The sequence below is a fragment of the Acinonyx jubatus genome, chromosome A2, assembly GCF_027475565.1.
Source record: "Acinonyx jubatus isolate Ajub_Pintada_27869175 chromosome A2, VMU_Ajub_asm_v1.0, whole genome shotgun sequence".
Taxonomy (NCBI): Eukaryota; Metazoa; Chordata; class Mammalia; order Carnivora; family Felidae; genus Acinonyx; species Acinonyx jubatus.
The window spans coordinates 85,684,608-86,649,025 of record NC_069383.1 but is presented as its reverse complement, the minus strand read 5'-3'; the positions used below and the strand labels follow the sequence as shown (position 1 = coordinate 86,649,025).

General features: G+C 38.6%; 13 protein-coding genes, 2 long non-coding RNA genes and 1 pseudogene across 47 annotated transcripts; 6 read left to right on the top strand and 10 right to left on the bottom strand.

Annotated features, from left to right (window-relative positions):
* The first annotated feature begins 11,357 nt into the window (after window positions 1-11,357).
* SLC26A5 (solute carrier family 26 member 5) lies at window positions 11,358-40,028 on the top strand. 2 transcript variants are annotated; one of them, XM_027071728.2, is made up of 19 exons: window positions 11,358-11,426; window positions 11,835-12,039; window positions 13,799-13,938; window positions 20,210-20,320; window positions 21,403-21,569; window positions 22,128-22,292; window positions 24,226-24,378; window positions 25,705-25,787; window positions 30,414-30,561; window positions 31,591-31,704; window positions 33,063-33,140; window positions 33,832-33,927; window positions 34,136-34,242; window positions 35,319-35,388; window positions 35,909-36,001; window positions 36,687-36,794; window positions 37,451-37,651; window positions 38,261-38,315; window positions 39,639-40,028. In XM_027071728.2, the coding sequence occupies exons 2-19, from the start codon at window positions 11,888-11,890 to the stop codon at window positions 39,821-39,823; spliced, it is 2,226 nt and encodes a 741-aa protein (XP_026927529.1). In that variant the 5' UTR covers window positions 11,358-11,426; window positions 11,835-11,887; the 3' UTR covers window positions 39,824-40,028. The 2 variants fall into 2 exon arrangements, with proteins under 2 accessions (XP_026927529.1, XP_026927530.1); XM_027071729.2 differs by lacking the exon at window positions 11,358-11,426 and having other exon boundaries at window positions 11,433-12,039.
* Window positions 40,029-45,332: 5,304 nt separating this feature from the next.
* PSMC2 (proteasome 26S subunit, ATPase 2) lies at window positions 45,333-58,181 on the bottom strand. The gene is made up of 12 exons (XM_015069747.3): window positions 58,017-58,181; window positions 56,177-56,214; window positions 55,526-55,607; window positions 54,710-54,809; window positions 50,960-51,091; window positions 50,499-50,571; window positions 50,016-50,111; window positions 49,275-49,439; window positions 47,661-47,748; window positions 45,871-46,073; window positions 45,685-45,781; window positions 45,333-45,596 (listed from the first exon to the last, which is right to left on the bottom strand). The coding sequence occupies exons 1-12, from the start codon at window positions 58,084-58,086 to the stop codon at window positions 45,439-45,441; spliced, it is 1,302 nt and encodes a 433-aa protein (XP_014925233.1). The 5' UTR covers window positions 58,087-58,181; the 3' UTR covers window positions 45,333-45,438.
* Window positions 58,182-61,251: 3,070 nt separating this feature from the next.
* On the top strand, window positions 61,252-97,529 carry DNAJC2 (DnaJ heat shock protein family (Hsp40) member C2). 3 transcript variants are annotated; one of them, XM_015069744.3, is made up of 17 exons: window positions 61,252-61,552; window positions 63,857-63,958; window positions 68,244-68,319; window positions 83,682-83,780; window positions 85,006-85,147; window positions 87,136-87,216; window positions 88,089-88,154; window positions 88,598-88,689; window positions 88,975-89,096; window positions 89,508-89,657; window positions 92,157-92,245; window positions 92,319-92,388; window positions 93,829-94,013; window positions 94,787-94,887; window positions 95,002-95,109; window positions 96,988-97,142; window positions 97,396-97,529. In XM_015069744.3, exons 2-17 carry the CDS (start codon window positions 63,926-63,928, stop codon window positions 97,468-97,470), a joined length of 1,644 nt encoding a protein of 547 aa, XP_014925230.1. In that variant the 5' UTR covers window positions 61,252-61,552; window positions 63,857-63,925; the 3' UTR covers window positions 97,471-97,529. The 3 variants fall into 3 exon arrangements, with proteins under 3 accessions (XP_014925230.1, XP_014925229.1, XP_014925231.1); XM_015069743.3 differs by having other exon boundaries at window positions 63,768-63,958; XM_015069745.3 differs by lacking the exon at window positions 63,857-63,958 and having other exon boundaries at window positions 61,253-61,552.
* A 110-nt stretch (window positions 97,530-97,639) lies between these two features.
* On the bottom strand, window positions 97,640-112,615 carry PMPCB (peptidase, mitochondrial processing subunit beta). The gene is made up of 13 exons (XM_015069746.3): window positions 112,459-112,615; window positions 111,364-111,504; window positions 110,403-110,489; window positions 109,941-110,070; window positions 105,210-105,408; window positions 104,758-104,837; window positions 102,120-102,232; window positions 100,742-100,885; window positions 99,772-99,932; window positions 98,282-98,367; window positions 98,112-98,200; window positions 97,876-97,951; window positions 97,640-97,781 (listed from the first exon to the last, which is right to left on the bottom strand). Exons 1-13 carry the CDS (start codon window positions 112,555-112,557, stop codon window positions 97,717-97,719), a joined length of 1,470 nt encoding a protein of 489 aa, XP_014925232.1. The 5' UTR covers window positions 112,558-112,615; the 3' UTR covers window positions 97,640-97,716.
* A 45,902-nt stretch (window positions 112,616-158,517) lies between these two features.
* Window positions 158,518-204,147, top strand: NAPEPLD (N-acyl phosphatidylethanolamine phospholipase D). Of its 5 annotated transcripts, none has more exons than XM_027071732.2 (6): window positions 158,518-158,878; window positions 179,450-179,756; window positions 193,904-194,550; window positions 197,324-197,438; window positions 200,875-201,033; window positions 202,488-204,147. In XM_027071732.2, the coding sequence occupies exons 1-5, from the start codon at window positions 158,673-158,675 to the stop codon at window positions 201,001-201,003; spliced, it is 1,404 nt and encodes a 467-aa protein (XP_026927533.2). In that variant the 5' UTR covers window positions 158,518-158,672; the 3' UTR covers window positions 201,004-201,033; window positions 202,488-204,147. The 5 variants fall into 5 exon arrangements, with proteins under 5 accessions (XP_026927533.2, XP_026927532.2, XP_053074563.1 ...); XM_053218588.1 differs by lacking the exon at window positions 158,518-158,878 and adding exons at window positions 158,896-159,294; window positions 170,563-170,673 and having other exon boundaries at window positions 200,875-204,147; XM_027071731.2 differs by having other exon boundaries at window positions 158,520-158,878; window positions 200,875-204,147.
* Window positions 204,148-222,311, bottom strand: ARMC10 (armadillo repeat containing 10). Its single transcript, XM_027071736.2, has 6 exons — window positions 221,983-222,311; window positions 216,883-217,031; window positions 213,967-214,101; window positions 210,736-210,912; window positions 206,082-206,153; window positions 204,148-205,192 (listed from the first exon to the last, which is right to left on the bottom strand). The coding sequence occupies exons 1-6, from the start codon at window positions 222,119-222,121 to the stop codon at window positions 204,941-204,943; spliced, it is 924 nt and encodes a 307-aa protein (XP_026927537.1). The 5' UTR covers window positions 222,122-222,311; the 3' UTR covers window positions 204,148-204,940.
* Window positions 222,121-430,690, top strand: FBXL13 (F-box and leucine rich repeat protein 13). 4 transcript variants are annotated; one of them, XM_015069740.3, is made up of 21 exons: window positions 222,121-222,718; window positions 237,059-237,162; window positions 237,847-237,937; window positions 257,337-257,404; window positions 258,445-258,599; window positions 259,899-260,008; window positions 262,502-262,669; window positions 306,432-306,527; window positions 308,917-309,049; window positions 338,031-338,083; window positions 341,969-342,069; window positions 351,199-351,328; window positions 370,450-370,548; window positions 371,087-371,204; window positions 371,300-371,462; window positions 377,164-377,283; window positions 378,300-378,426; window positions 401,008-401,091; window positions 415,171-415,305; window positions 420,470-420,633; window positions 430,330-430,689. In XM_015069740.3, exons 1-21 carry the CDS (start codon window positions 222,596-222,598, stop codon window positions 430,514-430,516), a joined length of 2,529 nt encoding a protein of 842 aa, XP_014925226.2. In that variant the 5' UTR covers window positions 222,121-222,595; the 3' UTR covers window positions 430,517-430,689. The 4 variants fall into 4 exon arrangements, with proteins under 4 accessions (XP_014925226.2, XP_053074560.1, XP_053074562.1 ...); XM_053218586.1 differs by having other exon boundaries at window positions 222,579-223,125; window positions 430,330-430,690; XM_053218585.1 differs by lacking the exon at window positions 262,502-262,669.
* Window positions 319,996-354,790, bottom strand: LRRC17 (leucine rich repeat containing 17). Its single transcript, XM_015069739.3, has 4 exons — window positions 351,269-354,790; window positions 334,352-335,258; window positions 324,960-325,115; window positions 319,996-320,725 (listed from the first exon to the last, which is right to left on the bottom strand). The coding sequence occupies exons 2-4, from the start codon at window positions 335,121-335,123 to the stop codon at window positions 320,328-320,330; spliced, it is 1,326 nt and encodes a 441-aa protein (XP_014925225.1). The 5' UTR covers window positions 335,124-335,258; window positions 351,269-354,790; the 3' UTR covers window positions 319,996-320,327.
* FAM185A (family with sequence similarity 185 member A) lies at window positions 360,145-509,892 on the bottom strand. 5 transcript variants are annotated; one of them, XR_008296894.1, is made up of 14 exons: window positions 509,208-509,892; window positions 506,632-506,741; window positions 492,891-492,983; window positions 488,359-488,497; window positions 470,189-470,230; window positions 457,735-457,830; window positions 452,710-452,844; window positions 421,570-421,645; window positions 420,515-420,645; window positions 414,086-414,143; window positions 405,968-406,068; window positions 402,859-402,972; window positions 385,705-385,836; window positions 360,145-371,868 (listed from the first exon to the last, which is right to left on the bottom strand). XR_008296894.1 is itself a non-coding variant. In XM_053218589.1 (9 exons), the coding sequence occupies exons 1-9, from the start codon at window positions 509,662-509,664 to the stop codon at window positions 420,624-420,626; spliced, it is 1,170 nt and encodes a 389-aa protein (XP_053074564.1). In that variant the 5' UTR covers window positions 509,665-509,892; the 3' UTR covers window positions 420,501-420,623. The 5 variants fall into 5 exon arrangements, 2 of the variants coding, with proteins under 2 accessions (XP_053074564.1, XP_014925224.2); XR_008296896.1 differs by lacking the exons at window positions 360,145-371,868; window positions 385,705-385,836; window positions 402,859-402,972; window positions 405,968-406,068; window positions 414,086-414,143 and adding an exon at window positions 429,697-429,761 and having other exon boundaries at window positions 420,595-420,645; window positions 509,208-509,891; XM_053218589.1 differs by lacking the exons at window positions 360,145-371,868; window positions 385,705-385,836; window positions 402,859-402,972; window positions 405,968-406,068; window positions 414,086-414,143 and having other exon boundaries at window positions 420,501-420,645.
* An 8-nt stretch (window positions 509,893-509,900) lies between these two features.
* On the top strand, window positions 509,901-628,155 carry CCDC146 (coiled-coil domain containing 146). Of its 4 annotated transcripts, none has more exons than XM_015069726.3 (19): window positions 510,007-510,306; window positions 526,034-526,203; window positions 584,123-584,205; window positions 587,422-587,631; window positions 593,034-593,091; window positions 595,224-595,400; window positions 597,280-597,353; window positions 598,288-598,515; window positions 599,366-599,552; window positions 605,732-605,827; window positions 606,435-606,605; window positions 607,815-607,903; window positions 607,993-608,157; window positions 610,263-610,487; window positions 612,272-612,500; window positions 617,724-617,852; window positions 618,632-618,769; window positions 621,744-621,992; window positions 623,317-628,155. In XM_015069726.3, exons 2-19 carry the CDS (start codon window positions 526,045-526,047, stop codon window positions 623,518-623,520), a joined length of 2,871 nt encoding a protein of 956 aa, XP_014925212.2. In that variant the 5' UTR covers window positions 510,007-510,306; window positions 526,034-526,044; the 3' UTR covers window positions 623,521-628,155. The 4 variants fall into 4 exon arrangements, with proteins under 4 accessions (XP_053074551.1, XP_053074552.1, XP_014925212.2 ...); XM_027071737.2 differs by lacking the exon at window positions 510,007-510,306 and adding an exon at window positions 523,612-523,776; XM_053218576.1 differs by lacking the exon at window positions 618,632-618,769 and having other exon boundaries at window positions 509,901-510,306.
* Window positions 544,497-551,482, bottom strand: FGL2 (fibrinogen like 2). The gene is made up of 2 exons (XM_015069737.3): window positions 550,714-551,482; window positions 544,497-548,230 (listed from the first exon to the last, which is right to left on the bottom strand). Exons 1-2 carry the CDS (start codon window positions 551,327-551,329, stop codon window positions 547,524-547,526), a joined length of 1,323 nt encoding a protein of 440 aa, XP_014925223.1. The 5' UTR covers window positions 551,330-551,482; the 3' UTR covers window positions 544,497-547,523.
* GSAP (gamma-secretase activating protein) lies at window positions 625,954-830,514 on the bottom strand. 12 transcript variants are annotated; one of them, XM_053218581.1, is made up of 35 exons: window positions 760,772-761,070; window positions 757,094-757,288; window positions 738,202-738,367; window positions 736,648-736,837; window positions 732,225-732,276; window positions 705,369-705,445; window positions 704,217-704,273; window positions 701,965-702,034; window positions 701,587-701,640; window positions 694,975-695,063; window positions 690,858-690,927; window positions 689,619-689,668; window positions 679,796-679,900; window positions 679,487-679,546; window positions 678,491-678,534; window positions 675,963-676,048; window positions 668,422-668,526; window positions 667,668-667,745; window positions 664,103-664,195; window positions 663,752-663,969; window positions 661,451-661,520; window positions 660,814-660,896; window positions 657,546-657,599; window positions 646,835-646,963; window positions 645,921-645,979; window positions 645,231-645,262; window positions 642,861-642,922; window positions 639,280-639,375; window positions 636,391-636,461; window positions 635,601-635,695; window positions 630,462-630,581; window positions 629,550-629,611; window positions 627,395-627,496; window positions 627,135-627,234; window positions 625,954-626,706 (listed from the first exon to the last, which is right to left on the bottom strand). In XM_053218581.1, exons 5-35 carry the CDS (start codon window positions 732,268-732,270, stop codon window positions 626,615-626,617), a joined length of 2,529 nt encoding a protein of 842 aa, XP_053074556.1. In that variant the 5' UTR covers window positions 732,271-732,276; window positions 736,648-736,837; window positions 738,202-738,367; window positions 757,094-757,288; window positions 760,772-761,070; the 3' UTR covers window positions 625,954-626,614. The 12 variants fall into 12 exon arrangements, 8 of the variants coding, with proteins under 8 accessions (XP_053074556.1, XP_053074557.1, XP_053074559.1 ...); XM_053218582.1 differs by lacking the exons at window positions 757,094-757,288; window positions 760,772-761,070 and adding an exon at window positions 830,231-830,514; XM_053218584.1 differs by lacking the exon at window positions 736,648-736,837.
* Window positions 830,515-831,072: 558 nt separating this feature from the next.
* On the top strand, window positions 831,073-932,403 carry PTPN12 (protein tyrosine phosphatase non-receptor type 12). Of its 5 annotated transcripts, XM_027071741.2 has the most exons (18): window positions 831,073-831,274; window positions 870,880-870,988; window positions 883,522-883,598; window positions 886,344-886,439; window positions 887,755-887,793; window positions 888,652-888,723; window positions 892,228-892,287; window positions 893,681-893,823; window positions 896,899-896,965; window positions 900,002-900,079; window positions 900,190-900,288; window positions 913,878-913,963; window positions 921,547-922,523; window positions 926,591-926,668; window positions 927,496-927,563; window positions 928,496-928,526; window positions 931,396-931,503; window positions 931,726-932,403. In XM_027071741.2, exons 1-18 carry the CDS (start codon window positions 831,176-831,178, stop codon window positions 931,785-931,787), a joined length of 2,349 nt encoding a protein of 782 aa, XP_026927542.2. In that variant the 5' UTR covers window positions 831,073-831,175; the 3' UTR covers window positions 931,788-932,403. The 5 variants fall into 5 exon arrangements, with proteins under 5 accessions (XP_026927542.2, XP_026927543.2, XP_053074543.1 ...); XM_027071742.2 differs by lacking the exons at window positions 831,073-831,274; window positions 870,880-870,988 and adding an exon at window positions 879,646-879,847; XM_053218568.1 differs by lacking the exons at window positions 831,073-831,274; window positions 870,880-870,988 and adding an exon at window positions 879,860-881,528.
* Window positions 838,476-846,776, bottom strand: LOC128314810 (uncharacterized). The gene is made up of 2 exons (XR_008296889.1): window positions 840,971-846,776; window positions 838,476-840,690 (listed from the first exon to the last, which is right to left on the bottom strand). It is a non-coding gene; the product is annotated as an uncharacterized LOC128314810 (long non-coding RNA).
* LOC106972725 (transcription factor BTF3-like) lies at window positions 875,704-877,390 on the bottom strand (annotated as a pseudogene).
* On the bottom strand, window positions 895,813-921,550 carry LOC128314809 (uncharacterized). The gene is made up of 2 exons (XR_008296888.1): window positions 915,588-921,550; window positions 895,813-899,960 (listed from the first exon to the last, which is right to left on the bottom strand). It is a non-coding gene; the product is annotated as an uncharacterized LOC128314809 (long non-coding RNA).
* Window positions 932,404-964,418: the final 32,015 nt, after the last annotated feature.

Genomic DNA, 964,418 nt, shown 5'->3' with positions numbered 1-964,418 from the left:
TAAAAAGATATTGTGTCCGTATAACAAAAACAGAATTCTTTTAAGAGGGAGCAATCAGAAAACAGACAAAGATCTCAAAAATTTTTTAAATGATTATAAAAAAAAACTTATTAGAAGGACTAATAGATAAAGCTTAAGAAACCTAATAACACTGTATGTTAACTATACTGGAATTAAAAAAAAATGTTTAAGAGGTGCCTGGGTGGCTCAGTTGGTTGACCGTCCAACTTTGGCTCAGATCATGATCTTGTGGTCTGTGGGTTCGAGCTCCGTGTCAGACTCTGTTCGGACAGCTCAGAGCCTGGAACCTGCTTAGGATTCTGTGTGTTTCTCTCTCTCTCTGACCCTCCAGCACTCATGCTCTCTCTCTTTCTCAAAAATAAATAAAAAACATTAAAAATTAAAAAGTTTAAGAAACAGTGCACAAAATGCACAACCAAATGTCAAAGAATACAGAATACAAATGCTAGAAAAGAAGAAAAAACATAGAGGAACAGTCCAGTAAGTACAATATCAGTCTATTGGAGCTCTAGAAAGAAAAAAAAAAAAAACAAAAATGGAGGGAAAGAAATTGACAGATACCAGGAAAAAATTCCTGAGTTGAGGAAAAGTATGAGATAAAAAGGATCCATCAAGTGAATGGAAAAAAATATCTATACAAACATACAATCATAAAATTTCAGAGTCAAGGATATAGAAAGGCTCCTAAAACTTTCTAAAAAGAAACATGAAGTCACTTAAGATTGACATAAAGTTTCTCATCAGTGAACAGGATACTAGAATGTAATGAAGCAATGCCTTTAAAATGAGGGAAAATGATTTTGGACTTTAAGTTCTCTTGCCAAGGAAATTATCAGTTAAGTATGAGGATGATATGAAGACATTTTCAGACATTCAAAGACTCAGGCTTTTTACTTCCAAGTACACCATCTGAATCAATTACCTAAGGATGTGCTCCATCAAAATGAGAGTAAAAAGTGAGAAGAAGGAAAATGTGGAATAGGAAAGAGTGTAACTCCCTAAGTGCAATTAAAATAAATACTAGGCTGGCCAATGTGTACCAGGCTTAGAAAGAAATTAATACAGATTAGGTCAGGTAGTGAACTCCAAGAAGAATAACTTTAAGAAGAACTAGGTAATTCCATTTAATAGATAGAACCAGTAATGAACAATTTTCGCATAGTTATAAGGACTTCTAGCAACATGAAGGACTAAGCTGACTCATACAGACCTCCCTTCAGTACAAACACACAAAAATAAAGGGTAAAACACAATTAAATGTTTAAACAGTAAACTTAAAGACTACCAGAAGAATACATAAAAATGTTTTACTTTTAATTTTTAAAAATTGTTGTAAGTTTATTTATTTTTGAGAGAGCACAAGAGTGTGAAAGCATGCAGGAGAGGGGCAGAGAGAGAGAATCCCAAGGAGGCTCCACATGGAGCCCGATGCAGGGCTCGAACTCACAAACTGTGAGATCATGACCTGAGCCAAAACCAAGAGTCAGACATTTAACTGACTGAGCCACCAGGTGCTCCAGAGAAAAATGTTTTAAAACAGCAGTAAGTGCAGGCTCATACTCAGCACAACCCATCGGAGAGTCTCTGTGGGATATAGACCCCTGGGTGTAGGCATGGGGTTGTACATTCAAACCTGGAAAGAAGACATGGCCTCAGGCCTAAAGAAGTAGGGAACCACCCCTTCCCCCATTTAATATGAGCTCACTATTTTAAAAACCTCCTAACAACCCTAAGGGAGTATCACCAAACAAATGGAAGAATCTGCCTGGTAAACCAGTAGATTCTTCTTCCATTTTTACTTAAAGTTCAGAACTTCTTTTAAATTAAAATACCTGTGGCTCAAACCTAAGCACCAGTTGGAATTACTGAGCTTTTTTACTCCAAAGAAGATTCTTGTGAGTATTAAGGATCTTTCAAGTGTCTCAGTTGGAAAATAAATCTTACAGTTTATCAATTTATGGAGTCACAGCAGTTTCGTGCTAGAGAGGATTTGGTTGTTTAATGGAATTGAATAATTTTTCCATGGCAGAGTGGTTTTGATCAGTATTTCTATATCGAATAAAGTAGGATGGGAATAGAGTTCAATAACCAGAGGATGTGGACTCCTAATGGAGCCTAGAGCCTGCCCTTTGCAGTTCTGTAACACCTGGTTCTTATTAACCTCTCCAGTTTCATCTTCCGTAACCACTCAGAATACAATTTCTGTGAACATTCTGTGTTAAATTTTTACCTTTCACTTCTCTGTGCAGAATCACCTGCCCTTGCTTTTGCCTTCTACCCATTATTCAAGAGCTGCTTCAAATCCAGTCTCCTCTCTGAAGCCTTCCTTGACCCTACTCTTGCTTTTTATGTGGTTAAAACCACCAGGCTTCATATGCAGCAAATCACAAGTGGGAATGCATGCCTATAGTTAGTATATTTTAGGTAAAATTAGATAAACATTTTGGCATGATTAATCTAACAGTCAATGAGGCAGCATTGCGTAAGTGCATGGTTTCTGAAATCAGGAGACCTGAATGAATCCCATCCTGGCTCTTCTTACTTCATCAGAATCCCAAATACGTCATCTGAAAAAGGTGGATAATTCTTACCTCATGTGGATGCTGTAATTTTTTAACCTCACAGTCTCAGTGTTAACTGCTATAGTCATGCCCAGCTATTTCTGTGTATAAATAAGAGGCTGACATAAATGTCTACCATTTGTGTTATTTTAAGTCAACTAGTGGTTTTTATATACTCACTTTATAAGTTACCCAGTACTTAAAATGAGTATTAACATTGTTTAAAGGTGAACTTTTTTTATTACCATCACACACAAACTCACACAGATCAAAGACAAAATCTCACTTGTAATAGCCAAAATTTGGGAGTAGCCAAAGCATCTAATAATAAGGAAGACTGTTAACTAAATCATTGCATGTATTAGAAAATATTATGTAGCCGTTAGAAATTATGCTTCTGAAGTTTATTGACCTGGCAAAACGTTTATGATCATCATGTTAAGTATAAAAATTTTAATGCAAAACTATTAAGACCATATCCAGCCATGTAAATATACATTATACATGTACAAATATATGCATTTATGGTATACATTTAATATGTACTATTCATGAGAAAAATGGAAAATTTCCCAATTTCCACTGTGCTCCTACATTTTATAATAAGGAAAAAAAACACAAGATTTATATTGTTCTCATTTCCTAAATGTTGATATTTCCTTGCCGACAATCTCTTGCTCCCATTCCCAGAACTTTGTGTTCCCCTACATGCTCCATCATTTCATATGCTTCTACCCACCTGTAGGAAATTCTTAAAAGGATATAAAATGCTGCAGAGACATTAGATGACAAGGTTCCTGAGGGCATGTACCATAGCTTATTGATCTCTAAGAGTAGCCAACTTGGATATGACAGCCAAACATGGAGGTAGACCGTAGAATCATAATGAATGAATAGATGGAGACTCAAGGCATTGAGAAATGGAGCTGGTAAAAGGAAATAAGTGTAACATTGATTAAAAAGGTAATAAGTATCTTCTGAATACCTTATTCTAAGTGCTTTATAATTCTTACATTAATCCTTAGTGCATCACTGTTAGGATTGGCTGGACAAATGATACAATATCCATATAATGGCATGTTATGCAGCTGTTAAATAACAAAATAAAGGGACACCTGGGTGGCTTAGTTGGTTGAGCATCAAACTCTTGATTTCCTTCGTTTCTGCTGAGGTCGTGATCCCAGGGTTGTGGGATTGAGTTCTGCGTCAGACTCCACCCTCAAGATTCATTCTCTCCCTCCCTCCCTCCCTCCCTCCCTCTTTCTCTCTCTCCCTCCCTCCCTCTTTCTCTCTCTCCCTCCCTCTCTCCCTTTCTCTCTCCCCCCTCTCTCCCTCCCTCCCTCTCCCTCTGCCCCCTCACCCACACATGCGCTTGTGTTGTCCCTAAAACAAAACAGTGAGGAAGCTATTATATACTGATATAGAAAGATCACTAAGAGATGTTGTTAGTGGAAAAAGCTAGGTGTGAAACAGCATTAAGCATGCTACTGATCATGAGAAGACTGTTTTTCATGTCTGCCTGTGTAAGATATTTCTGGAAAGACACAGGAAACTAGACACTGTGGTTGCTTCTGAGCAATGGAAGTGAGACAGCACTTCAATTTTTTTAATACATGACTTTTTGAGCCATGTGACTAGATTAGTGATTCAATAAGTAAAAATAGAGGAAAATCATTATCCCCATTTACAAATAAGTAACCTAACATTGAAGGAAATTAGGTACCCTGTCCACAGTAGTCATCATAACAGTCGTACTTGGGGCACCTGGGTGGCTCGTTTGGTTGAGCAACTGACTCTTGATTTTGGCTCAGGTCGTGATCCCTGGGGTTGTGGCATTGCGTTGGACGCTATGCTAAGCATGGAGCCTGCTTAAGATTCTGTCTTTGCCCCTCTGATCCTCCCCCATGCATGCACGCATGCTCTCTCTCAGCGTCTCTCAAATAAGATAAAATAATAGTAGTCATACTTATTGAACACTTACTATACGCCAGGCACCATGATAAGTGCTTTAGAAACATTTTCTAATTTATTCCTCTCAGATCTCTATTGAAGTTTTATTCTTTCAATGTTATAGCTGAAGAATCTGAAGGAAACAGAATTTATTTTCCAACCCAGGACACTTTTGGAAGTAATAATTACTCTGGGACAATAAGCATAAGCCAGGACATATGGTCACTCGACTTAGAGAAGTCAGATAACGTGCCAGATGTTCTATCATAATGGCAGAATCAGAACTGGAACAGTGGTCTGTGTGACTCCACAGCTTGTCCTCCTACCTGCCATTTACAGATAAGCAAATGAAGGCACAGAAAACTTATGTACCTCCCTCCCAAAAAAACACACAGCTAAGTGCCACTTCCAGCCTCCAATCACAGTCCTTCTGAATCCAAAGCCTACCAGATGCTGCGTCTCTGGATAGAAATCTAATAATCTTTTGACAGAGGAATTTAAGAGGGGTGGGTAAAAATAAAAGAAGAGGAAAAGGAGGGGCAGAGCCCCAAGCTAAGTACTCTGGCGACTTTGGCCCCCACCACTCAAGTACACCGGAGAGCAGTCAACAAACGTCTGGGAGCTTGCTGCATCCTGGGGTATATGCTACATGTTTCAGAGACAGTGGTCCTGGCCTCACAGAGCTCATAGTCTACATTCAGGACCAGCTTGCATAGATTTTAGGGTCTTTGGCTCTCCTTACATGCTGGCCACTGCAGTTAGTCAATGATTGTTAAGGAGGAAAAGCAGATATTATATACTGGTCCCAGAAGTATAGAGAAAAGGAAGCAACTTTTTCAAATCGCTTTCAGGAAAAGTCTGATCAAGTCATAAGTGAACATTTTTCTTCTGGACTGTAAGTCACAAAGTCTTTTTTATATGCTATGTCCATTATAGAAAAGTTTATGCCCTGGGAAGTATAGAAATTTTTCATAATAAGTAACATTTATTTTTGTTGGTTATTCATGCTGATGCCCATAGAGAAATTATGTTGAAAGATATGGTGAGTTTGGGTATGTGGTTGCATACTTGGAATGAAAAGGGCAACTATAAGCATTAGAACTAATTAGATTATGTCATTAGTTATATAGTTAGAGTTATGTAAGTTGATTACTTTGAATAGATGGATACTCTGAGACTGTCTCTCTTCTGATGCCTCCAATCCACAGTGAAGAATACTCGTTCACTTTCACACTTAAAGAAAAGCACTACTGAGCTGGTGTGGGGGAGGGGTGGAGTGGGGGGTTATCTTAGTTTCAGACAACTGAATCCATTCTAGCTAAATCCAGAGATTTGATTGGCATTTTGAACAAACTTGCCAAATACAGTTCTCAGAATGTTGTCGCTGGAAATATTATTTAAGGATGAGGACACTAAGACTCAGAGAGGCAAATTGTTTTTCTATATTCATTTAACAAGCATTTTTGAGCCCTAAGTAGCCATCTTACAGTCTAGTTTCCCACCAAGTTCACCAATCTCCCTCCATGAGTTCGAAACAATACACATTCCAGAATTGCTAAAGCACAGTCTCTAAAGGACCTAGAAGTCTGTGGTTTCAAGTTCCCTAGGTGATTCAGACATACTTCCAAGTGTGGAAACTCCTGATCTAGTTGGTCCTGTCATAACAGTATTGAATGGCTCAGACGCTCGAAATGCAGAACTAGGGCTGCATGTTGTTATAGTTTGTATTATAAACATCTGTGCCTTTTAAATTTGGTGACGACTTTGAACAGGAAACAAGGTTTGTGTTTTGAGAGAGGTTTCGGAGAGGTTACCCCAACGTGAGTATGGATGGGTCTGTTTTCTCACCTACAAAAGGAAGGAGTTAAATTGGATCATCTTCAAGATTACTTTCAGATCTAGAAATCTATGATGAAAGATGTTCAAAACTATTTTTAAATCCCTTCTTTCACAGTTGTGGAAAATGGGATTTGAACCCCTAGGTCATTTTGCTTTTCTGCAATGAGTATTTTTGTTGGAGGACCTACCAGAAGGTTTGTCCCTTTAGACCATCTTATTTTTTTTTAATTTTGTTAATGTTTATTTATTTTTGACAGAGAGAGACAGAGCATTAGCGGGGGAGGGGTAGAGAGAGAGAAGGAGACACAGAATCCGAAGCAGGCTCCAGGCTCTGAGCTGTCAGCACAGAGCCCGATGTGGGGCTCAAACTCACAGACTGTGAGATCATGACCTGAGCTGAAGTTGGATGCTTAACCGACTGAGCCACCCAGGCACCCTCTTTAGACCATCTTAGAAGTGACTTTTCTCATGTAAGGGTTTGGGTAGTTTTACAGCTTGGTGATTTATATTGCAATCAGCACACTGGAAGCTCATTATCTGTCAGATAAGGGTCTGGTCATTTGATCTGCTCATGCTGGTTCCTTGGTTTCTTTGCCACTCTTCTTCTGATAAGGGGGCTATCGATAGCCTTCATGGCTTTAATTATTTAATTGTTATTGACGAGCATTAGAAGTTCCCCAAAAGGACAGCCTCTCTTTGTAATACCCTCTTCTCCTGTCCTTACCCTTCCCGGCACTCCTTTCCTTTCCCAGGTAAGAAAAAACTGCCAGATATCGCTAGGAGACCTGCACTCTAGCCAGGGTCCTGACACCTCAAAAATACTTGAGAATCCCCTCTTGTCTCTGTCTCTTCCTACCTAACCTACAGAGTGTTACAGTTGCTACATTTAGCAAAGAAAATAAAAGATACCCAGTCAAAGTTGACATAAAAAATAAAAATGTAATAGAAGTATGCTCTATGCAATATTTGGAACATACACTAAAAAAATTTGTTTCTTGCTTGACATTGAAATTTAACTAGATATCTTATCTTTTATTTGGTAAACTATAGAGAGTCATACCCTAATGCTTTCCTAAATCCATCTAATGTTTTGATGGATTTCCTTCGAGATTTCCTCCTAATTTAAACCCTGAATGAAATGCTTATAACAAATAAGACTGCATTTGCATGAAGTTTAGCAGGTGTTTCACGGCCTGCCTACACAAAACTCCCTCTTGTTTTGAGAATAGAAGAATAGAAAAACCTAAGCAAGATATTTTTTTGTTTTGTAATTTTTTATTGAATATTTCAAAGACACCCATGAGCAAAGACAGTAATAGAATTTCTTGCACACAATTTATGTACACCTTGTTCAGTTTTTTCCTTTTTTGTTTGGGTGTGTGTATGTCTATTGCCATGCCATAAGTTGGTGGTTTTGAACTTCAGCTGTGCATTCGAGTCACCTGGAGAGCTTTTTAAATCCTCAGTCCCTGCCTGCCTCCCAGACCAATTAAATCAGAATGCCTGGTGGTAGAGTCAGATCAGACATCAATAGCCACCCACGTGATTCCAGTGAGCAGTCAGGGCTGAGAACCAATTCCCTAACTGAAAATGGCAAATTCAAGGAAGTATTTTTCCTGCTACATCATGTCCTAATATTTCAAACTCATCTCCAAAATTATTTGGTACACTTTTCAGTAAGTATATTATATTATATCATGTTATATTTATTATGTTATGTTGGATATTAAGGCATAGCATACATTGTATGATAAAGATTACTTCTGAAAACATTTCATCTGGCTTTAATTATATCACTGATTCATTATTAATTATTAATGCATAGTCCTTAAAGTGTATAATTGGCTTTTGTGTCCAAATATTTCTTTGTGGTTTTCTTATGTCTTTTTCATATGTTATTTCTCTGTCCCTCTCAGATTTTAAACCAGTGGTTCTTTACTCATTAAAATAATCTAAGGGTGCTTTTTTTTTTTTTAATGCCTCAGCCCCCTTCCTAGAGGCTCTGCTCTAATTGGTCTTGTATAAAGCCCAGGATTTCTTGTCTGTTTTAAAAGCACCTGAGGAGATTTTGAGTTTAGGCAGAGTTGAAAGCCAATATTTTTTCATATGTCAAATACCCACCTACCCAATCATCTGAGTCTCCTGGGGAGCTTTTAAAACATACCGTAATTGCCCTGGTTGATAAAGTAGAAGGAATTTTGAGATTCCAGGACCAGGAGAAATGAGGCATTAACAAATGGCCTTCAGAGTAATGGGTGTAAATGAGGAATCCTGTCAGGGATAGCCAAAGGACTTTGGAGAATAAGGATAAGAAGATCTAATATTTTAGAAATATTTTATTTCATCTTCTGTGTTTCAGTGTAAGCCTATTCTGTTTCTCTGAAGTCTCAGAGAAGGCCATCACACGTGAGTACAGGAAGGCATGACCACTCTCACACATACTGAATGCCCATCGTCCAGGGCCCACCCCTGGAAATCCTAACTCAGGAGATTCAGAGGGAGGCCCTGACATCAATACTTTCAGCCTTCCCCAGACCCTTGTGGTGAGTGGCTACGTTTGGTCCCACTAAGTGTACATGATGCAACAGCCTTAGACACGATCATCACAGTTCATCCCATTGACATCTGGGCAAATTGATTTGGGGGAACAGTAAAATCAATGGTAAAACTGGGTTTTTGCAATAGGGAGAAAAAGAGAGCCTGATTCTTATTACACCTCCCTCAGATCTACCTGGTCTTTTTCTCTTTGAGTGGCTCTATGAAGGAAGATATAACCTTTCTGAAATAGGAGAGAAGATGACCAAGGAGGAGGTGTACAGAAAAAATAATAATAAAAATAATACATTTTAAAGCAGGCTTCATCTTCTATAATATGAAATAACAGGAAGCATGACCTATATTATCAACAGTCATGAACACCAATCCAAAGATCTTCCTCATTCATCAAATGCTGAGCACCTGCTAAGACAGGGACTGAGCTAGACCCTTGACTTTCAAGGTATGGTCTTGGGAATTACAATCTAGAAGAGACCAATAATTATAATCAGTGGGAGAAAAGTGGAAAATTACACAAAGTAGTGAGTATTGACCCAGTCTTAGGGGAAACTTCAGACAAGCAGAGGACAAAACGAGGCTTTTGAAAGCTGCAATTATTAGGGTTTAGGGAAAAAGAGAAGAGAGTGAGGGGGAGAAAACAGCATTTTCCAGAGTGAATGGAACTCTGCAGGGGCACAAAGGCTTAAAGCAGCGCAGTGGGTTGTGTAAATTCCAGATGGTTCTACAAACTGTCCTGTCATGTTCTGGAGGAGTTGGGGCAGGTGGAAGGCAGAATGGTTGCACTGATCTAGGTCAGACTCCACTCCTACACATCAGCCCAGTCGTTTTGGGATATTATGAGTTCCTAGAGTCGCCATAAAAAATTAGATGGCCAACCAGCCTTGCTAGCCCAAAGCAAAAAACATATGATCTTTATTTGTCAGATTCTGCTGCAAAATCCTCTTTCTCCAGACTAATCTGTTCATGTCATCCTTATTGGTACTTGGTTGCATTTGCTGTTAGATTTCCTTTTTATTCTAGACTCTGGAATTTTTAACCTCCTTGGACACAGGCATTTGTTTTTGGATGATATTTTGTGGGTGATCACATGAACCTGAGTTCAGTGTGAATTGTAATTTCAGTTTGGTGAAAAACTTTGCATCATGCAGGAATTGTATTGATCCATGTCAGTAATTGCCCCACTCTCCTGTTATCACATAGACACCTGACTGTTAATTCATGCCAACTCCCGTCTCCTCTGCTGTTAACTTCCTTCAGTTGGGAACATTGGCTTCCGTTGTTTTGTTGTTCACTTAATTTTCCATTATAAGGTGTACAATTGAAATATATAGACAAATACAAAGAATCATGTAACAAACACCCATTTACATATTGCAAGACTTAATCAAATCTAAATGTTTTGCTCTATTTGCACCAATTCTTTTTACAAACTAAAACATTATAGATACAGTTAAAGTTCTGTCTCTTCTGAGTCTGACTCCCCTTCTCTCCAAAGGAAACACCATCCTGATCTTAGTGTTTATCATTGTCATTCATGGTTTTATACATTTTCTACATACATGTGTCCATAAACAGCATATAGTATTGCTTTATACTTTCTATTTTTTTAATTTTCTTTAATGTTTTTATTTATTTTTTAGAGAGAGACAGAGCATGAACGGGGGAGGGTCAGAGAGAGAGGGAGACATAGAATCCGAAACAGGCTCCAGGCTCTGAGCTGTCAGCACAGAGCCCGACATGGGGCTCGAGCCACAGACTGTGAGATCATGACCTGAGCTGAGGTCAGACCCTTAACCGACTGAGCCACCCAGGCGCCTCGCTTTATACTTCTTAAAATTTTGTTTATATTATTGTACCCCTGAGGTATCTATCTGTGCCTTGCATTTTTATTGAAAATTAAGTTTTTGAGATTTATTGATGATGACACAAATAGATTTCACTTTTTTTTTTAACGTTTATTTATTTTTGAGACAGAGAGAGACAGAGCATAAACAGGGGAGGGGCAGAGAGAGAGGGAGACCCAGAATCTGAAACAGGCTCCAGGCTCTGAGCTGTCAACACAGAGCCCGATGCGGGGCTCGAACTCACGGACCGTGAGATCGTGACCTGAGCCGAAGTCGGACGCTTAACCGACCAAGCCACCCAGGCGCCCCTAGATTTCACTTTTTAAAACTACTTTATAGCATTGAATATATGACTATACCAAAATTTATTTTTTATTGCATACCGGTAGACATTTGCATTTTTTTCCAATTTTTCAATATCATAAAGCTGCAGTGGACATCCTTGCACACGTTTCCATGCACACAAATATATTGGGTTTTTTATATATATATAAATCAACCATCGTAATTGTCTCACACATGACAACATAATCATGTGTGAGTATTATACCATTGCACTGATGTTTTCAACTTGTAACTTTTCACAGGAATTTCCCTCATGGAGATGTATAAGCTTCAGTTCTGAAGCATAGGATAATTTAAGGAGTAATCAAATGTGAGTACAGAATTGGAGAGGAAGATAATATGCCTTCAAGAAACTTGGGTTCAATTTAAGGACTGATCTTGCCCCTTTTTCTGTTTCCTTGACATGTAAATGTGTCACTATCCCCCTCATATGGGCTGAGAGCCAACTGAAGTATTTAGCCACTGAATTTAATGCGAGCTTTTGCTAGAAGTACACACATTACCAGTTATTGCCTTGGGAGGAAATAAGTCTCATATGTTTTCATAGTGATTTTAACTTCATTTATTTGCGGTTGCTAGGTACTCATCCATGTGTTAGGTGCTCTGGGTTGTCCAAAGATGAAGTCGTCAGAAGAATTTACAATCCCACGAGGAAGAGATGCTTAGGAACACAATCAGTAGGATTGTGGCATCTGAAATAGACTATTTTCTCCCTTAGGGACACTCAGGAAATGTTTGTCTCCTGCTGTTGATGAATAATTTCAGAGTACTATGGATCATGCTGAAGAAAATGAAATCCTTGCAGCAAGCCAGAGGTACTATGTGGAAAGACCTATCTTCAGCCATCTGGTCCTCCAGGAAAGACTTCACAAGAAGGACAAGATTTCAGATTCCATCGGGGATAAGCTGAAACAGGCATTCACGTATGTTGTGTTTTAACTTTTTCCTTTATTCTGTCATTATGAGAGAAGCAAGGTCAAATGTATAAAGAAAATCTGGTGCAGTGGAGAAAAAACAAAAAGTGAGCACTCAGGATTTGCAGAACTGTCCACGTGGTTCATTCAGGGATAGTATTTGATTGAACCCAGGCTTCATTATGTATTTCACCCTATTTATTAAATTCTGATTATGCTTGCATCTGTTTAATGGTTTATTTAAACACCCGGCTTTCCCATACTCCAGCACCTTCCACACATCCACCTTTTGCCTTCGTCTCTCAGGAATGTTCCAAACTCTCTTTTTTTCCACTCTGATTTCTCCATTTGGCAACATCCTGAATCTAAGTCCCAACCTAGGCTGTCAAGGACAGCATCCTATGACTCTTTGTTTTGGAGACGCTTTCACAGCCATGTTGCAGGCCTGGGAACAGTAATACATGTGTGCCTGACATGTGTGCCTCTCAATAGCTCCCAAGCTTCAAAACCAAACCATTCTAGACCCTTGGGACCACACCTCTGTGCTCTGTGTTCATGTTAGCTTCACAGAGACCCTCCGCTCTAAGTATGACCATCAGGAGAGGTTTAAAATGTATACCCTGGAGTCAGACTCTCCAAGTTTTAATCCTAGTCCCAACCACCTACCAGCTGTGTGCTTCAGTTTCCTGCTCTGTAAAATGGGGATAATAATAGGACTTACATCATAGAGTTACTGGGGATTAAAATCCATTAAGATATGCGAAGTGCAAGGCACGTGGCAAGCAGTATATAAGCATAGCTATTGTTAATACCTTAATGTTCTAAACAAAGAGTGTGGCATCTAATCTAACTTGTTTCACTCAAACTCATGACTCTTGCCACAGTTGCCCCACATTTGCTTCCAGTATCTTCCTAAACCTAATAATCAGATGCTTTGACCACTAAAGACATTATTATATAAAGTACCGTGCGTGCTGTAAGAGTACATTGTCCTTTGAATGGAATAAATTGCTTCCTTGTCACCAGGAGGACTTGGGGCTGCCAGAGTGAGGGAACTCATCTGTCCATGCTCTTATTCAGTGATGTCTTTGATGATGGACATAGAGTGGGAAAAGGACTGACCATGGCCCAGAGCATATTCATGTATCAAAATTAATTGAACTACGTAGGGACTAAATGCAAAGCCTTGGTTTTATCCACCTAATCAAGACAACCAGACACAGAATCCACTACTATACTCCAGTGACAAATGGTGTTTTGAGTTTTCCTAATCAAAGATACTAAAGCACTTCAAATACATATTCATAAAGCTCATAACACATAAATGTCCTTCATTTTATAAGGAAGGGGGAAACTAAATGGGTGGGCCTGCTGGTCAATGGCTCCACCTTCAAAAATTGACCGAAGCAGTAAGTAATTCCCCTACTTTGATTTACACCAACACAGAAAGTACATTTAGGATGTCATCTATTAAAATAATAGCTTCCAGGGTATCCCCATTATTTCAAAACTAAGTTTTTCTTATTTCTCATGGTAAGTTGTAGAGCATTATCATGGAGCCAATTCAGATGTTTCCATTAAAAAAAAAAAAAAAAAAAAAAGGTTGCAAGAAGCTCTTGTTGTTTCTGATCTCCCCCAAGTGGCAAGGTCGTTCTTAGCACCAAATGTGAATTTGTCCTTATTGCGCCAGAATATGAGGAAGGGAAGACACCGTGGTGTGAATTTGGTGGAAATGTTCGTCTTTTTTTTTTTTTTTTGGTCCTCCCAGATGTACTCCTAAGAAGATACGAAATATCATTTATATGTTCCTGCCCATAACTAAGTGGTTGCCCGCGTACAAATTCAAAGAGTATGTATTGGGTGACTTGGTCTCAGGCATAAGCACAGGGGTACTTCAGCTTCCTCAAGGTCAGTAGGTATATTTATTTCTTTTTGTTGTTTCCCTTGCTGTTATCTCTTCAAACAATTGTTGACCGGTTTTTCTGTTTAATTTCATTATGATTGCAAATTCATACTTTTATCATATCATTCTAAAGGAATTTCTCGGGGGCGCCTGGATGGCTCAGTCAGTTGAGTGTCCAGCTTCACCTCAGGTCATGGTCTCACAGTTTGCGTTAGGCCCCGCGTATCGCTGTCCCCGCTATCAGTGCAAAGCCCGTTTTGGATCCTCTGTACTCCTTTCTCGCTGTCCCTCCCCACCGCTCATGGTCTCTCTCTCTCAAAAAGGAATAAACATTAAAAATAATATTAAAATAAAGGATTTTTTCAGAAATAATTAACCCTTTAAAAGCCCAGAGATAGTAGTTATAGAATGTAGTGATACTACTTTGCAGATCAGGACCTTTCGGAACTGACTGCACATGGCCTACTTCTTGCTAGGTTAATCAGTTATTCATTGAACACGTTGTTGGGGTTTTCTTTTTTAAGGTTCTTGACCTATAAATCCATATTCTAATTACAAGGGACTGGGATAGACTGAGTTCCTCTACGTTTGTGTGATTTTATACGTGATATAAGAATTTCAGAAAATGCTCATTTATTCATCTATTCACATGTTTGTCAAGCATCTGCCTGACCCTCCTTTTCCTTGTGAACTAACCATTTGATCAGGCAGAAAGACATCAAACACATAAAAGCACATAAAAATTTGGGGGGTGCTTGAGTGGCTCAGTCATTTGAGTGTCCGACTTTTAATTTCGGCTCAGGTCATGATCCCAGGGTCATGGGATCGAGCCCTGCATCAGCATGGAGCCTGCTTAGGATTTTCTCTCTCTCCCTTTGCCCCTCTCCCTGCTCGTGTTCTTTCTGTCTCTACAATTAAAATAAAAAAAAAATTAAAAGCGCATATTATTTTTTAATTACAAATGATTTAAACACTCTGAAGGAAAATACAGAGTGCTGGAAGATAATAATAGGGGAACCTAACTTGAGTAGCTAAATCACAAAAAGTTCTTTAAGAGAGAGAGAGTTGAGCTGGGTCCTGAAGGATACTTGGGAGGCAGGTAAAGAATGAGAGGAAGTACATTTGAGGCAGAAGGGATAGTATGTGTGAAGACACTTAGGAAAAGAATGGAGTATTTGAAGAAGCAACTGAAAAGCAGCTTGCTAGGGGTGTGGTGGGCTAGGGGACGGTGGCCAGCGAGGTGAGCAGCGGCAGGTCTACGGATCCTTGTTGGCCACTTTTTGGATTTCACTCTGAGGGCACTGAAAGCTATCACCATGCTTTCACTTGGGGTTTCTTTCTAAGAGATCACTGAGACTGCTTTGGGGAGGGGGGGTGGATTTGGTTGGTGAGAGGAGCATCAGAAGGAAAGTAGGGAGACCAATAGAGGTGATAGTGACTCATTGTAGGCAAAAGGTGATAAAGGCTTGAACAGCTTCTAGGTCAGTTGCCAAGAATCTATTCCCTTCTTCAGTTTCACAAAAATTAATTAGCAAATGATCAATTGGTCAAAAGAAAAAAAGTCACTTCCCCTAATGATCATTCAGCTGAATTTTTAATTTTCCAAGTGATTGATTTACCAAATCTTTTAAGCAAAAGCCTTAAACCAGTTTTAGGACATTTTTTCTCATCCATTTTGGCACCAGCACCCCAAAGACAGAGAAGGCGACGGGTTCAAAGGCAGAGGTGGGAGCAGGGAGGGGAACATCCAGGGGCTCAGCAGCATTTGAAACAAGTGAAACTGACCTTTGGTCAATTTGGACAGATAAGGCCACAGGAAGTGATGCAATGAACCCATGTAAACTAACGCTTTGGAGAAATCCTCAGGATTGTGCCAGAAATTTATCTTTGACCTCTTACCCTTCTTCCATTTTGATCTAGGGTGGTGGCTATAAAAATGGAAAGAATTATAAATATATGTGCTATATTTTGTGGTAAAATTCAGCCAGATGGGCTGTTGGATTATTTGGGGGAGAATAGGGAAACAAGGCATGTCAAGAATTACTCTAAGGTTTCTGGGCTGAAGAGTTAGATTGGATGTGAGGACAGTGAGGAAGAAGGATGGTCAAGAATGTCTGAGATTTCTGGTTCCAGCATCTGAGGGCTGGAGGTGCCAATTGCAGACATAATAAAGGCTGAAGGAGGAATGGATTTGAAGGGTGAGTTTGAACATGTTAAATTTGAAACACTTGGGAGATAGAGACATGGACAGTGCATGTTAATATTTAAAATACGGGCTCAAAAGAGAGGTGTGGGCTCAGATGTCAGTCTGGGGATCTTTGACATATGGGGAACATTTAAACCATGGCAGTAGACAAGGCCACCCAAGAAGAGAATGTGGAACAAAAGAGGAGGGAGCCAAGATCAAGTTTTGTCCAATATTGAAAACCAAATGAAGAAGGAGGAACCAGCAAAAGAGACTGAAAAAGCATCTGGAAAGGAGAAAGGAGAACCAGGAGACTGTGGTATTGCAGAAAGGAAGAAATAATTTCAAAACAAGGAATTATCCAGTAGGTCAAACACTAAGAGGTGTAAGTCATCCCACAAACAACTTTGTATGGAAAAGATATTTTTCTGCCCATCACTAGTCAATGAAGATGGATAAATATGAAAAACAAAATGTAGCACAGATAGAAATCCAAGAGATACTAAGTTAATTGCTTGTGGTTGATACATTATTAGTAAAAGGATTTTGTTAAGCATTGAATTAACTGATTCATTAATTTATCTCTAATTTATTTAAAGTCCCTCTGGGAGCGCCCAGATGGCTCAGTCAGTTAAGCATCTGACTGTAGAGCTGGGCTCAGGTCATGATTTCGCGGTTCCTGAGATCGAGCCCCATGATGGACTCTGTGCTGACAGATTGGGATTTTGTCTCTCCCTCCCCCTCCCTCCCTCCCTCTCTCTCTCTCCCTCTCTCCTCTCTCCCTCCCTCCCTCCCTCCTTCCCTCCTTCCCTCCCTCTCTCCCTCTCTCTCTCCCTCTCTCTCAAAATGAATAAACATTAAATAAATAAAGTCCCTCTAAAACGATTGTAAAGGAGAGGGAAATGGTGTAAACTAGCAAGGACAAAGAAAATGGGAGAGGAGACACTGTGGAGCAGGAAAAAAAAAGATGGCTAGTGATGGACAAGGGACAATGGAATTATCAGTGGAAGAAGCTGGTATTTCGGTGTGTGCCTTGTAGAACGTTGGGAAATTGGCAGCGCTGAGTATTGTCTAAGGTGAGAGGCAGATGGCTAGAAGCAAGAGGATGTGTTGAAAGTCTGTATAATAATTAGCACACACATAGAGACCCAGGTGCCCACACCGGCACCATGCTGTGGTTGGAAGGGTGAAAACCATGAAAGATGGTCAGGGGGAATTAAGTCTACACACTGAGCTGTGCGCTAGTGAGGGCTCTTCCTTGCCCTGTGCACCTCAGAAGAGCCTCCAAGATCTTGCAGCCCAAAGTAAATGATGAGCTGCCCCCAGAGATAGTGACAATTGGGCGTTCCCCAACCAAGATGCCTACGGTTCATCCAATGGCACAGTAAAGCCCATCAATAAATGAACTGGCCAATGCACATGAGGCTTCAAGGAAGAAAACAAACAGAAAGAAGACCATTGGGTACATAATTAGTGGAGAAGGCAAAATAAAACATTTGTTCTGTAATATCCTCAGCAAGGTGTAAAAACAGATCGAATCCATGAGATGAGAACAGGATGTGATTTTAGAAAGGGTCTTCAGAGAACAACAAAGAGCTCATAGAAATTAACAACATAACTAGAATAAAATAGTCAAGAGCTGGAAGATAGAGGAAATCTCCTGGAAATAGAAGTAAACTATGAATACATGAGCAGTAAGAAAGACAAGAACACCAGGGGATCAGGCCTGGTATTCCATCATCTACTGGCAGTTCCAGAAAGAAGAGGTTAAACATAAGAGACTATCGAAGAGTATTTTCAAAGTTGAAGTACATGAGTTTTCTGACTGAAAACCACCCAGTACCCAGCAGAATAAATAAAAAATAAAATTAGACACACCATAATAAAATATCAGAAGACTGGAATAAATAGAAGATCTCAAAACTTTTTAAAAAGCAAAAAAATTCACATCATAGTGATATAACAAAGAGGCTGAAAAAACAGAACAGAAAGCCTATAGTTTACATCTGAAGCTGATAAATGAAGAATAACATGGAGTGCCTGGGTGGCTCAGTCGAGCGTCCAACTCTTGGTTTCGGCTCAGGTCATGATCCCAGAGTTGTGGGATCAAGCCCCACATTGGGCTTCATGCTGAGCGTGGAGCCTGCTTGGGACTCTGTTTCTTCTCCCTCTGCCCCTCTCCCTCTCTCACTGTTGCTCCTTCTAAAATTAAAACCACAGGGGCGCCTGGGTGGCGCAGTCGGTTAAGCGTCCGACTTCAGCCAGGTCACAATCTCGCGGTCCGTGAGTTCAAGCCCCGCGTCCCGCTCTGGGCTGATGGCTCAGAGCCTGGAGCCTGTTTCCGATTCTGTGTCTCCCTCTCTCTCTGCCCCTCCCCCGTTTATGCTCTGTCTGTCTCTGTCCCAAAGAAAATAAATAAATGTTGAAAAAAAAATTAAAAAAAATAAATAAAACAAACCACAGCAATGCCAACACATGATTTACAGTAAGGTTTCTCAACCCCGCATCATACTGGTAGCAGCCCCCCACCCTCAGTCAGTCATGATAATAAAAAAAAATGTCTCCTGACATTGCCAGATGTCCCTTGGGGGGAAAATCCTCTCAGTTAAGACCTGCTGATTTAGAGAGATGAGATAAATGGTAGAAAAACAGCTTGGGGCACCTGGGTGGCTCAGGCAGTTAAGCGTCCGACTTTGGCTCAGGTCATCATCTCGCGGTTCGTGAATTCAAGCCCCACGTTGGGCTCTATGCTGACAGCTCAGAGCCTGGAACCTACTTTAGATTCTGTGTGTGCCTCTCTCTGCCCCTCCACCACTCACACTCTGTCTCTCTCTTTCAAAAATAAATGTTTAAAAAAAAAGAAAGGCAAAAAGAAAAACAGCTAAGCAACTTGGAAGCGAGTGCCTCTGGGTAGCAGAACCTGGAGGCAAGACAGAAGAGACTCGACTTTTCTTCAGAGCCATTTAGTACTGCTTGGGTTTTTAAACTATGGACATATGTTCTTTTGAAATAAAAATTAGAACATAGAAATTTGGTGTTTTAAAAAAGACAACATTAAAATGACCATATTGTTACATGTGGAGGAGGGATGCTTCCCCAACTCTTCTCTTGCTAAAATTTTTTCTCCACAACATGACAATGCATAAAGTGAATTTTCTAGTTGTCCAGGATGTTTGGGTAAGGTCCCTGAGCTGAGAACAAAGGGTGTTTATTGTCTCCACATTCTGAATACCAGACCATCTATGCCAAACTGTGAGTGAATGACACCAAACTGTCTCTTTAGTGCGTCACTTCAATAAGATATATGAGGGGACCAGGTATTATGATAATCTATTTGGAATGAGAATTTTCTAGGGAGAGGTGAAAGCACTATCTGTTTCTCCTCCACTGAAAGTCGAGGAAGGAGGGACTGCAAGAGAACCACTCAGAGCACGGGACACATGTCCCCTCGAGTTTTGGGGGGTTGTTGCTAATTATTGCAAGAAAACAAAATCTACAGGTAAAAGGGCATAAACCTCCCATGTAGACAGAATGGAGAACCGGTGGTCATGGCCTGCACTTCCAAAGTTTCTTGGGGTACAGGTGTCAGGCTTTCCCATTGGATAAGTGAGTGCCCCGGAAGGTCACCTGGCTTGGCTCATTTGGAAGGTACCTGCCCGAGACAACTGCCTACAGAGGAGCATATGGCAGCAGAGAGAACCTGGAAAAGGTGTAAGAACTGGAAGCTGGGAGTTCCTTATTGAAAAGGGATTCCCCCCCCCCCCAGAAAACACAAAAACACCCCATTAGAGAAGCAGCCAGCATTTGGCCATCAACACAGATTATAACTACACCGGTCAAGTAAGACTATCTGCCCTCATCTGGATTGGGAAAGAACAAAACAGAAAAGATCCACCCCCTGCCAAAGAGATGACGAGGAAAATTGTCTCAGCCCAGGAGGAGGATTGGGATGGAATGATGGACAGGTGAAGACACATCTGCTTAAGTTAACATGGCTTTCACCTCTTCATCATACACAACGGAGAGAAAAGTGCCTATAGCCCTCTGATTTCTAATGATCTCTCCATTTCTGTTTGGTTTTAATCCCACAGGGTTAGCCTTTGCAATGCTGGCTGCCGTGCCTCCGGTGTTTGGCCTGTACTCTTCATTTTATCCTGTTATCATGTATTGTTTTTTTGGAACCTCCAGACATGTATCCATAGGTAAGAGCTTAGCGTTGCTATTTTAGTACCGTTCTGTTTGGATCTCCGAGCTCTGCAGTGTGCCAAAGAAATAGTGTGTTTGTTACCAGAACCTCTGCTTAATAATAACTTTTGTTACTGCATACTGCCTTAGAAGAATACACTGCCCCCCCTCCAGATTTCTAGAACTAATAGCTTTCTTACGATCTTGGTGTAAAGGAAAAAGGCAATTTTCTTGTGTAAAAAGAGCAAATTGTTGAAATTTGTGAGATCTTTAGCTCATAATACAATTTGCTTGTATCTGATTTTTCTTTTTGTTTATTAGTGGCATTGCATGTTCCCAATTTCTATGCACATATTGCATTTTCATCCTATTTTAGGCTCTGGATTGTACATGATTTTTCCCAGTATATTTAGGATAAGATTTATACAGATTTTGTTAAGTGTTGTTGCTGCATGAGGCTGCCACCAGCAACACATACACGATGTTTTCAGTGGCTGGTGCCGGGTAAAAAATAGCCCCCACACCACCCCAAATTTAGCAGCTTAAAATACTGGTTTCATTATCTTGCACGGTTCCCATAGGTCAAGACTTGGGAAGTGCTCATCTGGGCAGTTCTGGCTCAGGGTCTGTGGTGCAGATTCAGAGCGGAAGCTTCTCTCCACGTGGTTTCCTAATTGAGCTCTCGCACACTCAGGGCCCCAGCACGCGCAACTATTACAGCCGTCAGCTGCATCACTGCATCACCACATGTTCCCTGGCCTCAGAAACCACACAGTATCATTTGGCCGCATTCTTTTCGCAACTAGCATGTCACAAGTCCATCCAGATTCAAGGAGAGAGGAATTAGCCTACCTCTTAATGGGCAAATGTCCAGGTTCTAGAAGAGTCCATGGGATGGAAGATATCATCGTGGTCATGTTTAGAGAATATGATCTGTACATACACAGCTTACACATAAACCAGGAACAGAGGCCTAAGGAGAGCAGGGCAGTTTTATGTCAGTGATGAGTTAGTGACCTCACCTGTGTCTCCTTGCGTACCGGCCACAGCCATGTGAGATATGCTCAGCATGATTTCCCTAATGCTTCATCGTTTTCAGGTCCATTCGCTGTTATTAGCCTAATGATTGGTGGTGTGGCTGTTCGATTAGTACCAGATGATATAGTTATTCCAGGAGGGGTAAATGCAACCAATGGTACGGAAGCAAGAGATGCCTTGAGAGTGAAAGTCGCCATGTCCGTGACCTTACTTTCAGGAATCATCCAGGTAGTATTCACTGATAGAGAAATGGGCTGTCATTTGTTCATTTGATAGATACCTTTTGAGCCCTTGTGGCTGGTCTACGTGGTGGGCAAGGTCAGCCAGCCAAGGTCCTGAGATCAGGGTTCCAAGCGTTCAGGAACACTACTCCCCTGCATGCCTTCCTTAAGGTGGTATATATTAGGAACTAGCAAGCTTCAGTTGCATACTTTAAAGATTCCAAAAAGCAAGAAAAGTTTAAAGCAGGACTGATTAGTAATTAGTAATCTCTTATATGCTTGAAAGGAGCAGGAGGTGACCTTGACCCAAACATGCCCCCAGTTCTGAAGAGCAGGGAAAATATGAGTGTGCCCTCTGCTCTATGGGGCTGCAAGCCACTGCAAACCTTCCCTTGTTTTCTGCATAACCACTGATTTGCGAACCACTTAACTGCTACAGATGCAAGGTTGCAGTGTTAGAAAATGGTCCAGAAAGAACTTGTGTATGTTTTCTGTTGGTTTTAACTTCCTGATCTATCACATGATTTATTTGTTTCTTTGTCATTAAAAAAAAAAAAAAAAAAAGTTTTGCCTAGGTGTCTGTAGGTTTGGATTTGTGGCCATATATCTTACGGAGCCCCTGGTCCGTGGGTTTACCACCGCGGCTGCTGTGCACGTCTTCACCTCCATGTTAAAATACCTGTTTGGAGTTAAAACAAAGCGGTACAGTGGGATCTTTTCAGTGGTGTATGTAAGTAAGCTACTTCCTGACTTACTGCTACTTCTTTTTCCCCTCTGTATTTGCCCCTTCTCTTTTGTATCTCTTTTCCTTTCAAGGCTCACTTTTCTTTTTTCCAAGAATTAAAATAAAATGGAAAAGATTTCATTATTCTAAGACTTTTCTGAGAACCCTACAAGGGGAATTAAATCTTAAAGTCCCATTTTATTAATATGTGATACCTCACAAGGAATTTTTTATTAGATCTTTACTTGGTGACTGCCCCTTCACCTTAATTAGCTGAAGAGACCGCTTTTTCCTAGAACCAAATTGTGTTGTCTTTGGGAACTAACATGATTTAAAGGCATTATGCAAGAACACATCTCTCTGAAACTGCTTACTCTAGCAGGCAAAAAAAAAAAAAAAATAAGTAAATCTATAAAAGATTTAACTAACACAATTACCCATTTAATCTAATAAAATATATGTAGACCCTTGCACCCAACTCAGAGAAAATATAAATTATTTGCAAGCACATAGGGAACAATGGTGAGAACTGATCATGTTGAAACTGATCACAAACTCTAAAAATTCAATTATTTTTTTCACACAGTGCAATATAATTAGCAACCAATAACTAAATACAGCTTTAAAACCCCCATACATTTGGGAACCAAAAATCCTGCTTCTAAATATTCCCTGAATAAGGAAGAAATTCTGAAATATTTAAAACCAAATGACAGTTAAGATACTACATATCAGAAGTTCTGAGATGCTGCTAAAGCTAGTCTTGCCCAGAAGGACCAGTGGCCTTTGTGTAGGTATTTCTGTGCCTGTCAACATGCTGAGCACCGCAGTGGGTGAACAGAGATGGCCCTTGCCCTCTTAAAGCCCACAGTCCAAAGAGAAGACGGATAGTAAACCATTAATTGCATCAATATGTAATTAATTACAAATTGTGTTAAGTGTTATGAAAGTTGAATAGGGAGTCCAAGAAAGTCATTTTGAGAAAGTGACGTTTAAATTGATTCCTTGATTGATTAGGAATGGAATCAAGCTTTAAGAACATTCCCTGAATAACTAAAATCTTCATTTCCCACAGTAGCTGATAACATGCTTCCTACTCTGAGATTTCTCTCAATGCCTCATCACAAAAGAAATAGAGCAGATAAGCACTGAGCGTGCCCTAGACATTGACAGGCAAGGTGTGGAGCCTGGACTCAGTGTAACCTACTCTCCCAGAGTCCGAGCATATTGGGGTGCTGAGGCTGCAGCCCTCGGAGAAAATTAAGTGACTTTTCTAAGTCTCTGGGCTTCTTCCAAACTTCAGCACTCTCTTGCCTTTGAAGTGCACCTGATCCCTCTTTCATCTGCTAACGTAACTTCTTTCTCCCTCTTTCACCTCCAAAAGTCCTTTCTATGTATTTACCTTTGCATTATTTTGCTGATATCAACCCCTAATCCCTTCCGAATGCTCAGGACTCAGCTTAAGGGGTACTTTACTAAGTATGATAATACTACATTAAGCCAGAACCAAATCAAAAAAACACCAACTATAAGATTGTTGGAAGGGCACCTGAGTGGTTCAGGCAGTTGAGCATCCGACTCTTGATTTTGGCCTGGGTTGTGATCCCAAGGTCAGGGGATCGAGCCCTGTGTCAGGCTCCGCACTGAGCATGGAGCCTGCTTAAGATTCTCTCTTTCTCTGCCCCTCTTCCCCACTCGTGCTCTCTCTCTCTAAAAAATAAAAGCTAAATAAGATTGTTGGATAAGAATTACAACCATAAAGCTGTATGACTGGGTAAAAATGCCTCCTAATTGGTGAGAGAGAGAGACATTTCAGTCTGAGAACTTTTAACTAGAAATGCGCAATAAGGGGATGGCTGGTGTGAATTCGTGCACTAGTGTCTCTGTCTATTCAGGGGCCATTGCCTGATGTAAACATCCAGTGTTCGCTGTGTTACAGAGTACAGTTGCTGTGTTGCAGAATGTTAAAAACCTCAACGTGTGTTCCCTAGGCGTCGGGCTGATGGTTTTTGGTTTGCTGTTGGGTGGCAAGGAGTTTAATGAGAGATTTAAGGAGAAATTACCGGCACCTATTCCTTTAGAGTTCTTTGCGGTAAGTCAACTTGGGCCACAGGTGCCTAGCCATTTGGGTGAGGGATTGGGACAGGGGAGGAGCAAGGAAATTCTACCTTTTTTTCTCCCAGTTCTGCCAAGAGAAGGTTAGAATTTGTCAAGGGGAACTTTTACAAATATATGGACAACAAAGAAAATCTATTAGAGTATAGACAGGGATGATTTTTAAAATACAGATGAAAGCCATCCCTAAAAATTTTAATATGAATTACCTCGGAGTGATAAGATGATGGGATATTTTTTTTCCTCAAAATTTTTATTGTCTGCTTATTTTATAATGAACACACATAACTTTAATCACCTGAAAAAATTAAGCTGTTTCTATTTTGAAAAGAGCAAGAGACGAAGGTTCCCATACTTTCTTGGTTCCTGGCACTCCTAGGCCAAAAGAAATACTGAGCAGTTCCATTTATTAAGTAGTTAGGTCCAAACAACTTAATACGTATTTATATCTAACAACTTGGGAACTATTGTAAAAATAATGCACATGTATTGAAATACTATATATTCTATTACATTCTTCAATGACCACAGTTGTTTATTAATAATGTTACCTTACTTTTGGTTCCCTGCAGCAGCCACCACTGTGAGGGATGGCTGCCCGCCCTGGCCAGCCCTAATTCTCAACTGAATGACCCACCCAGAAGGTTCTATAGCAACAGTTCTTCAAGATGAAGAAAATTGCTTTCTGTCCTTCTTTTATTTTTCTGTTGCACTTCAGTAAGGGTTGTATTTTACACACCGATTAAATCTATGTCCTGACCATCCAGGAAGGGCTCATGCACAAAGGCACTGTGACCCTGGCTGTAACTGAGATGGGAGAAGACCACTGCGGGGGGCTGGTGGACACCTCTAACCACAGTCAGTGCTGCCGATGTGGAAACAGAGTCAGCAGAAGGATTGTGGATCCAAACATCCATTTTGTAATGACACCCTGTCAGTATACTACCCTCACATACACTTTTCAGCATCCGTAGTTCATGCCATGTTAGCCAGAAACTCCTTTCAACTACAAAAGGCAAAGCCAGCTCCTGAAACGTTTTATGGCTCTTTCTGTTCGCAGTCAACTAGCTGAAGCAAAATAGAAAAGAACTCCAGACCACAAGGAAACTGTAGAGTCCATTTTAATTTTGTGGAGAAGAGCCATTAGGAGAAGTTAGAAATGCTGGAAGCTAACTATAATTCTTTTTAAACTGAAAGCTGAAAGGGGGAATAGATTTTGGCTTGGCTAACAAACTGAAACTCACTTTGGCAGTGGTTGAATTTTCATCTATAAAAGGCACCTTTGGATTTATGTCTGTTTTAGGTGGTGATGGGAACTGGCATTTCAGCTGGGTTTAACTTGCAAGAATCGTACAATGTGGATGTCGTCGGGACACTTCCTCTGGGGTAGGAGAACAGTTTTGAGTAACAGTGTGGCTTGAGTTATCAACAGATCTGTTATTGTTTCTAACTCTTGCTATAGTATTCTTACAATCAAAAATATCTCTTTTTTTCTACATACCAAATATCTGAAATTTTGGAGTGTTTTCCTTTGTAGTGTGTATGTGAGTTTTTTTTTTAATCATGGTAAACACATACACACACCAGAAAATTTATCATTTTTGTCATTTTGAAGTATATAGTTTAGTACGTTAAGTATATTCACATTGTTGTGAAACAGATATCTCTATCTATATCACATTTTGTTTATTCATTCATCCAACAATGGACATGGGTGTGCAAATATGTCTTCAAGACCCTGCTTGCAGTTCTTTTGTATAAATACCCAGAGATGGGATTGCTGGATCATATGATAGTTCTGTTTTTAACTTTTTGAGGAACTTCCGTGCTATTTTCCATAGTGGTTACACCATTTTACAATCCCACAACAATGGGATGCAGTGTTTTCTTTTGTTTCCTATTGTTTAGCACTTCCTGGTTTTTAAAATCTCTCCTTAGGCGGCATAGGAACTAAGAGCAAAAAGACCTAAATCTAGCCTGACACTTACTAGCTGTGTGACCTTGGGCAAGTTGCATCTCCTCTCATAGCCCTGGTCTCCTCCAGGTTAGCACAGCAATCAATGCCTGTCTTGAGGGTAACTGTGAAGCTACAGGAGCTAGTGCACATAAAACACCTGGAGCGCACCTGGAAAGTATTTAAGACATGTTAACTGGAAGTTCTGTGGCTCTTTATTTCAACAAATTTTCTAGTTTCAAATGATATATGCTTTGTCATTAATATTCTTTTGTCTAACTCTATATTTAAAAATGTGTACTATTCTTGGGGCGCCTGGGTGGCTCAGTAGGTTGAGCGTCCGATTCTTTGCTTCGGCTCAGGTCATGATCTCGCGGTTCGTGAGATCAAGTCCCATATCGGGCTCTGTGCTAACTGTGCTAATCCTGCTTGGGATTCTGCCTCCCTCTCTCTATTCCTCTGCTGTTCGCTTGTTCTCTCTCTCTGTCCCTCTAAATAAATAAATAAACACTCAAAATTTTTTTACTATTCTCTTTATATTTGAAGACACTAGAGTAACTATGAGCTTCTCACCTCACTTGGTTCCTCTCTGACATGCTCTGGCTATCTCTGCATCTCTCTGTGTGTCTCTGTCTCTTGTACTGTCTCTTTCCCTTGCCACCTCGTTTCGAGATGAGCAGAGTCAGATGCCCAGGTGCTGGGCATTGATGAACTTGGCCTTGCCTCTGGTACCATCTAAGAATCTCCTGGGAGGCACAGGGATAGAGGCTGCTCTTCAAGCCAGAGTTCACCCCCAACACCCAGAAGCAAGTGTTGAAGGAGGTAGCATGCAGTGCACTTTAGAACAATGGATTGCGGTCATGAACATGTCACTTACGATTCCCTGTAAAGGTATAACCCAGTAGTAACACTTGGTTTTCCATTTGGACTTATAGCTTATAAAATACTTTCATACCCACCACCTCCGCTGGTGCCCACAATAACACTATTGACATATGTCCCCTCCCCATTTTATAAGGTAAGAAAGTTCACTGATTTAGCATCTGTTTATTGAGTGCCTAGTATGTGCCAGGGACACGGCCATTAAAAACAAAAGTAGCCACACAAGCAAAAAAGTGTCTGCCCTCATGGAGCTTATATTATCCAGGGGAACAGGGGAAGGGGATACAGAGAATAAATAGTGAGAAGTGCTGTGAAGACAAGAGAGGCCAGGTAAGGGATGGGAGGGGCTCAGGTGGCTGTGTGAGGTAGGCTATCAGAGAAGGCAACATTTGAGAGACACTGGTGAGTCCTAGCCTGGACCCAGAATGCCGTCATCCAGTACTCAGTTGTTGGCCGTTTCTGTTACCTCACACCTGGGTCTCTAACATAATTAGTCATGTGATAAACATTAGTCTTCGACTAGATCCAATAGATAATTCTATTCAGTAACTAATCAAATAATTTGATTACATGTGAATTCTACCCAAGACATTCCTTTCCCTATTGCATTGTACCCAAATATGTTGCTTTTCCTCCATGTGTGAGAGCCATATTTTATTTATTTGTTTGTTTGTTTGTTTGTTTGTTTTTTAACATTTTATTTATTTTTGAGACAGGGAGAGACAGAGCATGAACAGGGGAGGGGCAGAGAGAGAGGGAGACACAGAATCTGAAACAGGCTCCAGGCTCTGAGCTGTCAGCACAGAGCCTGACGCGGGGCTCGAACTCACACCCGTGAAATCATGACCTGAGCCGAAGTCGGCCACTTAACCGACTGAGCCACCCAGGCGCCCCGAGAGCCATATTTTAAAGGAAGAACAGGTTTTACCTTTTCTAAAACTTGGCCACCCTTTCTGGAACTTTGCCCAAAACCAAGCAGAAAACAAAGAATGCTTCTCTAACTATGTATCTACATATCCTAGTACTGTTTCAGTTATCTGTGAGTCTTACTGCTGGATAATAGCTCCGAAACGAAGTCTTAAAACAACATCCGGTTATTTGCTCACAATTCACAACCTAGTTAGGGCAGCTGGGTGGCTCCGCTAGGGGCCTGTCATGCAGCTGCAGATGTCTGAAGGTGTGCCTGGTGCCAGAGGCTCCATGAGGGCTTCACTCATGTTCTGATACCTCAGGTGGAGGGCTGCAGTGGCAGACAGCTGGCTGCCATCTTCTCCCCACGTGGTGACTCTGGCAGGGTAGCCAGAGTCTTTCACATGGTGGCTCAGGGAAACAAGACAGAAAAGCAGGAGGTGCCGAGCTGCTAAACGCACTCATATAGCGTCACTGGAACCACATCCAGTTGGTCGAAACCAATCACAAATCCAGCCCAGATTGACCAGAAGAGAAACAGATTCCTCCTGTACATGGGGGGAGCAGCTCCCACAAGTATGGGAGGAATGGTTGGTGGCCATATTTGAAAGCAAACTACCACATTTATCTATACACACACAGTACAGTGTCCAGTAAGTGACAGTTGACTCTTTTTGCTTTTTTAATGTTTATTTTTGAGAGAGAATGAGCAGGGGAGGGGCAGAAAGAGAAGGGGACAAAGGATCCAAAGCAGGCTCCATGCTGACAACAGAGAGCCCAACGTGGGGCTCGAATTCACAAACCAGGAGATCATGACCTGAGCTGAAGTTGGACGCTTAACCGACTGAACCACCCAGGCACCCTGACAGTTGACTCTTAAAGATCCCAGCCATGGCAATGTATCCTGTTTCTTGGTTTACTTTCCTTAACTCATTCCAGAATATGTTCTTTTCTCATATTCTTATTCTGCAATCCCAAATCTGCTACAAGGTCTTCCCTCTTGGCTAATGCTTCTATAGCAAAGTGTAAGGGAAAGACAGTAAGTTTTATAGTCAGAGCTCCTGGGTTTGACTCCCTACTCCATCTTGGGCAAATTATTTAACATCTGCAAGGATCCATTTCTTTTCACCTATAAATTAGGATAATAATGGCATCTATCTAACAGGATTGTTGTAAGGACAGATAACATAGGTCAAGTATATGGCACGTAACATAGGCTTAGAATACATTCGTTTTTTTTTTTCCTTTTCTCCCTTCCTTTCCCTCCCAGAACCTGAGACACCACCCCTTCATCACTAGGATATGACACAATAAGAGAAATAGTTGCAGGGAGGCAGGTTCCCATGGTTTTTGTGGTACTTGGTGGATGAGCCATTTGACCTTGGACAAGTTGCTTAGTTTCACTATGCCTCATTTTCTTCATCTGTAAATGGGGAATATAGTGGTGCCTAGCTCACAGGGATAAATAAGCACAGAACTTGGCAGAGAGGCAGCACCTAAAAAAATCATGGCTATTGTAAAAAAAAATAATAATAATAATATAGTACATGAATTAATTGTTATTTAGACCAATGCCTTGAATTGGATCAGGTGCCTCTGAAAACCTCTGTCGCCCCTCCCCCCATTCCATTCTGGGGAATCCCTATTCTGTTCCTTTACGACAAGGGTTCCAAACTGTAAGAATGGACCACAAAAACTGGGTTCTCCACTGGCCCCTCCAATTACCCAGGACTCCCAGGTGAGTCCCAAGGAGTATAATCTTCTGTTGCTCTTTTTTCATGTTAGAGACTCACCTGAAGGGGGCCTAGAAAGCAGAGTCCTTACTTGAAATAACAAGGGGGAACAGTCTGGATAGTCGTTCTCCTCTCAGATGGCCCTTGTTGAGCACCCTCCCTGAGCTCAGACTTGGGTTCAAATGTCTTGTGCCATCTGAGCACTTCGCTGACCCTCTCTTCCTGTTCCATGTCTTACTCACACCTGCCATACAGGGTGTCATGAGGTATGAGGTTACTCCTTTTCTAAATAAAACGGCATCTGATGTCTCCTGATAACCCATTCAGGTAGAAAGCTGGTACTCTAGGGTTGGGGCCTAAAAAGAACCTGTGTGTGTCAAAGAGGGCTCTCCTTTTTGCCAAAGCAGAGCAAACAAATATCCAAGCATTGATCGCCTCATTTGCAGATGATGCCCTTTTGAAATGCTCCCCTCTAGTTGCATGTTTTTTCCCAGTGGTCACAACGCTCAGGTTAAAGTCAGCTTGACCTTTCAGGCTACTACCTCCAGCCAACCCGGACACCAGCCTCTTCCACCTCGTGTACGTGGATGCCATCGCCATAGCCATTGTTGGATTTTCAGTGACCATCTCAATGGCCAAGACATTGGCAAATAAACATGGCTACCAGGTGGATGGCAATCAGGTAAAGATCATTAATTCCCTGCAGATACTTCATTGTGGTATAATCATCCTGCTAGGCTACATAAGGCAAATGAATTGGATTTCTCTATCTTGATAGAAAAACTTCTAGTTTGATGATGTATTTATTCAACACTACATTTTTTTTCATTATTTATGTGCATTAGATCATTAGAACACTGAGGTACAGAGTCCTACCTCATGTTACAGCTAGGGGTCTTGTTAGGAAGATGAAATCTCTGATTGGAGGCTCTCAGTTTGCCACACTCTGACAGACGTTGGCCCTGTTTTTAAAGCTCACAGCCTGAGAAGCAAATGTTGTTCTAGAACCATTCTACTCTACAGGAAGACTTCTCTTTGTTCATTAAACTTGGAACATATGATTCATCACTCAAACTCCACATTATATTCTTTGCCACCTCCTTTTATAACTATCTACTGACTCACTATCTACAGATAAGGTATTTAATCTGAATACCATAAGCCATAATTTTGGCATGACAATGACTATTTTAACACACCATACATTTCTAAGAGAAGATTATATGCTCCGCGTTCACACAAGACACAGTGATCCAACTAGGAAGACAGGACATATCCCTGAGAGCAGGACTCACTCACTGGTCCTAGGAGGACACTGTGGCATGTGTCAAAGAGCAAGAGATCGAGCATTTAAAAGATGCCAATGGTTCTATACACCAGTAAATTACTCGTAACAAAAATATTTTGTCCCTTGCTGCAGTTTTCTTAAAAAAAAAAAAAAACAGTTTTAGTGTAGGAGAGTGTGTTTAGCAAAGAGGGGACTAGGTAGTGACTGCAGCTTTTATCTCTGACAGAACAAGAACTCTGTTTTTCTCCCACCTTAACTTATTCAATAATCCCTATTTTAAACTCATGCCCAACAAACTCTTGTATCTAGAAAAAGAATGAAGAGACAGCTCCTACTGTTGAAAATGTGTATTAAATGGGCCATCATGCCTTTTTTCCTGAAGAATGACTGACCTTGTGTGTGCTTTGTTTCCCCCTGGAAAAGGAGCTCATTGCCCTGGGACTGTGCAATTCCATTGGCTCACTCTTCCAGACTTTCTCAATTTCATGCTCCTTATCTCGAAGCCTTGTTCAAGAGGGGACTGGAGGGAAGACACAGGTGTGTATGCAACTGGCCTCTGAGGACTGGTGATTTGGGGTGGTAAACTTTAAAATTTTTTTAAGTTTATCTACTTTGAAAGAGAGTGAGAGAGCTGGGCAAGGGTGGAGGGAGGGAGGCACGGAGGGAGGGAGGGAGGGAGGGAGGGAGAGAGAGAGAGAGAGAGAGAGAGAGAGAGAGAGAGAGAGAGAGAGAGAGAATTCCAAGCAGACTCCACACTGCCAGCATGCAGCCCACCATGGGGCCCAATCCCAGGAACCATGAGATCATGACCTTAGCCAAAATCCAGAGTTGGACACTTAACCCACTAAGCCACGTAGGCACCCCTGGGATGATAAACTTTAATCCCTTGATCCTATTTTGAACCCCAGCAAAACTTCTCCGTCTGAAGATTGATGCTCCAGTGAGCTATGTAGTGAATCAGAGAAAGGCATGAATGATTGAAGCAAATCCCAGGAACTGAATCTGTAGGAAAGAGGTATATTCTCCGGTTAACTTGAAAATTCTACAACAGCACTAGTTGCTACCAGTAAACCTCAAAGTTCACACATAGGATGTTGTCATGAAAGCCTGAGACTGGGTATGGTCAGGATGCCAGCACCATCCAATAGAACCTTCTGTAGTGACGGAAGTGTCTACTGTTTTGCACCATCCAATATGACAGCCACGAACCACCCATGGCCCTTGAGCACTTGATATGTGAGAAATGCAACCAAGACCTGAATTTTTTAATTGTACCTCATTTTTATTTTAAAAACGTAATAGCTGCATGTGGTTGGTGGCTACTACATTGGGCAGGAGAGTCTCATTTGACTGTTGTGGGTCTCGAGGCAGCACCATTATCTCCTTTCCCTCGCCCCTGGCAAGGGCATTTTTACCAGGGTATTTAATCATTTCAGCCTCTGTATAGAAGCTCTAAGAGAGGGGCACCTGGGTGGCTCAGTTGGTTGAGTGTTTTGACTCTTTATTTTGGCTCAGGTCATGATTTCACGGTCATGGGATCCACTGAGTGTGGAGCTTGGGATTCTCTCTCTCTCTCTCTCTCTCTCTCTCTCTCTCTCTCTCTCTCTCTCTCTCTCTCCCCCCTCCCTCCCTCCCTCCCTCTGCCCCTCTTTCCTGCTCGTGCTCTCTCTCTTAAAAAAAAAAAAAAGTAAATAAAAAATAAAAGCTATAAGAGAAACCGAACTTCAGAAAGGGAATGGGAAGGAATATTGGTGTATGTAATTGTTTTGATGACTTGTTTGAACCCATATTTTCTTGATCTTCCTGCAGTGATTATCAAAACACTAAGATCACCTCTGCCCCACCTCTTACTCATGTCTCCTAAAAGCCCCTTCTGTGTGTCTTCTCTCGTTCAGCTTGCAGGTTGTTTGGCCTCACTAATGATTCTGCTGGTCATATTAGCCACCGGGTTCCTCTTCGAATCATTGCCCCAGGTGTGTAGCTTAGATGTGGGGTGATCTTTTTCCATGTGTAGGGATTTTTCGATTTTATTTGTTTGCATTTCTGTGACTGTCTCGTGGGTTTTTACTGTAACCCTAGCAGGGTGGTGTGAGAAAGGCCAAGGCTGGGGCCAGGATCCTGCTCCACAGTCTACAGTTCTGCCCCACAATCTGGGATCTTGGGAAAGCCATCTCAACATCTCTGGGTGTCCGTTTCCTTATCTGCAAAGTGGGGGTTTGGACTGATTAATCTCCAAGGTCCCTTCTCTCTTTGATCTTCTGTGACCTTATACTTCCATTAAAAATCTGAGATGGCCTTCACTCCTAAGACATTTGTTTGCTGATCTATTTAATCTAGTAGAGATCAGGAATGATACAGAGTGGAGAAAATCATAACCTAGGAAGACCAGGAGTGAACTAATTCCTTGAGTACCAAGTTTAATTCTGAACCTCTTGACCACCATGCAGGTTTGCTACTAGGATATATGCCTGGTTTTCCAAGGCCCATTTTAGTTAACCAAGTCCTGAAAATCCAGGTGTTCATGGCTCCAAATGTACCATCACTGCTGCGTGGGAAGTGAGTGGGGAGAGGATGTGGGGAGGGCAGCAGGAGGACAGTGAGGAGCCAGCAAAGGGGGCTCTGTGGACATAAGAAGAGAGGCACGCATCATGTGCTCTGTTTCAGGCTGTGCTGTCGGCCATTGTGATTGTCAACCTGAAAGGAATGTTCATGCAATTCTCAGATCTCCCCTTTTTCTGGAGAACGAGCAAAATAGAACTGGTAAGTAACACAGGTGATTGTTAGGTTAATATGTCATACAACATGTGGATGATGCTGATAAAAATGTGAGAAAGCTACGTTAGTGAAGTTATTGTATGTAGTATCAAGTTAGGCAAGGTTAGGTACTATGTGTATGTGTGAGGGGAGAGAGAGACACTTAGGAAATTTTTACCATGATTCTACATAAATCTTTCTGTCTTTTGTTTAGACCATTTGGCTGACCACTTTTGTTTCCTCCTTGTTCCTGGGATTGGACTATGGTTTGATCACAGCTGTGATCATCGCTCTGCTGACTGTGATTTACAGAACCCAGAGGTGAGTGTACAAATTGGGATGGATGTGGTTGTCCTGCCTGAAATTGTGGTGTTGACTTTAAATATATCCTGTTTGTCGACAGACACCATTAGACTGTCAGTATCTTGATTGTGGAGGTGATGTTCCCGGAGTCCAGTATCAGGTGTATAGGGTGTATTCTCTGCAAGCTTGTTGAGGGAATCCACCCAGAAAAACAGCTAACATTTGTATTATATATTCTGACTCACACAGTATTTGTGCATACCTGCTAAGAACACCAGAGTATTGTAGCAAGACCATGGAGTGTCAATCAAAGACCTTGAGCCATATTCTGGCTTTGCCAATCCCTCTGACATTGAACAACTCACTCCACTAGGCCTCAATTTCTCATCCACACGACAGTGGAAATAAGCCTCGTACATTGGATATAATAAGGTAATATGAGGTACTCAAATAGTATCTGTCATCATTACAGTACCCAATTTGAGCCACCTTGTCCTATAAAAAGAGGAGGACTCTCCAAAAATAATGTTTAAAATCTATTCAAACCAAACTGAAGAAAAGTTCTAGGCTAATTTGAAATTTTTCATTTTCTCCCCACACCTTCAGCTGACTACCACCCCCATGGGTCAGAGCCTCTTATGGGAGACAAAAAGAAAAACTCCTCCCCTACTTAAGAATAAGAGTAGGAAGATAGTTGTGTCTACTCGGTGGATGAGAATTTGAGTTGCACATTCCCTGGCATAGCTTGAACTTTGCACAGTTCACTTTTGCCCCCATCTTTAAATGCCCGAGTCTTTTGTCCTAACCCGATGGTGGGGGGGGGGGGAGGGGTGTGTGTGTACGGTCTGTTTAGTGTGAGGTATATGTGCTGTGTATGCGTGTGTCGTGTACGTTCAGGGCAGGGTGTGAGGGCCTGGATGGCACTGGGATTGTGATACGTATGAACCCTCTGCAAAGGTACCATACAAGGATCAAGTGCCCCCGAGTTCACTAGCAAGTCCCTACATGACATGTAAACATGCCAAACCTCATGGTTGAACCACATACGGGGGCCTCAACACACTAGTATTTTAATACACTTTCTCTCTCTTCAGTCCCAGCTACAAAGTGCTTGGACAGCTTCCTGACACTGACGTGTATATTGATATAGATGCATATGAGGAGGTAGGACATTTTTCTGTCATTTTAAATGGTTGTAAGTATGTCATGTGATCAGCTGACTATTATTTTTATGTAGGGCGAAAAGTTGGGGGCTGGAAAAGAAGGAAGTGTAGTGGTCAGAGTGAAAAGCTTGCACTTCAGGGCACCTGTTTGACTCAGTTGCTTTGGCATCCGACTCTTGGTTTTGGCTCAGGTGATGATCTGACAGTTCATGGGACCGAGCCCCCGTCAGGTTCTGCACTGACAGTACAGAGCCTACTGGCGATTCTCTCTCTCCCTCCCTCTCTCTCTCAAAATAAATAAATATGTTTAATGTTATCAAAGAAATATGACAATGTGTATTTTCAAGGCTTTCTTCTCAGAACTCCTTCCTCTACGTGGGGTAGTGACAGAATTTTATCTGAACACCGTAAGAGGGCCTTTTGTGACTTTTGTGTTGATTTTCAGGTTGGAGGAGGGAGTAGGTGCAGTTTGACTCTGAAATATTTCCACGTGTTAAATTTGCTCACATTTTCTTTCTCAGGTGAAAGAAATTCCTGGAATAAAAATATTCCAAATCAATGCCCCAATTTATTATGCAAATAGCGACTTATATAGCAATGCTTTAAAAAGAAAGGTGAGTCATGAGAAATGGATTATTTTTGAGGGGACCTGTGGATTGACAGGGGTGTGAGGGACACTCAAATGTCTTCATATGCCTTTTATACTATATCATTCTCTCCCTTTCTCTCTTTATTGTGGTAGAATACCCAGAAAATTTACCATTTTTGGTAAATTTACCATTCAGCACATGGATTTGAGTACATTCACACTCTTGTGTACCCAACACCACCAGTCATTCTTGTTTATCATATACATATACTACCTTCTCAAAAAAAATTTAAGAAAAAGAGTGAAAAAATAATTTTAGATTTCCTACTCTTCAGATCATGTGGGTTCCTCTGGTCATGGTTAGAACTTGACTCCACACTGCCCAATATACAGAATATCTCCCCGTCAACCCACATAGTCTCTTAAATATAAGAATCTGAGAGTAAGTTTGAAAAATGTTACTTTAAACATTCTCTTCAATACTTTGGCGTACTCACTGCTGCATCCTGCTAAATATACACAGGAATAAGGAAAGTTACTCATGCTCCTTTAATGAGAGTGACTCAGTTCACAATATCTGAGGGAAAGGTAGAGGTGGGGGGATTACTTGGCATAGAAAACAGTCACATGGGGAGATCTGAAGATTAATTGCATTTGGTGGGTTCCTGGGAGCCAAGACATGATTTCGCATATATTGTTCTTCTGTAAAGACTGGAGTGAACCCAGCGCTCATAATGGGAGCAAGAAGAAAGGCCATGAAGAAGTATGCTAAGGAAGTTGGAAATGCAAATATGGCCAATGCAACTGCTGTCAAAGTGGTGAGTGGTCTCTTCACTGTAATTCTCCCTCCTCTTAATCTGCACCACCCCCCACCTTTATTCACGATGGAAGCCTTAACACAGCAGGAAGCCCCTAAAATAGGAAAGCTTAGAAACAATCTAAGTATCCTCTATATTATTAAAGATACATAATAAAGTCAGCCATGTGAACACTTCTGAAAAAAGGGATATGAGCCTTGGAAAACATTTGTTTAAATTAAGATCACACAGTACCTTAATAAATTTTTACCATGGGTGCTTCATATAGATTTATTCAGCTGACAGTAAACAAACAAACAAACAAACAAAACCCACACACCTCAAAGGCTGGATTTTGCTGTTCAAGCCTTATGGTAACTCATGGTCATGCTGAAGTTCATGGAACTATTTTAGAAGTGGGGAGAAAATGGCTATGATGACAAAGGAGAGTGGATTTCATTGGACAGAAACAAGAGGAGGAAGAGACGAAAAGAAACTGAACTAACACTGAATGTTATGTACACATCCTTTTTCTGTCACATTGCAAGGCTGGGATGTGGCAGTCATTTTAGACAAGGTTTGGTAGAGTCAGTAGCTTGACAATATAGGGACTCATTTTCCCCTATAAATGAATATGAGCTGTTCATAGACTTCTGGTTTGGTGTAACTGTTCACAGGATGCAGAAGTCGATGGAGAAGATGCCACGAAGCCTGAAGAAGAGGATGACGAAGTAAAATACCCCCCAATAGTCATCAAGAGCACATTTCCTGAAGAAATGCAAAGATTTATGCCCCCAGGGGATAACATCCACACCATCATTCTGGATTTTACACAAGTCAATTTTATTGACTCTGTTGGTGTAAAAACTCTGGCCGGGGTAAGCATCATCTTAAATGAGTGGTTTTCGTATCTCTGTTGCCATCAGTAAAATGAGAGTTGAACTAGGGTCCCTTTTCAACTCTTAAAATTCTTCTTTGTTGTTGCTTTTTTCCACTTTTGATGGTGGAAAATTTCAGAACTATACAAAAGTAAGGAGCATAGTGTAACGAAGCCCCATGTAACTATCACTCAGCTTCGACAGTTCATCAGTTAATGGTCAGTCGTGTTTCATTCAGCCCACGCCCGCTTTCCGCTGCTTTTACTTTAAAGCACATCCCAGTCATCAGTCACCTCTTAGTGAATATTTCAGGATACGGCTCTACAGAGGATTCTTCTAAAAATCAGTACCTTTATTCCACCTACATAAAATTTAACAAGAGTTCCTTGAGAGCCCTCATGATCACTGTCCATGTAAAAATTATATACAAAATTAGTTTTAAATGATTAGCTCAAAAATGCATAATTTTTTAAAATGCATAATTACTGAGGCCCAGTAGCTCAAGCGAATGAACTAGTGTCTTGTATCAGGAGATACATATTGGTAGAAAGAGACTTGCATCTGGCACGGAGTCAAGAGAAACTAAACTTTATTTCAACATTATTACAGATTGTAAAAGAATATGGAGATGTCGGTATTTATGTGTATTTAGCAGGATGCAGCGGTGAGTACATTTCTAGAATGGGGAGAAGCTTTAACACTTTAGTTTTGTTTCTCTTTTTTTAATAGCATTTTAAAAGTTTGGAAAGATTGGGGCGCCTGGGTGGCTCAGTTGGTTAAGCGACCAACTTCGGCTCAGGTCATGATCTCACGGCTTGTGAGTTCAAGCCCCGTGTCGGGCTCTGTGCTCTCAGCTCAGAGCCTGGAGCCTGCTTCAGATTCTGTGTCTCCCTTTCTCTCTTTCTCTCTTTCTCTCTCTCTCTCTCTGCCTCCCTTGCTTGCTCTCTGTCTCTCTCTCAAAAATAAACAATAAAAAAAAAAAGAGTTGGAGAAGATTTTCCCTTAATTTTTGTTTTTGGCAAAAATGAAAATTATTCTGAAAATCACTCTAAAGCTAGCTTTGAAATTAGCCACTTCCGGGCACCCCTTTCCCTGGGCCATTGTGGCAGGCCTCCTGACCTGGATGTGGAAGGAAGGAGCTTATAAACCACTGTTCTGGGCTGGTACATTTAATGATTATTTAAAGGCTGCCTTAAACATAGTTCTATAAAATCATTTAGGTTTTTCCATACAATGCCTGCTATTTTTGCTTTATATTAAATTTTGGTTGAAACCAAAAAGTGCTTGAAAATGAAATCTACATAGACCTCGCTTTTCACCTGCCAGGTGGGCAAAAAAGGAAAAATGTCTGCAAACATGCTCTGTAGGCACCCTGTGGGACAACAAGTGCTCATAGACACTACTGCTGGGAGTGCAAAATGGAACAGCCTCTGTGGAGGGCAGGGCGGCATGATCTTTCCCCACTACAAATGCACTTAACCTTTAACCCAGCACATCCAGCAATGTGCTGCATGTATTCAAAATGACACATGTACGTGGTTGATCAACTGTGAGCAGTTGTAGAAACTGGTTACTGTCTATAGAATAAAGGACTGGAAAAACCTTAAGCATCAAAGAAAAGGACCAGTTCAATAAACTAGGGTATATCCACATGATAGAGTATCATGTAGTGGTAAAAAAAAAAAAAAAAAGTAAAAAATATCCAGAATAATCTATATATAATGTTAAAAAGATACTTTGGGGTAAGAAAAAGGGGAAAATAAGAATATATATATTTGTATTTACTTATATCTGCATAAAGAAATACTGAAAGAAAATGCGAGAAAGTAGTTTCCTGCAACTGGGGTGTGATATCATGGGGACAGGGATTGGAGTGACACTTTTTACTCTATCACTGTAGTATTTAAACTACCTAAGAGTGTTAATTTTTTTAATGTTAGACACCGATAGCCAAAGTGTGGGCTAATTTTCCTGTCTTCTTTTATAGCACAAGTTGTGAATGACCTCACTCAAAATCGATTCTTTGAAAATCCTGCCTTGAAGGAGCTGCTGTTCTACAGCATTCATGATGCAGTTTTAGGCAGCCAGCTTCGGGAGGCGCTTGCCGAGCAAGAAGCCACCGCTGCCCCTCCGCGGGAGGACTCAGAACCCAACGCCACTCCAGAAGCTTAGAGGAGGAACCCAGCTGGGATGGGGTACGAGCCTCTGGGAAATTACTCACTTACACATTTTAAGTACTGGACACTAGACGTCCCCCCGCTAAGGGTAAATGCTAGTAGTCAAGGCTTGATTTGGAGGGTGAATGACGCACATAGCAAGATGTATCTTACTTGTGTGTGTGTTTTTTTTTAATTGAATTATTTCAAAGATAAATTGTCCCTCTGACATTCCTGTTACCCTTTAGTGTTACCTTTATAAGCCGAGCGTTCCAGAAGTTATTTCCTTTAAGTGCTTTACGTACCAATCATATATACTTTCACCAGATGGGTAGCATCCTTACTTTGGTACTTGCTGGTGTACAGACTTTCTGTAATCAGAGCTAACTAACAGAAGGGGCACACCCTCAGTTTTCTAGAAGTTCTTTAAAAATAACCTTTTATTACTAAAGAAGCATTATGAGTGCAATAAAAAAGAATAGAAAAAATAAACAAAAGAAAATAAAAACATTATATTGCTACCATTCAAAGATTATCACTAACACCTTAAGGCATATCCTTCCAGATCTTTTTCTGTGCATATATACTTACATTTTTTTTAACCAGAGTAAGATCATATTCTACATAGTGCTCTGTAAGTCATTTTTCAGTCAACAATCCTTGTTTCCTCATCTGGAATACTTTTACCTCAGATCATATTCAGGTTTCCCCAGTTGTCCTCAAATTTATACTTGGTCTGTCCAGACTAGTATCCATTCTGTGACCTGCCACTGCAACTGGTCATGTCCCTTTAAGTCCCTTAAGTCTATCTTAATCCAGTGCAGTCCCTTTTATGACATTGAGTTGTTGAAGAGAGACTGGGGCAGTTGTCCTGTAGAATCCCCATTTTGTTCTTTCAAGGTGTTGTATCGCTTGTCCCTTTATTTCCTGAATTACCTGTAATCTAAAAGTTTTATCTAAAAGCTTCATGGATTTGAACAAAACATTTTTTTTTTTTTGCTGGAATATATCCTAGATGAGACACATGCTTTAAATCTCATCACATCAGAAAACACATAATATCTAGTTGACCTACCACTAAATGATGCTGATAGCCTCATCCCCCACTTACGTTTTCTCCATTGTGACTTGTGAGTTTTCTATCTGGTTTTCCTTTGGCATTGAATGAATGCCCAGTTCCCATTAGCCATTCACCCAGGGGTTTTAACAGTGATAATCCTTGCCTAAATCAATAATTTTATTAAGGCTTGAGATTTTTTTTTCCATTTCTCTCATTTCTTCAGCACTTATTAGTTGGTGTTTCTTTGTAAACTACAGCTATCCCTCCTCAACCTGAGCTATTTGGTCATCCTTAAATACAATCCTTTCTTACTGGAAAGGCAGGTTAAATGCTTTATTTTTTCCATTTAATTATCAACTTCAAAGTAAGGAGTTGGTTTAACGGGCAATGACATAGTAGGCTCTTTTACATTTCTCTTTTTTCGGTGTAATCATAGGCTTGTGTATTTTTACGTTTTAATGTTCCTCAGTCCATTATAATAATTCTTTTTGGTGCTCATTTGTCACTACTGTGACCAGTAGGCGCCCCTAGAACTTCTGTTGCTGCTAATAGTAAAGTAACCTTAAAGACCATGTATTTAAGAAAGCTAATTTCTTGATATAACTTAGTATCTTCCTTGGAAGTCCATAATAGTTATCAGTTAATTCTTATCAGACCCAGGGGGGGTAGGCCTATGAATGAGTAAAATGCCTATTTCAGGCACTCTTCATAGTTGTTCAAGTGGGGGAAGAACTTTAAGCCAATTCGTCATCAAAAAGGTCTTGCTCTTGTAGTTCTAAGTACTACCTCACTCCAAATCAAAGCACAAGTATTAGCCAACCTGCCTAAAGCCTTCTCTGCTGAGATTTCCTGCTAACAGTCCGTTTTTCAAGTATGTTTTCTTACTGACTTCTTTTTAGTTTTCATAAAGAAAACACTGCCAGGAGAAAAGTGGGCAGATCCCAGGAAAGAGTCGCGTTAGCATGGGTCTAACTCCAACCAAACCCTATGGTTTGTTTGCTTTAACTCTCAGATTTTGCAGTGACTTTACTAATTTAATCTAAAGTGGACCCCCTCCTTTCTAATCAGTACTTAATGGAGATCTAGAAAGAAATGAGATTTTCACCCAGCTACTTCCTTTGCAATCATCACACGCAAGATCAGATACATCTGCATTCTGATACAGACTGCCTTCTGAAGGAGCATGTAGTTGTAGCACCTCAGCTTTAGTGGAAGCTTTAGAGGGCCTGCACCATTTCCGCCACTAATGCAGAACTTAAAGATTCTAAACAATGTTATAAAATACTTCAATGCTTCAATACTTCAATACTTCATTGAGTTTAGCACCCGTCTTCATCAAATGCTTTACATACAGAAATTCACGTCCTAGCTGTTGATAGATTGAAAGTAGGGTACAAAAAATAGTATTTATCTGTATTTACAGATTTGTATTTAACGTTTCTGTTCCTTAATTTTCAACCTATTTTGAATAGATTTTTACCATGTACATAAAAAGCACTGAAGTCTTAAGGAAAGTTTTTTTTTTGTTTGTTTCAGCGAGCCTCTGAGGATGTAAGAATGCATTTCAAAATGTTTTATCTATATGTAAATATGTTGGAATGTTTTACTTAAAATTATTTAATATAGTAGAAAATTTCCTGACCTTTTTTACTTTAAGTTTGCCTCTTTGTTCTTCTTTCTGGAGCTCAATAGCCAGTAGCGTGTGCTTCCTATGTGTCTCAAACCCTGGTTCAAATTCAGTCTCACTGCCCTGTCAAAATGAGCATAATCCACAATGATAGATCTAGGGACTTGGTTGGTCTTATTTTATGGCAATATGGGAGAGCCCTGTCTTCAGGAAGGTCCCATATAGAGAAGTTGTCTTTCTAAAATCCTACATGATAGGATAGTGGTTGATTTCTGCCTCATGGATGGATGGAATATGTAAATAATTGTGAACCAGGGCCCAGAAAATTAATTCATGTCATAGATATGGACTCTGTATAATGGCAGCTTATAGTGGGATCCCATTTGCCAGTCCCATCTGCAGTGGGACTCAGAGAAACAAGGATATGAACCTCTGCAAGCCCTGGGAGTTCTTTATAGTTTTCAGGTAACCCCTAAAACCCCTATAGTTTTCAGGTAACTCCGTGTGGTTTGATCCTGTATTCTTACCTATTTAACAGAGAAAGGAGGTACCTGCCTCCAAAGGTACATTTTGAGAAAATGAGTCTTCCCTGGTGTGTGCGTGGAGTGGGTAACAAACCCAAAGAATCTGCCCTGGAATGGGTAGGTGTGTTTTTCTGTTTTGGGGGATGTGGGGATGGGGTGGCGTATGCCCTTGCGGAGGCTGAGGGAGAGGGAAGGGAGTATGTAATGTGGTAGGGAAGGCTTGATCTGTTACGTCTGCCCCTTTAAAGATAGTAATCAACTTAAAATTATCAGATCACACAAAACTTCCTTGGTGTGAGCCTGTGCGCTGAGTGTAAAAAATGCTGTTGGTCCTTTTTGGTGTACCTTTCAGGAATGCTTTTAGGAGTCCATATATTTAGATTTGTGATAATATGGTTTGAGTGTAGATAAAAGTTGGGTTGTGAAATGACAGAAGTACCTACCTTAATTCTCCAAATAGCCAACCAAAATGCATGGGAGGGTTTTGAAACCGCTCAAATCCCAACAACAGAATGTTCAAGAGCTTATTAGCATTGTAGCAGGTAACCTGCCTGCTTATGGACTTGGATTTAATGAAGCCTGAGCATCTCAAAAATTTATCTGCCTTTGAAAAAAAAGGCACACCAGGCTCTTCATTTCACTTTATGTAACAGATGAACCTGAGCTTTGTGGAAATTACATTTTTACAAACCCATCACATTTTTACAGTGTTTTTTAAAAGTATTTTCTAAAGAGCACTACAGCATTTTTCTAGAGTCATCAACTCTTTGTGTTTTATCAGCACTGATTTATGTATGACATACACGTGTGCCCATACACACGCATATACACATGTATACGTACACACACGTATTTTAGGTGGAGGGGGTTACCAACGAGTGTGTATTTTATCTTTTAAAATGGGATACAAAGATGCTAATCTAGATACGGTGGGGCAGAAACACCCAAATTTTTCAAATAATTGTCGGTTTGATGTGTGGTCAGTTAGATTTTCAGCATGTAACTGAGATGCCAAGATTCTCCAGAGTCTAGAATATGTTAGGCCTGAGTGAGCTCAAGACATCCTCCAGTGTGAGTCATCTCAAATTGGTGCATAGAAGTATGTGGCTACGTGAAAACATGGTAAGACTTCAAACAGCGTGATCTAAATGCTTGTTTCTCAAAATATTACAAAAACATACATCTTCAGTTATTTACCTGAGTATTTTATTATATGCATAACACCTAGAAAGGGTTCATCCTATTTCATACCTCACGAGAGACCAGGGCAGGCTTGGAAAAATTTTTCTGATCAATTTCACAAAAAAGAAAAATGGAAGACAGAAAAGAATGCTGGTTGGATTTTATGAATGAAGAGCTTTCATTTTTCTCTTTGAAAATGTTCATATTTTAAATACTTCAACTCAATACTCAAAGCATTATGTTGTCCACTTTTTCTTTGAATTAAAATGTATCCAGCTCTTGCTATTTTGCATTACTCATGAACACTGAACTGCAATAAAAAGTCTTTATGGTGCCTGGGTCTCAGTATTTGGGCGGGGAGGATAACTGTGGTGCAAGACAAGAGGGGATTTGGTGGCGGCTGAACAAGAAAGAATTTTAAAGGGATGTGCTGAGGATCCTAATTCAATTTTATTTTTAGAAATACCTCACTTCACCAGAAGTCTAACAGGAATTTTACTGAAATTTTAAACCATTAATTTACAGGATGAAGTATTTCTCTTTATGAAACCAATGGTGTATATATTTTTCTTTCTGCTTTACTGCTTCACTGGCCATTAAAATCACTAATTCTTGATGAAATTGAAATTGAAATCAACTCAAATGGCAAAGCAAAACCCAAGACATCAGATGCTTCTTCCACTTTAAAAAAAGTTTGGCCAAAGTGTTATTATTTATTCGATGTGGTAGGAAAAAAACAACAGCATGTAAACACATGTGGTCCTGTGCCTAGATGGGCTATTGTGATGAGGGGCAGAAGAGCAGGAAGGTGAGGAACACAGGCGACAGAGCCGACGCACCTGGACGTTCAATCCCAGCTCCAAGTCAATCAGGTAGGAAAGCTTTGCAGGCATTACATCAACATGCATGAGACCCGCCTCACCGCATGGGAGGATACAATCGGCACCCATACGGCCCACAGGCCAGCATATGCCAAGAACATACGTGGTCTAAGCAAGCACTTGAGGAGATGGGATCCTTAAATGGTAGCACTTCAAAAACAGTCAACAGACACTGTAATAAGCATTTCTGCCAAATGACATCAGATATCACCTTTCACTGTACTACAGAAAAAAGACATCTGAAAAAAGCATACAATTTTGAAATGCTTTATTTTTACGTGTTTAATGGTTATTAACAAGTCTATTTAATAAGGTTAGGATTCCAATGAAAAGTGTTTTCGTGAAAGTCTTCAGGGGTCAGTTGTATGTCATGTAGCGGGGAGTAGCACTGAATTTGGCATAAGACTTAATGACCTTATTTACAGCCTCCAGGAAATCCTTCTCAGTAGCAATTTTTCGCCGTGCTCTGATAGCAAACATACCAGCTTCTGTGCATACACTTCTAATCTCAGCACCTTTCGAACAAAAAGAAAACAACAGGCTTATTAAAGCAGCCTGAACACACACACCGGCAAGTACAGTAAGCAAGACCTTTTCACCTACCAGTGCTATTTGGACACAGTCGTGCTAACAGTTCAAATCTGATATCTCTTTCCACACTCATTGAGCGAGCGTGGATCTTAAAAATATGAGTCCGACCCTAAAAATAGGGGAATTAACAAATATTAAAATGGAAAGACATCACAAAATTTCAAGAATCCCTTCTCTAAAACGAAATGATTTTCTTACCTCCAGATCAGGTAAGCTAAATTCAATCTTTCTGTCCAATCTCCCTGGCCTCATCAGTGCTGGATCCAAAGTATCAGGTCTGTTAGTGGCCATCAGCACTTTAATGTTACCTCGAGGATCAAAACCGTCCAGTTGATTGATCAGTTCCAGCATCGTTCTCTGCACTTCGTTGTCTCCTCCAGCACCATCATCAAAACGAGCCCCTGGGAAGACGAAAAATAAGCTCTTCGTGTCCACGCAGGACAGCACTATGCGTAACCCAGAAGTATTACAGACCTCAAGTCAGGTATTCCAGCTCAAGTGAATGTCTCACTTTTAAGCATATTCTATAAGAACAGCCTACTTTACAGGAAAACTAAATTAGAAGGTGAATCTTTGAAAAGGACTCCTCATAGATATTTAAAAGGGGCTCCTTTCAAGTATTTTTTAAGTCCTCTTTGAGGAATTTTGTTTTTTAAATCACTCAAGAACACCTCCATTTCTAACACCATATACATCTGGATAAGGCAACAGAATCCATGCAAACTTTAGCACTCCAATGGTGTCTGACTGTATGTAAGAAACTGTCATACTCTAAGTTTCTCCAAACAGTCCTTAAAAATACAGCTACATCCATAATACAGTAGAACTGTACAGCTTACATCACGCTGATTTAGATATGTTAGAGTACTCTAGATTGTCAATCTCTCATTTCAACCAACATAGCAAAAAAAAAAATAAGGCCTCCAAATATATATTTTCCTTTTTAAGTTGTATAAATACATATTGTTGTATTAAGGTATTATGTACACTATATAAAACAAAAAAAATTGGAAAACTTTTAAATGAGATTAAAAGTATGAAGAAAAATTCTAGATTTTCTTCCTGCACACTAATACTATTTGATACACAGTCTACTTTGGACACTACCTCTTCAGAGCATCCTGACATCATCATAAGGCTTATTCCAAAAATACTATAAAGGAAACTTCAGAGTCACAACACTAAATCGATACACTGTGGTCACATTATGGCTGGCCCTTGAAGACATTAACCACAGAAGCATCCAAACTCAACAACACTCATCTGTCTAAAAACAAGACTCAGGGTAACCTAACTGCAGTCCCCAAACAGCATTACAGGGTGCAACTATATTTTCAAGTCATTTTTGTCACTAAGTTCATTAACTGAACATATGCCAATTCCTCCAGCTATTAAGAATGATTACTCTCAAAGACTATTGTAACAGTTCAGGCCTCCAGAAGAGTAGCTTTCAAGGTCTATCTCATTTATGACTTACTTCAAACCAAACACCCATAAAATTAACAAGGTATGAATTATTCCCTTTATAAGGCAAGTGAACAGAGTCTCAGAGTTAGAATAACCTGTCCAGATCCCACAGCTAATATTTTATTTCATCAAATAGACGAAGCCAACAAAAACATTCTTTTAGGTATACTTCATGAAAAACCACCACCAATTAAATTATGCCCCAAAGCTTTCTGATCACATTAAGTGAAGCTGTATCCTAAGTTAAGAGTTGTTCAAGTGTGAAAACAAGGGTCATGTGAATGAAATTAGGAAAAGTACAAAGATAAAGACTTGGAGAAATAGCAATGCTCTGTTTCTTTTTTCCTAATAATGTATCTCTACTGGTTATTAGACCTGTAGCTCCGACACGCCAGAGCTCATACAAGAGCTGGAATTAAAATTTTGTACAAGATTAACGTATCAAGAGAACTCTACACATATTACTTTAAAACACTCACGAAACCCAATCCTAAAGTAGTACTCTAAAATACTGCCCATACCTCCAATAGCATCAATTTCATCAAAGAAGATAAGGCAGGCTTTTTTTGTTCTGGCCATTTCAAAGAGCTCCCGAACCATTCGAGCCCCCTAATGAGAAAATAATTTAATTCAGAGTTGGTTTAAAAAAGCTTTTAAGTACAGTAAGAAATTATGCTTCAAACCTTTCAATATTCCTAACAGTGTTCTCAACTATTATTACCAAAAGCTTTTTCAAAAAAAAAAAAAAATGAGATTTGTTACCTATTCCATCACATTAATCTCATTAGCTTCAAAACAGTATTAATTTCATGATTCTTTACCTATCAAATAGCCAATAACTTCCAGACTTGAAGAGATCAAATTAACAGTTAAATGCACCATTTCAATCAGTTAAACTAGAGGAAATAAAAAATGGCATCTGATTTATCACTTGGCATTTCTGATCACCAATTTTAATTTGTAAGTTTTGATCAAGGAATAAAATTATACCTTAACTAATACAGCTCCTTTACTAATTCTCATTCTAAGTATATGAGTTGTTAATGCTTCAGATGCAATATATACAGCCCTAGCCTTCCTCTCTAATGAGAACATATATACACATGTATACGTATGTGTCACACATATACAGACAACTATGTTCTTTCTCAGTAGAATATGAAACATTGCCTCTGAAATAAAAGTACACTTTTAAATGCACAATTCACCACATTTCTGGGGTCTTACACACCAAATCTGTAGAAAAGGTCCCAGCATACTGATTAAAAATTTTAAGCAGTTGTTTAGTTCCAGTGACCACAAGGAAAGGCTGGTGGCTTCTGAACTACTAATTACAAACCATCAATCAAAAAAATTTCAAGTCTCAGTCATTCAACGTGGAATTGATGAGGGAGTGCGAGGCAAGCTGAGGGCAAAGTATAGGCTAACAGCAACCCCCACCTCCCGGTGGACTATGTGTAATAACCCTCGGACACTCCTTGCTACCCAAGAACAAAGGAAAAGGGTTTATGTGCTTGCCATGGTAATGTGGGAAACGAAAGCAAATGAAAAATTAAATTCCCTTACTGCCTACAGCCCATAGACAAGTCCTTGAAACCAGCAGGGTGACCTCCCTCTAGGAGCTCAGCTGCCTAGATGTACTTTGCTAGGAGCAAAAGTGAATCTTGGCTTAACAATATCCCAACCTCAAGGATCCTGTAAGTCTACTTCCTTTATCTCAACTGCCCCAAGATATATAATGGCAATCATACTTCAAGCTTATGGCCCCCCGATATACATTTGAAGGGTCTCATGACTGAGGTTTTATTAAACAGTAATAAATGGTGTTTCCCTAACAACAGCTAACCTCTCATGGTCTTGGAAACCTTATTTCCAAAATGCCAGAGACTTACTCTATCCCTGACCGCCCCCAACCTGAGGGTATATAATGAGTTACCCATCACAACCCCAGTGCAGCTCTTCCTGCCCACGGGTCTTGTCCCCACCTTTCTGCACCAAAGATGTCTTCAAGAATTCTTTCTTGGTTGTCAGCTCTGGACCCCACGAACCCCATCACCCCAAAACTTCATCAGAACTGCTACTCCACATTATAAATCTTTCATGGGGCTACATATGTTTTGATCAATTTACTTTACCTCACCAACGTACTTCTGTACAAGTTCAGATCCAATAACTCGAATGAAGCAAGCATCTGTCCTGTTAGCAACAGCCCGAGCACAGAGTGTCTTGCCTGTACCTGGTGGGCCAAAGAGCAGCACACCCTTGGGAGGCTCAATGCCAAGGTTAACAAACCTCTCCGGCTGTGAGGGAGACAGGATTTTTACATTTATTACTTACGTATGATAAAAACAAAACTACTTCTATATCATATTTAAATCAAAATTATTGACTCCATAATCAATATACTTAATAAGAATTTTACTTATTCTAAGACATAAGACCTAAACTAGACTCATATCAGTACATAATGCTGAACAGCTTTTAAAGGTATTTCTCCTTAACAATACATTTTTCCCTCTAATTTAAAAAAAAGTACTGTTTTAAAAAACAAAAGAATTATGGTATTTAATATTCTAGTTTTCCATTATCCTCCTCAGCTTAATTTGATTCAATTTCCTCTTGGTATCATTAAAACACATGGTTCCTTCTACAATAACTCATATTTAACATCTTGCTAAAGGTTACACCTCAAACTCCTGTCACTCAAAATAGCAGATCTTTCTGCTTAGAGTAGGCCTGACCACTTGATTTGCTTTCTCTCCTGGGACATACTAATTCACCACACCTCTATCTTCTACCCCCTCACTAAGGAAAATATAAAATTTTTAAAGCTATCTAATGACAGGCAATTTAAGTACACAGACTTAGCCACTTACATGAAGTAATGGGGTTTCAACTACTTCTCGAAGTTTCTCAATCTGTTCTTTACAGCCACCCACGTCACTGTATGTGACATCAGGTTTTTCCTCCACCTAAGGATGAAAATGTAGAACGTAAAAAGCCACAGGCTTTTGAATACTAGTTCAAATGTTCTATCCAGTAGAGCAGACCCAATACCCTAAAAGGAAAATCAGACTCCTAACAAGTAAGAATTTTAATAAAAATGGAATACATTGTCCAGTGTCCTAGAACCACTTGCTGTTATTACTTGCTATGATAACCAGTAAAAGAGACAAACCAGAAAAAGAAAGACTGATAAAGACTTTCTCATCTGAAAAACTGCTTAAAACATTTTCGCAGCTCTTCAGTATATACCCACATATTGACAGGTTTCTAGTCAATATTTCTAGTCAACCTTTGAGATGGATGCAACTGTATTCAAAGTCGTGTCATTCCTTTTCCCTCCCGCATTTTCTTACCTGCATCATGGTAACCGTTGGGTCAATCTTGGGAGGCAGCGGAATGTGAATTTGATACTTATTTCTGTCCACACTAAAGAGACAAAAAATATCCTCACTCAATACATTCAAAAAATTTACTAAGTTAATTACATGTATCGTATATAACTTCCTTAATCCTAACTATCCTAGAGCAAGTTCTTCCTCTCCTTACACCATGTTACCTTCAACAGACTGGTAAACTCAACTCTAAAATCCTGCACTTCTTTGAGTATGACATTTAAAGCCCCAGTGGGGGTGGGAGAAAGGAGGTGGGTGGGAGGTCAGGAAGCTGATGCAGAAGAAAGGATGTCCAACTGTAGTACTCTACTGCACAGTATCCCTGTATTCTGTGGCCCCCAGCCCATTCATTCAAAAGAAAGCCAAGGATGTGAATGTGACGTGGTATCTTTAATGAAAGCAGAGTATAAGTAGAATCTTACCCAACCCTCATCCCTTCTTCAATGTCAGTAGGTGCCACCTGATCACTAAGGTCCACCACAAACTTGGCAAACTGCTTCACGTTGATAATGTACTTTGGGTCCTCCGAATCAGCATTGATGATCTTTGTACACCTAAGAGCAAAAGGCTTGATTAAAGAACCTAAACCACTAATAATGAATTCAAGTAACTAGATTCTGTCCTGGGCAAGCGGTAAACTGATGAGCAGGTGTAAATGAGAACTGCAGAAATTAGGCCACTATTAAAGACCTTTTTCTATGGAGTATGCGCAACCCCAAGGGTCCACTCCACTTTAGCTGAACTGGAAAATTTTCAAAAGATACACTGCCCTAGAAAATTAAACCCAAATATTTCAACATTAAGAAGTTCTCTATGGGCGCCTAGGTGGATCAGTCGATTAAGCATCCAACTTCGGCTCAGGTCATGATCTCAGTTTGTGAGTTCGGGCCCTACATCGGGCTCTATGCTGACAGCTCGGAGCCTGGAGCCTGCTTCAGATTCTGTGTCTTCCTTTCTCTCTCTGCCCCTCCCCTGCTCACGCTCTATCTTTCTCTCTCAAAAATAAAGTTTAATTAAAACAGTTTTTTTTTAAAGTTCTCTAATTTTTTTTAAAGTTTATTTATTTATTTTGTGAGAGAGAGAGAGAGAGAGAGAGAGCAAGTGGGGAAGGAATAGAAAGAAAGAGAGAATCTCAAGCAGGCTCCACACCACCAGTGCAGAGCCCACTGCGGGGCCCGAATTCACAAAACACCTGATCATGACCTGAGCCGAAGTCGGACGCTTAACTGACTGAGCCACCCAGGTGCCCCAATAAGTTCACTCATTTCATTTTCTTAACTATGTTTGTTTATTTGTAATACTCTTCTATATCTTAAGTTACTCTCCATTTTATTTTCCCATTGGAAAGACAGTCATTTTACATCAAGTTAAGTAATGTGTTTTCATTCTTTCCTGAGTTTATACTTCAAATCCATTTTTATCATTGTTGCTATTTTTAACTTAAATGTATTTTAATTTCTTTTTCTGTGTGACATGGTGAAGGCAAATCTGTAATACCATGTACATAATAATAGCAAGTAGTCTAGGGCGCCTGGGTGGCTCAGTTGGTTAAGAGTCTGACTCTTGATTTCAGCTCAGGTCATGATCTCAGAGTTGTGAGATCGAGACCGGTATCAGGCTCTGAACTGTACATGGAGCCTGCTTGAGATTCTCTCTCCCTTTTCCCTTACACATGCAGGTGCTCTCTCTCTCCCTCTTTCTCAAAAAAAAAAGACTCAAAGATAAAGTTAAGAAAATCTCACAAAAGTAAAACAAAAAGACCAAAAACAAACAAACAACAACAACAAAAAAAAACAAAAAAAAAAAGCAGGAGAGAAAGATTAGCATATTAGTGGAGATATCCAGGAGGCCCAATTTCCAAAGAATAGAAGTCTGAAGTCTGGAACAGAGGACCAAGAACATGGGAAATCAGTAAGCAATAATTTCAAGAAAAACCACCACCGTGAAGGCCAGGAGAGCCCAGCACCGTGGATGAAATGGATCAGTACTGAGGCACGTAGTCATGAAAGTTCAGAACCACGAGAACAAGGAGACCCTATGACTTTCAGATGAAAAACAGGTCACATGTACGGGACTGGGAATCAGAGCAGCTTCAGACCAACAATACCAGGAGCTGGAGGACAATGGAATGCTGCCTTCAAAATTCTGAAGAAGGAACTTTATATCAGCCAAGACCTTTTCAGACATACGTAGTCTCCAAATATGACATCCCAACTGACCTCTTTCAGGAAGCTACCAGAGAACAGAGCCCACCTAATGCGGGTGTAAGTAAACCAAAAAGACAAACTCGTGGTACATAAACAACAGGAGAGAGGCAAAGGGAACCTGCAGGGGAAGAGGTCACAGGATGGTTGCGATTTTGTAAGTGGAAAGGGCCACCAGTAGTGCACTGAAGCAGGTTGGCAAGTGCTGGGAAAGACTTCTTCAGGAAAATGGACCAGAGAGAATCCTGGTGCAGAGGACACACCCGAGGCATATGTGAGAAAAAACCTGATGGACTTAACACTTCTGAAGATCAATTTAGTTGAGTATTTATATACATAGAAAACCAGGCAAATAAGAAAACGAGATGGTTATGACAAGAAAAATAAAAACTGGTACAAGAAAGAAAAAGCAATCAGTTTATTTACTACTTGCCTCTTTATAAATAGCACTACTTAGCCACAGTTGTGAAATCAATGAATACTGATCTAACCAAATTTTTAATGTAATTAAGGATGTAGGATAGGAAAAGTATCCTATCCTATTGGGATGATGACAGAGGAAACAAAATGAAATCCTCAGGCCAAGAGATGATATCTAAAGCTAAAAAAAATAATCAAGATGTAATCTACAATACATAAGATTTTGCATTGTCCATAAGAATCATGAAGGTAGAAATCAAAATAACCAGCTAAAAATTTTGAAAAGAGGTGTCTCTAAGGAAGAGGAATTGGGAAAGACAACTATTGTTATAGAACTATTTAACTCCTTAAAACCATGATAAAACTGAAAAATAAACCAAAATAAATGGGAAAGACAGAAAAAGGGAGTAAGGGATAAAGGAAAAGAGGAAAGGAAAAATAACCTTTACCATAGTAAAGAGATAAAATGAAAATAAAATTTCCAGTGATTAGAATAAAACACAGAAGAATACAATCTTGAATTGGGCTAAGGCTTCTTGAGCAACATTCAAACCCAAAAGGTATAACGAAAATGTTTACATATTTTATTTGCCTCCTAAAAACTTTAAACATTAGTACAACAAAAGGTAGCAACAAGTTAAAAGTCAAGCGACAGAATGGGAAAAAAATATTTGTAGCATATTAAAGAAAAGATAAATACGTACAATATGTAAAGTGCTCCTAAAAATTCACAAGAAACAAACCAATAGAACAAAATATGAATGGACAGAGAAATACAAATGTTTAATAAGTATAAGAAGCAGCTATCACACCAGTAATCAGCACAATGCAAATTAAGATGAGATATTTTCCCCCACATGGCAAAAGTGTAAAAATTGATGATCACATATCTTATATTGATCAGGCAAACAGGCATTTGCCTCAAAACCTCATGTTAAGGAGTATGAACTGGTCAAATCACCTTTTTCCAGATTTTCAAAACTGTAAATGCCTTTGACCTCATAATTCCACTGCTAATAAGCTATACTAAGAAATAAATGCACACACATAGAGAAATATTTAACATGAACGTTCAATGTAGCACCATGAAGAATAACAGAAATTGTAAACAGACCAACATCTACAGAATATTACATAATTTTTAGAAACCAAGAGAAACCAGAAATAGAGGTACTAAAAAAAAAAAAATCAGGATATGTTTCTTTGCATGCAAATATATACATGAAGACATAGGATGACTAAGAGGACCAAACTATTTTCAGTTGTAGCTGAAGAAGGGGCAGTGGGACAGTGAAGATGGGAAGGGAGGTTCTCATGTCTTCATCTGATCTTTCTGTATCATTTGAATCTTTTATATGATTATGTCTTTACCTACTTCTTGAATATTACTGAAGGCATAAAATTTAATCCCAGATACTTCTGGAGAAAGCTTTATTTATGCAGAATGTGGAATAAAAAACTTTTATGAACTATTGCATTATACCTCGGATTCTAAAAAGTGCTTGAGCATACAGATAAGAATAAATTTCCAAGGAGTGCTATGCATACCTTGCAACCTGCAAAGGCTGTTCACTCTGCAGTGTTTGCTTATCTGCAGCCAAATCCCAGAGTGCTGGTGGGGCCAGGCCAGTATCAGATTCTTTGATACCTACATAAAGAAGGATAACAAGGTTCACTGAAATGTAATGCATCACCTTGAAGCAAGCTTCCACAGCCTCAGCACCAATGACATTTTGGACTGAATATGTGGCAGTGGGGAGTGTCCTGTGTGTTACAGTCGGCAGCATCCCTGGCCTCTAGCCACTGGATGCCACCAGCACCACCTCCCCTTCAAGTCACAAGAATCAAGAGTATCTCCAGTCACTGCCAAATGTCCTGGGGGAAAGGGATGCTGGGGCAAAATCACCCCAGTTGAAAACCACTGCCCTAAAGTAGTCACAAGCCAAAATCCAACACTATATTTGACAAATACTATGAAACTGCACCACTCAAGTTTCCAACTCATGAGCAGAAAAGTTTCCAACTACTGGGCAATAGCCCACTTACTTAAGCAATACCATGTGAGACCACATTTTTATTAGCTAAGAAATTTTTACTTGTTTGTTAGAGTCTACTGAACTTGTCTCTGACCAATAGAAACATTGCTTGCTTAAAGGATGATGTTGCTTAACTACTTAAGCATTATATTTGGTTGTAAAAGGTAGTGAAAGATTACTAAAGGAGATCCAATTTCTTAACAGACAGGAAGGATAGTAATTTTTTTTGTCTATAATTCACGAAAGGATAACATCTGTATTTAAACTCCTTAGATGTAATTAACACATTACATTTAAAGATAAGAGACAAGAATAATGAAATACACACCAGTAAGCTCATTGATCTTCTTGAGAAGTTGTTGAATGTCATCTTCAACCTGCTTTATCTGCCTAGAGTAAGTGCTCTGACCCTAGGAGATAAAAATCACTGTAATTAGAATATCAAGACATCAACAATTTACAAAACTGCAGACAGAAACTTTTAACAGTTACAATCTCAATAGCTATTATTGTCCCAATGCTTGTGATGTGGAAGTAGAGAGAGTATATCATTTTCAGAAGTATTCCCAAACTAATATTTTTGCCCAAAGACACAATGCACTATTATGCAAGGTAACAAATGAAAATCATGCCTGAAATTAACCCAACTACAAGCCCTAAACATTGAAACTTTCTATTTCAGATCTAATTCAGGTACATACATTTTAAATATAGTAAACATTTGTCTAAGTTATTTCAAATATCTTTCAATATAGCACCACACTTAATTACAAATAGTATAAAAAATGTATGCGCTTTGACATGCTAAATATTTGCTCTCTGATCTAATCTGGAGAGAAACTGTGGTATGTAACTTTTTTCAGTGAGGATTACTATAAACTGCCAGACATTCTCTTCTAATTATTTTGGGAGGCTAGTACCAACAATAGTTCTTTCAACATAAAACATCTATACTTGGTAGACATTGAAAACGACTTACGTAAGTTTTCAGCAAGGCAATATCCCCCTCATCCAGAGCTAAAATAAGAGAGAATACATGAGATTCAAAAAGAGGAAAGTAGAGCTAACAATTCTGTTCAATTTACATTCAGTAACTGAGTGAGAAAAACTATGCAAAGTTGTAATGATATAAATACAACCAACAACTAGTTCCTGGACTCCAGGAACTTTTAACTAATTGGGTGAAGGCAGAATTTTACAAAGTGTATAACACAGCTGCTGAAGAGTCTCAAAGGGATGTGACACAAAAACAGGAAGCCCAAAGAACAGAGGTTGAGAATCAAAACGACCTGGGTGCTAGCAAAGTCCCAGCAATGTCATGCAATTGCCAGGTAATGTTGGAAAACCCACTTTAAGCATCAGTTTTGTCATCTTTGAGAAACAGAGATAACAATAATTTCACCCTCACAATGTTGCTTTAAAGGTCAGATAAGATATGGATGAAGAAGTACCTAAAACTCTATACACGTTAATCATAATTATATGCAAGGAATAAATCTAGTAATACATTTACAGAATGATGGCATACCCAGAGAAATGGACAGATGAGATATTAGACCTCTGTGACTAAGTTTTCCACCAGGTGCCTGAGTAGCTCTGAGGTCTGCAGTATCCTAAAACACTTTCAAGGCAAACAGTAGAGTGTGGGATGAAATAAAGAGAAAATCTCTTTGGTGGGGGGAAGGTGGAAAAGAAGAAAAAACAGTGCTAGGAGAGGTTGAAGTTGTTTAGGAAGGGAAGAGAGAAAAAGGGAAAAACAACAACAACAACAAAAACACTGCAAGAATATTTTTTAAATAGCCTGTCAGGAACAAAAGAAGAAAAGAGCATAAAGATGGAACTAAAAGGGGAAGAAATCCTGTGAGCTCCGTGTGCGTATCACCTGCACTGTGAGGAGAAGTGTCACGTGGCGGTGTTCTCTACAGAGAGTAATTTCACATTTTCAAAATTACAACTCCACTTCCAACATTCACCCTCCCACTTGTGTTTGTGTCTGTGGTAAGGTACACGAACAAGGTTATTCACTGCTCTAGAATGGCCACCAGACTGAAAGACACCTATATGTGCATCACTAAGGATTAATCATATGTATTACTACTCACCCAAAAAAGTGGGATACGATGCAGATGCAGACAGGCAGACAGCACTGACGCCTTACATATAACGATATGAACTTATCCCTAAGACACATTAAAATCCGAAAATGTATATATACAATGCGCTACATTTTATGTAAAGAACAAACCCTTGATATGCACAGAAAATGTCTAGAAAGATAACGCAAAATGGCAACACTAGTTGCCTCGGCGGATCATGCATGCACGCCTGGGGCCAAGGACCACTTTTTCAATGTGTCTTTTTTTATGCATTTAGTGTTTTGAACCATATGAATAAATTACGTAGTCAAAGGAATGTTTTTTTTAAAAAAGAAAATTACTTCTCAGGATCCTGACTACACAGTGACAGCACCAAGCCATCCCACTTGAGGGGGAGGAGGAGCAGAAAGAGGATACAGGTGACCAAGCACCACCAGGCAGGGAAACTTTTCAAGGCCTGCAAGACCAAGCAGGGTGAGTAACTTCATCAGGACCTGAGCTGAATATGAATAAAAATGTCGATCAGCGAGAGATGAATACAGAACTTGAAGTAGCATGAGGGACACAGAAGAGGCAGCCAGGGTAAGCCGGCTGCCGCCCCCGACGAAATCATCGGGGGCACAAAAGGGACACAGGGCCGAGTGGCGAGCGGGACTCCAGCCTCTCCTCCGGGACCAAGCCTGGCCCTGCTCCGGCCCGGAGCTCCTGCCTATGTCAACTGACCTCGGATGGGCTTGTCGTCCTTCTCATCCTCTTTGGTTTTCCGCTGATCGGCACCGAGGTAATCAGGCATTTTAGGAGCTCCAAAGGCCTCAGCTCTTAGGTGATTACACAGCACCTCTCTCGCTTCCGGTGGTGCCGCTCCTTCCTTTCCTCACCGGAAGTAAGCTGAGCTCTACGGACCCTTTTACTCTGCGCACGAGAACCGGAAGGGAGCCCCGGGAGGCGGGCTCGTGTCCTGCTCCCGGTTCCGTGGTCTAGGAAGAATTCCCTGTGGGAGGGGGACGCGGGTGGTCCCTGGCCCCTCACCATGGGGAGATTCCCTGAGCGACGGCCTTTTAAGACCAACCGTGGCTCAGTCCTGACTTTAAATCCTGATTTAGTCATTCATTTACTGTTCACTCTTGGGTAACTTCGTTACTCTCTCTGCTTTAATTTTTCCTTTGCTTCGCAGCATTGTGGAGGCTTTAAACAACTAGTGTTTTCAAAGTATCTGGCATATTAGATACGCATTAAGTAGTGGCTAGATCTACGAATACAGTAAAGAGATATGGAAGTTGTTCCTTAATTTGATGTTAGCATGGGATGAGGAGATGAAGAGTTTCAATTTTTGAGCCCCCTGCCAAAGAAGAGTGGTGCCTCAGATACAGGGAAGTCCGGGAAAAGAGCAGGTTTTGAAATAAATTCGTTTAGGAGGCAAACAGGAATTGATAAATAACTGTAGAATTTGGAAATGAAAAGTCTGACCCTTCTTTGCGTTAAAGGACTCAGTGCATAGTGGAGAGACAACCTACTGGATGGGGAAAGTATTTGCACGTCATATATCTGCTAAGGGATTAATATCCTGAGTATATGAAGAACTACCAATCAACAAGAAAACAACCCCATTTTATTTTTTCAACGTTTATTTTTAAGAGAGAGAGACAGAGTGTGAGCAGGTGAGGGGCAGAAAGAGAGAGAGAGAGAGAGAGAGAGAGAGAGAGAGAGAGAATCTGAAGCAGGCTCCAGGCTCTGAGCTGTCAACACAGAGTCTGATAAGTGGCTCAAACTCACAAACCATGAAATCATTACCCGAGCTCGAAGTGGGAGGCTTAACCGGTTGAGCCACCCAGGCGCCCCAGAAAACAGCCCCATTTTAAAAATAGGGAATGGACTTGAGTAGAAATCTCTCCAAAGAAGGTATACAAATGGCCAGCAAGCGTATAAAAAAAGATGCTCAACACCACTAGCCATTTTCATTTCAAAACCATGAAATACTGCCTTAGACCCATTAGAATGGCTATTATCAAAAAGCGGGGGTGAGGAGAAAGAAACTGTTGGTGAGGATGTGAAGAAAAGGAAACCTATACTGTTGGTGGGAATATAAAATGGTGTAACCTTTATGAAAAATAGTATGGCTGTTCCTCAAAAAATTAAAAGTAGAATTACCATATGATACAGCAAATTCAGTTCTGGATATACTCAGAAGAATGGAAAGCCAGGTCTCAAAAAAATTTATATCCCCGTGGTCATAGCAGCATTAGCCACAATAGCCAAAAGGTGGAAAGCAACCCCATTGGCAGACAAATGGATAAGTAAAATGTGCATACAATGGAGTATTATTCAGCCTTAAAAAGGAAAGAAATTCTGACACATTAGAATTGTGAAGACACTATGCTAAGTAATTAGCCTGTCCCCAAAAGGCAAATAGTGTATGATTCCACTTATATGAGGTACCTAAAGTAATCAAATTCATAAAGACAGAAATTAGAATGGTGATTTCCAGAGACTGAGGAGAGGTAGAAATGGAGGCTTGTTACTTAGTGGGTACAGAGTTTCAATTTTGCAAGATTAAGAGTTTTGAAAATGGTATTTCAACAAAACAAACGTATTTAACACTGCTGAACTGCACACTGAAAAATGGTTAGTATGTGAATTTCATGTTAAGTGTATTTTATCACAATAAAAAAAAAAAACCTATGACCTTAGAGGTCATTTTAAGACCAGATGGGGTAGGTGGGGGGGGGGGGGGCGGAGAATGGATGAGGCAGGTGTAAGAATAAAATTAAGAAAGTGGAGTCAGGTTACTTTGAGCCTTAGAGCCTGTTTTAACAAGTGGTTGCATTAATAAAGAAAGGGGTTGGGAAACCTGGGTGGCTTAGTTGGTGAAGCAACCCACCTGGGCTGAAGTCATGATCTCACAGTTTGTGATTTTGAGCCCTGTATCAGGTGGGCTCTCTCCTGTCAGGGCTCTAGCCCAGAGTCTGCTTTGGATCCTTTGCGTCCCTCTCTCTCTCTCAAAAAAAAAAAAAAAAAAAAAAAAAATATATATATATATATATATATATATATTTTTTTTTTTTTTTAAAGCAAGGGGTCAGGGATAGCTTTAGGGGGAGTTGCTTATCTTAGTTTTTGAAATGTCAGTTGTGAAGTGACAATTTTGTCATGGGGTAGATAACGGGACAAATCAATGGATTTAACTGAAAATGTAATTCATAGAGAATAATTCTCTAACTTCCGGTGCTCTTTCCCAAAGAGTAGCACATCAAGTCTTTTATTTTGTGCAACCTATTCCAGATACTGGGGACGGTTGGGGGGGGGGGGGGGGAAGGCTTAGTGTGGAGGGGATGTGTGTGAATCTTCATCGACTGGTTTTCTTTTGCTAGTTCTTGCTTTTGACCGTAAGAAGGAATCATAATAAGCGTACAGTGGATTTTATTATACATTAAACAATTAAGTTCCAGAGTTCTGTAATTGGTAATATCTTAGAAAAAAACAACAACAAAAAAACTTCATGCTTTTAGAACAGGGTAAAAAGATTGCCGGCCTTCCAGTAGAAGCTAACACTGAGGAGGTGTTCTTTGCCAAACGTTACAAGGATTAAACGAGACAACGCAGGTAAATTACTGAGTAATATCGCAACAAATACAGGCTGCCATTATTATTTATATAAGTGCAAATATAGGTATATGTACAAAATTCTCTGTAGATGTATATAGACTACAATAATTGTTCCCAATATTAATGCATAGATATCTTTTCATTTTTTATTTATATAAGTAGAGCTACTTGAGAAGTTAGTGGTTAGTCTCGGGCAAATAGTGATTTAAAAATAAAAATAGCATAGTAGGAACTGCTTCAGAAAATTATGCTCCACGTATCGCACCTAGGGGAATAAAGTAATCCTTTTCGCCGCGGAACTGAGGAGTCTAGGAACCTTTCTTTTGTGAGTCTTGGTCCCCAGCCGGATCCGAGTCATTAGAGTAACTAGGCTGCCGCACACGTTGGCGCGGTGTGTGCGGGTGGAATTGGCCTCCGCACCGCGAAAGATCCATCCCGGAAGTAGTTGTTGGTCGTCTCCATGCGCCGGTTCCTGGGCGTCGTAGAGCCAAGGCGCGAGGCTCGGACCCAGAGGTAGAGCCGGAGGGGACCCTAAGCGCCCCCGGCCCAGGACGCTAACCGCTGCGCCTGCGGGGCCGGCCCCGGCGCCATCATGCTGCTCCTGCCGAGCGCTGCGGACGGCCAGGGCACCGCCATCACCCACGCTCTGACCTCTGGTACGTGCCCACTCAACCCCGGCTGGTCCCCTCTTAGCCGCCCCTGCCTCCGCCCTCCACCTGCGCGACCCCGAAATCTCTCCCTTCTTGTCCCTGGTGCCTGGCACCCGGACGCGTGGGCCGTGACGAGTGACTTTTTGCTCCAGGCAAAAGAAATCCTTCTCCAGACTGGAAGAAGGGAGGGGGCGTCTTCTTTCTGCCCCGACAGTTCTTCCTCCTTTCGCCGCTGCTGACTCATGGATCGGGCGGAGCAGTTCGGGGCCGAACCGTCTAGTAGCCTAAAAAGGTTCTTGTAAGCATCTCCTTGCCTAGGTCAAGAGATTGCCCGCAGCGAGCTCCCACGTGCCTCGCGTCGTACAAAGCCTTGCTGCTGGTGCTCTGTTAAACATCTTTCTCCCTCTCTGTGTTAGTACCTTCTTTGATTTTTAAATGTCAGAGCTTAGAGACTGCTCCTCATACTCAAAACCTCAGTATGAAAAGACCTTTGCCGGTGATGCTGCTAAGATTTGTGTAGACAGACTTTGAAAGAGTCATTGAGAGTTGACTGCTTCTGTAGTTTCTTAAATTTATAGCCCAGGACAGTCGTGGGTATGGTAAACTTAGTCTCTAGTTTCAGCCATCCACGTTAATTGCCATAGCCACTTGTAGAGACAGTTGTTGGATTTTGATCCTATCTCATGGCACGTGTTGTGTTCTGCTTGCGGAAGTCTCTGTGATCTTAAACTAAAAGGAAAGGCTTGAAAGGTGATGTTCTTAAAAGCCACACCCATACCACACAGCTAGTACTTCTTGAACATAGTGTTTGAATCCTCTCCTGTGTATGGTACAGGAAATCTTAATTTCCCAAACCAACTAAAGCATGAAAAATAAGTTATTTTTAGAAAATTGTGGCCATTAGGTACAATGGGAAACAACATTTGAGTTACTTATTGCTACAGGGCAAAGTCTTTTGCTTTTGCGTGGACTATGAAGTTAAAGTGTTCAGGGTTTTTTTCCCCTGACTCAGATGACCTTTTTTGAGTCGTTAATGTACAAATGTGCAGTGATTTATCTTCGTAAAACCTTACTTTGATTCAAGAGGTTGTGATTTTCAAAGTGGTTTCAAATACGGTTTTTCATTCAGTCTTCCAAGGAGCCATAGAAGGTAAATATTGTTCCCATATTACGGTTGAAGACATCTCTGACTCATTGCATGTAGTTGCTAATTGTCAGACTTAGACTAAATCCAGAGCTTTTGATATCAGATCCAGAGCTTTTACCCTATAGCATAGCTGTGTTAGTTAAACCTCTTTAGCTGCTTGGAGAATTGTCTTCTGGAATCATTGCTAGTGAGTTCTTAAAATTTTTAAAAGCTGAATTCAAGGTTTTAGTTAAAATATTTTGAGTTGTTTTTAGAACAGTTTTTTGATGAGGTTAGTATTTTGGAGACAGTTTATCATTTATTGTTTTATTACAGTTATTGGTCTAACAGTAAAGCAGTTGGCAACAGTTATCCCTGTTCCTCACCTTCCTCTCATACCTTCAGAAAAGTATTGATTTATTGTTGACGTTGCTGAATGCTTTGTCAGATAACTCAAAGAGGTGGATTGAATACTCTGAATACTAGGAAATGATTATTGCTAACCCTCATGTTAACTGGATTGCAGGCATACCTTGTTTTATGGCATTTTACTTTATTGTGCTTCAGTGATACTGCATTTTTTACAAATTGAAGGTTTATGGTAACCCTGTGTTGAGCAAATCCATCAGCACAATTTCTCCAGCAGTATTTGCTTACTTTGGGTCTCTGTCACATTTTGGTAATACAGTATTTCAGACTTTTTCATTGTTGTTTGTCATGGTGATCTGTGATCAGTGATTATGACTAGCTGACAGCCTGGATGATGGTTACCATTTTTGGGCAATAAAGCATTTTTCAATTAAGGTGTGTCCATTGTTTCTTAGACGTTAGCATAGCGTAAACAGAACTTTTATATGCACTGAGGAACCAAAAAACATATTTGATTCACTTTTTTGCAGTATTTTTGCTTTATTGTGGTGGTCTGGAACCAAACCTGCACTATCTCCCAAGTATTCCTGTACTGCAATTATTTCCTTAGTTGATGGTTTTAAAATTACATTCTGATGCTATCGCTGTTTTGATCTTATTTATTGCCTTGAAATAGATTTATTCCATGCAATACATTGAAGCCTCTCTTAACGCTTTCAATCACAGCCTCAACACTCTGTCAAGTTGAACCTGTGGGAAGATGGTTTGAAGCTTTTGTTAAGAGGAGAAACAGGAATGCTTCTGCCTCTTTTCAGGAACTGGAGGATAAGAAAGAGTTATCAGAGGAATCGGAAGATGAAGAATTGCAGTTAGAAGAGTTTCCCATGTTGAAAACACTTGATCCCAAAGACTGGAAGGTACTTAATATCTGAATCTTTTGTTCAGTCAGATGCTTTGTTAGGCATAGGCAGTTTTCCCACAAGTTTTCTGTCAGTAAACCGTTTTAAGATGCTTCAGCAAGAGAACCATAATTGAGCACCTGTCTGTTGTTAAGCTCTGAGTGAGATGGCCATAGGATACTGTCTCTGCTGGAAAAATCCAGGAAGTTTTCACAGAAAACATAATGTTTGAACTGGCCTTAAAAGAATGAGTAGCAGTTTGTGAAGCAGAGAAGGGAACAAAAGGTGATCTGGGCAGAAGGAATAGATCTGCAAAGACACAAAGGAGTAAAGAAGTATACTGCCCCTTCAGGGATTAGTGAAGAGTAGAGTAGGATGCTTGAAGGTTTGGTGGTGAGAATTTAGTCCTGAAACAGTCTAGACCAGATTCTTTTGTAGCGTCCTTTTTATGCCATGCTAAGGAAGGAACTCAGATTTTATTTTCAGGGCAGTAGGAAATCATCAAAAGTTTCTGAGCTAATTTTAGCAAAGTAATTCTCTTGGCAGTACAGAAAATTATTTGAAGAGGGAGAACAGGGCTGGAGGGGAAGTGAATGGTTTGCTATTGTAGCAATAGCAATGCCTACAATAGGGCAAGTGCAATAATCCAAGCCTGCAGGTGCATACTTGAGCTAAATTTGTGGCTGAGCTTTGAGGAAGAGGGGCCACTGGCTTTTTTTTTGGAGGTAGACTTGGTAGAGCTTGGTGACCTTGGCTGTGCCGTATAAGAGACGGAGATGTACTCAGAAGACCTCTGAGCATTCCAGGTTGAATGACCTGCCAGTGTCTGATATCAGTCACTAACACTGGGATGCAGGAAAAAGGAAGTTTGTGAGGGAATGTGGTGTTTGTGTTCAAGTTTGGCTATGTCGTAATTGAGGTTCTAATGTACTGGTGAAGTCTTTTAGTAGATGGTTAGAAATTGGTCTGTGACTCTGAAAGAGAATAGAGCCAACAACTTTTGCAAGTTGTTGGCAAGTCTTAGGTGGTAGTTGAAGCTGTGGGGAATTGAATGACATCAGTCAGAAGAATATAGACAAATAGGTACCATAAAGCCCTAAGTAGAGAACTAGTATAATATTTACATATGTATATATACTATGGAATTAGAGTGCCAGAATTCAAATCTGGCTCTGCCCATTTAGTGTGGTGGGACCTTGGCAAAGTTACTTGAGAAGTCTGTTTCCTACGGTGAGATTGCTAACACCTCAGAGGAGTTTAGTGAGGATTAACGCAATGATGCGTGTAAAACACTTAACTTATCGCTTGACATAGGATAAATAATAGTGGATAATTTCTCTCTCTTCGCTTGTAGGATTAAATAAGATAAAGAGTATGTGTAAAGCACTTAGAAAAGTAAGTGCTGAGAATGTTAGCTGATTCACATATTGTCATTATTGATTTAAAAAAAAAAAAGGACTGAACATTGTGGAGCATGAATATTTAAGGTGTGGGCAGAGGAGGAGAAGCAGCAAAGGATACTAAGAAGGGTGAAAGAAGTAGAAAGAAAACAAAAAGACATTTGTTAGTTCCACAAAGGTTTATTAAACATCAGGCACTAGACTTCCAGAAACTAAGAGAGGAAGAAGTCTCAAGAAGAAAAACACAGTCACCAGTGTCACTGCTTTGGAGGTCATCCCATAACATGAATAATGTTAAAAACCTACTGGGTTTGGCAAATGAAGCTTAGGAGACCACACTGAAAGCCATTCCAATAAAAAGGTTGGGATGGCGAGCGATTATAGTTGGGTTGTAGGAGACCACAGTGCAAAATACTCTTTTTCATGGCCGAGTTGTAACGAACATAAGAGAAAATAGTAACTTGAGGGAAAAGCAGGGTCAGGAGAAGATAGAACTGGGGATCGTTGAGGTCTACAAGAGAGAAAAGAAAGAATGAAGAAAGTCTTTGGTATAGAAAAGAATAGATGATATGACAACAGGTAGCAGGGTTCAGTTGGTTGTTTCTTTTCAACAAACAGGATCAAGCATCTTCTATGTGTCAGACCCTGTTCTGGGTGCTGAGAAGTCTACTGAACAAGACAGTATCACTGCTCCCACATAGCTTGTATTCTAATGAGACAGGCAATAAGTAAACAACCAAAGATGTGGCCACCAAATGCTGGGCAAAGAAGTGGAACAGGATGATGTGATAGAGTGTCCATATGACTGCTTTAGAGTGAGTAGGTGGGGAAGGCCTGTGCAGTTGACATTTAAGATAAAACCTGAATGACACATAAAGATCCGCAAGAATGCCATTCCAGGCAGAGATCTTGTGTGGGGGCAGAAAGAAGTTCGAAGTGCCAGGAACTGAAGGAGGCAAATAGGTGGTACAGAGTGGATAGGGGGTGTGAGGAGGTAAGGAGCAATAGTCACTGGAAAGCCAGTGGAGAGTTTAAAGCAATGACAATTTTTAAATACTTCAGAGGGAACAAGAAGGAGCAGAGATGGGCAGAGAAGGTTGTCTGTTTTAAATAAGGTGATAACATTTAAGCTGAGGCTGAAGGATGAGAAGACAGCAGCCACATGAAGAAGGGGGAATGTGCCAGGCTGGGGGGAGGAAGAGCTCGGTATCTGCAGTGAACTGCAGCACCAGTCATGTATTTGGAAGTGAGTGATCGAGGTAGAGAGAGACAAGCCAGGAATAGTGAGAAATGGAGGTGCTCAGTGCACCTGGAGCTCAGAAGAGACGTCTGTGCTCCAGTGAACTGGGGAGTCATAAGTGTATTCTAGCCCTGGCACTGAATCGAATCACTTTGAACTGAAATGTAGAGAGAGACAAAAGAAACCCCAGAACTGAGCTTTGCAGGTCATAGAGAAGCCAGTAAAAGTGGCTGAAAAAAGTTACTGGAAGGTGGGAAGAAAACAGAGTGAATGCACGGAAACACTAAAGAAAGATAATATTTTAAGGAATGAGTCAGCTGTGCTGCCACTGGGAGCTGAAGTCAAGTGAGGGCAGATGAGTGGTCTTGGATTTGGTACCTGGAAATTGATACTGAAGAGAGCAGCCTCATTGTGCCGGGGGTGGGAGTGGGTGGAACAGAACCAAACTGGAGTGGTTTGAAAATGAATGCGAAAAGAGGTAAAATGTGTGGACACCTTTTTCAAGAAGTTTAATGTTGACGGACAGCAGAGAGATGGAGAGAGTGGTAACTGGAAAGGGGGTCATGGATGTGTTTTTAAGGATGAGAACTAACAGCATCTTTTTATACAGATGAAGATAATCCACTTGACGCTTGGGAGATCCCTGAAAGATACTAGTATATGAGGAGACGTAGAGAAGACAGTGCTTAGAACCAAGAGGAGGGGTGGAGTAGTTTGTCTCAGAAGGACAGACTTCTTCAGTTGTGAATGGAGGAAAAGGGGAAAGATGTATGGTTGCAGGTAGGGTAGTACAAAGATTGAGTAGGAATTTGAGTAGGATAATTTACATCTTATAGTTAACTGGGAGGCAGGGCTGCTGATAAGAGGGTGGAGAAGGATCTGTGAGGGTTGAGGAGAGACTAGAGAAATAGTAACCTTAGGGAGTGGAAAGGTAAACCAGTTGGAATGATGGCCAGGCGTAATGAAAAAGCCCATCCACATGAACTTTGTAATCCTGAATTTGAAGGGAAACCAGTCAGCTCTGTTTAACTTTTTTCTCCTGTGTTTCATGCCCCCAACTCCCTTTTCCCCCGCTCTCAGTTCTCCAGTACTAGACTCACCTTTTGAGTTCTGTAGGGAACCTTCACTCCAGTTGCTGCTTCAACTTGTCAATTTGCAAGGATGTTAACGACAGCAGGTACTTCCTCTCCAGAGAAGCCTCATCTCTCAGTTTCTCAAAATTTCCATCCAGCCTACCTTTGCTCTGCACAGCTCCTGGTCCTATCCTTTCATTGCCCTGGCCCAGCCCTGTGGGGCTGTGATAGTGCTTCCCTCAGTTCTGAAATCTCTTGATTTACGGATGGCCATAGGATATTACTAGGTGTTAGGAGGAAAATGGGCTCAGTGGTCATGTAAGTTAAGAAAATGCTGGGTTTTGCAGGTTTCTGTTTGGTTGTTTTTTTTTTAATTGCAAGACTTCTCAGAGCCTTTGATTTATATGCATACAAATCATCAAGAAGGCTGTATCACAATCCACATTTCCCAGACTTACATACCACAGAATCCATTATATATAGAATGTCTCCTATTATGGGATTCTCACTTTGGGAAGCACTAAAATGGGTGCCAGCACAAGGGATATCAGCTCCATTTCACACTTGACTTCCTTTTGTGTCTTTATCAGAACCAAGATCATTATGCAGTACTTGGACTTGGCCATGTAAGATACAAAGCTACACAGAGACAGATCAAAGCAGCTCGTAAGTACCTAGTTCTTTTGAAATAATCCAGTATCTGGTATAGGAAATGTTAATCCTTTTGAAAAGATCTGCATGATCATATTCTGTAGCCATAAATCTAGATTCAACAGCATTTGTCATATGGTCATAACAATGTATAACCCATAGTCTCCTTTACCTTCAGAACCAGAAAGCAATCAGTCTCATGCATGGACAGAGGGTGGGTGGGTGTGTTTGTGACCAAGATAAAGAACATTCTTCTAAAAGCAACCTTTTAAAAATTAATATTTCACTTCCTTTCAGTAATACAGCCAGCTGTATTTAGTGGAAGCTGCCTTGTTAGTTAGGTTTTCTGATATTATTTTGTGGTTTTGGGTTACATTTTTGTTGATCCCACCTGTCTTTTCTGTCCAAAAAAGAATTATCTGATGTTTCACTGTTTTTTTTTCATTGACAAGATGAAAAATTTCAGGGAATTGTAGGAGCCTAGTCTTCATGTGCCTTATAAAACACCATCCCGGGGCGCCTGGGTGGCTCAGTTGGTTAGGCGACCGACTTCGGCGCAGGTCATGATCTCATGGTTTGTGGGTTCGAGCCCCGTGTTGTGCTCTGTGCTGACCACTCAGAGCCTGGAGCCTGATTCAGATTCTGTGTCTCCCCCTCTCCCTGACCCTCCCCTGCTCACGCTCTGTCTCTCTGTCTCTCAATAATAACGTTAAAAAAAAAATTTAAAAACACCATCCCATAGTGCCCTACACACCATTCGGTTCTCTTGGTTAGTAAAGTTTGATGAAAGAGGTGAAGATGATTAGTTTTCTGTGTTCTATGTTAGGAGAATGTTCTGCCCTCCACTCTAGAGAATGGATATTAAGGTCAGAGGAGGTAAGATGCGGCCATATGGGAAAGGAGTTAGGGAGTCAAGGCCAGTCAAGAGGAGAAAGTATTACACTTGGAGGAAGGTCGCTGAATGAGACCCATCTCAATTTGAAAAATACTAGTTGAGACTAGGTGTAGTTGATAAAATTTTCCCCATTAATTGTTATGATTAGGAAAATCACAAGAAACATTTTTAACAAGGTGAAGGAATTTATGAGATTATTTCAGATCTGTTATTCGGTTTCTTAAAGAACTGGCATGGTTTTAGACTAAGCATATGTTAATGCATATGAATAGTCATTGCAGTATACATAAATGCCAGGGAAGTTCATTTGCCATGGAAAAATATTTGCAAAGTCTTGCTATATGAAAGAACAGCATACAAATACCAAATGAGTCTTGATACATATAAATATGTGAAAGAATTAGAAGTGATTTAGAACTGTGAAAATAATTGATATTGTAAGGTGAAGGATTTGTTTTTTTTCTGTAAAGATAAAAAATGTACAACTAACAATGGGCTGTGTGGGTGGCTCAGTTGATTAAGCGTCCGACTTTGGCTCATGTCATGATCTCATGGTTCATGATTTCGAGCCCCATGTTGGGCTCTGTGCTGAAAGCTCAGAGCCTGTAGCTTGCTTTGGATTCTGTGTTTCCCTCTCTCTCTGTCCCTCCCCTGCTCACACTCTATCCCAAAAATAAATAAACATTAAAAAAAAGTTTTTTAATGTACAATAAACTGTAAAAGAAACATTCCTTTGTTTCTAAGCCCATTCTTTTTATTGGCATAATAGAAATGAATTTTTGAATACTCTGTAGCCTGAAATTTTGCAACCCCGGTGAACAGATTGTTAACATTAAGTATAATTATAATTCACTCTCTGCCACTGTGTTGAATATTCTCAGTATTTATTCAAAAGGAAACTCATTCTCTTACCTCTGTCATTATAAAATAGACAGCGACTGCTTTACTGCTTTCTGAAATCTAGTCCAAAGGTAAAAATGCAGAGTTAGTGGTTACAAATATATAATTATTAGGACAGACAAACCTCATAAAAATATAAGTTTTAATGCATTTGAGATCCTTAGAGTTCTTACATCCTATTACATACACATAAAAGTTTTATTTTTGTTTAATGTATTTTGAATTGCTAAAATGAAAAGTCAGTTAAGGGTCAATAAAGTGAGTCTTTTTTTCCTTCTGTGCATTATCTGAAAAGAATAAATCACTTCAAAAGTTGAACGATGGGTTAAGAGGAAGTATTTGAATACTAAAAGTGGTGTTTCAATTGCTTGCATAATTTTGTTTTGAAGTAAAATTGCCATACTGGCCTGTAGGTTTGATATTCTTTGCATGGAAATGGTCTTTGGTGATTCGAATTTTCCAACTCTAATACTTCTGGTTCAAAATATTTCTGACATTTTAAACTGAAGCTGTTCTATATTATGCTTCTTAAAGATTAAAAATCCTATTCGGAGACATTTATAATGATAGCAGTATGAGTGTATAATGAAAAACCTTTTTGCAGTGTACCCTCAAAACATCCTAGAAACTGTCTTCTTCAGTGGGAGAAGGGGGGGTGTATCTTTGAAATTTCAGTAAACAACTGCTGCTTCCAAATTACCCTTGTTTGTATTTTAGACCATGTTATTTGGCCTCCTAGTTTTAAAATTGAGTAACATCTTTTGCTCCCTCCACAAGACAGTATAGGACAATCTTGGGACTCCCTACTGCACATGGATTAGGCAGAAAGCTCCATGAAGAAAAAAACTAGTGTAACATAAGAGGAGACTGTCCAACAGAAAATTAAGATATCACCTCTCTTAGACTGTATCATAAGATTCAAAAGGAAACAAGTATCTACTACATGTTGTCAGTAAGATATGAAGACACTGCTTTTGTGTGTGGGGGGGGGGTGTAGGCACTGAAGAAAGAGACTAGGGGAAGATAAGCAGAATTGCCTGGAAACTGAAAACATGAAAGCAGAATTCAGAATTAGAAAGACTGACATACGATTAGACAAACAGTAAAGCAAAGGACAACCTTGAGGAATGTTCCCAAGATTCAGAGGGGAGGAATAAAGAGATGCCTGATTTCTAAAGTCAGAATAAATGTAACAGAAACCGTAATTGCAAATAAAGAAGGAAACTTACCCTTTTTATAAAAAGATACATCTTGGGGTTGAGAGTGTTTGCAGGCATGTGACTTAGGTTTCACTGCTCAGCACATTTCCTTTGAAATTCAAGTATGAGTTAGGCTGTGCTGCACAGAATCCATTTTGCCAGCAAACGTGGAAGAGCACTGCAAAACTTGGGGCTTTCACCCCACACCCTAGCTGTGGAAGTAGCCTGTGCTGTTTCCCTAGTGCCCCACAGTTGTGGATCATCACACCTCTGAACTGTCCATTATGATTTGATCATAATTCCTAGCTACATAACTTCCAAGCCCGAGTCTGACTCTTAACAGATTTTGTGAGCTGTCTAATAACTTTTAATAAATTCCTTTTCTGCTTAAACCGGCTAGAAGACAAAATGCCTCTTCTGGAGTATTAGTGGGGAAATTGATAATATACTTGACTATAAAAAAAATCTTGGGAGTTCAAAAAAACAAAAATGTATTTGTCAGTTTTTGAAGCCCTGCTGTATATGTAGAAATCACTAAGTTTATTATGCCCAAAGAAAGATTTGTATTAAAGTGTTTATAGCAACCTTACAATATCCAAAAACTGGAAACCACTCAAATGTTCACCAAGCAGGATCATGGATAAGCAAACTGCTGTATATTCATACAGTAAATTAGTACTCAGTAGTTAAAAAAAGAACAGATTACTAAGACTTGCAAGAATGGTGATGAATCTCAAAACATTGGTTGAGCAGAAGTTAGATACAAAGATCTACTCTGTGATTCCACTTACATGAAGTTCAAGAACATGCAAAAGTAGTCTATGGTGAAGGAAATTAGGTAGCAGGGCATGAGAGTTGGCTGGAAAAGGGTAAAGGGAATTCTGGGTGATAGAAATGGTCTGTATTTTCTTTGGTGGTAGTTACAGGGTAGATACAATTGTCAAAACTCATTGAATACTTAAAATCTGAGCATTTTGTTCTATGTAAATTTTATTTTAATTCCATAAAAGATGTGATTTAACAAAACAAAAAAGGTCAGTCACTTGGGAAATCAGATATACTCTTTGGGGCCTAAAGAGGGAAAAATAAAATAGGCATTCAGTTCAAGGGTTTAAAAGACTAGCACTAAGGAACATGGAGGAAAAAATGGATTTATAAGAAGAAAAAAGAAAAATAAAACCATTACAGAAGATATTTTTAATTGAGACCACTATTAAATAGATTCAAAAATTTTGATAAAATGAACTTTTCTGAAATTGAGGAAAAAATTTTTAAGAAGTATGAAAGAAATACCTCCTGGACACTAGGGTGGCTCAGTCAGTTGAGCCTCCAACTCTTTCTTGATTTCGGCTTAGGTGATGATCGCAGGGTCGTGGGATCAAACCCTGCATCAGGCTCCATGCTGAGTGTGGAGCCTGCTTAAGATTCTCTCTCTCCTTCTGCCCTTATCCCCTGCTTGCTCTTTCTCTCTCTAAAAAAAAAAAAAAAGAGAGAGAGGAAGGAAGGGAGACTCCTAAAAAATGTTTTGAGGAGTATCTGGTTGGCTCAGTTAGAAGAGCATACAACTCGATCTCAGGGCCGTGAGTTTGAGGCCCCATATTATGTTGTAGAGATTACTGAAAAAATAAAAACACGTTTTTAGACCCAGGTAATTTTTCAGATGAATTATTCCAAATGTTTAAGGAATTAAAAACTGTCACGATGAATTAAAAACTGTTTTGGGGGGTGCCTGGGTGGCTCAGTCGGTTAAGCGTCCGACTTCAGCTCAGGTTGTGATCTCACGGTCCGTGAGTTCGAGCCCTGCGTCGGGCTCTGTGCTGACAGCTCAGAACCTGGAGCCTGCTTCTGATTCTGTGTCTCCCTCTTTCTCTGACCCTCCCCCATTCATGCTCTGTCTCTCTCTGTCTCAAAAATAAATAAATGTTAAAAAAAAAAAATTAAAAAAAAACTGTTTTGGAACAGTTAGTTTGTGAAATTAACATAATCTTGGTATGAAAACCTGGCATAAAAAGATAATTATGTAGACAGTAAAAAAAATCGTGGTTGCCTGGGGTTGGGAGAGTAGGGATGGATGAATAGGGCAAGCACAGGATTTTTAGGGCAGTGGAAATTCTATAAAATATTGCAGTGATGGATACATCTTATGATACATTTGTCCAAACCCATAGAATGTACACCACCAGGAGTGAACAGCAATGTAAACTACGAACTTTGGGTGATTATGATGTATCATTGTAGGTTCATCAGTTGTAACAGTTCGTCACCTCTGATGCCTGATGGTGGTAACAGATGAGGGGGAGGCTATGCATGTAGAGAGACAGGGCATGTAAGAAGTCTCTGTGCCATTCTCTCACTTGTACTGTAAAGCTAAAACTGCTCTAAAAAATTGCCTTAAAAATAATAAATAAAATGTTAATACCTGACAAGGAGAGACTTAATAAAACTACAGACAGATCTCATCCATGAATGTAATATAAAACCAAAAAATGCCAGTTAAAATAATAGCTAATTGAACTCAACAGCGCATTAAAAGAATAATACCCATGTAGAGGTAGGATTTCCCTTAGGAATCCAACTTAGGAAATACATTAATATAGTTAAATCTATTTATGGTTTAGATAATATGTGATTTCCTCTAGGGAAAATGTATAAAACACAATGACCATTCCTTTTTGATAAATAGAACTTCGCAAAGAAATACAGCTAATTTTCTATTTTGGTAAATATTTCACACCCACAGCTAACAAACTTAACCATGTGGTTTTGGTGATATTACCAGTAAAATCCCTGGGAGAAGCTAACCTGACTATTATTTTTTTATGCTATTAGGAGTATGGTTTAGTGAGTTAAGATTAAATAAGAGGGCTATTAGAAAGAAGAAAAGAAATATTTATAGATAATACAGGATCTACCTAGAAAACCAAAAGGGGGTTGCGTCAGGTGGCTAGATGTAGGAGAAAGATGCAGAAATAATGTAATTTTTTGGAAGTTACCATCAAATATATAGAAGGGTATAGTCATTTTAAAGATGACCCCAGGGCAAGAATAGGTAACCAGAAACAAACCCTGGTAAAATTTACCATGATAAAGGAGATATCATACATCACTGGAGAAGGGAAGGATTATTCAGTGTAATTAGGACTTCAAAAACATGAATGGTTTAGATATTAACTTGAATATGTTAAAATTATAATTAAAAAAAGAATTTAAAAATGTTCTAACTGTAGAAAATATTAATGAAACTAGAAAATACATTAAAATTGTTGAGAATGAAGTGCCTTCTAAGTTTATAAGTACTCAGAAAAAAATTATAAAAGAAATGATCAGTAAATATAAATGAAAATGACTGATCTGTATATTGTACATATATAAATTATATGTAAGTATACATATATGTAACATGTACACATGTTCTTTTTATTTATGTAAAACTTCTATTTTGAGGATTCCACCCCCCCCCCCCATAGGTTCTCGTTAGGTTAGTTGGCAGTGAAAGTCTCCCATCTCAAGAAGTAGAAGTTGTACATACACATAAATCGTGTGTGTGTCATAAACATACACATGTATACATAGGTGTGATTTATATGTATTATATATATCACAGAAACAAGTTATATTAAAAAATAAATATAAATGGAATATAAAAAATGTATATCACAGACACAATGACAACAGTATTTATAGAAAAGCATTTTAGAAGCAAATATAGTAGGCAATCACTTTTGAATTTAAAGCTGAGGTATTACATTAAGAAAATTGAGCTTTGCTGAACAGGAATAGAACAAGAGGGAATTGGGGGGGGTCTCAGGTTTTCATTGTAAAATTTAAAATGTAGAAAACACTTCAGACAAAATTATTTTTAAAGAATTTTATTGATCACTCTTAAAGCATTCTTCTCTATTAATAACTGAGCACTTCCATTATAAACAGAAGTTATGAGTTTAAGAGAAATGAAAACTTGTTTCAAAACACTCTTTTGTTTCAAATCCTATATTTTTTTAAACCTTTATCTGATGTAACACTAAGTAATAGGTAGCTTGTGATGCTCACGGGGGATGTACAGAGAGGAAACTTTCCCCCCCAAAAAGACTTTTTAAAACGTAAGCGTAGGGGCACCTGGGTGGCTCAGTTGGTTAAGCATCCGACTTCGGCTCAGGTACTTGATCTCACGGTTTGTGAGTTCGAGCCCCGCGTCGGGCTCTGTGCTGACAGCTCGGAGCCTGGAGCCTGCTTTGGATTCTGTGTCTCCCTCTCTCTGCTCCGCCCCTGCTCATGCTCACTCGCTTGCTGTCTCTCAGAAATAAACATTAAAAAAATAAAAAGTAAAAAAACAAGTGTAATAACAGCAGTTGGAGAAAGCATTTGCATCAAGCATTGGACAGAAGCCTGATTTGCTGGGGGACTTTTGGATGGGTTGAAAGAGTCATGGTTACTTAACCTCTCTTTGCCTCAATTTCCTCTTCCATAAAATGGAGAAAATAATAGCACTTTCTTCATTGGGTTATTAGAAAGATTAACTGATGAATAGTGCTAGTATATATTAAGTGTTCAACAGATGTTAACAGCTAGCCATAACCTAGTAAAGTGAATCAAACAAAGAAGAGAAACCAGAACAACCTCTCCTTCCTCTATAGATGAAGGATGAAAGATAGAACCAAAAATATTGTTGAGCCCAGTAATAATCGTAGGTTTAAATAATTAATACCCATTGCTGGCGAGGCTGTGGTGAAATACATGTTCACATAAGAGTATGAAGTAGCCTAACATTTAGAAAGGAACTTGTTCCTACATTTTCACTCACTAATGTCATCTCTGTCAGTACATCCTCAGAAGAAAGAATCCTGAATATGTACAAATACATCTCTATAAAATGATTAAAATTGGCATTACTTATAATAGTGAAAAATTGGAAGCAATTTAAGTATCCAGCAATAGAGAAATAAATTATGATAAATCTATTTGAAATATTTTACTGAGCAATCATTAAAAATTTTTCGAAGGGGCACCTGGCTGGCTAAGTTGGTAGAACATCTGACTCTTGATCTCAGGGTCGTGAGGTCAAGCCCCATGTTGGGCATGGAGCCCACTTCAAAAAACGAAAATTGGGGCGCCTGGGTGGCTCAGTCGGTTAGGTATCCAACTTCAGCTTAGGTCATGATCTCACAGTTCATGGGTTTGAGCTCCGCATCGGGTTCTGTGCTGACAGCTCGGAGCCTGGAGCCTGCTTCGGATTCTGTGACTCCCTTTCTCTGCCCCTCTCCTGCTCATGCTCTGTCTCTCTCTGTCTCTCAAAAAATAAATAAACGTTAAAAAGTTAAAAAAAAAATTGTTTTTTTGAAGTTTGTAACAACAGAAAATGCAAATGTGTAATGTTAATTTGAAAAAATCAGACTGTAAATTGGTATATATGTTACAATTATACCTAGTTTTTTTTAAACATGTTTAAGGAAAAAAGATCTGCGTGAAAATATGTCAAAAATGTTAGCAGTAATTGTCTTTGGGTGTTGGCATTTTGACCAGTCCTTAAAATAATTCCTTCTTTTTCTATGATTTCCACATGTAACAAGTTTATATTTTACCATAGCATAAAATATTTTAAAATTGATATTATGATTTTACAAATGGCTCTGTGTAGCTCATGTTTTTTTATTTTTTATTTTTTTATTGAAGTATAGTTGATGTACAGCATTATATTAGTTTCAGGTGTACAGCATACACCTGAGTGGTTCAGCATTTATATACATTACAAAATGCTTGCCATAAGTGTACTTACACTCTGTTACCATACAAACTGAATGCAATATTTTGACTCTGTCCCCTGTGCTGTACATTTCATCTCAATGACTTATTTATTTTATAACTGGAAATTTGTACCTCTTAATTCTCTTTACCTATTTCACCAATTACCCAACCCTCTGACCCTCCCTTTTAACAATCACCAGTTCACTATACTTATGAGTCTTTGGGTGGGGGAAGGTTTGTTTGTCCCTCTGTTTTGTTTTTTAGAGTCCACATATAAGTGAAACCATATAGTATTTATTTTTGTCTCACTTAGTGTCACTTAGCATGATACCTGGAGGTCTGTCTATGTTGTTGCAAATGGTAAGATCTCATTCTTTGTTACGGCTGAGTGATATTCCATTATATATATGTTCCACATCTTCTTTATTCAATTATCTATAGATGGACACTTGGGTTGCTTCCGTATCTTGCTATTATAAATAATGCTGCAGTAAACATAGGGGCACATATATATTTTTGAATGAATGTGTTTGTTTTGGTTTGGGTTGTTTTGTTTTGTTTTGTTTTTTCAAATAAATATCCAGAAATGGAATTGCTGGGTCATGTGATATTTCTGTTTTAATTTTTTTAAGAACCTCCATACTATTTTTTGTAGTTGCTAACACCCTATTATATTTATAACCCCAATACCCTATTATATTTATAAGCCCAACTTATAACCCTACCAACAGTGCATGAAGATTCCCTTTTCTCCATATTCTCGCCAAAGCTTAGTTCTTGTCTTTTTGATAGTAGCCATTCTGACTGTTGTGAGCTGGTGTCTCATTGTGGTTTTGATTTGCATTTCCCTGATGATTAGTGATGCTGAGCATCATTTCAAGTGTCTGTTGGCCATCTGTATATCCTTTTTAGAAAGATGCCTTTCAGGTCCTCTGCCCATTTTTTAATCAAATTATTTGGATTTTTTGCTATTGAGTTGTATGAGTTCTTTGTGTTTTGAATATTAACCCCTTATCAGACATGTCATTTGCAAATATCTTCTGTTCAGCAGGTTGCCTGTTTGTTTTCTTGGTTGTTTCCTTCACTGAGCAGAAGGATTTTATTTTGGTGTAGGTTACAAGTGTTTATTTTTGCTTTTATTATCCTTGCCTAGGGAGGCACATCCAGAAAAATATTGCTAAGGCCAATGTCCAAGACATTACTCTTAGGTATTTTATGGTTTCACATCTCATACTTCAGTTTTTAATCCGTTATGAGTTTATTTTTGTGTATGGTGTAAGAAAGTGACCCACTTTTATTCTTTAACATGTAGCTGTTCACTTGTAACACCATTTATTGAAGAGGCTGTCTTTTCCTATTGTGTATGCTTGCCTCCTTTGTCATATGTTAATTGACCATATATATGTGGGTTTATCTCTGGGCTCTCTGTTCCATTGATCTATGTGTCTGTTTATGTGCCAGTACCATACTGTTTTCAGTACTATAGCTTTGTAGTATAGTTTGAAATCTGGGATTGTGATACCTCCAGGTATCAAAAGAACCAAAGATTTGCTTTGGTTCTTCAGAATCTTTTTTGGTTGCATACAAATTTTAGGATTATTCTAGTTCTGTGAAAAACACTATTGATAGGGATGATAGGGATTGATAGGGATTGCATTGAATCTGCAGATTTCTTTGGGTAGTTATGCACATTTTTAACAATTGTTCTCCCAATCTTTGAGTATGCTATATTTTTACATTTATTTGTGTCATCTTAAATTTCTTTCATCAGTGTCTTACATTTTTAAGAGTACAGGTCTTGCAACTCCTTGGTTAAATTTGTTCCTAGGTGTTTCACCTATAGTTGTAAATGAGATTGTTTTATTAATTTTTCTTTCTGCTCGTTATTATATAGACATGCAATTGATTTCTGTGTATTGATTTTTGTATCCTGCAACTTCACTGAATTCATTCATTCCAATTTCTTGGGGGTGGTGTCTTTAGGGTTTTCTATGTATATTATCGTGTCATCTGCAAATAGTGACAGTTTTACTACTTTCTAATTTGAATGGCTTTTATTTCTTTTTCTTGCCCAATTGCTGTGACTAGGACTTCCAGTACAATGTTGAGAGTAAAAGAGGCAAGAAATAGGCATCCTCACCTTGTCCTGATCTTGAGAAAACGCTTTTAGCTTTTCACCATTGAGTATGATGTTAGGTGTGGGTTTGTCATATATGGCCTTTATTAAGTCGAGGTATGTTCTTTCTGTACCTACTTTATTGAGAGTTCTTATCATTAATAGATGTTGAATTTTGTCACACGTTTTTTCCACATGTATTGAGGTGATCATATGATTTTTATCCTTCATTGATAATATGGTGTATCATGTTGACTGATTTGCAGTTATTGAACCATTGTTACATTCCTTGACTAAATCTCACTTGATCATGGTGTATGATCCTTTGAATATATTGCTGAATTTGGTTTCTTAATATTTATTGAAGATTTTTGGCATCTGTATTCATTAGGGATATTGGTTTGTAATTTTGGTTTTTTTGTAGTGTCTTTGGTTTTGGTATTGGGGTAATGCTGGCCTCATAGAATGAATTTGGAACCATTCCTTCCTCTTCTGTTTTTGACAAAGATGTATTAACTCTTTTTCAAGTGTTTGATAGAATTCTCCTATGAAGCCATCTGATCCTCAACTTTTGTTTGTTAGGGGTTTTTTGGTTACTGATTCAATTTCATTACTAGTAATCAGTCTGTTCAGACTTTTTTCTTTTTTCTGATTGAGTCTTGGAAGATTGTATGTTTCTAGGGATTTATCCATTTCTTCCAGGTTATCCAATTTGTTGGTGTATAATTTTTCATTCCTTTGTATTTTTGTGATGTCAGTTGTAGCTTATCCGTTTTCATTTCAAGTTTTATTCATTGGAATATTCCTTGTCTTAATGGCCATAGTAAAGGTTCATCAGTTTTATCTAAGAACCATCTCTTAGTTTCATTGATTTTTTTTTCTTTTTTTTTTTTTTTTTTTAGTCTCGCTATTTCAGTATTTTCACTCTGATCTTTATTATTTCCTTCCTTCTAGTAACTTCAGGTTTTCTTTGTTCTTTTGCTAGTTCTTTTTCTTTCAGGTATAAGGTTAGATTGTTTGAGTTTTTTTTTCTTTTTCTTTCTTGAGGTACGCCTGTATTGCTGTAAACTTCCCTCTTAGAACTGCTTTTGCCATGTCCCAGAGTTTTTAGACCATTGCATTTCCATTTTTATTTGTCTCAAGGTAATGTTTTGACCCGCTGATTTAGTAGCATGTTGTTTAGCTTCCATATGTTTGCTTTTTCCTGTTTTTTTCCCCTGTGATTCTAGTTTCATAATGTTGTGGTTGTAATAGATGCTTGTATGATTACTATGTTCTTAAATTTATTGAGACTTGTTTTATGGCCTAACATGAAATCTATCCTAGAGAATGTTTCATGTGCACTTGAGAAGAATGTGTATTCTACTGTTGGATGCAGTGTTCTGTTTGTATCTGTTAAGTACATCTGGTCTAATGTGTTGTCAAAGCCACTGTTTCCTTACTAATTTTCTATTGGATATTCTATCCTTTGATGTAAGTGGGGTGTTAAAGGCTACTATGATTATTGTGTATTACCGTCCATTTCTTTTTTTACAACCATTAATTTTTCTATATATTTAGGTGCTTCTCTGTTAGGTGTATAGATAATAACAATTGGTATAGCCTCTCGTGGATTGATCTCTTTATCATTAAGTAATGCTTTGTTTTGTTTCTAGTTACAGCCTATTTTAAAGTCTGTTTCATCTGGTAGAGTATTGCTACTCCAACTTTTTTTTCCTGCTTCCATTTGCATGGACTATCTTTTTCCATCACTTCACTTTTAGTCTGTATATGTCTTTATGTCTGAAGTGAGTCTCTTGTAGACATCATGTTCTTACATAGAGGGGTCTTGTTTTATCCATTCAGTCACTCTGTCTTTTTTGGCATATTTAGACCATTTACATTTTAAGCAATTATTTTTTTTTAATGTTTATTTATTTATTTTGAGAGAGAGAGCACGCGCACATGAGTGGGTCAGGGCAGAGAGAGAGAGAGAACCCCAAGCAGGCTCTGTGCTATTAGCATGGAACCTGATGCAGGGCTCGATCCCACTAAAAGTGAGATCATGACCTGAGCCAAAATCAGGAGTCAGATGCTTAACTGACTGAGGCACCCCCATTTTAAGCAATTATTAATAGGTATGTACTTATTGCCATTTTGCCAATTGCTTGCTGGGTTTTGTTTTGTTTGGGGGTTTTTTTGTAGCTCTTGTCCTTGTTTTTATTCTTCTCATGCTCTCTACCCTCATGATGTGATGACTTTCTTTAGAGCTATGCTTGGATTCCTTTTTTTTTTTTGTGCCTATTAAAGTTTTATGGTGTGTGGTTACCATGAAGTTCATATATAATATCAGTCTATATTAAGTTGATAGTTGCTTAAGTTCAAGTACTTTTTACATTTTTTTGTTTTGTGTATCTGTTGACTGATATTTGTAGATAGTTGATTTTACTACTTTTGTCTTTTTACCTCCTTACTAGCATTATAAGTGATGGAACTACTATCTTCACTGTATGTTTGCTTTTACCAGTGAAGTGTTCCACTCACCATGTTCTTCTCTTATTCTTTTCACTTAAAGATTTCCCTTTAACATTTCTTGTACAGCTGCTTGAGTGTTCATCAAGTCCTTCAACTTTTGTTTGTCTTGCAAACTCTTTCTCTCTCCTTCCATTCTGAATGATAACCTTGCTGGGTGCAGTTCTCTTGGTTATAGGTTTTGTTGTTGTTGTTTTCCCCTCAGCAATGTGAATGTGTCACCACTCGCTTCTGGTCTGCAAAATTTCTGCTGAAAAGTCAGCCTTATAGGGTTCCCCTTGTATGTAGCTGTTTGCTTTTTCTCTTACTGCTTTTAAGATTCTCTGTTCATCTTTAATTTTTACCATTTTAATTACTGTGTGTTGGGATGGACCTCCTGGGTTTCATCTTGTTTGGGGCTCCCTTTATGTCCTGGAGCTGGTTTCTATTTCCTTACAGGTTGGGGAAGTTTGCAGCCATTATTTCTTCAAATAAGTTTTCTGCCCCATCTCCCCTTTCCTGTGACCCCTATAATATAGATGTTCTTATACTTGATGTTGTTGCAGAAGTCCCGTAACATATCCTCATTTTTTAAGTTCTTTTTTTCTTTTTGCTGTTGAGCTTGGTTGCTTTCCATTACCCTGTCTTCTCGATCACTGATCTGTTCTGCATCCTCTAATCAGACATTGATTCCCTCGAGCTTGTTTTTCATATTTTCTGTCTCTTTGTTGAAGTACTCACAGTATCATTCACTCTTCCCTCCAATCTTTATGGCTATTACTTGGAGCCTTTAATCAGGTTGAATGCTTATTTCCATTTTGTTTAGCTCTTTTTCTTGGATTTTGTCTTGATCTTTCATTTGGATCATATTCCTGTCTCATTTTGTCTGACTCTGTGTTTGTGTCTGTGTGTTAGGTAGGTCAGCTCCTTCTCCTGCTCTTGAGAGTAGTGGCTTTATATAAAAGGTGTCCTGTGGTGCCCAGTAGTGCGATTCCCACCTGGTCACCAGAACCAGTCTCTCCAGGAATGATTTCTGTGGGGGTTGTGTGCACTCTCCCGTTGTGACTGGCCCAGCACTACTGTGGGTGTGGTGCATTGACAGGCAAGGCTTCCTCCAACATAGCTGGCTTAAGGGTCAGGCTACAAACTGTGGCAGGTGTGTTGATGAATAGGGCTGCCCCCCTCTTCTGTCCATAGTTGCTTTTGAGAGGCACTAGTTCTAACCAGGGCTGCCCACCAAGTATGGTGGGATGGCCGCCACATTGGATGGGCGCCTTTGGGTGGGGTGTTTCTGCAGGGAACATGAGGTGGGACAAGAGTGTTAGCAAGGCAGATGGAGAGTGTCACAACTGGCTCCCACCAGCATCGGGACAGCTAGGCTGAAGGAGGGAAGGAAAATGGCACCTGCCAGCACTTTTCGTTCTGGAGAAAATTCCTACGGAATTTTCTGCTCCTCTGGCACATACTGTATAATTAGTAAATCTCTGTCACATATAAATAACCCAGGCAATTTCAAACTGCTGCCTCTGTGCTGGGTCTTAGCGCAAATGATATGGCGTGTTTGCCCTTTAAAAGCAGAGTCTCAGGATAGCCTTCCAGCTCCTGGAGTGAAGTAAGCCCTGCTGACTTTCAAAGCCAGATGTTAATGGGGGCTTCTCTTCCCTGTGTAGAGAACCTCAGGGCAAGGGTGCCCAGTGGGGACTTGATCCCTTTACTCCCCAGGGAGGACCTCTGCACCTGTGAATTCCTTCCTGCTTAAGGGTTGCCACCCCAGGGATTTGGTTCCCAGCCGCACCTCTTCCCCTCTTATCAACGTGACTTTCTCTTTACATCTTTAGCTATGGAAAAGCTGTTCTGTTAGTCTTCAGGTCCTTTTCAGAGTGAGTTGCAGTGGGTGCAGTTGCAGCCTTGATGGGTTCGTGGGAGAAGATGAGCTCAGGATCCTCCTACGCCGCCATCTTCCCAAGCTCCTCATCTTTATTTTTAGTTTTGATGCATAAAGTGACAAACTGTCTAAATCTGGCTTGTTTTGTAGATAAAGCAATGGTTTTAAAACATCACCCAGACAAACGGAAAGCAGCTGGTGAACCAATCAAAGAAGGAGATAATGACTACTTCACTTGCATAACTAAAGGTAAGAAAATACCTTAGAGTCAGGAATTTGTAATGGTGGTGATCATTAAGTGCTAGGATTGGATTTCTAGTGTATATACTGTAGTTAATTTAAGTATACCATGACATTTAAAAACACTTTCGGTTATATCTGGTTGTTTCTGATAACCCACCCCAGAGCCTTACTCCCAAAGCAAGGTTCTCTCAGCCAGCAGCATCAGCAGCACCTGGCAGCTTATCAGGAATGCGGCAACCAGGTCCCCACCCCAGGTCCGCTGACAGTCCGTGTGTTAACGAGATCTTCTGCGGATTCTTATATGAGAAACTCATCCTGCAGTCATTTCATCCTAAGTGTTCTCTAACAAGAATGCTAAGTTATTTCTCTGTTTCAGATACTTTGTAGGACTAAATTGTCCTCAGATGTTTTGCTAATTTAAATCCAAAAGTTGATTGTATCCTGCTGTGGGACTCAAGACGACGTTTATTGCTGTTTACATAGCCATATCTTCGTTAAGCAAATTAATGTAGATTGTTACCATATCTAAGTGTGTGTTGTTAGGTGTGATTTTACATTTTGATGATAGCTTTTTAAAATCGTGTACACCCCTTTCAGACTTACTCTTTTGGGCCTACTCTTATGTAGTGCTCAAGATGCTAGATGCTAAAGGTTCTTTGTTGGGTTTTTTTTTTGTTGTTTTTTTTTGTTTGTTTGTTTTTACAATCTTGGACTCTAACAGTTAATTTTCTAGCTATTTCTATTTCCTTGGAGTCATGCATTCTTAAGGGATGAGTATTTAACCACTGTTTTGTCACTTGCCTTCCAGAAGAGGTACTGAAAGAAGTTATGAAGTGAGATTCTATCCAGTAGCACTAGTGGTATCATTACCTGCATTCAATATTTTCCTTCCCACAAACACACACAATTTTTAAATATGGAAAATCACCTTTTTAAAAAAATGTTTATTATTGAGAGACAGAGAGACACAGAGTGTGAGCAGGGGAGGGGTAGAGAGAGGGGGAGACACAGAATCCAAAGCAGGCTCCAGGCTCTGAGCTGTCAGCACAGAGCCCGAGGGGCTCAAACTCACGAACTGTGAGATCGTGACCTGAGCCAAAGTTGGTCAGCTAACTGACTGAGCCACCCAGGCACCCCGAAAAATAACTTTTTTTTTAAAGGAAGGGGATTTTTTTCTCACAGAGAAAAAATGTAGCATCATAGTAATGTGACCTTACCATTTTTTCCTCAGCTTATGAAATGTTATCTGATCCAGTGAAAAGACGGGCATTCAACAGTGTAGATCCTACTTTTGATAACTCAGTTCCTTCTAAAAGTGAAGCAAAGGACAATTTCTTCGAAGTGTTTTCCCCAGTGTTTGAACGGAATTCTAGGTGAGTTAAGGGATCCCCTTGTGATCAGAATGCTATATTGGCCCGCTTCATGTAATCTTCCAGGTTTCTGCATTTTTCCCCTGATAAAAGTTTTGTTCTCTTTGTCCTTCTTCTGTACAGTATTGAGCCCCTCTGGTGAATGTACTGCTCTCATTTATTTTGCTCTCTGAACAGAAGTTCTGCCTTTTTTTTTTTTTTATGTTTATTTATTTTTGAGACAGGAGTGACAGAGCATGAGCAGGGGAGGAGGGGCAGAAAGAGAGGGAGACACAGAGTTAGAAGCAGGCTCCAGGTTCTGAGCTTTTAGTACAGAGCCTGATCCGGGCCTCAAACTCACAAGCTGTGAGATCATGACCTGGGCTAAAGTCAGACACTCAACCAACTGAGCCACCCAGGCACCCCAGAAGTTCTGCCTTTTGATGGTGAAATTCCTTTACACCTCATAGGATATTTTTCTTTTTGATTTCCTTTGTGGGAAAGAACAGTAGCTGACTTTATGTAGTGTGATATTTTACTTAGGTGATAGTAATTTCCCATTCTTTTGCTTCCCTTTTACTGATGGGTACATACTCTTTCTGGCCCCTTATCATCTGATAAAGCTTTTGTTCTTTTGGAACTGTTTTCTTGGAGCATTTCATTATCATAAAGTTCTCTGACAAAGGATGAGATATCTTTTTTTTTCTCTCTTTTGGTGATTTTTTTTTTTTTAATGTTTATTTATTTTTGAGAGAGAGACAGAGCACAAGCAGGGGAGGGACAGAGAGAGAGGGAAACACAGAATCCGAAACAGGCTCGAAGCTCTGAGCTGTCAGCACAGAGCCCAATGCAGGGCTCGAACTCACAAGCTGTGAGGTCATGACCTGAGCTGAAGTCAGACACTGAACCACCCAGGTGCCCCAAGGATGAGATATCTTTAATGTTACTGTATATGTAATTTATTTCATCGAAGTCCGTTTTTAAATGGTGTATATCGATATTCTGTGTTTTTTGGTTTCATCTGCACTGAAGGGTTTCCTTAGAGCACAGTGTGGCTGCATGTTGGAATCACCTGGAGAGGCTAAAAAACTCCTGATGGCTGTGTTCCACTTGGAGAAATTTTAATTTAATTGTGATTTCAGTTTAATTAGCTTGGAGTGCCTGTAGGGTATTTAAATACTCCCCGGTGATTCTAATGTGCAGCCAGGCTTAAGACCCACTTCATCGGCTTAGTGCAACTTAAGTATTTTCTCCATCCACTCTCCTCATTTTTTTATAATAGTGTTGAAGGTGGTAAAAACAAAATGGTGTAATACATTTTGTTGTGGAATGGTTTCATAGAGTAGAAAACATGGGTCAGTAACAGCCACAGAATCCTTTCTGAGATGATGGATGAGCTGCTTTAGAAGTCCTGACTCTTTGTGGGGATGGTCATGGCAATGAGAAGGTGGGGGAATCTTCCCTCTATATTAACATTTTTAAAAATCTGGGGGGTGCACAGGTGGCTCATTTGGTTGAGTGCTTGACTCTTGATTTTGGCTCAGGTCATGATGCCACAGTCCTGAGTTGGGCTCCCTATTGAGTGTGGAGCCTGCTTAAGATTCTCTCTCCCTCTTCCCCTCTCCCCCGCTCACACTCTTACTCTCTAAGAAAAAAAAATGTGAGCCTGCAGGTTGCTTCTGTGCTGCCTGTTTAGAGGCAGGAGTATGTGAGCTTGGGAAAGGGGGCACTGCCTGTTTTTCCTAGCTAGTATGGCAGCTACCACAAGCCTGTAATTTGTAGAACTGAAGACAACCTGATGGTGAGAATATCGTTCCATTGTTTTCCCCAACCCCATCTACCCTTGTCCTCTCTCCCTGCTCCTGTATTGTTCGACACCTCACTGCTGATCTTCCAGCCCCATTTCTTAGTCACAGGGGATGTAGAGGATTTATAAAAAATGTTTTTTAATAAATTAGTTTGTTGACCTTTGTACAGATTTTGAATTGAATTTTTGTCTTTTATTATTTCAGATGGTCAAATAAAAAAAATGTTCCTAAACTTGGTGATATGAATTCATCATTTGAAGATGTAGATGCATTTTATTCTTTCTGGTAAGTGAATACACTATTCCTATGATGCTGTCATTTTTTAAAAGGATAAGTGTGCAATAAATACTTGATTTTTCATAAATTTATTGAAAAATAGAATCACAGAACAAAAGCACTCTATTCAGAAATAATCATAATAGTTTTCACATACTGCTGTAATCTCCTACGTGATATTTAGGCTTCTATGATTTTTAAAATCTGTTTTCTAATCATCACATTTCTAGATATCAAGCATACTGTTAAGGAGCCATTTGATTTCAGTAAAAATGAAAATATTTTCATTTGTCTTGCTATTAAAAATACTTGAATACACAAGGAAGGCAGTGCTTTTTTGTCTCTGATTCACTAATGTTTAATGAACACAATACTCATGGCCAATTTGTATTACATTTGCTATATTTTCTGATTAAGTATCTGGTAAATGAAAACATGAAATTATTGTGAAACAAAAATAACCAAATTTAGCTCTACCAGTTGTAGTTGCTTTTCCCTTCAGAGGATACAAATCAGAGATATAATAGCCACTATGAGGGCTGCCTTAAGGCGTGACAGACTAGGAACAGGAAAGGAGAAAGTAGGGAGAACTTAAACAAGTTCCAGGCAAGAGAAAAAGCTAATGGAGAGATGGCAGGGAGGTGTGATTTTAGTTTAGGGGTGAGAAGTATACTTTTAGATTTTCATACCAAATCAGTGTCATTTAACAAAGAGGAAGAAGACGACTTGAGCATAGTGTTAGTGCCACCATGTGAGGGGCGCTGTCTGCAAGACAACCTTGCCTTTAATGTTTCTTAGCACTATATGCACCTAACTTAATCTTACAAGGAAGATTTTTTTTATTTGTTAGCTTGATTTTTTTTTTTTAATTTCTATTTTAGGTATAATTTTGATTCTTGGAGAGAATTTTCTTATTTAGATGAAGAAGAAAAAGAAAAAGCAGAATGGTATGTATGTAAGTCACTAATAAAGGAAGATGGTTATTTGTGATGATGTAAAAATATACTACATATATTTTTTTGTATAAATTTTCTCTTTGTGTATCATTTTTTGAGTTGAGTGTTTTGAGATCCCATCTCACAAGTTAAACTAGATGGGGCCAAATGGTTAGGGTATGTTAACAAATGACCAACGAATATAATTGTCACAGAAGCTCAATTCAGCAAATTATTTTTCTTCTGTTTGCATAACTGGTTTAATTTTAGTTTTCTTTGTGTGTGTAGGGAAATACCTTTGACATGAATATTCTAAAAAAGTCAACAAAAATTAATACTAAGTAGAATCACCCTTTAATGTTAATATCAGACATTATTTACACATAAATTTATAAAATATTACATTTTCCAGTCATACCATCTATAACCAATACTTTGTTTCCAATATTTTATAGTCGTGATGAGAGGAGATGGATTGAAAAGCAGAACAGAGCAACAAGGGCACAAAGAAAAAAAGAAGAAATGAATAGGATAAGAACATTAGTTGGTAAGTATAATTAGTATTTTTAAAAAGGTTCTTTGGGGGCGCCTGCCTGGGTGGTTCAGTCAGTTGATTCTGGGTCAGGTCATGATCCAGGGTCGTGGATCAAGCCCTGTGTCACACTCCGTGCTGAGCATGAAGCCTGCTTAAGAGTCTCTCTTTCCCTCTGACCCTGTTCCCTGCTCACAGGTGTGCACTCTCCCAAAATCAGTCAATTAATTTAAAAGGATCTTTAGTTAAATGTTAGAAATTGAATTAGAAATTGAAAAAATTAACTTTTTTTTCTGGTAGACAATGCATATAGCTGTGATCCAAGGATAAAAAAATTTAAGGAAGAAGAAAAAGCCAAGAAAGAAGCAGAAAAGAAAGCAAAAGCAGAAGCAAAACGGAAGGAGCAAGAAGCTAAAGAAAAAGTAAGGTGACATTTGATGAAGCTAGACTTCAAATTGTTCATAAAATCTTTAATCTTCAGATCTCTTTTAAAAACTATAATCTTGAAGTAGAGAATTAGGTGCGACTGTGCGTAAATCTTGGTAAGTTGGTACCATTGATAATTACAGGGATATTTTTTACCAGCAAATTCTTACTAAGCAAAAACATGTCGTATACATTCCTTTAATACTATGCTTATTTCTAATGTTTCTATTTTATATTTTTAATAAATGTAGAAAGAACTTTACCAGCTGCTTTTCTCCGTTTAACCTTCCATCTTCAATAAGTTGACATGTCACATTTTTTCCTAATTTATTAAAAGATTGAATTTGTAAAACAGACATTTAGAAATCCTAATTTTCTTATTAAAATAATTTTATTTTCCATTAAAGCAAAGACAAGCTGAATTGGAAGCTGCTCGGTTAGCTAAAGAGAAAGAAGAGGAGGAAGTTAGACAACAAGCATTATTGGCAAAGAAGGAAAAAGATATCCAGAAAAAAGCCATTAAGAAGGAAAGGCAAAAACTTCGAAACTCATGCAAGGTGCGTCAGACTGTGATTGAACCAACACTAGGTAACAAGTAAATCCAATTGCTAATTAAACTTAAGAATATTTCTTTTTTATATTATGTAAATATAATTAAACTGGTGTACACATTTTATCTCATTTAAACATCTCTTAAATCCTTAAAATGCTTTTAAATTCATGTTTGTTTGTTTTTTTAATTTCATGTGCAACTGTGATCAAGGCTTTTTTTTTTTTAACATAGCCATCATGCTATTTTCAAACCCCCAAAAGACTTGTTTAATATTCTAATAGTCCATATTCATATCTTTTTGATTATCCCAACAATGTCTTTGTATAGTTGGTTTATTCAAATTAGGATCCAAATAAGACCATTTCAAAGGCTTTAGTGTATGTCTCCTATTGTGTCTGTAACAGGTCCCCATATATTTTAATATATGCCATTCTGAATCTTCAGTTGATAATATAATTGAAATGACTCTGCCCTGTCAGCAGGCTGTGAAAAAGGTTTAACCAGAATACAAACACAGGTGGTCTTTTCAGGCTTTTGGTTGGTGAGAGGAAAGTCTAAATAGGAAAAAATGAAATGTTTTCCTCGGATTTCACCAAGAAAATTGTTTTGAGAAGGATGCAGTGTATCATGGTGGTAAAGGGTATGGGCTGAGAGCAAGCTGCCTAGCTTTGAAGTCATTCTTCACTTAACACTATCTATGGGCCCTCAGGAGGTTACGTCAACCCCTTTGTGCCTTAGTTTCCTCACCTACACATTAGCTGAATTGGTACCTAGTAATAGTGTTATGATGTTTAAATGAGAACATTCCCACTCAGTATGTAGCATATTTAGCATATAATGAGAAATCAGTAAAAAATTTAAAGAGGCCAATTAGAAAATAGAAAGCTTGAATAGTTCTTCGAGATGATGCATAAACGAGGGTTAAAGTTCTGACGTTACATGACTTTGTTTTTATTGCTCCTTTCCAGGAGTTCATGTATTCATTCATCATATATCTGGTGAGCGCTTACTATGTGCAAGCAGTCATAATTGATGTAGATCTAATGATCATACAGTCCTTGCCTTCCAGAAATCTGGTTAATGGTGGAGAATGACAAGGGAACAGGCATTTCAAACACTTTATCTTACTAGGATGAGGAAGGACCAAAAAACAGGTAGGCAAGGGAGGTTTTCTGGATCTAGTAGGATTCATCCAGGTGAAGTAGTATGTGTATGGGGTCAGAGATGAGAGACGTCAGGGAGCACTGAGAGAAAGCAGAGATCCATGAAGTGCGGTTTAATGAAGCAAAGGCCACCGAAGAGGTAAAGAGCCAGGTCTTGAAGGATGTTCTGTGTCTTGCTAGTTCGTATCTGAGTTGGTTTCGGTCAGGATGCTGAGGGAAGGCTTGAGGCAGAAACAGTTGGGAGTCTTTTGCTATAATCCAGGTGAGAATATTGTGCCTTTCAGAGAGGGTGGGAATAGAATAAGGTGAATGAAACGAGCCAGTATTTGGGAGGCAGGACAGGCTGCTGCCTAGGTGATACTGTGTGCTGGAGGGAGGTAGTGTTAGTACAGGAGTATTTACGTGTGTTCCGGTGTCTTGCATGGAACCCTGGATGGATGCTGGTATAATTCAATGAAACAGAAAATAAAGGAGGAAAAAGCTGAAAGGAAATGAAGAGTTCAGTTTATAGCCCTTTCCACCTCTGCCAGTTGACTTCAGTTTAGGGCATGTTGAGCGCACTGAGATGCACAAATGGAAATTCTGAGTGGGTGGTTGGGTGTACAAGTCTGGAGTTCTGGGATCACGGTCTTCTCTATCTCAGTGGCACTAGGAGCCGTGTGAGTAGATCACCCAGAGAGAGGGCTGAGAGGGAGGAGGGTGGGGGATGCAAACACCCAAATTTAGGTACTGAAAGAGGAAGAAGAGCCCGAGGAGTGACGCAGACAGGTAGGAAGAAAATCAGTAGTGCTTTTTGGATGCTAGGGAAGGGTCAGCAGTAAAAGCATTGGGACCTTAGTGAGAGCCAGACTGCGTGCATTAAGGAAGCAAGGAGAAATAAGGAATGGGAGACATTGGGCATAATCCTTAATCATAATTTTTCTAATATCTCCTGTTCCTTAACACATTACATTATCTTTTTAATTTCACATTTAAAATTTCTAGCAAACGTTACAGTTGAGCACACAGAAGATAGAACAGGCAGCCTAACAAAGAGAACATTGAGTACTCATACAGAATTTGATTCGTAGGTGGTTCCGAGGAATCCTTCTTTTATAACATCCAGAGATCTTCCACACCATCACCTTTTTTCTGTTTTGCTTCTCCATCGTCTTGGTAAAAGCATTTTTACTGCTAGCTGGTCAGGGGAGAGCCCTGGGAGTGTGGTTGTTAATGTTCAGAAGGCCATACGTTCACTTGAGGTATCTCTTGAGAACTTAATGCTCTGCTTATTGTGTTTATGGACATATCATTCAGTGTCAGTAGATAAAAAATGAAAATGTTTGTGTTTGTGCTTCTAGACCTGGAATCACTTCTCTGACAATGAGGCAGAGCGGGTTAAAATGATGGAAGAAGTGGAAAAACTTTGTGATCGGCTTGAACTAGCAAGGTATAACCATAGGAGGGCTGTTGCAGTCTTTTCTTGGGCTTTGGATAAAGTTTCATCCCTTTTTTTCCTTTAGCTTACAGTGCTTGAATGAAACACTCACATCATCTACAAAAGAAGTAGGAAAGGCTGCTCTGGAAAAACAGGTAATAGAAGAACGCGTCCCTTCTACCTGTATTTAGCGTTTAGTTCTGCTTACAATATTGCTTTCACCTCAGGATTTCCCCACCTTACATAGAAGTTAGTAATAAAGGCAAAGAATCTCATTTCTCTTTGTGTCCCTCAGTATGTGTTACTTCTAGTAAGCGCTTTTGTTATTTTAAATTGGACTTTGTCTGTATAGTTGTTACCATGTATAGTGCTTGATTTGTGTATCTAGCACGTTAATAATTGTTTGACTATTCCTTGAGCATTTTTGTAGGACATTAACATTTAGAACCAAAAGAGATGTTTGTTCTGTCTAGTGTATACCTTTTATGGTACAGATGAGGAAACAGGCCCAGAAATCCAATTTAATGCAGTAAGTATTAGTACCTACAATATACAGCACTATGCCTAAGTAGTTTGGAGAAATGCTTAATGCTGTTGCTGCCACAAAGGAGTTCAGGAAATTACACTGAGGAAAAAAGGCCTGAGGACCAAAAGATGGAGGATCTGCAGTAGGTGCTGTAGGTTAAATAGGAAGTGCCCAGTACAGGGCAGAGTGGTCAGGGAAGGTTCAGTGAAGGGTTTGAGCCAGCCTTGGAAGATGGACAGGGTGAAGATGAAGGTCAGAGGAACGCATGAAAAACCGTATCACATGGGGGAGACATGGGAGATGGTTAGAAAAAGTAGAGCCAAATTAAGCAGGTTTGTAATACCATGATGCCTGGTTTCCATTACTGCAGAGGTCTGAGTAGCAAAGAGTTAACATACTATTAGTCTGGCGTTTGTAGGCAGGATGTGCCACGTAAGTGTGACTAGTTACAGGACTGGCGCCAGAAGGACTTGGGACTGTGAGGGATGATGGGAGTCACTGGAATCGCTGGCACTGGGGTGAATGGTTCTAAGGGGTGGAAGGAGGGAAATGAGTTACAGATGACCGACCCCAAGAGAGCCGTTAACAGAGCAAGAAGGCCACGTAAAGGTTTTCTTTTTTGTCTGTGCATGTCTAAAGGTAGACTGGAAGGAACGTTAAGGGTGGAACTTGAAGATAACAGGCCACTTCCTATGCCTTTACCTCCTTGTAGAGAATAAAGGATACTTTCTTCTGAAAAGAGTGGGGATGAGCTTGAAGAGAGATGTGAAATGGTTTGTGGGTGAAATAACCCAGTGTCCACAGACTCGACAAGTAGTGTCCAAAGCAAACAGAAGTCACACAGTATGAATACAGGGCAGGGCAGGCTATGCTTTGTTCTTGACTCCTCAAGCAGAGCTCTGCAGCCCAGAAGCCGGAGTGAGGCAAAGCCAGAGTGAAAAGCTGATGGCTGGTTTTGGGGTTGGCTCGGGAGTTGTTGTCGGTCATTGTCAGGATAGTGAGATGTGAGAATTGCAGGGAGAGTAGCTAGATGCTTTAAGTCTTTGACTTACCTGTGATATTTGTGTAGATAGAAGAAATAAATGAGCAAATCAGAAAAGAGAAAGAGGAAGCTGAGGCTCGAATGCGACAAGCATCTAAGAATGCAGAGAAATCAACTGGTGGGAGTGGAAATGGCAGTAAAAACTGGTCAGAAGATGATCTGCAATTACTAATTAAAGCTGTGAATCTCTTCCCTGCTGGAACAAATTCAAGGTACTGGTTTTAATGAAACTTGTCTTGAGCATGTATACTGGGGCCTGCGGAGAATGCAGACAAGCACCCAGAGAGCACTGGTTACAGCAGAAACTTCCAGGGAATGCTGGAAGCTAAATTTTGTGCCACAGTAGAAAGTGTGAAAAGCAGGGTGTATTTTGAACCTGCTGGTTTTTTTCAGTTTACACCAACTCACATACGTGTATGGATGCCATACAGTGGACGCTTCACCAATTTTTCAAGAACTTAAAGATCGTGAGACATAAACCGTGACTCTCATGTTGGCTTATTCCATTGTGGCTAGTACTAGGGACTAGGTTTTTGCATTCTGAAGTTTTCTCTTACAGCCTTAATCCTTCTTTCTGGCTTCCCACCTCAAACCAGAACTTACTGCAGAGTCTGAGTTTAGAACTCAAAAGAAGACTTAATAGATCCAGCCTCCTTCTTTCTATAGTTGAGGAAACTAAAGCTGTTGGCAGAGAATGATTTATCTCTACGCGTCCAAATGGCAGTATACACAAATGTGTGATTTTCTCTTGGTTTGTACACAGAATCTGTAAGGTTTTATACAGACTTGAAGCCAAGATTATATACAGTTGGTTTAAACATATGAAAAGCAAAAGGTATAATCCAGGTAATAGTAAGGAGACTACCAGTTTAGAGTGAATTCTGTAGATATTATAGCTAACTTGTATACATTACAAACATAGGGATCATTCTGGCTTTTATTTGGGGGTTTTTCCCTCTTAAATTTATTACATTGGTGTCTCTAGATGGGAGGTTATTGCTAATTACATGAACATCCATTCTTCTTCTGGAGTCAAGAGAACTGCCAAAGATGTTATTGGCAAAGCAAAGAGTCTTCAGAAACTTGGTGAGTTGGTTTTGCAAAATCAATACGTTTGCTACCTCAAATGCATTTTTCAAAAATCTGTGCAATTTAATGACTGAATGAGATGACCTGCAAGAAGTTTTTTTCATTTCTCAGACCCTCATCAAAAAGATGACATAAACAAAAAGGCATTTGATAAATTTAAAAAAGAACATGGAGTGGTGCCTCAAGCAGACAACGCAACACCTTCGGAACGGTTTGAAGGTAAATTTTGTTTTTCTCTAAGTAGAAAATGCTAGCCCTGTACCCACACTATGTGAAGATAGACAAAATGTAGGGGTCTGTGTTCAGAATAATTAGAAGATAAAATGTTTAGCAGACTAGAAGATGGACAGCAAGCATTTTCAGGACATTCATATAACTGAAAATTACAGTTCTTCCATTTCAGAGGCCATTAGGGAAGGAGCTGGGTTTCTTTTGTTTACCAGATTTTACAAAGCAGTATTAAAGGATGTGGGGGGACAGCTGAAATTTGAATAAGCTCTATGTAATAGTATTTTATCAAGGTTAATTTCCTGATTTGGGAAAATACACTATAATTATGAGAGAAAAGGTCCTTGTTTGTAAGGAAAAAGCTAAGAAGTAAAGGGGCATCATGTCTGCAACTTACGTGGTTCAGAATAAATTATGTCTGAGATACACAGAAAATGCAGGCATGGTGAAAATGTTTACATTTGGGGAATCTGGGTGGCATATACAGGGATTCTTTGTTCTTCTGAAATCATTTCAAAATATTAAAACATATTAGGGTGCTGACATTGTCTTAGGTGTTCTACCTAATTTGATTACCCTGGACCAGTGTTTCAAACTCCAAATTGTGACTCCCTAAGTGGGTCATGAATAGAAAATATCAGAGAGCATTACACCTCTTACATAAGTGTAAACAAAGTTGTGAAACTTTTGTTCATGTATATACATTTGGGATGTGACTTGTTTTCTTACGGTGAGTGGCTGACAAAGTTGGAAAAAGTTCTGTTTCACTTCGTGCATTTTTGAGCCACTAATCGTGAATATGCTTTCCGGATCACAGTTCCAAATGCATGTTTTGGGATTAACTAATAACTCAATGTGATAACCTACCTCTGTCCTCTAACAGTCCCACTTTTACTAATCTGGTATATTATCCCAAAATTTCAGTTTGAAAATACTAGAAGAGGCTTATCACACTGTGTTATAAAACTCAGAGGTGATTTTTTTTTTGGGGGGGTCTAGGCCGGGCATTATTTTTTTTTTTTAAGTAACAAAAGCAAGTTACAAAACACTTGGAAGGCACTTCTAAAGGGGTTTATTCTCCTCCTTTTATGCCCTCCATCTTTTTTCCAAGAGAGAAATCCATGGTGTTAAATGTGGGCTTCAGACCAATGAAAGGAAATTCCACTGAGGGCTTCCCTGGAATTTGAAAGCGGACTACATTCAGGTTTTTAACTATTTAACATTTTCCTACAAATGGGATGTGTAATACTTACAATCTTAGATGGACCTATATTTGTTTCTGATACATGTTGAGAGGTCTTGTCAAGCATAAAGGGGTTAGTTTAGTAGAGGTTCTTATTAGCATTGGTTCTGCAAGAAATGTGTTGAAAATGCCACACTGGAACACAGAATCTAATGTCACCTTGCCTCTACACTGAAACTTTGGGCACTTGGCTTAATTTTCCTAGGCTCTTTCTTCCAGTGTAAACTGAAAATGTTTTTCAGGGTCTCATCGGCCTAAAAGTTTAACTGTCAGGCAGCTTCCTTATGATTTATCATTTACACTTGTGTTTTTGAACCAGTCTGGTAAGATTATTATTAGGTTGAAGAGATCAGCATTATAATAGGTATTTCCGATTTACTTTAAAAAAAGAAAAAAAGCCTCGAGAGATTTTTGGGGATGTGAGCTAGATCTCCGAGTTTTTTTCTCTTATTTAATACTTGAGAGGCTTTTGTGTGTGTCATCTCTAAAAATCTGTTCAAAATTACCACAGATCTGAATGGCCACTTACCAAGATACCTGTGCACCAAAAGATTTATCTGCAAAGGTGTTGCAACAGAATTTTCTATCAGGATGAGATTTATCAAATAAAAATTTTTCTTAAACAGGTCCATGCACAGATTTTACCCCTTGGACAACAGAAGAACAGAAACTTCTGGAGCAGGCTTTGAAAACGTACCCAGTAAATACACCTGAAAGATGGGAGAAAATAGCAGAAGCAGTGCCTGGCAGGACAAAGAAGGACTGCATGAAGCGATATAAGGTAGTAGATATTTAGTGTTTATAAATTCCGTTACCATCTATTTGTGTGTGTGTGATGTCACCACCACAGTAGTTGTGAGGGTCAGTATTACAAGAAAGCTTTCCAACTCTGGCGGTTAGTAAAATCAGCCTTTTTGGTGGTAATCATAATATACAGATTTACCCAATTTCAATGTTTTACATACTTCTGCCAAACTAAACACCAGAAAAGTATGCAAATTCTGACAATTTCTAACACCTTTCTCCCTTCCTAGGAACTCGTCGAGATGGTAAAAGCTAAGAAAGCTGCCCAAGAGCAAGTGCTGAATGCAAGTAGAGCCAAGAAATGACTTCTGACAATCTTTGTTGTGTGTGCATTTTTATAATAAAACTGAAAATACTGTACAAATTTTCATTCTTAAAATTCTATTTCAAGTGATAATTTCAAAGTGTGCTATCTACCATTCGCTGTGGTGGTCTTACAAAGTCTGATGCAGTATTTCATTCAAATTTTCAAGTATATTTTGTAGCTTAAAACTTGCAGATCTGTTAGCTGTATAAATATATATGGTCGAAATATGTTGATTAGGAGCATTTTAATCATGAAGCCAGCACATGTTACTGCGAATCTGGTTAAAGTCTGGCAGTTGCTCAATGGGACCTAAGGATTAAAAGACAAACAGTTAAAACTGAATAAAAGACAAGTACTTAGGCATTAGGCACCCTGTACTTCAAAGAAAAGGAGCCAGGCTTACCAACAGCAGCAAGAGCTGGACTCTTATCATAAATATATTTGGTGCACACTTCTTGGATTATTTCTGCATTTACAGCCTGAAATAGAGAAGATAACTAGCATTCGGAGCTTTTCATAGTAAAGACACATTCTGTACCTGGAACTTTTTAGAACTAAAGCAGGAATTTAGGACACCTATTTTCAGCTTTGTCATAAGGAACTTTTGTACAAGCCTCACAGTGTCTAAACACTACTTACATCAATTCTTGCTTCAAGCTCAGGGATGGGAATTCTTCTGTTATAGCATAACATTTGCCTGCCAATATCTTCACAGATTGGAGTGGAACCTGTTTACAAGAGGAGGAAACACTTAGGTACTGGAATATTGATCAACCATATGAAAATAGAACTTAGGTCTTTATTCTTACCATCAAGTTGCAACAACATGTTTGTTTTCAGAAGGTTTTTGGCTCGTGCAACTTCGCTTTCTGTTACACTTGTGCAGAGTCGCATCCTAAAACCAAATCAAAATGTCAAGTAGTTTGAAAATGACTTTTTGAGTTAATGACTTAAAGACACTATACATATTATTCCACAACATACACATAATTATGATTTCAACTTAGTGAAAAGTTATTAATGATCCCATAGCTACACAAAAGCTAAAATAATACTGATGCTTTTCACTTTTTTTTTTAAATGTTTGTTTATTTTTGAGACAGCGTGAGCAGGAGATGGGTAGAGAGAGGGAGACACAGAATCCGAAGCAGGCTCCAGGCTCTGAGCTTTCAGCACAGAGCCCCATGCAGGGCTTGAACTCATGAACTGCGAGATCATGACCAGAGTCAAAATTGGAGGCTTAACTGACTGAGCCACCCACCACCCCTGAAATAATACTGATTCTTATCCTGGTATTAATTTTTCTTAACCTTAGTATGATTGCAGATAGAGGTTCGATACAACACAAAGGTAGGCTGACCACATTTTGAGACATGCTACCATCACTTTGAGACTTCACTAATCCTCATACTAGGATCTGATCTGCTAGAAGAGAGAGGTTAGTGGACCACTAGGTTCTCACAAGAATCCAGCTGACTTATACCTACTGATTAACAATTACACCCCATTGAGGAGCTTTAGAGACATACAAGCCATTTAAGAATGGTGGAGGAGAGGAACTTCCTGCTTCAAGGCAGTGGTTCTGAGTAAAACAATACATTTTTCTTTAGCAATGGCAACTTCAGATTTGTATAACACCACCATTCAAACCAGGTAACTTGCAAAACTTTAGGAACTTTTTTCTGAAGTAACCTTCTTAAAGATTAAGAATTTTCTATAAATCAACTTCACATGAGACTTAAACATCTGTGATCTTTAAAAACATGGCAACCAGCTATTTAGTTTTTTAATTTTTTTTTTAATGTTCATTTTTGAGACAGAGGCAGAGCATGAATGGGAGAGGGTCAGAGAGAGAGGGAGACACAGAATCTGAAACAGGCTCCAGGCTCTGAGCCATCAGCCCAGAGCCCGACGCAGGGCTCGAACTCACAGACTGCGAGATCATGACCTGAGTTGAAGTCGGACGCTTAACCGACTGAGCCACCCAGGTGCCCCTATTCAGTCTTCTCTTGACTAAATGCTAGGTATCACCATCAAAACTAGTCAACAGTGTAAAAACATGAATTCTAGGGATGCCTGGGTGCCCTAGTTGGTCACGTGTCCGACTCTTGATTTCAGCACAGGTCATGATCTCATGGTTTGTGAGATAGCCCTGTGTTGGGCTCTGTGCTGACATTGATGCGGAGCCTGCTTGGATTCTTTCCCTCTTTCTGCCTCTCCCCTGCTCGCTCTCACTCTCTCAAAATAAATACGTAAACTTAAAAACAGTGTGAATTCTAAACAAGATTTATTTTCTCACCATTCTTTCTGAACAACATGTAACATATCTGCAATGGTGGCCGGTTCACAAACCATATAGATGCCCCATAATCCTGTATCTGTGTAGGATGTGTTGAAAGACTGGAAGCTATGACACAGGTTGCCGTGACAGGTGAGCTGGGCCAGCTTACTAGATAGATTCTGTAACGAAAAAAATTGTCCAAGAGAACTGTAGGTATACGTGCCCAAATTACCAGAAAGCAAAATGAGTTCTGTGGCAAATAGTGAATGCCCTGAGAAGCTGTGTCTCCATTTTATCTAGCGGCATCTCAATATGAAGTTAAAATTCAATGAGACTAAGAACAATACTTCTCTCACCAGCCCAGTGTACCCCCAGAGAAATTCACAACGTAAAAGCAATGAATCCTTCTAATTAACATAGCAGCTGCACCAATTCTAAAATAATTCATTCCCGTTACCAACCCAATTTGTAGGGCTCCTCGCTGTGTATGCTTAAAGATTTCAAATTCTATTGCATGTGAAGCCTATGATGTTTATATGAAGTATATTTTGTTGAAATCGTTGAGTACAAACATACTTTATATTCTGAAGTAATTTCAGACAGAAAAGGTACAAAAACAGTATGAGGAATTCCTTTATCCAAATTCTCTAACAACTGTTATTTTACCATGTTTGCTTTATCCTCCTCTTTAACATATTTTTCAACTGTTTGAGAGATGTGATGTTTTGTGTACACTTCTAAAACCCAAGGAGATTAACATCAAAACAATTATTAAAACTAGAATATTAACACTGATAATGGTACCATTAGTGAATTCTATCCTCCTTCAAATTTTGCTAATTATCCAACTTACATACTTAGGACACACACAAAAATCTTTCCCAACCCAGGATGCACTCCAGGATCAGTCTGTATTTTAAAAGTCCATTCACAAGACAGAGTTCTGCCTTGACATTTATTATGGAAAATCATTCTTAAAATCACTTACCATTCCTCCTCCAAAAGAGCGATCCCAGTTGCCAATCAGTGTGTTTGCAACCATGAGACATATTGTATCTGGATGTGCCCAACCAACAGCCTCAACAGCTATTGCAAGATGTGCCAAAGGCATCTTGTCATCCCTCACTCGAATCTAGTTAAAACAAAGAAAGCACAACTCTAGTGAAGACTGCCTGTGTATAGGGGCACCTGGATGCCTCAGTCATTTAAGCGTTCGACTCTTGGTTTCAGCCCAGGTCACGATCTCAGTTTGGGAGATTGAGCCCCGCGTCAGGCTCTGTGCTGACAGTGCGGAGCCTGCTTGGGATTCCCTCCCCCTCTCTGCCCCTGCCCTGCTAAGTATAATTACACCCTCTCTTTCTCAAAATAAACTTGGGGGAAAAAAAAAAAAGACTGCCACTGTGTAACAGGCTTAACAGGAAAGAAACACATCATGCCTCATTACATTGAACAGTCTAATCCAGAAAGATTTCTTGAGTTCTGGAAAGAAAACTTCACCAAAAGATCTGCAATTGGAATACTACAGGGGCACCTGGGTGGCTTAGTCAGTTGAGTGTCTGACTCTTGACTTTGACTCAGGTGATGATCTCACAGTTTGTGCATTCTGCATCCTCTCTCTCCTCTCTGCCCACCCCCCCACCCCACATGTGCATGTTTGCTCTCACTTAAAAACAAAACAAACAAACAAAAACTACATACATAGCCACCAGATGGTTACCTGGTCAAAAAGGACTGCATTATTTCACTGGCAGAAATCAGGAACATTCTAATTTCTAATCGTGACACAACTGTCTATTTTCTAACAGGGACACAAAGCTTATTTTTGTCCTACCAATGCTACAGTTCTATGCATTTACCAACATCAGGCCACTTTTGATAGATTTCCTTCGAGCACCATCCCTAATGTGGCAAACTAGGCCTCCGAACGAGACTTATGGCTACAGCTGACAAGTAGCAGATTCTCTGCAAGTTCTGGCTCTAACAGCTACTCCCAGAAGTGTACTGTGGGCAGAACTTAATGAAGAATAAACCTGATGTGAAAATCAAAATTTGGGGAGTTTTAAAAATAGAAACACTTTTATAGCTCACAATACATAACTGGGCACAGTGTCAAAGAAAAAGCACAAGAAGACCAAATTATCACATTCCCCTCAAAACCTTGTTTCCTTATTAGGAAAGTAAGTGGTTAAATAATATGGACTATAAGCAAATGAATCCATCCTTTTCCCTTTTTCTATGTTTCAATTTAAGCCTCTGGTTTCTTCCATTTTACTCCTGTTAAAAATAAGCACATTTTGTACACTCATTCATAAATACAACCCAAGAAACCCAAAGGGCTAAATACTAGCTAAGGAGGCTTGCCCTACCTCACTTCCTGTGAATTTGCAGGGAGGCAGAGCTGGTATTTCTCCTTTGTGTGTGGACAAAGAGTCACCAAAATGAAACTTGGCTAACTCAAGCAGTTCATCATGGGAAACTCCTAAATTGAAGGAAAATATTTCATACATCTAGTAGCAGTACAATCTACAGCAGACCAATAACTGCCAAACTTTACAATAAGCTCAAGGTGGTATCATGTGATCAAAGTTACACAAGATCTACTCGCACTCACTGAAAGCCACTTCAGAGTGAGCTGACAGCACACTTGCCCTGCTGTTACAGGCTTGGGGTTGCACAGCTTTCTCAGTCTGTAGAACAATTAACATACCAACAAATTCACAGCTGAGGATAAGAAAACAGCTGGAGAATACATTCTATATAAAATCCTGTTACATTAAGTTACTCAAGGTCCTAGAATGCAAACTAGCAAAAAGCCCCTTTTCAGTAATTTTTTTAAAGTAGAAAAGAATATGAACATGAGCTCTAATTTAAAGAAGGCTGGGTACATAAATATGCTTTGTTCTCTGAGCTCTGCTATCAGAATGCAGCAGTCAAAATTCAAAAGAATTTCATGTAAATTTCTGAATAAATCCAGAGCTATCCAAATATTCACTGCTGGCCATCCAAAACTTAAGGATTACTTAGATTCTAGGGGCACCTGGGTGGCTCAGTTGGTTAAGCATCTGACTTCGGCTCAGATCATAATCTCACAGGTGGTGGGTTTGAGCCCCACCTCAGATGAACGCTGCTTCTCTCTCTCTCTGTCCCCCCTCCCCATCATGGGATTCTCTCTTTCCCTCTTCTCTCTCCGCCCCTCACTCACTTGGATCTTCTACCTCGCTCAAAAACAAAAAAACATGTTACTAATCCAAACTCATGACCCAAACAGATTCAGTCACTGAAGGATTCTTAAACACAAGGATAAACTTAGGAAACAAACTTAGACATGTGCAAGTGCTTTTACAAATACTGTCATGTTATTTATATGAAACATTCCTTTAGAATGTGAAAGCACAACTTACACCCATTATTTTCCAAACAAATCTGTGGTATAAAACAAGACCGTGTGTTTTCAGAAGCACTGTCTAGGAGAGCCACTTCGGATACCAATCCAGACAGTAACAAAACAACGGGAAACCCTGGTGGTCCAAGAATGACAACCAGAGAGTGAAAAACCATGAACACACAAACAGTTCTCAGCACCTGGTAACACCAACTTCCACTGCTTTAACAACTTCACCTACTGCCCTCCTGATTAGACATTCCAGATAGCTCCTGCTCCCACACCTTTACTTCTCCTCATGCAGAAGGCAGGGGAGCCAGTAAATTTTTTAATGAAGCTAGGTCTGGTCTTTTTCATTGATTTTAAGATGCCATTGTTTGTAACGCTCATCATAACTTATGTACTAAAAAGACAAAATACTAATTAATACAGGACAAGCCATTAACTCTACTTCAGCAAGGTCGAAATGAGCCTATGAATTACAAAAAAACACCAAAACAACCCGTTGTGTCCATGTGCCAACGACCATGGCAGAGACCTCCCAGTGTGGTCATTGAGGCCTAAGTCTTCCTGTTCTGAGGCAGTTTCAAATGTGGACCCCCAGTCGGCACCATCCATTTTAGAAACACTGTTACACAAGAGAATTTCAGAGTGCACTGACGGCTATTACGAAGGTAATACGATTTAGCTTGAGAGCCTAATGAATAAACTGTTAAAGGTATTTAACCCTCATATTCATTTTCTCCAACATTCCCAAGTAATTAGTTCACAAGTCTAACTAGGGCAACTAGAATTTTAATTTATTGTCATTTCTAAAGACAAAAATTAAATTTACACAAAAGAAAACTGCATCTATCTTTGTTTTTCCCTAAAAAGACAAAGTGAAAACAAAACTGGAAACCAATAAAATGTACTGTTTGCCTAAATTCAGACTGCCACGAAATCCAGCAGAATCTAACGTAAATTTTCTTTCACTGGCTTCAAACATCCCCAAGGAAGCCTTGCCCTGAAGCCACTCAAATAGTGGGATTCCCTTTAAACACTCTCAGCTCCCTGCACAGTTCCTTCTCAGTAATTAGTAGAGCTACTGAATGAACAAATCAAAGAATGAACAACGTAACATATCCAATTCATGCCTGACCGAGGATGAAGTTGGTTCTCAAGAAATAATTTAAAATCTCAAGAGATTTCCATACTCTAGTACACTATCTTTCAAATGTCATTATCTCCCAGTTCGCTCATGTGCCCTTTCCTTGCAAGTTATGTATGTACACTCATATCTGTAAGTTTTTGTTTTTTTAATAGGTTTTTTTAACCTCCTCTTCTACTGAAGAGAAGAAAGTCTATTTCCAGTGCTGCACATTCCCTTTAAATAGCATACTCAACAATTTGCTCTTTAAATAAAAAACCCCAGGACCTCTCCCAACAGGATCAAACTAGCAAGTGCATCATTCTATGACTGTGTTTAAAACAGTTACAGAAATTTATTTACTTATTTCTTATTTAGATTCAAGTTAGTTAACTCAAGTTAGTTAAGTTATATATATATATAGTGTAGTATTGGTTTCAGGAGTAGAATTTTGTGATTCATCATTCAGTTACAGAAATGTAAATCGACTAACCTCCAGCAGCAGCAAGTACTATTCTTGGCCCCTTATAATGTGTGGTTATGTAATCCACCAAGTCCTTACGATTTATAGATCTGTAATGGAGAAAGAAAAGCAATATAAAAGGAAACTAAAAAGCACAGATCTTCATATAATATACCTGAAATTAAATTGGACCTTAAAAATACTCTAAGTTAAATGCAGTCAGAAATAGGATACAGACAACAAGTATCAACAAAAGATGAAGAATTTCAACTTTCCTGTATCAAGAACAAAGAGCCGATACTGTCACTTGTTATTTCAGTACTATCCAAGAGCCCAGACACCTGGGAGTTAGATGGGGCCAAAATGTAGCTAACTACAATTTCATTCAGATTATCAGGGAGGAAACATTATGTTTTGAAATATTTCTGAATTTTCAAAACTCATCATTTTTTCTCCAAAAATATCTTGAGAATTATACCTACTTGATGTTTTCAGTTGGACCCAAAATAGTCCGTCCAAGTGCAGTATTTTGATAAGCTGTGGCATGAAGATAATCAAAAACAACTTCCTGTAAATTGGTTTCAACTTCCTGCATCTCCCTAAGGATGACTCCACGTTCACGTTCAATCTCTGCTTCTCCCAATGTACTGTTTTGTATTATATCAGCAAGAATTTCTACAGCTAATTAAAAATAAAACAAGAAGAAACATGAAGAGTCTTAATTTTCAATATTAAGATCTATTAAACTAGCATCAGAAACCATGATACTGACCATCATTCAATTTTGACTAAATGATTAAGCCAGGAAGAAACAAATTTACTCCCATTAAAATTAAAAATATAAAATATAAACCCCTGTGGTAAAGAACTTGGGGAAAATTCCTAAATTTATCCGAGGTCTCCACAACACTTGTAATGACTCTACCACTTCAAACATGACCCAAGTGTATAGTGTTCTGTATGAAAATTTTAAAAAGTAGAAAATTTTCTGTATAAAAACATCTAGGTAGGTACAGAGGATCCACAGCACCCAAATATTTGCTACCCCAGTCCCCACAGCAATGATGCTGCTATACAAACAAGCCAGTACATGCCATAATCTAACAGAGATGGAAAGTTAACATGTGAAGAAAAGGATAGGTATCCCAAAAAAGATACCTATTGCTATCAAAGGAGTAAAAGTGACCCTTGGGAAAAAGTGATTAAGCCCTCAAATTATTTATATAAGAATGACCCAAATTTGCAAAAAGCCCAAAGTGAACTCAAGGATGCTATATGATGCTATAAAATTACATTATTCTCCAAAAAGGAAAAACCTAACCTATTTGTACAGGGGCAGGGTGCCTGGGTGGCTCAGTCAGTTAAGTGTCCGACTTTGGCTCAGGTCATGATCTCGCAGTTCATAAGTTCGAGCCCCTTGTCAGGTTCTGTGCTGACAGCTCAAAACCTGGAGCCTGCCTCGTATTCTTGCCTCCCTCTCTTTCTGCCCCTCCCCTGCTCATGCTCTCTTTCAAAAATAAACATTAAAAAAAACAGCAATAATTAAAAAAAAAAAGAATTCATACAGGGGCATCTGGGTGGTTCAGTTGGTCAAGTGTCCAATTCTTGGTTTCAGCTCAGGTCATGATCTCAAAGTTTATAGGTTCAAGCCCCACATCTGGTTCAGTGGTATCAGTGGGGAGCCTACTTGGGAATCTCTCTTTCCCTGTCTCCAACCCTCCCCTTCTCACGTGCTCTCAATAGTAAATAAACTTAAAAAAAAAAAAAAAAAAGAACTTGTACATAGTTGCAATCACAATCTAAATTTTAACAAATATAAAACGTGAATAATCTTTAGTTTCTTTTTTTTACTCTACTGCAAATTTTTGTTCCTTGTTTAGATTCGCTTTAAGGGGCCTTGTCTCCAAAGCAATTATGTTCGAGTATCAATGACCTCCTATAATTACCTGTAGATTGCCCAACATGCTGAAACAGATTGCTAGACCTAAGCAAGCCAGTTGCAGAGATCATGACCAAAGGGAAAAAATATAAAACCAAATAAAAAACTCTGTCCACATAAGAACCAAAAGCCATGACGGGTGATGAAAAGGCCAAAGACAGATAGAAGGATAAGGAATCCCGTGTGAAGACTCTCTTGTAATACGGGATTGGTAGTCTAGACAGTATTTGCTCAAGTGGAAGTTCATATTTCCTGGAGTTTATGTTTTAATTAGAATCTTTCTTTTTAATGTATATTTAATATTATGTGTATTAACGGGCGCCTGGGTGGCTCAGTCAGTTAAGCATCCGACTTCGGCTCAGGTCATAATCTCCCCGTTCATTAGTTCAAGACCTGCATTAGGGTCTGTGCTGACAGCTCAGAGCCTGGAGCCTGCTTCAGATTCTGTGTCTCCCTCTCTCTCTCTGCCCCTCCCCCACTCACACTCATTCACACTCTCTCTCAAAAATAGACATTTAAAAAAAAATTTTGTTAATATATTATGTGTATTAGTATTGCAATACATGTATTCAATTTGTAATACAGTGGGGCACCTGGATGGCTCAGTTCGTAAATCACCTGACTCTTGGTTTTGGCCCAGGTTATGATTTCATGGTTCATGAGTTCAAACTCCGAGTCAGGCTCCATGCTGCTGGTACAGAGACTGCTTGGGATTCTCATTCTCATTCTCTCTCACTCTCTCTCTCCCCCTCTCTCCCTCCCTCCCCCTCCCCTAGCCATGCTCCAATTCTCTCTCTCAAAATAAATAAACTTAAAAAAAATTTGTAACACACCTATACTGGTGTATAATCAAGGGGCACCTGGGTGGTTCAGTTGGTTAAATGTCCAACTCTTGATTTCGGCTCAGGTCATGATCCCATGGTTCATGAGTTGGAGCCCTGAGCTTGGGATTCTCTCTCTCTGCCCCTCCCCTACTCATAATCACACATTCTTGCTCTCAAAATAAACTTAAAAAAAAAAAAAACAAAAAAAACTTAAAACAAAATGGGATGGTATCAATAAACATTTTTCCAAAGATGACAGATGGCCAAAAAGCACAAGAAAAGATGCTCAACATCATTCATCATCAGGGAAACGCCAATCAAAACCACAATGAGATAACACCTGACACCTATCAGAATCACTATTAACAAAAAAGACAAAGTAACAAGTACTGACAAGAAGAAAGGGAAACCTTTGTGTACTGTTGGTGGGACTGTAAATTGGTGCAATTACTTTGTAAAAGTACGGAGGTTCCTTAAAAAAAACTAAAAATAAAAGATACTAGAAGACCCAGCAATTCCACTTCTAGGTATTTATCCAAAGAAAATGAAAACACTAACTCAGAAAGATCTATGCACCCCCATGTTTACTGCAGCATATTATTTATAATAGCCAAGATATGGAAACAACCTCTGTGTCCATCAGTGGAAGAATGGATAAAGAAACTGTGGAATGCAATACTCTATAATGGACTATTATTCAACCACAAAAAAAGAATGAAATCTTGTCATCTGCTACAACAAGGATGGACTTACAGGGCATCATGCAAAATGAAGTGAGACAGAAAAAGACAAATACCTCAGACAAAAAGACAAATCTTCTGCATGTGGAATCCAAACAAGACAGAACAAGTTCAAATACAGAGAATACATCAGTGGGTGCCAGATGCAACCAGGAGAAATGTGTGAACTGTTTTCTTAGGTGTTTTTTAATTCTAAGTTGAATTTTTAAAAAATTAATAGAAAGGAAAATAACAAAGAAGTGTACTCCAAGATGAAGAACTAAAATGTGCAAATGCAGTAAAGATAAAAGAGTTTTGTTTAAAAAAAAAAAAAAGCCCAGTAGGAATGCCTGGGTGGCTCAGTTGGTTAAGCGTCCAGCTTTGGCTCAGGTCATGATCTCAGGGTTCAGGAGTTCAAACCCCATGTTGGACTCTGTGCTGACAGCTCAGAGCCTGGAGCCTGCTTCTGATTCTGTGTCTCCCTCTCTCTCCACCCCTCCCCCACTCGCACTCTCTCTCCCCTTCAAAAATAAACATTTAAAAAAATAAATAAAAATTTTAAAAAGCCCAGTAGTCCACAGTGATAAAGTGAGAGGGAAAAAAGTAGGCAGTAAACTGGATACAACTAAAAATATTTCCCTACACAGGAATGGCTCTGGAGAAAAACCTTTTTTTTTTTTTTGAGAGAAAAAGCACAAGAAGAAAGGACAGAGGGGGAGTGGGGAAAAAAGAGGGAAAGATATAGAGTGAGGTAGAGGGAGAGGGATTTTTAGCCCCTTGTTACTACAGCCAATTAACAACTATAATATACAGAACATCAGAGACTGTCAGAGGGAGGGAGGGAGAAGGAGGGGGAGGGAGGGAGAGGGAGGGGGAGAGAGGGAGAGGGAGAGGGAGGGGGAGAGAGGGAGGGGGAGGGGGAGTGGGAGGGGGAGGGAGGGGGGAGAGGGAGAGGGAAAGGGAGAGAGAGGGGGGAGAGGGAAGGGGAGAGGGAAAGGGAGAGAGAGGGGGAGAGGGAGGGAGAGGGGGAGAGGGAGGGAGAGGGAGGGGGAGGGGGAGGGGGAGGGGAAGAGGGGAGGGAGGGGGGAGAGGGAGGGAGGGGAGGGGGGAGAGGGAGGGAGGGGAGGGGGAGGGGGGAGGAGGGGGAGAGGGAGGGGGAGGAGGGGGAGAGGGAGAGAGAGGGAGGGGGAGGAGAGGGAGGGGGGAGGAGGGGGGAGGAGGGGGGAGAGAGAGGGAGGGGGGAGGAGGGGGAGAGGGAGGGGGAGGAGGGGGGAGAGGGGGAGAGAGGGAGGGGGAGGAGAGGGAGGGGGGAGGAGGGGGGAGAGAGAGGGAGGGGGAGGAGGGGGGAGAGGGAAAGGGAGAGAGAGGGGGGAGAGGGAGGGAGGGGGAGGGGGAGGGGGAGAGAGAGAATGAGAATCCTAAGCGGGCTCCATACCAAGCATGAAGCCCAATATGAGATTCAATCCCATAACCCTGAGATCATGACCTGAGCCAAAAACAAGTCAGACATTCAACTGACTAAGCCAGGATGGCACAAGTCTTGCAGCCTACAACTGTTTGATATCATTTGTCCTATTTGGAGGAAAAAATAGGTACCCACCTCCCCCACATAGTTTGGTTCATTTTTTTCACATTTCTGGGGGTTTCACAACAGACATAATAAAACCAGTACTAGGTTACTTTTGAACTCTTGTGAAAATTACCTATCTGCAGTGTACATAATAACAATACCTCTTGGCAAATCTTTAGAGAATGCTTTGGCATAATATACAGTCTGCTCTCTGGAGGTATAGGCATTGAGATGAGCACCCATGTTTTCAATCTCAAGTTCCAGATCTAACTGGGATCTCTTTTTGGTGCCCTGAAACAGAAAAGAAAATTATGATACCTTCCTTTATCTCTCATCTATTCTAAGGACTTCAGGCAATGAGTATGAGGACATAAGCCATGTCAGTTTCATGCAAGGACCAAATCTGATTCCTAAAGTGCATCGTGGTGTATACTTTCAGATGACCCTGACATCAACTCTACAGAACAACGGTCAGTATTTCAGGTAATTATTCTGGAAAGAAGAAAAGATTAAAATAAATAAATTATACTATACTACTGAAGTAGTTCTCCTTCCCTTAGAATGAGATATTGTGCTTAATGGCTCTTAAAGAAAATGCTTTTTTATAAAGTCTTACAACTTACCTTGAAGGCCATATGCTCCAAAAAGTGAGCTGTGCCATTATTCTTCTCATTTTCATACCGACTTCCGGCATCAATCCAGAGCCCAACCTGAATACAATCAAGAAAAAATTAAATAAAACATCACTTTCTTTCTTCTGGGGGGACAGAGGTATAGAGGGAGCAGTCTCCTTCCCTTTTTTTTTTTTTAAACAAATGCTTTCCAGTCTTAGCACTAAAGTTTTCTTGACTTGAGTGGATTGACAACACATTCCTAAGAACTAGGAGATCAGTCTACCGGTGAGTGCTAAAATACTACTTGCCAGTTTCATGGAGGACCCAGATTTTTAGCCCCTTGTTACTACAGCCAATTAACAACTATAATATATAGAAGAACATCATAGACTGTCAGAAAAATCTAGGTTCAAATCCTGGCTCTGTCATGTATTAGCTGTGTGACTTGAATAAAACCATTTAACTTCTCTGAACTTGACCCTTAATTGTAAAATGGGTGTGCAGGTGCCTACTACAAAGAACTATTTTAAAAATCAAATAGAGGACACCTGGCTGGCTCAGTCAGTGGAGCATCTGACTACTGATCTTGGGGTTGTAAGTTTGAGCCCCACGTTGGATGCAGCAATTACTTTAAAAAAAAAAAGTTTAAAAATTAAAGATCACATAAGACAATATATGCAAAAACAGCTGGCACAGAGTAGCCTAGAGAAGGTACTTCTTTCATTATCAAAACTACTAACAAACAACACAACTGGCTGCAGGAACCAGTTGCAGACCCTTAAACAAAGTACATATAGATCCAGTATGGAAGTATCACTGGAAGAAAGATTCACAAATGAGAGTCACCTGTCAAGGCCAAAGAACTGCCCCTATTTTTCAACCACCATCCAACAAAAAGCTTAGATTAAAATAAACATCTGCCCTTTCCTAAGTGCCTAACAATTAAACAGTGATTGCTGGAATCACTTACGGTGCATGTTGAGAGCCCAGAGTCTTCAGAGGCCACTCTGAGTCCGTTGTCCAAACGTGTTACTCGCGTTTCAGGAACATTCAGAACAACCTGTGTAGCAGCCTGTGTATTTCTCCATCTGTTCCCTCCAAAATATAATGACTGGTTGGGGGTGAAGGAGTGGGAGAGAGGAAGCAAAACATCACTATTCTGATTTTAACTTTTGTTCCAATGAGACCCACCCCTTTGTTTGGCTTAGGAACTTTCCTTAACCACTCTCCTAAAGCCAGCAACAAGACTACAAACATGCCTTCGCCTTAGGGAAAACAAGCAGTTATTATCATTACACAGAGAGAAACTGTTTTTACTTCAGTACCTCTCCAAGAAAAGCTTAATATTCATTATAGAGGAAACAGGGGACGGGGGAGACAATGAAGGGAGAGAAAAATGTAAAAATATGTATACACTATAAAGGAATGAGATTTAGGTTTTCACTGTTCAAGAAAAGCAATACGTTTTGGAAAAGGTAGAAAAACAGAAGATAGGAAGAAGGGCAGATGCTCAAGATCTACCCTGGCTGAAAGATTTGTTGACTACGGACCATTCGCCTGTCGGCAATTTTTCTTTTCCTTTAAACACACGTTAAAGTCCCTCCCAAATACCTTGGAGAAAGCTAGAGGTTATCATGAGAAAAATATATACACAGACAAAACTTTCCTTTGGCTACTCCGGAGTTCGCAGGAAGCTGAGGATGAAACTCGGCCTTAGACAAAAAGAACTCTCGTCTCACTTTTTAATTTCTCCCCATTTGCAACCACTGTGCTTTTAGTAATCAACACGCACTCTTTACGACTCCTGGGCAACTGCCGGGAAAGGCGCCAGCAACCGGTGTCATCCCACGCTTCACTAGCAGGTCACGCGCGGCGGGTGACCAAGGACAGCTCATCCCCGGCGGGCATTCAGCATCCCCTGCCCCCTGGTTCCCCACGCGCCGTGGGAGTGTGGGACGCCGACTCCGCCGCTGGGCCGGGGGCCCGTGACTCAGCTCCGCCGCGCGGGGTCCAGCGGCAAAGGCCGTGTCTCAAGCGACACCCAGACAAGTGGAAAGAAGCTCACCCTCCTGGCAGCGCCTCCAACCAGAAGCCTCTCCATGAAACCCCAAAGCCGCCTCCGGGCCGCAGGCAACAGCACCCATCTGGCCGCCGCTGCCGCCATCTCGGTTGGGGACGGGGAGGATATGCTTCCGGGGTCGTGACCTGATGTCCCAAAGTAGGTGGGCTCCACCTTGTGGCCAAGATGGAAATGACACTCTTCGAAGCGGTCACGGAAGAAACAGAGCTGGGCCTTGTGCTGAGCTGTAAGCCCCTAGTAACACGAATTAGGGAGTCTGTAGGAGTTCCTGTATTATCAGTTACTTAGATCGCCTACGGAGTGCGAGACACAAATGTGGAGGCGTTAAAGGTAACCTGGTGAGACCTATTATCCCATTGATGGCTGCAATTGATTGGATAAAGTGGAATAGGATCCAGAACTCACTGTCCTTAAGGAAGCATCTATTGGGAGAGACCAGCTTACTGAGAGGAGGGAAGGATGTGCCATTGTTGACCCTTAGTCCCTCTTTTTTTTTCTTCTCTGTCTATGCTTTTTTTTTTTTTTTTTAACTTACATCCAAATTACTTAGCATATAGTGCAATACTGATTTCAGGAGTAGATTCCTTAGTGGCCTTACCCATTTAGCCCATCCCCCCTCCCACAACCCCTCCAGTAACCCTCTGTTTGTTCTCCATATTTATGAGTCTCTTCTGTTTTGTCCCCCTCCCTGTTTTTATATTATTTTTGTTTCCCTTCCCTTATGTTCATCTGTTTTGTCTCTTAAAATCCTCATATGAGTGAAGTCATATGATTTTTGTCTTTCGCTGACTGACTCATTTCACTTAGCGTAATACCCTCCAGTTCCATCCACATAGCTGCAAATGGCAAGATTTCATTCTTTTTCATGGCCGAGTAATACTCCATTGCATATATATATATACTACATCTTCTTTGTCCATTCATCCATCGAGGGACATTTGGTTTCTTTCCATACTTTGGCTATTGTTGATAGTGCTGCTATAAACATGGGGGTGCATGTGTCCCTTCAAAACAGCACACCTGTATCCCGTGGATAAATGCCTAGTAGTGCAATTGCTGGGTCATAGGGTAGTTCTATTTTTAGTTTTTTGAGGAATCTCCATACTGTTTTCCAGAGTGGCTGCACCAGCTTGCATTCCCACCAACAATGCAAAAGAGATCCTCTTTTTCCTCATCCTCGTCAACATCTGTTGTTGCCTGAGTTGTTAATGTTAGCCATTCTGACAGGTGTCAGGTGGTATATCATTGTGGTTTTGATTTGTATTTCCCTGATGATGAGTGAAGTTGAGCATTTTTTCATGTGTCGGTTGGCCATCTGGATGTCTTCTTTGGAGAAGTGTCTATTCATGTCTTTTGCACATTTCTTCACTGGATTATTTGTTTTTTGGGTGTTGAGTTTGATAAGTTCTTTATAGATTTTGGATACTAACCCTTTATCTGATACGTCATTTGCAAATATCTTCTCCCATTCTGTCGGTTGCCTTTTAGTTTTGCTAATTGTTTCCTTCTCTGTGCAGAAGCTTTTTATTTTTGATGAGGTACCAGTAGTTCATTTTTGCTTTTGTTTCCCTTGCCTCTGGAGACGTGTTGAGTAAGAAGTTGCTGTGGCCAAGATCACAGAGGTTTTTGCCTGCTTTCTCCTCGAGGATTTTGATGGCTTCTTGTCTTACATTGAGGCCTTTCATCCATTTTGAGTTTATTTTTGTGTCTGGTGTAAGAAAGTGGCCCAGGTTCTTTCTTCTGCATGTTGCTGTCCAGTTTTCCCAGCACCACTTACTGAAAGACTGTCTTTATTCCATTGGATATTCTTTCCTGCTTTGTCAAAGATTAGTTGGCCATACATTGTGGGTCCATTTCTGGGTTCTCTATTCTGTTCCATTGATCTGAGTGTCTGTTCTTGTGCCAGTACCATACTGTCTTGATGATTTCAGCTTTGTAGTATAGCTTGAAGTCTGGGATTGTGATGCTTCCTGCTTTGGCTTTCTTTTTCAAGATTGCTTTGGCTATTCGGGGTCTTTTCTGGTTCCATACAAATTTTAGGATTATTTGTTCTAGCTCTGTGAAGAATGCTGGTGTTACTTTGATAGGGATTGCATTGAATATGTAGATTGCTTTGGGTAGTATCAACATTTTAACAATATTTGTTCTTCCTATCCAGGAGCATGGAATCTTTTTCCATTTTTTTGTGTCTTCTTCGATTTCTTTCATAAGCTTTCTATAGTTTTCAGTGTATAGATTTTTCACCTCTTTGGTTAGATTTATTCCTAGGTATTTTATGGGTTTTGGTGCAACTGTAAATGGGGTCGATTCCTTGATTTTTCTTTCTGTCACTTCATTGTTCTTAAACACTTCACTGTCTGGTTCATTTCATTCCATAGAGATTGTTCTTGGTGAAGCCACTAATTGCTTAAAGACAGGTGTGTCTCAGACCTTATCTTACAGAATCTTGCAGAATTTGACATGGTAGATCTCTTTGAAATTTTCTTATTGTATCTTAGAGGCCTTCCTCCTTTTCCTACTACTTTCCTCTTTACTTTCTTGGACAACTCTTTATTCACAGATCTCTTAATGAGACTAAAAGTAATAAGCACTGTTCTAACTGTGCTATTCTTATGCTCATTTTACATCTGTAAAATGTAGAAATTGTGGTAAAATAACTTGCCTGAGGTCACCATGCTAACAAGAGGCTGTCTGGCTCCAAAGCCTGTGTTCTTTAGAAAAAAGTTTTAGTGTTTATTTATTCCAGAGAGAGACATAAAGACAGAGCATGAGCAGTGGTGGCAGGGGTGGGTGTACACACACACACACACACACACACACACACACACACAGAGAGAGAGAGAGAGAGAGAGAGAGAGAGAGAGAATCCAAAGCAGGCTCCAGGCTGCTGTCAGTACAGAGCCTGACATGGTACTCGAACCCATGAACCACGAGATCATGACCTGAGCTGAAGTCGGATACTTAACCAACTGAGCCACCCAAGTGCCCCCCCGCAAAGCTGGTGTTCTTAAATACCACAATATTTTGTCCGAAAAGTTGGTATTCCCCATGGTTGTGGACGTGGACCCCTTCTACTGCACACTCTCCCTAATGGTTTTACTTCTTCATAAGGACTTCCCTGTCTAGCCATCCGCGACTTTCTGTTGAGCTCCAGGCCTTCTTAACCATTCAATGACTAGAAAACTATAATTGAATATTCTATTGACATTTCAATATCAACTTGTCCAAAATACAATTCACTGTCTTGCCCTAAGTCTTTTCCTGTATATCCAATGCAAAACAGCCAAGGAGACCTCCAATCACCTAGACATCCAAACCAGAAACCTGAATTTCATCATCAGCTCCTCTCTTTTTTCCACCCTCTACATCCAACTGATGTACTCCCATCCTGCGTCTTGAATTTGTTCTAGACCCATTGTCACAGTTTTTCACATTGTTGTCCAATGGATCTTCTTAAAATGCAACTGTTAGCATGACTATCCCATTATGAAAAATCCTCCAGTAACTCCATGGTCAGGATAAAGTGAAGGCTCCTTAGCATGGCAGATAGGACCCTTCAGGATCTGACTCCCACTTATCTTTCTAGACTCATTTCTGCCATCTACCCTCTCTGCTAGGATTCACAGCTTCAACCCACAGGCTCTATTACATAATAAGGACAACCAAGGTTATTTCTTCATATTTCCAAAACAAACGTGTGGTAACGTTAATAAAGAAATACAAACATGCATGTATATATACAAAAATATTTAGGTATAATCACAGGAAACACCTGGGAAATGTTAGCACATTTTAACTTAAAATTAATTTGGAATGTCAGGGAAAATGACAGAATAAAGGCCTCCAAAGTTTTCCTCTTTTTCTTATAAAAGAAATGAGAAAACTCACTTAAAAAATTGCCGGAAACAACATTTTCAGAACTCTAGAAAGTAAACAAAGGCTTGACGTAACCTGGGGAGCTTTTATTTCATGAAAACAGCTAAACTTCAAGAAGAGTGAGCTTTATAGTGTTTTAACTTGTTTTATCCTGACTGCTTCCCCCTATCTTCACGGTAATCTTGGAAAGCCACATCCCACAACCACGATGAAAATCAGCAGCCTGGCATGGCAGAATTGGATTCAAGCTCCTTCGAGGCCCCGAACCCAAAGAATTGGAATTATTTGACCTATCCTGTGGTTCCTTGGAAGATCTCACTTGCAAGTTTGTCTTTGTTTGACTGGACTCAGAGCAAAAAGTCTTTTTCTGGGGGTATTGTCAAAAATATCTAGAGGTAGTTGTTTCACTTTGTGGCTGCCTGGAGGTGGTAGATAACAGCAGGGGCAAACAATAGCTAAAACAAAAAGCTTAAAAGGAAAAGCTAAGGCCTGAGATGTCTATAGATGCTTTGAAAAGTTCAGACATATCCCTGGGACCTTTCCAAGGCCATACACATGTGTACAATTGTGTACATACCTGGAGATGTACACCTGCCCAGGAAAGACCTGAAAAGGACATAAACCCTCCTGACCTTGAGGCTCTGTATGAGCAGGAAGTGAAGACTAAGGCATAGATGTCAACCGTCTAGCTAAACATTGATGGTATGCCCCACACAGAGCTCCTCAACAAAGTCAGAGGGGATGCCTGGCTCGTGAGTTTGAGCCCATGTTGGATGCAGAGATTACTAAAATAAATAACCTTTAAAAATAAATAAAAATATAAACAAACAAACACAAAACTGGGAAAGTCATTGTTTCTAGGCTTTTAATGAAGTATCTGTCCAATCATTACCTGACCGTTAAGCTAACCAGGCAGACTTCAGCCGTCACACATGACTTTAAGTAATTCATTCAGAAAACAAACAAAAGCAAAGAGCAACAACAAAGCCTGGGACAGGAGTAGAATCAGATATTCACAATTGACACTATATTATTTAAAAAGTCCAGTTATCAGGGGTGCCTGGGTGGCTCAGTCGGTTGGGCGTCCAACTTCAGCTCAGGTCATGATCTCCCACACATGTTGGTGTGTTCGAGCCCGCACCAGGCTCTGTGCTGACAGCTCAGAGCCTGGAGCCTGCTTTAAATATTGTGTCTCCTCCTCTCTCTGCCCCTCCCATGCTCATGCTCTGTCTCACTCTGTCTCTCAACAATAAATAAATGTTAAAAAAAATTTTTTTAATACAAAAAAAAAAGTCGTGTTATCAACCAAAAACTATAAGGTAAGAAAATATGGTCATACTCAGAGGGAAAAAAATCAATAGACAGCAGGGGGCAGTGGGGGACCTGGGTGGCTCCATTGGTTGAGCATCAGTTCATGATCTCATGGTTCATGGGTTCAAGCCCCTATCAGTCTCTGTGCTGACAGCTCAGAAGCTGGAGGTTGCTTCAGATTCTGTGTCTCCTTCTTTCTCTGCCCTTCACCCACCAAATATAGAATATCAATAAAAAGACAGAAATAATTATTTTTTTTAAAAAAATCACAAATCTGGAATTGAAAAATGCAATAACTGAAATGAAAAAATTCACTAGAGGGGTTCAAAAGCAGACACGAACTGGTAGGAAGAAAGCATCGGAGGACTGAGGATAGGTCAACTGAGATGATCAATCTGAAGAATTAAAAAAGAATAAAGTAAAATGAACACAGCCTCAAAATCCTGTGGGTACCCTCAACCATACCAATGTACACATGTCCGCGAGTCCCAGAGACAGACGACAGAGAGAAAGAGGCAGAAAGAACCTTTGAAGAAATCAAAGGTTTGATACTGTTTGACGAAAAACAGTGATCTATGTGTCCAAAGAGCTCAACAAATTCCAAGTAAGATAAGCTCAAAGAGACCCATACCTAGAAAGACAAAGGAAACCTCAAAAGCAGCAAAAGAAAAGCAATTTATCACATATACTTGATCTTCAGTAAGATTAGTAGCTGATTTCCCATCAGAAACCACAGAGGCCAGAAGACAGTGATCTAACATACTCAAAGTGCTGAAAGGAAAAGATTGGGCCAAGAATTCTATATCCAGTGAAATGATCTTTCAAAAATAAAGGAAAGCAATCTGAAAATGAAAGTAAGAAAATAATTCTTTATTTAAGAGAGAGAGAGAGAGAGTGACCACACACAAGCTGGGGAGAGGAGCAGAAGGAGAGAGAGAGAATCCCAAGCAGGGTCTATGCCCAGAATGGAGTCCAATACAGGACTCCATTTGATCCCACGACCCTGCAACCATGACCTGAGCTGAAATCAAGAGTCAGATAGTCCAAATGAGCTACCCAAGTGCCCCAATAATTCCATTTTTTAAGCAAAACAAGGAATATAATACTTAGGGGAAAAGTTAGCAAAGGAATATAAACTTATACTCTGAAAACTGTAGAACATTATTGAAAGAAACTAAAGAGGATCTATATAAATGAAAAGACATCTTATGTTCATGTATCAGAAGACTTAATATTGTGAAGATGGCAGTATTCCCCCAAGTGGATCTATAGATTCAGTGAGATCCAGATCAGAATCTCAGCTAGATTCTCTGTGTAACTTTACAAGCTGGTCCTCAAATTCATATGAAAATTCAAAGGACCCTGGATAGCCAAAACAACCTTGAGAAAAGAGGAATGAAGTTAAAGGATTCACACACATCCAAGTTTTAAAACATACTACAAAGCAACAGTAATCAAGTAGTGTGGTATTAGCATAAGAACAGACAGTGGAATAGAATTAGGAATCTAGAAATAAACCCTCATGTTTACGGGCAATTTATTTTTGACAAGGGTGCCCAAACAACTCAAAAGAAAAACAGTAGTCCTTTCAACAAATAGTGATGAGTCAAGTAGACACCCACATGCAGAATGAAGTTGGACCTCCTATCTCATACCATATATAAAAATTAACTCAAAATGGATCAAAGATGTAAGTCAAAAAGACAAAACTATAAAACTCTTAGAAGAAAACACAGGTATAAATCTTCATGACCTTAGATTTGGCATTGAATTTTTTTAATTTTTTTAATTTTTAATTTTTTTTTACATTTATTTATTTTTGAGAGACAGAGCGCAAGCAGGGGAGGGCCAGAGAGAGAAAGAGACACAGAATTTGAAGCAGCCTCCAGGCTCTGAGCAGTTGGTCAGCACAGAGCCTGATGGGGGGCTCGAACCCACGAGTCATGAGATCATGACCTGAGCCGAAGTTGGGCACTCGACCGACTGAGCCACCCAGGTGCCCCGGCATTGAATTTTTTAGATATGACACCTACAGTATAAGCAACCAAGGAATAAACATAAATTGGACTTCATCAAGTTAAAAACTTTTGTGCTTCACAGAATCAATGGAGTGAGTGGAGATTCAAGCTCTGAAGCTCTGAAAGTGAGCAGCATCCAAAGAAGGACCAGGATGTCAAGGGCACCTGCCACCACTGGGAGCTTGGTGTTTGCAATACTCTTAAGCTCTCCAATGGCCACTTCTGCTGCATGTATTTTCTTTACTACCCCTACTCTCCCTCAAAAATCAAAGTCAAAGTCAAAACCCTAAGGACCACTTTACCTCCACTAGGATGCTTAAATAAAAGACAATAAAAAGTGTTGGTGAGGATGTGGAGAAATTAGAACCCTCATGCACTGCTGATGGGAATGTAAAATGGTACAGCCACTTTTGAAAACAATCTGGTAGTTCCTCAAAAAGTTAAACATAGAGCTACCATTTAACCCAGCGATTCTACTCCAAGATATATACCCAAGAGAAATGAAAGCATGTCCACTTGTATACTAATACCCATAGCAGAATGAGTCATCATAGCCGAACAGTGGAAACAACCCACATGTTCTTCCATTAATGAAATATTAAATAAAACTTGGTATATCCATACAACAGAATATTATTCAGCAGTAAAATGAATGAAGGACTGATCCAGGCTACCACATGGATGAACCTTGAAAACACTATGTTAAGTGAAAGCAGCCATTCCATTTACATGAAATGCCTATAGAGAAACAAAGTACATTAGTGGCTGTCTAGGCTTGGGGTTAATGGGAGGATTGGAGGTTGGCAACTAATGGGTAGGGGGTTTATTTTTTGAGATAATTAAAATATTCTGGGACTAGTGGTGACTGTGGCACAACCTCATGAATATACTGAAAACCATTCAACTGTATACTTTAAGTGGATGAATTCTATGGCATGTGAAATTCTATCTCAATAAATCCATTACCAAAAATTGGACAACGGATTTGAACAGATATTTTTCCCAAAAGCAGATATACAAACAGCCAATAAGCACATGAAGATGCTCAATATTATGAGCCATCAGGAAAATGTAAGTCAAAGCTATAATAAGGTACTATTTCACACATGCCAAAATGGCTACAATGAAAAAGACAGTAACAAGTGTTGATGAAGTTATGGAAAAATTGCACCCCTCAACATTGCTGATGGGAATGTAAAATGGTACAACCATTGAGGAAAACAGTTGATCAGTTCTTCAAAAGGTAAAACATAGAATTACCACTTGACCCAGCAATTCCACTACTAGGTATATATTAGCTATATATACCCCAGAAATGAAAAAATAGGTCCACACAAAAAATTATACAGAAATGTTCATAATGGCATTATTCATAGTAGCCTAAAAGTGAAAATGATCCAAATGTCCACTAACTGATGAGTGGATCAACAAAATGTGGCATACCTGTACAATGGAATATTGTTCAGTGACAAAAAGGAATTAAGTATTGGGGTGCCTGGCTGGGTCAGTCAGTAGAGCATGTGACTCTTTATCTCAGGGCTGTGAGTTCAAGCCCCATGTTGAGCACAGAGTTTACTTTAAACAAATGAAGTGCTGATACATGTTACAATGGGGATGTTTGAAAACTTTACGCTATGAGAGAAGCTAGCCACAAAAGGCCACATATTATATGTTCCATTTATATGAAACATCCAGAACAGGAAATCCAAAGAAACAGAAAGTAGATTAGTGTTTACTAGGGGCTGAGGGCAGGGAGGAATAGGGAATGACTACTAATAGTTACGGGTTTCATTAGGGGTGATAAACATTTTCTGGAAATAGTGGTGATGGTTGTATGACAGTATACTAAAATCCATTTAATGTTACATTTTAAAAAGATAAATTCTATTGTATATAAATTATATCTCAATTTTTTTAAATACCCCGAATCCCACTATCCAAAAATTATCACCATTAACATTAGGATAACATTTCAGATACCTTTTTAATGTGTATATGTACCTAGAAAGGTAGGATGGATGGATAGATGGAAGAATGGATCAGCACATAGCTATGGTGACCGAATACTCAATCTTTAAGAGAATGGGATAATACAACAAATGCTATATTTATTAACAGTGTCTGGATATCTTCCCTTTGTCCCCACTCCCCATCCTTTCCCACTCTATTCTGTGCTTTAGGGAGCTGCCCTGCAGATAGCTTGATTCCTCTGGTTTTCAGCTGGGTTTAGCCAATGAGAGTCACAGCAGGATACACAAGCCTGGAGAAGTGAGGTAGGTGCCTTCATCTCTCAGCTTCTTCCCTGGGACTTGATGCATCTCTCTGCCAAGGGCATGGCCCCTTATACAGCTATCCTCTGGGTTCTAGTGGCCTCTCCTTCCTCTTCTACCTTCGAGGCTAAGTGGGGACAGATCTCTGCAGTTGCTCGTTCTGGAATGCTGCATTTCCCCTTGTTGATTTCTCTATATCCTGCCCCTACATTTGTAAATAGACCCCTTATTAAGCTCTCTTCAAATCACCCCATTTGAATAAGTCAGAAAGTAGACTGATAGCAAGTTTTAAATGTGTGTTAATCAGTATTAGGATAAATGAGCAGTACAATTGGTATTTATTATATTGTATTAGGATGGCAGATTATTTCATAGTATTATTGTCAGTATTTAATTTTACTTTTGAGAGAGTATGTGCCCATGCATACGCATGAACAGGGAAGGGACAGAGAGAGAAGAAGAGAGAATCTCAAGCCCAAGCAGCAATCTCTTCACTGACAGCCCACGGTCCATTGCGGGGCTCAATCTCGTGACTCTGGGATCATGATCTGAGCTGAAATCAAGAGTCGGAGGCTTAACCACATGAGCCACCCAGGTGCCCCAGTTGTTGCTATTTTGGTTGTTTTGAAACTTTCATCGTGGATGTCCTGTTCCTTTCATTCTTTTATGTGTGAAAATGTCCACTTTTGCCTTTACACTTGAATAATTTATCTGGGCCTAATATTCTTGGGTAACATTTTCATTTTCTCAGAATTTATATACATAGCTCCATTATTTTCTTGAGTTGAATGTTGCCTCGGAGAAGTCTGAGGCTAACCAGATTTTTTACCACCCTTAAATATGGCTTGCTTTGTCTGTTTGAATACCTAAAAAATTATTTTATTCTTGAAGCTTAACAGCTGAACTAGAGTATGTCTTAATGTTGAGTAATTTTTGTGTTGAGTGATTTTTATCAAAATTTCAAGAAACACAATATGTTCTTTCAATCTGTGGATTTAGTTCTTCCCTCATTTTAGGAAAATTCTCTTTCAATATACCTGGCATTCCATTCAGTGGGTTCTTTATTCAGGGGTAGAAGTTATCCCTATGCTGAATTACTTCAACCGTCTTACATATTTGTTGGCATCTCTCTAATTTCCTGAAGCTTTGTCATTTTTTCTTTATCTTTTGTGATTATCTCACACCAGAAACAGACCCACATCCATCTGCCCAACTAATTTTTTGCATAGACACATAAGGAATTCAATGGTCAAAAGATAGCCTTCTCCACAAATGGTTCTGGAGCAACTGGATATTCCTAGGCCTAAGCCTCACACCCTCTGTAAAAATTAATTCAAAATGAGTCATAGACTTAAATGTAAAACTATATATTTTTTAGAAAAACGCATAGGATAAAATCTTTGGGATGGAAGGCTAGAGAAAGAGATTATAGCCTTGACACCAGAAGCATAATCCATACAAGAAAAAAGGCATAAACTGAACTTCATCAAAATAAAAACTTTTGCTCTGCAAAAGACACTGCTAGAGGATGGAAAGACAAGATTTAGAGCAAACATTTGCAAGCCATACATGCAACAAACAACTGGTGTCTACAATATATAAATGACTCTCAAAATAGTAAAAACAAACAAAAACAATTAAAAATGGGCAAGAGACATGAACAGATACTTCAATGAAGATGAAATACAAATGGCAAAAAAGCACATGAAAAGATCAACATCATTAGCCATGGGAGAAAGGTAAATTAAAATCATGATATATCACTACACATGTAGCAGAAAGGCTGAAGTAAAAACTAGCATAACACTATATGTTGGTGAGGATGCAGAGAAACAAGATTTCTTATACATTGTGGATGGAAATGTAAAATTCAAGAGTGGTACAGTCACTATGGAAAATAGCTCGGCAGGTTGTTTTTTTTTTTCAAATAAAATTAAATATATGCTTACCCTACAACCCAGCAATTGCAATCTTGGGCATTTATCCCAGGGAGATGAAAACAACCACATGGTTATTAATAGCAGCTTTATTCGTGATAGCCCCAAACTGGAAACAACCTAGATTTCCTTCAACAGATAAATGGTTACACAATTAAATGGTTAAACAGAAGTACATCCATACTATGGAATATTACTCAGTACTAAAAAGAAATGAACTCTTAATAAATGTAATGACATGCACAGACGTCAAAAGAATTATGCCAGTCTTAAAAGTTCCATACTATTTTATTCCATTTATATACGTTCTTTTTTTTTAATGTTTATTTATTTTGAGAGACAGCAAGCGTGAGATGGGGGAGGGGCAAAGAGAGAGAGAGGAGAGACTCTCAGTCGGCGGAGAGAGTATCTAAATCAGGCTCAGTGCTGAGGGCGGACTCAGGGTTCGATCTCACAAACCATGAGATCATGACCTGAGCCAAAATCAAGAGTCGGACGCTCAAATGACTGAGCCACCCAGACGCTCCTGATTTCTTACAACTGAATGTGAATCTACAATCATCTCAAAATAAAAGTGTGAATTAAAAAAAAAAGTGAAATTATATTTCCAAAAGAATTTTTTTTTATTATGAGTGGGAAGAGTACTGCTTTCTGTTTATTGATCATCATGTATCACAGTCACACACATGTGTGTGCACACACATGCACACACACCGGTCACAGATTCTTATACAAATTGAAATGGGAAGAGAATTTCAGAATTGTTCATTTGGCCATAACTAATAAAGTAATAAAAGGAACTGCAAATGAATTGGAGCAAAAAAAAAAAAAAATCTTGGCATGTTTCACAAAGCTTTCCTGATCTGGCCTTTTCTACAATGGCCCCCTGGTGACGAGGGAGCGATTAGTGTGCTATGAGATGTGTAATGTGACAATTTGAGTGGCTCCCTGCATCTGGCTGTGGGGCTGGCAGCCTTTGTGCCCAGTCTGGACTCATTGAAGTGTTTCAGTTTTATTTCTTTTTGTCTCTTGCCTCTTAATGAGGCTGTAGTGAGTGAGAAGTAGGCCCTGAGTTGAATATATAATCGCCATGGGAATTGAGGCCACAATCAGTCCCTGGGAATGTGGCTCATAGCCCCCACATGTCTATTGTCAAAGTCCTTTTCTATGTTCTGAATGTTTCTGAGTTTGAGTGAGCTTGTGTATGTGTGCCTGTGCATGTAATGCTTATAGGTTAGCTGATTTGTCCTTGAGGGCAGAAGCAGAAGAAAATGTAGGGCACTGTACACAAGCAACTTTACATCCTTCAAACTTCTGGCTAGTGCTTATTAGCTAGGAATCAATGATAATCAAGTAGAGGAGAAGAAAAGTGGTTTCTGAAAAATCTGAACTCCCACTTACCCCCATGCAGCCCACCATATCTCTAAGTCCAGCAGTTTTGACACTAGCAAGATCTGATTTTCTGTCTTCTTCTCCTTAATTTCCTCTTGACCTAGAGGACCCCAAATTGTGAGGATTTTTCCGCACCCATGGGTCTTTCTAGGATCCTTAAAATCATTAATTTGCCTCTGCATTTTGTTCTTCTCTTTGTCCCCCCGTCCTGTGCTCCTTGATTCATACCAGATTGATTGATGTATACTGAACGTTTCTGCCCCAGATTCTATTCATTCCACAAACCTTCCTGAAGACTCTGTGTTTCCCTTAGTGGAGACCAATGGTAACTTCTAGACAAATGTTTTCTCTAGATGTCTCCAGTGGTACCCTTAGGATAGACTTACACTCATTAAATCTTTAAGAGAAGAGTCCAAGGGGTTTGGTAAAGAGGGGAAGAGAAAGGTAGAGTCTAGATTCGAATTTAATGTGGGAAGAGATTCAATAATGATCTCAAAACAAATTTGCAAGAATACTAAATATCAAAATCACCTTGGTCCCAAGATGCTCTTCTTCAGATATTGGTATAAGATTCTTACAAAAGTAGACTGACCCTATTTACATTTACTCGGTTTTCTGGTATCTGAGAAAAGCACAGATTCAGAAGTTTAGGGATGATGATTTCCCAGTTAACTTAGATTTCCAGGAAGAGAATATAGTCATGTCAGTTTGATGACCTATCTACCTGAATCTCCTGTATGCACCCCTCCCTTCTTACCCCTGGCTAATTTCTGCAAATTTGGGTAGAGATCCTGAAGTAGAAATTTAATGATAAAGGTAGTTTTAAAAATTCCTACAAATCCATAAGCTGAAGTTAAACTTAACTGATCTTCTGTAATTGATCTCTTTTTAGTTTCAGTTTGTGGTAGGTGGAATTCTAAGATGACCCCCTAACGACCCGGGCCCCGGTATAATCCCTTCCCCATGGAATCTCATTCCTGTGATTAGGTTCTCTCAAATGGCCTCAGTGAAGGGATCTTTCATGTGGAATTAAGTACCTGGTCAGTTGAGCTTAAGTTCATCAAATAGTCCTGAGAGGACTTTACTTAGTCAGGTGAGCCCTTTAAAAGGGTCTAGAAGTAAGAGATTCTCTGGCAGGCTCTGAAGCAGCAAGCCACCAGAAGGTCTATAGTCTCAAGGAAATGAAGCCTTCCAACAACCGTGGGGTCTTGGAAGAAGCCCCTGAACCTCACGATGAAACCCCAGCCTTGACTGTGGAGACAGCCTTGTGAGACCCTGGAGTAGAGAGCTCAGGTAAGCCAGCTCAGGTTCCTCACCCACGGAAGCCGAGATAACATATGCATGATGTAAGCACTGCGCTTGTGTGTTTTGCAGCAGTATTAAATGAACATGCCATTTAATCTCCAGAGGTTGAGCTGGCTGCTCAGAGTGACTGTTTTGTTCTCTTCCATCACTGTCAGTTTTTTTTTCGGTATGCCTTGCCAACTAACACAAATAGGAAAAAAAAAAAAGTACACTTAACACCAGGCCCTAAGTCTATATTTTGCACATTACAAACAAAAAGAGGGGAAATAGCATAACTAAAAATTCTTACCTCTATCTCCAGTCAAGATATAAAACTTTAGGGACACCTGGGTGGATTAAGCATCCAACTTCAGCTCGGTCATGATCTCACAGTTTGTGGGTTCGATCCCTGCATTGGGGTCTGTGCTGACAACTCAGAGCCTAGAGCCTACTTCAGATTCTGTCTTCCTCTTTCTCTGACCTCCCTCGTTCGCACTCTGTCTCTTTCTCTCTCAAAGATAAACATTCAAACACATTAAAAACAAAAGATGGGGGCGCCTGGGTGGCTCAGTCGGTTAGGCGGCCGACTTCGGCTCAGGTCATGATCTCGCGGTCTGTGAGTTCAAGCCCCGTGTCGGGCTCTGTACTGACAGCTCAGAGCCCGGAGCCTGTTTCAGATTCTGTGTCTCCCTCTCTCTGACCCTCCCCCATTCATGCTCTGTCTCTCTCTGTCTTAAAAATAAAGTAAACATTAAAAAAAAATTTAAAAACAAAAGATGTAAAACTTTGCCCATCACAGGCCATTAATTACCAGATTCTGTTGATTCTACCTCCAAAATCTATCCCGAGCCCATCTTTTTCTTTCAGTCCCCATTCCACCCTCCTCTATGCCACCATCACTGCAGCCCAGACAGCTATCATCTGGCCTCCATGTGGGTCCCAGCATCTTCCCTTTCCTTCTTCTACACACTCTCTGCCAGGCCCAAGTGATAATAAAATATGGGCGAGGATTGTGTCCCTTTGCTTCTTAAAACGCTTCAGTAGTTTCCTGTTGTCTTTAGGACAAAATCCAAAAGGATCTAGACTCTCCCCCAAGTAATATTGATCGACTTTTCCTCACAATTCTCCCAGCCCTGTTGATCTTCTTTTCCTTCATGCACACATGGTTGGTGGAACCTGGAATCCCTTATTTGGCTAACTCGTACGCCTCTATTAATTCTTAGCTTAGAAGGGACTTCAGAGAAGCCTCCCCAGACACTCTGTAGCAAAGGCTATTGATGCTCTATTTACATCACCTGCACCCAAGTAGTGCACCCATCCCTTAGCCTCTGCAGGTGTGGCTGCTGCTAACTGCTCACACCTGCCCCCGCTCCAGAGCACTGCATTCAGCCGAGGAGCACCGCCCTGCTGAAAGATGCCTGGGCGGTTATTCTGTCCCCAGAGAGCAACCTTCACTAACCATCAGCTGATGTGGGGTAAGACCATTCAGCCCTCTTGCCTGTGAGTGGGACAAATTTGGCCCTGCAGTTAATGCTCCAGAGCTCTCGGGGAGACCAGACTGTGGCTAGAGTTCTCCTGAAACCCCAGATTTCCCAGATTTCCCCCTCTCCCTGTTTCAGTCTCTTACAGGTTTGTCCTGAGCGCACTCCCTCAATGAAGGATTTGTGCAAGCATCCTTTCTTTAGGCTCTGCTTCCAGAGAACCTGCACTAGGACGCCCACAATAGAAATGACCTTCCCCATTACTGCCGCACATAGACCCTCTTTGCCTTCATTGCACGATAGCAATTTTATATTTGTGGGTTTATTTATTTTGTTTCCCTATTAGCCATGAGCTCTGTGAGGGTGGGGACCATGCCTGTTTCATCCACCCTGTATCCCCAGCAGTAGTACCCTGTACCATGCCCTGTACCATGGTTGGGGGGGGGGGTGTTAATAAGTTGCTGAATGGATGAACGAATGTGTGACTTTGGCGTCCTTCTCTCAAGATAAGCACAGCTGGCAGTGGATGTAATGCTTACATTGTGTCTTGGACCGTGACTTGCAAGTTGTGTGGGGCTCCTTTACATGTTTTTAAGTGGAAGCGTTTGGAAAACCAGTCTCCATTAACTTAGATTCTTCCTCATGTGAAGAATGAGTAGGAGGAGGAAAAAAAGGAGAAAATAGTTTGGTCAAGTGGTGGTGTTTCCTTTTTCACCTCGGAGTATTGAGACACTGAGGTTTGGGGCAAGAGCCACTCGCTCGGGGCACAAAACAAGTGAAAGTCTTAATTATGAACTGAATCGAAGGCTCTAACACCTGTGTTTCTTTCCTCCTACTTATTTCCTTTCCCTCCCAAGCTACTGATTAAATCATCTTGCACTACACAGAAGTAAAAGGTTTGCTCAACTTCTTTGCTTGAGTCAATGTCAAAACTAGGTATAAGCCTTAGAATGTGTTGGTCTTTTGAAATACCATCAGTCCACCTATTTTATTGGAAATCTATGATGTGTTGAACATTGATCTCACCATGACTAAAAAGGAGATTAACTGGAGATTTTGTTTCATTGTTTTTGATTGTTACTGAATGCCGAGTAAGGCAGGGCTCAGGAGCTCCACTAAACTGTTTTGTGTCTGGGACAGTCATCAGTGGATTTTTATTAATGACAAACTTATTTCCTGCTTTATTTTTCTTTCTTTTATGTTTTAAGTTTATTTATTTTGAGACAGCAAGAGAACATGAGCTGGGGAGGGGCAGAGAGAGAGGGGAGAGAGAATCCCAAGCAGGCTCCTTGCTGGCATGCAGAGCCCTATGTAGGGCTCCATGTCACGAACTGTGAGATCAGGACCTGAGCAGAGATCAAGAGTTGGATGCTCAACTGACTGAGCCACCCAGATGCCCCTCATTGAAGCACATTCACATACACTATTTCAGTTTCTTCTTGCAACATACCTGTGTATTAGCGAGATAGTATAAATACCCCCATTTCCTGGATGTGGAATCCAGATTGCTAAGTGTTTGCCCAAGCTCATATAAGTAGTGAGGAAGAGATCTGTGACAAGAAACTAAAGCTGTAACCTTATTTTTTTTCAATGTTTATTTATTGTGAGAGCAAGCATAAGAAGGGGAGGGGCAGAGAGAGAGAGAGAGAGAGAATCCCAAGTAGGCTCCATGCTATCAGTGAACCATGAGATCATGACCTGAGCCAAAATCAAGATCAAATAAATGCTTAACTGATCTGCTCAGATGTCCCTACAGCTTTAATCTCAGGGATCCTCTACTTCTATGTGGACTGGGTAGAGGGTGGGAGGTTTGCTCTAGGGGCAGATGGTCCTTCCTCCAGCAACTGCTGAGTCGGTCAGGTTTGGTGGCACAGGAGCTGTGGGTTGGATGAGAGCTGTGGTTCTCACCCTGTGCCCCTCAGAAAAGTAGTGTGGTGTTAACAAGGTGAGCTGCCCCTGACATCAATGTCTTTGCTGATCCTGATAGTAAGCTATTTGATAGAATGTTCTCCGTTTCCAGTTTTCTCCAGGAACTCTCTTCTGAAACCTGTCAAAATGCATGAACCAACAGCAAGCACAGATGATAGTTTAATAGCAAAAAAAAAAAAAAAAAAAAATGTTCTTAGGCAATGGTCTCCTGTTGATTTGTATCAAATCCTTGGATCTTCTGCTGGCCCAGATTTATATTCAGCTGATGGGATTAGATGTACATGTGTTTGAAGGACTACAACTTGATCCTCTCTATCTCCCTCAAACTCCTCCTTAACCCCAGAGTTTACAGTGACTTTTCATCTTCAGGAGGAAATCCCACCTTGATAGCAGGGGCCACAGGGCTCCCACCACTGTCCCCTCTCCTGTCCCCTCTCCTGTGCCTTCCCACTTCACTTTTTTGGGTCTTCACTTTCGTTAGTCCTGCAGTACATGGATTTGCACAGTCCATGGCACACAGCCCACCTCAGACCTCTGTCTTTGCTTAAACTGTCCCTGCTGCCTCAGTCCTTCCTCTCCAATCTGTGCCCTTCCTTCAAGGTGAAGTTCGGGGCTCAGGCTGGGCTACAGACCCCTCTGGGCTCTGTACACCCTGTGCTGCTACCTACCGTATTATGCTGAGTTAAAAAAATTTTTTTGATGTCAGCAGTGTTTTTCCTTGCTTCCTTTTTATTTTTTTTAAATTTTATTTTAGAGACTGAATACATGAATGCATGGGGGAGAGGGGCAGAGGGAGAGAGAAGATCTTTTTTTTTTTAATTTTTACTTTTATTTATTCATTTTTAAATTTATATCCAAATTAGTTAGCATATAGTGCAACAATGATTTCAGGAGTAGATTCTTAGTGCCCCTCACCCATTTAGCCCATCCCCCCTCCCACAACCCCTCCAGTAACCCTGTTTGTTCTCCATATTTATGAGTCTCTTCTGTTTTGTCCCCCTCCCTGTTTTTATATTATTTTGGTTTCGCTTCCCTTATGTTCATCTGTTTTGTCTTAAAGTCCTCATATGAGTGAAGTCATGATTTTTGTCTTTCTCTAATTTCACTTAGCATAACACCCTCCAGTTCCATTCACATAGTTGCAAATGGCAAGGTTTCATTCTTTTTGCCGAGTAATACTCCATTGTATATATACACCACATCTTCTTTATCCATTCATCCATCGAGGGACATTTGGGCTCTTTCCATACTTTGGCTCTTGTTGATAGTGCTGCTATAAACATGGGGGTGCATGTGTCCCTTCGAAACAACATACCTGTATCCCTTGGATAAATACCTAATAGTGTAATTGCTGGGTCGTGGGGTAGTTCTATTTTTAGTGTTCTGAGGAACCTCCATACTGTTTTCCACAGTGCCTGCACCAGCTTGCATTCCCACTAAGTTAAAATTTTTAATTTTCATTCGTTTTATTTTTTAATTTGCAATACATACATGTGGTCCAAAATTCTAAAGAAAGTAAATCCTATGCCTCCTCTTTACCCTGTCCCTGGCCACACCTCTCCTTTCTACAGAGGCCACCTAAGGCCTTTGAGAACTTGACCAGTATACGAAAACAAACATATATACTGATCTTCTTTCTCTCTTTCTTCCTCCCTTCTTTCTTGCACAAATCTCAGCATATTATATACAACTTTGAGCTCCTGTGTTGTTTTTTTTTTTTTTAATACTTATTTATGGTCCTCTACAGAGGCCACCTATGGCCTTTGAGAATTTGACCAATATATGAAAAAAAAATATATACTGATCTTTCTCTCTTTCTTTCCCCCTCTTTCTTGCACAAATCTCAGCATATTATATACAACTTTGAGCTCCTGTGTTTTTTTTAATACTTATTTATGAATGAACTAATGATTTTACTTTTTAAGTAATCTCTACACCCAATGTAAGGCTTGAACTTACAACCCTGAGATAAAGAGTCTCCTGCTCTAACAACTGAGACAGTCAGGTGCCCCTTCAGCTCCCATATTTTTTAAACAGCTTAGCTCCGTGATTGTCCTATAGCACTATATAAATATATTCATTTTAAGTGTACAAGTACAGGGGCACCTGAGTGGTTCAGTCCGTTGAGTGTCTGACTTGAGATTTTTGGCCCAGGTCATGATATTGGGGTTTGTGGGATCATGCCCTCTTGTCAGGCTCTGTGCTGACTTAAGTAAGGAGCCTGCTTGGGATTCTCTCTGCCTCTCTCTCTGCCTTTCCACCCCCCTCAAAATAAATAAATTTAGGGGTGCCTAGATGGCTCAGTCAGTTAGGCATCTGACTTCAGCTCAGGTCATGATCTCGGGGTTCTTGAATTCAAGCCCTGCGTTAGGCTCTGTGGTGACAGCTCAGAGCCCGGAGCCTGCTTCAGATTCTGTGTCTCCCTCTCTCTGCCCCTCTCTCGCTCACACTCTGTCTCTCACTGTCTCAAAAATAAACACTAAAATAAATTAATTAAATAATAAACTAAAATAAATCTACAATGACAGAGGATTCCACTGAATGGATATCCCACTTATTTAACTCCTCCCTAACTGATGGAAGATTTATTTCTACTTTCGTGCTGTTGCAAACAAGCCTATGGTAGATGACTGCAAGTAAACATCCATTTTTATGTACCATGCTACACAAGCATTATCTCCTTGCCAGTCTGTCCTAGCTTAGGCTCCAGGTTCTTCTGGGACAGGGATTAATACTCTATGCATTTCTGAATTTACCTGCTTTTAGCAGGGCCTAGCACTTGGTAGGCATGCAGTTACAGTTGGTCCGACTGAAGGTACTGTACCAGGAATAAGCTGGTCTATGTATGCTTTGCCACCTGCACAGGTCTAAGGACCACTAGACATGCAGGCCTTTAAGGGTCTGTTGGGTTAGTCTCTTTGTTCTCGTGCTCCCCTCTTCCATTCTCCATCCCTGTCTACCCTGATCTGTTTACCTGGGAGCTGAGCCTTAGCAACAGCATCCCTGCCACTGGCTTCCCATGGGGTTCATCCAGCAGGAGGTACTGCCAAGGGGGTAGAGAGTGGGAGAAAGGGAAGATGGAGGTCCTTTCCTGCTCAGCACCTACGGTTCCAGCAGTGGCTGTGTCTTCCTCCAGAGGCAGGGGAGGGGGAATGGTGGTGGGCTACAGCTCCCTCCATGGCTCCATCTCTCCCAGCACCCACAACTATCTACTGCTCTCTCCCTTCAAGGCCAGGGTAGTAAGAGCCCCACCATGAGCCCCGGGTGCTTCCTCCTCCCTTTTTGGATCCCTTAACCCTGCCCACATCCCTCTAAATCGTCTTGCCATGACATGATCTTCAGGTACATCCTGTGCATGGGAAAGCTGTTTTCTGCCAGTACCTTCACCGAGAAAGGGCCCCTTCTGAACTTGAGATTTAACCATTCTAAGCCTTGATGGAGAATTTTCCAACTGCTTTTTGAAATAAAATAAAATGAGCTGGCTACACAGGCAGTCAAACCATAACTGATCCCCTAAAGCTTCATAACAATTGTAATAAAGAAGGGTTGAAAAGACAAAAGCAGGCGCGCGCGCGCGCACACACACACACACACACCTCCCTTGTTCTGTGATTCCTCGGCCAGCATCAGCATTTGTGATTCAGCCTTGGAATGTTTGATAAAAATATGCACAGGGTTTAAAGAATGTTTCAATGGCTTCTGCCTAGAGGTTCTTTTCACTTACTGAAGCAGCAGATAGGAACTGAAAAAAATAGAGCAAGCAAATAAGACCAGCAAGATTTTGTGTGAATTAAGCAGTCTTCTGCATTATACATTCCTTATAATGTATATAAATAGTGTTTTCAACATGTGCATTTCTTGAATAGCTGTTCATTAGTGGCTATGAATTGCGTTTTTTAGATCTATGGGTTGGCCTCCAACCAATTAAATTGAAAATAGGGTTTTTTTTCCCCATGATTAATCACTGCCTGAAGAATCTTCAGGGCATTGAGATTGGTTCTTTGCACTTGGAGTTGTACGGATATCTGGTTTCAAGCAAAACATAATGGCTGCAGATTGCAGCGTTGCTTGTTAGCAAAGCTCATGCTTTTGAAATTGGTGATTAGGATTTTCCTTCAGGGAGAATCAGGATGCAAAGTCTTCACACACAGATTTTGCTTGCAGACATTAGCTACCAAGCGTTTGAAGAGACCCACAAAAAGTCGGCCTGTCATTTTGTCTCTGGTCAGCCTGCTTCTAAGCTAGCTGGAACTTTCTCAGGCATAAAAAATTAATTTGAATGATGCATGAAATCCTTTCCTAACCTGAAAAATAAAGGGATGAGGGGAATGACAAAATGACTCATTTATTTGCTTCAAATAAATGAAAATTCCTTTGGGAAAACAGGCTATGCACGTGTGCATTTGCACATACATACATAGGGAGTACAGTTGCTTGGTCATCAACTCTATGTAGAGACTTTTTCTTTAAAGCTAGTAGTCACATGGGATTATATTTAATGTTTGTTTTTAGACTATTTTCTTGTGCTTATCTCACATCAAATCTTATATGTATATTCTTAGTGTTTTCATTTAGAATAGCATTTACATAGCAACAATATAATGCCTTTAATTTTAATCAGATGGGGACACAATTCATGCATTATGCTGATATACTCCTTCCTGGTTGACTAGAGACAGGACATTTCCCTAGAAAAATATGCCAATATTATGGTTTTAAACCTCACCTGGTCACTTGGTCATCTTCTATATTGGTGTTTTGGGGCCCCTAACACTTAAGTATGTTGAGCTTTATCGGGTGCCTATGACCAACTTGCTGCCTATGGTAATATGGGAATATGGTTGTGTTTCTATGGAGAACTAGGCCAGGTTATTGTTATTGTAAAACTGATATTTTTATATGCACAACTAAGAGTTACTCGGTTCATGTGGGAGTTGGCCGTTTCCCACAAAATGTTAGTCCCTACAATAAGGTGGTGAGCAGCTAATTCGATCACAGCCAGTTTACGGATGTGGAAATTGAGGCTCTGAGAAGATCACATAGCTTGTAAGAAATCAAGATGAGATGCTAAAAAGAACCCAGAGCTCTGACCAAATTCTGTACTTTATGGACCACCTCCATCCTAAGTCTTCACTTTCATGAGCTGTCTAAGGAATTTCTCCAAACAAGCTCAGTCTTGACTGTTATGATGACGAAGGCATCTCTTTATTTAAAATAATGAAGAAAAACTTGTTTAGGGAGATTCTCCATAAGCTATCTTTCTGCTTCTGCATTAGAAGTTCAATATAGAGGGGCGCCTGGGTGGCTCAGTCAGTTGAGTGTCTGACTTCAGCTTAGGTCATGATCTCATGGTTCATGAGTTCGAGCCCTGCAACAGGCTCACTGCTTTCAGCGCGGAGCCTGCTTCGGATCCTCTGGCCTCCTCTCTTTCTGCCCCTCCCCTGCTTGTTCATATTCTCTCTCTCAAAAATGAATAAACATTCATATATTAAAAAATCAGCATGGAAGTAGGAATAAATAGCCTTTAGTAGCATAGCACAAGTTACTTGACATGCTAGTCCTCAAGAAAAACCAATGTTATTTAAATCACGGACATTTTCAACAACCTCTAAGTGGTCTTTACTAAGTATATGCCCCACTATCTCCCTTCCTTGAATTATGTTAATACCAGAATCTTCTGAGGAAGATAACATTGGCCTCGTTTTACAGATGCATGTAAACCGATGTCACTGGGTAAAGGTAAGAAAACCCAGTCTTTGTGACGAGTCCTCTTAGTGAGGACTTGCAGAAGTCTGAGAGCAGTAGAGGGCAAGAGAAATGTCAAGATAGCAGTCAGGACTCCAGAAGGAAGAACTAGAATGGTTTTTCTCAATACTGATTAGAACCAGCAGCAAAGCCCCCTGATGGTGAAATGGTCAGTTTGCAGTCTGTGACTTAACTCTGCTGGCTGAATCCAAGCCATCAGGAAGCCCATTAGCATATGGACTATTTGTGGATATGGCTCTAAAACCCCATAACACCACCATTCCTTGAGGCTCCATCCCACAGAGCTGAAGCCCTCTCTGTGGAATCGGTTTTCTGTTCTTTGTAGGAATAGTAAAAATCAGCTTAGTGCTCACTGTTTACTACTGTTTTTCCCCTTAATGCTGTCGTTAACTTAGCCCGCTAATTACCCAGATTACTTTTTGTAATTTTTTTAGGTTTATTTTTATTTTTGACACAGAGAGAGAGAGAGCGCGAGAGCGAGCTAGGGAGGGGCAGAGAGAGAGGGAGACACAGAATCCGAAGCAGGCTCCAGGCTCTGAGCTGTCAGCACAGAGCCTGATGCAGGGCTTGAACTCACAAACCATGAGATCATGACCTGGGCCGAAGTAACTGAGCCACCTGGGCAACTTACTTTAAAAAACAGCAACTAGTAAACTTTCCAGTCACATTTTTGTTTTTAGTCAATCTCTTATTTAAAAAAAAATTTTTTTTTACTGTTTATTTTTTGAGAGAGAGAGATGGACAGAGGGAGACAGAAGATTGGAAGTGGGCTCCACACTGACAGCAGAAAGCTTAATGTGGGGCTTGAACTCAAGAACTGTGAGATCATAACCTGGGCCAAAGTGAGATGCTCAACCAACTGAGCCACCCAGGTGCCCCTGTTTTGTTTTGTTTTGTTTTTTTAAGTAATCTCTGTACCCAACGTGGGACTCAAAGTCCCGACCCTGGGATCAAGAGTCTCATACTCTACCAACTGAACCAGCCAAGCACCCCTCACTTACTCATTTTTTGGATGTCTACTGTATGCTGGGGGCTTTGCTAGATCCCCTTGGGATCCCTTGTTGACATGGAGCCTGTTTTCATGGAGTTCACACTCCAGTCAGGGAGACACATATTCTCAAATGGCCAAGCACACAAATGTAAAACTGGAATTGTGTCACGTGCTGGGAAGGAGAGGTGGACAGTGCCTTACGTCCCCGCTGAATGGAAACTTGGCATATTCAGGTGGGTCGGGAAAGTCTCCTCTGAGGAATGGGCCTCTGAGCCCAGGAAGGAGAAGCAGCCTGTGGACTGTGATGTCGGCTAAGGTCCTAACATAGGCTGTGTTGGAAGGGAGAAGGACTAGGAGTCTGAGGGGGCCATAGCAGCCAGTATGAGGCTCACAGGGTCTAGTGGGCCAGGTAAGGAGCTTGTCATTGTAAGAAATAGCAGGCCCGAATTTGTGTTTTTACAAAACACAAATGTATGTTTGTGCTCTATGTATAAAGTGGATGGGAGCATGTCAGAGTGGGTGCTGGTAGACCAGCAAGGTGACTGTCGCACTAGTCCACGGAAGGGCTAATTGTGTTCAGAAGAGGCTAATTTTAAACTGGGAGCTGGAAAGCTTGTCTCGGGGGTCTCCTACCCCAGCTTGTTCGGGCACTGTTCTCTGTCTTCCTTTATTTCTCTCTTCTCCCAGACTTTTCCCCCAGGTCACTCCCAGCACAATAGATCAAATGCATTAAGGAATAAAGGAATGGACACAAGTTTAGCTATGGTGTCATTCCGCCTATAGCAGAACATGTTAAACTGTGGAGCAGCGCCATATGAACAGAACTAGTACAGGTTACCAGTGTTGATGGCTTTGTATTTAATATTGCTCCTGTTCCGTAAACCACCAGATAATACATTTTCTGATGAATTACAAAATCGTTTCTTGAGACGTATCCTGTTAAAATGGTCCTCTGAGTCCTAGGAATATTAGTAGCCCCTCTTTCTCCTTTGTGTGTGTATTGGGTAGGACACATGGTCCAGACAGGTTGCCTGGTTTGAAACTGCTTTTGTTTACCTCACAAGCATCCCTCACAGGGCTGTTAGGAGAATTAAATAGGCTAATATGCACTAAAGCTCTTAGTATAGAGTCTGGTACGTAAGAAGTGCTCAGTCATTTCTATTTTCTCCTCCAAACATTGTTTCCTATAAACACCTGAGTTCTCTTTAAGCTACAAGTATTAAAGTGTACAAATGTTAGCAGTGCGTATCTCTTTTTTTTAACATTTTTTTTAATGTTTATTTATTTTTGACAGAGACAGAGACAGACAGAAGGCAAGTGGGTCAGGGGCAGAGAGAGGGAGACACAGAAGCAGAAGCAGGCTCCAGGGTCTGAGCTGTCAGCACAGAGCCCGACGTGGGGCTCAAACTTATGAGCTGTGAGATCATGACCTGAGACGAAGTCGGACGCTCAACCGACTGAGCCCCTAGCAGTGCGTATTTCTTGATGCTGGGATAGATGATTTTATCTGCTTCTTTATGCCTCACTGTATTTTTTCTCAGTTTCTAAAGTGAACATGAATTATTTTTATCATAAAATATTTTTTCTTGGGGTGCCTTGATTTTTGGCTCAGGTCGTGATCCCAGGGTTGTGGGATGAAGTCCCACATTGGGCTCTGTACTGAGTGTGGAGCCTGCTTGGGATTCTCCCTCCCTCCATCTCTCTTTCTCTCTCTTTCCCCCTCTGCCCCTCTCCCCTGCCTATGCTCTCTTAAAACAACATCAACAACAAAAAACTTTCTTGTCTTCCTTGTAACTTACATTATTGCCAATGGCAGTTAGAAAAGTTAGAGACACCATTCTTTATAACGACACACAGTGCTGGAAGCCTCCCCAGATGCCTCATCAGGAAGAGAGGGCGACCAAATCCAGTGATTTGCTGGGTCAGAACCGGGCACACTTCTGGGGCAGTGTTGACAAAACAGCACCAGCCATGCCCGCTTATTACTTTTCAGCTCCTAATATAGTCAACAACCAACTGACAGCTGTGTGGTGTTTTGTTTTGTTTTGTTTCTAAAGAATTTGTGCTATTACAACACTAATCTACCATCTAAACTGAAGCTGTCTTCAGTGAATGGATTAATGTGAAGAGTAGCCGCTCTCCAGCTCTTTGATACATGAACATTTGAGATGAACTCAGAGCTCCACAGAAGTGGTAACTTGCCAGCCTCCTAACATCTGCAGGCTCCATACCATTTGCAAGGACAAAAGGTCGAAGGCTAACTAGATCTGACACACTCCACACGAACCCTCAGTTAAAGGCTTTGATACAATAGTTTCCCTGTCCTGGTGTATCTACCACTATGAATAGGCCGGAGGAATGAACCACATTCAGGAGGTGGGCCCGATAACTGGGCTGGGCCATCCATGAGTTGCAAGAACATATGTTGGGTGAAAGGAGGATCTGGAAGGCAGGACACGCTATGCAGGCCAGGTGAAGGAAGGTCGAGCTGCAAGTAAGATGTTGGACTATCCCAAGGCCTGGGAGTCACAACAGGTGGTACTTGCAAATCCAGGCGGTGGGGAGGCTTGTTAGCTGGTGGTAGGACCACATCATGGGAGCAGCCCGGTGAGCAGTGCTCTTGTCTTTGATCCTCCCTGTGGAGGAGGGGCTGTGGGGGCTGGAAGTCTGACAGGAGGGTTCCCAAGAGACAGACTTGGTACTGGGTGGAGCACCAAAGCTCAGGCCCACAGGAGCAGGGCATACGTCTACATCGCAAAGTAGAAGGTGAGGGGGTGTGGGCAGGAAAACTAGCTCCTGGAGAGGGTTGACGTCGAGGTCTGGATTGGCATAAACACTGGCCCAGAGTTGAGCCGTTTGGTGGGAAGCAGGGGCTGGAGCAAGTGTGGGGTAGCCTCAGACTTGAGTGAGGGGAGGGATTACATGGTTGGCGACCAGATAGTACCTTATAGTCCTAAAAACAGCAACTGCATGCTGAGTACCTACTGTGTGTCAGATACTGCACTGAGATTTTGCATACATTGTTACTAACCTCAAAACACTTCTGGGAGGTAGGTGTAATTATTTCTATTTTATAAATGAGGAAATTGGGGCTCAGAGGACACATAATAGCTCAAGGTCACAGCATTAAGAGAGGCAAGCTGAGGTCTACCTAAGGCCAAACCCACAATCCTTCTACCCCATGAATAAACTTATTGGAGTTGGCTCCAATTTTTTTGCTCTTAGGGGCAACATTATATAAGCAACCTATGACTAATGTTAAAACGGTGACTTTTTTTAAACTTTATTTATTTTGAGAGACCAAGAAACTGTGAGCAGGGGAGGGGCAGAGAGAGAAAGGGAGAGAAGATGAATCCCAAGCAGGCTCTGCACGGTCAGTGAGGAGCCTGATGCAGAGCTTGAATTCACAAACCATGAGATCATGACCTGAGCTGAAATCAAGAGTCAGATACTTAATCAACTGAGACACCCAGGTGCCCCTGTGATTTTTTTTTTTTTTAATTCCTGGAAAAGTCCAAGCATCAGGCTGGTAGTATCAATAGCCTGTAATTTCATATTGAAGTAACCAGGAATTGTCATTATGCTGAGAAAACATGAACACTTTTTTTTTTTTAAGTTTGTATATTTATTTTGAGAGTGAGAATCCAAAGTAGGCTCTGCAGAGCCCGACACGGGGCTTGATCCCACCAACTGTGAGATCGTGACCAAAATCAAGAGTCGATGCTCAATCAACTGAGCCACCCAGGTGCCCCAGAAAACATGAACACTTCTAGAATGACAGGACCTTGTAGTAGCTTTGACATTCTTGCTGACCATTTTGCTAATTCTGTGGAAACCCTGCAAATTAACATCAGGTGGTAGCCATTGGAGCCCTTACACAAAATTAGAGTAGTTCAGAAAGAAAGATTAAACCTCAAATGTTAAAGCAAATTGTCAACAGGAACAGGAATCCTGGTGGGAGGGTTTCTGGTCAAAGCCTGCTGAGCTATTGAGGCCCTGCCCTACTCCTTCCCACCAAAAAACTAGTCATATCATTGCCTACTCTAGTCAAACGCACAAAGATGAGCAATGAGCAGTAAAAGGCTCTCTATCAATTATAATTCCGAATTCCAGTAACTGTTTCAGAATTGTAGCACTACCTCATTGCAACTTTATTTCTCCAGCACTAGGGGGAATGAAGCAGGGGGAGGACAGTGAGGCCTCATGGCATTTAAATCACCTGGCCCATACCTGTGGTCTGGCCCAATCAGGTTGATTGAATTCATGCAGGCAGAGGAGACCTCAAAGAAGAGGGGAGAAGGAAGCCTTTTATAAGGTTTAGCTTCCTTCTGAAGGATTCCAAGGAGTAAGGGAAGCTCACATCCGCTCTGTATTGGGTGCCACTTCTGCGGTGGTTTTAAGAAAAGCAAGAGTATCCTATGTGCTCACTCCTACGTGGAACATGGAAACTTAATGGAGGACCATGCGGGAAGGAAAGGGGAAAAAATAGTTTCAAACAGAGAGGGAGGCAAACCATAAGAGACTCTTGAATGCGGAGAACAAGCTGAGGGTTGATGGGGGAGGTGGGGGAGGGGGGAAATGGGTGATGGGCACTGAGGAGGGCACTTGTTGGGATGACCACTGGGTGTTGTATGTAAGCGATGAATCATGGAAATCTCCTGAAACCAAGAGCATGCTGTATATACTGTATGTTGGCTAACTTGATAATAAATTATATATATATGCATATATATATATATATAACCTGTTTAAAGTATTAAAAAATACAAAGTCTGATAAAAAAATCAGCATGTCTGGAAAAAAATATATAAAAGCAGGAGTAAACCAGGTGTTGGGTGCTGCCCTGAGGGGAGGTGGCTTAACAATTGGGAATCCCTACTAAGAGATGGGAATAATCAAATGGGATGGGGCATCATTGGAAAGAAAGCAGTAACCATTCAAAGTTGGTGGGGAAGGGTGGGTTGTGGCATTTTACATCTGCTTCAGTGCTTCCTATTGACTTTGCAGCTGTCTTTATCTGTGTTCATCCTCCCAGCCTGATTTACAGCAGAGCCGGGGCACCTGTGGCTCGTGGGTTAGACATCCAATTTCAGCTCAGGTCATGATGTCACGGTTTGTGGGTTCGGGCCCCACATCGGGCTCTGTGCTGACAGCTCAGAGCCTGGCTCAGATTCTGTGTCTCCCTCTTTCTCTGCCCCTCCCCCCACCTCTTTATCTCTCTCAAAAACAAACATTAAAAATAGATATCCATTAATGTTTTAAAAAAAACGGGCTGCATTTTTTTTTCAGTTGGAGCCGATTTTTCATCTTTTAATTCTAGACAGGTTCTTAGGCTTTCAATAGGATGGGAGGAGAACATGAGGAACATTGAGTGGATCCCTTAGCCCTCCAGCTGGCCCTCCTGCATTCTGTGACCTGGTTTTGGATTTTTGATCATCATTGATGCCTGTGACCCTCAGGTGCTCCCTCTGAGCAGCTGGAGTGTTCTATGTATAACTAATAAATTGCCTCTTCAGCATCGTCCTGACAACAGTGTTCGTGGGCAATAGTTAGAATCCCTGCCCAAAAGCTTGCTGAAGCTGCTCCTGCAGCCTGCTGCCTTTGCACAGAGACCTAATGTATGAGTGTGCTGAGAGCGTCCTTTTTCTCCCCCCACCACTCCCCCTCCTCTTAGTGTGGTTTTTCTTCCTCTGTATCTCAAGGTGCTGGTGTCTGTCTGTCTCTCTCCCCTCAAAGGATTTTAGTTATGTATTTATTTTTATTTTAATGTTTGTTTTTTGAGAGAGAGAGAGAGAGAGAGAGAGAGAGAGAGAGAGAATGCGAGTGGAGGAGGATCAGAGAAAGGGAGACACAGAATCCGAAGCAGGCTCCAGGCTCTGAGCTGTCCACACAGAGCCTGACATGGGGCTTGAACTCATGGACTGCGAGATCATGACCTGATTGGATGTTCAACCAACTGAGCCACCCAGGCTCAGTCTCTCCCTTCAAAGGATTTTTTATTTTTTATTTTAATATAATTTTAATATAATTTTTAATTTATTTTTCATTTTAATATAATGTATTGTCAAGTTGGCTAACATACAGTGTATACAGTGTGCTCTGGGTTTTGGGGGTAGATTCCCGTGATTCATCGCTTAATACAACACCCAGTGCTCATCCCAACAAATGCATTCCTCAATGCCCATCACCCATTTTCCTCTCTCCCCCACCCTCAACCCATCAACCCTCAGTTTGTTCTCTGTATTTAAGAGTCTCTTATGGTTTGCCTCCCTCTCTGTTTGAAACTTTTCTTCCCCTGCCCTTCCCCCATGGTCTTCTGTTAAATTTCTCAAGTTCCACATATGAGTGAAAACATGATATCTGTCCTTCTCTGACTGACTTATTTTACTTGGCATAATACCTTCCAGTTCCATCCACGTTGCTGCAAATGGCAGGATTTCATTCTCATTGCCAAGTAGTATTCTATTGTATATATAAACCACATCTTCTTTATTCATTCATTAGTTGATGGGCATTTGGGCTCTTTCCATAATTTGTCTATTGTTAAAAGCGCTGCTATAAACATTGGGGTACATGCGCCCCTATGAATCAGCACTCCTGTGTCCTTTGGATAAACTTCAAAGGATTTTGTAAATTGAACAGCTGACAAACAATATTATACTAGTTTCAGGTGTGCAACAGTGATTCGCTATTTAGATCTGTTACAAAGTGACGCAGTAAGTCTGGTTACCATCTGTTGCCGTACAAAGTGTTACAATATTATTGACTCTTCCCAGTGCTGTGCATTACATCCCCATGATAAACTTTGTCACTTGAATTTATCTGCTGATTCAGGCAACCCTTCCCCCTCAAATTCATACCTGATTCCTATAGAAAGGGTATGGGAGTAAAATAGCTCAACAGCAATTTTAGCAAAACACTTCCAGACTTTGGGGTCTAAGCAACATGTCCTTGGTGCAGCAGCAGAAATCCAGCTTGGGAAAGCAGGCATGAGGGGAGGATTCGCTACATATCTTCCCATGTTTGGTAGCGATTGGGAAATGGAAAGGAAAGAATATTGGTAAGGTGACCACTCTTCATCCATTTCTTCAAAACTATGTCCAATACTTCTGCATTTTTTACCTCCTTTGATTTCCACAGCTATCGTTGCTTCCATTTTCACAAATGAGAAAAATGAGGCTTGGAGAGTGTCAAGAATGTGCTGAAGTGATAGGTGGTCGATCTGGGGATCGTGGCGCAAATCCAGTGCTGTGCTGGTGAGAGGTTTAACTACTGGATCTCTGGAGAAATAGAATCCCTGGTTTGTAGCATTTGCTGATTTCTCTGGTGTCAATGCTCCAATCAGGGTGGATTCCAAGCCACCAACATGATGCTCTTGAACACAGAGTTGAGAAGAGGTGTGTATAACTTGCAAGTTATAGGAGCCAATCCAGTATACCACTTTATTACTCCCGATACACACTCTCCTATCTGCATTCCAGGATCAGACTTAGTCTCCACAGAGCAGAGGATGCTAATGACTAGATATTTAAAACCCCAGGCTGTCCTCAGGTGGTGGACTCCCAACCCTAGCTCAGAGGCTCCGAGGTCTCAGGTTGTAAGAGAAGGAGATTCCTACACTCATTGAGGGCTTCCAAGGCTTACTGCACATCAGAATCACTAGAAAACTCGTTAATGTACAGATTATTGAGAACATAGCATAGAGGTTAACAGCGCAGACTCTGGAGCCAGGCAGCTTATATTCAGGTCTGGCTCTGCCCCTGACTAGCTGGGTGACCTTGAGCAAATTCCTTAACCTCTCTTTGCCTCAGTTTCTTCACTGATAAATGGTGATAACAATATTTACCTCACAGGGTTGTTGAGCAGGTTAAATGAGTATATATTTGTCAAGTGCTTGCAAGAGTGCCCAGAACACAGTAAATGCTACTGTGTAAAGTATTAGTTGTTATTATTGCTGACACTTATGCTGGGTGAGGCTCATCTGCTTGTATTTTAAAAATACTTGCCAATGATTTTTATGCAGTCTTGTGGGCTTGTTTATAGACATCAGGGAAACCACTGAAGTCTATTATTCTTGCCCTTGAGGAGTCGAGTAGCTTCTTTTAGGAGCCAAGACTAGGCCAAGAGTGAATCTGACTCTTCTTGCAAATCTGGAACAATCCATAAACCTAAATTCACTGTGCTTGCCTTCGAAATCCTCTCATAGTCTCTATCCTTCCATAGAAGATCCAGTTTGCAGGATATTATACAGATGGTGTTTACTTAAATAATCCTAATTCACAATGGATTTCATTGTAACAATGGCACAGAACATGACAGGCTGTGAGTTAATATGAATTTCCACAAAGCATTCTAATTTCTACTAATGTTTCCCTCAATGTACATTTACATGTACATGGTAAACCTAGATTTCATTTTTGGCCTAGATCCATGCGGGGAGTCCTTGGGGCTCTGACTCTGCTCTCTCTAACTTTAAGAATTAAAACAGGGGCTTCAGGGTGGCTCAGTTAAGCTTTTGACTCTTGATTTCGGCTCAGGTCCTGATCTTGTGGTTCATGAGATCAAGCCCCATGTCAGGCTCTGTGCTAATGGCACAGAGCCTGCTTGGTATTCTCTCTCTCCCTCTCTCTCTGCTTCTCCCCCACTCATGCACACTCTTTCTCTAAATAAAAAGTAAACATTTAAGAGCTTTAAAAAAAAAAAACCCAGTCGTATAAGAGGGTTAACCATCAGCCCTTAATGCCAGGAAACCGCATGTAGATAGTACATAGCACTATGCACCCAGATGATAAATAGATATTACATGATGGCAGAGCCTCTGCTTTTCTACAATGGAAATTATAGAAATCTTGAATTTTGGAAACAAGGATTACATTTTTTCATTACCCCCAAAGGCTATTGTTAATTGCTGAGTAGTATTTATTAATCAATAGAATGTCACATTAGCATTATAAAAAGCATGCAAGAAGATAGTCTAATGATTAGATCCCTCCATCTAACAGAAATGGGCCTGATTCTTGCTTCCACATCTTACTAGCCTTGTGCCTTCAGGAAAGTTTGTCTCTCTACATGCAAGCTTTCCTCCTCTCTAAGAAGAGTGTAATAATGCCTAGTGTCTGAGTTTGTTATGAAGATCAAATGAGAAATAGAATGTACTTAGCATAATATCTGGCACATGGAAAATGTACAAAATTGTAGCTTAAAACAGCTGAGCCTGAAATGTGAAATTCTAAACCAGCATAGATATACAGTTAACAAAAAATAGCAAAGGAAGGGCGCCTGGGTGGCTCAGTCGGTTGGGCAGCCGACTCCGGCTCAGGTCATGATCTCGCAGTCTGTGAGTTTGAGCCCCACATCGGGCTCTGTGCTGAGAGCTCTCTGCTTCTGATTCTGTGTCTCCCTCTCTCTGCCCCTTCCCTGCTTGCTCTCTGTCTCTCTCTCAAAAATAAACACTAAAAAAAAGTAGCAAAGGAATACACAGAGATGATTACATAGTAAAGAGTGCTGCATGATCAAAGACACATTGTAAATTAACAGCAGTCTCTATGAGAAGTCTAATTCCATGGTTTTTCGAGGTGTGTGGAAATGACAACCTCATTTCCATTTCAAGGAGGTTTTCTGAGTGGGTTTGGCCTTTGTGCTTTGTGCATCAGGAAAATGCACGATCTACCTGGAGCATTCAAGGCGTTGGGGAGGGTATTTTTTAATGTCTAAGAAGGAAAAATGAGTGTGGACAGTTTTGAGTTGTTATCCAGAATGGTCTGTGAGGACAGGGTTGTTAACTAGCTACCATGAAATTCTAAAGTCGGAGCCTCTGCCGAGAGGCACGCAAGGACGCAGAGCTGACAAATCGTGTGTGGCTGCCTGCCATCCGCCCCAGTTAAGAGCTTCTAATCAGCAGACTGCTGTGCAAGGTAGCTCATACTGTTAACTCCACTCAGAAACTGACTTTGAAGCAAGGTCAAGAGAGATGCCAAATTGCATGTACAATGAGCATCTGAGGATAGCCTTGAATTAAATCATCACACAAATCAGCCTCCTCTTTTTCTCCAGGGCTCTGGATGTCTTGCTGAAACATGAGTTCCCTGTCCTCTTGTACTTTACCTCCATCCCTCTCCACTTCCCACCCCACGCCCAGCCCCAAGAAGGCTCTTCAGAATTCAGGGAATAATCAATTTCTATTTTATCTAGTCTACAGATATAATAGGAGTGTGGGCTGTATGCCAACCACAGAAATAGGTGCTAGAGGTATAAATATGGATCGGAGTATGTGTAAAGGAGTAGCCCACATTCTGGTTTCAGGAGACAGAAATGGAAACCAACAGTCGCACTATAATAACCGCTTTCATGGTTCTCTGAAAGCACCAAGGTCAGAGACAACCATTCTGCTTTGGGAAGGTGGGAGATTTTCTCAAAGGTGGTGATTCTTGATTTGAGTGTTGAGGGATAAGCCTGAGGGCTCAGAGTGTGAGGCTGGGAAGACCATTCCCAGCAGAAGTAGTAACGCGTGTGCAAGCTCGTGTGTGTGTGCGTGTGTGTGCACTTGCCTTGGAGAACATGTGGACCAGAAGCCTGGAGAGAGATTGTGATAGCAGGAATGTGTGAATGTGAAGTTCAAAGGTAAGACATGTTTAGCTCCAGCTCCGATTTATAGATGTGAAGGGATCTTTGTGATCATGGTGGCTCAGGGTGGTCAGTGACTTGATTGTGGCAGGACCAGAAGCCATCTCTCCCAACACTAGGTCTCTGCTCCTTTCTCCAACCATGTCCCTAGCTTCAGCCAGGCAAATTATTCCTATAAAGCTCAGAAATTGGGTCTCTCGGGCACCTGGGTGGCTCAGTCAGTTGGGTGTCCGACTTCGGCTCAGGTCATGATCTCACAGTTAGTGAGTTTGAGCCCCGCGTCAGGCTCTGTGCTGACAGCTCAGAACCTGCTTCAGATTCTGTGTCTCCCCCTTGCTCTGCCCCTTCCCTGCTCATGCTCTGTCTCTCAAAAATAATTATTAAAAAAAAAATTAATTGGGTCTCAGAGTTCAATCTGGAAGTCACAATATAGGGTTTAGACACAGGTCTACTCATTTGTCAGGTTAGTAGATCATCAATATTTTATAGACATTGTTATCAGACTTTCAGAGACTGTTTAAAGAAGACTGTGTTAGTTTTCCATGGCTGCTGTAACAAATGACCGTAAACTTGGTGGTGTGTACAAATTTATTTTCTTCTAGTTCTGGAGGCCAAAAGCCAAAATCCGTTTCACTGGGCTAAGGTGAAGGTTTCACAGGACTGGTTCCTTCTAGAGTCTGCCTGCATTCCTTGGCTCTGGCTATGTCACTCCTATCTCTGCTGCTGTTGTCATGTTGCTGCCTTCTTTCTTTGAGCTTCTTGCTTCCCTCTTATAAGGGACGGGCCCTTACAATTATGTTTAGGGCCCACCTAGATAATCTGGCTAACCTCCCAATTTTAGATCCTTAATTGAATCACCTCTATAAAGTCTCTTTTGCCACATAAGGTAGCACTCACAGATTCTGGGGACTTGGAGGCAGATTTTTTAGGGAGAAGAGAGGATTGTTCACTTTACTACAGATAGTATTCTTCATCCCTGAATTGGAAGCATGCAGACAATACATACCTGTCTGCAGCTGGGGACTTGGGAATTGAGGGGTAGGTGGGAAGGGCTGGGACAAGGAACCCTTATTGGGTTACTGAGTCCATGGGGAATCAGATACCAGAGGGATTGGTCTAATCTCTGTGGGGAAGAAGGCAATAGTTTTTCTCCCTCCATCCATAATAAATGCCATCCAAGTTGGATGACCCTTGTACTGGAAATATGTTGGGCAATTTAAAAAGGATTAGAAAACTGAAATTCTTGTTTGCTGAGTCACTGATGGCAGAGCCACATGACTGGCTGAGCACTGGGGAATAAACTGTTTGAATGTGGAAATACTGAAGGATCAGTTTCTTTTCTTTTTTTTTTTTTTTTTATGCTTACTTTTGAGAGAGAGAGAGAGAGAGCATGTGCATGGGGAAGGGGCAGAGAGAGGCAGTCAGAAGACCTGAAGTGATGTCCCCACTGACAGCAGATAGCCCAATGTGGGGCTTGAAATAACAAACCACGAGATCATGACCCGAGCTGAAGTTGGATGCTTAACCAACTGAGCCACCCAGGTACCCCTGAAGGTTCATTGTTTCTGATGCTGGATTGGCACATGCTGTAGTCTGAGAGCATAACTATCCGTAGATGCCAGTCAGGGGTGGAGGGACCCTGCATGTGAGAGCCCACGCTGGCTCATTTTGCTGAATTTCTCTCCAAGTGTTCCATGGAGATATGTGCTCTTGGAGCCCAATCTCCATCCTTGACCACTCTCCAGGCACCCAGGAATTGGAGTCCTGCCAAAATGGTCTCAAGCCTGCCTTCAGGGCCAGCACCAACCTCTCCCCCATGTCTGTCCTCATGAGGTCAGGCAGCACACTATTGTGTGCACCCCAAAGCCTGGGGGTGGCTCTCTGTTGGTCATGGATGGGACTCCGACACAGGGAAGGGTCCACATGGATAAGCTGCAGGCCATCACAGTACAGGACAAAAGCTTGAAGCCAATGTCCTGAACCAGTTGCCAACTCTCCCCGAGTGTGCTCCCGGGTCTAGCAGAGAGTTCTGAAGAAGCAAAGAACTCTAAAGAACCCGGGCTTCCTCATCCTTATGAAGGTGTATTTTGTTAAGGTAGGAGGATTGAATATCTTTTACTTAACAGTTTGTCAGTCTGATGTATGACCTTTTTTTTTTTTTTTTTAACGTTTATTTATTTATTTTGAGAGCCAATGTGCGTGAGCTAGGGAGGGGCAGAGACAGAGGGACAGGGAGAGAGAGAATCCCAAGCAGGCTCTGCACTGTCCTTGCAGAGTCCAACGCAGGGAATGAACCCATTCACAACAAGATCGTGACCTGTGCCAAAATCAAGAGTTGTATTCTTAATCCACTGAGCCACCCAGGCACCCCTGATGTATAACTTTTCAATAATAAGATATGTAGGATGTGTGCCTTGTTAATACTCTTGCCTTGGGCTCTGCACATGTTAGGGGCAGGGCTGGCCAGACCTATGCTCACTGCTACCAGTAGCAATGTGGAAGTGAGAGGTGTGCCCACATAGCACAAAGCAGCACAAGGAAAGCACCATGATAGGAAGTAATCATGTCAAGTTCTCTGGGCACTCAAGGAAATGTAAAAAGTTCAATGAATCCCTCAAGTCATTAGGAAAGTATCTATTTCAGGGCCTCAACCTTCAAAAGATAGGGTGTTGAGTTAGCTGGGGTGAGGGAGATAAATAAGATTTAATGCCTCCCGTGTTAACTGTCAGGTTTTGGTGTTTAGATTTTGGAATATGTTTGATTCTTTATTCTGAGTTATAATCTTTTGTTGTAACTGTGTAATTCAGCTCCATGGGAACTAAAAATAATGTTAACAAAAAACCTAAACCAAAAAAATAAGTCATTTTTCATAACCGGTGTGCCCCCATGAAGACTTCACTCAGGGGATCTGGGTGGCTCAGTCGGTTAACTGTCTGACTCTTGATTTTGGCTGGAGTCCTAGTCTCGAGGGTCATGAGTTCGAGTCCTGAATCAGGCTCTATGCTGACAAGTTGGAGTTTGCTTGGGACTCTCTCTCTTCCTCTTTCTTTGCCCCTCCCCTACTCATGTTTCTCTCTCTCTCTCTCTCTCTCTTTCTCTCTCTCTCTTTCTCAAAATAAATAAACTTAAAAAATTAAAAAGACTTCAGTCAAATAATATTCTGTGAACCACTTAGGTATGAAGGGATTCTTTTTCACTGAAGAAAACTATAGTGGGTTTCCCAATTTCTTGTTAACTTATCAGGGATTTCTCCCAACCTAATTAACGTGAGGATTAAAAACTGTTAAAATCAGTTATTCAACACTGATACCATTTTAAAAGTTAAAACTAGTGTTTTAAATGAAGAACAAATTCAAGTATAAAAGCTCAAAAAACCCTCTGAAATCTAAAATTCTTCTTAAGCACAAAATACATAATGATTGCATAATGACTGCTTTGGTTCCTTTTTTTTTTTTTTTTTAAGTAATCTCTATGCTCAACATGAGGTTTGAACTCATGGCCCTGAGATTGGGTCACATGCTGTGCCTACTGATTCAGTCAGGCCCACCTCACCTGTTGCTGTTTTTTTTTTTTTTAATCTCTAGTTTCATGATTTTTTTATTAAAAAAATTTTTTTTTAGTGTTTATTTACTTGAGAGAGAGAGAGTGAGACAGAGACAGAGGTGTGAGTGGGGGAGGGGCAGAGAGAGGGAGGCACAGAATCCAAAGCAGGCTTCAGGCTCTGAGCTATCAGCACAGAGCCCAACGCAGGGCCAAACTCATGGACTGTGAGATCATGACCTGAGCTGAAGCCAGACGCTTAACCGACTTGAGTCACCCAGGTGCCCCTCATGATTTTTTTTAAATGTTTATTTTTGAGAGAGAGAAAGAACAAGTCGGAGAGGGGCAGAGAGAAAGGGAGACACAGAATCTGAAACAGGCTCCAGGCTCCAAGCTGTCAAGGCAGAGCCCAATGTGGGGCTCAAACTCACAAATCATGACCTGAGCTGAAGTTGGACACTTAACCTACTGAGCCACCCAGGTGCCCCAAATTTCATGATTAAAAGTAGCATGCTAACTTGTACTATCTCAGCGCTATTCTTGGAGGCACAGAATTTTCCAGGTGGAATAGATCGTAATAATGGTGGCAGACTAACCCCTCTGCTCTTGGAGTTCTCCCCTGTATTTTTTTGTGGTGCTAATCCACAGAAAATGCTATATCTCAGAAGAATTTAGTTTACTTGGGGCTTAGATTTTACATTTTGACGATCATACTCTGAATCTTTCAGATAAAAAAAAAAAAAAACAAAACTGGCCAGCTACCAGTAAGAGGGATGTTACTTTCCACACAACTAAAATATCATAATATCTGGGTAGTCTCTTTTCTAGTGGGATAAATGCTAAATCAAATTCAAAGTATGATCTCATAACTATAGTGTGTGAACTTACTTGTAAGAAGGCAAAGAAGCTAAATTTTTAGTGATTGCTTTGGATCAGCTGCCTTCTCCAGTTGCCACTATCACCCTCTAATTGAGAGACCTGCAGTGGTCTCCAATTTTTATTGTGAATGCCAAACAAAAATCTCATGTGTATTTTATAATGTGCTTCTGTACGGATACATATTCATTATGAAACTCAAGATCAGAAAGCAGAAAAGATGAGATTTAAAAACCTAAGAAGTTCTTTTTTCTTGCATACTCACTGGGCTGGGGCAACCCACTTTGGAAGCTGTTGCTGTAAGTTGACATCATTTGACTCAAAGAATTTCCTCTAGGCTGCTATTGCTGCTTTTAAAAAGAAATGTTTGGAGAATTTTTAACTGTCCCTTCCCTTTAGGTAGAACATAGCCTTGACTCTACCTTGTTTGTTTGTTTATTTTGACAGAGAGCATGAGCAAGGGAGGGGCAGAGAGAATCCCAAGCAGGCTCCATGCTGCCAGTGTGCAGTCCAACGTGGGAATCAATCCCACCAACTGCCAGATCATGACCTGAGCCAAAATCCAAGAGTCAGACGCCTAACCCACTGAGCCACCCAGGTTCCCCTTGCCTTTTTTTCTTCTAGACCATCTCAGGTACTAAGAGACTAGGGGCAGAAAAGAAACGTAACATAGAGGTCAGCAAACTTTTTTGGTGAAGGATCAGATAGTAACTATTTTAGGCTTAGTGGGTCCAATGTCTCTGGCACAAGTACTCAGCTCTGCCCTTGTAGTGCAAAAGCAGTTAGACAATACGTAAATGAATGAATGTTGTTGTGGAAAAATAAAACTTTATGGGCACTGCAATTCAAATTTTACATAATTTTCAGATGTCACAAAGTATTTTTCCTAAAAAAAAAAATTTTTTTTATGTTTGTTGGAGAGAGAGGGGGAAGGAGGGGCAGGGAGAGAGGGACCCACAGAATTGTAACAGGCTCCAGGCTCCTAGCTGTCAGCACGAAGCCCGATGTGGGGCTCGAACCCATGCACCATGAAATCATGACCTGATCCAAAGTCAGACGCTTAACTGACTGAGCCACCCAGGCGCCCCCAAATATTTTTCTTTTGATTCCCAACTCCCTCTGCCCACCATGTAACCATTCTTAGCTCACAGGCCATATGAAAATAGGTGCAACCTCAAACTGTAAAACTGCAGGAGGAAAACAGGACCTTGGACTTGGCAGTAGTTTCTTAGATAGGACACCAAAAGCACAGGCAACAAAAGCAAAAAGACAAATGAGACTATCTCAAATTTGTGCATCCATGACAGAGAGTGAAAAGGCAATCTATAGAGTTGTAGAAAGTATTTGCAAGTCATACGTCTGATAAGGGGTTAATAATCCAGACTACATGACGAATCCTATCTCTCAACAATGAAAAATAAAATAATTAAAATTGGGCAAAGGAATTGAAAAGATATTTCCCCAAAGAGGGTATACAAATGGCCAAGTATACAAACAAGATGTTTGGCATTCCTAATCATCAGAAAACTGTTAATAAAAACCACAGTGAGCTATCACATCAAACCCATTAGGATGGCTACTACCCACCAGAAAATTACAAATGTTGGTGAGGATGTGGAGATATTGGAACCCTTGTGCGGTATTGGTGCGGTTGTAAAATGATGCAGCCACTACAGGAACAGTATGGAGGATCCTCAAAATATTAAAAATAGGACTGCCAGATCATATGGCATTACTGCTTCTGGGTACATATCTAAAAGAATGATAGCAGGGTTTGAAGAGACATTTGAGCATCCATGTTTACAGCATCACTATTCACAATTACCAAGAGGGCAACCCAAGTGTCCATGAGTGAATGAATGGATAAATAAGATGTGGTAAATAAATACAATGAGATATTATTCAGTCTTAAAAAGGAAGAAAATCCCATCACACACTACAACATGGATGAACCTTGAGGACATTATGCCAAGTGAAATAAGCCAGTCACAAAAAAGATCATTACTGGATGATTCCACTTATGTGAGTTATTTAAATAGTCAAATACACATAAACAGAAAGGAGAATACTGGTTTTCAGGGCCTAGGGATAGGGGGAAAGGGGAGCATTGTTTAATGGGTTTCAGAGTTTCAGAGTTTAATGGGTTTACAGAGTTTCAGATATGCAAGATGAAACAGTTCCGGAGATTTGTTTGCCCAATAATGTGAATACACTTAACACTACTGAACTATGCCCTTAACATAAAAATGGTTAAGATACTAAATTTTAAGGGTATTTTTTACTGCAATAGAAAAAGAGAAAACCAAGGGCGTCTGGGTGGCTCAGTTGGTTGGGCGTCCAACTTCAGCTCAGGTCATGATCTCATGAGTTCCAGCCCCACACCCAGCTCACTGCTGTCAGTGCAGAGCCCACTTCAAATCTTCTGTCTGTCTCTCTCTCTCTCTCTCAAATGTTTTTTTTTTTTTTTTTAAATCTTGATACTGATTCCTTCTTCATAAAAAAAAAAGCAAGAGAAAACCTAATGCTGTAATATAATGAATGCTGAGAATTTTGCATTCTGAAAAATAGTTTGAATCGAAAATAAAACATCTGGCCTTCAGGCCAAATTTTGCTGACCCTTGGCCTAAACACATTTCAACTCCCCCTATAGGCACCCTGTCCTGTCTTCATGTATTTTTCCTTGAAGCTATGTATGTACGTATGTATATATGTTTATTTTTGAGAGAGAGAAAGAGAGCGCGAGCAGGGAAGGGACAGAGAAAGAGGGAGACACAGAATCCAAAGCAGGCTCCAGGTCTGAGCTGTCAGCACAGAGCTCGAGGCAGGGCTCGAACCCACGAACCGTGAGATCATGACCTGAGCTCAAGTAGGACGCTTAAGTGACTGAGCCACCCAGGTGCCCCTCAAAGCTTTTTTAAATAAAATCTTCAAATATTATAATGCAAGTGGCCGTACAGCCTCAGAGTAGGGAGTCTGGGGAGGTAAGATGGGTAGTTTCCAAGAACAAAGAGTTCATGGCAGAGTGTCCGTTAGAATTTAGTTACCCAACGTCTTTCTTGCTATTTGGAGTTATCTATGGATTTTTTTTTTTAATGTTTTGAGAGAGAGTGCAAGTAGGGGAGGGGCAGAGGGAGGGGGACAGAGGACCCATAGCAGGCTCTGCGTTGACAGCCTGATGTGGAGCTTGAACTCACGAACTGTGAGATCATGGCCTGAGTCAAAGTCAGAGGCTCAACCAATTGAGCCCCCAGGTGCCCTGAGTATCTATAGGTTCTTAATGATCATGAAAACAGTCTTTAGTTTGACTGGAGGTGAACGCAGGTGTTAACGATTCCACAGGTGCTGCTATAAATATGTACTGAATTAAAGTCTTCTAGTAACTACTTCTTTAGTGCTCCGAGCATTTAGGCCTGGAGCAAGGAGGCCCCACTTAAAAAAAAAAAAAATTTTTTAATGTTTATTTTTGAGAGCGAGAAAGACAAAGTGTAAGCAGGGGAAGGGCAGAGAGAGAAGGAGACACAGAATCCGAAGCAGGCTCCAGACTCTGAGCTGTCAGCACAGAGCCTGACATGGAGCTCAAACTCACAAACCAAGATATCATGACCTGAGCCGAAGTCACGCTCAACCAACTGAGCCACCCAGGAGCCCGAAGGAGGCCTCACTTTAAAGATGAAAGAGCTATTATGCTGGAATTGTTTTATATGTGACTTTTTCAAAGTGAGTAGCACCTAACGTTTTGTGAAGTATTAAAATAATTAGCAGTCTCCAGAAAAGTTATATTGGCCATTAGCCATGCATAGAGAACTGTTTCCTAATTTTCTTTTTTTTACAGCTTTAATTAACATTTAAAAATTAAGTAATTTTTTTAAAGACTTGAGTTTCAAGTAATCTCTCCAACCAATGAAGGGCTAGAAACTACAACACAGAAATCAAGAGTCGCATGCTCTACTGGCTGAGCCAGCCAGGTGCCTCTAAAAATTAAGTAATGTTAAAAATCAAAATTCAACTGAGTAGATTTTAAAGATCTTATTGGCTTTATTCAGTGAATCATGAACCGGGCAGCATCACATCTAGCAGATAGAAAGGACTTCTGAGGGGCTGTACAAAATGAAAGGCTTTTATGGGCAGGAGGTGTTGTTAAAATCCGACTTCTGTGCTCTGGAGCTGAAATATAACTCGAAGACAGAGTTTGGGGATAAGGAGCACCAATGGTTTTATTACTTTGCCAGGCAAAGGAGGCTGCTGTAGGCTAAAGCCTTCAACACTGCAGACCCACCTGGGGTAAAAGACTGAGGGGTTTCAAAGTGAAATATAGCGTCTAGATGGTTACCATAGGTATCTGGTATGAGCCTCCAGCCATGCTCATTGTATTCTAGCTAGCATCAAACCAGCACTGGCCACCGGAGCCACTCCTTACTAAGTGTACCTCGAGGTTAGCAAGATGTCAACACCTTTACTGAGTTCCTGGAACAAAGGATTCTACAGAAAAACAAGTGAAGGGGGGAGGGAGAGAGTTCAAGAATAAGGAAGAGAAAAACACGTACAGTTTAAAGTCAAGCCTTGCTGAAGCATTAGTGTGACCGTCTTAATTTCCATTCGTCTTTGTGTCTGTAGGGGTTTCAAAGAAGTTACACAAAGAAAAAGTGGATCGGTGTGTCAAGGTCCCTTTCCTTTAGGTGATGGCAGGTTCTATTAAGGTGGATGATCTTAATAGTGCTGACCAGGTGATTCCTGGTTGGTTTAAGATCCCATTTCTGAGAGGCAAAAAAACAAATTCTCAGTTTGGCTATGTGAAGCTTAGCATGAGTGACTCCATCTGGGGCCTGATGTCTTGTTGTTAACAGTAACAATTTAGAAGACAAATAGTTATCATTATGTGCAAAGTGCCTGACTTCCTAGGGGCAGCATAAGAGGGAAGGACAAATAAAACTCGTTCAGCAAGTCAAGATCTAAAATTAAGCCATGAGTTAAAATGCAGAGGGTGCAGTGTTCATTTTGCCCTATCCCAGGAAGCAGGGCTAAAGAGAAATTTTGCCTGGAGTAATATAAATTGTTACACTAATCAGCTTCTTTTCATGGTCTAGAAAAAAATCCAACCATTAAGCTTTAGAAGTTGAGCTGACAGAGACTGCAACACAATCCATAAAGTTTATGTAGTATTCCAGGAGTTAAGCAAGCATTAACACTACTCCTTAATTAATACAGCTTCAATTACCATTTCAATGTTGTGGTAAAAGACTGTTTGTTCCTCTTAGATTCCACTGATTTACAGAGAGGTGCTTACCTGTCCTCAAGGAAAAACACCTTGTGAACATTTGTCTCTTCATAGTATCTGTAAGTATATGTAGAGAAGAGTTAGCAAGTCAATGTTTCCAATTGCTTCTTAAGCATGGTAAGCAAATGCAGCACATGAGCCTAGACAGTATCCTAGTTCAGAGGCGGGTGGGGGGAAGGGGTTTATAAAGACATTCTTGGGACAATCCTAGAAACTTGAATATGGACTGAATATTGAATGGCATCAAGGAATTGTTTTCTCAGGTGTGCTAATGGTATTCTAATTCTGGAGCAAATGTCCTTCCCCTTAGCAGAGGAAGGCTGAAGTATTTAGGGGTGACAAGTTTTGATGTCTGCAACTTATTCAAATGGGTATAACAAAAAGGCATATCTATTTTCTGTATATTTGGACATCTTCATAAAAAAATGTGAGGGGAACAACAAGCTTCTTTTTACATTCCTTAGCCAGAAGCACTGTGAAGAACCTCGGAGCATAACTTTAACTCACAATTTTGGTTTGTAGCTCTGTTCCTTTCCTTTCGGACCTCAGGTACCAGCTTCTGAGTGCTGTCTGAGCTCCACCCAGGCACAACCAGCTCTAAATCACACTTCAGGCAGTAACATTTGGGAACTGTGCAAGCTCGGTTGAGGGAATAAAAGTCCACACTGACATTATCCGTGTATTCCTACAGCATTACAGGTCCACTTTCACTTGCAAATAGTAAAGTAATTTGGTTTGCATTTTCCAGCAGTCCTATCTGCATTTGGGCCCTGTGTGGCGTTTCTTCCCCAACAGGACATGCCACCCCACCCCACCCCTCAAGTCCCGGAGGACCATGGACACAAACAGAAGACTCTGAATGAAGCAATCTTTTTGCCCAACCACCTGCTGTTGAATTGTTTCAACCTGATTTCATCCTGTTTATAAATTACTTCTTGAAACAGCTAATATCATCCTGCAGTTTAAATAGAAAATCCTGGGAGAAACTCAGAATCACAGTTTCATGCTCTTTAGTCATCATCTTGAGAGTGTAAAAAAAAGAAAAAAAAAACAAAAAAACCCACAAGAACTGTGTGTACCAGTAGGCTGTGACATCGCTTTAAAAAGTAATGAGCACACCGTGACCAGGCAGTACTGCCATTAATATTCAACATCTCTTGTACACACTTCAAATTAGTTTCTTCGCTTCCAGGCTCATGGCACCATCGGTTGTAAGTATGCTGCTATCAAGTGCTTGTCTACTACAATTGCAACGGCTGTGAGATGCCACCTAAATCCCATTTAGTCTCAGCAATTAGGGCCGGTGTCTAGGAACGTGTTCATGCATCTGAAAGTTGGCTATTGATTTAGGTCAGGGTAACCAATCCTGTATAAAAAAAGGCTTCTGCAGAGTGTTCGAGAGGTGCGGGCCGGCCGAGGGGGCGCTAAGCGCGGGCCCCGCGGCGCCTCTTTTACCAAGATGGCCTCGGCACTGGGGTCCACGGGCGCGGCCATCTTGTAAAGGCCAGAGCGGCGGCCCGTAGGGGGCTACCGCTGGCAGAGCTGCCAGATTCAAAGGTCACAACGAGTGAGTGAGCAGCCCACGTGGAGAGAACTTCGCCTCGGCCTGTGGGTACAGCTCGCCCCCGGGATGGCGAGGCGACGAGCGCTGAGGCGCTGCCTGCAGCTGTTGGCGCCCTCGGCGGAGCCGGCGCGCCAGGGCCGGGGTCGGCGGAACCCGGGCGCCGGCCGCCGCGGCCCCTCCCGCCGCGCGGGGGTGCTGTGCACGGGGGCGCTGTGGCCCGCAGCCCGGGAGCCGCGGCGGCGGCGCGCGCGCCCAGCCGCCCCCCGCGCCAGGTGAGCCCGCCCCGCTGCCGCCTAGAGCTGTAGCTCCCGGAGCTCCGCGCTCCCGCTCGCTCTCCCGCCCGCGTATCTTTTTCGCGGCTCGCTTCCCCCTCGGCCTCTGGGTGGGGCAGCCAGCACACCCCGGCCTGGGGCCGTTTGGACTGCTCGGCGAAGTGGAGCGCGCAGTGGGTGGGATTACCGGGGCCGAGCCCTGCCTCGTCCTGGAGATGCTGTACTTGTGAGCGGCAGGCGTTCGTTTGAATTTCTGCACCTCTAGAGTTGCGGAGCCCGCGTCTCTGAAGCTGCCTGGGTGAAGAGCCACATTATTATTTTTTTTTCTCTTGGGAAAGTAGCCGTCTCTGGGACTTGTTTTAGATCCCATCTTCTCTTCAAATCACCAGGTCACATCTTCGCTGATCGAAATACATGTGGGTGTATTTTCTGTGGCTGTATGTAAATGAATGGGTCGACAGCATTCTTAGAGCAACTTATTTCTGCCTCATATAGGGTATTTATCTTTGAAAACTTCATTCCAACAGGTTTCTTTGCTTTTGTCTTGAAAATGAACCACGAATGGAATAGCAGAAGAAAGGAGCAAGGTGGGGTGGGGTGGTGGAAGCTGGTGCTTTCTGAGTTTTGTGTTCTGTGGTTGTTTCTTAAGTTGGGTATTATTGCGGGCGGTCCCCCCCTGCCCCCCTTCCCCCCCCCCCGCCCCCGGGATAGAACTCGCTGGGGCGCTGATAGTTGAGATAAATATGCTTCCTCGGGCTACGATCTGATAGCAACACGGCAACCGAACCTGGAGAATATTAAGAGAATGAGAAAAGTTAACCTTTAAAAAGTCATTTAGTTCTTGTCCTTGCCTTTACTGTTAGAATATGACTCACCTCCTTTACTTGGGCTGAGCATGAAGTGTTTGCTATTTGATAATTCTGAGTAATTTCTTGAGAGTCACTCCTGAGATACAACTCTCTGAAAATTAAACAGTTTCAATCTCTTTAAAAGTGGATATCTAGCATTTCTATTTCTACTTTAGTGTTTTTGATTTAGCCTCGGACATCAATACCATTTAGGAAGAAATTATGTAATCTTTAAAAGGAAAAGATTACCCATATCCCACAATAGTTTGATGTTGTTGCAAGAAAACATCAGGTCTGTGAGAGAAATTAGGGCAAGTGTATTTAAGAGAGATTGACTTCACTTAAGACTGTTTTAGGTTAACTGAAAATATAGTCCCAATTTTCAGAAATTTTTTGTTAGATTCTGCAGGCTTTCCTGCTGCAAGAATTTCGGTAAGTCTCCAAAAGAGGAAAAATGCTTAATGTATTTCTCATACCTTGTTTTCACTCACAATTCCAAGTTAAGTTGTACCGATTTCATATTGCAAAACTTAATTTTTAAAGTAGTCCAAGGATAATTGTATGAAGGACCTTTTAATGTAAGCATTCCAACGTAGGGTTTTGGTTATGTTTTAGTTGATAGAGTCATCCTCTGTTTGAAAACGGTATTATTTATGTTCCTTTGGTGTTTGTGAGTTTGGGAAACTGAGGGGGAACATTTTGTCTCTGTTGGGAAGGTGTTTCATTCTGCTTTTTCTTTGTAGTGGTGGATGGCTGTGGATGTGGTGGGTTTTTCCATGCCATTCTACTCTTTATGTAAATAAGATATGGCTATAGCTGGGAGGCTGTGTTGATCTGGCATTTTAGATTGAAAAGCACACAAGTAAAAAGTGGTAGCATTGAAGAAGTATTTGGGAGCCATATTCGCACATAAGTAGTGGTTAATGAGCGAGCATCTTTATGCTGAAGGCCTGTGAGAGCATGTATAAAATTGGCATTAAAGAAAAATCCCTCGTGATTTCTAGCATAAGGCCCAAGTAATAAACCATTCTAACTGCTATAATACTGAAGAATTCTACCTATCTCTGCCTGCCTATCTCTTTATAGTTAGTGCTTTGCTGGACTTGTCTTTTGAATTTACAACTATTTATTGTGTATTTAAATATTTTATTAACAGACTTTTGTGATAGATTATGTATGAACTCCTATGACCCCAGGGTTGGTTTGGTTATGTCAGAAATAGTCTTTTGCCAACTCAGGTGGTGAAATAATGTATTATAAGTATTATAACTATGACTTACAAAGCCCTTTCATGTATTTATGTATTTTTAGTTTAACTTAATAGACCTACAGTGTGTGAAATTATTAACGTCGTTCTACAGATGATGCAAACAGGAAACTGAGAGCTGGGAAGTTTTAGTGGTTTCCCAAGGTCCCTTAGCACAGCAGCTCTGGCCTTCTGTAGTAGTATCCACTGCTGCCTCTTGTCAGAAAGGTGTGCTAATGAAGCCAAGGTAGAGTGGTGTTGCTCAGCAAGCTCTGGTCAGCGTCACAGCCACAGATTGTACCCCTAAACCTATTGTTTGTGAATGGTCAGTATCACTGGTTAAAGAGGCCCAGGACTGGCTTATAGATGGATCAGCATAAATTCACAAGTGTGATTGAGAAATAACTCCGTATGTACCTGTTACCTAAGACAATCCATTTTTTCCCTTGAAGGCAGATTTTCATGTTTATCTTATTTGGGGGTCTTCCCAGATTAAGGAATAGTAACACGTTGACTGAAAGGAAGTGCCCGTACACCTCTATGCTCTTCGGAAATCTTATTTCTGAAAGTAAAGTTGTCAGAATAAAGAAACACCAAGCTTCCTGATTGTTCCTGACACTCCTTACCCTGGTCAGATGCTTGTTTGCTTTGCTTACAAGACTCTGATGCTAGGACATCTGGACAACACGCAGTAATTGGTTTGGAAAGTTTTCTGTAGTTCTTCAAACTACAAAGATGTTTGTTCTCTTAAGTTACTGTGTTCATTCCTTTGGCTTGTCTGGAGAGTTTGTGAAAAGAAGTACTGTGCGTTTATTCAGAATATGGTGCTATTATATGGTTGAAGTAACTAAGGACAGTTGAAAAGTTTCTAGACTCCCTTTTTAAAAAACTTAAGGCCCATTTATCTGTTTATGAGCTAAACTAAGTAAAATATCCTGCATGAGGTGAAATGTGTCCTTTATCTTTTTATTCTGATCATTGCTCTTCTGATCCAAGTGTTGTTAAATATAATTACGATGAGAGCATGGCTCATAAGTAGTCCAGGTTCTATCACCAGGCAGAGCTGGAGCCTCTGAATGTCATGTAACTCTCCAGCCTGACTCGCTTCACCTGTAAAGTAAAGGGGTTCACACAGTGATGAACTTGAGTCATGGAATGTTCAAGTTAGAAAGGACTGAAGTGTGTACCTCGTGTTTAATTTGCAGATTTCCTGTTTCTACTCTTGCAAGAGTTTTTAGCCAATCATGATAACCACAAAGCCAAAACTTCAAAATTAGGTTTCACCATTTCACAGAGATGAGGTACTTTAACATTCTTGGATGGAAGTTGATTCCTCTGTCATTCTTTGCCCACATAGTGTCTCAGTTTTATGTGTAGATGAACTGTTCGTTATATACACATGTTGTATATGTGCTGTTCTCAGCTTGTTTTTTTAACTGGCAAATATGAATGCTGGTAGACATGTTTGAATAAATCACAATGAAGAGTTTGACAACCTTTTGATGTTGTCAGCAATATTCTCTTGGTTAAGCATGAATATGTAGACCTTTGTAATTCCTTTTTGCTTAGCTGCTTAAATATATTAATATCATATTTTATAATGTCATCTCCAATTTACTATAAACTGCTCACATTTTAGTTTTATTTATTTTTGATAGAGACAGAGCACAAGTGGGGAGGGGCAGAGAGAAAAGGGGACACAGAATCTGAAGCAGGCTCCAGGCTCCGAGCTGTCAGCACAGAGCCCGACGCCAGGCTCGAACTCACAAACTGTGAGATCATGACCTGAGCTGAAGTTGGACGCTTAACCTTAACCGACTGAGCCACCCAGGCGCCCCAACTGCTCACCTTTTAGCAAGTCTTATTGAAGACCTAACTATGCATTTATATGGTACCCCGAGGCCGCAGAGTGACTATTCCTCCAGGTTTTCCTGGGACTGAGGAAGTTCAGGATGTAGGACTCTCCATGCTGAAACTGAGAAAGCCCTGGGCACACTAGATACATTGATCCCCATGCCTGAAGGTGTCTTCATGGAACTTGATTAACAATTCTTCTTGGTTGGAAGGGTAAGATGCTAGGTGGTTATATGCTGGATGGACTCAAAGACATCTTTTCAAGGCAAGGAAAAGCTCTTCAAGGCCTCGTGTAGTTTCTGTTTATATGGCTGAAGTATAGAACTATATAAAAAGAATTCATTATTTGTTGTTGGTTCTTCACAGTGTAACTTTATATATTTAAAAAATATTTTTTAATGTTTGTTCATTTTGAGGGGGGGAGGGGCAGAGAGAGAGGGAGACACAGAATCCCAAGCAGGCTCCAGGCTCTGAGCTGTCAGCACAGAGCCCGACGTGGGGCTCTAACCCAAAAGCTGTGAGATCATGACCTGAGCCAAAGTCAGACGGTTAACTGACTGAGCCACCCAGGCACCCACACAGTGTAACTTTAAATGAGAACAGTTCAGTAATTAAATGGGTCACATCATTTGAAATCCTCTACCTGTAAAATTATTAGGGCAGTTATATTTATAAGGGAACTTATCAGGGAACTACTAAGTGCTTTTGACTTTGAAAGGGACAAAAAAGGACAATGTTGAAAGCAAAAAAAGGCTAGCCTGTCTGTGAGCCTTTAACTGTTAGCTATAGGTTGCTAACTTTGAAACTGGTATCTGTTCTAGATAAATGTATTGGATTTTCCTTGCAGATCCAGCATGATGAGTGGAAAGAGCATGGACTTTGGAATCTGATTCAACTTGGGTTGGATCTCCAGGTCTAGCTGTTAACCAGCTTTTTCACTTTATGCAGACTGTTAAACTCTGTAAACCTTTTGTGACATCACCTTTAACATAAGGATAATATCTGCCCCCTGGGAATGTTGTGAGGATCGAACGCGATAACGAATACATTTAAAGTGGCACATAGTAAGTGCACATAGTAAGTACGGCAAAAAACAGTAGCGGTCATGTCTGCTGCTCGGGGTACCCACGTTTGGATTAGGAAGGTTGTATTATGAAGGATTGTGTTTTCATAGCTTCCCTGAACTTTGCAGCTATGGTTATTTTCTCAGTTGGGATTCGTTTGGGGAGGCCTAGAGTTGGAAAGTCCAGACTTGTTATGGGGGGCCCCTGAAGTCGTTTTAGACCTCTGTGCCATTCCCAGGAATCGCCCTCATATTCATGGCTCACAGTGGCTCCAGCCAGCAAGATGCAGGAAGAATCAAAAAGAATGTCTCCCTTTCCCTTAAGGAGACTCCCAGAGCATCACGTGAGACTTCTTTTTGCTTGGATCACAAAATGTCGTTAATATGGCTGATCCCTAGTTGGAAAGGTGGGAAAGGTAGTCATTTAGGTGCCGCAGAGCTAGTAACCATAAGTGAAACTGAGGCTCTGTTACTGAAGAGAAAGGGGGGGAGGGGACTAGATTTTATGGTAGGCATCTTCTAGTCTTTACCGCTAGGTCACAACTTTACCAGCATAGAACTCAAGACCTCAGGAATTCCCTGGGATTTTTCAGTTTTTCTTTCTGTAATTAGTAGTGGGAATGCCCTCTGTTGGCTTTTTGTCTCACTGTCCTTTGGTTACTTTTGCTTCTCCTATAATTTTGATTCCCAACAAGTCTTTTCAAAAACAATTAACTCTGTCCTAGTGAAGAGTAATTAGGCAATTATACTCCCGTTCTTCATTTATTCATTCAGTAAATATTATTGGGCACTCCTTATGTATAGGCTACTTTGGGTTACAATAGGCAGCGTGAATCACCACTGACTGTGTTTCCTTTTCTTTTGGTTTGGCTTCCTGGGAGCACAGAATCAAATTTGTGACCCAGCTGGACTGAATACAAGTCTGTGACCTATCAACCTTTGTCCTTAGCATTGTGGTCTTCCCAGTCCTCGTGCTGTGTGGTCATCTTGGGGATTATGCGCCGCCCCCCCCAACTTGTAGTGTGGGACAGGGAGGAAGAGTAGGCTTTATTGTTGGCAGTTGCTAGGCTAGCATAAATTCAGGGGTATCAGAAAGTCCCTTTGGTCCTTCTTAGATGCCTGTTCTACCTCTGTGCCAATGACTAATTCAAAGTAGCGGTTCTTAACCCTGCCTATATTGGAATCACCCACAGAGTTTTTAAAAACTATCTGGGGAACTCCCACCTGACATTTTGATTCAGTAGCTTCAAGTATAGTTAAATTTTTTTTAAATGTTTATTTGTATTTAAGAGAGAGACCGAGCACAAGTAGGGGAGGGGCAGAGAGAGAGGGAGGCAGAATCCGAAGCAGGCTCCAGGCTCCAAGCTGTCAGCGCAGAGCCCAACGTGGGGCTCAAATTCATGAGCTGTGAGATCATGACCAGAGCCAAAGTCGGATGCCCAGCTGACTGAGCCACCTGGGTGCCCCAACTCAGGTATAGTTTAACAGCCCTCATAGGTAATTCTGATGTGTAGCCAGCCTTGAGAATCCCAGGGTGAAGTCTTTGTACTCAGGTGGCTTGGAAATACTTAAGTAACAACGTGGGACTCCTCTCTATCAGTTATACTGGAGATCACATCCTTTCTTAATAACCTGTTTTGACCACCAGAAGGGGACGTGGCAGAGCACTGAGATTAGTCATCACTTGGGTAAGAGATACAAGACGCTGAATTGCTTTGGGGGACATTTAGCCAAAGTTGGCCATGCTTGCTTATTTTACGGGCTCCTATGGTGGGAAGTCCTTTGAGCCAAAGAATTCTCGTAAATGGGCTCAAGCTCTGGGGAAGGTGCTGATTGTAGATGTGGCCACTGTTAGTATTATGAGTTTGCACATTTTTCTCCCTGGGGGCAGGAAAGAGAGATAAGGAGGGTGAGGGTGGAGAGGATTATTATTTTCAGAGCTAGGACACTATTCAAGGTTTATGAAAAGTCTTCTGGTAAATCCAGAGAGTTGCTGAGGCCATAAGGGGCTATGGGATTGCATAGGAATCCTTTGGAGAACCATGGTTTCATTTTTGTTCTGAGTTGTATGAATTCCAGGAAGACTGGGACTTATTTTTACTCAAATATAAGAACAAAAACACATTCCAGAGTTTCATTTCAGTTTATTCATGCCATTAGTCTCTGCTGTCATATCTTATAAGTGCAGAAATTTAAAAATCAAATATGTATTCCACTAAAGTGCTTAGAATATAATAAGATAGTGGCTTACTGTTATTGAGGGCTTATTGTATGCCAGACACTAGGCTACATTTTATGTACATTTTGTCCAGTATCACAGTGAATGGGCACCAGACAAGGAAACTGTAAGACTCAGAGATGACAAACTAGGAAGTATTTATTTTAAAATGTTTTAAATTTTTTATGTTCCTTTTCCTAGTAATGTGGTTTTTCCTGGTAACTGATGCACGTATATTTAATTTAAAACATTTTTTTTAATGTTTATTTTTGAGAGAGAGAGAGAGAGACAGAGCATGAGCGGAGGAGGGGCAGAGAGAGAGGGAGACACAGAATCCAAAGCAGGTTCCAGGCTCTGAGCTGTCAGCACAGAGCCCGACACGGGGCTCGAACCCACGAGCTGTGAGATCATGACTGAGCCGAAGTTGGATGCTTAACCGACTGAGCCACCCAGGCACCCCAAGTATATTTTAATTATGTCCATTTTTTTTGTGCTTTTATAATTTACTACCTACTTCCTAGTATTCTGAAAATATACTGGGTTGAACTTACAGAATTTCAAAGTTCCTTTGAACTTGATTCTGTTAGTTGACCTCTCGGGGATGTCATATGATGCCACTTTGAACCTGATGTTATACTGTCAGGAGATGGGCTGGACAGGGTCTGACCTCAGTAGTGCCCTGGGCCTTGCCTCCTTGTAAAAACCCCCACTAGTGGTTTGGTTTTTGTCATTAACCTTTTTATCTGTGTCTTTGGCATCCCTGATCCTGGGGTCACAGAACTTCCTGTGTGAACCACGTGGCATATAGGGAAAAGTATTCCTTACCAGTTGAATTTGGGCCAGTTCTTATGGAAATGCCTTATACTAAAAACTATAGTTTTTGGTGTTCATAGCTGACACTTCTGTAAACCTGTTTCTCCAAAATCTATATGGTTGCTTATGATGTTTTTTCCCCCCTAAAGGATTCTGAATGCTTGGAGGTCAGAGGCTTGTATTGTCCACCATACCTGGAAAGCTAGAATTTAGACATAGTAGACATTCACACCATGTTTGGTAAATGACTCTGAGAATGATTTAAGTATGTAGGCCCTTACAAATTATATCTGAAATCTTATTATAAGGTTGGAAATCTAATGGCTGTTTGATTATCAGATTTGTTGTGAAATCTCTCCTGAAAGACTTTAAGCTCTAAATAATCTCCTGGTCTGCTTGATAAACCCATGAAACTACACTTTCTCCAAGGAGCTAACCTTGCTGTTCTCAGATGATAAATGCTGTGCTTATTCCTTGTTGACCAGGAGCCACCTTGTTGAGCCACCTTAGCTCAAGGTGGCTGCCTCTGAGCTAACTTTAGAGGGGAACCTCCTACCAGGGAGGAGAACTTGGGAGGGGCACGTGGCTTGGGAGTAGCCACGCTAGAGGGGACAGCTCTTTTGTGGCTTTGAGCAGGCTCTCTGGTGCAGCCCCCGGCTGTTAGAATCAGGGAGGTGGAAGGGGCCTTACAGGTGTGGCCCAGGCCTCTCATTTTACAGATGGAGAAAGTGAATCTCAATGATAGTGACTTTTTAAGTGTTAAAGAATTCAGGGGTGCCTGGGTGGCTCGGCCAGTTAAACGTCTGACTGTTGATCTTGGCTCAGGTCATGATCTGGTTCGTGAGTTCGAGCCCTGAGTCGGGGCTCCTCTCTGGTGTCATGGAGCCTGCTTGGGATTTTCTCTCTCCTTCTCTCTGCTCCTCCTCTCTGCTCCTCCTCTGCTCTCTCTCACTTGCTCTCTCAGAATAAATAAACTTAAAAAAAAAAAATGTTACACAATTCAGTGCAGTCTCGACTTACTGTGGTTTGACTTTTGGTTTTTCAACTTCATGTGATGCAAAAGCCATACATATTCAGTAGAAACCACACTGAATTTTGAACTGTTCCAAGGTAATGTTCATGGTACGATCCTGGCAGTACCCAGGCTCCCAGTCAGGCCTATGATCACAAGGGTGGACAGTCGACACACTTAGAGCCATTCTGTCCCCACACGACCATTCTGTTTTCACTTTAAGTAGTCAATAAATACATGAGCTGTTCAGCCCTTTATTCCAAAACCGGCTTTGTGTTACATGATGTAGCCCAGCTGTAGACTAAGTGTTCTGAGCACATGCAAGGTAGGCCTGTGATGTTGGGTAGGTTAGGTGTGTTGGATGCATTTTTGATCTGAGTTAGTTCCAGCTTCAGGATGGGTTTATCGGGATTCACCCTGTTCTAAGTCAAGAAAGCTCAGTACAGTAAAAGCTGGAACCAGAACTGAAGTCAGAAGTAAAAGAGAGTGCTTTCCCCCTCAGTCCCCTTCCTTTCTATCCAGGAGCTATGAAGACCAGTTTCTCCATTCCTGTTCTTTATGGGTTATACTTTAAAAAACAAAAAGCTTTCTTTTTGCATGATTGATGGAGAGAGAGACAGGAGAGAGAGAGGCCACATTTGAAAGAATATTTTTGTTCAAATCTTGGCTTAAGGAACAGTAAATGAGCACTTAAGGTCATATAACAGGTTTAGGATATACTTCTTAGTTTCTTAACCATCAAGTTAGTCTTTTCCTTCCCACCAGCCCCAACCTTTTCAATTAAGTAATTATATCATACAGGTGTTACTGACTATAACAGATGACTGCACTTATTTGCGTTATTTTTAAGAAATTGAGGTGATAACCGTGTCGTTTCATTAAATATACCTCTTTATGCATGCTTTCTCAATTTGCCATAACATGCCGTTTTAGTATGATTATCCTAAGGGTTCCAGTTGTATTACTGTAGGTGGTATTTTAATTTTTTTTAATGTTTATTTTTGAAGGAGAGACAGAGTGTGAGCAGGGGAGGGGCGGAGAGAGAGAAGACAGAATCTGAAGCAGGCTCCAGGCTCTGAGCTGTCCGCACAGAGCCCGACATGGGGCTCTAACTCAACAGCTGTGAGATCATGACCTGAGACGAAGTCAGACTCCCAACTGACTGAGCCACCCAGGCGCCCCTGTAAGTGGTATTTTAAAATGGGCTTATAGTCTTGGGGTGCCTGGGTGGCTCAGTCTGTTAAGCATCCGACTTCGGCTCAGGTCATGCTCTCATGGCTCGAGCCCCGCATCAGACTCTCTGCTGTCAGCGTGGAGCCTGCTTGGGATCCTCTGTCCCCCTTTATCTCTGCCCCCCCCCCTTCTCTCTTGCTCTCTCACAAAAATAAACGTTAAAAAAAATAAAATGGGCTTTGGTCTTAAGCTGCCTTGTTTATTGTTTCTAATTCTCACCTTGTTTATTGTTTCTAATTCTAATCAAAGCTTTGCTTTCTAATACATTTTTTTTAAGTTTATTTTGAGAGAGAGCATGTGAGCGAGCATCTTTTTCTCTTTTTAAAATATTTATTTATTAGAGGGGTGCCTGGGTGCCTCTGTTGGTTAAGCGTCCCACTCTTTATTTGGCTCAGGTCATGATCTCACAGTTCATGGGATTGAGCCCTGTGTTGGGCTTCGTGCTGACAGCGTGGAGCCTACTTGGGGTTCTCTCTCTCCCTCACTCTCTCTCAAAATGAATAAACATTAAAAAACCGTTTGCTTTCTTATTTACATATTGGAAAAAATTTCTTGTAGAGGAGGCACCTATAGTGTGCATATTTTAGTGACTTAAAATCTTTTAATAGCTTGTGAAATGACTTGTAGTTCAGTATTTTGAATTGTCTCAAATAGCAAAGATTTTCAGAGCCTTTGGTGTTCTGTGATCAAGAACATTTGTTGTCCTTGACTGGTTTTGAAGGGAGAACATGTTCTCTACTTTGTACCCCGGAGAGTCAGGTGTGTTCCACACTCATTCGTCTCAAAATTGTTTGTTCTGAGTCTCGGTGCTTTTGTTAAGGTAGAATTTCTTTGTGAATTACTTGTGTCAAATGACAAAAATAACACAATTTCATAACAAATTCAATGTCTTTAAGGGAAGAAAAAAATCCATGGATCTGGGGAGTACAGTGCTTCAGGAGTCGTGGAGCACTCTTTCTGACACATTTTTTGCAGTAGTCCATTTTATAGGGCACAGAAGAGGTGATGTGGAAACAGTGCGTGATTGGGAAGGAGGTCGGGATTTTCTTACAAGGCTAGCAGGTCCTGTTTTTAGGGTAAGGTAAGCTAGCTAAGCTGAGTTGGAGGATTGTGGCTGATGTGTGTTAGGATTCCCTGATGGGTTTCCTGTAAGTGCAGGCTGACTTGAGTTTAGATTTGTGGGCCAGCTCACCTGGGCAGCCTCCATTCTGTGGATCCTGATGTATGAATTAACTTTATCATTTGTTGAAGTATTGAAGTAATTTTTCTGTCTATAATCAGATGAACACTTTATAAGACAGATTTGAAGTTTTTTTTTTTAAACACAATACTTTGATTATTATAAAGGGTAAGGAAACTTAGACTTTTTATAAAAATACTTTTTTTTTTTTTTTAAGGTAGTTTCCACGCCCAGCATAGAGCCCGTCTGGGGGCTTGAACGCGCAACCCTGAGATCAAGACCTGAGCTGAGATCAAGGGTTGGATGCCTAACTGACTTAACCATCCAGGTGCCCCCCAAATACTTTGTTAAAAAAAAGTTTTTAAGGAAAGAAAAATTTTAGGACTCTTTTTAAATCTATCTAGAATTCTGAAGTGTTACTTTTCATTCTGAAAAACAACTCAATTGGATCAAAAGTTTCTAGTTATCACATGATTTACTTTTCTACTGAACGTAACAATTTGTATTTGGATAGTGGTTGGAGATACTGCTCCATGACGTCATTGCTTCTCATTACTGTCCTTCAAGGGGATATTTAGGAGTTTTCTTTAATAGGTGCTGAAGCCCACGTTTAGAGAGGTTAGGTTACTTTACCTGTGCTAATATTTCTGTAGTTAGTGGTAAAAGTGGAGTCCTTTTACACTCCCAACTAATGTTCTTTTCACTTGTGTGAAGGTAAATTATTTGGTGTGATATATAGATTTATCCTATATATACATCTATCTAAATGGACACATGTATGCACATATATATTCTGTTATTAAAAGTCATCATAACTTGTTTTAGTGTGCTCCCAGGTATTGTATATTAAGTTATTTGCTTTGCTTTCTTAGCTTTTTAGTGAAACTGGTTGTTAAGTCAACAAAGTGAGTAAAAGTCATAGAAAACAAACAATGTGGTAATTTCTTTGTTAATGTATGTGGTGCACATACCTCCCACAGAACATTCTCCCTTTCATGAGCCAGTATACTTCTCACTCTTGGACATATCTACCCTCCCACCAGACTCCGATAGGCATGTGGGGGTTAATACCAGTCTCAAGGGAAGCCTGTATTGCATGTGAAGGATGGAAACAGTTTAATTTAATCTATGGAAGCCCTTTGCAGACATTTCAGTGAATTGAAATAGTTTCATTAGCTATGTTATCTAGCATTGCACTAAAAGGACCCTTTTCTTCACTATAGATAGGACCACAGATATAAAATTGTGAATTTCCTGTTATTTTTAGATATCTGAAAATACAGTTCTGAATGTTTTCCAGATTTAATATCAGCATCTTTGTTGGTATGTAATGGATAGTCACTCAATTAGTATTTATTAAATGTCATCTTTAGGAATAAAGATTTGCAATGTCATGATTTAGGAGTATGTTGAAATCCCAAACGTACATTGTACTAATGTAATTTTTTTCTTCAGTTTTTAAAATGATAATGCATTCACTTCTACGCAGCTGGCAAATCTTAAATGTCAAAGAAAGAAGGTAAAACATTTGCTTTTGAAATAGAGAGTTCTTGTTTTTTGAAAGCGTTTTACCCATGTGTGCAGTTATTGAAATAAAATATTTGTACTTGGCACACTTGTCTTCACCAAATGTCACAGTTCAGATCTCTCTTTGGTTAGAGACATTGGGGTAAGTTCCTCTCCTGTTAAGTAGGCACTTAATCTTCAGAGAAATGTGGAGAATGTAGTTGATAATTACTAGATAGAATTTATGTTGTCCTTTTTGTAACACATTCTTTACTATGAAGCATGGAGGCCTCTTTTTTTTTTTTAATATTTATTTTTGAGAGAGAGTAAGAACAGAGTACGAGTGGGGCAGGGACAGAAAGAGGTTGACCCCAGAATCTGAAGTAGGCTCCAGGCTCTGAGCTGTCCACACAGAGCCTGACATGGGGCTTGAACTCATGCACCGCAAGATCGTGACCTTGAGCCGAAGTTGGATGCTCAACCGACTAGCCACCCAGGCTCCCCACAAATTGTTCTTTAAAGAAGAGCATTTATATTTAAAAAAATTTTTTTTAACGTTTATTTATTTATGGGACAGAGAGAGACAGAGCATGAATGGGGGAGGGGCAGAGAGAGAGGGAGACACAGAATCGGAAACAGGCTCCAGGCTCTGAGCCATCAGCCCAGAGCCCGACACGGGGCTCGAGCTCACGGACCGCGAGATCGTGACCTGAGCTGAAGTCGGACGCTCAACCGACTGAGCCACCCAGGCGCCCCGAAGAGCATTTATATTTTATATTAGTTGTCATAGGGCTTTGTTTAAATTTGCTTCTGGATTCTAGCTTTTTAGTCCAAATTTAGCTATTGGTCACAAAGTTAGCTGTTCACAGAGGAAAGGAGGGTGCACAAATTAATTGTGGTTCTGATTATATTTAATTACCAAGGTTAATGTTTTTGCTCCTCTTCCAGAATTTATATTTCCATATAAAAACTGGTGTGTTTCATCAATGTCAAGACAGACATTTTATGCACATTTGAACACCACTGATAGCAGGTTATATCATATGATGTGTGACATTATAATTGATATTGTTACTTTCTTAGTGGCACATAAAATAACAGTGTACCTTACCATTCATTCATGGTGCCTAAAATTGGATGAAAATTAGCATAATGTAAATAATGCTGATGATGTAAACTTCACCCAGTTTTGAACTCATGAGTTCACACATCTCCTTTCACTTATGGTTGGCCAGAGATCAAGGCTGAATTTTTACTTACATTGTTAAATTTGGAGAGAGATCTATAACCAGAAATAATGAGGAGATTTGCTATGTTTAATTAAGGAAACTCCAGTCTGGATATGTTAAGGGGTTTGTCTGAGTTTGCAAAGCTGAGGGCTAGTGACTGGCAGGGCCATTCGTAGAACCTGCTCATCTTCAGTCCTAGTTTTCCCATCATTTTATCTTTGGTGTTTAGAGATGACTGTTGTGAGATTGTCACCGTCCACTACATAGTGACCAGAAGACAGATTTGATGAGGTGCCTTCTCACGTGACCCAGCTCTCAGGCAGGCTCCATACATCTCCACTGGCCGAGGCTCACTTTGTCACTGGAGCACCTGTTGATAGACCTTGTCACTTTGCATGTTCACTGAATGGACTGCCAGTACTTTTCCTCCAGATGAACCAAGTCCAGATTGTGATGGTTCAGGTTTCCATGTCCTGGTTTTTTCTTATCGTTTCACACTCACAGTGCATAGTGTGAAATGGGACAACATAGCACCAACATTTTGTGTTGCTTGAACACTTTCACGGTAGTACATAATCCTGGGGATATATCTCAGTACTCAATATTTTAAAAATCATGCTCAAAGGCCCTGTGATAGCAATAGGTGGCCCGAGGTAGGAACATGATGCATTTGAGAAAGATTAAGGCTTGTGTTTGAAGTAGGGGAGAGTGTGGGCAGGGCTAGAAACACCTTCATAGACCATCTTCCCGACCTTTGCCCTCATTCTGAGAACCAAGGCAATCTTCTGGGGGTTTTTCTGTTTTGTTCGTTTTATCAGATTTGCTATTAAAAATATCATTTCTGAAGACTGGATTTTGTGTGTGTTGGGGTGAAGGGCGTGTTGAGAGAGGATGGCTTTTTGCTAGAAAACTATTAACAGAATTGATTGGGGTGAGAGCCTGAGTGGATGGGAGGAAAGAAAATGGGGACGCATGAAAAGACAACTTTGAGAAAATTTGTTGTTCAGGTTTAAGCAGATCAGTGAACCCATTTTTCACTTTCATTTTACTCCCGGGTCCCTGAAAACCTCTCTGTTCTCTTACCTTCGCTTCTATCACCCCCAAAGCAACCTGGGTCCCAGGGTCATCATTTCCATTTGGTGTCCGTGAGCACTTCTGCTTGGATTCTTTCCTGTTGTTTCAAACCCTTTCGCAAGCTCACTGGGTCATAATTCCACCTTCTCTTATGTACTCCAAACACTAGCTTTCCCCTAATTCCTTTACTCAATTATTGGTGCTGTCGTTTGTGGATCCTGCCCCCCCCCCCCTTTTTTTTTTTTTTACCTATCCCCCACCCTGCCTTACAAATGGTCTGAAGTTCAGGACCATTCAGAGACTGAGGTCTTTCTGATTCATCCTCTTACCTCTTGGATTTATTTGGTTCTTTCTCTTCTCACTGTCACTGCCTTCTCATCTTTTGAGTGGGCTGCTCTCTACCTCTTGGTGTTTGAGTTAGAAATGGGGATTATCCTACCTACCCTGAAATTTTGCCAGGAGCATTAATTTAAATGAAATGTGCCAGACATGTAACAGCGTGCTTTGCTACTACTGGATTTTCTGGGCTGCCCATTCCTACTCACAAGTTTACCTCCCTGGCTCCAGTGTTTAGCCACAGCCTTTTGTTTTTATCCTGCTGTGGGTTATCTCCTTTTTAAGCTCCTTCAATTTTTTTTTCCTTCTTTTTTTTTTTTTTTTAATTTTAGTTTATTTATTTTGAGAGAGCAAGCAGGGTAGAGGGAGAGAGAGAGGGGAGAGAGAGAATCCCAAGCAGCCTCCACACTGTTAGCTCAGAGCCTGACGTGGGCTCATTCCCACAAATCGTGAGATCATGACCTGAGCCGAAATCAAGAGTCAGATGCTTAACTGACTGAGCCACCCAGGCGCCGCCCCTCCTTCAGTTTTTCTTCATTGCCTACAGTATAGCCAGACCTCCTTAACGTCTCAGGCCAGGCCCCAGATCTTTTTTTTTTTTTTTTTCCCAATATATGAAATTTATTGTCAAATTGGTTTCCATACAACACCCAGTGCTCATCCCAAAAGGTGCCCTCCTCAATACCCATCCCCCACCCTCCCCTCCCTCCCACCCCCCATCAGCCCTCAATTTGTTCTCAGTTTTGAAGAGTCTCTTATGCTTTGGCTCTCTCCCACTCTAATCTCTTTTTTTTTTTTTTTCCTTCCCCTCCCCCATGGGTTTCTGTTAAGTTTCTCAGGATCCACATAAGAGGGAAACCATATGGTATCTGTCTTTCTCTGTATGGCTTATTTCACTTAGCATCACACTCTCCAGTTCCATCCATGTTGCTACAAAGGGCCATATTTCGTTTTTTCTCATTGCCACGTAGTACTCCATTGTGTATATAAACCACAATTTCTTTATCCATTCATCAGTTGATGGACATTTCGGCTCTTTCCATAATTTGGCTATTGTTGAGAGTGCTGCTATAAACATTGGGGTACAAGTGCCCCTATGCATCAGTACTCCTGTATCCCTTGGGTAAATTCCTAGCAGTGCTACTGCTGGGTCGTAGGGTAGGTCTATTTTTAATTTTCTGAGGAACCTCCACACTGTTTTCCAGAGTGGCTACACCAGTTTGCATTCCCACCAACAGTGCAAGAGGGTTCCCATTTCTCTACATCCTCTCCAGCATCTGTAGTCTCCTGATTTGTTCATTTTGGCCACTCTGACTGGCGTGAGGTGATATCTGAGTGTGGTTTTGGTTTGTATTTCCCTGATGAGGAGCGATGTTGAGCATCTTTTCATGTGCCTGTTGGCCATCTGGATGTCTTCTTTAGAGAAGTGTCTATTCATGTTTTCTGCCCATTTCTTCACTGGATTATTTGTTTTTTGGGTGTGGAGTTTGGTGAGCTCTTTATAGATTTTGGATACTAGCCCTTTGTCCGATATGTCATTTGCAAATATCTTTTCCCATTCTGTTGGTTGCCTTTTAGTTTTGTTGGTTGTTTCCTTTGCTGTGCAGGAGCTTTTTATCTTCATAAGGTCCCAGTAGTTCACTTTTGCTTTTAATTCTCTTGCCTTTGGGGATGTGTCGAGTAAGAGATTGCCACGGCTGAGGTCAGAGAGGTCTTTTCCTGCTTTCTCCTCTAGGGTTTTGATGGTTTCCTGCCTCACATTCAGGTCCGTTATCCATTTTGAGTTCATTTTTGTGAATGGTGTGAGAAAGTGGTCTAGTTTCCACCTTCTGCATGTTGCCGTCCAGTTCTCCCAGCACCATTTGTTAAAGAGACTGTCTTTTTTCCATTGGATGTTCTTTCCTGCTTTGTCAAAGATGAGTTGGCCATACGTTTGTGGGTCTAGTTCTGGGGTTTCTATTCCATTCCATTGGTCTATGTGTCTGTTTTTGTGCCAATACCATGCTGTGTTGATGATGACAGCTTTGTAGTAGAGGCTAAAGTCTGGGATTGTGATGCCTCCTGCTTTGGTCTTCTTCTTCAAAATTACTTTGGCTATTCGGGGTGCCAGGCCCCAGATCTAATCCCATCCTTCACACCTTTACTGTTGGCTCTCACAAGCCTCCCTTACTTCTTAAATCCACATTGGATGGCTGGATGTTGTCCCAAAACCCCGTTTTGGCTTTGCTTTTGTGGTTTTTGAGTCAGAGGGCCCATTTCTCCTTTCTCCTTATCCTCTAATTGTTTAAAACAATGAGCCAAAATGGGGCACTTGGGTGCCTAAGTCAGTTAAGCTTCTGACTTTGGCTCAGGTCATGATCTGAGCTCGTGAGTTTGAGCCCCGTGTCGGGCTCTGTGCTGTGCTGACAGCTCAGAGCCTGGAGCCTGCTTCAGATTCTGTGTCTCCCTCTCTCTTTCTGCCCCTCCCCCACTCACGCTCTGTCGCTGTCTCTCAAAAATAAATAAACATTAAAAATAAAACATTGGGCCAAAAATTTATTACATAGTTGGTAGCAATATTATGTATGTATTTATATGTACATGTATATATACACGTATGTGTAAATGTGTTTATATAAATATGCACATATCTCACAAGCTGATTTTCATCACAAAGGGCAGGTGGCATCAGGTCAGCTCTGCCATCTCTTAGACATACTACTCTGTTGGGGAAATAAAAGTCTCCCAACTTGGTGTGTTTGCGTCTGTTAAATGTACTGGGGTTCAAATGGACGGTATTTGCCCTAGTGCTTTGTAAAGTCCTGGGCCTGAACTTAATTATGACCCAGGTAGAGCACTTCTTTGAGAAGAACTGAGATAACTCACCCAGATTCTTTGCTTTCGGATGGAATTTAAGGAATTTAGGTATATGGCCAGTTAGCAGGATTAGGGAAAAAAGAATTCTCATTTGGTGGGTGGCAGTCCCTTTATGTACCTTATGCCATTTGATCCTTTGAACCCCCATGAGATAAGTAGGTATTTTACAGGCGAGAATATTGAGGACTAGAGAGAGGTGGGTGGTTGCCCCAGATCTAAAGCTTGTTAGGCTCTCCTAGCAGTCGGGCTCTGCAGCAGACAGCGGGCGGCTGAGCAACCAACCATGTGTGCTTCAGCTTTTGTCAGCCCTGGTTTCTTTTCTTAACACCCATTATTGTCCAGGCCAGAGACTATTTTACTGTAGATGGTTTGGGAAAAAGTTTTAGTTCAGCATACATGTTCATCCTAGTGTTTATGTTCTTTCCCTTTCTCTCCTGGATGGTATTTCTGTGTAAACATCATTGTGGCCATAAAAATATTTGGCTTTCTGTTGTGCTTATTTTCTCAGGGGTTTATGAAGTGTATTATGTGTATGCAGTGCATTTAAACTAGACAGAAAGCAAATGTTTGTTTAGTGGAATAGGAAAGAAATGAAATTCATGGCATATATATGCATATTCTTTTTTTTTTTTAAGTTTATTTATTTATTTTGAGAGAAAGTGTGTGAGTGGGGGAGGAGCAGAGAGGGAGGGAGGGAGAGAGAGAGAGAGGGAGAGGGAATCCCAAACAGGCTCCACACTGTCAGTGCAGAGCCCAACATGGGGCTCGAACTCATGAACTGTGAGATCATAACCTGAGCCAAAATCAAGAGTTGGAAGCTTAACTGACTGAGCCACCCAGGTGCCCCAATAAATGCTTATTCTTTAAAAAAAATTTTTTTATGTTTATTTTGAGAGAGAGAACAAGTGAGCAGAGGGAGGGGCAGAGAGAGATGGAGAGAGGGAGGATCACAAGCAGGCTCCGCACGTCAATGCCCAGCCTCACGCGGGGCTCAAACTCATGTGAGGTCATGAGCTCAGCCGAGAAATCAAGAGCTGGATGCTTAACTGACTGAGCCACTCAGGCGCCCCTAAATGCATATTCTTAATATATTATCACTTCTATGTATCTGGAGTCCTATATAGATCAAAATCAAGGATTTCGCTTCCTTGAGTCTGGGGGCAGTGGTGGTGGTAGTGGGAATAAGGTCAGCTGCAACAGCTAGCATTTGTAGAGCTGTTACCATGTATGTATATGTGTTACATTTGTTATATACATGTTACATGCATGTTTCTAAGGGCTTCGCTTGTATTAGCTTTTTAAAACCTCTCCATAAACCTCAGAGATGGTGGTATTATTATCTCCATTTTATAAATGAGGAAATCGAAGCACAGAGAGGGTAGGAAACTTACCTAAGGTCACACAGCTAGGATACATACTACACTGTCTTGGCAGTTCTCAATCTGAGTTAATTCAAATTTGTATTGTTAACCACTTAAATACATGACTGAAATGTTTCTCCATTACTGTTATTGTTTCCTTTCCTGGGGCTTGAACTCAGTGTGCTTTTTTAGGGGCACTAGTAATTATTTTCAAAGTAAAATTATTTTTTTAAGATTTTTTTAAGATTATTTTCAAAGTAAAAATGACCAGGCCTAGCGGAGTTCTATATAAATCACTGGAATTACTGAGTTATACTCAAGGAACTAAGGCAGTCCTTCTCACTATGTATTATTAACAATAGTATTTTTAAAATTCAGGTATGAAAATGTTACACATTCAGGAAGGTGCTTTAATTCTGTAAGCTATTGAAATGGAAAAATTCGTGTGTTTAAATGCTGGCTGGTGGAGTACTGCTTTCAGTTACAGCAGATATGGAATATCTAAATGGTTTGGCAAGAAAAGATAAAGCAAACATTTTTTCCTATTTAGCAAGCAGTAATTCTGGATTGAGAAGTGGTATTTTGCAGGAAGAAAGTTTGCGTTGACAGAGACAGAATGTTCTTGTAAGTTTGAGAAAATTTTTATTAGCTAAGAAATACTGTGGATGCTGTGTAATGAGTCTTAATGCCTTTATGTTAAAGTCAGTATTCCCTCCGCCCCTCCCCCCTTTTTGTTTTTTAGATCTGAAAAGGACATGGATGAAAATGAAAGCAACCAATCTCTGATGACAAGCAGTCAATATCCTAAAGAAGCAGTAAGAAAACGCCAAAATTCAGCACGGAGTTCTGTAGGAAGTGATTCTTCTAGGTTCTCCAGGAAAAGTTTCAAATTGGATTACAGACTAGAAGAAGATGTAACTAAATCAAAGAAAGGAAAGGATGGCAGATTTGTCAACCCTTGGCCAACTTGGAAAAATCTCTCTGTTCCAAACGTTCTTAGATGGCTGATAATGGAGAAAGATCACAGCAGTGTTCCGTGTTCCAAAGAGGTAGCGTTTGGTTTTTCTGGGGGGCTGCGTATTTTGGGGGGCTCTTATTATCACTTAATTTTGCTGTGAATTGTATCATGACACTTAAGTTAGTTAATTGAGCTCCTTTTATATGATAAGGCATAGGGCTAAGTTCTGAGAAGAAAAAGTGAATAAGGTGTCCTCAAGTTCATAACTTAGCAACAAAGTATGTATATGAATAACCACTCTGATCTGGTGGCAATTGGGGTAGGAATAGAGTGCTTTAGAAGTACAGGATGAATGGATAAATAAGATGTGATATACATACATAACACATACAGTCAGTGGAATACTACTCAGCAGTGGAAAAGAATGAAATCTTGCCATTTGCAACAACGTGGATGGAACTGGAGGGTATTATGCCAAGTCAAATAAGTCAGTCAGAGAAAGACAGGTATCCTATGTGCTCACTCATGTGGAATTTGAGAAACTTAACAGAAGACCATGGGAGAAGGGAAGAAAAAAAATAGTTACAAACTGAGAGGGAGGCAAACCATAAGAGATTCTTAAACACAAAGAACAAACTGAGGGTTGATGGGGGAGGGAAGGGGAGAATGGGCATTGAGGAGGGCATTTGTTGGGATGAGCACTGGGTGTTGTACGTAAGCGATAGGTCAAGGGAATCTACTCCCAAAGCCTAGAGCACACTGTATACTCTGTATGTTAGCCAACTTGACAATTAAAAAAAAAGACAGGAAAGGAAGCGGTTGGTCCGAGCTGGTAGGGCTGGAGATGGCTTCTCAGAGGAGGCAATTTGTTATTTGAGCCGGGCCTAAAAAGATAAAAAGTATTTTGGCAGTGGTTTTCAGGTGGATGATGGCATGAACAAGGCCATGGAGGTGAGAATGTGCATGGCATGTCCCATCAAGTAGTAACCTGATGTGTGTTTGCCCAGAGTGCTTGGCTTTTCGTCCTTGGACACGGCTGCTAAAACTGTGAAAGGAATCTTCGGATAACCTTTCCAGACTTTAAACAATTGGCAGTAGGTCACGGACCTTTAAATAAATGATATTTACCTAGGGTGAAACTTTATTTTTTTTTAAGTTTAGTTTCTTATTTTGAGAGAGAGAGCGTTCATGTGCAGGGGAGGGGCAGAGAGAGAGAGGGGAGAAAGAGAATCCCAAGTAGACTCCGTGCTGTCAGCACAGAGCCTGATGCGGGGCTTGAACTCAAACTGTGAGATCATGACCTGAGCTGAGATCAAGAGTGGGAGGCTTAACCGACTGAGCCACCCAGGTGCCCCTTTAGGATGAAACTAATTAACATTTGGCATACAGTTTATTAGATCAGTGTGATTACATTTGGCAGGGAGTGGGTGGCTCCCAATTGCAGGAGCTGTTTCTTGCCCCCTCTTTTTTCTTATTTTCTTGCTTCTCTCTACCACCTGTCTCCTTTGGCTTCTCTTTTCTACCAACCTCTGTCCTACAAGGCTTTGGAGGAAGTGGAGAGAGAGAGAGAGAACTTGATGTTGGGAGTGGGGGACAAGATGAAAAGAGTGGGGGGCATCCTTGAAGGCTTGATCTGCAGTGGGAAAGACAACAGGGGGAGTGGCTGCTTGTGGTGGTGGTGGTAGATCCTTGGGTAAGCGTGTCTTTTTGTTTTTAAGGACATGGGATTTAAAAACGGTATTAACACTTTGATGCTAAGGAGTGTTCACAGTATTAATCCTAGTTAACAGAGTTGATTAATATGATTAATGCTTTTCTAACACCTTGTTAGAATGAGGCAGGCAGGGCATTAATAGATAAAACCGTATTACGTGTTTCAGCTTTGAGGCCGGGAGGAACAAGAAGCCTCCCCCCACTTGTTTTTTCCTTCTGAAGAAGCCATATGAAGAGCAACATGGAAGGGTGTTGTGAAGAGGAGGGGTAGGGCAGGGGGCTACCTGTTTGGGGTAAATTTCCTACCGGTTTTGAGCCACAGCTTCTAAAACTGCAGAGGCAAGCAGTGGTAATTTTAGATTTGTTTCATTTCATATGGGAAGTGAGCGATCACACGAAGGCAGAAATACATCTGTGTGTTCTAAGGATTTGGAGATATTCTAGAAACTGGGTTGAATGAGAACTTGCCAGGCTAGTGGTTCTGAAGCTCTTTTCAACCCTGGCCCCTTTTGAATGTCTGATGAAAGCTGTAGACCTTATGTGGACATAAACACATTGCCTTTTACTGTAATTTCAGTGAGTTCATGGGTTCTCTCAAGCCCTTCCTCATTCATTCACTCATCCATTCATTTAGTTACTACTTATTTATTTAACATTTTTTTAATGTTTATTTTTGAGAGAGAATGAGAGACTGAGCATAAGTGGGGGAGGGGCAGAGAGAGAGAGGGAGATACAGAATCCGAAGCTGTCAGCACAGAGCCTGACACAGGGCTCAAACCCAGGGACTGTGAGATCATGACCTGAGCCGAAGTTGGACGCTTAACTGACTGGGCCACCTAGGCACCCCTCATTTAGTTACTATTTATTGAGCACCTGCTGTGTGAGCACACAGTTCTAGGCAGTAGAGGGAGACCCTTGAACAAAGCAGAAAGACACTGTGGCATTCTTGGACCTTGGGTTCAGTGGAAGAGAGAAATAGTAAACAAATGGGTAAAATATGTATTAAAATATGACTAGTGCTTTGAAGAATAACAAAGAGAAAGGAATTAGGGTGGAGGTGGGAACTACATTCTTTAATGAAGTGTAAACTTTTTTTTTTTTTAAGGCAGAATTGTTTAATTGAAGTATGGTTGACATATAATATTAGTTTGAAATGTGTGACACAGTGATCTGACAGTTATATACATTACTTAGCGCTCACCATGATAAGTGTAGTTACCCTCTGTTACAGTACAAAATTATTACAGAGGGCGCCTGGTGGCTCAGTTGGTTAAGCGTCTGACTTCACCTCAGCTCATGATCTCACGGTGCCTGAGTTCGAGCCCCACGTCATGCTCTGTGTGGACAGCTCGGAGCCTGGAGCCTTCTTCAGATTCTGTGTCTCCCTCTCTCTCTGCCCCTCCTCTGCTCATGCTCTCTCTCTCTCTAAAATAAACATTAAAAAACTTAAAAAAAATTATTATGTTATTATTGACAGTATTCCCTATGTTGTACTTTTCATTTCTGTGACTTAGTTTATTTTATAACTGGAAGTTTGTACCTCTCAATCCCCTTCACCCGTTTCACCCAGTACCCTGCACACACCCCTTCTGACAACTGCCAGTTTGTTCTCTGTGTGTAGGAGTCTTTCTTTTTTAAATTTACTTGTTAACGTTTTTTAGATTCCACATAAGGTGAAATCATATGGTGTTTGTCTTTCTCTGTCTAACTTATTTCACATAACATCGTGCCCTCAAGTTATCATTCTTTTTACGTTATCATTCTTTTTTATGGAGGAGCGATATTCCATGGTGTATATATAACACATCTTCTTTAACCATTCATCCATTTTTTTTAAGCCAGGGTTTATTCTTACTTAAAACTAAGAGTCTTTAAAATACCCAAAGCCAGAAGAATTTCCAGGTTTGAGATGGTATCACAGTCAGGTGATGGCTGCTGCTTCCTCTTTTTCTAAAGCCTCAGAAGGATCCTGGGCAATTTTTCTTGAAAATGTTTCTGGTCTGAAAGCTGATGCCTAGTTTGCTTCATACATCAATCCAGTGAGGAAGAAAAGCACAGTGCCAGTAACAGTCGTCATTGCGAGAGAAACACATCTAGGTTGCCCCTCGTTTCCACATACAGCTAAGAACTAGATCAGATGCATGTTGACTTTTCTTATTTTCATATGTAACTAAAGCTCCATGTTTAATCCCTTTACATTGGCAAAATTACTAACTTTTACCAACTTTTAAATATGATAGTCTTCCACATTTTCCAGAAAACCACCCCCCAAACATGAAGAATACCTGCTTCAGATGATTGGGTCCATTCAGAATGTAATCAGATTCTGGAAATTGTTTTTGTTAGACATTGGGGGGCTAAAGTTTAGTGAAATAAAACTTCAAATTATTGTTTTGGAAGGAGACAGGATAATATACACATAGGGTTATAATTACTATATATTAGGCAGTTTATATCATTATAACATATCATTATAACATGTTAATATGTTATAATGATATAACCTGTAATTTACAGGTCTAAGTAAAATGAAAATTGGTCATTAACAAAGCTAAACCATTTAGTTGGCTAGTCAGAAAATCTTTTCTTTAACTTGGACCATTTCTGATACTTGCCTTTTCTGGGCAGCATGCCAGTTCACAGGCTTCACGCTGTTGAGACGCGGTCATTGCTTTGGGTTGTTGGAAAGCTCAGTGACTTTGTCTGCTTATTGTTGATTATAGTTACCAGAGTCCGGGGAGGGGGAAGAGACAGTTGGAGAATTTCAAAGAAGGAGGGAGGCAGAATGTCCTGAGGTTCACTGGTTGGGGGAGGCTGTCCTTACCAGTCACTACTATAGAAGTGACTAAGGGACGGTCACATTGGAGTATGAGACAGACATGGAACTGAGAAAACGCATCCTGGACTGGTAGGAAAAGTGCGATACCCGGAGTCCAGAAACCAGGCTCAGGTTCAGGATACCTCACTGAGTACTTGACTTTATTTCTATCACAGATCCTCAAGGCACTTTTTTTTTGCAAGGGGGGGGGGGGCTTGTTTTGTTTTGTTTTGTTGTCCATAAGGTTAGGATAAGACAGTTTAGTCCCTAGGATTTTGAGGTTCACATGACACATGAAAGTACTTTGAAAATATAATACACTCTTTAGATGTAAAATATGGAAGAATAGAGTGGTGCCCTTTGAAAAAAATGAAAAACATCAATTCTATTTCTGCTGTAGTATGCTAACATGTTGCTTTTTTATCTTTATAAAAATTACATGTATACAGAGTTTCTAAGAAGTCATGGTGCTGAAAGGCTTATTAGACAAATACCGTTCCTCAAACCAGCCCCTGTAACCTGTCCCCCCTCTCTGGAGGCAACAGCTTACAGACCTTTAAGTTGTTTCCTTGGGAGCTTACCTTCATCTTTTATTTATTTTAACTTTATTGTAGTAAGAACACTTAACACGAGATCTACCCTCTTAATTTTTTTTTGAAAATAGTTATTTTTGAGAGAGAGCGGGGGAGGGGCAGAGAATTTCAAGCAGGCTCTGCACTGTCAGCATAGGGGCCAATGTGGGGCTCAGTACTACGAACCGTGAGATCGTGACTTGAGCCAAAATCAAGAGCAGACTCTCAACTGAGCCCCCCCAGATGCCCTACCCTCTTGAATTTTTAAGTGTGCAAAACATTATTGGTGACTGTAGGCACAGTGTTGTAACAAGCAAGTCTCTAGGGCTTATTCATCGTGCTCAACTGAAACTTTAGGCCTGGCAATAGAAACTGCACATTTCCCTCTCGTCCCAGCCTCTGGTAACCATCATTCCACTTTTTGATTCTGTGAATTTAACTACTTAGATATTAACGTGTGGAACCAAGCAGTGTTTCTGTGTTCCTTCATGTTTAGTGTCAAATCTAACTCCCTCTGTACCCCTCCCCATCTCTCTCCCACAGGCCTGCTTGACCTCTTTATACGCTATGGTGACTGTATCACTGTGATGAACCCAGTCATGGACCGTAGCCATGTCTCCTTTCTTAATATGCTCTTTCCCCCTGAGGTTAGCAATGCCTCATTTTTCACCTGCTTAACTTTGTATGTATTTATGACTGATTATTTCCCTCCTTCTCATTCCTTCTCAACAGCTTTCCTGAGGAGAGACCGTAAGCTGGTTTCTTAGCACTGGGTTCTTTCTGGGCTGACAGCCCTCCCGCTTCTCTGCAAGCTTCCATTCTGGAGTCTCCCTTCACCACCATCCTGGACCCCACTGCCTCTTCAGTGCTGGCTCTGTCTCCTGCACCCCACTTGTTCCTCTTTCTTGAACAGGTTCTCATTTTGGTGGAGCACCTTCTTTTTTTTTTTTTTTTAATGTTTGTTTATTCTGGGGACAGAGAGCTCATGGGCGGGGAAGGGGCAGAGAGGGAGGGAGACAGAGGGTCCGAAGCAGGCTCCACGCTGACACAGAAGGCCCAGTGCTGGCCTCCAACTGATGAACTGTGAGATCGCAACCTGAGCTGAAGTTGGACACTTAACAAACTGAGCCGCCCAGGCACCCTGGTGGAGCACATTCTTAATCAGTTTCCTGAGAAAAGGGTGCATGGAAAGTCAGGTTTTTGAGAACGTGATTGTCTGAAGTATCTTTATTATAATTTTTTTTTTTTTTGCCATTTTTAAGTTGTAGTTGACACACAATGTTTATTAGTTCCAGGTGTACAATACAGTGATTTGACAACTCTATATGTTATGCTGTGCTCCCATATCATTGACTGTAATACCTTACATTATACCTTTTGTTCCTGTGATTTATTCCATAACTGGAAGCCTGAATCTCCCTTTCTCCTTTACCCATTTTGCCCATCCTCCCAACCCTCTCCCCTCTGGAAACCATCAGTTTGTTCTCTGTATTTATGGGTCTGTTACTGCTTTTTGTTTGTTTATTCATTTGTTTTTTAGATTCTACATATAAAGAAATCATGTGATAGATGGCTTTCTCTGACTTACTTAGCATAATACCCTCTGGGTTCATCCATGTTGTAAATGGCAAGATCTCTTTCTTTTCTAAGGTTGATTAATAATCCATTATATATATATACTTAATATATATATGTATTACATATATGTACATGCATATATATAAATATAATATGTATTCTACATTTTCGTTGTCTGTTTATCAACACTTAGGTTGCTTCCATTTCTTGGCTATTGTAAATACTGCAGTAAACATAGGGGTGCATATATCTTTACAAATTCATGTTTTCATTTTCTTTGGGTATATACCCAGTAGTGGTGTTACTGGGTTGTATGATATTTCTATTTTTAATTTTTTAAACAACCTCCACACTGTTTTCCACAGTGCATCAATTTACATTGCCACCAACAGTGTATGAGCATTCTCTTTTTTCCAAATCCTTGCCAGTGTTTTTTATTTTTTCTTTCTTTCTTTTTCTTTTTATTTTTTAAGTAATCTCTACAGTATGGGGCTCAAACCTACAACCCGGAGATCAAAAGTCACATGCTCCCCTGACTGAGCCAATCAGGCGCCTCTTGTTATTTCTTGTCTTTTTCACTTTAACCGTTCTCATAGATGTGAGGTGATATCTCATTGTGATTTGATTTGTATTTCCGTGACAATTAGTGATGTTGAGCATCTTTTCATGTGTCTGCTGGTATCTGTATGTCTTTGGAAAAATGTCTATTCAGATTCTCAGCCCATTTTTAAATTGGATTATTTTCTTGGTGTTGAGCTGTATTCTTATATATTTTGGATATTAACCCTTTGTCAGATATATCATTTGCAAATATCTCTTCCCATTCAATAGGTTGCCTTTTCATTTTGTTGATGGTTTTCTTCACTGTGGAAAAGCTTTGTTATTTTGGTTTAGTCCCAGTAGTGTATTTTTACTCTTCTTACCCTTGCCTGAGGAGACACATTTAGAAAAATGTTGCTAAGGCAGATGTCCAAGAGATTACTGCCTATATTTTCTTCTAGGAGTTTTATGATTTCAGGTCTCACATTTAGGTCTTTAATCCATTTTGAATTTACTTTTGTGTCTGGTGGAAGAAAGTGGTCCAGTTTCTTTCTTTTCCATGTAGCTGTCCACTTTTTCCAACACCATTTGTTGAAGAGACTTTCTTTTCTGCATTGTATATTTTTGTCTCCTTGGTCATACATTAATTGACCATATAAGTGTGGGTTTATTTCTTGGCTCTGCTATTCTGTTCTCTTGCTCTGTGTGTCTGTTTAGTGCCAGTGCTATACCGTTGTGAGTGCTGCAGCTTTGTAGTTTATCTTGAAAGCTGTTCCCATCTGTGCTGTCAAAGTGGAGGGCAAATGTTAACTGGGGGGCTCACTTGCCTCTCAGACCCAGAACATTCCGGTATTTACCCACTGTTTGGCCAGAGTAGTTAGGGACTGGCTCCTTTAAATTCTAGTTGTCCTTTTCACCCTGTTTCTGTGCCCCATGCTCCCCTCCCTCAGTACCATCCCTCCCTCCCACTGCAGTCCACAGTGAGCAGGGTGGGAGTTCCCTTCGTGACTGTGTCTCCCTCTCTCTTTCTGTTCTCTGTGTGGTCCCTCTTTCATTGTGCAGAAGCTGTTGGGTCAGCCCTCAGTTCTTTGGGAGGAATTGCTCTAAAAATAGGTGTAGATTTGGGATGGCCCTGGAGGAGGTAACCATTCTTGGACCAGAACTGTGTTTCTGTTCTCATTCTTATTGGTAGTATGGGTGTAGAATTTGTTTGGAAACCATTTTCTCTCAGAATTTCAAAGTATTACCTCCATGACATTCTTTGTACTATTGCTGTAGAGAAGGTCAGTGCCAGTCTTGAACCTTTGTATGCCCTGTATTTCCCCTGTAGAAACTTTGAGGATCATCTCTTTTTTGAAACTTCTCCCAAGTTGTGTTTTACCTATTGATCATGCTCGATGCCTCGTGATGTGAACTTTCAGATGGGAAAGTTTGTTTCTTTCAGTTCTAGGAAAAGTTGAGTATTCTTTGAAAATTTCCTTTCCTCATCCTTTTAATTTATGAAACAACTCCTAATTAGGTTGTGGATCACCTAGATCAGTCCTCTGTAGTTTTCTTTTTCTTTTTCCTGTATTTCATCATTTTTTTTGCATTCTCGCAGATTTCCTGACAATAAATTCATTTTTAAATACCTTAGTATGTGTTTCAGAGTTTTAAGAGGTAGTGACAATGTCAAAATTTGAGATTCTTTAAAAAAAAAAAAAAAGAAAATACAAATACCTTATGATCTTAACTATGCATAGAAATAGGACTGTGTCTAAAGATAGCATAATGTTAACAGTGGTTATAATCTCTGCAAACGGATGTATGGGTGGCTACTCTTCTTTATATTTTACTGGATTTTCCAAACATTTTATGAAAGGTATTTTCTTTTATAATCAAGGAGAAGTTTAAAAATATTAAGCCATTCTGATGGATCTAGTACGCCTGCTACACATAGCATGGCAAAAATATAAAACATTACCATTGATAATTGAGGTATTTTGGTAACATCCATCTCTGTTCCGTGTTAACATAATATCGGCAAAATAAATGTGAAAAAGAAAAATAGTTTTTATTTAAATCAGAGTTGCAAAGCAAAACTGTGAATTTCCTCAGTAAAAAGATACTTTCAGTCGGAAGAAAAGGCTTAACTAAATTCTTTAAACATAATTATTTTTAAAAACATTTTAGCAGATTTGCATCAGATCTCTCATGCGCACACATATTCTTAAAATAATTATATTATTAAGAATATGGGTTTCATTGTTTTAAAGTTAATAAGTATAAGTTATGCCATGGAGAAAGCTATGGTTTAATGAAAAGGTAGGGTCTTTAGAGCCAGGAAGACCTCAGTTCCACTCCTGAGCGAGCGTGCATGCACTTGCTGTGTGCCCTGGGCCACCTTCTTAGTGACCCCTCCCCCTCCGTCTGGGTATCTGTAAAATGGCAGTGACATCTACTTCATTAGAGTTAGATGACAGAACCCACCTATGGCATCTGGCAAAGAATAGTGGTTGAATGAATGTTAGGATTTTTCCCTTTCCCAAAGAAAAGTAAATATTAACTAGTATCCTGGTTAATTATGGGCCTAGGGATTTTCCCAGTTGCAGCTTTAAAAAGCAAGGCCAGCCAAGAAAGTCCTAACCTAGTAAAGAAAATGCCAAACTAGTGCTTGGTTTCTTCAAATAAGAATTTCCCTACCTCCATCTATGTGCTTTTTTTTTTTTAATAAAATCTTAAATAATAATAAAGTAATCTCTATACCCAACATGGGGCTCAAACTTAAAACCCTGAAATCAGTATTCACATGCCCTACCAACTGAGCCAACCAAGTGCCCCTCTAACTGCTTTTTCAAACTCTGATTATCAGGGGGTGCCTGGCTGGCTCACGCCAGGCGGTAGAACATGTGACTCTTGATCTCAGGGTCATGAGTTCAAGCCCCATGTTGGACATGGAGCCTGCTTAAAGAAAATTGTAAAAACACCAACTCTCATTAGGACAAAGTTATTTTTTCTTTTTTTTGAATCTCAGTTGTTGACTGATTATTATGGGACATAGTGTTAGAGATCAGATTCTTTAAGGTGCTCTTTTGTGATGGGCTGAGAAACCATATGGCATGCAGAAACATGGTGTGATTGCTTAATTCAGATGTCTTGTCAGTACTTTGCTTTAAAAAAAAAAACAGCTTAGGTGAGCTATAATTCACATACTCTACAGCTGACCTGTTTTAAATGTACAGTTCAGTGGTTTTCAGTACACTCCCAGTTGTGCAACCATTCCCACATTTAATACATTTTCATTACCCCAAAAAGAAACTTCATGTCCTTACTCAGCAGCTCCTAGTTCTCTTACCCTCCTGCATCCCCTGGAAATCACGCATCTATCTTCTGTCTCTACGGACTTGCCTCTTGTGGACATTTCATATAAATAGGATCATACAGTCTGTGGTCTTTGGTGACTGGCTTCTTTCAGCACTTTACCTGTTAATCTTCTGTTTGGAGAGCAAGGTGAGGCGGCCAGAGGTGCTCTGCTAAAGGTTTAGTCAGAAGATACCGTGGCTTTTAAAACTTAGAGCAAAGGGACGCCTGAGTGGCTCAGTTGGTTAGGCATTCAACTTCGGCTCAGGTCATGATCTTGTGGTTCGGGAGTTTGAGCCCACATATCGGGCTCTGTGCTGACAGCTCAGAGCCTGGAGCCTGCTCTGGATTGTATGTCTCCCTCTCTCTCTGCCCCTCCCCTGCTTGCACGCACACTCGCTCTCCAAAAATAAGCATAAAAAATTTTTTTTTTAATTAATAAAAAAAAAATTTAGAGCAAAAAAGAGGTGCAGCTGTTCTCAGGGAATTTTATTACAGATATTTTGATGCACTATTTAAACATGATGCTGCTTAAGATTTTTTAAATGGTTTTAATAACAATTCAAATTCCACATATTGAAAAAATGCAATTGAATGAGTTTTGACTTGTTTATATATTCATGAAAAGATCACAGGATGATGTACATCCTGTCATCTCCAATAGTTGCCTTGTATCCCTAGTAATCCATCTCTTATCCCTGGGCTGGTACTTGTGGCTTTTTTTTTTTTTTTTTTTATGTATTAAATGAGAAAATTAGGACTGACTTAGGAGTCTGTGGTGGGAGATAGTATGTGTGGAGGCCAGCGGGCTGACCTTGTGTGACTGTCATCACTATTTGTTTTCTCCTCTGTAAAGTAGCATTAGTTAACAGGAGCTACCTGCAGTTTTATGGTTGGTCCTAAATTAAACATTTTTAATGAAGTAGTTAGTATGGTGACTAACACTCCATAAATGGTAGCTCTTGTTAGTGTTATTTTGTGTTATACTAAAGTACTTGACATATTGGATGATTCATCACCATCACTACTATGTGCCTAGTGTGACGCCTAATACACGGTAGGTACTCAGTTTATATTAATTCTCTCCCATTTCCCTCATTGTTGATAAGTATACCACATGACATTTGTTATTGTTCAGTAGCCCTAACTCCTACCAACTTTGAGAACAGATCTGAAAAATTTCCACTCATTCATCCAACAGATTTTGTCGAGCACATGATGTGTTTGTCCCTGCACTGTGCATTGCGCACCGTGGATGGTTCCAAGTTGAGTAAGACGTGAGATACATCCTGTATATGCCCATCCAGGGTTTGGGCAGAATATCCATGGATGGTGCATGAACAGAGTGGGGTGGAAGTTGAGTGGCTGGAGTGATTGTCCCGGTCTGTGGAGACTTGGTGTTGGCCCCATGAAGGGTATGTAGTTAAAGGTCTCAAAGGGATCAGAGGGAAGGCATTTTAACCTGAGAAATGGGTTGAGTATTGTGCAGGGCTCCTGAGCTCTATCTGGGAGCAGGAATCAGTCCCAGTGTCGGTGGGACACAGCCCTGCAGGAGTTGGGTGAGACACAGCTGGAGAGGAAGACTGGGGGAATCCACCGCAGGCTTCCTCCTGGGCCGAGGAGGGGAGTTGTGTTTTGTCAGTCAGTAGAGAGCCTGTAAAGATGTTCCAGAAAGGGACACAGTTGTATGGTAAGTAGACTATTTTTGAGGTGGCTCTGGTGTATGGATTGAGTTTGACAGTAAGACAGTTTAGTGATCAAGGAAATGGGTAAAAATACAGAGTTGGTGCCTGATTGTTTGTCCAGGTTGTGGTTTCTTTCCCCTTCCGGAATACTTGCAGAGTGTTTACGGTGTGCCAGCTGCTCCTGATGTGGTTGGTCCCCACCACAATGAAGTGTAGGTACAATTATACTCCTTTTTCAGATGGGGAAACTAAGGGTTAGGGTGGCTTAGAGGGTGTTTGCATTGCCCTCCACCTCTGCTGCTCCTTCTCTTCCCCTGTCGGGACCCTTTTCCCATTCAGACTGTCTCTGTGACCTCAGCTTTCCTTTCCTGGCATCTCCCCCCATTCCCTCTCTTGCCTCCACCTCCCTGCGGTCCCCTTTGTTCAGTCTTCATCTGTCATGGCAGCTGTTGTGACCACACTCCAGGTCGTCATTTGCATTCCAGAATGTTTTCTCTAAACATAAATTGGGACAAATCCTTTTTTTTTTTTTTTAAGATGCTTCCTGTCTCTGGCATTCAAGGCTTTTATTGTGTTCTCATCCTTCATAGATTGTCGCCTGTCCCCAAATGCCACTTTTGTTCCTGTTGGGCTCTTTGCCTTTGCTTGGGCATTTTCTCCACCTAAAATGACCTCCTTCCTTTCTCTGCATCATGAACTTCTTGTCAATTGGTCAGGAAACTCACACAGATTACTGTGTCGCCTTAGGCGACTGGACTCTTTATTCCTTTTTATTGGGCTGTAGTGTGTCTTGTATTTTACATAATTATCCAATACCAGACTTGTTAAAACTGATTTGCTGCAACTTACAAAAATCCACGTAGCGGTAAAAAACAGATGAACAGAGAAGAGCAAAAGAACTCTTAGGGTAGAGAAATAAAGCCAAGTATAAAGTTAGTATAGAAACAGGTGCTGTCATCCCCTGCACAATGTTGGAAGTAGCTTTTTCCCAACTTCCTGGTGCAAAGAGGGAAGCATGAACTGTTACGAGTTTTCCCAGTGGCCAGATGAATAAGGCCAGTTGCTCTGGTGAAGAGCTTTTCCTGATACTGAGGATTGAGAGAAATGTTTCTGGGGTGAGTGAGAAGGTGGGGAAGGAGGTTGGAGATCTACTGAGTCTTAAATTTAGACCTCTCTCCAGTACATACACGGCCAGGTTCATGAGGCGTCTTCCTGTAAATGACCTTGATACAGCAGTAGAGCATAATACTAAAGCACAACTTAGAAAACAGTTTTATAAAAGCCAGGACTGTGACCCTACAACAGAGCTTCTGTAAGGATAAAATGGAGAATAACCAAAGAAGTAATGCTTCTGTTTTGTTCTGGTTACTGTTTTACATCTATTTACCCCCAAAAGCAGTCACCTTCTCATAGGCAGGGACCATGTTCTGCTTTGGTTTGATCCGAAGGAGAAAACCTTACGGGTGAGGAATGAGGAGAGCCGTCCGTGACTGGGGTTTGCTCAGTGCTCTGCTTCGAGTTCTGTGTGCTCAGATTCATATCTGAGATACAAGGTCTACCAAGAAATGGCTGTAAGTTTTCTTTACTCTGTCCAGGAGCCCGCCCACCTGTTTCTGACACCATTTTTAGCAGCAAATGCACCAGCCAAGTAAAGGGGCAGAGTGACTGCAGCTAGGCTACAGTTTTGCTCCCAGTACTTACAGAAGAGAGCTTCTAAAATTTTAAATAAATTCAGCAATGCTTGAAGTTGCACATTTAATTTTCCCTTTGTGTACTGCATCTGGGACTAAGACGACCTGATACTGTCATGATTACTGAGTCAGATTTGGAAAGAGGTATGCATTTTCATGCAAAAGGCAAAAATAGCAAATTTATTGAATGAGGTCATTTCTCCCCAAATAGCTTTCTCTCTGTAATCAGAGTCCAAATATGTTGTGATACCTTTTATCCCCCCCACTAACAGCTGCTTTTCTCCCTTTCTTTCTGTGCATAGGAACTTGATAAAGAGCTTCCAGTGCTGAGGCCGTATTTTATCAATGACCCCGAAGAAGCTGGGGTGCGGGAAGCTGGCCTCAGAGTCACATGGCTGGGACATGCGACAGTCATGGTGGAAATGGACGAGCTCATATTTCTCACAGACCCCGTCTTTAGCTCCCGTGCGTCACCATCGCAGCACATGGGTCCGAAGCGGTTCCGTCGTCCCCCGTGCACCGTAGGTGAACTCCCCCCGATAGATGCTGTCCTTATCAGTCACAACCACTATGACCACCTGGACTACAATTCTGTCATCGCTCTGAATGAACGATTTGGTCAGGAGTTGCGATGGTTTGTGCCTTTGGGTCTCCTTGACTGGATGCAGAAGTGTGGCTGTGAGAATGTGATCGAGCTGGACTGGTGGGAGGAGAATTGTGTCCCCGGACACGATAAGGTCACCTTTGTCTTTACGCCTTCCCAGCACTGGTGCAAAAGGACTCTCGTGGATGACAACAAAGTTCTGTGGGGCAGCTGGTCTGTCTTGGGGCCTTGGAGCCGATTTTTTTTTGCAGGAGACACTGGTTATTGCCCTGCCTTTGAAGAGATAGGAAAAAGGTTTGGACCTTTTGACCTTGCAGCTATTCCCATCGGAGCATATGAACCAAGGTATGTACACTTCCCAGGATGGCAGCCCTGCTACGTAATAAGTGGCCTCAACTATGAAGTAGTTGAGTTTGTGGTCATTTGTGATCTCCTTTCTGATTTTGCTGGTGGACTTTTGGTGGTGGTGGCTGTTATTGGGGGGTGGTGGGTCAGATTCAATTAAATTTCTTTTGAAAGCATTTCAATCATACCATTAAGTAATTACTCAGAATCAGAAATTATATCACCCAGAAAGATGGACCAAGGTTTAAAGAATTGCCATAACCTAGACCTAGCTACAAGTTGGCATTCAGTTCTGACTTAAGTTGAACCTACCAGCCAGTAATCAAACCTAGCTCACGTTCTTCCCATGGAGGACATGCTACATAACTACCTTTCACTTCACATCTGGTGTGCACCTGTCCCCAGCCTGTAGCCCTCCTGTGTTTGGCAGAGAAAAGGTGAGGAAAGCTAGCAATCAGTCCCTTGCAATGGTGTTACTTCAGTCTGTACTGAAGTTAATGTGGCAGTGACCCCACGGCATGCCTCTCGCCCACAGTCAGAGCAGTTTAAAGGTCACACTTGCACTGGAGACCGAGGAGACCCAGCCCTGCCTGTGTTCTATTTCATCTTGTCTAAGGAAAAGAGAAGCGACTTCAAAGAATTCAGTTAGATTTCAGCTAACTGGGTGACAGGAACAAGTTAAACACTAAAGTACATGCACAGATACAGAATTGTATGTATGATGGCATTTTATTTCAGCAATCCTACAAGCAGTAAAACACTAGTTCAAAAATGAATTGAGCAAATCCGATGATTAGTTTCCATCTGATTTTGTTACATGTATTTAACTTTTAAGATTCACTAAAAACCATTTCTTCACTATCTTTATGAATGCTTGCTTCTTTCTCCCTTTTTTTCTAGTTTAAGAGGCTGGACACTTTTACCTTATTTTAAAATATTATGAATCTGTAGTAGTGCTTGAACTACATTTTTCCACTATAATTCTAATGAAATCTCTCAAAACATCCTGTTTTCAAACCAATTTCATATAGTATTGATCTTTCCTCAGTATATGTTCCTACTGTATTAGAATATCTCATTTGTAATTATGAAAACTCTTCCTGTGTCACAGTATATAAAGATCATATATATGGGATGGTAGAATGTGTACGGATTAACTACACAAATTCACTCACAGAATTCCCTCTTCCTGCTGCACTGTAGCTGTCTTAAGATGGGTGAAAGCCAGGAGGGCAGAATTTGCTCTAAGAAAATTAAAGTGTGGTAGCCTCTACTGTGTAATCCATTGCTCTGGTCAGTACTGACAGGTTTAGAAATAAGGTTACCAACAACTTCAGAGTACTCTCTAAATGTGAAATGATTACACCAAAATGGCTTTCAGTAGTAGACCTGTAACATTCATACTTACATTATAGTATGGTCTACGTATTCCATCCAGGTCGGTTAGGAAGTTTTGTGTGTTTTGTTTCGTTTTGCTTTCAAGTAGGCTTCACACCCAGCGGAGAGTCCAATGCAGGGCTTGAATTCACGACTCTGAGATCACGACCTGAGCTGATTCAAGAGTCAGATGCCTAACTCACTAAGCCAGCCAGGCACACCACCACCCTGTTTTTTTTTAATTTTTTTTTAACGTAAGCTCTACACCCAATGTGGGGCTTGAACTCATGACCCTGATGTGAAGAATTGCATGCTGAGCCAGCCAGGTGCCCAGGATGTTTTTATTGTAACTTTCACACCAAAATAAAAACTTTACATTTATTTCAGGTAGACATGAAGGTGGAAAGCAAATCCCTTTGATTTGTTGTAGGAATTAAAAAAAAAAAATCCAACAGAAACACCAAAAACTGTTTTGATCCTGCCCCGAATTCCGAGTGTCAGGAAATAGGGCAGAATCGTACTTCTCTAGTCTGCTGTTGAGGAGAACACAGTGGCTTTGTTCCTAGGCTCCCAGGAGGCCCAGCAGCTCCTAACAGTAAATAACAGCCCTTTAGCTGTTGGAGATGGATAGCTTTTCCATGCTGTGTTGTCTAAAATCCAGAAGCACCTGTGTCAAATCCATGTCCATGAGTCTTAACTGCAGTAGAGCTGGCAGTAACAGAGCTGAGATCCACATTCCCAGCAGCTGGTCGAGCTGGGAGGGGTCACCGTGCAGGCCACTGCCTCCTGAGCCCCACTCTTTCACAGGCATTCGGCAGCCTTACACTGTTTCCACACTCTCTTTGTTCAGTCCCCAGCGTGTACCCTGTGCTTGCTCAATCCTACGCCTCACTGTTCAGCTGTAGGATGCTCAAATAAAATCCTTGAATGGTAATTGGGTTTTTTTTGCTCCCAGTTTTTCAATTTTACACCCTAATTTTTGCTTTTTGCTTCATGTATTAAAAACGGTTTTAGCAATTTAGGTTCTTTTGAATTGCACTTTTGGTTTCTAGTCATTTATCCATTATCCAGTTTCTTTGATTCATATCAAGATTGCAAAATACCTTTTTAATGATTAAGACCTACCTTTAGAATAAATCATCAGTAAAATCAAATACACATGAAACAACATCTTACGTTTCAAAGGGGAGTTTTGCTTAAGACTTAGCTGTGGCGTCACTAGGTTTGTGCAAGTAAGATTTTTGCTTTTTTTCCAGCAGGAAAGTGGGCTCAAAACAGATGTTTTTGCCTAATGTCTTACTCCTGTGCATAACCTTAAAGGTTGATTAGATGAAGCAGTAATTATAACTTAGTGCACATTTCAAAGGCTAGAATTAATAAATTGCTGTTTTATCAGGTGGTTTATGAAATACCAGCATATAGACCCAGAAGAAGCTGTAAGGATTCACATCGATGTTCAGACAAAGAAATCTGTGGCAATTCACTGGGGAACTTTTGCCTTAGCAAATGAGGTGAGTTTGTGATAAAAGTAACTTTCGTTATGTGTTTGACCTGAGAGGATCCTGGGATCAGCACACCTTGCAGTGTGTTCAGAGATCAGACAAAAATGAGAACCTGCACAGTCCTCAAATGAATTAAGGGAGTAAACCACATTAGTAAAACCGTATTTATATACAGTGGAAAAAAAAAAAAAAAACCTCATTACACGCTGTTCTTTTGGAAGCATGGGTTTATATAACTAAAACAGTTATAATCTTGGAAAACAGAAAAATGAACCATGTCTTCCCTCTCAAGGGGGCTTTTGTTACAGCAGAAGATGTAAGCTGTGTACATAACTCTAAAATGTGTTGAAAGGACTGACTGCTTCATGGTGAAATAAAGTGCTCTCAAGAGTCACATGTTTGATTTGGAGGGATCAGGGAGGGCTTTATGGGAGAGGTGACATCTGAATGTGGCTGTGAGAAGGCATTTCAAGAGGACTAAGGGGCAGAGCATAGACTTAGAGGCAGCAAGTGAGGGGAACAGTGAGTGTATGGATGTGATGTGGAGGACAACGGGGGAAGTGAGGCTGGACAGCCTGGAATTTTCAGGAATGTTATTCATCCAGTAAACAGTGAGTGTCTGCTCTGTGCCAGGCAATGGATAAATGGTGGCTTTATTCCTGACTGATTTTTTTCCTCAGCAAAAAATGTTTTCTCTTTTCTTGGATCTGGGACCTGTCCTAAGTAAAAATTTAGAAGTGGATGGGCAAGGGGCACCTGGTTAGCTCAGTCGATTAAGCATCCAACTCTTGATTTCGGCTCAGGTCATGATCCCAGGGTTGTGAGATTGAGCCCCACGTTGGGCTCTGTGCTGTGTGGAGGCTGCTTAGGATTCTCTCTCCCATCTTCCCCCCACCCTGCCTTTCTTTCCCGCTCTCCGCTTGCAAACACTCTTTCTCTCTCAAAAGAAAAGAAAAAGTTGAACTTGGCTTCTCCTACTTTGCTTTGTGTGGCCTCTTCCACATCCCAGGGCCTCTCTGCAGGAACCCTGTGATTTCAGGCTGTTCTAGGCACTCCCTCTGCCTGATTTCTGGCCTGCCGTCTCCCTAAGTTGTATCTTTTTCTGTAGTTACACTGCCTGCCCACCCCTACTGCCCCCAGTTAGGATTCCGTCCCATGATGCAGCAACCCCGAGCCACGCTAGGGGGAGATGGAATGGAGCAAATAAATGAATGACCACAGGGCCAGGGGAGGATGAAGGGGAACAGGAGTATGTGTGTGTATTTGAAAAGGAAATTGGATACTGCTTCCCAGTGGCATACCATACTATTCGGTGGCAATTTCTTATTCTATGTGTATATAACTGTGTATGTTCGTTCCATACCCATAGATATGTATTCCATATATGACATACACAGAGCCTTAGATGAAGTAATAGTATTTTTTCAAACCCATTCAAAAAGAGGAATCACAGATGACTCCCTAGGTTTTTAACTTAACGGGGAAGATGCTCATGCTCTTTACTGAGATGGGGAAGATAAGGAAAAGGTAGAAAACCTCAGACTTCATTAGTTATTCAGCTTTCAAGAATCATTCCTGTTATAAATCTAACCTCCATCTTTATTTCTTAATGAAACCTACAACTCCGTAAGTCCTAGCAATTTAGAATGTGTTCACATTCTGACATGAGTTGCATAAACCTGACAACTATGAATTTGTTAAATTACAAAGACCACAGAATTTTTGGATGTTTACCCTATGAGTAAACACTTTAAAATGATTTGTATAAAAGTAGTTATAATAGCTGCTTGCTATAAGCTGACCAAGGATGTCCTTAACCTGGCAACACTTAAAAAAATTGTGTACATATAGCAACATCTAATTATCTAGGGAATTATGAGTCAATTTCCTACATGATGTTATGTAAGTACTAAAACTTAACGCACTCGTTTTGGTGGAAACATTTCAGGCATTACATAACATATGCTACCTTTTAACCTATTGGAGATCATAAAACAGTGACCCTTTAAAAGGGAATTAGAGTTGTCTCAGCTGGTTGCCTAGCCCTTAATGGAATCAGAGTGTTGGGTGCTTCTTCCACCACTTAACTCTTACCTCTGATCTGCTGTCTTGCTTGATTCATAGTTGTTGTATGGCTGTGGGGCATTTTTACCTCCCTTGTGGGACTAAAGTGCTAGCATGAGCCACTTAGAAGGGTTTTTGTTTTGTTTTGTTTTGTTTTGTTTTATTGAGAGAGTGAGCCAGCATGGAAGGGACAGAGAGGGAGAGAGAGAGTCCTAACCAGACTCAACGCTGTCAGTGCAGAGCCTGACTCGGGGCTCAATCCCATAAACCCTGAGATCATGACCTGAGCTGAAATCAAGTCAGATGCTTAACTGACTGAGCCATCCAAGTGCCCCACAGGTTTTCTAATTGAAATTGAGAAAAAAAAGAATCTTTGAATAAAGGAAAAAAATAGGAAACAAGGGGAAATGGGGGAAATGCTACCAGATTTTGTTCTCTGGGTCCCTCTTATACTCTGTAGACTAGTGTCGATATTTGCCTAGGGATTTGAGGGTGACAACCTTCTAGGAGCCAAAAATCTTTCTCCAGCATTTGCTTACACTCTTAAACCTAAGCTTCCATATTCTTTATTAAAAAAACCTTTTTTTAATGTTATTTTTGAGAGCGTGAGCAAGTGTGAGCAGAGGAGGGGCAGAGAGGGAGACACAGAATCTGAAGCAGGCTCCAGGATCTGAGCTGTCAGCACAGACCCTGGCGTGGGGCTCAGAGTCACAGACTGTGAGATTATGACCTCAGCCAGTTGGACGCTTAACCAACTGAGCCACCCAGGTGCTCCCTAAACTTCCATATTCTTTTTTTTTTTTTAATTTTTTTTTTCAACGTTTTTATTTATTTTTGGGACAGAGAGAGAGCATGAACGGGGGGAGGGGCAGAGAGAGAGGGAGACACAGAATCGGAAACAGGCTCCAGGCTCCGAGCCATCAGCCCAGAGCCTGACGCGGGGCTTGAACTCACGGACCGCGAGATCGTGACCTGGCTGAAGTCAGACGCTTAACTGACTGCGCCACCCAGGCGCCCCCCTAAACCTCCATATTCTTAAAAAATGTTGGTAATATCTAATTCTGTAATACTATCTTTGGCATTGATTCCATTTAGACTGGAATTTCATGTAGTGAAAGGGTCATCAGGTTTCATGCAATCTAGTGATGTTCAATCTAAGTTGGCACCAAATTTGACATTCATGGTATTTGGACAGATAATATATTTCTGTTAATGACTATATTAGAAAATGTGATTGGCTCTTTTGCTAGTGCTTGAATGAAAAGACATTATTTTAAGTAGGCATATGTTGGTTATTTTAGTTTCAACTCTCATTTGAAATAACCCCCCAATATTTGCAAGGTTAATCCTTTTCCATTGTTTTCTGTGTGCCCTCTGCCAGCATTACTTAGAGCCCCCAGTGAAACTGAGTGAGGCTCTAGGAAGATACGGACTTAAGACTGAAGATTTTTTTGTCTTGAAGCATGGAGAATCCAGATACCTCCATACTGACGATGAAAACTCTGAATGAATGTGAGCACGTGAGCTTTTAGTGAAAAAGGTATCCTCTAAGCTTCTAGGAAAGACTAAGAAATTCATGAATATTAGGATGTTTTACATTTGTAAACCACTTCTATAAGTTTGTGTTGTATGTTTTGTGTGACGGCTTGCTTGCTACTCCAAATGCCAGTTCATATAAAGAAGAGTTCAGAGGTGGGTCATTTAAATACTGAATTGGCAGAGGGGAATTTGAATCCTGTCTCAATGGTAGAAGCACTGAAATGGAATTTTTTTTAAAGGATTATGCTTTAGTGGTAGAATTTGGAAGTTAGGAAAACTGATTTTAAAGTCTTCTTTCTGTTCTTCTGGTGAAGGGCCTTCTATAGGTTAAGTCTGTCTACCTAGATGGTTTGAGTCTGCACATCTAAACTTCTTAATTCACATTAGAGTAAGTGATGGAATGGACACCTACCTGCTTACAGCATTTCTTGTTGTTCTGTCCACATTAGCTTATATGCCAAATGTTGAATGATTTATTTTTTTAAGTATAAAACCACAGGAGATTGGGCTAAGTTACCATTGTTAAAGACATCATTGTTTCAAAGAGGAATGATATATTTTGTTGCACATCCCCAGTCCCCAAATCAGAAGATGCCTGAGTTGGGCAGAGGAAGGGAGAGTGTGGTTATGAGGACATGATTGATGACATTTTCTATTTTTAATCTACAAGTCAGACCTGCTGAGCACAAAGATCACTGCAAGGAAATAGTATTTTACAAAGATAAATGCAGATCTTAAAATGTTAACAATTCCTTCTATATTCTCTTTTCTCTCCACCTACTCATCCCCCCCACCCGTTTCTTAGCTCCAACCCTCGATGTATCAATAAGATTTATAAATAATTTATGTTTTACATGATTCAGAGGTCTTATATTTTTATATTAAATGACCCATACGCACAATTCTGCTTTTACTAAGCTAGCACGGAATACTAGCAGTTTAAAAGTAATTCTAGGAATTAGGTGACCTGAGTTTAGTCCCGTAAGGGCCCTGGGATTGCTTGATTGCTCTGAACATTCCTCAGAGCCAATGAGGTACATTAGAGGCCCATCCCATCTTCCTGCTCCCCAGTCTCAGTGAAATAAATTTCATTTGCAGAATAATCAAAGTAGGTTTTTTACAGCATATGCTACACGGGCACTATTCTATTTATTTTCACGTACACATCTATGCATGCCACCTGTTAGCCACTTAATTGGAATTTTAATCCTGCTTCCACTACGGTTTTCTGTGTATCCTGCCACAAGTCACCTACACTCACTGTGCCTCAGTTTCCTCATGTGCAACAAGAGGATAATTTTGACCTACCTCCAAAAAAATGTGAATAGTGATATTTTAAAAAGCACTTTGAAAATATAAGGGAGAAAATTATTTCTTAAGACCTCACTGCCTACTAGAGATCTGAAAGCTAAAACTAGGCTCATGCTTTTTGGTCGCGTATCATTCCCATTGCAGATTCAAGCGTCTGTACCTAGGACATGAAACACTGAGGATTAACAACTTCAGCTCATTTTGTAAATTTGGGCAGTAATAGCCAAAATAAATGTAAATGATCTTCATCAAAATTTAGCATTTTTTATCTTACAAAGATGCAAATCTGTCAGGGGGAAATGTGTATATAATGTGTGTGAATGTATGTGATTTGGAGGCACTAAAGCACAAAAAATTTCCCCGTAAGATAACCTTCAGGAAAACAAAAACTGAACCACCATAAACCTTTCACTCCGAAGGAACATTCTAGCAAGCAGATGGGAATGGAGAAGTTAGGTTGATGGTGGATTAGCTTTGGGGCCTGGTGCCCTGACACTGGCTGTGTTCACGCAGTCGCCCTCCTTCTGTTGCACGCTGCATTCAACGCACATCTCTTGCCTCTGCTCTCTGAAGCAGACCAAGCTCATCTTAATTTGCTCCATGAATGGCCTTAACATCATTTCTGTATTCATGTGCACTGTGTAACTGCGGGGCTCTGAGCACTTTAAATTATGTTCTAGTTCCACTGAATTAGGCCTGCCTCCTCACAAGCTTTAATTTTTATTACCATTCACATTCTTTCTGTGTTGACATTTTGTTAAGTACATCGAGCTTCAGGTCTCCTTGTACAGTCTCGTTCTATTGATTTCCATTGTCTCACTTAGCTACATTTGTACGTTTATGTACAAAACAAAACCAAATTTTGAAAAGCCAGATGCACTCTTTAGCCTCTATTCATTCTAACCTCTGCGGTAATACCTTTTACTCGATCTTATTTGATCAGTTTTATTTTGCTCTTTGGCACCCATTCGAACATGTGAGATTTGATTGAGGATTCCTTCTCCTGGGGAACCCCTTGATGTTCCTCCCTGCCTGGAGGGTGGGATCACCCAGTGGGGGGCAATCCTGAGAAAAGCCAAGATATGCCATGATCTGCACCAACCTAGACCCGTTTGTGTATTTTCACATTTCAGACCTAATGCTCTGATCTCCAGGAAATGGGATGATCTATTCAAACTAAAAACAGAGGAAAGAAGATGCGGGGTTTTAGAATCCAGTGCTGCCAAAGCACATTAAAGCCAAATCCTAGTTTTTATCATGTGCACACTTTGATTTTCACTAATGAAGGCAGATTTTTAAAAAATTCGTTATAAAGAAATGTGCCTTTCAGGGAATTAGTACTTTCATTCATCAGTGATGCAAACCTAAGTAGTGTTCTTAGCATATACACGTTACTGCTATAGCCACCTGGGAACTTCCATGTTTTCACCTTAATACTGAATCCTTTTTCTACTCTAAAAGTAATTCTTCCAAGTTTGATTTCTATATTGGGATAAGCCTGAAAATACACATTTTTCTGTTTGAGGATCTGTGACTTCCTATGGAAATCCACATATTTACGAATGAACTTAAAGTACTCGTACGGCTTTGCCTTAACTACCTGGAGTAGGAAAACTTCTGCTTGCATACTGGTTTACTTAATACTAAGCATGGTGATGGTTATGAACTTGAACATTATAAAACCTGGCTGAATGGAAATCTATTAATAAGTTGTTACAATAGCTTATGGAATAAAAATTTACAATATGTGAAAATCTCTAAAATATGGATGAAAATTAATGAATAAAGTACTATCAAGAGAAAATGTATGAACTCTTTTCCTTTTTATTTGAAAAATTATAAAACTTATAGTAAAATTCAGACAATTGAAGGGTAAACATAGAAAAGACCTTTCCTCAGTCCCATCTTGGTATCATTCTAGAAAATATTCTCTCTGGATGGAAGCATAAATTGTTCATTTAAAAAACACATGCCTATTTCATGGATGCCTTTCCACATGAGCACATTCAGACTTGCTTATTTCTTCTAAGATTAGGTAAGTGACTTAACCAGTTGCCTGTGGATGGACATTTGATTATACACGGCATCTTCACAGGCTGGTGTACTGAGTGGGAGTGGTAAGGACGGGGAGAGTTTTCACCAACTCAGACTAAACTCTAATGCTGGGAACAGACTTCTGGAAGCATGTGGTATGGCTGGGCTGGGGGGTGGCCTCAAAGGCTCGGGAACTCTACCACGAGAACAAGGTCATTCCTGCAGCAGCCCCGACGAACTAATTAATCACACACTAATGGGGTCCCAGACAAGTAACTGCACATCACTTCTAAGGGCAGGTTAGCTTACACATAAAAAAACTGTCATGTCACGTAGAGGAAATAATTGAAGTAAACTCCACAAACGGCAAAATAAAAAGACATGCTTTCAGAACAAGCTCTTCATTTGGTATCAATAAAATGGTTCAAAATAAACCAGAAGACCATGGCAAGTTATGTTGTGTTAATGTTGAAATGTTGTGTTAATGAGGAAATTACCATTTAAATTCAGCAGGTGAAAAGAATTTCAGCTCCCTTGGTAAGGAAGATGAAAAATAGGACCAATTAGAATTTTGGTAATACTGTTACCTTTTCCTTCACGTCTGCATCATGGTGATCAACTAAAGCTCTCATTTTCTGGGCACATTCTTCTCCGTATAACAGGAAAAACAGTGAACCTTTAGGGAAAGTAGGCTGCATAGCTGAACAGCCTTCTTTTTTGCAGCAGTTATTTATATTCTGAAATAGCGTAAGAACCCGAAGAAGGATCTCCTTTGCCACATGGCCGTCATAAAGGGAAAGAAATGATGAATCCACCTGAAATAGGAAACAATGACTATTTTTTAAATTTTTGAAAATATTTTTCATGTATATTTTCCCACTTGAAAACTACACTGAATACATTTAAAAAAATGTTGTCATAGAAAATTATCCCTAAAATCACCTAACATAAATGTAAAATCTTAATGCACCCCTATACTGTATACCAATGGAAAAAAAGAGGCTTCATAGTTTTAGCTGAAAACTTCTGTTTTCTTAGAGTCCTAGATTGTAGTCATTTGGAAAAACACCCATATCCTTTTTAAGGTCCAAGTTTCCTCACGGGAGCTCATCAACTCCCCAGACATTTGCTGCCCACTGCACACTGTGGGCATGAGCATGGGGCACATGGATGAGGTCACTGTCACAGGTTCCCTCCTTTGCAGGAGTTGATGCCTGTTTGCTATCAGTACCGCCTTTGCTTTCTTCAGAACACTTATCACAGCGTTTAGTGATCTTGTTTTGTTACATATTTTTGTCTCTTCTCACAAGCTCCACGAGGACAGGCACCATGCCACGTGCGCCCACTGGTGTGTCCTGGCACTCAGCCCGGCATCTGGCACATCCTGGGGACTAGGTAGGTGAAGACTAGTGTTTCAGTGGATGTGAAGATACATGTGAACACAAGTAGGTCAAGTATAGGAGACGTGATGACATACTGGTACCCCAAAATGGACAGGCAGAACAATTATAATTTACTATTGTCAGGGAGAACTTTTCCAAAATGATTTTTAAAAGGAAAATATGTTCATTACAGAAAATTTGGGAAATTCATATATAGGCAAAAAGAACCAAATTAAAAAAATCTGTTAACATGTTGGATAAATCTCTCTAGGCCAAATCTATATATTTGTATACTTACAAAACAAATATGTAAACTACTTACTTGGGCACCAAGGAGTCCTTCTGCCATGGCTGGATTTTCAGATAAATTCACAAGCAGCTTCAAAACTTGAACCTGAAATAAGAATAATACTGGTTTGTTTCAGACCAGTGAGCGTGGATTTTCCCTTCCCGGCAATACTGCCCTCTCACTGTGGTCACATTCTAAAGTCCTGCCCGGGCTTCCGGGTCTGGCTCAAATCCTTTGCCCCACAGAGCCCTCTCTGCGTGCATCTTGTGAGGGCCTCTCTCCTCTTCCACACCTGGCGCACTCCGGGAGCACTTCTCACACAGCAGGCTTATTTAAACCTTACTTTTTCAAGTACATCGTCAGGGAAGAGATCCTGAATGTCATTGCCTACCCAACCCCCAACCCATGGTAATAAACTTAACATCTGTTTCATAAATGAGCTTTATTATGATTACTGGTAAGTGAAATACGATCTTTGGAACAAAAAAAACCTCTCAAAGCTTGGTTTATTTCTATTTAAAGTATGAAAATCTTGGAGCAGTTCAGTTACCGAGACTAGATAAAAATATGGCCCTTTTCTTTTTTAGTAGGTTACTATGAACCTTTGAGCTTATCTTTTTTTATATGAAAAATATGTTAAAATCTTTCAAATAGGCAGTGATAAAAATAATCAGCAAACAAATGTTAACTTCTAGCAGACTAGCTAGAATATTGGCATTCCCATCACTTACAACTGGTCAGTATAGACCCCCTGTCTGCAGGGGATACATTCCAAGACCCCCAGCACATGCCTAAAATCATGGACGGTATCAAACCCTATATATACTATGTTTTTTCCTACACATACATACCTAGGATAGTTTAATTTATAAATTAGGCAAAGTAATAGATTACCAATAGTTAATAATAGAATTCCAGTAATGTGCTATAACAAGTGAATGTGATCTCTCAACATATCGTTCGAATTTTAGTGTTTGTGAAGTGAGCACTCTCAGTATATTGTTCTGTGCTCATCCTTTTTTAATGTTTATTTTTGAGAGAGAGAGAGAGAAAGAGAGCAAGTGCAAGTTGGGAAGGAGCAGAGGGAGAGGGAGAATCCCACTGACAGTGCAGAGCCTGATGTGGGGCTCGAACTCACGAACCATGAGATCATGACCTGAGCCAAAGTCAAGAGTCAGATGCTTAACTGAGCCAGCCACCCAGGTGCCCCTCACCCTTCTTATGAGGTAAGGTGATAAAATGCCTACGTGACAAAATGAAGTGAGGTGAATGACAGGCATTTTGATTATTTGGCTACTAGTGACGTTCTGATGGTAAGTCAGAAGGATCATCCAAGTCCCAAATGTGGTTGACAGCAGATAACGAACTACGGAAAGTGAAACCACAGATAAGGGGGGACTACTGTAAAAACATCATCAAATACAATTCCTATTTACAAACAACAGTCATATAAAGCTATACTTTGTAAAAGACACTTGAAATTACACAAAGTGAGGAGTGGCGAAGGTGCTCCCCACCAGACCTGGGAGGGAACCTATATCTTTATTTTAGAAGACTTTTTGGGGTTTTTTTTGAGAGCACAAGCCAGGGAGGGGCAGAGCGAGGGGGACAGAGGATCTGAAGTGGGCTCTGCGCTGACAACAGCAAGCCAGATGTGGGGCCTGAACTCATGAACCATGAGAGATCAACACCTGAGCCGAAGTTGGAAGCTCAACCAACTGAGCCACCACCCAGGCGCCCAGGAGACTTTTTTTTTTTTTTTTTACATAGGCACTCTGTGTTTCTATAGAACATTTTGAAAAAGTGATAGAAAAGCACAAAGGAAAAGGAAATTCACCCATATTTCCGTGACTAGAAACAATCACTATTAAGTTTTGGTATTTTCTTTCTGGTCTTTTTATATACCTATCCTATGTATGCATATATTCCTTTGATCATGTTGTACATATTAATTTGTTAAAGAGGATAAAAGGGTTTGCTTAATTTTATTTATCAACTATTTAAAAAATTTTTAAATGTTTATTTTGAAAGAGAGAGAGAGAATCCCAAGCAGGCTCCATGCTCAGCGTGGAGCCTGATCTCCCAACTGCAGACGACTGAGGCACCCAGGCACCCCCACCACTGTGCTTTTATAAAAGACCTACATAATTAGTACCTGTTTCTCTATCCAAAAGAAATCCAAAGAGGATTTTTGCTTTTACAAAAAAAAAAGGCAAAAAATGAAAACAGGGTTGGGTGCTTGTTTTGCAGCCAGCATTAGTGGGGGCATCATGCACCCCGGGAGCTCCTCTCGGCATCTCAGCATCAAGCAGCCATAGCTTTGAACTGTGCCTGTGAGCATCTGCGCTTTATCTTGATTTATTTTGTGCATCTGTGAGCAAGATATGTTCCACGCTTTCAGAAAAGCCTGAGAGAGGTTTTTTCTTGGGTCTGGGACCACTCAAAACTTTTTCCATATAAATTAATGCTAAGTGCTGCTTCGCGTCATGCCATTTTGGCTTACGAAAAGATTTACAGGAATGCCCTACTTTCAGATAGCAGGGGAGACCTGTGTTTGTATTTTGGTTTGAAACATGTTAAGCTCTTTCTCTTATCACATGTGCCCTCTTGTGGTGACTCCTTGACATTTCTTTCAAGCCATTAGTTCTTTGCTCTCACTGGAGATTTAACAAACACAGGGTTTATTTATGTTAATCTCCCATTACTTATATTTGGTTAGGAATCACTGCTGTACCCAAAAGATTATTATAGGATGGTCAGATCTCTTATTAAAAATAAGATTTCTAGGGGCGCCTGGGTGGCTCAAGCGGAGCAGCACTCTTGATCTTGGCTCAGGTCATGCCCTGCATTAGGCTCCATGCTGAGAGTGTGGAGCCTGCTTAAGATTCTCTCTGTCTCCCCACCCCTCTCCCCCACTCATGTGCTCTCTCTAAAAAATAAATGAGAAAAAAATTAAGTGAAAGATTTCTAAAAATAAGTTTTCATTTTGGTGGTTATTTACTAAGAAAATACCTAAAACGGGTACATTTTCTCACAAGTGGATTATTGTCCATTAGCAGCTCATTTGTAAGTTGGAACTTTGCATTCACTTTTTATGGAAAAATGATGTTATAATTGGGGTCAGGTTCCCAGACAGACCAAAAAAGCAAATTTTCTATCCCAGAAATGCTGTACTAGGCAATGGAATGGAAAAACAAAACAAAAATAGAACATACTATTGTGGTGTGAGTCACCTTCTAAAAAAGTCATAAAATATATTAAAACACAGACCATGTCTGAGACAGATCCATACAGCCCCAAGGCCAGACTCGCCTGGCTCGAAACTCAGCGTTTCTCCTGAGGTTTTGGGTAAAGCAGCTGCAGACTGGGGAGAGGAGAGATCTGTCCTATATTTGTGATGCTACTGGGAACAGGGAAGGGTTTCCATGGCGCCTCAGAGGCTGGAAGTTACCTTGCTCCCCTGGGGAAAGAGATGTCGATGGGTGCTTGTGTTTTGGAAACTGCGTATGAATGGAGCATACTGCAAAAATACTGCTAATAAGATTATTACATTTAATGTTCAGTGCCTTTGGGTAAATCTTAGACCAGATCCAAATAAGTCTGGCTACTGGCAAAGTGGAAAGTCTGGAACAAATTTTAAAAGGACTGTAGTGAGGCTCTCCTCATCACATTTGATAACCTCAGACATAAGGGTTATGATGATGTTGAATATTTGAGGTATGGCTTCAGTGATGTTGAATATTTGGGGTATGGCTTCACGTTTAGTCCTTCTAAAATGCTGTTTTTCTTTCAACTGTGCCAGAGAACACTGACCAATATAGTAAAACGCTGATGAATGACCAACCCAACTAATCGGAACCTTTGATTAGTCTACCTTCTGTTTTTATGCTGTTTCTCAAAGAATGGCACTTGAGAAAAATGCCCACTAATATGAGGGGTTTACCCAAGTTACTTTCATGGGGTGTTTCCTGAGATCCTACTTAATTCAGGTTAGTCTCTGTTACCTCCTACCATCTACACAACTGGTCAAAATCAAGCACCGAGACATCTATTACTAATTTAAAAGTGGTTTTCAAAAGATTTTTCAGCAAATAATGTCTAAATCAAAAAAATGTTTCTAACCCCAGGCTAAGCAAAAATTCAATTAACCAGCATTAACTCAGAGACTCATTTTACTCAATTATGTATAATTATACCTGGTGGTGGGGGGAGCCACCCATGTCACCTCAGTAAAAGGCAAACTGGTTTTCAGAAAATCAAACAAATGTCAATCTATGGATAAGTGAAATAACAGATTTTCACAAATTAATTTTAAAATTGAATATTTGGGGATAAACATAATTAACTTTCTTGGGTCCATGAAAAGCCTTTTAATAAACTTTCGATTCCAGGGACGCCTGGGTGGCTCAGTCAGTTAAGTGTCTGACTTCGTCTCAGGTCATGGTCTCACAGCTCATGGGTTCAAGCCCCGCATCGGGCTCTGTGCTGACAGCTCAGAGCCTGGAGCCTGCTTTGGATTCTGTGTCTCCCTTTCTCTCTGCCTCTCCCCCGCTTGCACTCTGTCTCTCTCTCAAAATTAAACAAACATTAAAAAAAATAAAAATAAATAAAAAACTTTCAATCCCAGCCTTAATAAACTTGATGCAATAGTTCCTTGCACTTCAAGTCATAACCGTTTCATTCGTACCTTGGTACTTCCATTTCCTGTAAGCAACACATGGAACAGGTCTGTAATGTAATTGTGAAGCATGTGCTGGTGGTCGTTTGTAACTGTCATGTTTGTTAACAATCTCAGTCCAGCCAGCTGCACAGCAGAGTCCAGGGGACCAGAGAGGACATCCTTACAAACTTGATTGATGTATACCTAGGGGGAAAGAAGTGAGCATCTTAATTCTCCAAAAGTCTGTCTGTTAAATAGTAACTTTTCTGCCCAGTGGAGCAGGGCAGTTGCTCAGGATGAGACTGGCTCCTCAGAAAAGACATTTCTATCCAGCCCTTGAACTTGGGCAACTTTTTTGATTTTTAAAGCTACCTTTGGGTAGCTTGTTTGTTAATGCCAGGCAATGTATGAGCATTTTACAAATATACCTGACTTAATCCAGAAGAGGATGGCCATTTTACAGATAAGGACAAGTCCTCAAGAAACTTGGATCCCCAGCCCAATATCAAGCCAGCTGGTAGGGGAGCAATGTCCAATTCCAGAGACCATGCTCTCAACACCAGTGGTCTCTCAATTATTGGGGGCCTCCCAACTCAGTCTACCTTTCTGTGTTAACTGGTCTAGGCACACTAGGACCAAGGAGGAAGACATGTCTGGCCATTTGGCATCAAGGTTAAGTATCTTAACAATAGGACCCTATCCTTACGAAGTAAAGAATAGAGGAAACAGTGAAAGAATTTTTCTCTAGGGTTAGTTCTGTCAAAAGGAGAGGGAAAACTCTCTTTGGCCCAGTTTTCTTATTTACCTAGTTTATGCATACGAATTACTCCTTCCTGATACTGTTAACTGCCACTGGCAAAACAAAATGCAAACAGTACAGGAGTACTATTTCACACATGACAGAATTGAACCCACCGGTGATGGAAAGTTTTCTGAAACTGTTTTCTATTTCTGGCCAGGATCTTTCCAGCTTGGAAAAACTAGGTCTCACAGATAATTACTATTCACCTAACTAAAAACTCCACCAGAAGTTCAAACTGCTAAAGAAAAAAAAATTCCTAATATGAAATGCTAAGAAATTACCAATTGTCCCATAAGCCAATTCTAAGTTTTTTAAAAAACCGAAGGTATCCATGGTACCATAGAAACTAGAGTAATGGCAGTAAAGTAAAGAGAGACTAGATTTTTAGTCTTGTTTCAGATCTGATATAAGTCACCTGGCTCTCTTTGGCCAGAATTTCATCACATACCTACCCATCCTTAGAAAAAAAAAAAGGGGGGGGGGGACATTTCTTTAGCTCTTTATAAATCATATATCTTCATAAGAGGCTGATGTCTTTCAAAGCATTTCCTAAAATGCATTGAGCATTTTTCTTTTTTTTAATGTTTATTTATTTTTGAGAGAGCGCATAAGCAGGGAAGGGGCAGAGAGAGAGACAAGGAATCTGAAGTAGGCTCCAGGCTCTGAACTATCAGCATAGAGCCTGACCTGGGGCTCAAACTTGTGAACCACAAGATCATGACCTCACCCGAAGTCAGATGCTTAACCAACTGAGCCACCCAGGTGCCCCAATATTATTTTCTCCGAGTCTTTTCACCGGTTCCATTTTAGAAACAAGATCACCAGATGGGCCACCTTGGTTATTCCTGGAGCTGCGCCCACCTCCCCTTGCTCCTTTTTCTTGGAATTCCCTCCCTCCCCAACTTTGCTTCTAGAAACCAGACATTCTTCAGAGCCAGGTTGTACTCTACCTTTTACAAAACTTTTGGATGAGATCTCGTCCTTCTATGTACTCAACAATGTTTTACTTACATTTTTCCTTTAAGTACTTCATGTTCTGCCCTGCATCATGCCTGTTTATGGAGTTGCCTTCTCTCTCCTAGCTTTCTTAAAACAAGAGTTAATTGTGTTCATTTCTAAACTCTGTACCACAAAGTAGGAGCTCAATGAATGCTGAAAAAACAGAAGTTCCTAATTTATTTTATCTTTCTGCTGATACTACCAGACTCTGACCAGTTTCCTTTACACACTTGGATTAAAACGAACCCCAGGAGCACCTGGGTGGCCCAGCTGGTTGAGCGTCTGACTTCAGCTCAGGTCATGATCTCACGGCTCGTGAGTTTAAGCCCCACGTCGGGCTCTGGTGCTGACAGCTTGGAGCCTGGAGCCTGCTTCGGATTCTGTGTCTCCCTCTCTCTCTGCCCCTAATGCACTAGCATTCTGTCTCTCAAAAATAAATAAACATTAAAAAAAAAAAACGAACCCCAAACTCAAAAGCATAAGGCACCTCTTACTGCCTGGTTCAGATTCCTCCTTCTTCTGCCTTATTCTCCGTAAAAAATGGGCAGAGGACCTGAATACATATTTTTCCAAAAGATACACATATGGTCAATAGATAAATGAAAAGATGCTCAATATCACTAATCTGGGAAATCACTAATCTTCTGGGAAATACAAATCAAAACCACAGTGAGGTCATATCTCATACCCAGAATGGCTACTGTCAAAAAAAAAAAAAAAAAAAAAAAAAAAAAAAAAAAAGTCTTGGCAAGATGTGGAGAAAAGGGAATCCTGTGCACTGCTGGTGGGAATGTAAATGGTACAGCCACTATGGAACGCAGTATGGAGAGTCCTCCAAATATTAAATATACAACCACCATACGATCTAGCAATTCCAGTTCTGGGCATTTATCTGAAAATGGCAAAAAGAATAATTTGAAAAGACATATGTACCCACTATGTTCACTGCAGCATTATTCTTAACAGCCAAAACACAGAAATAACCTGTGGTGACAGGTGCATGAATAAAGCACATGTGGTCTATATACAATCGAATATTATTCAGCCATAAAAAGGAAGGAAATCCTGCCATTAGCAACCAATGGATAGACCTTGAGAACATTATGCTAAGTGACATGACAGAAAAAGACAAATACTGAAGGGATCTTTTATATGTGGAATCTAAAAAAGCTGAACTCACAGAATTAGAGTAGCGTGGTGGTTGCCAGGGGCTAAGGGATGAAGGAAATGGGGATATTTTGGTCAAAAGGCACAAGCTTCTAGGTATAAGATGAGTAAGTTCTGGGAGCTAATGGATAACAGGGTGACTATACTGTATTATATACTTGAAAGGTGCTGAGAGAGTAGATCTTAAATGTTCTCACCACACACACACACAAAAGGTAATTATGTGAGGTGATGGAGGTCCTAGGTAACACCATAGAAGACTCACACTTTTGTGATTTCAGCTAACTTACCTTTATCTTCACTTGATTTTCAACATTCACACTCAGGTTATTCAGTGCATTTAAAGCCTTCTCTTTAATACTGTGGTTGGGATTATTGATTTTGCTTCCAATGATTGGAATACCACCCAATTCACGAATAATGACCTAAGAGGGAAAAAAACGAGGACCATCACTTCAATATGCACCCCCTTCATCAAACTTTTTGCATCTACAAATACAAATAAAAATTAATGACTCTTTGGGAATACCTTTCCTATGCACAATCTGTATTTCTTATTTTACTTATTTAGTTATTGTTGAGAGAGAGTGAGACAGACAGAGGGTCCAAAGCAGGCTCTGTGCTGAGAGCGGAGAGCCCAGTGCAGGGCTCAAACCCATGAACCGCGAGATCACAACCTGAGCTGAAGTCGGAATCTTAACTGACTGAACCACCCAGGTACCCTTGTAATTCTTATTTAAAAAAAAAATTACTAAATTTTATTAAAACTAAATTTCCATAATTTTATAGGTAAGAAAATAGATTGGAAATAAATTACGATACATAGTTATTTAAAAACTATAGCTTGGAGATATACAATGATTTGCAGAGCTACTTAAATGATCTCAAAGCAATTTACAAATGATTTTCCTCTGAAATAAGTTCTGGGACTTTCCTATTATAGGCAAATTTGGAAAAGTGTTATGCTTTGCTAAACTGTATTCTTTGGAACACAAATCCCTCAAGATATTAATAGATATTCCATTAAGAAAAAAAAAAGGTTTCATGGTTAAGTTTGAGAAACTCTGTGTATATTAAGTGCAAACATTTCTTTATTGTGAAGCATTCATATATTCATCATGTGCACCGGGAATCTCCAAGAGGGGACCATTCAATATGGCATTTCCATGAACTGTACACAAAATAGAGGGAAGAGTGGGGTCAGAGGAAACACCTATCAACACCTGGAAGACTTGGGAGTTCCACGCAATTTGGGAAATGATATCCAAATTTCTGAAGAAATAATAATCTGGGGGATTTCTCACCATCAGTTGCAACACTATGCTACTACTATGCACCTTTGTCCTCAACATTAAAAGATGCATTAACTGTGTCTATTCTTACAAGAAAAGTAAGCTGAACATTACTCCTGTTGGGCCAAAACATGCCCTTCTAGGAGAAAAAGAACAAAAGAGTATCTTGCCATCATCCATTTTTTACCAAAAGCCCCAAGCCCTACTCTACTGTCCAGAGTGGGCTCAGCACTGGGAGAAAAAGAAACCCCCTGTGCAATCCAGGTTCTTCCCAAAGAACTGCGATTACTAGCAAACAGATTTTTGTTTGTTTTAACTATCCTACTAAAGTAGATGAAGGCACTGTAATTTACGACCAGGGGCACCAACTTCCATTAGCCAAGAAAACACTTGTTCAAGCAGTGGCTACAGACACACTCTTCAGAGAGATATGAAACAATGGCATCAGAAACAGCACTATATAGGCATGCTAACAGTCACCATCTGTTGTTTTTGTTTGTGTGACGCTCCCCCCTGCCCGGGGGGCAGACAGAGCACCTCTTTTCTCCCATTTAGTCTCTGGTGGGACGGCTGGGCGAATGTGCTCACACCACCACATCCATCCCCTGCTGTCTGGCCGTGAGATGCTCATGTGAGTCAAGCCTTGCTACCCGTGGCCCGGGGAGCCTTATTAGCACAGCACCTGACCCTGGCTGAGCAATTCCACCTTTCAGGGATGGAGGCTTGGGTGGCCAGTGGCTTTCTTTCCATCCTGTGAAGAAAACTTTCTTGTGGCCAAAGAGGTAAAAAACCAATATACAAAAAGAAGCAGGGATAAGCACAGCCAAAAGATGGAGGGAGGGAGAGCTCTGATAATGCATTCCGGAACCTTAAACGTTTCCACTTGTGCCTGAAGCCAGTGCTATTCTTGGATGTCCAAGTTAACTGAGCTCAGTATTTTCCTTTTTGGTTTAAAATAATTTAAGCTGGGGGCACCTGGGTGGCTCAGTCATTTGAACATCCCACTTTGGCTCAGGTCATGATCTCACGGTTCGTGGGTTCGAGCCCCGTGTCAGGCTCTGTGCTAACAACTCAGCCTGGAACCTGCTTCGGATTCTGTGTCTCCCTCTCTCTCTGTCCCTCCCCCACTCATGCTGTCTCAGTCTCTCTCTCTCTAAAAAATAAATAAATATTAAAAAAATTTTTTTGAATAATTTAAGCTGGGTTCTGTCACTTGCAACTGAAAGAATATGAGTAATCAACAAATATTTTTTATATCTCCCTATAAATCTCAAAAGTTTTACAGTAAACGTTATCATGCTGGAAAAAACTTGACTGAAATAGAGTGTAAATTCAACATAGTTTTCATGACAAAGTTAATGAAAGGCATTAGTTAAAAACCATTCCAATTTTTTTTTTTTTTTTTTTTACTTTTTCTCCATGGGAGTAATAGAGAGAAGGTAACATTCAAATTGAGCTAGAGAGACTTAGTGTTACCAAGTCGCTATTGGTAGAAGGTAACATTGGTTAGTGGTTGTTAGCAATCAAGGGCCCACCTGCATCAGAACCACCCCCACGAGACTTACATATAATAGAAGGCATGTACTTCAATGTTAGATGCTTTCACTTTTCAACTACAACAAGGTTGAGTTTCAAATAATTTAAAAAGCCATGCAATACTAAATGTGGTGTAGATAACATTTATCTACTAACCAACGTGATGCCTGTGATGAACTTCAAGGGGACCTCAAATCCCAGTAACACTATGTCACTATTAGGATGTGCTTTTCAGGAGCAAACATTATGCTGTAGGGATACATCCCCACACCGTGTATATGAGGAAAGTGAGGCTCTGGGATTAAGTACCTTATCAGGGTCACAATTACTGCTAGGGTGTAAGAATGGGAGGCACCCATTCTGAGACTAGATACTTACTTGGTTAGCTGAAAAGGCTGCATTGTTACCCAGAGTGACCAAAGCTCTTTCGATAATTATAGGATCATCAGTGGACTCAAGCAGGTAGAGGAGTTTCTGAAGCTGGTCAACATTTAGTATATCATCGTATGAACCATCGGTTAAATCTTCTGCAGAAGAACAAAGTTATTTAAAACTCTTTAAAATCAATAGGAGATTAAAGGATTTTTATTTTTATTATTTTGAGAAAGAAGAAAGTGAGGGGAGGGACGGAGGGAGAGAATCTTAAGCAGGCTCCACGCCCAGTGTGGAGCCTGACATGGGGCTCAATCCCACAACCCTGGGATCATGATCCAAGATAAAATCAAGAGTCAGATGCCTAACCGACTGAAACCCCCCGACCAAGTGCCCCTAGATAATATTTTTAAACAATATTGAATGCATACTCTGATGCCAGGCACAGTTTTAAGCATGTCATCTACTTTATCTCATTTAATGTTCCAGTAACCTTTGGAAGAAGATACCATTATAATTCTCAATTTACAGATGGTAAACTGAGGCTTACAGACATTAAGAAATTAGCCAATGGTCACTTGGTATTTCTTTCTTAGTAAGGCACTGCATGCTGAAACATTTTCTACTTCTTTTAAAAATCAAGGTCCAATGGAACACTTGCCTAGAGGCATAGGTTATTGAAGGAAAAGGGTTTGCATTAAGCAGATGTTTTCTGATCACAATTTTAAGAATACCTCAGGCTGGAGACAAAGTTATGGGAGTAAGCCAATCATGCTCCTAGTGCGGCATTTTTGTTTGGTTGGGATTCTAGATGCTAGAATAACAGTGTTGCTGGGGGCAAGGACAAAAGCAAAGCTCTTGTTTTGAGTAGAGCTAGAACAGCTGAATACTGGATCTGGTCAGTGACTTTTAGAATTTATAGCTCTATCTTAAAAAAAAACCCACAACTATATTTACAGAAATTACCACAGGAAGAATAGAAACCATTTTATAACACCATCATTGTGTGTTCGTTCCTGAAAAATGAACCTATGATTACAGGTTAGACAGTAGACATGTCCACAATTCACTGCCAGGGGAGGGGCAGCCTACAATTGTTGCTATATGATGTCATATCTGTGCCTTTAAAAAAATATATTTATTTTGAAAGAGAAAGAGAGGGAGACAGAGGATCCAAAGCAGCCTCTATGCTGATAGGACAGAGCCTGATGCGGGGCTTGAACTCATGAATTATGAGATCATGACCGGAGCAGAAGTTGGAAGCTTAACTGAGCCACCCAGAAGCCCCTGTGCCTTTTCGTTTTTAAAATATATACCAAATTATTAAAGGTGGTTATCTTTGGGTGTTGGATTTTGAATGACTTGTTTTCTATCCTGTGCTTAGGAATACTTTTTTTTTCCTTTTTCGCAATATATATGTATCACTCCTGTAATGAAAATTAAGTACAGTAAAACCTTGGATTGCAAGTAACTTGTTCTGAGAGTGTTCTGCAGGACGAGCAAACATTTCTAATACATTCTAACTTGATAAAAGAGCAATGTCTTGCAATGCAAGCAGTATGTGATGACGGATGTCACATGATCACAACTGAACCAATGGTGTTCTCCCTCTCTCACTGCAGGATTGTGGGTGATCATCTCCCATGTTCAGATGCTCAGCCTCAGGCTGCGGTGTTTGGCAGAAATCAGTGAATTTTCAGAACACTGGAAGGTGCTCACAACTGGCACTAGTGTATTTTTTGTCGCTTCAAAGCGCCTGTGGACAGTCCTTCACTTTTCCGTATTAAGAGTAAGCTTAGGAATGCTTGCTTCATTCTAGGTCAGGCTGCCTGCAGATATAGACCCTGTCCTCTGCTGCCTTACATTGCCGGTTACATTAAATACAGTATATGACCAGAGTTTATTAATACTGTACTATAGTCAACATCCATGCGAGTGTATACAATGGCCCCATGCAGAAAAAGGTCGGAAAAAAGGTGGTAAGGAGATGATTACTTTTGAAGAAGGAAATCTCACACTGAGAAGTATGAATGAAGTGTGCAAGTGGCCAAAATTCAAGAAGTCAAAATTCAAGAGGTGGCTGAGATTTTATAAGAAGTTGATGTCTGCATCTTGTCTGCAGAGGAGGAGGAGGCGAAAGAGGCAGAGGAATCCCTCACTTCAAACGAAATTAGGGAGATATGTCAAATGTGGGAAACTGCAAAATTTTGTAGAAAATCACCACCCAAATTAGGCTGTAGCAGTGTGAGCAATGAATCTGTTTAACGACAATGCAATGTCACATTTCCGCGAAATCCTCAAAAGGAGGCAAAAGCAAGTGTCATTGGCTAGGTTCCTTGTTAAAGTTGCATGAAAAAAAGATTCTATAGAGCCAGTAGACAGCAGTGACTCCGTTAGTGATCGTGAAAGTCATTCTCCACAGTAATCCTCCTCTCATCTCCCTCACACCAGGTTGTCAAAGGTAAGTGCAGGTTAATTAATTTATTTTTCTTTATATTTTGTATTTTATTATTTTGCATTATATTACAGTATTGTAATCATTTTTATATGAATATTTTTCGGTTGTGGAATGAATTATCTGAGTTTCCATTATTCCTTACGGGCAAATTCGCTTTGATATACAAATGCTTTGGATAAAAGCATGTTTCCAGAACGAATTATGCTCTCAAACCAAGGTTTTATATACTGTATAATGTCACATATATAGAATCTAAAAACAAACAAAAAATGAGTTAATCAATAGAGATTGGGGTTGCTGGGGGCAGGCGAAGGGGGAGTGTAAAATGGATGAAAGTGGTCAGAGTACAAACTGAGTTTAAGATAAATCAGTCTTGGGCATGTAATGTACAGCTTGGTGACTACAGTTAGCAATACTGTATCGTATACTTGAAAGTTGCTAAGAGAGTACATCTTAAAAGTTCTCATCTCAACAAAAAAATCTGTAACTTTTTGAGGTGAGAGATGTTAACTAAACTTACTGTGATTGTTCGGCAATATGTACAAATACATAAATCAAATACATCAAATTGAATCAAATACATACATATCAAATCATTATACTGTATACCTATCACTAGTACAAAGTTACATGTGAATTATATCTCAATTAAAACAAAAAAGATCATCTTCTGAAATCTAAGGTTGATGCTAAAAAAATGGGTACTTCTCAAGTCTTCTTCAAAAATAAAGGTGAGTAGCTTCAGGAAGAAGGGGCCATGAGCAACTTATTTTGTAAATTGCCTGACCTAAGGTAATGGTGACTTTGGAAACTGGTAAAATTAAGTTTAAAAGTAACACTACCCGCGTTTACCAGGTTAAGAAGGTATCTGAAGTCCAGGCCACCAGACCAATTACCTATATGGAAATCTCTCAAGGACAACAAATTAGGCTGTAAGTAAAGGTAAATAAAGATCTTTAAAAAAAAAATTGTTTTCCTTTGTGCCAAAAGTTAATACACTTTCCCTCTACTCTGTTTTCTTAAGAGTGTTTCCTTGAGCAAAGTGGTAAAGCTGACCCTGGAACAAGGCAGGCGCTAGGAATGCCAATGCCTGAGAAGTTGAAAATCCATGTATAACTTTGGACTCCCCAAAACCTAACTACTAACAACCTGCCATTAACTGGAAGCCTTACTGAAAAGTCATTTAACATATATTCTGTATGCTCTAGGTCTTATATGCTGTATTCTCATAATAAAATAAAGAAAATCATAAGAAAAATACATTTTCAGAATTGTACATATATTTACTGAAGAAAATCTGCTTGTAAGTAAACCTGCACAGTTCAAACCCTGGTTGTTCAAGAGTCAGCTATAACTGTAAATCCTGTCTCTTTGACATAAGTGAACATCTTTTTAAAGGCTAAGTAACCCTCTTGTCAGTTTACAATGCAACAAAGTGTTTCTTAGAGGCTTTGGGACTATCTGTTTGAAATGTAAGCATCAAGAAAGATGAAGCCCTGATCTCTGAGTTTAGCCTTGGCACCTGGCTCCCTGTTGTCACCTCCTGTTTATCCTAAAGATACTGAGAAGTCTTATTTTTCCTCTGGATAAAGGCAATTAGCTAACACAAATAGCCACCCCAATTACTAGTGAATATACGATGAACTATGTGTAGCAAATGGTGTTGTCAAGTCCGCTTAAGGACATGTTAATCTTGCGAACAGGCAGGTAATATGAAATAGATTTTTATCTGCCTGGGTACATAAAAGAGTGAGCACTCTTTTTCAATCTCATTAGCAGATGGCCTGTGACGACTCGGCAATCTAGTTTAATGCTTATTCAACAATACAACTCTTTAGTTCTTTTGTCTATTTGTAGAGAGGAATTTCTTAGTTGGTAGTTTTACTTTTAATTATTTCTGTAACAGCGTCCATGACCTGAAATATTCCTCCAGAACATTCAGCAAATCCTCAGAATCCCGAATGCACCAATCAACTTTTGGATGGCAATTTAACCACACACTTGCTCACCAGGAGGGTACCCTCCCATGCGGACAACTGTTTCAACTGATATATACACCTGTGTCTGTACTTCCAGGATCTCTCTGCAACTTTGTGTATGAACCAGTGACATCAAGGTACCTCCCCTCTGAGGCTGGGCCGAATGCAGGCAGAGATAATCCTCAAGGGTTCCTTCTTCCAGGGCAAGTCCAAGCACAATTTCATCATCTACCGCTCCAAGGCCAGCAAAACCCGGGCCACAGTAGGGACAATCCCTTTGGTAACACAGAGTCCGGGAGCAAGCTTTAACGTGAGGAATAATCGACATGCTTTTGAGAAACCTAATCAACCCTCCGCTGTGACGCCGCACTCAGGCAGGAAAATCGGGGCAACTTTTCATCCCACGATTTTGAACCAAATGGAGGCAAGGGGCGGCTCAGAACCCTACCCGCACCCAGTCAAGCGGACGATCCGCCCTCTGCACCTGTGGTTCTCGACCTTGTACTTCTCACGAATCTCCCTCCCGCTCTCCCTCCTCCAGCTCGGCTCCTTTCTCTGCAAGCACGGGAGAGCCACGAGCCCCAGCAGTCTTCAACCCGCACCCTCGGGATAACACCGAGGCCCCGCCGGCCGTCCCCGGCCACCTGCTGGGCACCCCTGCGGCCTCACCTGCGGAGCGCGAGGGGCGCAGCCTAAGCCCGCGGTCGCCTTGCCGCTGGCCCCGCGTGAGCTTGTAAATGCAGTAGCAGGCGCCGGCCCCGAGGACCAGGCCCGCCGCCACCCAGCCCACGTGCCGGGAGCGGCCCATGCTACAGGTGGGGCTGAGGCGCAGCGCTGGGCCTGGCGCGGGAGGCTCCGAAGCAAGCGGGCCCCGCCGCCACCCCAGCGCCAGCCGAAGGGCGAGAAAGGAAATGAGGCTTGAGCTCCGCCTCCCGGAAACGGCCCTGCTAAAATAGTAAAACCGCCCACTCCGGCCCCCAAGCGTCCAGGCCGCTCGGCAGAGGCGGGGCGGGGGGCAGGGCTATGTGAAGGGCCGCAAAGACTGCGCGTCCCCCAGGGGGCGCACTGGGGTCCGTCGTTGTCCGGAGGTGGGCTTGCCCTCGCTTCGGCCCGGGCCCCGCCCCACCAGGGCCGAAGCCCGCCTCCCTCCCGGCTGCCCCGGGCGGTAGGGGCGTGGAACTTCGGGTGCAGCCCCGGCCCCTCCCCCCCCCCCCCACCTCTCCCGCGGTTGCCGGGGCAACGCCGGGACGCGCTAGCCTTAAGCTCGGGCTCCGCGCCTGGTATGCGGGGCGCGGAAAGCAGGCGGGGAGTTTCAGTGGGGCCTGTGGTCATGGCCTCGCTACGCACTGCCAACTCCCGGCTGAGGAACTACTTCAAAGAGAACTACATTCCTCAGGTCTGCGAGGTACTGGAGCCACGTGGCGGCGGAGTTACCAGAGGGGAGAAACCGAAGATATCCGGAAGGAGCTGGGGTTTAGCCGCAGAGGGAGCGGAGGGATTCTGGGGCGGAATGGGCCAGGATGAGGTTAGCCTTGAGCAGGCTGGCAATCTGGGATGAAGATACAGATCAGAAAGGAGAGGACAGAGGGAGGTGATGGTGGCTGAAAGGGGGGAATGGGTGACCTAACTCGGGGAGAAAGAGTACAGGGTCCCGGGGCAGAAACCCCGAACTCCAAACTTTAAGGTTTGGGCGCATGGGGCGCGAGAGGGGCCTGAGGACAAGAGAAGTGCGAAAGCAGTGCCCTAGAAACAGAGGAGGAACATCCGAAGAGTGTGGCTTTATGAAGAGAGAGGGCAATAGTGCCACCTAAGGTGAGGTATAGTGGATTTGGCACACGGTGAGCCTGGGGTTTCAATGGAGTGGTGAAGGCAGAAGATAGAGACCTCTCGATGGAAGGTAGCCGGCCCTTTGTGAGGGGAAAGACCCCACCACTGGGATTGCCTTAAACAGCAAGACTGTTCCCTACCCCCACCATTATAACAGGAAGGGAGGAAGGAGGACAGGAGAGGGGTGGATAGGTTTTGTAGTTTTGGGGGTAGGAAGCCAAGAAAGTTCTCTGGTGACTTCCATTTTCTCTACAAATATTTGGTAAGATATTTGCTAAGAATTATATGTTTGGGTGGAGTTGGAGGCTGCAGAAGGGGTTTTGAGCAGAAATAAAGTATGTGGAGAATGATGGGGAGAGAGGTCTAGCTAGGGAAGGAAAGAACCAGGCAGTATTGAGAGCCCCGCTTGGGATAATAACTCCTATACAGTTGGGAGTGCAATTTGGTACAGCCTTTTTGGATGGTAATTTAGACATATTGTTGATCAAACATTTCATTTCTAGGGATCCACTCTAGAGGTATACTTTCACATGTACCCAGAAAGCTGTCCAAGTATATTCATTATAGTGAAAATCATAAAGAACTTATATATGAATGAGAGAATGGGCTAGTATATAAAGTATATGTGTACCTTTTCAAAAGAAAAGCCCTCCAAGACACATTTAAAAAGAAGGGGAAAAAAATGCAAGTTGTCCCAGAGGTGTCTACAATTGACTCTACTCATATATTTATTTGTCTATATCTATCTACAGTTAAAACAATAACACATGCATAGAACATATTGCAACACTATTGACAGCAAATGTTTGTTTTAGGAGAGAACCCTAATTTTTTGTTCTATATAGATCTGTATTGTTTTAGTTTTTTTCTGATGAGTTTGATTCATGTTTTACTTCAATTATATTTAAAAATATCTGGAGAGCATGGTACTCATCTTCCCCATTGTGTGATTTTTCTTAAGCAGCAGTCAGTAAACCACATGTAGATACAGAAATAAGAGTTGATTTCAACCAGGATAGGTGTTTGCCAGGCATATAGTATGGAAGGGCAGCGGCAAAGGAACTAAGCTTTTCAGAGTGCCTGATGGGCCAAGGAACTGGGTGGGAAATGAGAGTAGGATGTGAGATTGATCTATGGGCAGAAAGTGAAGGTTCCTAAGGAGTGAAGAGGTGTAAAGGGAGTAATTGAGTGAGGGAACTGGAAAAGTAGGAGGTAGGGATCAGGAAGTGGAATATTTGTATTTAAGATTTAGGGCAGAGTGATGACTCAGTCCAGGTTGGCTGTGGAGTAGGTAGCAGAAATGGACTTGAGTTGAGGGTCAGGGAACATCAGGGAAGTGATAGCCTCTCCTCATCTTGCTCTCCACTTTCCATAACACTCAGAAGCTGCCAGAGTAATCCCTGGCTCCTCCTTTGGGTGAAAGCATCCTTTGCTCACCAGCCTACCAGGTTGCTTTGCTCCCAGAAGAAAGAGGCCCTCAGAAGTGCCCTTGGCCTAAGGTGACATTCTCATGACTCTCAGGAGTCCTTCACTCACTTCTGCTACCATGTTACCAATAGGCGCAAGAGATCAGTTTTCTGGGGGCTCACACTCCCACCTTAACCTGGTTAACCCACTAACCCCAGGAGACTATCAGGATAAATCTCATTGTGCCTTATATTCCTGCACAGCTATTCATCTAATCCAATTTGCCAGGACTGGCTATTTTCCAAAACCCATCTTCTACAAGCTTTGGAATGTGTGTGTGTGTGTGTATACACACACACACACACACACACACACACATACACACACATATTATCATGGATTCTCTGTGTATTTAACCTCTTCTGAACTTCACCTACCTATCCTAAATAAAACCTGGATATCATTTCCCTGAAAACCCTCGCATGGAGGCTGATTTAAAGCAAACAAAACAAACAAAACAAAACAACACCCCTGCTTCACTTACTGGGCTACTGATTCTAATTGATGACGGTTTTCATCAGTTTTAGAAAATTGTGGATCATTTCAAACAATGCTTCTACCCAATTCTCTCTACTCCTTCTGGGACTCCAATCACAAATATGTTAGGTTTGGTTTTTTTGTTCTGTTTTGTTTTTTCCCTATTTTTCTCTTTGTACTTGTTTGGATATTTTTCACTGATTGTCTTTAAGTTTATTGATTCCGTTTTATGCTGTATCCAGTCTACTGTTAAATATATCAAATGAGTTTTTAATTTCAAACAGTGTGTTTTCCAGTTTTAGAATGTCAGTCTTTTTTTATACATTCCAATCAAAATTCTGCATCTTTTCATCCATTTTGTCTACCATTTCCTGCTTTCATTAATATGTTGTTATTTTAAAATCATTGTTAACATGAACAACTTAGAAGTCTCACGGAATGGGGTGATTGTTGAAACTGGGTTATGGGTACACAGGGGTTCATTATACTCTTGTTTACTTTCTCTGTGTTTGAAGTTTTCTATAATAAGAAGTTACAAGAGAGTAATGGCTGGGTGTTTTTTCTCATAATGTATGTAGCTAGGGATGGATGGAATAATAGGTTTCATTTGGCTGTATAGTCATTTTCTATTTGCTGTATCAATTATCCATTGCTATGTAATACAACTATAAAACTTAGTGACTTAAAACAGCAGGAATCATTTTGTTTGCTCAAAAATCTGAATTCTGATAAGGTTTTTCAGTTTTTCTCTGCTCCATGTGGTACCATCTGGGGTGATGGACAGGGGTTAAAGGTCCACTTTTATTTTTTAATTTAATTTAATTTAGTGTGTGTGTATGTGTGTGTGTGTGTGTGTGTGTGTGTGTGTGTGTGTGTGTTTGCCACTGTGCAGACTGTCCCCAGCAAGCCCATGGGCATAGAGACTTTCTCTGAGTACCTGCCTCCAAGCCATTATTGCTGTGGGACATGAGACAGTGATGGCCCTTGAAGTTATCAAGGCAGTAGATAAGAAGTCATCCCCTGCCAGCAAGGTCCCAAGTCAACGGTATTGAAGCATGTCCTCTAAGATCCACTTTTAAGATGCTGCGCTGAAGTCAGACACTCAGCTGACTGAGCTAGCCCTGGTGAAGTTAATTTTAATATATTTTAGTAAAACAATCTGTCCAGAATATCATCATTTCAACATGGACTCAATGTGAAATCACATTATGTCTTAGAATTGGATGTGTATTTTACACTTACGTCCCATCTCAATTTGGACCACCATGTCTGAAATACTCAATAGCCATGTGTAAATAGTAGCTACTATATTGGACAATGCAGGTCTAGAATATATTTACATATTTAATAAATTAAGGAAAATTACCTCTGACCCAGAAGTGATCACTGTGTCTCTAAGAAGTTTGTTCTTTTCAAGAGCACAACGCTTCTGGAACTTCAGGGAGAGTCTGAGTAGCACAGTGAGGGTAGAGGGGCTATAATGGCCAGTCAGCTTGGTGACTTCCAACGATCAGTGGGGTCACACATAGGACAGCTATTCTCACATACACCAAAGGAAATTGATGTCTAGGTTCAAATCTTCAAGAATCACCATAATTAGATTTTATTGTGAAAAAGAAAGAAGTGATAAGAGCATTCTATCAACTGAATGTTGGGTCTCCCCAAATTCATCTGTTGAAACCTAATGTTCCATGTGATAGTATTTGGAGGTGGGGACTTTGTCGGTGATTAAGTCATGAGGCAGAGCCCTCATGAGTGGGACCAGTTCCCTTATAACAGAGGCCCCACAGAAATCCCTTACCCACCTATGATGTGAGGGCGCTTTGAGAAGATGGCCGTCTATGAACCAGGAATCAGCTCTCACCAGGCACAGGATCTTCATGTACTTTGATCTTGGACTTCCCAGCCTCTAGAAATAAATTTCTGTTGTTTGTAAGTCACCCAATCTATGGTGTTGTATTACAGAAGCCCGAATGGACTAGGAGACTAGGTCATGGACTAACTGTTGAAATGATTTATTTGTTTTAAATCACAAAACGCTCTATACCTGTAGCTGAGAAGGTCTCTAGGGGAGACTGGGGGACATGAATGGAGATTCAACAAGTGGCCTTGTTTCTGTCTTTCTGAATTTATCATTCCTCTGGGGTTCTCTCTTTGGACACTGATATATCTGCCTCCCTAATCCTATCTAAATGAAGTCTGTCCCAATAAAGGACAAGTAAAGTGTATGCAAAATCAGAGATGGCTAGTGTCTTTGTCTGCTTGGGCTGCCATAACAAAGTACCATTACACTGGGTGGCTTAAACCACAGAACTTTGTTTTCTCACAGTTTTGGAGGCTGAAAGTCTGAGACCAGTGTGCCAGCATGGTGAGGTTCTGGTGATGGCCTTCATCCTGGCTTGCAGGTGGCTGTCTTCTCACTGTGTCTTCACATGGCAGAGACAGAGAGCAAGTTGTCTGGTGTCTCTTTTTATAACAGTGCTAATCCCATCATGAGGACCCAACTCTCACAACCTTATCTAACCCTAATTACCACCCAAAGGCCCCATCTCCAAATATCATCACAACGAAGACATGAATTTTGAGGGAACACAATTAGTCCAGAGTGGCTAGTAAATGTAAGAAAATTAACCCCACTGACAAAAACAAAATATAGATGAAATGAATTACTGTTTTCCACCTGTCAAATCAAAAATTTTACTATTCTCAGTGTTGGCAAGGTAAAATGGACACTCACGTTGGCTGTTAATAAGAGTGTAAATTGATAAGACGTTTTTAGAAAGCAATTTTGAGATATGTATGAAGAGCTTCAAGACGCACCTTCTGATTCTATATTCTTCTAGAAATCTATCCTGAAAAAATAGAGATGAAGATATGTACATTCATCATTATTAATAAAAATTAATATTATATCCTATAATTTTTAATACTGGGAAAAAGTTAGAAATAACCCAAATGGCCAACCATTTAGAAATTATTAAACATTTATGGTACTAATTTTTTTCTTCTTCTTTTAAAACATTTTTTTTAATCTTTATTTTTGAGAGAGAGAGAGAGAGAGAGACATAGAATCTGAACCAGGCTCCAGGCTCTGAGCTGTCAGCACAGAGCCTGATGCAAGGCTCAAACTCACAGATCGTGAGATCATGACCTGAGCCGAAGTCAGACATTTAACCAACAGAGCCACCCAGGCACCCCGGTACTATTTTTTGCAATAGATTATCAACCAACCTCAGTACATGATGGCTTGAGAATTTTGGGGAGACATGGAAAAATGTTCACAACATAATGACCAGCCAAGGAAAAAAAAGATATACAAAAAAAAAAAAAGAATATACAACAATATATAATCCTGATTTTAATTTGTACAATTATCATTTTAAAATTTAATTTGTTAAAAATATATGCACTGAAGAAAGAAACTAAAAATTTTCTTAGAGGTTATTTCTGGTTGGCAGGATGATGGTTGAGTTTTATTTTCTTCTTTGTATTTTCTCTGAATTTTCCAAATTGCATAGATCACATGTTATTTTTATAGTCAGAAAAAATATATTCATATATTTTATACATTTTATATTTTATATGATAAAATATAAAATATTTTATATTTTATATATAATAAAATATAAAATATTTTATATATTTTATATATAAAATATATTTATATATAAAAATATATATTCATATATTAACTGAAATGCTGGTCTAACTGTAGTAAAAATGCCCTTTTTTTTGCTTTCCCATACTATTAGCAAATAAACTAGAAAGCAATAAAGAAAACACAGGGAGCATAAAAGCGTTTATTACTGGGAAGCGCTGGTTTCTCATCCCAGGTACAGCTGGTTGGCCTGTTGCAGACCTGCGTCTGGTCTCCCTGGATTGAGCGCCCTTTTGCCTCTGGCCACGTACATGAGGTCTCCTGGACACCCCATTTCCTAGATGGGCCGGTCTCTGTCCCAGCTAGCACTGTCATAAAACCCTCTTCCTCAGGTTCGGTTTCCAGATAGCCCTGTGTGTGCCTAATTGCATACTGACAGATTTCCAAAGGTTTGGTTTGGTTTTCTGTTAGCAGAATCCCAGGGTTCTAACGACGCCTACAAGGAACGCTGTATAGCTGGAGAAAGGGCATCAGGAAGAAGAGAGCTCGTCTTCTTCCCCTTATACACTCCCCCTACAACATCAAAGAGCAGCTCTGCTTTTATCTGGATATATTTTGGGATTCCCATGAGGTTGTTTTTTTTTTTTTTTTAAGATTTTTTTTTTCTGACTAAAAAAAAATGTATTTGAAATCACTGTGACCAATCACCATAGTTCTGTCAGGAAAATAATCTCTTCCTTCATGGTTCATGTTCTCATGTTTCAGCAAGCTCGTCTTTTCTTTCCCTCATGGGCAACCAGTATCTAATATGGCTTCCACGCAAACCTACGTGTATTGTTAGTGCAAGAGGTACAAACATCGAGATAGAGAATGGCTGTGGGTTTTGTTTTTTTAGACCATGAAGTCAAGTATTTTTTAAACTTTAATTTTAGGTTTGAAGTAAATGAACTAATTGATCAAATACTTGGAAATCTGTGCAATAAGAGATTTACTCGCTATATACTATTTTAAATTCAGGAAAAATATATTTTAGAAATTCCACGTTTTTAAAAAACATCTGCATGTGGACACTCAGAGCCTGCACCTAGATAGAATTGTGGGAAAACTGAGTATTGTCTTCTGATTTCTCACTCACTAGATTCTCTCTCTGAGATAGTTCTTAGAAATACTTCATCTGAAGTATTTATTCTGAAATACTTCATCCCACTACTGTTGGAATCTCCTTCCTTGGAAATATTCCTTACAAAAGACATTTGTATTTTAAAAGGTATTAAGATAGCAATACACAATGAAGCCTTATTATTTTTGAGAGAGCGAGAGAGAGAGCACAAGCAGGGAAGGAAAGAAAGGGAGGGAGACACAGAACCAGAACACAGGTTCTGAGCTGTCAGTACAGAACCTGATGCGGGGCTCGAACCCACAGACCATGAGGTCATGACGTGAGCCGAAGTCAGATACTCAACTGACTGAGCCACCCAGGGGCCCCAACATTGTCAATAATATTTAGAAATCCATTTCTTCTTCAATTTTCTACTAGGCAGAAGTCAGCATGGTCCCAGGATGGGTGAGATACTATGGGTATAGTGTCTACCAAATTAGTAAACAGCTGTACATAGCAATTGTCTCTGAGAGCAGAAAAGTGCTCTTCAAATTGTTAGCTCAGATTTCGGTTTAACATTTAGTTTGCAAAACTAGATATTCCCAGCAGAGGGCGTATTTAAGTTACAAATCAAAAATTTTTTGCAAAGTTTTCTATTTTTAGAAATAAGTGTTTTTTATTTTTATGATTTTTAATCATCTTTTATGCTTTATATTTCTTTCATCATAGCTTCCAATTTGTATTTTGAAAATATTGCATTTATTTCTAAATTACATAGATTCTGTTACTGGGGATTTTTTTTTTTTTGAGTGTATTTATTTATTTATTTTTTTAATTTTTTTTTAATGTTTATTTATTTTTGAGACAGAGAGAGACAGAGCACGAACGGGGGAGGGTCAGAGAGAGGGAGACACAGAATCTGAAACAGGCTCCGGGCTCTGAGCGCTCAGCACAGAGCCGGACGCGGGGCTTGAACTCACAGACCGCGAGATCTTGACCTGAGCCGAAGTCGGCTGCTTAACGGACTGAGCCACCCAGGCGCCCAGAGTGTATTTATTTTTGAGAGATAGAGACAGGGTGTGAACAGGGGAGGAGCAGAGAGAGAGGGAGACACAGAACTCAAAGCAGGCTCCAGGCTCTAAGCTGTCAGCACAGAGCCTGATGCGGGGCTGGAACTCACGAACTGTGAGATCATGACCTGAGCTGAAGTTGGATGCTCAACTGACTGAGCCACCCAGGCGCCCCTGGGGATTTTTTTTAGGAACTAATTGCTGCAAATATTTACTAGAGATGCAAGAATCAGGAATTATTGAATATGGAGCAAGAGACCGCCAGCCAATGCAGGAGAGAAGGAACTGATACATTAACTCATTTTACTGGACCTTGGGGATAGACGTTGTATCTTCTGAGGGCAGTTGTTTGCTGAGTTCCCTTAGCCCAGTCAGCCAACTCACAGATGCAGTTCCAGAGGCAAATTTGTGGAACACTTAAATAACCAAAAAGTATACAATGATTATTTCTCCAGTAACAGTTTACTTATTTAGGGATTAAACAGCTGGTGACCACCTCGCTGTGGGCCAGGCACAATCCAGCAGGTATCAGAATCCATTGTCTTGCTCTCACCTCACGGAGACTGGGTCTCCTCACGTGTCCCACCTGCCTTAAAACCCCTCAAGTTCTAGTGTTGAGGGACATCTTCTCTCGCTGATGTTCCTCCTGAATGGCTGAAGCCAGCTGACCCTTTTAAATAATCTTCAGTATACTTTGAGTTATAGAGTTTCTAAAATAAAAAATTGACACCTTTATTTAAATCTCAAGAAGACACAAAAACTCTTTTGTTCTCAAATTGTTAACTTAGTAACTTCTGTAGAAACCGATTAAGAGTTCCCCTCCAATGACACAATAGCATGCCAACCCCATTTCTACCATAATGGGATGGCAAGCATTTGTGAGATGTCACTTGGAGCTTGTTTGCAAGGGGAGGGAGCTAGAAGCGACTTTGAACAGAGACTTAAACCTTATTCCTAAGAAAAGGGGTTTCTGTAACTGTGTGATTCTGACATTGCATTTTTATTTATTTTTTATTTTTTTATTTTTTAATGTTTATTTGAGAGAGAGAGAGAGAGAGAGAGAGAGAGAGAATGGGGGATGGACAGAGAGAGAGGGAGACAGATTTGAAGCGGGCTCTGCGCTGACAGCAGAGAGCCTGATGTGGGGCTCAGACCCACAAACTGCGAGATTGTGACCTGAGCCAAAGTCCGACGCTCAACCGACTGAGTCACCCAGGCGCCCCTGACATTGCATTTTTAAAAGCAATCTCATCTTGGGGTGCCTGAGTGACTCAGTTGGTTGAATGTCAGTCTCTAGATTTTGGCTCAGGTCATGATCCCAGGGTCGTGGGATCAAGCCCCATGTGGGGGTCCCGACTGGACATGGAGTCTGCTTAAGATTCTTCCTCTCTCTCTCTCTCTCCCTCTCCCTCTGCCCTTTCCCCACTCATACACACACATGCTCTCTCTTTCTTTCTCTAAAAATTAAATGAAAAATTAAAAATAAATAAATAAATAAATAAATAAATAAATAAAAATAAAAGCAATCTCATCTAAAACAAATAAGGTGAAAACTATATGTTGATTTTTCTACCATTAATTTAAAAGAAGAATGTCTTTCTAGATTGCATAAAAATAAAATATTTCAAGGGGAGCATGGGTGGCTCAGTCAGTTTAAGGGTCTGACTCTTGATTTTGGCTCAGGTTATGATCCCAGGGTCGTGGGATGGAGCCCCATGTGGGGCTATGTGCTGGGTGTAGAGCCTGCTTAAGATTCTCTCTCTCTCTCTCTCTCTCTCTCTCTCTCTTTTCTCTCCCCCTCCCTTCCCTGAACATGTTCTCAGCATGCACTCTCTCTCTTTAAAATAAAAAAAAATGAATAAGGGAACAACCAAATAATAAATGAATGAATGAATGAATGAATGAATAAATAAATAAATAAATACTTCCAGATAGATAATGTGAAAAAACCCCTTGAGTTCTGGAGGAAGATATACATGCAAACAATTTTGCGTGAGTGCAATGCTATGGGCTCAGGAGGAGCTCTGAGTTTGTAGTTTAAAAACCTTCTCACTTTATGTACCACCTGGCCCTACTTTGCCTCATCTGTGAAATCCAGAAATAAGAACATACCCTCTAAAAGCCAAGGTCAACTTCCTCTAAAAGTCAAGTGGGATCTTGGGAAGCAAAATGAACTGTGACTCTCTGGATGTTTGGCTGTCTGCGACATTTGGCCATGTGACTGGTCTTGCTGGGGTTTGCTTCTGAATGGCCTCGAGGAATCTAGAGGAGGGAGGAAGACCCTGTCCCAGGTCCCAGTATAAAATTCTGGCTATGTCTGCTTCTCTCTCATCAGAACCCTTTACTCCAGCCAAACTGGTCTCTGCCCCTGAGGTGTTGCTCTTGCCAAGAGAAAGACCCTATTTGCAAACCACCTGCTCAGTACTTGCTACCTGGAAGTTTCTCCCACTGCCCAGGGCCTCACAAGGCTTTTGTAATCACTTTATCTCTGTACTCAGGAAGCAATTGATTTTTGCATTGCTACTTAGGCCCTTAGTATATTTTACTATATTTATCTGCAATATCTGAAAAGCCAAATAAGTCTTGCTTCCTTGAGTATCTAAGTGTCTCATAGATAGTTACTACTTTGCTATTTATATTTAAACTATTGTTCTATCAAGTTCTCTCTCCTAATCCTTTCCCCCAAATGCATTTGTTCTAATCTCTTCCATCAGGCTTGTATAAAGTCAATCTCTGTCATCACACTGGCCTCTGAATGGTACAGGGGAATAGTTTTGAATTTCTTTTCTCTTTGTTCAAGTCTTTGGCTCTACAGGAGGTGATGATTATCAGTGAATGGCTTGTTACCATGATCATCTATGGAGTGTTTATTTTATACTAGAAACTATTCAAAATACTTTTCATATATTAGCTCATTTAATTCTCATGATAGACCTATGATATGTGTACCTTTATGATATGTATAGGGAAGGAAATAAGAACAGAGAAGTAATTGTCAGAGCTTCCCCACTGGGAGATTGCAGATCCAGAATTTACAGCTAGTGGAACCCAAGCACTGCATTATCTTGCTCCTGGAAAGATGGATGGTAGTTGAAAGGAGTAGAAACAATGGTCCTGGATAAACCCATGTTTGTCATCAGTCCCCATACATCTTTCAGAATATTTGAGAAAGACTGGGGACTGAGTTAGAGAGACAGAGCCAAAAGCAAGTGGAAGATTGCACAATTATTTTGTGAAAATACAAGCTTCAGAAAGCCAATTTAGATCTTTTTAAGTCATGGTGTTTTTTGTCCTTGATTGTGTAAGTTTTTACTTAGAAACCTAGCAATAATAATTGGTAATTAATAATTAATGTGTTTTTTGACAGCCAAACATTCATCTTTTGGGAATTTTGCATAATTTTGCCTCTGCAAAACTAATGGTTTTGCAATTTTTATTTTCATTGGGCGGAAAAAAAGCTAGTGATTCACTAATTATGTTTTCTTATTGGCAGATAGCTATACGCTGTTTACACATTAATATATAAAGCCTTAGCCTATTTTACTTTGCCCAGTGGGAAACTGAACAATGAGATATCTTGTGCAAAAAGTGAACATTTGAACTATGCTAGTTCCATATGCCTTTATTATCATTCCAGAGACTTTTCCTCTCAACTTGATTTGACTTCTGCAAGATAACTTTTCAGGAGAAGTAGTTTCCTAATCTGTGGAACTTAGAAATATAAAGAAGTAATTTCTTGTATTCATTAATCAGATCCCAACTTTCTTAAAAATCACCTCAAGGCACCAATCCTCAGACTTCAGTGTGTAGAGGAATCACTTGGGGAGCTCATCAAAATGCAGCTTCCCAGGCCCCATCTTCAGAGACCAATTCACTCCCCAGGTGATTCCGATGCAGATATCCTCAGGGTGCCAGAATGGAATGCAGGATGTGGTAAGTGGGGAATGGAGAAACTCAGCACTCTGGGGACTCAGGCACAGCAGTGCCAGAAAGCAGATGGGCCTTTCATGGGACTATTCAGGGAGCTGTCTGAAGTCTGGCTTCCAGGTAATAGAAGACTTCCGCCCTTGGGTAACAGAATGCTATTCATATCCATCTTGCAACTGTGGTGAGAATCACTGACCTCCTGTGCAATTATATTCTGTAGGTCTAGGGGAGAAAGAAGTCAGTCAGCAGATGGCTAAGTGCTCACTGTGAACATCTGGGATGGGGCTCGGTCAGGAGGCAGAGCTGGAGAAGGAGAGACATGTAGGTCTAACCACTTTGCCGTAGTCTTGAGGGCTGGGTTCTCAGCCTGCAGCCTGCACACTAAAAGGGGGACATGGAGCTAATTGCAAAGGGAGAACTATATTGTGCAGGGTCCAGTCAGGGGAAATTATCCAATTTCTTCCCCCTGGAAGAACACTATGAGAACTGCTAAGAGACTAAGGCAGGACTTCCAGGCCTGGATCTGCTGACACTTGGTCCATGGAGGTGGGAAGATCCCTGCATGACCCAGTGGGTGAAATTACTTTGTTCACAAGTGAGTGAGCAGGAAAAAAGCCAGTGAGAATAGGCCCTCTGTAAAAGAACCTCTCCACCTCCACCCCCAGTCCTGCCCCATGCACACTAGACCCTGCCTGCAGGCAGTGAACCAAAATGGCAAAGAGAAATGTCTAAGGAGGATTCCAGGTGGTTTCTGTGGGATGTGTGCTGTAAACTGTTTTCTCTGCCTCAAATGGAGAAATATTCTCCATTTTGGGAAAACTCAGTGCGGAAAGTAAGATGGCAACAGCTTTCTGAGTTCATATACGTACTTTAATTTTTTTTTTTAATGTTTATTTATTTTGGAGAGAGAGACAGAGTGTGAGTGCGGAAGGTGCAGAGAGAAAGGGAGACACAGAATCTGAAGCAGGCTGCAGGCTCTGAGCTGTCGCACAGAACCCGACGTGGGTTCAAACCCACAAACCCAAGATCATGACCTGAGCCGAAGTCGGACGCTTAACCGACTGAGCCACACAGGCACCCCTCATATATGTACTTTAAATATCCAGATCCAGTAAGCCATTTGTTTCCCACCTTTGTGAACTATGCTACAAGCTTGCTTGCTTTCTTCTTTCTTTCTTTTTCTTTCTTTCTTTCTCTTTCTTTCTCTCTCTCTCTCTCTTTCTAAGTTTTATTTAAGTAATCTCTACACCCAGCGTGGGGCTTGAACTCGGGGCTTGAACTCACAACTCCAAGATCAAGAATCACATGCTCTTCCAAATGAGCCAGCCAGGGGCCCCATAAGCTATAATTTTTCAAATATATGTTCTGTAGATGTTGGGAATGATAAAATACAACTTTTTAAAAAAAGACTCCTTGAATTTGTAATAGATTTTGAGGGTGGATTTTCTCAATAACTTTTGTGGTTGGGTCTGAGGAGATTTTTGATGTTAAAAAGGAGGACTTCATACTAAAAAGGGGTAGACACCACTGATCAAAATATCACAACTGTGTCTTCAATTGGACTCCAAAATACCGCCCATTGAATGTAAAACACTGAGCAGCAACTCCATTGTGTCACTTACAATGGATTTTTTTTTTAAGTAGTAAAGGTGAAACTTCATTTTAGTTAGACTTTAACAAAATATGAACACTGGATAAATAAAGGAGTGTCTATAAGGTACGCTTACTTAAAAAACTGTCACATTGGGGTGCCTAGGTGGCTCAGTTGGTTGAGCATTTCACTTCAGCTCAGGTCATGATCTCATGGTTTGTGAGTTTGACCATCACATCTGGCTCTCTACTGGTAGAAAAGAGTCTGCTTTGGTCCTCTGTCCCCTTCTCTCTCTACCCCTTCCCTCCTCTTGCTCTCTTTCTCAAAAATAAATAAAAATATATTTTTAAAAAAACCTATCACTTTATTTGATTCTGGAATTGTAGGAGAGAAACCTATTTGTTGCTTAGTAAGAACACGCACATCCAGGGGCGCCTGGGGGGCTCAGTTGATTAAGTGTCCAACTTTGACTTAAGTCATGGTCTCACAGTTTGTTGGTTCGAGCTCCACATCGAGCTCTGTGCTGATGGCTCAGAGCCTGGAGCTTGGTTTAGATTCTGTGTCTCCCCCACCCCTCTCTGCCCCTCCCCCACTAGTGCTCTGTCTCCGTCTTTCAAAATAAATAAATGTTAAAAAAAAAAAAAGAACATGCACATCCAGAAAGAGTGATTCTGTTTCATTTTCCCTAGGCTCTGTTATGTGGCCTACTTACTACATGTCCTGAGGATCCGCTGAAATATTTACAGAAAATGATCATTACTATAATGGAAAATGGTCTCGAAAGTCTTCTCTGGTGAGTATTGTTTTGCTTTATGGTAGGGAGATATTTTATTCTGAATGTAAAACACTCACTATAGAGTACCAAAAGAAGTCTTCTAATCTCAGGATGGTTAAGGAATCCCTCCATAGGCTTTTTTTAAATGTTTATTTCTTTTTGAGAGAGAGAGAGAGAGAGAGTGCGAGTGGGGCAGGGGAAGAGAGAGAGGGAGACACAGAATCCAAAGCAGCTCTAGGCTCTGAGCTGTCAGCACAGAGCCTGACGTGGGGCTCGAACCCACAGACCGTAAGATCATGACCTAAGGCCAAGTCAGACACTTAGCTGACTGAGGCACCCAGATGCCCCCTTTCATAGGCTTTTAAGTCTGAAAGACTTCAATAGGAACAATTTCCCCACTGGTTCTTAACTTGAGAAATATAGCCCTCTCTCATCAATAATGTGCTCGTAGGGCAGTTATTTCAAGTTGGGGATGAGGAAAAAGAGGCATACTCTCTTGGGGGGCACAGCAAAATCTGGAGGAGGGGGTGGCTGACAAAGTCCTGCAGTAGGTTTTGATATACTTCTCCCAAGGGGAGGTGTCTCCTCCTTCCCTTCCCTTCAACTCCACCCATAGAATCATGGATTCAAATCACTGATTTAATTATGGAACTAACTACTATGAAATGAAATGTTTGACTGTGTTTTATGATTTTATCAAAGGGATATGTGCATTGATCCATCAATGAGGCCAAAAATTCGGAGGTTGTCTGAAACTTACATCGAACAACTTTTTGGACTGGATGATCAACTGGTCAGTATTAGTAATCAGACATTCTAAAATATACATCCCAAGTTTTGATGGAAGTTCTCAAATAGATTTTAGATTTTATAAGATGTATGAGGTCAAACTGTTTTTGAATTGCGGACACTCAGAGAAGTGAAGGAATATCACCCCCCCAACACCCCTCACACAGCCACATTCATAGTAAACTTCCCAAATTTCCAGAAGTATTTAACAGACATTTATTCTTCCTCTTCTGATAAAATCTTTCTATTATATTTTTCCCATTCCTCTTTCTCCTTCTCCTCTCCTCTTGCATCTTTATAATGATAAAACCAACATTATGGAAAGCTTTATTTTAAAAAAAATTTTTTTTTCAACGTTTTTATTTTATTTTTGGGACAGAGAGAGACAGAGCATGAAAGGGGGAGGGGCAGAGAGAGAGGGAGACACAGAATCGGAAACAGGCTCCAGGCTCCGAGCCATCGGCCCAGAGCCTGACGCGGGGCTCAAACTCACAGACGGCGAGATCATGACCTGGCTGAAGTCGGACGCTTAACCGACTGCGCCACCCAGGCGCCCCCATTATGGAAAGCTTTAAATGAGGATATTGTCCTTCCTTTCTAATTTACTTCCTTCTGTATTCTATCCCTTCTCCATTCTCTTTGCCATCTGCCCAGGGATTATGCTCATAAAGATATGGCCAAACAAGGAGAGCTAACTTAAAAGCCAGACCGATTGTTAAAGAAAGGAACAACCAGCTCTAACAGCTGGTTTTGATCCTGTACAGAGGGCAAGGACACAGAGACTTTTAGAACAAAGACTGTGTATCTGAGAGAAGCTAAAATAGCAAAAGGCATGTGGGGAGAGAAATGCCAACACAAATTACATGTGTGTGGGGCCTTGTGTGATACCTTCAGATCCCAGGCTGGTGTCTTGGTAAACGCAGGCAGGGCTTGGGAGCTGCTGGTGAACTTGGGCGCCGAAAAGTGAAATTGAAGCCTGGGTCAAGGTGGATGCTGAGATCCAGGATCAATCTGAAGCATAATTTGGAAGGCTGGGTGGAGGGTCACACTGGATCCTACTCAGTGGTCTGCATCAGAGAGACAGAAATAGAGGGACAGGATATTTCTGTCAAGACTGGGATGATTCTGAGTACCAATACAATGGGAAGAACCCACATGTCCAATCCTAGCTGATCTGTGTTGTGGTGTCTGGGTGTCTTAATGACTTCACTTTATCAGCCATAGAACTTTATCTACTATGAAGTGCAGGTGTCTGCAAACTGTGTTCTCGGAGATGTTTGGGGGCCACCTCAGGAGCTGAGGGGGAGATCCAGGGGGTGGGGATTCAGGGTCTTTCACCCCCACCTTACACTCTAGAACAATTCCACTTTGAATATAATGTCATATGAAAAAAGCTTAAACATCATTGCTAAAAGATACTAAAATTATTAAAAACCACTGACGTAGAGGGGTGAACCTCGTCAATATTTTGAAAGTGATTTTGTAAAATACAATCAGATTATGTTCAATATCTAGCTAGAAGCCTATAGAGAATCTTTTAAAGAATTGCACAGAATTCTGAGACACCATAGCAACTTTAAACCTAAAGTTTTATTAGAAAAAGAATTCTCAGAGATATTTCATGATGTTGAAAGTGCAAAGGATAAAATACAGGAAGCTCATGCACATTTAGAAAGGAGGATGATAATTCATATGTATAGAAAAGATGTCTGCTTCATTTTATAAAGTAGGAAAAGTAGAAACTAGATGTGATTTCACAAAAGGTAACTCTCTAGATGCCTATGATTGCTTTGTTAGAGGGCTCAGCCAAGATTGAATATGGATTAATTCATTTCTCCTTCACCCTTAGAGGAAAATGAAAAATTATTATTTTTTTTTTACAAAGGATAAGACACTTTAATCCTTAGAGTTTCCAGTATTTTATTTTATTTTATTTATTTATGTTTTTTAACATTTATTTATTTTTGAGACAGAGAGAGACAGAGCATGAACAGGGGAGGGGCAGAGAGAGAGGGAGACACAGAATCTGAAACAGGCTCCAGGCTCTGAGCTGTCAGCACAGAGCCCGACGCGGGGTTCGAACTCACGGACCGTGAGATCATGACCTGAGCCAAAGTCGGAGGCTCAACTGACTGAGCCACCCAGGCGCCCCAAGTTTCCAGTATTTTAAATTATAGTATACTAAATAAATATCAGCTTTGCTTTTTTCCCCCATTTTTCTTTCCTATAGTTTCCTATATGGCTATAATTACTGATGAGAGTTTTTAATGTTTTGACAAAATATTTAAAATATACATATTTTTTAATGTTTATTTATTTTTGAGAGAAAGAGAAACAGAGTGTGAGTGGGGGAGGGGCAGAGATTGAGGGAGACACACAATCTGAAGCAGACTCCAGGCTCTGAGCTGTCAGGACAGAGCCTGATGTGGGATTCGAACCCACAAACTGTGAGATTATAACCTGAGCCCAAATCGGATGCTTAACCGACTGAGCCACCCAGGGGCCCTGATAAAACATTTTAAAGATCACAAACAATTGTAATCTTTCCCATTTTTAAGATTGCTTTGTAGGGGGACCTGGGTGGCTCAGTGATTAAAACAGCCGACTTTGGCTCAAATCATGATTTCCCGTTAGTGAGTTGGAGCCTCGCTCTCATCAGACTCTGAGCTGATCAGAGTCTGGAGCCTGCTTTGGATTCTGTGTCTCCCTCTCTCTCTAGCCCTCCCCTGCTCATGCTCTGTCTCTCTTTCTCTCAAAAATAAATAATAAACATTAAAAAATTAAAAAAAAAGATTGCTTTGTATTGTCTCAGCATGCTTCTGTCTCCACACTGTTTTGCCTATTTATAACAAAGTATTTGTTTCTATTTGTGCAAACAGAGAAAATTGAATACAGGAAACTGTGAGCAAGCCACATTGTTAGAGAAAAAGTAGGAACTGCTCTCATAATAGTAAATAGAAAGACAGTTTAACTATGTGTTCCAAGATGAAAGAATCAACCATTGTCAGGAGGAAACTAACTTCACAGACTTGATTCTCATTTCTTAGGAAATGAAATCTCCAGATGGGTACTGATTACAAGAAGAAAAGACTTCTATAATATTAAAAAAAATATTTTTATCATGGAAAATTTTAAACATAACACACAAGCAGAACACCATAATGATTCCTCATCATCCAGCTTAAATCACAGTCAACATTTTGCCAATCTTGTTAATTATCTCCCCTTGTCCTTTTTTTTGCTGAAGTATTGGAAAGCAAATCCCAGGAGTTATATTATTTTACCAGTAAATACATCAGTGTGCATCTCTAACAAAAAATGACATTTTTAGGGAACATAGCACAGTGCCATTATCTATGTAATGAAATTACCAGTAATTTCTGAACATCGTGTAGTGCAGATTATATTCAGATATATATATTTCATATTCAGTCCATATTTGAGTTTCCCAAATTGTCTCAAAAATACCTTTTTAAACATGACTCTGTCAAATCAAAATCCATATGGAGTTCACATTGCACTTGGGTATCATATATTTAATACTTCTTGTAATAAACTTTCTTATTTCCCATGCCACTCATTTACTGAGGAAAACATCATTTGTCTTGTAAAATGTCCCACATTCTCATTGTTTCCTCTGGCATCATTTCATTTGTTCTGTTTCTTGTATTTCCTTCAAGTTTGTAGTTAGATCCACAAACTTGATATTCAGGTTCTTTTTTTCCCCTTTTTTTCTCTTGGGGACAAGAATAACTACATGGGGAGGGGTGGTTCTTCCTAGTGCATCACATGGGGGTGCACCCAGAAGTGTGGCAGACCCACTTTTTATCAATCTTGATTCTTCTAGACATTAACATAATTGCTTATTAGTTTCATCTTACAATACACGCATAATGGTTTTGGAATAACGATACTACAAGATCACTAACAATAAAACTACTGAATGTAGTTTACAAAAAGTATGCAATTCAAAAGAGTTATGCAATTCTTTTTGCCTTTAAGATGTATATATCCTACCAAATATTTTCAGTAAAAATACTTTTTTTGTTACCCCAGATACTTATTTTTTGTGTGCCGATGGCCATCTTTTTTTCTCTTTGATATAATTATGCTTTTCCAATTATGTATAACATTCATTACTTGGCAATAAAAACAATAAACGATACAACAAAATGAGTGTTCAAAGAATCAAAACAATAAAATGAGTGTTCAGAGTATTGCTTCTATTCCTGCCTTTTTCTCCTCCCTATTCCATCCCTGTTTCTAAGTATCCAATGTTAGTAGGTTTTGGTTTATTTATTTAGTTTTTCCATTGTTTCTTTTTGAAAATTATGAGCACATACATTGTATTCTTCTCCCATCAACTTCTTACATTGAAGTAGCAGACTATGTGTCGCTTTTTCTCACTTAATGTGTCCTAGAGATCACTCCCTTTTAAAATGATCCTATGGCTTTTAAAATGATGGTATCATAGGGAGCACTGTGTAACAAATCCTAAAATCTAAATGAAAGATGTGTACTTAAAAGTCTTACTGATGTAACAAAGTTTAACTATGAAAAGGAGACTTAACCTTATGACCCCAGTGGCTAGGTTTTAACCTTTTGGAAGAGGCCAGCAGATCCTATGCCTCAAACAAGAATCAACTGGTCGATAACCACACCCTCTACCCTTCCTGGTTTGCAAAAGTATCCTTTTCCTTTTAAAATTTGGTAGATTACTCTTCCCTGAGAAGGCATCAAACTAAGTATTACAGTAACCTGGAAGGAATAGAAGTAATGAAGATATGAACTGGATTCATGTTGTTTACTTTAGGATAAATTTAAGTGTAAGGTAAGTAATAATAGTTAATGATAGAGCGTTTTTGTATGTTTGTCCACTATGTGTGGCATCTGAGGGTTCTAAAGAACATTTTTATAAGTTTAAATTGTTTCAGGGGCGCCTGGGTGGCTCAGTCGGTTAAGTGTCTGACTTCAGCATGGGTCATGATCTCACAGTCCATGAGTTTGAACCCGGCATCGGGCTCCACACTGACAGCTTGAAGCCTGGAGCCTGCTTTAGATTCTGTGTCTTGCTCTCTCTCTATGCCCCTCCCCTGCCTGCACTCTGTCTCTCTGTCTCTCTCAAAAATAAAATAAAAACATTAAAAAAAAATTAAAAAATAATGTTTCAGGGACTTTCTTAAAATTTGTAATAAACATTTACATGTTTAAGGAAAACTGATTTTTCAAAGTTGTATTTATTTAAATGTGTTTATTAACACTTAGAGCCCTAAAGTACAAATATCAATCAGTGTCTGTCTCCAGGCACAAGAGCCCAGTGGGCATTAAAGAATCTTTCAATAATTTGCAGAAGATAAAAATAATAAGAAAATTACTCATCATGAAAAATCCAACACTTTACCCACATCATGGTACTGTTATAGACACTACTCACTTTTGCATTAAAGACATGGTTTCATTTTAGTATTTTTGTTATTACTATTAACTTTTCCAGCCCATGAATAATAAAAATATCAGAACTGGGAGGGATTTGTAGTAATGCCTTCAATGCATATTTATAAACCCTGTTCGGGATGTCATAACAAAATTCTACAGACTGGGTTGTGGTTATCAATAACAGAAGTCTGTTTCTCCCAGTTCTAGAGGCTGGGAGGTCCAAGATGAAGGTGCTGGCAGATTTCGTGTCTACTGAGAACCCAGTTCCTAGTTCATAAACTGCCATCTTCTTGCTGTTACTTCATATGGCAGAAGGGGTGAAAGAACTCCCTGGAGTCTCTTTTATAAAGGCACTAATCCAGGGTGCCTGGGTGGCTCAGTTGGTTAATCATCCAACTCTTGATTTCGGGTCAGGTCATGATCTCATGGTTGGTGAGGCTGGCAGTATGGAGCCTGCTTGGGATTCTCTCTCTCTCTCCCTCTCTCTGTCCCTCTCCTGCTCATGTTCTGTCTCTCAAAATAAATGAATAAACTTAAAAAGAAAAAGAAAAATATAAAAGGTACTAACCCCATTCATAAGGGCTCTACCCTCAGGAGCTGGTCTCCAAAAGGCCCTACCTCCAAATATTATCACACTGGAGATTAGGTTTCAACATATGAATTTTAGGAGACGCAAACATTCAATCTATAGCAAATCCCATACTATTTTGTTAGCATTCTACAATGATGCTATGTGGGATATTAATGAATTCATGAATGAAGTAAAGAAATGTACTTTAAAATATGATGAGGGCACCTGGGTGGCTCAGTTGGTTAAGCATCTAACTTCGGCTCAGGTCATGATCTCACAGTTCGTGGGTTCAAGCCCCACGTCAGTCTCTGTGCTGACAGCTCAGAGCCTGGAGCCTGCTTTGGATTCTGTGTCTCCCTCCCTCTTTCTGCCCTCCCCAACTTGTGCTCTGTCTCTCTCTCTCTCAAAAATAAACATTAAAAAAAATTTTTAAAAATATGATGACATGTTATGATAATTTAATATATAATTCCTTGATTCTTGGATTAACTGAGCAAAAAATGGAATTGTTTACCAGAAGAAAAATTTTGTTATACTAAAAGCCAAAAATTATAATATGAAGTTAATGATTTACCTTTATTTTTTGTTTGGTTCTTATCAGAGTCCTAATATTATATTAAGTATTTCAAATATCACAGAAGTAAAACTTTTTTTTTCCTATTGGCATTATTTGAATGCATTAGTTTTCTCATATATCATAAATAGATAGTATCTAACAAAGTTAAAAATTAATGGGGACCAATTACTACTAACACTAAAGAGCAATAAATTGAGTATGTTTGTAAGTTAGCATTCATGGTTTGTAATGGTATTTCTTTTTTTTTTTTTTTTCATTACAAAGTTTTCCAGGTCTCACCAGCCTGGGGTACAAATAGAGCAGTGTTGATAGTAACATTCCATATTTCACTGCCTCTAGTCCCTAGCTCACAATTGCAGGAGGTTGGTTTCCCTCAAAATTCCAACCAGTTCTATCTGGGAATCCCAAAGCTGTCCCGTGTGAATTCAAGAATTCCTCTTAAGGTCTCTGTCTCAAGCCTGTTGGGCTGCCTGAAGGTGAAGCCGTAGTGTGGGTGCTCTTGACCTGAGAACTCTGAAGTCTAACTGAGGTGGAGCTCTAGTCTTTTTCCACCACAAATCCTTAAAATGCCAAAACAGTGCTCCTTTCTCTGTTGCTCTACTCAGACCATACGTAGAGGTCACACTGTTTGAAAGAGATGCTTTTATAAAGACCTCGAATAAGTCAAGCTTGCACTTTAAGACTCATTCCACAAGCGTTTTACCTGCCAAAATGGTACCACCATGTGCCAAGAACTTAAAACTTCCATGCTCCCACTAGCTTTAGAATGAAATGCTTCTTGATAAAATTTTAAGTGGAGGGATTGCATTATTTCAAAATTTGGCATCATGTAAGATGTTTGTAATATTTTTATCACATTATTTCAGATTTTCAACACTTAAAGTTACACAAAATTGGATGCCACTGTGCTGTGGGTGCCACACGGAAGTGGAGGAAATGCCTTCTCTCATTTTGTTTTGTACAGAAGTGCCTCAGAGGAGCAGTTTGTTTGGGTTTTGCCTCCAGTCTCTTCTTCCTTAAAGCTCAGACCTCCAATCCATGGGGCTGTGACAGGAGCTATGCAGCGCCCTGTCCCCACTCCCCACTTCTATCATTCTTCCAGATGATAGAAGAAAACTCCCATCAAAACAAATTCACAACAAAAATATTTGAATTGACTTCTAGAACTTTCTCTGTAAAAATACATTAAAGATACCCAGAAAACTGAATTCATCAGATTTAGCCAGAGACTATGCCTTATTTGCCCTTCATAGTCATTAAATGTTGAAAAATATGTAAAAGGAGAATGAAGAGAAAAGTTTCATATAAAGTTTCATGAAGAGTTTCACATAAACCGAGTCATCAGTGCTAACACATGACCCTAGTTTAGACCCTAGTTAGACCCTAGTTTGAACAAACTAACTATTTAAGATGTTTGAGGGAATAATTCCAGAGATTTGGATATGGAGTGGGTATTAGATGATATTGAGCAATTATTGTTAATTGTCCAAGGTGGGACAATGGAATTGTGGTTGTGAAGAAAATGTGACTTTACTTTAGAAATAGACACTAAAATTTTTGGTTTATATACTTTATATACTACAAAAAGAAAAAGCAAGTATGGCAAAATGTTGACAATGTTAAATGTAGACTAGGGGGTGGTAGGTATTTATTCTAATTCTCTGTACATTTGAATTTTTTTACATAAAATATTTTTAAGACTATTTAAATTTTTTTAAATAAAAAATTAAAAAATTTTTAAATAAAATTTTTAAATAAAAAAACATTAACATTTTTTTAAATGTTTATTTATTTTTGAGAGAGAGAGAGAGAGAGAGAGAGAGAGCAAGCAAGCAGGGGAGGGGTAGAGAGAGGGAGACACAGAATCCAAAGCAGGCTCCAGGTTCTTAGCTGTCAGCATAGAGCCTGATGTGGGGCTTGAACTCACAAATCACGAGATCATGACCTGAGCTGAAGTATGACATTTAACTGACTGAACCATTGAAGCGCCCCTTTTTAAAACTATTTTTAAGACTTGAGTTGTATTATGCTATATGCAGTATCTTTTTAAAAAGAGATCAACATTCTATTTTACTTATTTTATTTTTCTTCCAAGCTATACAAAATGTTTCCTTGAAACTAGTGTGTTAAGTTGAATGTACTTTCATTGAATCATATTGTATTTCATTGGAACTCAGTTTAAAACAGAGAGCCCTTCTGGGCTGATGGCTCAGAGCCTGGAGCCTGTTTCCGATTCTCTGTCTCCCTCTCTCTCTGCCCCTCCCCCGTTCATGCTCTGTCTCTCTCTGTCCCAAAAATAAATAAACGTTGAAAAAAAAATTAAAAAAAAAAACAAAAAAAACAGAGAGCCTTAACATGAGGGATAAGACATATTCTCAGTAGTAATAGTGACTCATCATAGGAATAATTCCTACGGAGGTGGGGAGTGAGCATGAGTATTTTACAAAATTTCATAGGAGATTCTAACATTCCACCCTTTAACTTTCAAAACCATCTCTCATGGCAGAATTTTTTCTTTTATTTCCAGACTCAAAGCTAATCTTATAACTGGACTCTTAGAAATTGTGTGGCGGTCCACCTTTTTTCTCTCCTCCTTCTCTTCTGTTATCACTCGAAAGTCTGTGTGTAGAGGACCTTGTGGGAAATTGGTGGACGTGGTCTGTGAGGGCCTGGAAACAGAGCTCTCACTCTGAGGCCCTCTATACCAATGTCAATTACTTTTTTCCAGCAACTTCCCCACAGTCATTGCTTGAATCCTTTACTCTCCATTTTTAGAAGCCAGATGGCAGGGAATTGGCAGTTTTCCAAGGAAGTAGGTTAGTCCATATAATATTTGTTGAGCTCCTACTCTGTGCAATCCTATCAGCTGGAATTAAAAAAAAAAAGTGAGAGAAAGACTATTTTCTAGTCACTAGCAGCTAACCAAGATATGACAGTTATGCAGAGTAGAAAGCAGTGGGGAAGATGGTGGAGTAGCAGGACCCTGAGCTCACTGAGTCAACAGTTACATGTATTGCAACTGACTTTGAAAGTGACCTGAAGACTGGCAGAACAGATTTTCTACAGCTATTTGCAGAGAGAAGTCTGCAAAAAAGGATCGGAGGGGTAGAGATGTGGTTGGGAACCAAACCCCTGGTGTCACTATCTACAAATGGGAGGGACACCACAAGCACAGAGGAGTGATGGGATCAGACCCCACACTAGGGCATCCTTGGCCCTGGGGACCCACATTGGGAAGATGAGTCCTTATAGCATCTGGCTTTGAAAATCAGTGGGACTTCACTCTGAGAGCTTGAAAAATCAGCAGGGCTTGGGCTGCCGAGGTGGCTCAGTCACTTAAGTGTCTGCCTCTTGATTTCAACTCAGGCTATGATTCACAGTTCGTGAGTTTGAGTCCCGCATCAGGCTATTTGCTGACAACATGGAACCTGCTTGGGATTCTCTTGCTCCTTCTGTCTCTGCCCTTCCACAGTTCGTGCTCTCTCTCTCTTTCTCAAAATAAATAAACTTAAAAAAAAAAATCACCAGGGCTTAACTCTCAAAAGCTGGATGGCAATAGCAAGCCAAGCCTCTGCCCTTAAAGAGCCAGGATACTAAGTGACTCTCTGGAGACACAGCACAGAAGCAGCAATTTGAAAAGTGCCTGGGCAGCACCTGGGTGTCTCAGTCGGTTAAGCCTCTGACTTCAAGCCCTGCATCGGGCTCTGTACTGACAGCTCAGAGCCTGGAGCCTGCTTCAGATTCTGTGTCCCGCTCTCTCCCTGCCCCTCCCTTGTTCATGCTCTGTCTCTCAAGAATAAATAAAACATTAAAAAATAAATAAAATAAATAAATAAACATTTAAAAAATCTTTCTAATAAAAAATACAAAATAAAAGTGCTTGGGGTATACATGAAGAAGATTTATTGACTAATTTGAGGTCATGTGTTGGAAGAGCAGAGATCTACAGGAGAGTTCTTTGGGAGAAAAAGCTCTTTTTCTTGTCCTTCCTCAGCCTAGATAGTTGCATGCTTGTGGGAGTCAGTCCTAACACTCACCAGCCAGCCCTGGAATTTCTTTCAGCCCTGCCCCATCCAACTCACCTGCCTTGGCAGGTGTCCCACCACACCTGGCAGGAAGCCCTGGCTAGAACCAGCACCTCTCCAAAGTGACTCCTGCCCTGCAGAGGTGGGGAGATGACCCCACACATGACCCCATCTGCAGTTTGTGCACAGGAAACAAGTCTTGCCCATCAGTACACCCACAGCTATCACAGCAACTAATTGCAGATAGCCAGGCTGAGGGCCAGTCCCACCGACCAGCATGCCCACAGCAATCAAGACTCAGCCACAATAGGAGGACACATGCAGCCCACACAGCAGTCACCCTAGAGCACTTGGTAACCAAGGGGGGACTGAACTACAATGCACCACAGGACCCCATCTACACAACGTCACTACTTTCAAGACCAATAGCCATAGCTGACCTACCTAATACATAGAAACAGACACAGAGAGACAAAATGGGGGGACAGAAGAATAAGTCCTAATTGATAGAATAAGACAGGGATGCCTGGGTGGCTCAGTCGGTTAAGTGTCTGACTCTTGGTTTTGGCTCAGGTCATGATCTCACAGTTCGTGAGTTTGAGCCCCACATTGGGCTCCATGCTGTCAGCACGGAGCCTGCCTGAGATTTTCTCTCTCCCTCTCTCTCTGCTTCTCCTCCGCTCTCTCTGTCTCTCAAAATAAATAAACTTAAAAAAAAAAAAGAATAAGACAAAACCACAGAAAAAGAGCTAAACAAAATGGAGGTAGACAATATACTTAATAAAGACCAAAGTAATGATCATTAGATACTCATGGATACTCATTAGAGAGAGGAGTGGATAAACTCAATGAGAACTTCAACAGATATAGCAAATATAAAAACTAGCCAGTCAGAGCTGAATTAGGCAATAGTTGAGATGAAAAATACACTAGAGGGAATCAACAGCAGGTTAGGTGATGCAGAAGAATGGATCAGCAACCCAATCAGCTAAATAGCAAAAGAGAAAAGAATAATAAAAATGGGAATAGGTTAAGGGACACCTGTGACATCATCAAATATAGTTACATTTGGATTACAGGGATCTCAGAAGAAAAAGAAGAGAGAGAGAAGGGGGCAGAAAATTTATTTGAATCATAGCTGAAAACTTACCTAACCTGGGGAAGGAAACAGACATCTAGGTCTGGGAGGCAAAGAAAGCCCCAAATAAGATGAACCCAAGGAAGCCCACACCAAGACACATAAGAATTAAAATGGCAAAAAAAAAAAAAAAAAATAAATAAATCTTAAAGCAGCAAGAAAAAGCAAACAGTTACATGCCAGAAAAAAGCCCCACAAGGCTATCAGGTGATTTTTCAGCAGAAACTTTGCAAACCAGAAGGGAATAGCATGATATATTAAAAATGCTGAAAGGAAAAAAACCCTACAATCAAGAACACTAATGTTATCATTAATTGAAAGAGAGATATAAGGTACCCAGACAAACAAAAGTTAAAGGAGTTCATCACCACTAAACCAGCTTACAAAAAATGTTAAAAGGAATGCTTTACTTGGCAAGAAAAGACCATACCTAGAATTAAGAAAATTAGGAAGGGAAAAAATTTCACTGGTAAAGGCAAACATACAGTAAAGACAGTAGATTAATCACTTATAAAGCCAATATAGAGGTTAAAACACAAAAGTAGTAAAATCAATTATATCTACAACAGTTAGGGGATATACAAAATAAAAAGATATAGACTATAATATGACATACATAAAACATGAAGGGCAAGTAAAAATTTAGTGCTTTTAAAATGTGTTCAAACTTAAGTGTCCATCTACTTACATAGACTGCTATATACATAGGATGTTATATATGAACCCCATGGTGACCGCAATCCAAAAACCTGTAGTAGATGCAAAAGAAATAAAGAGAAAAGAATCCAAGCATAACACTAAAGAAAGCCATTGAGCCACAAGGAAAGAGAGCAAGAGAAGAGAGGAATAAAGAATAACTATAAAAACAACCAGAAAACAATGAACAAAATGGCAATAAGTACATATCTACTACTAATTACTTTAAATGTAAATGGACTAAATGATCCAATAAAAAAGTGTAGGGTATGGATGGATGGATAAAAAATGGATAAAATGGATAAAACAGAATGGATAAAAAAAAAAGCAAAAAAAAAAAACAAAACAAGACCCATCAATATGCTGCCAACAAGAGAATCACTTTAGACCTAAAGATACATATACACTAAAAGTAAAGGGATGGAAAAAGCTATTCCATGCAAATGGAAGTGGAAAAAAAAAGCCAGGATAGCAATATTTATACAGACAAAATGGACTTTAAAACAAAGCCTGCAACATCAAAAAGAAGGGTATCATATAATGATAAAGGGATCAATCCAACAAGAGAATGCAATTGCAAATATCTATGCACACAACATAGGAGCACCTAAATACATAAAGCAAATATTAACAGACATAAAAGGAGGCTGATAGTAATACAATGACAATAGGGGAATTTAACACCCCATTTTTATCAATTAACAGAGCATCCAGATAGGAAATAGGAAACAGTGACTTTAAACAATACATTAGGCCAGATGAACTTAAGAGATATACACAGAACATTCCATCCAAAACCAGCAGAATATGCACTCTTTTCAAATATACACAGAATGTTCTCTCGGATAGATAACATGGTGGGCCATAAGACAAGTGTCAATAAGTTTAGACTGAAATGATATTAAGCATGTTTTCCAACCACAATGGCATGAAACTAGAAATCCATTACAAGAAAAAAAACCTGGAAAAAGTACAAACACACGGAGGCTAAATAGACTACTAAACAACCAACAAGGCAAAGAAGAAATCAAACTGGAAATCAAAAAAATTGACAGAAACAAATAAAAATGGAAACAACGGTGCAAAATCTTTGGGACACAGCAAAAGTAGTTTAAGAGAAAAGTTTATATAATGTAGGCCTACCTCAAGAAACAAACAAACAAAATTCAAATAATTTAACCTTATACCGAAAAGAACTAAAAAAAAAAATAATAAAACAAACAAACCAAAGTTAGTAGACAGAAGGAAATAATAAAGATTAGAGTGGAAATGAATGAGGTGTGCCCGGATGGCTCAGTCAGTTGAGCATCTGACTCTTGATTTTGGCTTAGCTTATGATCACAGGGTCATGGGATTGAGCCCCACATCAGGGCTCTACACTGAGTGTGAAGTCTGCTTAGGATTCTCTCTCTCCCTCTGCCACCCCCCTCCCCTACTCATGTGTGCTCTCTCTCTTTCTCAAAAAAAAAAAAAAGAAAAGAAAAAAGAGTGGAAATAAATGACAGAGACTAAAAAATAATAGGAAAGATCAGTGAAGCCAAGAGCTGGTTCTTTGAAATGATAAACAAAATTGATAAACCTTTAGTCAGACTTATCAAGAAAAAGAGGATGTAAATAAATATTTTTTTTAGAAATGAAAGAAGAGAAAGAACAACAAACACAGAAATACAAAAGATTATAAGGGAATACTATAAAAATTATATGCCAACAAGTTGGACAGCCTAGAAGAAATGAGTAAATTCCTAGAAACATACAATCTTCCAAAACTGAATCAGGAAAAAAATAGAAATTTTGAACAGACCAATTACTAGTAATAAAATTGAATCAGTAATATAAAACCAAAACCAAACCAAAACAAAACAAAAAATCTCCCAACAAACAAAAGTCCAGGACTAGATGGCTTTACAGGCAAATTCTACCAAACATTTTAAGAAGAGTTAATACCTATCCTTCTTAAACTATTCTAAAGAATAGAAAATGAAGGAATGCTTTAAATTCATTCTGTGAGTCCAGCATTACCCTGATACCAAAACCAGACACAGATGCTACAAAAAGAGAAAATTACAGGCCAATATCCCTGGTGAACATACATGCTAAAATCCTTAACAGAATATTAGCAAACCAAATACTACATCAAAGGGATCAATCACCACAATCAAGTGGGATTTATTCCAGGGATGCAATCTTTGCAAATCAATCAAAATGATACATCACATTAACAAGAAGGATTAAAACCCACATGATTATCTCAATAGACGCAGAAGTATTTGACAAAATACACATCTATGCATGATAAAACTCTCAACAAAGTGAGTATACGGGAAACATACCTCAACATAATAAAGGCCATATATGAAAAGCCCACAGCTAACGTCATACTCAATGGTGAAAACTGAAGGCCTTTCCTCTAAGACAAGGCAGAAGACAAGGATGTCCACTTTCACTACTTTTATTCAACAGAGTACTGGAAGTCCTAGCCATGGCAATCAGACAACAAGAAGAAATAAAAGGCATCCAGGTTGGTGAGGAAGGAGTAAAATTGTCATTGTTTGCAGATGACATGATACTATATACAGAAAACCCCAACATTCCACCAAAAAACTATCAGGACTAATAAATGAATACACCAAAGTTGCAGCATAGAAAATCAATATACAGAAACTTGTTGCATTTTTATACACTAATAACAATGTAGCAGAAAGAAATTAAAAAAAAACCACAACTTCACTTACAATTGCATCAAAAGAATACATTACCTAGGAATAAACTTAACCAAGGAGGTGAAAGACCTATACTCTGAAAACTACAAGACACTGATGAAAGAAATTAAAGATGACATACATGGAAGGACATACTACGCTTATGGATTGGAAGACTTAATGTTGTTAAAATATCCGTAATACCTAAAGCAATCTACAGATTCAATGCAATCTCTGTTAAAATACAAATAGCATTTTTTACAAAACTAGAATAATACTAAAATTTGTATGAGCCACAAAAGACCCTGGATAGCCAAAGCAATCTTGGGAAAGAACAAAGCTAGAGGTATCACGATCTCAAATTGCAAATCAATCAAAAGCAATCTTGGGAAAGAACAAAGCTAGAGGTATCACGATCTCAGATTTTAGGATATACTACAAAGCTATTATAACCAAAATAGTATGGTACTTGCACAAAAATAGACACATAGATCAAGGGACTAGGATAGAGATCCCAGAAATAAACCCACACTTACATTGTCAATTAATCTATGACAAAGTAGGCAGGAATATACAATGGGGAAAAGACAGTCTCTTCAACAAATGGCGTTAGGAAACCAAATACTTACAGCTAAAAGAATGCTACTGAACAACTTTCCTACACCATTCACAAAAATAAACTCAAAATCAATTAAAATCCTTAATGTGAGACTTCAAATCATAAAACTCCTAAGAGAAAACCTAGGCAATGATCTCTCAGACATCAGCCTTAGCAACGTATGTATGGATATGTCTCCTCAAGTAAGAAAAATAAAAGCAAAAATAAATTATTAGGAGTATACCAAAATAAAAAGGTTTTGCACAACAAACGGAACTAACAACAAGATGAAAAGACCACTACTGAATGGGAGAAGGTATTTGCAAATGATATATCTGATAAGGGCTTAATATCTAAAATATACAAAGAACTTATATAACTCAACACCAAAACCCCACAAATAACCTAATCAAAATGGGCAGAGAACCTGAATAGACATTTTTCTAAACAAGACATATAGATGGCCAGCGACATTTGAAAAGATGCTCACATTACTCATTATCAGGGAAATACAAATCAAAACCACAATGAGATCACCTCATCAATCAGAATGGCCAGCTAGGAAAGCAAGAAAGAAAGAGGGAGAAAGAAAGAAAGAAAGAAAGAAAGAAAGAAACAAACAAAGAAAGAAACAAGTATTGGTGAGGATGTGAAGAAAAAGGATTCCTTGTGTACTGTTGGTGAGAATGTGAACTGGTACAACTAATATGGAAAACAGTATGAAGTTTCCTCAAAAAATTAAAAATAGAAACCCCATATAACCTATTAATTCCACTTTTGGTATTTGTTTGAAGAAAATGAAAACACAAATTGAAAAAGATATGTGTACCCCTGTGTTTACTGCAGCATTTTTTACAATAGCCAAGATATGGGAGCAACCCAAGTGTCCATCAATAGATAAATGGATAAAGAAAAGGTGGTATACAACGGTATATTATCCAGCCATTAGAAAGAATGAAATCTTACCATTTGCAAAAACATAGATGGTATGATGTTAAGTGAAATAAGTTAGACAGAGAAAGACAGATGCCATATGATTTCACTTACATGTGGACTCTGAAAAACAAATGAACAAACAAAAAAACGGAAACAGACTCATACATACAGAGGACAAACTGATGGTTACCAGAGATAAGGTGGGTGGAAAATACATGAAATGGCAGAGGGGATTAAGAGATACAAAGTTTTAGTTAAAAAACCAATAAGTCACGGAGAGGAAAAGTATAGCATCGGGAATCTAGTCAATAATATTTAAAAAAAAATTGTATGATGACAGATGTTTACTAAACTAGTTGTGGTAGCCATTGAGTAATGTACAGAATTTTTAAATCACTTTGTTATATACCTGAAACTAATATAACAGTGTATGTCAACTATATTTCAACAATAATAATTAATAAATAATACATAAAAATATTTCAACCCACTCCCCCCCAGAAAGTAGAAAGCAAGTTGCTAAAGCAACAGTGAAAACGTTGAGCAGTGGAAGCAGAATCATGTGACCAAACATATGGGCACAGGCCAGAGGTGCCGCAGTGGAGTAAAGCGGTGCCCAGCCCCACGTGGGGGATGGGGCATTACTGGGCTTGAGTCTTTGCTGAGGCCAGTACCTCAGAGCGATCTCTTAAAGCTATTTTCCCTGTGGAGAAAACAGGAGGATGCCAACAATGAGGAAAAATCATAGCTATTTTCATTTTATTAGTGTTTTTGTGTGTTTTGTTTTTAGTCAGAACAGTATCTGTGAAATTAAAATAAGAATTCAGGGCAAGAAACTCTTTAAAAAGGAATATGAGGATGACAGACTCTTCCAGCATAGTAAGTCATGAATTAATGAGGACTTCAACTTCTTTCAACAATAGAATAGAAAGAACTAGAAAGAACACTTTTATGCTGGTTTAAAGAGTGGATCATTAGAAAGGAAACCCGGGGCACCTAGGTGGCTCAGTCGGTTGGGCATCTGACTTCAGCTCAGGTTATGATCTCACAGTCCGTGAGTTTGGCCCCGCGTTGGCCCCGTGTTGGGCTCTGACAGCTCAGAGCCTGGAGCCTGCTTTGGATTCTGTGTCTCCCTCTCTCTCTATCCCTCTCCTGCTCATGCTCTTTCTCTCTCTGTCTCAAAAATAAATAAAAACATTAAAAAAAAATTAAAAAAAAAAAAGAAAGGAAACTCAAGTAATTCGATCATGTAATATACTCATTTTTTAATGAATAATGCCATTTATTGTAGATATTTATATATTACTTCCCAGGTTATATCTTCTAAAGAAAAGTTTAATCTTAGTAAATTTAGGGGCTAACAGCAGAACAGAAAGATTGTATTGTAGATGAAATTTGTCTTTTCTTCTGTCACCTCATTCCTTTCCTGGTTTTATCCACCCTGCTGTGATATCCCCAATACTCTTACTTTACTTATCTGAATTCCTTTCCCTTATGAAAATCAGAATTTAGTAAAGAATGATTCCAATGATTTATGTTCCCCCTCACCACAAGCAAAATTTGCACATAATCTCCATCAAACTGAGGGTTTCCAAATGTTTTTGAACATCAGGCAGAATATTGGCCAGGATGGGGGGGCGGGGGCAAGGGGCCTTTGTTGTATGCCTAAAATAAATCCATGATTGAGGAGAAGAACATTTATCTTTGAAAAGTGGAATTAAGAATTCTGGGCAGTTTGTATAGATTTGAACCAAGCTTATCTCTATACCAAACAGACGTGGCCACATGTTTATTTATATGGCAAACAAGGTGGCGATAACATGAGAAAAAATAACCCCATTTGCACTTCATAGTAGCCATGTATATATAACAAATGTGTTAATATAATATTATCTTTGCTCATTAAAGAAGATACAGAAAGTACAGATAATTTCAGGAATCCTCACATAGGTGTTCAACACACATGTCAGTCAATGTGTGTTATTGTGAATAGTTGCAAGTAATAAATTTGCATCTCTTTTGGTATATTCCGAAATCTTAATTTATATGGTTTTCCTATGCCTGTTTGGTGAGGCATTCTGGTAAGGTTTTTATTTTTTCTTTCTTTCTTTTTTTTTTTTTAAGAAAATTTCATTTTATATTCTTGAGAAGGCAAAATCATTCAGTTTAATAGTGACCCACAACTCTATACTATTATCAATACAGCTGACAATAATAATACCTTAGACTTACTTAAAAATGCTTTAAAAAATGTTTATTTTTGAGACAGAGACAGAGCATGAGGGGGGGAGGGGCTGAAAGAGAGGGAGACAGAATCTGAAGGAGGCTCCAGGCACTGAGCTGTCAGCACAGAACCCAATGCGGGGCTCGAACTCATGAACCGTGAGACCATGACCTGAGCCGAAGTTGGAAACTTAAACAACTGAGCCACCCAGGCACCCCTTAAAATGCTTTAAAGTAAATACAATATAATGGGAAAATTTTAAGCTGCAATTTTAACTTAAAAAAATAGATATGATAACATTCCAAAAAGTGTATATGGTATATAGTTCTTCCAGTCCATTCCTGTCTCCTTACTGCCCAAGGCAACCATTGCTCTCATTTTCTTGTGTAGCTTCTGGAGTTAGCCTTTGGATTCCATTCATTTCTAATATTTGTTGTTTCATTCATTCATTCATTCTTTTATTTATTTATTTATTTATTTATTTATTTATTTATTTATTTTAGATGACTCCAGAATTGATGATAAAAGCATGTACTTTTTATACTGGACGTTTAGTAAAGACACACTTTTGGTAAGAATGTGATTTTTACATACTATTTCTTTGTGTTTTTATTTTTTAATACTCTCCATATGAAGAACAACTCATTTTTAGCCAGTTGTTCTGATTTTATCTATTTAATCATGTCTCCACCATTTTGTATTATATATTTAATTTATTTTCACTTGGCTTTTACTTAGTTAAAATATGTTCTTTACTTCTTCATGGTATTACTTTGTTGTGTGTGTGTGTGTTTTTTAATGTTTTATTTTATATTTGAGAGAGAGAGCATGAGCAGGGGAGGGGCAGAGAGATGGAGACAGAATCTGAAGCAGGCTCCAGGCTCTGAGCTGTTAGCACAGAGCCTGATGTGGGGCTCGAACTCACAGACCGTGAGATCGTGACCCGAGTCAAAGCTGGACGTTCAACTGACTGAGCCACCCAGGTGCCCCTGTGGTGTTTTCGTTTCTTTTAAAATTAAAACTTCAAAATTGAAAGTATAAGGTCTATAATCCCTTCATTTGAAACCCTTGGAGATATGTTTTGAAATTTATATTCCTTTCCTTAAAAATTTTTACAAAGGTATTTCTGCACATTGTATGTATTATATAACATCTTCAGTGGTGTCTGAGACAGCATGCTGGAACCAAACGTATTCAAACATATTAGTATTTCTACTATGTATATATTATATATGTATGTAATAAAATGAAATGTATATACATGAAATGAAATGAAAAAAGACTATGAACAATTATGTGTCAATTCCAGGGAGGTTCTAATGCAAAATTACTTTAGATCAGGTCTAGTTTTGCCTCTAAATAGGTTATGGAAAAACTTCCGGATTCCAGATCTTTCTGGGTTTTAGAAATGTAGCAAAGGGAATTGCAAGCTCAAAGGAAATGCAAGGACTAGCTAGAAATAAAACAATAACAATAATTGAACAATTTCTTTCTATGCTGTGGTTTTTGAGGAGCTAAAGGAGGTGGTATTACTCCTTCTCCCTCTCCATTTATTTAGTAATGTATTGCCATAACATCAAAATACTATTTTTCTATATTTTCTGCCTCTAGCTCTTGGAGAGACATAGCAATACCTCTTACAAATGAAGATGATGAGCTGGCTGAGAAAATAGAAAGAGCAATGAAATATAATAATTTCAGGCTTCAAAAATATGTATTTCATCTCTGGCACTCTTATGTAAAAGGTCAAAAAAAACAACTTACAGGTAAATCCTTACATAGTATTGATTTGTTTTTATATTCAGGTATTCAAAGAATCAACACACTTAATGGCTAAGCAGTTTGTACTAGAGAATTTATTATTATGTCTAGAGAGCTGTCATGAAATGTAAAGCCCCTAATTTAAAATATTTAATGAGATTTGTGTCAAAGGGTTTCATCGTAACAGAAAACAGTCATGTTTAAAAGAAACTTCTGTATGTATTTGTGTGAAATAGGGATCTCCTATCAGCTTTTTTACTAATAGACCCCTGGTATATCACAGTTGGGTACCAAAATTGATTATTTCTTGGTAGAGAGTTTTCCATTCATGACAGGTATTTCATTTGAAATGGGTACACGAGGATACAAAGAAAATGAATTTTCTTTTCCTTAAAACTTTGATGAGCAGGCAGTGCAAGTACATGATCTTAGGAGCAGGGATAGAGGACTCCAGCCTTTTTTTATTTTTATTTTTTATTTTTTTAATGTTTTTTAATCTATTTTTGAGAGACAGAGACAGAGAAGGGGAGGGCAGAGAGAGAGGAAGACACAGAATCTAAAGCAGGTTCCAGGCTGAGCTGTCAGCACAGATCCCAAAGTGTGGCTCAAACCCATGAACTGTGAGATCATGACCTGAGCTGAAATAGGTTGCTTAAAGGGGACTGAGTCACCCAGACACCCCTGGGGACTCCAGCCTTTTGTTCAGATTTTAGCCACTTCACCAAATATTGGTTTATCGTTGCTGCAAATTAGAGAATTATTTCCTCTTGATCCATTCCTGTTGGTCTCTCAGTCACAGTGAACCCTCTGAAGGTTTTGACATAAGACTGATGGGCTTCTAATTCTGGGAGGAAACAATTGGTCGCAGTGAGGAAGCCACTGCCTTCTGTCAGTGGTATCCGGGGGCCTGCCTTAGTCATCCTTCTCCCTGGCCCCACCCCTGTATTTGAGCTTTGGACCCTTGGTGAAAACATAAAATGGAGCAAATTCTTTAATCATAATGCATTTAACTAAATTAGAATACTATCACATGATTCTATTTCTATGAATAAGTTTGGAAATTCTGGTTTTATAAAGATGTGCTATCATATCTATTACATCTTAATTTATAAGGGCAAAAGTGATGTTTACAGGTTAATAAAGTCTTGGGAGTAGAAATCTACTGCTATCCGTAATAATTAATTTTAGAAGAAATTAAAATCAAACAAAAACTGTCAGATGCAATATTGGTTCATACTGTAAACACTTTGGGTTTTTGGGAAGTATCTTTAAATATATACAATAATCTAATAACTTTTCTTTAGATACACTATCACAGGTACAAAAGATGTTGCACTGTTACAAGCTGACAGCTATCCTATCTAAATGGAGGGATAAAGCAAGACTTAAGTATAAAAAGAGAGAAGATGAGCTGGTACGGTATCTTGGAAACTTAGTATTTTTAGAAATTTAATTTTGGTGTTACATTGATGTGGCTTCAGATAATGATGGTATGTGTGGAAAGTACTAAAATCCTGAATATTACATACTTTTGGTGGGGTCTTTATTCTTGTAATTTAACAATTTAAATTTCACTTCAGCTACCAAGAATATTTTCTAATAAATTCTGTTGTTTCAACTATGAACACTGAGAAAAATCATTTCAACATTTTGTTTAAAGTTATTGATAAAGACTAAGAATTTTGCTCAAGCAAGTGGTTAGATGGGTATAGATGTCTAAAATGGAAGAGAAACTATTTGTTGTGATAAAGACTGAATAGTTTTTTTCTAGGTAAGATTAAATTGTTATTTATTCTTTTTCAACATTTAATGTAATAAATTATAATTTTAATATCAAATAATTTTAAAAATTACTAAATTGCTAAAATTAAAGGATCATTCTTAACTGGGACACCTCCTCCCCCCCTCCCCCAGCAATTAAAGTAATTAATTTTTAAAAATATTTATTTATTTTTGAGAGAGAGAGAAACAGAGTGCGAATGAAGAAGGAAGGAGGGGCAGAGAGAGAGGGAGACACAGAATCTGAAGCAGGCTCCAGGCTCTGAGCTGTCAGTACAGAGCCTGACACAGGGTTCAAACCCAGGAAGTGAGATCATAACCTGAGCCAAAGTCAGACGCCCACCCGAATGAGCCACCCAGGTGCCCCCAGGAATTAAAACAATTAAAATAGAGGATCCAAGGAAATTCCTCCAAACCTGAAAATATCTCTAGTTTGCTTAAGCTATTAGTAAATTACTATTTAATATTGTTTTAGTAAGCACAGTAACTATTAGGATCAGACAGAAAAATGCTGAAATTTTTTCAGGTATTTTATTCAGTAGGTAATATTTTATCAATAGTCTTTGAAATACAAAGTTGGAATAAATAGGAAAGAGAAAAATAAGAAGTTAAACTCCCTGTTTTGTCATTGCCTGGTGGAGGGCAGGATCAATGCCTCCCACCGCTAACTAGTTCAGATGTTGAGACTGATGATACTACATACGTCCTGAGAGGGCATGAAAAGATTTATTGCTTACATAATCCTTGAAACAGTGCTAGAGCCTGCAAAGGATACTGACATGCATAAAGCATATTCTTGCTCTCTGGAAGTTTATTATCTGCTGGTATTGAACAGGTGTTCTTATAGGATGTCCTCTAGAATTTTGTGGAGTTCATTTTCAGTGTTGCCAGTTAAACAGTTATACTTCAGGTTCCACTGTTTTAATCTGCTTGTTCAGTGTTTTTCAACACTGTGTACTAAGCTAGTACTTTGACCTTGGCTCCCCCCATGTCTGATCAGTGATTGTCCAATGGTGCAATAAATAACTGTACGTGACTAGTCTGCTCCTTTCACACCCCTCTAAAACTGAACATCCTTGAGGCAAAATCATTCTCTTAATCATACACATACATTGAGTATAATGTTTTGCATGTAGTAGTTGACACAATTAATACATATAATAATGTATATTATACATAATATAGTATTATCCTTAATATAGATGTATATTATATAGTTAATTGAGTGTTTAGAGAAAATATTTGCTTCTAGCTATGTGATTTCTTGGCCTAATAATCACTCACTTAGGAGGGTGAAGTGAAGGAGGCAGGTATATATAATAATATGTATATACTATATATGATATATACTATATAATAATATGTAATAATTATATAACTGTATATAATATATACTATATAATAATATGTAGTAATTATATATTATATATAACTAATAATAATCAAAATTGTGTGTAACATTTGTTTACCCTCATGGCTTTTTCTTGATTATGCAGTTTTAAGGAATGTATTGAAAGTTAAAATGGGGACTTCTTGTAACAATAAATCAGGCAAGTCCCCAGATGCTTTCTTCTGTCTCTCCTTTTTTTTTTTTAATTTCTGTGCTAACCACCTCCTTTCCATGCCCCAAATATCAGTTCTGTCATTACCAGAACCTCGACTCTGTGGGTTTCAGCTTCCTAATCTGAAGGAGGAGCTGGACCACATCTTCAAGGTTGTTGCCTGTGCCAATGTTGTCTTACAACTAATGGAAATGATCTCTAATGCCTTGGTGGTCCAGAGAATATTAAACATGCTATTGACAAGACAGTTTATATAACAATGATAGTAACAATAAATAGTGCTTAGTTGGTGCTATCATGGTGGTGAGCACTGTGCTTTTTAAAAAAAAGTTTATTTTGAAGGAGTGAGAGAGCACATGCGCATATACAAGCCAGGGAAGAGCAGGGTGAGAGGGAGAGAGAATGGGCCCAATCCCATGAACATTTGAAATCATGGCCTGAGCTAAAATTGAGTCAGAAGCTTAACCAAATGAGCCACCCAGGTGCCCCACACTATGCTTGATATATATCATCTCATTTAACCTTTACAACAATTCCATGGAATTTATCAATTATTTTCATGGCAGATATTAAAACATGAACTTCAATTGCTAAAATGGAGAAACAACCTAAAACTCAAAGTAGCTGCTAATGAAGAATCCATTTTTCCTGAACCAAGTCTGTCTAAAGTCTCTCTTGAAGGCAATATTCCTGAATGTGACATTTCACTGTTACCCCAAAGAGCGGTCTCACAGGTTTGTATGAATTCATGTACCGTAACTAGTCATTTTCACAATGCTTATTTAAAGAGTGGTTTTATAAACCTTACATGGATGATGGAGATTTTATTTCAAAGATATATGTGTTTTTTTACAACTACATTTGGGTTAAGCTAATTTTTTTAGAGGCCATCCTTTTGGATGGCTATAAGATGAATCTAACAGTCAAAAGTGGGGAAAGTAAAGCTGTAGGAAATGTTTTTCTTTCCTTCCTCCTTCAAGTACATGTTGTCATTTAAGGTGGAACAGATTTTAGATACTCCAGTGCTCACTTTTTAATCTCCAATCCCTCCCTAATCTTTTCATCTTAACATTATTCCTCTATTCGGGGATGCAAATGGTCTTGTCTTATTGCAACTTTCAGTTAGTTAAAATATTTATACTATCTTTCTTCCTTAGATTGTGAATTCATAAAAAGAATCATGTAGTTACATCTTACAATTCATTGAATTGATCTCTGAAAAATAAACCATAATTCCAACGACTGGCTATATTCTCTCCTATTTTGATAGAAAAGTAACTTCTACTTTGTGAGGCTACCTGATAAGTGGTAGAAGAAGTGTAAAATATCACCTCATTCTGATTGATGGCAGCTTCACATTATAAAATCCCATGTATTAAATATACCCCTCTAAATGCACAGAATCAAGCTCAAGTTATATTTGGGAACAGGTATCTATGTATCTACACCTAATCTTGCATTTTATATAAAAATTAAAAAAAAATTTTTTTACATTTATTTATTTTTGATAGACAGAAAGAGACAGCACAAGTCGGGGAGGGGCAGAGAAAGAAGGAGACACAGAATCCAAAGCAGGCTCCAGGCTCCGAGCTGTCAGCACAGAGCCCGAAGCGGGGCTTGAACTCACAAACAGCAAGATCATGACCTGAGCTGAAGTCAGACGCTTAACTGACTGAGCCATACAGGCACCCCATTTTTTATTTTATATTATTATTATTATTAATTTTTTTGCATTTTATATAGAGCATAGAATTAGGATAAGGATAGTTTTGCCCATAATTTCCTTTTTATAAATTGCCTCTGGTTTGTTTTTAAATTGGAATTCCTGTAATTTTTTTTTACTGGTTTGTAATAGCCCTTTATATATTGGTAATATCAACCCTTTGCCTGGAATATATTAGAGATTTCCACCCCTCCATGCTTGATGTTTGCTTTCAATTTTGTCTGTAGAGTCCTTCAATGTGAAAAATTTTAGAGCTTTCTGTAACGAAGTCTGTCATTCTTGCCCTAATTACTTTTCCTTTTGTGCCATATTAATATGTCATTCTTAGCTGTTTTCCTAAGCTATGTCACATTCTTTCTTACAGTTTATACAGCTGTTTTTTGTCTGTGAACTCCTAAGCTGTTCACTGCTAATGTTTCTCTGTTTACTTTATCAGTGGCTGTTCTAGGGTTTACGATATGCCTTTTCAATTTATCACAGATTACACCTTCACAAAATTTTCTACCACTTTATGTATAATGTTAAAACCTAAGAGTAAGCTTTTGTTTTCCTTCTCCTGTGCTTCATGCTAGTATTGCCATACATTATATTCTTAGGTATTTATAAACCGTACAATGCAATTTATTATTTTTACTTTAATAGTCAATTATATTCTCTTTCTCAAATATAAATGATCTTAAAAATATTTTTAAAAAAGGGGCGCCTGGGTGGCTCAGTCACCCAGTCAGTTGAGCATTTGACTTCAGTTCAGGTCATGATCTCATGGTTTGTGGGTTCAAGAGCCTGGAGCCTGCTTCGATTCTCTATCTCTGTCTCTCGCTCTGCCTCTCCCCAACTTGTGTGTGCTCTCTCTCTCTCAAAAATAAACTTAAAATTATTTACAAAATAGTCAATTTTATTTTACCCAGCATTTATTTACTTATTTATGTATTTATTTATTATGAGTAAAGGGCAGGGAGACCTGCCCCTAATTTGCTTTATTATTTTTTTTCTAAGTTTTTATTTAAATTCTAGTTAGTTAACATGTAGTGTAATATTGGTCTCAGGAGTAGAATTCAGTGATTCGTCACTTACATATAACACCCAGTGCTCATCCAAACAAGTATCCTCCTCAATGCCCATCACCCATTTAACCTATCCCCCACCCACCTCCCTCCATCCACCCTGTTTGTTTTCTATCATTAAGAGTCTGTTGGGGCACCTGAGTGGCTCAGTTGGTTAAGCATCCAACTTCAGCTCAGGTCATGATCTAACTGCTTGTAAGTTTGAGCCCTGCATTGGGCTCTGTGCTGACAGCTTGGAGCCTGGAGCCTGCTTCAGATTCTGACTCTGTCTCTCTGGCTCTCCCTCACTCACGCTCTCTCTCTCTCTCTCTCTCTCTCTCAAATATAAATAAGAAACACTAAAAAAAATTTTTTTTAAGTGTCTTATGCTTTGCTTCTCTCTTCTTTTTTTTTCCCCTCTTCTTATATGTTTATCTGTTTGTTTCCTAAATGCCACACATGAGTGAAATCATATGGTGTTTATCTTTCTCTGATTTACTTCACTTAGCATAATACTCTCTATTTCATCCACATTGTTGCAAATGGCAACATTTCATTTTCATTTCATATACCACATTTTCTTTATCCATTTGTCACTTGATGGACACTTGAGCTCTTTTCATAGTTTAGCTATTGTTGATATAGAATATATTTATTATTTTGTTGTTTTCTTATTGAAGTATAATTAGTGTACAGTGTTATATTAGTTTCAGGTGTATAATATGATGATTCAATGGTTCTATACATTACTCAGTGCTCATCACAATAAGTGTGCTCTTAACCTGCTTTGTTTCACCCACCCCTCCACTCATCTCTCCTCTGGCAGTCATTAGCTTGTTTTTTTTGTTTTGGTTGTCTTTTTTTTCTTTGTTCATTTGCTTTGTTTCTTAAATTCCACATGAGTGAAATCATAATGATATTTGCATTTCTATAACTTATTTCACTTAGCATCATACCCCCTAAGTCTATCCATTTGTTGCAAATGCCAAGATCCATTCTTCTTTATGGCTGAGTAATATTCCATTATGTATATATATGTGTATATATATGTGTGTGTGTGTGAGTAATATTCCATTGTGTATATATATGTGTATATATATATGTGTATATACATATGTGTATATATATATATGTGTACACACACTAACTCTTCTTTGGGTTTTTTCCCATATCTTGGTTGTTGTAAATAAAGCTAAAATAAACACAGGGATGCATATATCCCTTTGAATTAGTGTTTTAATTTTCTTTGGGTAAATACCCAGTAGTGAAATTACCAGATCATACAGTAATTCTATTTTTAATTTTTTAAGGAACTCCGTACTGTTTTCCACAGTGGCTGTACCAGTTTGCATTCCTACCAACAGTGCATGAGGGTTCCAAGATTTGTTGTTTCTTGTGTTTTTTATTTTAGCCATTCTGACATGTGTGAAGTGATATCTTATTGTGGTTTTGATTTGCATTTCCCTGATGATTAGTGATGCTGAACATCTTTTCATGTGTCTGTTGGCTATCTGGATGTCTTCTTTGGAGAAATGTCTGTTCATGTCTCTGTCCATTTTTAAATCAGATTATTTGTGTTTTTGATGTTGAGTTGTACAAATTCTTATACTTTGGATATTAACCCCTTATTGGATATGCCATTTGTAAATATCTTCTCCCATTGAATAGGTTGCCTTGCCATTTTATTGATGGTTTCCTTCACTGTGGAAAAAGCTTTTTATTTTAGTATATTCCAATAGTTTAATTTTGTTTTTGTTTCCCTTGTCTGAGGAGACATATCTAGAAAAATGCTTCCTTGGCCAATGTCAAAGAAATTAATGCCTATGTTTTCTTCTAGGAGTTTTATAGTTTCAGGTCTCATATTTAGGTCTTTAATCCATTTTGAATTTATTTTTGTCTATGGTGTAAGAAAGTGGTCCAGTTTCATTCTTTGGGTATAGCTGCCAGTTTCCCAATACCATTTGTGGAAGAGACTATCTTTTGCCCATTGTATACCCTTCTGTCCTTTGTGATAGATTAATTGACCATATAAGTGTGGATTTATTTCTGGACTCTGTATTCTGTTTCCTTGATCTATGTGTCTATTTTTGTGCCAGTACCATTCTGTTTTATTTTTATAGCTATACAATATATCTTGAAATTTAGGATTGTGATATCTCTAAGTTTGTTCTTTTTCAAGTCTGCTTTGGCTATTTGGCACCTTTTGTAGTTCCATACAGATTGTAGAGTTACTTGTTCCAGTTCTGTGAAAAATGCTCTTGGTGTTCTGACAGTGATTGCATTAAATCTTTAGATTGTTTTAGGTAGTATGGACATTTTAACAATATTGATTCTTCCAGTCCATGAGCATGGAATATCTTTTTATTTGTGTAATCATCAACTTCTTTCATCAGTGTTTTATAGTTTTTGGAGTAGAGGTCTTTGACTTTGTTGATTTATTCCTAGGTATTTTATTCTTTTTGATGCAACTGTAAATGGGATTGTTTTTAAAATTTTCTTTCTGCTATTTCATTAATGTATAGACATGCAGATTTCTGTATATTAATTTTGCATCTTGTGACTTTATTGAATTCGTTTACTAGTACTAGTAGTTTTTAGGTGGAATCTTGGGTTTTCTGTATATAGTATCATGTCATGTAGAAGGAAAGAAATAATAAAGATTAGAGAAGAAATAAATGAAATTGAGACAAAAAAAAAAGCAATAGAAAAGATCAATAAAAGTAAGAGCCGATTCTTTGAAGGGATAAACCTTTCACCAGACTTGTCAAGAAAAGACAGAGGACTAAAATAAAATCAGAAATGAAGGAGGAGAGGTAATGACCAACACCACAGAAGTAAGAGGACATTGTGAAAAATTGTATGTCAACAAATTGGACAACCTAGAAGAAGAGGATGAATTCCTAGGCATATATAACCTTCCAAAACTGAAACAGGAAAAAAATATAGAAAATTTCAACAGACTGGTTATGAGCAATGAAATAGAATCAGCAATTTAAAACTTCCAATAAACAAAGTCTAGGACCAGATGGCTTCAGAGGTGAGTTCTACCTAACATTTACAAAAGTATTAATGCCCACACTGAGATACCACCTCATGTGGGTCAGAGTGGCTAAAATGAACAAATAAGAAGAATATAGATGCTGGAGAGGATGTGGAGAAGCAGGAACCCTCTTGCACTGTTGGTGGGAATGCAAACTGGTGCAGCCGCTCTGGAAAATGGTGTGGAGGTTCCTCAAAAAATTAAAAATAGATCTACTCTGTGACCCAGCAATACCACTGGTAGGCATATACACAAGGGATACAGGGGTGCTGATGCATAGGGGCACTTGTACCCCAATGTTTATAGCAGCACTTTCAACAATAGCCAAATTATGGAAAGAGCCTAAATATCCATCAACTGACGGATGGATAAAGAAGATGTGGTTTATATATACAATGGAATACTACTTGGCAATGAGAAAGAATGAAATCTGGCCATTTGTAGCAACATGGATGCAACTGGAGAGTGTTATGCTAAGTGAAATAAGTCAGGCAGAGAAAGACAGATACCATATGTTTTCACTCATATGTGGATCCTGAGAAACTCAACAGAAGACCAGGGGGGAGGGGGAGGCGGGGGAAAAAAAGTTACAGAGAGGGAAGGAGGCAAACCATAAGAGACTCTTAAATACTGAGAACAAACTGAAGGTTGATGGGGGCTGGGGGAAGGGGAAAGTGGGTGATGGGCATTGAGGAGAGCACCTGTTGGGATGAGCACTGGATGTTGTATGGAAACCAATTTGACAATAAATTTCATATAAATAAATAAATAAATAAATAAATAAATGTTAATGCTTGTTCTCAAACTATTTCAAAAAATACAAGAGAGGTGCCTGGGTGGCTCAGGTGGTTAAACATCCAATTCTTGATTTTGGCTCAGGTTATGATCTCACAGTTTGTGAGACTGAGTCCCATGTTGGACTTCACACTGATAACATTGAACCTGCTTGGGATTCTCTCCCTCTCTCTCTGCCCCTCTCCCGCTCATGCTCTCTTTCTCTCTCTCTCTCAAAATAAATAAATAAACATTAAAACAAAGTAGTAGAGGAAGGAAAGCTTCCAAATTCATCCTACAAGACCAGCATTACCCTGATAACAAAACCAGACAAAGACACTACAAAAAAAGAAAACTATAGGCCAATATCTCTGATAAATATAGATACAAAATCCTCAATAAAATATTAGCAAACCAAATCTGACAATACATTAAAAAACATTCTCTATTATCAACTGGAATTTATTCCAGGATGCATGGGTGGTTCAATATTTACAATCAATCAACATGACACATCACATCAACAAAAGAAAGGATAGGGGGCACCTGGGTGGCTCAGTCAGTTAAGCATCCGACTTTGGCTCAGGTCATGATCTCACGGTTTGTGGGTTTGAGCCCCACATTGGGTTCTCTGTTGTCAGTGCAGGGCCTGCTTCAAATCCTCTGTCCCCTCTCTCTCTGCCCTTCCCCTGCTCTCTCTCTTTTAAAAATGAAAACACATTTAAAAAAAAGGATAAAAACCATATGATCATTGCAATAATTGCAGAAAAAGCATTTGACAACAACATCCATTCATGATAAAAACCCTTAACAAAGTCGATTTAGAAGGAATATACCTCAATCTAATAAAGACCATCTATGAAAAGCCCACAGCTAACATCATATTCGATGGTTAGAAACTACGAACTTTTCTTCTAAGCTCAAGAACAAGACGAGGATGTCAATTCTTACCACCTTTATTCAACGTACTACTGGAAGTCCTAGCTACAGCAATCAGACAAAAGAAATAAAAGGCCTCCAGATTGGTAAGGAAGAAGTCAAGTCTTTTCAATACATTTTTTACTTTAATAATCTGAAGCTTACAGAAAAGTTGCCAGTACTATACAAAGAACTCTTTTTCCTAAACAGTTCGAAAGTTGCTGACATGATACTTCATCACCCCTGACTACTGTTGGTTTATTTCCTGTAAACAAGATCATTTACTTATAGTCAGTTATCAAAATCCTCAAACCCAATTCAGGTTTCTTCCATTGTCTCATTAATGCAAAAGGATCTACTGTAGCAACTGGTTGCCACATCTCCTTACCCTCCTTACCCTCCGAGGGGTTGCAACTGCCCCTTGGTCTTTCTTTAATTTTCATGACCTTGACATGAAGATTAGGTCGGTTTTATTGTGGAATATCTCTTAATTTGAGCTTGCTTTATGTTTCCTCAAGAATACATTCAGGTTATTCGTTTTCATTAGAAATACCACTGGGGTGCCTGCGTGGCTCAGTTGGTTAAGCGTCTGACTTCAGCTCAGGTCATGATCTCACAGTCCGTGAGTTCGAGCCCCATGTCGGGCTCTGTGCTAATAGCTCAGAGCCTGGAGCCTGCTTCAGATTCTGTGTCTCCCTCTCTCTCTGACCCTCCCCCATTCATGCTCTGTCTCTCTCTGTCTCAAAAATAAATAAACATTAAAAAAAAAATTAGAAATACCACAGACATCGTGCTGTGCTCTTCTCATTGTATCATATCAGTGACAGGATTTGGATTTGTCTATGACATTCACTTTGGTCACTTGGTTAAAAAGTGGTGTCTATCAGGGGCGCCTGGGTGGCTTAATTAGTTGAGTGTCTGACTTCCTCTTTGGTCATGATCTCATGGTTTGTGAGTTTGAGCCCCACATCGGGCTCTGCACAGTCAGACATTTATTACCTTCCAAAACTGAATTAGGAAAAAAATAGAAAATTTGCTTTGGATTCTCTGCCTCTCCCTCTCTCTCTCCCCCTCCCCCACTTGCTCTCTCTCAAAATAAACAAATAAACTTAAAAAAAAAGTGGTGTCTATCAGGCTTCTCCACTTCAATCACACCCTTTGTGATTGATATGCATTTTGTGGGTAATTACTTTAAAATTATATAAATAGTCCTGTTTGTTTATTGATAGCAGTATGGACTCATGGTGCTCTGTTTTAGTCACGGGTTATAATCCATTACTATCCCTATTTATTTTGGTGCTCAAATTGTCCTAGATTCAGACGAATTCAAGTTGTCTTCCATGTCCTTTTGACATATAACCAGCTCCTTCGGTATACTTTCTTACTTTATAACACAGCATGATGTCCCAGGCTCATCTCACACTTTCCCTGCCCCACCTCAGATGAGTTATTTCTCCATGAGTCCCTAAATCCTTCTTAATGGAAATTGTACATAGAAACCAAGATTAGAGCACTACGTGTATTCTTTGCCATTGCTGTGTCACTTCTCCCATGTCTTCTCAGCAGACAGAGTGGGAGACTATAATAGGTACGTGCAAATACACATTTATTTCCATGTCAACATACTTCTATATACCCAAACTTATTGCACATGGATACTTCCAGTTTTAATTTTGCACCACAGAGCTCATTCTAGTTCTTCTTCCATATTTGCAATGTCCTTCTCCACCAGTGAGAATCCTAGCCTTCATTATTTTTTATTTTTCTTTTTCCTTTTTTTTTAAACTACTTATTTATTTTTGAGAGAGAGAGCATGAGCGAGGGAGGGGCAGAAAGAGAGGGGAACAGAGGATCCGAGGTGGGCTCTGCTCTGACCGCACAGAGCCCGACACGGGGCTCGAACTCACAAACCTTGAGATCGTGACCTGACGCTCAACCCACTGAGCCACTCAGGCGCCCCCTAGCTTTCATTATTCTTAATATATTTACTTATTTGATCACTTCCCCTGTATGTAACCATTCACACAGGTTGCTGCCACCATTACCTCCCTTCTTCATCCTGCTTAGGCTTTGACATCCCTTGCCAGGCCACCCGCTTATGAAGAGGCCCTCCTCACACAGCTTGGGCTCTGACGCCATGTGTCAGTTGCCTTTCTCCCTGTGTAGTTTCCTCACTAACTTTGTTTGGGCTGACACACACTATCTTGAGTGCCTTCCTATGTAGATGCCCTCCCTATCCTACTCAGGTTCTGACAATGCATGTGTAGGCTGCCCTTTTTGGGGATGCCCTCCTTACACTGCATAGGTCCCGTCACCCCATGCCATCCCTCCACACATAGGCATGCTCCACATTGCGCTTGGCCTCCGGTGTTTTACACTAGGTTTTCCTTCCTTGGTTCGCCTTCCTTGACTTACGCAGGCTCTGACATCCCACCCTAGCTTCTTCTCATTAGGAACACCATCCCCATCCCTCTTCGAGTTCAACATTCTGGGATATCCTTCCACATGGATGGATGCCCTTCTCACCCTGCTTATTCTCTGACTGTCTGCACTGGGCAGATGTCCCCTCATTGAGCTTCATCTCCCTTGGGCTGCAACATCGTAGAGTGAGCCATGCTTCCTCACTTTTGCCTTCCCTTTTCCACTTGGGCTCGAACATTCCACTCTGAGCCATTCTTTCTTAGGAACACCCTCCTCACCCATCTTGGGCTCCCTAACCCTGTGCAAGGTTGTCCACTGAGTGGATACTCTCCTTTATGTACCCTAGTTCTGATACCCTGCTTTGGGCCAAAAGAGTTCCTCTGCACCCTCACTCTGGCATGGATGTCTACTTTGCTTAGGCAACTTTATTGTTTTCCTGCAGGTCATTGAATTCCTATTCCTATTTTATTTTACTTCATTTTATTTTATTTTTTATTTTTTATTTTTTAAATGAAATTTATTGTCAAATTGGTTTCCATACAACACCCAGTGCTCATCCCAACAGGTGCCTTCCTCAGTACCCATCACCCACTTTCCCCTCCCCCCAGCCCCCATCAACCCTCAGTTTATTCTCAGCATTTAAGAGTCTTTTATGGTTTGCCTCCTTCCTTCTCTGGAACATTTTTTCCCCCTTCTCCTCCCCCCTGGTCTTCTGTTGAGTTTCTCAGGATCCACATATGAGTGAAAACATATGGTATCTGTCTTTCTCTGCCTGACTTATTTCACTTAACATAACACTCCAGTTCCATCCACATCGCAACAAATGGCCAGAGTTCATTCTTTCTTATCGTATTCATTTTTTAAATTTAAGTTTCTGTTGTTTAGGCCACCCAGTGTATAATATTTTGCTATAGCAGTCTGAGCAAACTAATACAATTCTTTTCATTTTTCTTATTATAAATCCCCCACTTCATTGCCCCTCACCTCACTTTCTGTCCTTCCTCAATGAGAAAATATATATGCCGTCAGGTAGGATGGCATAATTCCTGACCACGTTCCTCAGTCCTGTTTTCCTGATCTATTTGCCCTTTTTCAAATATACCATGCATACACACCTTCGTTTCCTTTTCTGTTCTCAGGGGTGTTGCCTATGTCATGTACAGTATTTATTTCAGATGCTTTTCTTTAATTTCTGCCAGAGGTGATGATGCAATCTTATTTTCAAATCATTATCAATATCAGTTTTGAGTCAATGAGGAGTAGTTGACAGAAAGCTGCATAATTAACTTCAAATACAAGACAGTTTCTCAACATAATTTCTGTTGCCTCCTAACCAAGGCACTCAATGGTCCGTCCAAACAATCTTTCTTGACATCTAGGACTATGTTTATTCATGTTTCCTGATTTATAAGCATCCAGAAATATTTATCAAGTGAATGAATTTATCATTTAAGAAATTATCATATGCTGGGGCACCTGGGTGGCTCAGTCGGCTGAGCCCCTGACTTCGGCTCAGGTCATGATCTGACGGTCTGAGTTAGAGCCCTGCATCAGGCCCTGTGCTGACAGCTCAGAGCTGGAGCCAGCTCAGAGCCTGGAGATTCTGTGTCTCCCTCTCTCTCTGCCCCTTCCCTGCTTGTACTCTCTCTCTCTCTCTCTCAAAAAATAAATAAACATTGAAAAAAATTAAGAAATTATCATATGCTGTCCCTATTCAAGGTTAAGAAAGAAGGTACAGATCTATAACAAAAGCACCAATATTTTCCCCAGGCCATTTCTTTTGTCTGTGAAAGTCAATTCTCCAAACAATTATTGACGAGTAGGCATAAAAGGTAAGCTTTTAATAACTACAGAAATATCGTTGATTGAAACAGTACAGAAAGGAGATCAAGTTTTGAAATACCTTTAGGCTCCACATTTTTCAAGAATGCACCATCTTTTTATGGGCCTCCATATAGACAATTTAAGGCAAGAATAAAAAATGTTAACGCTATAGTTTCGGAAGCTTATTGATTGATTGCAGAGTCTTCAGGAGACTTCCAAGTAGCTATTTTAAACAAGGCATTCAGGTTTAGTAATTATTTAAACTATGAGCTAGTACTGCCTTCACCTACCAATATAAGAAAGCATGGCAGATGGTGGGGCTTAAAGAAATAAGGTCTTATTTGTTTCCTATAACAGAGAGTCCGGAGGAAGGCAATCCAGGTGTGGTCTTCCACAATGCCAATAAAAATGGAATCTTTCTATCATTTCATTCCACAATCCTTAGCATCTTCTTGCTTACTGTCTCATGGTTGCAATATGGCTACTCCATCTCCAACCATATCTTTACTTATCAGGTCTGAAGAAGGAGGAAAATCATAGTGCTAGCAGGGGAAAACGTTGGCCTATTTCTTTTTAGTAGGAAAGCAAAGTTTCCCCAAGACCCCACAGTTAAGACCTTCACTGGTGTATTTTAGGCTAGAACTTTGTCACTAGGCCATGTTTAACTGCAAGATTGCTAGTCAGGAGGGGACTTTGAGTGGGGATTGGGTGAGTTACAACAGTAAGAAGCAAGCAAATCTTTAAGAAGTCAGTATATGATTGCTGCAAAGGAATTCTGGTTTAATGCTCTTCCCTCTCCCAACTCAAAGAGGCCCAAAATGCCAACTGATAAAGAACCAAAGCACCCGGTGTTAGCAAACCATCTCATAAAGTGATCCAGGGCCTAACAGAGACTTGTACCTGGAAATTTCAACACTTATGATGAGCTATGAACTTGTATGTTTTCTCATAAAAGTGTTTTGGTTTGATAATACAGTGGTTACAAGTTCAGGCTCAGGACTCAGGAGAACTGGGCTCCTATCTTTCCTCATCAATTACTAGCAACATGACCCTAGGCAATATCAGCCCTCTTGGCCCTTGATCTCTAAAACTTGCCTGCTGTCATCTCTCCAACTAAATTCTGAATTTATGGAAAAGAGTTCACGTTGGATTAATCGAAGTTTTAGGACAATGGGAGCCATTGCCAGTTTTTGCATTTAACAGGTTACTTTCTGGTATCATGTCATAGGTTGTGATCAGGCTTGCTATCCGTTCCTCCACCCTGATTCCCACCCCTACTCCCATGTGGAATGATGGAGAGCCTTTGGGAATCAGTTATGAAGTCTGCCAGAGTACTCAAACCATAGCATAATCTAGAAAAAAGAATGTAGGGATTTCTCTGTTGAGCTTTTATGTTTTTCAGGACCTGTGGACCTAAGAAATTAAATGACATCCCCAAAGCCAGACAACTACAAAACTGAGATCAGAATCTGATTTTGCTAATTCTTGTCTAAAATTATAACCTCTATTCTGTTTTTTCTTCTTGGAGAATTCTAAAGAAATGTAATATGTATATTTTACTTATGAGACAAAAAAAAGGAATGGAATTTACCATTTACCTCTGTTTAGTTACATTCCCCTTAAAAATATATGAGTAATATTTTTCTTTTCCGAATGACTAAATCTTCATACAACACGAAAGTACAGAATTATTCTTGGTTATTCTCAAATTTTTTCCCAATCAAATAAATTGTCAAGAATGTCTATTAAAAGTGCAAAGGCATTAAATGAGTGAATTTATATAATAGTGGAAAACTGGAAATTAATGATTCTAAGACTCATATTTTGAACAGGTGGGTTTAAGCTTATTAATGCTACAGATGTGCAAAGCTAATTTTTTACATCATGGTTTAAAATGCCATCTAATTTGGTGACTAATTTGGTCAGCCAATTCTCAGGGACTTGAGGAGCAAAGATGTAAAAACATGAAAAGGTAATGTGAGTTGGATCTAACTTTATTTAAAGCCTTTGAAAGTGTTGGTTTTTTAAAATAAGTTGCTATTTGTACAATTTAGCTTGCCTAATGTTTTGAAGGAATAATTGAAAACAGCAATCTGGAATGACATACAATTTGAACTTACTTGGAAAATGCACTTATACTGCAGGCCTGCCTTTTAGGTTCAGTTAAATCAACCCATGAAAACAGGTCAGGTTCTGTTTTATAACAATTTTCCTTAGTATCATTTACCCACTGGGAAAGTCTGCTTACAGATGGTAGGGATCATATACTATCACTCAAATTCAGATCTAGTGGGAGGGTTGGCTCAGACCATTTTCCATGAAAATATAAGGTTCTTCTTTTTCTCCCCCCCTCCCCCCTTTTTGGTATGTGTGTAGTTTGGCAAGCAATACAGAGAAAAGCCTTATACTTGATGAATTTGGAAAGTCTAAATAATATATAGTTAGGCAATGCATTTGTCTTAAAATATAAAATTGCTTGATTAGTTTAACAATATAAATGGTGTCTTGGGGCTACCTTTCATTTTAAATAACTATATTTTTGTTTGTTTGTAAAAGATAATAGCATGTGGACTTGCCGAGTTTTAAAATCACCTTCAGTGTTATGACTCATCTTCTCACTTGGAAAAAGAAAACACAAAACGTGGATGACTATTAAAACTTGTACCATGTTGCAGGAGACAAAGCAGATGGTTCAGGGCCATTGGATTCAGTTACTTTAGAATTATAAAACAGAATTCTCAATGACTTTTTGAATTCCATGTTTTGATAACCTCAGGGGTCAGTCTGACCTCAATTCACCAAAGCAGAGAGTGATTCCAGGTTTCATACGCATGTACTGTGGGAACTTCAGATAAGAGAAGGTTCCAGAACCTTGCTCTATCAAGGAACTATGTGTGCATTGGCTCAACTTGTGGAGTGGGTGAAAAAGCAGATGGAACAAAACATCTAAAAATTGTTTTAGCATCAGCTTATTTTTGGTGAAAGCCTGCTCTGCCCATAGACCTCAATTTCATTGCTTCAGTCCTAATCAGTAATACTAAGTTAAGCAGTTTTACAAATGATTTTACTATAAAGCTTTAATGACAAATTGTAGAAGATGTCAGATTAATTTTAGCAGGAACGACCTTTGCAAAATGAAACATCATCCCTAGGATGGAAAACTACAGCACAGAAAGAGGCAGCCACTTGGAAACTGAGTGTGTACTCTGGAATGTGGGTGGCCAGTTCTGTCACTAGCTGTGTGACTGTGGGCATGTTGCTTAATCTTTTTATTTCTAAGTTGTCTCTAAGTAATGAGAGGATAATTTAAAAATATCTCCTGCATTTGCTATTATGAGGATTAAATGAGTTAATACATATGAAGCACTTAGAACAATGCCTAGTGTGTATAGTAATTTCTCTGTGGAAGTTACTATTATTATTATTTTACTTTATTTCAGAGAGAGAGACAGAGAGCATGAGCAGGGGAGGGGCAAAGGGAGAGGGAGAGGGAAAGAGAATCTTAGTGCGGAGCCAGACATGGGGCTCGATCTCATGACCCGAGCCGAAATCAAGAGTGAGACACTCAACTGACTGAGCCACCCAAGTGCCCAGCAAAGTTACTATTATTGATATGTTGAATGTGGATGTCTGAATGATGAATAAACAACTGAATAGGAAGTACAGAAGACCAGATTCTACATGGTTCTACACGTAGTCAGTAGCACTGTCAGCCTGCTGACCTCCCACAGGGCATCTAACCTATCTCAGCCTCAGTTTAAAGACTTTGAAAATCTCTAGCAGAGTATGTACTTGCAGTTTCTTCTGTAAAACGAGAGGATGGGCTAGATGGCCTCTTGGATCGCTTCTAGCTTTAAACATCTATGAATCATGGATGCAAACAAGCATCCCAGTAGAGGAGATATCAGGAGTGAATGCAGGAAATCCTGGAGAGGGCTTTGCCCAGGTTCATGCCTGTGTTCCAATGCTTCTCCACCCCACAGCTAGCCTGATTAGCTCTTTCTCTTACTTTACGTCTCAGCTTAAATGGCGTCCATCAGACAGACCTCTCCTGACAATCCAATCTAAAATTTATTTTTTTAAACGTTTATTTATTTTTGAGACAGAGAGAGACAGAGCATGAACGGGGGAGGGTCAGAGAGAGAGGGAGACACAGAATCCGAAACAGGCTCCAGGCTCTGAGCGGTCAGCACAGAGCCCCACGCGGGGCCCCAACTCACGGACCGCGAGATCGTGACCCGAGCCGAAGTCAGACGCTTAACCGACTGAGCCACCCAGGCGCCCCATGACAATCCAATCTAAAAGCCATCACTGCTCTAAGGCCTTGTTCTTTTCCTTCAGAGCACTTTTCATTCTAAATAGCTATTAACTTTCAATAGCTTACTATTTTTTTAATGTCTCTCTCACTGAAGTATATGCTTTTTAGGTTCAGATATTATACCTGTTTTGATTATTTCTTTAAAATATTTTTTAATGTTTATTTATTTTTGAGACAGAGACAGAGCATGAATGGGGGAGGGTCAGAGAGAAGGAGACACAGAATCTGAAACAGGCTCCAGGCTCTGAGCTGTCAGCACAGAGCCCAACGCGGGGCTCGAACTCACGGACTGCAAGATCATGACCTGAGCTGAAGTCAGCTGCTTAACCGACTGAGCCACCCAGGCGCCCCATGTTTTGATTATTTCTTTACCCTGAGCATCTAAGAGATTGTCACAAGCAGGCACTCAATGAAGATTTTATTTTGTTTGTTTAACAACTATATTGGATTCCTACAATGTATGAAGGTTTTGGGGCTTATACTTTCATGTGAAGAAACAGTGAAGAAGTAAACAAGTATGCAAGAACATGTCACACAGAATGAAATGCTATGAAGAAAAAGAAGTCAGGATAAAGGATGAACACCTTTACCAAAAGAAACACCAAAAGCAGAGGTAGCAAAAGCTGATGGAACTCCATCAAACTAAAAAGCTCTGCACAGTAAAGGAAACCATCAACAACACGAAAAGATTACCCACTGAATGGAAGAAAATATTTGCTAACTATATATCTGATAAGAGGTTAATATCCCAAATACAAAATATCCAAGGGCCAAGTCTCTTGAACAACACCGAGTTTAGGAGCACCAACCCCCATGTACTTGAAAATCCATTTGCACTTTTGATTTCTCTAAAAAACATAACTACTAATAGCCTATTGTTGACCAAAGCCTTACCAATAACATAAAGTCAATTAACACATATTTTGTATGTATTATGTACCATATTATTATAATAAAGTAATCTAGAGAAAAGAAAATATTAAGAAATCATAAGGAAGAGAAAATATATTTATAGCACTGTACTATATTGAAAAAATATCTGCACATAAATGGACCTGCACAGTTCAAACTCATGTTGTTGGAGGGTCAACTGTATATAAGGAACTTATACAACTCAATAGCAAAAATTAAAAAAAAAACAATTAAAAAATGGGCAGAGGATCTAATAGACATTTTTCCAAAGAAGATATAAAGATGGCCAACACATGTGAGAAGATGCTCAATATCACTAATCATCAAGGAAATGCAAATCAAAACTCTTAACACTTCACACACCTGTTAGAATGGTTAGTATCAAAAAGACAAGAAATAACAAGTGTTGGAGAAAATGTGGAGAAAAGGAAATCCTTGTGCGCTGTTGGTAGCAATGTAAATTGGCACAACTTCTATAGAAAACAGTGTGGAGCTTTCTCAAAGTATTAAAAGTAGAAAAGCCACCTGACCCAGCAATTTTATGTCTGGGTATTTATCTGAAAGGAACAAAATCACTAACTTGAAAAGATATAGGTACTCCATGTTCATTGCAGCAATATTCACATTAGGCAAGACATGAAAACAACCCAAAGGTCCATCAACAGATGAATGGAAAGAGAAAATATGGTAATATACATACACTAGAATGTTATTCAGTCACTTAAAAGAAGGAAATCATGTCATGTGCAACAACATGGATGGACCCTGAGGGGATTATGCTACATGAAAAAAGTCAGAGAAAGAAAAATACTATATAATCTCACTTATATGTGAAATCTAAAACAAAGAGAGAGAGAGAGAGAGAGAAAACTGAACTCATGGATACAGAAGACAGATAGGTGGTTTCCAGAGGGTAGGGTTGGGGGTGAGCAAAATGGATAAAGGTAGTCAAAAGGTAAAAACTTCCAGTTATAAAATAAATGTCATGGGAATATAATGTAGCATAGTGACTATGGTTAATAATGCCGTACTATATATTTGAAAGTTGCTGAGAGAGCAGATCTTAAAAGTTCTCATCACAAGAAAAAATTGTAACTATATGTGGTGATAGATGTTAACTAGATTTATTGTGGTGATCATTTTGCAATATATACAAAAACTGAATCACTATGCTTTATACCTGAAATGAATATAATGTTGTATGCCAATTATATCTCACTTAAAAATAAGAATGACAGGGGTGTACTGCTCTAGTTGTCGGGGGAGGCTTCTCTCTGCAGTGTATTTGTTGAAAGAATTAAAAGAAAAATAACACTAAGAAAATGGGAGAAACATTTCAGCAGTGGTCGAATAAGGTTGGCTTGCCTGGAATGAAGAATTTATGTTGGGGGCAGCAAGATATACAGTTGGAAGGGCTGGGGCTATATTGTTGAGGTCTTGAGTGTCCACTCAGAAGTTGGGCTTAAATAAGTGGGCAATGACATAATGGTAGACTTAGAAAGTGGTTCTCTTTCCCCTTCACCTGTCTCTCCCTCCTCTTCCTACTGCTCTAGTTAGGTCGTGAGGGTTGGGTGAAGTCTGAAGGCAGGAAGGGTTTTCTCTAAGAATGAGCAGTAGGGGGTAACCTGGATAGCTCAGTTGGTTAAGCGTCCAACTTCGGCTCAGGTCATGATCTCACAGTCTGTGGGTTCGAGCCCCGCATCGGGCTCTGTGGTGACAGCTCAGAGCCTGGAGCCTGCTTCCGATTCTGTGTCTCCCTCTCTCTGCCCCTCCCCTGCTCATGCTCTGTCTCTCTCTGTTGCAAAAATGAATAAAAACATTAAAAAAATAAATAAAAGACAAATGAATAAACAAAGTAAAACAGAAACAGACACATAGATACAGAGAACAATCTAGTGGCTGCCAGAGGGGAGGAGAGGGTGGAGGGATGGGAGAAATAGAGAGAGGGGATTAAAAGGGACAAACTTCCCTTTATAAAATAAGTAAGGCACAGGGATACAATGTACAGCGTGGGGAATAGAGTTAATACTATGTAACCACATTGTATAGTGACAGTCAGTAGCTAGACATATTGTGATGATCACTTCCTCTGTCATGTATATAAATGTTGAAACACTGTGTTGTACACCTGAAACTAATATAACATTGTATATCAACTACACTTCAATAAAAATTTTGAAAAAATAAAAACTTGCCAGCGCGCGCGCGCGCGCACGCACACACACACGAAAGAGAAGGAAAGGACCCATGTGGGAAGCAAAGTCTTAACACAGTTCTGGGACCAGCAGTACATGGAGTGAAAGAATGAGTGAGGAGGCTGATAGGATCATCACTGAGCCTGACTGATTAGAGGGGTGGGAAGCTCAGAAGTAATAAAGTCAGGAGTAGAGCCAGGTTTTCACTGAGTTTAAATGCATGACTCATAATACCACTCGACACTTTTTCCTGACTCATGCTTCCTGTCTTGCCAAGTGTTTTTCTTTCCATACCATACAATGTTCCATTGAAATGGTGGAGTCTAATTCATTTTAGCAGTTTGCCATCTGTTTTGGATGGCTTGTGATCTGCACGAAGCAATTTACTAATTAACTCAAGAGTGTGTGTTTTATGTTCAGAAGACAACTCTCTTATTGCACCACAAGGTAAAATTAAATCGGAGAACACCGCTCCCCCTGCTCCTTCCCTGTGCCTTCCCTGGCCCCATCATCTTCAGTTGGTTTCTCTTTGATGACTTATTCCCTGATGTCTATAAACATATTCAACTCACTCCTTTAAAAACATGTCTCAATCATCCTTCTCTCTTGAGTTAAAATTCTATTTTCCTCCTTATATGTGTTGTCAAACTTGACTGTACCTCCCACCTGGCCTTTTGAGACACTCAGAAACTGCTTTTAAACAGTCTCCACCTGGGTGTTCCAAAGGCACAAACCAACTTATCATTTCCAAAATAGAACTCATCATTTCTTTCCTCCAACCCTCTCTTTCTTCTGTATTATTTCTAAAGGAATGGCATCATCATTGACTTAATTGGCCTAGGTAGAATTTGGGAATTATCTTCGATTTCTTTCCTTTACACCCAACTGCGTATTCTTTGTTTTTTTTTTTTTTTATGTTTATTTATTTATTTTTTTTTGAGAGAGAGAGAGAGAGAGAGAGATGAGGGGCAGGGTCAGAGAGAGGGAGAGAGAATCCCAAGCAGGCTCCATACTGTTAGCACAGAGACTGACAGGGGGCTCAATTCCATGGTTCATGAGATCATGACCCAAGCTGAAATTGAGATTCGGATGCTCAACCGACTGAGGCACCCAGGCACCCCTCCCTTAAAAAAATTGTTTTTTTAGAGGGTGGGGAGTGGCAGTGGAAGGAACAGAAAGAATACCACGCAGGTTCCAAGCCCAGCAGTGTGGAGCCCAAAGCAGGGCTTGATTTCACGGCCCTAGGATCATGACCTGAGCTGAACTCAACAGACTGAGCCACCCAGGCACACCTCTTTCCCTTTTAAATGTGTAATCTCTCTTATTGTTTTCTCTCCATTCTCTCTGCCTCTCATTTTACCTATCAGTGACATTATTGTCAGAGCCACTTAATTGGGTCTTCTTGGCATCTACTTTTGACCTTGACTTCCCACCAGGTCAAATGAAAAAAACTTTTTCACTTGCCCACCAGAGCTGTATTTCTAAATTCACATTTATCCATGTTGCTTTCTTGCTTAAAATCTCTCGCTGACTTACCATCGGCTTGAACATGCCCCACAGGGCCCTTCATGTTCTAGGCCTTCATGCCTGTCAGCTTCATTCTCCACCATCCCCCCACAGGAATCCTTGGAACTGAGCCATGCTCAGTTACTCTCATTACCCAAGAGCAAGGCACTCCCTCCAGCCAACAGGCCCTTTCTATGTAAGCCCCCTTCTCATCTTCTTTGGTTCATTTCTGCTTGGGCACAACTTAGATGTCATCTTTCTCAGAAAGACTACCTTTGCTTTTCTGTCCTCTCCCTTTATCTTGGTTAGTTGCCCATCATATATGTTCCCAGAGCCCTTGAGGCACTACTTTTTATTGTCTGTTATAATTATTTATTTTCTGTTTTTCTCTTGGACGGTAAGTGCCTTGAGGACAGGGATAGTGTCTCACATGTTCTGAATTCTCAACCACCAGATGCTCAGTAAATGTTGGCTGAATGATTGAATGAAAAATGATTTTTTGCCCATTCAGCTCTATCACTACAAGCTTGTTCTCCCTCCAGGAATTCCTTAATCTTCACATCTCATCTTCCTTGCTCTTTCTGTAACATTTGACTACCCTTCTTTCTTGAAATACTCTTTTTTTTTTTGGCTCCCATGGCATGACATTTCCCAGTTATTGTCTTCTGGGAATTATTTCTTTGTCCTCATGATGGGTTTCTTGCTCTCCCCCACCCTCTGGCTCTCTGCCAGCACCTCTGAATGTTGACTTTGGCCCTCTCTCCTTTCTCTACACTTTCACTAAATCTTGGCAATCACAGTTGGGCTTTTGACCACCACTCGCTGATGTTGGTATTGATTTGCAATTATGATAGGGACATTTGCAACTTCCTTACCATTTGGGAACTTTAATCTTTAAAAAAATTTTTTTTACATTTTTTATTTATTTTTGATAGAGAGCACAAGTCGGGGAGGAGCAGAGAGAGAGGGAGACACAGAATCCGAAGCAGGCTCCAGGCTCCGAGCTGTCAGCACAGAGCCCGACATGGGGCTCGAACTCACAAACCACAAGATCATGACCTGAGCTGAAGTCAGACACTTAACCGACTGAGCCACCCAGACACCCTAGGAACTTTAATCTTTTAAATCTGAATGAAACGTGAGGCCAGTTGTACCTCTTGATGTGCGGCAGTGTGGGGTGTGTTGGGAGTCTGAGCTGGTTTGGGGGGAAAAGAAATTTAATTTTAGATCTATTGTATTTGGAATGTCAGTGAGGCATTAAGTTAGAAGGTCCAAGAAGTATCTGAAGAGTCATAAAGTCATAGAATCCTACATATAGAACAACTACAGAACATTTAGGGTTATGTGGTCTAAACTTTTTCCTAGGACAATAGCCCTCATAGATAAACTTGAGGTTTCAGGGGCAATATCATAACATCTCTTCCTTGTCTGGGTTTGCAACCAATTGAAAAGTTAATAGATGGAGATCAAAACAGTAATCTGATATAGCTGATAAGAAATTTTGGATTAAGATCATTGACCAAGGTGGCTTACTAGGTACGTTCACCTCTGGATCAGATAAACTCACCATCAGTCACTGCACAGCTGGACAACTGCAGACTTTCCTCAGGTTACAGAGAGCAGCCAGGTACAGGCATTCAGGTCGGGGTAGAGTAGAGCAGGAGCTGAGTTGCAGGCCTGGTTCTTTCTCCCAAACACCTCAGTCAATTTGTCTCTCCTCTTCTCCTGAGGAGGCCTGAGGGTTGGAGAGAGAGGCGTGGGGTGTTACCGAAATGCTTCCAGATGGAAACATGGGGCCAAGGGAATGAAACATCTCCATTAACAGTAATGTTTATCTTGCCTCTGGCTTAACGCTTTCTGTGTTAGGGAGGCTGTTGACTTTGAGGTTATTCTGTTCCATTTGGAGAAGGATTGAATGATCAGAAAGTTGTTCCTCCCATCAGAGACAGTAGCTTGACCAGTACCTTCTGTCCCTAGGACAGAAATTTCTGCATCCACAAGGAATAAGACCAAATTTGCCAATTGTTTAAACACCACTATAATTTTATTTTGTAGTCCTTTTATGGTTACAAATTTCCAGTTCAGACAATCACTTATTCTTCTATGACTGTTTTTAGTCTCAGCCCTGCCATCTCCACTTCTGAGAATTTCCTGGTTGCCATCTTTTGAGAACTCTCTTTCAGTCTGTTCCTCATAGAGTGGGCCTGTGTTCTCCCACTTTAAAGGGCAGGGGATCTCCCCAGGTATAGGTTGCCTACATCACTTCATACCCTTATACTCACCTTCCTCCTTATCCCAGTCCTGAGGCTTTCCTTCAAGTAGCAATGTAAGAGAAACCTACACAAGACATTGAATATTCACTCACATGATTTACTACTTAACCCTGAGTCAAATAAGAATCAGTAGGAGAAGCAGCAGCCCAAAATGTGTCTTGAGCACCTAGGTTCAAGCTAATCCTTCTACATGGAAAGCTCTCTCTCCCAGATGGAGACACCCAGATCATTCAAGGCTCTGCGCCATTTATGGTTTCCTTTGTAGCTTGTGGATAGCCTCATAATGCTGTTTGCTCCTGGGGTCCTTTGGCAAAACAATTGGGAGTGGAGAATACACTGTTCTCAGACCCTTAACCTCATGGGAGCCGATTCCCACTGTGTTCCTGGCTACTGTCACTCTTGTCCTTAAAATAATGTAAATCACCACATTGCTGCCTGTACCTTTTCGTTTTGCCTTTCTCATTTCCCCACAATATGACTTATCTATTTGGTTTCCCCTGAATTCTCTAATTTATCTTCTATTGCCACTACCTAATCTTGACACCTGCCTGCTTTTCCTGTGCAATGACTTCCTCCTCCAATCACTTAATAGTGCCTAGAGTTGGAAAAAATATTGAAAATGTGACTCAATTTGCACAGCATCCAGTGCAAGTATTACCTTCCTTGAAGTGGACGTGTCTGTGGTGCATCTTTTGTCCAACTTTTTCATATCATACTCTCTCATCTTTGGATGAAAATAAACATCATATTTATTTATTCTCCTACATCAGGTCAATTTGCCACCTGTCCTCACTCATTTGGCAGCCAGTAAAATCAATCTCAATCATGAAACTTAACCCTAACCACTTCCCCCCCACCCCCACCTGGCCCCTGCTCCTTAGTTGCACAAGAATCTTAGAGGTCTCTTACAGCCCACGTGCCCAAGAAGAGTACTAGACTTGAGCCCACACTGGCCACCATACTTGTGCTTCTTGCCTGAACTAACTCAGTCCCTTAAAGGCAGGAGGCTGCAAAGTTTCTGAGCCAAGTCTGGGCACAGTGATCTTTACCGCGGTGCTCAGTGCAGGTTTCTTAGTGGTCAGTTGTGGTGGCCTTCTAGTGGCCCTGTCACCTCTTAAGAGCATCTGCATGAGAATGTAGCACAGGTGTCTGCTATGTGCCCCAATTCTTCCTCTAAGTCTCAGGAACATACTCAACTGGCAATTCTTTTCACTAATTAAATCCAATTCCTCTGAGGCTAGGTGTCTTGTGGGGCTTCTTTGGCTTCTGGTGGTTGGCAACTTCTGTTTTTGGCCCTGCTGTGTAAATACCATTAAAGGGCTCAAATATTAGCACACACACCTGCCTTCCCGTTTCTTCTGGCAAAACAAAAATTAATATCTCAACAGATTATCTTCCAAGTGCTATGACACGCTTAATGTATGTTATCTTGTCAGTCCTCTCAATTTAGTGAGTTTGGTATTGCACCTGTTTTACAATGAGGAGAGAGACACTTGGGTTGCAGAAATTCAGTAGTGAAATCAGGAACTGAAAAAAGGTTTGTTTGAATCTATGGCTTATTTTTTTCCCTCTACTACATAATATCCATCCTTGAACTTGTGTTGAACCAAAATGCTGAGGTCTTCTTTATCTGAACTGCTGGCCAGCAATTCAACCTTATGTCACTGCTATTCTCAATCTAGACACAGCAGTTCCTGTTATTCTTGTTCAAGTTGATCTTGTTGATTTTGGTTCTGATTCCAAAAGTCAGCGAGTTAGCTATGTCGTCCAGTCTTGTGGAATTTACTGATTTGATAAACATGATATTTACGGCTTTATCCACATTCAAAAAAATGTTGAACACAAATCCTATCTACACCCCTTTCTTGGGCTCATTCTGCTGCTCTGAGCTGTGACATGCCTCTGTAGGTCTGCTTTTTGTCAGTTAATCTATCTACATTTTCCTCCTTCCCATGAGACCTTGTATTATATGGAAGGTGGGAGTGGTTTGTATGCTGGTGGGAAACTCCATCAGGAGCCAAGGTGGTGTAATTCCTGGGTGGAGTGAGGGGCAAACTGTTTCATAGTTGCTTAGTGTAAGAAATAGTCTTCAGGGGATTTGACCAAAGGGCCACAGTCAGCCCAGGTGGTGAGCATGGAAGGGTTCCAACCTGGTGAGATTCCTGTAGGTGGGCAGAACACAGTGACGAGGGTATAGAAGTTGTCAGCATGTGGTGACACTAGTGATGGGCTGGTGATCAGGGACAAGTGGTCAGGCAGGCACTGAGGGTCTGTATGCAGGGCTAAAGGAGAGGGGCAGCCAGTGCAAGCAATGAAGAACCCCAGTTCAGGTGAGGGTTTCCAGAATTAGCAAATAAAAATACAAGGGGCTTAGTTAAATTTGAATTTCAGATAAAGTTCTCTTTACTTTTTTTAGTATAAGTTTGTCCTATGTGGTACATACTTACACTAAAAATGTATTCATTGTTTATAGAAAATTCAAATTTAATTGGGCATCTTATAATTAAATCCAGGTAGAACTGAAAAATGGTGTGGAGTTAAGTGCCTCCCTCTTTAAACCAGGATAATACTGGACATGTAATGGGATTCTTGTAAGACTTAAAATGAAATGCCCAGCACAGGAGAAAGGCACAATAAATAAAAATTCCCTTTCTTCCTCCATACAGCCTTCTTTCCCATCTTACAGCATTAAATTTTTTGTTTAGATAGTTATAATCAATAAAATGTCACATAAGCCCCCAGAATGAATGAACTCTTTGAGGGAGAGATTTTTTTTTTTAATTTGCTGGTGCCAAAAGGTGAGTCTTGGGGAATACCCATGATGTGAGAAAAGGCAGGGAAGCCAACTGGGGACAGTTATGGTTAATTTTATGTCACCTTGAACAGGCCATGGGGTGCCCTGATACTTGGTAAGACATTATTTCTGGTGTATGTCTGTGAGGATGTTTCTGAATGAGATTAACTTTTGAGTTAGTAGACTGAGTAAAGCAGATATCCCCCACCCCTAGTGGGCTCAGGCATCATCTAATCCACTGAAGGACTGACTAGAATAAAAAACCGAGTAAGAAAGAATTATCTCTATATTTGACTGCCTTTGAGCTGGGGCATCAGTCTTCTCCTGCAATTGACTCAGACTAGCACTGGAATTTATACCATTCATTGCCTTTCCTGGTTCTCAGGTCCTCAGACTCACACAGGATCTACACCACTGGCTCTCTTGGGACTCCAGCTTGCTTACTGCAGACCTTGGCTTTCTCAGTCTCCATAATTGTGGGAGTCAATTTCTTATAGTAAAATATACCACACAGGGGCACCTGGGTGGCTCAGTCGGTTAAGCGACTAACTTCAGCTCAGGTCATGATCTCGCAGTTCATGAGTTTGAGACCCACGTGGGCTCTGTGCTGACAGCTCGGAGCCTGGAGCCTGGAGCCTGCTTTGGATTCCGTGTCTCTGTCTGTCTCTGTCTGTCTCTGCTCTTCTCCTCCTGTGCTCTGTCTCTCTCTCTCTCTCTCTCTCTCTCAAAAATAAACATTTAAAAAATTTTTTTAAAAATACACCACACACACACAGATCTTCCTCAGCTTATGATAGGGCTATGTCCCAATAAACCCATCATAAGTTGAAAATATCATAAGTCAAAAATGCACTTAATACACCTAACCTATAGAACAGCACAGCTTAGCCTAGCCTACCTTAAACATCCTCAGAACACTCACATTAGCCCACAGTTGGTCAAAACCATCCAAAACAAAGCCTATTTTAGTTTATTTTAGTTAATTAATTTATTTATTTTGAGATAGAGAAAGTGAGAACAAGCAGGGGAGGGGCAGAGAGAGAGGGACAGAGAGAATCTCAAGCAGGTTCCGCTTTGTCAGCACAGAGCCAGATGTGGGGCTCAATCTCATGAACTGTGAGACTATGACCTGAGCTGAGATCAAGAGTGAGATGGTTAGCAGACTGAGCCACCCAGGTGCCCCCACAAGGCCCCATTTTGTAATAAAGTTTTAAATATATCATGCAATGTATTGAATTCTGTATTGAAAGTGAAAAACAGAATGGTTGTATGGGTACAGAATAAGTGTATTAGTTGTTTACCCTTGTGATTATATGGCTGACTAGGAGTTGTTGGCTTGCATCCAGGATCATACTGCATACTGCTGGCCTGGGGAAAAAGCCCAAATTCAAAATTTGAGTATAGTTTCTACTGAATGCGTATGGCTTTTGACCATTGTAATGCTGAAAAATCTTAAATTGAACCATCTGTCATAAAAATATATCAATATATCTGAATTGATATATCTCCTATTGGTTCTTTTTCTCTAGACTAATATAGGGACAAATGGAGGGAGCAGAGAACCAGGAGTCAGGGAGAGGGGAGGGACTAGTATGGGTAATTGGCATCCTGGAAGCTGGGAGATAAAGAGTTTTCATTAAAAAAGCCAAAACAAACAAAAAACATAACAAGGTCCACAGTAAATGGTTAATGTCATTGTCTTTCTGAGGATAAAAGAAGGTCCTAAAGAAAAGTTTCTGACTAGTTTCTAAAAGGGTAATACTTGTGAAATTGATTTAATGGATATATGCTTGCTGTAAATTTCTTTCTTTCTTTAGATGCTTAAATGCTTCATAATGTTTTATTTCATTTTGATCAGATTTTCCCACACTCATTTGGCTGTGCAATCATTTTTTCCCTACAAAGTATTTTTTAATAATTTAAGGAACATTTATAGAAAGAATTGGTTTATATGTCCCTGGGATCCAATGCTTGTATGCTGGACTATAACCACCATGGCTCAGACCTAAATGGAACTTATTAATTAATCCAAAATAGTATTCTGACTTGTAATGGCATTTGGGAAACACAGTAGAATTGTTTTTAGAATACCATCTTCTAGAGATCATATATCTTTTTTGACAATAAGTTTAAATTAGGGGAACAAAGAGAAAAATACAGAGTGAAAAACTTAGATATTAATTTAGTATTTTTCTCTTAAGATCTATATACATGAAAAGAATTTTTAGAATATCTACCATTTATGCATCATAAATACTGAATTAAAAAAATAACTTTGTGGGGCACCTGGGTGGCTCAGTTTGTTAGCAGCCGACTCCTGATTTTGATCTCACAGTTTGTGCGTTTGAGTCCCCGTGTCAGGCTCTGTGCTAACAGCATGGAGCCTGCACAGGATTCTCTCTCTCCCTCTCTTTCTGCCCCTTCCTTCCTTTCCCTCTTTCTCTCTCTCTCTTCAAAATAAATAAATAAACTTTAGAACCCCCCCCCCCCAAAAAAAAAACCCTTTTATAAAATGTCCTGCTTTGGGAAAGCAGACAAGATAGTTGCTAAGAATAGTTCAGGTGTTGTATTATTATTTAAAAATTTTAAAGAGTAAGTTAAACAGAACATGCAATTTAGCCATGGAAACAGATTGTTTGATTGTTAAGTGTTTTACTCTTGGGAGTTCTATTTCTAATGGGATGTGGTTAAATTTTCCTCTAAGTATTTAGAAGTGAAAGTGTTGTTATATTTTTTTGACATTAGATGTTGTGCAAAAAGGAATGGTTAGTTTAAACAAGGAACAAAAAACTTGACCTTGTACTGGTCAAAGTTTCAGTTTTATTTTGGGTGAAGTGAATGACTTCATTATACAACTGAGGTTTACTTTTGAACAAATTTTGTCTTCAAACAGATGGGTGTTTGCAGAATTTTGACATGAGTATCTCTTAGGAGAATTTGTCAGCAAAATTAAGAAAATCATCATTACATACTGTCAAGTAGTTTATGATTGGAAAATGTCCAATAATTATGCGCCTTTGGGAAAATGTTCAAAATACAGTTTATATGGTGAAGATTGAATTTTATGCTGAGAGGTGTTTTACCAATAAATAAATTCATTCTATTCTTGGCCGGATGGCAGTTAGGCAGCAATAATCTGCTATTCTAGAATGGTGTGAATTATAGAAATTGTGTAGGGAAATGAATCCTGTATATAGAAAACCAGAGTATGAATTCCAGCTCTGGATAACTGTGTGTTATGGGCTCAATGTTTGTACCCCTACCAAATTAATATGTTGAAGCACGGGGACACCTGCTTGACTCAGTCAGTTAAGCATCTGACTCTTGATCTCTGCTCAGGTTATGATCTTGTGGTTTGTGAGTTTGAGTCCCATGTCCGGCTCTGCGCTGGCAGCGAAGGGCCTACTTGGGATTCTGTCTCTCTCCCTCTCTGCCCCTCCCCCACACATGTGCACTTTCTTGCTCTCAAAATAAATAAACTTAAAAATTTTTTTTAAAAATATATTGACGCATTAGCTCTCAATGAGATAGTTTTAGGAATTGGGGCCTTGGGGAGGTAATTAGGTTTAGATGAAGTCATGAGGGTTGGGTCCCCATAGTGGAATTATTGCCCTTGGAAGAAGAGGAAGAGACACCAGAGCTTCCTGTTATCAGCCATGTGAGGACACAGAAAGAAGGCAGCTGTGGAGAGCCAGGAAGAGAGCCCTTACTAAGAACCTGTCAGTACCTTGATCTTGGACTTCCTTGTCTTCAGAACTGTAACAAATAAATATCTGTTGTTTAAGTCACCCAGTCTATGGTATTTTGTCGTAGCAGCCCAAGCTGACTGAGACACTGTGTAATCTACGGCATGTAATTTAATCTCTCTGATCTTCCTGATTTGTATAATGCGGATAGAGTTGACACAAGCTATAATGTTTGTGAATAGGCCTACCAATACTAAACATGACTAAAGCAGTACCAAACCAATACTAAACCCTCCCACTGGTATACAGTCAATGCTGGAATGGACCCAAGAGGCTTACTCTGACATTTAAAAACACTTATGTCCAAAATGCCTACAGTGACCTAAATTACTAGTGAATGTTTACATACATTTGCATTCTAACAGAACTCTACTTTTTTTTTTAGTGTTTATTTATTTTTGAGAGAGACAGAGAGAGAGCGAGTGGGGGAAGGACAGAGAGAGGGAAAGACAGAATCCCAAGCAGGCTCTGCACTGCCAGCATGGAGCCCTATGCAGGGCTCAAACTCACAAACCGAGAGTTCATGACCTGAGCCAATATCAAGAGCTGGACATTTGATCGACTGAGGCACCCAGGTACCCCCAGAACTCTACTTTTAATCTCTGGGAATTGTGAAAACTGGCCCTTTTGATGCAAATGCAGTGTTTCCAAAAAGATCTTTTGAGGGTTTTCATTTTTTGTCCCTAAATGTGGCTCTATTTGTTCAGATGAAATGAGTGTTTTAGGACACAGGGTGCCCTCAGGACAGGGATGACAAGAAGTGAGTAAGGTTAAGAGTTTGGCTTGCCCCAAGGATTCTTGCAGGTGCCATAGATCTAGCTGAATAAGAATCTGGAAAGCCACCAAGCTGGGCCCACCACAGGCATTCTGGGGATGGGTGTGGTCCACAGCAGGGTTGGCAAACTATGGCCTGAGGGGAGGCTGTTTTTGTATTGACCTTGAACTAAGAACAGTTTTTTATATTTTCAAATATAAAATGTAAAAAAAAAAAAAAAAACCCAAAAACCCAAAACAAAAAAACCCAAGAAAAAAACCCACCATTAACTTTTGGTGAACAGTTGCTCAAAGAGTTTATAACCTTGCCCCGAGATCCACAAAGTCTAAAATATTTACTGTTTGGTTCTTTTCAGAAAAAGTTTGCTGACTCTTAGTCTAGAGAGTCACCATAGGTTACTACAGGTTAGTGGGTAACACCCAGGAAGTCAAAGTATTGGTGAAAGCATCCTGGAGCCCAAAGTGTTTTCTCTCTACTCTGATGATCTATTGGGCAGTGACTGGCAGGATGTTGGCTACTTACTTAAGTCAATCCCTCCCCTCTTTCTTGCAAACAGAACCTTGTTTGGTTTAAGAATTCAATCTCCATGAGCTTCGAGGGAGGGTTTTCCCACTCTTGGCCTCATCTATCTATCAAGTTGTATACATTGAAACCCACAATTTCTTACTGATATCCCAGTTCCAATATAACATTACAAAATTATAGTTTTCTTCCTTTCCCTACTTGTAACATCCTTGTCCTAGAGTGAGAACCTAGCTCCCAGTTTGCTAATATTTTTACTTATTTGATACATTTATCTCCTCCCTGTATATACTAACCTCCCATTAGCATGGCCTCCTTTCCCATGCAAATAACCCCCTTAAGTGCTTTTAATTTTTGACATTCCACACAGGCCACCCCCTTATCTCATGAGCAGATGAGCTTCTTATACTACCAAATTCAACCTCCGCCGCCTAGTGTGACCACCTGCTTTATCTCCCCTGGGGTCACCACTCATTGACTAGACCACTTTCCCATGCACTTGGGTTCCAACCCCAGTGCCAAACTGGTCTTCTCACATTCTACTCTTGGGGTTCCCACATTCCACATCATGCCCCTTCTGCCCTGCCCAGCCCAAACCCCTCTGTCCTGCCTCACTTGGATGCCTGCCTCTTTCAATGGAGTATGGATGGACATCAGCACTGGAGAGCCCTCCTAAGTGGAATGCCTCCTCTAGGAGAGGCTATCACCCATGTTCCATGTAGATGCCTACTTTGTTAGCCCTACTTATGGCTTTAGAAAGAGGAAGGGATCCATGTTCTCCTACTCTTCCATCATTCTTTTTTGTTCCTAGCCAGAAGACCAGACCTACCTGAAGGTTGTGATATAGGCTTTGGCACACATTACATTTAGTGGACCAAAACTGAACTTTTATTTTTTATTATATCTTATTTTCCACCAAGAAGAAAGGATCTTTTCCATTTCTCCAACTTTAAGGCATGGTCTCTCAGTTACACAACTCACTAACAGAGTCCTTGCAGAATGACGTGGCTAGTATGTGCGTAAAAGCATTTTGTAAACTAAGTGCTATCCAGTTGCTAAGAAGATATTGCTGTTATTTGATGGTGCACACTGTCAAATAATTATGTGATGTACAAACTGTGTCAAATTTAGAAGATTTATACTGTAACTTTTTTTCCTCCTGTGCCAAAAGTGTCTGGATTTATTTTTTGTTTGGTTTCCACTATTCTTACAGCAAGACTCCCACATGAAATGCATTACCATCCAGGCAATCTAACAAATATGTACTATGTATTGGTCTTACTGGGGAACAGATTTAGTCCTCACAAAGTTCGTTCTTTCTTTCTTTCTTTCTTTCTTTCTTTCTTTCTTTCTTTCTTTCTTTCTTTTCTTTTTCTTTCTTTCTTTTTCTTTCTTCTTTCTGTCTTTTCTCTTTCTTTCTTTCTTTCTTTCTTTCTTTCTTTCTTTTCTTTTCTTTCTTTTTCTTTCTTCTTTCTGTCTTTTCTCTTTCTTTCTTTCTTTCTTTCTTTCTTTCTTTCTTTCTTTCTTTCTTTCTTTCTTTCTTTAGAGCTGGCTGGCTTGTCTTAGAGGAAATGAATTACAAAATCTTGGAATTTTTGTGCTAGAAGGAAGTTCATCTCTTCCAACAGGCTTCTCCACCCCAAGTCTGTGTCCCCTCAGTAATACACCCCATGTTCTATCATAGTCTGTGAACTGGCACCCTTCCTAGTCAGTCCTCTCCATTTTAGCTCTCCCTTAATCCTTCCCCCTGCTCTTGCGTGGAACACATGTGCTGATACCAATCAATCTAACACCAGGGGCTTATAGAATATATTTAGTGCTCACAACAAACACTGTAAATTCTTTTCCTTTGGAACTTGCTTGTTTTGGAGAGCAGAGAATGACAAAATCTTAAAGTCATGGAGTCTTTGTGCAAGCCAGGGACTAGCCTAGAGGTCTTTGCTTACATAAAGCTGAAAACTGTTTGCTGTTGATTTCCTTCCAGGGATCCTAGTTCTATCATTTGAGGTCAAAATGAAAATGTGCTCTTGGTGCTTCAGTGTGTGGTCAACATGTCATGGTCACCCTACCCCAAGAGCCATCCCTGGTCTCTTCCAAGGGGGTCAGCGATTCCCATATGAGTCAGGAGGAGTGAGAAGTGGGCAGGAAGTGTGAAAAGTCTCAGACTCCAGGATGACTCTTTTTTTTTTTTTTCAATATATGAAGTTTATTGTCAAGTTGGTTTCCATACAACACCCAGTGCTCATCCCAAAAGGTGCCCTCCTCAACACCCACCACCCACCCTCCCCTCCCTCCCACCCCCCATCAACCCTCAGTTTGTTCTCAGTTTTTAAGAGTCTCTTATGCTTTGGCTCTCTTCCACTCTAACCTCTTTTTTTTTTTTTTTCCTTCCCCTCCCCCATGGGTTTCTGTTAAGTTTCTCAGGATCCACATAAGAGGGAAACCATATGGTATCTGTCTTTCTCTGTATGGCTTATTTCACTTAGCATCACACTCTCCAGTTCCATCCACGTTGCTACAAAGGGCCATATTTCATTCTTTCTCATTGCCACGTAGTACTCCATTGTGTATATAAACCACAATTTCTTTATCCATTCATCAGTTGATGGACATTTCGGCTCTTTCCATAATTTGGCTATTGTTGAGAGTGCTGCTATAAACATTGGGGTACAAGTGCCCCTATGCATCAGTACTCCTGTATCCCTTGGGTAAATTCCTAGCAGTGATATTGCTGGGTCATAGGGTAGGTCTATTTTTAATTTTTCGAGGAACCTCCACACTGTTTTAGGATGACTCTTCTTGTAGCTGCCTTTATATTCCTTAGCTGGGATCAGATACTATCAGGACCAGTTTCAACCCCTTAGGGGCAGCAGCGGGTTCCTTGCATTTGTGAATTCTTTTTGTTTTGTTCTCTCCCTATTAGGGGTGAAAGTTCTTCTCTCCTTTTTTATCCTCTTTACTACATGCCTCCATTTCTCTTGTGATGTGGGCTTTCATTCCTCTTGCTCACTTCACTATTTGTTCCCAGTCTACTAGATGTTCTTTCTTCTCCTAAAGATCCAAATTCCCCCTGGCACAATGGCAACTGTGGAAACAGTGGAAACTGATACATATTGAATAGGGTGATTGAGTAGCCTCATACTTCATAATTATGTGCAGTTTCAGTGGTATACAGTTTTCTTAAAAGGTCCCCTTTTCTTTTGTATCACCTATTACCGTTTTTTTTTTTGTTTTTTGTTTTTGTTTTTTTTTTGGTTAGAATGTCTTGCATAGAATAACCATGTAATTATGTATGGAATTGAATTAGGAATCCACATGCACTTGCCCTGATGTTCTTCCCAGGTTTCCATGTTGGCGACAGCCCGCGCTCCCTGTGGAATTAGGTTCTAGTTTTTCCAAGTGCAAATACATATGAAGGTTTTTAAACTCTCAATATATATTATGTAACAATGACATGACTCCTTAGGAGAAAGTATAGGTTCATGGTAATTGCACTTAAATTCTTTGCAAAAGATTATTCCTCACTGAGATGTGGAACACCTGCCTTATAAATATTTCTGGGAAAAGTTCCCTGGAATTAGTGAGTACGATTATCAAGAATGAGTATTAAATGCACTTGTGAATAAATTAATGACTCCCTACATTTTGGAAAGGAATTATGTGGTCTTCTTCAAATAGCTCCTTTCTTCTCTACAATATAAGAATGTAGGTATGCCTTTCAGATGAAAGTGCGTCTCCACTTATGCAAGGATTTGCAGATAGATGATGGGTACAATCCAATTAGGTGTAGACTTTCTTTTGATTATATATAATATACTGTTAAAATTCATAGCTGAAAATAATTTAATCACATGATGGGAAAAAATAAACCTTTTAAATGCGACGTTAAAGATTACACAGTGACAATACAATTAGGAGGCTAGTTTTGACTATCTGGCCACAAATCATAAAAGTAACACAAAATTTTCAGTATTGAATAGAACTTGAGAGACTACCTCAACAAAGAACTTCATTTTGCAGATGAAGAAACAGATTCAGAGGAGTTAGATAACTGTACTGGGTTGAGTAGCATCCCCTCAAAATTCATGTCCAACCAGAAACTCAGAATATAATCTTATTGGAATTGGATGTAATTAGCTATGATGAGGTCACACTGGATTAGAATGGGTCCTAAATCTAATGACTGACATCTTCATAAGAGAAAGGAGAAGGAGGGGCACCTGGGTGGCTCAGTCGGTTAAGCATCCGACTTCGGCTCCGGTCATGATCTCACGGTCCGTGAGTTCGAGCCCCGTGTCGGGCTCTGTGCTGACAGCTCAGAGCCTGGAGCCTGTTTCAGATTCTGTGTCTCCCTCTCTCTCTGCCCCTCCCCTCTTCATGCTCTGTCTCTCTCTGTCTCAAAAATAAATAAAAGTTAAAAATTTTTTTTTTTTAAAAAATGAGAAAGGAGAAGGAGATTCAGAAACACAGATTCACATAAGAGGGAAGCCCACGTGATGACAGAGGCAAAGATTGGAGTGATGTAACTATAAGCCAAAGAATGCTGGTAACCACCAGAAGCTAGGGAGAGGCAAGGAAAGATCCTCCCCTTGAGACTCCAAAGGGAGCATGGCTCTGCTGACACTGATTTCACACTTCCAGCCTCCAGAACTATGACAGAATACATTTCTGTTTTTTTAAGCCACCCAGTTTGTGCTAATTTGTTACAGCAGCCTGAGGAAACTAAGACAGTAACCTTCCAAGGAGTGGTGGTGACTCAGGAATAAAGGCCCAGTGAATAAAGTCTCAGTCCACACTCTGAGCAGCTGTGCTCTTGTGTCCACTGCCTGCATCTTGGGGGTACTTAGAGTTGCTCCCTTTATTGACCTCATGTATTCATGAGTTCTATACAGTTTGCTGTCCTTCGGGCTTTACTTCCCATCCTCGTCCCTCTTTGAAGTTGTTCTTATACAACTCTTGCACAAGTCATCTGTTCTCACATCTCTTATACTCTCAGAAATTTGGTCCTATGCTTCTACTGCCATTCTGTGCTGCTACCTCTCTTTTCTAGGTTGCTTTTACCTCTGGGCATAGGCCCTGTCATGATGCTTCTTCTCTCTTAAAAAACAGTACAAGTGTACTACATGTATAAAATTGTGTAAGTATAGTTTTCAGGCCATTTGATCTACCATAGTACCTTTCCAATGCTTCCTGACCATTTCAATAACTGACTTAATTGATGGCATATTTTTTCCTTTGTGGTACATACAGACAAAAGGTAAAGTTTTTGCTTTCTTGATAAAGTCCTTTGATGCACAAAGGTATTAAATTTTGATGAAATATAATTTATTTTTTCCTACACTGATCACACTTTTGGTGTGGTATCTTTAAAAAAATTTTTTTTTAAAGATTATTTGTTTTGAGAGAGAGAAAACACGAGCAGGGGAGGGGCAGAGAGAGAGGGAGAGAGAGAATCCTAAGCAGGCTCCACACTGTCAGCACGGAGCTCCATGGGGGCTCAAACTCACAAACTGTGAGATGGAACTCTGAGCTGAAACCAAGTGTTGGATGCTTAACCGACTGAGTCACCCAGGCGCCCCAGTTTTTTGTGTCATATCTAAGAATCCTTTGACAAACCCAAGGTTATAAAGATTTACCCCTATGTTTTCTTCTAAGAGTTTTATAGTTTTTAGCTCTTATATTGAGGTTGTAGATCCATTTTGAGTTTACTTAACATATGGTATGAGATGAGTATCTAAATTCATTGTTTTGTATTTGTATATCCACTTGTTCTAGCATCATTTGTTGAAGAGACTGTCCTTGCCCCATTGAATGATCTTGGCATCCTTGTCAAAAATCAATTGGCCATAGATGTATAGGTTTACTTCTGGATCCTCAATTTGATTACATTTGTCTTTGTGTCTATCCTTATTCCAGTACCATGCTATTTTGATTATTGTAGTTTTGTGGTAAGTTTTAAAATTGTGAAGTGTGGGTCCTCCAACGTTATTTTTCTTTTTGAAAACTGTTTAGCTATTTGGGGCCCTTAGCAATTCCATATGAATCTGAATATTGGTTTTTCCATTTCTGAAAAAAAGAACGATTGGCGTTTTCATAGGGTTGCATTGAATCTACAGATCACTTTGGGTTGTATGATATCTTAATATTCTTTAGTAAGCATTACATATTCCTTGGATATTTGATAGAATACTCTCATAAAATACTTTGGTATTTATTTGTTCATGGGCAGACTTCAAATTCTGATTTAATTCCATTTGTTGTTATATGTTATTTGTATTATGTCTTCTAGTCTATGAATGTGGGATGTCTTTCCATTTAGTTAGGTCTTCTTTAATTTCTTTTAGTAATGTTTTGTAGTGTTCAGTGTACTAGTCTTTCACCGTGAAAGAATTTAGTGAAATTATTCCATGTATTTTATTCAAAAATGAGGTTATTAAAATATTTTAGGTATGCAAAGAAATATAATGAGCACTTGTGTAATCACTATACAGTTTAAGAAATAAAGTTTAACAAATACAATTAAAGCCTCACTGCATTGTCTTCCCTTGCTCAGAAGTAACTGCTCTCTTAAATTCAGTGTTTATGTTTCCTTACATAGTGTGGTAGGCAGAATAATAGCCCACAAAGATATCCATGTCCTAATCCTCAGAATCTGTGAATATGTTATCTTTATGGCAAAAAGAGTCTTTGTGGATGTGGTTAAGACTGGAAATGGTGAGTTATCCTTGAGTATCTGGATGGGTTCAGTATAATCACATAGGTCCTTGTAAGTAAAACAGGGAGACAGGACCTCTTATAAATATGTCTCTCCAAGGGCTAGATAAGCCCCAGTGTCTCTAGCTTTTATGACCTAGAGATATCTTCAAGGTCCTGCCTGGGACACATATCTCTTTTATATGTAAATTACTAGGTATCTTCCTGGCATCTTGGAAGCTTGATCTAAAGGAGGAGGCCAAACTATAATCATTTGACCTTCTTGGGGAAACAGGAGAAGAGCTACTACCTTTTGGATCAGAGAAATAAACTAGAAAAGTGGACAAATGGTTATAGATCTAATCCCCATGGTAATGGAAAGAAAAACATAGAGGAAGTGAAGGCAAAACATTATCTTTATATCATACAGATTTCTGTGCCTCCAGAGGTTAAAGGTTTTTATAGAAGCATTGAGAAATTCAGGGAAGATTTATTTCCTCACATTGATTTATCAGTAATTGAGATCTTTCATATAACTTTTTATCATGACTGTGGATTTGTCAATTTCTCCTTGTATCTTGGTGGCTATGTTATTGGAGGCTTACACATTTAGAATTGTTATAAATCTTTAGTGCATAGTTTGAATTATTTCCTTCATTTATGATATAGTGACTCTCTTTGTCAGACAAGCTTTAAAAATCCTCCTGAAATAAATCAATCCAACAAGAGGATATAACAATTGTAAATATCTATGTACCCAACATTAAAGCACCTAAATACATAAAGTAAATATTAACTGACATAAAGGAGGAATTGACACAATAATAATAGGGGACTTTAATACACCACTTATATCAATGGATAAATCATCCAGGGAGAAAATCAATACTAAAATAGTGCTTTTGAATGACACATTAGACTAGATGAACTTAACAGATATCTGCAGTACATTCTGTCAAAAACAGCAGAATACACATTGTTTTCAAGTGCACATAGAACATTCTCCAGGATAGATCATGTCTTAGGCCACAAAATAAGTCTTAGTAAATTTAAGAAGATTGAAATCATACCATGCATATTTTCCAACACAAAAGTATGAAACTAGAAATCATTTACAAGAAAAAAAATTGGAAAATACATAAATACATGGGAATAAACAACATGCTATTAAACAATCAATAGGTCAATAAAGAAATCAAAGAAGAAATTAAAAAAGCACATGGAAACAAATTAAAATGAAAACACAATGGTCCAAAATCTTCTGGATGTGGAGAAAGCAGTTCCAAGAGGGAAATGTATAGATATACAAGAAAAATCTCAAATATACAATCGAACTTTATATCTAAAGAAACTAGAAAAAGAAAAAACCACAAAGTTAGTGGAAGGAAGGAAATAATAAAGATCAGAACAGAAATAAATAAAACAGAGACTAAAAAACAATAGAAAAGATGAATGAAACCAAGAGTTCATTCTTTGAAAAGATAAACAAAATTGATAAACTGTTAGCCAGACTCATCAAGAAAAAAAAGAGAGAACTGAAATAAATAAAATCCGAAATGAAAGAGGAAAAGTAGTAGCTGACAACACAGAAATACAAAGGTTTAAGAGATTACTACAAAAAAAAATTACATGCCAACAAATTAGACAGCTTAGAAGAAATGGGTAAATTTCTGGAAATATACAATCTTCTAAAACTGAATCAGGAAGAAATAGAGAATTTGAACAGACCAATTACTGGTAACAAAATTGAATCTGGTAACAAAGAAACTCCCAACAAACACAAGTCCAGGACCAGATGTCTTCCTATGTGAATCCTACCAAACATTTAAAGAAGAGATAATATCTATTCTCAAACTATTCCAAAAATAGAAGGTGAAGGAAAGCTTTCAATACATTCCACAAGGCCAGCATTACTCTGATATAAAATCAAAGGAAAAAAAAGAGAAAAGAAAACTACAGGCCAATATTCTTGAAGAACATAGATCCAAAAAAAAAAAAAAACAACCCTCAATATATTAGCAAACCAAATTCAACAACACACTAAAAGGATATTCAACACAATCAAATAGGATTTATTCTGGGGTATAAATAAGGATGGTTTAATATTTGATATCAATGAATGTGTATACCACATCAACAAAATGAAAGAAAAAATCATATGATCATCTGAATAGATGTAGAAAAAGCATTTGACAAAATTCAACACCTGTTCATGATAAAAAGTCAACAAAGTGGGTTTAGAGGGAAACTACCTCAACATAACAAAGGCCATATGTAACAAACTCATAGCTAACATCATACTCAATGGTGAAAAACTGAGAGCTTTTCCTCTAAAATTAGGAAAAAGACAAAGATATCCACTCTTACCACTTTTATTCAACATAGTACTGGAAGTCATAGTCATAGCAATCAGACAAGAAAAAGAAATAAAAGCCATCCAAATTGGTAAGGAAGAAGTTAAGCTGTCACTATTTGCAGATGACATGATACTATACATAGAAAACCCTAAAGACTCCACCAAGAAACTGTTAGAAGTAATAAATGAATAAGTTGCAGGGTACAAAATTAATACACAGAAACCTGTTGTATTTCTATATACTGATAACAAAGTAGCAGAAAAAAAATTAAGCAAACAATTCCATTTACCATTGCACCAAAGAGAATATATTACCTAGGAATAAACTTAACCAAAGAGGTGAAAGACCTGTACTCCAAAAGCTATAAAACACTGATGAAAGAAATTAAAGATGACACAAACAAATGGAAAGACATACCATGCTCATAGAATAGAAAGATTAATATTGTTGAAGCGTCCACACTACTCAAAGCAATCTGCAGATTCAATTCAATCTCTATGAAAATATCAATAATACTTTTCACAAAACTAAAACAAATAAACTTAAATTTGTATAGGACTACCAAAGACCCTAAATAGCCAAGGCAATCTTGAGAAAGAAGAATAAAGCTGGAAGTACCACAACTCCAGATTTTAATATATATGACAGATCTATAATAATCAAAACAGTATGGTACTGTCACTAAAACAGACACCTATATCAATAGAACACAAAAGAAAGCCCAGAAATAAATCCGTGCTTATACAGCCAATTAATCTACAACAAAGGAAGCAGAAAATACTATAGGGAGAACACGGTTTCTTGAATAAATGGCTCTGGGAAAACTGGCCAGCCACATGCAAAATAATGAAACTGGATTACTTTCTTAAAGCATACACAAAAATAAATTCAAAATGGATTAAAGGCCTAGATATGATACCTGAAACCATACATCTTCTAGAAGAAAACATAGCAGTCATTTCTTGGACATCAGTCCTAGCAACATATTATGGATACTTCTCCTCAGCCAAGAGAAAGAAAAGCAAAAATAAACTACTGGGACTACACTAAAATAAAAAAGCTTTTGCACAGCAAAGGAAACCATCAATAATATGACAAGGCAATTTACTGAATGGGAGAAGATATTTGCAAATGATATATCCAATAATAGGTTAGTATCCAAATACAACGACAAAAAAGAATAATCCAATTTAAAAATGGGCAGAGGACCTGAACAAATATTTTTTCCAAAGGAGACATCCAGATGGCCAAGAGACACATGCAAAGATGCTTCACATCACTAATCATAAGGGAAATACAAAACTGCAATGATATATCATCTATACCAGTCAGAATTGCTAAAATCAAAAAGACAAGAAATAACAAATGTTGGTAAAGATGTGAAGGAAAAGGAACACACTATTGGTAGGAATGTAAATTGATGCAGCCACTGTGGAAAACAGTATGGAGGCTCCTCAAAAATTAAAAATAGAAACACCAAATGATCTAGTAATTTCACTACTGGGTATTTACCAACAAAAAAACTAATTCAAAAATATATATGAACCCCTATGCTTACTGAAGTATTATTTACAATAGCCAAGATATGGAAACAACCTCCATGTTACTGATAGATGAAGGGATAAAGAAGATGTGGTATATATAAACAATGGAATATTATTTGGCCATAAAAAAGAATGAGATCTTGCCATGTGGGACAACGTAGATTGACCTAGAGGGTATTATGCTAAGAGAAAGAAGTAATACAGAGAAAGACAAATACCATATAATTTCACTTAAATGTAGAATCTAAACAACAAAACAAACAAAAGGCAGAAACTTGCTCATAAATACAGAACACTGATGGTGGACAGAGGGGAAGGCATGGGAGAATGGGCAAAATGGATGAAGGGGAGTGGGAAGTATCGGCTTCCAGTTACGGAATGAGTAAGTGACAGGAATGAAAGGTACAGAATAGAAAATATAGTCAATGGTATTGTAATAGGGTACATGGTGACAGATGGTAGCTACACTTGTGGTGAGCACAGCATAATGTATAGAGTTGTCAAATTGCCATTGAACACCTGAAACTAATGTATCATTGTGTGTCAACTATACTTCAATCAAAAAAACAAATTAATTAAAAAAAATGGACCTGAATTCCTGCTCTGTCACATCAGTCTACATGTCATATAGAGGGGTTCTTACAGTCTTTCACCCTCAGTTTTCTCATTACAATGGGAATAAATATTATCTAATATTTAAAAAATCTATCTAAAATACAACTCTGAACAAGATGAACACAAAATGATGAAAGTTTATAGCTCTGGTAGTATCAGAGGGAAAACATTTAAGCAAAAATATCATTAGGAATAATATTTGTTTTCTAACTAATGGATTTTTAAAAATTTATTGTTACTAGATATAACTGGATTAATATTTCTCTTCTACTACTATACTATTATCCTCTTTTTTATATGCTTTTCTCCTTTCCTGCCTTTTTTTTTGAATTTAAAAAATCTATCCCCTTTTTCCCATTTTCATACTTTAAAAGATATGCATTCTATTTCTACTATATCAGTGGTTTCTCTGAAATATTTTTAACATGTGAATTTACCTTAATAAAGCCTAAAGTAAATTATGACCCATACTTTCTTCCTCATAATCACTACAATTTAAAACACTTAAACTCTGGTTACTCTCTCTTCAATCTTAGAATATTAGTACTATCTAGTGTTTTTATTCCACCTTGTTTTTGTATCCCATATTAGTCATGGCCATTACATGCTTTTTAAGGTTAATGGTTTTATTTTCATACTTAGTTTCTTTGCCCATCATTACTATTTCCATCTCACTCCTTTCTTCTGATTCCATTGTCCTTTGGAAGTTCTTTTGTGAAGGGTCTATTGTAGGCAAACTCCATTTTTTTCCCCTCATACGTTTTGTAATTTTTATTGAAAGCTCATCTTTGGGGGGGATTAACCTGTAGGAATCCTAAAAGGCATGGTTTGAAGATGTGTCTCTTCATAGAAATGGTATTTATTTCTGCCAAATATCCCAGAGTTACCACCAAGTTGGCGGCTCTTTGCATGTTAATGTATCAAATCCAATTACAAAGGTAATAAACTTAAACTGGACCCCACAAATAATAAAATTCCAATCCATATGATATCTAGTATTTGATTTTAAATTCTCTGTTGTTGTTTTTTTTTTTTTAATCCCAGGCTAGATACCTTAGTTTTTTCCTCACCAAATAGGTAGTTGTTGTTGTTGTTGTTGTTTAATCCTGTCTGTTTAATAATGCTGGATTTCTCTCTTTCTTTTCCCTCTTTTCTGATTCTGTCTGTTCCTCTTAATCTCTCTGACTCAGTTAGGACTCCCAGCTTTGTACAAGCTTGGTAACTTTTTCTGTCCCTGCATGACCAGTAAAATCTGAGTCTATTTATTATGCAAAGCAGCAACCATCTCCACTGTTCCCTTATGTAGAGCAACTATACTGAACACCTTCTTATGAGTCTGGGTTTACAAAGACTTTGGGCCTGGATATTTTCCTTACTTTCTTAAAAACCCAGGTATGTTAAAAAAAAAAAATGTTTGTTTTAGAGAGTAGAAAAGTGGTTGTCAGAGGCTATAACTTTCAGCTATAAGATGTGTAAGGTCTGAGGATCTGACATAAAACATGGTGATTGTAATTGATAACACTGTTGTATAATTGAAATTTGCTAAGAGAGTAAAACTTAAATGTTATCATCAAAAAGAAAAAAGATAAATATGTGAGGTGATGGATATGTTAGTTAACTGTCTGCGGGAGGGGGATCCTTTCACTATGTATATGTACCTCAAATCACCACAATGTGTACTTAAAATATCTTGAATTTTATATGTCAGTTATAGCTCAATGAAGCTGGAATTTAAAAAAATATTTAAAGAAATATTTTTTAAAAGGTTTGTTTTATCATTTACTTATATTTTGTGTCAAGAGGACTTGCAGATTTTCTAGTCTACTGTTTTTCCAGAAATAGAAGGCAAGATGGGTTTATTGATATTTCCTAGGATTCTTTTTTTTTTTTAATGTTTTTTAAAATTTATTTTTGAGAGAGAGGGAGAGACAGAGCATGAGCAGGGGAGGGGCAGAGAGAGAGAGGGAGACACAGAATCTGAAGCAGGCTCCAGGCTCTGAGCTGTCAGCGCAGAGCCCAGCGTGGGTCTCAAACTCACTAACCATGAGGTCATGACCTGAGGCAAAGTCTGCCACTTAACCGACTGAGCCACCCTGTGCCCTTCCTAGGAATTCTTTAACTTTAAAAAGAATCCAGTTGAGTTCAGCAAGCAATCATTGAATGTCTTCTACGTACCATCTTCTATGTACCATCTATTTAGAAAAATCACTCATTTTGTAGCAGAAAGCCACTGTCATTCAGAAGATAAATCTGCATATCTTCTTCCCTATCCTTCTGTGACTATCAATTGTAAAGATCACATTATATCAAAGGCATCATCAGATAAGTTCCAGTGCTTTAGATAAAATTCCTCTCATCAGATAAAATTCCAGCACTTAAACCCCTGCTACTACAATATGGATTATATTATCATGATTAACAACAGCAACAAAAGGTAAGTGGAAGAGTTATATCCAAATTCACACAGTTTTCAAAATTGTGTATTTCTCTTCTTTGTGTTTAGATTTTCTTCTACCTCAGCTTAAAAGATAAAATAATATGTAGTCACGTTTGTCACTCCTGGATGTTGATGACACAAGCAAGCTCGTTGTGGAATGGTGTAAGTAGACACTACCTGAACTATGACTTGATCCTAGTTCTTAAAGGAGAACCGATCCCCATAAAAGCCAACTGTACTAGGGACTACTTTTTCCCCTGCTCCCCTCACAGGGCCACAAACAGTAGGTGCATTTGTTTCTCTTTTGCCCAGGCACAAGGCCAAAGGAAAAGACAGAAAGATAATAATGTTATTTTAAGAGATAGATTATAAGTATTTTTTAATTTGAATGGTAGATATAAATCAAATATTATTTTTAAATTGAAACAAAGCTCCGTTAGATCTGCATTAGACTTAACATTGCCTCACTCAGGATGCTGCAGAGATAAGTTGAGGAAATGCAAGTGAAGTGCTTCCTATAAAGCCTGGCATGTAGGCAGCACTCAATAAATATCAGCCCCTATTATTGGTTTAAAAAACATAACAAAATAGCACAAAATATAGAGTAAAGGGGAAAAAAACTAACAAGAAATGGGGCTAAAATATACGACATTTAAATAAAACTTGTTTGATAGTGTGTTTGCATGCACACAGACACATATACACTCAGGCGTTTTCTAATATAGACTTCTAGGCAGGTACCTCTATACTATCCTTGTCATTGTACTATTTTTATACTATTCTTGTAACCTAGAACATGCTTGTGTTTCTTATTCCAATGAGACACTGGGGAGGGGTCTCAGCCAACAACAAAAAATAAGCATAAATTGCCCCTGCTGACTTCTTTCTTTTCCTTGGATGATACTTTAATCTCTGTAATAATTTATGCTGTCAACTAGTGTTATGGTGGCAACATCTTCCCTGTCACCGTTAGTAGATGACTTTGCCAGCCCTCCTTAACTGCTAGTGATCAGAGGACTTATAACATCATGTGCTCAGACCGACCTATGAATAGGTGGCTGGAACCATTCCACATAAATCGTAAACCCTAAACAAAGAAACTAAGAGGGGCTGACAGGTACCACTCATAAATCAAGTCAACCTCTTGACATTCCATTCTTGACTTCACTTGGCTTCCACTCTCACCTTGTGCAACAATGGCAAGAAGAAAATGTGCTTCTGTCTCGGCTAACCCATCTTAGCTACCAAATTTAATATTCCTGCCTTAGGTTTATTTTTAGTTTAAGGCAGTGATGCTCAAACTTCAGAATGCATCAGAATTATCTGAAGGGATTGTTAAAACAGATTGCTGGTTGCAAACCCAGAGTCTCTAACTCAGGAGGTCTGGGGTGGGGCTTGAGAATTAGTATTTCCAAATTCGAGGGTGATGCTGATGCTGTTGGTCCCAGGACCATACTTTGAGAATCAATGGTTTAAAGTAATAAATCTCTTTCTTATGTGACAGATTGGGGATGTTACTTTTTTCTTTGGAAAACCTGTAAAGAATTAGGGAAAAAAAAAAAAAGAATCCAAATGATTAGAAAGAGAAAGAATATATATGACATTAAGATCAGGACAAATCCTGCAGAAGCCTGGCAGAAAAAGCTAGCATTTCTGCCCCGGCAGAAAAAACTAGCACTTCTCAATAGGTTAAGTCAGAGAAAATCTGAGCACATGTCAGTGAAGAACAAAGCCTGGGTAGGAAGGCTTTATGTTCAGCACATTTCTCTTTCCGCAATTCTACGTTTGCCTTCATCTTCTATTAGTTTTGCCTTCATTTTGGAGTGCTCAAATGTGGCACAGCTAAAACAAACATTTTAGCACAAAGAATAGCTGTGTTCAGAAGGCAGTGAGAAATTGGAAGTTCATAAACTTAATCTTGTAGCTGAAAGACATTATTAATACTATGATATCAATGTTATTGTCAACCAGCCCTCGTCACTCAGCACTCACATAAACCTCTGTGCTCTTCAATTTTACATGCAATCAGCCAGGTACAGTCAGTCCTCTTTCCTTCTCTCCAGACCTCCCTCCTCCAAATTATGAGTTATGAAAAGGCCACTATAAATCTCTCACTCTAAATTGTCTTTTCCATAGTCAAGAACTTAACACATAGTCTGTGCTCATGAATAAAGAAGCAGGCATACATTAATAATGAACCCAGGATGAGTTCATTGACACTGAAGCAGCCTTGGGGCTCACCTGGGGAGATGGGGGCTATCCAGGTCACTTCAAGACAATCAACTCTGTTGTGGGGTAGATGTGAGACTCTTGTCCTCCCAGCTGTCGACCTGGACTGGACATTTGGAATCTGTTTGCAATTAAACCTGGGAATGACCATGAACAAAAAAAATGTGTTTGTAATTAAACTCCAGAATGACCATGAAAACAAAGAAATGAAAAAATGAGAGATGTGGTGAAGAAATGTTGCTTGGTGCTTTAAAAATATTAAAAATTTTTACATGCAAAAGATCTTTCTCACTTCTTAACGTCTTTTGTTTATCCTTTTTAGATTGATTTTTCAACAGCAAAAAACATCATCACAGATAAATATATAGTGTCTACTTTGCAAAGGTGGCGTCTAAACGTGCTGCGTTTGAATTTTCGTGGTTGTATTCTCCGCTTGAAAACCTTGAGATCTGTCAGTGAGTATGTTCATTACAACTCTTTGTCTTGCTTTTATGTTTTTTAATTGAACAAATATAAAGAAAAATATAAAATAAAATGGAAACTTCAGTTATGGTCTTAGGCCATAAGGATGCCAATTAAAAACATTTAAAATGCTTATAATATAGTCAACTCTTAATGGATTGCATGATCTGGGAGTTGGTCCTTTGTCCATTCTTTTTTTTTTAAGTTTATTTATTTTGAGAGAGATGGAGGCAATGTGAGCAGGGTAGGAGCAGAGAGAGAGAGAGAGAGAGAGAGAGAGAGAGAGAATCTCAAGCAGGCTCCATGCTGCCAACATAAGAGCCCAACATGGGGCTCGAACTCACAAAATAATGAAATCATGACCTGAACTGAAACCAAGAGTCAGACACTTAACTGACTGAGCCACCCAGGTGCTCCGGTCCTTTGTCCATTCTTACTGACCACTTTTTTTTGGTCTAGCATTTGTCTATCTATGTATATTCAATTCATCTACTAAAAAAAATACAATATAAGAATATACTATCAATTTAACAATTCTAACAATAGACAGTAAAAAGCAAAAAACCTCCCTGTATCTCCCTCAAAACCATTAACTTACTCAAAGGTATTCAATGGTATTAGTTTTCTGTTCTTTTTTTAAAATTTTTTAAAATGTTTTTATTTTATTTTTGAGAGAGACAGAGCACAAGTGGGGGAGGGGCAGAGAGAGACGGGGCACAGAATTTGAAGTAGGCTCCAGGCTCCCAGCTGCAAGCACAGAGCCCAATGTGGGCCCACAAACCACAAGATCATGTCCTGAGCTGAAGTTGGGTGCTTAACCAACTGAACCACCCAGGCACCCCTAGTTTTCTGTTTTTCTAAAATACATTTACATATATGTGATTAAAAATACACAATTAAAGATTTTAATATGAAATGGATCATATTGTTTTATATTTTCTTTTATATCCCGAAAATCTTTCCATGTCAGTCTATATAGAACTACTAAATTATTTTTAAATCGTTAAACTCATTTTCCATACTGTGAATGTAGCATAATTTATTTAACTTTCTTCCTCTTGATGGATATTGAGGTTATTGAGCAGCTGGCTCATTGGTCTAGGGGTATGATTCTCGGTTTGGATATTGAGGTTATTTCCAATTTTCTCCCAGCTGCTTTGTACTTTCACTGTGACATGTGTATTTAATTGCCTTAGTCAGTTTGAGCTGTCATAATAAAGTCTCATAGACACCAGAAACTTATTTCCCACAGTTCTGGAAGCTGGATGTCCAAGATCAGGTCTAGAGAGGGCCCTCTTCTAGGTCATAGACGGTTGTCATCTTTTTGTGTCCTCACATGGCAGAGAGGAGGAGAGAGAGATCTCTGGGGTTCCTTGTATAAAGGCACTAATCCTATTCATGAAAGCTCTACCCTAATTATGTCCTGAAGGCCCTACCTCCTAATACCATCACACAGGGGGCTAGGATTTCAGCATATGAATTTGGCCAAGGGGCACATTCAGTCCATTGCATTAACATATATATTTATTTATTTTGAAAGAGAGAGAGTATGTGAGTGGGGGAGGGGCAGACAGAAAGGGAGAGCGAATACCCAGCAAACTCTGTGCTAACGGTATGAACCCACAAACTGTGAGGTTATGACCTGAGCTGAAAACAAGAGTCAGACACTCAATAACTAAGCCACTCAGGCACCCCAACCCATTTGTTTTTTAAGGTGCATTTCAGCTTCCTTATATATTTCTGGAAATGAGAGAAAAAACTTATTTAAAAAGTGTACATTCATACTGATTTCAGATAATGAGAAAGAAAGCCATAAACATGTAAATACCAACATGGATGAGTCTAGAGATATATGAGGGAAAGCAAGTTGCAGAATGACATATGTAATCTAATACCATTTGCATACAAGTTTTCAATGTGCAAAATAATATATACTTTACCTTTTGAAATAATTTCAATAATACATATTTAAGGAAAATGTAAAAAGCATGCATGAGAAAGAAAACTCCAAATGCAAGATAGTGGTTATCTCTTGAGGTGGACAGAGTTGAATGAAATGGGGAAAAATTTCACAAAGAGTTTCAAGTGTATCTGTAATTTTTTTTTAAATAGAAAAATAAATAAAATATGCCAAATTGGATAATTCTGACTGGTTGCTGATACTAAAAAAAGCTATAGTTTTTATGTTATTGTATTTGATTACATATTAAAGTGTCTTCTTGGTTTTAACAGTTTGTCAGTTGATTCTTTTGGGTTTTACAAGCAGATCATTTATTTCCATTCATTCCTAGTCTTATATCTTTTATTTCTCCTTTTTTTTTCTCCCAGTAGCAGGGATATGGAGCCATATTGTCTTATTCTTGACTCCTTTTTTCATATTTTTAATGAGAATAGTGTTATTATTATTATATCTTTTATTTCTGGGGTACACTCTTTATAGAGATATAATGCTGTTCCTTTTTTTACAGCAGCCATGTTCTGTTTGTTCCTCATTCAGTCTGGTCATGTCTGCCTTTGGAATTTTAGGAACTGTTAATTTCTGATCCACCAATACCATTCCTGTTTTGTTTTCCAGAGATATTACAGATTTTTGGAAAAAAAAATCATTTCTCACAATTTGGGTAGGAGAGGAAAGCTGAAATATGGGCTTAGTCTGCTATCTTGAATGAATTTATTACTTTATTAGTAATAAAGAGTTAACAAAATAATTGTAAGCCTTAATGTGCTAGCCATTCAGTTTATAGCATTATCTACAATAGCCAAATTATGGAAAAACCTAAGTGTCCATCGACTGATGAATGGACAAAGAAGTAGTATGTATACAATGGAATATTACTCAACCATAAAAGAGAATGAAATCTTTCCATTTGCAACGACATGGTCGGAACCAGAGAGTACTATGCTAAGTGAAAGAAGTCACAGAAAGATAAATACCTTATGATCTCACTCATGTGGAATTCAAGAAACAAAACAAACAAGCAAAGAGAAAAAAAGAAAGAAAGAAAGAGGTACACTAAGAATAGACTCTTAACTATAGAGAACAAACTGATGGTTACCAGAGGGGAGGTAAGTGAAGGGATTGTGTTAAACAGGTGATGGGAATTAAGGAGTGCACTTGTTGTGATGAGCACTGGGCATTGCGTGGAATTGTTGAATCACTGTATTATACACCTGAATCTAATATCATGCTGTATGTTAACCGGAATTTAAATAAAACTTAAAAAGTGTGCTAGCCACCCAAACTCACTCTCTGTCTCCAGTAAAATGTACTATTAAATAAATCTCTTTTTTGAAGGAAGAAAATGGACTCAAGATGCAACATTTAAGGTTTTGGTTTGACCTAAGATTTTCATGTTGGCAATGGTGGTTGAACACTGGGGTGAGTTTCTGACAAATGGCAGGGCACATATCTCTGGAAGCTTTCATTCCAAGTCTTTTTTTTTTTTTTTTAATCATAAAAGGGTGTTGAGTTTTGTCAAATGCTTTTTCACCGAGATTTTTTCTTCATTCTATTAATATGTTGCTATCACATTGATTGATTTTTATATGTTGAACCACCTTCACTTTCCTGGGACCAATCTCACTTATTCATGGTGTATAATCCTTTCACCATGCTGCTGTATTTTCTTTGCTAATACTTTGTTGAGGATTTTCACATCTATATTTAAAAGGAATATTGGCCTATAGTTTCCCTTTCTTGTGACGTCTTTGCCTGGCTTTGTTATCGGGGTAATACTGGCTTTGCAGAATGAGTTAGGAGCTATTTTCTCCTTTTCCACATCTTTGAAGAGTTTGAGAAGGATTGGTGTTAATTATTCTTTAAATGTTTGGTGGAATTTGCCACTGAAGCCATCTGGCCCTAGGTTTTTCTTTGTTGGAGGTGTTTTGATTGCTGATTTAATATCCTTATTTGTTAGAGATGTATTCAGATTTTATGTTTCTTCCTGAGTCAAGTTTGATAGCTTGTGTGTTCCTAGGAATTTGCCAACTCCATGTAGGTAACCCAATCTGTTGAGGCATAATTGTGCATAGAATTCTCTTATAATCCTTTTTATACCTGTGAAGTAAGCAGTAATGCATCATTTTCATTTGCAATTTTAGAAATTTTCGTCTTCCCTCTTGTTTTTCTTGGTCAGTCTCGCTACAGGTTTGTTAATTTTGTTGATCATTTCAAATAACCAACTTTTAGTTCTTTTTTTGTTGTAGCAAAATATACTTAACATGAAAGTTGCCATTTTAACCATTTTAAGTGTACAGTTCTGTGCCTTCACATTGATGTGGAACCATCATCACCATCCACCTCCCGAACTTTTCCAAGTTTTTTTTTTCAGTTGCAAAACTGAAATTCTGAACCATGAAATATGAACTCCCCATTTCTCCCTACTACCAACCCATGGCAAGCACCATTATACTTTATTTCTCTATGGATTTGGCTACCTCATATAAGTAGAATCATACAATATCTGCTCTTTTGAGCCTGGTTTCTTTCACTTAGCATCATGTCTGCAAGTTTCACCCATGTGGAGGCTCATATCTGAATCTCTCTCTTTTTTAAGAGTGAAAAATACTCCATTAGGATAAAGGACCTGAATGTGAGACAGGAAACCATCAAAACCCTAGAGGAGAAAGCAGGGAAAAACCTCTCTGACCTCAGCCGCAGCAATTTCTTACTTGAGACATCTCCAAAGGAAAGGGAATTAAAAGCAAAATGAACTATCGGAACCTCATGAAGATAAAAAGCTTCTGCACTGCAAAGGAAACAATCAACAAAACTAAAAGGCAACCAACGGAATGGGAAAAGATATTTGCAAATGACATATCGGACAAAGGGCTGGTATCCAAAATCTATAAAGAGCTCACCAAACTCCACACCCAAAAAACAAATAATCCAGTGAAGAAATGGGCAGAAAACATGAATAGACACTTCTCTAAAGAAGACATCCGGATGGCCAACAGGCACATGAAAAGATGCTCAACGTCGCTCCTCATCAGGGAAATACAAATCAAAACCACACTCAGATATCACCTCACGCCAGTCAGAGTGGCCAAAATGAACAAAACAGGAGACTATAGATGCTGGAGAGGATGTGGAGAAATGGGAACCCTCTTGCACTGTTGGCAGGAATGCAAACTGGTGCAGCCGCTCTGGAAAACAGTGTGGAGGTTCCTCAAAAAATTAAAAATAGACCTACCCTATGACCCAGCAGTAGCATTGCTAGGAATTTACCCAAGGGATACAGGAGTACTGATGCATAGGGCACTTGTACCCCAATGTTTATAGCAGCACTCTCAACAACAGCCAAATTATGGAAAGAGCCTAAATGTCCATCAACTGATGAATGGATAAAGGAATTGTGGTTTATATACACAACGGAGTACTACATGGCAATGAGAAAGAATGAAATATGGCCTCTTGTAGCAACGTGGATGGAACTGGAGAGTGTTATGCTAAGTGAAATAAGTCATATAGAGAAGGACAGATTCCATGTTTTCACTCCTATGTGGATCCTGAGAAACTTAACAGAAGACCATGGGGGAGGGGAAGGAAAAAAAATGGTTAGAGAGGGAGGGAGCCAAAACATAAGAGACTCCTAAAAACTGAGAACGAACTGAGGGTTTATGGGGGGGTGGGAGGGAGTGGAGGGTGGGTGATGGGTATTGAGGAAGGCACCTGTTAGGATGAGCACTGGATGTTGTATGGAAACCAATTTCACAATAAATTTCATATTAAAAAAAAAAGAAAGAAAAATACTCCATTAGATGTTCTTAACCACATTTTGTTTATCTACTCATCCATCAGTAGACACAAGTTCCTTCCACTTTTTGGCTATTGTGAAATAATGCTGCTATGAACATGATTTTTAAACATCAACTTTGATTTTTATTGATTCTATTGGTTTTCTGTTTTCTATTTTATCCCCGCTCCGATCTTTATTATCCTGCTTGCATTGGGTTTTGCTTGCTCTTCTTTTTTAGTGTCTTAAGGTGGAAGGTTAAGCTTATTGATTTGAGGTTTATATTCTTTTAAAATGTTGGCATATATGGCTATAATCTTCCCTGGATTTTTTTTTTAACATGTTTCCACATAAACACTTTTCCTGATGCCTATGCACAAAGTCCACTGGGAAGTTTGGGATGGTGATGAAATGGGCAACATGAAATTGCAACTTGTGTGGAAAATACAGAGAGGGCCAAAAAATGAAAATTCTGTACTGTACAATGGGCATATGTTCATTACATCAGATAACAATATCTTCTATATGTCATATGTATTTCATTTATTGTATCATATATATAGATACGTGGACCTTAGTTTATATTTTATCTGAGGTCTAAGAGAGCCAGAAATATTGTCTTAAGGGTTTTAAGTTAGTTTATTTGTGAGAGAAAGAGAGAGAGACAAAGAGAGAGAGAGAAAGAGAGAGCGAGAGGGAGAGCAAGTGAGTAGGGGAGGGGCAGAGAGAGAGAATCCCAAGCAGGCTCCGTGCTGTCAGCACAGAGGCAATGTGAAGCTCGATCTCATGAAAAGTGAGATCATGACCTGAGTTGAAATCAAGAGATGCCTAACTGACTGAGCCACCCTGGGCCCCCTGTCTCAAGTTTTTTGATATTTTGTTGTCTACTTAAAAATATTTAGTATTAAGGGGTGCCTGGGTGGCTCAGTCAGTTAAGCATCTGACTTCAGCTCAGGTCATGATCTCACAGTTTGTGAGTTTGAGCCCCACAACAGGCTCTGTGCTGACAGCTCAAAACCTGGAGCCTGCTTTGGATTCTCTCTCTCTCTCTCTCTCTCTCTCTCTCTCTCTCTCTCTCTCTGTCCCTCCCCAACTTGTGCTCTGTCTCTCAAAAATAAATAAATGTAAAAAAAAATTAGAAAAAAATTTAGTATTAAGGCACCTGAGTGGCTCAGTCAGTTAAGTGGCAGACTCTTGATTTTGGCTCAGGTCATGATCTCACTTTTTGTGAGATAAAGCCCCACATTGGGTTCTGTGCTGGCAGTGTGCAGAGCCTGCTTCTGATTCTCCCTGTCTCTCTGCCCCTCCCCAGCTCATGCTTGCTCACTCTCAAAATAAAGAAATAAACTTAAAAAATTTTTTTTTAATTTAGTATTTCTCTAGAAGTGTAATTCTTGGTAAAAATGCCTTTATCATGGAAAAAATTAAACATGAAAGCCTGAGTAGACCTTAATTTTCTAAGGGAGTAAATGTAATGCTTATCTCATCTTTGTGATATTTTCAATTTGCTAAGGATTACTTAATAAAATCAATTTTAATTCCAGCTACCTCGAGTGTATCAAAGATTAAATAAAACCCAATCTCAGAGATGTTTCAGCTTTTCAATTTTTCCCCCCAGCTAAGGTTAGTCTGTTGGTGCGTCTAGAATTACACACATTTTTGGCAAGAAGTTTGACTTTCTGACGGTTACACTGAAGATAAATACTGGCTGATTATTTGAGCTGTTTGGCTGAATGGCCACAAGAGTTGTACAAAATCCTGGTCTGCAAAAACTCTATAATAAAATTAGCTTTAAATTGTTATCTTAAAATGTTTAAAAGGCAGATGAAGATGGGAGAAAATGCTTGCTCTAATATTGTGACAATCAAGTGTGCAGAGTATATGCTAAAACACTTTAGCAAATGTTTGGCAAGGGTACACAAGTGATTTTTTTTTAGTGTTTATTTATTTTTGAGACAGAGAGAGACACAACACTAGCAGGGGAGGGGCAGAGAGAGAGGGAGACACAGAATCTGAAGCAGGCTCCAGGCTCTGAGTGGTCAGCACAGAGCTCGACGTGGGGCTTGAACTCATGAACCCGCCAGATCATGACCTGAGCCGAAGTCGGACACTTAACCAACTGAGCCACCCAGGTGCCCCCACAAGTGATTTTTAAGTTCAGCAGTTGTGTTGTTGTGCTGGAGTAAAACAGATATATTAGGGATGAGGAGCCATCCCTAATTTTTCTACACTCACTCAATGACTGCAAGATTAGAGCAGTCCGGAAGAAGCTTTGACTTGTGGATACCCTTGGAGTTGCATGTTTATGCTTCTAGAATTTGTGAGATACAATATTGACATTTTTTGAACAGGATTATGAAGTAATTTTCCAGTCTGCCTGCCACGTTCGTGTTGTTCTTATTCATTCTAGCATTGATACGGATTTGTTAGTCACATATTACATCTTCCTGTACACACCAATACCCCACACCTCCTGAAGAAAGGAGCCTCGATGTCTCATAGAATTTAGGCAAGTAGATTCTTAGTACTGAATTGCTTCTATTTGCCAGAGCAGGAGAAACAGATTTTTCAGAAACAGATGTTAGTTGATATAGGGCATAAAGCTCCAGAGGATGAATGATTAGTAAATGAAAACTCTGAACTGGTTAATGTTAAATATCTTTCCCAAATAACCAGGCAGTAGGTCTGAGCTGACTCAGACTTAGGACTCAAGAGACCTCAGCTTGAAGTGAATCTTACTTACTTCAGAAAAATTAGGGAATTTCAGGATTAGCAGGAAAGTTAAAACAAAACAAAACTTGAGTATTTATCCAAATACTCAAGTAACATTTGGATAAATAGCCAAGTGACATTTAAACATGTATGTTCAAATATGTAGTTCTCAGGATTATTATATTTTTGACTGCCACAAAATATACTTATTTTTTTAAATCTCCTGACCCTCATCATCTATTGAACAGAAGGCAGTTCCAAAGGCAAGTTATTAAACTATCAAGAAATTGGCAGAAGGGGATGTACCTAATTGTTCATTCCATCATTGATCAACTATACTTCCCTGAAAAGTATAAACTCTGATACAGAGAAGGGGCAAATCCTAAGCTTTCAAAAATGTACTTCAATTTCAGTCCTGGGAGATACTAACAACTCTAACTTACTTTTGGATGGTCTGGATCAATTTCTATGCATTGCTAGCACTTTATTTCCAATTAGACCTGGAGGGTGACACTGTCGATAAAAATCAACCAAATCACCAACTAGCCTCCAAAAATTGAACCAGAGAGTAACATGGGCCCTTTGTCTGAATCGGATTTAATCTCTTTTTTTTTCCTCCCAGAACGCTTGTGTCCCTACCACGTGACTTGGTCTCCTACTGAGGTCCCACTCAGGCTTTTTCCACCGTCACATCTTGGCTGTTTCAGGTCTTGTGTCCTTACTATTCTGAGTGTTCATGAACGTTCACACTCTGGTAACAGATTGAACAGTAAGGTGAAGATTTGCATTGAGACCCAAGTATGCATAAGTCTCTCCCCCTAATTCCAACCACTGGTAAAATGGGCAGAGTGGTTAGAACCTCATAATCTAGGGTCCTTCCCTGAACCACTAGCTCCAGCAATTCTTCCAGCATCCCATTCTCTTGGTTTCTGGTATGTACTAAATGACTTGGGCCCAAGACTCTCTCCTGCCAGCTGCCCTCGCGGGTGTTTCTGGACAAAAAGGCTTAACTTTCCTGGTACCTATTCCTCTTCTGGGGTCTGATTCTGCAAGTTCTGATGTGAGGCAGCCGTGGCCAACAGTGACTGTGAGAGTGCTCTGCACACCTGCCCGGCAGCCAGGGCTAAGATGGACCTGAATGCTGGCTCTGTCACCCGCCAGCTCTGTGACGTTATCCAAGCTACCTAAACTCCAAGCTTTGGATTCCTCATCTAGAAAAGACAGATAGTATTACCTCCCCCAGACGGATCTTGTTGAGAATTAGAAACAGAATATGTGAAGCTTTTAGCACAGTGTATGGCATCTAGTAGGTGCTTAAGAAACTATTTGTCATATACTATTTGTATATGAAAGAAACTATTTGTCATATACTATCTTGTATGCTTTATGCAAGGATCAAATGAGACCAGTTGCTAAACTTTGTAGGAATACCTTGATAGAAGAATGAAAATGTATTCAACTCAGAGTGAAAGGGAAATGTCTATAAAAAGGAAAAAGTTGTTTAAAAAATTTTTTTTAAGTTTATTTATTTTGAGAGAGAGAGAGAGAGAGAGAAAGAGTGGGTCAGGGTCAGGGACAGAGACCGAATCCCAAGCAGGCTCTGCACTGTCAGTGCAGAGCCCACCGTGGGCTCGAACCCATGAACTGTGAGATCACGACCTGAGCTGAGATTAAGAGTTGCTCAACTGACTGGGCCAGCCAGGTATCCCGAAAAAAGTGGTATTGTAAAGGATATGTATATATTTCTTTTCATCTTATTTTTGTAATAGTAGAGCTAACTATCAAAACACAAGCTGATGGGGTTTGTCTCCAGGCATTTCCTCTTTTTGTGCTGATCTGCTTTTCTGGGTGAGTGATTTCTAACCTGCAAACCCATATCATGGGGCTTCTCCTGGACACTGCCTCCTTACTCAGTTGCTATTGATATCACTGCCTCCTGTTTGCTTCTACCTCATCCCAAATCCTGACCCTGATTTCTAATTTCATCCTTTGTTTATGCTTGACATATTAGCTTAGCAGGAAGGGCTCAGGCATTTCCCACTGGCAGGTGGCTCCCCAGTCTGAATTCTTTCAAAAATCAGCACTATTTCCACATTCACTAGTGTTTATACCTCTTCGTTGCTTATGATTCACACCATCTACAACTTCTTGAGTCCCATCTTCTGACCAGTCTCCAATATGATCTCAGATTCTCTTATTTATTGTTTGTGACAATTCTCTTTCAGGTCTAGCTTGACAGTTTTTTGTTTTGTTTTTTGCAAGAGTCAGTGAAGAGCACTTGAAAATTTGGGTTTGCCAGGATCACATTTTGGAATGCACAGGAATCAGAAATGGAATTTTATTCTATGTATAAGCTGACTTGCTGGAAAAAAAAGTGGGAGGGGGCAGAGGGGAGAGAATGATATTTTATTATTCCTAAGCGCTCATATATTTTCACTTTGATCATCTTTAGGTGTGTACAAGCAGCTCTCACAAGGCATATAAAAATGAACCAAGTTTTTTAAAATTTTATTTTCAAAAGGCAGTAAAAACATATATACAGGATGTTATGAAATTCCAATGCCATCATTCGGACCCAACTCCCGCAGTTCACCAGTGTGGAACCGTCACCAAAGGCCGGTCTGCAAACAGGCAGGCAAGCGGGATGGAAGTATTCCCTTGGTTGCTAGAATTTCTCACAATAAAAATAATAATTAAGGGAACCTTCCTGTAACTGGATAACCCTGCATAAATAGGCAACACAGTTAATCAAAATGTAAACATATGGTTTTCTGACACCGGTATAGCAAATTCAAAACCAGTTGCAACCAAAACAATTCCTAAGTTATCCCACTATAGTGATTCTTACACTTTGCTTCTTGGCTGTGTGATCCCTATGAATCTTCTCCCATTCATCATCTTCCGGATCCTGATCAAATGTCTCAGGGTAGGCTGGTAATTTGTCTTTGGGGCATTCTTCAAAGTAACTGCGAACATATTTTCCCACAAACCACCCTTTGTATTCTTCAGGCATCTTGCATTCCAGGCCGTTATAGTGGACGTTGTAGTGGTGCTTTAACCAGTAGTAGAGGTAGTGGATATTGTAGTCACATCTCCAAGGGTTATCTCTGAGCCACAAGAGTTTCAAAAAATACAAGTCTTCTAATACGCCATAGTCAAAGTTTTGTAGACTGTTGTTTGATAAATCTAACTCTTCTAAATGTGTGAGTCCTAAAAAAGCAGCTAGAAACAGAAAGTAGTTATTAACGCAATGAGTAGCTGGGTTACATGCAACTGTATGGCGTATTATAAGGACATATACACAAAAATGAGAGACCTAATTCTCCTTGTTGAAAAAAAAAATTCCCTCCTCTCCTTTTTCTCAGAGTTTTACTTTAGAAAACTTGTAATTTTAAGTACTTTATCCTCTCTTTGAAATGTATACATATCCTTTAGAAGCCTAACCAGGGATTCTGTCAACTTTATGAGCCAGGAATGTCTTCCTCAAGGACCTGAGAGCCATCTCTTTGAAATGTAAACGTCAGGGGAGCCAGTACCCTTATCTCCCAGTTTCTGAGGGAGGGTAGGGGCCTTGCTCCTTAGTCACGAAGATGGAATTTGTTTTCCTCTGGGTAAAGCCAATTAGCTAACATAACTGGCCACCTCAATTACCAGATAGAGTGAAGATGCCCCATGTATGACAAAGAATGCTGTCAAGCCCTCTCACTTGAGGACGAGTTACTTATCCTGAAAACATGTAAGTATTGCGTTTTCAGCTTTGCAATCGCTTAGAAGATTGCCTGTGATGTGCGTCACATCTTGGTTTAATGCTTATTCAATAATAAATGTTTTCGTTTTTCCTCAACTACCTTTGTGGAGAGAATTTCCGTCTTGGAGGATTTTGGTCTTAATTATATTTTCGTAACGGTAACGTGTCTCAATGCAAAATTCCAGAGTATGTTTTTGCTCACACAAAGCTTTTCCCTTGATTTAATTGACTACAATATTTTATTTCAAAAATCACTTTTATGTTAGCTTTCTAAAAATGGTTTCTGGGCTCATGTGCATTTTTTAAATACTCACTGGAAAGATGCCACAAAAAAAAAGGCATGAATTAGGAAAATATTTCAAATGTAAGACATAAGTGCATAAAAAATGAAAAAATGTGTATGGTGATGATCTGACAGTTCCCTGGGACAACAGCAAACTCTGAAAATGCCTAGGAAGAAGCTTTTCCCTTTTTAGAGGGAGGGAATGATACTCCTGTAGAGTCTAAAACTAAACAATTTTTATCAACATTTTGAAAACATCTGGTTGTGTTTTGGCAAGCTGTGGTAGCTATCAGTTCTGAATCCATATGTATTAATTCTGCTGGAGGGTGCGTAATTAGCAAATATCAAATATGTAACACGAAATAAGACAACAAAACTCTTTTTCCCGCTCCAGGAGTAAAAAGGAAATCTAAACATAGATTTTAGTTGATGTGGACTAACCCTAGAATTCACTGGTCAACTTTGATTTCAAACATTTTGCTGCTATTTCAAACATTTTCTCATTACGGTTTTTTGTTTGTCTATTTATTTATTTATTTTTGAGGGAGGGAGGGAAGGAGGAAGAGAGACAGAGAGAGAGAGAGAAAGTCTTAAGTAGGCTCCACGCCCAGCACAAAGCCCAACATGGGGCTCCATCTCATAGCCAAGAGATCATGACCTGAGCTGAAATCAAGAGTTGGATGCTTAACCCAACTGAGCCACCCAGAACCCCTTAATACTGTTTTAAAATACTTAGGGTATATAATGTCCGTATTTTGGATTTGGAAAATGTGCTCTAATACCAATATCATGAACCATTTTCATATCATTTGTTCTCAGACAAAATGCATAATTTCCCCTAAAAAGAATTCTTTCTACTTTGGTGCAAAAGCAATGGCCTGGGTGGGAGTGTTGGGAGAGGGCAGGGGCTGGGGAGGAGCAAAACGTCAGCCAGTATAATGACAGCTTTGAAGACACTGCATTTTCCCCCCTATTTGCCAACACTCTGTAAGTCAATGATCTCACAATTTACTTTCCTTGAAACAAGTCAGCCCTTTAGACTGAAAGCATGTGAAAACATTCCTAGATTTTATTTTGAAAGTGCTATAGTTTTTACTTAAACCATATGTATTCAGGCATTTGGGAAAGCTGGTTTTCATTTGTTTCTCAAAGGAGATAAATCCTTAATAGGGTGTCTTCTTTCTCTCTTTTGCAATAAAGTCTGGCATTTTATGAGAGTGTTATTTCATGCCTTTTAAAACCAGTAAATCACCAGGTGGCTCAGTTGGTAAAGTGCCCAACTCTTGATATCAGCTTTGAGTGTGGAAGCTGCTTGGGGTTATCTCCCTCCCTCTCTCTCTTTCTGCCTTTCCCCTGCTTGCTCCCTCTCAAAATAAATAAACATTAAAAGACCCCAGTAAATCTCATTGCATTTGTATACCTGCTAACATAAGTAGTTAACAGAGTTTACTTTGACACTGTTTCATCTCATAGGTCCTGAAATATAGAAGGTCTTTTATTTTAGAAACTTCTTTAGGCTATTTTGACTTATTGAAGTGTGGAGATTTTTTTGTTGTTGTTCCAGAAGACATACCAAGAAAGTGGCTGGCGTTTGGCAGGTGCTCAACACATATTTGTTAATGTAGAAAATACCTTCCTGGGACTGAATTGAACAAAGGAGAAAACAAGAATACTATTGCTGGTAACAAGAGTTCACCTTGTGAGTCAGCAAGGAAAACACATTGGGTAAACAAGTTCAGGAGGCTTCAGGAGATCTCAAGGATGGTAAAGGAATCCTTGCAATTATGGGAACTTCATAGTTGATGAGGGAAAAATATCACTCGAAGTAAAACAAACCCACATTGCATTATTATCTATCTCTACACTGTTTTTTCATTTTACTCTAGTTTTCTTTATACACTGGTTCCATTACAATTAAAATATTGTTGTACCATTACTCACTCCTTTAATAAATTTAACTTAGGCCATTAGAATAACAAACATTTCAGTCTCTTTTAGAGATAACTCTAAAACTCGATTGCACTGATGCTCTGGATACGTGAAAGCCCAGGGACCTGTGACAAGGCATGCTTGTCTTGCAATTCTTTGGTTCTCTTGCAGCAAGAGAGGGTCTCCATCTCCAGATTCTTCACCCTGTGGCCTGGCTTTGTGGAGACTGGCTATCAGTCACTGACCTCCACACTAACATGATGATCACTTCATTTGGGAGAAGGATATCTCTGTTGTATTCTTATTCACTGTGAAATGAAAATGGCTTTTGACCTCATGATTTAAAGACACCCCCAAGTCTATACAGGCTAAGGTATAAGTGTAGCATAATGCTGTTCCTTTGGGAAATTTTTAAATTATGATTTTTTTTTTTTGAGAATGCAAGTGTGAGCGGGGAACAGACAGAGAGAGGGAGAGAATAATCTCAAGCAGTCTCCAAGCTCAGTGCAGAGCCTGATGCAGGGCTCAATCCCACAACCCTGGAATCATGACCTGAGCCAAAATCAAGTGTTGGATGCTCAACCGAATGAGTCACCCAGACACCCCTTAAATTATGATTTCTCAATATTTTAAAAGATGTTACAAATACTAAAATATGCCTTTGCAGCTCCAGAACATTCATTCTCAATTTGTACTTCTACAATGTTAAAATCCTACTGTTCTATTAATGGCATTAAATTATCATTAAGCAAAGCAGAAGTAACAACTGAATTGAAAACATTTATAACATTAACATTATATTATTAATAGTATCAATAATCATTTTTATAGACTGGAGTTTTCATATTGAAGCAGCACTATGAAGGCATGTGTGTTATGTATGTTCCAAATCTGATCAATATTGCAGTAATTCTCAGTTCTTTCCAAATCCAGTGTGTTTACTTAACATGCTCATTTTCGCCAGAGGCTTTATTATTAGCAAATGGAGAAGAGATTTGAGGGATGGAAAAGAAAATTAATCTGGATCTGGGATTAGATAAAATATATCTGGCTCTGGCTTGAACACATTTTATATGAATTTATGAGCTTGGTACTTAGCAGATTGTTTCAAGTTTACTTTAAACAAATTGGAACTTCATGAATAGCAAAGAAAATGCCAAATCTGAATTTCCCTTTAAAAGTCACTACATGTTTAACATATTATTGACCACATATTCTTATTTTTAAAATCCATTCTACAAAACACTTATTTGGACCAACTGAATAACTGTTGCTTAGTAATATACAGTATTATATCCTTCATAAAGCAACATTTTGGTAAATATTTCTCTGAGTGCCAAACAAATTCTGATTTAGGCATCATGTTTAATTTAAAATATTCATTACATAGGTTTTTCAAAACTAAATTGTACTTACCATACATGTTGCCATAAAGGGGGAAAAAAAAACCAGAGAATACTCATCACCCATTTAAAGGGCTACTCTGTGGAACTTACCAGGATCTATGAATTCAATGCCATTGCTGCTGAGGTTTAATTTTTTTAGCTCATGAACATCTTCAAACTCCTTGGGTCGAAGCTGGTTGATTTTATTGTATGACAAGTCAAGTTTAACAATGTCTGGAGGGATGTTGTTTGGAACTTTCTTCAGCTCTGGAAAAATTAATAACATTCTGGTTATCGAGGTTTCCTCCCATGCCATCTTCTTAGTTACTGTTCCACCTGTGGTTGAAGGGTCAACTCTTAAAGATAAAGGGGAAAGGGATCATCTAAAGCTAAAGAACATTGGTATGAATGAGACATAGAATGTGCTAACTCCAACAAAGCCTCTTGGACCAGGTGCGTCAGGCTTAGAGGAATGGATATCACTCCTTGCTGAGCTGTTCAGAGAAATGTCCTAGACATGGCGGTGGGGCTCACTCCTAGCTGTCCATTAGAAGCACCTGGGAAGCTTTAGGGGGGAAAAAAAGCTAAAAGGAAGTGAAATCAATCAAACCACTCTATGTGTGTCCCTTCCAATCCTTTCCCATCTGCTTAAGGAAGGAATTTTCAATATTAACTGCTGCCCCTGGGTTGTGTTTTCATTTCATTCCTCAACTTCGATTTTTTCTGCTAACAAAAAGTGCTCAGGTCTCTCTACCCTTAAAAAATTAACAAAAAGCTTTTGACCTTGATCTTATGGCTCCTTTCCCTGGATGCTAAAATTTGAGGAAGCGTAGTCCTGACCTGCTGCCCCCTGCTTCTTCCTCAGCATGTATTCCCTGAATCCTTGTAACTTAGTTTATATTCCAGCACTCCTAGACTCCCAGACACCTCAGGAACAACAACACTATTACTGTTACTACTACTAGAGAAAAAGCCTCTGGAAGAGGAGTCCAGGTTATCTTTCACAGGTTAATAGGAAATCAAGGTTCACCTAATTTGTCTCTATTTACATTTCTCTTTAAATTATGCTTTAAAAAATATAGTGTTATTTTTAAAAATATTTTAATGTTTATTTATTTTGGGAGGATGGGAGAGAGAGAGAGACAGAACGTGAGCAGAAGAGGGGCAGAGGAAAAGGGAGACAGAATCCAAAGCAGGTTCCAGGTTTTGAGCTGTCAGCAGAGTCTGACACAGGGCTCGAACCCATGCATCAGGAGATCATGACCTGAGCCACAGTTGGACACTTAATCGACTGAGCCACTCAGGAGTTCCTAAAAAATATAGTGTTATTTTATATTTTAGTGTAATATTTGCCCTCTTAATCATTGTGGCAAGATAGTGTAAGGAGGTTTTATTTAATTTTAAGTAGGGCAAGTGAGAACTGTGAAGAGACACAAGCCTGTTTCCACAAAAGAAAACTAGAAGTAATAAAATATCCAGATTAACTGATAACTGAGAAATAGCATGACCCAAAGGCTTTGTGAATAAAATTTGTTGAATTGGTTACAGAAAATAAGCTTATAAAAGGTGGTATCCATTTATCCATGATAATATTTTTGGAACAGGATAATTGAATTGCTGATAATTTCTTCAAAATACTAAAAAAAAACCCCAAAACCCAAAACTCTGGTATTTATGACTTCTTAGCCCATAGTATATTTATTTTCATAAAGATTCAGGTTTATTTTTTCCCCTTTAAAACCCCAAATCCATGGTCTTAAATGGGATGGAATTGGTAAATCCTTCTTTAGTATCTCTATTACTGTTAAATTTGCTTTCTCATCTCGATGGGATCTTAGTATCTTGGTATCTATGTGCAGGAAGTGTTCTGTATGTTCTAACAAGTATTAAGTGACAAGAACCCTATGGGCTAAGTATGATTATTCTCATTTTACAGATGAGGAAGCTGAGGCACAATTTGCCTGTAGTTATAGTCCTAGGATTTAAATATACATGCTAGCTTCAGAATATATGCTTCTAACCACTCTGCTCCTGGTACTTTTCTGTTTCTTTCATGCTGTTCCATCTGCCTTTGAATCTTCAAGCCTGGCACAGGGTAAAGTTGGAGTGGGGGAGGAACTGAGGTGGAGTCAATACACTGGGTGGCCATGAGACCTTCCTAGCTCTGTATTTAAAATGATGTCTCCTGTTATCAGTTTAGCAGTAACAAATACTCCCTGCTTTTCCTCAATGGTAAGTTATCACCATCAGATGTAGTATACATTTTACTGATTGTTTTCATTTTTGTCCCCTCCCCACCATAGAAGCTTCATGGTGGAGGCTTAGGACGATGCCTAATATATCCTAAACAAATCATATGTGTCAGACAGCTTCTGAAAAGGCACTCCATGTTCTTCTCTACTAATACGTATGCCCTTGTGTAAATACCTCCTTTGAATATGGCCTGAACCCATGACTTGCTTCCAAAAATAGAATGCAGCAAATGTCACTGGATGCCACTTCCACAATCAGGTTACAAGAGATTATGACTTTTATTTTGCCAGCAGATTCTCTTCTGCTCACTTTGATAAAGTAAGCTGTCATATTGGAGAGGCCCACATGGCAAGGAATGTAGCCTCTGGCAAATAGCCAGCAAAGAATTCAGGTCCTCAGTCCAACAACCCTTGAGGAACTGAATTCTGCCAATGGCCACATGAGCTTGGAAGAGGAGCCTTTCCCAGTTGAGTCTTCAGATGAGACCACAGACGTGAGTCCTGGTGAACACACTGATTGCAGCCTTGTGAAGGATCTGCAAGCAGAGGACTCAGCTGAGCCATGTCTGGTTTCCTGACCCACAGAAACTGTGAGATAATGAATGTGTGTTGTATCAAGCCACTAAGTATTGGGGTAGTTCATCACAGATAATACATTGTAAATAAGAGTTCATGAAAATTGAGTTTGATGATTTCAGGATACTGAGCACTTTTGTAATAAAAATCCTTTTATTTATTTTTTTTTAAATTTTTTTTTCAACGTTTATTTATTTTTGGGACAGAGAGAGACAGAGCATGAACGGGGGAAGGGCAGAGAGAGAGGGAGACACAGAATCGGAAACAGGCTCCAGGCTCTGAGCCATCAGCCCAGAGCCTGACGCGGGGCTCGAAATCACAGACCGCGAGATCGTGACCTGGCTGAAGTCGGACGCTTAACCGACTGCACCACCCAGGCGCCCCAATAAAAATCCTTTTAAAATATAGAGCGATCAGGGCACCTGGGTGGCTCAGTCGATTAAATGTCCGACTTCAGTTCAGGTCATGATCTCGTGGTCTGAGTTTGAGCCCCGCATTGGGCTCTGTGCTGACAGCTCAGGGCCTGGAGCCTGCTTCGGATTCTGTGTCTCCCTCTCTCTGCCCCTCTCCTGCTCATGCCTCTGTCTCTCTCTTTCTCTCCAAAGTAAATAAATGTTAAAAGAAATTTTTTTTAATAAAAATAAAAAAATATGGAGTGATCTTATTTTTGTCTTTTGGTAAGGCACTATTCTGTTTGACTTAGAATTATGTCTGCCAATATAATTGAAAGGTGAAAGATTTTAAGTCTTGACTTATAATGTTCCAACAGTGAGGTATTCCTCACTTTAGGATCATCAAGACCCCAAGTGAAGAGCTATATTCTCTCTGGGGTCCTACATTTAAACAAGTAAATGGAGATCCCAGCAATAATTAAAAACCATGGAGACAACGGAGGACAAATCAAAGAAATAATTTGTGGACATTATAGTGTTTGGAATAATTATTGAAAATGGCTGTGGCATCTTCTTAGCAAGATTTTAAAAGCAGAATAGAGTTTTATTTCAAAATACCCAAGATCCTACATCTTCTCAGTTCCTCCATTGCTACCACATTGGTCTAAGTCAACATCAGCTCTTGTCTGGATTATCCCCAAAGTGTCCTAAGCCCATGTTAAACAGTCAAAACATAAATACGACCATGTCAATTTCCCAGATGGCTTCTAATCCACCAGATGTTCCCATCTTACTATGAATAAAAGCTCAAGTCCTCATTAAGGTCCTATAAGGCCATTAAAAACTGTCGATCTTCATTGCCACCACAGGCAGTATCTCCTAGGTTTTGGAAAGCAGGCTGTTTATCAGGATTTGCTTGCTGAATCCACATCTGTTGGGTTGGACATGGGGTGGATGACAGAGACCTCCCAAGTAACCACTGTGGGACAAGCTGAAGTGGGTAAACCACAAATAAATGGGTAGAAAAAATAGTTTATGAGAACTCCCTGAAACTCAGTGTAAGCAGTATGACAGGGCCTGTGGATGCTGGAAAGGGACTATGAATTGCAGAACCAACTTTGGCATTGTCAGCAGTAAAAATAGGGTAAAAATAGGATCCACAAGTAAACCAGGATATACAACCCAAAGCCTTTGCTAGTATGGCTTAGAAAAACCATGGAAAAATCTTATTTGTTGTACTGACAAGTAAAAACAATTCTTTAGTTCTTTTATCTTAAACTTGAATGAAAATTGCAAATAGTGATGTAAAATGATGTAAAATGTAAAATGATAAAGATTATAGCCACAAGTCAAATTTGGTCAATGTCCCCATTTCTAGACCAGGCACCACATTGTTATTTGCTGCTACCTAAAATTCTTGGTAAACACTCAAAACATACCTCATCTACTCTATCGTCACCCTTGACAAACCTTACCATTCCCCAACCAAAATTTGCTGAGTCTGAGGAGTGAACTGGGAAAATTTCTCCATGTAATTTCCCATTTAGTGGGCTATCTTTTTAAATTAATTAATTAATTAGAGAGAGAAACAGAGAGCACGCACAAGTTGGGGAGGGACAGAGAGAGAGAGGGAGAGATAGAATCCCAAGCAGGCTCCACACTGTCAGTGTGGAGTCTGATTTGGAGTTCAAACCCACGAACTGTGAGATCATGACCTGAGCTGAAATCAAGAGTTGGTCACCCAACTGATTATGCTCCCAGGCGCCCCTTAGTGGGATTGCAATATCTTAGTTGTCAGTAATATCAGAACTACTCTGAAGGCTCGGTGGTAGTAGGCAAAGAGGCATAAATAACCCTGATTTTGCAAATAAAAAATTATTAATCATTGTTAAACTAGCGATGAAATTAACTTCAAAGGCAGCTGAGAGTACCTTACCTGCATCATTCCCCCCAGTCCAAATCTCAGAAGTAAAATGAATCCTTATAAATTGTAAATGATTCTGGTAAACATAAAGCTAAAAATGCAGTTTTCAATTCTTTCATGTCTTTTTGGCAAATACATTTACCTCAATGTGGCATAAACATGCCTTTCAACTAATTTCACATTTATTCCCTTTGGAAGACTACATTTTGTTGGCAAACTGCCTGTCCCCCAGTGAATAAAGCTATTATTTCTTTTTCGTGCTGTCCAATGTTTAAAGCAAAATTAGTGATTTTTGAGGTCTGTGTGGTCAAACTGGCACATATTAGGTGCCCTATGCACACCATCTGACTCATCATCTGTCAGCTGGGAAAGGCACAACTTCTGAGTTAGGGTAATCTGTATTTGGGTTTTCTGTGTGTGCTCATGTACATGGTATATCATACAGAGCCTAAGAGGAGAATCAGTAGGGGTGCCTGGGTGGCTCAGTTGCTTGAGTGTCTGACTTCGGCTCAGGTCATGATCTCACTGTGTGTGGGTTTGAGCCCCACGTCGGGCTCTGTGCTGACAGCTCAGAGCCTGGAGCCTGCTTCAGATTCTGTGTCTCCCTCTCTCTCTGCCCCTCCCCCGCTCTCACTCTGTCTCTCTCTCTCAAAAATAAACATTTTTTAAAAATTAAAAAAAAAAAAAAGGAGAATCAGTACTGGGAGAAAGCACCCAGAAAGCTTTTATACATTTTTCTTGGTTGATGTACCTGGAATCATGAAGGAAGAGATGACATTGCATGGTGGTCAATGGCTTGGGACTGCCTGTGGGACCTTAGAAGGGCAACTTACCTTCTCTACACCTCAGGTTCCTCCTTTGTGAGGGTAGTAATAGTGCTCTTTGAAGGCTGAATAGTAAATTACATAATGCATGTAAACCGCTATGTCTTAGGCACACAGAGCCTTTAGCAGACAGCTTTTATTCACTAACACCACTGCTGGTTCCACCTTGGACAGCATGTTTTGGGCTTTAGATTCTACATAGTATCTAACACGTAGAGCATAAGCAAAAGTATTACTACTCTTTGGCAGGGAACTAGAGATGAATTGCTGAACATTCTTAGTATTTGACATTTGTTATCTATTTATAGAATGGAAATAGGAAAATTACAGATTAAATACAGATTGTCATACTTGAATTCTAGCCATGATTTTTAATTTTATGTATTTTTATTTTTAAAGGTTGCTTAAATTACTGCCTTTGCAAGAGCAAAGAAGGCGGCACAGTTATTATCATCAGTCTAAAGCACATAGCCCTGTTCCAGGCAGTACCTGAGAGTACAGGGGGTGTCAGACACAAGACCATGGCTTTTACAAAAAAATAAACTATCAACTGATTCATAAATTTATATCAATAATAGTGAAGGCAATTTATATGTATGATATTAAAAGACAAAATTGCCCTTCATTTTGTAATATAAATGGCATATGCTCTCCTTTGTGTAGTCATTAACGTTTGGAGGAACTTGAATTGTCCTTTCATGTATGAGTCAGTATCATTAAATACATAGTGTGTATTGTTTCCAGTAAATAGGTATATTTTAACACAAGGGGGATGAGTTTACGGGGCATATCTGGAAGGTCGTGTTTAGACAACAATAAGTTGAGGAAAGAAAACAGAAAATACTTCTGTTTTTATAAGTTGATGTTTGCCAAAAGAAAATGAGACAAAAATATCATGGGAGAAAAGACAAAGGCAGAAATAAGCTCATTGTGGGGGGGTTGAATGGCCCAAGAGCAGTAAAGCAGTAAAAATGGCAGATATTTCCTAACACGTTATCTATTCTTAAATTACAGTGCAGTCTAGCTGTAGAAGTCTTTGATTTTGTGTCAATGGCATTTTTCTCAGATAATCAATGAACTTAATTGTGCAAACTTAACTTTATCACCTGATGCAACAAGTGCAAATTATCTTTAGCTTGAGGGGAGAGCCTCAGCTTTATCAAGTAATTTTTCTAACCCAAGTCTAGGATTAGTAGCTTTGTGTTAGTTTTTTAAATATGTAATTTAAGTTTTTTAAAAAAATTTTAATGCTTTTTTAGTTTTGAGAGAGAGAGAGAGACAGAGCATGAGCAGGGGAGGGGCAGAAAGAGGGAGACACAGAATCCGAAGCAGGCTCCAGGCTCCAAACTCTCAGCACAGAGCCTGACACAGGGATCAAACTCATGAATCGTGAGATCATAACCTGAGCTGAAGTCAGAAGCTTAACTGAATGAGCCATCTAGGGGCCCCGGGTCTATTTTTTTTTAATGCTTATTAAAGAGAAAGAGAGAGAGAGAGAGAGAGAGACAGAGAGAGAGAGAGAGAGACAGAGAGAGAAAGACAGAAAGCCAAGCAGGCTCCATGCTGTCAGCACAGAGCCTGACCCGGGGATCGAACTCACAAACCGTGAGATCATGACCTGAGCCGAAGTCAGACGCTCTACCGACTGAGCCACACAGGCACCCCTGTAATTTAAGTTTTTAATCTAAGCATCACAAAGGCATTGCTAATAAGACATGTTCTTCAGCATGAAACACTAAGTAGTCACTGTAACAAGGTCAGGGAAATTTCACCCAATCTGGCTGCAGAGAAACTGCATATACTGACTTTTCCAGAATTCTTTAATCTTTCCATTGGTGAGGCAGCTGTTTGCTTGAATGTGATCAAAGAAGATGGCATGATCAGGCAGACCAACCTTCAAATCTTGGCTTTGCTGCTTACCTGTGAGACCTCAACCAAGTCACTGAACCTCGCTAAGCTTCATTTTTCCCAGCTGTAAATGGGGATAGTGCTACCTTACTGGAAGCTATGCAGAACATGTGTGTGGAGTGCCTGGAGAATAGGTTTTCAATTAATGAACAGTTGCTCTCCAGTTCAGAGAATCCTGGCATGGCATCTCCCTGGTCATGACACTGTAATTGTTCTACTATGGCACCAAATTATACACGTCTCACAGGGTGTTGTAGTAAGCAAAACTTTCCATGTCACATGGCTGTGCTTTGCTCTCACCAGGTGCCACTTATGGAGTCTGGGACAGAGAGGCAAGGCTTGTGCACTTCTTGGCTGATAAATGAACAAATTTTCTCCTGGTTCAGGTTGCCTGCCTCTTCAGTGTCAACACATTCCTGCTTCTGGTTCCCTGGAAAGGAGTCAGGGTCTCTATGTTGCTTTTAACCTTCTCTTTCTGTTCTTAAAGAAACAAAACAAAGCAAAACCTCCTAAAATAAGTGGAAGGAATGACATCCTGCTTTAATGTGACCCTGATCCTGTGACATCTAGCTTTAATTGAATTTTGCGAATAAGTCATTAATCCATGCCAGCAATGAAACAGACACTGTCCTGTGGCTGGTTATCCTTGGGTAGACTAGCAGTTCCCAGACCACACTTTGAGAATGTCTTCACTAACCTGTCAAGAGCATTACTAAAGTTTCCCACTTTCTTATTTCATGAGTTACTCCTGTATGTGCCCCATGCAGCACCACACCAAAACTGTGTGGGATGTAAAACTCAGCAGTGATTTTTCAGGAAGTAGGTAATATTCTGGAAAGCTTTTCTTAGCTTCATACTTCTTGGATTAAATATTTTCAGCTTAGTTCTTTCAATACTTTTAGGTTTTATTTTGGGGAACTTGGGAACAATGAAGATATAGGATGTTAGCAAGCATTTAGCAAGCATTGAGACCAGGGGTGCTTGGGTGGCTCAGTCAGTTGAGTATCTGACTCCTTGATTATGGCTCAGGTTATGATCCCAGGGTCATGGAATCGAGCCCCACATTGAGCTCTGCACTGAGTATGGAGCCTGCTTGGGATTCTCTCTTTCTCGCTCTCAAAACAAAAAACCTTGAGGCCAAATTCTGAGAAGTACAGACGCGCCATTACATCCCACATAGCCTCCCTCTCACAGTGTTCTCACCTGTTCCCTTCTACACATGATTTTCCTGGAGGTAATTTCCCCACAGACGCACACTATGTTTTCGCTTTAAGTCACATTATATAGACAGCATTTGGACTTGTCTTTATACCCACTGGTCTGCCTAAATTATACCACATTGTGATTTAAGATAAAGGGGATTCTTGACAGCCACAGGTTTTATTAGCAAACAAGAGTAGCGCCCAACTGGCTGCTCTTCCTGAGCATACTTCCTACCCTCCTCTACTGTCCCGCAAAACCCCAACCGTGTTGAGTCCGAACCCTAGAAAAGCTTGCAGTAAATTCCATTGTCACCGGGAAATTTCCACCAGAAATCCCAAGGCACAGTGGAGTGTAGGGAGGGTGATAAGATTCAAAGAGCATTTTTAATCGTCCACGAAAATGAAAAACTAAGAAACTTACAAACCTTTCCGTTTGCAGTCCAGCGTTTGTATGGGAAACACGTAATTGTAGCAAAGAGTCGAGTCCACCTCGGGCTTGATGACTGGGGGTCTCCCTGACACTTGGGGTTTCGGGTCTAATTGTTCCCTTTCTTCTTCATTGCATAACTGTTCAGATTTTATCTGCCGCAGCTTTTTGTTTTTTAGATCTTGTGGCCTTTCGCACTTGGCATAGTTCCCCAAATTCCGGTTTCTTGGAATCTGCAACATTGAAATAAGCGTTTCCATCTCACAAGTACAGTGCCAGGGGTTGTCATAGAGACGCAGGTAGCTCAGGAGAGGCGTATAAATGAACACTTCCTCTGTCAAGACTTTGATTTGGTTGTGCTGCAGGAGGAGAGTAGTAAGTTTATTTAAACCAAAGAAAGCCTCACTCTCAATTTTGGAGATCTCATTCTGCTGCAGATCCAGGCTCTTCAGCCTCTTAAACTTGGAGAACATCTTGTTCTTCAGTATGCGGATCTTGTTCCTTGCTAACAGCATATGCAGCAAATCCTGAGGCCAGTCAGGCAGCACGTAAACTAGTTTTCTTTCTTGACAATCTAAGTACTTCTCGTGAAGATACGTGTACACTTCGCAGGGGAGGCCTGGCGCGTAGCGTTTGACGGGGTTGGAGCCTCTCCTGCTCCCACCCGCCCGGCCATGATTCATTCGGCTTCTCGAGCCCCCAGGGCTGGCCTTGCGGAGCTCCGCGGCTTTACAAAAGAAGAGCAGAATTACCACCGTAACCACGCGCATCCTGACATCCAGCTGGCCCCAATTACTTGGGGTGACAGAGGGAACGATGAAAGTATTCCTTTGAAATGCAAGCTTGGGTAATCTTAACTAATGCAATTCGGAACGATGAGACCCAGCTGAGGTCCGATGCAGTCCCTAGGTTGCAAGAGAAAAACATCTCTGAAGAACCACTGTGAACATTGTGTTATTAACAGATAGTAGCAGCTTTTTAAAAAACATTCGTTTTCTTTATATGTATATTTTTTTATTGCGGTATAAATGACATATAACATTATATTTGTTTCAGGTGTGTGACATAATGACTCAATATTTGTATATATTGTGAAATGATCACCACAATAAGTTTTTTGCTTTTCTCTTAAGCAAAGACATTGCAATTGATAAAGGGACATCCTGAACAGTGGTGAGTGCACCCTCCCACTTGTCTGGTTTAGTGGCCAAGGGTTTGGCCCCTGAGTTTCAATGAAGACTCTCCTGCTTGCTTAACTATATGACATCAGACTAGTTATTTAACCTCAACTTCAGAATCTGTAAAATGGGGCTGATGTAGGGTGCCTGGGTGGTTCAGTCAGTTACACCTCTGTTGATTTTGGCTCAGGTCATGATCTCATGGTTTGTGAGTTCGAGCCCCACATCGAGCTTTTCACTGCTGACGGTGTGGAGCCTGCTTGGGATTCTCTCTCTGCCCCTCCCCTGCTCACACTCTCTATCTCAAATAAGTAAACTTAAAAAAAATGGGGCTGAGGATACCTCGTCGTATTGCTAGGAGAATGAAACGGGCTCATGCACGTAAGACACTTCACAGTACCTGGTCCAGGAGTAGTACTCTACTGTTCAGGGCTTAGCGTTATGAAAACTGAAACACGTAATGTATCAGCACATCAGATTCAAGAAATGAAAGGGATACTTCCAACAGCCTTGAGATGGGCAAAAAAAAAAAAGTAGGTCCCCAACAGCTGTTCTCCTGAGCTTGTTTTTTCTTTCCTGTACTGTCTCCCAATCACCAACCATATTGAATGTGAGATACAGAAATGCTCAAAGTAAACAGCACTGTCCTTGGCAAGTCTTGCACATCTTGGTTCAAATACCTGAGCAAAGCCTTCTATGACCACTCTGTGTCAAGTAGCATCTCTTCCCACTTGCTAGCCACTCTCTATGTTCTTTTTTTTTGTTTTATTTTTCTCCACAGCACTAATCACCACCTGTCAAAGTAGATATTTTACTTCTTGTGTTTACTGTCAGCCTCCCCCAGTGAGGATGTGAACTCCCTAATGGCAGGGACCTTTGTCTGTTTTGTTCACTTGCTGTACTTGTAGCACCTGTAGAGTTTCTGGCATATAACAGGTTCTTTGTTTTTTCTTAATTTTTAAAAATGTTTTATTATATTTTTGAGAGAGAGGGAGAGACAGAGTGTGAGTGGGGGAGGGGAAGGTGCATGGAGAGAGGGAGACACAGAATCCAAAGTAGGTTCCAGGCTCTGAGTTGTCAGCACAGAGCCCAAGCGGGGCTTGAACCCACAAACCATGAGATCATGACCTGAGCCCAAGTCGGTCACTTAACTGACTGAGCCACCCAGGTGCCCCCACGTAACAGGTTCTTGATAAGTATTTGTTAAATGCATGACTTACTCTCAGGTAAGTATTCTCTAAAAATATTAATATCATAAATTTAGTTATTGCATTGTTGGGGGAATCTATTTTCTTCCTTAACGAGTATTACTGATGACTTCCAAGATCTGTACATTTTAAAGAATTGTTTTCACTTTTAAATTCTGAAAGTGGTTTTGGTTTGCATTTATTACTTAGGACACAGTCCATTCTTGGCAAAGGAAGAAATGTTCAAAATCGATTTATAATTAATAACATTTCTGTTGTTATTATTGTGGGGCTAAGTGGTTATGAGCAGCAGATGTGTTTTCTATTCATTGTAACAGTGTGGATGCCAGGATGTTTGGAGTTTTCCTGCTCGATGGGGGTCTCCTCCACCTAGAATGACTTTCCCCTCTTTGCCTCAAGTGTTCCTCTCCTTTACTGTTTTGTGTCCTCTCCCCTAGATGCTTGTTTTCTGTCTCAGATTTGGAGTTGTACTTTCTGTCGGTCTAGCCCCAGAGTGCTGATTGTAGAACACTTTGCTACCCAGCTCTTTGTGGACATGTGTCCTCTTCCCTGTGACACCGTAAGCTGTACAGTTGCCCCTGGTCCTAGAGCAAATCAGACACTTGGCCTTTCTGGTCCTCCATTTCTCTGCAATTCATTATAATTTGTATGTAGATCTAATCTAAACAAATCCTAAACATTTTATTAATTATTATGCATGCTGAATTATTTACAATATGCATGCTGAGGTAGGAGGGGGATGTGTCCTTATGCCTATAGCTTCCTTCAAAATGCATAAAAATAAGATGGATTGAAAGATAGACAGAAAGATGGATATGTAGGTGAAGAAGTGATACGCAAATATCGTGCAATAGAAACAGAATCTTGGTAATGGGTATATTCATTGTACAAATCTTCAAGTCTTTCCACTTTTCTGTGTTTGAAAAATTTTACAATAAAATAATAAAAGAAAACAAAATCCCCAAAATGAGCAAAAAGCCATGCCACAAAATAAGCAGGTTGGTTTTCTTCAAAGCTCTAAGTATATACTGTTTTTCCCAGAGTAGTACTTTTCTTTTTTCCCCTTCCTTCTGTAATCCTCAAGCAATAATAAACATGTGTATATATTTTAATTTTAAAGCCAGGAGGAATCGGTTTTCTGGGAAAAGGAACCATATACTTAGAACAAGTTACATGCCAAAATTTTTGTTTGTTTTCTAATGAACACATCGCATCGAATGTAGGATGGAAAAATTTTAAGTTTAAACATTTGTACTATGTTGTTTAGTAATGTTTAACTCGTTTGATTTAGGCCTCTGTAGAAATTTGCAAGAGCTGAATGTCTCTGACTGCCCAACACTCACAGTGAGTATATGAAGTTTATTTTACTGTTATTTATATAGATTCAGACTTGCTATATTGGAGTGCCAATACACAAAGATTTTGCCAAAATGCATGCCTGTCTGCTCATTTAGGATCAAATGTGGAAAAAAAGCAAACTATGTTAAACATTGGCAAGAAATGTTATCCCATTTGTAAAATGCTATTTATTATTCATCCTGTAGCTATATGCCCAAGGTTGGAGTCTCTGGAAAGTGGAAACTATTCAACAATTACACAAAAATGAACTATATTTATATTTAAGGCCATGTGTGTCTGAGACAGAAAAAACTGGGTCCCAGTAGAGACAATAGGCTCATTTTAGTGGTCTTCACAGCTATCAGGTGTGTGCCAAAGAAGACAGAAATGAACATGTAACCCAGGGCAGCTCCTTCCTGGCCTTCTTTCCAAGCTTTTCTTTCACTTGCAATCTGTCTTCCACCCTGTGAGCACATACACTTTCTAAAAGGAAGATCTGATTATTTCACTCCCATTTTCCATAATTTATACACACATTCGTCACCTACACTGTTGATAAAGTCAAAGCTCTTTAACAAGCTCTACCTCAAACACCCTCTGTACTCTTGGCTTTGCCTCCTTTTCCAGCCTCATCTTGCTCCAATCCCTGCGTTTACATTAAGCTGCAGCAACCATGCACTGCTATGCTTTCTTTGCTGCATGAGCCAAGCTGCTCTTTGCTGTTTCACTTTTGCTCAGCCTGTGCTCTTGGCATGGAATGCCCTTTCGCTTTGTCCTCAGGTGTTGTTATCCTCTTTGTCAGGCTTGAAGGCTTACTTTCGGTACTGCTTGCTTTATCAAGACATCACTGACTCCCAGGGCTGGGTTTGTTGCAGCTCCTCTGGGTCCCTCTAATAAGTAGCCCTAATCACAGTGTTTCTGCCTCCTCCAGTAGCCTACGGGGCCCAAAGCACAGGAGATGTGTCTTATTTTTTGTGGTAGTCATAGCACATAGCACAGATCTTGGCATGGTAAACACTCTATACATTTGTTTAATGAATGGAGTTGTATGGAGACATCTAGCAGGTAATGGACAACATGGCACAGAACTTGAGATTCCATCTTGGGTTGACATGTCCGTATGCTTAGTTAACATCACAAAAGTGAATATGGTCAGCCTAGAGAGAGAAAGAAGGCATGAGAAGACGATTTAGGAGTAAAACTTGGGGCGTTGCTGACTTTTAGAAGTAGACAGAGAAGAAATAGCAAAGAATCTCCAGAAAGAACAGTGGGAGAAGCAGGGTGAAAACAGAGGAGTCTGACTGTGTCATGCTTCATTAAGCAGCAACTCCAGAGTGACATCCACACCCTTGACTCCTCCTTGCTACCTCCCAGCATCATCGTTATTGTCCTTTCTTTCAAATTTCTGTTTCATTCGGTGGATATTTTTAATATCTACTACATTAAAGATGTGTTTATTTTTATATATAAAGATATACAGGGAGTTTATACGCTATAAAATACAGGTGTTAGAGGGAACTTAAAATGAATCAAGTTTCAGTTCCTGTCCTCAGGGAGCTTCAGTTCTGCACTTGAATAACAGATCACAGTCTTGAAATATGGCTTTGTAATAGGAAAGTCAAAACAATGCCATCCGGATTGAATTTGTGAACATCAAAGTCTTTCCCAGTTTTGGAGTCTAATACTATACAGGGCTGATAATTTTATCCAGCTACATTTTACTATTGTTTTTCGCTTTGAGACATAGACTGGGGAGACAGGTTTACATTTAAGGAGCCATGTAACATCCTTTCAGAAAACTTTATTTCTAAGAAACTTGACTTATGAATATATTACACTCAGAAAGATTTGAGTGCATTGTGGACAAATTCAGAAACCATTTTGCAATAAGGATACTCAGTTTTTGAGTTTATGTACTCAAGTGTTTGGGGATTGAAACTTGAGTTCTTTTAAACACTGAGAATAGGATTCATCTGAAATTTTTTGGATATCCAAGCTCTGCCAGACAGGAAAATCCAGTAAATGGTTTGCCTCCATATCTTAAAGGAAAAATCAGATTCCTCTATGGTGCAGAAGACAACTTTATCTTGCTCTTCCTGGCCCCACATTTTCATCTTTTCTGTGGTTACCTCCCTAAGGGTGGGTGTAGAAACCAGCTTTCTATCCTCTCCTTGCCCAATTCATTTGCATTTTTTGCCAGAGACTTTCAACAGGTGTACAACCACTTTGATATTTGATTGGTACCATGAACATTTTTGAAGACAGATTTTGTTTATATTAAAGTACAATGCCGCTCGTTATGGTTATTCTCTCCATACCTCTGGGAAACTTGTATGGCATACTTTTTTTTAAATCAATCCATGTATATCTAAATCACACATTTTAGTTTGGAGTGTCTAGAAAAATCACTGGCAGCTTGAATGCAGTGGCAAGAATACAGTGCCCTTGTACTCATGCCATGTACTTGTACCTTTCCCTACAGCAGAACTACAGCTTTTACAACTGCATGATTTTGTTATTTTAATATCCTTGACTCTGGGAAATAGCTAGGAATACAACGTTAAACACTGATGATCCCACTGAAAATAAGCCTTTGCCATCCTTAGTGGTATTGGAGGTGGCCATACTGAACATGCAGAATTCTTTCCCAAACCACATCCCCTAGTCAAGTGACGATTTACCTCTTCCTGCAATGGCCTATTCTTTCCAGGACTGATGTGCCACAAATATTTAAAATGAGCTGACCTTGTCGGTGTCCCTAGGGAGACTCATCAACCATAATTAAATAAATAAAAACCATGCTGCTACTTACTCATACTAAAGCATTTTATAAGTAGTTACCCATATGGGAAGGAGTTCATTGCAATGAAAGCTTGCAAGTGATCTGGTCTTGTAAATGCCAAGATAGGGCTCATGCTTGAAATCACTATTTGTTTTGCTGTCTCATTTATGTCATAGTGGAATTGTACCCTGGTACCCCAGTTTCAGCTCTCTGGGGGAGGGTTTCTTGAATCTTTGAGAGTGTTGCCCACAATACCCTCAACACTGAACTTCACGTTCAACATGTATGTAGCCTATATTTTACTTCAGGCCATCTCAAACTTACCATAAATTTGGTGAGAATCTGTTTAGCTGTTTTAATAATTCAGTAATAGAACCACAAAAACTTAATTACACACACACACACACACACACATTTCTTTATATATGTAAATATGGAGTCACTTTTAATGAAGTCCAGTTGAGAACGTTTACTATTCCTGTCTTTCAGAATGATTTCAGAATAGATCAGGTTTTAATCACTTTCATGCATCTGAAGAGTCAGGAGCGTTTGACACTCTGACACTTAAGCTCAAATTTCCTGTCAGAGTTGAACTTGCAAGGGTTCAAATTTTAACGAAGTGTCACTGTGATCAAATGGGACTTGATTTCCAAAGAAGGGGAAGGGGAGAGAGTAATGAAGCTTCAAACAAAACCATCACCTTCTATTTAATTTGACTTACAACCAATATCAAAGAATTGAAGAGACCAAGCCTTGCATGGTATTTTTGGAGCAGGGAGATAGATAGTAGAGAGATCATGGGGAAATAACAGAGCCTGTTAGACTTTTTAAAAAAAATTTTAAAAATGTTTATTTATTTTTGAGGGAGAGAGAGAGAGAGAGATTGAGAGACAAACAGAGCACTAGTGGGGAAGGGGCAGAGAGAGAGGGAGACACAGAATCTGAAGCATGCTCCAGGCTCCAAGCTGTCAGCACAGAGCCCCATGCGGGGCTCGAACCCATGAACCGTGAGATCATGACCTGAGCCAAAGTTGGATGCTTCACCGACTGAGTCATTCAGGCATCCCCTGTTAGACTTTGATAAGATTCTTCCCTCTGTTTTTATGCAGGATGAATCAATGAGATACATCTCTGAAGGCTGTCCTGGAGTCCTGTACCTCAATCTATCTAACACAATTATCACCAACAGGACCATGAGACTGCTGCCGAGGTAATGTTTGTGTTATAGGTGTTATACTTAAAATAGCGATGCTCCTCCAGGTTCTGGCTTGTTCCAGCACTCCCCACCATCTAACCATCTAGCACCCCACCATCATGTCACCACTAATCTAGTAACAGGACTGCTGGTTTCAAGTCCCCAACCTGGTACCTATTCTCTCCCTCCTGGGCAGGCCCAGATTAAATAACTGGTCCTCTGCTTGGCCAACATTTCTGTGTCACTCTTATAGCAATGTGCCCAGTAGCTTGAGTTAGGCTCTGCCAGTCTCTTTCTGGTCCTCCTTCCTGGGCAATGGAGCCTGGCTTCTAAATTCCAGTCCCATGTCTGGACTTCTTGACAACAGAACACCAGTGCCCTCCTTTCTTTGACCTTGAACACTGTGATCCCATATTCCCTGTTGCCATGCTCTGGTTACCTGTTGGGACCTCCACCACCTCCAGGAAATCTGATACGAGTTGTTTTTGATCTATGGGCTGAATACAAATGTCGCATCTCCTCAGCTAGTGCTTCGTTGGAGGAGAAGGGACAGAAGACTACAAGACATCACCAAAAGTTGACAGGATATTCAAATTTTATGTCATTCAATTATTTATTTTCACCAAGGAAATACTAATCAGGAAGAGAAGATAATCATATTGGGAGACATTCAAAACATTTTTTTCAAACTATTGTGAAAGAATAAATTATTTTTGAGAATATAACTTTTTGAGATTCTTTGAAAAATAACAGCAAAGCATTTGAAAAAGCTAGAGAAAATTCTAGGTGGTTATTTTCCTTATCTTCTGTCTCTGATCATTTTCTAGAAATGTGTAAGCCTAAAAAAAGTGGTAACATATTTTCTGTTTATCCCATTAATTGAGTTTCCATATTTTAGTCAAGTCTGTTTAGTCAAATCTATCAAATTTTGCCTTTGAAATTTCTTCTGATACTTTTAAACTTTTAAATAAAGGTTTTCTTCCTTCCAGGTGTTTGATGTCATTTATTATTTTTTTCTTGTATGATTTGTTTTTACTTAAATCTATAATCAATCTAGAATTTATTTTGGTAGATAAATGAGGCAACAATGTAATAGGGTTCAGCAAACTATGACTCGTGTGGTCCAAAGCCTGACTTAATGTAGTCCATGAGCTAAGAATATTTTTTACACTTTCAGAGTTGTAAGGGGTGCCTGGATGGCTCATTCGGTTAAGCTTCTGACTGTTGGTTTTAATTAAATTTTAATTTTAATTTCTCATTATATTTTCCAAATTGTCATTTTTGGACTTGGGTACAAGGTACAAGTGTCCTTTTAATGTTTTCATTTGTAAGATTTCATTGATTTCTTTCATTTGTAAGATTTAATATGAAATTACCTCTGAATAAGAATATAGGCAAAGCTTGTAAGATTTAATAAGTATTGTTCTCATTTTGTAAACTGTTGCACATTTGTTTTCATCTTTGACCCAATAATTATTTAGAAGAGAATTTTTGGTTCCAAGTAGTTGAAGTTTCTTTGATTAGGCTTCTGGTTTTAATTTCTAATTTTGTACACTGTGGTCAAGAAATGTGGGCTGAATTATTTCTACCTTTTGGAATTTATTGAGATTTCTTGGTGGACCAGTTTATATAATTAATTTTAGTAAATCATCCATGAATGCTTAAAACAAGAGAGTTTCTTTTAGAGAACAAAATTTCTACGTGTGTGATTATATGTATGAATTCTTGATATTTCACAGTATAATAGTGATACATTGGTTGTCTTTTAGAATCAAGCTTCTTTATTTTGATATTTTTATTTTATATATAAAGATTAATAAGTAGCAGGTTTCAATAGAGATTATAGCATTTATTCACATAAAATTACATTCTTTATTCTGGTTGATGTTTCTTTGCCTCAGATTCTTTTTTATCTGCTATTAATATAGTCATCTTTATTTTCTTTTGCTTATGGTTTTTTGGAATAACTTTATGTATCCCTGTATTTTTAATCTATATGTTGGTGTATTTTAGGTTTGCCTTTTATATGAAGCACATAGCTAACTTCTATTTTAAAATTTTTCATTCTGCCTTTTTAAGAGGATAGTTTACGAGTAATACTTCCTTTCAAAATTGAGTGTATGGTTTTATTTTTATGATCTTGCTTTGTTTTTGATTTTTTATGTTACTGTACTATATCAATGTTTCTGCCTTTTGCTATGTAAACTATATTGTTTACTTTTATAATCTTAATGTATTTCAGAGGTATGTGCACATTCTGTTCTGTATTCTAACTAGTGGCTATGTGTATGTTTTTTTTTAAAAACATGCTTTTAATATGCATTTCTTCAGTTATCAAAGTTGTGACGGAACAATGATGTTGGTTAGAGATCTAATACTCTTTCATTCTCCCTTGAACTTGATGCTTCTCTACTTCCACCCCCTTGTCCATAAACACATATTATTTGTGATTTTTGGTAATCATCTAACTTACTTTCAATATTGATTTTTCACGTTTGTGCTGAATATTGTGATGATATTTATGATTATGGAGTCCTACCTCTAAGTTTGCCATTCATTGATGGTCCATTTGTTCCACAATTTCCTTAATCTTTATTTCTGACTTTGATTCATCTCATGATGACTGGACATATAGTTTTAAAACCTCTTTATTGAGAAAGATAAACAAATGTTAGATTTTTAGCCATTGCTTTCTGAAAAAGACTTTCTTTTGTCTTGAAGGGTGAACAACAACTTCTCTTGGTGTATAGCTCTTGAATTATGTCCCTTACTATATTCTTAAAAACCTACAAACATTGCCACATAATCTTTGGTATTTCAGGTTAAAGAGAAGTGTAAAGCTAGCTTGATTTTTTTTTTTTTGGTTCCTTTGTTGGAAACCTATTTTTCTGTCAATACGCTTGCAAGAATTTCCTTTTTACTGAGAAATTAAGAACATTATCCGAGCTTAATTGTATTCTTTCGATTAACTTTTCCTGGAACATAGTAAACCTTTTGAATATTAAAACTTAGATCTTTTCTCAGGCAAGGAAGGCATTTTCCTTTTTAATGCTTCTATTCCATTTGTTCAGGTTTTGTCTTAAGAATCCTGTTTTATTCTCAGATAGAATTTTTATTCCTGTCCTTCAAAGCTGTCATCTTCTCTCTCATCATTTTTATCTCTGTATACATTTCCTCAACATACTGCATTCTCCATATCAGTAGTTCTCAAAGTGTGTTCCAAGGATAGCTGGGTTCCAATAAATGTTTAATAACTAGTTTGGGTAGGGGTTGAGGGGATGTTCTGATTTGTAAGATTTACTGATTTCCATGGTGTAAATACTACCACCATGATCAATTTTAAGCTACCAACATGATGTCACTGAATGTGGAGTTGGAAAGAAATGCTAATAGTTGGCTCTCATGGGCTGGTGCAAGCCAGCTCCAGTGATGCTACTGTGGAGGGTCCTGACCCTTTCAGGAATTCTAAAAGGTGCTCTAAAAGGTGCAATATAGAATATCACTCAATACTTTTCTTTAGGAATTCCATAGGGAGATGTATATGCATATGTATATATGTACATGTATGAGTGTGTGTGTGTGTATATATATATGTATATATATACAGAGAGAGATAACATATATGCTTGTGTGTGTGTGTGTGTGTGTATATATATATATAGAGAGAGAACATGTATGCTTGTGTGTGTGTGTGTGTGTGTGTGTGTACAGAAAGAGAGAGAATATATTACAAAATCCATTAAATCCCTATGGGAAAAACAGAATTTATGAAGTAGATGATTTGGGATATCATACTTGGAGATAATTTTTTCTCTTAGGAAAATTAATATAATACTACAACCGTGCATAGTTTCTTAGGAACACCTATTTTGCAAATGAAGCTATACCTTTAGTGGGCAACAGATAAAAAAAATAGGTAGGACCCAAAATGAGAATTTTGTTTTGATTTTAACTGTAGTTCTTGTGACTGGGAGAACAATCACGAAAAATATACTTGATATTGATGATTTTTGTCATATAAAAAAATGTACACTGACTTTCTTATCTATGATAAAAATACATTTCATTATGATTCCCTATTTTTGTTCTGTTTTTCCATTGTTTCAAATATGTTTGGGAATGCAAAAGTGTTCTTTAAACTATAAATAACCAGAGAAATGTTGTGTGCTGTTGTCATTCTCTCCCCAGTTGCCTTTAGTATTTCTTTCCAAAGAAATCATTTGCCAGAAGAAAAATATAATTTGTTTGCCCTTCTTGACAACATTGATTTGTCAGCTTTTTATTTGAATATTTTTCCTCACTTCTTTGGGGACCTGCTCCATTTTCTAAAGTTGAAAATGAGGGCTGCTCATAGCTCATGCCCATTCCAGGACATTTTTGCTTCTAAATATTTCCTGAATCGAACTCTTTCCATTTACTCCTATTGCCACCACCTAGGTGGCACTCTCAGCGCCTCCTCTGGCTTAGCATCCCTACGGTTCACCCTTGGTCTCTCTTCCCTTCAATCTATTTTTTTCTTACGCTGTAAGAGGCATCATCCTGAAATGATAGTCTTATCATGTCTTTGACATGCTGAAGGTCTAGACTCTTCCCTTACTGTCCTTTAACATTGATCAAACTTCTCCTGTATAAGTCCTTAACATTATGTGATGAAGCCTATCTGCCCTGGTTTTCCAAGGGAAGCCCTTAACTCTGGTCATCTGGATTGCTGCAAGCTTCTCTTTCTCTATAGATGGAATTCCTTTCTCCTTCTCTCTGCTAAGCCATAGCCTTTATACCTCGAGTCATACCATCTACCACAATTCCACATTGATCTCTCCTTTCCCTGAATCCTAACAGCAACATTCATTCACTTTTTTTTTTTTTTTTTTTTTTTTTTACCATGCATTGATCAACTACCGTGTGTGGGACATTCTGGGCATATAGTAGTGAGTAAAGCTATTATGATCTTTGCTCTTTAATGGAGTGTCATGTGCTGTAGTGGCATGGTGTTTAATTATTTTTCACATAGTCCCTTCAAATGGCTTGGAAATTTCTTTACACATAGGTGGTCTCAGGTTATATGGTCTTACCCATCTGAGTGGGGCAGAAAGAGTAAGCTGTTTCCTTGACTGTACATCCTCAAGATCTAGTCTATGAATAAGGTCAAAACACTGCATTTGGATTTCTGCAGGGATCCTATTATGCAAAACTGCCTCTGTGAAACTAAAGAGCCCAGCACTAAATCAAAAGAGACTACCTGCAAATCTTCTCTTTTACAAACTAGACCTTGTCTTGGTGATTTTTTCAGAGAAATCATTGTTTAAATACAGAATTCTACATTCCTTCCAACAGTAATGCCCTCAGGTATTGGTGATCTAATACAGAAGACCTCAATTCTTTAATGGAAAAAAGCCAACAGAAAAAATGTGATCTCTGTAGTTTCTGTAAGAATTGTGATTTTTAAAAATTTTTAAAAATATTTTAAATGTTTATTTATTTTTGAGAGAGAGAGAAGGAGACAGAGGATCCGAAGCAGGCTCCACACTGTGAGCACAGAACCAGATGTGGGGCTCAAACCCACGAACCGTGAGATCAGGACCTGAGCTGAAATCAAGAGTCGGCCACTTAGCTGACTGAGCCACCCACACACCCCAAGAATTGTTATTTCTTAAAGATTATAGTAGCAGTAGAAAAATAAATCACAAAGAGAACCTCTCCCCCCATTAGAAACAGTTAGTTATCAAATAATTAGGAAAAGATAAACACAGGCTGCAAACACAGCTTCAAAGTGGAATTAGAAATACCAAGTTGTCTCTGGGTTGAGAACATGATGAGCCAGATCTTACTCACGTAAGGGATGTATTTCTTTGCCAAAATTCAGAATAAAAAGTTGCAGTATTGCATAAAATTTGCCAAGTGATTTCACTGTCAACTGATTGTTTTCCCATTCCCAGAAGCTCTGAGTCTGCAGCACTGTAAATCCCTGGAAAGGCCACAGGGCCACTCAAGATTCCTCCTATGCTAGGTTTTCAAACTGATGGTTCCCATGAGGTTCCACTTTGAGGACAGCCACCTAGAGACTTTCAGTCTGGGAGTCATTTAGTCCAATGAACAACTTCTTTTGCTAAATCTGAGGTTCTTAACATGGGGTCAGTGGATCCCCCAAGGAACAAGGATGGAATTCAGAGGTTCCATAAGTTTTGATGGGGGAAAAATCATCCCCGTTTTTGCTAAGCTCTAACTGAAATGTAAGTGAAAAATCAGAATAGCACTAGCAGTTCCTGGGACTCTTTTACCCATAAAAATCTGAAATATTTTCTTACTATAGTTGTTATAGTTATCTCAAAGTATCACTGACATTCATCGCCCCCTCAAAACCATGGGTAGTTATTAGCCCTGCCACTAGATTTGTTATTTAATATTAACATATGATATCATATGTTACATAACAAATATATATATATAATATAAACATGTTAAAAATAAAGAAGCACATATATTATTATTCTACTCATTTGATCCTTAAAAATTTTTGATAATAATATCTTTCAATATAATGAGCTGCTTTTGTAATTTTAAGTATTTTATTCTACGTATTAAAAACATTATGCTAATAAAGGGTCCATAGACCCAGAGGTATCTGTTACACACAAAAAAGTTAAGAACTCCTCAGTCAATTCCTACTTACAGTATTTGTTAACTGATCACGAGGAGTTAAAAAAAAATCAAACAACAGCTTTGGACTAGATTTGAATATATTTGAATATGCATGATTTTGTCAGTAACAGTTACATTATTATAATTAAAGACAGATTAATTGACATAGGGGTTAAAAATGGGTTAAGAACAGTCTGAAAATGTGCAACACACGAAGGGAATAAAAACTACGTCAAAGGCTATCAATCTCACTGGAGTTCAAACGGATTAAATAGGACTTTAAACCTTGACCAAACTGAGGGTGTAGATGTCATAGGAAATTCCCCCAAACCCTTGGAATCAGTAGTGTGCACCACCTTGTCAGATGAGTACCCATTCCATTACATGAAAGAAGACCCAACAAACTTCATAAGAACAATTAATACGTTATCATTTGAATTAGTAATAACAATAATACATATTTTTATTTTATTTTTGAAATTTGTTTTATTTTTTAAGTTTATTTATTTATTTTGAGAGAGAGAGAGAGAGAGAGAGCACAAGTAGGGTAGGGGCAGAGAGAGGAGACAGAATTCCAAGCAGACTCCACACTGTCAGCACAGAGCCCGACACAGGGCTCGAACTCATGAACCATGAGCTGAGATCAAGAGTCAGACGCTTAATCGACTGAGCCACCCAGGCACCCCATATATTTTAAAGCTTCTACCTCCTGATTTTAATCATCAGAAGTCATCCTCTTACATCTATGTTCTCATAGAATTGTCATACTTCTAAGAGGAAATAGCAGATAGAATTACATCCATGTTACAGATGAGAAAACTGAGGTTCAGAAAAGCTGGACACAGTTGGTCAGGGTTTAGAAAGAAAAGACATCATATTATAATCCCCACTTAACAGATGCAGAAACAATCTCTGAGAGGTTAGGGAAGTTGCAATAAGTGTTAGAGCTGAAATTTGAAACCAGTTTGGTCCGATTCCAAAACTGTGTGTGTTTTCCATTGTGTTATGCTGTGTGCCACAGGCTCCCTCCTCCAAATTAGAGAGCTTAAGTGTTGTTAGAAATGACAATCCTCCCTGCACCCTCCACACACCCCAAGAAAGCTGTTCTTGAATCACAAGGGTACCCGTCCAGGGAGAGGAAGATCAAGCATTTTCAAAACTTTGGCATACATCTTCGTTAACTCAAGGGCCCCAGGAGAGGGGACGTGTCCTTGGGATGTTAGTACTGCGTTCTGCTCCATGGCCCTGCCCACAGCCACTGGGGAATCCAGATGGCGTCCCTCTTTGTTCTGTTGAATCTCATGGACACAGCCATTGCTAGAGGGGAATGTGTGTTCTGCATCAAATAAATCACTATGCAATGGGAATCCTTATATCATATAGATGAGTTTTTCAAACTTTAGTAATCAATCTGATTAACTGTCAATGCTCACATATCTTATTTCCCAATTTTATGTGAAGGTAAATTTCACTTGTCATTTGTGGGCTTTTGAGGGACAGAGAGGCATCTTCTTCCATTTTTTTGTTCTTGTTTTCCAACTTGGTGTTAAACTGGTGCGGATCACAAACCAAGAGCATGTTGTTAATTCCATTACAAGACTCGGCAACAGTGGGAGTTCTTGCACTTTTAAAAAATGCCAGGCTTAGGAAGGCTTGGAAAATTGTCCACAGAAGGTCCTCAAACTATAAGCCCTTGCCGGGTAGTACAGGCTCATCTTAATTACCCTCTTTTTTTTTTTTTTTTTTTTTCTGGAAGCGATCATTTTGGTCATGGTGGTAATGCCACATTTAATCTGTTTGAACTCCAGTGAGACAGATAGCCTCTGATGTAGTGTTTATTCCCCTCATGTGTTGCCCAACTCATTTGCAGACTGTTCTTTTTAACCCATTTTTAAGCTCTATCAATTAGTCTTTCTTTAACTATAAATATGAAACTGTTACTTATGAAATCATGCATATTCAAATGTCTATTTCAAATTGTTTGCTAATCATGTCCATTTTAAGAGCCTGTTATGTTTAACTTTGCCTCCTTTCTGCCCCCAGTCCTCACTGTCATGTAACAGTTAATCGCCATTTAAATGTTTACAAAGGGTTTGTCCTTCTAGACATTTTGCACATTGTTTTGGTGCTCCAAAGATAAAACCTAAATGCAACAATAATGCAAACTCTGTAACTTTGGTTTTGAACACAAACTAACGTCCAAACAATATGAATGCACAAATCTCCCCCACCCCCAAAGCTTTATCCCAACTAGCTTTCTTAAAAATCGAGGCAAATCTTTATTTTCATCTAAAATGTAATTATGCATTATCTGACATACTACTACAATCTCCTTTACATAACAGGAAGAGAATTAACAATGAAGTCCAACTGTTGAATATCTGCAAGGAGAAAAGATTAATTTAGAGTTTTACTTCTCTTTGTCATAGTGGCTTAAGAAAGATGTGGAAAACGACTCAAGTTTAATCCCCTTCCTTCCTCTCTTTTCTCGTCCTGTCTTTTCAGGCACTTCCACAACTTACAGAATCTCAGCTTGGCTTACTGCAAAAAGTTCACAGACAAAGGATTACGGTACCTGAATTTAGGGGATGGATGCCACAAGCTCATCTATTTGGACCTTTCCGGCTGCACCCAGGTTTGTCTTTCAATCTTCTCTTTCCTGCAGCGGGCAAGGAAGTCCTCCGGAGGACGGGCTACATCCAGCCCTCATGTTATACTAATGCTGTGCACGGACTGCAGCACACTTTTCAGAGGTTTTGAATTACACAGCCACAGCTGCTTAAATTTTCCCCAGGATCGCTACTATAGGCTCTTGGCTTCCTTCCACTGGAATGTCACATCCACACACAGGCCGAGCTCAGGGGATGATGAAACAGACCATTTCTGTGTAGATACTTCAAGCACAATTATAATACCAGAGTTCCAAATGTTGAAAACTGTAGAATTGCTACCAGATACAAACACAGGAGAAACCTTTTTGGGGGAGGATTGGCAAAGAACTTCCTGGAAAGTCAATTAGCTCCCACATGGGCTTTCAAAAAATAAATGGGTATTGGGTCAAATGCTGCGAGTTCTAAATGTAAGAAAGGAAATACAACAAAGGTTGTAATTTCTAAAATTGCATTGTATCCTTGGGCTAAATAACACGGAGATTTGAGATGTACATAGGGAAATACTTTAGTTTGAGGGAACAAGGTAAAGGAAAATTGGGTAGAAAATCGGTGGAGTTGAGGAGGGTAGGTCATGGCACTTTGCAAACAGTTACTGCCTCACTGGTAGTTTCTTCTTGATTTTGGCAGATTTAAGTCATTATTCTTTTAACTTCTTTTCTTTCACCTCTCTAGGTATTTTGTTAATGTATGTTCCTCCTTCTACAGAAATAATACAATTGCACAGATGAGAACTGGCTGAAACCTTGATAGTTACTGTTTATTGAGTTGTTACTATATGCCGGGCACCATATTGAGTGCCTCACATAGACCAGATTCACTACAAATGCTGTGTAGTTGGTATTTATTGTGCCCATTTAGGAATGCAGAGGCTAGGCTCCCAAGGTTGCCCAGCTGGTGAAAGCACAGGGTACTGGGGCAGTTGTAAGCACCTGTTGGTACCTACATAGGCAGGCAGAGTCCCCTGGAGGGCATTTAGGCATACAATGGGCTTCTCCTCTAAGTGCTTAAATGGATAGAACTTAGTCACCGTCACTGGCATCCCATGGTACCCTGGTACACTAGGCAGTAGGGAGGATGTGGGGGCAAGGAGGGGAGGGCTCTGAGCTAGAGTTGAAACATCTAGAATTTACATTTATTTCTGACCTACTGGTGTGTAGCTTGCTAAACATCAACAAGAGACGGACTTACCATTCTCTCCAGCTTCCCTCGACTTCAGACCGGCTTCTTCCTGACTCTAGGTCCCTGACCTCCCTTAGAGCATTTCTTTTAGAAAACTTGAAACTGGTCATTCTTTCTTTGCTCTCCTTGAGATAGATAGAAACTTCTTTAAAAGCTTCTTGCCAGTGTTACAACCCAGGAACGCCTCCCTCAAGGACCTGGGAGCCATCCTTTGATACATAATCATTAAGGGTAGTAGCACGTGTATCTTCCAGTCTCTCTGGGCGGGTCGGTGTCTACTTTCGATATGGGTGTACGCATCCTATTGATTGCTCTCCCCTCTAAAGATACATCCTCCACTATTTTCCACCAGCTAACCAAGTCCTTAAAAACCCTCCCCACAGTGTGACTTACCTCCTTCTTCTCAGTTTCCACAAGGTAATGGCGACAACATACAGTTCATACACAAACACATGAACACACATGCACATGTCCCTAAGGATAAATATTCTCAGACACAGTAAAGTCAAAATGAGAGGTTTCCAATCAATGTGCCTCTACTCTAGCCAGATATACATGCAGAACTCACAGATACAGTTTATCTACTTTTAAATTTTGAGCCAGCATTTTAAATTCTGGAGTTTTCATAAAGAAATCTGGACTCCAAGCTTCTCTTAAAAAACTGGAAAAACTAACGAAATTGGGCCTACATCGCCATATGGCAACAAAGGGCTGGAACTGAGTCAGCCTCGTCCCCTTGAAATGGCGTGTGCTGGCTTCTCCTCCACTCGGTAACGTCCACACATGCACACCTACCAATTAACTGCATGGCCTGCCTGTCCTCGGTGGGTATTTAAGTTTGGTCTGAATGTATAAAGAATAGATTTTTTTTCCCCGACTGGCCCTTAATTTGTACATCTCAATCCACAGTGAAGTTAGTATTTCACAGTGCTATGCAAAGCAATGTTAATTTCTTTTGTTCATCTGTCTTTCACTTCCATTTGTTTATTTTATAATTCAACAGAGATTTAACTCCAGGTGTCAGACACTGTTTCAGTCACTGGAAATTGTGCCATTTGAAACCGAGCCCCTTCAGGTTCACTGAGAGTAAGAAATGGGCTCATTAGTAAGCACAGATCTCCTACGAGCAGATAGAGCTGCTGCTCTAGCTTCAGAAAGAATGAGGAAAGCTTGGATGTTACTGCTTCCGAGGGATGTGTTAAATTCTGTGGGGAGGTTCTGTCTGCCTCCCCAGCTCTGGGTGTGAGGACAGTTTCACTCTCCCAGGCCTACTTGTATTGACTGGGCGGCACAAAAATGGTTTCAAAGCAGGAAAATCGATGATTCACAGATTTCCCAGGTTCTCTGCTTGGAAACTAAAATCTATTTTCTTTTTACAAGAATTTTGCACTATGAAGTCATGTGTTAGTATATCTGCCAAAGAAAAAAGGTCCTAATAAAACAAAAGACTTGAGAATAGAAGCTCACACCTACCTGCTTTTCGCTGGTGTTATCTGTGCCTGCTGCATGCTGGACACGCATGATGAATAAAACAGCATCCCTGTCCTTAAGGAGCTCTGGGTTAACGTAAGTGAAGTCTGTTAAGGGCTAAACTTTAATGCAGTCATGGCTGCCCCCCAAAAAGGAAAGATGGATTTATACAATACTGTGGAAGTATTTCAACCATAGTTGTTGGAAAAAATACATAAATGGATAATGGAGAACTGCAAAGAAAAGTGAAAATCGATTACACATGTTTTAGAAATACTCTGAATGCTTTTGGGATTGGATAAACACTATAGGTGCAGTAAGTAATGCGACTGATTTCCTAACAAATACCAGCACTTGCATATACACTTGTGTGTCCTCATCTTTAATGTGACTGAGGGGACGCCTCTGTTCAGTTTCTTCTCAAAAAATCTCTGCTCACTTGGCCCTAAATCAGGATAAAGCCGTTCCAGTGAGCTCTTACACCATACATTGCAAACTTCTAACAATATACTTGTCACTTTGAATTTTATTTTTTCATTTTTTAAAACCTTTGCTTTTTTTTCTTTTTACATGTTAAACACAAAAATATGAGAAATGAGCAAAAATTTAAATTATCTAAAAATTCACCACCCAGAAATAATAAGGGTAAGGCTTTCTGGTCTTTTTCTATGCACATCTATACTTCTTTTAAACTAAAGTGGATTAGATAGTACACATATCTTTTATTTAATATTCCATAAATATCTTATTTTATTTAACTATATATTATATTATATTATATTATATTATATTATATTATATTATACTATATTGTGTTATATTTATAACCTACCATTTTTAAAAAGTTTTTTTTAACGTTTATTTATTTCTGAGACAGAGAGAGACAGAGCATGAATGGGGGAGGGTCAGAGAGAGAGAGACACACAGAATCTGAAACAGTCTTCAGGCTCCGAGCTGTCAGCACAGAGCCCGACGCAGGGCTCGAACTCAGGGACCACAAGATCATGACCCGAGCCGAAGTCAGACGCTCAACCAGCCACCCAGGCACCCCTATAACCTACCATTTTTTGCTATCATCAGTAACCTGTGAGGAAAATTCTCATAGCCATATATTTCCATAAGTCTATGCAACGTTTTGGTATGAATTTTTAGAAGTGAAATGGTCAGAGCATATAGTTATTTTTAAGGCCATCTATGCTCTACAAAGGTTGCCAATGTATGAATTGCCAAATGTAAAATAATGTTTGATATCTTCATAAGAATATTATCTAAAAAAAACTTTAGCCAATTTGACATCAAATATGATATTTTATATTTTTAATTTGTATTTCTCTGATCACTTGTAAGGTTAAATCATACCCAGGCACTTAATAAATATTTGTTGAATAACAAGGATTCTTTTTTTTTTTTTTTTAAGTGTTTACTTTTGAGAGAGACAGAGAAACAATGCATGTGGGTTAGGGGCAGAGAGAGAGGGAGATACAGAATCTGAGGCAGGCTCCAGGCTCTGTGCTGTCAGCACATAGCCCAACGCGGGGCTTAAACTCATGAGCTGTGAGATCATGATCTGAGCTGAAGTCGGTCGCTCAACCGACTGAGCCACCCAGGCGCTCCTAGTAACAAGGATTCTTATTCCAACCAGCTGCCATTGTTAAAATATTTTTCAAATTAATTAAAAGTTTTCTTTCAGAGCCTGAGTGCAACATATTCTTTATACTATTTTCAGAAGAAGAAGAACAAGAAAACCAATCTACATTCATTTAACAAAAAATTCTGGTCGAATCAGTTGAACAAATTTAATACGTCTGCTTCTATATTTACTATTTACTCAGTTATAATATAAAGTTTAAGTTTATGCCGTAAAACAATTTTTTAGGGGTACCTGGGTGGTGGCTCAGTCAGTTAGGCGTCTGACCTTGGCTCAGGTCATGATCTCACGGTTTGTGAGTTCAAGCCCCACGCCGGGCTCTCTCCTGTCAGCACAGAGCCTGCTCCAGCTTCTGTGTCTCACTCTCTCTCTGCCCCTCCCCGTCTCACACTCTGTCTCTGTGTCTGTCTCTCTCTCTATCTCAAAAATAAAATAAACATAGGGGCGCCTAGGTGGCTCAGTAAGCTGAGCGTCTGATTTTGGCTCAGGTCATGATCTCACGGCGTGTGGGTTCAAGCCCCGCGTCGGGCTCTGTGCTGACAGCTTAGAGCCTGGAGCCTGCTTCCAATTCTGAGCCTCCCTCTCTCTCTCTCTCTGCCCTCTCCCACTCATGCTGTCTCTCAAAAATAAACATTAAAAAAAATTTTTTTTAATAAAATAAACTTTAAAAAACAAAAACAAAACCCCCCCAAGTACCACAATATTTTTAAAACTATGCTTAAACACAATTTGGGGAGACTTTTTAGAGACAAAATAGTTTTATTGTGTAAAGAAAAGTACCCTTTTCTATGCTCCTTTATTATCTATGGTCAGGGAGACAACTGGTGGCAACGAATGGGTCCATCTTGTGCTCTGCTCTAAAGAATGGTGTGTGACCTAACTCACAGCAGACATTTATCAGATGTTTATTGAATATTTGGATTGATGTTTAGTTAGATAAGTGAAACTGATGAGCTATTGCATGAAACATTGGTAGTTTTCCTCTGCACCTGGTACTTTGCTTCAGGAACCACTCCTCTTGTTTCCTTGTGACTTTGCAGAGCTGTGTCACCCTTGACACCTTGAGAGCAATACATGGTAGTCATTGGGAGCATGGGTTCCGGAGCACTTGCTTTTTAATCCTGAATTTATCATTTACTAGTTATGGGACTGTGGCAGGTTACCTGAGGGTTCTCAGGTTCAATATCTATGAAATGGGGAAAGTACTAGGATCTACCTCATAAGTGTGTTGTGTAAGTGAAATGATCTGATACATATAACATGCTTAGAACAGTGGCATCATAGAGTAAATGCTTAGTAATCATTAGGGTTTTCCTATGGACACTGGGTCATTTGACCCTGGCCTGGACAATCCTAAGTTCCATCTGCAGTGGCTGTGATTTTTCCAGGAGAGAGGCATGACCCTACCAGAACCATTCAGAATCCTTCTAAGTATTCAACACTGGGAAAAATAAATTCTGTTTTTCCTGAGGTTGCAGGGCCTGGAGAGTGTAAGTCTAGGCTGATTTGTGATTCTCTTAACGTTCATGTACTTATCCTTTGATGAAGACAGCAGATATTTTTTCTTTATAATTTTTTTAACGTTTATTTATTACTGAGAGACAGAGAGACACAGAGCATGAGCAGGGGAGGGTCCAAGAGATGGAGAGACACAGAATCTTAAGCAGGCTCCAGGCTCCGAGCTGTCAGCACAGAGCCCGACGCAGGGCTCAAACACACAAACCGCGAGATCATGACCTGAGCCGAAGTCGGACACTCAACCGACTGAGCCACCCAGGCAGATATTTCTGCTCTATACACACGGAAGTTGAATGTCTGGGTTATGAAGTATATGTATGTTTGGTTGTTGTTAATACTGTTAGTTTCCTTAATCGGACGTGTCAATCCTAACGACAGTTTCATGATTTAGAAACCTCACATAGATACGATTTCTCTGAGAAAGCTGATGCCGTGGCTCTCCATACTCACTCCCTGTATTTAGCCACATAATTTATTTTCACAGCAGCACTGTTAGTAAAGTGCACTACAAGAGATGTAGGAGAGCAACATTCAAACCAGGAATGGATTTCTATGCTGATAAGTATTCTTCCCCTCTCAGAAATTAGCAATAACTGTTTAAATCATCTTACGTTCACTTCCAAATCAAGTAGATGTCATTAAACTTCCCTCTTTTCAAATATATTTAGCAAGCATTTAGAACCTTGGTGACCACTTTCACTAAGAGAAATGAAGAAGAGGGGTTTAAAAATACTGTTTTCTCTGCAGTACTGTGCAGGGGAGAAAAAGTGGTCAGGAAGAAATATACCCAGAGGTTTTGATTTTATTTCATATTAGATTTACTTTGTTTTATTTTACCTATTTTGGAACTCAGGCACCAGGAACAGATTTAATCAGACTCCTCAGTTCATGGCACACTTTCATTGTAAGTCCATAAAAGGCCACTCTCTCATTTTCTTTATTCCCTTTTATCCATATTTCCCACTCCTGTTCTCCCCCCACACACAAAAAAACCCTCTAACTTGTTTTATGTGGTTTCATGTAAGAATATATTCTTATAAAATATACAGGTTTCCTCCATTATATGCATTATCTGAAAGTAGGGCGTTCTTCTGAAACCTTTCTTTTCTTTTTTTTTTAAGCTTATTTATTTATTTTAAGAGAGAGAGTGTGTGTGTGTGGGAGGGGCAGAGAGAGAGAAAGAGAGAGAATCCCAAGCTGGCTCTGTGCTATCAGCAAAGAGCTTGATGTGGGGTTTGAACTCATGAACCGTGAGATCATGCCTGAGCCAAAACCAAGAGTCAGATGCTTAACCAACTGAGCCACCCAGGTGCCTCACTATAAAACCTTTCTTAAGCAGAAATGGGATAAAGCCATTGAGAAGGGCACCTGTTGGGATGAGCACTGGGTGTTGTATGGAAACCAATTTGACAATAAATTTCATAAAAAAAAAAAAGAAAGAAAGAAATGGCATAAAGCAAGGAAACAGTTACCATTAATTTATATGAAAAAATTTTTGAGTGTTTTCAGACCCCCAAAATAATCTCTTAGGCTTTCTGATAACTTAGGGCACATCTTGCTAATGGATGCACAAATTTAATAGAGGTAAAACACAGACACTCTTAGACACAATTGAAACCTATGGCAGCTTGACACGGAGATGCTGACCTTAGTTCACAGGGAAGGCGTCATTCCTACTGTTTAGGGCACCCCCTATCTCTGTAGGAGCTTGATGCAAAATCTTCTTTAGATTTATTTTGGTTAATGAAAACAGGTACTAATGTAGGTCTCTTGTAAAAGTAAAGCGGCCTGATGTGGACTTACGAAAAGCAGGGGATACCTACATAAGAATGTAAGAATTTTGTGGTTTTGCGTGTATTTGAATTCCCCTAAGTGATATTGTGCTATGCATCTTGCTTTTTTTCTTCTGACAATATTTCTGAAGTTGACTCTCTAAGTCACCTCTTCTTATTTCCAAACCCTTAATCACAGAGGGCCCTAGGGTTCAGTTCTTGGCCCATTTTTCTTCTCAGCCTACAGCTACTCCCTTGGTGATCTCACATAGATCATGGCTGTATATATCACCTAAAATAATGAGCATATACACACACACACACACACACACACATATATGCTCATTATATATATATATGCTCATTATATATATATATATATATATATATATAGTTTGTTATATGTATATGTGTGTATGTACATATACATATATAAATGCTCACAAGCACATATACATACATATATGTAATATATGTATATAAGAGCTTGTTTATACATGTATACAAACTTATACATGTATATATGTTTATAGGAGTGTACATATGTATATAATATACATTATATGTAATATAAGTAATATATGTACACAGAATTAATATATGTATATATATGATATATATAGACACATATATATGATATATACCTCCAGCACAGACTTCCCTTTCAAATTTTAGACTCATATATGTTTTTAAATTTTTTAAGTTTATTTAATTTGAGAGAGAGCGAGTGGAGTAGGAGCAGAGAGAGAAGGAGAGACATAGAATCCGAAGCAGGCTCCAGGCTCTGAGCCATCAGCTCAGAGCCTGATGGGGAGCTCAAACTCATGAACCACAAGATCATGACATGAACTGAAACCAAGAGTGGGAAGCTTAACCGACTAAGTCACACAGGTGCCCCTAGACTCATATCATTAAAAATTCTTGCTCTAAAAAATAACTCCTTGCTCCACCTTAAACCTTCCCCATGTCACTTAACAACAATTTCATGTTTACAGTTGCTTAGTCCAGAAGGCTTGGAGTCATCTGTTACATATTTAATTGTATTCTCCTCCCACCCCCAAATTCACATATTGAAGTCCCAATCCCTAGAACCTCCTTATTTGGAAATAGGGTTGTTCCAAATGTAATTAGCTAAGATGAAATCATGAAGATTGGCCCTAATCCAATATGAATGATGTCCTTGATAAAAAGGGGACATTTAGACACAGACACCTGCATACAAGAGAGTGCCATGTTAACATGAAGATAGCCATCTGCAAGCCATGAGGAGAGACCTGGACCATATCCTTCCCTCATATTAAAGGCAGCAACCTCAGAAAGAACCAACCCTGTGGACACCTTGATCTTGAGATTTTAGTCTCCAGAACTGTAGGACAACACATTTCTGTTGTTTAAGCCCCTGCGTTTGTGGTGCTCTGTTAAAGCAGACCCAGCAAACTAGTGTGTTATCTTGGACTCTTCTCTCTCACCCCCACATGCATTCTGTCAGGAAGTCCAGTGACTGTTACTTCAGAACCACCTAGGATCTGACCACTCCTTGCTCCCTCCACAGCTGCCACCCCAGCCCAGGTCACCATCCTCTCTTGCTTGCATTATTGTGACGACCTCCTAATTGGTGTCTCTGCTTTCACTCCTGCCCCCCTGCAAGTCTTCTTTCACCCAGTATCTATTTAAAATTTTTTTAACGTTTATTTATTTTTGAGACAGAGAGAGACAGAGCATGAACGGGGGAGGGGCAGAGAGAGAGGGAGACACAGAATCGGAAGCAGGCTCCAGGCTCTGAGCTATCAGCCCAGAGCCCAACACGGGGCTCGAACTCACGGACTGCGAGATCGTGACCTAAGCTGAAGTCAGACACCCAACCGACTGAGCAACTCAGGCGCCCCTCACCCAGTATCTAGAGTGTGGCTTTTCAAACCCAAGTCAATGTCCTTCCTCTTCTCAAATACCTGGCGAGGCATCCTATTCATTCAATAAAAGAAACATCTTGGAAGGACTTTTAAGACCCTATGTAATCTGTCTTCTCCCCCAACTGCCCTTCAGGCATTAATTCCTACTGCTCTCCCACTTACCAAGTCTATTCTAGTCACACTGGTTTCCTTGCTGTTCTTTCAACACATGAGCTCTTGCGTCAGGGTATTTGCTACTGGACACTGGCCATTTTCCTTGCCTGGAATAGTCCTTCTGCAGCTATCTGTATGGCTAACTTCCTCCCCTCCTTTGAGAGTTTCCTCACATGCCCCCATGATGAATGAGTAGATAAAAAGGTATCAGCTAAAATGCTCTTAAGATATCTACATCACTCCCTGTTAATTTCAGTACTCTCCAAAAGTTCTTGTTTCTTTGAAAATCTCAAAATAGAAAATATGGGTAGGATGAAAAATTTTAATGGAGAAGACAAAGCTTTCCTAGTTTTACATGAGAAAGTCCCTATGAGAAGGGCAGTGATTGCTGGTTATGCTTTCCCTTTATCCTTTGTCTGTTTGTAAATCCAAGGATTCTCCTGTTGGTATTATCTTTGGGTGGCCACTTCTCCTACTGATTTATGTATCCCCAAATGCATGTAGCCATGGGTTATGACACTGTGTAGGAAGCCAAGCACAGAACAACGACAGCTATGCTGGGAAGGAAGGCTAGGGTTGTAGCCAATCTCAGCCTGAAACCCAAATGCCCAGAAACCAACAACCCTGAACATAGAGTGAGAGACAGAGCCAGGTGAAGGCCAAGATTCAGATTTATATTTTCAGATATGAGAGTTAAACAAAAGAATAAGAGAGCTTGCAATAGAAGCTTTTGCCTCTGTGCCTCCCCTGTTCTTCACTTCCAGCCTCAGTTGTTTTATTAGGCTCACCTTGTACCCTCTGCCCAAGTCAATGTCCTTCCTCTTCTCAAACACCTGGTGAGGCATCCTACCCACTCATTAAAAGAAAAACCTTGGAAGGAACTTCAAGACCCTATGTAATCTGTCTTCTCCCCCAACTGCCCTTCTGGCATTAATTCCTACTGGTCTGCCACTTACCAAGTCTGTTCCGGGCACACTGGTTTCCTTTCTGTTCTTTCAACACATGAGCTCTTGCCTTGGGGTGTCTGGCACTGGCCATTTTGGCACTGATTATGACGACTTCCTAATTGGTCTCTCTGCTTTCACTTCTGCCTCCTACAAGTCTACTCTCAACCCAGCATCTAGAGTGATCCTCATATTGTCCCTTTCTCCCATTCACCAGATTAGCTTTTATGCATCCTTTGAGGCTTTGTTCAATCACAACCTTCTTTCTCTAGGAAGCTCTCACTGACCCCCTCCTTTTCCCCCAACTCAAGCTAGGTTATGATCCTTCCTGTTTGTTCTTTTATTATTGTACTTTCACTAAGCATTCTCTACATATTCAGTGGTTTGCTTATTTGTCTGCTGTCCTCCCCATCATGGCCTCCTTGATGGCCAGGATGGTGCCTTATTTATCTGTGTATTTGTTATCCTCAGCACATAATACAGTAAGTACCTTGCATGTAGTAGGAGTAGGACTTTGATCAACGTTTAATGAACAAGTGAATGAATGAACGAAATAAATGGCAGCCAATTTCAGGGTGTGGCCAGCCAGATGCTTCAGGTGGAAGCTCAAGAAGTCTGTTAGGAAGCTGAGAAGTTAGCAACTTGCCAGAGCAAAGTCTGATAGTCTTTTCTTGGTAAGGGGGGAATTTCACATTGCTTTAGATTTAGGGGAAGAAAAGAGCTTAGGAAAATATGAAATACTACAGTGAAAGTATTTTTTCATCAATTATTTTTTAGTCACTACACCCAAGTCAACAAAAATGAAAAGGGACAGCATCCCAGAAATGTTCAAATGACTCAACACAATAATAATGGTTTATCAGTAGTTCTTGTACTGTTAAGTCTCTCTGGGACCCATGGATCTTAAAGGTAGGCTGTGCAAACTGCAAACAGGAAGATTCCAAGGTCATTTCAGTTCTCTCTAGGCTACATAAATTACAGACTCCCCTTCTAGAAAGGCAAAGATCATGGAAGGTTTTACTTGTTCACCTCTGGGGATTGTGGTGGAGGTGGGAGAAAGACACAGAGGCATGTCCAGGAATGAATGTACTGGCCAAATGGAAAGGAGATTGCATAAGCAAAGTAAGAGTGGAAAGGGATTTCTCTTTCTTTCTCTCTCTCCTGCAGCAGAAGGCAGTGGGATGGTGAAAGGAGCCCCAAGCTGGACTTGGGACACCTGGGATCTAGTCCTTGCTGTGCCACTACCCTCTTGTGCAACTCTGATAGGTTACTTAGCTTTTCTGCCTCAGTTCCTTTATCTGTAGAATGGCTAGTTTGGGCTGGATGATCTCTGAGATCCTTTTCAGCTTGAGAATTTTGTGTTTCTGTATAGAAGTCTGGTCCTTGGCACAGAGCTGAGAGTGGAGGTACAGATTTGCTAGGTTACCAATAAGGGGCAATTGGAACAATAAGAGTTGTGTGACCAGCTAAACCAGTAATGAATAAGCAGACTATGTACCAAAATGAATTGTCAACAGTTAATTCAAAATTATGATTCATTTACATTTGTTTGATTCCATTTTCCCTTATTCTGTATTTTAATGGATGGTGATAATAATTGCTATCATTTGTTTGGGTACCGACTTGGTGCTAGGTGTTGAGGTAAGTGTTTTACATTTATTATCTGATTTAATCTTTATACATAACTGTATGAGGTAGGTATCATTATTCCCATTTTAGAGATGTGAAAACTGAAAAATCATGTGCTGGTAAACATTTAACAACTGGCAGGAAGCAGAGAAAGCCCTGATTTGCAATGGTTGCTGATTTCCATGGTGTAAATACTCTCACCATGACCTATTTCAACTTGCCAATGAGAAGTCACTGAAGAAAGAGTTATGTAATGTTATGTAACTGTTATGTAATGCTTTCGCTGTATACATCCAACACACACAAATATCCTCAAGAGCATACGAAATGGTAACATGTAATAACATAATTAGGAATTGATGAATTGGAATATTCACTACCTTTGTTAATAGAACTTATTTAATTTTAATTTTAAGTTTATATGACTTAATTTTTAATATGACTGTCTTTAACAATAGGCTTGCAGAGTTCCTACAAATTTAACAACTTGCACTTGCAAACTAGTATAAACTGGCCCCACACACTATTGAAAATGGTGCTAAGATAAAGTAACTTGCCTAAGGTCACACAAAAAGTGTCCGGGCCAAAATGATAACCTTGATCTGACTAATCCTGAATACCAGGCTCTATACAACTAGACTATCATTTGTAAAACTGTGAAGTGCTATATACTGCATACAGTAAAAAAGAAAAAAAAAGTTGCACTTTTTTTCTATTTGAAAAAAATATTTTGTGGTCTTAAATGTCATTAATATGAAGGGGTTCTAGTGGAAAATCAGTCATGAATCAGAAAAACCACAGTGCAATTTCTGCTTTTCTCAGTCAGGTCTTGTGCCTCAGTTTCCCTGTTAAAGGAATGCTTTATGACCTTTCTGAATTATACTTTGAACTGTGTTGAACAGGAAAATCATTTTACATATCTTGTAGACAGGGCTCATCTAAATTTAAATGGTTGTTACGAGTTTGAATATAACTTTATGTTAGCCATATTGAAAATAAAAAATAAAGAAATATAACAAACATCTACTGTTAACGTCCATAGCTTAATGCAATCTCTTTGTAGGCAAAATGTATAAGGATGTTTATTACATTAAGCAGTAACAAATGAAACATCTGGCAACAATTTTTAGATCTTGAAGAATCAGATGACAAAATGATGAGCCTTAGGGGACTAAGATCATGTTTCGCACTCCTAAAAAAAGGTTTGGAAAAAACTTTAGGGCTTTCTGAAAAACCATCCTTCTTTCAGTTTCTTCTCTGCTCCCTCTCTTAGGATGTGACTTACATACAGAATTTCATCAACTCTTCACAAAACTCTACTTGGGTCTTGGGCCCCCAGTGAAGCCTATGGTTACAATGGTAGCTATAAAACCACCATCTAGCTCAATAAGTCTAGACAAATCAAGTAGCTCTGTGGATCATTGTGTTGTAATAAAAAGTATTATGGTTGTGATTCTCTTGGTTAAAAGGGAGATGAAGCTCCATTTATCGTACAGGAGTTGCTGTGAGCAATTTGGCCATTGGGTGAGGAAAAGAAGAAGATGGTGTACGCTAAACAAGAATGATGAAGTGTAAGAAGGGTCAAGCCTACTTCGGCAGGTCACAGCTCACAGTCATTGTGCAGTGAGTGCACGGAGTTGGCATGCATGCCTTCCTGGCATCTGGAGGCTTCACTAATCTTGTATTCTAATTCCCCACTCACGTCGGAAAATGAAACTTTCTTTTTTATGTTTGGCATTTCAATGTTTTTAGATAAATACAGCAATCTTTAACAAATGACCATATTGATTATTACCCTTCCCCCGCCTTAGAACTATTAATTCTCATTTACATTCTACAACAGTTTATTCAACAACGACTTGGTCTACTAACAGTTGTAGTATCATACTCAGTGCCAAGCACTTGTGTGGTACTGTGAAGGGCATGGTGGAGAAAATTCTGTCTGTGTTCCTGGGCAGGAATGGTAAACATGTGTACACATAATTATTATACAAGGGAGAGGATACGAAATTCAAATTTAAGGCTATACTGTTCGGTGCTCTGAGATCCAAGAGGAAGAAACAGTTCTACCTGAAGTGGTCAGGGAGGGCTACCTAGGAGAAGCACATTAGCAAACATAGAGGAGGGGATAGCCATGAAGAATATATAGACTGGAAAGTAAAGCATCATCTAAGCAGTTATAACGAGGCCTCTCTTCTTGTCATCACAGAGGACACAATATATAAAAGCCTGTCAGGCCCTTTTAGCACAGACCCTGGGAACTGTTGCTATTTTAGAAGTTTGTGGCACATTTGAATGGAATAAAACAAAGTGTTCCATGTTTTGGGGAAAAATCTTTGTCTTTCTCTCCAAAAATTCATTCTACTTGCTAAGCCAGGCTTCTCTGAGGTCACCAGGAGGTCATGAAGGATATATGGATATGACTAAAGTCATTACATTACCCATTAGTCATGGGTTACAGTGTTGTTCAAATGAGAGAAACAGCTGGAAATGGTACAGGAACACAACTTGGGCAATGTCTACCTAAGATGGATATTTCTAGCTGTCGTAGAGGCTCTGGCCCTATATACATCTCCTTTCTGTGTTGCTGAGCTAACTGGTTCAGTGTTTTAAAGAAGTGGAAAGTGGAAGCTTAGTAATATGTTATTCTCCCTGAGATAAGTTCCTTCCTTCTTTTTACCACCTTGCAGCAGCAAAGCGGGATGTGAGCTAGTCCTTGGTGCTCAACGCTTTGGTCTTCATTTCGTGTGGCTCACTGACAACTCATTTCCTCCTCAGACAGCTCTGTCCTGTCCTGCTCATGGGTTCAGACCCACCCAGAGGCAGCTGGAGAGGATTTCCTATGATCACCAAAGCTTCTCTGCCCCCATTAGCAGCAGTAGCTGTCTGCTGGGACTTGCGATTATGATGGCATCGGTGTGGCCAGCTCCCCCAATTTCCTAACCAACGGGGGTTTGACAGCAAAGAGCAGGGTAGCAGGGCTCCAGTTGGTATCAAAACTGAAGTCCAAATCACCTCGCAAGGAAACACAGTGAGATTAGATCCCAAGTTTTGTAAGAATATTAAACACACGATACACATGTATCAGCTGTGGCAAAGCCTGGTGTTTTAACATGGTAAAATATTTTTTTCCCCTTCGAGGGGGATTGTTACTTTCAGGCTTATATTCCCATTATTTCAGTGAAGAGAAAGGACAAGTTAATAGTTGGTTGGCCTAAAAGACTGTGGCGAGAATATTTGAGTCATAAAGTATTAGCCAAGCATCTTTTTGGACATTCTAAAATAAACTGTGTAGAGAACTAAGCATTTCATGCCAGGACAAAACTAAAAAGCTCTTCTTAGAGGTTTCCCCCACCCCTTTTCTGGACACAGTCTTATTGGTTGATAGCACCAAGCGTTTGGCTGTGCTGCAAGGAATCACTCAGCTGTGGCTGATTACTGCTATAATTTTTTCCCTTGTTCAGAAAATCTTGTCATAAATATGTTTCCAAGACAGCAAGAGAGAAAAGGTTTTTTTTATTTTTTTATTTTTTTTATCTTGTGTTTTAGGGGAAGCCATTATTGGAAATAATAGTGCTAGGGTAATAGACCAGGGCTGAGAGAAAGGGGAGAAATTTAGAAGTGTTGTAAAAAACAACTATTCCCATAAGAGACTCTTAAAAACTGAGAACAAACTGAGAGCTGATGGGGGTGGGAGGGAGGGGAGGGTGGGTGATGGGCACTGAGGAGGGCACCTGTTGGGATGAGCACTGGGTGTTGTATGGAAACCAATTTGACAATAAATTTCATATTAAAAAAACCCAACTATTCCCATCCCCGGAATTGTGGGTCAGATGGGGAGAGGTGGCCTCTAGCCTTCACTCTGCCATAGATGATGTGACTCAAGACCATTCATTCATTCATTCATTCAGCACTTATGGAGCACTCACTCTGTCTGACACTGTCCAGCACTGGGGACATTGGGGACATGAAGAACAGATAAAGAACCTGTTCTCAAATCACACTACTTCTCTGAATACTATTTCTTTATGTTTGCAATGTGAGGGATGCACTAGAATGATCTCTCAAGCTCCTCTATCTCTAGGTCACGAATCTGTACTTCTCTGTGGGAACACAATGCACCCAGAAGAACACTAATAAGAAAACTGGTATCTAGTATTTCATGCCGGACATTGTGCTAACTGACCACTTTTACATACACACTACCCCATTTTGTTTTCCCAAGTATCTCCTAAAACAGATGTTATTAGTAATTATAATTAATGAACCATTACATTATCAATTACCATTATTATATCAATATTAATTAGAATTATTAATAATATACCCATATGATAATGCCCACTTTACAGATGGGAAGACTAGGTGTCAGAGAGGTTGAGTTGCCTTGTGTTACAAGTGACAAAGAAACAGAGCCGGATTCCAACCCAGCTCTGCTGATTCTAAGCCCAACATTCTTCCCTCCTCTGATCTCCAGATTTTTAATGTTCATTCATCTCCCCTGGACCTTTCTGTGGGAATACTTATGGAAACTTATTCAAGAATCCATGACAGTACAATACAAAATATCTCACTCTTGCCTTATGGGTCTTCCATTAGCTTTCCCTCCCTCCTTACCTTTTCCTATTCATCCCAGGGGTGACCTTGCCACTTCATCCAAGTCCAGTGCTCCCCCTGCTTTCCTTTCACTTTTGTGCTTTACCTTCGACTTGGAATTGTTTTTGGTTTTGTCTGTAGCCAAATTCTGTACTCTTTCCTAGACGTTATTTGTCTTACTCCTAAATTTAATTCATTTAGCCACAGATAGTTGTCCAACACAGTAAGAAGTTAAAAAAGAGTGTAAGATCATCCCCTTGGGGGAATTAAGACACGCAGGTTATAGGAAAGAGTTATGGCTAAAATAAAGAGTTTTAGGCTTATAAGGGAAAGAGAAGGAAAGTAGCTGGAGTCATTGGAACTTGAGACATAGTTAAGGCTTGAATAGATGAAAAGAGAAAGAGGCAAAGGGAGGTACAAGGTCAGACAAAGAACAGAGAGGTCCACTGAGTACTGGAGAAGTAAGATGTCTTTCTGGCTGGAGCAGCTAGGTCTAAAGAACTATGGCATGTGGGGTGGGACAGTTGAAATGGATGTTATTGTTGAAGAATGTTCATCAGAAGGAACATTGGATTAAGAGTTTGAACATCTGTGTTCTTGTTCTGTCAATTTATAATCTGGAGAAAACTGATCAAGGAACCTGATACTTTGTTTCCTTATCTCCTGGAGGCTACCTCAGTCTATAAGAGAAGTCCAAGATCCTTATGAGATAGCCTGTCTCTTCTGCTATTCCCACCTCCAGGCATTTTGTAATATGTCATCACATGTGAGGAGTCACTTATGAGCTGTGACTTCCATAACATGGTACAATCACATTCACTCTATGAGAACTCTAACAGGGCTGAAAACACTTTCTCACACAGCTACACAAGTTAAATAATACTCATTCACATGCATTTAAAAATGGAATGTTTCCCCTCCTAATTTAGTTATTTAACTTTAAGAAACTGAAATTCCTTTATTAAGTATTTTGGATCAGAACTTTAAGGGCTTGAGGGTTTCTGTTTTAACTTAGCAATGTGAAGCAACAATAAAATCTTAAAGCTTTCTTTTTCGTTATGCCTCGTTCAGGCACTTAGTGGTGCCAGATAGGGTGGATAATCTCAAAGATGCTGATATGGATAAAAATGTGGCCATGCATTGTGCCTGCGTGGCTCAGTTGGTTGAGCATCTGACTCTTGATTTTGGCTCAGGTCATGATCTCACGGTTTGTGAGTTCAAGCCCCATGTCGGCTCTGCACTGACAGCCCAGAGTCTGCTTGGGATTCTCTCTCTCTGCCCCTCCCTAACTTGTGCACTCTCTCTCTCAAAATAAATAAATAAAAACTTAAAAAAAATAAAAACATGGGAAAATGAAAAATAATGTTGGCAAAGATGTGGAGAAGTGGGAACACTATTAGATTGCTGGTTGGAACGTAAAATGGTGCAATCACTGTAAAAAACATTTTGGTGGTTCCTTAAAACAGTTAAACAGAATTACCATAGGGTCCAGCAATTCCACTCCTACATATATACCCAAAAGAATTGAAAACTGGTACTCAAACAAATAGATGCACATATATGTTCATAGCAGCACTGTTCAAAATATCCAAAAGATGGAAACAGCTCAAATATCCATCAATAGATGGATGGATGAACAAAATGCCGTATATTCATTCAATAGAATATTATTCAGCCATAAAAATGAATAAGGTACTGATACATGCTACACCATGGATGAACCTCAAAAACATTACGCTAAGTGAAAGAGAGAAGACACAAAAGGCCATATACTATATGATTCTACTTCTGTGAAATATTTAGAATAGGTAAATCCACAGAGACAGAACCCAGAATAATGATTGCTGGGGGCTAGGAGAAGGGGAGTATAAGGAGCAACTGCTTAATAGATTCAGTTTCCTTTTAGGGTGATAAAAATATTTTGGAACCATATAGAGGTTGTGGTTGCATAAGATCATGAATGGTTAAGGGCCCATTTAAGTGATTAATTTTACGTTATGTGAATTTTGCCTCAATAAAACAATTAAACAATAAGTTAACTAGACCAATTGTGATGATCATTGCATAATATACATATAAGAAATTAAATAGTAAGGAAATCAAGACTAGATTCTTTACCTCTTATGTCTGTCATATTTTATGGTTCCAATTTTAAAATATAGTAGCAACATCATGACATACCTTTGCTTACGACTTCATTCGGGTTTTATTAGCTGTCATGCTAATGAGTTCTACCATCATTTTCACCTACTTTGTACGATTCAGATTTCAGTCCAAGGCTTCAGGAACATTGCAAACAGCTGCACTGGAATTATGCATCTGACCATCAACGACATGCCAACTCTGACGGACAACTGTATAAAAGTAGGTAGTTGCAAAGTACATTTTCTTCTCAGTCCCAATTAATGCACACATTTTCTAGTGGCCTGAATTGTTGAGAAATATGAATGGGATTTTCAAGTTAGCTGTTTTTAGAGTAAGAAAATCATCTTAAAACTTATACACGCACATACAGTTGAACATTTGAATCCATACATGCCCTAATACACTTTGTTTCACAATTGGAATATTTTTGTCTCAAAGATACTATAGCCTAAGCATAAATGTTGACTTTAGTGCTACATGTCAGACTTCTAAATGTAGTGATTTTTTTGTCAGCATTTCATTTTCTCATGTTTTCCCATACCTTTGTAACATGATTTAATTCTGATTTCTCTGCAGTACTCAAATGTGAATGTACTAAAATATATTGAATAAAAATCCCATTGTCTTTGAAATTAGGAAAATGTAATGGTTAATATGTCTGCTTCTGAAAGTATGGAGAAAAACAAATAACCTCATTACTTTGCTAAGCTTGTTCTATACACTGTGGTAAATTTTATCATCTTTTCTTCTTCTAAAGGCTTTAGTTGAAAGGTGCCCTCGTATTACATCAATAGTTTTCATCGGCGCTCCACATATCTCTGATTGTGCTTTTAAAGCTCTTTCTACGTGTAACCTCAGAAAGATCCGATTTGAAGGTCTGTGATATTAAAAATGGGGTTCAGCATTAATGTTTACTTTTACTCTTGTGGCATTACAAATACAATACTTGTTTTCTGGTTTTTTTAAACAGGAAATAAAAGGATTACTGATGTGTGCTTCAAATTTATAGATAAGAATTATCCAAATATCAGTCACATTTACATGGCAGACTGCAAGAGATTAACAGATAGTAGCCTTAAGTCACTTTCACCTTTGAAGCAACTAACTGTGTTGAATTTGGCAAATTGTATAAGGTAATGAGTCATTCAGTTAAATGTTGTTTAAGAAATACTGATTATTAGAATGTGCGAGACTCTCTCCTCAAGGTGCTCATTGGTTAGTAGAATAAACATGAAAGGCAGGAGCCCAAGTGCAGGGAAGTACAGAGTTCTGTGGTAACACAATTAAGGGGCACTGACCCCAGGCTGGTTATACGGAAAGGCAAGGAGACTGTCAGGATAATTGGAATCATGGTCCCTTATAAGATTAAATGAATTCACGGGAACACTTAAGGGCTATTTTTCCTAGTGAGGGTTCTCATGGCTAGTTCATTTAACAGGTCTTTTCCCAAATGGAGTTCGTTAGTTGCTTAGGAGGAACCAACCTTACTGAAGGGTTTCTTCTTGAGTACTGATGAGATTTCTCCTCTGTGTGGATCCGCTAACACATGGACAGAAGAAGACAAGTTCTTAACGAAACCCTTTCTTCAGTTGGGCATTGGGCTTCTCCCTTGGTATTCTCAGGTGGGCAAGGGTCCAATTCTTGTTGGAACCTCTTCCCTAGTGGATCTCAAGCTTTTGTCTGTGTACATTTTTTATGATCTTATAGGGCCACAGGCTGGCAAAACAGTAGTTGACTAGGAAGTCGGTTAATATTTGGGAGAACATAGGACTACTCAGAGTAATAAGTTAAACTACAAAAATCTTGACCCATGATCCCTATTATTAAAATGGGAAGTCACCACGGGTGAGGGAAGGAACTGGATTTGAAATGGGGAAAAATGTGGATTAGGAAATCCAGGTGTCTAGTGAATAGCCCAGCAAGGAACTGAGGCCTCCTGCCAACAGCCACGTGAGTTAGCTTGGATAGACCTTCCAGCCTTAGTCAAGCCTTCAAATGACTGAATTCCCAGTGGAATCTTTATTGCAAGCTCATGAAAGACCCTAGGATAGAACCATACAGCTAGTCTACTCCCAAATTCCCAAGACCCAGAAACTGGGAGAGAATAAATGTTTAAGGCACAAAGTTTGGGTTTATTAGGTACATAGTGATACAGAACACACACACACACACACACACACACACACACACACACACAGAGTATCCTATCTGTATTAATATGTGAAATAAAATTGAGTTTCATCCTCATACTTCACTCAGGCTTCTGCAGGTTAACTACTTTTAAAATAAATGGAGGTTTTCTACTTCTAGCAGTATAGTTAACAAAACATTTCAAAGGACTCTTTGCCACAATTTAGATCCTTGATGAGACATCCTTTACACTGCTGAGAGTAAGAGAAAGATCCAATATCCAATATCCTGATTCTGTACCATCCTCTCAACGAATGCTCTCTTGGGATTCGTTGCTGCTCTGAGCATAAATGTTTATGTCAATGCCGCCACTGAGAGAATCAGCTCTGACCAAGACTCAAGGTAGGGAAGCAGAACCTGAGACTTCCACAGGGGCTAGACCTGGACCTCTTTAAGGCGGACAAAATGGTCTTAGGTAGGTAGCACCCAGGGTCCTGCAAAGAAGTTATCTCGAAGCTTCTCTGGAGGAAAGTATTTTCCATTTAGGCCTCCAGGACTCCTATAGATTAAGAATAAAATATAGGTGCTCACGATTAAAGATTGTTAGATGTACGAAGATATGAGTCACCAGAAACAGCAAAATAAATTTGACCTTCAAATAATTCAGATTATTGGGGTTATCAGACATAGGATATAAGAAATATGTATAAAATGTTTGAGGAAATTAATGAAATCAGAAATATGATCAGGGAAAATATATAATAATAACTAGATTTATTTAAGAAAATAAAACTTTTAGGAATAAAAAGTACAGTGCAGTTATTGAAATAAAGAAACTAAATGGATTGCCAATCAGCAGGTTAGATCTCACTGAGGAGAGAAGTACAGAGACAGAAGATAATCTCTTCCATGACAGCAGAGTGAAAAAAAAAAAAGACGAAAAATATGAAAGAGTGTATCATGGGGTGAAGATATCAGAGTTTCAGAGCAGATTTTTAAAACTTCATCTATAAGAGATAAGCCTAAAAACAGTCAATTTGAGAGTCAGAGAATATACATTTTCCTCAACCACACAACCCTCCTTTTTAAAATGGACTGTGCATGAAGTTTTAAGACAAATTTCGACGATTTTCAAATTATTGGTATCAACAAATTACATTTTCTCACTACAATGCTATTAAATTAGAAATCACTAATGGAAAGATAAATACATAAAAACATATATAGGATTTAAAAATAAAAATTCCAGGGTATCAGAATCATCTGAGGAGCTGAATAAAACTACACATACCTAAGCCCTACCACAGAGCTACTAAACCTGAATATTTAGGAATGGAACCCAGCTTGTGCTGCTTTTGATGCACAGCCAGGTTTGGGACTAAATACATTAACCAATTAACTTGTACCATTACCTGTATAATCCTTTTCTGTTGATTTTTGATGCCTCCTGGATTATAATAGAAAATTATATATACATATATACATACATATACACATACTTACACATATATACGTACATACACACATATATGAGTTGATGTAGATAGGTGTGCACAGATTAAAAAAAATCCTTCTCACAAAGATGTACCTCACAAATTTAAGAAAAAAATAAAATGGTGTTTTTAAAACTGAAAAAAAAAAAGGTGTGTATATGTATATGTTTTCAGACTACCTTTTCTGTTCCATTCATTTATCCATCCTCTATCTAATCTTGCACAGTATTTTATCTATAAAATGGGGTAAATAATAGTATATACTCAAGATTGTTGTAAGGATCAAATATGTTAACTCACGTAATATGTTTAGAATAGTGTCTGGTGTATAATATGCATTCAATAAATGTTATCTGTTATTATTGCTTTATAATATGTTTTAATGTCTAAGGGAATTAGACTTTCCTTATTAAGTTAATTTGATTTAACATATGGATTGTGTTCCTATTTTAAAAGCTTTTATATATCTGTGGTTATTGCTGTTCTAATTTATTTTTCTCTCTTTCTCAAGAATCCTCTTTATTTAAAGATTGAATCCTAGTTCTCTGTTTTCAATCTCATTTATTTCTAATCCTTTATCCTTCTGCATTTCAAAGGAACTTTTCAAATATGCCTTCTACTTATTAATTTCATTTTCTAAAAGGGTCAATTTTGGTTTTGATGACTTAAATTAGGTTACTGAATTTTTAGTTTTTACCAGCTGTTTTTCTTTTGTTTGTTAATTTGAATATAGTTGACATACAATATTACATTAGTTTCAGGTATACAACTTAATAATTTGACACGTTTATACATTATGCTATGTTCACTATCTGTATGAAACTATCATCTGTCCCAATATATCACTATTACAATATCATTAACTGTATTCCTTATGCTGTACCTTTCATTCCTGTGACTGATTTATTCCATAACTGGAAGCCTGTATCTCCTACACCTCTTTACCTGTTCTGCTTATCCTCCTACCCCTCTACCCTCTGGAGACCATGAGTTTATTCTCTGTTTTTATAGGTCTGATTCATCTTTTTGCTTTTTATTCATTTTTTAAAAAGATTTCACTATGATCTGAATCCTATGGTTTTGGAATTTCTCAGTCTGACTTGTTTCACCTAGCATAATACCCTCTAGGTCCATCCATGTTGTCTCAAATGGCATGATCTCATCTTTTTTCATCTAATGATGGACCCTTATATTGCTTCCATATCTTGGCTATTGTCAATAATGCTGCAATAAACATGGGGTAGATACATTTTTTTGAATTAGTGTTTTCATTTTCTTTGGGTAAATATCCAGTAGTGGAATTGATGGATCTTATGGTAGTTCTAGTTTTAATTTTTTGAAGAACCTCCATACTGTTTTCCACAGTAGTTGCACCAATTTACATTCCCACCAACAGTGCACAAATGTTCCCTTTTCTCTACATCCTCACCAATACTCATTATTTCTTGTCTTTTTGATACTAGACATTCTGACTAGTGTGGGGGTGATATCTCATTGTGGTTTTGATTTGCATTTCTCTGATGATTAGTGATTTTGAGCATCTTTTCATGTATCTGTTGGCCAACAGTATGTCTTTTTTGGAAAAGTGTCTATTCGGTTCCTCTGCCCATTTTTTAATCAGACTATTTTTTTTTTTTTTGGTGTTGACTTGTATAAGTTCTTTATATATTTTGGATATTAACCCCTTATCAGATATATAATTTGCAAATATCTTCTCCCATTCAGTAAGTTTGCTTTTTTGTTTTGTTGGCTACTTTTGCTGTGCTAAACCTTTTCATTTCAATGTAGTCCCCTAATAGTTTATTTTTGCTTTTGTTTCACTTGCCTTAGAAGAGATATCTAGAAAAACACTGCTATGTTTGCCATCTGTTCTTATCTCAGGTGGCCACCTTTTCATCTCAGATTGTATTTTAGAATATCTTTATTTTGGCTACAGTCAGGTCACCCTTATTAATTCTTACTGCTTCTTTACACTGCTTAATTTGTTCTAATGTTTTTGTATCTTCTTTTTCAAATCATTTTCAGAGATATGCTTTCTTAAGTCTTACAAATCCCATGATGAATTTGTTTTCTTGTTAGTAAAAATATCTCTCAATGAATACTCCAGCCCTGGTGTTTGCCAACAGATAAGTTGATCAGTTGTGTTTGCACTGATCCCATCCCCTCCCATTCCCCCATCCACCCACTCACTCACCAGGCCCTTTACTGCATTCCCAGGTGCTGCCACAGTCTCCCTTTCATATTATAGATGGAAGGTGAGTTTATGGGCACAGGAGGCACTTAATGTGGCCCATTCAACTCAAACAGGCCCATTCACCTTCTGCCTGTACTGCTCAGTTTTTCATAAATCTGATCAAATAGAGGGTATGAAAGATGTCAGCAGTCCACATATATTGTTTCCAAGGCTTTTCCCATCTGTACACCCACCTGTAGGATTGTTGTATGTGAAAGCTACCTCTTAGGATGCAATGTGCAATTTCCTGTTGTATTTATTTACTGGAATGCTTTTTAGAAGAAACCGGTGGTCTCCAAATGGAATCATAAATAAAGCTCCCAATGGAAGACAGGGAATGGATGGGCCAAATAGACTTCCAGCCATTTATAAAGCATGGTTCAGGGAGGGGGCAGGGAATGGTAGGGACACAAAGGCATCTCTGATTAGGGATAGACAATGTAGGGAGACTGAGGTCAAGATCTTCTTCTAGGTTTTCTGTACTTCAGAAAAAATCCAAAGGTCACTTGTTGGCTTTCCAGTCCAGCTAACTTGACCTTGTATTTAGTGAAAATTCCTCTAAGATTCTGGCAGTAGCTTGACTGTTAGTCTTGGTTCTACTCTCCTAAGTTTTGGTGTTTTTCTTGTGCAGGAGTTTGCATTGGGACCGCTTAACTCAATCACATTTTAAACCAAGAAAAAGATTTCAAGAACCATCTGTCTTATTAATAATTACAATTATGTCACCTAATTAAATGAAAAATGAACAGAAGAGCATTTTTATTAATATTTCTCCCATTACTATCATTTATACCTTTTCTATTAGACTAAAAGTTGTATTCTCAAATTTGGTTTTAAAACACTGGCACAATCAATACCAATATAAGGATATTACCATGTTATTTTAGAATGCATTGAATGTAGTAACTATTACTTAAGTAGTATTCTATATATTTCATATAAAATCATATTTAAAGCTTTTCTTACTCTTTCCTACAGAATTGGTGATATGGGAGTAAAGCAATTTCTTGATGGTCCTGTGAGCATAAGGATAAGAGAGCTAAATTTAAGTAACTGTATCCACCTGGGTGATGCCTCTATTATGAAACTATCAGAGTGGTATGATAAAACAATAATATTTTACATCATATCATTAGTAATTGTATATTTGCTAATAGGAGAGCTTAGAGATAGACCTTCAGAGCCATTTGGGAAATATCAAGAGGCCAAGAAGCTGGTCCAATACTCAGTGAAATAAAAGAAAAGACACTGGAGTCATAGATTAAACTAGTTTTTTGATAATATATGAGTGGTTTCTTATTAATTTCATATTAGAGAAAGTTTCAGATGGAATCATTAATGAAGTTATCACTATCTAGACATGAGTGATTTCTCTGTGCTTTTCAAGGATATTACCTCTGTGTAAACCTTTGCTCCAGGCTTTGGAAATGCTCCAGCATTTCCCAAGAGATGTTCTAGATGGTGGGTTTATTCTTGATTCTCCCTACTTGTCAGAGACCTTGTGTACTTGAAAGGGTCGAGCCCAATTCCTGTGGCAAACTTGTAAGGGATAAATGAGAAACTTAACCTTGCACTTTTAGGGGTCATTCATCATACTTACATGACAATTTTTTGCATGCAAGTGATATGTTTTTTTCTCACTAGAAATTACAGTATGAAATGAAACCACAGAAAGACTGTCTTATATAATAACCCCCCTCCCTCTCATCCTATTTTGTAATGCCAAATTATTTTCCACTTTTAAACCTACTTCTATTTTTTTTTAATTTTTTAATATTTGTTTATTTTTGAGAAAGAGAGACAGAGTGAGAGTGGGGAAGGGACAGAGAGAAAGGGAGACACAGAATCTGAAGCAGGCTCCAGGTTCTGAGCTGTCAGCACAGAGCCCGATGCGGGGCTCAAACTCACAAACTGTGAGATCATGACCTGAGCCGAAGTCGGACGCTTAACTGAGTGAGCCACCCAGGTGCTTCTTAAGCCTATTTTGATTTTGAGAAAAAGAAAGTCTTTGTTTCAATACCATTTGCTTTCCTTAGACAGTTTTGATATAAAGAAATGGCTACCAATACTGTAATTAAAAGCTAAAATTAATTCTTCATGCTGCTTTCTTCCAGCTGCCCTAATTTAAACTACTTGAGTTTGAGAAATTGTGAACATTTGACTGACCTAGCAATTGAATATGTTGTAAACATCTTTTCCTTGGTATCAGTAGATCTCTCTGGAACAAACATCTCTAATGAGGTAAAGAAAATTTTCAAAATAGTTCAATGGCTTTTATTGTTTTCAGTAGTATAACAATGGAGAGAACATCAATTATTTTTATTTCCTAAGTTATTAGATTATAAAAGGCCAGTTTAGGAATACTGTTTCTGTAATAGTGATAGATGAAGTTATTTATAAACTAAGGGTCTTGTTTCTCTGCTTACAAAATGGAAAATTCAGTATTTTGAGCAAAGTCCTGACAGATTGGAATGTTAAACGACAGATCTGAAATCTGTTTCATTATAGAAATGTGGCAATGTGGATGTAATATATTCCAGTTGGCTTATATATGTTTTTCTGGTGGACTGAACATTCTGTAAAACTATGTGAATGCCTTGAAACCTCACTCTTTAGTTCAAAACTGAAATCTAGAAACGGCCTCATCAAATATACAAAAGAATACATTTTAAGGAACTCATTTCCTGCAAGAGGCTGATGCTACTCCTCAGAGTTGAAACTCAATTCACACTTATCTATCACTGCGGCACTGCCCCACTTACTAATCAAAAGGAAGATAAACTTGGAGAGATTGCCATGTTTCTGAAAGACTTCAATGGGCTGTAGTTAGATAAGAAATGCATTGGCTTCTCTTGAAAATCAGTGCATTGGGAGGGATATAGGAAGACAACAGAGTTGAGGATCTCTACCCCATCTGCTTGCTAAATCCCTGTTCATCCCTCATGCTCATCAAATCACCTAGGAGTCCTTCTCTGAAAAGCCCTACCTTACAGGCAAGTACAAGAACTACTTCTCTATGTGGATCTCTTGCCCCAGTACATCCTTTAACATGACCCATTTCTCTCCATTTCTTACTGCATTACTGATATCTGTGTTGTGTCCATTCTTCCTCAACATTTAGTGGGCTCTGTTTATTGGTCTATGTTCTTTCCTTTCTTTATCTAAGAGTGAATTTAGATTCAGCCTCCATCCTGCTAGATGGTCTCCTCTCCCCTTCCTTGGTAGTGTCATCTATGTGTGGTACGAGAGTGGGGTAGGGGCAGTTACATGTAGTCAACTCATTTTGGTGGTGACAAGCCTGATTTTTACAACGTTGTTTTCTGTCCAAGCTGGAATCCACTGGGATGTCCGTAGGCTCATTTGGTTTTTGGTTTCCTGTTTAGTTAGATCCCTGATGTGTCTTCCTTGGTCAGCTCCAAAGCCCCTTTAGGTCTGCAGGCTCCTTTGTCATGTGTGCCTTCCTCTGGACCCCTCTGGGTCATGCTGGGGCATGGGGACTCTGTGAGGCTGTCTTAGGTCCATAGTCCTAGACATCCCCTGCAGACATTTTCCTGTTCTCACATCTGGGTGTATTTGCCGCAGACCCATGCCTCACCCTACTCTCACTCTGCTGCAGTGGCTGACTCATGTCCACCAGCTTCTAGTTGGGTTTGGTGCTTGTCAGGCATTTGTGAGCAACTGGAGGGTAAGAAGAGGGAAAAGACCAGAGTTTTCCTCCACCTTTCTTTGCATCATCAGCAGCAGCTGCATTTCCTTCATGATCTTCTCCCTCCAGTGAGATCTTCTGTGGTCCCAGCTTCCCTGGGTGACCTTGGCTCCAGCCTCCAATAACACCGTTTCTTCTCATTGGCCTTCCAGCACAGGGGGAGTAGTGGCTTCCTGCTCCTGCTCACATCTCTAGATTGTGTCATTATCCCATTTCACTTCTCAGTTTCTTTACCACATATCTAGCCAGTTCCCTATCACAATTAAATTTCCTCAGTTTTAAATACAGTTTCTGTTTTCTTCTTTAGATTGTAGCTGACACAACAAGCAGCCCAGGAAAAACTCGGATGCCTTGTTGCTTTTCACAACCCTTCCAGGGACAGGTGGGATGGGTTCCCATTTGCTTAGATCCCCAAACCTATCAGGTTGGGGGTTCCAACCTTCTCTCCAACTGAATAGAGTCCAGGGAGGTCTAGAACAGTGCCCTGTGTGGGGCATCCCCCAGCACTCATTCTTTGCTTCCCTCTAGCTCCCCCTTCCCTTGCTCTTCCCCTCCTCCTCTCCCTTCCTCGGCCTTGTTCTCTCCCTTGTTCTCTCTCTTTTTAGCTCTTCTTCTTTTCTCATGACATAGACTATCTAATTTGGGGATGGGAAAAAAATGTTCCAACTCCATTACATGGTTTGAAAAATATTATGTCTCAAGTCTTTCATGGTTTATGTAAAGCTTAAAGGCCTGGCATATCTTTTTTCCTCCTGTGTTCTGTGAAAACCTTTCCCTGACACATACAAGTAGAATGCCCAGCTGCTGTTAGAAGGGTCACAAGGTAACAAAAGGTGGAGGATCAAAGCACATTACGAAACACATCATGATATCGTTCCACCACAGCACTCCTTGCAAGCCTGAATGATGAACATTTGTTGAACAAAAGCAGTGAAGCTTGGAAGGTTTATCCTAGTTTTTAGCATTTGGAGAAAACTCAGTTTTTATTTTCAAAGACCATAAATTGAAGTTCTATCTGCTGAGGACAAGTTAAAAACTTAAGAATATAGCCTCAAGTCCCATTCACTGTTGTTGTTTTGCTTGTAAGGAAGGTATACAATATGAGAGAGCTGTAAATGGATATCTGTGGGGGAGAATGCTAGTTATATTCTGCTAAAACATTTAAAAAGAAGTCTTCTGAAGGTTGTTGCTTTCTTCCTCCAAATTGGTTAAACTCTGATCTAGAAGGTAAATGGTTAAAAAAATAATAAAAATAAAAAATATGATGACTAACTTGAATATAAATTTTAAAAAATAAAAAATAAATAAAAGGCAAATGGTCAACACTGTAGTACTACAACAGCTGTGGTAGCTAATCTCAAATAGTAAAAATAAAATGAGTCAGCCCAGATGTCAGTTTGGGCAGCTAAACTCCAGTCTGGATTGTAGGTCTGATGAAGTGCAAATACGACTAGAAACTTAACATTTAGGATTTAAACTCTGGAATGTTACAGATATTCACCAGAGATCAAATGTGACCAATTATACCTTTTGAAAAAAAAAAAGAAAGCTTCTTACGTTTTCTAATAATTCTGTTCACTCTCAATTTTTTTTCAATAATGAGTTTTCAGTTAGAATCGCACCACTCATTTAGTTAACAAATCTTTATTCTGAGTACTTTGTAGTCAGTATTGGGATGCTGGAATGAACAAGACAAACATGGCTCTTCAGGCATGGGACAAGTGGTTATAAACTGTGATGGGTATGGGAGACAACCTCCCTCAGAAAGTCAGAGAAGACCTTTTCTAAGAGAGAAAGAAGGGGTATGTGCTGAGCCAAAGAAACAGCCTGAACGAAGACACAGAGGTTTAAAAGTATGGTGGCATCAAGGATATCTGCACATTGGGTATGACTTGACCATGAGGAGAGTGATAAGAGATGATGCCTAGGAGACAGGCAAGGACCAGGTCACGAGGGGCCCAGAAGCCATACTGAGGAATTTGTTCTTTGCCCTTTTGGCAATGGAAAGATATTTAGGACTGTCAATTAGACTGTAACAAGGTCAGACGGACATGGTTTAAAGATGACTGTACCTGCTGGATAGACAAGGGAATAATAGATGAACGAGAGACTAATTATAAAGCAGTAATCCAGTTATGAGTGTCTGCATTAAGGCTAGAGCTAGGGGAGATGACAGTAGGGCTGGAGCAAAATCTGCAGATTTGAGAGACACTGAGGAAAATGAATCATCAGGAAATAGAAATAGACTGAGTATGGGGGTAAAGAAGGAAGGGAGGCAATCAGGGATGATGCCAGATTTTTGGCTTGAGCATCTGTTTAAATGGTGGCATCCCTTACTGAGCTGTGTCCTTTCCACAGTGCAAGGAGCAGGGCTGCTGTTTGGTTTGAGTCACCTGGAAGACAGCTTTAGAGAAATGTAGAGCTCAGGAAATAAGCAGAGAAATCGCTGAAATTCACTCCTTAGAGACAGAAGAGCTTTTTAGGTTTGCAAAGTGTGAAGGCGTGTTACACTCTGAAAGTCATGGAAACTCGTGAGGAAGTTAATCAGCGAAAGCAAAAGTAGAGATATTTAGAAATTTAGAAATATGCTTGAGTGAGAGAGCTAGCTTAAATGGGGGAAGCAAAGAGGAGAACACAGTTATTTAAAGCTGTATACATTTCTTATAATAATTAGAAAATAGTGAAAAATGTATCATCCAGGAATAAATGCTTGTATAACAAGTTATCTAGTAAGCACATTTTAGAGAATGAGGAAATATGTCAATTTTCTTCTTTTAATATAAAGGGGACAGGGTTCACAAGTGAGGGAAATAGCTCACTAATGTGATGGTATCTTAAAGTATCATTGAAAGTCTTTTAATCTCTTATACAGCTTTTCTTAATGTCTCATTAAATGGGATGTTATTCATTCCCTTCCTACCTCAGAGGATTGTTTGAATATGAGGTTATATCTTCATGTATGTGGGGAAAATGTTTTCCTCTAGTTGGGAGAATTATCACTTACTGAAGACCATAGTACCTACAGTTAGGGAAGTTCAATCCATTGCTTAAGTTGCTTTAGTCACTGCCATATTTGCTGTTTAAAGGAGAAATGAGTCAGAGCAATGGTCCAGACAGTGTGCTTAGACAGTGGTTTAATTAAGGCTCTTTCATTTGCCTGATTTTTGAAATTTTTATTTTTTTTTAATTTTAAAGAAAATCTTATTTTTTTTAATTTATTTTGAGAGAAAGAGAGCACGGGGTGGGGCAGAGAGAGAGGGAAAAAGAAAATCCCAAGCAGGCTCTTCATTGTTAGCATGGAGCCCGATATGGGGCTCAAACTCATGAACTGTGAGATCATGACCTGAGCTGAAATCAAGAGTGAGACTTTAACTGACTGAGTCACCCAGGGGCCCCTGATTTTTGAAATTTTTAATTATGAGTACCATATCTTGAGTGCCTATCATGTACGCTATTTCCTAGAGTCCCCTTACTAGGATGTGAGATCCAAGAAGACTGAGACTTTGTTTTGCTCACTGCTGCTTTCCCAGAACCTTGGGGGGTAATAGACACTTGATAAATACTCACTGAATGAAGGAACAAATGCTGGGCTCTAGAGTTACCAAATGGGAATAAGATCTGTTCTCTGCAGTCCAATGTGGAAGGGTAAGTATGAGTAATTTAAACATGGTGTGGCAGGTGTAGTGTTGGAAGAAGAGAGGAAGGGATCTCTTAACTCAGCCTGCTCGACATGCAAGCATGCAAATGCATGCTTGTTCAAGGAACTTTATGCAGCTTCACACTACTAAAATGTACTGTGAAAAGGAGATGTCACTGAGGAATTCATCCTAGGCCAAGGAGCTTGGACTTGAACCAATGGATGAGGAGACAACACTTAGCAGGGAAGTCAGAGTCATAATAGCCTCCCATTTTATTTTATTTATTTTATTTTTAAAAAATTTTTTTTAACGTTTATTTATTTTTGAGACAGAGAGAGACAGAGCGTGAACGGGGGAGGGTCAGAGAGAGGGAGACACAGAATCTGAAACAGGCTCCAGGCTCTGAGCTGTCAGCACAGAGCCCAATGCGGGGCTCGAACTCACGAACTGTGAGATCGTGACCTGAGCCGAAGTCGGATGCTTAACCAACTGAGCCACCAAGGCGCCCCTAGCCTCCCATTTTAGATACATTATTTGTGTTGTTCTCTGGAGGACAGATTGGAGGGGAGAAAGACTAAAGGCAAGGAGTGGAAATAAGATGAATCCATAAAGGGGACTAAAGAAAGAAGGTGAGAAAGGTTGTAAGAGAACCAGGGGAGTGTAACCATGTGTGGAGTATTAAGGGAATATCCAACAGTGTTTAATAAAACACAGAAGGTAAACCAGGAAAGGACCAAAATTTGAAAGAATATTTACTATTAAACAGATCCCTGCCTGTTCTCCTAATATCACCTCATGCCCCTGCTCCCCTCATTTCCTTTCCTCCAGCTCCACTGCCTTTTTTTTCACTCCTCAAACAAGTAAAAAATCTTTCCTACCTCAGGACCTTTATACATGCTGTAACGTCTGCCTGGGATGCTCCTCCTTCTATTTTTCATGTGCCTGGATAGGTAGATGCTGAGAAAATTATCAATGAGGATCATAACAATAGCTAATGCATCTTGGCAAATGGTACCTTTCAAGATTTTTTGAAATAATTTTATAATACACATTGGTCATATTCTCCATAATTATCAGAAAATCACACTTTCCAGTCCAGATCATTCCAAGGAAATATCAATGGGTTTTATATTACTGATGCATTCTCTCTTTAAGAAAACATAAATCACATGGTGACATTAATGTCTCTAGGTGTTTTTCCTAAATAAGCATTCTCTAGTTCCTAATATCCTGTATCTTATTTCTGTCACATTACAGCATAGTTCTCCAGAGAGGTGTTATCTATTTAGATGGCCTCCCAGTAATAATACCTCTTGAATTATTGGTAGCACACAAATTATTTTCATTGAACTTCAAAAAAAAATTGATTGAATATTGGCATGCACATTCCATGTTAATTTTAATTGTATATGTTATAAAGTTTACATTGTATTATGATATAAATACTTCTTATGTCTATCCCTTTGCCTCCTCTCCATCTCTGCTGCCACTGCTGGAGTTCAAGCACTATTTCTCCTTACTAACCTCTCTTGTCTTAAATATCACTGTTTTCAAATCTGTTCTCCACTCGACTGCAGTGTGATCCTTCAGCATGCAAATTGGAGCCTAATGCTTCCTGGAGCATATTCTGCAGGAGTTCCATACTGCTTACAGTTTAAAGTCTAAACAATTAGTGTAAAGGTCCAAACTCTTCCTGAGATTGTTGCTGCCCACCTCTACCATTTCACTTCCCCCATTTTCCCACTTTTCATCTTCGGCTCCACAGACACAGAGCTGACTCTCCTATAGCTCCTTGAACGTGTCACGCTCCCCTTGCCTTCCCATCTCTGCAAGTTATTCCCTGTGTCTGAAATACCCTCTCCCCTTGTCCACCTAGTAAATTCCTGCTTATCCCTCAAGTTTCAACTGTGTGTAGCTCTCCTGGAACTCCTAAGCAGACTTAGGATTTCTCTGTCTTGTTTCTACCATATTTCACAATGGCCCCAGTAAAGCCATTAACTCATTATACTTTAATATTTGTTGCACACTTGTCTCCCTACAACACTGTAAACTTCTTGATGGTAAGGCCTGGATCATCCCATCTTTGGGAAGCCTAGCATAATGCCTAGTTCATAAGAGGCACGTAAAATATTTGATTTGTGAGTCAGGGAGTGAGTGAATGAATGAATCTCATACCATTTCCTTCCTTTCAACCAAACACTTACGGCTTCTTCAATCCACATTTTCTCAGCTATTCTCCAAGCTGGAGTAGGAGTGCTTACAGCTGAATGTCTTCATCTGATGATACACTTTCAAGAGACCACCCATCTGCATGGAACACACACATAAATAAGGCCTGAGGCTCAGTGAAGCAAAACCTCTAAAGCAGGAAACACATCAAATCGCTTGGGATTCGATAAATAGAAAGAATGGGAGTTAAAAGGAAGCAGGGAAACTCAGAGGCAGATGCGTTTGCCTTGGATTTTCAAAGGCACATAACAAGAATTCTGCCCTGGTTATACTCTTCCATATGGAGCTGGACCTCTTTTGAGTCCTTTCCAGGCCCATCTCCTAGCTACTGGCTTTATAGGAATCTGTTGCTACCACCAGTAGCAATAGTGGCTTTCCTTACAGAGGTTACAGGCATTTGTCTCCTGTATCTGGCAAAATGCCTACTAGAAAAATTGCAAAAAGAAGTGAACAATTTAAGTTTGTCACTTCCCTCAAGGAGAGTCATTGGTGCCAGAACTCTCCTCTTGACCTCCATCAGGTAGGAGGCAAGGAGTCTCAAGGCCAGTTGCTCTATTTCTAGGTAACATAGATGCTGATTTTCTTTCTCTCCATAAATATATAGAGGACCTATTTCTGTGTGTTGACCAAAGCCTGTTTTCCTTTAGACCTGTAGGTCAGTAAATTAGATCAGAGTGGTTACTACATTAAAAAATATGATAACAAAATTCATACTAACAATCAAGTAAGTAGAAATAAATAAAAATCATTGAAAAAAAGAAAGTTTTAACTGCATAAAATTTTAACTGCTAGCCGTAGTATAAAAGGGAAAATCACTTGTGAGGTTAAAATACATTCTGAAGGACTTTGTACAAGATAGTGTTTTCAGTGATTTCAGAAAGAGGATGTGTGCTGACAGCTCAGAGCCTGGAGCCTGCTTGGGATTCTGTGTCTCCCTCTCTCTGCCCCTTCCTGCTTATGCTCTGTCACTCTCTGTCAAAAATAAACATAAAGAAAGAAAGAAAGAAAGAAAGAAAGAAAGAAAGAAAGAAAGAAGGAAAGAAAGAGGATATGGTGGTAATTAAGATAAAACATATTTCCAAGTATAAGTTTTGTCCTTCATTTCTAAAAGAATGTGGTAAGCAATACCAAACACAGCAAATTGTTCAGAAAGGAACATATGAAATATAAACACTAACTCACATAATTACTAAGGGAAATAGATTCTATCCAAGAATCCTGAGAATATGCCACAACATAGGAGAAAATTGGCTCCATAAAAACAGATAATTTTACAGACTACTCATCCATTCACAGATATTTATTCATTGTCAACTGTGTGTTAAATATTATGTGAGGTACTGGGAGTACTAAATTTACAGCCATAGTTCTGGGCTCAAGGTACAGTCTAGTGGCAAAACAATAACAGTAAGAGTAACAACACTACTTGGTTAAAAGTTACCAAAAGCCTAAGTCCAGAGTGTGGGTTCACATCTCGTCTGGTGCCATCACACTAAGAGACCTTGGGCAAGTTACTTAACTTCTCTGTGCCATTTCCCTCTCTTTATTTTATTTTATTGTCTTAAATGTTTGTTTTTGAGAGAGAGTGAGCAGGGGAGGGTCAGAGAGAAAGAGGATCCGAAGTGGGCTCTGTGCTGACAGCAGAGAGCTGAACGTGGGACTTGAACTCACGGACCATGAGATCATGACCTGAGCCAAAGTCAGATACTTAACCAACAGAGCCACCCAGATGCCCCAATTTCCCTCTCTTTAAAACAGTGTTTAAAATATACTTTCCTCATAGTGTTGTGAGGACTAAATAAGATAATAAATGTAAAGTGCTTAACATAGTGCCTGGCATATGGTAAACAGTCAATACATCTTAGCAATGATTTATTCAAATTATGACATATGAGGTATATTTGTTGTGACAAAGATACATACATCTGGGTACATGTGCTGTATCTTGGCAGCATGGATGAGTTGAAAAGTGAGTGCTTATGTTTCTGTTGTCCATTTATAGAGGAGTCGGGGGACACTTCTCAGCTTCTGAGGTGTAGCTGAAAGCTTCAGCAGATGTTTGCAAGGAAAAGATGGACATTCTTGGTGGAGGAAGAAACAGGTGGGAAGGCATGGAGACATGAAAGAGGGTTTGTATTGGGAGATCCACAGGTGACTTTGTATTGTCCAAGCATGGCCCAAGAAGATAGGGGATGAGGCTGGAGAAAGAGGTAGAGGACAGAACGTGACTGGCTTTGGGTGCTCTGCAAAGAGATTCAGACTCATGCTATATGCAGTGGGAGCCACTGAAGAACTCTGAGTAGAACTCATACAGCGAGAAATGAGGTTTTGATAGTGGTGACAGAAGGGACATGTATGAGAGATATTTAGGAAGTATATAGGTAGGGAGGGCCTGGTGATTGGTTGGATATGGAGAGCAGAGGGGATAGGAGGAGACATAGAAAATTCCCAAGTTTTTACTTGGTCAACTGCAGACACGGTGGTACCAGAACCCAGAAAAAGAACCTCAGAGAGAGATTAGGACTTGTAAATAAGATGCCAAATTCCATTTTAGACATGTTTAATTCCAGTACTAGGACACATCTCTCTACACTACGGTCCCCTTCAATCCTGAGTGGCGAAAAGAATACATAGCCATTTGACTTTTGGAATTACCATTTTTGTTTTGTTTTGTTCCTCAATATGTCTGGCAAGAAATCATAGTAACTAGGTATATTCCAATTCAACCATTACTGAAAGCAGAAAATTTACACAAAGATTTTCAACCACCTCCAAGTTCTATCCCCTCTATTACAACTAACATCTCATTTTTATCCTTAAAAAAAAAAGGCAGTATAAAAGGAAGCTTTTTATGTCTGCTGTCAGGGACCTTTTTTCCTTTCTAGATTTCTCATGATCTGAATGCCCAATAGTTACATCAGAGTTCTCAGTTATTCTAGACTCATGGGCACTCACTGCATCTTATTTGATAGAATGTGATTTTTAATATCCTGTATTCAAACATCAAATATGCTAAGTTGCACAGGTTATATTTATAGGTTTCCCAGCCAGGGAAATCTAGGACCTATAAAGAGAATCATAAAAGTTGCAAAGTTCAGAGAAAAGAGCAAGGTACTTAGAGAAGTCCATCATGAGCCATTCACCAGACTCCTTCCTGAAGCTAGCAGAAAGAGTAGGAAAAACTGAAGTACTAGTCCTCTGAAAGTAGCAATTCTGAATTTGAGGTGCTTATGGCACATTAATGTGTCTAATTATCAATCAGGAAAGATCTGTTGCTCAGGAAGGGGATCTGAGCTAGATGTAGAGATGGTTGACATGATGGAAGTCACAGATGAGAGACAGAAGGTGAAAAGAGGTCAAGTTCAAGACTCCACGAAATGGTGGATTTGGAAGGTGAACCCACAAAGGAAACTGAAAATGAACATCCAGAGAGGCAGGTGAGGAAAGAGTTCAGACTGATATCAAGGGAACCAAGTGAGGTGGTATTTCCAAAAGCAAGAGATTGTCAGCAAGGTCAAATTTCACAGGTGGCTCAAGTACTGTGAAAACAGAAGCATCAATTTTTGTAAAATAAAATTGCTCATCTATGTATATACTTGTACATGGCAACATTCACAGCTTAGTATTTTGCTTGAATGTTGGTGCTGTGTGCTGTTTCAGTTTGTCTGGGATAGACAGTAAACTGCCCAGTACTGTTATGGGTCTGTGTAAAGGAATTAAGCATGGTGTTAATGTTTTGTATAATTTTTTGTTGATGTACAAAAAGACTTAATGATGGGCACAGGTGTTGTTTTTTTCCAAATTATTGTAAATTATTTTTCACAAACATTGAGGAATTTCACATATTTATTGATTCATTCTTTTCTTTGTTATTTTCTTCTTTCGTTTGATACAGAATTAGCTAAGTCCTACAATATTTAGAGCAGCAATTCTAGGTTTGAGTGTAAAACCAAGAATAAGACAAGCAGCTTGCCTTAAAGTTGTTATAAACTTTTCCCCCATCAATTTTTCTCTTCTTTTGAACAGGACATTTTGTTGTTTTGGCAATTTGCTTTCCCTATAGGTTGTAGCGATTTTTATTGCCATCTGCAATAAAAAAACAACTATGGTAGACTTATACTCATTCATCAAGATTACCTGTTATAACTTCGCAAAAATCGCTAGGAATTAGAACTTTATTGTTATTTGAATTTGCATTTAAAAAAATTCTAGGTGTACCTTAGTGGCTCAGTTGGTTAAGTACCCAACTCTTGATATCGACTCAGGTCATGATCTCACAGTTTGTGGGATCGAGCCCCACATTGGGCTCTGTGCTGACAATGTGGAGCCTGCTTGGGATTCTCTCTCACCTGTCTCTCTCTGCCTTCTCCTGCTCGTGCTCTCTTTCTCTCTCTCTCAAATAAATAAACTTAAAAAAAATCTAGTAATATCAATAATTTTGTCCTATATCTGCTGCTTTTCATTGCAATTATATTTCACCTTCTATGAATTTTCTGTTGACATTGGGGTATCAATACTTCTGCCAATTTGTATGAACTGTTTATAACAACATAGTTATTAATCATTTGTCATATTTTCTCCATATCCTTACAACAGCTTATCTCACTACTGTGGGAAAGAGATTAGTTTTAGTATTTTAATTGGAAAGCCCACAAGCTACTGCTTGTAAAAAAAAAAAATAATCAAAAGTTGAACTATGCAATCTTATGTCATTTTATGTAGATTTTTTCCAAAAAATTATTTCTTTAACCATATGCAAGACAGATTATAAAGTTTATTTATGCTTATTTACTATTCTGGTATGTCTGTATTAAAGTGTTGACAGTTTCCAAACTGAAACATACTATAAATAAGGATGATTTGTAGCTATGTGGCTGTTAGATAAATTACATTATATTTTATTCTAATATTACTATTCCTAGACCATCTTTCCAGACTTTTTCTACAAACACAGTGTCTCAGAAAAAAAATCCAGGTGCAAGTTTTAAAGAATAAATTTACTTTCAGAACGTTAAGCTTTGTTTAATAAGGTTTCACCCACTTCAATTTCATTTACAAAACATGTTTGTTTTTAAATGGGACCAAATGTTCAGTCTTACAACAAGGCAAAGTATTGGTGTTTTTGTTTTCCTCAGTGTGTCATCTTTTGCCAACGAGTAACATAATCACACCAACCAAAACAGTAACTTCATTTTGTAAATGTGGTCAACAGGGATTTGGGAAAATTTGAAGATTGTTAAGGTAACACAAAAAATTAACTGCAATAGTTGTTACATCTAAAATAATCTTATTCAAAACACTTCCTAAAATATTCAGCAAAACTGAAGAGAAAGGGTGACAGAAAAGCTAGAAATGAGCTAAAAAATATACAAGAAAGGATAGAATTAGAAAAATCAGCATTTTGCAACTCCTAATGGAAAAAGTGATTTAGGCAAGGATCACCAATTAATCTGAAGTCTAACTTGGCTAAAAGGTTTCTGAGAAACATAGTATTTTTGTGGTCTCAAAGAATTACCCCACAGATTATTTATTAAATCAAAAGTAAAAATAGATGCTATTGAAGAGATCTATAGTTACCACCTACGTCAAATGAGTAAGCAACATCACCAACAGTGGGGTGTCTCATATATGTGCCCCTAAAGGGTTGCAACAGCACCTAGGTAGTATTCTTGCAGAAAATTTTTACCTAGAATCTAATCAGTAGGAACAATCAGACAAATCCAGAATGAGAGACATTCTATGTAATGATTGGCCTGAGATCTTTAAAAGTCAAAGGCTTAAAAGACAAAATTTAAAGAAAAAAAAAAAGGCTAAAGAGACATGACAACTAAATGCAATGCATGAACTCTGAGTCCTGAATAAAAAACAAATATTGGTTTTCTGTTAAATAGTATGGTATCACTATTAATTTTAAGTATTATAATACTATATATACTATACTATATATATGGGAAAATGTCTTAAAAAATTTTTTTTAATGTTTATTTTTGAGTGAGAGAGAGTAAGCAGGGTAGGGGCAGAGAGAGAGGGAGACACAGAATCCGAAGCAGGCTCCAGGCTCTGTGCTATCAGCACAGAGCCCAACATGGGGCTCAAACTTATGAACTGTGAGATCATGACCTGAGCCAAAGTCGGACGCTTAACTGACTGAGCCACCCAGGTGCCCCTAAAATGTCTTTATTCCTAGAGAGATACGTATAGAATATTCAGAGGTAAAGTATCATGATATCTGAAACTTATTTTCAAATGGTTCAGGTAAATTTATAACATATGTAATATGAAATATATAACAATTGCAAATGTCGATGCATTCAACATGGAGCACCCAAATACATAAAGCTAAACAGACATAAAGGAAGAAACTGACAGTAATACAATAATAGTAGGGGACTTTATGTCAGTGGATAGATCATCCAGACAGAAAATCAACAAGGAAACAATGGCTGTGAATAAGACTAGATGGATTTAACAGATAATACAGGACATTCGACCCCAAAACCGCAGAATACACATCCTTTTCAACTGCACATAGAACATTCTTCAGGATAGATCACATGTTAGGCCACAAAAGAAGTCTCAATAAATTTAAGAAGATTTAATTCACATCAAGCATCTTTTCTGAACACAATGGTATGAAACTAGAAATAAATTACAGGAAAAAAAAAACTAAAAAGAAAAAAATAACCCGCGAACAAACGGAGGCTAAACAACATGCTACTAAACAACCAATAGGTCAATGAGGAGGGGAAAATTTAAAATACATGGAGGCAAATGAAGATGAAAACACAACAGTCCAAAATCTTTGGGATGTAACAAAAGTAGTTCTAAGAGGAAAGTTTGTAGTGATACAGGCCTATCTCAATACAAGAAAAATCTCAAATAAACAATCCACACTTACACCTAAAGGAATTAGGCAAAGAAGAACAACCAAAGCCCAAAGTTAGTAAACAGAAGGAAATAAGAAAGATTAGAGTGGAAATAAACGAAATAGAGACCACAAAAAAAGATGAATGAAACCAAGAGCTGGTTCTTTGAAAAGATAAACAAAGTTGGCAAACCTTTAGTCAGGCACATCAAAAAAGAAAGAGAGAGGACTAAAATATTTTCAGAAATGAAAGAGAAGAAATAACAACCAACAACACAGATATAAGAGAATACTATTGAAAATTATATGCCAACATATTGGTCAACTTAGAAGAAATGGATAAATTCCCCCAAAATTACAGTCTTCCAAAAGCAAATGAGGATGAATTAGAAGTTTTTAACAGACTGGCTATGAGTAATAAAATTGAATTTGTAATAAAAAAAAACTCCTAACAAATCCATGGTCATGGGTTAGAGGAATTAAAATTTTCAAAATGTCCATATTACCCAAAGCAATGTATAGATTCAGTGCAATCCCTATCAAGATACCAATAGTAGTTTTCAAAGAACTAGAACAAATAATCCTACAATTTGTATGGAACGAACAAAAGACCCCGAATAGCCAAAGCAATCTTGAGAAAGAACGAAGCTGCAGTTATCACACTCCCAGATTTCAAGATATACCACAAAGTTATAGTAAGCAAAAGAGTATGGTTCTGGCACAAAAACAGACACAGTGATTAATAGTAGATAGATAGTACACAAATAAACTCATGCTTATATGGCCAATTAATTCATGACAAAGAAGGCAAGAATGTACAATGGGGAAAAGACAGTCTTTTCAATAAGTGGTGCTGGGAAAGCTGAACAGCTACAAAAGAAGGCAAAAGAGTGAAACTGGACCACTTCCTTATACCAGATACAAAAATAAACTCAAAATGGATTAAAGACCTAAATGTGAGACCTGAAACCATAAAACTTCTGAAAGAAAACATAGGCAGTAATTTCTTGGATATCAGCTTTAGAAACATATTTACGAATAGGTTTCCTCAGGTCAGAGAAGCAAAAGCAAAAATAAACTATCGGAACTACACCAAAATAAAAGTTTTTGCAGAGCAAAGGAAACCATGAACAAAACAAAAAGGACACCTAGTGAATGAAAGAAGATAATTGCAAATGATATATCTTATAAGGGGTTAATTTCCAAAATATATAAAGAACTTATACAACCCAACACCTAAAAAAACCAAAAAAATCCAGTGGAAAAAATGGGCAGATGTGAATAGACATTTTTCCAAAGAAGACATACAGATGGCTATCATACACATGAAAAGATACTCAACATTGCTAATCACCAGGGAAGTCCAAATCATCAGGTGAACCAGATGATATCACCAGGGAGATGTCATCTCACACCTATTAGAAAAGAAAAGAAATAAGAAGTATTGGCAAGGATGTGGAGAAAAGAGAACTCTTCTGTACTGTTTGTGGGAATGTAAATTGATGCAGCCACTATTGAAAAGTGTGGATGTTCCTCAAAAAATTAAAACTAGGAATACCATATTATCCAGCAATTTTGCTACTGGATATTTACGCAAAGAAAATGAAAACACCAATTTGGAAAGATATATGCAGCCCTATATTTGCTGCAGCATTATTTACAAAAACCAAGATATGGAAGCAACCCAAGTGTCCATCAGTAGATGAATAGGTAAAGAGGAGGTGTGTGTGTGTGTGTGTGTGTGTGTGTGTGTGTTTATATACACAAATATTACTCAGCTATAAAAAACAATGAGCTATTGCCATTTGTGACAACATGGATGGGCCCAGAAGGTCTTATGCTAAGTGAAATAAGTCAGATAAAGACAGACAAATATCATATGATTTCAATTATATGTGGAATTAAAAAAAAGGAACATACAAAAAACATAGACACGAATATAGAGAACAAATTGGTGATTGTCAGAGGGGAAGGAGGTGGGGGGATGGGCAAATTAGGTGAAGGGGATTTAGAGATACAAACTTCCAGTTTTAAAAACTGCATCAAGAAAACTTGTATATATATGTATGTATAGGCAGACTTAAAAATATATACTACGTATATATGTGTATATATAAAACTATATTCATACAGATATATTAATGAAACTATGTATATTTATACACACACACTCATATTAATTAAGCAAATACAGCAAAATGTTTACAATTGGTGAATTTAGGTAAGGAGCATACAGGTGTTTGACTTAGCTGTATACTAAGTACACACACACATACCATCCCAACATTTGGTAACTAGTTCATTGCTGATGTCTATATACATCAGCTAAACAATTCCAGATGTTAAATTGGGGGTGGGGGTGGGGAGAATTGTTTTTAAGAATTTGCTCTGAAATGACTTGTGTACATGTAGCTGTTCCTGGCAGTGTTCAGTGTCCCCTCCCACTTCTTCCAGTGACCCCCAAACTGAACTACTTCCCAAACAATTCACACAATCCTTATGAAGTCTTTGTTCATGTCATTTCCTCAGCCTGAAACACTATTCTTATTATTTTGTTTATCAAAATCTTACTTAGTCTTTAAGGCTTAATTCAAATTCCCCTTCCTCCATGAAAATCTTTTCTAGACAGCCACCCCCCATTCTGTGGTCCCTATACCTTTCTTGAAACACATGCTCGTTCTTTTTTGCATTATGGCCACTTATGTATCAACTCCTATTCCTTCAAGAGGGAAAGTTTTGTTTTACTCTGTTGCACACAATGAGGCCCAAATTCCTTAGAATGACGTACAAGACTCTTGGGACTTGGTGCCTGCTTTCGAGTGTTATGTCTTGACGCTTCCTTCATTGGACCTGATACCAGAGCTATAATATAAACCAATTACTAGGAATTTTTAAGTTCCTCAGATCCAGATCCCTCAGTTCCATGGCCTATGAAGGAGGAAACTACTCCTTAGGATTTGTGTGAATTCCTGGGACCTTGCACTCACATACCACCTATATATGTATGTATAGGCAGACTTAAAAATATATACTATGTATATGATGTGTGTATATATAAAACTATATTCATACAGATATATTAATGAAACTATGTTTCATTAATAATGAATAATAATCAATAATAATGAATAATGATGAAACTGTACCACCTGCAATCTTGGCTACCACACGAGTAACTTTCCTCTGTGCTTCACTTGATTACAATTTATTCCCTTCCTATACTTTGGGAAAATAAGCCAAAACTTTTCCTGCAAAACATTCATGAGTTTGGCTGACTTTTGAAGGACATCAAGGAGGATTTACATTTTCACGGTTACAACTTCCCTGAAAAGTAAGCGTCCACCTGCCCTTTACCCAAGGGAGGCCCAGTCACTCCCTTTTGTTGATTCCTCATTCCTCCTTCTTTTTGTTTTCTCACTCTCCTCTTTCCAACCCCACTAGAAGTAAAGTCCCTAGGACTTTCATCCCAAGCACTTAACAAGTGTTTCAGAGAACACCTAATTTGGAGCATTTATGAACCTCATGGTGCCAAGCAGAACATTTTACCTAGCTGGCTCTGATGTTCTTTAGGTCATTTATCTGAAAACCTTCTGAGTCAAAAAGCGGTTAAAAAATGAATCCTGTTGACTGGAATCGTGTATTTCACTTGTACTGAGAAGCTGTCATCCCATACAAGCACAAGGCAGTTTTCAGTGGAGGCCTTATCTCCTCCAGCTGGCTCAGATTTGTTGCTGCTCAGTTGCAAAGTTGTGTTTACAACAGCAAGACCTTTGGTAACTAGTCCAGCACATTAGATGATGGCATCTCTCGCTCCCTGTCTTGCTAAGAGATTGGCCGTCCAGATCTGAGAAATTTCTGTGTTCATCTTGGACTGAAGGATGCTGTAGGAATATTTCTACTCTGTATTTAGCTATATGGTTATTATGCCAGTTTTTACAAACATCTTTATTGAGAAATGATTTAAATACTGTAAAATTCTATGATTCAAAGTGTACGATTTAGTGGTTTTTAGCATATTGATGGAGTTATGCAACCATCACCACAGTCTAATTCCAGAACATTTTCATCACCTCAAAAAGTCACTATAAACAGTGACTCCCTAGACTGGACCCACCCTCTACCCCACCCTAGACAACCACTAATCTACTTTCTGGTTTTATATATTTACCTATTCTGGACTTTTCAAATCAGCGGAATCATATAATATATGGCCTTTAGGGTTTGGTTTCTTCTACTCAGCATAATGTTTTACATGTTTATCTATATGGTTGTATGCATCATACTTTTTTATTGCTAAATAATATTCCGTTATAAGGATATAACAGATTTTATTTATCCTTTTACCGGTTGATGGCCATTTGGCTTGTTTCACTGTTTTTCTATTACGAATAATGCTGCTAAGGAACATTCGAGTCCAGTTTTTTGTGTTGACATATATTTTCATTTCTTTTGGGTATATACTGAGGAGTGAATTGCTGGGTCATATAGTAACTTTACGTTTAATATTTCGAAGAAATGCCAGACTATTTTCCAGAGTGACTGGACCATTTTACATTCCCATCAGCAGTGAATAAGGATTTTAATTTCTTCACATCCTCACAAACATTTTTTATTATCTTTTTAAGTATAGTCATCATTGTAGGTATGTAGTGATATCTCATTGTGGTTTTGATGTGCATTTACCTAATGGCTAATTATCTTAATTAAATTTTGAGGCCATATATTTTAATGAACAATTATAGTGATGAAACATAGCATTCTATTTTAATATTACCACATAGTGTTTTTGAATAAAGTGGTAAAGAGAATATAGGCTGTCAAATGTCATACTTTGCAGGTGTACTTCATTTCCAGTTCATCTTAAAAAATTCTAACTCAGCTACATAAAAGTAAAAACAAAAGTGAAAACTCCAGAGATAGTTTCATAGGACAAATTCCCCATAGGATAATAACACATACTTAGCTATTATCAAGTACAGGGCAATGAGACAAACCTTGTATCTCTTACTTATTACTTTTGTTTGAACAATTTGGTTTCTGCTGGGGGAATATCTAAGCTCCAGTTCTTCTAACATGAATAAAAAAAAAAATAGCATCCACATCTGGAACTGAGACCACATGTGCTGGCTCCACAGGGTTTAGTAATTTTTTTGTTTTGAAACAAGGAGGCAGAAAACATAATGTGTTCCTACCCAAAGAGTCCACATTTGCAATAAAATTTTAAAAATGAATGGCGTGATTTTATTTTTGGATGATATACAAAACTGTTAAATGAAATTAGAAATTGCAGTTTAAACAGTGGCATCAATTAAGAAGATTTTCTGGGAACACAATCTGGTGCAGCCACTCTGGAAAACAGTGTGGAGGTTACTCAAAAAATTAAAAATAGAACTACCCTACGACCCAGCAATTGCACTACTAGGTTATTTATCCAAGGGATACAGGTATGCTGTTTCGAAGGGACACATGCACCCCCATGTTTATAGCAGCACTATCAACAATAGCCAAAGTATGGAAAGAGCCCAAATGTCCATCGATGGATGAATGGATAAAGAAGATGTGATACACACACACACACACACACACACACACACACACACACACACACATATACAAAATGGAGTATTACTCAGCAATCAAAAAGAATGAAATCTTGTCATTTGCAACTATGTGGATGGAACCCGAGGGTATTATGCTAAGTGAAATTAGTCAGTCAGAGAAAGACAAAAATCATATGACTTCACTCATATGAGGACTTTAAGAGACAAAACAGATGAACATAAGGGAGGGGAAACGAAAATAATATAAAAACATGGAGGAGGACAAAACAGAAGAGACTCTTAAATATGGAGAACAAACAGAGGGTTATGGGAGGGGGTGTGGGAGGGGGGGATGGGCTAAATGCGTAGGGGGCATTAAGGAATCTACTTCTGAAATCATTCTTTTATAATCTGCTAACTAATTTGGATGTAAATTAAAAAAAATAAAATTAATAAAAAAAGATTATTAAAAGAAAAAAAAGATTTTCAAGCACTTCTTTCCTTGACCTGGATTTCATTTTATTTTTTAAACAAAAGGGCCTAATATGTACATCAGTGAAACAACTGGATATAATATTTGCATAACCCATTTTAAATTATGATCCAAATGCTGTATTTAAGCTCAATAAAGTGTAAACCAATCCTGTAAATAAAATTTAAAAAGGACAAATCCATATACCATTTCTGGTATTTTCCCTGCCAGTCAGCTCTGGGACCACAGAATGAGAGGAAACTGCTCTTGTCCACCTTTTATAGGAAGCATAATAAACCAGGAAAATGGCATCTAAAAGGCACATTAATCAGTTTCCCCAGTTTAATGGCGAAAGTACTGAGAAATGAAACAGCAGAACCACACATTAAAAAAAATTAAGAACTAAAAAGTGTAATCAATGTTTTTTTAACTAAAAAGAAACAAAGCTTTTAAATCTTTTTTAAAAGTTTATTTATTTATTTATTGAGAGAGAGAGAAACAGAGCACATGAGCGTGGGAGGGGCAGAGAGACAGAGAATCCCAAACAGGTTCCTTGCTGTCAGCACAGAGCCTGATGTAGGGCTCAAACTCATGAACTGTGAAATCATGACCTGAGCCTAAGTCAAGAGCCGGACACTTCCTCAACCGACTGAGCACCCAGGCACCCCAAGAAACAAAGCTTTTAAACTGAAAGAGAGAGCTATTATTGATGAATGATTGTCTGTCTGTAGGCCTTTATATAAAGATCTGTTCCCTCTCCAAGCAATTAAACATAGTAAAATGAGCTAAAGGTTTCAGATTTTTAGGCTGGGCACAAGTAAGAATTTACTGACAAATAGATTAAATAGCCACATGAAGTGTCTTCAAAATAATTGACTTAGATAATATTTACCTAAACACAAGTAACAAGGAAATTTCTGGCTTTGGGATTCTGTCACACTTTTTTTCCCCTCTTCCTATGCTAGATCCGGGGCAAGAGGAGGAGAAATGAAAGAGTGGCCAATGCCCTCTTTTTATTTTTTAATTTAATGTTAATTTTTATTATTGAAAAAATTTTAATTCCAGTATAGTTAACACGCAGTGTTATATTAGTTTCAGGTGTACAACACAGTGACTCAACGATTTCATTCATGCTCAGTGTTCATTTTAAATGCACTCTTCCTCCCCTTCCCCTATTTCACCCATGCTCCACCCACTTCCCCTCTGGTAATCATCAGTTTGTTTTCTATGGTTAAAGAGTCTGTCTCTTTGTCTCTCTTTCTCTCTCTCTCTCTTTTTTCCTTTGCTCATTTGTTTTGTTTCTTACATTGTACATGAGTGATATCATATAGTATTTATCTTTCTCTGAATTATTTCACTTAGCATAATACTCTACAGATCCATCAACATTGTTGTAAATGGCAAGATTTCAATATTTTTATGGCTGAATAATATTCCATTCATATGGGTCACATGGTAACTTTATATATACACAATGGAATACTATATATATATATATATATATATATATATATATATATATATCCATTCATCTATCAATGGACACTTGGGCTGCTTCCATTATTTGGCTATAGTAAATAATGCCACTATATACATAGGGGTGCATGTATTCCTTTTAATTAGCATTTTTGTATTCTTTGGGTAAATGCTCAGTAGTACAGTTGCTGGATCATAGTAATTTTAATTTTAACTTCTGGAGGAACCTCCATGCTGTTTTCCACAGTGGCTACATCAGTTTGTATTCCCACAAACATAAGAGGGTTCCTTTTTCTCCACATCCTCACCAACACTTATTTCTTATGTTTTTGATTTTAGTCATTTTGACAGGTGTGAGATGATATCTCATTGTAATTTTGCTTTGCATTTCCTTGATGACGAGTTATGATGAGCATCTTTTCATGTCTGTTGCCCATCTGGGTATCTTCTTTGGAGAAATGTTTATTCATGTCTTCTGCTCATTTTTTAATTGGATTACTCATTTATTAAGTGTTAAGTTCTTTATATATTTTGGATACGAACCCTTTATCATATATATCATTTGCAAATATCTTCCCCCATTCAGTGAGTTGCCTTTTAGTATTGTTGATTATTTGCTGTGTAGAAGTTTTTTTTATTTTGATGTAGTTCCAATAGCTTATTTTTGCTTTTATTTCCCTTGCCTCAGGAGGATTCTATCATACTTTTTATAAAACATTAGAGACAACCTGAAATTTTTATTTAAAATGTTGCCTAATGAAAGTAATTTTACAAGTGTAAAGAAATATAAGACAGAGGCTAAACTATTTTGCATAAAAGGTTGTAATTTTACTAGACATATACTGTTTGTACTAAATTATAATCACAAAATGATCTTTATATTATTTATATTTTAGGGTTTGATGACACTTTCCAGACATAAAAAATTAAAGGAACTTTCTCTATCTGAGTGTTATAAAATCACCGACGTTGGAATTCAGGTAAGATAATTAAGGTCTTCTCTTAAAGAATTATGGTTAAAATTTAAGCACAAACTGAACAAACTCTATAGGTCAGAGTAGAAAAAATAAGTGGATTATAAATATCCTGATTGAGACAAGGTAAACTGGACTTTAGACAGGTCTCCATAGCCTAAGGTGACTAAGGGAATTTATTTTCTCGTTTTTCCTCTCTACTCTCTCTCTTCCCAGTGTTAGACTCATGGGATAAATAAGGACTAACAACTTCCATATAGGACAAGGTTTTAACAAAAGGGGTTACAAAACATTTAGATGCCTGTAATCTACTAAGAGAAAAAGCCAAAAGGTTTTTCTAAGGTTAAACAATGATTTACCCTACTACAGTTCATTTAAAAGTTAAACGTACATTTACATAAAACTTTATCCATGAATACGATAAAGTCAGGCTCTTAAAACGTCTTTGACAAGGTGACAGAACAAAGGTTATTAAAATAAAACAGTTAAATATTAACATTTCTAATACTGGGCTACCTATATATATATTTAAATATATGAAATTTATTGTCAAATTGGTTTCCATACAACACCCAGTGCTCATCCCAAAAGATGCCCTCTTCAATACCCATCACCCACCCTCCCCTCCCTGGGCTATATTTTTTATATGGTGATCAATTACACTGGAAACCTAGCATGGTGATGACATGGACTCTTAACATACACCAATTACTAACTAATTTTTAAAATATTCCATGGGATGAGAAAGTGCTGATCAAAATATGAGACTAGGGGCACCTGGGTGGCTCAGTCAGTTAAGCATCCAACTCTTGGTTTCAGCTCATGATGAGTGGTTCATGAGATTGAGCCCTGCATCTGACACTTTGCTGACAGTTCAGAGCCTGCTTGAGATTCTGTCTCCCTCTCTCTCTGCCCCTCCCCTGCTTGTGCTCTCTCTCTCAAAAATAAATAAGTAAACGTTAAAACAAACAAAACAAAATACGAGGCTAAGTATTAGGAAGCCAGAGCTTTTTGCCATTTCTCTTTGACTCTATGGGTTCCAGGCATTTTTATTTTCGGTCCTTGAAACCTGAAAATTACACTATTTTTAGACACTCTTAGACTTTAAATAAAAGCCTTCTTCCATATGCTAACTACATGATCATTCAGATGAGTGGAAAAAAATGTAATTTTTTTAAAAATTGGCATGTATTTTTTCAGTGATCTGGAAGAGAAAATAAAAAAAGGGAATACAGGAGCACGGAAATACAGAATTATTTAATTATTAGTTACATAAGATCAGCTATTCTATTCAAGTTCACAAAAACTTTTTTTTCTCTTTCTCCTGCTTTTGGTGTGTATATGTATGTTGTGGCTGTTAATCAGTTTTACCTTTCTAAGGTTCCCAGTATACTCATACTTCTGGGCATATGACAATCTTTCTCCTCTGTGCCTCCTCCAGCCCAAGTATTAAGTCCCCAAAGAGAGGAGACAAAGAAGGTGAGAAGAGAAAATGACACAGAAACCTATTTCACAACTCCTTATTTGGATTTACAAAAGAGAGGGGAAGGGAGTAAAATAAGGTGATTATATTGAGATATTTACATTATCCACAATTTATCAGGAATTTGCTTTCTTGTTACTTATAAAAGGTAACTATGGGAGATTCTCTTTTTAGCACAAGACATTGAAACTTACATTCAACATCATGATTTAATGAAAAAAATGAGATAAACATTTTTACCCTGGTTAGGTTTTGCAAGAGGCATGAACATAATCAGAATAAAAAATTACCTCATTTTAGTGTTTAACTGGAAACCGCAGCACATGCAGATTAAGTGTCTGGAGTCTCAGATGTACTGACTTAGGATCTGGTTTTAATTACTTCTTCCAGCTTCAGTCTTTTGTCTGAGAACATTAGACATTTAGTGATCATGTTAGACTAAAATGATTTGGTGCTCTTCAAAGGCACACGCATTTTGGAAAAGATGTTTGATGCAGTCATAACTGAGCATTTCTCAGGAAAACTTCTCCTTGAACATTTTATGAATTTAATTAAATAACAAACTGTCAAGTTTGGCAAAATAATTGGTTTAATTGGGATGTTGCAATATAGAGAAAATGGAAGTTGTCTTGTTACTTGGATAGAACCAACGGAACAAATGTAATTATTTACTCTAGTTGCTTTTATTTTTCTCTAGTTGCTTTTTCTACTCCCTTTATCTCGTTTATATTTCTCATTCCCTGTTTTTGGAATGAAGTATGCTGTAAATGCATTTTTGTAATGGTCATATATACGACCATATGTAGGTCCTTTGCAGCTAGACAAAATTTTTTTATTATTTCCGTGTTTGTAAGTTGAGGTAGCTGTTTAAGAAAGGGCATTGGAGAGGAAAAAATCAAGGTTAGTTATGACTTACCACAAGGGCTTACACATGTATATGCAGGGAAAAGTGTGCGTACATATGTGCTTACATGTAGATATGTATGTAAATGTATACCTATGTATAGTATATGTGTGCAAATTAAATGTGTATATGTTTTAGCATATGTTAGATTGCATGTTTACATGCAACTATGTGTATATCTGCCTGTCTGGTATATGTGTGTAAATTAAATATGTGTACACATTTTAGTGTATGTTAGATTACACACATATAGAGATGCTGTAAGATTATATATTTCTAGGCTAAGACCAGATAGTTAGTGATCAATATTCAAAGCAAATCATAAAAATTAGTCTGTTAAATAATTATCTTTTTGTTTATATTTTAATTTTAAAAATTAAATATCCATGTAAATTAAAAGGATCTTTTCTTACAAAAGTGTATAGACTAGCTCTCTGATAGCAAAGGCAATGGATATAATATTGGCAACGTGGGCCTAGCTATCCAAAATCCTTATTTTTATCCTGATTCTGCCTCTTACATAGCTACATAATCTTATGCACACAATTCACTTAGCTCCACAACAATTCATTGCTCCCATAGTGGCTATAGTTGTGAGGCAGACAGGAACTAGCAACCTAGAACAGGAGTCATCTTTTCGTATAACCTTTCTGTAACATTTTCCTGTAAGGGTCAGATAGTTTACATTTTAGGCTTTGTAGGCCATACAGTTTGTGGTCACAACTGTTCAACTTTGCTACTGTAGAGTAAAAAACAGCCATAGACAACACATAAATAAATGACAGTGACTGTGTTCCAATAAAACTTTATGGACAAACTTGAATTTTATATAATTTTCACATGGCATGAGATATTATTCTTCTTTTGATTTTTTTCAACCACTTAAAAATGTAAAGGCCATTCTCAGAGTGAAGGCCATATAAAAAACAGTGACAGACAAGATTTGTCCTGCAAGTAAAAATTTGGCAGTTTGCCAACGTCTGCTCTAGAGTCAGACAGAAGTTTACAGTTTTAGTCTGTCAAGATGTGTGACTTTGGACAAGTTAGTTTCCTCCTCTGGGCCTTGGATTCTTCACTTGTAAAAATGGGTGTAATAATAAAACAGTCTCCCTGTTGTGAGGATTAAATGATATAAAACATCTGAGTACTTAGCATGGTTTCTGACAGAATGCATGATGAATATTGCCTATTACTATGATTATTATTTTATTTAATGAAATAGAAACTAATATATACTAGTAAATAAAAAATAAGCATATTTGGCATAATAGTTTGATAATTTGTTTACCTTAGTTTACCAGAGTCAGAAAGCAGGTAATCGTGACAGCCAAACTACTCTAATGCTAAGGAGATAGTTTAGAATATGTTCTTGGAAGAAACAGCTTATTAGTTTTTACTTCTATGAATGAATCATGTATTTTTCAGAGGCACTTAAATATAAATGACTAAATAAATTTACATATGTAAAAGCATTTAAAAAATCTAGAACACTACATAAATACAATTGCTATTTTCTTGAAAATAGAATAAGAGAACAAACCAGTTAAAAAGAAATTGGATCGCTGTTTTTCACTGGGATTATGATATTAAACATATGTTTTCAATATGCATACATTTTCTCTTGAGACTTCTTTGACCCATGTTTATTTAGAAATGTGTTGCTCAACTTCTGAATATTTTAGGATTTTCTGTCTGTGCGATTTCTAGTTTATTTACTTTTTTTTTAAAAAAAATATTTATTTACTTATTTATTTAGTGATTTCTAATTTAATTCCATCTTACCCTGAGAGCATATTTTGTCTGATTTCTAATCTTTTTTGTTAAGGTGTTATTATGCAGGAACACTATTTGTGTGGTAGTTAGATGTGTTGTGGGAGGTCTCATTCTATATTCATATGATTAAGTCTCGGTCTTCAAATGGGCCTGTGTCCCAGGACAGTGATCTTTACAAGTGCTTCCAACCCCTCTCCCTGCCTCTGCTACACTGAGGTAAGACAATAAGGTGAGAGGGGCTGGATTTGGGTATTTCCCTGACCCTTTGCTGGATTGGCTCTCATAAAACCCGTGTTGGGTAGGTTCTGGTAAAACAGTATCCCTTGAGGTCAAGCTTTTGTTAATGAGAACAGATGTTCTGGAGGTATCTTACAATGATTACTTTCCCTCTCCCCATGTAGGAAGCATGAGGGCATTTTTCTCTGATCTTCATCCTGAGAACTTGGTGGGTCTCCTGGATAAGCTCATGAAAGCATGGGGGCTCAGCTAAGGCTGGGCCCCAGAAACTTTTCTCTCAAACTAATCTACTCTCAGTTTCTGGCAGTTAGTCAATAGCCCTTTAAATGTTCCAGCTGATACTGGCTTCAGCCACCGGCTTCTGCTCCTAGTAAGCCCCGATTCTCTGTATTCACCTGTCTTTCCAGTTTTCAGAGTGTGGTTTGCTTTGTGACCGCAATTATCTGACAGATCTAAGAAGAGTTGTTGATTTTCAGTTCACTCACCTTTTTTCTTCTTTTGAGGATAGAAGTGATAAGTTCCAAACTCTCAGGACAGACTGGAAACTGCAAGTCTGGAACATTGCTTCTGGATTCATGGATGCTGGCTGAATCAATAACAACCAAAAGGGATGATAAATGTAAATTAGGCCTGAATCAGACCTTTAGAGTCCAGGAATGAAGTCAGGAACTGGAGGGCTCAGGAGCCAAGAGCAGAAAGCTATTGGCGAGCTGGGCAGGTAGGCAGCCATCAGTGCTGAGCACTGCCCTTGGCGTCGGGAGCTTGCTCTCTTTGAACTCCCTGCAGTGTGCAGCCTGGTGAGCTAGCTGTGCTCATACAGACAGAGCCTACGGCTGCCTCGAAGTTCAGGTACTTTGGTCATGTCCATTCATAAAGATTCTTAAGTTTCCTTAGTACAACCCCAGGATTTGCAATCAGTGAGTTGGCAAAAACTGAAATGATTAAGTTCAACGTAGATGAATAACTCCATGCCTTCATGTAAGAAAATATTCAAATTGTCTCATTCAGATTTATTTTGTGAAAATCTTGCTCAGTGATTGAACTGAGAACATGTGAACTGGATTTTCTATGCAGTGGACACTGAGGTAATCTGTCAGTTTTTTGAAAACAAAAATCATTCTAAAAATTTTTTTAATAAGTCAAGGCCTAGTCAAATAGGTAGGCTTATAAAAAGAAAAATCCAATACCATGTGCTGATTGTTGGCTAATGTTAATTTAGCATGTACTATATGCAAGGCATGTTCTAAGTATTTCCTGTGTATTAATTAAGTACTTTATGAAGTAGGTAATACTTTTAATTCGATTTTATAGATAAGGAAATCAAGGTTCAAAGAGGTTAAGAATTTTGCCCAAAGTCATGAAACAAATAAACACATGAGCTAGGGTATAATGTCTAATTCCAAAGTGATAATTCTAGCTATTATAATGTAATAAAGAAACCTCCAGAAGGATTCAGTTGTGGTACTTAATTTAGCATGGGAATGCCAGGGAAAGCTTACCCACTGGAAGATCACTTTAAGAAGAAATGTGGAATTTAGACTGAAGGGTAGAGGGGAGAGAGGACAGCTCTCAAGATTTATAGAAAGAATATAAGGTAAGAGGATTTTATTATAGTCCAGGAGAGAGAGAGTGGCAGGCCTACAAGGACAGTAACAGTGAGACTAGAGAGAAGGGAATGGATTGGAGAACATTTAAGTAGTAAAATCCATGGAACTGTTGAGTTTCAGTAGGCTTGGAAGTGAAGACATGGTTACGGATGACATCCGTCCATCTGACTTGGCTGCCTGGGAGATTTATGGTACCCTCGTTTTCAAGCTCTTTCCATAGCTAAGTCATGTAGCCAGTGCTATGAACTACCAAGTCCTATTCAGTATTTTGACGTTTAGTTTTGCACTTTCTCTTCTTTGTGAGTGATTCTGTCTGTGCTTCCTCTCTAAGCTCTCTTTACCCTTATACTCTTAGGACAGAGTCCCCTTTCCCACTCTTTCAATCCATAGGCTTGTAATGGCTGCAGGCAGGCTAAGGGAGCTCCGTTGGAATATGTTTTTACTCTACTTACAGGTAATTCAAAGGTTGTAGCTGTTCTCTGTCTTCTAATAGGGAGAATATGGGTACTGTGTAGTTTTGTTTGTTCCCTCTATAGATTTTATGGTTTGGGGAGGAGGAGAAGATTCAGACTTAGATAAATATCACTGTTCTTCAAACCCAAACATGGTCTCCTCTTACCTTTTATTATGTGTATATATATACATATCTCAAAAGACTCTCTAATAGAGATGGATATCTGTGTTTTAAAGCCCTGCAGCCAGAATGCAGTGGGTGTATTTATAACTACATAGGAAAAATAAGAGGCATGTGGTAATGGTTCAGCCTTATCTACTCTCTAGTGTCTTTTCTGCCTGATGTGTTGCATATATCCTTCTCAAGCAGTTTACTGACATCTCCCAAATGGCACCCCTGATGAATTTTAAAAACCTAGTTTTAGCCTAGGATAATGTCATATTCTCTGATGATCACAAAAATATTTGACAACTTTTGGTTATGGGGTATAAGCAGTGGTAGAGATGCTAGAACATCCACTTCTCTCACTGTTCTCTTACAGTCTTTCTTTTTTGAGACCCTTAATCTTGACCTAAGTGCTTGGACACTTGAGATTACGAGTTCTTTTTGTCTTTTAACCTTTAACATCTTTTATCCATTCTCTTGTTACAAACTTTTGATTTTATTTTTTATTTGACCTTTACTTTGTAACTGATTTATCTTGATTTGTAAATAGAGATGTAGAGAAGAGGGATCAAGGAATAAGGACTGGGAAGGGTGGCTGCATGGGTGAATCAAGAGCTACTCTGTGGCTGGGAGAGCAGCAGACTAAGATCCATTACTATTCAATTGGTTTTCAGCCCAATCCAGGACTGTTCAGCAAGTCAAGGGGTTCTGTAGATGTGAGGCTGCTCCAGGCTGAGTCCAAGTGGGGACCGAGGGCTCAGGGTTCTCTGTCCTGTATCCTGCATTACCTGTGCTAGAGAACTGAAACTCTTATAACTGAGGAGCATACATGGATACTCAAGTCAAAAAGGCCTAGGAGTACCTGCAACATTCAGCAACATTTCTGAGTCCTCCTCTCCAAGAATGGCCCATTGACAGTCTCTTTTGGACATTTCTCTATAAATTGTAAGAAGAACTGGGTTCATGTCTTGACCTAACATCCACGTCGGGTTCATTCTTACCTAGGAGCAAGTGGATTATGCTCCAGAGACTCTTTTCTGATCTCAAACTCTTACTTTGAATCACTAAACTTTCTGACTAGTTATAAAATGTTGCTCATGCAAGATTTTCATCAATCATTCTCATCAGTTGAAAGACTCCACCCCCTTGGTGGTTTAGAGGTTTTAGTGGCCTTTGACATGTACTGACTTATAATGCCAAAGATGGATTAGATGTGTTGGTTCCACATAGCAACAATTTTTTAAAAAACCAACATTGATTTCTATTTGGTTTCTAAGATTAAATCATTCAAAAACTGTCAAAGTATGAGATTTCAATAACTCCACCTCTTCTCCAGGGATATAGTTATGTTTATGGGTTGTGAGGGAAGCAACAAACAGAGGATCCTTTTCCAAAATGGCTTTACTCTTTGGCCTTTGATACAGTGGAAGCTCTGAAATCTTCTGTGTGGGGAGATAGGACATTCAGACATCTGGACACTGTTTCTTGGCCATACTCCTCATTAAAATTCTTTGCCTCCTCCAATATTCCAGGTTACTATTAGGAAATAAGTGACTAAACTCTCTGTGATGAAGATCCCAGAAGGTCCCAGGTGTAGAATCATTTTACAGGGTTTGGGGAGAGGAAACTATGGAATTCCTGTGGTAGAATTAAGAGGAAGGTATCTGCTACCTTGTGGAAAAAGCAACTCCAACAAAACCTAGAGCAACTAAGATCTTTGTTACAGAAATCTGTGCTTCATAGATATCCATACCAAGAACTGTCTCCTAGAATCTATAATAGAACAACATAACCAACACACCTAAGACACTTGGAATTAACAGAGAGTCACAAGGTCCCAGAAGACACTTAGGCATTATTCTCTCTACCTAAGGCTGTGAGCAAAAGAAATAAGCTCAGTATTCTCTGTTGTTCCTCAACCTAGTGTGTTCCCAATTGTGGAGGCAATTCAATAGAATTAGAAATTTGCAAGACTTCAAAGGATGTGGGATTTGACAGCTTGTTGTTTTCCCACAGTCTGTAAGGTTCCAAGGGATACTGGAGTCATGGGTACCATGTTTCTTTGGCTGATAAATAGCCGAAACTGAGAATACCCAACACCAATCCTGGCTTCTTGCCCTCTCCCACTGGGGAGAACTATTTTTGGACAAGTGAAGCAGACAGACTTGCTAAATGAAAGCACACATCTGTTATTTTCATGTTGAGCATCCACAGAGAAGAACTATAAGAGAATATGTCAAAAGGAAGATAATCCTTTGGAGGACTCTCCCAACATGTAAGCTGTCCCTGGAACATGAGTTTATCCTGTGTAAGATGAAACTTGCCAAAAGTTAAATAAGAACTGTCAGATTGTATGAAGGTAAAAAAAAAAGGGGGGGGGCACAAAAAATAAACATCAAAATTCCACTTTTCCACAAGAGTATGAGTTTATGCTTCTTTTGCTTCTTAAATATAAGTGGCCAATCTGTGTTTGATCTTTCTGTCATGTAGCGTGCCTAGGCCTTGCTTACTAAGCCTCACCTGACATGAACTGAGTACCTGTGGCATATCTCACACAAGCTATGATTTTTCCACATTATGACTTCTAATTGTCCTCTCTCTTAGCTTCCAGTTAAATTTAGCACATGACATTTCCTCATCTGAAAGCCTTCAACATATGGAAGATAGTGAGGATGTGCTCTCAGGGGTCTTAAATGGCAGACAATATTGTTCTAAGACCTCTCTGGTTCCACTGCTGAGAGGCAAAAACCAAGATTTGTAAAGGGTGCTATGTCTGTCAAGTACTTTTGGAGTACATTATCTTCCAATAAGCCTGTGAGATAGGTTAACGGTTGTTTCCATTTGCTTATAGATGAGACAACTTGAGGTTAAGTAACTTTCTGAAGATCACAAACCCAACTTCAGGCCCCTTAAGTTTTCTGCTGAACCAGTAACCTCCCTTGATTACATCATCTCTTAGTTCATTACCCCCCCAAATGGGAGATCAAAGCAGCACCGATGGCTCATGAACTCATTATTTCCTAGAGATCTTTAAATGGAAGAGGTCACAGGAGGACAGTATGACTTAGCCCTCGGAGTGAAAGTTCTGAGTTGCCATTTTCTTGGGAAAGAATGAGAAAGAGAACAAGTGGAGTGGCTGGCTGTGTAAACAGAAACCTATCAATTCTTTCAGCCTGATTAGTATAGCTTAGATAATTTCCCTGCCCTTCTTATCCCAAAGAAACCCCTGGGGAAGTGCCAGGTAACTGGGCCACTGGGCACCCATTTAATTTTACTTATCTTAGAAAAATGGAAAAAGTGTAGGTTATCTTACAGTCCACAAGAGAAATGCCTGATTGACCTTTGAGTAGCCCAATCCGGGCTTATTTTTATTTTGGAGATAGAGTCTAAAACCTGAAACTGTTCTGGAAATTTCTCCCCACAAATTCTAACTCAAGGGTATTTTTTTTTGTTAAGCTTTTCCAGGTCTTCTTTCCGATATACGTTCTCTTTGAGTGCTTACCCTTTCTGTTGTTTAATTTCCCCACATTTGATCTCTTTTTATGACTACTATTTACCGACTGCTTACTATGTGCCAGCTACTGTTCAGTTGCTGTATTCATATTAACTCACTTAATTCTCCCTACAAATCCATGACGTAGGTGTCATATTAAGGTACCATGTTATTCTCCTGTTGCAGATGAGATCATTGAGGAATTGAGAGGTAGGGTAATTTATCCAGAGACACAAACTTCTAAGTGGCAGGATATGAACTTAGGCTGGTGGACCCCAGACTCTGTGCTCTTAGCCACCTTCAGAACTGCAGTTATTAAACAGGGTGTGAGGAAGGACTGGACTTAGTGTCCTAAGAGCAATCTATGGGAGCTCATTTTCCTTACTCCTGTGCTAAGCAGCATTTTCCATTCCCTTCGGACACTCTCTCATCTTGAACCTCTTTTGCATGCTAGATGTTGGGGCCGCAAGAGTTAAATTAGACATGGATTCTGCTCTCAAGAAGCTGCAGTCAATGCAGGAGATAAATTATGTAAATAGCTATAATACAAGTAGAAAGTGAGAAAGACAAAAAAGTTAAAAGCTATAGGGATTTGGAAGAGGCATTTCTTCCAGAGGAAGGAACTGGGGAAAAGTTTGTGGAGTTAGCCACATTTGAGCTGGCTTGAATGAACTACAGCTTATCTCCCAAATCACCATATAATTAGGTAACAAATTGGATCATGAAAGCATCTTCGGAAACGCCTGTTTTGGGTTTTGGCCTTTGCCCTTTAAGAATCCCCTCCATATTTACTAAGCATACTAAGAAGTATGCTGAGCCTTGCTCAGCCTGGTTTCCCTGGCAGGGAGAGTGGGAATACAGGAGAGGCATTTTGCTAGCAGTGAGGCGTTGGGCTCTGTAGAATTTAGTTCTGGTGGCAATGCCCAGATTTCCCAGCTCAGTGTGCCCTGGCCACATCTACATCCATCTGCTCTAATGCCTAGTGAAAGCAAGTCTGTGTTTGGTAGGATATAGGAGGCCCAACAAACTGAAGTTTTGAATTCAGTTTATAACTTAAAATTGTAGACGTCGTACTTTAGCCTTTGAAGCAGCCAAAAATGGTCTTCATTACAGAAAATGGTTTTTGACGTTACAAGATTTTCCCAAGATTTTTAATTGGGAAAAAGAAAAAATGAAGCAAATAGTCCAAAAATGGGTATGCACCACGAGGGGGAGCTTTTTTGAGACCGAGAGCTGCCACCTGTTGAGGTGGCTTAAGTCAGGATTTTGGCAGAAGCACATTATTGTGACAATCAATAAATGTTAGTGGAACTCAGTCTCCTCTACATACCCAATTTAGGAACGTAGTCAGTAAGCCTTCCCACACTATGACTCAGCTGAGAAGATAGACAGAAGAAATGATTTAAAGACATTTGGAAGTTTTCTTCAAGATTGTTAACCCACAGCAAAACTGGTTGATATGTGGGATGGGAGCCAAACTTGATAACTTTTGTATTTTCTCCCCATTTTCACTGTAAAATATTTCATCTTAGAAGAAGCTTCGTCTGACATTTTCTAAGAAAAGAAAATCAACAGCATTGATAAATATATATGAATCTGTATCACTGGAGCCAGAAAAGCATAAAATAATCTTATCGGTAGGGGAGAAATGGAATTTCATGAGTGGTTATGTTGAAACATGCCTGCAGACTTAACTTACTTATGACTTATATGTGTCTTAAGGAAAATGTGAATTACAAAGAGAGGAGAGGGTCTGACTGACTTCTCAGATCTGCACTGACTTATGCCAAGCATAAAGCCTGAGTCCAGTCGTTATGCCTCAGATTTTCCATGGATGAAAATGCTACCATGAGTGTATCATAGACCTTCTAATATGTTTTTATGTTATTCTTTAATTTTAAAACCTCTGAGAAAGTTCAACTTCAAAGACTATTAGAGGTTTGTTTTTTTTTTAAGACTTAAAGCAGAACTGATTCAAGCAGTGCAAGACATTGACAGATGTTACTGAAAGGGTTTTCAGACACTAAGTGCCTTGAATCTCCCTTCAAATTTTGTTTCATCTTTTAATAAATTATTCTTAGTTTAAATATTCCTTCCCGCCTTGAATTTTCTATGGTTCCCTGAACTCTGTCCATTTTCTAAGTAGAAAACAATGTTACCCTACTCCTTTTGACATAAGAATTCCTGTATCATTAAAACAGAATTCTTTATATTCTCAAAGATGCTTATAAAGGATGGATCAACCAACTAGTATTTATTGAGAACCTACTGCATCCTATATATGATGCTTGTGAAAGAGGGTATAAAAAGCTAGCAGAATTCCACACAATACCTCTGAGAGACTTACTGCATTCTCATTGAAAAAGCTGTTGAATCTCCAAGCTGAGATTTAAGACCAATCATTCCAGTCCTTCAAAGTCAGATTCCCCTTGCACCACCACTGGGCATTCTCTCTATGCTTGATTATCTCCAATGACAGGGACCTCACTATCTCATGACAAGCTGCCCCTTCCAATTTTTGTCATCACTTAGTTGCTAAAGAAGACTGATCTCCATACGAAGTTAGCCACAATACAGGAGTAAATCAAATACTGTAACTGCTGAATCAATTGAAGAAGACAAATTCTGCATGAGGTCAGAGGAAAAAGGAATCACTGTTGGCTATTCTGGTCAGGAAAAGATCATGATTGAGGGTTAAATCACCAATATCTTTTAGTACTATTTTTTACTTCCTATGCTAAACTGCCTCTCATGGAAATTTTGCCTCTTTTATAACTTGCTAAAGAAAATAGTGGGCTGACTAGTTCTTTCCAGTCTTCCTTAGGGCTAAAATGATGGGAAACTGGCATAGTCAAGTGGGAGGGAGGCCCACTGGTTGTCTTACCTCTGGAGTCATCCTGATGGCATCCAGTGATCCAACAGCCCAGGTCCTTCCCTCAGTTCTGAAAGGAAAATGACATGTAGTCCAATGGACATCCATTTTTACATACAAATAAGCAACGCCTTATTAGTAAGCCACTAGTTACTAAAATCTAATATTAATGGTAAACTATCATTTACTAAAGTCTCTAATTTAGTACTTTAAGAATTTGAGCTGTTTTCCAATAAGGAAAAACCTCTAAAGTGACTAAGCACATGTTGATAATTTCTAATTTTTATAATTTGGGGGAGGGACTTTTGTTAAGTACAATATCTGGAATTGGTATATCTGGAATTGGTCATGGTTTCTAATTCCTATTCATCTTAGTATATTTTTACAACTGCAATTTTACTTTTGTGGATCATTTTGTTTTTGTATAACTGCTTGGTTGTAAACTTTTTCCTCATGGATTCTTCTTATCACTCAGTTCTTGTCTTTATTTAACTGAAAAGTGAGAATGAAAATTAATAACTACTAAGGTAAAGGGAAGAATTTCCAATGATTTCCAGGATTTTTCTAGCCCTAGAAATTTCAGATGAACATTTTGGTATCTCAGAACAATGCTAGAGGGTGGATATTATTTTCCCTGATTTAAAAAAGAAGAAACTAAGGCTCAGAAAGATGGAGTTGCTAAGGTCTGCCTGATTCCAAAGACCGTGGTCTTCCCACTACATTACCCCACAGTGTCTGCCATCTAATTCTCCCCTCTAGATTCTTTTCCTCCACTCATTTGGCTGAATATAACTTTAATAATTACTAACCATATGGGTAAAATCTCAGCGCTAATGTCAGGAATACCAAATTCCGCTAACAGGAATTTGTATACTACTAAGCTGTTAGGCTGGTGTGTGAATATCTTTTGTTTAAAAAAAAAATGGATGTAATAGCTTTTCCTCCTTTTTTTTTTTTTTCTACAAGATGTAACACATCTATACTTCAGGGACTGACATGCATACTAAGCAAGCTGCTGTGGGTAAGATGGCTCTAGATGAATAAAGACTAAGAGAAAAAAAAGAAAAAAAAATCTTTGACTTTGAAATTTCTTGCAGGCGTTCTGCAAAGGCTCACTGATCTTAGAACACTTGGATGTCTCTTATTGCTCCCAGCTGTCAAATGAGATTATTAAAGCACTGGCCATTTATTGCGTTTCCCTCACATCTCTCAGCATTGCTGGCTGTCCAAAGGTAAGTGCAGGAGTCAGAGCTCAGATGTGTCCAGTTGAAACACAGACAAGGAACCCAGGCAGGGTAGCAGTCAGGGGTCAGTGTCATCATAGAATTTGTTTTCTTTGCTATGCCTGAGGTATTCATTACATTTTTTTTCTCTTTCCTCAACTGGGAAATGGCTTTATGATTTCATTTGTGTTAAAGTAGAATTTTCAAAAAGTTAAAACAATTCCCATTCAAATATAAAAACGTGTCAAGATTTATGAATTCATTAATGAGAGGACCAGCAAAATGGTAAAACCAGATCATACAGCATTTGGTCAAACTGGATATTTATAGGAACTGAAGAAAAAGAATGTTGGAATATGATTTTTAGGTTAGATCCAAAGGTGGTTAATGTCCTATAAGGTAATAAATCCATAACCTTGGATTTATAGTTTCTACCAGAAAGAAATAATTTTCATCTCCCCTGGACAAAAATATAACAAGTTATAACATGTAACTTCATCGACTTTAGGCCCTAACCGGTACTAATTAATATGCCAAACAAAGACATAATTCCTTATAGAATTCCTCTGGTGAGCCTGTTAAAGATGTTCCAGTATGACACTGAAAATACATGTAATCATCTTCATTCTTATTTCTAGTGTTTGATAATTTTTTTGACATCTGTTTATAAAAGAAATATGCACTTATTGTAAACTCTCTGGACTACATATAAAAATAAAAAGGAGAAACTAAAAATCTGTTGTCATACCACCATCCAGACATAACCAGTGTTGGCATTTTATACTTATCTTCTAGAACTGTTTCTATGTACACAGAGATTAGAAATAGTTATAGAAGGTTTGTTTTTGTCTTTTTTTTTTTTTTAAGAATAGAATAATACTTTCCAAAAGACATTGTAGCCTTTCTTTTTCTTTATACACTATGGACATATTTCCATGTCAAGAAATAGAGATCTCTGATTCTGGATTAATACGGTAGATTGAATATACACATAAAATTTGGTTCCCTCTTAAAACCTTATTGACCTACAGAAGAACTGTTGGTAGGGAAAACAGAAGAGACAAGATCAAGAAAGTTTTGGAAGCTTGAAACCAGATCGACCAATAGAATTTAGCAGACAGAGGCAGTTTTGAATCCTAAGCCAGCAACAGAGAAAACTGTGGGGGAAAAGATTGATTTATACCATGATCTTCAAACTTGGTGGCACTGTTTACCTTTGGAACTGGGTGGAGAGGGTGGCTAAAATAAGGAAGACTGGGTTAAGAGTTCTTGAGAAGTAGACAGATCCTAGATCTCCTCCTCTACCTCACACCTCTGGGCAACTACCCTTCTCTACCTTCACCAAAAGACTGGATACTTATTTCCTAAATTTCCCAGATTTCTCAACCCTGGCATTATTGATATTTTGGATGAGATAATTCTTTTGTAGTGGGGGGTTATTCTGTACATGGCCCTGTAGAATGTTTAACAGCATTCTTTTTTTTAATATGAAATTTATTGTCAAATTGGTTTCCATCCAACACCCAGTGCTCGTCCCAAAAGGTGCCCCTCCTCAGTACCCATCACCCAGCCTCCCCTCCCTCCCATCCCCCATCAACCCTCAGTTTGTTCTCAGTTTTTAAGAGTCTCTTATGCTTTGGCTCTCTCAACAGCATTCTTATTCTCTACCCACTATATGCCAGTAGCACCAGGTCCCCCCCACCCCCTTATTGTGACAATAAAAAATGTCTCCAGATAATGCCAAATGTCCTCTGGGGGGCAAAATTGCTCTATTATTTGTTCTACCGATAGTAAAATAGTGGCTTGCTGGGCTGGAAGATACCATGCAAATTCAGAGTTTGAGTACAACAGTGAAAACAGGAATTCAGTGACTGAATGCCAAATGCAGAGACACTCAACAGCTATTCCAACATAGCATCCAGAATGTGGCTGCCAGACCTTTCCCTCCAGGCAGGAGACTGAAAGCCTGTTCTCTGGAGACTCTGACTAGCACAAGATGAAAGACAGAAAAATATTGACATTTGGAGGTTTACCAACTAATAATCCATAGAACCATTGAAGCTTTAGGTAGAGAAGGCCCACATCATACACTTAACCCTTCCAATCAGTGTGTAGCCCTTCTGCTATTAATAAATAGCAGACAGCCAAGGATTACCAGACATAATAGAAAAGCCTCTAAAGTGGAAGATAAAGACCAAAACAAATTAATAGGAAAAACTTGGGGGAAACAAAATATGCAGAGGGAAGAAAACTAAAAAGTCTTTTTAAAAAATCCTCAGAAACTATATGACCATTAACAACCTGTTGTCTTCTGTTGTGCACACTGATGGGCTTCTTTTTAGTAAAGCACCACCCGAAATCTCAAGATATCCTGCATTCTAGCTCGTCTAAAAAGTCAGCTTCTATGTGGTTAGTGGATTAACTGAAGGATGCTAGAAACTCCTAATTCCTCCATAGTTAACTGTGCTGTAGTAAGGAGGAGAAGGCAGTGGGGGTAAAGATGTGGTAAATCATGACAAAATTAATCTAGAAAGTTCACAACAAAATTCTTGTTTAATAATGTACTTGTTTAGAACTAGAGAAACCAAATGCCTTATTGGTCAGCATCATCTGGCTCTAGAAGTAGGTCAAGGAACTAAGCATACTTAGCCACACTGACCATGGACCCTCTGCAGCGTTCTTGTTTTCATTGCACACAGACACGTGGACACATGGGCAACACATGGCTCACTGTGAACTGCCCTGGCCACAAAGCAGATGCAGATGGGGGCTGGGCCTCTTAGTGGCTCTATTAATTAGAGGGGAAAGTAGGAGAATAAGAGAAGTAAAGACTCTGGTGAGAATAGGAATTGGGCAGAGGATTTTTTGTTTGTTTGTTTTGTTTTTGCTTTTTGGTAAGGAGAAGCTGAGGGAATTTCTTCTATACACTGTGCAGTGGATACTGTCTTGCAGCCTAGAAACTAAGGAGGATGTTACACAAATAAGATATTATAAAACAAATCACCCTATATCAAAGATCTAGCGTGAAAAAAAGGAAAGGGAGTAAATTATTCTACAACCTCAATGTAAGAGAGAAGAAGGGTTTAGCTTTACTACCACTGTGAGTCAAATAAGTATCTTCATTCAGAAGATGTGGTGACCATAATTTGGGCCAATAGGAATACTCCTCATTGAGAAATCATAAAGCTATGGTCCAGTCTAATATATTCTACCTACATTGGTTTTTTAAATTAAATTCAATTAATTTTTAAATTCCAGTATAGTTGACATACAGTGTTATATTTCCACCTACATTGCTTTTGATGAGCTATAAAACACATTAGGGTCTGGCTCATCATCCAAGACTAGGTTTCTCAAAAGCCCATGGGTCAATCTTGCATGGTCACTTATCCATCTCCTGGAAGGCCAGCTTTTTCTTGCAACCAGCCAACCTCCAAGGTTGGTAAATAGTACTGTGACCCCACCCTTCCCAGTGCTAAAATGGGAATAATAGAATCTCTGCTCAGTAGGACTGAGATCAGGACTGGGAGCTAAGAATTTACCCAGTCACCTCCACCTCTAGTTCCCAGCCCTATAAGTCCCAACAACATCTGTTCAGTCATTAAACATCTTGAGCTTCTGATCTACAGGAAATGTCAGGCTCCTTTTTCACTCCTTCAGAATCAATAAAACGTAGTGCTCTGAGCTCTACCTGTCCTGGACTTTTCTATCACCTCATTGTCTTGCCTATAATTCTGAGGGCTTTTCTCCCCCCCAATGACATCAGATCCTCAGAGACCAAGATAGTATGGCAGGAATGTATGGAGGTATTTTTGTGAGAATCAGGCACAATGTTAAACCTTGGTCCTGAACGTGTTCTGAAAACAGGTCATGCTTAGACAATGACAACATCTATTTTCCAAACTTGGAAAGTGTACATTTCAAACTGAAGAGTTTTCTACATAATTTCCTCAACTTTATATTAAGAACAAGACCCAAGCCTCATGGCATGTGTTTTAGAGTGTTCAAACATTTAAAATAAGAAATTAAATCCAGTTGGAAAAAAAATTCCTTTGAGGAAAGTAATCTCACTGATTTCACAGCAAGTCTTAGTACAGCTGTGAATTCAAAAGCTAGACCTTGAGTAAATAAAATAATCTAAGAATGAGAGTTGAATTATCTCTGTATAACATCTGGGCAAACTCTCAAGATATTGGAACCCTCAGCAGAATTTCTCAGAGTCAGATTCATGCAGTGTCTGTGGCTTCTGCTCTTTCTTCCCCTGCCTACAAACATCTGTTTCATCTACTTGTCCTCTTCCAGAACCATTTTACTCTACACACAAACCATCAGAGATGTCCAGATCCCTTCTCATGGCAATTTGACCTTGTCTGTGGTTTAACTTCAGAGAATATATATATTTTATAGCTTTGCAACATGCTATATTATTAAACTTAGTTTTCTAAATTGATGATGCCTTAGAGTGGATTTCAGGTTTAAAGCCAAATTCCATTACTGCGGCATTTCATAAATTGTTCATATTGGTGTGACGGGTATTACTAAGGAAATTTTGATGAAGTTACCCATCCAAAATAGAGAACTCTAAATATGAAAGTTATAACAGCAAGATCACAAAGTCTATTGCTGCCACCTGAAACATAATTTTAGTGTTCTGGAAATAGTTAAATCACTAACGTGCGTTATAGGCCCATCATGTGACAAGCTGGGAAGGGTTGTGATTCTGTTTGTTATGGACTCAATTTTTGTCTCCCTCCCTCCTGCCCCCCACATTCATATGTTGAAACCCTCATTCTCAAGTGTGACAGCATTAGGAAGTAAGGCTTTGGGGAACTAATTAGGCTTAGACTGAGGTCATGAGTGTGGAGCCACCATGATGCAACTACTGTCTTTATAAGAATGGGAAGAAATTAGACCTGTCTCTCTGCCTTGTGAAGATACAGCATGAAAGTAACCATCTGCAAACCAGGGAGAGGGTCCTCACCAGACCCTCAATCTGTGGGCAATCTCATCTTAGACTTCTCAGACTCCATAACTGTGAGAAACAAATGTCTGTTGTTTAAATTATCCAGTCTGTGGTATTTTGTTACAGCAGCCCAAACTGACTGGTTCACTGTTCTTCCCTGGGATGGAGTTCATGGGAATAATCAGTACTTCACTTTGGCTGTGTGTTCAGATTACTGACTCAGCGATGGAGATGTTATCGGCAAAATGCCATTACCTGCACATTTTGGATATTTCTGGTTGTGTCCTGCTTACTGACCAAATGCTCGAGGACCTTCAGATAGGCTGCAAACAACTCCGGATTCTTAAGATGCAATACTGCAGACTTATTTCCATGTAAGTATGAACCTGAAACATGAAAAGCTTTGAGAACTACTTTCTGAGAAAACAGAATACATGACTATGGCATTCGTAATACATAGTGGCTCTCAGAGTTACAAAGTTTCATTTTAGTTTTTGCCTAATTGAAGCCAACATTTTGAGTTGAACCAGGGGAAGCTCTCTTCTAAAACTGTCTTTGTAGTTTCGTATCCCTTTCCCACTGGCCCTTCTACTTCAAGGACTTCTCCTTCCTTGACCATGCAGGTATTCAAAGCCTTAACTCTGCTCTTATAGAACTGTCACTATTCTTTCTTTACTCATCTCTCAAAATACTTCCAGTCAGTCAGTCTCCCCTAGGGGTTAAAAATAATTAGATTAAACCAGTTCACAATTAAGTATAAATTACTAACAGTTAATCCTAAACCACATCTCTCTCAAAGCTATTTGCCTGATGGTTTTTACTCATTTAGGGATTTCCCTTAGGAGTGAGGTCAGAGTAAAGCATTCTGGCTTGACTGCTACAGCCCAAGTGCTGGTTCCCTCAATCTGCAAAATGTTTCCACTGAAATAAAAGTTGGGGAAATGAGCAATATACACAGGTAGAAGTTCTCAGGTGTCTATCCCGTGAGGTTTTTTTTTAATTTTTTTTTTAAGGCTTATTCATTTTTCAGAGACAGAGAGACAGAGCATGAGTGGAGAGGGGCAGAGAGAGAGGGAGACACAGAATCCGAAACAGGCTCTAGGCTTCGAGCTGTCAGCACAGAGCCCAACGTGGGGCCCAAACTCACGGATGGTGAGATCACGACCTGAGCTGAAGTCGGACGCTTAACCGACTGAGCCACCCAGGCGCCCTATCCCATAAGTTTTTAAATATAAAGCAGTTATTTGCTACATTGTGTAGTTGTTTTCCTATTGACTGAGAGTAAAAATGTGCAAGTAGTTTTAACTGACCTGATGAAGTTACCTGTAAAGTCTTCAAAATGAAAATTCTTGACCAATTCTTGAAGGTCTGGTTCTTTTCTGCAGGCTGGAAAAGTGAATACTAAGAATTAATATTATCAATTATCTAAACACATATATTTCGCAGAGGAACTTGCTTAATTAAGTAGCCCTGGCATGAGCAGAACCATGAGATCTGGTCACTTGAAGCCTGAGGAAGACAATGGTTCCTGATCCAAGGCTGTGTATGTTAAATTAAAATGAAAAAAAGAAAAAAGGACACAAAAATTATTACTTGTAAAATAGGCACTGCCACTGGGACCAGTGGGCCCACAAGGAGGAAGGCAGCCAACTGAAGTGGGGTCAGAAATAAAGAAGCAGGTCTTTGAAAATTTTTGAAGAGGAGTGGAGACCCAACCCTCCCTAATAAGTCTGGAGATGACTGATATGGGTGTGATTAACTTCATTGAAAGAGGCTATCATGAAATACGGTCCTAGGAGTCCCTGCCAGCCTTGTCATATCATTAAACAGTGAACTTTGGGTAGATAGCAATGAATGAATAACATATTACACAAAGGAGTCTGGCTTCTAATCTTTTGATTGCATTTTGATAATCACTAGTTTGGGGAGATAATATCACTGAACTTCTAATAAGTGGGATTTTAAGTAAGAATGAAGGAGACTTTCTGGCACAGGTCTCTCTGAACTTAATTATGGTATGGATGTTAAAGTGTGATAAATAATGGTGTTTGGTTAGGGGGACCCAAGATATCTAGTAATATCCTAATGTTGTCTGTGACGGGCTCACTCTCCTCTTGCAAGGTGACTAGGTAAAAAAAATATGTGAAGAAAACCAAACAAGGCAAAGTAAGATTTTACTAGTAGTTAGGCTTAACCACTAAAACTCAATGCGAAACTCTAGTTAACTAGTTGGATCTATGAAAAATTCCTTTACCTAAGCTAGGACAGTGAAGTCATCTTTTGTTTTCTACCACCAAGCCTGGCTGTCCCTACTAGCAAGAAGCAGAGAGATGGTCCTAATGCTTAGAAGGGAACTGGCTTGTCTGTCCATCTCATCGTCTAAAAAGGCCAAACTACTTCAGTCTCCCTCATAGCCCCACCCCTGCTAAGCTCCAGCAGGAAAGAGGCCTAGAATGCTCTGATTTATCTTTGTCTAGCAATAAAGAAGGGCAGTCCCCACAGCAGAGTGGTTTGGAGAGTCCCAGCATTTGGACTAGTAAGGCTCCAAGAGTGCTTGTCTTGACTCCAACTTCTAGGACAGGGTACTGTTGTTTAGCCAAGGAGCTCCCTAGATACCTGGTCCTGAAAACTTTGATTAGAGAAGTGGTAAGGCCTGGCCACTTGCAGCTGTTTGGAGTCAGCTCTGAGGACTTTAAAGCAGCTTTCTTCTCCACTCAAATCCTTGGTGGAATTGGAAATGCTACACAAAATATGTGGCTCCTTCAAGACTCAAGTTCATGATGTTGTTTAATCCTTTGCTTATCTATGTTCACTCTAAAAAAGCATAGTTGTTTGCTCTTACCAGGGCTAATGTGGCTCCCTCAACTGCAGTGGCTATTTTGTCTGGGTGAAATGGAACATTTGGTAGTTGAAATAGAGGAAATTGTTCATACTTGGGAAGACGTTCAATGACTTTGAATCACAAAGTGTTGAACTTCCACACATTTGATTCCATTTGAACATGAAAATATTGTATGATATGGCTCTTAAAATCCAATTACTGCCATCAGAAGAAACATTTCTATGTACAAATCACCCTATACTCAATGGAATCTAAAACTATTGCACAAGCTTTGCAAATCAAAGACGTCTGTCCCACTGAACTGGGGGAGTAGCAAACTTTTGGTCAATGAGAAAATTAGCTACAGCTCTTTTGCAAGAGAGCTTCCAGCATAAGATATGCTATCATTCTACTAACCCCAGAGCCTGAAGGAATCCCAAGAAGTGGTTCCAGAGCATCATGCTGAGATACAATCTAGGCTCCTTTAACTCAAGGAGAAATAAGTAGCAACTATGATCATAAACATGAAAAGAATATCTAGTTGTTTATATTTGAAACAATTGTGTACAACCAACATTTCAACGTATGGCTCTTTGTGGGAAAAACAAGAAAGGCAATACAAAGGAAGAAAAGCATAGTGGGAGAGAGGGAACAAGACCCAAACAATGGTCTCCACAACCCAATAGGGTTTGAACCACAAAGAGGTAAAAGAAACATTAAGTCTATACTTAGCAAAGAATAAAGGGACCTTTCTGACATTTTTGTGTCTGGAGTCTAAAACTTTCAACTCTAAAGAGATGAGTAGAGTCTTAGTGGCCTGGAGAGCCCAAACAGCAATACAGAGATTTCTTGAAGGCCTCTGTAGCAGTTGCTAGCAGCATGGATTATTACACAGGCACCCTGAGAGATCTCTGTTGCTAGGAAATAAAACCCTTATCAGAGTTCTCTTTCCCAGCTCATGGAAAAATCTTTGGGGAAAGACCTTTGTGATCGGGAGCTGTATTAGTATGAAAAAATATATTGCTTAATAATTATTTTTTGCCATGTATTGTGTTAATCCTATTTTATGTTGACTCTCTCATCTAATCCTCATAAATACCTCATTACTATAAAAATGAATAAGGAAATTGGTTTAAACAGTGTAAATAAGACCCAAGGTCAAACAAATAAAAGGCAGAGCTATACTTTGTACCTAAGCATTACTATGTTGCTCTTTTGCCTTTAGCGATTCTCAAGCTTTTTTTTTTTAAAGTTCAGACATTCAAGGGACTTGATCACTAAGGGGAGACATGTGTCGTATTGTACCCAATCTACTCACTGATGAATAAACTAGAGAGGCTGCTGATTACCAGCATTCTTTGTGTTGTCTCCAACATTCCCCCCTTTTTTTGCCTACTCAAGAAACTAGAAGGAAAGGTGCGTGAGGGCAAGCAATATTTTTATAAGAATAACCTTGAATCCCCTATAATATATAAAAACCAAAAATCACCTACAAACTTCAGTACCTTATTATTATTAAACATCTAATGTTTCACAACTGTTTGTGGCATAACATTTTGAAAATCATATCCTAAATTAAAAAAAATTTCTTTAATGTTTATTTTTGAGCAAGTGACAGAGTGCAAGCAGGGGAGGGGCAGAGAGAGAAGGAGACACAGAATCCAAAGCAGGCTCTAGGCTTTGAGCTGTTAGCACAGAGCTGGACATGGGGCTCGAGCCCACAAACCACAAGATCATGACCTGAGCCAAAGTTGGACGTTTAACTGACTAAGCCATCCAGGTGCCCCTGAAAATCATGTTCTATATTGATCCAGAGAAACCTGTTTCACCAGGTTAAATGAGTAATGATGACTACCACTGCAGCATACTGGATTCAGTTCCCAAATCATCTCCTACAAGGTCCAAGGACCTGGGACTCACTTAGGTCCAGCCAGAGTGGAAGGTAGTCAAAGGATTCCATATGTACTCTAAGAAATTTAGAGTACACAGTAATTCCTAACTATACATTTTCTTTTCAATATTTCCTAGCTCCCATATATTGACCATACCAGATACCAAACTATTTTAAGAGAGAGAGAAAGAGAGACAGAGACAGAGTGAGTTCTTTTTGGCAGGAATATTCAGTTTCTAGATTTTCAAGTTCCCTGATACTTTTCAAAAGTGCGTGTGTGCAAACACACAGTAACACAGGATGTGTAAAAAGAGTTCAGAGATATTTGCTGCCAGTCAGCATGCTGGTCTGTTCTCTTGGCCAGGTCCTCAGCCTTAGGAGTCAGTCCATAGGAGGATGCCAAAGGTCTGAGTAAGGTGGTGAGGATAGCTAGTTCATGGGCTAAGGATTTTGTAAAAAATTTTTTTTAATGTTTATTTATTTTTTGAGAGAGAGAGAGAGAGACAGAGTGTGAGCAGGGGAGGGGCGGAGAGAGAGAGGGAGACACAGAATCTGAAGCAGGCTCCAGGCTCCGAGCTGTCAGCACAGAGCCCAACAAGGGGCTTGAACTCACAAGCTGTGAGATCATGACCTGAGCCGAAGTCAGATGCTCAACTGACTGAGCCACCCAGGCTCCCCAATGCGCTAAGGATTTCCTAAAGAGTGGAGAGGACGTGGATTTCAGAATAGTCTATACTGGCATTCAAATCCTAATAATAATCCCAGATTTGTTCCAGGTCAAATTCAGATTTTCAGTTTTTCCCTAGGACTACTCTTGCTGTGAAAGCATACATGCTTTAAGATAGGCCCTAGAAACACTCTAGACCACAGAAAGCCTTAACCTCCTGACATTTGAGACTAGGGGAAGAAGGGAAGGGAAGGAGGGTTTGAGACCTGATCCTTTGTTCCTCTCTGGTCTGTGAGCATCACCTCCAAAGATCAGGGGACCCTTGGATGTTTAAGTCTCAGTGCAGCTGACTACGGGTAGAACAAAGAGCGTTGCTTACCACTAAGAGCTAAGGTAAGGGTGGCAGGGAGCCAAGAAATAAGGGGTCGGCACCTCTAACCCTTATGTTGTTCAAGGGTCAACTGTATTTCAACAAGGGAGGACATTTTTCATAAGAACTTTATCTCCCGTGTTTCAGAAAAGGAAGGAAGATCCCTCCCTGCCCCAGCAACAATGCTCTGACCACTACTTGTAACCAATGAGAAACTGCCACAACCTCAAACTCTTGTTCTTTTCCAATAAACTTTTGTTGAAAACAGCCCTCCCCAATTTCCTCCTGAAACCTCATAAAAGCTGACCTTCCCTTTGTCTTTTTGGACTTGGCTATGGTTTACCATAGCGTGCTTGTCCCGAATTGCAATTCCTCTGCTATACCCAAATAAGCTGTTTTTTTTTTTTTATCTTAAATAAAATTGCTCTTTGCTCTCCTTAAAGTTAACAGCTTAAGGTAAAATTGGGCACTTTCCTCATAGCTAGTGCTCAATATGCAGCTCATTTTGATCTTGTCCCATCACATTGCATTTAATGAGTACTCTTCCCTATGCATTCCCTACTTTTTTTTGTCTATACTGAGGATTCAGTATCCCCAACTTTCTTGTTATTTTCTCAAACTCCCATTATTTGCCCTAATTATCATCTAATTTATTGTGGCTTGTAGCTGACTAAGGAACTGTATGACTCAATATTTATATGTTACCAAGTTTAGCGTTAAGAGTATTTATCCTCTTACCAGTTATCTAGAACTCTCAGAACTTATTGCTCTTCTGAGGCCAAAGGTTACATATACTTTGGTCAATTACTTACAAATCTTTTACTCCCCAAACTCATCCTTTTCCTAAAGGTCAAGACGATTGTTGCCTATAGTTGTAGTTGCCTTATCATCAGTAGCATCGAATCATTACCAACAACTGTTAACTACAGTATGTATGTCCAGAACGATGCAGTTTGGCAGGCAGAGGGCAAGTGGGTGTTGGAAATAGCAACCTAAGAATGCTTCAAACCTGCAGAAGATAAGAGACCTAAAGGGCTTCCTTGTTGGGATAAACTGCTGAAAGTGTCTTGTTTTGGCTGTCCTTTAAGATACAAAGAAATGGAATACACCCTTAAATAACTTAATACCTTATTAAACAAAAGGAAAACAATAAAGTTTATAATTATAAACAATTAATGCCATGAATTTATGTATTGGAAAGAAATTAATTCTATGACCAACTATTTATTTATTTATTTATTTATTTATTTATTTATTTATTTTTAATATAATTTATTGTCAAATTGGCTTACATATAGCACCCAGTGCTCATCCCAACAAGTGCCCTCCTCAAAGCCCATCACCCATTTTCCCCTCTATGATCAACTTTTTATAGAAGTTCAGAGGAGGAAGAGATTGGGTTTGGGTCTTTACAGGAGGTTGGATTGGTTTGAAGATTTGAAAGATGCATCAAGTTTAAATGGGCAGAGATGGGGTGAAGGGTAAGTAACAGTGAAGCTCTGTTGCCTAGGGTACTGCTTTACATTTGAAACTGATGGTGCCAATACTTTATGCTTCAGATTCCCTTAACATTTGGAATTATGCTACATTAAGTACTTAAGGGAAAACAATCTCATGGAAAACACCTTCGTAGACATGTCAATCTCAACTCCACAGAATTGGAAAGGGAAAATAATCTTCAGAAGAAAGTGGGGACAGCTAAAGATAGAACACTATTATTACTGCATAATGAAGTCCTACTTATATGAAGATTATATAAGAAGTTTCAAATGTAGGACCACACTTAAAAAAAATTAAAACATCAACAGAATGCAAAACTTCATCTTTGATCATAAAGTTATCATTTTCAAATTTGAGAATAAGTATTTCTCTAAAGAGAAGACACTTGTTTGCCAAGTTTTAGTCCATAGGATTGTTGGCTCAGAAGTAGAAATTAGTATAACTTGCTTTTACTCACACTTGTTCTTTTAAACTTGTGTGGTTTGTTTTTAGGTTTTTTTTTTGCTTTTAGTATTTTGGTTTGTTTTGTTTTTTGTTTAGTTTTGTTTTATGTGAGTGCAAATATAGAAACCAAAAAGTAATGTGGTAAGAGATGTGAGTGCAAATATAGAAACCAAAAGTAATGTGGTAAGAGATGGAATTAGCAATGCTTTGGTTGTCTCCCTGTTGAGTTTCGTTATAATTATGTTAAGACATCTAAAATTTGGTTCAAATGAAACAGCATTTTAAACAACTGATGTATCTCAGTCTTTTACCAATGTCATTGTCCTGCCTGAACTCCTATAGCCACTGAGCACAAATTTAACTCAAAGCATATGGGTAATACCAGCTTCTTTATGTTTTAAGACTTTTGCAAGTAATAACTCAATGTAATATTTGTCAATAGTGGGCAAAGTATCCCCTTCATGGGCAACTATCATTACTCATTTCTGATCCTATAGAAGTTGCCAATTACTCAATTTTTTTAAAGCACTGGTCTCATTGTTCTACCCTCAAAAAGACATGTTTTCAAGTTAGATTTATTTATTTTTCTGATGCTGTAATATTATGATTTATGAGAAACATATTTTGGTCATTTAGATACCAATATATATTTGGTCTTCCTTCATGGTTCCTGGCTCACAGCTCCCAAAACCCTTGGAATTTCCTGGGCAATAAGGGCAATGGGAACATCTTTTGTTATAATATTTGGTCTCATCCTCAGTTCCTGAAATTAGTTCAGAGACATAAAGATGAAAATAGGTGTCATGTTATTGATAACAAACTCCTTTCCACCACAACTGGGTTTGTGTTAATGAGGTGACTTTTGGAAAGCAGCTTAGGATGGAAGCTGGTTGCTAGGGGAACGAACCAACAACGAGCATGGGGGTGCAAATTTCAGACCCATTCCCTGATTTCTTGGGGAGGGAGAGAGGATGCAGATTAAATCAGTCATCAATGGCCAATGATTTCATCAAGCATGCCTACATAATGAAGTCTCCATAAAATCCTAAAAGGGTTTGGAGAGTTTCTGGGTCAGTGAATGTGTGTAGATTTGGGGAGTGTGCACCTGGAGAGGACATGGAAGCTCCTCACCCTTTCTCCACACCATGTCCTATATATCTCTTCCATATGGCTACTCCTGAGTTATACCCTTTTATAATAAACCAGTGACCCAGTAACCAACATGGTTCTCTGAGTTCTGTGAGCAACTTTAGCAAATTAATCCAATCCAAGAAAGGGGTATGTTGGAACTTCTGATCTATAGCTGGTTAGTCAGAAGCCCAGATGACAACCTGGACTTGCAACTGGGATCTAAAGTGGAGGGCAGTCTAGTGAGCCTGAGCCTTGAACCCGTGGAATCTGATGCTATCTCTGGGTAGACAGTGTCAGAACTGGGTTGCATTGTAGGGCACCCAGCTGCTGTCTAAGAATTGCTTGGTGGTGGGGGTGCCTGGGTGGCTCAGTCGGTTAAGCGTCCAACTTTGGCTCAGGTCATGATCTTTTGGTTTGTGAGTTCGAGCCCCAGGTTGGGCTCTGTGCTGACAGCTCAGAGCCTGGAGCCTGCTTTGGATTCTGTGTCTCCCCATCTCTCGGCCCCTCCCATGCTCACGCTCTCTCTCTCTCTCTCTCTCTCAAAAATAAATAAATGTAAAAAAAAAAAGAAAGAAAGAAAAAGAATTGCTTGGTGGTGGAAACCCACACTCACCCAATATAAAATTGGGGTCCAGAACAACCTTTAGATGCCTTCTTTGCTTTATTCCTTATTTCTTCCTAAGAAAGGCAGAAATGATATTTTAATCATTTTGATCGCTGACACTTTTTGAGAGTTTGATGAGTCACAAACCCTCTCCTCAGAAAAATGTATATTAGACACAAAACTGCATGAATTTTCAGGGAATTCATGGACCTCCCTGAAGTTCACCCACATATCCAACAGGGATCTGGGGACTCTGGATTATGAGCTCCTGCATGGTGGACCTTTGCAGGTTGGCTGGTTAGGATACTCCCTCATCAAAGAAACTGGAAATAAGAGGCAGAGGACTCTAGAACACTAGAGAGTGCCCTCAGTGTTCCTACTCCATGACCATGCAGTTTCCTTACCCATTCACTGTATCTGTTAATCTCTGAACTGGCTGAACCAGAGAGCTATGAGCTACTCAAGCTTTGGGATCCTGAATATTCACATAATTACCCATACCCTCCCTCTCGGTAAGGCAAGATAGCTGTGAAATTCATTCAACTTGTGACAGTTCTTTTAACTCCAAATTTGCTCTAGTTTGAAAATTCTACACCAGTAATTACTTCTGCAACTGGCTAATGCTAATCATTGTTATTGCAGGGAGGCAGCAAAGAGAATGTCATCTATAGTTCAGCAGCAGGAATATAACCCTGGTGACCCTCCACTTTGGTTTGGCTATGATTATGAAGGCAAGCCCCTTACAAGACAACATGAGATACCACCACCTAAAAATGTAGAATGGACAGTGACAGAGTCAACACACAGTAGTCAAGAGGAAGTAGTATGACCTTCAGCCTCAAGCAAGAAGAACAAAAAAATCTAGAACTTGGTAACTTCATTTGACGCAAGTATTTTCACTAGCTGGATCTCAACAGTGTGAACAACCAGCAAATCATCTCCTGATTTTTGTTCCAAATACAAACATTTCTAAATACATTAGTTCTTCTAATTGGTTTAATTGTGTTTTTTTTAAAGCCAAATGAAGTATTGCTACACTGTAAATTTTCCACTTAAATTTACCTTAATCAAACTGATAGTTTTGATGAGATTATCAAATCTAAGGTTACAGTCATATAAAACAACCCTGAGAGATGTGATGTTTTTGACAACCATTTAAAAGCTTTTCTTTACAAAAGAAAGCAGAGATAGCCATAGGAGTCAGAGTAGGAGTTTGAGCCCGGGCAATGGCTTTAAGGATCTGTGATGATATATTATAAAAAATATGGGCATACATTTTTAAAGGAAACCAGGCTTTCTTGTTATTTCTAGACATTTAACAATAAGAACTAAATGCCACTTGACCCTGGACCCATCTCAACATTTGACTTAACAGTCAGGGACAAATTAAATAGAAACATGAACTATTTGTGAATAGAAAGGATGTCTCTGCAATGTTTCAGAAAGATCTCTTTTTAATCACATCTGCACTATAGAGGAATTTTAAAATATGCTATGCCAAAAAAGATGCTCTCCCTATTTTATGCTAGAAGATATGGGTTATTAATTGTGTACCTCCTCCTTATTACTAATTTTTAATTTTTTTGAGAGGGAGAGAGTGCATGCCCACAGGTGGGGAAGGGACAGGAGAGGGAAGGAGAGACTCTTAAGCAGGCTCCATGCTCAGTGCAAAGCCCAACGCAGGGCTCCATCTCACAACTGTGAGATCCTCACCTGAGCTGAAATCAAGAGTCGGTTGCCCAACAAACCGAGCCACCACATGCCCACTCCTTATTAGTGTTAATAAGCTTTCATCTATGGATTTTTACCACTCTGGTAAAAGATAATAACTACAGAATTCAAGTGATCACACGGTGGTATATCATTATTTGATATTATGTGACACTCAATAGAGTCCAGGAGCAAGCACAACTCTGTTCTGACTGCCATGAACAAGCTGTGTTGGTAATACTGGATCAGTCTTTTAACCTATTTCCTCTATTACATACCTTTTTTTTTCCCCCAGTGTAGAAAATATAGTGTTATATTGGTTTTGGGTGTACAATATAGTGATTCAACAATTCCTTACATTAGTCAGTGCTTATCATGACAAGCATACTCTTAATTCCCTTCCCCTATTTCACCCAACCCCCCAAGTCACTCGCCCTTTGGTAACCATCAGTTTGTTCTCTCTAGTTAAGAGTCTGTTTTTATGTTCATCTCTTTTTTCCTCTGTTCATTTATTTTGTTTCTTAAATTCTACATATGAGTGAAATCATGTTGTCTTTCTCTGACATATTTTGTTTAGCATTATATTCTCTAGATCTATCTATGTTGTTACAAATGGCAAGATTTCATTCTTTTTATGGCTGAATAATATTCCATTGTATATATCTACCACATCTTTTTTTTTTTAATTTTTTTTAAAGCTTATTTATTTTTGGGAAAGAGAGATGGTGTGATCTGGGGAGAGACAGAGAGAGAGGGAGGGATAGAATCCAAAGCAGGGTCCAGGCTTCAAGCTGTCAGCACAGAGCCTGACACAGGGTTCAAACTCACAAACTGCAAGATCATGATCTGAGCCGAAGTCGGTCGCTTAACTGACTGCACCACCCAGGCGCCCCTACCACATCTTCTTTATCCATCCATCAATGGACATTTGGGTTGCTTCCATAATTTGGCTATTATAAATAATGCTACAACAAACAAAGGGATGTATATATCCTTTAGAATTAGTGTTTTCATATTCTTTGGGTAGATACCCAGTAGTACGATTACTGGATTGTAGGGTAGTTCTATTTCTAATTTTTTGAGGAACCTCTGCACTGTTTTCCAGTGCCTGCACCAGTTTGTAAGAGAGTTCCCATTAATAGTGCAAGAGAGTTCCTTTTTCTCTATTTCCTCACCACTGCTTGTAGTTTCTTGTGTTTTTGATGTTAGCCATTCTGACAGGTACAAGGTAATATATCTCATTGTGGTTTTGATTTGCTTTTCCCCGATAATGAGTGATGTGGAGCACTTTTCATGTGCCCGTTGGCCACCTAGATGTCTTGTTTGGAGAAGTGTCTGTTCATATCTTCTGTCCATTTTTTAATTGAATTATTTGTGTTTTTTCAGTGTTGTGTAAGTTCTTTATGTATTTTGGATACTAACCCTTTATTGGATATGTCATTTACAAATACCTTCTCCCATTTAGTAGGTTGACTTTTAGTTTTGTTGGTTATTTCCTGTGTTGGGCAGAGCTTTTTGTTTTGATGAGGTCCCAATAGTTTTTGTTTTTGTTTCCATTGCCTCAGGAGATATATCTAGAAAGGTGCTGTTATTGCCAATGTCAAGGAAATTACTGCCTGTGCTCTCTTCTAGGATTTTTATGGTTTCAGGTCTCACATTTAGGTCCTTAATCTATTATGAATTTATTTTTGTGTATGGTATAAGAAAGTGGTCCGGTTTCATTCTTTTGCATGCAGCTGTCCAGTTTTCCCAGTACCGTTTTTGAAGACACTCTTTTTCCCATTTCCCATTGCCTCCTTTGTCAAAGATTGACCATATAATCGTGGGTTTATTTCAGGTCTTTCTATTCTGTTCCACTGATCTGTGTCTGTTTTTGTCCCAGTAACATACTGTTTTGATTATATTACAGCTTCATAATATAATTTGAAATCTGGAATTGTGATACTTCCAGTTTTCTTTTTCTTTTTCAAGATTGCTTTAGCTATTCAGGGTCTTTGGTGGTTCCATACAAATTATAGGATTGTTTGTTCTAGTTCTGTGGAAAATGCTGTTGGTTCTTTATCTCTTAAATGAAGTTAATCACGGTCTCTTTGTTCCCCCAAAATCGGAAGCAAGGATAAAACTTAAGGTAAAGAATATGAAAATTATTTTGAAAAGTTTAAAATGGGCTGCACAAAGTATGATTATAATACCTTGTATTGCCTAAATGTTTTTAATAATTCTCCCCTTTTTAAGGTTGATTTTGAAAGAGTTTCTGAAATAGGATAGTATCGTTTAGCTTATAGAATGGTTCCTAGAAGTGGACTGCAAGGGAATCAGCTGAGTAGGAAGCTTTCTGAAATGAGCCAAGAGATTTAAGATGACTTAAGAGGGTAATTTTTAAATCTAGAGATTTTTGGCAGCTGCAGAAAAATATGCTTCTGATCCCTAAGTGTCTGCTCCCTAAGTATTTCAAGCACACAACTGGAGAGACCTATAAAAGAGGCAACTGCTTTTTAAAGGAATAAAACCTGCATGGGGAAGATCAGAATAAGGAGAAAGACACCCTGTTATATTCTCTAGAAACCAAGTAGGGTGTTTGGTATTTAACTGTCAAAGCTCGCTCTAAAACTCTTTTGAGTAAGATCTTTTAAACAAAACAGGAGACACATTTGGAAAGACACATTTTATAACCACACAAATGAAAAAAAAAGGGGGGGGCAGGTGTTAGAAAAAGTGGGCTATAAAGCAGTACCAAGAAGCAGAAGGAACAGGTGGTGAAATCTTCAAGTACTCAGTGCAAAGTACTCAAAATATCCAAAATATTACCTAGGTCTTCAACCCTTAGGCATTTGCCATAGATAGGTGACTGGTCAAGGGAGCAAAATATGGCAGCTTTTCCTTTCTGTTTGGACTTAACTATGTGGTTCATATATGCACAATTCCTTTAAGAATTTTAAGTACAGTTTACTGCTTGTTATGCTCATGACCTTTCCAGCTGTTGTTGACTAATTTCATAAACTTTATTTTTAATCATGAAAATATATAATTGCATGAGGGTGAAAAGAGATTATAAAAAATTGCCTCATTGCCTCACAGTTTCCTCTACTTAATAATCTAACACACACACACACACACACACATCACATCAAACATACTAACATGAGTACTGTCCCAATTTCTTTAATAAATTTTGATTTCATGAAGATTGAACTAAAAGGAGACTTTGAGATATTCCACAAAGTTCACTTTTTGTTTCATAAATATGAAGTTAAAAATAGACAGGACTCTAAACAAATATTAAGAGACTATTATAAGTCATAATATTTTAAAAGGTTTATTATAGGCGCACCTAGGTGGCTCAGTCGTTTAAGTGTCTGACTTTGGCTCAGGTCATGATCTCACAGTTTGCGAGTTTGAGCCTTGCATTGGGCTCACTACTGTCAGCATGGAACCTGCTTCGGACCCTTTATCCCTCTCTCTTTCTGCCCCTCCCCTGCTTGTGCTGTCTCTCTCAAAATAAATACATAAACTTAAAAAAGAAAGAAAGAAAAGGTTTATTATAAACCACTGTTTAAGAGCTGATTTATCCTAACCATAAAAGACATAATCTGAAAGACAGGTCTATTCAGTCTTATGTAAATTAAATGTCCCAGGAGTAGACAGGTAAGCTTGAAAGAAAGAGAATTTATAAAATAACTTTATACAGTACACCATTGTAAAAATAAAAATCAATCTTCATACAGCAGGCTGTAAAACAGTTGAATGTTTCTCCTCTTCCCAATGCATTGTATCTTAGATTATGCAAAAAGAATTAAGAATCAGTAGCAAATGCATCATTTTTATGATGTATTTTATTGACAGCTTACATTTACATTGATGTCATAAGAAATACTAACATGTTACAAGAGAGTTAAAGTGAAAGAAATGCTTCTTTACAAGATAACTGCTGCCCATGACCTATGCTTTTGTATAATCTTCTCTTCTTGAGTATAAATGGAAATTGTAAATATGATGAGCGAGCATTCCCATGATTATGTTACATCACAGAGCAAAACAAAGATTATTCTGGGAAGGCCTGATCTAATCAAGCAAACCCTTTAAAAGCAGTTTCTCCAGCTGGTTGCAGAAGAGGTCGGATATTCAGTGCATGAGAAGCAAGTGCTGGCTTTAAGATGGAGAGGGCCACATGAGGAATGCAAGTGGCCTCTAGAAGCTTAGAGTGATTACCGATGGACAGCAAGAAAAGAGAGACCTCAGTCATAGTCACAAGGAAATGGATTTTGCCAACAATATGAATAAGCTTGAAAGTAGATTTTTTCCCCCCAGAGGATCTAGATGAGAACTAGAGTCCAGACTTGTGCACCTTGAGGAGAGAGCCTAGCTATGCAGAGCTCTTGACCTACAGAACTGTGAGCTAGTAAGTAAACGCTATTTTAAGTTGGTTACGTTTATGGTAATTTATTGCAGGGCAACAAAAAATGAATACAATAGCTAAGTACAAATTTTGAAAAGGTCTCCACAAGACAATTCACTAGTATTCATTCTAAATTGTTTTCAACATTTATATGAACTGTGGTATTTGCATTTTTGTAGTCTTAGATCTGCTGATCATTGTTAAAAATTATAAATAAAATTCAAACCATTCTTAGTCCTGCAGTTTCAGGGACTGAAACCAGCTTTGACTTCTAAAATTTATAGTGCCTTTTGGGGCATCGGCCTTAATCCATTTTTCATGTTTGCTTGCTTGATTCATGAGCCCTGAAACACAAAATTGCATAAAGTTATATCTTCATTGACAAGAACAATATCCGACTATGACATAGATCCTAACAACACATCTCTGAAACTAAAAAACACTTTGGAACAGCAAAAATCTTAGTAAAGACAGTGTGAGTCAGGAAAGAGTTGCAGTTACCTGGGCTTATTCCCTCCTTTCATTTTCTCAGAACAACTGAAAGGGAAGCTACTCTCTTTTTATCTGTATTTTTTTGTGTGTGCAGGTTTTAAAAAGAGGTTTATTTAAGTACAATTGATAAAAGACATATGCAATACAGTAAACTTTGGAATATGTAAAAATCTGTGGAGTCATCTCTTAAATCAAAATAATGAATACATCTATCACTCGTAAAAGTTGATTTTTGCTCTTCTGTCATCTTCTTGTCCCTTCTCTGTCACCTCCAGATACTCCCCCATGAAACCCCCATCACTGATCTACCCCCCATCACTGGTCTACTTTGTGTCACTATGGATTAGTTGCATTTTCTAAAATTTTAATAAATGGAATCATACAGTATGCATTTTATTCTTTTTTAAAAATCTAGGCTCTTTCACTCAGCATAATCATTTTGAAGTTCATTCACACTGTACTAGGGATGAGGTCATTTCCTGACACGTTTGAATGCTCATGGGCACCCTGTGCAGATCCTTCCTCTCTGGAATTCTTTCTTCTGAAATCTAGCAGCCCTGGTCTCCCGAGATGCTCAGCTCAGTCTCCACTTCAGGAGTCTGCTGGGCTCTGTGTTACTGCTCCCTGCCCTCAAAGTCATATGCTGTAGCAGTGATACAGCTCACCTGGTTTATTTCTCATCTCTGTTCTTTTAGTTCTAGGTTTTTTTTTCTCTTTCAATCAAGGTAATGAAGGTGATATACCTCGTCTAAAGCTCCAGTGCAACTCTGAATTTAAGAGACCAATCAAAACTGTACTGAGGAGGACTGGCTGCCCCACATCAACACGCCCTGTTCGCGGTTGACCCACCCAGGAGTCAAAGTGGTTGGAAGCCTTTATGGCTGAAAGGAATGCCAGAAAGTGCGTGAGTGCAGCCTCTGGGGCATTTTATTCTGTTTTCCAGATCCTGGGGTCTGGAGGCCGTGACGTATGCTCTGGGGTAGGGACTACCGGTGTGACAAAGGGTTTCTGAATGTCTTCCAACGTTGACAGCTTCTCTTCACAATTCCCAGGAGTGTTTTGGGGCACATCTTTCTGTGAGAGTTTCGAGAAGGAAGGGAGCCGTTGGCTACGCCACTGGGTCAAGTGATTGACACCTGGGTGGGCTGCCTGGGCCACCACAGCTTAGGCCCGAGTGGGGACAGGGCTCAACTGGCAATTGAGAAGGACTAAATAAATTAGTTTTGAGAGCGTTGGTCATTTTAAAATTAATGACTTTCGGATTCTTCTCTCTGTACATGGTTCAGTTTACTCTCTGTGTGAGTTATGTATATGCTGATTTTCCTAAGAGCAGCTCTAACCAAGAAGTGGAAATTATTTGAAGCAAAGCCTGGGTAAAGTCTTATGGTTAAAGGTTGCTGAGGCCCAGGAAGACTCATTAAGTTACTTGCCCAAGGTCACAGGCTCTTTGTACTAGCCAGTAGCACAACCTTCAGAATTTCAGTCTCCTCCCCACATGAAGAAACACTACCAACTTAGACCCACGGGGAAACTAGAAGAAATTAAGTGATTAAGATATTAAGCTCCTCCAAATCCTCACCCAATTCTCTGATCTTAGGGCCCTGTTTTAGCATGACAAAACATGAAATACTTTAAAATCATTGGCACCATTTCTTATCTCTAGTTGTAATTTTATAATGCTCTTTTCCAACTTCAGTGATGAAATGTATTAGTAAATAAGTATCACTGAGCTAGTATTATGAGTTGAGGTCTTATTATCCCCACCGCAACAGAGATCTGATTGTGACATTTCCATCTCCAAGCCTTGGTAGCAAGATAAAAAACATCTTAATATCGACCTCATACAGAGTTCTGAAGCCATTTAATATGAAAGTAAGCTTTTTAGTGTTTCAAACTACTGTTTATATTATAAAACCTCAGTCAATTCAGTTAGGATTGATGGGCCTAAGGAGGTGTTAACGTTCATCCCAAATTACCTTAAAATGGTAGGCCTCTAAGGGAGAGGACTTGCTCAAGCCCTCACTCTCGGCCACCTGCCTCCTAGGGAGGAGGAACTGCTATGGATGTGTGAGAACACACTAGACTGTGTTCTAGGTGTCACTGTGCTATGAAAGATTGTACCAGTGAGTTTGGTTCTCCTCTCGTACTTCTCTTGCAAGTTGCCTAAGTGTAAGGGCGATTTCCTATTCTCTCTTCTTTGCCTTCAGACAGGTATAATATCTACCCATTCTGAACATATACATAAATAGCTCTTTTCAACTCACTTCTATACTCTGGCTTCTAGGTAGTGCTCAACCAAGCCAAATACCAGCCTTAGAGGGCAAAAATCTCTTGCCACCTACCTCTGTGATAACATACCCTTTGGTGCTGACACTTTTTTTGTGTGAAGCTTTTTAGGCTTAGTTTAGGGAAATGTGTATCAGCTGTTTGAGTCAAATCTAACAGAACCCAATAAATAATAATACTGCACTGCCAAAAAAAAAAAAAAACTGTACTGAGGAGAGTTGTGAATACACTGTCTCAATTCCTTATATACATTTTCTTTGCTGAATCCAAACACACCAATCAGGAAACAATTTTTCTTTAGCATAGTTTTTCCCTTGTTAGTACCATATGATATTCCTAGCTGATGAAAAGGTGCTTTACACCATCCAATCCTTGTGTCGAGTGCTTTTCTGATACAAATTCTTCTCTGAATTCTTGCCTCCCCTTTAATCTGAGCCATAATCTTATCTATCAGTGTTTTAGAGTTCATTGCATCTTTCAAGTTCCTCTGGAGTTTTTCCTTCCACTTCTCTTGCTATATTTCTTTTTTATTTTTTTAAATGTTTGTTTAGTTTTAAGAGAGGGAGAGAGACAGAGCATGAGCAGGGGAGGGGCAGAGAGAGAGGGAGACACAGAATCTGAAGCAGGCTTCAGGCTCTGAGCTGTTAGCACAGAGCCCAAGGTGGGGCTTGAATCCATGAACTGCAAGATCATGACCTGAGCTGAAGTTGGAATGCTTAACTGACTGAGCCACCAGGCACCCCTTAATGTGTGTGGGGGGGGGGGCAGGGGAGGGAATCCCAAGCAGGCTCCACACTCAGCACACAGTCTGACGCAGGGCTTGGTCCTGGGAACCCATGAGATCATGACCTGAGCTGAAATCAAAGAGTCGGACACTTAACTGACTGAGCCACCCAGGTACCCCTCTCTTCCTAGATTTCAATATCATCATGACTCTACTTCTCATTAAACTGATTAAAATCTCATTCCATTTGGTAAATCCCTGTGTTAGATGTGTTAAAAACAAAACAAAACAAAACAAAACAAAACAAAACACCACAGGCCCAAATGGTGTCTCTTAGACCAAGTTCCCAAACAGATGCTTAATACATAATCTAATTGCAGTTTCAAACTCCCACAGAAACGTAGTCTTCGCTGGTCAGTCAGGAATTTTTAGTCAGTGGCAATGAGACTCTGCCACATGGGACCTCTTCATTCCCCAGAGAATGATGAGGTTCTTTGCATGGGAAGACCCCCTTTTTCCCCCCCTAGAAAGGGCCTAGCCTGGAATAATCCTTTTCTTTTGCTAACAACTTTCTTGGTCCCATCCTCCTTCTGGAAAAACCTTCCATTTTGTACAACACCTCGGTGTGCCCCTCTACTTGCTAGGTGAGGTGCTGCCCAAATCATTAATTGTTTAATAAAGCCAATTAGGTCTTCAAATTTACCTGGCTGAATTTTGTTATTTCACAGAAGCTTCTCTTTTTCCTCCAACTTGTCATTAAGGAGTTCAGCTATGTCAATTTTAATGTTCTTCCTTTTGTGCCTGTGCTGCATTTGGTAGGTCAGGATTTTGAGGTACCTGCACGCAATAGGTTTTCTATAATACATAATTTTTTTCCTAGTAATTCAAATAAATATAGAGGAAAGAATTGGAAATCTTGAACATTGGTTGCTCTAAGTTTATTATTTTCTTACACTCTTTGGCATCAATAGTAAATGATAGTAAGGTTTTCCTAAATACCTAAGATCTTTTCCTTAATATGTTATGTGTCACCTCCCCAATTACGCTTTTCTTGCTTATGGAAAGAGAAGCCAATCTACTCATTTTCTTTTGCAACAGTAGAAGAGGCTACTGTCGGGGAGAAAGGCCTTCCTCTGCCTTATGGTCCTTTTAACTGGACTTAGAATCAAACTGACATGAGACATCTACAGGAGAAAATCAAATTTAGTATGTGTGCATATGGAGAATCCCCACACACATGAAATTCCAAAGACAGTGAGGCAACTTGAAGCTTATATGAGCTAAGGAGAGGGGTGGGGCCTGAAGATACAAAGGGGAGAAGCTCATTAGCAGGAAAGTGAAAGGAGATGCTTTGAAAAACAAAAGTTGCCCCGTTATGCAGGTAAGTTTCTTAGGTAAAGGGGAGTCTCTGTTAATAGCTCTCTTGCTGGCACAGGCTTTCCTTTCCAAAGTAAATTTATGCAGTTGAGGGAGAGGCAGACAGCTTTTACTGCATCTACTGGGTTTTGATTACTTATAACTTGAAATCATCTTTATGCCAAAGTGGCCTTTCCTTGGGCAGCCTGCCCTTGGCCCTCATACTGCACACAGTGCTACTGCTACTAACAAAATGAACACACAGCAATTTTAGGCTAGAGACAATACTCAAAAAACAAGACAGTTTATATTTATACAATTCCACTTGGGTTGCTTGAAAATAGCTTTCTCTATCTTGCCTATAAGTAATTTATTGAAAGCTTTTCATACTCTGGCCTGAATCTGTGGAGACTCCATTCTAATTTGTAAAGTTTATAAATTCCTTCCTACAAAAATCTTGCAACACACACTGGAACTTGTGGTTGCAGAAAACTTGTTCCTTATTTAATTCCCCTTGCCAATGATAATCAGTGTTTTATTGGCCAAAAAAAGGGAAATGACTACCCTATCCCTATGTAGTTTGGCTTCCATTAACTAAATGGGGGGAAGAGTTTCTTCTAAGGACGTTTTTAAACTACAGTGTTTGCTCTCTAAATCCACCCTGTCCAAATCTACCCAAATATATGAATCTCCAAGTTCTTTTATTTCCCCCCAAATACTTAGTTGAGAAGCATTAGTCATTATTTAACCCAAAATACACCTGATCTAATCAGCACTCTCTGTGGATAAAGATAGGGCTCTAAGTAGTAATTTGCAGAATTTAATTCTCTTGTTTAAAATTAGGCTTAAAAAGCTTCTTCACTAAGGTGAGATTCTCCCTTCCCCTCCCCTGTTCCTGACCTCCACCTCCCTTTCCCAACCCTAGGACAGACTTTATTTACATTTGATTCAGAAGGATAATTCTGGTGCTGCCTTATTAGCATATTTAACTTCAATGATTCATAGTTGGAAGATTCCCTCTTTTACATTATAAACACTACTGACCACCTATTATGGGAAGCACCATGCTAAAGTAGTTTACATCTTTATATTCAGAAGATGTACAAAGACATACTAATATGCTCAAAAAGTTTACCAACTGGCTAGGAAAGTAAATCATAAACTTATGAAACAACATGAAAATACTCTGAAATTTTATTATTTTTACTGCATATATTTCACAAATAAAACCTCTAACCATACACAATTCTATAACCAAATATTTCAATGTTGTCAACATTCTACAAGTATTTACAGCCTGCCCTTAACAACAATGCAGCCCCAGGCATCTTAACAAATTATTACCGACAAGAAAATATTTTTGAACTAGTGTTTAAAAAAAATTGTTTTTAAATGCTTATTTGTTTTTAAGAGAGGGAGAGAGACAGAGCACGACCGGGGAAGGAGCAGAGAAGGAGTGAGACACAGAATCCAAAGCAGGCTCTAGGCTCTGACCTGTCAACACAGAGCCCGATGCAGGCTCGAACCCACGAACCAGGAGATCATGACCTGAGCCAAAGTTGGCTGCTTAAATGACTGAGCCGACTTTGGCTCAGGTCATGATCTGGCCCCATTTTTAAACTAGTTTTAATGGTTTCCATCATTATATTTTCTCTCAATTACCTGGAATAACAAAGTCAACAGACCTCTAGACTTCGAGCAAGTAGACAGTTTTGCCCAAGAAGTATTCTCAAAAAGACTCATTGTTCTTCAAATTTTTTATGTTTAATCCCATCCACTGTATTCTTCATCTCAGACATTGTAGTTTCCATTTCTAGAAATCCAATTTTGGTCTTTTTTACATCTTCCATGTCTTAACTTTATTCTATATTCTAATATGTGGAATGCAGTTTTGATAACTTCTTATTTTCCTTCTCTGTTAATTCTGACATCCATATCTGTTCTGGGTGGGCTTCAACTGACATTCCCTTTATTATGAGTCATGTTTTCTTGCCTTTTTGCATGTCTGTTAATCTTTGCTTGGATGATAGACATTGTAAATTTTATTTTTTTCGGTGCTAGATGATTTTGTATTCCTATAAATCTTGAGCTTGGTTCAGAGATGCAGTTACTTGGAAACAGTTTAAGCATTTCATCTCTTGCTTTTATGATTTGTTAGGCAGTTCTGGGGAAATGTTCATTCTAGGGATAATTGTTTCTAACAACTACGTGGTCTACCCAGTGCCCCATGAGTTACGATTTTTTCCAGTCTGGCAGGTGGCACAGGCATTATTCCTGGACCAGTGTGAACACAAGGCCGTCTTTCCTCTGGTACTTCGTCCTATGAACTCTCACTGTCTTGGTCTGTGTGGACCCTCATCATGGTCTCCTCAAATCAGAGAGTCTGCTGGGCTCCACAATGGGTTCCTCTCTCTCTCTGTACTACAGACTGGAGACTTTTTCAAGACAGTAAGCAGGGCTCATTTTGTTTGTTCTGCATCTCTCAGTGATCACTTTCTTTCATTGCTTGATGTATAATGTCTTAGAAACTGTTTATTCATTGATTTTTCTTATTTACAAAATTTTATTATTGTTGTTTTAGATAAAAGGATACAATGAGTCCGTTTTACTCCACTTCTTGCCTGGAAGCCTTCATTGTTTCTTTCTTCTCTTTCTCCCTCTCCCCATCTACCCCCCCCCCCCCCATTACCTTTACTATGCTCTCTAACATCTTATTTTGAAATAATAAAGACTTGCAAGAATCAAGTTGCAAAAATAGTACACAGAGATCCTATGCACCCATTAACCCAGTTCTCCCAATGGTGACGTAACTATAGTGCATTATCAAAACCAAGTAATTGGTTGGCGAAGTACAATTAATTAGACTACAGACCTTACTCAGGTTTCACCATTTTTTGCATGCACTCACTTTTTTACATTTTTGTGTACACTGATATGACATTTTATCACATGTATAGATTTATAACCATCAATATAATCAAGATATAAAACTGTTGTATCACCACAAAATAAGTCTCTTGTGATATCTTTATAGTCTATCCTGTCTCTGCCCTAACCTTTAGCAACCACTTGTCTATTCTCCATTTCTATAATTTTGTCATTCCAAAAATATTATAATAATGGAATCATACAGTGTGTAACATTTTGAGACTGGCTTTTTTCACTCAGCATGCTGCCCTCAAGGTCTATCCAAGTTGTGTGTATCAATAAAAATTCCTTTTTATTGTTGAATTGTATTCATTGCACAGACATACTACAATTTGTATAACAATTTACTGATAGATATTTTCATCATTTCCAATTTTGGGGTATCACAAATAAAGTTATACTTTTTGTGTACAGGTTTTTATGTGAACTCTAAGTTTCATTTCTTCAAGACAAATGCCCAGGAGTATAATTGCTGGATCATATGGTAGTTTCATGTTTAGTTTTTTAACAAACTGCCAGACTGAATTTTAGAGTGGATATATCATTTTACACTCTTAACAGCAATGTAAGAGAGATCCAATCTCTCCACATCCTTACCAGCATTTAGTATTAGCAGTATTTTTTATTTTATGTATTCTAAGAGGTAATATCTCATTCTGGTTTTAATTTGCACTTCACTAATGGCTAGTGATACTGAATGTTTTTGTGTTTTTATTTGCCATTGTATATCTTCTATGGTTGCACTGTTTCTTAAATCTTAGGCAATCACACTTTTATGGACACAAATCATTTTTCTTCATTACTGGGAAGAGTACATTCAGCGTAAGATTTGACTGTGATTCAGTATTTCTTAAATGACCAAAATAAATACAAATACAAAAACAAACAAAAATCCCCAGGCATTACAAACAGAATTCACATGCTCTAAGACTGGGACCTGCACTTTGATCTCTAGGTTAGGGGTAAGCAAATTATAGCCCATGGGCCAAATCTGGCCTGAGGCCTGTTTTTATGGCCTAAGAGCTAAGAATGACTTTTACATTTTTAAGGGGTTATATTAAAAATAAAAAGACTATGCAACAGAAACCGTATGTAGCCTGCAAAGTCTAACATATTTACTATCTAGTCTTACACATAAAGTTTGCATATGAAAAGAAACAAAACCTGGTCTTTTTTGGTAAACATTAACAAATAAAGTTCATGTCTAATTATCTGTGACATTCCCAGAACTTTAACAAAATGATGGGGAAACAAAAACACATTAAAAGCACAATCTGGGGCACCTGGGTGGCTCAGTCGGTTAGGTGTCCTACTCTTGATCTTGGCTCAGGTCATGATCTCATGGCTTGTGAGTTCGAGCCCAAAGCTGGGCTCTGCACTGATGACATGGAGTCTGCCTGGGATTCTGTCTCTGTGCCCCTCACCTGCTTCTGCTCTCTTTAAATCTCAAAATAAATAAATAAACTTTAAAAGCATAAAAAATCTGAAGGCAGTTTTTCTACATTAACTCCCTGTTAAAAGTATTTTTTAAAAATGTTTATTCATTTTTGAGAGAGTCAGAAAGAGAGAGACAGAGAGACAGAGCGTGAGTGGGGGAGGGGCAGAGAGAGGGAGACCCAGAACTCGAAGCAGGTTCCAGGCTCTGAGCTGTCAGCACAGAGCCCAATGTGGGGCTCAAACCCATGAACCATGCCACCGTGACCTGAACCAAAGTCGGACATTCGCTTAACTGACTGAGCCACCCAGGTGCCCCCCTGTTAAAGTATTTTTAAGCAGACAGCCATAAGTCTATAGCATTCTTCATTCTCTTACTGAATTTCTTCCATGTCATCCTAAAACACATCTACATGACTGATAAATCCACATGCTATAAGCTTGGAGAAAACTCAAACTTCAGAGTATTCTAAAAAAAAGAATTATTTCTATGAGTCATAATAAAACACTAGATTTTTCCCCCCATTTGGAGGTAAAGCACTGTCTCTAGATCTAAAAGTGGCATTCTGTGGGCTTAGTCCCATTTCAACTTCTTTTCCAACTCATGAATCAGTTTTCCATTATAAATCACAATACCATTCAATGTATAACTCTCTGGCCTGAAAACAAGCTGAGAATTCTATTTTGGCTTGGTGGCCGGATCCCAAATGAATTTATTTTTTATATGCTTTACATTTCTAGTTTTACTAAAATAAAATTAACCCAGTAGTATCACCTTCTATACTAAGCAGATGAGGACACGCATCATTTGGCTGGCAACACGCTTTATCTCTAATACTCTCTAAACATCTAAACTGGGGCTTTTAAGATAGAAAGACTTTGTACCACATGCAGTTTTGGGCTCAGAGAATGTTATTATATACCACAGTGAGGTTTTATATCTAAGTTGATGAACCAAGGCTAAAAGCTAATGGAGAAGTCAGTTTCTTACAAGAAATATCTTACCTAAGCCATTCACCACCTGTTGAATTTGCTATATGTGGGTAGAGCACAAAACTTGGAACCAAGGATCTTAAAAGGATTAAAAAATGCACTCCAAAGAATACATGCTGCACACAGCTTTTAAAGTAGGTAAATGTTTCAGCCTGAGCTTTCTTTTGACCTCAGAATAGCATATAATACTTGTAAGTCATTTTAAGAATTGTGCAATGTACAGTTATTAGTGACAGCAACAGCAAGGGAAATCATGAAGCAGGAAATCAAATAAAATTACAAGGCTGACACATCAAACCCTGTGGGAAGCCTGAGCCCTAGGGACTAATTTTTACTGGCATGCTTCTTGCAGAAATCATGCAGAAGTCATGCTACAGATACAATCCAGACCTCTTAGCAGTGAGGGTATTTCTGTTTCTATGCCTCATAGGCTCTGTAAGGAAGGCCCAGATGAGCTGAGCTCAGCTGCCTATAATAACAACTCACATATAAAACTGCTCATTATTTCCAAAACTGGGTTTCAGATTGGAAATCTCCACAAAAAAAGCAATCTGCCCTGATTTTCTAGGCCTCTTAAATTATTCCATCCATCTGATAAATAAGGTCTGTGGCCTTCTGGGCACCAAACAGTTTTAGAATCAAAATGAAACATTAAAGTTTCTGTAAACTCAGTCACTTGTTCATACGGCTGTCTCCAAAAGGGACTGCCCTGTCTCTATGTGAGGTCTCTCTGCACAATTACTCTAATGGATTTAACCTACTATCAGAGACAATCTAGAGATACATCTGGGGCTTGTAGTAGGTCATGTGGGACTCTACAAAGAAATTCTGCTGATCAGTACCTAGATTCTTGTGTTGTGAGCAGGAAATAAACTTTGTTCTGCAATGTAGGCCTTTCTGGTTTAGGAAGGTGGGGCTAGAGTACAAGACACATAACAAATCACACACAAAAAGAATAGGCTGAGGAGCTTCATAAATACCAATGGGGTAAGCATGTATCTTCTTCATAGCATCCATTTATCTATTTCTTCAAGCAAAATTTGTTGAAGGCTTATTTATTTTTCTGTTGAGTTTAAGAGAGATTACTATGGAGTCCAGGCCACAGAAAGAGCTCTTCCGAATTACTGCAGTAGCCTGCTAGTTAGCTTTTCCTTCATTCACCATTGTCCTTTCCAATCTTTCTCCACTCAACATTCAGTGAACTTTAAAAAAAAATTTTTTTTTAATGTTTATTTATTTTTGAGAGAGAGAGAGAGAGAGAGAGCGCGCTGGGGAGAGGCAGAGAGAGACAGAGGCACAGAATCCGAAGCGGATGCCAGGCTCCGAGCTGTCGGCACAGAGCCTGATGTGGGTCTTGAATCCATGAACTGTGAGATCATGACCTGAGTTGAAGTCAGACGCTTAACTGACAGAGCTACCTAGGCACCCCAACATTCAGTGAACTTTTTTTTAAAGTTTATTTATTTATCTTGAGAGAGAGAGAGAGTCCCAGTGTGGGGCCTAAACTCATGAACTATGTGAGATCATGACCTGAGCCAAAACCAAGAGTTGGACACTTAACCAACTTGAGCCACTCAGGCACCACTCAGTGAACTTTTTAAAAAAAGTTTTTTTAATGTTTATTTTTTTGAGAGACAGATAGCGAGACAGAGAGCAAGCAGGGGAGGGGCAGAGAGAGAGGGAGACACAGAATCTGAAGCAGCTCCAGGCTCCAAGCTGTCAGCACAGAGCCTGACACAGGGCTTGAACCCACGGACCACGAGATCATGACCCGAGCTGAAGTCAGACGCTTAACTGACTGAGCCATCAAGGTGCTCCCCACTCAGCGAACTTTTTAATGCATAGATTTGATTGTGTAAACCCAGATGAAACCTTTTGGCGCCTTTGCATGCACTTAGTTTAAAATCCAAATCAGCCCTATATATCTGACCCCTTCTAAAGTCTCTAGCCTTCTTTTATGCCACATTCCCCCTACTCTCTATATTCTAGCTATATTGTGCTTCTCTCACCTCTTCAAACTCACAATGGTAGTCTAATTTAGATAGGTCACATACATGCTTTCACTGTACCATATACATATCTTTACTACAACATTTATTCCACTTCATTGTGTTCACTGATTTGTCTTGCCTTACTAGGATGTAAAGTTCCCAGATGACAGAGAGACCATACTCTATTATCGTTCATTCCTAGTTTCTAGCAGTGCCTGACTCAAAAGTTTGTTGAGTGAATGACTTACCAAATGAAGGAAAACACAGAAGATAGGAGGAGGAGGAGATAGGCAAGGGAAGGTAACATTTGTTTTAAAATATATTATGCTTGAGGTGGTACTGGTTTAGTGGAATAGAAATGGGCAAGAAAAAAGAGATCAGGTCTGCAGATAGTGATTTTATCCAGTGACAGGACTAGGAAGTGTTCATAAATAATTTAATGAGGTCTTTTTTAATGGCTAAAGTGTTGAGAATAGGGTTTTAAAACTGAATTCAAATGAAATCTAAATTTCATGATTCTATGAGTAACAATAGAAAATGACAAAGTAACTTTAATTTGTAATTTAAACATTAATATATGTAAAATAATTTGATTATGCTATCATGCAGAACATTATTAAACAAATTTATATTATTGCTTTAGACTACTGGGGCCAAAAAGGTTAACTCTATTGTCTCCTTATTAAACTCAAGAGATTGGATCATAAGAAGTTGATTCTTACTACATTAAATACAGTTAAATTTTCATCAAACTTTTACTATGTCACTAAGAGTCTGCCCATTAGGCACTGAGTTAGATCTGAGGGTGGGTGTACAGGTCTTATTTTTATTCTTGTTACGCTTTTTGTTAAGATTCTATGATTTTTAACAGATTGTTTAATTTTATGACATAGAAAACAAATAAAGGCATACCTTGCTTTATTGTACTTTGCTTTATTGTGCTTTGTAGACATTGTATTTTTTTACAAATTGAAGGTCTGTGGTAACCCTGCACTGAGCAAGTCTACTGGCCCCTTCACCATTTGCTACTTTGTCATATTTTGGCAATTGTCACAACATTTTAAACTTTTTCATTATTTTTACATTTGTTACGGTGGGTGATCTACGATCAGTGATCTTTGATGTAACTACTGTGACTGCTTTGAAGCACCACAGATGGCACCCATGTAAGACTGCAAACTTAACTGATAAATGTGTATGTTCTGACTACCCCACGGACTGGTCAGTCCCCCGTCTCTCGCTCTCCTCACACCTCCATAGTTGCTGAGACACAACAATACTGTGCCAACAACATCAGCCCAGTTAACAACCCTACACTAGCCTGCAAGTATTCAAGTGAAATGAAGAGTCACACATCTCTCACTTGAAATCAAAAGCTAGAAATGATAAAGCTTAGTGAGGGAGCCTTGTCCAAAGCCAAGATAGGCTGAAAGCTTGGCCTCTTGTGCCAAATGGTTAGCCAGATTGTGAATGCAAAGTAAGGTTCTTGGAGGAAAATTAAAAGTGTGACTCTAGTGAAGACACGAATGATAAGAAAGTGAAACAGCCTTACTGCTGACATGGAGATAGTTTTTGCAGTCTGGATAGAGGATCAAACCAGCCACTTAAGGATCAAACTAGCCTTAAGCCAAAGCCTAATCCAGAGCAGGGTCCTAACACTCTTTAAATCTATGAAGGTTTAGGTGAGAAAGCTGCAAGAAAAAGGTTTGAAGCTAGCAGAGGTTAGTTCATAAGGTTTAAGGAAAGAAGCAGTAACGTAAGGTAACGTAATGTAACGTAACGTAATGTAATGTAACGTAACGTAACATAACAGTGCTCTATAACATAAAGGTGCTAACGTAGAAGCTGCAGCAAATTATCCAGAAGATCTAGCTAAGATCATTAATGAAGGTAGCTACACTAAAAACAACAGATCTTCAATGTATACAAACAGCGCTATATAGGAGGAAAATGCTACTTAGGACTTTAATAGCTAGAGAAGAGAAGTCAACTCCTGGCTTCAAAACTTCAAAGGACAGACTGACCCTCTCGGCACAGGCTAAGGCTGCTGCTGACTTTAAGTTGAAGCCAATGCTCATTTACCATTCTGAAAATCCTAGGGACTTTAAAAATTATGCAAGGGGCGTCTGGGTGGCTCAGTTGATCGAAAGTCTGTCTGACTTTTGGTTTTGGCTCAGGTCATGATCTCGCGGTTTCAGGGTTCGAGCCCCGCATCAGGCTCTGTGGTGGCAGCATGAAGCCTGCTTGGGATTCTCTCTCTCCCGCTCTCTCTGCCCTTCTCTGTCTCTGTCTCTCTCAAATAAATAAATAAAAGTTTTTAAAAAACCTTAAAAATACTAGGCTAAATCTATTCTGCCTGCACTCAATCAATGGAACAACAAAGCCTGGATGATAGTACATCTGTTTACAACATGACTTACTAAGTACTTTAAGTCCACTGTTGAGGCCTATTTTCAGAAAATAAGATTCCTTCCAAAATATGACTGTTCATTAACAATGCAGTGGTCAGCCACTCAAGAGCTCTGATGGAAAGGTATAATGGGATTAATGTTCTCATGCCTGCTAACACAACAACCATTCTGCAGCTTATAGACCAAAGAGCAACTTCAACTTTCTATTCTTATTATTGAAGAAATACATTTCATAAAGCTATAGCTGTCATAGACAGCGATTCCTCCGATGGATCTGGGCACAGTCAATTGAAAACCTTTTGAAAAGGATTCATTCTAGATGCCATTAAGGACATTCATGATTCATGGGAAGAGGTTAAAATTTCAACATTAGTAGGAATTTGGAAAAAGTTGATTCCATCCCTCATGGACAGCTTTGAGAGGGTCAAGGCTTCAGTGTAGGAAGTAACTGCAAATGTGGTGGAAAGAGGAAAAGAACTAGAAGTACAGCCTGAGGATGTGACTGAATTGCTGCAATCTCAAGATAAAATTTGAATGTATCAAAAGGTACTTTTTATGGATGAACAAATAAAGCGGTTTTTTGAGATGGATCTATTCCTGGTGAAGACACTGTGAAGACTGTTGGAATGACAACAAAGAATTTAGAATATTTAGAATATTCCATAAACTCAGTTGATAAAGTAGCAGCAGAGGTGGAGAGGATGGATTCTAATTTTGAAAGAAGGTCCACTGTGCGTAAAATGCTATCAAACAGCATTGCATGCTACAGAGATATCATTTGTAAAAGGAAGAATCAATGCTGCAAACTTCCCTGTCATCTTTTAAAAAAATTGCCACAGCCACCTCGACCTTCAACCTTCAGCAACCACTACCCTTACAGTCAGCAGCAGCCATTGACATCAAGGCAAGAAGATTATATGACTCATTGAAAGCTCAAATGATGGTTATCATTTTTCAGCAATAAAACATTTTTAATTAAGGTACCTGCATTGTTTTTTAGACATAACGCTATTGCACACTTAACAGACTGCAGTATAGTATAAACATAGCTTTTATATGCACTGGGAAACCAAAAATATTCATTTGAATTGCTTTTTTGCAGTGGTCCGGAACACAGTATCTCTGAGGTATGCCTGTATTTAAAACTGAAACCTGATCTCAGGAAGACACTCCACTGCCACCACTGCCACCACCACCACTGCCACACACATTTTTCCAATGCCGTTCTGGTAAGATTTTAAGGAAAACTTTACCAGCATTAATTCTTTTTTTTTTTTTTTTATCGTTTACATGTATTTATTATGTACATATATACAATAAATATTTTAAAAAGTAGTATCAGCCATCAATGCAGCCAAAGGTAATTTAAGAAAATGTGCAAAAGCCATTCACATTTCTGGGACTAAGAAATTGTTATATTAAAAGAGCAAGTTTACAATGTGCCTAATACCAAACCAAATGTGTGTTTATTCCAAACATATAAAGGTAACCTTAAATCTTGCATTCTATGTATTTAGATGATTTTTAAGGCCAACAGTTAGAAAGCAGCTTTACCAGCAAAAAAAAAAAAAAAAAAAAAAAAAAAAAAAATTAATGGTTAAAAAATTTTTTTTAATTGTGGTAAAAAAATGCATAACATAAAAGTTACCATCTCAATCATTTTTAAGTTTAAAGTTCAGTAGTGTTAAGTATATTCACACTGTTGTGAAACAGATCCTCAGAACTTTTTCTTGCAAAATTCAAACTCTATACTCATGGAAGAAGTCCCCATTTTCCCCTTCCCCTACCTTCTGTTTCTATGAACTTGAGTACTATAGATATCACATATAAGAGGAATCATAGAGTATTTGTCTTTTTGTGACCAGTTTATTTTACTTAGCATAATGTCTTCAAGGCTTATGCATGTAGCATGTGACAGGATTTCCTTCCTTTTCAAGGCTAAATAATATTCCATTGTGTATATAAGCCACACTTCACTTAACCATTCATCTACCAATAGACATTTAGGTTGCTTTCACCTTTTGGCTACTGTGATAGCGCTGCTGTGAATATGAGTGTGCAAATATCTCTTGGAGATAGAAAAATATTTTAAATGGCTTTTATCCAATGACAGGTTAGTGAGTAGTTCAAATTAAATGTCTGCATTGTGCTACCGATAAGCAGTTGGAAAAAAAGAGTGTCAAAACACCAAAATGTGACAGTGTAAAGGAATAAAAGACTAAAACTGCAGTTATGTATACCATATTTCTACTCATGTACAGATGACTATTCACCTTACATAGCAAAACGCAGCACCCTTACCAGTAATTATTACACCATCATCTTTATGAGCTTCAGCCATTTCTTGAATGTGGAGTTCTGAGTTCACGTCAACCTCTTTCCCTGATAACTCTAAACGAGCTTGAAGAGAAGATGCGACCTTGACAAGAATAGAGCCTGTAATAAATTTAAACGAGTTTATTAATGCAAAGAAATCAAAAGTACCAAGGGCTATTTGGAAAATGATTGAAAGGGCAGCATTGCTCCTAGAACCCTGTCTTTACTCCTTGGCACATTTTATTTAAACAGCAGTGCCTTTTCCTTACTCCCAAGGCATTTACAGTAATTCTTGTCAAGGGTATGAGTCATTAGAACATTATGAACTCCTTCTGCCAAGAGCTCTATCTCGTCAGCTTACCCAATATATCAGAAAAGTGTAGTGTACTACACATGTAGTTTGTAAACAGTATTTACCATTAATTGAGCATTTGCTGAGAGCAAAACAGCTCAATTAGGTTATCTCTTCTAATCTACATATCAACTTTATAAGTTATTATTGTAATCCCAATTTTACTTGCTCAAGTTCCCAATAGCACTAGTGTCGCAAACTAGATTCACTTCAATGACAACAGGGCCCATGCTCATAACCACTGTGGTATTGCACATACTGCTACCTCATCATATTTTAGGACTTTGGTTTTCACTGATCACTATGACACAACTAGAATCCTAAACTCTTGTGTTTTCAGTTGTAACTTGTGTGTGTATGTTGGGGTGGGGGGTGGGGTGGAATGGGGGAAATAACAATAATAAAAAAGGGAACATTTGAATTTCAACTGACTCATGTTTCTTTTCAATGGATATCAGTCTTTTTGTGTATGAGACAAGACATTCAACTTTATTTCCACTACAATCTTATAGTAATTTAAGCTTTTAAAGGAGGAAATAAGAAAAAGTACTCTGTTAGCTAAGTAATAATTTTCCAAAACAATTATATCTGTTGGAGTTGAAGTGCAAATTCATTAACACACTCCTGCTTCAGAAGTTTTTCTTTCTCTGTTTCTCATAAGTCAAATAAAATAAGTAAGAGACCCCTGCCATAAAGCATTAGGTCCATTTCCTCTGTGGACAAAAGTGGTCAGGACGACTTTCATTGTGAATGTTGCAAAGATTCCTTTTAAAATGCACTTATTTATGGGTCACTGTTTGTCTTTTAGTTTGGTTAGCATCAGATTAAGTTTCCCTAATTTCATATCTTCTCAGCATTCCTAACTGAAGCTGGAAAGTCTGAGCTAAAACTGATAAACTCTCATAATCATCTCTCAAAAAGGGGGGAAATAAGGTATATCACTACAACTGGGTTATATTATTTAAAAAACAAATTGCTTTTCAAGATTTAAATGTAAACTACTGACCGGAGATTCCCCATAACAACAGATATGAGGGATTTAAGTTAACAAAAAGTAGATTTCTAAAACCTTTTTCTAGGACTTTTTATCTCTAAACAAATCAAATGTGGTAATTTTATGAACACTTTTTTCTGTTTTTAAATGAAAAAGCGATGTTAAATATGTGAGAGCTTTAAAAATGTTAAGCAAAATAGGGGCGCCTGGGTGGCTCAGCTGGTTAAGCGTCTGACTCTTAGTTTCAGCTCAGGTCATGATCTCACAGTTCATGAGTTAGAGGACCACAATGGGCTCTGAACTGACAGAATAGAGACTGCTTGGGATTTTTCTTTTCCTCTCTCTCTATCCCTCCCCCGCTTGCTCGTGCTCTCTCTCTCTCTCCCTCAAAAAATAAATATATGAACATAATTTCTTAAAAAATTAAAATGTTAAGCAATACAACTAGCTCTATCCTTATCTTTCTCCACATTCTTAAAAACAAAAATCATCACTACCAAAACTACATTACTGTCTGTGAAAGAATTCTCATGACTTGAAAAATTTTCCAAATCTCCCATCTTTAACACTATATTGTTTAGAAAAGAGAACTCTTGCTATATCTTCAACCTCTTTCACTTCATAAACTATTTTCATGGTTACTGACATCAATCCACACTGGTCGTGGAGCCTACTTAAATAAAGTTTAAGCCAACTCGGGGCTTGAACTCATGACCCTGAGATTGAGACCTGAGCTGTGATCAAGAGTCGGACGCTTAACCAACTAAGCCACCCATGTACCCCTCAATACCATTTTTTAAAATTAAAAGGTGAACTAATACTAATTGTACCATTTACTGAAGACATACTATATTAAGAACAGTGGTTTTATCAAGGACAAATTTTAAATGGAAAAGGAAGTACTGAGATGCAGGTCTGACTCTTAAGCCTATTAAACATGGCCTCTTTGAAAGAATTAATAAGGTCATCATGTTAACTCATAGGAAGAGAAAACAAGCATGCAACATTCTTTTTCGCATGGCAAAATTAAGAACATCTAAGAGACTCGAGGGTTTGGCTCCCGAACCCTATAGCAAGATAGCAGCAGAGTTGGAAAGGATTCTAGATGTCTTTACTAACCATTAAGCAACAGAATCCTGAATAATTTTCCATTACTCTAAAAAGTTACTGTTCCCAAGTGTAATTAAAAGACCTGACAGAAATTTTTGTTTCCAGTTATCTTTAAGCTTCATGCCATTTCCAATAGGAAAAAACACGAAGTTATAATCCTAATCAAATTTTGTTACATCATATGCTATTTCAATAGGTTACTGGAATAACATTCCAAATAATGCTCAAGAGTATTTTAAGTGAAGATTAACAATGTTTTTGTTTATTTTATCTTTTTGCCCATCCATATACAAAACAGGAAATAACTTTCATATAAGAGCTACTTATTCAAAACTCTGTTTTTACTCTGTTACTAGTTACATTAAATTAGCAATGGTTTACATTTTTCTCTTTGGGCCTTCATAATAAGAGAATGCATTATATGACTTAAAAAAATTTTTTTTAATGTTTTTATTTATTTTTGAGACAGAGAGAGACAGAGCATAAGCAGGGGAGGGGCAGAGAGAGAGGGGGACACAGAATCTGAAGCAGGCTCCAGGCTCTGTGCTGACAGCACAGAGCCCGACGCGGGACTCGAACTCCCGGACCATGATATCATGACCTGAGCTGAAGTCGGACGCTTAACCGACTGAGCCACCCAGGCGCCCCTATATGACTTTTATAGCACTTACAAAATACCCTGAATGGCATTACTGAAGATCTCAGAAATTTAGAGAGAACACAATATTATCCTATTTTAAAGGAAAAAAAATGTGATCTTGCAAAATCAAATCACACCTGTGTGTCAGCAAAAAACCTTCTGTTTCAGGCCTCTGTGTTTGTAGTTTTATTTTGACACTCTGAAAAGAGAGCCTTGTTGCACAAAAAAGTATTAAACCAACATGACCAAAAATATTGCTAACATCAGGAATAACCGGTTTCTGTAAGTAAGTATTTTCCTTGTTATACATATAGCTCTGTTCTGGCCAATATGCAAGATCTTCTAGACTTTATTAAAAAAATTTTTTTTTAAATGTTTAATTACTTTTGAGAGAGACAGAGAGAGAGTGAGAGACAGACAGACAGACAGTGCATGATCAGGGGAGGGGCAGAGAGAGAGGGAGACACAAAATCTGAAGTAGGCTCCAGGCTCTGAGCTGCCTGGGCAGCCAATGCAGGGCTTGAACTCATGAACCACAAGATCATGACCTGAGCCCAAGCTGGATGTTTAACTGACTGAATCACCCAGGCGCCCCTACTTAAAACAATTTTTAAACAGAGGTATGTTTTTCAGGGCAGCTGGGCTCAGTCAGCTAAGCATCTGACTCTTGATTTTGGATCAGGTCATTATCTCAAGGTTCATGAGATCCAGCCCTGCATCAGGCTCCACGCTGATGGTGTAGAGCCTGCTTGGGATTCTCTCTCCCTCTCTCTGCCCCTCTGCTGCTTGTTCTCTCTCTCTCAAAATAAATAAATGAAACTTTAAAACAAAAAACAAAAACAAACAAAAGCAAACAAACAAATAATAAACAGAGCTATGTTTCTGAACTTTCTGTACCCAGGCCACTTCAGCCCCTATGGGCAAGCTATTTCAAGTATCTGAGCCACTTGGCACCATGTACACAAAGACTTGTATTCAGTCTTCACGTGACTAAAAAATGTATTTTTAATGAAATACTTGGATTCTTAGAAAAGTTATTTGTAACAGAAATATATACAAAGAGACATGTCATGCTAGTCTTAATACTAAGTCAACAATCACGTTAGAGGAACTTCCTGGTGATACCTTTATTTTGGGATCATACTTTGCAAAGATTTCTCTTTCAAGAGAAATCTTCTCTTTCAAGAGAAATTCTTCTCTTCAAGAAGGTCCTCTTACATGAGGGTAGAAAAGCTTCCAAAAGAATGTATGGGAGCATTTTCACTCAAAAGGATATTCTATTTCAGACATAAAACCAAATTGAAAAACCCAAACACTAACAATTCCACAGTAACAGTCAATATATTGTAACATTAAAAAAAATTTTTTTTTTAATGTTTATCTTTATTTTTGAGACAGAGAGAGAGCATGAGCAGGGGAGAGGCAGAGAGAGAGGGAGACACAGAATCCGAACAAGGCTCCAGGCTCTGAGCTGTCAGCACAGAGCCCGACGTGGGGCTCAAACTTGTCAACTGCGAGATCATGACCTGAGCTGAAGTCAGACGCTCAACCAACTGATCCACCCAGGTGCCCCTATTGTAACATTTTTGTTTGCACTACAAAGGGAATGATAGTATTTATGGCCATCTGTTTCAAATCAGTCTTTATTTTTTTTTCTTTTTAGAGATTTTATTTTTAAGCAATTTCTATATCCAACGTAGGGCTAGAACTCACAACCCTGAGATCAAGAGTCGCATGCTCCACTGACTGAGCCAGCCAGTAGCCCCTCCAGTCAATCTTTAAATCAAGTTCTATCAGAAGAAATCTTCTTGAGCTCACGATGTCAATACAGATAATCTGACCATCTGTTTCCTAGATGTTACATAAAACCTTCCGTACACCATATGTCAAAATAAAACATTCCACTTGGCTAACCTTCATGAGATTTTAACTCCACTTTCCCTAGTTGGCTGACGTAAACATCTATTGCACCCAGATGAGTTGAGGCCTTTAGACATCCAGAGGATGAATCTAGGAAAAAAGAAAAAAAAAACATAATCATTCTTATTGTAGTAACTGAAATGAAAAATTTGAAATAAAAGGCTCTGCTTCAGCATTAGGATAAGGCACTAAGAGTCTTGCAAGGTTCTGTATTTTCCTCATAATTATGCCATCTTTCACTTAAAAATGAAAACAGTATCAGAAATCTACAAATCTATACCTAGATAACTAACAAAAAATCCCTATCTATAGTAACCTGCATAACTTATTGATAAACATGTTTATTCTGCAACCTAATATATAGTAAGGACAGTATGCAAGCAGTAGATCCTTGACAGCCAAGACTATTAAGCACCATTGATATATTTAGTTTATTCTCAACTTTCAATATTTACTAAAGAATTTTATCTCATGTACAGACACGTAGAAGTGGTAGCTAAGTTAACAAAAATAAAAACTTCTGATGTTTTCTCCTTTTAACAAATTTGCTAGTGCTAAAAAAGTACTGTAACAGTGAAAGATTACTTTAGATAAGACTTTGTTGCATTTCTTAGGGGGCAGAAATGGAGGAAAAGGGAGTCACTTAAAGAATGGGTGAAGCTTGTTTATATCTAAATATTTCTTTTCAAGTATTTGGAATTAAATAGATATTATTAAGTCAGGAGAAGAAAATCAGAATCCAGTGGTTCTGATTTGACACTCAAATTTCTCAGTCGTCATTGACCCTAGTTTTCAAAGAACCAACATTTCAAGTTGAAGAAAAAGCTTATAAAGTTAAAGAAGTGAAAGATGTTGAAGAGTCAGCACTAAGTAGCTTCTCTTTCCTCCTCAACTATAGCAACTGAACCTTTTAATTTACCTGCCCTGAGAAAGGCCAAAGCATATTTGTTTTAGAAAGCCTCTTAAAAAGCTTATTTTATCAGGAACTTTTATTAGGAACTTTACTACTTCAAAGTGAAAACAAAATAGGGAGTGTGGTGAAAATAATGCCAAAAATTATATTATATTTTTAATAAAATGTGGAGAAAAAACATTCATATACTAGACATTTTTCTTTCAAGTTTTAAAGGACCCCAAATAAAGAAAACAACTTGGGAATAAGCTGGTTAAAATCTGACCCCAAGATAATTTATAATAATTATCTGTAATCTATACTGAAAATTGCCCTTTATCAGACCCAATTTATTTAATTTTTAAGTATAAAAAGTAAACACTGATGCTGGGAAATTAAGTCACTAGTGATAAATGACATAGAATAGTTGGGCAAAGAGGAATATCTCTCTCCTCAGTTACCAACAGAAATTCCTTTTTTATAACCTCTTACTGCATCCTAAAAGAAGCCAAGTAAAAATATACTGTGGTTAAAAAAATGTGGACTACACAATGTGTGTATTATCCCAGGTTGAATGAAGTAAAATATTTGAAACATTAGTTTGATTTCTTGCTTTCTCTAGGGGGCTAAAAACACAAGATTTTCATGAGGCTAATAAACAGTACTTTTCACTTCTCCCCCCATCCCAATGGGAAATAAACAAGAGCTAAATAATTTTCTCATAAGCCACTGAGTAATTACATCCTCATGTTATCAGTCTTGAGCTCTGATAATGGCCAATTCCTTGGAGACTGTTTAAAAAAAATTAAAACTCAAGATATGTTTTCAAAAGAGAAAGCAAAAGTGATATTTAAAAAGCTATGGAGCAAAACAAACACTAATTTTCTTTTGTTTTCTATAATACACATGACTGGAACTAAAAATTAATTCTCAAGAATCAAATTAAGGCTTTCTCTAAAAAATTTCATTTTTGTTTTGGAAATTCACATAATGGGTAAATTCTATAAGTCTTGGAAGAAGCCTTAAGGGAAATATACATTAGAGGGTGGGTGATTAAGAAGTGAACAGAAATCATTAATCCAGGTAATGTTTGCAATAAGTAGACTCTCACAGAGAGTCTTCTATCATCCCAATTTTGGACAAAGATCTTGTTTGATTTGAGTTTTCCCAGAAAATTACAGATACAATCAGGAAAAAATGATGTCAACTACCAGTTAATCACTACATACAACCAAAAAAAAAAAAAAAAAAAAAAAAAAAAAGAAGCTATTTGTAATATACATTTAGCTAACAGCAAAGAATAATAACTACTTGAAAGGCTAAAATTCCCAATTTTGCCATTTTCTTTCAGATAATGGGAGAATTCTCTCAAAATGGGTCAAACACGTTCAGAAAGATTTTCTGAATTTTTTTTTTATCACTTTACCTTAAGTTTCAACATGTAGATACTAAGGAACAGCAACACAAAAGGTATTTTTTCATTTCTGCAACTTAATTCCTACACTTCCAAAGATACACTAATTGCATGAACAAGGAACAAATTTCATATATTGGACATAAAGGATTTGCAAAGGCAGAATTTTAAGGTCACTTCATGTAAAGCTTTCTAAATTAGTGCCCTGCTTGTTATTCTGTAGGGAGGGAACATACAGGAGGCTGGGCTTAAAGGAACAGACAAGGCAAACCACCCCACTCCCTGCCTCAAACATGAACATATTTCTTTTTTTTAAGATAAAATTACTAGTACATGGCTTCTGGCAGTGCCTTCCAAAAAAGGCAACACATATAAATTAAAAAGAAAAGGAGGTGTCTGGGTGGCTCAGTCCAATGAGTGTCCAATTCTTGATTTTGGCTCAGGTCAGGATCCCAGGGTCATTGCACTGAGCCCCACATCAGGCTCCAAACTGAGCATGGGGCCTGCTTGGGATTCTCTCTCTCTCTCTACCTCTGCCCCTCTCCCCCACTCACACTCTTTCTCTCTCTCTCCCTAAAATTAAAAAAAAAAAAAGGGCAACATAAGGCAAAGAAAGTAAAGCGAGGTGAACAACTCTATTATACTCTATCTTACTGTTATCTATTATCAAGCTTTGCCTTGTCCTGTTGACTCATTTTAAATGGAAGATGATCTGGTGTTCCAGAAAAAAGGCATTTTTTAAAAAAATATGAATCCAAGGAAAACCCTGGTTCTGATATACATAATCAAAATTTTTATATCACTTCAGCTTCTGAGAGAGATCGGTGTTACGGAAACTAGGAAGTACAGGGTTTGGGGAGGTGAGTGATAATGTGTATACAAAATCCAAATGACTGATGAGATCACTTAAGAATCTGATCAATTATATTGTCTAAACTCCTTTGACCTGAATTACAAATATTCTCTAAATAAAGGAATCATGGGAAAAATACTTCATCTATTATCCTGAAATCAGGATAATACTTAAATAATCTGAAGTCTCCTAATATTCCAACTTTATAATACTATATAACTTTATAATATATGTAGATGTAAGACAACCTATATTACAAAGGACAGGAGTGGATAAATGAATCTATTTGACATAATACAAAATGGCATAATATTAATTCTAAATAGACTGTGAAAAGTTAAGTTTCTATATTGAAATTACCAGAAACTCTGCTAAAATGTCATGTAAAGAGGCATAAATAAAAAGTCAAAAGGAAAATTAAAATGGAATTCTGAAATATATCAAATTAATTGATACAGGCAAAAAGCAAAAAATAGAAAATACAAAATAAAATAAAATGGCAGACACATATCCAACCATATCAATAATTATATTAAATGTTAATGGACTATATCCTCCAATTAAAAGACAGTTTGCAAAATGAACTTTAAAAAGTAAGTGCCAACTACGCTGTCTATGAAAGAGGATTTTTAAACAGACTGAAAGTAAATGAATAGAAAAATATATACCATGCTAACATTAAGCATAAGAAGGCAAGAGTGCCTTTATTATTACTAATATTAAGCATAAGAAGTGAAGAGTGTTTTCATCATTAGATGAAGAAAATTCAAGACACAGAATATTACCTGAGATAAAGCAGGGCAGTTTGTAATGATAAAAGGGTTAATTCAACATACAGCCATAACAATCATGAATATGAATATCATAAATAACAGAGATTCAAAAACCAAATGTAAAGCTGACAGAATTCATTGAAAAATTTAACAACCCCTCTCAGCAACTTATAGAACAGCTAAGACTCCCCAAAAATGTATTATACCGTATGCTCATTTCAATGGCATGTGATACAAAAATTCACAAGATAGAACCATATGCTGCTGAATGATAAAATAAACTGCAATAAATGTAAAACAACAACAACAACACTGAAATCACATAAAGAATTTTCTCTGACCAGAATGGAATTTAGTTAGAAACCAATAAAATAAGAGATCTATAAAAATCTTAAATATACAAAAATTTAAAAATAGACTTCTAAAGATCAAAGAAGAAATCAAAAGCACAATTAAAAATCTTCTAAAGGATGATTTTTAAAATGCAACATTTCACAGAACTAGAACAAATGATCCTAAAATTTGTATGGAACCACAAAAGACCTTGAATAACCAAAGCAATCTTGAAAAAGAAAAGCAAAGCTTCAGATATCACAATTCCAGCCTTCAAGTTATATTACATAGCTACAGTATCAAAATAGTATGGTACTAATGCAAAAACAGACACATAGATCAATGGAACAGATTAGAAAAACCAGAAATAAACCCATAATTATATGGTCAATTAATCTTTGAAAAAGGAGGAAAGACAGTCTCTTCAATAAATTTCAGTTGGGAAAACTGGACAATTGCATGCAAAAGAATGAAACTAGACCACTTTCTTACACTATACACAAAAATAAATTCAAAATGAATTATAGACCTAAATGTAAGACTTGAAACCATGAAAATCCTAGAAAAGAGCACAGGCATTTATTTCTCTCACATAAGCCATAGCAACATTTTCCTAGATATGTCTCCTGAGGCAAGGGAAATAAAAGCAAAAATAAGCTATTGGGACTACATCAAAATAAAAGCATTCTGTAGAGTAAAGGAAATAATCAACCAAACTAAAAGGCAACCTAAACGGGAGAAGATATTTGCAAATGATTTATCTGATAAAGGGTTAGTATCCAAAATATATGAAGAACTTACACGTGTCAACACCAAAAAGCCAAATAATCCAATTAAAAAATGGGCAGGAGACATGAAAAGAAATTTATACAAAGAAGACATCCAGATGGCCAACAGACACTTGAAAGGTGCTCATCATCATTCATCATTGGGGAAATGTAAACCAAAACTACAATGAGATGTAAACCAAAAGTACCTCACACCTGTCAGATGGCTAACATCAAAAACACAAGAAACAACAGGTGTTGGTGAAGATGCAGAGAAAAAGGAACCTTCTTGCACTGTCGGTGGGAATGCAAACTGGTGTAGCCACTGTGGAAACCAGTATGGACGTGCCTCAAAAAGTTAAAAATGGAACTACCCTATGATCCAGTAATCACACTACTGGGTATCTACCCCCAAAATACAAAAAAATACTAATTTAAAGGGATATATGTACCTTTATGTTTATAGCAGCATTATTTACAATAGCCCAATTATGGAAGCAGCCCAGTGTCCACTGATAGATGAATGGATAAAGAAGATGTGGTGTACATATATAAATAAAGGAATATTATTCAGCCATGAAAAAGAACGAATTCTTGCCATTTGCAACAATAGGGATGGAGCTAGAGTACAATGCTAAGCTAAATAAGTCAGTCAAATGATACTCTATATGGAAAACCCAAAAGATTCCACCAAAATACTGCTAGAATTGATTCCTGAATTCAGCAAAGTTGCAGGACATAAAATCAACACACAGAAATCAGTTGCATTCCTATACACCAACAATGAAGCAACAGAAAGAGAAATCAAGGAATCGATCCCATTTACAATTGCACCGAAAACCATAAAATACCTAGGAATAAATCTAACCAAAGAGGTGAAAAATCTATACACTGAAAACTATATAAAGCTTATGAAAGAAATCAAAGAAGACACAAAAAAATGGAAAAAGATTCCATGCTCCTGGATAGGAAGAACAAATATTGTTAAAATGTCGATACTACCCAAAGCAATCTACATATTCAATGCAATCCCTATCAAAATAACACCAGCATTCTTCACAGAGCTAGAACAAATAATCCTAAAATTTGTATGGAACCAGAAAAGACCCCGAATAGCCAAAGCAATCTTGAAAAAGAAAACCAAAGCAGGAGGCATCACAATCCCAGACTTTAAGCTATACTACAAAGCTGTAACCATCAAGATGGTATGGTACTGGCACAAGAACAGACACTCAGATCAATGGAACAGAATAGAGAACCCAGAAATGGACCCACAATGTATGGCCAACTAATCTTTGACAAAGCAGGAAAGAATATCCAATGGAATAAAGACAAATAAACTCAAAATGGATGAAAGACCTCAATGTAAGACAGGAAGCCATTAAAATCCTCGAGGAAAAAGCAGGCAAAAACCACTTTGACCTCGCCTGTAGCAACTTCTTACTCAACACGTCTCCGGAAGCAGGGGAAACAAAAGCAAAAATGAATTACTGGGACCTCATCAAAACAAAAAGCTTCTGCACAGTGAAGGAAACAATCAACAAAACTAAAAGGCAACCGACAGAATGGGAGAAGATATTTGCAAATGACATATCAGATAAATGATTAGTATCCAAAATCTATAAAGAACTTCTCAAACTCAACACCCAAAAAACAAATAATCCAGTGAAGAAATGGGCAAAAGACATGAATATACACTTCTCCAAAGAAGACATCCAGATGGCCAACTGACACATGAAAAAATGCTCAACATCACTCATCATCAGGGAAATACAAATCAAAACCACAATGAGATACCACCTTACACCTGTCAGAATGGCTAACTTTAACAACTCAAGCAACAACAGATGTTGTCAAGGATACAGAGAAAGAGGATCTCTTTTGCATTGTTGGTAGGAATGCAAGCTGGTGCAGCCACTCTGGAAAAAAGTATGGAGGTTCCTCAAAAAACTAAAAATAGAACTACCCTATGACCCAGCAATTGCACTACTAGGCATTTATCCACGGGATACAGGTGTGCTGTTTCGAAGGGACACATGCACCCCCATGTTTATAGCAGCACTATTAACAATAGCCAAAGTATGGAAAGAGCCCAAATGTCCATCGATGGATGAATGGAAAAAGAAGATGTGGTGTATATATACAATGGAGTATTACTCGGCAACCAAAAAGAATGGAATCTTGCCATTTGCAACTATGTGGATGGAACTGGAGGGTATTATGCTAAGTGAAATGAGTCAGTCAGTGAAAGACAAAAATCATATGACCTCATTCATATGAGGACTTTAAGAGACAAAACAGATGAACATAAGGGAAGGGAAACAAAAATAATATAAAAACAGGGAGGCGGACAAAACAGAAGAGACTCATAAACATGGAGAACAAACAGAGGGTTACTGGAGGGGATGTGGGAGGGGGGATGGGCTAAATGGGTAAAGGGCACTAAGGAATCTACTCCTGAAATCATCGTTGCACTATATGCTAACTAATTTGGATGTAAATTAAAAAAAATAAAAAATAAAATTAAAAAAATAAAAAAATAAAATAAGTCAGTCAGAAAAAGACAAATACCATACAATTTCACTCATATGTGGAATTTAAGACGCAAAACAAATGAGCAAAGAAAAAAAAAAGAGCGAGAGAGACAAACCAAGACACAGACTCTTAATTATAGAGAACATATTGATGGTTACCAAAGAGGAGGTGTGTAGAAGGATGAGAGAAATAGGTGATGGGAATTAAGAAGTGCACTTGTGATGAGCACTAGGTGATGTATGAAACTGTTGTATCAGTATTTTGTACAGCTGAAACTAATATAACACTGTATATTAACTATACTGGAATTAAAATAAAAACTTAATTAAAAACATTAACTCAAGGGTATACATGTACCCTGATGTTTATTGTAGCATTATTTACAAAAGCCAAATTATAGAAGAAAAAAATGCAACATTGCAAAATGTGGGGAATACACTGCCTTTAACAGACTTATAATTTAAATGCTAATATTAACAAAAATTCTAAAAAAAAAACTGTCTAAAATCACTGACCTAATGTTTTATCTGAGGAAGCTAGAAAAAGAGGAGCAAGGAAACTCCAAGTTAATAAAAGAAAGAACGTAATAAATAAAGAGCAGAACTCAATTAATACATCAGAAAACAAACAATAAAGATACTAACAAAGTGAAAAGTTGGTTCTTTGAAAATAAAGTCTATCCTCGTTAATCAAGAAAAAGAGAATACATATATCAATATCAGTAATGAAGAGGAAAGAAATACCACTACAGATCCTATAGGCATAAACAGGAATATAAGGGAGTACTCTGCACAGCATTACGTGAACAAATTTGACAATGCGATAAAATAGACAAATTCCTTGAAAAGTACCACTTACTGAATGTAAAGTCAGACAAAACAGAAAATAGAATAATAAAATATCTATTAACTTATACAGTAATTTCATTCTAGACAAACATGCTGAAGTAATACATTGGAGAAAGAAAGTTTTGTCAACAAATGGTGATGTAACAATAACATCCAGATGGGAAAAAATAAATCCGGATTTCCTGACTCAGATTAAACACAAAAATTAGAAATTGATCAAAGGTAAAAGCAAAAATTTGAAAGCTGCTAGAGGAAAACATAGGACAGCTTCATGATTGAAGGCAGCCAAAGATTTCTCAGGACACAGAAATCAATAGCCATAAAAATATTGGTAAATTAGACTCCGGTTTGTGAGTTCGAACCCTCTGTTTGGTTCTTTGCTGACAGCATGGAGCCTACTTGGGATTCTCTCTCTGCTTTTCTCCTGTATGCACACACAGGCATTCTCTTTCTCTCTCAAACAAATAAATAAACATTAAAAAAAATAAAAGACTGACAAAAATGTTGGTGAGGATGTGGAACAACTAGAATTGTCATATGTTGTAGAAAGGAATGTAAAAGGGAACTTTGGGGGAAAAGTCTGGAAGTTTATCATACCTACTCAAATCAGTGATTCTATTCCTAGGTATTTACCCAAGAAGGGGAAAAAAATATATATCATCCATATATGTCTTCATAAAATGACTTGTCTAAGAACGTTCATACCAGTTTTATTTATAAATGCCAAAAATTAGACATAGCCAAGGTATCCAACAACAGGAGAATGGATAAACAAATTAAGCTTTCTGGTTACCTGCTTCCACTTTTGCACCCTCTGGTACATTACAAAACAACAGCTAGGTTGCTCTTTAAAAAAAATTAAATATTACTTGCCTGCTAACACCTGTTGTAGCTGAAATTAAGTCCCAACTCTCGCAATGTCTATAAAGGCCCTATGATCTAGCCCTCACGTACCTTATCTCCCACAACTCTCCACAAGTTCTGCTTCTGTATCTGTATCTTGAAAATGATAGATCCATTCCATTTTCAGGGCTTGCGCTAGCTACTCCTCTATCTGGGGAGCTCTGCATCCAAAATTTTATGAGCCTCTTTCCCATTATTCTGGCTTGAGTTCAAGTGTCCCTTCTTCAGACCCTCCCTGATTACTAACTGAAGTAACTTTGTTTTCCCCATTCTCTATCCTATTACCCTCTCTTATTTATTCATTGCACAATCTGAAGTTATCTTTGGTTATTTGCATGCTTATTGTCTTTCTTCTCAGGCTGAAGGTAAGCATGGAGACTATGCTTTTGTTGACCAATATTATGGTCAGTACCTAAAAGAGTTCCTGAGATACAACAGGCACTCAATAAATACATGTTGACTAGTTACTGCCATACTCAAGGTTGTCTTCAAATGTTAACAGAATCTTGAGAGCAGTAAATAAAGACATAATTTATACCTTTCTTCCAAAGTATTAATATAGATATTGAAAGAAATAAAGGAATTTATGAAATGAACACTTCCTTAATAATTAAGTTTAAAACATAGTGACTTGTTCTATATTACAGATAATAAACTGGAAGAGGAGAAAGAGAGGGATAATTTATTGAATAACTACCATGCATTGCGATGTATTTTATATACTGTTGACCCTTGAACAACATGGGTTTGAACTGTGTGGGGCCACTCAAAAGTGGATTTTTTTCTATAAATATACAGTACAGTACTGTAAATGTATTTTCTCTTCCTAATGATTTTCTTAACATTTTCTTTTCCCTTGCTTACTGTATTGTAAGAATACAATATATAACGCATATAGCATACACAATACGTGTTAAATGACAGTTTGTGTTATTGGTAAGGCTTTCAGTCTACAGTAGGCTATTAGTACTACTTTAATTATTATCTCAACAACCTTGTGCTATGTAAATGGCATCCATTTTATGTAAAAAAAAATGCAAACTCAGAGACTTGGTAATTTGAGAAAGTCACACAGCTAATATATGGTAGGACCAAAATTTACCACCAAATCTATTTCTAAAGTCTATACTTTTCCACACTACCAGAGATCAAATATGATAACTTAACAAATGTAAAACTTTTTTTCTTATTGTAAGAGATTCTTCCAAAATAAAACTCAAAGTTTATCAATGATATTTACAAAATAAGAATTCAAGCTTTATTTACCTTCATATATTTGTGGATTTTTAAGAACAACCTAAAGCTATGGACACAATTTATATTTTGATAAAGAAAATTATAAATTATAGTTCTTAACACTGTACTCAGGTCATTTTCTTTGAGTGGACAGAGATTTATCAAAGAAAAAGAAAACATTTCATCTTAAAATCCCTCTAGTACTTAACAGTGAGAAAAAGTTCATATGAAAAATTAACAAGAATTCATAATGTTAATCATTTGTACAGTTTGAAACCACCTTCAGAGATGTAAATTGCTGCTCATTTCATCCTTGCTACTACTATTCTTTTCCAGTATGGATAAATAACCATTTATTTCCACTTTTAGAGAGAAGGGTTTTTCATTTATGTTTCACATTTCCATCCAAGAATAATACTAGCATGATCATATCATATTGTATTATAAATAGTCCTCAAATTCATATCTGCCTAAAAGGCCTTCTAGTTGGTAATGAAATTCCCTGTGCCTCATTTTGCAACATTCTTCTTCTTTCCCCACTTGCCTTAATGCTACAAATGCCACCCATGTCTAGCATTTTCTCTCCCCAGCTGGCTCAGCTTCTTACCAGCATACCTTTTTGTTCACACTAGAAACTTCCTTTACTATACTTAGGTGTGTCCTCTGATAAAATGGCATGAATAGTTAACAGTAAATCTCAATTTTCCACTGGAACACAGGTAAATCTTTCTGTCTTGTCTTAGGTAAAATGATTTACAACTATCATGAAAGAAGCCTTTATTTTCAACTTAGTCCCTCATTGAACATAAAAGTTATAATCTCTGGAAAATTATTTAAAAAGATATGTACTTTAAGTCAGAAAATCTAGGAGTGATAGTGCAAAGGACTAATGGACATGTTCACTATTAAAATCAGTACAAAGAAAGGAAAAATTTAAACCATCGAAAAGGACAAAGCCAAGAGGCCCTGGGCATTCATCCTGGCAATAAGCCACAGCCTCCCCTCAAAGGTCCTCATTTTCCATCCATACTCCCAACCCTCTAAGGCCTAAAAACAACCACCACTCTTATGCCTTTGCCTATAGGTAAGCAGGTGCTCCTTGGGATAGCGAAAAACTCTATCTAAACTATCTGGAAAGCTGAACTTTTCTCCCACAGGCACAGCATCACATGTAGTGAAGAGGTCTTAAGTACCATTAGCCACTATTAGTTCTGGCCTGGGATTGGAACAATAATTAAAATGACAATTATTTATTGAATTTTTACCATATGTCAGACACCATGCTAAAGTACTTTATATATATGATCTCACTTCTTACAATAACCCTCTACAATAGGTACTTATTATAATTTCTATTTTTTTCAGATGTGCAAATTGAAGCACAGAGAAGTTAGGTAATTAGCCCATGTATAGAAAGTGGTGAAATCAGGAGCACCTGGGTGAATCAGTCAGTTAAGTGTCCCAACTTTTGATTTTGCTCAGGTCATGATCTCATAGTTTCACGAATTCAAGCCCCATAGGGCTCTGCACTGGCAATGCAGAGCTTGCTTGGGATTCTCTCTCTCTCTCTCTCTGCCCTTCACCCACTCTCCCTGTCTCTGTCTCCCTCAAATAAATAAATAAACTTTAAAAAAAGAAAGTGGTGAAATCAGAATTCTAACTTTATTCTTATTGATACCAAATCTATAATTATATAATATATACAGGATGATGAGTCAATGAATTTTCAGAAACAATTTTACATATTCATACATTGGGTCTGCCTATATTTGACTTGCATATCAGGAACATATCAGATTCATGAGCTAAACTTCAGATTTTATTTATAAAATATCACAAATATAACTATTTTTAAAAGCATGCAAAATTTACCAACTAGCAGCTTAGCACATACCTACTGTGATGTTGCCCATGTTGCTGTGTAATGTTATATTGCCTGTAAAAGAGAAAGAAAAAAAGACAATTTTATATATTAGGGAAAGTCTAAAAATGAACTATTATAATATATGGTTTTCTATAACATGGTTGGATATTCACAATATTATTTAATAACACTGTTATTGTTGTTGGCAATTCTTCTCAGTAGTACAAATCTAATAAGAGAATTAGCTGAAACTCTGAAATAACTACCTTTAGTCATCTATACAAACTCTCTTCCAATATTCCACCTTAATGTTCTCTAGTATAACTACAAAACAAACCACCATACTCTCTGGGAAACATGGATGAAAAATAATGATACTTCTATAATCCATAAATGAAAAAGTTGCCTAAACATACTATGTATTTTTAACATAAACATTGCTGTATTTATCAGACCACTCAAAGCCAAGTTTTAAGCCAACTAAGATAACACTGAAATAATCTGTGGAAAAAAGTTATTACTGTTATTTTTCAGGCCGTGCTGCCATGTCTGTTAGATTAAAATAGTTTCTGTGCCAAGAGTCAAAGAGTTTGGGGCAGGAATAATGAACACATTGAAGTATGACTAACAGAGAAAAAGGTTTCAGAAGTCTTTTGATGAAAACATATTTTCCAGGAAAAGTATAGGATACTGGAACTGCTCTTCCCAGCCCCCTTTCCCCCAATACCAAAATTCATAGGATTTTTCTTCTTATGTGTGTTTATAGACTTATTCCTAGACCCATACGACCTATGTTTACTGTACTGAAAATGTAATCAAGGTTACCTCTTCTGTCAGAATTCCAAAACTACTAAAAGAGTAAAGGAATAAATTTTATCTCACAAATAATCTAGGGTAAATGAACTCATTTATTTAATTTCTTACATCCTGTAAATACCGACATGTATCATCAGCACCTGAGAAAAAGCAAACAAATCACTTGATTCATTTGTCAACAGTCAGATGTATTTTGATTGCAAAAATCAAAGAGTCTTATATTCCTTCATGTGAGGATATGAACAAGGAGTACATTTGTGTAGAAATAAAACTTGGTTTGTGTGGAGAAATTAAGCTCCTAAAATTATTTTCAAGTCTCAGTAAGTTACAAAGTTATAAAGATCCTTTTAAATGTGTTATGTAAATATTATTTCATCGGTGTGTTCTAGACACTCTCTTCCAATTTTCAAACCCAGTAAATGCAGATTCACCATCACATGCAAACAGCGGCCAAAGATCATATAGCTTCTAAGGTGGCTTTCAAAGATCCCTGACTCCTGGTATTCAAGCCCTTATATAATCTCTTCCCTTCATGCATAGGTTGGACCTAATAATTTAACACAGAAAATAAGGCAAAAGTGATGGGATGTTGTTTCCAAGATTAGGTTACAAAGGGATTCTGGTTTCTGTCTTGGTAGCCCTTTTCTGCTCTGACGGAAGCCATCAGCCAACTGCCTAAGAAGCACACTAGGAAGGAATCAATAGAGGCCTCTAATGAACAGGATCTGAACTCAAATCCTGCCAGCAACCACGAGTGAGCTAGGAAGCAGACTGTCCCTTAGTGGAACCTTTAAATGACCCCACAGCCCCAACTGACAGCTTCGTAACAACATCATAAGAGGTCTTGAAGCAGAGGATCCAGTTAAGCCACACCAAGATTCCTGACTCATCCAACTGTAAGATAATAAGTGTTTGTTGCTTTCAGCTGCTAAGTTTTGAGGTAATTTGTTACACAGGAAGAGGTAACTAGTACAGATGTTGAAAGCTAAAAGAGGGGTGCTGCCATAATAAATACTTAAAAATGTAGGAGTAGCTTTGGAAGTTGGCAGTGAAGCAAAGGCTGGAAGGATTTTCAAGAGCATGTTAGAGAAAGCCTAAATTGCCTTGAACAGACTGTTAGTAGAAAGCTGAGTATGCTTTCCACAAGGACTCAGATGAAGTGAGGAAAATGTATTTAGAAATCGGAAGAAGGAGGGTCACCTGTGTAGCTCAGTCGGTTAAGCGTCCGGCTTCAGCTCAGGTCATGATCCCAACAGTCTGTGGGTTCGAGCCCCACGTCAGGCTCTGTGCTGACAGCTCAGAGCCTGGAGCCTGCTTCAGATTCTGTATCTCCCTCTCTTTCTGCCCCTCCCTGACTCATATCTGTCTCTACCTCTCTCAAAAACAAATAAACATTAAAAAAAATTTTTTTAAATAAAAAAAAAAGAAATTGGAAGGAGGATCCTTGATAAGTAGTTGTAGAAACTTAGCAATACCATCACCTTCAGTAATGTGCATGCAAAGTAAGAAATGTGCCTTAATGAACTGAGGGATTTAAGATTTCTAAGCAGGTTAAAGTATTGTAAGTGCTACTTTTTTTTTTTTTTCACTTACTGTAAAATGCAAGAGAATAAAGATAAACTAATCTAAAGAAAGGACTGTTAAACAAACAAGACCAGGGCACAAATAGTTTTGAAAATCCTTAGCCACTCCAAACCATAAGAGACTCTTAACTATAGAGAATAAAACTAAGGGTTGCTGGAGGGGAGGTGGGTGGGGATGGGCTAGATGGGTGATGGGCATTAAGAAGGGCACTTGTGATGAGCACTGGATGTTATATGTAAGTGACAAATCACTAAATTCTACTCCTGAAACCAATACTACACTATACATTAACTAACTTGAATTTAAATAAAATCTTGGAAGAATAAAAATTCAAAAAAGAAAAAAAAGAAAAAGAAAATTCTTAGCCCCCCCAGATGACAAAAGATGTTAAAGGTGGGAATAGCTTTCAAACATAGTTTGAATCCAAGAGCACTGGCAGAACATGGCCTAAAAATGAAGCTGAGAGGTGACTGCAAAGACCACAGAAAGATCAACAGTGGTACCTTATAATAATAATAATGATAATAATAATCAATTATACAAACAATCCTTTAAAAAGATTAAAAGTATGTTTCACAGATCCTCTCAATCAACAGTCAATACTTCAGAAAGGTTGAGTGCATTTTACCTCAGTATCTCTGTGGAAGCCCACATTTTGAAGAGATTCTTGGATGTGGCTTTTATCTAATGGAATAAACCCCAATGTGATTCACAGGGGGGAGCAAGCACACCGCTAAACTGAACTGAAAGGAACAATGACAGTACAAGGTAAAAAGAGACCACTGGACCCCCAAAATTCTGTCAGGCAGCAGACTGAGAAAATCACTCACATGCAAACATACTTCATGAAAAAGGAAGGATGACTCAGAGGAAGGAACAAAAGCACAGAGGGCAAAGCATGAAATGCTAAATAATTACTCCCAGGCCTTGAGATATAAATCAAGGAAACTCCAACATTTGCCCACCCAAATTTTAAAATCACTATGGAGCAGTGACCTCTTTATGCCTCTCATTTTCCTCCTTTTGAACAGTAAGGTCTATCAATTATCCTATACCTGTCCCATGATTGTATGTTGGGTGTGCAGGTAGGTTGTGGGGGAGGGGTGGTAAAGGGGGGGGCGGCTAGATAACATCTCTTTAGTTCACAGGTCTTCAGATTCAGAGGAACTGTTCTTGATGAGTTGTATTTAAGCAACTACACCTGAGGAGTCTCATCAGGTGATGAGACTGATTTTGATGTAGAGATTCCGGACTCTGATGCGGTGCATAATGGGATGAAACTTTTAGGAAACTTGGAAGAAAGGAGGTGTATTTTGCATGTGAGAGGGACATTTGGGGGAGGGGCTGGAAGACAGACTGGCCATCCAAAGCCTTACAGGATATCTGGGAAGATATACACATGAAAAATTAAAAATCAGTATTTATTAATAATTATAAGTGACAGTCCTAAGTTAACAATATGTATTAGGTGCCACGGCCACTCAGAGGAAAGAGACTAAAATGACCAGGCACAGACAACGTGAATGGTCATATTGGAGATATAACTAGAGCTGAGATTTTTTTTTTTTAATTTTTTAACGTTCATTTATTTTTGAGACAGAGAGAGACAGAGCATGAACGGGGGAGGGTCAGAAAGAGAGGGAGACACAGAATCTGAAAACAGGCTCCAGGCTCTGAGCTGTCAGCACAGAGTCCGACGTGGGGCTCGAACTCACAGACTGTGAGATCATGACCTGAGCCGAAGTCGGCCGCTTAACCGACTGAGCCACCCAGGCGCCCCGAGCTGAGATTTTAAACATGGATAAACTTGAATATTCTGAGGAGGAAAATTTTTCTTGGAAGAAGAATAACATAAGCAAAGGTAAAAAAAAAAAAAGTAGAACTACACATGCTATGTTGAAATCATGCAAATCAGTTAAGCACAAGCAATTAGGCAAGTCTATGAGGACGGAGATCATGTCTTTCTTATTTAGCATTACATCCTGAAAGGTTAGTACAGTGCCCACTACATAGTAAACATTATCATTTTTTAAACAAATGTTCAAATTAAGTTTGGAAAAACACATGAAGAGCAATCTGTAGAAGAGCCATAGAGTGCTAGTCTTCTACTGACTTTATCCTAAATTGATGAAGTCAGTGAAGAATTTCAAGATGGATAACAATAAGAAAACCATGCTTTAGGGAGACTAACCTAGTGTGAGACAGTGAAGACATTCACTCAGAATTCTCTTTATTGCTTCCACCTCCTGAACACTTCAAACATAAGATAAAGTAGACCACTGATTTTTCTGATTATAACTGTTAGTAAAGAACTGTAATAGTTTTATAGTCAGTCCTTTAGCAAGCGAGTCCAGTTGCCCAGGAAGGCAAAAGAGCTTTATTATCTTACACTAGTCTTCAATTAAAGCTATAAAAATTTGCTATTTTTCTTAACATTTATTTATTTTTGAGAGAGAGAGAGAGAGAGAGAGAGAGAGAGAGAGAGAGAGAGAGAAAGATTGTGTGAGCAGGGAGGGGCAGAGAGAAAGGGAGACACAGAAACCCAAGCAGGCTCCAGGTTCTGAGCTGTCAGCACAGAGCCCAACATGGGGCTCGAACTCACGAACCGTGAGATCATGACCTGGGCTGAAGTCAGACATTCAACCGAGCCACCCTGGTGCCCCCCAAAATCTGCTATTTTTTAATGAAAATATGTTCTTTTCTCAAAAAGCCTATCATTAGCGCTCATCATGAAAGTAAAGTGACCTCAAAGAAAGTTATGGTTCTTACAGCCATAAAACAGAAGTTTTAGATCAATTAAAGAAAGGACTAGTTCATATTATAGTGGGACCTTAGAGTCTCAGACTACATCTTTCTTGAATGTAAAAGAGTTCTGTGCAATAAAAGCATAGTGGAAGGAAAAAACTATGGAAATAAGGAATATTTGTAAATATAAAGAATATTTCAAAATATCTTTATCAATGCTAAGGATTTTAAGTTTATTTTTATTTATTCTGAGAGAGAGAAAAAGAGAGAGAGCAAGTGGGGGAGGGGCAGAAAGAAAGGGAGAGAGAGAATCCCAAGCAGGCTCAGTGCTGTTAGCACAGAGCCCAATGTGGGGCTTGAACTCATGAACCGCGAGACCATAACCTAAGCTGAAGTCATGAGTCGGATGCTTAACTGACTGAGCTACCCAGGTGCCCCATGTCAATACTAAAGGATTTCTAAAGCAATAAATAAAAAATGTATTTTTAACTCATATCAAAATATTTAGGAAACTCTACCCTAAACAGAAATATTCCAAAGTCATGAGAATATACAAAATGGACCTTTTACCTCAAATACTTTGTGGAATTAGGTAGAATATTTAAAAGGTGATAACTAAGTGAGCATCACTAGCACAGTTTTCTATATTTTGGTTCCACCTATTTCATCTCCAACCACTAAAAACAATAAACAAATCAACTACTTTAGAGGGGTGGATCTATGTAAAAGGCTTCTTTGTAATAAAGGAGACACCACATGGTTTGTACTATGTGTGTGTATTCTTCTTTCAAGTTATGTTAACTTCTCCACAAACCCCAGTGTTTGAGAAAATATATTGCTTTTTTCAGCCAGTAATTCTTCATTCTAGTATGGTCAGAAGGAAAAATAATCAATTAGAGATAAACATTAGTTTATTTTTCTTCACTAAAATAAATGTGATTATGGTTTAAAAAGCACATATCCTCAGTTTCCCAAGGGAATTTTACTTTTTTTTTTTTTTTTTTTTGAGAGAGCATGTGCATGCAAGTTGGAAAGGGACAGAGGGAGACAGAGAGAATCTTAAGCAGGCTCCATACCCAGCATGGAGCCTGATGCAGGCTCAATCCTACAATGTGAGATTGTGACCTGAGCCAAAATCAAGAATCAGATGCTTAAACAACTAAGCCAGCCAGGCCAAACATTTAAAGAATAGTTAATACTTACTCTTCTTAAACTGTTCCAAAAAATAGAAATGGAAGGAAAACTTCCAAACTCATTCTATGAGGCCAGCATTACCTTGATTCCAAAACCAAAGACCCCACAAAAAGGAGAATTATAAGTCAATATCCCTGACGAATATGGATGCAAAAATTCTCAACAAGATACCAGTAAATTAAATCCAACAGTACTTTTGAAGATTACTCACCACGATCAAGTGGGGTTTATTCCTGGGCTGCAAAGGGAGTTTAATATTTGCAAATTAAGCAATGTGATACACTAAATTAATACAAGAAAGGATAAGAACTGTATGATCCTCTCAACAGATGCACAAAAAGTATTTGACAAAGTACAGCATCCATTCTTGATAAAAACCATCAACAAAGTGAGCATAGAAGGAACTTGCCTTAACATCATAAAGGCCATAATATGAAAGACACACAGCTAATATCATACTCAATGAGGAAAAACTGACAGCTTTTCCTCTATAGTCAGGAACAAGTCATTCTCATCATTATTTAATGTAGTACTGGAATGTACTAGCCTCAGCAATCAGACAAAAAAGAAATAAGTGATCCCAATTGGCAAGGAAGACGTCAAACCTTCACTATTCACAGGTGACATGATACTCTATGTAGAAAACCTGAAACACTCCACCAAATAATTGTTAGAACTAATACATAAATTCATTAAAAGTTGCAAGACACAAAATCAACATACAGAAATCTGTTACATTTCGATACACCAATAATGAAGCAGCAGAAAGAGAAATCAAGGAATGGATCCCATTTACAATTGCACCAAAAACCACAGGATACCTAGGAATTAACCTAACCAAAGAGGTAAAAGATCTGTACTCTGAAAATTAAAGAACATTTACAAAAGACTTGAAGAGGACACAAAGAAATGAAAAAACATTCCATGCTCATGGATTGGAAGAACAAATATTGTTAAAATGTCTATACTACCCAAAGCAATCTACACATTTAATGCAATCGCTATCAAAATACCACCAGCACTTTTCATAGAGTTAGAACAAATAATCTTAAAATTTGTTTGGAACCACAAAAGACCCTGAATAGCTCAAGCCATCCTGAAAAAGAAAAACAAAGCTGGAGGCATCACAATTCCAGAGTCCAAGTTATATTACAAAGCTGTAGTCATCAAGACAGTATGGTAATGGCACAAAAACAGACACATATATCAGTGGAACAGTATAGAAAGTCCAGAAATGGACCGACAACTATATGGTTAACTAATCTTCGACAAAGCAAGAAAGAACATCCAATGGAAAAAAGACAGTCTCTTCAACAAATAGTGTTGGAAAAACTGGACAGCAATATGCAGAAGAATGAAAGTGGACTACTTTCTTACACCATACACAAAAATAAATTCAAAATGGATGAAAGACCTTAAATGTGAGAAAGGGAACCATCAAAATCCTAGAGGAGGGGTGCCTGTGTAGAGTATATTACGCTAAGCAAAATAAGTCAGCCAGAGAAAGACAAATCACATATAATTTCACTGATATGTGGAATTTAAGACACAAAACAGATGAACATAGGGGAAGTAAGAAAAAAAAGAGGGAGACAAACCTTAAGAGACTCTTAACTATTGAGAACAAACAGGGTTAGTGGAGAAGAGGTGGGCAAAGTATGGGCTAAATGGGTGATGGGTACTGAGGAGGGCACTTGTGATGAGCCCTGGGTGTTATATGTAAGTGATAAATCACTAAATTCTACCCCTGAAACCAGTATTCCATTATATGTGAACTAACTAGAATTTGAATAAAAACTTGAAACAAAAAATAAAATAAAATAAAATAAAATAAAATTAAATTAAATAAAAAGCACATAACATCAATAATCCAAACGGAGCAAGCAAATATCCTTAAAGGTTAAATTCTTTTTGTATTTTGAGGAGGTGGGGGGAGGGTGAGAAGTAAGGGAGGCACTTCCCATTTGCAAGCCACAGTTCTAAATGCTAAGAATATAGAGATGAATAAAACATGATCCTTTCTATTGAGGAATTTATAATTAGGCAAGAATGTACAGATCAATGGAAGGCCAGAGATGAGGAGCAGATGCTTTCAATGAGTACTGAAAAATTACTAAAAGTCAATGAGGTAAAGAAAGGTGGGAAAAGCATTTGAAGACTATCAACAGAATGATCAGTAGGTCTAAGACTCTAATCAAGGACTCAGGAATATAAAACAGGTAAGAATATATTCAGATAAGTAAGAGATTATGTAATTCCGGAAGGCACAGGGTCCAAACAGAAAGGCCAATCATCCACGCAATCGGAAAGGTTTGAATAAGAGAATGCTATGTTGAATGTGTATTTCTAATAAACAACCATAGGCTACAGTAAGGAGGATGGAGTTGATGAAAGAAAGACTGGAAGCCAAGGTATTGCTGAGTTGAGGCAAGAGATGACAAGAGTCTGAAATAGAACAGTAGAAATTAGAAAGAGATGAGATAGAATGAGGAAATATTTAGCTAATAAAACCCACCTAAATTTGGTGATTAATTAGATGATTGGGAGGTGAGAGAGAGAGGAATCTAGGATTACTTCAATCTTTCTAGCTTGGGGAGTTTGGTACATGGTAATATCAGAAACTGAAAATAGAAATAAAGGAGGAAAAACACATTATGGATAAGGTTTGTCAGGGGGAGGGGAAAATAAGAAAAAAAAAGTTAGAAATGTTGAGTTTGAGATGCCTGTAAAGATCCAATTAGCTATATCTACCAAGCAGATGGATGTATAAGTCAGAAGTCAGGGCTAGAGATACAGATTTGAATTACCAGAATACAAGAGTAGTTAAGACTCAAAAGCATGTAAGATGCCCAAGGAAAAGAAAGAAGCAAAACAACAATAAAACAGGATGAAATCTTGGAGAATACCAAGGGAATGGGAAAAGGAGGAGCTCATAGAAGTTTGAGAAAGATCAATTATAAATATAAGACATGAAAAAGACTGCCAGTGCCCACTAATATTTGTGGCTTTTCTCCTGCCTTAGAACACTGCTAAACTCTCAATCTCAGCCTCTTGCAGTTCGATAAAGTCATTTAAAATATTCTGGCTAGGGAGAAAAGATGAAACAAAACAAAAAAGACCAAAAGACTAGAAAGTACCAGAGAACAGCACCAGAAACTCTGGCAACACAATGGCAATAAGTTCCTATCTTTCAGTACTCACTCTAAATGTCAATGGACTAAATGCTCCAATAAAAAGACATAGGGTAACAGAAAGGATAAGAAAACAATATACACCTAACTGATGTTTACAAGAGAACCATTTTAGACCTAAAGACACCTTCAGATTGAAAGCAAGGGGATGGAGAACCATCTATGATGGTAATGGTTGCCAAAAGAAAGCCAGAGTAGCCATACTTATATCAGACAATCTAGATTTTAAAATAAAGACTGTAACAAGAGATGACGAAGGGCATTATTACATAATTAACAGGTCTATCCACCGAAGATCTAGCAATTGTATACACTTATGCCCCCAACATGAAATTACCCAAATATATAAATCAATTAATCACAAACATAAAGAAACTTATTGGTAATAATACCATAATAGTAGGGGATTTCAACACCTCACTTACAGCAATGGACAAATCATCTAAACAGAATATCAACAAGGAAACAATGGCTTTGAATGACACACTGGATCAGATGGACCTAATTGATACATTCAGAACATTTCATCCTATAACAGTGGAATACACATTCTTCTTGAGTGTACACAGAACATTCTCCAGAATAGATTTGTGTGCTGGGACACAAATTAGCCCTCAACAAGTACAAAAAGATTGAGATCATACCGTGCATATCTTCAGACCACAACGCCATGAAACTCGAAATCAACCACAAGAAAAAATTTGGAAAGACAGCAAATATTTGAAGACTAAATAACATCCTACTAAAGAATGAATGAGTTAACCAAGAAGTTAAAGAGAAAATTAAAAAGTTCATGGAAGCCAGTTTAAATAACACCACAGCCCAAAACCTCTAGGATGCAGCAAAGGCAGTCATAGGAAGGAAGTGTATAGTAATCCAGGCCTTTCTAAAGAAGAAAGGTCTCAGATAACAACCTAACCTTACACCTTAAAAGAACTGGAAAAAGAACACAAAATAAAACCCCAAACCAGCAGAAGATGGGAAATAATAAAGATTAGAGCAGAAATCAATGCTATTTAAATTAAAAAAAAAAACAATAGATCAAATTGATGAAACCAGGAGCTGGCTCTTTGAAAGAATTAACAAAATCGATAAACCCCTAGCCAGTATGATCAAAAAGAAAAAAGAAAGGACCCACTAAATAAAATCAAGAATTAAAGAGGAGAGATCACAACCGACACTACAGAAATACAAACAAAAATAAGAGAATACTATGAGCAATTATATGCCAATAAATTGGCCAATTTGGAAGAAATGAACAAATTCCTAGAAACATATTAACTACCAAAACTGAAACAGGAAGAAAGAAAAAATTTGAAGAGACCCATAACCAGTAAAGAAATTGAGTTATTAATAAAAAATTTCCCCCAAAAACAAAAGTCCAGGGTTGGATGGCTTTCCAGGGGAATTCTACCAAACATTTAAAGAAGAGTTAACATCTACTCTTGTGAAGCTGTTCCAAAAAATAGAAGTGGAAGGAAAACATCCAAACTCATTCTATGAGGCCATCATTACCTTGATTCCAAAACTATACAAAGACCCCACTAAAAAGGAGAACTACAGACCAGTTTCTCTGATGAACATGGATGTAAAAATTCTCAACGAGATACTAGCCAACTGGATTAAACAATACGTTAAAAGAATTATTCACCACAATCAAGTAGGCTTAATACCTGGGATGCAAGTCTGGTTCAATATCCACAAATCCATCAATGTGACACGTCAATAATAAAAGAAAAGATAAGAACCACATGATGCTCTCAATAGATGCAGAGAAAGCATTTGAAAAAACATGGCATCCTTTCTTGATAAAAACTCTCAAGAAAGTAGGAATAGAAAGATCATACCTCAAAAGCATAAAAGCCATAAAGAAGAGACCCACCGCTAATATCATCCTCAACGGGGAAAAACTGAAAGCTTTCCCCCTAAGGTTAGGAACATGATAGGGATGTCCACTCTCACCACTGTTATTCAACATAATACTGGAAGTCCTAGCCTCAGCAATCAGACAACACAAAGGAATAAAAGGCATCCAAATCAGCAAGGAGGAAGTCAAACTTTCACTCTTCACAGACGACAAGATACTCAACATGGAAAACCCAATAGATTCTACCAAAAACCTGCTAGAAGTGATCCATGAATTCAGCAAAGTGGCAGGATTTAAAATCAATGCACAGAAATTCATTGCATTTCTATACACCAATAATAAAGCAACAGAAAGAGGAATGAAGGAATCAATCCCATTTACAGTTGTACCAAAAACCATAAAATACCTAAGAATAAACCTAACGAAAGAGGTGAAAAATCTATACACTGAAAACTACAGAAAGCTTATGAAAGAAATTGAAGAGGACACACACAAAAAAGGAAAAACATTCCATGCTAATGGATTAGAAGAACAAATATTGTTAAACAATCCTAATATTTGTATGGGACCAGAAAAAAAACCGAATTGCCAAAGCAATCCTGAAAAAGAAAACCAAAGCTGGAGGCATCACAATCCTGGACTTCAAGATATATTACACAGATGTGATCATCAGGACAGTATGGCACTGGCAGAAAAATAGACACTTAGATCAATGGAACAAAATAGAGAACCTAGAAATGGACCCACAAACATATGGCCAACTAATCTTTGACAAAGCAGGAAAGAATATCCAATGTAATAAAGACAGTCTCTTCAGCAAATGGTGCTGGGAAAACTGGACAGCAACATGCAGAAGAATGAACCTGGACCACTTGCTTACACCATACACAAAAATAAACTCAAAATGGATGAAAGACTTAAAACATAAGACAGGAAGCTATCAAATCCTAGAGGAGAAAGCAGGCAAAAACCTCTGACCTCACCTGTAGCAACTTCTTACTCAACACATTTCCAGAGGAAACGGAAACGAAAGCAAAAATGAACTATTGGAACCTCATCAAGATAAAAAGCTTCTGCACAGTGAAGGAAACAATCAGCAAAACTAAAAGGTAACTGACAGAATGGGAGAAGATAATTGCAAATGACATGTCAGACAAAGGGTTAGTATCTAAAATCTATAAAGAACTTATCAAACTCAACACCTCAAAAACAAAAAAAAATCCAGTGAAGAAATGGGCAAAAGACATGAACAGACACTTCTCTAAAGAAGTCATCCATATGGCTAACAGACACATGAAAAAATGTTCAACATTACTGATCATCAGGGAAATACAAATGAAAACCACAATGAGATACCACCTCACACCATTCAGAATGACTAAAATTAACAACTCAGGCAACAACAGATGTTGGCGAGGATGTGAAGAAAGGGGAGCTCTTTTGCACTGCTGGTGGGAATGCAAACTGGTGGAGCCACTCTGGAAAACAGTATGGAAGTTCCTAAAAAATTTAAAAATAAAACTACCCTATGGCCCAGCAATTGCACTACTAGGTATTTATCCAAAGAATACAGGCGTGCTGTTTCAAAAGGACACATGCACCCCAATGTTTACAGCAGTGCTATCAATAGCCAAGGTATGGAAAGAGCCCAAATGTCCATCGACAGATGAAGGGATAAAGAAGATGTGGTGTACACACACACACACACACACACACACACACACACACACACACACAATGGAGTATTACTCGGCAATCAAAAAAAATGAAATCTTGCCATTTACAACAACATGGATGGAAATAGAGGGTGTTATGCTAAGCAAAATTAGAGAAAGACAAATATGATATGACTTCACTCATATGTGGAATTTGGGATGCAAAACAAATGAACGTATTGAAGGGAAGCAGGAAAAATATAAAAACAGGGAGGGGGACAAAACATAAGAAACTCTTAAATATAGAGAACAAACAGGGTTGCTGGAGGGGTTGTGGGTGGGGAGAAGGCTAAATGGGCAAGGAACATTAAGGAAGACACTTGTCGGGATGAGCACTGGGTGTTAATACGTAGGGGATGAATCACTGGGTTCTACTCCTGAAATCATTATTGCAGTATATGCTAGCTAAGTTGGATGTAAATTAAACAATAAAAGTAAATAATAAAAATAAATTAATTAAATAAAATGAAATATTCTGGCTAAAAACATATGGCAGAAGCAATATATATACTTTTAGGTTTGGTTTCTGAAATTTTTTGCATGAACCTCTAATCGCTCTTCCTTTGTGGAAGCTTGGAAACCACACACTGAAGATGGCAGCATCACTTTTACAGAGAGAGTCAAGTCCATCTAAGGAACTGAGTCCAAATACAGCATGTATCACATTGTCTAAATCCCCCCCAAAATTTATGCTGTCTGTACCACAAAGCAAGCAATTCCTTTCTAGTATTTATATTAAAAAGTTTTAAGTGTCCAGAGTCAACATTAACATAACATTGTCATATGTCAAAATGAAAATCAAACCAAAACTTTACAAAAGACTTTAAATAATAAATCCTAAAATTTAAACAAAGCATGTTCATGAACTTCATGAAAAGTTCTATTTTATCCAATAAAAGCTTGTCTTTTGAAATTTTGTATTGTTTCTGTCTTTCTAAATTCACAAGACAGATTAATAAATTCACCAGTGACTAAAAATCATTTCTTAAAGCAAATTCGGACATTTCTTTATGAAATTCTGAGTGATATCAAAGTTATCAACTGTGCTTGTATAGCTAATGGAACTTTTACTTCTGGGAGTTTCTAAAATCCAAAGTAGTTGAGTAGAGAGAAAATTAGAGAACTAATGCTCAGTAATTTATTTATCTATGTATATTCCCAAAGAACCTAAAATAAGACCCTAAATTACATGGGGAAGCTAAATATTTAAAGTATTCTTTTATTCATTGATAACTTATTCCAAGTACTAACATAAGTTAAATATAAAATGCTAAAACAATTGTCATGAGTTTGTCTACATATTTATTTTATTTTTAGTGTTCGTTTATTTATTGAGAGAGAGAGAGAGAGAGAGAGAGAGAGAGAGACCAAGAGCAGGGGAGGGGCAGAGAGACAGGGAGAGAGAGAATCTCAAGCAGGCTCTGTGCTGAGCACAGAGCCCAACACAGGGCTTAATCTCACCAACTGTGTGATCATGACCTGAGCTGAAATTAAGAGTCAGACATCTAACCAACTGAACCACTCAGGTGCCCTGAGTATGCCTACATATTAAACTCTCATTAATTGTTTAAATTATGTTATAAATAAAAACCAACCCCACCAACCCATTTCAAGGAAGCTTCTGTTTCTCTTTAGAGTCAGGAGATTATATATATTTATATTTTAAAAACATATTTAGTAGAATACTAAATATAAAAATATGTTTATATCTTATACATACATGTAGAGGACTTTTTAAAATAATAAACATTCAAATAGCAGAATATAATAAAACATAATTCACATAGTATCTAATGTTTTTGATAATTTAGAAGGAAATCAAGAGAGTAAACTGTCCCAAAATTTTATACCTAAGTACAAACTATCCAACTACTTATTCTCCTAGATTGCTAGTGCCAAGAGAGTAGGGAATATTTTTCAATCAATGAATAAACTAGTTTCTTTTATATTAGAAGACATACATACCTAATATATATGATTCAACCAACCTTACAAATAGTGAATATCATTAGTCAATTAGCTTACTCATTTTCTTATCTAGAATATATAGTTAACTATACCTAATAATTCCATTTGGAAAACCATTAGGATAGATTTTTCTTCTTCTCTACATCTAGGAGTCAACTTGCAAGGCCAGAAAAGACATATTACTGCTTTCAAAATCCCTTTTCTCATTACTGGGCATCCTCTAAGTACTTAACACTGTGTTGGGTATTGGTTTGCAATCAGGTTATATGAACAGACAGAAAATATATACAAGAAATAAATTTCATGCTCTCTCTTCCTTTATGGAAGCCTTAGAAACCATACACTGAAGAGAGCACTTTTATGGAATAAACTGAATTCCTAAATATCTCCATGAGACTAAGTTGAACCAAAACATTGTACAGAACATCCACATTTTTTCCAGATGTCTTAAGGCATCACAAATGTTACTGACACTGGAGTTTACGATATAGAACATAGCTGAAACAGTCCATCTGTGTGGTAGTGCTGTTTGTCTAGAGGAAACATCTCCAGAGCATGCCAGGAATCCCTCAGGGCAATGATGGCATTTGGGTTCACCATGGCTATTACACAGATTTGTTTGAACACTGTTTACAAATATCTCCTAGAAGATCAAGAAACCTGGATTAAATCCTTGCTCTTCCATTAATTAACTTGTAATGGAGAGAAAACAATTAGACATTTCTAAGTTTTGTTTTCATTTGTAAACAGCCAACTGTCCATTAAGTGAAAGGCACTGGTCCACTTTGGCACTCAATACATGTTTCTTTTCAATTTTCTTTCAAACCATCCACCCACCCACTGACACCAAGACCTCCGAACTAATATTTCTTGGTAAATCTATCAAAAAAGACAACTAGACAGCTACTGACATTGTATTTGTGGTAAAAATGGCTTTTTTATAACATCTGTATGTTGGGTTGCTAAAAATCTACTAAAAAAAAAAAATCAGTTTAAGCCTTGTTAAAGGAAAAGGAAGCCAAACTAAATAAATCCTAGATAGGCAGGTCTTAGAATGAATCCCAAATTTGTTTTCTGTAAGCCAGACATTTAGAAGTAGCAACACATTTTCCCATAAAAACAAGTTTTAAGATTCCCAAGCCAGCTTGTTTAAATATAGCCAAAATATAATTTGTGTTATATGACCATCCCCATTGAGAAGAACAAAGAATTCACTGCAAATATATACTCAGAATTCCAGTTTGGGATGATCTTCAGAAGATATTCCTCCTTACTAAAATCTTAGTAGCTAGAACATAGGGACTTCCTTTCACTAGTCACGACTCTGATCTTCTCACCAACTAGGATGTAGGCCTAGAACACTGCCTGTTCTTCCATACCCATCCCACCTCCAAACTCCAAACTCCAGTAGCACATTCACATACTGACAAGGATGTCCTTTAGGACAAGGATGGAAATAAGGGTAGCATGAGAGAGGCAAGAAACGTAGGCTTGTCTGAAAGGTGATTAAAAAGTAGGCAGACACTGGTGTGACTAATAGGAGGGTTTCTTTCTTATTTCTTTCTCTTTTACATACTTACTATCACTGAAAAACCAAAGCAGATTGTGGGCCAAGGACCAGATGGAGGAAAGCAGGATTGCATAACATGTAAGCTTTTCTACAGTGGCAAATGGATCAAATTTTCCCTTCCCTTACTTCTTCTCACTGCTGTACCAGTATTACAAATAAAGAAGATGACATTCAATCCTTTGATTACACCACTAGTTCTTTAAGGATAGGGATCATCTTCTGCCCAACTATGTACCCTTGGTGTCTGAAAGTATGGCACACAATAGGTGGTCAATATGTGTACTGAATGAATCAATAAATATAACTTCAATGAATGCTATGATTTGTCATCCAGAACCCCTTTACACCCGAGGGCTTATTTTCCTAGCTGATGGGAGTACTGCTGGCAGACAGCCCTCGGCTGTCAGCCCTCTTAGGGTATTACCTCAGCTGAAAAGAGCCATCTTGGCCCAAAATCATACTCCTTCCTGGGGCATCTTGCATCTAATGATTGGGGATCTAAAGGTCTAGCTTCCCTCACCTCAACTTGAGACAATTCTGAGGACCACCCCAGCTTTAGAGCTCCCCCTTGGGACTGCTGTGGCTGCATCAGGTCCAACTTCTCCAGTAGAAAGTGGGCTTCCTTCCTTTGCACAGCATTGGTTCCAAGACGCCTCCTTAGTAAATGTGCTGCACTCGAATTTCCATCTCAGCGCCTGCTTTCAAGAAACCCAACCTGAGGACAACAGCCCAAGAGAGGATCCAGATCTGACTCAGATTTAAACCACGCAAGGAAAGGTATCTGACTTCATATTAAAGGTCAGTAAATATAAAAGGCTTTACAAAACTTAAGGAACAAATTATTTTATCCTTAGCAATTTTTTTCCATTTCAGCACTTTAAGTAATCAATAATCAAGAGACTTAAGAGTTTTTTTGAGGACTTCCTCAAAAAAAGCGCCTCTGTTTACTCTCATGTAAGCTATTAATGGCAAACTGTACCAAATTCAATTTTATCTAAGTTAAAAGAAAGGAAAAGAAATTAAACATTAATGGATTTAATGTAAATATGGTAAAAAGCACTGCAAAGATCAGTGCTGTTCTAATCACGGGTGTTAGTCAACATCTGACTTGGTATAGAACTGCTTTTCTACTAAAAGCTACTCAATATATTAAGTACAGTACTTTTCACTGCCATTACCAGAAATGCAATACTACATAAAAGTCATTATTAAAAAATGAAGAGTTACAAATTACTAGGACTATTCAAGGCACAGCTGAGCAAAAAATAAATGAAAAAATAAGTAACAAAAGGAAATGCATTAAAAACCAGAATTACTATTACCTTCAAATATAACAGCATAATAGTCAATATCTTGCCAAAATAAAATATAATAGTTTATCAGTCATTTTATTTTATGTTTGTTTAAAAAGATGATGAGTTTGCCATTAATTATTTAGAAGGCCAGCTTCCTAATGGCAGATCCTTCTTCAACTAAAGAGAAATCAGAGTCACCTCTTAAAAATTTATGTTATATGGAGTCTGTGATGTATTAGGCCTTTGTCATCTTACCATGAACACTTCCTAATGTAATATCCCCAGCAGCAGAAGACAGAAATGATGATTCTGTATAAAGATACTTGGCTTCCAGCAAACCATCTTCAGTAGATATATTAACTGTACTTCCCTGCAGTTTATCTATGGTCACAGTCTATCAAAAGAAAAACTCAAAATCAGTTCATTATAAAACAAAGACTGGTAAAAAGTCAAAATGGTACCCTCAGATTTAAATGGGCAACTAGATAAAAAAGATACTACCCACTACACAATCACTTTATTTACGTTGATTCTCTAGCTCTAATTACAATATTGTGAGCAACAATGTATTCTCTGTGGAATGTGGAATAGACCCATTAAATTCCTTCACTTATTTAGATCTTTAATTTCTCTTAATGATGTTTTATATTTTCTTTGTAGAGTTCTTCAGCTTTTGTTAAATTTATTCCTATTTGGTATTTTCTAAGTATTATTATAAATCTTTTTTTAAACTTCATTTTATCCTAATTGGCTTTTGCACGTGATCTTAAATCCAACAACTTCACTAAACTCACTAATTCTAATAATTTTCCTGATTTTTAAGAAAATTTTTCTACATGCATATTTACATTATCTGCAAGTGATAGTTTCTTTACTTCCTTTCCAATCCTTATATTAATGCATTTTTTTTGCTCTTTCCTGCCTAATTATCTGGCTCAGGTCTCCAACTCAACAGTGAACAAAAGCAAGGAGATAGCAAGCATCCTAAACTTATGTCTTTTCTCAGGGGGAAAACTTACAATATAGCGTCATCATTGAGTAAGATGTTTGCTCTAGATATCCTTTGGATCCTTTGTATCAGATTCCAACTATTTCAAATTTGTTTAAATTATAAATAGGCTTTTAATTTTAGCACATATTTTATCTGATTTTATTGTACTATCATGATTTTCTCCTGTCATCTGTTAATTAGTGAATACACTATCAATTCTATAGTTTTTCCAGTTTACATCTAATAACAAAGTAGCTTTCTATTAAACAAAATGAAAAGAATTTTGTATCTATCCCTAAGCTTCCCTAACAAAATTTAGTATGAATTTATGTTTCAAATATTGAACACAATATAAAATGAAGATATCCAGTAACAATTTCTAATCATCTCTATCAAAGTTCAAACAAATGTTTTATAAGCGTCGAGTGTTAATTATGTCTGAGTGTTAATTACTTTTATGTTGACATAGAAACAGAATCACCAGGAAGGCATGCTACAATTTTGCCTGGCATCAAATTCAAGTATTACACTGGGGTGTTTAAAGAAAGATCGATTTTCAACACATCATCACCACACTAGTGTCATCCACTCCTAATACGTTTTTCAAAAACTGATAAAAAATGAAAATATTATATAAGAAGAATTAAGTTTCAAGAATACTAAAATTTCTAAGTACAAAAAAGAGAAAGAAAAGCACTCAGAGGTTCCACCAGGAAGCAAATTAGAATTACTTCACCCTCTGGATTTGAGATATATAACTTCCTTTTTTAACTTTCAGTAAGTATATAATATGCACCTGATTGCTTCTTATCTACAGTTTCTTTTAAGCTAATTATAGATTCATAGGAATTTTCACTTTAAATCTAGTTTCAATAAATCAGTCAAAAAAAGATACTTTACCTACAATTCATTCAAATTTGCGAGAATATAGATATTTCACATTCCTCAGTGTTATAGCATAGGTGTAAAATTCCTGAAAAAAATCTGTCCTTTACCTACAAAGTTTCTTCATGAAAAGCTGCTTTATGCATGGCTTCAAACTCTCCAAGTATTTCCATAAAGCAGACAAGGAGGAACACTCTAGCTTTTTATAGATGGTGAGGCTGGTTTAGGCAATAACAAAAGATAAATACTGAAAGAATATTTGAAACTTAATTAAATTAGCAAAGGAGCACTTTTGATTAGACTCTCCCACAACCAAATAAAGCCTTTATGAGACTCCTTATGAGTATCTGGAAATGGTCAAGGATTTACTTTGTTCATTAAACTCTAAATATTTTATTTTGTAGAAAACTAGAAAAATATCCTCCCCTGCTGTACCAAAGCAAATGAAAGCATGTGAAAGTACCACACCTTCCCCACTACAATAATATAGTTATTTTAACCAATCATTCCACAAAATTAACTTCAAAGAAATTCAAAATTCACTGAGGGTCACATATGATGCGCTATATCAGATACAAACTAGAACAATTAAAGATAGGACACCATAGTTTATAGCAAAATGTTGAGGTTCTGATTTATAGTTATTTAATGTTAAGGGAACAAACAGACTCTTTGGATTAAACTGTATAGCTTGCTTATTAACAGAAGCAGCTGTTTAAAGAAAGAACAAAAAGTAGATCCAAAAATTAATACCTTCTTGACAGAGATATTGCTATAAATTAATTTTCTTTTCCATACAAGAAGGAAAGTTTTTCATAAGTTTAGTTATTATAAATCAACATATATAAATAAAAATCAAACTTTAAGAAAGCACTGTGGCTTTGTAGCTCAGACTAAGAGAGGTCAAGTGACAACCATGTCATGAATTCATCCAACCATCAGAGGGAATGTATTTCTAGTTTCTCAGTACCAAACTTAGGATACTAAAATTAATGATACTATTTAGAAATAGACACTCCATTTAAAACAACATATTAAAAATACTGTTAAGTGTTTACAGTACTCATTTTATTCTCACAATCTTGTGAATAGGAAAAACAAATAATACCATCTCTATTTTATGAATAATGGAATGAGACTCCATAAAGTTAACTGGTAGATCTAGGACTAGTCATCTTTCCTGTGTTTTCACTTACCTTTACCATCATCATTATAGTAAATACCATATTAGAGATAACTATGTGCCAGACATTGTTTTAAGTACTTTATCTATACTAACTGATTTAATCCTCATTATAACCCTCTGAGTTAAGTCCATTACTATTATTCCATTTTTCAGAAAACCAAGACACAGAGGTTAAGTAACTTGTCTGAAGTTACAGAGCTTAGTAAGTGGCTGAGCCTGGAATTAAACCCAAGTAGTCTGGTTCTCAATTCTGTTCTCTTAACCGATTCAATATGCTGCCTCTCAAATATCTATAGCACATCTCTGTGAAAGTTATATATTAAGAGTAAATATATAAGCATTTATTTTATATAAAAACCCATAAACTTAGAAATATACTTTAAATATGAACACTATACACAATATAAAGAAAATATCTACATTAACACAACACAAAACTCAATCAGGCAAGAAACAAAATAGTATAATACAAAGTAGGAATAAATGAGTATTTAATAAACCATGAAAGTTGGAACAAATAAATAACTAATGAGTGGGAACAGCAGCTAATAATTAAGAAATGATTTTAATTTTTCTTTGATACCTTTATTTGAATATCAATATGTAATATTCTGGTAACTTAAATCATTTCAATTCACATAAGCCATCATTTAAAGGACAGATTTAAAGGAGCTGCAAAGTTGGTACAATTTCGCTTTTGCACTTCCAAGCCCACAGCAATCCAAGGGGTGAAACTAAATGCCATCTCAAAAAAGCTGCCACGTAAGGCCAGGCAGTATCTTTCAATACTTTCCTAGTTTAATTTAAAGGATAAATTCAAATGTTTGGGTTTAAACAATGTCCTAAAGGTTCTAAGACACAGGTGATGGAAAATAAAAGTGACAATAGTAGAAACAGTTACTGTTAAAATCTACATTGTTTAATTATGCCAACAATAATTTACCTACAAGATATATTTATAACTTGTCCTCACCAATTATCTCAGAAAAAAGCTGAGTAGAGAATTTAAATTTACAAAGAAAGATTCTCGCAAATTGTGTATGTGTAAAATAAAAGGTGATCAAGATCTTTCTCAAAGATTTAAAACATTATCCATAATGTTAAGAAAACTGTGATAATTTATATTTCAAAATTACATCTATATTCTCAATAGTAGGCAAAATCACAGAAAGCAACAAAAGTTAACTTAAAAATATAAGCTATTTTAGAACAACCAAAAAATCCCTATAGGTAATAAAAGCTTTTGGAGAACAGTAATGCTATCTAATGGTGCCATCTTGTGGAAAATGATGAAGAAAGTTGTTTTGAAATTCAACCTTTACTAGTCTAAAGGAAAAGTAAACAGGTCTTAGAAAAATGCTCAAATAAATCTAACACACACAAAAAAATTAATCCTGATCATGGCAGTATAACTTAATGATCGATTTTAATCCATGTTCATAAACATCCCTTTAGAACTTGGATTAAACATTTATTATTTAAAGATGTTATTGATTCCAAATAAAGAACTAAAGAACTGTCAAAAGTATTAAGTCACAAGCTAAAATTTAAGTTGTATAATACTTGATCAGTTAAATTTCAAATTTTAATTTACTAATGAACTAAAATGCATTCAAAAGAGGGAATGTTATGCCACAAAGTTTGTAGAACCTACCTACAAGTTGTGTGAGCCAATTGGATACAAAACTGTAATTGCTAAAAAAAAAAAAAAAGTTTCAATCTTACACTTTTATCTGATGCATGAATATTTATATTTCCATAAACTGTTCCCAGACAGATCACTTTGCCTCCTTTTGTTTGAACATGTATTTTTTGACTCTGAAAGACAAATACAAAAATATAGAGGAGAAAATAAATTTGATTGAGACTCATAAAAACATTTCCAACATTTTATACATTTCTTCTTAAATAATAATAAAGCAGAAAAAGGAACCAGGAATAAAACAGAAATGCACTGTTTGGAATAATAACATCAACTAGGAAATAGAGTCAACTGCTATTAAAGGGGTTAAATAAGTCATCCGTACTCATTAGAGAATAAGAAGAGATATTTGCGTGTTCCAGTAACTTCACTGAAGAAGTGTTTGGGAATATAAGATCACCATAACTGGCTAACTACACATAAATGATGAAGAAGATGATAATAATTACTGTTATTGCTCATCATTATTAATACTTATCACTTTTAATAACAATAGTTATCACTACTTGGCATTTTCTTTGTACCAAATACAATGTTAACTACTTTATATGATCTATGATTTTAATCTTCACAACTCAGAAATAAGTGTTATATTTTTTCCCATTTACAGAGGAAGAAATCCAAGAATCAGAAAGGTACAGGACAGTTAGAAAACAACAAAATATAAATTAACAGAATCAAGCTCTGTATGATTTCAAAACCCACACTCTATGGCTGGAGTCTTTGGAAGAAGGATATAGTCACACTTAGGGCAACAGCCTAAGTTGCCCATGATAAGGCAACAGAAGAATTGAAGGACTTGCCTAAAATGGTAGTTCTCAACTAAACATGATTTTGTCCCCCAGAGAACATTTGACAATGTCCAGAGATACTTTTCATTGTCATAATGTGTGCTATTTGCATTTAGTAGGTAGAGGCCAGGGATGCTTCTAAACATGCTACAGGGCACAGTTCAGCCCATGATAACAGGAAATTATCTGGCCTAAAATATCAATAGTGCCAAAGTTGAGAAACCATTTTTTGTTTTATGCCACAATGGCAGGAGGAAGAAAAGTGACAAAAAAGATATCTTAGTATTATCAAATGAATCAAAAATGCCAAAATAAAAAAAGAGAGAGAAATGCAAAGAAACTGACAGCAGCATAGTAGCTTCTGATTTAAAAAAAATTAAATCTGCAGACTCTTAATTGTGATTATTTTGAGTATCTTTATACTTGAACAGTGCCTACAGAAGTCACCATCAATTTTTTTAATGGTAATATACTTTTTATTAAGTTATGAATTTTAATTCAGTATAGTTTACATATAGTGTTATATTAGTTCCAGATGTATAGTATAGTAATTCAACAATTCAGTGCTCATCATGGTAAGTGTAATCTCTATCATCTATTTCCTCTATCCCCCCACTGACCTCCCTTCTGGTAACCATCAGTTTGTTCTCTATAGTTAAGAGTCTGTTTCTTTCTTTGTCTCTCTCTCTCTGCTTTTTTGTTTTGTTTTCCTCGGCTTGTTTGTTTTGTTTCTTAAATTCCACATATGAGTGCAGTCATATGGTATTTGTCTTTCTCTGACTTACTTTGCAGCGTAACACCCTCTAGGTCCATCCATGTTATCACAAATTGCAGGATCTCACTCTTTTTTATGTCTGAGTAATATTCCTGTGCGTGCATGCGTGTGTGAGCATGTACATGTACATGTGTGTATATTTATACACACACCACATCTTATTTATTCATGCATGTACTGATGGACACTTGGGTTGCTTCCATATCTTGGCTATTGTAAATAATGTTGCAATCTTTCTAAATTAGTGTTTTTGTTTTCTTTGGGTAAATACCCAGTAATGCAATTACTGGATCATATGATATTTCTAATTTTTCAAGGAACCTCCATACTATTTTTTACAGTGGTGCACCAATGTACATTCCCAAGCACATGAGGGCTTCATTTTTTCCACATCCTCACCACTTGTTATTTCTTATCTTTTTTGATACTAGCCATTCTGACTAGTGTGAGGTGATACCTCATTATGGTTTTGATTTGCATTTCCCTGATAATTAGTGATGTTGAGCACCTTTTCGTTTATCTGTTGGCTATCTATGTGTTTTATCTGGAAAAATGTCTATTCAGGTCTACTGCCCATTTTTCCAATGGATTTTCTGGATTTTAGGTGTTAAGTTGTGCTAAGTTCTCTGTATATTTTGGATATTAACCCCTTATCATATATATCATCACAAATATCTTCTCCCATTCACTAGAACGGTAACAAGGGTGAGAAGCAACTTCTTGAACTTCCTGTCCTGGACAAAACCAAGTTTCTTGTGTCTGATCATGTCAACGTGGGTGAGCCCATCAAGATAATTAGAAGGTGCTTACAGCTGAACACTAATCAAGTCTTCTTCCTGTTAGTGAATGGACACAGCACAGTGAGTGTGTCCACACCGATTTCTCAAGTATATGAAAGTGAGAAGGACAAAAATGGATTCCTGTATATGGTATATGCCTCTTAGGAGACATTTAGAATGAGATCGTCTGTATAAGACTAGAAAAATATGTCTGTTCTAGAATTTTTTAAACCTTTATCAAGGGGGGAAAAAAAAGGGATGTTACCAACTGAGATTGGTCAGTTCATTCAATCAAACAGTAGTGTTCCTGCATAGGAATTTTAGGAAGTTATTTTCTTACTGCAAGCCAGAAAAACTCAGCTCCAAATGAGAATATTCAGCTTTGGAAAACTACATTATTTAACCTAGGCTGTTTTGTTTTCAAATTTAGAAGTTCAAAAACAAAATACTTTGCATTCTAAAAAAAATATTTTGTTCATAATTTTCTTTGCTGTGTGAAACTTTTTCATTTTGTAATTCTGAGTTTTTTGTTTTTGTTTTGTTTTTTGCTTTTGCTTCCCTTTCCTGAGGAGACATATCCATAAATATATGGCTAGGGCTGATCCCCAAGAGATTATTTCCTATGTTTCCTTCTAGGAGTTTTATGGTTTTAGGTCTCATATTTAGGTCTTTAATCCATTTTGAGTTTGTTTTTGTGTATGATGTAAGAAAGTAGTCCACTTTCATTCTTTTGCCAAGTAGTTGCCCAGTTTTCCCAGCACCATTTATTGAAAAAAAAATGTTTTTTCTCCATTGCATATTCTTGTCTCCTTTGTCACCAATTAATTGCCTATATAGGTGTGGGTTTATTTCTGGGCTCACTACCCTGTTCCACTGATCTATGCATCTATTTTTGTGCCACTACCATACTGTTTTGATTACTATAGCTTTGTAGTATATTTTGAAATGTGGGATTGTGACACCTCATTCTTCTTTCTCAAGACTGCTTTGGCTATTCAGGGTCTTTCATGCTTCCATACAAATCTTAGGATTATTTGATCTAGTTCTGTGACAGATGCTATTGGCATTTTGGCAGGGATTGGATTGAATCTGTAGATTGCTTGGGTAGTAAGGATACTTTAACAATATTAATTTTTCCAATCCGTGAGCATGGAATATCTTTCCATTTGTTTGTGTCATCTAGCTTCTAATTTTGATTATGAAACTGAAAGTATACGATACTGAATTTTCAGAAGACAATATTCTAAATGCGCATTCTAAAACTTAGGCACTGATGAGTGAACAATATAAAAGGAACTATGAATATTCTCATCCAATTAGTCTTTCAACATGAAGATTTCATTGTGTATCTTTTACAATAAGAACCCAAACCATATCATTTTGCTAAAAGGACATATGATGGGATTCTTTAATCTTTTATGACATTTGTACAATTAAATTTATTTGAAATGGTTCACATGTGAACAGATACTAAAGGAAGGTTGTGGGAGATGCAGGAGAGAAGCATCAGAGGAAAAGACCTCAAAAGGGAAGGGCTGGAGAAGGTGCAAGGCCTTAGGACATGTTTACACAGCTGAACACTGCTGAGGCTCATAAGGAACCCTAGAGCCATTAACATTGTCAAAGGCCGGATCCTCCTTCACACCTGACCCTTCCTAGTGATATAGAAACCAGTTAACTCGAAATTCAACCTTGAAAAGCTAAACCATTAGATTGATTAACACACTTGCTTGGCTGACTTTATGCACATAGCCTTTAGCAATTATCCTAATAAAAAGAAGCTTCATTCTGGAGTCAGGGCCTCATTCCCACTAGAGTATGAGGACCTTCACTAACTGCACTTTGTTTGCAGACTCATCTTTTGCGACTCTGGAACAATTGGTGGAGTCGGCAGGATTCAGTGCGGCAAACAGTCTTGGACTACTTCGGTTTACAGTCACAGGGGACCAAAGCGGAGCGGTAGGACAGGGGTAAGTCCCTGCTTTGGGATAGTGAAGTATGGGAAACTCCCAGTCTCAGGATCATGAAGCTTACTCTAACATACTTCGTACTTTATTGCGAAGTTCAGGAGTAAAAGTGCAAAGGGGAACTTTTGATGAGCTCTGGTACTTGGTTAAAAAACACTGCTATTGGTTTAATCTTTCTGGAAAAAATCTTTTAAACCTTAAACAATGGAGATTAATTACAAAAACGCTTACACATGCTCATCAAAATGGAGATATCATTTCTTTAAAAGTTTGGTCTTTTATGCTCTTTGAGATGGCTTTACAGCCTTTACAGTCTGACTCAGAACAAAATATAATTTCATCTAAATTAAAAACTCATCAAGAAGAAGGAGATGAATTGGATTTTACATCTGATAGTTTTGAGGATGAATCTTCTTCCAAAGGAATCAAAGCTATATAGCACCTGAGGAAAATACTTTACCAGAATGGCCTCCGCCGCCACCCACAAGTGATGATTAGAGCCAATTGTCTCTGGCTAGTCTACCTCAGGATAGAGATTTTAAGGAATATTCCCAAGCAGCTGCCAAAACTCCTTTTGTTTCGGGGAACTTCCCTGTCTTCTCTGGCCCAACATAGACTGCCTAATTCCACTAAAGGAAAACAAAAACAAACCAAACAAATAATACAAAACAAAACAAAAATCGGTATCTGCTCGTCTATCTGAGCTGACAGACTTTAGAACCATGTGAACTCTTTTCTTTGCCCTCTGTGCCTCTGTCTGCCTTCGGGAAGATGTACGCTGTCAAAAGGTAAAGAAAACACTTCCTTAAACTTTAAATTTCCTCACTGGTTCCACAGGAAAAAATTAACAATGATAAACTTTTAAGAAAACACAGATAAAATATTAAGATAGACATGTCTTTTAACTTTATTCTACCAAGGTTGAGATAAATGGAATTTTTAAAATATACTGGTGTAAGGTTAAAATTCCGCTTTTCTCTCTGTTCAAAAAACAGAGCTTTCTTTGACTGTTCTGCTCTTGATAAGACAATGTAAACAAAGGTTTTTTCTTTTCTCTTTGCCAAAAACACCAAAGCTTTAGGTTTCATCTTTATCAAGTCTTTGATTGCTTAGGTAAAACTTCTCAATATTAAAGGAACTAAGTTTTGCTAACAACTATATAATGCTATACATTCGCCTTTAGGATCTTTTATTGACACGTTAATTAAATAAATAAAATTTTAAGATTTATAATAATTTACAATCCTATTTAGGATATGCTTTATAATAACATCCTAAGGTTATAACAAACTTCCCAGGATTTAAATGGTAAATAAAACATATTTAATATTTAAACTAATTTATATTTGTTGGATTTGTCTTTCAAATTATCAACTTTAAATATAAAACTTTATTCTACTAAGGTTTATTAAAGGTCAAATAAACTCATGTTATCTCTGTTCCAATCTGTTAACAAAAGAATGACTTAAAGTAATGGTTAACTTTGTTTGCCTCATAGTTTTCATGGGTAATTGTTAAGATAGCTTTCAAAGTCTTTGGTAACTAAAACATTTAAGTTTTGTTTGCATGATAAATTGAGATAAATTCATTGGCTATCTAATGAGATAAAAAGCTAAGACACTAATTACTAAATATGGGCCTTTAGAAAAAGGCACAATAGGCCTTATTTTTGAGTGGAATAGTCTTACACTTAAAGGTATTCATATGCATCCTGGTGTTATTGACTATGATTATGAAAATGACATTCAAGTTATGATATTAGCCAATAACCCTTATACTATTCAACCAGGAGATAAAATTGCTCAATTACTTATTCTTCCTTACACAGAGGGCCACAGCAATCCTGTTATCAGAACTGGAGGTTTTGGCAATACTGGAAAGCAATTATATTGGCAAACTTTTTTGAAAGATCCTCGTCCCAAAATACATCTTAAAATTAATAATAAATCTTTTATAGGATTAGTAGACACTGGAGCTGAGGTTACCATCATATCTGAAAAGTTTTGGCCTTCATCTTGGCCTGTTGAGAACATACCTGTAATTTTTACAGGACTTGGCTTCTTGGAATAAAAAGAAGTCAACAGATTATGAGATGTGAAGGACCTGAGGATCAGATAGTAACTCTTAAACCCTATGTGGCTAACATTGCCATTAATCTGTGGGGTAGAGATTTACTTCAACAATGGGGTGCATATATTAATATCCCATCTATATCTACTCAAAATAAAAATAGAATATGTGCCATGGGATATGACCCACTGAAGGGATTAGATAAAAATCAACAAGGCATTAAAACACCCCTCGATATTTTCCCCAAACACAAAGCCACAAGGCTAGGATATCCAAATTTATCCTAGTGGCCACTGCCAAAGAACAAAAATATGCGCTGCCTTTAAATGGCTTAATGATGAGCCCATATGGATAGAGCAGTGGCCGCTTCCTCAAGAAAAACCGGCAGCTTTAAAATCTTTAGTTTCTGAACAATAAGAAGCGGGACATATTGAACCTTAAATTAGTCTCTGGAAATCTCTGGTTTTTGTCATAAAAAAGAAATCTGGAAAATGGAGAATGCTGACTGATCTCTGAGCCCTAAATAAAATCCTACAACATATGGGGGCTCTACAGCCTGGCCTTCCGAGTACAACCTGCTGCTATCCCTCAAGATTGGAAAATTATAATTATTGATCTTAAGGATTGTTTTTTCTCCATTCCCTTAAACCCTAAAGATTCGGAGAGATTTGCGTTCTCCGTTCCTGTAATTAATCATGAGGAGCCCATAAACAGATTTCAATGAAAAGTTTTAACTCAAGGAATGTTAAATAGTCCTACTCTTTGTCAGCTTTTTGTTGCAGAACCTCTCCGATATTTATGATCTCAGTTTCCTCATGCTAAGATCATCCATTACATGGATGACATCCTTTTAGCTTTACCCTAACGACATGATTGGCATGCACTCTTTTTAGCAGCTCAGGCAACCCTCTCAAAATATGGCCTCATTATTTCAGAAGACAAAATTCAATTTGAAGATCCCTTGTTCTATTTAGGTCAAAAATTAGTACAAAATTCAATAATGCCTCAAAATGTTCAAGTTCGTAGAGATACCTTGCATACTTTGAATGATTTCCAGAAGTTATTAGGAGACATTAACTGGTTACATCCTACTCTAGGTATACCTACTTATCAACTGACTCATCTTTTTGATGTACGTAAAGGGGATTCCAATTTAAATAGCCCTTGAAAATTAACTCCGGAAGCATCCCAAGAATTACAATGGATCGAACAAAAAATTGCTTCCAGTCAGCTTACTCGAATTGACCCCTCACTACCTGTTTCCTTGTTAATTTTACCATCACCTCATTCTCCTATGGGAGTACTTTGGCAGGCTAATGGAATCACAGAATGGATATTTCTTTCCACCAAAGCCTTTAAAAAATTATCTACATATTTAGACAAAATAGGAATGTTAGTTTTTAAGGGTTGGGAGAAACTTAAGGAAATAACAGCCCAAGACCCTGAGACAATTATAGTACCTCTGTCTCATGCACAAATATCCATGGCATATCGGCAATGCATTTCATGGCAACTTGGAGTTGCAGATTATATAGGTCACATAGACAACCATTATCCTAAATCCAAATTAACTGAATTTATCAAAACCACCTCCTTTATCATGCCTCGAATTGTACAATCAGTACCTGTAAATGGACCTAATTATTTTACAGATGCCAACAAATCCAGTTATTCTGCATATTATGGTTCTACTTCTAAATATGTAAAATCCCCATATGCTTCAGTACAAAAGGCTGAACTCTTTACTCTTTGCCATATTTTTATTACTTAAGGATGTATCCTCCTCCATCAATATCTTAACGGATTCAGCCTATTCTAAACAAATGATTGAAAATTTGGAAACCATTAATATTTATTCAGATGGCTCAGAATGGTCTTATTTTTTTGAATACAATATTGTGTCCAACACCAATCCCATCCTATATACATTACTCACAAATGATCTCATTCTGGGGGCGCCTGGGTGGCTCGGTCGGTTGAGCGTCCGACTTCGGCTCAGGTCATGATCTCACGGTCTGTGAGTTCGAGCCCCGCGTCAGGCTCTGTGCTGACAGCTCGGATTCTGTGTCTCCCTCTCTCTCTGCCCCTCCTGAGCCTATTTCGGATTCTGTGTCTCCCTCTCTCTCTGCCCCTCCCCTGTTCATGCTCTGTCTCTCTCTGTCTCAAAAATAAATAAACATTAAAAAAAAAAATTAAAAAAAAAAACCTTTAAATAAAAAAAATGATCTCATTCTGGCCTCCCTGACCCCTTGACAGAAGGAAATGTTACAGCAGATTCCTTATTGGCAGCTCCTATTATTACAACACAAGATTTTCACAATCTGACTCATCTTAATGCTAAAGGCTTAAGTAAACACTTTCTATTTCCCTTAAGCTAGAGAAATTATCACACACTGCCCCACTTGTGGGCCTATTGTCATTCCTCCATACTCTCAGGGGGTTAATCCCAGAGGTCAACAACCTAATGATTTATGACAAATGGATGTTACTCATGTTCTGCAATTTGGTCGCCTTGCATATGTACGTGTATCAATAGATACATATTCTGGTTTTGTATGGACTACACCTTTGTCAGGAGGAAAAACAGCCTGTGTTATTCAGCACCTTTTAGAAGCATTTGCCACAATGGGACTCCCCCAGAATCTTAAAACTGACAATGGCCCTGCTTATACTTCTCACACTTTTCTTATATTTTGCCAAAAATGGGGGATTTATCATACTACAGGCATTCCTTTACAATCGACAAGATCAAGCTATTATTGAACATACTAATCATACATTAAAAACCATGTCACAAAAACAAAAACTTGGGGATATAACCTTGAATCCAAAGAATCAATTAATGAAAGCATTATTTACACTTAAGTTTTTGGATTTAAGAGGTGAACAAAAGCTCACTGCAGCTGAAAAACATCACACAGTCTCTAATACCAGACCCTTTTTACAACCAATATTTTGGAAAAATGATAATAACCAATGGTGCCCTGGGTATGTTAAATTGTGAGGTCGAGGATTTGCTCTTATATCCACAGATGACGGGGCTATCTGGCTCCCAGCCTGGAAATTAAAACCACGATATGAACAGATGGGCGAACAGAAAAAGAGTTGACAATTTTCGACCACTGGACCTGGAGCAAGAGATTACAAAACAAAACAAAACAAAACAAAACGAAGCCAAACCTCCGACATGGGGTCAGATGAAGAAGATGACTCTAGAAGCAGAACAGATCCTCCAAAAAACAGGAACACCTAAGCCTCTACTACTCTGTTCATTGCCGTGATGTCGGTTCTTACCCTAATCGTGCGCACTAAAGAGAATCACACATATTGGGCTTATATTCTAAATCCACCTCTTAATAGATTAATTACATGGGATGATCCCTCTTTCCCAGTTTACGTAAATCATTCAGTCTGGTTGCCTGGACCTTATGATAATAGAGGCCCATTTAAACCAGAAGAAAAAGGAAAATAATCCCTGAATATTCTGTAGGTGCAGATGGGCCACCTATATGCTTTGGAACAGGTGAACACTGTGTTACAGTTCATTCACAGGCATGGATAACAAAAATACCCAATGGGACTAATGTCTCTATATTGTGCTTATTACAGGGAGTCTCCATGAGAAGTCAAAGCATTACATAGGATCACCCTCCTAAATTGCCTCGATGTCAATTAAGAAAGATTATAAATCCTGAGGAATGGGTTAATGGGGAGCTCTGTAGAGGAGAGATTAATAGAGTTCTTCTTAATACTTCCAAAGGAAGCATCATGAATTGGGCCTCTGTAGGCTCTGTTCGGACCAAATACTTCAAAAGAGAGCTCCGACGGCGTCGATATCAAGACGACATCATTTCAGATGTAACATCTGAACCCATTGTATGGCATGAAGGAGGGATGGCTCCCCCCAGCCCACGTTTACCTGATGGGCCAGTTCATTCAGAACTTTGGAAAATTAGTACTAGATTATTAGGCATGGCCACTTGGAAAGGCCACTTAATGAATATTTCAAATAAATTCTCCATCTCTTTTAGATTAAATGAGACTCATAAAATCCAAGCATGTGTCAGACTTCCTTCTCTGTTTATATTAGGCATGCCTCATTGGGACCCTGATAACAATCTTCTTACTTGCCATAATTGTTCTTTTGATACTTGTCTTAATTCTACTATTTCTCTTAACCAGGAAAAACAAAGCTTATATAACCTTAAGGCACATAATGGGGTTTGGATGCCTGTAATCATGGATCAGCTTTGGCAACACTCCCCTGAAATGTTACTCATGGATGAAATATTGAAACATGTCTTACACCACAGCCTACGGTTTGTAGCTTTACTGGTAACTGCTGTACTTGGGATTATAGCTATTACAGCAACAGCAGCAACAGCCGGTTTTGTGCTACATCAGACTGTACAAACCACCCACTTTGTACAAAACTGACATCAAGATTCAGAAAGGCTGTGGAACAGCCAACAGATGATCGATAGCCGAATAGAGAGCCAATTATCTGACTTGCAACAAGCTGTTCTTTTTCTAGGAGATCGATTGATTAGTTTACAACAACAGATAAAGCTTCAGTGTGATTGGAACATAACCACCTTTTGTGTCACCCCCATGTATATAATCAATCTAAGATATCATGGGACCTGGTGCGTCGACACCTTCTTAATCAAGGCAATACCTCTGCTGATATAGCTCAATTACAAAAGGACATTTATGAAACATTCAAAAATAAACTTGAGATGATTTCTGGTGCTCCTTCTCTATCTGAGATAACTAATAGAATCTCGGAATTGAATCCAATGACTTATATAATGAAAGGGCGGGCCTACGCCAAGCGACTCCATCTTGTTCTGTGTCCTTCACCTTGACCACACCTCCTCCCCTGAGTAACCCACCCCCCCCAACCTGCCTAACAGGACTCGACCCTTCCCCAGGACCCTTCCCCAGCCAATCGGCTGAGGCCATAGCCATTACCTCACCAACTGCCCCCAGGCCCCAATAAAACCTTTGTCCTTTTGAAACTCGCTCTCTTTCCCTGGTATCTCACCGCTGCATCGGTGCAGGTAGGGGATTGAGCTCGAGCTAGCTCGAATAAAGGCTCTTTGCTTTTGCATCGGACTCGGCTCCCTAGTGGTCTTTGGGGATCACGAATTCTGGGCATAACAATAAAACCCTTAAGCTTTTCTGCGATTGGTATTTTTATATTAATCTTTGTCTTATTACTTTGCACATACCTAGTCTGGAGAAGAGGACAGCAACGAAGCAGAGAATAGGCTCTTTGCAAGAGCCTCTGTCTTTGCTTTCCAGCTTTGCCAAATGAAAGAAAAGGGGGAGATGTGGGAGATGCAGGAGAGAAGCATCAAAGGAAAAGACTTCAAAAGGGAAGGGCTGGAGAAGGTGCAAGGCCTTAGGACATGTTTACACAGCTGAACACTGCTGAGGCTCATAAGGAACGCCTAGAGCCATTAACATTGTCAAAGGCCGGATCCTCCTTCACACCTGACCCTTCCTAGTGATATAGAAACCAGTTAACTCGAAATTCAACCTTGAAAAGCTAAACCATTAGATTGATTAACACACTTGCTTGGCTGACTTTATGCACATAGCCTTTAGCAATTATCCTAATAAAAAGAAGCTTCATTCTGGAGTCAGGGCCTCATTCCCACTAGAGTATGAGGACCTTCACTTAACTGCACTTTTGTTTTCAGACTCATCTTTGGCGATCCGGCCATACTTCCTGCAACAGAAGGTATGCAAATAAAAGTGGCTGCAAAAAACAAATGATGTAAAAATTTTTAAATGCATCAAATTAAACATTCTAGTTAGTGTTTATGAATCTAAAAATGAAAATGTTTTGCAATTATGAAGCAAAGGTGACTGACTTCTCTTCAACAAAGTTATATGCCGTCAAAGTTCACAAAAGTACTTGACAATGCAAGTGTAAGAAGTAGCAGTAGAAATGAAAAGCTAGCGCCTATCAGAGATGTAGTTGAAATCCTTTAGAGCTGAGACCAATCTAATTTTAAGAAAATTAAATAAAAAAGTGTTATTACAGGAAGATGGATGGCTCAGTCGGTTAAGTGTCTGACTTCAGCTCAGGTCATGATCTCACGGTTCGTGAGTTCGAGTCTCACGTCAGGCTCTGTGCTGACAGCTCAGAGCCTGGAGTCTGCTTCAGATTCTATGTCTCCCTCTCTCTCTGCCCCTCCCGCCCCTCACTCTTTCTCCCTCTCTCTCTCTCTCTCTTAAAAATAAACATTAAAAAATTTTTTTTAAAGTGTTATTACAAAACAAGATGAATCCTTTGTTGTTTAGCACAAATACCTACTTAATCCTTAAATAATGAGCTACTTGATACATTAAAAATGTGACTACTATTTTAGGCATATTTTTATTTTTTTAATTTATTTTTATTTTTAATTTATTTTTCTTTTTTTAAATTTAAATCCAACTTAGCTAACATAAAGTGTTATAATGATTTCAGGAATAGAATTTATTGATTCATCACTTACATATAACATCCAGTGTTCATCCCAACCAGTGTCCTCCTTAATGCCCATTGCCCATTTAGCCAATCTTCCCACCCAACACGCTTCCAGCAACCTCAGTTTGTTCTCTGTATTTAAGAGTCTCTTATAGTTTGTCTCCCTCTCTGTTTTTGTCTTATTTTTTCCTTCCCTTCCCCTATGTTCATCTGTTCTGTTTCTTAAATTCCACATATGAGCGAAATCATATATTTATCTTTCTCTAACTTATTTCATTAAGCATATTTTTAGTGCTTAAGGCCCTTTCCTTACTCTTTAATAAACAGAATAAAACCGTTTGTTGAAACGAAAATTTCTTTAACTTAATAAGATCTCAGAATACTAAGAATGTATTATTAGTTTCTCTGTACACTTTAAAATGAAATTTAAAAGAAAAATGAGGATGGGCCACATGGGTGGCTCAGTCTGTTAAGCATCTGACTTCAGCCTTAGGTCACAATCCCACAGTCCCTGAGTTCAAGCCCTGCAACAGGCTCTCTGCTGTGAGCCCAGAGCCCGCTTTGGATCCTCTGTCTCCCTCTCTCTCTCTCTGCCTCTCCACTGCTCTCGTATGCACACTCATGCTCTCAAAAGTAAATAAACATTAAAAAAATTTTTTTAATTAAAAAAATAAAGAAAAATGAGGAAAACCTTCAGAGTTGCTACAACCTCTGGACTTTCAGAACAGAACTGATTTCAAGGTAAAATTTCTGCCAGAAATGTCTGAAAGATGAATAAATAATACTTAACATTCTCAACATGATACTCAGAATAATAGCTTTATTTTGATACTGCAGCTCAAAGTTTAAGGTTTTTTAAAACAGTAATATTGAAACACAATTAGAAAAATTTTCATACCTTAACAGACTGTAAGATGCCAGTCCCCTGCTCAGTTTCAATTTTGCAATTATCACACTCAATATTTTGGACTTTTACACAGCCAGACCCTGATGACTTGATATTCAAATCTAGAAATTAAAAAAAAAAAAAAAAAAAGAAAAAGCAAATTAGTACTATGGCTAATGAGCTCCAAAGCATTTTAGTAACCCCTAGAAATCCAGCTCCTGAGTTATGTTCATAATATTACTGAACTCTGGAGAGAGCACAGTTGTCAGCACCTAAGGGGTCCCACCACAGCAACAGGACCAGATGTAGTGCCCTTTTCTGCTTGTTTTAAGAAATAAAGCAGTGATTTCTGTTGACCTGTATCACCTAAAGAGAAAGTAAGTAATATAGGAGACAAGTCAGGGAGGTCATCAGAGACTCTAGTTATTATAGACATTCCTGGGAAAGATCATAGAAGCCTCTTCCCCACTGAGACAACACATATACACAGACACACACACACAGGTTCGAATAAAAATATAGCAAGTTAAAAAGTCATTATGAGGGGCGCCTGGGTGGCTTAGTTGGTTAAGCATCTGACTTTGGCTCAGGTCATGATCTCATAGTTTGTGGGTGGGTTTGAGCCCCACATCGGGCTCTGTGCTGACAGCTCAGAGCCTGGAGCTTGTTTCGGCTTCTGTGACTCCCTCTCTCCGTCCCTCCCCTGCTCACGCTCTGTCTCTGTCTCTCAGAAAATAAATAAATGTTAAAGAAAAAAAATTTTTTAAGTCATTATGGTAAACTGAATATGCCAGTTAGCCTCTTCTCATATTCATGAAGATTTAAAGATTTGTTCTGAAATCTCCTATAAATTAAAAGCATGTACAGGAATAGTATGTATCTGTGTTTGTTGCCCCACACACAAACTACTGGGGCTTAATATCACAATTTTAATAGTTATGGCATAAAAAATTTTCTACAGTTTTGTATATAGCAGTCTCTATAAAGGTTTAATAAACAGCAATACTAGAATAATCTAAATTATACAAACCAACAGTTTTATCCCATCTTTACATGGAAACAAATGTAACCAAGAAACGTTTACCCAGTTAAGTAGTGTTGCAACATAGCCTTCATCCAAGGCAGTGTTGATAGACATGGAGAGAAAGAAACATACTCTAAATACGCTCTACCCACCCCGCCCCCCACTAGGTAGGTAGAGAAGTTAAGGCCAGACACTGAGTGGTAATAATGCTACTCTTATCTACTCACAGAAACAGGTATAAACAAACTGGAGGAACAAGTAAGTATGAAGAAAACTGAATTATGTTGATTTAAGGAGCTCGTGTATAGACATGTAGAAAATGGTAAATTGGAAATGGGATTCTGGCTCTAAAAAGAGGAATAAAAAAAAATGAGGTTAAGGATCATCAATATGGATGGTTTCACTTTTATCTGCGCTACCATAAAAATTTTGCTTAACTGTATTTTGATACTTAGTCCATTTTTTATTATGATAATATAACGGGAAATCTTTCTCCCCAACCCAGAGGGTTCTATTTTGAGGTTAGGGTCTCTTATTCATCTAGACTAGTTTAAAGAAGTTGAGAAGCAGTAAAGCATAGTGGTTGAGCAGACTGCAGTCAATTCCCATTCCAGCTCCACCACTTTATATCTGAGAGATAGCTGATCTATCCCCATGAGAACAGAAGTTTCATGAAGGCATGGATTTTTTCTATTTTGTCACCCACTATAAACACTTGATGAAACTTGCTATCTCTCCCACTTCCTTAGGTGAAACAGTGCCAATAACAGTATCTACTCTATAGCGCAATTGTAAGGGTTAGAAAAGACTATCTTAGAAGTGTTAGCTGCTGTTATGATCATCATTAGTATCATCCTTCAGTCAGGAAGGAGAGCCTGGGGAGACTTCCCTAGAACAATGTGTACACACTGGCTTTCATTTGAGAAATATCATGGAGCCCAAATACTTAGAAACATTGCAGGCATTATCAACTGAAGTTTCCCAGGCAGTTTTACTGTGTGTGTGTGCGTGCGTGCGTGCGTGCGTGCGTGTGTGTGTGTTTTCAAAGACTGCTACTCATGGAAAATTTACAATGGAGACGTATCAGTAAAAGGCTGGGTGCCTGTTTGAAAGCGAACACTTGGTCCAGGTTAGATATGGAACACCCTATAGACCGAGCTGTTTTGGAACAGACCCCAGGCTGTGAGCACTGAATGGATTATCAAGAAACTACAACCCTGAAAAATTAACCACTTTGCTACTGACAAAGTGCAGTGACAGCAAAATTAGGAACTAAGTGCCAAAAGAGAATATAAGGGTTCCACAAATAATATTTGACTTAGATTATTCCATATGAGGTTTCCAATGTCTTTAACTGCGAACCTGATGTCTAACTTTCACCAGGAAACCCAAAGTAGAGCAAGAAAAAACAAACAGAAAAGGCGGGAGCAGGTTCCGAGGGGGGACAATAGTAAATTAGGCTGGAAAGTCAAAGGAACCAATGAAAAGTGCACGTCTGCCCAATTTCAGAAGGTCGCCGGCTGTGCCCTGGGACCCAAACCCGTTTTCACTTCACTTCACTTGCCAAACTTCAGGGGCGCGTTCACCTCCACGGACGCCTGGGGGTCGATGGTGTCAGACACGATGGTTACCTCCTTCAGCGCCTCGTCGTATTTCACCTGCAAGCCGGCCAGGCCCCGCGCCCCGCCTTCCGCTGATCTCACCGCGACCAGCACGCGGTCACCGTCGGGGTAGGTGAGGGGGTCCAGGGGCCTCACGGCCAAATGGCACGGAAGCCGCGCCCGCAGCCGACCGAACGGGCTCACTAGCAGCACCCACTCCTTCAGAGCCTGGCGCGCAAGCCCCGGCCGAGAGACTGTGGGCTCGGACCCAGGCTGGCGCTGGCGCTGGCCCCCACCTGAGCCGTACTCTCGGGCCGAACCAGTCCAACACGCCCAGCTACCCGCAGCTCTGCCGGCCCCAACTCGGAGCTGGCTGAGCCGGAGGCGGCCGAACCCCCAGCCCGAGCAGGGGGCGAACATGGGCGCGCCCCTCTCGTGCTCCCTCTAATCCCCTCAACCACAGGCCGGTCTCGCCACCAGCCAGTCAACTTGACCACTACGCCTACTCAAGTCAAAGGGGGGTCGTTTGAGAGGATTTGTTGAAGCAACAGCAAGACTGACCACTTTCTCTGGCAATTTAAACCTCAACCGCACACGCCTCACCGGCAAGTTGAAATTTCAAAGCTCTAAGTATCTACTCTGACTTGGACTCCTCGCCTGCGCCCTCCCCTTTCGCAAAGGTGCATGGGATAGGTAGTTTCAAAGGGGACGATAGGTCCGAAGGGCTTTGAGCAGCTTAGAAACTACATATCCCAGGAGGCAATGCGCAGGGTAGAAAGGGTAGTAAGACCACGTGTTAGACCCGCCTCCGAAGGCGTGAGCTGCTGGCCTGAAGCCCATTAGCCATTGGAGGAATAGGAAAAAAAAAAAAAAAATCTACTTGGGAATCCAACTGGCCAATGGAAAGCGCGGAAGAAACAAGGTGGGCAGGACTGCGTGGTTTCCTTGGATACCCGGGACGCGACTACTTTGATAGAGGGTGGAGCTCTGGAGTGAGACCCTGGAGGCCCTAATCCACGGAGAAATATAGGAACTAAATAAGGATCAGGACCAAGTTAAGGGGTAAGAAACTGCGCTTTTAAAAAGTGAGAACTAGATGCAAACTAAAGTACCCTCGGTGGGTGGTTAGATCCAAACTTCACTAAACTAGTGGGGGTTACCCTGAGATGGAGAATCCCTGGGCAAGAGGGTAAAGAGCCAGATTGGTGTTTTTTGATGAACTCCCTCTTTTGATAACAAATTTAGGAATAGCATTAGAGCCCTGCCTTCTTCCTGAGCCTAAGTGATCTTAAGCCAGTCATTGAACGTCTCTGGGTTTTAATTGCTTGTCCTTAAAACGAGGTCAATAATACTTTCCTTGTCTTTCCTCAGAGTTTTTGTAAGGATCAAATGATATAAATGGATGTGAACATGAGGCACAGGCTACAAAATTGCCGTGTAAATTACTGTATTTTTATTTTAGGGATAGCACTGATTCTTAGTAACAAAGAAATATCTGAGAGATCGGGACTTGTATTGACAGCAGCATTGATCTCTTTGACTACAAATGCTCCTACAAAGAAAAATCAGTCAGCATAGTGCAATGAGAAGAGCATGGGACTATTTCCTGGCTCTGTCACCTGGCTCTTTATCTGCGTCTCCTGGATCTCTTTCTTCAGCTTTAAGATGAAGAAGGATTGTACTAAATGACTCTGTAAGGCATTTTTATCTTCTATAATTCTGTGGGCAATTTTAAAAATGAAAAAAAAAACCCACGAGATTTATTTCCTGCTTGCCAACATATCTCTCCCTTTCTGTGCCCCTTCCTCCTCCTACCAGTTATTCTCTAAGTTCTTTAGTAAAGACAAACTGCAAGCAATGATGTTTAATAAAATGCAAGGGCTGAAACCAAATGTCTTAGAAAACTGAAGCCCTTGGCCAAGTGCAAATTACTGGGAGGTATAGTGATAGACTACCTAAGTCCTAATGAACTTGGCTAAAGTCCTCATGGTCCCAGGTCACAGGGTTCTCTGCCAGCCATTACCTTTTTAAAAATTCAGTGTTTTCTTAGGTTATCATTTGCTCTTTTCTGTCCTCCTAGTTCTTTCTCCCTCCTTATTCTCCCTCCTACTGAAGACTTATGATAGATGCTTAGCTTTTAGGTTCACCAAGTTCCTGCTGTATACTAGTTCTGTCCTTGGCTTTGTGTTTCATTTGGTCATAATTATTCAAACTGCTCTTCAACCTGTCTTTTTAATGAAAACCCACAGGGATAACTTTGAAAATCAATTTGAAAAAGGCATTGGTTTAAGCAAGTTAAGAATGCACTCACATCTGTTGTGCACATGCCAAATATTTTTAGATTAACTAGGAATACCTTCCAGATTATTTTGTTTCTATGGTAATATTTCCTTGTGAGAACAGCCAAGTTAATGGAATTGGCAAATGAACCATAGTTGTCTATGTGGCAAAATCATTGTTTGATTATTTTCAAATAAAGCTGAAGAAAAGTGACTGAAAAACTGCTTTTCTGATTATAGGAGTGATCTCATGTGATCTCACAGTTTGTGACTTTGAGGCCTACAGTGGGCTCTGTGCTGACACCTGAGAGCTGGGTACCTGCTTCAGATTCTGTGTCTCCCTCTCTCTCTTCCCCTCTCCCACTCACGTTCTGTCTCTCTCTCAAAAATAAACATTAAAAAAATTTTTTTTAATGTGTATACATGACCTGGAAATTATACTTCTGGGGATTTAATGTAAGCATAAAACTACGGATGTTCAAAAAACTTACGTTCAAAGAATTTTGTTTTATAGAGTTACTTATGATAATGAAGAAGTGAAGCAATTTAAATGTCCAGAAATAGTCGTAGTTACATAAATCAGTATATATCTGGAATATTCTGCAACAATTTAAAATTATATTCTGAAGAATATTCAATGATATGGGAAAACTTCCATAATATAATTGGAAAGGAAAAACCTCCAGTTCTCTTTCTGTGTGTTTCTCCATTACTCTCACACTACTACCACACTCACAACACTTCTGCTGATACTCTGGGTGTTCTAAAGTTTAACTCAATTCTAACACTATCTACCTGTAAATAGTGTCAAATCCCACAGGTTAAGGGCTCAGTTCCACAAGACTGCTCTCACCTACTTGATATGCCAATTACATGTAGTGGTCCCTGGGTTACCCACAACTTCTGTCTGATTTGGCTACAAATCAGAGGTTCCCACAACCCCTTCTCAGTTTTTATTATTATTTTTTAATGTTTATTATTGAGAGAGAGAGGGCAAGCAGGGGAGGGGCAGAGAGAGAGGGAGACAGAGAATCTGAAGCAGGCTCCACGCTGTCAGAACAAAGCCCAATGTGGGGCTCAAACTCACAAACTGTGAGATCATGACCTGAGCCAAAGTCAGATGCTCAACTGACTGAGCCACCCAGGCACCCCAACCCCCTTCTCAGTTTTGATGAACTTGCTAGAGTGGTTCTTAGAACTCAGGAAAACATGTTTCCCAGTTTATTAAAAGATATAATGAAGGATACAGATGAACAGCCTGATGAAGAGATACATAGGGTGAGGTCTGGGAGGGTCCCTAGAACAGGAGTTTCTGTCTCCCTGGGGTTGGGGTGTGTCTCCTTCCTTGTGTGGATTTGTCTGCCTACAAGGAAGATCTACATACCCCATACTATTGGGATTTTTATGGAGGCTTCATCAAGTAGGCATGATCAATCATTAATCCCATTTTCAGCCCTTCTTTCTTCTTAGGAGAATGGAGGCAGGGCTGAAAATTCCAAACTTCTAATCATGGTTTGTGCTCTCCAAACCCTCATCCAGGAGCCATCCAGGAGCCCACCCAAAGTCACCTCATTAGAATGAAAGGTAATCCTACCACACCCAGAAATTACAAGGGTTTCAGGAGCCCTGTGCCAGGAACCAAGGAGAGATCAATATATATTTTTTCTATTATCTCACAGTAATATTAAGTGAAAAGAGTAGAATGCCAAATTGTATGTTTAGTATGATCTCAATTCTATAATAATAATAGTAGTAATTTTAAAATAAAATTGTATTTAAAATATATTCCATTGAAACAATTCCAACTTGATAACAATGGTTATCTCTAAGTAGTGAGATCTTTAATTTTTCATTTTTTGTGTATAAACATATATTACATCTATAATTTTAAAATATTAAAAGCTTTTCTTAAAATACATTGTTTCCTAAGACTAACTCAAATAATGAAATAGGTGGAGAATTTCTTACTATCTAAATTTAAGTGCCCATTAAGATTTTATTTAATAATTGTTAATAGATGGACAGCAGAGGGCATGAGAGAGTTTTCAGAAAAATGTAACTTAAAGAATTCTGGAATTCTTCAGTGAGGGAAGCCCTAGGAATTTGCTAACTTTCTCCATTATAACTTTTAAAATAAATATATCTTATGGCTTTTATTCTTCTTATGAAATCTTAATAAATCAATAATATAAACTAATAACTGACAGTACTAAGAAGTATTTAATGAACACATAGGTAGCCTCATTTGAAATCTACATGTTATTTCCATGCAGATGATGTACCGGAAAAAGTTTGTTATTTCATGCAGTCAAATTCCCCCACTTTAAACACCTTGAGAATTTGCCTATGTTACAAATATTCTCGAGTACTTTGTATGCTAAAACAATATGTATTTGTGTGTATATATGTTTGTGTGTCTAAGATAATATTTTATTGCAACCAAAGTTTACTCATAATAGAAAAATTTTTAAAGCTAACTTAGGCAAGAGTTCTTGTATGTGCTAACACTTAACGCCATTTCTACAAGATAGCAATAGTGTTTCAACCATTCACACAGTGGTAGCACTGAGTAGAAATATCACTTACATTTTATATATTTTGAGACAATGCTGTTAGTTATGTATGGGTTCAAGATTCATATTGCTTCCTGATAAATTTTCTTTTTTGTCATTAAGTAATGACCCTCTTTATCTCTAGTATTGCTTTCTGTCTTTTTAAAGTTTATTTTTATTTATTTTGAGAGAAAGGTAGAGAGCAAGCAGGGGAGAGGCAGAGAGAGGGAGACAGAATCCCAAGCAGGCTCTGCACCCTCAGCACAGAGCCCCATGAGGGGCTTAAACTCACAAACCATGACATCATGACCTGAGCCAAAGTCAAGGGTCAGATGCTCAACTGACTGAGCCACTCAGGCGCCCCACTTTCTGTCTTGATACATATTTTTACCTAAAATATTTTCATTCTTTTACTTCAAACCTGTGACCTTATAATTGGGGCTTGTGTCTTATAAACAGAATACAGCAGGATATTTTAAAACCAATTTGAGAATCTGTCTCAATAGGTAAATTAATCCACTTACATTTTTTGTAATTACTCTTTCATTTGTATTTATTCTTACCATGTTATTTTGTGTTTTCTATTAATCTTTCTTTTTTGCTTTTTTCAGGGTGGGGTCCTCTTTTTTCTCCATTCATTTAGTCTATATATTTTTCTTTATTCACCTGTTTCCTCTAATCAATCAATACCTTCATCCTCCTTTTGAACAATGGAATTCTTTAACATCAGTTTTTTCCTTTCCATCTTTCATGTCATATTGCCTTGTATATTTTAGTTTCACTTTGTTTTTTGAGGCCACACAAGTAGTTGTTATTGTTTTTTATATTTTCTGCTCGTTTGACTTTAGCAACATTTACCAATTTATTTGCTCACCTCTTTCCTTCTAGATTTAGTTTTGTTTTTACTGAAGTATATTTTTATATTTATTCAATGGATCTCTGAGTAATTTCTTCAGACTTTGTCTGAAAATGTCTTTATTTTGCCCTTTTAAATAATAGGTTAGTTGACAGTTACCGTTTCTCAGTACTTTGAAGAAGTACAGTTTTTGCTAATGACAAGTCTTCTATCTGTCTAACTTAGTTCTTTTGTAAAGACAAAAGAACTTGGTTGCTTTTAGAATTTTTTTTCTTTGTTTAGATGGTCTACAGTTTTAGCACTTTGTGTAAGTTCATTTCTTTTGTTTGCTTTTCTTGGTTTTATTTTTTTTAATTTTTTTTAAATGTTTATTTATTTTTGAGACAGAAAGAGACAGAGCATGAATGGGGAAGGGTCAGAGAGAGAGAGAGAGAGAGGGAGGAGAATCTGAAACAGGCTCCAGGTTCTGAGCTGTCAGCACAGAGCCCAACGCGGGGCTTGAACTCACGAACCGCGAGATCATGACCTGAGCCGAAGTCGGATGCTTAACCGACTGAGCCACCCAGGCGCCCCTGCTTTTCTTGGTTTTAAAGAAAAACAGTAAAATTCATTTTTTAGGTGGACAGCTCTATTAATTCTGGCAAATGTATACTGTGACATAACCACCATGACAATCAAGATGTAGAACTTTTCCATCATTGCCAAAAGCTCCCTCATGCCACTTTATAGTCACTCTTTCTCCCCCAACACCCAGTCTGTGGCAAACACTGATCTATCCTTATACTTTTGCCTTTGCCAGAAACTCATATAAATGGAATCATATAATACATAGCCTTTTGACTTAATATAATGTATTTGAGATTCACCCATGTTGTTGAATGTAGCAGTAGTTTATTCTTTTTTATTTCTGAGTTGAATTCCATTGTATGAACAGTATGAAAACAATCTGTTTCCAGTTTGGGGAATTTCCCATTTGGGGTGAATATTAATAAAGCCAATATAAACATTTGTGTACAGCTTTTGAATAGATGTATATCCTCATTTCCTTTGAATAAGTGCATATGAATGAATGGCTGGGTCATTTGATAAATGTATGTTTAGCTTTATAAGAAATAAGTAAACTTTTCCAAAGAAGCTATACAGTTTTGTATATTAGCAGTACGTGAGAGTTCCAGTTGCTCCACGTCCTCACCAACATTTGGTATTGTCACTTTTTTTAAAACAGTCTAATAAGTGTGTAATTATATCCCATTGTGATTTTTATTTGCATTTCCCCAATTACTAATGAAGTGAGCATATTTTCACATTCTTATTTGCCATTTGTATATCTTCTTAGGTTAAGTATGTGTTCGAATCTTTTGCCCATTTTTAAAATTGGTCTGTTTGATTTCCTGTTATTGAGTGATGAGATTTCTTTGTATTTCTCAATACCAGTCTTTTATCAGATACATTGTTTGCATATATTTTCTTCCTATCTGTGACTTGTTTTCAGTTTCCCAATACTGTCTTCTGAAGAGCAGATCTCCTAGATTGTGAAAAATTCCAAAATATCTATTTTTACCTTTGTGATTTATAAAAATCTTGGGGAAAAAAAACTTTCTCCAAACCAAGGTTGTGAATATTTTCTCTTATGTTTTCTTCTGAACATTTTTTACTGTAGATTTTACATTTAGGTATGTACCTCATTTCAGTTTACTTTTTGTAAATGATGCAGGGTATGGTTTGAGGTGTGTGCATTCTTTTACATAAGGATGTCCAGTTGTTCCAGCATAATTTATTGAAAAATATGATCATCTCAATGCATTAACAAAAATTAGCCAAATTCATTACCCATTCCTGTTAAAAACTCTCCATGAACTTGGAGTAGGAGGAAACTTCCTCCACCTCACAGGCAGCTATGAAAACTTACACTTGATACCATACTTAACTATAAAAGACTGAATGCTTTCCCTGTTAAGATGTGGAACAAAGAGAGAATGTTCACTCTCACTATTTTTGTTCTGCATTGTAGTGGAGATCCTACATTGTGGAATAAGGCAATACAAAGAAATAAAAGGAATCTACGTTGGAAATGAAGAAGTAAAATTGTGTTTATTTGCAGAAAGCACAATCATGTCAGTAGAAAGTTCCAAGGTATATTATGCAAAGCTACTGAATTAATAAAAATGTTTCACAAGGTTATAAGGCACAAGGTCAATGACAAAACCAGTTGTATTTCTAAGGACTAACAGTGGCATTTGGAAATTGAAATTTAAAAATAATACAATAGCATACAAAATGTGAAATACTTAGGGATACATTTAACAAAACATATACAAGACCTATCTTCTGAAAGCCATAAGACATTGCTGAAGAAACTGAAGATCTAAATAAGTGGGGAGAATGTTTGAGGAACAATAAGACTCAACATTAAGATGGCATATCACCCCCACACTAATGTATTGATTCACTGCTCAGTCAAAATTGCAGTAGGCTTTTTAAAAAAATAGAAATTGACAAGTCGCTTCTAAAATATATATGGGAGGGATGCCAGGGTGGCTCAGTCAGTTAAACATCCGACTTTGGCTCAGGTCACAATCTCACAGCTCGTGAGTTCAAGCCCTGTATGGGGCTCTGTGCTGCAGCTCAGAGCCTGGAGCCTGCTTTTAATTCAGTGTCTCCCTCTCTCTCTGCCCCTCCCCCACTCACACTCTGCCTCTCTCTCTTTCTCTCAAAATTAAAATAAACATTAAAAAAATTTATATATGGGAACAAAAGTACATAGTATAGTTAAAACATTTTTGAAAAAAGAACTAAGTTTGAGGACATATTCTACCTCCTTTTAAGACTTACTACAGAGCTATGATAATTAATACAATGTTGTATTGGTGTAAGAATAGACATAAATCAATGGGACAAAAGAGAGAACATAGAAATAGACTGATTTAATTTTTGAGAAAGATGCCATGATAATTCAATGGCAAAGATACTTTTCCTAACAAATGGTGCTGGAACAACTGGATATCCATATGCCCCTCCTCTCCAAAAGAATATCAACCCTTCACACCACACACAAAAACTTGAAACAGACAAAAAACACAAGTAGACGAGCTAAAACTCTCAAAGATCCAGAAGAAAATATAGGGGAAAATCTTGTGATATTGAGTTTGGCAAAGATTTTATTTTTAACTTCCTCTTCCAATGTAAGGTAGAAAAATTGGCTTGGTAAATATTCTTCCAACCCTATAATGAATATAAGAACCTTTGCTTTTACAGGAAGGAAAGAAATTGAGTAAGGGATGCTGCCCAAGGGGAGGAAGACTGAAGTGGAGTTCCGCCCAGGGCCAGGGGAAGCCTGAGAACAGGAAGTACTTATGCAATGAAAAGGAGGCTCTGAAATTTCTAGACATGGGAGAAGGAACTTTGCCTACTTACGGTCTAAAGCTGGGCCTGCCCCTAAGAGTTGACACATATTCTTTCAAGGACTTTAAAGGTTTTTTTTGTTTGCTCCCCTTCGCCCCCCACCACCCCCACCCTGACGCAGTACTCAGTATCCTACATAGTCTTTCTTTTCCTACATTAAAACATCTCATAGTGGGATTTGAAGGTTAGGCTTACCAGGACTCTTATACCAAATCTTAAGAAGTATTCTGGGACAAATTCATGCTAGAGAAGGCCCAGATCACCTTGTCCAACCTATAGATTCCTAAACTATTTGATCCAATCCTAGCTTGACCTCTGTTTATTTGATCCCTGTGAAAATCATTTAAGGCACATTACACATGAAAGCAGAAGAACCCAACAGTGGTGGGAGGGAGCTAACATGTATTGAGGAGAGCACAAACCATGATTAGAAGTTTGGAATTTTCAGCCCTGCCTCCATTCTCCTAAGAAGAAAGAAGGGCTGAAAATGGAATTAATGATTGATCATGCTGGGTCTGGGCTGAGATTTTGTTCCATTTAATCTTCACAACAACCCTTAAATCATCTTGCAGTAAAGGAAATATCCACTTAGAGGATGAATATCTTGCCCAAGCTCACACAGGAAAGGGAAGAATGAAATTCAACCCTGAATTGATGAACTTCAGGCTATTCATTTCCATTACTCCATGTTGTCATCCTGGTAGACTAAGTTAAAGCCACTAATCCCAGTCTTTGATGAAATAACAGGAGGAGAAGGAGGAGGAGGAGGAAGAGGAAGAGGAGGAGGAGGAGGAGGAGGACAAGAAGGAAGGGAAGAGCCAGGGCTGTTGCAGATGGGAAGCAGGGATAGCCCATACTAAATGAAGTTCTTTGCTAAGGAAAAAGACCCATCTAGATTCACAGTTCCTACAGACTAGGGTATGGGGGAGAGGAAAGGGGTAAATTAAAAGAGCAGGTTTGCAAGGCAATGGCCTAATTAGATAGGACATATTGACTGGTATTGTTATGAATGTGCTTTCAGATATGCTTCTAAAAATTCAAACAAAGGTGGAAGTAGATTTGAAAAACATGGACATTTTTATAGCAAAAGTAAGGAATGGCCTGCAATGTGAAGATTCTAGATCACACACAAATGTAGAATCTCTGCTTCACAGACCTTCCGAAACACTGTCAACCTCAGACCTACTTAAACATTCTAAACCTCCCACAGGATTTGGAGCTCAGTTTCTACTCACTACCAAATTATTTGGAAACCATTAAGGGAACTGTGGGGGCCTCTCAGGCATCTTTGAATTTCTGAAGCCTGACTGGACTTGCAGAATGACTATAAATTATTGCAGATATAAGACCAGTGTTTCTTGCCACACTTTGCAGAGCTGAAAGCTTTCCTTTGGTTTGTAACTATAGCAACAAGTTCTATAGCTCATTGTTTTGCACAGCTCAGTCTTACCACCTCATGGACTGCCTAGTAATCTGCTCTACAAGAACTAAGTTGTCTTTAATTGACTTACCTTATATTGGCCTGCTGTTTGCTAAAGGGGTTTTAGCTTATACCTTTACAGGGACAGAAGTCAAATTGCATTAGCAGTCTGATCCTTGATCCTGTTTTACATTACTGGAGGCCAAGAGGAAAGGGCTTTACCAAGGCCATGGCAAGAGGCCTATATGGTATAACAGAAAAGGGTAAGGGATTTGGAGCCAGCGGACATGAGTTTGAATAAATACTGCCATTTATGGCTGTGTGATCTTGGGCATATCACTTATATTCTGTGACCTTCAGTTTCCTCTTCTATAAAATGGAGATAATAATAGTTACAAACATGGTTGTCATAAGAATAAAGTGAAATAATATGAAGGAAAGCTTTGCTTAAACTGTCAAGGGCTATATAAATGCTGTTATTAGTAAGTGCACAGGTGAGTGACCACCCAGCAGCAGTGCCCGCATGCTGGTGAGGGCAACCAGGAGCATATGATAGGGACAAGAATCATGTCTGTTTCTCTGACAGTCTCCACGTGGATGGTGCTTCCCATCCTGACCCACTCAGAAATGAGTACTACGGAGCTCATCTTGACTGTGTGGGTTTCTGAGAAAAAGAAGAGAAAATGTAAGAAGTTTTAAAAAGAGGGTGAATAACTTTCCTTGGGTCTGTGTTTGGTGTTGGAAGGTTCAAAAGAAGGCAAAAGGACTAATGAGTTGGGAGAAGGCCTAGCGCTCTCAGCTTCCTGAACCTATAACAGAGTCTTTGGTTCTCTGTGCTCATGGGCAGTGAACAGGTTCCTCACTGGTTACACATGCATATAATTTAAGATTTAACTATCTAATACTGTGAACATGTACTTTAAAGCCTCAATAGGGGCTCCTGAGTGGCTCAGTCAGTTGAGCGTCCCACTTTGGCTCAGGTCATGATGTCGCTGTTGTGAGTTTGAGCCCTGCATTGGGCTCTGTGCTGACAGTTCAGAGCCTGGAGCCTGCTTCGGATTCTGTGTCTCTCTCTCTCCACCCCTCCCCCTACTCACATTCTTTTTCTTTCTCTCTCTCAAAAATAAATAAACATTAAAAAATCTTAAAGCCTCAATATGCTCTTGGAGCTTCCTCTCAAGAGTTTTCTTTTATGTGTATATATGTTTTTAACCTACTTTGTTGCTTTGACACTTCAGTTATGAGGTAGATTTTATCTGTACATACTGATCTGCAGTGGTTTTATTTTTTTCTGTGCCAGATTGGGGTTTTTTGCAAAGTTTTTTTTTCTTTTCCTTTTTTTTAGGAACAGAAAGAAGTTGTGGTTTGATTTGTTGGGCCTTTGAATGACAAAGCTTTTCTACCCCCCTTTTTAAAAACATGATCTGAAATTTGTGTATCTTTAAAAAAATGTTTCAAGTCGCATCTTGTCTTTCTCTAATAATAATGTGCATTGTATAATTGTACATGAATAAAAGAGCTAGACGTGAATATGTGCAATAATTTTATCTGTTGCGTTTAGGACTCCCAAGCTGGTGGTGTCCTGTGGTGATGTTGTTGTTGGATTAAATGGATCTGAGTGAACTGGAGGACACATATGGGACCGGCTGCCCTATGTTCTGAGCCTGTCATATGTGGACCAGTGGCCTCTCACAAAGGGCCTTCAGTGTTGACTTTTAGCCTTATCTCTAAAAGGGAATATGCATACAATCACAGAGAAACACTGATATAGCTTTAAATATACCACAATTTTTATAACCCCATTTTACCATGTCTATGTTTTTAAATAAGTATAGTAAACTGAAACAAGCAAACAAAATAGGCATCCCAGACATCTCCCTTCCTCCAACAGGTATGGCTCTAAGTCACTGCAGAAACTGTCCTGTAACTCACCTCTAGCAATACCCTGCTGGGGAAAGGAGCATGTGATCCTGTTTCCAGGGTGGACAGAAGAACTAAATTATGAAAAAGAATGCTCAGGTTCAGTGTAGGACCATATCGTTTTGGACTTTGCATTATATCCTGCTATTCTAAAATGAGAAAATCTTGTGCTGGTTCAGTGGTAAATAATATCAAATGCCAGTGTGGTTTCCTGCTGTATCTTTCTAGAAGTAAGCATTGCCCTTTTACCTTCAAAAACACACATCCTTGGTGTATCCTACCCCATTCCCTTGTGCATGCAATGTTTTTTGGCATGTGCTCCTTGTAACTGTCAAGAAAACTTTCCTTAAGAGTTCAAAATCAAAACACAAAATGATGATCACTTCTTTAGCTTTAGAGAAGAGGAAGCAATGCTGTGTCTTACAAAACAAGGCATATCCTGCAATATTCATTACTTAATTACTCTTTGTGAAGCTTCCTATTTTGGCTTTATCTTTTAACCCTGAGACAAAGTGTGAATTATACAGGAGCTCAGTGTTCACCAGTCTTTTGCTTTTCTGTGTCGAAGATCAGTACCTGTCTTCTCCCTTCTAGAAAGACCCACAAAACCACGTCCTCTCCTCCTCCTCAGACTCCTACGGCATAGCATGGTATTGCCTCGGCTTGGGTTCTCAGCATCTAACCTTCCAATCAGGCTTCCTCCCTGCACCATTTTGCCATTTTTCAGGAAATGGCGCCTGCTGGAAATGTGCAGCACATGGTTACCTTGCTTCTGCAGTCCATGCTTGCATAGCACCTGTTTCAGTTATATTTATTTTTACATTTATCTCTGATTCTCTGATTATTTTCTATCTTGCTCACCAATCGCTGAGTGCCCCTGAGGCTAGACACCTGGTCTGGTTAAAGCTCACCAATGAATCTATCCCCTGCCCATAGCAAAGGGAGCTAACTCTTGGCACTAAATTGTCTCCTTGCCTTCAAATTCACACCCTTTTTAAAACATTCCTCTTATTGTAGGGGCGCCTGGGTGGCTCAGTCAGTAAACTTCCAACTTCGGCTCAGGTCATGATCTCACCGTTCGTGAGTTTGAGCCGCACCTCGGGCTCTGTGCTGACAGCTTGCAGCCTGGAGCCTGCTTCAGACTCTGTGTCTCCCTCTCTCTCTCCCCCTCTCCCACTTGCACTCTGTCTCCCTCTCTCTCAAAAATAAATAAGCATTAAAAAGTTAAAAAAAACATTCTTCTTATTGTCACCAACATCTTTACAAACTCAGATAACTCCTCGATGCAAAAAAAAAAAAAATGTAATGGTTTTCCAACAACTATAGATTAAAATCTAAATTTCAGGCTTCAAGTTGCCTTTAAAGCCATATCTACCTTCCTACCAACATTGCTTTTTCTTTAGGCTTATTTTACCTTCCCTTGTATGATACAGAGCTAGCTACTCCCTTCTCTCTGTATTGTAAATTAGTTGCCTTTTTGTAAATTCTTGATCTTCATAAAACAACTCAGTAAATATTTGCTTAATTGACTTATGTATTAGGGAGATATACATCTCTAGAATTACTATACTGGATAGCTACGTTCCTCATACACCAGGAATTTAAGATGTTTTATAAATGTTCTCTTGGTTATATCTTGTAGACTGAGAGTGTATTTTATTCTATTGTTTTATTTATGGCTGTCAATCATATTGCCAACAGCATGGTAATATTAATGTAATGGGCTTTGCAATCCTACATTAATGAATCCTTGAATATTTGTTTTCTCCGTTAAACTTTGCTATCTACTTAAGCCCTTTCCAACCTGTTATTTAATTAGATTAATTAGTGTTTTAGGTTTAAATTCATATGAGACTTTTGTATTTGTCTCTGTTGTGTTTTCTTACTTCCCTACTCACTCTCCCTTTTCTTTTCTAAAGGTCAAAGTTTGTCTGATAATGTGTATCAGAACTCTGTTATAGTGTCTTTTAGTTGCTTCCCTCTGTTTAATGTTTTACCTGCTTTAAAATATTTGGAATGTTTTCAAGATAATAGAGACTGAAAACTTCAGGAGACTGAGAAATCTGTACAAATTCAGCATAGTGCCCTTCTCTTGTTGCCTAGGTAAGCTTTACCATATTTAAAGTGCAGTGGCTTTGAGAAGATTGCCTGAAATTAAGTTCAAATATATAATGTTTATTTTTGACAGAGAGAAAGAGAGTGCACGAGCTGGGGAGGGGCAGAAAGAGAGGGAGATAAAGGGTCTGAAGTGGGCTCTGTGCTGAAAGTGGAGAACCCAAGGTGGGGCTTGACCTCATGAACCATGAGATCATGACCTGAGCTGAAGTAGACACTTAATTGACTGAGCCACCCAGGCACCCCTGAAATTAAGTTTTTTTTTTTTAACTTTTTTAATGTTCATTTTTGAGAGATAGAGACAGAGTGCAAGGGTGGGAGGGGCAGAGAGAGGGAGAAACAGAGACACAGAATCTGAAGCAGGCCCCAGGCTCTGAGCTGTCAGCACAGAGCCCACTGCGGGGCTGGAACTCAGAATGGCGAGATCATGACCTATACTGAAGTTAGACACTTAACCGACTAGCCGGATGCTTAACTGACTGAACCACCCAGGCAACCCTGAAATTAAGTTTTTAAAGTCAATGCCATCTTGATTATGAAAGTTCCAAGAGCTTTTAAATATATATTTTAAACAAATATATGTACTACACTGTGCAAAAAAAACTATGATAGCAGAAAACTGGAAACATCCCCTGTTTTTATAATGTGGGAATGATTTGAATAGCTATGGCACATCTTTGCAAAGTGTGCTGGGCAGCTCTGCAGTGGCCTGAGGGCTGTCTCTGCATGTTGTTATGGAGTTCTTTGGCTATATTATTAAGTCTAAGGGTCTAGGTTTTGCTTCAAAATAATATGGAGAGTGGAGGGGTAAGTGGAAGGGTTTGGATAAAGCAAAAATTGCTCAGGATTCGATATGTATTGAAGCTGATTGATGGGCACTTGAGGATTCATTATACTGTTTTTGGTTTGAAATATTGTTACTTTCATTTTTATTTGAAATAAAGCTAAAATTCACAGGTATGGTCTAATTCTCTGAAGGAGATACTTTTCTGGGATAGTCATTAACATTTTTCATCTGTGAAATGATTGAACGTACATATTTTTACTTATAAACATAAACACATCTAGATTATATAATCAAACCTTTTCAGCTCCTTGAAGATTTAAACAATAAACTGTAATTAATTGCCAAAATCAAAGCATTGTGATGCCTCAATAACAACAGGTTCTTTTAAAACACTGCTTTATGGCACTGAAAAAAAGTATGTGTGCATTAAAGGGCCCTGAACTTGGTTTAATGCTCTAGTGTCACCACCTTAATATCCTTAATTTTATTCTTGAGCTTCTGTTTTGTAAGTGAAGCCTGATGGGACAGTTGAGCACACAAGTAGCAGCAGAGATAGTCAAGGTGGTGGGGAATCGGCCCAAGCTGTGGCCATAGCAGGCAGTTCAGGTATTGAGCAATTAGCCTGTTGTGCAGGTGCACAGGTGTGTGCCTCAGGCAGTGTGGACCACCACAGTGTGTTGGCATTTATTTCCCCAAAACTAATTTGAATTAACTTTTTGTTATATTTTAAGAGTGGAAGTTACAGGTATTTACCCAATCAATGAATAGTGATTGAGTGCCAACTCAAATAAAATTAAGTCTCTGCTCTCATGGAACTTACATTCTATTCATATCACTTTTCTCCAAGTAATGCAACAATAGCCTGCTTTTAAAAATTAGAATTATTGGGGCGCCTGGATGGCTCAGTTGGTTAAGCGTCCGACTTCGGCTCAGGTCACAATCTCACAGTTCGTCGGTTCGAGCCCCGCGTTGGGCTCTGTACTGACAACTCAGAGACTGGAGCTTGTTTCGGATTCTGTGTCTCCCTCTCTCTCTGCCCCTCCCCTGTTCACACTCTGTCTCTGTATCAAAAATAAATAAACATTAAAAAAAATTAGAATTATTGATCTGAGATGCACCTGGGTAGCCAGAGCCTGGAGCCTGTTTCGGATTCTATGTCTCCCTCTCTCTATGCCCCTCCCCTGCTCACACTCTGTCTTTCTCTCTCTCTCAAAATAAATAAACACTTTTTTAATTTAAAAAAAAAAGAATTCTTGATTTGAATGTAGCAATGGAGTGTATCTTTACAACAAAATAGTCTTTATAATAATTTATCCATAGCCGACTTTCCTGACCTATAATTTCATTGGAGGCTAGCTTACTCCAGTTGACTTTTGCTTGCTTTTATTATTTTCCACCCATTTTACTTTATAAGCGATGACATCCCGAAATAGCTGAAAATGGAATGATTTATTTTAGAATTGTGAAAAATGGAAGACAGTACCACAGACACAGAACCAGAAGAGGAAGAGGAAAAAGATGAAAAGGATCAAGAGAACCCCGTTTATGCCATAGCACCCACAATTAACATCCAAGATGAACGGTTGGTTGATTTATCTACAACTCCAGCTTTCATTTGTCTGCACGAGGTATGTTTCTTTTTACGTATTACTATACTAAGACCTGAATCATTATCTACTTAAAATTCAGGTGAAGCTAATATTATTATCAAAATGGTTTATTACATGTCACCTGTAGGCAATATGTATCGTTTGAAGCACTTGAAAATAAAATAATCCCCACCCTCTCTTCCAAAGTCTTATCCTACAATCCTGGATGAACACGGTGGTGTAGGTTCTGACATTTTTATAGCATAATAAATATTTGCATATATGCGCTCAGTTAAGTACATTCCATAGGCTTGTAAATGAAATAAAAGGGGAAATTTCTTTCATTATTGAATACACTACATTTACTTCCATAAAATGAACATAAAAGATCTTGACATCCAATGATAGAAAAATATGCATTTACCTAACTAAATGTAGCTAGAGCAGTAGGGCATTAAAAGCCACTCTTTCCTAATAGCAGAGAAGCAAAAAGGGAAATAGGATTTTTGTCTGATTTTTGTCTGATTTTCTAACAAAAAAAAAAACAAGATGAACATTTAGGAAATGCCTATATACAAGGAGAGGGTTTTTTTTTTTTTTAAATAGTAACTGACTATATATGCAACTGTTACCTTGTCATGCTTGAGAACTCTACTTTAGAAAGTATTTTACAGAACATCTGAATTCTGGACATTAACCTTATGTGGATATAACTGAATAAAACATCTAAGTAAGTTGATAGTCGTAATAGAAATAAGCTTAGAAAGTCTTAGAACAAAATCAGAATTTATTCAAAACCAAGAAGCAAAACTAAATCCCACCCAAATATTTTGTAGGTGTAAATATTTCAAACAATAGCTGCCACCACTGTTGAGATTTTATTTTATATATACAAATGTCCTATCAGAACACACAGTGTCAACTTGTCTCATTATTGGTGGTATTAATTTGATCACTTGGTTAAGATGGTGACTTCCATCAGTTTTCTCCTCAGTAAAGGTGTTGTTTTTCTGTTTGAAATTAGTAAGTACCTATGGGGAGATACTCTGAGTCTATTTAAGTATCCTACTCCTCCTAAAATCTTCACCTACTAGTTATATATTTCTTGATGATACTTGCCCAAATCAGTTATTATTATGATAGTTGCCAAATGATGATTGTCTACTTCCGTTATTCCTTCTACATTTATTAGTTGGCTTCCAACTGTAAGGAAGAACCTTCTCTTCCTTCTATTTACCTTTTCCCCATCTATCTCTATCTTTCTAGACCTATGAGTTCTTTTTCTTTTCAGTGGGTTATAATCCATTACTATCATTATTCATTTTGACACTTCAATTGTCCTAGATTTGGCCAGTATACACCTCTTCAAGAAGGCTCACTTGTCCTTTTGACATGACCCTATGATGCTTTGTGTAGTTCTTTACTTTCTGTTATAAGAATATGTTCCAGGCTCATCATGCATTTTCTTTGCTCTAACCCTGGAATCAGCCATTTCTCAAAGATCCCTGGTTCCTTTTAGTGGAGAAAGATATATTTGCAAACTAAGATCTCAATGCTGGGTATGTCCATTGCTACTGGTCTGTCACTGCTTCTAAGTCCTCTCAGCAGACAGAGCTAGGCAATGGATGCATGAATATATTTATCTACAAACATATCTATTTCTATATCTATATTTACATATTTAAAACCATGAATCCACATCTCTAGTCTCAATATTTTTAAGTGACCAGGGTTCTCTGTTTCTGCTAAAATCCATCATATGTCCAACTTTTTGCAATAGAATTTATACTTTTATACCACTACCCTTAATAATTCTATCAAATAAAATATAAGGCTAACCTAGAGTTTATTTCTACCAAAAGTTATGCTAATAATAAAAATTATGGTCAAGTTTTTTAAGGCACAAAGAATCATGAAAGATTTCTTTTGTACAGTCAAAGGAGAACTCAGGACAACCTCTCCTGCATGTTAGTCTGCAATATAACAATTAAATATCTCAATCTCTCAGCATACATGTATGCATAAATTATAGTTCTTAAACATTGGATATGACCAGCCCCTGATAAGGTGAATACCTTACATTATAATGTCAAAGAACTGTCTTACCTACCCTTTTGAGTGGTGAAAAATTATATCAGTAATTAAATCAGTAATTTCATTGCATGACAACTGCTCCTCAAGCCAGCACAATCTTGCAGAATGGTTATTGGTTTCAAACAACTTTATTTCCATAAGAAGCACCACTAAAACTGTTCTTCTTGGCATCTATAGCTTTATTTGCTAATCATTTCAACACTCCTCTAAGATTTATGAGGCTCAACAAAATTTTTAACCTACTTTATATAAGCTTCCCTCCTTGCGTTATCTAAACAGAAGCCTTCTCTGCAGTATAGCAAGAGTTCAGATTGCAACTGAAAGAAAGCAGGCAGAAATTCACTTCCAAAGGTCCAGATGCTTGGCATCACATTGAAAGAACCAGAAGCTGCTTACAGTATTTATTGTTATTAATGCTAGTCACACAACTGGCCCACACTACTGAAATACACAGGGGTCATCATCTCGGTTAACATTGCCTGCAGAATACATTCAGGATGGTTTTCATGGCACTGAGTGATGTGGGCCCAAACTACTTGTGCAATCTAATAACTCACTTAGACTCTCATGATCTTCTGTTTATGCTGCACTCCTTCATAGGGACTCTCCCACATTCAGATGCCTAGGAAACTGGCACATATTCACAAAGCATGATGTAAGGTTACGGCTGTCCAGAAATATGCCTACTCACATTATCTCTTGAAAGATTGTGCCATTCAAACGAAAAGAAATCAAATCAAATACTTGCATAGGCTGTACTTTGCAACCCCTGTGTCTGTTCCTACCTTTTAGGACCTTCTAGCTTAATGCCCATGTCCTTGGAGAAACTTTGCCAGCATTTTCTACAAACTCTCAACTATTACAGCATTTGTAGGCTACACCTGTCATGTGTTACTAGGTCTTTAACATATTTATTGAATATCTTCTCATCATGTAATATTTTGCATGGAAAATTTAGAATTCTCCACTGACATTGTGATTATATTAATCAATAAGACCTAACAGGGCAGGAACTACACTGTGTAAATTCAGATTTTGGGATGAAGATTCCAAGTGGCGTTTGGGAATTAAGCCACATGATTTCTGTCAGTAGACTGTGCGGGTTAATGCTAGACATCTGCTTCCCAACTCTGCCATCGCTGCCTATGTATGAGGCCTGACACGCCACAGACTTTCCTTGTCTTATCGAAAATTTGATGCTGCTCTATTTTACTTTTATTTTAAACATTTTTGTTATCCAAAAATATTTTTGTTATCATATACCATACATACAGTGATGCTCACAAATATTCAGTGTACAGCTTGGTTGAATGTTTACATAGTCCTATAACCAATGTGTTCAGAACCAAATTCATCATTCTTCGCCCAATCCTAATTCTCTTCCTGTATTCTCTTTGTCAGTTTGAGAGTTAAATACCTCTCTCAATATCTCTTGGATTTATCTGTTCTTCATTCTTGCCATGTTCCCACTCAGATCAAGATCAATGTTTCCTGCAACCCGGGGGCAGGGGGTGTCCCTTGAGCCTCTTGCCAGTCACCCTAGACACCATAGGCATTCACAGGCATAAAGCATATCAAAGGTTACTATTCTGTAGAAGCTTAATTGGGGGGGGGGGAGTTGAAATATTAAATATCAACAAAAAGCAACATATCATTGTGAAACTGGAAGGTGCAATTAGAGTTACTAGAATTGAATGGAAGGAATAATCATTGTGGGAATGAGGTGATCTGGAAAAAGCTTTTTGGAGGAGTAGGACATGAGAGGGGACATTTCTGCCATATCCATGGTGTTCACTATGAACCCAATTTTCTGTCCTTAGGCTTTGCCCACACCCATACGTGCATGTACTGGGAATATCTTTCCCAGATGACCCCAAGGCACCTTGAGCTAAACATGCTCAGAACTAAAGTCATTATTCTTCTCCCAAACCTAGTTTTCTTCCTGTATTCTATCAATTGGTTCTCTTAAACATCTATTAAATTTGTCTCTGTTCCATTCCTGCCATATCACCAATTAGAATGGCATTTCAGTGATCATGATAAGATGTAAGGAGACACTGAATCAAGGCAGGGGCAGTGGGGAAAAGGACAGAATATATATAGGAGAGATATTAAGGAAGTAGAAAATGCTGGACTTAGTGTCCAAATGGATGGGGGGAGTGGAGTGAGAAAGAAGAAAAAGTCTGAACTGATGCTTGGATTTCCGATTTAGGAAAGTGGCTGGAATATGACATTCTAAGTGACAGAGAATTCAGAAGAAACAGGCCTGAAAGGAATGTCCAATATGTGGGTCATGAACTTCCCAGGGAAGTTCTTGGGCTGGATATCTAGACATAACAGGTTCTCAATAGTATTCAGATTGCCTTCTGAAAAAATTGCACATTACTTTTTATGTATATTTAACGGCACCTTTTACCATGGCCATCGTTTAATTCCCTAGTCATATGTTCAAAAGATACTTTCTCATTTGTTATACATTTTGTTCTCCTAAGACTCGTAACAGATTAAATAATCCTAGGAACTTTTAATAAAAAAGTTTGGAGTAGTTACTGAAAACATTGGTGATTTTCTGATGCTACCAAAGCTTCCTTCATTTTCTAGGCTTGACCCCCTATCGGTACTAAGGAGTTTCCTGAGATAATCTGTAATGAAATTTAAAATTTTTTCACGAATGAAAATGATCCCTATTTCTTTCATACATGAATTAATCAAGTAACTGCTTACAAAGATGAAAACATAAGATCCCCACACTCAAGGAACTTAATCAACATAGTTTTAAGTGTGTAATTTAATTCTCATAGGGATTCTATAAGGAGTAGGAATTTTAAGATATTATTTTTATCTTAAAGTTCTAAAAATGTTGACACTTGCTGGGTTGGACAACCAGACAGATGCAGAACCACAGAAGGAACGCTATCTCCTGTGTCCTACCTTAGCGCACATCTCATCTGATGACATTCTTCACTTGACATTCATACATTTAAACACTACTCTTTTAGGGTTTTACAAATTGACTTTTCAAGTAAACTGTATATTAAAAGAAAAAATAAAGATAAATATTTAATGTTCTATTTAAATATTTCTCCTTAGCTTCCTTCTCCTTTTCTTAGTTATCACACTTTATTAATAGCTGTACACAGAGGATATGCATTAAAAAAAAACTACTAAATTTCTTTTTTAAATCTTTCTACAAGTCTTGCTATTGTTGGCCTGTGTTCACTTTTCCTTTAGATATCCAGGCAGCCTTGCAAGAATAATTTTTCAAGATCTTTTTTTGGCTGTCAAGAAACTTTAAACAGACTGATAATTTATTAAATAATACAGATAGGTTCATGTTTCCCATAAAGTTTTTGGTTTTTGTTTTAGTCTGACAGTCAGGTGGAAATTTTAAAATCTTTCCAGTATGGAAAAAGACTTTGGGAGGTGCCTGGAATGCACTTAAACATTTGGGATATTGACATGGCTGATACCTATTTACAAAGATTAAAGGTTTATATGAGGATCGTAAGAATACAAGCCATATTCCACTTTGCAAAGTAGATTAACACCCTTAAATTCAATCAGCAAAATCGTACACTGCAGGAGTCCAGGGACACAGAAAAGAAAGTTCCATGTTAGGGGATCCTTATACTTGGCACTTTTATTAATTTTTTTATTAAATTTTTTTAATGTGTACTTTACTTTTGAGAGAGAGAGACAGAGTGTGAGCGGGTGAGGGGCAGAGAGAGAGGGAGACACAGAATCAGAAGCAGACTCCAGACTCTAAGCTGAGTCTAAGCTGAGTCTAAGCTGAGTCTAAGCTAAGTCGGTCAGCAGAGACCGACACAGGGCTCGAACCCACCAACTGCAAAATCATGACCTGAGCTGAAGTCGGACGTTTAACCAACCAAGCCACCCAGGTGCCCCATCCTTGGCACTTTTAAAAATGAAAAACATTAAGATTGATTCTGGCCAGGAATCTGAGGTATTGTTGGAAAACTCTGCTATCTGAACAGGCTGTGATCAGTAGCAAGTGAGAGTCAGAAAAGAGTTGAAAATCGGGGACAAAAACAATTGGTAGCTCCTCTGCCTCCTTTTGGAGATTATTTTCCTTTACTCATTCTGAAAATCTTTACTGAGCATGGAGCACAGGCTAGACTTAGGGCTGGGAACCAGAGGAAAATGCCACAGCGGCCTTGCCCCAAGCAGCTCATCCGACCCTTTATCTGTGTGGTTAATTGTCCTTAATTTCCCTTTCTCTTTTTTGATTCTTTTACAGACATAATGAGGACCTAGCTTGTGTATGTGTGCCTGCTTGTGTTTATTTTTCATTATATGTTTAATAAAATTTGAATGACCTCTATTTTTCTTTGATTCTTTGCTAAACTGTTGTAGCAAAGCGATTAAATATTAGAAATAATAATCTATATTCAGATGCTTGTTTTTTTAGTTGTCACTGCAAATGGATGTTGCTTTCTATTTTTTTAATATATTTATGTATTTTTGAGAGAGAGAGAGAGAGAGAGAGCGCACAAGCAAGGGAGGGACAGGGAGAGAGGGAGACACAGAATCTGAAGCAGGCTCCAGGCTCTGAGCTGTCAGCACAGAGCCCGATGCGGGGTTCGAACTCATGAACCGTGAGGTCATGACCTGAGCCAAAGTCAGACACTTAACTGACTGAGCCACCCAGGTGCCCCAGATGTTGCTTTTTAAAATAAGGATTAGGAAGAAATACTTAATGGTATAGTTTTCTCCTTTGAGAAAGGTCTTGAGAGATAAAGTAAGTTGGCTTTTGAAAGCTTGTGGCTCTCAGTAGAGAATGTGCATCTTGTGAAACAGTACCTTCAGAAACCCAAGAACTATTTGAATATACATTTGACTTTGAACAACATGGGGATCAGGGGTGCCAATCCTCCTGCACAGTTGAAAATCTACATATAGCTTGGCTCCCCCAAAATTTAACTACTAATAGCCTACTGCTGGCCTTACTAATGACATAGTTGATGAACACATATTTTGCATTATATGTATTATACACTGTATTCTTACAATAAAGTAAATTAGAGAAAAAGAATGTTATTAAGAAAATCATGGAAGAGAGAATACATTACAAGCACCTTACTGTGTTTATTGAAAAACTCCATGTGTAAGTGGACCCACACAGTTCAAACTGATATTACAGCATGTGACAGGATTTCTTTCCATTTTAAGACTCAGTAATATTCCATTGTATGTATATACCACATTTTGTGTATCCATTCATCTGTCTATGGACACTTGGGTGATTTCCACCTCTTGGCTATTGTGAATAATGTTGCTATCAACAGGTGTACAAATATCTCTTCAAGATCCTCGCTTTCAATTCTTTTGAAGATATACCTACAAGTAGGATTGCCAGATCACGAATCCTGTGTTTTCTGATCTTGTTATCATTGCTAAAGTGCTCTCCATAGAGGCTATAATAATTTATATTTCCAGAAACAATAAATGAATGTGTCTTTACTCACACCAGCACTGTGTGCTATCTAACTTTTTGACCTTTGTCACTCTGGGGCTGTCCCTAGTTATTTGGTACTTGGCATGGGGCAGGGGTAGGAGTGTGGGGGTGTAGTGGTAAGGGAAAGTGTATAGTGGCCTGAATGTGAGAACCTAATAAGGAGCCAGTTGAGAGTGTGGACTCTGGACTGGCTGGTTTGCATTTGAAAGTATACCTCTGGAAGGAGGATTCCTCTCAAAGCGGGGGAGGGGGACAATAAGGGAGGCAGGAGGCCAAGGCAAGGTGACTCAGGCATATTATCAGGTTGTCTAGAACAAGGTGTATCCGGCCAACATAGTCACATAGTGCAAATGTCAAAGCGGCAACTCTACAGAAGCTAGAAGCATGGATACTACAAAGACCCATTTGTACTTCTTTTTTTGTGAATTCTATTCACATTTTCTTTCCATTTTTCTGTTGTGTAGTTTTTTTTTTTCTTATAGATTCATAGAAACTCTTTATACATTTAGAAAACAGGCCTTTGTGTGTAATATGCATTGCTAAAGTCTTTCAGTTTGTTGGGTTTCTTTTGAGTTAGCTTAAGGTGGTTTTTCTTTATGTGGAAATTTATTTATTTGGACGGGAATTTATTTCTTAATGTGCTTTTCTTTTACAGCTTCAGATTCCATGTCATACTTTAAGAAGACCTTTGTTACTCTGAGATGATAAATTTGTTTCCTGTGTTTTCTCCTAGCATGTTGATAGTTTGAGTCATCATATTTTAACCTTTGTTCCATCGGGCATTTATGGTGCCGTAAGGGCAAACAGAAAGGAGATGCCAGCAGCACGCTTAGAATCTAATGCCACGTCCAATGTCTTCTGAGACAAAAGTTCTTTACATATCCCCAGCCCATCCATACCCAGCGGACGCAAACAGGTACACCAGGGTGCATCAGAGATACGAAACCAGGATGTGTAAGAATTACCTGACATCAAACCTCAGATTAAATGAATAGAGACTAGGGGCACGTGGGTGGCTCAGTTGGTTAAGTGTCTGCCTTCGGCTCAGGTCATGATCTCATGGTTCCTGAGTTTGAGCCCTGCATCGGGCTAGTTGCTGTCAGTGCAGAGCCTACTTCGGATGCTCTGCCTCCCTCTCTTTCTCTGCCCCTTCCCTGCTGGTTCTCTCTCTCTCTCTCAAAAATAAATAAAAACATTTTTTTAAAAATTTAAAAAAAGAGAGACTATGCCATCTGAAAAGACTATGTCTAAGAATCAACAGGCTCAAAATACCTTAAATCTTAATGGCTTGGAAAAGAAAATCTCTGATCGGTGAGGGTGGGGGAATGGTTCCATAAAAATGGGTCTTTGTTCTAGCCGTGCATGTCCTAGCCATGCAACCTTGAGCAATTCAATCTGGTTCTCTGAGTCTCATTTTACACTAATAGTACATTTCTCAGCATATTAGCCTTCAGGGGTACCTCAGTGTCTACCCTGGTGGTAGACAGTTTTTTAAGCTGCTTCTGTCACTCGTTTCTAGTGGAAACCTTACACAGAAGCACACTATGTAAAGCAGATTTGGATGTAGGGATGCAGAGGGGAAGGATGCAGAGGGGAAGGTCCCTTTCACATCTCCTGTCACCACCGGCATCACTGGGGAAACCCCATGCTCTGTACAGATAGTTTGTGAGCTGAATAAAACTGAGCTCTTTCCCACCTTAAAATCCATCTCAGCACAGCCTAAAGGAAACACAGATCTGCCTCCAGAAAGCCTTGGAAAGCACTCTGATTGTAAGGAACGCTCCTTGGAGAACAGAGGAGAGAGTTCCACGGCATGTCATGCAGCAAAACCTCCTAAAATTCCTCGTCACAGCACATGCCTCTCCCACACGCTTCTAAGCCCCTCTTTAAAAACTTCCCTAGAAATTGTTTCCCTACCCGCAAGCTGTTTTTTTTCCCCTCCCTATCTCCACCCATCCTCTCCTTGATATCTTTGGTCATTTCATTATTTTGTAAAACAGTCTTCAGGGTTCCTTCCAATTTTCCTTCTCACCCCGTATCCCATTATCACCTCACAGACTCAGGCACAGAACTGAGCAATCAGGAGGTGGCAGGGGAGATAGTAGGTACTGTACTTAAATTTGAATTTTTCCTTCCCTTAGATTTTCTTGCCTAAGATTAAGTGTCACCTCCTTGACCATACAGGAAAATTCCTTTACAGTCTCCACCATTCCTTTCTTCTTTTTGTTACTGTCCCCGGTCACAGACCCCATGCTCCAGCCAAGTTAGACACATGATTGTTTTCTGAACTAGCTCGTGATTTTCCAGCCTGCTGATTGATGCCTTTGCTCATCCCATACCCAGCCCAGAAGTGGTCTCCTTCATATTTCTGGGCTTCATTGTTCTCATCTTTCAAGGAAAGCTCAGATCCTATCTTTTTCTTCAAGCATCCCTCTTCCTGACAAAGTGTCATCACTTTTGCTGCTGTCAGTTCCCTGGATAGTGCCTGTACCTTATCCCACTTACCATTTTCTTTCCTGTGTTTTAAACTAGTAGCCTTAGGAACATTGAAAGCAGGAAGCCTATGCTGTTTGTCTTGATATTCCTAGCAAACTCTTAATTAGCTTACCATCTTGTGTGTAGCCAAGTCATTTTCAAAGAATGAATATTCATAGTAACTAGTTAGAGCCTTCTACTAAAAAAACCTCACAAAACACACACACACACACACACACACACACACACACACACACTACTGAATCACTATTTTACAAAGCAAACTTAAAGAGGAAATGTCTTCCAACTTTCTGAATGCATTTAACCACATCGAGTCTACCTAAAACTTCAGAGATTTAAATGTCTAAAGTTAGAAATACCGTGCCAGGTTAGAATCGTCATGCATCTATATGAATTTTATTTTTGCTGGCTGAGCCCCCAAACAGATATGTAGTGGGGAGGCAATGATTTTCAAATATTTTTTTGAAAACAAGCCTGTCCTTTAAGTGAAATTTAAGGTGGACTCCCAAGATATGAAATTAAATCAGAACTATTTACTAGGCGAGCAGTGTTTCATACATCATACACTCTCCTGGCTTCTTCCTACCCTTGCTTTTTTTGGCATTCATGAACTATGTCTGCAGAACCTTAGGGACACAGTTTGAGAAGCTCTACTCTAGTTGTTCAACATGTTAAACACAACTCCGTATTCATCATACAAATGTCAGTCTTCCTGTCCATCTTGCATAGCTACCCATGCTATGAGAGCCTCTGTAGATTTGCAATCGTTGACTTGATCAGATAAAGAGAAAATTTTTACTTGAATATAGAAGAGAAATAGAAAGTCACCATCACTAACACCATTCATTCGTAAGTGATGTTTACATTTTTAAAGAATTATTTTATGTAACAAATGAAAATAAGAACTTTGGCATTTACATGAGAGATCTTTTGGCTTCCAAAGAACTTACAAAGTGCTTTGTACTTAAGCAGAATGTTTTCATCAGTGAATTCTGCCATGTAACCATGGAAGTAAAATAGTGTTTGGAGAGCATAGAATATTTGTTTGGCCTTTTCTGTCAGAGTTGTTATAAATTCTGACTTCGCTGCAGGAAGAAAATAAATTTTAACTGCTAGGTTAAGTAGGGACATTAACACCCTTGAAAATGTATTAATTTTTAAAATATCTCCTGTCACCAGAATATTATGTAATTGTGTTGTTAAGATACAAAAAAAAATATGCCTCACCTTAAATTGAGATTTAATTGGAATCATTTTCCACTTGAAAAATTCACATAGCAAGTCAGAGCAGGGGTGATACTGAAATTTACTTATGAGTGTACTTTACCATGGAATCACCATAGGTAATTTGTCATGGAAAATTAGCCCATTTCATGAGAAATATACCAAGAAAGCCAGGAAAGCTGAAAATGGGTATTGGTCTACAGATGATCAACAAGTTTTAGGGAACAGAGGTTGGTTTAATTGTTGGGCTTTTTTTTTTCAGGGAAGTCTTTAGTTAAGTGTAAAACATTACCTCCCTATTGCAACATTACTCACAGCAGAGAAAACATTGGAAATGCTCCAAGGAAAGTGTCCAGCACAAGACTGGCACTCAGCATGTGACAGCTGCTTATCATTATTAGAATTCAGAAGGAAGAATCTCTAAACAAAAATTAAAAAAGGTTACTTAATTAACTGGTAAAAATTTGATACTACAGTTACTGAATGGGAAATAAATGTAAGCAAACAGTTTCGTGGACCCGTCTTTGGATAAACTTGTACATGAGCACAAACTATTTGCTTCTTGCAGGAAATGAGAAAGCCAATTTCCAGAGATAGAAACTGAACAAGTTTTCAAATTCTGCATGATTCCCAAATAAGATGAGCCTTTGTATAAGGCCTTTTGTAAGAGAGAAGCAATTTGTCTTAAATGGCATCATACTTAATTACTTGAGAAAACTTCGAATGCTAGAGATTAGACTCAGATTTTGAGAGTTTATATAATTATTATTTAGAAAAAGTCTCATTCAAAATACTTTGATAAACATATAGCATCATGCTATACACATAGTAGGCAAATAATAAATATTTCTATTAAAATAATAAACATAAATGTAATATCAAGTATTTTAAGAGGCTAAGACAAAAAAGCTACTTATTTTTAAATATGATTTTTTTGGAAGAATTTATATTCTGAGAGGTATAGTGTGGGTTTCCTTCCGAAAATCGCTAATAAAATAATGCAGATCTTTTTGAGATACCTTGTGATGTCTAGGAAGATGCTGATCACAAGTTAGCTAGATCATAGTTTTCGTTTTGGTTTACCCCTGGGACTTTAGGTGAGCAAAAGTGCAGAGACAGAATTGAATATGGACATGGGAACAGCAGGCTGCTGACCTGACAGCAGTTGTCAAGGAGTAAAAGGAGCAAAGGAGAAGGAGCCAGGCTATGGGCTTGTGGAGGAAAAGAGAGACAGGAAAGAAATATTCCAGTTCAAGGAATAACAGCAGCATGAATCCATAGAATTTGTTACAGGGGATTTAAAGAAAGCTATCTGAAGTTCTTTTACGTCAGTCTATTTTATTTTTTTAAGTTTATTTATTTATTTTGAGAGAGCTCAAGCGAGAGCAGGGGAGGGGAAGAGAAAGAGGGAGAGAGAAAAAATCCCAAGCAGGCTCTGTACTGTCAGTGCAGAGCCTGATGTGAGGCTCAAACTGATGAACCGTGAGATCATGACCTGAGCTGAAATCAAGAGTCAGATGCTTAACTGAATGAGCCACCCAGGCGTCCCAATGTCAGTCTGTTTTAAATAGCATTGTTCAGGGGTGCCTGGGTGGCTCAGTCATTTAAGCGTCCGACTTTAGCTCAGGTCATGATCTCATGGTTTGTGGGTTCGAGCCCCGTGTCAGGCTCTGTGCTGACTGCTCAGAGCCTGCAGCCTGCTTCAGATTCTGTCTCTGGCTCTCTCTGCCCCTCCCCCACTTGTGCTCTGTCTCTCTGTCCCTAAAATAAACATTAAAAAAATTAAAATAAATAAATAAATAAATAAATAAATAAATAAATAAATAAATAGCATTGTTCAAAATATGGTAGCTATTGGCTCATGGTGATTTTTTTTTTTGTATTGACTTTTGACTCTATGAGCTGCATATCTATTTTATTTCAGTGGGCAGGTTTCCTTGCGTATTATAGCATGTGTTACAAATAGCATACATAAGCCTGCATGTGTATCATACATGTTCATCAGTGTGTGTATGTGTGCAAACACACACAAGGGGAACCTACCCATATACAGAGGACTACACTCATTTCCAGCTTGACCCAACATTAAGTAAAAATTGCCTGTCAGATTCATTTATAGCCATTCTAGTGTTAACACTTTGAAAGCCATTAGAAACAGAAGATTTTGGTTATTGCTAACTGGGATAACTTTTGGAAAATGTTTTTGAAAGAAACAAGCCTTGAGATCATTAATGTCTCTAAAATAAAGAGTAAGGATACCTGGGTGGCTCAGTCAGTTACGTGTCTGACTTCGGCTCAGGTCATGATCTCACGATTCATGGGCTTCGAGCCCTGCATCAGGCTCTGTGCTGACAGCTCAGAGCCTGGAGCCTGCTTTGGATTCTGTGTCTCCCTCTCTTTTTGCCCCTCCTCTGCTCATGCTCTGCCCCTCTCTCTCTCAAAAGTAAATAATGAAAAAACAATTTTTAAATAAAGAGTAAAACCAGTCTCTGCTTAACTAAAGGTTTATAATCATAGCAAACTAGTACCCTAATGATTTAAAATGACCATACGTGATTACTCAGAGTTCAGCATTACACTGTTAACAAAGAACATTTTTGGTCTGTGGCCTAGTTCATAATTCTCTTGCTATATATATATATATATACACACACACATACACACACACACACATAAACACACCGTATCCTACATCACAGCACTCCAACTTCACAAGGTGCTGTGTCCCAGAAGGTGCACTATCTGAGACTTCAATAGGTGACCCTCCTCCCTTCTCTGTGAAGTGACAGCCTAAGTCACAAGCAATGATTTATAGAATACCATTTACAGAATACAGTATTCGCTTATAAGACATGTAGTAATTTGGGGCATATGGGTAGCTCAGTCAGTTAAGCATTTGACTCTTGATTTCAGCTCAGGTTATGATCTCACAGTTTGTGACTTTGAGCCCCTTGTCAGGCTCTGTGCTGACAGTGCAGAGCCTGCTTGGCACTCTCTCTCTCTCCCAATCTCTCTGCCCCTCCCTTGCTCTCTCTCTCTCTCTCAAAATAAATAAATAATAAACATTAAAAAAAAGACATCTAGTTTCTCAACAAAATACTGTTGCTGACAGAAGCAAGAAAAAGCACATCTAAATCTAAAATAATCTAGAGAAAGTTGTGATTCCAGTGGGAATAAATCTCTGCCCTCTCCATAAGGCAGCAGCCCTGTGACCTCTGAAAATGACCTAGTTCTAGGGTGGGCAGGGTGGGGGGAATGCAGCTGTGCTGGTTCCTCCTTATCTCCAACTTTTCTTCTGTGAAAGTCTTTGCTCCATGTACACTTACTAGGTTATCTCATTGAGGCCCATGATTGCCTTACCATCTACATTCTCGTATTTCTAAATATAGACCTGCATTTCTGAACCCTAGATATCTTCTCCGTACATCATGCTCTCAAAATGCCATCCGCTGGGATGGATTATCGATCTCTGAGCTTAGAATGTTCAAAACTGCTGATCGCCACCCCTCACCCCATGCCAGCTACCAGACACGTTCTCCCTGCAGCCTTCCCCACCTCAGTGAACAGCAGCTCCGTCCCTCACAGTTGCTCAGGCCAAAGTCCTGTCATTTTCTGTGATCCCTCTGATCTTTTCACCATCCACCCTCCCACCCCCTCTCAACGCCCCCCCCCACCCCCGCCCCCACCGATCTCTGGTCAGCAAATTCTGTCAGCTTTGCCTGCAGGACTTACTGCCCTGCAACCTCCGTGGTGCACATCTCTCTCCAAGATCATTGCAAACACTGTCAGATGACTGTTTGTGATTCAGTCGTATTCTCCACTTAACAACCAGAGTGGCCCTTTCCAAAGTGGGTGAGATCATGTACCTCCTCTAGTCAAAACCCTTAGGGCTTTTACCTATGTGGAGGAAAAGGCAGAATTCTTACCATGACTTTTAAGGTCTAGATGGTCTGGCAGCTGCCACACCACCCCAGCTCCCCAGATCTCATCTTCCAACCCCCCTCCGTCTTAGACTGTCTGCTTTTCCTACACTGGCCTCCTGGCGGACCCTAAAACAGGCCAAGCACCTTTGCACCTGATGCTCCTATGGCCTGGATATCTTCTCCCAGCTATCTGTCTGGCTCATTCTCTCATATCTTTAAGACTGTTCAAATGTCACCTCTTCAGGGAGGTCTCCCCAGACTGCCTATGTAAAATAGAATCCTTCCTCTCATACTCCTTATATCCCTTATCCTGTTTAATTTTTATGGCATTTTAATATATTGTTTATTTATTCATCTCCTCTGATAAGATATAAACTCCCTGACTACAGGGTTTTGGTAACTGATGTATCTCTGACTTCCTAAAACACATGGTATACACTCAGTAAATGCTTTTTTTTTTTTTAATGTTTATTTATTTTTGAGACAGAGAGAGACAGAGCATGAACGGGGGAGGGGCAGAGAGAGAGGGAGACACAGAACCGGAAGCAGGCTCCAGCCTCTGAGCCATCAGCCCAGAGCCCGACGAGGGGCTCGAACTCACAGACCGTGAGATCGTGACCTGAGCTGAAGTCGGATGCTTAACCGACTGAGCCACCCAGGCGCCCCAGTAAATGCTTTTTTGAATGAATTACACCTGAATCCACTTCAACATTTCTATCTCCACAAGGCTTTACTTTCCAAGACATTTCTGGCTTCTTTTTTTAGTTAGCATGAGCTGCTGTCGAAACTAGGTTTTCGTTAACTAATCAAATGAACTATTAGAAGCAAACACCTCTGCTCAAGCTAGCCCACAGAATCCAGAACTTCTGGTAAATATACCCATGTCAATAGATCCGGTCTCATCTGAAATTCTGTTTTTTGCTTCCTTAGTCAAGCAACCTCAAAATCTGTCCCCACATGTATTCCCCAGCTTTCTGCTGATAAAAATTCGCAAATTTGTATAAAGGCTTCTCCTCCAATTTGACATCATAATTTACATGAGAGTATGCCCTGGTTACAGGTCTGGAGAGGCTGAGGAGTGGGATGAAGGAGCCTCACGGAGAATAAGATCTCTTCCTCAGAAGAGAAAACAACACTCTTGCAACAGGATGAGCCTCCTCAGGGTGGGGAGAGGGGCCACTTCAAGGAGCAAAGGTGGCTCATTCACATTTGGGAATTCAGGGGAGTGAGTTCTCCAAGTATACCCAATTTCCCTCATTTCTATTCTCACTTCCAACTCTTCCCAATCAGTAAACAAAAGAAACCTGGCATAAATACGATTCAGTAGACATTGCATTTTGGCAAGACACAGGATGAAATTAGTTGGGATTCAGCCAACTGTCTTGTCACCTCTGGGGAGAGGGAGGAGATTGGAATTAAAGGTGGTCTAGAAAGGGGTCTTTAGTCTCATTGTAATTTTTTTAAATTAAACCATTCATGAATTTGGTATGATTAAAATTAATTTCAAAATTATAATATGGTATAAGAAGTATGAAAAAAACACTTTTTTTTCTTTAGGAACACGGGTAGAACAATCACGGTCTGTTCTGGTACTGCCATGCGTGGTATGGACCCAGAGGCACGGTCCCAGAACCCCTTCTAAGTTAGAGGTTTGCCAGTGTATGTATGTACCCAGTCTATAGTATATCTGATCCTCTCTTGCCAACTTTCCCCCTGGCTTCAACCACTTCTCACCTGTGTTCACAATCTCCCAAATCCTCAGATTTGACAGTATCTGCTCCTTCCCCAGTTATAACTCCAGCTTCCTCAGACTACAGCTCTCTTTGGTAACATATTTATGAACCACTTTGAATAACAACACTGTCACAAATTGGCTTTACATCCTAGCCAAACAGATTGATTTCAAGGTAGAACCCAGACAACTGTTGAATAATGTACATATAATAAGGAATATATAGGATGGTACAGGACCGAAGAAGAGGGGTACCAACCCCCTCCTAATGTTACCAGAACAGAATGCCTAAAAGAGATAACTATTTAGGAGAAGGGAGAGGAGGATGGGGAGAAGGTGATACATATATATGTTCTAGGTGCTTCGTATGTTATCCTCTCAATAACTCTATTGGGCAGATTCTACTGTTATCCATTTAAAAATTTTGTTTATTAAATGTTTTTATTTATTTTTTAGAGAGAGAGAGAGAGAGAGAGAGAGAGAGAGAGAACAGTGGGGGAGGGGCAGAGAGAGAGGGAGATGCAGAATCTGAAGCAGGCTCCAGGCTCCAAGCTGTCAGCACAGAACTCAACACGGGGCTTGAACTCACCAACTGGGAGATCATAACCTGAGCCGAGGTCAGATGCTTAACAACGGACTGAGCCACACAGGTGCCCCTACTGTTATCATTTTATAACTGAAAGAACCAAAGGAATGTGAGATTAAGTGTCCCGACTGTTATCCATTTTATAACTGAAAGAACCAAAGGACTGTGAGATTAAGTGACTGTGTTTGTGATCCCACAGCTTGCAGATGGTAGAGCTGAAATTCAAACCTAACAAGTCCAGCTTCTGAGTCCCTGCTCTAGATCACGAGCAGTAAGAAGACAAAACTCTGGTAGAGGATGGCCTTCTATCTAGACCAAGGGAACAGTATACACAGAATAATGAAAACTTCAGGGAATGTGGGGATTGTGCAAGAACAGGGGGTTTATTTGCTGGATTTATCATATAGGAAATGAGCAGTTGTTGGAAGGTTTTAAGCAGGGCAATAATATGATAACAACTGTATTTTTAAATAGTCTCTCTGACAGTGAAATGGAGGGTGGGTTGGAATAGATGGAAACTGGATGCATGGGTTACTCTGAGAAAGCATTTGCATTATCCAAAGGAGTTGATGAGGGCTGAGCCAGCAGGAATGTTAATGATGGAAAAAGATGGAGCTAAATGCTGCAAAACAAAACGGAAACTTTTGTATTTCAAAGGTGTCAACAGTATGCTGGAGGGAAGTGAGATAATGGTCTTCCTGTTAATGAAATAGAACTCATTAAAGTCTTCAAAAAGAGTCAAAGGTAAAGTCTAGTTAGGTGAACATTATGCAACTTTTCAGACAAGAGTAAATATATAAATATTATTTTACTAACAATATTTAATGTTTCCATATTGCAGAAATAAATAGATGTGAAGATTAAATCTTTTATAGGGTGGTTAAAAGACATGAGACATAAACTTATTTATACATAAGAGAAAAGAAGAACTCTAAATAAAAGCTTATCATGATGACATTACCCATCACTTTTACTTTTAAAACCTTTCCCTGGATAGCCACTCAAAAATAAGGACCAGCAAATTTTGTTACTAGAGTATCTTTTATACTTTGTATATTTAAGCTCTTTATTGGACAGATGTGTCATTCATTCATTTGAAGCATTACTGCCTATAGGAAAAATCTGATTTTTCTTCTTAGCAATGAGTGGATCAGTTTCACTTGGAATATCTTTTTTTTTTTAAGGACTTCTATTTTCACTTTATATTCTTGTTTTTTTTTTAAGGTTTATGTATTTTTGAGAGAGAGAGAGAGAGAGCACAAGCAGGGGAGGGGCAGAGACAGAAAGGGAGACACAGAATCCAGAGCAGGTTCCAGGCTCTGAGCTGTCAGCACAGAGCCCGACACAGGGCTTGAACTCACGGACCAGGAGATCATGACCTGAGCGGAAGTCGGAGGCTCAACCAACTGAGCCACCGAGGTGCCCCTCAGTTGGAATTTCTAAGGACTAGTTTTAGTCAACATTTTCAAAGAATGATAAAGTTTAGAAATAAAGTCTTATTAAGATAACAAATATTAGCCTTTAAAATGGAACCAATTTGTTAATAATCAATCCACATTTGTGAACATTAGCACATATTAGTGAATAAATATGTTAAAGCAAAACGCTCTTTCAGATATAATCTATTTCCATCAACATGTTAAAGATTAGCAAAGTATAAAATATATTTTATAAATGACATGAAATGATAAAGTATAAAATATATTTTATAAATGACATGAAATGATTTCAAGAAGGAATTTCTATGTCACAGAATTTTTTATTGGAAAAGTGTCATAAAAGTATAATAGAAAATAAAATTTGATCCTTTGAAATAAGTGGAAAGATAAAAGGCAGCTTTTGAGTATTTACATGGATTAATGGATTATTTGGCAAATCTTCTGAAATGATAATCTCATTCCCATTATATCAGTGGATACTCACTTTATGAGCTATTTTTCTTTAGAACTGTGTTTTGCACAGAGTCCGTATATTTTCCTTTTTTCAGTGTGAGAAATAGAAGTTTGAGAGGATCAGATCCTGCTTCATGAGTCCATTTTTGATCATGGGAATTGACTTAAACTTATGCGTATATCAACAATTACAGATAGTAAATGAAAATTCTCTTATGTGAAATAAATACATTGTATAAAATAAAAATCTTCTTAATCTTTTTTTAAAAAAACAAAAAAGAATAAAAGTGTAAATCAGTTACATTTACATCTGTTATACTATTGAGTAGATATGAAGCTTTTGAAATGTACCATGATATTTTGTATTTTGGCTGTCACAATTCTCTTTGCATTTCTCTTGCCTTAATACTTTAATAGTATTCATAATAACTTAATTTTCATCATGTGTACCTGAAAACTTTGTATGTCATATATTTTTAAGAGTATCTTGCTTCTTTTTGGTTAGAATTTTCTATAAAGGGCAATATTTGAAAAAGTTACTTTGTTTCCTAAAGCTACTATCCTTCTTAATTATTTTCCAATTATGAGTAAAGTTGCATCTTTTTGAGTATATTTTGAGTTACTGTGGTAGAAACAAACTAGAAATTAAAGACTGAATACATTTCTATGGCTCACATACAGTATAGTGTATTGTTTCAAATTTTATTCTAGAGTATATTTTAAATGTTCAACAGAATACCACTGTTCTCTCTGAAATGATCCCTTTTTTACTATGATTAAATTTAACACACTATTTTTTTAATAATCTTTAAAAAATGGTCTGCACTCCAGAATTAGTGAATTATAAAAGCTTCATATATTTTAGTTTGGTTAAAAAAATAAACACCTGTATTTAAATTTTCTGATAAAAATATAAGCAATACACCAGTTAGGGTTGAGATATACATAATATTTGAACTACTATTCTATATATATCAAAATACATATGTCTTATAAAACTTAGCTTTCTATGAAGTGAATCACTTAATGAAAATATTGCTTTGGATATAAATGCTTTGGCCCTCAGAGTAATCTAGTCTATAAATAAATGCTTCATTCCCCACCCACACCTACCCTTCCAAAAGAAAGCCTACCAGTAGTCATGCACAGTAATGAGCAATCTTAAATTAAAAACTGTTGTGCAATCAAAGCAAAGGAAGCTAATTTTTATAGTAAAGCAGTTTTAACCATCCAACACCTAAAGAGTTATCAACTGTGAATTAATAACCTTTAAATCATGGTCTTTAAGGTTGAATTAATTTTCTGAATGCTTTTAGGAGTGACATTATGCTACCACCAAAATATTTTAAATGACAAATATTTTACATTTCACAAATAGTACATGAACAGGTTTAATTACATGTATTTCCCTTTGTCTGGGAGCTGAAATGCTGTAGGGTCTTCCTGACCCAAAAGAAATGCCATAAATTGAGAAGGTTTATCTCAGAATGAGGATTAAAGTATTTAGAGACATAAATAGCCAATAACTGACTATAGCCTGAAAAAAAGGTATTTAAGTCACAATCAAAATACAGATTACTTGTGTAAAAATCCAGCCTGCTAAATAAACAATGATTTCATAATTATAGCAAGTAACATAAGTAAATAGAAAATCTTTCAATTAATAGAAATTAAGGGAATCATAAATCTAATGTGTAATTCTCAACACTCCCAATTGCTTTGCAAATATTCATCTGGATAACAGTATAACAGCAACAAAAGACGCCTATAAAATGTGTGCTTTTTCCGCTTTATTTCAAATGCTGTGTAGCATAAGAACCTATTCCTAGAGATAAATTTTTAGTCATAGTAAAGGAGTATAAAACATATTCCAAAGTGCTCAAGGAATTAATTGCCGTATTAGGTAATAAATACCCAGAGGAATGAGTTTAGTGATTTATGGCTTAAAGTGCTTGGGTCTCATCATCATTTTAGCCTCTTTGAAGGAGGACTTGTAGCCACCAGGGTGTGCCTCAGTTATACCAGGCCAGGTGCCCCAGAAAATCCCATTACGGACACCTCTATATTTTTGGTGATAATATTTGCCATTTAAGTTTGCAGAAAGACATGCATCAAACCACCAGCCTGAACTGTAATAGAGCCCACAGTTCCCAGAGGGATACCGATCATTGTCTCTATCTGGGGTGGTGAAATACTTCAGATCATGGTTGTAATGTTTACTGAAATGTAAGGCATCTCCAGCTGTGCCGTTATAATTACCGATGTGCAAACGGTATTTGAGAAACTCGTTGGCCACGTAAAATTGATCATACAAGGCATAGAGTTTGACACCATTAAAGTCTTCAAGATCAATTCTTAGAATCATTTCTTTACTTTTGGTCAAAAGATGAATTTTATCGTTCCCCAGCCAAAATTCTCTTCTGAGGTTCCCAAAGCCTACTTTGTAGTCTTGCCATGTTCTGGTGAAGTTGGTACTTCCATCGAGACGTGCCTGCAGCACTGTCCAGCCTCCCCCCATGGTCTCCATGTCACAATAAACTTCGAAGCTACTGTTTTTGGGATCCGGTGTGACTCTGTAGGTCTCACTGCTTCTTTTGCCTATTGTGTAGTAGTCAGAGCAATCTTTATATATTAGATGTTGAACTGAAGGGGGAAGAAGAGAAAGACATTGGATTTTGTTACTAAAAATGATGCATATGAAGAATTCTTTATATGTACAAAAGCAGTTTGATAATTTAGTCAGTGGTGTTCATGAAACCTTGTTCTGCAAAACTTACTTGAACCTGTTTAGCAAATGTTTATTAAAGCCTCAGAATAAGAACTTGGTGCTATAAAGCAGACAAGGCTGTCCAACATACTCTTGGTTGGTAATAATAGTAACAATGTTCACAAAAAACAACAACGAAGTCAATAAAATAGTTTTGGTAATTTAGTAATACTTAGTGAGTGCTACTTATGTGTTCTAGGCATTCTGCCAAAGACTTGATAACATTTTCACACCTAGTCTGCACGTTGACCTTATGATGTAGGTATTATTTCCAGTCTGCAGGTGAGGATACTTAGTTAGGGTCAAAGAGAACCAGTGGCTTGGTCAACTTCACAGAAGCATTAAGTGGTAGAGCCAAGACATGTACTGAGATCTGGCTGGCTGTAAAGCTTGTTCTTGTAACTACTGCATTCCTTGGTCCTAAAGGTCAGATGCTTCCAACCCTTCTAGAACTGCATTCCATGTTTACAGAAGAAGCAGAGTTTCTATTTCCTTTCACCTAACGGGGCTGATATCCTCTTCTGCCAGAAAGTTTTATAGGATATGTTCCAAATTATGTATTAAAATTCTAATGTACAGACTTGATCATAAATTCATATTTATTTTACTTTCTTGACAACTAAATTAAGAAGCTCAAGTAAAAAAAGATTTTTTTTCAATAATATACCAATATCCTTTTTTTAATGCTTCCACACATACGTTTGCAAACACTTTTCTCTTTCCAGTATTTTATTTAAATTCAAGTTAGTTAATGTATAGTGTAGTTTGGTTTCTGCAGAATTTAGTGAGTCATCGCTTACACACAACACCCAGTGCTCATCACAACATGTACCCTCCTTAATGCCCAGCACTCATTTAGCCCATCTCCCCACCTCCCCTCCAGCAACCCTCAGTTTGTTCTCTGCAGTTAAGAGAGAACTTATGGTTTGCCTCCCTCTCTCTTTTTGCCTTATATTTTTCCTTCCCTTCCCCTATGTTCATCTGTTGTTGCTTAAATTCTACATATAAGTGAGATCATATGGTATTTGTCTTTATTTGACTAACTTATTTCACTTAGCATCATACTCTCTATACCAACATTCTTATTCTGAATTTATTATCTGGAACGTATTTAGCCAGTGTTTCACATGTTTGGTTTCTAGAAAAGAACAACAGGTGGTTATGTTCAGGATGGTTCTGTAGGAATCAAATACAGGTATTTACTCTTAGATAATTTTTATAAGGATTTGGGCCAGATAAAGTAAGTTACTACTCAAATCAAAACAAAATCTGTTCATGTGTATTTAGAACTCAAAGTATTTCAACATTTCCCCTAAACTCTTAGTATAAAAATAGACGGTAGAATTTTGTTCATATCATTACAAGCTGCCATGCAGCAGCAAATCTAGTGTGCACCCAGGGATGTCACCTAAGATGTGAACTTCTGCCTTGCCATTCAGGGTATGTTCAGATACGGGCTGACAGGAGTATTAGCAACAGTGGTTCTTGAAAGCCCCACCTTCAGATCCCTAGCAGATTCCTTGGGGATGGAGCACACATGAGGTGCTTGTTCCAAATGAATGTGATCTCCATCCAGGCACCATATCCCTTCAACCTTACATGCATGGTAAGTGGAGGTCCTAATGCAGAGATGGCTTTCCAAAGTGTAACAAGACCATCAGCAGCAGTGAATCAGGTGGAAAGCCAGCACTTGGAGGAACCAGTGCCACAGCTAGAAGTTTGTGGGCACAGTAGGTAACTAAGTTTGTGGTCTTCTGTCATGCCAAAACTCTCCCCTTAAAATGTTTTTGTGCCACTCAAAGAAAAAGTTTTGCACACACATGAAGCCATATAGCTGCTTTTATTCCATTTATAAAATCTCCTGTTTTCACTAGATATTTGGGATTATGATTGGCAGATAAGTTAAAATCTTGCAAAGATTTCCTGTGGCCACATGAGAGGAGCAGTCAGCCAACCACAGGAAACTGACTTCCAATGAACAAAGCACAGCTGGAAATACTGCCTTATCTGTGTTGTCTTCAAACACTTCAATGAGGAGAAAGATAAGTGAAATGCAGTAAAATATTAAGAAATAATATCTCTCTACTTTGGTTTGTGTGTAGCTCTGGCATTAACAAACAAGATCTTTGAAATTGAAAGTGCTTTCTAATGGATACAGAATTATGATTTTTGTAATTAAGTTTTGTTTCTGTGGTCACATTTGCAAAGATATTAGTTTTTCCTGTACTACCTTGATGAATAAAAGGCTTAATTTCTTTCATCTGTCCTTTGTCTAACTTCTTTGCAAAAGTTAATGATTATAGATCCTGTCTAGCTATATAATATTCATGAACAGATGGTAAGAAGACATTATACATACCTGGACGTGACTGTATTTCTTCTTGATTGGGACACTTAGATGAACACTTGCCATCCAAACTATTGACTACAAATGTTAGATTTGCCACTTTGCTGTCAACATAATTTTCTATGTTGTTCATATTTACAAGGTTGAGCTTCTCCAGGCGACCCTGAAGCACATCGATCTCCTCCTTTGCATTCTTTAGGTCAGAGGACAGCTTGTTAACCTCACTCTCTAATTCTCGAACTCTGTTGTCATCTGCTTCTCCTAGCGCTCCTGGGCTAGGTAACAGCCGTCCATTTCTGCCCGGGTCTCGGCTGTCGTCAGCTTGCAGTTTGCAGTCTTGGCAAGATTTCTTGAGGCTATTTACCATTTCCTTGAGGTTCTGGACTTCCTTGAACACCTCCTCGATCCTGCCGAACTGCTTCGGGAGCTGAATGGTCAGTGGCGGCAGGCTCACCTGGTAGGGGCATTCGCTCCCCTCCTCGCATTTCCCTCTGCTTTCTAGTCTCACTGGGCAGGCATCCTTGGCCATTTCATCTTTAACTTCCTCCGTTTCATTGTTCGCCACAACCAAAACGCCATAAGCCGCAAGGACAGCCGAGCTCAGCCCCCACCAGTTGGCTAGCTTCATCGTTGCTCGGCGGCGGCGGTGGCCCTCACCCCAGCAGGGACGCGTGCGGGCCGGCGCTGTTTTAATAGCCGCAGCTGCCTGCCTGAGTCAGGTTTTCTGTGTTCTCAGAAAAGGGCGGGAGCGCTTGCATCACCAGTTTCAGAATCACAGAGGAAGAGGAGACTGTCCTCTTTACACGCAGCTTGCCAAAACCTGTTATTTATTCTCAAAATAATACGCATCAGAATTACTGTGGTTGCCTGGGTGTACAGATTCCTCAAGTTTCACTTTTACCATTTAGTTTATGAAGCACCAGAAAAATCTTGGATTTCAAAATAATTATGCTTGAAATAAATTGTACTAACGCCCCTGGAAAAACTAGCTTTTAAAGATAAAAAAAATTAATGTGCTAGTTACCCAGACTGAAGAACAGAAAGTTTACAAAAATGGAAATGGTCTTTTTTTCCTTTGTAGAATGGGGTGAGTCATCGGGGATTCTGTATATTCTTCATGTTGGAGTTTCAGGTGAAATGCTAAGCACTTAAATTTTTTTGTTAATATGGCAAAAAGTGCAGCTTTCAGACTCATGCCATGCACTTTTGTTTCATCTATTTGAAAAACAGAAGAAAACTGGTAGAAAGGGGTTACTTTCTATTCCTTTGGCCGTAGCCTAGCGTAGTAGAAATGTCTACATGACAAAAGGTACATCATTGCCTTTCATCAAAACTAGCAGCCTCCTGCTTTCCTTCACCACGTTTGTGATTATATTCTACAGTTGCCCACGTGTGAATCTTTGAACTTTTCTTGGCTCTGTTCAGATTCTCCCTCTGTCCCCGGCATCTCTGCCTCCTCTTCCCACTGACAACCATGCCACGGTTGTTCCTCCCACGGTGGGTTCCTCCACCTGGTCTCTATGCCACTTGCTCTAGCACTGCCCTGCCCACTTGTCAGACTTATGCCTTTTCAGACTTTCCTTGGTTTAAACCTTTTATCAATTTTCAACCTTTTCTCCTCAGAGGCTGAGAGGCAGGAAGGAGGGAACAGTTTCAGTGGGAGAAACCACCTCCTTTTTAGATGTTTTGCATACTGGCATCTCATATAAGGTTTCTTACTTTAAAAAGGATATTTTTTGCCTTAAAAATAATTTCAAAAATAACTGACATGGATAAAAATCTAGATTCTTTATTGTGTTTTAAGGTACTCTGTAATCTATCTCATAGTTATTTCCTTAATTTGATTTCCTATGACTTTTCTATATATCCCCTTCATTCCAGCCAGATACCCTAGTCACCCTAACTATTTATCTTCTGTAAGTGTGTCAGGCTCACTTTACACTTTGGCGATTATGTTTATTCCTGAATACTTGGAAGACATGGATTCTAGCCCTGGATCTACCTGCTCTTGAATATACAGATCATTAACTTCACTGAGATTTGGTTCCTGTGCTGTGAAGGAGATATTTGGCTATTATTCCCTCATACAAGAATGATAGTTATAAAAACTTTGAGTGAAATGTTAAGGGAAAAGAATGCATTTAAGCATAACATTCTTTCCAGACAAATTTATCAAACACGTTTTATACACCTTATGCCTCATTTTTCCCCATCTTCTTCCAGGTTTTTAAAAAAATTAAGTTTGTTTTCTCTTCATTCCATTCAACATAGTCAAACCAATTTAGGCAAAATTTTTTTAACCTTCTAAGAACATCTAATTAATCTCTTAATTTCATTTTTCTCTCCTCACCCGCTTTTAAGCTCTGACACTCCCATGTTGTGAGGGGAGAAATAAATGAATGAATAGATAATTTTAAAAGAAAGAGAATAATGATAATATAGATAATATATAAAAATATTTTATAAATTAGAAATATATAGGAATAATATTTAGTTTAAGGTACATTATTTTTTATAAATGCCCTTATCTGGTTAGGGATACAATCGATATATTTAGCCAATTACTTATTAAGGATCTTCTATACATTCAGTGCTCTACTAGATTGTATATAAAATGCATGCCATGGCCTCATCCATTTAATCATTTATTCATTCATCCACCACCCACCCATTCATCCAACTATTCATTCATCCCTCCATCCATCCCTCCCTCCATCCATTCATCCCTCCATCCATCCCTCCATCCTTCCCTCCATCCCTCCATCATATTAACTGAGCATCCTCTACATGCAAGACACCATTTGAGGCACTTAGACTATGCTAGTGATCAAATCAAAAAAAATTCCTTTTTCCTTCTTAGGCAGGGGTGTTGAGGAGCTTGTATTTTCTTCATGTTGGACTTTGAAGTAAATTATAAGCACTTTTAAAAGTTTCTGGGAGGCCTGAACGGCCCAGTTGGTTAAGCGTCCAACTCTTGATTTCTGCTCAGGTCATGATCTCATGCTTCGTAAGATCGAGCCCCACATTGGGCTCTGCACTGACAGCATGGAGCTTGCTTGAGATTGTCTCTCTCCCTCTCTCTCTACCCCTCCCCTGCTCACACACTTGCATGTTCTCTCTCTCTCTCTCTTAGAATAAATAAATAAACTTTCAAAAAAAAGTTTCTGAATCTAATAAAAGTGCAGCTTTCTGACTCTTGCAGTGGGCTTTTGTTTCATCTGTTTGAATTGGAGATTTGCTTTTCAAGCATCGCTGCTGATTCTTGGGCCCTGCGCCCCACCCCCACCCCAGCCAAGCGCCAGTGGCACATTCCACCTAAAAAGCTTGGACCTTCTGTGGGAACTGGCTCCTTCAGGACCCGTAAAAAAATTCCCCAAATAGAGGTACTGATTTACTGATCAGTTCTCATTGACACTGGCAGGTGATCCTCTGCGTTCTCAGTTTAAAACATCACTGGTCACTTACTGCAGGAAGACACTAGGTGACTACAACATGACAGAGGTTCAACCTGCCTAGTGAGTCTATAACCCATGGGGCCAGAGAGTATGCGCTACAATTATGCGAGAACGTTCACTAATACTATCTCGCTGCCTCCTCCCATCTCTGCAGTTATTAAGTGCACTTGCAGATGAGCAAAGAAAGGACTCAAAGCCTGTTTTATAGTTTTTAAGAACCTGGAGCTTACTCCAAAGTTCATGTGTTTTCTCCTATGCCACACTGCCATGTAGGGGGAAAGAATAACACTGGGAGGTACATTAGTACCACGTTGTGGGAACCTGGTGCTTCATCACTGCTTAGATCAATGGGGAGCCACTGAAGGTTTCTGAGCAAGGGAATACTGTAATGAGTTAAGTACTTTAGAGAAATTAATCTATCAGTGCAATACTCGATGCACTGGAAAGGGAAAGTTTAGGCAAGGAGAGCAGTTTAGAGGCCATTTTTATAGTTCAAGCCATTGTTTCCCAAAGTGTGTTTTCTGGAATGTGAATAACTAGATGTTGATGAATGTAATATGAAAATAGAGCCCCAGGACAAGCGGTTCTGAGAAATATCAGTCATACACTAAAGTGTATTATAGCTGGTCAAGAGAAAAGTGATGTATGCTGCATTTGTCAAATGTTAGTTAACAGTAGGAACCTTACCCCCCACCCCAGGTCCATTCTTAGGAATGAATCTTCGACTAGAAACCAGTAGGAAATGGGAGTTCTAGATGAGAGGTATTAGTGTGATGGCAGGAGGGGTGGTCAAGGCATTGCAGACATTATTTCCAAGCAGTGATAGAAGCCATGAGAGCTTATAACTGATCAGAAGTGGGGGGGAGAAGGAGAACTATGAAATACGACTCTGGTTGAAGTTAAGTAATGTGGCAATGACAACTGGAAGGGAGCAGTAGATTGGGGAGAGTGTAGAAGTATTACTTCTGTTTGGAATACATTGACAAGACATTAATTAGAGACATCTACCAAACAGTTGGACATCTAGGTATGAAATCATCACAGAATAAATGTGGGTATCAGTTTGAAACCACAGATACCGAAAGGATGGTTAAAGAAACAGGACAGGAACCAGAAGAGTGCAGTGTCGTGAAGACCAGGAGAGAGGCTTTCAAGAAGGCAGCTAGCTATCAGATAATCAAAAGCTAGAAAAACTTTTGTCCAATCCTATGGAATTCCCACCATCTGACCTTGACCTTTTGCCTCCTCCCTTTTGCTGGAAAGTCTTCCTGGATTTTCTCATGCCCAGTCTGCCCCGACTCGAATATCACCTCTCATTCTCCACAGCAGCATCAGAATCTTCCCTCCAACCCCACATCTGTCCTCAACCCAGAACTGACAAATGATGCCCATTTTTCAAATCTAAACAAATTATTTAGCACCGACATATGGTGGGGTTTCTATTCAGACTTCTTTAGTGTTGTCTTATTCAAAGTATATTCAAGGGAGGATCTGCATTTACTGTATTTGGATCAGATTTCAAAAGTAAATTTCCATTTCCTATAATACGGTTTTTTTTAAGGGAACACTTTGATTCTATTTGTACCAAAGGAATAGAATGACAATCATTATTTATAGCATTGAGATATTTTCACTGATACTACATGTATTAACATATTTGTAGTTTCTTATGTATTAAATTCAAGGGCCTTTGATTATTCTTTAGGGAATACATGTTTTTATGATAAGAAATGTTTAAACATTCACTTTTGAAAGTACTTGATTTGAAATGTCAACAGTAAGTAATGTTTATTTTAATATTCTTTTGGGGTCTTAGTCCTTGTTCATTATAAATTTCACAGAACTTTAAAACAAAGCCCTAATTTCAGCAACCCATAGAGAGATCAAGAATTGCCTGATTTTGGTTAAAACTAGAATAAGAGTTGATAGTTTCTTTGGTCTGTCTTGCAAGTACCTCACTAGCATAGATGCAGACTAGAAATCCCTCTAGTATGGACCTACCATGAAAGATCCATTATGTGAATTCTTAAGGGTTCTGGTTCAAAAGAAATATAGGGCATAAACAAACAAGGGTCCACTCTTTATAAGGCTACAGAATATATACAGTTATCTGATGTGCTAATGGCCCAGATCTTCAGTGGGGTATTCAGGGCTCCTCGGGCTAGAATTTTATGAAACTATAATATTCCATGGAAGTTTTGAGATATCCATCAGTTGACATCTATCAACAGTATCTCTTTTTACCATATACCACCCACCAAGCCAGGGATCATAAAGGATTGAAGAGATCCATGGGGCATGACATCTAATTTTGCTGTCATCTAATTTCCAGACACTTAGGAAACTTCATATAACCAATGTTGGAGAAACAAAATGTATTTATTTTTATTTCTATATTGAAAATACATCTTGTTTCTTTTCATATTCCTGAAACAAAACAAACAATAAAAGCATGGTAAAGAAATCATGAAAATCAAATTATGTCTCCCTCCTCCCCCAGTTGTGGCTTTCTGCATCTTCTCTTTGTCTCCCATTATTTCTAGTAGTTACGTCCTACAAAGTCACTGTTCCCAGGGGACATACTAGGTTTTCTGTGAACCTCTAGTCATGGTACTTTTGTCAAGCCATCAATACGTAACCTTTTTTTAAACATGTTTCTGTTTAAAAACATCTTCTTTCATATTGTTGATTCATTAACATGGAACTCATGACCAACAGAACTATAATTCACACCTGAAGGACTCTTATCTAACACATGTATTTTCTCTGTAAGACATATCACAACCTTCTTGTACTTAAGAACAGTAGGCAGCACTTCAGCACTAAGCTTAGGAGCACAAAAGTGTGAAAAAACATGACACTTAGGGGTGGGTGCCTGGGAGGCTCACTTAAGCATCCAACTTCGGCTCAAGTCATGATCTCGCCATCTGTGAGTTCGAGCCCCACACCGGGCTCTGGGCTGACAGATCAGAGCCTGGAGCCTGCTTTGGATTCTGTGTGTGTGTGTGTGTGTGTGTGTGTGTGTGTGTGTGTGTGTGTCAAAAAATAAACATTAAAAAAAATTAAAAAACGAAAACAAGAAAGAAAACAAAAGGTGACACTTAGACCACCGAAAGGATTCTGTTTACACCATGAGAGCTGAAGCAAGACAGCAGAGCTTCACCATTCTAGGGATGTCTGCAAATGATCCCCAAAAGCCACATGTATTATCTGGAGGTTACAAACAAATTTTAATGAGTAGGTGAATTTGCAAATACGCTATCCACGAATAATGAGGACTGACTGTATACTGCTACAAAATCCAGAGCTTTAAATCCTTGGAAATGTCTGTACATTCATTCTAAGCTAAGAAGGTTAATTTGGTATTACCTGTTTCAGGTATTACCTTGCTTCCCTTGGGTTATTGTTTTTTGTCTTTATTTGGCATTTAAAAATAATATTTAAATTTTTATATAACATATTACATGTATAAACATACATCACATGTATGTGTTGTGTTTTATATATATATATCATGTTATTAGATAATGTATATAAGTTGAATCATAAAATTTAGTTTAAAGATTTATTTTATTTAGTTTTTAATGTTTTTATTTGTTTTTGAGAGAGAGAGACACCACAAACAGAGGAGGGGCAGAGAGAGACAGAGACACAGAATTCAAAGCAGGCTCCAGGTTCTGAGCTGTCAGCACAGAGCCTGATGTGGGGCACGAACTCATGAGTTGCAAGATTGTGACCTGAGCTCAAGACAGATGCTTAACTGGCTAAGCCACCTAGGCGCCCCAAGGATTTAGTTTAATATTTTAGTTCATTCATCAGAATAGTGTGCATCTTAAATAATTAAATCATTATGGGAAAATGAAGATATTAAACTAATTCCACACTAACTGAACAATTTCATGCTGAATACATGTCTTTTAAATGTCTACCTTTACTCTGAGACTCATTTTTGAAAGAACTCAAGTTTATCTGATGAAATATATGACAACACATGAACTCTCTCAATAAAGGTTAACTTAAAGGTGTCTTGTATGGTGCTAGTAAGTAAAGAAAATTTATGAAATGGATTAAAGGTTGTATATAGTACATATTGAAACACTGACAGTTCATCCAAGTTCTTTGGAAATCTTTTTATGCATTTACAATATAGCATTCTAAGGTACAGCATTATGTTATTTAGTTTATTTCTTTTTCTGCTTCTAGTTTGATAATATCTGTGATTTGAGTCATTTCCTGTTCTTTTCAGTGAAAATCTTTCAGGGTAGAAGAAACTACTTCTAGATCATTATCAACAGATGTAAAATTGCTTGTCCCTTATTTTGTTTATTTTTAAGTATCCACTATTATTTATCACAGCTTTCCTTTGCTTGTGTATTTAATACAAAGTTGTTTTGACTATGTTTGTATGTACAAAAGATAGGCATGTGTTTTGACAACTGATACAAAGTTTAGCTGCAACAATTGCTTATACACAAAAAGATGAAAAAACAGGCATAGAAGTTGTCAGTCACATATAAATTTAAACTAAATTTTCATTCATTACTGTGATCATCTCAAAAATAGCATGTCATGATACAGTGAAAAGAACCTTAGGATGGTAGTTATGGAACTCGTGTTCTTAGGGAGGAAGCTTCTGCTTTCTTGCCACTTAAGTGGGCTTTCATTTCCAAGTCTGTAATATGAGAAAGTCAAGTTAGGGATCACTAAGGCCCTTTTCAGCTGTACTAGTTTATGATTCTAAATGTTGTTCATCAGAAGCCATATAATAGGAAAGCAAATCATTAAAATATAAACCTAAGTACAGAGCATCCTTTAATTAAATCACTAATTACGATGGAAAACTATGAAGATCTGTTTCGTTTTAGCTATTCATCCAATGAATACTTATTTTGCATTTATGGAACCATGCTCTCTACTGGGCCCTAGGGATAATAAGGGTGAAAAAACAGACACTTCCTTACTTGGTGGAGCTTTAACCTGAAGAATATGTTCCAAGCCAGAGCCAGCCTTGGACAGAGGCAATGTGTTTGGCCTTAGAACATACTTGCCTTTTCTGAATCCCACCCCCCCCCCCAATCCCTCTCACTATGCCATAGCACTGGCCTCTCCTTTTGCTACTCCTGAGATGGCCATTTTTCAAGTCATTTTTTCCAAATTAGACCACAAAGGTTGTATAGTGTCTGTAAATAACCACTGCTACCTTGGATATATGCTGTCTAGGTAGAGAAAAGAGCTTCCTGTTTGTCCCCTTTATTAGGCTTATTTCTTTGCTTCTTAACCCATCTCCCTAACTACCACCACTCCAAAATCTTCTGTGTACCAAGCAGAAAAAGTGTTTAGAACAAAGAGGGTTTTAGAAAGAAAACCATACCCCATACAAATAGCACATGTAGCTTCCCTAGGTCTAAAACTTATTTAATGACTGTAGGGTTTATCAATTCAATAAATTATAAATTCTTCAGAATGCACAGAATAGATATAATCGTAGCACTGAAAATATAAAAGCACAAGAGGTAAATATATTAAAACTTTCTGCTTTTTACATTTGCTCCTCTCCTATTTTTTCCCCTCCTTTTTATATCTTTGCTTCTGTAGTGTGAAGCAGTGGGGGTAAGAAGAGGGAAACAGCTATGGATTGGGGGATTTGACTTTTCTCCTTTCTAGGGCAGGCACCAGAAGAGGAGCCTGGCCTGACTTGGAGAATCTTGGCCAAGTTTAAGTTGCTCTTCCTCCCTGCTCCACAAATAGCTAACATCTGCTGCTTATTATGTGCTCATCTTCTATAATTTTCCCCTCTAATTCCCACCCAAACATAGAAGACAGAAATATAGTGTCGTGGAATAAAGTGGAGCTTTGAGAGACGGAGGTGGTGGGATAAAGATGACAGAGACAAAGAAACAGAAAAAAAGACTAGAGTGGGGGATGAAGAGAGAGAAATTGCATCATGGTGGGATCTTTTGTTTAATGTATCACAATATTTCGTTCAATGAAGATTATTAAATCCACATGTAAAGCTAATTTTACAGGATTTTCCTTTCTGGAGTGGATACTGAGAGAACAAATAGGATACGGTTGGAATCAGAGCATTAGGGCCTCATGATTGAACACCTCCTCCATCATTTTGACAGTGGGCAGGCGTGTCAGTAGTTGCTCCAGATTACATTGTTATGATGCCCATCCGCAAAGTTAAATAAACTTTTAAGACATACGAGTTCCAAACAGCTTAACCTAACAAACAGTGTGAGCTTTTAGTCAGCATATCCAACTTCCAAATGTTTAAAGGAGTTTTGTTGTGGAAGTGTTTGCTTTCATAACAACTTAATTCCTTGTAATTTCTTGAGTTTTTCCTATTTTGGAACACCTGTACTACAGCAAATAGCAAAATAGCATTGTCAGGGGGAAGGTGCATATACTAAATATATACTCCAGCAATTGATATAGAATATTTAGAACAAATAGTGTTTAGTGTTTACTAGAGGAACTTTAATATTAAACTGCTGTTGCAAGCTTTTCACCGTGCCACAAAACCTCAGGAAATGACGTTTCATGTTATCAAGACCAATGCCTTCATTTTACAGATGAGTGAACAGGTCTAGGAAAAGCTAAATGATCTGTCCAAACCCGACCAAGGCTGCTCAGGTCTTCCAATTTCCCAACTAGCTATTCCAGCAAATTCTGGATTGATGTGTATAGTACTCTTAATTTGTCATTAGATTATAGAAAAATGCCACTAAAATATAGTTTACCCATATTAAAACTTTCCTAGTACAATGCTGCTGGGATTTTAGAAAGCAATATGGTTTCTTCAGGTCTTTCAAAAGAATTGGGAATTCCCATATGTGCTATTCACATGCCTTGCTGGGCATGAAAATGATTCAGACAATTTCTCCAACATATACAAATCTGTATCCATAATTTTTTTCCCACTTGTCTTTCTGTCTATGCTTGTTTGTATTGTCTGGCTTTAGAGTATAAATTCTTAAGATAATTATTTTTTGAAAACATCTTGTGCCCCGATCAAAGAGAATGAAATCTTGCCATTTGCAATAATGTGGATGGAACTAGAGTGTATTATGCTGAGTGAAATAAGTCAGGCAGAGAAAGACAAATAGCATACAATTTCACTCATATGTAGAATTTAAGAAACAAAACAGATGAACATAGGGAAGGGAAGGAAACGTAAGATAAAGACAGAGAGGGAGGCAAACCATAAGAGACTCTTAAATACAGAGAACAAACCGAGGGTTGCTGGAAGGCTGGTGGGTGGGAGAATGGGCTAAATGGGTGATACACATTAAGGAGGGCACTTGTTGTGATAAGCACTAGGTGTTAAACATAAGTGATGAATCACTAAATTCTACTCCTGAAACCATTATTACACTATATATTAACTAACTTGGATGTAAGTAAAATAAAAGAAAAAGAAAAAAAACAACCACAAAAAAACCATCTTGTGCCTGACCCTGCCCAGAGCTGCATTCTAGAAGGCACGTGACCAGTTTTTTTTAAATCCCTTTTCTGAAAACTTTTTTTCTGATTACAAATAAAACACTTGCTTACTGTAAAAAAGATTAGAAAATATAGAAATGCATATGAAAATTGAAATCCTACTTCTTTATTACCATGGTAAAATAACCATAACACTAAATGCACCATTTGAACCATTTTTAAATGTACATTCGGTGGTATTAAGTACATTCACTGTTGTGCAACCATCCACCTCCAGAGCTTTTTCATCACCCCATACTGAAATTCCGTACCCATTACACAGTAAATCCTCACTCCTCGCTGTCCCACTCTGGTAATCACTGTCCTACTTTCTGTCTCCATGGACGTGACTGTTCGAGGTATCTCAAGTAAGTGGAGTCATACAATATTTGTACTTTTGTACCTGGCTTATTTCACTTAGGATAATGTCTACAAGGTCCGTTCATGTTGTAGTGTGTATCAGAAAGAATATCATTTCTTTTTAAGGCTGAATGATATTCCATTGTACATGTATATCACATTTTGTTTATCTACTGCTCTGTTGATGGACATTTGAGTTGTTTCCACCTTTTGGCTTTAATGAATCATGAGGCTACAAAAATGGGTGTACAGATATCTGTTCAATACTAGCCATCTGAATGAGTGTGAAGTGATATCTCACTGTGATTTTGATTTGTATTTCCTAGTGATTAGTGATGTTGAGCATCTTTTAATGTGCCTATTGCCATTTATATTCTTTGGAGAAAGGAATTTTCAGGTCCTTTATTCATTTTTGAATTGGGCTGTTTGGGTTTTTTGTTGTTAAGTGTAATAATACTTCTGTTAACATTTTGGACTATTTCAAATAATTTTTCTGAATGTGTAATTTTATAAAAAAAATAGACCATCTTCTACATAGTTTTTAATCTTTTAAAATTTTGAAGCGTAATACACCTATGTTAAAGTGTCTAAAATATAAAGGTATAAGTTAAATCAAATACTCAACCACTACCCAGGTCAAAAAATAAAATGTTGCCAGCTCCCAGAAATTCCCTTTATAGCCTATCACTCTACCTGTAGCAGCTACTGTGACTTTTATAATCCTTTTTAATTGTTCATAGTTTTATCACTTAAGCATGAATCCCTGAACACCATACTTTTTATTTTACCTATATTTTAAATTTGATGTAAATAGAATCATACAAAATGTATTTTTGTGTTTGACTTCTTTCACTCTGTTATATTTGTGAGAACTATTCATATTTTTTGCATGTATTTTTCTATTGTATTTTTATGCCAATATTACTTATCCATTATATTGCCTATGGAAATTGGGGGTGTTTCCAATTTTCATCAATTGCTAATAATGGTAGTTGAACGTTCTTGGGGTACTCATGCATACACCTGAATGGGCACTTACCAAGAAATAGAATTGCCTTGAGAAAGGGATTGTTAGGCAATTTTTCATGTAATTATCAGTCATTTGGTCTTATATTTAGTGACATATTTTTATGATCACTAGTCATTTTGTGGTGGTTTTCTTTTTGACCTCTAAAACTTTTTTTATATATCAAGTTGTGTTATTAACCCTTTGTATATCAAGTGTTTGCACACTGTTTTCAAGTTTGACACTTGATTTTTAAGTGTGTATGTAGATATGTGGAAGTCTTTAGATGTTGTGTGCTTATATTAGTTGTTTCCCTTTGATTCCTTCACAACACTACAATCATATAAAATATCCATGTGTGTTTTGTTCTTATTTTTATAGTTTCATTTTTTGTTTTGATTTAAAAACTTTAGAATATATTTTTAAGTAAAATATGAGATAGGGGCCTGGCTTTATTCTTTCCCCAAATGTTTAATTTTGTTCTTTCAATACACTGTGTTGATGAATTCCATCTTTTCCTTGCAGTGACTTGAACTTGTATATTAAGTTATGCATAAACAAGCTATTTTCTGGTTACAATGATAAAGCAGCACTCTATTCTGGTGCTACTGTCATACTGTTTAAATCTCATAGGTTTATAATACATCTTCAGTCTGAAAGGGAGATTTCACACTTAACAGTCTTCCTTTTATAAAATTTATTGTTTCAACTGTACTTTATAATCATATTTTATGCTCTAAAATTCTATTGATTAATTCAGAGGTAAATGGCCTCTTTTAAAGTATTTTTGTCATCCTAGGACATTTGTTCAAATCTGCTTTTACATTTCCCTATGTATTAGTAGTTTATCTATATATAGATTTTCACATTCTTAATGATTATTTCCAGATTTTTTATCTTTCCCATTGCTATTACAAATGGGATCGTTTCTTCAATATGTTTTCAAGCTTCTTATTAAGAAAGCTATATTTTGGGTGTGCTCAGTCAGTTGAGCATCCGACTTTGGCTCAGGTCACAAGCTCACAGTTCATGAGTTCGAGCCCAGTGTCGGGCTCTGTGCTGACAGCTCAGAGCCTGGAGCCTGTTTCAGATTCTGTGTCTCCCTCTCTCACTCTGCCCCTCCTCCGCTTGCACTTTATCTCTCTCAAAAAAAATTTTTTTTTAATTTAAAAAAGCTATATTTTTTTAAATTTGTTTTATAAATGGTCACCTCATTTCACTATAACATTATTTTGTATTTTTCATGTAGGCATTTCTATCAGATGTAAATAATGAACCTTTGTTTCTTCTTTCTCACATATACACACATCATTTTCTTGTCTAAATGCCTTGGCACGCATTTTCTGAATCATATTCAATGACCATGCTTTTATCAGGTACTCTTCCTTACCTTATTTCTGACTTTAATGGGAATGCCTCCAGTGTTCTATAATTAAATGTGATGCTGGCTATTTGTTTGAAATTTGCATTTTTAAAGATAATAAATTATCACTAGTTATTATTAGGCCTGTCAGTGTTGTGTCTGATTCTAGCCAACATGGCAGGAGGCAGAGCAGCAGAGTGAAAAGAGGAAGGACTCTGGAGTCACAGGAAATGTGAACCCTCGTTTCTCTCCTTAGAGCATAGCCTCTCTGCGACATACCTCTCTCATAGGATTATTAGAAGAATTAAATGAGAGAGCATATTCAAGTCCCCCAGTACATTTTTCTGGCATATATTATTATGCATATGTTAACTCTTAAACTGAAACCTCATCTAAGCACTATAGTTTAGATTGTTCACATTTTCCCATAAGTTTGTGTGTAAGACTAATATTCTATTCATGTCTGCAATAACCCATTTATAAATCCATGATAGTTTGCAATGCACTGATAATTACACCATCTGTTTTTCAATGCTCAGGATAAGGATACCCTCAGTGAAAACCTTTGATGTGATACTAATTATTGCTAACACTCTCTTGTCTTCTGTGGAATAAGGTGTTGTCTCTAATGAGAAATTCAGAACCATATTCAAAGTATCAAAATGTGGATTTTATTCCTTTATGCTTTCTTTTTAAACTAGTTGACATAGTCTATTCTAATTCTTTGGCATGTTCTTTTCATCACCTCTATGGCTGGCAAGTATTCATTCTCTGAGGATAGATTTGGGTTTCAAGGAGAGTCAAAGGTCCTTTTAGCTCACTGTAGAGCTAAGTTTGGTGTTTAAGACAGGAAATCAAGCCAATTGATAGGGATTTTGTTTCAAAGCAAAGTTGTCTATTCTGATGATTAAGTATAATAATGATTATTATAATATATAATTATATATAGACACAACATAAAGTTCTTGGATTAAGTTGATAGCCTTTAAAGTATTTTAGGTCAACACTCACTAGGATATCTAAACTCTGGTACTTTTGGTTATCAAGAAATGTATAACCCTTTAATGAAAATTTTCAAACCTATACAAAAATAAAGAAAATCATATAATGAACCCGAATGCCCATAACCTAGCTTCAATTTATGGCCAATCTTGAGTCAGCCCCCACTCATTTCCTACACCACCCAATTCCAGATTATTGTGAAGCAAATCCCTAAATTATCCAAGAATTTTATTTATAAACATTTCCATATGTATCTCTAAAAGGCAAGAACTCCCTTAAACTGTAGCCACAATGCCATCATTATTCTCCCCCAACTAACAAAAATTCCTTAATATCATCAGATATTCAGTCAGTATTCATATTTCTCTAATTGTCCTATATGATTTTATGATTACACAGTTATGCACCAACATAGTTACATTTGATCGATTTATTTTGTTTTCAATTTTTAGAATTGCTTTTCAATTTAATTTTATAGTTAAGGTACTGTTCTACACCATCTCTCCAAAACAAAGTATATTCAAAGAATTCTAACTTTTATCCCCAAGCCCTCCACCCTGATCCCTGTCTCTTCCTATAATTCTATTTCAAGGTTTATCTTTCCTTTATATTTGCATATATCTGTTTTTATTCATAACATAGCTTCTGGAATTTAGGAAGATCTGTGCTTTTGTTATAATGTTATCTTTATATTCATATTATTATATCATACCCTTTTCCCTCTTTTTTAAAAAAATGTTTTATTTATTTTTGAGAGAGAGTGTGTGTGAGTGGAGGAGGGGCAGAGAGAGAGGGGGGCAGAGAGAGAGGGAGACAGAGGATCCAAAGTGGACTCTGCACTGAAACAGCAGCAAGCCCAATACAGGGCTTGAACTCAGGAATGGTGAGATCATGACCTGAGCCCAAGTCGGACGCTCAACCGACTGAGCCACCCAGGTGCCCCTCCCTCTTTCTTATAATTAGTTTTGACTACTGTCTCTTGGTTTCCCACTATAAGTAATATCAAAATTAACTAGTATGTCTTCTTCCCCCCATCCCTCCTCACAGCATCAATTTGACACAGTACCCTTTCATGGATATCATCCACCTCTGCATGGTATTTCATATCTGCCAATCTATATTACCTTAAGTTCTCTAAATGTTTCACATTGTCTCCATGCCATCAGCAAGGCTATGCTACTCATTTCTGAGTTTCCTTAATTCACAAAAATGACTGACAGAATAGGACTGTGGCCAAATCCCTGGAAAGCTTCTCACCAGCTGTGACCTTGGTCAAGTTTCTCAACCACCTCGAGTTTTGTTGCTGTTGTTGTTGTTAAAATAAAAGCTTTATTTTTTTTTAATAAATTTTTAAAAATATATTTGTTAAAATTTGGATTATAATACTTATTTCATGAGGTAATTGTGAGGACTAAATGAGATAATATACATAAAACACATAACATATAGCAATCTTTCAATAAATAAATAAATAAATAAATAAATAAATAAATGTATGTTAAGCATTATTTTTTTAAAGTTTTTATGTAAATTTCAGCTAGTTACCATACATGTAAAATTGGTTTCAGGTGTACAAAAGAGTGATTCAATACTTCCATACAATACCCGGTTCTCATCACAACAAGTGCACTCTTTAATCCCCATCACTGGAGTACATTGGTGATATAGTGGTGAGCACAGCTGCCTTCCCATCACCTATTTAACCCATCCATCTCCACCCAACGCTCTCTGGTAACCATCAGTTTGTTCTCTATAGTTAAGGGTCCGTTTCTTGGTTTGCCTCTTTTTTCCCCCTTTACTAGTTTGTTTTGTTTCTTAAATTCCACATATGAGTGAAATCACAGGGTATTTCTCTTTCTCTTCCTCTGTCTCATTCATTTTGGTTAGCGTAATACTCTTTAGCTCCATCCACATCATTGCAAATGGCAAGATATCATTCTTTTTGATGGCTGAGTGATATTCCACACAAGCATCTTTATCCATTCATCAGTCCATGGGCATTTGGGCTCTTTCCATAATTGGGCTATTGTTGATAATGCTGCTATGAACATTGGGATGCATGTACCCCTTTGAATTAGTATTTTTGTATCCTTTGGATAAATACCTAGTAGTTCAATTGCTGGATCACAGAGTAGTTCTATTTTGAACTTTTTGAGGAACATTCATACTGTTTTCCACAGTGGCTGCACCAGTTTGCATTCCCACCAACAGTGCATGAGGGTTCCTTCCTCTCTGCATCCTCACCAACACCTGTTGTTTCCTGTGTTGTTAATTTTCTCCATTCTGACAGATGTGAGGTGATATCCCATTGTAATTTTGATTTTCATTTCCCTGATGCTGAGTGATGTTGAGCATCTTTTCATGTGCCTGTTAGCCATCTGTATGTCTTCTTTTGAAAAATGTCTATTCATGTCTTTTGCCCATTTTTTAACTGGATTATTTGATTTTTGGGGTGTTAAGTTTGGTAAATTCTTTATAGATTTTGGATATTGACTCTTTATCAGATATGTCATTTACAAATATCTTCTCCCAGTCCATCAATTGCCTTTTAGTTTTGTTGATTTTTTCCTTCACTGTGCAGAAACTTTTTATGAAGTCACAATAGTTTATTTTTGCTTTTGTTTCCCAAGTATTACTTTCAATTAAGAGATAAAAGAAGAATGATTAATTTGTACTTTGTGTATTAATTCACTTGGTAAATATTTATTGAATCAATTCATTTCAGGAATTGCTCATTTAGTAAATATTTATTGAAAGACTACTATTTGGTAAGCAGTCACATGTGTTATTTCTTTCACTTACTCAAGTATTTGTGAGTTCCACATGGGGCAGACCTTGGAGATATAGTGATGGGAGAAATGGACCTGGTCCCTACCTTAATGGAACTTCCAGTCTTCCATCCTACCACAAGTCATAAATTATGCTATTTTTGAATAAATTCTTTTTGTCCTTATAAATCCCCTCTTGGAATCCCTAGTGTGCTGGTGCCTGACTTGCCTGGAAATAATTTTCTCATTTGACTGCATTACTGGATGTTCACTTCCTATTTGGCCCAAACTTCCACTAAAATGATAACTAATGGAGTAAGTTGTTTGGAATTTATTATCTGCACTCCCCTTACAAACTATAATTTTTTTTATCAAGTCCTAAAGTACAGGACCAAAGGGATAATTAACTGCAAGGATAATATTTGTAGATTTTTAAAAAGTCCTCTATGTTAATTAAAAAGTAAATAACAACAACAACAACAACAACAACAACAACAATAATAAAAGACTTTCCTGAATAAGAAAGCAAAATCTTGGGGGAAAAAAAAAAAGAGGCTTTGTTCTCTTTACCCTTTCTGCTGCTTCTTGACTTTCCACAGGGATAGCAGTCATTTTGTGACTATGAAGACAAGAAGGCAGGCACAGAGAAGCCTGGTTCCTCGATGAAGGTAACCTCAGCTAGCCTGAGGTAGCTGTACCAATCCTGGGTCTTATTATGAAATGAATGAATGAATGAAATAAAAAATACAAGTCCTTTATGTTAACTGAATGTTTCCTGTTTTTTGGCCCCAACAAAATTTACTGACTGATACATTTTTTCACAGTGTCTTCATAATCTTTTTAGCTTATTTTTGTCCCATGGTGTTTTATTGAAATGAAAACACATTTCAACATCCAAATAAAATATTTCATTTTAAATGAATTTTAAGTATCTCAATTAGTTAAAAAATTGTCAGATTCAAGTTTATTTGATAAAATTATCAGGAGTTGAAATGGAAAAACAGCAAAAAAAAAATCTCAAATTTTAAAGTGTTAAGTACTAAATCTCAGATAATGCAGTCAGACACCCTTGTGCTCTGGTAGTTACACGGATAGGCAAAAGAGACAGATACAACCCCAAGGAATATGACATTCCAAAAAGTTTGTGCAAGAGTTTTATAAACAGAGCCATTCTCTTAATCAATTGACTATTTTCTACCTTGAGATATAGATAGGTAGATAGATAGATCTCATATAAATATATAACATAAAATATGTACAGAGCCCCAATCTCAAATGCCTATAAGGTCCATAAAAGTAACATAAATGATTGGAACAGCCTAGGTATTAGTACATGGGCCATGCATTGCATGGGTGGGGCAAACTGTTCTTTTTTAAAAAGGGCAGCCTCTTTTAGTATCTCTGAAAGTCAGCCTGTGCTAAATGCCAATTGATTGTTGCAATATTGGAATATGAATCCAGTGTCATCAAATCTAGTAATTTTTCGAGAAGCTGAAAATTCCATTTTTATATAAAATCTACCAATTTTTAAATGTTGCCAACTAATTCTCTAATTTTATTTTTAAATTGTGCATACTAAAAACATCTGCAGAGTGTATTTATACTATTGGCTACTAGTTTGCTCTTGTGAAATATGCTGTTATGATATGGATTCAGGTCTATCTGATATATATTTAAAGAGTAGGTAGTGTCTTACCTTCTTTTCCTGATATAGAAATCTGTAGAAATGAAAAAAAATCTGTAGAAATGGTTGCATATCCTTAAACTGTTACAAGCTATCAGAAATAATTGGAAATGTGGCATTTCCATGAAATGAGGCTATTTGTGTTTGCCAGAAGGCAAATTAAAATATTTTGTAATAGTTGACTTAGTGAACTGGAAACAGCTGTGTTTGGCAAAATGTTTGTTACAATCTATTTTTCAACTTTTTTGTTTTTCATTTCTTTTTACTTTTCGTTGCTTGGTATCAAAATTGGTATCAAGTGAAGAAAGTTAAAGTTATACTTGGTGGTATTATATGGTTTTCTTTCCTTTGTCCAAAACGAAGACAAGCTAACAAACTGTCTCCGAATATCATAAAAACCAGATTTCTTGGAAAACTATGTTAATTTCTGAATATTCCACCCTTTTCTGAGGAAATTCCAGGATAATTTGTTATATAATTGCCATGGGTAATAGCTATCCATCTGTTACCATTCAATTACAGTATTTCAGAAAATTTATAAGGTGACTAAGTGGTTCACATTAGTACATAAACTAAGAAGATTCTTAGGATCTAACCTTATGTTTAAATGTAACACTTTATGATATCCATTTAGTTATTAAAAATTCTATTATCTTGCCCTTTAAAGAGTTTTTGTTAGGATTCAAATATTCATGTATTAGATTTTCTGCTTTATTTATGCATTTGAATCTCTCTGGTACTTAAATTTGGCCCACTAATCTACTGAAGTTATTAATATCGCTATGGGCAGAGTGATCCATCCTCAGAGATAGAGCATGTTGAATTTAAGACTTGTCCTAGGTGGCAAGCTGTCAGGAGAAAATGTGTGACAAATGTACTCTTCAAAGGTGCTCACTATTCCATTCCAACCTGTACACACGAAGGGTATGCCACATACAGTCAACCAATCCATAAATCTCCCACAGTCAATATCAGGTTTATGTCATCTTACCTTTACACACATGTGCACACATGCACAGACGCATGCACACACACACACAAACACCCTTCAGGCTGCTGGTATTCCTTCTAGACTTACTTCTTTATATTCTTGTGGTGATACCCTTGATGATCATTTTAGCCCAATTCACACATGTATGTGGAGAGGGAAAGTTATATAATGAAATTTCCTTTTGTGGTATGTTCAACCCTTCAGGTCACACCCCCACTCTGCTAGATACTGATAGGTTCTTCAGACATGTACTATACAAGGTTCTTGGGGCACTAGAATGATCCCTGCCTTCAGAGAGCTTTTCATCTGGTGGACAGACATGTGAGCAAGACTTCAATGCTGGCAAGATATGTACTCTAATTGAGGAATGTGTGAGATATAATGGCCTCACTTATTAAATATTTTTGTGCACTTCAGTGTCAGTTTATTCTAGATGCTCAGGATACATCAAGTGAACAAGGGAGTCAAAGATATTCTGCCCTAACTTAAACATTTGTACAACACGTAAAAAGACTGACACCAGAGTATCGAGGATTGGCCCCTATTTTCATGGTTAATAATTTTAGTGGACAAAATTGAATGGCTTCTGCACACTAGCAACAAACAATTTAAAATTATATTGCAAAACAATTCCATTTACAATAGAACCAAAAAGAATAAAATACTTGGGGTAAATTTAATAAACATTAAATGGTTTGTCTAAATATCCTGCTATGATTTAAAGCCCCCTACCAGTGAATCAACAAGAGCAGAACTCACCCACGAGAGACTCATTTGAGACCTAAAGACACCTGCAGATTGAAAGCAAGGGGATGGAGAAATATTTATAATGCAAATGGATGTCAAAAGAAAGCAGGACCAGCAATACTTACATCAGATGAACTAGACTTTTTTGTTCTTGTATTGTTTTTATCCTGTTTTGGTATCAGGGTAACACTGGCCTCATTGAATGATTTTTTTAATGTGTTCCCTCTCTTCCATTATTTGTAAGATTTTGATTGTCATTATTTTTTTAATGTTTGATAGAAGTCACCAATAAAACCATGTGGTCTTGGGCTTTTATGTGCTGGAAGATTTTTGATTCCTAATTGAACTTTCACTCTTGTTACTGGTCTAAGAAGCTTTCCTACTTTTTGGATTCAAGACTTATGATTCAATCTTGGTAACCTGTGTGTTTTTGGAATTATCTGGGTTTTTTTTCTAAGTTATTTGATTTCTTAGTATATAATTGTTTATAGTGATCTATTATCACACTATGTATTTCTGTGGTATCTGTTTTTTCTTCCATTTCTCACTTTGGCTTTTGAGTCTTCTCTCTTTCCTGGTTTATGTAGTTAAAGCATTGGCAATTTTGTTTATTTTTTTGGAAAAACTGGTCATTGCTTTCAATGTTATGTTATTATTTATTCTGGTCTCTATTTCATTTATTTCTGATATGTCTTTGTTATTTCCTTCCTCTACTAAATTTTAGTGAAGTTTCTTCTTTTTTTAGTTCCTGGTGGTATAATATTAAGTTGTTTATTTGAACTTTTTTTCTTAATACAAGCATTTATAGCATAAATTTCACTCTAACATTATGCTTTTGCTGCATCCCATAGATTTTGGAATATTTTTTTCTTTTGTTTTGAGACATATTTTGATTTGCTCTTTGATTTCTTATTTGGCCCATTGCTGGTGTAGTAGTGTGTTGTTTAATATTTACATGTTAAATATTTAATATTTACATTATAGATTTTCCAGCTTTGTTTTATTGCTAATCTTTAGTTTTGTACCATTGTGGTTGGAAAATATACCTGGTATGATTTCAGTTTTCTCAAATTTGTAATATTTGTTACATTTCTTTTTATGTGATTTAACCAAGGGATTCTTCTGTGTGTACTTGAGGAGAATGTGTATTCTGTTTTTCTTGGATGAAATGTTTTATACATATTTTTTAGCACCATGTGTTCTGAAGTATGCTTCAAGTAAAAAATGTTCTTGTTGGGAAAAAAAAGGAAAAAAACAAGAGTGGAACTCAAACAACCCCATATTCTGCTCCCAAGTTTCCATTTTATGGTATCAATGGGGAAATTCAAGCTGCAACTTTGGGTTTTTGTTCTTTTTTAAAGAACACTTCTGCAATCAACAGTGAAAGGCTTTATTGTCCATCACAATCTGCCCACTAGAAAGGGAAGTGGAGGGTGCTGCTGGTGCCGGTGGCTTCCTGGATGCGTCTACACTAAATAAATTGTTACTTATGAATACTGGCAAGAGCACTGTGGGGCAGAAGCATCTTCAAAACAGGAAGGCAGGCACCAGAAGTCCCAAGTTTCTTTGTTGTGGGGAGAGGTTATGTCCCTTACCTGTAACCTTACGGTCCAGAGCTGGGGATCCCTGGCCTGCAGCCAGCTGACAGGGGTGGTGCTGTCAGCAGACCAGAGAAGGTCTGAAGGGTGGGTGACCACACCTACCCAGCAGCAGAGAGAGCAGCCAGGCCTGGGATCCAACCCACATTCGCAATGACAGAGCCTTACGGCAGGGTCTGAGCAGCGGCTTGGTCTGTGAACTACAAAGTGAGATGAACAATTGACCAGCTGTGGACATGACCTTCATACATTCACAAATTTTGTGTGAGAAATACCCTGGCCTTGGAGGGCCCCAGCTTTGTTTCGGGGTTCTCACTGCCTAAACCAACTCAAGATCTATAAAGGTGCACTAGAGGTGGGACCTCTGGATGTGAAAGACTGAAAGCTGATTGGTCAGAATCGGCCAGCAACACAATCCTTTCTGGGGTTCATGCCACCCCTGCCCCAATGCCTACTCCTCTGGTTCCTATTTTGTGACGTTCATCATTCACTGGTTTTAACCTGGCTCTTTTTCTTGACTCCAGTTATGTTCTGCCTCTCATGTCTCTGGCCCAGTTAGGTTCTTTGCTCTCAATCATTAGTTCACCCTTTGAAGCTCTTGAAGAGGCATCTGGGTTTTAATCTGGCTCATTTCCTGCCTCCCAGGCTCACAGCCACTCCAACCTGCTATCATTTCTCCTCATGATCTTTGGAAGAGAAGGGGAAAATTTTTAAACAAGGGAAAACTGTAATCGTAGTTTCAGGGGGACAAATGTGAGTGTTTTAAAGGAATGCCACCCTTTAGCATGTATGTGTTTAGGCCTGCTTTTTATTTATTTGGCTGCACATGTTATCTTAAAACTATTATAACTTAACTTTGAAGTCTTACATATAGCTAAGCAGTTGCAGTACTCACCCACAGTGTCCACTGCACTTAATGCCTTAACTCTTGGGAGGCCCTGTTTGCCACTTGTAGCCTCCCCCTCGCATTCCTATGATGGGCCACCAGAGGAGGAACAAGACAGCTGTGGGAGAACAGTCCCTGGTCTCTTTGCTCATCCTGTGCGCCCTGCCAGCCACACAGAAGGGAGGAGAGAAGCTGTGGGTGAGGCAGCTGGTTTTGTACAGCACATTCTCTGCTCTTTCGAGTCTATGTTCAGGCCAAGTTACCTTGCTCTGTTCCTCTTTTATGCCCACCTTCTCTAATGGGGAGGTTGGAATGGAAGGAAGTGAATGAACAAGAGTTCTTCCAACTGCATCATTTGTTTTAAGATAAGGTGAAATCAACAACGGTTTGGTGAACACTATCGAGCAGTTACAAGATACCAAGCCATGTGCTAGGGCTCGAAGATGAATAAAGGGGTAGGGATTCCATCATCAAAGAGTACACAGCCTGGTGGGAAGAAACATGTTTAATCATTATTTCGTTAATAGTGTATAATGAGTACAATAGCAAATGCATCTAAAAATACAGAAAAAGAATTCTGCCTGGCAGTGTCTCTGGCGGTGACCACTGAGATGTTTCAAAGGTAGAGTAAGAGCTCTCCAAGTGGACAAGAGAGAGAAGAAACTGAAGATAAGGGAATATAACATGCAAGGCATGGTATGGTTGGGAACTGTATTCTTTTTCTACTGCTCTCTTAACCAATTACCACAAATGCAGTGGCCTAAACAACACACATTTATTATCTTCTAATTCTGTAGGTCGGAAGTCCAACACAGACCTCAGTGGACTAAAATCAAAGTTTAGGTGGGACCACATTCTTTTTGGGAGTCTCTCCTAGAATTTCTGGTTCTTTTCCTTTTCTAGTTTCTTGAGGCTACACAGAGTCCTTGTCCTATGACCCCCTTCCTCTGGCAGGTCAAGTCCTTCTCACACTTCCAATCTTTCCTCCTCATTCCATTTCATCTCCCTAACCCAGCCAGGAAAGTTCCTCTAGTTTTAAGGACTTTTAAGGACTCCTGTGAGTAGCTGCGGCCTGGCCAGATAATCTATAATAACCTCCGTATCTCAGGGTCCACACTCTTAATCACATCTGCAAGATCCCTTTTGCCCTGTAAGGTAAAATATCTCTAGAAATGTCCCAGTGATCAGGATGTGCACATCTTTGGGGGCGAAGGGGAAAGACATCATTCTGCCATTCACAGGAGATGACCCAGAACTGAAATGGTCACGGGAGATTTAGAAAGGGAGGAGATAGGTTTGGAGAGGGTGGCAACTGCCAGATAATGAAAGCCCTTGAACAGCATGTTAATGGACCTAGAGTTAATCCTGAAGGTGATGGGATCCTTTGAAGTGTTTAAAGCAAGGTGAAAACTGTGTTTTTAAATTGTGTTTTGCTGGCAGCATGGAGGACATATTCAAGGGAGAAAAGACTTGAAGTCAGAGGAAGTGGTTATCTATTGCCGCATGCTCAGCAAAGAGTTACAGATTCTGTTTATTCTATAAAACTATCTGACAATATCTGGTTCAACAAAATCTATAGACAAAATGCCACATGATAATACATTTCTCTCTAAAAAAAAAAAGGTCACAATACCTGAATGTCGATATTGTGTTAAGGAAACAATTTCATGTATTCCAGGTGTTAGACAAAGAAGACATTTATTATTCTTTCACCATAACTCCCATAGTCTTAACAAGGCCCTTGAACAAATCAAGTTCTAACTAGACCAGTAACAGCCTGGAGACTCCCCTGTTTGGGGACCATCAGCATGTAGGCGGTAGTTCACACTATGGGAATAAATAAGAGGCCCTGGGGAAAGTAAGTAATTTAAAAAGAGGAAAAGGATAAGGACCAAATCCTGGAGGACACCAACTTTGAAAGGGAGGACTGGAGAAGAAAACAGAAGAGTAAGAAAACCATGAGATGATATAGTACAGTAACTGGAAGAGGAGAGAGTTCCAGGAATGATAAGTCAATAGTAATAAATGGCATAAAATCATCAAGTAACCTAAGGACAGAGGAATGTCATTTGAATATAATAATTAAGAGGTCATTGGGACTCCATTTCCAACTAAGATGGAATAACAGGAACCAGATATACCCTCCTACCTTAAACAACTAAGATCAAATCAAATTAGATGAAATGATGGTTTTCAGACTTTGGACAACAAACAGCACAGGACAGTAATCTCTGAGGGGAGGGGGTAGGTAAATAAATTAAGAACTATCATCGCCCCATCTCACTACTCAGTGTTTCCAAGTAATGATAGCATAGGGAGGGGGACCCCGAGCAGAACTAAGTGATCTTGCTGATTTGTGGAGACAGAGTTTGGGATTCATGGAGGCCAAGTTGGCTAAAATACATAGGTGAGGAGAGGGCAGAGTTTCACAGAGAGGAAGCTCCAGAGAACTGCAGAGGAATATTGGTCAGTGCGTGCTTGTAAGGATACTGCTGAGGCTGGAGAAAGAACTCCCAGAGAGGAAGGTGTTGAACCACACCTGGAACTCACATAGAGCCAAATCAGGACAGAAAGACCTCCTGACATATGGGCACTGATTCAGTAGTGGGGCCAAATTAGCCTTAAACAAAAGATCATTCTGAACTTCCTTAACAAAGATTACAAGTAAGCCTTGAAAGGATCAAACTGTTTCCAAGTAACTCAACTGTGACTCACAATGCCCCAAAATATTTAAAGGAATATAAAAAAAATCCATTTCCCAAAAGCGTAAAATTCACAATGTCCGGCACGCAAAGAAGCAGGAAAATATGACCTATAATGACAGGAAAAATCAAACAATGGAGTAGACACGGAAATAGAATTAATTGACAAGGACATCAGAACAGATATTATACATATTTTAATATTGGGTAAAAGGTGGAAGGAAGCATAAACATAATGAGAGAAGAGAAAGTTATACAAAGACTTGAATTAAACTTCTAAAGATGAAACACATAGTATCTGACATGAAAAATTCACTGGATGGGATTAATAGCAGATTGGACACTAAAGAAAAAAAGATTGGTAGGTTTTGGTAACAATCGACACTATTCAAAATGAAACAAAGAAAAAGGAGTATAAGATAAAAAAGAGAACATCAGTGATCCGTGGACATCAAGTGGCCAAATATATGAATAATTAATCACAGAAGGAAGGAGAGGGGGACAGAAAAAATATTTGAAAAACCAACATCTAAAATTTTTCTAAATTTCATGAAAACTATAAGCTCACAGATCCAAAATTGTGAACAAATCTCAGGCCAAACAAAACCACATCAAGATATATCATAAACAAATTACTGGAAAACAGTGGTTAAGAGAAAAATATCAAAATCTGCCAGAGAAATTAGTCATCCATCCATTTATTAGTTTGGTTAAGTGTTGGCAAGCCAGTGACTACAACTCCCTGAGTGCCCGGAAGGTAAGGGGGTGGAGACAGAGAACAGAGACTCCTCTCCTGAAGAAAGCTGAAGTGAGAGTGAAAGAGAGAGAGAGAAAGGAGCACAGCATCCAGCGTAGATTTTGTGTTGTTAGGTGTTTTGTGTGTGTGTGTGTGTGTGTGTGTTTTGTGGTTTTTTGTTTTTTTTTAGAGACAGAGAGAGCAGGGAGAGAGGCAGATGGGGAGAGGGAAGGGGAGAGAGAGAGACAAAGAGAGCATCTTAAGCAGGTTCCATGCTCGGTCCAGAGCCCTATGTGAAGCTCGATCCCAGAACCCTGGGATTCATGATCTGAGCCGAAATCAAGAGTCTGAGGCTCAACTGACTGAACTATCCTGGCACCCCTGTGTTGTTTGTTTTTTAAATGAGAAAGACATTCATAGGTTGAGGATAATGTCAATAATGATAATAATAAAATTACTGCCATTGATTAAGCCCTTGGTCCTAGATACTACACCAAATACCTCATATGTAATTATTAATGTAGTTCTCACTATGGATATATGAAATGGGGACTACTTCTGTCTTCTTGTCTTTTACAAACTATAAAAACTGAAGCACAGCTTGATTAAATATTACTCCAAGTGACAAGGTCAAAAAGTAATAGAGCTGAACAAAACAAAGACAGAAAAAAAGAGACAAACAAAAACACAGACTCAAATAAGAGAACTGATAGTTACCAGAGGGAACCAGGGGAATGGGGGAAATAAATGACAGAATAAGAACACTAATGATGAGCACTGAGTAACATTTAGGATTGCTAAGTCGCTATATTGTACACCTGAATATAATAGAACTTATACTGGAATTTAATTATACTGGAATTAAAAAAAAGTGGTAGAGCTGGAATTCAAATCAAAGTCCACTTGTGATGTACTTGACTACAATACTACGCTGAGCCAGTTAAGTGGGAGAAATAGAGATTATAAAGGAGAGGGAGGTATAACTGTTGCTTTAATGCCTAGGAAGAAATAGGAGAGTATATATTTGAAAACACAGATGGATAGGCTTGCCTTAACCAAGAGGAAAGGAAGACTTCATTTTTGAAATTTGGGGGAAGAAGTTAAGGGTGGCTGTGGCTATAAATAAGTAGATCTTTTGATGTAGATGAGTTCAGGTGGCCTAATTTTGTTTGGTGAATGAGTTACCTATAAGGGAAAGCTGACGCTTGATATAACAACCAAGGCGGAAAGTCAAATAAAAGGAGTAAGGAAGCATTGTTGAGAGCTCAACTGCATTTGGAAACTGCTTCAAATGGCTAGATTGTTTATTTCTAGTAGAGAAAGGGAGCAGGTGAGTGGCAGATAAGGATCCTAAGGATATTTATGCTTTCAAGTTTATGCTACCCCGACAAAGCCAACTATTCATGAGGATAAGATCAAACCAATAAATAGGTAATGTCAAAGGGGCAACAAGAATGGAGTAGGTTAAAAACCATGGTCACTGTGGTTGCCCTGTAGACGCCCACACAAACACCTAATTGTTTCCTCATGCTGACCCCCTTCCAGATCAGTTCACTTGGTGAAAGTTCTTACTTTCCTTGGAATGTCTTAGAATTTCCATTTTTGAAATTTTTTCCATATCATTACATGCTATCCATGAATCATGAACTCTTGTTAAACTTTCAGCTCTAGAGTAAATGTTTCCTTCCAGTCTCAATTACCAACAAGGCAATTCAGTAACACAAGTACCTATTGTGCAATCATATTTATGAACTTAATGACATACTATCTAACCTTTCCTTATGTATACTCTTTGACAATTTGAATTGGGTCTTATGCACTATTTCTTAGATCCTGCATTTTTAAAACATGACAAACTTGTTTTCTGTGCCCATTTGTATCATGCAGTGTGAAAATGCAACTATTTTTTCCATGTTTGTAAGTGAAACATTTCATCTATTAGAATTAAGTCTCAAGTTTCCAACCAGAGATAGATCTGCTTAAGGAGACAGCTTACAATTTCACAGAAAGTCACTGTTTGATGAGTATTACATCTAGATTATGAATTTTATTTTTAAGGAGGCTAAAATCCATTCTTTACAGTTTGGTCTTTTTCTTTTCAAGACAGATTTGTTTTTAGGAAAGTAGACCAAATAAAAGATAGCTTATCAATCCTCTTTCTAAACGTCTATGACTTAACTTTTTCCAATTTATACAGAAACTATAAAAACATATCAGATGTTTTGCCCTGCCAGCTTTCTTGACAGATTTGTAGGCATCAAAGGCAGTATGGCTTCTGGAGTGTTGGAAACAAGTAGGAAAGGAAACCTCTCTAGCCGTCCTGCTTTTTCTGTGGCCATAAAACCCACCAACACGCACCCCTGGCCACCTACCACCAGGCTTCCATTAACTGGTGTTTTAGAAGAGACTTAACTTAGGGAAAACACAGCTGAGTTTTCACTACCTTTGACCTAGAATCTGTCTGTATATGCCAGTTGGATCTGATCATGGCACACTTTAGTTTGAAATTTTGCTCTGAATCTCTGTTGTTTACAGTAATAGTTTTCAAGCATGTTTTAATAACCTCTTATTATTAAAAGCAATACATATGTGTTGGAGAAAATTAGAAGATACAGATAAGCAAACATAAAAAGACAAAAACCATACATTCTTACTGACCAAAGAACATCATTTAACATATTAGTTTTTATTCTTCTACCTTATTGATATTTGCTATTTGATGAACTATCATTACAGTCTCCTTTAATTCTTTAAATGTGGTTTCCTTTCATTGTTGGGACATATTTATAATAGCTGCTTTGAAGTCTTGGTTAAGTCCAACACCTGCTACCCACCTAAAGAGTTTTTGCCGTTTTCCCCCCTATTTCTTTGAAGGGCTCATAATTTTTTGTTGATAATTGGACATTTTAGATAATATATTGTAACAACTCTGGTTTCTGAATCTTCCCAGGCTTCTTGTTGTTGCTGTTATGTTTTTGTTAGCATTGTTCATTTGCTTATTTGTTTAGTGACTTGGCTGGACTAATTCTGTGAAGTGTATCTCCCAGGAAGTGTGCAGTCTCTGATGTCTCTGATGTAGATATTCTTGCCTTTCTATTTTTAACCTTGCCCCACCCACCTGAATAGGTCTTTAACAATAGGAAGGTGGGGGAGATGGGCTCTTTACTGGCTTCCAAGCCTGCCTGGAATAGTTCTTCCACAACATGGACCTCAGGGCAATGGAGGCAGTTCATGGTTCATGTGCCACAGTCTCCCACCGTTCTTACTGAGTTTCAGATTTTATTAAATACATACATCTAAAGTTTTTGCATGCCCTTAGGTCAGTTTCCAGGGACTTTAAATGGCTGTGTTAGATAATGCTGGTGAGTTTAATTAATGTTTCTTTGAGGTAGAAGATTCATCAAGCTCTTCAAGTGACCATTCTGGAAGTTCCATCCCCTGGAAGTGGTCTGTAATTTGTAATTTTACTTATTTGCTTTAACTTACAATGTCAAGGAAATGATCGCAAAATACCAAATGCAGTTATTTACTAACAATAAAACTACTGAGCATAGTGTAAGTGTTATATAGTTTCTTTTGTGTCTAGCTTCTCAAACTGTGAGCTACTTTAGGACAGGACCCATGTCATATTTACTTCTGCTTCCATCATGCAGGACCATGGGTGAGACAAAAAAATCTTTTCAGCTTGAAAACAAAACTATAAATACTCTATTTGTTTCTAAACAAAGGAGTCCATAATTACCAATTGCTTACCTAGTTGACTAATTACAAGACTGGTCCCCACATGGTCTTCATATCACACACATACACATGCAAACACACATTCATACACTTAACCTTTTCATAACTTTTTTCCCAGTACTTTTTCTCCTTTAAGAGTGCCCTGATGCAAAGTTGTTTTTTTTTTTTTTAACATATTAGACCTTGAAGGCACAGTACCTATGTCCTATACTGTTTTTAGGAACCAATGAAAATGCTTGCGATCTGAAGTAAATTATATATTAGCTCAAAATACAGAAAGCAAACTGAAAAACCAGAATGTGTTTAATTAAATATCTATAAAATGTAACATTAGGTCAACCTACCAACAGCAACTCAACACTTAAAAAGTTACATGTAAATTATATTTAAGGCGGCATATGAATACATTTTAAGATATTTGATATAGCAAGAAGTAGAACCTTCTCACAGGGCTTAAAAATCTTGTTTACCCAGGATGGAGCTTCCTCAGAAAGTTAAAAATGGAACCACCCTGGATCCAGCAATTGCACTATTAGGTATTTACCTAAAGGATACAAAATTACAAATTCAAAGAGACACATGCACCCCGATGTTACAGCAGCCCTATGGACAATAGCCAAATTATGCAAAGAGCCTAAATGTCCATCAACTGGTGAATGGATAAAGGAGATATGATGTACATATACACACACGTACATACCGTGGAATGTTACTCAGCCATAAAAAATGAAATCTTGCCATTTGCACCAATGTGGAAAGAGCTAGAAAGTATTATGCTAAGCAAAATAAGTCAGTCAGAGAAAGACAAATACCATATGATTTCATTCATATGTGGAATTTAAGAAACAAAGCAAATGAACAAAGGGAAAAGAGAGATAGGAAAACCAAGAAACAGACTCTCAACTACAGAGAACAAACTGATGGTCACCAGAGGGGGATAAGTTTGAAAGGTGATGGGGATTAAGAAGGGCACTTGTGTTGAGCACAGGGTGTTGTATGGAAGTGTTGAATCACTAAATTGTATACCTGAAATTAATATTACACTGTATGTTAACTAACTAGAATTTAAATAAAAACTTAAAAAAACCTTGTTTACATATCTACCCATATACAGAAAATGAGGGTTGTGAGGATTGGAACCCAGGTCTGGTACCAGCTTGTAGGTGACTCTCAAAAGATCCCAAACACCTTCACAAAAGGGTTTCGTAGTGGATTTAACACTGTTTTTTCTACCCTGATTTGGGTAGAGAGACCACGAAACCTTACTGTGGAGACTGAGACCATCACATTTTATCAGCCACACTCATTCACTCATGCAGCACATGTTTGCCAAGTACCTGCACCAGGTCTGGGGTTCTGCTGGCTTGAGGATACGGTGAAGAACAGAGTAGCCCAGGCCCTTTCTTTATGGTGCTTATACATGAGTTGGGGAGTAACATTTCTTTAGTCACATTTCTTTATTACTGCAGATTGTAATATGGCATCTGTTATTAAGTACAGCATTCTTTTGGGGTGAGTGGTGTGTGTATCTATCTTAATTTAGAAGTCAGAGAAGGCCTGATTACAAATTGATATTTAAGCTGAGGTATGAAGAAAGAATAGGGGTGAAGTCAAGGAAAAGTGAGGAATGACCAGCACAGAGACTCTGGGGAAGGAAAGAGACTCGTGCATTTACAGAAATAAAAGGCAGGCAGTGTGGCTGGAGCACTAAGAGCTTGAGAAGCGGGTTGGAAAAGAAGCCTGGAAAACAGCAGGGTCACACAGCACCTCAGGGGTCACACCCAGGGTCTTGAATTCTACTCCACTTGAGTTCTGAACACCCAGCATAGCAAAACCTTGTTTAATTTTTTAAAAGCTTTCCCTGAAAGTAGACAGACAAGGGCCTTGAGTGGACACAGGGAAGGCTAGGGGGACAGTGGAGGTTTCGTTATTGTGGGATGTCACTTAGACTAGCCAGGGATGTCACAGAGAAAGGAGAGGGAAACAGATGGATTCAGGAGATATTTTGGAGGTAAGAACCACAGGGCATTGATAAACACAAATCTTTCCTTTAGCTCCATTTTTTGATACTATGTCAGTAGCAGCTCAGGTAAAGTCAAACCTAACACAAATGCTCACTGCATTATGGTAAAACTTCAGTGTTTTGTGTTGCACTGTGATGTCTATTACTACTTATCATCTAGTTCTGAGAGTAAAAGTTCTTTTACCCAAAATGAAAAAGAAACAAATAATAGCACTTTATGTACCAAACAAACTCTCATGTGTCTTCGACAGTAGAGGCAGAGAGATTGTGGTATAGGGGAGTGGTCGTGGATTTTTAGAGCTGGACCACTTGGGTTTACATCCTGACACACCACCTTTAACTAGCTCTGTAACTTTGACACAAATCACTTAACTTTCCAAACCTTAGTTTAAAATGGCGATTCATCCCTACTTCACAAAACATCCTTGTAATAACTGAAATATAACACTTGCTTGTAATAGATGCTCAGCTATTACTAATAAATAATTTATTAGTTCTCTCAACTTACAAATTGTTGTAAGTTTTTAACTTAACATCTATACTATTCAGGCTGTTTGCTAAAACTAGAAATATGTTTTCTTAGAATTGGAAGAACTTAACTCAATTCCTTCCCTCAATTTACAGATGGAGAAATCATAGTCTAGAGAGGTAAGAGCCTTGCTCAGGAACATAGAGCTTACTGGAGGCAGGACAGAACTAGAATTATTTTCTCCAAACACCCAGCATTTTTGTAATATACCATCCTGTCTGGTGTGTTTCCTCTCTAATGTCGACTGGAAAGATCTTATAAGATATCCATATATCCATTTTATCTCTGCTTTAAGCATAAGAAGTGTGATGGCTAATCGTGGTCTTGTGTTCTCTTTGTTAGTTACATGCTATGGGAAAACTTCCTGGAACCAGAATGGCAGAGTTAAAAGCGAAGTACACCTTGCTACATGATACCGTGATAAGGTATGCTATTTGCGGACGTGGAGACATCTTTTATCATATTTATATTTCTTTTTTTGTGATGGGATCTATCTTGTTTTTTATTCTCCCAAAAGCAGGCCTTGAGGCAAAGATTTGAGTTCAAGTAGTTTGAGAAGTGATACCGGAAATTATCGTGGGAGAATGGGGAAGTGAGATGGGGAAGAGAGGAATCCAGCCAGGGTGTGTTAATGTGCAGGTTAACACTGTGGCCAACTGGTGCTCAGTCTCACTGAGGACCCTCTGAGTGTGTAGAACACACCTCGGAACTCTCCCACCGAAGGGTAAGGAAACTGGGATATTTGTCCACTAATTTCCATCCATCGTTGATCAAAGGTTACTCCTAGGGAGAGGAGCCCCCCGCACTTCTAGCATGCCTTTTGAGAAGCCAAGTAAGTTGCTATGGCTAGACAAAGCTCTCAGGCAGAAGCATACAGGTCTGTCGGGATGTACGGTAACTGTCCACCAAAGCTACAGGTGACCCCAGAGTGGGCCAAGGGGACTTGGTGGGACACTGACATTATCAACTACAGGACATTCCTACAGCGTTCCGTGCTCCCCACCTCTCTTCACGCACTAGCACAACCCCAGGCTACATCTGCTGAGGCTTCAGTTTTCTCACCTCTTCCTTCTACCCTAGGCTACTCTCCTAATCTTGGTCACAATCAACAGCATGTAAGAATATGCTTCCACAGGACAATTCCACAAAGTTTCCTAAGCACCTGCTATCAGCCAGTGGGAATCAAGAGGGAAGGAGAGTGAAGAAAGAAGGGAAATCCTGTTCTGCTGCTACTCCTTACTACTCCCCAGCCTCGTTCTTCCTTTTCTCCATAACCTCCTGCCTCATAACCTGGCATAGGGTCTTCATCAAAAGCCAAGGAGAGGCAGCAATGGATAGAAACTCCTTCCTGTCATTCCCCATCCGTCCTGTCCCCCAATCTGCAAACATTAGCTCTACTTCTTTTCCTGCCCAAAGTCATTTGACTACTTTCAGGAAGGGAGCATGAGGGAAAAGTGAAGCAGCAGGAGAAGAGCAGAGCTCCATCTCTATGCACCCTTCACTTTCACTCCATCCAGGTTCCTAACAACCCCCTAGCTCTGGCTTCTCCTTCTCCTCCTCCTCCTCCTCCTCCTCCTCCTCCTCCTCCTCCTCCTCCTCCTCCTCTTCCTCCTCCTCTGTGCCAGCCTCAAGCTAACTCTTCACCCTTATCCCGTCATTTCCCACAATTGGCCCCGACTGGCAGTGTAGACACATAATTCTCAAGATACACGAACTTGGAGGATTTAGATGGAAAGTCTGGGTAATCTTTTTCAACATACTTCACACTGCTTAAGTGGGGGGGGGGGGGAATCCATGCAGTTCTCAGAACATCCCTTCAGGACTCTTTGCCAATACGAGTCCTACAGCAACACTTCTCACCCTCCAGATAGCTCTAGTCTAGAGCCCAGCCCAGAGAGCCTTGTGGGGTGCTGATTCAGCTTCCTCCTTGCCCGGGCCCCAGTGACAGATGGCCATGTAGGACCAGGACTATGGCCTTGGTTATTTCTTCCTAGTTCCAGGTTGTGTTGCAAAACCATTACTTCCCTTCTGCTACCCACATTTTACCTCCTCTTGACCCTTTAGTTCCCTCTCTTGTGATTACAAACACCCACCACCCTCTCCCACTCCTCCCGCCGGGGGGGGGCGAGAAAAGCACGAAGACGCCAACTCTCTACTCTTGCTGCTGGGGCTGTGACAGGGCATATAGAGCCTGGAAATGCTGAACTGAAGCTGAATGAATTTTGCATAGGAACCACGTTATAAAAGTTGTTCAGTTCTCTTATGCTGGCGCATAGTCTAAGTCCATGTAGGCGAATTACCATTTGTGTTCTGGCTGGAACCCTAACCACCTTGTCCACTTTCTTTCTGGGGGAAATCAGGCACTGTGGCACAAGCCAACAACCATTCACAATTCCACAGTTGAAGATCAGGCCACTTTGGATTTACCAAGTATATTAACATGCAAGGAAACCAAATTGTAAGAAAAAACTCCAACTTCTGTTAACAAATCATATGTGTTACCACCATAGCTGTGTTGGTATTTGGTACCTAACATAGTGCCTGGGGCATAGTATGTCCCAGTAAATGTCTCACTGGATGTTATTGAGCAAATGGCATATTAACACTAGGGGAAATGGGTGGAGCAGACAACTTCAGTTGAGACAGCCTTTGTCAAGTCATTGGGCATCTCTGCAAATGAGGAGAAACCTGAAGATTTCTCCCGGCAAGGGTCCTTGCTGGGGTGTTCACCAAAGAGGCGTGCTGACTTTAAAACCAGAAATGGCACGAGCCGTGTCTCGCTTCCAAACAGGAGAGGTAGCTAATGTGAGGCAGCTGGGTTTTTGGGAAACGTGAATCAAGTCTGCTGGTAAGGCTACAGCTGGGGCTAGCTTGCAGCACAGATGAATGAGTTTTAGAAGCTTTCACCAAGTCCAGTTTCTGTGTCCATTCAAATCTGCTTCTTGCCAGATATTTAACCTTTTTTCCTATATAGCAACAAGACCTAGATAGGGGATCCCCCTCAACTGTGACATTTAAATCTGGCTCTAGCCAGACATTGAAGATAGGATCAGAAACCTGTAAGGGAGTTTATGTCCATAATTTTATAGGAAAATTTTTCTTCCCAGTTTCTTAGTAAAGTGTCATTAGAAAACTTTATTGTTTCTTAGTTCATTAAGGAGGAAAAAATTTCCCTACAGTCAGGTCAGGAGAATTCAAGAATTAGAGCCAGCATTGCTGAGGCAGTTAAAGGGAGGACCCACTCTCTTATTATCAACCCCACCCCCATGCCCTGCCAGTCCGGGAAGTCATGATTGTTCTTCAAAGCCCAATAAAAATACCATATTCCCATCCAACTCAGTGCTTTCTCTGTCTCTCCCACCATTTTGATCTACACAATAGTGGTAGTACTTGTCAGCTGGTACTCCAGCTTCCTATTCCATCTGTTCCCCTTCCTAGATTGTGAGTTCCATTCACCTCTAGTACCTACTGTAATACTTGGCACAAACTTATCACTGAATTGAATTGTACTGAGGAACGGAAGGAACCAGGAGCTGTGTGGACACGCTCCCTCCTCTCCTTGCTAGATCTCTACAGGAGTTCCTATGGATGTTAAAAGTACACCTTTCTCATTATTCCAATCTCTGTTTCATGGCTCCCAGCACACAGGAGTCAGAGGTCCAGCTGCTCCAGGATGCCAAACGTTTCACCAAGCAAATACAACAGCAGCAATTTCACCTGCAGCAAGCTGATAATTTTCCTGAGGCATTCACCACTGAGGTCTCTAAAATGAGAGAACAACTTCTCAAGTATCAAAATGAATATAATGCAGTGAAGGAAAGAGAGTTCCATAATCAGTACAGATTAAATAGGTAAGTGCACAATTCTCTCAAGCACACTGAAGACACGCTTGAGGAAAGCTCTTTCCACATAAATAAAATGATAAAAATTAAACTAAATTAAGAAGGAACTTTAGGCACACTGAGTGTAAGATGGCAATGTTAAGATGATTACAAGCCTAGCTTTCCTTGATTGCCTAGAACGGGCCATCCCTGAACAAGAAGGTAACACAACTTATAGAAAAAGGCTCAAGTGACAGGGAGACGTGTTCATGGAGGAGATCTCTACTGTGTTTTCTTGTGTCCGGAAAGTCATAAGCTTTGGAAGTTGCAGCCAAAGAGCACACTACATGGAACAAAGACCTGGCACACACTCTCGCCCTCTCTGGCCCTGATGGTAGCCCAGTATCATTTCGGCAGGACCAGACCACACGGCTGCATGGCGGACGCCCCACATGTACTTTGCAGACAAACCTGTGTGAGCTGAGGGTTACATCTAGCTCACTATATTTTTCTAATACACGAACACAGACCACTTGTTCAACCTTGTTCTCCTGAACTATCCCTCAGGATCAAGAAAGACAGTACTATCCTTTTGGAAGACACATTTACTTATCCAGATCTAGAGTATGTCATTCAGTGAACTAACGTAGAAAGGTACTGCTAGAAAGGTAAATAGTATTTCCAAAATCTCTAACATTCCTCCTGTGGAGGGAGTAGCAAGTCAGTGGAAGAGTTTGTTCAGCAAATCACACTATTTAGATTGAATTTCAAAATGAGTACAGTCCACGCTTTGTGCTGTGGTATGCTGGATGCTGTGCCTGGGCACTGAAGAGAAAGCCAAATAATCGCTCCTAGGATTTGTTACCTTTTAAGGTGGCAGAACTTTCCTCTGGCTAATTTTAAGAATCTCAGTAGATCTCTGACAGAGCGAATATAATTCATTGCTACCGAGAGTTAAGCAAATTATTTAAGTGACTTTCTGAGGACTCTGTAAGCCCTGGGTTTTGAAATCTTCTCTTTGGGTCCTATCTTTTCAACTGGGGGGCTGAAGAAGGCTAGCTTCATCAGGAGAATTACATTCAGGGCAAAAAAAAAAAATCTGAGTTCTCTTTTGTCTTTCAATCTAAACTTGTTTCAGGCTCACACTGAGATCTATAAAAAGAAAGGCTAGCTATTTCTGTGCTCTGTAAGCACTCTTTCAGTTGAGAAAATAATGAAATTAAAACAATTGGTGGTTGTTCATTAGTATTGAAAATAAGAATGCTTGACATTTCCATGAAAGGGTAAAGGGAACATAAGTCAGTTGATATTTAAATTGTTTAAAATTTCCAAGTATTCCTGCCAAGGAAAAAACCCAGCAACAACCAGAACTCTTGCCTTTTAGGTATAGACAGGCAAATTGTTCACTGAGTTGCCTGGGATAGGGAGGGAACCGTGCATAGTGACCTACAGTGAACAAGAATATTCAGGACTCACATTTGCAGAAATGTTTAGTGTGTATTGTTTTCGGATTTGCAATGCATAATACTTTGAGCTTGAGCAGACTTCCTCACATCTCAAGTTATTAACAAACTTATTTTCATAAAAATAATGGTGATTCCCAAAGGAATACCAGGAAAGAATTATATAGGCTGCATATTTCATTGGCTTTAACATATTTCATATCACACTGTATAGAAACAAATTCACTCAACACTCTCTCCCCAGGAAAAAAGTAGATATTTTCATCCCCACCTAAAAATAAAGAAACTAAGCCAGTGAGAGAAAACCATTCATTCAAATACACAGATGATATTTTTCAGATCAGTACAACAAACTCATTTTATTCAGGGTCTAAATAATAGAAGCTCTAATAAGTAACACCCCTCCACCCCAGTATCTTTAGGAACTTCTGAATCACTGGCAGCTATGAAGAATAATTTATTGTTCAAATGCTCTAGAGAATAAAATTTTACTCTATAATTTGGTTGACTTTTCTTATGCTGTCACATAATATAAACTCTATTTAATAAATGCTAATGGTAAGTTACAATTAAATCTATTACCATAGTTTCAGTTATGAGATTAATACTCATTGACCTCTTGAATATGCAGTTTAGGAAAGAATTTGCAACCCCTGGAGCACCTGGGTGGCTCGGTTGGTTGAGCATCCGACTTCAGTTCAGGTCATGATCTCACAATTCGTGGGTTTGAGCCCCATGTCGGGCTCTGTGCTGACAGGATGGAGCCTGGAGCCTGCTTCTGATTCTGTGTCTACCTCTCTCTCTGCCCCTCCCCCACTTGTGTTCTCTCAAAAATAAGTAAATATTTTTTTAAAAAAAGGATATGTAACCTTAAGTAAGCTCAATTAATATTATAAATAATGAAGTTTTTAAATACTATTGAGAACTCAAAAATTTTTTTAAATATATATTTATTTATTTTGAGAGAGAGAGAGAGTGTACATATGTAGGGGAGGGGCAGAGAGACTGGGATTGAGAATCCCAAACAGGCTCCAGGCTGCCTGCAATGCAATGCTGAGCCAGGCTCAGGGTTCAATCCCACCAACTGTGAGATCATGAACTTGAGAGTCAGACTGACGCTTAACTGACTGAGCCACCCAGGCACCCTGAGAACTTATGTTGAAACAAAGTAGAAGTCATTATCTTTCTAAAAACAGCCTCTGAAAAGATTTTCCAATATCCTTTTCAACCATTTCCTTGCCTTCACTTTGTTACCTTTTGGGGCTTCCCTGCTTTCTAATAACTCCTCAGATTTGGACAGCAAGTAAATTGTGTCTCTGATACTAAATCTGATGCATTCTGACAAGTCTTGGCCAGGTGGGGAAACAAGGCCATGGCGAGTTATTGCTGTCTGTCACAGGTAGGGACATGGAGAGTGGGGGCACTCATGCTGTTCACGTGCAGGGCTATCCCAATGTGACCCTGGCCTTAGTGACTGCTCATTATTCCAAGCTGGTCCCTGCCATCCCTGTGGTGTAATCCAGGCTTGGTAGCCGTTTGCCATTCTTAGTTCAATAGTAACAGCAAAGTTGGAACCAAGAAACAAACAGATGCAGCAAGAAAGGAACAGAGGGAGTATTTTAGCAAAGCATCTGGAATTCTGGAATGTTAGCTACGACACAGGGGCACACAGGTCATTAGGATTAGTAGTAAGGAAAAATTCACCGCTGGAATAGATTTCACTTCCTAAACACTTTTTAAATCTTTCCTGCTCTCCTTGTGGCAACCAAGAGCAGAATGAGCTTAGAACAGGTTTTGCAGGGTGTGGTCTTCATATCTAAAAGAGAAGGACCTGAGAAACTTGGTTGAAAGGCAGATCCAACCTTAAAACTAATGATTCCAAGCCTTCTCACCCAAGGCAGCATTTGCAGTTTTTACAAGATCCCAGCATACTTCTGAGAAATGTCAGAGTTTTAAGAACTGTTGGCTCCGAAAGTAGTTCTCAGCCCTGACTACAAGGTTAGAATCCACCCGAGTCTTCTGTCAGTGATCACCAGTCTGTGCTTAAACACCTTCTGACGGGAGCGCACAGCCTCCCACAGCAGCCCATTCCAGCTTTGGACAGCCTGATTTTTAGATGTTTATGGTTTGTATTGGTTCAAAAATCTACCTCTTGCAACTTCCACTGACTCAGACTGGTTCTACTACCGATAGTGAAAGATAGCTCTTGCACATGGCCACACACAGGGTTTCCTGCATTGTCTCTTCACTCCCAAGTCCTTAAAATTAAAAACCTTTGAGGACATGGTTTCAGTTAGGACTCTCTTGCTGCAGAAAAGAAATAAATCCTGAGTAGCTTTGACACTGAAGCACCCCTTAGTCAGGAAAGCTGAAAATGTCAGACAGATTTAAAGTTTGATGTCAGTTTAAAAGGTTAGAAGTTGATATATATCAAGAGGCACAAAAGTATTTTTTCTTTATCTCAGTAATGCCATGCAAAAAGGAGAATCCAGAGGAGGGGGAAAAAAGACACTCATGCACAAGAATATTTATTACATGATTACTTTTAAGAGTAAAAAACTGAAAGCAATCTAAATTCTAAAAATAGTGGAATATTTAAATAATAATGTGTTCCACAGGCAGGCAGCTTGATACTGAAAAGCACAGTGGAGTCAGAGCTCAATTTCTAGGTTTGAATGTCAGTTTAGTTTTGATTGTGTGACTTTGGAAAAGGTGCTTAACTCCTCAGTTTTCTTCATTTGTACAATGAAGATAATACCTATGTAGTAAGTTCTGAAGTTTAGAAATGCATGTAAATTACCTGATATAAGTTCAGTAAAAGATAGACAATGTTTGGGACTGTTTTATTATGCTACACTCACCCACTAGGAAACCTTGAAACTAACTATTAAATTACTAATTACAAAGACTGTTTTGCAGTTAGGAAGCTACTTTAATTACATGTTAGGTAAAAATGGATTCAATCATATATACACATTTTATATAATTTAATTAAAAGATACAAGGAAAATGAAAATGATCAACTGTGATGGGATGGGATTATGAATGATAGACTTCTTTATAAATAGAAAAATACACATCTCTTAAAGGGAAAGTCAGTTTTTCTTAATAAAAAACACATGATAGAGACATAATTAGTTTAAAATGTCCTAAAGAATTAGCCATCTTATGTTTCTTTAAAAAATATATTATTTTATATTTACTTAAAGGAAAGACTGTGAGTCTTATCTTGTGGGAGAGCTTCAAGTCACCATTTTTCCAACTCAGGGACGCTAAGGTGGCCTTTACAATCAAAATATGACAGCACACCACCACCCCCTAGTGGCAGCCTGCGTGAGGTGTAGGATCAATAGGTTGGAAGTTAAATATTGTCAATGTGTATGCAAGCTCTAACAGCAAAGGCCTAAGTATTCAAAACTCTGAAAGTTCAACTTCAACTTGTGTCCCAGCTAACCTACATTAAATTCCATGTGGTACGTACTTATTATACTAACCTTAATTTACATTATTGCAAATAAAAATTCATAAAAATAAAAGCTGGTGTGCATGTTTTGCTCCAACTTCCCAGATCTACTGGCTCGTGAGATCTGCTTATTTGATGGAGCTTGTGGAAGTTATTGCAGTAATCCAGGCAGGCACTGGTTCATTGCAAGTAGTATAAAAAAAAAAAAAGAAAAGAAAAGACCCAGAGCCTGCCTGGAAGGAGTCAGAGTCTAGTGGGGAAGGGCCTGCTACCAAGTAGCTATAATGCGATAAGATAACTGTTCTAATGGGTTGGTATACGCAGTGTTGTGGGAGGACTGGGGAGGAAGCACCTAACCGGGAGTCACTGAAGCCATCGTAAAGAACGGACACCAGGTTCCCTGGCAAACAAACACAGGAAGTGCGTTCTAAGAGAAAATAGAAAGTTATTACTGCAGAAATAGCTTACTCTTTTGTACTTTGTCAAATTTGTTTTTTTTTTAACAGCTTAACAGAAGAAAAAAACCTCATAATAAAGGAATTTGAGAAGATACCTAAGCCAGGAGTAAGTCTTAGATGGTCTACAGTTTGTTAATACAACTGGACTCAAATATCCCTTTTGATAAATATTAATGTTTATCACAACAACCATACCCTGGGACATTTGAAAGATCCAAAAGTCTTAACTATGGACAATGCTGAAAGGAATAACTTCTGGAATAAACATAGTGATGCCTATTACAGGCTTAGCTATTTGGCATCTAATATAGGCTGTGTTTAGTTGGACAATATCTGCTTTGTTTTTAGAAAAAAAAAGGGTGGGTGTCTGTGGTTAGCACTTAAAAACATTATTTTTGCATAGTTATTACCCTCAGAGCTTCTTGAACATCTCAAGCTTACTATAAGACATTTTTATAAAGGAGATGTACCACTTATCCATTCCTGCATAACAAACTGCCCCAAAACTTAGTGGCCTAAAACAGCCAACATTTCTTATTTTACACAGAGGTTTCCTGGTCTGAGCTGGTTCAGTTGGGGCTGGGTGGTCCAAGATGGCTTCATTCATCTGTCAGCCAGTTGGCAGGCTAGCTGGTCTAAGATCACATGTCACCAGTCACATAGTAGTGGAAGGGTTTCCGGCCTCAAAAAAAAAACAGCCTCAAGTGATGGCAGACCCCCAAAGCATAAGACCTTTCAAGCCTCTGCTTTTGTAATCCATCATTGGTCAAAGCAAGTCACATGGCTAAGTCTAGAATCAAGGGATAGAGAAACGGGCTCTACTTTTTTTTTTCTTAATGTTTATTTATTTTTGAGAGAAAGACAGTAAGAGCCAGAGAGAGAGAGAGAAAGGAAGAATCCTAAACAGGCTCCGGGCCCTGAGCTGTCAGCACACAGCCTGAGCAGGGCTCCAACTCACTAACCATGAGATCATGACCTGAGCTGAAGTTGGATGCTTATATGACTGAGCCACCCAGGCTCCTCTGAGCTCTACTTTTTAATGATAAGAATGACAAATGTCTATAGGAACAGGAAGAATTGGGAGTCCATTTTTGTGAGATCACATTTTTTGTGATCTATCACACAAAGAGAAATGTCACTACATTCTGCACTGTTAACCCCTTCTGAATGGTTATATTTCAGAAGCATGCTGTTGGTGTTTTCATTCCAAGGCAAAAAAACCTGTTTGTCATAGAGTAAAATACTACTTTTTTATACGTGTGTATATGTATGATTATAGATATGTACATATACATATATAGCATATAAAATATACATTATTATATAAGTACCTACCTACCATTTACCACACAGATTTTATGGGAAAAAGAATTTTGGATTTTAGTTCCAGACCATAGGATCACCAATTTTACCCTCTCTCATCAGCATTGGAGGGTGGAGATATGTAGAAAACCCAGAGCAGGCTAAATGGATCCATTTGCTCAGACATTAATAATGTGTAGATTTTCTGAGTACAAGGCTTCTCTCCCATAAGTCAAACACTCCCCAAATAATCAGGCAAGGGAACAAAGATGTGTTGAGTCTGGAGTGGAGGGCCTTTGGGGAGAATATGAATGGGTTAGAAAGAGGGGGATTAAGGAGCACAAAGGGTTGGGTTTTCCAAATATGAACTCCTCAGTCTTTAATTCTCATGTGGGATTCAGGTGAACCAGAAGCCCAATAGTCAAAGATGGTTTGCATGTGATGTCAAATCACAAAGCTACTAGAAAATGGGCTGGAAATTTTCACTCATGCTTTTTTGGTATGAAATAAAAATTAACTCAGAAAAAGGACACATTGAAAATATAGGACAGAGGGTCACCAGACTAACTCAGTTGGAAGAGCATGTGACTCTTTTTATCTGGGGGTTGTGAGTTTGAGTCCCATGTTGGGTGTAGAGATTAAAATAAAATCTTTAAAAAAATAAATAAAATACAGGATAGAAAGGAGCCACTAGTAAAAAAAAAAAAAAAAAGAGTTTGAATCTAATGTAAAGTGTTTAATACATGAAGTACAACTGTCATGCCTTGATTGAAGATGTCAGAAGTCATTTTTGTATCTAACTTTGGAAGAAGTCATTTGTGAAACTCAAAACAAATATAATCAAAATGGTGAGTAAAATTATTTTTAATTTTATTTTTAGGTAGACAGATACTTGCTCAGGCTCTATATAACCTGATAATTTTCCTGACTTTTAAGGAAATGGAGAAGAAGATGAGAATATTGAGAGAAAGCACTGAAGAATTACGTAAGGAAACAATGCAAAAGAAATTAGAAATTAAAAATTTACGGGAAGATTTGGCATCTAAGCAAAAGCAATTACTGAAGGAGCAGAAGGAACTAGAAGAACTGTTGGAATATCAGGTCAACCTAAAGGTGTGTTACTTACATAAATATTTAAACATTGTTCCTCTGTGGACATAAAAATGCATGGTTATCAAGATTAACTACACAGGTTTGACAAAGAGGGGTAGCATCACACAAACTGAAATATTCAGCATTTTGACTGGTCTAATCAAACTAAACCTGGGCCCTGGGAATTCACAAAAAATTTTAAGAGTGTTTGACAGGATCTCTCCAACTTGGAGCCCTGGCCCAGGGAAAAGACCTCACTAAGAATTTTTTTCTACATTAGAATTGGATGTCACAAACACAGTGACTTCTTTGAAGAGCAACCAAATGTCCTAACCTCTTGCATATAGTTGTATAACTTTACCCTTATCTGTGTGATTTCACTTTACTTTCTCCTCCCCATGAAAGTGACTAAGACTTTGTTTATGCATTTATGTTTTAGGAAATAATTAAAATTCATTTTATTTTGAAAAATACATAACTCTCAAAACAATTTAAATAACCTAGAATTATTTTACCTTTTTAACAGTTTATTTATTTTTGAGAGAGAGAGCATGCGTGAGTGGGGGAGGGGCAGAAAGAGAGGGAAGAAGAGAGAATCCCAAGCAGGCTTGGCACTGTCAGTGCAAAGCCCAATGTGGGGCTTGATCCCATGAATGGTGAGATCATGACCTGAGTCAAAATCAAGAGTGAGACACTTAACCTACTGAGACACCCAGACACCCCTAGAGTTGGTTTAGAAACAACATCTGAGACTCATTGGCTTAAATGACAATTATGATTCACTTTGACCACTTTTTCCTTGAGGGTCTTAGAGCAGTCAAACACGACGTGCCCAGCTGCTACCTGGAACACAGTACCTCAGCAGAGACAGATTTACAAGGAGCCTAACAAAGCTAAAGCTTCAGGCCCCTCACTTGCATGAACCTCTTCCAAGGCCCTGTACCTATTTAGCATTTATAATTCTTTACTCCTTATCTTAGAGAGGCCCCCTGACAAATCATAAGAGTCTTAGCCTTACAAAATTTGGACCTGCCCCTGGACTGAGTGAGATCCCCGGGATAAATTCACTTCACTGCCATGATGTGTTCAACCTCCATGCATGTATTACCCCAGGCACCAAAGTCCAGTGTGATCCTTGGGCAGGAAGGGCTGTTTCATAATGCCTGCCCTGTACATAAGTGGCTTGAGGCTAAAATTGAACCTTCTGTGAATCCACAGGGCATAGTGAAAAGTGGTACTAGCCAAAATTAGCTTTTCATCTCGGCCTTACCACTTCCTAGCTGCGTGACTTTGGGGAAATTATTTAAGCTTTCTTAGCACAAGTCTTAGGGTTCCCTAGAAGCAGAGTTTCTAGTATTCAGACAAATACTCATTGAGGGAGGTCTCTAAGGGGAATCTGATAGGAATGTCAGGAAAGTTGGGGAAGAAACTAGGCCAAAATGTGTTTTCAGGAAAATACTGGTCTCAACCTGATCCTGTGGGAATCTCTAGACCGTGAATTCCACCCAGAGGCAGGGGGGATGGGCCGTGGTATCACCACATCAATTAGTCATTGGTCACAGAGAGCTGCCCCCTTCCCTGCATTCCCTATCCCTTGAGAAGACAGGTCTGCTGAGCCAGTGGCGATCCTATGGAGAGGAAAACAGGCATGAGTCAACCCCCGCAAACCCGGAAAGATGGGTGGACATCCATAAAGGGAACAGACAGTATTCGTTACACTCAGCTACCTCCTCTTTAAACTGGTTACAAACCATGTCTTGTAAGGTCACTGTGAGTATTAAATGAAATAATTAAAGCACCCTAGACAGTAGAGGGAAGATAAGAATTCTACACATTGTACTTCCTTTCTATTTAACTCTGGTCTAAAATTACATAATGTAACATTCCTTTTCTTTACTAGGATGAAGTGGTCCACCATCAAGCTGTTCCTGTACAAATTGGAAAAGAGATAGAAAAAACAACACGCAAAAAAGTGTATGACTTAATATTATTTTTTAAGCCCTCCCAGCCCTAAGTTAGTGTATGCTCACTAAAACGAGAATATTAGCCATTGAACACATCAAATTACTATCACAACCTTTGAAATATCTGTATTTAGCCTTGCCTCAGTTGTGTGTATCAAGTTCATTAAAAGAAAGTAAGGCAGCATATTGCTAACATTCATAACATTTATTTATGTCTCTTTCCAATTTATAAATTGAATCTGTATGGAGTGTCCCTACAGATGTTAACAGAGCTGTGCAAAAGATAAATTATTGGAATTTTAATGTGTAGAATTTTATGGTGTGTCAGCCAGCCAGAAGCCTAAAGCCCAGATGACAGTAACTCTACTTTATCATCTAATCACCTGGGGAACACCCCCAAACATTCAGACAATTTTGGAGGCAGAAATCATGGAGGAAGTTCTTAAGGTTTAGAGGAGCTCAAAAAAATAAAGATAAATGAAGAAACAAAAATTCTGGAGAAACCATTTGATTGCTCTGGTAAGGAGAAAGAAAAAAGCAGGCATTAGTAACAGTTCTAAAAGCCACCTTGTCACGACCACCAAAATTGAGAGATTCAGGTCAGTTCAAGAAGGCTGGTCAGGGAGAGGGTAGATCCCAGAAGGTGGTGCAGTGGGGAGCCAAGGAGGAAGTGAGGAGGCTGGACAAATCACTGCCCTCACTGGCACTCAGTGGAGACACCCCTAAGTCCCGCTCATCTGTGATCTTCATCCCACTTCTGAGTTCACCACTAGCTCTTCTATCGCCTCTTCAGGTAGTAAAAATAGGCAGAGACAGCATGAGCTCGAAATAAGGCAAACATGTGTGTGTGTGTGTGTGTGTGTGTGTGTGTGTGTGTGTGTGTGTGTATACACACATATGCATGTATGTATGTAACTGTATCTGTATGTATGTACCGCCCACAGAGAAATGGAAAAGAAAAAAATTGTCTTAGAATATGAACTTGAAGAGCTAAATGACTTCCTAAAGAAAGTTGAAACCAAAATTAATTCCATAATGGAAGAGAAGGAGGATGTAATAAAGGAAGTTGAAGGCAAACGAGCCTTACTTGAAATAAAAGAACGAGAATATAACCAATTGGTCAAGCTGTCGGAATTGACCAGAGAGAATGAAGCAACTTCACTGACTGAAAGGTTATATTTATGTGTGTCTGTCATCTAAACTTGTCTTCAGTTTCTACTTAAGGATTCAAAACATAATCTCAAACACATTTATGTTGATTCAATAAATAGTTTATAGAATTTTGAATAGATTTTTACCTTTATTAAAAAATAAAGTATTTCCCAGTATTTTTCCCCATTGTTTACGCATCATTTTCCTCAATTTCTTGTGACCAAATCTCAAGGACACAATGTTTATATTATTGTAAGTTTTTGAAATGTGCCTCTGAAAAGTATATCACTGGAGTATGCTATAGTTGTGGGATCTTTCCTACATATGAATGGTATTCCTCAGGTAATCATGACTTTTTCCTAATGGGAATAATTTTGTGGTCCACACAATTCCTTGGGAAGGTGTTAATTCCTATTTGTAAATAAAATTTTAGGGAAACTGGGAACCTCTGTCTCTGCTGAGCTGCTATTTTTAAAAATATTTTTATGTTTATTTATTTTTGAGAGAGAGTGAGTGGGGCAGGGGCAGAGAGAGAGGGAGACAGAATCCGAAGCAGGCTCCAGTCTCTGAGCTGTCAGCACAGAGCCCGAAGCTGTCGGGGCTCGAACTCCCGAACCATGAGATCATGACCTGAGTTGAAGTCAGACGCTTAGTGGGGTGCCACCCGGGTTCCCTCCATTTGGGTTTTTTTTAATTAGCCTGCGACTCTCAATGATACCAACTTACAAATAAAGTTGCTTTTAGCATGATTTAACGTTGGATTCTCATACAAGGATAGTTCTGTATCAATATGCTGAGTATGCTGTCTTGAGAAGCATGAAGGGCAGTTGATGACAAATCACTTTCATTTTCTCTCTTTTCCTGGAACAGAGGAATCCTGGATCTCAATTTACGAAACTGTCTCATTGACAAGCAGAACTACCATGATGAACTTTCTCGTAAGCAAAGAGAAAAAGAACGAGATTTTCGAAATTTAAGAAAGATGGAGCTACTCTTGAAAGTGTCCTGCGATGCACTCACTCAAACTCAAGCACTGCATCAAAGGCTTCTATTAGAGGTGGGTGCTGTGCACCACTTTTTGATTTTTCAAGATCCGTGCCATCTTTTTGAAGTAAAGATATCTTAAAAAGTTGTTTTTGCTACCAATAAAGAAATGGAAAACAGAGAATGCTAATTTTAAAACTGCATCAAACCTATCATAGAGGCTCTGCCTTAATGTTTTTCGATCTCTTTTTGCTAACCCAAGGTTAGAGACGTGTCTTATTTGAATCAGGCATCAGCTTGGCCAGGGGAAGCAGTGAGGCCATCCAGGTCTGGAAGAGCTCAAGGCTTCACTACAGAGTAGGACCAAGTGGACCACTGTCTATACCAGTTGAAAGAGTCAGATCCAGCGTGGTGTCACTGCAGACTGCAATAGTCAGGGACTAGATCAAAGTTTGTCAGTCAGCCTGCACCTCCAACTAGCCAGGGTCCAACAGAACCCAGTGGCAGGCTACCTGGGTACTTCTGAGAAGTACCAATGATGTACTCCAGTCAGAGGATGCTCAGGATAGCTGGTATCTTCTCACTATCTCTGTGCTCCCAAGTGAGGGTGTTTGGTCTTGTTGCCTCTGCACTCTCCTCCATCAGCAGCCTCTACTAATTGAACAAGCACTTCTGAAAGGCAGTAGGTCCTTGAGCAGGATGCATCCTTTGGTGGAAAAGAGAGCAGTCTCTGAGGTGAAGCAGCCGGGTGTATAAAAACCATACCCATTCTTTTCAGTATTTTCATGCTCTGTGACCATAAGGAGGTTCATGACCTCAGAAATTTAAACAGGAGTTTCCAACTCTGCTAGACACTACTGATCCTAAGCTATACCTAATTCTCCTCTCCTTCTGGGCATGTGGGAAGTGTATACTTCCCTGCAGTTGAACAGAGTCACATGACTAGTTCTGGCCAATAGATTGTGGATGGAAGGGACACATGTCACTTCCAGCCCGGAATATCTGATTGCCCGTGTGAGACCCTCTAGCTTTTTTCCTCTCCTACAGCAGTTGTGGAAGTACATGATGATACATAAGTGCTGTAAAATGGAAGCAGTCCAAAGGCTCAGCCAATAGTGGTCTTGGACTCAGGTGCCTGGGTGGCTCAGTCAGTTAAGCGTCCGACTTCAGCTCAGGTCATGATCTTGCAGTTCGTGGGTTTGAGCCCCACATTGGGCTCTGTGCTGGCAGCTCGGAGCCTGGAGCCTCCTTTGGGTTCTGTCTCTCTCTCTCTCTCTCTCTCTCTCTCTCCCCGCCCCTTCCCTGCTCATGCTCTGTCTCTCTCTCTCTCTCAAAAATAAACATTAAAATTTTTTTTTAAAAATTGTGGTCTTGAACAATCATCTTGACTGTCCATAGGCTTTGTCAGAGCAAAAAATAAGACTTCATGGTTTGGAGCCATGATAGTTGGGGGTTGTTTATTTCTGTAGCATAACCTAACTTATTCTGACTGAAACACTAATCTTTAGCAAGGTGTGGACAAAACTGGTTAGGGTTAGGAGTGTTACAAATGGCATTCACAAACCTTTTTTTTTTTTTCCCCTATCTCAGTGGGGCAAAATATGTTTTTTACACTTTTGCAAAACAAAGAGGACAGTTATTTATGTTTCTCATATACTTTTTTTTAAATTGTTTAATTTTTTTATTGTTTCTCATATACTTCTAATATTTTTATTACAGTTCTAGCAAGTAGATTAATTCTTTTTATCACTGTGAAATCTCTTTAGAAATGCTTTTTGCCTTTGATATTAGGACGTTATAAGTTATAATAGCTTTTTTTGGTTAGATTTTGCCTGTTATTTCCTTTTCCATCCATTTACTCTTACTCTTTCTGTGTCCTTACTTAGATGTCCTTTATATGCAGCACATACTTTTTAATATCTGGTCTGAAAACTTTTACCTTTTAGTTCTTGTATTCAGTCCAAAAACATTTCATGTAAGTATGGATCTACTTGGGCTTTTGCCCACCATATTACTATTGCTTTCTCTTTGTCCCATTTCTTTTATGTTTCATTTTCCCTCCTATATATCTTTCTTTTGGATGAATCAAAAAAAAATGAGCTGTTCTACTTCTACTTTCAATTGTCCTATTTCCCCCATTTTAGATATGCTTTAGTTAGTTCTGCATTCTCTTCCCATCCATTAGCCTAAAGGTTACAACATTCATCCTTGATTTTAATTAGAGTCCATATAAAGTAATAATTTGCTACTTTCCAGACAGTGCTAGGTAGAACCTTTGAAGACTTTAACTCTGTTTGCCTTTGCAACTCTTACACCTTCAAACATATTTTTTTAATCCAACTTTTCAAGTTATTCTTGTTAGGAGCATTGGTCTACTACAAGCTATTCCATCTTAGCCCAGGTCCTAGCACATTATGATGGTTAAGTTGGAACTTTGGGCAAACACAGACCCTGTGCTATCTCCTTATATTTAAGAGTAAGGCACAATAAAGCTAGTTGGGAGCTATTTCTGATGATAAGGTTTGCCACTACAGGTTAATCTGGCTGGACACAAATATATATAAGGAATGGCCTTGACCAAAGGGGAGATTGCAATAGAATGCTTACACATTGTTCATATTTTAATAAATAAAAGCTTTTTACAGTAGGACACCTCTAGCTATTAAATTCACAAAATAGCACCCACTGAATATAAAATGAACAGAAATGAAAACGTATTTTAAAATCCTCTTGGGGCGCCTGGGTGGCTCAGTAGGTTAAGTGTCCGACTTCAGCTCGGTACACAATCTCATGGTCCCTGAGTTCGAGCCCCACGTTGGGCTCTGTGCTGACAGCTCAGAGCCTGGAGCATGCTTTGGATTCTGTGTCTTCCTCTCTCTCTGCCCCTCTGTTGCTCTCACTTGGTCTCTCTCTTTCTCTCTTAAAAATATATAAACATTAAAAAATAAAATAAAATCTTCTTCCTTCATTGGTTTTGAGAAAAATCTGGTTTTGCCCTAGTGCAGTTTGTTTCCATGAGAGACTATGTTCCTCTTTGACCTCATGGTTTATAATTAGCCTGGCCACAGTCCTACGCTGGCTGGCAGCACTTGAAAATAGTCACTCCCAGACTGAGTGAACATTTTAGCCTTGCACACAGTCCAAAAAGGAAGGAGAAAAAAGGTAAGTATGAAGAGTTCCCGCTACTCTTCAGACTTCATTTTCCCCCTAGAGAGAGTTGTTTGATTCTCCTATTGCTTTTGACTGTAGAGATTCCAGAAATTCAAGTCACAAACCTGGTGAAAGTTTGAAATATTTTAGGAAAATATCAAAGCTTTAAAGAAACTGAGGTTCTTTTGATATCAAATAATTGGGATGTTTACTGCAACAGAATCATGTCTAACTTCTTAACTTTTATGAAGGTTACTGATGTTTGTTCATGCACTGAAAATGTCTGGAAGAACAGACACTAAACTATTAACCATGACTTGTGGGGAGTAGTATTTGAAGGAAAAGTAGGGAGCAGGTGTTTAATTTCTTACTTTAAACACTTTGTTTTGTTTGGTTACAATGAACACATTTTTTTCTAAGTGTGAAATGCTACTCTATAAAAACCCAAACATAGAACTAAAATAAATAAGCTTACAAAACCTGCTGATATATGCAATCTGAGGCTCAAATGTAGTGGTAAATATCTCGTCACCCCAGTATTAGTACATAACTAGAATATAGCTAGAATCAATTTGGCTGCCAGAAGTAACAGAAACTCAATTATAGTGACTTAACTAAATAAGGGATTGTTTTATTCACATAATAAAAAGTCCACAGGTAGGCCCAAGATCCTCTTAGCTCTTTTTTCTGTCACCCTTAATGTGTATATTTTGTTTTGAAGGTCACAAGACAGCCATTCCACCTTTAGGCATAAGATCAAACAAACATGGGGAAGGGCAGAGAATAAAAGGCATATGGCAGCTTGCTTGGTTGAGGTGGTGTTTTTTAGCAGGAAAACAATCACTGTCCCAGGGGTCCCATCCAGCAGACTTCCATTTACATTTCACTGGCATATCCTGGTCACCCCCAGCTACAAAAGAGTCTAAGGAATCCAGGATACATTGCAGCTATGAACAAAACTGGGGTTTTATTAGTAAGGTCAAAGAAGAGGGTGGATATTGGCTAAGCTACCAATGGCCTACCTTGATACTTCTCCCACAAACCAAGCATCCTTAATTCCTGTCTCAAACTTGAGGGTTAGGTTTATGGAGACTTATGAAAAGTATCAGAGAAGCAGCTAGCCAGAATCAAAAAATAAATACAATTCATTGCAGTATTGTTTGTAATTCAAAACACTCAGACATTTGTAACCTAAATGTCTGAGACCTGAAACCAGGAAAGTTCATTAGGGGCTTTAATTGACAAGAGAAGCTAGTGAGTGTGCCCTCATCATATCTTCTGAAAAGACCTTGTAAGGTTTCTTCATCCCAGCTAGCATTCATACACAGATTTGTCTACACTTGGGAGCCAAGCATTTGGAGTAGCCTGCTTCTGGGCACCTGTGGCAGAGAAGTACACAGGAACTGGGACACTTGCTGGCCTTCCTCTGAAAGAAAGAACTCTACTTTCCAGAAGGAGAAATCAGACTCTTTCCATCTGACTTCTTAACTCGTCCATAAAATCTTCCCTGATTATTCAAGTCTACTTTGAGCTGTCCCTTTCCTGACCTGATATAGCATTTACCTGCTCCTCAAAATCACAAATTCTGTGTATTGTTATATGGATTTCACAAGACCATGTCTCGTCTTTCTAATCCAGGGTGTGCTCCTCAGTAGCTAGCTCTCCATGGTAGGATGGAAGCAGGACATCTTGGGCATTGGGGGGTACAGAAGGTGCTACTGAAGACACACAAGTTCATGGATTTGGGGACATCCAAAGACTTAGTTATTTTAAGAGAGCAACACAAATCTCAGAAAGACACTGTTAAATCACTAAACAGCACGATCTTTCCCTCTTGGTACAGATTTTAGCCAATATTCCACCTTAGTGCCTAGAAGTGTGAGCTGTCACATAGGAAATAAACTATCAAGTTGGAGTCACGTGCTTTTGGTATAAAAGTCTGACTCTAAACCTGCTCTAACTCAAGTATGCTGTCAGCACCCGAAGATAACCCTTCCTGTCTTTGGAGGGTGTTTCCCCAGAAGCTGTTGTGTGTCCCCCCTCCTCCTCTCTGCTTTCTTCTCCATCATAAAGAATCTGACAATTTCATTCCTAAAAGACAGCAAAAACTGATAGAATGAAATGTTACTTTCTCCTGAAATTCTTTAGCAGAAGACAAAAGCACAAGCCAATATAATAGAAATGTAATGGTGGAATTTCAGGTATCAACAAAAAAATGTAAGAGGCTTTTCTTTTGGGTAAGAACTTTTTTCCAGCTACTCATCAAATTACTACATATTGAGTAGCCAAGTATTCTTACTAGATTAATAAATGGTTCCTATTTTCTTTTAAGTTTATTTATTTAGAGAGAGAGTGCATGTGCACGAGCAGGGGAGGAACAGAAAGAGAGGGAGAGAGAAAATCCCAAGCAGGCTCCACACTGTCAGCACAGAGCCTAATGTGGGGCTCGATCCCACAAACCACAAGATTGGGACCTGAGCTAAAATCAAAAGTCGTACACTTAACCGACTGAGACACCCAGGTGCCCCTAAATGGCTCCAATTTTTTTATCTGTAAGATTTCATAAACACATTTATATTTTATAAGTATGATAAATATCACTTGAACATGCCTGTTTCCAAAGTGCTGAGTTATGAGTTAGTGAAGCAGTAAAATACAATGTTAGATTCATGGACTCGGAGTCTATCCTCCTGGGTTTGCACCTGTATCACTGAGGCAAGTTGCTTAAATGTCTTTGTTCCTCCTTCTCTTCATCTGTACAATTAGAGAGAATAATATTATCTACCTCATAGGGTTTATTGTGAGGATTAAATATGACCATACACATAAGCACTTAGAACCTCTCCTGACACATTGTCAATGCTCTATAATTGTTAGCAGCTATTATTAGCAAGATTTATTTCCAAATGAAGGTGAAATATTTGCAATTTGTGAATTATAGATTTTTGGCAGGTTTTCATATTTTAGTTTACCATGACTTCATAAAGAATATTCAGCATAATAATTTGCCCACCATTTGCAAAAGGTACACAGTGGAGTTGACTACATGACATTGAAGATTTCTTTCTTGTGTAAATAGTGGTTTTAAATTTTTATTTCCAGATTGAAGCTATCCCTAAAGATGATTCTACATTATCTGAGAGAAGGAGAGAACTCCACAAGGAAGTTGAAGTGGCTAAGAGGAATTTGGCTCAACAGGTCAATATCGACTCATCTAAGCTTCTATCTAAGGGTGATTAATATGAAGTTGTGGTATTTTTAACTGTGCTCCACAAAACTTCATCAATAGGAGAGTCATCAAATATAGTATGATCCTATTTAATGTGGGTCTGTTTCTTCATCTCAGGGTCTACTTGAACCCCGTTAAATAGGAGAAAAAGGATGTGTTTGAACAAACAAAATTATACAAATTCATGAGATTTTAAAATAAAAGGGCTACTGATTATATAATCGGATTAAAAATAAGCAATAAATGTTTTATTTCACCAATGTCTAATTTTAAATTTTCAAATTTTGTTTATTCAAGCCACTGTTAAAGTATTTTAAAACATGATTTTATGTCTCTTCTTTTTCTTCAAGTTACTTGAAAACAAAGTCTGATTAAGAAAAACTTCTATCACATTAAAATGCTAATACTTGCGCATTCTTTCCTAAGATAAAATACTTGGAGCTAAAGCAGTCAAGTTACTTTGTTTTATGTTCTAGCAAACTAACTTCTACATAGGAAATTAAAAAAATGTTAAGATACTGGCCCTAGTGTGTTTCTTCAAACAAATAAGTTATAATATATGGTGTTTTTCAAAAGAAAATCCTATCAGAAGCTGAGTCCAAGTTAGTGGAACAGCAACTTGCAGAAGAAAACAAGCTTTTAAAGGAGCAGGAAAACATGCGAGAACTTGCCTTCAACCTTGTCCGTATGACTCAAATCAAAATTGATGAGAAGGAGCAAAAATCCAAGGATTTCCTGAAAGCTCAGGTAATTGCATTTTTGTAACCATCCATTAATTACTATACAAGTTCAGGATAACCTCAATTTCACATACTGTTCATTAGAAAGCTGTAATTGTCTCCTTGAGTTTGACTATAGAGTTTCCCCAAACAAGACTCAATCACGTACTGAAAAATAGTTTCAGGATTTAATAAGCAGTAGTCAGCAATCTAGAGGAAAAATGAACTGCGTCAGTGGCAATGAGCAGAGGATTCGAGCACATGACGATTTCAGTAAGAAAAAGGTGGGTGCCTCCGGGGGACAGGGCTGACATAGTGGGCAGATCTCTGTGATTCCCCACCATCTCACATGGTGAGATGTGTCCAAGAACAAGTCAACAGCGGTAGCATTAAACTGCTCCCCACCCCCCCACCCGTGCCTCCCAGGTTCACCAAGCCAGCGTTGTTTAAACCAATGCGAGGACTCCCTTAGTTACTACTCCACCCCATGACTTTCCTGGGCTCCCAACAAACTAGCAGAGCTGACCCAGTGCAACATCGCCAACAAAAGAGCAATGAAACCAATGACAAAAACAACTCTCCTGTGATGCTAGCTAACACTCTAACATGACAATCACTGTGTTCCACAAAGGGATTATGTTCAGAGGTTCCCTGTTAAAAACGAATATGATATGACACATTACAAAAAGAGAATACCTGAATTTACCATGTGACCCAGATGTTGGCTGTTTCTGAGGGCAACCTTCATTCTGAGCAAGCATTGACATGGGGTGGCATTCTCCTCGGAAAAGCGCCTGAAAATCATGGCTTCTGTTTTTCACAAAATACCACAGGGGGTTCCATTTCTAACATGTGTCAAAACTGACTACAAATCATCTTCCTTCAACTATCTTCCACAAACTCTTCACTTACCAGCCCGGCTGTGACGTCCATACTCACTCCTGCACTCTCTTAAAAGTTCCCCAAACTTTTCCTCAAAGACAACTCCTATAGGCTTTTTTCTTTCTCTCTTCTCTCCTTCTTTCTTGTCCTTAATTAATTCAGTTCAGCTGGCCAGGCAATTTTCAGATCTCTTCCTTACAGTTCCCCTACCCCCACCCCAAACTGCACAACCCAGCTGGCTAAGATAGAATTCTCCTTAATGGACAGGAATGAGATCAGGTGCAGCTGGGAGTATTCATGTTAGTGGTGCTGAGCTTTTTTTTTCTTAATTTCACACATAATTTTCATATTTCAGCAAAAATATACCAATATTGTTAAGGAGATCAAAGCAAAGGATCTTGAAATCAGGATACACAAGAAGAAAAAACGTGAAATTCATCGGAGGTAAAAGAATTACATGACGATTTATCTTGTTAGGCAGGCAAAAAATGAATTTTATTTCATGAGTTTCAAAAACACTTGTGTTTCCACAGACTCAGAGAGTTTGCTAAACTGTATGACACTGTTCGAAATGAGAGAAACAAATTTGTTAACTTACTTCACAAAGCTCACCAGAAAGTAAATGAAATAAAAGAAAGGCATAAAATGTCATTAAATGAACTGGAAATTTTAAGAAATAGTGCAGTTACTCAAGAAAGGTAAGTGTAATAATAATTATTGTCTTTTCAAAAGTTTCTCTTCTGATTCATTTAACTCTAAAATACCCTGTGGATAATAAAGTAGATAATAAAGTAGAATAAAGTAAAAAGTAGAAGATAATAGTCTTACAAAGCTGTAAGAGCCCTTGCTCAAAGATGCTTTACAGATGACAGTCTAAGCATCTGAATGTGATTCGTTATGCTTCTACTGTCTAATAGCCATATTTTTAAGTGAATAAAACACTATGTTTACACTATTTATTTTCATTTACCAAATTAGAAAGAAAAACACAAATTTGATCATTTGCATTCAAATTTGGAAGACAATCAAATGTTCATCAACCAGCATTCCCTGGTTATAGATTTGAAACATCTAATGTGCTTGGAGAAGGCAGTATAGTGGAGTGATTAAGACAGATAGCTTTCTCCATAATTTGGCTTTTGCAGCAACGTGGATGGAACTGGAGAGTGTTATGCTAAGTGAAGTAAGTCATACAGAGAAAGATAGATACCATATGTTTTCACTCTTACATGGATCCTGAGAAACATAACAGAAGACTGTGGGGGAGGGGAAGGAAAAAAAAAAGGCTAGAGAGGGAGGGAGCCAAACCATAAGAGACTCTTAAAAACTGAGAATAAACTGAGGGTTGATGGGGGGGTGGGTGATGGGTACTGAGGAGGGCACCTGTTGGAATGAGCACTGGGTGTTGTATGGAAACCAATTTGACAATAAATTTCATATTAAAAAATAAAAAAGATAGCTTTCTAGACTCAACAGAGCATTAAATGAATTCCTTTAGTGTTTTGATTTGGCAAAGTGGGGCAGCAGAGGCTTGGGGCACAAAAGAAAAGATGTCCTAATCCAAGGTGGGAGGGAGGAACTATAGAAACTCCTGAAGAGTATCATATAATGAATATCATTATTACTACAGTAATAATAATTATAGTAGTAAACATTATTACTACCAGAGTAGTTCCCCCTTATCCTTGAAGGATACATTCCAAACCCCCAGTGGAGGTCTGAAACTACAGATAGTACTGAACCCTATATATTTTGTGTTTTTTTCCTATATTTACATGCCTTTGATAAAGTTTAACTTATAAATTAGGCACAGTAAGAGATGAATATAATTACTAATAAAATAGAACAATTGTAGCAATATACAGTTGACCCTTGAACAACACAGGTTGGGGGGGTACCCCCTGCACAGTTGAAAATCTGCATATAACTTTTAACTCCCCCCCCAAACTTAACCACTAAGAGCCTACTGTTGACTGGACACCTTACCAGTAACATTTGATTAACAAATATTATGTATGGAACATGTATTATATACTGTATTCTTACAATAAGGTAAGCTGGAGAAAAGAAAATGTTAAGAAAATCATAAAAAAGGGGCACCTGGGTGGCTCAGTCGTTAAGCGTCTGACTTCGGCTCAGGTCATGATTTGGGGGAGAGGGGGTTTCCAGCCCCCTTCGGGCTCTGTGCTGACAGCTCAGAGCCTGGAGCCTGCTTCGGATTCTGCGTCTCCTTCTCTCTCTGCCCTCCCCCACTCATGCTCTCTTTCTGTCTCTCAAAAAGAAACGTTAAAAAAAATTGTTTTTTAAATCATAAAAAAGAGAAAATACATTTACAGTACTGTGCTGTATTTTTTTTTAAATCACGTATAAGTGGACCCATGCAGTTCAAACCGGTTTTGTTCAAGCGTCGGCTGTACTGTAATAAATTATGTAAATGTGGTCTCTCTCCCTCTGTTATTGTTACTGTACTGTACTCACCCTTCTCGTGAGGACGTGAGGTGACAAAACGCCTGTCTGATGACGTGACGCGAGGCGAATGACGCAGACGTTGCGACGTAGCGTTAGGCCGCTATTGACCTCCTGAAGAGTCAGAAGGAGGATCATTTACTTCCGGACCACGGATGACCGCGGGTAAATGAAGCTGCAGAAAGCCAGACGGTGGATAGGGGGGGACTACGGTACCACTATTGTCGTTTCAATGGACATACTGAAAGCAAGAGCTATGTTACTAGTTTCAGAAGTCTTCATTGTTTTTAAAGTAAAGAAAATTATGATCTCACCCATTTTCCCATTGTTTTTAAAGAAAGTTACAAAATTCCATGCTGAAACTTGCCAACAATGTTACCATCAGAGAAAGCATGCAAAATGACGTGTGCAAAATCGTAGCAAAACTTCAGGCAATGAAGGAGAAGAAGGAAGTCCAGTTAAATAACATCGACAGACTTGCCAATATGATCACAGTGATTGAAGAGGAGATGGTGCAACTTCGCAAGAGATACGAAAAAGCCGTTCAGCATCGAAATGAAAGGTAAAAATCAGGAACCTAGTGTGAAAAACGAAACACCCAGAGATCCTACTTAGAAATGTTGCCCCTTTTGGGGGCACCTGGGTGGTTCAGTTGGTTGACTGGCTTGAGCTTGGGTCATGATTCACGGTTCTGGTTTGTGAGTTCGAGCCCCACACGGGGCTCGCGGCTATCAGCACTGAGCCCACTACAGACCCTCTGTCCCCTACTCCCTCTACCCCTTCCCCACTTGCGCTCTCTCTCAAAAATAAAAATAAACAAAAAATGCTTAAAAAAAAACAAATATTGCCCCTTTTTCTATTTGGATTTGATAGTGGGTAGTGAGGGGCATGTGACATTCAGGTTTCATTAGCCTTTTGTGGGAGCAGGGTAGGGGGTCAGCTGTGTGTTTTGCCTGAAAATAAGAAACTCTGTTCTTGTAAGCAAGACAGGCAAGACTAGGATTTGAGAAGTTGCCTGCTTAAAGATCAAAGTTCTTTCCCAGGCTACCATTCAGGATACCATCAAGTTATTTCAGTATAATTGACATAAGTAAGTCTTTGGATCTCGTATCCACTTTTGTGACAGGCTTGGTCTTAGTAGGAAATTTATTAAGCCATTTTCCCAGCTCATTTTCTCAGCAAGTAAGACGTTTCAGAACAGCATTATTTCTTCCAGACTACAATTATGTCATTAATCAATTGCTACTGTAACTGTGCTTGTGCTAGAGAAATGTGGTATGTGAGATTGTAGAGCCCTGTAGTAATTACATCTGGTATCAGATCTTCTGTTCATTGTGGCTTGATTGTGGGCTGCTCCATGTGAAGTTATGTGCTAAGTGCTAGACCCTGAAAGTACAAACAGGTGGTATCGCATTGCTCCTGGCTTCTTGTGTCAAGAGAAGTAAGAGGATCCTGAGGAGCCAATGAATGGCAAATGAGACAAAACAAAGAGCTAAGATTAAGCAAATACAACGATGTGTATACATGTTTTAAGGGAGGGGAGAGAGACAGAGATAAAGGCAATTAAAGATGAACTCTGGGATAATGGATATGCAGAGTGTGGGAAGAACTTCAGGGTGTGAAGAACACTACTTTTTCAAACAGCTGGCAGGTGTTTTCTCTGGGAAAAAAGAAAGAAAAAAGAAGTCCTCTTATTTGGCTACTGGCACAAAACAAAGTAGTTAGGCAGTGTGTTCCCAGGCCCTGATCAGACCTGTAGGGCTGGAATTAGAAAATTCTTACTTTGTTTCTTTCCCACATTCTCCTCACATGGAGGGGTCTTTCCCCTGGCATGATTACAAAGGACAGGACTTTACCTATTTATGGGGCAATTTGCATCAGAAATATTCAACTTTCAAAGAACCTAATAGGCCTGGCAAGTTACACAGAATTGCTGCAGAAACACATTCGCTGGCCCCCTGCCTGGGTACTTCTGGCCCAGAGCTCAGTTGGCAAGTCTGGCCCAAGAAAAGGGTCTGCAGAAAATCAGATTATGAGATTACTTTGTTCATGCATGGGGAATGACATTTTTTCCCACCCTAGGAAAACCTTTGGGATTTGCAGAGATACCGTGACCAGCCAACTGCACGGTTAGCTCAGAGTCAAGATGCTAAACAGTCCTCCCTTTCCCATCCCCAGGAAAATTAAAAGTGTGGAGTTTAACTAGAAAGCCAACAGTGAATATCTTTTGCCTTCTGGAATTATATAATGTCGATGTGTATTTGGTGCCCACATCCAGGGGGAACCACCATAACTAAGTGACCTCAACGTCCTCTTAGCCTCCTCTGCCTCTCCTTTTGGCCATAGTGGCGTTCAGCTGATAGAACGGGAAGAGGAAGTGTGCATCTTCTATGAAAAAATAAACATCCAAGAAAAGATGAAGCTAAATGGAGAAATTGAAATACATGTCCTGGAAGAAAAGATCCGATTCCTTAAACTGAAGATTGCCGAGAAGCAAAGACAGATTCATGTGACCCAGAAATTACTGCCAACCAAGAAGGCCCTGGATGCCGACTTAGCAGTGCTCCAGATTCAGGTGGGGAAAATATTCATCAGACATTTCCAGGGCCATTTGCTTCCCCTCCCCCGCCTCTTCTTTAGAGGTTTGTAGATCATATTGAGCTCTCACATGTAAATTAAGCTATGCCCTTCCTAGTATCTGTACGAACCCATGAGTTATAAGTCTTCTTTAAAAATGCCCCTGCTCCAGGGTGGAATCAGGCATCCACGCTACAGGTTGTCTTTTTTACCCCGTGAAACATTTTCTGCCTTCCATGGAATTTAGACCCTCCCAAATCTCAACTCTTGCTCAGCTTCCTCATAGCTCAAAATTTAAGTAAGCCAGGTTTTCACTGCCACCAGCATAACTATGTTTTTGATGCTTGCTGGAAAGATCCTGAAGACCATCTTGCTCTCATTTTTAGAACTCCTGTCCTCCAAAGCCGAGATTTTTGTTTGTTAATTGGCAATCACATATAAATGGACTCCTTATTAATCCCTGTAGTTTCCCTGTAATATAATAGCCTGATCTCTGACATAGTCTTTTTAAAAATGGAATAAAGCCACAAACTTTAAACATGAAATAAATACCTACATATATACATAAATAATGAATATAAAGCTACTTTCTTCACATGTAATAACTGTACTTTTTCTTCTATTTTTAAAGAATAGAGATGTTTTTTCCATTTACTCAATGCAGCAGGAACAAATTTTAACTTATAATAAGGCACCTGTGTGGCTCAATTCTGAGTTTCGGCTCACATCATAACCTTGTGGCTTCCGTGGGTTTGAGCCCTGGTTGGGTCTCCAAGAGATTTTTCTCTCTCTCCCTCTCTCTCTCTCTGCCCCTCCCTGACTTGTGCTGTCTCTATCCCTCTCAAAATAAACAAACTTAAAAAAAAATTTTTAACCTATAATATGGTTTCTAAAATGTCAGGTTTATTTTCAGGTTTTTTCTGATTATAAAATTAAAACATGTTCAGTTAATGAAGTTTTGAAAAAATACAAAAATTAAAAAAAAAAAAAATCCAGGGGCCCTGGGTGGCTCAGTTGGTTAAGCTTCTGACTTCAGCTCAAGTCATGATCCCACAGTTCATGGGTTTGAGCCCCGCATCGGGCTCTGTGCTAACAGCTCAGAGCCCAGAGCCTGCTTCTGTCTCCCTCACTCTCTGCCCTCTCCTGCTTCTGCTTGCTCTCTCTCAAAAATAAAAATAAACATTAAAAAAATTAAAAAAATAAAATTCCATCCCCAATATATAATCACTATTAAAATTATCAAAAATCTGGAAGAGATCCTTCTGGTCTTCTTCAAGATGTACAAGTAAATAGTTTTCATTAGCTCATGCTATAGACAGTTGTGGATCCTGGGTTTGTGTTTTGTTTTGTTTTGTTTTCATTTAATCATGTCATGGCGATTCATGTGACTTTGTGGAACTAGATGATGGGTCCACTTCCATGTTTTATGCCATTTGAATGAATGAATGCTGTATCAATGATAGGATTCCAGTGTTTATTTTTTGAGCCATAAATTCTCCTATTCATTTCCTCCATAAGTGTAGCCCAATTTAGATGGATTGGTTGAAACACCCCTAGGCATCCCTCAGGTCTCCAAGGTAGCCTCCCCAGGATTCCTATGGCTCTGACTCCTGCTACCAATGAGTGGTTCATTTGGGGGATCCCCTCGTCAGCTCATACACAACAGTGCCTGGTTCACTTCCGTGCCATGTCAGTGCAAAACTCAGGAGTCACTCCTTCAGCTTACTGACACAAAATCATTCATGCAAGATCTTTGTCTATGAACTGATTGGAGATTTGGGGCAACAAATACCTTACAGAAATGTAAAGAACTTATAAATTCCGTATCAGCTATCCATGCCCTACAGAGCTCTGTGGGGCACCCCATCACTGGTAACAGTCCCCAGGTGTGTTAGCCCATGCAGCACCCTGGCCTAGCTCCATTTCACTGGCTTGTCTTTCCATCTTTCATCCCCTTTGCCTCTCCACATCACCCCCACCCCAGATTGCCCTCCAGGCACTCCATACTTGTCCCACTTGATTTTTACAGAATAATTTGCCTTTCTCTAGCTCCTTCCCAAAACACAGCTTCAGGGCCATCTTTGTCCATACCAAACTATCAAGATGCCCAGCAGAACAAAAGAACTTTAAATTCAGTAAGATCCACAACAGAAAAGTTCTCTCTCTATTGTGTAAGCATTTTATTTGTGTTAATTGCAAATCAGTACTTCTAGTCAATGGATAAAATTCATTGTTCTTAAAATATACACACTTGGCATTTCATTATACAGTTATCTGGTGTAAAATACGAATTTAGTTTACCCAAGAGGAAAATATTTATGCATTTATGCCTGATATGAGCCTTTTCATTCTGACTGCAAATGAATTGAGACAATATGGACTATGTATTACCATCAGTTACCTGTTTTGCCAGGTTATTCTAAGCTTAAGGACTGTTGAATAGGGGCACCTGGGTGTCCCACTCAGTTAAGTGTCCGGCTCTTGATTCTGGCTCAGGTCATGATCTCAGGGGCCTGCGATCTAGCCTCGAGATGGGCACCAGTCTAGGCATGGAGACCGCTTGACATTCTCTCACTCTCCTTCTGCCCCTCCCACCCCTGCTCACGCTCCCTCTCTAAAACAAAACAAAACTGTTGAATAGAAAGTTTCCCATTAGTCTTCAAACTGCACTTAATTATTTGTCTACTTAGCACTAATCACGTGGGTCCTTTGAAGGCCATGATATGAAATTTAAAGCTTTAGGCGAGTCATTTTTGTACTCTGCCTTGCTGTGTCAGATCCCTGTCACATCCTGTTACTTGTTACAGCTGCAATGTTTTTGGGTTTTTTTTGTAAAGTCTCCCCATTTTTGCATCATTTCCAGAATTCTCTTAAGGTTTGCATTTTCTCAGTTGTTTGAAACATTTTTTAATTGTCCAACAGTCTAATCCAAGGATTATCATGAGTCATATTTTCCCGGTGCTTATAATAATGGCTCCTTTTCAGGGATCTTGGAAATCATGTGAGCTATTTTAGAGCACAACACTATTTTATATCAATAAAGTAAACATGGGGATTAAGGAGGGCACTTGCTGTGATGAGTCTAGGGTGTTGTATTGAAGTGTTGCATCACCAGATTCTACACCTGAAACTAACACTGCGTTGTATGTTAACTAACTGGAATTTATATAAAAACTTAAAAAAAAAAGTAAACAGTTTTTCCTCAAAGACCCATGGGGAAACCAGAGCAATCAAGGTACTGCTTTGATAAACAAGCACCATATTTTTGTTCCTTATTTAATTTCTTAATTAAGAAACAGAAATATCAATTGTTGTTAATAATACATACAATAATTGGGAATGCAAGCTGGTGCAGCCACTCTGAAAAACAGTATGGCGGTTCCTCAAAAAACTAAACATAGAACTACCCGACAACCCAGCAATTGCACTACTAGGCATTTATCCAAGGGATACAGGTGTGCTGTTTCAAAGGGACACATGCATCCCCATGTTTATAGCAGCACTATCAACAATAACCAAAGTATGGAAAGAGCCCAAATGTCCATCGATGGATGAATGGATAAAGAAGAGGTGGTATATATACAATGGAGTATTACTCAGCAATCAAAAAGAATGAAATCTTGCCATTTGCAATTATGTGGATGGAATTGGAGGGTATTATGCTAAGTGAAATGAGTCAGTCAGAGAGAGACAAAAATGACTTCACTCATATGAGGACTTTAAGAGACAAAACAGATGAACATAAGGGAAGGGAAACAAAAATAATATAAAAACAGGGAGGGGGACAAAAACAGACTCATAAATATGGAGAACAAACTGAGGGTTACTGGAGGGGTTGAGGGAGGGGGGATGGGCTAAATGGGTAAGGGGCACTAAGGAATCTACTCCTGAAATCATTGTTTCGCTATATGCTAGTTAATTTGGATGTAAATTTACAAAAATAAAAAATAAGTTAAATAAAAAAAAATACAATAATGTATTTATGCTTAATTATGTGTAGATGTATACTTTAACTCCATATTAAGGGCAATTAAGGAGTGTGGAGAGAGAGGAAGAAAAAGGAAAAAAAATAAATTATTTATGTCACCACTTATAATTCTTTTTGTCAGGAGGAGGAGCATACATAAATTAAAAATTAAATACTACCTATATCACTCTGGGACACGTTGTAAAGTGTGTAAAGTATAAATACCACTTGGAATGTGGTATCTCATTTAAGTAATCAACCCCATTAGGTTGGGCCTTATCTTCCCATTTGAAAGTTGAGGAAACTAAACTTTAGAGAAGATAAATGATTTGCCCAAGATTCTACAGGTTTTCAGTAGGTTGAAAATGATAACTCTTGGTTTTCAATGTGTTCCACATCTCTCCGTATAAAAACTATGTGTGAACTGCTATTTTCTTCACCTCCAAAGTTTCCTTGACTCAATAAATATAGTTGATATATAAAGCATTGTATTAGGTGGTTAGCAAAAAAAATATAAATGGTTCAGGCTATACCTCACAGACTGTACATTGTATTGACCTAGTTAAGAACTTCATTCTTTGCAACACCATTAAACCTATTGCCAACAAAGGGTTTTAAACTGGAGTCCAGGATGTTGTCTGCTTTGTATGTTGTCTACTTTGGCCTCTAGAACAGTCTTCCATAAAAAGCTCTGCTCTGCAACCATGCAGCATCCCATGGGTATAACACAAAATGGTAAATAGTCAAAGGACTGGTTGTAAGATCAGGTTTTTCTTTAATGGCTCTGAACTCGCAGTCTTGCTTCAGAGGGTCAGTTACAGGCATCATCCTCATGGCACCATGGGTGGGCAGACACATTGTTCAACCCCAGGTCCCAGCTGATGGGATGTTAAGAGTTCTTTGGGGGCACCTGGGTGGCTCAGTCAGTTGAGCGACCGACTTTGGCTCAGGTCATGATCTCATGGTTTGTGAGTTCGAGCCCCGCATTGGGCTCTGTGCTGACAGCTCAGAGCCTGGAGCTTTCTTCTGATTCTGTGTCTCCCTCTCTCTCTGCCCCTCCCCCATTCATGCTCTGTCTCTCTCTGTCTCAGAAATAAACATTAAAAAAAGTTAAAAAAGAAAAAAAGAGTTCTCTTGCCCCTTTCCCTGGGTTGATCCCACTGGAAGACTTTAAAGACCATGGGCCATGTGATTTTAAAATTTATGGAGCAAGACGGTTAGTTTTGAAGTTAATGTTTCTTTCTTGTTTAATAGTTTTCACAGTGCACAGACAGAATAAGAGACCTGGAGAAACAGCTTATAAATCCTGAGGGTGAGAACAGAACCCGCTTCATTCCAGGGAAAGATATGACCCAAGAAGAAATGATCAAAAAATTAGATTCGGTAAGCATTCCTCTGACAGTAGTACCTACTAGCCCCTTGTTGATCAGTGTCACAGATATCGGTGGTGCTATTTCCATCTTATGCAGACAGATTTATCCCTCACAATTCTAGCCACTAACAATTGTGTCATTGTAATCCCTTAACAAAACCTAAGCTTGTTTCAAATGCTTGCCAAAAAGAAGTAAAACCTGTGTGGTTTCGAGATGCCGACTTTTGTCTCATAGCCCAAAGGAACAATTTTGGCATCTTTAGTGGATTAATTTGTCTTCCTGAAGGGAGAGTATCAGAGGCATGACAACAGGAAGCTAAATGGAGCTGAGAGGGCTGCCCCCTACCTTGGGAAGGAAGAACTCCCAGAGCTGCCTGCAGGGGGCTGGGAGCAAGGAGAGTCTTGACTTAGACCAGTGCTAAAGACTTTTCCAGAGCTATCTTGGCAACTATATAAAAGCAATCTGTTTTCATTAAGGGGAAAAAAATAGGGCTCTAATTAAGAAAGAATATTTTTGGGTGCCTGGGTGGCTCAGTAAGTTAAGTGGTCTACTTCGGCTCAGGTCATGATTTCACAGTTCATGAGTTCAAGCCCTGCATCAGGCTCAGAGCCTGGAGCCTGCTTCTGATTCTGTGTCTCCCTCTCCCTCTGCCCCTCCCCAGCTTGTGCTCTGTCTCTGGGTCTGTCAAAAATAAACAAACATTTAAAAAAAATTTTTTTTAAAAGAAAGAAGAATTTGAATTACATGACTTTGTTTTTTCCTTTTTACTGAAATTGTTTTCAACCATAGCTGGAACTACAGCTGGCCAAGAAGGAGGAGAAGTTACTGGAGAAGGACTTCATCTATGAACAGGTCTCCCGGCTCACAGACAGGCTCTGCAGCAAAACTCAGGCCTGCAAACAGGACACTCTGCTCTTAGCCAAGAAGGTCTGCCTGAGACCCTGCCTTCTCCCTCCTGCCCTTACTCCTTTATTACCTGTCATTTTGCACAGTCTGCTTTATTTATCGAGAGCAGCACTGAAGAGATTTGGCTTTATGACTAGAGAAACATAAAGATGTAAAATTAAAAAGGTAAAGAGGACTCTTAGAGAATTGTCCAAAATGGGTTTCAATCTTGTCCCCTGAATGAATTGTTTTGTACTGGGAAAACTTAAGCTTTTTGATGACAGTTTGCACGTTTCCCTGAACAGGCCACCTACTCCAACTACGACAATTATACCTTTATATTTCATGTGCCAACTTAAATCCTTTCTAGTTCCTTGTGATTAGAGGGCCTCACTTACCCAGTGGTCTGCACGAAAACAGCCCTAATCCAGAACCCAGCCAGAACCCAGAAATGGACGGGACCATTAAAGAGAACAGCAGTCAGTCACACAACACCCATGCCTGTTAGTCCTTGGGATGAAGCCACTACAGGGCCACACTAGTGAGGAAAGACCAGTCATGTGGAGCTTCCTGATTTCTTAAGTTTCAAATATGAGGACTGCTGATTCAAAGCTCCAGGGTCAGGCTGGGCCTGCTAGAGCTGCGCTGAAAGGGGCCACCAGCAGGAGGGAGGCTGGTGAGTTAGGTGAGGCAGGACCTGGCACCGTAGGACAGTCAGAGGAGCTGCTGCTCACCCGACCTCTGGGCCCCTTGGAGCATCTGCTGTGACAGCCCAGGGATTTTAGTTACTGAACCTGCTGCATGCTCCCTTGATGCCAGGTGTGAGGGCAGGAACAAAGAGGAATGGACACATTGTCCACACCTAGTGCTGGCAGACAGGTAAACAGCCCATGACGGTGGGCTCCTGAGCGCAGTGGCTGTTCCTCGTCCTTAATTTCCCCAATGGCCAGCGTGTACTAAACTCGAGAGAAAAAAATTATTGAATAAGTGAAGTCAGTCCCATTCTAGAAAGTTCTCGCTCACCAAAGAAACAGAAAATCATTGTAAACCTCAAGCCTCCTTTGCCATTTTTATTTGGCATTTACACACCTGCTCTGATGACTTTCACTAATAGACTTCCACATCAGACCCATGGCTCATGGGCAATTCACGACTTTACCTCATCAAATAAGAAATGCTAAGACTCTTTTAGGCTCATGAACTTTGCCTGAATTAGCATGCCTGTTGTTTCTTTAAATGTTGCCTTCCTTCCTTTTGCAAAATGAATTTCCCTTTCTTTAGGGGAAGTTCAGTCGTCACTGAGGGCTGGCTTGTCAAATCTGTTGGCAGTCCGGAAGTCAGCTGTAATGCTAGAGAAATGCAAATGGTGACAACTGCTACCCGGGATCCAGCAAGCGGAGTCCTAGCCTACTGCTTTATCTTCCCGCACCTTTCCCCACCTTCAGTGCTATCTACTTGGCTTTTTCTCTTTTTATTTAAAATTAGGATTTCCTTATAGTAGGCAGAACTAGAAGGTAGAAAGGTTCAGACCCCAGATCTGTGATTTACCAATACAAGGGAGTGACCCTGAGAAAGATACATAAATGATCTTAAAATGAAGTTTCTTGATCTGTGAAATGGGTGTTGATATCAGCTTAAGTTGTTGCAAGCATTGGGTAGTTGAGAAGTGGTCTAGCTCCTTGCAGGAACTCAACGAGAATGCACATCTCAAATCTCTCACCTTTCCCAGGTAGCTTATGGCTCCACTTGCAAATTTCCCAAATGAACAGAAAATGGGAAATCCCAAACAAAGACTTAGAGCAACCTGGAATAATACCATCCTTTTTTGGAGGAGATAAGGAGGTTGGCTAGCTTTACACACATACACACAACATTCAAGTGTACCATAACTGATTAATGAAATTTAAGATGACTCACCATTGAAGCTTTAAAAAGTAGTTGCTTTTATTCACTGTATGCTTCTTAAAATATAGAACAGTTTTTAAAATGTATATTCCCTATTCCTTTAAAGAGAAAAAATGTGTATATAACAATTAGACATTATATTTTCAGAGGAAGGCAAATCACAAACAGCAACATTTCTCTAAGCAAATGTACAGATAGATCAGTGTCCGCTCTATTAGGAGAATAAAGTATTTCAAGGTCCAGTGTAGATTTTGGAAGCTCATATTCAGGTCCCAGTGTACCTTTATTCAAAGGACTGAAGGATTAAAATAGAATAGAATAGAATTTATTAATTCCTTCATTCAGCAAAATTTCAGTTTTAATTTTGTTGGGTGCCTATGTTCCACTTAGTCCTATCTTTTAATTCTTTGGTGGTAACTAGCTGATGTGAAATGGTAAACATACCCATAGAACAAGAAACATTTCATTTCAAATTATTGACCAGATTTTCCCCAGTTCAACTCATGCTTGCTTATGACCTAATAATGATGCATCCCAGGAATTATGATCAATAATGCAACCACATTGAGGTATGATATTTTCCATTAAAAATTATTTCAGAATACAGGACCTCTGCTGATTATCTCGTATAATTAAAGAGTAATTTTTAAATGTAGTTTTTTTTCTACCAGATTTTTTTCCACTGGATAGGTGACAAATTAAAGACATGGCAAAATTAGGCCAGAACTTACACATCAAGAATACCCTTTCCCTTCTCCTTATCACCTCTTAAAAATAAAGGGACTATTTCCCCCCATGCTATCCACTTGGAACTCCAGTAAGTAGATGAACAGACTGGTTTCTTTTCCCTCCTGTCTTTATTTACCCAGGACCAGGCTCTCTCCAGGTGTGGAGGTGAGTGTGTGTGCCTGTGTGTGAGAGGAGGGCCTTATTTACACAGCCAGGGAATTGGGCTCAATCTCTGAGATCTCTTCCAATTCTTATTTTCTCTGAATTCCCACTTAAACTCTCTGTCCTCCAGCCAAGACTGCCCCCCACCATTCTAGACAGCCAGCAGCCTGACATTTTCTTAATGTATACATAGTCTAAACCTTGGGCTCTTTCATTCTAGATGAACGGCTACCGGAAAAAGATCAAAGATGCCACGGAAAAAATGATGGCTCTTGTTGCTGAGCTTTCCATGAAACAGGCTCTGGCCATTGAACTCCAAAAGGAAGTCATGGATAAAGAAGATTTCATCTTCTCCTGCAATTCCAGGATAGAAAAGGGTCTGCCACTCAATAAAGACATTGAAAGAGAATGGCTGAAGGTACTTCGAGATGAAGAAATATATGCTTTGGCCATCGCTGAAAAATCTCAGGTAAGCTTTGTCTTCTATATCGCATTTGTCCAGTGTGGCAGGAAGGGCTATTTTCAGGGATTTCAGTCTTCCCAAAATATATAAAACACCTCCCACTCTAGCACACACCTAGTTCCAACAAGCAGTAGAAAGGAGTTTTGTTTTTATTAAGATATGATGTAGGGGACAAGTCAAAATAACATCCCAAGTGCGGTAATATTCTCCAGAAAACATTCATCAAGCACCAAGCCCACCCCCCTCCCCAGTCTTACATCCTGGGCTAGTGTGGCTGAACACCATAGATTCCCACCGGCAGGACAGTGGCCAGGCTGGCACTGGTTTTATCCATAGGGCTTTATGTCCTTGCACCCCTGCTCAGGCTACACCTTACTTTCCCATGTCTGGCCACTGGGGCCACCAAGGTAGATTGGGAATGTTGTCACGGCCTTCTGCAGACTATGCACTTGGTGGCATCAAAGGCCTCAAGGCCACAGCTTTCTTCTCCAACCACTGACCTAAATCTAGGTCTATCACTGGACCTACACATCGGGTGCCGAGTTCTGCCTACTCCCATGACCTTCTAATATTCTTAAAATGGCATTAGGATCTCTTTTTAAGAAGACTACATTCTGGGGACCTACAGCTCACTCTCAGACTGGCAAGTAGATATCCCCCAAAGGATCACTATTCACTCCCTATCCCAAGAAGACATGCCTTCCAAACACACACTAGAAATGCCTGAAAATAGGGTCAGATTTGTAATTTCCACACTGCCTGGGACTCTATTTTTTAGGGCATTCATTTTTATCTATGACGTCCCAGCTGTCATTTACCTGTCTCCATTATTTAGAGTTCTTTTTTAATGCTGTAAGAAATTCCTCTATTCTTCAGAAGCACAGGCAGAATCTTGAGCACCCTGAGGTTCAAAGCAAGGTGCTGACCACTTCTGTCCTCTGGTTCTACTTCACTCCTTATTTCCCTCTTTGTTAACATTTGCTCACCAATGACTTACTCCAGCCTTTTTCAAAACCATGGAAATAGTGTGTAATGAAAGCTATTAAAGCTGGAATATAGTGAATTTAAAACCCACTAACCAGTTTATGATAAACCCTAAACCCCAGCAACAGAGTGATACTTGGGTAACATGGGTCATTCCAATTAGATGCTGTGTGTGTGTGTGTGTGTGTTTAGCGACTCCACCCTCATACCCATCTGTCCCTTTGGGGGAATATCAGTCAACACAGCCTAAGACTGCTCAGACCCAGCTGTGTCTGCTGGGCCCTGAGGATGAACTGGCTTCACTATAGTTTTCAGGAAACTCAAAAGGAAAAATCATTCTTTGCAGGAGTTCTTGGCGGCAGATATTCGCCAGCTACCCAACGGTGTTTACACAACTGCAGAGCCACGTCCAAATGCCTATATCCCAGAGGCAGAGGCCGCTCTTCCCTTGCCAAAACCATATGGCGCTTTGGCTCCTTTTAAGCCCAGTGAACCTGGGGCCAATATGAGGCACATAAGAAAACCTGTTATAAAGCCAATTGAAATCTGAGTATGTGAACCAATCCAGGCTTCTCAACGAGAGACACTTGAATCAGGTTTCCTCATATCCACAGCTGGAAAATATCAGCATAAGAGTTCTAACGTACAAATTATTGCAAAATATTGCAATTGACCACCAGTGGAGAACAACATGGCTTCCTTTAACACTCATCAACTACTATATTTTACATGATGTTAAGTAGGACACAGAATTGTCCTACAGTTATGGCAAGGCATATATCTGTAGTGTTTATTTTTTTTCTTTTTCACTCTATATATTGACTACCTTTCAGAAATGTATAGTCCAGGGGCTATAAAAATGCAAGAAAAATAAATCAAATTTCAGTGACGTACAGAAATTGGCAAAGTGGTCTCTGTTTATTAAAGAAGAAGAAAATGGGGTGCCAGGGTGGCTCAGTAGGTTAAGCATCTGACTTTCGGTTCAAGTCATGATCTTGCAGTTCATGGGTTTGAGCCCCGCGTTGGCTCTGTGCTGATAGCTCAGAGCCTGGAGCCCGCTTCAGATTCTGTGACTCCCTTGCTCTCTACCCCTCCCCTACATGTACTCTGTCTCTGTCTCTCTCTCTCAAAAACAGACATTTAAAAAAATTTAAAGAAGAAAAACACAAATACTATTCAATATATTCACTTGAAAGGGAAAGACAGAATGATTGTTTAAAAAGGAAAACATCCCAAATAACACAGGGGTATAATTCACTTTGTTAAATAGTTGTATTTGAAATTATTGTGGTAAATGTAAATCAAATAAAAAGCAGTAAGGAGACTTGTCCTTTTTAAAGTATATTATGGTAATTCTTTTTACAAATAAAGAATCCTTTTGCTATAAAAATTTATCTTATAAATCTAGATTTTTTACAATGTTATATATAAATAAACCTGTGATTATTTTAAGTTCTGACTCCAGATTCTTAAAAATTCCAAGGAAAACATTTATAGCTTTGCATGTGACAGAACTGAAAATGAGGCCAATTCCACTTATTTCATTACTCTAATTTTATTGCATTTCACCTACGTATATTTTCCTAATTCCGTTTTTATATTTTCTCATGTATGAAAATACACAAGTAAATTTGAAAACTGATTTCACTTCATATATTCAAGCTGTATTTCATATTGGTATCAGGTATGGATTTTGTGTCATAATTCTGGGAGTAAGAAATACCACTTTTTCCTCTCCCCTCCTCTCCCCACCTCTCCCCTCCCCTCCCCTTCCTTCCTTCCTTCCTTCTTCCTTTCTCTCTCTACCCCCCTCCCTCCCTCCTTCCATCCCTCCTTCCTTCATTTGATTTTTGCTAAATCAAACAAAATATTTTGCAAACCCACATCCTGCCAGACCGGAAGGAAATTTAATCTCATTCTCAGCCTACAAGTCAGTCCTGAATCTAACTGGATGGTTTGGAAAGTTATTAAGAAGTAAAGTGTCTATGATAAGTAACACTGTGTGGTTAACACGAAGAAATACTGTATACTTAAACACAAATCCTGTGTTGTAGGAATTAGTAATTGCATTAGGGATCCAAAAAATATACATGTAGGAACAATATAAGAATGGAAACATAATTTGTAACACAAAGGGATGGATGTTTAAATATTACAGGTGTGCTACTGGCTAAGAGGGGGAGGGTGCCACTGTGTGTTGGAATGGCCAGGGATCACAGTCAGATGGAACTTTTTATCTGGCACTTAAACATAATTAAGATTTTAATAAGTGAGGAGGGGATTCCAAGTGGGGGGAAAAGCCTAAGCAAAGTTTGGAAGTAAGAAGACAAAAGCTGAATTCAAGGCCCAGCGAACTGGCCCGGCTAGAACAGCATGTTCACATTGGGGAATTGTGTAAGAGCCACAAGGAGTTTGGATCCTATCCTGTAATGAATGGCAAATCATTGAAAGGCTAGGAGCAGGACCAGTTTCAGCGTAAGTCTGAGGAATCAGACTTTAGAAAGACACCAAAACGCAAGTGTGAAAAAGAAAAGGGTAGGGAGTGAAAACCAATGACCTTCTCAAGAGAAAAAAAAGTCTAACATGCTGACAAGGCCCCCAGATTTGCAGCCTCTGTGATGATTAAATATGTGACCAAAAAGGGAAATTCTGTAGTGGAGGACAATATTTGGAACACAACTATGATTTCAGAAAAGAAGTTGAATTATGACACCAGCTAGTGATAATTATAATCGTTAAAATTTCACAAGATCACTGCAGGAAACAGGGTGAAGAGAAAAAAAGCAAAGGGTAGACTGACCCCGGGCAAGCAACTACCATTATAGATCAGAATGTAGTCACTGTAAGAGAGAGAGGGAAGAAAAAAGAGAAATAGGAGAACTAGTTAGGTGTCATGGGGGCCTCTGAGGGAACATACTCACAGACTCATGATTCCTGGCTGGGATACAAAGGCCATGTTGAGAAAATGAAAGAGGCCAAAACCTTCAGTGTTTCTTATTTTAATGGCAAGATATTACTAAATCAAACTTTTATAAATACAAAAAAAAAAAGAACTTTAACATATACATACAGTTCCATCCGAACCATTATAAAAACAAATCCTACTCTAAATACTGGATGTACACACTGCCGTATGTTACAAATTATTCTATTCTAGAAATAGCAGATTTGACCTGGTCCAAATTCAGCTCTTTAAAAAGTATCCTCTTTCCAAATACAGTTCTTATGTAACATTTAATTTTTCTGCTTGTCCTATGTTGTTTTCAACGACACATCTAGTTTCTGTTTTTCTACACACTGTTCCCTACATTTTTTTAAAGCATATTTTATTTCAGAGTGCAACAGAAACTAGCTTTTGGCCTAGAAGCCATTAGGAAGGTAAGCCACTAGGGAAGAGCATCACTGATGACACTGTGTGCCTCCTGGGACTGTCGGTCACTGACCTCTTGTCTGCTGTCCAAAACTGGGATGAGGCACAGCAGTTTGATTCTGTCTCAACAAGTACCAGACTGAAAGTCAGACGGCTTGACAATGCATTCTGACTTTGGTTACCAATTTTAAATATTGGTCAAGGATTCCTGACAGAGGTCAAGCTAATGAGCAAGATTAAACTATTGGAGGCGGGTATAATTGCATTCTCTCTTTTACAAGCCTAAAAGCATCATGGTGTGTTTCAGAGCTGCTTCCTCTACAAATTTTGCATCCACATTGTCATGTCCTTCAAAAGCATACAGGGCTGGGAAAAAAACAAAAAGAGAGAGAGAGAAAGAGAGAGAGGAGAAAAGAGTTACTATGAAGCCATGGAACTTCTATAACATTGTGCTCGCAGCTCATTGAAATTGTAATTCTTTTATATTTTGGTAATACACATTATTCTGAAAATGTGTGGTTAAAATTTATCAAACCTCAGCCCTAAGCAAGGTCATCTGCAGCAACCAAATGGGTTTTGAATCTCTTAAATCCTTTTAAAACCTCAAAGGTGATTATCCCTTTGGTAATTTACTCTAAGAACTAAATTGTACATTACAAACTAAGACCAACTGCAGAAAGGACTAAGTTGTAAGTAAGGGGTATTCTGGAAAGAAAAGGCTACACAGAAATGAATAGGGACTGATGTGTCAAGAGAACAGCAGGGAAATGCTAAGAGTGGAGGAGTGAAATTACCTTGATTGGAGGATTCTATGTCTGTCAGTATTTCAACGAAGTAGTTCAGAGGCAGAAATTCCACACTGAATGACGACTTGTGAATCACGGAACTTGGGGGCTAAAAGAGAAACCACTTCTGGTATCAGTTGAATCTCCCCAACATGCACAAACTTACAAAAAGGGCACAGAATGACAATTGCTGCCTATATGGATACATTGAAGTGGGCACACAGGCTCCAAAGAACATTTAGTGGGGCTGTGCTTTCCCACGGACTCACCTTTTTCTTATAGTTCTGCAGCAGTCTCTTCACGTGGTTCCGGGAAATAATGTTAGAGCTCATAGGATGATCCCAAAGTCGACAGATCTTCTGACCAATAAGCTTTTATGCAAATTGAAAAATATGTAGAGGGGGAGTTTTAGGGCAGTGGAAACGCTGTATGATACTATAATGATGAACCCATTGCATCATACACTTGTCCAAACTCACAGAATGAACAACACCAAGAGTGAACCCTAATGTTAACTATGGACTTTGGGTGATTGTGATGTGTCAGTTAGGTTCATCAGTTGTAACAAATGGACCCCTCTGGTGGGGGATGTTGATAATGAGGGAGGCTATGCGCATGTAGGGGCAGGGGGCATATGGTGAATCTCTGCACCTTCCACTCAATTTTCCTGTGAACCTAAAACTACTCTAAAAAAATTAAGTCAATAATAACAATAAAAGAACGGAAAAAATATAGAGAGGAGAATATAGCTTACAGTGCATTAAGTAAATGTAGCTTGTATCTATTTATAATTTTAAAAGAATGGGGGTGCCTGGGTGGCTCAGTTGGTTAAGCGGCCGACTTCGGCTCAGGTCATGATCTCGCGGTCCGTGAGTTCGAGCCCCGCGTCGGGCTCTGTGCTGACAGCTCAGAGCCTGGAGTCTGTTTCAGATTCTGTGTCTCCCTCTCTCTGACCCTCCCCCGTTCATGCTTTGTCTCTCTCTGTCTCAAAAATAAATAAACGTTAAAAAAAATTTTTTTTAAATAATAATTTAAAAAGAATTATTCAAAAGTAGCTAGTCTCGGGTGCCTGGGTGGCTTAGTTGGTTAAGCATCCAACTTCAGCTCAGGTCATGATCTTGCAGTTTGTGGGTTCGAGCCCCACGTAAAGCTCTGTGCTGACAGCTCAGAGCCTGGAGCCTGCTTCGGATTCTGTGTCTCCCTCTCTCTCTGCCCCTCCCCCACTCACACTCTGTGTCTCTCTCTCTCTCTCTCTCTCTCAAAAATAAACATTAAAAAAAAATGAAAAAAATTTAAACACAAGTAACTAGTCTAAAAGAGAGGCCCTTTATGGTTAATGGCCCTTGAAGAAAGGCCATTTCCTATGAGCTGTGCTTCTGAATTTTGAATAAATACTCCCTTAAATGCAACCCTCAGGAAAGTAGCTTATACACTGATGTTGCCAAATTCTTTTTCTGAAATGGAGTTCATCTGCTACTCTTCAAAATCGGGTACCTGCAACCCTAAGTGATACCTTGATAGGAAACAAAAGTCTGTAGCCATGTTTCTCTGCCAATGTCTTGCCCAGAAAATTATAATTCCCTAAGAGTTTGAGGAAAAAAAAAAAAAAAAAAAAATTAGAGACCGAACTAAATGTTCAGAGACCTTCCCCAGAGAGATATAGCCATGGAAAGTATGCTTTGTTTTCTACCCTCACCTTTGCTTCACTAAGCTGTGAGGAGGAGAGGGTGTTACAAAGGAAGATGATTAGGTCCAGAAAGGCAACGGACATCCCTTTGTGGGAGGACTGTGCCAGAGATACGAGTGTTCAAGGTATGCAAACAGAGCAGAGAGCTGGCCGAGGCTCTCAGGGTCAGGAAGTTTGTGGAGTCCGAGGCTCTGAAGACCTTGCTGTGGAATTTCATATTTTCTTAGTATTTCTGACTCAAAGAGCTAATATCCTCCATAAAAATAAGGAGTGTCTGGATAACCCTTTCTCTCACATTCCTCATTCTTCCTTCGCCCTGGGAATGTTTTCCTGCTGTGGTGGAAATGACAGTGGGAGGAAATGCAGTTTCAGAACCTTCTGACCTCACCTGTATTTAAATTTCTTATCAGTTTAAATGCCAAAAGCACATGTTTCCCTTGTCCCTCCCCTCAGACTCACAGACGTAAATATTAGCGTGGTTTCCTAAGAGGGGAAAATGGCTCAGTGCTTCAGGCAGGCTGTGCCAGGCAGTACAAAGCCAGAGGAACAAGCCCTTTGTGGGCGCAGCAGGGAACAGCCGACGGGTGGGGATGGATGGGATTTCTTGGAAAGGACTGAAAAGTGAAACAATTCAGTTGACTTTAGCCCAAAACAAGTAAATGCTCCCTTTACAAGAAGAAACTGAAGGACGTTCATACCAAGGCTTATGGAGAGAATAAAATATAATTCAGGATTACCGGGGGAAGCCGCACAATGATGCTGAATTTTAGTTTTTCATTTTTCTCTGTATTGTCCAGATCTACAAGAAAGGTAGATTGGCAAATAAAACAAACCTCCACTTTAATATCTGAGCAAGCCAAATACTACTTTAGTGGTTCATTCTGATAACACACATCCCAACCTTGTATTCTCATGTTAAGTCTAACAATACCTTGAAAATTTTAGTTTGTGTCTCTGAATAAAAGGGCTTTGTTTTTATTGAAGCTGTTTCTATATGGCGTGGAACATGGCTGCCAGCCACAGAACAATTTTACTAACTTAAAACAGAAGGCACCTTGAGGAATGGCAAATACTTTAACACACATTAACAAAACTCATCTATAAAATACCACAATGAGTAATTTCAGCAAGTGATTATACTAGGGGCTGTCGAGTGCAAATTCATGTAAGCCCTGCATCTCTTAACTTTTCTTGCATTTCAAGCCTAAGTCTGAGATGACAGAGTTAATCAGCTGAAAGTAAGCCATTTCATGACATTTTCTTGAGAAACAAGCCTTCAGAGTCTCGTATCCTCAAGTGCCCCCGTGTACAGAGAAGGAATGTAATAGCTGTGTGTGGACTGAGAAGCCCTTTGGGGCCTCTTGAAGGTCTAAGGCACTTTAAATGAGCCCAAAGGCTGGTTACAGGAAATGAACAGGACCAACTGCATATTACGTGGAATCCATTGCAAAAGGCCAATGAGGATCCCCTTGTTCCTCTACTAAGAATTTCAAGATTTAACGCAGAGCATTCAACAGGGCACAGGGCACTCCTGAGTGCAGCGGGGCCCCGTTTGATCCCACAGGGTCACACCCACGAAGCCAGCCTGATGGTGCTCAGCCTGGAGCACTCTGGCAGTCTGGCACTCTGGCAGACTCAGAGCCTCGTACCTTTCATGAGCCTTGTGACAGCTGTTTCCGTGAGAAGCAACACTCCGCTATCAATGTAATGCAGCAGGTTGTGCAAAGGGAGACAGTGGACACCCAGGATCGTGTGCAGAGTGTGAAAACCTAGCAGAGAGATCAGGAGGGTAAACACAGTCGGCCAGCATCCCAGCCTTCCAGAGGAAAGGAATTCGGTGATGTAGATAAAGCGCTTAGCTTGGTCCCTTGGCACCTAGAGTCAAATAAACGCTGCTAGAAGACAAGGTCCAAGTTTCCTTCTTTGTGTTATCACGACCAAGTAGTGCTCTGGGTACATAGTAAGTTCCCAACAAGAATGTACTGCCTTCACCTCATGTCCCTTCCTAGGCAAACAGACAAAATGCAAGGCCTGCCCAATGAAAAATAGTTTTACAGTTTAATAGGTTTGCGATTCTACAGTGAGATGGCAAAAGAGAACAATTAACAAGAATTTCAAACCCCATACGGCCAGGCCAAAAGGCTGATAGATGGGGACCACGTTGTTGAAGAGGAAACATTTTGGACCAGAAGAGGACAGTCTATATGCCTGATCTCTGGGTATGCCCTAAAGAAAGGCTTTGGGGGTCTACTTGAAGTAAATTATAAAAAAGAAAAATGTAAATAATATGGTCAGATAGCATATCTATAGGAATTCAACAGAGAGGATGGCCCACCCTCATACCTAAGTCCTGTGGGGAGGGTTACTCAAACACTCAGAAACCTAGAGTTCTAAGTACACTGTTAGCAACACACAATAAAAACAGGGGCGCCTGATGGCTCAGCTCAGTCGATTAAGTGTCTGACTCTTGGTTTCAGCTCAGGTCATGATCTCACGGTTTGTGAGTTCGAGCCCCGCATGGGGCTCTGCGCTGACAGCACTGGAGCCTTTTCAGGATCCTCTCTCTTTCCTGTCTCTGCCTCTCTCAAAATAAATAAATAAACTTTAATAATAATAATAATAATAATAATAATAATAATAATAATAAATAAAAACAACATCCATGGGAGAGGAAGATAGCACTCCAGCAGATAATCAGAAAAGCCCTCTTGGAAAAAACAGCATTGAAGGGGACCTTTGAAGGGTAAATGCGATTCCTGTGTGTGGAAATGAGGCCAGAGAACATACAGAGTGGAGACAGTTTAAAAAAAAAAAAAAAGCCAGGCTTGTCATGAGCAGACCAAAGCTAGAATCCTGCCGTGTTGCTTACTCACCATAGGTAACTAAGCCCCTATGATCCTGTTTCTTCATCCCTAAAATGGAGCCACCAGTACGGTTCCCACAATGTGGCTTTGAGAACTAGAGCAAAGTCTATGAAGCGCAGAGCACGTGGTAGAACAACAGTGACAAATAACAAACACGTATTGAGGCCTTCAGTCTAGGCACCGGCCAACTTGATCCTCACAACACTATTAGGTGGGAACTACCTGATTCCCATTTTATAAATGGGGAAACCAAGATCCACAGGCACTAAGAAGGTTGCCCAGAATCATACCATTAGTAAGTGGCAGAGCTAAATTTGAAGGCGGGCTATGGAATTTTAGCCTATAACATTACCCTGCACCAATAACTGGCAGCTGGGTTAACGGGACAACAGGAACAGAGGCCCAAAAGTGAGAAAGTACAGGGCATGTTCAGAAAGCATTAAATGACCCAGCTGAGCTGGAATCAGGTGTATGAGAGGAATGGTAGGAGGTAAGGCTGGAATGGTTAGCTTATTTAACAAATCAGACGCCTTCCAGACACCAGGCAAGGAGCTGGGTGCACGATAATGAGCAAAACAGACATCACTGCTGCTCCTATCCACCTTCCGGTCTGATGGGAAGACAATCAGATAGTCACAAAATATACATTCTTAAAAATGTCATCAGTTCCATGAAGGAAAAGTGCAGGGTGCCCTGAGTATTGGCAGGGACTGAATGCTGAATGATGGCAAGGAATATCTTATTTATTAGACTCTGGAGAGGGATACTGAAAGTTTCTGAGCAAGATGGAAAAAGGATTTCAGTTTTACTCTTAGAATATTAAAATGGCAACAGGCAAAGAATGGACTGGAGTATCAACACTTTGCTACAAGAGGTATGGAGACTTACAGGAGGCTACTGCATGAACCTGCACCAGAGGTGATGAGGGCATTGACCCTGAAAGAGGAAGGGAGGGATTGGGGGAGACACGTGGCAACAGGTACAGAATTAGAAACTGAGGGGGTGTGGATAGGGAATAACAAAGGATCACAGCCTAATCTTAGGAATTTACATGTCAAGGAAATGATGCCCAAAGAGCAGGAACTTGAATTCAGAGCCATCATGGAGTTTTCTGTCTCTGAGCCCATGAATCATGAGCAATGAGGGACTGAGTCTGAAGTTCTGGCCACATCAAGGGTCAGATAAAGTGCGGACTCTGCCCACAAACAGATGTTAATGGGCTGACAGCTGGAGGAGTCCAATGGCTTCTCTGAATCCAAAAAAAAAAAAAGTGACTTTTACTAACTAATCAACAACATGAGATTTTTCACATGGATTTGGACATTCTTCCTAAGATTAAAAACTGTTGTGAAATTAGTTCTGAAGAAAAGTTTACCTAAGCGTCCTATAGGTTTCCTGGATTCAAAATCCCTTCTCCAGCCCTGTGTCTGTGTCCTGGAAACCCCTGATGACACTTCATTCTCTATCCCTAGGGCACAGCCCCACATCCAACAGTCCTTTCTTGGCTGCCTCCACACATCAGCTCCAAGTAACACAGCCAACTGGCTCCAAGTAGGCATCAGTTCCAAGGCAGAGCTTTTGCAGCCCCCGTCCGCATCCTCCGAGGTTCCTGGCCTCAGGTAGCCAGTGAGGGGAACCCAGGCTCCCTTCAAACTGCAAATGCTCCAGCTATGGTTAAACCGTGACTTCCTTTTCGGGGTCCTTGTTGCCTTTTCCTCTTTAACCAAATGGATTACAAGTTTCTGACCCTTGGAACTCAAACAGTTCTCACTAATCCAGGAGGCTTGGAAAGCAAGCACACAAACACAAGGACATGGGAAAATACCGGTGTTTACACACACATACACATGCACACTCACGTGATCCAACCTCACTTCACCTCTATTTCCACGTCAAATGAGGGAAACAAAGATTTAAAAGAAGAGGAGAGAGGGATACTGCTCTTACTTGACCCATGGACACAAACCATTAAGTGTACTCCTAATTATTCTCAGCCACTATGGATAACACTTTTCCACCATGTTTCCCCTCCTTACACATGCCTGTGGAAGAATGTGATGTTGCACAGAAAGTAAAGTCTTCCGATCTCCCAAGTATAATGTTTTCCCCATGAGTCATGTTCATTTATTTACAAAAGAGGCTTGAACATCCACGGTGAACAAATCTGGAAGTGTCAATCATTCCTCTAACAAGTCTTTTGTGTTCATGACAAATAAGAGCTTAAGGCAGAGAGCTATAATATAGTTTTCATGAAATCCCTTTAGTCTTTCTAGAGGGCATCTTGCAATTCAGATTCCATCAGGATCATTTAAAGCCATCTATAATGTTCATGAATGGTCACTTTCAGATCCCTACAAAATCAAAAGAAACTCTTTTTGTACCTCCACTACAAGCAGCTCTTATAAGATAAGGTGTATGGGTAGAGAAAGCATGAAGGATTCCAAAGCATGAAGGATGTATCACAAATGCTGACAAGCCAAGACTGCTGTGGGGATTCCTGGGCCCATAAATAGTCCATGTTTCAGCATCAACTAATTCAAATGGAATATAAAATTCAAGAGACAGCACAGAATAGTAGCTAAAAGCACAGATTCTGGAGCCAGACTGCCTGGATTTGAATACTGGCTTAATAGCTTATAGTTGCTTAATAGCTGTGTGACTTTTAGGCAAGTTGCTTAGCCTTTCTGTGCTTCAATTTCATCATCATAAAAGGGGAAGAATCATAAGTGGAACCCTATGAAAGTGCCATTTTTGTTGGTCAAAAACTGGTTGGATATTGACAATTTAATGTGGTTCAATTTAAGTTCCTACCATTTAGGACTGGTATGAAGATTAAATGTGCTTATTTATATAAAGTACTTAGAACAGTAATGGGCATAAAATGGGCACCATACTCATACTGGTTTAAATTTTTTTTGTGTGTTTATTTTTTTTGAAAGAGAGACAGACAGAATGTGAGCGGGGGAGGAGCAGAGTCAGAGAGGGAGACACAGAATCTGAAGCAGGCTCCAGGCTCTGAGCAGTCAGCACAGAACCTGACTCAGGGCTCAAACCCCTGGACTGTGAGATCATGACCCGAGCCGAAGTCAGACACTTAACCTACTGAGCCACCTAGGCTCCCCGATCCTGGTATAAAATGAATAAATAAAAGAATGAATTACTGGTATATTATTGGATAGATGTATGTGTATAAATAAACAAAACTAGCTGATAAACATTATGTAGTGATAGTTATCATAAAGCTTAACACTTGTCAGAACTTAGATGTAATGAACACAAAGCCGATGGAGCTTATTTGTTTCGTATAAAGGATACTGATTTATATACACCTGTTCCCAACTGGACTTCTGTTAATTTTTGTAACTGCTCTAATTTCTAGCACAGTACATGGAATGGAATTTAAAAAAATCAACAAATTGTTTACTGAATGAACAAATGACCAATTAAATGAATGACTGCATACGCACATGCCAAGGTTGTTTTGAGGCCTGACTTGCTCCTGTTTCAAAGTCCTAAGGGCAATTTTTAGCTTCCAAGCACATAAGAATCAGCTCAAGTTCTGACACCCAGCCAGACCCACTTCCTTCTGAGTGTTAACTTTCTCAATCAGATAAACTAAGCCTGGAGACATCAGAGAAAGATCTCCATGAATCATCTTCACTGGTTCAAAGTATCTTAGCAAGCTGCATGGGGACCAGCCTAGGCTCCCTAAAGTTAGTGACAAGGCATAGCATAGTTTAATAATTGGAGAGATCTGGTCTGCAGAGAACCAATGTCAGGCCCATCTCTCACGGTGACGCCAGATACCCAATTTCTCAGATACAGGAGATCACATCCTTAAATTCATAATGTGCCAAGACTGGGACCACATGAAGAAGAAAAAACAAATTTCTTACAACAAAAGACAAAAGAGCCAAGACTTACCAGGAGGCAGCGGTAAAAACAAATTCTTGGTAGCTTCCAGAATCCTGGTCATGATGTGAAAGACTTTAAATTCAGCTGCACTGGCCCTCCCACTGCTGGGTAAAACAACACAGCCACAGTCAGCCAAGGGTTAATCTCTAAAACCCTGTTTGTAGGGGCACCTGGGTGACTCAGTCAGTTAAGCCTCTGACGCTTGATTTTGGCTCAGGTCATGATCTCACGGTTCGTGAGATTGAGCCCCGTGGGGCTCTGTGCTGATAGTGTGGAGCCTGCTTGGGATTCTATCCTTCCCTCTCTCTCTGCCCGTGCTCCACTCATGTGCACTCTCGCTCTCTCAAAATAAACAAACATACATTAAAAAAAAAATCTGTTTTTCTAAGCAGTGGCTCTGAGTACCTAACAGAGATGGAATTCATGCTAATGGTGAAAGGCTAGGCCCTGCTGAAAGCCTCATAAGTATGATGGTGACCATCAGTCTAAAGCCTAGAATCTAACCAGACAGAAGGCACATAAATGATAAATGGTATTAATTGAAATTCCCCTTCCTAGCAGTCCTGAGCTCACACGTCCCTCCCTCCTCATCAACCACGTGTCAGGGAAAGAGGATGGGTGAAGTAACAGGGCAATTCCCTAAATACTGAGTATAGAATTTAGATAGACAGTGTCAGGGCTGGTGACAACTGCTGTCAACTGTTAACTTCCAAAAAAGCTTTGCCCAAACAGGCAGCAATTAGGGTTGTTTTAACTCTTTGCACACCTTGATAAAAGAGAGCAAGAGATACTTGCGTACAAGTGGGGAACACAGGGGTGAAGACTGTGTTTTCTCCAACTGGTTTCCATTATCTGGCAGACGAGATCCAGCTGGAGGATAAAGACAGCCTGTTAGCCTTTGCCCATACCCTCTCCCTCAGGGGTCCCTATAGCTAGCCCTCCGCAGGCCTGATGGGCACGCTCAGGGCAGCTGGCATGTGGCCTGTGCCCAGACACAGAACCAGCCTTTCTGCAGTCCATTCTGAGGCACTGGAATCCAAAATGGAAAGACTGAAAATGCACACCAGAGTCTAACAGAGACCCTTCTGTCTATGCAGGCAGTGCCCCAACTGAGCTTCCCCAGCCTGGTTAACAGGCCCTCAATCATAGGCCCTCTGCCATCAGCGAAGGTCAAGTCCAACTGGATTTGTTCTAGGCCTGGTACATGACAAAGGTCAGCGGCTGACAGTGAGAAGAAAGGAGACACAGAAGAGAATGGAGGTCCTGAGTGTCGACTGTGGAGTAAGACTGCTTTCAAGTCCAGGTCATACATTTGACTAGTTTGTCAGCAACAGAGCAGTCTCCATGGGGCTGTTGCCAGCCATGAATCCATGCACTACACGTGTAGGCTTAAGGACGGGGGGCACAGGGGGCAAATCAGAAAGGATCTCCATACAGGCACAGGCATAAGAGTTTATTCTCAGTGACAGAGATTCTCAGTTTCTCTTTGGCTGAAATCAGGTAAGATAACTCATAAGCAATATAGTCTGGTTCTGCAGCAACTTCCTCCATTTGTTTTAGAAAGCCTGTTTAGCCACCCTCGCGAGAGGATTGGGAGAGAAGGCTGTTTGCTGCTGGGCAGGAGCAGGTGGATTTGGCCTCCATCAGTGGCAGCCAAGTCTAGTCACGGGTATTGAGTTTTCTGAGGCTACAGCTCTACCACTTCTGGTCCTATTAGTTCTGGTGGTTGTTAACACAAACTGCTGTTAAAAGTTTTATGTGGGGGCGCCTGGGTGGCTCAGTCAGTTGAACGTCCGACTGCAGCTCAGGTCACGATCTCATGATCTGTGGGTTCGAGCCCCATGTCGGGCTCTATGCTGACGGCTCAGAGCCTGGAGCCTGCTTCCAATCCTGTGTCTCCCTCTTCTCTGCCCCTCCTCCACTCTCACTTTGTCTCACCCTGTCTCTCAAAAATAAATAAATGTAAAAAAAAATTAAAAAAAAGTTGTATGTGATTAACTGCAAGGAAGCATGACGCCTGAACAAAAATCCTTTAACACATTGAAGGTGAAATTTAAAGTCGACAGAAGGAATGATGACAGATGGACATGTTAAATAATTGTGTTATTAAATGACAAAGAAAGCAAGTTAATGTCAGCATGGGAAGATCAAGAACACGTTCATAAATTGAGTTCCTGGGTATAGTTTTACTACAAAGAATTATTATTATTTAAGAAAGTTTCAATGCCAGAGAGCCAGAGCTACTCAGTCGGTTAAGCGTCTGATTCTTGATTTCAGCTCAGGTCATGACCTCACGGTTCATGAGTTTGAGCCCTGCATCGGGCTTTGTGCTGACTGTGTGGAGCCTGCTTGGGATTCTCTCTCTCTCTCTCTCTCTCTCTCTCTCTCTCTCTCTCTTTCTCTCTCTCTCTCCCTCTCTCCCTCTCTCTCCACCCACCTCCCCCCCCCCCCTTGTGGTCTCTTTCAAAATAAACAAATTTGGGGGAAAAAAAAGATGAAGAAGAAAGTTTCAATGCCCTGCTTGTAAATATCAATATATGAAGATTCCAACCTCTCCTAATGTATTAAAAACTGTGAAATTCAAAGATACTATTTAAAAAGACACTGGTGAGGGGCACCTGGGTGGCTCAGTCGGTTGAGCGTCCGACTTCGGCTCAGGTCATGATCTCGTGGTCTGTGAGTTCAAGCCCTGCATCAGGCTCTGTGCTGACACCTCAGAGCCTGGAGCCTGCTTCCAATTCTGTGTCTCCCTCTCTCTCTCTGCCCCTCCCCTGTTCATGCTCTGTCTCTCTCTGTCTCAAAAATAAATAAAACATTTAAAAAAATTAAAAAAAATAAAAAGACACTGGTGATTGTAATAAAGGCAGAAAACTATAAAAGGTAATAAAATTAAACAAGAAATTCAATCAAGGCTATACCTAATACATATATGCAAACATATATGTTCACACACTGGTCATTTGCATACTGTTCTTACCCAAACTTGGAGAAATGGAGTGTTCTTTCTCTTTATGTGAATTTAAATACTTCAAGAAACTGGTCTACCACACTATTTCTAGGTTCTTAGTAGGGTCACACCTGAACTCCATACACTTTCTGAGAGACTCAAGACTGCCTCAAAATTCAACTGGTCACACCACTTCTATTTACACATGGACTGGTGTTATTAATTTGGATCACACAACTTCAGTGAGTGACTACTGGCTACTGAGTAGATAAGCTACCAATCCCACCAGCAGATTCTAATGTGGGAGTATTTATACAACTGAGCTAGAATCTGGCCTAATTGGGCTGTTAGGCACTCATTAAGAATTTAAGTTCAAGTTCTCTCATGTCTTCATATACCTCCATGTACAGAAATCATTACCTATGGTTTAATAAGGAGTTAGAAGATGCCAAGATGACATATGACATATGAACATTTGGCAACCATGCCAAGTTCATTACTGTTCTATCCTTCCATGAACATAAAAATCACCATTTGAAGGAACTGCAATAAACTACTTTCATAACATTGCTTTTTTGGTTCTTTTTTCCCTTTATTCAATCTCCAGCACCAAATATACTGGTTTGAGGACAGGAAATCTGTAAAAAACCTAATCTGAAAAACTGAACCATATACTGGGAGCTACATACTGGGAGACCAGGGTGGAAGGAGCATGATAGAGAACAAAAAAGCAAAACTAACCAGTTTTGAAACATAGTCCAGAACCATCTGTTCAATTTTCTTCTTTTCTACACCCTGTAGGTGTCTCAGAAGATGGTCTTTTAGCTCAGACACCATCTGAAAACAGGATACAGATTAGATAAGTCACAACCTGCCCACTCACACCTGCTACTGGTTTAAACTAGATCCATTTATTAACACTCTTTACCAATATGAAAAATACTGGGTCTGAAGGTCCCACCAGCAGAAATGTACAAACCCATAGTGTTACTTCAATAGGCATAAGTCAAGGGCACCAATGTTCTCCTCAAGAGGAACTACTGATGATTCCCTCAGTGAGCAGCCAAGAATCAGATTCCCAGCCTTAATTAGAATCCTCCAGAGAAGCTGGGCAAAACCATTAACTTAGAAGTCTTTGGGATGTACCAGATGGTTGAAGTCTAGTGCTCCCAGCCCTGGAGAACTAAAAGGAACTACTCTAATCATAGAACAACTGGGAGTTGGAGGGGGGGAGGCATGGTGTGGGACCTTTGGAAGGACACAGGCAGGAGTAAAAAGGAAATGCATCAGATACCTCCCTCTGCGCAGTGGTTACAGACACTGAATAAAGCCCCTACATGGAAAAGCCCCTACATGGAACTTATTGATTCTATTGCCTCCAAACAGGCTTGTATACCTACTCTGTTCTTGGAGCTCACCAATCAGTGTGGCATCCCAGCCCTCCCCACCTTTTGTTTTTCTGTCTTCTTCCTTTCTTTTCCCCTCCCCTTTGCCTAGATACCCTACTCAGCTAGATGCCCTCCTGGCTAGAGAGATTTTTGCATGAATAAACAGCATGAGAATTGTACAATTGACATTATATGTGCACATATCTTCTATTTTAGCAGATTTGCATGTATAACATCCTAAGCAAAACTTAGCCTGTGGCATTCTGGGCCATGTGTTCATCAATTAGGCTTAAAATTTTTTGATTTATGACTACTGCATGCTTTTTTGTGCTTTTCAATTTTTCTATAATAGCCATAAAGATGAAAATTTTAGTCACCCATAATCCTATCATCTATGTTAACATTTTGAATTTTTTATTTTCCTTTTCTCTAGTGTGCACATTCATTCTAATGTTTCCTAATTTGTTTTTTTTTTCATATAATAGTTTATGTCACTAAATATTCTTAACCACACAGGTTGTGATGGCTGCACAGTATTCAATTTTAGGAAAGTACTAGAATTATTTATTCCCTTCTTACACATTATGAGGTGCTTCTTATGCAAGTGTTAATAGTACTGAAAAAAATCCTTATACAATATTTGTTTGCCATATCCCCAATTACTTTCTCAGGCTAAATTCCTAGAAATGGAATTTGTTGGGTCACGTACTTAAGGTTTGTAGAGACACTGCCGAAAGACACAGAGACACTGTGGTTATACTAATTTTTAGCCACATCACATGAGACTGCCCAGTTTCCCGTATGCTGAACTTTGTAATTTTTAAATTTTTGACAATTTGATACACACATACATAAATTTTTTATATTAGATTCTTTAATCTATCTAATATTTTTGTTGGTTTATGCTATAACGTAGTGGTATTTGGGATAGGGGGACTTCAATTGTCTTTTCCAAATAGCCAGTCATTGATTGAAAATTCTTTCCATGGTAATTTTTACATGCCTCATTTATCATACACTGAACATTCAGATTAAAACTAGAGTCTCTGGACGGTCTATTTTGTACAAGCACCACATTGTTTCAATTATCGTAGCTCAACAACATACTTAGCTATCTGGCAATGCTAGTTCCAGTCCTCTTTGTCAAGTGAGTCACTTGGTCAACTGTCAGAGAAATTTCATTGGCTTGTTAGTTGTAATTTTATTAAAACTAGAAGCTAAGGATTTGGAAATGGAATAATGTTTTTCATTTACTTTTCTAACTGGTTAATCCTAATAAAAAAGAAAATAAATTTAGAATCACCAGCCTATTAACTTTTTCCTTATTATTTCCCATTTCCCCAGTTGATTATTTTATTTGTTTGTTGCACTGGACAATCATAGCATCTTCTTTTACTTTTGTTTCTTATTGCACTATATAGAATTGCTAGAACAATATAAAATTTTAGTGAAAATAGCAAGGATCCTTAACTTCCTTCTGATTTTAACAGGAATGCCCCCAACATTCCATTAAGAAGGGTGTTAACCATTAGTATTAGAATATCTTTTTGCCTAATTGATGTATTCCAGGAGTGGGATTTTACTTTTATCAATTTTAAGCACCTATAAAGATGATCTTTTTTCTCCCTCTTTGAACTAGTGATATGATGAATTACATTAATGTATTTGCTAATATTAAGCCTTCCTAGAAAAAAGCCCACCTGACCATGCCATATTTTTCAAATGGACAACTGGAAAATATTTTAATTAAGCTTGTGGTATCTATGTTTATAAGTAAAAGTGGTCATTGTTAGATTTTGGTTTTAAGGTTATGCTAGCTTTCTAAAGTGACTGAGAAGCTTCCCATTTTTTTTTTCCCCAAAAAAATAATTTACATAGCATGGGGATGATCTAGATCCTTAAGATCTAGATCCTTAAACCAGTTTGAAATAACTGACTCATTAAATAATTTGGTGACTTTTTTGGAGATAATTTTTGACAATTTTTTCAAATTATTTATGGTTATTGTGCTTTCAAGGACTTCTATTTCTTCTTGGCTCAAGTTTGGTATTTCTCTTTATTAAGGAAAATTTAACTGGAATTTTCAAATGTGTTTTTCTCATATTTTAAAATTTTCCGTAATTTAACGTAATGGATTACCCCATTCCTAAGCCTGTACAGTATTAAAAATATTTTATTAAACTTGTCAGATGTCTCTTTAATCATATTTTAAAACATATTTTGGATTTATTTACCAATTCCGCTCTTACAGTAATTTATATAACTCTCTTTGGTCTTCCTACAGTAGGACTTCTTGAGAAAGAATACTTTATTCTGTTGTGTTTTAAACCCCAAATACAAATGCCACAGAGACATTGTTCTTCCCTTGTTTCAAAAACTCAGTGGAGTACATTTCCTTATGATGTTCTGTAATTATATATTTTGGGGGGTGACTGATTTATGTATGTCTCTCCCACTAAACTATAAATTCTAAAAGTGCAGGGGTGCCTAGGTGGCTCAGTTGGTTAAACGTCTGACTCCAGATTTCAGCTTCAGGACCTCATGGTTCACGAGCCCAGCGTTAGGCTCTGTGCTGACAGTGTGGATCCTGCTTGGAATTCTCTCTCTCTCTCTCTCTCTCTCTCTCTGCACCCCCTGCCACTTGCACGTGCTTGCTCTCTCTCTCTCTCTCTCAAAATAAATAAACCTTAAAAAAAATTCTAAAAGTGCAGAAATCTTATCTGTGTTGCTTAACCACTGACCACACAGGGCCTACAGGGCTGATAACAGCTATATGTTAAAAGAATGAATGAATGAATGAATGAATGAATGAATGAATATGAATGAAAAGAATGAATGAAAGATAAGGTTAGCATGAGAAGTACAATCTAGCCCTTTCCCCTTTTCTTGAAGCCTATCATTTTCCAGCACACAAATGGCCCACAGACCGCTTACCAGACCCATAAGCAGTCTCTGGTGGTTGTCCTCCTCCTGGAAGAGGGGTGTTAATCTTGGCTCTGAAATTAAACAGAGCACGAGTCAAGCAGAGTGGTTTTCAGAAAATGGGCTAGAAGAAGAGAAATCAGCCTGGGTTTCCCTTCTCTGACTTATTGGGAAAACTGAACACTTTGTTGATAGGATGAAATTTTTCATTACATGTGTGACCTATTCCTACAAGCTGAATTTATCACTCAGGTGATACGCAGCTCTATTCTAACAGAGGTAGAGACTAGGAAAGAAAGAAAATGAGGAACACATTTCCCAACACCAATAGGATCTGGCTTTGATTCCTCTTCAACATGAAAACTCACCACTAAGAACCTCTGCTTCACTGGTGTCAGGGAGACTTGCGTCCTCTCTTACTGCCAAGGAGGGCATAACTCAGGGATAGGGACTTGGTGAAAGGATCGCATGACTCCCTTCTTTGTGACCCCCTGTAGTTTAGTGACCTTGAGAGTCACAGACCTGAGGGTACCTGTCAATTCCTGCATCAAATAATACTAACTGAAACAAGTTATCCAACTAAAAGGTAACTAGATCAAGATGGGAAAGTGACAGGGAAGGGGCAGGCAAGCACAGTCTCACTAGATGTGCCCTCACACTCCTAACAGCACCTGGGTGCTCTGCTCCTCCTCTCCTGCAGCACCTGAGCCACAGCACCTGTCAAGAGAGCAGACCTTCCCAGCTCAGCAGGCTGGTGACCCTATGTGGGATGGCACAGAGGCCTCTTGACCCCTTTGGATAAATTCTACTGGATCCTACACAACCTTCCTGATTTAGATGAAGTCATTCCAGACTTGACTCCAGCAGTCCTGAATTTCACACAGATTGTTCTGTTTCTGTTAGCAATGACGTTCTTCCTAGGAAACTAGTACAAACTAAGCACGTGAGAGGAAGGGACAAGTCCCTAATGTGCCCTCAAAAAGGATACTGGTCACAGGATGCAAACTGGCCAAAAGTACAGGGGCAGGAGTGACGGACACGACAAAATCCTGGACAACCAGCAACACTTCCCAGATTGCAACATTCCCAGCAGTACGTGGAGGGTGAGCATGAATCAGACACATTCACACCCTGGCCGCTGGGCAGGACTCTGGCTAGTGGCAGAACCCCCTGGCTTCAGGCGTGGATGGCCTGGTAACACAGGCTGAGGATGGTTCCCTTGGGGCTGTTCAGTGAGCACAGGCTCTGTCGGCCTGGGCTGGATGACAAGTTCACTATCATGGTTCACATGGGCTGTGCACACAGCTGCAGGATGTACCCCAACACACTATATAAAATAATTTCTGTTAGGGTCACCCAATATGTACCTAAACACCCGAGCCTATAAAACAACAGTGGGATATAAAAATAACAGCTTTTCAAATGGAGGCTGGCCTCCAGGAGGCATGAAAGGGTTCCAGGGGCAAAACCACAGAAAACTTGTACCTGGGTATGCTTAACATTCTCTTCCCCCAGTTTCACCTGGACAAACACCCTGTTCATCAAGACTTACCTCAGACGTTGCTCCCTCTGGGAAGGCTTTTCTAACCTCGCTCTCTTCCCCAATCACCCCCACTCCTGACCCACTCCCTCCCCCACTATGGTTCTATAACACCTGTCACCTGGTTTAGAAACCATGTGTTAGCACCTCTTCCTCACACATTCATGACAAAGCAGCCACCTCAGGTATCCCCTGCACCAAGCGCTGTGCTGTATGAGGCACTATAAACATCAGCCCATTCACACTCATTTTCTCCTCACCTTGCCCTGAAAAGGATAGCGCACAAAATGAATAGACGGCTTGCCCAGGAGCACACTGAGAGCACTGTGGACAAACTGGAAGTCAAGCCAAGTTCTGTCCAGGTCCAAGCCTGTGCTCTTCCCCCATAACCACACAGCTCACCCAGAGACTCCTCATCTTTGTACCCCTATGGCCTAGCCTAGTGAGTGCCCGAGTGTTAACCAAGTCACAGACTCTCGCATGATCAGCCCGCTGGAAAGAAATCAGCTCTAGGCCAGGGGAACTGCCCAAGTGCATCCTGTGGGTACAGCCACAGGGCATGGTAATTAGATCAAGTCCATGAAGAAAAATAATGAAAACCACAAGGCTAACACTGAAGGACTGGCCCAGCAAAAGTACATTCAGCAGCTGCCCCTGCAGGTCCTGGTGCCAAGACAGACAGGGAAGGAGCTGGGTGGTCCCTCTAACAGGAAGATATTCAAGGGTACTGCCTTCATTACACTATTGGGTGTGATTTTCTTGCCAACTCACAGTGGTAGGAAAGACAGTGTTACAAACCAAACACTGACATCCAGAAGGCTTTATTATAGGTCTTTTCTTACCCAAATTCCTTGCTTCTAGGTTAGAAATCACCCTACAAAGAAATTAGCCAATGTTATTCACATATAAAGATTAAAAAAAAAAAAAGCCACAATACCATACAAAGACATCCTCCATAAAAACCACTGCAGAAACTGTTCTCAGGTTACTGAAAACCTCAAACACTTTAATCAACTTGGCAAAAGCCACATTAGGCAATTATAAGATCTCAAAACCCTTTAGTGCAAACAATGACAATAATTCAGAACAATCGCAGCTCTCAGTTATTGGAAATAATGGGAACAGAAAATAGAACAGGGCTGGAATGGGGCCTACACTTGTAGCACTCTGAGATGACTCATCTATCCAAAAAATGTGCTTTCAAAATAAGAGCCAGTTCATCAGTCCACTGACACTTTTTAAATGAACCTACTGTCTCTACCCACCTTAAAGTGCTCAGTTAGTAAGAGCTTTATCACTTATAATTCATCCATCCTCTCGATGAAAGTCTACAAGGTTTAACACATACAATTTTCCCACTAGAAACTCCAGCACTAACTCAAGAATAGGGCCCAGGTGGCTGCATTCATTTAAGTTGACAGCATCATCTGAGGGTACTCAACAAAAGTAAGCTACTTCCATGAAAGTTACCCAAAAAAGGAATCGCAAAAGATAGCCATCTTATAGGAACACCAATCCCTAATTTTACTTACTTCGTTGCATTATCAAGAATATTCTTCACATACACCATGGACCTTCTTCTTCCTGTTTTCTAGAAGGGAGAACATGTCAGAGGTGTGGAAGGTAGAGGTTTTGTGGGTGACATTTTTCACACTAAGGACATAATGCAATATAGGAAAGAAGTATAATTTTAGCAAAAAAGAAATATACTTTCCAAGTAACCAAAATACCTAGGTTCTTAAAAATTAGTTTAGAAAACATTGTAGTCTGAAATTATTAGATTTGTATGAAGGTGCAAGTCAACTATACACTGTTGTGTTATACACAACAAAACTACAATTATATACAATGCTAAAGAGAGATTTCATGTACTCTCCACCCGGTCTCCCCCAGTGTCTCCATCTTCTACAAACAACTATAGTACAATATCAAAATCGGGAAACGGATGTTGGTAAAATGAGGGTATAGTTTGATGTCATTTCATCATATATGCAGATTCATGTACCATAGTGCACCACCTCGATCAAGTTATGCAACTGTTCCATCTTTCCAAAGATCTCCCTTGTGCTGCCCGCTTTGTAGTCAGTCCCAGCCACTCTTTTTTCAACTATCCCTAATCCCTAGCAACCACTAATTTGGGAACACCTAGATTTTTAAATCAAATTTTAACTATACAAGTACTGCAAGAACCCATGTTAAGACCTGGAGGTTAATCCCATTTCTACTATGAATATGCTATGTGTGTCCCTTAACCTCTGTGCACTTGATTTTCCTCCTCAAGAGAACAGAGAGCAGAGAAGCACTTTGGTCTTCTTGCAACAATGCAAAAGAACCTGGCAACTGGAGAGACCTGCAAATTTAAGCCAGCCTCAAGACTTAAGGGCATCACCTCATCAAATGTACTATGCTTTTGCTTTTTGCTTTATTCTTATGAATCCACACAAACCTCTTCTGAGATCAGGCTGTGCCATTCTCTCCTGACCATGCTGTTGTTATAGTGCAAGTGTGGCTTGGAGTACTTAACATATTCCAGGTTGGAGTTCAGTTTTTCCCAGTAACCCTTAAAACTATGCACCTGTAGGAGACAAAAACATTGGTGAGCTTGAGAAGCAGGGCCTGTGGCCCAAACTACCCGGTAAGGATCACTGGAGCCTTGCTGCAAAGCTGGGCTTGCTTTACTTCCTCAGCTCTCATAGGGTAGCATTTATGAGTGAATTCTTCCCACGAAAGATGGCATTTCCCTCCTGAAAGGAATTCTAAATTGGAGAGACTTGGGGTGCCTGGGTGGCTCAGTCGATTAAGCATCTGACTCTTGATTTCGGCTCAGGTAATAGTAATACATTTTTTTAATGTTGAAGGATATATTGACACAAATTGCTTTTAAAGTTTTAAATTTTAAATTTAAGTATAATTAACATGCAGTGCTATATTAGCTTCGGGAGTGCAACACAATGATTCAAGACTTCTGTATATGAATCAGTGCTCACCATGGTAAGTGTAGTCAGCATCTGTCATCAAACAACATTATTATAATCTTATTGACTAGATTTCCTATGCTGTACTGTTCATCCGTGACTTATTTCATAACTGGAAGTTTCTACCTCTTAATCCCCTTTATCTAATTCACCCATCTGCCCCCCACCCCAGATGCCGTCTGGCAACCACTAGTTTGTTCTCCGTATTTAAGAGTCTGGTTTTTTTTGTCTATTTTTATTTTGTTTCTTAAATTTCACATAAGTGAAATCACAAGGTATTTGCCTTTCTCTGTCTGACTTATTTCACTTAACATTGTATCCACTAGGCCTATCCATGTTGTTGCAAATGGCAAGATCTCATTCTTTTTTTTAAAACTGAGTAATATTCCATTGTATATATATACCACTTCTTTATCCATTCATCTATGGATGGACACTTGGGTTGCTTCCATATCTTGGCTATTGTAAATAATGCTGCAATAAACACAGTGGTGCATATATCTTTTCAAATTAGTATTTCACTTTCTTTGAGTAAATACCCTGTAGTAGAATTATTGGATCATATGGTAATTCTATTTTTCATTTTTTGAGGAACCTCCTTACTGTCTTTTTACAGTGGATGCACCAATTTGCATTCTCACCAAAAGAACATGGAGGTTTCCTTTTTCTCCACACTCTTGCCAATACTTGTTATTTCTTGTCTTTTTGATTCTAGCCACTCTGACTCTGATGAGTGTGAGGTGACATCTCATTGTGGTTTTGATATGCATTTCCCTGATGATTAGTGATGTTGAGCATCTTCCCATGTGTCTGTTGGTCATCCGGATGTCTTCTTTGGAGAAATGTCTATTCAGATCCTCTGTCCATTTTTAATTGGATTATTTGGTTTCTTGGTGTTGAGCTATAGAAGTTCTTTATATATTTTGAATATTAACCTCTTATTGGACATATTCAGTAGATCGCCTTTTTGTTTTGTTGGTTTCTTTTGCTGTGCAAAAGCTTTTTATTTTTATATTGTTCTAATAGTTTATTTTTGCTTTTGTTTCCCTTGCCTAAGGAGACATATCTGGAAAAATGTTTCTGTGGCTGAGGTCAAAGTATATACTAACACAAACTGTTTTCTTAAATCAATGAAGATAGATTTATGATACACTTTCTTGCCAAACTATACGTGTTTATAAAAGATAGGACTGGAGCCAAAGGTGCAATGTGTAGCCATAAAACAAAGTGAGCTAATGCCTAGTGTGGTGACAGACTTGGCTGCATTGCGAGAAAAAAAAAGAAAATTTATACAAAATATGTCTCAACCAAGAAAAATGCCCTTACGTTAAATAATAGCACATTATCCAAATTCTTATTGGAAGTCCATTGGTTCAAAATGAATTTTGGAGTATCAGTAAATTACATAATAATATTAACTTACTGTTTTAGAAGGCTGAAAGGCCCATCCAGCCAACATCCCTTCTCACAGAGACAAGAAAAACTATGTTCAAGAAAAGGGCATTTCTAGGGGAAACCGGCACACTGGCCAAGTCACACCACCAACTTGACCTACCTACCTCACCTTTTCTTCCCCTTTCAATTTATTTAAAATTAATATACCTTTATCCACCCTTTGGTCTTCCTTCTATTGAAAAAAATAATAATGAAAGCAAATACTGCCAACATTTGGCAGTATTCAGTCCCTGACAGGAAGTCAGTACAGCTTTCTTGCTATTCTACCCCTGGGTTCAGGCACTCTAGGGCCAAAGCCCAAAAACTAATTGGTGTTGTGGTGACACCTAGTGGTCAGTTAAAATACTAGCTCTGCCTGCTTTGCCACCACAGTCCCACCCCTCTGATCTTGTGAGGAACACGGATGCCCTTTTATCTGTCATGGGGCCTCTTCCCCTCAAGCCAAACACCACTGTGCTGTCTGAAGACCCTCCTAAGACAAGATCTCTCCCAAGCTACCTTCCTTCTCCTTCCTTCCCCATTAAAAAAATCCCTGTTCTCAGCTGAGAATAAACAGATAAAACAAGTCCATAGATAGGTTTCCAAGAGGGTTATGAACCCACTGATTGTATGTAAAATGGAGTGACTTGTAGGAGCAATTTTCTGGGGACAAGGTCTACAGCCTGCACCAGATGTTCAAAGGAATTCATAACCTAAAATAGTTCAGAACCACTGGGTTAGAAGGAGAAGGATCTAAGTTTTAAAAATAAACAAACAAAAAACACTTTAAATAAGAAACAACTGTTAATCAAAAGTCCCAGAAATATTTTACTTAAACCAGTGGGTCTTTCAAGAATGTTATGCATGCCATAACATAAGTGAAAACAATTAGTGGCTGATGTCGCTACATGGTATCTACAAGGTAAGTGATGTAATTTTTTAAGTTATGAAAATTCTCAGGGATCACTGTAATTGGAAAGTCTATTTGGAGGCCTAAGTAATAGATAAGACCCAGAGTTTGAAAATAGATTTGAGTACGTAAAAGACAAGGGGAGGATGTTCCAGATGGGGCATGTAGGGAGGGAACAAAGACTGAATGAAAGACTGGAGTGATCCGGGGTTTAGATCAGAGAGCATTAGAGAAAGCAGAGAAAGCAAACAATAGTACTTGGTTCTCTGTGGCAAAGATTGCTGCCTCTAGCACGTCACTCCCAACCTCAGTAAACACCTGGCTTGCATCCCCTAGACATTTAACTGGTGTGGGGTGTGACCTGAGCTTCCTGAGTTTTAGAAGTTCCCTGGGCAACCCCAATGCTCAGCCAGGGCAGAGAACCCTGCTTAAGCTTGCCTGCCCAGGTAATCCCAGTCTCCCACCCAGCCTCGCATATTTGCCTCATCTACACCCCTGGTTTACAGGCTGATGAAGAACCAGCTGTCTGAAGACTCATGATTGTGTTGTTAAATAGTAGGAGAAAGGATCAAAGAGAAGGTCAGCCAATCTAGGACAGATCTTAAACGTCAATGAAAAACAAGCATACTCATTAACCCAGAGAATTCAAGCAGCTCCAAGATAAAATTTTAGATGCTTTAACACAGAAAGAAGGGGGAAGAGGGAGTAAAAGCTACACAGTCACATCCTAACAGTCAACCTGGGAGCACAGAAAACCACTCCTGTGTTGCTCAATTAGTACTTATGGAACCAGTTGTGAACTCAACATGGTGTTCATCAGAAACAACAGCATCAACACAAAGTAAAAGCCACAACAGCCCAGAAAGAACATTGCAGGCTACTTCAGAAGAGCTCAAAACTTTAAAATACACAAAAATACTTTATAAAAAAATATTGATGAATTTAGCTACTTGTGGGAGATGCTAGTGTTAGAAGCCATCAGATCCTCAGGGAAGCCCCAGAAGTATTTTCTTGCACAAGAAGGAGTTTTAAAGTTTGATTCTGAAAGAAGGCAAATTATCCCAGGTCTCCTCTTGAAAAATAATCTCCTTTTATCTCTTAGGAGGACATGAAATAATTATTAAAGGAAGCCCATCAAAACTATTAATTGAACCAAGGGACCAAAGAATTACATTAAGGGACTGTTCCCCATTAATGATTTGGGTTGCCAGTTGATTTTAGGAGGGAAAAAAATCCCTGTGGTACTGGCTCATCTGCAAATTACTGCCAGGAAAAACAAAAAACAAAACAAAACAAAATCCGCCTTTTATTTCTAAAAGTCCCTCTGGCTTTGGTTCTACATCTGATTAACCATCATCTTCTTAGAAGAGAAGAAGCCAACTCAGAGACCTTTACTCGTCATGCCAGGGCTCAACTAGCAGAACTAAAGCATCAATCCAATTTGTTCAGTAGATACCATCTCAGTATCAACTTCTATTTGCAGCCCAGAGAAACACAGTGACCCACTACCTCTAGTGCAGATAGAACATAGAAACACCTGTGTGTCCATAAACCCAGCAAAGCACCATATTAAGCCAAAATGCTCTAAACAGATCATTAGATCCATACAGAGGACCAGTGACTAGATCTCCTGAAGCTTCCCACAAAGGGGACTGCATGTTGTAAGTGCCAGTTCTCCTACTTATAAATTAACTTCCTCTTTCTTCTCAACACCTAGGAAAAAACAATCTCTCTTCTTTGCCCAGCCAGGTGGCTCCCTTAGCCATTTTTAATGGGCTGCATTTTAATGTAATCACTAAATATGACTCTAAACTATTCCATTTCACATTTCACAATCAGCATATACCCTGAGGAAGCCAATGCTATTTCCCTCCTTTCAACCTTAAGCATTCAACAGAACATCTCCAACCAAACCTATGAATAACAGCAGCACAGCCTAGTGACTCAGTCTGTTCCTCAGTTTCATCATCTGAGATATAAACTGAAGATACCCCCATCTCTGTAGATATAATAGAAATGAATATACCAGCCTAGTGCTCCATTTCTAATAGGTAGTATTTCTTTGTAGCATCATAAAATTATGTTTGACAATATTCACTGAACTTGTCATAACTCACTGCCCCAGAAAATATGTTGTACAGGGAAACTTTTCTACAACAGTCTGTTCACAGAAGACTTCACTTCTGCTGTCACTAAATGTGTGAGCTCCACCCCTGCCCCCATCCATTAATTCTCCAACACCACCTGGGTGTTCTATAGTTTAACTCAGTTCTGACACTACCTGAAGACAGCATCAAATCCCACAGGCTGCCTATAAACTGGAGGTTCCCAACACCCCCTGGGGTTTGATAATTCACTGGAGTAGCCCACAGAAATAAAAAAAAAAAAACAGTTTACTTATTATATATTGGTTTATTGTAAAAGGATACAACTAAGGAAAACCAGGGGCACTTGGGTGGCTCAGTCGGTTAAGAGTCCAACTCTCGATTTCAGCATAAGTCAAGATTTCACAGTTCTAACATTGAGCCCCTTGTTGGGCTCCCCACCAAGCATGGAGCCTGCTTGGGATTCTCTCACTCTCTCACTGCCCCTCCCAAGCTCACTCATACACAGTGCCCATGTCCTCATTCCCTCTCTCCCTCTCAAAATAAAGAAACATTAGTGGTACCTGGGTGGTTCAGTTGGTTAAGTGACTGACTTTGGCTCAGGCCACAATCTCATGGTTAGTGGGTTAGAGCCCTGCATGGGGCTCTGCGTTGACAGCTCAGAGCCTGGAGCCTGCTTCGGATTCTGTGTCTCCCTCTCTCTCTGCCCCTCCCCCCCCACACACTCTCTCTCTCTCTCTCTCTCTCTCTCTCGAAAATAAACTTAAACAAATAAATAAACATTTAAAAAAAAACAACAACAACAACAACTAAGGAACCACCAGATGGAAGAGATGAATAAGACAAGGCATGGGGGAAAGGGCTCAGAGTTTCCATGCATTCTTCAGGAACACCACCCTCCTACAACTTCACCTGTTCATCCATCTCAGAAACTCTTCAAACTCCTTCAGTAAAGGTTCTTTATGGAGGCTCCATTACATAGGCAGGATTGATTAAATCATTGGTCATTGGGGACTGAACTCAATCTCTGGCTACTCTCTCTTACCTCTGGAAGTGAGGAGGGAATGGGCTTAAATTTCCAACTTTCTAATCACGTGTTCGGTTCTTTAGATAACCAGCTCCTAGTCTTAGGTGCTTTCGAAAAATCACCTTATTAACATAACTCGAGTGTAGCTGAAAGGAGCTTGCTATGAATAAAAAAAAGACATTCTTTACACCTTTGTGCCCTGGGGTGATTTCAGGCACTGGGAACAAACACTAAATATAACACAAGATGTCCCTGTAGCTCTTACCACTTAAGAAATTATAAGGAACTCTCTGTCAGGAATCATGGATAAAGACCAAAAGTGTATTTCTAGTTTTACCATAGTATCACATATATACAGACTGATCTTTGGAAAAATCACTATTTGTCACATAACCAATTGACATTTCTGGTAATGCTACATTGTTATCAAAGCAACAATCCTCATTTTTAAAATTGTAAGCTATTACGTTGTAATTTTGTTGCTACTTCGGATCTCTAACCAACCTTTTATTTAAATGATGGTGGTTGTCTGTACTGGGAGGGTCAAGGGAAAAACTGTTGTATTTCACCAAGCACTTAATGACACCCGTGCTCTACCCAATTAAAACAGTATTCTTAAAACACTTTTTAAGTGAAGAAGCATAATTAAATAAACAAGCCTCTACACGGAGAAGAGCCCAGGCGCCAATAATTGTTTTCCCAATTGCTCAGGGGTACTGAGACCCCAAATAGGCATTTGACATAACACCCTCACTTCTGAGTGGAAGTAAGTGGGAAGGGGATTTAAGTCTCTGACTTTCCCAGTCTCTGGGTCAGATAGTTAATCTCTAATCAAATGACAAAAAGGTTTCCTTACTTTATAAAATGAAAATAGAGATGTCTGGCTTAAAAAATACTTTGGTAGGGGCGACTGGGTGGCTTAGTCAGTTGGGCGTCCGACTTTGACTCAGGTCATGATCTCATCATGGTTGGTGGGTTCGAGCCCCGCTTTGGCTCTGTGCTGACAGCTCAGAGCCCGGAGTCTGCTTGGATCCTGTGTCTCCCCCTCTCTCAAAAAATGAACAAAATGTTAAAAAAACAAAACAAAACCCCCAAAAAAACCTTTGGTAAAAATTCCCCATTTCTCCATCTGTGATATGCTTGTTCACCTTTTATCTTTATATTCAAGTAGGTGGTTTATATATTTTAATCCTTAGGTGCTCTTGTGGTTGGACAGTTTTAATAGTTTCTCTTCTCACCATAAAATCAAAGGTAATTTTGGGGCGCCTGGGTGACTCAGTCAGTTGAGCGTCCGACTTTGGCTCAGGTCATGATCTCTCAGTTCGTGAGCAGCCCCGTGTCAGGCTCTGTGCAGACAGCTCAGGGCCTGGAGCCTGCTTCGGATTCTGTGTCTCCCTCTCTCTCTCTGCTCCTCCCCTGCTCACACTCTGTCTCTGTCTCAAAAATAAATAAAGATTAAAAAAAAATTTTTTTTTAATCAAGGGTAATTTTAAACCTTTCACAAAAATGGCCACTTCCCCAGAAAAAACCATGTTTTATGAAGGGGTAAAATCATTTATAGGAAGGTCACTCTTGATAACACTGCTTTTAAGGCAAGGACCTTGTTCCAATATACTTGTTGTTTAATTGTTTAAAATCTTTTGGAAACCATTTTATAAAGCAAGGAAGCCACTTGTCTTTCAGGTGATAAACTTCTAATGTAACTGGTTTATGCTAGTTAAATTACATATTCATATGTTAAACGTTTGTAAAGTACTCCACAGGAGAATTATTTGCAGAGAGAGCAGGAAGAAAGTGCTTATCTAGTTTCACTTTGCCTTTCCCTCTCCTGACTCCTTATCAGGGCAGTCATCTACCAAGGAGAATGGAAGCAAGTGTGGTCAGAGTAAATAGGGGTCCCTTGGGCCTCATGGAAATTCCGGCAGCAAGCATGCATTCAAAAGGTAACTTGTGATTCAGGTCATAGGTACTCAGAGCCAAGTCCTGTAGCTGAATAAGCATGGCAAGAACAGTCATATAACTGGGACCGGGGAGGGAGGAGCGGGATGGGGGTGGTGGGGGTTGAGCCACTGCAAGCAGGTCCATCGCAATATAATTAAGCTGGGACTTGGGGTAGAAGAAGTAGGTCAAAGGCAGCGGCTTATAGTGAGGGGTATTGTGCAAGCAGAAATGAGGAAATGTGAGACAGATCAGAGCCAGGTGTCCTGTGAGCTGGGAGGTTCTGATTAGGGTCTCCCATGCTGAGTGATTGGGGTGGGGGCTGGGGAGCTGGCGGAACCAAATTTAGTACCATCTCCTCCTGAGCCCAAAGCCCATCCCAGCAGTGTACCTTCAACTTCCCAGACAGATCTTGTCTGTGAGGACAAGGTCAGGTCGTGAAGAGATCTATAGTTGGAACCTGTGCCATTGTAACCCTTCCTGCCAGCGTGTAGATACATGTAGAACAGTGGGAGAGCTCCTCAGCAGGTTTGGAAGACAGCTGTCTGCAAGGCCAAATGCTAAAGATAATTAGGGGAGAGGAGAAATTAGTGAGAAGGCAGAGGGAATATCAAGGGAGAGAAAACACGAACAAGATAAAAACGCATCATTTTACACACAAATACGCAAATAGAAAAAAGAAGAAAGAAAAAGTGCAAAAACAAGCCACTTTGTTCCTAAGCAAAGCAAATCATATTCTTAGCATTAAGCCAAGGGGTAAAAAATGAAGAGAACCTTCACATCACTCTTTTATACTTAATTTTTTAAATGAAAATATATGACAGTGATAAGGTTATAGTAAAACTGATGAACTCGTACATTCCTTGTAAGTTAATCACAACTTTTTTTTAAAGTTTATTCATTTTGAGAGAGAGAACGAGAGGTGGAGAGTCAGAGAGAGAGGGAAAGAGATCATCCCAAACAGGCTCCATGCTGTATGCACTCAGCCCGACACAGGGCTTGAACCCACAAACCGTGAGATCACTTACCTGAGCGGAAATCAAGAGTCAGATGCTCAACCGACTGAGCCACCCAGGCTCACCTGCAACTTCTTTTTAAAATACCAATTTGGCAATAAGAATCAAAAGCTATCAAAACTGTCAGTCTTTCACCCAGTAATACTCCTGGACATTTAACCTTGGGGGGAATAAATCAAAGGAAAAACTGTCTATATAAAAATATTCACTGAGACGTCATTTTTAATAGCAATTTTTTAAAACGGGGGCTGAAGACAAAGTAAATATTTCAAAACAGAAAAATGATTAATGAGGACACAACAACCCAGCAGAATTCTATGGAGCCATTAGAGATCATAATCATGACATCATGTGGCAGCATGAAAACTGCTTGATATGATTTGCCATCTTTATTCAGTATCTCTAGATGGCCACTACTACTAGGTAATAAATGCATACCTAGGACAGAGACCAGGAGGAAGTGGGAGGGGGTGAGGGGGACCGACAGTTGATATGTTAGGACCTGTAGAATTGTGGGTGACACTGGTTTCTCTTTAAAATTTTCCATTGTGCGGTTTATTGTGTGTCCACTAAACACATTATGGGTTTGGTAGGACTAGTGATAAAAGCAGAAAAAAAATGAAAGGAGAGAGGGTCTTAAGAACCTTTTAAGCTATTAATCAAACCTTTCTTTCCCCTCCATCTTCCTCCCTTTGTCGAGCTTCCCAGTGGTCTTAGGCTGTGGCTGAGAACCATCACTTGTTGGTCTCCTTGAAGGACCCTTCTTAGGACCAAAACCCAGAACCACTACACCTGCCCCCATTGGCCCTCTCTCACTCGAAGGGCATCACCGTAACTTCAGACCTCATGGCTTTCACCCCAGCTGCCCAGGCCTGGCCTGCCCTTCATGAACCCACAAGAATCAAGTGTAAATGAAAGGGCACAGCACAGTGAGCTGCCTGCTGGCAAAACTTGAGATTTCCCACTACACACCAAACTACAATTAACAGGAAGCAATGCCAAAAACAACAAAAGAGCTTCAAGAATACTGCTAAAATACTCTCCAGTTTTTAACTACATACACATTCTTTTCTGCTCACCCCACCCCATTCTCCCTATTGTACTCAGAAACTCTTCTGAAACCACCAAACTGCAGAAAGACACTAATAGCTACCACTTCGTGGCAGGAAGGGGGTGTGCAGAAGCTTCACAGAGACCACATACAGAGCCACTACAGATCACTTTTGAGAAACAGAAAAGCAGTTCTTAGAACCAGAAGGAAAGTAGATAATCCCAGTCCAGGTTACTTAATGGGTGTGTGTGTGTGTGTGTGTGTGTGTGTGTGTGTGTGTACGCGCGCACATATGACGAGGGGGTGGGAGCACAAATGAAGTAAAGAAACAGCTATCAGGTCCTCCAAGGACAGTTTACAAGAAAGAACTCCTCCAGTGTGAACTGATTTGAGGTGCAGTGGAAAGGACCAGTTCTATATGGTTTCCGTTGAGCCCTGTAATTCTCTATCTTCAGAAAACTGTCCTCTCCGAAGAGTATTCTTAAGAATTGCCATAATATCACTATCAATGACTACTCAACCCCTTAGAATGGATTTTCTAGAGAACTAACCCCTACCCACATCCTCCCCCAACAGCTTACAAGCCCCCCTGGGAACCACCTTAATACTTGGGGCAGCAGGGATGGGACTCCAGTTGGGCATAGAGACCAGCAAGGAAGCCCTGCAGAGCCGTGGTCTCGCCTCTGCCTATAAGGACTTACCTTCATGAAAGGCAACGCGATCTCTTCTGTCACAAGGGTTATTCCAGGAATTTCCTATCGTGGGGAAAAAACATACACACAACTGCTAAACCTATCAACCACCACAAGCTTGAGCCTTCAGGAAGTGTTTTCTGCACAGACAGAAGCTGAGGGCAGCTCCCAGTTTGCTAACCTCTACTTTAAATAAACCTTGGGGTTTATAAATAACAGTGAACACAGCCCATCTTTTGCCTCGGGAAGGGAAATGTTCTTCAAAGTTATGATTACAATAGATGACAGGGTTTCTGAAGGAAAGGAGAAGACTATTAGGAATACAGAGCAAATAGTTTAATATTTGCACATTTCCATTTAAGAACAAATTAGGCAAATTACATTTGCACCATAAAGTGTAATAATCAGGGGGACATGTTCCTTCTTTTTTTTATTGCTTCTTCGTCCCTCTTCTTCTCTTTTGCTTAAATGTATTACATTATAGTTAGCCCCTGCCTCGCTAGGAGGAACCAAGATTAATGGGGTTCTTTTTTGACTTTAGCGGAAGATTTTTCTTTACCTCATTCTCCACCATAATCTCAGAAATAAAAAAAATCTCCATGAAGAGTTTATACAGCAGTATCACCATGACAAATATGAAAGATATACAATTCACACCTGGAAGACCAAATTATAACATTCTGCTACCTAGTGAGCATTAAAACAAAAATTTCAGGGCACCTGGGTGGCTCAGTTGGTTAAGTATCTGACTTTGGCTCAGGTCATGATCTCACAGTTTGTGAGTTCGAGCCCTGTGTCGGGCTCTGTGTTGACAGCTTGAAGCCTGCTTGGGATTCTCTGTCTCCCCCTCTCTCTGCCCCTTCCCAGCTCATGCTTTGTCTCTCTCAATCTCTCTCTCAAAAATAAACATTAAAAAAATTAAACAAAAATTTCAATAAAAATTATAAACTTCCAAAATTGCCTTTCATTCAGTTATTTTGGAAGTGTGTTTCTATAATAATTGTGTAGGTTAGACTCTCAACTAGTGAATTCACCTTTTATTTTCTAAAAAAAAAAAGATGATATGCTAGAAATTAATTTAGAAGGTGTTATGTAGAAATAAAATCTGGTATTTATTTAAAACTTAAATGTCCTGGATTTTTACTGACCTACAACATTCCTGTGGAAAGGGGCATCATAGCAATGGAGAAATAAATTTCCAGAATATTCAAGCAACTGAGTTGTCTGCTATGACCACTGAAAGCCAGTGATAAAAATATATTTTGTGTTTCACTTATCACTACTCAGTAGAGAAGACACTTTAAAAAAGCATTAAAATTTTACTACAGGTTTAGGTTATAAATGGCATCTTAAAATAGGTAGAACAAGGATAATTGTTTGCAAAGCACAATTCAGGATTATCTATGTGTAAGAGCATTGTATGTTCTAGTAACTTAAATACAATTCAGTTATTTACAGAAATAATCTGTCTCCATACAGATGCATGAAATTAATATCTCCTACTGTGGCAACTGTTTATTAAGGTGTAGGATTAAGAGCATTTGCAGATTAGAAAAAGCAAAAGTAAATGATTTACATCAGTGCTAAAGATATGCATACACTCAGAAATTTAGGATTAGAAGAGACCTTTAAGGCAACCTACTCTAACCACTGGAAGTTTAGGGCAATGTGGAAAATGCTAAAACAAGCTCAGCAGATGGTGATTACAACTGGGGGTTTTTTACACTGTACTGCTCACAGGACTTGCTGCCATCATTCTATGTGTCTACAAGAGCTCCTCTGCCCCCACAAAGTCATGAGAAATGCAAAGGTGAAGAATTGCCTGTCAAGATGAGCCTGTCATGGGTCATCCAATGAATACATGCTCCATCCTTAAACACAACTCTGGGAATTAGAGGGGTTCCCGGTCCCCACCTGTCAGACACTGAACACAAAGGATGACAGGGTTGGGTGGAGGGGAAAGGAGGCAGAGACGTGTATCTCCTGACTCCCTGTGGTTTAACCTGCAAACTTCCTGCTGCATCACTTACAGTCTGCATGTCTATTCACAAGGGTTCTCAAAGGAAACAGTGAGGGCCTGGTGAAGGAACAAGCTCATCTTTTCCTTGTTTTTCTACAGCGAAGCAGGAAAATTTAATAACTCTTTACAGTAAAAGATGGAAGGGCCTTTAGGAAAACACTACCACTGTGCATACAGAAAATTTAGGAATGAATCAAACACACCTGATTATATTTAGATAGTCTAAATACAAAATGGGCAAGTATCACAATTTATGCCAGTACTTATTTTCCTATGTCTGTGTTACCTAAAGTAAATTTATTTTTCTAAATGCCTTTTTGATACAAACCACTGCCTTGAAACTAAGCATATAGTTCTAACATCTAAATACGAAAGAAGAAACCTTTTTCAGGGGCAGCCTATACATGGTTTTTGCTTTAAAAAAAATGTTCATTTATTTTTGAGAGAGAGAGAAAGACAGAGCACGAGCCGGGGAGGGGCAGAGAGAGAGGGAGGGAGACACAGAATCCAAACAAGGCTCCAGGCTCTGAGCTGTCAGCACAGAGCCCCATGTGGGGCTCGAATTCATGGACCGTGAGATCATGACCTGAGATGAAGTCGAGGTCAGACACTTAACCGACTGAGCCATCCAGGCACCCCATGGTTTTTGCTTTCTGATCTAACAAAAACTCAGTTTACTGCCCCATGTTTAGGGGAAAAGAAACAATATTTTATCTCAGCACTTCCCAACTGAAAAGTAGAGAGGAAGGACCAAGAGGAAGAAAAGGTTGAATGGAGTGAATTTGCTCAGGATTACTAACTTCTACTGATCTTGAAGCTCTACACTTATTACAGATTTTCCTTATGAGGCTGAGAAGAGGTCTTAGTAAATCTACTTAGTAAACAGAGCAGCTTACAAACAATAGCATTGGCCCAGCCCTTCCTCATTAATAAAAACCTAAGAAATATTTTAATCCACCCTAGTTGCTAAAAAAAATTAAAATACCATTTGAAGATGACAGATGAGGCTTAATTCTTAGTTGTAAGAAGAGTAACACATATTCTATACCTTCACCTTCAATTCCATTTTATATAAATACTTTGGCTCACAGCAAGTATTTACTATTATTTTTCTGCCAGAAAACTCCAACTCAGATCCTTATCAGTCAAAAGACAAATGAAATCACAGCCATGGTTACTGTGACAGGGATGTCCTACAAATGACCCATGACGGTGAATCAATTTTAATTACATAAAGAACACAAAGGGTTAACTTACTGTATTCCAAGTGAGCACTGAGGAATATGGCAAAAGTTTATCCATGTTACTGGTCTCTGGACATATGCTCCAATATGAAGAAGCTGAACAGATTTGTGAAAGGAAAGGAAAAAAAAAAAAAAGACATGGTTTAATAAGAATAAGGCAGTAGACACTGTCATTCACCATAACAAGCAAACCCAAAAGTGTTTTTATTGCCTTATCCTTACCCTGGAAAGCCTAGCTATTATGGTTTCACTTTCACTAAATGTTCAGGTTCTGCTCTTTACAAGGAAAATAATAATAATAAAACTTATTTGGTACTTCTATCTATCCCAGTGATGTTATACCACTTCACATGGAACTGGCCAACACAAAACTGAACTAAGAAAGTTACATCTCACAGGGGAGAAAAAATCACTAATAAGGTTATAGAATAAAGATCATATATCCTATCAGTCTCTGAATGGCCACAACTTCTCACAGACCATGAGAGAATGAAATTTAATTAGCTGCTGACTGAAACAGAGTTAAAAAAAAAAAAAAAAAAAAGCTCCTAACCAACATTTTGACAGATTGAGCCATTATCAATTTACTGTTCTCCCTCCAGTAAAAGGGTCAAGGATTCAACTTAATATGCACCATCAGCAACACCTACCAATTATAAATTCCTGAATGAGGTCAAATGAATGGCAGGTAGAGATATTCTCAGAAATCCACTGAATAATCTTTAAGAAGTGAGAAGACAATTCTGTTAGTATTTACATCTGCACCCTGCCCCCACCACCAAAGAAGTACAAAATATATGCAAATCTTTGGGGCGCCTGGGTGGCTCAGCCACTTTGGCTCAGGTCATGATCTCATGGTTCATGAGTTTGAGCCCCGCATCAGGCTCTCTGCTGTCAGCACAGAGCCTGCTTCAGATCCTCTGTTTCCCTCTCTCTGCCCCTCCCTTGCTTGCTCTTTCTCAAAAATAAACATTAAAAAAGGATATATATGTATGTGTATATATATATATATATATATATACACACACACATATGAATATACATACATATACACATACATATATATACATACATATATATACATGTATATATATACATGTATATATATATACATGTATATATATATATATATACATGTATATATATATATATATATGAATCTTTTAAAATTCTCTATTTTGCTACTGCCTAAGAACACACTCACTTCTACGTTCTCTTCAAGACACATAATGCAAGACTGTGGTTTAAGTAATATTATAAATCAGGTCCATTTTACACATCTTTTTTACTAAATGTCCTTGGTTGGAATCCAAGTAAGGCTTCTTCGACCCCATGTTTGTTTTTGCTAGGGTACATCTCGTTACAGCAAAATACCAGTGTGAAGGGCTGTGAGATACAGGAGAAAATCAAACCAAACCACACCACTAAGCTTGGAGGCAGCAGACCTGGGTTTGAATCCAGCTAAGCCATCAGTGTGAACATTGTCACACCATCTAACCTTTGTGAGCATCACTGTATGGTCCTCCCAAGGGGATGCTGTATCAACAACTCCCTCAGTCTCCACAACCATGCTTTCCTGCTGGAGGACTGAAACTCCTTGTTCCCAGCCTTCCAATGAAAGGATATTATCAGGCTTACCTAGCCACAGAGCACTCTCACGTTTCTGCTCCTACCAATAAGTTGCTGTTTTTATTTCCAAACGCATTCATGCTAGTTACACTTATTTTCACAATTAGGTAATTTAATAAAATATTACCATAGATGAGTGAAATATGGATGCAAAAAGAGTGTTGTTTGGTCAATAAGAGTTGAATGCTTTGTGGGTTTTTTTTTTAATGTTTATTTATTTTGAGAGAGAGACAGCGAGAGAGAGCGAGCATGCATGCATGAACAAACAGGGGAGGAGCAGAGAGAAGGGGAGAGAGAGAATCCCAAGCAAGGTCCACGCCCTGTGCAGAGCCCCATGCAGGGCTCCATCTCATGACCTTGAGACCATGACCTGAGCCAAAATCAAGAGTCAGATGCTCAACGGACTGAGCCTCCCACGCCATCCCAAAAGTTGAATGCTTTGGAAAGACTCAAAGGCATGTCTAAAACACTTACTAAAAAAAAATTAGGTATGAGATAACTAGAAAGTATTAGAAAAAAATGGCCCAATATACACAGATTGTTTTCAAAGATCTTCAAAAACTTGCTCTCCTTAGATTAAAAAAAGAAAAAGAAAGTAAGGTTAAAAAAAAAAGGAAAAAAAAAAGCAAGAAGTAACAGGAAGTCAGAGACAACACATTACTAGCGGTTTTATGTAAGAAAAATAATTGTGAACTCTAACCACTAATATACAAAGAAAGGGTCTTAGTCTACCTCAAAAGACAGGTGAATAAGTGCACATTTTTTTGGTTTAGGTTAAAATGTTTCAGACATCTTTTCTTCAATTACCCAACAACCTGCTGGTCCCAATCAAGTCTAAATGGGCAGGGGGGGTTCTCCCAACTTCAAAGGATAGCTGTACAATTAAATGACAAAGTGTGTGAAAGTGCTTCTTCAATTATATCATGCAGTGTAAATATATGCTATCTTTATTAAAATATAATAAATATATGCCATCAGATTTAGTTGTTTTGACACTATATATCATATAGAGACCAGGAGGAAAAGTAGATATTTGAGAAACTATTTACTGTTCACTGAGCACTTTCTTGGAATGTTACTGATATAGCTACCATTTTTCACAGTATGGAAAAGACAGTAGTCAAAAGAACAGACATGCTCACAGTCTGAGGTATAGTTGGGGGGTCTATAAAAAAGCACAAGAAAAATATTCAAGTTAGGATGGAGACCATAAACTTCAATTAATTATTACAAACAAAAATGACTTCCATCCATTTCAACCACAAATATATATATTTGGTGTTGTCCATTTGCCAGTTTTTAAACTTAAGCTACATAACCACCTTGGCTTCCAGGAACCGGCGGTCTCCACCACAGGAGAGCACACAGTGCAACACAGCCATCTTCTCACAGTCTAGCCGAGTGTTCCATAGGAACTGTAATAAATATGACTGGTTGAGGAGTGCCCTATAGAGCTTTCCAGAACACCAATCCAGTACCAGGGACCCTGACAGTGACTGTAAAGGACTATGAGGTAGCATATCAACAACTTCACTGTTTCCTGGTCAAAAAACAAAAAACAAAAATTACATCAGCAAATAAAAGAAACTCTTCTCACCCAAATATAAATGTTGCCAAGACAAACCCAAATGGATCATGTTCATGAATGAAAAATTACAGCCATATCACCATACCTGTCAGAAACAAACTGTGGCAGATTAGGTCTGGATGTTGAATGTTAAGTAGATGAAAAAAATGACCAGGTAAGTAAACAGCCAAGTAATAGTCTGTAGAAGAGAAAGATTTATGTTATCTGCATGTGGCAAGAGCTACATAGGCAAAGATAAAGCCCAGAACTTCACAGTAGCCCTCTTTGTGCCTCTTAAAAACACAAACGTTTTGACCAGTATAATAATAAGCTGTCTTATATCAGTACATTTCATCTCACTAGCCAGATCTCATTTATTTCTACCTGTGGCTAATTTTCTTCACACATTTAGTCATGGTTATCTTAATTGGCATCTGTAATTCCGTTTCTAAGTGAATTGTGGCTTTATATGAACCTAAATGACCTCTGAAAACAAATTAGAAAAAAAAATCAAGCAAGATGAATTCTTCCTTTATCGGATAGTCTGGGAACAGCTTAAAATGGGAATTTCCTTCCTAGTTTCTGCCAGCTTGGGGATGCTCTAAAATTTAGTTTCCTGTGTTTGCCCACTCATTGTCATCATCACTATCATCATCGTCATTTTGTTTAGAGAAACTTTAAATTGATATTCATCAAAACAATCTCTGCAGGCACTCTGATGCTTTGTGAAATACTAATACATTTCCTTGCATAGCTAACTGAGAATTCACACCTTCACAGTCCCTGCATTAGATAATTTTGTACCAAGAACATTTGTACACAGATTGAAGCAAGGTATAAAAATAGGTTTCTGGGGAATGGGAAGGTGGAAGTAGCCCTTGCCAATAATTTTTCTAGGACCTTAGAAAAACAGAAAAATTCATGCAATAGCAGTGAATTTAACATAGAAGACACATTTAGATTTTAAGTGAGCCAGCTGGACTCTTTTTTTTTTCCCTAAGAAGCAAAAAAAAAAAAAAAAAAAATCATTTGCATAGAAGGCATTCAGTGGAAAGGAAGGGAAAGAGGATGTAAAACTTGAATGATTTGACTTAGAAGTGCCCTCTCAGTCACAGGGGATTAAGTGATGTTCAAGTCTATAGCACAAATGGTTGCAATAATGTTCTTATTATGGTAACATTTAAGTAGAAAGACACAAATAATGATATAATAGCATACAGTGGAAAGGGTCTAGGCATCAAATGATCTAAGTTAACTCCTAGTCGTAGCATTTAACCAGTTAATTAGGGTGGTAATTTTGTCCCTGGGAGACAAGGCATTTGGAAATATGTCAGGGTGTTTTGAGTTGTCCCAGTCATTGGCGTGGTAGGGAGTAAAGGTTATTAAATCCCTCTATGTGCAGGACACTCTCACACAAAAAGTATTGTTTCATCAAAAATGTCAACAGTACCTGTGGTAGGCCAAATGTTGACCCCCAAAGATATTCAGGTGCTAATCCCAGAGCCTGTGAATATGTTACCTTAAGTGATAAAAGGCACCTTGCAGATGGGATCAAGGATCTTGAAATGGGGAGAGTATACTGGAACATCCAAGTGGACCCAATGGAACCACAAATGTGTTCACAGGAGGGAGGCAGAGGGAGACTGGACTACAGAGAAAATCATGTGAGGATGAAAGAGATGGGAGTCATGTCGGTCACAAGTCAAGAAATGCTGGCCTCAAGATGCTGCGGGAGGCCAAGGATGAATTCTTCTCCAGAATCTCCAGAAGGAACCATTTCTACCTACACCTTGGCTTAGCCCCTCAAGACTCCAGATTTCAGAATTCTGACTTCCAGATCCCTAAGACAACATTTATGTTGTTTTAAGCCCTAAATTTGTGATAATTTGTTATAGCAGCCATAAGAAACTAACACAGTGCCCCTGACATGAGACACTAAAAGAAGACTGGGTACACATCTCAGCCTTTCTGAGCCTCACTTTCATTATCTGTAAAATGGGGATAACATCACCAAACAGAACTGTTTTAAGGATCAAGATAATTTAAATAACAAACTTAGCATATAGTATTCATTTTTCAAAATGATAGCTTTTTATTTACCAATGTATCTTTCTTATATAGAGGTGTTTGGGATTTATAGGAAACGTCCCCAAAGCCCAATCCTTTAGTATTTTAATCAATATAAGCCCCCTTTTAATAGGGTAGCAATCAGGAAAATTGCATGCAATTTATAGGAAAAAATACATCACTCACAAAGCAATACTGTTGTCATAAAAATTACTTCTGGAATAGTTTTAATCCTGGGTATAATTTTGTGCCTATGAGATAAAATGTGTTTAAGAAGGAAAGATAACTTATGTAAGATAGCCTATTTTTACAAAGCTCTAGTATTTCTGCTGGCTCCACGGTCTGAAGACCATAGATTAAATCATGCCTGCCCTTTTTTAAAGTCACTCTCTGGGGAAAAAAAGGAAGGCTACCTTTGACCTCACAAAATGCTAAGGTTATTTTTAGTGGAAAGTTTCCCCTATCACTCTTAGATGGGATGTTGATGTAGCATTCGCTACTTGATAATAATCAAGTCTCAGACCCAGGAAACCTTATATTTATCTCTCTTACCACAGGAAGCAGTAGAATCAGGCCTCTCTAAAGTAATTTCCCACAGGTTCAAAGCTCATGTTAACATTTGCCACATACTAGCCCACTCAGCCTTAGATACCTCACCAATAGTATCATTCAAAAGAAAAATATTTTTTATGTATTTTCTTATCATTTTCATTTTCATTTTGCCAAGTTCCCTCACATCACACTTTCCTAAGCCTTTGTCATGATAGTAGAAGGACTGGGGAACAAGAATAGGGGAATACATCAAAGAATCATGTGCTCTAAAGCTGAAGCTTTTCTTTTTAAATATTGTCATGTCCCTTGGGTAGGCAAGCAATACTTCTGTTATTTAGTTCTGTGCTAACCTGTTTGTGACCCTCACCCCAAATGACATGCAAAAGCAGCTTTCAGGAGGTTGGTACAATAAACTCCTTCTTTATTTTCTTCATTATAGATTCCATTAATATGTTCCAACCTAACACTCAAGTTCCCTTACCATATTTACTCAATGAAAATCAACACATTCAAGCTGATCCGTAAATCATTTACAGGACTTGGAAGGCTCTAGCAACAGGAAATGGACGATTTTTCAAAGACCTTTGTCCTCTCTACAATCAATAATGAAACTGAGGCTCAGAAGGGCTGAGATGTGTGCCCAGGCTTCTTTCCTACTAAAAACATAGGAAAGCTCACAGCCTGTGTTCTCTAAAAAGGGAGATGCATCCCCCTCCCCCCCAAAAGGCTGATCTGGATGGAGGGACACAAATATGTCCATTAGGGTTGGTCTATAAGCCTTGAAAAAGACATAGGTCAGGAAAAAATATATTATAAAAATATTAACTAACTTAATACAGTTGACTATTGAACAACAGACAAATTACGGGTGCTAATGTGTCCAGAGAAAACCTTCCCCTATCAGGTTTCAGAGAGGTCAGTGATTGTCCTCACAATCCGAGTCCTGAAGAGGTAGGAGAAAATGGGGTGCACAAATGAGATATAAAAGGCTGAGTATCACATGTACTAGAAAGGAGTGTCAGAGCAGAGAGACCCATCTCCCTCTCACTCACCAAGGTTGAGAAAAGTAAGGCCCTTTGTCACATGTGAGTCAACACTCCCAAGAGCAGCAGTGAAGGTCTTGCCGTGCCCTGTGGGTAGAGAACAGGAAGCCAAGAAAAGAATGGTAAGAAACAAAGAGCCGGAATCCCACCCAAGGCTATTACTCTATGTGATACTCTCAACATTTAGGAGCTGTGAAACTGACAAAGCATGTGTCTGACTTCTGGATTTCATGGTTCCCCATCATTCTCCAAAAACCAGCAGAGAAAATGGATCACAAGTGCAATCACCATCTAGTACTTGTTCTGGGCTTCGAGTATAATATTAGACTTTATAAGATGGGTTGTGCTCAGATAGAAGGATCTGAAGCATTTTGTTGTAATGTTTATCACTTAACATTTATCATAAACAGTCAACACATATATGTTATGTGCATTCTACATTGTACTCTAACAGTAAAGAAAAAATATTAAGAAAAATTGTAAGGAAGAGAAAATACATTTATAGAACTCTACTGTGTTTATCGAAAAAGCCCTGCATGTAAGTGGATCTGTGCACTTCAAATCCACGTTGTTCAAGGGTTAACTGTATTCATCATTAATGAATTTATTCAGGAAACATGTATTATATACGTATAAAGGTATAGAATGTACTGATAAAATTCATTACAAGATAATAAGTCTTTAAAATTTATCTAACTTGCTACCATTTGGAAAAAGTGATTATGTAAAAGTAAAAAAAAAAATAAGAATAAATGGCATGTACCTTTATGAAAGTAAAACACTGAATATGTGAATTTTTCCCAAGAGTCAAACTTCGGACTGTAACACACACATAAACTTCCTAGAAGTAAGAAGGTATTTAGTAGAGCTGAAAAGAATAGGAGACAAATAAAAAGTTTCCTAAGTCACTTAACCTGACTTTTATTCCTTTAGACGTTCTGCCTCAACTTAATACAGAGATTATTCCCCAAATCTAGAAATGGTCTATTAATAAGTTAACAAGTTGCTAATTCCACAGTTACTCAGCACACACATAAGCAATGTATTGTGATGAGCTACTAAAGAACAGGAAAATGAATAGAGATACACTCCTACATATGAAATCATGAGTGTCTAGAGAAATTTACAAAGCTTCATAAGATTCTCCTAATATACATATACTGCCCTGCTCTCTTATTTAGCTTGCCTCCCAGGCCATTACTAATAGCTATAGACCCCAGTTTAACAAAAATGTACCTCTTCTTTACAGAAAGTTTCCAGTCTTCTTTGTTATCTGGAATGGAAGGCAAACTGGGCCAATAAAAGCAAATGTGTGTTGGGACCATACCCACACATATTTGGGTCACCAAGAGCCTTGGTCCAAGGGCAAAGAAGAGTTTGTGGCACAAAGCAGTCCTCCCAGATGAGCCCTGACTGCCTTTACTTACCCCATCACTCCAGAACACCCTCAGCCTTCACCCCTCCTTCAGTGTGTAAGATGTCCATCATCTCTAGCAGCTGTTGCTATGTGGATAGACTAGATATTCTCATCAAAGACCTACCATTGAGGGCACTATGCAGAAACTGATACTTCCAGTGCTAATGTTTATGTGATTACCCAAAATAGGAGATTTCCAGGAGGAAAGGAACTTAACAAGGAATCTGGAAACCTGGGTTCTGGTCCCAGAACTACAATTAGCTAGCCATGTAAATTCAATCATTACTTCAGTGAATAGCAGTATTTCCTCAGTTATACTTCACTAGGTCCTTTGTCAAAGAATCAGGGTGCCCCCCCCCCAAAAAAGCGCCAATTTTCTCTAAGAAGGCTATTCAAAGACATATATGAGAATTTTGTTATAATATTTATCATTTGTGACTATTTTTAATGACATTTAAAACTGCACCATATTGTTAGAAGTACATTTTATTGCAATATCTTAAGTACAAAAGAATTTAAAAGAGTAATTTTATCAGATAAAAATAGTAACAATTCTACTAGATGTAAAATTACTGTTATGGCTACTGAGTATAAAATAATAACTTTTCTTTAAAATTACAGCAGACTAAGAAACCAAGTAACACTATACTAAAGCTTAAACAAAAATAGTAATTATAACAGTTAAAAAAGTTCTATGTACCACTTGGACTATTTTTATAAAGTAAAGATACTACCAGCAAAAAACTACTGGTTTACCCTGTCCTTTTATGTTCTATGATCACAAGGAGAAAGAAATTTTCAGCAAACATAGTTAAAAATTTAGCCTCTCTAGTAATTACAAAAATAAAATCTTTTTTAAAGGCACCATATTTTTTCTTTCAAATTAGCAAAGTTTTTAAAATGATAATCAATTCTGTCAAGGGAGCAGTAGGAAAAACATTCTCAAATAAGAAGGAAGTTGCTACAACCTCTCTGATACACAGTTTTGCAGAGGATTAAATATATTCACACCTGTCGACCCAAATTCTTCTTGTAGGAATCTATCCTGTAGCATGAACATGAAATGTCCACAATAAAGAAGATGATATCCCACCCTTCTAGCAAAATCCTCTACACCATCCTTTAGAGAATGGAGGTCATCATTTTTCTTGTTTTGCAGAAAGTTGAAGTGAGATGTAAAATAAATGTACCCAATTACATTCACCAGGAGCCATCTTCAGATCTCATAAGCAAACGTTTCCAAATAGTTACTAGGTTGTGGCTTAGTTACCCTTCCCTAGCCCAAAGGTGGGAAAAATAATAAAGACACAGCAAGGTGACACGGGTGTGCACTGACTCTGTGAAGCTTGTCCCATGGATAGAACTTTCTTTGATAATGGAAATGCTTTATATCTGTTGTCCAAATTGGTTGCCACTAGCCACATGTGGCTATCGAACACTTAAAATGTACCTACATAAAAACAAGGATATCAGAAAATTTTTGGATGGTATCTATGTTTCTGAAAAAGGAACAGTTCAGCAGGCTGATGAATAAAATCTAACTTGTCTAGCTACAGAAATACCAAGATGCCAGACGATTTATCAGACTTGTTTGTGAATTTTAAAGATGCAATAAAAGCTGTATTGATTTGGGGAAAATTTTTTTAAATAAAATGTAGCTACTGTGACTCTTTTCTGTTTAACTTTAATAAATGTAAATAGCCACATGTGGCTAGTGGCTGCCATACTGGACAACACAGCAATGGAGCATTGGTTCTCAACCTGGAAAGCATATTAAACTCACCTGGGGCTTACAGATTCTCAAACCTCCCCTTCAATCAACTGAAAAAGAATCTCTGAAGGTGAGACCCAGGCATCAGTATTTTTAAAATGTGCCTAGGGCACATTAAGTTCTCTAAACTTCAGTTTCCTCATCTATAAAAGAAAATATAGAACCTACTTCATATAGTTCTTACATAGGAATTAAATGAGATGTATGTATAAAGCTCTGCCAAAGAAGTTATGTCTGGCTATAAAGGTTAGCTGCGATTATGATTATTCCAGAATGATTCTGCTGCTATTTACAAGTTGGGGGAACTCACTTGGGGGAAGTCAGAGTTTTAAAAAAAAAAACAACAAAGCATGCTCTTAATGGTGTATCCAGAAAGAGATGTTTAATAAATATTCATCAATGATGAAGATAAAATCTCAGAGTTGGCTAGCCTTTGGGAAACTATTTGGACAATGAAAGCTATTATGGGCAAAGTTTTCCAAGGGAAATTATCTCATTGTAAAAGGCTCTATAAAATGCTAAAACACAAGACTAATTCTGGGAACTTGTGAAGGGCAACTCTTGAAATTATATGAACAGGAAAAGAGAATTTACACTTTTCACCCCTCACTACCTCCCAGTAGGTGGTGCACAAGAAAGAATACAGCCACTGACTGAAGTACAGCTATAGAGTGGACTATTAGGAAAAGAATATTTTCCTTCCTTCACTGCTTTAGGAAGTCCCTGATTTACCCTCCTGCTATAAACTATCTTTAAAAATCTGCATTAATTATGGGGTGCCTGGGTGGCTCAGTCGGTTGAACATCCAACTTTGGCTCAGGTCATGATCTCACAGTTCGTGAGTTCAAGCCCCACCTCAGGCTCTATGCTGACAGTTTGTGCCTGGAGCCTGCTTTGGATTCTGTGTCTCCCTCTGTCTCTGCCCCTACCTTGCTTGCACTCTGTTTCTCAAAAATAAACAAACATTAAAAACATTTTAAAAAAATCTGCATGAACTCAATCTTAAAACATAAGTGGCAGCACTTTTGCCCACCATCACCGCTCATGAGCACCCCCATCATCCAAATTTTCAGCTCTAATTCCTTGGAAGGTAGTGGATTTCATTTCTTAGGGCAGGAAAATTCAGGACATAGATGCTTTTGAGCATGTAACAAGCAATGCTGAAAGGACAGAGTAGCTCTTAATGACCAATATGGGACAAATGAACACCAAACATTATTATGGCATCAGTGATGTAAGATTGGGTTTGTTTACAACCCTGAGTCTGATCAGCATTCACTTCATGAACCCTGTTCTCTGGTCTCCACACCCGAGGAAAATTAAGCTCTCTGGTACAGAAGGAGCCATATAGGGATTAGACTATCTGTTCCCTTCTCCATTCCTACTTCAGTGAACTAGGCTTTTGTTTGGTAACTGCAAAGGTGAAAAATCATTTTTATAAGAGCAATTTGGGAAATACATGAGGTGACAGCTTGAGTTAAAAACCAAAAGGATGCTTCCTGGCTTGTTTGCATCTTACATCAGGACGTATCCCATTTGAAACAGGCTTATTTGTATTTCGAAGCTGACTGTGAAGAACAAGGCTCATTTTCTACTGTCCTAGACATTGCTGGGAAAGGAAAAAAAGCAGACTCTTCCCCTTCTGGTGCAGATAAACCCAACATTTTATTGAATAAGATACATCATAGATCACCCATCTGTAAGTTATAGCTGCTACTGTTTGTGAGAAATTCCTATGGGAATAAAATGAAAAGGAATAAAAGCTTCAAAGAATGAAAGCCTAAAATGATTGTTTATATTTGGCAGATTTAAAATAAAGCACCAGGGAAGAGCCTACCCAGGTCCCTCCACACGAGCTCAGGATCCCATTACCTCCCACCTTCCGAGCAAATTCGTTGTACCAGTGATTCCTCTCTGCTGTGTGTTGTCATCTTTTCTCTTGCCACTAAATACCATGTAAGCATTCAAGCATACTGGAGTCTCTACCATCCTCAAAAATAATACTCCCTAAATCTTGCTACCCCTTCTAGCTGCTGCCCCTCTCATGTCTATACCTGCTATGATTTTTTTTCACCTCCCATGTGCCACTACCCAGCACAACCAGGATTTCACTGCAATCACCCACAGTAACCTCCATGCTGCCAGACCACACGGACTCCGCCGCTCACTGCCTAGTAACAGTTAGCCAATTTCCCCTTTGTAAAACCCCCCTCTGCCTTTGGCTGCTATAGTAAAACAACTGCTTTTCCCCTTCTCTCTCCAGACCTTCTTTTTCCTTTTTCTTTGGATATTCCACCCAATCTTTATATATTTTGCTTCTCAGATCTTATTCCTAAACTTCTTCCCTTTTGATCCTATACCCCTCCCATGACTTCAAATGCCAACTGCAGACTTAATGACTTCCACATTTATTCATGTTCAGTCCGGACCTCTCTTCTAAGTCCCAGATCTCTTAGTTAACATGTCCAAAACAACCCTCACAATCTCTCTTTCTAAGCCTGACCCAAACCACTATACCTCAGTAAATGGCACCACAGTTCACCCACGTGAGAAACCTGAGAACTATTCCTTTCCAGCTAATTGATAGCAAGTCTTCTCAGTTCCATCTCCAAATGCATCTCAAACCCACCAAATTACCACCTCTGCCATCCTAGTTCAAGCCATCCTCCTCCCAAATGTACGACCATAACCTCATCCTAACTGCTCATCTCCCTACTTTTTCTCTTGCCTCCTCCTATCCATTCTTCACACAGCAGCAAGCGATCTTTTAAAAATACATACCTAATCACATCACTGCCTGCTTAAAACACTTCAGTGAAGGGGCACCTAAGTGGCTCAGTCGGTTATGTGTCCGACTTTGGCTTAGGTCCTGATCTCATGGTATGTGAGTTCAGGCCCCACATTGGGCTGACAGTGCAGAGCCTGCTTGGAATTCTCTCTCTCTCTCTCTCTCTCTCTTAAAATAAATAAATAAAAACTTAAAAACCACAACATTCAGTGAAGGAGCATCAAGGAGTGCCAAGTAAAAAGCTGTTGGGGACTAAGGCAGTCACATGATACTACAATAGCTCACAGGTTACTCCTGCAAAAATTAAAATGTACCTTTTAAGGGAGACAGGCAGTGGTTACCACGTGACCAAATGACCAAACTTAGCCTCACAAGTAGTAGGACATCCTGACATTATGTGCCTCCCCATCTGGTGCGAGTAAATTTCACAATATTACCCATGAAGTATTCTTATGAAAAAATTTTAACTTACGAGTAACGATGCCTTTCAGTCTAATTATCAACATACAGAGAATGTGGAAGACAGAGGAAGACGTTAAATACTTCCACAAGGGAACAGACAAATCCAGAATGCAGGGTAACTGGCCTGGACACTTCAAAATATCAATGTTGTAGGGGAAAAAAAATACAAAAAACAGGGGGCGGGGACAGAGGATAGGAGGAGGGGAGTGGTCTACATTAAAAGAGACTACAAAGACATAACCAAATATAATAACAAATCTTGATGGGATCCTGACTTTAAAAATGATGCACACCACATATATTCATTTTTATACATACACACAAATATATAACACATATACAAACATATACAGAAATCTAAACACATATAGGACTTTTCTGAAATAATTATGGAAATTTGAATATGAAATGATTACTGATTAGTGTAATTCATTTTTTTCAGTGATACTGGAACTGAGGTTATGTTAAAGAGTGTCCTTAACCTAAGGAGATACATGCTAAATAACGTACTGATAAAGTGTCAGGATGTCTGCAACTTACTTTTGAATGGCTTAGTCAAAAGGAAGAAAATGGTACCTGTGTTTGGGGAGAGTGATCAAGCAAATACTGTAAATGATACAATTAAGTAAAAGGTACATGAATGTTCATTCTGTCCTTGAGACTTTCTGTAATGTTTGGGCATTCTCAAAATAAAATGTCAAAAGAAGAAAAAAAAACCTTTAATGACTTTAGACTCAGGATAAAAATATAAAGTCGTTCATGGTCTGCAAGGCCCTACGTAACCTGGCTCAAGCCACCTCTCCGCCACAGTTCTCTCCCCCTTGCTCCCTCTACTTCAGTCACACTGTTCTTAGCTCATTTACACCCTCCAAGTCTCACGTGAAATATCCCTGCCTTCCTAAACTCTCAAGACTGGTTTACGGAGGGACTTTGTGCCTGAGAGAGACCTGGGATGAAAGGAAAAACTGGGAGAGACTAAGAAAGAGTGAGGTGGGAAAGCAGACACTTTTCAGGACTAAGACAGAACGTGCTGGAGGGTAAGAGCACAGGGACAGACTAGCTGAACTAGAACATATTTGAAGATATTAGTACCTTCTAACATACACTCTCATGACTTCCTAATTCCTACAGTTTATCAAGATTCTATTGAAATACTCTATGTGCACTTATTTAATGTCTAAAATTCAAATAGTGGAGTTTACTAATGAAAATTAGGTCATTTTTTCTCATCATCATTTCTCCAATACCTAGCATACGGTAAGTCTCCATAAACATTGGCTTAGTGAATACCACATAATTTGGTTTTAAAGGAATACAGTTTTATTCCAAGTGCTACTTAACTCAGTGGTAACTGTCTACTCAAGCTAGGGTATTAAAAATGGCTATCAAATTTAGTTATTAGTGTTGACTTCGTAGAGGCTTACAGTACACTAATAACTTTATGTCAAGCTTTGATTGCTAGCTCAGTAAGTTCTAGAATGGCTCTTAAAGCAGCCTGGTACATAGGTTTAGAGTCCAAATATATTAGTAGGCCTGACACAAAAAGCATCCTCATAATTGTATGACATTTGTTAAAAGACGGAACAGGTGAGAAAATGTAGATTGATTACATACGAATCCATCCCCTCTATTAAAAAGCACAAAAAAATAACCCTGCTGACTGTGCCTTCCTTTATGCAGACAACAGATGTATAAAATTGGAGTGGAGAAGATAATTTGATACACTGTATAAATATCCATAGGATCACTTATGTAAGATTGTGGCTCTATTATATTTTAAGGATCCATATATCTAAACAATGACTAAATTTTTTTGTAGAACTCAAGTATAATTGAATAAATTGATAAATATAATCCTGGTTCTACCTGTATGGTTGGTAAAAACGCACAGGGTCAGGTGTTTCGATAAGTTCTCTTGGTCTTGAAGATCATCACATCCAAAGTTTACAAGTCTAAAAACATAAAGCATAAGAAACTGTGAATGCCTTTAAAAACTAGTTCTCTTGGGGTGCCTGGGTGGCTCAGTTAGTTAAGCAACAGACTCTTGGTTTTGGCTCAGGTCATGATCTCACAGTTTGTGAGTTCAAGCCCCATGTTAGGCTCTGTAGTTGGCAGTGTGGAACCTGTGTGGGATTCTCTCCCTCTCTTCTCTGCCCCTCCCCTGCTCTCTCTCTCTCCCTCAAAATAAATAAATAAACTTAAAAAAAAAAACTAGTTTCCTCTTTCACTTAACGCAGGGAGCATTGAATAATGGACTATGTTGTAAACTTGAAACTAACATAACATTGTGTGTCAACTACACTTGAATAAGAATCTTTTAATTGCTTTATATTTATTTGCTTCCTTATTTATTTATTTATTTATTTATTTATTTATTTATGAGAGAGAGGAAGGAAGAAGGGAGGGAGAGATGGGCAAAGAGAGTTAGAGAATCCCCAGCAGGCTCTACACTGTCAGCACAGAGCCTGATGCAAGGCTTGATCCCACAAACCATGATATTGTGACCTGAGCTGAAATCAAGAGTTGATGCTTAACTGACTGAGCCACCCAGACATCCTTAATAGGAAGAATTTTTTAAAAATAAAAAATAAAGTTCCCTCATAAAGGATAGTAACTGCTATAACATACCCACCAAGGTAGAGACTTGTTCCTGAGAAGTTTAAGTAGATAATGTGGGCCTTTTTGTTTAAAAGTTCTATAAAACCGGGAATGCAAGCTGGTGCAGCCACTCTGGAAAACAGTATGGAAGTTCCTCCAAAAATTAAAAATAGAACTACCTTACAACCTAGCAATTGCACTGCCAGGTATTTATCCAAGGGATACAGGTGTGATGTTTCCAAGGGGCACATGCATCCCCATGTTTATAGCAGCACTATCGACAATAGCCAAAGTTTGGAAAGAGCCCAAATGTCCATCGATGGATGAATGGATAAAGAAGATGTGGTATATATATATACAACGGAGTATTACTCAGCAATCGAAAAGAATGAAATCTTGCCATTTGCAACTACGTGGATGGAACTGGGGGGTATTATGCTAAGTAAAATTTGTCAGTCAGTGAAAGACAAATATCATATGACTTCACTCATATGAGGACTTTAAGAGACAAAACAGATGAACATGAGGGAAGGGAAACAAAAATAATATAAAAACAGGGAGGGGGACAAAACAGAAGAGACTCAAATATGGAGAACAAACTGAGGGTTACTGGAGGGGTTGTGGGAGGTGGGATGGGCTAAATGGGTAAGGGACACTAAGGAATCTACTCCTGAAATCATTGTTGCACTATATGCTAGTTAATTTGGATGTAAATTTACAAAAATAAAAAATAAAATTAAAAGAAAAAAAAGTTCTTTAAAAACGTGATTAAAAAAAAAAAAAACAAAACCAACCAACCAAACAAAGAAACCCAGGAGGCACCTGGGTGGGTCAGTTAAGTGTCCGACTTCAGCTCAGGTCATGATCTCACAGTACCTGGGTTCAAATGCCTCATCAGGCTCTGTGCTGATGAGATTCTGTGTCTTCGGACCAGACATCGGATTCTGTGTCTCCGTCTCTCTCTCTACCCCTCCCCCACTCACGCTCTGCCTCTCTCTCAAAAATAAACAAACATTTAAAAAAGAAAAAAAAAAACAAAAACCTACCATACAGAAATGGCATGGTCCTGGCAATAGAGAAAAAAATACATAAAAACAGAAGTTGAAAGTGATGTAACTTTTTTCTAATGAGAGTGCTGCATATACTGTTTCAAAATAAGTACAACTGAGTGTTCCTATGTGATGAAATAAAGCTACTGAAATATAGAACAGTTTAGGGTTATCAGTAGTCTAACTCAAGACAACTTTCATTTCTTCTGTGCACTAGTGAGCTTCTGCCTATTTTTTCAAAAGTGTTCATGTTTTTACTATGTGTAAAATAGTCTGGGGGAAAAAAAGCTCACCTTTTGTGTAAAAAGGAAAACAAATAGCAACGCAACAGATAAAACTGAGCTACAATCCTCTTTGATGGCAACAAGGAAAGGGTTTTGATGTTGGATTCTAAATGCAGCCCTCCCTGATTCATCAAATCCTTTTATTGAATCACAGGGAGAAGAGCACTTCCACAGATCAAAATAAATGGAAACATCCTACAGAAATAAGTGGCTACAAAAATCAATATGATTGACTTTACATGAAAAACCCTGTGTTTGTGCTTGATAAAGTCGTTTATGTTCCCTATAGAGGACAGAAATCTAAAAAATCACACACACACACACACACACACACACACACACACACACACACACACGGAATACTGAACTGTCCTTTTATCTGTATACCACAGATTAGGTATAAGTATAAACATTCTGCCCACAAGTGTCTATAAAAATTAGTTGTAAACTATGAATAACTTACTTAAATCCTGAGTCATTTAATGTTATATCCAAGGGTGCTTCAAACTGTCAAAAAAATCATGAGAAAATAAACCAAAAAACAACATTAAGCATTGATAGTTCTGAGCCCAGAGCAAGTCTGACAATGCTGTGCTTGCCTTTTGATGAAGAACCTATTTATTTAACCATCATTATCTTCAGAGATTATCTCCTAAATCCACAGCACAGGAAGACCACTGGAAATATTCTGGCGTTTACATACAATCACAAGCTCGGTGTATATTTATTTCTTAAAGGGCTAATACTTGGCAAACTTTGCCTCGGTCTGAGTATCATAAATAGGTTATATAATAAGCCAGTCAGTAGGGGTAGACTTTTACAAGACACACCTCCCATGTACGGAGGGAAAAGCTGGGTGTCTTTAGAAGGAGAATGAGTTTAAAAAAAAAAAAGGCAGGAGGAGTAAATGAAATTCTTGTAACAGTATGATATCAATCTATATTAGACACCAATATTAATCCTAGGGAAGAAGAATAACATTCTATCCATCACAGGTAAAAGATACTTATAATTCCTCCTCATGAGACTAGCATTCCAAATGGCTTTGCCAAGAGTGATGCTAGATTTTTACTAATCAGACTATACACTCTCATTGACATTTTACTCCATACTCAAATTCACTATCCTCACAAGTCTTTTTGGGTCAAATGACTTGTAATTATTTAAAGCTATCTACTATAGATAATTCCTATTACCTTCTACTAGACCTCACTTATATACTTGTTCCTTTAATAAGAGACATTCAGTTAGCAGAAATTTCCTATGTGCTCTTCTAATCACCTATATTAATTGTATATATTATAGAGTTGAAGCCTTAAGAGGCAAGAAATGTGCTACTTGCTCATACAAGTGACTAATGCAACAAGAAGTCTAAGATGCTCTTTCTGATAACAGCTCTCTTTAAAAGGAGGCCATGCGTTATAAAATTTCCTATAGTCCAATCATTCTCTAGACTTACCATTAAGTTAAACTTCTCATCAACAGAAAACTGGAGGCATTTTAAAATACTCCTTGATTTCTAGAAGAAAAAACAGGATAAATGACAAATCACAATTTAAAAAACAATAAAAACACTAGTAAAAAAAAAGAAAAAGAGAGAGGGAGAGTGAAAAGGAAGCAACCAAGAAGCAAACAGTGATGAAAACCTTTTCACGTTTTTAATAAACCTTCGTTGACTTCCCCATTAATTAAAATGCAGTAATTATAACAAGGATAATGTCAAAATTAAATTGTTCCTGTGAAAGGAGGCCAGTGGACTCATTTTTACCTTTAGGTCAATGTAGTATAATCTCTGCTCTGACATATCCCATTGAGCCCAAACAAAATCCTCAGCTACTCTCTCTCTCAGGAGATGACCAGAGTCTTTAATTACCTAAAGAGGCAAAGAGATTTTAGAAATAAGTAACTATTTTAAAGGAGACTATATCTGGATTTCATTATTATTCTGCATATTCTATCTTTATAATACATACAGATATTGCCACGGTTTATTTTTCGCAGTCCCTGATCCCCAACACATATACATGGAAAGCCTTTCCAGAAAAGATTTAAGGCATTATTTCATTACATACTCTTTCCAACCATTTTATAATAAGCAATATTATTCTTGTCCCTAGTTTGCCAGATAGGCCAGAGCTGTTGAAGGCAAGGCCACACCTACCACAAATCAATACCTAGGCTAACAGAAGGTTCAGAGTTTCCCATTCTGCACCTAATCCACTCAGGTATCTGCAGACAAAAGGACTTTACTACCAAAGGCAGCAGTTGTGAGGTCAAGGAAAGAACTCAGGCCTAGGGGTGAGGGGTATTGGGCAACAATCCCATCAGCCATAAAGTATTCATGCCATGCTTCTTACCTTTATCTCTTCCACAATGAGTATGGTGATACTGCCCATCCTTCAAGCAATACTTTACTACACATCCTTCAAGGCCTAACTTAGGCACTGCCTCCTGTACAAAGCCCTCCTTCACCTGTTTACAAAACCAAGGCAAAACTCACTACCTCTGTATTTCTATGGTACTCTGGCATATTTCTTTTTTTTTTTTTTTAATTTTTAATTTTCAAGTTAGTTAACATAGAGTGTGGTCTTGGCTTCAGGAGTACAATCCAGTGATTCATTCCTTTCATACAACACCCAGTGCTCATCCCAACAAGTGCCCTCCTTAATGCCGATCACCCATTTTCTCCACCCCCATCAACCCTCAATTTGTTCTCTGTATTTAAGAGTCTCCTATGGTTTGCCTCCCTCTGTTTTTATCTTATTTTTCCTACCTTCCCCTATCTGTTAAGTTCCTCAGATTCCACATGAGTGAAACCATGTGATATCTGTCTTTCTCTGCCTTATTTTGCTTAGCATAATACCCTCCAGTTCCATCCACATTGTTGCAAATGGCAAGATTTCATTCTTTTTCATCACCAAATTGTATTCCTGTGTGCATGTATATGTGTATGTATACACACCACATCTTCTTAATCCATTCATCGGTTGATGGACTTCTGGGCTCTTTCCATAATTTGGCTATTGTTGATAGCACTGCTGTAAACATTGGGGTGCATGTGCCCCTTCGAATCAGCACTCCTGTATCCCTTGGGTAAATTCCTAGCAGTGCTACTGCTGGGTCATAGGGTAGGTCTAGTTTTAATTTTTTGAGGAACCTCCACACTGTTTTCCAGAGTGGCTGCACCTGTTTGCATTCCACCAACATTGCAAGACAGTTCTCCTTTCTCCACATCCTCGTACTTTGGCATATTTCTATTACTGTTACATTTAACTAATCCTATAAGTCTACCCCAATGAGTATGCACTCCCCTTCAACACCTTTGTATTTTCAACAAGATTCTTAACTTTGGGGAGCCCATCTTATTTCCATTTTTTCTGAAATTTGTTAAATTAGGAGAGATTTGGGGACTCACAGAGGAAGATACTGGCAAGAAAATGATCATCAGAGTGTGGCAACCCAAGTTCACATCTCAATTTTGCCCCTCTCTGGAGTTACCTCACCTCTGTGAGCCTTGGCTGTATTCTCTGTAAACGTGGGGATAATTACAACACTGCCTACCTATTGCAGGATGTGATGAATGCATGGAACTGCACACTGCCTTAAGATGCTGTCATCCAAGCCTTTAAAGAATAAGGGCAATGATGCTTCACAGAAGGGCACAAAAGGATGGAGTGCTGAGGCCACACTGTGTTGGCTGCTGACAGAGGCCCTCACTCTGCAGTGTCTCTCGTGGTTCTCAGCCCCTCTTCTAACCAGCCAGTCCTCTGTCTATACCCCCTTCTAGTCTTGTTTATTTCACTGACCTGGAAATCCTAGAGAATGCTCTCCTCTAAACTCACATTGCTGGCTTTCAGATTCTACCTTCACCTTTCCTCTCTGGTCTCTTTTCTAACCACTACCCTGACCATGCCCTGTCATCCATGCCACTGGTGGCCCAGAGCTCCAACCACTTTCTACGGTTGTCTCTGACTACTTTCTAGTCATTTTCCAGCCAGCCTCTTGAGTTGAGATTTCAATCATAGATACATAATTAATAAATGACATTTTTCATTTCAATGTTGTTCATATAACTTTAAAATTAAAATCTTCAGAGAAGATTATTTTGATGAAGACTATTTAAATAGTGAAGGAAATAATTTCTAATACCAATAATATATTATTATGTTACATTAATTGTCAAGAAAAAGACAACTCAATAAAAAAAACAGACAAGGATATAATTAGGCAATTTTCAGAAAAACAAATTCACATAGCCAGTAACATTAAGGGAAATACAAATTAAAATAATGATACCAACTGAAACCCATTAGAGTGGAAAAAATTTTTTAAATCTTTATTTATTTTTGAGACAGTGCAACAGGGGAGGGGCATAGAGAGAGGGAGAGAAGATTTGAAGTGGGCTCTGTGCTGACAGGCTGACAGCAGCAAGCCTGATGTGGGGTTCGAACTCATGAACCACAAGATCATGACCTAAGCAGAAGTCTGAGACTCAACCAATTGAGCCACCCAGGTACCCCTGGAAATTTTTTTTAAAAGGCAAATGCAGGTGCACCTGGGTGGCTCAGTTGGTTAGCCATCTGATCTTGATTTCAGCTCAGGTCATGATCTCCTGGTTCCTGGGCTCAGGCCCCACATCAGGCTCTGCCCTATCAGCATGGAGCCTGCTTGGGATTCTCTCTCTCCCTCTCTCTCTGCCCCTCGCCTGCTTGCACTCTCTCTCTCTCAAAATAAACGTAAAAAAATAAAAATAATAAAAGGCAAATGTGGCTATGATTGGTATGGGTAGAGGGAAAGCATTCTCTTACACATTGCTTGTAAAACTGTGAATTGTTACAAGGTGTTTTGGAAAGCAATCTTAGCAAAATCTGTTGAAATATATTAAATGCATATATCCATCAACCCAATTATCCCTCCCTGAGGATTTAACCCAAAGAAATATATGTACCATATATATATAGCTATGAAAAACATTTGAGATGATTTATAAAACAGATTAAAAAAATTTTTAACGTATATTTATTTTTGAGACAAGGAGAGACAGAGCATGAACAGGGAAGGGTCAGAGAGAGGGAGACACAGAATCTGAAACAGGCTCCAGGCTCTGAGCTGTCAGCACAGAGCCCGACGCAGGGCTCGAACTCACAGACCGCGAGATCATGACCTGAGCTGAAGTCAGCCACTTAACCGACTGAGCCACCCAGGCGCCCCTAAAACAGATTTTTAAAAAGTGGCCACACGACAGAGCTCAGTTTGGCGGGGAACAAAGGCACTCGCCAGCACCATCTCCCTCGCCCATCCCCCAGCCAAAATCCCAAAGGGAACCAGTTCCTGCCAGGGAACTTGCTTGCTCCGCGCAAACACCCAACGCTGTGCTTCCACGGAGCCACCCCCCCGGCAGCGGGTCTGACTCCCTCCTGCTGCCACAGGGCCCCTCCTGAAGTGGATCACTGAAGGAGAAGCGAGCTAAGCCTACCCCTCCTGCCCCCATGCACCTTGCCTACCCACCCCAGGTAATATGCCAGATCCCCAGCACCACAAGCCTGGCAGTGTGCAAGTAGCCCAGACGGGCCATGCCACCCCACAGTGAATCCCGCCCCTAGGAGAGGGGAAGAGAAGGCACACACCATTCTAACTGTGGCCCCAGCGGTGGGCTGGGGACAGACATCAGGTCTGACTGTGGCCATGCCCACCAACTACAGTTATACACCACAACACAGGGGAAGTGCCCTGCAGGTCCGCACCACTCCAGGGACTATCCAAAATGACCAAATGGAAGAATTCCCCTCAAAAGAATATCCAGGAAATAACAGCTAATGAACTGATCAAAAAGGATTTAAATAATATAACAGAAAGTGAATTTAGAATAGTAGTCATAAAATTAATCGCTGGGCTTGAAAACAGTATAGAGGACAGCAGAGAATCTATTGCTACAGAGATCAAGGGACTAAGGAATAGTCAGGAGGAGCTGAAAAACGCTATAAACGATATGCAAAATAAAATGGAAACGACCACTGCTCGGATTGAAGAGGCAGAGGAGAGAATAGGTGAACTAGAAGATAAAATTATGGAAAAAGAGGAAGCTGAGAAAAAGAGAGAGAAAAAAATCCAGGAATATGAGGGGAAAATTAGAGAACTAAGTGATGCACTAAAAAGAAATAATATACGCATAATTGGTATCCCAGAGGAGGAAGAGAGAGGGAAAGGTGCTGAAGGTGTACTTGAAGAAATAATAGCTGAGAACTTCCCTGAACTGGGGAAGGAAAAAGGCGTTGAAATCCAAGAGGCACAGAGAACTCCCTTCAGACGTAACTTGAATCGATCTTCTGCACGACATATCATAGTGAAACTGGCAAAATACAAGGATAAAGAGAAAATTCTGAAAGCAGCAAGGGATAACCATGCCCTAACATATAAAGGGAGACCTATAAGACTCGTGACTGATCTCTCTTTTGAAACTTGGCAGGCCAGAAAGGCACGACAGGAGATCTTCAATGTGATGAACAGAAAAAATATGCAGCCGAGAATCCTTTATCCAGCAAGGCTGTCATTTAGAATAGAAGGAGAGATAAAGGTCTTCCCAAACAAACAAAAACTGAAGGAATTTGTCACCACTAAACCAGCCCTACAAGAGATCCTAAGGGGGGTCCTGTGAGACAAAGTACCAGAGACATCGCTACAAGCATAAAACATACAGACATCACAATGACTCTAAACCCGTATCTTTCTATAATAACACTGAATGTAAATGGACTAAATGCACAACGAAAAGACATAGAGTATCAGAATGGATAAAAAAAAACAAGACCCATCTATGTGCTGTCTACAAGAGACTCATTTTAGACCTGAGGACACCTTCAGATTGAGAGTGAGGGGATGGAGAACTATTTATCATGCTACTGGAAGCCAAAAGAAAGCTGGAGTAGCCATACTTATATCAGACAAACTAGACTTTAAATTAAAGGCTGTAACAAGAGATGAAGAAGGGCATTATATAATAATCACAGGGTCTATCCATCAGGAAGAGCTAACAATTATAAATGTCTATGCGCCGAATACAGGAGCCCCCAAATATTTAAAACAATTACTCATAAACATAAGCAACCTTATTGATAAGAATGTGCTAATTGCAGGGGACTTTAACACTCCACTTACAGAAATGGATAGATCATCTAGACACACGGTCAATAAAGAAACAAGGGCCCTGAATGAGACATTGGATCAGATGGACTTGACAGATATGTTTAGAACTCTGCATCCCAAAGCAACAGAATATACTTTCTTCTCGAGTGCACATGGAACATTCTCCAAGATAGATCATATACTGGGTCACAAAACAGCCCTTCATAAGTATACAAGAATTGAGATTATACCATGCATACTTTCAGACCACAATGCTATGAAGCTTGAAATGAACCACAGGAAAAAGTCTGGAAAACCTCCAAAAGCATGGAGGTTAAAGAACACCCTACTAAAGAATGAATGGGTCAACCAGGCAATTAGAGAAGAAATTAAAAAATATATGGAAACAAACGAAAATGAAAATACAACAATCCAAACGCTTTGGGATGCAGTGAAGGCAGTCCTGAGAGGAAAATACATTGCAATCCAGGCCTATCTCAAGAAACAAGAAAAATCCCAAATACAAAATCTAACAGCACACCTAAAGGAAATAGAAGCAGAGCAGCAAAGGCAGCCTAAATCCAGCAGAAGAAGAGAAATAATAAAGATCAGAGCAGAAATAAACAATATAGAATCTAAAAAAACCTGTAGAGCAGATCAACGAAACCAAGAGTTGGTTTTTTGAAAAAATAAACAAAAAAATTGACAAGCCTCTAGCCAGGCTTCTCAAAAAGAAAAGGGAGATGGCCCAAATAGATAAAATCATGAATGAAAATGGAATTATTACAACCAATCCCTCAGAGATACAAACAATTATCAGGGAATACTATGAAAAATGATATGCCAACAAACTGGACAACCTGGAAGAAATGGACAAATTCCTAAACACCCACACTCTTCCAAAACTCAATCAGGAGGAAATAGAAAGCTTGAAAAGACCCATAACCAGTGAATAAATTGAATCAGTGATCAAAAATCTCCCAACAAATAAGAGTCCAGGACCAGATGGCTTCCCAGGGGAGTTCTACCAGATGTTTAAAGCAGAGATAATACCTATCCTTCTCAAGCTATTCCAAGAAATAGAAAGGGAAGGAAAACTTCCAGACTCATTCTATGAAGCCAGTATTACTTTGATTCCTAAACCAGACAGAGACCCAGTAAAAAAAGAGAACTACAGGCCAATATCCCTGATGAATATGGATGCAAAAATTCTCAATAAGATACTAGCAAATCGAATTCAACAGCATATAAAAAGAATTATTCACCATGATCAAGTGGGATTCATTCCTGGGATGCAGGGCTGGTTCAATATTCTCAAATCAATCAACGTGATACATCACATTAATAAAAGAAAAGATAAGAACCATATGATTCTTTCAATCGATGCAGAAAAGGCCTTTGACAAAATTCAGCACCGTTTCTTAATAAAAACCCTTGAGAAAGTCGGGATAGAAGGAACATACTTAAACATCATAAAAGCCATTTATGAAAAGCCCACAGCTAACATCATCCTCAATGGGGAAAAACTGAGAGCTTTTTCCCTGAGATCAGGAACACAACAGGGATGCCCACTCTCACCGCTGTTGTTTAACATAGTGCTGGAAGTTCTAGCATCAGCAATCAGACAACAAAAGGAAATCAAAGGCATCAAAATTGGCAAAGATGAAGTCAAGCTTTCGCTTTTTGCAGATGACATGATACTATACATGGAAAATCCGATAGACTCCACCAAAAGTCTGCTAGAACTGATACATGAATTCAGCAAAGTTGCAGGATACAAAATCAATGTACAGAAATCAGTTGCATTCTTATACACTAACAATGAAGCAACAGAAAGACAAATAAAGAAACTGATCCCATTCACAATTACACCAAGAAGCATAAAATACCTAGGAATAAATCTAACCAAAGATGTAAAAGATTTGTATGCTGAAAGCTATAGAAAGCTTATGAAGGTAATTGAAGAAGATATAAAGAAATGGAAAGATATTCCCTGCTCATGGATTGGAAGAATAAATATTGTTAAAATGTCAATACCACCCAAAACTATCTACACATTCAATGCAATCCTAATCAAAATTGCACCAGCATTCTTCTCAAAACTAGAACAAGCAATCCTAAAATTCATATGGAACCACAAAAGGCCCCAAATAGCCAAAGTAATTTTGAAGAAGAAGACCAAAGCAGGAGGCATCACAATCCCAGACTTTAGCCTCTACTACAAAGCTGTCATCATCAACACAGCATGGTATTGGCACAAAAACAGACACATAGACCAATGGAATAGAATAGAAACCCCAGAACTAGACCCACAAACGTATGGCCAACTCATCTTTGACAAAGCAGGAAAGAACATCCAATGGAAAAAAGACAGTCTCTTTAACAAATGGTGCTGGGAGAACTGGACGGCAACATGCAGAAGGTGGAAACTAGACCACTTTCTCACACCATTCACAAAAATAAACTCAAAATGGATAAAGGACCTGAATGTGAGACAGGAAACCATCAAAACCTTAGAGGAGAAAGCAGGAAAAGACCTCTCTGACCTCAGCCGTAGCAATCTCTTACTTGACACATCCCCAAAGGCAAGGGAATTAAAAGCAAAAATGAATTACTGGGACCTTATGAAGATAAAAAGCCTCTGCATAGCAAAGGAAACAACTAACAAAACTAAAAGGCAACCAACGGAATGGGAAAAGATATTTGCAAATGACATATCGGACAAAGGGCTAGTATCCAAAATCTATAAAGAGCTTACCAAACTCCACACCCGAAAAACAAATAACCCAGTAAAGAAATGGGCAGAAAAATGAATAGACACTTCTCTAAAGAAGACATCTGGATGGCCAACAGGCACATGAAAAGATGCTCAATGTCGGTCCCTATCAGGGAAATACAAATCAAAACCACACTCAGATATCACCTCACGCCAGTCAGAGTGGCCAAAATGAACAAATCAGGAGACTATAGATGCTGGCGAGGATGTGGAGAAATGGGAACCCTCTTGCACTGTTGGTGGGAATGCAAACTGGTGTAGCCACTCTGGAAAACAGTGTGGAGGTTCCTCAGAAAATTAAAAATAGACCTACCCTACGACCCAGCAGTAGCACTGCTAGGAATTTACCCAAGGGATACAGGAGTACTGATGCATAGGGGCACTTGTACCCCAATGTTTATAGCAGCACTCTCAACGATAGCCAAATTATGGAAAGAGCCTAAATGTCCATCAACTGATGAATGGACAAAGAAATTGTGGTTTATATACACAACGGAGTACTACATGGCAATGAGAAAGAACGAAATATGGCCATTTGTAGCAACGTGGATGGAACTGGAGAGTGTGATGCTAAGTGAAATAAGCCATACAGAGAAAGATAGATACCATATGGTTTCACTCTTATGTGGATCCTGAGAAACTTAACAGAAACCCATGGGGGAGGGGAAGGAAAAAAAAAAAAAAGAGGTTAGAGTGGGAGAGAGCCAAAGCATAAGAAACTCTTAAAAACTGAGAACAAACTGAGGGTTGATGGGGGGGTGGGAGGGAGGGGAGGGTGGGTAATGGGTATTGAGGAGGGCACCTTTTGGGATGAGCACTGGGTGTTGTATGGAAACCAATTTGACAATAAATTTCATATATTGAAAAAATAAATAAATAAAAGATATTTATTTACTCAAAAAAAAAAAAAAGTGGCCATCCATGGGAGAATGATTGAAGTTGCGTACATCCACGCTGGGGACTATTATGTGTCTCTAAAAAGAATGAATTGACATATTCAGGTTGACTTGTAGGTAATGCCACAAAGTTGTAGGAGGAAGGAGTGGATAATAAACAAACCTCTGGGTGTGTCAGGGGTGGGGATGAGATATATACACGTATGAAGAACAGCATGAAAGGACACATAATAGGTTATAGACAAAAGTTAGAGGAGAAAACACAAGGGAGAAGTAGCATACAAGCAAAAAAAAAAGAAAAAGAAAAAAGGAAAAAAAAATTTGAACTGTATTATCTCCCAGCATATATGTTATGATCCCATTTATTCTACGTATGCATAAAAATTAGTGGAAAAGGTTACATTCCTAATTAAAAACCTACGGAGATAGCCCTGATATACTAAGTAAAAAGCAAAAACAAAAATGGCAAATTAATAGATTCTCTTTTGGTAAAAACAACTGAATTCCTGCATATGTGTACGTTTGTATGAGCAAGGTAAAGGTGTGGGAAGAGTCACACAGGCTGTCATGAGTTATCTCAGGAGACTGAGATTGGACAGTGAGGTCAAGATAAAGGAGATAATTAACTCCTTCATAGATCTCACATTATTTCACATGTTACAACAGCAAGTCTGTAATCTGAAAGACATCGAATAAAGAAAATGGTCTGTGTCTGTAACATTACTCTACCCTTAACAGTCTAGAAATGTCATTCTGTGGGAAAAAACTGTGAAGCAAGAGAAATTTCAAATATTTACCACTCTACTTCCATCTTCTTGGATGACTTGGATATGAAACTTTTCGATATCTTTAAAAAGATAAACAAAAGAAAGACAGTTTAACCTTTATGAAAATCATGAGCACCTTTTTACACCTAACCGTGGTGAACGTTTATTTATAAAAGCAATGCAGATGAATCAACTGGCTGGAAAAATAGTATTATCACAGAGAGCAATTTCATAATATAAGTGCAAAACAAAACCCACCTTTCTCCAGCCTCTCTCCATAGTCTATTGCAAATCTAGCATTTACTCTGCTCCTCAATGTCAACAATGGATGAGACATTTAACCCTTCTGCTCCCCTGGGTTCCCTCAAATGTTGGCCTCCCCTGCACCATCAGTCTTATTTGGAGCTAACAGGGGTTCCTTTGGCAGGGTTTATCTCCAATTTCCAAATATCATATGAAAATATCATATGAAAATAATGGGGAGAAAACTCATTATACAAGATATTGGGGGGTATTTTTACGGGGATCAGTTTCACAATAAGAGAACTCTCAGCAATTTAGGTAGATTTGTGGATGGTCCCTTTCTCCCAGGAAGCAATCTAGAATTAGCCATACTTAACCTTCTGCCAGACTAGGTAGAAAAATGGGAGATAGATAATTGGTCAAGAGCACAGAAAGTGAACATGAACCTAACACCCCCAGGCCTGTTCTTCCCATTATCAATCAGCAATTTCATTTTATAACATGAAAGATGGCTTAGTAGGTAAGATCCACGAGTGGATTTTGTCCCTTCTCTGCTACCCTCCCCATCCAAAGTGAAAAAAACTTCATTAGAGGATGTCCCAATCTTATTTCAGGTAGAATGTGACCAAGTATGTGTCCTCAAATTCTACTATCAAATTCTACTGGCTTCTAATACCTTCCTCCTTCTCCATCCAAGGTGACAGATACCCTGAAGAAGGATGAACTAAAGAAGGTAAAAGTGACCTCCACAACTGTGCTACACTCTACCATGTGACAAACATGGAAATCCATGCATATAGGAGCCCATCATTCCTGGGATGGGAAACAGAGCAGAGCCTAAGGGGACAAGTGGGGCAAAAAGGAAAAGCCCTTCCACAGGAGTGCTAGATCTGAAATGAACATCAAAGGTCAGTTGGACCTTCAGCACTGGTGAGTGAACATCTAGAAGATTCAGTCAAGTCCCATACTTCACTAGGAGATGTGCCCTTCATGAAGTTTGTATATATCATCTAAAGATACACTTACATTTCTCTTCTGAAACCAGTAACAGATGGTTCTCTGGAAGGGGGTGACTTTCCACATGGGGGTAGAGAAACTATAAAAAGGAAATGAACCAAAATCATAAGCAAAGACTACCTTGCTTACACAAATATTCCAAAAGTGTTTGATCACTGTACTACTACACAGCCTAGAAGGTACTGGGAACCACCGAATAGTTTACAGACACACATTAAAAATGGAAGCAAGGAGGAAAAAGAAACACTTTCAGGAGCTCAGTTTTCCAGGGGGAAATTGATGGCAGGCCAACATAATTCATTTAAACAGTAAGGCTAAAGTATAAGCTTATTTCTAGAGATGGTGCTTCCTATTTTGGAATGTGATTCTGAAGCTAATCAGAAACAATATAAACATCAGTACAGAAAGTTCTGTTTTGCAAGCACACAAAAAAGGGGTCAATACATCTGTTGTGCAATTAAATGTAGTATTTAATTTGACAACCAAGTAAATGTAGGCTCTCCTACAACTTCCAAAGTCCCACATCCAAAAGACAAAGCACAACGTAACACGGGACTTTCCAATGCAGAAGAGTGAGTCACGATGTGGCATGTGGTGGAGGATTTGCAAGCCTCAAATAATAGAATGACTGCCGTTGGGAAGAAAAGGCTCCATCCACCCTACTCCTCCTTCTCTATGCTCTCCCATACGGGTCAGCCCACAGGACAAAGCAGCCAGCCAGAAACAGCCTGATGTCATCAGCAGTGATAATGAGGGAAAAGGGGCCCTGGGATGACTCCAGTGACTTAATTCTTTCATCATCCAAAGGGTGACTATAAATCAGCAGTTTCATTTTGTAACATGAAAAACAGCTTACTAGATAGGATCCACCAGTGAATTTTGTTGTTTCCCTCCACAGTTCAAAGCATTTTTATGTCCTTATTTATAATTGGCAGCCTTTCTAAAGACTAGGAACATTTTTGACAAAATGTATTACCTGGTGTTCTAACTTTTCATGATGACAAAATGAAAATAGAACTGGCAATTTTTTTTTTAAGTTTATTTGTTTACTTTTGAGAGAAAGAGCACAAGCAGAGGAAGGTCAGGGAGAGAGAGGAAGACACAGAATCTGAAGCAGGCGCCAGGCTCCGAGCTCTCAGCTGAGAGTTCGATGCGGGGCTGGAACTCACCAAAGGTGAGATCATGACCTGAGCCGAAGTCAGACACCTAATCAACTGAGCCACCCAGGCACCCCTAGAACTAGCAAATTTTTTTTAATTGTCCATAGTCAAGTTTCCTTTTTAGAATTGAAAAACAGAACATTAACGATACACCATTTTTCTTGGCAAATCTTCAAAATTATAAAATAGTACTGTAGAATTCAGCTATGAAAATAATGTAGAACTTACTATGCCCTGATTTGTGAAATTGTGCACCTCAAACAGGAAACTGCCTGTCCTGGGGTTGAGGAGAAGCAAAGCTGAGTGACACCATACAGATAGTGGAAGAGCCAACACTCGGTGCCTCAAAACAAGGAAATATTCCTAGAGAAAATGATTCGGCCTCCCTTGGGACTACAGAGGTGGCCAAGGCATACTTGCCTAGGGCTGTGACCTGGAGTATGATGCTGACAAGTTCTAAGCCTTTGCCTGGTGTTTGTGCTGCAATCAGTGAGAACATGATTTTAAAAGTTCCATTTAGGTGGTGGTGGTTTTCCTTTCTATTATGAGGCAGCCTTAGAGCAAGGCCTAGGAATGAGAATATAAATAGACTTCAGGGCACCTGGGGGTGCTCAGTCAGTTGAGCATCTGCCTCTTGATTTCAGCTCAGGTCATGACTTCACAGTCTGAGACTGAGCTCCTGTGTCAGGCTCTGTGCTGGGCACGGAGCCTGCTTGAGATTCTCTCTCTCCCTCTTCCTCTGCCCCTCCCCTGCTTGCATATGTGCTCATTCTCAAAAATAAAAAGAGACAGACAGACAGGTTTTAGACACAGCTCTATAAAAGCATGCAAGGTTTTTGTTTTCTTGCAGTTTGAGTAGAGATCTATATAGATTACATCGTATTAGGGAAATATTTATCTTCACAGATATGGAGCTAGACTGTGATTATTAATACTCAGTTGGAAGATATGCACTATAGGTGGATATCTGGAGCCATTTGGAAGATGCAGGTCATGCTGGTAGGCGATTCTCCAAAGGTACCGGGTTGGGATCCAAACCCTGACCACTACTGTCCTGCTCAAGTTTCTCTGTGAAGGAGTTCAAGGCTGCACATACAGACTTGGGGAAATGTAATATCAGAGATCACCATGAATGTTTTGGTAAGGAAAGGGAGACAGATTTCAGGGCAAGACCATATTCAGTGGACAATGAATGGCATTTCTCTAAAGGGGAGAAGGAGGGAGAAAGGGAGGTGAGGGGGTTGTCCTGGATGGAGGTTTGGAGGATTTTCTCCCTCTAGAAGCATAAGAATGAGGAGCAGGGAGCAGGGCTAGGCACAGAGATGGGTCCTCAAGACAAGTACAAGTTTTACTTCATTTGGGTGGGGACTTCCCCTTTGGCCTATGGATGCAGTCATGCATCATGTACTATTAATTGCTTTTAATTAAGATAAAATTTGCATAACAGAAAAATCACCTTTTTAACTGTTTTAAAGTATACAGTTCAGTAGTTGTTAATACATTCACAATGCTGTGCAACTACATACTTCTAAAAATCCTTTCCCTCCTGTGCTCTAATTCCCTTTAGCTGCCCTAATCCTTCATTAGTATCTCCATTGCCTACTCAGCCCTGAGTGGACATGCTAAGGAAGCCAAGAACAGACCAAAAAAGGGAAGTGTGGTCTGCCCCATAGTCACCCCTGTACTGATGACAGTGTAAACATAGCAGCTTCCTGACGGAGGAGGAATACAGCCTAGGAGCTGGAAGCAGGCAGTGGCCCCCAGTGAAGGACCTGGGGGGGTGGGGATGGGAGAGAGGTCCCTCTCCTGACACACTGCAAGAGGGAGACCCACTGGCTTGAGGCTGGGAGTAGGCGGGGGTGGGGGGGGTGGAGCAACGAGAATCAGAGAGTTCAGGTTACACGAGGAAGTTATGCTATAGCACTGCATGAACATGTACAGTCCACTGTCAACTGTGGTAGTCAGATCGCATGGAGTCACCACAAACACCGTATACTGAATGCTGAACCATTACTCCTAGGGGACATACAGACATACAAGGACAGGCTCCTGCCTGGTCACAACATTTCTGTCAACGAATTAATACATAATTTTGTTTTGTGTGTATTCCTGTTTTTATAAAACACATCTTATTTAATATATATTGTTGATCCATTAGCATTAAACTCATGGTCAACAGTACTCATGCCCTAACGAAGCTAACCTAACCCACATATTCTCTCTATAAAGCATATGGCAGCCTTCTTGAGCTTAGGGACAGTAGCCAGCACTTTAGCACTATGCATGGGGGACATTTGAAACAGTGAAATCACCAACAAAAAGCTTAAAAATGTGAAAATCATGGTGCTAAATAGATCATAAAAATGACATTCATTTATAGGATAAGAACTCAATCAAGAAGGCAGTGTCACGTTGTTCAACCTCAGCTGAGTGACAAATTTTTCACCACTTTGCACATGTCTGTAGATAACTGTGACGGCACCAAGAGTATTGACTTTGATGTCACGAACAGATTTTAGTGAGTAGGACAACTCACAAATTCAGAATGTGCTTGTAATGAATGTTGACTAGATCTGGTCCATCCACACTGTACCTACAGTGCTTCCGTACCATTTCATGGAGCTGACAAATTCAGTGATTTAGCCATTTAATCATGTGTACTCTGTCAACTATATGAATACACGAAACAAACTTTTCTTCAAACTTACCTTAAATGTGTGTTGATAGTATTTTATCATGTAAAAACATTACAAACCATGACATAACAGAGACAGAGGAACTAGGTTTGAGTTTTGATTTCTGTGTTTGCAAAAGGTGAGCTGATAATTCCAACCATACCCATCTACCAGATTGCTTTGAGGATTGAATGTGATAATGGGTGTGAAAACACTTCGTAAGCACCACTGCCTCTAGGTTTCACGCCTTCTGATTAGTGAGATGAGTGATAAATGGACATGCTCACTTACCTGCACCCAAATATAGCTATCCACGGCTTTTAGAACCTTCACATTGTTAACAGGATGGATTTCAACCAATAAAGTTAAACACTTTGATCCTACAAAGGAAAGGAGGCTTTTAGTAAGAAGATGAGAATGTCATTTATGATCTTCTTCATGTACGTCTGAACTTGGAAAATGTAAACACGTTACCTGTTGTATTAGCTATTCAACCAGGAAAAGTAATTTTCTTAAAATTTACATTGACAGTTCTTAAAACCCACAACAGATAAAGAAAACCTCATGAAAGAGAAAGCAATACACGTTCATGAACAAGTGAGGAACAAGTTCTTGCCCACTCCTCAGCCACTTGGCACAGCTTCATAGGCCCTCTGAGTTTCTAAGTCTAAGCAAACACAGCTCAATTCTCTATCACTCCAATTCTGCAGCACACTGGCAAATACTGCTTGTGTATGAAAATGTAAAGATATTTCTGAAGCATGAACATGTTACAGTTGAGAGTGCCTATTAAGAGGACAGGGGCTTGGCTTCCCTTGGGAAAGGTACTGGAACTGCCCTGATAAAGACCCACTCACTTCCTCAGTGTCACATTGTAGCAAATGTCCTAAAAGATAGCAATTAAAAGGGAAGTCCTTGGACACAGGCTACAATGGGATTACCACAGATATCTACATTTAGGCCAAAAGTTCCCCTCCCCTAAGACTAAGCCTCAGAGAAGAAGGAGTTGTCTTATATCTGAGTTCTTATAAAGACTTAACTATTCTCTGATGCTTTTTCAATGACTTTATTTTGAAAAATAATATACAATTTGGAGACAGCACAGCAACCTGGAATTGAATCAGTGCCAGTTTTCACTATTTAAGTAACTAACCTGATAGCATTGCTTAGGAAAAACAACAACAACAAAAACAAAAAAACAAACAAAAAAAAACCCCACAACCCAAAAAGTCTCAGGTAGGGCGCCTGGGTGGCTCAGTTGGCTAGGTTAAGTGTCTGACCCTTGATTTCGGTTCAGGTCATGATCTCACGGTTCCTGGGGATCAAGCCCCGTGACGGGCTCTGCACTGACAGCCCAGGACCTACTTGGAATTTTCTCTCACCCTCTCTCTCTCTGCCCCTCTCCCATTCCCGCTCTTTCTCTCTCAAAAATAAATAAGTAAACATTTTTATTTTAAGGGAAAGAACGTAAAACAATTCCTGGGATATGGCCTCACAATTGCAAGGACTGGATATCTCTGTAAACATGCTTTTTAAAGATTACTGAGAAAGCAAGACAGTGAGTTATTATGTGGGATCTGAAATATACAAGGACAGAACAAATGAAAATCAAATACTGTTTGGTCAATGGTACTTACAGCTTGGGATAAAAATTCTACTGACACTGCGGCACCTGGGTGGCTTAGTCGGTTGGGCGTCCGACTGCGGCTCAGATCATGATCTCATGGCTTGTGGGTTCGAACCCCACATTGGGCTCTGTGCAGCACAGAGCCTGAAGCCTGCTTCAGATTCTGTGTCTCCCTCTGTCTCTGCCCCTCCCCTGCTCGCACTCTCTCACTCAAGAATAAATAAATATATAAAAAACAAAACAAACAAAAATCCCAGTAAGACGATCATACACCAGTTCGAAAGAACTACACTTCTAATAACTGGGACAGAGGTAAAGGTCAGGAGCTTTGGGAATCTGCTTGATCACTCAAAAAGAAAAAAAAAGGGGTTCTAGGAATAAGAAAAACATTGGTGCCAATGATACTTAAGAAAAATAGAAATGTTTTGTGAAATGTGACAATGAGAAAAAAAACTATTTTCCTTATTATTTTATACGAAGTATGTATAACTAAGTAAATAAAGTAGTATAAGTTGACATTTGGCTATTTTATCTCTTGTCCTAAAAGTCTATATATTCCAATTTGGGGAACAAAAAAACCCCCACCTTTTAAGGGGACATGTAGAGGATCCTACTCATTGCAAAAGTAAAGAATCACCTCACATTTGGATTTTTTGGCAGTGAATTTGATAATCAGCTATCAGCTAAATTCACTTGATTTTAAAATGGGAGGATTTTCAAGGACAGAAACTATCTTCCTACATGAATCTTTCCCTTCTTTAGGGCAGCCCAGACACTTAACTAATATAATCAGCATAATCATAAGAGTAATCGTGGAAAAGGAATTTCTCTCAATAACACACCATGTGCTTTCATGGTGTGATATGATGCACTCTGGATCAGGATTCTAGAGACATCAGCTCTAGTGTCAACTAGAAAGGATGAAGCTTTCCAAGGCTTTAGTGCCTTGCTATTAAAAAAAAAAACAAACTACAGAATCAGATCATTTCCACAATCACTTTCAGTCATGAAATCCCATGATTCCATGAAGTACTTACAGTTGTCTTAAGAAGTTAGAGAATACTGATCTCAGGGGAGACTGGGAGGGCATCACTGAAGGGCAAGACGGATCCAGGCAGGATGTAGATATCACAGAAAGCAGAGATAGCAAGATCAAAAGTGACAACTTGGATGGACCTTGAGGGCGTTGTGTTAAGTGAAATCAGTCAGAAAAAGACACTGTATGGTATCTGTTATGTGTGGACTCTTGGAAAGAGAGAAAAAGAAACATGCGCATAGATACAGAGAACAAATTAGCAGTTACAAGAGGTGGGGGGTTGGGGTGGAGAATGGGAGAAATAAGTGAACTGTTTTGTCTTTTTAGCTTAAATAAATTGAACAAAAATTGAAAAAAAAATAAAAGCATAGGGATAGGCATGGCATGGGGAGGATAGAGTGGGCAAAAGAACCTGGTGAAGACACATGCTGTGAAAATTCTAGTATTTTTAAAGATGTGATCATTTAACTTCACTAGAGGTGCACCAAACTTTAAAGACTGACAAGGTTGGTAAAGGCCAGTAGGGCATGGTTCTGAAGCAGCTCTGGTTACTGGAGCTCTTGAACCAAAGCACAGCTCCAGGGAACATCCACAGCACTCAATTATCTATAATGACGCAGGGGACCCCAGGAGAGTCTCGGTGGCCAACACATGTGGACACCCCAATAGCTGCCCAGGGGGAATCTACTGTGCCTTGGGGCAAATGCAATTCCACAGGGGAGGGTGAAGGGGGAGCTAGGCCCTTTATTTCTTTTCTTTCCCTAAATCTTTTTTATTATTTTTTTAATGTTTGTTTATTTTTGAGAGAGACACACACAGAGTGTGAGTGGGGAAGGGGCAGAGAAAGAGAAAGAGAGAGAGAGAGAGAGAGAGAGACAGAATCCAAAGCAGGCTCCAGGCTCTGAGCTGATGGCACAAAGCCCGATGCGGGGCTCAAACCCATGAATGGTGAGATCATGACCTGAGCCAAAGTCAGAAGCTCAACCGCCTGAGCCACTCAGGCTCCCTATCTTCTTCTTCTTCTTTTTTTTTTTTTCAAGTAAGCTTGACCCAACATGGGCCTTGAATTCATGACCCTGAGATCAGAAGTCACACGTTCTACTGACTGCCAGGCATCTCTTTTTTCCCTTTTTTCCAAACAAAACATTAACTCTGCCATGGCCACAGCCAACAAGAGAAGCACTATTGATAAAAACTGTGCTGCAAAATATGTGGACCAAAGAACCCTGTATTGTTCATAGGAAAGATGTGACAGTTTGTCTCACTTACAATGGAAAAATCCCGTAAGCAACAGAGTGTTAAACAACACCTCCAGGCAAACCACATTTTATAATTGAATGGCTTATCAGGTCATTCATGGACAAATAAAATAAGGCTTTCCAAAATAACTGTTCAAAGGGCAAAACATTATAATAGATTCTACAGTGCTTTCTGGTCATATCATTTCTAAACTCTTAACTGAACAAAGATCTCATAAGGGTCTCCATGATCTGTCTATACTTTGGCCCCGTTTTCCTCTGGCCTTAGTTCCTACTGATTTGCCCCTTTTCATTCAGCCTCACTGACCTCACTATCCTTTTTTTTTTTTTTCCTCCCCTTTTAACCTCCTCACTGTCCTTGATCAGCAAATCCATCAAGTACACTCTGGCCTCAGGACCTTTGTGCTGGCTGTGGTCACAGCCAGAAATGTGCTTTCCCCACAGCCATGTGCTTGCTCCCTCCCTTCTTTCAGATCTCCGCTTAAATACTCTTCTAATAGTATTTCCTAGCATCATCCCTCAAATAAACTAATTTCATTCAAATACTTGCCTCAGACTCTACTTTGGGGGGAAAACCCAAACCAAGACAAGAAATAATCTCAGGGGCCCGGATCACTTTAGCCCTGAGGGCTGGCATGAGGGAGTGGGCAGCATGAAACAGGAAGAAGAGTCTACCACTGTAAGGAACCCAATCCAATTTGTGACCACTGTGGGATTTGAGCTGCATGCAGCGTGCCCTCAGAATGATCCACTTAAGGGATGGAAAGAAGAGTATTTGTCCTTCAGCTCCTTGGCCCCTGGTTGGTCATGGCTTATGCTACTGGGAATCCTTTCCAGCCATGCTTCCAGGTGGCACACATGTAGGTAGCAAACAGAATTTCCCAAGGGCTCTGGGCACAAAGCAAGAAGCAGGTAGAGCAGCAGAGTTAAGGCACTGTCTGTTGAATTATGTTTGCGGGGAGCTGGTTCTTACCATGGCAGCTGGCATGAAAGGTGAGCTGAGAAGATATAAAGCATGAGGTAGCCAATACGATAACTAACAACGTTCATTTTAGTATTTTTAAAGATGCAATCAGATGATCTCACCAGAAGTGCACCAAACTTCAAGAGTAAGCATATCTGAATAGGATTTAATTTAATAAAATTTACAGTAAAGTTGGTCTGAAAGTGCATTTTGTAATGTACATAATCGCCACTGCTCTGCATGACAATCAAGCACAGATGGTAAACATCAGGTGAAGAATATAGGTTCTACTGGTTTACCAGCATAATAAAGAATTCCAGAGGCAAATAGGAATAGGGGCCAAAAAGAACAGGGAGGCACAGGGAGCTAATCCAAGGATGTGTAGAGATGCCCAGGCTTGTGATTGGGAGAAGCACAAGAGACGAGGCCTTTCTCTTCTTAAGTAAAGGAGATTGAGGTCATATGCCCTTGTTTTAGGGTCAGGACACCAATGTCTTAGATCCTATTTCACTTAAACTAGTCCAGTTCCATCAGTTCTGAAGTGAGCATTGCACTTCATTCTAAGAGGAGCAGAGGATGTGAAGAGGGGGACATGGCACTCAAGAGGGAAGGTGGCTGTTGTGGTTTTCCGTGTAACACGGCAGGAGGGAAGGCAAGGATGGTATAGATCACCATATAGATGATGAGGTTTCCAGGTGAGCCTCCTGCCCAGCAGCATCTCCCATAATCTCTGTGCCAAGGTCCCTGAGAAGATCCCATCCAGACTTGACTCTGCTTCCCTTGAGACCCTCTAAGCTGACTCTGTGGGAACCCAGGACTGCCTCATAAGCCCCACGGGGAAGGAAGGTGCAAGAAGTTTTTCCATCACATACAACCACAGAAGAATACATCTGAGTGGGAACTATGCTAACAAAAGGAGCTTAAGCCCCGAATAAACACAACAGATGGGAAGCGCTGCAGGATGGGAATAGTAAGGGACTGAAACGAGAACTTGACCAGAGATTGAAAAATGGTGGTAAGTCCATGGGCTACATCAGCCACAGGTGGTTATCACTGCCTGAGCAGAATTTTTAAAAAATATTTGAGCCAAAATTTAAAATAAAATTTTAGGGGCACCTGGGTGGTTCAGTCAGTTAAATGTTCAACTTTGGCTCAGGTCATGATCTCACGGTTCATGAATTGGAGCCCTGCGTCTGGCTCTGTGCTGACAGCTCAGAGCCTGAAGCCTGCTTCAGGTTCTGTGTCTCCCTCTCTCTCTGCCCCTCCCTTGCTCATGCTCTGTCTCTCAAACATGAATAAACGTTAAAATTTTTTTGATTAAATTAAAATTTTACATAAATGTCCATACTTCTCTTGATAAATTGAAAAGCTGCTCCCACAGGGATTACTGCCGTCCTTTGAAGTTGAGACCCATGTCCCAGGGGGGACTCCACCCACCATTAGTCTCTATAGCTCACCATGGCAATTGCCACACCTCTCTTGCATAACATTGCATTCCCAGCATCAAACACAGTGCCTGACCCACTGCAGGCACTTCTTTGTTGAGTTCTGGACAGATGGATGACACATAATGTTAAAAAGAAGGGGGGAGTATCACATAGATAATAAACTACAAAGTGACCTTGGCAAATGGGAATTTTTATTTAGAATTGGTGGACTACTCATAGTGTATTATGTACTGCTCAATAGTTCACCAGATGTTAAGAACAAAAATGCATTCTTGAAGGAATATCAACCCTTTAAAAGCCCAGCCATTTACACCAGCTTCTGAACCATAGGATTCTAGTGTGTCCTCAGTGTTTATTTAGTCTGCAGGTACTAAATGCCTTTTTAATACTTCTACTATTCACTGTTAACATTATTTTCTGTACTTTCTTGTTCTCTTGAAAAAAATAAAAAAACATTTTCATGACCTTTGCCTTTTCATTCTGAGATAAAGCTATTTGTAAAGATGTTTGAAATTTGACTTAGTTAATAAATCTTCATCTTTCAATAGACACTAAAAACTATGTCATACCTGGTTGAAGCTCATTCTTTCTTCCTTCTTTAGTAGAATGAACTAAACTCGCAGCTAATGGAAAAAGAAAAAAATAATCCATTAGCAAATGATCCATGCAGTGGCTGGTTAAAGTTTACCATTTTAGACCTGAAATAAGTGAAGGCTCAAAAAAATCTGTCAGTGGATGATAAAGGTAATGCAGAATGAAGTCTTTTTTTTTCTTTTTTTTGTAGGTGGATTCCACAGATTTTTTATTTCAAAATTAATCTCCCAGGAGCATCTCCTCCCAGAAAATCATTGTTATAGAATAGTCAAATATAGCAAAAGTCCAATACTTTGAAACTCAACAAATGTAGTTTAGTTCTTGACATGTAGCAATAAAAGAGTCCAACTTACCAAGCAAAGTTCTATCACTATTGACAGAACAGCTGACAACGTGCAAGTCTTTTTCAAATGTATAGAGATGCTGTTAAAACAAAATTATTGTTTAATTTGGAGTTTTGTGTTAAATAACAATTATAGAATTCAAATTCCCATTTAGCTCTGAAACAGGTACCATGGTGGCAAGACCTTTTATTAAAGAACCATCAATGAAGCAGTTTATCCATACTGAGATGCTTCAGATTATTTTTTTTTAACTTTTTATTTATTTTTGAGAGACAGAGAGGGACAGAGTGAGAGAGGGGGAAAGGTAGGGAGGGAGAGAGACACAGAATCCCAGGCAGGCTCTAGGCTCTGAGCTGTCAGCACAGAGCCTGATGCAGGGCTCAAACTCACAGACCGCGAGATCATGACCTGAGACAAAGTCGGACGCTTAACTGACTGAGCCACCCAGGTGCCCCTCAGATTATTTTTTAAGAAAATGTCTGCAATCATGGACCAGAGTTGGCACTGAAGCTTAACCATGAGGCAACATGGCCAAGTGGTTAAGAGTTTAAACCTTGGAGCCAGGTTAAACACAGGATCAAATTCTGACTGTGCCACTGACTAGCTGTGTGACTTTGGACAATCTCTATCAGTAAAATAAAAATCATAATACCTATTTCATGAAATCCTTAGAAGGATCAAGTGAGATGATCCATTCAAAGCACTTATTATAATGTCTGCCACCCATAATAAGCATTCAGATGTCAGCTCTTATAATTAGTGAGACAAGTAAAGTTTTAACCAAATTGCCTAACTATGATATCATTAACTATGGCTAAGACACAATCACAAGTGCATCTCCTCTAAGACTCTCATATTCAGAGCCTTGGCAAAGTAATCTTGTTTTTATTTAATCTTTATTTTTTAAAAAATTTTCTTGCTGTTTGAACAAGCAAGATTCCATTTCCTTATTAAATATTAAAGAAAATGAAAATGGTCATACAGGAAGAGGATATGACATGCAGATTTAGGAAATAAAGACAATTGTAGTTATATTAGGCAAACTCTCTTACAATACACTGAGAAGGTAAGAAAAGATCAAGAGTCTTAGACCTCAGGAGAGAACAGGCTAAGAGAAACAACACATGGCAGGAGTACTAGGAAAGTAATTAGTACCTATAGATACAAAAAGTACCAAGAATACACTAAAATCCTATGGCCAGAAGTTGAAAAATGTTGAGAAGTCACTAAACGCTTGATTAGAAAAAGTGGACTTTGAGTGAATAAGAAGGCTCTCAATTCATTTCAGACATTTTGGTCTCTTTTGACTCTTGCTCTGAGGGATTCTAAGTTATAAGTAAGAAGAATTATGGTTGTACACACTTAATTTTTAGTGTTTTACCTTTTTAATTATAAAATAACATGAGTATAGTCTCAGTGTTTAAAACACACAGACACCATCAAATAAAAAGTCAAAGCTCCCTGCTATGCTCACCCAGTACGAACTACCTTCCAAAAGGAAACATGTTTTTATTTACTCGCTAGGCTTGCAGATCTTTTTAAATGAATATATGTTTATGCATATGTATTGCATACTTTCTTGAAAGTTTTTTTAAACATAAATGAAATGTATTATTCTGGCAATTTGCTTTTTTCAGGTAATAGTATGTTTAGAGAACCTTCTGTGCCAGGGTACATTTCTAGACTTCCTGGTCCGTTAATATTTGTAAGTTGCTTTTACATAGGCACAAAGGGACCCCATTGTATTTACACCGAGAGTTAGGTAAGCCTGTCATGTCAACCATTGCTCTAGGTGGGTGGTTTGGGGAAAAATTAAGAAAAGGAGGCTGCGTTCTATACCTGGATGTTTAAGAAGTAAGAGAAGTGAAGGTTAAGGAGAAGAACACAGAGCCAGAGGTCAATATGAGATCCTAAACTTGTGAGAGCACACACACAAATCTCAGGAAGGCATTGGACTTCCTACATTCCTATGGAATACTGGATAATTGATTTGAGCCAATTTTGCTTAAATCTCAAAGGACTAAGAAACCTCAGGTAATGTTTTGGTCCAGGAGTTCTTGCACTTCATTCATTCATTCATTCATTCATTCATTCATTTTTCAAGATAATGGTCCAAGAGATGGTAAAAGGGAGGAGGCAAAAAAATTTTTTAGAAAATGAAATGAGAATATGTATCTAGGAAAAGGAGGCAGAAAGAAGTAAAAATCTCTAAAAACAATAAAGTAACTAATGAGTTATCTATGAATTATAGTAATTTTTACCTCATTTTGTCTGGTCTGGCAGTCATATAATCCAAAGAAGACATTTCCCTTATTGTCCTTAAAAAAATTAACCAGATATTTATTATATACCATTGTTCAGGAAGTTAGGATGTTGTTAGTCTTAAACCTGCAATAATTCAATCAATATTAGCAATTAGCACTCTAAAGGTAGCATGTCAGAAAGGGACCAAACCTGTTTCAACTAGTAATAGGGGCTCAAAGAGTGAAATGAATGAAGAGTGTACAGTTTGGTGAGTCTGGGGGACCCAGACTGGGGGGACCCTGGCTAGTAGGACAGAGCATAGTAAAGGAGTAAATCTTTTTATATTTCCCTTTATTTAATATAATATATATGATAGAGATTGGGAGTGGCTAAAACAAGTCTATGATATTCCTATAAATAAAACTTTTTGAATCATACAGTTTCCTTAAATGCAGCATACTTATAGACACAACTTAAAATAACTATTTTTTTTTTAAAGATTTTATTTTTAAGTAGTCTCTACACCCAACATGGGGCTCAAATTCACAACGCTGAGATCAAGAGTTGCATGCTCCACTGACTGGGTCAGTCAGGTGCCCCAACTTAAAATAATTTTTAAGCAAAAAACAAAACAAAACAAAAAGCAAGCAAACAAAAAAACAGTAATACATCTATGCAAAGCAAACTGGCCAGTAAAATTATTCTTTCACGTTTCCCTACTACAGTAATCAGTAAAGTTAAATTTTCATTCCTGATAACACTGAACATTGAAAACATGTTAAATAATGCCTCAAAACAGATGATACCTAAACAGATTATGTAATCATATTTAATATGTTTCAAAGATCAAAACTTTACATATTAATTAGGTTTAAACATCTTTCACTTAGCATTTGTTCCTCTGAAGAATGGAACTTGATTTATTCAAAAAATTTGAGGGCTGGGTCAGATATTGTGCGTAATTTTTGTTTAAAAAAATATTTCCTAAGACTCAATTTCAATTAGTTTGTTTAATCTCATAAAATAAAAGTCACATTAAAAGTTAAATGCCAGCACTTATTCTTACCCCTCAGTAAGATATAGCATAAAATTCTGTGAAAAAACATAAATGGTTAAAATAGTAAATTCTATGTCATGCATATCATACCACAATAAAAAAGCATACATACCTTATAGGTATAAATAACATTTCCATTTCTTTCAACATTTAGTATACGTAAGCTCTCATAATTATTTTCTAAAACACCTAAAATGATAATAATAGCAAGTTAATATTTAACAGGGAATGTTTAAAAACATATCTAACAAATATTAGTGAAAAGCCAAACACAAAAGAGTACATACTGATGATTCTGTTATATAGAGTTTAAAAATAGGCAAAACTAATCTACTTAGTGACCTTTAGGGAAGAGGAAAGGTCTAGTGATTGGGAGGTATCTTAAGGGAGCCTTCTGAGGTGTTGGTAATGCAATATGTGTTGGGTATACTGATATACTCGCTTAGCAATAACTCACTGAGCTGTACACTCTTAACCTAAATACTTTTCTGTATGTTATACTTCAATACATTTTAAGTAGCTATTAGTTTGTGCTTTATGTATTTTGAAACTATGTTATTAGAGGTATAAAAATTTAGTGCTGTTATAGCTTCCTGGTGGATTAACATTTAGGAACTCAGCAGAGTTATCAGATGAAAGCAACAAGATAAAAAGCAAGTAATAGTCAAGTCTTTTCTCACTGGCTATGATAGTATAAGGAAGAGTCTATACCAGAGAAAGCATCAACTTCTCAGTTTATTTTCTCCCATGGAATGACATGTGGTGGAGGGTCAGGTAGATCAGTAGAGAGGTGGGGAATCTCTCACTGCTGAAGGAGCCCTCAACAAAAGGCTCCTGCAGTGTTGTGAACCCCAGGGTTCTCAGGGCAGAGGGAGGGAGAAGAGCTAACATGGACAAGTACTGAGTCAGTGTGGAGAAAGAGTATCTTCAAGGTTCCCCTCCTTTTCCTGGGGTGGTTTCAGCAGAGGTACCTAAAGAGGGTCTGTGTTGATAGCTCCTGATAAAGAGGCCTCTGAATGAAGGCACCCCAGCTGAGAACGCAGCTATGGATAAGATGATGGCCACCCAGAGGGGGCCTGAGTCGACTGCAACTCCCTTGGAGAACTGCAGTGCACTGGCTATGCACCAAGTCTGGTTGGGGGGCAGGGGCAGCTTTCCCCCCATGAGGGCTGCCAGGTAAAGCTTCTTTCTTTATCTGGGGGGGGGGCAGGGTGAGAAACACACACACACACAGAGAGGGAGAGGGAGAAGGAGAAGGAGAGGGAGAGGGGGAGGGAGACGGGGAGGGGGAGAGAGAGAGAGAGAGAGAGAGAGAGAGAGGGAGAGAGAATTCCAAGCAGGCTCTGCGCTATCAGCACACAGCCCGATGCTGAAATCCAGAATTGGATGCTAAACCAACGGAGCCACCCAGGCATCCCTAACTTTTGCAATTGCATACGGTTGTGCCTGAAAAATCACACATAGCTTTTTAACCAGGAGCTGGACTAGTTAATCCCTTTTTTCACCATAAAATGCCCTTTATCATGAATACATTCTTTTTGCTTTTAAAGTTTACTTTGATTACAGTATAGCAATGTCAGCTGTCTTCTGATTAGGGCTTACATAACATTTTTTATCCTTTTATTATGAATCTTCCTGTGTCCTTACACCTAAGATATGTCTTACAAGCAACATCCTTTAGAGTATGTGGTCCATTTACATTTAATCACTGATATATTGGGTTTGTATCAACGATATTACTATTTATTTTCTATACGACTCAATTGTTTTTTCTTGCCTTCTTCTGGATTAATCAAAAAAGTCATTTCATTCTCCTACTTATTAATTTGTTATACAATCTTTTAGTATTACTACTTATCCTAAAGATTACAATACTAGTCCTTAACTAATTATGTTTTCATATTACGGGATGGCAAGAAATGTGAAGCAAGTGAAATGTCATACACTGCTAACAGGGATATATAGTGTAAAACTGGCAGTAGCTACTGAAGCCGAACATACATGGCTCAGCAACTGTACTTGTACATATATCGCAATGGAAATATACACTTATTTCAGCAAATGACACATGTAATTTCTATAGCACTATGGTTCATAATAGCCCAAGCTGGAAACCCAAAATATACATCAGGCAAAGAATGAATAAATTGTAGGATACCCAAACAACGGCCTATTGTACAACAGTCATAATAACTTGCTATGATGTACAACATAAATAACTGAGCAAAAGAAGCCAAGATCCTGTCCCCTCCCAAGAAAGGTTCAAACTATATGATTTAATTTATACACAAGTTTCGAAAACAGGCAAAATGAACGTATGGTGCTAGTTGAGTGATTGCTGGAAAGGAGCATGTGAGACCTTTGTAGTTCTATTAATGTTCTCTTTCCTGCTCTGAGTGCTAGTTACAAGGGTCTGTTTCATTTTGTGAATATTAACTGAGCTGTACACTTATGATCTGTGTACTTTTCTGCATGAAAGCCATATTTTGATGAAAGATAGAAAGGTCTTTTATACAAAACATTTAACTTGTAACTTAACTGACCATCATATTTTGGTCAAAATTTTAGTATATTCCTCTCAATTCTACAATTAAGGGATTAAAAAAATTTTTTTAATGTTTATTTATTTATTTTTTTGAGAGAGAGAGAGAGACAGGGTGTGAGCAGGGGAGGGCAGAGAGAGAGAGAGAGGCAAATCCAAAGCAGGCTCCAGACTCTGAGCTGTCAGTACAGAGCCTAAATGAACTGTGAGATCATGACCTGAGCCGAAGGATGACACTTAACCGACTGAGCCACCCAGGCGCCCCTACAATTAAGGGATTTAAACATTAGTAGATACAGCTTTGATAATTATCATTAATTGGAGAGAAATACATATTTCCCTAATTTCCACAAAATTGCTTCAACTTGACTCATTTTCCCCACACATGAATAGTGTTTTAGATGTTAAATTATGTTGATCATGACAAATTTCAATATTCAGACAAGACATATGACAAACATTCTCCAACTCAGAGCAAACTTCAGTTTGTATTCCTGATTTAAAAAGAAATACAAAACAAAACAGGATAATTGGTGACCTGGAGCCTTGTACTGGAACTGGAGGTGGGCAACATTTCAAAAGACAAAGAGCAGGTTTTGTAGAAAATGTAGGAATCATCCTGGCATCTCTCTTCCCCATCCCTCACAGGAAGAAGCTGCCTGGATCTTCTAAGAGCAAGGTAAAGGCAGGGGGCGAAGTGCTGTTTTTGTTTTAACGTGGGCACATCCACTTTTCAATGTATAATGAGCTGTCAGACTCACTTCCCACTGATTTAAAAATAAGGATAATCACCTAGTCTTCTTAGGAGAATAGTATGATTCAATAGCTCACCGATAAATAGCACTTTACAATTTACTGAGTTATTTTTAGCTCATCCACACTGTGTCAGCTTTTACAGGCCCACTGTACTAATGAAACATTTGAATTTCAATGAGGTTCAGATACTTGGCCAATGTATCAAAAAAGTGGCACAGACTAATCTAAAACTCAGAAAAAAGGTAAACAGAATAAACTAAGTTTCCTGTATCATGCTTACAATAGGCAAATGGATAATTACCAAAAAAATCCTTTAAGGTAGATTTTGTAGACATCTAAAGAGAATTTCAGGGAGTTTTGTTTTTTTTTTTTTTTTCATCCTGCACAGGACTCAAAACTTCTGGAATGTAATGTGTCAATATTTTGAGAAGTACTTTTTTTTCTTTCAAGATTATAAGGATGCTGGGAGAGACCCTCTCCAAAGTACACTTAAAAGGTTTCAGCGAAGATAAGAAACTCCTTTACAAGAAATCTCGCTAAGAAAATTCAATTTACTTGCAAAAGCACATCTATTTTCAAAACACTAAACAATTTTTAAAAATCCCCATACAGATTACAACAAATGATATATGCTTGTTCCATTAAATTGGTGGTTCTCAACTCTGGCTTTGGGTTAGAATAATTAGGGGAGCTTTTATTTTTTTATTAAAAATAATTTTTTAAATGTTTATTTATTTTTGAGTGACAGAAAGAGCATGAGCACGGGAAGGGCAGAGAGAGAGAGAGAGAAAGACAAAGAATCTGAGCTGTCAGCACAGAGCCTGACATAGAGCCCGAACCCACAGACCACGAAATCCTGATCTGGGCTGAAGTCAGAAGCTTAACCAACTGAGCCACCCAGGTGCCCCTGATTAGGGGAGCTTTTAAAAGAACATGGATGCCCAAGCCCTACCTGAACTATCCTGACTTTATTGGGCTGGTGAGGAGCCCAGTCTCTGGTGTGTGTGTGTTTAAACTCCCCATCTGATTCTAACGTGCAGCCAGGGTTGAGAATCACTGAATCACATATTTGTATTATATATTAAACAATATTCATTAAATAACATAACTAGGACCACCTTATAATGTAATCATGATAGAGTTGAAAAATAATAAAAATAATGCCTTTGTGGATCTGTTACATAGTAATAACTGCAGTCTTAAAATAATCCTGTAGTTAATAAGTTCACGGTTCTCATCTCAAAAACATCTGAATTAGACAAATTTGGCAATGTTGGAAATCCAGACACCAGTGTCTCACCACACACTATTAACCCATCCTCCCCGGATTAGTTGCTCATGGTTTAGACACACCCTTTTAAAAAAGAAGTAGTCAATAGCTTCTTTGCTTATTCATTCTGACTCTTCTCCCAGTAGTTCATCACTGGAAAGTCCAGAAGAGGAAGTTTAGCAATTCAAATGAGGAAATGTGGTTTAATTTTACAGTTCAGTGTCCTCAGAATTCATGAAGCAAAAATGTAGATACTTGCATAAGTAAACCTACTGAAGAAAAGGAGAGTACCTCCACACTAAAGTGTTGGCAAGGCACAGTTCACGTGAAATCAAAGCTGGTTTGTCAGATACTCTCGTGCGTTGCAAGCTCTTCTTTGCCAAACACAAGTGATTTCCTTTTATAGGAAGATGTTTGCCAAATGTGTAAATTTTGTTCCCAGCTGCATTCAGACAAAAATCAGATGAAAGTATTTGTCTTCCAACGAGGTTTCTCACGGTGTTACACAAAAATTTGAATTGCTTATATATAGATCAGGAGGTGCTAAGATAGGATTATACCTACAACACGTGTATGCTGTAAATAATTCATATAAGTATTTGTCTCAACGTGCCAAGATATTATAATTCCTAAACTTATAAAGTAAACATCATTATGTGGTTTATACCCATACTCTGAATGAAATGAAAAAGAAAAAAAAAAGGATGGGGTGCTTTAGTTAAGAAGCAGTAAGAAAAGTATGACAATTAGAAAAGGAGGCTAGGAAGGTAGGGGAAGGAAAACCGAAAAGGACAGTATCAATACTGGCGTGCAGCGCTGGTGGTATAGTGGTGAGCACAGCTGCCTTCCAAGAGAATACTGGAACAATGAAAAAAAAAACAATGTGGCTAAGCCAGACCTCTGGCCCCCAAATCTGTCTGGGGGTATATAGGAGGCAACAAAAAGACATTACTCTTGAATCAGTCGTCTGGTAAAATATATCACTTCTCTGGTAAAGATGAACAATTACAGTATTTGAAAGATGAATCAATCTGTGTATCAGATCTAAGAATATCAAAGAAGGCATGAATATATACGCAAAGAAGCCTACATTCTTTCTGGTCTTAAATATAGATGACATTTAAACCTTCAGAAATATGCATACCATATACACTTTCTTAGTTTCTTGAAAGTGATACGTGGCAAGAGGGGATTAAGCATTGGATAAAAAATTAATAACCTAAGATCTGTTGTATTGCAATATACCAATAGGTAGAACACGTGATTTTTAAGTGTGCCATTTATGGAAGCAACATAAAATAACAACCTAGAAATAAATCTAGCAAAAAGTGTGCAGAACTTCCATGAAGAAAATTTTAAGACTTATTAAGATCATAAAGAGAATCTAAATAAATAGGAAATTATACTTGGTTCATAGTTGGAGGATTTAATATTGTAAAGATGCCAATTCTTCCAAAGCTGATGTACAGATTCAGTGCAACTCAAATCAGAATTCCAACAGACGTTTTGGTGAAATCTGGTAAGCGGATTCCAAATTATATATATATAAGATATCAAAGGACTTTGAATAGCCCAGATGGTCCTTAAGACTGCCGAGGTGAGGGGGCTTACTCCACCAGGTATCAAGACTTATCATAAAGACAGTTATTAACACGTCTTCATCTTAAGTTGACAGAAGGAACAAAATTAAGAAGCCAGGAAGGGAGACCCATACATATGTGGAAACTTGATATGTCACGGAAGTGGCTTTGCTGTCAATGAGAAGAGGTAGGTTTATTTGGTTAGTGTCACTAGAACGATTAATACAGAAAACCAAGACAATTTACAAAAGAACATTTTAACACATGTAAGCTATAAATAACAAAACCAAACCATTTACCCACCACCCAGCTTAAAAATAGAACATTATCAAGACTTTTGAAGGCTCTTGTGTCCCCTCATCAGATTCCTACATCGTATCATGTACAAAAATAAATTCCAGATGGATTAGAAAACAAAATGCAAAGAGCAAAACCCTGAAAATTTAAAAATGTCTTCGTAACTTCTAAATAGGAGAGGATTTCTTTACAATATCCAAAAAGGCACAAACCAAAAAGGAAAAGACTCATAAATTAGACTACATTAAAACTAAAAACTCTCAATTATCAATGGCACCCCATAGCAAACTGAAAAAGACAGGATGAGAGAAAATATTTGCAACATATGATGATGAACCAAGGATTGGAAACCAGAATAAAGAACTCTTAAAAGTTTGAAAAAAAAAAAACCACGATAGAAAAATGGACAGGATGAACAGACATCTCATAAAAGGGAAACTTGAATCGTCAATAAATAGAGAAAGATGCTCAACTTCAGACCACAATGACATAATGTTTAGACTCACCCATTTGACAAAAAATTACAAATCTGGAAATACCAAGAGTACCAAAAACATTTCTACACCACAAATGGGGTTGTTAATAAGAACAACTACTTTGGAAAACAATTTGGCACTACCCAGGAAAAATGAAAAGGTACATAGCCTGTGACTCAGCAACTCCAGTTAGATATCCACCTTGGAGAAACCTGTGCATGCCTGCACCGGGAGACATGCATAAGAAAGTGAGTAAAAGCACTGATTGTAATAGCAAACCCCAGAAACTTCCCAAATGTCACCAATAGAAAAAGCATAAGCAAAGCTAGGAAGCACCCTGAGATGGATTAGTATCCATGATACTTACCAGTGAGTGTTCAGGGATGTGGGATTAACACCCTTAGGAGGAAGGGGAAGGAAGGAGGTCCACAAAGTGGGGAGAAGACAAGCTACCATAGCCTCAGGTGATCTCAGAATCCCCTATTGGAGAAGCTCTCAAACTGAAATGGATTGTCAAAGCTGTCCTCTGTTGAGTCAAAATGGTCAGGACTTTATATCCCACTTTAGTCCCTAACTAAAAGTGGGCCACACCCAACATGTCCTGACTTTGGGTGAGGAAGGAAACCTTCTGTGGAGGCAATCCCTGAAGGGGCTGACAGCAGAAGATTATCTGCTAACTACCCTCAGCACCTGGGACAAGCCCTTCCTTGAAAGGAAGATCTAAGCAGGGCACCTCCATGTCCACCATAGCATTGTGTATTCCCACAATGGAATACTATACAGCGGTGAAAAATAATGACCTATAGTAATGTGAATATAAGAAGAAGAAGAAAAAAGCAAGAAATACATATAATATTCTTTCATTTAAAGTTCACAAACAAGCAAAATGAAATGATATTTTGCATAGGGAGATCTATACCTATCTACATAGCTTAAAACTACAAATAAGATCAAAGTTTAAGTAGTTGTTACCTCCAAGAGGTGAAGGATAGAGAAATAGGATCAGATAGAGAGACACAAGAGCCTTCCAAAGTCTTGATATTATCCTATTTTTAAGGTGGGTACATGGTTTTTGTTATGTATAACTTATATGTGTTAAAATATTTTGTATAATTGTTTTAATTTTTAAAAGAAACGTTTTTTCTATTTATTTCAGGAAAGAACGTTTTCCCAAATTCAACCCAGAACCAGGAGCGTATGTAGTAACCAAATCTGATCTTCCTACTCTGTAACCCCTGGTTGACTAGAATACTATCACACAGGCACTTAATTTCCATGGCTAACTTAGTCCAGCTCCCTGGCTATTTTGCCAGGAATATGTCATACTTAGAGAGTATTACTTAGCACCACTAAGAAATCTTTAATTGTATTTGTTGATGTAAAAATATTAAGGCTTCAAATCTAGGAAGCAAGTGTGTAGAGAAGAGACATTACAATGGTATAATTACTTATAAATTAACATTTGAAAAGCCGAGACTTTGAAAGGAAAATGATTTGTCAAATGTGTGGAGTAATAACCATGCTAGAAATAAATCAGAATTCCAGATTCCCTTGCCAGTGCTACAAATTATGGAAGAGGAATTAACTGTGTGGTTTTTTTTTTAGCTACCACCCACTGGTGGTCCTTAGGAGTAACAATTCTGGGGGCGCCTGAGTGGCTCAGTCGGTTAAGCGTCTGACTTCGGCTCAGGTCATGATCTCACGGCTTGTGGGTTCGAGCCCCGCATTGGGCTTTGTGCTGACAGCTCGGAACCTGGAGCCTGCTTGCGATTCTGTGTCTCCCTCTCTCTCTGCCCCTCCCCTGTACATACTCCATCTCTCTCTCCTTCAAAAATAAATAAACATTTTTAAAAAAGGAGTAAAAATTCTGTTAGCATAACAGGGCTACTAATCTTGCCAAGGTGCTCTGCAAGAGGGAAATACTACCGATATCAGAAAAAGCTGGTATTTCTAGTAGGTTTACCTTCTGAGAACCCAAGTGCATCTGTTTAGCGGAATGTCAATACACAAGTTTATGTTTCTTCACAGATGAGTGAAAGGCACAGGAAGCTAAAGCTGAACTGGCTCACACAGAGCTTTTCAATCACAACACACATTACTGAAACACAAGACTGGCATTTCACACTTCGCGTAACTTCTCATTTGCAGACACCTGCCATTTAGCTATAGGAGGTGAAGGCTCAGAGAAAAAACTACTTTGTGGTGGAAAGCAGACTTGGGGCTGCCTATTGTATTTTAAAAAGTTAAAGTTTCCAAAACTCTTTAGGAGACAATTTTTTTTTTTCCAAAAAAAGCTAAACGTTACTAATAATGACACTACAACAAACTCAAGCATTAAGCTACAGGAAGATGACTCCTTATTTGGAACTAACAAGCAACAGGCCAAGACAAGCTACCCTACAAATAATTCTGTTAAAGACATAGGATGGTGTGAAGACAGAAGGCAGGGAGAGAAAACTTTCACCAGAGTTAAGGAGAAAGAAACTGTAGATACGAGATAACCCTTCCAAAACAACACCCTCCAGCAGTCTAGAGCGTGTAAGGAAAAACAAGGGCAGGGGCCAACACACTGAAAAGCTCCTGTGAACAAGATGGGATCCAGGGTAGCATAGCTTTTGAAGCTGAAGTTAAGCCTTGAGAATGGATCATTATTTGCAGCAAGCTTCTTAAAAAGAAAAAAAAAATCTGAGAAATCAGAGTTCCCCCTTTTTTTTTTAAAGTTTTGACTGATTAATGCTGGAAAGGCTCAAAAGTCACTTTTCTCTCTCTCATCAAAACCAAAACAAAAGATTTTTGCGACAGATGAAAACCAAAGCCTCAACTGTGAAGGAAGTGTTCTCATTCACCCTGAGGAAGTAGAACAGCAAACCTGTCACTGTCTCACACTCCTCTTGCTAGCCCGCACAGGCTAGTGTTCTGGGCTGGTGGCGATGAGCTTGGAGCTTCTTTGGAAAACCGGAGGCTCGAGTTCACTGTTCACATCCTGCAAGCAGACCCCTGCCCTCTCGCGCTTCACATCTGAAGAGGCACGTCCACTTCGCTCAGAAACACACCTCACCAATGTGAGGACAAACTGTGCAACTGTTAAGTATTTTTATGGTGGCCTTCTTGGTGGCCTTGATTCATCTTTTCTCATAACGCAAGAACTTCCAGGAGCCCCCAGTCTTGGCAGAGCCCTTACAAGGGTGATGAACCTTCCCAGGCAGGTGAGATGCCAATGAAGCACGCAGAAGACCCTGTCCCACTCCCTGCAGCCTTGGACCGGAGGATCGTGCTCCTCCACGCCCTGCCCTGATGAGGTGATGCTGAGGTATCACTAGTGTCCTCGGCCTTTCTATTAAAGGCGACTGACTAGGCAACAAGTGAACCAGAAGCTGGAGGACTCGCTAGAATAAGCAGTGCAGTACAGCCGCGACCTTGCCCAGGGCTTGCCCCTCCGACCTGCACCAGTGCCCCGGGGTGAGGGTGGCAAAGCCCAGACTCCAAAGAGGGAAGCTCACCCCTTCCGCACCAACCTTCTCAGGTTGGCGGGGGCTGCAGGCAGCTCCCCCTCTGGTCAACGCCCCCTACCCCCTCCGGTCCTGGGAACCCCCTCGGCAGGAACCACTCAGACTCCACCCCTCGCCGGCCCGCACCTGCCCCCCGCCCCTGGCCCGGACGCGCGCCTCCAGCACCTGGGCCGCCGCCTCGGGCCCCGGCGGCCGCTGACGCCACCCGCTGCGCCCGCAGCCACGGTAGCACGTCCTTCCGGAGGTCGAAATCGGAGACCAGACGGAGAGCCATCGCCCGGACGCGGCCAGCGGGCGGCTCGGGCCCCGCGCCGCGGGCATTCCCGGCCCTCCGCTCCGCGCGCCACCTCGCCCTCCCCTGCGGCGCCCGCCCCTCCTTCCTCTCCCCCGCCTCCCCGCGCCGGCCGCTTTCGGTTCTGCTGCGTCCCGGCCCGGGAAGCCCGGGGCGCCGCCTCCTGCAGGCCTGCGCCGAGCCCGGAGCCTCAAGCTCGGCACCGCGGACTAGGAGGAAAGGGGCCTGGGGCATGGCGACCAAGCCCACCCGGCGCGAACCCTCCACGTGCGCCCTTCGGGCGGAGGGCAGATGAGTGGAGGGATTTAAGGGCCATGGAAATGTCGCTGAACCGATGGTTTTTAAACTATGCTGCGCGTTAGAGGAGGCTCTAGGCTTATTTTTCTTTTCTTTTTAAATCCTCAGGTGCTTCCTCTGCAGCAAAGTTGGAAACCACTTGACAAGAGAGAGAGGTATTTTAGCGGGATCACCTGAGAAGGTTCTAGTTCATCGCGGAGCTCGAAGCCTGCAGTATCCCGGGCCTAGTGACCCAGCTGCAGGGAGATAAGGTTTCGTTAGCAGTATTTAGGTAGCATCCGGGAGCTTGTGAAGAAGATAGTTCTATTTTGAGGGAGATACTGAGACCCTGGAAAGGGTTAACAACCTTAACAGAAACAGGTCCTCTGCCAGTTCAAGAGGTTCCCTTTTTACAAAGGGAATTGTTTAGGATTTTATGAACTGGCTTTTACAAAGCCAGTTGAATTGTTGACTTGTTTAGGATTCCCGCTGTGACTAAGTGCTCTAATTCTTCTATCTTGGGCAGGACACCTTCTCATCCCCACCCCTACAAATAAATCTCGTGTTTCTTAGTCTCACCACTTTGCTTTTTATATATACATATTATATATATAGTGTGTGTGTGTGTGTGATCTGATTTTTTAACTTCATTTACCCATTTTGAGGGAGAGTGCACGTGAGAGTGGGCGGGGCAGAGGGAGAGAGAGAATCCCAGGCAGGTTCCACGCTGCCAGCACTGAGCCCAACACGGGGCTCTATCCCACCAAGCCAGATATCATGACCTAAGTGGAAATCAAGAATCAGACTCTAAACCGACTGAACCACCCAGGTGCCCCTAGCTTTCTTCTGTTTCCCATGAATGCACCCTCAGTAAGTTTAATGGGTGTTGTGCCTTTGGCACTGACAGATTCAATCCTGAACATCAACACCCAGTTATTACTCCCTAAAACAAGGCTACCCTCATGTCCCTAGACAGAAGACCTTGAGTAACAGCTGATTGCCCTAGGATAAAGTGCCTACACTTTAAGGGACTTTCCAGCCTTTGCATCTAGAACTTCAGCTCCAGACTGATCTAATTTCCAGAAGCTGATTCCTCTGAAAAACAAAACAAAAAAAAAGAAAACAAAACAAAAATCAAGTCCTTCCAATCTGGATCCACAAAACCTTCTCACAGCTTCAGCCCACAGCAATCTTCTGAACCCTGAACTCCTAGAGAGATACTGCCAGTGTGCCTCATTTCATAGTCATATACTGCCTCAAGACGTGAATACCGAATCTCGAGTCTTGGCACATCCCTCTGCCCTTTTGCCTCCTATCAGGGGCACCTACCAGAGCACCTGAAAAGTGCTCAACAGTTATTGAAGAATAAACAAATACAGTAATATATGGAAGAAAGCCTTATCAGATGCTTCTCAAAGTTAGGCTCTGAAAACTGCCTGCCATGCAATCATCTAGGAAGTTGTTTTACAATTCTTAGGCTCTAGTATAGACCTGGGTGAGGCTCAGAAATGAGCATTTTAGCCAGAACCTCAGATGAATCTTAGGCTAAGGTTTGAAAATTATCCTAAATCAAGGTAAAGGAAGCTATTGATTTTGCCCTAGAGACATGTGTCTCCACCTGAGGTAGTGGATGATTTCAGGTAGAACCCCACTACTTCCCACCACATACCTGGGAAAATCTTCCCACCTGTAAAGTGCAGGCAGGTTTAACAGAAATGTTTAAGGAGGCTACTGATAATGCTGCTGCACAAAAGGAAGACCACTGAAGTCATGGGGAGCTACTACAACAAATGCTTCATACCAAATGAAGCTTGTTGCTTTTGTCATAAAGTCTTTCCTTGTCTATTTTAAAATTCAGTTACGTTTCTGGTTTTTCCCCCCCATAGTTAACCTCTATTTTTGCCAAGCAAGACTGATATTATCCTCATACATAATCCCCATCAAGCAGTGATTATATAAAAATTCTCTTCAAAATTAAGTAAAAAGGAACATAGAGAACATAAGAACCAAGATAGCAGAAAGATGAGGCCCAAACTATGGAGGAGTACATGAATAGCTGAGCTCTGAAGATCATTTGCTAGGGAAAAAAGACTGGTGAATGGTGACTTACTGGTTTAAGATTTGTGAAGGGTTAATAGAAGAATCCTAGTGGATTATCCTTCAACTCTAGAGAAGACAGAACTGGAGACAGTGCTATCCTCTTTATTTAAAAAGCTACCTCATTGATGGATGTGTTGACTTGATTATGGTTCTCATTTCACAATGTATATGTGTATTAAGTCATACTGTACACTTTATATCTAATTTCATTTGCCATTTATACATCAGTAAAGCTGGAAACAAAAGAAAGCTGCCTTACATAATCATTAGGCACTGGAATTGACTTTTGGGGAGAGAAGAAATATTTCTGCTTCTTGAGGATTTTAGAAATAAGCCACTGTCTTCCTTAAAATCAGCACATAGCATAGAATTGGAGACTTAAAGATCTTGTGATCAAGGCCTTTATTTTATAGAAGAAGAAACTGAGGCTCAAAAAGGTGAAGTGAGTGTCTGGTATAAAACAGCAAAGTTAATTAAGCACAAAGTTGGGGGCTCAGAACAACAAGTCTCCTGCTACTGGTGTTTGTGTTAATACATCCAGTGAACTGAACTAAAGTACCCTTACCTTACAGCCTGACAATTTCTAGTCATCCAAATACCACACCCTGACTGGGGGTGGAATTCTCAGACCACAGTGAGAAATTGCAGAGCTTACAATCGGTTACACTTCTGGCTCTTTTGATTTTGGCTCGGGTCATGATTTTGGGGTTCGTGGGATCAAGCCCCACGTGGGGCTCTGCAGTCAGTGCAAAGCCAGTTTGGGATTCTCTCTCCCTCTCTTCCTGCCCCTCCCTTGCTTGCACACCATGTGCTCTCTTTCAAAATCAATAAATAAACTTAAAAAAAAGTAAAAGTGAATCAGCTCAAAACCAAACCCTGCATTTTGGAGGCTAATCCTTTGAAAGCGTAGCTGAGAATTTTTTCATGAAAATGAATAGAAGTTACCAGAATGTCCATTAGAATCTAAATGAAGGTAAAGTTCCTCTGCCCTTCACAGGAAATAATCATTAAAGTTCAGTAACTAAGATGCTCACTCACAACAAGGTAGATATATGTAGATATTGAGAAGGCTGCTTCCCTATAATAATTTATTTAATGGAAATATTTAATATGTACTTAAGTAAATAAATATTTAATGTGGTGATCATTTGACTTCCCCCAAATCCACTTGCCCACAGTCAGGTGGTAACATATCCTCTGGCCGGTGATTGATTTGGGAATGGGCAAGTGCATCAGTCAGGATTAAGTTCACCGGAGGTTAATGAAAACCTAAATTAAAAGTGAATCAAACATACAAGCTTTTATTTTCTTACATAACTGGAGGTGGGCAGTACAATACTTGTGAGGGCAAGTCCCTAAAGTTATCAGGGAGCCAGGCTTCTTCCAGCTTTTTGTTCTACCAGCTCTTTGAGTGTATCCTCATCCTCATGATCTAAGATGACCGTAAAAGCTTCAACCTTTTTTGTTTGCGTTCCGGAAATCAGAATGGAAGACAGATAAAAGAGGATGCTTCTTCTCTTTTTAAGGGTACTTCCTGGAAGTTCTACCTAACATTTTTATTACATTTAATTGACTAAAACTTAGTTATATGGCCAAATATAGATGCAAGGGAAGCAAGGGAATCTAGTCTTTAGCTGGCGAGCCATATGTCCAGATAAAATCAGAATAATATTACTGAAAAGAGCAGAGAGAATGGATGCTCACAAGTAATTAGAGGTCTCTATCATGGGCCTGAAACCTAATCCTAGACAATGGGCTGTAAGAAAACCTATGCGATGTTATTTCTGGGAAAGATTTATCTACTCCTTAAAAAGGAGACATGGGAAAAGGTCTTTTTCAGCCTTTATGTATTTGAAGGCCTGCATATGATTCCTGGAACTTAACCAGTCTAGCTCTGGTCTGAAGACGGAATCCACAGATGGAATTGGGCAGAGCCCAGAGAAGTGCAAAGAAAGGGAGCCTTGGCATGTCATTCTTGGCACCCGCCCTACCTTTGGCCTTTCTGAGATTAAAGATAACAAACTTTCTATTGTTTAACAAGATTGAGTCAGGCTTTTATTTTACTTGCAGCCAAGGGTCTCAGCTTTAAAGGACTATCATTTCAAAGTTCTGGTAGCTTCCACCAAAGAGTGGTATGATCATAACAAGTTTTTTATTTGAACAGTTACATTGTCCTGTATCTTTGTATTATTCTTATTAAAATAAAATGAAATAATGTGAATGGGGTCGGCATGGAGGGAAAAAAGCCCAGATAAGCAAAAAGAGTTCCGGAGCCCAAAAGACTTAAGAACCCCTGGATCTGATCACCCTTGAAACTCATTCTATTAGCACATTTTTCAATTACAGGAGCCACAGATTTCCTTTATTATGTTAAGCCAGTTTGAATTGGATTTTCAGTTACTTTTGCTAACCGCACATCAAATCAGGGATTCTCAAACTTGAATAAGCATGCAAATCACCTGAGGATCTTGTTAAACTGTAGATTCTAAGTGGGCAGTCTGGGTTCCACACTTTAACAACCTCCCAGGTGATGCTGCCACTGCCGGTCCACAGATGACACCATGAATTGTAAAGCTCTGCTGCTTATTGCAATGATCTTTCCACCTGTGTATTCCTACTTTCCTTTCACCCCAAGGAGGGCCCGGTGAGGATAGGCTGGGATGTGCTAGGTGTGGAGACACCCCAGAGTCCAGAGAGAAGTCTAACATGGGGGTGAGTACAGATTATGTAAGTTAGAACCAGGCCATGGGCCACCAGTTCCAGTGGCAGACCACAGAAAATCAGGAACTGAAGGCAGGATGGTTTAGAAAAAAGGAAAAGGCTGGTAGTCCAGGACTTCCAGAAAGTACAGCCTGGTAAAAATTAAAGTGCCAACACTTTTTAGGGGAGGTGCAAACACAAGGCAAGAAAGAGGTGAAGCAAGGCAGTGAATCAGAGTCTGCAATTTATCTTCTTTAATGTTTACTTATTTTGAAAGAAAGAGAGAGACAGAGAGCAAGCAAGTTGGGGAGTGGCAGAGAGAGAGGGAATACCAAGCAGGCTCCATGGCATCAATGCAGAGCCTGATGTGGGGCTGGAACTCACAAACCGTGAGATCGTGACCTGAGCCAATGTCAAGAGTTGGATGTTCAACCAGCTGAGCCACCCAGGTGCCCCAGAGACTGCATTTTAACAGATTCCTGGATGATTCATGTGCACATTAAAGTTTGAGAAGAACAGTTCTAATACCATATATGAAAAAAAAAAGGCTTGTCTTCTTCCTTTTCTGTTTGTTTGCGTCTGAATTATTGGTTTCAAACCTGTTTTGATATGGTGCAGAGCAGAAACCTCACTCCAAGATCCATGAGTACAAGAGTCCTTCAAAAAAATAGCCTGCTCTGTGCACATCAGAACACAGTGATCCTAATAAAATAAATGGACATCTAAGTCAAGATCTTCTTTACCTATGTTCAGACTTCTCAGTGTTTTATTTAATGTAACTCTAGTAACAGTATTAGAGATCTAAACAACTGGAGATGGAAAAAATATGACATCTTTCTAGAGAATTTTTAAAAACCTACAAAATGTTCAAGGTGGGTAATCCATATGTCCCTAATCACCAATTCCAAGTTCTGTTATGATAAGGATGTTTTTACAGTCATTTTTTAGTATTTTTAAATTCTGTCCTAAAAATTAAAATGAATCACATAACATCCCACACGCTTTCTTCATCTAAGAAAGGAATCATACTTAGATATGCTTAAAAATAGAAGATATAGTCCTATTTCTTACCAGCTACAAATGGAAGTCCAAAGACTGTCTCAGCTGTTAACAATAGTTATCTCTGAGAAATGTAATTATGTGAAGTTTTTTAAACCTTTTTTTAATTTTGAAAATAGCTTTATATATATATACACATCTTCACTCTGATTTTGATAATAACAGTATTGTTCAAGTTTTAAGGAACCATGTTTGTGCCAATTTTTGCTCCGTGTTGTTGTGGAGATGGCTGAATGCTAAGGGATATCATATGTTTTTTTTTTTTTAATGTTTATTTATTTTTGAGAGAGACTGGGACAAAATATGAGTGGGTTAGGGGCAGAGAGAGAGGGAGACACAGAATCCGAAGCAGGCTCCAGGTTCTGAGCTGTCAGCACAGAGCCCGATGCAGGGCTCTAACTTACGAGCTGTGAGATCATGACCTGAGCCAAAGTCAGACGCTCAACCGACTGAGCCACCCAGGCGCCCATCATGTGTTGTTTTTACATGTTTCCATAGAGAGCTGACACTGTATTTAGCAGTGACTGATCGAATAACTTTAAATCTGCTTAGTTATCATTTGTGATGTTAGTATGAGAGCCTCTCCCTGTAATTTGTTGAAAAGAAGACTGACGTAGATCTTTTAAGAAAATGTTATAAAGAATGATAGCCTTATGATTTTGAGGGAAACAAAACATTGACCTTGAACAAGATGGGCCAGACAACAGTCTGAATCCATTCTAAAGGAATTATGTCTGATTTAATCATGGGATAGGGAAGAAGTGGGATGAAACAGAAAGGGTACTGACTGAACATTTCTGGCAGCAAGAATGCTTCACCAAGTTCCTGGGAAATTTACTGATGAGTAAATACTAAAACTGGGTGGAATTACTGTATCTCAAATAGGAAGAACAATAGATACACAAAATATGAAAAGATCATCCACAAAACATATAATCATGTGAAAGTTGGGCTGCCACCTGTAATACATGGATTTTGTCAAGACGAGGAAAAAAAATATTACATTCTATGTCAGAAAGCACTCCATTTCTAAGTGCTTCTTAGATTCTTTGTATTTAAACCATATCACGTTAACAAAAACTTAATCTGCTTACTTGTTATCTATTTCAACATAAGTGTTGTTCTTTCTCCTTCCTTGTTCTCCTTCCTCTTTTTTTTTTTTTTGCCCCTAATTCCCTATACTCCCTTTCCTCTTCTTTTTCTAAACAATTACATCCTTAAGCCATCAGATGGTGCAAAGGCAGGTAAGCATCTACACAGTGGGGTTGAGGGCAGGGTGTCTGCCAAAATTTGGATTTCAGAGCCCAAGAAGGGTGGATAAAGTGTTTGTGGGGTGGGAGGAGTCACCCAGTAGGAGGTATCAGAATCCAGTCCAATACAAACATTGCAGGCATCCATGTGGGTAGCAGAGGGGTGGGGGTTGTCCAGCATGGGGTATCACATTTCAAATGGCTTCGGAGGGCATCTGTAGGAGGATGAGAATGGCAGCTGAGATGAGAGTTTGGCTACTTACAGGAGGATTGATCAGTTAAGTAAATATATTAAGAATAATGTAAGTTGTGTTACTCACTGTTAGGCCAGGGTGTCACAAAAAAAGAGAAAAAAAGCTAAAATAAACTACATAGTGTTGGATTGGAATAGGAGGTACTGGTGTAAACTTATAGTTTCCACTAGACAGAGAGATGATGATGACAGAGATAGAGAGAAATGTAGATGTAACATAAATGTGTATATGGGTAAATGCGTATACATATATATTCCCTAGTTCTGTCCACTGAAAGCCTGGGAACAGCAATACCTCCAATATCAGTTAACACACCTGGCACAAGAAAAAAACAAGATGCACATGAAACATCTCACAGTGCCAGAAAGCAAGAACATTATTCAAGTATGATTAAGACATGTCAGGACACAGAAGTCAGTGTGAAGGGGCTCCCAAATGGCCAAATCTGGAATAATCTGAGTATCAAAATAAACAATTACAACAAAGGATTATGAACTTAAAAAAAATAGGTATATTAAAATTTAACATTTTGTTTGAACAAAAATCCATTTGAAACCAGGCAGCACCAAACTGGAAATGGTTAGAAGTGCTCTTCTGGGGGAAAATTTTTATAGAGAAAAGGAGAAAGCAGAGTAAGTAAATTACTGATTGGCTATAGTTTAAAGCTTGGTTGACTGTGATTGGTTTTCGTTGGGTTTTGATTTCATAACATTGAGTCATTTATAGACCTAGATTTTGATTTGCTTACAAAAGCCACCATGGCATTAGAGCCACTTTGGTCTAATGGCCTCCTTGTTAAATTGAATTAATTTAACAAACATGTTAAATAAAAAAGAAAACCATAGGAACACACACACACACACACACACACACACACACACAATGTGATGTGGAACAGGATATCTAGATAATTTCCAAGTACTATCCCAAAAAATACTTATTAAGCTTGGTATACATCACCTAAATCAAGGGATCAAAGTAAACAACATCAGTAATGGAACAAATGGAAATTATAGTATATAATCACTCCCCAAAATGATAACCTTAATCTAATCATGAGGAAACATCAGACAAACCCAAGTGAAGAATATTCTACAAAATTATTGGACTGTTATTTTTGAAAGTGTCAAGGTCATGAAAGCCACTGAAAGACCAAGTATTTCAGACAGAAGGAGACTGAAGAAACATGGCAGTTAAATTCTCCACATGATCACGACCTGGGTATTTTGCTATAAAATTCATCATTGGGTCAACTGAATAAAATTGAATGAGTCTGAGGGTTAGGTGGTAATGATGTTTTGAGGTTAGTTTCCCGATTTTCATTGTTCTACTGTGTTTATGTAAGAGAATGTTCTCGCTTGTAGAAAATATATACTAAAGTTTTAGAGGATATTGGAACATCAGATTGGCAGTTACTCTCAAATGGTTCAGAAAAAAAGTTATTTATAGGATACTTCCAACTTTTCTGTAAGCTTGTGATTGTTTCAAGATGTGAAAAGTATTTTTAAAACAAAAATATTTTCATGGGGTGTCTGGGTTGCTTGGTCGGTTGAGCGTCTGACTCTTGATTTCGGCTCAGGTCATGATCTTGAGGTTCATGGGATCTATGCTAACAGTGTAGACAGAGCCTGCTTGGGGTTATCTCGCTCACTCTCTGCCCCTCCCCAGCCATCTCTCTCTTAAAATAAATAGATACATGTAAAAAAATGTGTAAACAAAAATAAAAAATAAAAACAAAAAGATTTTCAAAATGACTGGTGTTTCAGAAGCTTTATAAAGTATTTTTTTTTCGTTGAGGTCCCTGGGTGGCTCAGTTGGTTAAGTGGCTGACTGGACTCTTGATTTCAGTTCAGGTCATGATCTCATGGTTCGTGAGACCCAGCCGTGTGTCAGGCTCTGCACTGACTGCTCTAGCCTGTTTGGGACTTTTTTTTCTCTCTCTCTGTCCTCTCTCTCTGCCTCTCTGCCCAATTCCCCCCACCCCGCTCTCTCTCAAAATAAATAAATAAACTTTTATTTTTTTCCCATGGAAAAAACTATTATTTTTGTGTTAAGAGCAAACTTTAAATAATGACATGGGTGGGTGGATTTAAAACATCAAATTATCAGAAGATGTAAAGGCTTTAAATTAGATTACATTTAAAGAAATGCAAAGAAAGTTTCTGAACTTATTAACCTTGTGCTTTAAGAAGTATAGTCTCCCTTAGGGCCCCTGGGTGGCTCAGTTGGTTGAGCGTCCAACTTTGGCTCAGGTCATAACCTCTACTGTTCCTGACTTTGGGCCCCATAATGGGCGGGCTCTCCGCAGTCAGCACAGAGCCTGTTTGGGATCCTCTGTCCTCCTCTTTCTGCCCTTCCCCTGCTTGCGCTTTCTCAAAAATAAATAAACATTAAAAAAAAAAAAAAAGAAGTGAATACTCCCAAACTGACTGAAAATAAGCCATAGTCGAATAAAAGCAGAAGCATGATGGAACACTGTATTTTTTCACCTTTTCAATGACTTTTTTCCCTAATAGGAATCTTCCATTAACTGGCCTCAGGAAAAAAAAAAAATTACTAAAATGAAACATTTTTTTTCAGAGCCATCATATGACTTTATTTCATAGGGAAATAGATGGAAAAAGATTAAATAATACCTATTACAGAAACACTTTCATTAAAAAATGTACACAGTTTTTAAATGGCACTTAGCCATTTAAAAAGAAATATGTAACAGGTATTTGTGTGTGCAGCAACTTCTATGTCCAACTGCCATGTGTTTTGTATGCAGATTTATTATTTTTCTTTCAGATTTCTGAACACAGTGGAAACCATGAGAGAGAATATCTGAAGCAATTCATTAAAATCTTGGCAGCCTGACCCTGAGCTCCTGCTTTCCCTGAAAGCTGCCTTTACTGAAGCTGAATGCTCTCCCAGCAGTCTCCTCCACAGAAGACCCATTGTCAGGGCCTTTGGAGGGGCAATTCCTGGAGGAACCACATCAGTCAATCTAGGTCGTGAATAAACAAAACCTACATAAATAAATTACCATCCCGAAAGTGGTGGGTTAGTGTGTGCTTTCAATCCTCCTAGGAAAATACATTCAATTAAAATTAAATATTTTGTTGTAAGATGTAATGCTCTGATGCAGAAGATTCTGGTGTCCCTCCAGTGAGTGTCAGCTGTTGGGGGAGGGGGGAATGACAGGCTGTCCTTCAGCTGTTGAATCAAATGAACCTCTTTTCTTGGGCAAGACTGTACACTGAAAATATGTAGGTAATCTAAAATAAAAGGTGTTTCTCCTTGCTAAGAATTGCATTTTTCACCTGTTTGTGGTTCCGAATTTTTTCCAGCTGCTCTCCCCTGCACTTGGCTTTGGTTATTAGGGCTGGGAATTTCCTGATTCCAGTGTTGCATGGTAGCCTTTTCACTCCCTCCAGTTTCCTCCCAGTGGCCCTATCTCTTTGGTGTCTTTGTTCTCAGCACAAAATAGTCCCTGCAAGCACTGATCAAAGTTCTATGAATACACACTGACTCATTAGCTACTTAAAGATCTTCCTTAAGTAGCTTCTTTTCAAATTTCAGTGGTGGTTTATTTATCTTACCATGAATCACCATATACAAAGGGAACATGAATTGACCTGAAGTATTAAAAAAAATCTGTATCATAGAAAATCTTTTTGAAAAAGATTTTACCGTGCCAAAAAAAGAAAGAAAAAAAAAACCCCAAAAACGTAAACCTCTGAACCTTTCTCTAGGTGCATGCTAATACAGACTACTTCAGAGAAATAACTAGCTCAGTGCATTTCAAGAGGATCCAAGCGGTTAGTAGCCAAAATGACTATGCGTTTGTAGGTGATTTTTTTCAAGTTTAATTGAGGATTCCATTAATGTTCCCCCTTCAGTTCATTTAATTTTTGGAAATATATTAAATTTAAACCCTCCTCATTCTCAAAAATCCAAGATATTTATGTTAATTAAGACTGGTCTCTGGGTCTGTTGAAAGAATGGAAGAGGAATCAGATCTCTTGCTCTTAAAGAGAAATCAGAATACCATCAGAACACTTAGTCCTAATGGCAGCCTAAAGCCTACAATGTGTCACCTTTCTCTCCAGCTTTCCAAATGTTCATCTAATCTGTGTCTACCTTGGGAGCGGTTCCCCATGTAGGTGTTCTTTGATAGTATCAAATCCTCCTTGCTTAAGAAAAAGCCTGATATTCACACCATACTGGCAAAATGCTCCAGGAATCTCAAGAGGGTAAAGAATTTCGGGTATTAAAACAAACAAATAAACAAACAAACACAAACAAACTAGCAAAGTAAAAGGGTGATGTACTCAGTCCTTGACTGTGAGTTAAGAAGTTTGAATTCTTGGGGTGCCTGGCTGGCTCAGTCTGTAGAGCATGCAACTCTTGATCTTGAGGTTGTGAGTTCAAACCCCACATTGGGCACAGCACTTACTTTAAAAAAAGAAGGGAAAAAAAGGCCAGAATTCTTGTCTCAGCTCTAGCATCTAGTTCTGTGACCTTGGGCAAGTCACTCAAACTTTCTGGACTTGGTTTCCTTGTTTGTAAGATAACAGAAGTTGGACTATAATCTTCGAAGTCCCTTTTAGTTATAAACAGTTCTATGATTCTGAACAGTAAGTTCTGTCAGTAAGTTCATATGTCAATAGAGGCTTCGGAGAAAAATTGCAACTCTAGTAACCAAAGAAACACCAGAATTTTAACAAAGATACCCTACATAGATATGCTGTACAAAGAAACCCAGAAAAATGGAATTGAGGATTAAGGAATATTAGGGACTTTTTAAAAACACCAATTTACTTCTAATCCTCAATCCCCCCCTCCCCCCGTCTCAAAAAACAAACTGTAGGTTTATCCACAGTCCACTGGATAAATGCCTGATAGTTCTTTGGGGATAGGTAAACCCCTCTAGTTAATCTAAGATTCAAGCAATGTTGCCAGTATTTGCTTTAAAATGACTTAGTTGGGGCGCCTGGATGGCTCATTCGGTTGAGCGTCCGACTTCGGCTCAGGTCACGATCTCATGGTTCGTGAGTTTGAGCCCCGCGTCAGGCTCTGGGCTGATGGCTCAGAGCCTGGAGCCTGCTTCCGATTCTGTGTCTCCCTCTCTCTCTGCCCCTCCCCCATTCATGCTCTGTCTCTCTCTGTCTCAAAAATAAACATTAAAAAAAAAATTTTTTTTAAATGACTTAGTTGAGGTTTTTTCAGTGTTAGACAAATCTATCTCCTTGCATATGGATTATATGGAACCCAGATAAACCAACCCTTCTGTCTTCTGTCCTTGGGTCACTAGTCTCTTTCAATGTATGTAGCTGAATAGTCATCTTGCAAAAAAATTGATTTTGAAATAAAGACTCAGATGTCTAGTGACTGAGTCCACTCAGTTTCCCCTCTTTCATATATTTACATATTAATTTCAAGCCATAAGTAAAAATTAAAGACTGCTCTCTCCCAGTCTCTTTGATGATGCAAAGATCAAAAATTTCCAAAAGGAAAGCTTTCTTGGTGGGAATACTGATTCCAAGCATGACTGGTCCCTAAATCTGACTACTGAGACTGTGTGCGGAGGAGTGACAAGCTCTGTGCCCCTCAGGAAGTTGGGAAGCAGTCAGGCACTCTCAGCCAAGGACTAGTGTAGGGATGGGCTGGCCTTCCTATTGAGGGCTGGGTCACCAACAGCTGACATTGGAATGTACATCAGAGTTACATCCTGTTGAAGTGAAAGACAAGTTCTATTTCCAGGAATTGCTTTCCGCAACCCCCCCCCCCAAAAAAAAGCAGAAGGAAGTGGGGTTGAATACTGTTATAGCTCTGGTTAGTGAAGGTGCAACTTGCCCTTGGAATCAGAATCTTGTTGGTTAAAGGGTGAGGCAGGGACTGGCCTGGGGCATCCTCCCTCTCTACACCATCTCTAGTACATAGCTCCCCTTCACTGTTTCAGCTCTCCCAAAATTCACTGGAGAGCATGCCGGACCCAGGGAGGTCAAGAGGCAAATGGGGAAAGAGTTGTGGGACAGGGTAGTGGAAAGGAGACATGGTAATGGTAGGGATCAAATCTTTTTCAGGCTCTCTTGTCCCCTTTCCCTCCTTCTTAGGTCCCTCCTCCTGCTCCATAAGCGAATGTCATGACAGCAATAGAGAACAGCTTTGTTTTCCTGGCACACAGTATTAACCACAAATTGGAATATCTCCCATTTGAGCATTTTATCTGGAATGAGATCTGACTCCCAGAGAAGAATGATTCTCCTCCCCAAATGCAAGTCCTGAGGTGGCGAGAGGTGCACCCCCTAAGGAGTCAGAGGAATGAGTTCTGTGCTCAGCCACTACCCCATGCTGCCCACAGGATGCCCAGCCCAGTCCCCACCTCACCATTACCCAGTGAAATTCCAGTTCTAAATGACACCTTTAATATGTATGGGAATCTCCTGGAGGGCTTGTTAAAACATGGATTGCTGGGCTCCAATCCCAAAGCTTCCTATTTGAATTTCTAACAAGCTCTCAGGTGATGCTGATATCGCTAGTCTAGGAAAATGACTATTCCCACACATAGCAGGCATTTAACAAACATTTGTTGTTCATTTTCATAATGGGAGATCAGGGTTGAGTGCTGTGGAACATAAAAAAAACAGGAATCAGTTCATTTGCATTTGGGAGTTTATAGCTATTTGTTGTACTTTTCCTCACTCTGTTTCCCATGCTGTTGATGCAATTTTAGCAATTTTCAGGAAACAGCTGTTACTCACCTCCTTGAAAGACAATGAAAATTTAATAATAGGTAAATTGATATTTTTGGAAGAAACTAGTGTTTCCTATATATCTATGATAGTCATGCCTCTAACATAATTGACAATTGAAATTTTAGGGGTGATGTCAATTGACATTAAAAAAAAATTAAAGTATACGTGTCAACTGACTTTTCAAATCTTTAGGAAAACTTATCATTTAAAAAGGTCCAGGTGTAGAGCGCCTGGGTGGCTCAGTCGGTTGAGCGTCTGACTTCGGCTCAGGTCATGAGCTCGCGGTCTGTGAGTTCGAACCCCGCGTAGGCTCTGTGCTGACCGCTTAGAGCCTGGAGCCTGCTTCAGATTCTGTGTCTCCCCCTCTCTCTGCCCCTCCCCCACTCATGCTCTGTCTCTCTGTCAAAAATAAATAAACATTAATAAATTTTTTTTAAAAAGGTTCAGGTGAATTTAAGATACAAAACAGATGAACATAAGGGAAGGGAAACAAAAATAATATAAAAGCAAGGAGGGGGACAAAACATAAGACCCCCTTAAATACAGAGAACAAACTGAGGATTGCTGGAGGGGTTGTGGGTGGGGGGGAATGGGCTAAATGGGTAAGGGGCATTAAGGAAGACACTTGTTTGGATGAACAATGGGTGTTATACATAGGGGATGAATCACCAGAATTTACTCCTGAAATCATTATTGCAATATATGCTAAGTTGGATGTAAATTAAAAAATAAACAAATACAAAATAAAATAAAATAAAAAATTACAAAAAAATAAGAAGCTTCTGCACAGCAAAGGAAACAATCAACAAAATTAAAAGGCAATCTACAGAATGGGAGAAAATATTTGCAAATGACATATCTGATAAAGGACTAGTATCCAAAATATATAAAGAACTTATAAAACTCAACACCACCAAACCAAATAATCCAATTAAAAAATAGGCAGAAGACATGAACAGACATTTCTCTGAAGAGGACTTTTAGATGGCCAACAGATGCATAAAGAGATATTCAATATCACTCATCATCAGGGAAATACAAATCAAAACTACAATGAGATATCACCTCAGACCTGTCAGAATGGCTAAAATCAAAAACTGAAGAAACAAGTGTTGACAAGGATGTGGAGAAAAGGGAACACTCACACATTGTTAGTGGGAATGCAAACTGGTGCAGCCACTCTAGAAAGAGAGAGAGGGAGAGAGAGAAACCAAGAAACAGACTCTTAACTATAGAGAACTGAGGGTTACCAGAGTAGAGTTGGGTCGGGGGATGGGGTTGGGGATAGGTGGTGGGGATTAAAGGATACACTTATGATGAGCACTGAGTAATGTACATAATTGTTGAATCACTATATTGTATACCTGAAACTAATAAGACACTGTATGTTAACTATACTGGAATTAAAATAAAAAACTTAATTAAAAAATTAAAAATAAAAATAAAAAAATAAATAAGGTCCAGATGAATTAAGAGTACGCTTACCATGAGAAGCAGTGAGTAATGTATAGAATTGTTGAATCACTATTTGTACACCTAAAACTAACGTAACACTGTTAACTATATTAGAATTGAAATAAAAACTTAATAAAAAAAGGTCCAGGTGATTTGCAAAGATTTACATCAGAACTTAGACAAAACAAAACAAAACAAAACAAAAAAACAGAAAGAAGCATTTCTGACCTGAAGAAATCTTTTCTGACTCAGATGGTCATTTTTTATTATAGGCCAGAAAAATATTAGAGTCTGCACAGTGCAGCTGAGGATTGCTGGGTTTTTTTTCATGTCATTTCTTTGGCTCATCTCCTTTAGCTTCAAGCCTGAACACAGTTAGTTAAAAGAAAGTGGATTATTTAAAACTTACCTTTGTGGCTGATGATCTGTTCTCCAAACTCTCTTCTCTTAGACATACACACCTTGGGAAAAAACACACAGAGTATGTGAAAAATGTGTATTGCTCTCTACATTGATGACTGAAATCATTTTCAGTGATTCAGATTAAGTGATTTCAGATATTTGTCAGGACCACTGACATGACAGTATATTTTTTTATAACTCTTTCGTGCTCAAAAAACTTTACAGACTTTTTAAATGAATCTTTGTACCATCCCTCTGAGGCAAATGAGGAACAGGTGTAATTATCCCCTCTTCACAGATGGATAGGCAGACACAAAGGAAGGGACTGAAATCCAGCCCAGAAGGAAATCCAGCTAAGGGCCCAAATAATTCTAATACAATCTGCCTCTCCTATCAATGCCATTTTCCTTTGATTCATGAAAATGTGTTGTGGGAAACTCTGAAGGCATTATTTTTCCATTCTTCAGTGATGTCCCAAACTCTGTAGGGACATCTGAAGAGAGGAAATGATGACAGTGGTAAATGTGGGCAGCAGCAGTGTGAGTCTATGAAACCAAAATTTAACCTTCCTGAATAATATGATCAAGGTCTATGCTGCATTCCATCAGTACCTGATCAGCCCTCACCATGCTGTTATTTGCATAAAAGCAGACAGGGTGTAGGGTGCGGGCGGGGTAGTATTAAACTAATAGTCATAATTGCACAGCTGCAAACCTCTAAAAGTACCCAACATTTGGGAAGTACTAAGGTACCGGGAATTTTTCTGAATGACAATAGCTTTCAGTGCAACAGGCTTAGAAAATATGCTGTTCCTGACCAGAAGCCAGACTGCTGACATGAAAGTGGAGAGGAGAATACAAGGGCCTCAAACTCTGCACTATGCAATGCCTTTCACATGGTACTGTTTTCTTAAGAGATTCCTATTGGGGCACCTGGGTGGCTCAGTCAGTTAAGCATCTGACTCTTGATTTCGGCTCAAGTCATGATCTCATGATTTGTGAGATCAAGCACTGCGTCGGGCTCTGTGCTGACACTGTGGAGCCTGCTTGCAATTCTCTCTTTCCCTCTCTGTCTGCCCTGCCCCACCTCTCAAAATAAATAAATAACTTTAAAAAAAAGAGAAGAGATTCCTATTACAGAAACTGCGACTTTAGGAATTACTGGTTTTAATAATCTCACCGTCTAAGCAATGGACACTATGACAGGAAGTCTCCAGACTGTCAGCTTCCACAAGGCCCTCACATATACCTAGCATCTGAGGTCTTCCAGAAGCAGTAGCCCATCCCAGCGTCCCAGTTCCCCCAATCTCATCCCTGCCCTTCATACCTGCCAACCTCCCTGGAGGCTCTCCTCCCCAGAAGCTCCCTCCCAGTGAACCTGAGACTGTAGGGAATGAAGGGTGACAGAGCCCTCAGAGGGTGGAGCTCTCAAAGGACAAAACTTCAGGATTTCCCTGGGTTTCCCTTCCTGTAAGTGCTGTTCTTCACCAAATGGAGTAACTTTTGAAGTGTGGAATTCTATTCAAGAAGGGGATGGAGCGGAAAAGAACAAAATTCTCAAAAGATACAGACTATAAAGTGGGTGACTTACTGATCCAACAGGGGTTTGCCTGAAATTTCAGAAAATAAGAATAAAGAAAGATCTTATCTATGCACTGTTCCTTCTAATATTTTAAAATCGAGAAGGTAACATGCTCATACATGACAACCTACGAAGATGGCATATATAAAGATATAAATAGGTATTCACAGGGAGGCAAGTTACTGTTCTAATCAAGTTAAAACTTACAGCTTACTTAATCGGACACATTTGATGTTATACCTAATTGTGCAGCAAGATAATAAGATACAACAGTAAGGAGATCATTGAAAAGAAAAGTAATTGGTACTACCTGACACAGCTTGACCAACATTTTCGGTTTATTTTTTTAACTTTGATAGTTCAGTATAATTTGCCACCATCGATCTTTCCATAATGCCATGAGTGCTTTTGATTATCAGCATTCACACAGATATATTCATACTGGGAAAAGAAAAAAGAGTGTGTGGGCACCTAGCTGGCTCAGTCAGTAGAGCATGTGACTCTTGATCATGGGGTCATGAGTTTGAGCCTCATGTTGGGGGTAAAGTTTACTAAAAACAACCCCAAAAAACAAACAAAAAAAACCTCAGAAACAAAAAAAAACAGTTAAAAAAAAGACTATTAAAAAAAAAACCCCTGCTGAATCAAATTCCTTTTCACTCAGAAAGGTCTCTGTCCCTCCCCACAAACTTATGTCCCTATTCCTCATGAGTTTTCATCCTCCCTATCCCTGCTACATTGGTGATTTTTATTCAAGTTATCAAATGAAAAGAATTGCCTAAAGCATAAGAAAAAAAAATCAGGCCCACTCAATCAGTCTTGAGGGGAAGAGCTGAGGAAATCTGTATTTAACAAGCAGCAAGGTAATTCTTTTTTTTTTAATCTTTATTTATTTTTGAGAGAGAGAGAGAGAGAGACAGAGCATAAGCAGGGGAGGGACAGAGAGAGAGAGGGAGACACAGAATCCAAAGCAGGCTCCAGGCTCTGAGCTGTCAACACAAAGCCCAATACAGGGCTCGAACTCACAGACTGCAAGATCATGACCTGGGCCGAAGTTGGATGCTTAACCGACTGAGCCACCCAGGTGCCCCAGCAGCAAGGTAATTCTTACCAGGCAAGTTCAGGAAATACTGGACTATGGGGTCCCTATTTTCCAAGTCAAAATCAGAGCTCACAGATTTTTTTTACTTGTTAGTGAATTTATTTACAACACATGTTTTATTAAGATATACTTACTTACCTCAAATACTTTTATAAATAAAGTGTAATACAAATTAATGGTTTAAAGATATAGATAATAAATTGCACATTGACATCTTTTAATAAAATTCCCTTTTGGTTTTTCCAGAGATGACTCTATGTGAAATGAGAACCATCCAAAACATATAGCTGCTGGCTGGCTAGGTAGGAGTTCTGCCCTGAGAGGGGTGAAGATCAGGGGTGTGAATGGGGAAGGGCAGACAAGAGCGTTGGCACAGAAAAAGGAGAGGCGAATGAGAACAGACTGGATCTGAGGCTGGGAAGCAAAAGGAGAGAGTGTTTTGGAATCAAGGGGCCAGGACTGTGTGGGTGGTGGGGCAATCACTACTATCAGCATCTTCCACATAATAACCCTGAGCATCTGCAGGTATGGCTACTGCTGTATCCAATATACCCTTTGGATACAGAATAAGGTCAGAGAAGACAAACACTAGGACGTCAGTTTCTTAAATAGCTCCCATAAAAAACAACATAGCTGATTTACCTTCAGAGCCACTCAAGTTAGAACTGGATTTCAACAGAAAGATCGACTGTCCCCAAAGAAATATATATTCCTTTAGGAACGAAGGGAAAAGATCATCTATCATGAGCTTGCTCTGTATTAAGTACTGTGGAAGTAGCTCTGGTGTGTGGGTCCAATATTGATTCAACAACTCCTTCTTCAGTGTCTGTCAAGGCTAATCACTGGGTTAGGTGTTAAGAATACACAACACAAAAGAAATGGTCTGTGCCCTCATGAAACTTTAAAAAAAAATTTTTTTTTAACGTTTATTTTTGAGACAGAGAGAGACAGAGCATGAACGGGGGAGGGTCAGAGAGAGGGAGACACAGAATCCGAAACAGGCTCCAGGCTCTGAGCTGTCAGCACAGAGCCCGACGCGGGGCTCGAACTCATGGACCGCGAGATCATGACCTGAGCCAAAGTTGGATGCTTAACCGACTGAGCCACCCAGGCGCCCCTCATGAAACTTTTAATACAGTGCAGATAGACATTTAAAAATAAACACATAAATGTGGGTTGTGTAGTGAGTTTAAAATTTATAGTCACAGCCCAGATGTGCTGGAATGTACCTTTATCTTTTTCTGATGGAATTCAAACTTAGCTCTTGAGTCCCCTTTCTGCTGATGGAAGGAAAATGAGCTCAGTCTTGCCACTTGAAGATAACTCAGTATCTTTCCATTTAAAACTAGTAAACATTCATTCTGATTCAAAGTTTTCCTTCCCCTTCTGTTTCCCTTTTTTTTGAGGATTAGCAACTTCCCCAGGAACCCTAACTACCCTGCAGCATCGGTGCATGAGGGGCCTCTGTAGTGTGGTTGTCCACATGGTCGTTGGTGGGTCACATACATGAGCTGAGGTACAGTCTATCGCAAGTGGTATATGGCATCCACTGGTGGTGTCCATGGTCCCCACCATTGCTTCCAGCCTCAAGGTTCGCACACAAAGTCTCCCCTGGTTGCATGGGCATTTTGCCACCACCCTCAAATCCTTCAGAGGCTTAAAACCTCTCAGCAATTTCCTCACACCACTCTGACATGTGCAGTGTTCTAGAATGCTGCCCTCACTCAGACCATCTGCCAGAACTTACTCAGTCCTTGTTACCCAGGTGTCCTATTGGCTGGGTGCTATTCCAAACTTGAGATTCATCTAAGTAAATCCAGATATTGCAATGACCTCCCTTGGTTTTGCCCCGTAGGGGACAGGGTGCCGGTGTTTCTTCTTGGCACCCGTTGGCATCTGTGCTCCACTCTTGGCTCCTCTCAATCTCCTCTCCTTGTCTGTTTGGAGGATAGATGGGGCACAAAGATTTTACAGATCTGTGAAATCAGGATGAATGCAAAACGAAGACATAGCCTCAGCCTCTCAGTTACAGGTGAGGGCTGAGTAAAGAACCGCATATATACAGGATGACCTTGGCCCAGGAGCTTTGTCCTCCCCAGGGAGAAAAGAAGGGGAAGAAAAAGTAAATGTAACTTGGTGTTTAGTCACAAGAGACAAAGTTCCAATGTGGAAATGATTATCACAAACTGTCAAGTCTGTGTCATCCCGTTCCTAGCTGGAAACCATGGTTTACGTGTTCTTTAGAATTCAAAGTCACATTCATGCACTCCTGACTTTTCGGAATATAAACTGGGGAAGCCCACTACATTTACAAATTGTTACCCGCTCCTTGAAGGAAAAGTAGAGGATGGTCTGACACTGTATCCGTAACAAGAGGCCCAATGGAGTTTAGAGAGCAGGAAGGGCCTGGGGCAGGAGACAAGCTTTCTCAGCCTGACAAGCACACCTCAGCCAGTCACAGGGTGCTCACAGCCAGCTGGGATCCACCAGCAAGGCCGCCTCCCCTGACCTCTAGCTGTTATCACCAGGGCCCAAAATAATACCACCACATTGGGTGAAACCTGACCATAATGTGCATGAACACTTTCTTTAATATTTAAATGACTTGCAACTACACTACAGCAATGTAAGCAGCAGAATCCAGACTATGAGGAAAGCTACAGGTCAAAAATAATCTGTCTTCTTAAATCTGAATAAAGAGAAAAGTAATATACAGATTGAAGGAGAAATAATCACAATGTGAGAGATTAGATCCCGATTCAAAAAAGGAACTAAAAAAGCTGATGTATACACAGCAACAGGAAAATTGAATACCAACTGCCTATTTAATTATATTAACGAATTTTAGGTGTGATGATCCGGTGATTATTTTGTGAAATGTTCATTTCTTCTAGGGAAATATGCTTCAGGTACCTAAAGATGACATGATATGAGGTAATGTGCTTCAAAGTAATACAAAAGGGGGAGTGAATGAGGGAAAGAACAGAATAGGACTGGCTTTAGGTTAATGGACATTGGGACTGAGTGATGGGTACATAAGAATTCATTGTATTATTCTCTCTATTCTGTGTATATTTACAAATTTCCATAGCAAAAGTAAAAAACAAACAAAAAAACTACTTAGAACCTGTCTTGCAACTCTACCCTTCATATATAACTGTGTGTGACTACACAGGTACTACTAGGTAAACCGTGCCAGGGAACTTTTTTAAGAACACATTTGCAATGTATTCTTCACACACAGAAAGTGAAATGCAACTGGATTCTATTCAATTTAAGAAGAATAATATTGTTGGGGCACCTGGGTGGCTCAGTCGGTTAAGCATCTGACTTCAGCTCAGGTCATGATCTCACTGTTTGTGAGTTCGAGCCCCGCGTCGGGCTCTGTGTTGGTAGCTCAGAGCCTGGAGCCTGCTTCAGATTCTGTGTCTCCCTCTCTCTCTGCTCATTCCTCACTCATGTTCTCTCTGTCAAAAATAAACATTAAAAAATATTTTTAATAAAATAAAATATTTTAGTTGGTGCACCTCGTTTCTCTTTCTCTTCCTAAATCTTTTGTTATAGAAAAATTGACATATACACAAAAAAATAGGGTGAATATTTGTAATAAAATCCCATGTACATATCTCCTGGCTTCAACAATGACTGATTCATGACCAGTTTTGTTTCATCTATATGCCTCACTTCTCTCCCATTTGTGAAACTAAACACAAATGTCATCTTGTTTCACATGTAAATATTTCCATTTGTATTGCTAATAAAAAAGGCCTAAAAAACCCCACAATACTGTATCTCACTTAAGTAATAAGTTATTTCTTGTTAGCATTAAATAATCCAGTTAGTAAACAAGTTTCTCCCATTTTAAAAAACAATTCGTTTGTTCAAATCAAGATCCAAACACTACAGTTTAGACATATCTCTTAATTTTTTTTAAGTTTGTTTATTTTGAGAGAGAGAGCTGGGAAGGGGCAGAGAAAGAGGGAGAGAGAGAATTTTAAGCAGGCTCCACACTGTCATGCAGAGGCCAATGTGGGGCTTGATCCCATGAACTGTGAGATCACGACCTGACCCAAAGTAACTCTGGGAGCTTTATATTAAAGATGGCAGAGCCTTGGGGCACCTGGGTGGCTCAGTTGGGCAAGCGTCCCACTCTTGATCTCTGCTCAAGTCTGGGTCTCAGGTTGTGAGTTCAAGCCCCACGTTGAATAAAATATGAATGAATTAAAAAAAGAACGAATAAAATTAAAAAAACTAAAAATACATAAATAAAGAGAGCAGAGGCTCCATCACCCTTGGCTCCTAAATGGCTGTAACAAGCATAGTGCTCCCATCACCACGATCAACCATACACAAATACTTACAATACACAAATACACTATCATCACTGAACAAGAAGTTTACTTTTATGATGTTAAGCCACTGAGATTTGGGGTTTTATCTCTCATGGAGGCTAGTACACAGGTCAATTGCTAGGTGGGATGTTGCAGTGTATATTCATGGGTGAGAAATCATTGCAGTTGTGAAATTAGAAAATGTTTCATGGGGAAGGCGGATGGAGCTTGAGCTGTATTTTGAACTATGAGCTGTATGTCAGTGACTAACTGGAGAGAAGGGGTGGGAGTGGGAGTTACCAGAGTAGGAGACTAACAAAGGAACCACAATAGGAGTTCACATGCAGCCAGGGAATGGGGGGACCACCTGATGAGCAGGTGCAGGTTGGGGAGAATGGGAAATAAGGATGAAGAGAAGAGTGGGAGTAGGGTATGAAAGATCCTTGAGAATTTAGGACCTGATTCAACAGCAGCCACTGAAGTTTCTGAAGAGTGCCTGTCGAAAGGTCTATATTAGGAAAGTCAGTGAGACAAAAGAGTGCAGGATGGACCTGAAGGAAATAGATTAAATCTGAGTGACAATCCAGTTTAGATAACATTAGAGATTATATTGGTAAAGGCAGTAGAAAAGAAGGGGTAAATGCAAGTGTCATCTTAAAGCAAAAACCCATAGGGCTGGACAACAGAAGAAAAAACATGAAACTAAAAGATTATTCAATCAGTAGATCTATGTCTAGTGCTATATATAATAGTTAACTCCTCAAACTGTTCAAAGTTCTATTGTTTGAGACATAATATTTAATATCTGTAAAATGAAGGGATAGAACCAGATGATCCCAAAGTTATTTCCATTTATAGAGCCCTTTGGTTATGAAATCATAAAGGAAAACATAAAACAACACAGGTGACACATCCAGTAGGAGGTAGAGAAGGGGTAAGTGTTCCACTGGATGGCTGAAACAGTTTGTTCAAATTGTTGCCAATCTTTTGTATTACAATGTAGCAATGCATGATGCAAAAGTACTTACAGTCTCCAAGATTTTCACTAACATCTTGCCTTTTTTTTTTAAGTTTATTTATTTATTTAGAGAGTTTGAGCACGTGTGAGCAGGGGAGGGGCAGAGGGAAAGAGAGAGAGAGGGAGAGAGAGAATCCCAAGCAGGTTCCACACTGTCAGCGCAGAGCTCACTGCGGAACTAGGAACTCGTGAACTGTAAGATCATGACCTGAGTTGAAGTCAGATGCTTAACCCACTGAGCACCCAGGCACTGCTGGAAGTTTGTACCTTTTAATCCCCCTTATCTATTTCTCCCACCCATCTCTCACCACCTCCCCTCTAGCAACCACCAGTTTTGTTTTGTTTTTTTTTTCTGTATTTAAGAGTCTGTTTCTTTGTTTCCTTGTTTTGGCTCTTAGATTCCACATATAAGTGAAATCACATGGTATTCGTCTTTCTCTTTCCCTTAGCATAATATCCTCTAGGTCTATTCATGTCGCTGCAAATAGCAAGATCTCATTCTTTTTGATGGCAAAGCAACGTTCCGTTATATGTATGTGTGCCACTTCTTCATGCATTCATCTATTGATAGGCACTTGAGTTGCTTCCATATCTAGGTTATTGTAAATAATGCTCCAGTAAACATAGGGGTGCATATATCTTTTCAATTTAGTGTTTTTTTTTCCTTTGGGTAAACACCCAGTAGTGGAATTACTGGGTCATAGAGTATTTCTACTTTTAATTTTCTGAACAACCTCCATACTGTTTTCTTCAGTGGTTGCCATAAATTTACATCTCACCAACAATGCATGAGTGTTCGCTTTTCTCCACATCCCCACCAACACCTGTTATTTCTTGTCTTTTTGATACTGGCTTCTGACAGGTGTGAAGTGAGTGGTACCTCATTGTTGTTTTGATTTGCATTTCCCTGATGATTAGTGATTTAAGCATCTTTTCATGTCTGTTGGTCATTTGTATGTCTTTTTTGGAAAAATGTCTATTGAGGTCCTCTGCCCATTTTTTCATTGGATTCCTTATTTATTTATTTTTTTTGGTGTTGACATGTGTAAGTTCCTTATATATTTTGAATGATAACCCCTAATCGGATATATCACTTGCAAATATCTTCTCTCATTTATTAGGTTGCTTTTTGTTTTGTTGATGGTTTCCTCTGCTATGGGGGGAAAAAACAAAAAAATAAAAAACAAAAAAAAAAACAACTTTTATTTTGGTGTAGTCCCAATAGTTTATTTTTGGTTTTGTTTCTCTTCCCTGAGGAGACATATCCATAAACATGTTTCTAAGGATAATGTGTCTTTTCTTTCTTTTAGGAGTTTAATGGTTTCAGGTCTCACATTTAGATTTATCATCCATTTTGAGTTTATTATTGTGTATGGTGTAAGAAAGTGGTCTAGTTTCATTCTTTTGTATGTAGCTGTACAATTTTCCCAGCAGCATTTATTAAATATTCTTCTTCCCATTGAATATTCTTGCCTCCATTGTCATAGATTAATTGACCATATATGAGTGGGTTTATTTTTGGGCTCTCTATCCTGTTCCATTGCTGTTTTGTTTTCTTAGATTTATAATTATTCATAGATTTGTTTCATTTTGTATCACTTTATAAATAGGAAGGTTACTAGATGAAACTATTTTTTATTTTTTTAAATTTCTTTAAATAATCTTCACTTTCTATGGGGCGCCTAGGTGGCGCAGTCCGTTAAGCGTCCAACTTCAGCCAGGTCACGATCTCGCGGTCCGTGAGTTCGAGCCCCGCGTCAGGTTCTGGGCTGATGGCTCAGAGCCTGGAGCCTGTTTCCGATTCTGTGTCTCCCTCTCTCTCTGCCCCTCCCCCGTTCATGCTCTGTCTCTCTCTGTCCCAAAAATAAATAAAAAACGTTGAAAAAAATTTATAAATAATCTTCACTTTCTATATGGGGCTCAAACTCATGACCCCAAGGTTAAGAGTCACATGCTCTTCCAACTGAGCCAGCCAGGCGCCCCTGAAACTGTTTTTCAAAGTAAACTAAGAAAGTGCTAATTTCCATCCTGAAAATAAGCCACTGAAGGGCAAATAGAAAAACTAGTTCCTGACATTCAACAGTTTTCAGGAGTCCACCATTGCCTTCCTATGGCATTAAAGAAAAATATAGCAGGTATTTATTTTAAAAACTTATAAGGGTCTTGGACAAGCTAGGGAGACAATATACCGGTTCAATTATGCTACAGCATGGACACCAAGATGGATGAAATCAAAGAAGAAATGGGTTCACAAACATATATGACAAAAGACTGGTATCCAGGTTACACACAGAACTACAGCTCAAAAATAAATAAATAAATAAACCACCTAATTAAAAAGTGGACAAAGATTTAAACAGACATTTCACAAAGATAGGGCTATAAATGGCCAGTAAGCATGTCAAAAGTACTGAACATCATTAGTCATCAGGAAATGCCAATGAATACCACAATGGGTTCATTGTGTACCCACCAAAATAGGTAAAATTCCGAAGACTGACAACACTAAATGTTGGCAAGAACGTGGAGCAACCAAACCTCATACGTTGCTGACAGAAGTGTGAAATGGCACAATTTTAGAAACGGGTCTGGTAGTTGCTTATAATATTAAGTACACACCTATGGCTCAGCAATTACATTCCTAAATACTTACCCGAGGCAAAGAAAAATAATATTCACAACACTTGTACAAAAGTGCTCATAGCAGCTTTATTCATCATGGTCAAATGTGAAAAACACTCAGGTTTCATCAATAGAAGAACGGATAAACCACTGGTACAGTCATATAGCAGAATACCATTCAGCAGTAAAAAGGAACTAATTATTGGTTCACACAATAATTAAAAAATGGGTGAATCTCAACACTATGCTGAGTAAAAGAAGTCTTGCCCATAAAGGCATATACTTTATAATTCCATCTATATGAAGTTCTAAAACAGGTTAAACTAATTTGTGGTGGTAAAATATTAGCACAGTGGTTGCCTGGGGGAAGGGGCAAGGTGAGTGAGGATCACCTGGAAAGAAGCATGAGGAAATTTTCTGGAGTGACAGTAATGTTCTCTGTTTCAATAGGGGTTTAGGTTACACAGGTATCTACATTTGTCCAAATTCAGCAAATGGCAACCTAATATTCGTACATCTCATTACATGGACATACCGCTTGAAAAAAAAATTGTAAACGAATATAGAACTCTAGTTAATGATATGCAGGCTGAAGTACACTGGTATCTGTAACTTACTTCATCAAAAACTTAAGATGGACTGATGGACAGATGCATGGAAAAATGGATCAAATGCACAGCTGGGTGGTAAAGCAAATATAGTAAAATGTTCATAATAGAATATGTATATGTGGGCATATGGATATTCACTATACAATTATTTCAACCTTTCTGTCTGTTTGAAGTTTATCCAAATAAGATGTTGGGTGGTGAAAGAAAAAATCATATTTCTTATCATGATGCTTGATCAAAAGATAATAATTATTGATAAAATAAATGTTAGAGCAACAGGAAAAGAGGGATTTAGACATAAAATGAGACTAAGTGAACATTTAGTAAGCTCCTGATTCCCTAAGGTGTGCCTGGGTTTTTATGAAAGATATTAGATTTAATAAAAGTGTTAAAACTGTGGACACGGATGTCAGTATCCATCATTGAAAGGATTTGCAGAAAGAAAATCAGTGTGGGGAAGAGGGAGACTACAAAGAACAAAGGAAATAAAACTGAATTAAAGAGAATTAGGGAAAACTGAATGAACAGAACAAAACGTACATTTTCATTTTGACCAATTTCATAAGAAAACAAAATGGCCAGTTTTGAACTCTACAGAATCATGGTAGTGGCTTTTGTACACACATTTTTAGGTTCTGAATTAAATGCTTCAGTGAGATTTTACATACTATTTGAATACTTATTATTCAAAATGGTTGCAACAGAAAAATAGGCACATTGATCTTGGTTTTAGTATCTGTCAAAGCAGTAATTAAAGTAAATGTGACTGGAGTCCCCACTTCAAAAACCAAAGGGAAGGGCAGAAAAATTCAGCTGACAAATTGAAGTTGGTGGGGCAAAGAAGTGTTAATACTCTAACAGAGAGATGATGCTTCCAGAACTGAAGATAAAAGGTATTGTCATTAATGGGATACAAATCTGTCCATGATGAAGTATATGACTCATGTCTTTCTCAAAATAGATTTTCCTTGAGCCTTAAACCCTGAACTGTGCTGTGTCCCTGAAGATATCACAAAATGGCCTATTTTCACTTGTTAATCCCAGACCTAAATACTAATCTTTTACCTCACCTATTAGAGGATAGTTTAAATTAGCTTTATTGATCGCAGAACTAGACACCCATTACAATGTCTTTTATAGTTCCTGACCTAGCAGAGCATGAGAAGTATTTGAAGTATGAGATAAACACAGAGTGGTGTTGGTAGGGGGTTATATTTTAAATTGCAAGCACAACACTGATTTAGTTTCTGTTTTGTAGATTCTTTTAATTCTACAGAGAAGAAAATTACTTGCAATATTGAACCACAATTGTCTGCAGGAGGTAAACATAAAGAATCTTAAATCAGTTGACTTAATCAGTTTAGCATGTTTCATGTCTCTTCCAAGATAGAATAGAAATTAAATATCTTGCCACTATAAGAACCTTGACTGTAGCCTTGACACACTGGTTACAATGTTTTAGAAAATAATACTAGAATTTCACCTAGTTAACCTCATTTTAATGTAAGAACTTTAAAAACCTGTTTATTTAAGGATTAAATAATTTGTTTTGCTGTTATTAAACACTGTCAAGCTGTATTTATGAAATCAGATTCTGCAAAATAATTATTAATCCAGAAAAACCTTAGACTTGAAGGCATTTTGAAAAGTGATTTTACTTGCCACTTAAAGCATGAATATAACTTGCCTTCTGCAGTTTTGCTGGGGTGATTTGGTCATGCACGGTGACTCTGAGCCTGGGGAGCTATAGGGTACCTGGTTTGGCTAGTGGGTGGCTCACAGGTCCTGTGCACACATGCACATGTGGGCTTATGGAGAGGCACTTCCACGGATGTGCAGTAGTGCCAGCCAGTGGACCAGAGACTTCAAATACTCAGGAGCAGAGCATATGGCTTCCTCCCAATGCCTCTATCCTTAGAATCTGCCTTAAAATTACTGAGCCAGTTGGTGTGGGCCACATAGGAGGTGCAGTACAAGGAAGTAAGAACCATCAGGAAGGGCTCTGTCATATATGTACAGATACAAAGAGATAAATATAGAGAGAGATGCAGATATCTCACTTAATCCTCACAAACAGTTGAATGAAATAGTTACTATTATTACCTCTTTTGCACAGATAAGGAAATTAAATGTCAGAGAAATTAAGCAATTTGTCTAGAACCACGAGGTGGTCAGGAATGGAACCTGCACTCAAACTCTGGACTCCAAGACCCTGCATTTAACCACTGCACTACAGAAACAGACCTGAGCCTCACTGCCCAGGGTAGCTTCCCAGACGAATAAGAAGAGGAGATGGGCAATACAGATTGCAGGGATTGGATAAACGGAAAAGGAGAGGCCTTTCTAGGATGGGGAGAGCAGAAGCAAGAAGACAGATATGGGAATGCCTATTGATGGAACAGGCCTGACTGGGTTAAGGGATTCTTTTTTTGTGAATAAAATCATAGTATTTTACTACTTTAGAGCACATTCATACCCATCTAAAGGGTCCTTGAAATAATTCTTTTAGTAAAGGAGAAGGTATTATAATCCATCTCTGCATATATACAGAAATTAAAGACCAAGAGGGTTATACCTCCATCACATGCCCTATCCATTACAGGGCTTTTGTACATGTTGCTCCTTCTGCCTGGAGAGCAATTCTTCTCCTCTTCACCTTGGTAACTATTACCCATCCATCAGTTCAGTTCAACACTGACCTCCTAAGAAAGGCTTAGCTGACTTCCCCTGCCTTGGTCAAGTCCTTCCTTACTGTATGCACTCACTGAGCCAAGCACTTCACCCTGTTAGGATGTATCATACTTATTCTACTTACTGGTGGGAACAAATGCAAAAAGAGGAAGTAGCTGAATAAAAACAAATCAAGAGCGCCCAGGTCTGCCTAGGCTGGTTGCTCATACATTTTTCACTTTAGTACACTATTTATAAAAGGTCCAATTGGAAGATCTGAGGCTATCTTACCTGGCAAAGAGGATTTAGGGGAGAGGATCTGACAGCTGTCTCCAAATGTCTGAAGAACTATCATGTTGAAGGAGGATCAGACATATTCTGCATAGCTCCAGAGGGCAAAACAAAGACAAATGAGGTGAAAGACCAGGGAGGCATATTTCATTACACTATGAGGAAGTTAAATATGTAACAATGAGACTTGTCCAAATATGAAGCAGGCTATCTGTGAAGGAGGTGAGTATTCAAACAAAGGCTGGAGGAACGCATGTCAGGGCTGTTGCAGTAGAAATTTCTGGTAGGGAAATTTTTAGCCGCTTAGGCTTTTCTGAGACTAATGTGCTTCTACAGGTCTGGGAGGGACTTGAAGGCAAAACTGAACTTGATTTAAACTGACCTCAAGGAGGGAGAGTTGCAATGAGTTCTTATGATGCCGGACTAATACTGGGCTCTGTAAGTAATACAGCTGCGTTTGTGGGTGGCACTTAGGTGCCACTGACGTCTTTGAGAGCCAGCATTCCATCCGTAGCTAGGGCCTTGCAGCTGCCACTGTGACTGAACAGCAGGGAACACTCCAGTGTACAAGGGACTGATTCCAGGGTCACCCCTCCTCCTCTGAGTAGAATATGTCTCTCTTCCTTTTCTACCCCCACCTACAATCCACATATACACAAATACATTTCTACAGTGGAAGCTGTCACGGGATGCTGACAGATCTCTTCCAAATACTCTTGGAAGATGTTCTTTTTCCCAGCTTCTTAAGGCCACCTCTAATGCTGAGCACACTTTGACAGTAATGCTTCTCTCTCCTCATGCAAACACTCCAATAATGAAAGAGCCCCTGAGAGAAAATAAACTAAAAATCATCTTTTTAAGGCACCATTTCTATCTTAATTTCACAACAACAAAGGCCTCAAAAACTATGTGGAGGCTAAAAACTAGGAACCCTGATCTGGAAACTGAGGTCTAAGGACACCAATATTCGGAATGGAGGTGAACGGATCTCTAATTGTTATTCTTGGCAGATGCAGGCCTGGACCAACGATGACAGCTTTTCTATAGAGAAATGTAATCTGTCAAATAACCAGTTTGCAGATTCTGGAACTCAACTCATTTGGGAACAATCAAATTCAATACACTGTAATGTTAGAATTTCAGGATAAATGATCATTTATAAATCAAACCACAGTGTCTATTTTGCTGTGTGACAAGACATTTGGTAATCCAGTCATGAAATATTTATTGAGCCCTGTTACCTGCCAGGTAGTGTGCCAGGCATTGGCTCTGGAGAGGTAAACAAAATGGACGTGATCTGTGATGTTACAGGGTTTATTCTCTAATTTAGACTATAAAATAATAAGCACCAAATCAATTCATAACTACAAACTGATAATGTATATGAAGGAAAAGGGTCAGCAGACTCCTAAAGCCACAGTAGGCTTTCCTGAGGAAGAGAACTTTCAGTGAGAAATTAAGAATAAACGAGAATTAACTGTGTGAGAGGTAAGGGAAAGGACATTCCTGGCAAAGGGCGCACCCCAAAGCCCTAGGGTATGAAAGAATGTGGCTTCTTTAAGAAATGGGGAGAAAGCCAATATAAGCAAGGGGGAAAAGCCTGGAGACGACACCAAGGAAGAATGCAGGGGCAGATCCTGTAGTGTCTCAGCAGCAACTAAGTGCATTCAGAAGCCCCACAAGAGGAGAGTGATGCAATTTATATTTTTAAAATGATTATTCAAAAGGTCAGACATGTGGAGAATGGATTAAGTGAAGGGAAGAACCGTGTCTCTTTTTACATAAACTCTCCATTCACAAAAATGACAACTTCCGATTTATAGCCATATTAATATAGCATATTTAGAGTCACTTCTTTTAAGTGATTATAAGAGCCTAACATCCCACACATTTTTTTGTTTACTAGGCAACTCTCTCCCAAGGAAACATACTATTGCTAAATGGATGAAAATTGAAATATTTTTTATTCAGGCATTATAAATTCTAACTCACATTGAGATGAAGACAAATTACTGTCTCCATGCAGAGGAGGGAGTAAAAATAAATGTGTTTTTATGTAATGTTGCATTTAGAATTTATCTCTATTTTATAATCAAGGGAAACTATGCACACTGAGGATGCTGGGATAGAAACAGAGCCAGAATTAGACATTGTCTATTCTTGACTATTTCTCTCTGTTTTTGTTGCCTGGTACTATTTCTTTCTGTGAAGCACTATAGGAGTAGGCAGCTGGTCCTCTTCATCATTCTCATCAAATTTAAGTGTAGACTGGGGCGCCTGGGTGGCTCAGTTGACTAAGCATCCGACTTTGGCTCAGGTCGTGATCTCACGGTTCGTGAGTTCGATCCCTGCATCAGGCTCTGTGCTGACAGCTCAGAGCCTGGAGCCTGCTTCGGATCCTGTCTCCCTCTCTCTCTGCTCCTCCCCAACTCACCCTCTGTCTATCTAAAAAATAAAATAAACACTAAAAAAATTTTTTTTAAATGTAAGTGTAGACTTCTAACAAAAGTGAATAGATGTAATTGGGTGATACAATACTGTGGAAAATGTGCTCTTCTCTTTCTGGTTTGAAAACAGTATCCTTGGCAGAATCCATTAGTCAGATCCATCAGGAAAAGGGCTGGAAATTAGTATTATATTAAAGGAATGCAAAGACAAAATAGTTTCTGGCATTCAAAATAGGATCATGCAGCAATCCAGGCTATTTTCCAAATACCTATTATTCCCTCTCCTCTCCCCAACAAAGCCCAAAGGACCCGTTCTCTTTTTTTTTTTTTTTTAAGTTTATTTATTTATTTTGAGAAAGAGAAAGAGCACCAGTGGGGTAGGGACAGAGAGAGATGGAGAGAGAATTCCAGGCAGGCTCTGTGTTGCCAGCACAGAGTCCCATGTGGGGCTCGAACTCATGAACTGCGAGATCATGACTTGAGCCGAGATCAAGAGTCTGATGCTTAACAGACTGAGCCAACCAGGTGCCTCCAAAGGGCCCATTCTTATGGTTTGGTTAGTTTAGTTTGTTACTTGCTTGTTTTCTTAAGTGAGGTTGATATGAAAGTGGATGCTTTATCAAAGTAGGATATTAGGAGAAGTAAATGAAAGCTCACTGTTTTTTAGTCCCAGGGAATTATGGAAGGAATAGAGAAAGAAACCAAGAGAGAAAGAGAATCAGTCAATTAAATATGTATTCTGACACCTCCTTTTAGTGAGTTGCATTAAATCCATGGTTCGCCAACTTAACATGCCTCAAATCACCTAGAAGGCTTGTTCAAACATAGTTGTGGGGCTCCACCCCCAGAGTTTCTGATTCAGTAGGTCAGAGGTAGGACTTGAGAGTTTGCGCAAGTTCCTAGGTGATGGTGATACTGCTGATCCAGCGACTACACTTTGAGAACCAGTGTTGAATAAATAAAGTAATACCAATGGCATCAAAGTTTGTCCTTGATTTTCATGTAGTGCCCTGGAAAGATCATTTCTGTGGCTGACCCTTGCTGAATGCTGGTGTGCAGCCAAACCTTTCTAATTCACCCCAATAGGGAAACAATAAACCACATCCCTCTTCCCATTATAACAGGGCATCTCCTTAAGAAGAGAAACAGAACAGGTGGGGTACCCCGGAGATTGACCAGTCTTTCCTAGAAAGACATAATGTTACCTAAGGGATATAATGCTACCTAAATTTCCAAATCAATCTTCTCTTAAATCATACTGGACACATGGTCAGGTTCCTTTCTCCTTCATTTCCCTTTCTAATAATCATTTCAGGCTTCGTAAGACCATCTGGTTCCCCCTTTCCTTTTCCCACTGGATAGAATGTGGGCCCAGTTGGGATGGTGGTGAACCATCTTCTGCAGTGTGAATGATAAAAGCAACATCTTCAAGGATGGCCAAGCCACAAGACAGAAGGAGCCTTGGTCCTAGACGCTGAGAAGCCACCTTATAGACTCTGGATTTTCCTTGTTTAACTCATTATATGTTGGGCCCCTTTGATACAGTGGTCTATCTAATCTGCATCCCAACCAATACAAATGGAATGAGAGGTAGGAGTTTGTGTGGGAATACACACATTAATTCCAACACGGTGCTTAAATTGTGCAAACATGTTTTTCCTATGCCCCACTCTTCCCCTTGATTGTCAGTGACTCATCCAGGGCTATAGTTAGATCAGTCCTTCAATGCTTCACTCTTCTCATTTGCAGTTTTCCCTCTCCTTGACTGTTCTTTGTCTATCATCATTGCATTTATTCAAGTCTAGCAATCTATGTAATTACACCTCATGCTTTATTAGTATTTCTTCCATAGCTGCTTTAAAGTTGTTATAAATGTCTCAGGCATTTTTAAACTTCAAAAGAACTTATGAGTATCTGAGTAAGTAAATAAATACCCAAAAGAATATAAGTGTTTTAGGTTGTCATTATCAACCTTTCACTTTTTTAAACAAAATTTTTTAATGTTTATTTATTTTTGAGAGAGAGACAGAGTGTGAGTGGGGGAGGGGCAGAGAGAGAGGGAGACACAGAATCTGAAGCAGGCTCCAGGCTGCTGTGAAAATTATATCCAGTTGAAACTTAGCACAATATACCTAAGAATATATATATATAGTCATGATTTACTTATATGTACATATTTATTTACATATATTTACATAAATATTCCCCTGGACTTTGATTTATATATAACACATAGTTTCTATTGAATAAAAAAATCCTATAAAATACACCAAATCCGTGTTCACTCAGTAGTCAAATAGTTTAATCAAGTTTGTCTCTTTGTAAATTCAACAGGTATTCATATAATGTTAAATATTTTTGAATTTGTTTTTCCCCCCAAATAATGAATTATTTGTTAAAAAAGAAAAAAGACTTCCCATTATATTGGCACTCAGACAGTAGGGCATATATCAATGCTAAGGTCCTATTCCTTAAGTCCTGATTGTATACCAATTTTGAAATATGTTGGTATTTACAGAAGTCACAATTCTTCAGAATCAATTGCTCAAAGCAGCCAGTAAGTACTCTTTGAATTCCTTTCTGAACTGTCACTTCACTGACCTGGTTTGGCCAAGATTAAACAATGGAAAAGCAAATATACATTACAGTTCATCTTCCTCTTGGGCTGACTAATATAACACTGTTTTGTACCTCCCTCCATTCAAAGCATCAACAGTTAAGCAGTCTTCTTTCCAAAGAAACAAACAAAATAGAACTGTAAACAGTATAATAAGTACTCAGAGCATTATCAATACAAAATTATGGCAAATTTTATTTAAAACATTTTAGAGTACTTTTAAATATAGTTTCCTAAGAAGGGAATTAAGTGTATATATGCTATAGCTCTAATGCCTCAGGAAACTATTTTATCACCTGAGCCAGCTACTGATCACAGATAGAGATGGGGTTAGAAGCCATGATTAAGAGACTGAGACATTGAACATTTGTGACCAGGCGCAGGAATACAGCAAACCCAGAGACATATGCATCACCTGGGAATCAGTGCTTAAGACAGAGCCCATAGTCACATGTCTGGAGAGCCATTGGGAGTTAAGGAGCATATATACGCAGGGCTTAAAGCAAGTCTTGAATCACATAGAAAACAAAGGCCAAAGCAAGGCAGAGAATCAAGAATCAAAACAAGAATTGAGAATTATATATATGGAACATCACATTGTTCTGTCCATTGGTCATTTGAGTGGATCTAGTCACAACAAGAATTGTGTGTGTGGTTGCTACAGGTAAATCAGTTCCAGCCATTTCTTCCACCACAGTGGCCTCCCAGAGACTGCTAACCATGCCATTCGTTTCACCACTATCCATCAGTTGGGGCTTCAGAAAAGCCAGACTGGTTATAGACTAAATAAAGAACTTATATTTTCTCTTTGTGTCTGGGTTGTAGTGTGAGTTAAATTTCCACCCTGCCACATTAGCTATTGGCTGGACTTCAGGCAGAATCAAAGGGCAAAATGAGTTTGAAATTAGGCATGGGAACATCCAGCTAGCCACAGAAGTACAAGAAGACAAAATTAAATGAAAAACACACAAAACCCCTTTTCTCTTTCTTTTTTTAAAAATTTAATTATTTATTTTGAGACACAGGGAATGCATGAGTGGGGAAAGAGCAGAGAGAGAGAGAGAGAGAGAGAGAGAGAGAGAGAGAATCCTAAGCAGGTTCTGTGCGATCAGCACAGAGCTCGATGTGGGGCTCTATCTCTGGACTGTGAGATCATAACCTGCGCTGAAATCAAGAGTCGGATGCTTAACTGACAGAGCCACCCAAATGCCCCCCTCTTTTCTTTTTTTCAGCTTTACTGACATAAAATTCACATACAATATAATTTGCCCATTTAAAGTGTATCACCCAACAGCATTTAGTATGTTCATAGACTTATACATCCATTACCACAATCTATTTTAGCACACGTTCATTACCCCAAAGAGAACACCCACACCCCTACCCTCTGCCATCACTCTAGGCAACCACTAATCTACTTTCTCTCAGTACAGATTTGCCTATTTAGAAATCTCATATAAATAGAATCATAAATATATGGTCCTTTATGACTGTTTTCTCTCACTTAGCATGTTTTTAATATTCATCCATGTTGTAGCATGTATCAGTACTTCATTTCTTTTAACTGATAAACAATATTCCATTTAATGGACTTACCACATTTTATTCATCCATTCACCAGCTAATGGACATTTAGGCTGTTTCTATTCTTTGGCTGTCATGATTAATGCTGCATGAACATTCACGTACCAGCTCCTGTGTGGACATATCTTTTCATTTTTCTTCGGTATACCTAAAAGTGGAATTGCTGAATCATATGGCAACTCTATGTTTGACTATTTGAAGAAATGCCAGACTGTCTTCCAAAGTGGCTACACCATTTTCCATTCCCATCAACAGTGTATGAGGGTTCCAATTTCTCCACATTCTTACCATTTAGTTGCTAGTATCTTTTTCATTATAACCTCCCACCCCCTATTTAAAAATCTCAAACAGATCTTCTGATCTTTGGATCTGGAAAACTGAACCAGTTCCCTGGTTAGCAAAGAAAGGCAAAATTCTGAGCACACACATGCCTAATGAGCAAGCAGGAAGAAAAGACCAAAGATGTCTGGATGTCTGGGGAGTCATGGGGGAGCCAGGGCATCCAGTCCCTTCAGACTGTAAACAAAAGGAGGCCTGGATTGAGATTGCTTCTACCTGCACTTGTTTGAGGCATGACTAGGGCATGATATGTAGGTAAGAGAAGATGAGTAAAGGTTGTAATTTCACTTGAAAATTAACTGGAGAGAGGAATATGGAGCCAGTGCTAAAGTGAAACTATTATCTTCTCTCCTCCATTCCTACTTGGTATTTTTCCACCAGAGTACATACTGAAAACCTTGGGGATATCCTCTACCTTTAAAGTTCTATGATTCCATGACTTTCTTCCTGTAAGTGCAATTTAAATTGATCGTGCAACTCATCATCAGGGAAATACAAATCAAAACCACAATGAGATACAACCTCACACCTGTCAGAATGGCTAAAATTAACAACTCAGGAAACAACAGATGCTGGTGAGGATGCAGAGAAAGCAGAACACTTTTGCACTGCTGGTGGGAGTGAAAACTGGTGCAGTCACTCTGGAAAACAGTATGGAGGTTCCTCAAAAAATTAAAAATAGAACTACCCTACGACCCAGAAATTGTACTACTAGGTATTTATACAAAAATGCTGATTCAAAGGGGCACATGCACCCCAATGTTTATAGCAGCACTATCAACAATAGCCAAATTACGGAAAGAGCCCAAATGTCCACCAACTGATGAATGGATAAGGAAGATGCAGTGTATATATATATACACATATATATACATATATACCCGTGTATATATATACATATATATGTATATATATGTATATATATACACACACAATGGAATATTACTCAGCGATCGAAAAGAAAAACATTTTGCCATTTGCAACAACATGGATGGAAAAAGAATGTGTCATGCTAAGCGAAGTAAGTCAGTCCGAGAAAGGCAAATATCATAGGATTTCACTCATATGTGGAATTTAAGAAACAAAACAGATGAACATAGGGGAAGGGAATAAAAAATAAGATAAAAACAGAGAAGGAGGCAAACCATAGGAGACTCTTAAATACAGAGAACTGAGGATTGCTGGAGGGGAGGTTAGGGGGGATGGGCTAAATGGGTGATGGGCATTAAGGAGGAGGGCACTTTTTGGCATGAACACTGGGTGCTATGTAAGTGTTGAATCACTAAATTCTACTCCTAAACCATTATCATACTATATGTTAACTAACGTGGACTTAAATTTAAAAAAAATAAATTGATCATTCAATGTTATCTTTTATAAATAGAGGCTTTATCTTAATAAGATTCAGTTTAAGTGTTTTTAATGGTTTTAAAAAATATTTTTACTTTTTGTAAACCTGAAACTAACATAATATTGTATGTCAACTACACTTTAATTAAAGAAAATTCTACTTTTAATGTTTCCTGAAGCTTGTTGAAATAGAACTCTATCTATAGCATTAGTGCTTCCTGGAAGTCACTAAAAGTTCCTAAAAGTCTACCTAAGAAAAAAGATGAATATAGTTAAGAGGAAAAAAGTACATTTATTCTTTGGAAAGTACACTGATTACTATACAGCTAGTTAGAGAATTGTGTTCTTTCACCCTTGAGAACTGTGCCATGGAATAAATTAATTTCTTTGAACTGAAATATAACTACCACATCTGAAAATAGGAAAAAATGTATTAAAAGGAGGGAGGATTCAAAATAAGAAGGGCCAATGCCAAACAAAATACCAACCAAGCAAATTAGAAGACATTACACATACTCTTCCTTACTTAACATGGAAGGAAATTGCAGTTATTATTTGGTTAATAAGGCACTTCCTGGGCCTGAAAGTTACTAGCTCTTCCCTTCAACATATATTTGCTGTGCAACTGCTGTGAGCCGGAAACCTTGTTAGCTTTGTTAACTGCCAAAATAAATAAGAGAGTCTCTGCTGGCAAAGAGCAGCAGAGGGCCTGGCCTCTGCCAGGCAGATGCAAACTCATTATCCAGCTGCAATTCATTCTATGGCTATGATAGGCAAGAAGCAGAGTGAAGATGGTGAAGAGGAGTTATTTACAGTTACCTAAACTGGGGTAAGAAGGGGAAGAGGAATGTGATGGCAAAGGAATAGAGGGGTAAGGGGATGACCAGTGAACCTGGCTTCATAAGGAAAGGGAAGGATTTCACCAAGCAGAGAGAGACCAAGACATTTGTGAAAACATTCTAGTGGGAAGGCAAATGTTTTGGAGATTTATAAAGTTTAACCATATGAAAATGTCAACGGTCAACCATTTTTGGCCGATAAAAATAGCAGATTCATACAGTTTCAACTCATACAAAACAAAATAATCCCCAGGATGTGTAGGGTGAATTCTTAGGACTTATAGGAGAATTAGATAGACAAGAAGTTGGGGTCAGAGTAGAAAGAACCTAGAATTGCCTTCTAAGGTTTCAACTTTATCCCATAGGTGATGGAACAGTCAGTTCACAAAAGAACTTTTGACAAATGACCAACACATATATTTTTAAATGTTTAAAGAAGTTCAGGCCTAAATGAAAACTGTCTATCATTTTCAATATCACAAAGAAAAAAATTTTAATGACAATATTCAATGCTATTAACGCCTGAGGGAAACAGGATGCTCCCTCACACTACTGTGTGTGTAAACTGGAATAATCTTTCTGGAAAGCAATCAGAATACCCTTTGACTAAGCATTCTACTTTTAGGACTTTATCCCAAGGAGAGTCATGGCTATTAAAAACAAAAACAAAAACAAAAACAGTTTATGGGTGCCTGGGTGGCTCAATCAGTTAAGCATCTGACTTCGGCTCAGGTCATGATCACACGGTTCGTGAGCACGAGCCCCACTTTGGGTAAGCCCCACTTCTCTCTCCCCTCCCTCTGTCTCTCTGCCTCTTGTGGGATTCTCTGTCTTTCTGCCCCTCACTCACTTGCACCCTCTCTCCCAAACAAACAAACAAAAAGTTTAGGTGACAGGATATTCTTAATGTCCAAAAATAGCAAGTAAAACAAATCAGGAATCATCCTTATAATTGAACACTATGCAGCTACATTAAATATTTAGATGAATATTTAATAACATGGTAATGCTCATGAAATTTTGTCTTATGAAAAAATCAGGTTATGAAACAGTACATGTATCAGATAGGGCTCTTAAGAACTAGGTCAGACTGACCAGATTTGAATTTCAAGACCATTTAAAGTCCTGCGACCTTGAGCAAGTAACTTAACCTCTTTGTGGCTCAGTATCATCATCTGTAAAATGGGGATAACGCTAGTACATACACAATGAGTTGCTATAAATATTAAATGAATTAATATACATAAAGCATACTTTACATGTAAATATACTTTGAAATTTTCCTGGCACATAATTAGCACTAAGAGTTAGTTATTGTTAATATCATTAGTATGTGTTGCCAGTAAATTAAGTCAACTTTTAAGCTAATTTAAGAAGTAAAGGTGGAAAGATAAACCACTGGGCAAGAACCACACCCAAAGCACTCTGAAAAACTGGTTTTGTGAAGTCATTACCACAGCTGCCAAGCACCGACCTCGTAATTTGCAATGCCAAGTCCTTGGATGCTGGACACTGCACACTGCCACAGAACAGCTGTCTCTCCCGCCACTGGAAACCGGATGCAGCTGCCATTGCTGCTATGCCCTGGCCAGAACGGATTCTGCGTCATCCCTGCTGCTTTGAGTCACCAGTTCTTGAATCAAAGTCTAGAGAGGATGCATCTGCTTGGCTGCACCAAGTCCCGAGTTCCCAGATGTAAGAGAGGTCAAGAAACAGAGCAGTGAGCATTTTTATCACATAGAGAAGGCAGATTCTACTTTTTAAGACAGGGGATTCAACACGCTTAGCATATTTACACATTGGGCAACTAAAGGAAGAATGATTCCTCTATGGTTTTAAAAATATAAATATAACTTAAATATATTTATAGACAAAGAAATAAAGGACTAAAAGGATATATCTAAGTGTTAATGATTAATTGTGAACTGACCTTTATGGCTGATTTGAATTTTTTACCTTCTGTCTCTGTAATTTTCTAAATCTTCTATGACATAGAAAAGACATTTTCTCTTTTAAAGCAAGACCAGGCAATATCAGATCTCTATTTGTGAAAGAGAATTAAGTATTTCTTAGATATGGCCATGGACCAGGAAATGAAAGACTGTGTTCAAACGGCCACTCTTAACCTATAGCAGGCCTTTGTTACTCCAAGTGTGGTGAACAGACCAAAAACCAGCTTGACTCAGAAGCATATTAGAAATGCCGAATCTCAGGCCACATTCCTGACCTACTTAAAGCAAAGAAGAGGACGAATCAGGAAATATTCTAGAGATATAAGCAAGAAGGGTTGACAACTGACAACAAGGAAAAAGTCATAAACGATTACAAACCTTGGAAACATTTCCAAACTTGGAAAAAGACAAAGTTATTAACAGAAATGGACTCCTGGAACAGGAGCCAGTTTTAAAGGAAAAAGATAAATGTGGTTTTAGATATGTAAGGTTTGAGAACTTGAAAGGTGGCCAGATGGATATGGTCAGTCTGGGACATGCAGAACTGAGAGCCAATAAGAAATATCAAGATTGGGTTTACCAATTAAGAGTCACCTAAGAAAAGGAGATGATAGAAGCCAGAAAAGTGGTTAAGAATACACAAAGCAAGAGAAGAAATCCAAGCAAGATCCTCTGGTGGTGCCTGTATTTTGGAAACATGGGAGAAAGAGAAGTCAGAAAATGGGTTGCCAAAACTAAGATCATCATTAGTTTTGATGGGCACCTGGGTCGCTCAGTCAGTTAAGTGTCTGACTGGCTTGGGTCATGATCTCGCAGTTTGTGGGTTCGAGCCCTACATTGGGCTCTGTGCTGGCAGCTCAGAGTCTAGAGCCTGCTTCAGATTCTGTCTCCCTCCCTGTCTGCCCTTCCCTGGCTCATGCTCTGTATCTCTCTCAAAAATGAATAAACGTTAAAAAAATTTTTTTAAACAAAGCTAAGATCATCAGAATATAGTGTCAAAAAAAGCAAAGGACAGATATTTCATTACTATTCAATTCTCTCCTTTCACGACAAACTGGGAGTGATTCATACAATTACACTTAGATTAAACAGGACAGTGATGGATTAATGGAGATCTTAATTCTTGAGACATAAAATGGCCAAAGTATTTGGAGGGGGTAGAAGAGGAGAACACATATACCTTAGATTTCTCATCACCAGAAACCATCCAAAGTTATCTGGCTTTTGAAAAAAGTTTTGATGAAAATTTTATAATTTTTACATGTTGGAAATCAAACAAGACCATGACTTGTCTTTGTTTTATTCATTCATTTATTCATTCAGCAAACATTTTTTGAGAACTTAACTATGAGCCAGGCATTGAGGATACAGCAGATAACAAAACAAACAAAACCCTTTGACCTCATGGTGCTTACATTCTGAATGGGAGACAGATAATAAACAGAAGAAATAAATAAACATATTGCATGTTAGATGGTGATAAGCATTATGGAAGGAAGGGATGAAGGAGTGGGGTGAAAGTTGAAATTTTAGAAGAGGCGAAAGAGAAGATCCCACTGAGAAGATGAAGAGAACTGAAGGAGGTCAGGCAGCCACTCCTGGAGATTTCTGAGGGAAGCACTTTCCAGGGCAAAGCTGTACTGGACCTTGTGTGGTCAAGGAGGCCAGTGTGGCTGGCTGGACAGTGAGGGGGTGGGTAGGAAAAGAGGACTGGGTAGGAAAGGTCATTGGAGGTTTTTGAGCATATAAATGACATTACTGGGGCAACCAGATGGCTCAGTTGGTTGAGCCTGACTTAGGCTTAGGTCAAGACCTCATGGTTCGTGAGTTTGAGCCCTGCATCGGGCTCTCTGCTGCCAGCTCGGGGCCTGCTTTGGATCCTCTGTCTCCCTCTCCCTCTGCCTCTCCCCCATGCTCTCTCTCTCTCTAAGATAAGTAAACATTAAAAAATAAATAAAATGATATTATCTGACTTGGATTTTAACAGAATCGTCCTGGCTGCTATTTTAAGGACATACTGAAGTAGAAAAACCAGATGGGTAGCTACTGTAAATATCTAAGCAAGAATAATGGCGACTTGGGCCAGGTACCTTTGACAGTTTTATCTCTCTTCAGATAACTGCCTTTTATGTCCTTCTACTGTATCATACTGAAGTGGGTGGGAGGGAGGAGAGACTATGTATGTAGCAGAGAAAGGAGCACAAAACTCTCAACCCTTCTATTTCTATAAATCTATGTATTTTCACATTTATCTTCAGCTACATAGAACAAAATGTGTAAGCAATTTAAATACTTAAATTTTATGTAAATATTTAATATGTTTAAATAGTATGTTTGAATCTTCTACATTATTACAGCCTCAAAGAAATGTTTTAAAAACCACTAAATACCATTATCATCACCATGTCAATAAATTTATATTTAGGCCAAGGTAACAATAAAAGAACCTGATAATTTATTTTAAAGACATGAGCAATATTTTTGAAACACAGAGTCAGTGAATAATGACTAGTTCTGAAAGGTGTAATTTTAAACCTTCTACTCTTTCAATGCTATAATTAAAACAAAAATGAAAGTGAGATCAGAGAGTACACACACAGACCTGGGTCACACTGGGACATGTAATTTGCTTTTTCTATGGCTATGAGACCAAAGGCTCCATTTATTTGCTAAAGATTAAAAGGATAAACTGATTATTTCTTATTTTAAAATACAAAAGATACTAAGTCAAGTTAAATATTGATTGAGAGAAAAAGTTGTCAACATTGTATTAATATTACCCTACATCTGCAGAGGTTTACTGTTTACAAAGCACTTTCACTAGCATTACTAGTTTGAGCCTCACAATAGACCCATTAATATCATTGTTCTTAATTTACAGAGCGCTTAAGGGACTTATCCAAAGGCACTCAACTATGTAGCAAGTGCCAGAGCTGGGAAGAGAACCCTAACATCCTGGACCACTATTCTTTATACTATACCAAACTGTATTCTTTTCCAGATACAGATTTGGGGCATGTTTTTCTCATGCAGGGACCATCTGGGTCAGCAGGACCACAGGTGGAGAGCGGCACCTATGGAAAGGTGCCACGGTAAACGGTGTTATCCCCATTTAATGTTAGAAAAACCAAGAAACAGAGGTTTATTAAGTCAAACTCTGGCTCTGCAATTACTCAACGGCTGGTGTCATTTGCACTTACCCTGGTCTTTTTCACAACTTCTAGTTCCCTTATGGCTTGCTTGATCTCCAGGCCTGCTCTTTAACACCTCCACCAGAGGGCAGGCAGGGCAGGAAGAAGAGCATTGGTAACTGGTTTGCTCAAAAAGTTGGAAGAAGAACACTTAGGACATTATCTTAATTTAGATTTTTAGAGGCTTTCTAGATTTCATTATTAATGCAAAATTTGCCACCGTTCTTCTATGTAGACCTAGAATAAATAATGCAGTAAAATGATTTCAGAACTAGAGAATAGAGTTTTGTTATACATCTTCATATTTCCACTGCTGATTTTTCTAAATGATAAATATAAAATGTTAGATCTTTAAAAATATAACACTTGGGAAATAGATGGGCAATGAACAAGAACAATTCACAAAGAAGAAATTCAACTGGCAGTGAACATGGAAAAATGTTCCACTTCACAGGCAATTAAAGAGATAACATTTCAAACAAGAAACTGCCATGCTTCATCTGTCAAATTAATAAACATTATAAATGAGAATTACTGGTGAGGGTGTGGTGATATGGGCACTTTTATATATTTCAGTGGAAATGTAAATTGCTACCATCTTTCTGGAGAGAAATCTAACCCTTTAGACAGATGAATTCTGACAGAAGAAAATGGGAGTAATTTCCTACTACCTAAGTTGGAACTAAAATCTGGTTCTTTTTTCTCCAATCAAGAGAGCCCTTACACAGAGAACATGGATGTATGACACATGACAGAAAGAAACACAAACTTTATGCCACCTCATGCCCTCCGCAGACTCGCTGAGATGGAAAGATGAGGGTCCCTAACCCCAGGAGAGAGTAAGGGCTATAACTCCCACCACTCCAGGGAAGAGGCAGAGTGTACTGGCAATGGAGAGAAATGGGAGTATCTGAAAGCCTGTGGGTCTCCCAAGATCACAGGGTCTGCTTCATAACCACAGGAGAGAAAAGTAATGTTCTGCAGGTTCCAGCAGGTGTAGCACATCACAGTAACCAACATCTTACTATGCCAGGTTGTTCGAGAGAGAGAGACAGACAGACAGACAGACAGAGAGTCAGAGGGCTCTAACATTTATGGGACTATTCAGATATATATGTGCGTCTTTTCAGTAAAGGTCAGGCTTGCCTGCTCTGGACCACCCATGCACCCTCAATTACACTGCTATCAGTCTTACAGGTCAAATACATTTGCCCCTAAATTCAAACTACTGGACTATGGATAGAGTTGCTTGATCTTGCTTATAACTTAACAACTACTAGCTTCAGCTAATTTAAAAGACAGTCTAGTGGTGAAGAGTCTCACTGTAACAGGAATTTGTTTGGAAGGCCCAGGCCCCCACAGAAAGAGAGACTCCCCTGTGTTCTAACTATGAACTCATCACAATTTATAATAGGGAGAAACTGGAAACAACCTAAACATCCAATCAAGAGTGTGGTATGCACCCATTAACTGTTTCATCAAAATGGAAAATGCTTATTCTACGATAAGAAGTTAAGATACAGAATACAGAGGTTCCATTTCGACGTAAGCTGACTCTATCCTGTCCCACCCACTGAATGCAGACATAAAAGGGGCAGAATACATGAGTACTCTAAAATGAAATGGTAGCAGGCAGATAGGGAAAGAAGAAAACTGAAGTCCTGCTGAACCAGAAGGGAGTTTCCCATTTTCTTTTCTCTCCAGGGTCTCCTAGCCGGGACTCAGGATAGCCCAAAACCAGAAGTGGAAACCAGGCCTAGACAGAGAGAATTCCAGAAGAAGGCTCTAGTTCTGGTCCAATGAGCAAGAAAGGAGATCTCTAATGCTCCTAGAAAACAGAAAAAAAATCACTTAGGTTTTTTTGTTGTTGTTTTTAATCTTTTTTTTCCCCCTTTTCTTATTTTTTCATCCTCCACACTCCAGGCAGCCACAGTAATGAGAGCATGGGGGCCGCGGTACCTAAAACTCTAAGGGAAGGGACATTTATTGAGAAGGGAAACCAGTGTGAGGTTCTGGGAGGGGAATTACAGCATCAGAATTGGAACAGCAGACATGGTTGGGCAAACTGCCTCTGCAGAGATGCCATGTGGACTTGTGTCAGGTAGGTGGAAATGTACATCTAGAACGCAGAGGAGAGGTCTGAGTGAAAACTTTAAGTTTGTGAATCATCTGTAGTCAGAAGTTATTTAAAGCTAAATACTCTAGATGTTTTCTCCTTATTACTGAGTAACAGCTAATTACTGAGATTTTCTTACAGCTTTTTTTTTTAACCACTGAAGAAGGAAATAAAGTGATTATTATAATTCTAAAGATGGAGTCTATATTACCACTGGGAAAAATAGATTTGATTCAGTCCTAGGCCCTGGCTCCTAAATGAGTCGTCGTTAGGCTCTGCTTCTATGCTCCCTAAAATAATTTCGGAAAACTACAGTCCCTCACACATTTTAAAATTTGCACCTAAACTTTTTCATCATAAATTTAAATAGTGGCAAAGGATGTGTACCATAACTATTGACATTATTATATAATTATATATCTGGTGTATTATAACTATTGACATATTGTTTAAAAAACTATTATGTGATTCTGGGGCGCCCGGGTGGCTCAGTCGGTTAAGCGGCTGACTTCGGCTCAGGTCATGATCTCGCGGTCCGTGAGTTCTAGCCCCGCGTCGGGCTCTGTGCTGACAGCTCAGAGCCTGGAGCCTGTTTCAGATTCTGTGTCTCCCTCTCTCTGACCCTCCCCATTCATGCTCTGTCTCTCTCTGTCTCAAAGATAAATAAACGTTAAAAAAATTAAAAAAAAAAAACTATTATGTGATTCTTAAATATAATCCGGGAATGTAAACACCAGAGATGTTTAATTCCCACATCATTAAAAAAATACACAGGAACAAATTCTTTTATGTCAGAAATTTCACATCATGTTTTCTCCTTAACTCGTATTTCCATTCCATTTTCCCCACAAAATTTTATTCCAATATGGCATATTTTTGATGCTTGAAATCCATGATTGGTCATTCTATCATAATTCTTTACAATAAAAATACACATACAAATCGAAATGTTCTCTGGTTCTATAATGCTGGCATTTCTTTCTTCTGTCGTTACCATTATAGTTATTTAATGACAACACTGATCAACCACCACGAATGACACATTTACATAAATGTTAAATATAGGTTAACATTTTACTGTCAGCATATGTTTTAATGAGATAACGGGGCCTTTTTTTCAATGAGCTTTTGTATCTGTGGGTTAATATTACTTATGCTAGAATTAGACTTACATGTAACTTTCTTTTTTAATGTTCAAGTGCCGAAAAACTTAGTCACATACAAAAGAACACAAGACTGAAAGTTTTATTACAGCAATGACCTACAATTATTTGAACCCCTTCAGTTATATAATTGAAATCACATAGTAATGAATCATAAAAATTATTTTTTAATGAATCACCAGCTGACCGCTCAATTAGTTTCCCCTTTAATTCTGTTCAAAGTAAAGAACTGAAAACCTCCTGAGTTTCAAAAGGATTATTATAATTATTCCCCCCTCTCACCATCCACGCCAATAATTTGAATTTTCTTCTTGTCTGCCACTTTAGAGGTTCTTCCACCCCAGGGCAATGGGCTGCAGTAACCTCTCCAGGGGGAGGAAGGCCCTTTCATAATGAGGGAGGTGGAGGGGAGGGGGATTATGCAAGAGGCAGTGACAAAGGAAACAGCACCACACCTCAAGGATACCTTCAGGCAGATCAGTTTTAAGGACAGTGAAGGAAGCTGAAGATCCAGAAACTGGATTCCATCCAGGAAATCTTTCTTTAGGCCCTTGTGCTTTATAGAAATCTTGTGCACCCTCAGTGGGTTTAAACTAACTAGCATTTCCTCTTGCATCATGCCCTATTTGGGGGGGGGGGGGGTTGGAGGGAAGGAGACATAAGAAAGAAAAATAAGTCCAAGAGTATTTTCTGAGGGTTGTAGGAAAAGCCAGTATGATTCCTAAGGATAAGTTAAATTCCTCAGGGAAAGGGATCTGGGGGTGGAGGGAGGAGAAAGGAGTGGTAGGTGTCCATAGTTAGAGTAATTCAGGGAATGTACCTACCCTCTATCCCCAAAAAGTGGTAGAACCTTGAGGTAAGGCCTCTCCTTCCTGAATCAGCACCCTGGGACCGCACTTCATTTATTCAACAAACATTTGCTAGGCACTTTTTCTGTTAGCCTCTGCACCAGGGCCCAGGGACACAAAGACCTTTATAGTCCTGGTCTGCAAGGAGCTCACACAAGTTGATCAGGATTCAGGCTCTTGACTGAGGTGCCCCAGCCCAGACAGCCACCCTCCCTGCTTCCTGCCACATGCTCTCTGCATCCTGGGATTTCTCCCCATAACCCTGTTCCCTATTCCACCACCACCGAAAGCCATGTTCATTTCATTTCCTCCACGCTTTCAGTTAGAGTGGGCCATACCACAGTGGGTGATGCAAATGCATTATGATGAGTTACAGGGATGTCCGAGATAGCTCTTCAGCTCCTCAATAAGTCAGGGTGGGCCGGGGTAGGAGAGGGGATGAGACCTAGGCATTAGGAGGCCACAGTTCAGATATCTCCAGGCAACAAGAAGCTCCTTTCAGTGTGCTGTACGAACGTTATCATATCTTTATGTGTGCTCTGGTTTCAAATATGTTGGGAAGCACTGTAAATTAATGTATCAAACTATGGACCAATAGGTCTGAGCAGAAAAGTCCAACATCAAAAAATTTACTTCCAACATCAAAAAATTTCACACAAAAATCTAGATATCTGGCTTCTCATGAAAAGTTGCTATGAGCTATACAGCAGTCAACTGGCAATGAGTACCCTTTGAGATAGGGTTTGCCCTTCCACTGTACCTGCTTTTTCTCATCCACACTCTTTGTATGCCCTCCCCAATTTCATCATCACTTAAGCTTATTTCTACTGCCTAGAATACAGTCGGCCCTCATGCTACCTTCACACTCACCATGGGTGCACATGAGCAGACACACATACCTCTGTCTCAGTAATAATACCCTCAAAAGTAGAACACAGAAATGCAATTTAATGATTTTTATTCTAGAAATGATAATGTGTATTAAAGAAAATTTAGAAAAATCACAAAAATGAAAGGCGAAATTATTAAATCATCAGAGATCCTGCTGCTCTGAAATAACTAATGTTACACCTTAGAATGCATTTTTTCTGATTTTTTTGTATTGTTACATACATAAGGCTGCACAGATACGTATGAAGTTCCAAGTGGGCTTATATTTTCGTGTACTTCGAAGCCATTATTATTTTCCTATGTGTTTAAAACCATGGGATTTGTTTCATGGTCATGATTTCCTATTGATAAAAATCACCCACTTCTCACGATATTGTTCAGCATATCACATACACTGAACCTTATATAATATTTTAATTATATTGATGTAGAACTCTATATAATTGATGTAGAACTCATTATACCCATTAACCTTACATAACATTTTAAACGTATCTGAAATTGCTTTGAGCTTCTCAGAGCTTAGTTAATAAAATCTATCACTTGGTTCTGGTGGAGAGCAGTATGCTATCACTTTTGTTTTCACGAGCTCAGATGTCTACAATAGCCAATGGGGCACAGCCTGTAATTCTACCATGTCACTTGTTTCATGTGTGTGTTGAGATGTAGCTGGTTAAAGGATGAAACTAAGGACCAAAGACCCCTTCTCCCTGCCCCTCTGATGCCCAGAAACTAAATCAGTCCCTAGACTTCAAGAAGAAAAGAGAAGTCCAAATTGAGCTTAAGTTTCTGTCACCTCTCATTCTGGCCTTCCTACTTGGCCTGATATAGAAATTAAGTCTATAACAGGCACATAGAAAAGTGAGGACGTACTTCCTGGTCGCCCAAGCTTATGGAGATTTACCCTTGTTTCACCTGTTGCTTCTCCCTACTTCTCCCATACTATTTGGGGGCTTGCATTTTTTACAGAATTACATTGTGAACATATAAATAAAATTTCTAATAACTTTACAGAAGTGGTTGAAGAGTTACAATTAATAGTTACCTCTTCTGTTTTAATTGGAATAAATGAAGTTTCAGAGATTTTAAATGACACTGATAACTATAGCTTGAGAGAGGGGAAATCATGAATTTATGAAATTATGATGAGGGGAGAAGGCTTCCTTTTCTTTTCAAGTAAAATAAAAAAGTATCAGGAAAGATTGTTGATGTTTTAATGTTCTTTTTAGTCAAGTAGAAAATAATGTTTACTGTGAGTTTTCGGTACTGTTTTGGGCCACTTTCCCGTTGTATATCGTAGCAACTTCAATAGTACTAAAAATAATGTGAATCAGTGTCCTAATTAATCCCATTTTAAAGTGGCTCCATGTTCAGGGGTGCCTGGGTGGCTCAGTCGGTTAAGCATCCAACTCTGGCTCAGGTCATGATCTTGTGGTTCGTGGGTTCGAGCATCACTTTGAGCTCTGTGCTGACAGTAAGGAGATTGCTTCAGATCCTCTATCCCCCCACCCCCCCACCCCACCGGTCTCTGCCCCACTCATGCTTTTGCTGTGTCTCAAAATAAATAAGCTTAAATAAATACAGTTGCTCCATGTTGAACTTTTCCTTCCTGGATTATTTATGCATTGGTTATTTTAACATACATTTATAGAATGCCTGCTCTGTGCCAGACACTATATTAAGTGTTGAGAGAAAAGAACGAACAAGGTAGTCCTTCCCTTCCAGAGTCTCAGTGTAGGGCAATGGACAATTGCACTACGGTGCAGTGATGAAGTGCCATTTAGAGTAGAATGAAGCATGCGATCGGGCATGCATGGGAACACACTGGTGTCACACCAACCTGAAAGAGTGATTAAAGATGAAAAAAGGGAATGGTGGTGGAGTCATAAAGGATGAGCAAGAGTTTCCCAGATGAAGACATGGGGAAGGTCTTTCCAAACAAGAGGGCAGTATGTGCAGAGAAGTGTGGTGAGAAAGCAAAGTGAATTAAGGGAACTAAAATCTGTTTCAGCACGACCAAGAAATTAAGTTGGAGAGAGGAAGACTTTGTTGGCAGGTGAAGCTAAACAGAAGGGCAAACCATAATGAATCTTTTATGTCATGCTGAAGGTTTGCATTTTATTCTCAAGGAAATGGGAATTTGCTGATGGCTTTTTAACAGTGGAGGGCCAGACTCACGTTTGAGAAGGTCAGGGCTTGTTGACAGAATGGAGAATTAATGTTGGGAACAGGGAGCTGGTGCAGTTGTCAGGTAAGACAGGATAATGGCAGGAGCCTACGTAGTGATGATGAAGACACAGAGAAGAGGAGGCAACTGAAGATATTTAGGACATAAAGTCAGGGACACCTGATAACTTGCCAGATGTGTGAAATGAAGGACTTCCTGGTCAGAGACATTAAAAATGCTTGTGGAAATGTTTGATCTCCTTTATGGATCCATATTCAGATGAAAAGAAATAATACTTGTTTTTGAGTCCTGAAGTTTTACGTTAAAACCTTTTCATCCTCTTGAACAAAAAAGACTCTGATGGTCTCGTTTCAACATTCAGTACATCTTTTTTCGAATCATAAAACCACCATTTGCTGAGAAGGTGACAGAGAAAATGGGGATGTGGTTCTTTAGAATAGCCAGCAATTTCACATCTCTGTCACCACAATCTACTACACCTGTTCATACACCCACCTCATGTCATTATTAATAGCCTTTTGCTTTCTTCATTTTCCATTCAAACCTAATATTTAAAAAAACAGGTTGATTACCAAATTGGGTGAGTCACTTTTAAAGTCATTCTTATGGTTAGTGGAGTTTCGGTTCTCAAATTTGTTTTAAATAATGAGAGTTATCCTAAATGTCCAAAAATGTGGTCGAGTAATATCAATGTATCTTAAATGTATCAGAAGGCAATAGAATTGAAATCCAATATGAACTTAAATTTAGGACTCGAGTCATGAACTCTAGGTGTGATTTGAAAAAAAAAATGTAATCACTAATGTGAACATTCATAAATTTGAATCAAAGGGGAAACACACTGCTTAATGGACTTTATAGATACAAGTTGTAAAACATAATACTGCATTAGTTAGAAACTTTGCAAGCTTTTGAATAAGCTCATTATCATATGAGATATATTAGTATGCTTTTTACGTGAACTACTTTCTCTCCATATGCCCTTGAATTTAAATTGCTGTTGTTATAATAAAATATTTAGAATTCTACTACCAGTGACACTTAATAGTAGAACTAAGGAATTATGGGAAACAGAATTTGGGAAATTTCTGACTCTACTAACAATTATATAAGAAACTCAGAATGTCCAAGACAGAAATTTGGGCCTTGGTTTACACAACAGATGAGTTCCTGTAACTTGAATTTACAGAAAAAACTATGGAGATTATCTTGCTTAACCCCCTGATATTAAGGAACTGAGCACCAGAGGATTATTTGATACAACAAATGAGACAAAACTGGTTGGTAATGGCCCTAGAACCTAGACCAGAGCTCTCCCCAAGCATCTCTGCCTGTCTTTTCCATTACCTTACCACTGACTTAGATGAAGCAGAGAATTTCCAACTAGAAAAGGAAATCTTTCTCATAAAGTTAATAATCAGCCTCTAAATTACACTATATTTTATTTAAGTTCTGATTTTCATATCTGTATTCAGTATGATGAAAGGGAAAAATAATTCAAATAATTATAGATGTCAAATTTGAAGTAGAAGAGGATGGAGATTGTGCGGAAACACAGCCTAAATTAATGAAAAGAATAAAGTTTTTTTTAATGCAGAAAAAAATTTTTTTCTTTGGAGAAAAAAATAGCAGTAAATCTAAACTGACTATGTCTTGCTCACAGAGATTAATTAGAAAGTCTGTTTTAATAACTAGATATGGATGATACGTGATCAGTATTTGACAAGTCTAAGCTGAGTTGTTCCACACAACCCTACATTAACGGGGTCTAAAGCCCAGCCAACTTTTTTTTTTCTTTTTTAAAAGTTTATTTATTTATTTGGAGAGAGAGAAAAAGAGAGAGAGAGAGAGAGAGAGAGCGCACGAGCATGCACACGCACAAGTTGGGGAGGTGCAGAGAGAGAGAACCCCAAGTAGGCTCCACACTGTCAGTACAGAGCCCAACTCGGGGCTCTATCCCACAAACTGTGAGATCATTACCTGAGCTGAAATTAAGAGTCAAGATGCTTAACCGACTGAGCTACCCAGGCACCCCAAGCCCAGTCAGCTTTTATTTAATTTGTGACTTTCAGACCTTTTAATGATGATGTAACTGTAATTGTGAAAAATCTCCAGCAAAGAGAAAGTGGACACCTGGCAAGAAACTGCATCAGAGGCTTTCTATGGAGCCCCAAACAGGTACATTCTCTTTCTACCTCCTTGCTTCTTCCTATCATCATGGACCACCAAAAAAAAAAAAAAAAAAAAAAAAAAAAAAAAAAAAAAAGAGAGAGAGAGAGAGTCATGCTAAGGACATGACAAGTAAGAGTCCTGGTATGTACTAGGAATCCTGGTCTTCCTACGCAATATTCAGTTGTAGTTATTTGATTTTTGGCAATTAAATTCTTTTTACAAATTTGTGTTGAGAGTGCTAACAATTGAGGAACACTAGGCTGCTCAGTGGTATTCATTTTCACATGGGTTGGGTGGGGCCCTGGGCCAAAGGAAGTTCAAAGCAATAAAACAATTACTCAAGCCCTTGTGGCTGAGCCATTGTTATCCAAGAATAAGGCTATACATTAGAGAACTTACCTCCCGACTCCATACGGAGTCACACTGACCACTCCTTTAATAAAGTGGTGGCTACTCCTAGTCAGTAAGGAAAGGGGGCTGACATTTGAGCACCTGCAATGTTTTACATGTTTCCGCATTCTCAACAGCCCTGTAAGAAATGTATTACCCCATTTCACAAATAAGGGAACAAATTCTGAGAAACGAAGAAAGTTACTCAAGGCCACAGAACCAGGCGACTGGTCTGTTTAAACTGAAAGTTCAAGTCTACTCCATCATGCTCTGCTTTGTCCCCGGTCTAAGAAGAGGTGCAAGGTCCCTGAATCTCCATTCAGAGCAAAAATATATTGTAAAATCCAATGTCCTGTGTAAATGAAGAGAGTTGGCCTTGTTGGGACACCATATATACACCTCTGTGCGTTTTATCCAAAAAATCTGCTGGCTCTCTTTCACTTCAGATAGCCAGAATGTATCTCTATGATTAACTCTAGGGTGGGTGTTTATGAGATGCAATTTGATGATGACTGTGGGAAAATTTGCTTCATAGCCATCAAACCAGACCTAGTCCTGGCTTCAGTGCATGGAGACTGTAGGTGCCAAAACAAGCGATGACAGGGGGCCATGGCAGAGGTTATAACCAATTAACAAGGGAGACTGTAGGCCAGGAAAGAATCTTAAAAGTGTCTGAAGCATACGCTGAAGTATACTTTCAAGTCATCTAACATCGCTGACTGAAAGAGGCTGTCAGAAAAGTAACACAATTTTGACTGAAAGAGCCATAGAGACAAGACAGCTGAGCTCCCAGCAGGATCTGGTTTTGTCATCAGTAGCTTCACTGCTGCCTAGCTAAGCATTTGGGCTGGCTTTCACATGCAGTGGGATGGTGTAAGAAGGAACATGAGGTCATGGCCAGTTTGTCAGAGCCAGTCAAGTGTGTTCTAATTTAGAGAAGAGAAAGAATTTCTGGGCCTCAGCCCCTTTAAAAGGCCATGGGAGAACCTAGTGTCAATCAGAACAGCCAGGTCTTGGTTTTACTTACCCTAAACACACACATGGAAACTAACCGTAGCACCATTTAGGCCTCATTTTTATGTTATTCAACTTGAAAAAGTATCAGTAGCAGAGTATTTTCATCATATTGACAAAGGTGAATATTAAAGACCTGCCTAATTCTTTCAACTCACATGCATTAGGGTACATTTCATCAGTGCAAATTATCTCCCAAATATGCTGGTCACAAAATACAATGGTGTACCGAAGGGGCCAAAGAATATATGTGTTAAAATATAAATATGTAAAAACAAAAGGGTTTTTACCAAAAACCAAAGGACATGCAAACAGCATTTTAAAATGTGAAAAAGAAGGGGCACCTGCGTGGCTCAGTCGGTTGAGTGTCCGACTCTCGATTTCGGCTCAGGTCAGGATGCCAGGGTCGTGGGATTGAGCCCTACATTGGGCTCCATGCTGAGCGTGGACCCTGATTGAGATTCTCTTTCTCTTTCCATTTGCCCCTCCCCCCAACTCGTGTTTTCTCTCTGGAACAAAAGAAAGAAAGAAAGGAAGAAAGAAAGAAAGAAAGAAAGGGAAAGAGAAAGAAAGAAATGAAAGTATTCTTTTAAAAAAGATAAACAAAAAATAAAATGTGAAAAAATGTTTACCATCACAGATAATCATCGATGTGCAAAATAAAATTGCAATGAGTTTACTTTTTTGTCTTTAGTATTAAAAAAATTACAATATTCAATGCAATAAAGGGTACAGTTAGATGGGCTTTGTTATACTCATCTGATAAAAATATAAATTGCTATGAGCTCTCCGAAAAGCAATTTACCAGTATATTTCAAGAGCTGTAAAATATTCATATGCTGCTGAAAGTACAGTGATATCAGAAATTCTGGGGGTAGGGCCAAGCAATCTGTGTTTTAACAAGCTATCCAAGTGATTCTGATGCAAATTTCAGTTTGAGAACCACTACCCTATGGACTCTCCTCCACTCCTATAGTGAACAACCATCTATAGGCAGATGAGACCTACAACTACATCTGTATCCCAGATGTCTTTTCTGAATTCCAGGCCCATATGACCAACTACCCACTTGCCATTTCCTATTGATATCTCACAGATACTTCAAAATAAACAAGTTAAACATTAGGTTTAGATATTTCTCCCTAAAATGTTCTCTACCTCCAGTGAGCCCAATCTCCATAAATAGCACCATTATTTCTAAGTTCATCATTGACTCCCCTACCCTCTTCCACCTCATCTTCACATTAAATCAAGGACTATTTCCTAAAGATATAATATATTGCTACAGACTGCACTGTGTTCCCTAAATTCAAATACTGACACCCTAACCTACAGTGTGATATAACTGGAAACGGGGCTTTAGGAAGTAACTAAAGTTAAATGAGGTCATTTATGAGAAGAGGAAGACAGAAAGAGATCCCTCTCTGTCATGTGAAGACACAATGCAGGCCATCTGCAAGCTAGGCTGAGAAATCACCAGAAACCAACGCTGGTAGACCTTGATCTGGGACGACTAGCCTCCACAACTGTGAGAAAATAAATTTCTGCTGTTTAAGCTCTCGTCTTTATTATACATTTTATTATATGGCAGCCTGAGCAGATTAAGATATCAGTAAACTGTCCATTTCCTATTATCTCCACTGCTACTGTCCTTATCATCTCTTGCCTAGATAGACTACTGCAATATCCTTCTATCAGTTTTCCCTTGAAATCAGTTTCACATACTTCAAACCATTCTCTGTACCCAGCTGGAGGGATATCATCAAGTCAGGTTTCCATTTAAAATCCCTCAGTGGCTTTCTACTACCTTTCAAATAATGCCCAAGACTTAACATAGATATCTCAGGATGATATAAGAAATATTAACTTATGGACTCCAACCCACCCCAAGGTACTAATCCCTTGTGCCTCCCCCCTAAACACTGGCTGCTCTCAGTGTTTGCATTGCCTCACAAGCAACTTCCTGGTCAGCCTACCTTTTAGTGTGACTTTTTGGTCACACTGGAAAATATTGGTCTGCTCCCCACAGCCCACTGGGGATCACGTTTATCTGTGAGGCTGTGCTCAGGTTCTTTTCTCAGGTACCCTATGCAGGCCCTATACTATATTCCACCTCAGCAAGCATATTGCCCCATTTTTTTCTAATGCCCAGCCTGCTATTTTTTTGGTTTAGACTTAGCAAAAAAATTAAAAATTTTTAATGTTTATTTTATTATTTTTGAGAGAGAGAGACAGCATGAGAGGGGTAAGGGCAGAGAGAGAGACAGACAGACAGACAGACAGAATCTGAAACAGGCTCCAGGCTCTGAGCTGTCAGCACAGAGCCTGATGTGGGGCCTGAACTTGGGAACTGTGAGATCATGACCTGAGCCCAAGTCAGATGCTCAACCAACTGAACCACTCAGGCACTCCCCCCGCCTTAAAATTTTTTTTAATGTTTATTTTATTATTTTTGAGAGAGAGACAGAACATAAGTGGGGGAAGGGCAGAGAGAGAGAGAGAGAGAGAGAGAGAGAGAGAGAGGGAGACACAGAATCTGAAACAAGACTTGAAACAAGACTTAGCAAAAAATTTAAAGCTTCTGTTATTGGTTTTCTTTGTGGCACTCCGTCCACCTCTTGGGAGAATAACTCTTGGCTTACAGCCCAAGTGATGGAGGGTTCAAGGTTAATAATAATACCAGCATTGAAAACCATCAATTAATACCTTACAAATTACCCCAATGCATTGGCTAGAAAGTCTTATACTATTTGGTTTCTATCAATAGCTCACTAGTCAGTCTCTCCAGCTCTGTTGGGGAAAAGCCATACTGACTTTCAGTTTCTCAAATAGCTCATGCCCTCTCCCACCTTTGGGCCTTTGCACATAGTGGCCCATCAACCTGGAACATTTTTTTTTTTTTTTTTGCCCTTCCCTTTGCCTATTCACCTTTTATGTCTCAATTTAACATCATTCCCTTAGAAAGAACATCCTTGACCACTTTTACACAACGTAAGGTCTCCTGTCATACATTCCTGGCATACTAAGAATTTTTTTCAACTTGTAAATTATGCACTTGTAAATTACTTACAATTTTTTTTTTTTTTTTTTTAGGGTCTACTTTCCCTGCTAGGCCATAAATTCCAGGTGTCTGATCTCTCTAATACAACCTCAGCATATCTAGAACATACTAAGTGTTCAATGAATATTTATGACTGACCCACTGACAAAGTTAAATAATTACAGGGTAGATCTCAGAACTAGGGCTCTGGTACCGTGTCAGTTTACTTATAATATGCCACAATTGCAAAAACGTGTTGTTGTTTTTAAAGTGTTCATTTGCAATTACTTTTCTGAATTAATCAGGATTTTATCAGTATAAATCTGGAAAGAAATTTGTTTGCTCACATACAACCACTGTCCACATGCCCTAGCCTTTGAACTTTTATCTCCATCAAAATACCCTCATTGTTCTCATAGAACCTCAGCTACAATTTTAGAATGAATAAATGGTATATATTTGAACTTAATCAAGTACAGTTACATCTCTGAAATCCTTTTTCTGTATAAGATTTCACTTGAAGAGAACTTGTAAACCACTCCTAAACAATTGGTAAGTCCTAGAGAAGAAACAGAACTTTTACAACAGGCTGGAAGACAACTCAAGAATTCTCCTTTACACAAAGACCCATGAGACGTTTACATGTATAATAATACCTGTAGTTTTGGTTTTTATTCTTTTCTTTTACGTTTATCCTACATAATCTTTCCTTCCCCAATTTACATACCTAATGTATATTGGTCAGTAGGCTGGAGGAAAGGGAAGGAAGGACTGAGGGAGAGAAGGGGAGATCTAAGGGAAAGAGCTGGACCTTAGGCATCTCCCAGGAAACTCTAACATGGTTATCCTACCATGAATCTTCTCACTTTTCCTCTTACACAGTTCAGCAAAAATACAAAATATATTTGATTCCATGTCATACTGAGAAAGACACCGATAGATGTATGTCATCTTCAGGACAATCATGGATGTACCACATTAAAGAAATAATTTAGCTACAACAGTGATTCTCTGAAGTCCACACAACAGAGAATCCATCCCACTAATCATAACCTCCAGACCTGAGTCATCAATCCATTACAAGCTGCCAACAATATATCATCTCCATTTGGATGTCAAACCCAGCATGTCTCAAATGGAACTCACTATCTCCTCCACAAACTGGTTTCCCTTCTTATTTTCCCTGTTTGAACCAGTGCTATAATCGTAATCCTAATCATCCAAGTTTACAACCTAGGTGCTACCTTTATCCTCTCTCTTTTCTCATCCTTCACAGTACAGGGAAAAAGGAAGGAGTTAGGACCCACTCTCTGTCCTAATCACTAAAGTGGTTTACACACTGACATCACAGAGTTGTTAAGGTTTAGTACAAGGCCCAAGTGGGTCAGAATGCCCTGTTGCAGTTGTTAAAAATGTATTCTTCCAGGTATACCTCAGACCTAATATCAGGGTTGAGTTGGGGAATCTGCATTTTAAATGAATTCTTCAGAGGACTTCTGAGGCCAAATAAACAGAATCAATGCTCTAAAGGAAATGACCCAATTATAGAAAGACACACTGTGGAGGAGCAGCTAGGTGGGTAAGACACCCTGTCCAAAGGACAAAGAAGGGAGTAATGGGGTCCCAAGCAGGTGAACGGAACACAGAGGCAGAAAAACAGAATGTAAGGGTTCAACACTTCTGAAGCCACCATTTAGATCTGTTTATGAATAGTCTTCACCAGGGTAGGGCATTAGAGACTCCAGTTCAACAAAAAGAGGACCTATCAGAATATGCCAGAGACTAGTCCTGAAAATTAAAGCACACAGAGGAGAAACAGTAGCAACTAAAGTAGTAATGTACCATTCCAGGGTTATCACTGGCCCAGAGAATAACAACTGTTTGAAATTAAAAGAGACCTAGGGAATAACAAGTGGCTGGTTAGGAGGCTGGTAGGAATGATGGGCTTCATCTGTATTAGCCAGGATTCGGTTTTCAATAAAAAAAAAGCCATTCTAGCTAATTTAAACTCAAAAGGATTTAACATAATGAATTAAATGTTTACAAAATGGTTAGAAAGTCTGGAGAAACAGGCTCCAGGATGAGCTTCTAGGAGCAATCACCAGACGTGCCAGCCAGAGTACCTCGCCTGTGCCATGGTCAGAGAATTGGGGAATGACCAGAAAGTTGAGGAATAAGGAAATGGCAGCCTCGACTCCTGGTTCCAGGCACACTGCCTCAGTGCAGACCCATGCCATTAAAATAGATGTCCCTGGCACCCACAGAAATAGGTACCAGACACCGGGGCCCCTGCTACATTGCCATAGAAAAACCAGAGCTTCCGTATCCTTGCTTGTTAGTGGAAACAGCAGAAGAACCACCTCTGTCTCACTTCTGTCTCCCAAATATAACATTCATATGTCTGCTTTGGCAAAAGCTGGGTCACATATGGAATCTGAGGAAGTCTGGAAATGGAAGCCTTAGCTCCCTGTCCTCTAGCATGTTAGAAGGGAAGAGAGGATATATATGGGCCATATATATCTCTCTTGGCATCATACTTAGCTGTAAGCTTCTCTACTAAACTGGAAGCTATCAGAGGCTAGGAACCTATGTTAACTGTTTAAGAAGTCACAGCACTTAGCAGAATATCTGATGAACAGGAGGAGAAGGAAGGAAGGAAGGAAGGAAGGAAGGAAGGAAGGAAGGAAGGAAGGAAGGGAGGAAGGAAGGAAGGGAGGAGGGAAGGGAGGAAGGAAGGAAGGGAGGAGGGAAGGGAGGAGGGAAGGGAGGGAGGGAGGGAGGAAGGGAGGGAAAGTGGGTAGCAAGGAACTCAAGACCAAATCTATCTGTCTACAGATAGAAAACATCGGAAAATTCTGTTTTGACAGTATTTAAAATTTAAGATGAAATGAAGACCAACATGAATAATTCTTATTTCTTAGGAGCTTTTGATTTCAGTCTGCTTCTCTTCATTTCCATGACTATGAACTTAATACAGTTCAAATTTCTTACATCTGGAAAAAATCAATTGTCTCCTAACTGGTGCCCTGCCCAATTTCTCCCCATTCCTCCCCATTCTACACACTGATCTCTGACTGGGTTTCTTAAAATAGTGGTCTTGAAACTTTTTACTTGCAAACACTTCCAAAATAATTTTGTAAAGCTTTGTATCCTCTTGTACATTATTAAGCTGACATCTAAAACTTTTCATCCCATGTTAAAATACTTGCAAAGGATGTCACTTCCAGTGCACTATAAATACTATCATTAATATATATATAATATCATTAATATATATAACCATTTATTATATATAATATAATATAATATAATTAATATAATATATAATAGAATCTAAATACCACATCATCTGTTTTCAAAAAAAACATGAACAAGTTGTTCTTTAATAATCAGAGATTTTGCATCTTTATTTCTTCTTGAACTCATATTTCTATTGTGCTTCTACCAAAAAATTTCAACCTAATATAACATATTTTTATTCTTCTAAGACTTTGGTCAATTATCTTACCACAACAAAAGGCATATATGTTGAAATGATATATTTTTTTATTTCCAGTAACTATGAAGTTGTGTTTAAAAATTATTCTGATTGACTTTGGGGTGCTTGGGTGGCTCAGTCGGTTGGGCATCCGACTTCAGTTCATGATCTCACAGTCCATGAGTTTGAGACCCGCGTAGGGCTCTGTGTTGACAGCTCAGAGTCTGGAGCCTGTTTGAGATTCTGTGTCTCCCTCTCTCTCTGCCCCTCCCCCACTCATGTTGTCTCTGTCTCTCTCAAAAATAAACATTAAAAAAAAATTAAAACAAATTATTCTGGTTGACTTATTTCAATTACTATCAGCATACTATTGATGACAACAACATGGATTATAAATTTTGCTAAGTAATTAGAAGGAAAATTCCAATTTTTATTTTACATGTATCTTAATGAGCTGGATGGAGACTGGTTGGTTTTGCTAAAATTAGGCCGAGTATCTAATTTTTGCTAAAATTGGGTCAGGTATCAATTTAGCCATAATTACTTATTACTTGTGGCTAAATTAAGACAAGGTTCAACTTCAGTTTTATCTCCCCAACCTTTTTGCGTTTTGAAAATGTTGAGGAAAAAAAAACTGTTTATGTAAATAAGTAGATGGGAACAGAAGTTTTGTTACAGCAATACCCTCAGTTCTTTGCACTTTCAGTCATACGCCAAAATTATGGGGAAATCAAGCACCAAAATTTGTTTTCAATAATCTATCAGTTGACAACTGATTGTAGATCTTCCTGCAATTGTACTGAAAGCAAAGTAGGAAACCATCTAATTGCAAAAGAACTTGTTACTCATTTGTTAGTGTAACTCCCTTTCTCAACACCCATACCAATACCTAGACTATGTTTCTAATTATATCAGTGGGCTACAGAGGTTTTTCTACTGCAGGAAAATAAGCTATAGAAAGATTACCGTGAGAAGGGGGCCTTTCTTCTTTAAAATATGAGATAATAGGGAAGGGACGGGTGGAAGAAGAGCTGGAAATATATCCTCAGGCTGATCAGGCTTTTTAAAATTATTTTTTTCCAGCTTTATTGGTGTATAATTGACAAATTAAATTACTAGATAAAGTGTACAAGGTGATGATTGGATGTATTATATACACTGTTAAAGGATTCACCCCACTGAATTAATTAACACATCCATCATGTTACTTTTTGTGTGTGAGAGAATATTTAAGTTCTTGTCTAAGCAAGCCTCAATTATACAATGCAGTTATCAACCACAGTCATCATATTATACATTAGATCCTCAGACCTTATTCATCTTATAACTGAAAGTTTGTGCCCTTTACCAACTTCTTCCTGCTTCCCTCACCTCCCACACATTGTAAACCATGTTTCTACTTTCTGTTTCTATGAATTTACCTTATTTTTTTAAATCCCACATGTAAGTGTTGCCAGGCAGTATTTCCTTTCTCTGTCTGGCTTATGTCACTTAGCATAATGCCCTCCAGTTTCATCTACACTGTTGTATATGACAGGATTTCCTTCTTTTTAAAGGCCGAATAATAATCCACTGTATACATATCCCACATTTTCTTTTCTTTTTTTAAATATAATTGTCAAATTGGCTTATATACAATACTCAGTGCTCATTCCAACAAGTGCCCTCCTCAATGTCCATCACCCACTACCTCACCTTTTCTTGATGCATTCACCCAATGATGGACACTTAGACTGTTTCCACACCTTGGCTATTGTAAGTAATGCTGCAATAAACATGGGAGTACACATATCTGTTCAAAAACAGTTATTTCCTTTCCTTCTGATATATACCCAGAAGTGGAACTGTTGGATCAGATGGTAGTTCTACCTTTAATGTTTTGAGAAATCTCCATATTTTCCAGTGACTACATCAATTTCCATTCCCACCACCAATGCACAAGCATTAAGCATTCCCTTTTCTCCACATCCTCACCAACACTTGTTACCTCTTCTCTTTCAGACGACAGCCATTATGACAGGTGTGAGGTGATATCTCAATATGGTTTTGATTTCCATTTCCCTGATGATTAGTGATGTGGAGTACCTTTTCAGGTACATGGTAGCCATCTCTATTCTGTTTTTCTTCCTTGGAAAAATATGTATTCAGGTCTTTTACCTATTTTTTAATTGGGTTATTTCCTTTGCTTACTATTAAGTTGTATGAATGTCTTGTTTATTTTGCATATTAACCCTTTACTGGGTATGTGGTTTGCAAATATTTTCTCCCACTCCATAGGTAGTCTTTTCATTTTGTTGATGGTTTCCTTTGCTGTGTAGAAGCTTTTTAGTTTGATGTAGTCTCAGTTGTTTATTTTTGCTTTTGTTGTCAAATTTAAAAAATCATTGCCAGGGCCCCTGGGTGGCTCAATCGGTTAAGCATCTGACTTTTAGTTTCTGCTCAGGTCATGAACTCATGGTTCATGAGTTGGAGCTCCACATTGGGCTCTGTGCTGACAGCTGTGGAGTCTGCTGGAGATTCTCTGTTTTCCTCTCTCTCTGCTCCTCCTCCACTCACTCTCTACCTCTCTCTCGAAATAAATAAACAAATAAACATTAAAAAAAAATCATTGCCAAGGACAGTTTGAAACAGCTTACCCCTCTGAGTTTTCTTCCAGGAGTTTTACAGTTTCAGGCCTTAGATCCAAGTCTTTAACCCACTTTGAGGCAGTTTTGTGTATGATGTAAGACAGGGGTCTAGTTTCATTCTTTTGCATGCAGCTGGCAAGTTTTCCCAACACCATTTACTGATGATGCTATTTTTTTGGCTATGGTCTTGTGGGTCTTGTGCATGCAAGCTCCAATGGCTTTCAAAGCTAGGTGTTTTGGGGGCCAGTGGGTCAAGTGGGACACTCGATGGGGCACTAAATGTGGGGTCCAAACCCTTTGTTCCTCAGGGAGAAGCTGGGAATTAGGAGTGCTGTTTGGGGGGGGAGGTTTATGGCAAGAGTGTGGGTCTCAGACTTTCCTATCTGATGTATTTTCTTTTTAAAAAATATTTATTTATTGAGAAAGAGAGTGTGTGTGTGAGAGAGCACATGCAAGTGGGGGGGAGGGGGCAGAGAGAGAGAGGGGGAAGAGAATCCCAAGCAGGTTCCTCACTGTCAACCAAGAGCCCAATGCACATATCAATCTCACACACTGTGAAATCATGACCTGAGCTGAAATTAAGAGTTGGATGCTTGGGGCGCCTGGGTGGCTCAGTCTGTTAAGCGACCAATTTAGGCTCAGGTCATGATCTTGCAGTCTGTGGGTTCAAGCCCTGCATCAGGCTCTGTGTTGGCAGCTCAGAGCCTGGAGCCTGCTTCACAGTCTGTCTGTCTGTCTCTCTCTCTCTCTGCCTCTTCCCTGCTCATGCTCTGTCTCTCTCAAGAATAAACATTAAAAAAAAATTAAAAAAAAAAAAAAAAGAGTTGGGTGCTTAACTCATTGAGCCACCCAGGGGCCCCTGATATGAGTATTTTCTTATTCAACCTATGTGTAGAGTTGCTTCGCTAGGTTCCGGGTTTCTTTCAGTGAGAATCACTTGAGGGGCAGCTGCACTTTCATGCGTCCATGGGACAAGGGGAGCTGAAGAGCCTCCTATGTCACCACCTTGGTCATCTCTCCAGTAAGTATTTTTTAGATCAATTTTAAGGAGTGGAAAGGGAAATGGAATATCCAGAATCTTGATTCCCTTGAAGTTCTCCTGACCTTTATATTTCTTGTAACATCTTCCTACACCATAGTATAGGTATAGGTATAATTTGAAGACTGCTACCCTAAAACAACTTGCCTAAGTAGTACCTCCTCATTGGCATAAAATACAATTTGAAAAAAAAAAAAACATAAAAGGATGAGAATGACTAACCATTTAAATCTGTATTTTAAAAAAGCTTACTGTTAAGTGACCTGACAACTAGTAAACGTATCTGCGATGTTATTGTTCTTAGAACTGATGGATATTTTTGCATTTAATATTTCTAAAATTTTGGCAAAAATGTAGGATTTTTTTTTTTTGCACCAGAAGCTGTTGTTAAATCAACAGTGCATTTTACAACTTGAGGTAATACACTTAATTTTTTATTTTTATTTTTTTAGAGGACGAGAAGGGGCAGAGGGAGTGGGAGAGAGAATCTCAACGTGGGGCTTGATCCCATGACCCTGGAATCATTACCTTAGCCAAAATCAAGAGTCAGATGCTAAACCGACTGAGTCACACAGATGCCCCAGAAAATACACTTCTAAAGAAGGTGGTGGGCAGGAGTGGAGCGGTGGTTTATTGTTTTTGGTCCTACTATCCCATAGCCAAATGGAAACTTCCTCTAAAGCTTAGTTGTCACTGTTACCATTACTGGAGTCTTGTGCCCCTGCCTTGCCTCCAGTGATTTGCTCTAGAACGTCTGTGGTGGGGGACAGCACTCCAAGCATTCCAAGCAATTTGTGTGTGACTGAATCTTTGTCACACTTTGGGAGACTTTCACCTAAAGGGAAAGTGTCCTAGAAAATGTATACATTGAAATTTATAGAGGTGATTTATGAAATGAAAAAGGTAAGAACTAGGGGTGTGTTAACTAAAGTGAATCTGGAGCAAGGAGACCACTACAAACTGCATGTATTATAAGTTCAGGATTGATTTGAATAGGAAGAGCACGACCTTGCCTTAACTGTTCATCTTCAGTGGCTCTCTGCAGTCAGCAGGTGAGCTCAGACTGGGGAGCTCACTCTGTGCTCTGGACCCTGTGGGCTCTCCCAGGGAAGAAGAGTACCTAATGAGTCTCCATACCATTCCTGTAAGCAAACATTCTACATGCTGGAGAGGGCCTGAAGACATCCCACTGTATAAGCTACTTTACAGGCTCAACAATTTGAATTAAAGAGAGACCTGACTTCCACAAGATCTTTATTGTCCAAGAATGCCTGGAGTTCTTAAAAATTTTTTTCAATAGGCGGAGGTGGGCAGTATAAAGGGGACAAATAAAATTGCTGTAACTTGATACATTGTAACAGAGAGAAAAATACCTCTACATTTACATTTGACAATATTTATTCGTTAGTGTTCATAGTGCAGAGGTGGTACAAAATAAAAAAAAATGACAAGCTAAAATTAGAAGTCTGGCATTCTTTGGGTTAAAAGGTAGAATTTTTAGTATATGTTAATTTGTTAGTTTTATAGTATACATTTAGCTGCCTACTTAGTTATCTTCAGAAATACTAAAAGATTATTTATCTACATATGAATATATATATTAAAATTCTTTTTTAAACTTTTTAAAAAAGTTTACTTATTTTGAGACAGAGACAGTACAAGTTGGGGAGGGGCAGAGAGAGAGGGGGAGGGCGAGAATCTCAAGCAGGCTCTGCACTGTCAGCACAGAGCCCAACGTGAGACTCAAACCTACAAAACCATGAGATCATGACCTTAGCCAAAAACCAGGAGTCAGACGCTCAACTGACTGAGCCATCAAGGTGCCCCTATATTAAAATTCTTTATAGCAGGTGCGCCTGGGTGGCTTATTCAGTTGAGCACCTGACTTCAGCTCAGGTTATGATCTCATGGTTCGTGGGTTCAAGTCCCGCATAGGGCTTGCTGTTGTCGCCTGGGATCCTCTGTCTTCCTCTCGCTGCCCCTCTCACACTGGTGTGCTCTCTCTCCAAAATAAACATTTAAATTCCTTATAGCAAAAGGTATTAGAGGTCCTTATAAAGAACTCAGACTCTCTCAATATATGGAGAGGGTAATGAACTGACAACATTGAAGTAAACATGGATCTTCATATTTGTGAAAATGATTATTCTTTCCTACCTACAAGCACAAGATGAAGGGTGACTATAATGTGACTTAAAAAAAAAACCTTTTTCTTATTGAAACTTTCAAACATATACAAAGAAACATGTGCAAGACCAAGTACAATAACCCTTATATAGCTATCCACTAATTCAGCTGTACTCCCCACACTGCCTGCCCTCTCTTCCCACCACTGAATTATTTTAAAGCAAATCTCACAACATTTCACCTTATTATTTCAGTCTGTATCTCTAAAAAGTGACTTTTTAAAAGATATAACCACAATATCATTTTCACACCTAAAAATGAACAATATGTGACTATTTTAAAATATACTATAATTTGCATATCCAAAGGAGTGTTCTCTGAGAATCACCTTAAAAGGCTATAAAGTGATGCCAGCACTTTTCAAAACATTTTTGGAATATTTCTCAGGATTATTTTCAGAATGTGCAACATATTCCTTAATTATCCTAAATGATGACAAATCTTTACTCTTCAAGGATAGACTTGACTTGAAAACAGTCAAAAGTCTTTGGGAACAAACCCCAATAAACAGGAGGAGTAATCAGACCAGGCAAGATTGGTGTTGTTAGAGAGTAATATACACACAGAGGCACAAGGTGTGGCCCTTTCATGAAAGGAGTCTGACGCTCATAAACTAGAAATTGCCTACCCGGTGGCCAGAGATGCTGGGTGAGAAAAAGAGCGCTGTTGTATTGGGGGCTGAAGCAGGAATGAAACTAAGAGGAGAATGTGAGAGGCAGCTGAGAGCAAGCCAACTGGTGAAAGGAAGTTATGCTTAACCTTTGTACCCTAAATTCCAGTGATTCCAGGCCACTTTCAGGATTTATCTTGCATTTCAGGCCTCTGTGCTTTTGCAAACAATGTTCCCTGTGATTGGAATGCCTACTCCCACTGGGTGAACCCACTGAGTGAATCTCTAGTCATCCTTTAAGACCTTGATCAAATATTACCACATTCCTTGACTCTCTCTGGCACAATTAGTGGTTCCATTGTCTGGTCTTAGTTGTACTTTGTAAGTATTTCCTTAACACCTCTGTGACTACTTCATAATTATTTAGATATATATAAATTTTGCAATTAAAGTGTGAGCATCATTATTGTATCTTGGGCACACAACAGTGACTGGCACATAGTAAGCTCTTAGTAATCATTTGTTTAGAACATAGGCACGATTAATAACCTGTGCATCTTTACACAGTTTAGACCCTGAAATGTCCTCAGAATGCAGTAAAGTAGTTGCAGGCCCAAAACATTATAAAATAAAGCAAAGAAGAAAAACCTTATGCAAGAGCAGTTTTTGTAACAGTAACCCTGGAAGTTTCAGATGTCGGCAGTGGAAAGTTACAACACAGAACTGCCCAAAGAAATGTTAGCAATTTCTTTTCTTCTTTTTCAAAAATAAAATTTCCAAATCCAGTTTTTGGGAGCTCATAATTATTGTATTTTTTTTCTCCAGGGTTTAATACCTGAGGAGTTAACAAATTAAGTACCAGTTAAAATTGAGTTCAAACTTAGCTGATCAACATTTTTTCTCAAAATAAATTTGGAAGGCAGAACACAAAGCATAAAAAATGAATCATCTACTTCAAAGAAAATAGATGACTGACTCTTAAGGTCATGATGTAAAAACTAAAGAAATTTGGAATGATTGAAACTAGGACTTAATATGTTCTCTTGTCAGGACAATTCATACACTCCTCTGGCTTTCTCTCCTCCTTTCTGCCCCAGAACAAGAACAAACCCATCCATTTCTATACCAGTGACTTGGTGTGGGGCCTGGGTGGGAAGAAGGAGCATCTCTTCCAGTATTATGCCAATGGCAGTGCCACACCTACCCCACCTGTGGTATAGTTCTAGGATGAAAAATAAAGAGTTTGCGCATAACCCAGGTGGGTAGAAAGAAGAAAGGGAGAGCCACCCATAAAGAACAATTGCATCTGATGTCACCTGTTCTTGGTTGAACCTGAATTCTACAGACATTGTTTCTTCAGAGTGCCTTCCAAGCCCCAGTGGGCTCATGGCATACTTTCAAACTATTTTTTTTTTAATCCACTAAGTCCACAGAAATTTTTACAACCCTTCTTGTCTAGTGGTAAATATCCTATTGAACCACGTTTGTATGGGAATAACCTGATTTGGATACAGAAGAAACAGGATTGAAGTAGTTGAACAGGTTTGCTTGGTTTTGATGGTTACATTGCACAACCAGGGCAAGGCATCCCATGATATCAAAGGTTGTTCTAGCTCAACCCGGAAATCTGGCCAGACTACCCAGGGACTCAAAAAAATCCTGGAGCTCCACAACACAGAAACGATTTCACTGACCTCATGACACATGGACTCTTGCAATTCTGTGACCATTCTCAACTGGAGAACATATTAAATAAATCAGCACTTCCTTTTTTGCTAGTTTTATAAAGAAAATGTATGTTTTTAAATAGAAATGGAATCCAAAGTTATACTCTAAAATGAATTCACACAAAGTTGAAAATATGCATATGATGCAAATCCAAAAAACAGTATTATTTTCATGCTGTCGAAAACAGCATATTTTGATGGTTACCTATAAAGAATCTCACAATCCTAATAAGGAGGGAAAAAGTGAAATATTTGACAACCCCTTTTATCCTTTGAAATACCAGAAAGTAAGATTTAATCTTGTTTCTAGATTTCAGAGAGAGTTATATTAGCAATACTTTCTTAAATTCTAAGAGAAAATAAATCTAAAATATTTCAAATGATTTTTCAAAATGTACATATAAACAGTTTTCTCTGAAGATTAATGTGCTGAATTGAGATTTTTCCTAAAGAAGGCTTAATTTTTATGTGGTTGATACAACTTTTATATATGGAAGTTCAAAACCGTTCACTGTAATTATTGCTTTCTAGTTAATCATCAATTCAATTCCCATCAATAATGCAAACTTTTACATGCAGATCTATACATGACATTGCACTTGCCCAGAGGAACCACATAATAAAATTATGGCAGAGAGTTCATCACTCTCATTACTTCTTTTAAGCACATTCATGAGAATAAGGCATCAATTATGGTAAATAAATCTCAATAGGCTGCCAGAGCAGACTTGGGCCTGATTTAAGCTTATAAAACCTTTCCTCACTAAATTCTACTTAAAAAGTCAACTAGCTGCATCAAAAAAATCAGTTGCTCTCTATAAAACAAGATAAATTCATTCTGAACTTTTTATTTTAAAATAATTTCAAACTTACAAAAGAACTGCACTAGGACATAGAATTTCTGGATATTCCTCACCCAGATTCACCAACTGTTAACAGTTTGTCACATTTGCTTTAGTGCTTGCTTTGTCTCTGTTTCTCTCTGCTTATCTATCTATACGTGTGTGTATGTATGTATTTATATTTACAGACATTCTCTTACATAATCAGAAATTTAAATTATATTTTTATTTTATTTTTTTTAAAGTAGGCTCTACACCCTACATGGGGCTTGAACTCAGGACCCTGAGATGAAGACCTGAGATCAAGAGTCATGTGCTCCACTGAGTCACCCAGGTGCCCCAGAAATATAAACTTTAATACAATATTATATTATTATATACTATACTGTCCTTATTCAAACTTCACCTATTTCTCAATATTGATCTTTATGGCAAATTTCCCCCTAATGCAGGATCCAATCCAGGATAACCCATCTCCTTTAATCTGGCAAGTTCCCCTGGCTTCTTCTGTCTTTTGTGACACTGACATTTTTTTTATAGCATACCATCCATTTGTGTTTTTTAAAGTTTATTTATTTAAAGAGACAGAGAGAGAGAGAGGCAGACAGAGAGGGAGAGAAAGAACCCCAAGCAGGCTCCATGTTGTCAGTACAGAGCCTGATGCGGGGCTTGATCTCATGAACTGTGAGATCATGACCTGAGCCAAAATCAAGAGTTGGGCGCTTAACTGACTAAGCCACCCAGGTGTCCCCAGTCTATTTGCTTTTATGGAATATCCTCCAATTTGGATTTCTCTGAGGTCTCCTCATAATTATATCAATATATATATTTTTGGCAAGAAGGCTTAATAAGTGATGTGGTGTCTTCTTCAGTGCATCACTTCAGGGGGCACATGATGAAGAGTTTTTCTCACTAGTGACATTACCTTGGTCACTAGGTTAAGGTAGTGCCCATTAGCAAAACAAGATTACTGGCTGCAATAAAGAAATAATTAGGTGCTCCTGAGTGGCTCAGTTGGTTAAATGTCTGACTCTTTATTTCTGCTCATGTCATGATCTCAAGTTTGTGAGTTTGAACCCCACATCCAGCTCCGTGCTGCCAGTGTAGAGCCTGCTTGGGATTCTTTCTCTCCCTCTCTGTTCCTCCTTTGCTTGCTTTCTCTCTCTCTCTCTCTCAAAATAAATTAAAAAAACTAAAAAAAAAAAAAAAAAGAAAGAATTAGATGACATTTTAGAGTTCTTTTGTGTAGGTTATTTTTAGAATATTAAAATTTCATATTTAATGACAAAATACTAAGCACACAAAATAAGAAAATACACAGGCCTGCTATTAAATGAAATGCCAGGAAACAAGGCAAGAAATATTACTTATATCAATGACTAATTGGACTGTATGATCTAATAAAAATAGGTTTGACTTGTTTTATGCATACTACTTGCAAAACATTTTATGTACATGATTTCTAAACTTTATTACAGGTCTGAAAGTCTTTAATTTCAGTTCCATTTTACAGATGAGGAAACTCAGGCAAGAGAATTCAGTGATTCTTTGAGGTTGGTTAACAAGAAAAGATAATGTTTGAATTCAAATCTACCTGGATCTCAAACCCCTGCTTGTTCCATAGCATATCATGTTGCAATTCTCTTAAATGAAAAATCTCTTTCCATATGTTAGCCAAAACCAAAAAGAAATGTTATTAATTTTTCTCCATATAAAAAGCTGACCTTTGAAGAGAATTTTTTTAAATGGTAATGGTAAATTTAAAGAATTATCTTAAGAGTATATTTTAAAATAGGCACTAGAAATAATGGACAGCTGGTGTGGCAGCTGTAAGCAAGACTTGCTGTACATGTTAAACTTCTGCTTACTTATCCACTTACTGAACTTTATTTATCATATGTATCTCTGGTGCAGACTTGTTTTCCTTTTTCATGTTCTCCCATTTAGCCTTATTACTCATCTGTATCTTTCTTTCTGAATATTTGGATCTCTAGGTCTCTCTCATTCTGCCCTCTTTCCTTTCCACATATTTCTCCATCTTTTCAATGTTTCCTTCTTTCCGATATACCACAGCTAATTAGGACTTGGGCACTGAAGATTGCCTTACAGGATCAGTCCTGAACCCTGTGCCACGTTGTACTTCCATTAATAATTTGAATGATGATAATTAAGAGTAATTCCAAAGCGGCTGGCATGGGTACAACCTAGGAAAAGTGCATTAAAACTAAAATTTCTAACAAAACAGGAAAGCACATGGGTAAGACCAGAAGATGCTTTGCAGGGTACCAGTAGCATACTTTTTTTTTTTTTAATGTTTACTTATTTTTGAGAGAGAGAGAGAGCCTGCATGCAAGAGCAGGGGCAGGGCAGAAAGTGAGGGGGAGAGAGATCTGAAGTGGGCTTTGTGGTAAAATAATCTGCTTAAGCACAAGGTGGTATAGGATGGGTTTTATGTATATCAGGAGAGAACAGAGAAGAATAGAGAATTAGAGTGATTCTCATTCTAAATATGAGTCAGGAAAGGAGCATATTTGAAAATATGCCTGATATCATTATGTATGAACAATATTACAAGATCTACTACCACGAGGTTATCCTTCCCTGGTTCTCAACATTGTTTAGGTCTTAGTGGCAATAGTGTTTCTATTTTGGCTGCTCACATTTTAAAATGTATGCACCTTACACTCATTTTGGAAAAGTAGATATTTATAGATATATTATAATGAGAGATTCTAAGGAAAAATAACTAAAAGCTTTAAAGGATATACAATCAGACCTATAAGGACAAATTTAAGAAACTGAGCTTATTAGCCAACTCTAATTAAAAATTATTAATATGGACTGTATTAAAGCAGCAAACTCTTCAGCTAAGGCCATAGAAATATTATTTATAGGATCAAAGACTATTTGGACTATAGGATCTAATAATAGTAGACACTATTTGCTGTATGGGTATAATCTACTAAGCACTTTATTATTATTATTTCTAAACTTTAAACATGCCTGAGAGGAAGTAATATTAGCTCCAACTTCTAAATACCTTTCAGTGATAAGCATTTTATTCCTTTTTTTGTTTGTTTGTTTGTTTATTTTTGAGAGCATGAGAATGAGCGGGGGAAGGACAGAGAGAGAGAGAGACAGAAGATCCAAAACGGGCTGTGTGCTGATGATTAACCAACTGAGCCACCCAGGTGCCCCTATTCCTTAATCAATAGGTGCTTGCTTTAAAAAATAAATACCTGCTGGAGAAAAAAGTCTTTTCAATGATTCATATTTAAATGAAAAATACTTCATCAGGTAATACTTTGCTCTACTCAATACCTATTAAGTAGCTGTTTTGAAGGGGGAAGGGAGAGAGACAGAATAATATAGGGATACTGAGACTTACTGGGGCAGCCAGTTTGAGCTGAGCATCAGACTAGGATTACTGTCACTAACGGGCATGGTGGGCACATTGTAATTTGTTCTACATCTCCCTAGCCAACAACCATTCCTTCCTGCGTTCTCTGCCTGAGAGTTTGAGAATGCTCCCCGGTGAGTATATTTCTGTCCAGCTTGCTGCCATCGGCACAGAAGGCAGAGCCAGACAAAGTTGCAGGAGGAAACATATATGGTAGATATAGTAAAGATGAACTTCCTGACTATAAGGATGAGTAAACACTGGAACCAGCTACCCAGAGAGAGTGAATTTGAGGAATCTCCATCCCCAAAGAAGCAGATATGTCATGGGAAAAGTTCTCTAAAGGAAAGAAGCTCTCTGGACAACACACCCCTGACTAGACATGATAGGAGATACTGAGGGAGGACAAAGCCTTGTTTTGAATGAGAGGCAAAGGAGTTGTTGTGGTTTTAAAAATTCAATGCCATGAGTAAAGTATTCTGTCCAAAGCAAAAATAGATACTTATCACATCACACAATAAAATTTTTATTCTGCAAAAACCTAGTAAATAGACCATCTGGAGAACTTTAGGTTCAGGCTTTCAGAACTGATTTTGTATTTTTATTTTTAAATAAACCACCAGTCCTAATTTATTTAGATAATGGAAATACTTTCAATTAGAAACTGGTAGAGGGTAAGCTAATTTGGGAGAACTTCATACACCTAAAATATGCTCTTATGATTTCTCTAAACTCCCATGTTCCCCCAAATTTATGAGCATGTGACAGGAAAACAGGGGGTAAGCAAGGGGAGGGATTGGTGGGGAGCACAGAAAACTCAAGCACTGGATTTTGTTCACTTAGTTCACTGAGTTTGTTCTCCTGCCAACCACATCCTTCTCTCCACAAAAAGTTAACAATCATCACAGTGTCCTCTTGTTTACTTACAAAAAGTGCCTATGATGTATTAGGAAAGAATTAAACTGGTCCCATAATTTCATGCCTTATTCTGCCACTTCCTTAATGTGGGACTTTGGGTAGGTTACCCAATCCTTTGGAGCAAGCCTCCTCACATTATTGCCATCGTTACAATCCTCACTTGGTGCATTTTGTTCGTCAAGTTACTTAACCCAGCTCTGTTCTCTCATGTACGAGATGCCAAGGACAGGATCTGAGAACACAGAATACCTATAAAAGATGCCTAGCATAATGCCTTACAATGTCTCTCTCATGGGAGAGCCTCAGTGAAGTTAATCCTATCCTTTCTGCTATCTTTGGAAAGGCTCTTCACCCATGTCAAACTAATGTCACACATAATTTCCCACGAAAACCAAGGACAGAAGTAGAGAAAATTGTTAGCTTTATGCTTTGGAGTTTTGACACAGGGTTTGCATTTCAATATTTTATCACCCATTATGATCAAAATCACCTGGCATGTATATTAGCTGTCTGTGTTCCCAAAGCCGAGGCTCAAAATAAATGCATATAGGAGAACTTGACCAGAAACACTTGATTTTTATCAGAAATACAAATGGCTAGATCAAATAGCCAAATAAAAGTTGGAGGGTCTGAAACTTCTGGTTATTTTTAATCCCTTGCCTATTATTATTTTAATTATTTGTATTGTTAATTGATTGTTAATACAATTGATTGTATTGTTAATAATTTTAAACATTCTGTCCAAACTAGATCCATGGAATGAATGATTTTCTTGAAATTCTTTCCATTTACTGTGGGTAAAAATTAACTATCTATAGATCTCATGAAAACAGAAGTTGAATATAACCTTTAATATGTATATACCTCAGAGACTGAGCTGACAGTAAGTACAATGTTTCCTTAGAACCAAGCGGATGTACACATCATATATACATACTTAAGGACCATCTAATGATGAGATATTCATGAACATTCCAGAGCATATACAGAACAAGCACATATGTAGTGACATCAATAAATACGTGCTGAATTAATGAAAATAAAAGATCTCAGAAGGTTTGTGAGTCTTGAAACGTGTTTTCTTCAATATGGTTCATGCAGTGGACATTCTAAGAGGCATAGTAATTATTGAGTCTATACTTGTTCGTGTTACAATTACCCCCAAATTACAAAATTAATCTGTATTTCTTCAGCTTTCATAGAAATGTATGTAACATTACATTCTTGGACTTCTGCCAAAAGCCTACACTGAAACAACCACCTAAGGACTATTTTGACATCTTTCATAAAATTGTAATTTGATGACACTTTTGTTTGTCCTCCACATAATAAGATCTGTGTGGACAATTTTTCTTTGAGTTTAATGCTCGGCAATATTTGTTTCTTTTGATCAACTAGTATGTTTCATTTTGGTTGCGACTTATATTTCCCTTTTTACCAAGAAGTGCAGAGTTAAGTTTTCTACTTGGTTTTAACATCTACTCATTCTTTTCAGATTAATTATTCACCATCCCTACACCTTCTACTCCTACCACCCTGTTGTAAAGTGACTTTTGTTCTTTTACTCTTGGGTTTTTTTAATGCCTCTGAACTTCATTACACGTTACTTCAAATATTTTTAGAAAGAATCAGATAGATAATTACATACTGTCAAATTAAACATATTTTTTCATAATTTAGCAATTATTTTGATTAAAGCTAACATTATGTCTGGGTACATAATGTTAAAGGTTAAATTTGACTCTTGATAAGTGATATCGTTCACAAGAGCCAAATGCTAGGGATGCGTGTTTATTTGGATGTAACATACTGACACACTGTAGCAGCAGATGTGGTTACCTCCAAACATGTCAAACAGTTCCAAATAGATTTATTACATTATTAATGTAATGCCAGGTACTCAAAATACTCTAAAAACTTCCTTTAATTAATAGTATTAATCATCTGGCTTTATATATTAGTTTTTAAAACATCTCAATCATTCCCTGGATTTATAGTCCCAAAAGAAACATGTCTGACATATTTCCAGATGTGGTCTCTAAAATTTTTATTCCCTTTGACTTAGCTGAATATTTGAGGTCATCTTGAAACGTGAACCTTGCCGGTCCAGGAGCTATGTACATTTTATACGTGTCCTTGAGAAGATGCTAATGAAGATCCCTGTATTAGAGCATTGTCCTAGACTTAGCCTGGTGATATGCATGCATCGGAAAGGCTGAGCTGTGGAACCACTGTATAAGAACTGGACACCCACGAATCAACATACTGACATTTCGATACTACTCTTTGGTTCTAATAAAATTAGGGGTCAAGCCTTCTTCTAGTCACCATCATGTACGAACTCTGAATTGGCTACCTACGAGTAAGAGAACATCAACACTAATATCAGTGGTGGGAGGTGCCAATAGAAGAACAAAAATGAGGAGGGAGTGCTTCCTGGATGTTTCCACCAGGTCATTTTTGGCCTCTGTGTAACAAGCTAGGCATCTTCTGAATGAGTTCCAAGTGTACCCTGGAAGAAGACTGGCTAGCTTTGAAATCAATATTCTACTGATTATTGATCATTTCATGAAAACTGAGAAGGAAAGTATTACTTTCTCTCCCTTTTTGGCCTCTTTTTCAGGAATGCCTGCCATTTAAGCAACTCTATTCTTGCAAGAGGAAGCTGATCATAATAACTCCAACTCACAACAACAACAAGAAACTAGAACAAATATATGTGTAAAAAGAAGCATATTCACGGAGATTATCTGAGGGTATGAAATCAGTTCATTCCTCTAGATAACCATCCACAAAATAAGATCAATTTATCCCACAGAAATATTTTCTCTGGCCCAAACTGTATCTTCAAAAATTTAAGCCGACATTGAAAAATTGTGAGATTTCAAACATAGAAGGACTGGCAACACTGTACTAGTGTCCCCACATGGCAACATCTGCTGGAGCTGAGAAAGGGCAGCTGTGTTCCTTTTAATCAGGGCAGGGGCTCTCCAGGTGGTCACAGTCCACACATATCTGCATTTGCAAAGCCTACAAATATTCTAAAATCAGTGAGACCAACAGAGAACTGAATGCTAGGATTATATCACACATTGCCGTTTTAGAGTCAGTATTGCTTTTACTGATTTTAATTTTGGTGGCTGTCATCAGCCTACATTTAGGGATTCTATAAAACAGCCTTAGAAACTGTATTCAGCTATAGTCAAGAGTATGGCTTCCATGTTCTTTACAAAGTGGAATCTTCTGTGAGGACCTTTAGGAGAGATTTTCTTCTGCCTCTATTAAGAGGTCTACGTATGCTTATCCTAAGCAGTTGGTTCACTTTCTTCTCATATTGTATCTTGTGTATCTCACCAGCTTATTCTCTTATTGGTTACTATAAAGTCTAAAGACAAATCTGTAGCCCATTCTTGACAACAATATAGGGTCCAAAGGTATATGTGTACTCTTACTGCTTCTTACAATTATCTTGTCTTTGGCCTCAGTCTTCATTCTCATTTCACATAAAAAGTAATACTTATTATATTTTAATAGAGGAAAATAAAAAGGGCATAGCAAAAGTGGAATACATAGAGAACGCCTCTTGATATTGGTTTTTAAACAAAATATATAGTCACAGTTAGAAAATTCAAATAGTATAGAGAATAAGTTAAAAAATCTCCTGGGCTGCTTGGCTAGCTCAGTTGGTGGAGCATGTGACTCTTGATCTCAGGGTTGTGAGTTCAAGCCTCACATTGTATGTGGAGCCTATTAAAAAAAAAAAAATCTCCCTCCTCACCTCCATCCACAGACACATACATATATTTAAATATCAGGGTAAAGATATATCATCAAGGTGGCAGGAAGAAGTTTCCTTTCTTCCTTTCGGATACTTATTTTTTTATGGGAAATAGTTTAGATGTCATTTTTAAAGAATTCTACTTTCTTGGGGCACCCGGGTGGCTCAGTCGTTGGGCATCAGGCTCTTGATTTCGGCTCAGGTCGTGACCTCATGATTCGTAGGTTCAGGCCTTGAGTCAGGTTCTACACTGGCAGTATGGAGCCTGCTTGGGATTCTCTCTCTCCTTCTTTCTCTGCTCTCCCCATGCTCATGCACTGTTTCTCTCTCTCTCAAAATAAAAAATAAACTTTAAAGATAAAAGAAGATCACTTTCTTGCTCTGAATACTGTAATTATTTTATTTTTTTAATATTTATTTATTTTCAAGAGAGAAACAGAGTGTGTGGGGGGGAGGGGCAGAGAGAGAGGGAGACACAGAATCTGAAGCAGGCTCCAGGCTCTGAGCTGTCAGCACAGAGCCCAATGTGGGGCTTGAACTCACAAACCATGAGATCATGACCTGAGCTGAAGTCAGATGCTCAATCAACTGAGCCACCCAGGTGCCCCTGTAATTCTTTTACAATAATTTATAGTACTAGATTTTTTTCAAGTAAAAAAATATTATTTATAGGACAACTAAGAAAAGAAAAATATTAACTGGATAGCTGATGATACTAAAAAGTTACCATTGTTTTTGGATCTCTAATAGCAATTTTGTGATTATATTTAAATGGTAGAGTTATTACTTTTAGATAGGTGTACTAAATATTTACAAATATTTACAAAATACACTTAGGATGTCAAATAATTTGGGGTATAGTAGAAAACAAAATTGGGGAGGTGCTCAGTTAGTTAAGCATCTGACTTCAGCTCAGGTCGTGATCTTGCAGTTCATGGGTTCAAGCCCTGTGTTGGGCTCTGTAATGACAGCTTGGAACCTGGAGCCTGCTTTGGATTCTGTGTCTCCTCTCTCTCTCTCTCTGCCCCTCCCCTGCTCGCGCTCTGTCTCTCTTTCTCTTAAAAGTAAGTAAACACTAAAAAACATTAAAAAAAAAAAGAAAACAAAATTGGTGAGTTGATAATTGTTAAAACTGGATCATGGGTATATGGACTTTATAATACTGTGTTATTATTATATATATTTAAAATTTTCTATAGTACAAAGCTTAAACATTTCATAAGTACTATTATATTTATTTAAAATGTTACAAAACTGAGTTTTTTTTTTTTCAACGTTTATTTATTTTTGGGACAGAGAGAGACAGAGCATGAACGGGGGAGGGGCAGAGAGAGAGGGAGACACAGAATCGGAAACAGGCTCCAGGCTCTGAGCCATCAGACCAGAACCTGATGCGGGGCTCGAACTCTCGGACCGCGAGATCATGACCTGGCTGAAGTCGGACGCTTAACCGACTGCGCCACCCAGGCGCCCCAAAACTGAGTTTTAAAAATACCACCTAATACCTCTTTGAATGTTTTTTTAACATTACCCAAGAAAAATATAAAGTTCCTTAAATTATCGAGGGCATTACTTTACAGTTTCAGCATACAAGTATTTTTTATCACAGTAATTTATTGAAATATAATTCACATACCATAAAATGCACCCTTTTAAGGTATATCCTTCAGTGGCTTTTCATATTTTCACAAAGTTGTGCAACTATCATCACTAATTTTAGAGCATTTTTATCACCCTCCCCCCAAAAAAAAGAAACCCTATGCTGTTAGCAATCCATCACGAGACCCCACTGTAATCTGGCAGACTCACCCCACTGTAATCTGGCTCTTTCTTTCAAGATGTCAATACCAGTAAAGCCTCCACTCTTCTGCACAGAGGCCTAATAATTCTAGGCACCTTTCCTTTCCTATCAGAAGAATACAATCTCAATTGTAGCACTTTTTCTCATCTCCTCATCACACCCACATCATAAAAAATACAGTCATCTTCTACAGGGGACTGTGGGTATAGGCTTCCTGAAAGAGGGATTATGTACCTCCAGTCACAGATGATGGGTCTGGCCAATGGAATACGAGCAGATATGATACACATAATATCTGAGCAAAAGGTTTAAAAGACATTGTGTTTCTAAGAGTCATCTCCATAACCATCCCCTCCCACCCCAGCCCCAATCCGGCCACGAGAAGGGCATGTCTCACAAAGGGAGTGCTTCTTCAGCCTAGGTCCTAAATGAGGAGACATGTGATGCCTACCAGAAGGCTGAACAGAGGTACAAAATGACCCACAACCTACATGTAACGTGAGCAAGCTACTGAGATAACGCTGTAAAACTAATCTATCTTCATGTGGCAGAAAAATTCATAATAAATACCCAAAATTCATATTTCTGAGTGTACACAGAGAAAATGAGCCACTAATGGAGAACCATGGAACAAGGCAGAAGATTCCCTACCTTCTAAGAGCTTACAATCTTGTAACATTATAAGAACAGTGGCATCTGGAGACATTTTGACTTTTTAGAAAGCCCACTCCAACTCAGTTCTGGTACCATCAGAGATAAGAAAATTCCTGCTTAGAAACACACAAAGGCAACAGACATGGGGATAAGAACAATGCTTCAGAAACTAAGAGAAAAATCCTTGCCTTGGTCAGAAAGTGAATTTTCCTGAAGCCCTTGACTGTGCCAGGTACTATAGATGGTTCCTAAATGGGACAGGAGAGGTATCTCTAACAACTGTTGTCAGTGAGCAAGAATGAAAAAACAATATCTTCTTAAAATGTTGTTTAAAGAAAATGGGCTAATTTTAAAATAAAGGCTTCAATTACTCTAATTATGGGATCATATTCAGAATTCATATGAGAAAACAGATGTTTACAGAATGAAAAAATACACTGAGATTGATTTGCCATAAAGTTCATTTAAGAACTGAACCCTCTTTGTAAATGTGACATACTGTTCCGTTTAAAAAAGCTCATTTTACACACAGCTACTTGGGACAGTTATTGTATATACAAACTGAGGTGGCCTCAGTGGCATATGTCCTTATACACAGGGATTCCATTTTAGTTTGGGGCTGGCTTGCATTTGGTTAAAATGTCAACCTTAATTTTACTTGTGAATGTGGCTATCTATAGGCGGCAGCCTGTTTATTTAGTTGCTTGATTCTTTGTGTGTGTGTGGGGGGGTGGGGAGTGGAGAGGGGGACGCTGTAGGGGGAATGGGTGTTTGTTCTGCTTTTCTCATTGAAAATGGAGGAAGTCATGTTTTTATCCTGGTTCTACTTCCTGTTTATAGGCTAAAAATGGAATTGTCATTACGCTGTGGAAACACCTTATATATTCTTTTCCTCCCACTCTTTTATGAACAGGATATAACACGGAGGAATTCTTCCTTAGTCCTGGGATGTTCAAATGTTTATGTATAAACTATGACCAAAAATTACTTTCAGGGTAAATTGGTATAGCTTTGGGAAAGGCAATTTTGTGGTACCTTTAATTTAAAAAACTTTTTAAAAAATGCTTATTTTTGAGAGAGAGGGACAGAGAGAGAGAACGAGAGAGGGAAGGAGGGGCATAGAGAGGGAGACAGAGGATCTGAAGCAGGCTCCATGCTGACAGCAGAGAGCCCAATGTGGGGCTTGAACTCAGGAGCCATGAAATCATGACCTGAGTCAAAGTTGGATGTTTAACCAACTGGGCCACTCAGGCACCCCCCCTAAAATTTTTTTTTAAGTGGGCTCCATATCCAATGTGGGGCTTGAACTCATAACCCTGAGATAAAGAGTCGCATGCTCTACCAACTGACCCAGCCAGGCACCTCTTAGTGGTACCTTAAAAAAAAAAAAAAAAACCAACACCTATCCTTTAGGATAACAAATTATAGAATTTTATCCTATAGAAACACTTTTACATATATTCAAAGATCTTTAAAGGATGATCTAAATGAAAAGAGAAAAGATCTAAATGTCTTTCCATAAGAGTATGATTAAATATGTTATAGTACATTCATACCGTGAAATACCGTGCAGCCTTTAAATAGTATGAGGCGGTCTTCCAGTTAAAGATGACGCACCGATTATACAAAATCTCATTTAAGTGATAGGAAAGGAATAAAACAGCATATAAACCCCTAATGACAAAGACAATAGAAAATGAGAAGCAGCAGCAAGACATTTTAACAAATTTCTAAAGAAGATGGAGAGGGAACCAGTGTCTCAGCTCATGAGCCATCTTGAGGCCCCGCCCCCAGTCCACCCTGCAGACCAGTCTGAGTGCTTATCTGCAACCTCACAAGACCTTGAGCCAGAATCGCCCAGTTATGCCACTCTCAAAGTACTAACCCACAGAAACCATGAAATAATAAATGTGTGTTGTCTTAAGCCTTTAAGTTTTTGGGTAATTTGTTACACAGTAATAGATAACTAATACAAAGTCTTAAACTAATCAATTAAGAAATAGCATTATAAGCATGTTGAAGTGATTTTAGTATTTAAAATTTTTTTTAAAAGATGTAGATTTATATATGTTGAAAAAATTTTAAACTGTATATATTTACACACACACAGATGTGTGCATATGTATCTGTACACATATGTACATGTATAGATATATACAGATACATATAAATGCACATATATGTATAACACTTATAAATGTATCTTTGAAAATAGACTGAACGGTATTGGCAAAAATCCAATCAGAACAGAACTGGAGGCAAAGTTAAGGGAGATTTTCACTAGAGAAAGGCAAATATCATAAGATTTCACTCTTTTGTGGAAATTAAGAAACAAAACAGATGAACCTAGGGGAAGGGAAGGAAAAATAAGATAAAAAACATAGAAGGAGGCAACCATAAGAGCCTCTTAAGTACAGAGAACAAACTTAGGGTTGTTGGCGGGGTGTTAGGTGGGGGGATGGGCTTTTGGGTGATGGGCATTAAGGAGAGAACTTGTTGGGATGAGCACTGGGTGTCATAAGTAAGTAATGAATCACTAAATCCTACTCCTGAAACCATTATTACACTATATGTTAGCTAACTTAGATTTAAATTAAAAAATAATAAAGATGAGGGAAAAGAACAACAAAACTACAAAAAAGATTTGCATTTTCTATACATTTTATTTTATTTCATTAATTTTTTTTTTAATTTTAGAGAGAGAGAGGGAGAATGTGTGAGTGGGGGAAAAGGGCAGAGGGAGAGAAAGAATCCTAAACAGACTCCATGTTCAATGCAGAGCCTGACATGGGGCTTGATCCCATGAGGCAAAGTCAAGAGTTGGACACTCAACTGACTGAGCCACCCAGCACCCCATGTTTAAGTTATTTTAAAACGAGGATATTTTACTTTCACTATTTTGTTAACTGAAAATGTATGTAGAAAGTGAATGACTAGTGGCATAATCCAAAGGGGTTAACAGCACTAATAAAGAAGAACTCTTTTGCCTAAAACAAAAGAGTTAATTATGGGGGTGACTGGGTAGCCAACACTTCACGGTAATTAAGAGCATGAACTTTCCTTTCAGGTACCTGAACTTACTTTGTATAAATTATTTAAGTTCCTTGAGGGGTGCCTGGGTGGCTCAGTCTGTTAAGCATCGGACTTCAGCTCAGGTCATGATCTTGCGGTTCGTAAGTTCAAACCCCATGTCGGGCTCTGTGCGGACAGCTCAGAGCCTGGAGCCTGCTTCAGATTCTGTGTCTCCCTCTCTCTCTCTGTCCCTCCCCTTCTTGCACTCTCTGTCTCTGTCTCCCTCTCAAGAAGAAAAAACATTTAAAAAAAATAGCTCTTTGAACCTGTTTCCCCATCTATAAAATGGAAAATAAAAAAATAGTATCTACTTTATAGTAGGTGTGTGAGGGTTAAATGAGATAATACAAGTAAAGCACACAGTACAGTGCCTAGCATACCGTAGTTGCTCAAAACAGTTGACTTCGTTCCTTTTTTGCCTTCAAATACCATATTTACTCAACCCTTTGCTTACTTTCAAATAATATGCCAGTATATTATTTATTATGTTATAACTGGAGGCATCACAGACTTGTGGTTAAGAGTTCAGATTCTAAAATTTAAATGCCTGTGTTTAAATGCCAACTCTGCCAATTATATGCTGTGTAACTTTAAGAATCTGTAAAATTAAAATAAAAGATAATTCATAGTGTTGTTTGGAGGCTAAAATGAATTAGTATACTAAGGATCAAAAATTGTTAGCTACTATTATTATTCACAAAGCTACAGACATCAATCATCTAACATTGTATTTAGTGGTGGACCAACACTGTGGAAGAGGCAATGTTCCCTTCCTACTTTGTCATTGCCCCTGCCTTATTTCAGTCTGCAAGAAATCAGAAGGTGAAGAATACCTTCATTAGGCCATGGGATTCTTTCTTTGAAGGGACTTTAACAGGGGTCTTCGAAGAAACATCTATGAAACTAACTTTATTACAATAACTTTTTGTTTGTTTAAGCAATGACCCCACAGATATTTGTTTTGCTGCTTAAAAAAAATCTAGGGGTGCTTGGGTGGCTCAGTCGGTTAACCATCCGACTTCGGCTCAGGTCATGATCTCGCGGTTTGTGAGTTCGAGCCCCGCATCAGGGTCTGTGCTGATAGCTTGGAGCTTGGAGCCTGCTTCGGATTCTGTGTCTCTCCATCTCTCGGCCCCTCCCCTGCTCATGCTCTGTGTCTCTCTGTCTCTCAATAATAAATAAACGTTAACATTTTTAAAAAATCTAATATGTTTACCTGTAGCAAATGGAAACACAAAGAACTAGCCAAAGGATGCCAAAAGTAACTTCTAAACAGGAAAATCTTTATTACTATTTATTTTTTGTTTTTTAAAGTAAGCTCTATGCCCATCGGGGGGCTTGAACTCATGACCCCAAGATCACGAGTCACATGCTCTTCCAACTAAGCCAACCCAGTGCCCCATCAACAGGAAAATCATGACAACACTAATACCAACTGTCTTCATTACTCCAATTTTATTATCACATTGGCAACATGTTTTTCCCCCCACAAATGATGACCTTTATTATATCCAATACAAGAAAATCCATTCATTTATTATTGTTGCCCTAAAACTTGTACTGTTAGCAGACTCCTTCCCATTCTTCATAGTGCAGCTAAAATATTACCTCCTCTGTGAGGCCGGCACTGAGATTTCTCCTATTTCCCAGACAAAAGCAATCTTTCCTTCCATTTTTGCTTCCAGAGTACCTTGGAGTTAGCAGTAGCCAACATTTATTTATCATCAACAATCACAATTTTTTATTAGTTTGTTTTTCTCCTGTTAGAACAGAGCTTACAAAGGATGTCTTATTCTGCAGTGTGCTCTTTGAATTTGGTTTGAGTCCAGCTGATTTCTATTTTGTACTTGGCTTGCTCTCCTTTGTGGAGTCTGCTTTTCTCACCTGAGACATCTTTCCCTTTTTTTTGAAAGAGACTGAGACTACAACTTGGCTTCTTTGCCTCATGCCAATTATATGGTTTACTTATTTTCTGAAGGCATCTTCTTGCTTCTTAGCACACATTTATTTTGGGCAGTCACATTAGAAAAGCCTTTAGGCTTTCTTAAGTTTAGAGACTGTGCAAAAGACAGTTAGCTGGTCCCTATATGTATTCTCCCTCCTTTCTATGACAATAGAGACCCCAATTTACACGGAGTACATGGTGGCCCAAAGAAAAGACTACACTTCTCAGCAACCCCCACAACTGAGTGTGGTCCTATAACTAATTTATTGCAAATGACAGGTGTCCATAACCTTCATCCAAAGACCACAGATATAAGCCAGTAGTTGAAGAAGTTGGGTTTATTGCTTGTTGCAATGAGGGAGAATGCAAACCATCAGGAACCTAGGTGTCTCACTCAGTGAGAAGGTGTTACACTTTAGTACAGAATTCGGCTTATATTAGGCCATTTTAGGGAAGGATGAAGAATGCAGGGCTTTGCTCTGGAATGCATGTTATCGGGAAGCAGGGGCAATTCTATAATTAGGTGTCTTAAAATATTATCAGGAGGAATGACACACGACCAAAGCTGTAACTGGTAACAAAGCAGCAGTCGTTTATATTAGGCAGAATAAGGAGATGTTTGGTCACTTTGCAGTTTAGACAATGTTCATTATTTTTGTCTGTGTTCAGGCATAATTATGGAGTTTTGTTTCTATGGCCTGATGTTGGTGTTCTTTGAAATTGCCATGTGCTTAACAGAATACCAAGGCCCTGCTGCGAGTGCCAGAGAAGCTCTGGATGTCAGGGGCTGCTTTTCTCTTTCTTAGAGGTGAGCGCAATGTGGCACTGAAACCTTCTCTAAAAGATAGCTGGCATGTATCCTTTGCCCCTGATTCTTTCTTCCTCCTCCAGATTGGAATGTGGTTGTGATGGCTGTGAGTAGCCCAGTTAGAACATGAAGTGTTCTGGGAATAAAGCTACAACAGCCCTGGACCACCTTAGCTCCAGACTTTTATATGGGAAAGAAACAAAAGACTGTCTTGTTTAAGCCATTGTCATTTGGTGTCTTTTACTCACACCTAAAGTTATTCCGAACAGATACAGGGATGGAATGATTAGTTCTCTTTTCAGTGTTTCAGGTTGTTTTCGCTTCCTTAAGTTGTAGAAATTGACATGTCAGAAGTGATTTAAGAACCAGAACTAATTACTTTTGTACAAATGGAAAAACATTATAAATCTGTACTGTTGTGAGTTGAAATACTATGATAGAAGTCTCCCAAGCTAGTGTACCGAGCCCTGGTTTATCTCACATTTACCTTTACCACAAAGGTGTATTGTTTTTGAGTTTCACCTAACTGTGTGAGTCCATATTGCCTACTGACTCTGCTGTGTGGGCCAAGCACTTTGATTTCTGTGCCCTTGGCCCCATAAGGCTATCAAAATGAAAGCCGAAATTTGCTAGAGATCAGCAAGTGTTTTTAGCAAACGGCTTCTGTGCTCACCAACCTGAGTTTGTTTTCCCATACCTTCAATGCTTTAAAACTATTTATATTTTTTCTAGCATTTTTAGTGACTTTTATCAGGAAGATTGGTCCAAATAACCTAGGCTACCATTGCTAGTCAAATTATTTACTTTATAATATTAGAACTCATTACTAATTAGAACTCATTTGCTTATTTTTACATAAGTTTTCTGCATGCACATGTATGACTTCTGGGATAAGAAAAAATACAAGTTACTATAAAAGCTATAATGCTAAAAACAATAATTTGCTTTATATCTTTAAAATCTATTATCTGTAATTGATAAAAGACTTTAATGTGAGCAATATTTGACTTTCTTATGAACTGCTGACTTTTTGGTCTAGAATTTGGTAATACAGGGGTGCCTGGGTGGCTCAGTCGGTTGGGTGTCCAACTTTGGCTCAGGTCATGATCTCGCAGTTTGTGGGTTCAAGCCCTACATCAGGCTCTGTGCTGACAGCTCAGAGCCTGGAACCAGTTTTGGATTCTGTGTCTCCCTCTCTCTCTGCCCCTCCCCTGCTCATGCTCTGTCTCTATCTCTACTTGTCAAAAAATGAATAAACATTAAAAAAATTAAAATATTTTATGTAAGTGATGAATCACGGGAATCTACCTCCAAAAACCAAGAGCACACTGTATGCACTGAATGTTAGCCAACTTAACAGTAAATTATATTCAAAAAAATTAAAATAGAATTTGGTAATACAGTATTTTATTTATTTAAAAAAACTCAGACTACCTTCCATTGTCATTACTTGAATGTTATAAGCATATTATTGTACTGACTAGTAAAGTTTCCTGAGTATTAGCATGTTATTTGCTATAAATAGCCTAAGTCCCTGTTACTGACAAATCCTATTTGGGCCCCTTTCATTAAAAAAAAATATGACTTCCTTATCATTTGTACTATTTGTCATGTTTTTTGTAAAGTGTGTACTTATCATTAGAAGTATTTGTTTGACAACATATAGTAGCTTATGTTATTATTTTTCCATAAATGTGTCTTATTGCCTCTGTTAAACTCCAGGAAGAAATCATGTCTTATACATTTTTGCATTCTATGTAGTTAACTCACTATTTTTGGTAGGTTTATTGTGTTTTGAAAATTTGTGATGTAATTACTTCTAATGTAAAATGAGGTTTAACCAAAGTTATAAAATTATAATATACTAACATGTACGGAATAACAGGGATACATTGCTGCAGTGTGGTTTTCCTTTTTATATCTACCTTGTACTTTGAGTGCTAGACACTTTATAGATTATGGAAGAGATTTCTGTGGATTTAAGATTCCTCAGTACCTGAGTATCCAGTTTGAAGATTTACCCATGTCTTTCCTGCTTCCTGTGTTTTAGACATTATATTTCTCATTAACATCTCCGGTGAATGTGAGCTAGAGAAAAAGAGAGGAAAGTCAAGTAAGCTGATGGGGTTGGCTACCCATTTATAGCTGTAGGGAAAAGTATGATAGAAAGGAGTTTTAAGTTATTTGAGATGAGAATAAGGAAATACAGTAGTCCTCCCTTATCCACAGGGGATAAGACCCTTAACGAATGGGGCGCCTGGGTGGCTCAGTCGGTTAAGCCTCCGACTTCAGCTCAGGTCATGATCTCACAGTCCGTGAGTTCGAGCCCTGCATCGGGCTCTGGGCTGATGGCTCAGAGCCTGGAGCCTGCTTCCGATTCTGTGTCTCCCTCTCTCTCTGCCCCTCCCCTGTTCATGCTCTGTCTCTCTCTGTCTCAAAAATAAATAAACGTTAAAAAAAATTAAAAAAAAAAAAAGACCCTTAATGAATGTCTGAAAATGCAGGCGGTACTGAGCCTTACATTTATATATATATATATATATATATATATATATATATATATATGCTGTTAATATAATACTATATTATATATATGTTTTTTATACATACCTATGATTAATCTGTAAATGTGGTGTAGTAAGAGGTAACAATAAAGTAGAGCAATTATAACAATATACTATAACAAAAGTTATGTGAATGTGGTCTCTCTCACTCAAAATATCTTCTCATCCTGTAACTTGCCCTTCATCTTGTGATATGAGATGATAAAATGCCTACAGGATGAGATGAAGAGACGTGAATGATGCAGGCGTCGTGACGTAGTATTAGGTCACTACTGACCTTCTGACAACAGGATCATATGCTTCTGGAGTGTAGTTTGCCTTGGGTAACTGAAACCACAAATGGGGGAGGGGGCGACTGTAGCTGAAGACTGACTAGCTATACTTAAGACATGATCATTTAAACATGCATATTCTAATGGTGGTCAATATTTTCATTAACTGAGAACTTTGACCAAGAGGAAGCCCGAATGAGACAACAAAGTAATTCTTATATACAGTGACCACAGGCCCCAGATTTTTTCAGAACAGTTCCCATTTTTCAACATTGTGTCTCATTGTTACAACTGATACATACCAACATGTCCTACATGTATCCTGATTGGTGGCATAAATATGTCACAATATTTACAGGCACATTTAATATACTTCTGAAAAGCCTCCTGGTAAATTTCATCTAGGTATTCCTGTTGTCCATTATATGGACTCTTCCCACGTGCTCCGGAACACTTTTATGACTTTATATAATGTATAGAGTAAGACCTGTTTTCTCCATTTGGGGAAAATGGCACTATGCTTCATCTAGTGGAAGCCTAGGAATCATGACTCTTCCCTGTCCCCAGGCTCCCTGGGTCTCTTCATCTTGCACTGCATGTCACCCCTTACCATGCGGCCTCACTGTTCATCCTCCACAGTAAAGACAGACCAAAATGGAGCAAATGCATTCATGTTATCTCTGCCTTAAAATACCCTCGGCTAACTCCCCATTGCTATAGCAAAAGAAATGAACTCAAATGTCTGCAGGGATAGATAGGAAACCTAACTATGTGATTAGTTGGGTCAAATATAATATGAAGAGGTGGCCCCGGGTAGACAGGAAACTGGAGGATGGCCTGCTGAAAGGCATTCAAACTAAAAAACAACCCCCCCTCCCCCCAAAAAACCCTACACCAAACAAAGAATATCTGTAGACAAGATTCTAGCTGTGAGGTGAGAGTCTTAATCCTTCTAATTTGTTTGTGTGGCATAACAAACCTCTTTGTTATCTCGTTTACAAGCATCCGCTGTGCTTTTCAATTATTCTCAACTATGTGGTTGCTTAACCAAATGAAATTGTCTGATTCAGTATTTTAGAAGTGCAGTGTTAAAATTTTCAAGTGCACAGAGTAGGTCTGCCTGTCAGAAATGTTTTTTTTTTTAATTTAACGTTTATTTATTTTTGAGAGAGAGAGAGAGAGAGAAAGAGAAAGAGAGACAGTGTGAGCATAGGAGGGGCAGAGAGAGAGCGAGACACAGGATCTGAAGCAGGCTCCAGGCTCTGAGTTGTCGGCACAGAGCCGGACATGGGGCTCAAACCCACGAAGTATGAGACCATGACGTGAGCTGAAGTCAGACGCTTAACTGACTGAGCCACTCAGGCGCTCCCAGAAATGTTTTAATAAACAGATAAATATTAGCTCCTATTGGCATACTCGTTTATGTGAACAAATGACGTCAAAGGGGAGCATCCTTAGATCCACCCTCTCCCGTCCTCACCAAAAAACTGCATGGTAACGGTCAAAAGCCTGAACTCTAAACCTGAGACTCCTGTTTGTAAAATGAGTGGAACTAATAGTGTTTCTTTCATAGCTTACTGTAAAGATTCAGTGAGATAAAATATCTAAACCATTCAGTATGGTGTCTGGTGCATATAAGCACTCAACACATATTGATAACTGTAGTAGCATATATTTTGAGGTATCTACCTATGATTTTTCTTCCCTCCATTTTCCTCTTCCCTTCTGCACGGCCCCAAATTTAAAGTGATAGCTATGTGTTCACTGTCTCAGGGAAGGGATTACAACATGGTAGAAAAGTTAAGCCAGAAAGTGCTTTGACTTTTATTTCCAAAAGTCCTGGAAATGATGAGAAGATTGAAGAACAAGATACTATGGCCATAAAGGTGGGTAAGGATTCCTTGAAGACAGAAACAAAATGTCCCTGGCTGTGAATGAAGAACGGGGGGTCCGCAAATAGGTCTGTGTTTCAAGGAAAAGGGGGAACTTGGGCCTTGCTTCCTGAGCAGAGAAACTAGGAAGGTACAATCCCAGTGAAAGAATAATTACATGGTGTGTTGGGACAAACAGGGCCATAGACAACCCCACAATAATTTCCATACTCCAAGCACCTCATGAAAAAGCAGGAGAATTCCTATGTTCCTGGGGTGTCATGTAAGCAAAAGACAATGTTAATATCTGAATGAGCCATGCTGTATTAGGTAGGTGTTGTTGTATAGCAAATTACCTCTCCAAAACTTAGTGGGTTAAAAGAACAACAAACATTTGTCTTACATAGTTTCTGTGGGTGGGGAATTCAGCAACGGCTTAGCTGGGTGCTTCTGGCTCAGGGTCTCCCATGAGGTTGTAGTCAAAATATCAGCCGTGGCTGCGGTCGTCTAAAGACTTGACTAGGGCTAGAGAATCCACTTCCAAAACGGCTCAATTCATGGCTGGTAAGTTGATGCTGGCTGCTGGCAGGCAGCCTGGTCTTCACCATATGGATCTCTCCCAGGGCTGCCTGAGTATTCTTGGGTCATGGTGGCTAGCTTCACCCAGAATGAGACATCCAAGAGGGGTAGTCAGAGGTAGCCACGTCTCCTTTTTGACCTAATCTCACAAGTCACAGGCTATCATTACCCCTATATTCTATTTGTCACACAGACCAACCCTGATATGATGGGGCAGGGGGGCGTAAGTCAGGAGGTAAGAATCACTGGAAGCTGGCTATCACATGGACAACCGGGGTGGTAACTGTGTCAGCAGCAAGCTGCACTGCTTCATTACCCGATCAAGATGCCAATACCTGACAACCTGACAATGTGTAAGATACCAGGACCTAGCAAAATTGGGGGATGAGGAGGGCTTAAAGGATTGCTCTTAAATTTTCTGTCAGCCTAAGAGACTCTTAAAAACTGAGAACAAACTGAGGGTTGATGAAGGGGTGGGAGGGAGGGAAGGGTAGGTGATGGGCATTGAAGAGGGCATCTTTTGGGATGAGCACTGGGTGTTGTATGGAAACCAATTTGACAATAAATTTCATATACTAAAAAAAAATTTCTGTCAGCCTATTGGGATTGGAGGCACAAAAGTGAATTTAGACTATTATAGAAGGTAAAAAAATGTATTTTTCTTCTACAATTTATGAATAATAATAGCAATCGCCATTATTGTAAATATGGGAATAACTGTACTTTTGTATCTTTTTCCCCAAGCAGTTCAAGGTGACTCCAGTTCCATAAGGTCACTAATTCTCAAATTTAGAAATCAACTGTGTAATCAATTGGGAAGTTTTAAGAAAATACCTGCCCATAGATGTCCTGATTTAATGGATCTGGAGTAGAGCTAGGGCAACAGTATTTTTAAAAGCCCCTCAGATGATTCTAATATGTAACTAGAGTGGAGACCCAATGCCTTATGCAAATCTCAGGCCTTACTGCTATTTCAAACGTCTATGATTCTATCAGAAGCTCACCATCTAGGAAGTTGGCTAATTCTTCCTGCTAATGGCCTATGGCAGTTTCTTCAGAAACACCAGAATAACTTCTCTATAATATTCTACTGGAGAGAAGAGCAAAGGCTAATGTTTGCTAAAATCAAAACAGGACCAAGGGGATCTCAGTTGGCATTGTATTCTCAAAAACAGTCAATGCAACTCTGCTTGTTATGTCTATCGTCTTCAGCAATTGGTCAAAATTTAATCCTCACTCATCAACTATAATCTCTCTCTCTCTCTCTCTCTCTCTCTCTCTCACACACACACACACACACACATAATCTTATTTGAGTACTTCAAGAAATTGAACACTTTTAAAATATATTCAACTCTCTGATCTTGAGGGACATAATTGATCTCCAGTTCTTTTCACACTTCTGTGACAATTTCCTCTTCTTGTCTTTTGCTAGCTGCCTTTCTTCACCTGCCTCTTAAATGACAGTGTTCGCTAAGATTCTATTCTCGGCTCCCTTTTCATCTCATTTATACATGTTTTCCATAAGCAAATCCACTTCCTTCAGGAGTTTCACCCACCTTCTATTTACCTACATTTAACTCCCAGGTCTTTATTTTCCAGTTCCGGCTTTTGTGTTTCAGACCTGCATTCAGTTGAGGCACCTCAAACTTGAATGTTCAAAATGTAATCCTCATTACATTTATGTCTTCCCCACATCACCTCCCAGGCTGCTTTTCTTCCTCCCTTTCCTATCTTACTGAATGGCGCCATACTTTTCTACTCATTCAAAATGAAAAACAGGAGTCATTCTGAAGAGAGGCTGCAACCTATCTGCTTATGTGTTGAAGTTGATTTTATTTGGTTCAGACAGAACTTTAGAAAACTTTGAACCGACATTTCAGATTTGGGACATTTCACATAAAAATAGAGATACAGCTTCTCTTTAAAAATCAGAAGAGGAGGCAACATCAGGCTCTATCTACATGGAACAATCAGCTAGAGCTGAGTAACAGATGTCCCATTTAGACTCAGATAAGCTCCTAGGTCATGCAGTAATTTTAATGGCAACAATGGATGCTGAAGCTCCTTTTATTCATCTGTATCATCTGTCTGGCTCTCAAGGCATCTGAGATTGTAACTCTTGTCCTAAATCCTTCCTCTCCCCATTCCTCTCCAATCAATCATCAAGTCCTATCGATTCCAGCATTTCTCCAATCTGTCTCCCTTCCCTTCATCTTGATTACTACATTCCTACTTCAGGATCTCAATCATTGCTTACCTGGACTACCATAACAGTTTAACCACTCCTAGCTCCACCTGTCTAATCCATTGCTGACACATCAGTGAAATAAGCTGATGTTATTATCCTACTGAAAGGACTTCACTGGCTCTCCACTACCTACAAGATAAAGTTCAAATTCCTTTAGTCCATGGTACCAGGCCATCCATGCCTTGACCTCCACCCACCACTCCAGCTTTACCTCACTTTACTCCCTCAGGAGTAGTATATGCTCTAAACCTGCCAGACAATTCTGCTAACCAGGCGGATTTTTGCAAACCTCTGGATCATGCTGCTCTTTAGGCCTAGAATAGCTTCATCTCATCCAGTCAGTCCACACAACCACATTCTTCACTCCAGAGAGTCAGTTCAAGCACTATCTTCATTTTGAAGACTTTTCTGCCTCATTCCCAGTACTGCAGTTAGATGTGACCACCGCACTCCCACCTCTATCACTTTCTGTCCTCCATCAGACTGCTATCTTGGCAACTGTGATATTTTATTGTACCTCTTTGTTTACTTGCTTGTATTCTCATCTATTTACAATATCAGTTCCTTAAAAGCTGGGATTCTACCTTATTTGTCCTTATATTTCCAGACCCATGCTTGGTCCAGTAATTGTAATGTGGAGTTGCTTAATAAATACTGGCTGAATGAATAAATGATTACTTGAAATGATTACTTACAAGTAAGGTTGTTCTCTTACATAGGTTGATCATTTTCCTATAATTGTCCTTAAACCACTGATTTGCTTTTGTTCAGGGTTAGGCAAGGGTTAAAAATGTTAGCTCAGTTCAAGCAAATTAACTCAATATCTGAAACAGTAGGGGCCCAAATCAATGAGGTATATTTGTATTAACAATGTTTCCCCAGTTTTATTCTTAAGACACCATATATTGCCTCTGACACCTGGGGGCAAATGATTGATAAGTAATTTATGAGTCAGGTTAATTATACCATATGTAGGACACACTTCAATGTGCCTATGGGTATAGCTTATAAATAACATTAGGTTATAGCTGTCAATCCTCTTAATGAGGAAAAGAATACAATAGGACCTCTAAAGAACCAATTATGCATCAACCAACTTTTACAGCACAAGGGAGTGTAAATGGCAGTTCTCCAGGTAATATACTTTGTGTTACTCTCTAGAAACGCATATTAATATAAAAGTAAAAATATTTAAATCTTCAAACTTTAAGATAAAATCATACAAAAACACTCCTCTTAGAGTTCTAAAGACATTCATTCATTCAGGAAATATTTATCAAGGACCTACTATGTGCTGGGTACCATTCTAAACTCCAGGAACACTGTTGCCTTTATAAAACAGGAATAAGGGATGGGGGAAGCCAGTATAATATGCCAGGCTGCAAGATAAGAAGGGAGCCCCAGGCTGACTATGTAATATATCAAAACAAATGCCACTTTCCTGGGGAACTGAATACTTTTTTTTCACCAGCACCAACCTACATTTTGTAGCTGGTCCTAATGAAGTTTATATTTTATTGTGGTGGAGGAGGGGGGGAAGACAAAAAATAAGTAAAATATAAAGTCTGTCCAGAGACTAGTAAGTTCTACAAGAGAAATACAGCAGGGAAGAAACATGAGGCATACTGGACGGTAGAAGTACAATTTTAAATGGAACGGTCAGGGGAAGCCTTACTGAGAAGGTGGCATTGAAGCAAAGAGCTAAACGTAAGGGAGGGAATGAATCATGTAGATACCTGTAGAAGAGCATTCCAGCAGAGGAAAGAAGCAGCAAATGCAGACAGAGGCTCAGGGGTGGCCATGTGCCTTGGGCTTCCATGGAACAGCAGGGAAGCCAGTGGCCAGTGTGGCTTCAGCAAGGGGGCACAGAGAACACTGAATAAATCTCATTGGAGGTATTCCAGGGGAGGGAAGGGACAGGATGAGAATACACAGGCCCAATGCTCTTCTTCTATAACAAACATTTTTTACCCTTCTTTTACTATCCTGAAATTGACCTCACGGATGATACAACCTACCTAAACACCTAACTTACAAAGGAACCAATATAAATGAGAAATAAATGAAAAAAACTATAATATAAATGAGAAGTAAATGAAAGTAACTTAAAATAATATACTTCAATATGTAAATGTTCACACACGAACACTATAAAAGATATAATGAAATATGTCACCTTTATGTAGAATCACTATAAATGTGACAGCTACAAAAGCAGACTGACAGAGGAGTGTATTCTTGGGAAACTCAAAGGCCACAACTGGTGGCGCTGATGCAGTTTCTAATGTGGTTTTGCCAAAATGGCAAACCTCTGGTAAAATTCTGAACAGAGTATCATCTTCCCTCAATTTACATGATAGCTGCATTTCTGGAAAAGCAAGTGCACACTAAAACCATGCAAAAAATATTTTGTAGTTATATATACGTGGAGTTAGGTTCCAGGCTCAGATCATTATAAACAGGTTTTTTTTACCTTCAGAAATGTCCAGAGGACATCTGGAATTCATGCAGAAGACACACGAGGGGACTTTCTGTGGTGACGGGAATGTTTTATACCTTGATTGTTGCGGTGGTCACCTGTGTGTATATATTTATCAAAACTCCTCTAACTGTACACTCCAAATGGTGTCTTTTATACTGTCGTACCTCAAAAATTATATTTCTAAATTGTATCTCAAAAATTGATTTTAAAAAATGTCATGCACGATTGAAGAAAATTATTTAAAGTTACAGAATCTGTGGGCTGGACCAGCAGCCTAGGAGCCCCCACACTAAATGCCACTCAATCATGGTTATATCCAAAAACATTTGCCACAGATTTCCAAAATATACCCTACTGAGCAATACCAGCCCCACTGTGAATATTTCCTGCTGTCTCTTAGTGGGATGGGAAGACACTAGAGGTTTTGAGCAGAGGAGGGATGCGACCTGACATGTCTGAAAAGGATTGTTCTAACTTTTGGGGCAGAGGTAGGCAAAGATCATAAAAGGCAAGTCAGAGATGACGGCGGCTTGGCCAAGGACAGTACCAAAGTGGGAATATGAGGTGTACCAGGAAAGCCCTTCATAAGTTTCAGAGTACCTAAAGGGCATGTAAATAAAGAAAGAACTCAAAAAATGTTTGTTAGATTAAAAGAAGTAAAAAGTAGTAATTTTCAATATTCTTAACAATACTCATATCACATTACTTCATTATTTGATGCAACTAAAAAACACCCTTCGGTTTTAGCTCTGTCATTTTATATCTAAATACAATGACACATTATTTTCTGTTGAAATAAGATACAACAAAAAGGTTTTTTTTTTAAGTTTTTTTTTAAACTGCCACAAAAAACATATTTCTTGCTTAAGTAAAATATTTTATCTTGGCTACTTCTTTGATAATTTAGTTTTCAATACCTTAAGTTCAGTGTAGTGAATATCAGTCTGTCGTATGAGTTTTGCTAAGTGTGGAAATTCATTAGATTATGCTGGAATTGTTTTAAGACTAGAATCTACTAAGTTGAATAGTTTAAACTCTGAGATTGCAGATAATTTCTTATGATTTGTCGTGTTCTCTTAAAACTGAGGAAAAACTAATTGAAGATTCTGTTTGGTTGACCACAGGTACACCGGTTTTATATTTAATGTCCCAATTTTTCCCTTGAAAATGCAGAAAAGTATTTATGAATGAAATGACTTTTGAAGTTTGCTTTAAAATAATCCTGTAGGGAGAGGGAATTAAGGGGATTCAGTGAAATAAGACTAGCCTTATGTTGATAACTGTCAAAGCTGGTTAATGAAGAATGGTGATTCATTTCACTATTCTCTTTACTGTTGTATAAAATTATAATTTCTCACAATAAAAAGTTTTTAAAATCCAGGGCCTAATAATTCATTTAATATTTGTTGAATAACTGCTACGGGCCAGACTTTTACTAGGAACTTGGGAAAGATTTATTAGCTATGAGGCTAACACATGTTAAGGAGTTCATATCTACATATATAAACAAACAATTATAAAGCAATGTAAGGGTTATAATATTGTGTTAAATGCATAAAGTGCTGTAAGAGCTATGAAGGAGTGATTGATTCTGCCTGGTGAAATCACAGAATCTTCTCAGAGGACTGTTGTTCAGATTGGGTCCTGTAGGTTAAACAGGCTTTTTCTGTAACAAAATGAAGGTGGGAACCCTCCACAGAGAAGGCAACATAACTACAGAAAATCATCATATTCAGGCATTAAGAGGAATACAGAAGACAGTGAAAGAAATAAAAAGGTGTCAGATAGTAAATATTTGTATTTTTTACTGCCAGTATATAAAACAGTGACTAACAATATACTGGGAGATCAAAATTTTCCTCCTGAATAAAGTTAATGTTTGAAAAAGCATTAAGAGGAAAGCAGCAGAGAGTAGTGTTTTAAAACCCCAAAGGAGACAGCCTATAGAATGGGAAAAAATAATCTACAAATCATATAATTGGTAAGGGTTTAGTATCTAGAATATATAAAGAACTCTTGCAACTCAACAATAAAAAGACAAAGAACTCAACTAAAACTTGTCAAAGAATTTGAATACAGATTTCTCCAAAAAAGATACACAAATGGCCAACAGTTGTACAAAAAGATGCTCAACATCACAGTCATTTGGAAAACGCAATTCAAAACCACTATGAGGTACCACTCAACACCCACAAAGATGACTAAAAATTAAGGATATGAAGAAATTAGGACTCTTACTAGGAAGAATGTAAAATAGTGCAGACCACTTTGGAAAACAGTGTGATGGTTCCTTAAAAAGTTAAACATAGAATTACCATACGACCTACTGCTCCAAATACATGTACATGTATGTTCATAGCAGCACTACTGACAAAGCTAAAAGATGGAAACAATGTCCATCAATGAAAAATGGACGTGGTTGAGGGAAAAAGGGAGGAGTAATTGCTTAATGGACACAGGGTTTCATGTTTCCCATAAAACATGAAAATGTTTTATAACTAGAGGTGGCAGTTACACAATATTGTGAATATACCTTGAGGATATTATGCTAAGCGAAATAAGCCAGTGAAAAAAAAGACAAACACTGTATGATTCCACTTACATGAGGTACCTAAAGCAATCAGATGCATAGATACAGAGAGTAGAATGGTGATTCTCTGGGGCCGGGGGTAAGGGGAAAAGGTGAGTTGTTATTTAATGGATATAGCTTTTCAATTTCTCAAGATTAAAACGTTCTGGATATCTGTTTCACCAAAATGTGAATATACTCAGCACTACTGAACTGTACATTTTTAAATAGTGAAGATAATAAATTCTGTGTTATATTTTTACCATAATTATTTTATTAAGACATTTTTTAAGTTTATTTATTTTGACAGAGAGAGAGAGAGCAGAAGGGGCAGAGAGAGGGAGAGAGAGAGAATCCCAGGTAGGCTCCACCACTGTCCGCGCAGAGCTCAATGTGAGGCTCGAACTCATGAACCGTGAGATCATGACCCGAGCTGAAGTCAGATGCTTAACCAACTGAGCCACCTAGGTGTCCTGTACCATAATTTTTTTAAAAGGCAAGACACCACTCAATGTAACACTGAACATTGGAACAATAAAAATTCTAAATCTGAGACAATAATTATTTCTGGGGAAGGAGGAAAGGGAAGGGCTAAAAAGAGATCTCAGTTCTATCTGTCATGTTTAAATCTGAAGCAAATATGACAAAATATTAGAATTTAAGATAAGCAAAAAATTCCACTAAATGAAAGACACCAGGCACAAGGAGTCACATATTATATGGTCCTCTTTGTATGAAATACCAAGAGTAATAAATAGAGACAGATGAGAGATTGGTGGCTGCCAGGGGTTGACAGAAAAATGGAGGAGTAGGAAGTAATTGCTTAACGGGCACAGGGTTTCATTTTAGGTCATGAAAATGTCTTGGAAATAAACAAAGGTGGCAGTTACACAACACTGTGAATATACTAAATGCCACTGAATTGTTCACTTAAAAGTGGTCAATTTTATGCTATGTCAATGTCATGTCACATTAAAAATAACACTAAGTAAGGGGAGAAATTCAAGGAAGGAAGGATACTTATTGAAAAGGGTCAGATGCCCCAGATGAGTGGAAGAGGATGTACACTAAGAGGTCATTAGACCTGGCAAGTAGGAAGTCCATTTAGGAGAAGTGTGCTAGTAGTCAGATTGTTGGGGTTGCAATAGATGGGCCAGTGTAGTAGTTCATGGGAATCTTGAGGATTTTGTAGAATAAGGGGAGTCAGTGGAGAGGGAAAGACTGGAGACAGATAAAAGAGATATTTGTACAGCACAACTAGGAAGAGATAAAAGAAGGCAGAGAAGGTTTAACAGAGAGAGAGGTTAGCCTTGGAAAGGACTAAGAATCCTAATAATGGAGAGAAACAAGTAAGTATGAGGTAAATTTATGATTTCCAAATTTTACTTGGAAAGCAGAGAGAGGGAATGGGTTTAAACTTGGTAATTCCTACTTTTTCTAGGAATGAGGAAGCAGGGTATAGGGCTTGGGGAGCCACGGGGGTACCAAGAATGAATAAGAAGACTGCCTTTATTTTCTTAAAAAAATTTTTTTAATGTTTATTTATTTTTGAGAAAGACAGAGAGAGAGAGAGAGCACGAGTAGGGGAGGCACAGAGAAATAGGGAGACACAGAATCTGAAGCAGGCTCTAGGCTCTGGGCTGTCAGCACACAGCAATGTGGGGCTCGAACTCATGAACCTTGAGACCATGACCTGAACCGAAGTTGGACGCTTAACCAACTGAACCATGCAGGAGCCCCAGAGGACTGCCTTTCAAGAAGAGTTAATACATATTCTTCTCAAGCTATTACAAAAAATAGAAAAGGAAGGAAAACTTTCAGATTCATTTTATGAGGCTAGCATTACCCTGATACCAAAACTAAATAAAGACACCACAAAAAAAGAGAACTGCAGGCCAATATCTCCAATGAACATAGATACAAAAATCCTCAACAAAATACTAGCAAATCAAATCCAACAATACCTTAAAATAATAATTCACAGGGAGCCTGGCTGGCTCAGTCAGAGGAGCATGCAACTCTTGATGGTGGAGTTGGGGTCCGAGCCCCATGTTGCATGTGGAGATTACTTAAAAAATAAATAAAGAAAGAAAGTTCTTAAAAAAAAAATCATTCACCATGATCAAGTGGGATTTATTCCTGGGTTGGAAGTGCTGTTCATGACATCGATGAGAGAAAGGATAAGAACCATATGATCATTTCAATAGATGCAGAAAAAGCATTTGACAAAGTACAGCATCCTTCACCATACACAAAAGTAAACTCAAAATGGATTAAAGACCTAAATGTAAGACCTGAAATCACAAAATCCCTAGAAGAGAGCACAGGCAGTAATATCTCTGACATCAGCCATAGCAACATTTTTCTAGATAGGTCCCCTGGGACAAGAGAAACAAAAGCAAAAATAAACTATTGGGACACATCAAAATAAAAAGCTTCTGCACAGCAAAAGAAACAATGAACAAAACTAAAAGACAAACTACTGAATTGGAGAAGATATTTGCAAGTGACATATCCAATAAAGGGATAGTATCCAAAATGCATAAAGAACTAATACAACTCAACACCTCCAAAAACAAATAATCCAATTAAAAAATAAGAAGTCACGAACAGATATTTCTCCAAAGACATCCATATGGCTAACAGACACGTGAGAAGATGCTCAACATCACTAATCATCAGGGAAATTCAAATCAATACTACTAAGGGATATCATCTCGTACCTGTCAGAATGGCTAAAATCAAAAACATGAGAAACAAGTGTTGGTGAGGATGTAGAGAAAAAGGAACCCCTGTGCACTGTTGATGGGAATGCGAACTGGTGCAGCTACTCTGGAAAACAGTATGGAGATTCCTCAAAAAGTTAAAAATAGAGCTACCGTACAATCCAGGAATCACACTACTGGGTATCTACACCCAAAATACAAAAACACTAATTCACCAGGATACATACACCCCTATGCTTCCAGCAGCATTATTCACAACAGCCAAGATATGGAGGCAGCCCAAGTGTCCATCAAATGATGAATGGATAAAGAAGAAGAAATATATACACATACACAATGGAATGTTACTTAGCCATAAAAAAGAATGAAATCTTGCCATTTGCAACAACACGGATGGATCTAAAGAGTATAATGTTAAGTGAAATAAGTCAGAGAAAGACAAATACTATATGATTTCACAAGTATGTGGAATTTAAGAAATAAACAAGCAACAGAAAAAAAAAAAAGAGAGAGACACACACAAACCAAGAAAAAAACTCTTAACTATGGAGAACAAATTGATGGTCACCAAAGAGCAGCGGGGGGAGGGGTGGGTAAAATGGGTGATGAGGATTAAGGAGTGGACTTGTGATGAGCACCAGATAATTAAAATAAAAACTTAAAAACAGATAAAGAGATAGATAAATGACTGGGCAGCTTTGAGGGCTTTGGTGGAAATCATAAATATCTTGAATATACACATACACGCAGACACACAAATCCACAATTAAAAACTTTAACTGTTAAAAGCATTGCATAATTAATATTATACCTCATAAATTGCTCATCAGAAATAAAACCACTATACTGTACCATCTGTATGACGTTATTGGATTTGTGACATTATTATACATATACTTAAAAGTACTCTTTACGTAACATGCAAGAGAAAGATCAGTCAAGAATAAACTGAGAGAGCAAATTGGTATCTACTGAAGCAACATCAAATGTCAAACATTTAACTAGGAAAAGGAAATGAAAGATCTCTAGGGGACAAGTTACGATTAAAGAAAGATACAAATATCTCACTAAAATTTTGAAATGAGACTACTTAACTATTGACAAGGAGAGGGTAGATAATAATTGCTTTGATAAATTACATAGCTCATTTCTTTGAAATGAAGGAAATACATACCTTAAAGTTTAAAATAAACTATTTTTAAGGTTTGTTTTTCAAACAAAAGTAACTGGCAGAACATAATACAAGAAAATTTTACAATTATTTTAATGCACTGAATGCTTATAGTTCAAAGTTAAGAAAAATGAGCTATCTATGAACAGTAAGTGCCTTTAAACAACTTTTAAACTACTAGATGAACTTGAATATGGCTACAAAATGGGCAGCTTGAAATGTGATAGTCACTGATGAGGCAAGGTAATCATCTAATGATTTCACTGAATGAAACATAATATGCATGTAAGGTGCCTTGTGGAATTCCATGGGCATTAAAATTTTTTTACACAGTGTTATGATACGTTCTGGAAATGAAATTTCCCTCTATAGAGTTTAGGGTTTAGGTTTAGAGTTTAGAAATTTCCCTCTATAGAGTTGAATAGCTCCCTAACAACACCAATTATGTATGTTTGACTACAGGCTGAATAACTGAGAAGCTCAAAGAAATCTCAGCTTTAACAGTGGTCTACACAGAAACATGAAATGAAAAATTTTTCACAGAATAATGAAAGTTATAGATAAAAAGAGAAAATCACATTGGTACTTTTGTAAAAAGATTTTATTGAAAAAAAATTTTAAGTTTATTTATTTTGCAAGAGACAGTGTAAACGGGAGGCAAGGGAGGACCAGTGCAGAGCCAGATGTGGGGCTCAAACTCATGAAACTGTGAGATCATGATCTGAGACAAAACCAAGAGTTGGATGCTCAACTGACTGATCCACCCAGGTACCCCTTAAGGATTTTATTTTTAAGGAATCTCTACACCCAATGTGGGTCTTGGAACTTACAACCCCAAAAGCAAGAGTCACATGCTCCACTAACTGAGCCTGCCAGGTGTCTCCACATTGGTACGTTAAACAAAATTTACCTTTTACTGTGGCAAAACATACCTAACATAAAATTTACTATTTTAAGGTTTTTAAAGTATATGGTTCAAGCAATGAAACTGAATTAGTTATCAAAAATTCCCAACAAACAAAAGTCCAGGACCAGACAGCTTCACAGGTGAATTAAAGAAGAGTTAATATCTATTTTTCTCAAATTATTCCAAAAACTAGAAGAGGGAGGAAAGTTTCCTGATTCATTCTATGAGGCCAAAACCAGATAAAGACACCACAGAAAAAGAGAACTACAGGCCAATATTTCTGGTGAACACAGATGCAAAAAATCTTCAACAAAATATTAGCGAACAAAATCCAGCAATATATTAAAAAATATTCACCATAACCAAGCGGGATTTAGTCCCAGGATGCAAAGATAACTCAATATTTGCAAATCAATTAACATAAAAAAATCACATCAACAAAAGAAAGGACAAAACCCTATGATCATTTCAATAGATGCAGAAAAAGAATTTGACAAAGTACACCATCCATTCATGATAAAAACCCTCAACAAAGTACATACGTCAACAGAATAAAGGCCATATATGAAAAACTGACAGGTAACATCATCTTTTCAATGGTAAAAAACTGAGAGCCTTTCCCCTAAGGTCAGGAACAAGACAAAGATATCCACTCTCACCACTTTTATTCAACACAGTACTGGAAATCCTAGCCACAGCAATAACAAAAAGAAACAAAAGGCATCCAAATTGGTAAAACTTTAAATATTTGCAGATGACATGATATTCTATATAGAAAATCCTAAAGATTTTACCAAAAAACTACTAGAACTGTTAATGAATTCAGTAAAGTCACAGGATACAAATTGAAGATACAGAAATCCATGACATTTCTATAGAGTAATAATGAAGTAGCAGAAAGAGAAATTAAGAAAACAGTCCCATTTACAAATGCACCCAAAATAATAAAATACCTGGGAATAAATTTAACCAAGAAGGTGAAAGATTTGTACTCTGAAAACTATAAAACACTGATTAAAAAAAATGAAGATGACATAAGGAGATGGGAAGATATTCCAGACTCATAGATTGGAACAACAAATGCTGTTAAAATGTCCATACTACCCAAATTAATCTACAGATTTAATGCAATCCCTATCAAAATACCAACTGCATTTTTTGCAGAACTAGAATAAATAATGCTAAAATTTGTATGGAACTGCAAAAAGACCCTAGCCAAAATAATATTAAAAAAGAAAAATAAGGGCCATCTGGGTGCTCTGACAGTTAAGCATCTGACTCTTGATTTCGGCTTAGGTCATGATCTCGTGGTTGTTAAGTTTGAGCCCTGCGTCATGTCAGAGCTCGCTACTAGCAGTGAGGAGCCTGCTTGATATTCTCTCTTTCTCCTTTTCTCTCTCTCTCTCTCTCTCTCTCTCTCTCTCTTTCTCTCTGCTCCTCCCCAGCTTGGGCTCTCTCTCTCTCTCAAAATAAATAAATAAACTAAAAAAAAAAAAAAAAAAAAAAAAAGGAGAAACAAAACTGGAGATATCACAATCCCAGATTTCAAGATATACTACAAAGCTGTAGTGAAGAAAACATGTAGTACTGGCACAAAAATAGACACATAGATCAACATAATGAATATAAAATCCAGAAATAAACCTATGATTATAAGGTCAATTAATCTTCGACAAAGGAAGCAAGAATACGCATTTGGAAAGAGTCTCCTCAACAAATGATGTTGGGAAGAAGAGACAGTTACATGTCTAAGAATGAAACTGGACCACGTTCTTATATCATACACAAAAATAAATTCAATATGGATTAAGGACCTAAGTGTGAGACCTGAAACCATAAAACTCCTAGAAAGGAGCACAGGCAGTAATTTCTCTGACATGGGACACAGCAACATTTTTCTAGGTATGGCTCCTGAGGCAAGGGACACAAAAGCTAAACTGTTGGCACTGTACCTAAATAAAAAGTGTCTTCATAGCAAAGGAAACAACGAACAAAAATTCCCTGAAAGACAACCTACTGAATGGGAGAAGATATTTGCAAGTTACATATCCAATAAAGGTTTAGTATCCAAAATATATAAAGAAGTGATACAACTCAACACCCAAAAAACAAATAATTAAAATAGTTAAAATTAAAATAGTTAAAAAATGGGCAGAAGACATGAACAGATAATTCTCCAAAGAAGACATCCAGATGGCCAAAAGACATATGAAAAAATGTTCAACGTCACTTATCATCAGGGAAATGCAAATCAAAACCACACACCTGTCAGAATGGCTAAATTCAAAAACATGAGAAACAACAAGTGTTGGCAAGGATGTAGAGAAAAAGGAACCCTCACGCACTGTTGGTGGGAATGCAAACTGGTGCAGCCACTATGTAAAACAGTATGGAGGTTCCTCAAAAAATTAAAAATACCATATGATGCAGTAATTCCACTACCTGGTATTTACCCAAAGAATATGAAAACACTAATCTGGAAAGATACACACCCCCAAGTTTATAGCAGCATTATTTGCAATAGCCAAATTATGGTAGCAGCCTAAGTGTCCACAGATTGATAAATGGATAAAAGGTGATATGTATATACACGTATATACGTGTGTATATATACGTGTGTGTGTATATATATATATATATATATATATATATATATATACACACACACACACTATATACGTGTGTATATATATACGTGTATATATACACTATATACGTGTGTATATATACGTGTCTATATATATATACACTATATACACGTATATAGTGTATATATACGTGTGTGTATACACACACGTATATATACACACACATGTCATTAAAAAGAATGAAATCTTGCCAAATAAGTCAGAGAAAGACAAATACCAAATGATTTCAGTCATATGTGGAAATAAGAAACAAAACAAATGATCAAGGGAAAAAAAGAGGCTAACCAAAAAACAGACTCTGAACTATAGAGAACAAACTCGAGGTTACCAGAGGGGGAGGTAGGAGAACAGATGGGTGAAATAGGTGAAGGGGATTAAGAGTACACTTTTCATGATGAGCACTGACTAATGTGTAGAACTGTTGCATCACTGTATTGTACACCTGGAACTAATATAAACTACACTGGAATTAAAAAAAACAAAACAGAAAAAAAAAAAAAGATCCACAACTGCTGTATTCCCCCTACCCTCAGTCCCTGGTAAATACCAATATACTTAATGTTTCTATGAATTTGAATGCTTTAGATACCTCATATAAGTGGAATAACAATTTATTTTTTTCTAATTTTATTGAGAAATAATTGACATGCATCACTGTGTAAGTTTAATGCATATATCATGATGTTCTGACTTATATATATTGTGAAATGATTACCACAATTGGTTCACCTAATCTCCATTATCTCGTATAAAAGAAGGAAAAAAAAACTTTCTCTTTGTGATGTGAACTCTTAGGATTTACTCTCTTAACAACTTTCCTATACATTATATAGCAGTGTTAACTATAATCATCATGTTGCATATTACATCCCCAGTACTTAATCTTATTAAGTGGAAGTTTGTACTTTTTGACCATCTTCCTCCAAATCCTCCTCTCCTCCACCGTTTACTGCTAGTAACCAAAAGTCTGATCTCTTTTTTTATGTGTGGTTTATTTTTTTCTTTTTTAGATTCTACATATAAGTGAGACCATTCAGCATTTTTCTCTGTCTACAATTTATTTTTAATCCAAAATATTAGCAGTCACTGAATGAAAGGGATTTTTCCTTGTTTTATTTTGGGGCTTTCTGTTGCTAATTGGGCCTGAGCCCAGTAAATACACTGGATGGATTTTATATGGTACAATCATATTTCACAGCCCCTGCTAATGATCCATTCCTGAATATAGAAATTAAATGTCATTATGTTGAAAGATCACTAATTAGATACTAAGGTAGTACTTGACTTTGAAGTTATTTATAAAATTTTAATTTTTCTTTGGATGTTAAATGAAATGGATGTTTTAACATCTTTGGAAGTTAAAAGAAAAGGTAGAGGGTAGATTTAATTACTGCATTCACCTGCAGTTAGTATTTATTACTATACTCTTTAACCTTTGTTATACAACACTGGGAAATTTTCATTGAGTGGAGAATTGCCTGGGTTTTGGTTCCAGTTCTGCCATCTATATGACCTTGGGCAAATCATTTAATTCCTTTAAGCTTAGGCATTATTATCCCCAGTAGTATTCTAATCCATAAAGATGGATGGAGATAATCATACTTGGCTTACCTACCTTGGGGTAGAGTTATGGGAATAAATGGAGAGTATTATGTCAAAAAGCTCTGAAATATTAGCTTTGGAAATACATATTAAGGATTAAAGAAACCTCATCCTTTCCCAAACTTCTCTCCATTTTTATATGCCTTTTTCTAAAAATGTTATGCCATAGTAGACTAAAAAGTTACGCTGCTTTTTCCCCAGTTCCCTATCTATTGGTCTATATGCTTCAAAAGTAAACTCACATTAAAAATGGTCAATAGCTTTACAGCCTTTTTTTTTTTTTTTTTTGTGGTGACTAGGTCTAGGAATAAGGGAGTAAGGGATACCAGAAGTAAATTAGAGAAGAATTCCCCTCTCTTCTTCCTTATTCACTCTCCTGTAACTTCCTAGTTAGAAGACCTTTAGTTTGAAAGTGTAGACACGACTAAGGGGTGTTTATACATGACAAGTGAATATTACAAGTGCTACTTTGGGGGAATCTCAGGAATGGTTTGAATCCTCATCTGCAGTTTCACTTAAATTACACCAGATATCAAAGCACTGTGACTCAGTGGTTTGTGCAACAAGCTGGAAACTCAGGACCTGTGGGTTCTGGCCATGCGTCTGACATTTGTATTTTACAAGTGAGCTAGTCATGCCCACTCCCATGTTTTATTTAGTTTTCATCTATTAATGAGGGCAATGATGCGAAATTACATCCCAGAGTTGTTAAAAAAGAACAAAGAACAACTTGCAAAGAGTTACAATGCCATGAAAGCCATAACAAAGGTAGTTTTCATGAGAGAATATACATAAAAATACTCCAAAAGTTAAAATTTCTATACAGATATAAAGCATTATTTTTACCTGAGTGAGGGGGGAAGGGTACACTGTGAATATGAAACAGGTAGATAATCCTGAAACCCATTTTGAATTATTGGTTTCAAACTCCACCCCCTCCCCCAACCTTCACAAAAGTAGTAAGAAGATAAATTTTGAAAGCGGTATTTTGGTTTTCCTTTCATCCCTCATGTCTTTACCCAGAGTGAAGGTGGCGAGTGAGTAGGGCAAGAGCCCAAAGAAGGGCTGTTTTACAGGAGGTAAAAAAGTAAAAGGTTCAGAAATCATTCACTGTTTGTTTTTTTAACCAGTTTCTTATTTTGTGTTTTTGGTGAGTGAGGGTAATGTGTAGCACACTAATTCTGAAACATACCTCCTAGAAGACGAAACCACGGCTTAGAGAGCTTAAGTGACACCCTGGGTAAGAAATGGAGTGGGCGTTTGAAACTTCATCTCTCTCACTTCACACACAGCCCATGCTCTTTCTTGTTGCCCTGTTCTGTTTCAGGAAAAGCAGAATTTCTTTTTGGAATAAATGCCAAGCAGACCTGTCCTGAAAAGTTATTAAGTCAAGTTGTTCCAGGGATTCTCCCCACCTCTCTCATGGCCACATGGGTTGTATCGTGACATCTCTACACATCTCTATATGGCTGCTTAATGTTTCTTTCTTGACTAACTGGATTCTTTATAATTTCTATTCTTACAAGGCCTGCCCTAATTGTACCCCATGGCATTCAGCTTCTACCCTTGCTGTTTAACGCTCTCTAGGTTTCTAAGTTAGGATTCTGAACAGTGAGAACTGCTTGGCCAACATGATGTTTCTACACCAGGTCACAGGATGCTGGCCAGTTTTACATGGGGATTAGTTAACTTGGGTCAAGTGCGGCTGAGGATGAGCAAGATAGTCAAGTTTCTTGAGAACTGTTGTAGGTCGGTATTCTGAAACTTAGCCTGTGCCACTTAAAAAATTCTCTCAAATAAGATCTGCTTTCATTTTTCTTCATTTGTATGTTTTTATTAACGATATTGCAGGGGCACCTGGGTGGCTCAGCTGGTTAAGTATCAGACTAGACTTTGGCTCAGGTAATGATCTCACAGTTTGTCAGATCAAGCCCCACATTGGGCTCCATGCTTAGGATTCTCTCTCTCTCTCTCTCTCTCTCTTTCTCTCCCCATCCCCCGCATGTTCTCTCTCTCTCTCTCTCTCTCTCCCAAAATAAATAAAAAAAAAAAAAGAATTATAAAGAAGATATTGCCATTCTTCTTATCACCTAGATTGGAAGTCTAAAAAATTTTAAATAGATTTAATTTTGTTGGAAAAGTAATGCACACAGAGTAAAATATTTGGAATATAAAAGGGTATACACACTGGAAGTTGTCTCCTTTCTACCAAAGATTCTCAAAGCCCTCCTAGAGGCCAACACAAGCGAACAGTTTTTGAAGTATTTTTCGCAATGTTCTATGTTCAAGCATTTTATCCACATTCTATTTTACATAAAAGTAAATAAATACCATAAATACAATGCCTACCTTGTCTCATTTAATAAGTACATCTTGGGGCCTACTCCACATAAACATATAAAGATTATTTTTTTCATATTTTGAATGGCTTCAAAAAACTTAATTATATGTATGTGATTTTGTTTTTTAACTAGTCCCTTTTGGTATGAAGGTATATTGTTTCCACTTTTACTACAAATAGGGTTGCAATAAGTATATATGTTTGTATACAGCTGTAAATATTATCTATAAATTTTTCAGCTAAAGCATGTATAACGTTTCCATTTTTATACATTTATGGACAAATTGCCTCTCATCATCTGTGCATGAAAGTTTCCATTTGCCCATACCATGCATAGCCCTGTGTACTGTGAACCTTTCTGATCTCTTCTAATTTGGTAATTTCAGTCATTTGTAGTTTTACCTTCTTTCTTGTTCACTAAGTCAGTCATCTAGTTCTCTGAGTTCTTTGTCTCTCTCAATTTCAATTCCATCTGTGTCTTTTTTTTTCTTAATTTTTATTTTAGAGAGAGTGAGAAAGAGCAGGGGAGAGAGAGGCAGAGGTTGGGGGAAGAGAGAGAGAGGGTGAGAGAGAAAATCCCAAGCAGACTCCACATTCAGCGTGGATCCCCACTTGAGGCTTGATCCCATGACCCTGGGGTCATGACCTGAGCCGAAATCAAGAGTCAGTGCTCAACCAACTGAGCCACCCAGGCACCCCATCCATGTCTTTGTAATTGAAGTACTATGACCTTAGTTACAGCTTTTGTTGCTTCATGTATTGGCTCCTAATACCTCATTCCATTCTTTCCACTTATTAAGTCATGATTTATCCAAAAAGTGCCAGATTGCTACTTTCCTAATTTTACTTCTATTCTCAAAATCCTTTGGTGACTTCCACTGACAATATGAAGTGTGCATCATTCTCCAGGCATTCAACATCCTCCAGAATCCAATCCCTATCCACTTTAGCGCCTTCACCCATATATAAAAATTCTGCTACAAACTTCTGCTTTACTGTCTTCATGCTTTTTGTTTCATCACTTCTCTTACATGGGAGCTCTTCTTTCCGTTCAAACCCAATTTCACATATCGTTCAAGGATAGGACCACTGCATCATGATAACCAATTCACAATTGTCTCTTCTCAGAACTCTTAAACGACTCAACATCTGTATCACTCATTTGGTATCACTCATGGTATAACTAACCGCTTATTGTTTTTCCTCCAGGCTATGCACTCTAAGAAGCCATCCCTAAAAACACTGATGTATCTTGCATGTGCACACACACACACACACAGCATAATCTCTCATATTTACAACCCTTCATATTTTGAGGTAGATAAGAAATATCTGTAGATTGAAACATGACCTAAGTATGTTAAAATGAGGAAGGTACTGCCAAGCCCTTGCAAAAGAGTTTAAATACATAGAGGTACATTTGTTCTCCCTAACCTACATCAGATGCCACAGGTAACTGCTAAGAACTCAAAAAACACACAGTGTTACAGGAAAGAGAGAGAAGCATGCCAGTTAAGAGGAAAAGTAAAAAAATTACAAAAACACTAGTCAAAATAGACTCAGTAACTCAAAACAAGTAACACTTCCCATCAGACTGTCCCTAGACCGTTAGTTAGACAACTTGTCTAGCATATAGTCTTTATAAACCACCCTCTGGTTTGTACATTCTTTTGATACATCAAAAGTAGAAGTACTCTTGATCATCTGCCCATTTCTTTGCTGAGAGTCTAATTTCTTTTCCAGTTCTGGAGGAAAAGGGGTACCTACAGCGAGCTATCTTGGTAGGTGATCAAGTCCAGATCCTGACCTTTCCATCCAGTGAAATGGAGTCTCAGTAACTGATTAAAGTAAAATACTCCAGACCCTTGTTTCAGATAAAGCTTACCCTAGAAACTGAACTGTTCCTCTAAGTGAATTTTTAAATATGGAACAAACCTGTATCATTTTACACTGCATATATATATATATATATATAATGTAAAATGTATATTTTTATTTATAAATGCATAGTTAGAGATTTAGAAAGGCACACCTGCAAGTGCCTATTTCTGAGAGGAGGAGTGGATTAGTACACACTAATTGTATTATTAAAAAATTTTTTTTTATCTGCGACTCAAACCTATTCTCTTGAAGGAGTTTATTCCATAGTAGTTCTAAACATTCATCTGGGAAAAGGGGGCTATCACTTATATTTTCTATTTAACCAAATTCCTTGACCAAGCAGCGTATCTGTAAAAAATGCTTGTGGGTATAAGTGACCAAAAAAAAAAGTCTATGAATAAAATCCTTCACTTCTGTCACATTACCACATATTTACCTTCCTTAGAGGAAATATAACCATTGTACTGAAAACAAGATTTGCGTTCTAGTTTTGGCTCTGCTAAGAATATGCTGAGGGAATTTAGGCGAATCACTTTCTTTGTAAAATGGTTAATTAGACTAGGACGGATATTCTGATCACTAGAAGATTTACAAAGATGTATGAAGATTTATAAAATCCATTCAATGGAGAAAAATCTATTACTCATTTTGGAAGGGCTGCGAATCTAAGCGCAAGACAAATTCCCTTTCATTCAGCAATCACAACCCCCAACACAAGCGTGTTGGATGCACTCCAAATAGGAGCTCACTTGTCAGGGTTTGGACGGATTTGCAAAAAAGCAAAAGTCCTTTCACTCAAGAAACGTTTCCTTTTTCTTGACCGTAGCCATTCCCCAAAGTGCCAAGGTCTAATTGCCGTCAATAGTCACCAAACCACTAGTAAGATGAAGACATACCTGCTGTGAACGTGGAGGTGACACAACTACAGTTCCCAGCATGCCTCTCTATCCCACCGCCGCCCTCTCCCGCCCCCGCTCCTGGACTCCCGCGGGTCGGGACTTGTAGTCCTAGCCCACAGTTGTGGGCGGCGCAGAAGCGCTCTAGAACGATGCTTTTCCCACTAGCAGGCAGTGAGCCCGCAAGTTCCAACTAAAATCTTACTCGACTGACTAGGATTTACTCTGTTCAGAGGCGAACTCCCTCCTTCTAGACCTCCTCAGACCTTCTAGCAGGCGGGGCGGAACCACGCCCCGGAAGTAGAGTCAAGTAGCCCAGCCGACAGCTAAAAGCCTTCCAGCCACTCCGAGAGGGGCTAGCACCGGCAGGGCGGGCTTAGGAGAGTGGCCCGGAGGCGGGGTGGGCGGGGCGGGGTGGGGTGAAATCGGCGCGTCCTAGCGCCTGGGGCGGAGCTACGGCGCGGGGCCGCGCGTCTGGGTGGCGGCGGGGCCGCGCCCGTGGGGAGAGGCGGCTGCGGGTGCTGGTGGACGGGGGGGGGGGGGGGGGGGGGGGGAGGGCGGGAGGAGGAACCGGGAAGGGGGGGGCAGGGAGAGCGGAGAGCCGTGTTCCTGAGGCGGTGGCGGCGTCTCCCAACGAAGGAGGAGGAGGGCGGGGAAGGAGGATGGAGCAAGCTGGGGGTTGGGGTTGGCGCTAGCCGCAGCGGCTCGCCTCGTACTGTGGGAGAGCGGCCGCTGCTCCTGGAAGTTGTGGGGTCGGGAACCGGGCCGGTGCTGCCGCTGCCGCCGCCTTAAGCGGTGAGGAGCCGAAAGGAGTGGCGAGGCTAGGCGGGGGTCGGGAGGGAGGGGAAGGGCCGGGAAAGCGAGCTGGGGAAGACTGAGCGAGCTCTGCGCCGGGCGGGCGGGCGGCGGGGGGGCCAGCCACCGCAGCCGGGGGGACGCGGGAGGATGGAGCAAGTGGAAATCCTGAGGAAATTTATCCAGAGGGTTCAGGCCATGAAGAGTCCGGACCACAATGGGGAGGACAACTTCGCCCGGGACTTCATGGTGAGTCCTTCCCCTTGCTGTCGCCTCCTTTCGCCGGCACCGGAGCCCACCACCGCCTCGCCCAGCCGGCCCGGGCAGCCAGCGCTTTGTGTGCAGCTGAGAGGAGAGGGGCGGAGTGGCGCGCACCAACTCCTTAGGGCCGGGTGGTCTCGAAGGCCGGCGGGAGGTGAGACAGCCTCCGCCCCTCGGCCGCCTTCCCTCCCATCCCGCTTTCGCGGCCCCCACCGCGGGCGCCAGGGGCGCGAAAGGAGCGGCCCCGGCGGAGCCCGCACTCTGCACCGCCGCCGGCGACCACCTATTGTTTCTCCGGCCGGGAATCGAAGCCGAAGGAGGTGCAGACCCGGGGCGGGAGGGGGGGGCTCGTCCCTCCACCCCCACTCCCTAACCAGCCTGCCCCTCCTGGGAGGGTCGAGGCAAGGTGTCTACCCTGGGTGGAGAGCAGATCGCAGCTGCTGGAGGTACGGGGGTGTTGAGGTTGGCATTAACTCCTGGGGTGCCTTTGCTCAGGCTGGTCTCAGAAGTGGGCAAGGGAGGAGTTCTGCCGTTTTTTGGGTTCTCAGTTATTATTCCAAGGCTTGGGAAAGGATTGTCCGTAAGGAATCCCTTGGTTTGCCCAATTCCATCTACCCTCGTCCGGTCTCTTGTCTCTGGAGACCCAGGTTTGAGATGGCGTTGGGGTCATCGTGACTTTAGGTTGACGGGGTGTGTGTGTGTGTGTGTGTGTGTGTGTGTGTGTGTGTGGAGGGGGTGATTATCCTGAAGGAAGCCTACTTCGGACTCCCTAGGGGATATTGTCGAAGGCGGAGGGGATGTGACTATCACTTCCTATCCGGGGTGGGGGTGGGGAACTTGGGAACAATAGTCCTGGTGGGGCGGAGGCAACGAAACGGGCTGAAGCCCTGAACTGGGAGATAACCTTCTCAGCCTCCCCCCGCCCCCCTCTTTCCGCCCTCTGCTTGGGCTGGCTGGCTGGAGAGGAGGTTAAAAGTCTTGTTCGTGAAATTGCTCTAGATACATCACTTATTGAGGGGGTCAGATACAAAGGCGTGGGACCAGAAGTCGACTTCCTACATTGTCCCTCCGGCCCCCCTTTTATTTTTCTGCTGGACAATGTTCCCTTTAGGGTTGTTTCTCGGCTTAGGAGGCGGTGGTTGCGGCTGCTGCTCCTACGGATATTGCGCAAGACTGGGGCGTTGGAAACTCTGGAGGTCTGGGGAATGGAAAAGGAAGTGGGACTTTGGGAAGAGGTTGCTCCTTAGCCTTGGCGGGGTTTGAGAATGGGAAATAAGCTAGGGAAAATTTTGCTCCTGGGCAAGATACAACTCCAAGAATAAGCACTTAACTCCGAAATTCTTGATTGTAAAAAGGATACACAGTTAATGTCTATAAAAATGAATGAGCAGCAAACGCTGGCTAGTTTTTGTTTCAAAGTACAGTTTAATTGTTTACAAGGTGCAGGTGATATGACTTTTAGTACTGAAATGCTTTTTCACATTTTAAAGTGACTCCAGTCTAGTAAAGCCTTAGCATTAAAATTGTTAACAGCTTATAAAATAGATCGTTGACCTTACTCAATATAATAATAATATTGTTGAGCTTTGTGATTCCCGCCTTCCTAGACCAATAATAGAGGATAGGAGTAAGATTTTGTTAGTATCTTTTCAGAACAGAAAAATATAAATAATCTATGCCTTCTTTTAAACATTTTCTGTTGATATTTAGCCTATGTATTTTTGAAAAATTAATTTTTGGTCGAAGTAAAGGTAAGGAACATTTTCTCGACTTACATTGAGAATTTTGATTGTGTTCGTATCTTTTGGGTAGTGTCACTTACCAATAATTGGATGGAGTCCCTTTTTTCTATATTTTTAGCAAAAATAGAAAATATTTACTTAAGATATTTTAAAAGTTTAAAATTAGTCTATTACAGTCTTATTTTGGTTATGGAAGAAGAGGTGGTGTGGTCCATGGTCACTTCTCCTTTGCATGCTAGTCATCTGGTTATCCCTGGGCACATCCTGTCAGGAAAGCATTGTTTGGTGATGAAGGCCATCAGGACAGGTGCCCAGTCTCTGAACTACGGGGGAAGTAGCCTTGGGGTTTGTGCTTTGGGGATGAGTCAGGGATTCCTATTGGAGATTTCATTTCTGAAGGACTAAATGAGTTTCTTTTTTTTCCATAATACCTAGGGATACTAGGTGAGTCTACATTTGAGATTTGATGACTAAGGCTATTCTTTTATAGTGCTTGCTTTTTTTATTCCATGACTTGATAAGCAATAGCTATAATTAAGACTGCTAGATTGTGCTGCTTTTTCCCTTGGGTGGTATGCTGGTGGGAAACCATGCCCTTCTACCATGGAAAGAGAATAGAAAATCAGCTAATAATTTTAAGTGTTCTGTTATTCTTAAAATCTTATGTGGGCTAAAAATGCATTTTTAAATTTTAGCATTTTAGAACTGAGCCTTAGAGATAATCTAGCTGTTACAATCCTGTTCAAGTATAAAGTACTGGTGTTCATTGTTTCAAATTTGGAAATTATAGACTAATTAATAATGCCTTACTCTTAGGAAAGTGGGTGGACATCCAACATGTTTTCTTTCCATTGTTGTATCCAGCCTACCTAGTCCCATCACTCAAAGGCTGTCTCTGTTTAATGCATCTGTGTGACCATACAATATATTCCATTTTACATATATATATTTTTTCCATTTTGTATATATATATACATATATATAGTCCATTATATATGTAAGTATATATGTATTTTAAATGTTTATTTATTTTGAGAGAGAGAGCACACATACACATGTGAGCAGGCGGAGGAGGGTAGAGAGAGAGGGAGACAGAGCATCCCAAGCAGGCTCTGCATGGTCAGCAGTGAGCCTGTCGCAGGGCCTAACTTACAAACCAGCTGAAGTCGGATACTTAACCTACTGAGCCACCCAGGTGCCCCAATATCGTTGTTGTTGTTTTTTAACTGAACATTTTGATAAGTGTTTTTCACTTGTAAAAGTCATTTTCAGTGGCTATATAATATATTTCACCTGGCAACCATTTTATAGCTTAACCATTTGCTTGTGGTTGAATGTTTAGGCCATTTATTTTCTGTTATTACAATATCATAATTCTGTAATGAACACTTGTGTGTAAAGCTTCCTTATATTGGAATATTGCATAAGATATCTTCCAGTAGTGGAAGTACTAGGTAAAAGGATATAAACATTTAATACAGATCTATAAATAACCTTTTGGAGAAGTATCAATGTATACAACTGTCAGTAATGCATGAGTGTTCATTTAATTATCTTGCTCTTTGATAATTTGATGATCGGAAAATAGTATCTTGTTTTAATTTGAAAATTTTCCACCTGTCATTAACTATTCTTTGAGTTTTCTATTTTTGGCCTTGGTGTGTTGAGTCCTCCCCAGCCCAACCCTAGAAAGGAGAAAACTAAGATACTGAGATGGTGTAAACTGTAGTACCAAGATGATTACTTGCATGTTGAAGGTTAAACATCTGATTTGTGGCAGGTCTGGAACTCGGTTTCTCCTATCTTGACTGCAAGTCTTCTTTTTTATTTAAAAAAAATTTTTTTTTAATGTTTACTTATTTTTGGGAGAGAGAGACAGACAGAGTGTGAGTGGAGGAGGGGCAGATAGAGAGGGAGACACAGAATCCCAAGCAGGCTCCAGGCTCTGAGCGGTCAGCACAGAGCTCAATGCGGGGCTCGAACTCATGGACCGTGAGATCATGACCTGAGCTGAAGTCGGACGCTTAACTGACCGAGCCACCCAGGCACCCCAGATGACTGATCTTTTAAAGAAGAAAAATGCTACTTCACAGGGCTGAGGTCTGGGACTGACGTTTAGTGTCATCATCTAACAAATTATTGTGCTAAGGTCTGTGTATTCTCATATGGCTAATTCATATAGTCAGTCACAGATAACTAGACATAGAAAGAAAGAAGTATCTGGGCTTTGTTTTCAATCATTTTCTTGTGCGTTTTAAAGCTTTGTAATGTCTAGAACATTAAAACAAGAAGTAGATTTCTTCTGATCAGGCTAAAGTTTATCTAATTTACATTACACAGTTGTATATGAAAAAATCACAAAAGACACTTAAGCTACAAACAAATATGGCAGCTTCAGCTTAAAAGCCAGCTTTCTCTACATTTATGAAGGTGAAAACAAAAATATAATAAGTGAATTCAGTGGAGTATTTAAAATATAGAATGCAACAGAAGTGTGAATTCTAGTACTTTTTTGTGAAATATTGGGAGGAGAGGATTTAAGGACATTTTTCTGAGGCTGAACTGGGTATAATAGCAAGCCATCCTATATTAATATGCTATTTAAAATAACTTTGATGTTTTAAACTAATCTGAACTTAATTTATCAAAGATACCCAAGAACTACCATAGAAGTTATTTATTTCAGGGGATTTATTATATAAAACCATTTGTTCTACAAGTGGTAATCCTGACAGAACTGCTCAAAATGACCAGCCTATTTGCTTTGTTATGATTAAATAATTGTTATACGGTTTTTATTTTACTATGGTAACATTAGTGACTTTATAAGTTATTTTAAGTAGGAAAGAACTTAACATTTTTCATCTCTATTATATACTAAACACTGCGCCAGATACTTTACACCCTTTCTTACTAACTCAACAGTTTATGAGGTAGATATAACCTGTATTTTACACATGAGGAAGCATACTCTGAGAGTTAAGTATCTTGCTTGACTTCAAAACCTCTGTTCTATTTGTGTATGTATGTATGTATGTATGCAATCTCTATACCCAGCACAGGTGTAGACCCCAAGATCAAGAGTCACATTCTCCTCCAACTGAGCCAGCCAGGTACCCCCAAACCTCTGTTCTTTTTGTTCTGTTTCTCCAGGATACATCTGAGGTCTCTTAGGACCTGGCTGGGACTAGGCTGAGGGCACATCACCATGCAAAAGGATGGAAGTTTTAAAGTGGAACATGTTTAGGGAAGTGTTAAATAATCTGCCATAATTTATGGAAACCAATTTGACAATAAATTATATTTTAAAAAATGAAAAAGATAATCTGCTATAACTAATGCAGCAGTTCACATCTTTTGATCTCAAGAGTCCTTTACATTCTTAAAAATTACTGAAGGCCCCCAAAAAGCTTTTATTTATTATACTACAAATTAAAACATATTTTAAAAAATAGTACACTTTAAGATAATGATAATAAACTCATTCCATATTAACTATGTGATAGATAATTGTTCAAAACAAAAGGTAGTGAGAAGCAGCATTATTTGTATATTTTGCAAATTTCTACATCTGGCTTAATAGAAGCCCCTCCCCTGCTTCACTCATACCATTGCAATGTTACATTTCACATAGCATCACATGTCATGTACTCTAGAAAACTCTACTGTATACTCCTCAGAGAATGAAACTGATTTTTAAAAATTATTGTGCGAAAGTCTGTGCGTTATCATATTTATAGGTGAGGAAACATGACTTAATATTAGGAAAAGAGTTTTAACTTCATGGACTCTGAAATGATCTGGGGGTGGGCTGTCCCTGAACCATACTTTGAGAACCAATGAGGTAATGCATGGTAAGGACTAATAACGTGAGTAAGTTAGGTAGGGGTTAGATTGTGAAAGTTCTTATATCTATGCTATAATTTATTCTGTAGTTCAATGATAATAATTTTGAACAGTTCTACACTAAACTCACATGGATAGTGGGCAGGTGTTAAGAAAATACACATAGTAGCTGAGCATTCTAGCAGTGTTTCCTCCACCTTCAACCACTCACCCCCACCCTCTGGCTCCAGCCTGCTTTAGTATGAGCCTTCATTTCTATCATTCAGATAGGTGCTAGTAGAAAAGCTAAGAATCACTACTATTGGTCTCTGGAGAGCCACTTCATGCTTTAAGAAGGGTAAGCAGTGATTGGGCTCCTTGGTGGCTCAGTCTGCTAAGCGTCCTACTTAGGCTCATGTCATGTTCTCACATTAGTGAGTTGAGGCTCACATCAGGCTCTCTGCTGCCAGCACAAAACCCACTTCGGATCCTGTGACCCTCTCTCTTCTCCTGTCTCTGCCCCTCCCCTTCTCATTCTCTCTCTCTCTCTCGCTCTCTCTCTCTAAAGAAAAAAAAAAGAATAAGCAGTTATTTGACAGATTTGTGTTGTAGAAAGTTGATTCTGATGGCAGTATTAAGGGTGGAATTAGTGATGGAGGAGAACATTTTGGAAGCTGTTGAAATATAAGAAGACTAAGACAGTAGAAAGAGTATAAAAAGGATCTGATAAGGATTAAGAAAGAAGATTTAACAATTCACTAGATGTGGGTAGTAAAGGAGAAAGAAATATTTGCAGTATGACTCCAAGGTTCCTGGTTTGGTATACTATCACCCGTTAGAAGATATCATTTGGTAGGGTTAGGAGTATGGGAGGAGAAACAGGTAGAGGGGATCAAGCAGAAGACGGTTGGAGGAGATTTCAAGGTAGGGGACAATTTAGTTTTAAATGTGTTAAACTGAGGTGCGTGAAACATTGAGTAGAAATGTAGGGCTCAAGAGAGCTGACAGGATGGAGTTAAAAATTTGAAACTTGTCATATAAGCATGTAAGAGGTAGTTGCAAGTATGGGAGCAAATGAGTGTGTTCAGATAAACATATAAAGTGACCAGTTTTAGGTTGGAAAGCAACAGCATTTAAAGAGCAGTCCGGAAAGAAAGAAAGAAAGAAAGGAAGGAAGGAAGGGAGGGAGGGAGGGAGGGAGGGAGGAAGGAAGGAAGGAAGGAAGGAAGGAAGGAAGGAATAACGAGCAGTCTGAAAAGGAGTATACATTTTTTTTCCTTTTTCTTTTTTAAATGTTTATTTTTGAGAGAGAGACAGTGAGTGCGGGAGGGGCAGAGAGAGAGAGAGAGAGAGAGAGAGAGAGAGAGAGAGAGAGAATCTCAAGCAGGTTCCATGCTGTTAGCGCAGAGCCCGATGTGGGGCTCGAACTCACGAATCGTGAGATCATAACCTGAGCTGAAACCAAAAGTTGGACACTTAACCAACTGAGGCCACCCAGGCGCCCCAAGTATAAATTCTTAACATTTACTCTAACATTCTGAAAGCAGACAGTAGAAACTAGAGGAAGACAGATTGAAGGAGAACTCCCCTCCCACATTCTGCCTTTTTTTTTTTTTTAGATAAGATAGATGCGGTATTTTTCATGTTTTTTAACTATATGTATGCCCTCTTTTGTGAAATGATTGCTGTTTAAATATGATTTTCTTTTTTTCTTTTTTTTTTTTTTTTGAGAAAGAGAAACAGAGTGCGAGCGGGGAAGGGCAGAGAGAGAGGGAGACATAGAAGCTGAAGCAGGCTCCAGGCTGTCAGCACAGAGCCCGATGTGGGGCTCGAACTCATGGACCACAAGATCATGACCTGAGCCGAAGTCAGATGCTCAACCAACTGAGCCACCCAGGTGTCCCTAAATACGATTTTAAAAGACAGATAATGAGAACTTGTCTTTTGGTTAAATGAGACCTCTGAAGTTTTTTATTTAAAGTTTGGATTTGAAATGTTAGAAAACAGGAGGGGAGAAAAGACTGAAAGCCTGGAAGGTCTCATGCTGCACAGCCAAAATATGTATACACATTTTCATTGTTTGTTAAATTGTTTAATATCATGGCTTGTAGGTGTTTTAAAAATCAGTAACAGCTTTATGGAGAGATACTTCACCTACAATAAAATTTATCCATTTAAGCTGTGTAATTTAATAGTTTTTAGTATATTCACAAAAATGTGCAGTCATCATTACAATCAATTTTTATCACCCCCAGAAGACACCCCCCCCCCATTAGCAGTCATTCTTCCTCCCTTACCTCCCCGCTAACCCCAGGCAACCGCTAATCTACCTGCTGTCTCCATGGATTTGCCTCTCCTGGACATTTCATGTAAATGGAATCATACAATATGTGATGTTTCGTGGCGAAGTCCTTTGACTTAATATATACAATGTTTTCAAGGTTCATCTATGTGTTGTAGGACTCAGAATTACTTCATTTCTTTTTATGACTGAATAATATTCCATTTTATGGATATATTACACTTTGTTTATCCATTCATCCGTTGATAGACATTTGAGTTGTTTCCACTTTTTGAAATCTTTTCTTTATATAACAATAGATAAAATATATTTTATGAATAAACATTTATGTACAATTTTTTGTTAGGATATATGTTTTCCTTTATCTTGGGTATATACCTAGGAATAGAATTAAAGGGTGATATGGTAACTGTTGAACATTTTGAGGAACTGCTAGATTGTTATACAAAGCTGCTGTACATTTTACATTCCTACCAATTTCTCTTCATCTTCACCAACACTTGTTATTGTCTGTCTTTTTGATTATAGCCATCCTTGTGGGTGTGAAGTAGGTTATCTTGTAGCTTGTAGGTTTTTAAAATTATCTTAGTAAGTTTATATAACTGGTACTGTATGTATGTCTAACGTGTCTTTCAAAGCTAGAGTGATAGGAAGTATTTTCCACGTTTTTGCATTTGAGCTAATTTTAGGGTTTTCCCATTTCAATTGGTTCAGTTTCTTATTCAGCCTTTGATGGGTATGTAGCCAAACATACTTGTATTCTAACTTTGCAAGTGGAAGTAAACTTTTAAGTAACTCTCCTGACATGGCTCACTGGAGACAGCATCCTATTACAAGTGTTAAATTCGCAAGAATGTTTGTCCGTATTTACTTTTAGAATACCGTTAGCTTTTTTCCCTTCAATATTTGACATTTAGTTTGGAAAAGGTTTGACAGTTTGAAACTGAAAGTAAGACCTTAACATTTAGACAGATTAAATTTTTTTGTTCATGTGTTAAACACTTCTGTGTTTCTATAGCACTCAGTTCATTAGATTCATAAACATTTACATTTCTGACTTCCCGGACTGAAAGCCTCCAGGGCTAGTGACTGTGACTTAATTATCTGTGTATCCTTCTTGCTTAATATAGTACTTGGCACTTAATAGGCATTAGTGGCCATTGCATGAGCAGAAATTGTAGTGAGCTTAAAATTCTGAGATGGAGAGGGGTGCCTGGGTAGCTCAGTCCACTGAGTGTTTGACTTATGGCTCAGGTCATCATCACGGTTTGTGAATCCAAGCACCACATTGGGCTCACTGCTATAGGCATAGATACTGCTTTGGATCCTCTGTCCTCATCTCTCTGCCCGCCCCCCCCCCCACCCTGTTAAAAATAAATAAACATTAAAAAAAATTGTAAGACAGAGATTTATTCTTCAAGTGGATTCTTCAAATGGTCCGAAGAGCTTGTCTCTTAGATGAGCTTGAGAACTGCTTTTCCCCTTTATATGCATAAAGATGTACTTATACAACTGTGGTTGTATTTCATTATCCACTGAAAAAGAAAATATGAGACAAAGTACTAGACTGAATTCAAAAACATTTAGATAAATAGGATTTTATTAATTGTAATATCTTCTGCCTAAATATGAAAAATAGAACAGTACATATTTTTTTCTGGATGCTGTCTGATATACATAAGGATTCAGGGAAACACTTAATGTATCTCCCACCCCATGAATCATACTTTGGGGACACTATCTTAGAATATTAATTTTAATAAAATATCTACTTTTAACTTTTGATTTTAGATTTCATTAATAAAATCTACATACCATGTCACTGGCGTTTCTGCAAAAATAACAATATCCTTGTAACTTGTGGGTGATTTAAGAATGATTACAGCAATAGCTGTTCTCTTCTTGCCTCTAGTTTCTTGCCTCATCCAATCCATTCTACATATTGTACTCACTTTCCTAAAATACCATTTTCAAGTGTTGGCATCTGTGGAATAATAGAAAGCATGCTGATTATAAAATCAGGATATGTGAATTTTAGTCCCAGTGTTGCTACTTAGTTCTGTTTACTAATACATTTATGTAGGACCATATTGGAAACATGTTTTTATTTTTGTTATCAAAACACGTAAGTTCAAAAACAACTCAAAGCTCCCTTTGATCACCATTAAAATTATTAGAATTTTGGATGCCTATGCCAAATTGAAGCATCAGATCAAAGCTGTGCTTATTTTCAAACTGTAATTATATGCTGTCTTCCCAATTTCCCTTTATCCTGTCCTCCCAATTTTGTAACTTTTGCCCCAGTTTAATATCACAAGGTGAGAGGATAAAGTCTGTACTTCTTAACTTGGCATTCCAGAGCCTTTTAAATATAGTCTTACATTACCTTGGCAGTATTAAACTTCTGTACTCTGTAGTATGTATCCTCTTCCCTCTAGAATAAGCCATTTCTTGTCCTTGAGCGTACCCACTGAATGAATGAAATCTTATCTGTGGTTGTACTATTAAATTAAACATACTTTTTCCATTTCTTAGCAAACTTTCCTTATAGGCCAGTACTCTGAAGGTCAAAACACTAAAAATTTAGAATGGCTTTACCATGTTCACCCCGAACTCAGAAACAAAAATTAATTCTCATTTTCTGGGATAAATATTTTAGCTCAGTTTATCTAAAGTTTTCTCCGTTGTAAATTTATCTCATTGTAATGATATCTCCACTGTAAAATTCAATTTTTAATGTCATGGAAAAAAGCCTTGCATTAGATTTGAGTTCAAGACTTGTTTAAAGCAAGCCCAGTGATACGCAGTTATTCTAACCCTTAAGACCCTAAGTCTCATCCAAATAGTTGAATTTTTCTCCCAACATTTTGTATTTCCTGTCATATATTTACATTTTAGATTCTTTAGAGTCTAAAAAATTTTTTAGATTCATGCAGTCATACCTTGACAATTACTTCCTTTCCTCTGAAATACACAAAAGTCTTGTTTCCATTTGTAAAATATTATAGTGTCTGTGAATTGGCTTATGGCAGATATAAGTAGTTTGTCCCTTGGTTTTTCCTGGAGAATTTGGAACGTGGGTCATGTTAATCTCAGAGGCTTTGGGATGTTTACTAATATCTACATTTCCTTTAATAACTGTTCTTACATGTAATCTGCATTTGAAAAGCTACTTAACAACATTGAGTAGCTACCCTGGTAGACTCTGGAGGAATGCAAAAATGTGTCCCTATCATCCTTCTATGGTTCTTGCCATCCACCATTCATACAAAAGATATTCCTTAAGTGCCCACTATGCCTCAGCACTGTGTTTACAATTACCAATTGAAAATAGGACATTTTCCTCAAGAAGTTTACCAACTGTGGATAGCCTTGTGAGAACAGCAGAAAGTTTTCCTGGGGGTGTTGGATGAGCTTCAGGAGGTCTGTGAACTCTTTCAAGTTGTACATAATATTTTGTGTGTAAGTTTGTTATTGGGGAGGTGGTAGAGAAAGTTCATAGCTCATAGATTCTCAAGGGTCTTGGGTTCCAAAAACCTTAATACCTCCAGACTAGTAGAAAGACAACAAGGTTTGGAGCCACACAGGAATTTTTATATTGGCTGTGCTATGATTATGAGCAGGTTATCTAGGGAAATTGTGGATATAATACCTACCTGATTGACCAAGATAAAGATAATATGTATGTAAAGCTACTAGCATACTATGTAGAGAGTACTCAATAGTAATTCAAGATGTCATATTATTCTAATGGAAGTGTGTTTAAGATTTAAACCTACGAGGCAGGCGAGCCTAAATCTGCTTGTTTGTCAGGTAGACTAGCATAAAAGGCATTTCAGAGATAGAAAACTAACAGCGCTTGCAGACACACAGAGCTAAGAACTGTGGGTTTGAGATGAGAGGAACAGAGTGGCTGGCAAAGGATAAAATAAGAAAAGCCTGTATACTGAAATAATAGGAGGGTATTCTCAAAGCGAGAACAACTTAAATGCAGAGTATGAAATGAATATGAAGTTGGCCTTTGCATTCTTGAATGTTTTGGTGAGGAGTATTTTGATGTCTTATTATTATGGCATAGTTGTTTACCCTTACAATGTATTATTTGGTTAGTATGAAAAATCTTTTTAAAACTGAGTTTCAACCACATGGTCAGTATTCTCAAATCTGGTAATTTTACTTTATCCCAGATAGATAAAATAGTACCCTGTTTATATACTTCTTAGATGTTTAGATCAGTATTTTTCGCTGGCTTCTGTTAAAAGTGCCCTGTAAAAAAATTACAGTAAAAAGTCTGTAGGACCTAGGCATATCATTTATAGTGGCTGGCCTCTTGCTTAGTTTGGATTTTTTTTTAACAAATTTGAGTTTTGCATAAGATAACTCTCGAGTTTTTGAGACTACATATTTGGGACCAGAACCAAAGAAAGAAAGGAAAATAGTTCTAGATTCCATAATACAAAACAGTAAAGAATAGCTTTTCTGGATACCTTCTTCCCACATTATACACAACAGGTTTACTCATAAGTTATAGACATTAAACCTGTTTAGAAATTTGGAAATTAAGGAACTTCATACAGATTTTGCCATTAGAAGTTGGCAGAGCTGAGTTTGTCCCCAGTTATCAAAGCAGATGCTTTTTCTATGACATGATGTTGCTTTGGCCAACAATTGCATTCTTACTATTTACGGGAAAAGTCAATAAAAAAAAAGCGGGGCATGAGAAATACAGAAAAATTCTTTGTTGTGGCGCCTAGGCAGTTCAGTTGGTTGAGCGTCCAACTTTGGCTCAGGTCATGACCTTGCAGTTCATGAGTTTGGACCCCAATTGACGTTTGGGCTTGCTGCTGTCAGCTCAGAGACTGCTTTGGATCCTCTGTCCTTCTCTTTCTGTCTCTCCCCCACTTGCGGGTGCGCGCATGCACGCTCTCTCTCTCTGTGTCTCTCTCTCAAAAAATAAATAAACATTAAAAAAAATAATTAAAAAAAATTCTTTGTTGGTGTGCCTGAGTGACTCAGTCGGTTAAGCATCCGACTTTGGCTCAGGTCATGATCATGCTGTTTGTGAGTCCGAACCCCACATCTGGCTCCTTGCTGACAGCTCAGAGACTGGAGCCTGCTTCAGTGTGTCTCCCTCTCTCCCTGCCCCTTCCCTGCTCACGGTCTGTCTGTCTCTCTCAAAGATAAATAAACATTAAAAAAAAAATTCTTTGCCGGTATAGATTTTTATTTGCAGCCTACTTCCCAACTAGCTTAAGTGAAAAAAAAAAAAAAAAGATTATTGCAACAGAATACTGCCGTTAAGCTACTTGAAGCACAGGAACCAAGGAATGGAGAGCTATCTATAAAGCTAGGCACTTCTCTTCTTCCTTTTCTCTTCATAGCCCCTCTATGATTTATTAGTTTCTCTGTCTCTAGATGACTGGAGACTTGGCTTTGCTTCTTTGCACCTGCTTTACTGTTCTCTTTGTGCAGTTTGGCTTTTACTGTTTGGGACTGCATATTCTGAATAAAGACATTCCTTTTGGTGTTTAATCTATCTCGTTCACTTTATTTCAGTTTAGGGTAAGAGATCAGAATGACTATAATTGCTATATCTCCTTTTTACATTACTTAAAGAGTCATTCAGCTTGCCAGTGAGATGAGTATTGTGTGATTTGAACAAGGTGGGGAGCTTGTTCATACGTATGGAAGGGAAAGGACTTTTCCTATGGAAAGAGAGTGATAGTTCACTAACAAGGCAGGCAGTACAAAGAGTAGTAAAAAAATCCTTGAAGCAAAACTGAAAAAAAAATTAACTATTAAGGTTTCAGCCCCAAATAAACCCTACCCACTTTGCTTCAGAGAAGGGAAAAAGAAAGATAAAGAGTTGTTATGTATTGAGGGGCACTGGGTGGCTCAATTGGTTAAACGTCCAACTTATAGTTTCAACTCAGGTTATGATCTCCTGGTCCGTGAGTTTGAGCCCCATGTTGGGCTCTGTGCTGACAGCATGGAGCCTGCTTGAGATTCTCTCCCTCTCTCTGCTTATCCCTCAAACGCACTCTCTCTTAAATAAACTTAAGAAAAAAGTCATTATGACTTGAGATAGCATTCTTTTGGTTCTGGTAGAGTGTTATTTTGCATATAACAATACATATTAAAAGGCAAATTTTTGTGTGTGTGGAAACTATAAAATTAAAGTAGGCTGTATGCTGCATGTTTATGGTATCTAAAATTTAAATTGTAATTTTTCAGAGTTCAAATATTAGAACCAGAACATTACCTTTTTGCAAGCAAATATTATTCTAAAGATCTATTTTATTGAAGCATTGTGTCTGGTCGTCCTTTGTTCACTCCCTGAATATATATCTGAAATATAGCATTATCTGAAAGACTAATATATTTTCTTCACAACAGATTTCGCATCAATAAAATAAATCTATAGTACCTTTAGTCCTGAGTCATCTAAAAATTAAGTACTGTGATGTATTGCCTTGTTGTCACTCTTCCTGTCCTCTGTATCTGTCTGCTTTTGCGCCTCTGCTACCTTTTGTCTAGTTTTCTTTATCTACTTTGTCCATTGACCTGTTTGTGTTTAAGATTTGTTAATGTGTGTTGGAAATGGGTGTTAGAAATAGATTCGAATGTACTGTGTAATTGAGAAATTTCCTGTAATTTATGCCCAGTGTCTGTAATTCTTTACCTTTTTTAAAAAGTAAGCTCTACTCTCAACATGGGGCTTGAACTCACAACCCCAAGGTCAAGAGTCACATGCTCTACTGACTGAGCCACTGAGGCACCGCTGTAATTCTTTTCTTTAATACTGTAAATAGATTATACATAAATGCCAAGGAAGAACATAGAGTAGATGGATATCAGTAATAGGATTCTGCAACTGAAATAACTGGGTATGTCCAAGTATTTATCGTTAAACCTATTCACTGGCATTATTAGATGTTTAAAATTTTTTTCTTATTTAATTTATATATGGATAGCAGAAGATTATTAAAGTAAGAGAAATATGGTTTTAATGCTTAATATATTATATGCTTTGGTCTTTTATGGAAAAGTATAAAGAGGATGGGTACCTGGGTGCCTCAGCTGGTTGGGCCTCCCAACTTCAGCTCAGGTCATGATCTCATAGTTGGCGAGTTCGAGGCCACCTTGGTTCTATGCTGACAACCCCGAGTCTAGACCCTGCTTCGGATTCTGTGTCTCCCTCTCTATCTGCCCCTTCCCTGCTTGTGCTTTCTCTCAAATATAAATAAATAAACTTTAAAAAAAAGTTTAATAATTCAAAAACTTGAAACAAAAAATTTTTATTTGTGAAAATCAACATTCATAGGAACTATTATTTCCTTTCTTGATTGAGTAGTCCGGCAGGCATTGGCTAGGTTCACTTCCTCAGCCTCTTATTTGTTCCTTTAACTCCCATTGTAATTTGATTTCAAGGTCTACCATTTTGCTGAAATTGCATTTACTATGGTTGCCCCAGATCTTCTGGACACATCTAGTACATCCTTTATAGTAATGTGTATCTTTGTTGATGCTTCTTTAACATTCAGCACTGTTGACTGTCTTTTTTTCTTTTCTTTCCTTTTTCTTTTCTTTAATTTTCTTTTCTTTAACTTCCTCTCCCCTCCCCTCCCCTCCCCTCCCCTCCCCTCCCCTCCCCTCCCCTCCCCTCTCACTTGCCTTGATGTTGAAGCATCATTTATACCTACCTCTTTAGTCTCTGTCTCTAATAGTGGCTCAGATGCAACATACTTTCTGTTTTTTACCCTGGTATGTCCTAAGGGAAATATAATGGAATACTTGAATATTTAGAAATAAGAATGAATCTTACTAATCTTGTAAAACTGACTATAGTGACATGGATTATTCTAATGTGGTAAAGAGTCTCAAAGAATAATAAAATACTAATATTTTCTCATACTCTCCAATCTTTTTTTTTAATCTTCTTAAAAAAAGTTTATTTATTTTGAAAGAGAGTGTGCATGACTGCAAGGAGGCAGGGGAGAGGCAGAGAGAGAGAATCCCAAGCAGGCTCTGCACTGTCAGCATGGAGCCTGATGTGGGGCTTGAACTTAGAAATCATGAGGTCATGACCTGAGCCAAAATCAAGAGTCAGATTCTTAACCAAATGAGCCACCCAGATACCCCCATACTCTACATTCTTGTGATGACTAGCAAATTATTTTTATTTTTGGAAAATGCAACTTAATCTAAACTAGAAGTATAGGACGAATATTTAACCAATACATTTAATTTTCTGTTACTACTTTATTATATGTCAGTTTTTATATTGGTTGCAAACCATATATTGTTTATGCCATATCTAATACTATGCCATATCTAAGTATATTCCATAATTATCATATCACTTATTTTTCTTGTTAAAGAAGGGTTAGAAAATTTTATTAAAAAAAAGAAAGAATTTTATTTTAAAATAGACTGTAGATTGAATATATATATAAATTGTCACTCTTTTATCTTTAAGATATGTTGTAACTAGAAGAGGGAAGAAAAGTAATCTTTCATACTAGTGGGAGGGAATTTAATCATAGGAGGTTAAGGAAGGAATGAGTAGATGTCAAGACAGAAAGGACCAGACAAAAGTAGCATATCTTTATGATATATTTGATTTTAGCAATTTGAGTGCCTGGTGTTGTTATATTGGGTATTCCAGCAGTGGTAGATCACAAGTTTTATCTGGATTAAACTTAGCCATTTTTACTGTGTGTAATTTTGAGTACATTACTTAAACTACTCTGAATCTGAGTTTCCTTATCCACAAAACAGGAGTATTTTGCAGTGTGAGAATTAGTTGAAATGTGAATAATATGTGTTAGATGTTATTCTAAATAAATGATAGTTAGGAATGAAAAGTGGTAAATGGCATTAAGTGAGAAGTAAAATAAATGTGAAAGAAAAAGGCAACCCCTTGCTCTTTTTCTCTTTTGGACTCTCTTGGATGATCGAGAAAAAAATAATGTGTATAATGTAATTATCTGAAGATATCATTGATAGTAACTGGAGTTTTGACTTTATTCTCTAAGCCAGTGATGTCTAAACTTTATTTTATTTATTTATTTATTTATTTATTTATTTATTTATTTATGGTGCAAAAAGGTGTTAAAGCATGGGGACAGGGCCCATGGGCAGAAAGAGCTGCCTAAACTTGAGTTTTAAAATTTTTAGGTGTGCACCTTCTTGATACAGTTTCATTAATTTATAATTTTATACATTATTTATACAACTGTGTAAAATTTATTATTGTAAAATACATATTAAAAATTAGGATGAGATGAAGCCTAAACAAATAATATACGTAAATTTAAAAAATATTTACTAATGACAAAGTATAATTTTTAGTAAAATTATAATACTTTGTAAAAATCTTGATTTTAACACTTTGTGATATAGTGATTTGAAAGACTAGCTCTGAATATAATGGCTTCCCTGGATTGAAAAGATACCTGGGTACCTGGGTGGCTTAGTCGGTAAGCATACTACTTTTGGTTTCAGCTCAGGTCATGATCTCATGGTTTCATGAGTTCAAGCCCCATATGAGGCTCTGCTCTGTCAACTGGGAGCCTGCTTGAAATTCTCTCTCTCCCTCTCTCTCTGCCCTTCCACCACTTGTGCTGTCTCTGTCTCTTTCAAAATAAATAAATAAACTTAAAAAGAAAAAAAAAAGATACCTGACAAGGATACATAGATCCAAATGGTTTATTAAATCATCATGCTTATTATTTTTTTTATTTTTAATGTTTATTTATTTTGAGGGGGGGGGAGAGCATTGGCAGGGGAAGGGCAGAGAGAGAGAATCTCAAGCAGCCTCCATGTTGTTAACACAGGCCTGATGTAGGGCTCGAACCCACAAACCATGAGATCATGACCTAAGCCAAACTCAAGAGTCAGATGCTCACCCAACTGAGGCACCCAGGTGTCCCTCATCATGCTTATTTTTATTTATTCATTTAATAATTATTGAATGCCTACTGTTACCAGGTATTATCCTAGACCCTGAAGACTACAACTCCTCATTGAACATACATTCTATTGGTAAGAGAAAATAACATCGTACACAAGTAAATATAACTAGGTCAGATATTAAGTGCTACAGAGGCCAGTAAACAGTAAGGAGGAAAAAAAGTAGAGTATATCAGTTATCTATTATCACAATAATGTTGTATATCAACCACAAAACCTTAGTGGTATATAATAATATTCTTGGGGCACCTGGGTGGCTCAGTTGGCTGAGCATCTGATTGTTGATTTTGGCTCAGGTCATGATCCCAGGGTCCTTGGATAGAGTCCTGCATTGGGCTCCATGCTGAGCATGGAGCCTGCCTAAGACTCCCTCACTCCCCTCCCTGCTCTTCCCTCCTACTTGCGTGCGTGCGCGTGCACACACACACACTCTCTCTCAAAAAAAATACGTGTATATATGTGTGTGTGTATATATACATATATATACATACATATATATATATATATATATATATATATATATATATACATATTTTACATGCCATTGGTTTGTCAGCTAAGCAATTTTGCTGCTCTTGTCTGAGTTCATTCGTATTTCTGAGGGTTGGCTGGCTGTCAGTACATCTAGCCTGGCTGTGGCTGGGATGACTAGGATTGCTTGGCACTATACTATATGTTTCTTATTCCCCAGTAGACTATCGGCTGTGGCACGTGGCTGTTGCAGAGGTGCAGCTGAGGGGGAAAGTACGCAAGTTAGAACTGGCACACTGTAACTTCCATCACATTCTGTTGACCAAAGCCAGTTACAATACCATTTCCACCTCAGAGGGTGGGGGAATAGATTCTATCTTGTAGGTCAAAAGAACTGCAAAGTCAAATGTGGGTTTAAAATATGGAAGGATGAAAAATAGGCTTTGAATAGGATCAATCTACCATTATCACAGGTATAGGAGATACTATTACAAAAGGTGGTGAAGACATTGAACCAAAACTTGAAATGAGGTTATCTGCGAGGAGAGCATTCCAGGTAGAGCATTAAAGGTTCCATGGACCTGAGTTAAGAGTGTTGAAGGAATTCTGTGTTTGAGCAGAATAGGTGACAGAGAAGTGGATTTGTGGTAGGGTTGGAAGTTACGGCTGACTAGGTTCTTGTAGGTCATTGTAAGAATGGCTTTTACTCAGGGCACCTGGGCGGCTCCGTTGATTAAGCATATGACTCTTGGTTTCATCTCAGGTCATGATCTCATAGTTGGTGAGTTTGAGCCCTGCATCAGACTCTGCTGACAGATTATCTCCTTCACTTTCTGCCCCTTTCCTGCTCGCACTTTCTTTCTCTCTCTCAAAAGAAATAAATAAACATTAAAAAAAAAAAAAGAAGAAGAATGGCTTTTACTCTAAGTAAGATGAGAACCTTACTCTTGGTAAAACCCATGTTAACTTTAACAGGATCACGTGGCTGCTGTATGGAGAATAAAATGTAGAAGGGTAAGGACAGAAGGAGAGACCACTTAAAGCTTTCCACTAGTTGAAGCAGAAGGGCCTGAAGACAATGAAAAGGGATAAATTCAGAAGGCATTCTGAGGTTGCATTCACAAGACTTGGTCATATTGGAAGGTGAGGAAGAACTCATCTAAGCTAACTTGGACACTAAGTGATAGTAATGAGATAGGGAATACAGGACGAAAGATGAATCTGAAGAGTTGGTTCAGTGGTAGATGTACTGAGTTTAGGTCTCAGGTCAGTGTCATGGTTGGCCCTCTAGATTGTAATTTTTTGTGTGTGTATGGGTTGATTGTGGAACTCATGGAAGAAGATGAGATTTCTGAGGTAAAGAATATATACTGAGAGGGGTGCCTGGGTGACTCTGTTGGTTAAGTGTCTGCCTTTGCCCCAGGTCATGATCTCAGAGTTTGTGAGTTCGAACCTTGTGTTGGTCTCTGCTGTCCGCACAGAGCCCACCATCCCCCCCCCTACTCCTCCCCCCACTCACACGCTCTCTCTCTCAAAACACACACACACACAGAGAGAGAGAGAGAGAGAGAGAGAGAGAAGAATAAAGAGAAAGGAATACAGAATGTTAGAGACACTTAAGTGCCTGTGTGAGGTTGATAAACTCTCAGTGCTTGCTAGAGTTAGGAGCAGAACCTGGAAGGTGGTGTAGAGGCCAAATGGATTGAGGATTTTCAAAGAGAATTTGAATTTAAACCTGGATTTGGTGATTAGGAGTCCTGGGGTTACCTTGTCAAAAGCACTGAGAAGAAGGTATGACAGATTTGCGTTAAAAACTTTTTTCTTTTTTTTTTTTAGAAATGGAAGATATTGAGTTTTAGGCAGTTGTTAATAGGAAAGAATAGATTTTATTTTATTTTTCAAAGCAGTGGGAGAATTGCCCTGTTTGTGAAATCCCGTCATACATAGGAGTTGTCCTGAAAGGTAAACCTCCTATAGTCATTTCAAGGAAAAAAAACTGGGGAAGGGAGTGATTACAAGTCAAAAAGCTAATCTGTTGATTTTGTTTATTTTCTCTCCTCATTTAACCCTGGATCCCTTCTTCCATTTCTATCCTCTGTGCTGCCACTGTTGTGCTGCTGTTTACATGGCATTCTATCACAAAAGCAAATGGTCGTCCATTGCAACCAGAGCTGGCTTAAAGCCCAGAGATTGTGGAATCCAGGAAATGATTTTAAAGCCCTACAAATGTTGAGGTGGTGCCAGTTTGTGCTTAATGAACTCTCATACTTCTCACTACAACCAGATGAGCAAGATATTATGTCCATTTTGTAGATGAGGAAACAGATGGCCAATGTTGTCCTTCAGCATGGTAAGAGCAGTGGGAGCAGTAGACCTCAAATAGTAGGTAATGCCATGCAGAACTTTCCTCTTTTAAGGTGCATCAACGTATATGATATGGCAGAAAACTGTTGATGAAATACAGGGTTTGACAAAGTAAAGGTTTTCTCCATGTTTGCTCCCATAGCACTTCGCATCTATCTCGATTATAATTCACCATATGATATTGCAGTTATATATTTATTTTCTGTTTCTATTACTAGGTTGTAAGGACTTCAGTGACCAGAGATCCAGAATCAGAGATTCTGAGATCCAGTGGCCTGAGTCTGTCTTGTCTTTATACTTCGGTACCTAGCCAATGGCTGTATGATAGGTGCTTGGTAAATCTTGTTAGATAAATTAGTCACTACAATATACTTGCAAAGTATGTTTATCAGATAACACAAATAATGATGTGTGTGTGTGTGTGTATATATATATATAATGCTATATATCTTGTTTATATGATAAACTCTGCAGTAAATGTCACTAGGTCCTTTACATTGGATCCTCAGACTAATCCAAGTCCTATTTTTACAGATGAGGAATCTGAACTTGCCCAAGGTCACATGGGTAGTAAGTGGAAGCACTATTCCAACTATAAAACTTATGCTATTCACTATTATGTTTTATTGCCTCTTTCAGTGTAGTCATGGATGGCACCAGCAGCATGATCATCCACCCCTAATTTGACAAAGTGGCAGAACTTTTGAAATAAGTGTTTGCCTGACACCTAGAATTTGTTAACATATCTGTTGGCTGTCAACTATTTGTTGACATTCTTCACCTTAAATACAGTTGAGTGTGGATTACACATGTTAGTGTCCCATGTCTCTTACCATGGGATTCTTTTTTAAGTTTATTAATTTATTTTGAGAGAGGGAGAGAGAGAATCCCAAGTAGGTTCCGTACCACCAGCACCAAGCCTGACATGGGGCTTGATATATGAACCATGAGATCATGACCTGAGCTAAAATCAAGAGCCAGATGCTTAACTGATTGATCCACCTAGGTGTGCCACGTGTGAACCATTTTTAAAAATTTTTAATTAATTTTTTTAATTTACATCCAAGTTAGCATATAGTGCAACACTGATTTCAGGAGTGGATTCCTTAATGCCCCTTACCCATTTAGCCCACTCCCCTTCTCACAACCCCTACAATAACCCTCCGTTTGTTCTCCATATTTAAGAGTCTCTTACGTTTTGTCCTCCTCCCAGTCTTTATATTATTTTTGCTTCCCTTCCCTTATGTTCAGCTGTTTTGTATCTTAAAGTCCTCATATGAGTGAAGTCATATGATATTTGTCTTTGACTAATTTCGCTTAGCATAATAACCTCCAGTTCCATCCACATAGTTGCAAATATGTATATATATATATATATATATCACATCTTTATCCATTCATCCATCAATGGATATACATGTGAACCATTTTTAATCACACATGGGAGGTGACTTCATCTCTGCAAACTTATCAATCAAAGCATTTCTGTTCATATGTCTTTAGTACTCTACTATTTAGTGTATATTTTGATAAATAATATTTAATAATCTACTGATAATATGATCGTATGTTTTTAAAGTCTCTTATCAATGTAACAACTTCGCTGAAAGATAAAATTCTATTGAAAGAGTGTAGCGTTAATTTAGTATGTAAAAGTAAGGCAAATAGGCTCATTTTCAGTAGAGATGGGGAAATAATGAAGTACACAAAGAACTAATGCAAAACTGAGGACAATACTACAGGACAAAGTGCCAGGAGGATTCCCTTTTTTTTGCAGCTTTGTTTTACTGTGGTAAAATGTACACCATTTTAACCACTTGTGAAAGTATACAGTTCAGTGGCATTAAGTACATTGACATTTTTGTACAGTGAGGATTCCTAAAAGAGAAAAGTCATATACTGTTAGGACAGTCATGGAATGCTTTATAAGAAAGGATTTTTAAAATGAATCCATAAGGATAGGTGAACTGTGGTGGAGAGACTTCACAAGTACAGGGAACTCTGTGTAAACAAATGAGAGTGGGAATAATAAATGGACTTTAGGAAACAGCAATTAATAGCATTAACTAAATAAGAGCAGTAAAAAAAAATAGCACTTATAGAAATAGCTAATATAGTAGAGTGGTTGGTGAATTTATAAGTATTTTCTTTAAATTTTTTTTTAAATGTTTATTTACTTTTGAGAGACAGCGTGGGCGGGGGAGGGGCAGAGAGAGAGGGAGACACAGAATGTGAAGCAGGCTCCAGGCTCTGAGCTCTCAGCACAGAGTCTGATGTGGGGCTTCAACTCACAAGCAGTGAGATCATGACCTGAGCCAAAGTCGGATGCTCAACTGACTGAGCCACTCAGGTGCCCCTATAAGTATTTTCTAAGACAACAAACAAGGAATAGGTTAAAATACTGTGAATTTTTAGAATAAATGTTAGGTCAGTTTTCCACAGATAAAAGTAGATTTGGTCTGTGTTCATGAAATGTTCTGGTCAGCAAAAGATTTATAATTAAAGCAATCAATGTTATTTGGTTATAGAGGATATGATCTAAAATAATTTAACCCCAGAGATTGCCAGTGTACCCACACTACACATTGAATATTAAGTGTTGTATGTCCCAAAGAAGTCAAGCTGATGGTGTAGTATTGAGTCACACTTATGTCCTCATCCTATTAGAAATTAGCTGGATACCTAAGAATTGTTACCTCACAGAGTAATGCAGAAACATACCACTTTGCCTAAGACTACTTTTTTTTAGTATAAAAAGTAGCTGAATCATCAGATTTCTTCATTTTATTTTATTTTTTTTATTTTCTTCATTTTATTTTAAAATAAGCAAGTTCAAAAAACTACCTTATTTGGATAAAATTTTTTTTTAATGTAATAAATAGTTGTTTAGAGGGAGTCATTATGTTGATGTAAAGAGGTTGATGAAAACATCATTTAGGGGCAAAGGTGATTCTGAATTAGAATACTTTTTCTCCTGACTTACCTTTAAAGCACAAATATAATAATAAAGATCAGATTTGACCTCATTAAAAAAAATCTGTAATATAAAAGGTAAGCATATAGATTTAGGTAAAATATTTTCAACACATATATCAGTTGATGGATTATATAAAACATGAGTAGCTTCTATATATTGATAAAAACACTCCCAATAGAAGAATGAGCATATATTATGAATGGTAATTAACAGAAGAAAAATGCAAATAATTACCGAACATGGGGAAAAGTCACCAAACTCTCTAATAATTCGAGAAATATTTAATCAACATTAAATTTTGTGGGGGTTCACTAGATTCCACCAAATTTGGTAAAATTCAAAAATTGATCATAGCAATTGTTGGTAAAGATAATAGAAAAACTAGCATTCTTGATCTGTTGACAGAAAGGTAAAAGTGGTGAAATATTTTTCACAAGGCAGTTTGGCTACTTCTAATAGAATTGATGTGTATATTCTGAACCAGCATGTCAACCTCTAGGAATCTTTTCTTTACAATATTTGCATCTGTGCATAAAATCGTATGTCCAAGTATGTTCATTGTAGCAGTTTCGTGAAACAAAATATCTATTAATAAAGAAGTTGAACATGGTTGACTACTTATAAGGAAAGAAATACTGAGGAGAGGGAGTTTGTTTTTTATTTTCCAATTGTGTGCAAAATAGATTTAACATAGCAAACCTAAAACTGCTATCCTTAGAATGGCATGCTTGCAAGATTGGCTCTTGGCTAATCTCTGGGAATTTACACCTTTGGGAGAGTTCCCATCATTCCATGATAAGAGTAGCTTACCATACCTTTACTGTATGAATTTAATGTATTACATGTTTAGATTATATATGTATATGTATATACGTAAGGCATACACACACATATATACACACACACGCACATCTCTAAGGATATGTTGATGAGTTTTTTTAAATGTGTGTATTATGTGACCCATTTATTTTGCACATTTTTTCCCTGGTGATAAAAGATTGAAAGCTTTCCTTGGTGACATTGTAGGTAATATAATAAAGAACCGAATAAAAGGGGTTTAAGTGTGTATCTCCACTTATACAGACTATATTATTTCAACTTAGTGAACTAAGTGTGTTATAACTATTATAGTAGAATGCCAATTTTATTGATTATGTGATATTCTGAATGTGGTTATCAGTTACCATTATGTCTAAAAAACTTGCCATGCTTGGGGTGCCAGGGTGGCTCTGTTGGTTAAGCGTCTGACTTCAGCTCAGGTCATGATCTCACCATTCGTGAGTTCGAGCTCCACATCAGGCTCTGTGCTGACAGAGCGGAGCCTGGAGCCTGCTTCGGATTCTGTGTCTTCCTGCCTCTCTGCCCCTCACCTGCTCATGCTCTGTCTCTCTCTCTCTGTCTCTCTCTCTCTCAACTAAACATTAAAAAAATTTTTTTGTTTTAAATTCTTGCCGGCTTTGTTTAATATATAGTACATGGAAGACACTAGGCACTTTCAGGAAATAAAGAGAAGTACAAAAGATTGTCTCTGACAGACAGGGAATTGTAATCTTTTTTGATAGCAGCTGTGGTAAGGATGGGTTAAAACATGTAAACAAATGATGGATATAAAAGGCAGAAATAATAAATGCTACACAACCAGGATATACTTTTGGAATGTATGCTATATGAGGTAGGGATTTTGTCCCATTTACCACTATATTTGTAGCACCTAAAAGAAAATCTGGCACATAGGATAGGTTAGGAGAAAATGATATGAGATCATTCATTCTAATGAGGGTGATAATTGAATCTCACTCTTTTACGATAAATGTCTGAATCTAGTATGTCAGCAAACTGGAAAAGTAGATTTTTTTTTTTTTTTTTTTTTTTTTGAAAACCGTAACTGGTCATTCATCAGAGCTATCTAATGTTCTATGAATGTTGTGTGGCCTGGTAATCTGAGATACTCAATGACATTACCCACAACTGGCTTGTACCCTTTCTATAACTGGATTGGACATTTATTTTTTAAGCAAAGAAGAAAGGGTTGCTTTTCATTACAATTTTTTTTAATTGTGGTAAAATTCAAATACAAAGCTTAGCATCTTAACCATTTATAAGTGTACAGTTCACTAATGCTAAGTGCATTCATGTTGTTGGGCAACCAATGTGTATAACTCTCTTCATCTTGCAAAATGAAAACTCTGTCCTCAGAAGTCCCATTCTCCTCCTTTCCCTGTCCCTGTCAACCACCATTCCACTTTTTATTTTTAAGACTTTGTAAGTACCTTATTTACTTACAATATTCTAGTTATTTCAACTAGAATAATGTTCTCAAGGTTCATCCATGTTTTAGCATGTGTTGAAATTTCCTTCCCTTTTAAGGCTGAATAATATTCCATTGTAGATGTGTACCACACTTTGTTTATCCATTTGTCCATCAGTGGACATTTGGTTTACTTCCACCTCTTGGCTATCATGAATAACGTTGCTAAGAACATGAGTGTACACGTTTCTGTTCAAGACTCTGCTTGTAATTCTTTTGGATATATCCCCAGAGGTGGAAATAGTGGACCATCTGATAATGTCAAGTTACAGTTTTTTGAGGGACTGCCATACTGTGTTCCGTAATGGCTGTACCATTTTACACTTCCACCAGTAGTCATAAGGATTCCAGTTTCTCCACAGTCCCCCTACACTTACTTTATTTTTTTGATAGTAGCCATTGTAATGGGTTGTCAGATAATATGTCATTGTGTTTTGATTTGCATTTCCCTGCTGATTAGTGGTGTTGAGCATCTAATCACATTTGTGTTCGTTATTTGTATATTTTCTTTGGAGAGGTATCTACCCAGTGCTTTGCCCATTTTTTAATTATGGTGTTTGGTTTTTTTGTTGTTGAGTTGTGGGAGTTCTTTATATCAAGATATTTTTATATATCCGTCTTTAGCAGAGAGAAGCATCAGTTTATAAAAGTTACCAATTATAATAAAACAAAATTTATGATTCATTTTTAAAGTAAAACGCTCTTATGCAGGATAGTTATGTGGCATCATATTTCCAGTTTAATTAATAGTTCTTATAATCAGCTGAAGTTTCAGTTATTTATCATTTTTCCTCATAAGACTGTTAAACATGTTGACATATCTTCTGCTTGACTCAGTAAAGTTTCATCTTTTTTTTTTTTAATGTTTATTTTTGAGACAGAGAGAGACAGAGCATGAACGGGGAAGGGCCAGAGAGAGAGGGAGACACAGAATCTGAAGCAGTCTCCAGGCTCTGAGCTGTCAGCACAGAGCCCGACGTGGGGCTCGAACTCACGGACCGTGAGATCATGACCTGAGCCGAAGTCGGACGCTTAACCGACTGAGCCACCCAGGCACCCCAGTAAAGTTTCTTCTTAAAGTATATTCTCTTCAGTGACTTTGACCCCAGTTTCAAAAGCTGTCAAAATATTGCATCTTTTATTTAAAATTTTTGCTTCTTTTGTATTTTTTTCTTAAAAAGTAAAGAAACCTGGGGCACCTGGGTGGTGGTGCAGTTGGTTAAGTGTCCAACTCTTGATACTGGCTCGGTCATGATCTCACAGTTTGTGAATTTGAACCCCACATCAGGCTCTGTGTTGACAATGCAGAGCCTGCTTGGTATTCTCTTTCCCTCCCTCCCTCCCTCCCTCCCTCCCTCCCTCTCTCTCTTTCTCTCTGCCCTTCCCCCGCTGTGCTCATGCACATGCACAGGCTCTTTCTCTATCTCAAAATAAATAGATAAACTCAAAAAAAGTTAAGAAACCCATTCTAGATTATATTTTAAGTTATTTTTAGTCATGTATTTCCTCTATAGCATAAGTTTGTATATTTATGTAACATTATTTGCGTTGGGTTTTACATGTTGGAAGAAAGAGGAACACTGTTTATCATTATTACAAAGAGATATTTGAAGATCGAATCATGCCCTTGGTAACTTGGGGTACACATATCTTCATTAGTAGGGTGGCCTGGCCTTCAGGACTAAGTCTAAAACAATGTCAGAATCAAATACTTTTTGCAAGGAATCTGAATGTTTAGTATAAAAAATAATCTCCAATTCATTTCTGAAGAGAAATAAACTGAAACTTTAAGAACAATGTATTTGTTTAATTACCCAGGTTTAGGTTTAAATTTTTTTTTTGAGTCTTTCTTGACCTTGGGTTAGAGTTATAGAAGTGACAGAGTTTAGACTTTAACTCTAATCTTAGCTTACTAATTATTCTCTCTCTCCCTCACCATTTTCTGCTTACTGTCTTCTTCTCTTAAATATCCAGTCTTCCAGATTCGTTGGCTAGCTTCATTAGTGTGGTTTGGACATCAAGTCATGTTAAAAACTCCATTTTTTATCTTCTTTTAAAAATTATTTAATTTTTATTTTTGAGAGAGAGAGAGAGAGCATGAGTGAGGAAGGGGCAGAGAGAGAGAGAGAGAGAGAGAGAGAGACAGAATCTGAAACAAGCTCCATGCTCCAAGCTGTCAGCACAGAGCCTGATGTGGGGCTTGGACTCGGCAACGGTGAGATCATGACCTAGGCTGAAGTAGGACGCTTAACAACTGAACCACCCAGGTGCCCCCATTTTTATCTTTCTTATTCATCATACTTACCTATCCTTCCCTGAAAAAGCTGTGTGCTAAGTTCACTGGCACAAGTTTCTAGTAGACCTAATTGTGATTTATTTGTGTTACCCTGTGTAGACCAGATTCTGCAGTCTTGTTATGCTTGACTCTGTCAAATTAATGTTCTAATGAGAATGTCTGTAGTGAAGAACAGAGGCTGAGTAAGACTCATTTTGAGGAGGATGGATATTCCTTATTACTGGATGGGACTGGATGCCTTGGTTAGCATGCTCTGATGCTGCTAATAATTCCTATTAACCTCCTTTTAAGGATTTTTTATAACTTTTTAATAAATTTTTTATGAATTTTTTTATAGCTTTGTTGAGGCAAATTCACATATATTGAGATTAATTCGTATATACCATAAAAATGCACCTCTTTAAAATGCGTATTTTGGTGGTTTTTGGTATAGTCACAAAGCTGGCATCTGTCATTACTATCTAATTTCAGAACATTTCATCATCAAGAGAAACCCCATTCCCATTACCAGTAACATCTTATTTCCCCCTCTCTCCAATACTGTGGTAACCACTAATCTACTTTCTGCCTCTATTGATTTTCCTATTCTGAACATTTCATATAAATGGAATCATATATGCTTTTTGTATATCTTAATATAATGTTTTCAAGATTGATCTGTTGAGTATGTTATCAGTATTTCATTCCTTTTTATGGCTAAACAATATTCCATTGTATGAATATACCATATTTTGTTTATTCATCATTTGACAGACATTTGAGCTGTTTCCCATTTTGGCTTTTATGAATAATGCTGTTTTGAACATTTGTGTACAAGTTTTTATGCAGACTTATGTTTTCAGTTCTCTTGGGCATATACCTAGGAGTGGAGTTGCTGGGTTATATGGTAACTCTATATTTAACCTTTTGAGGAGTTGCCAAACTGTGTTTCTATTACAAATTTAAAACCTAATAATACAGACAAAAGTTTGACAATCTAACGTGACTTTATCTCTGCTTAGTCTCTCCTTTTTGAAAAATGGTAATGATTGTATTAAAGTAGATCCTTCATTACACTTAATTTTTTATATCTTAAAACATAAATACCTTTTATTAAACAAGAACATTTTTATGCATTGGTAGGAAAAATTGGCACAACAGACCCTTCAATAGTAATGCTTTAGTTATTACTAGACTTGGGGAGTTGAAATGAGAAGGTGCAAAAATACAGTTTGTAAACTTACTCTGGTTTGCTAGGTAATTTTCAAGCTTTTGGATATATATAACAATTAGCACTTATGTGGTTTCTGTGTAGATTAATAATGGAAGAATTAGAACATTGATGACAGTTTATTCTACCATTTTAGAATTTGGCTTATGATTTGTCTAATGGGTCTAAATAGACTTGCAATGTACAGTTAAAAATTGCTTTCTGAGTTTTTTAAACAGGAACTGGAGCTGGTAATGAGCACTGTGATCTCAAATATCTCACTCCAGTATGGCACCAAATCTTAGGGTACACACAAAATTTGACTAAATTGCTTTTTTTTTTTTGCTATATTTTTAAATGTTTGTTTATTTATTTTGAGAGAGGGGAGAGGAGGGGCAGAGAGAAAAGAAGGAGAGAGAAAATCCCAAGCAGCTCTGTCTGCACTGTTAGCGCAGAGCCCAGTGTGGGGCTTGAACTCACGAACTGTGAGCTGAAATCAAGAGTCAGACACTTAACTGACTGACCCACCCAGGTGCCCCTTAAATTGCTTTTTAAGAATAAAAATTTGGCAGTGTATTTGAATATACAAGTAAAGGTAATTTGGTGTCTGCCAATTCAGCCAATCTGAAGCAGCTAATGAAAATTTTCTGTTAAATTCCTCATCTATTAATAAATCTTACATACTCATGTCAGTTTTTCTGTATTTAATTTTTTTTAACATTTATTCATTTTTGAGAGACAGAGACAGAGTGCAAGTGGGGGAGGGGCAGAGAGAGAGAGGCAATTTGGTGCCATACTGGAGTGAGATATTTGAGATCACAGTGCTCATTACCAGCTCCAGTTCCTGTTTAAAGAACTCAGAATCCAAAGCAGGGTCCAGGCTCTGAGCTGTCAGCACAGAGCTCAGTGTGGGCCTCGAATTCATGAACCACAAGATCATGACCTGAGCCAAAGTCGGATGCTTAACTAACTGAGCCATGCAAGCACCCCTCAATTTTTCTGTATTTAAAGGTATGCTCTATGCTAGGTGCTATGTAGGGTGCTTTACATGCATGGTTAAAAAATGCATTTCTTCTGCCTTTACTCCTTGACATGTATTAATTAATGTAATTAGTTTATCATATTCAAAAAGTAATTATTACATAAATAATGTTAATTATAGTATTTATTTTGTTATGCCCACTAAGTTTGTTCTTTTCCCTCATTCAAAGGATTTCTTAAATCTTTTTATTTTTAATTGAAACAGTGTAATTAAAGGAAAGAAAATTAAGTAACCTGTATCCTATATGAAAATAACTTTCTGTCCCCATCCTAGAAAGTAAAGGCCAGGTTTAGGATATACTTACTGAGGTGGATTCTTCAGAAATTGAAATTGATGGGGTGTGAGAGGAAACAAGTCAGATAGATAAGGGGGGGAAAGCCCAAAACTACTAGGAGTTCTTAAGGCTGAAGAGGTAAGGAGGGTAGAGGTGCCATGAAAAGAAAGAGACATAGAAGCATTTGAAAAGTCAGGTAGATTTCTTTTTATCTAGTTAGGTTTGAATTGCTTTGGGGGATGTTCAATAAGCAGTTTGAATATGGAACTAGAAGTGAAGAGAAAAGTCAGGATAGAAATAGAAATTTTTGGATCTTCATAAATGTACTTGTTAAAGTCACAATAGGTAGGGGATAACCTTGCTAAAAGATGAAATCTGAGGAGAGAACAGTTCCCTAAGAGAATACAACATTTAGGATTTGGGAAGCAGAGGAACCAGAAAGGAGTAATTAGCAGGGTAAAAGGAAAATCAAGGGACCCTTGCTTGCTTCATGGATCTAAGAAAGGAGTTTTTAAAAGGGGAGGATCATCTTTGTTAAATACTCAATAGGAGTTAAGGCTTTGAGATTTTGGTGTCATTTGGATATTTTTGGTGACTTCATAAAAGTTTCAGTCGAAGTGGTAAAGGGAAGAATGAAAATTTTAAGGGGTTCAGGAGTTAATGGTTCACTAGGAAGTGCCAGTTTCTCTTTAAAACTGTGGTCTGTTGACCACAGCTTTGAAGCAGTGTAGCCTAGCAAAAAATAATTTATTTCCATATAGTGGTAAATATGTATTGAACTCTGTTAAACTTCTAAGGTGACTCTTCCTGTGCTGTATTTGTTTTTGCAAAGATAAGTAAAAATTCTGTAACCATGCTATTAATTTGGGGGTCTTCCTTAATTTTTTAGTTGGACAGTTGATATTATTATGGCTTAATGTGTTAAAGCTGGAGCTCAGTATTCTCAGTTTTACTATATGGTTCATAGTCTATGTTATGGAATAATGAGGTTGGTGATAGATTGCTTTGGAACACTTTAAGAGTCTGGGCTTGGCAAAGTATTTTCCAGTGTAAACTAAAGGGTAATGGGGACTGAAGTGACAGTGTTTGCTTAAATCAAGACACATTACCAGATAGATGAAGGGTAGCATGGTCAGAGGCCATAGGTGTAATACCCAAATTTTGGAATTTTTGAGCAATTTGCTGTGGAGACAATGGAACAAAACACTTGAATTTGGGATTGACCTGTAAAATCTGGAGCCAACAGTTTCATGAGTTAAATGGTTAGAGGACCAGAATGATTGAGGAAGAGATGAAAGAAAAAGTAAGAACTTGTGTGTAGAAACAAAGTAATCAAACCTGGGAACTCTTTTCTTTTCCATTTGTTGTATTAAATATCTTCATTTCAGTAACATTAGTATATATCACAAAACTATTGTCCTCGTCATTCAAATGGACTTCTACTTTATTTCCACAAGAATATAATTTGGAGGTAGAGAGAGGATAAACTTGCATACATCCTCCTAACTTACTTCCATCTTGAGAAAGCACTGCATTTTCTCTTCTGACCCAAGAGCAGGAGGCTTTCCTTTAAGAAAAATTTTTGCTTGCTGTCTAGGCTGTGCAAAAAACGATTATAGACTATTGTGAATTTTCTATAACTTTTATTTTCTTTTAGTTTTTATGCTTGCCATATTTATTATTTTAAAATATAAGTCTGTAGTGCAGAGGTTTATTTTAAAACAAGTTCTCAAAATTAAGGTCTACTGCTTACCCCTTCAGAAAGGGTTATAAAGGTGCTACATTGAGTTCTCCTTTGCTAGTAATTGATGGATATAGGAATTGAATCCCAGCTTCTCTGACTCAAAGCTGTCCCATTGTGAAGTGATAATGAAGTGTAAGAGGGCAGAGAAATTTGTTTCATAAGTATACTGGTCAATTCTAATTTGTATTCATTTTCTCTGGACATTAACACTGGAGAAGATCTAAATTACTACTATTTGTCATGGGTTATGCTGGTAGTAGCTGGTATTAATAGAATAAGAAGACAGGATGTGCATTTTCAGGGAATCCATGTTCTGATGGCATATTAACTGTTGTAAATTGTGCTATGTTCTAGATTAGACGCGTATATAAAGGGCTGTGGGTAGCGATGAGGAAGCACTTTGGGAGGAAGTGGAAGATGGAGGTTGGTGCCCGGAGTAGTCTCAGGAAATGTTTTAGCAAGACAATTTCTGTAGTGATCTGGAAGAAACCAAGGAGTTTGTTTGGTGTATACTACTAGGGAAATAACTGAAGCATTGAAATCAACAAGAACAAAGAATAAAATCTTTTTGTTACCTAAAGACCCATATGATTGGCCCCTACTTCACAATGTGTCCTTTACTATCAATCCTAATGGCATAGCTTTGGTATCTGAAAAAGAATGGCAGACAAGTTAGTCTGTTATACAGCAGCAGGTAAAGCATGAGCAAAGATAGGAAGATGAATTTTGAAAGGCAGAGTTGCATATTTTACACTTAAAGGTAGGCATTGCAGATGTATAGTTTAAAGACCTTTTGGTTTTTTTAGTTGCTTGTAACAGGTATCAGTAATATGCATATTTTTATATAAATAGGTTTGTAAAGATTTAAGAAAAGCTGGTTAGAGATGGTATAGTTTTAGTGGAAAATCCTATGATTTTACTACTTGTTGCTGTTACTTTGTATTTGGGCTTAAAAAATATTTTGACTTAATGATCATACAACTTGTATGGTAGTAACAGGACAGTTAAATATTTCAGGTATAAAACCAGGTGAATCTCTTCATTTAACAGTTATTATTTAGTCCCAACTGTTTGCCAAGTTCCATACCTTTTAAAATTCGGATAAATTCTCCAGTAATTGCTTCAGAAATTTTTCAGAATAGTGGCAAATGCACTACTATTTTATGCGTTAGGTATTCTTGTATTTTGCTGCAATATAACTTTTAAGCTTAAAGTATGATTTCATTTTGATTTCACCTTGAAGTACAGTTTTATGATTTGTATATTCTTGTGTGCATATTTACTAAAATTATTGTCTTTTGGAACTCATACTGTTTTTTAAGTGTTGACATTGAGGAATTTGGCACCATAGTGTGTGGCCTGGTAATAGCAAGAGAAGTCTTGAGCTCCAATATTTGATTTATTTATATTCCATTTTATTCCCAAAAGAATTTGAGTTAGCTTAATTTCCATTTTAGCTCTATTACTTTTTGTGTCCATTTTTTCCTTAATTGTCCTGATATAAAATCCAGTCAACAATTAAGTTTAATACTTTTCTTGTCTCAATGTATTATGAATTCTAAGTGTTCAGTGAATCTGAAGAGAATTAGATATATTGTAGACCTGAAGCTAACACAACTTGATGATGGATTGGATGTTGTAGGAGAGGGTAAAGGAAGGAATCAAGGATGATTCCTAGCTTTTAGGCTTGAACAACTGTTGAATGGTAGTGCTATTTGGACATGTTTGTAATGCTCATGAGACACCCAGTGGACAGTCCGGTATACAGCTGTTTGACTGGACAGATACAACAAACAGCACACAATGCATACTCATTAGCTTAAAGTCTTTGATAAACAGTGAAACTGTTCTACCTTGTTAAGGAACTCAAATCTTGACACACAAATGGATATCTAAAAAGAGCATAGTTCTATTGCATGTGACTTTTAGAAGCCTTTGAGAATAAGTTTATTGATTTAGGGTTAAGGAAATATAATTTTTGTGTTTTAAGAAATAGAGGAGTGCCTGGGTGGCTCAGTCGTTTAAGTGTCTGACTCTTGGTTTCAGCTCAGGACATGATTTCACGGCTTGTTGGGTTTGAGTCCCGCATTGGGCTCTGGGCTGACAGTGTGAAGCCTGCTTGGGATTCTCTCTCCCTCTCTCTCTGCCGCCCTCGACTTACGCTGTCTCTGTCTCTCTCAAAATAAGTAAATAAACTTAAATTAAAAAATAAAGAAAAAAAGAAGGAAAGAGAAAATAATTTGGAACTTTAAAACAAAGTGAATATTAAATTTGGGTTTTGTTTGTGTTAAAAATTATAATGTATTAGAGGGGCTCCTGGTGGCTCAGGACAATTAAGCGTCTGACTTCAGCTCAGGTCATGATCTCACGGTTTGTGAGTTTGAACCCTGTGTCAGCCTCTGTGCTAATACCTCAGAGCCTGGAGCCTGCTTCAGAGTCTGTGTCTCCCCCTCTCTCTGCCCCTCCCATGCTCATGCTCTGTCTCTCTCTGTCTCAATAATAAATGTTAAAAAAATTTTTTTTAAATTATAATGTATTAGAGACATCTGTATGACTTGTCTAAGAAAGCTCAATAAAGAAATGAATTACCCATTTTTAATGTTATTTGCATTAGATCTTGGTCATATACATAATTCATTGGTCTCTAAAGTCCAATAAGATAGTCTCTGCCTTCAGTTTTATAGTTCAGTGGATGAGACATATAAGATTGAATCTCACAAGTGGTAATAGGGTAATGTATTATTGAGTATTCAGTGCTGGAAGCTGAGGAGCTGTTAAGGAAAGGTTTGAGAAAGCTCCACAAAGGAAATAACACTTTAGCCAGAGTCCTACTATTAACTCACCAGCAAGAGTAAAAATTGTCAAACTGTGATGTTGAGGAATGAAGGGTTGCTTGTGGCAACGGTGGTGGTAAGTGATTCTACATGGCTGAAGCATCAAACTCTAAGTAAGAGAGTGTTATAAAAAGAAGCTAGGAAACTGGACAGGCAGCATTCAAAATGTGTTATAATTAAAAAAGGAATTGGTAGTTTCTCTTGGAGCTAATAGACCCACTGGAGGATTTTTAAGTGAGGGACTAAAATTTAAATGATCAGATTTGCCTTTTAGGACAGTAATTCTGAGATAAGAAATTATTTAAAAGAATTTATTTTGTGACTTTTTCAAGATGTTTAAGGATAGACAATTGGAAATCTTTCTTAAAGGCCTTTAGTTTTGTTTGCATAAAGAAAAGAAAATATGACACAAGGTTTGGTATTTATAAGCCTATGTAAATATGCCAGTTAGCTATATTTTTGCCCAGTTAGGATAGTCAATGATTGAAAGTACTTTCTTGCTTTAGGATTATATTAAATAATTGTTAAGCTTAATAAATGAATTATTTTATTAGTGTTTTCCTTAATGCTATTTTCACACAGTCTGTCACATGCACTCTACTTACGAATAAGATGCCTTAGTATTTACAACATGTTTCTCAATTAATTAATTTCCTAGTAATTAATTTCACTTAGAGAAAATGGAATTGGTGGTCAGGAAGTTAAAATGAAATTGTATGTGTAGATACTTCCATTTCATGTAGTTAAATGAGGTTTGGTGCTATCTCTACTTCAAGCACTATTTGGATGTTAATTACGATATATTAAAAGAACAAAATTTTTTGTCTAGGCCAGCATTCAAATCTTATTCTAAATTTAATTTAACATGTAAGCATTTAATATGTTCTAGGGGTACAAGGCCTTAAATATCAATGTGACTATAATCTTGTACTCACAGAGCTTACAGTTTAGTAGGGGAAGTAAAGTGTATTCTTTTTATATATTTATCATAAAGAGAAGGAAGTGGTGTTTTAAGAATGTGTATAAAGTCTAAACAGAACTCAGAAGGGAAAGATTATTTTTGCACGAGAGACATAAGAAACTTTGATGGAGCCAGGACTTAAAAGATGGATAAGATTTGGAGGCTTGTTTTCTGAGTGTGGGTATTATCCTCATATTAACTTTTTTTTTAATGTTTATTTATTTTTGAGAGAGAGGAATACAGAGCGCGAGCAGGGAAGGGGCAGAGAGAGACACACACGGAATCCAAAGCAGGCTCCAGGCTCTGAGCTGTCAGCACATGAACTGTGAGAACCCATGAACTGTGAGATCATGACCTAGCCTAAGTTGGACGCTTAACCAACTGAGCCACCCAGGTGCCCTGATACCTTTTTGATACATTTGGGTAGAATTTTTTTGATGTTGATTTTTTTTTTAATGTACAAAGTTTTTGTTTTTTTTTTTATTTTTATTTTATTTTTATTTTTTTTTCAACGTTTATTTATTTTGGGGACAGAGAGAGACAGAGCATGAACGGGGGAGGGGCAGAGAGAGAGGGAGACACAGAATCGGAAACAGGCTCCAGACTCTGAGCCATCAGCCCAGAGCCTGACGCTGGGCTCGAACTCACGGACCGCGAGATCGTGACCTGGCTGAAGTTGGACGCTTAACTGACTGCGCCACCCAGGCGCCCCCAAAGTTTTTATGTTTAACAGATCATCTTTGTTTTATTTATACTACACCAGAGATGAGTATTTCTGATGTGTATGAAACTTTTTAAGTACACTACTTCTGTAGGCTTATTTTAATAGAACATTCTTCATGGGAAGCTTGAAGTAGAAAGCATTCCATGCTGTGCTAGGCTTCAAGAAAACTGGATATATAAAAATTCAGACTCCAATGAGATACTTATTTGTACACAAAAGTGTTAAGTTTTATTATATGAAAAAGGAAGTCATTTCACATAAAATCTTTATTTTGCCCATTTCTCAATAACATAATTCATCATGTGAAAAAAGAAATGCTTGGAGTGATTGCAGCAGATATTCCAGAAGTGTATTTATATTTTATAATTAAATACATCCCCTCTTCCTTTTCTTTGTAGTTCTATAATTTTTTCAGTGTTTATTACCTAAGTTACATTCCTTTTCCCCTGGTGTTTCTGCAAATATTTAGATTGATATCCTTCTGTAGGTCACATTCACATACAATATTTTGGAATGTATTAAGATACTATAAATAACAAAATTAAAATCTTTGTACAAAAAAACATTATAGAGTCTAATTATATATGTAAGATGTATATGTGCATAACTGGGAAGATCTTTGTTAATGTGGATTAAGAAAATCATGAGCAATCTTTTCTATTTTCCTTTAATTTTTGTAGCATTTATTTTTATTTTTTTAAGTTTTATTTACTTAAGTAATCTCTACACCCAACATGAAGCTTGAACTGATGACCCTGAGATCAAAAGTCTCATGTTCCTCTGACTGAGCCAACCAAGCACCCCTTAACATTTAATTTTTTGAATAGGCAATACATTTATATAATCTAATAAGTATGAAATGGCATACAGTAGTTTCTTTCTCATCCATTTCCTATAGCTATTCATTTTTCTTCTCCATAGACAACAACCTTGTTAATAGTTTCTCTTCTAGAGATATTTTATGCACATGTACAAAGAAATGCAAATAATATTTTTATTCTTAACACCAACAGTAGTATATTATATACACTGTAGTGTTCCATGCTTTTTACACTTAATATGTATTTTGAAGTATTTCCATATCACTATATATAAAGAACTTTCTTACTGGTTTTCAGTCATTATCATATTTACTTGTATAACTGGAATGAATCTATTTAGTCAGTCTTCTATTTATAGACTTTTTTGATTGTTTGTAGTCCTTTGCTGTTTTAAACAATGCTGCAATAAATAACTTTGTGCATGATATATCATTTCACCTGTGCAGGTGGATTTTAAGAAGTACAATTCCTGGGTTAAGGGGATATATGTATTTAAAATTGCCAAATTACCCTCGTTAGGGGTTGTGTTAATGTTTTCTTCTGCCAGCATTTTATTAAAGTTCTGGTTTTCCCACATCCTCACCAACAGCCCATTTACTTTCAAATATAATTTTTCCCCTATCCTACTTTGAGAACTTTATTACCATAGAAAATAGCATCATAAATGTGGGGAATTTAACTTCAGCATTGTGCCAGTGCAGAACAGGATTCTAATAAGTCTTTTCATCTTACTGAAAAAAATGTGTATTCCTGATTTAGGTCTCTAAGAATTGTCATGATAAAGTTTAGTGGTTTTTCAAAGAAACAGAAGACTCACTATTCTATGTATAATCTGTCTGTGATTTAAAAAAATGTTTCACTGCTTAAATATCAGCATCACAAGTTGTAAAAGTAAAATGGTGAAAAAGTTAAATGTTACCAGACTTTGTTCATTTCATTTGTATTCAATAATTTGTTGAATAGTAAAACCAAAATGCCTTCAATATGTCTTTAAGCCTGGAAGAAAGTAGGCTCCTTTGAAATTAAATTTCAGCAATGTAGTTGAGTAGTGAATTTAAACAATTCACAATGCTGACTTTCAGTGCTTCTGAAAGCAGGAAGTGTATTACTGACACGCAGAAATATTCCAGCCCAAAGAACATCCCTACTGCCATATGTGGTAAGAATTTGTCACTAACTCACAAACCACTTCTGTAATGCAGTGAATAAGCAGAATTGGTCTTTGTTAGACATTTCCAATTCAATATGAAAGAACTTTGTTTTGTAGTGTCTTATAAGTAATTATTAGCTTATGCCTTGGAAGGAGCCTGGCACATCATGGGTGCCCAAGGTTTATTGAGGGAAGGAATAAAGAAACTTGTACATAATCTTTTATGCATTATTTACTTGGTTTTAGGGACCCATAGTTAAACACTAAAATTACTTGAGTAAGTTAAGGACTGAGTTAAATATTCTGACTTAGCTTATTAATGATGTCTTTAAACAAATTTCTTACTTTTATTTTAGTGTCCCCTTTGAGTGCTATTTGGAATATTAATTTTATGTTTGCACTTAGGGTAAAAAACAATTATCCTTAGGGTTAATTATTAAGAGAGAGGGAAATACTGTGAGCTTGGAAAAATAGGAAAGTGAGTTATAAGGAATTGGGGTTAGCAAAATTCAATAAAGAGCTATTTGTAAATCATTAAAATTTTGAAAATATTAACGTTTGTATAAACTTAAATTTTTTTGTTTGTATTTTAAGCGATTAAGAAGATTGTCTACCAAATATAGAACAGAAAAGATTTATCCTACAGCCACTGGAGAAAAAGAAGAAAATGTTAAAAAGAACAGATATAAGGACATACTGCCATGTAAGTTTGAAATGCCCTTCATAGAACAAATGGAAATGTTAATAAGTTTGTATCCTAAACTAGTTTTATTCTTCCTAATGAGTTTGATTGTTAAGGAGTTAGTACCTCTTTTGTAAGGTACACTATAAGATAATAATTTGTGATTGTGCTTCTTGTTCTTCCTTCTGAAAGTAGTTTTTGTTGTTTGCTTTTTTTTCTTTAAGCATCACAATTATTCTGATACTTACTTTTAAATACAAAAAAAAAAAAATCCAAGTAAGAATATCTTTTGTGGACTCCTGTTCAAAGAAGTTCTTTTGTTAAAATAAAATAGATAATTCAGTAAGTATAATGGAATAAATTTTATAAAATGCCAAAAATATTAACTCTTATCTATTGCCTGTTCACAATCAGAACATTAATTATGCATGAAAAAGTGAACCATAAGGTGGTTCATGCCTGCATGTCTGCTGTACTCAGTAGTCTAAATATGTATCTCTGAGAGTATACCTTAGACTGATAGCATTATATTATAATAATATAACTGTATTCTTAAATAGCATGGTTTTTGGCAGAATACCTTTAACTCTAAAAGCATGCATACTTCCATGTGTCCTATTTTACAGAATAAAAACTTTACATCATGCATGCTGTCCCTTAAAGCTGCCACTAGTCTTTTTCTTTCCCTTCAACTGTCTTAAAACAGCTCCATTCCATGACACCATTCCCTCAACTCTAATTCATTGTTTTCTCCAGCCTTATTGAGATATACTTGAAAAATTTGTTTTTGTTTTTTTTTAAGCTTGTTCTCTCTAAAATGTCTTTGAAAAAATTTCCAGTGATTTTCTTCATGCTGGATTTGGTGACTTTCTTCAGTGTTTACCCCTTTCTGTTAACTATTTTGATGCCATTGACTAGTCCCTATTTCTGAAATTTTCTTCTTCCGTGATCTCTTTCTTTCAAATGACCTCTTCCCTCTCTTGTCCACTTCCCTCTCTTTCTCACTGTCTTCTTTGCATACATTTAATCCTTCATCTTTTTCTTGTTGTTGTTCAACTGTATTCTCAGCTGTGGGATCTGTGGGTGGCCAGTATTAGCAGAATTACTAAGTGGCAAGTTTACATAGTATAATGGCGAAGAGTTTTGACTCTGAAGTTCAAATCCTGCTTCTACCACTTGCTATTTATATGACTTTGGGGGCGCCTGGGTGGCTCAGTCGGTTTAGCGTCTGACTCTTGGTTTCAACTCAGGTCATGATCTCAGTTTTGTGGGTTTGAGCCCCGCGTCAGACTTCACTGGCAGTGCAAAGCCTGCTTGGGATTCTCTCTCTCTCTCCCTCTCTCTCTGCCCCTCCCCATTCACACTGTCTCTATCTCTCTCAAAATAAATAAACTTCAAAAGAATTTTTAAAATATATGACTTTGGATTCATCCTCTTTGTGCCTTTTTCCCCAGCATCTGCAAAATAGAGATAAAGATTATAATCCTTTTTATGATTATTTTGATCATTAGATAAGTTAATACATGTTAAAATGCTTAGGATTGTACCTAGCACATAGTAACTACTCATTAAGCTTTTTGAAAATACACTGTACTTTCTTACCAGTCTTCCTCAGAATGGTGGATGGTATGGGTTTCTGGATAGTTTTTATTAAGCAGGATAATCTTGAGGTACTCTTTTTTTTCTGTTGAGACAGAGAAAGAGAGTGCGAGCAGGGTGGGGGCAGAGAGAGGGAGAGAGAGAGAATCCCAAGCTGCAAGCACAGAGCCCAATGCAGGGCACGATCCCATGAACCTTTAGATCATGACCAGAGCCAAAATCCAGAGTCAGACGCTTAACCCGACTGAGCCACCCCAGGTACCCAAATCTCGAGATACTTTTTTTTTTAAATTTTTTAATGTTGTTTATTTTTGAGAGACAGAGCATGAGCAGGGGAGGGGCAGAGAGAGAGAGGGAGACACAGAATCCAAAGCAAGCTCCAGGTTCTGAGCTGTCAGCACAGAGCCCAACATGGGGCTCGAACCCACGAACCATGAGATCATGACCTGAGCCGAAGTCAGACGTTTAACTGACTGAGCCACTCAGGTACCCCTTGAGATACTCTTAATGTACTCTGGAATTAATGCACATTCTCTCTCTCTCTCTCTCTCTCTTTTTTTAGAGGGATGCTATTTTATTTATTTATTTTTGGGAGAGTGAGCAAGGGGCAGAGAGAGAGGGAGAGAGAATGCAGAGCCTGAAGCAGGGCTCAAGCTCCCTTGAAGCGGGCTCGAGCTCCTGATGTGGGGCTTGAACTCACGAACTGCAAGATCATAGTCTGAGCCGAAATCAGATGCTTAACCAACCGAGCCACCCAGGAGACCCAATGCACATTCTTTTAAAAACACACATTTTCTCTTCTTTCTTTTTCTGTCATCTGGGCAAATGAGTCTTAAACAGCTCTAGGTTTCTATTTTAAGTTATATTTTATTCATTCATTCCACAAAAAAATTTGAGCATATACTATATGCTGGAGATTCAGTAGAAAACAAACTGGCAATAATCCCTGCCCTTGTGGTGTTTATATTCTAGTTAAGGTAATGTACAGTGAATACAAATAACATACATGATCTGTCATATGGTGATTAGTGGTATTGAGGATAATACAGTGGGGATTAGGCATGTAGAGAAAACTGAGAATAGAAAGCTTTACAATTTTAAATAGAGGTAGCAGGGGAAGTTCACTGGTGTGCTTCTAAATTGCCCCTCTAAAAAATAGAAACCCTAATTTGTATTGTCAGTTTCTGTAGTAAATGTATTATTTGCCATAATCACAAAACTTTGAGGTGTAGGTATTATGTGCCACTTTGCAGATGGGAAACCGAGACATAGATTAAATAGCTTGTGACACAGCTAACAGAGTCAATGAGAATTTATATTCAGAGCACTGGTTCTCCACTAGGGTGATTTTGCCCCTAAAAGAGACATTTAGCAAGTCTGGAAACATTTTGGTTGTCACAACTGGGATACGGAATGGGCATGCTGCTACTGGCATCTAGTGGGTAGAGGCTAAGGATGCTCCTGCATCCTATATAACACAGAGGCTACACCCTCTCCACAGCAAAGAATTATTCAAGGCCAAAATGTCAGGGGTGCTGAGGTTGAGACACCTTGCTCTGGATCCTGAGCGCTTATTCATTGTGCTATATAGTCAAACTAGCAGTGTCTTTTTTTCCTTTTAAATTATTGAGGGATTGATAAGTCAGTTTCCAATAAATTTATAGTCATTTTAATTTGGAAAATGTTATTAAAAGCAATTGTACTTAGAGATGTATATTTACTTGCTGTCATAAAAATAATGTAAGTTGTCAATTTCCTTTGTATGTTTAGCATGTTCAGTGTTTGGATACCAGTATTTTTTTAAATAGCTTTATTGAGGTATAATGTACATACCATAAAATTTACCCACTTTAAATATACAATTCAGTTATTTTTAGTAAATTTATAGAGTCATCAACATAGTAAAGTTTTAGAGCATTTCCATCAACCTAAAATAATCATTTAGGCCATTTTTCAGTCTTTAGCCCCAGGCCACCACTAATGCTTTCTGTCTCTAGATTTTCCTAAGCATGTTTTTGAGATTCATCTGTGTTGTAGCATATATGAGTTCATTCCTTTTTAGTCAGTAATATTTCATTGTATGGGTATATCACATATTGTTTATCCATTCACCAGTTGATGAACATTATGAATAATCCTACCATGAACATTTCCATACAAATCTTTGTGTGGACACATGGCTCTCTTTCTTTTGGGTAGATACCCAGGAATGGAATTTCTAGATCTATGGTAGCTTATGTTTAACTTTATAAGAAACTGCTAAACTGTTTAAAGTATCTGTGTACCATTTTATTTTCCCACCAGCAATATATGAGCATTCCAGTTTCTCCACATTCCTTTTTATTGTCAGTCTTTTTGATTAGTTATTCTAGTTGGGTGTGTAGAGGTATCTCATTGTGGTTCTGACTTGCATTTCCCTAATGACTAACTGAACATCTTTTCATGTTCTATTAGCCACTAATATATCCTCTGATGAAAAGTCTTTTCAAATCATTTGTCCTTTTGTTAGATTTGATTTTATTTTCTTGAGTTGTTTCAGTTCTTTAGCTGTTGTTCTAAATACAGGTCTTTATTCATTTTTCCCCCAGTTTATGGCTTGTCTTTTCATTTTCTTAAGGTGTCTTTTAAGGTATGCAAGCCTTTAATTTTGATGAAGTCCAACCTATCAGTTTTATGGATCATGCTTTTGATACTCTGAGTAAGAATTCTGCCTAAGTCAAGGTCACAAAGATTTTCTTTGTTTTTAAAAATTTTTCTTCTAGAAGTATTGTAGCTTTAGCTTTAACATTCAGGTCTATAATCCATTTTCAGTTAATCATCTGAAATAATCTGTGTATGTAAGATTGTTCTTGTACCAATTGTTGAAAAAGACTATCTTCTTCTCCACTGAATTGCCTTGGTATCTTTGTTGGAAATCACTGGAGCATAAATACAAGGTTTTTTTTTTCCTGGACCCTTAATTCTACTACATGGTTTCCCTTTTTCATTTTCTTTCTTTCTTTCTTTCTTTCTTTCTTTCTTTCTTTCTTTCTTTCTTTCTTTCCTTCCTTCCTTCCTTCCTTCCTTCCTTCCTTCCTTCCTTCCTTCCTTCCTTTCTTTCTTTCTTTCTTTCTTTCTTTTTACAGTAGGTAAAGAACTTTATTAACCTTGTTTCAAACTTTATTTCCAGGCTTCTTCAGCTTAATTAGCTGCAAAGAATGAATTGTGTATAAGCAAAAACTGAAAAGAGCTGTAGTGTCCAAGGGGCCTGGGCTTAAAAATATTACAGATCTAGATTTTATCAGCTCTATGAACACAATTTTAAAAGGCAGTCATAATATAAAATACCAGCTCCCAGTAACTTCTTCAAGTTTTATCTTCTTCAGAAGTTGACTCAATCCAGTCTGCTTCATTCTTGGAAGCTTCATCAAAATTCTCCACAAGATCTGGAACCTCATCATCATCATCGTCTCCGGTAGCAAGCAGTGGTTTCCCATCCACGGATTGTTTGGGCAGAACTTCAGCCAGTCTCCCTAAACTAGTCAGACTGTCTGCACCAAGTTGTTTTAAGATAGTAGCATTTCTGTCAGCTGCTTTGTCTCAGTATGGCTTGTAATGGTGAAAGTGTTTGCTGCCAGAGATGCCTGAACTTGAGGGTTGTTAAAGTGGATCATTCTTCCTTGGTTTGTGAACATAGCCACTTCTTCAGTACCAGAGATATTTTTTACCTCTAATTTCTTTAAGGAGAACTGAAATTTTTATCATCTGCTGTAGTCATTCTATGAACTACCTTGTTTCAGCAAGCCGTTCCTTTCCCACCAATGTGCACTTGTGCTTGCAGTTTGGTGAGTTTCTCCTGATTCATGATAGTTTCTTTAACCTTGTTGGAGCAGAAATGGTACTGCGCAGGTGACTAAGATTGGTGCTCAGGGGGTCGCAGGCAGACCAGCTGAGATCAGGTGCACACACACCTACAGTGTCTTATTTTTAAGCCAGTGTCATACTGTCTTCATTACAGTAGCTTTGTGTAGTAAGTTTTAAAAGCAAGAAGTCCTCCAGCCATGTTCTTACTTTTTAAAATTTGTTTGGTTCTTTTTTAGTTCTTACATATAAATTGTAAGATCAGCTTGTCAATTTCTGCAAAAAATCCTAATAGGCTTTTGATAAGGGTTGCATTGAATCTGTAGAGCACTTTGGGGGGAGAATTGCCATTTTAAACCATAATGATTCTTCCAATCTATGAACATGAAATTTCTCTCTCCATTTATTTAGATCTTTACTTTCTCTCCGCAATGTTTTACGGTTTTCAGTGTATAAGTCTTGTATTTACTCTTTAAATTCTTCTATCTGAATGAAATATTTTCAAGTTCTTTATTATTAGCACATAGAAATCTAGTTTCTATTCATGTATTGATTTTTTTTTTAATCCAATGACCTTCCTGAGCTCATTTATTAGTTTAGTAATTTTTTGTGGATCCTTTAGGATTTTTCACATACTGAGTTATTTTATCTGCAAATAATGACAGTTTTACTACTTCCTTTCTTATCTGAATGTGTCTTTTGCTTTATTTTATTAGTTAGAACCTCTAATACAATGTTGACTTGAAGTGGGAAGAGCAGACATTTTTGCCTGTGATCCATTAAAAGTAGTATCATTATTGTCCAAAGTTTATGTAGGTTTTTCTGGAGCTGTCTTGGAGATTTGGTTTATTTTATACTAGAATACTGAGGCCAGGGGCGCCTGGGTGGCTCAGTCGGTTGGGCGTCCGACTTCGGCTCAGGTCATGATCTCGCGGTCCGTGAGTTCGAGCCCCGCGTCGGGGTCTGTGCTGACAGCTCAGAGCCTGGAGCCTGTTTCAGATTCTGTGTCTCCCTCTCTCTCTGACCTTCCCCCATTCATGCTCTGTCTCTCTCTGTCTCAAAAATGAATAAACGTTAAAAAAAAATACTGAGGCCAATTTCAGAGTTAAGAAATATCTAGATACTCTTGTGTCAAGAATGATCTGTGCTTTGTCTGCTGAGAGGACTAAAACCGAGCTGCTAGCTGTTTTTACAAGTAATGGATCAGTGTACTATGTGTATTGTAATGTTAATTATTAAGATTATTTTTTTTCTCCTGAGACATCATATTTAGCCAGTGGGAAATTTCAGTTTCTTTGGAGGTAACAATATTCAAATACTTTTCTTTTGGTTGCCGCAGGTTGTTGATGTTTGTTTGACAAAAAAAAAAAAAAAAGTTGCTGCTTGAAGAGTCTCCTGTGTGGCCAATCTTGGTTTTATCTGTTTGGAATTGGATTGTTGGGAGATTGTAGTGGCAGTCAGCAAAAAACAAAACAAAACAAAAACATGGAGAAGATTGCTTGTTTTCATTTCTTTAATATTCTTTAAGTTCTATATATGTTTATACTTACTAGGAGCACCAGTGAAGAATTGAAGCACCAACGTGATGACACGTTATCTAACCAACCTAATGTTGATTTTTTTTTTTAACGTTTATTCACTTTTTGATAGATACAGAGCGTGTGTGGGGGAGGGGCAGAGAGAGAGGGAGACACAGAATCTGAAGCAAGCTCCAGGCTCTGAACTGACAGCACAGAGCCTGATGCGGGGCTCGAACTCACGGACCGTGAGATCATGACCTGAGCCGAAGTTGGGCACTCAACTGACTGAGCCACCCAGGAGCCCCTGTTGATTTTTAAAATTGGCAGTAATATCCTATGATTGTGTAGTATAAAGCACTGACTACAAAATTTGCTTGTGCTCTAGACTAAGCCATTTTTCTGCCCCATCTTGAACTTACTGAATCAAACTTACTGAAGAATATGGTACTTAGAAATTTTGTATTTTAATTAACTTTCCCTAGCCCCTAAATGTTATATGACTAGAGATAGATGAAATAAGTTTGGCAAAGTGTTGAGATTATTTGTTTGTTTGTTTCTTAAGTTGATTTTATTTTGAGAGAGCGGGAGGGGCACCGAAAGAGAGGGTGAGAGAGAAAGAAGCCCAAGCAGGCTTTGCACTGTTAGCACAGAGTCCGATGTGGGGCTCAAACTCACGAACTGTGAGATCATGACCTGAGGCAAAATCAGTAGTTGGACACTTGACTGAGCCACCCAGGCGTGCCAAGTGTTGAAATTATTTAATATTACACTGTGTGTTAACTAACTGGAATTTAAGTAAAAACTTTAAAAAATGTTGAAATTATTAATAATTTCTTAATTACTTGGTAATTGCTATATGGGGATTCATTATACCATTATTTTTCTGTATATGCATAAAGTTTTCCATTATAGAATATCTAAAAAAATTACCAGCTTGCATGTAGCAGCCTGAAACCAGTTTTGACTGTTATTTGGGAGCCACTGTTGTCATTTGGATTCACAATCCCCAGACACATTTACTCGGGATCCAGTGGTAAACCAATTATTGTAAATCCTATGTTTGAGATACTTTGACTAGAGGCTAATATGCCACATGATTAACGGTAATTAACTGGGACCCCTCATTACTGGCAGACATGGGGAGAGGAAGTGTTGTGTAGTTACTTAACTGTCATTATCCAAACTACTGAATATTTATCAGAACATCAAGTGAAATGATAAACATATTCTCTTTCCTGGAATCATAGAAAAGAGAGAAATAATTTGAATTGGAGGCTAGTATGTCTTTCTTAGATATCTCTTCCTACAGATTTACAAAGATTTCACCAAAAACTAATAAACTCAGCAGAACTGGGCTTTTAGTACTGATAGATAAAATTTGAGTCATTGACAAAGTAGTTATTCATTAGCTGACTTTTAAGAGTTTTGTTAAGGAGTCTTATTCATATCTTATTACCATTTTTGTATTCGTCATTTTGTATTTTAATTGCCTTTAATATTCATTGTCTCTGGATTAGGAAGGACTGTAATGTGATGGTGGCATTTTACATATTACATGTTGTGGTTCTTTCTAATCTAGAGACTCATGAATATTAGGCATTCCTACTACTTTAGGATTTCATAGGCTCAGAGTATCTCCCCCCCCAAATATTTATTGCTACAAACAGAAAGATATTAACTTCATAGTGGAGACAACCAGGTGACACCTATTAACCAAGTAACCAAGGTTGACATCACAAGTAATAGGACATTGACATCATAAACCCCTTGGTGTGTCTTCTCACTGAGGACACATCACTGTTCTCTGGTGTTCTTACCAAAATGCAAAACCTCATTCCAAACATATGAAAAAAATTAGTCAAGGGAACTATTATAGATTGGAAGAAACTAAGGAGAAGTAACAACTAAATGTGGGATCCTAGTAAGAAAAAAATTGTTTTTAGTTGGTGAAATTTGTATGCAGTCTGTTGTTTAACTACTAGTTGTGTGACAATGTTAATTTTCTAATTTTGATAACTGATAGTTATGTAAGATATTAACATTAAGGGAAGCTGAGCGAGGGATATAGGAATTTTCTCTACTATTTTTGCGATTTTTCTTTAATTCTAAAATTAGTTCTAAATAAAAAGGGTGCTGTTTGCTTGTTTTTTTTAAAAGAGAGAATGTGAGCTGGGGTAAGGGGCAGAAGGAGGGAGAGAGAGAGAGGGAGAGAGAATCTTAAGCAGGCTCCATGCTCAATGCAGAGCCCAGTGTAGAGCTCGAAGCAGAGCTTGATCCCACAACCTTGGGATCATGACTTGAGCTGAAAACAAGAGTCAGACTTTCAACAGACTGAGTCACCCAGGCGCCTCTAAATAAAGAGTTTTTAAGAATCAACACAAACTAGAACAAAACTATTTGCACTACATGTACTAAAGACCAATTTTTCATATACATCAGTAGGAAAACATAGACATAGATAAAAATGTGCAGAGGATATAAACAAGAATTTATGGTAAAAGAAATATAACCAATAACTGTATGAAAATGTACAACCATTTGCATAGTTCAAGAAATACAAGTCTGAGTTTTTTACTTTTTAGAAGTTAACTATTAAAAGGTATAATATCCTGTCACTCTCACATATAGCATCTGAATTGTCTAAGTCTGTATATACCTTTTAGAAGATAAGTTTTTTTCTTCTGTTAGAAACTTACCCTATACCACTTATAGCAGTGAGTTCATTGTGGTAGTGTTTCTAATAGGAAAAAATGGCCCAGCAGTAGTATAGCTGGTTAAATAATGAGCTATCTATTTATAATGGATTTCATATAACATTGAGCAAGATAGATCTGTATTAGCTCTGGGAAGAGTTCCAGGTTATACAATTAACTGAAAAGTGAGATACAGAACATGTATATGTTATGAACGCATTTGCATAGTTTTTCTAAGTATGTAGGTATATGCATAAAAATTACTTTTGGAAGGAAAAAAGAACCTTAGAAGTGTCTTTGTTGGGAAGGAGAGACCTGGACTTTATGGATGGGGGAAGGAGAGACCTGGACTTTATGGATGGGGGATAATTTATTTTATACTTTTTTCTTAAATCTCATTTTAAAAAATCAGATACATATTTTATTTAAAAAATAAAATTGCAGCACAAAAACAGATCACTGGAACAGAATACAGAACCTACAAAAGGACCCACAAACGTATGGCCAACTAATCTTTGACAAAGCAGGAAAGAATATCCAATGGAATAAGACAATCTCTTCAGCAAATGGTGCTGGGAAAACTGGACAGCGACATGCAGAAAAATTAACTGGATCACTTTCTTACACCAAATACAAAAATACACTCAAAATGGATGAAAGACCTAAACCTAAGACAGGAAGCTATCAAAATCCTAGAGGAGAGAAAGCAGGCAAAAACCTCTTTGACCTCGGCCACAGCATCTTCTTACTCAACATGTCTCTGGAGATCAGGGAACCCAAAATAAAAATGAACTACTGGGACCTCATCACAATAAAGAGCTTCTGCACAGTGAAGGAAACAATCAACGAAACTAAAAGGCAACCAATGGAATGGGAGAAAGTATTTGCAAACAACATATCAGATAAAGGGTTGGTATCCAAAATTTATAAAGAACTTATCAAACTCAACACCCAAAAAACAAACAATCCAGTGAAGAAATGGGCAAAAGACATGAACAGACACTTCTCCGAAGAAGACATCTAGATGGCCAACTGACACATGATAAAATGCTCAACATCCCTCATCATCTGGGAAATTTAAATCAAACCACAGTGAGATACAACCTCACACCCATCAGAATGACTAACATTAACAACTCAGGCAACAACAGATGTTGGCGAGGATGTGGAGAAAGAGGATCTCTTAGGATCTCTTTTGCATTGCTGGTGGGAATGCAAGCTGGTGTAGCCACTCTGGAAAACAGTATGGAGGGTCCTCAAACAATTAAAAATAGAACTACCCTATGACCTAGCAATTGCACTACTAGGTATTTATCCAAGGGATTATAGGTGTGCTATTTCAAAGGCGCACATGCACCCCAATGTTTATAGCAGCGCTATTAACAATAGCCAAAGTATGAAAGAACCCAAATGTTCATCGATGGATGAATGGATAAAGAAGATGTGGGGTGTGTGTGTGTGTGTATGTGTGTATATATATATATATATATATATATATATATATATATGTATGTATATATACAATGGAGTGTGACTCGGTGATCAAAAAGAATGAAATCTTGCCATTTGCAACTATGTGGATAGAACTGGAGGGTATTATGCTAAGTGAAATTAGAGAAGGACAAAAACTATATGACTTCATTCATATGAGGACTTTAAGACAGAACAGATGAACATAAAGGAAGGGAAGCAAAAATAATATAAAAAAAGGGAGGGGGACAAAACAAAAGACTCTTAAATATAGAGAGCAAACAGGGTTGCTGGAAAGATTGTGGGAGGGGGATGGGCTAAATGGGTAAGGGGCTTAAAAAATCTACTCCTGAAATCTTTGTTGCACCGTGTGCTAACTTGTATGTAAATTATGAAAAATAAATAATTTATTAGATAAAAAAATAAAATTGCAGGGGCACCTAGGTAGCTCAGTTGAGCGTCTGACTCTTGATTTCAGCTCAGGTCATGATCCCAGTGTTGTGGGATTGAGCCCCGTGTCTAGCTCGGCAGAGTGTGGAGCCTGCTTTAGATTCTCTCTCTCTCCCTCTGTCCCGCTCATAGCGCTCACTCTCTCTCTCTCAAAAATTATAAAAAATAAAATAACAATTTTATAAAAGTAATAAAGTTTACACTTTTGAACTTTATTGTAAACTGTTTTTTACCTTAAGTTGGCATTACTTAATAATATTATTGCCAACTGCATTATTGAACACTTTATTTATTATTTAATTTTTTAAAGATGGTTTTATTTTATTTTTGAGAGAGAGAGGGAGGGGTAGAGAGAGAGGGAGACACAGAATCCAAAGCAGGCTCCAGGCTCTGAGCTGTCAGCACAGAGCCCAATGCTGGGTTTGAACCCACGAACTGTGAGATCATGACCTGAGCTGAAGTCGGATGCTTAACCAACTGAGCCATCCAGGCACCCCTTGAGCACTTTTTATGCATCATCATAATTCATTTATTTATCATAGTTAATTAATTTTTATAATTTCTTGTGAAATATGAAAGCTACATTTCCTAATAAGAGTTTTGGCAAATGAGCTTGTACATCACTGGTTAGTGTTCACTACCTCATAATGCTTGTTAAAAACTGCAGAGGCTTCACCCTGGGCTCTTGTCTAGCAAATGTGGGATGATGCCCAGGAGTTTGTATTTTAAAAGAGTTCCTGAGATTATTTTGATTACAGCTTTAAAACACAACTTTACATCATCATATTTTTGTTACTATAGACTTATTTTCTATAAATATGATGTTAGAAATTACCCTGCTGGTATCTAGAGTCAATTTTCATTAATTGTTTTTTAAAGACAATATTTTGAATTACTTATTTAATCTTACTTGTGGTTTATTAGAAAACACCTGTCTACCAACAGGACATAATTTATGAAATCCTTTTTCTTTTCCTTGTAGTTGATCACAGCCGAGTTAAGTTGACTTTAAAGACTCCTTCTCAAGATTCAGACTATATCAATGCAAATTTTATTAAGGTATGTATTAACTTCAAATGGTTTTTCTCTGCCCTACTTAATGTCTTCCTGCATAATAGTTTTATAAAAATTTTTTAAATTTCCTAAATACCAAGAGCAAAAAAAAAAAGGAAGAAAATGAAGAAAAATAAAATCACACTTTTATGTGATTTCCTTTTTTTTTTAAATTTCATTTTTTATTTTTTAAAATTTACATCCAAATTAGTTAGCATATAGTGCAACAATGATTTCAGGAGTAGATTCCTTAGTGCCCCTTACCCATTTAGCCTATCCCCCCTCCCACAACCCCTCCACTAACCCTAAGTTTCTTCTCCATATTTATGAGTCTCTTCTGTTTTGTCCCCCTCCATGTTTTTATATTATTTTTGTTTCCCTTCCCTTATGTTCATCGGTTTTGTCTCTTAACGTCCTCATACAAGTTAAGTCATATGATTTTTGTTTTCTCTGACTGACTCATTTCACTTAGCGTAATACCCTCCAGTTCCATCCACATAGTTGCAAATGGCAAGATTTCATTCTTTTTGATTGCCGAGTAATACTCCATTGTACGTGTATACACACACCGCATCTTCTTTATCCATTCATCCATCGATGGACATTTGGGCTCTTTCATACTTTGGCATTGTTAATAGCGCTGCTATAAACATTGGGGTGCATGTGTGCCTTTGAAACAGCATACCTATAACCCCTTGGATAAATACCTAGTAGTGTAATTGCTGGGTCGTAGGGTAGTTCTATTTTTAATTGTTTGAGGAACCCCCATACTGTTTTCCAGAGTGGCTGTATCAGCTTGCATTCCCATATGTGATTTCCTTCTAACCTTACTCATAAAGTTAGAGTTTTGCTCAGTTTCATGAAAGTTGAGATGGTTTTCTATTTTGTTTCTTTTTTTACATTTAAAGCTTATAAACAGTTTACTGGTTACTAAATCATCTTCTCCATTGTCCCTTTGACAAAGTTTATGTACACAAATGTACAGAAATGCACATACATGGTTGTTCCCTGTTGTTGAACTATATAGGTTGTTTCCAATTTTTCTTGTTGGTAATATTGCAATGAACATTGTTATTCTTTTGAATCATTTCTTAGGATATATTATCAGGGCTAGATAGAATTACTGGGTAATACTGATTTAAAATTACAGAATATAAACTTAGATGAAAACCTTTTGGCAACTGTCTCTGTTTCAAGTGGCAATACAAGTGAATATAAGATTAAATACAGTCTTATAAAAATAGAGATGGAGGCAAACCATTAGACTCTTAAATACAGAGAACAAACTGAGGGTTGCTAGTGGAGGATCAGGGTTGGAGGGGATGGACTAAATGGGTGATGGGCATTAAGGAGGGCACTTGGGATTAGCACAGGGTGTTAGGTAAGTGATGAACCACTAAATTCTACTCCTGAAATCATTATTATACTATATGTTAACTAACTTGGATTTAAATAAAATTTAAAAAAGATTAAATACAATCCTTATGTAGAGAACCTTTTTTAGATACTGTTAGGTGAAAAGTAGTCATGTTCATACATAGCTGTCAATAGACCAGTGCAAACTGCTATTTGAGGTGCTTGGGTCATGATCTCACAGTTTGGTGTGTTCATGAGTTTGAGCCCTGTGTTGGGCTCTGTGCTAACAGGGTGGAGCCTGCTTGGAATTCTCTCTCTGCCCCTCCCCCCCCCCAAAATAAATAAACTTTAAAAAAATGCAAAATGCTACTTGATTAAATAAAAGACTACTTTGTTCCATTAGCTGTTCTTTGTTTTTGAACGACAGTATAATAATTACTTATTTTATGTTTGGTATTTATAGATATAAAAAATATTTTGTTGATCAAAATATTATGGTGGTACGAGGTATATGGTAATATTAATATTACCTGTGTCAACAATAAACTGTCATGGTTTAAAATAAAAACTTTTTTCCCCCCAAAAAATTAGTTTTATTAAAATTATGGCAAAACCCAAAACTAATCTGTAGGTGGTTTGCTGTTTCAGATGTTGTTATGTTGATACTGTTTTGTAAGGACATTTGTTAAAAGTTCTAGCTTTTCAGGGCCCCTGGCTGGCTCAGTCGGTGGAGCATCTGACTCTTGATCTCAGGGTTGTAAGTTCAACCCCATGTTGAGTGTAGAGGTTACTTAAATATAAAATATTTAAAAACAAAAAAAGTTGTAGTTTTTAATTCCACTTAGTAACACTGATTTATCGTGTGATTCAACTATGTGCTGCTTTAGTATTTTAGTCCACTGTTTTATTTGGTATATTCCCAGGTTTGTTGTTAGATACGTATATAATAGGCACACAATAAATCTTTTAAATTGAGTAGATAATTGAAGGTATCTATGGACGAATCTGGCTAAGAAGGAACTATTAGGTAGTTTTACTCTTGTTTTTAGAATCAAAGCATGCTTTTTATGTTTCTGTACAGTTAGCTTTATGGACTATGTATTGGGGTATTAGGCACTTTTTGAAGAGACAGGTAAATAATAATTTGTAAATTAGCATAAAGCAGTTTAATTATTAATTCTGTGTGCCAGGTCTAATACATACACAAAAATAGTACTTCACAAAAAGCTGAAATGAATTGAATATATTTTGTCATGCTTTTATGTGCTAAAATTATTTGGAAATACTTCCAGTGAAAAGAGGAGTATTACTAAGAACATTTAAACATTAAAATTTAGGTAAGGAAATATTTTTGGTAACTATAATAAATATGAAATTTACTTTTAACCATTTTAGGGTGTTTATGGGCCAAAAGCGTATGTGGCAACCCAAGGACCGTTAGCAAATACAGTAATAGATTTTTGGAGGATGATATGGGAGTACAATGTTGTAGTAAGTAATTTACTTTTCATAATCTATTTTGAGAAGTATTACATGTAATGACATAAGATGTTTTACTGAATATGGAATGAGAAGACCTTCTAGCCATAATGATATGTTACTTATTGCTAATGTTTACTAAAAAGACAGAAACTGAAGTCTAGGATGTCTCATTCAACACTGACAAGTTAGTCAAAATATTTTAAGAAGAGAGTGTGATAATCCTTTCTTTTCTAAAGTCAGCAACTAACAAGACAGCTACCAACTAAGATGGATTTATATAGATGGATAGAGGGATAGCTGTGTGATAGAACGAATACGGTGAAATGTTAATGGTAGACTATAGATGGTGGCTATACAGTATTTACCGTAAAATTATTTCAACTTCGCTATATGTTTGAAACATTGTCAAATGTTGGGATGGGGAAGCAAATCCAATAACATTTATGTTTAAAGACAGTATTAAATGCATTAAACCTTCAGATAATTTTATGAACTATATTTAAAATATTTCATGGTGCTTTTTGGTTGGGTAAGTAAATACCCTAAAAGTGATATTTTAATATAATTTCAAGTCAGAGGTAGATCTCTAAAAGTCCTAAAATTTAATTCCTATATAATGCTAATTGAAGCCAATTTAATTTGTTGCTATATAGTTATCCCTTGTTTGGAAGGTGTGATTTTGGGGCGCCTGGGTGGTTCAGTCGGTTAAGCATCTGACTTTGGCTCAGTTCATGATCTCATGGTTTGTGAGTTCAAGCCTCATGTCGGGCATTGTGCTGACAGCTCAGAGCCTGGAGCCTGCTTCAGATTCTGAGTCTCCTTCTCTCTCTGCCCCTCCCCAACTCATGCTATCTGTCTCTACTTCTCTCATAAATAAACAAACTTCAAAAAAAAAAAAAAACAGAGGGCGTGATTTTGAACATTGCTTTAATGCCTACTTTTAATGTTAAAACTACTTAATTTTGATGGGTGCCTGGGTGGCTCAGTCAGTTAAATGCCCAACTTCAGCTCAAGTTATGAACTCATGCTCCATGGGTTCGAGCCCCACGTTGGGCTCTGTGCTGACGGCTTAGAGCCTGGAGGCTGCTTCAGATTTGTGTCTCCCTCTCTCTCTGCCCCTCCCCTACTCACGCTCTGTCTCTCTCTCTCTCAAAGATAAATAAACATTAAAAAAAAAATTTAAAAACCTACTTATTTTGACAGGCCAGGTATAATTTTGTTCGGAATAAAAGGTAATTCTTGGAATTTGTATTTTATTTAAAAAAGTAAAATTGTGTTTAGCTGATACATTCTTCATCTCATCCCATCCCCCACTTCTTTTTAGATCATTGTAATGGCCTGTCGAGAATTTGAGATGGGAAGGGTATGTATACCTGTTAACACTTAAAATAACTGTGGAGTGTCCGTTTCATCATTTCTAGGGATATATGTTCCTGGTCCTTTATTATATTCTAAGTAGTTAAAGTAGATACTTCTTTTTTGTGTTCTGCTATTGGTTTTATTTGATACAAGGAACATAATAATCTCTAAAAGGCACATAAACTTTTTTTTTTACAGTTTTACATTTCATTTTATGATACACTTAATAGATACCATATTATTACTTAGTCTTCAGATGTTTAATGGTGTTGTAAGTAGAATATTATTTATGGACTGAAATAGAGACATAATTTAAATCAGGAATAAAATTGAGCAAATGAAAATGAGTTCAATAAAATAATTTTTATTAATTATCATCAGGTTATAGCTTGAATATTCTGATTTCTGTCAGATAATACCACTACATTTTTTTGTTTTTGTTCATACTATCTTCAGAAGAGAACAAAATTCTTAATATGAAGTTTTCAACATTGGTGTTTTTTATACTGTGTCCAAGTGAAATTAGTTTTAAAACCATTGTGATCCCCTCCAGCATCAATTCCAAAGACTTGAATGTTGGAAGTGCTAATATATTTACAGAGAATAAATATTAAGTAAAACTTAAGTGTGGTCTTCTATAATTATGACACATACATCAAACTCAGAAAACAAATTATGTGGTGATTTGAATTTTCCTTATACTAATATGGTACATGAGTTAAAGTAAACTTTTTTTTAATCTGATGTCAGTTTCTGTGTTTTCTGGGAAGGGCAAGAAGCTGAATAATCGGGCACAAAATATTTGTAAAAGTTCAAGAAAAATTCTATCATATGGATTAACTTCTTTTTGTTTGAATAACAGAAAAAATGTGAGCGCTATTGGCCTTTGTATGGAGAAGAACCTATAACATTTGCACCATTTAAAATTTCTTGTGTAAGTACCTGTTTATATACATATTATTTAATCAGAAATTTGGGATGCTAGACTGAAGAATATAATATGGAATGAACCTAGTTTTACATAAGCCAAGCATTCAGTATTTCCACATAAATCTGTACTTAATTATAATAAATGTTAATAATAATGTTTGTTTTTATACAGCTTTAAATTTAACTTTGAAAATGACTTCATAAATGTGTAATTTCCTAGTAACTTATTATGTTAATTTAGTGTTAGTCTTTGTATATAAGCTGATGATAAGTGTTACATATATAAGAGTAAACAGGGGCGCCTGGGTGGCTCAGTCAGTTAAGCATCTGACTTCTTATCAGGTCATGATCTCACGGTTCATGGGTTCAAGCCCTTTGTCGGGCTCTGGGCTCATAGCTCAGAGCTTGGAGCCTTTTTTGGATTCTGTGTCTCCATCTCTGCCCCTCCCCTGCTCTCTTTGTCTCTCTCTCTCTCTCTCAAAAATGAACATTAATAAAAAGAGTAAACAGTAACTTAACTGTCCTTTGAATGATCTGTTTTTTTAACTTTTCAGTTCATTTATTTACTTTGAGAGGGAGAGGGTGTGGGAGCGGCAGAGAGAGGGAGAGAGAGAGAAGCCCAAGTAGACTCCACATGGTCAGCACAGAGCCCGATGTAGGGCTTGAACTCACCAACCAGGAGATCATGACCCTAGCCAAAGCTAAGAGTTGGACGCTTAAGTGACTGAGCCACCAAGGCACCCCTTGAGTGCTCTATTTGAATACTGGTATAAAGGTGGGGCAACTGGCTGGCTCAGTCAGTAAACCACGTCTTAATCTCAGGCTTGTGAGTTCAAGCCCCATGTTGGGTGTAGAGATTACTTAAAAGTAAGATCTTAAAGAGAAAAAAGAAAAAATGGTGTAAAGTAGTAGTTTCAAACTGAAATGGGAAGGACCCTTGATGACTGAAGTATAGTTTTGTGTGATAATCTTTCATACGTTCGTTATGCTATCCAGAATTGTTATAATTATATACAAAGATGGGTTTGAGAACTGCTATCCTAGAAGGAAAGATTGATCCTATATGGCAGATAATTTATTATGAAACTTAAAACATATACCTAATATGTTAGCTCTGGAAATGAGTTAATAAATTCAAGTTCTAAAACACAGCAGAAATCTAAGTAAATGAATTTAAAGGAAAAAGAATGAAGGGAAACATTTTTTAAAAAGGAAGTAAAATATACGTGAACTTTAGAATAGAACCAACAATTTGCTTTTTGGTTACACCCAATGGCATCTTTCTTAATCACCTGAAAGAAATATGTTGTCTTATTTACTCATACTCAAAGACCATGACTGAACATAGATGAGAATTAAATAACTTCCCTGTATTGGTTAGGGTTTCCCAGAGAAATAGAACCAGTAGGATATGCATATATACAGAGAAAAAGATTTATTATATGGAACTGGCTCACAGGATCATGGAAGCTGGCAAGTCCAAAATCTGTAGGGTGGTCAGCCAGGCTGCAGACTCAGGAGAGTTGTGCTTTAGGTCTAGTCTGGAGACCAAGAGAGCTAAAAGGTAGGCAAGGCGGAGACCCAGAAGAGCTGATACTCAGTTCTAGTGTAAAGACAGTCTGCTGTAGAACTGAAGAGCAATCCTTGCCCATGAAAGTAGGTTAGTGGAGAATTTCACTTGGGCGAGGTTGGTCTTTTTGTTCTGTTCAGGCCCTAACTGGTTGGAGGGCCACCCATACATACTATAGAGGGCAGTCTGCTTTACTCAGAGTCCACTGATTTAAATGTTAATCTCACCCAAAGACACTTTTACAGGAACACAAGGAATAATGTTTGACCAAACATCTAGGCGCTCTGTGACCCAGCCACATTGACACATGGAATTAACTGTTACATTCTCCAACTGAGAATTGCTGGTTTGTAACTATGTTTTCCATGGTTAAGTAAAATATAATTTCTGTGATTTTATTTTCACTGGTGAGTTCAAGAAATCCATGGTTTTATGAACTATTTCTGCTTAATGACTTTTAAATTCCATACAAAGTTTATTGCTTTCTAGGTTGCTGTAGAAAGGACTTGAGGTGTGTGGACAGTCTGCTTTATAAATACAATGCGATTTTTGTAATGTTAACTATAACACATAGTTGAACTGCCTGGATTTAATAAGCAGCCAGTATTCTTAAGTCCTGGTTAGAATTAACTGTTTGTGGGTTAAATATAATTTTAAATCCTACTGCATATCATGTTATTTGGAATGGATAAAAACCAATACATACCACATTATGTATTTCTGTGAGAGAACACCTCCCCTCTCACCAATCTATAAAGTATTCTACAATATTATGCCCCTGAACTGTTCAGGAAATCTATTTTCTGTGCAATGTAGTTGTGTTGAACATTTGTAAGTTTAAATACAATAAGATATCTGTACTAAATGTTACAATTCAAGTGAAAATGTATAGTGCTTAACATTCAACAGCTAAATGAGTTGAAATTTTTGAAGAGTTGGGGATCAAGAATAGTAAACAACATTTAAAATAATGAGTAGAGGAGGGTCTCAGTTAGTTAAACATCCTTCTCCTGATTTTGGCTCAGGTCATGACCTCACAGTTAGTATGTCTGAGCTCCACATTGGGCTCTGCAGTGTCAGCATGGAGCCTGTTTGGGATTCTCTCTCTTCCTCTGTCTGCCCCTCCCCTGCTCGTGCATGCATATTTTCTCTCACTCTCTTGCTCTTTCTCAAAAATAAATAAATAAAAATTAAAAGACTTTAATGAGTAAAGAAACAGATTATAATTTGGAAAACTATGACCTTTTTTGGATGATTTTTCAGAGTGAACGAAATGATAATTTAATCATCTTTTGAATAAGTTTGATTTGATTAGCGATAGCTGGTTTGATTTGTCAATATTGGGATTGATCCATACTGAAGAAGCGAATTTCTTCTTTCAAGATTTCAGATGGAAAGTAATTTGTATGTCTTGTGGTTGTTTCCAGCAACTCAGTACTTGTTATTACTGATGTAAATAAAAATCAAGTTTGTAATTAGAAAGCAAGCTGGTGAAAATAACCATAGTAAGTGACTTGACTTCTTGACAATCAGTTTTTGAGACTGAGAAAAGACAGTATCAGGAGCACTTTTGATTTGGGGATGAGAAAGAGGGTAAAGTGTTGGGTCACGGAGGACTAGCTAGGAGGGACTCGGTTGCATGTTGCTGCATGTAACCACTTAGACCAGACGTGGGCACGCTATGCATAGGTCAATCTAGTTAAAGATTTACTAGAATATTGCCTTGCCTGGTAATTTACCTGTTTGCCCATCAGAACAGCAAAGTTGAGTAGACAAATCAGTGACTTTTAGAATGGTTGTTTTTGTAATTACTAGATATATCTGGAATTTCAAAGGTTAATTTTATATTGTAGACTTTAAATACGTGGTTTTTGTTTGTTCTGGTGTGTGGATGTTTTGGTTTCAGTGTTCTCACTGACTCACTTTTCCTGTATTTAGGAAGCTGAACAAGCAAGAACAGACTACTTCATTAGGACACTCTTACTTGAATTTCAAAATGTAAGTATCTTCCATTTAGAGATCGTTTCTAAGGAAATTTTTGAAGAGAAGATATATAAATTGCATGCTATCTGGTCTTACATCGTTAACTAAAATAATTAGCAAATTTCCTTATGTAAAATAGTGAAGAAAATCAAAGTGTAATTTTTATTTAGTGTCTTGAGCCTTGAGCTTATCAAATTAAAGTAATATAAATCTTGACTTACTTAAAACAGTTTTCCCTAAATTAAATTTATTGTATCTATTTGCCATAAATATTTTTTTCTCTATTACAGTAAGCAGATTATAGCATTCTTTCCAAATTATTTACCCACTTTTGCTAGTTTACAACTTTTTAGACATAGATGAACCACCATCAAACCTAAATCTTCATTTTGATATATATTGCTTTCACCTGAGGCCCTTGACTTCCGTGTTTCAGAACTATATAAAATGATAATTGCTTGGGGCGGCTGGGTGGCTGAGTCAGTTAAGCATTCGCCTCTTGATTTGGGCTCATGATCTTGCGGTTCATAAAAATGAGCCCCTGCGTTGGGTTCTGCACTGACAACGTGGAGCCTGCTTGGGATTCTCTCTCTCCCTCTGTCTCAAAATAAATAAATAAACGTTAAAACAAAATGATAATTTTTCTAGGAAATCAAAAATTTGATGGACATTAGAAAATGCTATCAGCTTCTTCCAAGATCTCTGTATTTTTATTATCTTAATTTTTCAAACCATTATGAACAATTAAGCATGGCCATCAAGTGCACAGTTGTTCCTCAACTGGTACATTTGAAACATACTTCCACAGCCTGCCTTCCTTTTTACAAGTAGACATGGTTCCAGCACTCCATACTTTGAGAACCACTCATCTAAAATAAGGAAGTGGGTTTGGCATTGGACAAGTTTGTTTCTAATTTTCTTTTTCAGTTTAAATATCCTATTAGTTTTCTAATTACAATAGATTCAAACACTGTGCTTCTGGTATATTGCTCATCCCTTTACTGTGGATTACCAAATAATATACATAGTGTTAGAGTTAACATGCATGCTCTAGAGATAAGAGTGCCTGAGTTCAGATCCTACATTTGTCACTTGCTGTGAAACATGAGGCAAGTTATGTAATCTTTCTGTCTCAGTTTCCTTACCTATAAATTGTGGATACTATTAACAGTACCTTCCTCATAGAATTACGTGGGGAATAAATAAACTGTTACATGTGAAGCCCTTAGATTAAGACTTGATATATGATAGTCAATAAATATAGCCTATCATTTACTTTTTTAAGGCAGTGTTAAATACCACATAAAAACTTTAGAAATGACAGTAAAGTCAGATGTGCAGCTTTTCTGTATGCTTTAAAATTTGTAATGTCTTTTTATAATTGTTGAATTTCTGTTTTTTCTTGAAGGAATCTCGTAGGCTGTATCAGTTTCATTACGTGAACTGGCCAGATCATGATGTTCCCTCATCGTTTGATTCCATTCTGGACATGATAAGCTTAATGAGGAAATACCAAGAACATGAAGATGTGCCTATTTGTATTCATTGCAGGTACAAAAAATTTTTCCAAATATTTAAGTACTTTGGAATATAAGTGGCATTATAATATGGGTGATGTATGGTATTTTGAAACCTAATTTTTGGAATTACCAAATGAGATAGGTCATTATATGGGTTTCCAAATAGTAAAAGCTGTCTGAATCAGAGTTTTTCTTCTCTGAATTTTTATTTTACGTTAGATTCTTCTAAAATGCTTAGAATCCTACTACTTATTTCATAAAACTGCTATCAGTTTATCTCTTGAAGTGACTTTATCCGCATTCACGTTTGTTATAAAGAGTAAATGAAATTTCCCAGACTCAGAAATTTACAGGTTAATTAAAGTTTTTTTTTTGTTTTTTTTTAGCATAGACAGAACACTAAAGGTAGTTTTTCTTATCCAGTAGGTCTGATTGTAATGCCTATTAGTGTGTTGAAAAGGCTGCTGTGGGCCAGAAAGGGGACTTGCTGATGGGACATGTGGGAATCAATTAACAACTTGGTTAATTAAAAAAATATTTTTCTATAGCTAATTCAGTGGTTAGCTGACCATTCAATTAAGTAGTTGACTGTTTAAGAAGAAAAAAAAGTCCATTTAATTGTAGAAATTAAATTTGACTTGATTTCTTACAAGTTAGTTGAAATTATTTCTTGTGCTGTCATCGTTGCCCAGTGTATACAGCTCATGAATCCAATTTGATGTGAAGGTTTTCCTTTAAAAAAATAAATACACCATTTAATATTTTAACAGTCAAAATAATATGTTAACTGTAGTGACTTAGAAAACAGACATTAAAAAAGAAAGAAAGAAAGAAAGAAAGAAAGAAAGAAAGAAAGAAAGAAAGAAGGAAAACACATACATAAAAGCAAGGAAATCACAATTCCAGTCGAGGTGAATGTCCTTTCCATGTATGTGCTGTATTTGTTACAGAATGTTTCTCCATGTAATTTGTCATGTACATTTTTCTAAATCATATAACTATTCTCTCTACAATTCATTATGACTGTGCTCTACTTTATATTTAACCTCCATTCCTTTATTATGCCCACCCCCATCGTTTTTCATGTATTTTAAACAGTAGTTTAAATGTCCATATGGCTAGTCTTCATGGCAAAATCTTTGAGCACATCAGTAATTACTTCATTAAGATAGATCTCTATAAATGAGATTTCTAAGTCAAAGGGCATGAACATTTTTATGCTTTTAATACATATTTTATATTCTGTTATCCATAAAGTTGATGCTAATTATAATTAGCTAGTTTGTGGGAGTGCCCATTTTCCTATACTCTTCCCAGTACTATTATTTTTTTGTTTGTTTGATTTAATGCCTGTATGACAGGCAAGCTTTTTGTTCATTTTTTTTTTGTCTTCGTAGTTTATATTCTTTTGTGAATTTATTTGTATACTTTGCCAATTGTTTTAAAGCAGGCATTCATCTCTTAGTTATGTGATAAATTCTTTACATATCTTTATATATTGAGATTGTTAGCTCTTAGTCATGTTGTAAGTAGCATGGTTTTCCATGGTTTTTATTCTGCTTATATTTTGCCACACATAAGTTTGAAATTGTTATGTAGTCAAAGTTGTGAGTCTTCATTTATGATTTCTGTCCATTGAGATATGCTTAGAAAAAGTCCATCTGTAACAGTAGTGCATAAACTACCCTTTTAGCACTTCTATAGGTTTTTTTATAAACATATTTTTAATCTATCTGGAATTTTTTTAATAATTAAGGTATGAGTAAGAATCTAGCTTTTGCTGTTGTTAGGCTCACTTTCCCTCTACCATTTATTGAATGGTCTAATCTTTCCCGTTTCATGGGAGAATCCACCACTATGTAATACCTACATATACTCAGATCTGTTTCTAAATTTTGTATTGTGTTTCATCAGTCTGGTTGTGTGTATCTTTGTAAGGTTACACTTTAAACCATAAAGTTTTATTTGTTTATTTAAAAAAAATTTTTTTTTTAACGTTTATTTATTTTTGAGACAGAGAGAGACAGAGCATGAACAGGGGAGGGTCAGAGAGAGGGAGACACAGAGCCCGACGCGGGGCTTGAACTCACGGACCGCGAGATCATGACCTGAGCCGAAGTCGGCTGCTTAACCGACTGAGCCACCCAGGCGCCCCTAAACCATAAAGTTTTAAATATATGTCATTTAGCCCCTAGTAATTCTTAACTTAAAATTCTAGAAATATTTTGCTATGAAGAATTGATAAATATATCAATAGTTAAAAATTAGTATTATTGATGTCTTTTAAGAGCTTTTTAAAAATCATACTAAGTTGTTTATAAATTTACTTTATCAGGAATTCTCACATGACATGTTTGACAAACTACTGATATTTCTAAAGGTTTCAAAATTTAAATGCTGCCTAACTTTTTTCCTGCCTAAAAATGATTCTGGTGATGTTAGTAATGTCTTTAATTACTCAGAGTGATTCTCAGTCCTAAGATGCATGTCTCCTGTCTCCCTCTAGTTGAGAATCAATTGCTGTAAAGTACTCTTGTCATGTTTTAAAATGTAAAAACCTGCAGAATTTTACTTATGTTCTCCAGGTTCTGTTAGTTTCTTAGAAGATGAAAGTACATCACTGGTCTTTTGTTATTTTGGTCACTTTGTTCTTTTGTTGAAATCACTGCTGGAGTTCAAACCAGTTTCTAGGGCTTGTATTCTTCGTCTTTCCTATACCTTTTGCAGATTGAAATGATGTGTTGTTTCTTCCTCTACTGTAAGGCATCAGAACCATGTTGTACATAAAATAAAATGATCTCTGTGAGTTATTATGTTAGCTAGACAAGATTTTCTGAGTTAGAATTAGACTTACAAAATGAAGGCTGCTGGGTCATCTGTGAATCACATAGGTAATTTTTGAATCTTGGAAGTTACCCAAATTTAATAAAAACCAGGTATAAATGCTGATGTTAAAGATGTTAAGTTGTAATCTGTTTACTAAAATGGTAGAATTTTGTCATATTTCTAAATGATTTTTTTTGCTTCTGAAAACTAACATGTTCATCCACATTTAGTTTATAATTCTTTTATAACAAAAATCAAATTTTTCTTTCAAACTTTACAGTGCAGGCTGTGGAAGAACAGGTGCCATTTGTGCCATAGATTATACATGGAATTTACTAAAAGCTGGGGTAAGAATAATTTTTATATAGCATTATGTCCAATTGATCTATTATTATTTTCAAACTTAATGATTAATTTCTGTAAATTATAGATTGTGTTCTGTTATACATGTTGCTTTTTTAGAAGTAGCTTTACTATGTAAGAAATAAACGTAATGGAACTGAAAAAGGAAGGCATAAATGATGCATATTACCTTGAGATAATGCACAGGGCAGAAAGGTAGACATGTTGCCTTCTGGTTGATCTATGTGAATTGATACCTACATTAAGAATGTAAACTCTGCGTTGACTTTTCCAAATACAGAATCTTCATTGCCTTTTATATTCTAAGTATAAATGTAACCAATTTTATAAATATTTATGCCTAAGTGGATACACAGTATAGTGGTTAAGGATGCTGACTCTGGAGCCAAACTGCCCAGATTAAAATTCCTGCTCTGTCATTTACTAGCTTTGGGATTTTGGTCAAATTACTTCATTTCACTGTGCCTCCATTTTTTCAACTGAAAAATTAATAATATTAATAACTCATAAGGAATAAGTTAACGTTTCTAAAATTCTTTAGAACTGTGGGTGTCTTGGGACACCTGGGTAGCTCAGTTGGTTAAGCGTCAGACTTTAGCTCAGGTCATGATCTCAGGGTTCATGAATTAAAGCCCCGCATCAGGCTTTCTGCTGTCAGCACAGAGCCTGCTTTAGATCCTCTGTTCCCCTCTCTGCCCGACCCCCGCTTGTGCTCTCTCTCTCATAACAAACAAACAAACAAATAAAAAAGAACGTGGGTGTCCTGTAGTATGTGCTCATTTCAATGTTAGTTTTCATTACAATTGCTCTTACTGTTTTACTACCACTACTCATTCCAAGAAACTGTTTAATACTTTGGAGGATATACAGGTAAATAAAACACAGCCCTTATTACAGATTTGAAAAACTTAAGTTGTCCCTATTGTATGTAGATTTGGTTCCTTTTCTGGTTCTATAGTATGTTCATTTTCTATGCACTAGGGAGAGGTTTTTAATTCTTTATAGCTTTTTAAAAAATTATTTATTTTTGGGAGCCTACCTGGGTGGCTCAGTCAGTTAAGCCTCCAACTTTGGCTCAGGTCAGGATCTCATGGTTCATGGGTTCAAGCCCCGTGTCGGGCTCTGCTGACAGCTCAGAGCCTGAAGCCTGCTTTAGATTCTCTCTCTCTCTCTCTCTCTCTCTCTCTCTCTCTCTCTCTCCATCTGCTCCTCCCCTGCTGGTTCTCGGTCTCTGTCTCTCAAAAATAAATAAATGTTAAAAAATTTTTTTTGTATTGTTTTTTTAAGTAAATGCTGTACCCAACATGGGGCTTGAACTTAGAACCCCAAGATCAAGGGTTGTATGTTCCATCAATTAAGCCAGGCTCCCCCCCCCAATTTTTTTTTAATTTTATATTTTAGGTAATCTCTATACCCAACATGGGGCTTGAACTCACAACCTTGAGATCAAAGTCACATACTCCACTGATTGAGCCAGCCAGGCACCCCCCTTTATAGCTTTACAGTATGTTTCTGTGAATATTTCAATCTGTATCTTGTATAAAATAGGATTAATAAAATATTTAGGGTTTTTTTCCTTTCTGCCCTCTATCTCTTTTTCCTCCTGCCTTCTTTCCATTTTAAACTCTTAGGGAATATTTAAATTTTAAATTTTCCTCAAAAGCTGTCTAGGATTAAATTTTATTTTTGTATTCCTCAAAAATTGTAATCATCTCCTGATAGTCGAAATGAAGATTTTTAAATGAACAAAATTTAACTAGGATTCTAACCCATTTTAACATAAAAGTGAAAGATTAAAATTGAGATGGAAACAGGCATATAGATAAATGCCAGTAAGCAAAATAAATAACTGGTCATCTCAAAAGTTGTGTATTTTGAACATAGTCCTCATTTGACTGTGTTTGGCTTAACATAGGGTAAATCTTCTGTCTTAGGTTAGGACTTGTAAAAATCTTCTGATGTTATGTAAAGACTCTCAAGCAGTAAGCCTGGGAATCTTTTTTTTTTTTTAGTTTTTTTTTTTTTTTTAATGTTTATTCATTTTTGAGAGACAGAGTGTAACTGGGGCAGAGAGAGAGGGAGACACAGAATCTGAAGCAAGTTCCAGGGTTTGGGCTGTCACCTCAGAGCCCGACGCAGGGCTTGAACCCAGGAACTGTGAGATCATGGCCTGACCTGAAGTCAGATGCTTAACCAACTGAGCCACTCAGGTGCCCCATGCCTGGGAATCATTTTTAATTCTTTTTCCTTATCACTTCAAAATATTCTTGGTGATTACCAAGTTCTTATAGTTCTACCTCAGAAATGTGCCTCAAATCTGCTTTTTTAAAACTTCAGTAAACTACTACCAGTTTGTCCCCTTTTCAGACTCTTGGCCTCCATACTGCAAAAGTAGACTGTATATCAAATCTCCTCATGTCTGTGCTCCCTATTATAGTAGTTCTAATTCCAGGTGTACCAAGAATTGTCTGGGATATTTCACAGTCTCCAGAGACACAGCTGAGGGATCTGTATTTTTACCAAATTTCTTAGCTGGTCCTTATGTAGCCAGCACAGGGAACAGTGGCCTGCAGAATGAGTTCAAATTTTATTATGTTTACAGTCTGATCCCAGGTAGCCTTACCTTCTTTCCTCCTTGAATACTTCTCCTTCTTTCACTTTTAGGCTATCTCCACATCAAGCTTCTCAATTCCTGAAATAGAGTATATATTTAATCTGCTGTGCTTATGTATATTTCCCTCACTTTTCATTCCACACACCAATCAGAGTTAGTTACAGCATTTTTATTCCCACTGAACTGTGATTTTGCCTTGGTGGATATTTATTTGTTCACATATCTCACCAGCTTGACTGCCGAGGGTCAAGATTAGCTTTGTATCCACAATGCCAAGAAGAGTGTCTGAAGGATGGTAGGTAGTTCTCAGTACATGTTTTCCCTCATCCAGCATGTATATAAGGTCTGTTTGAAAAGTTGAAGGTCTATATGAAAGAGAGTTGATGTATTAAATTCTTTGTTTCAGAAAATACCAGAGGAATTCAATGTATTTAATTTAATACAAGAAATGAGAACACAAAGGCATTCTGCAGTACAAACTAAGGTATAGTTTTTTGTTTTACTTTATAAACTGTATTTTTATAAATGTCTTCTTGTTTTGTTTTTTGTTTTTTAACATCTTTTCCCTTGTTTAACATTTCATCTCCATAATAGGAGCAGTATGAGCTTGTTCACAGAGCAATTGCCCAACTGTTTGAAAAACAGCTACAACTGTATGAAATTCATGGAGCCCAGAAAATTGCTGATGGAGTGGTAGGTGTTCTTGGCCTATTAAATTTAGAAAACTTTTCTTTATATTTTTAAGCTTTTTTTTTTTTAAAGTAATCTCTATACCCAACATAGGCTCAAACTTAACTCCGAGATCAAGAGTTGCATGCTGTACGGACTGAGCCATCCAGGTGCCCCAAAAACTTTTACTTTTTAACCAAGATGTAATGTTTAGCTTTTTAATTGTCATCTTGTGTTTTATCTAACATAATATCCATGACAATTATTTTTATTTTTTTGTTAACTCCTTTCCTTCTTCCTATTTGAATCTCTATTGTAATGGATATTTATGGACTCCATAACCAGCTAAATAATTGTCCATAGAATATAGCTAGGAAAGTTGATCTTATATCAAAAATCATTACTGTTTCAAGTATAAATTACTTTTAAAAAGTTAACTAGGGGCACCTGGGTGGCTCAGTCACTTGCATGTCCGACTCTTGATTTTGGCTCAGGTCATGATCCCAGGGTTGTGGAATCAAGCCCTATGTCAGGTTCTGCACTGAGCATGGAGCCTACTTAAGAACCTCAGTGTCTGTCTCTCTCTCTCGGTCTCTCTCTCCCTCTGTCCTTCTCTCTTTCCCTCTGCCCCTCTCTCCCACTCATGCTCTAAAAAATAAAAATAAAAAAATTTTTAAATTAACTATTGTTCTCCTTTTCTACCCCCACCTAAGTAATTACAAGTTGATTCTACATGAATTGTATTTTGTTCTTGGTCATAATAAATAGTTTTATAGTTAATTTTGTACAGGCTTTTTAATGAAGTAGAATTGGAGTGCTACAATTAAGTCCCTTTTTGGCGTGTGTTTATTAGTTCGATGTCATTTTAGCTTTTTTTTTTAACTTAAATATTAAAGTTTTATTATTTTTTTATTTTTTTTAATTTTTATTTTTCTAATATATGAAATTTATTGTCAAATTGCTTTCCATACAACACCCAGTGCTCATCCCAAAAGATGCCCTCTTCAATGCCCATCACCTACCCTTCCCTCTCTCCCACCCCCCGCCGATCAACCCTCAGTTTGTTCTCCGTTTTTAAGAGTCTCTCATGCTTTGGCTCTCTCCCACTCTAACATTTTTTTTTTCCCTTCCCCTCCCCCATGGGATTCTGTTAAGTTTTTCAGGATCCACAGAAGAGTGAAAACATATGGTATCTGTCTTTCTCTGTATGGCTCATTTCACTTAGCCTCACACTCTCCAGTTCCATCTACGTTGCCACAAAGGGCCATATTTTGTTCTTTCTCATTGCCACGTAGTACTCCATTGTGTATATAAACCACATTTTCTTTATCCATTCATCAGTTGATGGACATTTAGGCTTTTTCCACAATTTGGCTATTGTTGAGACTGCTGCTATAAACATTGGGGTACAAGTGCCCCTATGCATCAGTACTCCTGTATCCCTTGGGTAAATTCCTAGCAGTGCTACTGCTGGGTCATAGGGTAGGTCTAGTTTTAATTTTTTGAGGAACCTCCACACTGTTTTCCAGAGTGACTGCACCAGTTTGCATTCCCACCAATAGTGCGAGAGGGTTCCCGTTTCTCCACATCCTCGCCAGCATCTATAGTCTCCTGATTTGTCCATTTTGGCCACTCTGACTGGCGTGAGGTGATATCTGAGTGTGGTTTTGATTTGTATTTCCCTGATGAGGAGCGATGTTGAGCATCTTTTCATGTGCCTGTTGGCCTTCTGGATGTCTTCTTTAGAGAAATGTCTATTCATGTTTTCTGCCCATTTCTTCACTGGATTATTTGTTTTTCGGGTGTGGAGTTTGGTGAGCTCTTTACAGATTTTGGATACTAGCCCTTTTTCCGATATGTCATTTGCAAATATCTTTTCCCATTCCGTTGGTTGCCTTTTAGTTTTAGTTTTGTTGGTTGTTTCCTTTGCTGTGCAGAAGCTTTTTATCTTCATGAGGTCCCAGTAGTTCATTTTTGCTTTTAATTCCCTTGCCTTTGGGGATGTGTCAAGTAAGAAATTACTGCGGCTGAGGTCAGAGAGGTCTTTTCCTGCTTTCTTCTCTAGGGCTTTGATGGTTTCCTGTCTCACATTCAGATCCTTTATCCATTTTGAGTTTATTTTTGTGAGTGGTGTAAGAAAGTGGTCTAGTTTCATTCTTCTGAATGTTGCTGTCCAGTTCTCCCAGCACCATTTGTTAAAGAGACTGTCTTTTTTCCACTGGATGTTCTTTCCTGCTCTGTCAAAGATTAGTTGGCCATACTTTTGTGGATCTAGTTCTGAGGTTTCTATTCTATTCCATTGGTCTATGTGTCTGTTTTTGTGCCAATACCATGCTGTCTTGATGATTACAGCTTTGTAGTAGAGGCTAAAGTCTGGGCTTGTGATGCCTCCTGCTTTGGTCTTCTTCAAAATTACTTTGGCTATCCGGGGCCTTTTGTGGTTCCATATGAATTTTAGGATTCCTTGTTCTAGCTTCAATTTTGATTGGGATTGCATTGAATGTGTAGATAGCTTTGGGTAGTATTGATATTTTAACAATATTTATTCTTCCAACCCATGAGCACGGAATGTTTTTCCATTCTTTATATCTTCTTTAATTTCCTTCATAAGCTTTCTATAGTTTTCAGCATACAGATCTTTTACATCTTTGGTTAGATATTCCTAGGTATTTTATGCTTCTTGGTGCAACTGTGAATGGGATCAGTTTCTTTATTTGTCTTTCTGTTGCTTCATTATTCGTGTATAAGAATGCAACTGATTTCTGTACATTGATTTTGTATCCTGCAACTTTGCTGAATTCATGTATCAGTTCTAGCAGACTTTTGGTGGAGTCTATCGGATTTTCCATGTATATTATCATGTCATCTGCAAAAACTGAAAGCTTTTACCAATTTTGATGCCTTTGATTTCCTTTTGTTGTCTGATTGCTGATGCTAGCACTTCCAACACTATATTAAACAACAGCGGCAAGAGTGGACATCCCTGTCGTGTTCCTGATCTCAGGGAAAAAGCTCTCAGTTTTTCCCCATTGAGGATGATATTAGCTGTGGGCTTTTCGTAAATGGCTTTTATAATGTTTAAGTATGTTCCTTCTGTCCCGACTTTCTCGAGGGTTTTTATTAAGAAAGGATGCTGAATTTTGTTAAATGCTTTTTCTGTATCGATTGACAGGATCATATGGTTCTTATCTTTTCTTTTATTAATGTGATGTATCACGTTGATTGATTTGCGAATGTTGAACCAGCCCTGCATCCCAGGAATGAATCCCACTTGATCATGGTGAATAATTCTTTTTATAAGCTGTTGAATTTGATTTGCTAGTATCTTACTGAGAATTTTTGCATCCATATTCATTAGGGATATTGGCCTGTAGTTCTCTTTTTTTACTGGGTCTCTGTCTGGTTTAGGAATCAAAGTAACATTGGCTTCATAGAATGAGTCTGGAAGTTTTCCTTCCCTTTCTATTTTTTGGAATAGCTTGAGAAGGATAGGTAGTATCTCTGCTTTAAATGTCTGGTAGAATTCCCCAGGGAAGCCATCTGGTCCTGGACACTTATTGGGAGATTTTTGATAACTGATTCAATTTCTTCGCTGGTTATGGGTCTGTTCAAGCTTTTTGTTCCCTCCTGTTTGAGTTTTGGAAGTGTGTGGGTATTTAGGAATTTGTCTGTTTCTTCCAGGTTGTCCAATTTGTTGGCATATCATTTTTCATAGTATTCCCTGATAATTGTTTGTATCTCTGAGGGATTGGTTGTAATAATTCCATTTTCATTCATGATTTTATCTATTTGGGTCATCTCTCTTTTCTTTTTGAGAAGCCTGGCTATAGGTTTATCAATTTTACTTATTTTTTCAAAAAACCAACTCTTGGCTTCATTGATCTGCTCTACAGTTTTTTTAGATTCTATATTGTTTATTTCTGCTCTGATCTTTATTATTTCTCTTCTTCTGCTGGGTTTGGGGTGTCTTTGCTGCTCTGCTTCTATTTCCTTTAGGTGTGCTGTTAGATTTTGTATTTGGGATTTTTCTTGTTTCTTGAGATAGGCCTGGATTGCAATGTATTTTCCTCTCAGGACTGCCTTTGCTGCATCCCAAAGCGTTTGGATTGTTGTATTTTCATTTTCGTTTGTTTCCATATATTTTTTAATTTCTTCTCTAATTGCCTGGTTGACCCATTCATTCTTTAGTAGGGTGTTCTTTAACCTCCATGCTTTTGGAGGTTTTCCAGACTTTTTCCTGTGGTTGATTTCAAGCTTCATTGCATTGTGGTCCGAAAGTATGCATGGTATGATCTCAATTCTTGTATACTTATGAAGGGCTATTTTGTGACCCAGTATGTGATCTATCTTGGAGAATGTTCCATGTGCACTCGAGAAGAAAGTATATTCTGTTGCTTTGGGATGCAGAGTTCTAAATATGTCTGTCAAGTCCATCTGATCCAATGTCTCATTCAGGGCCCTTGTTTCTTTATTGACCGTGTGTCTAGATGATCTATCCATTGTTGTAAGTGGGGTATTAAAGTCCCCTGCAATTAGCACATTCTTGTCAATAAGGTTGCTTATGTTTGTGAGTAATTGTTTTATATATTTGGGCGTCCCGTATTCGGCGCATAGACATTTATAATTGTTAGTTCTTCTTGATGGGTAGACCCTGTAATTATTATATAATGCCCTTCTTTATCTCTTGTTACAGCCTTTAATTTAAAGTCTAGTTTGTCTAAGTATGGCTACTACAGCTCTCTTTTGACTTCCAGTAGCATGATAAATAGTTCTGCATCCCCTCACTTTCAATCTGCAAGTGTCCTCAGGTCTAAAATGAGTCTCTTGTAGACAGCAAATAGATGGGTCTTGTTTTTTTATCCATTCTGATACCCTATATCTTTTGGTTGGCGCGTTTAGTCCATTTACATTCAGTGTTACTATAGAAAGATATGGGTTTAGAGTCATTGTGATGTCTGTAGGTTTCATGCTTGTAGTGATGTCTCTGGTACTTTGTCTCATAGGATCCCCCTTAGGATCTCTTGTAGGCCTGGGTTAGTGGTGATGAATCCTTCAGTTTTGGTTTGTTTGGGAAGACGTTTATGTCTCCTATTCTAAATGACAGATTTGCTGGATAGCGGATTCTCGGCTGCATATTTTTTCTGTTCATCACATTGAAGATTTCCTGCCACATTCCTTTCTGGCTTGCCAAGTTTCAGTAGAGAGATCGGTCACGAGTCTTATCGGTCTCCCTTTACATGGTAGAGCATGTTTATCCCTAGCTGCTTTCAGAATTTTTCTTTATCCTTGTATTTTGCCAGTTTCACTATGATATGTCGTGCAGAAGATTGATTCAAGTTACGTCTGAAGGGAGTTCTCTGTGCTTCTTGGATTTCAATGCCTTTTTCCTTCCCCAGATCAGGGAAGTTGTCAGCTATTATTTCTTCAAGTATACCTTCAGCACCTTTCCCTCTCTCTTCCTCCTCTGGAATACCAATTATACGTAGATTATTTCTCTTTAGTGCATCACTTATTTCTCTAATTTTCCCCTCATACTCCTGGATTTTTTTAATCTTTTTCTCAGCTTCTTCTTTTTCCATAATTTTATCTTCTAGTTTACCTATTCTCTACTCTGCCTCTTCAATCTGAGCTGTGGTCATCTCCATTTTATTTTGCAGCTCATTAATAGCATTTTTTTCACTCCTCCTGGCTGTTCCTTAGTCCCTTGATCTCTGTAGCAATAGATTCTCTGCTGTCCTCTATACTGTTTTGAAGCCCAGCGATTAATTTTGTGACTATTATTGTAAATTCACTTTCTGTTATATTGTTTAAATCGTTTTTGATCAGTTCGTTAGCTGTCGTTATTTCCTGGAGGTTTTTTTGAGGGGAATTCTTCTGTTTTGTCATTTTGGATAGTTCCTGGAGTGGTGAGGAACTGCCGGGCACTTCCCCTGTGCTGTCTTGAATAACTTGAGTTGGTGGGCGGGGCCGCAGTCAGACCTGATGTCTGCCCCCAGCCCACTGCTGGGTCTATAGTCAGACTGGTGGGTACCTTCTCTTCCCCTCTCCTAGGGGTGGGATTCACTGTGGGGTGGTGTGGCCCGTCTGGGCTACTTGCACACTGCCAGGCTTGTGGTGCTGGGGATCTGGCGTATTAGCTGGGGTGGATGGGCAAGGTGCACAGGGGCGGGAGGGGCAGGCTCAGCTCACTTTTCCTTCGGAGATCCGCTTCGGGAGGGGCCCTGCGGCACTGGGAGCGATTCAGACCTGCTGGAGGGGTGGCTCCGCATAAGCACAACTTTGGGTGTTTGCGCTGTGCAAGCAAGTTCCATGACGGGAACTGGTTCCCTTTGGGATTTTAGCTGGGGGATGGGCGAGGAGGATGGCACCTGGCGAGCGCCTTTGTTCCCCGCCAAGCTGAGCTCTGTCCGGGGCTCAACAACTCTCCCTCCCGTTGTCCTCCAGCCCTCCTGCTCTCCGAGCAGAGCTGTTTAACCTTCCAGATGTTAAGTCCTGCTCGCTGTCAGAACACACTCTGTCCGGCCCCTCCGCTTTTGCAAGCCAGACTCGGGGCCTCTGCTTGGCTGGTGGGCCGCCCCTCCGCCTTGGCTCCCTCCTGCCAGTCCGTGTAGCGCACACCGCCTCTCCACCCTTCCTACCCTCCCTACCCTCTTCCGTGGACCTCTCGTCTTTGCTTGGCTCTGGAGGATCCATTCTGCTAGTCTTCTGGCGATTTTCTGGGTTATTTAGGTAGGTGTGGGTGGAATCTAAGTGATCAGCAGGTCGCGGTGAGCCCAGCGTCCTCCTACACCGCCATCTTCCCATTTTAGCTTTAAAAGATCTTATTGGATATTCAAACTTTTGACCTGACAAAAATACTGTATTCTCATAGTGTTCTCATGTCTGCCTCTGTTTTCTAATTAGGTCTTTTTTTTGCTGTATGTACATAATGTCCTTGTCCTTGAAGGTATTGTGCTATTTTTTTAAATAAAATTTCTTTACGTTTTTATCACTGAAACTAACATAGCTATCACATGATAAATTGAACTTAGCCTCGATAACTGAAGTAAAATGAGGCGCAAAATTTATAACCTTTATTTTCCTTTTCTTTTGCACATTATTTTTGGCACTTTCCCAGACTATTTGTTTAAATTTCTTGGTTTTATATATGAGAGATTTGTTACCAAATGCTGGTCTCAATGTCTTAAAATAATATAGTATTGATTATTTTGACAATATGGATTATCCATGAGCTTTAGGGCTATGTATTTCCTTTATTAGCCAAATGATAATGTAAATTTTTAAGATTAATGTATGTGACCTCATTTTTATTTCCTGTATTAACCTAGGAATCATTGTGCAACTAGGCCTTATACATGGCCATCTCTTTTTCCCCCTTGGTTTAATTAAAGCCTGTTATAATCTGTACTGAATATAGTCAAATATTTTCTAATACAGAATAGAATGTTTATATATTACTATGTATAATATTTAAATTGAGATTCAGTTAATGCTTCAGAAAGCTAAATAGGCTATGCTTTTTTTTTCTTTAAACTGTAATGGGAAAATATTTGTTTTTATAAATGCAAGATTTAATTTTAAAGTTAAAGTTTTGATACTTCTGAAATATAGATGCTTTAGACTACCATTTCCTTAGTATATACAAGTGAAAAATATTCTATTACATTTTTTAAATGTATAGAAAATTCTTATTTTAATTTTTTATTGAGATATAATTGGCATATAACATTGGTTTTAGGTGTTCAGTGTGGTGATTTGATATTTGTATATATTGTGAAATGATCACCACAATAAGTCTAGTTTAACATCCATTACCATACATAGGTACAATTTTTTTTCTTGTGATGAGAACTTTTAAGATTTACTCTTACAAACTTTGAAATATGCAATATAGTATTATTTAGTCACCATGCTGTACGTTATATCCCCTGACTTTTTAATTTTATAATTGGCAGTTTGCATAGTTTGACCTCGGCCATTTGACTTCCTTTACCCATTTCACCCACCTCTGGCAAGCACCAATCTGTTCTCTGTATATGAATTCAGTTTTTTGTTTTTAGATTCCACATATAAGTGAGATTATATAGTATTTGTCTTTCTCTGACTTATTTCACTTAGTATAATGCCCTCAAGATCCATCCACGTTGTTGCAAATGGCAAGAGTTCCTTCTTTTTTATGGCTAAATGATATTCCATCATGTGCATATACCACATTTTCTTTATCCATTCTTCCATCGATGGACATTTGGGTTGCTTTCATGTCTTGACTATCATAAATAAGGCTGCGGTGAACATGGGGGTGCATATATCTTTTTGAGTTTGTGTTTTCACTTCCTTTGGATAAATACCCAGAAATGGGATTACTGGATTGTTTGGTATTTCTATTTTTAATTTTTTAGGAACTTCCATATTGTTTCCATAATGGCTGCATCAATTTACATTCCCACCAACTATACACAAGGGTTTCCTTTTCTCCACATCCTCTCCAACACTTATTATTTCTGTCTTTTTGATGCTAGCCATTCTAATAGGTGTGAGGTCTCATTGTGGTTCTGATTTGCATTTTTCTAATGATTAGTGATGGTTGAGTATTTTTTCACATATTCCTGATGGCCATGTGTATGTCTTCTTTAAAGAAATGTCTATTCAGGTCCTCTGCCATTTATAATTTTTTTTTTTTTTTTTTTTTTTTTTTTTTTTTTGGCTATTCAGTTGTGTGAATTCCATATATATTCTGGATATCAACACCTTATCAAATATATGATTTGCAAATATTTTCTCTTATTTCATAGATTGCCTTTTCATTTTGTTGATGGTTTCCTTTGCTGTGTGGAAGCTTTTTAGTTTGATGTAGTCCCACTTGTTTTTTGTTGTTGTTGTTGTTGCCTTTGCTCAAAAATATTTTTAATGCAATATTCAGTGTTGTATATTTAAAGCTTTTAAGTATATTTAAGTAATCTCCAGAAACTGATATGTGGTAAATATTGCATTGCTCTCTCATCTCTGTTTTCTTATTACCTTGATTTTTTTTTTTAGGTTTTCTTTCATAAATTAAACTTTCATTTTATTAGTCTGAACTTCACACTAGGATTTAATTTTGTTATAGATTGTTTCTGTCTAATGGCTCAGAGGTTTATAAATAGCTAAGGAATACAAGAAGGAACATACATTGTATGGGATGAAATGAAATATCACCTAATAGCAGATTAATGGTTATTTCAAACCTACTTTCTCATAGCATTGATTGATACATAGGAGACACCCACTAAATGTTTGCTAACTGAACTTAAAATGTTAGATTATGTCCTTGCATTTTAAAGCTGACACGGCCACTGCTGGATTTACCTTTTGGGCAAGATGGCAATTTCTATTCTGTAAAAAGGAAAAATCATTCTCTATAGAATCCATTCTGAGGAAGCTGTATTTGGTGAGAAAAAATACTTTGCCAAAGGTAGTGACTAATACTGTATTAACTATATAACTCAATGGGTGAATGGATTTAAAAAGTGGAAGGAGGAATGGATAGAAGAAAGACAGACAGCTTATCATTCTGTGTAATTTTTTTATCTTGTCCTCTTAAGAAATCTTGCTTTCTAGGTATTGTTGAATCTGGGTGACTTGTTTTTATAGCAGGTTTATATGTGGTTGGAAACCATAAATCCCATTTAGAAAAAACGTGGAATGTAAAAAACCGGGGAAAATTATTTCAGAACTGTATGGTTGAATAAAATGATTTGAAATATTTTCCTTACCTCTCTGAACCTGTGCTCTGAGAAACATTTATAAATCTGTTTATTATTTCTCCGACAATTTAGAGGCAAAGTTAAAAAACAAAAAACTCTCAAATTGTATGTTCTAGAATTATTTTCATAGAAATTTTGGTTGGAATGCTGACCAACAATATAAGACTCTATAATAAATGATATTTGTGGGGCGCCTGGGTGGCTCATTAGGTTATGCAGCCGACTTTCATTCAGGTCATGATCTTGCAGTTCATGAGTTCCAGCCCGGTGTCGGGCTCTGTGCTGACAGCTCAGAGCCTGGAACCTGCTTCAGATTCTGTGTTTCCGTCTCTCTGCCCCTCCCCTGCTCACGTTCTGTCTCTCTCTCAAAAATAAATAAACATTAAAAAATGTTATTTGTTAGAGGTATTTACAACTAAGATGACTTTCCGGAGTAAGAGATCCAAAGCGAAAATTCATTCTAGAATGGAGTAGCCTACTGATTTGGAATTTAGAAATACATAAGTAAGCAAACATCTGTAAGATATGCTTGCATGCTTTTTTATCTTGTATATAAAAGACCAGTTATCTACACCAGGTTTTTCAATTCTAGGATGATTAATAGCAATAGTTTGTGTTATGGTCCTTCTGTTGTGTTGTACATTTAAAAAAAATTTTTTATATGTTTATTTATTTTTGAGAGAGAGGGAGAGACAGAGCGTGAGCAGGGGAGGGGCAGAGAGAAAAGGAGACACAGAATCTGAAGCAGGCTCCAGGCTCTGAGCTGTCAGCCCAGAGCCCAACACGGGGCTCGAACTCACGAACCATGAGATCATGACCTGACCTGAAGTCAGACGCTCAGCTGACTGAGCCACCCAGGTGCCCCTGTTGTGGTGTACATTTTAGATGTGATACTGAGTTTTTAATAATTTTTCCTCAAATATAATGTCTTTTATTTTTAAATCACCTTGTTTTAATATTTGATTTTACAGCTGATAATATGTCTGTAATTATTTGATAGTTAGGTTCTGATTTTTTTTGTGTGGCCTTTCACATGGCTGTTATGTAGTAAATATAAGACACAAAATTACTTCAGTGAAATGGGTGAAGGTGGTCAAAAAGGTAAAAAATAGTAACTTTAGCTCTTCTTGAAACAAGGATACACTAGAACCTAATTACCAATGGATTACCTTATTTCTAAAGTTGGAATCACCAAGTTGGTGATTGTTTCAGGTAATAAAAGCAGCTTAAGAGAGCTATCTACATTAGGACAAATGTGGGGACAAAAGCTGTAGTTAAGAGTGTCAGAAGATAGGAGTAGAGCAAACATTATTGTAGGTAAAACAGGAATCCAAGAACATTGTCCTATTGTGAAGTACAGTAACCGAGAGGATTTGTTCATGCTGTGTAGGCAGTGGTTGAGTTGCATTTCTGTATTGGCAACATTCATTTCTTTCTTAAGATGAAACTCAACATGTTCAAAAGTCTTAACCTCCCCCAAAGTTACTTTTCTTCTTTTGGCCCTTTCTATTAATGGCTCCACCATTCTCTCATTTATTCAGAATGAGGAATTCTTCATGACATTTTCTTTCCTTTATCATACTTGTTGTCATTTGCTTGCAGATGCCCTTTGTTTCTCTTCTTGTTCCCTTCCCACCTATTCCCTTCCATACTCTGTTGTGTATAGCACTATCTTATCTATCCTTTAAGGCCATTCAACATACTGCCTTAATATTCTCAACTTCTTAATATTTCTCAACTATATTCTTAATATCCACACCTTCATATAACATCTCCTTTCTCTGATTTCATCACTTTATGGTTTTATGATTACCCCTTTACCTTTTAATTTGGTGATTATTACTAGACTATACACTTCTTGGAGTTAAGTACTATGTTGTTTACATTTTTGTATCCTCTGCAGTGCTTACTCTTCAGTGCATTTCACATATTCAGCTATTCCAAAATCCAAAATGCTCTGAAAACCTGAAGTTGTGGGGAAGGAGAAGGGAAGAGAGAATGAGAGTGTTGGTTTGGTATTATACCCATTTGGAAGCAAAATCTAAGTTGGCATGACTTGAGGCTTTCACATTGTACTATAAAAAATTGCTGAGTTTTGTAGGTTAGAAGCCGTTTCATATGGTTCCCCTTTAACCTTTATTTAACCTATTTAATGTGAATATTTACAGATTTTGATACAAAAATATTGAATGTTATTATGGGAGTATGTTTATAAGCATATGAATGAATATGTCGGAGGTATCTTTAATATTTGTCTAGGTGTAATAATTACTAGTGCCCCCACTTTCTTTCTTAACGAGCCCTGATTTGGACAATAAATTATATGGCTACTTTGCCTTAGCAGATATCCCTGCAACAGATGCTTTGTTATGGTAGGTGGCTTTAATTTAAGGATGAAAACATCCATTCTCATGATGTAATTGTTGTTTTGGTCAGAGTAAGATGCAGAGTTAGGATGCATAAAACTCTTCTGATACATCTCATTATATATCAGGACACAGTGCACTAAAAATTGTTGCAAAGTGGAGATCTCTGTTTTCCTTGGTTAGGCCTACTTAGTAAAAAAACAACAAAAAAACTCATTGGCAAGAAACAGTTATAAAGGCAAAAAAGGTGCTATGATGAACCCAGTAAAAGTACATTTTGATTAAAAAAAAAGGCAATTACAGTTTCAGAGTTCCTTAATCATAGTTTATATAAAGATGGCTTTTTTTCTAAAATTAATCTGAGATGTAGGTAACAATGAAAATCATTCTTGTCTTCCGACCCATTAACATATGCCTAGCTGGATAAAAATGAAGTACTTCCTTGAGGCTGAAACTAATTCAAGGCAGTGTTTTATATAATAATTTCAGAACTCTTCTATTCACAATCCTAAACACAACCTAAGATTCTTATTACTACTGACTCTGGAACATCCATGTTAATGAATATTACTGGTCCTTGTGACCAGCGAGAACAAGGATATCTCTGGATGGGCTCTCTCTGCCTTTTTTGGGTTTATTTGGTTAGAGAATGATATAATAGTTATATATGCTTATGGAGTAAGGGCACTCCATGGTGATAAAGGGTAGGGCAAAGATTGATTAAAATGAATTCTGGGACCTGTTTAAAAGTACTAAGTAGCAGTAGGAATCTTGAAAAAGATTGGGAAAGCGGAAGATATAAGCCTTATTTTACTGGCTTTTTTTTTTCTTCTCTGCACATGTTAAGCTTCTAGTAGTAGTGATGCCTGAAAAAAAATCTTCTTTGATCTTTATTTTCTTGGGAAATATGTTTCTTTATGGAAACATTTGAAATGTGTTGAAATGCCATGGTACACAATTGTTTTCAGTAACTGGAAATAGATTGTGGTGGTGGTGGTTTTTTTTTTTTTTTTTTTAAGTTTATTTTTTTAGTAATCTCTACACCCAGCATGGGGCTTGAACCCATGACCCCAAGATCAAGAGCCGCACACTCTTCCAACTGAGCCGGCAAGGCACCCCTAGACTTTTTTTGATATGAATGTCTCTCATTGAAGTTTGGCCCTTTCAGCTAAAATAATAGAGAATGTAAACCCCATTTTGGGAAAGTGTCATTGTTTTACAAATTCAAAAGCCAAGAAACCGCTTATGTGAGGGGCACCTGGGTGGCTCAGTTGGTTTAAGTGTCTTGATTTCCGCTCAGGTCGTGATCTAATGGTTTGTGGGTTTGAGCCCTGCATTGGGCTCTCTGCTGTCAGCTTGGAGCCTGCTTCAGATTCTCTGCTCCCCCTGTCCCCTGCGCTTGCTCTCTCTTTCAAAAATAAACATTAGAAACAGCTTATGTGAAACATGAGAAAGGAAAATTATTTTTCTCCTAACTTTAATGAAGCTTTTTTTTTCTCGGCAGAATGAAATTAACACTGAAAATATGGTCAGCTCCATGGATCCTGACAAACAAGATTCTCCTCCTCCAAAACCACCAAGGACCCGCAGGTATTGTATGTCACGTTTTCTTTAAAAGGATATTTTTCTTTTACTTACTCTTAATTAAAATAACAAATTCTGAATATTTCCAAGTTGTTTTTATAACTTTTATCATTCTTTTTTTTAGGATATAGCATATGTATTTGATATGTTACTAGAGTACTAAAAATTTTGTTTCACTTTAGGTAAAATTTCAGTAGTACACTGTACATTAACAGTGAACACCCCCTTGAACTGACAGTAGTTCATGTTTTGGTATGTGGTACAATTACAATTTTAAATTTTCTAAAAGATGTCCACTTTTGCATAATGACTGAAAAAGTGATAATGATTGTCAAAAATTGTGTGCACACTGAAAAAGTTATTTGAAGATGTTTAGTAACATTACTAGCAAAATGAGCTTATTTCTGTCCGGATTTTATTACTTTCATACCAAGCTCATTTATAATAAAGTCAAGATATTCTTGTACCCTTTTTTATTTCTTTTTTTCTTTCAGGGTAGCTGCTAGGTCAGTTATGTGGTAGTATGAAAGAATATAGATAGAATCAGAAAGATTTAGTTTCAAGTCCTTTCACCCATGTACTAGCTTTGAAGTTCTAATTAAGCCACTTATTTAATCCTTGGTTCATTTTGTTTTTGTTTAAGTAGTGTCCTAGGAATGAAATGAAATAAAGTATGTGAAAATGCTACCTATAGGACTTGGCACATTATTAGTTTTCCATTACATGTTAGTTTTCCCATTACAATTACTATACAATTATTAACTATTACAAGGACTTATATAGGGTCTTGTCTTGAGCGAATATCTGCCCAAATGAATTGGCCTTCCCTTAAAGTAGGACTTCTTTTATATACGATTCATCAATTTTTTTTTTTCCCTTAGAAGTTGAATAGAAGTTGACTGAAGTTAAGTGGGGTTTGGTCTTGGCATTGAGTTGCTACACCTTAATGAGATTATTCCTCCATACAAAAGAAGAATACACTTTTCCTTGATAACTAAGGCAAGGTATCATACTTACTGTAGTCTCTGGAATACTTTTATGTTATGTGCTTCTCTGTGGAAGAGTAGAAAGCCTATGAAGGTGGGTTTACAATCTCAGCATTTAAATGCTCAGGATGTGGTTAACTGTGCACTAACAAAACTTCCCAGTAGTAGTTTCTTGTTTGATTTCCACTTTGATATCTATACTGAAATTGGAATCTTAGCCTCCTGGGAAGGTATCTAGTTAAAATCTATAAACTGTTAGCTAACTTTTTTGTCCCACATATGAGTTCTTCGGGATCCTAAAAGAAACTGTACTAGCTACAAAGGTAATAAATCAAGAAACATTTTTGCTACCCCAATATCTTTTAATTTTTTTGAGATTGAGCCAATGTAGAGGTTCTCAAAGTGTACACTGATATTTGTGATGTACATAGTCCTCTATTTCCAACAACAAACAGTGGTAATATCTTCCTAATTTTGAAGGGAAAAATGAATAGAATGTTGTGCATTTTAAGTCTTTTTGAAAGTTTGACTCCTGTTATTCTTTAATAAACAAAAAGGATAATAAAGAAGTAGCAAATGAGTATTAATAGAACAATGTTCATTCAGCTTAAGACAGGATTTTATTTAGGGATATGTGAAGTTACCTTTTTCTTATACATGCAGTAGAGTCAAATGGCAGAATTTCCTTATGTTCCACAAAGGCATACCCTGTGAGTTCCAGGTTGAGATGAGTTTTCGAACTAGTGTAAATTGTTAACTGAAAATAAAATCACAACAGTATAAGACTGATTAAAAAGTAATAATGGTATACTTTCTTTTTCAGTATGGCTACAGAAAGCAAATAAATGAATTGGTTGTTTAGAGTACATGTTGTTAGAGAAAGATGGAGGAAGGCTTATGTTTGTTGTATTAGATTTAATCAGTCATATAATTCTGATTTGTACATACTTAAAGAGTATTGTAGATTTTGAACAGCAGATTTCATTTTCTATTTTCACTAACTCCAGCACTCTGTAAGTGTACCTTGTTAGCTGTTTCTATAAATTGTCAACAGGTTTACTACAGAGACACAAATGGGTGTGTGCCATAGTAAAATTTTCTTTATTTAATATTTCAGAGACAGGGACAGTATACTTGATGCTTTCTTCTAATGCCTCTCAATTCGGTTTTAAGTGGGATTAGAATTGGAAGGAATATGGAATGTGGTTGTTTCAGACATTTTGTTATCGAGGCGAGAGGTAAAGATTTATTGAGGGTTTTGTATTTGGAAGACTTGAACAGAAATAAAGTCTTTCATATTGTAGATATAATATAACAAAGTACCAAGGAGAGAACCCTGATAAGCACCATAATTTGTGAGGAGCAGACTAAAAGAAAGCTGTAGAAAAGGAAAACCACCAAGGATAAAACCAGGAAAACAGTGGCATTCTACAAGCCGTGAAGGAATTTCGTATCTGCCAGAAATACATGAATATCAACCTTTTTGAGGGTTGCCTGGGAGAATGAATAGACTTTCAGACATCTGTGGCTCTTAGAATATCCTGAATAGGTGAGGGCATTTGTGGGGTCAAAACAGGAGTTAAGGTCTACTCATTGGAGGCTTTTGAAGTTACCTGATTTGGGGAACCCTCATCTAGCAAAAAATGTGGTTTTTTGGTGAGGGTTTTGGTGACCAAGAACTCTGGGAAAATGGCAACTGGAAAAAGTAGGTGATGGAGAAACCTGTATTTCACAAAACAGTTGTTGTTCTTCTGCACTGTTTTCTTCTGTTAAAAAAAAAGTCTTTGGCTCTTTTTTGAAATGCTAATTTCCTTTCGTTGATTCTTTTTTTAACAAGTATATTAAACAAATGTATTGCCTTGAAGTGGCTAATTTTTAAGAAAGGAGCAAAGTGATTAAATAAAAGTAGGAAATGGTCCTATAGGTCAGCCAAATAAGAAGTGATTAAAAGTGATTAAAAGTATTTCAAAATACTAAATATCTGTAAATAACCTTATGTAGAAAGTAGAACCTTAGGTAGAATTATTTTCATTTGTATTATTGAAAAAAAATTAAGTGTTCTTGATTGGAAAAGTTAAATGTAATTGAGCTTCCGCAGTGATACTTAAAATATCATTTATTTTCATATTTGATGCAATTTTCACTAAAATACTAACCGGATCTTTTCTGAACTTGACAATATAATGTTAACTTGGATGAGCAAAGAGAAATAACATAGAAAACTTTGGATGAAAATAGTGATAAGCAAGGACCAACTCTTTTAAAAACTAGAAAACTAATAGTTAAGATAGTCTGTCAGTGGTATAAAAATATACTAGTTAATGGAGTTGAATCAACAACTAGGGAATAGATCTTGTTAGGAATTAATATATACTAAATAGGGAGAAGGAAAAGGTTTGGTTATTTATAAAGTCATAATATAATATTACTAATCATCTGAAGAAAAATATATTTAGATCCTTATACCAAATACCAAGGCAATCTTCAGGTGATTAAATACAGAAAGTCAAATTATTGAAACAAAATATAATGTTTGACCAAAAAAATAATGGTTGACAAACTTGTAGAAGGGAATATAATAGAAGGATAAAGGAAATCATAAAGGACAAAAGTGATTTATTTGATTAAAATTTTAAAGTTCTAATTGAATTATTCATCCCCAATTTGCATTCTTTAAGATAAATAACGGTAGATTTTGTCAAAATGCAAAAATATGCATGCTTACTATAGTTCTCTAATTCTTCTGTTATTTCTTTTCACTTTAGAAATACTTTTGATCTCAGGCATAATTTTAAAAAGTTATTGATAGGGGTCAGAATATATAATAAAACCAAGAAATAAAGGATAAACACAAGTAGAACATCTTTCTCAATTCCAAAGTTTAAGCTATATAGAATATAAAGTAACCATTATATTGGGGTGCCTGGGGGCTCAGTCAGTTAAGAGTCCGACTTCTCTTCAGGTCATGATCTCAAGGTTGGTGAGTTCGAGCCCTGCCTCAGGCTCTGTGCTGACAGCTTAGAGCCTGGAGCCTGGTTTGGATTCTGTGTCTCTTGTCTCTCTCTGCCCCTCCCCTGCTAGCACTCTCTCTGTCTCTCTGTCAAAAATAAAGACGTCAAAAAAACCTTTTTTTATCAAGTTAATCATTATATCAAAAGTAATCATTAGCATTGATACAACACCTATATTTATGTTTTCTCATCTTCCTTGTTTAGATTGCCATGTATTCTCTATTCATTCTGTAGATAGTCAGTGATATGTCAGAGTGGTAAGTGATGTCATGAACACAGTGACTTTTACAGTAATCTTGATCACAGGGATATTAATAGCTGTTTTCCAAAGGAACTGATGTGAATAGGCTAGCTGAGTTCAACCAAGAACACAAGTCTCCTATCTTCTAGTCCAGTAATGTTTTCTTCATTATATGGTATTACCTCCCTAAAAAAAGAGAGTAGTGAAAGTTTTTGTTTTGAAAGTGTTCTAATTTTTTGGTAGTCATTTTCTTCACTCCCTTACTGTTTCCACCCCATATGGAATCCAGCCTAAATTACTGTAAGAAAAGTAATTTTCTGATTTTATGTAACATAACAAATTATAGAGTCACTCATTTTAAGACTTGGTCAAACAAATTAAATATAATTTATTGTTATTATAAAGTCCAAATGTCTTAGTGTGAAGTTCTGAGCCTTCACAGTATAGCTTCGATCTACCTTTTTAGTTTTATTTTTCACTGTTTTTCTGAACCGTTGTGTTCATTGTTCTGTCCTCTTCTGGTACTGGTATAATGCCTCGCATGTGGTAGGTCCTGAATGGTTTGCTTTGTTTTTGAGAAGTGAAATCTATGCCTTCCTCAAAACAGAGGATGTTAAAACCAGTATTTACAATAAGAATTATGCAAGTCATATATCAGAATATCTAGTAAAAACATGAGTGTTGGTTATTATAGTGGAAAATCCATTTGTAGCATTTATATTTTTGTGGTTGGGCTTCCAATTTTTGTGTACATGAAAGTGCTATTTAAGTGTTTTAAGCCTTGTTCCAACCAACCTTAAATCAAAGAAGGATAAGGAAGAAATCTGTTAGTGTAATTACCAATCAAATTTGAGTAGCCACAAAAACCCACAAAGGGACGCAAGGAAACTTTTGGAGGTGATGATATATGTTTATTACCTTGACTGTGGTGATGGTATCATGGGTATATGCATATGTCCAAACTCATCAGATTTTATAAATGAAATATGTATAGTTTTTTGTACATCAACTCTACCTCAGTAAGGCTTTTTAAAAATATGAGTAGCTAAGAATGTGTTTATTGTGTATTTTCAACATCCTGCACACTGTTTCCAAAAGTACTTAACAAGATTATTGGTTAAATAAGGCTGTTTGAACACATTTAACTCTGGTCCCTCCCTAAACTTCCTAAAATTATTGTGAAGGAACATAAAAATGTATGAAGATTTTGAAAACAAAATTGGAGAGGGATGGCAGCAGAAGGATGATTATAGAACTGTGGAAAGTAGAAAGCTTATCAACCAATGTAAAGGGACTAACAGAACAGGGAAAGCTAAAACTTGCTTTCCTGTAGGTGGGGGAAGCCCACAAGAATCAACATGATTCTCCAAAGAACTCTCAGAAAACCTCAGAAATTGGAGGTCCCCCTTAGACTAGTGTGTAGGATGGGACTAAAAACAAGGAGACTTGAGTGTTTCTATTAAGAGTATTTAGAACCCCAGATTCCTTACATCAAATTGAGCAAATGACTGCCTCTCTCACATTTGGACACACAGGAAGGATTTACTCTGGAGTGGCTGAACCAGGGGCGGGTCTTTGGATTCAAGGACATCAGATCCAACTGATGGTGGTGTTGTAGTGCCTTACTGAAAACAGGAATTTTTTATGCTGAATGGTCACATCCTCCAGGTCCTTTGCTCCCAGATTGCTGGTGGGAGAACCTCCCTTTTGAAAAACTAACTAGCTCAAGAGATGAAATGTACACTTTACTCGTTGTGGCCCACCAATATTGTTGCAAAGGCTGTACTCAGTCCACATGACCTCTAAGCCACAAGCTTCAAGACCTCCCTCTTACATAATGTGTATAGATCTTCCAGTCATTTTTAATACTCCATTCTTTAAGAACAGAACCAGGATGATCAGGCATTTGACAACATCTCTAACATGAAAGATAGACCTAAATAAGCAGGAAAAAAAGGAACCTAGATGAAATAGAGATAATACAAAGTAGAAAAAAGATAGTAAGATAAATTTCCAGTATTAAAGAACATGAATTTTTATTTTTTTAAAGTTTTTACTTATTTATTTTGAGACAGAGAGAATCCCAAGCAGGCTCCTCACTGACAGTGTGGAGCTCGAACTCACGAACCTGAGCTGAAATCAAGAGTTGGACACTTAACTGACTGAGCCACCCAGGGACCCCACCTTCGACTCTTGATTCCAGCTCAGGTCACGATCTCACGGTTTGTGAGTTTGAGCCCCGTATGGGGCTCTGCACTGATTGTGATTTTCTCTGCTCCTCCCCCGCTTATCTGCACGCGCTATCTGAAAACAAATAAATAAACTTAAAAAGAAAGTTTCCAATCTGGTAATAAAAAAAATTATAATACAATGGATTCTGAAAGTTCCATGGTGAAACTGTAGAACCTCAAGAACAAAAAAGAACCTAAAAGCTCCAAGAGAGGGAAAAAACACAGTTCACATTCAAAGGAGCAGGAATCAGAATTACATAATTGTGAAGGAAAATTATTTCTAATCTAAAATTATGTATATTTTCAAAAAATCAATAACCTTGAAAATATAATACTCAAATATAAAAAGCCTCAAGAAATTTGCCTCCCATATGTAGTTCTTAAGAAATTGCAGGATATAACCACCAAAACAAGGAAGTGTACCTTATGTATGGGACCTGGAAAATAGGAGAGTCCTACTGGAGAGAACGTCAGCTCTGTGGGGCCTAGGTAGTCAGTGGTACACACTGGAGCTTGAGCACCAAGGACCTAAAAGCCTAAGAGGGACGTGTGTGGTATTGATAATTACCTATAGTGTGTTTCATGACCAACTGGGAAGAGGTGTATAAATGTGGAAGAAAAAAGAAGGGCTAAATTATTGATGATGCATAGAGAACTGAGCCATCAGAAACATATGGCAATTATTAGAGAAAAATAAGAGGTTGTATAAGAAAAGATAGGAAATCATAATGTCATGGGTAAGAATGATATCGATATTGATAAGATTGAACTAGCTAAAAGTAACAGTATTGGGAAGATAGAAAAGATACCTAGCAGGAAGATAATGGAGAATGTGTGAAATAGATCAAGAAATAACAATTTATGGAAAAAAGATAATTTATGAATTTTGAAATATTTTGAAATAATGGAGGTGAATCTTAAAAGCAGCTGTTAAAAAGGCTGAAAGTTGATGTCTCTGGGTAACTGAAGGGCTGTGGGAGGAGACCCGTTTTTCATGAAAATTCTTGTATTTGTAAACAGTATTATATTGCCTCACTAAACATTAAATTTTGACAGTTTATAATTTTTTATTCATGAAAGGATGAGCATTCTTATGATGCCCTTTTATTAATGTTTTCAGTTGCCTTGTTGAAGGGGATGCCAAGGAAGAAATACTTCAGCCACCAGAACCTCATCCAGTGCCACCCATCTTGACACCTTCTCCCCCGTCAGCATTTCCAACAGTCACTACTGTGTGGCAGGACAATGACAGATACCATCCAAAGCCAGTGTTGCACATGGTTTCATCAGAACAACATTCAACAGACCTCAACAGAAACTATAATAAGTCAGCAGAACTTCCAGGGAAAAATGAACCAGCTATTGAACAGATGGATAAAAAATTGGAGCGAAATTTAAGTTTTGAGATTAAGAAGGTCCCCCTCCAAGAGGGACCAAAAAGTTTTGATGGGAACACACTCTTGAATAGGGGACATGCAATTAAAATTAAATCGACTCCACCTTGTATAGCTGATAAAACCTCTAAGTCCCAGGAATTGAGTTCAGGGGATCTTAAAGTAGATGATATTTCTCAGAATTCTTGTGTGGACTGCAGCGCAACACAGTCAAATAAAGTTCCGGGTGTTCCACCAGAAGAATCACAGAAGAATTCAGGCACACCTCCAAGGCCAGACCGCTTGCCTCTTGATGAGAAAGGACATGTAATGTGGTCTTTTCATGGACCTGAAAATATCCTACCCATGCCTGAGTCATCTGAAGGCAAATCCTCAGATCTCCACTGTCAAACGATGAAAACTGTGAGTTTAACACCAAGCCCCACAACACCAGTTGACACCCATGATCCTGCAGATCATCATAACAGCTCGCCTCTCTTTAGAGCACCCCTCAGTTTTACTAATCCTCTTCACTCTGATGACTCGGACTCAGATGAAAGGAACTCTGACGGTGCCATGACCAAGAATAAAACTAGTATTTCAACAGCAAGTGCCACAGTTTCTGCTGCCACTAGTACTGAAAGCATTTCTACAAGGAAAGTATTGCCAATGTCCATTGCTAGACATGATATAGCAGGAACAATACATTCAGGTGCTGAAAAAGGTAATAACAGTATCTAACACTTAAATATTTTTACTGTGTTACAGTCACTGTTCTAAGCACTATATCAATTAATTGTTTTGTTCCACATTTCACTGTAGAATCTACAGCACAGTTTCATTATTTTAGATACTTTTTTAAAGGTTTCTATTAAAAACTAATAATAAAGTAAGCTTTGTTACCTTAATTTGATTAATTGCATTACTAGATTTTGTGTTTGCAAGGTATTTCAATTGTTGTGACTGAAAATTTTTGTGCTTTTCGGTTTTCCCTCCTATGTTAATAGTTTTTAGTATTTTATATGTGGGTCAAAAATTTATCTGACTGAATAATTAGAAATAATTTAGGGAAGATAGAACTGCTTCAAGTAACAAATATTATCAGACAGCTTCGGTGGGCATTTAATTTCATCCATGTTTATCACAAATACTAGTTCATCATCGTTTAATGCTTTTTAAACTATACAACACCTTTTATACTTGCACGTGAGGTTGCTTTTACCTCTAAGATGAACCAAGAAGCAAAACTGTAACTACTCAGCAGAATATGGGAAATTTAATTCAGTTAGTAGTGAATGGGATATATCCTTATCTATGTCATTGATACTATTATTTAATTGACTTTTTTTTAAACTGTGTTAGCTTTTGAGGATGTGTGCACTTGGTTCCCAAGATGTATTACTGGTTCTTAAAATTCATCTTTGATCCACTAAAATCATCCTGGCTGCCTTCTTAAACAGACCATAAAGTTGAGAGCAAATGTAATAAACACGAAAGCTATTTACTGGTAGATTGATTATCAGTGGTCGTTTACTTGTCAGTGGACTCTGGTCATGACCAAAGGTCATGGTATTTAGGCTGATATTTACAATGTGCAACCAAATAAGTACTGTGAACTTAAATGATAACTTTTTCTGTTCCTGACCTAATAAGTACTACCCGTACTATGGTGCTTTTATTTTCCCCAGCTGACACATACTGTGTTTTTTAATCTTGAGAATGTATCTGGTAGAGTAAATGAGAATCTAAGGTAGTTTCTTAAATTTACATTATAATCTGTAGTCTTGATTCTTCTGTTATTTGAAGGATCTTCAGAAGATAATGGTTACCACAGTAAATATTACTTAACCAGTTTGCCATAATTTAAGACTGTTAATATCTTTTTCTTCCTCAAATTCAGAGCTTGAAAAATAACTGCCAAGTTGTAACTACACAAGAAAATGGGTTGATGAGAAATTTTTATTTTGGGCTTTTGAAGTATATCAAGCATGCATCTATCTTATACCTAGGAAATACATTTTTTTTTAACCATTGGTAGAAATAGAATTTTGGTGTGAGGGCAGGAAGGATGCAAGATATGATATGCTCATTAAAAGTTTTTGCCACCTGACCAGTCTTTCGGTGATAATAGAAAAATTTCCTTCAGAATACAAAATACTGGGACGCCTGGGTGGCTCAGTCGGTTAGGCATCCAAATTTGGCTCAGGTCATGACCTCATGATTCCTGAGTTTGGAACCCCGCGTGGGGCTCTGTGTTGACAGCTCAGAGCCTGGAGCCTGCTTTAGATTCTATGTTTCCCTCTCTCTGCCCCTCCCCTACTCGCACTGTGTGTGTGTGTGTCTCAAAAATAAACATTAAAAAATAATGCAAAGTACTGTATAAGGATATTTAAGTCATCCTGTTGTATACTAGCTCACTTCTCAGCATTTTATTTGTATTTCAAAGCAAAGATAGTTCTAAATGTGACTTTTGATTTCTTTTTGCCCTATCCAAACTATGCTAAATGAGTTTGGTATTAACTGAAGATTTTCCTGTGTTAGTGTTCTGTGCTGCAAGCAGTCCTGTTTTTGATGTTACTAGTTACTTTGTAGATGAACCATTGGCACAAGAATTAGATTTTTGTTTCCTTGTTTGTTTTAGAACTTGCTAGGGAGTTAGAACAATTTTATTTTGATACCTAAAAACCTTTTGCATAAGTTATTGCCTGGCAAAAATTATTGGCTATGAATTTTGATTTTAATATTGACTTCAGCCTCCTGAAAGATTTCTCAAACTTGGCTACACTGAGTCCCCATTTAGTGTTATGATTTGCAAAAACCTGTGTAAAATGTGAAGTCTCTGTTTTTGATAACCTCTAAAATAGAAGTTTATAACATAAAGGTGGTCCAGAGATTGAAAGAAAAACATGAAGCTGAAAAGCATGAGCCACAGTTAGAAAATAAAAGTGTTGAATAAAGACTGCCATGAAAAAAAGAGGTATAGAATTTCTGAAAGATACTTAATGTAACCAAGCAAGACTGTCCTTCCTGATTTGTTCACTTAATTATGAAATGGCACCAGAGTGCCAAAATTACGCATCCTTTCCTTCCAACAGCTATCTTTTTTTTTGTGAGCTGTTAATAATAAAAGGACAAGGGGAAGAATGATGATGGCTCAGATTATTACTACTGGATAAGGTGGATGGTTCTTTAATGGTTTCACTTTATATGCAAGAGAGAGTTCCAGTACTAGTGACTGACATACAAAATATTGGACTGGAATTCTTAGTAGGACCCAGAGGCTGTATTTTCTTGGGTCTTTGGCTAAATAAATGTAGGAAGGACAAGAGCAATCATACCTGGCTCATGCTAGTTGAAAACTGAAAAGGCTTTGATTTTCAGTCTCTTTAATGTATAGCCTATCAGATATGGTTAAATAGCAAAGTATTATGGCAAGATTGTTCATTTTTTAAAAAGAGAACAGTTGTCAAGGCCCAGACAAAATAATACAGGATTCTTACATTCCCTTTCTTCACTCCATCCTCCCTAACTGGAGAACCCACACACGGAATTATATCCTCATATTTTCCTTCTTTACCTCCAATGAAACTGCATTTACCCTATGCAGAAAGGCTAACTGATGAGGCTTACTTAGTGCATTATCTTTTCCAAGAGGCAATTTTGTTTTTACTGGTGAAAAGCTTTAATATGGCTTCAGTCAGTATTCTCAGAGTAGGTCATATACCACTGTTCACAAGATTTTAAGCATTAAATGAACATTCAAAAAATGTAATACTTTTATATTAGAAAACAAACACTTCAGATTTGTCATTTTAGTCATTACTGTTTAAAATATGACCAAAGGACACAGTTAAGTTAAAAATGAATGGGACTTAAAAAGTAAATAGTACAGGGGCCCTTGAGTGGCTCAGTCGGTTAAGTGTCCGACTTTGGCTCAGGTCATGATCTCGGGGTTTGTGGGTTTGAGACCCACATTGGGCTCTGTGCTGACAGCTCAGAATCTGGAGCCTGCTTCAGATCCTGTGTCTTCCTGTGTGCCCCTCCACCGCTCATGCTGTTTCTCAAAAATGAGTATTAAAAAAAAAAATTAAAAAAAATAGAGGACAGATGGTGGTATGTGGTATGGCAAAACTCATGAAGAGAGTTAAGCAATTGATTCCAGTTTGGGAAACACTGGCTTGAGTCAAATGACCAAAGGTTTCCTTTGTGTACTCAAAACATCATCTGCAAGCCCAAACGAGATGTCCCTTGCCCACTGGCTTTTCTACTGAAGGCTGTCTTCAGACTGAGAGGACAGTGACTGATGTCTGCAGGGTATCAGGAAAGTCAGGAATTATTTTCTCTGCGCAGCAGTGAATGAGTTCATTCCGCTTTGCTCATTAAATAATACTTGGTAACAAGTTGAGTAGTGAGGATTTCTTGTTTGTTATTTGCATTTTTAAAAACTGATTTCTCTTAGGGGCACATGGGTGGCTCAGTTGGTTAAGTGTCCAGTTTTGGCTCAGGTCCCGATCTCATGGTTCAGGAGTTCGAGCCCTGCATTGGGCTCTCTGCTGTCAGCATAGAGTCTGCTTCAGATCCTCTATCTCCCTCTCTCTGCCCCTCCCCCACTCGTGCGTTCTCTCTCAAAAATAAACATTTTTTAAAAATAAACACTAAAAACTGGTTCTTAAGATAATTGTGGAAATGACTTTTCTCTCTTATATTAGTTTAGATAACAAGTTCATTTTTAATGAGTTAATATTCTTTAACAAGTTCATAATTTGTCTGAATTTTATGTATTTAATATAGATGTTGATGTTAGTGAAGATTCACCTCCTCCCCTACCTGAAAGAACTCCTGAATCCTTTGTGTTAGCAAGTGAACATAGTGAGTGTCTCTTCTGCTTTTTTATTATTGTACTGTAATAATAAACTCTGAAAAACATGGCTTATTTTAGTCTAGTTGCTATTGAGCTGCATAATTAAATTCAAAAAAAGGTTTGACTTGATATTGACAAATGTTTTTAACTCCTTGAATGAAAAATACTTTAAAATATTTTTTGTTTGCTAAGATTGCTAAAATGGCTGCATTTATATTAGATACTATAATTTACTTAAATGTATTTATAACTGTGTTTGTAAGTTGGTGTCTTTTCATTCATTAAAAATAGCATTTATTAAAAGACATTAATTGCTTCACTGGGTGCCAGTTTAGGTAAGTAAATATTTAATTTGGGTTGTAGTTGGGCATCAACTCAGTTGGTGTTAACTGAAGGACACTTAAGGCCACATGAGTATCACTGAGAACTGGGAGAAAGTGATATTTCAAAGTCTTGATAATATATTTCTTTTCTGTCTCATCTTAAAAAAAAAGAGTACAGAAACAGCTTAATATATTTACAGTGTCTCATGCTTGGTGGGGTCCTCCCTAATTTTACCTAAGTTACCTTTTACCAATATTTTATTAATTTTAACTGATTTCAAGAATGTGGAAAGTGAAGCCATATACTTCAGTACTACTAAATACATCTAAGTCTGCCACATGTATACATTATCATGAGCTTATAACAGTAAACTATATTTTCTTAAATTAATAGAAATAAAATATTTTATGGAAGTGATCATTTCTAAAAATCTATAGGGTCTATTTTTGCATCTTTAATGCAAGAAATTCAGGAATTAAAGATGTTAATTGTAAGATTTTATTTTTCTCAGATACATCTATGAGATCTGAATGGAGTGAACCTCAAAGTCAGGAACAGTCCGAACAAAAAATATCTGAAGTGAGTCCTTTTGGGATTGGAACAGCTATAACTTAGTATTTTTGTTCTTTTGTTAATTTATCTTATAGTTGTTTAATAACTGTCACCTTAAGACTATTAAATATAACTTTTGATCAGCATTTCTTATGGTAAGATTTCAGATGAAAACCCTACATAAAATGTGAGATCTGAAATTTTTAAAAAGGGCAACATGATCTACATATGGCCATCACAGAGTATTATTTTCCTAGACTGCTTTTAAAATCTGTAAATTACTCCATGTTTTAAGTCATTTTGGAAGTGTGAATGGAACAGGAGTTAACATTTTCAGGGTCATAGTACTTTCTTAGAATTTGTTCCTTCCATTATAACACTAAGTACATAGTCCCATCCTTTGGTTTGTCTGGTTACATGAGGTTTCCTTTTCACATTCAGCAAATGTTTGACAGCTAAATATATTAGCCATGTTTCCATACCATTTTTCATCAATATTAACATTTTTCATATTTCCCCCATATTTTAATATCCCCCAAATTAGGGCACATCTTACAATGATTAAGAAACATACTTTACTTGGCATATATAAAATAGTGGTAACCTGTAATAATGATGTTATTTATGTGTTACAATGTATATCATAATTTGATGAATATGGTAGAATATGGGCAAAATGGGAGTTGTGTGTATGTTCCTTTGTGTAGTTGCTCCTGCATTTTCAGTTTCCATCCACAAGGAAAAAGTAATTCCCCTATCTTTTTATTCCCAGTATAAAATACTGTAACATTTAAAAATTTTAAGCCTAATTGAAAACACCATTGTTTTCTTTCCCTTTAACACTGAGAATTTTGGTGGATCTTGACTTCTTGGGATATACAGTCTTAACAGACCACATTTTCTATTATTTCTTCTAAAAGAGATATATTGTAATAGTTATTAAAATGTCTTCCTTTTAGGGCTTGACAACCCCTGGAAGTGAAAAATGTGGTAAGTTAGATTTTGTTTCTTTCTGTTATAGAGAGAGAGAGATTAATCTCCATAAAATAGCATGCCTCATGGTGTGTGTTATTTACTTGGTTATTTCTGTATGTGAGAATATGTAGGACACTTCTAGAACCTGAACTGTGTAGTATAATTATTTCAAATTAATTATTGTATCAGATATTATTATTAATCTGGAAAGTAACAGCATTTATTATTGGTAGTTACAGGCTAATAGGAAAGAAATTATTTTTAAAATATTTTTATTTTCTGTTGTTTATAAAAACATTTAGAATCTAGATCTGACAGTGGTTTGAATAAATGTCCCAAATTAACCTAGATTATTGAACTGGAGCTCTAAAAACTGTTTTGGAATTCTTCCTTGTAGGACTTCCGCATTTATGAAGATCAATAAGATTATGTAGCTCAACCCACTGTTCCAATGCCAAGTTAGAATATTTTTCTGCCACATTACTTGTACTATCATAGTAAAATACATCAAGTTATTATTAATTCTTATAAATCAGTGACCATGAAAGCAGCTTATCAGACGTCCTAGCCTAGGGGCACCTGGTGGCTCAGTTGGTTGACCGTCCACATCTGACTCTTGGTTTCAGTTCAGGTCATGATCCCAGGGTTGTGGGATTGAGCCCTGCATCCGGCTCCATGCTGAGTGTGGAGCCTCCTTGAGATTCTCTCTCTTTCTCCCTCTGCCCTTCTGCCCCACTCACGTGCTCTCTTTCTCTCTCTCTAAAATAAAAATTAAAAACAGCAGCAACAACAAAACATCCTAGCCTGTACAATTCCCTCAGTTTATCTATCATCTGCCCTTACCCTCCATTCTGCTTCAGTTGCTCTCTCCCTGCATCTTTGACTAATGGGGCTCCATTCCATCTTATACATTTTTAATACTCTGTCTACTAGCTGAGGCAACTTAAGGAAAAGAACAGAATAGGGCTTTAGAGTCAAGTCTACCTGGTTTACAATTTCATTTTTACCATTCTACTTACTATATGACTTCAGGCAAGTTACCTTATCTTAGCCTCAGTTTTTTTTCTCTGTGAAATGGAAATAATAGTACCTACCCTAAAAAACTGTTGTGAGGACTTATTTAAACCACATATATGGGCTATCAAACACTGTGGTTGGCACATGATAGGCACTCAAAATGGAAGCAATAGTATTACTACTATCTTTATTATATTAATACTGCTGCTATTGTGGATCCTTGAATCTTTTTTTTTTTCTAATGTATGTTAACTACTTTCTGGTTTCTCTTCTGTATCCAATCTAGATACTATTCCTCCATTACTCTAGTCCTACTCTAAATTATCCTCTAGTTTCTTTCCCCTAACTCCTGTGCCATTTTATTTTATCCCTCAAGATTCCTGAATACTGCTGGGGAACATTATTCCGTTTTCCAGATGAGCCTACAGTACTGGATCTTCATCCACAGTTGGGCCCCCAGCTTTGCTTGGTTATCTTATCTGCTCTAGCTGGCACACTTTCTATTTTCCTTGAGTTTTCCAATCTTTACTTTCTTCTGAAATCAATCCTACTGACTCTTGTTCAGTAGATGACCTTTTATTTAACCGAGAAAACTGAGGCCTTTTGACTAGGTCATCATTTCTTCCTAGAAGCCAGTCCTTGAATAGCTCACCACCACTGGGTTTCACCTCCATACCTCTTCTGTCTGTTCCATTGCACTCTGCATCATTTTACTGTAAAACTTACCACACTACTACAATAATACGCTTGTCAGTCTCTCCTACTAGCCTAGGCCTTGACTTATTTTTATTCTGACCTTGAGCTAAACAAATAACATTTACATTAAAAAAATTTTTTTTAATGTTCATTTATTTTGAGAGGGATAGAGCACGAAGAAGGGAGGGGCAGAGAGGGAGGGAGACTGAGAATCCCAAGTACACTGTCAGCGTGGAGTCAGACACAGGCTCGAACTCATGAACTGTAAGATGATGACCTGAGCCGAAATCAAGAGTCACATGCTCAACCAACCGAGCCACCCAGGAGCCCCATAACTTTTACATTTTTAAAGAACTGTTTAGGGGCTTTGGCTGGCTCATTCAGTAGAGCTGGCTCATGAGTTCAAGCCCCACATTGGATGTAGTACTTATTAAAAAAAACAAACTTAAAAACAAAAATCAATGAAGAAGAGGTGACAGAAACTGTATGTTGCTTATAAGGCCTAAAATTTATTTTCTAGTCCTTTATAGAAAAAGTTTCCTGAACTCTGTTTAAACTACAAGCACCAAAGGACAAGGGTCATGTATTATTTGACTTGAATTCCAAGTTTCCATAAGTTTCTTAGAGAGTTATAGAGGATATGATAATGGTTGTGAAAGAATAAATCATAGTAGTTAATTTCTTTTGTTGCTAATCTTATGCACTGGGGATTAAGTAAGTAAACTAAAATGTAATTGATGTAAATCTTTCAAAGAATTACTACTGTTAGAAGCCAGTAGTTCATCAATTAACTATGAACTTGATTGCCATTGATTTCCATATAAAAGCAGTTCACTTGCTATTATTGCCTTAGGACATCGGCACATAGTATAACTACTTTAAGGAAATATAATATAGCAAGATTGAAGTTTATTAAATAAAGTTTTAAGAGCATAAGGAGAATCCATACATTGCAGAACTACTCACTGAAGATGTCTAAGTGCCCTTGAGAACACCTAACATGATTTCCTGTGTTCGTCACTGCATTTATATTTATCTGGGCCTCTGAAATTATGATGTCCAAGAGAGAAAACTTGCTCTTTTAATTTAATACACACATTAAAATCATTAGAGGATTCTATATATGATGCTACAAATGATGGTGATTAACAATCTTTATTTTGCATTTTAGATCATCCAGCAGGAGGTATTCACACAGAGACTTGTACAGAATGTCCACCTATTTTCAGTAACAAGAAAGACCAACTATCAGAAAGTCCAACAGAGGCCACAGATATTGGTAATTTGTTTACTAAATAATTTAAAAACTTTATGTAGTTAATGCTGGCAAGAATGAGAAAAGGGTATTTGCCATCGTTTCAGGCTTTCCTTAGAAAGGCAAAGTTTATCAAACTTTGTGCTATGATTTATTCAGGTTCTTAAATACCCAAAGCAAATTAAGAGTTTTTAGTAAATTAAAATACATTTCTGAACACTAATCACTATGGCATTTTGATTATAGGTTTTCGTAATCGCTGTGGAAAACCCAAAGGACCAAGAGATCCACCTTCAGAATGGACATGATTCAGGGAGCTAACAGACACTTTAAATTAGACTGGAAAATTCAAGTGCCACTGAAAGCCAGATTTATAGTATTCCATCTTAAAAACGTGGGACTAACAGCAGTGTAGATTGTTGCCTTAGTATTTTTTTTTGCTAGGACCATCTACCTGCCTTATACTACACTTAGGAAAAAGTATTACATATGGTTTATTTTGTAACTTCAAGTATTATTGCCTTAATGTCTCTTAACCCTGTTACACGCTGCTTGTAGACATGTTAATATAGTAATACTTTTATGATAAATTGAGTTTAAGGACTACTCTTTTGCTAATGTTTTATCATGTATGCATTATTTTGTATATGTACAGGGCAAGTAGGTATATAATTTGATAAAGTTGCAGTCATAAAATATTATTAACAGAAGATGTAAGAAATTTCTGCATGGTCTAAATCTTTGTGTACCTTATTTGTAAATTATTTGCCCTGAAGTTTTAGAAAATAGTTTCTGAATTTTAAAATTGCTGGATTCATGCAGCCAGCGTTGCAGGTTATCAGAGATCAAAGATTGTAATAATAATACATTTTGTAAATTGTAAGCAAAAAGTTATTTTTATATTATATACTGTCTAATTGTCCATCCTAATTGTCCTTGTTTTCATCTAGTCATGGAGATTCAGTAAGTGCCTTGGAACAATATTGAATTCTCTTAGCTCGTGAGTGTGTGTGTGTGTGTGTGTGTGTGTGTGTGTTACTTTAATATTTGAACTCAAGTGGGATTAGAAGACTATCAAAATATATGTATGTTTCAGGATATTTGACCTGCCATTAAAAAAAAAAAAAAACAGAAACAATTTTACAGTGCCTACTTGTCTTGGTTTTTCATTCCTTATTCCAAGGGAATTAGAGTTAGTATCCACCTTCCAGTGTTTAAGTCATGAGTGTGAATGGAGTTTAATCTCTTAATTAAAGAATTCCAATACTTCTAATTCTAATACTTATCCTTGTGTCAGCCCTAGGCATCCTTCTCATTATTGCCTAATAAGATCCAGTAAAACACCAAACAGAGGTAAGGTTAGGAAGGGGGAACTGGTTTCTTCCCATCCTACAACTGGAGCATAGATCCCATCCAGGTGTCCCAAGTTTGAATTCTAACACCAGGGATTAAAGTTAATGTATGTCTATATTTTCCCTCTGCATACGAAAGAGATAAAAGGGGCGCCTGGGTGGCTCTGTCAGTTAAGCCACTGACTCTTGATTTCGGTTCTGGTCATGATCTTATGGTCCTTAAGTTCAAGCCTCACTGTTAGTGAAGAGCCTGATTAGGATTCTCTCTTTCCCTCTCTCTCTGCCCCTCCTGGGCTCCCCCCTCTCTCTCAATCTCTCTCAAAATAAACTTCTGAAAAAATTATACAAAGAGAGAAGAAATTATAAGACTAAAGTAAGAGAGTGACCTTACCTGAGTAGAAGGATTATTGCAGAGGAGAAAATAAAACTATCATTTCACGTCAATTTTTTTTTAAAGCTCATTGGTCTTTGTGTTTGCTCCTTAGGATTTCAAATTTTTCCCATATGTTTTGGTCATAAGGAAATATGAATACAGTGGACCCTTGACATTCACAAGACACAGACACCTCTATAGCATATCATTTTCCTAAAAAAAATTAAACTAAAAGTATAACATTTATTTTTTTTTTTATTTTTGAGACAGAGAGTGACAGAGCATGAACGGGGGAGGGTCACAGAGAGAGGGAGACACAGAATGTGAAACAGGCTCCAGGCTATGAGCTGTCAGCACAGAGCGCGACGTAGGGCTCGAACTCACGAATAGCGAGATCATGACCTGAGCCGAAGTCGGATGCTTAACCGACTGAGCCACCCAGGCGCCCTAAACTGAAAGTATAACTGTAAAACGAATTTAGCTCCTTCATGTACTTGATGATTTGTATAATATGGTACTAAAATAATTTATAAACATTTTTATGTTGGGAAGGAGTTGCTTGGAACATCTTCATTGAAAAATAACATATATTCAGGGGCACCTGGGTGGCTCCGTTAAGTGTCTGAGCTTTGATTTTGGCTCAGGTTATGATCTCACGGTTCATGAGTTTGAGCTGAAGTCAGGCTCTGCTGACAGGGCAGAGCCTTCTTGGGATTCTCTCTTTCCCTCCCCTGCGCTCTCACTCTCTCTCAAAGTAAACAAACATTAAAAAAATATATAACGTATTCAGAAGAGTGCAAAAATCATACTAATAATCATAAAGTTTATACCCGTTTGAGTGTGACTACCACCTAGATGCAGCAATAAAATAGGATCAGCCACTGAGAACCTTTCCTCTTGGGCTTCTGAGATTTCTTCATATGAGTAGCTGTTACTTCTTTTTCATTGCTATAGAGTTATGCATTGTATGAATGTACCACAGTGTGTCCATTCTGCCGTTAACAAACATTTTGATGGCTTGGATTTGGGAATATTACAGATTATGCCACTATGAGCATTTTTTAATGTGTTATTTGGTACATGTAGTACATACATCTGTTGGCAGACTATCGAGGAGTGGAATTTTGGGATCATAGGGTACACATACATATCTGCCTTTAGTAAGTAGATACTGCCAGTTGTCCTAAGTGGTTGTCCCAATTGTTATATATTTCTTGGTACTGCCCTTAATTTTCATTTTAGCCTTTCTAATGGGTACAAAGTGGTATTGGTTGTGATCGGAGTACGTATTTCTATCTAATGTTCCATTTTTTTGTTCAGGGAATGATTTTTTTTTCCCCATTGGCCAATCACCATTTAATGTCCTTGCTCCACTGTTACACAGTTTTGTCAGGTATCCATTGATACCACTTATGTATCCATTTATCTGTGAGTCAGCTTCTAGATTTTTCTTTCTATTCTATTGCCTATCCTCAGGATGATATTTTAAATTGTCTTTTTCTAGCTTTAGCTTTCTCCCAAGGATTAGTTTTTATACTGGTTGGAACTGTGAGTACAACAGTTACTCATTTTCCTTTTTCTGTGTAAAGCATATGGTAAGCTCATTTGTATCTGAGATAAACCACTGCCAAATTCATCCTGCTGCTTTATCCAAAACCTCTACCTTGTATAACTAAGGGTACAAAGGCTTTTAAATCTTTCTATTTCCTTCATAACACTATCAGTTAGCTTTCCTTTGGGAGCAATTTTTCATGAGTAGTACTTTTCACTCTAATACTTTTCACTTTATGGACATTTTCCCCATAAACAGAGAGCAATAAAGCCATAGTTATGTCAGTGCTGAGCCAGGCTCAGTCATTAGCTGAGTAACTTAGTTAAGTATAACAGCCTCATGGGGTCTGTGGTTAAGATTTTTGCCTGAGGGAAATTTCAGAACTATATTCTCTGAATCCCTGGGGTCACTTGAAATCATTGAAACTATGAACATTAAATTCTTGAATGTGAAGAGTTTACTGAATATCAATTTGTCTTTATCTTCTGAGCTTGAATTTATAATAGGGAGTTCCTATTCCTATTTAGATAACTAGATGGATATGAGGGATAGGGAGGGTCTCTTAAATTCCCAGGATTCTGGCTGGGAAAGGAAAAATCTCAATATTGAATGTTGAGTTTGAGATAACCGCCAGGAGGTAGATAGTCCATAGGTAGATTCGAAGTTCATAAGAAATGTCCAGACTGGATATCAGCAAGAGGGAATTAATATAGCCAAGAATGAAACCATGACAGCACAGAAACCTCAGGAAGAATTTGCTATTTAAACGAACTTTTGCAGTAATACGGTAAATCTTCATTCATATTTGTATTTGTTGAAACTTGATTTAGGTTAAACATGGCCCTTACCTTGGTGAATGGCATCCTCTCCCGCCCATTACCCATGCCAGTCATCTGGTGTATTCTGCACTCTAGGTTCTCATCTCTTCAATCCAGCTTCCTCACTACCACCACCAGACTGATCTTAAAAGGCCAGTCTGACCTGCTGGTGACCTCTTCTAATTGTTACCTTTTCCCTAAAAAATCTTTAATGGTTCTTCACCATCTATGGTAATACTTCTTCAAAATGTGGCCCAGGTTCTCCTGCATTAGAATATTTTAGAGAGTGCCCTTAAAATTCAGGTTCCAGGGTCCTACCCTGGAGCTGAATTAGAATGGGGATAAGTAATGTGCATTTTAAACAAGCACCATAGGTGATTCTGGTGCATAATGAAATCCAGTGACTTGGATGCAAGACCCCATCCAAGATCTACCTGCTGCTGGCCTTTGGAGCCTTTTCTCTGTACCTGTGCTCTGGCCATAATGAATTACAGCTGCCCCTTGAACAACAAGGGTTTGAACTGCAAGGGTGCACTTACACATGATTTTTTTCAATAAGTGTAGTATAGTACTGTAATTAAATTTTCCTTGTGATTTTCTTTGTTAAAAACTTAAAAATTTTTTTATTGAAGTGTACTTGACATACAATGTTACATTAGTTTCAGGTGTATGACATACTGATTCAACAACTCTATGTTTATGCTATGTTCACCATAAGTTGTAACTACCATCTTCACTGTACAATGAATGCTATTACATTACCAATGACTATATTCCCTATGCTATACCTTTCATCCCCATGACTTATTCATTGTATAACTGGAAGCCTGTACCTTCCAATCCCCTTCACCCATTTTACCCATCCTTCCATCTCTCTCCCCTGTGGCACGCACCAGTTTGTTCTCTGTATTTATGGGTCTGTTTCTGCGTTATTCATTTTTTTTAAGATTACACATATAAGGGAAAGCATATGGTATTTGTCTTTCTCTGACTTATTTCACTTAGCATAATACCCTCTACATCCATCCATGTTGTTGCAAATGGCAAAACCTCATTCTTTTTTATGGCTGAGTAGTATTCCACTATTTACGATTTTCTTAATATATTTTTTCTCTAGCTTACTTTATTATAAGAACACTGTATTTAATACATACAATAAATATACAAAATATGTATCAATAGACTGTTATCAGTAAGGCTTCCAACAGTAGGCTATTAGCAGTTAAGTCAAAAGTCAATACACAGATTTCTGATTGCATAGGGGTCCCTAATCTTTGTGTTGTACAAAGGTCAACTGTACTTAGAGTTTCCTGAGCCCCTACGCCTTACTCATGCCAAACCCTCTGTCTTGAATACCCCACTTTGTCCTTGTTCTGGTGAGCCCTCCTCATCTATCAAGTCTAATTCAGCTGTTGTATCCTTCATTTCATCCTATTTCTCATCAAGTCCATGAACCATTCTCTTTGTCTATACTGCACCCTATTTATTTACCAATGTACTTAGACTTTCTGCTCTACTAAACTAGCCCCTTGAGAGAAAGGACTATGATATTTAGTAAAAAGTTGGCATGTATGTGTGTGTCTACACACACACACTTTAAAAACAGCTAAATGTACAAAGGAGAACTGATTTTGAATGTATGTATTTTCTTAAACATTGTCCTGACATAGAGTAAAAAATAAATGTCAGCTGAATAGGTGAACTGAATCCAAAACCATAGCACATGTTAAGATAGTCCACACCTGGCTCTGATTTACATTCCCAAGCACTCTTCTATTCAGTCTTTATATTTTCAAACTTAATACCTCTTGACATATGATTTAAAGCACCCACATCAATACACTCATTGAATGGAGCTTAATAATAGGTTGTTTATATACCTGTCCCTGCTCCTGGAGCCAGCTCGAAAGTACAGAGTGGTCAAAAACATTATCCACTAACTGGGAATACTTTCCCAAGAATATATCCGTGGTTTCCAAACTGAATAGTTGGCTCTGTTCTGAAAACATGTATACATATATATTAAGGGATTTTTAATAATGAAACTAAAAAAAGTTAAATGTGAAGGGAAGCAATAAAAAGAATGATTGCAGTTTGCAATCTGAAGCTTTTGAGAGAAACTCAAGAATGCCACTTTAATTATATTTTAGCCCTAAAAATGTATTCTGATTGTAATACGTATTAGGCATTTTTTTTAATGTTTATTTACTTTTGAGAGATGGAGAGTGAGGGGGGAGAGGAAGAGATGGAGGGAGACAGAATCTGAAGCAAGCTCCAGGCTCTGAACTGTCAGCACAGAGCCTGATGCAGGGCTCAAATCCATGAACCATGAGATCACGACCTGAGCCGAAGTTGGACACTTCACCGACTGAGCCACCCAGGAGCCCCTGTATTTGGTATTCTTGACTGCAATTATAAAATCATTCTAGTTTAATTCTAAATATAGGATTAAATTGAATTAAATCACTATTGTGCTAGTTTTGGAAAAGGTTTTGCTGCCTTTGTTTCCTTACACAGTATTTCCTAATTACCTGCTTTTAGTCATATTAGATACCAAAATTCAGATTCTATTGATAGCTTTCTTTTTCAATTTTTTTTTTTTAAAGTAAGCTCTATATCCAACATAGGGCTTGAACTCACAATCTCAAGATCAAGGGTTGCACATTATACTGACTGAGCCAGCCAGGAACCCCAAGATTCTATTAATAGCTTTCTAAATAATGAAATGTGAATTAATTTCAGCTTTTAAATACTCTCTTTTCTCTAATACTGGATCTTTGTTACACCGCTCTTCAAGGCCAGAAGCTCAAATTTTCATTCTGGCAGATGGAGAATTGCAAAAGCTTTAACTAAGATTTTGGCATATATCCACTCAATAAGCAGCCCTTGCATATTATGCCAAAAGTGCAAAGTAGATATAGTTTTGAATATAAATTGTATTTTCTTAACAGACTTCCTCCACTTGGTTTCCTCAGTTATTTGTCTTTAAGGTGCACAAGTCATGTAAGATGTGCAAATGACCGGTATATTTAGATAATTTAACCAGTGAAAAGCAGTCAAGCCTGGGTAGCTCCAGGAAGTGTGTCTCTGTTCTATACTACCACAAATCTGGGCTTTGTTGAATTAATGGGGGCAGGGAATTCTAAAGATTCCAGTCATTTTACATTTTTTAGAGATAGCATGGCAGAGGTACTGTTACCACGACTTAATGTAGTAGCATTTGTGACTTGAGAATGTGCTTGCCAAAGTGTCAACAAGAACATATTCTTTAGCTACTACAGATTGGTGCCCAAATAGCCAAACAGGAAACAGTAAAGTAGTTCTAGATTTCTTAAACTATTATCTTTTATAAGTAATTCTTTTATTTTTTTCCCACAGTTACTTTTTTGTGTGATGAGAACTTTCAACATCCATTCTCTTAGCAACTTTCAAATATATAATATAGTATTATTAAATATAGTCACTGTCATTATATCCCCATGACTTATTTACTGGGAGTATGTACTTTTGATCCCCTTCACCCATTTTGCCCACCTCACCCTCCAATATTATAGTTTTCTGATTGAAAAATTCTTCAGGGGCACCTGGGTGGTCAGTTAAGCAACCAACTCTTGATTTTGGCTCAGGTCATGATCACACTGTGATATCAAGCCCCACACTGGGCTCTGCCCTGACAGCACGGAGTCTACTTGAGATTCTCTCTCTTTCTCTCTGCTTCTCCCCTGCTCATGCTCTCTTTCTCTCAAATAGATAAACATTAAAAATTCTTCAGCAGGACTGTTTAGTAAGTACACAAATGTACAGATCATCTATACTTCTGTGACATTTTATTTATTTATTTATTTAATGTTTATTTATTTATTTTTGAGAGAGAGAGAGAGAGAGAGAGAGAGGGCACGAGCAGGGGAGGAACAGAGAGAGAGGGAGACACAGAATCCAAAACAGGCTCCAGGCTCCGAGCTGTCAGCACAGAGCCTGATGGAGGGCTCAAACTCACAAACCGTGAGATCATGACCTGAGCCGAAGCCGGACGCTCAACCGACTGAACCACCCAGGCACCCCAGCACTTGTGACATTTTAAAGTATTGTGCCTTCTAAATTTTAGCTTTATGTACATATATATAACCTATTAGAATATTTCCAATGTCTTCTAATACTAAAATGTGAAAAAACATTTAAATAATATACTGTATTAAATATAAAATCTAAGTATTTAGCGTTTCTGATTGTATTTGAAGCACACATTTTCATGCAGCTTCTATGCAAAAAATTTTAAATGCCAATCTAAGGTTACTACAATATGTCATAATTTGAAATGTACACATTAGCTGATACATTAGAAAAATATTTTTGAAAATCAAAACTCTATATATACACATTTAATTGTTTCAGAAAAGTGAAATGCAGATTATAGGGAGCTTCCTATTGCTATTCAGCATAACAAAGTACTCTGCTTATCTTTTAAGCCTAAAGTGAGCTGTCCATTTTAATGTCATTGTTCTGTCACTATTGATTTCCCTGTAACAGAAATAAATTGAAATTTACATGTAGAAGTTTTATGTTTACACTTTACTTTCATCTGAATCCACTTATAAACTTAGGACCAAAGATTTTTCAAAGTTATATTCTTTGATAAAGGCTTCCAAATAGAGCTTTTATTCTGGATGTAGGTGTTGGAACATCATGGAACTCTTCTCTATTCTACCAGAAGGGGGCAGCAAAACAAACCAAAAGGAAATTTATGGATCCAAAAAAAATCAGGAAAGGTACTCAAGAAAATTCACAAAACTAACAACCCAGAAGCTTCTGTGAGTGGCTTCACTGTTTGAGAATGTTTATGAAGGCCCTAATACCAAGTGCCCCTCTTTGCAAGATCTTAAGGCATCAACAGTCTTCATGTAGACTCAGGCCTATCTAATAAAAATTATTAACCTTGCTAAATTCTTACCATATGCCAGGTACCCTGATAATCTCTGAACCCTGAATACATATTATCTTACTTAATCATCACAAAATCCTTGCCAGGTAAATATTCCTATTTAATGGATGAACCTGAAGAATATAGACTTCAGGTAATTTTAAGTCACACAAAGTAGCAAAGTCAGAATTTAAGCCTAGTTCCTATTCCCAAATGCTTACTCTTAACTACTAACCTTACCTTACTATATGCCTCTAGATTTCAGAGAAACTAGGTGTGTAGGCTTTAGCAGATAAGAAATGTTTGTTTGTTAACGGACTAGAAAAAGGGCTAGTTACTTAAGTCAAATGTTACCCGTAAGCTTTAAAATATACAGCCTGAAAACTGGCGAATGCTGGAAATCATGGCCACAATATCTGCAGCTTCTCCCATAAAGGTGGAGTCTGTTTTCTCACCTCTAGTATCTAGGTTGACCTCGTGCCTTGCTTTGACCAATAGAATGCAGCATGTGTGTTTCTGGGCTGATTCTGTTTCTGGACCTTAAGAGGCCAGGTTACTTTGGTCTCCAGTCTCCTGGGCCCTGGTGGCACATAAAGAAGCTCAGGCTTAACCACAGAACCCATGAAAGATGACGTGGAGACTCAGTCCCAGCCAATACCACGTGGAAGAGAAGCATCCAGCCTAGCACTCCTGTTCCCCAGAACTGTGAGAAATAATAAAGTGTTGTTTTGAAACCATTATGTTTTATGGTGGTTTATTCTGCAGCAATATGTAAGTGAAACAACAATGGAAAACCAAAAATGACCTAAGTCTACAAATATTTAATACAGATTCCACTCTTCCTATCTACTATCGCTTTTCCACTGTCCATAGGTATATGAAATAGCTGTGTGTCCTTTCTCCTTTTTGCAACATATAGTTGGTAATGAATACCAAAAATGTCAAAAGGCTGTTAGCTCAAAGCCAAGGAATTTCCAAAGTTTTAAGTCAAGCCTTAATTAGAAATGTATCTATCTACACACACACACACACACACACACACACGTTTATTTATTGATTTTTAAATAATCTCTACACCCATCATGGGGCTCGAATTCATGACTCTAAGATCAAGAATTTTCTGCTCACTAGCCAGGAGCCTCAAAATGTACCCATCTATTTAATGACACTCTCTAAACAGCTCCTAGGGCTGGAAAAGCATTTATATGAGCTCTAAAATAAAGGCATAAAAGTCCTTTTAGCAATTACACTAAGGCTGTGATATACATAATTTTTACTGTTAAAAGTCTTCAGCCCATGGTTGGGAGTTAGCATAGATCTAACAGATCTAAAATCCTTCTTTTTTTCTATGCCTCAAAACAATTATTTGAGAATGTTTGATAACTTACGTATATAACACTCATACGATGCCTCCTATATCCACATACTGTTGTAAGTGACTCATTTAATGAGGTAGGCACTATCATTAATCACCATTTTATAAAAGAGGAAGTTAAGGTATAGACAGAGGTTAACTAGCTTGTCCAAAATCACAATGCAGCAAATTTTGATCCTTTTCTACTGGATGAAGGCGGTGGGGGTGGAGACAGATAAGGAGTTAGGTTATATTATGTGTTCAAATAACATCTCCAAATAACCCTTGGGACTAACCATGACAGCAGGAAGGCCTCTGCATGTTATTTGAGATCAATGATATGTCTCTAACCTTTCCAGCTTCATCTGCCACCACTGGCTCTCCACCCTGACCTTCAGCTGTAGAAATGTACACCCCACATATACCTTGGAATTTTTTTTTACCTCTGTGCTTTGCTCTTTTGGTCCCACTCAACAGCCACCCCCCCGCTTGGAATGCCTTCATCACCTTCTTCCAATATGAAAGTGCAGTTACATACCTTTCAAAGTCCACCAACAGCACTCTCTTCATAAACTTTCCTACTTTTCAATATAACACTCCCTTGACTTCTGGCCAAATCAACTGCTCTTCCATCAAGTTCCCTTAGCTCTAGTATTCTAAGAAATTTTTTCCACATCATTTCAAATTAGCTGTTTTAAAAATACATTACCCTTCAAGGCTCTTGAGTGCCTAACCCAATTTTCTCCATACAGTGTGAACACATTAGTTGCAATAAATTCATGTGAACAGAGGTGGCATTCAGTCAGGGTGAAGAGGGCATCTTTTTCAGACCCAAATCCTGTTATATGAACTTTAGAGACAAGCAGAGTGACATTTCTGGTATTGCCTCAGGGCAGTGCCAGTTTTAAGGGTAAGGAATAACAATTTCATGTCTTTGGTTCAAACTAGAAAATTCTATAGCAGTTCCATATAAGCAACAGTAGGGGTTGAAATCCAGAGGTACTGGACACTAACTCTAAATGGTTACCTACCAACAGGTTTTAAGACAGTTTACGAAGCACAGAGTTCAGCAGAGACCAACAATTACCAGTTAATAAGCTCACTGTAACAACAGCTCAAGTCAACTAGGACTGCAGTTCCAACCATTGACATCTCCTTAACCAACTAATTACCAATTTTCCATCAGGTGGAGATGCCACGATTTTCCTTGAAAAAAGTGGCAACAGGGGGATCATTTTTAGAAAAACAAGGTAGCATTTGGATTTTAAAAATCATTTGAAATCTGGGAAAAAAGGATGTAAGTCATTAAGAAAAAAAAATGTTTTTGGAGGAGGAGAAGCCAAGATGTTGGAACAGCATCGAAGTTTTTTTGCGACTCTCATCCCTGAAATACAGCCAGATCAACACTAACCCATCTCGCACACCTAGAAAACTGATTTGAGGATTAACACAACAATCTGCACAACCTGAACCACAGAACTTGGCAGGTACGCAGAGCGGAGAGGTGAACTGGGGGAGACAGAAGCTGTGGAGGGCAGGGAGCTGTTTTCGTTTGTGGAGAGAGGATGGAGATGGGGAGAGAGCATGGGAAAAGCACCACCCCTCCCCCACCACACACACAAAAGCAGCTGGAGATAAAGTGGAAAAGTGGAAACAGCCGCAGGGACTGAACAAAAAAGGGAGAGAGGAGAAAGGAGAGGGTTTAAATTCCGTTAAGATTCTATAAACAGGGGAAGCGCAGAGTCTGAAACTCTGCAGCTCAATACCTTGCAGCGCTCTGGTGGGAAGGGCGAATCGCCAGAAGCAAAGTGGGGTCCGGGAGGTTCTCGGGTCACACAGGGAGAAGCAGTTCCACTGTTGTAAGGACATTTGGTAGAAGCTGTGCTGCCACTTGGTCCCAGCAGACCCCAGAGAACAATCACATTCGCTAGTGATGGAACAAGGACGTTAAGAGTGAAGCCTGGTGCGAGATGTGTGTTGCGATTTTCCATAAACCCTGAAACGCTGCTGCTACAAGATCGTACGAACCTTTTCTGGGGCGGGCTCACACCCAGCTGCAATCTGTGGGCATCAGCAGCAGCGCGATCTCGCGAACATTCCTGGGGGCGGGCCGGCACCTGGCCATTTCTCAGAAAGACCCTCTTCCAGAGGCCTGAGAGGATCAAAGCTACAGTCCCTCAGAAGTGAGGGTGTGGGTTGGAAAACACAGCCATATTTAGAGATAAAACTCAGGAGGGAGGTGCCACCTGGCAACCTGACGGCTTGGTCACAGACAGTGTAGAAACAGGGAGTGGATGGAAACTGAAGACAAAGGAGGGGTGTTTGATTACCAATGGTGAGAGCACAGAGTTCTGATACTACTGGGTAACGCCATTTCACCTCTCTCCTGGATGCGCATAAACGCCTACACACACCACAGCAATCCACCCCAGTAAGCTAAGCAGCTCCATCTAGTGGAGAACGGAGCCATTACACTAAACCTCACCCAACTGGGCCAACAGCGCTCTTGACAACACAAATCTCCCGCCTGCTTAGCTTAAGAACTATGAAGTGCTTCACAGCTTGACTTTTATGGGAAACCAGATGTAATTTCAACCTTACTTCATATTGTTCACTGGTCCTTTTATTCAGTTTTTTTTTCTTTTTCTTTTCTCATTCTTGAATACAGAAAGAGAAAAAATTTATTTTTATTTTCCATTTTTATTAAAAAGATAATTTTTTCTACTATATATTTTACTTTTTTGTAAATTTTTAAAAATCTATTTTACTTTCATCATTTTATTTTATTCTATTTTATTGTATTCATTTTTTCAAATTTTCAAACATTTTCCTTTATTCTTTTCTTATCTTTCCATTTTTTCTCTAATCTCTCAGGCTTCTTTGAACAACCAGGTCAAAACACACCAACGACCTAGCATTGTTTATTTGATTTCTTTGTGTTGTTTTTAATTTTTTAAATTTAAGTGTTTTTTGTTTTTGTTTTACTTTATTAATTCCTCTTCTTCCTTCAAAATGATGAAATGAAGGAATTCACCCCAAAAGAAAGAACAGGAAGAAATGACAGCCAGGGACTTAATCAACACAGATACAAGCAAGATGTCTGAACCAGATTTTAGAATTTAGAATTACGATAATAAGAATACTAGTTGGGGTCAAAAACAGATTAGAATTCCTTTCTGCAGAGATAAAAGAAGTAAAAGCTAGTCAGGATGAAATAAATAATGCTATAACTGAGCTGCAATCTTGAATGTATGCCATGGCGGGAAGTAAGGATGAGGCAGAGTGGGAAATCAGTAATAGAGAGGACACATTTATGGAGAATAATGAAGCAGAAAAAAACAGGGAGACTAAGGAAAAAGAGCACAAAATAAAAATTAAAGAACTCAGTGACTCATTAAAAAAAGGAATAACATCTGAATCATAGGGGTCCCAAAAAATGAAGAGAGAGAAAAAGGGGTAGAAAATTTATCTGAGCAAATCACAGTGGAAAAGTTTTCTAACCTGGGGAAAGACACAGACATCAAAATCCAGGAAGTACAGAGGAAGTACTCCCATTAGATTCAACAAAAACCAACTATCAACAAGGCATATCATAGTCAAATGCACAAAATACTCAGGCAAGGAAAGAATCATGAAAGCAGCAAGGGAAAAAAAGTCCTTAACCTACAAGGGAAGACAGATCAGGTTTGCAGCAGACCCATCCACAGACACTTGGCAGGCCAGAAAGGAGTGGCGGGATATATTCAGTGTGCTGAATTGGAAAAATACGCAGCCAAGAATTCTTTATCCCACAAGGCTGTCATTCAAAATAGGAGAGAAAAAAAGTTTCCCAGACAAACAAAACTTAAAGGAGTTTGTGACCACTAAACGAGCACTGCAAGAAATTTTAAGGGGGACTCTCTCTGAAGGGAGAAAAGACAGGGAAACAAAACAAAACAAAACAAAACAAAACAAAAACAAACAGACCAAAAGCAACAAAAACTAGAAAGGATCAGAGAACACCACCAGAAACTCCAACTCTACAGGTGACATAATGGCAATAAATTCATATCTTTCAGTACTCACTCTAAATGTCGGTCTAAACGCTCCAATCAAAAGACATAGGGTAACAGAATGGATAAGAAAACAAGATCTATCTATATGCTCTTTACAAGAGACCCATTTTAGACCTAAGGATACCTTCACATTGGAAACAGGAGGATGGAGAATCATCTATCATGCTAATGGTCACCAAAAGAAAGCTAGATTAGATTAGTCGTACTTATATCAGACAATATAGATTTTAAAATAATGACTATAACAAGGATGAAGAAGGGTACTATATTATAATTAAGGGATGTATCCACCAAGAAGACCTAACAACTGTAAACATTTATGCTCCAAACATGGAAGCACCCAAATACATAAATCATTTAATCACAAACATAAAGAAACTCATTGGTAGTAACACCATAATAGTAGGGGACTTCAACATGCCACTTACAGCAATGGACAGATCATCTAAACAGATAATCAAGGAAACAATGGCTTTGAATGACACAGTGGACTTCTCAAAGTCAACACCCAAAAAACAAATACTCCAGTGAAGAAATGGACAAAAGACATGAATAGACACTTCTCCAAAGAAGACATCCAGATGGCCAACTGACACACAAAAAAATGGTCAACATCACTCATCATCAGGGAAATACAAATCAAAACCACAATGAGATACCACCTTACACCTGTCAGAATGGCTAACATGAACAACTCAGGCAACAACAGATGTTGGTGAGGATGCGGAGAAAGAGGATCTCTTTTGCATTGTTGGTGGGAATGCAAACTGGTGCAGCCACTCTGGAAAATAGTATGGAGGTTCCTCAAACAATTAAAAATAGAACTACCCTATGACCCAGCAATTGCACTACTAGGTATTTATCCAAGGGATACAGGTGTGCTGTCTTAAAGGCGCACATGTACCCCAATGTTTATAGCAGTGCTATTAACACTAGCCAAAGTATGAAAGAGCCCAAATGTCCATCGATGGATGAATGGATAAAGAAAAGTGGTATATATGTATACATATACATATATATATATATACACACATATACATATACATATATATACATATATACATATACATACATATATATATATAAAATACACACACAATGGAGTATTACTTGACAATCAGAAAGAATAAAATCTTGCCATTTGCAACAATGTGGATGGAACTGGAGGATATTATTATGCTAAGCAAAATTAGTCAGAGAAAGACAAGATTCATATGACTTCACTCATATGAGGAGTTTAAGATGAACATAAGGCAAGGGAAGCAAAAATAATATAAAATCAGGGAGAGGGGATGGCCTAAATGGGTAAGGGGCATTAAGGAATCTGCTCCTGAAATCATTGTTGTACCATATGCTAACTTGGATGTAAATTAAACAATAAATAAAATTTAAAAAGATTTTTTAAAATGTTTTTAAAATTAATTAAATTTAAAAAGTAAAAGTGATGATGTTCATTTCCAAGAATGTGAAAACATGATTTAGAAATCACTGTATTCTAGGGGTGTCTGGCTGGCTCTATTGCAAGAGCATGCAACTTTTGATCTTAGGATCATGAGTTTGAGCCCCATGTTTGGTGTAGAGATTAGTCAAATAAATAAATATATACATACATAAATATTTAAAAAGAGAGAAATCACCATATTCTACATAAAACATCTTTTGGCCTAAGTCAGTGTTTCTGAAAATTTTTTTTCATTATAGGCTTCTCACCCCAACAAGGAGAAACTCTAGATTTAAATTCTCCCTAGTGAGAGAAATAGGAATAATATTTTGTTGAGTACTGTTGAGCTTTGGAGGTACACAGACCACTCTAATGTCTAAGATTGTTTTTGTCCCTTATGACAGAATTTTAGAGTTTATGGCCTAAGCCCATTAACAGAGCGAACTTCAAGACTGCAACCAAACAGGGAGCACTAATGGCCACAGTATCATACTTGGATGTGTCTCATAAGACAGACTCTCAGTGTGCTTCTCACATGCATCTTGGCCAGCTAGGGGTGTGCTTTGGGTTTTTCTTCATGAGACAAGAGATGCCCTCTCATACTTTCAGAGATAAAAGAACATTTTTAAAGTATTTTATTTTTAATTTCCATGTATTTTTGAGAGAGAGAGCAGGAGGCAGGAGCAGGGGAGGGGCAGAGAGAGAGGGGGGCCAGAGGATCCAAAGTGGGCTCTGCACTGACAGCAGAGAGCTTGATGCAGGGCTCAAATTCACAAACCTCAAGATCATGACCTGAGCCAAAGTTGGATGCTTAACCAACTGAGCAACCCAGAAAATACTTTAAACATCAAATCTAATGTTTACTTTATAAAAAGTAACAAATCTTGAAAAGAGATATTATCTGATAATTTACCTTGCCTAGTAGCTCCTAGTGGTGTTCCTTCTCTAAAAGGCTGCCTGCCTCCCTCTTTGTTGCTAGACATACTAAGTGTACTTAAAATAGACATTTTTGGCACCTTAGTGGCTGAGTCAGTTGAGTGTCTGTCTTCCATTCAGGTCATGATCTCATGGTTCATGAGTTCGAGCCCCACATCAGGCTCTGTGTGGACAGCTCAGAGCCTGGAGCCTACCTCAGATTCTGTGTCTCCCTCTCACTCTGCCCTCTATGCCTCGTGCTCTCTCTCAAAAATATATAAAGATTAAAAAAAATTAAAATAGACATTTGTTTTTATCTACTTCCAGAAAGGCTATGATAGATATTTCTCTTAATGAACACAATAATTTACCTTCATCACAGCACTGTTACAAGGATTAAATTATTTAACATGTAAAATTGCCTAGCACAATAAGCTTTCTGGCATAAAACACACAGCCATAAATTAATTATGAAAGAAACAATGTGTAACAATCTGAAAAAACAAAGAGGTTATTGTGAAAGCGATTGGAGTGATTGTTGACATTAACTACAATACTGTTATGCATCTAAAAAATTAACAATAATTCTTTAACACAATCAATTATTCAAATATGTGTTCAGATTTCTGAGTCTCATAAAATGTTTTGGCCACTGGTTCATTTGAATCAAGTTCCATACAAAATTCCCATGCTGCATTTATTTACTGGATATATTTCCTAAATCTCTTTAAATTTTAGGTTCCCTTTGCTTTCTTTCCTTACCATGTATCTGTTGAGGAATCTGTGTCACTTGTCCTATAGAGTTTCCCACACTATGGATTTCACTGGCTGCCTTCCTCTGGTGGTGTTAACATGTGCCTGTATCCCTCTATTTCTTGCAAACTTGGTGCTAGGATTGGGAGGCTCTCAGATTCAGGATTGATGGTTTGGGCAAGAATGCTTCATAGACGTTGTCACTGACTTCCACTACATGTGTCAGAAGGGTCATAATGTCTGGTAGTCTCAGTGGTGATGCTGATCAGTGTGTTCAGATACTGTCAGCCTTTTCATTATGATCTTTTCACTAAAGTTTCCAACAGCCTTTCATCTCATGCCATCCTCCTCCTTACAGCTCTTCTTAGACTTTAGTGTTGGGAAAGCTAAAAATATATTTCTCAAAGTCCTTTGCAGCTAGAGTTATGGATGTAATTTAAATTCCACCAACTGGAGGCACTTGTGTACAGTGAAGAATCTAGAATGCAGAGGGGAGGACATTGTTATGAGGAATCCTTCTTAATGGGGCATATTATCATGAAGGTGACGTGACTGTGGAAACCAGTAAGGGTGGCTTCCACATTCAGCAAGTGGCTTCCTGATCATGACATGAGCAGCAGTCCTTTGCCAGCCCAGTTCTAAAGCATGGATTTGTGACTCACTCCTGAAGCTCAGTTTACAATCCTGCTATTTGTAATATAACATGCAGTAAATAATCCCTTTTGGCTTAAATTACTTAAGGGTGGATCTTGTTCTCTGCAGTGAATCCTGAGCAATGCACCTCCTCTACGAAAAGGTATTGTCAGAAATTGTCAAACAACTGCCTCTCTGATTAAAAAAAAAAAAAAAAAAAAAGTGTATCTAGTTAACTTGCTAACAATTTCCTGAGTGTGTAAAATAGATATTCTAGGAAGATGAACATTTATTTATTTTTGAAATTCCAGTATAATTAACTTATAGTGTTATATTAGTTTCAGGTACACAACATAGTGATTCAGTAATTCTATACATTACTCCTTGCTCATCATGATACATGTACTCTTAATCCCCCTCACCTATTTCACCCATGCCCATCACCATGGTCCCCTCTGGTAACCACCAGTTTGTTCTCTATATTTAAGAATCTGTGTTTTTGTCTATTTTTGTTCATTTGTTTTGTTTCTTAAATTCCACATACGAGTGAAATCACATGGTAAATTTTCTCTCTCTGACTTATTTCAACTTAGTATTATATCCTCTAGATACATCCATGTTGTTGGAAATGGCAAGATTTCATTTTTTATGACTGAGTAATATTTCATTGTATATATATTCCATATATTCCATATATCCCCCTTTTTTTTTTTTAATGTTTACTTATTTTTGAGAAAGAGAGAGCAAGCAGGGGAGGGCGGAGAGAGAGAAAATCCCAAGCAGGTTCTGCACTGACAATACGAAGCCTGACACAGGGCTTGAACTCACAAACTATGAGATTGTGACCAGAACTCAGACACTTAACTGACTGAGCCACCCAGCTGCCTGCCACATATCCTTTATCCATTCATGTATCGATGGATACTTGGGTTCCTTCCATAGTTTGGCTATTGTAAATAATGCTGCAATAAACACAGGGGTGCATATATATTTTGAATTAGTGTTTTCATATTCTTTGGGTAACTACCAGAATTGGACCATTAGGTAATTAAACAAATATTTTCTGAGGAACTTCCATACTGTTTTCCAGTTTCCAGTTTGCATTTTCTTCCACCAATGGCGCATGAAACTTCCTTTTTCTCCACATCCTCAGCAACATTTGTTTCTGGTGTTTTTAATTTTAGCCATTCTGACAAGCATGAGGTGTGTATCTCATTGTGGTATCTCACTTCTTTAAATAAGAAAATCATATAGCTATTTCATATTCCCATTGTATAAACTTTCTTTTAAAAACCCAGAAGTGCTTTTTAAACATTTAGAAATTAATCATGTTAAGAAAATTTAATCCATATCCATTTATGAAGACAATTTTACTAAAAAATGTTTAAATGTCTAAAAATTTAAATTCAATAATGTCAACTACAATGTATAAGTCTTTAGAGTTTAGCAAAGAGATTTCTATTCAACTTTATATAATGTTCCAACACAGATAAGTTGAAAAGAATTCTACAGCGACCCATATACCTGTCACCTGGATTCTACAATTAACATTGGTATTTTGCTTGATCACATATCTACCCATCTATGCATCCTTCTATTCGTACATTAATTCATCTTATTTTTTGATACATTACAAAATAAGTTGCAAACATGAGTACATTTCACACCTAAACACTTAAGCACAGCAGGTTTTGTTTTGTTTTGTTTTGTTTTGTTTTTTAGCTATAGTATTTGGCCACTGGAGGGCTTCCAAATACCATAAAATGCCCTAGAAAGTTAATCTATAGCATCCTACAGTATCAGAAGGTTTACAGAAGGGGTTGCATGGAGTATAAATGCCATCAGTTAGAGTGAGGGACTCAATCCAAAATCTAGCAAGAGATTGCAGCACCTTTCATCTTTACTCTCCTCTTTTTACAGCTACTTTCATTATAAAAGAGAAAATATAAAACCAAATGATTTGTGCTGTTGAGGTAGCCAATTCTTTAGCTCAGAATCTCAGAAAACTGGATGGAAACAAGATGTTACATTTGCAGAAATAAGCTCGTATCATGGACTCCAATTAACTGGTTGATTGATACTCTCTACAAAAGCAGGGGGACTGTTTGTTTTCATCACTCACCCCAGCTTGTAGAACATAGCCCCGCACATGCTAAGGCTCAATGAACAATCACTGCAGCAATGAGTGAATGCAAGTGCTTGATTCCAAGTATAATCTTCACACGTTTAATGTCATTACTAACCAAAGAAGTTGTGTTGCTTCTTTTTTAAATGACAATAAGCCTTAACATAAAACGAACAGCATAGGTTGGTTATCTTACCACTGGAACTGCAACTATAGATATAACCATGTTTTCCACACATGCTTCAGTAATTCAGCATAAACCCACATTGCATCCCCCCCAGAGCGCAGGTGGCTCTGCTGTGGCAGGTGCTGTAGAAGCCTAAAGCTGGGGCAGAAGCAGGGCTGTCGGGGCCACAGGAAAGCTGCCCACAATTGAGGGCAGAGCAGGGACCACTTTGCCCTGGGGATTCCCAGAAATAAATGTTAAGTTTTGAAATGGGACTGATGTCTTCTGTGAATCAGTAGAGGCAAGAGTCGGTGGAATTCAAATCATTACTGTCAATGTTACTTCCCTTTTGTACCTTTACACCCATCATGGGGCCTGAACTCACGACCCTAAGATCAAGAGTCACATGCTCTCCTAACTGAGCCAGCCAGGTACCCCTACACTACCATTTTTAAATTACTTTTTCAATGTGATAATTTTCTTTGCTACTTCCTTGGCCTTTGAAAGGGCATTTCCATATTCAGTACAACTTCATCAAGTTAGCACACATCTATCTCAACAGCTACTATGGGATTTTTTTTTAACAATGTTTTTGTCTCTACAGGAGAATGAGAGGCAAAGTGTTTTCTGACTGTGACTATAGAGAACAACACAAATAATAATTTTAAATCCATCAGTTTTCCTGTTAGGGATCATGAATGGGAATCAAAAGATAGGGACAATTGTGAGATTTAAAAACCATAAAATCACCTTGTATTTTGTGATAACAAAGGCAAGAGAAATGCAGTTTAAATTAAATCTCCTTACAGCTTGCAGCCCACAGACAGACACCTGAAACGGACGGAGTGTGACCATCCCCAAGGAACTCATGGCTGTCTTACTGCCATTAGTGTTTTTGTTTTTTCAGAGACTATAAGTATCTGTATCTTAACAGCAGTTAGCCCCTCAAGGTCCTGAAAGCCTTGCTTCCAAATTCCTTAGAGACTTACACTATCCCTAACCGTCACTAATTAAAAAGTATAAAACCAGTCACTCCTCACAATCCCAGTGCAGCTCTTTCTGCCCACGGTCCTGCCCGTGCTATTATAAAACCACCTTTTTGAGCCAAAAACTTCTCGAGAATTCTTTCTTAGCCATTTGCTCATGAGCCCTACCTCACAATTTCATAATTTTATACTCAAAATAGGTATTTGAAGAAATTTTAGGACATAAACTGTAAAAGGTTAGAGGTGTAAGCAATCTCTTGCCCCAGCTAGTGCTGCCTTCTCATTAAAGAAATGTAAGATGTGTAGGCTCTCAAAGACTTTCAAATGGCCCAGAGATGCCTTTGTTAAAGTATACTTGGAGAAAATACACTTTTCCAGAGGAGCCGCGCGAGGCTCCCTGCCACATGGTAGGATAAGATACACTCCCAGCACTGAATCCTGGCAGAAGGTGGTTGACTGAGACCAAATATTCACTTGTTCTTTCTCAGAACACTACTTCTCTATGTCAAAGTTTCCACCAGTCATGGGTACATCCCTCCAAATAAAAACATGCAGTGAATGACATTTTCATAATGGCAATTTTATCCAATTAAATTAAATGTCTTTTTTTTTTTCCTGTAATGACTTTTCTATTTATTTTGGTGTTAAGATGTCCTTTTATGAGTAGTGGTGATGAACAACAGGTTTTTCTTTTCCCATGGTATTTACCTTGGCCAAACTAAAAGTAAAAAACTCCAAACTGGGGCGCCTGGGTGGCTCAGTCTGTTAAGCGTCTGACTTTGGTTCAGGTCATGATGTCACGGTTTGTGAATTTGAGTCCCACGTCAGGCTCTGTGCCGACAGCTTGGAGCCTTGAGCCTGCTTCAGATTCTCTGTCTCCCTCTCTGTCTGCCCCTACACCACTTTTATATGTACCCTCTTTCTCTCTCTCAAAATTAAATAAAACATTAAAAAAAAACCCAAAAAACTCCAAGTTAGTCTCCAAAGACATTTTTGAAATTTTACTATACATAAAAGTCTAATGCCTAGAAAGCCTAAAATGTCTCTCCCGAATTAAGATTCTATAATGCAAAATATAAATAAAATAATCAACAATTCTAGGAATTCATTTTTCCTATGCAGGTACTGGGCATGAAACGAAACAAATAGAAAACTATTGATTGGTAGAACAGGAATTCCCTGTTTTCAGCCACCCCAAGCATCCCAAATTCTCTCACAGGATATAATTAAATTAACTGATAGAAGACAGCTTCTAGGAGTGCCTGGGTCACTAGTTGGTTAAGAGTTGGACTCTTGGTTTTGGCTCAGGTCACGATCTCACAGTTCATGAGTTTGAGTCCCGTGGGTTGAGCCCCATGTGGGGCTATGCACTGACAGCATGGAGCCTGCCCTGGGATTTTCTCTCTTTTCTCTCTCGGCCCCTCCCCTGCTGGTGCTTGTGCTTTCTCTCACTCTCTCTCAAAACAAATAAATAAACATTAAAAAAAAAATTTTTTTTTTTAATGTTTATTTTTGAGAGAGAGAGAGAGAGAGAGACGGAGTGTGAGCAGGGGAAGAGCAGAGAGAGAGGAACACACAGATTCCGAAGCAGGCTCCAGGCTCTGAGCTGTCAGCACACAGCCTGACACAGGGCTTGAACCCACGAACTGCGAGATCATGACCTGAGCCAAAGTTGGATGCTTAACTGACTGAGTCACCCAGGTGCCCAATAAATGAACATTTTTTTAAGACAGTTCTAAATCCAACTGCCTATGATTAATTCCTAGTTCTGCCATTCACTAGCTGCTTTATCTTGGTCAAATTACTTAACTCACTCTGTGTCTCAATTTCCTTATTCACAGAATGGGGATAATAATAGTGACTAGATCATAGGTCTGTGGTCAGGATTAAATCGGATAATCCACATAAGGAGCTAAATACACTGAGTGACACATAAGTGCAAATTTACTGTTAGCCATATTAGCTAAGGTCTAAGCTAAGGTGCTATAACAAAGATCCCGAAATACTTTGTTTTAAATAAGATATGTTTATTTCTTCCTCTTCTACAGTGTGGCATAGGAAGACAGACTACTCCATGAATTTATCCAAGGATCCAGTTGACAATGTGTCTCTACTAGCCTCAGTATATGGATTCTATTTAACATCAGAGTAAAAAGCAACTGCTTCAGTTGTCTTTTCTTCTTTGAGTAAGCTCCAGGTCCAATGTGGGGCTGGACCTGGCGGCCCTGAGATCAAGTCACATGCTCTTCTGACTGAGCCAGCCAGGGGCCCCTCAGTTGTCTTCATCCACATGGGCTGAGGTAGCTCACCAGTACCATGTCTGCAATCTAGCCCATGAGTAAGGAAAAAAAATGTGTTAAGAGTGAGCATTTCAGTTTTAAGAACGCCAAAGCAACTGACTTCTCCTCAGGTCATGATCTCGCAGTTCATGAGTTCGAGCCCCGCGTCGGGCTCTGTGCCGACAGCTCAGAGCCTGGAGCCTGTTTCAGATTCTGTGTCTCCCTCTCTCTCTGACCCTCCTCCGTTCATTCTCTGTCTCTCTCTGTCTCAAAAATAAAATAAAAAATGTTAAAAAAAATGGGCAGAAAATCTGAAAAGACCTTTTTCCAAAAACATACAGATGGCCAACAGGTACATAGAAAGATGTTCAACATCAGTAATCATCAAGGAAATGTAAGTCAAAATCACAGTGAGATATCACTTCACACACGTTAGAATGACTATTATCAAAAAGACTAGAAATAACAAGTGTTGGCAAGAATGTGTAGTAAAGGAAACCCTCGTGCACTATTGGCAGAAATAAAAATTGGTGCAGCTACCATGGACAACAGTATGGAGCTTCCTCCAAAAATTAAAAATGAAACTACCATATGATCCAGCATTCCACTTCTAGGTATTTACCCAAAGAAAACAAAAACATTAATTTTAAAAGATATATGCACCCCTATGTTTATTGCAGCATCATTTGCAATATCCAAGATATGGAAACAACTTAAGTTTCAATCAGTGGATGAATAAAGAATATGTGATATATCTACAGTAAAACCTTGGCTTATGAGTAACTTGTTCTGTCAATGTTCCTCAAGATGAGCAAATATTTCTAATAAATTTTGATAATTTATTATAAATCACTGATAAATGAGTGATGTCTTGCAATACAAGCAGTATGTGACACAGAATATCACATGATCACAACTAAGTCAGTGGTTCTTGAAATTGATATATGAGTGCTTTGAATTACGCTCAAAAATCAAGGTTTTACTGTATATGTATACACACAACACACACACACACACACACACACACACACACACACGCATACAATGGAATATTGTTTGGCCATGGAAAGGAATGAAATCTTGCCATTTGTGACAAAATGAATGGATGGACCTTGAGGACAATATACTAAATGAAATGAATCAGACAAATGCTGTATAATCTCTCCTATATGTGGAATCTAATATATATATTAGATATGTGTTGTATATATATCATAGACACAGAGAACTGATTGGTGGTTGCCAGAGGCGGAGGTGAGAGGGTGGGGGAAATGGGAGAATTGCTTTTGTTTTTTGTTTTACTTTACATACATTGAAATTAAAAAAAAGAACAATAGGGGCACCTGGCTGGGTCAATTGGAAGTGCATGCTACTCTCGATTTGGGGTCATGAGTTCAAGTTCCATGTTGGGTACAGAGATTACTTAAATAAGTATAATTGTTAAAAAAAAAAAAAAAAGAACACTAAAGGTATCTATCTTACATGCTATTTATAACACATAAAATTAATCTAGAATAGTAAGTGCTATATAAACATCATTTTTTTTAATTATCAATTTGTCAGAACAGTATTTTGGGTACAACGGACAATGTTGGTTGGACACCGAGTATCTATTTTCCTCTTCCTCCTAACAGATCCTCTGTCCAGGTACCTATCCCTTGCCCTTGTAGCCTATGAGACTTACAGATGCTACTAGTCAAATTCCTAGCTCCAGGGATGGGCTCTAAATGGACTAACGCCACTATATTCATTTATTCCTTCCTGCTAAGAATAGGCAAATAATCCAATACTTGTCAATTCGATTCCAGAAGAGGTTTGCTGGAAACTTCTGGAAAAGATCCTCCTTATTTTTAAAGATAGTGATTGAAAACCAGTGTTTCTTGCTAGACATGAGCCATGTTAAGATTTGCCTGCTAATGCTAAGGACTTGCAGTGGCATGATGGGGTAATCTGCTGGAAATGGAATCATCAAAAAGAGTGACTCATTGTACCCTTCAAAGAATTTGTAATTTAAAGGGTCTGCTAAATTGAATATTTACATGTGAACACAGAGGAAATAGAAGGTCCCAGGGAAGGGTAGGGTGCAAACAGCAAGACTGAATGCACAGCTGATGGGAAGGGGTGGGTGTGTTAGTTTGGTAGGGCTGCTATACAAAGTACCACAGACTGGGTGGCTTACAAAACCAGAAATCTATTTTCTTACAGTTCTGGAGGCTAGAAGTCCAAATTCAAAGTGTTGGCAGGGTTGGATTCTTCTGAGGCCCCTCTCCTTGGCTTGTGGATGGCCGTCTTTATGTTCACATGGTGTTCTCCCTGTGTGTCTGTCCAAATTTCCTCTAAGGGCACCAGTCATATTTTACTAGGGTCCACAATAATGACTTCATTTTCAACTCAATCACCTCTCTAAAGACTCTATCCCCTAGTCACATTCTGTGGTGCTGGGGATTAGGTAGGACTTCAACATCTGAGTTTTTGAGGGGAAATAATTCAGCCCATAACTGGGGTTAGAGAAAGTGGGAATAATATTTGGAAGAAGAATGGGGGAGAGGAAAATGGTAATTTGTAGAAGGAAAGATTCTGAGTTGTTCCTAAGGGAAAGGGTAAGGAGGAAATATGAAGGAGGTACAATGGGCCTCAGGAGAATTGCTTTAGGCACTGCCCCAGAAATTAATACACTCTTAAGCCCCTTCTATTACAGGCTTATGTTCTTCAGAATTCTAAAGATAAGAATGTTCTTTGGATTATTAGTAAATAGATGTTTTGGTTTTATATTTATGTCTGAACTTCATAAGTTTCCATTTCAAGCCAGGAAATAAACTCATATATGTTATATATGTTAATTTTTTTGAATCAAAGAAATTAGCTTTGAGAATATAGGGATAAGCAGACCAAGTAATGAATGTGTTCATGAGTAGCTACTGGTCATTAGCTAATGCCTAGTCCTTAATCTGGAGTTCAAGTTCTGTTGAATGCAATGGGATCAGATCTAACACAGCAGGGGTACTCAGAAAAAGCTTCATTAACACATGCAATATAAAGTGGCAGAATAAAGCAGAAGTATATTTCAAGGAAGAGGTATGATACGAGCATAATAAAAAGAAGAGTCTGACTTATTAACAATTCACACTTAAAGAGATGTGTAGGGGTCCAATATTGAGCCTGAGCTCTGTACACTCTAAGATTAAGCCATGGAAGTTCTATCTGGAGCACTGTGGAGCCAATTTACCTGAGGATATATTTACATGAGGGACTAAAAAGGCTTTTAGGGTTCAAAGCTCATGCATTTGGGGGCTCCTGGGTGGCTCAGTCAGTTGGGCATCCAACTCCAACTCAGGTCATGATCTCAGTTTGTGAGTTCAAGCCCGGTGTCAGGCTCTGTGCTGACAGCTCAGAGCCTGGAGCCTGCCTCAGATTCTGTGTCTCCCTTTCTCTCTGCCCCTCCCCACTCACACTCTGTCTCTCTCTGCTTGTCTCTCTCTCAAAAATAAACACTAAAAAAAAAAAAAAAAAAAAAAAAAAAGCACATGCATTCGGTTTAAGGCAACATCAAGAACAGTAAGCAATCTTTTTCTGTAAGAGATTTTACCCTGATTGCAAACCAAAAAGTTAGCCTGCCACATGGATATTGGTACAAGATATAAGACTCTTGATTTAGAGAGAAAGGAGGGTTTACTACAGCAATAGCACTACCCAGAATATCAGCTTTTGAGGTGGGGGAGGAGGACACTAGTTTTGAGTCCCAATTCCCTGCACACGCAGGGGCTTGCATTATAGGAGAGGAACCTTCAGCCTAGGGAATCTGAACCTTTTATAATGGACAGTAAAAGCTTGTTTGTTCTTTGCTCCAGGTGATACCATTTCTGTCTTCTCAGGCTGTTTGCTATACAAACATCTTGAAGAGACAGCCCAGAACAAGGGGCAGTCAATGCTTCATCCACCTTATGTGCAGAAATGCAAACTTCATGAAGAATTATCTCCAAAAAACTGGCCTAGTGTCTGAGGGAAATGACATGTTCTTCGAGAGTCATGCCAGGGTTCTAATCCAAGAGGGCTCTGATAGAAGAAGAAAAACTAAAGGGACCATTTATTTCCCTAAAATCTTGTTGAATCATTGAGAGTGCAAGGAATTCTTGGCACGGATATAGTTACTTTGACAGAACTGATGAACTTGACTTTGGTACCAAGAGGAGGCATTACCGCATCTATACAAATATTACCGCAGTAGCCTGAAGAGCAGAGGAAGAGAATAGAAGACGCTACCTAGTAACTCAAATGATGTGTTCGTAGATGCTTGTGGTATTCCAATAGTAGCCTGGATTTTAAGTCTCTAAGAAATTTAAAATTATAGGGGTGCCTGAGTGGCTCAGTCAGTTAAGCATCAGATTCTTCATTTCTTCTCAGGTCATGATCTCACATTTGGTGAGATCAAGACATAAGCCAGGCTCTTCAGGGGGTGTTTGGATTCTCTCTCTCCCTTTCTCTCTGCCCCACCCCCACTTATGCTATCTCTCAAAATAAAAAACATTAAACATTTTTTAATTATAAAGTTCTGTCAACATGTAGTGATTTCTGAACTATCCCAAAGACCATGAGAGTATTAAGGAGCACAGCATTGTTTCTTTAAGAAAAAATTGTTTTTCTTACTGTTTACATTTGAGAGAGAAAGAGTACAAGTGGGGGAGAGCCAGAGAGGGAGAGGGAGACACAGAACCTGAATGAAACAGGCTCCACGCTCTGAGCTGTCAGCACAGAGCATGACGCAGGGCTTGAACTCATGAACCGTAAGATGATGACCTAAACCGAAGTCAGATGCTCAACCACCGACTTAACAATTCAAAACTTTGAATTGCCTTATTATGGGTAAATTCTTTGTGACCACTTCCTATCATGACACACCCAGGCACCCTGCATAGCATTGTTTCTTATCATTATGCCACATTAACACAAAGGATGGATGATATTTATCTATGTGACATACTTCCATGGATGCATTCAGATTTCAAAAAAAAAAAAATGCAAAAAAAAAAAAAAAGAAAAACCCAGAACAATTTTGCATATAAATGAAGAAAACTGCAGTAAACAAAATACTTTGTTAAATGTTCATCTAATAATGTTACAAATACAGTAACAATAAAATTGGTCAAGTAAGGGTCAACAAGATACAGCTTATATCTTTTTTAAGATATGATTCTCCCCTAACCTCTACTCTATATTGACATTAATAAAACAAGTTCACACTATTGAAAACCATATAAATTAACCTTATTTTATTGCTAAAATAAAAACATGTAATTGGTAGATTCCCCCCACCCTCGTTACTAATGTAAGGAGGATTTTTATATTATTACTTTCAGAGCTCTCATATGGCCATCATAGCTATTAGGTGTCAACTAATAATAATGCTCATAGACATTTTATTTTTGTGTAGTATAGATGCTGATGCATTCATTTGTAATTTCCTCTTCTATCTAGTCATAGGCAAAAATTTGAAAAGTGAACTCAAAAAACATGAAAATAATTCAAAATGGCCACAAAGGTAGGCTGTAGATTATGTATAACTCCCTGCAGGCCAGCTGTAATTTTACCCTTCTCTCTCAGGAAATCATATCGGATCAAAGTGATATTTATGTCACTCATAAATGTGTGTGTGTATGTGTGTGTACACATACATGTATATACATAAATAATTCAAAACTGTGGTGCCTTATTATGGGTAAATTCTTTGTGATCACTTCATATCAAAACATGATACACAAATGTGTTCTCTCACTGAGGTTGCAAAAAACCAAAAACACCCCTCAGAATCATTCAAGTCTTAGTTCTTGAGACCCTTACCATTACATTCACATTTATACCAACTGTTTATGGAACAATCTTTGAAGTAAGAATATGTGGAAGAAATCATTTTATAGACTTAACAATTAACTTTTAACATGCCAGTGACTTGCAACAAACACGTGGAAATACCGGCTAGGACAGCCATAGATGAAACAAAGCGAAGTGAGATCCAACAATTATGGTTGGTGTTAAATTGGATGAGTCTTCTCTATGTCGAAATAAGAGACAAATGCTTTATAGGATTGCATTAAGGCATATGTGTGAAAAAAAAAAGGAAGCAATTATTTTTGCTTTATTTGGCATTGGGCAGGCTTCAGTTGGAACAAACCATATTTAATTTTCATGTCATGCTGTACAAAGAGAAAAAACTTGGAGCATGTTCAGAGGAGAACAGCAACTGATTAAAGGTTTATAAAATTAGACCTATGAGAAATTGTTAAAAGAACTAGGCATGTTCAGTCAAATGCAAGACATTCAGGCAGGATGAACAATTACTTACAAATATGTGAAGAAATGGTTCCCAAGCCTGAGGTTTAGGCTAAACAGAAAGTTAAATCATAGGATTAAGAACACAAAAGAAAACAAAACAAAAACCAGAGCAATGAAAGTTAGAAACTAAATATTATAAAAACAAACTAAAAAGCTTTTCAGAAATTGATGAATGGAGCTACCTATAATTTGGAATTTTGCATATATGATTATTAAAACAACTAAATTCAATTCTGTACTTAAATAGAAATAATGTAGAAAACAAAAAGTATTTGATGGATTGCATTGAAAAGTAAAGATCACTAAGTGAAATAAGTCAGAGGAAGACGAATCCTATGATTTTGCTTATATGTAGAATCTAAAAAACACACAAAAAATGAACAAAACAGAAACAGATTCAGATACAGGAAACATACTGCTGGTTACCAAAGTGGGGAGAGGCTGGTGGGGGAGCCAAGCAAAACAGGTGAAAGGGATTAAGAGATACAAACTTCCAGTTATAAAATAAGTAAGTCATGGAGTGTAATGTATAGCATAGGAAATACAGTCAAAAGTACTGTAATAACTTTGTATGGTGACAGATGGTAATTAGATTTATCATGTGGATCCTTTTGTAATGTATAAAAATATCAAATCACTATGATGCACATCTGAAACTAATAGGATATTGTCATGTCAATTACACTTTATTTATTTTTAATCTTTATTTTTGAGAGAGAGACAGTGTGTGAGCAGGGGAGGAGCAGAGAACTAGGGAGACACAGAATCCGAAGCAGGCTCCAGGCCCTGAGCTGTCAGCACAGAGCCTGATGTGGGGCTCAAACTCACGAACTGTGAGATCATGACCTGAGTGGAAGTCGGGACGCTCAACCGACTGAACCACTCAGGCACTCCGTCAATTACACTTTAATTAAAAAAAAGTAAAAATCATTAGATCGAGTATGATGAATATCTTAAGAAAAAAATATGGTATATTTGGTGGCTTTCTTTGGGATCCAGGACAGCAAAAACAGAAAGGAGCTCTGATAGTAAATCTTTGAGCTTCTGTATAAGGGCAGGAAGGCAGTGTGGTGAGCAGCTTTTCGGACTTATTCAGGGGGTTCACCATGAATCCCTACCATGATTCCCCCTAGAGTGGTCCTCAACTGTTAATTATTCTTTCTGTTATTTCCGGGGAAAATAGTTATTTCTCTGAAGTATCTTCTGCTTTTTGGAAATCTTGTTGGGCAAAGCATGTAGACAAATATTCTCCAGTTTACACTCTTTACCTCTCATGCAGAAGTGGGGGGGGGGGGATGCTGAGATGAAACTACAAAGTCTGTACCATTTTCTTTTACTTTAAAGCTGTTCTATTAGCCTCATGATAATTTGTTTTTTTAACTTAGAAATGCAGATAATCTAACAATAATCTCCTTTAAGTGTTCTAGTTCCTTCTCTGTTTGGCACCTGAACCCTGCGTTTAATACGATTCCAACAGCAATTACAATGTATGTGTTTTTCACCATGCTAAACAATTCTCAGACCCCAGCTGGGTGTTCTACACTTCAACCTAAATCTGACACTATCTACCTGGGATAGCATCACATCCCAGTTAACGATTCTAACTGGCAATACTGCCCCGCCCCCCCCCCCCCCCCCCCCCAAGCCACACACTTCAGGTCCAATCCCAAGTCCAGCTTGTTGTTACCTGTGCTCTTCACCCACTGCCTAGAACCAGTAAGTTCCCACAAACCCCTCACTGGGTTCGATTAATTTGCTAGTGTGGTTCACACTCACAAACGTATTATTTACTAGATCACCAGTTTATTATAAACGGATATAACTCCTCCAAGGAGCCCTAATTCTTCCCTTCCCTTATGCCAGTTCCACAGTACCTCCCTATAACACACCTGACAACAGTTAATGATTAATTCAGTTAATGCTGAGTTCTCTTGATTAAACATAAAAGGGCCCAGATCCAAGTTGTAAAAGCAGGTAACACCCTCAGGTCTGCAGTATCTTTGAGGATACCACACCAGCAGTTCCGGTGATGGGAGAATAATATGCTATAGGGTTTCACAGGACAAAGTCCTATCAGGACATTCTGATGAAACTGTTAACAAGATCAGACAAAGTCCCAGACAGCTCGGTGTCCGTTGAGCCTACTGATACTGAAGACCAAAACAGAATAGTGATAAAGCAAATATGGTATTTGTAACATATTTAACTACTGGTGGGTGTCAACATAGTGCTAGTTTCATTTTTAAAAATAAAAAGTTGGGATACTTTGAGTCTTAGTTTCTTTCTTGGGCCCCTGTTTGCTAATCTGGCTTTATTAATCTGTTTTGATGTCTTCCTACCAGTAATTTTTTGTTGCCATTATGTTATTACAGTGCATGCTGGTGGACAAATCTTCAAGAACTAGAGAAATGTTTTAATGATTGAAAATCAAAAGAAATACATCTTACTACAATTCTGGCAAGCAAAGTCTTTTTTTTTTTAAGTTATTACATAGTTAACTCTTATTTTTTAAATTGTATTTTAAGTTTGAATATGCAATGCACATGGCTTAGTATTCAATAGACACAAAAGGACAGACAATGGGAATTTTCTTCCCACACCAGTGCCAGCTACTCAGTTTCCTTTCCTAGAGGCAACTAATGCTGTCAGTTTTCTGTGGATCCATCTTTCCAGAGACAAAGGAACTTGTTCTAAATGTAATAAAACAAATTTGGAAAGGGCCAAAGGTGATGAAGGAGAGACTGTTTTCAATGTTATGCCATCAGCATTTTAAATTTCAGCTAATCTAGAGGCACCTGGGTGGCTCAGTTGGTTAAGCGTTCGACTCTCGGATTTCAGCTCAGGTCATGGTCTCACAGTTCATGAGTTAGAGCCCCGCATTGGGCTCCACTC

Excerpts from the sequence above, each read along its gene's own strand:
- SLC26A5 (XM_027071728.2), top strand. The coding sequence starts at position 11,888 with ATGGATCATGCTGAAGAAAATGAAATCCTTGCAGCAAGCCAGAGGTAC. Across the intron at positions 20,321-21,402 it reads CTCCAGACATGTATCCATAG|GTCCATTCGCTGTTATTAGC; the intron begins GTAAGAGCTTAG and ends CATCGTTTTCAG. Across the intron at positions 35,389-35,908 it reads ATATAGATGCATATGAGGAG|GTGAAAGAAATTCCTGGAAT; the intron begins GTAGGACATTTT and ends TTTCTTTCTCAG.
- PSMC2 (XM_015069747.3), bottom strand. The coding sequence starts at position 58,086 with ATGCCTGATTACCTCGGTGCCGATCAGCGGAAAACCAAAGAGGATGAG. Across the intron at positions 50,112-50,498 it reads CAACGGTTACCATGATGCAG|GTGGAGGAAAAACCTGATGT; the intron begins GTAAGAAAATGC and ends TTTCATCCTTAG. Across the intron at positions 46,074-47,660 it reads TGAAATTGATGCTATTGGAG|GGGCTCGTTTTGATGATGGT; the intron begins GTATGGGCAGTA and ends TCGTCTTCCCAG.
- DNAJC2 (XM_015069743.3), top strand. The coding sequence starts at position 61,489 with ATGCTGCTCCTGCCGAGCGCTGCGGACGGCCAGGGCACCGCCATCACC. Across the intron at positions 87,217-88,088 it reads GATGCATTTTATTCTTTCTG|GTATAATTTTGATTCTTGGA; the intron begins GTAAGTGAATAC and ends TTTCTATTTTAG. Across the intron at positions 88,155-88,597 it reads GAAAAAGAAAAAGCAGAATG|TCGTGATGAGAGGAGATGGA; the intron begins GTATGTATGTAA and ends AATATTTTATAG.
- PMPCB (XM_015069746.3), bottom strand. The coding sequence starts at position 112,557 with ATGGCGGCAGCGGCGGCCAGATGGGTGCTGTTGCCTGCGGCCCGGAGG. Across the intron at positions 104,838-105,209 it reads GGTCCAACTGAAAACATCAA|ATCTATAAATCGTAAGGACT; the intron begins GTAGGTATAATT and ends TCTCCATTACAG. Across the intron at positions 102,233-104,757 it reads AGTACTTGCTGCTGCTGGAG|GAGTTTCCCATGATGAACTG; the intron begins GTTAGTCGATTT and ends CCTTCAATTTAG.
- NAPEPLD (XM_027071732.2), top strand. The coding sequence starts at position 158,673 with ATGGCGAGGCGACGAGCGCTGAGGCGCTGCCTGCAGCTGTTGGCGCCC. Across the intron at positions 158,879-179,449 it reads CCAGCCGCCCCCCGCGCCAG|ATCTGAAAAGGACATGGATG; the intron begins GTGAGCCCGCCC and ends TTTGTTTTTTAG. Across the intron at positions 179,757-193,903 it reads GTGTTCCGTGTTCCAAAGAG|GAACTTGATAAAGAGCTTCC; the intron begins GTAGCGTTTGGT and ends TTCTGTGCATAG.
- ARMC10 (XM_027071736.2), bottom strand. The coding sequence starts at position 222,121 with ATGGGCCGCTCCCGGCACGTGGGCTGGGTGGCGGCGGGCCTGGTCCTC. Across the intron at positions 217,032-221,982 it reads GCGCCCCTCGCGCTCCGCAG|AAGATTTAACCGATGGTTCA; the intron begins GTGAGGCCGCAG and ends GTTCTTCTGCAG. Across the intron at positions 205,193-206,081 it reads AAGGACTCCTTGGTGCCCAA|GTGGATTCATCATTTCTTTC; the intron begins GTAAGTAGTTTA and ends TTCCTATTTCAG.
- FBXL13 (XM_015069740.3), top strand. The coding sequence starts at position 222,596 with ATGCGGGGCGCGGAAAGCAGGCGGGGAGTTTCAGTGGGGCCTGTGGTC. Across the intron at positions 237,163-237,846 it reads GGTCTCGAAAGTCTTCTCTG|GGATATGTGCATTGATCCAT; the intron begins GTGAGTATTGTT and ends ATTTTATCAAAG. Across the intron at positions 260,009-262,501 it reads AAAAGAGAGAAGATGAGCTG|ATATTAAAACATGAACTTCA; the intron begins GTACGGTATCTT and ends TTTTCATGGCAG.
- LRRC17 (XM_015069739.3), bottom strand. The coding sequence starts at position 335,123 with ATGCGCGTGGTTACGGTGGTAATTCTGCTCTTCTTTTGTAAAGCCGCG. Across the intron at positions 325,116-334,351 it reads GCTGGACTGCAAACGGAAAG|AGCTGAAGAAAGTTCCAAAC; the intron begins GTTTGTAAGTTT and ends TAATTTTTCCAG. Across the intron at positions 320,726-324,959 it reads CATTGAATTCATAGATCCTG|CTGCTTTTTTAGGACTCACA; the intron begins GTAAGTTCCACA and ends TTCTGTTTCTAG.
- FAM185A (XM_015069738.3), bottom strand. The coding sequence starts at position 509,664 with ATGTTCGCCCCCTGCTCGGGCTGGGGGTTCGGCCGCCTCCGGCTCAGC. Across the intron at positions 488,498-492,890 it reads TTCATGCATCAGATAAAAGT|ACTGTGACCATAGATAAACT; the intron begins GTAAGATTGAAA and ends TTCTTTTGATAG. Across the intron at positions 457,831-470,188 it reads CATGGGCAACATCACAGTAG|ATTCATCCTCTGGATGTCTA; the intron begins GTATGTGCTAAG and ends CTTTTTTCCTAG.
- CCDC146 (XM_015069726.3), top strand. The coding sequence starts at position 526,045 with ATGGAAGACAGTACCACAGACACAGAACCAGAAGAGGAAGAGGAAAAA. Across the intron at positions 597,354-598,287 it reads AAAACAACACGCAAAAAAGT|AGAAATGGAAAAGAAAAAAA; the intron begins GTATGACTTAAT and ends TACCGCCCACAG. Across the intron at positions 612,501-617,723 it reads TAGCAGTGCTCCAGATTCAG|TTTTCACAGTGCACAGACAG; the intron begins GTGGGGAAAATA and ends CTTGTTTAATAG.
- FGL2 (XM_015069737.3), bottom strand. The coding sequence starts at position 551,329 with ATGAAGCTAGCCAACTGGTGGGGGCTGAGCTCGGCTGTCCTTGCGGCT. Across the intron at positions 548,231-550,713 it reads AGAAATACAGTCACGTCCAG|TTCAACATCTAATATATAAA; the intron begins GTATGTATAATG and ends TTCCCCCTTCAG.
- GSAP (XM_053218578.1), bottom strand. The coding sequence starts at position 715,960 with ATGGCTCTCCGTCTGGTCTCCGATTTCGACCTCCGGAAGGACGTGCTA. Across the intron at positions 695,064-701,586 it reads AAAGAATGAGCTTCAACCAG|GATCAAAGTGTTTAACTTTA; the intron begins GTATGACATAGT and ends TTTCCTTTGTAG. Across the intron at positions 626,707-627,134 it reads CATAGAATCCTCCAATCAAG|CCCTGTATGCTTTTGAAGGA; the intron begins GTAATTTCACTC and ends TTTTTTTCCCAG.
- PTPN12 (XM_027071741.2), top strand. The coding sequence starts at position 831,176 with ATGGAGCAAGTGGAAATCCTGAGGAAATTTATCCAGAGGGTTCAGGCC. Across the intron at positions 831,275-870,879 it reads ACTTCGCCCGGGACTTCATG|CGATTAAGAAGATTGTCTAC; the intron begins GTGAGTCCTTCC and ends TTGTATTTTAAG. Across the intron at positions 893,824-896,898 it reads CCTATTTGTATTCATTGCAG|TGCAGGCTGTGGAAGAACAG; the intron begins GTACAAAAAATT and ends CAAACTTTACAG.